The sequence below is a fragment of the Canis aureus genome, chromosome 7 (genome assembly GCF_053574225.1).
Source record: "Canis aureus isolate CA01 chromosome 7, VMU_Caureus_v.1.0, whole genome shotgun sequence".
In the NCBI taxonomy this organism is placed as follows: domain Eukaryota; kingdom Metazoa; phylum Chordata; class Mammalia; order Carnivora; family Canidae; genus Canis; species Canis aureus.
In genome coordinates, this window is record NC_135617.1 from 3,796,895 (window position 1) to 4,950,327 (window position 1,153,433).

Below are 1,153,433 nucleotides of genomic sequence, written 5' to 3' on the forward strand. Positions count from 1 at the left end.
GAGACACTACTCTGAGCAAGCTGATGAAGACTGCGCTCAAGAGGCCTGTAAATACTGCTCAGTCAGATGAAGGCAACTCAGAGGCGATTAAATCAAACATTATTTCAGCAAACAAGTATTTACTGAGCACCTGCTCTGTGCTGGGCACTGTTGCGGGGCTTATACTTCAATACTCAGTAGAAGTCCTCTGGGAGCCAGATATTTTCTTTCGTTTTTGTTTCTAAAGGTACAAATGTAGAGATATTCTGTACAGAGATACTCAATGTAGAGAAATTCTTGACTCCTCGTCCATCCCTGTTACTGCCCTGGTCCTTGCTGCCTGGGTCCAAGATCTTCGGTGCGTTCTGGTTAGGATGACTGCTTTTCCCACATTGATGTAAAGCCTCTTGATTTGGCAACAGCTGGGAAATCTTTACTTGCTTCGCTTAACTGAGCTGTCAGCTGAGATCCCAGTCCAGATTGTTTTAAAGGAAAGGGAATGGGGGAAAAGGGAAGGAAGGAACTAGGGAGAGAAGGAGGGAGGAAAGAAGAAGGAAGGAAGGAAGGAAGGAAGGAAGGAAGGAAGGAAGGAAGGAAGGAAGGAAGGAAGGAAGGAAGGAAGGAAACAACCGCTACCTTAGGGGTAGTTTTCACTCGCGGCTTCTTGGGTTGGAATCAACATGCTGTTCTCCAGATGCTTCATTTCGTGGGGAAGAAGTTCTAGAGAAATGTCCAAGAATTGCTGTTAAACTGTCAGTAAATATCTCACTGGAGTTAGATGATGCAGCTCCCCCATTTGTATGTGTATCTTCTTCCCCGTGACAAGAGGTGATCAGTAAATATTTAATCGTTAAATAAAGAAATAAAATAAGTGTCCAAGGGCAACCTAAGTGCCTCCCCACAGGAGCTAACAAGCCATGACACCTGGTAAAGGGCACAAGTCTCAGCAGAGGGGTAGAACTACCCGGACACAACGTGATTGGCCAAGGGAAAACCTGCAGGTCTATAACCTGTAAAACATGAAGCAGAAACAGTAGAAGTTTCTATACCTAGAAGCCCTTTCTTATGACCTGTAAGAATAGAAATTTAACCAGCTTTCTTTGTAGAAGCATCTCAGTCTTGTTTGATACAAAGGACCAAGCAATCAACTATCGTATTAGGAAAGATCAAAAAAAATAAATAATGCAGGAAATAGAAGAGAGAAGACAGCAAGAGAGGAGAGAGAGAGGTGAGAGGAAGGGAGCGTGGAGGAAGGAAATGTGGGGAAGAGAGAGAGAAGAATGTCTTCCTTCAGAGCTACCTGGGAGTGTACGGCCACGAAATGACGAGCGTGCCTCTACTTGAAAGGTAGCACTGTGCTCCAATCAATGGCACACTGAAAACCTCAGCGTTCTGCTAACGGCTCCGAGGAAAGATGAAGAGCTTCCGATGGGTTGGGGCAGCCTACTGAGGGCTAGCAGGCTGCCATCTGCCCAGGTGACTTCAGAAATTAAAAAAAAAAAAAAATTATGCAAAACAACAAAATGTAAGTTCCTCTTGGTCCCCTCAAGCTCCAGGGGAGGTTAAGGTAGCGCTGTTCCCTCTAGTGCTTTGTTTTCCAACGTGGCCTTTGTGGATCCAAGGAGAACTGACACTCAGCTCAGAAAAATGTAACCATACATAATCCAACTAATGGGCAAAAGTCTAAAGACAATGGGCTCCAAAGTCACAGGGGTTCACACATTGTCCCTCTCATGGAACATGGTCGAAATATCTGTAACTCCTGCCTGGGAAATCCTGAAGGAAAGAGAAAGCCAGCAGCCCGCTCTGGTGGCAAGCACAGGAGGAAAAGCTGTTTTCAGGTCTGGGGTTGAGAGGAAACTCTGACCCCCCTCTCCCCACCTTGACACTGGGTCAAAAGTCTGTGGAACTCAGGGCCCACATGTGGAAGCCTACGTACGGTCGCCTGCCATGGCTCATGATCCTCTGCAGCCACCTCCCTCCCGTTGAATGTGGGGCAGCACCTGTGATCTGCTTCTTGTTAACAGGACACGGTAAAGGGGTTGGATGTCATTCCTTTGATGCTGTCCCTTGTGTGGAAAGCCCTGGAATGCCTCTCCCTAGATTAGGCCAAGATGCTGAGATAGTCGCTCCCGTCATTATGTCCTATCACATAAGACTCCCTTTGCGAACTGGATGGAGAGCTCCAGCTTGGGTTTTTTTGAAAAAGTAAGCTGCCATCCTGTCCAAGGGCCTGTGAGAGGAACAGATGACCAAACACAACTGCAAGGAGCATTTAGGAGCCGTAAGAAGCTCCGGGCTGACCCCAGGGGACCGGGAACCTCAGTCTGACAACCACTAAGGACTGAATGCTACCAACAAACACATGAGTTTGGAGGAGGGCCCCAAGCTCCAAAAAGGCACACGGTCCATCTGACACCTTACCTGCAGCCTCATGAGACCTGAGCAGAGGACCCGGACTCCTGACCTTTGGAAACGGAGATGATAAAAGTGTGTTGCTTTAAGGCACCAAGTTTCCGGTAATTTGTAATGCAGCAATAGAACACTAACATGGTAGCCCTAGGGGCCTGCCTGGAGCGCAAAGGGACTCCCAACAACAGGAGTCTGGGGGGTGAACACCTAAAACCAGAAGCTGATTGAGGGTTGGGGGTGGCCTGCCAAGGACAGCGTGCACCGCCCGTCCCATCAGAGGCCTCGATGATGGGAGTCCCCGAGGAGCTCACAGATGGTAGGAGGAGAGGGCAGCCGTCCCACATGGTGAATTCTCCATTCCCTAATGCAGTAGGGTGTTAGTAAGACAGCTACCGGCGGGGGGCGGGGGGCAGGGGGTGGGTCAAGGCCTGGTGTATACATCTGCCATTTCCTGTGGTGTAGACACTCCCCCCATGACTGATTCCAAGCTACCAACCATTTAACAGCTCGCTCATAATTTTCGTCATACATCACAGTTGGCTGTTGGGAGCCAGGCCTCTGACACACCGGGCTCCTCTACCCCATGGAGGGAGGATCAGCCAACCTAGGGGGGCGGGCGGAGAGCAGAAGCCCAGCCTTCAACAACAGGTCCCCAGTCCAGAGGGCTGAAGGGAAGTGTTGATTCACACCCACCAGGCCGCTTAGAGCGTGGAGACCCCGTGTTGGTGACTCAAAATAACGTGGAATTGCCTATTATCCGAGGGTAAATAAAGGTCACGGGACCTGCCCAGATTTTCAAACACACACGCACATGGGCACACGCACACACACAAGGTATAACCAGATAAATTAATACTCTCCGTGGGTGAACTATCCAAGACAGAAATAAACATTGCAGAGCTACCATTGTCTTTCTTCTTTTTTCTAAAACGAAGTCTCAATATATTCTCCTCGTTTCTCAAAATGCCTTCCTAAGTGACGGGGCTCGTAAGCTCCAAAGTTCTAAACAGACGAATGAACCATCAGATGACTGACCCGATTTCCCCAATTTCCCTGCTGTTTAGAAGTGCCATGGCCTGCTCAGGAAGGCCCTGCCTTCAGGGGGCTCCTCCCCCAGGGCACCCCACTGGGACACGGCAGGAGCCAGGAGCCAGGGAGAAACCACCAGGTCTTCCAAGGCCGTGAGAACTGGGTGGCTTTGCACACCCAGAAGGACCCGACAGCTACATGGGAAGAGCCACGGGGCTAAACATGGATATTTGCTTCAGGAAACTCATAGGGTGCAGAAGAGGAAAAACACTCTAAACCTTGGATGGGGACGCCTGGGGGGCTCAGTGGTTGAGTGTCTGCCTTCAGCCCAGGGCATGATCCTGGAGACCCGGGATCGAGTCCCACGTCGGGCTCCCCGCATGGAGCCTGCTTCTCCCTCCGCCTGTGTCTCTGCCTCTCTCTCCGTGTCTCTCACGAATAAATGAATAAAATATTTTTAAAAATACAAAATAAACCTTGGATGGAACTAGGCCTCCGGGGCCAAGACGAATCAGCCCGTGTTACCTCCACAGGATTCTACTAGGAAGTTCTCAGGTGAGTCATCTGAGAGCAGTTTGAGCAGGTGCCATGGGTAACCCTCCTGTAGAACATGGTCCGAGGGATCGAAGCCCTGCAGTTTTCACCCACGTATTTCGAGTTCTGGAAGAATATTGCTCTGGGTTATACATCCAACCGCTAGACACGAGTTGTCCGGGGCGGCTCTCCTTTGCACCCATTAGTGTGGCCCTTGTCCAGCCCAACCCTCGCCTCTGTTGATTCCGTTCAAGTGAGGCTCTGGCAAACGAATGCGGCTTCATAGAAGGAGCTCAAAAGTAACACGTGTCTTTGACATATTTATATCTTCCCAAAATTGGGGGGCTATCCTTGCTCTCAGCTCCGGACCTTAATTCTCACTCCACTGAGAAAATAGAAGCAATTAGAAGGAAATTTCCACAGGCTTCTCCCAAAAGATCTACCCACATTCTCCGCATTCCCACCCTCTCCAGAGATGACAAGTCCATTCTAGGTGTCAGCTCCTCTCAGTGTGTACCAGGCCCCGTCCCTCTTGCCTAACCAAAGCGCCAGTCCACCAATTCTATGTCCACACCATTAATTTTTTACTGTTGATTGAATCATTTCTATCAGGATTCAAACATGCTATTACTTGTTCCGTCTTAAAAAGGAAAAAAGTACTTGTTCTGACCCCACTTTCCATACCAACTCCCTTCTCTTGCTCCCCCTGCAGCAAAGGGCTTGGCAGGGTCTAGTTTCCTTCCTCCATCGTGTCTGGAATGGGCTCAGTTGGGCTTTTGCCCTCACCCTTCCCCTTGACAAAGTCATCAGTAATTGCCGTGTTAGTAAATCCGAAAGGCAGTTCTCATTGATCTTCCTACTTGTCCTTCCGTCCGCTCGGCGTGTGACCAGGTAGGTCATTCACTCCTCCTTAGCAAAGCTTCTTTATCCTGGTTTCCAGGACGGTGCACTCCCAGGGCCCCTTCTTCCTCCCAGTCACCCCTTCCTAGTCTCCTTGGTTGGTTCTGCTACTTCTCCCTGAAGACTTAGTGTTGGAGAGTCCCACGCTCAGTCCTTGGCCTCTTCTCTCCCCCGTCCACCCTCCCTCCCTTAGAGACCTCACCAAGTCCTAGGACTACCTCAGCATTTAGGTGCTGATGGTTCTCGAACGTAGACGGCCAGTGCAGGCCTCCCTCCCACATTCCAGACACGTGTAGCCAACTGCCTCTTCCGTACCCTCACGAGGATGCCTAACCTCTCAAATTTAACGGATCTCAAACTGAACTCCTGGCCATCTCCCCAAACCTTCTCCACCTGCAGTCTTCTCCATCTCTTTGAGGGCAACTCCATCTTTCTATCTGCTCTGGAGTCATCCCTCCAGCTTCCTTCCCTGACGTCCCCCACGTAACCAGTAGGAAGATGGTGCTGGCTGTGCCCTCACAATATATCAAGACTCTGACCGCTTCTCTCTACCTGCATTGCTTCCAGAACGGCCCAGTCCGTTGTCTCTCACCTGAATTACTATAATGGCCTCCCCAGTAGTCTCCTGGCATCTGCTGTTGACACTGAGAGTCTTTCCTCACACAACAGCCAGAGTGATTAATCTGAAACCTAAGCTCCTCTCCTCCCCTGTAGTCCTCAAGACAACCACCCCATGGGAGGCCACAGGGCAGGTTGCTCAGGGAGGGAGACCAGCTTCCTCAATTAGGGGGGAAAAGCTCCTTCTACTGGCAGAGAAAGCAGAACGTAGAGCTTCCATTTCTTTAGTTGCGTTAAATCCACCCGTGCGCTCCCAGCCCACTTTCGGGGTCCCCAGCCCACCTCCCAACCAACACCAGAACTTCAGTAGAAGAGATCGTGAGGGGAGTTGAGCTCAGTTTACTACTTCTGGGTAGCATATCGACTGTGTCACCTAGGTCTTGATACGCTGTGTTTTTCTTGTCATTAATTTTTCCCTAGTGTGTAATTAGGGTTAATATCCTTGTCAAACCAAGAGTTGTTTGAAAGAGCGCTTTTAAATTTCTAGATGTATATATATATATATATATATATATATACATATATTTTTAAATAATCTATTCTTGTTAACATCTGCCTTTTTTTTTTTTTTTTTTTTTTTTTTGCCCTGTGGTGAGACAATGCATTAGGTACAGTTTCTTCTTTCTCGAGCGTGTTAAGATTTTACTTGAGGTCTAATGCATGGATGTTGTATGTAACTGCTTCCTCTGTGTTTGAAAAGAAATGCCTTTGGTACTTTCAGGGCTGGTTAATAAATTGATTTGGCTCAGCAAATGCCCTCGAGCCTCCCATCTCTTGTGTTGACTCCATCCGTCAACCTCTGATGAAGGTACGTACATTAAGGTTTATACTTATAAATCTATAAAAACGAAACAAAAGAGGGAAAAATACCTGGAGTGGCTCCCATCTCCTACAGAGAGAAAACCCAGGCCCCTCCTGGGGCTGCACAGCCCTCCCCGCCTCCACCTCTTTCCCTGCTGCTCCTCTCCTCTCTGGCTGCTCACATCATCCTTGCCAGAAGCATCTTTGCACCTCCTCAAACATGTCCTTGGTTCTAACTGTCCCCTCTGCCCAAAAAGCTCTTCTCCAGGATCCACTCGGCTGATTCCCTCACGTCCTTCGGATCTTTGCTCCAGTCTCAACTCTTTGATGAGAGCTTCTCTCTCATTTCATTTAATGGACAACCGCTCCCCACCCTTGATTAGCAGTTTCAATCCCCCTCATCCTGCTCCATGTTTTCTTTTTTCATAATATTGGTCTCACTCCCTAACATACTGGGCAACCTGCTTACGCTGTTTATTCTTTGTTGTCTACGTCGAACAGTGCCTGGCATGTAGTAAAGCTTTGGAGACACTTGACGAATGAACGACCTATTCCTTAGACCAAGGCTTCCATTTGGGGGAATGTTCATCACATTCTAAGACTGCTCTCAACTCTCTGTTGGGGAAAATCGGTATCTACATTAGCAAGGGCTCTTGTTATGAGATTGGATCACAGTGCACCTTTCTTTCTTTCTTTCTTTCTTTCTTTCTTTCTTTCTTTTTTTTCTATTTGAGTTAAAAGTGTCATCTAATTAATATAAAAGTAGGCTATTGCTTCTCAAAAGACACCCCCATGGTCAGTGTTTCTTCATTATTCTTAGCTCACTGTCCTCTTTGAGAATTCCCAGGAAAATGCACACACACACACACACACACACACACACACACATATATATTATTTTTTTGCTTCAATTTCAAAGAGTCCGAGGAACCCCAATACTTCCTCATGAATCTCTGGGTGAATATTCGTGGACCTCAGTAAAAAGCTTCCTGCACATATATACTCACAGACATATACTCACTTGAGATTGAATTTACAAGGCCTCTCTGATTTTAATCTTTTAATCTTTTTTTAACTGTTTTTTTTTTTTTTCAACTTTCCCCTACGTCTTACCAAGTTGGTTTGGGGTTTTGTTTTCATTGCTGTTATTATTTCTGTTTATTGAAATCACTTTAGAGTGTGTCAGTGTCACAAAAAAAGCTTGCAAGTGCAGGACGGCCATATGAAAATCCTGCTGGAAATATATCTTGTGTAAATTTTCACTTCAAAGTAAATGGAATGCAAAATGAAGATGTGGAAAAAAATTCCTGGGTCCATAAATATTTAATAAGCTCTGGGGCTTAGGATTGATAAGTGGCCCATTTACAGTATACTGTATTTTGAAATAAAATACACAGATTCCATGCAAGTTTTTGAGTGGAAAGGTGTTCCATTTACCATATGCCTTACACACAGGATCATGTCTGTCTTACTAATTAGTCTATTCTTAACAGTAATCATAAAAAGCAGTTCTGGCTCTAGTCTCTGAGCACGTGTTTACTACAAATGTTCAAGTCTGTGTAGGGGCCATGTCACCGGCCGGCTCCGTGTGTCCTGCAGACAAGTGGCTTTGCAACCCCCACAGGGGATGAGAGTCTCCTGTGCCACTTTACAGTGTTGAGCTTCTCGAACTCAATGACCATCCCACTGAATCGGAATCTTCCAGGTAGAGCCCAGGCATGTCATTTTGAAAAGCTTCCAAGATGAGTTTTCTAAGACAGGAATGGCAAAGCAATGGAGAGCCATGTTTTTTCTTTTCCTTTTTGTTGTTTTGCTTTGGTTTTATTTTGGATTAATATTGGATTCACACAAACGTTACTAAGTTAGTATAGAGAGTTCCCATATAGCTTTCACGTAGCTTCCCCTAATCTTAACAGTTCACATACCCATGGAACAGTTGATCAAACTAGGAAATTAACCTTGATATATCATCATTAGTTAAGCTGCAGACTTCATTCCAACTTGACCTTTTTTTCCACTAATGTCCTTTTTCTGTCCCAAGAGCCAATCCAGGGTCCCAGACTATGTTTAATCATCGCCTTCCCTTGTCTCCTCTAATCTGTGAAGATCAGATCTAATCTGTGAAGATCAGATTAATCTGTGAAGAATCAGAATGCCTGGGTGGCTTAGTCAGTTAAGCATCTGCCTTCGGCTCAGGTCGTGATCCCGGGGTCCTTGGATGGAGCCCCCCATCGGGCTCTCTGCAGGGAGCCTGCTTCTCCCTCTGCCTCTCTCGGTGTGTCTCTTATGAATAAATAAATAAAATCTTTTTTTTTAAGTATTAATCTGTGAAGGTTTCTTAGTCTTTCTTGTTTTGTTTTTTTTTATGACATTGACACTTTTAAGAAGTACTAGCCAGATATTTTGTGGAACAGCCTTTAGTTTCAATTGGTCTGATGTTTTCTCATGATTTGGGGAAAATCTTCAGGGGTGACATGCCCCATTCATTACATAGCATGGGGAGGGGCCCGATGTCAAAATCACCTGTCACTGCTCCCACAATTAGGGTGCTGTCTGCCAGGATTCTCCCGGATGCAGGGACACTCTTCCCCCTCTTTGAATGAATTGTCATGTTCTTGAAATAACTTTAGAGTGTTCAGTTTCCCAAGAAGCTTGCAGGTCATGACAATTCATTAGAAGAAAGTTGCTAAGAGGCACCTGGGTGGCTCAGTCAATTAAGCGTCTGCCTTTGGCTTGGGTCATGATCTCAAGGTCCTGGGTTGGAGTCCTGAGGCTCACATAGGGCTCCCTTCCCAGTGTGGAGCCTGCTTCTCCCTCTCCCTGTACTGATCCCCCTGCTGGTGCTCTCTGGCTCTGGCTCTCAAGTAAATAAATAACATCTTAAAAGAAGAAGAAAAAGAAGAGGAAGAAGAGTTGCTAAGTCTAGGCTGCATGGAAGGAATTAAGCTCCATCCCACCCCCAGAAAGATTTGCCTCTTCTCCCTTATTTATTTATGATTCAATCAGTTATTTATACTAGAATGAAATAAGGTTTTGTTTGGTTTTGTTTTTCTGGAATTGTTTCACCTCTGGCCATTTCAAGCGCTTTCAAGTTGGATCCTATGTCCTTCTGACATGCGTCTTCTTTCTTTAAGAAATGCATTTCCTTTCATTCTGGCACCACAATGCCCCAGGCTCACCTTGGATTTTCCCTGACCCAGGACTGAAATCAGACATCTCTCCAAGGAGACTCGGTTCCTTTTTGTTGGAAAATGACATCTGGAAACCAGGATCTAGGTGCTGGGTATGGTTGTTGCTACTGGAGTTTTACTGCTTCTATGCCCTCTCTAAGAGCAGAGCAGGGAAATGTGTACACGTATACTAACCTTATATACACACATATCTATAATTATTTCTGTATCTCTCTGTCCAAATAAGCTAAATTTCCAATTCTAATCTGGCACCACAGGGCTTCTTCTAGCTCCCTTATTTGTAACTTCAATCCCTGACAGTGGGGAACCTGGTTCCCATTATCTACAATGTATTTACACATGCATTTAGCCCTCCTGCGCTTGTAGAGTTACAGAACAGCAGACCCCTAATCCTGTGAGAAATGAATTCACCAGAAATGAACCGAGCCAGAGCTCAGTGTTTATGTGTCGTTCTTTTTGGTTTTAGTCTTATAGTTTCTAGTAAAAAACATTATTTTCTAAAGCTACTGAAGTCAGTTCCTTTTTTTACCCTATCAGTTTGTTTTTAAGTAATATTTTTGCCTTGTGACTTAAGTCACACATGCTCAGTACAGAAAATAAGAGCTAGCAAAAAAGAAGAAAATAGAACTCATCCCGATACCATGACTCAGCAAAAACAAGATAAGCCCTACTTTCATTTTGATGTAGTGTGTGTGTGTGTGTGTGTGTGTGTGTGTGTGTGTGTCTTTGGGTTGTTTTTACTAACATTGGGATTATTCCTTACATTCAGTTGTATGACTCTCCCCCCGCACCCTCCCCGGCCCCATCTAATGCTACAGATCCTTAAAGAACTACAGATAGGTTTGTAAACCGAGCCATCTCCTGATAAGATGCGGATTTGGAAAGCCCAACCTAGTGGCATAGAGAGAATACAGTGGGGTGAAGGGAAGGAGGGAGATACTGAAGTCAGAAACACCAGCTACGTAAGTAGAATTATCCAGACTGAGAGATTATATGTGACATATTGAAAAGAATAACAATGGGAAGAGGGGAGAGTCAATGAATCTGAGAGGCATTTCAGGAGAGACCTGCCAAGATTTTGGTGGATGATTGGCTACTGGAGTAAGGTAGGGGAGAGAGTGAAGAATTCTGACATTTTAAGGAGAATGAATCATCAACAGTGATGACATTTACTCGCATCCGTATAGAACACAAAGCAAATGATGGGTTTTCCAGAGAAGAAGATAGTTTTATTTTTGTTTATGTTGAGTTTAAGGTGCTTGAGTTCCTCCAGCTGGAGCAGTTCAAGGTCAGCTGGATGGTTGTGTCCGGTGGCCAGGTAAGAGGATCAAGCAGGAGGCCTGAACTTGCAGAACTTCTAGAAAAAAAAGGCTAGACTTCATGCCAAGAGATTGGGTGGAATCATTCAGGGTGATTTGTAAAGCTGAAGAAAGGAACAACAAATACAACTTAGATACCATTTAGGATTTGGGCAGGGGAAGAAGAGGGATTGACTCCAAGAGACAAAGAGGGAGGAAAGTAGTCCAGGAGCTGAGGAGCTGGACGGAGTTGAAAGAACCCAAAGTAGGTAGTGGCTAGGAAGTAAAACAAAAGAAAAAAAAGGAAGAGTTCAGAAAATGCAGTGGCCAACCGTCTTAGCGCCGCAGTCCCGAGGAGGAGGCTTCCAAGGAACCCAAGAGGCAAGGACGTCGAGGAAACGCACGTCAACGCTCTTTGAAGAATGCGAAAGTGAGAAAAGCCAGACCCGCCGTGTGGTCTCTTGGGGAGAAGTCAGAGTGGATGAGGGAGGCAGCGCTTCCTCTCCTTCCCTCCTTCCGCAGGACTCGGGGGCTGACAGGCCCGGGGGCTGGAGGGCCCATGACTGCGCGGGTGGAGTCTCTTGGCATTTGCCTTTGTAGCCCTCAGGCTTAGTGAGGAATTACTGCAAAACGTGAGGAGTGGAAATTCTCAGTGTGGTTTAGGGGAGGGCCGAGAAGGTGGTGAGCGTGAGCCCTCGCGCGTCAGGCACGGAGGGCGCAGGGGACACGACGGGGAAGGTCAGCCACTTGGAGCGGTGTTTGAGGGGCCGTTGTCTACCCGGTTAGAGCAACCGTTAAAAACTCTGCGATTACACGAAGAAACCCCATAATAACACAACTGGGGGCTTTGTATCCACGGTACGGGTTTTCAACCCCGTCTGTAATGCTCAGTGGCTCAAGAACAATGTGTTTCCTGAGGGTTTCAGGCGTGCAAGGCCCTTGAGCGTAGACGAGACTCCAGCTGACCGCTCGGTGCTGTGAGAAACCTCCAAACTTCAAAAGAAAAATCTACATGGAGCCCTCACGTGGGAGTAAGGGCTGCGGCGTCCTCTAAACAGCTTCACCTCCTTGTCTGCCAGGCTCCGGGAGGGATGCCGCGAAGACGGCCCCAGCCCTGGACTGAAACAGGAGATGTTTATTGACCCAACGGCCCCTTTTGGTGTGAGCCCCAGAAGGTGACGGCTCCCTTTTGTAGCAGGGCCTGGAATTTCTTGTGATGTGAAAAAGAGGTACGATGATTTCCATGTAAAGTAAAAAGTTGTTTTTTTTTTTTTAATTTTTTAAAATGAAGCCCACTGACCTCAGTGGCTGTGGGGGCGGCCGGAAACTGCATGGCCTGCTCGTGCTAGGCCGCTGCCCCGCGGCCGTGGGCCCAGGACGGGCGTGGGCCGAGCAGCGGGCAGCAGAGCCTGGAGGCCCGGCGCTTCGGTGCCAGAGGGCAGGGCGTTCGCGCCCCGGCTGAAGTGCATCCGCAGATCTCCTTGGCTCCCACGTCCTCTCCCCAACACGCGGGAACCCGCTCGCGTCTCCGGAGAGGACGGAGATAAGATCTGACCAGGAAACTGAGGCCAAAGAGACGCACGGCCCGGCCAAGACCCAGGACGGCCAAAGAAGCGGAGGCGGGACAGGAACTCCGCGCCCAGGCCCAAGTCCCATCTCGGCTCCCGGCCGCCTGCCCCGGGGCGCCCTCCTCGGGCTCCTCATCCTCAGAATGGGCCACAACAGCCCTGACGGCTCAGGCTCCGCCAGGAGGCCAGGAGTGAATGAGCTGCCCTCAAGCTGCGGGCCTGGAGCTGCGGGCCTGGAGCTGCGGGCCTGGAGCTGCGGAGTCTCGAGTTGCGGGTCTCAAGCTTCGGGGTCTCGAGCTGCGGGCCTGGAGCTGCGGGCCTCGAGCTGCGGGTCTGGAGCTGCAGGCCTGGAGCTGAGGGTCTGGAGCTGCGGGCCTGGAGCTGCGGAGTCTCGAGCTGCGGGTCTGGAGCTGCGGGCCTGGAGCTGCGGGCCTGGAGCTGCGGGCCTCGAGCTGCGGACCTCGAGCTGCGGGGTTAGAGCTTCGGGGTTAGAGCTGCGGGCCTGGAGCTGCAGGTCTCAAGCTGCGGGTCTCAAGCTGCGGGCCTGGAGCTGTGGAGTCTCGAGCTGCAGGTCTCAAGCTGCGGGCCTGGATCTGCGGGTCTGGAGCTGCGGGCCTGGAGCTGCGGGTCTTGAACTGCGGGCCTGGAGCTGCGGAGTCTGGAGCTGCGGGTCTCGAGCTGTGGGCCTGCAGCTGCGGGCCTGGAGCTGAGGGTCTGGAGCTGCGGGCCTGGAGCTGCGGAGTCTCAAGCTGTGGGCCTCAAGCTGCGGGTCTCGAGCTGCGGGCCTGGAGCTGCGGGTCTGGAGCTGCGGGCCTGGAGCTGCAGGCCTGGAGCTGTGGAGTCTCGAGTTGCGGGTCTCAAGCTGTGGGGTCTCAAGCTGTGGGGTCTCAAGCTGCGGGCCCGGAGCTGCGGGTCTCGAGCTGCAGGCCTGGAGCTGCGGTATCTCGAGCTGCGGGCCCCGAGCTGCGGGTCTGGAGCTGCGGGCCTGGAGCTGCGGGCCTGGAGCTGCGGAGTCTCGAGTTGCGGGTCTCAAGCTTCGGGGTCTCGAGCTGCGGGCCTGGAGCTGCGGGCCTCGAGCTGCGGACCTCGAGCTGCGGGGTTAGAGCTTCGGGGTTAGAGCTGCGGGCCTGGAGCTGCAGGTCTCAAGCTGCGGGTCTCAAGCTGCGGGCCTGGAGCTGTGGAGTCTCGAGCTGCAGGTCTCAAGCTGCGGGCCTGGATCTGCGGGTCTGGAGCTGCGGGCCTGGAGCTGCGGGTCTTGAACTGCGGGCCTGGAGCTGCGGAGTCTGGAGCTGCGGGTCTCGAGCTGTGGGCCTGCAGCTGCGGGCCTGGAGCTGAGGGTCTGGAGCTGCGGGCCTGGAGCTGCGGAGTCTCAAGCTGTGGGCCTCAAGCTGCGGGTCTCGAGCTGCGGGCCTGGAGCTGCGGGTCTGGAGCTGCGGGCCTGGAGCTGCAGGCCTGGAGCTGTGGAGTCTCGAGTTGCGGGTCTCAAGCTGTGGGGTCTCAAGCTGTGGGGTCTCAAGCTGCGGGCCCGGAGCTGCGGGTCTCGAGCTGCAGGCCTGGAGCTGCGGTATCTCGAGCTGCGGGCCCCGAGCTGCGGGTCTGGAGCTGCGGGCCTGGAGCTGCGGGCCTGGAGCTGCGGAGTCTCGAGTTGCGGGTCTCAAGCTTCGGGGTCTCGAGCTGCGGGCCTGGAGCTGCGGGTCTGGAGCTGCGGGCCTGGAGCTGCAGGCCTGGAGCTGTGGAGTCTCGAGTTTCGGGTCTCAAGCTGTGGGGTCTCAAGCTGCGGGCCCGGAGCTGCGGGCCTCGAGCTGCGGGTCTGGAGCTGCGGGCCTGGAGCTGAGGGTCTGGAGCTGCGGGCCTGGAGCTGCGGAGTCTCGAGCTGCGGGTCTGGAGCTGCGGGCCTGGAGCTGTGGGTCTGGAGCTTTGGGCCTGGAGCGCGGTGCCCGGCCCGGGGGCAGCCACAGGGAGCGGCGGCGGCGTCGGGCTGCGCTCCTCGCAGGCGGCAGGCAGGGGCTGCAGCGGGTCAGTCACGCACGTGTGCGCGGGACCCCTGATAAAAAGGCCCCGCCCGGGATAGGGGCGCGGGAGAGCGGGCTGCGGGCTGGGCTGCCGGGAGCAGGGCCCGGGGCGGGGAGGGGGGTGCGTGGGGGTGGGGGTGTGCGTGCGTGTGCGCATCTGTGCGCGTGCATGTGTGTGCATGTGTCTGTGCGTGTTCGCGTGGGTGCACATGTATCTGCGTGCGTGCCTGTGCGTGTGTGCATGTGGGGGGATGGGTGTGCGCGTACATGTGTCTGTGCGTGGGTGCGCGTGTGCGTGCATGTCTGCATGTGTGCATGCGTCTGTGCGCATGGGTGTGTGTATGTGTGTGCGTGTTTGTGTGGGTGTGCGTGTGCATGTGTGTGCCTGTGTACGTGGGTGTGCGTGTATCTGCGTGCGTGTGCACATGTGAGTGCATGCATGTGTGCGCGTGCGTGTACCTGTGCACGCGTATGTGCATGGGTGTGTTTGCGTGTGTGCGCGTGTGCGTGTGCATGAGAGGGCATGGCTCTCAGAATGTGCTCCCGGAGGGCCCAGGGCCCCGACCTTGGGGAAGGTAGCCGGCACCTATTCTGGGAAGCAGGGCTCAGGCAGGGAAAGGGGACCCCGAGAGTCCGGGCAACCCCCCCGTGTGGGCTGGGGACGCAGGGGGAGCTCCCCGGCCGGGCTCCCTTGGGCCTGGGCCCCACGTGGACGTGGCCGGGGAGCGGCCCAGCAGAGGGCCCAGCAGAAGGGGGCAAACAGCCCGGGACAGGGGTGGCTCTCTCTTAAGTTTTTCTTGCAAATCATCCCAAACCCCTGCAGTTGTCATTATTTATTCACACGAAGTGATCATGCATACCCTGATAGAATGTTCTTTCCTCTTGGGGGGGGGGGGCTGGGCAGGGAGGGGGGTGTGGATGAAGAAAGAGGAATGCTGGAATTCTCTTACAACTCATCTCTAAAACCCGCTCTCGTGGGAAGGAAGCCGCGTGCCCAGAGGTCAACGAGGCCTGGCTCCATCACTTTCTGGCTGCATTAGGGGCAGCGGGTTAACCTTTCTTTTTTTTTTTTTTTTTAAAAAAGAAAAAAAAAAGATTTTATTTAGGGGACATCTGGGTGGCTCAGGGGGTTGAGCGTCTGCCTTTGGCTCAGGTCCTGACCCCTGGGTCCCAGGATCGAGTCCCACGTGGGGCTCCCTGCAAGGAGCCTGCTTCTCCCTCTGCTTGGGTCTCTGCCTCTCTCTCTGTCTCTCAATAATAAATAAATTAAATTTTGTAAAAAGATTTTATTTATTTGACAGAGAGAGCACAAGCAGGGGGAGCTGGAGAGGGAGAAGCAGGCTCCCTGTTCCTGAGGGGGACTCAACCTCAGGACCCCGAGACCATGACCTGTGCTCAAACCAGAAGCGTCACCAACTTAAGACACCCAGGCGCCCCTGAAGTTTTCCTGAAAGTAACAATTACCAAATTGCTAGACCCTTTCTTTAAAAAAAAAAAAAAAAAAAAAAAAGATTTATTTATTTATTTTAGAGAAGGAGAGTGAGCACAAGCAGGAGTCGGGGAGGGGCAGTGAAGGGCAGAAGGAGAGAGAGGATCCCAAGAAGACTCCCCACTGAGTGTGGAGCCCAGAGTGGGGCTCAGTCGCACCACCTGAGGATCATGACTTGAGCCGAAACCAAGAGTCGAATGCGTAACAGGCTGAGCCACCCTGGTGCCCTGGAACCCTTTCTTTTGTTAATGTTGATTTATTTCTCAAATTATAGACTTGTCCTTTTGATTTTTTAAATGTCAAAAGTCCCCAACCCAAAGCCCCCAGATTGAACATTTCCGTAGAACACTGAGCATTACTGACGTTTCTTTAAGAAATCATGCCCTAGATAGAAACACAGTATTTGGACACTTGCCGTTAATATCTCATTAAAGCAGAGCTATATGTTTTAGTTCCGGCCTTCCCGAAATCTATTCTTGGAAGGACACCCAGACCTGTTGCAAAAAGTAGAAAATGTGGTCTTCTGCGGCCCAGGAGAGTTTATGATTTAATAAGGAAGTTGGCTGTACACAGCATCACATAAATAAACGTAACAGAAGCACGTAAGCCAACATTTATGTGTAGTTGAGCACAGCTGCATAGGTTTACACAGGTGCTAAATAATATATCAGAGAAGGAAAAATCAAGGAGGTGGTGGTTATTACAGTGCTTGGCAGCTAGAATACCGGACAACGTGAGTTTTGAAATGGCGCAGAACTACACGTGCACGGTCTTCGTGTTGCTAAATGATATGTTGAGCTCAAGGAAGCTCAGAGATGAGTGAAAAAAAAAAAAAAGAATTCTAAATTTACGGGAAGAGCAGGTCTAATGGATTGGAAGTGAGTGGTGTTAATTGTTCTTGTTGTTGGCGATTACTTCTGACAAGCGTTTGAGCGCTTCCATTGCGCCAGGAATAGCGCTTTACATGAATCGCCTCGTGTACTTCCCACGACAACCCGAAAATAGCGTTTCCTTACTCACGTTTCACAAATGAGAAAACTGAAGCTCAGAGAAATTAAGGGACTTGACCCAAATGGGTATCTAGGTATCAACAGGTGCCTGTGCTGGAATTTGAGCCTGGACCTGATTCCCAGCCTGCCCTCTGAAGCTGCTACTCCCTTGCTGTCATCAACTGAAAAGCCGAGAGAGATACAAGGAATCATTAAAAAAAAAAAAAAAAATAGGCCGTGAGATGGAAGACTGTGTACAAAGCCCTGAGGGCCTCACGTGAAGAGCGTGACAGGACCCAGGAAAGGTCATAGCGGAGCTAGAAGAGCCTTGGAAGAGGAGAAGCCAGCCAGCAAGAGAGGGCACCGACGGCACACGTCCATCTGCCCTCCGAAGCATTCCTGGCAAACTCTTTCTTGATTCCTAAGCAAGTTGCTTTTCCCTGAAAATTTCGACTCCCCGACGACCACCGCAGTGGCGCGATACCACACACTAGAAAGCAGGCCACCCCCACGTGCGTGCAGGGAACCGGAGAGTATTGGCCAGCCACCCAGCCATCCGATGGCTTGGCCAATGTGTAACTGAGCTGAAAAGATATCTGCTTCCCCCCACGACCTCTCTACCAGACAGTTCCCTGCACGGCATTATCGGTTAACCACCCCACCCCACCCCAACCCAACCCACCCTCTGTGAGGAAAAGAGCAAGTCTCTAGGGAAGGATGGACCCAGAATTAAGTCCAGGCTCAGATAACTCATGGTTTTGTGGCCCTCGATGAGCTTGGTATGTCCCCTAGGCATCATCCCTAACATACACATCATGACTCTATCCTCCGGTCATAGAGCACTGGCTGAGGCCACACATGTGACACACTTAGGACGCTACTTGGCCCATAACCAGTCACTCAAACATATTAGCTGTTGTTATTAAAGGTGTCGTGAGACAGATAACGCACTCCAGAAGCTCTTCAAAGCAGCCAGAGCCACCCTTTCTCTCTGCTACTTTAATCAACACGGTCACTCTCACCCTGGGACTAGAAAAATCTGCCATTTACCGCCTCTGTATGATCGAACACATTTTTGCTGTGGGAAGCACCACTCAACTCCTGCAGGACACAGATCTAGTTGAGCTCAGCGCTTCGGAGCTCCAGCTGTGGGCTCCGATAGCTGCGGTGGTCTGGGGGCCCCCGTTGCTGAACGGAGCGTGTCCTCTCAGGCTCCTGGCCTCCTTCTGGCTCCCCATGATGCTCACTCAGATACCACCGCAACCAGGGTTGGCGGGGCCGTTTGATCATGTTCCCGTTGCAGGAGGCTTTGTTTGGGTGCAATTTGGTCAAAATGAGGTGGGGGCAGGGGGAGTGCAATCTGTTGCAGCTGTTCGTCATTACCCAGATAAGCTCCAGAAGCCTCCCAATTAACCTTCACGTGTAATAAAGCCAATCAGCACATGAAAACAAGAATTTATCATTTACTAAAATGATATTTGGCTTGTAATTGCTGTCTGGGAATGTTGAACCAAGTAGAAAACATTAAGAAAATTTGCACTCCTCCCCACAAATTTAAGTTTAGTGATTATTAAGGAGGAAAAAAAAAAAAGGCCAAGGATGTTGTTTAGTAGCGTAAGCTGTTTTATCCTGATTTCAAGGTAAGAATAGAAATGTATATTATGCCTTTTGATGTAAGATAATATACTAAAATATATTTGCAATTTAAAATATATGTATGGATCAAATAAATAGTTTCATCAGTCCTCAGGGCTTAGAAATCTAAATAGCAGAAATTAATTTGAAAAATGTACTTTCCTGCGTAATGTTTCATCTTTTCAGAGAAAGAAAACAAAGAAAAAGCAGTGTTTATATAAATAAGGGGTCTATCACACATCACTGTAAAAATTAAGAAGGCTAGCAAATGATACCACGTTTTGAGATCTCACTGTGCTAGGCTGGATGGACAATATAATATTAACAGCGAAAAGACTATAAAACTTGTTAATTTTGCAACTAGTAAGCCCTCAGATGTTTGGAGAAATGGAGTTTAACTGCATTGAGCTATTACATGGACTTGAATGAAGATGATTGTGAGACACTGTCACTACACTTAAACCTCCAATCTATCCAAAGACTTAAAATATAAATGCATGACATTCTAAATAATACAACTAATGAGTAACAATACATAGCTACATTTTTTTTGAATTTTAAAGCAGTAGTAGCCAACAGGAAGTTGCAAAAATAGAACATAGAGTCCCATGAACCCTTTACCCAACTTCCATGGTGCCATCTTACATGACTGTAGACAAATATCAAGAAGAAGGAATTGACATTGGTACCATACGGACGCCTGGACTACAGACTTGATTCAGTTTTCATCACTTTTTACCTGTTACTCAACTGTGTGCTGGTGTGTGGATGTAGTTCTGTGCAATTTAATCCTCCCGAGGGATTTGCACAACCACCACCACAATTAGAACACAACGATTTCATCATCACAAAGGAACCCCTAACGTTTACCCCTTTGTAATCGCACCCATTTCCATCCCCGTCCTCTGGCTTGAGTCTTGTGTTCCCTATTTCTATTATTTTGTCATTTTAAGAGTGTTATAGAAGTAGAATCATAGAGTATGTAACCTTTGGCTTCTTCATTAAGTGTAAAGCCCTTGAGATCCGTCCAAGTTGTTGCGTGGGCCAACAGTTTGTTCTTTTTTATCACTGAGTAGTAATCTACGGTACGGACACACCAGAATCTATACAACCTTCACCCGTCGAGGGACATTTGGGTCGTTTCCAATGTGGGGCCAATTAAAGCTGCCATGAACATTTGTGCACAAGGTTTTTTGTCATCCTACATTTCCACTTCTCTGGGATAAGTGCCCAGAAGTACAAATACTGGTGTATGGTAGTTGCATCGTTGGCTTTGTAAGAAACTATACTTTCCTGCCGACTGTGTATGAGAGATCTAATTGCTCTGCATGCTCCCCAGTATTTCGTTTTCCTACTTTTTTTTTTTTTATTTTAGCCATTCTGGTAAATGTATACTGATATCTCATTGTGATCTCCAATTTGCTTTTCCTCAATACACAAGTATAATTTAGGAGATGTCACAAGAGAGTTGATTGCCAAATTGTACAGACCAATTTTCTCCTCTATTTTGGTTGTTCTCGGTTGTGACTTTATACAGAACCACCTGGGAAGCTTTAAAACCACCCAAAATCCAGGCCATACCAATCAAATTCAATTAAATTCAAATCTCTCAGGATAGACCCAAGCTTTATGGCCTTTTTGTTAAAATTACCCAGATAATTCTCATACACAGCCAAGGTTGAGAACCGGTGTCGAATCTAATTTCTACAGATGACAGGAATCCGATCCTACTTCGAGCCCTTTGCTGACTCCTCATAACCTGGACTGCAGATAAAACCCACGCTCACTGGCGCTTCCTCCAAAGCTTGCTCCCTGCCTGTTCTCCGGCCCCGTCGACCTCCGCTTCTGTCTCACATGTTATGCTCCAGCAGTAACAAGTCATTGGTAGCCTACCACACGTATCATTATGTTTCGTGCAAAAGCCCTGCAGTCAGAACCTGAGAATTCGCATTTTTATCAAGTCCTCCCACGGATCCTGACGCAAAATAACATTTAAGAGACACTTCCACTAAGTGCTAGGCGCTTTACTTCTCTGCTCATTCCTCTCATCTTCAGTTATTCATTCATCCAACAAACATTGAGCACGTAGTATGTGCCCGGCACTGGAGCGCTTTTGGTGCAGAGGTGGAAGGGCCTAGCCGACGAGCTAAAGTGTGACATGTGGGTGGGCACACAAAGGGGTCGGGGGGCTCACAGGAGTGTCCCCCACCCAGCCAGACAGATAATAGTAGATACAGCTCAGGGTTTGAAGAATGAGGGGGAATTAGCCAGGCGGAGAGGCAAAGGAAAGGATAGAGGTTTTCTTTTCCTTTCTCTTCTTTTCTTTTTTAAAGATTTTATTTCTTTATTCATGAGAGACCCAGACACACACACACACACACACACACACACACACACACAGGCAGAGGGAGAAGCAGGCCCCTTGCAGGGAGCCTCATGCAGAACTGGATCCCAGGACCCCGGACCACGACCTGAGCCAAAGGCAGACGCTCACCACTGAGCCACCCAGCTGCCCCAGGAAAGAGTTTTTCTAAAAGAGAAAACAGAATGTTTGAAGACCAACCACAACACGACATGGCCTGTTGGGAAAACTTCAAAATCATTGGTATGGCTGGGGCAGGAAGAGAAAGGAATAAAGATAAATGCCAAATATTCGACTGTTTTAAATATTTTAATGTCACTCATGAAGTCGTATCAAAAAATAAGAATCAAGGGCTGTGAATGGGTAGAGTCATTTCTCTTAAGCAAACAGTAAATTCTAATCGCAGCCTGAAGGGCTTTTGCAGATTCCGTGGGAAATGGCCCTCACCCCATTAAGCCCTATTAACAACCTTTCTTTTAAGCTTCTGACCCTGCCCAGGAGTGGTTGACCTCAACTCCAGAGTCAAGAGATTTGCTTCTGACCCTTATTTCGGATGCTAACTTTCATGAGAACTAAGCACTCTCTCTTAATCCAAGTGTTCATCTCTGATGGAGGAAATGGCTCTGCTCCCTAAATGACACTAACACTTCACTTTTCAAAGCCGTGTCAGCTGTGCTGCTGAGTGTCCACAGCAGATGTCATCGTGCCTCTGAAGCTGCTCTCCCAGCAACGTGCCTGTGTGTGTGTGTGTGTGTGTGTGTGTGTGTGTGTCTGGCAGGGGGCGGCGGGAGCAAAACCTAGGACCCACCTGGAAGGACTTGCTGAGGGTGCCACAGCGCTCCCCCAGAACCAAAGGGGGATGGTTCTTCACCTGAGAAAAGTCATTGAGAAAAACTGGAGGGGGGAAAAAATTAAAGCAAAATTTCATTTTCAAAGATTCCCTTTAAAAAAAAAGAAAAAAAGAAAAAAAGAAAGGCAAGTCTCATCTCACTGGAGAGCTTTTCTGTTCCAGAATGATTTTAAGTTCACTTAGGGATATTTTAGTTTTATTCATATTTTGGCAGAATTTATGAGCTGCAGATCATTTCCTGAAAATAGGACAGTCATACAGTCGCTGCCAACGCTGGAGTAAATTTTACTTTATCGGGCAAGGCGGTTCAGGCTCACTGTTTTATTTTTATTTTATTAAAAAAATATTTTATTTATTTATTTGGTAGAAAAAGAGAGAGCACAAGCAGGGGCAGAGGGAGAAGCAGGCTCCCCGCTGAGCAGGGAGCCTAATGCAGGACTCGATCCCAGGACTCTGGGTCATGACATGAGCCGAAGGCAGCTGCTTAACTAACTGAGCCGCCCAGGCGTCCCTAGGCTCACAATTTTAAATAAAAATTACCCAATGTTATGGAGGGATTCTCCTTCCTCTGGTTCTCTGAGAACAATAAAACCCAGGTGTCCTCTCTTTTGGGTGCAGCTCTGCCACAGGACACCCTGGCCTGGCTGTCCCCATTCAACAGCCTGAATTAAGACTCGCCACTGCCTTCATCACAGAGCTTTAACTACTTCTCTGAACACGAGGCCATGTAGACAGAGCAGCTACGGGGCAGGCTTTCTGATCCGTCTGAAGGCATTTCAGGGGACCACAGAGCAGAACGTCTAAAATCAGGGTTCTCTTAGAAAATCTAGGCCATATGTGTTCACTGCCCCTACCCTCAACCGACTCACAACCCAAACCATGTTGACATGGATGAAGAAGAAGAGGCCAAAGGAATAATAATCCTTGAACAGGTAAGAAACGGGATTAAGAATTTATATTCTCAACCAATTATTATGATTATTTTTTTTACCATCAGCAACTTGCAAATCCTTAGAAGGCTCAGAAGTCTGTAACAGAAGGGAGCATCAAGGAAGGTCCCATTGGCTAGCTTCTCAAGCTCCTCATCTTCGCCACTTTATACAGCAAAACTAAAAATAAGACTCTCTTAACCAGAACTGAGGCTAGGGAGGGTGTGTGTATGGGTGTGTGTGTGCACATGCACACACACACACACAAACACTGAGAAAGGTGGGAGCTTAACTATGACACTAAGGGGATTATATCGTGCCCGTATTAAATATCTTAAGCCAATAATCGTTCCATTCATGCCTGCCCTCTTGGGAGGGTAACTCTGGGAGCAGCCAGCCCTAGAATGACAGCAATCCTGGCAAGTCCCTGAGGACCACCAGAGAGTAGCAGCGTCTTTCTTTCCTCCTACCCATCCGTCCATGTTCACCCAATTTTAGCCCTTTGGTCAAAGGAGCATTCGGTACAAAAATAAGTAAAAATACCGTCCAGATACGTGTCGGCATGGAGGCAACTGGACTTCCCCAAACTCCGAGTCTATGTGCCTCTTCCCCAACCGTCTCAAAACTGAAAAAGGACAGAGGAGCCACAAATTTCAAGCCATCATGCTCTTCCCTTCCTCATCCCCCTCCCCCAGCCCTTGAGTCTCTGTCCTATGCCCTAAAAATGTCTCGTTTTTTTTTTCTCCCCATGTCATCTGGCAGCCAAGAATATTGAATGTGGCTTGAAGAAATAACATCATATTATGGAAACATCCTTTTATTGAGACAGCTGACAACATATGTCACTGCATGTACTCATTCCTTAGATTGCTATGCCATTTTTAGGGCAGAGAGGGTTTGGATACAGACTTCATGCTAGTTTTCAAATTTCATGTGCTGTGGAAGAAAAAGAGAAAGCTTGCCATATTCCGTGTTTGTACGTTTATGAGGCTCAGGGAGTATTTTCTCCATCCCATGATTTAATAGGACTTTGAAAACTGCCTGTTGACTCCCAACGAGATTCCGGTGTTGTAAAGCTCTAATAATCTCTAAAAAAAGGAAGAACAAAATATAGCTAATTAACAAGGAGTCCTTTCAGGGACTGACATGGCACATTTCTAGGGTCTGGCTCAGCAAAGATGGGAAAGGTGATCGATCCTCACCAACGTGGCAGGTTCAGGCATGTAAGCGCCCTTGTCTCTCTGCAAGCGTGAGCGCTCTTTCGAGCCCACCTCTGAAAGCCTGGCATGCTCATAAAGCGTCTCTTCCTTCCTTGCCATTCCCTCCCTCTTTTATAACCCAAACCCTTCTCTTCCATAAGAACTAAGCTGCCGGGTGGTGAAAGGAAATGATTTCATCTGGGTGGAGAAGAGAAAAGATAGAACTTTAGTCCCAGATCCTGTAAATCAAACGTGCCATACGAGAGAAACAGCTGCCAAGCCACAGGCTGAGTCTCCTTAATTGGCAGGGCCTGCTCCAGCGGCCCCCCCAAGGGATGGAGCGGCACAGGACCGAGGCAAGGAAGGACATAACCAAAAGTCACATCTTAATAATTCTCTTTATCCCACAGTCCTTTCTTTTTATTTTAGCAGGAACATTTCTCCCCAAAGGCCTGGAGGGCTGCCCTGGCTATCATGACTTCAAAATATAACTCTCAAAAACTGTGGGAAGAGCTAAGAAGGCAACTAATTTCTCTACCTTGGATTGTGCAAGATGTCTATTCCTTAGATCCCTGCATGATGTGCTGACTTTTAAAACGTATCTAGAAATATATTCAGAAAGTAAAATGCCTTTTAAAAAACTTGGATTTCAGAGTCTCTTCCAAACCAGAAAAAGCACAGTTAATCCCCAGGGGGAAAAATCTTTCGAGGCGTGTGCTAATTAAACTTGCTCTAGCTTATCAGGTCACTATCTCTGACATGCTTCAAAGAGGAGGATATGCAGCATGCATTGAAATGGCCTGGGTTTTAGGGTCACAGTCACACCCAGAATGGATGTTGGTGGGTTCCCAATGCACAGCACAGAAAAGGGAGTCCCCTTCCGAGTTCATCAAGCCAGTCTTCTGAGGAGCACAGCTATGGGAATGGTTGTGACCTTACTACTTTAAATACCAGGCTTGTTTGCGTGTGTCGGTTAATCCTTTTGGGATGGAACTCTGAATATATCCATATATCTATGCCTTCAGGAAAAGAGAACATTTGAATTATTTTAATTTTTGATGACCTGGGTCTTTATTAAAAAGTTCACCATCTAACCCACTCTTCTCTCCCCATGTTAGCTCATTTCCTTTCTAACTCTTTCTCAAGAATGGAGGCCCTTGTTGGGACGCCTGGTGGCTCAGTCAATTAAGTGTCTGCCTTGGGCTCAGGTCATGATCCCGGGGTCCTGGGATGGAGCTCTGCTCAGCAAGGATCCTGCTTCCTCCTCTCCACCCACCCCCTGCCCCGCTTCCCTACTGCTCCCCCTGTCTGTGTGCTCTCTCTCTCTCTTTCTCCCTCTCTCTCCCTCCCTCTCTCTGTCAAATAAATAAGTGAAATCTTGAAGAAGAAGAAGGAGGAAGCGGAGGAAGAGGGGAATGATGAAGGTCCTTGTTAAACTGGCCCATCCGGTCATAGATGTTGCCATTACTAGGAGGCAGAGTTGTTGTGTGCTAACAGGCCCCAACTCACTCGCACCTCCTATGGCCTTTCTAAGGCCAGAAACAAATTCATTTGCTCTTTGATATCTTTGTCCATGTGCCTATTAAGAGGGTGCATGTAAAATATACCGGCTGGGCACTACATATTCTACTTTATTAGATTTTATCATGAAACCTTCAAGGTAAACCATGGGGTATAGACTATTACTATTTTCATTTTACAGACGGGGAAACTGAGTCTCAATGAATGTCAGCAGCATGCACAAGGTAAGTAGAGAGCCCACAAGCAAAAAAAAAATCACTCTGTCTCTAACCTTTGCTCTTGATTTCTGAATGACACGGCATTTCATCTCTGCCCTATCGGACACCCCGTAAGAGCACTGATAGTCCTGCCAAGGGTCTCAGTCCCAGTGCGATCAAAGTGAAGAGTCCCTCTGTAGGCCACGCACAGCTGTATTCTGAACAGAGGCAGGAAGAAGGCCACTATCTCCCTCTTGGTTTTATGTCTTGTCGTGGCTACCAAAGCAGTCATGCTTGGGTACTTGGTTTTTAAATTTCCTCATGAAAATAATCCTTCAATTCTTTAATAACCATCCTGTCTAAGGTCAAAGTGCACATCTGTAAAGCCAAGGAAGGGACCAGTGTCTGAGAAAGGCTCCACGCCCTTCCCTCCCCGCTGTCTCCATCGAGGCACCCTTGTAAACCCACCTCCATGGGAGCAAGGAGCATGCAGGGATGGTAGCTAAAGAACAGATTTCTTACAGATCGACTCCTGGAGACCTCACTTGCTCATTTACCAGTTTCTCCTCTAACCCTCCATTGGCCCTCCAGTACAAGGAATTAGATTCATTGTAGTCCTGTTTCACGACATACTCTCATCATTGGTCAGTGCATGTTCTGATTTTATGTACTGAATTAGCTACTTAATTGAGTATTTGAAATACTTTAATAAGCACCTATGAAACTACTCCCTCAAAAAAGCTAGACCTTTGGAAATACCTACATGTATCCATATGGTTCCTCATCATCCCCTTAGCCATCCCCCTCAAAGTAGCATCACCTAGAATCCAATGTTGATCATTCCTTTGCTTTCCTTTTTAAATAGTTTTATTATGTCTATACTCATTTTAAAATGTGTGTTTTAATTTTACTTGTTATTAACCGTAAAAAGAATATCATATTATAGATAATCTTTTGGGACTTCATGTCTTTAACTTAATATCATATTGCTGAAATCAATCCATTCATTTACACCATAATCTCCCTTTGTATAGACCACAGTTCACCCTCCCATTCTCCCATTGGCAGGCATCTGGACTGTCTTCTGTTTTCCTTGTTGTGCACAGCACCACTACGAACATTCTTAAGCACATGTCCTGTTGCACATGTGTGGGAATTTCTCCTTCAAAGACATATAGGAGAGAAATAGTTGGGAAAAATATTCTGTAACTATGCATGGTGATGGATGTTAACTGGACTTAATTGTAGTGATCATTTCACAATATATATAAATATCAAATCATTATGTGGTACACATGACACTAATATAGGGTATGTCAATTATACCTCAATAAAAAAATTAAAACTTGCTACTGACACACATACACACAAAAGAAAACACTAAATATTTTCCATAATTCCACATATTTTGGTCTTATTAGATTCTGGAAATATTCTTTAATGTGAAAAAAATAAAACAATGCTACAAAAGCAGTGAATATAGGTTCCGGGGCATAATTTCAGAGCTATCCACAGGCTAGGGTAGATATAACCAAAGTCAGTTTTAGGACCTAAAGGAAAGTATATTTGTTCATCTGAATCAATTAGCATTTTATAAAGGCTGAATTTATCAGTTTATTTGAAAAGTCTTGGAGCATAGTTTTTCCACTTGGTGATACCTAGAAATAATAGCTTTCAGTGGAAATTAATAGATGCCACTTAGAAGCGATATCTTTAATTAATAGTTACCACTTAAAAGACAATGCTTGGTAAACCCAAGAGGGACCAAATGAGAGACAGAGTAAGATGTCTGATGATCACTTAAAAGAACTTTGAGCCACGGTGCCTGGGTGGCTTAGTCAGTTACGTGACTGATTCTTGATTTCGGCTCAGACCATGATCTCAGTGTCATGAGATCAAGCCCCACTTAAGGCTCTGCTCTCAGTGTGAGTCTGCTTAGGACTCTCTCCTTTCCCTTCTGCTCCTCCCCCCTGTTCCTTCCCTGCTTGCTCGCGTGCTCTCTCTCTCTCTCTAAAATAAATAAATAAATACATACATACATAAACTCTTTAAAAAAAAAGAATTTTGAGCCAAAGTAATACTAAGTATGGAATTGATTTTACCCATTTATTTTTAATGCCTGTGCATCTGTGATTACTTTCACAGTGATTATGGAACTTGCCAGCAATAAACCACACAAATGTTTGGTTTCAGAAATCAGGGACAATGTCAGGCAAGAAGCCCACCACCCATTCGGCATGGATGTCACCAAACTTGGCCTTCTCATGTTGCTCGCTTCTGAATGAATTCAGTGAAATGACACATCAAAACACTTTTATTAGATAATGACATTTTTTCCATGCATGCATTTAGCAGAATATATTCCTTAACTTTTAGAGAGATGTCAAGAGCCTTCTCCTGGAAACAAGTGTTCTTTGGGCTCACAAGTGGAGAAATGCATAGGACCTGGGATTCATAATGTAAGACTCTGAGAAGTAGTATTTCATTTCTTTAACCTTTATTTCTTTTTTTAAAGATTTTATTTATTTATTCATGAGAGACACACACAGAGAAAGAGGCAGAGAGACACAGGCAGAGGGAGAAGCAGGCTCCATGCGGGGAGCCTGACATGGAACTCGATCCTGTGTCTCCAGGATCACGCCCTGGGCCGAAGTCGGCGCTAAAACACTGAGCCACCGGGACTGCCCTCTTTATTTATTTATTATTTATTTAAACTTTATTTATTTCATTTAACCTTTAACCTTTATTTCATCCTGGTTTGTGAAATACTGCTTTAGTAGATAATAAGGACATGTCAATGGATGGGAAATGAGGTTCAAGAGAGAAAAAAAACAGTAGTAAAAAGTATGCTGCCATTTGAGCCTGAATAAGCAGTAGAATGGCAGTTCTTACAACAAGAAATTGTAAGCATGCAGAAATTTGGGGGTTGGGAGAGATGATGAGTTCCATTCTGAGCGTACGGAGTTTGATACTAAGATTGCTTTTGAGGTATCACTGCCCATCAGTTGGAAGTTCAGGACTAGAGCTTACTAGAATGGTCCTGACCAGAAAGGAAGATTTCATAGGCACATACAGAAGCAGTAATTAAAGCCAGGGCAAGAGATTAGTTTGGGAAGGAACTGAGAGGAAAGAAGAAAGAATGGGAAAGGCAGGACATCTCCCTGTATTTAAGGAGCCATTAGAAAGTTGAGACGAGAACCAGAGATGGATGTTCCTATTGAATCCAAGAGAGCAGGGAGTCTCAACAAGGATGAAATGCTACCCAAATGTTATAAAGATGAAGACTTCAAATAAAGTCATCAAATGTAGTGATTTGAAGTGACAGGGGACCTTGCGGAGAACATTGTTGGCCTTGTAGTAGGGATTTAAGTCTTAGGAAAAGTGTTAAGAATTGAGGGCATGCAGAGAGTGATGGCAAGGAGCACTGACTAAGTATGTCAGAGATGGAGGAGATGAGAAAGCTAGGTTAGTAAACTTAAGAAGTAGCAGAATAGAGGAAATCCTCAAGTTTCTAGGATGTAGGATTGTCTAAGCTTTCTTGCAGGCAAAGGAAGTAAAAAAGGGATAGTTGATAAAGCAAATTTTCAAAGAGCTTGTTGGACTAGCCAGGATGTGGGTTGCTATCGGTAGAAAATAAATCAATACAGCCTTTTTAGGGAGCAATGTGACAATATATTAAAATTTTAAGTGTGTATACCCATTGGCCCAGCAATTTCATAATAAAATTCTGTCCCACAGAAAAGTCAATGCAAGGATACAAGGATATTCACTATAATACTAGTTGTAATAGCAAAAACTTGGAGCGCTTAAATGTTTTCCAATGAAAGAATGTTTAAATAAATGATGATAGACCTCTTCTACAGAAAACAATACCAGAATTAGAAATAATGAACAAAATATGTATATAGTGAAATGAAATGAAGCTCAAAATATCTTTCCAATATACTATAAAAGTTCTACCGGGGCAAGAACCATGTCTTTTTTCTCACCCTTTTATACCCATGCCCTTAGCACAGAGCTTGACCCGTAGTAGGAGCTCAATAAATACTTGTTTGTTTGCTTGTTTAAGTAATCTGCATGCCCAGCATGGGCCTTGAACTCACAAGATCAAGACCTGAGCTGAGATCAAAGGTCAGATGCTTAACCCACTGAGCCACCCAGGAGCCCTTAAGTTTTACAAACACATTACAGAATAACATCTAAATTGATTATGAAAAGATTCACATTTATTTTATATATACATATATGTGTTTACATTTGTATATGCATAGAAGAAAATTCTGGAAGAATATTCAGCAAATTAAAGTAGTTATCTTTGGAGAGTAGGATTGGATAGGAAGTGGAGGAAGAGAAGCCAGTACATTTGTATTTTAAATAATTCCATCTTCTTAAATTGTTACCATCATGAATTTGTTTTACAATTTCAATATGTCAACAAAAGGTATAAAATCACTGGAGAAAAGGGAAGGAGAGTGCAGTAGGGTGGGTTAGTCTTGGTAAGGATCAATCCCCATCTTCCTGGAAGATAGTGGTGGATGATGGTGAAGTTACAGAAAGGAGGAAGAGCTAGGGAACCTAGTCATGTGTCTCAGTAAAGTAGTCGCCGGTGTCATCCAGTGGTCATGCCAGTGGTGACAGACTGGCACCTGAGGGAGGCTGAGAAGGTTCAAACATGAACTCAGTGTTAGAGCAGGGGAGACGTTGGAGGCCATTCAATACAACCACCCACTTTACACAAGGCCTGCCACAGAAAGCACAGTTTGGTGCCAGTTCGATACAACGGCCTCTAAAAATATGCAAAAGAACTCAAAACATATCAATAAATGGGTTGCAAGATATTTGGGAGGACCCTGATAGGATGAAGAGAAAGGACTTGTGGTGTAAAGCCTGCACTATGCCATGGCATTCTGTGTCAATGACAGGCAGCCTGGGAGCTGGGGCAGAGGCGAGGAGGGGCAGGCTGTGGCAGTACGGGAGGTGGTGACGAATCCCAGGAGACTGACTATTGCATCGATGACAGACAGGCCTTTAGAACTGACTGATTGACTCAAATGAGTAGCAGTCACCTGGATTGTTCCACTTTCATCCAGGGAATCCTAGCTATGCCGGTGTTATGATTAGGTAAGTGGGTAAAGGTGTTGCCCCAGTTGTAAAGTCAGCAGCCACTGACTTAATAAAACATGAAGTCTCATCAGTGAATCAAAATGTCTGGCAGTTCCCAGAATCCGGGGAGTGAATCCTGACCTACCACTTTGTGCAGGTTTAGCTAGCAGCTCAGCTTTTCATTAAGGCAGTGGCTGATTAAAGCTAAGTATCTGGGCCTCTATCCCAGGATATTTGGGCAGCCTGCTGGACGCCCTATCAATATTTACCTTCTTCCTAGATCCAACCGACGCCTGCTGGATCGATGTCCCACCATGATGTTCAACCATAGTACAGTAATGGAATTGCCAGGACAGAGAGTAGACCACAGGGTATGGTATTGTCCTCCCTCCCAAGGAGGGGTCAGAGGCAACCATGAAAGTTATTGAAAGTGGGAGGAGTAGGAGGAGAAAGCAAGGCACAATGTTCTTTGCATCTCCCTGTGACTGCTTTGTATTTTAATGCTCTTGGCTTTTTGTTACTTTGTTTGTTTTAAAATTTCTTTTCTTTGTATGATTTATCTTTATATCTATGTCACACATAGACCAGAAGGATAGAGTTTGTCTGTGTCCTACTTTGGCCATATGTGCTACTAAAAGCTACATAATGGTCTTAAAATCACTGCTGTTATATTGGGTTAAATATAAATGTTTTCCTTGGAAGACTGGGTTCTATTTAGTCTAAGTAGTAGATTGCATAAAATCTGTGAGTAAATAAGGCCTCTACACACCAAATTACATAATACCAATTCCCCATGTTCCTCATCATCCTGCAATCAAGCAGATGCTCCTTGTTCTCCTATACGGTTCAGCCAAGCTGGTGTCTACACTTGGCCTTGGGCATATGAATTTCATACGCATTTTGTCCATCGTTCATCTTTTGCTTTCTACCGATTGAGATTATATATTTAACATATTCACCAAGGGCAAGGATGAAATGATTCACAGCTAAGGAAAAACATGGGCTAAAGGAAAGGAATGGAATTCTACTTCATTGAACATTACAACTCGAAAAATGCTTTTTGAATGGCCCTGCAGGTGACCTAATGGCTGACAGCAATCCCCCTTTTCTGCCAGTAGAGTCACGATTTCCTGTATCCTGTGTACTTTGCCTGGTCTTTTTCCATCTCCAGCCCTACCGATTTGATGGCCTATTGTTCTAGGAAGTACACACCATCGGGCCAGTGAAGGGCTGTATACTAGAGGGGTGAACTGAGGACAGAAGACATATTTCTAAATTCTTTTCCTTTTGTGGTCTCCAGTGGCATTATTTCCTAGCCTGTAGTTCTGAATCTGGAAGAATTTAAAATAATAACTCACATTTCTCTTCCCTTTGTTGCATTTGATTTGTTACGTTAACTGTCCACAGGATTTCCTGAGGCACCTAAAATATGAGTCCAGTCACAAATTACCAGGCTCCGGGCTTAATTGTTCCAGCAAGGAAGGCCATGGGATCACCCTGTTAGTGTTACTTTCCAAGCCATCCGTCTGCTCCTGGCCGTGACCAGAACAGTCGATGTCTGGGAATAGGTCCCTTCCTAGAACTTAGGAGCCTTGAAGCTGAGTGGGACCCCAGGTGCATTTTGTCTCACTTTTCATTTTATAGAGGGAAGGGGTGAAGGCCAGGGAGCCTAGAAGACTAGCTCAAGGCTGCGACCAGTGAGAGGCAGCCCTGGGATGGAAATACCAGGTCTCCAGCTCACAGTGTAGAGCCTTTTCTCCTCCCTGTGCTTTTTCCTAGGCCCACCAGGGAGCTGCTGGTCATCACTCATCATAACACCCGGAAAAAAAACACCACTCTAGACCGTTCCCAAAGGCTGTGCAGCTGAAATAAGGACAGAAATGTTACAGGCCCGTCTTCAGCAGCTAGCTGGAAGAAATAGCTATTCCAAGGTCACTCGTACTTAATCATATGCACCCAGAAGAAGAATACAAGTGTGAACTATGGAAGACCCAATCTGTAAATTTTCTGTGCTCAGATAATGCATTTAATAAATAAAGAGAATAAGCCTTCACTTTTATTCAATGATTTAATGAGGAAATGTGTCTCCTTCCAAATATGGGCTCTTTCTCTCCTCTTACCTCATAACCACTTTTTTTGGTCATTGGTATTTTCATTTTTAAATAAATATTTATTTAAGAATGATAACCAGTGAATTGTTCCTCAAAATTTGATTGACATCAATCTTGGAAAACTTCTCTTTTTATGTGCTTGCTGCTCAGCCATGACCTCATTTGAGTTATACAAGTCAAAAATGTCAAAGACTGATGACTTTGGGAGCCAAAGGGGATGGGAAGGAATCACGCTAGGCTGAGTAGCTTGAAGATCAGCCTTTGGGTCATGGTCTGCTCTCACTGATGTTTCTATCTCTCCCAGGTTCAAGTTACATGACGGTGCATGCCCTACTGAGTTGCTGGGGGAATTGCTTTGGACGGTGTGACAGCATTTTGCATGCTCGCGACGATGGAAAATGAAAACCAGTGTAAAAATGCCATAATTCTAAAAACCTTTAGTAATTACAGAGTCTGAATTTGAATGCCTGAGAATACTAGACAAGAAATTGTCCCCTAAATTATGGTCTAGTTCCCTAGAAAAGCCTGTTCTCTTCTAGTCACTTATTCCCAGGGAGTTTAAGCACGTCTGAGTCTACAAATGAAAATTCAAATAGAGAACTGAGTCAATTAAAGACATGATTCATACTGAAATCACTTTGGACTCAAAGAGTAAAGTAATTAAGGATAGTGTAGTCGGAGCCATGAATTATCTGAATGGGGCTAAGGATTAAGATGGGACCTGTAATGAGGGGCTAGAGGTTGTCTTAGATGGATAATGAGACCAGAACCGTGGATTAGCCTGGGTAGCAGCCTCCATGAGCAAGGCCAGCAAATATTAAGTACTATGTTGTTAATAAAGCATCTGCAATGAAGTTATAGCTTCCCGATATTAAAATTACTGAGAGAAAAGTGCAAAATGGTTCTTGAGTTATGCCATAGATAACAAAGAATTCTATTAACTTTGTCATTATCAGCCTGTTTTTCTCATTTTCTCCAGAATGCGTTAGTCATATGACAACAGTGATACTATTAGTGTTATTAGTAATGATAATAGCAGCTAAGGTTTATTGGGCTCTCACTATGTGCCCAGCTGGGAAGTTTATGTGCATTATCTTATTTTACCTTCACAAAAACTCTGTGACAGGTACACTTTCCTCTTTATCTCTTAAAAGTGGTTTCCCTTGGGATTGCCAATGACTCCAAAGGGAACAAAGTCTCTCTTCCATATACAAGAGAAAAAAGCTGCCCACCTCTAGAAGCTCTCTCCAAAACATCCCAGGAAAACTTTCTTTCCAGGAGGCCCTAGCAAACCTCTCCTTACATCTGGTGGCCTGTTGGTCATATGACCACTTCTGACCCTACACTTAGGTGTTCCACTGTGGGATCAGATTCTAGTGATTCATTTACATCTGATCCAAATGCCCCACACCCAGAAAAATGAGACATTGGCACAGGTAATTACTGTGTGGAGAAGGTCTGAGTTCTCCATAGAAAATAGAAGTTGTTACCAAGAGCTCTTCCAATGTCCACTAGAGTTCCCATCATCTCTATGGTCCCAGCAATGTCAGGGTAAGAATTAGTTTAGAAATCCCAACAGAGAGATTTGGCTGTATTTAAAGGTGAGTACCTGGGGCACCTGGAGTGCTCAGCGGTTGAGCATCTGCCTTCCACCCAGGTCGTGGTCAGACAAGGTGCATGATGGACAGGATCTCATAGGATTACCATCAGGTAACACCCTCCACTGGCAGAAGAGCCAATGTACCGTGGCCCGGTCAACCGGTGAGCACGTGCGGGCTCGGGAACACTGTCAATCCCTGCTTTCTTGCCCGGCCTACCAGGCCGTCTGACCTTAAAGTTCATTAGTTGCTGGCCCTGGGTCTACTTTGACTATGTTGATTACTCCCAAATAACCCACCATTAGTTTCTTCCTTCCTTTCTCCCTTGGGCTTGCTTTCTTGTCTGTTTCTTCTTCTTTGTTTTCCTCCCTCATTTACTTTCTCAAGAATCCTACATTGACTTTAATTACATTTATCTCAAGCTAAACGCATCACTTGTCTCCTTTATTTGATTAAAAAAAAAAAATCTTTCCAGGATGCCTGGCTGGTTCAGTGCAAACAGCATACACTTTCCCTCCAGCTGGAGGGGCTGATTCCATTCAAGCTGAAATTCAGCTCAGCTTCAAGGAAATATTGGTCTTACAAATTGAGATGTCTGTGTGGCATCTGGGTTGCCCCAGGAATGAGGAGTTGTGTTCGGGGGACACAGCGACAGTGCGTAAGATGTTTTCTGTTTGTCGCCTGAGGCCTACAATGTTATTGCAACAATCTCCAGCTGGTCCCGGGGACTCCAGTCTCTCCACTGCAGTGCACCTTCCTCAAGGTTATCTGATTCATCCTTTTTAACTCCCCTGTGATCCTCTCTCTCCTTTCAGGTAGTAAACTAGCAATCAGATCCATACCTATCGTTTCCGTATTATCTCGTGTTCTCCACCCAAACAAACTTTGCACAATGCTTTGGCTCACCTGCCCTTGATCTTACCTGAACGTGCATGTGATTTCCCGTTCCTATGCCTGTGCCTCTGCTGTTCCATTTGTCTGAAATTCCCTTCTCCGTGCCCTTCCTCCACTCACCTTCCCATGCCTAATTCCTCTGCCCATGGGGAGATCCAGCTCCAAGCTTCTTTCTCTTCTCATTTAGCTCAAAGTAGCCTTTCCTGCTCTAACTCCCAAGAGCAATGGAGTTGTGCCCATCTTGAACACCTACTGACGAGTTATAGGTGTTGCTGTTACCTAGATGCTATAAATCCCTTATTAGACAATGAGATAAGGTTATTGCGCAGTATTATACCCAGTGCCTTGCACTTAGCAGATCCTGGTTAAAAACATGTGTGCTTCATGTGTCATGTATGATGAATATATAATGTTTTCAAAACCAGTCTTCAAGAAAAGAATTAGAGTGTAAGAATCTAAGAGGCATCTCAAAAAAAAAAAAAAAATGATCCCACACTAAACTTTTCATCATCTCCATTCCTCTAAACGGCTCTTCCTTTCCATTTAGTAATGACAAATCAATCATTCAACTCTTCTCAGGCCAAAAAAGATGGAGGCCTTTCTTACTCTCAATCCCTGTATCCAGAGGGTCTTATTGGTTCTACATTCAACTTAGATTGAGTGGGGATCCCTGGGTGGCTCAGCGGTTTAGCACATGCCTTTGGTCCAGGGTGTGATCCTGGAGTCCCAGGATAGAGCCTGCTTCTCTCTCTGCCTGTGTCTCTGCCCCGCCCCCTCTCTATGTCTATCATGAATAAATAAATAAAATCTTTAAAAAACAACAACAACAAATTAGAGTTTGATGACCTCTCACTTCTGTTAACATTGTGGACCAAGCCCTCATTGTCTCTACCTGAACTATTACCATAGCCTCTAAATGGTCTCCCTGGATCTTCCCTCATCTCTCTCCCTCTACCCCTGCTCTCACATGGCAGATAAAATAAGCCTGCTCACGTTACTTTCATGCACAGAACCCCTCAAATACTTCCCATTTCACTCGAGGCCAAAGTTTTTATAATTATCTTACATAATCCATTCCACACAGCCCCTGACCTTTCAGACTATTTCCAGCTACTTTGCTTTCACCACTTTATTCTCTTCCTCAACAAGGCAAGCACCTTCCACCCTCTGCAACCTGCATGCTCCACCCCCCTTACCCTGCTTATTTTTTCCCCATAGCATTTTTCATTTGACATACAATATCCCATGCAGATGTATTTCTCTTGCTTGACGGTTTATTCTCTAGGTCTTTCCTATGCTTGCCTCAGTTAGAATATAAACCTCATGAAGGCAGAAATTTTTGCCTGATTTCTACCTTGCCCTATCCTCAGGGCTGAGAAAAGTTGAGTTGCCAAGTAGACATTGTAAAATATTTTTTTTAAATATTTGTTGAATGAATGGATGATGAATAAATCTTATTTAGACGTTAAACATTCAGGAGCTATAGGCCACCTAACAGATGTGGCAGGCAATGACCTGAGAATCTTTCTCCTAGAGGTCTGAATTTGTACATCTGAACTTTTGGAATCAGATGAGTTTCTCACTTGTTAGACAAGCAATAACTGTACCTCAATTCCAGACCGTAGAGCACAGCGGAAATTGGAGACATGATTATGGTTATGATCTAGTTCTGAGATTCTTTTTCCAAAACCAATTGATTTCTCAAGGTGAGCACATCCAGCATGCATTTTCTAGAGGACAATACAAGGGATACAGAGCTAGATGACAGAGAGCTCTTGAGTTAGACTCTTACAAACCAATTTCTGCTACTGCTCGCACAAAGCAAGTTAGAACACGCTTTAACCCCCTGCCCTGCTCATATACCCACCGTGGTGACAACAGTCCTTCTCTTAAGGAATCTTCTCTTCCCTTTGTGGTGCTTTGGTTGGGATGGGTCCAGGGACACAAAAACCCAGTGTCTTGGGTCTCTTCTTTTGAATGTTGCCCAATCCTCCTTAATTGTATCATTTCATGATTAAATCCCAGGAGCTATTTTATGTTAATCTCATCACTAAGCCAATGGATGTTGACACTTTTGTTCTCCGTTGATTACATTACCTCTGAGCAGCGATCACGTCCCTTTAACCTGATGAAGTAATTATCCTGGTGGACCTGAGTGATGGCCACAGCCAAGGAGGTCGACAATCCTTGTCAGGACCATTCTCTCTCATCTGTTGATTTCACCTGTTTCTCCATCAGGCTGAACCAACAGGATCAGGATGTCCTGATTGCTGTTATCATTCCCCAGCCCAATCTGAGCCCTCCTCTTTGCTGTAGGGTCCCTGCCACTGAGGCTTGCAGAGCCAATGCAAGAAGAAAGGGCTTCCCAGCCTCCCGTTGGTCTCTCAGCGAGGCCCTCTAGTCAAGGTCCCGTTCATACCTGAGAATCCTCCCCAGATGCAAATCTGAACACCATGAGTTCCTCACAGAAACATATTGAGGTTACACTGACATGGAGGAAAAGCTTTAAAATAGTATGTACATAGTGATTCATTTTTGGTTTTGTTTTGTTTCTTTTTTAAAGGTTTATTTATTTATTTTAGAGAGAGAGAGAAAGAGAGTGTGCATGAGTAGGGGTGGGGCGGGGGGATCTCCAGCCGACTCCCTGCTGAGCATGGAGCCCAGTGCAGGGCCAGATCTGAGATCCTGACCCGAGCCAAAATCAAGAGTCAGACCCTTAACTGACTGAGCCACCCAGGTCCCCATTTTGATTTGTTTTTGCATGAAAAAATAGGATATGTAAAATATATTTTACGCACATACAAAATATATATCAAATAGAATACATAAAATATTTAAAAACATGGTACAGATGCAAAAAAAAAAAAACAAAAAAAACAAAAACATTGAAACAGACACAACAGAAGTCTGTAGGCATTTAGTCCCAAAGATGGCAGGAAGGAAAAGTGGAGAGTGGTGTCTCTTTTCTGCTGACACCCCGTCCTCTCGGGGGCTGTTTCCCTGTGGACCCCTCGGGAAGGGGAAGTCCAGCCGCGGGAGCAACAGCAGGAGAGCTAGGGGACGGTGGGGCCTCCGAAATACCCTTCCCCAGGAGACCCTGCGCCCATATAACAATACTGTTATTGGACATTTCTAAACCAGTTGAGAGGGTTCCTCTCCTGTTCAGTTCTCCCCACAATGAAATGTAAACATTCTGTTAACTTAAAAGAAGTCGCTCTTCCTGCCGTTGGTTTCCTCGGGCTTTTTGTTCAAGACATCCCTGGGACTGGGACGAGCTCCTCAATGTTGAGATCCGCACCGGGGAAGGCCCCCGCGTAGCCTAGGGCCTGGGTGGAGGAAAGACCGAGAGACCCGGAGGAGGCTGGGAAGCCCTTTCTTCTCAGGCTGTTCCAGGCCTTGAAGGCCATGAGCACATGCCCTGACCGGGCACCCAAGGAGCCTTCGGAATCCCATGGCTCTCTCACCCCTCCTGGGGCAGCAAGTGTCCGACGTGATTGCTCCTCCACACGTGCCGCCTTTCCCCCTCGTCAGGGAGGACTCAGCGGGGTCGCCCCCTTCCTCGGGCCGCAGAGTCGGGGTCAAGGGCTGGTTCTACACGGTTGATGAGCAGCTCATCTGGACTTGGCCTCCGGATTCCCATTAACCGCTTGGCGCTCCTTCCCGGGGCCACGCGCGGTCGGCCTCAGCGGACTCTCAGTGCCTTGGGAGCCACGGTGTGGTCTTACCATCTCACCTTCAGCAGCTCACCTGCCGTTCTGGAGTGTTCGATAGACTCAGAGCACATCAATGAATAAATGAAGTAAGGAAGAGCTGGATAAGGGACGGGTGCGTGGAAAGAATGCAGAAGGCGCGTGCTAGAAGCCACATGGGGCTGCGACCAGTGTCTTAGCCCAGAGAGGAAGCTGGTCACACAGGCTGGCCACATCCTGAGCTAAAGTCTGAGAAAACAAATGGGAGGAAGAATGGCTTTTAGGAGCCCCCGCCCCCTCGCCCCGCTCTCTTGCTGCTGTTGCTCCTTCTCCCCGGAGGCGTCCACAGAGGGCAAGTGGAGCCTGAGAGGACCCCTGAGAGGAGGGGGGGCCAGCAGAAAAGAGACCCCACTCCCCACTCTTCCTTCCCGCCCCTTGGCCGGCCGAGGCCTCACGGCAGGTGATAGCTGGCCCCGCTTCTCTGACCGAGCTCGCCACCGCAGCCGGCACTAGTGCACAGCCCCACAACGATCCTAATTATGTCCCAGATTAGCGCCTAAAAAAATCCAAAATAGCATCTGACGTGACTTTCTATTTACAGAAGGGCGTGTGGGATGCATCACAACACCCTTGCTGGGCCCTCCGATGTGTGGACGGGCCCAACGAGCAAGTGCTGAAGGGAGTGGGCAGCCCTGATATTTATCTGCGGATAACTGCACCCACCCGGGGACTCGGAAGGGAATTCCAGAAACTTCTTTTGATAAGGCCTCCAAGCCAGCAGATCTGCTGCCGCCAGAACTAAAAATAGTTGGATGTGGTTGGGAGTCGGAAGGTGTGGGGGCCTCGTCCGACTTAACTGGCCTGACGTCCTTGCCATTTAACCTGTTGGCCTCCCTACGGTGTGCGGTGTGCGTGGGGATCGGGGCGCAGCCCTCCGTGGATCACGAGGCAGGTGGGAGGCCAGGGGGGAGACACGGAAGGTGCAAGTATGTGGCGAGTGCCCGGCCTCCGTGTCAGGAGAGGAGCGTGGGCCGTGCTAAGAGGGCGGGCCCACTCAAGACGCTCGGGCTGGGGCTGGCTGTCGTGGGCCACTGTCCCCGAGGGGAGTCCTCCACGCTCTGGGCCTCGATAGCCTGGGGGTGGCCTGTTGGTGAGGGGATGATCCCCTTCGTGCTCCTGCCTCCTCCCGTGCTGTCCTCTCCTTGCCCGGGCGCTCTGTCCTCCGGGAGGACGGGCTAGGCCCGGGTGGCAGCCACAGATGTCAACAGCTATTCTCGGCAAACGGGAGGTTACCCAGGCCACAGGATAAATAAACGTGGTTACTTCTCCTCTTTAAAAATAGTTGTTCTGTTCCTCTTATTGAGACTCTGAAAGACAGTGCAGTTGAACCGTCTATCCTGAGCCCGACTGTATGGCGGGCTGCGTTAACGCTTGGCGTCCACTGCTTCGTTTACTCTCCATCGTCTCAGTGACAGAGGTCCCACTGACCCATTTTCCATGACAGGCGAGGAATCTGACATCCACAGAGACTGTCTGTGTGCCAAGCTCCCAGAGCCGTAAACGGACCTATGATCTTTTTTTAAAGATTTTATTTTGTTTATTCATGAGAGACACAGAGGGAGAGAGCCACAGGCAGAGGGAGAAGCAGGCTCCACGCAGGGAGCCCGATGCGGGACTCGATCCCGGGACCCCGGGGTCACCCCCTTAAGCCAAAGGCAGACGTTCAACCCCTGCACCATCCAGGTGCCCCAGACCCACGGTCTTGTGTATTAATTATACTGTTTGGCCTCAAAAATCATAGTATCTGCAAAAAAGAAGATGAGGAGGAGGAATGGGAAGTACATATTTAATCAATAATCAGAAGTTCGTGGGTCTTGGACAAATAGACTCCCACCACCACCGTTCAGGCCTTTCTTGGAACCTGACCGTGGCCTTGTGGGCAGAGAGAAGCAGCCCGAGGTCCCATACAAAGTGTGTGATTGATTGACAGTTAGTGAGGAGCAGGACACAATCTTTCAGAAAACAAGAGGGCTGAGTCAGAATATGATGCTTATGTTATTGCTATTATTACTATTTGATTAACATCACTTAAAGTTTTTAAAAGCAAGAATGGGACAGGATAATCGAACATCATCTGTTCCTCTTGGACTCTAGCCGTCTTGCCTCCCAGTATCAGTCTCTGTGAGAACCAACCAACCAGATTTGTAAGTACTTTTCACTTAATTTAGTGGGTTATCCAGTTTACGGGGCAGATGCTCATATTAGCTTACTGGTGCGTTGCAATGTTATTTTTATGCCTTAAAATGAAAACGTTACAAATCCTTGGGGATATACTAGAACCGTTGGCTTCTACCAGCTTTGGCACTTTTGTCTCACGTCGTCTCATTGTTCAACAGCAATGGCCTTAAACATCAGATAGGAGCACTTTTGCTACCTCCCCATTCCTAAAGGTATGTGATGATACTTGTCTCCTGGGGTGACAGCAGGGACAAGATTAAATGAGATAACTTATGCAAACTTTTTGGCACATAGAAAGTACTCCAAAAATAAATAAATAAATAAAAGAGGGACACTTGGGTGGCTCAGCCCTTTGGAGCCTGTCTCCAGCCCAGGGTAGGATCCCGGAGTCCTGGAATAGAGTTCCACATCGGGCTCCCTGCATGGAGCCTGCTTCTCCCTCTGCCTGTGTCTCTGCCCCTTTCTCTGTATCTCTCATGAATAAATAAATAAAATCTTAAAAAAAAAAAAAAGGGGGAATGCCATCTCCCCTACTCCGAATCTGTGTCCTTAATTTCAGGGGTTTAAGCGTGGTGTAGATGTGAAAGACAGTTTGCGGATCAGCGATGACCCCATGCAAACGTGCACTTAGCTTTCTACCAGCTGTGGGAGGTCGGGCAAATGCCTTCGTCTCTTGGAACCTCATTTTTTTTTTTTTTTTTTGTAAAATGAAAATAATAGCCCTATTTTACAGGAATGCTGTGAGGCTTACAAATAACATATGCAAAGTAGGTGACATGCAGTAGGTGCGAAATAAATGAGCGTTTGTTGTTTCCTTAGCTACAATAACTTCTGTCCTACAAAACAGGGCTAAAGATTAGGGTTGATGCAAGTGCTTTATTGCATGGATCATTTCAAACATCTAGAGACTCACTTGGGTGTCATTTCATGGTGGCTCCATCTAATCCTAAGCCGTGTTGGGGTCTTGTGGGAATGTTTAAAGCCCCATTATGAAGCCAAGGGGAGCAAAGGTACCTCTCAGCCCCGGTGACCACTGACCCATCCGCAGGGGCGCCCAGGAGAGGCTACAGGACTCCCGCCGAGCAGTGGGCAGGCGCCAGGGCTGCGGGCTGTAGGCTGCCGGGCCCTTACACTGCGGGCCTTGTTCCGGACCCCTTACAAAGCACCTCTTTAGGGTGGAAACAAGATGTTCTTTGTAAATAAAAGTTCATGCATTTGCGTAATGAAGTCATTTTCCAGCGCTGCAGTGGAGGACACTCTTCCCCCAGCCCCCCGGGTGGGGACTGTCAGGAAGGAGACGCGCCGCCGGCCGGTGCCCCAAGGGTGGCCCCGAGCGAGGCTCCCGCGTGGGCGCTGGGAAGCCTCGCCGGTGGGTGCCGCCGCCCTGAGCCGTCCCAGGGGCGCTGCCCACCCCGGCTCCCGCCCCAGGAATCCCCTTCTCGCTCCCGGGCCTGCAGAGGAGCTGCAAACGAGGGGCCCCGGCTCGGGCCCGCGTGCACATCCCAGGCCAGGGCCCCCCGGGCACCCCGACCCCACAAGTGAGGGACGCGAGGGAGCAAAGGCAGACGCTGAGTGTTCCCTGGGGTCCCTTGGAGGGGCCCAGGCGCCGGGGGGAGGGCTGGAAGGTGAGCGCGAGCGGGGCGCAGGGGCGCGGGGAGGCGGGCGGGGCCGCGCGGCCTGGGATGCGCCCCCCTGCGTCCGTCCGTCCGTCCGTCCGGCCCGCGGCGGAGAGAGCGCGGGACCGCAGCGAGAGGCGACCGGAGGGGGAGGGGAAAGGAGGGAGGGGGGAGGGGAGGGGAGGGAGGGGAGGGAGAAGGGGCAGGCCCTCCCGCGGCCTCGCTCACTCGCGCTCTGCGACCAGGGGGCTCGTCGGGGCGCGGCGGGGCAGGAGGGGAGCGAGCCGCGGGCGCCGACGGGGACGAGCGGCGCCGGGGTCCGCGGGGAGAGTCCGCGGGGAGATGGCCCCGAGCTCCGCGCGCCGCGCCCGCCTCCCGCTCTGGCTCCTCTGGGCCGCCGCCTGCGCCGCCGCCGGGGACCGCGATGCCCGCCCCCCGGACGCCGCTCCGAGCCCAGCGCGCGGCCCGCACCGCCCGCCCGCCGCCAGCCAGCCCCAAGGGGCTCCCGGGACGCCGCCGCCCGCCGCCCAGGTAGGGCGCCCCCGCCCCCGCGCCCCTGCGCCCTGCGCCCCCACCCCTACCCCTGCGCCCCCGCCCCTTCTCCTGCGCCGTGCGCCCCTGCCACCCCACCCCTTCCCCTGCCCCCTGCGCCCCTGCGCCCCTGCGCCCCTACCCCTTCCCCTGCGCCCCTGCTCCCCCGCGCTGCCGCCCCCTCCACCTGCGCCCCCCGCCCCCGGGTCAGCCCAGAAACTCCGCGGGAAGAGCTCGCGTAGCCGCCGCGGGGCTCGACGGCGCGGGCGCGGCTGAGGCTGGGAGCGCGGCCCGAGGGGTGGCGGAGGCGCAGTCCCGCCGCGCACCGTCCTGGGGCCGCAGCCGCACCTCCCGCCCCCCGCCCCCCCCGCGGCCGCCCTGAGCGCGCGCCCCGTGCCTCGTCCCTGCTCCCCTGGGCCGTGCGGCGGCGGCGCGACACCGGGGACCAGCGCTTTAGGGAGAATCAGAGAGGAGGTTCCGGGCAACGGGGCCGGGGAGCGAGCGGACGCGGGGGACACCTGCCGCGGGGGACGGGGTGATGAGGGACCTGCCGCGGGGGATGGGGTCCCGGGGGACCTGCCGCGGGGGATGGGGTCCCGGGGGACCTGCCGCGGGGACGAGGTGATGGGGGACCTGCCGCAGGGGACGGGGTCCTGGGGGACCTGCCGGGAGGTCGCAGAGCAGACACCTTAGTAGCCTAGAGCCACTATAGTGCAGAAGCAGAAAGTGGGGAATGGAGCACATCCCCAAAGTTCAGGGTGTGCCCTGCTGACACGTGTCGGCAGAGAGCTGCTGTGTGAACACCTGACAAGAGCTTTTATGTTGAAAGCAGCCCGAGTGTAGAAACCGGGTGAAGGAGGATGAATCCACACTAAGTGATTTCAGTCTCCTGAGTCAAGAGGGACAAGAGCATGTCCAGTGCGTGGGAGATGCTAAGTAGGAGAAAAATGAAGTCACCTAAGTTCGTGGGAAAGGAAGGAGCAATTGACCTGACAACACACACACACGCACACGCACACACGCACACAGGCTGTAGCTATGGTTATGTCAACCACAGAACCAAAACAGTGATGCGGATTGACACCATTTCTAACAGAACCCAAATCTGCATTATTGCTATTGATCCTACTAATCGTTAGTGTAACTGTAGTTCGTGATTATTACTGCCAAATAAGGTGCATGAAGATGGTCCTTCTCCAGGAGTGAGCCCCATGCACACCCCTCCCCCCCAAAAAAGAGGGAGTGTGGGTAGCCCCAGAGCATCCCAGCCTCCCGTTGCGGCCCAAAGAGTAACTCTGTGTGGAAGAGAGGGGCATGGCTTCTGCTCAGCCACGTACTGCCCAGATATGGGGACAGGCCAGGCCAGGAGAGACACGCATCGCTTCTCCACAGGCTTGGAATTAAGCCCCTGGGAAGCATTATTTCCACCTGTTGCTTTGAGCATGGGATGTCTCAGAATGAAACGCTTGAGGGTGGGCTTGCCAGGTAAAATACAAGACATCTCACTGAATTTGAATTTCAGATAGCAACAAGTAGATTTTTTCATGTCTCACATATTGCATGGAATGTATTTATAGTAGAAAATTATTTATTTATTTGAAATTCAGATTTCCCTAGGCATTCTGCACTTTCACCTGCTGTGGCTTTTTTTTTTTTTTTTAAGATTTTATTTATTTATTCATGAGAGACATAGAGAGAGAGAGGCAGAGACACAAGCAGAGGGAGACGCAGGCTCCATGCAGGGAGCCCAACATGAGACTCGATCCCGGGTCTCCAGGATCCCAGCCCGGGCCGAAGGCGGCACTAAACCACTGAGCCACCTGGGCTGCCCCTTACCTGCTGTTTTAAAGAGATGGGCACCTGTAACTTTTTATAACTCATCCCACAAAAAGTAAGAAAATAATTCTCTGATTTCCCAGGAAGCTTAGAGTTATTGCTGAGACCCTGATTTCTTAGATGCTCATATGCTCAATGAAAGACTAGGAAGGCAGCACAGCAGAGTGTTTTGGATGCCAGGCTTTGCATTCTGATGGTCCCAAGCTCAAATTTCAACTTACCTGCTCCCTTACCTTAGGCAAATTACTGATGCCCGAATTACAGAGGAAGAAACTGAGGCTTAGAGTAAGTTTTGGTGCCTACTTCATGCTTCTTACAGTTATTGTCATGAAATTTTTAAAAATTTACAGAAATTAGATAAAATATACAGGAAAAAAATGCTTAACACAGTACCTGATATAGCATAAAATTCTTTTTACGTTCTAAGCCTTAAATATAAAGTCTTAAGTCTAAAATATGCAGATGATTGGATTAAAAGAAATCCTAATTTGGGAATACTTCTCAGAACGTTATTTATATGGTGCTATCTTACTTAATATTGCTATATCTCTGTTTGTCTCTATCTTTCCAACCAGAAAGAATGTTCTACAGTGAGTTAAATTTGTAATACTGTCAGAGTCTAATAGGTTCAGAATGTCAGTTGAGACTTTGGGTTTAGGGAAACAGAAAGAAGCTATTAGTCATTCCAGAAGGGTCAAAGTATATGATGTAGAAAGGGTGGGATTGGAGTAATTACGTTCCCACTGCATAGTTTCACATAATACCTCCAGCTAGCCTCGGTCCCACGGCGATCCCAGTGCCCCGCCTTTCAGATTTCCCATGCTCTTTACAGCCAGTAAGGAGACCATAAACCAAGTACATTCTGGAAATGTAATAACTTAGTAGAACCACTCTACTGAATTGGCTCGGGAGATTGTATTTACATCTAGAGACAGAGACAAAGAGTCCACGGACACGTAGGACTCCGTATTCATGGGAGGTTCGAGATGTGGATGGAGGGACGTTCTAAATATACATTCGTTTTCTTTGACTTGGATTTATGTGAATGGTTATTCCTCGATTTTCCTTCAATGTGAAGGAAGAAAAACACTAAGGCCAGCATGGAGCAGTGGGAGGTGCTTGGCCGATGGCCCTCCAGAGGCTCTCCCAAGCTCCTTGGCAGCAAGGTCTGTGCCCTCCCCACCCCTGGGTCCTTAGCCCTGCGCACGGACCCCGGTCTCCGGCACATGGTGGTGCTCAGTGTGAGTTAGGAGATCAAAGACACTGAATGCACACTGAATAAAAGGGTGAGGAGCACTGGCTGACCCAGAAAGAAGGCCCCTCCTTTCCTTCTCCAACAAGGCCAAACTTCTCCCGGGATGCAAAGAGTTTGAAAAGAGGAGCACCCACGGGTTCCTCTGTGCTAATTGGTAGGGTTTTCCCATCTTCTGCTTTTTTACAATCTCCTGAGTCCATTATTGCTGAGTTTATAGGGAGAGCAATGGTTCTTAGTAGGGGTGGCGGGCAAAGGGGAGACTCGGTACTTGCAAAAAAGCGTATTCACTGTTCTAGTATTTTACATTCAAGAAAATAAAGCCTTGGGACACCTGGTGGCTCAGTGGTTGAGCGTCTGCCTTCGGCTCAGGGTGTCATCCTGGGGTCCTAGGATCAAGTCCCACATCGGGCTCCCTGCTGGGAGCCTGCTTCTCCCTCTGCCTCTCTCTCTCTCTCTCTGTCTCTGTCTCTCTGTGTGTGTCTCTCTCATGAATAAATACATAAAATCTTAAAAAAAAAAAGAAAAGAAAAGAAAAGAAAAGAAAAGAAAAGAAAAGAAAAGAAAGCTGATTTTATCATCCACACTCTAGCAGGTCAAAAGTCCTCTTAAGTAATGTGGATATTTGAAAGAACTGGAAGGGGGTACAGGGATGGAGACAAGAACAGTCCCCAAGGAGAGGGTATCAGAATGTCCTTGGCAGAAATGACAGTCTTATCTGTCAGAGAGCAGCAGGCACGAATAAGGTCAAGAATACAAGGCTAGAGGTTGACACCGTGTGGCTGGGAAGAAGCCCCCACACAGAGACTCCGGAGGGTCGGGGGGCTCTGCAGGAGGGGTAGATGGGAGGTGGGCCATGTCACTGCCTTTGGGAGGTGATGGAGAAATTAAGGGAAATAAATGACAATATTGAGCAAATTTTTCTCAGAGAGTAAAACAGGAATTTACCTCCTGATAACCTGACTGGGCTTCGCGGCTGCTGCTGCTGCTGTTGTTGTTGTTTCCCTCTAAGAACATCAATGTCCCATGACCCGCACGTGCAGAGGTACCCCACACGGAGCAAACTTGCTTGCTTGCTCTAAAAAAAAAAAAAAGAAAAGAAAAAAGGCAAAGCATGATGAACCAGACTAATTCTCAGTGACTTTCCCTCTAGACGTTTTTTAATTGTTGCTGCGTGGTCCCGTGCTCCCAAATACCTGGTGCCCTGCCTCTAAAGGATCGCAGGATCTATCAACAGGCAGCTTAGATCTCTTTTGCTGTCTGGGTGCCTTTTCCCTCTCTCGGGCCCTTACTTTGCAAATGGCCCCGTGGAGTCACGTTGAGTCACTGGCCCCCTGGGCCTGGGCCTTCCTTCTGGACTGCTGTTCAGTGGCGCGGTAAGGTAAGGAGCCCCTCAGCGTGCAGCCGCTCTTTCCTTCCCTTAGTATCATGCAACAGGCAGGTCAGGAGCCTCACCGTGGACGGAGCAATAAGTAGGCGCCAGGAAGGACAGAAAGAGGCAGAGTCACATCCCTGCCCTCAGGGAGTGAGCAATCTCAGGAAGGAAAATATGTGCACAGCCAGTCTAGACAGCAGAATGAATTAGTATTCGGTGAGTGTGGCTGCAAGCTAAGGGCCGGGGGGTAAAATGGAAAAGGAGAACTCTTGAGCCAGGTCAGTGGGACACAATCACCTACTCACCAAATACCAAACAAGATTCCTGAGAAACATTATTTTAGAAGGACTAAACCCAGTAGTGGCAGCAGTAATAATAATAGCAGCACGGCCGTGGCAGGTGCACAAGCTAGTCTAAGCCTTCTCCGTGCATTAGTTTTTTATCCCTCCCGACACCCCAGGGGGACTTGTATAGTTACGATCTTATTTTGCAAACATGAGGCACAGAACACTTGCCCAGGTACGCTGTCCGGTAAGGGGCACAGCGCGGAAGTAATTCAACTCTGCGGGAGTATCTGGGGAGAGTGGTTGGGTACAGGAACTGTCTGTAAGCATAATCGCCGTCAAAGTTTGGGCAATTTCTTAAAATAAGGCATATAAAATGCCATTCAAAGACTGTTTGTGCAATGCTTGCTCGATGAGCAGCATAAGTTGCATAAAACTTTAGGATTACCGAAGAATTGAGCTCACTTCCCTTTCCTGACCGGTCTAATAGCTACTTTTTAAACTACTCACATCGGAAAGACAAAAATCACCACTTACCGATTTCTACTATGTCCCATGAAACTCCATGTATTATCTTTTTTAATACTCAGTAGTGAAATTCATACCCATTTCATAGATGATGAAATTAAGGTCTGGAGATGATAAGTACCTTGCCCGAGGTTTCCAAATTCCATTCTCTTGCCAGCATATCACTGGGTGTCCCTGATAGATTTTTTTTTTTTTGAACTCTAGTGTTTTCTTGCATCACATTTTCCTTTTAAAGGCATATCCTACTATGTTTCCTCTCCATGACGCTGTGGTCCACAGTAGGAGCTCTTGATTTAGATTAATAGGTAAAGAATTCAGAACAGCACCACCTAGAGGAATATGTGGCCCATCTTACAGAATTTAATATAAAATTGCTGGAATATAAAGAATTCCATGTGCTACATAGTTCCATAGTTCTCTGATTTAACCCCAGGTTTTTTGGTTGTGGTAAGATACTCGTGACATAAAATTTTCTATTTTAACCATTTTTACGTGGCATTAGGTACATTCACCCTGTTATGCAGCCGCCGCCACCCTCCGTCTCCAAAACTTTTTCATCTTCCCAAACTGAAACTCGGTACCCATTAAACAATAACCCCCCCCTTACCTGCTTCCCCAGAAGGAGGTAATCATTCCACTGGCAAACACCACTCCACTTGCTGTTTCTATGACTATTACTACGTGGAACCTACAGTATTTGTTCTTTTGTGCCTGACTTACTTCGTTCACCATAATGTCTTCAAAGTTCATCCATGTTGGAACATAACGTCTGAATCTCATTACTTTTTACGGCTGAATAGTATTCATGTATTACGATGACAGCTTGTCTCCCCATTCATCTGTTGATGGACGTTTGGGTCGTTTCTACCTTTTAACTGCTATGACTGGTGTCGCTGTGTACGTTGGCGTAGACATACCTGTCTTGAGTTTCTGCTTTCCATTCTTTGGAGTCCATCCCCAGAAGTGGAAATGTCGATTGTGCGGTGCAGAAAAAAATTTTAGAATTGGGATTCTTGTAGAGGCCAAGCAAAAAATACCTGGGCAGTGAAAGGAATACATTCTGCGAGTGGGAAGGCCAAGGAATAGGGGAAGAGTTGTCTCTTCCAGAGAGGCAGGTCTTCTGGTTTTTTTAAAAGAAAACAGAATCTGAGTTCTTAAGTAAAATTGCTGACTCTTTTTTTTTTTTTTTTTTTTAATACCCTGTGGGAGATACATCTGAAGGCCCGATTCAGCCCAAGGGCTGTTTATGTACAGTCTCTGCTTAACCACATTCAAAATTCACCTTTCGTCGGAGGTACAGTGTGGGCTTCCAGCCAGACAGATGTGCTGTGAATTCAGCTCCCCTACTTTCTAGCTGTTTGACTTTAAACAAATCAGTTCATCCTTCAGAGGTTCAGTTTGTTTGTAGAATGAATAATAATGTATTTGCCTTGCAAGATCGTTGGGAAATACTATATATAAACTGCCTGACACAGTCCCTCTCTCTTCTGTACCTCCCTCCTCTCCCCTTTTCTTCCACTATCTGTTTTTATTTATCTGCAGTTTAAGATTTGTTTTATCAGTCTATTTTTATCTGCATTTTTACTTATTCTGGAAATTTGATCACTCCCAACTTTTCCTTACAAATGTGCCGATTATCCAACATCTGGAGAAGAAGGAGATTATAGTTTATTATAATCATTGTATCCCTAATGATTCTTTATTTTTTAAATTTAATTTTTTAATTAATTTTTTAAATTTTTAAAAATTTTATTTATGTATTTATTTGAGAGAGAGAGAGCGCTTGCGCCTGTGCACATGGAACGTAGGGGCAGAGGGAGACGTGGACTTCCCGCTGAGCAGGGAGCCCATGCAGGGCTCCATCCCGGACCCCGAGATCATGACTTGAGCCTGAGCTGAAGGCAGACACTTAACCGACTGAGCCATCCAGGTGGCCTCCTAATGATTCTTTAACCATGGACTTTTCCTCAGTGATGACAGGATGACCTGAGCAGTAAGGGGAAATGAAGGAATTTTCCTAAATACCCAAAAAAGCTTAACAAAAACCCCAATATCTTCAATACAACAAAGACTATATAACCTTTTTTTTCTTTTGCAATTAAATTCTCAAATCTTACTTGTCATAGTTTTTTTGGAATATGTAATGCCCAAAACATGCCTCTCATTTTGGGGTTTTCCTTGCTTCAAGTGACCATATAAATATAATGATGGCCAGACGTTGGATTGATTAGAAACCATTAGAATCAGACATTAGCAGGACATTATTGAGTTCCAGAAGTGGGCATTTCCAAACAATTCCTTATTTGTTTTCTGAAACCAGTAAATCTGCTTGTTCATTGAGATGTAGTGACCACAGAGAAGGATATTTAAATATCTACTCCAGCATTTGCCAAAGAGAAGCATTCTTTTTTCAACTGTTTTCTTTTTTGCTCCTAATGTGGTAAAGTCAAATTCTGGGAAATGGCTTACTAAAGGGAAGCTTAGCCACAGATGTTTGTAATTCCAACTTAAGTTTCCCATCAAAGTCTTAATGAAATTCAGCTGCCAGCAGTTCGGCTCTGCATCTGAGTCTTTTTATCATGAGAAACTAGGGGAAACAGCATTCCGAGGCCGAACGGTAGTGGGAAAATGTCCATAGTCAAGCCCAAATCCGCTGCATAAAGAAAAAAAAAAAAAACACATAAAGAAATGAATTCTGTTTTTTAAAAAAAGAGGAGAGAGAGAGGGGTTGGTCAGACGTACTTTGAGTAATATGCAATATGACCCTCTACACTTCCAGGACTTTCTAAGCTTGTGTGTTCTGTCTTGGAAGGAGCTGGGGGTCCAGTGTTTACCCCCCTGGAGTGGAATACCTACATTTATGGCTCCGTGAGCAGGACGAGATGCACAGGCCTCACACCAGCAGCAGCTGCACCAGCACGCGGCCCCGCAGACACACCAGTATCCGTGCCGTGTGTACTGCTGCTCCGAGGACCCTCGGGTGCAGTGCGGGCTGCGCGCGTCCCCATTTATTTAGAAATCGTGCCCTCCGCGAGGTGAAGTGCCAGGACTGCTTTAGAGGAAGTTAGGGAGTCTAGAGAGCAGAGCGGTCTTCACCAAACCCCCTCGGAGCTGCCTGTGACGCGCAGTGATGTTGTCCGTGTACAAAGCCAGTTGCAACGTGGCCTACGGTCTGTAAACCAGGTGTCGGCCCCAAGGGATGTATAATACAGTCATCAGCAGAGGGCGGGGGCAGCGCCCAGGGAGCTTCATGCTGCGGGGTACCAGGGCGGTGGAACCACCTAGAATGACAGCCAGAACCAGAGCTCAGATTCAGAATCTCGGGCTTAACGCTGCGGCCAGACTCTTCCTCCGCAGTGGAGGTGTTCACGATGCCTTTCAAGCTTCAAGGCCACACAGTGTGCCCCCCATCCCCCGAGGATCAGTGGTACAATCTGACAGGCCAGGGGTGCCCTAAGTGTAACCTCTCTTCCTGCTGATCTGCGTGGAGCAGCAGGGTGATTCCTGTCATCTGTGATGCGGCCAGTGCCCGGGTCACAGGTGAGGTGCTAAGTGTATGCGACCTGGGGACTGAACAGAGTCTGAATGCCTGGAGATGAGCCAGCACGTGCGGTGCAGGAATATCTGCCTCGGTCTATTGTCCCCTTGGGACTGTGCGTTGCAATCAACGCCAGGAGACACCCTGGAATTCCGTGTACAGGGGCAAGCCCTGAAGGCCCTATTGCAGCACGGAATTCAGCATAAAGGAGGCCTGTGTCGATGCAGAGCCGGACGGCGCTTACTGTTGCACGTATGACCCTATTGCACCTTGCGGTGTGAACCGTAAGATCAAAGGGATCGTAGGACCTTAGATCTAGAGAGAGACTTTAGAGATTCAATCCTCCCATTTTGTAGGGAAGGACACTGAGTCTCGGGGTGGGAGGCGGTTGAGGACGCAAAGCTCATTCGTTCGCGCCAGTGCCAGGAGCTGTGTCTTCTGACTTCCGGCCTCATACTCTTTCGGGCTGTCCCAACGGACTCCTCATACACACCGTAAGATGCACACACATCTTTAGGACAAAAGCTGCTTGCTCCTAGTGTACTATTCTTCACTTTCCCCTCTACCGTTTCCATCTACCGTGGAGTTGGATGATCTGTAGGAGAATCCCGTGGAATCCAGCAGAGTGGGCCAAGCACCGGAGCGCGAGAGTCTGGAACCAACTCTCCTGGTTCTTGGCGGTGCCACCGACAACCAGACCACCTCGCCTTGACCAGTTATAGGAACCTGGGCAAGTCCCTTTACCTCCTGGGTCCTCGGTTTCTAACGTTTTGGAAGAATAAAGCAAAATAAGCAAAAAATAAATAAATAGATAAAAAACAAGGTTACTGCTAGCAATGCAGTTCTAGAATTGTCTAACAAACACATCAAACGTGATGCTACTTGAAAGGAAGCTGGTTTAAGGAACAGAATCGGTGCGAGGCCCCACCGCGGTCCTAGTTAGAACCCCACATCCCAGGGGCCTGGAGCCTGAGGGAAGGCGGGGTCCTGATATGGGCGTGGGCCAGGGAGGCTCTGGTGGCCGTGTCCCTGCTCCCTAGCAACTGCAGGGCTGAGTCGGAGGGTGGCGGCAGGACAGGGCCTGCGTGTCCCGGCGGGGGGGGAACACACCAAGGGGGCTTCTCAGCAGTAGCTGCAGACACGTATGCTTGTGCCCTGAACGTCAGGTTACAGCCTGGTTCCCGCGCGCTGCCACCTGCGCTCCCCAGACCCCTCGGGGTGACCCTAAGCTGCAGCTCTGGAGTCACCAGGGGGACGACGTTGAGGCACACGGAGAGCCCCGAAGGGGCGGCCTGTGTCCTTGCCCCTCATCAAGGTTAAAGGACACGTGCCGGGGGCCAGCGAGAGGAATATACTTTCTACTTGGTGCAAAAGGAAGGGGAAGCCAGTGTCGGGTTATTGATTCGTTATAAACACCAACTGAGGGCAGCTTGGGGGGCTTGGAGGTTGAGCGCGGCCTGCAGCCCAGGGCATGACCCCAGGGTCCCAGGATTGAGTCCCGCGTTGGGCTCCCTGCATGGAGCCTGCTTCTCCTTCTAGGCCTGGGTCTCTGCCTCTCTCTCTGGGTCTCTCATGAATAAATAAATAAATAATCTTTAAATAAATAAAAAAAACCTATCAACTGAAACCGCTGCATTCCTGTGATCACCCTCACCCGAGACCTCGTGGTAAGGTGAAGAGGAAGCCCAGCTTGATAACCCGCTCCAGATTGAGCAAAACACAACCTTTGGAAGCAAAAAATTTTTTTTAAGATTTTATTTATTTATTCATGAGAGCGGCCGGGAGGCAGCAGGGCCCGGAGGCGGGCTCTGGAGGTGCAGGCCCGCAGGCCCGCCCCCCCCACCACGGTCTCTCCAACCAGCGGTGCTTGAATTTTAATGGACTAACAGGACATTGAGAATCCAGAAAAGGAAGCTTTGTTCTCGAAAGTCGGGGGAGGCCTAAGCTAGAGAGCCGAGCTCCTGCTCAGGTACTGGCCTAAGCTAGAGAGCCGAGCTCCTGCTCAGGTACTGGCCTGCCCGCCGCCCCGCACAGTAAAACTCAAGTTCAAGGCCAAGGGCTGCTGCAAGGCTCGTGGGGGAGCTGAACCCGCGGCCCGCACACCCGAGGGGCTCAGGAAGGGGTTTTTAGGACGTGAACCCATAGGGAAGGCAGCCTAGTCCCCACTGCTTCCCCGCACCCCGCCCGGAGACAGGACCCCTGCAGATCCTGTGACCTTGAGGGAAGGGGGGAGCGGGCAAGAGTTTGCTGGTGGCCCCAGCCTCAGAAGAGGGTGTTGCTCAGACTCTTCAGGAAATCGAGGAACCGTCCTGTTTCCCTCGCTGCCCAGGGAGCCTTTCTAATTCCCGAGCATGTGTCTGGTGGGGGGGTTGGGGGGAAGCGGGGTCTTGCCTGAGTCCGGAGGCCCGAGCGGTGATGTTCAGAGATTCGGGGGAGCTCGTTCTGCAGAAGGAAAACTGCCGAGGTGACCCCCCAGCTGGTGCTTTACCACGGGGCCAGGCCTGCAGGGACGAGCCCCGGGCTGCGGTCGCGCCTGCCCCACGAGGCCGGGGCCTCTGCATCCCCCCCCACCCCCGATGCCCCATCTCCGGGCTGTGCCCTGGCCCTGACGGGGGGGCTGTTTTGTAGCAGCCTGGAGCCCCTTCTAGGCAGCCAGCAGGCTGATTGCAGACATCCTTTTAGCTTTAACCCCTGGGCATTTGATGCGCACCTCGGCGTCCCGGGCCTGGTTCTGGGCGCGGCGTGTGTGCTCCTGGTTCACGGGTTCCTCATAGTGGCGAGGAAGGCACCCCCGTTAGTACCATTTCACAGACAAGGAAACTGAGTCACAAAGAAGTCGAGTAACTCATCCAAGATCACAGCTTAGAATCTTAGCTTCAGGCTCATAGTCTTTGTCCTTTAACGACCCTCTCACATCCGTGTTTCTAAATCCCAAAGTGGCTGACAGGAGCTCCACTAACAGGGGTCCCCAGGGTCACCCAGAAATGCCAGAGAGGTCTTAGTTGACGAGTCTGTAAAGAATATATGAATTACTGGTATGTTTATATTTTGGCTTTTTTTTTTTTGGTACTTTTTTTTTCAATTTTTTGTTGTTGTTGTTTTTTGTTTTTTGTTTTTTAGTCAGAGAGTAAACCATCTTTGTCAGCTCAGTAGAATGAGAGGTTCTTCTTTGGACACAAGAGGAATAAAAATTGACATAATTTCTGAACGTGCGTTTTCGTGTTTCTCCAGCTACGCTAAGCATTAACCATTGCAGTGGGATCCTGAGTTTACTTTGCCAACCTATGACTAAAAAGAACTCGGTAGAAGGATAAGCAAGAAAACCAAAATGTGGTAAAACGAGACCTTAGAAGGAATGATTAGACCCAGTGTGTCAATCTTGGGAAGACCAAGCGAAGGTTTAGAAACAGTTTATCTTCTAAAATTTTTCTTTGTGAACGGCAATAGAAAAAGGGAGTTCAGCGACAGAAAGGATTGAAGTCAGACCCGAAAGAAATGTAGGCTATTAACTCCTTTTCTAGAAAACAGTATGTCTGAAAAAAGAGTTATTTATTCAGCACAAAAGAACTAAGAGCCACGTGCGGAGAAGCACCACCAAGGCTCTGATGGGTCAGCCTGGACCAGACCAGGTGGGCTCTGTCCTCCCGGACCCAGGGAAGAGCTGCAGTGGTGGTCACGGGAAGATCACTGCTACCCTGGGAGAGGGGAATGTATTACACTAGCGGCCCCCCAAATCTTCATGCTCAAGAAGCTCTACTACGTCTCCTATTCCTCTAGCCTCATGTTTTCGAAATACATTGCCTATTGTATTAGTTTGCTGGGGCTCCCACAACAAAATGCCATGGACTGGGAGGAGACAGGACACGAATTCATTTCCTCCCAGTTCTGGAGGCTAGAAGTGCAAGATCAAGGGGCCGTCAGGGTTGGCATAGTGAAGCCTCTCTTCCTAAGTCACAAATGACCATCTTCCCTCTGGGTCCTCATGTGTCCTTCATTCTGTGAGTGGGCGGAGACGGAGAGAGCGCTCTAGTGTCCCTTCCTCTTGTGTAACGACACCAGCTAACCTTTATTACCTCCTAATGGGCCCTGTCTCCCCATACGGTTCCATTGAGCATTCGAGCTTGAACATAGGACTTTGCAGGAGACCTAATTGAGTCCGTAACTCCTACCGGGAGAGGGGTGTTAGGCAATACCTTATTTTTAAGGAGACAAATCGATTAATAACTGCCAAAGAGAGCTTCTGATGAAATCAGGCAATCGGTGTTATCACTTTGCATTACCTTCAGCCAAAAGCAAAACAAACACAAAAATTTCACACTTCATTTTCATCGTACATTTCTTATGAATGCGTCGCAATTAATTTTAGGTAGACATTGAGATATGGAAGTAGGATGCCAGGCCCTCTACTGCCATCCTGTATCCCTTAGGTGTCCAGGGACATTTGATTGATGAGCATCAATATCTTTTACTCTCTTATTTAAAAAAAAAAAAAAATCCTACTGCTTCAGTGAGTGCCAACATAGGCTGCAAAGCTCAAAAAAACACAAAGAGATGAAACAAGTACAGCAGTAGTATAATACAACTGAACTGATACGTTATAAAAACTCTTAGAAGGTTTAGAAGAAACGTTCACTCCTGGTGGGAAGCTCACGGGTAACTTCTTGGGAGAGGTGGCGTTTGAGGTAAATCATTAAGATTGAGAGACACTCAAGGTGAGGGGACAGGATGAGTAAAGACAAAAGACCTGGGTTTCTTCTAGAAAGAGATATAGTCCCAGGCGGTGAGACTAGACAACAGGGAACCATTGAAGATTTCAGAGTAGAAAAGACTCCGTGAGAGTTGTGCTTCCAGACCAGCCTTAATCTGGGAACGGGCTATTGGATGCATTGGGCAGGAGGCAGCAAGAGAGCCTGGAATCCGAGCGGCCTACGTCATGCACTGGTAGGGACTCGGGAGGGAGGAAGAAAGGCCTGGACTTGAATGGCGGCTGCAGTCTGGAGAGAACAGATGCTGGGATCTTTGCAGAGATTCTATCAAGACGACTTGCTGTGTGTTTGGAGAGCAGAGGTGAAGGAGAAGTCAGAGGTGCTGCTGATGTTTGTAAGAAACATGTTACATCATGGAGAAAAAATCTCTTTGGAGGGTTCTTAACATAAGACCTACTAAGTCAGTGACTTTCGAGCTGAGGCTTTACAGAAATGCCTTGGGCATATTTTGGGGTGAGGGTGGCTGAGCAACAGAAGTTGGGGCTTCGCTTCCTTCAACCAGAGCATCCTCTTTTTTTATCTGTTTCGTAGATGAATCCCACATGCTATTTCACGGCGGGGGGTGGGAGGAGGACCTCCACTCTAATATGTTTGAGAATCATTATGCTGGGGGTTCCCATGTTGATGATACTCTAAATCGTGACAGTTGTCCGAAACGTTACCCCAAATTCTGTTCCAACTGGTTTCTCCTATGCCATTTGCCAGTGGCGCACACACCTGCCCCAGGACCAGGCCAGGCGGCCGCTTGCACAGAGCCCCCGATGCTCTGAGCACCTCTGTAGCAGTGCCAAACATGAGCTCGAAATCTCTAAACAATTGGTACTCCTCTGAGAGTTATTTTTATGCTTCCTGTTCCTTGTCTGAAGATATTTTTGGCCCTTTCCTAGGAAATAAGGAAATTCCACTTTTGTCTCAGTTATTACCTGGGGGGTACAGAGGACAACTAACAAAGGAGTTTTGGACTAAAGGATAGGGTGGTAGTGAGTGGACCAGATAACTGATGTCTTTTGATCCGTGCAGGAATGGTCAGATGTTTGCTTGGTTTAAAATTTTTTTAATCCACTTATTCCATCACCATAAACATCATCTTATCCCAAAGCTTATGCTAAACTACAGTTTTTCACCTGCACCTGGAGCTGAAAAGTTGGCTCCTAGTCTTCCTTTTCCCTCCCTCAACACAGTCTTATACCCGTATGTGGTCCTTTATCTCCAAAGCCCAGAATACTTTCCATGTAAGTGTGATGTCTATGGCAAGGGAGAAGGTAAATGTTAAAAATTGTGCTTTCTCTTTACTTTTTCCCTTGAATAAAAATAGTGACACCTTGGGGCACCTGGGTGATTCAGTCACTTAAGCTTCTGCCTTCTGCTCGGGGCATGATCTCGGGGTCCTGGGATCCAGTCCTGCGTCAAGGTCCCCGCTCAGTGGGGAGTCTGTTTCTCCGCTCCCTCTGCCCCTCCCCACCTTGTTAGCACTCTCTCTCTCTCAAATACAGACATACATATAGTCTTAAAAAATAGTGATACTTTAATCATTTCACAACGTCATAAAGGCAACCTTCAGCTTGTTTTATTTTGCTTATGACATATATGCAGAACACCGAGGAAGAGCTGATCTTCCAGTGAGTTAGGAAAGCTCTATCTGTCAACCCTTGGCTTGAAGAGTCCTGCTTTTAAAAAGCTATTGTTATTGGGGACACCTGACTGGCTCAGTTGGAGGAACGTGTGACTCCTGATTTCCAGGTCATGAGTTTGAGCTTCTTTTACTAAGAAAAATAAACCTAAAAAAAGAAAAAAAAGAAACTATCGATATTGGACAAATGTTATTCACAGTTGCCAAATATTGGAATTTCCGATGACTACTAACTCTGTGTGTTAATATTTACAAAGCTCCCATGGTTTACCAGGTGTGCTCCTGCATATTTCCACCTTTGTTTCTTGCAACCACATTATAAACCAGGCAGGCCAGGCATTATGAATCCTATTTGTGGAAACATGGAGATGTCAAATGACTTTTCCAAAGTCTGACAGCGTGTCACCTTGATGAGACCACAGGAAATTTTATACAATTATGGACTGTTGAGATGGGAAGAGCCTAGGAATCACTGTGTCACTAATGCCATTAAAAGAGAAGGGAACTGGAGCCAAGGGTTTAGTCACTTCCTCAAGTCCCACAGCAGGCTTCTAGAACGGGGGACAGAACCAAGTTTCCTGGCACTCAGAGGAGTCCTCTTGGCCTACATCACAGCATAGATGCCATCACCAGAACAAATAAGAGGGATGAGGAACACCTGATGACCAGTGTGTTGGGACATGAAACAAGCTGGAAGAGACAAAAGTGTATCCATGTTTATTTTCCTGTTATGTCTTATGCCACCATCTATGTTTAGTCCCAAGAAATTCTCTTAGTCTCTTGATCACTATATTTGCTCCAATTTTTAATTTAACTTAGAGCCACATCATTCATACCTTTTCTTTCATTTCAGAGATTTTTGGCGCTGGCCTCATGTGGCTATTGACTCCTTAAATCATACTTTTAGCACCTATACTTAGAAAGAAAGCTTTCAAGTACAATCAGATCTCAGAATTTCTGCCTAGGATTTCCTGATGGTCATAAAAAATAAACAACGCATCCTGGATCTTAAAAGGAAGAAGGAAAAACAAAAAGAGAGATCTGTTTCAAAGACGAACAATGACCCTTTTGTTTCAAAACCATTGAAGAGCTAATTATAAAAATTCCCAGACCACATCACGTCTGCCGTTCCCCCTGCACGAGATCATCATTCAGGTTTCCACATGACTTTAAGAAATCCCCCTGTCATGCAGCAGAACAATTGTAACACGAGACACCGATGAGGAACACGAAATGGGGGAGAGCATCAGAGTGGCCTCCCCGGGCGGTCATTCCCCGCTGGGACCGTCCAGTCGGCTCTGTAACTGTTCAGGGTTTCAGCATCTTCACTTTCGCTAATACCTGTTTCTGGAATAAAATCTGCCAATGCCCCGCAGAGCTATAGTGAAATCCGGGGACTGCCCCATGACTAGCACCTGCTCAGGGGTGCCCTGAGTCTAATAATGAGCATTTCAGGGGGTTGGGGCCGCCCCCTGCAGTCAATCTTGTGGCTACCGAGAGGGCCAGAAAGCCAAGTGTTTCTACCGCCATTCTGTTGTTCATCTCACTTTGGGCAAATTTGACCAGATAGCAGAATGAAAAGGCTGAAATAAATATATCCTCTTACTACAGTTGAATGACATTCTCTCATGCATATGATACTTTATGGCCTGTGGGAGGCGGGCCCGCCCACTGCTGCCCACCCAGTGCTCCGTTTCCAAATGGCGGCCACCGCCATCCCTTGTCCTCTCCCGTGGTCTCTGATGTGAGGGGATCCTCGTACGGTGAGAGCGATACTGCGCTTACGGTGATGCAAATACCTTCGCAAGCTTAAAGGAATAATCTTTATGAGGGAAGTATAATGTTCTTTGTAGAGTATTTAGATTCCTTGGTTTTATTGAAAGGGCTGGATACTTCCTACTCTCAAAGAGTATCTGTGATTATTTTGGCAGATGCAGCACATTTTTCCCGTGACCTGTGTTTTTGGACTCGCAATCTTTCAAATGTTCAGTGGAAATAAGCATTTTGGTGGTGGTTTTGTTTTTGTTTTTGTTTGTGCCTGTAGAACATCTTTTCGTCTGCTCTTCCATTTTAATTATTCTGAAAGCTAACTAGTGTGGGACTCTTTTTTTTAGGTCTAAGACATTATATCTTCATCTCAGATGCTCTAAACTGTGTTTTGATTTTCCTTTGATTACAATCTCTCTCCCCTTTTTTTTAATCTGCTAGCATAAGCTCATATTCAACGAGAAAATTTGTTCTCCTCAAAGTCATGAGTCAGCATGGATTTCCTTCAAGCACAGTTCAAATCATCTAAGAAATTTGCAGACTTCAAAAAGAAAAAAAAAAACACTGAAACAGTAGTCGAGGCCTTAAATGAAGATAGTTTTCTGCTCTATTTCAGCTGCTCAGAGACTGGGCTATTGACAATAGAGTACTGAAAACCAAATGGACCAGATTCTTGCTTTAATTCTTGACAATTATCGTAGGATCTCACTCATATGTGGAATTTAAGAAACAAAACAGAGGATCATAGGAGAAGGGAAGGAAACATAAAACAAGACAAAATCAGAGAAGAAGACAAACCATAAGAGACTTGTAATCATGCGGAATAAGCCGAGGGTTGCCGGAGGGCAGGGGATGTGGGTGGGGGACAGGGTAACTGGGTGATGGACATTAAGGAGGGCACGCGATGTAATGAGCACGGGGTGTTATATAAGACTGATGAATCACTGACCCCTACCTCTGGAACTAATAATACAATATATGTTAATTGAATTTAAGTAAAATTTTTAAAAAATAAAAAAAAATTATTGATGGGTTCTAAGTAAATTAAATCAATCTTATAGCTACTGAGAGGGCCAGAAAGCCAAGTGTTTCTACCGCCATTCTTTTGTTCATCTCACTTTGGGCAAATTTCACCAGATAGCAGAATGAAAAGGCTGAAATAAATATATATCCTCTTTCTATAGTTGAATGACATTCTCTCTATGCATAAAGTATAACTTGAAAACTGTTGTCAATTCCAAACTTCCTAGGTTCAAAGCCACATAAGTGAGCGTCACTTATAGAGTTTTGATGACCACAGAGAATTATTGAGGCTTCTAGGCTTACTGACCACTTACTTTGGGGTTTAGGGGAGGCCTCTAATATTATCTATGATGTTTGGAGAGAGAGAGCAGTACCTCTGTGTGACTACGGCGTAAGCTAGAAGGTGGCTGAGGATGGCGCTTGAGTTTAATCGTGATATTAAATTAATCTTTCCAAAGAAGGTCCCAGAAAGCAGGAAAATAACAGGTCCATCTGGTGCCCTTACCGAGGGAGATTACCAGGAGTGAAGGATGTCTGCATTGTGCAATAAAACGACAGAAAGAACAAAAGTTTGACCCTCTGTACCTTAGTGGGGGATGACTAAGTGCCCTGTGCTTTCCAGGCTTTCAGCTTCAGCTTCCCTTCTAAAAAAAAAAAAAAATCCTCTACACAGCAGTCACCTCCTCTGAAGAACCCTTCTCCATGTATGTCCCTCCTACCCCCACCCCACTCCCATGTGAAAAGTCCTTTCTCCTTCTTCACGCTCTCAGCATCTCTGTACGTCTCCCGTTACATTATGATTCTATGGTAAGTCACTTAAGCCCCCCCTTAAACCCCTGGAGGTCCGCAGTGTCTGTGATTTATCTTCTAATTCCCCAGATCGCCTGGCCAAGTGCCTTCCTTCAGCATGAAGTGCTCAAAAAAAAAAAAAAAGAAAAAGAAAAAAAAAAAAAAGCTAATGCCTCCCTCACTCCTTAAACGCCTGCTTTGCGCCATACCCTCATCTGGGCCCCAGGTAGACAGGGGTCCGTGAAACAAAAAGACAGAATGAATAAGTGACCGCACCAGATGCTGACAACAGTGCTGAGTCTTTTGTCTGCAGCATCTGTACACTCTGACATAATTCGGTCTCCGATCCTCATGGCCAAACGGGCCTTCAGCTTAACATCAATAGTGAACCGTGGCGGCCCTGGCCTATTCATTCCAGGAGCTCAGAGCTGCGGGTGAGAATGCCTTTTAAGCTAAAAGCTTTGTCTTTCCCACTGTATATGGAAAAATTGACTACGCGGTTTCATAGAGAAGGTCTAGCGAAGAAATGTTTATATTGGAACAAGCCCCATCTCTAAATCTGGGCTTGTTGCTGAATGGTATTTTGTTTCCTTGGATCAGGGAAGGGGTCTGGAAACATCTGTAACTGAAGTATTGTTTTAAAATCAGCACAATTTTTCCCCCTCAAATGACAGATAACAGAATGACTTTAAATCAAGCACGCTCAGCCTTCCCCATCTATTTCCGCTCATAAACGTGTATTATTTTATTGTCACTAGCGTGGCCGCGCACAGAGCAGATTGTAGCTTTCGAGGCATCGCCCGCTCCTTTGCAGTCATTTTCTTTTCATGTTAGTTTGTATGCTCTACCTTCACGTTTATAACTGTGCTCCAACGGAGTAGCGTTCAGGATTACAGGAGCTACCTGGGGCCAAATTTTGAACGCTACAGATAGTATCAGGTTGTAAAGTGATGCTGGAACCATCTCCAAGATTTGTACTAAAAAGAAACATGTGGATTACTTGTGCCATTTACAAATGTAAACTGGAATGAAGTGAAGTTTTACATCAGGCAGAGTTTTTTCACTAAAATTACAAAATAACATCTTCAGAGGAGGGAAGTTGGGGGCAGGAAAACCATACGATACAGTCCCAAATAACTAACACGACAAGGGTGGCCATTCTCTACCAATTTTGAATATCATTCATGTTCTAAAAAATTGAAGTGGCTTATGGAGAGTTCATGATATTATAGTTAAAATTTGGTTAGTAGAGTTTCACCATGTGTTGGAAAAGTCCTTTGTTTTTTTTCATTAGCTCCCTACGTCATAGAGCTTAATCTTCAGGATCTTCTAAAAGTTCCCTCCCCACGCTTTCTACGAGCACTTGGTGTTTAATGTATTTGCTTATTTGTGGACCATTTGAAAATGGCCCTGTCATCAGGGTCCCTGAACAGACTTCGATCTTGCCCTGAAGATTCATTCTTCTGAGCCTTTTAGGTGGGTGACACACGGCAGAGACGTACAATGTTAGTTTGATGACTTCTACTGCTCGCATCTTACAAATGCACAAATAAGAACACCTGAGGGTAGAGTCCCATTGCCCTTTGTCTCAGAAAGTTTGTCTCATAAAACCTAGCGATGGCAGTGTGTGGGTTCAACCAACAATCTAAATTTCACGCCCGTCCCGAGCCCTCCGCGGGATGTAGCCTCCTTCATGCCGAAGGACAAAGGTGTTGGTTTCGTGACTCAGTCAGAATTATAGCCGTGGTATTTTATTAGCACAATTTATGAGCCATTGTCTTCCTGTTAGGGCCAGATGTGTCGAGCTGCCATACATTCTTCCTAACCAGACATCTGCTTCTGATCCGTTAAGGGGAAACACCTGCACACATGCTGCTGTACGTTACACAGAGGGGCATCCTTTCCCAAGGCCATTGTCAGATCCCCCGATGGAACAAGAGAGGTGTCAAGGACACAGCTGGATGTCATTCGACCAGCTGCTAACAAGGCCTGACTTCTCTAATGAGCTATCTACTCGATTTGCTGTCCCTTTCTAGCTGTGCTAGGGTAGAAACTGGTAGAAACTGAAACACCAGCTACAGAGGATTATATCTAAATGAATAATAGCTGCCCTCCGCCAAATCAAGTAATTACAGAGGGCTGTTGGGCAAGGTTTCCTATCTGGACCGAGCGCCACACGCAAAGCAAACCCGAAAGAGGCTTAAAAGCATCCCCTCCCATCACCCGCCCGGCCCAGCCCTGCCCCTTCACCTGCCCCGCCTGGGGAGTGGCAGGAAGACCTTTTGATGATGTTGGCCTTCACCTGTGAAACAAGAACGTGGTGCCCGTGCAATAGCTTTAATGAGACTCTTGACGAATCTGGATACCCTGAGCAGAGTTGATTTTTACTCCAGATATACCTGTGAAAGGCAGAGGAGGACGGCGTGGGCCGTCCGCAGCCCCAGAAGATGCGAGCTTCCACGGCCCCCCTGGGGTTCTCACCATGATTCTCTTCATCATCATCAAGAAGTGTGGCTTCGCGGAAGGTGCACTGAGGTCGCCTTGACACACTCTAGGCAAACGACTTCTGATAAGTCCCTTGCTTCTCTGGGTCTCAGTTTCCCCACATGTAAATGGGCTCGACAAGGTAATCAGGTAATCCTTGCAGCTCCCAGACCCTGTGATTCTGTGACACCAGCTTGCATGTAGTAGGTATTTAGGAAGCACCTACTGTGCAAGGCCCGGAGGCCACAGTGACAAATCAGACAAATCCAGTTTCTGTTCTTGGGCAGCTAAGGGTTCTGGGGAGGAAAGACAGTGACCCGGTAGCCCCGGCTGTCATTGCTGAGCCGTGTGCCATAACCGAAGAGTTCCAGCTCCCTGCGGGGCCACCCCCCATCGTGACACAGGCACGTGTGAAGGGAAGGGAGGAAACTACGAGCCATTGAACCCCTCGCCTGCCCTTCTGTTGCACTGTAAATGCACAATATTAGTTAATCCTCGCAGCTACTCTAGGGGGTAATATTATCCATTTTTCAGAAAGGGAAACTGAGACCTCGTGTTAAATAGCCTGGGTGGTCGAACTGGAAGCCAGATCATCTTGTGCTTTCCGCTACTCCAGGGTGTCTCCGAAGGACGTGACTGTAGGGAGTTATGGCTGGTGCGAGGCACGGAGGGCAGTGTATCACATCGGTGCCCGTGGGAGATAAATCAGCGAGGTCTGGAAGCTGGGGGGATCCCAAATGCAAGCGTATTTGGAGGAGAAATTGATGCACCCGCTCAACAAATACTAACCGAACGGCTGCCAGCCAGATCTAGAGTCAACCGGTGGAAACTTGATCATCCATACACATGTGTGCATTTCTTAAAATGCATCTATGCCAGAGAGTAGATGTGCATCACATTCTGACAAGTGGGGGTGCGAAATCTAGAGAAAGGTTACCGGGAGGTACGTATCTGCATGTAGGGAGAGAAGGAGAATTTGGAGACCGTTGGAAGAATAAGAAAGAAAAGAGAACACGTTGGAGGGACTTCCTTTCCCCTCCCTATGAACTGCTCTTAATGTCCTCGTTTAACAGTTGCTTCTCTGCAGTCATGGATTGCAAACCTATCAACATGGATTATTGAAAGGGATCCTACCTTTGAATACAAACTCTCACTTGGATTTCCTGGAAAATGTGCTCCAGCAACTGAAGGGGCGGCAAATGTCACTCTTTCCAGATTCTTATAAATTAGGACGCAAGGGGTCCAAACGCGACAAGTGCAGTCTATCCGGAGAGAGAACAGTTTCAGTCCCCAGATGGATAGAATTCAATTTGTTAGCTCATTTCAGGCTGTTACTAGCTATTCCAAAAATATATCTTGTAAGAGGGCGTTTGTATCCGTGCTTCTTCCTGCCTCTGGCCCCTGGTGGGACTACTTAAAAATCTGTTGTCACTGCCACGTTAATGTTTAGAATAAATATAGCTGAAAAAGACCTTTCCCCTTCAACAAAGAATAGTTCCCTCCTAAGAGCTGATTAAATTTTTATGAAATGTAAAGTTGAGCTCAGGATGTTGCAGGAGTTAATGGGTGTTACCATCGTTTGCCTGTTCTCAGAGGCGGTGGCTGAGGAAGGTGAGGAAGGCTGAGGAAGGCTGAGGAAGGATGAGGGAGGTGAGGAAGGCTGAGGGAGGTGAGGAAGGTGAGGAAGCAGAAGGCTGAGGGAGGCGAGGAAGGCGTGGAAGGCTGAGGAAGACTGAAGAAGACTGAGGGAGGCTGAAGAAGGTGAGGAAGGTGAAGGCTGAGGAAGGCATGGAAGGCTGAGGAAGGCGAGGAAGGTGGAGGAAGGCTGAGGAAGGTGAAGGCTGAGGAAGGCGAGGAAGGTGGAGGAAGGCTGAGGAAGGTGAAGGCTGAGGAAGGTGAGGAAGGCTGAGGAAGGTGAGGAAGGTGAGGAAGCAGAAGGCTGAGGGAGGTGAGGAAGGCGTGGAAGGCTGAGGAAGACTGAAGAAGACTGAGGGAGGCTGAGGAAGGCTGAGGAAGGTGAGGAAGGTGAAGGCTGAGGAAGTCGAGGAAGGTGGAGGAAGGCTGAGGAAGGTGAAGGCTGAGGAAGGTGAGGAAGGCTGAGGAAGGCTGAGGAAGGTGGAGGAAGGCTGAGGAAGGTGAGGAAGGCTGAGGAAGGCTGAGGAAGGCAAAGGCTAAGGAAGGCGAAGGCTGAGGAAGGCGAGGAAGGTTGAGGAAGGTGAGGAAGGCGAGGAAGACTGAGGAAGGTGAGGAAGGCTGAGGAAGGCGAAGGCTGAGAAAGCTGAGGAAGGCTGAGGAAGGCGAGGAAGGTTGAGGAAGGTGAGGAAGGCGAGGAAGACTGAGGAAGGTGAGGAAGGCTGAGGAAGGCGAAGGCTGAGGAAGCTGAGGAAGGCTGAGGGAGGCGAGGAAGGCAAGGAAGGCTGAGGAAGGCTGAGGGAGGTGAGGAAGGCTGAGGAAGGCAAGGAAGGCTGAGGAAGGCTGAGGAACAGGGCCACCTAGGAAGGAGGCACACTGCTCCCCACCAACAGAGACGGCAAGGAGGGGGCCGCGAGGCAGGTGTGATTAAAAGGCAACTGGATATCAATAATCCTAATGTTCTGGCCTGATTTTACCCCAATTCACACAGCCACAGGAATTTCTGCTCTCACATTTAATACTTTTCTAACAAAAGCTGAGTTTCCTCCTGTTTCAGGGTCTTAAAACCATGCTAATTGGTCAATTAACATTTCCTTAATGAGCCTTCAAAGACTCGGTAAAAACAGCTCGGTGTTTTGGAGGGAGGCCTTGGCCTGGGACCCGCTGTTGCTGTCGTTTCCCGCCCCTGCTGGACCATCAACTGGCCCCGCGAGAGCTGGCAGGTCGGGGGGGTGGGGGGGTCTCCTGCTGCTGCCCAGGCTGGGGACACTCTGCCCCTGCGCCCCCGCCCCCCAGATCCTAGCTTGGCCCTGCCCGCCTCGCTCTGCCCCAGGGGCCCAGCCTTGCAGACTGGGGAGCCCATGCTCCCTTGCCAGACCCCAAAACAGGAGAAGGAGGGGTGGGGGCAGTTCTGCTCCGTCCCTCTCTGCCTTAGGCCTCGCCTCCTGGGCTGAAGTCTCAAGACATGGGCTTTCATGGTGCCTCATCCACAGCTCCAGCCTGACCTGGGTTAGTGGAACAATCTTTTTTTCTTTGTTTTTTACTCCCCACGCCCTAGAGGTGCTAGAATTTTGTTCCCATTGCTTCTGTTCCCATTCCTTGTGCCTTAACTTCCCCATGCTTCCTTGGAACCCCTGAGGTGGATTCTGTTTCCTGCTGGGCCCCTGACTGACTGACTGACTGACTGACTGACTGACTACATCAGCGGACAGGCTCTCTTTGGAGATTCATGGCTCTTTCTCTCCCCTTTCTGCTGGGGACAACACTTTCCAAAAGCATCTGCTGCAATGAGCTGTTTCAATTCACAAACTATTGGACTTTCATGTAGGGGAATAATGAAGAAGAGACTATATCAAAAAAAATTTAGCAGACTCTAAGAACATCGTCCTAAATTTCACGATTCAGCTTCCTTTGGTTTGAGTCATTGCTCCATCTTTCCCTATTCCCCTTTCCAATGCCAAGCCAGCTGGAGAGGCCAACGCTTGGCCCCAGCCAGTGGGTCACTCCACCATGTTCTGCCCATCTAACACCCCAGGTGGGTGGGACTCCCACTTACTAGCTGTGGTGGCCCCTGAGGAGACTAGGGTCCTCTGAATTTGGATCCCAGCTCCCCTTTTAGAACAGAAAAGCAGCCTGCAAGTTCTCCTACTTGAATTTTAAACTTTAGTTTCTTGGGCATTGGGAAATGAGAGTATTTTGCACTATCCTGAGACTCCTTTACCTCTGCCTTAAATGAGAACGTCCCAACTAGAATAAATAAGCCCTCGAAAAGTACTACAGGCTGCCCAGGTAGCATAGGACATGTAGCTTTGCTGCTGGAATAATTTAGTTAGTGGAAACCAAATTAAGAAGTCTTTTAAACATTTTAGAAAAACCTAAAAGCCGATGCCTGCTTCAACTAAGACAGACGTATAGACACGTGAAAGGCTTTCCCAGGGGATGATGTAGCTGCCAGCTGTAAGATGAAAAACAAAGGAAGAACAAATTAGGAAAGGAATGTTCTTATGCTTATTTTTTAAACTTTGTATAATGATCATGGTACATAGTGAATAACAAGGAAGTTAGGGAAATTATACACAAGCATCTGAATCTATTGTCAAGGCCAGATTAGTCACTTCCCAGAGATGATGTTTTAGAGACCTCACCAGGCCTAGACATGGAAAGCCAATATCCAGCCAGGCTAAGCGGGATCTTTTGTTCTTCCTTTCATTTTTTTTTCTTCCTTTTATTTTTTCATGAGCATTTATGTGCCCTCCATAGAGCGTAAGCAGTAAAATATTGCATAAATCTATATCTATGTATATCTCCTTCCTCGATCCCATTCCCGTCTTTCCCCCTTAAATGACCGATTTCTTAGATTCCCGTTCATATCTCATACTCTCCTTTGTATGTGTGTGTCCCTACACAACGTAGAGTATAATGTTATTTTTCATGTTTCTAAATGTAGTGTTTCTGTTCTGCAGCTGGCTTTTCTTGTTCCTCAATATTTTATTTAAAAGATTCATTCATGATTAAAGATCTTCATTTGTGAGATTTGCCAAAATGCTCTCTACAGTTCCCACACTATCTGCCCTCATTTGGTTCATTCTTTACAGATTCAAATCTACTTTTTTCAACTAACACACTTTCAAAAGCTGCTTGCTATTTGCTAATGACTCTGATAGGTGATGAGGATCCAAAGATGAACAAGACACGATTCCTGTTCTCCAAGAGCTCACGGTCATTTCAGAGAGGCAGGAGTGCAAATTAAAAACTCTAATAGCTCCATGTGCACTACTGAGATATGTGCCGAGTGCCAGGGGGACACAGAGGAAAAGCGACTGAGTCTGGGACTAAGAAAAGGATTCGTAAGTGATGGAGGGGAGAAAGCCTGCCTAAGCCTCTTATGCAAATTCAAGGTGGTCAAAAGAATGGTAAATTTGGGAGAGGAAGGAAATACGTAGTTTAAGTAGAGCAGAGGGAGCAGAGTTTAAATTGACCCCAAGGGACAGGTTGGGGTTGGATTATGAAAAAGGAGCCTTGTACATCACGCTCAAGAATTTTATTACTCATGTAGGCAATGAACGAAGAGCCACCGGGAGTTTTGAAGCAGAAAAGTAGTATTATAAGGCTTCTTAAAAATTAATTCTGGTAATAAAGAATCAGCTGGAAGGGAGAAAGTCTGATGACCAAGAGAGTAGGGTGTAGATCATTAAAATAATCCAGGAGAGAAAGGCCAAGATCCTGAACTAAATAGTGGTACTGGGAACAAGAGGGAAGAGTCGTCTTGGTAAATATCCCAGAGGCAGAGTATAAACTCTCTGAAGGACAGCGCACAAAGGGTGGCAGGACGTGGGAACGGTCTAAGCCAGGTGGAGGCAATGAGAGGCACATCGTGTAGAGAGAATTTTAAAACAAAAATAAAACTTGCCGAACCACAGTCTGCTTTTTATTATCCTCAAGTGCCAGCATTTCTAAACAATGTCAATGAGAAAATTCTCCTCCCTTAAAAAATCTTTTGTTGTCTAAGTTCTACGCAGTTGCTGTGGTTACTGTTGAGTTTAAATAATATAACAAATATGTAAGCTGCAAATTAGCACATTCCAATTACTTAACCTTTAGTAAACACTGCATTCTACACAGAAATTAACTCGGAGAACTTCCCATCCTCCAGTCCGCCTAGTGCAGATGGAGATATTAGTTTAGAAAGTAAGTTTATAGCCGTTGAGAATTGTGTAAGGCCCTTTCTGACTTGAGACTCTAAGCTCTGTGGCACTCCATCTGTCTCCATTTAAGCCATGGAGTGGAGATAAACAATGATAGCACAGCGGTTGTGAAAAAGAAGAGACAGACCTTGGGTACTTAAATGTTATTCTGCGTGCAAACCATTTTCTGATCTTTGAAGAGTGCATTCTTTTGGAAGCATTTCCAAAAATCACATTACTGCCAGATGTATTGATAAAATTTAAAAGTATCACTCCAGTACTTTTTCCTTTCATGTTCCATCATCTTCCTCTGAGATATAAGAAGGAAAATAGATTAGGGAGAGACAGTAATAAGGTTACTGTGGGACACATTCAACTCCATGTGCCTACAGACCTGGAGATGGGCTCGTCTAACAGGCACTTGGAAACAAGAGTGTGGCGTAAGAGAGCGAGACGAGGGATAGGCAGAGGGGCTCGGGGGCATCAGAATACAGAAGGGGGTGAAACTGTGGGAAAGGTTGACATCACAAAGTGTGTAGATAGAAAATAGAGGTAAGGAGTGATCCTGGAGAACATCAACAGTGTGGAGGCAGTAGGGCAAGAAGAACAGCGCGTCCTTCCACCCTCTCTCCCACCCCTTGAACTACTGAGAAGGATAAGCAGGAGAAAAACTGGAAGAGTCATCCTGGAAACCAAGAGAAAGGAGAATTTCAAGGAGAGAACTTCAACCATGTTCAGTACTAGAACGAGAACAAGTAAGACTGGAAACGCAAAGACACAGAGACATCACCCGACAGCTCTATCAGCTCTGCCCTGGGTCCTCTGACAGCTCTTAGGTGGCACAAGGGAGACAGAAGCCAGGCGACGGGTGGAGGCATGGGTTGGCATGAAGAAAGCAGAGCCGGTGTGATTGAATTCTCTCAGTCGTGAAGTTTGGCTGAGCAAAAGAGGAGGAGAATGAAAGGGAAGGTGTTCTTGGACTCTGAGCCCCAGGGAAGAAGTCACTGCCCATCCAACACAGGACCCAGGACCTAATTGCGCTCTGCCTCTCCTCACTCCTGTGGGTGCATTTGACGGACGGTGTGTGAGAGAAGGAGGCCAGGTGGGTCTGGGGCACAGGGTCAGGGGCACGGGTCCCAGAGCACAGAGAGAGGGCTAATCTCTTCTAATAGGAGGAGTGCTCTCTCTTCTGAGATGAGCAGAGGAAATTAGAATGAGGCAAGAACAAGATGAATTTTGAGGAGAAGAAAAAGAGATTTTCCAGCCAATGACTTCTGTTTTCTCATCGAAAGAGGAGGCAAGATTGTCTACTGAGAATAAATGGGTACAGTAGAGGCTTGGGAGGTATTTATCCTTTCCTACTAATTCACAATAGTATTTCTTCCATGATGCATAAAACCCATGAGGAAGAGCAGAAGAGAAACAGGACTGCGAGTCCCTTTGTGCTTTGCATCTTGAGTGATCCAGGGGAAGGGGAGCACTGAAGGATTAGGAGTACTTCATGACAGAAGGGCCACATTTATTAGCAAAAGAAACTGATGGAGCACCTCAGCCCGTCACCCTGCCTGCCCTGGGCGCTCTGAAGGGAAGCCACTGTAAGTTCATAGACCATTAAGCACCATGGTCTCCTGGTGAAAAGAAAAGACAATTTAGTCAGACATTTGCAAGACTGTGGGCCATTAAGTGGTGATGACCAAATTGGAATGTCTATAAAAAGCACTTAACTCAGTGCCTGGTGTCAGCCAATAAATATTAGCTGTTATTATTCATAAAAACCCAGTTGAAGATGACAGAAATGTCTGTCATGTCACAACGTCGATTTCCTGCCAAGTGGTTAAGGAGTCACATAAAAATCCCCCAAATGCCTGTAACTGAAGTCATTTCTCTCTACTTGTTCTTATAGCCCTCGTACACCACAGCTCTTCCTTTCTTGGAAATGTGTCCATGGCATTTGCACCAGTAAATTAAACTGAGCCAGTTTTGAGATATTAAAAAAAAAAAAAAAAAAAACCTGGCAAAGGTTATGTTGTGTAACCGTAGCTTGGAAGGCGGGGAGCGAAAAGAACAAGCCAGTTACATGCGATGAAGTGACGAGGACCCAGAGCAGAAAGCCAGATGTTAGCAGACTTTTTTTTTCAAGAAAATCAAAGGGAAAAAGGCACCACTAACGCCCCATTACGTTACATAAGTGCAATCTCGCTGCTACAAATGAGCAACTCACAAAGTTATTTAAGGCAACTTCTCAAGGAGACAATTAAAGAAATTTTCATCAGTATTAATGAACATAATCATCCCCAAAGCCAACACTTCAAAAAGAAAATCATTCTGGCTTTAAGGCTCTAAACTTTCTTGTTTGATCCTTTTAGTCATACAGCTAAAGAGAGCCAAGGGTGATGAGTACTTCCTCACAGCCTGAGTCTTGGTGTCTAGGGTCCGAATGACATTTGAGCCAGGACACGGCTTGGGAATAGTTATTTGAGATCTTAAGGGGAGCACAGTGTGACGGCAATGCCACGATGAACACCTCTCCACTTTACAGAATTAAGGGACCTGGCTTAACTCTGGTCAAGATGGCTCTGGGCTTCTCAGGATGCCTCAGAACCCAACTCCTTGTCTCTGTTTCATTGGCGACCACCCTGAGAGCTGGAGCGCTTGGCAGGCTGGCCAGGTAGGCACACAGGTAGCTCCAAGCGCCGACAAGGAGAAACTAGTACCACCACCCTACCCTGACTTTATTAGGCCAGCAAGAAGAAGAAATGCCTTTGGACTGGATAAACCTCAGAAGAATGTTGAAACCACTTTCCTAATCAAGCTATGGTGAAATCACTGTCAAAAATCTAAAAATTAACTTCACCTATTGAAATGTGGGGAATTTCAATTACGCAAACTAGAACTTTAAAGAGACCCAAGGGAGGAGACATGGATAATTCTGTCCACATTCGTAAAATCAATCAAAGAGTCAACTTCTTGCTAACTGTAACGCGTTGCCTAACGCCTTTAACTTATCTTGGCACTTGGAGATGGTTTTATATGTGAACCAACAGGGCATGGCAAGCCCTCCGTGAAGATATATAGAGCCAAAAATTATCAATAGCTTAATTCAGGACTGCTTTCCGTCCCAGATACTTTATCTTTTATTTTTATGGACACCGAAAAAAGGGCCTGTGAGATGCCTGCCTGCCCATGTAATCAATTCATATGTTCTCAGAAGTCACTCTTCCCTAGCCAAGGCTAAATTGATCTTTCCGAATACATTCAATTGAATTATTGGTCCCTATTAAAAGGCCTCTGAGTACTGACTCTTAAGTCTGCCCAAGTTTTAAGCAGACGGAAGTCAGCATTGCGCAAGGACCAGAGACTCCGAGGAAGGGCACAAGCTGTAGCTCCTAAGTGAGCACAATATTCAATCTTAACGTGACTTTTATTATTCACTAAAAAAAAAAAAAAAAAAAAAAAGAATTCACTGAAACTAGAGCTAAAATCCTTGTTGCCTGGAAACAAGAAGAAAAGTGGACTCATTATATACATACTAAAGCCTAAGCAGAAAGAGGATTGGATGTGGGCTGTTAAATTTAAAGAATATTAATTTGGAAGGGAGCAATGACTCTGGACACAAGTGAATGAATTCAGAGAATTTTGGTTTGGGGTGAGTTTTTCTTTTTGTTTGTTTGTTTGTTTGTTTTTAAATGCCTTCCACATCGAGACTCAGTAAATTAAAGCAAAAACTGGTGGATCAAAATTCTAGAAGTCTAATTCCGAAAGCAAGATGTGCCTCTCATGAATAAATAAATAAAATCTTTAAAACAAACAAAAAAAAGTCAGTAGCAGCCTAAACACTAAGTCACAATGCCCATGTCATTCACCGCACTGCATCTCATCACACAGGCATTTTTTTCATCTCACATCATCACAAAAGAAGACACGTGAATATAGTACAATAAAATATTTTGAGGGGATCCCTGGGTGGCTCGGCAGTTTGGCGCCTGCTTTTGGCCCGGGGCACGGTCCTGGAGACCCAGGAAATTTCGAGAGAGATCACATTCACATAACTTTTATTATAATATGTTGTTATCATTGCTCTAATTGATTATTAGTTTTTGTGGTTAATCTCTTACTGTGCTTAATTTATAAATTAAATTTATCATGGGTATGTATGTATAGGAAAAAGCATAGTGTGCATAAGCTTCAGTACTATCTTCAATTTCAGGCATCCACTGGGGGTCCTGGAAGGTATCACCACAGATAAGGGGGGACCACTGTATGACAGGTCAAATATTTTTTTTTCTTTCAAAGATTTTATTTTTATTCATGAAAGACACACACAGAGAAAGGCAGAGACACAGGCAGAGGGAGAAGCAGGCTCCATGCAGGGAGCCCGATGGGGCACTCGATCCCGGGACCCCAGGATCACTCCCTGAGAGGAAGGGAGATGCTCAACCCCTGAGTCACCCAGGTGCCCTATAGGTCAAATCATATTAGAATAGGCACAGGTCTGTAGAATCTGCTTTTTGCAATGGACTTTTATTATAATTAATTTGTAGTCATTTGTTGGAGCTGGAGATTAGGGTCTGATTCTCTCAGAGAGATCTCAAGATAGGTCTTACAAGCCTCATGTGACAACTTCAGACTCCCTAAGTTTGATCAATTTTTGCCGTGGTTTGTTTTAATGAGTGGTTGGGGACCTCAGATTCCTAGAGAATTCTATTCGAGCATTTAAATTGTTTAGTCAATCAGGCATTTCAACAGAAATTCTGAAAGAAAGGTTCCAGAGATTCAATATCTATGCAGAAATCGTGACTTCGGGTCAATTAATTAGCTCCTCTGTGACAGTATTTGGAGAGCCCAGTGAGACTTTTGTGAACATTTTTAACCTAAAATGGTATTACTTAGCTTGCGTTTACTATGCCCAAGGGATGCAGACTGGACTGTACCTCAAAAAAAGCATGATTTCAGAATCTTAAGAAAATTCAAAATATGTTCTGTATGATGACAATATTGTTAGTTAAAGTCACTATTCTCAAGGGACTTTTTCATATGAGGGAAAAAACTATCAAAAACTGTATAAATGTTACCTTCTTTGTTAAGAAACAATCTCACTAGGTGGGTGGCTCAGCAGTTTAGCGCCGCCTTTGGCCAGGGCATGATCCTGGGGTGCAGGTTCCCTGCATGGAGCCTGCTTCTCCGTCTGCTGTGTCTCTGCCTCTCTCTCTCTCTCTCTCTCTCTCTGTGTGTGTGTGTCTCTTGTGAATAAATAAAATTTTTAAAAAGAAAGAAAGGAAAGAGAAAGAAAGAAAGAAAGAAAGAAAGAAAGAAAGAAAGAAAGAAAGAAAAGAAGAAAAGAAAAGAAAGAAAAGAAAAGAAAAGAAAAGAAAAGAAAGAAAAAGGAAGGAAGGAAGGAAGGAAGGAAGGAAGGAAGGAAGGAAGGAAGGAAGGAAGGAAGGGAATCTCACTTTGCTATAATATTATCTTATGAAATAATTAATATTGTGATAATATGATGGACCTCTAGAATTCATGCCTTCTGCAATGATATCAACATATACTGTCACTACTGTTCCTCTAAATATAAGTGGCATGTGGGTATACCATAGCAATTTCCTCCTAAAGTTCCATCTAATTCTAATTTCTATAAATGTAAAATTAGTCAAGTACACCCATATTGATGTTTACTCAATAAAGACATCATACTAATGATAACAAAGTAAGTAAATAAGTAAATGGCAATCTCCACTTTTATTCTTTGAAGGCAGAAGTAAATGTTATTAATCCAATCAGTGTTTAAGCAAGAGGCAAGCTGTAATAATATAGTAGCTAATAATGGAGAGCTGTAAAAAGTCTACAAATGGTTTAAGGAAAATAGATAATTGGGCTGTAATAGATTTTTAAAGAGTAGATATTCCCATTCAATGGTTTTCATATATTAATAGCTATTTATTTTAAGCATGCATAAATTTTTTAATAATTTTTTTCTGGAGTTTAAAGGAATGATTTTACATCTTTATTCATTTCAGCCAGCTTTGGACTGTTTGTAGCAGGAAAATTTTGGAAATAACCTAAATGTCCAACAAAAGGGGTTGAATTAATACATATTAGTGGTACACCAAATGGTTAAGAGCTCACACCCAGAAGTCAAAGGATCTAAATCCTAGGTCCACCATTTCTCATCTGTGTTAATGGTTTGCATACCAAATCCTGTAAGCTACAAAGACTGATCTATAAATTGTAGGTGACAGCTCTTCCCTTATAGGGCTACTGTGGGGTAAAATGAGAGAAGGATACAACAAGACCAACGCAGTTACTTAAACGGGGTCAATATTTATGTTCAATTAACTAAAGTTTCAATTAAATCAATTTCTTTCTTTCTTTTTTCTTTCTTTCTTTCTTTCTTTCTTTCTTTCTTTCTTTCTTTCTTTTTTCTTTCTTTCTTCTTTCTTTCTTTCTTTCTTTCTTTCTTTCTTTCTTTCTTTCTTTCTTTCTTTCTTTCTTTCTTTCTTTCTTTCTTCTTCTTTCTTCCTGTCTCTTTTTTTATGAGAAACAGCATGCTATAATAGAGAAAGAAAAGATCTAGATGAATCTGAACTCTTTATAAAGTTGTGTGACACTAGATACACTTTTTTTTTTATCTCCTCTGACCCTTGGTTTGTTCATTTCCAAAATACAGATACTGATACCTAATGCACAGAGTTATTACCAAGAGCAAATCCCATAATGTGAATGAAGCACTCATCATGCTGCTTGGTACATAGGCCCTCAATAATAATAGCTATGTTATAATTCTCTTCATTATTACCATCATTATCCTTGTTATTATTATTATTATTTTTTTAAAGGAATCCAGCTTTTTTTTTTAAGATTTTATTTATTTATTCATAGAGACACAGCTAGAGACAGAGACAGAGACACAGGCAGAGGGAGAAGCAAGCTCCATGCAGGGAGCCCGATGTGGGACTCGATCCTGGGGTCTCCAGGATCACACCCTGGGCTGCAGGCGGCGCTAAACCGCTGCGCCACTGGGGCTGCCCCCTTGTTATTATTATTAATTTTTGAAGCCTGGCCACCATCCCAGGCAGTTTAAGTCTTCTGAATGCTCTCTGTTCAGCCACTCACATGTTTATACAGTTGTATGCTATAGGTCAGGTCTTCTCATACGGGTAAAAGTGGTCAGTGTGGCATCTAAAAATTGATTGTGAGACTTCTCTCGCTGACAGAGACACATATAAACATAAACACCATCTTCTTTTAATAAATTCTAGAGAATATTTCAAAAGAAGTCAGGCAGACCTTTATTTTCTCTGTGGAAGACCACTCAGCTTTCAAATTCTCTAAATAATACAAGTCTTGGAATCACCAAGTCAAGAGATTACTAACCAGGAACAAAACTAAAAATGAGTCTGCTTTCATTCTTAAAATTATCTACCTTTCAATATTATAACGAAGGTCAATTTTGCCAGTTCCTATAGAATTTCAAGAAGAGACTTAGTAAAAATTAACAGAACTTTCTGGCGCCGTGATAGACATTTCCACATGAAAGGAACAGCATTATATGGCTCTTCCTTGAAGATACTCAAACTTCTCTTGAACCACTTAAGAATTTACCATTCCAAGAAATCCTCTAAGTCTCTACAACATAAATGGTCCAAGGTAGCCAGTACGTGTAGTGGTGGCAACAGGAACTCCCCAGGCCCAGGGTTTCCATTAGCCTATATGGTGCCTTTACACAAACTTAAAAATGGTGCCCCCTCTCTGGATAGATGAATTAGAGAATATAATCTTTCAGGTGTACAAAGCCTAGCAGGAAAGAAGTTGGCTGGGTTTCCGCCTCACCTAACCCTCTCGAAGGGGGCCAAGTGACTGCTCCACATGACCCTTCCCCTGCCTCCCTTTTTCTCCCCATCTCCCACAGTTTAAGAGACCGGAGCCAAGTCAATTTCACACAAGGTCAGAGCCTTCGCCTGGGGAGTGGATAAGTGGATAATAACAGGCTCTCTGGGTGAAGTCACTTCCTGAACTTGGCATAGCATAAAGATTTCATTTAGCACAGTCCACCCTAGGCAGTGGCTGCCTGGACTGTGTTGAGAAAGATTGCAGACCAAATCCAGCCCTAGTAGGGTGCAGTGGGTATATTAGCAGCATAAACCATTGGTTTCCAACAGCACATATGCTTCAGATTTCCTATCCTGGTCCAAACCGTTTAAATCACAAGCATTCTCTGAGCAATTAACATGTACAAGGCACTGTGAGAGATGCTTTAGAGCAATCCTTCCAAACCTGATCACACACTGGAATCTTCAGGGGACTTTTAAAAAGCAAAAATAAAAAACAAAAATAGATCCTTGCAACCTTTCCATAAATCTAAAGCTATTCTAAAATACAGAATTTACCAAATGTTTTTATACTGTTATTTGGGTTTTTTTTCTATGTTGTGCAATTTTTTTTTTTAAATGAATCTCTTGATTTAGCTAGGTCCTCAAGACATAAGGGATTAACTACTGTCATATTCAAAATGATGCATGTTATTTGCATCTTCATTTTTTGTCTTCTTCAGAAGAAAGAGCTGCAGAAATACCTGAAAGACTTGAACTGATACCGGTTTAGACTACCATTACCGAAATTTGATACCTTGGGCCAGAGGAAGGTCCTCTGGTTGATGATACATGTAGATCTTCCTATGTTCTGTTTCCAGGCATCACTTCTAGACTCCTTGCCACCACCAGCATGCTTTTCTCCTCCTAATACACCTCCAGTCTCTGCCCCACTCAGTGGGTCTCACAGAAACAGAGACCAGAATGGTGGTCACAGAGGCTGAGGAGTAGGGGAAATGGGGACAGGTTGGTCAAAGAGTACAAACTTCCAATTATGAGATTAACAAGTTCTGGACATCTAATGTACAGTCCAATGATTATAGTCAATAATACTGTATTATTTACCTGAGAGCTGCTGAGAGAGTAAACGTTAAATGTCCTCATCACAAAAAACAAATGGTAATTATGTGACATGATGGAGATGTTAGCTAAAGCTATGCTGGTAATCATTTTGCAATATATACATGCATCAAAATCAACATGTTGTACACCTTAAACTTACCCAATGCTAAATGTCAATTATTATTTCAATAAAGCCGGGGGTGGTGGTGGGGGATTGATTAATTTAAATAAATATTTTTTAAAATACAATATTTATTTTATAAAAAATACAGATTTTTTTGGCCTCACTGTCAGAATTCCTGAATAAGAGACTCCCCCACATGTCCATGCATTGGCCAATTAGAAAGCTCAGAAATCGCTGTTTTGGAGGCTACTGAGATCATTAATACCAGGCCTCTCGCTATTTGTATCCATTCCTCTGATAATTAAAACCCTCTTCATGTCAAACTGCAGGATGGGTCATCAAACTTATGTCTTATAACAAGAATACGTTTTTAAATAAAATAGAGAAGTTTAAGCTATACGGCACATAGGTTAATTATTGCTTTGTGTATCTTTTTCTGATATACCTGTATATCTTTAAGTATTTACATATATATATATTACATCTGTGTACTGCATCACCATTAAAACATGTACTTTTTTTTAAGATTTTATTTTTAAGTAGTCTCTATACCCAATGTGGGCCTCAAACTGACAATCCCGAGATCAAGAGTTGCCTGCTCAACTGACTGAGGCAGCCAGGTGCCCCAAATAGGTATTTTTTATAGTTTGAAACAAAACTCAAAAACACATGAACTTAGATGGTCTGAATTAAATACTTCCTGCTGTAGTTTTAGCACTTTCCCTCTCCATTGTTCCCTAGTGGAAATTGAGAAAAAGGCTTCCTATCAACCACAAACTCTCCATGATAAATATAATCCGGTTCCCTCTCAGCCTTACTTTTTTCTCACTTAGAAAGATGGAAGTTCTTCACCTTTTCTTCATGGACAAATGTCATGATTCTCTATTAAACTTCCTCCCAGTTGAATATATTAGATTTTAGTTTTCGGGCCCAAACTGGTGGTGTTTTTATACCGTGAATAGTGTCTAGTGGTTCTTTCTTTACAGAGAAAAAAGCAAGAGGAAATGGGGTTTGTTAGCAGTCAGAGGGACTTCAGCCAGATATAATGAAAAATTTCCTGGTGGCTAAGATAATACAAAGTACAATGAGTCGATGAAATGGTGGTGGTGGTGGTGGGGGGGTGATGTGAAATCTCCTACTCTGTAAGTTTGTGGAAACAACCCAGATTCTTATCTGTCTGGAATTCCTTAGAAGTGAATCTGTCTGGTGGGCAGGGAGTGGACTTCCAGGTCTCTAACGCCATTGCTGCCTTGCATCCTTAAGACATTCTGAAGAGACATAAAATACGTATTCACAACTCCAAGCACATAAATCAGGAACAATCTCGCAAAGTTTCTCAACTGAAGCATGAGTGACATTGGCGGGGGTGGAGGGCAATTCATCATTGTGCAGGTTGACTGGTGCGTCACAAGATGGTTTGACATCACCACAACCACTTAGTACCTCTGGGTCTGATGATTTCACAGCTAGCATGAAGGAAAATAGTGTGCTCCTCACAGAGCTATGATGATAAATGAAATATTTGGACAGCACCCACTCAGGACCTGACAAGTATGAGAGCTCATTAACGTCTCTACTCCTCCCTTTAAAATTTTAGGATCTGAAGAGAAAGAATCTTTTAAGAGCCCAAGCATGAAAGACACATCTCTAAGTTGTTATGTTACAGCCAGTAATTTCTGAAACCATAGGTCTTTATTTCGTGATGTGGTTTGGTTTGGTTTGGTTTGGTTAGAAAACAACACTTCTTTCTCCTTTACTGTTACCGAAAATCTGTTTATCCTTCCTTACAATATTAAGACAGTGTTAAAATGTTCCCATTCCCCTGAAAAGTCAAAAAAATAAAAAAAGGGGGGGGGGATATAACTAAAAAAAATTAAATATACCTCACTGAACAGCAGTATAAAGAATTCATTTGAGTACATTTTGTAAGGAAATATGTACGTAGCTTAATAGCCATCTCTTCTTATGCTCCTCAGAAAATATTGACCAAAAGAAGGCTTTTCATTAAAGGAAATGTTTCTGTTGTGTCTGTTTCAGAAATGTGGTGCTGGATTCTTTCTCGCCCAGTCAGGAGAATGTATGCCCTGTGTCTGCAACGGGAACTCTGACGAGTGCTTGGATGGCTCTGGATTCTGTGTGGTAGGTCGGGGCACCTGTCACTTTGTCTTTACTTCACTGGGCTTCTTCATCTTCAGCGGGGATCAGATAGTCTTCCCGCACGTTTGAGCGCCCCAGGAAAGAGTTAGTCAAGCTCTCTTCTTGCCCTTCACCTTGTCCTTTGAAACGCGTCATAGAAACTACTGGTGATTGTAAGTGGCCGTCAAGGCATAGGTATGACCCCGTGGGCTCCTGGAGGTGACTGACCTACTGCCCTTGGGAGCTGGTTTCCTCCCACTGGCCCATGGTGGAGGGATTGGAAACAGTACACGAAGGAGGAAATCATCCACCCAAATGCCTCTGTGATACTATAGTTTGCCATATGTTTGGCTTCACGCCACATAAACCAGGAGAATAAAACAGTTGTTTCATAGCCTATTTTACAACCTAAGATAGTCAGGTCGAGAGATCAAAATTTTTAAAAACGGGGGTGGGGGTTTGAACAGAGTAGCTAATAAAAATGAAAGCTCTGGCCTTGTGGTCTTTGTAATTCTGTAATTCTGTGCTTCAGCCCCCAGAAGACATTGTTTCCCCCTTAAGTGGGACGAATTCCCCAACAAACTGTTCTTCTGTGACATATCACAGGGACTTGGGGAGGTGACTGAGAGGCCTCCTAGCAAAAGGTGCTTGCTACGCCTTTCCCGTGTTCACTGAAGGGACAGCTTCTTGAAAATGGCTATTGAGATATTTACCAGAAATGGCTTTCGTAGAAGTCCTAGGAGGCGTTTTTAACAGACGTTTGCCCTAAGATGGCGTTTTCCTTCATGAGCTAGACCCCATGGCAGGAAAATTAGATTCTTCAAGGTCCCGAGAGGCAGAAGAGGCTTTCCAAAACTGCAAGAGTATTTTTGCATAAACTACAAGAATTCTTAATTAAATACACCCTATTTACCTCAAAATTAGTATAATTATCCCTATTAAGCCGATCATTTTGATTAGAAGTTGGTCTCCGAGGTGTGCACATGGAGGCTGTTTGGCCCGTTGTGAAGGCACTACACTGAGATGCCAATTAGAACATTTCATCTACTCTGAACCCAGGGAGGGTGAGTGTGGTGGCAAACACTGGACGCTGCCATCTCTCTGTAGTATTTGTTTAGTCCTGGGGGGTCCGTCTCCCCCTTCCCCCATCTTCTTAAATAACCGTCACATCCAGGATGTCCTCTAGCCGCGTAGGCACCCGCAGCTGCCAAAGCCTGCCCCTTTCTAAAGCTTCCATCTCCGGTTTCCTGTTATTTTAATCCCACTGACATTTGAAAAGAAGATCCCATGGATGCACTTGGACTAATAATGTACATCTCCGATAACTTGACCAACTAAAGACTCTTTGTCATCTGGTTTATTAAAGTAGAAGACAATAGGGACTGGCAGGCCCATCAGCGGCCGTCAGGAGGCCAGTAAGATGGAAGGCTGAAATACAGGGGCAAAAAGTCCCTCCTGCTAAGTCCCTCCTGCGAAGAGCTGTGACAAAGCCTACTTGTCAGAAGAGGAACTGTCATGGTTTTATCTCTGAGCTAGACATGAGCTCTGAGCCAGACAGTCATCACATTCCTTCACAGCTCCCGGGCATACAAAGGTCTAATAAAAGTTTGGAAATGGACTGGGGTGTAAACTCTTATATATCCGTTCAAGGAAGCTGCCAATCTTCCTGCAATTACTTTGTTCCAAGACAGAACTATTTTAAAAAGAAATAGCCATCCTACTCATCCTGATGGTGAGCCCCCCCCCCCCCACCAATTCTACCCAAAGGGAAATGGCTTGTTTCTCTGAGTGAAGTAATAGGTGCCCAATGTAAAAAACAACCAAACAAAACAATACAGCTATATGCTGTACATGAAATTCAGAGTGAAATCACCCATAATTATATGCCCCCAGAGCTAAATATATATATATGTATATTGTTATAAATTTAATTTAGAAAGACAAAAAAGGGATGTTCGTATTTAATTAAATGTTAGTAGTGAACAGAGAGGCTTGCCAATATAGGAAGAATATTTTGTCACTTAGGATGGTAAAATATAGGGGCACCTGGGTGGCTCAGCGGTTGAGCGTCTGCCTCAGGCGTTATTCTGCTCAGGGCGTGATCCTGGAGACCCGGGATTGAGTTCCACGTCGAGCTCCCTGCATGTACCCCGCTTTTCCTCCCTCTGCCTGTGTCTCCACCTCTCTCTGTGTGTCTCTTATGAATAAATAAATAAAATCTTTTAAAAAAAAGTAAAAAAATTAAAAGGTGGTAAATATATTGCCAATGGAGTCCCACTGGACTCAAACTCAGATTTTCCTGTTTCCTTTGGCATCCGTATTCTGGCCTCTTAGTGGAGCAGGGCCAGTTATCAGCTCCTGCCCTATAGCTCCACCATCCAGCTCACCCACTTCTCAGGGGTTCCAAAGAAGAAGCAGTGGCTCTGAGAAACACTTCCTTGTGGCCAATTCTGGACCTGAGGTTTTTTTTTTTTTTTTTGGACCTGAGTTTGAATCAGTTCTTACTGTTTGCTTGCCTCACTCATTTCTCCCATCTAATATACACAGCCCCAAATAAAAGGCTTTCTTTTATTTCATTTTCATTTTATTTTTATTTTTGAAGGCTTACAATGCCTCCCTCCATCTTGCCTTCCCCCAGTTGTTTTTAATTCTTCGATTCCAATGTCCAATTTCAATTTGACCTGATATTTTAGACTGATTTTTAAGGAACTAAGCCATTTGATAATAAAATGTAGAGTAGACAAGCTTATGCTACCATTGTAGACATAACAAGGAAGCTTAGAGATGTCTTCATAAGAGGGATGCTTACTCTTCAAGTGCAGAAAACTGGCTAAGTGAAAAGTGGCTTCGTGAATGAAATTCAACATGTCCTGGATGTTTCCAAAATGCTACCTTGCATCTTACCAGAATTAGAATGCTCTGGGAAGGGTTCTCAGCTGACTGAGTCAGCCAGACAGGGCCCCAACAGGCAACTCCAGTGGACATGGCTGACTTTCTAGGCAAGCTCCAGAAGGAGGCATGAGAAAGAAATTAGGGGAGCAAACAGGTAGAAGCAGATAGAGGGCTGGTGGTAGGAATGCCTGGTTCCGTGGGGAGCCTGATGCTGGACTGGATCCCAGGACTCCGGGATCATGACCTGAGGCAAAGGCAGATGCTCAACCACTGAGCCACCAGGGCGCTGCTGGAACCTATATTTATCCCAAGTCTATAGGTTAGATACAGAGAATTAAGAAGAGGCCTTGACTTAGGCCAGTTCCCATCTAAAGAATCTTCTCATCATTAGAAGAAAGCCAGGAGCCCGCTGACTAGAACTAGAGTGGAGATAATCTAACTTGAAGTTTACCACAGAAACAGGGCTTCTCAGGTTCCTTTAGATTAAGGATTGGTTGGTCTATTGATTTCATCTAACCATTTAACAAATAAGCTCTTTTTTGTTGTTGTTTTTTTTAACTCCACTTATGTGCCAGCACTATTCTAGCCTCCAGGTTAAGTGGCTTCCATTGTATTGGGTTCCAGGGCTGTAGAAACTGAAGCACCTACTTGAAAGTGCTTCTGGACTTGACCGATGTAGTAAAGCTCAAGGTGTGAGGACCATGGAGCTTTACAAACACATGCAGAAATCCCTATCTGCTCAATGACAATCAAATGAAAAATTAAAATTTCAGGGTCAGGGCACCTGGGTGCCTCAGTCCGCTAAGGGTCTGCCTTGGGCTTAGGTCATGATGCCGGTGTCCTGGGATCAGCCCCATGGTGGGCTCTTTGCTCAGCGGAGAGTCAGTTTACCCTCTCCCTCTGCCCCTGCCCATTTGCTCTCTCTCTCTCTCTCTCTCTCTCTCTCTCAAATAAATAAATAAAATCTTTAAAAAAAAAAAAAAGATATTAGGGTTTGTGCCAGCATTGGAGGAAAATTTTTTCTAAATCTGAATGAGAATATTCAGATTTAAAACCACTAAAAGAACGGCAAAAATATTACTGAAATCTAAAGAGATGCCCATCAAGCTGTTATCTGGCTGCTGGAAACATGGATTTTTATTTTTTTCTTCTCACTTTACAGTATGCCTCCCCAAATCCTCTACAACTGCCAGTAATAGTTTTGTAGTTAAAAAGATATTGATATTCAAATGGACTTCTACCCCGCCCTGAGCATAATGGAGTAATCCTGTATATTGAAAGCTAATGAATTTTTTATTATTCTCAAAGCCTAATTAAAACTTCATTCAGGAAAGCAAAGATATTACATCTCTAATTTCTGCAGACACTAGTCTTTTTCTCATGCTTTTAAAATTCTCCTTTATTATGTGTGTGAGACAGAAATCAACTAATGCAAGTTCCTGTAAAACTAAATATGTGTGATTAATAAACCAGCACATTGATTAGATGTCCCATAACAAGGAAAAAAACGAGTTATAGAGACTTCTTTTTCCTGTTTTACTTGCAACCATAAAGTTGGTATCGAGATCAAGTGCATAAATCTTACATCAAAATTTTGATAATTTTCCAGTATATTGCAAACTTGGAAAACCCCAAAATTTCGCAAATGGTGATGGATTGGGTTCCAGGCTAACTGGAGTTTTGAAACAAAGTCAGAAAATTGTTATGTCCAGAGAATTTAGAGTCCTCTGTTGCTTTGTGCCCAGGCACAGAAGAAGATTATAGGAACCAAATGTAAATAAGTTCCCTATTGGTCATTTATGTTTCTTCTTCCAACCCTAACCGTGTTCCTCTTCTTTATTCCCCATCTCAATTAATGGCAGCATCATTCTGCCAAACCGCCATGCTAAGATGTCCCAGATGCTTCATCAGTTTCCGTTTCCTCTTCCCCAACATTCAACCCCCCTGGGGTGGGGGGTGGGCAGGTTTGGGGGAGACAGCCTCTTCTCTTCTCTGCCACCCCACTGCCTAGTTCACATCCACAGCATCTCTCCCAGACCACAGCCATGACTCTCCAATGACTCATGCCCTGCTCCAGACTTTCCCCTAATCTGTCTTCCTTATCAGCAAAGGAGGCATCTTTCAACCTAATCAAGGCATTCGCCTTTCTAAAATCTTCCAGGACTTTCTAGGCCCACCCCACTGAGCTTCTCACTGACACCAAACCTAACTCTGTACACATTCTGCATCTGAATTACTGCTCCCCTGCCCTCTACCTGGGATTCCTTGCTTATCCTTCAAGGCCTAGGTCAAATGCCATCGCCTCCATTACATCTTCTGCAACTTTCTTGGAAAAAGCCAGATGTTTCCTTCCTCTTTGTCCCATAGTAGGTGCATACTTTATGCATACCTCAGCCAGAGCCCAGCACACTATTTTATTGTTTGTTTGCCTCTCTGTCTCCTTCACAAGCTTGTGATTACTCAAAGGCAAGAACCAGATCTTTTTCATAAAATGACACATAATGACAAAATGACACATAAATGAATCTGATCTTCTTTATTTTATTTTATTTTTTGATCTTCTTTATTTTAATAGCAGTCATGGCTCATCGTCTGTCATGATATCAGCTGAATCCCGGTTTGTTACATGAATGAATGAATTAGTATAACAAACTGACAAATGCAAAAACCTTTAATTTTATAATTTATGTGACTTTGGGTCACTCTTTGTTGCAGTAAAATATGTCTTTTTATGCAAGGTGTTCAGGCTCAGGCTCAGCGCTGAGCAACTAGCAAACAGTGTTTCTATTTAGGCCCTGGCTTCACAAAGTATAGTCTAGACCAGTAGCACTGGGGATACCTGGGAGCTCGTAAGAAAGGCCAATACTCAGGCCCCACCCCAGACATCCTGAATCAGAACCTGCATTTTCACAAGATCCCCGGGGCATTGGTATGTCCAATGAAGTTTAAGAAGCACTCATCTAGACAGAGCAGAAGTGCTCAAACGTCTCTTCTCATGACCCCCTCGCCCTCATAAGAATTATTTTATTCAAGTTGCCAGAGAGTTTTGTTTGTGGAGATTATATCCATCCACATGTACCACATTTGAAATTTAAAACCGTAAATAAATCTTTTTTTAAAAAGGAGGTGGGGCACCTGGGTAGTCAGTGAGTTGAGTGACCTACTCTTGGTTTTGGCTCCGGTCATGATCTCAGGGTCCTGAGGTCGAGCTCCAAGTTGGTCTCCACGCTCAGCACAGAGTCTGTTTGAGGTTCCCTCCTGCTCTCCCTCTGCGCCTCTTCACTCCCCCACTCTCTTTCTCTCTCACTCACTCTCACTCTCTCTAAAATAAATAAATAAATAAATAAATAAATAAATAAATAAATAAATCTTTAAAAAAAGAAATTTAAAACTGGAAGTTTTTCTGGTTTCTTCATGTTAATTTATTTGAAAATAATAATATTAAACCCATTACACATTAATGTAAGTAACATGCTTTTATAAAATACAAACATATTTTACAAATTAAAAATATGGTTCATGTTTGGCTTAAGAGAAGGCAGCTGGATCTCATATTCCATTTCTAACACTTACTCACTTTCCTGCCATCAACTGTCTGCATGTAACTTTCTTAACAACTGGCCAAAGATTCAGAATGCTTTTTTTCATTTTTAAGTGGGGTCAGTTTTATTAAAAAATAAAGTCTCCCCAATTCAGCCTCAACAACATACTTATTTATTGTTGTCATTTTTCTTTTTTGATCTGTAAATGGCAGAGCATTGCAGGTCAAGGCATACTTGCAATCCCAGAGTAAAAGGTTTCAGAGCTACGAGAAACTTCACAGACCATCTCATCTGAATTCTCATTTCATGGTTAGAGAATAGAGACCCAAAAAGGTCAAGTGACTTGTTCAAGTCTAGAAAAGCTGGAAGCAGTAGGGAGGGACCTGGTCTAACTATCTCGGCCAGTCTTTCAGAATGTACATCACTGCCTTTTAGGGAATTCCCTAACAAACCCTTTTGAAGGAAGGCAGATGAGGAAAGTCAGTGTTCACACTCTGAGCATTGAGAGGTCGGACAGATTTGGTGGCCGTGTCCTTGAGGATAATTGGGCTCTGTGGCTGCTATGGCAAACTTAGAGCCCTAACAAGGAGTCCAAAGCACCCATCAAGCCATAAGGGCACAGAAAGGAATCAGCTCATTTTTGCAGCTTAATAGGCATTAGGAAGTATGACCTAATGTCTTCCAACAAGCCTGTTTTCTTCTGCACAGATGGGCTTCATCTGTCCAACAGGGACTCAGGGAAAGTTGATTCTAGCCTATGAGCAACTGCCCCGATTGCTTATGCCTTAGATTCCTGGTCGTTGGGCAAGGCTCGTTCGTTTTCCCTGAGATGGGAGATTGCTACCAATTTTGAGCTGATTTGGGTACATCTGATTTGGGTTAATATCCCTTATGTACTCCAGACACTAATTCATTAATTCACCCTTTCCTACTTTTTCTTTTATTTCCCCCCCCCCACAAACCTTTATTGAAGAATGACTTAGTTCTAGACACAGTATTAAGAACTGGGGGGTGAATATATTAACAACCTGTTGTCTGTGCATCATACTTTATTTTTCGCTTTCCCATTGATGTGTCAGCACTCTGAACTGGCCTCTAAATTTTATTCAGTTAACATAATTCTAATCAAGGACCAAAGATTGTCCATACCTAATGGCGGACCAAATGCCCAAAAGGTGTTCAACCGTGATAGCCTGTTGCCCACATTAGAACTTTGCCCTTTTGATTTGAAGTCCAAACTGTACATAAAATGGTATGACACCTAACGTAGTCATTTTATGACTCTTTGGGGCAAAGAGCCTTTTGTCTATCCCACTGGAGAAGTGGTGTAATATGAAAATTAACAGCCTGACCTCTGGAGCCAGATGGCCTGAGTCCGAATCCACTTTTGTCTCCTTCCACTCATGTAATAATATATTGGGCAATTTATTGAACCTCTCTGTGCCTCCGTCTCTTCATATGTAAAATGGGGTAAAAAAAATAGTAACTTACTTTAGAATTATTCTAAGAATTAAATGTGTTAATCCATGTAACATGTTTGGAGCAGAACCTCACTGTTATTCTATTTTGAACTTCAACATAGAACACAAAGACAGAAAGAGCTCCGAGTTCACTTTGCTGTATTGCTTCATCTTGCCTTTCTTTAGGTTCTTCCACAGAGCTCTGTTTGAAAACAGTGTCTGCTGAAGCTCTCGGGCATAGATGTTACTAAGGGAATGGATCAAGCAGGAGGCTGCCTCTTGGATGGCATTCTAATTCTAATGGCATCATTTTTCACTGAGAACCCTATTCAACTTTTATACACTCTGGTGAATGTAAAGATGAAAATAATCACAGTGCTAATGGCATTGCCTTGTGCAATCCAGTTCAGTCCTGTTGGAGGAAACTATCAGACTAGCATCACTGCCTCTTAAGTGGGAATTAATCCATGAACTTGTCACTGCGGAGTTGACTCCATCCTGCTGAGTACCTATTCCAGTTCAGGCAGCAGCAGCACAGTACTGAGAGGCACAAGGTGGCCACGGGGCTGCTGAGGCTGGGAGCAGATGATAGCAGAACCATGCGGGTAGTGGAAGTGGGGGTGAGGAGGAGGCATCAGAAGGAATTCCTGGAGTTTTGAGGCCTCGTACAGATCCTGAAAGATGAACAGGGAACTATCAGCAGAAAACTCAGCCTATTTGGTGCTTTTCTTTCAGTTGTCTCCACCACAAATGGAAAAGCATACAGAAAAACTAGCGTATTATTTGTCATATGTCACTCTCCAGGTTACCAACCCATTAGCTTTCATATATATTAGATAGATTAGATGTTTTTATCTACCTTTTATTCCATTTATGCTTCAGTAAAAGTTCTTCCAAGCCCATAAATCCTTAAATTGTTCCCACTGTCATGGGTAAGTATCAGGGGGATTTTTTTTTTTTTCATTTCATATTCATTCCAAGTCAGTAAGCGGATGTTTCTAGAACATTCAGAGTTTGATCCTTCTGGTTATTATGTTGAATTGAAATGAGAAACTGATGAATTATCCCCTCTGCATGCAAACTCTGAATTCCTCAGGCTGCTGGTTCATACACGGAAGTTCAGGATGAAGTCATCCCTCCTTGTCCACACTTTCTATCGTTGACTGGGGCCAACCTGGCTCTTTTGTGCTGACCAGTTCTGACCACACAATCAATTCCATCAGCCTGACATCCCCTTTACTTCGAGTACTATCTGGTTCCCAGATATGTTGTGTATGTAACGTTTCTTTTGTGTCTTTGTCCATCTCCCCATCGTTTCCTCACAGCACTGCCAGCGGAACACAACAGGAGAGCACTGTGAGAAATGTCTAGATGGTTATATTGGAGATTCCATCAGGGGGCCACCCCAGTTCTGCCAGCCGTGTCCCTGTCCCCTACCCTACGTGGCCAAGTAAGTTCTGAGAGAAGATGTTCTCTTCTGCTGCTTACCCTCTTAATTATGTATTTTTCATTTTTGCTCTATCCAGAGTTCTCAGGTTTTCCCACCTCAGTGAAAAGACTGAACACCTCATATGGAGATGAGACTGGAAAAGCTATCGGAAAGTTCTTTAGCCTAAATACACTTTTGGGGAAGCTCAAGCACTTGCAGATGAGTGATGACTCTGTTCCCCAAATATTGGGTAGCATCATAAGGCCAATGGAGTCTCTCAGGTTTTAGAAGCGAGGCTAGTTTCTTGGGCAGCCCCTGACCTAGGGAGATCGCAACTGGTAATGCCAAGAGATTCATAATCCAGTATTTTCAGTAGTGATGTTTCCTCTGCCTCTCACAGAGTAGACGTTGTCCTACATGTGGTGGCCAACTGTTCAAGCAGCATCAGAACATAGATAAACAGGATGCATGCTTTAGGCCAGTCAGCTCATAAAAGATTTCCAAGAAAACTAATTTTCGCTTCTGAAAATTCAGAAGCCATTCACTTCTGGCTATGTTTTGACCTGAGTGAGAAGTCCAAGAGAATACATGTTAATGGAAATAGTGGAATTCTTTTCAGGCGCACAAGATGTATAAGTCCAATAGTCAAGTCATGACTGGCCACTTTATTGTCTTAACAATGACAGAGTGTAGAATTAAAATGGTGGAGTGGTGTCTGGTTTTCCAAATATCAACCATTTCTCTGATTTTCTGAAGCCAAGTGGGTGTCTTACAATCAGTTCACTTCTGACAATAACTACCTGGAGTTAGTCAGTTGATGGAGAAATCAGCCATAAACGGGGTCCTTAGGCTACTCACATGTCTGCTCAGCTAACTATAAATTCAACGTACCCCCCTCAGGTTCAATCATTCTCTACAATGGCTCACAGAACTCAGGAAAGTGCTGTACTTACAATTACAGTTTTATCCTAAAGGATATAACTCAAGCCAGACTGAAGAGAGGCAGGGCAGGGAGGGAGATGGGAGGGAGATGAAGAGGGAGATGAGGGAGGGAGGGAGAAGAGGGAGATGGGAGGGAGCAGAGCTTCTATGCATTTCTGGGTTGTTCACCAACCCGAAGCTCCACAAACCTCATTTGTTAAGAGCTTTATGGATGTTTCATTACATAGTCATGATTGATTAAATTATTGGTGATTGAAACTCAATCTCCGTCCCCTCTCCCCTCCTTGAGGTTGGGGGAAGGATAGGTTTGAAAGTTCCAACCTTCTAACCAGTTAGTTTTTTCCTCTGGCAGACCAGCCCCCATCCTAAAGCTCCTTAGAGGGCCCTGGAGAGTCACCTCAGTAACATAAACTTAAGTTTATGCTGAAAGGGGTTCATTCTGAATAATAAAAGACAATCTTATCACTCAGGAAATTCCAAGAGCTTTAGGAGCTCTGTGCCAGAAACTGGGACAAAAAAACAAATATATATATATATTTTTTCTTAAACCACAGGTAGAAAGAGTATTGAAATCTAGGCTCTTATCACTGCTTTGGCACAAAATAACTGTATGACCTCAGGCAAGGTACTTTCTCCCCATGTCTCACTTTCCATGGGATTTGGAGTCAAGGAGACTAGATTCAGATCTTGGCTCCATTTGTTGATTTTTTTTATCTGCTCTGGATTTCAGGGGTATTTTTTTCCCTGAGTCGTATAAGGATCTGCCTCATAGGGTTGGACTAGGATAATATGTGTGGAGCATATGAATTGGGGCCTTCTGTAGCGGAAGGTGTTTGCTAGTTACTGCCTTTATTGAACACATACTTTGTATTTTTTCTAACACTAGTATATTGCTTACTCTGTGTCAGACAACATTTTAAATGTTTGGATGTAATATTTAGTTGGTATCTAGTATAAAGATTAAATTAAATAGTGCTTATAAAATAACTTTTAAAAGGCCTGAATATCACACACACACAACTTTTTTTAAGATTTTATTTATTTATTTGAGACAGAGAGAGAGAGCTTGTACATGAGTTGGGGGAAGCAGATGGAGAGGGAGAGGCAGGCTCCTCGCTGAGCAGGGAGCCCAACATGGGGCTCCATCCCAGGACCCTGGGATCATGACCTGAGCCAAAGGCAGATGCTTAACTGACTGAGCCACCGAGTCACCCTCACTTTCTTGTAAGACAACCAAGATGACAGCCAAATCTCTCCCTAATTTTTTCCTGAATTGAACACCAATATCAACTAGTATTTCACCTAAAATTTTGTGATTTGTTCAAATCCTCTGATGAGTCTCACAGTGAAGAAGTCAAAGGTTTTACAGCCCCATTTTTCTTTAGAAGCCACTAAACTGCTTCAGTCCTTACTTTGTGATTTTTTTCATGTCCTATGGTATCAACAATGTGTGCAAAATGGATGGTATTGAGAGGGAGAATAGAAACCTCAAGCATTGAATGTTCTGTTATTTTCACCCAAGTGTATCCTGATTTATGAGCTCCCTTTGTCTCATGTAGGTATATTCGTTAATTGTTCATTAATATACTGCTCTCAAACATTATTCTTAACCATATCTGATGAGATGTTCAGCTTGCTGCTTTCTTGCCATGCTATCGTTATTTTGTTAAAAATAACCTCCAACTTTCCAGTAACAGGTTCCCCTCATTCTCCCAAATAAAGGATGCTATGTAGCATCATCTGATCAAAATAGGTTAAGGAGCCCTGAGCTGCAGAAAGGCAATCCTCTAAGTTGTATCCTCTGACTTTTGCCCTTTTTGCTTCATTCGTGCTGATGTAAGAAACAAAGGCAAAAGAAAAAATTAAATTTCCTTACTACTTACAGCCCATTGACAGGTCCTTAAAACAGCAGAGGGAACTTCCTCTGGGAGCTCAGCTGTCTTGATGTTGACAAATGGCAGTCTTAGCTTAACTTTATCCCAACCCCCCAGGATCCTGTGAGTCTGCTTTAAACATACAGAAATTCCTTTGGATACTTCCTTTATCTCTACCCCCCAGATATATGTTAGCAATCATGCTCCAAACATATGGTCCACTGACATACATCTGAAGGGTCTCGTGAGTGAGGGCTTCCCAAACAGTAATAAATGACCTTTTCCTCACAATAGCTAGTCCCCTCAGGGTCCTGAAAACCTTGTTTCCAAAATTCCTTGGAGGCTTGTACTGTCCCTAACCCCCTCCCAACCTGAAAGTATATAATCAGTCACCCATCACAACCCCAGTGCAGTTCTTTCTGCACCATGTGTCTTGTCCCCATGTTTTAATAAAACCACCTATTTGCACCAAAGGCATCTCAAGAATTCTTTCTTGACTGTTCACTCTGGACCCCAACATTTCCACATGAGTATGACAAGATGTTATCTAAATTATGACATTAATGTTTTCAGATAAGAGATTTTTGGAACCTCATTCCTATGTACTGAAAAGTTTTCTCTACATGCAATCGACAAATATATATTGAGCACTTATTAGGTGCCAGCCATCTGCTCACTAATCGCTGGTCACAGTAGTGAACAAAACAGTCAGAATGCTTTCATGAAATTATGTCAAAATGCAGCCGCATTTTAAAGCGCCTAAAGCAAATGAGCTGGGTTATCCAGTATTTGAGTTGATCAAGAAGCTCTTCTGAAGGCCCTTTCAAATAAATAAATAAATAAAGGGGAGACTTGCCAACTAGGATGATGAGCTTCCTGCCTTGAAGGAGGCAACAGTTCCTATTGGGTCACCATTCCCACTCATGTTCTTTGGGTGTGTGAGCAGATCCTGGTTCAAAGAGCAATTGGAGGTCTCAAGGAACGAGCTTTGCAGTTAGGTACCTAGTCATAGATATGAAAACTGAGGCCTCTGAAGCACACATTTGAAGTTGAAAAACCTGCTGAAAATGAACACAGAAGCAAAAATACCCCCCACGTATAAGAACATTATGTGAGAGTGTGGAGGGATTGTGAGGCACCTGCTTTCTCTGAGGTGGCAACAGTCCTATTTCCCTATTCCCTTGGGGGAAGAAACTGGCTACAAATAGGGAGGTAAGGATGGGGAGCGGAGTATAATCTGTGGCCACAGAACAAGACAAATTTGCCTGGATCCTATAAGGTTCTAGCCTTTGACATGACCTTATTATTGATTTAGTTAACTAATCTCAAACATCTTATCAAAAATCAAATACCCATTTCCTGTTTCAGCTCCTTTAGAATTCATATTGCTGCTATCTATAAAAATTAAAGTACCAAGATTTGTATTTGAGCTCAGAAAGTCATGTAATATGGAATCCAAATCACACTTTAAGAGATCCTTTAATTGAGCCTCCAGACCAGGATTTGGGTTTCTAGTTACAATCGCCACATCAGAAAGCAACGAAATTATGCTTGAGGGAGGTCCACAAGCAAACAGTGCTGAGTCTATTTTTCTTTAGGTACTATAATGGTTTCCAAGAACAAAAGGCTCCCTTCCACTTGGAGAGGGTGCCATGGTTGTTAATGTGGGCTGAGAAAGGCTCAAGGTTTTCATTTCCCAGGCCAAAAAACAGACTTTACCCTAAGAAAAATATAAACAATTAATGCTGATAAAAAAAAACAAAAAAGGAATCTCAATGGTTGGCACTGCCTCTGAGTCTCCCTCCACTGAGACCAATGGTCACGCAGCTATTCCCAGGAACCATTTGCACAGAGTTCATTTATTTATTTTAGAGTTGGCCAGACATCCTCCCAAACTACTAGTAGCTACGGTAATCGCTCCAGTTAAGGAAAATGTCATCTCTTTGAAGCAGCAGGACATTAGCTAAAGGCAGAGGACTCCAGACATCCAGGCAGATGCTTCAGTCCTCCAAGCCCTGGACAGGCTGCTGGGAGACACATCTTCAAAGAAACATACACGAGGGTTTGTCTACGTTCTGGACTCAACTGACAGTGTTTTTTGAAGTGGGGTGAAAAACAAGAACAAGCAAAATGAAGAATAAAAGCCAAAGAAGTGTAATTTTGTTGAAATGTTTTTAGCCAAACTGATAGAAAAACTAAATTGTGGATATTGCCTTTCACTGCAAAGAATGTATTGTCTTCTGGATATTCTATAAGAATATATTGATTTTAGAAATGTCTTCAAACAAAGCAAACACATCCATTTGCATTGCTCCAAAGACCATTAGGGTAAAATTGCTAATACATGCAGGAATGTGAGAGCAGCAGGTCACACTCCACTGATGGCACAATCCCTAAGCCAATTAATTTGAAAGTCTTTAAAATTTTTCACACCCCTCTCATGTGGATGGATTTATGTGTCAATGTAGAATTTTCCAAACACATGGAAATATATTCCATTTCCTCCGTCTTAATAGTTGAACAATATTTTTATTGCTTTTCTGTCCTGTGTCCAAATTTTCATTTTCTAAAAAAACAAACAAACAAACAAACAAAACAAACCACAGTAATCCAGAGAAGGGTTCCTACAGACAGGAATCCTTTTCCTGTGGGTCCTATTTACCGCTTGTGTACTAGTTTTGTGATTTTGATCAAAAGAACCAGTCCCTGCACACTTTATTCCCCACTTTTCAGGTACACAACAAAGAAATTAAGGTTCAGTGGAGATCATATAGTTTAGAAGCAGTTCATGAAAAAAAAATAAAATAAAATAAAATAAAATAAAAAAAGAAGCAGTTCATGACCTTGAAGAGTGGAAGAGATCTAGTGCAGAAAAAAGAGGGAGAAACTTTCAAACTTTCTGGGTATACACAGAAAATATTCATCAAAAATTACAGGTAGCACATTTAAAAAGCTGATTATTTTATTTCTGGCTCTGGGATATGTGTTTTGGACTTGTATTAAATAGATATATATTCTAGAAATCCCACTGCTTCCAGTAAAAATAATTAAGTGCCTCTGTGGCAAAATAAGTAAGTGGATCTGGGAAATGGTCTCACCAATGGATGGGCATTTTTGGCATTTTCTGTCTGGGTCTGCCAGTCTAAACTTTCCTGAAAGGAGGAAGATTTGATATAAATAAAGCAAATGATCACACCCATTAGAACTTGACTGGGACCAAGGCAGAGATGACCAAACCGAAAGTAGGACAATCTTTTCAATGATGTATGGAGTTGACTTCTAATATTCTCTTTTAATTCTAGTTTTGCAGAATCCTGCTATAGAAAAAATGGAGCTGTTCGGTGTATTTGTAAAGAAAACTATGCTGGACCTAACTGTGAAAGGTAGGCTAATAAAATTCACTCTTTTCTGAGTGTGTTGAAGGAACTTTATGTTTGTTGCACTCATCAGCTCTATCATGCTCCCATTGAGTGGGTCTTAAGAGGAGGGAATGGAGGATCATATTTCAGACCACCTTGGGGGAGCTCTCCCAAATCTCATGCCACAAATGGAGCTATGACAATATGCTCCCCCACAACTCCAGGTCAGGGCCATATCTCAGGAGAAATGGTCAGGCGAAGAGGAAAATAATACGTATACTTTGAAAAGATTCTCGAGATGGTTTTGGTAACACCCTTCTCTCTCTCTATCATTGGGAACCTGTAGTGTAATTAATAGAGAAGCTTCCTCAGTAGGGAAAAAAGGGGGGGGGGATCCTTTACTGACTAGTAAAGCCGTACACTGACCAAGGCACGAGCCTATTATTTAGTCCATTCTTTATAACATCTCCTTCCCTGAAAAGCCAACAAATGTCAGGAGAGTTTGGATTTCCTGAATCCCCATTGGTATTTACACCTAACACTTTTTTTTATTGGAGTTCAATTTGCCCACATATGGCATAATACCCAGTGCTCATCCCATCAAGTGCCCCCCTCAGTGCCCGTCACCCAGTCACCCCAACCCCCTGCCCACCTCTCCTTCTACCACCCCTTGTTCGTTTCCCAGAGTTAGGAGTCTCTCATGTTCTGTCTCCCTGTCTGATATTTCCCACTCATTTTTTTTCTCCTTTCCCCTTTATTCCCTTTCACTATTTTTTATATTCCCCAAATGAATGAGACCGTATGATGTTTGTCTTTCTCCGATTGACTTATTTCACTCAGCATAATACCCTCCAGTTCCATCCACGTCGAAGCAAATGGTGGGTATTTGTCGTTTCTAATGGCTGAGGAATATTCCATTGTATACATAGACCACAGCTTCTTTATCCATTCATCTGTTGATGGACACCGAGGCTCCTCCCACAGTTTGGCTATTGTGGACATTGTTGCTATAAACATCGGGGTGCAGGTGTCCCGGCGTTTCATGGCATCTGTATCTTTGGGGTAAATCCCCAGCAGTGCGATTGCTGGGTCATAGGGCAGATCTATTTTTACCTCTTTGAGGAACCTCCACAGTTTTCCAGAGTGACTGCACCAGTTCACATTCCCACCAACAGTGCAGGAGGGTTCCCCTTTCTCCACATCCTCTCCAACATGTGTGGTTTCCTGCCTTGTTAATTTTCCTCATTCTCACTTGGGTGATGTGGGATCTCCTTGTGGTTTTGATTTGTAATTCCCTGATGGCAAGTGACGCGGAGCATTTTCTCACGTGCGTGTTGGCCACGTCTATGTCTTCCTCTGTGAGATTTCTGTTCATGTCTTTTGCCCATTTCATGATTGGATTGTTTGTTTCTTTGCTGTTGAGTTGAATAAGTTCTTTATAGATCTTGGATACTAGCCCTTTATCTGATAGGTCATTTGCAAATCTCTTCTCCCATTCTGTAGGTTGTCTTTGAGTTTTGTTGACTGTTTCTTTTGCTGTGCAGAAGCTTCTTATCTTGATGAAGTGTGGAACAAATTATCTTAAGATTTGTGTGGAATCAGAAAAGACCCCGAATAGCCAGGGGAATTTTAACAAAGAAAACCAGAGCTGGGGGCATCACAATGCCAGATCTCAGGTTGTACTACAAAGCTGTGGTCATCAAGACAGTGTGGTACTGGCACAAAAACAGACACATAGATCCATGGAACAGGATAGAGAACCCAGAAGTGGACCCTCAACTCTCTGGTCAACTAATATTCGACAAAGCAAAAAAGACTATCTACTGGAAAAAAGACAGTCTCTTCCATAAATGGTGCTGGGAAAATTGGACATCCACGTGCAAAAGAATGAAACTAGACCACTCTCTTATACCAGACACAAAGATAAACTCAAAATGTATCAAAGATCTAAATGTGAGATGAGAATCCATCAGAATCCTAGAGGAGAACACAGGCAACACCCTTTTTGAACTTGGCCACAGCAACTTCTTGCAAGATACATCCACCACGAAGGCAAGAGAAACAAAAGCAAAAATGAACTGTTGGGACTTCGCCAACCTAACACGTTTTTTTACAAAAGCTGCTCTGGGCTTTGCTCAAATAAGAAAGACGTTGGCGACCAGAGATGTAGGCTTCCACCGCCGGACCTCCCGGCCAACCATTTCCCGTCCCCCCACCTGTAGTTACTCAATTCTCTCAAATCAAATGGCTTTTGCTGGAAGAGCCTCACAGAGGGTCTTCTTATTCTGAACAGAAACGCCATTACCGTCGGCCTCGCCCTCGTGTTTGGGCGGCGAGGTGATGTGGGTGCCCCAGAGACAGGCCGGGGGGGCCGGGGGACCTGGTGGCCTCTGCCCCCCCCCCGCCACCTGCAGCTCAGAGGGGAGCCCTCAGGTGACAAGCCCTGGCCTCCCAGGGAGCTCCTGGACCCCTCACATGGCAGCTGGGGCCCTGCCCACTGGGTACCTGCCCGCTCGGGCCCTGCCCGCTGGGGACCTGCCCGCTGGGGACTTGCCCGCTCGGTCCCCGCCAAGCCCCAGCGCCCGTGGGCCCGAGAAACCCTCCAGGCAGGACGCACCGCGCCGGTGACGATTATCGACACAAATCGTAGATGACTCTTTCACTGGAGACTTCTTAAAGGGAGTTTCCTCCTTCTGGCTACGAGAGAAGAGGGGAAGGGACAGCTGGTGGCGCACAGGAATCTCGGGGCCAACTGAGGTCGGTTCTCGGCGTCTGTGCCACGCGCGTTCTGAGCTTCCCCGGGGCCGAGCCGGCGACACCCGCTTCCCGGCTGTGAGAGTCCAGAGGCCGGCGGTGAGCCAGGCCCGGGGCCTTGGCTCCAGCAGGGTGACAGCTGAGGGGCGGTGGGCGCCCCCGGCCGGCCCCGCCAGCCCCGCTGCCCCCCGCCAGGCCCAGCAGCAGGTGACCTCTGGCCCGGGGCTCCGGCCTGCGAGGCTGCGCGGGGAGAGGCCCGGGTTCAGTGGGCCAGCGCGGGGTCAGGACGGCGGCCAGACCGACGGACAGATGGAGGGTTGGAGGGGCTGAGCCTCTGGGGATGTGAGCCTCCAGGGACGTGAGCCTCCTGGACGATGAGCCTCCAGGGACATGAGCCTCGGGGAGATGAGCCTTCGAGGACATGAGCCTCCTAGACCATGAGCCTCCTGGATGATGAGCCTCCTCGGCAATGAGCCTCCAGGGACGTGAGCCTTGGGGAGATGAGCCTTGGGGAGATGAGCCTCCTTCCAGATGAGCCTCCCGGCGATGAGCCTCCGGGGAGGCTGCAGGAAGGCTCGGGCAGCCCTGTGGCTCCGCAGGGTCGGGGCGAGCTCCGAGGGCCGCCCCGGGCAGGGTTGCACCTCAGCTCCAGTCCTTGCCCCGCCCCCAGCCAGGTGTTCGGGTGCCAGGGCCAAGCGCCCCAACCCTGGAATGGAGGGAATGAAGACGCTGGCTCCGAGGCGGCCCGAGGGGCACCACGAGGTGCCCAGTGTGGCCCGTGGCACCAAAGGGACGCTGGGCCAGAAACGGTAGCTTTGACCTGGGGAGCACCCCTGGGTCCTCCCTGTCTCACCGTCCTCATCGCTCAAGCCCAGAACCAGCTGAGAGGAGGTGGTATTTTGTCACACGGCAGGTAAGGAAACTGAGGCGAAGGGAGGTGACCTGCTAAGTGGGGGGCCCAGGATGTACACGGCTTGGCTCAAAAACCTGGATTCTTTCTCTGTGCCCGGACCGTCTCCCCCAGAGGTCTTCCCAAAGGTCTTCTATTTCAGACTTTGGCAATTAATGAAGTAGATGATGTCGGATGTTGAGGAGACACACAGTCGACCTGCTGCCAGCCTTGGCGGGGAGGCTCTGGGGGGCTGGAGGCTGAGGGGGGAGGCTGCTTCCCCAGCCGCGCTGAAGAGAGCGTCCTTCAGAGGCCTGGATCACCCCGAGCGACCTTGTCTGCTTGTCCCCTCTCCCTTGTCCACCCGTCCTCACGCCCTGCTATTTTAAGGAGGGTGTCCTGGGGCCTTTTACACCGCAGATTGGCCTTGCTCCCGGGGGACTCCTCCTCCAGCTGGGAACCACCACACAGGCACGGGATACGTCAAAGACATGGTCCCTTGTCCTCGATGAAAGCCAAGGCTGGAGCAGCAACAAAGCCACACACCATCCATCACAGGGGGAAAGAGCAAAGCTTCCCCAGGGGAGCAGTGGAAGGAGGAGCTCTTCCCCGCCCAGCGGCCTGGGTGGGGGGTGGGGAAGGAGGGAGCCCCCACCGCTTTTGCCTTGTGTTTGGCCCTGAGACTGGTGGGGGTGTTTCGCTTTGAGTTTAATCACCAAGTTGTTGGATCGTCCCAGTTAAGCTTCAGTCTAATCTATATTTTCAATATATTGGTGACCTGGGACTTCTCCACAAGATGTTTTCAAGATATGCTGCTGACTCATGTGGATGCCTATTTCTTTCTTTCTTTTTTTTTTATTTTGTTTATTCATGAGAGAGAGAGAGAGAGAGAGAGAGAGAGAGGCAGAGACACAGGCAGAGGAAGAAGCAGGCTCCATGCAGGGAGCCCGACGTGGGACTCGATCCCGGGACCCCGGGGTCACGCCCTGGGCCGAGGGCAGGAGCTTAACTGCTAAGCCACCCAGGCGTCCCCGGGTGCCTATTTCAAACAAAAATGAAATCGGTCCAAACCGAGAACACACTAGGTGTTTCTGTCCTGAGAGATCTTTTAGCCAAGGGACGGTTTTCGAATCTGACTGTAGGGGAGTATTTCCTGGAAACCTTGGATTCCTGAACCTTCCCCACCTCCCCTCTGGGCCCCACTGAGAAAGAACCTCCAGGAGGGAGGCCCGGGGACCTGTTTTAGGGCTCTCTGCTGGGCTCTTGTACCAATCCTCACTGCCTGCGACCCGCTGCTCAGCCCCCGATAGCGCACCTGCTTGATGTGGAACACGGTTTCTCAGGCGGTTCCTTAAGACCCGCTGGTGTCCTCGGAAATATTCGTGGAGGTTCATGAGTTCTCAGGGAATGTTCAACTTCAGTGATAATCTCGAGGAAAAAGTCACTTGAAACATGTTCTGGACTTTCTGTAGAACCACTTTATGATAAAGGGAGATCTGCCTCAAAGCAGAGGAGAAAGTACCAGCCGGGGGGGGGGGGGGGTGTCAGTGACACATGCCAGACAGTTGGAGGCCAAATGGCACGACGTCAAAGCAGACCGAGTCCTCACACAGCACATGGCGGGACGTGGGTGCGGAACTCGCACCATCCCCTCCCACGTCCTGTCGCAAGTGGCCATTCAGTTGCAACAAGACAACCTCACCCATTGTCTTGAATTGATGCTATCAGTTCGAATTCAGTGGTTTCACAGTTTTGTTTGTGTTTTATCTGCAGAATTTACTTTGGTTTTCAAAATGTATAAAAGCCATAGGTGTAAGGAGTTTCTACCCAGTTTTCTGTTCGATCTACTTAAAGATTTAAAGATCATTTCGGTGCACACCAGGAGAGGTGTCCTATGAAAATGTTTTCCCTTTCACAGGGATCCGTGACGCACACGAGTTTGAGAAACATAGCTCTGCAGCACAGAACATGACCCTCTTACCAAACCCTCTTCCCTTCCCTTCTCTCTTTCCGTGCAAAACACCTCAAACGCCCTCGTCTTTATAATGAGGTCCGTGTTTGTAGCCTCCCCCGGCCCCTGGCGGGCTGGTTCCCAAAGTCCTTTCCTCACCTCACACTTCAACTTCTCCACGTGGGAGCTGCTGCTCCTCAGATCCTCCAGCCCAGCTGCGGATGATGGCCTGACCAGGAGGGGAAAAATAGCAACCTTAGGGAGGCTTACCCTGTGCCTGTGCCGGCGCCTTGACAGCACTTTACATACAATGATACATTTAAACCTTAAAAAAAAAAATCCTATGAGATACCATTTTCATCCTTATTTATAGAGTAGGAAAGTGAGAGACAGAGAAATTAAGCCACATGCTCAAAATCACACATTTCAGAGTTTTGGGTTTTTGGTTTTTTTTTTTTTTTTTTTTTTTCAGTCTCTACTATTAAAGTAGAAGCTCCTCAGCAAAAGTTGCATCTCATTCATTTCTCTGCCGCTCTCCCCTCATCACAGTATCTGGAACAAGAAAGGCACTCAGTCATTTTTGCTTAAGTAACAGCCTTTTTTGATTTAATGAAAAATCAATGACGGTACTGTTAATGTTCCTTTAAAAAGGCACCTGTAGTGACGAGCGTCAGTCATCGCCTGCTCTGTTTGCTTCCCACTCCTCTTCACGCCCAGAAAATGGAAGAGGGTGACACCGAACTGAGTAGGACACTGCCTTCTGGCTGAATAGAGGTTGCAAATGCAAGCTAGCACCTGATGCAAATGATTGTAAAGCGTACAGGCCTCATAGACAGGAGTTTTGCGATTCTCATTCTCACCCCAGTGTGACTTTTGCTCTAAATAGTACATTTTTTAACCTCATTTTTTGTTAGAGGCAGAGAGAAAGAGAGAGAAAATGCACTTGAGCACATGCATGAAGTTCACTGCCTCTGAACCTACCACCAAAAGATGTTCTCGAAACTCAAAGTAGCTTGCCACTGGGACTGAGGTTCTGACTTGCAGAATGGAGAATGTGGTTTTTCTCTTGCGGGAGACCACGAGACAACCTAAGGACACCAGATACAGTGGGATTCAACGGAGAGAAGGAAGGAAGTGGCGCCTGACCTCTGGAAGCTTGGGCAAGGTCCTTTGCACCCAGACCCCGGGATTCCCTACTCCGAGGTGGCAGGTCTGAGGCCCCTCTCAGTGGGACCAAGAGTCTAATACTCTCTGGCTGGTGAACTGCGGCGAGGGATAGGAATTCAGTCCAGCCATGTGTTCCACAGAGGAATGGTTTGTGCTGGCTTGGGAACCAGAGAAGCCATAAATCAGAGGTGCAAAGACAGGAGTATGAATAACAAAACTCACTGAACATTTCCTCCTGGGGGTGTCTCTGTGGGTTGTGTGGCACTTAACATTCATCCTTATCTTGTGCATAGACCTCGATTCCTAGAGTTTATGGTATTATGTATAATTGTGCTTGATTTGTTTCCTGCTCTTTCAGGGCATGGGCTGTGTGTTTTTCCTCTTCCCGTCTCTCCACACCCTACATAAAATAGACCTGAATTGTCCCTTTGTTGGAAGAATTCATTCATTCCTTTATAGCAGCAGCACTGTGGTCCAGGGTGGAGTGAAGGAAAGAACATCAGGGTCAGAAGGTGTGGGTCTTGTGCTGGGAGTTCCTTGCTACATGAGCCTGGAAAACCAAAGTAGCCTCTCAGCCTCAGAATGCCAGGCCCGTGTGGCCTACCTCCCGGGTGTCTGTGGGAACTGAATAAACTCACCTCGGCGACACTATGAGACACGATGCAAATAAAGGGCACACAGATTGAACATACGTCACCATTACAACTACACCAAAAAATTGAGACATGGGAATAAAGCCTGGAGGAACTCAGGCAAAATATCGGACAGTGATTTTGTTAGGACCTTAGGATTACAGGTGATCTTCATTTCTCTATTTTTCAAATGTTCTGAATCATGCAAGCATTTAAAAAAAAAAAAAGAAGAAGAAGAAGAAGAAAGTAATGTCTTGTTATTATTGGCCAGGTCTTCCTGATTTCCTTGGAAAGTCCTCCCTTGCTTTCCTCCCCAAGGCCAACGCCCCAGCCCAGGCCCTCCACACCCCAGCCTTGCCTCCCCATTCCAGCCCGCAGCCCACCTGCATCTGAAGCCAACACCGGCTCCCCCCACCTCTGCTTTCATCATGAAAACCTCCCTTGGCTCCCTTTCTTATTCTCTCTCACATCAGAACCCACTCCTGCGCCTGACCTTCAGCTCCACGGAGGGGTGACTGCACATTCTTTCCAGCCACTCCCAAAGCGTCTTCGGCTCCAGTTAGCCAGTCTCGACACTGCGTTGGGGTCACAGCAAAGAGGAGGCTATAGCCAGCCAGAAACATGTGTAGTTTGGCTCAGACAGTTTCTTACAAAGCTTGAGCCAGCCCTTAAAAATCGTGTTTTCACATCAAAATCCAAACTTCAGTTTTTTTCTTTAAAAATAGAGAGATCTGGCAACACAGATCCTCCATTCTCTCAAGGCTACAATCTGGAAACAGTGGACAGGAGCTGAGTAGCTGCTCCCTTGGATGGGGGCCTGTGGTCCCACCACTCACAGTGGGGCCTCTACTGTCCCACAAGGCCCCTTTGGGAAAAGTAGGGAAAGGCATTTCTTCCCCTAAGCAGAAGCAGCCTCGCCCTGAAGGCACAGCTTAACAAGTCCAGCAAAGACTGGATGGATTTTGGTCTCTATTCTCCAACGGAGCTGGGGTCTCTCATTAAGGGCCCAGCTGGCATGAGCATAGACACCAGCTCAGCCCTCACAACAAGGCAGTTAGGCGCTCGGCCTCTGTAGGCTCACATATTAAAATGTCCACAGTAATGGCCATCTGGGCTCCAATTCCATGTATCTGTGGTACTCTCAGCCCTGCCCTCCGCTTTGTGTCCACACCGCCTTCCCTCCACCACACGATGGCTGCCAGAGCTGAGTGCTACCTGCCTCTTCATTTAGCATGTCTGACAGCTCTCGATCATATACCAGCCATGCACCCTAGTCATTGGGGTGACCCACAACACCCACACACTAGTTATATCTAGACATTCGTGCACCTGAAGTTCTGACCAAACTAAATGGACTTCATCCCAATAGGGAAGAGTGGTTCTGTAATAGGAAGATGGAAAAGTGGGAATGAATTCTGGAAGGGCAATCCACGTATATTCACTATCCTTTCTCTTGGTAGGAAAGAAGATGAAAGAGAAGAAAAACCATGGCTGCTAAATTTTTAACCTGCGATTTCTGCCTTAGATGTGCCCCTGGTTACTATGGAAACCCCTTGCTGATTGGAAGCACCTGTAAGAAATGTGACTGCAGTGGAAATTCAGATCCCAACCTGATCTTTGAAGATTGTGATGAGGTCACCGGCCAGTGTAGGAACTGCCTCCGCAACACCACGGGATTCAAGTGTGAACGCTGTGCCCCTGGCTACTATGGGGATGCCAGGATAGCCAAGAACTGTGCAGGTACGCTACTGTAGATCCCAGCCAGCGTGCACACTGAATTCAGGTGGATCAACGCTGGGGAAAACTGCAAGTGCCCCCTTGTCACTTTTCCAGGGCCATGTGCATTCTTAGGAATGTGCATCCCAAACTCACCAAGGGTAGATTACTATCAAGGCTACTGGTATAAGTCAGATCATGGGTACAATAAACCATGAGACAGTCACACAAATGAACCTTCACCTTATCTTATATTCTTCTGATTTTTTTTAAAGATTTTATTTATTCATGAGAGACACAGAGAGGGAAAGAGAGAGGGACCGAGACACAGGCAGAGGGAGAAGCAGGCTCCATGCAGGGAGCTGGACGTGGGACTCGATCCCAGGTCTCCAGGGTCACGCCCTGGGCTGAAGGCGGCACAAAAATGCTGAGCCACCCAGGGATCCCCATATTCTTCTGATTTTGATCAAAGAAGTAAAACAGACTTCCACAGATTATCTATCATTGACCAGAATTCTGAAGGGAAATTTGCAAGATTTATCTCAGTTCTCTTATTCTGGAAGCCATGTTCTTTTATCAGTTATGTTTGGTAAATTTCTTAGTGAAATAGATGAGCAAGCCAAGGGTGCAGTGTAGTCATCCCCCAATTTCCTCAAATTGTCAAAGTAAAATATTGCAGGGATAGTGTAAGAAATCTTCCTGGTTAAACTTCAGCTAGACTGAAATGCACACGTGTTACTCGTGATCTCTCTAATCCACTTGCTGCATAGAGTGAAGCGCTTCGGAAACAAAGGTAAATTGCCTTCTTCTAGAAGCAAAGGAAGGTTAAGATGGAATATTTCTTACTCTTTTGTGACTTTGAGAGGAAGAGGCCTTGTGCTCTCGCGGCACGCTTCTACTGGAATCCCCCTCACTGAAGCAGATTCCCACCTGAAAAGATTTTAAGGAGCAAAGAGTTTAAAGTTGGGAAGAAGGCACATAGGATCTGCAGAAGTCACAGTAAAAGTAAACACGTCTACAAGAAAACGAAGTGCACTAAGGCATAGCTCCCGGGGCAGGAGAGGACTTCCGTGTCCAGTCCCGTCAGACTGAAGAGAGAAAACCAGCATCTGAAAGAGTGTGGGCAAAATCAAAGTTTTAGACCCTGAAGTTCCGATTCTCAAAACATTTACTAAACTTAGGTTAAACTACATCGATGCAGATCACTCTTAGGAAAGATGCTAACATTAGAAGCCATGAAGCAGGATCTCGCTGAATTGCCTAATGAATCTCCACCTTGTGGAACATTACACGGCTAAAATGTAATAAATGCACGTCCCTCTTGAAGCTAATTTTTTATGATTATTCTGTAAAGACAGTTAAGAAGTGGGGGAGAATTCACAATACCATTCCAGCTCATGGCTAGCATCGATAGCTTGGGATATCTTTTTAAAATATTACAGATTAAAAATAAATGAATAAACAAACAAATAAATAAATAAATAAATAAATAAATAAATATAAAATATTATAGATTAATTGCTACTGAGAAATTTAGCGGAAAATGAACAGCCTGATGAGATTGGGGTGTTGTTTTTGGTTTTCGGTTTTTCCAAAAACCTTCTTGAAAATCATTAGTAGATTAAGAATGAGCTCTCAGGTCTTCTAAATTCACATAAATATCTTCCCGAATCTTCCCACGACATTAATCCTAGCCATCCCACTGATAGCTATCATTTGGAGGTTTGAAGTCAGCCTTGCCAAGGGTCAAGCACCGTGGGAGCCAAAAATCGCTCTTGAGCCTCCTCCCTCCCTCCCACTGGGCTGCTCCTCCCTCACACCTGGCAATGATCAACCCTAGAGTTGGATTCAACTGGAGAATCCGTCTGCAACCAAAGGAGGGCTCTCAGATTCCCGTTGAATGATGGGTCCCGGGATCGTTCTGTACTTTGTGAAACTTCCCAGGATCTTTCTGGACTGGAGCAATTGCACAGTATTGTCAGAATTCTGAAAAGTTGAGAGAGGAGTCCTAGAAAAGTTAGAGTGACTTCTGTCCCAGGACCACCTTTGACAAGGCCGCTGAGCTCACAGACTCTATAATCAATTCCCATTGGAAGAACTATCTACTGATAGCCAGTATTTCTAGAAACCCGGGAAACATTGCCATATTTGAAGCATTAAGCAACGAATCCCTAATGTCTTGTTTTTGTTTCCCACAGTGTGCAATTGCGGGGGAGGCCCGTGTGACAGCGTAACCGGAGAATGCTTGGAAGAAGGTTTTGAACCCCCTACAGGCACGGACTGCCCAACCATAAGTAAAAATAACAGTACATGATTGACTAACCCCACTCTCTCTAATGTGCTGCAGGTGTAGGATTAAGATGAGCTATGCAATCCCCTCTCTAGAAACTGCCTGAGTCCCACCCCTGGCTTTAACCCTGCCTGTGCCTCCACCAAGTGGACCCTAAGCCAAAGCGATTCGGCGCTCTACTTGATTCCAATTGGCAAACGGGTGATTGACATATTTAAGAGACTCTATTTTAGAAAACTTAAGTCATGAAGCCTTAAAGTTCAGCATCTTACCTTGTGGGTGGACCGAGTTCATTTTAGCTCCTTTTTGTATATTATTCTCAAGTCCTCAGATAACGCAGTATATATCGCACCCCCCACCATTGTCTTCAGACAATGCTTTGCAACACCAGGGAAACCAAAACACTAAGAGACTTAGGTGGCTTTTCCCAAATCACTCCGAAACTGAAGGGGCACCAGAAAGAAAATACGCAGGCCCTGTGGAGTGGAGCTGTCCTCTTACTTTCCTGGGTGTCTCTGCCTTTCTTGTCAGTCATATGATGGGCAGTCCTGACGGTGCAGGAGCCTGCTGAACCACTTCAAACAAATGCCCAGAGCTGGTCTTAATGATTTCTCAGGCATCCTTCAAGCTGTTCATCTAGAAACGTCTATGACTGATTTTTAGAAGTATTTAAGAGAAGGTTTGCCTTAGAAAGCCCTTTTACTGAGAACATAACTAATATTTGCCTCAAAGTAGAGTGGTTTAAAGACTATTTTAACATTCAGATCCTCTCCCCCAAACAAAAGCATCTTGATCTGAGCCCAAGAGATCAATATTACCAATGATTCACACCTTAGAAGATGGTGCAGGACGTGAGGCTCAAGCAAGGCAAAGTTCACATGCTGATCAGCGAGGTCACTTTAAGGCCACCAAGATGCTTGCTCAGCCCCGCACATCTCCTCCACCAGCCCTGATGTGCTGGCTGGGGCGTCATTCCTTCAAGATAGTGTAAAAATGAGACCATGTTAAACTTCAAATAACAAATTAACATATTAACAACTATTAACGCTTCAGTCTTCCTTCATTGGTTCATTAGAAAAGAGTAGAGTCTGAGGAAGAGAGACTGGGAACAGGAAAGTTTCCAAGAGGGGTCAAGACGGGTTTCAAAGCTCGGTCTGCTGTCCTCCTGAGGGTGCCTCGAGGGGCCACTGGGCCCCCCACCCCGATGACAGCAGTAAGAGGAACTCAAATGTGAAATGCAAGGAGTTGGAAGAAACTACAGCCTACTTGACCACATGCCCAGATCGAGCAGATACACGCAAGCAGTGGCATTCTGCAGACCTCCTTATGGCTGCAGTGTTGGTCCAGATGGGTGGTCCGGCCATGCGGAGGCGCTGAGCCACCCCTGGGATAAGAGTAGGAAAGAGGAGGGTACCTGGGTGCCTACCAAACAGGCCTCTTCACCAGTGGGCACCAAGCAAAATCCCAGCAGGAAGAGAGCCATCCCAGGGGGCTGTCCTACCGCTAAAGAGAGGTGGAGAGAGTGCTTCTCCTCGCCCACCCATCTTGCCAATGGCTTGCGCTTCTATGCCTCCTTTCTTTCTCAGTTCAGTGACTGGTGTGTCCACGACAGCCTACTTTCTCTGTTGCATGCATTTTGCATGAACAAAATGCGTTCATTTTGTTATGTTTTAAGTGGGGAGAGGGCCCGACGCACAGGTTGAGTCATCTTAGGCTCTAATGTGCTTTGAACGCAAGGTCTGGTTCTGACCCCGACCAGCTCCTTGGGAAACAAACATAAAAATGATATGAACCGAGGAAGTCCGCGTAATGATCTGCTAGAGCACAAGCTTCCTGGGTGACTCCATTTTAAAAAAACGACATGTCCATTTTACCTCCAGGCTGTGATAAGTGCATCTGGGATCTGATTGATGACCTTCGGTTAGCGGCGCTGTCGATTGAAGAAAGCAAATCTGGTCTGTTGAGTGTATCGTCCGGTGCGGCTGCTCATAGGCACGTGAATGAACTCAACTCCACCATCTACCTCCTCAAAGTATGTGGCCATGTTGTACCTGCAGGCGTATCCCATGCTCGTTTGTGGAATTGCTCCTATGACTCAGTCCCTTCTATCATCCGAGGCCCATAGCTGTTACGGAGGGAGTGTTGGACTAGGAAATCAGAAAAAGTTGATTGTAATCATGAGCTTCAGCCAAAAGCAAGAGCTTCCGTCTATAAGAGAAGTTAATATGGAAAATGCAGTAACTTCAACAAACAGTATCTATGTACCAAACTACTGAGGGAAGGCAAACGCTCTTACTTCCTTGGTAAAAATGTACATTGGTGATTTGGGTCCTTACCACACACTTACCACTACCTTAACCTCAATTTATGGTGCTTTGAGGAGTTTCTCTAGTAGTTTCTCTCTCTCTCTCTCTCTCTCTCTCTCTCTCCCACCCTTCCCTTTCTTTCTTATTGATGTACAGTCTCTCTCATTCCCCTCTACACACACACACACACACATGCATGCACACGCACACACACTGAAGCACGTACACGGTCAGGGTCTCCTCATGGGTCTTGTGGTTCATATCTAATAAACAAGACAACAGCCAAAAACAGTAGACTGTAACAGTACTCACATATCTCAACTTTAAGAGGTGTTTTTCCCCTCTAAATTATGGGCTTCTGTGACAAGCAACAGATTTTTTTTTTTAACAATAGTAATTAACTGGAAGGATAATGGAATTAATACTGGCACACGTTTTTTTACTTTGTCAATTTTGCATCATGGGTAAGAGCATAAACTTTGAAACCACACTGATTGCATTCAGACTATGTGACCTTGAGTACGTTACTTAATCTGTTCTTTCTTCAGTTTTCTGCACTGGCACTGAGGATAAATAATTGCACCTACCTCATGGGTTGTTGAGAGAATTCAGCAAGCGAGATAGTAGAGCAGTTACAATAGTACCTGTCCTAGAAAGTGTTCATTATTCTACTTTTTAGAAGTGCAAATAGTTGATAATCACAGCAATTGGCCAAATATGCAAAATGTAAAGCAAATCAAGAAGCACAAAATCACAGAGCTGGTTGGACTCCTAGTGAGCATCCTGTTCCAAACTTAGGAATCATTTTTATCCAAACTCATCTGTTTGGATACATGAAGGTACTACTCCTCAGAGGAGTCATCCAGACTCAGGCCTCTTGATACGGCTTGAACTCTCTTTCCTCAGCAGCACAACTTCAAGATACATATAATTATAGCCGACAGGAAATCAGAGCCAGGATTGAAAGGCTTACTCCAAAGTAATCCAGGCAAAAAGCTACATTAGCTCTCTAACTCCTCAAAAATGGAAAAGAAAGGACAAATGATCAGAAATAAAGAAAACTGCTCTGCTTCTCAAAAAATAAATAAATAAATTTCCAAACTCCATTTTATATTACATTTTACATTACATTAATCCTAGTGGGTTCATCATTTCCTCCAGGGCCTGCCAAAATTGGAATTGTAAAGGTCAGATACCCTGGGCCTCCACCAGTCTATATATGGTGCTTTGTGAAATTAGAAAAATGTGCCCTTTCTCCATGACCGGCACAACCCGGGTCAGGGTCTCTGGCCCAGTGAGCAGAGCTTGCAGAATGGTGGCCCTGTAGGCTGCTGGAACCCTTTTGCAGACCCCAATCTTCACACCAGCTTGCAGCAGCCTTCAGACCCCACAGTTTTGATAACAGATGCTCACATTCTACTCCGAGTCCTCTTACATTGAAAGTGTTGTATGTATATATATATTTTTAAAGTTTTATTTATTTGAGGACACCTGGATGGCTCAGCGGTTTAGCGCCTGACTTCAGCCCAGGGCGTGATCTTGGGGTCCTGGGATCGAGTCCCACATCGGGCTCCCCTCATGGAGCCTGCTTCTCTCTCTGCCTGTGTCTCTGCCTCTCTCTCTCTCTCTTTGTGTGTCTCTGATGAATAAATAAATAAAATCTTAAAAAAAGAAAAAGGATTTATTTGAGAGAGAGAGAGCATGCAGGAGGAGGGGCAGAAGGAGAGAGAGTCTTAAGCAGACTCTGCACAGAGCACAGAGCCCGACATGGGGCTCACTCTCAGGACTGTGAGATCACGACCTGGGCCAAATCCAAGAGTCAGACACCTGACTCGGTGTGGGTGACCGCACCGCCCAGGTGCCCCTTTGTGTAGATGTTTTTAAAACCTGGTGTGCACATCTGCTGAGTATTTTCAAAACTTTTTTCCCCACAGACAAAATTGTCAGAAAGAGAAAACCAGTACGTCCTAAGAAAGATACAAATCAACAATGCTGAGAACACGATGAAAAGCTTTCTGTCTGACGTGGAGGAGTTAGCTGAAAGGGTATGTATTCAGTTTCTGGGGCTGCCTTCAGAGAAAGGCTTTAGCTGGGGCCGGCCTGGCTAGTCACCAACGATTGAGGCTTAACACAGCACAGGAAAAATGCAGTGACCCATGTGCCTTAAAATAAATCAAGGCAAGATCTGTGGAGAAAGCTAATATACTTGATCTCTACAGTCTCTTCCCATTTTGATTGCTTTCCTTGGAAAAACTATGTGTATGGGGGAACTTTCATTGTATTTGCTTCTGGTTCATGTGGTTGATATATGTTTCAATTAGGGTAGTCGGTCAGTTGTTTGCCATAATATTTTATGGCTAAGAGCTGTGGAGACTCCAGAAATACACTTTATTGTATAGAATATATAACTTAAATGTTTGCTGAAGGATGCATTAAAGAATAAAGGAAAGAAGAATCATGCTGAGAAAACAATCTTGCAGGTGGACAGGAAAAAAAAAATCACTTTCAAATTTCACTTGATACCACATGCCAAAATAAATTCCACACAGATCAAGACTTGAGTTTAAACCTCAAATCCATAAGAAAGCAGAACTAAGTATTTGTTAAACCTTGAAAAGAAATAACAGTATGCTTCAATACAGCGTGAAGAATCATGATAAAAAGAGGTAATAGATTTGACAAGATAAAATTTCAAATGCCCAGTAAAACAACTAAATCAATGAAAATTTAACTAGACTAAGAAAAATATTGAGGGAAATATGGCTTGTAAAACCTCTCACAAATTAACAAGAAAAACATTAAAACAGGAGCGGAGTCAACATTGAAAGACTATTAAATACATTCCTCAGGAGCCGAATGGAAAAATATCCATCTGTACTAATAAAGAAAAAATATAACTAAGCCACAAGGTGCCGTATTTTACATATTAAAATGTCTGACACGTTTCCCCCCCCCCTGATTATTCTCTACCAGTGCTAACCAGGGTGCTCTGGAATTTCTACGTTCAAACATTGGTCTTTGGCATTATCAATTGTTAAAATTCCTCTCAAAAACAGCTCTTATTTTCTACAAAAATAAAAGTCAAAATAACTCTAATCGTCTCTTTTGACCCTGGGCCTCTTAAACGTTTAAGAGATTATGCTTTTAAAAAACGTGAATTTTCTAATCTTAGCTTTGGAAGATTCAACTACTTTGAAATGTGTATGAAGAAAAAAAATGAAAATTGTGTCCTTCATTCCCATGCAATGGTGCATATTAATCCAGCCGCAAGCGTATGTAGAAAGCGATGCAATGTCTTAAATTTCAAAGGAGGAAATACCAGGAAAGAAACCTCTGTGAAAAAACTCATTGTTTTTTCATGTCGGTACCATGGTTGGAATTTGCCCAAAGTGTCTCAATTCTTGAGAAAATATTTTCCCCAAGATTAGGTCCTCTCACAGCTCAGACACAGTTACTGATCCTTTTGTTGTACAATTTTTCCACTTCCAGTAGAAGGTAAATGCAGGCTTTCATAGGGAGGAAATAGCATGAGCTTAAAAGTGACATCACAGTAGAAAAGGCTCCTGGGCACCAAGAACAGAGGTTGGTGATAAAGCTCCTGAAACTTCCAGCTACTTCCACTGACTCTTATTGAAAATAAGGTCCTTCTAACTTTGACAACAGTCCAGATGGCATAAGAACCCGCTAAAACATTTTGAAACAAATGCCCAGAGCTTAATGACCTCTCAAGCATCCTTCAATCCTTTAGTCTAGAAAAGTCCGTGATTGATTCTTGGAAGGATTTAAGAAAAGGATTGCCTTAGAAAGTCTCCTACACATAAGTAACTAATATTTGCCTTTAAATAGAATGAAGGAGTTCACTGTAGGTTCCCACGGTGATTTTTTTTTTTTAATCACAGTAATGTTGCCTCTTGAATTTGAAAATACCTGCCTGCAAATTGGCGTTATAAACCTCGTGAGACCCGAAGCTCACAATTCACATTAACCTAAAGTTACTGGTTTTGTCCCAACCTTCACAACCAAGTCCCCTTTTGGAAAATTCTACAGCCCTTTCCTGCCCTCTGACTTCTGGGAACCCCCCGAAAGGGTGCCCGGGTGTTGGTCTTCACAGATAGCCCTGCTCTAAAGGACCTCACTCTTCCAGCCCTGCTGATCATGTCTGCAAGGAAGTGCCAAAGGCTATGTCACGATTGCACCTTCCCATGTTCCCGAGCCACCATGCTCAGAGTGGCACTAGGCTACAAGTGAAAGTAGAGGTGGGGGCCCTCTCCCAAGCTCAGCGCTCCCCCTTACCAACCGGAACTTGACTTTGCAATGCAGAGCCCAAGGCATGGAGCCCAGTCTCCAAGGGCTGGCTCAAGGGGTGCTGCACCATCCCCTCCACTTCCCCACCTCCTCCCTCTCCACCCTCCTCCTTCAGCCACAACAAAGCTCCCTGCTTATCAGTGCATCAGAGAGATGTTTAGGACCACAAGGAAAGTAGGTCAACTGTAGACATCAAAAGCGCCTGAGCCTCCTTTCTGATCCTGATAAAAATGTAGGGCAAAAAATATGTTTGAATTCCAAAAGCGTCACTTAACACCTGGTGTATAAGGGATTGTGCTGGGTGCTAGATGCTGAAACGAACATGATGATAGAGCATAAACCCTGCTCTCAAGCAGCTCACAGTCTAGCAGGGAAAACAGGCATGTAAAATAAAATAATAATATATAGCATTTGGTAAGAGGCATGCTACAGGGTGAAAGAGAGAACTCTAAGGAAGAAATACTGAATTTGTGATACTTGAGGAAATGCTTCTCAGAGAAGGTGAGTATTGACCTATGTGTTTCCTTTTTTTTTTCTTCTTTTTTAAGATTTTATTTATTTATTTGATGGAGAGAGAGCACAAGAAAGGGGAGTAGCAGGCAGGGGATAGAAGGAGAAGCAGCAGGCTTCCCACGGAGCAGGGAGCCTGATACGGAGCTCGATCCCAGGACCCTGGGGTCATGATCTGAGCCAAAGGCAGGCGCTTAACCGACTGAGCCACCTGTGTATTGTTTACACATGGGTATGTATTTCAAAATGACTGGGAGTTTATCGAATACTTCCAAACAAGAGAAAATACTGCAAGAGCAGAGAGATGTTCATAGTGTGTCCTTAGAACTAGAAGACCCTTGGCCATGGCCTAGTGCAGGATTAGCTGTAAGGCAAAGAGCAGGAGATACTGCTGAAGAAGTTCTCAGAAGCCAGATCACAAGGAACGTCGACCACCACGCTCAAGAACAGGCGCACTTCAGCCCGTGGACTCTGGAGAACACTGATGTATTTACACAGGACAATGAACTGGTCAGATTGGAAATTTCAAAAACATTCCTCTGCAGTAGGGATGATGGATTGGTGAGGGAAGACTGAAGATCCTGACTCCAGTAGTCTGGAAAATTGCCTCAGTAGTCTAGGTAAGCCAGGTTGAGTACTACCTTGCCTTCACTTGAAAGAATCTGCAGTGACTAGGAATCAATGAGGACCGTGGTGGTACGGAACAGGAAGAGAGGCCGGAATGGCAAGCAGAATAAGAACAATGTGGTGACCAGTTGGACATGAGTAACAAGGAAGGACGCTCTGGCGTAGAGACATGACTTTTCTAGGATTACAGAATGGGGGTGCCCGGCTGGCTTGGTCAGTAGAGCATGTGATTCTTGACCTCAGGATCATGAGTCCAAGCCCCGCGTTGGGGGTAGAGATTACATTTAAAATAAATAAGTACGGGGACGCCTGGTTGTCTTAGGGGTTGAGCGTCTGCCTTTGGCTCAGGAAGTGATCCTGGAGTCCCGGAATCGTGTCCCGCATCAGGCTCCCTGCATGGAGCCTGCTTCTCCCTCTGCCTGTGTCTCTCCCTCTCTCTGTGTGTCTCTCATGGATAAATAAATAAAATCGTTTAAAAATAAAATAAGTAAGAAAATAAATTAAAAATATCAAAAAATCAAATTACAGAATGAATTACTCTGGACATTTTTCTATGGACACCCAGAGGGCAGTTAGAGAAAGAGTTGAGCCTGTAGCTCAGAGGAAAAGATTTCAGAAGCCATCCACATTCAGGAGGCAGGGACACCCACGGTAGGTATCCCTGTACACATCCTGAAATGGCACACAGGTATTCCCACTACTGTTTTGTCCAGTAACAACCTTATTTACGCTAATCTCCCAGAGTGACCACTGAAAGTTTTTCCTTTCCCTTTCAAAAGTGTCACAGTGCAAACAATAATGTATATGATCAACCTAGATATTGATTATCAACCCTCACTTAGTCTGGTTGATTTTTTTTTTTTCTAAATCAGTAATCTAGATACACCACCCTTGATGCACTGTATTACCAAAGAGTTCTTGCCACTTTTTATATCAAAAAGGTACAAGGAATGTTTGAGGTCGAAGTGAGTAAATGATTCATCTATTTGTAATGTAAACCATCAACTGGTTTACAGTTGTGAGTTATTTTTTTTTAATTTTAGCTCTTAAAGCAGGATGCCGCAGTTTTACCATGCGGTTTTACCATTATTTTTCTTCCATAAGCAAAGTTAGAGAAAAAAAATAAAACTTTCAAATAAGGCATCACTATCTATTAGAGCCAATAAATTTCCAATTTAAAGTGATGACCGTTCTTTACCACGAATGGAGACTTTTATTAAATATATAGCGTATATCCAGGCGCCCTCTGGTGTTCGTCGGAAAGGAGTTTTTTCAGAAGTATTGCATTTTTCTCCGGCCTTTCATTGCTTCAACTTCAAAGTTTCCTTATCAAGAAATAAGTTAAATGAATACAGTAATTAGGACAGGCCTTTTTCTCTGAAGGATGAAGCCAAAGTAAAAAAAAAAAAAATTTTTTAAGTGTTGCGCTTTGCAAATATAACTCAAACTGAATCAAAAATAACTTGTTAAAAATTTCTAGATGTTTTAAATGTCTGCATCCATAATTTTTAAAAGCGGGGAGAACTGACGTCAGAGTAAGATTCATCTTATTTTCTGCATCGTATAATATTAAAATGGCCCCAGATTTTGTGTGACTGGAAAGCATTAGAACAAGGCAGGAGGAAGACGGGCCTTGGAGGAAGGACGTGATGACTCAGATGCAGGGTCCATTCGGAGGGCCCGCTGTTTGGGGGAGCATCACCGCTGCACAGGGAGCTTTATATGGGAGACATTGGGGCTCACTTGAGAAAGCCTCTGGGGCACATGCTTGCTCTGATGCCATTTCTGCATTCTCTGTGGGTTATGCCTGGAAAGCATAAAGCATTCCATGTAAAATCATGTCATAATCCCCCGGCTGGGACACTGAGGCCTCAGAGGAGAGGATTTTGAAAAGACCCCTCCCCTGTCCTGGTGCAGCAGCAGTGGGCAGACCAGCCTGCAGTCCACTCAGATACCGAAGCCTTTTGTTAAGAGACCTGAGCCCAGAAAAGCACCAGATGAGGCCGATGGGCATCTACCAAGTGTCAGGAGAATTTCCCCTCTTACACATAAGCCATGAGTCGATCTTTCCAGTGCTCCGCATCCCCAATGCCCTGCACGCAGGCCAGGGTCCCGGCCTTGAACCATTTCTTAGATGAGCTTCTGTCCTTGCACACACAGAAACACGCACGTGCACATACATACCCACTCGTCCTTCCAGAAGCTGCATTCGAGTGGGGATCTCATCTCGACAAATACTGCATGGGAGCTCTGACACGGAAGCTCCCAAGCGGAGAGGATGGAGTCTGCTTCTCAGAGAAGAGTCTCAATTCACTCTGGGCCAGATCTGCCAGGGGAGCCCTTTGTACCCAAGTGCCATCAGTGTCCCTGGGAATTTGGACTGCGGCACGGAAAACCACACTGAGCCCAGGCAGCATGATCCCTCCCACCTCTGGGGTAATTGGGTGTCAGCACTGGCTGGACCACCCAGGAGCAACCCCTGGACGCGCAAGCATTTCAAGGTCTGCCTACTTTCTCAACAGTCCCCCCCATCCCACCCCCGCCACTGGGAAACTTGACGCTCTTCCGTCTGCACAATGTCAGATTGGTCAGCAGACATGGGTAATTTCCTAGTCTGGAATCCGGAGCTACAGTAAAAATTCAAAGAGTAAATTACATATGCAAGGCGGTTGGTTTGGACTGAACCGTGACCAGCGCAGAGGACTCTGGCTGAGTTCAGAGCATCCTGCAGTTCCAAAGTGGGCCATCACGTCTGCCTGCAACGCATGAGTTCTGGGACCATTTTAGGTGTTCCAGAGCTTTCCGTGCCCAGGAACTTTGTGTGTAATGGAATACGGTATGCCCACCCGCCGCTACATGCACGTACACAACATCCCCTTCTCGTAAAGTTAAGCTGGTGTTTATATGGATTATTTGTAGGAAAGTCAAGCCTTGAGAAGGGGCAAGCTGGCTCAGAAGGAAAGCATGGATACCATTAACCACGCAACTCAACTCATGGAGCAAGCTCATGACATGAGGGATAAAATTCAAGGTAAATATATTCTCCTCTCCTACAGCTCAATGTCAAGGAATCATTCGTGTTTGTTAAAACAACAGAAATATGGTCACTCTTCATGTTTACTCTGTGCCAGGAACTGTTAGATATAAGGTAATATATATGCATTTATGGTATTTCATATATATGAAATATATGTGATCTATACACTACTCATATACAATACATACATTTTATATATACATGAAATATCATAAGTGCATATATATAATATTATATATATATTGTATATAATATGAGTAGTGTATAGATCATATATAGGTCCTCTAGTTTATATATAATATGAGTAGTGTATCTGTTATATTTGGTCTCCTAGTTTGTCCGTCTAGGAGCCCCAAGTACTCATCTCTACTTTCTATGTGTTGGTTGTCAAGAATAAATGTATAGAATCATTCCCTTTCCAGGCATTTCAAGGAGATGGAAGGCCAGATTACCTTTCCAGCAGAAGAAATGGAATTGCTATGGTGTCCTAAAATGCAAGAGCTGAGTAGGAGTCATGTTTTCTGGACACTTTACAGCAAAAACACTGCCTTTAGAGTGGCAGGAAACTGTCCACTAATCCAAACTGTCTTAAGGTGTCTCTACGATGCCATTTCCCAAAGACCAGGCAGGCAATGTGCTCCGGTCCCCAGTCCAGAAGAAAAGCCTGGAGGAGGGGTCCCGGGGGGCATGTGAGATTTCTTTACCCTAAAGCCTTGTGGCTTTACCTTCCCTCTTAGGGGAGGACTTCTTTGTGCTCTAACTTCTGATAAGTGCTGGCTATATTTTGAGGACTGTCTTAATAGCCTACTGAAAACCAGCCTTCAATTAGCCAACAGAAAATAGGCACTTTCACTCATTATAAAAAGAATTTCCGTGGGTTACAGTCTGCTAAGGTACAGTATTTGTGTGTGTCCACAGCTTTTATCCTATGTATTAAGAGTTGGGTGACAACAACAAGTGCATCTCAGGGCACAATGGCAGTGAAGGAGCCCACAGTGGGAAGGTCATATCTTTATATTGAAGTATAAGGAGCATATTCCAGGCAAAAGGATGAATGGAGCCGAGATTAGACACTTGCTGTATTTTCTTTGCTGCCTGTACTACACAATAAAAATAAATGGCATGCATTTCAGACACCCCTCAATCCCGTCCTCACTGTCTTGTGCTTTTGCATCTACCAGTAAAACATTTTTTTCCTGTGACATTTTAGAGTTACTATTGATTTTTTTTTTCAAAAAGTAAGATTGAACTTAGATGAGCCGACCTCATCTAATTAAGAAATAAATGCCCCTCTAGGCAGCAAATAAAGCAAACATCCTCGTAAGCCATTCAGAGAAAATAATTCACCTTGGCTGCGGTAAATCTTTTATTCTAACGTGTTTCATTTGGAAGGCATCTAAGCCCTCTATTTGACCCTTTAAGCACTGGAGAAGATGAAAGAAATACAAAAGAAATATAAATGGGAAACAATAATTTCCATCAGTTTACCTTTTAAAAATAATGTATGAATAGTCTCCAAAGACTAAGGCAAAAAAATGTTATTGCCTACATTTCCTTTTTCTAATCTACGCCAGACATGGCTAAAATAAAACAGGCCCCAATTGAACATGTAGTATTTGGAGCAAAATGCCAAAGAAGTCAGCACTGCAAGTGCTAGATCTAAGGGGGGTAGGGTGGGGAGGGGGACTGATGTTTAGCTTATTTCTGAGTTAATATTATAGATTTCACTTGAAAAGTGAATGTTTAATCCCTTCATAAGTTTTGTTTGTAGCGTATCTCGGTTTCCCTATGACTTTCTCGGTAATATTCACAACGTTAAAAGCCTCTTACCCGTTTATCTCTCTTCCTTCAGAATTTAGGAATGCTACACGGTACCAATAGTGTGTCCTGCTTTTGCCCAACCATCTGTAAAATAACTATTGGTGACCTTCAAGCTATTATCCATATAAAATACAAGGCCTTATCTGGTTTGATTTATGTGACGCCACTGTTTGTTTACCCATCTTGTCTGGCCAACCGCATAGATCATAGTAAACCACAGACACACAATCTCATTTGTGCCAGGAAGATAAAATGCTTCCTCCCAGAGCTGTCAGAGGACAAGGTGGCAATTACATAACTCTCATCTGATCATATTTAGAAGGAAGAGAAAGTCAAAGAACAATTCAGCTCTGTTGACATGTAGACAACTGGTCTCATCCCTCGGAACATCAGCAGTGCCTTTGGTTCTAAAATTCTCCACCCTACTTACGGAAGCGGGCCGAAAATGAGCCAGCATTAAAATGGCCCAGTCTTGACCGTCATACTACAGAAGGCAATTGCAGAATGTGGTGTGTATACACACAAAATTTATAAATCTATATGAACAAATAAACACTCAAACCTCTATGTCATATCTGGCCTATGGAATACTCTGAAACACCTACTTGAACTACTATCAATATGCTCTCATTTTGGTTTAGAGCTTTGGGCAGATAAATTGTGGCTAAAATAGAATTAATGCCTCTAACACATCCTATGACAGGTGCTACCTCAGACGATTTTCTCTAGTTATGTATTTTATTTAAAAAAAAAAAAAAGGTTGATCAAAGACCCTGGATTTGTGTGTGTTAAATATTAATGTTCAGACATTACTATGGAAACCAGACACTGTGAAGTCAGGACAGACTTTACATTAATCTCATTCCCATTCTGAAGACAGCAAATGGGAAGCAGAGTTGTTTCCTCAGGTTTTAATTCTCCTTGGAATATATGGTGAACTCCAACCCTGGCGACCAGTGCTTGCAGCGTGAGCATCGGTACGCCGCTGTCTCTGAATGAAGCCCTCTTTCCATTTTAGGATCCACCCAGCCCTTTGCCCTCACTCCCTGTGTTTTCAGTGTTTTCAGTGACTGGGAAACGCCCAGACCCCCCACTGTGCTTTCTTTCCCTCACTGTGTCCTGCCTTTCAGAGATCAACAACAAGATGCTTTACTACGGGGAAGAGCACGAACTGACCTCTGAGGAAATCTCTGAGAAGCTTGTGTTGGCCCAGAAAATGCTGGAGGAGATCAGACGCCGTCAGCCATTCTTCACACAAAGGGAGCTAGTTGATGAAGAAGTAGATGAAGCCCATGAACGTAAGTATATCCACTTGCAGAGCACGTGTCTGCTTCCGTTGTGGGTCCAAGTGAGGACACTGAGCCATGGGGGAGCATTTCTGGTCGAATCAAGCAATCCTCAATATTTGCAGCTATTTTTAAAAAAGATTTTATTCATTTATTTGAGACAGAGAGACAGAGAGAGAGAGAGCATGAGTGGGGAGAGGGGCAGAGGGACAGGGAGAAGCAGACTCCCCGTGAAGCAGGGAGCCCAACACAGGGCTGCATCCTAGGACCCGGGGATCATGACCTGAGCCAAAGACAGACACTTCACCGACTAAGCCACCCAGGTGCCCCTATTCACTGCTATTTAGAACCTTGGACATGGTCTCAGGTAATCCAAGATTTTTACATCCAGGCCCAACCTTGAGCTTTTGAAAACAGCTGACATGCCACACAGAATCTATAGACCTGAAACTCCTGAGGACAAGAAACAGGGACTTCACAGTTGATGAAAACATGTAAAATAGGGGAAGAAAACCTAAGAGGAACCAATTTTCAGAATTACAATAAAAGAAATTTTATCGAGAAGGCGGTAAAGCCACAGGCCCAGCAACATTCATGTTCTGAGGTCTGAGAAGGACTTTTAATGACTCTTAACCTCCAGTGCAAATTTAACACTTGCTTTCATGATGACTGTAGGCAAGAAACCACGGTAGGATCAGGGAACCTATGACTTGGTCGCTCGATCGGTTATCAACGACTCACCCAAACATATTCATTTAAAATGATAACCATTTATTTGCTCGTGATTTCATTGGCAATTTGGGCTCAACTCAACCTGGACAGCTGATCTCTGCTCCACGTAGCACGAGCTGGCCTCCCTCCTCTGCCTGGGGCCTTAGCGGGGATGGCTGGGCCTCTCCCCCTAGTCGGGTGTTACCCTCAAGGAGCCTTGCCCAGGTTCATTCACAGGCAGCAGCTTTCCAGGAAGGCAAGAATGGAACTCAACCATGTTGTATCTATCTTACTGGCCCAGACCAGCCCAGATTAAAGGTGTGAGGAAATAGGTTCTACTCTTGATGGCAAGAGTTGTGAAGAATCCATGTCCCTTTTAATCTCTACAATCAACAAGAGAAGCCATGGACTTGGATATCAGATTTTAGCTAAACTCTTATTTCACAAGTTCTTATCTCATTAGGTTCATCAGTAATTCAAAATTATGCGGTTATGAGGCCTTGCCTCTAACTCTGGTTATTTTATGCATTAATAAGAAGCTCATGTGTTGCCATATTACCAATTTGGGTTTTTTTTTTAATATATAGGTCTTCTTTTTAGGTCTATATATTTTATTTTACACATTTTAAAATACATTATCAGAAGGGGTCTGAAGGCTTCACTAGAAGGTAAAGGGTCCCGTGGCATAAGAAGGGTTAAGAACAAAAAAAGGGGGGGAGGGTTAAGAACACCTGAACACCTGCACTAATTTATGTCCCTGCAATAGTTCCCATCAACTTCTGCTAAAAATTATTGTCCATATTGCAGAAGAGGAACATTCTTCCCATAAAGGCATATTGTCATAGCAAATGTATGAAGTCTCAGAAACAGTGAGAACCCAAGAGGCCGGTCAGGCCCCACTTCTGATGAAGCCAGCGCTCAGGAAGGCTGGAGCTCTGACGTCACAGGCAGATGCTTCCACACTCCTTGTCTATTTGAGAATGTAACGAGGCTGCCCTGGGGAAATGAAACCAATCACATCTCCCACTTAGCCACCTTCCACGTAGTCCATGCATTTTTAACCACCTTCTTTACTCAGCCGTGAGCTTGTATCTTCTGCTCACAGTGATGAAAGGAAATACAAAACCTCAAAAAGTCAGACTGATAGTCCCTGGAGGAAAAAGAGAATTAAGGGTCAGACTCAATGCGTATTGCTTTGATCAGAGAATGAAGACATATACGGAATTTAAGAATGTATCATCGCTTGGTCATTAATATTCTTGTAGCTGAAATACAATCTTTTTAATCTTCCTACCACCCAAAATAATGGCTTATGTTGGGCCTAAAGAAGCTACCCAAAAACAATCACCTGGAGAAAATACAGAAAAATGAGTGGTTGTGAACACCACTTGTCAGTACCAGACAAGATGATTCTGGTTACTTTTAAGAGTTTTTACTATTTTTTTAAGAGTCTTTACTATTTTTAAGAGTTTTTACTATTATATCCAAGGGTGTATATCTAAACACCCTTGTCTGGTAAAATTATTAATATCCCGGGTAACAATAAACACAGTATAATGACATGGTTTCCACAAAAAAACATAATCTCGATGGAAAAACTAATCGAACTCTCTTTCTGGCTGTCATGCAGGGGCTCCCAAACCCTACAGCACAGTCTGTCTTTCTTGGAGTATAAAACACGGGGCTATTTTTATGAACAACAGCCCCAGTCCCTGTTGCTGAGGAAGGCCCGGCCTGACGAGTTGGCACCTCCGCTAAGGGCCGGGTGGAATGAGAGGAGCCGCGCGGCCCACACTGAGTGTCTGTGCCTATCTCTTCCCAGTGCTGAACCAGGCCGAGAGCTGGCAGCGGCTGTCCAATGACACCCGCTCTCTGTTTCCTGTCGTCCTGGAGCAGCTGGATGACTACAATGCTAAGTTGTCAGACCTCCAGGAATCACTTGACCAGGCTCTTGACCACGTCAGGGATGCCGAAGACATGAACAGAGCCACGGCAGCCAGGCAGCGGGACCACGAGGTACGGTGCACGCTCCACCCGTGAATGCGTGCCAGCCATACGCCACACGACGCTGCAACAGGAAGGGACACTGGGGGCCCAATTTCTTAAAATATCGGTACATTCAAATATTCCTGTTTTTTAGGCATCTGTACATTTTTGCCACCATAGGTGGCTAATAGACCTCTGTGCACCTAAAGTCGAGTTGAAACCATCATCATTGTTTGGCTTTTGCATTGATAAGGACACAACTGGTGCTTGTGTCTGCGTGTACGGATATGTGGGTTCTTGCAAGTGAGTGAGCAATGTGCTGCTCCTATGCCTACCTTTATTTTTTAAGACTTTTTTTTTAAGATTTTATTTGTTTATTCATGAGAGACACAGTGAGAGAGAGGCAGAGAGACATTGACAGAGGGAGAAGCAGGCTCCCTGCAGGGAACCTGATGTGGGACTCGATCCGAGGACCCGGGGGTTAAGCCCTGAGCTGGAGGCAGACGCTCAACCACTGAGCCCCCCAGGTGTCCCCTATGCCTACCTTAAAAATAAAAAGAGAGAGAGCGCGCACTAGAACCCCAAAGCAACCCAGAACCACGTTTCTAGAGGGTATGGGTAATTTTGGGGAAGGCCTGATAAGCAAATCCCACAGCCTGGCTGGTCAGCAGCTGCAGAGCTAGGGAGTCCAACTCAAGCCAAAGGTCATGCAAATACAAAGAAATCCGCAGACGTAGCCATAGCTTGCAGAGGCAGCCACCCCAGTGGGGCCAGGATTTGTGCAGGCCCACTTGGGGGGCTTACATCTGGTCGGTGGTCACGGCTGTTGCGAGCAATGCAGACACCCACAACCACCCCCACCGAGGGGAGCCATACTCTGGGAGGAAGACGCGTGCGTCACTGGACATATTTATAAAGATCAGAGTGAAATAGCAATGCCAAAAAATAGGAAGCTGCCATGAGCAAATTCGTTAATTCAGCTGTTTGTTTTTGTTGTCTGCAAAACCAACTTCAGTGAGACTCTCCGCCCAGTATTCAGTCGTCACCATCTCCCAGTAGGTCACTGGAAATTTTCCTGAATGAAAGGGAATCACCTTTTAATTACCACCATTTTCCAAACAGGAGCAATCCCTTAGCCAGTAGATTTCTAGAACGATGACGGTCAAGGTAGTGACCAAAATAACCCCTCCCCGTCCGTCTCTTCCCCAGTCCGGGCCCCTTCCCACCGGGCCGCAGCACCCCGCCTGAGCCGCTGCCCCCCTCACCCTTCCCTCCGTTCCCACACCAGGCCCTGCTCGGCCGCTAACGCCCTTCGTCGTCTCCTGCTGCCTTTGACTCTGCAGCCTATGAGCCACTGGAAGGTTCTAACCAGCCGTTAAAAGAAATAAAAAGTGAAGTGTAGTTGAATAACCAGCATTGACTAGAAAGAAAATGTAGAATAGAGACTATCAAAGCGCATTATCTACAGGAAGGTGCGGTTTCATCGCATCCCTGCCTTAGTCCTGCAACTGAGATTGCATTTTTTTTTGCTGGGGGTCATGGTTCAGGACACTTGAGGCACCGTCCTGTGGCCTCTGCCCCTGCGCAGGCCGCGAGGGACCTCTGTGACCCACCCTTGCCAGGCTCCCTGGCCTCTCCTACCGCTGTGTCCCCGCCTCGCAGCTTAGCTCAGGCGATATCGCAGCCCCAGTCACCCAGTCACCCCATCGGCCTGGAACGGACACTTCTACTCCCCACTCAGTAGCCCCAGGCATCACCCCCCCCCCGGGAAGCCTACCCCCCGCCCCAGGTTAGTGGGTGCCTCCTCAGCAATCCCATAACCCGCCTTGTGACCGTCCCCCCCCCCCCCACCAGGGACCTGTCTTCCCTCTGGGTGCACGTGTGGTAGCTCCACAGCTCACCCCTAGACCCACAGCACAGCTTAGAAAAGAGCAACAGCGTGTTTCCGGCCCTTTTACGAAACCAAAAATAACCACGCAGTTTAATCATCCTGATGTGTGCAAACAGCAGCCACACAACTAGTAATTACACCATTTGCTTCACCATCCTACACACCCCGAAGGGTAACAGAATGATACAAATCTTCGTCCGATGATGGTAAGATGCTATAGTTTGTTTTTTTGTTTGTTTGTTTTTTTGATGCTATAGTTTAAAAAGCACTGTTCCGAGAGTCTCTTAAACCAGACCTCTGCCTTCCCAGGACCGTTTCTATCTTTTTTTTTTTTTTTTTTTAAGGATCAGGAACCTTTTATTATCCTTTGCATACGTGAAACGGATACCGAACATGCCTCATCGTGCTAATTGTGTGTCGTTTTCATAATTATTGGTTTTCAAAACTCTTCTTTTGTTCAAATTGACCTCCTTCCTGTGGGGAGCATCTTCGGTTCGAAGCTAATCCTGCTCATTTCTGTCTAACGCTGTGTATGATGAGTTCTGTACACGACAAGGGGGAAGCCCCTTAACCTGGCGCCCATCACCCCCAACTACTGCAAAGAACTTCGCACTCAGTGCTGTTACCTCAAGGCTTTGAAGTTTGGCTCTGGCTTCAGAATGTTAGCTCTGTTCCCCCAAGGCGCCCACATACAAGAGCTTCCAACAGGGGTCATATCTCAGAGTCTGGAAAGGAAAACTGCTCTGAAGGAGCTAAATGATACCCACCTTTTTTCACCTCCTTTCCTTACAGAGTTCAATGCCCGTACTTTAAAATATTGCTTTTGTGTAGAGCTGTGTAACTACCTCTCCTCGTGGAGACAAGAATAATTAACCCAAGATAGTCACACTGTCGTAAGCTTGATGGATTTTGAGGGCAAATTGATTTTGTAATGTTCTTGCATTAAGAAGATGTTCAAATGGGATTCTATTCTGTCCTTGGACCTATATCTTCCCCCGTAGCAATGCGTTTGCAGAGGATGGCTTCCATCTTCCTTCCCACTAAATTAGAAAAGACTGCAGGGAGCACAAAAGACATTAAGATGAACTTAGGAAGTTTTAAAGTATGTCCTTCAGTATCTGGGCTTCCATAATTATTTCCCATGATATCTTCGATTGCAGCGCAAGTCATATATTTCAACTCCCATTCAAATTACTCTTTCTAAAGTAACCTCAACTCATTTTTTTACTCCGATTGTAAAACGAGTCGTAATTTTCCCTCTTGAAGCATCATTCTGGTTGCTTTCAAACTCCAAACTCATTTGACGTTTTCTAATATTTCCTCAGAATCACAGCATGCCTGCTTCTAGAACCCAACTGTGAGGGTAGAAATGGAAGCATTCATCAAAAAAACACTGGGGCCATTTCCCTCAAAAAATCTGAGCCTCTAACAACATAAAGAGCTCAGAGTGGCAGGAAGGAAAGTCACAATTTTATGCTTTCATAGTAGGGCCATTTAAACTTTTTTTTTTAAGGACTTGACGATTGTTTTGCATATGCTTATTCCTATCCAAATGAGCTACTTGTGCCTGGCCTAAAGTCAGCACATGATAAATGGATTTGAGACTTAATTCATTTTCCACTTACTGCAAATATAGAGCCTCTGTGCAATCCTGCGTCCAGGGTCTCACTTTACGTTTATGGAGAAAAAGTCAACGGCCCTCTCTGAAGCGGTGACTCTCTTTGAGGTGATGGTGCTGCAAGTAAGAGTCATAACTAAGTGCTTCAAAGCTCCCAAAGGGCTCACTTTTGCTACCTCCATATTATACATGAGAAAACTGAGTATGTCACGCATAGAATTACCCAAAGTCCCGCAGCCATTAGGTGGTGGGGCTGGGATAAGAACCCAGATTCGTCTGGGCACAAAGATAGGAGGAGGTGACATCGACTACCCTCCTGGATGCTTTCTCTAAAGTGACCTTCTCTTCCACTCTTGCTTGCTCCTCGTTCCCATAGAAACAATACGAGAGAGTGAGGGAACAGGTGGAAGGGGTGAATGTTTCTCTGAAGACATCCTTGGATTCTCTGACAACACCTCGGCTGACCCTTTCAGAACTTGATGACACAGTAAAGGTAAGGACGCATGTGACTTGGAGGTTTGTGTTTATAGCAGATTGGAGCAGCTGCTCAGGTCACAGAACACTAATGGAATCCACTACCGATCTGTGGAGTTAACTGGCGTTATAGAAGCAAGATTAGATGACCGAATTTTTCAGTTTCTTTCATCGTATGGTGGTGCTACTCACATACGGCTATTTAAATGTAAATTTAAGTGGCTTAAAATGAAAGAGATTAAAATTGAATTCCTCGGTTGAATTAACCGTATTTCAAGTGCTCGATAGCGCCACCCGTGGCCAGCGGCTACTGAATTGGACAGCATGGATCTCCTTGCAGAAAGTAAGTGCTGCTTAGATCCATCCTACTCACTCTTTAGTCATAAGTTGTGTACTTCATAAAGCTAGCGTTCAAAATCAATAAGAGACACATTTTTAAAGTGGAAAATTTCCAGTAAAATGCAGTAAACCCAACCAATCCCCAAATTACTCTTAGCTCATTTTTATTACCTTTGAAAGGATACCATTTTAAAATCATCGGATCACCATCTCGTCCTATGGCTAGTTCAGCACCAAGCTCCCTGTCTTCCTCTCCATCCCTACTCCCATCACTATCTTTGGTGACATCAAAATCTAGACAGTTGAGCCCACCAGCTCTCAGACGTCTGGCTCCTGTAACTTCTCCTGGCCAATAAGCTTTTCCTCCAGCCTGCCCTGGTTATCCCTCCTAGGGCCATACCCAGGTCTTGTCATCAATAACAGTACCTCCTCCCAAATCCCAGTATCCAGCCCCTCCCTCTCTCATCTCACTTACTCTGGAATGCCCACTCCAACAATCCTCTGGCCACATGGAGATCTCATCCAGCTCATTATCCCACTCCTCTCATATCCTCTCTCCCTCCTTAAGCACCTAAAATGATCGTTTCAGTGGTCCCTCCTTCTCCATGGTTTTGCTTTCTACGGTTTCAGTTACCCACAGTCAACCTCCGTCTAGAAGCAGATGATCCTGCTTCTGACCTATCCTCTCTAGGTGACTTGTAGCCTAACACTATGTCACAACCTGCCTGCATCAGGCACCTCACTTCATCTCATCATGTAGGCACATAATCACCTCACATAATCACAAGAAGAGCGAGTACAATAACATGTTTTGAGAGGGATCGCGTAACTTTTATTACAATACGTTGCTATAAGCCTTCAATTTTATTATTCGTTATTGTGGTTAATCTCTTACTGAGCCTAATTTACAAATTAAATTTTATTATAGGTTGGTATGCATGGGAAAACCATAGTACATCTAGGATTCAGTACCCCCTAAAGGTCTTAGAACGTGTCCCCCAAAGATAAGACGAGACTACCGTATAATCATTATTTGCAAACACCTTTAACTTGTACACCCACCACTTCCCCTACTGATTCATCCTCATATCCCAGTAAACCCAAGTAGCCCCAGCATCATGGCCATACCAGAGAAGCCAACATAATGAAAAACCCACCTCCTCTTCTGTTAGTCTGGCTGGTGAATTTACTTTGTGCTTCATCCTACTTCACTCTTCCTTCCTATTATAATTAATGAAGTGTCTCGTCTCCTGGCGAAGTCCCATCTCTCCACCTGTGCTCTGAATCCCATTGTTCCTCAGCTCAAAAATGGTCACAGAGTTTCACTCCCAAAAGTTTTCCCTCTTTCTTCTGTTCATCCAGTTCTCACTCTGTACTGGACCATTCCTACCAAAATGTAAACATGCTCTAAGCATTTCCTATCCTTTAAAAGAGGAAAGACCTTGCCTACATCCCTTCTAATCTCTGCCCCATTACTCTACTCTGCTCAGCTTCACAGGAAAACACCTAGAGAGTCATTTACCATTGTCATCGCCACCTCCCAGACCCCACTGTCTGCTGTATACAACCCACTCCAAATGGGACTTCACGCCCCTCCACCAAGACTGTTACCCAGGTCATCGGAGAACTCAACATAGCCAAAACTGTGGTTGTTTCTCCCTCCTCAGCATTCTTACCCTTCCTGCCAGTTAACCTTTCCTCCTTTTTTAAACACTCTGAGCTTTCATCCTGGCTCCTCCAGGACCCCATTCATCTGATCCTCCTCCCACTTCATTGGCCATTTTTTCCCAGACTCTTCTGCTAGCTTCACCTCTACACATCCTCTATGTAGTAAATATCTTAGACTCTGCAGGCCACGTATAACCACAATCCCTTAATCTTTTTTGTTTTTTGTTTGTTTGTTTGTTTGTTTGTTTTTATTTTTTTACAACTCTTTAAAAATATAAATAATATTCTTGGCTAGGAGCTATATAAAAACAGGCCTTGAGCCATTTTTGGCACAGAGCTCTGTCCATCCCTGCTCTTGATAATGAATGGCTCAGTTCTCAGTCCTGGGCCCTCTTTGGTACTTTTAATTTCTCCCTAGTTGATCCTGTTGAATCCCATGGTTTTAAAGAACGATTATATGCATGGTCTCATAATTCATACCTCCAACCTTCATACTTCCACTGAGTTCCAAACTCATATATCCAAATGCTTACTTGAAGTTTTCAAGAACTTAATGTGATATATAGCAGAATCATAATTTTATCTATCACTTTGATGTGTAATAGACACATCAAACTTAACATATTCTGAATAAAACCTGGTCCTTCCCTAGTCTTCCCCACCTCAGTAAGTGGCACAACCCTGTTTGCTCAAATCAAAACTCAGGAGTCATTGATTTCTCCTTTCCCCTCCTTCCCATTTCAGTAAGACCTCTTGAGCTTCTCTCCAAAATGAGTCCTGATTTCTGACCACTCCGTTCTCTGTTGCTGCTCTGCAGTCCAAACCACCTCTTCTCCAGCAGGAACTGCCAAAGGAGCCTCCTACTGGTTCATTTGCCTCCAATCTTGCCCCTCAAGACTCATTCTCTATGCAGTAGCAAAACAATCCCTTAAATACATAATCAGATCACATTATTTCTCTTTCATAAAACTTCCAGTGACAGAGTAAGAAACAAGCTCATTTTACCACGGCTTGTGAGACCCTAAGTGCCCCAGCTCTGGCCCAACTCTCTACCTCATTCCATGTATCTCTCCCCAACTCATTGCCCTCCAGCCCATTCCCCTGTTACCCACCAACTCTTTTCAAACACACCTGTACTTTTCCTTAACTCTGGACCTTTGCACTTGCTGTCTCCAGATCGTCAAATGGCTGTTGTCCTTGTGAACATTCAATTCAAATGGGGTTCTTACCCTCAATCACTGTCCAATCCATCTCGCCTATTGTATTTTATTCAAAATACTCTTTACTCCCTGAAATTAACTTGTTTAATTATTTGGTCAGTTGTTTATCATCTACACATTCCCACTAGACTGTAAATTCCTGGAGAGCAGAGACTTCATTCATAGCTATGCATGCTATCCCCTAAAAGAGTGCCTGGCACATAGTGGGCATATGATGAATATTTGTTGAATGAATCAATGAGTAAAGGTGGAATGTCCGTAGTATTTTTCTTGTTTTTATAACTAAATATATTTTTTTTCAAAGTATTGTTCCCCAGATGACCTACCAAACAGCTAAACACTTAATACTGTCTCCATAGAAATAAACCCTCTGTTCTAGGGATTGTGCTACATTCTGGAAATACAAAAATAAATTAGACACAAATCTTGACTTCTACGACTATGTAGTCTGATGGGTGGAATATTCAGGTAAAATGATTATAGTAGTGTGGTACAGGGACAATAGAAATATATGGCAACATTGAACTCATCCTGGAGAAATTAGGGATGGTTTCATAAAGGAAGTGATATTTGAGCTGAAATTGGGAGGATGAGTAGAACTTTTCCAGGTGAGTCAGAGAAAAAAGGAAACAAAGTATCATGGACAGAGAAAATATTATTTGAGAAAACACAGAGGTCAAAAAAAATCATGGAGCATTAAAACATCAGTTAGCAAAGTTTGCACGTGGTAGGTAATGGGGTGGAGGGGGTGAGAAATGATGAGATTGGTGAGAGAGGAGGGATCAGTTGATGAAGCCACTAGAGTAATCCAATTTGTTCCTGTACAGCAATTGGCTGATTTTGAGAGAGAAAATAACACGATCAGATTTGCTTAACAGAAAGATCACCATTCCTGTAGGATGGTGCACAGTGGGTTGGAAGATTGACAGTCTGGGCTGGGAGACAGGGGTTAGAGTATTCAGAAAGGAAAGGGCTGAGTCAAGACCGAGCAACACCAACTTTTAAAGTCTCCTTCCTAGACAGTGAAACAGGAGAACCAGGAGACAGCAGTGTCACAGAAGCTAGGAAAGAGAGTTTTAAGGTAAAGGCAGCGACCAACACTGCCACAGACCAGAGATAAATCCAGCAAATACAGACAGGAAAGTGTCAAATGGGTCTGGCAATATGGTGTCTGACACTGGGGACCTTGGCAAGAACCATTTCTGTGGAATGCACTGCATCAACAAAGAAAGTAAGCTGGAGGGGCAGTTAGAGTCAAGGAGTAGGTTTTGCTTGTTTGTTTTTAGTGGGAGAGGTTAACTGGGGCATGTTTACATCTGAGAGAAGCCAGTAGCTAAGGAGCCAGAAGAACAGAGAACAGGACAGTGTACCTTATATGGAAAAGGAACACTTTTCCTTTGAAAGTATGAAGAAAATGTACATAAAGATGCAGCTATAAATAAGTGTATAGGGGTTTCTGGGTGAGGGAGGGACCGGAGGATGGTGGCAAAGAGATGTTTGCAATTCTTCTTTGTTGGTGTTGGAGTCTGTGAGGACAAGAGTACCCCCTTTCGGCTCCCAAGTTCTAAACAAGTTGAAAAATAAATAAAACAGTAAATGTGAAGTCTAAGAACATCACCTTCGTTTCCAATGCAGTCGAGGGTGTGGCTTTAGGTCTCTTAGCCAAGTGGGGTTGCTAATACTCAGACCTAGAATTAGACAGAGCTGCCCACTCAGACAGGCAGCACTGCAGGCTCGTGTGGGGCTTCTGCACAGAACAGCTTTCACTGGGGACAAACACAGGAGAGCTCAGGCTTTCTGCTGGAGCTTGCTACCAAGAGGCAGAAGGTAGAATTGAACAGAGCCTACAGTTATCCCCCCAAAACTTACCAATCAAATAAACCAGTCCCCCTCTCAGGAGCAGAGTGAGGAGAGGGGTGGAGAGGTCTGAGGTTTCACTATTTGAGCTCGCCTCATAGAGAGGAAACATCAGGAGGACAGAAAAAATGATCCCTGCTGCAGGCAGTTGATGTCTTCTAAATAAAAAAAAGTGATCTGTTGAGAATCAGATGGCGATGGAGGAAGGAAATATGATTGGCTTAAGAATGGCGACAATGATCAGAATCACTCTTTGGGTGACTGGGAGCAACGAATGACGCTCGTTAGATTTAGTAACTTAGATATCATTCACTTGAATTTCTGTTTTGTTGGAGTAGTGAAGTAAAAACTAGACTGGGGTGGGTTCAAGAGCGAATTAAAAAGTGAGGGAATAGAGACAGCTAACATAAACACTTTTTTTGTCTACATATTGCTGCGGAGGGAATAGAAAAGTAAGGTAACAACATTGGGGAGAGGTATGGGTAATGGAGGTTTTCTGTTTAGCTTCATTTTGTTTTCTTTTCACATGGGAGAAGGCAGAGAGTGTCTGAAAGCTAGGGAAGCAATCAGTAGCAATCTTTGTTGAAGATGCAAGAGAAATAGATAAAAGTCTACTTAAAGTATTTCAGACTCAAGGTAGACCTGGCCCGAAATTTACTGAACCTCATAAAAAGGAAGAAAAGAGCTCCCTGGGGGAAAGATTTTAAGACCTTCTATATTCAATTCACTTTTTAAAATATTCTCTTTAGAATGCTTCGGGGATTTATGCGGAAATAGACGGAGCCAAAAATGAACTACAAGGCAAACTAGCCAATCTCAGCAACCTTCGTCATGATTTAGTCCAAGAAGCTGTTGACCATGCACAGAACCTTCAACAAGAGGCTGATGAATTGAGCAGGTAATATCCTGGTTTTAGAAATGCAAATATCGGTATAGGCTGAATAACTCATTTTTCTTCAATTCCACATGCCAGAGTTACAGGGATACTGGTTAATGGGTTAGGTTTTGGGGTATGTTTGTGTGCTCATTTGGAGGGCACTTGGTTGGAACCAAGCCACTCTGAGAACTGAGAACCAGCCAATCATTGTTTATTGCAATTACTTTGGGAAGAGTTTCTTGGTCTAAAAAAAAAAATCTGTCAAATTAGAGACCTGTGTTCTGAGGGGTGGTTCTGCTCCATAGTTATTAATAAAGTGAGACCTAAGACATTTGGTTAAGGGCATAACTGCTACACAAAATACTATCAAGTAAGGGGCGTCAGGGTGGCTCAGTTGGTTAAGCGGCCGACTCTTGATTTTGGCTCAGGGTCATGAGATTAAGTCCGCGTGGGGCTCCATGTACAGCATAGAATCTGCTTGAGATTCTCTCTCCCCCTCTCCCGTGGCCCCTCCTCTCTCTTTCTCTGTCTCTCTGTCTCTCTCTGTCTCAAATAATAAATAAATAAGACTTTTTAAAAAAATTACCAAGTAAATCAGATCCCTCTACAAGTCTAATTCTACCCCCATCACATATTTATTTCACAGACACCATTAGGTTTCCACACCCAAGGGTCTTAGGTAAAGCCTTGGAAGTTGGCAATACAACTGACTTCTGGTAAATACTCTAGACGCTCTACAGTTGCCCAGCAGGAAATGTTTGATTTCAACACCTGATTAAGAGAAAATCAATTGGCAATTTTCCTCACAGCATCCAGAAGAGAGTCGCACACCCTTTGGGCACTCAATTAATGTTAATTGAAATGTACTGAAAGATTGGAATTGAATTCATGACCTTGAAATGATAGGTAAATAATGAGATAATTACAGAGAATGACTACAAATCTGGCAATTAGAAATGAGATCAGTAAAGGTCATGAATAAAATAAAAACCAATAACAACTCTCTTTCAAACTTAAACTACTTTTTTATTCCTGATTGTCAAAATTTTCAAATATCCCTCCAAATCTTCTGAGAATTGAAAGAAAGAGGGGAGAGATGTAGGCAGACAGACACAGAGAAACAGATGTTATGTAAAATCTTGGTGTCCAGGATGGCGTTATATCCACCTTAGTGTCATGCTTCCAAGCAATGTGCTTCTGATCAAGCCAATAAAATGGAGCTTAGATAGTATACTATTTGCACAATATGCTATATTAATATAATATTGTTTCTGAGATGCCTCCTATGGTTCTCTTGATTGTTCTTTTGTCATTTTAGTGACTATGTCCTGTTGACTGGGATCCCAACACATACCTTCACTAAATGACACCCTGCAACAGTGTTTATAGCATGATTCCAAGAAAGTTGCCCATGCTTCACCTGGAAAAATGATCAGAAATATCAATCACCCTGAGCGCCTTTTGCATTTAGGATATTTTAGCCTGGATATATTCAGGGAAACCTCCAAATTTAATAGATGTCTTGCCCTCAAGATGTAAATATTCTTCATCATTTGTTGACCCAACGATTTGCTTCGCGTGCATAAAACAGAGATAAACATAATTCATCAAGAAACTTCCATTTCAAAAGCACATTTTCATTTTGTGTATTGATGCAATACCTGTTTTGTGTCTAGTAATGAAAGCAGAGTATTACAGACTGTTTCAAGCTCTTCCTAGTATCTTAACACTAGCCAGCAAAATTTTAAAATATTAATGAATACTTGTAACATTTTACTCCTTATATCCCTTCCTTTTAAAACTTCCTTAAATTTTATTATCTGTGCCATTTCTAAGGACAAGGGATTGTGGGTAGGAAAAAATAGCAATTATTTAGATTAGAATTACCTCTGCAAAGCAGAGTTGCATTATGGCTTTCTTGGGCCCTAGGTACCTTTGCGTCTGTGGGCCCTTTCCTCCATTAAAAAAAAAAATTAAATTATACGTCATGACAGCATTGTTATAAAGATTAATGTAATCATTATTAGTATCCTCATTGTTCTTCTGATTTAAAAAAAATGAAAAAAAAATCTTATGGGGCCCTATTATGCCTAATGGATAAACCAGCCCTCTCGCAAAGGAGCCCGATGATGATGAGCTTGGACAAAAGAGAAGGAAGTAGCCAAGGGGATTCAGAGAAGTCGTTCTGAGCCTGAGAGAGCACGCAGGGGCTGAAGCTGGGTGCAGGAAGCTGAGACTCAATTGAGCTCCATAGGTCAGGGCAGTTGGAAGAGATGAGCCAGTGTGGGATCTGCAATGTCACATCCTGGGTCACAGAGAATCTTCTAGAAGTTCCTGATGATAGTAGTCATCAATGTTTGGAATGGTGGATTCAAAACTGAGTAAAATTAAGACCAAGGATTCAGGATGAGCTGCATAAATGAAGAGATGTTTATACTAAGAAGAAGCATTTGTCGATAAAGTGAATTATTCTACGAATACACTTAGAATTTGAAATTCCGGTTCAGGAAATAGTTTAGGCACAATAATAAACCCTGATGTTTATTGGATGACAGGCACGGTACCAAGCATTTCAGATATTTTATCCCTGTTGAACCTCACATCAATCCCCTGAAGCATGTGAGATCCGCCATGTGAGAGGGCCCACCGCAGGATGGGTACCATTACTATTAGATGAACCTTACCGAGGCCGCAGAGGGGTAAAGGCAGAGAACACGGTGGATAGAGCAAAGGCGGAAATGGGCATGAGTAGGGCTTCACCCTTTAAGGAAGCAGCTGGGCCGCAGGAGAGAGACAAACCATCACAAGAGCCCTGGTTCCCTCTATGAAAAGGGAATAACAATGTCTACTTCACGGGTGTGGTAAGAACTAAAGACATATCATGCAGGACAAGGCTAGGCTGGTGTCTGCACCTAGATGTTCAGTATATAGCATTCCCCTTCTTTTTTTTATTTTTTAAAAATTTTATTTATTCATGAGAGAGAAAGAGGCAGAGACACAGACAGAGGGAGAAGCAGGCTCCCTGCAGCGAGCCCGTTGTGGGACTCGATCCCAGGACCCCGGGATCACACCCTGAGCCGAAAGCAGGTGCTCAACCGCTGAGCCACCCAGGTGTCCCATATCATTCCCCTTCTTAAGGGAAAATATGATGTTTCATAAAGTGAACCAAAGGTTGAATGAATAGAATAAAACCAACTAATACCTGACACCATGTTGAGGCTGTGCACCTGCTCTGGGAGCCTCAGTTTCTTTTATGGAAAGCAAATAACAATGCCGATTTGGATGCTTGAAGAGGTGCAGAGGGCTGTTTTGAAATCATCCTTCCCTTTTCCTGTGGCCTCAGCGGGGCAAACAGCTTCCATGGAGCCAGTATGGGGTAAAGTCCTGGGGGCACCAAGGCAAAGAAGAGCAAAAGATGTGCTCCTAGGAAAGGCAGCCCAGGAAGACTTGCTGAGACAGGTGATTTTGAATACCAGGAAGGAGGTCCCTGTGGTCCCAGAAGTATTCAGATCAAACCATATAAATGGCCTCATTTCCCCTAAAAAAAAGTAAGAAAGAGAAATAACGGCAAATTTGTTAACAGGAATCTGCACAGTTCAGATATGAATGGGCTGGTACAGAAGGCTTTGGATGCTTCAAACGTCTACGAAAACATCGCCAATTACGTCAATGAAGCCAATGAAACGGCAGCATGGGCTCTGAACATCACTGACCGAATTTATGATGTGAGCATTCCCTTACTTGTTTTTATGATATTTTTTAAATAAATCTCTGCACCCAGTGTGAGTCTCGAACTCACACCCCTGAGATCCAGAGTCATATGCTCCAGTGACTGAGCCAGCCAGCCGCGCTCCCCCGCCCTGAGTGTTCTCGTGTTTTAAAGTTCACTTTACATGTTGCCTTTTCCCAGCTTATGACTTTTCTGTTTTCTCGTGTAACCACTTGAGCTTCCAATGTAATACAAATGGCAGAAAGGGCAAGAGAACTAAGAAAAGACCATTTTATTTGTGTTACTATGTGCCATCCTCCTGTCAGCAAATGCCAGTTCTTTTGACAGCTTTTTTAAACCACAGTCTCTGAATAAGACATATTTAAGAATAGCCTGTGCTGGGACAGAAGACGCTTTATGCATACATTCATTTTTTTCAACTCAAAAACCTATTTATTGAGTGGCGTCTATTTGACAAGCACTTTGCTGGGGCCTTGGCCAGACACCGTTCTAGATGCACTGAATTTTCCTTGAAAAACATTTATCTTGAAAATGTCCTGGACTTTATTTTCTTGTGTTCCCACTTGACCTTGATTTTGAGCTACGGAAATGAAATTGTGTGAATTTTGCGTGATGTTTAGCAGATAAACGGTGCCATTTAAATTTTCAATCCATGAAAAGTGGATTTCTTCTGCTGTCGTTCTTACTCTTTCCACACAATTCCTTTGCAGGCTGTGAGTGGGATTGATACTCAAATCATTTACCATAAGGATGAGAGCGAGAACCTCCTCAATCAAGCCAGAGAGCTGCAAGCAAAGACAGATCCTAGTAACTATCTTCCCTTTCCTACCTTCCTTCTGATTTATAGTTGCTTCTCTCTTTTCATACACCACTTCTGCATATGGACAGAGATTTCAAAATTCTAGGATTAAAGAGCAGATGATCTTTTAACTGAATAATACATTAAGAGTTCCTGCTGAGATTCGAGGTATTGGAAAAGTGAAGATTGGATATGTTATTATGATTTTTTTAAGATTTGAAATTTCTAGTCAAGAGAGAGTGAAAGAGAGAGCAGGGGGGAGAGTAGAGAGAGGGGGGCAAGCAGACTCCACACCGAACGCAGAGCCCGACACGGGGCTGATCTCACAACTCCAAGATCAGGACTGAGAGAAACCAAGAGTTGACACTCAACCAGCTGAGCCACCCAGGTGCCCTGAAGATTGGATATTATAAAATAAATTGTGGTTTAGGAAAAAACAAAAAAACCTTCCATGTACATGAACATGTAGTAGTGGATGCTCTGGCTAATCAAATAGGCTGGTTAATAGAAATTTACCATAAATACCAAATTTCAAGGAGATAATGCCATAAAATACACTTAGCATTAAAACTATATTGTGCATAATTTTGTCTTTCTTGGACAATTCAGAAGGCCCTTTAAATTTTTACATGAAGTAATGAGTCAGCACAGGGAGTGTCAGAAGGACAAGATACCACCGAGCCATGTGGATCTTGGCACTGCCCTGTAGTTTGTGTTCTACAATTTTACTGCATTTACGCCAAGCCGAACGACCACCCGGGAAGAACCATTTCCAAGGGCTAATGTTCATCTGTAAGAGCAAGCACACCCAAGTGAGAAAAAATAAAAGCAAAATCATTTTAGTCAACTTTGACTCTTGTGAGCTACTTCTGAAAACAACTGCATTGAGTGAGAATTTCACTAAACATTACTCATCTCTAAGCTGATGAACTCGTGCCGGAGGATGGGTGTGCATTGACTAATGAGGTTGGAAATCTATTATATAGGTAACTTCTGACATCACCTAAAAACAAAGACCAAATTTGAAACAGAAAATGTCATGTAATTTTATGAAAGCAATTGATCTCAATTCTAGCCATGCATTTTCTTTTTTTTTGTTTTTACAAAGAGCGCTCTATATATAAAGAGGGGGAAAATGCATTGGTTTTTCATATGCAGGATATTTATAAAGTAACTATTATTTTCTGTTTGCTGAGTAAATAAAGGCAATAAAAATGTTCTGGTTAATTCATTATATAAATCTACTCTTGAACATACTCCTTACAAAAGAATTAGAATATTAGCAGCAACGATTTAGAATATTAAGAGTAAAATATATATTTTTATTAAAGTACGACTGACATACAGTTTTATATTAGTTTCAGGTATTACAATATAATGATTCAATAATTCTGTTGCTCAGTGCTCATAAGTGTACCCCCTTTTTTTTTTAGATTTTATTTATTTATTCTTGAGAATAAATAAATGTTGAAAGACATTTATCTGAGCCAACCAGCCGTGCTTGGCTGAGAGAGAGGCAGAGAGATAGACAGAGGGAGAAGCAGACTCCCTGCAGGGAGCCCGATGCAGGACTCGATCCCGAGACTCCAGGATAATGCCCTGAGCCAAAGGCAGATGCTCAACCGCTAAGCCACCCAGGCGTCCCATAAGTGTACTCTTAAAAGTAAAATATTTTTAAGTAAATGTTGCCATATCCATGTATTGCTTTGTTTGTGATGTAAAGACCAGAATATGTGGGTCTTCATGACACAGTGACTGAAACATTTTATTCTCCTTGATAATTTGCAATACAACTTTGTCATTATTGAGCTATTGAATCTCATGAAAACAGTTTTTCTTTTCTGGTCATAATCTCTCTTCAAAGTTCTATATTTTAAGCACAGATAAAATCTCTCTACATTAATCTCTGAATATTTTACAGATCTGGGCATCTATTTCATGATCTTGTTTGGTTAAATTTTTTTCACGTATTTATTTGCCAAAGGGACGCCGATGGGAAGTTAGAACTGTGTGGATCAGAACTTGGCTCCCTTTAGATAATATATGTGTGTGATATAAATTCAGATTTTCAGATTAAACTATATTTATCTCCTGAGTTACATTATAATTTCAAATTACTGTTAATTCGTTTCCAGATGACTTTCAATGATCAGTAATCTTGATATCCCAGATTTCCTTTTCTTCATTATCTATATCAAATAGTTAGCAATCTATAATAAACTCAGGAAGCTTCTATTTAAAGGAATCTCCTACTGAATTCATCTGTAAAATGAAAAATGTTCATGTAAAACAATACGTTTTTTAAATAGGACAGAAGACTTTTTATGACACACTTTTTTTCTTATAAACACCCAGCCCCAAAAAGAATTTTTTTCACCTATTTTTATCAAGGGCTCCAAATATATTTAAACATATTCTTTCTCAGTGTATCAGTCAGCATTTTTTGAAACTACAAAACCCAAAAGGAAGAGTTGAAAAAGTTGTTTGTATTATGATATTCAAAAATTGAAAGTACAAGAGGAAGACAGGGTGTAATAAAGAACAAAGTATGTTTAAGTCCCTCCTTGAATTCTGGGAAATGTTTGGCACTACCCAGAGGCGACAAGAAAGAAATGCTTGTACTTTGTTTACATTGTACTTGGTGACAGAGTCAACTCAGCACCCCTCATTTTATAGCCACTAAACACAAGTTGGGAAAGACAACTGAACAAGAAATCAAGTGCACGAAGACTGTATAATAGAAATGAGAAAATACGCCACGGGAGAGTATATATCTACAAGCCTTTTGGAGAGAAAGAGAAGAATACAATAGGAAGTGAAGAAATTATTTCTCTGTTGTAAAAATGCGTAAGTTTCCTGATGCTTTGGAAATAAACCAAGCATGAACCAAGAATTCTTGGGAAAGTTCATCTTTCAGTTCAAAAAACAAGATATTACATCACGACTTGTCTGGATTTGCTCCACAATGACCCATTTTGAGACTAATGTTACAAGCGCACTTTCAAGAACATTTTTGTAAGAAAAAAACTATCAAGCCTGATATAAGAACAAATAGAAAATCTGGTAGGCCTACATGTACCTATATAATAAGTTTAATCAGTAGTTAAACCCTTCCCACAAAGAAATTTCAAGGTTCAGATGGCTTCTCCAGTGAATCCTTCCAAATATCTAAACAAATAACACCACACGTAAATAAATTTTTCCAGAAAATAGAAAAAAAAAAGGGAACCATTGTTTAATTTGTTCTGTGACGCCAACAAAACTAAGATAAAAAACCTGGTAAGGACATTATTGAAAAAGGAAAACTATAAGCTCAATTCTCTCACAAACAGAGATGCAAAAACCCTAATCAAGATATTAGCAACTAAACAAATATATATATATATATATATACATATATATATATATATATTAGCAAGTAAAATCTAACACACATAGAAATGATAATACATGACCAAGTTAAGTTTATTCCAGGACTTCAGGGATAGTGTGACATTTAAAACATCAATAGTAATTCACCACATTGAAAGAATATATCAGAAAATTCATATGATCATTTCACCACATGCAGGAGGATTGTTTAACAAAACTCAATACCCATTCATGTTTTTAAAAAACTCATAGCAAACTAAGAATCGAAGGCAACTTCTATAATCTAACAAAGAATAATAAAATAATAGCAAGCATATTAATACTAAAATATTTAAAGTTTGCCCACTAAGATTGGAAACAAGGCAAAGATACTCCACATTACCAATTCGATGCGTAAAAATGCAGTAAAACATAATTAAAAATTGACTTTTAAAAAATACACCACTTACAATAGGATAGAATAGGAAAAAGCCGATGAAAGATAAGATCTCTACACATAAAGCTATAGCATGCTACTGAAAGAAATTAAAAATTATCTAAATAAACAGATGAAAATGAGAATTTAGATCTAAAGAAGAATAAAAAGAAACTGTATTATTAACTGGAAGACTCAAATTTGTGAAAATGAGAATTCTGCCAAATTTATCTGTAGATTCAATATAATACCAACTGAAGTACCAGAACTATATGTAAATAGAGAAGATGATTCTAGAATTTCTATGCAAATGAGGTGGGAGGAGCTAAGAAGCCAGTACTGTCCTTGAAGAACAAAAACAAAGCTGGAGGACTTAAACCACCAGATATCAAGATTTACCATTACAGAAATTGAAACACATATAAAATATTTTTTAAAATTCGATACTGTATCATTTCTTTTGAATAAAGTTGAAGGACAGACATAACTAACAGATGGAGATAGAATTCAGAAAAGTGGTCATCCTCGGTTTATCATAGGGGTCCCAGGAAACCGAGTAACAATAATGTTCCACTTTCTTGACTTGGCCCTGCTTACATTCTGTTTGTGAATATAAGCTCTAAGTTTGTGAAAACTCATTCATAGCGTGCACCCTTTTCTAGAGGTATCTTGTGTATCAATTAGGATTTTTTTAAATTAAGAAAAAAAGAATTATTCTAATGTAAGAGTCCTCACCATGGATATAGACAGACGTTTTTCTTTTCAGCTCTTTATCAACCGTGCTGCCAGGAGTTGTTAGTCACAGCTGTGCTGTATTTTTCAAAGACATTAGCCATTATCTCCGCACCTTTTATGAGTCGCTTTATGGCATCCTGTGACTAGTATTCTGTGGTCCCGTACCTCATTAATTGGGGCGCCACTTTCCAGAACTGGTGTTCTATGTTCACATCATAGTCAGAATAGTACAGATGACTCGATGGGACACATCAGAATTTTCCTTGTTGAAATGGAGGGTTTTTTTTCCCCCTAGCATCTTGGCTCTACTGGTACTTTCTTTGTCTTCTCCACAGGCAATGATGAGGCGGTAGCCGACACCAACAGGCGTGTGGATGGAGCTCTAGCAAGGAAGAGTGCTCTCAGAAACAGATTGAATGATGCCATTAAGCGACTGCAAGCCACAGAGAGAGGTAAGGATCACAGACAAGAGCTTACGCCTCATCTGTTTGTTCACTGGGATTAAAATAACTCGTTTGAGGAAGAAGTACATGATTCCTTTCATAAATAAATATTGTTTTCTGATGACAAAAAAAACTATGTTCATCACACACACACACACACACACACACACACAGAGGAAAATAATCGTAAAAGCTATAATCATACCATCTAAGCATGACCATTAAATTTGAGAGCATTTTCCTCCAATTTTGTGTGTGTGTGTGTGTGTGTGTTTTAATAAGAGCATGCTGCTTATACTAGTTGGTAACCCACTTTCTTGTGAACATTCTTTCTTTGTTAATAAATATGCACTAATTTGGTTATTGGGTTTCCTCTGGCCCCAACTATAAATAGCTGCCCTGTGTTTCATGCCGCGTCATTCTCATAGTACAAGTAGGGAGACCAACAAGCCACCTAGAGACACGAGAGCCCTCATTTTGCCTAATCTGGAACTCCAGGACCATAGCACACCAAAACCCCACCAGGAGGGTGTGGTCCATTGAGAATCCCTGTCCTCAGCACCATCAGAGCTAACACATGCCGGGCACTGGGCTCTGTTTTATAAACACTATGTGATGTGGGAAAGTATCACCCTTGCCTTTAGATAGCTGTGAGCCCTCAGGCTTGTCAAGGTTCAGGAACTTGCTCCAAAAGGCACAGCTCCAACAAGAGGCAGACCCGGGATTCAAAGATACATGCATCAGAGTTCAGACCGTGTGAGGTTGAATTAAATGTTTCTCCAAAAGAAGTAAAGCTACAACCTCACCTCAGTGACGCTTACAACAAAATCAATACATGATTATTACAGAAAGAGTAGAAAATACAGATAAGAAAAAGAGATAACAAAAGAAGAAAAATCTTTAATGATCTCATTACCTGGGGGGGGGGGGGAACATTTGTTGTAAACCTACATCATTTCTATTTTAAATACATAACTTTTTTTTTAAAGATTTTATTTATTTATTAGAGACACAGAGAGAGAGAGAGACAGAGACAGAGATCAAGAGAGAGACAGGCAGAGGGAGAAGCAGGCTCCATGCAGGGAGCCCGATGTGGGACTCGATCCTGGATCTCCAGGATCACGCCCTGGGCCAAAGGTGGCGCTAAACCGCTGAGCCACCGGGGCTGCCCAATTTTAAATACATAACTTTTTAGTAAAAATAGAATGTCACTATACTTTGCCATTTAGAAACTTGCTTTTACTATTTAAAAATAGTTTTCCTTACTAATTTACTTCTGTAGGAGAACATCATTTTTATGGCAAAAGCTGTTGCACATAGAAGAAAGTAACATTTACAATGCATTCCAGACATAAACATTTTATGAGTTAAAATCTCGTATGTGTTTTCTGTGGCTTCCTCACCAGGTTTCTAACCTGAAGAAATACTAATTATTTTTTAAAAATTTACCTCTAATTTGAACGTGTTTTAAGTGGGACTACATGATTTTTAATGAGACTCTAGAGTCTCTCACTAGAGAGAGACTGAGGAAGAGGGAGAAGCAGACTCCCTGCTGACCCCGCAGCCCGGGGCTCAAGGCTCCGTCCCAGGACCTGGAGATCCTGACCTGAGCCCAAGGCAGATGCTTAACCATCAGGGCCACGCGGGTGCGCTGATGAAGAATCTAGAGTCTTTCAAGCTCACTTTTTAATTTTATTCTGCACCTTAGACCCTAATTAACCTACATTTAAAGATCTATGTTCAGCTTAAAAACCCAAAACTTAAAAAAAAAAAAAAAAAAAAAAACCTTGAGGTCTCTTTTATCCCAGTAATTAAATGGAGGTTAGTGTTCTCCACAAGCGTCCTGCTTCTCTGCCCAGTGAGCGTGATCCCTGTGCTCTGTGTGTGAAGGTGACGCTCACCAGCGCCTGGGTCAGTCGAAGCTGATCACGGAGGAGGCGAGCAAGACCACAGTGGAAGTCCAGCAGGCAGCCGCCCCGATGGCTGACAATCTAACCAACTGGTCGCAAAATCTTCAGAGTTTTGACTCTTCCGCCTACAACACCGCAGTGGACTCTGCCCAAGATGCAGGTATCACGGTTTGCAAACATCCAGTTGAGTTGCCCATTAAGCTCAACACGTCTTTCGTTAAGAAGCGAACTAGGGGTGGTAGAAGGGGAGGAGGGCGGGGGGTGGGAGTGATTGGGTGACGGGCACTGGGGGTTATTCTGTATGTTGGTAAATTGAACACCAATTAAATAAATAAATAAATAAACAAATAAATAAAAAGAAGCCGGTTTTTTCATTGGGCTGTTAGATTGGAATATTGTAGAAGTTGTGCTTGCTTCGGCAGCACATATACTAAAATTGGAATATTGTAGAAGTTGGCTTAGCAAAAAAGAATAATTTTGCTCGGGTCGTCTATTGATAGATGTATGTGTGTGTGCACAGGAAATAGGTATATTTCACGTAAATAACCACTAGGGAGATTGGTGAAGAATCATTTTTTTCTAGATGAAACCACGGCAGCACTGATTTTTTTTTGGTCAGTGTAAATCTGTTCTCTTGGGGGAGAATGTCAATCACAAAATAATGGTTTACTTTTAGGAAAAAAATATTTACTAAACTGCACTGCTTTTTCCTTACCCGAGTAAAGCAGGTTCCCACCAACAAATACCGCCTGTGGCCAAACACAACTGAAGGTTCCCGTGAAGAAGAACAGTTTGTTGGCCAGCTTGGAGACAGATTTGTAGTAATGAAGATGAAATATTCATTTCAGTATCTGCTTCATTTGTTTAGTTACACATAGATATAAAAATCACGTATTACTGGGGCACCTGCGTGACTCAGGCAGTTAAGCATCTGACTCTTGATTTCAGCGCAGGTCATGATCTCGAGGTCGTGAGATGGAGCTCCCCACTCAGTGTGGAGCCTGCTTAGGATTTTTTCACTTTCCCTCCCCGTACACACCCACGCACGAGTGCTTTCTCTCTCTCTCAAAAAATAAGAAAATAAAATAAAATTACATATTACTATGCTTATTCAATTTCTTCCGCCTCTTAAATATCAGTGTCTTTGTCATGACCAGAACTTTCTGTTCTCCAGCATGGTTTTGCTGAACATGCTACCTTCACTCCATCTGAGTTAAGAAACAATTTTATTAATCCATATATGATCTGTGTGTCACTACAAATTTTATCCCAGGTCACAAATATTCATTCCCGTAACAGGAAGACAGCTCTTTTCTGTTCATCTCTCTTTTTTTTTTTTTTCTGTTCATCTCTTAAGTATGTATTTGTGAGCTCCTCCGTGTAACTTTATAAAGACTCTAATGAAAGGTGGCTCCCTTTCTCTCGGAGAATTGACGACAGGGATTTCCAAAATCAAAATCTAATGTAAGGCATTAAATATACTTTATTATCCGTAATTTTTAAAGACTGTTATACTATAAAATGGCTATTGTGGTCAGTCATCCAAACAACAAATATTTACCTCTGTATTTGTCAATCCAATAAAGTAATAATTGCTATTATTTTACTTAATTCTGTTCCCTATGATAGAGAAAAGACATGTCCTAAATACAGAAAAAACATTCATCCTTGGTCCTCACTGACTTATCCTCCAGAACCTGAGTTTGGTTTGGCTCCAGGAAGAGGCTTACCCGTCCTCCAGCTGCTGCTGCTGCTCAATGAGCGTGGCCCTGCCCTTAGCCAGCAAAATACCCCAAAGATACTCATTTTCTAGTCCAGTGGTTCTGAAACCTTCACGTGCTTCAGAATCACCTGGGCCTCACTCCCAGAGTTTCTAAGTCAGCAGGTTTGGGTCAGAGGCACAGATTTCGCATTTTTAACAAGTTCCCGGACGAGGCCGATGCTGCTGGTCTGGGGACCACACGTTTGAGAACCACTTTGAGCCTCTTCAGCAGAGGAAGTCCCGAGCGCCTGTCTGGGCCTTCAAGGGAGAGCTCTGCGTGTCAAATCACCTAAAGTGCAGTACGAGTTGTATAAGCAGGAGCCCGTGTGGGTGAGCCCATGCTGTGGCACCTGGCAGTGTAAAGTGGTAACATCTGCCTTTATTACAGATGTAAACAAAATTATTTTGGAGGGCTTTCCATTTTTTTCCCTGAGCGTTTTTTTTTTTTCTTGAAGTCTTGTTTTTGAGTGAAGAGAAAAATCTTAACATAAATCTTGGATGGAATTGCAGCTCGAAATAGACAGTTCAGAGTGCTATAGTTTTATTTCACGGAAGAATAAATACCTCCCAGTGGCATAAAAAAATAAAAAACAATAAAAAAAAAAAAAACTCTGGTCCGGTTCAGGAAAACTTAGAGTTATGGCATCTCTCTGCTGTGGGTTTCCCTCATCAATCTGTGTATACATATATTTTATATATATATATTATATTATATATGTTTTATAAATATTATAGATTATATATAATTATTTATATAAATATTATATATAATTATAGCTAATTATATATAAATATTTGTATGTATAAATATTATATTATATATAATTATTTATAAAATATATATAATATATAAAATATATATAAAATTCATTCTCTTTTCTGTTTTTCTTTTAAGATTGATTGATTGATTTTTAGAAAGAGGGCAAGTGAGCGGGGGGAGGAGCAGAGGGAGAGGGACAAGCAGACTCCGAGCTGAGCACACATGGGACGTGGGGCTCAGCCTCACGTCTCTGAGATCATGACCTGAGCTGAAGTCAAGGGTGGGATGCTTAACCACCTACACTACCCAGGCACCCCACCCTCTTTTCCATGTGCATGTCACACCTTAAAAAAAGGAAAAACCTAGGGATCCCTGGGTGGCACAGCGGTTTAGCGCCTGCCTTTGGCCCAGGGCGCGATCCTGGAGACCCAGGATCGAATCCCATGTCGGGCTCCTGGGGCATGGAGCCTGCTTCTCCCTCTGCCTATGTCTTTGCCTCTCTCTCTGTGTGTGTGACTATCATAAATAAATAAAAAAATTAAAAAAAAAAAGGAAAAACCTAACCTACAAAGTCAGGATGATGTGTTTGCACCATCACCCTTCTCTGGGGGCATAGAGCACGGCTGCCCCCCCCCACGTTGGCACAACTGCCACTCTTCTGGGTGCCACCTGTTTCCTCCAGATAGCCTGCCTCTGGGTGGACCACGGCAGCAGCAGGGAGATGCGGGAAGAGGCGTCCTAGAAATCGATCTGTCCACCTCCTTTTGCCCGGCCTCCCTTCTGACTTGTTATATCAGTTCCATTAGAAATGCAAGCAGTCCCTGAGCTATATGGTGAAAGGAGCACCTGTACCTTTGCCGTGGATCCCGCCCTTCAGAAAAGTACATTAAAAGCCAGCTCAGTCTGCACACAACTTGTAGCCCAGTGTATATGATAAATGCCACAGAATAGGAAGCGCTTACGTCTCGGGCTTACCTATTAATTTTGCAGGATTGCAGATAACTTCTTGTAGTTCTATCCAGTAACCGTATGTTCGTTGTCTCTTCACCTGGCTCCTTAACGAAGGTCAGCGTTACTTAATGTGGTTGCGATACTTACTGACGTGGTTAATTTTTGTTGCCTGCAGTACGAAATCTGACAGAAGTTGTCCCTCAGCTGCTGGATCAGCTTCGTACCGTGGAACAGAAGCGGCCCGCAAGCAACGTCTCCGCCAGCATCCAGAGGATCCGGGAGCTCATCGCCCAGACCAGGAGCGTCGCCAGCAAGGTAAGCGAGAAAGGAGGCCCCCCCAGGACTCGGGCATCTGGACGACGTGGAACCGAACAGCCACTCTTCGGGCGGCTTCCAGAGCCTGGAACCTTTCTCCCCGAGTAGCTCTGAGCACCATCTGGATCTGTCCATTAGAATCGCATGAGAAGCTTTGAAAACCAAACCAGCTCCTGGTCCCAACCCCAAAGCAATTTATCAGGCCCTCCAGAGGAGGGGCTCAGGGGCTTTGAAAAGCTTCCCAGTGATTCTTGAGTACAGGCAAGATTAAGAGCCACAGAGTTAACCTGGTCAGCAAAGCTCATAGAGCAAAAGAAATTGAGGAAAGTGAACACCAGTAGGCTTGACTTAGTATTGTCATTATTATTAATAATTTTAACAGGTGTTTTAGTGCAATGACCACTGCAGTGACTTGCCCATCTACCTCTTCAGGGACTTCTCTGGGGTAACGATGATGATTGGAAGCCTTTACTGACTCCCTCACTGGGGAATCACAGACCACATGAACTGAATAATCTCAACAAAGACCCTGTTCTGAGATGCTTGCACAGAGGCCACGTGGCGACACCAAAACTTGTGCCGGTGGTAGTGGCGGGAACACATCCTGACACAACAATTAATGATTCAATCCGGCAAACAGGGCTTGTTCTTGGCCCTCTTTTTCATTTATTTTTCATTGAAGTGTAGACCAGCATAATTTTTACAGCCAAATGAATTGGTTTCATCTTCTCAATTGCGAATTGGCCTAAACAGACCATTGGCCCTAAGTACTGACAGAGGGAGTTGGAAAGCCACTGTTTTGTAATGGAGGAGATTATTATTGGTAAATATATCCAACTTTTAAATGATATGTGATCATTGGTCCCACGCCACAAATTAACTTTTTTAGATACTTTGGGGAGCATTTCAAGAAAAGCTTATCGTGGCAAAACGGCGTTTCCAAAGCTAAGTTTCTTTGGGTGCTTTCTAGTAATTTTCTATAAACGGAGAAGAATTTAGGGGACCTTAATCACCTAAAACCATTTTCTAAAGAGAGTCTTGGAAAATGCCTTTGGGAGCCCACTTGGCTCCCCAAAGTGAGAGGCTCTCTGTGCAGATATATTTCCTTTCTCAGACTCAATTTTTTCAAAAAGGCTTTCATCCTGCAAACTGTTTGTTTATTAAGATGATTGATTTTTACTCAACCAGCAACATAGGATGACGTACTCTAGACATTTGGGGATATGATCTTGAGCTTACTGACCATCAGTATTAACCAAATCAATATGAAATAATGGATGTTTAATACATCTGATTTTTCAGAAATATTGCGTGAGCAGCATGGGTATAAAAAGCCTCTCCACTTCTGAACACTCAGAAAATCATCCTGAACCAGACCAGTGCAGCTAATCGTCTCGGGCTTCTCAATAAAGGCATCTGCTGACCTGTGCTTTGTTGTGATACCTTTCTAAGAATCATTATAAGAAACATCTTAATGAACTCCTCATTAGAGTTATAATGATTATGGAGCCAGGAACTGGAAAGTACTTTATAGTTATTACCTTATTTCATTTGGCAAATTTTTTTGCCCTCCCCTTACAGGGGAAGAAACTGCAGGCTAAGGGACTTGCTCATGGTTACACAGCTAGTAAGTGGCAAAGCCAGGTTCAAGACCCCATCTAAGACTTCAGAGCTGGGACCAGACCCCTCCCAACTGTCTGGATGTGCTCAAGGATGTTACAGCCTTATTTCATGTTCCTCTTTTGAAGACACTGAGGAGGAAGTCCTCGCCTCATTAGTACCCAAGATTAGTTATACTTCTTCTGATCAATTAGTTGTTGTTAATCGTATGGGCGTCGTGAGCTGTGTAGACCAATCCTATCAAGCTGTTTGGTTCCCCCCAACCAGGAGTGTAGTTCATTGTGGAATTCGTGTGTATCCTCATCTTGGATCTGCTTTTTCACCCCTCTTTTTGGCTTCCTTTCACCCCATTTTAAATTTAAATGACTGTATTATAATCCGCCCTAGCCCCTTTCTCCCACAAGGTGAGGATATTAGGAAACAAGGGCAAGGAGAGGAGTAGGGCTTACAGAGCCCATAAGGACAGAGGGAAGCCTGTTGGGCCCCACCGGGGAGAGCTATCTATGCCCACTTCTGCAGGGTACTTTTAACAGAAATATTGTGTAACTCCAGATCCAAGTATCCATGATGTTTGATGGCCAGTCAGCAGTCGAGGTGCACCCCAAAACCAGTTTGGATGACTTAAAGACCTTCACATCCCTGAGCCTGTACATGAAACCTCCTCCCGTGAAGCAGCCGGAGCCAGCTGGGGCTGCGGACCGCTTTGTCCTGTACCTCGGAAGCAAACACGTAAGAGCATTATGTGTTTTTTTTTTTTTTCTTTCCTCCCCCTAGTAAATTTATTTATTTGTTTATTTTTAACTTTTTCTTTTTTTAAATTTAAACTCAATTAGCCAACATATAGTCCATCATTAGTTTCAGATGTAGAGTTTAATAATTCATCAGTTGCATATAACACGCAGTAGAGCATGATGTTGTAAAAGAGAGAATAATATTAAAAGGAAAGATCGGGGCTTTTCTCTTGCCTTAACACAAAACTACCTATGCAAACAAACAAAATTCCCATCCTGGTAACTCAAAAAGTAGAGTTCACTTTAACACCAAGACTCAAGGAGTGATTTAAAGACAAGTAATTCCTTCTTATCTGCGTGGGGTATTTCTGGGGCCGCTTCAGTATCAGCCTCACGCTGCTAACTGAATGCAGCATTTCCCAGACTTTCCACACACAGAGGCCTGTTAGGTTTGAAGCCTCCTATTTGAAGATGCACAGCAATCGGCACTGGCAGGCTGCATCATGTCCCCGGGTTAACCAGACAGGATTAGCACACTCTTGGAAGCTGTCATATGTCCACAAGCCTGCAGTTCCCTGCTTCCCCAACCAGGATGCACTTGGACCAACACAGGGGGCAGCGGACCCAGGTAGCCACGGGGAGCCTGGAAAGGAAGCAGCACTTTTTGTAATAATTCAGGCCTTGTATACAGCCACGCACTTGGATGGATGGTTGTCCTTTAAAGAAATGAAAACAAAATACAATGTTCATTCATAGGGAGATTATTTATTTAAGTGACTTCTTGACATTTCAGGCCAAAAAAGAATACATGGGTCTTGCAATCAAAAATGATAACCTGGTATACGTTTATAATCTGGGAACTAAGGATGTAGAGATTCCCCTGGACTCCAAGCCCGTCAGTTCCTGGCCTGCTTACTTCAGCATTGTCAAGATTGAAAGGTAAAGTAAGCCACAGCACAAGACTTCTGTGCACATTTCATAAGAAATCTACTGACCGCATGCATGCACATGCACGTGCACCACCCCCAACACACACACACACACAGAGCAATTTTTCCCCTTTATTGTTGCTCCACTTCCATTATTCCTCTAGTCCTTCCCAAATACCTAAGTGGAAAACAAAAGATTAGAAAAAAATACTCATCATTTCTAAGTAGCAATCTGATTATTAGATCTTTTTATCTGACCAATCCATGAGTTGATCCCAAGATGGAATGTCTTTTTTGCCTCTTTCCATTGATTGTTGACATTCTGTTAAAGCTTATAAGCCTGTGATAAAATCAAATCACCAATTCTGCGAAGAGGGAACATTAGCATTTTGACATTGGAAAAAAAAAAAAACTCTATTTTCTACAAATTGTCTGGCTAACAAAGACTGAAAATTCTTAACAGGGTAGGAAAACACGGAAAGGTGTTTTTAACGGTCCCGAGTCTAAGTAGCACTGCAGAAGAAAAGTTTATTAAAAAAGGCGAATTTGCGGGAGATGACTCCTTGTTGGATCTGGACCCTGAGGACACTGTGTTTTATGTTGGTGGTGTGCCTTCAAACTTTAAGGTAAGCTAGCCAGCCAGACTTGGACTTACTGAAAATTTACACTGATTGTTTTTAAAAATCCATAAAACCTGCAGTAATTTGGAGATGAGATAGAAATCTTGATATTTCAAGAAAGAAGTTAACTCGGTGTGTGATAAAATTCTGATCTATAAATCTGGTCTCTGCCACCCATATTTTCATAGCATCACATGCTTTCAAGCTGTCGCTAACACTTGACTCAATTCATTTCGTTCCGATCCGTGCATATGTAATCGATATTACCCCCCCCCACTACTACAGGAGTGTGTATACCTCATGGGTCTGTACCTCGTCTTCTGGATCACAATGAAAGTTTCAAAAACTCATATTTCAACTACCACAGAAATAAAATAAAATACTTGGGATGAAAGAAGGGGTGGGTCTAGGTGGGTGTATGAGACTCGGGAAAGGGCAAACAAATGAAAGGCTCAGAAAGGGAGTTGATGTAGGATTTCAATTCCAGAGCTATTACTAGTTACTAGCACATTATTGAACCTCTCTGAGAATGACTTGCCTTCTGTTAATCTGAGAACAGGAATACCTGCCTCGCAGGGCTGCTGTAAGAATTGATTTTGGTCCTGAATTCACTGTTGAGGGTGTGACTGATACATAGCACCTACTCCACAAGTCCCATCCTCTGTGCTGCATATGCACAACTGACAAATCATTGCTTATCTAAATCATTTGGCACAGAGGAGACACAGGTCTAACAAGATGTTTATACCCATAGATCGTTCCCCTTGACCTGCTGTCTAATTTCATTGTCTGTTCTGTATCATCTGGGTGAAATGCGATCACAGGATCATTGACTTTGTCTGTCGTACAGCTCCCTGCAAGCCTCAACCTGCCTGGCTTCGTGGGCTGCCTGGAACTGGCCACTTTGAATAATGATGTGATCAGCTTGTACAACTTTAAGCACATCTATAACATGGATCCCTCCAAGTCAGTACCCTGTGCCAGGTAAGAAAGTGTTAAGAGTACTAAAGACTTCGGTAGCCAGGTGAGAGCAGCAGGTGAGACAAACGTGGATCATCAATATTCAGGTTCTCAGTTTTTTCTTTGGGGAAACCAGTTTTGAAACTGCATGATAGTCATGCCTGCAAAAAGCACTTCAGTTCTCCTCTACCACTGATGAACGTGTGCGATTATGAAAAGTGTTAAACAACATACTTGCCGCTTTAATTTAGTATTCCAGAGATTGGGGTTTCACTGGAAACTTCTGCTGTCTTACCACAAAAGGTAAAGAGGAAATCCATGTAAAATAATTCATTTAGGATAAAGAAGATGTGGTTTACGTATACATACAATGGAATTCAATGAAATCTTGCCATTTGCAACGACGTGGCTGGAGCTAGAGAGCATAATGCTGAGCGAAATGTCAGTTAGAGAAAAACAAATACCATATGATTTCACTCATCTGTGGAATTTAAGAAACATAACTTAGATGAACATGGGGGGGGGAAGAAAGGCAAACCAGAAAACAGACTCAACTATAGAGAACAAACTGAAGGTTGCTGAGGGGAGATTGGCAGGGAGATGGGCTAGATGGGTGCTGGGCATTAAGGAGGGCATTTGGTGTGATGAGCACTAGGTGTTGTATGTAAGCAATGAATCACTAGATTCTAAACCTGAAACTAAAAATAATTTTAAAAAAATAAAACCATTTAACTTACCTATGAATACTTTTTCTATGTCTGCCATGAAGACATTGGGACTTCTTTTTTTTTTTTTTTTTCAAGTTTTTATTTAAATTCCAGTTAGTTAACATACAGTGTAATGCTGGTTGCAGGTGTAAGGGTTAAAAGGGCCTCACGCGAAAAGCATGATGCAAACTGTCATGTTCATGTTTTTATTTCAGAGATAAACTGGCGTTCACTCAGAGTCGGGCTGCCAGCTATTTCTTCGATGGCTCTAGTTATGCCGTGGTAAGGGATATCACAAGGAGAGGGAAATTCGGTCAGGTGACTCGCTTTGACATAGAAGTTCGAACACCAGCTGACAATGGCCTCATACTCCTGATGGTCAATGGAGTGAGTACACATAAAGTCCCTTATCTTCTCCTCTAGCTCCTTTACTTTCTGCCATGCATTTTCCTAGGAACCTTCCCAGGTTGAGTGTGTCATGCCACCAAACTGAAGTTTTAGTTTAGAAAGCAAAATTATATTTCTCTTTCTTTAGGGAAGTGATGGCAGCAAGAAGTAAAAGCAGCCCTGAAATGCATTTTGGGATGCATATTAAACATAACCCCCTTTAATAGACTAGGGAATTTTGCAGAAAATCAGCACCAAGATCTAAGTGGGTAATGTGTCTGCAGAAATTTAGCACTTTCCACATCATATCATATGCCTTTATCAGTAAAAAAAAAAAAAAAATTAGCATGCTTACTATAAATATATGCATTTCTTTATTAATAATATACATAAAAATGTAAAGTAATGATGCATTTTATTAATGGTTATTAATAATCATCTTATTAAGGCATCCCTGGTGGCCCAGTGGTTTAGCGCCACCTTCGGCCCAGGGTGTGATCATGGAGACCTGGGATCGAGTCCCACGTCGGGCTCCCTGCATGGAGCCTGCTTCTCCCCCTGCCTGTGTCTCTGCCTCTCTCTCTCTCTCTCTCTCTCTCTCTGTGTGTGTGTCTGTCATGAATAAATAAATAAATCTTTAAAAAAATAATAATAATGTTATTAGAGATATAGTATTCAAAACTAGGAATAAAAGGCAATTTGTATAAAGATAAAATATTGAATAAAATAAATACAACTTTAAAATAAAGATGAAATAAAGCTCTTTTCAATTTGTTGATGGTACAAATATTAATAGCAGTGTTAGCAAGAACAATATAATTAAATATGCTTATGTATTTTTGAAAGTCTCATTAACTCCTTGGGATACAGTGATACAATAGTCTTGTCCTAAAACAAACAAACAAACAAAAAAGTCTTGTCCTAAGTCCAGTTGATTTCAATACTAAGTTTTATTGGCTGTCAAAACTGAATAAGGTACCTTAAAAATAAAAATGTAAAATGTGTATTATTGGCTATGCTTACTGAATCTTGATACCTTTTTTCAATGTCCTTCATTAATTGGTAAAAGTTGTGTTTGAATTTGGCTGGTACATTTCCATGTTTCCTGATGTCAGTTCTAGCTAGCTAATCAGATACATATCATTTTGTAAACCTCAACAAAAAAGCCCAAGACCATCAAAATCTTCATTTGAAAGATTTTTAAACAGGTTAGAAATTTTTTTCCAAAATTATTCTAGTAGCGCAGATATGAGAGTCTTCATAGGTATACACATGATTTTCATCAACAAATTCATTTAGCAATAGAAAATTTTACAAATGTGTTTTCTAAAAACCATCTCTCCAGAGAACAGCTTTCTTCAAAAAGGTTACTTTCCCTTCAGAAATCTGTTGCATTCCTATGCACTAATAATGAAGCAGCAGAAAGAGATATCAAGGAAAAGATCTCACCTACAATTGCACCAAGAATAATAAAATATCTAGAAATAAACTTAACCAAAAAGGCAAAAGGTCTGTACTTTGAGAACTATAAAATATTGATGAAAGAAATTGAAGACGACATCAAGAAATAGGAAGACATTCCATGCTCATAGAAAACCAAATATTGTTAAAACGGCTGCACTACTCAAAGCAGTTCACAGATTTAATGTGATAGCTATCAAAATGCCAGCAACATTTTTCACAGAACTAGAACAAACAATCCTAATATTTGTATGGAACCATAAAAGACCCCGAATAGCCAAAGCAATCTTGAAAAAGAAAACCAAAACTGGAGGGATCACAATTCCAGTGCAAGTTCTATTACAAAGCTGTAGTCATCCAAACAGTATGGTGCTGGCAGAAAAATAGACACAAAGATCAATGGAACAGAATAGAAAACCCAGAAATAAACTCACAATTGTATAGTCCATTCGTCTTCAACAAGGGAGAAATGAATATACAATGGGGAAAAGACAGTCTCTCCAACAAACGGTAGGAAAACTGGACAGCAACATGTAAGAGAATGAAACTGGACCACATTCTCACACCATACACAAAAATAAACTCAAAATGAGTTAAAGACCTAAATGTGAGACCCGAAACCATAAAAATGCTAGGAGAGAGCACAGGCAGTGATGTCTCTGACGTTGGCCATAGCAACATATTTCTAGATGTGTCTCCTGAGACAAGGAGAAAAAAGCTAAAATAGACTATTGGGACTACATCAAAATAAAAAGCTTCTGCACAGTGGAAACAAACATCAAAACTAAAGGCAGCCAATATATTTTTTTAAATAACCGGTAAACTTCACAGTACTGAAAGACATTTGTCATCACAAATGAAGGTCAACAAATTTACAATAACCCATTTAAGAAAGAAAATGTGTAACCAACCCTCTTTAAACCTGACAGCATTTTTAGTCATTTGCAAGAAGTAATCTGCAAACATCAGTGTCTCAAAAATATTTTCACATCATTGCATCTCAATAGAAAATCATTGTAAATATTCTATTAAGTCTTCTCACGTGTAAATCCAGGTAACCTGACGCATGTAACCTGCAATAAACTACAACAGGGCTTAAAACAAAGAAGTGGGTGAGGGGCCACCACCAGCCTCCAAGCGTGAAACTCTGCCCTCAAGGCCTCACATATCATGAGAAGCCCATGAAAATCTGTCCAAAGGATAAAATGAAGGCTCAGCTCACTCCATGTATTAAATACTAAAAGTTAATTTTTTCCCTCTATTTTAGAGTTTTAAAATTAGTATAAATGGAAGTTAAAATATTTTCTTTCTTCCCCTAAGGGATTGTTTTCCATATCTCACGAGTATACAGACCCCGCTCAAGAGATCACTTTCTGATAAGTAGGAACTTTACCACAATCCTTATTTTTCAAATCCATTCAATTCTGTCTGTAAACTATCTTCCAAAACAAGCAAGCCTGGCCAGTAAATTACTTGAGTGCTACAGAATTATTTTGATTCTCAAACATCATATGGCTCAAGTGCATAATCAATTCATGTTTATCTATGTAAATCCACTGTCTGTAAATAATACAGAAACGTCCTTTTTTCTTATACCCATATTTGCTGATAATTTTTTAAGATTCTTCCCAAAAAACTATGGAATTATTTTTCAGGATTGACAATCTTCCTCTTAAAATGCAATCATATCTGTTAGCCTGTTAGGATATTCAGAAGTTTTCAAGATTTTTAAAAGGTCAATCAGGTAAACTTAAAATTTCATTAATTCATAAATTAAGAAACAGAAGATAGTTGTGTTAAGTTGTGTATAAGTCTTAACACTTTGGTATCTTAATGTAAGACGTAACTGCTGATATGCATGGAGTTGTGATTTTAATTTTATAATAAGAATTTCATGAGGCTTCCTTAGTCTTCAGTTTCAAGAATAAAGAATACAGCTAAGATCAAATTCAGCTAAATCTGCACTTTCATGATAGCAGATGTTTGTATCTTATAGCTTCTTCTTTCTCTCCACAGAGTATGTTTTTCAGCTTGGAAATGCGCAACGGTTACCTACATGTGTTCTATGACTTTGGATTTAGCAATGGCCCTGTGCATCTTGAGGACACATCGAAGAGAGCTCAAATTAATGATGCAAAATACCATGAGGTACAAATCATTGCAATTTGTGTGCTTTGTTTGGTTTTGTTTTACTTGTACTCTGATCTATTGATCTAATCAGATGGTCAAGTGACATAGATGGGAAAGTAATTAGACTGAACACCTTCACCTCTGAAAAGCAACTGCAGGGTCCCATCTACTCAACTCCAGGATAACATTTGCTTTAAAAGAATGAATGTTTTTGTCATATTGATATTTTCTAATAAAAGAGTCACTGAAAGATTCATTTTAATTGCTTCATTGACCAGAAGACGCCTGCTTGATTACAATGGCACTCCGTAGAACTCTCTTGCACATTTGTTGAAAATGCCAGAGTGTGGATACACAGCCATTTTTAAATGTATCCTTTGAACACTACTAAATGTACAAAGAGTAGATAGTAAGAAAATAGAGAATTTCCTTGTAAACCATTTATCTGGGCCTTAGAAGATACTAACGCAGATTTCCTTATACAGAGAGTCTGCAAGGAATCCTCTTTGACTTTGAAACAGCTGTACACGATACTGACAATATACTTCATCTATTTTCATTAACAACTACTGTGAATCTACAATTAGTAAAATGTATAAAAGGCCTATCTTTTAAGTTGAACCAAAATGCAGAGAGTAGGAGGCTTTACTTCTCTTTGCAGTTCAAAGTCCCTCGCCTCCATGAGGATGGTTTACAATGGAAGAATATCTTAACTATATCTCTGACTAGCATTTTTGCAGATTCATTAAAACTTTTCAATGTGTCACTAAAACAGTGACACCAGGTAACTTACAGTCTGGATCTCCAAAGTCCCTGTTTATCGTTTTTTCCTGAATCCCCCCAAAGGAGCAAATGAAAACAACTCGTCTCATGATAAAAAATATATATATATTGTTTGGTCTAGCTCCCTCTCCACATGAAAATCCTTCTCCAGAAAATGTGAGCTTCTGGCTACTTTAAGTGCGAGTCTCCATGTCTGTAAAAAAGGAAAATCTATTCCCCATTTTGTGAACAAACAAGCCCAAGAACACAGGGGCTCAGCTGTTATAACCTGAGTAATTACAACATATCGTCATCTTCAAAAAGTTGATTATTACACAATATCAAGACTCACTATATATTATGTCTCCTAGATCTCAATCATTTACCACAATGATAAGAAAATGATTTTGGTGGTTGACAGACGACATGTCAAGAGCATGGACAATGAAAAGATGAAAATACCTTTTACCGACATTTACATTGGAGGGGCTCCCCCAGAAATTTTACAATCCAGGTATGCTTTTCTTGTTGTTAGGTGGCTGTCGTTCCTGATGATGTACGGGGCTGAGTATTCAACAGCCAGGAGAGGTCTAGTAAAAGTTTGAAGGCATGAGGGCACTCCCACTTGCTACGTGCACCCTCATGCACCCTCATGGCCTCCTTAAATTAGCATCTCCTAGATGAGCTCTACAGGTTTCTTTAATTGTCGTATTAATCTTAGAACATAGTCCAATACGGCATTTCTTACCTGCAAGAGGAAAGATGGAGCATGTGTACTGTGTGAAAATGAAGCATTGTGTCCCTTTACTTTTCAGTCTTAATTTAAACTTCTTTGAACTTTCAGATAGCACCTGAGGGCACAAAAATTTTTAAGCCTATCCAAGGGGTTGTGAATTAGGTGTCATTACAATTTTATTCTGCTGTATTTAAAATTGTAACTCTCTTATTACGATCAAGTCGTAGCATCAGACACCCTTGAAACTGAGAGGCAATTTTTAGGATGTTCCAGTCTGGTCATTCTCAACCCTGGTTCTCCTTAGAAAAACCTGGAGAACTTTTATAAACACCATTGCCCATAACCACTCTCCAGAAATTCTAGTTGTTCTGGGATAAGGCCCCAACCTCAAGCTTCTTTTCCATTAGATACCCTCTTAGCTCCTTCAACAGTGCCACATGGGACCTTTAACCATTATGGTTGTCATTATATAACCCCAGTCTGTTAGTTAGCATGGTCCCCTAGCTGTGATTTTGATGGAACAGAATATAGTGAGACTGTTACTCCTTAGTCTGGCCACTAAGACTAATGGCCATTGAAGCCATTGTAATTTTATCAAAATTAATTTCATAGTCATTCCATATTTAATAATATGCTCCTAGGCACCTCCTAGATACTAGGCATAATGACAGGTACTAGAATTACAATATTAATCAAAATTTCACCCCTAATCTCAAAGATAAAGGGTTCTTACTTTCCTATTAATCCAAAAGCTCAACATTCACCTGGACATTTCTCGGGCCTTAGTCAGTTATAGTGTCTCCCAAAAAAGCCAAGAAGATGAGTTTGTGACTTCAATCCAACCCACTTGGGAATGGACTAATGGAAGACTGAACACCTGGGTTCAACTCCTAGCCTACAACTTGTGACATTAAAAAAACAAAAATAAAAAACAAACAAAACTTGATGCTTCTTAGTTTCATTTTATAGATTAAACTGTGTGAAGTTGCCAAAAGTTGACCATTTGTTAAAATGCATCAGTTCCCTGTGGTTCAACCTATTAATCAATCATCTGTAAAAGGGAAATAATAGCTTTTCCTTCCATCTCACGGAATTTTTATAAACCTAAAATGAGCTAATGTAAGTTAAAGCATCTTGAAAACTATAAAGAAGTAAACAAATTGGCTTGATGCGGCATAAAGCTGTTCTACAGGCAAAGATTAGACACTACATATGCTTATGAAAGGAAGCATGAGAATATGAATAATTACAAAGCTACTAAAAATGACAGTATATAAAATCAAACTTCATATCCCACAGATGCAGGGCAACATCCTCCTCCTCATCATGACGATATTACTGAAGACTAATTTTCTTTTCCAGGACCCTCAGAGCACATCTTCCCCTAGATATCAACTTCAGAGGATGCATGAAGGGTTTCCAGTTCCAAAAGAAAGATTTCAATTTATTGGAGCAGACGGAAACTCTGGGAGTTGGTTATGGATGCCCAGAAGACTCTCTTGTAAGTACTAGTCAATCAAAAGCTTTTTAATAAATAGACACACACACACACACACACACACACACACACACACACAATAAATAGCCATGAAACTTCTCATTCTTAAAAACTGGAAAAGCTGTTTTCAGCTTCTCTGTGATCCCAGGTATACCTTGGGCTCCTTTTTCCGCCACCAGCAAAAAGGAGAATGGTTAAGCTGGAAAGGCGTGTGGGGCTTCCTCTGTGACTTGTCCATGTGCTTCGGGTTTCAAGGGCAGGGGACAGGGGACGTCCAAAGCCCAGAGAAGCCGTGTGAGCTTTTTCCTCACTCAGGGTGGAGGAAGTGAAGAAGCTAAAACCCCATCAGGTAGAGGCACCCAGAAGGAAAAGTTAACATGCCTGAATTCCAGTATAAACCAGAAGTCAAAACATAAACTCTTTATTATAGAAACCAGTAGACAGGGTTTTGATGTGTGAGAAATTGGTATTTGAAGCATATGATAATTATCACAAACACTAAACACACTTTTTTTTTCTTTGCCACGCAGATATCTCGCAGAGCATATTTCAATGGACAGAGTTTCATTGCTTCAGTTCAGAAAATGTCTTTCTTCGATGGCTTTGAAGGAGGTTTTAATTTCCGAACGTTACAGCCAAATGGGTTGCTATTCTATTATGCTTCAGGGGTAAGTATTTGTTTTTCCCTATGGGAAATTTTTTGTGATGATCATTTTTGTCTATTGAAACTACTCTTTAAGCGTCTGAAAAGTGATTTTTGCTTCAGATTAATTTTGACTCACATGAACACATAGCAGAAGGCCTCATTGCATACACTTTATAATTGCGTACATTGCAGATCAGAAGTTCTGAACCTAGGATTCATAGACCCACCCCTCAGGACTTCATGAAGAAAATTTGGTGTGTCCATGGACCTAGGTCAAAAAAATTAAGATTTTTCTTTAAAGATTTTATTTATTTATTTATGAGAGACACACAGAGAGGCAGAGACACAGGCAGAGGGAGAAGCAGGCTCCATGCAGAGAGCCCGATGCGGGACTCGATCCCAGGACCCCGGGTCACACCCTGAGCGAAAGGCAGACGCTCAACTGCTGAGCCACCCAGGGGCCCTAAGATTTTTTTTTAATTTTATTTTCTCAAACTAAAATTTAGCATTTTCTTCAATTACAAATGTTGGCAACAAATCAGAAATATTTGCAGAACCTGTTACTATATCATTAACCACAAATATATTTCATTTCACATAATAGTTGTCACGGATATCTCAAAATACCATTTTTGCTCATTGCTCCTTTTAAATGACAGTAGTTAGTAGATCTGCTGAGAGATTTTACAATTTAACACTTTAATAAAGAAGTACATATATTAAGATCACAGATATATTATTGTAATATTTTGAAACTGTATCTCAATATAATTGGTTTCCTTTGTATCCCTAGATATTTTGTTTGATGAATTTTAAAATGTTATCTTTGAAGGGGCCTGTGTATATCACCTAACTGCCAAAGGGGTCCATAGCACAAACAATATTAAGGACTTCTGTGTATATATAGAAACACACATGTGATTTAATTTGTAAAATAGTAAAAGGAACATACTTCTCTGTTCTCGGACTGGCTATGAAATACGTGAACTCAACCTTCCAAAGATATATTATTTCAAAAATAAAACAAGATATCCGGAGATTTGGTGACCCCAAGACCCAATCCCTGAAAAGGTTATCACCAATATATACACTGATAGAGCAGGTCATAATATAATTTATAAAAGCAGCTTTTCACTTTCCATACTTATTTCCTTGTATTTGTCACATTTATACTGAATTTAAATCAGTAGCAACAGTGAGAATTTACCCAAAGCACATTGTAGGACATCCACCAGCAAACCTGCCTCAGATTCCCATGGTTAGGTAACACCTGCGGTCCCCAAGAAGTGGTCATGTTGGGGGCCATGCCCTCAACTGTCGAGGTCAGCGCCCGTAGAAGGGATGAGAAGCAAGGCTGTCAATCTGCCAGTATTTTTTATTTATTTTTTTTTTTTTTAGGGAATCTGCCAGTATTTTAAGCAATCAATTAGCAAATTCAGAAAAAGAAATGTTGACTTCTGCTCTTCTTCTATTTCTCTCCCACTTCTACAGATAAAGTAAAACTCTTAAAAAGCCAGACTGGCAAATTAACCCTTGCCTGGTACTCTAGCTACATCCCCGACTCGAGATTCAAATCTTGCCTTTCCAGGAGGGGCTGGACACAGACTAGCAGGGCCCGGGGCAGGGAAAGCACTAACCCTGCGACAGACAACTCTCCGCCTGACAAAGTCACCAGAAACCCTCAGTTCAGCAGAGAGGGGCCTCCTTTCTCCGTTGAAAGGTGCCTAATGGTGTAGACGACACGAACATAAGCAATGCACTGTCATTGTTTTCATGGATGTTCTTTTACAAGCAAACTGCCCGCACGTGGGGTGGTCCTTTACGCAATGCCATTCGGAGAAAGTGGAAAACGTGCCCTCCTTTGGGTCCCTGGCCTCCCTACATTAATGCCTGTGCTTGCACTGCAGGCTGACGTGTTCTCCATTTCTCTGGATAACGGCACCGTGGTCCTGGACGTAAAGGGCATCAAGGTGCAGTCGGCAGACAAGCAGTACAATGATGGGCTGTCCCACCTGGTCATTACCTCTGTCTCACCCGCAAGGTACAGCTCCTCGCCTCACCTCACTTCCTCCCACCAGCTGGCTCTGTTTGGAAGGCATGACCCTGCTACACGACCACGACAAGTAGTAGGCCACGCTATTGCTTTTCCAGTGTTTAAAAAAAAAAAAAAAAAAAAAAGACAGAGGAAACACCTTACATTCTTTTAAAAAGAAGTTGCTATTAATTAAAATTAAAATTAATAGCAACTTCTTTTTAAGATCAAGACATGCCAAATGAATCACTGTATAATTGCTTAACAGGAATAGAAAGGGTTTTTTTCCAATAAAACCACAAACCTTCTTGAGGGAAGTGCCTCCATGTAGTACTTACTGAGTGGAGGGCAGTGTTTGGCACCTAGGAGGAGACCCGCACACATCGGTTTCATTTAGATTTTAATGAAGCAATTGAGAGCTCTACATTTCTGGCCCTATTTTAACAGCTCTAACTCTAATTTTTTTTTTTAAATAGGCGATACCGAATTTCTTTTTTATTGAGAAGAAAGCTTTCTGGAATAAGAATTAAATCTCTGTTGCAGGCAGCGTCCGTGGAGCCCTCCTGTTACAAAATAAACACGTTAATAGGCCTTTCTAGACTCCATTTCCAATTACACTCAAAACCAGTCAATGTGCTTTACAACAAAAACAGGCTCCCCAAATGTGATAAATAATCACCATGAATTATGTTGTTTTTTACACACACACACACACACACACAAATGCCGGTAACTAAACATCTGAGCTTCTTGCTTTTAGGGGTTTGGGGAGTCTTTTCCGCATATCAAAATATTCTCCTATTTTATCCTGGACTTCATGAAGAGTCTGGCAAATTACTATCTTTTCAACACCAAATTGTTACCGTTTCAGTTCCATGAGAAAAACCTGCAGCCTAGAATGGAACTGCAGGTAAAATGGTAGCAGTGTGGTGTGTAAAGAAGCTCTTTTCCTTTGCAGATATGAACTGATAGTAGATAAAAGCAGACTTGGGAGTAAGAACCCGACCAAAGGGAAAGGAGAACAGACCCAAACAGGTGAAAAGAAGTTTTACTTTGGCGGCTCCCCCATCAGCCCCCAGTATGCTAACTTCACTGGCTGTATAAGTAATGCCTACTTCACCAGGTATGATATTTTTATTATTCATAAGTCTGCATGATCGGCTAAAAAAGTCAAGTCCATAATGAAAATATTTATTTTCATATAAATATTGAGAACTACGAAACGTATGAGAAGCAATAGAGGGAGGTCGTTAAAAGTTTGCACGTGCTGGAGCAACTAGACATACTTGGGTTTGCCTGTAGGTTTCTTGCCTTTGAATTTGTCTGGCCCTAAAAATAAATGCGTAAATAAATAAATTTGTCTGCCCATGGCTAAGTCAGCCTTTGTTTCTTCTCTGCCAAAATGCAGAGGATAATAGTGCCTGCCCTCTCGTTACGACGATTGGATGAGAAAATGTGCGCAAGGCACCTGGCATACAGCGGCTATGGGTATCGGGGGCCATTATCTCTGTCCATATCATTCATGGTGGAGCAGAGCAACGTACCCAAACCCTTGTGAGAGGGTGAAGGGAGTCTTCTTAATTTGATGCATCACTTCAAACAAAGCCATTACTCCGGGTCCTTCACGAAGACAGGAAGGGCTCCCTGGGTACAAGAACAAAGCAGGGGAGAAACTTAATGCACGACACAGAGGTGGCACCAATCATCCAGAGCGTGGGGAGGGCGAAGATGTTCATCTGTCAGGATGTGCTGGTGCCAGGCAAAATTATCCACGGACTGTTCAACGGTCGTGCCAAGGGCTCAGATGAAGGTAGTGGTTGATAGATAAAGACCCATCACCCACACACACGCACTCACATCTCAGTTGCCAAATTCTTTCACTTCCATGGTTCCCATCATGTAGTTCTGAACAACATCCTAAGGGGTCTTTCCCCCCGTCTGTTGTTGCATAGGTTGGATAGAGATGTGGAGGTCGAAGATTTCCAGCGGTATTCGGAGAAGGTCCACACCTCTCTTTATGAGTGTCCCATCGAGTCTTCGCCGTTGTTCCTTCTCTACAAAAAAGGGAAAAATTCCTCAAAGCCTAAAGCAAGCCAGAATAAGAAGGTAAACAATGACGCCGTGCCAGATTCCCCGCCGCCCTAGTAGCCACGCTCTCCACGCTAGACACCCGTGCTTTAGGCGACCGACTTCAGTTTGCGACTGTGTGTGCACACGGAGGGGGGATCCTGGTAGCCTCTGACCTGCTGCTTTGTCAGCTTTGATCTATGGAGCTTTGCTCCCAGAGAAACCGTTTGAATCAGCTTTTACTCTGCACGGCCCACTGCTTATCATTGCAGTCGCTAAAACTGCTCCATCCCTAACCATTTGTGCCCATAACACGTGTTATCTGGTGCTGTATTGTCATTCTCAGTATCATTTGCTTTTGTGTAGGATCTCAGGCTTCCGTCACCCTCCTGGAAGCTACTAGAGTTTCTTTTTTTTTCTTTATAAATTTATTTTTTATTTGTGTTCAATTTGCCAACATATAGAATAACACCCAGTGCTCATCCTCAAGTGCCCCCCTCAGTGCCCGTCACCCAGTCACCCCCACCCCCCACCCACCTCCCTTTCCACCACCCCTAGTTCGTTTCCCAGAGTTAGGAAACTTTATGTTCTGTCTCCCTTTCTGATATTTCCCACTCATTTTTCTCTCCTTTCCCCTTTATTCCCTTTCACTATTTTTTCTATTCCCCAAATGAATGAGACCATATAATGTTTGTCCTTCTCCGATTGACTTACTTCACTCAGCATCATACCCTCCAGGTCCATCCACGTCGAAGCAAATGGTGGGTATTTGTCGTTTCTAATGGCTGAGGAATATTCCATTGTATACATAGACCACAGCTTCTTTATCCATTCATCTGTCATGGACACCGAGGCTCCCCCACAGTGTGGCTACTGTGGACATTGCTGCTAGAAACATCGGGGTGCAGGTGTCCTGGCGTTTCACTGCATCTGTATCTTTGGGGTAAATCCCCGTCAGTGCAATTGCTGGGTCGTAGGGCAGCTCTATTTCTAACTCTTTGAGGACCCTCCACACTGTTTTCCAGAGTGGCTGCCCCAGGTCACATTCCCAGCAACAGTGCAGGACGGTTCCCCTTGCTCCGCATCCTCTCCAACATTTGTGGTTCCCTGCCTTGTTAATTTTCCCCATTCTCACTGGGGTGAGGTGGGATCAGATAAAGGGCTAGTTTCCAAGATCTATAAAGAACTTATTAAACTCAACACCAAAGAAACAAACAATCCAATCATGAAATGGGCAAAAGACATGAACAGAAATCTCACCGAGGAAGACATAGAAGAGGCCAACACGCACATGAGAAAATGATGCTCCGCATCCCTGGCCATCAGGGAAATACAGATCAAAAGCTACTAGAGTTTCTGATCTCGCCCCCCCCCCCCATTTTCCCCTCCTTCGTTGACCTTCACTCCAGGGGCTCACAGGCAGGGTTGATCTGGGGCATGGACTAGGGCTGCGATATTGAGGCCGCGCTGACTTGCGCTCCTGCGAACAGACTCGCGTTTCATCGCGGTTTTAATTGCATCTCCTGGGCCGTGAGGGCGGCTGGGCATCTTCAGAGGAAGGCCCGATCTGCCTCCAAGGCGGCTTGTGAACCACCAGCGAGAGGGAGCGATCCCCCCAGCTTCTGGCCTCCCCGGCCCTCCTATCTGGAGCGCTTCCCTGTGTATTTCAGCTTAGAGGGACCACGTTTGAGGACCTCCTTGCAACCCCTCTGTTCGCACTTATCAGTGTTAGTGGAATTAATTTTATCTCCGTGTAATCTAAATCTAGGGTTTTTCAGGATCCTTTTCTGAATGTCACGTGATTCAGGCAGAAAGATTATAGTGATTCAGGCGGCGAGATCACTGCATATGACTTTTATGAAGGCTTTTCCTAGAGGATGTTATAAAGGATTTTTTCGGAGGAGACTGAAATTCTGGTAAAATCTTACTGTCAGCTTCTCATATTGATGCTAAAAGGTTTAACCTGAAATTTTTCAGCTGAGACTTGAGCGCAGGTCAGTGGATCACTCGCAGCTGGTTAATGTCAGAGGCTGAGGAGGAAGATGCACCCACGGCACACACGTTACCCCTTCATTTTTTTTTCACTTTACCCCTTTAAATGAAGACAGTTTTCTATTTGAAGCTGTCTATCAAACGTAGTTTCCTAACAAATATTCATACTGTCAAGGTTGCAGTCAACAGCCCTTGGAACTATTAACACAAACTTTTCGATATTATAGGAAACCTCTTAGCCCTTCTTGTTAAAAAAAAAGTCTTAGAAATTCAACTTCATAATAACAGATAGAATCACTATGGATTTCACTTATATTTATTGGCAATTAGAATGTCAAATGTTTGCTAATCTTCTCTTGTATTCACCCTTGTATCAAAAGCTTCTTAAAGAGCTACCCAGGAAAACATGTGGCCTCTGTTTTCAATTTTTATTGAGGCCGATTCAAAGCAACTTGGGTTTATAATCATTTCCTTTCACAGTGGTTTCCTAATACTCCATTTTATGGGTAGATTATATTTTATTTAACTATTAAGAGACTTTCAGTGCTTTCCAGTTTCCTCCCTTCCTGGGTGAAGATCATTGTACGTTAATCTTTGATTGCATTGCTGAATAAATCTTTACAAAATATTCCTGGAGGTACTTACCGGGTTCAAGGCAAACTACTTGCCAAAAAAGGAACACTGACTTATAGTCCCCGGTGAGTACATCAGAATACCTGTCTTACCACCTATGTTCCAACCTGAAATTTCTTCATAATTTTTACGTTTTTAAATTTAAATGAGAACATAATTTCTCATGTGATGTTTAGTGTGATCATGAAAATGTTACGTGTTATAATAGACATCATTCTGGAGTACCCAGCCAAGCACTCCCTTTTCTGAGAGTTGATTCCCTACACACAGGGTAAGCCCCATATTTTAGGCAGGTGACCTCATCCACCTGGTTATAGATATTTGGACCAGGGTAGATCATGTGAACTAAGCTGGGCTATGAGATTCCCTGCCTTAGAAACTGAGAACCCAAAGACACGAGTCTAGTCTGGTCATAGTCATCAAACGGAAAACATGTAAACCTAAGAGCTCTGCGTTAATCGTGCACAGAGAAAGCAAGCTGCTTTGTAAGAAAGAGGAAAAGGCAGAAAGCTCTCCTGCAGAGAAAGAAAAATGAAAGCAAACGGTCTGAGAAAAACAGAGCTGAGATACCAAAAACATTTGGAAAAGGAGTGCCTTGATTCTTCCTAGCTTTCCAATTCCTGATTCTTGCCCCTAGTAGCGCCCCGCTATATTATCCTAACATCCCCTGGACCGCGTAAGATACTCCCATATCCTTATAACACACGGCCCTCTTGTGCTTAAGTAGCTCAACTAGTTTGGCTGTTATGTGAAACAGAAGAAACGTACTGAATTGAAACAGATGCTCAGAGAAAAAAATTACAGTGGGAAATTCAGAGTCTGGTGAGGTTCAGAAACCCACGCACGCACACAGCTACTCTAGCAGAGTAAACGGAGTCTCTGTGTTATATGGGACTCATTACATGATAACTCATTTTTTATTATCATTATTATTATTATTATTATTATTATTATTATTATTCAGGGCATATATCCACAGAGGGTTTAGAGTGTTTGGTCACCATATGGAAATATACCAATACCAGAATCTCTCCCCTCCTGCAGCAGACAGGAGATCCCAGCCTACGGATTCCCACATGGAAGCAGAGAAAGGCAGGGCTGCTCCAGCAGCCCTAAGCTTCGCTGACCCCCGTGGTCGGTTCGCGTTGCTCTCGTCCCCTGGCAAAGCGGACACGCTGACTGAGAGACAGTGAGATCCTCTCCATGGCAAGGGGAAGGAGGAGGAGCCCCCCTCGAGTTGGGGATGGTCCTCAACCCCTCAGCCAATCTCTCATCCCCACCCTCCTGCAAAACAAAACCTCATCCTCCTAGCAAGTCATCTAAGGTCATTTCTATCCGGCGACAGCCTGTCTCCTAATTTGCTATTTAACTGCCTGTTTTTCCAAATCAATTTTCATTTCCTTAAGAAAAAAAAAAAATACCACAACGGTTTCTCCCTCACCTTTCTCTCCCCCACCACACATGGCCCGTGGGAGGCACACAGAAATACTCATTTCCTTCCACATCATTTCTGCCTATTAGGTATTCAGTAAACATTTGCTTGGATAAATGAATGATTAGATGATCAGACTTATTTGCATTTACTTTAATATTGCTTCCAAAATTAAGACTAGATAACCACTAAATGTTAGCCTGTAGTCTCACAGCTCTAAATTTTAAAATCAGCAGTGCAATTTTAGGAGCGCAAAGTAATTTTTAAGTGTTGTTCTATGTCCCGTCACATAGAAGCTTACTAGCTATTTTATCATCAAAAATATTCTTAAATATTTTGAAGCATTACTCAATATGTTAACTTTTGTGTGTTGAAGAAATATTGTTGTCTAAGATAGGAGGGTTTTATCGACGGATTTCCTCAAGGTTATTTTATTTGTCAATATTTCCATTTTTCACCATTGGATGTGCATTTAATTGAAATGATAGAGCGGTTATGTCTGCGGCTTCAGGTTAGCTCTGCTTTACTATCACAGACTAGAATTTTGGATTTGTTAACATACTGCGTTGTTGTCATGTATTGTTCTTAGTGCTACAAAGCTCCTGCTGTCGTTTGCCTAAGGAAAGAGAGGGCCCTAATATTCTGTGAATGGAAAATGCGCAAATAATGTACACTTTCACTATTTTTTATTTTTATTGATTACTGATAAAGAAATCACAAATGAACTTCCGCTACTAGTATGTCAGGTTCATCCCTTACTATGAATTATTTCCTGTTCTTACAGGGAGAGAAAAGTAAAGATGCACCTTCCGGGGACCCTGCAGGCCTCAAGTTCCCAGAGGGGAATGCTCCAAGAGATGCTTACTGCCACCTTTCCAACAGTCCTAGGGCCATAGAGCACGCCTATCAGTACGGAGGGACCGCCAACAGCCGCCAAGAGTTTGAACACCTAAAAAGAGATTTTGGTGAAAAGTAAAGTAACACGCTATCCTTTCAGAAACTTTATGCCGTGGCTGGACTTCATCCTTATCCTCTATCTGCCATCGTTTTCCTGTGATCTTTCCTTTCTGTACCACTTAATCCTATTATTTTATTACCAGAATAAGTGCTACATGGTACAGGATCCTTCCTTTCCGATACATTACGTCCTCTGTGACTTTCTTCCCCAAAGTAAGAGGGATAAAACCGCATTCTTCTAGGAGTTTTCTGCATTCATCAAAAAGGAAAGCCAATCAAAGAAAGGCACATGGGACACATTTCATATGACTCGTCATCGAATCTTGGCATTACCTTCCTTCTCCCATATAAATTGCTTTCATATCAAAAATGGGGGTGCCTCTGAACTGCTGGAAGGTTAATAAGGAAAGACACTGAAGATCCCAAACCCACTTCCATGTCTGCTAGTGCTCCAGCTGTCCGTAAAGCCCAGCCCCTCTTCCCAGTATTCCACAAATCTCCAGGTTACTTGGCACTTTTGAGGATTTCTTTTTATAGTGTGAGCACCCAAATATTCTTATATAGGTCTCATATCTTTCAAACATTCATAGAGGCGGTGCGATTCAATAAGTAACCTCTAATGCCTTTGAATTTGCTATTTGCCTAATGGGCAGTATCAGTATTTTGTATTCATTAGGAAGAATTTAGAATTAAATCAAACTGGAAATCAGCCTAATAAATGTATCTTATCTATAGGGCCTGGAGCTAAATGTCTAGAAGGTTTTGTTTAATTCCTACACATTCTGGTAGCTCTTTTTAACCTGTGATATCTACGGATTAATTTTTCCTGGGAAAGACAGGAATACTGAATCTGTAGTTTAGATAGCACACAAATCATACTTTCTCTATGCAGATTTCTGTATGCACATTAATTACTGACTAGTATTTTATCCACATGAACAAACTAAATGCAACCCTATTTTCAAGGCAAGACGCGTTAAGTGAAACAATGCTTCCTTAAATGTGGAATGTAGCCCTGCTGTATAAAGAAGTAGGGAAAGATTTAGATTTTTGAGTTAGTCACCCTTTCCCAATATTCATTAATCATAGTAAGGTATAATTAGAAGTGATGCTGCTTGGGATTCATGGAATGGCTACTCAGCTTTCCTTACACTGTGTTGCTGTGGGAAACTAGAGACCATCTTGAGTCTCATTTTACAGATAGTAAGCTTTTTCTTTTCATTTACCAGATCTCAGTTCTCCATTCGTCTGAAAACTCGCTCCTCCCATGGGATGATTTTCTATGTCTCCGATCAAGAAGAGAATGACTTCATGACTCTATTCTTAGCCCACGGCCGCTTGGTTTTCATGTTTAATGTTGGCCACAAGAAACTAAAGATTAGAAGCCAAGAGAAATACAATGATGGAGTGTGGCATGATGTGAGTTGAAGGCAGAGGAATATTATTACCGGCAAATATTCATCGTTGTCAAATGAACTGACATTAATGCCCACTGTTGGTCTCTCTCGAAATACCCATTTTAAAACTCGGAACTCAATTTTGAAATTTTTTTTAATTCCTTATAAAAAAATCTTGAAGCATATTATTTAAAAAGAGATACAGGCTGAGTGTAATTTTTTTTAGCGTACTTAATTTTCACCAAAGGACCAATGGCAAACCTAACCTGAAGTTTGATTTCCAACAATTTTCCGCTTGTTTTCCCACTGCCTGGAAGTCTCTAAATTTCAGCAGCAATTGCTGAGTGTCTTTTACAGGCTAAGCTGTGGAAGATACAAAGTGAAGAGTAAATCTGTTAGGAAGATAGGATACCGTAGGGAGAATATCTAAATATCGAAGCAAATCAGTGTTATGCAATGAAAACAGTAAGAAGTGTAAGATGCATTACGATCAATTACCATAAATGTAGGAGACGGAGAAACCAAGTGGGTGGGCCAGCTGGGAAGAGCTTCATTGACAACTCTACTAAATACATACAAGCTGTAGTCAGAAATTAAGCCTGTAGCTTTAAGTCAAGCTTTAAAGGAAAAAACAAATCTTGACTTTCAGAGAAAAGGCCAGTTTTTTTTAAAGAATTTCTGCAGATTTCCCACAGTCCTGCAGTAGCAAAGTTAGAAGAGGAGGCAACTGAGCCTTCCCCCAAATCTTGGGATGCACTTGACAGGTGCTGTTGTCCTTCTCTCCATCCAGGTGATATTTATTCGGGAGAAGAGCAGCGGCCGACTGATAATTGATGGCCTTCGAGTCCTAGAAGAGAGTCTTCCTCCTACTGGAGCTGCCTGGAACATCAAGGGTCCTATTTATTTGGGAGGTGTAGCTCCTGGAAGGGCTGTGAAAAATGTCCAGGTAGGCCTGGCATGACCAGGGAGAGCCATTGACCCCTAGAGCCGGAGGATTATTTAATCCAGGGCCTTGCTTTACTATCAGCAGATTGGCAAGAATAGAACCATAGTTTCCCTGGATATAGGCTATCAAAGTGCATATTGTCCCAGAAGAAGTCTATCTGCCCTCTGGTATTGCAAAGTCAGGAGTGATCTTCTGATTCTAAGGTAGAGGTGAGACGAAACAGTTTCAGAAGTCTAAGCTGTCGTGAGAAGTTATATCTCAAGCAGATGCTTATTTGTTCAGCAAGGATCCACGCTTTCAGTGCAAAAAATACAAAAAAGAAAGAAGAAAAAGAAAGAAAGAAAGAAAGAAAGAAAGAAAGAAAGAAAGAAAGAAAGAAAGAAAGAAAGAAGGAAGGAAGGAAGGAAGGAAGGAAGGAAGGAAGGAAGGAAAGGAAGGAAGGAAGGAAAGAAAGAAAGAAGAAAGAAAGAAAGAAAGAAAGAAAGAAAGAAAGAAAGAAAGAAAGAAAGAAAGAAAGAAAGAAAGAAGAAAGAAAGAGAGAGAAAGAGAGAGGAAGCAAAGAAGGAAGGAAAGAAGGAAAAGAGGAAGGAAGGAAGGAAGTCACTCCATTATATATTATTGAGTCACAAAAAACTTTGGGGCCATTCTGTAGCCTATGATTTCATTTTTATTTCCTACACACACACACAAACACACACACAATTTGTAAATGTGCAAGGAAGTGTGGTTACCCCTGCGGGGGAAGAGGCAGGAGGATACAATAAAAAATACATATTATTTTTGTGCTTTAAAAGTTAATAATATCAAAAAAAAAGTTAATAATATCGCACCTTTACAAAAATATTTAGCAATAATGGAAATGTGTCAAAGGACTAAATCTTTCTTAACCTATAGATTTGACCTCAGCACGAAAAAAATCGATGCATTTCTAAGATTTGCTAATCTAAGGCAAAAAAGCAGGGGGGCCATGTCATACTTAGATTTTAGGCAAGTGGTCCCAATTTCATGACAACCCCTTTAAAAGAAAGATTTGCAAAGCAGTGTGATCTCAGTCGTCCAAAGTGGCCCAAGTGTCACGTCCTGGGGTATGATAAATGCTCAACCACAAGATGAGGTAATGAAGCCAGAAATGCAAGCTTTCTGCTGTCCATCTAACCACGGGAGGTTGAACGGTTAAGAACTCCGCTAGCCCTCGTCAGCTTTGGATGATTTGGGGCCAGCTGTCATTCTTGAAGGAAACAAACTAACGGTAGTTCTATTTAATTTCAAAACCATAGCTGCGACTTATTTGTCATCGTGCGTGTAGAAACCTTCATAGCTAGTGACTGCAGCCTGACATTATCGAATAGAAAAATCCCAGCTTCAAAGGGCTAGTTAAAGAAGCAACTACCTGGAAAATGACAGACCCCCACCCCGACAGCTAGATAAATAAGACCGGGGACTGCTTCGTCCCTCCAGGGACTCCAATCCCTTCGTTTTGTTTCCCTTCGGTGCGCACCTGGGGGGGTTGAGAAACTGGATTCTAAGACGTGTCTTCTTCCCTCAGATAAACTCGGTCTACAGCTTCAGTGGCTGCCTCGGCAATCTTCAGCTCAACGGGGCCTCCATCACCTCCGCTTCTCAGACGTTTAGCGTGACGCCTTGCTTTGAGGGTCCGATGGAAACAGGGACATACTTTTCAACAGAAGGAGGCTACGTGGTTCTAGGTAACAGTGCGCAGACCGCGGAATGCTTCCTTCCCGGGGGAGGGTGGCTGGCAGGGGGATCGGGCTCGGGAGCAGAACGGCAGACCCACTCAGCCCTAGGAATAGGCCTCTTCCCACGGGGATCGCCTTTGTCCCCTGCCTTTGTCCCCAAGCAGCCGGGCGTGCCCATCCCTGCGTGCCTTCCCTGGCCAGAGCTGCTCCACAGCTGCCAAGCCCTCTGCCGTGGACCCTCGTGGCTCTCCTAGGACGTCCTGTGCTGCTCTGTGGTCTGATGTGTGTCCGCTCTTGGCCACCTTGCTCTTTCTCTGCTCCCTCTTAGCATGACCCCCTGACCCTGCCAAAGGAAGGCCCACTTCTTCCCTCCGCTCTGCAACCCCAGCCTTCAGAGATTATATTTCTGGATTTTTATTCCCCTTAACTCTGACTCTCTCACTCATTCAACCAAGTGTTTCTTGTGTGCCTCTGGCAGGCCCCTCCCTATGCCAAGTGATGGAACATCATGGTTCCAAAAATAAATACTTGTAGTCCTAGCAGACGACACCCAATCCCCACCCAAGCCACTGCAACATACACTCTACAGAGCAAGCGTCAGGTATGAGGAAGGCACCCCAACACCCCCTGAACGAAGGCATGACCGCCCCCGCGTCCAACAGAACACCAGAGGTCGTGTTTCCTCTCTCTGTCTGGCTCATGACCTAACTTTCCTTTCTCCTCCTTCACCCACAATGAAGCACCTGCACTCACATTTCTCAGCCTGTCCCTGGATTTCAGTGGTGAGAGCTCGCAGGCTCGGGCAGCCTGAAATGCAGAGCAACCCGCACCGTGCATGCTCTCCGTAAACGTTAACTAAGAGCGGGAAAAAATTAAAAAGTGACTTATAAGGACACATGTCCAGTGAGTATTATGAAGATGCCCGGGTTTGCAGGGCGTGTCCTGGAGTGAGCCCGGCTCTTCTTAGTGAGCTTTCACCCTCGTCCCGCGGCCCGGCCGTCGCAGCTCCGCTTCCCTTTCCTCTGGGACACTCTGCGGCTCTGGCAACAGTTGCCTTTATTAAGACTTATTTTAGGGGCGCCCGGGAGGCTCAGTCGGGTAAGCATCTGCCTGCAGCTCGGGTCCCCATCCCGGGGTCCTGGGACGGAGCCCTGATGGCCTCCCTGCTCCGCCAGGCCTCTGCTCCTCCCTCTGCCCTCCCTTCTGTGCTCTCTCTCTCTCTCTCTCTCTAATAAATAAATAAATACCCTCGCTCAGTGGCTACAGACTAAATCCCACCTTCCCTACGTGAGCACAGCACGGCCCCTTCCCCCGTGGCTCCCAGCGAGCGTCCCCGCAGGCCTGGCCCCACTGGCCTCCGCAGCCCCTCCCGGTGTCCCGGCCTCTGCACCCCTGTTCACGCTGCTCCCCGCGCCCACGTGGCCCTTTCCCCCTCCTCACTTGGGCCATGTTAGGTGGTCCTGCGGGTTGGGACCAGTTTCTCCTCCGCCGAGCTCCCGGCCCCGGGGTGGGTGCTCGTGGTCTCACCCCCCCCCCCCCACTGAGCTTGGCACGGTGGCTTTGACGTGGGAAATGGCACTTTTGCTGCTTACCTAGTGAGAGACCCATCGAGGTTTCAAAACCAGAGGTAGCAACGCGTCTACGCGGTCACACGGCGGCTACAAACTCCAGGCTGCTGCCCTGAAGACCTGACTTCCTCTCCGCAGATGAGTCCTTCAATATCGGACTGAAGTTTGAGATTGCCTTCGAAGTGCGGCCCCGGAGCAGTTCGGGAACCCTCGTTCACGGCCACAGCGTCAACGGGGAGTACCTGAATGTTCACATGAAGAAGGGCCAGGTAGGGCCCTAAACACTGGTTAACTGTCTTCTTCTCTGACCCAGAATTCTAGATGGAAGCAGGACCGTTTCACAGAGCCCTTCCCCCTTTCGTAGCTGGGGGGGAAATGGTGGGGAAGCCGTACAGGAAATCTAAATGCAGGCGGTCCTTGGATTCGGATTCATATGTTGGAAATTGATTTGATTAGAGCAAAGAGCCTTGGAAACATGGCAAAGCTAAAAAACAAAATCGTCAATTATAACAATGGAATTAAAAGGCTCTAATAAAAGCATGGGAAGGAGGGATCCCTGGGTGGTGCAACGGTTTGGCGCCTGCCTTTGGCCCAGGGCGCGATCCTGGAGACCCGGGATCGAATCCCACATCGGGCTCCCGGTGCATGGAGCCTGCTTCTCCCTCTGCCTGTGTCTCTGCCTCTCTCTCTCTGTGACTATCATAAATAAATTAAAAAATTAAAAAAATTAAAAAAATAAAAGCATGGGAAGGAAACCTCCTTACAAGTGAGAGCAGCAGACATACCCGGCTGCACCAAAACGAACGAGCAGCCAAGCCCCTGTCTATGTCCGTGGGCCAGACGTGTATGTATCGATGTGCACGCGGACGCATATTGGTGTATATTTACATACATATTGTTTTCGATTGTGAGAAATCAGAAAGTTATTATGGTTATACGCTACTTTCATCCTTAAAAGGCATGACTAAGGAACATCCATGAGGGTGTCCAACCAAATATTAAGGAAGCGGCAGCAGATTTGCGTTACCATCCCCAACTTCATAGAACTGATTTTTTTTAAGATTTTATTTATTTATTCATGAGAGACACAGAGAGAGAGAGAGAGGCAGAGACACAGGCAGAGGGAGACGCAGGCTCCATGCAGGAGCCCGATGCGGGACTCGATCTCGGGTCTCCAGGGTCACATCCCGGGCTGAAGGCGGTGCTAAACCACTGGGCCCCCCGGCGCCCCTACCCGGCTGCCCCATAGAACTGATTTTTATGGGAGCTCTGGTCCTCTTGAGCCATGTGATGGCCAAGCGCTTGCGAGGGCACAGCTCCAAACCAGCAGTGAGGCCCTCGGTGGCTCGGTGGGGAGGGCTTCACAGGTGCGTAGACGGGGGCCACGGGCTGGGCGCCCAGTCTGGCTGCACGTCCCCGCTCCCCAGCAACACCTGCACCTGCTCGGAGGGCAGCGGTAAGGATCACAGGAGCTCATGCCCGGCCCCCCCCGCTGGCCCTGTCGCTGCTCCCCCGGCTGCTCCGTCCTCTTGGGCCTCTCCCACCGTCTGCCCCCCACCACCTACCGAAGACTGACCCCGTGTTCACCCGGCAAGGCTAACCGGCCCGCAGGGGTGGACGCAGTGGCTCTCTGTGGTCCATTCAAGAAGTCTGCCTTTTGTCACTGTGAGGACGAGGGCAAGTGTGTAACATACGTGTCTTTGGCAGGTCGTAGTGAAGGTCAACAACGGCATCAGGGACTTTTCCACCTCCGTGATGCCCAAGCAGAGTCTCTGCGATGGCAGGTGGCACAGAATTACAGGTGAGAGGCACGGAGTGTCCCGGGTTCGCTCTATAGTGGGGGCCCACGTCCCCGCCGCGTGGGATGACCGTCCTGGAAGAGCTCGGACTGTAACTTGCATGATAAGATAGAGGGTGGGCAACGGCCCAAGGTGGCCAAGGAAGGAGAATCAGATGTTACTGTATGTATCATCAAACCCACATGTGGTCTGAAAATTTGAATACTCTCAAAATAATCTTTTTTTTTTTCCTGCCGAAATAGTCCTAGGGAGGTTTGTTTTTGTTTTTTAATGCATAATTCATGAAGAAAAAAATAGAATATCCTAAATATTGTCCCTTGCAAAGGAAAATGTTACAGTGATCGCTTAGACGTTGACGTTTTCAATGATACAGAAGAAAGTGTGAGGTTTGTTCTGGAATACATAGAAGCTACTACGGTTACAAGTTAGTCTCTTTCGCGGGAAAAGCCATCGCTCCGGTGCCATTTATGACCAGACTTTTCCTTCTGTTTCAGTTATTAGAGATTCAAATGTGGTTCAGTTGGATGTAGACTCTGAAGTGAACCATGTGGTTGGACCCCTGAATCCAAAACCAGTTGATCACAGGGAGCCGGTGTTTGTTGGGGGTGTTCCAGGTAAGGGTCACTTGAAAAGGGACACGTTTCCAAATCCAAGAAATGGGTACGATCTCATAACTGTTCTTGGGGTACGAAGGGCTGAGCTGCGGGTTCTCGTGATTCACCTGACAACTCAAGGGGCTCTTATATACAGGGTCCTCTCCTAGGCGGTTAAGACTCCTTATCCAAGCGTCAAAACCCAAGTAACCCGGAAGCACCACGCTTCAGCCCCCGGCCTGGTGGACATTACTCACCCTCCCCTTTAGGCATCCTCGCGTCCGCCTAGGGACACACACTGCATTTCCTCTCTGACACAGAGCACCCTCATGTACTGACACTGCTCTAGGATCTGAGAATCCAGAAGGCTGAAGGTTTGCTGGGAATCATTCCCCTTCCTCACCGGGGAGGGAATATATTCTTCTCCCCCGTCCAAGGTTGGCCCCAGTGGTGCACGCAGCTGCAGACCTCGGGTTGTTCTGTTCCTACGTAGGGCCAGGCCCCAAGGGAGCATCCCAGCTGCCACCCTGCAAACCTCACCAGTCACATTGCTGCTGTCCTCTGCCGAGAAAGGTGTATAATCCAGGGTGGTGACAGGAGGAAACCGATGAACCCCTACGCCCTACCCCACCCCACCAATCTTTTTTTTTTTTTAAAGATTTTCTTTATTTATTCATGAGACACACAGAGAGAGGCAGAGACACAGGCAGAGGGAGAAGCAGGCTCCCTGCAGGGAGCCCGACACGGGACTCGATCCTGGGTCTCTAGGATCACGCCCTGGGCCGAAGCCAGGTGCTAAACTGCTGAGCACCCCCAGGGACCCCCCACCAACAGTTTTAAATCTCCAGAGCAGGAACCGTGACCTATGTTGAAAATGTTTGTTATGTGCACATTTCACTAACTTGGAAAAACGGAATGTTGAAGCAAGAGAAAGAGAAAGAGAGAGGGAGGGAGACAGAAGGAGAAAACCAAACGTTTACATCTGGAATTTGGTGGTGATTTTAAGGAAAAACTTAACATGATGTTTCCTTGTGTCCTACCTGGATTATTTTAGACTGACCCATGTAAAGGCAAGTAATAATTTAAGAGTGTGTGAAAAAAAAGAGAGAGGAGAGAGAGAGAGAGAAATCACGGATCAAATTAAGCACGTGACCTTGGGTGCTCAGAAGATAGTGGCAACTAAGCTTTCCTCTGTATTTTTCAAATGCTCATATGGACAGTAACTCCCTGGTGAAGTGTCTGAGACCTTCATCATCTTCACGTCCACTGTCTACACGCACCTCCGTTCCCCGTCCTGTCCTCCTGGCTCCCGGCCTCAGTGCTGAGAGGGTTTCTGGCAAAGGCCCCCACCGAACCTCCTGCAGCTGGGGTGTGCACGACGTGTCCATCACTTCCCATATTTCTGTACGCTGCTTTCTTCCTGGACACCACGGCGCCGTCTAAGATCTTTCACAGGTTCCCAAGAGCTTGCGAGGCGGGGTTCGGCGAGGCCCTTGACCCTCCGGCCCCTCCGCACCCCTGCCTCTGGGCCCCCCACACTCTCTGCAGTTCCCTGCGTGCTTCCACGCTGCCCCCCTGGCGCCGCCGGCCTTTACGCAGCACACAGGGCCACAGTTTCTGTAAAATGTCCTTGCTCCCCTCCCTTGGTACTTCTGTGAGCAAGAACTTCTCCAACTCCTCTCCCGGGTTGACTCCTTCCTGACCCCTCAGACTCAGCCCAGCCCTCTCCTGACACATGCGATGCCCTGTCTCCCCACCTGCTGGGTCTGTGCCTCCCTCCCGTGACACCTGCCACAGGATGTTGTTGAGGTTGAAATAGTACACTCATTGCTGCCAGGCGACGCGACTCCCCTTGACACGAAGCCAGCAACTCCGGTCTGTTAGGCGCTGAGACAGGGATGGGACGGGAGTGGCCCTCCTCCCAGGGGCTCACCGGAGGTGGCTCTCTTCTTTGCATCAAACACACGTTTGTCGCTTCAATTTTCGTGTCTTTGCAGAGTCTGGTCCCAGCACGACGCGCTGCCGTCGTGTCTCCCACCACAAGAGTTGCTAAGCTGCGCACGCTGGGTGGGCGAGGGGTCCCTGAAGCCACATTCGGCCTGCCCGAGACCCGCTTTCGGGAACAGCAGGTCATAGCTAATGAGCAGCACATGGGCCCCGGGGGCTGGGGCAGCTCACCGCCAACCCACCGCCCCCTTATGGCTTCGGGTGCCATCCAGGAACCTGCCAGCAAGCCTGGGACAAAAGCAATTATGGCTTAAGCTGAGTGTCATTAATCACACCATTCCGGGCTGTTCGACATTAATCCCACTGAAATCACATCAGAAACTGAGGCATGAAAAGAAGAGTAACGAAAGGCAATTAGGCATAAATAAACCTCCGAGGGACACCCAACTCCCTCGGAAGCCCGACCAGTTCTCCTGTGTCACGCAGAACCCTGATGATATTATTTCTGTCAACGGCACGTTAATTTAATGAGCTATGTTCCCTGAAAGCCAATCTGACTGTAGAATGTAAAAATCAAAATCGGAAATTAAAAGAGGGTTCCAGATAACGTGGGTCCACAAACACACCGATCAGACCGTTCCTCTGCTGAAAAGCCTGCATTAGTCTGCGGTGAAGCCGGGCTTCCAACCTGAGGAAGGTTCGCTCTTAAAATCATGGGTTGACTTTTTTTTTTTAAGATTTTATTTATTTATTCATGAGAGACACAGAGAGAGAGAGGCAGAGACACAGGCAGAGGGAGAAGCAGGCTCCATGCAGGGAACCCCATGTGGGACTGGATCCCGGGACTCCAGGATCACACCCTGGGCCGAAGGCAGGCGCCAAACCGCTGAACCACCCAGGGATCCCCATCATGGATTGACTTTTATTAATCGGTTACTTAGGGTTCTGGGGCATCTACCGTCACTACCTAGAATAAGTCGTGTGGTGCGTTGAGAAGACCGTAATAATTCTAGATGAACTACTTCCCTTCAACGACGTTCCCTGCGAACCACGGGATGGTGCGCTTGAACAGAAGCAAAAGCCATGCTCTAAAACTAGTTTCCAAAATGAGCAGAAGAAATAGATGCTCCTGCCCCTGCCCTCTTTCCCGTTCACTCATTTTTATTCTGATGGTGAAGTGCGCGGAGCGGCCTTGCCGAATATATACAGTCTTGCTAACGTAGAGACAGAGAGAAGTCCCCCGCAGCCCCTTCCAAATCTTAAAACATCATAATTAACATTCCGAAGATGAAATGCTATTTCCCTGATTTATTTTCAGTACACAGTCTCCATCTCCGCTGCTTAGAAAACTTATTACAGCTGCGTGATGGTATTTAATTCGCTGTCCTGTTTTATGTTCCTTCCCGAGTTAGGGATCTCGGAGGGTTTTCTGTCTTTTATCGGCTACTGCTCACATAGCTGTTTGTAATAATAAGCTTTGACTAAATGGATTTTATTTCCGTGATGTTTCCAAGCCCTCTAAGTTGCTTTAAATTATATTGCTTCTATCGTCCGACACATTTAATTGTATCTGGACAATTAACAAGCGTAAGGCTTCTTCTAGATCTACTACAGGGCACCTGTGCCCACACAGACCAGGCCAGTGATCATTAGCCTATTTATGGTTCTTAAACCCAGAGCTCAGAAGAAATTAGAAGTCAGGTTATGTGAATTCATTATTTCCTCATTATATGGGGTGAGCTTGGCAAAAATGTGGAGGCTTAAGGGTGAAGGGTAATGATACAGATTAAACAGAAAGAGAAGCATTAACTGAGTCTAAAAATAGTAGAGAAGCTAAAATTTCTTCCTCTTTCCTGCGTCCATCACACACAACAAGTGAGACCAGGACGAAATTAACCCTAAGACGCAGAAGCATAGGGGGATCCCGAGGATGCACTCCCCAGGCTCCCCGCGTGAGGGGCGGTTCAGCCCTGGAAGCCGCTGCGCTGCGTTCAGAAAAATGATCACGGGAAATGTGGCCAAGCGGGAAAATCACCACTTGTTCCCATTACTTCAAAAGCAGACAAAGGAAAATAAATAAATAAATAAATAGATAAATAAATAAATAAATAAATGCAAAAGCAGATAAAGTTCCTGAAAAAAATGAGTAAATTACCACTCTATTCCATCTTTTGACACGTAAATCATCTCGATGGCCTGAGCCCTTGCTCGTGTGTACTTTTTGCCACAGTAATGTGGGGGCCCGGGAGGGGCGCCTCTGCAATCCCTGTTTCCATTTCTTTCTTCTTTTTTTCCAGAGTCTCTGCTGACCCCACGCCTGGCCCCCGGCCGGCCCTTCACTGGCTGCATCCGTCACTTTGTGATTGACGGGCGCCCGGTGAGCTTCAGCAAGGCGGCCCTGGTCAGCGGCGCCGTGAGCATCAACTCCTGCCCGGCAGCCTGAGCCCGCAGAGTTGTTTGTGCAAAGGTCCTGGGAGCGCTGTCCGTGCAAAGGTCCTGGGAGCACTGCCCGGGAGGCGAAGCCAGCCGGGATGGGCAGCTTTTCCTCACTGCCAGAGCTGTCATCTGGTTGAGCAGGACTTAGGTGCATCATCAGAGACTGGCAGTTTATTATTTCTCATGTGGATTCTTACCTCGGATCCCAAATCTCTGCAGTGAACAACACCCAAAGGAGCGTTACGCTTACTTGCATTGTATTATTTCCTGCTGGTGAGATTACCATTCCTGTTTCTAATAAACTAGAAGGGATTCTAAATAAATGGCACACTGGCACACATTTCTAAGTACAGCTAGATTCTCGGATTCACCTTTCTTTCAGGGACCGTGCTTTGCATTGAATACACCAAAATATCCAAGGTATACTTTTCTGTATCCCGAAAACGTTTTACTAATCTACATACAATCTAAAGTTAGATGGCAGGTTTGCTCTTAGCACTTTTGTTTTGAGTGATCAGTATAACACGACTATTTTAGGCTTATAGCAGTTATAAGGTTTAATAAAGCAGATTTCTAATGAATTATTAGAAAAATGGAAGCATCCATTTTTTTCTAGAGAAGGAAAAAAGGAGTTAAACCACTTTTTCCCCCTTCTTACTTCAAAAGAAAAATAAAACAGCATAAGGGGACGCTCCTTTAAGATATTATTCCTGTGTGTTCTATAGAAATCATGGAGGACATTATAGCAAAGAAAGTAGGACATAATCATAAAATTTTATTTAAAAGTATAAAAGTCCCCAAAAAGTACAACACAGCCAGCATAATTTTATGATTTTGTTAGGTGACTATGTTCATGAAGTCTAGAAAAAATAGGCTTGAGTAGCTGCTGTGTCGTTAAAATACAGAAACTGAAATAGGAGATTGTACGTGAAAAGATAATCAACATTATAGACAGACTGAGAGAAAATAGGCCCTCACATCAGTAGCATTAGGGATATGTAAAAGGAATGACGTTGAGGGCAAGGAAGGGGGCATAAAATATTTTGAGGAATTATTAAGGGAATAAAATAATGTCTGACCTGGGGGGGGAGATATATGTAAATTATTATATAAGACACATAAACATATATCTACGTCCATTCCCCCGCTACCCTCCTGTCTCAGGTGCATTAATAATAAAGTTGAAGATATCAATGATAATAGCTGGTATCGATTCCTAGAGGAGCTACCGCACTCCGGCCTCCGTGATAAGCTAAAGTTGGTTTGATCATCTCCCAGGAGGTGGCATTCGCAGGTGAGAAACCTGAGACTCAGACAAGTTAGGTGTACATTGTCAGCTGTCATTCGGCTGGACCGAAGAGCCAGGCCTCTGGCAGCCCAGTGATCCCCTGGCTTCCTGCCCCCGGAGAACTGTCTCCCGCCGTCAGCTGTTCCCTAAAGCTGGAGTCACGTACCCAAAGGCCTGCAGAGTTGGAGAGTTATCATAAAGGAGTAAAGCGGGGGGAGGGGGGGTGTCTGACTGACAAAACCAAGAGGGCACCTGCCAGACTGTATCTGGAAAGCCAGCAGGTGGCTCAACTCACCTGACTCTCCCCATGAAAGAACACAAGTCTTCAAGGACCCAGAATTGCCAACAGAGGCTGAAATCTGGGGGGTTTGCAACAGCCTGATTTTTCGGTTGGTAACTAATGAAGGCGACAGCAGCCACCGGACCAGGTTGACCAAACAGAACCTTCTGAGAGCCATGTGTGACATCTAGACTAAAAACTCTACACCCAACGTCTAGAGCCTTGACAAGTCCAGATTGAACCAGTGAGCAAAACACCCCTCACACCCGCATCGCATTCCCTCCATCAGACCCAAGCGGGAAGAAGTGGTTCTGATACAACCTACCATTTTCTTTTCCAAAAGATTTTCCAGGAGCATCTCAGGGGGCCACCTACCTCCTCATTCTCACAGTAGCAGTAAGTAGACAAAACCAGCCCAGCCGTAGACCCTGCCTGGACCCGCTTAGTAGCTCTGGCAGGCACACACTTGGACCCTTATATATAGACTAAAACCACAAAAACTCTTCTACCTTTTCCACAATATACAAAGCCGCTTTGCAGAGTTAGTGTTTTACGTTCTTATACTTGACTGTTGAGAATCTACTGAATCTACTGACCCAGATACCTACCAACCACCACACGGTGACCTGAAACTTTGAATTTGCCATTCTTAAGAGTCTGATCCAGCTTTTAGATGGTACTCCATCTTCTCTCAGCTTCTATCTAGGGAGAAAAAAAAAGTCATAATCTTTTTATTTTAGTGAAATATAATATATCAGGATTTCATAGAGAGAAACATGGGTTGGGCACTCATACTAACTTTGGCCAATTGTGGTTTTGGTCCCTGCCCATTCAGAGCCCTTTCAAAACGGAGAGGTCTCCCGTGGTCCCAGGTCTTCCCGAGGTCCTATCACCTCCCCTCTTGACTACAGCTGATTGGAAAAGAGTCTTGTACTATAGCTTCCCAGGGAAGCAACATCCCATTATCTGGTGGTGTGAAAAGATGAATTCAAACAATCAGATATAAAAAAAAAACAAAAACAAAAACAAAAACAAAAACGCACTGTGGTATGAAGCGCATTGCATATCCATAGCACTGAAGTAACACCAAATAAAAAATTCGAAAAAAAAAAAAACAATCAGATATTTTCTCTTAAAACTCTGAATGGGGAACATGAAGAGAATCAAGCACTTTAGCAGAAGTCAAGGCCAGAATAAAACTATCTGAAAGTATGGTTTTAAGTGTTTACCACACACATTTGTAAACACACACTAAGAAAGGAAGGAAGAAAGAAAGAAAGGAGAAGAAAGTAGAAAGAAAGAAAGAAAGAAAGAAAGAAAGAAAGAAAGAAAGAAAGAAAGAAAGAAAGAAAGAAAGAAAGAAAGAAAGAAAGAAAGAAAGAAAGAAAGAAAGAAAGAAAGAAAGAAAGAAAGAAAGAAAGAAAGAAAGAAAGAAAGAAAGACAAAGAGCCTAGCATTCCCATTCTGTAAATGTAGGATAATACATCTACCTTCCCTTTGTCTGTATGCACCACCTCGATTCTCAGCCTGGAGTTTGGGGGGGGGGGGAATGTATTTCAGAAGGTTATAGGATCTATTTGTTCTCTGGGCCCCCGTATCCTTGCATGTAACCCGGTAGTATAGGGTGTAGAGTCCTTTCTGTTTCCCTAGGTTTGTGACCGCAGCCCAGAGCGAGGACCATAGGACAGTACATATATCACATTTGAAGCGCGAAGCCAATCCCTTCTCCCTTAGGACTGACTCAGAGAAGCCATTTCTGCATAACCAGCAATGTAACACCACACACACCCCCAATATGCCACACGCACACACACGCACATGCACGGTCTATATAAAGAGGCAAGAAGGGCAACCAAATGAGGCACCGTCTAGCATATGAGCTCCGTGAAACTCCCTGATGTGTCGTCAGAGCAACGGAAGAGCACCTGACACCTAGGTTTATGCTCGATAAATATTGACTGAATTTCAGGAAAGCTGAATTTCCATAAAAGCTGCCCCTCACCTTACCTCCCAATGCAATCACTTGTAAAGTACCCGGGACTTGCAGGGGGGAAATTTCTGGTATTGACTCTCCACTTGGGGTCCTCTGACCCCCGGGGATCTCTGGTTGCCTGAGAATGTAGGGAGCACATAAAGGGGGGGTACAGCCCACCAGAGACAAGAAGCTCCCCCGCCCAGGTCTAGGGTAACCTCTCAAGTCCTGAAAAGTCGGGGACAAGGTTGGACACCTGGATAAGGCCAGCTTGGTTTTTAAGCTTCTGGGCACCAGGGGACATCGTTCCCAGAAGACACTGCTGGGGGCAAAGTGGGCAGGCCGAGGGGCTAGGGGGAGGTGAGCCTGCAGAAGGAAGGCCTGCGCCCCCCTGCCGGAGCCGGGTGGGCCGCATGCTGTGGCCAGCAGGCAGCAGCCACGGCCCCCGGGAGCTCCTGAGGTGCGCCGGGCCCTGGGTGCATCTCAGGAGCTGAATCGGCCCCGTCAACACGGTGTGTTTTAAAATGATCACGTCTAAAGGTGACGCTTAATGAGCAGGTGTCCGCCTGGAGGAGGGTTGTGCAAGCACGGCACCCCCCAACCTGTTTGTATCCCCTTTACAGAAGGCCCATATCTAGCCATGACAGCAATGTGGGAAGGCATTTTACAAGACTAAAGAATTCACACTGGTTAAAAAAAATTTTTTTTAAACTTAACTGGTTTGTCTTTTTAATAATAAATTATGTCTTTATGACCTTGTTATGTCTCTATTCTCATTCTTGATATCAGTAGGTTGTGTGTGGGGGGGGGGGGGGGCGGGGATGTTCCTGATAATTCTGTTTAGAGGTTTATCAGTTTTATTGACTTTTTAAAAGTACCAGCTTTTGGTTGCATTGATTCTTCTCTCTTATTTGTTTTTATTTTATTGATATCTGGTCTTTGTTATTTCTTCCTCGCTGCCTCTTTTGGGTTTAGTTTGCCCATCTTTTCAGTTTTCTTAGGGTGAAAGCTTAGATCGTTTGCTTGAGATGCTTCTTCTTTTCCAGTGAAAGAATTAATGTTTTCTAAGCACTAGTCATCTGAACCCCATCTATTTTGATATATCGTGTTTCCATTTTCATTCAGCTCAGAATACTCTAATTTCTCCTGTCATTTCTTCTTTATTCATGGGCTATTTGAAAACCTGTCATGTAGTATCCCAATATTTGGAAATTCTCCAGATATTTCTCTGACTTAATTCTAGTGGAATATGTTTGCATATCTTGCCCATTTTTCAATTTATTGAGACTTGTTCTGTTGCCTATAACATGGTGTTATTCCTGGTGAGTTTCCCAAGTGTGCTCGAAGAGAATACCCAGTTTCTGCCATAGTATCGTTCTTTTACCAGTTGTTGAAAGGGGTTGAAATCTCCAGCTATAATATGTGGGGTTGTTTCTTCTCAATTCCATCAGTTTTTGAATCGTATACTTTGAAGCTCTGCATGAGCACTTGAAATTGTTAGGACCATTTTAACACTATGAAATGCCTCTCTTTATCCCTGTTAGTATTCTTTGTTCTAAAATTACTTTGCCTGTTATTAATATAGGCTACTCCAACTTTATTTTGATTAATGTTTAAATGGTATATCTACTTTCACCTTTTATATTTTTAATTTATGTGTCTCTTAGTATTTAAAGTAGGTTCAAGTACATAGCATCTTCTTTTCCAGCCAATCTGAGAACCTCTGCCTGTTCATTGAAGTATTTAGACCTTTTGTAATTAGTGTAAATATCAATATAATTTGACTTCCACTCATTATCTTTGTTCCTTTTTCCCCCTTTTCCTGCCTCCTTTAGGATTGAGTAATATTTACTCCATTTTACCTCCACTGTTGGGTATTAGCTCTCTGTTACTGTCTTTGGAGATAACGGTAAAGTTTACAATTTACATATTTACCTTATCACAGTCTATCTTCAAATACTATTATGCCATTCCATAAATAGTCTAAAACACAAGAGTAAACTTCCATCTTCCTCCCCATGTCTTTTGGTTATTTTTATTATACATTATCCGTTTTATATAAATTATCACTGTCATTATTTTGCTTTAAACAGTCACCTGTTAAATGTTTAAAAATGAGAAAGAGGCTTTTATATTTATCCACATATTCTCCATTTCTGGTGCTCTTGATTTATTTTGCAGATCTAAATTCCTATCTAGTGTCACTTTCTTTCTGCCTAAAAAACTCCCTTTAACATACCTTTAGTACAGGTCTGCTGGTAATGAATTCGCTCAGCAATTTATTTTATTTTATTTTATTTATTTTATTTATTTTATTTATTTTATTTATTTTATTTATTTTATTTATTTATTGCTGAAAAGTCTTTTCTTCGTGGCTTTTGAAAGATACTTTAAAAAATTATTCCAGTGCTTTCTTGCCTAAATGGTTTCTGATGAAAATTCTGCTCTCATTATTATTTTTATTCCCCTGAATGAATTTTCTGTCACATCGTAAAATTGTCTCTTGGGGTGCCTGGGTGGCTCCGTTAAGCATCTGACTTAGGTTTAGGTCATTATCTCATGGTCTTAGAATTGAGCCCCACATCAGACTCCACCCTCAGGGAGTCTGCTTGTCCCTCTTCTCTCTCTGCTTGTTCTTGCTCTCTAATAAATAAATAGAATCTAAATTAATTAAATAAATAAATAAATAAATAAATAAATAAATAAATAAATAAATAAAGTATCTCTTTATCCCTGGATTCTCAGATAATTTAATTATAGGGCTCTTTTTCAATTGTTTTTGTTTTTTTTTTTTTTTCATGTTTCTTCTTATAGTTAAGCTACTTGGGTCTGTGAGTTTACAGTTTTCATCAAATATGGAAAAAATCTGGCCGTTATTTCTTCAAATATTCTTCTATCCACCCCCCTCCTCCTTCTGGGAAGTGACTTAAATATATGTTAGACTGCCTGATATGAAACACAAAATTTATGTTTCTAGTCCTTTTTAATTCATATGTCTTCAAGTTTACTTATCTTTTGCAATGTCTAATCTGTTCCTAATACCATTTTGTGCATATTTTTATTAAGATATTATATTTTTAATGTCTAGAAGTTCAATTTGGACCCTTTTATACCTTCCACCTCTTTTTTATGATTACACTTTTTAATCTTGAATATTTAAAGTAGCTTGTCTGCTAATGCTATCACCTGTCATTCTGATTCTGTTTCCGTTGATTAATGATTCTGACTATGGATTGTATATTCTTTTTTGCATAACTGGTAATTTTTTACTAAACACTGTTCACTGTTAATTTTACATTTTTGGTGCTGGATTTTACTGTAGTTCTTTAAATCTTTTTTTAAAATTTATTTATTTATTTATTTATTTATTTATTTATTTATTTATTTATTTATTTTAGAGAGAGAGAAACAGAGAGCACATGAACGAGCAGGGGGAAGGGCAGCAGGAGAGGGAGAGAAGCAGACTCCCTGTTGAGTGTGGAGCTTGATGTGGGGCTCGATCTCATGACCCTGAGATAATGACCTGAGCCCAAATCAAGAGTCAGATGCTTAACCCACTGAGCCACCCAGGCACCCCGTAAGATTTTATTTTTAAGTAATCTCTATAGCCCATATGGGTGGGGCTCAAATTCACAATCTCAAGATGAAGAGTCTCATGCTCCACCAACTCAGCCAGCCAGGCACCCCTGTAGTTCTTTAAATCTTAAAGGTTTTGGGGTTTTTTTCCCCCTCCTTGAATGTGGTGCAGTTACTTGGAATCAGTTTTATCCTTTTAAGTCTTGCTCTTAAGTTTTGTCAGGAAAGGTCCAGAATAGCCTTTAGTCTAAAGCTATTTCTACCCTCTCCACCCCAAAGCCAACCCCACTGAGGTAATATCTTGCTGATGAATCTGTTCAATGCTCCATATATTAAAAGATCTCTTCATTTTGACTGAAACACAAGTTATTTCCAGCCTTGTATAGATTCTGAAGAATTTTTCATCACTTCTTTCTCCTTTCCTGCTATACTTTTCCCCAGCCTTGGACAATTTCCTTTCTGGATTTTGTTCTCTTGCTTTAAGAAGTATTACATTTTATTTTGGCAGGTAATTAAGTTACTTAGGAATCACTTTGACCCTCTCAAATCTTACATTTAAGCTTTGTTAAAGTTGGTATACATTAGCTTTTAACCCATTGCTAATGTAGACCTCCTACTAAGGTGTGACCTTCCGAGGTTTCACATTTAACAAGGTCTTTCCACTCTGGCTGGTTGGACTTCAAATACCTCTGGGCACTTTGTGAATTATTCCACTTATATTATATATTATGTATTAATGTACATTATTATACATTATATTATACAACTGTTTTTCCAGTTTTTTTCACTTCATGTGGTACACATGTACCTATGTCCATGTAATTATAAGCTAATAAACCTTTCATTTAAAAAGGCATATCTGTATATCTTCAGGTACGCAAGGGAGACAAGAAACTGGGGGAACTGTACCTGACCCTAAACTCAGTCTTTTGGAGAAGGCAATTTCGTGGGTTGGATGGTGGCAACCTTCAAGAGGAAACAAAAGCCAGCTGAGTTTGTTGAGACTATTGCAAAAAGAAAGGAAAAAAAAAAAAAAAAAACCATAGAGAGCTGGCCTAGACCTCAAAATGTATCCTTAGGTCTAATCAAAAAAAAAAAAAAAAAAATCCACCCGAGGTGTCTCAGTATCAATTGTAGACAATTTCAAGATGAGTGGCTCTGGGACCTATGGTATAATGATGGGACATCATTCTTCATGGAAAAATAGGGGCTAGAAACACAGCCTTGACCTCATTATAATAAACTTAACAAAAAACCTGAGATCCCATATGCAAACAGTTGATGTTTTTTTTTTTTTCTTTTCAGTTTAATGCTTTGCAGATTAACCACAGACTAAGAACTTTCTTTGGCATTGGGTATTCTTCCCCAAATGCACAATCTACTGGGCTCCTTTTCTTAACCAATTTAATTACCGCAGAGCATTATCAAAAGATATCAAGCCAGGAACTGGCTTAGGGTATTCAAGTGAGAGGATTCAGCTAAGTGGTAACCCAAATACAAACAAAGGACACCAGCCTAGGATACACTAAGTATTTAGAACAGGGCCTTCATGACTGATAATCAAGGTAGATTAACCTTCATCTTCAGTTATTGATATTAATGATCCACTGTGAGCAAGATGATCACTAGAGTGCATTCTAATTGTGAAATATCATTCCGTCTTATCTATCAAACATAACTGATGGCTTATCACTACACGTGTTCCAGATGACACTGTGTCTTCTCCTACTAAAAATAAAATATTTCAACTGCTGTCATCATCCAAAGGTGCCACCACTTTTATTTGTTTTACCAGATCATAAGATGATACTGGCCCATTACCCTTGACCTAGTCAAACCTCTACAAAAGACTTAATGATGCTATTTAGGATGCATTTCCTTGCTGCTTTGTGCAGGTGGCTTTCGCATTGTTGCATAGACAGTAATAGGAACATCAGTTATTGTCAGGCAATGACTTCCAGGGCATCTTCGGAGTTGCCTGAATAAAAGAGCAAATGACATGTGGTTAGATACTAAAAAAAGAGATTTTTTCAGGGCAGCAAAGTTTGAGTACATATCAAGTGTTTTAAATCATTTTGAAATCTCTGAATGTCACAATAGAATTATAACACAGTGGCACTGATGAGCCAGACATTTTAGACTCAGGTTACAAAAAGATTGTGGTTGTTGCCATACATTTAGTCACAGGAAGTTCATAAAGATAAAATAACCCTCTAGATGATAATCTGAAAGGTATGCAGTGATTGCTAAAGGGCAAAAAAAAAGCGGAGATGGGTGGTGGGGAGTGCATAGTTGTAAACAGTGATAATACTATGGCAATTTATGCACACATGTACCTTAAAATCACTTCAATTGAGTGATTTAAAAACTAGAGTATTTGTGGAAAAATATAAAACTGAAAATACTATTTAATATACTATTCAAATGTTGACTGAACCTCAGGTTAAAAGAATCCTTAAATGACATCTAGTCTAAAAATACATCCCGTGCTTGAATTTCTGTTCCAACATTCCCACCAGATAATCACCTCAGACATTTTTAAAGACAAGAGCTTAGTACTTCCCAAAATAGCCTACTGCATCCTTGAATAACTCTGGTTTTTAAAGTAACTACCTTATTAGGTTCAAATCTGTGTTGTGTTCTAAAAATTTCCAAGCCGTGAAAAAATCTAACAACGTAGTATTTGATGTTTTGCAATGGTAAACAGCAGAAAAGTGGAAGAAATCCTATTTATTACAGTTTTCTTCAATTTGCAGAAATGATTTTGTTTTATAAAACATTCACACTTTGTATCACCATCTTTAGGCTAAAAGTCAAATCAAAGCCAAAGTGATACTAAATCTGAGGTTGGGGTTTTCTCATTTGTAGATGTCTGCGTAACATATAATAGCACTAAAGATTTGCTTGTTTAAATTAATGTTATCTTCTTGTAACTATCAACAACAATCTAGCTAAAAATTTACCAAAAAAAGTCTATTATTGGTCTATTATTGGACTTACAGAGGTGCCAAAAACAGACTGTGCTAAGAAACCCTGGAATCTGTTAATACTGACTTCATAATAGCAATGTTTGTTAATATAAATTTAATGGTCCTGGACTTTTTTCTTGTTAATATTGGACATCAACTAAAGCTTATGTTGGTAACAGTCATGACGCATTTCCTTAGGCATCAGGATGAGAAGACCTTACCTGGTTGGTGACATCTCTTTCCCATTACAGGCAGCACTGGAGCTCAGCCCAGATTCTAGCCCAATTGAAGAATCTCCTCCTTCCACTGGAAACCTCCTTGGCTGGGTCCCAAACCGAAAAGGCATAATTCACCGAAAACCTAGATAGAAAGTTAAAATAATGGCATAGGGCTAAGCTGTCTTTAAAAAGTTCATTGGAGTCTTTAGTGTTATTGTTTTCTCATAGGTATATAGAAATGACATTTTAAAATATCTATACCAGTATGTAAATGCTATATTACACACAACTCCCCCTTACACACAATTTGAAGTCTAGCGACAAATATAAAACAGCCATTAGATGGCAGAAGTAAACTGTGCCCTATAGTTAACATTACTGAAATCTATTTCTGCTGTGTGGGGGGGAAAAAAACCAGTTTATTTGAAATGGGTGTTAAAATCAATAAGCTTGGGATCCCTGGGTGGTGCAGCGGTTTGGCGCCTGCCTTTGGCCCAGGGCGCGATCCTGGAGACCCGGGATCGAATCCCACATCAGGCTCCCAGTGCATGGAGCCTGCTTCTCCCTCTGCCTGTGTCTCTGCCTCTCTCTCTCTCTGTGTGACTATCATAAATAAATAAAAATTTTAAAAAAAATCAATAAGCTTGAGCCCCTACTTCCACTCCCCATTGCCTCTCTGCCAAGCCCTTCTCTTCCTTTGAAGCAGAGCCAAGCCTCACATCCTCCATGAATGATCATTCATTTCCCCACCTCTCTCTATTCACAGTTTATTAGTTAAGAAAGTGCCTTGGGAAAGTTGGACCGACCAAATAATCCTAAACAAGGTACTTAACCGAGAATGTTTCTCAAGGATAAATCAGGAATAAGAGTATCTCCTTCCAGGGTAATAGTGAGGATTAAATAAGGTGATACACGTAAAATGCAGTGCCTAACACATAGTTATGCTCAATCGATGTTAACTATTATTACCTAGCAGATGCTACTGGGCATTAGTAAATATATGTACACAAACACGCACATAATGTACATGTGAGATAGCCGGTAAGTATGATGCACGTACACAAACACACAATTTTTAAAATAAGCTCTTTATGGCCTACTATTGCCTCTACTTGGAGCTCTTCCCCACCCCACTGCTCCCCACCACTTACTTGCTGGGACTAACTCATTAAGTCTGAATTTACATTTCACTTTCTCAGGGAAGCCTGCCATAACCGCTCTGTTACATAAGGTTTCATGGAACTCTCTGTTTCTGATTGTAACAGTTATTACTCTAATTCAGGATTTCTCAGCTGTGACACCATGCACATTTGGAGCCAGATAGTTTTTTGTTGGGGAGAGAAGATGTTGGCCTGTGCTTTGTCAGATATTTTGCATCATCAAGGCCTCCACCTACTATATGCTAATAGCACTCCACCCCAAAGTCGTGACAATCAAAAATGTCTCCAGACATTGCCAAATGTTCCCTGGTGGAAAAGGGGGAGAAATCACCCCCTGTTGAGAACCACTGCTGTAATTTTACGTAAATGTTTCTGCTTAATCATTGCCCCCACTTCCCCCATTTCATGCCTGTCTTTGTCACCACTAACTGAATCCTTAATACCTAGAACAGTGGCTGGCACACAGTAATTAATAAGTATTTTGTATAAATTTACATGTGTTCAACAAAAGAAAGGAAAAATGAAATAGGTCTTATTTTTTTTATGCCTAGAACAGTATTCCATGCCTAATAATTGTTTATTGCAGTAATAAAACTGAATTATTAAAGTTTAGGAATCTGAATATCATATATAATGGTTTTTATAGACTATGTGTTTCCTTTATCAAGGAAAAAAGTGGCATGCTCGATGACAAGTTAGTTAAAACTACCGTAAAATCTATGGTTTAGTATAACTATCTAATTTATATAAGTATTAAGTTTTGGCTAATTTGACCAAGGATATGTAAACTTACCAAAATAGGCTGAGTCTGATTCCTGTAGAGGTGAATAAATCAACTGCTTCTACTGACCTTCCATAGAAGGCTGGAGTTGCCAACGGAATGATCATCAAATGTTCCAGTGACACCCAGAAATTATTACATCAGAAGATTCTTTCACATAGTTTCCTACCTGCTAAAGAATAAAATGTCACAATTCATAGCTCCAGCAGCAAGCTGAACCTCAGCGAAAAATTGTCTCTAAAGGTTGACATTGTCACTGCCTTATTCTCCAATGATATGATATTAATTATTCTCCAATGATATGAAATATTTTAATCTATGAATGAATTTATATTCTAAAGCTACAGTCTAATCTGTACAAAATCACAAGATTCTTTCCACTTTATATCCCATTTTCCTCATTATCTTTATCTTCCAGTTTTTCCTTTAACTATTAATACAAACTAATCCAATCTAACTATGTCCTCATCCCACACCAAAGGCCTCAAACTGCACCTTTACAGATTTCTCTATGGCTCTTCCTATGTGAGATTCTTTACATCTGATGCCTGGACTACCACTTCTATTTCCTCAAGAAACTTGAAATCCCCAAATGACAGAAATAAGGACAATTGAGAAAATAAGAATACATCTTGGACTGTTTCTGTTCTGTTTCCTGGACCCTGAGGCTCTCCTCTGTTTGTACCATCTTTGCCAAAGGAATGATGATGATCAAGTGTCCCAGAGACACCCTGAAATTATGACATCAGAACTCTAGCACACAGATTCCTATCTGCTCAAGAATAAAGTGTCTCAATTCACAGCCCCAGCAACAAAATGAAACTTCTCTTCTGAACCGCCCTCTCCCAACTTCTGTAGCAAGAGCTTACCTTACTGAATGTAACACTAAAGTATAACCCTTAAGCCAGAACATTGCTCTTCAGCTAATCTTTTCTCAATTTTCTTTTTTTTTTCCCTTGCCATCGTCAATTTCAATTTTCATAGTTGATAACAAAATATTACGTGACATTAAGCATTTTTTCATTTAATGGAAACCTTTTTTACTACCCACATTTTCTGCTTAAGTTTCCACTATTTCGTTTTCATATGATTTACAGCATAGAAAATTGACATTCTACGTAATTAAGTTGATGTTAGACAAAATCTTACCTCTACTTTTTCTTACTAGGGAGCTATGTGTGAATAGTTGATCACAATTTTAGCCTAGAGAAACCATTTAACTGACTGTGTCATAGACAAACTGAAATACTTGCTAGCCATTGTTAGCTAATGTATCATTAGGACCTAAACATTTGAGCCTTAGGATGGCAAAAACTTTTAATAGTTTACATTTTCTAGTGGAGGTCGCAGTGGGAAAATAATAGGTTTTGACATGAGAATTAGGTTTGAATTTTAACACCATGTTAACTCTGAGGCTTTGAGCAAATCGCTAAAAGTTTGCCTGAAAAAAATGGTATGAATTTCTACACCATAGAGTTGTTTTGAGGAATCAAAAAATCTAACATGTAATAAAGCTGATGTCTGAGATACAAAAATTCCATCAGTACACATTCTTTGTGTATAATTCTTGAAATCAGTGTGTTGAAGCATTGATTTCACTTTTTAATCATTGATATATTTTTTTAAGATTTTATTTATTTATTCATGAGAGACACACACACAGAGAGAGAGAGAGAGAGAGAGAGAGAGAGGCAGAGAAACAGCAGAGGGAGAAGCAGGCTCCCTGCAGGGAGCCTAATGTGGGACTCGATCCCGGGATCCAGGATCATGGCCTGGGCCAAAGGCAGACGCTCAACCGCTGAGCCACCCAGGCATCCCTAATCATTGATATATTTTTAAACTACAAAATGAAGTATCTGCATGTGAAATATTCATAAATTCCTCAAGCGTGCTATTATTTTTAACTAGTTATTTGGCACCAATACTCTCTCTTAATCCTCATAAACCTCAGAGTAATGATAAACTTTCAATCCTCAGACTATTGGTTCATGAGATGCGGAAAAGGAATAATGCTTGAACTTGTCATATCTTAAGAAAAATGACCTATTACTAGGAATAATTCATTCACACAACAAATACTTGCTGAGAATCCACCACCAGCCAGGCATATGTTAAGTGCTGAAGATAAAATATTGAGCAAAACACACACAGTGTCTATTCTAGTAGAGTTTACAGGTTAGGGTAGTGTATGTGCTAGACTAGGGTATCAAACCTAAGACTAACGAATTAGATCCTAAGTCTAGACATTAACTAGGTGAAAATAGGTGGGAAGTAAAAACACGGAGACCATTGAGGATGGGGCAAACAGAGGAAACAGCAGGTGCAAACATCATTTGCCAGTAGAGAAGACAACAGAAAATATGAAAGGCCAGCATAACTATAGCAGAGAAAATAAAAAAGAAATAAGATCAGAGAAATAAGTAGAGGCTAACCCAAGCAGGAACATGAATGCAAGTTAAAGATTTTAACCTATGAGCAAAGGAGCTCACAAAAGAATTTTAATCTTTCAGGAAACATGTTAGGTTCCATTGATTTTTCTCTGTTATTTTGCTCTGTTTGATTTCTTCTCCAACCTTTAGTATCTCCTTTTTCTGTTTACTTTGCGTTTAATTTGCTTTTCTCTTCCTAATATCTTTAAACGGAGGCCTAGATCATTGATTTGAGACTTCCCTTCTTGATATAAATATTTAATTCTATAAATTTCCATCAAAGCACAACTTTAGATTCATCCCACAAACTTTGAAATGCTGTATTTTCACTACCTTCAGGTAAAAATTTCCCTCTTGGTTACTTCTTTGACCTATGAGTTATTCAGGACTGTTATTTAGGACTATTTTGTTTTCAAATATCTGGGAATGTTCTAGCCAGTTCTCTTTTACTGATTTCTTAAGATTGAATTTTTGGCACAGACCATTCTTTGTACGAGTATAATCCTTTCATATTTATTGAGACGTGTCTTGATAAGTGCTCCTTCTACTCTTGAAAAGAGTATGGATTCAGCTGTTATTGAGTGAAGTCTTCTATCATTGGAATTACTTGGCTGAGAGAGTCGTTCAAGTCTTCTGCATTCTTCGTGATTTTCTGTATTCTTCTTCATCGATTATTGAAATAAGGATGTTGAAACCTCCAAGTATAATTATGAACGTATCTATCTCTCCTTTCTGTTCTACCAGTTTTTGCTTCATATATTTTGAAGCTCTGATATTAGGTACATTTTAAATACCCAGGAGGCTTATGTCCTTCTGATGAATTAACAGCTTTATTCTTAAAAACTCTCCTTTTTTATCTCTAGTAATATCCTATGCTCTGAAATCTACTTTGTCTGAAATTTATATAGTTACCTTCTATTCATTAATGTTAGTATAATGTGGCTTTCTTTCCCCATCTTTTTACTTTTAACCTATTTGGTCTTTATATTTAAGGTGGTTTTCTTATAAAGAGTATATAGTTGAATCTTGCTTTTTCTCATCTACTCTGATGATCTCTGAATTTAATTAGCATGTTTTAATCGTCTACATTTCATGCGATAGATGTAACTGAATTTGTGTGTCCTCTTGCTATTTGTATTCTATTTGTGCTATCTGTTCTTTGTTCCCTTTTTTTTTGGTCTGTTCTTTGGAAACAATTGAGTATATTTTATGAATATAAAATCTATTATCTTAGGGTTTATAAGTACACATTTTTAACGTGTTTGCCTTAAATAACATTATGCCGCTTCGCCTACATTAAAAGAAACTCGCGCTAAAAGAATCGTTCCCCCTCCCACCCTGTAGTATTTTGTCATACGTTTAACTTCTACATATAAATCCCACAACACTTGATAAGTTTCTCTTCAAGCAACTGTTTTTAAAGAACTTTTTTTAAAAAAGTTAAATCTTTTATACTTACCCACATATTTGTCACTTTCAGTGTTCTTGATCCCCTTCAGTAGGTCCAGATTTCCCTAGAATAGCATTTTCCTTTTATCTGAATGAAGATTTTCATTTAACAGCTCTGTCTACAAGCAATAAATTCATCCCATTTCAGTATGTTTTTACTCCACCTCCATTTTTGAACAGTATTTTTGCTGAGTACAAAATCCTAAATCAACAGCTTTGTTTTGTGGGGCTTAAAGATTTTTGCTCCACTTTTCTGACTTGCATTGTTTTCTAAGTCTGCTTTTATTCTTTGTTCCTCTACATACAGTGTGTCTTTTTTTTTCTTCTGGGTGATTTTAATTTTTTTCCTAGGCACTGGTATTGATTATAATGTGCTTGGTGCAATTTTACTCCTGTTTCTTGTGTCTAAAGTTTCACTGAGCATCTTGGGTCTGTGGGCTTATAGTTTTTATCACATGTGAAAACCTTTCAGATATTATCTCTCCAAGTATGTTTTTGTTTCCTCCTTCTGGAACTCCAGTTATTGTATATAAAGCTATTTGAAGTCGTCCCACATCTCACCAATCCTTTTTTTATTCTGTTTTGGTTCTATTTTAGATAGTTTCTACTGTTAAATCTTTAAGTTCATTACTCTTTTAATTTGTAAGGTCTAATCTGCTCTTAATTCCATCCAGTGTATTTTTCATCTTAGACACTGCATTTTTTTTAAATCTCCAATGTTTGATTTGGGTCTTTTATATTTGTCTCTTCTTAATCTTTTCATGCTTCCTTCTGCCTTCTTGAATATATGGAGTATGTTTATGTTATTTTAATGTCCTCATCTTCTAATTCTTTCATTGGTGTCATTCCTTGCTTTGTTTTTACTGATTCTTTTTAACCTCATGTGGAGTGTTTTCTACATCTTCGCCAATCTTGCAATTTTTCACTGGACTTGGGACATTGTGGATTTTATGTTGTTGAATGCTAGATTTTATTTTTAGTCTTCTAAACCCTTTCAAGTTTTGATCTGGGGCACAGCTATTTGGAAATAGCTTGGCCCTTTGAAGACTAGATGAGGAGAGCCTTTTATCTATGGCTAATTTCTCTCCACCACTGAGGCAATACCCTTACTGTACTCAACACCCCCCGATATTACAGGGCTCTTCCACTAAAGATACTGGGAATATAAGCTAGTCCTAGCCTGTGTAAACCCCCCTAAATTGTTATGCGTGCTTCTTCCCAGTGGTCATTCCTCAGTCTCAGGTAGTTTCCCCATATGCATATATTGCTACTCAGTAAGGCTCAGAGAAATTCCCTGAAGATCTCCAGAGCTTTCTCTATACTCACTCCTCTCTCTGGCACTCTGCTCTGAAGATCCTAGCTGCCTTGGTCCCCCAGAACTTTCAAGTCTGTCTCTCCAACTCAGGATGGCAGTCGGGCTGTGTGTGAGCTGTGTTCACCAGAAAGAAGTTACCAGGTCTCGTCCATACTCAAGGAGAGAGAATGCTGTATTCTGATACCATGTCTGAGAATACTTATAATGTACTTATAAATGCTGTTTATCAAATATTTCTGGCTTTCTGCCTTCTAGAAATTGCAATTCCTGCCCCCCTAAGATTACTCAGAGCCCATGTGACTAGTTTTAGCCAGTGAGTTAACAAAAGCCATCAACTACAGTGCAAGATCCTCTTGAGTTGTCTTTCCCTCTGTCACAAAAGCCAAGAATGTACCAAATAGTGGTAGTTCAGCAACCTGGGTGCCAGAGTGAGGTAAACGTAAAGCACAACTGCTGATACCTCCCAAAAGACATGGATCGTATGCAAAAATATAAACTTTTACTGCTTTACATCACTGAAATTCAGGGGTTAGTTGTTACACAACTTAGTAAAATTTATCATGACTTCTACAGACTTGGGTATAGACTTGAGCACTGCCATAACAAAAATCTAAAATATAAGTCACTAGCATAGTGATGAGGCAGCAGGTAACAAGGAAACTGTTACCGGAAGCTGGAAGGATAATTATTTATGTGGTTAGTGGCAAATATACTGGGAAAACTCTTTGCAAAACTCTTGGGATAACCTAGAAGACAGATGATTCGCTAATGAACTTGAATTCTAGGGGAAGAGGTTAGAAGACAATTTTGGCAACACATTGGTTGCTATGGTTGTGTTTGTCAAGTTACATGAAAGAGAGATGGGCTCAGAAATGCAGTGTGCCAACAGGAACAAAAATGGATAGAGCCCCCACAATTTCTAATTATATTCAAGTGACAACTTGGGAAGTCAAAGGAGTATCATTTTCTTGGAACACATTTTATTCTCCCTCAGAACTCTGTAATATATTTTCAATGTCTTCCAGTACTGGCTGTGCTATGGATGAGTCTAACAAACCCTAATTGTTTTTTCTCTGCCATTTCCCCAGCCCGCTGCTGCCACCTTTGTTTCTTGCCTGGGTACCCACAGAATTCTTTTATTCTGAAAACTGAGTGACTTAACCAGGATATATCCTAGTGTTGACTGTCCTACAGAAATCTTTCCAGGGAACATGGTAGATCCCTTTCTTTTTTTAATTGAAGTATCATTAACATACAATGTTGTTATTAGTTTCAGATGTACAATATGATCCAACATTCTCTGCATTACTCAGTATTCATCATGATAAGCATTCTCTTCTTAATACTCTTCCTATAATTCTTAATCTTGTATCCTTTTCATCTAGAGATTTTTTTCTTTCCTTGGTATTTTTTAATACCAGTAGGGACATTTCTTCTTCCATTTGCTCTGTTCTCTATTTCAGGGGCACTTATTAATCTCCTGTTGAACCATCTTTGTCTCTTTCATCTATATTCTAAGAGCTTTAATACCTCTAGTCGTTGCCTCGGTATTCTCTATGATTACCTCGAGCCTCTCATCCACATCAGTAACTTGATTTTCGGCTCTCTAGTCTGTCTCTTCGTGCTTCTAACTCTTCATTTCTAAAACCAATTCTTCTACTTACAGCTATAGCGCAAAAGGTAAGTTCTATCTTTGTTCACTGTGTTTGTATCAGAGGAGGTATATCACAACCCCACTAGAGCTTTGCATAACCCTCCGGGATGGCCTGGGTTCCTCCTAGTTTTCTGAGTTTTCGAAAGGTCTTAACTGAGGTCTCAGCGCATCTAATTAGGTGTTTATTCAGCTCCAGCATATGCTCAAATATAGGACTGCAATGTGGACTCCTGGAAAATATAAACTCTAAAGCTTTTTTTCTGCTTCTACTGGGGTCTTAGAAATGGCTAGTATATAAGGCTCTGCCTGGGTCATGAAACACAATTGCCTCTTGGTCTGCTTCTCTCCAATCTGAAGCTATTAATGAGACTTGATAGGACTTTTTCAATTTAACCTGTCCCCGTGTACGACCTGTGCGGAATAATGCCTTGCATGCACCTAAGCACTGAATGGGAGAGAGAGCTCTGCAGAGGCCAGAACACCAGATGAGCCGACACCCTGACTCGCTGGCGCAGACCTACTAACACCACTGCCTATACACTGGATCAAACATGGCAAGTTTTGGAAGCCCCAGGCTTTGGGACTTCAGCATCAAAACCTGAAGTGAAGTGTTGGGGGTTTCAGACTACACACTTCCACCACTGACCCCATGCTCACTAATAAGCACTTAAGAGTAAAATCTCGCAGCTGCAAAGCATTGCTGATTAAAAGTTGCCCATTGATCACAAGAGACAGAAGCACTAAAGTTAAAAACATCCAAATGGAGGACCCCCTGGGGGCTCAGTGGTTGTGCACCTGCCTTCGGCCCAGGGCGTGACCCCAGGGTCCCGGGATCGAGTCCTGCGTCGGGCTCCCTGCGTGGAGCCTGCTTCTCCCTCGGCCTGTGTCTCTGCCTCTCTGTGTGTCTCATGAATAAACAAAATCTTAAAAAAAAGAAAAATCCAAATGGAAATGTGGGGAAGCCTATAAGCACCATAAATCACCCATTGCAACTGCAAACTTTACCACTGAGCGAAGAAGCGCAGTGACAACTACTACGGGCGGAGGAATATGGTGCTTCTGATCAATCTGATCAATCCGATATCATAGTTACCGTCACTGCACACTAATTGCACACGTACTTTGACTTTTCCTGGTTTTAATGCAGGTGGCTTCCCGGGATCTTTGTTGGGGCCTCAGAATTTTGTGGAGATCATTAATTTCAGCAAAGAAGGGCTGGGGTTCTTAACTGAAATCTGCTCTACGCTGATCGATTAAGCAGTTCAGAGAATTTTTCGACCGCTTGACCATTACAGGTTGCTTGGTAACTTTCAGGAGCGTCTGAAATATATATATATATTTATATTTATATATATTTTATATATGTTTATATATTTATATATGTAAATATATGTATTATTTATATATGTAAATATATGTGTGTATATTATGTATGTATGTGTTTATATATTTTATATATGCATATACTTATATGTTTATATTTATATATGTAAATATATGTATATATTTATATTTTTTATATATTTTTACATATTTTATATATTTGTTATTTATATTTATTTATATTTATATATTATATATTATATATTTATATTTTTATATACTTATATTATTTATATTTATTTATATAATATATATTTATATATATTTATATATTTATGTATATATTATATATTTTTATATATTTTTATTTATATATTATATATTTGTATATTTATGTATTTATTATATATTTTTTATATTTTTATATATTTATATTTATATATTTATGTATTTATATATTATATATTTTTTATATTTTTATATATTTATATTTATATTTCTATATTTATGTATTTATATAGTATATATTTTTATATATTTATATATTTATGTATTTATATATTATAGATTTTTATATATTTATATTTCTATATTTATGTATTTATATAGTATATATTTTTATATTTTTATATATTTATATTTCTATATTTATGTATTTATATATTATAGATTTTTGTTTTTATATATTTATACTTTTATATTATATATTTATATTTATATATTTATATACATATATATGGCCCAACGCCACCCTTTGCTGCTCCAAGGCGCGGCCTGTCGGATGCTCGCCCCAAGCACAGCGTCCCGAGGACTCTCCTTAAACGGCACCAGCCCCAGCGCTCAGGATGCTCGGACTCTGAACACGAACCAAGCCTCCGACAGCCCGTACGCGCTTTTAAAGACACACGGCTGAAATACCCCACTCCACAGCCTGGTTACCCGCCAGTTGCCCCGGCCTCCGGAGCTTGCCGAAGCTCGAAGATGTTGGCCGAAGCAGCAGGTCCCACGGGGCGGAGGACGCGTCGCTATGGGAACGGCGGGACGCGACTGCCCATGCGCCGCCTTCTCCACGGCAGGCGTTAAGGGCCGACGCCGGGGAAGGGCGTAGCGACGGTAGTGACTTGCGGCAGCAGCGTGACTTACGGCTGCCGCGCTCCCGCGGGCGCGCCGCTCGTGGGCGGGGCCGGGCCGGGAGGACGGAAGTGACGCGGACGGCGCTGCGCCGCAGCATGACCCAGTCGGTGGTGGTGCAGGGTAAGCGGCGCGGGTGAGGCCGGGGGCGGGGATGGGGGGCGCCGGGTCGCCGCGCAGCCCCTTGCGTGCCGCTTCATGGCCGCTGTGTCTCCCCCGCCTCCCTGATCGCAGTCGGCCAGTGCGGGAACCAGATCGGGTGCTGCTTCTGGGACCTGGCGCTGAGGGAGCACGCCGCGGTCAACCAGGTACCGGCCCCGCCCCGCCCCGCCCCGCCCCGCCCCGCCCCGCCTCCTCTGCACCGTCCGCCGGGCCTCGGCCGCAGCTGGTTCGGCGTCGGTGTTGCTGCGCTCGCAGCCAGGGACCAGCCATCGGGGTGTTGGGAGGTGGTTAAACCGTCCGCGCCAGGGGCAAAGCCTTAGCAGTGTTGTGATGTCTTTTTTTTTTTCTTTTTTTTTTTTTTTTTTTTAGCAGGGAGTTTATGATGAGGCAATAAGCAGCTTCTTTCGAAATGTGGATACCAGGTAAGATGGGGTGAAAGTCTCGTCACACAGCATTAGGATTCTTCCCCTGGGGCGCCTGGGGGGCTCACTGAGCACCTGCCTGCGGCCCAGGCCGTGACCCCGGGGTCCCGGATCGAGTCCCGCGTCGGGCTCCCCGCGTGGAGCCTGCTCCTCCCTCTGCCTGGGTCTCTGCCTCTCTCTCTGGGTCTCTCATGATTGAATAAATAAAAACCTTTAAAAATAAATAAGTTGACTCCGTAACCACATTCTCCTCTACCCCGTTTTATAATTTAACCTGAGAGCATTCTTATTTCCCCATTCCCAAGTTTCTCCAAAAAGGGGAGATGAGTCCTGGCATTTGACTCTTGCTATGTACTAGCAACACCTACTGGCATCTGTTCCAGGAAAAAAAAAAAAAAAAAAAAAAAAAACTTTCAAAAACAAGATCCCCTGTTTCCACTTCTTGTATACACTCCTGTATCTATTTGAGGAAACGACCATACCTTTTTAATAGCATACTAGGATTTTACCTATGCTAGGGGTTAACAGACCTTTACTGCAAAGGACCAGAGGTAAATATTCCAGGTTTTTGTCACATCTCGTGGACTCTGCTGTTGTAACAGGAATGCAGGTCTAGCTTACTAGTATGTAAGCAAGTGGGCATGGCTGTGTTTGAATAAAACTTAATTTAGGAAAATAAGCAGTTGGTCAGAGTCGGCCCAAGGATCATAGTTTACCAACCCAGCCCATAGCATCATCTGTGCTCAGTTCAGCTTCCTTTCATATTGTCTGTTTTCTTGTAAACTATATTGACCGCAATTCTGTGTTTGGTCACAGATGTAGTTACTTCAGTTCAACATGAAATTCTAGGAATAGCCTTAGATACTCAACAGTAATATAACTGATATATCAGTTGATGTATGTTCAGCTACAGTAGAAAACCTCATTAATGGTGACTTAAGCAATAGAAGTATCCAGTTATCTCATACAAAGAAACCTGGGAATGGGATGACCTAGGCTTGGAGAAGTGTCTTCAAAGACCAAGATACTGTCGTTTCATTATTGCTATTGTGTTGGTTTCTTGTCTGCATGTTTATTTTTTCCAAACTATAAAGTGGCAGCCTCCACTCCATGCATCACATTTTTATTCATATTCAAGGTGGGGAAAAGGAAGAGTTGGCACCAAGTGCATCCGAATCTCTTTATTATCAGAAAAGCCTCCCAGAATACCTCCCTTTTTATCTCATTAGTAAGAACTGGATCACATGGCCAGCCCTGACTACAAAGACAGCCAGGGGAAAAGTACCCCACTTTTCAGCCTAATGGGAGGGTGGGCAGGAGAAGAATAGGAATGGCACCTTCTATGTTGCCCTCACCCCTATGTTGTCTGCCTCACCAGGCCTGTAAGTAGCTTTATTATATAAATGGGAGTTCGCTTTATTACCTAACAGCAGTATTAGCCTCGGAAGATCTTACAACCTTTTCCCATTTTTTTTATCTTTCAGAGTGGTTGGTGATGGTGGCAGTATTTCCAAGGGGAAAATTTGTTCTCTGAAAGCACGAGTAAGATCTATATACTTGCATTCTTAACGCTGCGTGTGTTTTTAAAATAATTACACTCCTGTAACTATCATGAGAACAAAACTTTAACTTCTCAAATTAAAAAAAAAAAGTATTTACTAAGCCACACTTTAGTATAAATGTAATTAAAAGACATTTATATCTATCAGAAACTTCAGGGGGGAAATGTTGTGTTTAAAGTAAAAACACACTGTGTATTTAGCATTTTTTGGTAACCGTTTCGGAGGAGATCCACATCTAGATAAATGATAACAAAGGAACTTTCTTAACTCTAAGCCTGAAACACATACTAATGCAGGTTAATTTTTCATTTGAAGATAATGGAGCGTTTCTTTGCATCAGAGTTATACTATCCGCAGTACAAACCACAGATCCAGCCGTGTTACAGTGAATACCATGGTCGTGTAAGGCCTCACGAACAAAAATGCTTCGAGTCAGTAGCCCGTATTTCATCTTAATCTCATTCCAGTAAGACTCCTGCTGTTGTTTCTCTACAGCAAACTGCTTTTTTCCAGTTTGTTGATCAATAATTATTGTAACAAAAAAGAAAGGCGGTTTAGGTAGAAGGAATTGAGACAGTAAGGATCAGACCTGGGGTCGCGGCTGGAAGAGTGAAGAGCAGTCGTGTTGTACCCAAGCACTGTCTTCCTGTATCTGTAATCTCCAATGTCCTTGGAAAACAAAATTTAGTCGCAGAGGCCATATGCTTGTAGGCTGTTCAGACGATTAACATGTGGTGCTCTGCACACTGGAGAGCACTAACATCCCAATCCAGATCTCAGAGAAAAAGTAACTGGGTTTCCTAGAGGACTCCCAATTCGAGCTCTTTCCTGCTTCCCCATCAGTGAGCGAGGTAGGAGGTGGAGGGCACACTATAGGCAAAGGATAAATCAGTGTGTTTCTGTAACCTTTGACTTGTCCTAGAAGGTACTCTTCTATTTCCCCTCTGGAGTCTTAGTAGTATGTGGCTGTGATCACTGAAGAGTCCAGGCTTCACGAGAAGATTTAGTGGTTAGGTCCCTCCTCTGTGTCCAGTATTGTAGGTCAATGTGGAAACACTCAGAGTTTTGTAAATCCTATATTAGACCTAAGGAAGAGCTCAGAGGCCAGAGAGCTATCACCAGGCTGCTCTGGCGGAAAACGATAAACCTCAGATCCTGAAAGCTGTGACTCCAGACTGTGCAGTCTTAAGTCTGTTTTGGAACAAGGCCATTATAAGCTAATATTTGTTTCTTTTGTGATCTTACTCAACATGTAGTATACCACATGCTACTACTACCATGCAGTGATGGCTCTCTTACGGCCGATTAGGTGTTTCAGTCAACACGTAAGAGAAAAATTACCATAAAATATCCTAGAAAATCCCTCAAGTGCCAGCAAGTAACCCTCTATAGTCCAGTGTATGTAAAGTATACGTCTATTGCGTGCTGCCTGTAAAAGAGCACGTTTATAATACATAATTATATAGTCTTCTAACATCCTACTGTGATGTACTGTTGTACAGTTAGAAATGCAGTATTTCTGATCCACTGTGTGTAAGACTGTTTTAATTGCTTGCTTGCAGTAGCATAGCTAATTAACTACACAAACCATTTTTTTAAAGATTTTATTTTATTTGTTCATGAGAGACACAGAGAAAGGCAGAGATACAGGCAGAGGGAGAAGCAGGCTCCATCCAGGGAGCCCGACGTGGGACTCAATCCTGGGTCTCCAGGATCACACCCTGGGCCGAAGGCAGTGCTAAACCGCTGGGCCACCCGGGCTGCCCTATATAAACCATTTAATTCACAGAGTTTAAATGGGCATACGTTGCAACCCCTCGGTAGTTAGTACCCCCATAAATTTCGAACTTGACTGTGTCTTTTCAGTAGGTAGGAGAGCGTAGACTGAAGATTCTGCAGCCAAGCTAACCAGTGTGACTCTCAGCTCCACCACTTACAAGCTGGGTGATCACAGCCGAGTGATTTAGCTCTCCTAGGCCTCAGTTGTCTCGTGTAAAGCAGGACAGGTAAGTATAGTAAGCATATATAGGGTTGTAAGGACCAAAGGGGGTAATACGTGTAAAGCACGTAGGACAGGGCACCCCCGGTGGCGCAGTGGTTTAGCGCCGCCTGCAGCCCGGGGTCTGATCCTGATTCTGGAGACCCAGGATCGAGTCCCACGTCAGGCTCCCTGCATGGAGCCCACTTCTCCCTATGCCTGTGTCTCTGCCTCTCAGTCTCTCTCTGAATAAATAAATTAAAAAAAAAAAAAACAAAAACACGTAGGACAGCCACAGGTAGCATTTAATGTTACAGGGTGGCAAGAACTAGAAAAGCCTGTAAACGAAGCACTTTCTTTGGGACCCTGAATCGAATAGCTAATAGCTTTGTGGTGTACTCTAAGGTTATTTCATTAGTTTTTTTGGCTTTTTTACTTAACTATTTCACTCTTTTACTCCTCTTCCTCAGTATAGAATACACAAGAAGTACGAAACAGTGGGGGCAGGGAGTATTTAATCCTACTGCCAAGCTATCCCTGCCTGCTTTTTGCTGTGTTTCCCTCCAATCTTTTCTATTTTTCTTTCCATAGTTAATTTTACGTTTTATATCATCATTTTCTTCTTAGTAATAAAGGTCATCTCCTATATCAATAATGTTTGTGGTAACGAATTAGATTATCTTGGGCGTGGGGACCCTGTTGTAATCTTTGACACCTGATCCAGGGCCTCACTTGGCATGTGATAGTAAGTTTACTGATTTGAATTGGACAGTTTTGGGCTGTGATTCCTGACGAGCAGCATGGTTGCTCCTGGTGAGCAAGTGCATTAAAATACTGCACACCTTTTGAGAATTTTTTCTGGTCAGGGCACTTTTTAAATTTCCAAGCCCTTGTTCTCAAAACATTGACAATCACGTAGGCACATGAATAAAAGAATTGTTAGAAAATCAGTTGGGATTGTTCAGCTCCCGTTTTCATCCCACGTGGTATTTTGGAGTAGGATAAGAGTTTAGAATCCGTCTTTTAATTGTATCCTACCTCTTGAGCACAGTGAAATTACTTTTTCATTCTTAATAACAGATTCTACATAAAGACTTGATACACATTTGATCAAGCTTAAACTATAAAAAGAGCAATGCAAGTTACAGTTCATAAATTAATTTACAGAGTGACTAGCTCTAAGGAAAAACATGCTAATTCAATGTTCTTTTTCTTTCTCAGGCTGTCTTGATTGACATGGAGGAAGGGGTAGTAAACGAAATTCTTCAGGGACCATTGAGAGATGTGTTTGATAGCAAGCAGCTCATCACTGATATTTCCGGCTCAGGAAATAATTGGTGAGAATATGCTATATGTAAAAATTGAATGTCATCTAAAAAAAAAAAAATGAACTTCCTTTATTCTAATTGGTCCTGCTGACCTGAAAGCAAGATCTAACCTGCCAAACCTGCCTCTCAGCTTTTCGGTCCATCATCTTTTTTCTGTATAAATGATGGTGCTTTTTTAATGCTTAAAAGCCACCTGTATCATAGTTCTTTATCACTTTTTTAAAGAAAACTCATGAAAAATGGATTTACTAAATTTCTTATAAATTGATTCTTCCATAATACTAGTGACAAGAAATTTTAACTTTTTTTTTTTTTTTTTTTAATTTTAACTTTTTATAAACTGTTCTCTTACCTGTATTATTTGACTCTATCAAGTTCTCCAATGGGTCAGACTTGATAGGACTGGTAAGAAGTGCAAGCCAGACCAGTGCCCCAGCATTTAAGCTCAGCCTAAGGCTGTGTTTAGCTCTTAAGTATTTAGCTGTCTGTTCTCCTTAACGGGGTAAAAAGCTTCAACAGTGATCATTTGAAAATTTACATTGAGACTGTTTTTGCTGCTTTTTAAAAATTAAGTAGCTCCTTTCCTTAGGTATAAGACTTTAGTTACATGTGATTTTTGAGTTACACAGCCAGACTGCGTGTTGTGGGGAAGTCATTCATTCATTTTTTAATCATTTAATCATTCTTTAATGCATCAAAGTGCTATTTACAAATTCGATTAATCAAAAAGATTTGCAGAGCCTTATGAATATCAGTTTTCTATTGTGTATCATTTCAGCTAATGGTAACATGATGTGACCAGTGTTTTCTCATATATTAAACCAATATGTTCCAAATTTTTTATTTTTAAGGTCCTTCTAGTTGATTATTTTCTGCTTTTTAATATGTAAAATTTACTGCAATTTGTATTTATTTTAAATGGAGATGAGAAAAAACTATGTAAAGTCTTATACCAAAGGGAAAAAAAAAGAGATAAATTTAGAAAATCATAGTTTAATATCCATCAGTAATGAGCTATTTTATCAGGATATTTGAGGATTATAGATCTATATATTTTTTATATTTTCTATCTAGTATGTTTGAAATATCGTAATACGGTTTATTTGATGTGAAACAAAATTAATACAGTAAAAATGCTTTTTCAGGTTTCTCTGTAATCTTTTCATTTAGTTCAGAAATAATAAAATCTTGAAATAATAAATGCCAGAGTGTTTTTATAATTTATTTTCTTTTTTTCAGGGCTGTGGGTCACAAAGTTTTTGGCAGTCTTTATCAAGAACAGATTTTAGAGAAACTCAGAAAGTCGGCAGAGCACTGTGATTGTCTGCAGTGTTTTTTTATAATACATTCCATGGGAGGAGGTAAAGTTATTCACACATTTCCCTAAAACAATGTGAAAGTGTAAGTGGGAGTTCATTTTGCTAACAGTAGTCTGTTTTCAGACCTATGCTTTATAATAAAGTTACAACTTTTAACACTGTATGTGTTTATGAGTATATTCATAACTCTTTTATTTTAAATTTTTGTCAAATTTTGTTTCTGTTACCATTGTTTTTAAACCGAAGCCCTTTTAAGAGTCAGTACTACTGAATCTGGAGTTTTTTCTTCTTCTACTTTTAGCTTCTTTTATAAAATTTCCAACTACATTTCAATATTTGTGAGCTTTTGGGGAATGCTTTCTCTTAAGAGTTTGCTTATATAGTCTCATGTCCCACCTAGAGGCTAAGCATTTCTGGCTTGTTCATAGATATCTTTTTTTTTTTTTTTTTTTTTTTTATGATAGTCACAGAGAGAGAGAGAGAGGCAGAGACACAAGCAGAGGGAGAAGCAGGCTCCATGCACCGGGAGCCTGACGTGGGATTCGATCCCGGGTCTCCAGGATCGTGCCCTGAGCCAAAGACAGGCGCCAAACCGCTGCGCCACCCAGGGATCCCTGTTCATAGATACCTGTGCTAAGAAATATCAATATTCTTTAAACTGCCTTCCAGCCTTTCTTGTGTCCAATAAGAGACATAGGTAAAAGAAATCTTATTAATTCCTTTAAATCACTCCTTACATGGTAATTACCTTGACCTAGAATAAATTATCTGCATTCTTTCTGTCCCCAGGGAAGCCTATACCTTGCAAATGAAGTATTTTGCTCCTTTGTTCTATGAACTAGAAACATATCCTATTTTGCTCACTTCAAATAGAATTAGTGAGTTAAAAAAAAAATTGCCATGCTGTTTTTCTCCACGCTCAGATTAAGATTTTATATTCAGCAGGTTATATGAATTGATTTTTATACATATTATTCAATATGATAACATTTTAAAATTAAAGTTACAATGCTGTGTAGGCATGTCTTTAGAGGATCATCATCATAATCATTAAATTAAACAAATTTTCTTTGTACTAGTATAATTAACCTCCAGGTTTGGATAGGTTTTCAGAAAAAAACAATTTGATTTATAGTTCATTATGGTGCCTTTTTAAATCCCTTTGTTACTCAAAAATCTCAGAAGACTATATTCATAGTTTACTGGCAAAAATAAATAATAGTAGAGGTTAAAAACGGTCCCCTTTCCCACATCTAAATCCTAGCCTCTCTCCTCTCGGGTAATCAAGTTTGCCAATTTCTATCCTTCCAGATACTTTCTATGCCTTTAAAAATGTGTGTGTGTGTGTGTTTTAACATAAACAAGATCATGCAGTGCATATCATTCTGACATTTTTTAACTTTGTCTTTCCTGAATGTCTTTCAGTGTCTTCTCTGTCTCATAGAATTCAATTGTGTTAATATATAATAATTTTTAAAGTCTGTTTCCCATTAGTGGATGTTGTTTTAAACATTTTTTTAGCTTCTTTTATAAAATTCTAAATGGTATTTTTAGAATTTTAGGTATTTTATAAAATACTAAATGGTATTTAGTTATATAAATAATCCCCATTTGAACATCTGGTACATACAGTTCTGCTCAGTTATGCCCCTGTAGCTGTAGGTAATATTCCCAAAAGGAAAGTAGGACCAAAGAATATGTACATTTTAAATTTTGATTGATATTTATAAACACCTTCCTACATTAATTCACCAATCCATATTATTAGCACAATTTATGCAAGTTTATTTCCCCACACTGTCACTGAGTTTATGACATAAATCTAATATGTTCAAAATTAGATTGTTTTAATTTAGATATCTTTGATTAGAAAAAGGATTGAACATCCTCACATCTGTTCACCATTTGATTCATTATGATTTACGTACTTTTACTCATTTTTCTGTTGTATTCTTTTTTTTTTTTTTTTTGGTGGTTGACTGTGAGACCTCTTTATTAAAGAAATTTAGTCCATCATATGTGTTGGAGATTTTTTCTTAGTCTACCTTTTTCATTCTGTTTGTAGGTTTTATATATATATATATATATGTATTTTTATGTGTTTTTTAAGTTTTTAATGGAATCAAAGCTGTCTTCTATGTAATGCTCTGGTTATTAATGTATGTTTCTACCCAAAAAAAAAAAAAAAAACAGAAAATTCCAAGTTCCTCACAATCTTATTTTGAATCACTTATGCTGGTTTGTTTTTGTTTTTGTAATTTTAATCCTCAGGAACAGGATCTGGACTTGGCACATTTCTTTTAAAGGTACTTGAGGATGAATTCCCAGAAGTATACAGATTCGTGACTTCAGTGTATCCTTCTGCTGAGGATGATGTCATAACCTCGCCTTATAATAGCATCTTGGCAATGAAGGAACTTAATGAGCATGCAGACTGTGTGTTGCCCATTGACAACCAAGTAAGAAATGATATTATAATTTATAGATGTATCATATATACATTGAGTCTCCTGTTATGTTTCTATGTGCATATGAAACATTCTCTTCCCTTTTCAGCCTTCTAATTGAAGGTAAAATAAGTTTAAATTGTTTTTCTTTCTCTTCTTTCCTTCCTGGTAGAATGTCCTCTATGTCTGCTCTTCTTAATAGCTTCTCTCCCAATATTTTTTCTTTAAAAGTCTTTATTTGACATCATTAGCAAAATTGACCTCATGGTGAATTCTGGAAAGTTGGGCACAACTATAAAGGCAAAGAGTCTGGTTACTTCAAGTGCTGGGGCTGTTAAAAAGCGGCACCAGAAGCCCTTTGATGCAATGAACAACATTGTGGCCAATTTGCTGCTGAACCTAACAAGGTAAATCCTATTGATGGCATATTTTAGGACAGTTTAAAAGCTTCCCTTGGCCTCTGAGGGTGATTGCAGTAACATTTTCATAGTTGCATTTTTTTTTTTTTTAGATTTTCTAAGTCATAGGAACTTCTTTTTATTTGATTTTATTTTGTCTAGTGTTTTCAAATCTTGGAGTCATGGACCAGAATTTTCATTTCTTACTCCAAACCAGCATTCTCCCAGGGACATTCCAGAAAATAATAATAAGTGTTACAAGAAAAAAGCTGTCACAGATAAACACTTGAGAACTTGGTTAGATAACAGTAAGCATATTGTTTTGCTGTAGAACATCCTCATTTTTTAAAGCAGCTAATATTTACCTCCTTATTGTTGGTCCAAAATATCTCCTTGACTTTGCTCCAGGAAGATTGCTTTAGCATTATTTTATTCCAAACTATAGAGTACATTAAGCAGATGCTTGAGGAACGTAGTAAAGTTTATAGAATAATTAAATTATTGATCTGTATGTGTTTAACTCAAAGTCTGTTTTAAGTAAGACATTTTTGTATATGTAACGTGCAACATAATAGTGTGTTGATTGCACATCACATAATCCACAAATAAGAATTGCTGTAGATGTTGTGCATTATAATTACCTTTGTACATGATATTCATGTTACTAAATTTCACTAATACAGAAAAAAAGGAATATTCTCTACTGAAGAATAGTGTACAAAAGGATTTAAGAATGCCTGCTGAATAAGTAAAGCTGCATTCAAAAGTATAAAATCTTAACATTAAATTTTTTTCTCTTGCTTTAATGTTGATTTTTTTAGCTCTGCAAGGTTTGAAGGGTCCCTTAATATGGACCTTAATGAAATCAGCATGAATTTGGTTCCTTTTCCTCAACTGCATTATCTTGTGTCAAGTCTAACACCACTGTATACGCTGGCAGATGTTAACATTCCTACCCGAAGGTAAGATGTAGTCACTTTACTCCAATTACTTGATAATTTGAGTTGTTTTTAAGAAATAACATTTTTTAAAGTTTGTAATAATGCTAGGTATTTTTTCATGTCATTTTCTTTGTGAGAGGAACATAAAATGCAGCTGATGACAACCACTTTTTCATTATTTGAATGCTTATTTATAAATCATTATTTAAAAAGTATTTGAGGGATCCCTGGGTGGCGCAGCGGTTTAGCGCCTGCCTTGGCCTAGGGCACGATCCTGGAGACCCAGGATCGAATCCCACGTCAGGCTCCCGGTGCATGGAGCCTGCTTCTCCCTCTGCCTGTGTCTCTGCCTCTCTCTCTCTCTGTGTGACTATCATAAATAAATAAAAATTAAAAAAAAAATAAAAATAAAAAAATAAAAAGTATTTGAAAAACTTTGAAATGTAGATTTTTAAACTAATGAAATTAATAAAGATTGGTTTTTATTGAAACAGATTTCAGGGCTTTTGAAGTCTGACATACTTAAGTCTGAATGCTAATTCTGTCACTGGGCAGGCGACAGACTTTTCTTTTAGTTTTCTCATCTGTGGAAATGAGAATCAGTGCACCTACCTTATAGGCTTGTTGAGTATATTAAGAGTATCTTTAAAGTTCTTATCTTGGTCCAGCACCACAGAAGGCTTTTCCAGTGTGGTTTTTCGTGGTAGCTGCTATATATCATTTCCAGAGCACCTTGTTTTGTAACTGTGTACCACTTATATGCATAAAACTTAATCAGTCTAGTTAACAAAAAAATGTAGTTGAAAAATATTCTGAGTACAGACAGTGAGGACAAGCTTGAAAAGGTCTCACTGACATCCACAGTTGACAGAGGAAAAAGGTCCTGTCAAACTCTGTAAGAGGAAAGTATATAAATGATAAAGTAGAAACTAAATTAAAGATCTTCTTTATAGTTTAAGTTTGGGCAAAATAACAGTTCTGCACTGTAAATGTCACCGTGCTATTGATGAACTTTGATTTCAGCTGCTAACAAGTAACCAGTTATGCCAACTAATAGATGAGACTCTTCCTGCATGGGATGCCGATGACCTTGAGTTAAGCAGCTTGCTTTGTGTATGGAACATGGTACCCACTCACTAAATGTTCACTCTTATTATCAGCCCTGCATATTAAAAATTAGTGTATTTAAATAAAATACGCGTCTTTAATACAGACACACATGTAAATTGGTGCTAAACTATTTATTGTACAAGAGTGATAATCCAGACATTTTTACATTTAAAGTTAATTCTTAAAAAATAAAGACATGGAATTTCTAGTTAAGTTCTACATAAAGGAAACAATGTGACTTGGTCATTCAACCTGAATGTTTTTTTTTTTTTTTTTTTTTTTTAAATTTTTTTTTTATTTATGATAGTCACATACAGATAGAGAGAGAGAGGCAGAGACACAGGCAGAGGGAGAAGCAGGCTCCATGCACCGGGAGCCCGACGTGGGATTCGATCCCGGGTCTCCAGGATCGCGCCCTGGGCCAAAGGCAGGCGCCAAACCACTGCGCCACCCAGGGATCCCCAACCTGAATGTTTTAAAGCCAATTAAACTTCTTTTAATCCTGCTTTTGGATATTTTGATAAAAATTATACTGTTGCAACATTTTTTATTCATATAATCATGATTGTTACAAAGGTTTCTTTCTAATCAAAACATGTGAAAACGTATAAGGGACTTTAAAGATTTTAGCACTTAGGGAACTTGTCACAGTGTTCTATCTTTGTGTTCTTTTTTGCCCTTTTTCTGCTGTACTATAGATATTTCAGAGGCTGCCGTATCAGCACATGAACACATTTATCCTTGAGTAAGATAATAAATTGTTTTAAAATTGTTCTATTAGAAGTCGTAGTTTTAAAACACTTTAATTTCTTAGTAGTGAGAATGTCTTGGGGGTACCTTTATTAATAAATGTCAGTCCTGTACCTCGTCCCATTTTTATCACATGAAAATAATCACATATGAAGTGTGTATATTTGTTTCTTGAAATTCCATATTTCTCTATAAATAAAGATAAGTATGCCAAAATGACGAATAGCTCCTAGTTCTTACGTTTTGCGGCAGAGGATGAACCAAGAATGAGTTTGCCCACTTCTTGTACAGTAATTCTTAAGCTTTTCTGGGTTTCCTCATCTCTGTAAAAATCCCCAAAAGTGCATACACAACAAAATCTTGAACACCGTAGCAGAGGATTTATGAATCCCCACAGCTCACTTTCCCTAAAGGAGTCTTCTATTCTTGCTGTCACATAATCAAAATAGAAGGTAAGTTCCATTAGAGTAGAATTATTTTTCCATTTGAGTAGAAATTGTTCACTGCTTGGTCTCTTGCGCTTAGAATAGTGCCTGGCACACAGTAGGCATTTAGTAAATATCTGTTGAATGAGTAAGTAACACAGTGTGATTTCTGCAGCTCTTCCCAATCATTCTGCAGATCCAGCACACAGAATCTAGAGTGATTCTGGGAACCTAATCATATTTGTATTGAGTTAAGTGAGATTTAAGAACCAGGCTGGAGCTATTTTAAAGACTAGGATGCTGTGTATTGTTAGATACAAACTTGTTGGCACCTTTTTCTTCCCCTCTTTAAATAAAGGATAAATGATGTCCTCCTCTCTTGTCGTATTTCTCAAGATTGTGTTCTGAGAAAATGATAGCTGAAACGTAGAATGTGTTTGTGTGTGAAATTTATTGACCAGAAGGTGACTGTCTTCGCATTTTGTAGTTCTACAGAGAAGAAATGATATTTTGTATAAACAGTGATTTTCATTGTTCTAGGTTGGACCAGATGTTCTCAGATGCCTTTAGTAAAGATCACCAGCTAATTCGGGCTGACCCCAAACACAGTCTCTACCTCGCCTGTGCCCTTATGGTGAGAGGAAATGTACAGGTTTCAGATCTTCGCAGAAATATTGAAAGGTTTGATTTTATATTTCCATGATGATTTGTGTGTACTACTTGTGACAGTGTAGCATAGTAGTTCAGATGGCCTCTCTTCAGATTCTAGCATTGCCATTTAACTAAGGTGTGACCTTGAACAAACTACTTAGCCTCATTTAAGCCTTGTTTTTCTCACACGTAAAATACTAATGCACAAAATTGTCATTTATGAATAGTGAATGATATAGGATATGTTTTATCCTCTGAAGGTGTTCAGAAAACTTATTGGTTTCATTACTACCACACTACACTGCCTCTAAGTTTATGTTTTACTATTTTTTGACAGTCTATTTTTAGGAAAACTCTACTGACTCACAAAACAAGGAAAAATGTAGTATTTTCATTCTCTTTTTCATCCCCAGATTTAACGTCCTCCCAAGTAAATGTCCCTTAGCTCACTGGCGGGCTCTACCATGTTACTGCTAATAGTAAAACATAGATAGCTTACATTAAATACTGAGCAAAGAGAATGGTGCCTTCAGTAATACCCGCTGCCATATACGGCAGAATTTTCAGTACCTTCATTCTCACCTTTGAGCTTTTGCATCTCAGATTGAAACCTTCTCTCCGGTTCATCTCCTGGAATCAAGAAGGCTGGAAAACCAGCCTGTGCTCAGTACCGCCTGTGGGCCATTCCCATTCGTTATTAGCTCTAGCCAATAACACATGCGTGAAGCCCACCTTCATGGAACTGAGAGACAGATTCACGAGGCTCTACAAGAAAAAGGTAATTGTCAGGACACCTTCATAACTGTGTGTGATTGTTTTGGCTATTTAAGATGTCTTCTTGTGAATTACACTATTACAAGTCAGGGGCAATCCCGACTGCTGTGTTCATCGTACTGATTATAGCTGAAGAGGAGAGGTGCACTCAGACTATCTAAACGAGAGATCTCGTGAGTTCACAGGATTTGAGTTCTCATTTCTCTTGTAAAGCTGAGTGAACTATCATTTTAATGAAGAATTACTTATGTTTTAGGAGATATATTTTTTTTTCAATTTTCTGAAAATGGTCAACAGTATCCAGTTTACTATTTATAGGCTCATCTTCATCACTATCTACAAATTGAAGGGATGGAAGAAAGCTGTTTCATGGAAGCGGTGTCATCTTTATCAAGGCTCATAGAGGAATACAACCAACTGGATGCCACAAAATGCATGCCTGTGGAAGATTTACCTAGACTAAGCATAGCTATGTAAAAAATACCCCAAAAATGCAATTTTTACTTTTCTTAATTTTACATTGGTTTTCATCACCTTTCCTTTCTGTTTTGGAATGTTTGTGATTCAGAAAACCCACTTTGCACTTTTTCCTATTAGAAAGTATTTTTGTCTAAAAAAAAAAAAAGAGTGGTGGTTTTCATTTCATCACAATTTGTGGGTAATACCAGCCTGTGAAATTAGTGAAGTCCTATTACCTTAACTTCAAACATTTGTCTTCAGAAAATTCGCCTTTTCTAAAATTGGAAAAACAGAGTTCCTCAACATTTTTATTTATAATCTCATATTTAGGCATTTATAAAGTGATAATTCATGTCTTTTAAAAAAATCATATACAGGTATATTTTTATATTTATTTATAATTTATTTTTTTATATCGTTTAAATTCTCCTGATTCTTTAAAAGCAAGTATGAGGAATAGCAGAACACAATATAAATACTTCTATGTAATACCCACTAACTTTACAAGGATAGGTTTTATTATAGTATGAAGGAGATTTTGTTTCTCCTTGGGGTAACCACTTGTTTGTACTCAAAAGAATCCAAATTTACATTTATTTTAACATGAATATGTATTAAATTATCTTCAAATATAATGTTATTATTAAACCAGTTGATTTCTTAATAATAAATGTCTATATTTTTAAACAGTATCGCTTGATAATTGGTTTTGTCTGTCACCATTTATATAAGCAAACAGAACATTACTTAGCTTGACATCTTCTTCCAGACTTCGCAGGAAAATGACTGTAATAGTCCAGTGACAGTGTTGCAGTTATTGTAATCTCCGGTTACAATTTTAATGTTAACTTATCCTTAAATACAATTTATATTTTAAATCCATAGGTGGAGTTATCATTTAAGGAAGTAATTTTTAGGGACAGTTTATTTTCAAGCCAAATCATCTATCTGTGCTTCCTTCAGTGTTAAGTTTTTAAGTTTTTTTACTTTTCAAAGTAAGGATACTGCTCTTGATCTTTATCTTGGAAATGTAATTTTTTACAGTATTTGGTATAAAAACTTTTAGATTACCGTGGTCACCAATGGCCAAAGAAGTTCTATTTTCTCCTTCCAAAATAAATCTTAATAAACCTGATACTCAGACTAGGGCAATGGAAGTTAAAAAGTACATTGACAGTTTAATCGTTGTCCTATTTAAGAATTAAACCTAGAATCTTACACACCATGTAATGATTATCATCTGATGGAATCCTAGGCTACATTGTCAAAGTACAGATAAAGTTGTAAAGAAGTTCCGAAAAAGTTCTAAACTTTTTACACATTTTCAACAAAGTATTCTAGATTATAGAGTAAAATGCTTTCTTGTAAATTGAATAACTTTTCCATTATGTATGGAATATGTATGTATGTAGATGAAAGCAACTGTGTATTTCATAATTACACATTTTAAAGTAAGTTTACTTTTAAGATTTTTAACATATATAAATTTATATATATATATATACACATATAGTTTTAGCATATATATATAAATAAATTTGGGGGGGATGCAAAAAAAGGTGGTTTTATTAAAGCACCGGGACAGGACCCATAAGCAGAAAGAGCTGCACCAAGTTTTACATATATTTTTAAGAGAACCTTTTTAATAGCTTCTAATGCCTTAAAGATAGTCATCTGAGAATAGGTAGGCATTCTTACTGTTTTAAACCAATAAGGTAGATTTGCCACCCTTTTGAAACCATTCCAATTTTCTTAGGTAATGACATAATCACCTGAACCTAACTTTTCCCACATATACTAGGTTTTATAGGATCTCGAGCTCAGAAAATATATCTCCTGGATCTCTGCAGTTTCTCTGACATACACAAGATGTAATCCACAGCATCTTCCATGTAAATGAGCCTTCATTTGGGCAATCAAATTGAATGGTGATCATTTTCGACTTATTAGGAACACAGCATCTCTTATCTACACATACTCCACAAAAAGTGGGTTTATAACTCTGAGTGCTTGAGCATCCAGAAAAGACGAATTTCTCAGCTTTGAAGAGTTGGAAAGTAGGTTGGCACGTTTTTCCTTTCGGGATCTGAAAAGGCACATAACATTAAGTCATTCTTTAATTTGAATACAACAGTTTAGAAAAAGTAGTACCATATATGGAAACACAAATGCGGAAACACAAACGCGGGCAGTGACTTTCCGCACTCTCCTACCTTTGAAATCCCCTCGCCAGGGGTCTGTGCCCCCCTGTTCCTATCCCATCATAATGTAGGAGCCGCTCCCCAATTTTTTTTTGCTGCCCACCCTTCACTTAGTTCCACAATTTCTACAGTGAGAACTTTTCTGTCTTCTTTAATATCAAAGGCCAGGTCTTATTAAATGTTTATTTACCTAAGACAGCAAATTCCCTAACATAGGCGGTTTTGAGTGGATGAATAAATGAATACCTATCTTAATTCCTTTAAAATTGAGTTGTCAGCTTCTTACTATGATCGGGAATAACCTGGAGATGAGTTTTAGCATTCCTTAGACTTACTCTTGAGACCGTCATCTTGCCTTGCCCTAGAAGGAGGACCAGCTCTAATCATACCAAACAATTCTAGTGTGAATATGTTATCATAGTCCTTTGGCAAGTTTACTATCTAAGCACAGAGCATTTTGGAAATGGTGGGTTCCCCCTCCAACTTGGTGATCCAAGGATCAAGAACCAAGATCAGAACTTCTCTGATGTTCGTAAGGTCTGTTTCAATAATTACGATGCAACAACCAAAATCTGTTATCCATTGCCTTGACTCCACCACATAAAATTAATATATTCTAAAAAATTGGAATCCGAAAAGGATCTGCTTTTAAAAGACATACATGGTGGGTGTACCACAGCAAACCAGGCTGGTCAAGACCCACACTGCTAAGCTGTTAGAGCAGAATCAACAGGGTTAACATTACCCCTTCGCTGGGTGGGATTTTCCCCATGAAGTGCAATTAGATTAATCTTTGTTCTCCTCAGAGATCATTTGACTTTAAGAGTTACCCGGAGGTGATTTTATTTTTACAAGAGTCACACCCAATCTCTCCCCTGAAACACACTTACACTTTTTAGGACTCTTTTAATATTGAATTATAATGAAGTTACATCAAATTAAGTTTCACCTTTACTCTCTTTAATATATTACTGTCACAAGGTTGAATATAACACAGTCTTCTCTCTCTTCTCATTTCACAGTTGCTATTTTCATTGGTGACCCGATCAGATATTCCCATCCCACACGTTCTGGAGCAAGGAGTCCACTTTGTTGCTTGCACAAGACATTTTCCTTTCCAAATAAGCGGGAGGTTCCTATAAGCTAAAATAAAGGGGGGGGGGGAAGAGTAGATGTGTATCTAAATACATAGACAACTTTTTTTTTTTTTTAATTTTTATTTATTTATGATAGTCACAGAGAGAGAGAGAGGCAGAGACACAGGCAGAGGGAGAAGCAGGCTCCATGCACCGGGAGCCCGACGTGGGATTCGATCCCGGGTCTCCAGGATCGCGCCCTGGGCCAAAGGCAGGCGCCAAACCGCTGCGCCACCCAGGGATCCCCATAGACAACTTTTAATATTTTTCAGCTAATAGTTAATAGATCAGAACCTTTTATGTAATGTAATTCAGAATAAGCTTCTGGTCTAACTCGTTCTCTCCTCTTCCCACTTTCCAAATTACCTTTCAAGCAAATATTATAGTCCAATTTCTTAGGAAGAAGAAAAATCTTTATCTTTGAAAATCTGAGTAGATGCACCCACTTGCTTCGGCTTAGCTCACCAAGTATTAAACTACTGCGTTTTCTCTCATTCTCGCATCTTGCTGGATATTATTTTCAACAATGAAATAGACAGTAGTAGGATTAAGGAATTCAAGATATTAATCAGAACAATGTCTTAATGTTAAATTTCGTAATATGTTAAAACCTAAAATACAAAAGTTCTATTCGAGAATAACCTATTGAGCCCAGTTATTTTTCCTCCACTTGTTTTAACCTAGTCTTTTTTTTTTTTTTAAGATTTTATTTATTTATTCATGAGAAACACAAAGAGGCAGAGACAGGCAGAGGGAGGAACAGGCTCCCTATAAGGAGCCCGACGCAGGACTCGATCCCAGGACCTCGGGGTCACACCCTGAGCCGAAGGTAGACTCTCAACCACTGAGCCACCCAGGTGCCCCTTAATCTAGTCTTTTAGAAAATTCTCTGCATTACACTGAAGTAATCAGAATAGCCATAGACTAAGTCATGGCAAATGTGTAATCTATTTTATTCATTCAACTTAATTGCTACATTCCCTATGGTATCAGGCCCATGGTATTCCTTCCATGGACTAGCCATTTCAAATCAGCTCTAGAAAAAGACCTGCCAAAAGAAAAGATGGATAGATTTATGGGGGGTGGGGGGTGGGTAAGCTGGTGGTTAGATGGAGCCCCCTCCACTGATTCCTGCTTAGCAGAAGGGAGGGCAAGGGGATGCATAACGAAAATACAATGTGGTGCGGTGCAAAATAACTCTTCCGTCTTCTTAGAAATCCATTGGGAGCTTCTTCTGCTCATGAATGAATTTAGCCATTTTAAGTTCATTTTAAACAAACTACACATGGGTTCATTGTCTCAAAGCATTTCCCAAATGGATGCTTGGAATAAGTCTGAGTCTGCAGTTGGACATTGCAGCATTCTGGCTACGTTACTTCAAAATGCCAGTTTAAAACTCTGAAAAGGGGGCACCTGGGTGGCTCAATGCTTGAGCGTCTGCCTTCGGCTCAGGTCGTGATCCCTGGGTCCATGGATCGAGTCCCACATCGGGCTCCCCAGAGGGAGCCTGCTTCTCCCTCTGCCTGTGTCTCTGCCCCTCTCTGTCTCTCATGAATAAATAAGTAAAATCTTTTAAATAAATAAATAAAACTCTGAAAAGACACCCTCCTCCTGCCCCCTCCCACCCACCCAGGCCCCCGCCAACTGCCTTCCTGATGGGAAACATCAGCCGCTTTGAAGCATCTGCCAGCATCTGCCGTCTCTGAATAAAATGATACTTTGCAGCTCTCAGTGTTATTGCAGTTGGATCTTGCGATTGCACAAGCAGCTGAGGGAGAGGAAGCAGAAACGTGAAGATACCTGGAGAGGTAGACAACAGTTTAGAGACCTCAATGCAGGAAGCAGATTAAAAGCCCGGCACGCATCTGCAATAAATAAAGGCAGGTTAGATGATCACCTCACCAATAACCCCCTTAAAGTTAAGCTAAGAGCTGCAGTCCAGGAAGTTAACATCCATTAAAAAGCAAGAAAACTAGAAGAGCTTCTAAAGTTAAGAGGTTATTTAGCATTTGGTGAGCAGGGAGGAAAAGCATGGGGGCATCACATCACTGCGTGCTTCATACTGAGCCGACAGAGGCTGGATCCCAACCCCAACCACGGGCTGCCTGGCGCTAAGGAAGCATGTAAGTTACTGTCACAAATATTCCTTAAAGCGTGTGTGTGTCATTGTGCTTGATTCGAAAAACCACACCTCTGCTTGGGCCCATGAACAGTTTCAGTTAAGCAGGAGAGAGATGTACATGTCCTCTGAAACACACCCAGGCCTGTGACCTCTACGACCACAGAGCACAGTGGCAGAATTTTTTTTTTTTTTTTGTAGCAAAGCACTCGCCACAAAGAATGGCCACCTAACACCCCCTGCGAACCAGTTTCCAAATGAATCCTCTGGAACTGCCCTTCCGCCACAAAGGAGACCAACTGAACCTGATCCAAGGGGCTTTCACTTGTGCAAACTGCTAGCCTAAGGCATTTTCTCACCAGCGAGGTTCACGCGTGGGTCCCAAGACCTCACCCTGAGCCCCTCAGATCCAACGCAGAAAATCAAGTGTTCCTGCACCTTTCGAACAAAGAAGAGTTTGGCTTATCATCTCGGAGGTTTTGGAGCACGAGTAGTGTCATGCTATTAGCTGAACAATGAAGTGTGCTGGATGCAAATTCACCACAACCTGTTCAACTGTTCCCAAATTAACTGGCGTATTGGAAGTCTCCGAGAATGTTCCTTTCCTAGAGTTCGTTTTCAAACACCTAAAACTGATTTCTCGGACCATAGTTGCTTTTATTAAATATCCACATAATAGAAGTGAACTTGAGGGTTTTCAGCGTAGATGAGTATCCCTTTTGCATCTCCACGGCGCCTTTCATTTACTAAGCTCTAAATATCTATGCAAAAAAAAAAAAAAAAAAAGGCCTTCTTGATTCCTGAGTGAAAACACAGAGACGTGAACAATAACCAGGCATGAATATGGAACCGTCTGCGTCCTTCCTCATCTGTGCTTCATTTGTTGGGGTTTTTGAAACTCCCATCCCCAAAATGCCCTGGCACTTAAATAAGCTGTTAGCTTCAAAAAAAAAAGTTAAATTGTTGCAAAAAAAAAAAAAAAAGATGTTAGCTTCCAGCTGACCAGAACACAGCCTTTATGAATACGGTGACGCTCGCGGGGTCTCCGCACGGGTGTCGGCCTCCCTCCCGCGTACCGGGGCGCCGCACCGGTGTCTCTGTAGAGAGAGGCTGGTGACTGCGGACAGAGCTCAGAGCTCTACTATCTATTCGCTCTATCTCCGAGCAAATGAAATGATGATGTCATGTCAGCAGCTTTCTGTTTTTAGAAACGACGTTCACACATTCTAAGCATATCCTCAAGTATCTTTAACCAGCAGCCTTCCAGCTCTGCCTTCATCCTGTAGCAAAGCTGCCCTGGAAAATTTTGGAGAGTGGATGGTTCTCCCTTCTGGCTCGTAACACATCGACACGAGTGCAAGTTCTCCTCAGGGTGCCCGGGAACCACGTTGGGTCCGTTTTCCTGAGAAGGGGTTGCGTGGGAAGGAGCAGAGGCCTAGAAGAGTTTCCTCTGACCGAGCAGCGCTTTGAAGCACTGGAATGTTCTACTGGAAAACTCTAAACATTATGAGACTGAGAGATGGCACAGCCAGACCAAATCACATCAGTACCTCCTGGGAACCTCTGGTTCATCAAAGGAACATGAGACAAGACCCCGAGAAGCCACACATGAACCAACAGACACGCATCTACACACCCGGCCTTGTTCTGTAGCTTGTTGAAAGCTGCTGTCGGGACGGCCCCCGGCCACAGTCGAGTCCGCCAGGCTTCTTTCTGTCTGGAGCCCCGGAGCAGCCGCTGTCGCTGTCGGCCGGCGTCGGAAGGAGCAGAGGCGTGCACCCAATGGCCCCGCTCACGCACAGGCAGCTAACCAGGGGGCTGGGCTGAAAGACCTGGCCATTATGATAGTGTACCCTGTTGAACTCGCACCCCACAGCCACAAGGTCTGAAAAGACAGAAGCGCAAGGTCACCGAGGAAGCCACCCCTGTTAGCCCAGGCCTCCCCGGGGGGAGCCACGGGGGACAGCTCTCTGCCTCGCGGAGCAGCGTCCTCAGTCACTTAGGCTCCCGGCCGGAGCCTCCTTCTCAGAACATGAGCCACAAGGTGAAAATGAGACATTTTCATTGTAGGCCCTCAGCCCCGGTTGGTCCCTCAGAAGTGACCGGGCACGGCCCCATTCCGGATCACGGCGAGGATGGCGGGGGGCACGGTGACTGCAAGTCACACGGCTGGTCAGAGGTGTTCCCAGGAATCCAACAATAGCAGGGACGTAAGAAATGAGCGGCGTGAGGGCGGAAGAAGCCAGCATCGGTTAAGCTGCGGGGCTGCACGGTACCTAATGCCACCGCCGCCGGGACAACTGGAAGGGGCGCTCACTCCTCCGACAGGCATTTGTGACCTGGAGCAGCAGTTCTCAGAGACTGTGACCCTCGGACCTCTTGGCAATAGCGAGGCCCTTCCAGAGGATCTGCAAGGTCAGAGCCTTTGCTCAAAATACTAAGCTGTGCCCGGCTTTTTACCCCGCGTTGGTGTTTGTAACGGGGGCGGGAGCTGCAGCTGGAAGCTTAGCATCCACCAGACTGGACAGGGTGGTCTCCGTAGTCTGGCCTTGCCACTGCTGCTTGTCCAGAAATGTACTTTTTGGAAAAAAAAAAAAAAGCTAACTTTACTCAATACTGTTCTGATAGCACAGCAAAAATCACTGTGTTAAATCCTAATCATCAAAAAAAAAAAAAATTTAAAAATTTAAAAAATAAAAATAAATCCTAATCATCAAATATATGCCTTTTTTAATCTCCTGCGGGACACAAGGAGGTAGGCGCAGAGCAGTTTGGCAGACACGATAGCATCTTGAGGAGAAGCGCCTCTCCCATTGTTGGAGTTTGGGGCTGAACCAACCACTTCTTTAGTAGGAATTCCACCTACAGAAATGACTCACGGGTAAACCATGATCACTCGGGTTTCAGCAGACGTTTCCTTGAAAATCAACAGTGAGCCTGTGTCACTTCAAGGAAAAGAGAAGTGGCCCGTGACAGGACGGAGGCAGGCTTGCGAGCGAAAACCAGCATCCCGGGAAACCTGCATCCGCCGCGGCGGTCTCCGTAGCTGCCGACGTGCAGAGCTTCCCACGAGGTCAGCATCCACTCGCGGGATTTGTTAAAAATATTACATGATTAAGTGTATGGGTATTTGGAACAGCTACATAACCACTGTTCCAAACCAGCACTTTCCAAATAACCACTGCATGGTATCAGAAAATCACGTCTGAGGGACGCCCGGGTGGCTCAACGGTTGAGGGTCTGCCTTCAGCTCCGGTCGTGATCCCAGATTCCCGGGATCGAGTCCCACATGGGGCTCCCTGCAGGGAGCCTGCTTCTCCCTCTGCCTGTGTCTCTGCCTCTCTCTCTCTGTATCTCTCATGAATAAATAAATAAAATCTTAAAAAAAAAAAAAAAAGAAAGAAAATCACTTCTGAGTAAAAGACACACTCTAAGTGGGTCTTGGAGAGACCAGTGCATTCCATGGTCATGGAGCTCGGCACGTTCACGGACATGGTTTCTGACTCCACGATGCAGCTAATTTCCAGGACACTACCACTTCTCAGGCTCTAATATAATATGAAAAGGAATATTCACAATTATCTGAAAACTCTGTTAAAATATTCCTGCCTTTTCCAAGGACCCCATCTGTGTGAGGCTGCGTTCCCTTCATATATTGCAACCAAAAGAACACACAGGAATAGACGGAAAGCAGAAATCTATCGATCTCCCGTTTAAGCCGGACATTGGAGAAAGGGGCATAAATGTAAAACAGTTCCATTCTTCTCACTAAATTTTTCTGCCTTTTAGAAAATAAAGTATTTTTCATAAATATATGTATTCCCGTCAAGTTGCAATGGGTTTGCTCTTTTTAAATGAATTAGTTAAGTATTTTTAAATTTCTAATCCATTTAGGGCAGCCCAGGTGGCTCAGCGATTTAGTGCCGCCTTTGGCTCAGGGCCTGATCCTGGAGACCCGGTATCGAGTCCCACGTCGGGCTCCCTGCATGGAGCCTGCTTCTCCCTCTGCCTCTCTCTCCATGTGTGTCTCTCATGAACGAATAAATAAAATCTTAAAAATAAATAAAATAAATTTCTAATCCATTTAAGTGCATTAAATTCCAATAGAGGGCAGCCCCGGTGGCCCACTGGTTTAGCACCACCTTCAGCCCAGGGTGTGATTGCTCGTCTGAGCCCGGTGCCCACATTGGGAACTGCACAGCCTAGCACTGTGGGCTGCCTGCCTGCCCCTGGGCCTTTCCCACACGGGCCCTAACGGCCACTGACCTGGGGCTTACTCTTCCCAGGAATCTTAATCTGGGGGGCGCCTGGGTGGCTCAGTGGGGTAAGCATCCTCCTGCGGCTCAGGTCATGATCCTGGGGTCCCGGGATGGGGCCCACGAGGGCTCCTGGCCCAGGGAGGAGGCTGCGACCCCCTCTCCCTCTGCCCTTGCCCCTGCTCTCGCTCGCTTGCTCTCTCTCTCGCTCAAATAAAGAAAATCTTAATTATTATTATTTTTTTAATATTTTATTTATTTATTCATGAGAGATACACAGAGAGAGAGGCAGAGACACACAGGCAGAGGGAGAAGCTGGCTCCATGCAGGGAGCCTGACGTGGGACTCGATCCTGGGACCGCAGGGTCACGTCCTGGGCTGAAGGCAGACGCTCAACTGCTAAGCCACCCAGGTGTCCCAAGAAAATCTTTAAAAAAAGAAAAAAAAAGAAAGAAAAGAAAAAAATTTTAATTCTAGGTAAATTGGGATCCTGAATTTCTGTCAAGGGATAGATTGAGGTGGTCTTAAGCAGGTTCCAGAGCTAGAGCCCCTAAAGCTGGGGGTCGGGGTGTGAGTGGGGATCCCCTTGGCCTTCCTCTTCACGCATCTGCCTCAGCTAGAAACTAGATGGGGGGAAATTTTTTAAATAAATTTTTTTAAAAACCCTAGGTGGGGATCCCTGGGTGGCTCAGCGATTTAGTGCCGCCTTCGGCCCAGGGCCTGATCCTGGAGACCCAGGATCGAGCCCCACGTCGGGCTCCCTGCAGGGAGCCTGCGTCTCCCTCTGCCTGTGTCTCTGCCTCTCTCTCTCTCTCTCTGTGAATTTCATGAATAAATAAATACATAATCTTTAAAAGACAAACAGACCACGACGGCCTGCGGGTTATTTGGAAAGGCTGAGGTTAAAGCGGTGCGCGCGGCGACCCACCCTGACGGCCGAAGCACGGTTAGTTTCTAGGGGCGGGAAGGCCGGCTTCGGGTTGCATCCGACGGTGGGACCGAGTCTGCGGAATCTGCCGCTTCCGCCCAGGCCCCGGGAGCCGAGACCCCGGCCCGGCCAGGCCTCCCGCCCGCGGGCCCCGCGCACTCACACGCGCACACGCCCGTCTCGAACCGCGGCCGGTCCGCCGAGTAGTCGCAGTACAGCCCCCGGTGCGGGTCGCACACGTCGGCCTCGTTGCACGCGTCGCCGTGTTGCCTGGCGCAGACCTCGCAGCACCCGCAGCCGTCGGTCAGCAGGCTCACCCCCGGGCCGCAGCGGGGCCGCGCGCCGCACTCGCAGGGCCAGCGGCACAGGGGCCGCCCCCGCCGCTCCGCCGGCTCCGCGGGCCTGCAGCACACCTCCCCGCCACCCACGCGGCGTCACGCGCGGCCACCGGGCCTCCGCACCTGCCGCCCGCCCCGCGCTCCCTCCGCCGCCCGCCTCCCCCTGCGCCCCCTGCGCCCTCCCCGCGGCTCTCGGGTGCCTCTCCCCTCCTGCCCCTGCGCCCTCTCACCCCGCCCCCCCGCTATCTGGGTGCCTCTCCCCTCCTGCCCCTGCGCCCTCTCTCTCCGTTATCTGGGTGCCTCTCCCATCCTCCCCCTGCGCCCTCTCCCCCACCCCCCACCCCCCCCCCCGCTATCTGGGTGCCTCTCCCATCCTCCCCCTGCGCCCTCCCCGTCCGCTCTCGGGGTGCCTCTCTCCCCCCCTCCCCCTGCGCCCTCTCCCCCACCCCCCACCCCCCCGCTATCTGGGTGCCTCTCCCCTCCTCCCCCTGCACCCTCCCCGGCGGATCTCGGGGTGCCTCTCCTCTCTCCCCCTGAACGCCCCCTGAGCCCTCTCCATCCGCTTTCAGGGTGCCTCTCCCCTCCTGCCCCTGCGCCCTCTCCCCCGGCTATCTGGGTGCCTCTCCCCTCTCCCCCTGCACCCTCCCCGGCGGATCTCGGGGTGCCTCTCCTCTCTCCCCCTGAACGCCCCCTGAGCCCTCTCCATCCGCTTTCAGGGTGCCACTCCCCTCCTGCCCCTGCGCCCTCTCCCCCGGCTATCTGGGTGCCTCTCCCCTCTCCCCCTGCACCCTCCCCGGCGGATCTCGGGGTGCCTCTCCTCTCTCCCCCTGAACGCCCCCTGAGCGCCCCCCCCCCCCCCGCTATCTGGGTGCCTCTCCCCTCCTGCCCCTGGGCCCTCTCTCTCCGTTATCTGGGTGCCTCTCCCATCCTCCCCCTGCACCCTCTCCCTCCGCCTTTGGGGTGCCTCTCTCCCCTCTTGCCCCTGCACCCTCTCCCCCCACTATCTGGGTGCCTCTCCCCTCTCCCTGTGCCCTCTCCCCGCCTGTGCCCTCCCCGTCCACTTTCAGGGTGCCTCTCCCTTCTCCCCCCTGCGCCCTCCCTTCCGCTTTCTGGGTGCCTCTCCCCTCCTCCCCCTGCACCCTCCCCCACCACCCGTTGGCTTCTGGGTGCCCCCCTCCCTACTCAGAGCCCTCTCTGTACCTTCCCTCTCCTCTCGTCACCCCTAGTCAGGGCCCCCTACAGCAGATACCCCTTGAGGCTCCCCTCCCCTCCAGCGACCCTCAGGCTGTTTCCTCTGGTAAGAAGTCCCTCATGGTTTGTCTCTCTCTGACTTCACCTTGTTGTGTTTCTCCCTCCCTCCCCTATGATCCTCTCCTTTGTTTCTTAAATTCCACATGAGTGAAGTCACACAATCCTCGCTGACTATTTCGCTCAGCATAATACCCTCCAGCTCCATCCATGTCGTTGCAGATGGCACAATTCCATTCTTTTTGATTGCTGAGTAGTAGTACACTCATGCGCGAGCGCGCGCGCGCACACACACACACACACACACACACCCGCCACGTCTTTACCCATTCACCTGTCGCTGGACATCCGGGCCCTTTCCATAGTTTGGCTATGGTGGACATTGCTGCTGTGAACATTGGGGTGCAGGTGCCCCTTCGGATCACTACATCTGTATCTGTGGGGTAAATACGGAGCCGTGCGATTGCTAGGCTGTAGGGCAGCTCTACTTTCAACTTGAGGAACCTCCACACTGTCTCCCAGAGTGGCTGCACCAGCCTGCATTCCCACCCGCAGCGTGAGAGGGCTCCCCTTTCTCCTCATCCTCGCCAACATCTGTTGTTTCCGTGTTGTTAATTTTAGCCATTCTGACCTGTGTGAGCTGGTGTCTCATTTTGATTTGTAATTCCCTGATGCTGAGCATTTTGCAAGCATCTGACTCTTGATTTCCACTTGGGTCACTCTGCCCCACTTGCACACATTCTCTCATTCTCTCAAAAAAGGAGGGGGGAGGAGAGGCAGGAATGTCAGAGAAGCTGAGATGATAGAAGCAGAGGCAGAAGTGCCAGGAGTGCAGGTGCCTTTAAAAGCTGCAAAAGGCAAGCAAAGGACTCTCTCCTAGGCCCTCCCTAGGCCCTCCCGAAAGAACAGAGGCCTGCTAACACTTGATTTTAGCCCTAGGAGACCCATTTGCAGACTACAGATGTCCAGAACTGAAAGATAATACACTTGTGTTGTTTTAGCCACTGAGTTTGTGGCAATTGGAAACCACACACCCCATTTTATAAATGAGTCCCCTGAAACTCAGATTATATACAAAGTAGATCATATTCAGTAAGTGGTAGGACAAGGATTTGAACAAGACCAGCAGACTTCAGAGCCTGAGCTCTCAACCCTTGCTGCCTTCCTTCCCTAGCCCAAGTCCTGGCACACACCAGCTTTGATCCTGGACAAACCACCTAATCTCTGCATCTGTCTCTCCTCTCCAGCCTGCATTTCTCTCCCTAAGCTTGCAACTCACGAATTCCCACTGGGTCTACCCACTTGATGCCCTGTGAGCATCTCATTTCCTCCCTCCCCACAACAGACTGCTCCTCAGCTAGTGGTTCCCATTTTAGTGAATGGGGAATGGGGGCACCAACCACTGAGTTCCTGTTCCCCAGGAAGCAGAAAGCCAACCTCACCTGCTCCTCCCCTTCATCCCTCACACCTGAAAGTCACTGACTTAAAGGAATAAGCCCAAACTCCAAAGCACAGCATTCAGGGGCCCGCTTCATTTCTTGCATTCCTTACATTCTAGCAAGTTCAAGTGTCTGCAGTTCCCTGCATATCCAATGCTGTTCCTTGTGCCTCGAACATACTTCCCCGACTCCCACTCCTTCACCTGGCTGGTCACATATCAACTTTTCCAGAAAACATCTTACAACTCCCCTGCCTCCCTTTTTTATGACCTTGTACTGAAATTTCCTATGTAAGTGCCTGCCTTCTCCACGTGCTTACCACTATCCAGCCGTAGGGGCTCCTGGTTCATTTGTGGGTGTACTCTTGGCTCCTAGCACAGCACCTAGCAAGTAACTTGGATAATCAACCCTCAATTTTTATTTAATAGACTGAAGCACTTGCATTGATATAGAGATCTAAGCCTCTTTCCAACTCAAAAATCCTGCCTTTAAAAGCATTAGTTTGAAATTCCACCATTCCACCCCAGCCTTTTGTCTCATCACTGGCAAAATGTATCCCCCAGAGAAACACTTTCAGCTACAATTCAGGTTGAAGATACAATGTGAGGATGGAGTTGGAGGAAACAGTGCTGGGTTTCTGGAGAAGGAGGAGGGCGACAGAAGGAAATAGTGGAGAAGGGAGTAGAAATAGTGTCTACTTCTCAGTTTTTCCCAAGGCCTCCCTGCCAGGTTCAGTGGCGCTCAATCGGGCTCCTATTCATGGCACCTCTATGTCATCCCCTTGTCCACATCTCTGGGGTATTTGACTCTTTCTTAATCTTCTCCTCTCCCTTGGCTTTCATGACACAAGACCTTCCCAATTCCACCCTTAACCTCTCAACATACTTTCTCAATCTCTTGTGCAGACTCCCGTTACCCCCTGAGTATGACTTACATTTAGACTAATCGATGTTTCATAACCTTAAAGGATTGCATTTCACACTCTGCACACGGTCTCTTAGCAATCTCGTCTACCCTTTGCCTTTGATTTCCACCCTGCACAAGCTTCAAAACTAAATTTCCATCCAGGATCTCTCCACCGAGCTCTAGAGCCGTATAGCTGACTACCGACTAGACATCGCCACTAGAATGTCCCATGGAAAAAGCTCATTCCCTAAACTTATCATTCCTCACCCACCTCTGCCCTTTTGGACAGCTTCTTCAAAGTTTGGAGTTAGGAAGCCAGGAGTCACCCAGGTCATCTTCCTCTCCCTCACCTCCCATAGCCGTTCAGTGACTAATACTGTCCTCCTATTTCTAGAACTAGTCACCATCTCGCCGTTTGCACTGCTGCTGAGTTGGATTGCAATATGTTCCCAACTGGTTTTCCTTCCTCAAGAATGACTTCCCAAATGAATCTACCACATTGCTGATGGAGGGATCCCTTTAAAAAACATATCTGATTCTACTACTCCTCTCTTTAAAGCCCATGAATAGTCCCCTACTGGGTATACTGTGCAGATCAAAATTATAAGCATGTTGTCGAAAGCCTGTGCTGGTTTTATGCCTTCTTCTCCAGCCTTCACTCTCAATGCACTCTCTTCCTGTGTCTTACTGCTTACTAGGCCCACCAGCTCAGTTTCCTTCTCCATGCTTTCCTCATATCGCTGCCTCTTAAGGAAATGCCTATTCTCAAAACTGCCCACCTGCGGACACTTGTTTCTCTTTCCAATCTTGAAGCATTTCTATATAATCTCTGAGGCCACAAGGCAACTTGTTGAAAACCAAAGATAAAGAAAAAAAATCTTGAAAGCAGAGTGAGAAAAGAGAAGCATTATATACAAGAGAATAACAAAAATAATGAGACCTGACTTCCAAAGAGATTAAGATGTTCTTCAGTGGGGGCCTTGGACATAGCCAGGCCATGAAATATTATGCAGTGCTAAAAAGAAATGAGTGAAAGAAGCCAATCTGAAAAGTCTAAATACTGTATGATTCCAACTACATGACATTCTGGAAAAGGGCAAAGCTGTGGAGACAGTAACAAGATCAGTAGCTGCCAGGGGTTGAGGGAAGAGGTAAATGGCTGGAGCACAGAGGATTTTTAGGGCATCAAAAATCCTCTATGATACTATAATGGTGGATACATGTCATTATACATTTGTCCAAACTCACAGGATGTACCTCACCAGAAGTGAACCCCAAGGTAAACTCTGGACTCTAGGTAATAATGTATCAACGTAGGTCCATCATTTCTGGTGGAGGATGTTAATAATGGGGGAAGCTATGCATGTGTACCAGTAGGTAGCACACAGGAAATCTCTGTACCTTCCTCTCAAATTTGCTGTGATCTCTTTTTTAAGATGTATGTATTTATTTGAGAGACAGAGAGAGCACAAGTGGGAGGGATAGAGGGAGAGGGGGCAAGAATCTCAAGCAGTTTCCATGCTGAGCACCGAGCCTGATGCAGGGCTCCATCTCATGACCCTGAGATCATGACCTAAGCAGAAACCATGAAGTGGATGCTTAATCAACTGCACCACCCAGGCACCCCCTCAAATTTGCTGTTATCTTAAAGCTACTCTAAAAAAAATTAAGTCTTGGGGCACCTGGGTGGCTCAGTGGTTGAGTGTCTGTCATTGGCTCAGGTCGTGATGCTGGAATCCCGGCATCAAGTCCACATCGGGCTTCTGGCAGGGAGCCTGCTTCTCCCTCTGCCTATGTCTCTGCCTCTCTCTCTGGGTCTCTTGTGATAAATAAAATTCAAAAAACAATGAAGTCTTTAAAAAAAAAAAAGGGGGGGAGGAGGAAGAAAACAAGACCCAGTACTGAAAGGGGAAAAAAAACCTGTCAACCTAGAATTCTATCTCCAGTGAAACTATCTTTCAAAAGTTAAAGTGAAATTTAATTTCCAATTAAACAAAAACTGAGAAAAACTGTTGCTAGCACATCTGTGTCACAAGAAATATTAAAGGAAGATCTTCCATCTAAAGAAAAATTACAATAGATAGTAATCCAGAAATACAAAGTAATGAAGAGTCCCCAAAATGGCCAATAGTGGGAAAATATAAAGATAGATAGGTCGATAGATTTCTTTTTTCTTCAGACATTTTGATCGTTTTCAAAAATCAAAATCTCAGGGCAACAAAAGAGTTAGCAGATTCTTTTGGTACGACAGAAAAGAAATGAGACAGACCTCTGTACACCAAAAGAGGCTCTTTTGGTGTAAACAGAAAGTTGACACCAGAGCTGAGCTTTGGTGGATTTTTTTTAATGATTTTATTTATTTATTCTAGCTCTGAGATCTTAAATGACTTTCTATCATTTATTTAACCTTTGAGCCTCAATCTTCCTCTGCAAAATGGAATTATTAATATCCACCTTGTAAGGTTATTTTGAGGATTAAGATAATTACTGAAGTACCTAGCTCGGTACATAGCAGATGCTCAATGAATGGTAGGTATTATTCCTCAAAAATTCATTCTGGCAAAAGTAAGCAAAATAATACTTTCTTGTCGCTGTATTTTAATGCCTTTTTATGTTTTTTTCTTTTAATTTTGGACACATCTGTCTATACTGGAATATTTGCTGCTTAGGAATACATTGTAGGCTCTCCATTCACAATAATGGCAGGACTTTTCTCAAGATGGGCAGAGTGGGAGAGAGGCATCCCCATCTCACTTCTACTGGGGAAATGTGCCCCTCCAGCCCTCAGTGAAAGTAAACTGTACCACCCACATTCTTATTAGGATTATTTTGTCATCTCAGCTCTCACCCTATAAACTATAACAACTTTCCATCTCTTTTCTCCTAAAATACAATTTACTGCCCTAATCGACTGACTATTCACTCAAAGACACTTCCGTGTTTTCCCGATCACCAGAAGCTTTCAAAAGCTCCATCCTCCGGGCAGGCAGTAACCTCCACTGTATAAATAAACCCATAAATAAGTCATCCTGTTTTCATCTTCTTATTTAAAAAAATACGAAGGCAATGAATTGCTCCAGTTAAATTAAACTTCCCTTTGGTCTGTGGCTTGAACTATTTATTTCAAAGTCTTCATGGACGGATTCCCTTTCAGGAAAAGTGAGAGACACCTAAGCTGGGAAAAGACACAGTAATAGAATGTTTTAAAAGCGTAAATGTTGGGGCGCCTCAGCAGTTGAGCATCTGCCTCCGACTCAGGGCCTGACCCCGGGGTCCTGGGATCGAGTCCCCCATGGGATTCCCTGCGTGGGGCCTGCTTCTCCCCCTGCCTTGTCTCTGCCTCCTCCGTGTCTCTCATGAATAAATAAATAAAATCTTTAAAAAAATAAATAGAAATGTTTATCCGAAGTGCTCCTCTCCAGCAAGGAGAGGCTTAAGTGGAGAAAATTGCCAGGATCGTTTTTTTTCCCGGTCGCTCTTTGCACATTCGGCCCAGGGCCCAGGAAAGCGGGAGCCCAGGCTGGGGCCTAAGGCAGAGGCCCGGCTGACCCGGCCGCCTGGGCGGGGGTGGGGGTGGGGGTGAGGGTGGGGGTGGGGGGGTGGGGATGGGAGTCGCCCCCCCAGGACGGGGTGCTCAAGTCCGCGAGCCGCGCCAACACACTGGGGGCAGGACGTAGCGCCTTGACCTGGAAGGGGGAGGTGGTTGCCGCCTCCTCCCCGAGGCTACTGCGCTACAAACCCGTTACCTGGAGAACAACGTGGCTCGGTTCGGCCGGCAGCGCTTCCACAGGAACGCGTGCTCCGAGCCCTCTGCCCGCCCCCGTCCCCCTGGCCCCGCCGCCCCCCGCCTCCGACCGAGCCCGCGGGGCCCCCTGCGCGCAGGAGGAGCTCACCTGTGCCAGCGCGGCGCCCAGCAGAGCGCAGAGGAGGCGCCCGCGCATGCTGCCCGCGCCCCGGCCCCCAGGGACCCGCCTTCCCCCTGCGCTCTCCCGCCGAGACGCCGCACGCCGCCTGGGCAGGGGCAGGGGCAGGGGCGGGGGCGGGGCAGGGGCAGGGGCAGGGGCGGGGCAGGGGCGGGACCGGGGCAAGGGCAGGGGCGGGGCAGGGGCAGGGGTAGAGGCAGGGCAGGGGCGGGGCAGGAGCAGGAGCGGGGCAGGGGCGGGACGGGGCAAGGGCAGGGGCGGGGGCAGGGGCTGGGGCCGGGGCAGGGGTAGAGGCAGGAGCAGGGGCGGGGCAGGGGCAAGGCAGGGGCGGGGCAGGGGCGGGGCCGGGGTAGAGGCAGGAGCAGGGGCGGGGCAGGGGCAAGGCAGGGGCGGGGCCGGGGCAGGGGTAGAGGCAGGGCAGGGGCGGGGCAGGGGCGGGGCCGGGGCAGGGGTAGAGGCAGGGCAGGGGCGGGGCAGGGGCGGGGCCGGGGTAGAGGCAGGAGCAGGGGCGGGGCAGGGCAGGGGTAGAGGCAGGAGCAGGGGCGGGGCCGGGGCAGGGCAGGGTAGAGGCAGGGCAGGGTAGGGGGTGGGGCAGGGGCAGGGGCGGGGCGGGCCCGGGGGCGGGGGCGGGGGCGAGGTAGGGGCGGGGGCAGGGGCGAGGCAGGGCGGGGCAGGGGCGTGCCCGCGTCCCAGGAGAGCGGGCGGGCGGGGCGGGAAGGCCGAGGGCGCTCCCGCCCGCCGCCCCGATCCGCCCTCAGCCCCCGGGTGCCCTGACTGACCCCAGGTCGGCTCCCAGGGCAGGTGGCCCCTGACGGGAACGGACGGAGGTGGCCGGGGCGGGGGCCTGGGCCTGGGGCCTGAGAGCAGACGCTGCAGCCCCGCGACCCAGGAAGCCGCGTTAAGTCCAGTCTTTGGGGCGTGGAGAAGTCCTGCTCGTGGCAGCCGCCGAAGGAGTGGAGACTGGGGGAGACCATCGATGTGTTTCAGGGCGGTGCCGCCCCGCCCCCCTGCAGCGCCCCCCGCGTTCCCCGTGTGCGGGACCGCCCTGCCCGCCTTCTCAGCCTCGGCCTCGCTGACGTCTCCACGGGCACCTGCCGCGGGTCGGGGTTCCGCGGGCCCCGCCTCTGCTGCGCCCCCTGCGCCCCCTGCGCCCCCGGCCGCCTTCTCTTCCCTTCCAGCCTGCACCCTCCTATCCTTCCCTTACCTGGCGGCTCCCGGGCGCTCTGCTCACCTTTGCTCCTGGGAGCGCTCACAGCTCTATAAAGACGCAGGTGGTGAAGCCCGGTGCCCGGGGTCTGGGGAAAATCCGGGCTCTGCCAACGACAAGGAGCCCGGGGTCCTGCGAGGGCCAGGGGTTCCTCGAGGTGCCACCGCACAGAGTACTGAGTCGTCCACGAAGCCGTAACTGCGATCCCACCACATAGCAAGGAATACCCGGCGCGGCTGGGACCGTCGATTCCTTCTCCTTCCTTCCTAAGAAACAGGACAAAACCTCAGAACCACCCGGGGAGGGAAAAGTGTATGTTTGGATCCAATCCAGTCTATTTCTTTAATCGTCCTGGTTTAGCACTCTTCGATCTTTGGTGATCCCGGGCCCACTGGCCACTGGAATGGAGTGTTTCTCACCTCCTGGCCGGTCCCGCCGAAGCAGAGGAACCCCAGCCAGGCCTAGCTACGGTCCACTCCAGGCCTCCTGCTCCAGCGCCCCTGGTCCAAGTGTGATGCCCCAGGGATCTCCAAGGAGGCCCAGCCTCTTCCCATTGGCTCCCTGTGAAATGCTGGGAGCAGCCACCGTTTTTCTGGAAATGTCTTCCCTCCCTCTGTGATCTCTCTGCACAGGACAATGTCATACTCCCTGTCCTTGCCTCTCAGGAGGAGAGGAACATCTTGGTTGAGAACCAACCAGTGAGCCCCCTCCCCACCCAAGTGTACAGAACTGCGGGGCCTGGGTTACCCACTGTCACCCGTGTTTACACATCTCCAGCCATGGGCACGCTCCTAGTGAACTATGTCAAGCCTACCACAGATGGACTAAGGGAATAAGACACTTTTAGAAGTCGGGGCTGCCCTCTTCGACTTCCGGCCATGAGCGGCAACACGGGGTGCATCCTGTCCCAAGCACTTTCCTTTATTATCTCATTTAACAAAACGCTCATCTGCCTGGGAACCCCCTGCACCAGTGTTCAGCTTGTGATGTGCATCCAAACACACATGGCGCTGCGCATAGTTAATATGTGCATCGTGTCTTATGATTTACTAGGAAGTTTCACGTTATTATCTTTGGCAATTTCACAGCTCAGTGAGGTATGCAAAAGCAGTCTTAACTATCCTCATTTAACGTATTAAAAACTTGAAATTACGTGATTGTAGTTGGTCAATAAAACACGCTTCATTCCTGCCCTCTAGAGCCACCTATAACCTACTGGGAGAGAGGTCAGGAAACAAACACACCAAGTGTCCGTAACTAAAAACTGAAGAAAGGCTAATAATAAGGAGCAAGAAAATCTAAGAAAGAATGGCGGGGAGGAGGAGCTCACGGAGATGGGGAGGCAGAGAGGACGTCTCTGAGGACATGGCGCTTAATGAGTTGAAGGTGGAGCCCCCGGAGGGTTGGGGAAGGCTCCTGCTCCAGCGCCCTTTGCACGGGTGAAATGCACACCTCTGATGGTGACGAGCTCCATCTGCCAAGAGCACAGCCCCGGGCCCTTCCTGTGAGATTCCTGAAATCCTGCTATGGGGCACGTCATCACAGCTAGAATATTCCCCTTTCCTGGGAGGCTCAGCCACCTGGACAGGCAAAGGTTCAAGCCCACACCTTCTTCCTTTGTTCCTGACTCACTGGCTGTGGGAGGGAGACACTGTTGGTGTAGTAAAGCGGACTCTGCGGGAGGGTCCGCATCTGCATCGGTGAAGCTAGACACTAGCATGCAGCTCACTAATGTGTGCTCCGGGATCTCTCCATTGTGCCCAGTGCTGTGTAAGTATCGATCGGCCGGTCTGATTCAAGGCCACACAGCCGGGTGGGTGCATCTTCCTTTTATTTACCAGGCAACCGCGAGAGTATCCGCTATTCCATGCGGATAGCAGGAAACAGAGCAGACATTCCAAGCATTTACTCCCTGTGTCCTGCTACCTCTCCGCCTGGCCTCGCCATCCCATAATAATCGATAGCAGGACGATTCACGGAGATACTAATTTGCATGGAGTTCTCAACATTTTCCCGCTCCTCTCTCTAATCTCAAGAAGTTAGCGAGGCCTTTGATCCTTCTCTCTGATCCATCCTTCAAGCAGAAAATGGAAGCCACTGGAATGCTTGATCTCGCTGAAGAGGGGAGGCTGAGAGAGGAGAGGGGAGGGGAGTAAATGGGAGGCAGCTGAGAAGAAGAGGAAGCAGGTGAAGCCCGTGGGCTGAGTGAGGGCTGGAGGCTCAGTCCATCTGGTGACAGCATCAAAGCCCAGAGAATCTTGGTGTCCCATGGTACTTTCTGGAGACTGACCCAGTGTCAGGGCTCCCCATCGGCAAGCTCCCTGCACACCTCCGTGTGCACGCAAAGCCTCTAGAGCCCGGGCAGCCCCGGAGGGTGCGGGCAGAAAGCTCAGAAAGCTCAGATCAAAAGCTTGGCCTCTTGTCTGGGCACCAGCTCGGCCTCCCACCGTGGGGAGTGGGAGGAACCCACAGCGAGAGCTTAGAACAGATGGAGACGGCGGAGGGGTTCTGGGCCAGCTTCAATCGTCATTTTAATTAAAGTTTAATCAATTAATTACATTTCATAAATGTTTAATTTGAAGAAAATGAAGAAATGGACTTCCTACACTCCGCTACATGATTTGAGGAGTCATTCGTACTTGCTACAAATACTCCAAGCGTCACAAAACCGCTATTCTCCTTGGATGTGTTCTCTTCCCTGACATCTTGCAGGCCCCGGAACCAAAACCAAAGCGGGGCACCTCTGGACCACACCTCTGGCTCTCTGCACCCCCAGCAGGGCCTGCGACCAGATCTCTAGTAATTCAGCGATTTTCTTCCAGCCAGGCTGGCAACGCGGGCATAACGGCGCTGGGGGCACTTACATGGCAGGTGTGCGATAAGAACTTGCCGGTTATTTACACGGACTCCTGGTAACCTCCTACTCTAACCACCGCAGCTAAGCAGGACTATCCGTTTGCACACATTTATCCACCGCATCTTTTTATGCTCGTTTTTTCTATCGCTAATTGTTTCCACTTCTTGCCTTGTCCCTACAGGTCTTCATCTTAAATGCAACCAAATCTTTTTACAGAACTCCCACCTCAAGACACCCACCCCCTCATGATTTTTGTGCTTCGACCTGAGAGAGCAGGTGTCTTCTCTCCGCAGCACCCACAACCGGTGTGTGCCCCGAGGGCGGCCCTGTGGTAAGGCGCTGCCAGCGGCCCCTCCCACCCAGCTGTCAGTGAACCAGATCCAAGAACCAGCGGCCTCCCCCGACAGCCACTGCACCCCGGCCCTGCCGGCTGTCTGCTTGGGCCTCGCGGCAGCATCTCTCCAAAAACAAGCAGGTGCCCTCACCTTGTTCCCAAGGCGTCAAAAGGTCAGGCGGTGGCCCCAGGGAAACAAGGCCAAATACCTTCCTGACCTTCCTGTTCACTTTGTCGCCTGGCCTGTTGGTCTGGTTTGCAGGAGGAGCCCCGGTTGGGAAAGAGAAGGCCCCAGTTTGCATCCAGGCTCTGCTGCTTAAGAGTTCGCTGAGCTCGGAAGGTCCTCTCCCAACCCCTCCTTGGGGCTTCTTCACCCCTCCCATCCCTCCTCCACACACCTTTGACCCTGTTACCCTCCCACCTAACACCTCTCTTTCGGGGTGCCTGGCTGGCTCAGGCAGTGCGGCTCGGGACTCTTGATCTCGGGGTTGTGGGTTTGGGCCCTGCAATGAGTGTGATTACTTAAAAACAAAATTAAAAAAAAAAAAACAACGACAACTACACCCCCTTTTCTCACTCCCTTTTGCACACAGGTTGCAGTCCAGCTGCTGGGTAACCAGATGCAGCAGGCTCCCATGAGGCCCCTTCCCTCCTCACCCCGTGCTCTAGCCGCACAGACCTGCTGTGTTGTGGGTCCCCCCAGCCTCGTGCCTTCCCTTCTGCTGTCCCACCGGGAGATCCCTGCCCACCCATCACTCACCGGTCTGGTGAATCATTTGCATAAGTGGCTCCCCCCTCCCAAGAAGCCTTCCCCACCAGCACCCCAAAGTCCCTCAAGCCCTTTGTGCACCAGCACCGGGCCACGTAAAATCCGTATTGCAATCATCCGTTGCCACGTAGGGGTCCCAGATGCAGCTAGCAGCATTGCTAGGATGCCCGCTTACATTTTTTAAGTACACACAGGACGCATTTACACGAAAGCACTATTCGCGGTTGACCCGACGCTCCTTTAGCTGCCCATAGTTCGGAGGCACTTGGCCCTCCCAGGCTGAGGCCCTGAGGCTGGGGAGCCCTGCACAGCCCTGCTGCCCACCACGCGGCGGGCAGGGGCTTGACACTCACGGTTTACTTTTCTCGCCTTCAAATGATCCACCTGACAGGCAAGTGAAGAAGCACCACGCTTTTTCTTTCTTTCTTTCTTTCTTTTTTTTTTTCTTTTTTTTCTTTGCCTCTGAAAATTAGAGCCTACAGGCTGCTGGGTCCGACGGTCCAGGGCCGGCCTGCAAGGAGCGCGCACGGCCTGCAGGGGGCGCCGCGGGATCGGGGAGCGGCCGCGGGGCGCGCGGGATGGGGGGGAGGGGGAGTCGGGGGGCCGAGCAGGGATGGGGAGGGCCGAGCATGGGTGGGAGGGGCCGAGCAGAGGGTGGCCGAGTAGGGGTGGGGGGACCGAGCAGGGGTGGGCGGGCGAGTAGGGGTGGGAGGGGCCGAGCAGGGGTTGGGGGGCCGAGCAGGGGGTGGTCGAGTAGGGGTGGGAGGGGCCGAGCAGGGGTGGGAGGGGCCGAGCAGGGGTGGGGGCCGAGCAGGGGTGGGAGGGGCCGAGCAGGGATGGGGGGGCCGCGCAGGGGTTGGGGGGCCGAGCAGGGGGTGGTCGAGTAGGTGTGGGAGGGGCCGAGCAGGGGTGGGGGGGCCGAGCAGGGGTGGGAGGGGCCGAGGAGGGGTGGGAGGAGCCGAGCAGGGATGGGGAGGGCCGAGCAGGGGTTGGGGGGCCGAGCAGGGGGTGGTCGAGTAGGGGTGGGAGGGGCCGAGCAGGGGTGGGAGGGGCCGAGGAGGGGTGGGGGGCCGAGCAGGGGTGGGAGGGGCCGAGCAGGGGGTGGTCGAGCAGGGGTGGGAGGGGCCGAGCAGGGGTGGGAGGGGCCGAGGAGGGGTGGGGGGCCGAGCAGGGGTGGGAGGGGCCGAGCAGGGGTGGGAGGGGCCGAGCAGGGGTTGGGGGGCCGAGCAGGGGGTGGTCGAGTAGGGGTGGGAGGGGCCGAGCAGGGGTGGGGGGGCCGAGCAGGGGTGGGAGGGGCCGAGGAGGGGTGGGGGGCCGAGGAGGGGTGGGAGGAGCCGGCAGGGATGGGGAGGGCCGAGCAGGGGTGGGGGGGGCCGAGCAGGGGTGGGAGGGGCCGCCGGCATCCCCGCAGCTCCTGCCGCAGCGCCGGGCCTTGGAGAAGCTCTTCCCAGGGGCGCCCGGGGCTCGGCGGTGGAGCCCTGCCTTGGGCTCCGGGCGTGACCCCGGGGTCGCAGGATCGAGCCCCGCATCGGACTCCCTGCAGGGAGCCTGCTTCTCCCTCCACCTGTGTGTGTGTCTCTCTCTGTGTGTCTTTCATGAATAAATAAATAAAATCTTAAAAAAAAAAAAAAAAAACCAGCAGCAGCAGCAGCAGCAGGAAGCGCTGCGCGGTGCGAGGCGGCGCTGCCCGGGGCGCGCGTCACGGTCTGGGTCCCCGGGAGGTCGCGCCCTCCCCCCGGACCCCGGCTTCCTCCTCGCGGCCTGCGAACGCGGCCCCAAGGCTGCAGCTGCGTGGGGAGGCCACCGCCTCGAACGCCATCGCGATCCTAGGATCTCACCGAGCCTAAGGAGAAGGCAGGAAACACCGCGTGGGGGCGGGGTGGGGTGGGGGCGGGGGGGCGGGGTGGGGGCGCTCATCCCGCAGGCCTGGGAGGCGCTCAGGTGCGCAGGTGAGAGCACTTCCGATGGGAAGCAATGTCCTCGCCCTCCAGGTCGCCGCCGCTGCACGTCCAGCCGGCATTTTTGCAGGAAACCCGCAGGTTCTCTCTGAAAATCGGCGCCGCGCGGCCTGGCGGGTGGGGCTCCCCGCGGCCCCGGGGCGGCACTGCCCGCTTCCGACCGCGAGGGGGCGCTGAGACATCCGAACAAAGCGGAGGGCGGCGGGGGGCGGCGCGGGGGGGCGGGGGATCCCACGCCCAGAGGATGCGCGTGTCCGTGCAGGCCGCGAGCCTGCCTGCTCTTTGAACGTGGATCTGCTGCCCCGAGCGCGGCCTGTCCCCCTCCCGGCCGACGTGCACACAGTGCATCAGCCCCCGGGTCCTAGCATTCGGGCTACCTTAGTGAAATGAGACTCCAGAGAGTGCAAGGCCTCGTGACTCCAGAATCCTTCTAGATGCTGTGCGCAGGGCCAGCAGCTATCACCCAGCAGCACCCGTGAGACACCGTCCCCTGGTGGAGTCTTTCCAGAGCGGGAAAGCTTCGTTTTCATCGGCAGCACATCCCTCTTTTCTGGGGTGCTCCTGCAGCCCCCGCTCCAAGGCCAGGTGCTTATTGGAGCACAATCAGATGGAAGGGGCAGGCTCCCAAAGAAGCAAGCCCACACTGGGGGGCCTACTGAACCAACAGCCTCCCCCTGCCAGGGCAGCCTCCAGTCCTGGGGGCTGTGGGCGCTGGTATCACCAAAGGCTGGGTGGCTGACAAGCCACAGAAATTTATTTCTCACCATTGTGGAGGCTGGGTGCCCCCGGGTGAGGGTGGCAGCGTGGTTGTGCCCCTGTAGGACGCCTTCCTGCTCCATAGACTAAGGCCCCTTGCTCCCCCGGTGGCAGACACTGGGTCTCTTTTATAAAGGAAGTAATCGGATTCCCAAGGGCTCGTGACCTAACCTCTTCCCAAAGACCCACTTCCTACATCCTCACGAAGGAGCTTAGGATTTCAGCGTATGGATTTTGAAGGGATACAAACATTGGTTCCATTCCCATCTGTCTGTTTCTCAAAGGAAATGGAGGGGGGAGGCGGTTCACTAATGGGGCCAACCAGTTACGTGGAGGCCAGTTATGAGGGCTGCTCCTTGAACTCAGAGAAGTAATAATCATCTTGCCAAACACAGATCCATATACAGCCTAACCTGTCCCTCAGCCAAGTCCACACGGAAGGTCACTGGATCAATCGCTAAATCACATGTGGTCCTAACCTAAGGACAGGACAAAACTGAGTTCACTCTAGGCCAGGCAGGGCTGGCAGCAGGTGAGGCTCAGCCACCAAACTGTCCCAAGGATGGGTGAGTCGCATGTCAACCTCAGAACATGGGAGGCGACCCTTGAGTCCTGGCTGCGGGCTGCGGGCTGCTGGAACGCCATCCGGGCCCTCAGATTGTGTGTCCAAGAATTTCAGTTCTGAAACTCATGTGCCCGACAAATAGCACGCTGTTTTAGGATCCTGTAAGTCAGGTTAAATGTGACTCCAAGTCCCCCTTCCACACAGGTGATGGGCGGTGGGGTCAGAATCCTTATCAGGCACCTGCTCCATCCTGATTTTTGTCAAGGTGCCGGGTTCCTGTAGCCCACAGGCCGCATCATTCCAGTCCCTGTGTCCATTTGGATCTGGAGTCTGCTGTTTCTGTCCCACTCCCGGGGTATGAGAATCCTCAGTGACCTGGAAGGTCCTGCCTCTGGGGTCCACCCCTCCCGGCTCGGGTCACCCCGCGGCCTGTCCAGCCATCCCCACAGCGCACAGCCGAGGACTGGAGAGCAGCCCCCACTCTCACGAGTCGCCTGCCTAGTCTTGGGGGGTATCTCTCCCTCGCTGCCCAGCTGCCTCCAGAGACATGCCTCTTTCCCTTCCCACTCCGGGGTAGAATTTTCTGTAAACGGTAACAGCTGTAAAGCCTCTTAGATGGGATCTAAAGGAACCAACGGGAAGTAGAAACAGAGTTTGTGGACTGGCGCCGCATGGAAATGAATTTTGTTCTAATAGGGACAAAGTCATGTTAAAGATTCAGAATGGTTTCAATCAAGAATATTTTGTCTTTTTGGGACAGTCATAAAAACGGGAGGATGGAAACTGCCTCAGCATGCAGAACACGGGGACTCTGTTGTTGGGTTCTGGAAGCTTCTCCACATTGAAACATGTCATTTTGTTAACCAGCATTTCCAGCTCATACATTCCTTCTGTCCCAACTGTAATTAAGCAAGTGCATTAAATTTTCAGTATCGGCCACAAATGTGCCTCTGGCCCAGGAACTTTCTATTAGTTTGTACACCTTTTCTACTATAGGAAAGAAGTAACTCAAGTTTATATGATGCAAATATTGGCTTTGAGAAAATGAATATGGAAACAAATCAGGAATTGATCGACAGGAAGCATAGCATGGGAACGAGAACTGGAACCTGCAGCGCCCGGGAACTGGAGGGTCCCTCGAGGTTAGCAGGCCACGTTCGTTAGGGAGCTCGTTATTTCGGAAGACAGGCCATGCGGTCCGTGGAACCCCCCTGCAGCGACAGCGTTCAGCAGAACGTTCTGCAAGGATGGAAATATTGCCTACTATCGAGCTATACTGTGCTTGCTGTTAGGCATTTAAAATATGGCTAGTGCAACAGAAACACGGAATTTTATTTAATTTTATTAAATTTATTAAAATGTATTAAATAAATAAATTTCACTTAAATTTAAGTAGTCAGATGTGGGGGACGCCCAGGTGGCTCAGCGGTTGAGTGTCTGCCTTCGGCCCAGAGCGTGACCCCGGGGTCCTGGGATCCAGTCCCACATCGGGCTCCCACTAGGGAACCTGCTTCTCTCTCGGCCTACGTCTCTGCCTCTCTCTGTGTGCATCTCTCATGAATACATAAATAAAATCTTTTAATAAATAAATAAATAAATAAATAAATAAATAAATAGTCCGACGTGGCTGGAGGCTATCGTGTTGGACGGCACCCCTAGGTAGTCTTTCCCTCTCTCCGTGTGTGATTTGTTCCTCACCCGCTTCCATACAGGTTCTAAGACAACTTACCAAAAAGATCAAAGCGCGGCATGAAATAAGACAATTGAGATTTTCCTAATGGAAACGACAAAAGAAGAAAGTCGTTCTGGAGAAGCGAGCGGAGGCAGAGCTGTTCCCGGGCACATGGCAGGAGTTAGTCATCGCCTTGGAAAATGAAGTGGATTCCCAAATTGCTGGAGACTAAGGCAAAATGAAAAGTCACGCAAGAAGCCACACTGGGATTTGTAGTTTGGTGGTTCGGCTGCCCGCCACCCTTATTTCCTGGAGGCGGTTGGCTTCCCCCTGAAGCCTCTGGCCGTCACGCATCCCACCTACTTGGTGGTGGTGGGGCCACTCAGGGTGACACTACCCCTGGCACCTAAGCCACGCTGGCCGATCGCGGTGGTTGTTTCGAGAGGCTGGGCGTGGAGCATAGGCGGGTGTGACCTCTCCCCGGGCTGAGGGACAGCAGATGTGAAACTTGGGGGTCTGCAGACGTGAGGGGCAGACGACCGTGGTCTGCACCGGGGCAGGAGGACGCAGCGTGGTGAGGGTCACAGACACGGGGTTCGGGTCCACACCGATTCTCATACTTAGGACTATGCGACATTGGCCACGTGCCCTAACGTCTCCAGGCTTCCTTCTTGTAAATGCAAGTGATTTCCGTTCAGATCTCCTAGAGTTGTTATAAAAAAAAAAAAAAATAGCGCAAACCCGTGATACGTGCTTCCGAAACATTACTATTAATTCCAGTAATATTAGTGTCAGAATCCCGCCAGCGCTCAAGTTGCTAGGTTTGTGGCATTTGCCAAGATCTCTAACAGTCATCAGCCCCTGGGCTCCAGGAGATACACTCCTCCTCCATATGCTGAAAATCATGTTTCTCTTTGGCTTAAGCTAATTTGGGTTGGGTTTCTGGTAACTGCATCCAACGGAGATGTAACTCTGCCATTTGTTTGGCTTCCAACTTATTCTCTTCCCTCTGCAGAAAGCCGGGGGGACCTAACCTACAGCAGACTCTGACCAGGGGTGAGGGGCACCGAGTAGGGCAACTCAGGTGGACACAACCTCTAGTGGACATACGCTGTATTTTTGGTTGTCCAGTAGCCATAGCTTCTTCTTATTTGGGAATCAACCTTCCAGAACATGCATCTTGGAGGGACACAGGACACCACCTCTTACCACAGGAGCCAGAAGTTGACGAACAGTGCTCTTCTCCCTCCACTGGCAGCTCCCATGTGGATGTCTGACCTGGGCCGGGCTGATGGGATCTTCTCCCTCCACTGGCGGCCCCCAAGTGGTTGTGTGACCTGGGCCGGGCTGATGGGATCTTCTCCATCCACTGGCAGCTCCCATGTGGATGTGTGACCTGGGCCAGGCTGACGGGATGTTCTCCCTCCACTGGCAGCTCCCATGTGGATGTGTGACCTGGGCCGGGCTGATGGGATGTTCTCCCTCCACTGGCAGCTCCCATGTGGATGTGTGACCTGGGCCAGGGTGATGGGATCTTCTCCATCCACTGGCGGCCCCCATGTGGCTGTGTGACCTGGGCCGGGCTGATGGGATGTTCTCCATCCACTGGCAGCTCCCATGTGGTTGTGTGACCTGGGCCAGGGTGATGGGATCTTCTCCATTCACTGGCAGCTCTCATGTGGTTGTGTGACCTGGGCCGGGCTGATTGAATGCTCCCGATTGGGACTCTGGAAAGAACATAGACATGACCTGTGGTTGCCGTGGGGATGGTGGTACTGACGTCCAGAGCCATGCTGTGGGGGCAGCACCAATGGTGATATGCTGACCAGATTGCTCCTGCGGTATGACCTTCACTGCCAGGCTCGCCCTGCACAGACCCCCATGGTCCATGCCTAGTTGTGCAGCTTTCCCGTGGATCCCATGAGCTACCCAATATGTTGCCAATGAATTCCTTCTCTGAACAGCCAGGAGGGGGGTCTTTGATTTGCAACTGGGAACCCATCCTTTCCCTTTTACCCTTTTGAGTAATGAAATGACCAAAAATGAACACAGCCGGCTCCTTGGGCCTTTGCTGCATCACCACTGACAGTCCCATTCCCATCCCTGAAGTGGTCACATTTCTATTGATTCTTGTGAAGTCCTCTGTGCTTGGGCGGCCACATGGCCACATTTGGCCTGATTATCATACCATGGCACAGACTGTGACAGAAGAGGCCAGAAGGACCGTGCAGGTACCAGACATGCCGTGCTGCTGTCATCAGTCTCCGATTTGGGGCTGGTGCGCTATTCTGGAGAGAAGAAAATAAGTTGTCTTCAGGATGACTGAATTTCTACAATTATCTACTCTTCATCTTCTGTTTAGAAGGGATGTGCTGGAACATCTCCAACAGCAATCTTATCCTTTATATTAATCAATTAGTATTCTCCATTGATGACATAATTAATATATTACAGTTTCACCTTCTAATACAACATTCTCCTCCCCCTCAAAAAAAAATTGACAGTTTATCCATGATGTGTCCTTCTCCAACCTCTAGGTAGACAGGAGCACGTGTCCCCCCACCTAGCACTGTTCCTAGAGAAAAGCAGACAATAAATGTTTGTTGAACAAATGAATAAGGGAGCTAATGAGCCCACGCACAAGCAGCACAGCAGAGGAAAATGAGGAGTCGGCTCCTTGTGTTTGCCCTGGAAGGACGGACCTTCCATGAGCTTGGTGTTGGAGAAAGAACAGGGCTCACGGTCCAGAACATCTACTCGTTGCAAAGATATGAGGCTGGTCTGGGTCCGTTTGTTTTTCATTGTGAGGGAAGTCCTAAGTCCTTCTGTCCAGGTTACAAGGACACGGGATGGGAGACACTGACTCGAGCTGCAGGGCACTCATCGGCGGGGCGGGCCGTGATGGCGCACGACGGCGGAGGTAGACCTGCTAACACCCCACTGTGCAGTGAAGAGCTCGTCTCTGGCGTTGGAGGGTTCTCTCTCACTCTCTCTTCATTCATCCAGCTGAGCCCTCCAGGAACACCTGGAGAGTGGGCTGTTCGGTCGCTGGCTCACATCCATTTGGATGATTCGGCCCATCTCTTAGGGCCTACACCTCCATCCCCACCCCCATTCTTTATTTCATCCAAAACAAAGCAGAAAAAAAAAAAAAAGCAGGAAAAGAACTGTTTCTGATGCCATTTGTTATCTATATAAATAAAATTAGGTTTCTGGTTCCCTCTGCTTTGACCACCTCGGGGGAACACAGCTAGACAAGATTTTCACGAATTCCAGATTGTCTAACTTAAAATGTTGGCTAACTGGGGGCGCCTGGGTGGCGCAGCGGGTTAAGCGTCAGCCTTCGGCTCGGGGCATGATCCCGGGGTCCTGGGATGGAGTCTGCATCAGGCTCCCTGACTCTCCTTCTGCGCCTCCTCCCTGCTTGTGTGCTCTCTCTCTCGCGCTCTCTCTCTCAAATAGGTAGATAGAATCTTTAAAAAGAAATTGACCGGGCAGCCCGGGTGGCTCAGCGGTTTAACACAGCCTTCAGCCCAAGGTGTGACCCTCGGGTCTCGGGATCGAGTCCCACATCGGGCTCCCTGCATGGAGCCTGCTTCTCCCTCTGCCTGTGTCTCTGCCTCTCTCTGTGTGTGTCTCTCAGGATTAAGTAAATAAAATCTTAAAAAAAAAAAAAAGACATTGACCAACTGGTCCTTGAAAGATTCATTCTGGGGGCCCAAGGCTTGCCTCCCAGAGCTAGCCGTCATCCAGCAGGGTAGCAAACCTGAGGTTTAGGAGGCCAGGCGCCTGCTGACCGGGAGAGATGTGCCTTGGCCTGAACCTAAGTCTAGACACAGCCACACAGGCTGACGGTCTGGGTCGCAGACTTGGTTCGCTTGTCGGTTTGTTGTTTGCTTTGGGTCACAGCTTTTGAGCTGAGTGGAGCTGCTTTTCGTGGGGTGACTCTGTGTAGCCGAGTGCTTCTCCAACAAATATAAGCAGTGGGGGGCTCATGACTCAGGATCCGGGTGGGGCCGGAAATGCTGCTTTTCTTAGCGGCTCCAGGGTGGTGTCCGCGCTGGGGGTCCTCAGACCCCACCGGGAGTGGCAGGCTCAGGCTCCAAGAGGAGCAACTCAGACAGTTGTTTACGGAGCCGTGGTTGACAGCTTCCAGGGCAATTTCTGGGACAGCAGATAACTCAGTAGAGGAAACCGGGAGCACAGAAGAAAGAATTATTTTGAATATTCTCATTCCCGTCTGCCTAAAGCCGTGGCGTGGAGAAATCTCAACTTTGGCTGCAATGAGAATCACGTGGGGAGCTTCTAAGTATCCTCGGACCTGCCTCAGACCAATGCCATCAGCACCTACAGGAGTGAGATCCAGGATCCAGGACTTTAAGGCCTCCCCAGGTGATTCCAACGTGCAGCCAGAGTTGAGACCGGCTGCCCAAGGCAAACCTTTACCCGTGAGCCCCTGGGGCTAAGGGCCTGCTCTCCCTCACCCTGCTTCTCTGCGGGCCTCCTGTGCTTGCAGGGATGCTCCACCCCACCTGCCTGGGGGGCCGTGTTCCCCACCTTGGATTTGAGACTAGCCGTCATCAGCTCGACTCCCAGGAGAGCCCGTCACTCGGGCATCAAGGCGTAACTGTGGTCTTCGTGGAGGATGCAATACCTTCCTTTAAGACCTTAAAGAATGAGTAGGATTTGGATGTGCAAGAGAGCGGAAGGAAGAGCATTTGCAGCGGAGGGAGCAGCATGAGGAAGAGCCTCAGAGCATGACCGAGTTGGGGGGGGACGGGATACAGGAGGCAGGGCACAGATGTGAGGACAGGGAGTAGACTGGCCCCAATAGAGCAGTGACGGGAACACTGAGTACATGCCAATAAAAGAGCCTGCTCGTAAGTCATGAGGTGATGCCCAATCTTCCCAATGGGATGATTTTTTAAAAAAAATTAATAGCCAAAAAAAAAATTAATAGCCAACCTGAATGTACAAACTTCAGTTGAGCTGATCAAAGTGTTAGTACAAGATGTATTAACGTCATTCCATCACTGTCGCAGGGTGAGTCGTCCGGAAGCAGATGCCAAGAGGGAGCTTGGGGTGCAAAATGTTTATCAGAGATTAAACCCCATGGAAGGAAGGAAGGGAGGAAAAGGAAGGAAGGAAGGAAGGAGAAGCAGGATTGAGAAGGAAGGCATTAATTTGTGCGATAGGCCTGACAAAGACGTCACCAACCTGCAGGGGACGGGGATGGGGGCTACTGCCTATAACGGTTACCCCAGGTAAAGCCAAGTGGCCGGGTCTTTGTCTTTCCACCTTGCTCTGTCCTGAGCTGGGAGCTGCCCGGAGAGTGAGCGCGGGGGCGGGGAGCCGTCTTCACAGAGAGGCCCGATGGCCCTGACAACTGGGAGGCAAGTGGCTCCCTAAAGGCACCTGGGCAACACATCTCTGGGTCTAATGTGTGTACCCTTCTGGAATCTTCTCTCACACAGCGTACACATGCTTGTCTCCATTCTCACTTTTTTGTAACCCAGGTTCTGAGACACCTCTTTATGTATCCCCATGTGCGTCGTTGCCATCACTTACAGTTTCGGGTCGTGCATCACAATTCACAGAGCACACCACCTTTACCGTCATCAAAGGCGCTGGACATACAGTTTGGCATAAACCTACGTGCAAAGTTGTTACTGAATGTCTTATCCAAGCTGTGATTTGCCAGTTCCATCTCTTTAGGTCTGTTTTCTTTTTTTTTTTTTTCCTTTAGGTCTGTTGTTGTTGCTGCTGTCAACCTCTCTATCCTTACACACTCGTGATCTCCACACAGTGACTTCTTACTGCATACTGTATTTTTTTTAAATGACCTTTAAAAAATAATCACTTGAAAAATCTTAAAAGTGAGGTCATACCCTCAGAAGTAATTACTAAGCCATACTAAATTTCTTTTTGCTTGCCTTTTTCTTTTTTTATGACTAACTAGAAACCTTAATAAGCATCCCAAACTAGCGCTCATGTTAGCCTAATATGTGTCCTCCAGCTAGCGATTTTAGTTGAGAAAACACCCACATTATAGGTTCTCTTTACAAACTTTGTAAAGACTTCAATATAAAGTAGCTTTTCTTTTTTCTGACCGAAGGGTACTGGGAAGGAAATTTTAATTCCTGTTTTGAGCATAAATGGTAAGTTTATCCAGGTGATATGAGGCCAAGTTGCAGAAGCTTTGAAAACCACAGAGGGTTTAGGTGGAACATCCGTGTGGTTATAGAGCCGGGAAGTGACCTGATAAACACCATCTGAGGACACTCTGTGCAGCTAAAGAAATTTTCACGATGTACTCGGGGAAATATTTTGGAAGCAAGACCGTCATCTAATAACTGTTATAAACAAAAGCTAGAGTAGCTTGGGCTACAGCGATGGCACAGAAAGGGGGAGGGTGTGATGGGGGAAGAAGCGGATGGAAAAGCATGTCTAAAGAATTTTTGTTTTAATTTTTTAAAAATAAAGAAGAATTAGTAACCTGGACGGCAAGTGGGATATTGCAGGAAACGAAGAATCAAACATGGCTTCAAGAGCTTGAAAGGAAGACTTCAAATGTGTCATTGGTATATCCTGAGAAATGACTTTATAACCATTTTATTTTTAATTTTTTTTTTTTTAAAGAAAAGCAGGCTACCGCGGGCAGCACCCAACATTGGGATCGGTCTGGAGTCTCCTACAAATGGACCTTGTGAGCTTGTCTGAGGGCTCTAGCAGGGAGCACGGCTACTGGTTATACCCTTGACTGAAGAACTCTGTGAGGGCAGGCCATCCTCTTGAATCAAGAGAACATGAAGCTGTGGGAGCAGTGAGAGAGGAAAGAGACACCTAACCAGCCAGATGAGCTGAACCAACTCTGGCTACCAGTGGGGTGACATATATGGCAGCCACATCACCCCTACATCCAACCATTTTAGAACTACAAACTTCTAGTTGACAGATTCCTTGAAGGGGCTTTAAGCTGCCGCAGGACACGGTGCCACCTTCATGCCTGCTCAGCCGCCCCGACAATGGCTTCTTTGTCAAACACCAAATCCAGATTTATTCTCTACTGCCAGCACTGACCACCCAGAATGAAGTCATCACGATAGTAACTGCAGTAGCCCAAGCTGTGTTCACAGAATTGTTGGATTCCTCCCACGCTACCAACTTTCCAGGGCTAAGTTATTGTCCTTAACCCTATGACCCTGATGAGGAAAATTTCCTTGGGAAACCCAAGGACAGCACTTTTTTATGACTCTGATTTCTGCATTGGTAATCGTGTACATAGGTCATCATGGTAAACATGGTGGGTGTTCCACAGAAATGTAGGTGCTGACTAGTTGGTGAGTTGGTTGGTGGGTTGGGTCTCAATAGGGAAATCTGGGCTGCCTTCTGAGTTGCTCTCAAGAGTCTATTGTGGTGCTTCTCTTTGGTTAATGTGCCCATGAATCATCCGGGGGGGTGGGGGGGGTTTCATTAAAATGCAGACTCTGATCCAGTGGGGCGTGGGAGGGGCCTGAGAGTGTGCATTGCTAGCAAGCCTCCGTGATGACCACGTTTGTGTAGAGAGCTTTTCTCTGTGAAGATAGCCACGACCCACTGGGGACTGATCTCGCCTGGGAGGGGGGGTGTGCACCTACCGTGCATCAGTGAGGTACACGCAGTGAATTTGGAACACCCAGAAAGCTAAAGGCAACAGGACTTCAGAGCAGGCGAACGTGTCCTTAAAGCTCACCTGAGAAAGCCTAATAACCAGGGTGTGGATACAACACTGACAGGGAAAGTCTAGGCCTTGGAGAAACCTGAAGAGCAACCATCAATCACTTGCTTCTCAAAGGAGGCCATGGAGGAGGGGTATCAATTTTGGCAAGAATGAGGACTATTTTATTATGGAGAACTCCCTAATTATGCAGTTAGAGAGCCGTGTGTGGCACATTCCAGAGCCTACACTGCTCTCATAAGGATTCCACTGTTAATTTTAAGAAGAGAAATAGCAATGCAACTTTCTCAACTCCCACACCATTCACACATTGAGTTTGTGTGCCAACTCAAAGCATACCCACTGGAAATGAAAACAGAGTTAAAGCCAACCCTCAAACTGAAGCTTGTCAAGCTACAGAGACAAACAAGGGAAGGACTTTCTCTCTCCCATTTCAAAACAAAATTCCCTCTCTGCCATTTAAAAATTTACATCAGACATACCTTTGTTGAACCCCAAATGCCAGAGCCCAAGAACCCTAACACAGGGGACTTCACACAGTAGGTGCTTGATCCACGTTCGTTTATTGCCCGAGTGGTCTTCTGCACACCTCACCATGGACCTAAGGAGACAGCCGGAGACAACCGGCCGGGGGAGCCCCTGGTGAGCCTCAGCACGCCGGTCCGATATGGTCCCTTTGGAAATAGGAACAGGTGATGAGGATGGAGCTATGAGGTTGCAGGGTCTACAGGGCAAGGAGACAACAAATCTGGCCGCTCCAGCCTAACTCTACAGGTCGAGGGCTTTCAAAGATTCTTGACTGTGACTCTCAGCAAAACCCAAACAAAAACAAAATTATTTTACATCACATCCCAACACACACGTGAAACTAGAGCTTTATGAAATCATAGTCTTCCCTGCTGTATGTGCTGTGCCTTATTTTTGAATGATGGTCTCTCCTGGTTCATCATTCAGACAATTCCCCAAACCACAATTTCTTGCATGGATTTTTTTCACAGCGGCTCTTTTGCAATCTCACGATTGTTCAAGCACCATTTCAATAATTCTTTTTTCTTTCATTATTCCCACTCAGTGCATTGCTTCCATTGTTCTCCCTTATCAAGGAGTCTCATTCTCCTCCTTCCAAACATGGGGAAGCAATTAGCACAATGATGAGTGGCACCGTCTGGAGCCAGACTCACCACCGCCGCTGCGTGACCTTGGGCAGGTTAACGTCTCGGGGTCTTGGTTCCATCATCTGTTAAAGGGTGACAATGGCGAGGCTGCCTCAGAGAGTCGTTGCAAGAATTTAATGTGTTAACACAGGCAAAGTCAGAATATCGCGGAGCACGGGGTAAGTCACCTGCTAAAACAACTGTTATTGTTCAATCCTCTCCTCTGAGAAGAGGCGGCTGCTCGGAATAGCCTCTGCTTGAAGCCTCTGCCTCTCGGGACTTAACGCACCGAACCCAGACAGTGTCCCTCCTCATCCACTGGCTCTGACACGTTACGCTGCATTTTTCCCACCACTGGAGTCAACATCTTAAATATGGAGATTTTTAATCTTTTTTTAAACATCTCCAGAATGTGTTATTTAAGTCAAATGATTGCAGAAGACACTACATCTACTGTAGATTTTACTTGATCGCAAATGGTCATCATTAAAAACATCAATGATAACACCAGGCTGTATCACAGTGATACCTCTGGGACCCATGATAAAGTCCCTTTAGCAAGAGGTTTCCACGTTCCATTTGCTCCAAAGTGTGCTGTGAGTTTAGGAGCCCAGAGAAACGTTTGTTAGAAGAATGGACAAAATCATAAAAATATGTAGATTATGATTCAAGGCCTCCTCGATGAATAAAGTGCGTGAGCTTTGGTGTATCTGTTTAAGGGCATTTATTCTAGCTGACCTGGGGACACTGGTTTTCAACTATGTTCCAGATCATTGCTGCCACCCCAAAAACAGGCGTCTCACTCAGTGAGGTGTCGTTACATACTGTTCTCATGGTACTTCATGCGTGTGTGCCACCTCTCCCCAACCTGATTCTAACCAGATGGCAGAGACTATGTTTTTTATTTTGCTCCTTCGTTCACTGATTCTTTCAACAACAACAAAATGACCAAGTACTCAAGGGGCCAGGCATTATGTAGGGTGCTGGAAATAATGACAAACACGCACATGGGACTTCATAGTTGTCAAAGCTCTTCCAGGTAAATCACTTCATTTATTTCTCTAAATGGCTCTAGTAGACAAATGATCCTATTCCTATTTAACAGACAAAAACAAAAAAAAAAAAAAAAAAGGAAATAATGCACAAGAAAGAGCAAAGGGAAAAGAAAGTATTTATTAACTGACCAAAAGTCTTTTCTTTTTTTTTTTAAGATTTCATTTTTAAGTAATCTCTATACCCGTTGGGCTTGAACTCACAACCCTGAGAGCAAGAGTCACACACTCCACTGAGCCAGCCAGGTGCCCCCTAACCAAACATCTTGAACATCCTTTCCACGTTGGTGTTTACAGAAGGGCAACACCCTGAGGAGCACAGGCCTTGCTCCCTGAACTCGGTGCTTTGCCCAGCCCAGCACTGCATGTGAAAAGTCATTTGATAAGCACTTAGGAAGAAGATTTATTTTGATTCTGGTGAGCTCTCAGATCATCTCTGGAGAAGGGGGAAAGGGTGGTAATGAATTCCAGGAGCCAGAAAGAAGGAGAGGATTAACAACACTGGTCCAAACATTGGGGCCTGGGGTGGCGGGATAACAGGCTGGACCCGAAGGAAGGTAACGAGGTTGAGGTTCATTTCAGCCCAGGGGAGAGGACAGCCCAACATAAAGGACGCGGCCCCAATGAAGACATCACAGCCCAGAGAGCGGAGACTTGGGATCCAAGGGCCGTTTCCAGGATGTTCCAAACTGGCCTCAAGAAAAAGGAAACACTCTATTCTGTGCTTTCACCAACAACTTCCAGCCAGCAAAGTGGTTCCAGATTTCTGGCAGCCTTTTAAATTAACTTCAGGCTCAAATTCAAAGCAGAAACTGCCCCAGATTCCTGTTTCTCAACATTTCCCTTTTCTGTGGCACCAGGCAGCTCCAGATACTCCTGTCCGATGATCTCGTGGGCGCTCACAGACTGACTGCTCTGTGGAGCCACGTTCTCACTGGCGATGCGCTGCACGTTTGCCAAGGTGGGCTGCCGGGTAGCGAGGACCAGCATCATCGCGGGCAGCAGGCCCGGCCAACAGCAAGCACCGCACGCTGGTCTCCAGCAGCATGTTTGTGATATACTCTTGTATACCCGAGAGGGAAGTAGGATCGGATAAGCAGAGTGGGGCTACACAACAGAAGGCCTGACGAGGGGGGAGTTTAAGTTGGAAGATTTCGTTCAAGCCTGGTGGTACAGAAGGGGTCCACATCCGTGGGATGCATGCGTGCATACGTGATTTTAAACGAGCGTACTGTCCCGGACCCAGGACACAGTCATCTCCCCTGTCATCGGTGTCAGATTGTGTCAAAACACAAGTATGATAGTCACATCCTTGTAGAATTATTCTGAGAATAGGAAAGGGTAGAGGTCTGCTGTTTTCCTGAAGATAGTGGCTTTGGGTCCCCTGAACCAATTTGATGACTTGGAAACGGAGGAGGAGAAGCCAAAAGACAATGGTGCCTTGGTACGGAATGGGTGCACCCTACTAGCTGCAGGATGGCAGAGAAATGATGGGTGAGAGAGGAAGGAAGACGCCGCCATGGCCTGATTCTCCTTCTGCCCACGCGGGGCCAGAGGGGGAGCAACTACAGAGAACGGAGAGACTGAGGAGGCAGGTTCACTCACATACACCTCATCCCTGAACAGACACTCTGCACGGACAGTCTGCGCTGACCCCTGAGTCCTAAATGCCAGGCTTCTCGCGCCTTCCTAACCCCCAAATCCTTTCTAGGGCATCTTGTGTATCTTGACAGTGTCAAAGACGTAGAGTGTGTAGAAATCCACACAGTGAGGAGTAAACTGGGTGGTTTCTAAATCTTAAGCAGGGAAGTCTTCCAGATGAAGAGTGTTCCAGTTCACAGAGGATGCTTCCAAGCAGCCTTCAGCAGAGATCCTGTCGGAGTGCTTCTGCGACGGCACAACTATGGGTGTCACATGGTTCTCTCCTCTCCCTCTGCCTGCCCTCTCTCTGTACACAAACCATGGCCCTACGAGTAGCCGGCCCTCAGGCCAGTCCTTGTGTATTGGCCCAACCTTTAATAATTTGAACATAATAACAAGAGAAAACCTACTAGGCCAAGGTCATCATCTTCATGAATAAGATGGCGGCCGTGAGTAGCAGCAGGGGGTCGTCCTTGAGGGATGTGGGGAGTCAGAGCAGTGGAACGGCAAGGCATTTCTTCCGTGGTCCCTTCTTGTCTCACACTGAGACTCAAGCCAGGCCTTTCCACGAAGGCTCTACGCTTCTGTGTTTTCTTCGTGCCACCCGACCGAACCATTGCTATCACTGGATAAGCCTGTGGCTTCACTGGATTGCACACTTTGCTGTATCGGTTGGGTTGCACTTTCTTTGGCCAATATAAAGTGGAGACTTTCAGATATATTTCCTGAGTTCAAAGTCCAAACCCATCACTCTGTCCAAGTTTCCTTGCCTTGAGGACCTAGGTAGGTATCCCGGGGCTCACTGACTTCCCAAGCCCATGCTTCCTTAAAGTGAGTTCTGAGGGCTGCGTGGAACGGAGGAGGGGAGGAGCGGCAAAGGCAGACTCAAGCCGGGCTCTCTGGCTTTGCCTTTTGGAGGACAGCGATCACCCTACCCCCTGCCATTCACAACCCAGACTCACCATGATGCTAAAAGCCCCCCCCCAGGAGGGTGGCAGTCCTCTGACCCTTTCAGGAAGAATTAAAATCCACACCTTGACCAATGGCTGTGTCCTTTAACTGCAGTTATTTACTTTCTAAATCAAATATCTTGCCTCTCAAGGTGAGAGAACCTGTTTATTTATTGTTAATATTTTATTTATTTATTCACAAGAGACAGAGAGGGACAGAGAGGCAGAGACACAGGCACAGGGAGAAGCAGCGTCCACGTAGGGAGCCCAATACAGGGCTCGATCGCAGGGGCCCTGAGCCGAGGGCAGACACTCAACCCCTGAGCCCCCCAGGTGTCCCGAGAGAACCTACTTAAAGACAGGTTGGAGATTTTTCTATGAGAGGAGCATTTGGAATCACCCTCTCCCACATTGGGTAAGGACCACGTCAGTTCAGTCCTGATGAACCAACAGTAGTAGCTGTGCTCCCGCTCCTCCAGAGGCAATCACCCAACACCGTCGTGGGCAATCTTTTATAACTTGAGGCTTTGGTTGAGTCGACTGCTGTACAAGCACTCTAGTTGCAAGCACGTATGCACAGCAGGATGTGGTTAGCGGGTCGGAGGGGGATCCACAGGTCTTGGTGGTCCTATGAAAGCTGGACAGCATCCCAAAATGTGCAGGATTTACTGATGATGTCAGAACCCGTAGTTTAATTCAATGCATATCTCCTATATATTCATATTTATTGGATGCCTACCACGCACAATACTTGGCACTGTGGGAAGTACAAATCAAGCCAGTCCCTCCTGTGGAATAAGGGTGTAAGGTTTAAGAGACCCAGACTGAAACAAGCCTTGTCTGAGCTCCGTTCTGGAGGGCACGTGGCTTGCTGACATTTCCTGCTCTGGCCACTGCATAGATTTGAGCTAGTAAGTAGGATCCACTCCACCCAGACAACCCTCAGAAGTGATCCCTGAGAGGTTTCCGAAATCACGGGCTTTAGGAACGGACCAAACGCGTTTGCTGGGAAAAGACAGACCGACCGATCAGAATGGGAGCTAGATGGCCGTGGCCGGACAGCTCACTTAGCAATCTCTAAGCTCAGAACGTCAGGTGACCGTACGCCTTGGGGTCTGAGACCCAGGCCCACCTCTGTCATTCAAGAACTAGTGAAAACCACTTTGTTGGTTTGTGTTCTGACGTGTTCAGATATCTCTTCTCCTGTGTCGCCCTGTCTGGACTGTGTCTCCTCTGAAGCTTGGTGCCTGTTTTGGCCTCTTGCCAGGCCACTTGGCTGCTTCTTAGGTCCCACACACCTGCTCCAGGCTGGCTGCCAGCCGGGTCTTCCCCTGCCCCTTGAGGACTGGCTTCACACACACACACACACACACACACACACACACACTCTCTCTCTCTCTCTCTCTCTCTCTCTCTCTCTCTCTCTCTGCGTAGAGCTGTCCTGGGTGCACCTCTGGGCCCACCAGGGCTCTGGGCCACTGTGCCCTTTAGGATAATGGAGGAAGGGAAGAGTGTGTTGGAAAGAGCCATTTCCAGTATTTGGGACCAAGATAAAAATGGAGCCTTCCTTGAGCAGAAACGAGACTCCCAACACTACCTGTGCAACTGTTAACTGTCCAGTGACCAGTTTTCAGGCTCGATCTGGACCCCAGCTCTCATGCCGGTTGGGTGGGGGGAAGGGAACGAAAGGCATCACATTAAAAAATCACAATGAAGGGGCACAGAAAAGGAGCCTTTTGGCTTGTCCTCACTCTACCCCCTCTCGGTTCTCCTCGTCGCCGGGTAATAGGAAAGCAATCTAAATCCCGTACACGTGTATCCTCAGTCCTGTTTTTTGTTTTATGTATGAAAATATATTCAGACCTTTTCATACTTATACTTGGTGTTCCTCAGTGTAAAAGCTGCCTCTTCACCACTGCCTTCCTTGCATGGGTTTAGATCTCAGCCCTCCACGGCCTGCCCAGCCCCACTCCACAGCACCCATCGTAATTGCCCATGGGCGGGCCTCATGTCTGCCACGGTCACAGGTCATTCCCGTGCCCAGCACACGGCCCCAGCAGAATCGGAGAGCTCAGTAATTATTTGCTGATTAACTAGTGCAAAAATAAGTCATTAGGTTTCAGGCCAGTCCCAGGGTAGGGGGAACCATGCCTACCCACCACCATCCTTTACTCAGTGACGTCCCATTGTCACATTCTAAAATCTCTGAGGAGAACCAGCAAAACTGTCAAAACTACAACAGTCCATCGCACATAGAATCCACTAAAATTATGAAACATCTGGCCCAGTTCTATTTTTTCCCCCATGAAGGCAGTGAGACCAAGTACCCTGAGCATTGTATGATGGCAATAAATGCAAGTACCATAGTCAAGCATTTAGTGCCGCTCCCTGCACCACCACCTCCACGTTTCCTTTACTCCCTCCATGTAGATGGCATAGCACATTGCACTGTCAACAGCACAGAACTGGGTTCAAGTCCTGGCTCTGCACTTACTCACCGACAGACGCTGACTATGTGCCCTTCTCAGATCCCCGTGTGGAAGTCCTAACTCCTTAGTACCTCAGGATGTGACCTTCTTTGGAAACAGGGCTGTTGGCAGATGCAATTAGTTAAGTTCAATTCAGGTCACACTAGAGTAGGGTGGGCTCATTATCCAGAATGATGGGTGTCCTTATAAAAAGGGGAAATTTGGACACAGACACACACACACGCACACACATAGGGAGACTCCCTTGTGAAGAATGGCGTTCCACTGCCACAAGCCAAGGCGCTACCAGACGCTGGAAGAGAGGCCTGGAACAGATCCTTCCCTAGTGTCTTGATAGCGAGCATGACCCTGATGCCACCTGATCTCAGACATCTGGCCTCCCGGACTGTGAGACAATAAATTTCTGTTACGTGAGCCACCCAGTTTGTAGTATATTCTGTTACAGCAGCCCTGGGAATCCTAACACAGTGGCCTTTGCAAATCAATCTTTATGTCTCGGTTCCATCTTAAAAAATGAGGTTAGTAATGGTCCCTAGCTCATGGAGTTGTTATGAAGATTAAATTAGTTGATATTTGTAGGGTGCTTAGAAATGGTACCTGGCACAGAAGGCCAATGAAGTCGTCTAATGCTCAAACGCTCCTCTTTTTCCATGCAGCGGTGATGGGAGTAGATGTCCTAAGTTCTGGCGTAGTAAGTCCCAATCTACAACTCATTGCTGGGCTGTGACATTTCATAATTTAGCTTCTGTGTAGAGCATGGATACAAAAGAGGACTCAAGAGTTCATTGAGAGAATGATGGGTGCCGGGGTGCTTTTTGCAATTACTTTTATTCACTAGACGCTGGCTTGAGCACCTTCCCCATGCAGGGTGCAGAGCTAAGGGTCTCACATGGCCAGAGGTGACCTTGCAGGGAAGAATGTTTTAGTATTTTATTGTTTCTAATACTGAACTATTAAAAAGCAAAATGAGGGATCCCTGGGTGGCGCAGTGGTTTGGCGCCTGCCTTTGGCCCAGGGCGCAATCCTGGAGACCCAGGATCGAATCCCACATCAGGCTCCCGGTGCATGGAGCCTGCTTCTCCCTTGCCTATGTCTCTGCCTCTCTCTCTCTCTCTCTCTCTCTCTCTCTCTCTGACTATCAAAAAAAAACAAAACAAAAACAAAAAAACAAAATGATCGGGACGCGGTTGAGCGCCTGCCTTCAGCTTAGGTCGTAATCTTGGGGTCCTGGGATCGGGTCCTGGATCAGATCCTGCATGGAGCCTGCTTCTCCCTCTGCCTGTGTCTCTGCCTCTCTGTGTCTCTCATGAATAACTACATTAAAAAAAAAAAAAAAAAAGCAAAATGATCTTGGATTTTTATCAGTTTCTGTTGAATATTTCTTGGCTTTCCTGTAATTTATGCAGCCCTGGAAACTCAGAAGAGCAGGAGAACTTTAAGAGAAATGAAATACGTGAGAATGAAGAATGGAAACAGCAAATGGGGGAGTGGCTGAGGCCAAAGAAAATTCAGGAATTATCATTCTCTTTTTGTGTTAAACAATGGATCCTTCGCTTAATGAAAGTCCTCTGAGCTGTAGGTCGTTGAAGAACCCCAGGGAAAGCATGTGCGGGTGACACAGTCTCTTCAGGAAAGGACCGTGGGTCTCTCTCGATTCCTCTGGCCTAAGGACCACTAGGCGATTCCTTCAATCAGTCATTTGACAACTGTTTATTGAGCACGTACTAGGAGTTAGGTGCTGTTTTTGGCCTGGGGATAGGTCACGGTGTTTGGGGCGCTGGATAAAACGGAAAAAAAATAATAATAGATCTGTTTCCTCCTGGAATTTATGTTCTGGTGAGGGAAAAGGATGACAGACACAGTCAACAAGTAAAATGGATGGTCCGTGCGGTAGTTACAGCTGCTAGTGCGAATGAGAGCAGGGAGGTGCGGGTCGGGGGTCCCCGGGGGAGCCGCCTCACCCGGATGAGCGGGGGGCCTCCCTGGGACGGTGACCAGCTGGGGAGCCATGACCACGGCCCGGTCCCCCCGCAGGAGGCCATGAGGGGAGTCTGCAGTGGTCCCGACGGGGACGGTGACCCAGGACAGTAGGGCCGGTGACCGGGATCCCCAGTAGCTGGAGCAAGCAGGATGCACCAGGCGGGAGGCGAAACGTGAGGTCAAGAGAGGCCTTGCGGACGATTCCAGGGTTCGGGGCCCAGCACCGGGAAGTGCAGACTTGTCACTTTTCTGGGACAAGGAGAGCTGCGAGGAGAGCAGGTGTGCCCGGAATCCCAGGCGTGTGGTCCGGGCGGGTAGGTTTGCAGGCGCCCAGGGGATATGGTGTCAGTGTTTCCTGCGGCTGCCGTGACAACCTGCCACTAACTAGGTGGCTTCAAACAACCGAGACGTCCTTCCCGAGGTTCTAGAGGCCAGAAGCCCCAAATCGGTTTTCATGGGCCAAGATCAAGGTGTCAGAAGGGCCGTGTCCTTTCCGGGGGGCTTCGGGGAGAATCGGTCCCCTGCCTCTCCCGGCTCCCCGAGGCTGGGGCACCCCCTAGCCTGTGGCTGCCTCACCTTCAGCTCTGCCTCCACCGTCACGCTGTCTTCTCCGCTTCTGCGTGGCCGATCTCCCTGTGTGACCCTCCTGTGAAGCTGCAGGCCATTGCGTTTAGGGCCCACCCAGGTAACCGGGGTCATCCCCCCGTCTCGACACACTCTCCCCATCCTGGACACAATCACAGCTTCCAAGTCCCCTTCCCCATTTAAGGTCACGTAACAGGTGGCAGGGACTAGGTGTGCTCTGGAGGGCCGTTCCCCAAACCGCTGGCGGAGGTGGTCCCCAGGCAATTCCTGATGCACTTGGGGGCCCCGGGAAGAGACAGGCACTGGATGTAGGAGTGTTCGGGTCCTCAGCACCGTCAGCAAATGGGTCGTATTTACTGTCGTGAGCCTGGACCACCCAGGGAGGGCGTGGACATAAGAAAGATGTCCAAACACCTGGGCCTGTGTTCAGTGGTCCGGATATCGGGAGAAATCAGCTAAGGGCACTGAGGAGCAGCTGGAGGAGCCAGAGGAAGACCGAGAGGCTTCTGAGAGGCAAGCAAAGAGCGTTTCTGAATGGTGGGCTGCGTCAAGTGCACCGATGGGTCCAGGAGAACAAGCTCTTCGAGCGCTGGGCTCGGCCACCTGCAGGTCCCCGTCGCTCTCAGCAAGAGTGGTCGGATATAGAGGTGGGGACAGAAGGTGATGCGAGAGGTCCTGGAAAAGAATAGGAAGGAGGAAGTGGAGAGAGCCCACACTGACAACTTCTCAAGGTTTTGTCCGCCCGGAAGGCAGTGCCCACAAGAATCCCTTGGCCTGCCCTCACTTGGAGAACGGCGGAGAGGAATGGCCCCTGGAACTGTCCTAGCTGGGATCCGAGGAGCCAAGGATGATGGATGCAAAGACTCAACCTGACTTTTGTCCAAAACAGTCCTTGTACTTGTTATCGCTAAGGCTGTCTACACTCTGAAACCCCCCCCACTGACGGCGGGTCCCCGAATTTGAAACCCTTCACGGAGGACTGCAGACAGAGGGACCACATGGGAGCCCGAGCCCTGGCACAAGCAGAGATACCCAAACCCTTAGAGACGCGCTGGGCAGTGCCCCGCACGCCCCTAAGCGCTGCAAGAGCTGCTCATACAAGGTTTCTAAGTTGGTGGGAGCAAGGCAGCCCCGTGCACACACCCTGCAGATGCAGAGCTAATTAACCTCGAATGAGGCAAGTCTCCAAGTCTCTCGGAGAAGCTTATCTACGCCTCCTGAAACTGGGGGCAATAGCTGGGGCCTGATTTTAACTCTAGGTTTGAGGAAGTGTGAGGCATTGCTGTAAGGCTAATGAAAAGAGGCCTGAGTACGAGCTGTTCAAGAAAATCATCAGGGGGTCCCGTGAGCTTCTAGAAGATGCTGTAAGGGACGTACCTTTCCTAACTGGGACACGTAAGAGGACACAAGGCCGGGGGGTGACGGCGGCTGAAGCTCCTCGGGGCCTCCGGCCAGCAGTGCACGGGGCCCTGCGCGTATCACTCCATCCCCGCGGAAGCCCCGAGCGGAGCTGCTTCTGTTAGACTCACTTTACAGTCGGGAAAAAGGGGGCTCAGCTCACACCGTTCTCACACGAATAGCGGACAGATGCAGAAGTGGGGGGCGGGGAGAAGGGACAAGAGGTCGGGGGTCCAGAAGCGCACCTGCTCCGTTGCTGGGCATCTGAAAAATGCTTTGGCCACGGCCAATGTCCTCGGCGAGGGCCCGTTAGGAAAAGCAAAGGAAAGGCTGCCTTTGTGGACGGAGGAGGAGCCGCAGACACGGAGAAGGTGTGGGGTGGGGATGGCTCCCTGTACGTGCACCGGTACTCACTTCTGGCCGGGGCGGCCCTCGGAGTTTATCCGAGGAGCCGGGGGTTCGGCTAGCTGCCAGGATACGGTGCCAAGGAGGGAAAGAACAGGGCGGCCTCCACTTCCTTCCACACAGCTCATGTGCCCAGCAGGATTTTTTTTTTTTTTAATTAGCCCAGCCGTTCTTTTAACGGGTGACCTTTAACACAAGGATAGTACTGAACACCCCCAAAGACGGGATGGTGCGTGTGTAGCAGAGATTTGGTGCACGAGGACAGTAGCTGTCGGCTCCCAGAACCTTCCCGGGCTACCCAGGCCCAGGACTAAGCAAAGCTGAAAAACAACGGTTATCCTCAGCAGAGCTTCGGACCGCAGTCTTCGTCGCTGAGATGCTCCCGGGCAGCCTCAGGGGTCTGCTGCCCTCAAGTAACCCCAGCTGCCCGGCCTCTCCCCCTGGAGAGCCGCACGCTGCTCCCGCTCCTGCTGGCTCTCAGCAGAATTTGTATTCTGGGGGCGCCTGGGGGGGCTCAGTTGGTTAAGCTTCTGCCCTCGGCTCAGGTCATGACCCAGGGTCTTGGGATGGAGCCCTGGCGTTGGCATCATCGGGCTCCCTGCTTCTCCCTCTCCCTGTGTCCCTCCCCACTGCTTGTGCTCTCTCTCTCAAATAAATAAAATCCTTTTTTTTTTTTTAAGCAATTTGTATTCTGGGATCAATTATTTTCAGTTTCCTCCAAAGTGACAGTCAAACTGATTTTATTAGCACGGACGGCTGGGGTTTTCAGGGAGGAGAAGCACCCGTTCAAGGCACCCATACCAACTCCTCTTCCTTCATGTGGCTTCGGATCCGTCTCTGCAATGGGCCAAGTTTTCCCCGGGCTGTGTGGCATCTCCTGGGAATCCGAGAGGTGTGTGTGCACACCAAGACGTTCACGGGGAGGATCCCCTCAGATCTTTATTAGTTGAAGTGATCTGCATAGATCTAATAATTATGGAATGGGAATGCGGGTTTTTTGTTTGTTTGTTTGTTTGTTTTCAAATCCAAATGAGGTCTTACTACTAAGATAAAAATCACTCTCTGGAAAGGTTGCTTTTTCCCACCCAACCTTTCCCAGTATCAAAAAATCCCCAAAACCCCAAATGCTAGAACTCATACACCTACCTGGCCTAGTGATGAAGTGCATGTGCTCCAGCAGGGCAGAAGCAGGTTAGTACTTTGTCTCTGCTACTGGGTAACCGAGGGTCGCTGCGGAACAAGTTTCTTCATCTACAAAGTCCACAGTAGCCAGAGGACGCACCCACAGGGCTTTGCGTGGATTCGATGCCAGAGCCCTTATGAAACCCGCAGCGCAGTACTTGGCTCCCAGAGAACACGTCAAGGATCTTAGGCAAGGTCTTAGCACCTGTAATAACAGCTGTGCTTAATGCACAGTTTACCCAGGCCCAGCACCGCCCTGAGTGCTCTCCAGAAGTTAACCCTTAACCCCTCATTTTCACAACGACCCTATTGTCCCCACTCGAGAGAGGAGCAAATGGAGGCACAGAGAGAAGGGATTTGCCCAGGAGCACCGGGCGCCACTGGCCAGGCCCCCGCCCCAAGGCCGACATCTGGCCCTGGGCCTGCACCCTTCCCTGCCAGCCCCAGCTCCGTGGCACCTGCTGGGGGTCCGGGTGGCTCACCGCCTCATATCCAAGAAAAGTGTGTCTGGGAGGCCAAGAGAAGGCCGTGAGCTGTGTCCCCAGAAGGAGAGATGATCACAAGCAATTTAAATGCGGGGGGGGGGGTCCCCTGAAGAAAATACTCATCTGGCCCAGCAGGAAGTGAGTCATGGGGAAACCGGCGATGCTTCTAGGGTGGGAGATTTCCAGGGTGGACGCTCCCCATCAAGAAGGGACGCAAGTCACTGTGAAGTGAGGGGCCAGAGGGATGCTCCGTGAGGGGAGCGAGGGGAAGGCAGAGGGGTGCAGGGAGGGGAGGAAGGGACCCAGCGGCAGTAAGGGAAGGCCCGCCGCCCCCGCGTCAGGGCACAGCCCGGCCCTCCTGGGACTGCCCGCTGCGGGACGCGCTCTTGAGACTCACAAAGGGAATTGTCGGTGCCCAACGTCCTTCCAGGTTGTCCGGCCACAGAGGCCGGGATGACATGGCGCGTGTGCCCCAGGGTGGCTGGTGGCAGCCTTCATTCCATTCACCCGGTCACTAGTAGGGGACGTAGGGGAAGGGCGATGGGTGGGGGAGGTGGCAGGCAAGAAACTGAGACCCCTTTGTGGAGTTTTGCCCCAAATTTTCTCTTCGACGACGCTAAAGGAAAATTTCCAACTCACGATGCTTTCAGAAAGCATCTGGTCTTTTAATAAAAAGGTGCATCAGAGGAGGAGGGCTGCACCCAGGACCTCCCGGGAGAGGCCTGGGCCGTCCGCACCGAGCCTGCAGCCCAAGGGCCTGGGCCGCCCGCTGCTGCCCCAGGACGGCTCCGGCCAGGACCCAGCAGCACAAAGCCACGCCTCGCGGAGTGAGCACAGGTCCCTGCGGTGTTTGTCACTCAAGCCTGTCGCCACGGGGATAGAAGCCCTCGGATGGGGGCTGAACTATTATTTTCAGAAGCTGACCACTCTCCAGGAAGCTTTTTTTTTTTTTTTTTGGTGCAAATAGTGCCTCTGGTTCCTACCAACAACTCTGAAAACTCCTAACCCCTGAAGCGTGGAAGGGAATTAGTGAGTGATATTTTTCAGCTCCTTTTCCTTGCAGTTCTCCCTTTTGGGGGAAATTTTCACCCATAAAGCAAGAGAATGGGCGGTGAGTTCTCCTCGGTGGTAAGATGCAAGCTAACCGTACGCCCCACATGCCCGCCGTCGGGTAATCCAGAAACTCCTCACTGGGCTGCACTGAGGCCGCGTGTGACCCCGGAGATGCCATCAGTGCTCCGGGACGCACACCTGCCTGGTGATCTCAGAGCTCGAGCGGAGCTCCCTGCCCCCCGGGGACCCGGCTATTCCATGCAGCTTCCTGCTCCCAGCCCAGCGCAAGGCCAAGCCACTGCTGCCTTCACCGCCTCTTCTGGGGGACAATGTCCCAAACGATTTCTTTGACCACACAGATAAATTCTCATTTAAATTCAGGCACAGACACCCACAGGCTGATCGACAAAGACACACCACGAATTGAATGATAAATAATACATGCAGACAAAGACAACATCAGCTCTTATTTGCAGATGAAAGAACACTAGAAATTATTTCTGATGGAAATATAAAAGATTAAATTCAAGCGGGGAGTGGGGGAGGGAGTTTTTTTTTTTTTTTTAAAGCTCCATAAGAAACAACCTCATTGTTTCACTTTCAAAAAGGCACTTTCTGTCTCGAGTTGGGAATGCAGTGGGCACTTGGTAACCCAGGCCCCGGCAGGAGATGCTTGTCCACTACCGACAGAGCCCAAGGGAGCAGGAACGGAGGCGAAATCTGAGCGAGGACACCTGGTGATGGGCAGCCGGGCTTCCATCTCCCTTCTTCTGGTAATTTCCTATCAGAAAACTATCCCCTTTCCACTCCCATTCTGTAGAGCCAAGAGGTCTTGGAGCCGGGAGCAGGGTCAGGAAGACGAACCCAGTCATCCCCGTGAGACCCTATCGCTGGACTTGGCTCTCTTTTCACCCGTTTCCAGCCAGTGGGATGTAACCTGGGGACTGCTGGGGCTTGTGAGGTCAGGAGAGCCTGCCTGAGAGCTACAGATCCCCGGTTATGTGGTTGAGTGCCCGAATGCAGCCCTTCCTGGAGCAAGGCTGCCCTGGATGCTTCGGCTACAGAAGCCAATGAATTCCTGTTAGTGCCTACATCAGTTTCAGGGGAGTTCCCCTCACTGTGTCAAGCACCCAGTAAGGTGGACTGGTGGGTCCTGCTCAAATACGTGCGGCATACACGACCTTACACATATGTATCTGCACACCTTCATATATATGTATATCTACGTGTCTGTCCAGCTAGCTAACTAGTTATGAACGTGAAGGCAATCCTCTTGTATTAGTATGAAGTTTACCCCACCGACTGGCTAACCTTCCATAGGAAAATCCAGGTTTCTCGATTGATAAATTAGGGGGTAGAGGGGCGTGTGGGTGGCTTAGTCAGTTAAGAGTCAGACTTGGGCTCAGTTCCTAGTCTCAGGGTCCTGGGATCAAGCCTCTCCTTGGACTCCTCCTCCATCAGCTGGGAGTCTGCTTGTCCCTCTGCTCGTGCACACACACACACACTGTCTCTCTCTGTCAAATATAATCTTTTTTTTTTTTTTTAAATAAGGAGTAGTTACTTTTTTGTTAAGGATTATGCAGGATGTCTATAAAGAATTACATGACACACAAGACCCTCAGCCGAGATTGGGGGAAACGATTTTCAGAAGAAGGGGCCCATGGCCTGGAAAGATACCTCAAAAGATGTTTAATACAATATGGAAAATATAACTTATAAAGGGAAAATTAAAAATAAGAATCAAATCAAAAGCGTGACCATTATGAGACTATACAATGCCGGAGACAGGTGAAAGAGAAAGTCAAGAAGGAAGAACCATGACCAGCTTGAATCATTATAACCTTGCAATTCTCTACCTCAGGGTTTAGGAAAATTCCAATAGGGTAGGGGTGAAGGTTTGCAAAAGAAGATTTGCACCTTCTCCTCTGTGGAGAGGAGCTGGTATTGACGGATCTTATCCTCATGTGGATGGTCCAGAACTCATGCTCAGAAGATGCACCATCTTCCCCTTCCTGTCCCCAGAGAGAGCCTCTAATCGAGCTATCTTTGGCTCCTTATCCCATAGCCAACTCATTTCATCCTTTTCATTTTATCTTCAAAAATATATATAGATTCTAGTTTATTCTTACACTTTGGTACCAGATACCATCAGCCCTCAGTCCTCGGAGTGTCTCCCAAGTGTCCTCCCTCCTTCCACCCTTGTCCTTCTATCATCTCCTCTAGAGACCACAAAGTGAGCTTTTGCAGATACAGCTCCAATCATATCACTCCTCAGTTCAAAACCTCTCCATCTCCCCCCTCAAAAAAAAAGCCAAAATTTGAATTTGATCAGAATAAAAATGGAGTGATTATGACAGCGTTCAACCACAAATGAAGGCAGAGGGGCTACATTTTGCCTCTTTTCTAACTGAAGAGCCAGTGCAAAACCCAACAGAGAATATAAGTAGATCAATATTCAAAGCTCTATGAAGGTAAAAGTAATCAAACCTTCAAAAATAAAAGCAGGTAGACTTCAAGCATTCGGGGAAGAAGAAAGACTCAGGCTGTCTGGATTCACAACCTAGCTCTACCATATGACAAGCCGTGAGTTGCTGGGCAAATTATTTCACTTTCCAGGGTCCCGATTTTCTCATCTGTGAAATGGAGATGCCAACAGTACCTACTTTATCTGGTTGTTATGAAAACAAAATAACTAATGTCCTTAGAACCTTGCCTAACATGTTGTAGGAATTGAATAAATATTAATTCTTAATATTTATTATTATTTGTGCTAAAGAAAAAATTTCAGATAAATTAGTTATGAGCAAGTATCAAAATAAGGCTTACATCATGTTTGGAAGGGAAAAAGCCTAAGGTAGGCCAAGTCAGAGATATTTTACAGGAAAAGAACATGGTGAAAATATCATTGTTAGATACAAAATAAGAAGAATGCCTGGGTTAAAGGTCCCTGAGCTCCTTTCTGACAATCAGCTGAGAGTCAGCGGGATGGGTAGATAACTGATTTCCTAGACCAGATCTTCATTCCATTAAAATTCAGCAGAAAACTGCATAAGCACTTTTTTCCAGAAGGAGGTTATAGATTTTTATCATGTAGAAAAGTTTTGCCCCAGGCCTGATTTGGGACACTTTTTCTATTATGGGAGAGAAGTGTACTAAAACACTGTGTACTCTCTCTGTTTCCTTGGAAGTGTTCTATAAGGGGAGAGTGATGATGAGTCATATTATCATTTCTATAATTATGAGAGTGAGGCCTCCCCCCGCCAAAGTAGACCAAGTTTACATGGTTAGGCCATATGACAGGACCACAGAAGAGTATACAAGGGAATCCCAGTCATGTTATCATGGAAAAGGTATAGTCTTTGAGCCAAGAAAACTTATACAATCAAATCCTGGTTTGGTCAAGTTACTCAACCTCTTTTAGTCTCCCTTTTCTCCTCTGAAAAGAAGGAGGATGATATCTATTGTGTGGTTGAGGTAAGACAGCATATATCAAGAACCCAATATGCTGATATGGAATGTAAACTTAAGATACTAATTTCCCCCTTTTCCTGCTCCCTGTTCCTCTTTGTCTTGCCCACTGTGGCTAGGAATCTTCAACTTTTATCTCAAATACAACCTGTTAAGTCCCTAAGCCAGTTGTCACACCCTCATTACCTACATTTATTAGGGATTCTCAGGAGGGGAACAAAGAGAGCAATAATTAGCCTCTCCCATACACTCCAAATGGCCATACTTACCCTGAGAACCTAAAGCCCCATGTCACAGGCATTATGTCCTAATGGCTCCAATGTGTCCAGTCTTCAGAACTCCAGAACAGCATGAGATTCCTGATGTGGCTGAGAGAGTAGCCTTCCCCTCCACCACGCTGGGTCATGCGTTTGCAACCTGAGCTTCTGTCCACCATCTGAATGATTCCACCAGCTTCTGACATATGTCCCCCCACCCCAACCACAGCACTCACCAGCTCCCTGGGTCAGGTGGGGACAGATGTTACAGTGTCTCCTCCATCTATTTTATCTTCTTTTCTGCTCCCAATTACAAACTAGAGTTCCCATGCATTAGACTAGAGTCAAACATGGTGGTAATAAAAACAAACAAACAAATAAAAAAACATGGTGGTAACGTGTTTGGGGAAGAGGATGGAAGGAGGGTAGTTTATTGGAAGTAGTTACCCACTGCACTCAGTTATAGAATAAGCCTTTATCGAACACCATGAATTTGAATTATGTCTAAGGAGGGAAGAGAATATAGACTCAGTTCCTGTTATGATTCACGGCCAATTGGAAAGGGGAGCCTGTTCCTAAAGGCTGGGGTAGTCATGTCTCATCTCCCTTATGTCCTCCACATCCTTGCTCACAATGGAATCTCAATAACTACCAAAAGTATGAATAAATTAGTGAAAATTTCTCTTTAGCCAGCCGAATACATACTCCAAAGGCGTGATGAGGAGGATTTTAAAACACAAGCCAATATTTGTTTAATGAAGCAAATGCCTCCTTTCATAACATAGATACGGCGAGGGGATTATAACACAATTGGTACATTTATTTTGCAGTTTGGAACTCTATTATGCTGAATTTTCAAAAGATGTGATTCTTTTCAGGCCAAAACATTTATGATAAAGTATCGGGGCACTGAAAATAATGGCCCATTGTGTGAGGGAGGATAATAAAACATGTACATTGTCAAAATTAGAGATTGGGCTCAGATCAATAAAATGAGACTCAATTTCTAAAACAGCAAAGTGATTCCCAGAAGTAAAAATATGGAGCAAGTTGAGAATTGGGACTGTTGGTCTGGCTGAGCATGAGTAATAAATACTTCGGAGGTCCACAGAGGGCCCCACTACAATAGACCGTGGTGCGTCGGGCTGGGATCAGGGATTCACTCCAAGGTCAAATAGGCGCGTGTTTATTACTCTTGATTTGGCCTTCATAAGTACAAACCCGGTGGGAATACTAACTATATTCTTCCTCAAGTTGCAAATTTCAAAATCAACATAGACCCAAGGAGTTTCAAAGGAAAATGAGAACAAGAAATGGTTTTTTAAAAAGTAAGTCTTACAAGAAAACACAAATAAGAACAACTGTGTTTGCTTTATGAGGAAAGAGATTAAGGGGAGCCATGAATCTTTAAGTATATAAAGTTATGGTGCAGAGAGGACAAAAATGATTTATTCTCCCCATACACAGTGGATAGTTGAAATAATAAAGGCATGGTGCCAGCATTGCTTCATGAGCACTGATAAATCTAGAAAACAGGCGATGAGGACAATTATTGGCATGGTCTGTTCCACCTTGGGCAAAGGCTGGCCTTACTTCAACCTATTACTCAAAAACTCTGCTTTTCTTCCACTAGCATAAACAAAACTATCCTCACAGAAACCTCAGAAGGAGGGAAAATTCTCTACCTTCTCACACAGAAGGTATCAAAATAAGAATAGTATATTCCAGGACAAAAACAATACGATAGAGTGGTGGAGGGAGAGGATAGACACTATTACCACCAGACGCCAGTTCCCTGTTAATCCTGCGTGTGTGAACTGGTGAGGTCTTAGGGTGCTGGGGTAGGTGGGGACGTCTGTCCTCCGTGAACTTTCTACACTTTAATTTGGTTTGTGATTCCCAAATATAGGCCTACAACCTATGTGAGTCTTACCAAGAAGCTCCTCCTTCCTGAATGCAGGGCAATAGGACTGTCTTCTGACCCTTCAACAGCTCCCATCCATCCCAGGGACAAAGCCACAAGCACTCTACAGGTGACCTGATGGCTTTTTCCCCCACCCTCCTCCATCACCCGGAGCAGATCAGTCTGACCTATATCTCCATTCTGTGTCGTGTTGTCTCATACCTCGTTTCCCAAGACTCTTCCCAGCCTCTTCAGATGAATGTTCCATGTGTAGCCTCTGTGTGGCCCTCATTTCAGACATGGCCTCGGAACTTTCCTTTGGATCTCTCTTGATTCCATGCTCTGCTGTCTGAGAGCCACCTTCCCCTCCCTCCACACCTGCTCAAGCTCCTAAACCCCAGACCTGGGATCATCAGAAACACCAGTCCCAGAAGCATAAACTTGACCATGCTACCCAAGGCCGCTCTGAGTATAAATGAATCATAAGTATATAAAAGGGTTATTTGGGATGAAATGTATGAATACCTGGCCAAGATTCAGGATCTCTCAACCTGCCACTCTGTAAGATCGTGAGGGAAGTAGATGGAGGTCTCTTCCCCTTGATCAAGAAGAAACACCCCCCTCTGTTCCTGTGAGGCCTCCAGGGGTCAGAGAAGTGATGGGAATGGCTAAACTGGGACAGGCAGGGCAGTGGTGGGAAGCCCACTGGAGTGGCCCACTGGAGAACATCCCCATGTGTCTTAGGTTACTAGAGCTGCCATAACAAAGTACCACAGGCTGGGGACATGAAACAATGGAAACGTATTTTCTCCCAGTTAGGGTAGGCTGGACACTAGAAGTACAAGATCAAGGAGTTGACGTGGCCGGTTCCTTCTGATGCTTCCCTTTCCCATGTGAATGGCCACCTTTTCACCATCCTCACATCGTCTCTCCTCTGTGTCCGCCTGCATGCTCATCGCCTCTTTTTCTAAGGATCTCGGTCATGCTGGATCAGTGAGCACCCTATGACCTCGTTTAACGTGGTTACCTCTTGTAGACCCTATCTACACGATTAATTCCCGGGAAGACACTTTGAATCAATTTGACCTGGGCTCTGTCCCAAAGATAATCCCATAAACAGACACAGAAAAGAAAATGGTACATTTCAGAAAAGATCTGTGACTTCTCCGGGCTTCCTTCAAACCTCAGGCAGGGAAGCTGCTTCTAGGCACAGTTCAGGAACGGCGGTGGTAGAGGGACTGTAGGCCAAGAGTCCTCTTTGACCCTTAACAGGCACAACTGCGGCCGATCCTGTAGAGACCTGGAAGCCGATGTCCAACAGACACCAGAGCTGTGCGGCTGGGGCCAGGAGCTCCGAATGACGGGCAGGCTTCATCTGTCAAATGGGCAGGAGGTGGGTCAGGTGCAGAGAAGCACAGGGGAAATAGTAAAGAGAAGTCACACGGACGAAGGCCGCAATCTCATGCAGGGTTGGCAAGTAGGATGTCGCTCCTGCGCCAACTCTGATCGGTAGTGGCTGCGGGGAGTATTGGTTATGGGTTTGTACACGCTCTGCAACCTCATCGGGACACAGAAGGGAAGAGTGCGGTGATGGATTAATCCTGAGCACAGAGCGGGGAGTGGTGGTGACTGTGCCTTCCCTGCTCCAGGAGGGATGATGGGGCAATACCAATCAAACACCCAGGCTTATGGGATCTCTGGGTGGCTCAGCAGTTTGGCGCCTGCCTTCGGCCCAGGGCGTTCATCCTGAAATCCTGGGATCGAGTCCCACGTCGGGCTCCTTGCATGGAGCCTGCTTCTCCCTCTGCCTGTGTCTCTGCCTCTCTCTCTCTCTTTCTGTGTCTCTAACGAATAAATAAATAAAATCTTTTTTAAAATAAAATAAAATAAAATAAAATAAAAATTAAAAAAAAAAAACAAAAAACACCCAGGCTCGGAGATGGGAACCTGTCAAGGGTGCTTCAGCTCCCAGAGGCCAGAAGCTAGGTGAGGGTCTCAGCACAAGAAGCCAAAATAGAAACAAGGCATCTGCTTTGTACCTCCTGGAGAGCGAACCAAAAGCGTAAGCTCCGTGGAGGTCAGCGCAGAAGTGGGCAGACCTGAGGCGCTGAGTTTTAGGAGCTAACCAATAAGCTGAAAGCCCGAGAAGAGCTAAGAATGAGTAGTGCACAAAAGCCCAACGGAGCAAGAAGCCAGAGCACAGGTGCGGACGTGAGGTGGACGACGCCAGCGGTGATGGTGACCCAGGAGCACCTGGAGGACGACTGGCTCGCCAGAGGAGTCAGGCAGCAGGCAGTCCCCGGAGGATCCAGTTGTGCACACCCCGGGGGAGGACCCAGCTGCTGCTGCAGAATAAAAGGCTGGGCACTCACCGCACGGCCGGACCCAGCCTAGGGCAGGCGTTCCTGCACCGGCAGCTCGCTCAGCCGCGAGAACAGCTGCCCAACAGCTGCACCGTGTCAGGAGTGAGAGGCCACAGAGCACACTTGTGTCCTTGAGGGGCTCGGGGGGGAGGCCCGAACACCAGACAGGCCAAACCACAGCAGCACGTAAATGCAACAGGCCGCAGACCCGCCGAGGCAGCCACGATTCACGGCCGCATCCGAGCCTGTTGAGCAAAGGAACCAGGACAACAAATACTTCGAGAAAGGCAACCTCATTATTATAAATGCTTCACACGTATTTACTCATGTCATCCTCCCGGGGAGGTATTTCGTTGTTACCATTCCACAGATAAAGAAACTGAGGCTCGGACATCAAGTAAGTTGCTCAAGGTCCACAGGGGGTAAGTGGCAGAGCCACAGGTCAGACCTTCATGGTCTATCCTATAGCCTGTGACTGGCTGCCCCTCAAGGAAAGGGTAGACCTGGATGAAAAGGTCACTCTTGAAAGATATTTCAGGATGAAAATGGACCTTGGAGTCCATCTCATCCAAGTGAGACATGGGATGGGGATATCTGGGCAACTGCCCTCAACCATCTTCACTTCCCAGACTGTTCTGAATCCTCTGAGACGACGGAGGCAGCCAGTGTGCTCTAGGGTTAGCATCTCTCGCACAAAATTAATGGGCGCCCAGCAAGGATGCTGCTCAATCTGAAATTAAAAGTAATCAAGGATGAATGATCAGGGTGCTGAGGGTGTCATCCCAGTATAAAGCTATGATCCCTTGCCCAGTTTATAGATCCCAACAAGTTTTATGGACCTGCTGGAACCCAATAAAAGAGAGTCTGGGTCCAGGGAGGAAGGACCCTACAACATCAAGGCAGGTGCATCCACTAACAATTCCTCTAGTCCTTCCCCAGAGAGGCTGTGTGGCCCTATGCCTCAGGCTCACAAGGACAGGGAGACCCTGCACATGGCGAGGTCTACCAAATACAAGAGCTGACTTGACGCGGACCTTTGGAGCCTCAAAGCATCAATCTGGCCCTCCTTTTCCAATGAGGACACAGGGTTCCAGGTAATAAACGAGTGTAGCCAGGCCCCAGATTCGCTTACACTGGGCCCACTGAATCCAAGGACCCATCGGTTATCATTTCCATGGTCCCCAGATGAAAAATTGGACGCACACACACACACACTGGTCTGTGGGAAAGCCAAGTGGAAGCCACACTCCTCCCAAACCCAGTTCAAAATAGTAAATCACAAAACAAGATAGCTTTCTGCGGGGAATGGCAGGAAGAAAACCCATAAGGGGCCATAGGGTTGGTGAACCCCATCGTACCTCCATTCCGGTCACCAGCCTGGCTCCTGCAAAAATCAGACAGATCCTGAAGGATGACGGTTTAGGTGGCTGCCATTCAGTCGAGGCCAACGCAGCTGCTCTACCAGATGTGGCATTTTTGCTAGAGCAGATGCACAGGGCCTGGGGTATGTGGAACGCAGCCACGGGTCTGGCAAATGTATTCTTCTCCGTCTCTATCAAAAAAGAGGATCAGAAGCACATAACAGCATATTTATAGTCGGGTTTGAGGGCAATATGAACTCTCCCACCTTCTGTCCTAACAGAGTCCAAAATAAAAACCTAGACTGGTTACACATCCCACAGAATCTCACACTGGTCCTTTTATACACTAATGACATTATGCTCATGGGGTTGGATGAGCAAGAAGTGGCTAGAAAGTACGTTGCAAGCCTAACTAAGGCACGTGCCCTCAGGAGGCTAGGAAATAAGCCGTACGCAGGCTGAGGAACCCACCACATCCTTGAAAAAAGTAATAATAATAATAAAATAATAATAATAATAATAATAGCAACAACTTAGGTTCCCGGTGATCTAAGGAATGCCGGGGCATCCATTCCAAAATAAAGGATGAATTATTGCATGTCGCACCTCTCTCCCTGAAGAAGGAGGGCCCACAATGCCAGGTTCCAGTGATGGGTCCTAGGGACGTATGACTACCTCTGACCAGGCAGGAGGGGCAGCGCAGGCAAGGCAAGAAGAGGCTTCCGGAAGCCCCTGCCCTCAGCCACGGCTAGCAAGAATTCAACTAGCAACCGACGTGACTGCTAACCACCGAGTCCCAAGGCATTCCTAACCCGCCCCCCCAACAGACCTCCCCTCAGCAGAATCCCAGAGGCCAGTCCAACAGCTCCCGACACAGGAGGAAGGTAGAGTGTGGATGTTTTCAGAAGTCTGTCCAGGTGAACATTGCTGGGGCACCTCCAGAGCCCCGGACGGGGTCTCTATGTGGGAGGGGCCACCCCAGGCCCTTAGCAATGGCCAGGAACCAAGACACTGAGCGTCTAGAGAGGATGGAGGAGGGCGGGTCAGGCCAGGGTGGAGCTGGAGGAGAGCGCTGGAACGTCCTCCCTAGTCCTATGGATGTAAATACTTTGACCACTACGACAACCACCAAGGCCTTTTGTTTCTCAGACTGGGTTCCGCCAGATACTCTCACAACTAGGGACAGTGGGTGAAGCCCAGGGGCTGGGAGGGGAGCCGACACCCCGTCCCCTCCGAGGACAGCGATGGAGACCAAGAGTTTGGCTCCTTAGCTGCTCCTCGGGGTGGGCGTCACAAGTATCCGGACATTCTTGCCACGGTCTAAAATCCCAGGGCTGGAGACGAGGCACAAGGGCCTGCCGCTGCCGTTGTCCCCATGTGCGAATCGATGACATTCACTAGTTGGTGACTGCCGGATGGCGGGTACTATCGAACTGCACAATCACAGCATTATTGCTTTTCCTCTCTCCTCTCACGGAGCAAGGAGGAATTTATGATATCGTAATTGTTTCCATGGCAGCAAATCATATTGTCCCAAACAGGGGATTTTATGACTTCATGGCTGGATTAAGAAAGAGGAGAAATCAGATTGGGAGTGAGAAATCTGCTCAGGCATAAATATCTTCGATGATAGCAAGGGGAATAGAGCAAATTACAGAGGCGAAATTGCCTTCGGTTTAAACGTTTTTACAAGTTCATCCCGGTGCAGAAGCCCCTTCTCCAGGCGTATAATTTGTATAATGATGCCTCTTTGCTCGAATTCACAGAAGGCTAATGGGGAAGCTCGTCTATTTCGGGAATGCTCCAGCAATGCTATTACTAATTGTTTTTGCAGCAAATATCTGGATTTCTGCTATAAGCAGTTTTGTTTGGCTTTTGTATTTGTTTGGGTTGTTTGGGGGAGTTTTCTTTTTTTTTTTTACTCCCTCAAGATTTTATCTCCCCAAATTCATCTGATATAAACCTTTCCAGATAAAAATTGGCTTTATGTCATCTGAAAATCTGTCAAGAACTCTCTCCTCACTAGAGGCATCTGCTTTGCCTTCCGTGGGTTCCTATCGACTTTGTTCTCGTATTTCCAGTCTCTCATCAGTTTCTGTCTAGTGCCTGAGGAAAAAGCAAAATCTCTGCCTAATTTTGAAGCCACTTCCGTTCACCTCGGTTTCACTTAGCCATATACAACGAAGACTTGGGATGTTAAAGTTCTGGGTCTCTATCTCTCTCACTCGCTGGCTTTTTCCTTCTCTCTCTCTCCCTAATCTCTCTTCCTTTCACTCTCTTCTCCTACTCCCCCTCCCCATCTTGCCCCAACCCCACCCACCCCTTTTTCTGCATAGACATATTTCCAGTACCTTCTAAGAGTAATGCCCCCCTCTCTTCCTCTTAACCGCCAAGTACCCAGAATCTGCAGATTCCTGCTAATTCATAAACTTCTCCGCAACCAGCTCACCCAGGAACACCGTAGTGCTTCCACCCCCTGAACACCCTGGAGACACCCTGCTCCTTACTAATGTCTCTCATGGATCCTTCCACTCTAGTTCCGAAGATTCACCCTTGCTGAATCCTGTACAACAAATTACCCCCCAATATGATTCCACGAGCAAGTGTGCCGTGATGGTCGGTTTCATGTCAGTTTGGGCAGACTATACCACCCAGTCACTGAATCAAGCAGTAATCTGGATTTTTCTCTGAAGGCATTTGGTAGAGGTGGTTAACATCCACAATAGGTGACTTTAGGGAGATGACCCTCAAGGTTGTGGTGGGCCTCGTCCAATCAGTTGAAGGCCTTCAGCACAAAAACAGGTTGCTCAAAGAGATATCGCCTCAAGATGTAACATGAAATGCTGCCTGTGTTTCTAGGCTGCTGCCTGCCCTATGGATTTAGGACTTTCCAGGCCCCCACAGTCACATTCACCGATCCTTAAAATAAGTCTCTCCGTGGGTGTTTGTGTGTTACACTTCTCAGAGGGACGCTGACCGACGCATGTACATAAAGAACACACCAGGCGTTCGGTGACATATGCTGAGCAATATGCTGTAAGAAATACAAAGGACACAAAAGATGTGGTTCGTTTCCCCCCCAAAGAGCTTACAACTCACGGGAGAACCGAGACTAACGGTGCCCAAAACAATGGCAAGTTTTTTTAAAAAATAATTAAAAACAGGATTTAGATGTTCCGTGTAGATGCCCGGGAATTCAACAGAAAGACATACCAGTGAGAACTGGGGGGCCAGGGAACATTTCCTGGAAGGAAGCGGGGGCTGAGCTGGCCCGGGGAGGAGTTGAGGAGTGACACAGGCAGAGGGGAGGCACGAAAAGCCAAGAGGAAGAAGGCACAGAGGCGGGCATCCGTGCAGGCTGGTGACAGAACCAGGAGGAGACCAGTGTGACCATGCGGAGCACATGGAGAACCTGGAGAGTGAGGCTGGAGAGGCAGACTGGAGGGTGTGGGGGAGACCCCAATAAACGCTGGGAGAGTTGTTTGGGTCTTGCTGTTATAGAAGGAGATCCCAGGGCTTAGAGAGCAAGGGAACTTAGAGGCCGACGGGTTCGAGGACCCTGCCCGAGCGCCCACGGCTAATTCGCTGGCAGAGCCAGGGGAGCGGGTTTCTCCACCCTTTGCCTAATTTTGTTCCCACGACACCTCTCAGGCTCCACGCAGAATAGAGAACTGGCATCAGAGAGGAATCGTGGAGTTGGTGGCCTGCGGGAGCAGGGAGAAGGGAGGCTCCCAGGTGTGGGAGGGGACGGTCGCCACAGGGGAGCATGGGGGGAGGCATAGGATGACGGAAGGACACAGGGTCACGTAAACCCCACCGCGCTTTCTCCGTCGTCACCCTGCCCGGGTCCTCCACCCTGCCTGATGTCTGCGACTCCTTCCTGACACTGCCACCCTCGTCTTCCTGACACGTCCTCCCCTCCCTCCTCTCCTCACGCCCCTTCCCTGGAGTCCTCCTCCCCCAGCACATCAATATAGGGGTTTCACAAGGAACCGTCCCGGGCCACCTCGTCTTCTCTCAACCACACCTTGGCGACCGTGGTCGGCCTCTTGACCTCCACCCTTCCCTTGGGAGGGCCTCCAGGTTGCCATTTCTGGGTCTGGCCACCGTCATGAGTTTCAGGCTCACGGGCTGAATCACCTATTAGAAAGCCCCATGCTGGATGTCCCCCGGGCCACTCTCCTCCGCACACTTGATCCTCCGGTCTTCCCCGTTTCTGGCTTGAGGCTCGGACACTTTGGGGCCCAACATCTCAGCATCACTTTTTGTGCCACGGTTCCCTCTTGTTTGTGCTCCGTGTTCACAAACTTTGGATGCCAAGTTCTGCTCATTCCACCTCGCCAGTGGCCCCGGGATCCCCCGTGCCTGGCTTCCACGTCGGCCTCTACCTCTCCCACCCACATGCGGGCGGCTGCGACTTCCAGCCTGGATGCTTGCGCCCTGTCTTGCATTTCTCATCCCCAACCCATTTCCAAGGCTGAGTTAGAACTAGATTCACTCTCCGGAAACGCAGGTCCAGTGCACTGTTCACCTGCACAGCATTTTTGAAAATCTTTCCAAGGCCTTCGAACAGAAGTAAGTGCCCTGCCTGTCTTCTTCACCTTCCTGCACACCCTTAGAGGCTCCACTCTAGGCTCCCCCCAGCTCGGTGGTCATCTTCCCTCCTCGCTGACGGCTGTCTTGCCTCTGGAGGTCTGTCCATGCTATTCCCTCTGGCCGGACGGCCAACCCCAGGGTCGACATGTCCGAGCACGACCTAACTTTCACACCCATCTCAAATGTCCCTCTTTCTCAAAGCCTCCCTGAACTCACGTGGAAGTCATTTTCTCCCCTTCTGCATCCTCGTAACTCAAATCTGTAACTCATTATTTTCCTCCTTAAATTACTATTCCTGAACATGTTTTACCTCTAAGCTTTGGTTACAAACTCCCCGAGGGTAGAAAATGAATCTTGACAGCACCAACTCCAAAGCATCCACACGGTGTTTTGCATACACTAGGCAGTAAATAAATATTTCCTTAAATGAATTCTGAAAGAAGAAACTATGGGACTTGGTGTGGATTGGGGGAAAAAATTGTTAAGATGGGAAAAAAAAGAAATGGAAAAGTTTTTACCTTTCTTTCTAAGAAAGAAAAGTAAGAGAAAAGTTACTCCTTTCTTTCTACCTTAAGAAGTGACACTGGCAGGGGACAGTGGCTCCAACAGTGGAAGAGGATTTGGGGGCTTTAGGGGACAAGAAGACTCCTAAATGGGAAATGGCCACCAGGCAGCTGGAAATATGGGCCTGGAATTCAGATGAGATGCCAAGACAGGGGCACAGCTGTGGGAGAGAAAGCTCTGAGGGCACTCCTGGTCCCCAGCGAATAAAGCGGAGCAAGAGAAGCGCACCGGGGAAGAACCCGAGCCTTGAAAAACAGGAAAAGAGAAAACAAAGAAGTCGCAATCAAAATGTAGGAGACAAGAGCTGACATCATAAAGACGACAGCATCTCCAGGAGGAAAGACATGCCAGCAGTGTGACATCTAGAGACATCTGAAAGAGACCTGGTGAATGAACGTTTATTGAACATCTTCCATGTGTCGGGCGCTGTTGGATGTGCGGAAGGTTCAGTGTTCGATGTAACAGAGCGGCCCGAAGAGTTACAAGAAAGCACAGGTAAGTATCTAGCAGGTGGCCGTGAAGTGCCATAAAGAAAAGACAGTGGGGCAAGGGGACAGAGAAAGTCAGGGGTGTCCCCTTAGCTAGGAAAGGTCTCTCACCACGGAGGTGACGTCTGAGCAGAAAGCTGAATCAAGTGAAGGAACGAGCCATGTAAACATCTGGGAAAGTGGGGCACCCGGGTGGCTCAGGTCACGATCCCGGGGTCCTGGGGTCGAGTCCCGCCTCGGGCATAGAAGGGGGACGGCCAGAACTGGGACTCTGCTCCCAGGGCACAATCCTCACCCAGCTCACCGCCCGTCTACCTCCAGGAAAGCTGGCCCTGCCTGAGTGCCCGGCTGGCCCAGCCACCACTGGGCGGGGTCCCTGACTGAGCTTCGGAGAAATCCTTGTGGCCTCGGAGTCCTAACCCTTCCTGACCAACCCCTAGTCCAGGTCGCCGGCAAATCCCGCGGTCTTTTCCTCTCTGGCTCTGGGCGTCCCTGTCCTGTTGGCCTGTCACAGCCCCAGAACAGACCCCATCCTTTCCCAGGAGGGAGTCTTCCCCCCGTAGGCCTCGTAGGCCTCATCCGGCTGAATCTGCCTCCCCTCGAGCCTCCCCTCCGAGCCTCCCTGCCCCAGCCACAGGCACCCTCTTCTCTTGGTGTCGCTTGTACACACCATCATCCTTATGTTGCTTTTCTTCCTTCTCCGGCTGGGATTGGGACAGCTTCCCACCTCACCGGAGCCCCGGGCGCTGAACCCTTGCACCCCGAGCCCGGAGCTCTTAGCCTCCTCCCTGGGGCCCTCTCCCTTGGCCTGAACTTGTCCCCGCCCCTGTCCCAACCCTGTTCCCAAGCCGGGCCACAGGCTCCACAGGCCCAGCCATGCCCTCTGGTCAACCTGCTGGGCGACCCCACACCTGCCGCAGGCCTCCTGGCTCCTCACCCCTCCGAGTCGCTGGGCCGCGGCCCCCGTGCGCCCCAGTCACCCCCCACCCCGCGCACGATGTCACGGCCCGAGGCTGGGCTTCAGCAGGTCACCGCTGAGGATGACCCCGCTCCCAGCCGCGCTCCCAGCCCCATCCACCGCCTGGGCGGAGGGGCCTCAAGACCCGGGAGGGCCCCGCACCCCGGCACCCGGCACCCGGCACCCCGGCACCCCTGCCGCGCGCAGCTCAAGAGCACAGCAAAACACGTGAATTAAAAAACAAATAAAACGCAGCATCTCTGCTCTGAAGAAGTGGGTGCAAGTGGGTGGGGGGCGGGGTGGGGGGCGAGCAGGGGGGCGGGGAGGCGGGGGCTTCCTGGGCCATGCCCTGCACCCAGGGCCCCTCTCCCCCGAATCCGCATCCGGAGCCGCCTCCCTCCCCCGCACCCCTGCAGCCCCGGGGCCCGCCCCTCTCCCCGGCACCCCTGCACCCCCGGGCCCTCCCCTCTCCCCCCTGCACCCCCCGGGGCCCACCCCTCTCCCCCGCACACCCCACCCCCCGCCCGCCTCCCTCCCCCGCACCCCTGCACCCCCGGGCCCGCCCCTCTCCCCCGCACCCCTGCACCCCCCGGGCCCTCCCCTCTCCCCCGCACCCCGGGCCCCGCCCCTCTCCCCCGCACCCCTTCCCCCCTCCCCCCTCCCCCCCCCGCACCCCGGGGCCCGCGGCGAGCTCTCCGGGTTAAGCCCCAAAGGCAACCGAGAAGCCTTTGGAAACCAGATTCCTCTTGGAGGAAACCGGCCGAGGGAAGGGCAAAACCGCGGAGCCCAGCAGCGGGCAGCGGCGGGGGGCGGGGCGGGGAGGGGGCGGGGGAGGGGGAGGGCCCAGCCGCCCGCCCCGACCGCGGGCCCCGGAGCGCGGCTCTCGCCTTTGTTCCCCGAATTCCCGAAGACTCCCCGCCGCGTGCAGTCCCCGGGCCGCGCGCTAGAGGTCGCTGCCGTCACGCTCCGGCCGCGGGGGGTCCTCAGGGCTCCGCGCGGGGCTGCAGCCGCGCCTGCAGGGCCCGCCCCGCCCCCGCCCCCGCCCCCGCCCCGGGTCAGGCGTGTCTCGACGCGTCCACCTGCAGCCCCTGTGCCCTCCGTCACCGGGGGGCGGGGGGGGCCACCGAGGGTGCCTCCAATGAATTAGCATGTTTCAAAAGCGCTGCCTAGTGTGTGACGCTGCGAACGCTTCCTCTTCCCGCGCCTCCCCTCCTGGGCTCCCCGCTGCATCACTTCTTCCCAGGGCGACCTACCTGCGAGCGACTCGGGGGAGGTGCAATGAGGGGGACTTGAGTGCAGGCCAGGGTTTGCACACGGGCCACACCTGCGGCCAGCCACGGCCCTGTCGCCCTGGGTCCGGGTCCCTCCCCGCTGGGTCTGTGCCCAGAGCTAAATGGGCGAGGAAATCCGACGGGGAGGAGACGGCAGAGCTGGTAACACAGGAGGTCCCTGAAGCTGCTCCTCCAAGAGCAGTGTCCGAGGGGCCACCTGCCTTCCGAAGCCCACCTCGGCCTGGCCAGCTCCTGCTAGTCCCCTCCTGCGGCCCCCAACCACGTTCAGCTGTCCCCCCTTCGGTCCCAAGGTGGGAGATTGCAAGTCCCTCAATACAGGCCCCGCAGAGGCGAGCGACAGGCCAGAGTGGACGGAAAAGTCAGCGGCAGGTTGGCTTCAAGGCAAGGCCCGAAGCCTGCGCTCGGCCTGGGCTGCATTTCCACCCCTGGCCTTTCCTGGGGGCCCCAGGAGAAGCTGGATGGTGGCCCAGAGTCACCGCACATGCAGACGCTGCTACAAGACAACATAATTCAGTGTTGGGATCGTCAGCATCGTGGCGCAGACCCCCAAGTCTTAGGGAGATTCCTAACAGAGCCCGGGACACCGGTGTAGACCGGGGAAGACTTCTTGCTGAACAGCACGGCTTCACCCTCCTCCTGGGGGTGGTGAAAAGGGGCCCAGAGCAGCGGGGGAGCCTGGCCCAGGTGGAGGAGCTACGGCCCAGCTGGAGGGGACGGCAGGAGCCGGGGCCGCGGCGCCCGAGCCACAGGGAGGACTCTGCACCCCTCCGTTGTGGTGGTGAAATACGCATAGTGCAATAGTTACCATTTCAACCCTTGTTAAGTGTGTGGTTCAGCGGCCCAGAGTAGATCCACGTTGTGGTGCCCCCGTCACTACTCTAGAACCTCTTCCTCATCTCAAGCAGACGCTCTGCGCCCCTTCAACAGCGGCCCGTGCCCCTGTCCCCGTGACCTCTAGTCTCTGTATCTGTGAATTTGCCTATTCCGGACGGGCCCCGTGGAAGTGAAACCGTGCGGTGTTTGTGCTCTTGGGACCGGTTTAAGTAGCATAATGTCCCCAAGGATCATCCATGTCACAGTGTGGGTCCGAACTTCATTCCCTTCTGAGGCTGAAGAATATTCCATTGTATGGATATATGACATTGCACTTGTTCATTCATCTGTAGATGGATTTTGGGGTTGTTTCCACTTTTTGGCCACTGTGAATAAGGCTGCTGTGAACACCGGTGGACAAGGATCTATCTGGGTTCCTACTTCCGGTTCTGTAGGGTAAATATATCTAGGAGTGGGATTGCTGGATCAATGCAGTAATCCCATATTTAGGTTCTCGAAGAACACGCTGTTTCCCCACAGCAGCTACGCCATCTTACATTCCCACAAGCAAGCACAGGATACCAATTTTTCCACATCCTCACCCAACACTTGTAATTTTCTGGGTTGGTTTCTTTGTTGTTGTTGTTGCTGCTTTTTCTTTTCTTTTTTTTTTTTTTAATAATAGCCATCCTAATAGGCAAAGCGGTATCTCATTATGGTTTTTTTTTTTAATTTTTATTTATTTATGATAGTCACACACAGAGAGAGAGAGGCAGAGACATAGGCAGAGGGAGAAGCAGTCTCCATGCACCGGGAGCCTGATGTGGGATTCGATCCCGGGTCTCCAGGATCGCGCCCTGGGCCAAAGGCAGGCGCCAAACCGCTGCGCCACCCAGGGATCCCTCATTATGGTTTTGATTGCATTTCCCTAATGATTAGTTATTATTGGACATCTTTTCTGTGCTTACTGGCCGTTTGTGTTTTCTTCAGAGAAGTGTCAAGTCCTCTGCCCACTTTTGTATCTGTGCTGCCGAAGCAAGCACACATCTGCCCACTTTTGAACGTCCGTACACTTTTGGGGTAGTATATGGCGTTTCTGTCTTGGCTTGGGCGCTTCCTAGCTGTGTGACCCAAAGCTAGTCACATAATTTCTCTCAGTTCCTTCATCCATAAGACAAAAGTAATAGTATTTACCCATAAAGGGTTGTATGGTTGAGTGGGTTTGTATGTATAACGTGCTTTGAACGATGTCATTGCAGATACTCAGTGAGCATTAGAGTCCCCGCTACACGAGGTGGCTTGGAGAGGGGAGCCGCGGAGTGCGGGGTGGTGGGGGGCAGCGGGTGCTGGTGGGGACGGCCTCAGAGCGCCTCGAGGCTAGCCTCTATATACAACAGGAAAGGAAAGAGAAGAAAGTTAGGCCCAAGAGTCCAGGGGCAAGAGGGGCCCTGGGAGCCACTGCTCAGAGTCCCAGTCCAGTCCTCGGACCACACTTCCTACCGACTTCCATTCCGCCCTGCGGTGCTCTGTGAGTGTCCCCACGGGATAGGACTCGAAGGTCTTCAAACCACCTCGATATCCTCTCGTGGGCAGCCTGTTGACGGGCCTGCACACGTGGTCGCCTCTGAGGCTCGGGGTGGGAGGCGGTGGGAGCAGGAGGCAGTGTTACCTCCAGGATTGCCTTGAGGAGGAAAGGGAGCCCCCCGTTCTCTCGGTGCTCGGAGCTGGCCACCCTTCTGTCAGCCTCGCGGCTCCCACATTTCCCTCCTATTTCCTGTGGGGGGGGGACCAACGGGAGTAGAAGACTGGGGAGTAGGGGAGCCTCTCCCAGAGAGCAGCTCCTGGGGCTTCCCCCACTTCAGACAGAGGCTGTACTGAATGGAGCCCGGCTTGCCTGTGGGTGACCCCAATTATTCTGTGCCTGCTAGCAAGTGTGACACTGCCAACTGCCTCCTGGCCCCCGTGGTGGTGGCAGGTGACACAGACTTCGGTGGGCAAATGGGCACAAGATGAGCCGCGGCCACGCCGTCTGCCAGAGGCTCCCACGGTGCCTCAGAGACAGCAGGATCCGCTCACAGCAGCTTGCCAGGACCCAGGCGCTCTGTGTCTCTAACCCGGCCTGGGCCAGGACCCGGGCGCTCTGTGTCTCTAACCCGGCCTGGGCCAGGACCCGGGCACTCTGCGTCTCTAACCCGGCCTGGGCTGCCAGGCCCTCTCCCACTCGTCGCCCCTCAGCCCCGCTTCACCTCCGGCGAGCTGCACGGCCGCACTCACACAGTCGCCTTGCTGATGATTCACATCAAATTTCCTGTTTGGCTTCCTTTAGAGACGCATGGCTCCTGGTGCTTTTACCCATCTCCTCGTGGTGCATCCGGCCCGGCCCGAGAAGGCTTATCGCGCTTGTCAGCCGCACAGCCACGCTTCTCCACCAACGCTACCCCGGGCAGCAGGAGAAAGCTTCGCACTTTAAAAAAGCCTTGATTATTTCTCCTTCCTTCGACTCTTCCCCTGTTGCTTCTAGGATTAATCATTGCAGGCCTTACAACCCCGGGGTCCCGGCACACCTTCCGTCATCGCGTGCCCGATGAGCAAGAAGCCCCAGCGGCCCCAGCACCAGGGCCTCCCCCGGGAGGATGGGGGCCAGGGGGCCCAGAGCATGCAGGGTGGCCCCCGAGGCCTGCGCTGCCATGTGGAGGAAGACGCCAGAGCTTTGGGTCGCCCAGTACACCCAGGATGATGAATGCCACCGATGTGGCTTCCACACCAGTGGTTTTCAAATTGCTCCCCGGTGGTGCCAGGAGAGAAAGAAGGGGTGGAGGACGAGGGGCAGCCAGGCTCTGGGCCCCCTCCCTTGATTCAGGGAGAGTAGCACTGAGAAAATACAAGATTTTCTCTGGAAAAAGGGCTTCGGTGGCCCCTAACATGCGAACCCACCACCGTGCTTAAGAGGACACTGTCCTGGGTGGAAAGACCTCGGTCCCAACCTAGCTCCACAGTCTTTGGCAAAGAGTTTGAGGTCTCCCTGCCATCTCCGAAATTAAAAGACTCGGGCTAGGAGATGGCTAAGGCCCTTCCCATTGCCCGATCTCATCTTAAATGGGCCTGATAACCCTTAGACGACCGCGCCACTCTCCAGTCACAAAGACGGAGAGCTCGGGTCCAGCGCTGCCACTCACGGCTCTGCCACCTGGGCAGGAGGAGGCTCGTCCCCTGGAATCACTGATGGCATTGACGGCCTTGCTACATTGCTATAGGGGTTAAAAATAATATAGAGAAGCCTCGGGGCACCTGGAGGGAGCTCAGCTGGTGAAGCGTCCAACTCTTAATTTCAGCTCAGGTCGTGATCTCAGGGTCATGAGTTTGAGTGGGAGTCAGGCTGGGCGTAGAGCCTGCTTACCAGTCTTTCCCTCGGCCCCTGCCCCTCACCCTCTTCCCCTCCGTACCCCCTTACCCTCCCTCTCATGCATGTGTGCTTGCTTTCTCCCCTCCCCCCAAAAAAACCCAAAAACATATATAGAGAACTTTTCTCAGACCATAGTAGTTGCTCAGTGAAGGGTGGCTGTGACCTAACATGATTTTATGTGTATTCCTAGTGCTGGACATTTGACATACGGGCATCTGAGTGAATGTTCACCAAGATGTTCATACAAAGATCTTCATGGCAGCAAAATCTGTGATAAAAAAAAATTTTTTTTAAATAAAAATAAAAAAAGAGGAGGAGGAGAACAAACAGAATGTGTCCATCAATCAGGAGCTGAATAAATAAATCATGGATTTTGTGTCTCTGTATATTTGTGTTTTGTGACCATGGATAGGTTTGTTTATTGATCTGCTTTATCAAAAGCAAGATTAAAACCAATCGTTTTGGGGATCCCTGGGTGGCGCAGCGGTTGGCGCCTGCCTTTGGCCCAGGGCGTGATCCTGGAGACCCGGGATCAAGTCCCATGTCGGGCTCCCGGTGCATGGAGCCTGCTTCTCCCTCTGCCTGTGTCTCTGCCTCTCTCTCTCTCTCTCTCTGTGACTATCATAAAAAAAAAAAAAAAAAAATTAAAAAAAAAAAAACCAATCGTTTTGCTTGTTTACCTCTTTAAACTTCTCCGTGTTAATGGTAAGCTCAATATATGTTATTTTTAATGCAACATTCTGTGTTCCATGTATATATTTGCTAGCTAAGTAAATATTACTATGATGAGGCTGATGATGCAGGTGATGATGGGTCACTTTCAGAGGGTGTAGGACTCTCAGGATGTCTTTGGGGTCAACTACCAACAAGGACCAGGCTCTTCAGATGGATGTCCTGTCCCCAGTCTTTTTCTCTGACCCCATCTGTTCCGCTTGACAAATTATTTGGATCTTCCTGGGACCTTCTCCAAGTGAAATAACTCTTTGGCCCTTGTTTTTATTTATTTATTTTTTCTGTTTTGCAGCCGGAAAACTAGGAGAAAGGACAGTTTACAATTCTTACGAGGCCTCAAAACATATAACAGAAAGCTCAGCTGAAGGCCACCAGGGTTCTCTAAGGACACAGACCCAGTTCTCAGATCCTCAGTGCTGGTTTCTCAGCACGTGGGTTTGAGTGAAGAGGCTCTCTCCATCCTCCAGCGGTTGATCTGCACCACTTGCAGAGAAATGGGCCACTGTCTTCACAAATAAAGCTCAGATCTTTGAGGTTTCTGTTTTAGTCTTAAAGTCTTTTCCACACTACCTTTAAAGTAAAATATTCGTTTTTTCAGGCACATCGGCCAGTGCTAACCAAGTATTTCCATCACACAGATAGAAACCTCCAGCCAGTGCTCGACTAAGGATGCAGAATTTCTGGCCTGGGAAAGAAATTCATAAGTGAGATTGTTTGGTGCCCTTTTCCCCCCTGTGAACATCCCACACACACGCACTGAATGTCATACTACTTCCTCTGGCTTCAGGGCCCCATTATACATCCTGTCATATCTGATTTCTTCTGAAGCGTGCCAAGCTCTTCATGACTTTCCCCTCGCCTGCCCCCAGGACCCCTACGCCCCTCCAGCTCCCCCTACCCTCCTACAAACTCAACTTTTCTCCCTCCTCCTGTAACTATCAGGAGGAAAGTGAGCTGATTCACTAATCTAATTTATGGTATGAATGACCAATGATGACCTGATAATTTTCTCCAGGGGAAAGTGAAGGTTTTATCAGAGGCATTTAATGCAAATATTTACCCTGCAGTGATGATAAATTCTTCTTTCCCCCCTCCCTCACCCAGCCCTGAATTAGATGCTGGTCCACAGTCCTATTGTCCTCGGGGCTGATAATATCTCAGAAGGCAGCTTCTTCTCTTGTGGTAGATTGTCCTCCTGTGGTCCCGACTCTTTCCTACCATGGATATCACATGTTTTTCATTTCCTTTCCTCTTTTTCTTCCTCCAGACCCCAGAGCCCATGAGCCTTCTCTCTCTCTCTCTCTTCCATTTTTTGGGCAGCTCACAGGCATTCTTCGGCTCTTCCAGTATTTCCTCTTTCTAGCAGCTGCTCTGGTCTCTGGCAGCAGATCACAGAGGGACTCCACTTTTACGACGGGGGTCTCCCAAATGCCAATCTTTTTGCATAGCCATGCATCCCTGGCTTGGGGTGCACAGTGCCGGGAAAAGTAGCCCAGATCTGGGCGAAGGGGCTCACCGGTGGAATCGACTGCTGCCAGTTCAGGGGCCCCTCGGGCGTCTTGAGCATGGTCTTGGGCAGCATTTATTTTCCCCGTCCTTCTGCCACGGTCCGCTCCCAGCATCTTCCTACAGGGACGCTGCATCCTGCCATCTCACAGGGACTCTGGCTACTGTTGTATTTCTCCCAGTCACAGTCTAGAGGTGGGTCCTCGTCTTACATGGTAAGCTGAAGTCCGAGACAGTTGGGCCCGCTCAGTGGCTTGGACCTGCCACGGGGACGATCTTTTTCCCTAAGTACAATGCTCATGCCCTCACGGTTTCCCTCTCCTTCGGAAGCTGGCACGAATCCCCTGGACCAGAAGACACCATGGAGCGCTGGCTGTGCAGAGCATCACCCAAACAACGCACTGATCGGGCAAAGCTGAGCCTGTTGCTACCGCGGTGAAGGAGAGCACTTGTCCGTGGAGTCTCATAGCCTCTCAGAGCGCAGGCGGCTAAGGAGGTCCTGAGATCTCAAAGTCTGACTTAAGACAGGGTTTTGGTGTGCGGTGTGCTCGGGGCCGAGGAAGGCTCATGATACCATCATCTAGTATGGATGTACAAAACAAAGCAAGGATTTTGGAAGCCAAAGGTTTAGGTTATAAACTGTCATTGAATGCTTTTTAAAATTCAAATTAAATTAACAACTTGAGAGGCACCTGGGTGGCTCAGTCAGTTGAGCGTCAGACTCTTAATTTTGGCTCAGGTCAAAATCTCATGATCTCAGGGTCGTAGGACAGAGCCTGCAATGGGCTCCGTGCTCAGCAGGGAGTCTGCTTATCCCTTTCCCTTCCCTTCTGCTCACATGAGTGTTCTCACTCTCTCTCTCTCTCCCCCTCTCTCTCAAATAAATAAGTTAAATCTTGTTAAAATTTTTTAAAAATAAAGACTTGATACGTCTATCGGGAAGTTCTCGCAATGGTCAATAAAATTGTCTGCAACTTCTGTCTCCCCGGATAAGCATTTTCTGTAATAATCAAGTTATGCATGTGATGAAGACACTAGAGTAGGAGAGTCATGTGTACACAGTAAGCTGTGTAGCAGGTTTGATTCTCTATAGCAGTAAATCCCAGAAGTACCAAGGGCGCCATCCTTACCTACGTCCCTGTACAGCCAGCCCCATGCACCGTGCACAGAATCCATAGGCCTAGGGGTTCCAGACCATTGTCTTTTCTTGTAGGGTTTCCTTCCTCATCCAGCTCGCCGCCTGCAAGGTAAAGGATTCCTGCTCTCATGCCCAGCTTGGTCTCATGCTCAGCCACACGCTGCCTCTCCTTGAAGCTCCTCCGGACCTCATGCAAACAGAATTCCTTTCAGCCTTCGGGACAGGTCCTGACAGGCCTGAATTCACACACACACACACACACACACACACACACACACACTAGGGATGCAGCGTTAGCCCTTTTGCTCCACGACTTTCACAGGCAGTTGAAGGTTTTGTATAAGGGGCGAAACGTAAATGTTGGGCCTGTTCTAAAGTGGCACTGCGGTGTAAAGGACCTCAGAAAATAAGGCCCATCCATTACTCTCATTACTAAAGGAAATGAGGCAGAGACGGCTAGATGCGCATCAGCCTCTCTGCTCCCTCTCCCATGGGACTGGGTGATCACTGATCTCAGGCGAGATACGGGCAGGGCAGAAGCAGCCTGCATCTCAGGGTCATCAAGTGGAGGAAAGCCTGCCAGGCAGGAGATGACGATGGAGAAATATACCCCTATTACGTTAACCATGAAAAAAAAAAAATGTCTGGTCTATTTGTTACAGCAGCGAGTACAGGAAGCAAAGCGATAATACTCCGGCAGGGAGTCAGAAGAAAATGGTCTCTGTCGTTGTTTTGTTTTTTGTTTTTTGTTTTATTTTAAGATTTTATTTATTTATTCATGATAGACATAGAGAGAGAGAGAGGCAGAGACACAGGCAGAGGGAGAAGCAGGCTCCATGCAGGGAGCCCGTCGAAGGACTCGATCCCGGGACTCCAGGATTGCACCCGGGGCCGAAGGCAGGTGCCAAACCGCTGAGCCACCCAGGGATCCCCTTTGTCGTTGTTTTGAACTCAAAACCACACCACAGTGAAGAATCCCGGGTTCAAGCCTCGGGTGACCCTGGTGGAGAACCAAGACACATCAACTTGGCTTTGGCTATTAACCAAGTGGCAGGTATTTGTAGAATGTGTTATTAGCTGCTCATCCTTTGGAAAACCAGTTTGCTTCTTGGGGAAGGTTTGGGCAGCCGCGCATATCTGATAGTTCTCATTGTTGCCCTGCTCAGAGAAATAAACTGAGATTCCTCTTTTTTTTTTTTTAAGATTTATTTATTTACTTGAAAGAAAGAGAGAGAGAGAGAGAGAGAGAGAGAACACACAGGTGGGGGATGGAGGAGGGAGAAGGAGAGAAGCCGACTCCAAGCTGTGCACAGAGCCCGACGCGGGGCTGGATCCCACAACCCTGACATCATGACCTGAGCCCAAATCAAGAGTCAGATGCTTAACCAACGGAGCTACCCAGGTGCCCCCAAACTGAGATTATTCTAATTTCTGTATTTCAAATGGGAAGAAAAGTAGGGTCCAAGTCATATTCGAGCCAGAATCTTCTCAATAGTTAGGTCATTCTCCCTGGAGTTCAGTTTGCTCAGAATCCAGAGAAAACCTTCTCCCAGCACCCTTCCAGATAACCTCATGGACTGGAAGTACTCACACCCTTGTGACAAAGGAGTCCTCGCTTTCAGGGACTGTCCTGCAATTTTGCCTCCCTAAATGTAGGTGTTCAGGCTGAGTCACTCCCCCACCCAAAAAAATAAAATAAAATAAAATAAAATAAAATAAAATAAAATAAAATAAAATAAAATAATAAAATAAAACCCTACAAGGATAGGCAAGAGTCCTCTTTTCCCCATGTTTCTATCATGTTATAGAGAAAGACATAATGTTGACCAGGGTTCGAATCCACACTAGTTTGCCTGGGATGACAACTGTAAGAGGGCTTAGCCAAGTCGGGTTGAGGTGGGGCCCGGTTCAAAATCACTGCTGTGTGCACCAACCCCGAGCGGCGTGCATTCTGACTCCATCACTGCAAGCATATAATCCCAGAAAGGATTCACCCACCTTCTCCACCTACCCCACCATTTTCTGTAACATAAAATTGATAAAATCGGGCAATTTCATGCAAGAGAGGTAGTTAATAGGTAGTGGAGGATTACAGACTATCATAGGAAACACAGAACAAGATATGTAAACATTACGCACATGCTCATTAGCCTCAACGCCGGGACAGTTCCTCCTACGTCAAGGTATAAAGAGTCCAGTGGATTCGAAAAAAAAAAAATCGGGATCCCTGGGTGGCGCAGCGGTTTGGCGCCTGCCTTTGGCCCAGGGCGCGATCCTGGAGACCCGGGATCGAGTCCCGCGTCGGGCTCCCGGTGCATGGAGCCTGCTTCTCCCTCTGCCTGTGTCTCTGCCTCTCTCTCTCTGTGTGTGTGTGTGACTATCATAAATAAATAAAAATTAAAAAAAAATAAAATCTTTAAAAAAAAAAAAAAGAAAAAAAAATCTTTTTTTTTTTATTTTCCTTTCTTAGTAAAACTTTTACAGTGGGAAACAAACATGACACTTGGCTCATCCATTTGGAGTACAAAAGGATTCCGCGGGCAGCAACGTTATTAGAAGAAGCCATCCAGCTCATACTTGTCCATTCACTCGTGAGAGTGTGAGAGCTGTTGAGCAAACTGGTTTTGTGACATTCTCGTGTAAGGAGGTCACACAGCCACCTTCAGCCCATTTCCACGTGTGAGTCCTGGCTTTGCTCGAGTTCTTTGTGGCCAAGGCTTATGTGAGAGCATTGGAAGGGTTGGCCCTCGGAGGTTTGGCGTGGAGTGAGAAGTTGACTTCAGGGCGAGGAGGCCTTGGAGACCTGGCCGACTCAGCAGTAGGCGCTGTTTTTGGTGGTTCTTCAACCCTGTGGACATGAAAAATGTCACGTAAAACAAGACCCTAAGGAACGGCACCCAATGGAACCATCAAAGCAACGGAAATCATCATTAAAAGCTCTTGTCTTCAATGGTCATCTTTAGTTGGTTGGTTCTACCTCTTAACTTCTCGGTAGCACCTGAGGAGCATAGGGAATGCTTTTGGATTTTATTATTTCTGATAACATGAGATTTAAAAATGAGCAATTGTATCAGTATTTGGTTTACATGTACTTTTTGTTTTAAAGTTTCTAAGTAAAAATATCACAGAAATTTAGACTGCCCGAGGGCTTATGAAGTCAGTGGGGCGAGTGTCACCTCGAACAGAATTTATGGTATTGGCTTCTCACCCTCCTGGGCTATGGTGTTGTCTCCTCACCTCCCGAGCTGTGATACTGTCTCCTCACCTCCTGGGCTGTGGTGGTGTTCTCTCACTTCCCGAGCTATGGTACGGACCCCTCATCTCCTGAGTGGTGGTGGTGTCCCCTCACCTCCTCAGCTGTGCGGTTGGCCTCTCACCTCCTAGGCTGGGGTGTGAGGAACAGCTCTTGCAGCATGGTTGCCTGCCCTCCAAGAGTGCCAGCTGTACAACGAGAAAAAGTGGCTGTCCCTGAGATTTGTTCCAGTTTGAGAAATAGAGACCCACTGAAGCCAAGTCAGATAAACAAGACCGAGTAGAGGAACACACAGGAATTGAAGAAGACATTCGACTTCCAAGGACATCCACGCACAGAAAGTATAGCTGAGCTAGGTCTTGAAAACACTATGGGGTGGTCCTGGCTTCGAGGACGCTCAGTCTAAACCCAGAGGTAGAAATTCAGAGATCTTCACTCCAAAAGCTCCAAGATCTGCCAAAACTTGTGTCTACTCATGTCACTGCTCTGCCCAAAATTCTCCATTGACTCCCCATCTCGCTCCTAGTAAAAGACTGGATTCTTACACGACCCAGAGATCCTATGTGATGTGCACCCCCACTCCCCCAGTCCCAGCAGTGTGGCTGTGCTGGCCATGCTCTCTACCCTGTGGTCCCTTAACACTGCAGGAGAAACACAGAGAAAAGGAGAAACACGGCCTGTCTCACGGGTATTGCACTTGCTGTTCCCTCTGCCTGGAGTGCTCATCCCCAGCGATCTGCTTATCACTCCTGTTAGGTCTTTGCTCAGATGCCTTCTCAGTGAAGCCATCCCTCTGTCTCAAACTGTAAGTCCACCTCACCCCAACACTTCCAAGTCAACTTCCCTGGATTCTTTTTAAAATTTTAAAATCTTTTTAAAATTCTTTTTTTTTTAAGATTTATTTATTCATGCTGTCATGACACACAGAGAGAGAGAGGCAGTGATGCAGGCAGAGAGAGAAGCAGGCTCCATGCAGGGAGCCCGATTTGGGACTCGACCCCAGAGCCCTCAGGATCACGACCCAAGCCAAAGATAGATGCTCAACCACTGAGCCACCCAGGTGCCCCTTAAAATTCTTTAAAGAATTTTTAACATACCCAAAATGGTACAATGAACCTCCTTCTAGTCATCATTGATCAGATGTCTACATTTCACTGATCTTGTGTCCTCTGCTCCCTTTCCTTTTTTTTTTTTTCCTGCGTTATTGCTAAACCTCCCAGCGTTAATCACTATCTGATACACAATTCTTATTTTTCTTGGTGATTTCATGTCTCCCCACCAGGATGCCAGCTCCATGAGGGCTGGGATTTTTCCTGCTTTATCCACCAGCACCCACAAGAGTGCCTGATGTAGGGTACGTACTCATTAACAATGGCCCAATGAAGCAATGAAGCACTTAACCACAATGCTGCCTGCTTTCTTCCCCCACGGCCTCCCCCACCATCTGACCTGCACAGCCCAGAAGGCCCCAAGCACCCCTACTCTGACTCCACCCAGTGACTGTCAGCCACGGCACCTACTTATTCCCATCCCAGACTCTCAACAAGTCCCTGGTTCACATTCACAAGGGGCAAAACCAGATTGGCCCAGTTCTCTGTCGGCGTGCCACGTCACAGTATTGTGGCAAGTCCATGAATTAACTTCCCTGGTGTCCTCTTGCCACCATCTGGTACAGAAGTGGGTTCCCAACAGGGGCCATTGATGGGACACTGCCCTGGAAAGGGGTATGAGTAACTGACATCCTTCTTTCACCACACAAACAGTTTTCAGCAAATTTGAGGAGATTGGGCTACGTTCCTTTTTGGGTGGGTGGGTAACTCTCTCGGGCAGCCTCTACTCACTCTAGCCATCTTGGGGTTATTGTGCATTCCACAGAGGAGATATTTTTTCCAGGCTCCACCTGTGAGGTAGAAAAAAATGCACAAGGAATGGCTCACCTCAATTCAATATCTCTCCTCCGCCACTGGTTGTCAACGAGAAAAGCCCTTTGGGCACCAGACGCTCTCCAATTAGGCCTTCAATAAAAGCCAGGAGGTGTTGCCAGCCATGATGACAAGCTAGGAACCTGAAGGACCAGTAATATGCTGGCACCCCAGCAACCACAACTAGGATCGCCTGGCAGATGCTTCTTGCCAACAGTGTTTCCAGTCTACCTGCCAAGGGTGTGGCTTCCTCCTCGGCCAGCTCTGACTGTAAACCAAGCACTGACCAGGCAAGGGTAGATCCAGAAGCAACCATCACCACGTCAGAGCATGTCCCAGGGCTGTTGCATTCTTTTCAGTAAAAACTGTTCATTTTCACTGGGGCTGGGTGTCCGGAGCAGCTCTGCATCACCCGGCTGCCACTCATGACGATGTTCAAGGCCACCTTGTTTTCAGTCATCTTACAAGATTGTGGAGAGTCAGTCCCAACCGAGATTCAAATTTTTAAAATTAACTGTGTTTCCTCCTTTGGCTGTTGGATATTGACTGAGACCTCACCTGAGCATATCCTTTTTCTAGATTCTTTCAAGAGCAGGATTGATCCTCACCTGGCACAGTCTGATACAGTCATCCTGGGGCTGAAGTACTGGGATCCTTCCACACAACTTGGTGAATAGACAAAGCCCCAGACATCCCCACTCTGAAGTCTCCCACCATCTCCGCTGGCTCCTGCTCTGAGTCCTCTGGATCTTGGCCCAGAAAGTAAAGGCTGGATGCCGGCCCAGCAGGGACCACGGTATCCACCGGGGTGGGTCTGCACCTGTGCTCTACTCGTTGTTCAATTGTTTGAATATCACCCCTGCTTCTACGTTAAAGGCAAGAACAACCACCACCCCTCATTTCAGACTTTTTCATTCTTGCTAATTTATAGAGAAGGCTGCAGTGGGGTTGGGATTGGATCAAGGTCCTAATCCTGCAGAGACAGGGCAGCCCGAAACAGGAATAATCGTTCAAGCGGGGATGCCGTAAGCACGTCCCTCCACTGTGGGCCTCTCTCCGCCAGATCGATACCCACGTAGGATACAGATTTTTGATTTTTGTGTGGTTTGTGCTCCGCTGGATATCCCGGCACCCAGGACAGCGCTTGGCACACAGAAGGTGCTCAATAAATCGACGCAGCTCTTGAATGAAGACACGAACTCCCTGCTCTGATGGCCTCGTTGTGGCCTAACGTGATGAACTTAGGTGCATCTAAAGCTTCTCGGGACATCCCCGTCTTGACCTTTTTCCTTACTGATTTAACCTCTTCCTACATGGAGGCCCACAGGGGACACACCTATCCGTCGTGCGTGTCACCGTGCAATGTGACATCTGCGGCATGTTCCTCTGTGGTCGTAAGCGGTTCTGGTTTGTCCAAGACCCCTGGATTTTCGCGTCGGGAACACGAGCCTCGCACACGACGCCGGCGGGGGCAGTTCAGCAGAAGGCGCTCAGGGCTCTGGGGCAGCCCAGGCGCGACAGGGGAGCAGGGGGCGCTGGCTGCGTGGCCCAGGGCCCCAGGGCGGTACAGGGCCAGAGCCAGGGTGGGTGGGCCGCAGGCCTGGGGGGGGCGCCCGGGAAGCGGCCAGCAGCCTCCGAGGGGTGCGGGGGAAGCAGCAGTCTCTAGGGAAAACTTGAAAGAGGTGACAGTCGAGAATCAGCCCTCTTCCCTGTCCACCACCGCCGGGGGAAGTGCCAGCCTCTGAACACACGTCTCACTTGCAAATCCACATTTCCCCCGTGACTGTGGCTGGAGACCGACGTGGCTCCCCACACGCAGCACAGATGGCGAGTTTGCCCTGCAGGTGACACGAGTCATGCGTCACGATGACCCCGGGCTGGCAAGCCCTTTCATCCCGGCATTGCCACGCGGTGCCCACACTTTAATTAACACCCCAGACAGAGAAGCGAGGATCGTTATCCCTGCGTCAAGGTGGGGGAAACCGAGGCACCGGAGGCTGCGACCCGCAGGCCAAGCCCGAGTCCGTGGGAGAGCAAGAGATCAGTCCCCGGCTCCAGCTGCCCGGGCCCTGGCCTGGCCTCCCCGGCCGCGGCCTCGCTCCCCGGAGGCCTCCCCCTCATCCACGGCTGCCAGGGCTGTCGGCCCAGGAGGGCGGAGGACACGAAGGAATGGCCCGGCGCCCATCTGACGGCATCTAGGACCTGAGACACGGTCAAGAATCCGGGCCTGACCTGAAGTTTTCTCCCAGGCATGTTGGACCACAAGCTTTCCAGAAGCTTCTCTCTGTTCTCAGAGCACTCTCAGTCCGCACCTCCCTTTTCACATTTAATTGTTCTTGGTGACCGTGTGAATGATTTTAGCCTCTATCCTTTGTGCCCCGTTACTCGGCTTGCAACCAACCCCCTTTCTTTCCTCTCTTGCTTCCACAGTACCTGCCTTGCCTCCTCTGCAAACCACCCCCGACCCACACCCCTTGGCCTAGAAGGCCTGGCCCTTGGCTCACCTTCTTTTAGGGAATCTTTCTGGCGTGTTCTAGAGAAGGAAGCCGGGAACCCATTCCACTAGAAACTAGGTTTCAGGGCAGAGGATGTTACACCGTGTAAAGGAGACACCTACATGTCTAGGCAAGTATCCAGATTGGGAGTAGGGTTCCCAGATACGGCACAAAGGACTGTTTGGGGTTTTTTTGTTTTGTTTTGTTTTGTTTTAATATTTTACTTATTTATTCATGAGACACACACAGAGAGGCAGAGACACAGCAGAGGGAGAGGCAGGCTCCCTGCAAGGAGCCAGATGTGGGAATCGATCCCAGGACCCCGAGGTCACGCCCTGAGCCAGAGGCAGATGCTCAACTGCAGAGCCACCCAGGCGTCCTTGTTTTTGTATTTTTCCTGAAGGAGAAACACAAGGAAGTAGAGGACTGACAAGTTTTCAGTTAAGAGGTGGTGTGGTACAGTGGCTAAGAGGATGGGCTACACGGAGCCCAAAGGCAGCCAGCCCTGGCTGAAGCGCACATACCAGCCATGTGACGGAAGCACCTCTCTTCATTGCTTGGTGCTTCAGTTTTCGCTCTTGTGTAAATGGGTAAAGTTGTCCCTCTCCTCACGATTATTGTGAGAAGTCAATGACTTGAGGCCTCGAAAGTTCCTAGAACAGTGTCTAGTCCTTAATAACTGTTAGAATCCAACAAACATTTCACTCAACAGTTACTCAACGCCAAACGCTGTGCTAAGTACAGGAGCAGGCCCTCCAGGGGCTCCAGTGGAGGAAGGAAATAGATGGATAGATACCCATAGTACCCTGTGGTCGATCATGCCAGGGATGGGGATACACACAGGGCACTCTGAGTCTGCCTTTGTGTGAATTAGGAAATAATTCCAGCTCTAAAGGCACATGCAAGGCAGTGAACTTGGGTTGGAAATCGGAACTTGTTTCCTCAGCCGGGCAACATTATGCCGTGAAAATCCGGCACTAGTGTAGAGGATGCTATTGCAGAACAGCATCCAACCCACCCTGGTAAAGAAGACGGATGGGTCAGAGATGGGTGAGGATTGGAGAGGTGATGGCTGAATTTATCTTGATTGGGGATTCTTTCATCAAAATGGATGGGGGGTCTGAAGTGGCGTTCTAGCAAAGACAACACCATGAGCAAAAGCAAAGAGGGTGTTAGGAGCACATTATATGTAGATAAATACAAATAATTTGGTGCTGCCTCGAGCAGGGGGCAGGGAATGGCAGTCAGTGTGCTGGGCAAGGGCCGGGCAATGGGCAGGTCCACCGTGTGAATAGCAGCCCACCATATCCGAGAGAAGATGGCCAGAGATCTAATTCTTTACACTGACTGTGAGTTCTGACTTGGGCATGGTCTCCTCTTTCCTCCTCTTTCCTGTTCCACTCTGGGATTTCAGTGGGCAGTGCTGAGAGCTGGCACCTGAGGATCAGTGATCTAACAACTTTGGGCTCCCATCCCTTCTGATCATCAAGATTAGACAGGGACCCTGTGTCAAAAGGGAGTCTTTCTAATTTGTCAAGGAACACTAACTGGAAGGTTGAATTATTTGTACCCTCTCTCCTCTACAACTTCCTCTGAAACCCTACGGGAGCCTCCCTCAAAGCACTTAAACAAAAGAAGAAATGGACATACTCTGAATACAGAAATGAGAGAAACATGACCTGAGTTTTTAATCTATTAGAGATGACCAATGTGAAATGGATAAATCAAACTACCAGATGACCTGAAAAGTGCTAGAATAGAAAAATGGGCAAAGCAAATGGAAATCACAGGACCACCTTGGTGGGAAGAGTTGGGGGAAGCTTGACATAAGAGAAGGTTTTTAAGCAGACTCTCGGAGGCTGATTCAGAATTTCTTAGAGAACGAGAAGAACAATGCAGACAGAAGGAAGCACAGGGTTGTGAAAGAGTCTGGTGTTTCAGGAAACAACTCATTCCATCAGAGTGACTGTGGTGAAGGGTTGGAGGCACAGAATCACGGGAGCTGAGTACAGGAACTAGACGGTGATGCATCTTGGAGTTACACGATCAGCTTTGTTTTTTAGACAAATATTTTTGGTGGTATGATAAAGGACGAAGTGGAATGCAGGGTAAAGAGAAGCTGGAATTGCACAGATGAAACCATTGCAATCCCCAAGGTGAACGATGGTAATGCTCTGATCTAAGATAATGAAGTGGGGACCTTTATGAGATGAGATTCGCTGGCTTTGTGACTGACTGGCTACGGAAATACAAAAAAGAGAAAGATTTCAAGAATTACTGAAATTTCTGGAGCTTCTGGGTGGCTCGTTGAGTATCCAACCCTTGATCTCAGCTCAGATCTTGATCTCAGGGTTGTGAGTTCAAGGCCTGCACTGGGCTCCACGCTGGGTGTAGATCCTACTTAAAAAAAAAAAAAGGATTAAGAATACTTGAGGCAGAGAAAGGGTTCCATTGAGATGTATTCATTTTGAGGTGACTTAGGACAATCCAGTTGGAAGTGTCCAGGTGGTCATTGGAAATGTTTGTCTAAGCTTAGGAGAAAGATCAGGGCTAGGAATGGGGATATGGAAATTGTTATGGGTTGAACCATATGAAATCGTTAACATTTGATCACATTTTACCTACAAGAATGGCAATTTTATGTGGGAGAACATTTCATATGGAAAATATGCTGAAAAAAAAAAAAGGAAAATATGCTGAGAGAGATGAGTACCAAGGGTAGGATCTTATCTGGAAACGCTGATTTCTAACCTTGGACAGAGAAGGAGAAATGGTGAAGATACTGCACAGAATCGGTGGAAGATAGAGACGCAGGGGAAATTCAAGAGGGAGTAATGGTACAGAAGCCGGAGGAGTGCTTATCAAAAACGAGTGGGTGTTTGAGAGCTTCCAGGGCTGCAGAGGACGCAAGTGGGAGGACAGAAACAGGACTCTGCACCTGGCAGGTGGGAGGTGACTGCAACCCCAGCAAGAATTTCAGCAGAGGTGGGACAAGAGCTCGACTGTAAGAGGCCGAAAAAAAGAGAAGGCTGACCACGAGGTTTCATTTGCTTGAGTGTTTTGTCTTGAAAGGTTTGGGGAGTTTTGCATCTATTTATGCATCAAAGGGAGAAGCCAAAGAACAGAAAGCAATTGAAGATATAAGACAGAAGGAGTGAATAATCACCAGAACCAAGTCCGGAAGGAGGCAAAGGGGTAGACTTGCATGCACAGGAGAAGAGGTGTGCCCCGGTGGGAGGGCCGAGGCTCACCCTGAAAGCAGGGTTAAGTCCCTAACCATCGTATGCACTTCCAGCCACGCCCTCTGACAGATCACACTTATTAGGGCTATTCTGCTGTCCGGGGACAGAAATCCTTCTCCAAGAGAAAGATGGCAAACTTTCTAATTACCAGTGCTTCTTCCCAGAGATGGACCCGAATGCCTGTGAGGTGTTCTTGGGCACGCCCACCTCGCAGCCTGCGGCCTCCCAGCTAAGCCTGTGAGCCCGCCTTCCCAAGGGGAGCCCTCCCTCAGAAAGGCCTCCAGAACAGTCCAAACAGGTGTTTGGCGGGCACAGAAAGAGGGCGTCAGTATTTACTGACTGTCAGTCTCCAAGGAGATATTTCCAGAAGGAAGACATTTCTTCGGGCTCTGGAATTAATGGTCCTGAGGCCTATCACTGAGGAGAGTTGGGGCAAAGGCCTTCCCTTTGGTTCTAGTTTCTGACATAACCAAGAGGAGAAATTCATTGCCTCGGACAGCTAGTATTTGCTTAATGATACGTCCCAAACATAGATGTTGCCTTAAAATTCCCAGCTGATCTTGTCCTAGATCTCGTCACTCAGAGGCCAAAGTGCTGGGATTACATGGGATTCGTCCCATCAGAATGGTAGGAAAAACAGGATCAAGAACACAAGTCTCCTCATCCAGAGAAGTTAATAAGTGAAAGACCCACAAGTCCACTCCTCTAACAATTAGGTGAGGAGCCTAAGCTGCCACCTGAGCTGCCGGTAGACCTGGGTGCGTGGGGAATGTGAGCTACTGGCCACAGAGGAGACCGGGTGAGAGACCAGGGAGGTTCCCACCCAACCTCTCATACCCACATTGCACTTACAGGTATCCAACGTGTAGCTCCGTGTCTGGTTCAAGGGCTCTGTCATAAGAGATGCTCAGTAAATACGTCTCTAACAAATGAGCGAGTGAACGAACGGTGCTGTCAAGTCACCACACTATTCATCCAAACACAAGAGAGCTTGGAGTGTCTTGGTGCTTCTGCGTGCCCAGAGAGAAAATGAGGCAGGTCCTTTGGAAAGATATCTTATTACTGGTCCCTAATCTAAAATGGTGAAATCAGTTTCTTGAGAAGAGACCACAGATCTTCCGTGTGTGCGCGTGCGCGTGTGCGCACATAGACATACATAGATACACAGGAGCACACACAATGGGGAATGTAGGCATCGGTAAGACCGTAGCTTGGAGTAAGATGACCTTGTCACCCTGGAAGATGACAAGAACATGGACACCATTTGCACGTAGTAGCATCAAGAGGATTTGTACTAGTCTTTTGAAATAAATAAAACAACAATAAAACCAGTATCCCAAGAAATTCTGAATTTAGCTCCTGCCTTTTGTTCCATTCGATTCCCTCTTTTTTGTCCCCCTATAATCTTCCACGTGTTTCTTATACTGTGAAGTGATTTTGTTACTATGGAAACCACAGGGCTTGCATAAAGCTCAGATATGATGTCAACTGATAAAATGATTTAAAAATTTGTCCCATGGCTTGATAAAAAGCATTTGGAGGAATCGCCACACCCCATGTAGTGATGCGCCTATCTAAAACACAACTCTGGGAATATGCCTTTTTTTAAAAACAGGGATGGGCAATGAGGTGGGCAAGATATGATGAATGAAGAAATATCCCAGGATGCTGCTCTGAATGAAAATAAAGAGCTTGGTTAGGAAATTCCAGGTTTATAAAATCATGGTAATTATGAGTTATAGCACACAGAGTTTATTCCTCACACGCGAAGCCTTGCCTTGTTTGTAAAGCACTTAAGCCCTAGCTTTTTAAAAGAGCTCTCCCAGAAATATTCGAGAACAGCACATCAACCATTTAAGGGGGATCTTTTTTAAGTGACTTCTTGCCTGGGGGCAAAAGATAAAGCAACTCACCTCCTGGGGTCCTCTTTAGGCCAGTGAAAGTCTAATTCTCCCACTGGAGATCTTGCTCTGTTTCTCAGGCCAAGTATTGCCTCCAGACGAACACATATGTTTCTGATGTCATCATCTGGCCTTGAATCTGTACATGATTCAGTGATCGTGGAATCTGCCCTAATACTCTGAAATCACTTATTACACTGATAACCAAATGGAGCCTGGGAACCCACACCAAAAATCCACCTAGCTGACTTGAGGAAAAGCCTACAGAGCCGTGAGAGCTGTTAGACAGGAAAGACGGAACAAGCCGAATGGAAGGCAAGCCGCTCGGCTCCCTGGCCTCCCACCCTCCTCCTCGGCTCTCCTTCTCTCTGCCAAGTACTTGCAAGTATATCATCACAACAACACTCCGGAGAACATTCTTGTTGGGTAATAAGAAAGCATAATTATATGCTTCAGAGCTGCTGAGGTTTTCTCCTATTTTCAAAACAATGAATATCCTGTGGAAAGATAGCGCCACTCATGAATAAGCCCAGATTCCTTCCCTTGAACACACACACACACACACACACACACACACACACACACGGTGGTTTGGAGGGGAGACCAGAGGGCAGCTCTAGGAACGTCTTCATTCCTTGGACAACCCCTCCATGCTGTTCTGCGGGGCTCCCAGGAGCAAAGCCTCTCTGTAAGCATGATCCAAAGTGGGCCGCCCTCAAAACTGAAGTCACATAGTCTCCCTCTCTCCTACCTATTCTCTGTCCCCCTCTCCCCTCATACCCGCAGGCTGTCCAGTGCTGAGAGAGACGGAATGGTTCCTAAGGCCACACTGTACCAAGCTCAAGACTGACTTCCACAAAGCATCACACGTTCCTTCAGGTATGCGTGTCTCTCACCCCAAGTGTGATCAAGGAAGAGGTGGGAACAGTCCCCCTGAGTTACACAATTCTTTCTGGGTGTGGAGCCCGAGTTGAAGCTCCGTGAGTGTGCAGTGACATATGGTTTCCAGAGGCAGAGGTTCTTCCCTGCAATTATCACACCAACATTCTTCAAAGTCCAGCAGAAAGTGCTGGAGAGTAGTGGTGGCTGGGCGGAGGAAAACAACGTGAGCATTTAGGAAGCGCCAATCCTTCTGTCTACTGAGTAGTGACATCTGATTCCACAGGTAAGAAAACCTACACCCAAAGACAGTCATAGAAATGCATAGCTCGGAGTCCTTGCTCGCACTGGGCTTCCCGGAGCCCAGACTATTGTGTTGCTACTTAACCGGGCTGTCATTCAGAGAAGTCCGTGTTGCTTCTAAAATATCATGCGACTGTGATTATTTGTAACACGGCCCACTCACTTCCATTAAAACATGCTTTCAAGGAGAAAACATCATGCTGTTGCTTTTACAAGGCTTAGGTCACAGTCTTTTGACCATAACTCTGTCCCGTGGAAATGAGAATGGTCCTTAGCTGTCAAAAAATGTTGTCCCACAAGAGGAGGCAAAGCATTCTGGGGCTCACACCACCTCTCGTCACTGCCCCTAACTCCACCAGAGCCTCAGGGAGAGTCTGGGGCCAACACTGAGGATCAGATTCCTTTCACTTTGGTGGTGGTTTGGGAAATATGACTTTTCTCCTGAGAAATCCGTTATTTGGCAGTAAATACTAAATGGAGGGGGCTGAGTCACGTTTCCTCATCCAGCTTTGTATTTTGCTTCCTAGGCAAGTGGGAAATTTTGGAAAATCCAATTTATATATATGTAGAGAGAGAGAGAGCCAATTTCCAGCAGATAATTCATATTCGTAATCTGCGGCCTTGAAGAAGACTGTCATTTTATTGGCACGAATGACTTACTGTGCAGTTTGCTGGGCGAATGTTTAAAAAAAAAATTAGGAAAAAACAAAAAAAAAGCCCAGCCCTTAAAAAAAATTAAAAAAAAAAAAAGCCCAGCCGTGTGCAGAAAATGCCTCGGCAGATGGAGCACATCTCTTCCAGACCTCAGGTCCTTCACTACTTAATGTCTTTCTTTTCTCGGTGTTGGACCCATTCACCGGTGGGGAAGCGAAAGCCAAGAATTTCCCAATAGCACCGTTGAGGATTTCTGAAATGAAAAGAATTCTGGACTCTTGCAGGAAACTCTTCAACCAAGACAACTAGCCTGTGTTGCCTAAAGGTTAAGGGGGGGAGGGGTCTTTAACTAAGGCTGAGTCCTATACAAAAATGACTCTGAGTCTCCTTTTAATCTGTGCTTGCTCCGAGCCTCCAGATTCGGACGTCAGAAAAGTTGTTTGTAATTAAATTTCTCATTTGATTAGCTTCACTTTCTCAATCTGAAGACAGACTACAAGAGCAGGACCACACTTAACACATAATGAATAGTCTCATTTTGTTCCAAGACCAGAACATGAGTTTTGGGGGGAAATTTTTTGATGGGGTATTTAGAAGGGGACACAATGACATACCTGCTGGTTCTCTTTCACATTCGAGTCTTAATTTCCACCAAAACTCAGTTAACATACACATATAGGCAACTTCTGTGTTTTGAATCATGTAGACACTTTGGGGAGACAAAAGCTGATCCTGATAAGCTAGCAGAGATCAGAGTAGATACACAGGCGAATGGATCATTGAAAATGCAAAGGTAACCAGAGTGAGGTGTCATAACTCATCAGACTATAAGCACGTAACATTTTCATTATTCATTCATTCATTCAACATGTATTAACTTGGCACCTGTTATGTGTCAGGCACCTGCTCAAGGTGCAGGGAATCAAGCAGAGAACGCAAGAGACAAAAATTCTTGTCTTCACAGAGCAAGTCAGATAGGAAAATGTAGGTTAGGTATAGACAGATAAATGGTGTCGGGTGGAAATAAGTGATAAGGAGCAACATGAAGAAGAACACAAGTATGTCTGTGGTGGAGGAAGGGTTTGCAATGGAAATAGGTGTGGTTGGAGAAGCCTCATTGAGAAGGTGACAGTGGAGCAAAACCCTAAAAGCAGTAAAGAGAGGAAGAGGGGGGCCTGGGTGGCTCCGGTGGTTAAGCATCTGCCTTTGGCTCAGGCCATGATCTCAGGGTCCTGGAATCAAGCCCCACCTCAAGGAGCAGGGAGTCTGCTTCTCCCTCTCCACTGTTTGTGCTCTCTCATTCTCTCTCTCTCTCTCTCTCTCATAAATAAATAAAATCTTAGAAAAAAAAGGAGGGAGGAAGAGCACTGTGGGCAGAGATAATAGCAAGTGTATGTGTCCTATGACAGGAGCGTCCCTGACATATGTGAATTGGAGCAAAGCAAACCACAGGGAACGTATAAAAGAAGGCATCCGAGAGGTCACGACGTGGGCCAGACTATGAAGGGTCATTTAGATGACATGCTAAGGATGTCTGGCCTTTTTTCTGAAATGGGGCATCACTGTAGGGTTTGTTCTGTTTTGTTTTGTTTTGTTTTGTTTGTGACTCACGAGCTAGGCAACCTTGGGCAAATCATATACCCACTCTGAGCCTCAGGTGTGTCACCTGTCCAATGGGGACAGTAACAGAATAATATTACTAATTCCAAGTGTGGTTGTAAAGATGAGTTTTTATTGCGGTAAAATACATACAACATAAAATTTATCATTTTAGCCATTGTTAAGTGTACAGTTCAATGGCATTAGGTACCTTCACGTTGTCATGCAACCATCCAGCTCTAGAACTTTTTTATTGTCACAAACGGAAATGCCATGCTCGTTAACCAACTCCCCATTCCCTCTTACTATTCATCTCCTCAACCCCTTGCAAGTATTATTCTACTTTCTGATTTCTTTATGATTTTGACTCTCTTAGGCACCTTATGTAAGTGGACTCATATCTGTCCTTTTGTGACCAGCTTATTTCATTTAGCATAATGTTCTGAAGGTTCACCTGTGTTGTGTCAAACTTTCCTTCCTTCCTAAGACTCAATAATATTCCATTGTATGGATACACGTTTTTTTTTTTTTTATCCATTCTACTATCAAGGGACACTTGAGCTGCTTTCACCTGTTGGCCATTGTGAATAAAGCTGCTATGAACGGAGCTGTGCAAATTTCTCTTTGAGTCTCTTTGTTTTCAATTTTTCTGGCTGTATACCCAGAAATGGAAATTTGGGATCATATGGTAATTTTGTTTGGTTTTTTTTTTTTGAGGGATCACCATACTGTTTTCCTGCATGCACCATTTTACATTTCCACCAAAAGTGCACAAGGGCTTCAATATCTCCACATCCTCACCAACACCTGTTATTTTCGGATTTTCTGATAACAGCTATCCTAATGGGTGTGAGGTGGTATCTTGTGGTTTTGATTTGCATTTCCCTAATGATTAGTGATGTTGAACATCTTCCCATATGCTTATTGGTCATTGTGTATCTTCATTACAGAAATGTCTATTCAAGTCCTTTGCCTATTTTTTTAAGATTTTATTTATTTATTCATGAGAGGCACAGAGAGAGAGAGAGAGAGGCAGAGACACAGGCAGAGGGAGAAGCAGGCTCCATGCAGGGAGCCCGATGTGGGACTTGATCCCAGGACTCCAGGATCACGCCCTGGGCCGAAGGCAGGTGCTAAACCACTGAGCCACCCAGGGATCCCCTCCTTTGCCTATTTTTAAATTGGGTTGTTAGGTTTTTTACTGTTGAGTTATAAAGTCCTTTATATATTCTAGATATTAATACCTTATCAAATATATGATTTTAAAATATTTTCTCCCATCCTGTAAGTTGCCTTTTTTTCACTGTCTTTCTAGTGTCCTTTGAAGCCTTGAATTTTGATGCTGTCCAGTTTTTCTATTTTTTTCTTCTGCTCCCTGTGCTTTTGGTGTTATATCCAAAATACCATTGCCAAACCAATGTTGTGAAGCTTTTTCCCTATGTTGTCTTCTAAAAGTCTTATTGTTTTAGCTCTTATGTTTAGGTCTTTGATCTATTGTAAATTAATTTTTGTATATGGTGTGAGGTAAGATCACTGGAGAGTTTTGAATAGAGGAGAAGCATGATCTGACTTTCATTTTTAAAAGACCACTCTGGTGGCAGTGTAGGGACCAAACTGCTACCAACTGTGCCCCATTTAATCCTATCACATGCCAAAAGGTAGATTCCAAAACCATATTTCAGTATGAGCTTTTAACTTTTCAGTCAGTTCTTTGTTCAACAATTGTCTAAATGATTTGACACTACTTTTGCGTTAGTGTAGGCACACCTTCTCCCAACCCCTACAAACATCCTAACATATGGGAGGAATAGAAAGACGCGTACTTGCCCCTACATGAATATTATGCCTTTATCATCTCTACCTTAATGCTACGCTTTCATTATTGTTTACTTCTGCAATATTCATTCAACAACTGTTTATTGGATGCCTACTATGAGCCAGGCATTTTCCTACGTCAAAGAGATACAGCAGTGAGAAAGGAAGATCCTATCCTCAGGGAACACACATTCTTGTTATGCATTAAAAAATTGACCTAACAAATAAATGGTCCTCATATCCAACGATTACAAAAGAATAATTAAGATCAACTATTGGAAAACCAAAATTGTCACCCTTTCTATTCTCAATCTATTCTCAAAGAGTCTACTGAGATATCAAAACCAATCAATACAAAAAAAAAAAAAAACAATCAATACAATTTGTAAATAATTCATAGAAAACTATGTTTGTTAAGCAGGGATGATTTTTTTTCCTGTGGTACAGTCAGAAAACCATATCCATGGATTCATTCGGTCCCACTTTGTTTTAAGTTCAGAATCTACTATGTGCCAGCCGCTGTTCTGGGGGCTGAATGAAGAAGACTGGAATAAGCTGAGATTGGAGAGAAAAGCAGGGCCCAGGTCACGGACGGTCCTCATAGGCCAGTGAAAAGAGTTTGCCTGCTTGGAACATTGTCCCAGGTTCAGTTATTCCAGTTGTGTTCTGTAGTGTAGAGAGGTGACTCTCAACCCAGCTGCACAGTATAACTACCTAGGGAATTTTTTTAAATGACAATACTTGGGTACTATCCTCAGAGATCCTAATTTAATTGATCCGGGTTGGGTCCAAGGTATCAGTATCTTTTATAAGGTCCCCAAGGGATTCTAAAATGCAGTGAGTGCCGTGGAACTTTGCGACTGCATTTATCTAGTCATGTATGTATTGAAGAAGTCCAGGTAGCTCTTTTTTCTCTGTAAATAACTTTCACTGCCTTATTTCTTTTCCCTTATAACCAAAGTAACATCTGATGCTCAGAATAATACATAGAAAAAAGAAACATCACCCCAAATCCTACTTCTCAGAGATTTCTTTTGTCAACATTTTGGTGTATTTTCTTCTTTGTGCATATATTTTTGCTTTTTGGCCCCAAAATGGTACCTAGTGTTTCTCATCATTAATTATGTATCACCAAGAAGTATCCAGTGTCAGAATTGAGAACTATTTTGACCCGCCTTACATTATCCCTCAGCCCTCCACACACAGAAATGAGATAGGTCTGTTCAGGCAAGTATGTTTGCTTGGCTCTAACTTTTCATAGAAGAAGCGCCTTGGTCTTATTCTCTACCTGACTTGTTATCCAATCACACCTCTCTCTGTCCTTCAACAACAACAAAGGGTATCCATACTCAGGGACTTGCCTTGAACTCTACTTTCATATATTTTTCAAAAGCTTGGTTGCCAGAGATAATATCTGCGGAGGATTGCCTGAAGGACATGAGTCTATTTATTCTTCTATGTATTCTAAAATTTATCCTTGCAGCATGCCAAAGTTGGAGGCTTGCATACATAAAGCACACTATTTTAGTTCCTTATAAAAATGCTTTTACTGGATTGAACTTCAGCTCTATATCACCAGCCTCTATTGAAGGGCACCATAAGAAACAGGTCTCTGGAGTTTATTATCACATCTATTATGAAAGTAGACTCATGATTATGCTTGGCATCATTTACTTATATCACCTAACATTCCTTTTATGAGAATCCACAAAAGTGCTCAGGAAAAGAACCACAACTTTTGTATGTTCTCTTAATCTCGTAGACCTCACTACTCTTAATTATTTGTCTCCATCTTTCCTTTGGCTGCTAGGGAGCTCCGTAAAATGATGGCCCTAACCAGCAATTACACCTAACTATAGATTACATTCATGCATTTCCTTATAACTCCGGCGTTATGATATGTCTGTCCTCATTTTCCCTGCAACTATTTTCTCCTCAACTGTTTTGACTTCTTGCGTTGGATATATTTTTGAAGTCTTTGTGGGCAAGTGGAAGGGGGGAAAGAAAACAAGAAAGGTGACAAAGGGAAGATGAAGAATATGTAAAAGGATGAAGAGACCAGAAAGAGAATGGTGGGAAGGAAAGAAGAAAGCAGGCAGAAAGGCAATAAAGGGCAGCCTAGTGACCATCGTGAGAGCTGCTCTACGGGAGTCTTACGGAGGAAGAGATGAGCTTGTGTCTGATTGGGTGGTGCAGCGAAGTCCTGAGGAGTTTCATGGTAATGGCAAGCTAGCTCCCACAGGGAGCCTACCCTCTTCCAGGTCTGATAGATGTATCATCCCAGTTCATCTCCATAGCAACCTTTTGCGGAAGGCACTAGCATCACACCCCTTTCTCATATTTAAAAGAGTAAAACAGGGGCGCCTGGGTGGCTCAGTTGGTTAAGCAACCAACTCTTGGTTTTTGGCTCCGGTTGTGATATCGAGCCCTACATGGGGCTCCATACTGAGAATGGATCCTGCTAGAGATTCCCTCCCCCTCTCCTTCTGCACCACTCAAAAAAGGAAAACAAAACACCAGAGGTAAAAAGAGGTGCACAGTTCACACTGAGTGGTGAAACTGGTTTTCAATCCAGATCTGTATGCTAGCCACTCTACGCAGTAGTTTTAGGTTAATACGATCCCTTAAAAATGGACCCTTAAAATCTTTTAAAGAAATCAAAACTTTGGCTGAAAGACATTTCCTTCTATGAACAATCTCTTACTTTGCCACCCTGGAGTGTGTGTGTGTGTGTGTGTGTGTGTGTGAGAGAGAGAGAGAGAGAGAGGATAACTTTCCCCTTCATCCATCTATTTCTATCTCCCAAAGAAGTGCAATTATATTGAAAATGAGATCAGGACTGGGGAGGGAGGGGGAACAGTACAGACGTGCTGGCAGGAAGAGCAAGCAGGAAAGCCAAAAGGACAAAGGGAAAGCTGACAAGACAGAAGGAAAAGAGTGAAGGATAGGAGAGCAGACGGGAAGGAGCTCTTGCAAAGAACCCAAACCCTGACTGAAGGCCAGGGAGAAAACAAAGACCATCTTGGCGGGAAGCCTGGCATGAGTAGTGGCGAACTAGAGCTAACATAACAATGAGGTGTTCAGGGAAAGGGTGAAGCCCTTAGGAGGGAAAGAGGGGCGGCCCTTCCGACCCCTCCTAGCGCAGGGGGTGGCCGAGCCCAGCAGGGCACACAAGGGCCTGCCTTACACCTTCATCACTCCAGTCAAGCCCTAACTGGGATGTTTTTAAAAATGGGAGATCCAACCATTTGTTTCTGTTTTTAGTAAAGAGAATTTTCCTTATCTCCAGCTATGCAGTTGCTCTATAGAATCTTCATTTCTCCCAAAAGCTCTTTAAAATTCAATATTCTTTAAAAATCTCTGAATCCCTGAGGGAGCTTTACGCTAATGCACAGATGAAGATGGATCTGTGCCCTCGGGTGCTGATGGACAGCTGCGCTGTGCCAGGCGTAGCCGCTGTTCACAAACGCACCAAGTTGCTTAGTGGTTCCATTAGCAGTAGAGTGGAAACTCATTGCTTTTCCCCATCGTTTTCCTTTCCTTTCCTATTTCAACTGGATCTTTTGAAAAAAATAAAAATAAAAATAAAAAAAAAAAACTATCCCCATCACTTTACTCTACGTTGGTTGTAGAGTCGAAAGATTTCCAGCCAGGAAAGTACCCAGAAGCCCAGCATTCTGATATGCTGAATGGAAATGCTGAATGAAAATAACAACCATTCTTTTTTCTCCCCTCCCATGTTTTATCTGAAAAATGTCAAGCCTACAGGAAGGTCACAGGACAGGTACAATGAATATCCAAATACCATTCACTTGGACTGACCAGTTTTTAATATTTTGCCACATTTATGCCCTGTGTGTGTGTTTGTGATGCAAGTACATATGCACATGTACACACTCCTTTTTTGGCCAAGCCTTAGAACCTTTAGGGAGTTATTTACAGACATTATAACCCTTCACTCCGATTACTTCAACATGTACCTGCTATTAACAAAGATACCCTCTTTCATGACCACAGTACAATGATCACACTCATAAAATTTCACAGTTGATATGACTATTATCTAATATACATTCTACATTCAAATGTCTCCATCTGTCCAAACATTATCTTGATAGCTGAGCTGTCAAGAATCTCAAAAGGAGCAATCATGGTATTTGGTTTCATGTGTCTTTAGCCTCCTTTAGTCTAGAAGAATATCTCAGCCTTTTTTTCTGGTTTTTTCTTTGATGATATGGACATTGTTTGAAGAGTCCAGATGAGTCATTTTGCAGAATACCCTCTGCTTAGATTTCTCTTGTTGTTTATTCCTCATTAACTTCATATTATACGACAGAAATACTGTTAGGTTGAGTCATGAAATGGTCATTTTATGTATCAAAATCAGTCAAATATCAGAAATTTCATACAGTTTGTACAACTTATAATTTCAACTTAATTCATAAGGAATGTTGTGTCCCTCCTCTTATGTCACATCAAGGATACATGATGCCTGTTTGTCCTGTTATTGGTGGTGTTAAGTTTGATCGTGGAGGTAAGGTGGTATCACTAGATCTGTCCATGGTAGAGGTGTTTTGTTCTTTTTATAATTAATATGAAATCTGGGGGGGGGGGGGTAGGTCCTCTGAGACTGTTTAAGCGTTCTGATCCCCAACAGTCTTTCACCAAATCTTTTTAACATACATTTATGATTCTTGCCTGAATCCATTAAATACTATGGTGGCCATGAAGTGGTGCTTTTCTGCTCTTCTGTCGTTTCCACATTTCCTAACTAGCATTCCTCTGGAAAGCTCTTTACTCCCCTGCCATTTATAAACTTTTCGGTCAGTAAGGACTCATGGATTCTTTTTGTTTGTTAGAATGTATTCCTGTGAAAAGGGAACCCTCTTGCACTGTTGGTGGGAATGTGAACTGGTGCAGCCACTCTGGAAAACTGTGTGGAGGTTCCTCAAAGAGTTAAAAATAGATCTGCCCTACGACCCAGCGATTGCACTGCTGGGGATTTACCCCAAAGATGCAGATGCAATGAAACGCCGGAACATGGGGATCCCTGGGTGGCTCAGCGGTTTGGCGCCTGCCTTTGGCCCAGGGCGTGATCCTGGAGTCCCGGGATCGAGTCCGACGTCAGGCTCTCGGCGTGGAGCCTGCTTCTCCCTCCTGTGTCTCTGCCTCTCTCTCTCTCTCTCTCTGTCTATCATAAATAAATAAATAAATCTTTAAAAAAAAAGAAAAAAGAAAAGAAACGTCGGGACACCTGCACCCCGATGTTTCTAGCAGCAATGTCCACAATAGCAAACTGTGGAAGGAGCCTCAGTGTCCATTGACAGATGAATGGATAAAGAAGCTGTGGTCTATGTATACAATGGAATATTCCTCAGCCATTAGAAATGACAAATACCCACCATTTGCTTCGACGTGGATGGAACTGGAGGGTATTATGCGGAGTGAAATAAGTCAATCGGAGAAGGACACACATTATATGGTCTCATTCATTTGGGGAATATAAAAAATAGTGAAAGGGAATAGAAGGGAGGGGAGAAGAAATGGGTAGGAAATATCAGAAGGGGAGACAGAACATAAAGACTCCTGACTCTGGGAAACGAACTAGGGGTGGTGGAAGGGGAGGAGGGCGGGGGTGGGGGTGCATGGGTGATGGGCACTGAGGGGGGCACTTGATGGGATGAGCACTGGGTGTTATTCTGTATGTTGGCAAATTGAACACCAATAAAAAATCAATTTATTATTTTAAAAAAAGAATGTATTCCTGTCATTATTCATTATAATTCTTTCCACATTAGAGGCTTCTTTTAACTTACCAAGTCAGTCTTGCCTTTTAATGCCAGCACGCTTACCTCTACAACGCATATTATCTGCTTTGTCAAATTTGAATCTACGTCTCCTGAGAGGTAGTGCCAGAATCAGTCAGAAAAGTGGGATTTTTAGTTTTTGTATTTGACTTGAACTTTATCTTTTTTAAATGTCTGAAGTCATTTCCCTGAATTGGATTAACGCTAGCTAGGAAACTATTTTTTATTGTCATCATTTTGTAACTATCTATAGTTACATGGGATGGAAGTATGGGATGAAGGGGAAAAAAGCAGACTTGTTAGCCACACAGGTTTGGCCTGAACCCTGGCTTTGCCCCTAACGAGCTATACAAGCTTGGGCAAGTTATCTTATCTCTGTGAGCCTCAGTTTTCCCAATTTAAAAAGAAAAAGAGTGAGAGATTCTAATCCAATACATAGAGTGGTTGAGAGTCTTCAGGGAAGAATATATGCAAAGTGACTAGCTCAGTACCTGGCATGTAAGATGTGCTCAACTAACTGGTAGTTGTTTGTGTTCTGTTTTTTTAAAAAATCATTTTTTGAGGTGGGGAGGGGCAGTGGGAGAGAAAGAATCTTAACCAGACATGAGGCTTGATGTCACTACCCTGAAGTCATGACCTGAGCTGAAATCAAGTCAGGTGCTCAATCAACTGAGCCACCAGGCGCCCCTAAAAGTTGTTTAAAAAAACTTTTTTAAAGTAATCTCCATACCCAGTGTGAGGCTCAAACTCATGACCTCAAGATCAAGAGTCAGATGCTCTACTTACTGAGCCAGCAATGTGCCTCTAAGTGGTAGTTCTTAATAGCATTATTAATGTTCTTTTTTTTCCAGGCTTACATCTCTTTGCAGGTTACTTATCATGAGATAACTTTGCATTTCTAAAGTATTTTCTACAGATGCAGAATTTTGTGCTTCTCTAAAGTGAAAAGTTATTTTATTCTTTCCACTCATCTTATAAATTTACATCCTTTTGCATCCAATTGACTCTCCTTCTCGGTGTTTGCACCCCCTCCCAAACTGCAGCATCTGCAAACTTCCTTTAAACCATGTTTCTTCCACTCCTTTGCAAAACGTATAACCCTAAATCTATTTTATACTCTCTTTATCCTCTCACAGAAACATCCTCTTTAAAGAAATTCATCTACAGTCACTCTGTATTTAGTTAGGAAGCTCCCTTCCTCCCTCCATCTCTCCCTCTCTTCTCTACTCTCTCTCTCTCTCTCTTTCTCTCTTTTCCTTTCTTTCAAGTGACAGATATGTTTTGGAGCACCTGCTAGATCAAATAGTGTACAAGCAGAGTCCCAGACTTCAATCTAGTAAGAAACAGACACATAACATATGCAGCTATAATTGAAAGTAGGCCAAATGTAAGAAAGTCATAAAGTGCTGGAAAACGTAGAGGAAGACTTGTAGAATGAGTAAAATCTGAATGTGTGGTGTCTTGGAAGACAATCAGTAAAAGTTCAAAACTGAACTGTATTCTAATTTAATCTCAGATAAACTTAAAATGGCCATCTAACCCTGCAAGCTCCCCAGAATTACACATATTCGGAGAGACTATACACAGAAGTACCACCTCCCATTTGTAATGCCTATTGCTCTCATTCATTTCCCATATGAGACCTAGAACACTGTGTCTGATGCTAGAAATACTAAAAAACATCATCCAGGGTCATTTCTTCCAACCTATCTTCTAATTTACTAATTCTCTCTTTATCTTCATCCATTATTTTTCACCCATGTGATGAACCTTAAGTTTCAAGTATGTTTTTTCTAAAAGTTCTACTTGGTTCTTCTCCAAAACTGTTTGGCTATTCTTCAAATTTCTTATTCTATGTGAACATGTTCAAGCTTGCCTTTTACTTCTCTAAACATAGTAAGTATGGCACTTTTATCTTTTTGAATATAATAATAATAATAATCCACTACTTGAAGCTTTTGTAGATCTATTTCTCCTGTCTGTTGTCCTATTAGTTTCTTTCAGGATGCCAATCTCCTTTTGTGCTTAGTTACTTTTTTGCTGTCAGCTGCTCATTTTCCATGGAAACTTATTTGTGGGACTTCTTTGTGGCCTATTATGAAGATGCTTTCATTCAGAGAGAATTTGCTGTTGCTTCTACCCAGTAGCCTGAGGCCACTGCCTATCCTAGACCACTTTCATCTAAATTTAGGCTTGAAGTTTTTTAACTACTCAAATGATACCAATTCATGCTAAAAAAAAAAAAAAAAGTGCAGGAGGGCAGATTTTTGTGGCTAAGATGTGTCAGGGCCAGTCCCACCAAGACTGACTGTAGTCGGAACCAAAGCTACTTTTCTTATAGTCGATCCACTGGGGGTGGGAATTGGAATGCTATGTTTATTTCTGGTACACCCTTCCCCTGAGGGTCTAGCATTTTGAGGTCCCAGTTTTCTGAGCACGGTCTCCCATTAAGACTCCTATTCTGTTCAGGCCCTGGCTTTGTTTTCTGTCTCCTCAGGCCCTTGGACCTTCAAAACAAATCCAAGTTTGCTGAGTTCAGCAGTTCAGCAAATCACTTTAGGGCAAAAATACTTTTCCTCTCAGATTTTTTTGCCTTCACTAAGATTGGCCTGACAATTTTTTTTTTACAAGATTTTAACCTTTCCATGCTTTAAAGACACTTTTGTATGCATATTATCAAGATTTTCTAATTGCTTTTAATAAGAATTATGCAAATACGTAGTAGCCCACTATAAGGACTAGAACTATGTTAGCTTCAGACAGCATATGATCATTCTATTTCTTAAAAATGACAAAATATCACTTGAATTTCTCAATTCATAAGCATACCAACTTTTTTTTTACTAACAATGATGAAACTTCTCATTTAAAATATACTCAATGATCACAAAAATAAGTGTGTGTTCCGACAAATCCCAGAAAATAAGACCTTAGACATTGGTGGTTCGTATCATTTATTTTTTACCATAAAAATCAAAACTTCCTGGAGTAAGCAGAGGACAAAGTACACAGGATCTTACATGCATAAGAATTTATTAGTTAAATATGCAAAATGCTGTTTAATGATTCAGATTCTTGCAATATTTCTGTTACTAAAAACTATCAAAGATTTTTCCAAATGTTTATTTACTTCAGGGTATCCTCTGGAAGTTGTTTAAAATAACTTATAAAAACATACATCTAATACAACAACACATCTAATGTTTATTTGCCATTTGTCTGTTTGTCATCCAAATCCAAAAGTGCGTGAGAGCAAATAGTGTTTGGTTAATTCAGAATAATAAATTAGGTGTGCTTCAGTTAATGTCAGCTTTTATTTCCAAACAATTCCTATTTTTTACACAGCATTGTGAAAATGGCCAGTATTATCCCTCTTCCACAGTCCAGCGAACAGAATGTTACTGATTGATTCAAGTAGTAAATGATCAGTTGAGTGTTTAGGTGGTTGCGCTGTGCTTTTATTTCCCCTGACACAGCTTTTGAGCAGAATTCAATCATTTTAAAAACCCTGAAAAAAGGGTGGAGTAGTAGTTCAACTGGCAAGAAAATCCAACATATAAACAGTGCAGTAGGACTTGGGAAATCTGAATCAGTGGATTCACTCAGTAATTACTTACTGTGTACCCACTTTGGAGATAGGCAGGCACCGGATGTCGTAGACACACAGTGAACAAGACAAAGTCTCTGCCTTCGAAGAACTTCATCTCCCAAGGCTGTCTAGGACCTTTGAGGTGGCCGATGAGGACAATAGCTCTCCTTCTCCACCGCTTTCCATCCTTTCTGTCTTCTGGTTGCTCTCTGCAATCGCCACTGCCCCACCCTAACCCAGGGTACAGTCTGGGGGGAATGTGATGGGAACTGAGAGGCCCTATCACCCCAGCATCTGCCTTGTCGACCCAGCCTGGTGCTATTTCCTCATCTCCTTCTCTACAAGTCCTTCCATGCCTTATCCCAGAACTGACTCATTGGCATCTGTGATGAAATGCCCAGCAGAGCCTAAGTCAGGCTTTGTTCTGAAATATGGATGCTTAGATGGATGGTCTTACGTAGCATCCAAGGCAACAGAGGTCCTCCCGACAGACACTGTTCCATCCACAAATGAGTTTGTAGGAATTGGTATCAGTGATAAGGCTAACGTAGAAAAATACGGGTGGTCTCGCTGCAAAGAGCATAGAAGACACATCCTGGCATTTCTAAAAATACCTGGAAGAAGCTTCAGCTGGGACTCTAGGTCCTTCTCATAGTCAGTGGGAGCAACAAACCAGCAAGAGGCAGGCTCTAAGGTTAATGCAATCTCATTGTTATCCAAAGGTAGGGAGAACTGCGGTTATTTGGGATACCAATGTGATCTTGCTGTGTCTAAAATGTAAATCTAAGGAGAAAAGGGGATTGGAGAGGCCTATGGGAAAGGCTCAGAGAGATTTTACTTTTTAATTCTCTTTTAAAAGCCACATGACTGCTTCACAGTTGGGTGCAGAGGGATGAAGTGACAAGATTGGGTAGGCCTAGTTAAGACCCCCCACGAAGGGTCTTAAACGAAAGGGCCTAGTTAGAAGGGATGGTGCTAGGAAATAGAAGCAAGCAGCCTGGACCTGGATGACAGCAGGGAAAAAAAGCAGGCATTGGCTAGGACCAAGAGCTCTGCCAGCAGGAAGCCTGGGCCCTCACCCCAGCTCCCACCCTCAACAGTAACTTGTCCTACCACCACCCCTAGAGGCCCATTCTCACCACTTACTCCACCCGCCACCACCATCCCCACCTCTATCTCCCACTTCATCTTAACCCAACAACCAACTTACAATTTTAGCATTGTGGCTCTCAACCTTGGCTGCATATTAGAATTAACTGGGGAGCTTTTAAAAACCCCAATGCCCAGGCCAATTAAATCAGAAGTGAAACCCAGGCATCAGAAGGTTTTAAAGCTCTCCTGGTGATTCCAGTGTGCAGCCAAAGTTGAGAACCTCTGCGTTAGGAACACAACTTATTAATAATAAATTGAATACTGCCTAGCTTTTCATCAAAAGCAGAGTGTCAAAAAGGAAAAGAAAACGGAACGGTGGGGATAGGGCAGGGGTGGAGGGCTGAAGGCAGAGTTTTGTATCAGTAATGACAGACAATGGAAGTGTGTGTGTGTGTGTGTGTGTGTGCGCTCGCGCACGCGTGCGGGTTCTCTGAAGAGCTCATTCAGATTTAGAACAAAAACAGTGAGACCTCCAAAGGGAAATGCACAAAGGTCACGAACAATTCCCACAGAGGAATACAAAGAGTAAATGAACGTGGAAAAATCCTTCTCGTCGAGAAAACCGAAATTAAAAGCAAGCTTGAGATCGCATTTCCTGACCACTGGTGTAAAAGGAGAAAAGCTTAAACGACCCTTAATCTTGGTGAGGCTGCTGTGAAACCAATACACTCACAAATTCTGATGGCACTGTAAATTGGCTTTTAAAAAAGTCTCCTTCTGGATAGCAAATGGCAACGCAGGAGAAAAATTATAAAGGTGTCTGGACCCACGGACCACTAGAGGCTTCTCTTCAGGAGGTATTTAAATGGAGGCAAAAAAGACATACACGCTAGAAAACAATCTCTGCAACGACTTGCAAAAAAAAAAAAAAAACTGGAATCCAGCTGAATTTCCAACATAGGGTAATGGTTTAATAATTCATGGTATACCAGCACCGCAGAACATTATGCAGTCATTAAGCTGACAACTATGAAGACGGTGAGGAAATGTGGAAAAAATGCTCCCCGGAGGGGCCCTGCCCCCGGCTCCGCACAGGCCGCCTCTGCCCGCCAACTGCAGGCCGCCCGCGAGGAAGCAGGCCCTGGCCCTGAGCCCCGCCGCCCCGGGGCACCTCTGGGAGCAGCTCCCGCCAGGTCTCGCTCTGTGGGGCTTCGCCACCCGGGTCCTCAGCTCGGGAGCTCTGAACGGCCCCTGGCCTCCTGGGCCTCCTGCCTCCCGGAGCCTTCCAGAGCCCTCCAGAGCCTTCCCCGGCCCTCCAGAACCACACCACCACCCCCCTAGGGTATCTCCAGCTTTCATCTCTGAGCCCCACCTTGTCACCCTACCTCGTCACCCAGCAGTCAGGAACATTCTGGAAACCTGGACTGTTGGTCGTGGCAGATCGGGCGCTGCCTTCGGCCGGGGAGCTAGGGTTCGCCGCCGAGAGCATGACCGTCCCTCACGATGAAGAATTGCTCCGGTGGGGCCAGCCATGTGATTTAGGAAAATTCCGTTTGTACCTACCAGAAGCTGGCACTGAGCGCCCTTCTCCACACAAACCCAAAGTATTTTTCTCACCATTTTTAATTTTTTAAAAGATGTATTTATTTATTTGTTTGTTTGTCTGTTTGTTTATTTATTCATGAGAGACACAGAGAGAGGCAGAGACACAGGCAGGGGGAGAAGCAGGCTCCACGCAGGGAGCCCGAGGTAGGGCCCGATCCCGGGTCTCTAGGGTCAGGCCCTGGGCCGAAGGCAGGCGCTAAACTGCTGGGCCACCCGGGCTGCCCTCTCACCATTTAAAAAAACAAAACAAACCAAAAAAACCACTGAACTTTCCAGAAATAAAGCTCGCGTGTAAAGCGAGGGAAGCTTGCCCTTGCCCGGGCGCGGCCTGAGGGTGGCGCGGCCTGTCGAGACTCGCCTGGGCAGCCCCGCGCCCCGACCGCCGTGCCCCGGGCTCCCCACGGGGGCGGCCTCCTCGGGCCTCCTGGCCGCGTCCTGGCCGAGCATCTCCTGGGGTCCGGAGGGGATCCTCACCGCGAGGCGCTTCCCTCTGTGCGGGCCTTCCCTCCGTTAGGGCTCGGGAGGCGCCCGCGTCTGTCAGGGCGGGCCTCGGGCCTCGGGCCTCCCAGCCGGGCTCCTGCAGGCCGGGACCGACTGCCCCCTCGTCCCGTCACCCGGGGTCCCGGGGGTCCTGCGGGTTGCCTCCAGGGTTGCCTCCAGTGTTGCCTCCAGTGTTGCCTCCAGTGTTGCCTCCAGACCCCCCTCGGCTCTTCCCTCTGGTAAAACCGCAGTTCTTCCTGAAGGGCACGCCTGAGAGCGGCACCCAGGGCCCCGGCTGAGGTCGACTCCCCGGTCGGGCCCCTCGGTTGCGATGTCTAGCGCCTGCCCCAGTCATCCTCCCCCTAGCAAAACCTCTGTCGTCATTCCTGGAAACGGCAACCTTTCTGAGGCACCATCTACCAGCCCCTGGCTCTGTAGCTTCCTGAGCCCTCTGTTCCACCCACCCTGGCCACCACTACGGCGGCTGTCCCCCCCCCGCCCCCCCAGCACCACCAGTAATGGCACCACCTCCAGTACCACAGCTGGAAGCCTCTGCTCTGACTGCTGCCTCAGGGCCGCCCGGCTCACGCGCTCGAGCACCCTCCCTCTAGAGACCCTTAGACCTCAGTGAGACTTCCAGTTCATCGGTCCCATCATTTGTCCTCTCCCTCTCTCTCCCCCTGCCTTCTGCCCCATTCCATGTCTTTGCCTTTACCCTTACTCTTGATCAAGTTCTGATCCCGTGACACACAATTTTACACACACACACCCCTGACTCCTTTGCCCCTTGCGCCCTGCACTGTACTGTCCAACAGAGCTCCCATCCTAGTTGCACATCCCCCTTCCTCACGAACACACCACCTTGCAAACTGGTCGGCCATTAATATGACGGAACTTTCAAGTAGGCCTTCAGCGGTCCAAACCGACCGTACAGTCCTAAAACACGCCCCTAGGAAATTGACGTTCTCCCTTTCGGAGTCAACCCCCTCGTGTCTTCTCCTTGCCTCCAACCGTGGACACCGCCCTCCCCAACTCACTGATGATGGTCTGAACTCATTTCTTTGACAAAACAGATGACGTCTCATTCATTGTCCTATTAAATCTAACGACACATATAAACCTATGTACATCATATATGACATTTTTACAAATATAAAATGGATGAACCCGACTGTTCCACTGAAGAACAACCCGCACAACTCCTGAACTGAACCCATCGGCTCTTGCCCACTTAAAGCCTTTTCCCCAGAATTATTCCCCTCCCTCCCAAAACATTATTTTTCTTCTCCTGTCCAAGTCTCGAACTTGCTAGAATACATCCCCTGCTCTAGGCTACATCCTTGACAGCGGCACTCGATTTTTCCTTTGCTCCTGCTTGCAGCAAAACCCCTCCACATGTGTCCCTCGTGACGTCTCCACGTCTTCACCTCCTGTTCAGTCTCCAGCACATCTCCTTAGGATTTCATCCTCACCACACTGCCAAAGCGGCTCCTATTTAAGGTCACCAACCTCCGACTGGCTAAACCCAGTGGGTTTCTCCATCTTCTATCTTATTCCACCCCTCAGGAGCATTTGACCCCATCTGTAGTTTCCTTTTTTTTTTAAATTTTTATTTATTTATGATAGTCACACACACAGAGAGAGAGAGAGAGGCAGAGACACAGGCAGAGGGAGAAGCAGGCTCCATGCACCGGGAGCCCGACGTGGGATTCGATCCCGGGTCTCCAGGATCGCGCCCTGGGCCAAAGGCAGGCGCTAAACCTCTGCACCACCCAGGGATCCCTAATGCTTCCTTCTTAAAGCACGTTTTCACTGCTTTCAGGATGCGACACTCTCCTATTTCTTGTCCTACCTTACTTGGCCACTCATTCTTAGTTCCCTTTACTAGGTGCTTCTCTTCTGCTCAACGTCTAAGTTAAAGTCTCCTACATTTAGCCTAATCCCCCTCTTCTCTATCTAACCAGATCTACGGTTCTTTAAATACCACCTACAAGCTTATGACTCCTGGTTTTCTGTTTAGCACCAGCTCCTCTCCCGGGTTCAGATGCCTGTCTACCACTTGGGGGCTGCCTAATAGGCATCTTGAATTTAGCATGAGCAGCACGAAATGCTTGGTGTCCCCCTCCCCACCCCATGGTCCACTCCTCCATGGCTCTTCCCGGTCACCTCTGTGGCACCATCATTTTGAGAGGTAGGGGCCCTCCCTATCAAAACTGCTATTTACAACGGAAAACACAAACATGTAGCACCTCTGTTGTCCAGAGAGTCTTGCAGATGCGTGCCACTGAGGCACAGGCCACAGGTGAATCCAGCCAGTCGGAACTCACGTGCAGGGACTCGTAAAGTTGTTGGTTACCTAGCTGCCTTAGTCATCTGATGCTGCATATAACAAACCACCCCAGAATTTGGTGACTTAAAGCACAATACTCATTTATTGGCTCACTGCTTGGCGGTTTGGGCAGCTCCTGGTACAAATGGCTCATCTGTGATCAATAGGCATCTCCTGGGGAGCCTGCCTGGGGCCGGAGGCCTCAGCCTCCGAGAAGGATTCACTCAAGGCTTAGCAAGTTGATGCAGGTTATTCAAAGGAGAATCATCGGTGGTGACTTCCATTCTTGTTGTGTTGGCTTCTCCCAGAAGCTTTTTGGACTTCCTCACAGCGGGGTGCATTCTAAGAAGGACATGGAAGCCGCTGGTCCTCTCAAAGGATAGGTGTGAGATTGGCAGCAGGTCCCTTCCATTGCATTCCATTGGTCAGATCGACACAGGCCCAACCAAAATTCTAGGGCAGTGGATAAGCAGTGACAAAGAACTGGGGGCCGTCGTAAGTCACTACACCAGCCCTTTGGAGTGTGTTACTGGCCTGCAGTTGGCTCAGCCCTTTAGAAACAGCTACATGTTGGGATGCCTGGGTGGCTCAATGGTTGAGCGTCTGCCTTTGGTTCGGGTTGTGATCCTGGGGTTCTGGGATTGAGTCCCACATTGGGTTCCCCGCGGGGGGCATGCTTCTCCCTCTGCCTGTGTCTTTGCCTCTCTCTCTCTGTATCTCTCATGAATAAATAAAATCTTCAAAAAAAAAAAAGAAAGAAAGAAAGAAAGAAAGAGCTACGTGCTGGTAGATGCTTTCACAACTGGCTGGACTGCCCTGGGAACGTGGGGCTGTGGTGCCACACTCTCGCTGGCTCCGCAGCACACGTGCCACACAGCGCACCCCACTAATGTAGCCTTCAGGCCCAGGAGGGAGGCAGGGAGGCGTGAGACCCCTGCCCCGTGAGGAGTGAATACAGACTCTCCCCCTGCCCCGCCTCAGCCCCCCTCCTTCAGCAAGGAAGAGCAGAGATAACGGATCTCTGACTTTTCTACTGCCCCGTCTGTAAAGCAATCTCAAAACTAGTGGCCTTGAGAACTGAAAATGCTTTCTGAAATGCTATATGCCAAAATACAGGTTTGGGGGAATCTCCCTTTTTTAAAAAAAAAAAAATCCTAAAAGTTCTCCTCTCCCTCTAAATATGCACTGTCATTGTTCTCAACTAAATGAACAGGAGCTGGAGCAGGAGAGAGGACGGCTGGCTCCCCGGCCCAGGCCTGGGGTGGATGAAAGCGTTGACTCAGGGGGTCAGAGGACCAGTCCCCCGAGACCCCACTGCCAAGAGTGCACTGAGAAACCCGAGTTGAATCAGAAGGCAGAGGGCCCAGTGAGCGTTGTGAACGGGTGAGGGAAGGCTGTGATCGCAGGGTGGGCGGTGGGCGGTGGAGGCTGCTGGAGGGTCCAAGGCACCGCGGAGCAAGAGACAACCCAAGTCAGCCGTGAGTAATAGCTTGTCTTCTTCCTTGAGGGGGGGGAAGACCTGCTAGGGCTCAGGCCAGACAGAGCCCTTCTCGGCTCCATCCCATACTGTGGAGATGGGGCCGGGGAGGGGGTGTAGTGAAAAAACAACAAACCGGTCTATATGGTCCATAAACCTTCATCAAATCTCCTCTGGAGCTAGGAGGAGAATGGTGAGAATTAGGCTCTCCATTTTCCAGCCAAAAGAACTGATGTGAGATGAGGGAATTGTTGAAACATTATTAAGTAGATGAACAGAAGCAAAAAAACAAACAAAAAAAACCAACAAAACAAAAAACAAGTCCCTCCCCCCCAAAAACCCAAATATTTTATTCCCCTGGTCTCTCTGATGGAGAGACATCAGAGAGGATGTAGCCTGTATCTTACACGATGGTTATCTAGTTACTTTCCGTCTGGGAAAGATTTGAAAAATGAAAAAATGCCTCATCTCTAGGCTCTCCTGGGGAAAAAAAAAAAAAAAAGCAGGCGAGATAAGAGGTTTTCCTATCAATGGATTACCAAGACTGACTTGCGCTAGGAACCCGGCCAATTTATCACTTCTTTCCCATTGTGAAGAAATACTATAAATGGACATGCTAAGCCCTAAAGAAACTGGTTAGAGGGGAAAGAAAAATCAAAACCCAAGTGTCGAAAGACAGGCAAGGGGGATCGGTTTGCTGGGTTTCCATCCAAATCCACCTAATTATGCGTGAGGCTTGCCTGGCAGCTTGACATCCGCTGGGCTGCGCCTGCACTCAGTAGCTAGCTGGGCACCAAATGAGCCTTCTAGAAGCAACTGGGTTTTCTGTCCTTGTGCCCAAAGGAGGCCTTTCCAAAACTCTAAATGTATTCTTCTCCTTAGAATCACTCTTTCAGAAGAATGCCCAAGACCCAGTTACTTTTTGTTCCTGCTTACGCACAGCCTAGGACGGTCCTCCCTCCCTGCCCTTGGCCCTGTCCTCTTCCTTTCCCCGCTGACCCCACCCAGAGAGGACTGTATTTCATTGTCCGTAGCTAACCCGTGCTTTCTGCACCAAGGATGGTTAAGGGGGAAGAAATGTTACCGTTCGGTGGCATGTACAGAAACATCCGAAAGAAATCCAGCGCACCTCCGTTTTGCGGTCCTCCCCCCGCAAGCACGAGCCAAGAGAAACTTTCTCCACTTTGGGTCACTTTGGAAGGCCCGCGGCCACCCTCTGCTGGTGCCCTCCCACTCTTCCCTCCCCTCCCCCTCCCCGCGCCCCTCCCTTGGGCAGCAGAGTGCAAAGGGAGCCCCCTGTCCACGCTCTCCTCCCCTCTGACCGACCTCCAGGAGGGAGGGCGGTGCTCCCCTGCAGACTGGGAGTCCACGCATGGGCAGATTCCCAGGCCCTGCCCCCCTCTTCCTCTGTGTCAGCCCCTTCTGCTTTGCCAAGCCAGCTGGCTGCACCTGGACATCTCGGTCACTCTGCTCGCTCACTCTGCCTGGCGGCGAGCCAGCTTGGCATGATCCCTGCTGGGGTCTGTGCTCCACTGTGGGCAGCCAGCTGGACCTGGGTGGGGGTGGGGAGGCCTCGCGTGGTGCCGCCGGCCACACCGGTGCCGGAAGCAGCAGGCTACACTCTGCCTTCACCCAGCTTTTTTACCCAGTGTAAACCAATCTTCAGGCTTTCAGGAGAGCTTCAGAGCGTGCGCCCTCACCAAACAGCAGGCCTGCGGCAAGGTGTTTCTCTCAATGAACAGTGTGGTCAGGGTTATATCGGCGGCCGTTATCTATAGACCAAGGTGCATATTGTCATCTAAACAATGTCTTTGAAATGCCATTATGGGTGGCAGATTTTTTTCAGTAGGCTTCAATCCATTTCAGGTTCTGAGATTTCCCAAAGTTCACGTCATCTCTCATTAAGTCTCCACAGAGCCACATTTCCAGGGACCAGATTGACACTGGGGTACCCATTGCAGCAGGACCCCCAAGTCTCCACCTCCTTATGTTGAGTCTTACCTGGTTATAAGCAACAGCAAACCAAATCTACTGACTTCAGCCGCAAGAGGGAATTTTCCTGCAAGAGACTTGCATAGCTCGAAGGGCCAAGTGAAGAATGTGAAGGAAGGAAAAAACGAGGTGGTGCTGAGGCCCTGGGTTGTAGGGGGTCGCCACCCCCTCCAAATGTGTTGCCCTGGTCCCGGGCATGCGTTTTCTATGGCTGCTGTAATAGGTTACCACAGACGTGGTGACTGAAAGCCACCTGAATTTCTTAGCTCACAGTTCTGTAGGTCGGATGTCTGGCTTGGCTCAACTGGGTGCTCTGCTCAGCATCTCCCAAGGCCAACACCAAGGCGTCGCCACGCTGGGCTCTTATCTGAAAGCTCTGGGGAGATTCTAAGCTCATTTAGGTTGTTGACTGAAACCACTTCATTAGCATTATAAGACCCGAGTTCCCCACTTCCTCACCTGCTGTCAGCTGGGGCCTCCTCAGCTCCTGGCGGCCACTGCAGTTTCTCCAGCCTCAAGCCATGAGTGAGGTGTCAAATCCCTCCTCGTGCTTCAGATTGCCCCAGCTTCTGCTGCTTTTAAGAGAAGAAATGGTTAGCTCGGGCTCACCCGGACCATCTCCCTATCTCCAAACCCTGCCACACAAAATAACAACCATGGGAGCCATGTCATGTCGTATCATCTCAGCGTATTACGGTTTGGGGGGAGGGCATGAGAAACTCAACCAACCAAACTTTGACTCAGCTCCACTGACTTTTAGTCCTTGTCCGTCTAGGTCATGTTTCAAGCTCTCTAGAGAGAAATGCAGATTGACCAATTGGGTCAGGCGTCCATACCCATCACCCATCGGCTATGACTAAGGTGCAGGCTCGTATAGAGGAAGGGTCAGCACCTGGGTAGCAACAGCTGCTCTGGAACCCGGGAAGATGGTTGGGGAGATGGGCAGGGATCACGAGAGGAATCCTTCTTGCAGAGGGAAGTAAGGGAGGTGACAATAGGGAAGAGAAGGGAACCCCACGTGGCCCAGCTGGAGGACGAGCTAGCCAAACCGGGTGGAGGGCCTAAGAGGAACGCGAGCGTGGTCTGAGGGCTCAGGTGTTGTCCTCGTGTTTTCCACCTGGGTTAAAGAAGCTGTGCTTTATGTATACAATGGAATATTACTCATCCATTAGAAACAACAAATACCCACCATTTGCTTCGACATGGATGGAACCGGATGGTATGATGCTGAGTGAAATAAGTCAATAGGAGAAGGACAGACATTATATGGTCTCATTCATTTGGGGAATATAAAAAATAGTGAAAGGGAATGAAGGGGAAAGGAGAGAAAGTGAGTGGGAAATATCAAAGAGGGAGACAGAACATCAGAGACTCCTAACTCTGGGAAATGAACAGGGGGTGGTAGAAGGGGTGGGTGGGGTGTGGGGGTGACTGGGTGACTGACAGGCACTGAGGGGGGCACTTGATGCGATGAGCTCTGGGTGTTATGCTATATGTTGGCAAATTGAACTCCAATAAAAAATAAAGTAAAAAAAAAATCTTGGCGTTGACACGGTTGCAAAATTGAACTGTGACTTGTTAGAGTTAACAGGTCCATTCCCACAGGTCCCGGAGCTCTGATTCCATATGAGGGAGAAGATTTAAAACAGCAACCCCCACAAAGGAGGTCAACAGACAGCAATCCAGAACCAAGGATATAGCCTTTGGATTTTTTAGGTATCGTCGTATCCTTTTGTGCCGCTCCCAAGAAAACTAGGATTTGGGGGCATCCTCTTGATGTTAAAGACTTGAAAACAAGCCCCTCGCCAAAAGCAGTGGCTCTCTTTAAAAAGGTGATTCAAAATAAGAAATAAAAAATAAAAAGGTCACTCAGCAAGGCTCGTGGAGAAAAGACCTCAGGAATGAATATTTGATAGATACTCCTCCTTACAGCGATGGTGACAAACGACCGCCCCGCTGGTGGAAGGCAGCACTTGGTACTTTTCTAAGGGAGAAGACGTCGTTGCATTACATGCCTTGTTAGGCTCATTTGGGGAGAAAGCAAATGCGCGGTGGCTGCATCTGGCAGGTGCACTTCGGGCAGAGCTCACTGGGAGAATCGGAGAGAATCGGAGAATCAAAGAGAATCAAAGAGGCTTTGGGAGACCGCGGAGGAAACGGCACCACAACAAATGAAGCCTGGAACTTTGTTCCACTTAAAATGCAACCGAGCCCCTGCAGAAGAAGCGATGCAAAGCCTCTAATATTACGAAGCCACAGTGAGATTGATTTGCACTCACCTTCAGCATGTACAGGGCATGTCACGCTCTACTACAGAGGTGAGCGCGCCCGACCCGAGCTCCAAGACCTGTGGGCATGACTTCCTGCGCTTCGCTTACCTCTGACGACGAATCTGTTCCTTGCATGAGCCATCCCTCCTGCCCAGGAAGTTTTCCCTCCTTCTTTTAAACTCTTTTCCTTCCTGTCTTCAAAATGCATCTGAAACGATTTGTTCTATCCCCACCATCCGCCTTCCGACTTGTTATTCTCCTTCCTTCCCCAGGTACTATCTTGGTTACCAGCCACAGCTCATGACTCACCTTCTTATCTTAGGTAAGACAGACACAAGCAGCTCCGCCGGCCCCAGGCTTGGTCTCATCCTGAGAGGAGTGAGGGGGGTATAGAAAATGCCTTCCCTGACGCTGGGTGGGTATATCTGTTTTGTCTTGTTTCAGCCAGTGTGAGAGACCAAACTTAATCATCTTATGGACCCCTAGTCAGTCCCTAAGGATTTTACATGGTGCTCCAGGAATGCCGCCTGAATAACTCCCACTTAAGGCAATCTATTGAAGAGTGTGGCCTACCGTACGATCAAAATTATTAAGCACATCACGGATATTGGGAAAGTACGGGCATATCATTTTCCATACCAAGTTGTCCATATGGCTGGTTAATAGGCTTATTGATGATTTCATTCAAATCCTCTGAATTCTTTCTTTTAAACTAACTCGATCTGTCAAAGATCTTCTCTTTTCCTTATTTTTTTAAAATTTTAATTGTGATAAAAGACACATACCATGAACTTTACCATCCTAACCATATTTAAACGCACCATTCAGTGGCATTGACTGCATTCACCTCGTTGGACAATCATCACCACCATCCATCCACAGAACTCTTCATCTTGAAAAACTGAAACTCCTTAACCATTAAACAGTAATTCCCCACTCTCCCCTCCTCTCAGCCCCTGGAGACCACCATTCCATTTCCTGAGTTGGACCACCGTAGGTACTTCACATAAGTGGAATCATACAATATTTGTCCTTTTGTGACTGGTTTATTTCATTTACTGTGACATCCTCAAAGGTCATTTAGGTTGTAACGTGTGTCAGAATTTCCTTCCTTGAAAGGCTGAATAATATTCCATTCTCCACATATACTACATTTTGTTTTTCCATTCAACCATCGATGGGCACGTGGGTTACTTCCACTTTTTGGCTCTTGAGAATAATGCTGTTATGAACATTGGTGTACAAGTACTATTTCGGTCCCCATTTTCAGTTCTTTTGGGATTAGAAGCAGAAACAGAATTGCTGGATCATATGGTTACCCTATGTTTGATTTTTTGCGGAACCACCATCCTGTGAGAAATGTTTACATCCCCAACAAGAGCGTGCAAGGGTTTCGATTTCTCCGCATCCTCACCAACACTTGTTATTTTGTTCTTCGGATAGTCGCCATCCTAACGAGAGTGAGGTGGTATCTTGTTACAGTCAGAACTCAAAGACCTTTTTAGAGATTTGTTAAATTTTTCCTCTACTAACTGTGGTTTCATTCACATACATTAGTTAAAAAATGTGTTTTCTGTATTTGATATATCAGACGGGTTTGTGAATAAAAGTCAATAACGGTTGGAGCACCTGGATGGCTCAGTCAGTTGAGTGTCTGACTCTTGCTTTCAGCTCAGGTCATGATCTCAGGGCCTGGATTGAGCCCACATGGGGTTCCACACTGGACCTGGAACCAGCTGAAGATTCTCCTCCTCCTTTTTTTTTTCTTTTAAGATTTTATTTATTTATTCATGAGAGATACACAGAGAGAGAGAGAGAGGCAGAGGGAGAAGCAGGCTCCATGTGGGGAGCACAGTATGGGACTCGATCCCAGGGCTCCGGGATCACGACCTGAGCCGAAGGCAGACCCTCAACCGCTGAGCCACCCAGGCGTCCCTCTCCCCCTCCTTCTATCTTTGTCCCTCCCGGCCTCACTTGTATGCATGCGTGTTCAATCTCTCTCTCTCAAAAGAAGTTAATAACTATTGCATATTGGTTGTTTTTTGCATTTTTTTGCCCAGAAAATAACCCTATTACTCAGAAAATTGCTTCTTAAATTCCAACAGAGACTGAAGACCAAGTTTCACCTTGCTGATCAACCCCTGAGGCTGTGGCCCATGCCGGTGTCTTGCATTCATTCTCTACCTGGTGGAAATAGCAGGACCCCTCCGATCTTGAAAGGCTGTTGCACCCGCCCTGAGCCCTGCGAGAGCAGACACATAGGCTGCCTGCAGTTGAACTGTTGCTGCCTCCCACTCCACACCAGCCTGCTACTGGGATTCTGAGAGGTAGAAACCAGAAGGAACCCGCATCCCCTCACTGGTCCTCATCTTCACTTGCTCGGTTGTCAAATAGTCAATAAACACATGAGCATAGCCAGACCTTGTGCCAGGACTAGCAATGCAGCTATGGACAAGCTATTCACACAGCTCCTGTTTTCACGGATCATACAGCAGAGAAGGGAAACATTAAATAAATGGTTGCAAATAAGATACGTCCTATAAAGACAAGTACAGAGTGTTAAGCAGCATAGAAGAGCGAGCTCTAGCCTGGTTGAGGAACCAGGCAAGTCATCCCTGAGGAAGGGGCATCTCAACGGCCATATAAAGGAGCAGGCCTTCGGCAGCCACTGAAGAGCCACTGAAGATTTCTGCGGTGAGCAGCATGGCCCCTGAGCTGGGTTGCAGATCTTCAGACCCTGCCCTGGGGCTTTACCAGCCGGAGAGCTTTGGGGGAGTCATTTCACTTCTCTGCAGATAATAGTTGGCATAATTAGTTACTATGCATACCAGTTTCCGGCACATAGCAAGTACTCCACAGATGGCTATTGCTCCCTAAGCGATGTGTGTGCCTCACATCCTGGGCGCTGTGGTGCTGCTGAGAGCATCATGGTAGGAAAACACACGTTGTCTTCACAGTCCCCGACTCGTGATGGTTCTACCTACAATTTTTTGGTTTTACGATAGTGCAAAACTAACACATATTCAGTAGAAACCATACTTGAAATTTTGAATTTTGATCTTTTCTCAGGCTAGCGGTACGTGGTGCCATCCCTGCTCGTGATGCTGGGCAGTCAGTGAGCTGCAGCTCCCAGACAACACGTGGGCAGGGGGTGAACAAGCAGTATTCTCACAACCGTCTGTACCCGTACTGCTATTCTGTATTTCACTTCCAGTATTCAAAAAAATTACATGATAGTCAACACTCTTATGAAATAAGCTTTGTGTTTGATGGTTTTGCCCAACTGTAGGCCAATTAAAGTGTTATGAACACATTTTGTTGTTTTTTTTAAAGATGCTATTTATTTATTCATGAGACACACAGAGAGAAAGGCAGAGACACAGGCAGAGGGAGAAGCAGGCACCCTGCGGGGAGCCCGATGTGGGACTCGATCCCAGGACCCCAGGGTCACGCCCTGAGCTAAAGGCAGACACTCAACCCCTGAGCCCCCCAGGTGTCCCTCTGAACACGTTTAAGGTAGGCTACACTAAGCTATGTTTGGTGGCTTACATGTATTAAATGCACTTTTGACTTATAATATTTTCCATTTACAATGGGTTCATTGGGATGTAACCCTGTCATAAGTCAAGAAAGATCTGAATTAGAGTCATCCGAATATACCTTGGCAGGCAACATACCTCCAGAAAGGTCTAATCAGACAGTTTGTTTGTTTGTTTGTTTGTTTTAGAGAGAGAGGGACAGAGGGAAAATCTTAAATAGGGTCCACTCCCAGTGCAGAGCCCAATGCGGGGCTCAAGCTCATGATCCTGAGATCATGACCCCAGCTGAAATCAAGAGTCAGATGCTTAACCGACTGAGCCACCCAGGTGCTCCTAATTAGACAGTTTTTATCTAAAGATTCTAAAATGCCCCTATCTTTTGGCTGAACACATCTGGGGATCTATCCTAAAGAAATAAACATGCATGTGTGCACAATTTTAGCTATTTCTTATACTGAAATGTTGAGAGCACCTTAGTGTCTCACAGGAAGTCAGTTAGTTACGATATAGCATATATGATGGGGTGTGATGTATTCATCAAGAAGCTGTAGAGAAATTCTATTTGCTGACATGAGATGCGATTCAGTATCATGCATGTGAATCCCTTTTGCTAATAAGATACCCTAATTTATTTATGTTTTTAAAAAAGATTTTATTTATTTATTCATGAGAGACACAGGGAGAGAGAGGCAGAGACACAGGCAGAGGGAGAAGCAGGCTCCACTCAGGGAGCCCAATTTGGGACTCGAACCCAGGACCCCGGGGTCATGCCCTGGGTGGAAGGCAGCACTAAACCACTGAGCCACCCAGGCTGCCCGATACCCTAATTTATAGAAAGCAAGGGTGCAAGTGTTTAAACCAAGATATTAAGGTAATTGTCTTTAGGCAGATAGACCAGTTTGGAATCAAATAGAAATCAACTCTGGTAAACTTGGTAGAAGGGGAAGACTTTACTGGGAAGAGCTGCAGTAACTCAGGGAAAGGAAGGAAAAGCTGAACAACCAGGCTTTGGGTAGGACAGGCACCAGGTCATAGAAATGAGAGGACAGTCTCTGCTAAGCTATGCCATTGGTAAAAAGGCAACTTGATCCTTGTGTGTGTGTGTGTGTGTGTGGGTGTGTGTGTGTCCCTCTGTTTTCAACCCACTCAGATGGAGATCTCCAGAGAGTCTGCTTGATGTGGACTAGATCACGAGGCATCACACTTTGCAGTTTCAGTGATCCTGCACGCCCTGGGAAAGCCGCCGTGCCCCACAGGAAGAAGCAGGGGGAAAGGTAAAACCAACAGATGTTCCCTAGAAGGGGGGTTTAGGAATGTTACCTCTCTTTATTTTTCTATATTCATCTAGATATTTTAATTCTGCTATAATAGATACTGCTTTTATTTTTATTTTTTTAAATTTTTATTTATTTATGATAGTCACACACACAGAGAGAGAGAGAGAGAGGCAGAGACACAGGCAGAGGGAGAAGCAGGCTCCATGCACTGGGAGCCCGACGTGGGACTCGATCCCGGGTCTCCAGGATCGCGCCCCGGGCCAAAGGCAAGCGCCAAACTGCTGCGCCACCCAGGGATCCCTAGATACTGCTTTTATAACAAGGATTTTCTTTGTAATTTCAAAAACCTCAGAAGACATACAAGTTGCCACGTTCCCTGAATGGCTACTTGACAACCTATTTTCCCCTTTTGTATCCACTACATCACCTACCATAAATCTCATTCTCATCACCCCACAGCCACCCACATACCTACTTATCCACATGAATTACTTTTATGGGATTATTATTAATATAACGATACTACGATGAGCATGTAACACTACAGATAGGTACAGTTCAATAATATAAAGACAAAGAATTGTTAATGCATTACCGATGTTAGGGTCGAATTTTACAAAACATTCACTAAAAATTACAGCAGGTGTTTATTAAGTGTTTGCTCTGTGCCACGGGACGAGTCCTTTACTTACATTATGTCACCTTAATATAAAATACACAATTTGACAAACATTTCCTTCTCCAACACAGCATTCTTAGTAGATACTATCTCTTCTGAAAAATAGATTCTTTCTCTTCCAAGAACCTCAAGGCATTCCATTCGCATCAAGTAATTCATTGAAATTCTCTCATCATCCCTAAGAGGAAAGCACAGGATTGGATATGACTTATCTTTCTGTAGAGCTGCAAAAGCCACAGAGATGTAATTTCCTCAAAGTCATTCAACTACTGGTGGCATCTGAATGCTGAAGGCATTCAGAGAACAATTCTTTCATTTAATAGACATATTTTGTGGTTCTACTCTGTGTCCAGCTTCCCTGCAAGGAGACAAACACTGATTCGCTCACGTCCATCCGTGCTGTGCGCCCAGGCTGTGTCAGCAACCAGGACCAAGACGGATGCAGTCCCAGCCTCCACGATGGAGAAGTCCTACCTGTTCTCAAGTTGACAGTCAGAGGATAAATTGGGGAGCGTTTGCAAGTGAGGCGTGAGGCCTACGAAATAGAAGTAGAAGTTATGTCGGAGGAACGGGAAATATGCGTGAAAATACCGAAGTGGCAACAAAAAATATGGTAGGTACGCACAACGCAAAAAAACAAAAAAACAAAAAAAACTCTGAGGAGATAGAGGAAAACTACATGTGGAGGGTGAGGACATGCAGAAGCAGCGTCCAAGGACAGAGATAATAACCTGCGGAGAGTGCAGGCCACCTTGGGAGGAGCTGCGTCTTCAGGGGAGGCATACAGTCTGTTGGAGGCAAACTTACAGGGCGAGGGGAAGGAAATAAAAATCTAACCTCATCCTGCATCCTCTCCTGATCTCCTGCCAGGTCTCCAGTGGCCAGGCCAAGGAGTGAGGGTGTCTGCTAATATAGTGTCACGGGTCTTCCTGGGCTGGGAGCAGGGTGGACGAGGGTGGATGATGCATCTGGAAGGGTGAACAGAAGATACCCAACACTTCCAGGTATGCTGCTAACTTTGTGTTCCTTGGCTGAGTCCTCTGCCCTCTTTGGACATCAGCTTCTTTGCTGTTCACAGCAAGGCCTCATTCTGGTCATCTCTAAGGTATCTCCCAGGGTTGGCACTATATGGAGGGAAAAAAAGTCTTTGGTCTGAATAGGCTTGCATTAAGGATTAGGGAAGGGGGGACCTGGGTGACTGAGTCAGTTAAGCGTCTGCCTTTGGATTAGCTCACGATCTCAAGGTCCTGGGATCGTGCCTGGCATCAGGCTCCCTGCTCAGCTTCTGAGAGAAGCTCAGAGGAAGTCTGCTTCTCCCTCTGCCCCTGCCCTCTGCTTGTGCTTTCTCTCTTTCTCTCTCTGATAAATAAGATCTTTTTTAAAAATTAGGGAAGATTTCCTTCTACCATCTACCAAGAGGCACTCTTTCCCACCACCTGGGCATACATGGTGTTAAATCAACTTAATAGGAACCCTCTTGACTGATAAATGGAAGAATCTACACTAAATGATGAAAGATCTGTGGACTGTAGCCCTGGAATCTTTGTGGCCATCTCAGAGGAGTCTGTCTCCCTCCTGCTACAGTAGTCAAGAAGCAGGTAAAGACACAGAAGGTCGTATCTCAGCTGGACATGTAAATACCATTTTTAAGACCAAATAATGGAGGAACAAAGAGATGGAAGGAGAAGAGAAGATTATCACCATCACTGTTGAAAGCGACATCAACCAGCTCCTGGAGGATGCTTCGTGGTAACATTGCTGAGAGGTGTAAGGTGCAGGCTGGTGGGCCAGCAGACAGGGGCTGAGTAAAGGGATTGTTGAGATCGGGGAGGCTGCATCCATGTGAAGCCAACTGCCTCTAATGGGCCTTCTGCTGTCTGGTGCAGAGCATGGTTCACTCGTTAATGTGAACTAGGGACTGACACACACATTAAATGAAGAGGACAAGAACTTACCAGTGTAAAAAGAGAGAAGGGTTTCTTCCCCCATCAAAACCAGTGAGATGTCAGGGCTCATTTCCCTATGAATTCCAATAAACTTGCAGAGTTGCCTGCTCTGACTTCTTGACCTGAACAGATGGGAGAGGTGACATGACGAGGAGATGAAGGCGTGGGGATTGGAGCCAGGCTTCCTAGGTTCTGTCCTTCTCATCAAGTGACCTTAGGAAGCTGCTTAACTTTTCTGCAGCTTAGTTCCTCATCAATAAAATGAGGAGTCGTGCCTTCTCACAGGACTGTTATGAGGATTAAAGTATTTCCTAAGAGCTAATAAAGAAAGGTAGAAGAGCACCTAATATGTAGACAGTACTGTAGGTGCTTAATAAAATAAATATTCCAATGGGAGGGCAAAGAATCAAACCCAGAAACCTTCAAACTTAAATCACAGGTGGATGACACAGTTGCCTTAAAAAAAAAAAAAAAATGGAAGAGACAAAGATAATTCCTATTCGGTTCAAATAGGTTCCCGAGTGAATTTGAGGGGTGTTTGCTATTATGCGGTTTTTTTAAAAACTTTTATAGCTGTTAATGAATATTTGGCCTATGGTTCTCATCTACTACAGTTGTCATGCATTAATAGCTATGTGTATATAAATAGACACACACATATATGCGCCAAAGTTCTCCAAGTCCATAACTTCCTCCCTAAGGAGTGTCATTTACTTGCAGTGGGAAGAGTAATATATATGAAAGCGGGCTAAGGTTTTGATTCTCAGCCTCTTTTGGAAGACCCTAGATAAACCTAGCTTTTTCCTATCACCACCTAGATAGGAAACCATATCTCTGAGTTAATGCAAGCAAAGCACTTAGAACAGTGCTTGAGACATGATAAACACTCAAAAATATATATCCCAATGTCCCTGTCAATGACATCAGGGCACTTGTTTGCTCACAAAGGAAAGGACTGATGGACAAATCAGCCCAATGAGCAGTTCTTTCCAGGCTGAGAAAACAAAATTGCTGTAACCGTGAGAAATACACACACAAGAAAGGTTAATGAAGAGCTTGCTAACGTATCCTTGGATCCCACCTGGGATCATACCTGGGCTCTCACAGGGGTGCTACAGCTCAAGGCCGGGTTGGGCACCCCTGCCTCTGCTAAATGCAGACTTCCTGAATGGTCTCCCCCGGGGTCAACATGATGACCTCTGTACTCTATGACATTCAGCTCCACTCAAATCACATGCGGTGCTCAGGTTTGCAAATCTAAAAAAAGAATGAATCAAAACAGGAATAGACTCTGCCCTAGAGACAGCCACGTTATAAAAAGCCTGAGGTGTCAGAATCATTTACTTTATGATTTCTCATTTGTTGAGCCCCTTATCTAAAACAAGCCTTGTCATGTCATTCTTACTCATTTAAGAGAAATTCCATCACTGCGATGGCTGCTGGCAGCTTCCTTTTGAAAACAAAAAAATTTTTTAATCTTCCTGATTATCATTATTGGCCATATACAATTGCTGCATTGCGTCTACATGTGTGTGTAGACACGTATATGCAAAACTTTATTTCATTTCAGTAAATGCCTTGTTATTATCGTAACCTGGCTGGTGTATTGTTCTTGTTTTTTGAATGTTTTGCAAGTTAATCTTTTTTTTTCTTTTTTCTTTTCTTCTTCTTCTTTTTTTTTTTTTTTTCTGTTAAATCAGTCAACCTGAGCATTAATTCCAATGGCCTGGAAGTCTTTGGAGAAATCAGAAACATGCTCATGCCTGATACAGGACACTGAGAGGGAAATCACTTCTGAGTAATTGAGCTCTGAGTAAAATGGAGGAAATAGTCCCTGCAAATCCATACTGCACTCTGATTTTCACCTCAAATTTTTAACCCCAGTTCGTACTACCAAGTTAGTCTGAAAATCCTTAGGCTGAAGCTGAAGCAAGAGGCTTTTAAAATAACCAAGCAGATTTTTGAACAAAAAAATAGAATTTCTAGGAGTGAAAAAGATAATAACTAAAATGATTAACTCGATGAAGAGGTGTAACAACAAAAAAGACACAGTTGAAGAGAAAATTAGAGAAGTGGAAACTGAAGAAATTATCTAGAATGAAGCACAAAGATACAGAGAGAAGGAAAATGAAGAAAAGAGGTTGAGTATGGAAAATATAGTGAGAATGCCTATATACATCTAATCAGAATGCTAATGCAAGAGAAAGAGAGAATGTTGGGACAAAGGCCATATTTGAGGAGTGCTAGCTGAGTTTCAGAATTAATAAAAGTGAAATCAGAAAAAGTAATCAATCCAAAAGAAGGCAAGAAAGGAGGGGTGGGGATGGGGGAACATGGAGAAAGTGAGATACCATAAAGTATAAAATAAGGTTAATACTAAGTCCAAATATATCAAAAATTATACTATTGGACTAAAATTTCCAATAAAAAGATAAAGGTAGGAAACCAATTTTTTAAATCCACTTACATACTTCTAACCAGAAATACCTCTAAATTATAAGAATATAAAAAAGCTCAAAGAAATGAAAAATGTGGAGCTCCTGGGTGTCTCAGTCAGTTACTGCCTTCGGCTCAGATCATGATCTCAGGGTCCTGGGATCAAGTCCCATATCTGGCTCCCTGCTCAGTGTGGAGTCTACTTCTCCCTCTGCCCATCCCCTCTCTCTTTCTCTCTCTCTCTTTCTCATAAATAAATAAAATCTTTTTAAAAAAGGAAATGAAAAATGTATATCAGGTAAATACTAATCAAAAGAAAGCTATGCTATGAATCTCACCAAAATACACTTTAAGGCAAAAAGATGTTTTCCTATATGCAGGAAGAAGGTTAAATTCACCCGGAAAATGTAATAATTCTAAATGTTTTTGTGCCTAATAGCATCTCAAAGTTTAGAAAGAAAAATGGATAAAATGACATAGGAAAATAGATACATTTTACAGTCATGATAAAAGAGTCAGTAATCGGGATCCCTGGGTGGCGCAGCGGTTTGGTGCCTGCCTTTGGCCCAGGGCGCGATCCTGGAGACCCGGGATCGAATCCCACGTCGTGCTCCCGGTGCATGGAGCCTGCTTCTCCCTCTGCCTGTGTCTCTGCCTCTCTCTCTCTCTCTGTGTGACTATCATAAATAAATAAATAAAAAATATTTTAAAAAAAAAGAGTCAGTAATCATAGATCAAGCAAAAAAACAAGCATCAGTAAAGCTGCAGAAGATTTGAACAAGCAACTGGGGGACTCATGTGTAGAACACTGGACCCAACAGCTGTCCTTCAAGCCCGCAGGAGGAGTTACCAAACAGATGACACAATGGGCCATTAAAGAAGTCTCAAGAACTTTCAAAAAGCACTGAAACCATAAGGACCATATTCTCACATCACAATTCCCTTCCTCTTCAGTCTGGGCCGGATTTGGTGACTCATTTCTAACAAAACAAGAAACAAAAGCAAAAGTGATGGTGTAAGCCGTTGGAGACTCGGTCACACAGGCACTGGAACTTCCTGTGTTCTCTCCCTCTGGATCAGTCTCCCTGGGGGAAGCCAGCTGGCATGGTGTGAGGACACTGAGGAGCCCTGTGGAGAGGTCCACATGGTAAGGAGCTGAGGTCCCCAGTCCCCAGCTGGGAGAGTGGCCAGCTTGGGAGCCCCCGTCGAGCCTTCCTAGACGACAGTCCTGGGCAACACCTTGACTGCCTGCAGCCTCGTGAGAGATCTGAACCAGAACCACCTGACCCAGAACCACTTAGCTACGGAGCTCCTGGATCCCTAACCCCCTACACCGTATGAGACAATGTTTGTTGTTTCAAGAGGCTGAGTTTGGGGGTAATTCGTTACCTAGCTTTACAGAACTGGTCCAATAGGGGTGGAGTCCCTGGTCTACTTACTCTGAGACCCAGAATAATGACAAGAAACACACATTAGAGAACAAGACCACACGCAATGAGGTGCTGAAGTACCTACAAGAGGAAACGAGACGAGACGGTGCACAGAGATGATCTGTCTAAAGTATGAGAAATAAGTTGGAGGAGGAAGATACCAATTCCCCCAAGAGAGAAAGTCGAGGCGGCATTCAGTACTTCATTCATCCATGCAACAAGTAAATTGAACCCAACTACGTGCGATATGCTGAGCCAGGAAATTGAACTACAGAGACAGATGCCTCAGCAATGATTCCCACCCTCAAAAACTCACAAGTTTAGTGGAAAAACGATAAGCTAACAAAAAATTACATGGTGGGTGTCGAGGGCTCTTTGATAGCACCCTACAGTTTTTGGAGAGTAGGGAACACTTCCCAGATGAAGCAATATCCACAGGGAAACATGAGCGTTGGGGTTGCATTAGTCAAGCCAGGCGGGGGAGGCGAAGCACAATGTCCTAGGCCAAGGACACAGCACGTGCAAAGGCAGGAGGTCAGAAAGCAGAGCTCGCTGAGCGTCCAAATGAACGTTGAGGATGTGTGCAGGCCTGCACTGAGAGAGTCCAGGATGGGGAGAGCGGAGGGGGTGCTGCAGAGCTCGGGAGCGCTTTCAAGAGTCTGTGCTACGCCAGGAGCAAGGGGGAGCCTCCAAAAAGTTTTAAACTCCAAAGTCTGGGCAAAGTAAAGAGGAGAGAGCAGCGCCCTTGCAAGGTGCCCACGGTTTAGGGGCCTTCAAAGACTCCTCGGCCCCCATCCTAAGGACTCATCCGCAGGTAGGGATGGTTCACAGGTCTGTAAGGAAGACAGCGGGCTCAGAGTCAGGCAGCAGGTGTGAGGCGCCGAGCTGCAGCTTACAAGCGAACAGGCAAAGAGGGAGGAGGAAGGGGGGAAAGAAAGGGCCCACAGGTAGGCAACCAGATGGGCAGGACCGCACGAAGGACACTATTATATTTTAAAAGCCAACTTTATCTATTACCGTAACAGACTTTCTTTAAAAAGTCGCCTTGCGGGAGGGGTGCGACCGTGTGGGATGCACGGGGGACCCCTTGTAATTACAGAGGGCTAGAAACCACGCTGACAGGCTCCCACTGCTTTCTCTCTAAGGGCACGTGCCCAGCGACCTGTCTCGGCGTCCCCGATCTCACGACAATGCCCAAGTGACAGATGCCACTCAGATGCCATTTAGTAGGTGTGTGATGCCAAGGGGCGGGGGGCGGGGGGAGACCAGCAGGGTTCCCCGGTGCTCCCCCCACACCCCCCACCCCGCCTGCCTCCAGACTGCTGCACCCTGAGGAGCCCTCCTGCCTTGTGTGGAAAAGAAACAAAAGCAGAAGCGTGCCTGCTGAGCAAAAAGGCCTTTTTAAAAACCCTAACTGGAAAAGAAAAAAGAAAAAAAAAACCTTAGATGCATTCCTAAGAGTGCTATTTATCATTTTCTCCAGGCCTTTCATTTACATAATTTACCTAAGTATAAATTCTCAATTACTCTCCAGAATTTCCACCGAGAGGCTTACAAAACAGCAACGTGAAATTCATTTGTAACCAAAACTGTTGTAATGAGTAGCAGATTGTCCTTACACCAAATCAAATGTCTGGGTGCATGTTTGAGATTTTCCTTCCTTTCTTTCTTTCTTTCTTTCTTTCTTTCTTTCTTTTAAAGTATCCTGCTTTTCATTTGTCTTTAATATTTTAGTGGTAGGAGAGGAAGAAAATTAATATCTACCATGGGAAATAGGAAAAGGCTGAGAAAGATGAAAGAGAGTAGGATTAAGGCAAGATACATTTTTCTACATTTGACGGATCTGTTAATATGCAGGCTAAAGGAAAATGCAAATAAAAAATGAGTTCGTTTGTAATGGAGAGATCTCCTTGATAATACCTGAACCCTGTAATCAATCTCAGTCTCAGAATCACCAAAAAACAATGGCCAATCAGACTTTATCCGCCTCAAAATGTCATGCAACAGAAAGTACGTGGCACCACTTGGAAGCTAAAAAATTGAATGTGGACCTAATGAAGGCTCCAGACCTGCTTACCCATTTACAGGAAATAGAGGACCGAGGTATGCATTAAATGACACCAAAGAGAAAAAAAAATGACACCACAGAGAAGCAATTAGCTAAATCCAAAATATGGGATATTCTTCAGGACAAATGACTTGTTTTCTGTCACAAATCAATAGCACCAGAAAAAAAAAAAAAAAAAAAAAAAAAGGACAGGGGCAAATGATAGAGACTTGAAAGAAACAGAACAACCAGACACAACATGTGGACTTGGATTCATCCCGATTTAGATGAACCAATTATAAAGACACTGAGGTAGGAAAAGATGTTAGAGCTCGAAGCCAATGGCCAAGAAAGAATTCTTGGGACGTCTTTGGTGCAAAAGGTGATTAAATTAGAGCACGGGGCGGGGGGTGGGGGAGGGACAGGACCCGTGGGCAGAAAGAGCTGCACCGGGTGTGGGGGGGGGGCCGGTGAGAAGTGGCCCCTTATATACCTGGTTAGGGAGAGCATAAGTCTCTAAGGAATTTTGGAAGAGAGGTTTCCAGGACCTCAAGGGGAGTAGCTATTGGGAAAAGGTCACTTATTACCGTCTAATAAAACCATAGTCATGAGGCCCTTCAGATGTGTATCAGTGGGACATGTGCTTGGGGGATGATTGTCAACATGTATCTGGGGGGTTTAGAGATAAAGGAAGTTTCCAAAGGAATTTTTATATGTTAAAGGAGACTTACAGGGTCTTTGAGGTCGGGCTAAGGTTGCCTTTTGCCCTCAGCAAAGTATCAATATGGAGGCAGTTGCGTCCCAAAAGGATGTCACTCTGCCTGTTTCCAAGGACTTGTCAATGGGCTGTAGATAGTAAGGAAATTCAATAATTTCTCTTCTGCCTTTGTTTCCCCACATCAGACACCTTTGAGGAAATCAGTGCATTTGAATAGGGTAGGGGTAATACATGCTATTGAGAAGTGTTGGTGAATTTTGTTAGGTGTCATAAAGGCATGGTGCCGATGTCTTTGTGATTTTAATCTCTACCGGTTAGAGACACTAAAATGTGTACTGGTGAAATAACATACCCGGGATTTAGTTTTAAAATACTGCAGGTCATTTTTATTTTATTTATTTTTATTTTTGCAGATCATTTTTAAAAGAAGGTCTAGAGGAGGGCCGCCTGGGTGGCTCAGTGATTGAGTGGCTGCCTTCAGCTCAGGGTGTGATCCCAGGGACCTGGGATTGAGTCCCCCATGAGATTCCCTGCAGGGAGCCCGCTTCTCCCTCTGCCTGTCTCTGCCTCTGTGTGTCTGTCATGAATAAATAAATAAAGAAGAAGAAGGAGAAGGAGAAGGAGAAGGAGAAGGAGAAGGAGAAGGAGAAGAAGGAGGCCGGAGGAGACAAGATGGACAAAATGTTGGTCTGGTTGGGGCTGGTTTATGGCATATGAGGGTTCATTATATTATTCTCTCTATTTTGGTGTGTGTTTGAAATTTTTCATCATTAAAATTAAAGGGAAAAATGAACTCACTTAAAGATCGATTTCTGTGACAAGGCATGGCCATATGGTGGTTTAATCTCATTTAGGTCACTTATAAACTAAATGACCTTGGAAGTAAAGACTCTCGGAGCCCGACAAGACCTCAGGGGTTTTTTGTCCCTTGAATTGCAGATGAGAAAGTTGATGTCAAAGTTTTAAGTGAGCGATCTTGGACCTCCAGCCCGTCCTTAGCCAGCCCGTGGACGACCAGGAGTAAAATCCAGAGTCTCAGTCCAGTTTTCTTTCTTCTCGAATGAACATGTGGCGGACCAACTACTTATTCTTCCCGGAGCTCAGTGTCTTCCTCCCTAAAATGAAAGCGTCACTACTTACTTTACCTAATTCGTTCACAACTACCCCGGGGAGGTGAGAGGGCTTTGCAAAAACTCTTCACAGCTGTCAGACGTCCTTCTTGTATTTTCACATTTACTCAGGGTAGCATGGCAACACTCTGAGTGCACTGAGGAAGGGGCTGCGGAGGAGGGGCGGTGGTGGAGAGGAAGAAAGAACAACAGAACAACAGATTGGCTTCAATGATGCCAAGACAAATTCAGGGCCACCTCCCCATGCATGAACATGATTGGAAGACGAGCAAACAATGGCTCCAAACTAAACCTGCCACGGAAGACGGCTCATCTTGCATGTTTACCTGAGAGAAGCGCTCAGAGGGGCCTGCCACCTGATGGGAGTTGCCCTGGGGGGTACTCCCTTGTTCCTCTCCGGCAAACCCTTTGCCCCCCGAAAGCCATATGGCTCCCTGCTGGGGGCCCAGGCACAATAGTGAGCCTGCCAACCAGGAGGTGTGACTTCTCTAATTGGCAAAGTCTGTTCAAGTGTCTGGCCACCAGCTGACAGACGCCAATGTTGACAGTGGGGAGGGGGAATCCGAGGCTGTGCCAGGGGGAGGGGGAGCGTATGATGTCTGAGGCAGCACTCTCCCATTACATTGACTCATCTTTTTCCCTTCCCCCATCTTTGGAGTTGAGGGACACCAGCAACCTAATTGGCTGTTCGGGTGAAAGAGATGACAGTAAGAAAAGTCGGATGCCCTCTGAGGAACATCTGCTCTGCAGAGTGTCTACAAAAATAGCTCCAGGCCCATGAGAGACAGGCTGAGGTTGTTGAGTCCCAGAGGAAGGCAGGAGGAGGAAACACAAGTGGAGAATTTTGCTGCTTGACCAAATCTACTATTCCGTGCTGGCAAGCGACGGGTGGTAGTGATGAACAGACGGAGCCATGTTTCCAAGGGCAGCAGAGGAAGCCTTTCTTTCTGTAAAACTTGTGCCATGATTCCAAACACTTGGAAAAGAGAAGGCCTGCATGGAGTGCAAAGAGCCCTAGTGTGGGAGTCTGACAGCTTAGCTGCTTTCATTCATTTTGTCACTCAACAAACATTTGTTAGGCACTTCCTCTGTGCCCGGTGCAGATTAGGTGCTGAGATCCAAAGCTAACGTGAGGGCTAGGGAATGAACAGAGTTTATGGCTCTTGGGAGACGCAGAAAGGAACAGAGTCCTCACAGTAGAACTGAACCCTGGTTTCTGTGGAGGCATCTAAGTCAGACACGAGTGCTTGAATCTAGGCTCCTCGTTGACTCGCCGGGTGGCCTTGTTTCAGCCCCCTAATCTTCCTGAGCTTTGTGTCCTTAGCTGTAAAACAGCAGGAAACCTGCTTTTCCCTGTAATAGGAGGCTCCAGGGAGATCCTATGCATGAGAGACTTGTAGGTGTAAGTTTGCTTTACTAGTTGTGCTGTGTCTTCTCTATGTAAGGAAGACCACAGATTTCCAGAAAATTATGTTACCAATTTGGTCTCTAGCTCCTGAGGTGCGTAAGACCTCCACAAAGAGAAAAGAATCACTTGACAATGATTCCCCACATAAAGAGAGATACCTGCGAAGAAACAGTTGGTTCACTTGATGTGTGTCCCTAACTACGGCAATGGCTGCCATATATTTAGCATTCACTTCATTTACCAGGCACTACGCTATGTGTCTTACACACATGCGCACGTCTCCTTTCACGTCTAAAACAGACCAGTGAGTCAGCTTCATTATCATTTTATGAGTGAGGCAACTGAGATCCAGAGGAATTAAGCAGCTTGCCCAAGATCACACAGCTAGTAAGCAGAGGCACCTGGGTTCCAACCCAAACCTACCCGCCTCTGGGGTCCTTGTGGTCAAGCCCCAGACTGCACCATCTCCACTGCTGGTGGGAAAAGACGAAACCATGACTCCAGCAAGCCAGCAGAGCAATACGTGGAGCCATGAAGAGATAGCACTGGAAGCAATCGTCAAGATCACGTGCTCTTTTTCTGCAACCCAACCCATTTTATATAAGAGGAAAACAGGTCACAAAAAGATGAAGTGTGCTCCTGGGGAAGGTCATCCGTAATCCCATGATCTTCCCACCATATGGCGTGGCCCTGGATGCAGGTCACTGATCAGGAAGAGGGATTTACAAGGGGTGACTTCGTAAGGACCAGAGCAGTCAAGGATCAGAAGCTGGCCATTTCCAGGCCTCTCCTCCCTGACTTATCTCCTCTAATTCCCAGCCTCCCCTCTGGCTTTTTGGAAAGCACACTGTGGGCCAGTGGTTCTCAAACTATAGCAGGCCTCAGAATCACCTGGAAGGCTTGTTACAATCCAGATTGCTGGGCTCCACCCCAAGCTTCTGATTCGGGAACTTTGGGAAGGGGGACAGACGGTGGGAAGTTGAATTTTTATCAAGTTCCAGGTGATGCTGATACTGTTGGGCTGGAGACCAGGCTTTAGGAACCACTGGCACAGAGCACTGGTCTTGAGGATGCAGAGGCATTTGATGTGACATTTAGTCAAAAACCACTGGTTGCTCACTATTACCTAGTCTCCCCTACGTCGCAAGTAATAGGACCTGATGACTTAGCTGAGCACATAGCTGACCGAAATAGAGGCAACATTTTCTAGGTCCCTTGCAGCCGAGTGGACACTTGTAGACCATGTGATCCAGTAAGAGCTGCTGGTGTACGAGCCGTAGTGATGCGTGCCCGCGTCCAGATGCACTTAGCGGGGCGCAGCAGGCCCTTTGCCCATGCTGGCTGGAATGCAGGCATGGAGAAGAGTCACCCTTAGACTACCCAGGAGGAGGGGACACTGATGACTTAGCGGAACAGCGTCATTAGCCATCTTGGGGAAATAAACTATCTTTATTTATCCCACTGTTACTTTGGATCTCTGTCGCTTGGAGCCCAGTCTATATTCTAACAGTCTATATTCTAGACATACTAATATTTCTAGACATTAGAATGCCAGAAAATGAGGTAGATGGGTAGATCGCTAGAGTAGCTAAACAGATCATTGAAGGAGATGATCGGTCCACAGTCAGAACCCCATATGCAACAAGACACACGATCTGGAGAGCGGGCTATGCAGATAGACCACCAATCCGCTTCACTTGGCGTAGCCAAGGTTTAACTCTGCCAGAAGTCATTTAGCTGTTTTTAAAGATTTCATTTCCATTTACAATTATAGACAGTGTTCCCCATTCATTTTATTGCCCTGCCCTACATTATGCCTATAATCTTCCTGACTTGGATTGTTATCGGATGCACAATTATGTTTCTAAAAGACTAGGATCTCTGCAGATGATTTAAAATAAAAGTCAAATGGATATAATTTGTGTTTATTTTTGTCTTATTGAAACCAAATACTATAGAAGTGTCAATTTCACAGGGATGATTTGAGCCAAGTAGATGTAGTTTCCCTTTAAATAGCATCTTTGAGGAAAGCACACGCGGATGAAACTATAATTGTCCAAGGAAGGAAGGAAAGGGAAAAGGTCAGGTTGCACCACGGCCAGGTTCTGTTCCCGCAGCTCCACTTGTGTCCGGATGTTACTTTCCAAAACTGTGGCCCCTGTACTGGTCTTTAAAAAAAAAAAAATATTTTATTTATTTATTCACGAGAAGCACAGAGAGGGAGAGAGGCAGAGACACAGGCAGAGGGAGAAGCAGGCTCCATGCAGGGAGCCGGACGTGGGACTCCATCCCGGGACTCCAGGATCACGCCCTGGGCTGAAGGCATCACTAAACCACTGAGCCCACCGGGGCTGCCCTTGTACTGGTCTTTGAAAAGAATCCAGAGTCAGAAGAAATAGCTAAAACCAAAGCACCTCAATGTTGATGAATAGCAACAGAAAACTTTATACATTTCTCCAGTATCTCAGACTTTGCACAGCCTTGCACATCACATTATCACATCCCCAGATGCCAGATGCCAGAGGTTGTTTTTCTTTCCTTTTTAAATCAATTGCCAATAGCGATCACCCACAATTACATGAAGTAGCTGGCTGATGGTGCCACGTCGAAGTTGTAGAGGAACAAACTTAATTCACCAGATTGGCCGCTAACTCCCCGCCTCAGTAACATATAGCTCATCTTGAGTTGTGCCCAATTGGATCAGTTGAGTGGATTTGGACTGAAAACTTTGGATAAGCTGTTTTCTGACCCTTCTGCCTACTTTTAGAACCTAGAATAGTGTCTGACATAGAGATATGAGGAAAAGAAAGGAAGAAAGAGGAAGAAAGAAGGAAAGGAAGGAAGGAAGGAAGGAAGGAAGGAAGGAAGGAAGGAAGGAAGGAAGGAAGGGAGAAGGCAGCACACAGAGAGGCAAGCCTAAATTGAGATGAACAGCGTGGAAATCTCAGCATCCCACAAAGCAATGTACCTTATGAGGGACCACGGAGGTGGTTAAGAAAAATCCCATCTTTTCCTTTGCAATTAAGTCTTCAGCAGAGCCCAAGGTGATTAAAGGTGACCACGTTCGTGGCTGGCATGCAGTTCCATGGAGTAATTATGAAGCGGATGAGCATTTACAAAAGCCATAGACGATACTTAGGGTCTGACCACGTATCCATGCTAATTATAATTCGTCAGCAGTACCTAGGAATACATATTTAAAAGAAGATACTAACCAAGCAGTTTTGAAATAATCTTCAAATTTCAGCCAGGATGTCTCTTGCAACACCCGCTGTGATTTCATCAGATTCTAACTGTAACTTTCAAATTAGACTGCGACCAGAGACCTCCCCAAAGTCTGATGTCATCAATGGCAGATAGTTTCACTGCTCTGTGTTTACCTAACCAGCTAAAAATAAAGTCTTTTTTACAACCTTGAAAATTACAGTGACTACATACCCTCCCGGAATATTAATCATTCCAGTTGAATATCTAAATCTGATTTTATTAAGGTCTAGAGAAAATGAATTAATGGAAGAGACGTACTGGGCAATTAAGGGAAAGAAGGGTGGCTTAGGCTCACCCCCACTGGGAAGCTGACCCTCCCACGGTGCATTGCTAATTGTGACCGTCAGAGATGAACCGTGGAGGGCTCTAGAGGCATCTTTAGGTGTCGTTGTGATTATATCACCATTAAGAAACTTAGTTCCATAAGAAAACACTGCTGAAAGCTCAAGAAGGTAGCAATCCATCATGAAGATTTTTTAAATAAAGAAATGAAAGGCGGGGGGATGCCTGGGTGGCTCAGCGGTTGGGCATCTGCCTTCGGCTCAGATTGTGACCCCAGGGTCCTGGGATCGAATCCTACGTCGGGCTCCCTGGGAGGACCCTGCTTCTCCCTCTGCCTGTGTCTCTGCCTCTCTCTTTCTCTCTCATGAATAAATATATAAAATCTTCAAAAAAATAAAAAACCAAAGAAATGAAAGGGTATTTGGCTACAAGATACCACTCTTCTCACATGTTCCTGGATACTTAAGCAACATGCACAGCAGAGCTCATCTTGTTCCAAGAAGATGGAAAACAAGAGGGCTAATTACAGGATGTTTTAAAAAAATAATACTCGAGCAATTTTTTTGTATTTGTCAACCTGATGGCAAGCCATAAGAAGTGATTAAAATCCTCATTGTGCTGTAATTTCTTTATAATTTCGTATTTTTAGAGTCATGTTTCCAAATGATAGCATCTCAGGGACTCTCAGAATTTAGATGCAAAATTTAAAAGCTCTTGTACAGCAAAACAAGTATTTACCAGTAGCTAGTTTTTACCAATGCAAGATAAAGCAGGCTTCGCGGCTCGTCAGGCCATAGGCAGTTCATCAGAAGAGGAAAGCTTTGGAGATGTAGCGCTTTGACCCAGGCCTGAATCGGTGACCAGCAGCCGCAGGAACCCAGCATCTGGCTGGGCTCACGAATATTTAGGAGCTGAGCCCAAAGATCCAATCCTGGAGGGACCTGGTGCTCTTAGGTGCTTGTCACTGGCCCAGGGGATGAAAGGACCTTAGAGGCTTCCCAGGTGGCTGGTGGTGGATGGTTCTAAACTTGTGACTTTGGGCAGCCCGGGTGGCCCAGCCCTTGAGAGCCACCTTCGGCCCAGGGCTTGATCCTGGAGACCCGGGATCGAGTCCCACATCGGGCTCCCTGCATGGAGCCTGCTTCTCCCTCTGCCTGTGTCTCTGCCTCTCTCTCTCTCTTTCTGTCTCTCATGAATAAATAAATAAAATCTTAAATAAAATAAACTTATGACTTTAATGACTGAATTTTGCAGTGCCTTTTTCCAAAGCTGATCCTCAAACGCCCCCTAACCAGCTCCCCTTCCTTCGAGGATACCAAGCCCTCCCACTGCCTGGCACCTGTGAACCCAAGGTCTGTGCCACCGGATGGGCTCTCCTCCTTTTTCGCTTGGGGCAGGCAGTTGTTGTGACACAAAAGCCTAAGGGAGAAACTTACAGGCTTGTACATCCGAGCTGGTGAAGACGGTTCCTTGCAGGTTCAGCTCCCTGAGAAGACCTCAGAGAGGTCAGGATTTCTCTGCCTTTTCCCGGCATCTGACACTCCCCGGGGCCATCAGGCTGGGAGGACTCAGGGGGCAGGAGTCACTGTGGGCAAAAGGGCAGATGGATGTGGGTGGGGTTAGGGGTCAGGGATAAGACTCAGAACTTGGAAAGGAGGAGACGGCTCCCCCCGCAGTTTTTGAGACCACGCAGCATGTTCATAATAAGTTGGGATGTGTGGCCTAAACCAGAGGGAGTAGCCGTTTTATACAGGTGCAGATTCCCTGGGGGCCACCTGTTCCCTCCTTTCCATGATACAGGTTTAAGGGGGCTACGTTCAGGTGTCAAAAAATGTAAACACATATCACCCATTTTTTAGTCAATTTTGTTCTATTAATCAAAATTCAATGTTTTCTTTCTTTCTTTTTTTCTTTCTTTTCTTTTTTTAGATCTTATTTATTTACTCATGAGAGACACAGAGAGAGGCAGAGACATAGAGATAGAAGCAGGCTCCATGCAGGGAACCTGATGCGGAACTCGATCCCGGGACTCCAGGATCATGCCCTGGGCCGGAGGCAGGCACTCCAATGCTGAGCCCCTCATGTGCTCCCCAAATTCAGTATTTTCCGAAATAAATGTTGGAGGTGCTACAGTGGGGAGACCCAAATGGATTGCCAGTAACGTTTACACCCGGAGAGAGCTCTACCGTTTACAAACGAATCCTGTGATTTAGTCCTACGACCAGGCTGTGGTGGGATCAGACACCTCCACCCTGCACCCCTCCCTTCCACGCACCACGTACCGCCGAGCAGATGGGGTCCGGAGGCTCAAGGACCGGCGAGATGGCCCAGCCAGCAGGCGTGAACCCCGACCCTGGCCAGGCGCCGGGCCGTACACACCCACCCACTTGTCGGCTCATGCGGCCGGTGCTTACGCGTTTGATAGTGGGCCCACAGATATCAAATTTGTACAGTTTTCCCACTTTTTCAGGAAGCAAAGTGCCAGAAAAATCACCTTGGACCCCTGAGCAGCGGCCCCTCGGGGAGTGGGGTCCAGGAGTCACCCAGTGAGGCCTGAAGGCGGCCTCCCCGAAAGTCAGGGGCAGAGCCAGCGGCTCCTTGTCCAGGGAAAGGCCTCGGTGTGTGTGTGGGGGGGGAGGGGGCAGCCCGTGGGCCCCGGACAGAAGCGAGGCTGGGAGCTCTGGGTGCTGGGATGGGGGCAGAACCTGACCGAACGGCCGGGCCTGAGGAGAAGGGGGCATGTGACCCCAAGAGGAGACCCCGGGATGAAGGAGGTGGCCTCCCTCTACGGTGGAGGCCAGATGTCCCGGCACCTGGGCACCTGGGCACCTGGGCACCTGCGCCCTCCGCAGGGCGGCCGTGGGCCCCTTGGTGGTTGGCACCTGAGGAAGGCCTGGGCCAGCCCGGGGGCGCAGAGCCCAGCGGGGGGTGCGGCCCCGTGGGTGTCCCTTCCAGCTCCGCCCCGAGGGGCAGGCGGTAGGCCCCGGCTGAGCAAGGCCGCGCAGGAGCCACGGGCCGCCCGCACCATCGGCGCCTGCGGGATCGCCCTGCCTGTCCCCCAGGCCTGTCCCTCCAGCCGGTTCAGGGGAGACGCCGGCCCTGGGACAGCAGCCAGCAGAATGGGCTCGCCACCGCCTGCCGACGGCGAAGGTCCTCCGAGGCCCTTAGAGGTTTTAACAATTGTGCTTTGCTTTCATTACAGTGAAAACGATCTCCCGTGTGCCAGGGACACTCCTAAACTCTCCCTTCTGTTCTTCCTTTGCCGCATTTTTAAAAATTTATTCATGAGACAGGCCGAGACACAGGCCGAGGGAGAAGCAGAGGGGGAGGCGGGCTCCCCGCAGGGAGGCCCATGCGGGCCTTGATCCCGGGCCCGGGGGCACAGCCTGGGCCGAGGGCAGGTGCCAGCCACTGAGCCCCCGGGCGCCCCCCTTTCCCGCGGGGCCAGCACGGAGCTGGGTTCTGGGGCCTCCAGCCTTGCGTCCTGGGCTTCGCAGAGAGCGGGGCGGCCTGGGCCAGGACTGCCTTCCCCGGAGCCCGCGCCCACGACAGACCCACACCAGGTGCCCGCAGCCTGCGCCCCTAGGTGTCCAGAGGCAGGCAGGGCCGCGATCACCCGGCCGGTGGCGAGGCTCGGGCCTGCTCTGGCCCAGCCCAGGTGGGCACACCCGCGGGGACGCGTGCAGCTGGCCTCCCTGCCAGCCTGGCGGCAGCAGCGTCAAGCCTCAGCGCAGGAATTTCATCTGATTAACAAAATTACACGTCTCTACACCTAAATTTGAAGTTGGCGATTCACCTGCATCATGCGCGCCACCCATGGAGACACCGGCCCCTCCAGCGGAGGTCACACGGTGACTCATTAGGAGGAACAGCCGCTGGACAGTCGCACGAGGCACAAGGGGTACCTGTGACTGGAGGAGCGCGCGGGATTGCTCGGATCCAGCAGGTGCTGCGCACCGATGACGGGAACCCTTATCCCCTACCTTCCTAGCCACGTCCCTGCCTCCATCAGCAACCTGTCAGGCTGACAGCTTCGAAAGTTGGCAATGGCTCAGCGTAGAAAGTCTGGATCAATGAACGTAATTATAGGTAGAGAAGGGAGATCACTTACCCTTGGCCTTTCCAACTAAATACACCCCTGACCTGGATTCCTTGGTGCTGGCTAAGCGCAGCAGGTGCCAGACCCTGGAGATGCCCAAGCCTGGGTTCAAAGCCTCGTTCTGCCACTGACGGGCTCTGTGACCTCTCACGAATGGCTTGATCTCTTACAGCCTCAGTTTCTTCATCTGTAAAACATGAAGGATGCTGCTGAACACGCCGTGAGGTCCTCGTGAAGATCAGATATGCGTCCAAGCTCTTGGACCTACGCCTGGTACTTGGTAAGCCCCGCATACTTGTTAGCTTTTACGTGTTTTCATTGATGTAGAACTTTATGTAGTCTCATACTTAGCAGGTCAAGTTCCCAGGCAGCCATCAACGGCCTCATTCCTTTCTCTGAGGAACCTATTGAAATATATATATTTTTTTATTTTAATTTTAAGGAGACACCACCCAACGTGGGGCTTGAACTCACAATCCTAAGATCAAGAGTCCCATGCTGTGCTGACTGAACCAGCCAGGCACCCCCTAAATATATATTTTTATAGACAGATTCATTATGATTTGTGATGCATTGCCAACTTTTATTTTGAATAACATTTCTTTGGTTTTTATTGACTCATTTTTCCGGTAATGCTCTGTTTTGGCAAGTAATACGGGTTTTCGTTTGTGAAAGTTAATAAACTTTCATTTAAATAAAATTATTTTAGTTCAAAAAAAGATAAGTCCATATAAGGTTATTAGATAAATAACCGTACAAAGATTATACCACTAAGTCCAAAATCATGATGCCGCTAGGACAGGGTTCTGGAAACTCAACCAAATGCTTCCTAAGCCTACTTTCCTTTCTAACACCCTATTATTTCAGTCGACTTTTGTTCTTTCCTCCCCCCAGCTTTATTGAAGTACAACTGATAAATAAAAACTCTTTATTTAGGTTGTACAACATAATTTTTTGGTGTATAACATGATGCTTTAATTATGTATACATTTTGAAGCGATTACCACAATGTAGTTAATTAATTTACCCATCATCTCACATGGTTCTCATTTTTTTTGGTGTGTATAGTGAGAACAATGAAGATCAACTTTCTTAGCAAATTTCAAGGGTGCAATACACTATTTTTAACGATAACCCCCGGCGGGCTGTACATTAGGCTCCCAGAATGCATTCATCTCGTACCCTTGGACTAACATTTCCCCCCATTCCGTAGCCCCTGGCAACCACCGTGCTACACTCTGGTTTGTGAGATCCACTTTTTTAGATTCCACATTTAGTGAGATGATACAATATTTGTCTTTCTCCACCTGACTTATTTTACTCGGCATGATATCCTCAAGTTTCATCCATGTTGTCACAAACGGCAGGATTTCCTTCTTAGCTATAGCTGAATAAAATTTCTAGGTAGACAGGTAGGGAGAGATAGATTGCACTTTTTTTTTTTAGGATTTTATTTATTTCTTTGAGAGAGAGTGTGTGTGGGCCAGAGGAGGGGCAGAGGGAAAGGGAGAAGCAGGCTCGCTCCCCTGAGTGGGGAGCCTCACGTGGGGCTCGATCCCAGGACTCTGGGATCACAACCTGAGCAGAAGGCAGACACTTAACCAACTGAGCCACCCCCGTGTATCAATAGCCCATTTTCTTGATCCATACATCCGTTAATGGCACTGACATCATTTCTGTGTCTTGGCTACTGTGAATAATGCTGCAGTGACCATAAGGGTAGAGGTATCTCTTCAAGATCCTGATTTAATTTCCTTCGGATATGTACCCAGAAGTGGAATTGCTAGATCATATGATAGCTCTATTTTTAATTATTTGGAGACCCTCCACTGTTTTCCATAGTGGCTGCACCGGTTTTCCTTCCCACCAACAGTGCATGAGGGTTCCCTTTTCTTCACCTCCTCCCCAACACAAGTTATCTCTTGCCTTTTTTGATAATAGCCATCCTACCAGGTGTGAGGCAATATCTCATTATGGTTTTGAATTTCATTTCCCTGGTAATTAGTGTTGTTGAGCACCTTTTCATATACTTGTTGGTCATTTGTATGCCTTCTTTGGAAAAATGCCTAGTCAGGTCTTTTTCAGCCAGGCTACTTGTTCTTTTCACTATTATATGAGTTATATGAGTTCCTTATGTATTTTGGATATTTACCCCTCATCATATATATGGTTTGCAAATATCTTCTCCCATTCCATAGGTTGCCTTCTCCGTTTGTTAATGGTATCCTTTGCTGTACAGTAGCTTGCTCTTTTGGTATAGTCCCACTGGTTTATTTTTTTCTTTTGATGTGTGTGCTTCTGGTGTCATACCCAAAAATCATTGCCAGGACCAATGTCAAGGAAATTGTCCTATATGCTTTCTTCCAGGTATTTTAAGGCATTAGGTCTTACATTTAGATCTTTAATCCATTTCAGGTTAATTTTTATATTATAAGAGAGGGGTCCAAGTTTCATTCTTTTGCATATGAAAATATAATTTTCCTGACACCATTTATTGAAAAGACCATTCTTTCCACATTGTGTATTCTTGGCACCCTTGTCCCAAGATTAGTTGACTTATTGCCCTTTAAATTTTTTTTCTAGCATTTTATAGTATCTAATGACTTGTGGTTGGAAAATGGAAGAAAAGCTTAAAAGGAAAAGATGCTATTTCATTAACCTCTAAAGCTGTACTTCCCAAACTTTAGCATGTATACAAAATTACCTGCAGATTTTAAAATGCATATTCTGATTCAATAGGTCTGGGGTGAAAGCCCGTGGATTTGAACTTATTCCTTTATTTTATTAAGCTTTTCATTTTAAATCCAGCATAAAGATTTGAATTTCTAACAAGGTCTCAGGTGATGCTAATGCTATTGATCTGAGGATCACACTTTGCGTAAAACAGGTGCTAGATGTACATAGAGAGAGAGGAGCTGTTTGATGTGCCAAGATAACTGTTAATATAATTTAAAGAGATGTGTCTTTGACTTTAAGATTAATCATGGTTCTTTTATATTAAAAGTTGAAAAGTTCATTTTCTCAGTAGGATATGGACAAAGAAATATATTTTCCAAATTTCATGAGAATATTTCTGTCTAGAAATTCTAGAACATTCAACTGAAAAATTCAAAATTAGCAAGAGAACTCAATCATACAGCCATTTGTAGAAAAAAATCAATAGATTCCCTCTAAGCCAGTAAGAAGCAGTTAGAAAATTTAACAGTATATGGGTATGGGACAAGGAAGAGGAATTTCATTCACAAAAGTAACCAAAATACAAAGTGCTTGGTACACCTGACTGGCTTAGAGTAAACCATGTTACTCTTGATCTCAGGGTTGTGAGTTCAAGTCCCAGTTGGATATAGAGATGATTTAAAAATAAAATCTTTTTAAAAAAATACAAAGTGCCTAAGGCTTAGATTAGCCAAAAATATGCAGAATCCATAAGAATAAAATAAAATTAGAATTTAACTGAGACATATCCACATGCAAAAGTAAAGTTAGACCCTTGCCTTACACCATATACAAAAATTAACTCAAAGTAGATCATCTTGGGGTGCCTGGCTGGCTTAGTTGGAAGAACATGCAACTCTTGATCTTGGGATTGTGAGTTTGAATCCCATGCTGGGTGTAGAGATTGCTTAAAAATAAAATATTTTTTAAAAAGATCAACTAAATTTAAGAGCTAAAACTTTAAAACTCCTTTTTTTTTTTTTTTTTGAAGATTTATTTACTTGGGGAGGAGGGCAGAGAATCTCCAAGCAGACTCCTTGCTGAGCATGAAATCCAGTGGGGCTCTCGATCCCATGACAGATGAGATGACAACCTGAGCCAAAACCAAGAGTCAGATGCTCAACCGACTGAGCCATCTAGGCACCTCAGACTTTAAAACTCTTTAGAAAAATAAAGGGAAAGCTTTATGACCTTGAAGTTGGTGATGATGTCTTAAATATGACACCAAAAGTAAAAGCAACAAAAAAGACAAGACAATGTGACTTCATCAAAATTTTAAAACTTTTGTGCATCAAAGACACTATCAAGAGTGAATAGTCAACCCATGGAATGAGGAAATAGTTTCGAATCATAGGTTTGATAAGAGGCTAATATCTGAATGTGTAAAGAACTCCAATAACTCAACAACAAAAGAAACAAAACAACTTGATTTTAAAATGGGCAAAGGACTTGAACATAGATATCTCAAGAGAAGATATGCAAGTTACCTACAAGCACACACGCAAAAAAAGATTAGTGACGTTCATTAGGGAAATGCGAATCAAGATTACAATGAAATGTCATCTCACACTTATTATGATTGGAACTATAAAAATAAAACATTACAAGAGTTCACAAGGATTTAGAAAAATTAGGGCCCTTGGGGCACCTGGGCTCAGGTGCTCAGTCGCTTGAGTATCTGACTCTTGGTTTCAGCTCAGGTCACGATCTCATGGGTTGTAAGACCGAGCTCTACACGGAGCTCCCACATTCACCAGGGAATCTCTTGAAGAGTCTATCCCTCTGCCCCTCCCCCTGATGTCTCTGTCTCTCTCTCAAATAAATAAATCTATTTAGAAAACTAGAAAAATCGGAGCCCTTATGCACTGTAGGTGGGAATGTAAAATGGTGTGGCTGCTAATGAAAAACAGTAGGACAATTCCTCAAAATAAATAAATAAGTAAATAAAAAATAGACTTGCCATGTGATCCAGTGATTCTACTTCTGGGTATATATCCAAAAGAATTGAAAGCAGAGACTCAGAAAGCAAGACTCATTAGAAAAGACGCTGGAGATACACATGTGTTCACAGCATTATCTGCAATAGCCAAAATGTGGAATCAACCCAAGTTTCTATGAGGTGCTGAATGGATAAACAAAACAGAGTATTATTCAGGCTTAAAAAGAAAGGAAATTCTGACACATGCTACAATGTGGATTAGTTTTGAGGGCATTATTCCAAGTGCAATAAACTAATAACCTAGGAATAACCCTTCCACTCATGTGAGGTCCCTAGAGTGGTCAAATTCATAGAAACAGAAAATAGAATGGTGGGTGCCCAGGACTGGGCGGAGGGAGAATGGAAGGGAATGAGGGGGGTCATTGTTTAATGGGTAGAGTTTCAGTTGTGCAAGATGAAAAGAGTTCTGGGGGTGGATGATGGTGATGGTTGCCCCAAAATGCGAATGTACTAAATGCCACTGAACTGTACAAGTGATGAAAAGTGATTAAGATGACAAATTTTACGTTAAGTGTGTTTTACCACAATTAAAAAATATTTAAGGAACATGGACAAAGAATTGAATAACTGGACAGATATTCCAGCTTCTTGGATAAGAGGACTGATCATGAGAAGAGGCAAATTTTGCCTCAGATTGATCTATAAATTTAAACCAGTTGAAATATCAATAAGATTGTGTGTGTGTGTGTGTGTGTGTGTGTGTATGCATGTGCAGGCAGAAATAAACTTGACAAATAATGATTCTGAATAAAGAACAACTGAAAAAGAAGAACAACTAATAATATTTCAAAAAGGGAGACTAAGGAAGGATATGTTTAACTAGAAATAAAAATATGCTATAAAATAAAAGATTGGTAAGCTGGACTACAAAAGTTTTAGAACTTTAGTTGTTTTGTTTTTTTTTAAGATTTTATTTATTTACTCCTGAGAGACACAGAGAGAGGCAGAGACACAGGCAGAGGGAAAAGCAGGCTCCCTGAGGGGAGCCCCATGTGGAACTTGATCCTAGGACCCCGGGGTCACACCCTGAGCCAAAGGCAGACGCTCAACTGCTGAGCCACCCAGGTGTCCCTAGAACTTTAGTTGTTAAAATAAATAAATAAATAAATAAATAAATAAATAAATAAATAAATACAGAGATAAGCAAATATAAACTGGGGGGAATGTTTATATAAGTATGGCGAAGAGCTAACAAGCTTAACATATAAAAACTCTTGTAAATCAACATGAGAGACTCAATCATACTCACAGAAAACGAACAAAGAGGGGAAAAAAGATCATTCATAAGAGGAAAAGTGCAATGGCCAAAAAGTCGTGAAAAAGTTCCTATTTCACTAGTAAAGTAATGCAAGTTAACACATCTATCCAATTGCACTGATTTTTTTAAAAAATTATAATATTCATTGTAAAGTTACAGAGAATGTAGCACTTTTGTACATTAGTGAGGGAGAATTAGAAGAGAGAGAAGCTGGTACAAATTTCTTGGGCCAGTATAGCAATACAATTTTTCCTACCCTTTAACCTAGAAAGTTTATTATTAGATATGTGTAGCGTGCAAAGATTAAGCTAAAAATCATCCTTCACAGTGCTACTTTTGTAATAACAAAAACATGAAAACTTCTTAAGTGTCCCAAACTCTGACTTCGGTTCAATATGGTACGTCGTCCATGAAATAGAATACAATGCGTTTTAGAAATGACATTTAGAAAAACATTAAATGAACTGGAAATGGGTGCGAATGCATCGAACGGGAAAAGCAGATTATAAAGAGTAGAAGCAGCATACACACATTGAAAAATTACTGGTGGTTTGTACCAAAATTTAACAGCGATCATGTAAGAAAGTGAACTATAAATTGTTTTTCCTCTCTTTTCTCTAGCTGTGTCTTCTATCTTTATTTTTTGTAAGATACTTGACTTATTTTCGTATCAAAAATAAGCAGCTTAAAAGATAATAAAACCACCCCTAGATAAATCTTGAAGACTCTAATGATTCACTGACACGTATCAGGAGATGTCCACTTTAGATTTTTTTTTTAGTTTAAATTCAATCAGCCAACATATAGTCCATCATTAGTTTCCTGTATAGAGTTCAATAATTCATCAGTTGTATAAAACATCTGGTGATTTTTTCATTGCTTCTTAAAAAATCGTATTTATTCATGAGAGACACACAGAGAGAGGCAGAGACACAGGCAGAGGGAGAAGCAGGTGCCTCACAGGGACCCTGATGGGGGACTCAATCCCGGGACCCCAGGATCACACCCTGAGCAGATACTCAACCGCTGAGCCCCCCAGATGTCCCCACATCCAGTGCTTTTTAAATGCTAACGCAGTAAGGAAAGAGTGGGTCTAACTCATCCTTTTGAAAATAAAGACACAAGTGTACAGACATCAAGTAAACTGATAGAAGCCTCTGTTACTTGAGATTCAGTTTGGTTGAGAATAAAAGAGCCCCAAATAACAGCACTTTGGGTACAAGATCTTATTCAGTCAAGTTAAATGCCTGGAGCTGAATAGCAACTAGGGCTAAAGTCATAGTCTGTGGAATTTCAGGGAACAGGTTTTGAGCCTGTAGCTCCACTAATCTCTGTGGTCAGCAGCCACCTAACAACAATGTCGCTGTCACAGCTCCGGCCATCATGTCTGCCTTCCAGAGAGCTGGAAATACAAAGAGAGGAAAACCTACCCTATCTTTTCAAGGACATGGTAATTGCACATAAATGCAATTTTTATTCACAGAATTTTTATGCACAGGGCTAGAATACACCGTCTTTACTGCACAGGCCTCTCTGCTCAGCTCAACATTTGGAGATCCGTTAGTAAGGAAGAAGAGGAAAGATAGGAGGGTTCAGCTCTCTGTCTCTGCCAGTGCCTCACTGCCTGCAGGAGTCAGGCGACAGATGGACTGGAGTGCTCGCTCTCTCTCCTGCATATTTCCCTGCAAAGAGGAGCGCACTGAAACACTCACTCTGAGCACGCAGAGTGGGAAAATCGCCACATTCCTGGATATGGAATTTATTTTCAAGTTCTAGTTGCTAGAATTTTAAATTCGAATATATTTAGCCAACATTACAGTAAAATATAAGCAAACATCAAGACAATTACATATATATATATAGATAGATACAAAAACGAAGGCATCCCTTCTCCACAAATACCTGGTTACCAGCTTCTATGACCTCTTCCGTGACCTGCTTTTACACAATTATATCCTCTACGATGTGTGTACGGGATGCTGATCACCATGTAACGCTGCATTATGTCTTTCACTTAATGGTATTTAACTTCTTCACGCGTCCATAGAGTCCACACGGCTACCCTGTTGATGCCAAGGTGTAGAATCAAGATCCTATTTAGACCTATAATACCAGTTAGAGGATGTTTCCATTATTTCCAGTTTGTCTTGTGTTATTTCTTTGTCACTACCACTAGACCAGCTATAAACATCTTAGTGCAGACAGACATTTCTTTCTCACGAGTATTTCTCTAGGATATGCTTTCACACACGGTATCAGGGCGAGGACTATGACCGATTTGATGGCTCCTCTACGAGCCATATTCTCCCCAGGAAGTTCTCTAATTTTCAAGATTTCTCTACCATTTAGTGAAACTATATTGTCGCGGTCCTGGCTCACCTAGAATCCCTACCACGCTTGATAGTTTCTAGTTTGCTGGAGACACAACAGTATCAATAAATCGTTTGGATTTCAATATCTTTAAATTTGTTTTTTAGCTGAACATTGTCCGTGTGTATTTACTTATGTTTTGAATCCCTTTGAGTCTTGTGCCCATTCGTGCTTTTTGCAATCAAACTATCATAAGAAACTGGTGTTGTCAGTTCTTCTTACCTTCCGAGTCCTAAATTTGTTCCTATCATTTTTATGATAGATGATTTTTTTCCCTTCCGTTCTTTTTTTTTTCCCCCTTAGGGCAGCTCACGTGATGGTGAAAGGGTTAAAAGCAATATTTATTAGAAGGCACGACAATGCACGTGTCTCGGCTCAACTGGGAATCTGCTCTGTGCTGGGCCCCAGGCAGGGAGGTACGTTCAGAAGTTGCCTCTGCTGCCTGCAGAAACGGCAGGACTTGGGATGCAGGAGAGTGGGAACCCAAAATGAAACACCAGTAAAGGAAGCAAGAGAGCCTTTCCAGATGTGCTACGCACATGATGGCAAGTACCTTCCAGGGAGCCTCTTGCAGTGCATGTGACATATTCCCGAAAAGCCTTGTCAATCTGGATGTCTGAAAATCACACGTGAGCGCCTGTCTTACGGATTGGGGGAAAGCTGGTTTATACCCAAGGAGGATAAAACCTAGTGAATCCCAAAATGTTGATACCTGAGGCGCTGCCTCTCTCGGGCCTGGCCTACTCAGGGGACTGAAGAGAGAACACGGAGTCAAGTGTCTCCCCCTTGTTTGCACCCCTTTCCCTGATCCCTTGAGAGTCTCTAGCAAAGGGTCATGAAGCCCTCAGTCTTTAAACTTGACCCCTGAGACCCAATGGTGAACAGGGGTGGGGGTGGTACCTCTTTTCTAGCACAGAGATGGGCAAAGCACAGATAAACCTATAAAAACAAAAATCTTTAAAGCCAGCAAGTAAAGAGGCATGATGATTACCAACTGTGATCCGTGCGATAGGGAGGTAGGAGGATGTAAGAAAGTGTAACTGGGGGTGGTGCTATTTGAGATAAGACAGTCCGAGAGGGGGCCCTGGGAGGGGGGCATTTGAGCTAAGGCGTGAGGATGCTAGACCACACGAAGAGCAGGAAAGAGCATGCGGGTGAGAGACGGCGAGGCCTGGGCTCCTGAGATGGGCAAGGGAGGGGAGGAGGTGGTCCAGGAACAGAAAGGCCAGAGTGCAGGAGGGAAGAGGAGGGAGCTCGAGGGAAGGGAGCAGGAGCCACATCTTGGATAGTTTTAGAGACAGCGGCAAAGACCTAAAATTTTATTCCATAAGAAACAGGAAGTCAAACGCTAAAGAAATATATGATTGGGCAAAGCGGGATTTCCAGTGCTACCTAAACAGGCTGTTTCCTCTTTGGATACACCATATACTCGACTGGATTCATTGCATCTAATTATACAGATAACTTAAACACGTATATATTATACGAGAATATGTAATTTTTTAAAATATCTATTTTTAAATACTTTTTTTTTTTAGAAGAGATGTTTTAGGTTCACCACAGAATTGGCAGGGAGGTAGAGAGATTTCCCATGTGTCCCTGCCCCCCCTACACACACACAGCTTCCCCCACTATCAACATCCCCACCAGAGTGGTGCATTGGTTATAGCTAATGGACCTACATTGACTCTCTTTTTTTTTTAAGATTTTATTTATTTATTTATTTATTTATTTATTTATTTATTTATTTATAAAAGACATGGAGAGAGAGAGGCAGAGACACAGGCAAAGGGAGACGCAGGCTCCCTGGGGAGCCCAATGAGGGACTCGATCGCAGGACCCCGGGGTCACACCCTGAGCCCAAGGCAGATGCTCAACCACTGAGCCCCCCAGGCGTCCCCTTACATGGACTCTTGATAATCTCCCATAGTTTACGTCAGACGTCTCTCTCGGTGATGTACAGTCTATGGGTTTGGACCATTGTCTAACGCCATGTCCGCATCATTATAGGGGACTCTTTTACCACCTAAAATCCTCTGTATCCTCCCTATTCGTGCCTCCCCGAAGCTCCAAGGCCTGGCAACCCCTGATCTTTCTACTGTCCCCCTAGTTTTGTCTTTTCCAGAATGTCACATAGATGGAATCATACAGTTGTCAGATTGTTTTCTCTCAGGCATCTACATTTCCTCCGTATGCTCTCATGGCTCAATAGGTCGTTTCTTTTTCGTGCTGAGTAACGTTCTGCTGTCTGGATGTACCACAGTGTATCTATCATCCAGTTGCTGACTGAAGAGCATCTCAGTTGCTTTCACATTCGGCAATTATAAATTATTTATCCAAATAATGGCAACTATCCATTATTACGGATAAAGCTGCTATCCGCATCCAGGTTACGTGTATTTTTAGATCACTAAGTCTACTTCGTCACAAGTGATTTATCCATTTTCTTAATGGACAAAAGATTAAATTTTTCTTCGCCATTGTAGAAAGGGCATTCTCTTGTTTGCTTGTAGGGGTTTTACGAACATTTTATCGTTAGCCCATATTAAACCCATACACACTTTACTGGGACGCCAGCTTCTTTTCCCTCTGTGTGTGCGCAGCAGGGATCGTCTTGATCTGATCCCATATTCAGACTAAGACTTGATAACATTTGTGGTTATCCGGAATACTAAGTACTATTTTCTATCTTAGGCATTAGGTTGACAGTAAACCAGTGGCTCTCCAGAGGATTGCTCCTCCCATTACTTTATTTGTTGATTCACTTTTCCCCCAGCCATTAACTCAATCTCTTTTTCTTTAGTATCTATTATGAGCCGGGTACTATATTATCACTGGGGACATAAAGATGAGTAAGATCATTTCTTCCCTGAAGGAGCTCACATCCAGGTAGGAGAGACAAATACTTCACCAATAATAATGGTGTAGTGCGATATTTCTATGATTCCAATAGCAAGTATGCGCAGAGTGCAAGGGTAACCCCAAGTGTGTGGGGGGGTTATGCTTGGGGAGCCTGGCACAAACTTTGGCATATGACCTCGTCTTAGAGACTCGAGAAAGATTCCATGGGCAGAGCTGAGAAGAAGGCTTCCCGTAAGGAGGAAACAGGACAAAGAGGAGAAGCAAATATGTATTTTTGAGACATTTTAATATTTTTATCAGAATAGTACACGCACATAGCTTTAAAGTGTCGTTTTTAAGAAGGGATGCTCATGGGAAGCCCCTCCCCCCATACCTTCATGCCTTCTCTGCCCCCAGGAACAAACTTCTCCTTTTTTTTTTCCTGATAACCTTTCTGTTTTGAACGGTTCAACATGTGAGATGATTGGACTCTGCAGGAGTCCCGTTCAAAAGACCAGTGTCCTCCTCCCTCCGACTTTTCCTGCACTTGCAAGTTTAAGCCTCTTTTATTCTTGCAAAGATTTTTAGCAGACTTTCTGAAGATTCACTGTCAACTTGCATGCTTATCTTTCACCTGAACAAGGCGGAAGCATCTGAATGGTTAAGAGCTCAATAGGCCTGCCTTTACATCCCACCCTCATCGCTGCCTCTAATTTACTCAACCTTTTGTGACCTTGACCTCCTCTGTGTAAAACGGGGCTCAGGCTACCCACCTCGTTGGGTTGCCGGAAGGAGCAAATGAAATCTTTACGTTTGGCACAGTGCCTGAGGTCAGTGACTCTAATAAATGTTAGTGCCTGCGTCCCATGGGTGAGAAAGGATTTTCGTATGGTGGAAAGAAGGTGGGGGTATGAGGCCCAAAAAGTCAGATTGGTTAAAAGGAGAGAAATTATCTCAGCTACAAATGACTCAGAGGAGAGAGGAGGTGAGGAAATCAGCCCAAAAACTATTGCAAGCCTGAGAGAGACCTGGCAAGGCCATGAACCACAAAAGTGGGCAAAAAAAAAAAAAAAAAAAGGATGGTTGGTAAAAAAAAAAAGTTGGTAAAAAAAAAAGGATGACTTTGATTACAGCTACGTTGAAGTGGTTCTCGACCCTGGGTGCACATCATCATTCCCGGGAAGAGGTTTTTTTTTGTTGTTGTTGTTGTTGTTGTTCTTTCTTTTTTGGTCTTAGTTTTAATATCGGTGCTCGGATCCTACAGCCAGACCACTGGATCAGAATGTCTGGAAGCGGATCGTGCACGCATGTTTGTAAAGTCTTCCAAGTGATCCGAATAGGCATCCAGGCTTGGCAAGCACTAGTGTAGGTGATGGAAGGCATAGGACGGCTCCAGTGATTGTCAGAGGGCACTAAAGAAGTCCAGAACCACTGCCAGGTTTCTGGTTTGGCTCATTTGGGTGGAGCTGGGTCTTTGGAATATGTTTAGGGGGTAGTTCATCCTGCTGCAACTTTTTATCCAACCTCCGTTGCCTAGAGACAGAAGTTGGGATGTCTGATTAAGCTCAAAATAAGTACATTCCTAATTATCCCTCACCTGTTCCACCTTTAAGGAGAGTGAAATGTTGGCACACTTCTCCCCATTGCGATTGCAGCTGCCCAGGGCACGCAGCCAGAGCTGCAGGGGGCCCCCCACCCTGAGTCACTGTAAGCCCACGGGATGGGTGGTAGAGAACGGTTACAGATCACAGTTCTTGACAGGAGAATCCGGGCTTGGTTGCGGTAGTCTTATTCCCTTAGGATTTACAACCTGCTTACTTTCACGAGGATCTAAGGGGGCTTATCAGATTACGCTGAAGCTTATGATCAGGAAATCAAAACAGAGACCACCAAAGGACCTGGAAGAAATAGATGCTTCCATTCACTGACATCAGCTGGTCTCTGTAGGCCGTGATGTGGGCTCTGGGTTCTCCAGAGGACACTGTGGGTTGTTGAGTTCTCAGGTTTTAGACTCTCAAAAATGCACACCCTCTTCCAGAAGATGGAGCTTTTTTTTCATGAGACACGACTTGAAGAGGGCTCCCTGCAAGTATCTATCCTTCCCTGAATACGAGTTTCTGGAAGGAGGAAGGGAAAGAGGGGGGTAAGTAGAGGGCCCAGGTACTTAGAGACTCAGCAGGTGTAAAACTCATAGCCCGTGACTGGGAGTCAGGTCAGGGCTCTCTATCAATAGGTCACTTGAGCTTCTTTATCTGCAAAAAGAACAATATTCAATAGATACATTTTCATCTCTGCCTCTTGAAATCATTCATTCGTGACTAAATCAGGAAGGCAGGCTAGCTCTAGACATTCACTACGTTTTATCGTCAATAAATCCTCAAAATTCTCTCTTTCAAATATTAAGCTCATCAGTTGAGTCCTGAATATGTGCTGGAAGAGTTCATTTACGGCCAAATCTCCAACAAGGATCTGTAGTGTAACATTTATCTTCTTGGTAAAGTAAGAACCAAATAATTTAGACGTCGGGTGTGAAAAGGACACACTGTATTATAGTCTCCGTCAAAATGCAAAGTCAGCCCACATCAACTTGAGAGTGGGCAGGAAGGACTCCGGCAGGCAGAGCCAGTGCTTTATTCAAGAAAGTGTTGGCTCTCCATAAGAATCTGCAAAATGGGGGTGCCTGGGTGGCTCAATGGGGTAAGCATCTGACTCTTGATTTTGGCTCAGGTCGTGATCTGGGGATCATGAGATTGTGCCCTATGTCAGGCTCCATGCTGAACGTGGAGCCTGCTTAAGATTCTCTCTCTATAAAAAAAAAGAAAAAAACAATCTGGAAAATGGAAAAGAAATTAATGTTTACTGGATTCCGAGTCCTATTCTACAAGGTGATAGGTACACACGTATCTCCAGAGCCAGTGCCTGCCTCTCACCCCAGGGGCTCCAGCTGACTTGGCTGGTGCTATATATACCCTATTTCACTTAAACTTCACAAATGTGAGGCAGGCATAGATCTCCCCATTTTACACTTGAGGAAACCGTTTCAGCAATCTGCCCAATGTTCTTTTTTTTAAGTTTTGTTTTTTTTTTTAAGATTTTATTTATTCACGACAGACACAGAGAAAGAGGCAGAGACACAGACAGAGGGAGAAGCAGGCTCCATGCAGGGAGCCCAATGCAGGACTCCATCCCAGGACCTGGGGTCACAACCTGAGCCAAAGGCAGATGCTCCACTGCTGAGCTACCCAGGTGCCCCCTTTTTTAAACTTTTATTTAACTAGTTCCAGTTAGTTAACATACACTGTTATATTAGTTTAAGGTGTACAATGTAGTGATTCCACAATTCTCCACATTACTCAGTGCTCACAACAGCAAGTGCACTCCTTAATCTCCTTCACCTAATTGACCCACCCCCTTCCTCCCCTCTGGCAACCATCAGCTTGTTCTCTATAATTAAGACTCTTTCTTGTTTTGTCTCTCTTTTTTACCCCCTTTATTTTGTTTCTCAAATTCCACATACCAGTGAGATCATATGGTGTTTGTCTTTCTGTGACTGACTTATTTCACTTAGCACTGTATTCTCTAGCTCCATCCATTGTTGTAAATGGCAAGATTTCATTCTTTTATACGGCCAAATAATATTCCATTGTATATATACACCTCTGCTTCTTTATCTATTCATCAATCTATGGACACATGGTCTGCTTCCATAATTTGACTATTGTAAATAATATTACAATGAACACAGGGGTGCATATATTCTTTTGAATTAGTGTTTTTATTTTTTTATTTTTTAAAAGATTTTATTTATTTATTCATGAGAGACACAGAGAGAGGCAGAGACACAGGCAGTGGGAGAAGCAGGCCCCCTGTGGGGAGCCCAATGTGGGACTCGATCCCAGGACCCTGGGATCACGCCCTGAGCCAAAGGCAGATGCTCAGCCCCTGAGCCCCCCAGGTGCCCTGAGTTAGTGTTTTTACATTCTTTGAGCAAATACCAAGTAGCGTGATTGATGGATCGTAGGTTAGTTCTATTTTTAACTTCTTGAGGAGCCTCCATACTGTTTTCCTAACCCAGTGCTCCTCAGACTGGACCCAAACTCAAGTCAGTGTTATTTCCAAGCCCCTGACATTTCCCATACCCTCTTGATTGTCAGTGTAACTCGGTTGAGTATCTAAAGTTCTGGCTCATACAGCAGGGAAACTGCTATTTTCTGCAGATTTCTTCGTTAAAATTGTAAGAGCACGTTCAAAAGACTTGGATATGAACCTATACTACCTGCTACATTTGGATAATTCTCGTTAATGTTTTTAAAGGTCTTCAAATCTATGAGTTTTTTTTTTTATTATTTTCCCAACAATTCCATGAGTTGGCTCAGGGCCGGTGGAATTAATCGTGCTTGACCTTATGGAAAAACCGAGGCCCTAGAAGTTAAGTGAGTAGCACAAGGGAGTCAGTTGATGAACAGGCCAAGAACTAACCTGCTCCATTACAAAACCAGCCATGCCTCCACCTCTGCAAAGCTCCCCATTCCTCGGTCCGGCCTTAACGATGCCGCTGTCTCTGATGAGGGACTGTATCGTGTGTCAGAAGTGGTTTTACCTATATCTATTTTACCAGGTGTCAGAATAATACAGTCATCTGGTAATAGGAAGCGTAAGAGGATGGGAACTGGCCCCACAAGGCCAAGAAAATGTGCAGGGCTAGCAGTACAGGAGGTGAGAGTTTCCAGAGCCAAACAACCAGGGCCATATCCAGCTAATTCTCCTGGTGAGGACCAACTCCCTTCTCCCTGTGGCTGAGGGGGCCAGAGCACGAGATGGAGAGAGTGATGATTCTCTACTCCACCAAAGTCCTTCACCCCTGATTTACGATCTCCTCAGCCCCTGGACTGGCAGTTTCCTGCAAACAAATAATAGAAACATTGCTTTTTGCACTCGATTCCTCTTTCCCACAAAGGAACTTGCATTTTTGGGTATTCCCTTCTATTGGGCAAGCATTTGTATTGAACACGGAGGTTAGCACCATGCTGGTGTTGGGGGGAATTGCTATTGCTATTATTATGTACATGGAATATTATGAAAGTGCAGTGTGTTTGTCTCAAATTAAATATCAGGGCAATACATGGTGTTTGCACAGCAGCACAGAGAAGACAAACCAGGGGCTTACACTGTAACCCAGCAAGAGAGGTTCAGAGGGCAGATTTGGGAGCCCAGGCGAGGACCCAGAAGAACTGTCCGGCACCTTCGCAACTTCTAGCGAAAATGAGCAACAGGACTTCGAGAATGCTTTACGAGGTCAACTGACTTGAAATCCTCCATATGTAGGGAAACTAAAATTATATCTCAAATGGCAAAGGGGATCAAGATAAATCTTTCTGAGAGAAAAAAAAGGGGGGGGGTGTTTCGGGAGCTTATACCGAGTTTCCAGCATGATAGCATCCTACTGAAAAATGTGAAACTAAGTAATTTTTTAGAGTACGAGCCTTATGAATAATCAATAATAAATAATTCAAGCAGAACTCTTACCCTTCGGGGTCTGGTTTGTTCCGAATACAGGTTCCTATGATGTACATCTGGTGTTCTCTCCGGGGCTGGAGGTCGCCGGGCACTAGGGAGAAGGTCGAACGCATGACCCCGTCGAACCACAGAGGAAGGGCCACGGCTCATCTTTGTACGGCTTGTTCGGTGCACACTGCACGTAGACACACATGTTGCACCCAGTGTTACCCCGCATTGTGCGTGTCAGAAGAAATGCAGCATGTAAGCTCCAGGGTCCGGGGCTTGGCCAGTTGCCACAGCCGGTGCCTGGGTCCCCTCGGCCAGCGTCTTTGTCCTCTGGGACCCGGGTTTCATCTGCCCAGTGGCGGGTGCCCGCAGCTCCGGCATTGCACATGGTCAATCACTAATAGCTCGGGGGCCTGCCGGGCCGCAGACCCCGTGCTGGGTACCAGAGACAGCCCAGAGGTGATGCTGTGCGAGCCACGTGGTCACAAAACCTTGGTTCCTGCCATGGCCTGTCACTAGGGGCTGTGGAGCTCTCCTGAGACAGTGCTGTCAGGGCGACCTACTATTTTTACCCCCAAAAACGCCATATTTTAAGAGGAAATCTTAACCTGTTTTCCCCAACCCAAAATAGCAAGGGGGACCATACTGTTAGGCCTATTATTATCCTCTGCATGTCACATGCAGCGATGCTGGAGCAGATGAACCAAAGGGAGAATCCGGCATGAGCTCCAAGCATTCTGCTCCCTGAAGGGCTCTCCTTGCTCAACATTTGGGGCAGCATTTTCCAAAATGTGTTCCGTAGTACCCTAGTTTTTCAGAATGTTAATGTGTGTTGTGAAAGAAGTCTCCAGCACTACAGGCATTGGAAGAAGACTAGGCAAAAAAAAATGTTAAACAGTTTTTCTTGGAGCAGGTTTTCCTGATGCCTGGTGTCATGTAATGCGACTAAAAGAGCAGAGAGAAGAGGCACTAACCACATTTATTTGACCGCAGTACTTGCCTGTTTTGCAGAGCATCCCATGGGGCTAGTCCTCTAGGGAACTTGGGATTTTTGTGAAAGTAGTTATTTCTACTGAAATAGATGATGTCTTGGGTGCCTCAGTGGCTCAGTCACTTAAGCATCTGCCTTCAGCTGAGGTCATGATCCCGGGGTCCTGGGACGGAGCCCTATGTTGGGCTCTGTGCTCCGTGGGGAGTCTGCTTCTCCCTCTCCCTCTCCCTCTGCCCCTCCCCCTGCTCATGCTTTCTCTCTCTCAAATGAATAAATAAAAAATCTTAAAAAAATAAAGATAACAATGCATGTCTTTCATGCAAAAACTTGTACATGAACTTTCATCACATTGTATTCATAATAGTCCACAAGCACATATAACCCAAACGTCCCTCACCTGATTAATGGATAAATAGGACGTGGTCTTGCCATGCAGTGGATTATTATTTAGCCACAAAAAGGAATGAAGTACTGAAATGATATGAATGAACTTCAAAAACACAACAAATGGAAAGATGCCAAACATGAAAGCGCGCATGGTCTATGATTCCGTTCATATGAAATACAAATCCATATAGACAGAAAGTAGAGGAGTGTTTGCTAGGGATCGGAGGTAGGAAAGACTATGAAGCAACAGCTAATGGGTATGGGGCTTCTTGGGTGATGGTAGGTAGGGGGAAGGGTTGCTGAAAATGTTTCTTTTTTTTTTTTTTTTTGCTGAAAATGTTTCAAAGCTATATTGTGGTGATGGTTATACAACTCTACATATACGGAAAAAAATTTTTTTATATTTGACATTTTTATTTTAGGCTGCAAAAACAAAAACAAGCAAACAAGCAATAACAACAAAAAACTCGAAATAGGCTTGTCAAATGATGTAAATTCATCCTTTCCAGGGAAGCAGAAGGTAGACCGGTGCAGGTTATCCTCAAGGCCACATACATCCTGCTTCACTGCTGCTTGCACTCTGCTGGGTTTTGATCCTTCTTTGAGTCATAGTCTGGATCATTTTCCTCATCTCCTTCTTCTTCCCCTTCCTCATCCGCATCTTCACCTTCTTCATCATAATCATCATCATCATCTTCAATAGCTTCTCCAGTAAAGTATAACACTGATCTTGGGATTATACGCTCACGTACAAAGTGACCAATTTCAAAGTCTGCAGCAAGGATAGCTTCAGCAGCATCATCCAAATCTCCACTCTCAGGAACCTCAAGTAGGGCAAAAAAATTAAAGAAAGAGTCATTGGAAACTGTTTTGGTCACAGTATGAACGGTCCCACGTCCCTTGTGTTTCTGCTTCTTCTGAATGGTTTTCAAAGTGACATTCTTTCCTTTTTTCCAATCTATCTGGCACCCTGTTCAACCCATAATTTCTGGTCCATCAAGTGTATACTTTAAGTATAAAAGTGTTACAGCACGTGACTTATAGCTCAATAAAGCCATTAATAAGCACATGTCTTTGTAAAAAGAAAAGGAAGGAAGGGAAGAAGGAAGGAAGGAAGCAAGCAAGCAAGCCAAAAAAATTATCCAGAGGGGGTCGGGCCTATTTTTTTGAGCGCTCTCCATCTACAGTTACAATTCATTGTCTTAGAGGTTTGCAAGCTGAAGCAAAAGGAGCCAACCTGGCTTAAAACCCACTGTACCAATTGGTGATCAAGCAACTATGGAGAAATCCTAACCTCTCTAAGTCTTCCCTTATCTCTAGGAATAATAACAGGACCAGCGTGAAGATTGATGAAATCACGTTTGGAAGTTCTTGGAAAAGTGTAAACCTCTTAATTCATGCCAGCTATTCTTTTACCATAAATGATGAAAGGACCATTGGGTGAGAAGCCTGGGTGCTGTTTCTAGGGTTCGGTTTCCTTCTATGCAATAATCAAACACCTTCTTTGCTGGGTTGTCATGAGAATTCAATGAGTTAATACGTGTAACACTCTTCAAGTAGTGTCTAACATTTGGTAGGCATTCTGTATTTATAGTTTAACTTCTTATTTCTCTTTCCAGGCTTACTTACCAACATGGTTTTCACACACATTGTACTTTCTTATTTCATTCTTCTCTTGCCTCGATGGCTTTGACCACATCTAATATATTACTCCTCCTTTCCTTTTTAGTGGCTCTCAGTTATTTATAAATCACCGTATCCTTGTTTTCCTGCCATTCTTCTAGGGTGTGCATGCCAAATTATTTTCGTTGCTTCTTAAACATATGCCCTTTAACCCATATTGTAGTTTGTTTGGCAGGTCTCCAATGTGTCAGCAACCTCTTTGCTCATCGGTTTAGTTTTCTGCATGGTGATCTCGATGATAATTAGAAGAAAACGTCTATAAAGAAAAGGGAAAAAGTGAATGAAAATTCTATCTGAGAAATACGTATTATCTTCTCCCTTTTAAGGAAGAATAGTTTTGAAACGGCCAACAAAAAGTGGCATGCTAAGTACTGGCAAGACACATTGTGCATTCATAAGTCAGTACCAGTGAGCTGAGCCCAGAGGAGTAGTAAGCATACTACACCTCTCCTCTAACAGTCAATATGTCAACTTTTTTTTAAAAAAGTAATCTCTGTCCCAATGTGGGGATTGAACTCACAAACCCTGATATCGAGAGTCATCTACTCTACCGACTGAACCAGCCAGGTGCCCCCTTAATAGTCAATATGTTAATGCCTTTGTATAATTTGGTCACTTTCTGGTGAGAACCTCATAACAATGACACCTCCCTTTAACCAGATGAGAAATATGGAAAAAAAAGTTTTCAGAAAGCACAAAAAGGGAAAAGAAATAGGACTCAAGAGAGCTGTATACAAGTTTTAATTTCTCCTCTATAGCCTGGACATTCAGTCAGATCCCAGTTAGCATTACAACTCTGTGATCCTAACATAAATTAGGAGATTAGATTCACCACTCATTAATAATTCATTCAATAAACACATATTTATAGAGGACTAGAATATACCAGAATAGAACATTTGTGATAAGTCCTACGTGAGAGGAAACCTCACAGGAAGGCACCTTAACCAGACCAAGGATAGAGCATCTTCCTGGTTGATGTGACATTGAACTAGGTCCTAAAGAAAACAGGTAAGGTAGATAGTTGAGGGGAAGAAGAGCATTCCAGGAAGAAGGGGAGTTTATGCAAACAACAAAAGCCTGAGAATAGCCAACACATTCCAGGAAGACACCGGTACTTATTTATAAATGCATAGTACAATGTGGCTGGTATGAAAGTTTGTAAAGATACTCTATTGTGTGCCTAGTGTGTTGCTTCGCATGTCAGAGTTTGGATTTTTTTTTTCCAGCAGGCAACAGGGAACAGAGGTTTTTAAATGGGTAAGTGACAGGATTACATTTGCATTTTAGAAATACTTGAAAAACATATGACAAAGAAGTAAGAGACCAGGTGTAGAGGCTGGAAGACCAGCTAGGATGAAAGAAACGATAGTGGTAGGAAGTAAGGTGGACACACTGGGACTAGGAGGCATTGAGGACAGATCTGAGCCATGTTCAAGAAGATATAACTAACCTGGGTGACAAATTTGATGCACAGGCTAAAGGAAAAGGAGGAGCCAAGAAATTGTCCCAGGTTCCTCTTGGGTGATGGAGTAGAGTTACTGATCTCCCATATGGAGGGTATTTGAGTAGGAATGGAGAGAGGAACAATTCTGTTTTAAACATGTTTGATTCGAAGCGACGACAAAAAAATATTCCAGTAGAAATGTCTGAGTCTAGAACCCGAAAGATCTGGGATGGACTTCTGGTTGTTGTGGTCATTAGCACGTATGTAAAAGTCATTATCACTAGACTGCAAGCTCAGTGGGCAAGAACTCTGCCTTATTTACAGCAGGAACTCAAAAAATATTTGAATGAGTACAAATGCAATCCCAAAGGGAGCGGGAACACTGAAGTACAAGCGTGAGGTGGCTAACATTTGAAGTTGAAGATCGTAGAAGAGCACACAAGAGAGAATGAGAAGACACAAGAGGAGAAATAGGAGGACACCCAGGAGAGAACCAAGTCATGGATGTCCAAGGAGGAAAATGTTTTAAGGAGAGCATTCCAGCAGGGTCAAAGAATACCGGAGGGTCTGATAAAAGGAATCCAAAGCGTGTGTAGTGGATTTCATATCAAGGAGTTGGTGACTCAAGGGAAATAGTGCTGCTTCCATAAAGGAGGGACCATCCTTTTGAAGAATCTTAGTGGGGTACCTGGGTGGCACAGTTGGTTGAATGACCCACTCTTGGTTTCAGCTGGGGTTGTAATCTCAGGGTGGTGGGGTCAAGCTTCGGGCTCTGTGCTCAGCCCAGAGTCGGCTTGAGACTCCCTGGCCCACCCCCCTGTGCTCACAGAGGGGTGGGGAAGAGGGCGAGGGAAAGACAGAAGTCTCCAGCAGACTCCCTGCAAAGTTCAGACCCCCAACATGGGGCTTGCGGCTCCATCTCATGACCCTGAGATTATAACCTGAGCCGAAATCAAGAGTCAGGTGCTTAACCAACTGAGCCAGGTGCCCCCCAAAAATAAATCTTAAAAAAAAAAGAATCTTAGTGGTGAAGGGGCGGGGGGAAGAGTAGGAGCTAGTGGAGACATTTTAGTGAGGAGGGTTCTTCCTTTGTTTTAAGATGAAACTGCACAATTAAGTCTATTTGATGAGAAGGAAAAACTAGCATAATAAAAAGTCTGAGTCCTTTCTAAAAGAGAATTAATAAAATGAGTTAAATGAAAATATTCCTAATTAGAGTCCTCTAAATGGGAGGCTCCTCACGGGCCTGTAAATTGTCGTATGATTTGCAAAAGGAATAGATTTACATCTCTTAGAGGAAGCACCTCAGTTGTAGAAATCAAGAAATACTTGTGGGGCTGCTGTATCACCTATAAGAAATGCCCATGTATCTAAGTTTCATATTTTTAATTATACAGTGAGATTATGCCCATTAATTCTATCTCCTCTCCCTTCAGCCCTGTTTCCCTCTCTCCCTTCATGCCTAAACAATGATGTGTATGTATTCCGAGCTCCAAATGGAAGGAGATGCATCTATTCTCGGCCTCCATCCGTTCCAACCCAAGGGCTTTTAGGTTTTCAATTTACAGGCTGAATCTGAAACAGGAAAAAGAAATCCCACTGAAGCCATGCATACAATCCTGTGGCAAGAGTGTTCCAGGAGCTCAGATGAGACAATAGGATTCTTGAAAGCCAGGCCCAAAGCTCCTGTTGGTGGTAGGAAGACCATAGCCCCAATCAAAAGCAAATGAGGAAATCTCAGAACAGAAAAAGAAGAAATGCAACACGGTGCGTCCATGTTTGCAGCACTGAAGTCCAACTTCCCCTGGCACTACGTGGCCACCATCATCTTGTCCACCTTTCTCTCTGAATGGACAGGCCTGGTATTGCAGTCTTGGGGCTGGGGGAGGGACACTCTAGAGAACAGGATTTCTTTAATTCCTTCTTTCTACCTCTCTTCATCTTTATGTGAAGTAGTAAAGTAGCTCATTTAAAGCATCGTATCTACTCAACAGCTTACAAGTTGAATCACTTATTTGTTTTTTTAAATAAAATTGCTATAAAAAGTTCCAATAGAACAGATGATATTAAGCAAACAATAAAAGCCCCTCCAGCCTGTCATGGTCCTAGGACTGCTCCTAAGAGGAAACCGTTATCAGTAGTTACTGGGTATCCTGCCAGGAATTCCCTAAGGAGTTGTGAGCCAAAAAAAAAAAAATTATATATATTTACATTTCATTTGAAATGATCATGGTGGTAATAATCATCTGGGCCCTACACTGTCACACTTCCAGGCTTTTGTTTCCAGATCTGCAAGTGAGCAGGCCTGTGTTTTTCTTTCCAACTGCATTAGCTGAAATGAGCCCACCATTGCTCCCTTGGTTCAGGAGTGATAAGTCCTAAGTAGGTTTTAGAAGTGCGGTGAGGGAACCTTAGCCCTCTGATCCTCCTCTTTCTCTTCCAAAAGGGAAGAGTAGCTTTGAAAAGTTGAACCCCTGCTGAGGTCCATCTCTGACTCCCCCCAGGGCTTCTCTCTGGAAGGTCCATCCTCTTCCTGGCTGGAGCCCCTCCTCCTCCAATGGGGAAAGCATCCTGCTGCTGCCTTGGCTTTACTGAGTATCCAATTAAACAGAAAGCCGGAACCCTCCTTTCTGAAGACAAGAGAGACCTGGGATTGAAAATACCATGAACTAGGAAGAAAATGAGGAAGACTCAGAATTTCAGTAAAAGTAGCAGCAGTAATAGTAATAATCAATGATAAAAAAATATTTTTTTATATTCTCAGAATGAGTTGTTTCCGCACATGTTATTTTTCATGGGTCTGCCTGAGAGCTCTCCTTTCTTCACACCGAATAGTTATAACACCGCTTTACAAGGTGCAAACCTGTGCATTTGCTTGCTTCTACTGACACAAGATAAGCTTCGTATCTTTTCTGGCCTCAGACTTTCCAGTCTTCAGTGAACTGAGCAAGTAGATGAGCAAAGGGGGAAAACAGGCTGGCTCATACTTTTTGGCATCGACCCAATTTTCCAATCTTCAAAATTCTCAGCCAGTTTCCCTCTCTTCATCATTGCATTGTGCTATTTGAAAGACACAGTGGAAATAGCTATGGGAACACAAAGAAAGAAAGAACACACACCATGGGGTTAGCAGAGAGGAAACCCTCTTAATAGATTTCAAAAGAATAAATCCTGGAGCAATCCTGGGTCTTAAAAGATTTACCAGAAATGTAGGCAGAACTCCAAGACCATGTTGCTGGAAAAAATTACAATATATTGTAAGATAGAAGATAAGGAGAAGAGAAATTCCAAATGACTTAATAATTAAATTCATGTATGGCTTCTTGTTCACAAGGTCCTACCAAGAACCGTAAGAGCCAACCTTGTTACCCACTTAGCTGGAATAAATATGGTGTAGTACTTGCTAAAGCAATCTGTATCATCTTATTTCTAAAATAACCTTGGGACTCTGGGCCTTTAAGGTAGTCCAGTTCTGTGCAAAGTAAGTTTTCCAGTGATTTTTTTTTTTCAGAGAGAGAGAAGGGGCGGGAGGAGAGGGGGAAGGAGACATAGAATCTTAAGCAGGCTCCACGCCTAGCACGGAGCCCGACACGAGGCTCCATCCCACAACCCCGAGATCATGACCTGAACCAAAATCCAGTCGGTTGCTTAACCGACTGAGTCACCCAGACATTCCTCCAGGGTTTTTTTTTTTTTTTTGATCAGTGATTTCCCATCAATATATCATCTGGCCTGTCAAGTTCTCTCTTTTTTTTTTTTTTTTTTTTTTTTAATTTTTAAAGTAAACTCTACCCCCAGCATAGGGCTCGAACCACAACCCTGAGATCAAGAGTTACATGCTTTACTGACTGAGCCATCCGGATGCCCCTGTCTCGTTCTGACTATGCTTTCCCTGGAATATTGAAATCTATAACCTGAATGGACCACAGCTGTGTCCTCAGTAATTATTCTCTGTCTTATGAGCTCGTGAGGAATACATTCATAGCAAAGAAAGCACTAGAAACTGAACTATAATAAGAATCTACCTAAAGATGTCTCAAGAGAAATAAGCTGCATTCAGAAGTCTATGTTTCCTTTATTCCAGTGTGGGCTCTGGCAACATATAAGGGCTTTTAATATATAATCCGGATTTATTGGCTTTTTCTTTAAAGGTTGCAAAGATAGATGCATTTTATGAATGTATGTGACCAATATGCAAGTTTCAATAAACTTCAAGTTATATTACAAGTTTAATAGCTTGGCTGCAAACCAAAAATACTCATCAGTCATTCAGGGTTTATTGGCTTTTTGGTGTGTAAGACTCTGGGGGTGATAAAGCAGACAAAAGAGTAATATTTTTAACTAATTAGTGAATAGATTTACCTAAAATAGAGACTCAGCAATCCTGTGCTGGGGGATTCTGGGTAGAAAGCAAGAGGTGGACAAGGAGGTCTTTCCGCCTGGCTATTCGTAGGCCTGCCCAATCTGCCCACCCTCTGCCATTTCTGGCCTTTGAATAATGTGAAGCTTTCGGCCCTGGCAGCCATACAGCAACCAGGAAAGGATGAGTCCTCGGGAAAAGCCAACATGGTAAAAACAGAAGGAATAGAAAGAGTCTGGGGTTTTAATGGCCCCATTGAGAAGATGAACCAAGGCCAGCAGCTGGCGATCTCTAGACTTCCAGATATGAGAACGATAAATCCATTTGTTTTAGCCACTGTTCCTCAATTTTTTTTCTGTTATTTGCAGCTGAAAGCATTCCTAGTTACTAAGGAAATTATAATCTTGGTTCTAAAACCAAACCTTGGGATCCCTGGGTGGCGCAGCGGTTTGGCGCCTGCTTTTGGCCCAGGGCGCGATCCTGGAGACCCGGGATCGAATTCCACATCGGGCTCCCGGTGCATGGAGCCTGCTTCTCCCTCTGCCTGTGTCTCTGTGCCTCTCTCTCTCTGTGACTATCATAAATAAATAAAAATTAAAAAAAATAAATAAATAAAATAAAACCAAACCTTGGCATGACATGGAGGAAAAAAAAAGACCTTGTTTAAAAAAAAATACAATGAATGACCTCTCAAATCCTGTTTCCTTATTTATGAAATGAGGAATTAAGAACCCAAATAATCACTGTGATCTTTTCAAGATAAACAAAATAGTTTACATCTCGGAGATAATTAAGAACAGATATTTTGGGCTCCCACCTAACACATTTTGAAGTCTTCCCTGGCCCCATGTCAAGGGTTTAGTCCACATTATCTCATTTAATATTCCAACAATCCTTTAAAGTGAATGAGAAAACCTCGATGGAGAGGGGCTGAGTAACATGCCCAAGGCCACACAACTACTAAGTAGCAGAGCCAAGACACATGGGAGGTCTCTTTCCTGCATCTGAAAGCACTAACCACCTAGAGCAATACAGTGAAAAGGTGTCCTAACCTTCATGCTTTGAGGGAGGCCTCACACCTTATGGACACTCAGGTGATATTTATTGTTTTACATGTCAAGAGATAGGACTTGACTATGGTATAAACCAAACTGTGTAATAGCTACCTCCTCCCACCTCTACAACCTTCATACAGACAAGGGCTGAGACTGCCCCAAGGGGTCAAGATTCTCCTAAGGAAATAATTTTGAATTTATTCTGATATATCCACAAACATGTCCTTGGGGCACTGAAGTTCTATGTCATCAAGTGTGTAACAATTTTTGTGTTTTTGTTTTTTTGGTTTTTTTGTTTTGTTTTGTTTTGTAACAATTTTGGTTTAGAGGAACTTAGAATGTGAGAATAATCAGGGCTTGGAGATCCCTGGGTGGCTCAGCGGTTTAGCACCTGCCTTTGGCACAGGGCGTGATCTTGGAGTCCCAGGATCGAGTCCCGCGTCGGGCTGCCTGCATGGAGCCTGCTTCTCCCTCTGCCTGTGTCTCCGCCTCTCTCTCTCTCTCTCTCTCTGTGTCTCTCATGAATAAATAAATAAAGTCTTAAAAAAAAAAGAATAATCAGGGCCTACCTGCATCATGCAGAGAACTCTCAGGAAAGCTCCCAAACATAGAATGTCTGTCATTAAGGGTCTTCCTGGTACCAGCTGAAATAAACTGCATAATCCATTCTACGTAGTAACTGCACTGAACGGACTGTCAGTTACAGGGGTAGCAACTACATCAGTGAGAATTGAGGGGACCCCTTCCATTTAACTTCCAGAAAAAGATGACTTTGTTTTTGAAATTATGATCAATTACCCACTTTTTAAAGGCAGAAATTAGGCCACAGGTCCATTTGTCTATTAAGGCATATGATAATTCATGATATTAAAACCTTGTCCTCTGCATATGAAAAAAACACATTTATTCTTTGAAGTTATTATATTACTAAAACAATACGTTTCTTTTGTAGCATATCTTTAAAATTATGGATAAGAAAGGGATGCCTGGGTGGCTCAGTGGTTGAGTGTCTGCCTTTGACTCAGGGCATGATCCCAAGGTCTGGGATCAAATCCCACGTCGGGCTCCCTGTATGGAGCCTGCTTCTCCCTCTGCCTGTGTCTCTGCCTCTTTCTCTCTCTGTTTCTCATGAATAAATAAATAAAATCTTTTAAAAAATATGGATAAGAAAACAAAACAGAAAGAAGATCACCTACAGCTCCACCACAAGATGTAACATTTTGAATTCATTCTGGGTTCATTCACTGAATGAATATATATACCATTGCTTGTTAGTAAAAATGAAATATCGGTAAGACGTGATGTTTTTGTCACGTATTAGCTGCAAAGCCCGGGGCAAGTTTCTCTAACCAATCTTGGCTTTGGTTTCCTTACCTATAAAATGGGAATAATAATACTACCGACTTCCAAGGGTGGGTTTTTAGTGACCATTAAATGGATTACTTGATGTAAAGCACTAGTAATAGCGCTGGTACCTGCAAAGCCTAAACAAACGAGAGCCGTGCTATGCTTGTAGCGCGTGCTATCCTCTCTTCCCTGTTGTTCCGTAGTCTTCTGCAACATGATTTTGAGTGACTGCGAAGAATTGAACAATATATTATAATTTAACCGGGCTCTTATTGTGGAACATTTCAGTTGTTTCCAACATGTCACTATGTTATACGCCTTACGCCGTGACAAAAATACTTAACAGCCAAAGTTTGGCGCACACCCCTGATGCTTTCCTGCAGGTGTACTCCTAGGAATAAGATTGCTGAGTCAGAATCACGAATACAAAGCTACGTTTCCAGACATGTTGCATGAATTTGCAATTCCTTTAGAATGTGTGCCACCCGCCCCCTCCTTACAAAATATTCAGTATTTTGTCATTTGATAGTTTACAAGTGATTTGCCCTTTCTGTTTTAGTTTTTCATGGGTTACCCCTGAAGTGAAATGCTTCTTCGTTGTTCCTGGACGCTTGTGCTGTGTCCACGAGACTTGCCTGTTCTAGCACTGCCGCAGGGCCAATGGCTTACAGAGGGGTGTGCACAGGCCTCCACCTCCCTGTTGTTCACGGACCTCCCAGCCCACCCCCCACCCACCACCAATTACCTCCACGTCGCCTAAATCTGGGATCGTTGTCCTGATCTCGTTTCCCTACTTCTGGAAACATTTGACACCTTTAACTGTTTTTTCCTCCAAGGACTCTCCTGTCTTGCCCTCTGAGATACCATTTCTTTCCGTCTCCCTGACCATTCCCCCCCACTCTCCTCTCTCTGACCCCTTGTGACCTAATCCTGGGCCCTGTCTAGGTCATCTCGCTCACCTTCCATTTAGTGACCACATCCGCTAATTATATCTCCAACCAAAAGCTTCCCTCCTGAGCTCCAGACTCATTCACTTGACTGTAACATCTCTACTTGCATGTACCACAGGAACCTCAAATTCAACATGTTCTAAAAAGAAACAGGGATTCCCTCTTCTCTTTCCTCGGTCTTCCTTGACTTACAAATGTCACTACTACTTTCAGAGCTACTCTGGTTAGAAACCAGGGTCATTCCCGGTTGCTTTCCCCTTTCCCATTGGGCCCTCCCTCCTCATTTATAAGCCAGCTCTATCGTTTCTATTTACAAAATAGATCTTAACCCTTCTCCTCCTCTCCCTCCTCCATAGACCTCAATCCCAGTCAACGCCAGCTAGCCTCGCCTCCACCACTACCATAACTTGTTTATTCTCTTGTATGCCTCCAACCTGTTGTCCGTAAAGTAGATTATGTTTTTTTCAAGTGGAAATGTGATCATGTTATTCCTGCTTAAAGCCCTTTGTTGGATTCCCGTCAATTTCCAAATAAATTCCAAGCTAGTTACTGCAATAGAGAAGGCTCTGCATGACTTGATGCTCGTCTTCCTCTTCCATTTCATTTCTTTTTTTTTAAGATTTTGTTTATTCATGAGAGACACAGAGAGAGAGAGAGAGAGACGGAGACACAGGCAGAGGGAGAAGCAGTCTTCATGCAGGGAGCCTGACGTGGGACTTGATCCTGGGACTCCAGGATCACCCCCTAGGCCGAAGGCAGGCGCCAAACTGCTGAGCCACCCAGGGGTCCCCCTTCCTTCCTTCCTTCCTTCCTTCCTACCTTCCTTCCTTCCTTCCTTTATTTATTGGTGTTCAATTTGCCAACATATAGCATAACACCCAGTGCTCATCCCACCAAGTGCCCCCCTCAGTGCCATCACCCAGTCACCCCAACCCCCTGCCCACCTCCCCTTCCACTACCCCTTGTTCATTTCCCAGAGTTAGGTGTCTCTCATGTTTTGTCACCCTCACTGACATTTTCACTCCTTTCCCTTTACTCCCTTTCACTAATTTTTATATTCCCCAAATGAATGAGACCATTTGATGTCTGTCCTTCTCCAATTGACTTACCTCACTCAGCATCATACCCTCCAGGTCCATCCACATCGAAGCAAATGGGGGATTTGTTGTTTCTAATGGCTGAGGAATATTCCATTGTCCACATAGACCACAGCTCCTTTATCCATCATCTTTCAATGGACACCGAGGCTCCTTCCACAGTGTGGCTACTGTGGACATTGCTGCTAGAAACATCGGGGTGCAGGTGTCTCGGCGTTTCACTGCATCTGTATCTTTGGGGTAAATCCCCAGCAGTGCAGTTGCTGGGTCGTAGGGCAGATCTATTTTTAACTCTTTGAGGACCCTCCACACAGTCTTCCAGAGTGGCTGCACCAGTTCACATTCCCACCCACAGTGCAGGAGGGTTCCCCTTGCTCCACATCCTCTCCAACATTTGTGGTTTCCTGTCTTGTTAATTTTCCCCATTCTCACTGGAGTGACATGGGATCTCATTGTGGTTTTGATCTGTATTTCCCTGATGGCCAGTAACGCAGAGCATTTTCTCATGTGCATGTTGGCCATGTCTGTGTCTTCCTCTGTGAGATTTCTGTTCATGTCTTTTGCCCATTTCATGATTGGATTGTTTATTTCTTTGCTGTTGAGTTTAATAAGTTCTTTATAGATCTTGGATCCCTTATCTGATAGGTCATTTGCAAATATCTTCTCCCATTCTGTAGGTTGTCTTGTAGTTTTGTTGACTGTTTCTTTTGCTGTGCAGAAGCTTCTTATCTTGATGAAGTCCCAATAATTCATTTTTGCTTTTGTTTCTCTTGCCTTCATGGATGTATCTTGCAAGAAGTTGCTGTGGCCAAGTTCAGAAAGGGTGTTGCCTGTGTTCTCCTCTAGGATTTTGATGGATTCTTGTCTCACATTTAGATCTTTCATCCATTTTGAGTTTATCTTTGTGTATGGTGCAAGACAATGGTCTAGTTTCATTCTTCTGCACGTGGCCATATCAGTTGGCCATAAAGTTGAGGGTCCACTTCTGGACTCTCTATTCTGTTCCATTGATCTATGTGTCTGTTTTTGTGCCAGTACCACACTGTCTTGATGACCACAGCTTTGTAGTACAACCTGAAATCTGGCATTGTGATGCCTCCAGCTCTGGTTTTCTTTTTTAAAATTCCCCTGGCTATTCAGGGTCTTTTCTGATTCCACACAAATCTTAAGATGATTTGTTCCAACTCTCTGAAGAAAGTCCATGGTATTTTGATGGGGATTGCATTAAATGTGTAAATTGCCCTGGGTAGCATTGACATTTTCACAATATTAATTCTTCCAATCCATGAGAATGGAATATTTTTCCATCTCTTTGTGTCTTCCTCAATTTCTTTCAGAAGTGTTCTGTAATTTTTAGGGTATAGATCCTTTACCTCTTTGGTTAGGTTTATTCCTAGGTATCTTATGCTTTTGGGTGCAATTGTAAATTGGATTGACTCCTTAATTTCTCTTTCTTCAGTCTCATTGTTAGCATATAGAAATGCCACTGATTTCTGGGCATTGATTTTGTATCCTGCCACACTGCTGAATTTCTGTATGAGTTCTAGCAATCTTGGGGTGGAGTCTTTTGGGTTTCCTATGTACAGTATCATGTCATCTGCGAAGAGGGAGAGTTTGACTCCTTCTTTGCCAATTTGAACGCCTTTTATTTCTTTTTGTTGCCTGATTGCTGAGGCTAGGCCTTCCAGTACTATGTTGAATAGCAGTGGTGAGAGTGGACATTCCTGTTGTGTTCCTGATCTTAGGGGAAAGGCTCCCAGTGTTTCCCCATTGAGAATGATATTTGCTGTGGGCTTTTCGTAGATGGCTTTTAAGATGCTGGGGAATGTTCCCTCTATCCCTATACTCTGAAGAGTTTTGATCAGGAATGGATGCTGTATTTTGTCAAATGCTTTCTCTGCATCTATTGAGAGGATCATTGGTTCTTGTGTTTTCTCTTGTTGATATGATCTATCACATTGATTGCTTTACAAATGTTGAACCAGCCTTAAATTCCACTTGGTCATGGTGAATAATCTTCTTAATGTATTGTTGGATCCTATTGGCTAGTATCTTGTTGAGAACTTTTGCATCCATGTTCATCAGGGATATTGGTCTATAATTCTCCTTTTTGGTGGGGTCTTTGTCTGGTTTTGGAATTAAGGTGATGCTGGCCTCACAGAACGAGTTTGGAAGTATTCCATCTCTTTCTATCTTTCTGAACAGCTTTAGTAGAATAGGTATGGTTTCTTCTTTAAACGTTTGATAGAATTCCCCTGGGAAGCCATCTGGCCCTGGACTTTTGTGTCTTGGGAGGTTTTTGATGACTGCTTCAATTTCCTCCATGGTTATCGGACTGTTCAGGTTTTCTATTTCTTCCTGTTCCAGTTTTGGTAGTTTGTGGTTTTCCAGAAATGTGTCCATTTCTTCTAGATTGCCTAATTTATTGGCATATAGCTGCTCATAATAAGTATTTTAAATCGTTTGTATTTCCTTGGTATTGGTGGTAATCTCTCCTTTCTCATTCATGATTTTATTAATTTGAGAGGGATCCCCCTTCCATTTCATTTCTTACCACACTCTCCCTGCTCTCTCCCTCATACCTACCACATTGGCCTCCTTTCCATTCCTGCAGGGCCTTTGCACATGCCGTTGTGTGCCTACCAGAATGCTCCCTCCACTTCCTCTCCTCTCCACTCAGAAGTCTCCTTCTCATCCCAAAGCTCTTGGTTTGTGTGCAGCTCCTCAGAGAAGCCTCACTTGATCAAAGTCCTTCCATTCCATTCTCCCTGTTCTCTTTGTAGCACACCTTCTCCCATAGAACAGGCTCTCAAGCAATACTTGTTGAACAATGGATGGACAGGTACTTTGCCCACTTTAATTTTTTTTTTTAGTGTTTTAATATCTTTGTATTGATTTTCTAGAACTTCAAGCACTTTTTATATATTAGGTATAGTAATGCTTTCTCTTTTATCTTCTGCTCTGTTCTGTCTGTCATGTTTTAGGTCAATAGATGTTTTTCACTTTTATGTACTCAATTCTATCATTTCTGTCCTCTAAGAGTCTATCTCAGGTGTCAAGCTCAGGCTGGACTTGCCCATTCTATTCACCCTCATTTGTTCTATCTGGTACTTTACTACTTCACTTATTTATATTTTAATCTTTATTTATTTTTTTTTAATTTTTTTATTTATTTATGATAGTTACAGAGAGAGAGAGAGGCAGAGACACAGGCAGAGGGAGAAGCAGGCTCCATGCACCAGGAGCCTGATGTGGGATTCGATCCCGGGTCTCCAGGATCGCGCCCTGGGCCAAAGGCAGGCGCCAAACCGCTGCGCCACCCAGGGATCCCTATATTTTAATCTTAAATCCATGAGGAATTTGTTTTGCCATAAGACACGATGTAAGGTTTAACTTATATCAATAATGTTTATCCAGTATTCCTTTCATTTATGGATGATTTGAAATGCTATGGGTAATGTATATTATATGCTAATAAATATTTGAGTGTGTGCCTGCAATCTTTACAATATTCCCTTTGTTTGCCTTTCTATCCCTGCACCAGTACCATTCTTTTATTATCTGGTAAAGCCAATACGTTCTACTTATTCAAAGGGTTTTCAAAGGTAATATTGACTACATGAAAGTTTTCAAACATTTTAAAGAATTCTGACTCATTTTTTTCCTGCTGGATAAACTTAAAATAAAAAAAGACCCAGTAGAATTTTAATTGGAATTATATTTGATTCATAGTTTAATTTGGGGAAAACTAAAATCTTAACATCATTAAGTCTTTCCTCCCAGGAACACGGTCCATCTCTCCGTTTAAATTCGTAAATTTATAATTCTCAGTAAAAATGTATGGTTTTATTTATATAGGTGCCACTCTTTTCCAGGTTAACATGTGGTAGGCACTGCTGGTGCCCTGCCTACCAAATGACTCTGGCATTCCTGTGTACGTGCCAAGCAAGGGCTTCTTACGGGGCATCCCTGGGATGAGAGACCTTTTGTACAAGAAGCCTTTTCTGGCCATAAGAGCACATTAGGACTGCCGGCAGGGCCAGCTGGAAATCTGGAGCTCATGTCCCTAGACATATGTTCACGCCGTCCCACCTCAGAGGGACTCAGTGGGGTGAGGCTCTATCTTCCCCCAGAAATATTAGCTGGATGATGCCCCTCTATTGACTTTCCTCTCCTGCCCATCTCTCTTTCTCATTCCCAGACTAGATTCCCCAGGATCAGTCTTCAGTAAACAACTCTAACACTCATCCTTGTCTCAGAGTCAGCTTCTAAAGAAACCCCAATCAACCCATAACCTCTAACCATTTTTAGTTGCTATCGTAAATGGAACTTTTTAAAAAAATGATAATTCCAAACTAGGAACATAAGTCACTGATTTTTTTTCTGTCTATGGTAGAAATATATTCACTTGTAATAATATATTCAAACATTAGTTTTGCCATGAAAAAATGAGTCCCATTAAATTGCTTTACATATGTACTCTGCAAATACTGTATGTATTACACACCTACACAGATATAGTACACAGAGTTGCATATACAACCTCCATGTATAGAGTATCTCAGGGGCAATTTGGAGAATTTTAAAGGGTGATTTTGCCTATGCTCAACTTTTACCTTGCTCACTCTCATTAGAACCTCATGATCTCTGACTACTGGCTTCCTTACTGAATTCATGTATTAGTTTTAATAGCATTTCAATTGATTCTCTTAGTCTTTCCAGGTAGACAATCACATCAACAGGAAATAAAAAGAATTTTGTCTCCTTTTCATTATTTATACATGTGGTTTCCTCATCTCGTTTTATTGCAGTTGCTAGAATTTTCAGGACAATATTAAGTATTAGTGGTGAAAGGAATGTCCTTGTCTAATTTCAGATCTGAATAGAAATAGAATGTTTCACTTCCTATTGAGATGGTGTGTGTGTGGGAAAGTGTTTGGGGAATGCATACAGTTTATCCAAAGGCAATTAAATAAAATAAATGACAAATTAAACTGAATTAAAGTAAATGATACATTGGATGCAGGACAGACTTTCAGTTTTATACCGGCATGAAATATTTTCCTATTTTCCAGTAGACCATTTCTAATAAACTTGATTCTCTTCATTTAATATCAGTATAACTTCTGTAAGCTCCTTTAACTCTATCTGAGATTTTTCCTGGATGCTTTGTTTTCACTGAACTTTGGATTTCATGGATCATATGAAGAAGTTGCTTCTTCAGATTGGTCTGGGACTTCCAAAGTTCAGGGCAGCTGACCTTGATTTATAAGCTAGAAAAATCAAGCCTCTAAAATGTGACAGGGATCTGGGATTCCACACCCACACTTGCCAAATACACACTCCATGTAACTGTTTCTGCTCTTATGATTGGTTCTGAGAGACCCACGTGTTTTCACATAAACACAAATTACAAAAAAGTAAGATGACTTTAAGACTTGGAAGTAGTACCAGCTATCATCCCCCCAATTTCACTTTGGGTGTTTCTTTACTAACTGGGTCAGCATTTTGTTTTGTTTGTTTTAAACCTAGCACTCTTCATTAAAGCCAGACAGCAGGAGAGCAAGACATGGTTTTGCCAGGCATAGGTGAGATGGCACCAATTTTAAGTTAGCATCCCTATCTGTTCTTGGTATGTTCAGGGCAAAAGTTCTTCCTCCAGGAATCCGAGGTGCAATGTTCTATTCCTCAAAACTTTTCAAGTTCTATTTCTCATGCATGTATTTTCAAAATTCCACGGTTTACCTTACTCTTTTCCCAACCCCTTATTTTCCCCAGATTAGTGAAGGCAGGTTCTGGGTCAGCCATGCTAACTAAAGTGGAAGGTGAAGGGGAAATAAATACTTCCCACCAGGTCTAAAAAAATAATAATAATAATTTAGTCTGTTTTAAGGCACAAAGAATTTCAAGTACATTAATTTGTTTATTTCAGACCACTCTGAAAGTAAATTATTTATTATTTATCTGGGAATTTATCCTGTGGACATTTAAGATGTCCAAACTTTTGAGATTCAAACATGCTGAATTAACTGTCCTTATACATACACCGTTCTGCACACACATAAACATACCTGGCTAGCCGGACCATGAGGAGTTATGTATCAGACAATACTGAGATATTTTGGTGGATCTAAGAAGGAGTTGACTAATCAAATTAGGGGAAGAGAAGCCAAAATGCTAAAGGAACCTCAGCAGTAGGACTTTGTAGATCGTCTCCCCAGAGCACTGCTCAGTTTTACCATTTCACAGTGTGGCAGGCACACTGGCTGGATACTCACCAAAGCCATTTCTTCTTTTTCCTGCCAACGCCAACAAGACTACACTTCCTAGCTCATTTTGCCTATGGGAGTAGCTTTGTGACTATTTCTAGACAATGGAATGTGAGCCGAAATGCCGTATGTCACTCTTACGTGGAGTCCTAAAACCTGGCGTGCAATTTTCCTCTCTTTTCCCTTGTTTCCCAGTGGTATGAAGAGAATCCAGTGAAATCCGGGTTGAAGGGTCCCTGAATCACTTTGCAGAAAGTTGTCCAAGAAAAACCCAAGCAAATGTTTGCTATGTAAAGCCACAGAGGTTTGGGGATGGTTTGATATGGCCGTTGGCTTTTCCCGTGACTACATCCAAGTCAGTACATCTCTGCCCTAATTTTCAAATTCTTGGTAAACAATACTTGGCTTTTTATGGGATAAGTGCCTACCTCTGATGGCCACGGCTGGGCTGTGCTCTTGCGTGGTCACTTCATAAAGACATGGTCTCTAGAAGCCCACTTCTGGGTTTTGGGAGCTAATCCCCAAAAGTGGGAATGACTGTGATCTGGGAAGCCACTGTAAGAATGTCTCCTACATGAAGGATGAGAATAAACAGGAAGAGGCTAGAGCCAACAGAGCCTCTTATGAGCCGCTTATGCTGCCTCTCAGGGTAGGAGCCAGGGTAAAAATTCTACCCATGTTCCCATTCCTCAGAGGCTTCACATCCCTATAAGATCTGTCAGAAATCCTTCACTCTCGGAGACAATAAACTCTCCCACGTGAATGTGGAATAAGTGAAAATTAAAGATCATTCATGTGAGACTCTATCTTCAAGAAGATATTGTGTACCTTGCTGGAGAAATATAAGTGTGGAACGTAGCCTGTCACACCTCTTGCCAGAAAACAGAATCATAACTGGAAAGGAAGAGATGTTTGTTAAATGAGCAGTGACACTTGATCATGAAAAGTTGAGGTTCATAGAGATGGGGGGAATAACTAGAGGGGGGCACAGCCATTTTTAAAATTTGGGTGCAATATCCTGCTTCCCCTCCTGTTTTGGGAAGAGTCCTATCATCTGAGTTGGTTGGGGGCAAGTTCTGATCATCTTCCATGGACGCTAAAGGAAGCTGGATACCTGTTCCCCTCCTCTGCCCCCTGCTTTCCAACCCCCCTGACAGCTCTAGTACCACCAGCCTGCAGGATGCTACCCCCAAGAATTTGAGTCTTCAGCAAGTGAGATGCGAATAGAGACAGCATAGACTCCACCTCCAGCAGTAGCAGAAGTCCTTGGCGGTGGAAGGGCCCTGACGGAGCATCCTAACTAGCCCTCCGATGTGCTTCTGGGTGGTGATTCCTGACTCCTGCTTATTTGCTGAGTCTATATTTCGAGTCCTCTCCCTGATTCTATGAATTACCCAACATCCTTCTAATAAACTCCTTTTCTGCTTACACTAGACATGGTTTCTAACATTTGCAACCAAGACCCTTGACTGATAAAATAATTTACTTCTCTCTGTTCATTTTTTTCCCTTTGACAACCTGACACATAGAATATTTGAACTCTTGAAAGTAGCAAGATAAATGTTATAAAATCCACATTTCATACAGATGTAGATCACTAAAGTAATTAGAAAGCTTTTTTTTTCTTTAGGACTACAGCAGGCTACAACCAAAAAATATCTGAATCATCAAGGGCCCATTCTAGGGGCTCCACCAGATGAAACACACACACACACACACACACACACACACACAGAGCTTCTGTTGGGCCTCACTGTGTAGGTCTTGAATGTCTCCCCAGGGATGGTAAATCAGGTTCGGGTCACCCAGCAATGAGGCCTAGCCAACCTATGCCTGCAAACAGAGAAGTCTGAGGGCTTCTGATCCAGTTAGCTACACCAGTGGCTCAGTCATACTGGAGGAGCCTCAAGCACCATCACTGCATAGAATGGAATCAGAACATAAATAAAAGTGAGCAGTCAAGCCTGCTCAAGTCAGAGTGGGAGAGACAGCCAGTTAAGATGCAAGAGAAAGGGACAGGCTAGCTTATGACAAGAGAGCCTCTCTTGTTAGACTCCTGCAAGGGCTTCTGTAGGATATCTGTTGCAAAACAGATATGTTCCCATTGGGACCTTCCAAGTTGACTTAGTCCTATCCCCAGACACTTAAACCACACCAGACAATAATCCAGGCCTCTCTTGGCGAGTCAAGCAAAGAATCAAAGAAGACCATCCATATCCATCACCAACCACCCTTCCTTCCACTCCCTATGGTTTGGATGGGATATGGCCTCTCTTCCTTTATAAGCCAAATCGCTTCTTTCTAACAAGCCTTGTTTGCCCAGTAATAACCCTGACACATTAAGAGCATGCAACAGAGGTCATTGGACCCAGTCTCTAAAACTTCATTCATAACAACTCCTGTTGATTTAGCCCAGTTTCCATCTTTTTAAGAGGGAAGGGAGCTGAAAAGCCATACGCCAGGAAAGCTCTGACATAAACTGCCAGGAGGAGCAACTATCCAGTTTGGATAAAATGGAACATGAGAGAGCTGGAATAAAGTACTACCAGAAACCCAGCCTCCAGAGCTTGGCTGGGCCTCTTCCAAAGGCAGGTCTAACACCACCTACTCCTACCCCTTCCTGAGCTCAGGCTGGGCTGTAGTATGGAAGGTCTTTCCCATTCTACATGAGATTTTCCCAGGACCATCTCCTACTATTGGTTATATTCTGAACATGATGGATTTTAAAATATGTCGCTCTTTCGATAAGAACTTGATGATATGAGATGTCAGAAGCAAGAATTTCACAGTGAGCCAAGTGTGCCAGATACAGAGAGGTTAGCCCTGGGACCAGTTTCCCAGCACTCTCCCGCTCTCAGAGTAAGTTAAACTTTTTGAGAATCATTCTTACAAGTCCCAAGGAGGTCCATCAGAAGTTAGAAGGGTGGGCGTGGGCATGTGGGAGCAGGGAGCCTGTCCTGGATACCAGCCCTGTGGCAAGGCTCCTTCAAAAGGGAAAAATCAGCAAGGAAAATGAAGGAAGATAAAGGGGAAAATTAAAGTAGCAAAGACAGGAAAAAGTTTAAGTTTTATGGTTTCTTCTGTTAAATAATAGGTGGCTGATACAAAAAAGTTCAGAAAATTAAGAAGCAGATAAAATAGATAAAAAATAATTTGATAACTTGGAGAAAAACACTTAAAATTTCTGCATATGTACTTGCATACTTTCTATGAAAATCTACGTGGACAGATAAATTTTAGAACAATGGAATACGTCTGCATAAAAATATATAGAGAGACATATACATACATATTAATTTATTGTGAAAATCCTTCATAAAAAAAATACATGACCTCATCATCATTTTCTTGGCTATGTAGTTTTCTATTATAGCATAGTTTACACACCCAATCTCTTACCAATGGACTTTTCTCCAATTGTTCACTATTATAAACAATGTTCTGATTACTCACGTCATTGGTATATCTTTGCAAACTTGTTGCATTCTTTCCCAGAACACAACTGCTGGGTCAGAGGCATACACTTTTCGAAATACTTTTCAGAAATGTTATTAAATTGTCTCCCAGAAGTGCTATGTCGATTAATATTAGGGTGTGGGTATCCAGTTCCCCTCATCCTTTTATGTCTTTGGCCAACTGTGCAGGAGAAAAAATTATCTTTGTATTGCTTTTGTGTTACAAGTGAAGCTGAATCTCTTTTCATGTTTACTGGCCATTTTGAGATGCCTTTCCTTTGCCCATGTTTTTCAATTGGAGTGTTCATCTTTATTCTCTTGTTGATTTGTAAGGACTCTATAGTCTGGATTCCCCTTGCCATATGTGTTGCTACTCTGTTAACATTTAAGAGAAAATTAAAACTAAAATGTGACAATAAGACAAGAAAATATTTTAACTGATAAAATAAAAAATACAGAAAATGTTACTTTAAACGGGAAAGGATAAGAAATTCAGGTGAGACAAAATAAAGTCCAGAGAGAAATAGGAAACTTTAAGGTAAAGAAATAGAAAAGTAAAAATAACCAGTACCAATGAAATCAAAGCAAAATTCTAGAACAATCCCTACATTCTAATTTGTGTAATATAAACTGTCCATAAGAAAATGCAAAAAAAAAAAAATTCAGGGGTGCAGAGGATGATATGACTTATCCCAAGTAGGGCAGGGACAGTGCCACAGACCTTTAATCGAGGTGTCTGCAGAGACCTGCACAGTGGATCAAAATGGGGAATAGTATCCAAATCCTTCAGAGTACTCTATATACTTGTTCAGGCCATTAGCAAATCCTCCTGAGGAGGCCAAATCCATTTAAAGTGACTTTTAAGAAGGGCAACAGATAAAAAGGTAGTCAAGGAAAGAATTACAAAAACAGGATGGAGTCGTGATGGAAGCAGGTTAATCTGTCATTTTAATTGCATTGTCTCTTCTTTTTTGTTCACTAATTAGATCAAGAAGCTATTAGAGTTACAGACGCTAAAAAGTGACTCTTCTTGAAGAAACCTTAAACAAGGAGATCACCCACTCCAGGTTTCACGTAAGATAAATTAATCCAACATGGGATACCAAGGAGATCCATATCTTAAGAGTGGTATTTCTGAGAGTACATGACAGTTTATCTTTAAAAAGGCAGAAAGTATGCATAAACTGCTTCTTTCTATGCTTCTATGTCCATTTAGTCTTCACAGAGCAGTATGAGATCAGTTTTACTATTTCCCCATTTTATACATGAGAATGCAAAGATCCACAAAGGCTAAGTGATTTGCCTCATCGAGGTGCTAAAAGTGTGTGCTATGGAGCTGGAATCGGAAACTCTAGGCCATTGCTATTCGATAGAAATGTAATGTAAGCCATATATGCTATTTAAAATTCTGGAAAAAAAATAAATAAAATTCTCTGGTAGTGGGGCTCCTGGGTTGGTTTGGTCAGTTCAGTGTCCTCTTCTTGGTTTCAGCTCAGGTCACGAGCTCAGGGTCCGGTGATCGAGCCCCACCTTGGGCTCGACTCCTCCTCAGGCCTAGGCCCCATGCTACACAGGGAGTCTACTTGAGACTTTTTCTCCTTTTCCCTCTGCCCTCCCCCCTGTGCTCTTTCTCTCAAGTAAATAAATAAATCTTTAGAAAGAATTCTTTAGTAGCTATATTTAAAAGTAAAAACAAAAATGTGAAATAAAATTTAATAATATACTTTATTGAGCACAACGCTCAATAAATAAATAAATCAATAAGACTATTATCTTAACGTGTAATCAATATAAAAATTAATCAGATGTTTTACATTTCTATTTTCATGCTGGATATTTAAATCCAATATGTCTTTTACATTTACAGCATACCTTACTCTGCACCAGCCACATTTCGAATACACAAGTACATTTCAAGTACTTAACAGCCACCTAGGCTAGTGGTTGCCTCATTGGACAGCCCAGTTCTAGACCAGTGGTTCTCAAGATGTGGTATCCAGACCAGTTGCATCAGCATCACCAGGAAACTGTGAGAAGTACAGATCCTCAGGCCCCATTCCAAACCTACTGAATCAGACCCTCTGGGAGTGGGAAACACCAGTCTGTATTTTAACAAGTCCCTTCTGGTAATTCTGAAAGATGCTAAGGTTTGAGAATCATTGTTCTAGACAATTGCCTCTCCTGTCGCAATTCAAATCTAGGACAGAGGCTAGTACTAAGGAAGAGGAGCCCCTTCTCTCAAGATCAACAATTTTTGGCTAGATGACGTTGGCATTCTCTTGTAATGGAAACCTTTTATGCGTTGTTGTGGTTCCATTTCTTGGGACCGTGGAATGAATTCCCAGACACATAATTTGAATATGGCATCATTTATCACTTTAAGGAGGAAACAACACTCCGCAGTAATCACCCTATACTACCCCCTGGAGTTTAGTTACTAAGTTCTCTTGCCCTCAGTTTCTTCATCCATAAGATGGAGATCCATTAATAATGTTGGTAATTTTTTTTGAAAGTTTTCATTTATTTTTTTTAGTAATCTCTACACCCAACATTGCGCTCGGACTCAGGACCCCCAGATCAAGAGTCACATACTCTTCTGACTGAGCCACCCAGGCACGGGGGCAATGTTTTTCAAAGTACTGTGTACAAAAAAAAGTCAGCAAAAGTGACTGATATTTTTAAATTCTGGTTAAAAAAACTAGTGGGCAGGAAAGGTAATATAGATTTTGAGCATAGAATCAGAAGCTAATTCACTTCTATTTCTCAGAACATTAGATTTGCTGAGGGGGAAGGGTAGGGTTCTTGCCAAAAGCACTAAGGAGAATGACTCTGAGCATGCCTTAAAGGAGAATTTTCAGTAAACAGGAATTACCTATAAAGAAAATCAGGAAGCCAACGTGTTTCTTTTTATGAAGTTACATCCTGCCATAGAAAAGCTGGATAGGAAATAAAGACTGATGCACTCCGAACTGTATACTTAACCGGCTATTAGTTCATCAAGGAAAATCTGAGCAAAAGCTGAGATTTGGTGAAAGGGAGGGGGGGGAACCATGAGTAGCGAAATGTCACGAGAAACCAAAGACAACCAACAGCTACAATTATACATGGTTTTGGGGGGAAAAAAACTATACAAACAAATCTCTACTCTGTGATTTCAGATTCCTAAGTCGCCACCTGCCCTCTCCACCCCTCCCCCTATTTCAATACTACTTCTTCCAGGCTTTTGCTTGAAAATAAATGTGTGCGTCCACGGAAATGCAAGAGTAATAGATTAATCTTAATCTCCTCCTTCTCTTTATTATTATTGATATTAACTGTGCGTTTCCAGGGTTCTCCGGGTCTTTCGGAGTTCCTGGGATTGGATCTTACCTCGCTCCACACTCCCCAGTGTGATGAGCGGCAACATCCTCACCACCTAACCCTTTCCCAGTTTACCCTCCCACCTTCAAATGAAAAGGCAGCAGAAGGGCAAGAGAGCCCTTTCTCCAGGCAGGTTCCCCTGGTTTTGGGTGCGGGGGGTGGGGGGGGTGGGATGGCAGATGCCTTTCTGCAGTGGCAGCTGCAACCTCCCGCAAAGCAGGAGCTGCAGCTCGCACTGTCCCCTCCTTCCCCCGCCCGAGCCCACGACCTCGCGAGTCCACGCGATCCCCCGGAGCACACACAACTCCTCCAGCCTCGCATCCCCTCTCGCAGCCCACTCGGCACGCGCGCCAGGATGCCTGCTGCCACAGTAACGCCCCGCCCACTCGGCGGCCCCGCCCCCGCCGCGGCCCCGCCCCCGCCGCGGCGGCCCCGCCCCCCGCGCCGCGGGCACCAATGGCCGCCGGCCGCAGCTCCGCACGCGTGCTGCGATAGGCCGGCGCGGCCTGCCAGTCTCCGCGCGCGTCCCGCCCCGGCCTCACTCCGGGGCTGGGGCTGGAGGGGCCGGAGCATCCGCGCGAGTAGCTGCGAGCAGCCGCGGCGGCGGCGGCGCGTCCCTGCAGTTGCGCCATCTGTCAGGAGCCGAGCGGCGGGGAGGGGGCTGCCGCGCGGGAGGAGGAGGGGGCGCCGTGAGCGGAGGCCGCCCGCGAAGGCAGAGGCGGGCTGCCCCGGGACGGAGGAGCACGCGCGGCGCTGCAGCCCCCGCGCCCCGGCAGCGCCCGCCGCGCACAAAGCCGGCGAGAGGGATCCGGCCGCCGGCCCGGGCACACGCGGCGCCGCCCCCTCGGCGCCCTCGGGAGGCCCCCGGCTCCCGGGCCCGCCGAGCCGCCTCGGCCGCGCCGGAGGAGGGCGGGGAGGACCATGTGCATGGGCTCCGGAGCCTGAGCGCCGCGCAGGTAAGCGGCCGCGGGGGGCGGGGGATGCTGCGGAGACGCCCGCCCCCGCCCGGCGCTGCAGTCTCGCCGCCGCCGCCGCCTCCGGGGCGCCCCGCGGGGCTGCCGGGCTCCGGGCCGGCGCGGAGCGGAGCGGAGCGGGGGACGCCTCTGCGGGGCGCGGCCCGGGGGGCGCGGGGATGCGCGGGGGGCGAGGCCGGCCCGGGCTCCACCCTCGCCCTCCTTTCGGGGGCCCCCGCGGGGACCCGGCTGTGCGTGTGCGCGCGCGCGCGCGCGTGTGTGTGTGTGTGTGTTGTCCTAATGTCAGGGATGATGTAATCACTTAATAATTGATGCCCCGTGCTGCTCCCCTCCCCAGCGCACCCCACCCCTGCCCCACTCCCCCTCGGCCTCCTCCCGCGGCCGTCGCCGTCCTCAGCGCATCCTCCTGCCTATTTCTGGCACCTCCCTAGCACTTCCCCCATCCTCCCCTTCACTCTTCCTGTGCCACCACCCACCCAGCCTCCCCCGGCCCCCGTGCTGGAGCCCTCGGCCTCCTTCCTCTGCCTCCCCACCCCTTCTGCTCCCCCAGGCTCCCTTCTCCTCCCATCCCTGCCCGCTGGGCTTCCTCTCCACTTCCCCACATCGAGGACTGTTTTTTGTCTGGTCGCCTCCGCCGCTCTTATCTCTGCGGCCACAGGCGGAGGGGACCCGGCCAGAAAGAGGCCACCGAGGCTGGGCCCAGGCGGAGATTTGCTGGGACTCCGTGAGAAGAGGGATAATAAAAATCACCCTTCTTGCCCCTCCTCCCCTTAATAAATCACACAGACTCGCCGTGTGTGTGTGTGTGTGTGTGTGTGTGTGTGTGACACAAAGAGCCCTTTCAGTGCACAGAGAGGAGACGCACAAAGTACCCAAGGATGGGCACGATGATTCTTATTTCTCTTCACTGGGGCTTCCCTTTCTCTCAGATAAAGCAGTTGATTTTCTCTCCGAGAGTCTTTCCTGCCACATTGACCAGAATAAATAAATAAATAAAAGGCCCCAGATGCTGCAGGGTGGCAGGTGCTGTCATTTTGCCATATTCATGGACCCAGTGCTGTTGACTGGCAGCTGCAGTGTTCCTTAGATTTAAGGGGGAAATGATGCCAGCCGTCTCCAGAGTTGCTTCACTGTCAAGGTAGCCCTCCTCTGCCTTGTTTTAACCTCCTCTCTTCGGGGGATAGGTACTTAAGAGCTGGGGTGCAAAACATGGGTGTGGGGGCAGAAGAATTTTGCTTCTGCATCAGATAATTGGCGTTTAGTAAGAGCGAGGCAGCCAGACTTCTTCTCTGAAGTCTTAAGAAATGCTGAAGTCTTGAAATGAAATTTCGTCTGCCCAGTGGTGTTGTGTTGGCCTTATATTTAAACAAGTTTCTGGGGACATCAAAAAAACATGGCCTAAGTTGGTATTTGGAAGACCACTGGAGACCGTGCCTCTTCCCTGCTTCAGAGTAGCCTTCAGACACCCACATCCTTCCTCTCACCACCCAAGCGATGGCAATACTTTCCACCCTTTGTGCTCTTTCTCCTGAGTCCTGATCCCATGGGTACTGTGCTTGCAGATGTAGGGACTCAAAGGCTTTTGGAGGAAGTGGTTTGTTAACTATCTCATGTTTGGGCACACTTAAATGAGAGCAAAGGATGTAGAGAATCTTGTGAAGGAACTTTGAACCATCTGTTTGGTGTTCCTCTCAAAGAGGAAATGTTAATGTAAATCTAGAGGCTTAATGTTCCATTTTGTAAGCCGGTGACCATTACATGCTTAATCGATAATGTGAAAACTTAGTTTGAACCCCATTGATTCCTAAGAACATGGCTCCTTGACTATTGTAAGGAATCCGTTTCAAGTTTGTGCTTCAAGAATTTTATCAGAAAAGAGTTATGATTCACTAAACATTTACTTCTCCACTTTCTAAGGACATTCATCGTGGACCTTTTTATATTAAAAAAAAAAAAGCAATAGGGTTAATGAGTGTACTGTAAAAACAAAGGGTTGTTTGTTTGATGCCAGACCCAGGAAGGAAAGTCAGTGCACAATAAGCTCACACTGTGTTGACCAAGCTAAAGAGACTTAATGATAAGGTTGAATGTGAACAAATGCACACTCTGCTTTCTGTATTTACTCTATGCTTTGTACTGGGTCTGGACTCTCCAATCCCATCTGATTTTCTTGGGTTCTATTTAACCTTTCGGGCTCAGCTCAAAAGTCTGATGCTTTTTCCATCCTCCCCTCCAAACAAATCACCACGCCTCCAATTTTGTTTTCAGACTTCAGCAGCAGGCATTACGTTTGGCATGTCTCTGTTCCCATCATTAGTCGGTCAGCACATTGAGAGAAGGAAGCTGGACTTACTTATCCTATATCAATAAATGTAAATTAGGTCTTTGGTATGTGCCAGGCACCTGGACTCATTAAGCTAATTTTAGCAGCTATAACAAATAGGCCTGCAAAAATGTAATGGCTCAAAAGCAATAGATGTTTATTATTCCTCATGTAGTAGTCTACTTTTTAAATGCCTTGGCCTGGAAATGACACCCATCACCTCCACTCACATCCTGTAACATGAGGGTGAGTTATTTGGCCACATTTAATTGCTGGGGAGCCGAGGAATCACAGGTTAGCCCCTTGACAAAGAAAAGAGATCAAGAAGAAGTGTATTTTGGGCCAGCAGCTTTGCCATGTGTTGGCACTCAACGAGGCACAGTCATTGCCCTCAAGGAGCTTGCAGGCTGATGAGAATTAAAATATATGGAAACCTGGAGCCTGTACCCATCAGTGTTTTATTCTTTTGATTTCCTGAGTTCAGACCTTTTTATTTTACACGTGTTTTAAAAAACTTTGCTTTTTGTCGGTTCAAGCAGCTAGTTCCCACTCAGTGACTACTTTTAATACAGGGATCTCATGCCTCTGCTGTTGACTTTGATATGGTTCTTTCACTCCAGGAGCACCTATTTTTGGCCCAGGGTTGTTGTTGTGTTTTTTTGTTTCTGTTTTCTTGCTGATTTTTAGACTCCCCACGTGGCTAGGAGGATCCTTAGAAATCACAGTTCCACCTTGGCAAGCAGACTGCAGAGGAGGAACTTCTTGCCTGGGGCCATGCTAGTGGGAAGGGAGCCCCAGCAGGCCCAGATCTCCCTCCACCTGGGCCCCCTTCGCCACACAGCTGCCCTGACTTGGTGACTGTGACTGCTGTGTATTCCCTGGAGACTGAGTGAGCTTCCAGACCTCCAGGAGCAGGGCAAACTGCTAGTGTTCTGGATAGTGTCTGTTCTCCACAGGCCTCCAAAGTGTTGGAGCAATGCAGTCCATACTATTCATCATACTTAATAATGCACATATTTTTGCTACAAGCAGTTCATTATATTCATCTGTTCTGCAAACATTAGCCAAGTGTGTTATTGTGTGCAAGGCACTGGGAGATAGGGTCATGAAAATGAATGCTTCTGCTGTCTTTGCTCTTCCAGGGCTCACAATCTGCTAGAGGAGATGAAAACAGATAAATAGTAGCTAACTTTTATTGAGCATTTACTATGTGCCAAGCAGTGTTGAAGTTCTAGACCTTTTTTTTTTTTTTAAAGATATTTATTTATTCATGAGAGATATGAGGGGTGGGGGCCGAGACACAGGCAGAGGGAGAAGCAGGCTCCATGCAGGGAGCCCGACATGGGACTCCATCCTGGGACTCCAGGATCACGCCTTGGGCCGAAGGCAGGCGCTTAACCGCTGAGCCACCCAGGGATCCCCTGAAGTTCTAGTCTTAACAATAATGACATGATGTGGTTTCACTTGTCCCCATCTTACAGATGGGAAATTGAAGCAGGGCAGATTAAGTAACTCAAGATCACACAGTTATTGGGTGGTAGAGTCACGATTCGGGCCCAATTAGTTTGGTTTCAGAGCCCTTGCTTTTTAGCCACTAGGCAATATGCAAAATATTATATGTGGATATAATGATATTAAAATAAATTATAGGCCTTAAGGGGGGAGAGCTAAATGCTATGGAAATTGATACTTCTAGTTGCTGTGAAACGACTTTATATTTAAATTTTTTAAAAAGTAAAAAAAAAAAAAAATGAGAAAGCAAAGAATGTTGATAGTGGTAATACTTTTACTCTGTGTGATTCCTATTTTAAGCTGGGTCCTTCTGTGGGACACAGAGAGGTCTGTGTGTGTGTGAATTGTCCTACGTATATGCTTTGCAGCATTCATTCGTTGTATTGACCATGCCAGACATTGAACTAGATGCCTCAGGGGCAGAGTACGTGTAATCCTGCTCCAAAGAACTTACCTGGTTGAAGGAAGTGATTCTAGGGGTTGTCTCAAGAGAACACATAGAAAGGGGCATCAACTCTGCAAAGAGGTGGGAAAGTGGGCCAGCCAGGCTGAAAAGGTTTGGAGGAGGATCTTTGAGATGAAGAGTAGGTGTCTGCTAGTAGAGTGTTGTAGGAAGGCCATTGCCCCAGAAGGCAAAGGCAAGGACCTTTTGGGAAACTGCAAGTAGTTCAGAGTAGGTGGGGGTTGTAGAGAGATGGACAGAGGAAGAAGATGGGGCTACAGGAAAAATTGAGAATGTTCCTGTAAGTACAGTTGACCTTTGAACAACGTGGGTTTGAACTGCGCCGTCCACTTAGGTGTAGATTTTTCTTTGATAGATACATTACGATATTGGAAATGTATTTTCCTCACAACTTTCTTAACATTTTTTTTCTCCAGCTTACTTTATTGTCAATATAGTATATAATACATGTATCATACAAAATATGTGTTAATCAGCTCTTTATGTTATCAGCACCTTCAACAGTAGGCTGTAAGTGGTTAAGTTTTGGGGGAGTCAAAAATTACACACAGATTTTTAGACTGCCTGGGGATTGGCTCCCCTAACTCCTATGTTGTTCAAAGGGCCAGAATGTCAGAATGCTGTTTAAGAGTTGTAAGTGGAGATGACACTTTGATCTAATTCGTATTTTATGAAAGATCATCTGGCCACCATGTGGGCTGTTGACCAGAGGCAATCAAGACCAATGTAGGGAAGGTAGTTATGGAAACTCACATGAGCCATAAGATGAAGCTCTAAATGGAAGGAATAGAAGGTGGAAATGGAACAAAAAGGAATAAGAGGGGGGTGAGACAGCATATGAGGGGTGTGCAGAAGAAGGGTCCTGGCAATTAGGTGGAAAGAGACATGTAGCAGGTAATAAAGAAAAAGAGAGGGCACATGTGTAAAATGATGAGTTTATCACGGCCACTTGGGGCTTTTGGGTCAGGGTATGTCCTAGGCAGTTGAATATTTGGGTCTGGAGGGATGACTAGGACTTAAATATAAGTCTGTTAGCAGCAAATCAGAAACTCCTTGAAACAATGGATGTGGGCAATATCGTGGAGGGAGTTTGTAGGAGACTCGCCGAGGAATGGAGGAGGAAGAGGAACCCAGGCCCCCAATGGGAGGGGAACAGCCGGAGAGTTGAACAGGCCCAGGGGAGAAAATATAGACCATTCTCAAAATACAATGGTGGTACACAGTTAAGACCAGGGGAAGTGCAGCATGTTTCAACACCAGGGGAGAGAGCTGTCCCTGATCCCCAGGAGGGGAGGGTTATGCCCCACAGATTAAGCACAGTTAAGAATGAAAACTGTAGTTTGGTTTTTTTAAGATTTTATATATTTATTTGACAGAGCAAGTGAGAGCACACAAGCATGGGGAGCTGCAGGCAGAGGGAGAAGGAGAAGCAAGGGGGCCTGATGCAGGGCTCGATCCCAGGATCCTGAGCTGAGCCCAAGGCAGATGCCTAACTGACTGAGCCACCCAGGCGCCCCTGGAAAGTGTGGTTTGATTTAGCACCAGAGATCTCTGAATCCGGCCACAGCAGCACCAGGGGAATAAGGAACGGAAGTCGAGCACTCTGCTGCTCCCCAGACCAAGGCAAAGACATCAGAACCACAGAACGTGTAACCATAAGGGACTAGAGATCACGGAGTCCAGCATGTCTGTTTACTTACAAGGAAACATGAGGCCCAGAGAGGCCAAGTGACTTGTCTAAGGTGGAGAGTCACCACTTAAAAGCCGGACGTCAGGTGAGGGGCTTGGTCCTGGCTCCCCTCCAGCTGCGTGAACCGGGCCAAGTTACCTAAACTCTCCGTGCCTCCCTTTTTTCCACCCTTACATTGGAGATAATAGTTCCTTCCTCAGAGCTTTGCTGTGAGGAGTCAGTGAGATAATAAATGTAGAGCAGTCGGGATAGTGCCCCACACGTGGAGACGCTGGGAGTGTGCTGCTGCTGTTCCGTGTGTGTGTGTGTGTGTGTGCGTACACACATCCGTGTAGCATATTTACATACGTATCCCTTAGGGAAGGGAGGATGAAGAGGTACTGTCTGCACGAAAAGAAATTGTGAATATTTTAGAAAGAGATTTGGGCGACTGGTCAGGTCTTGGGTCAAGAATTATTGGAAAGGTAGGAAAGTTTATATAGTATGACTGAAAAACAGCATGTTGAGTAAGTTTTCCTGAGAAACGCAGAGCCTTTTTTATTCTTGAGAATAGAAAACATAAAAGCACTTTGAAGTTAGCCCTATCAAAGAGTGTCTTGGTTTTAGTCAGACAACCAGAATTTTAACCTAGTTATGATGCAAATCCTTTGAATTTGACTTAGGAATTTCATCAGACTTCCTGAAGGCAGAGACTACAGAGAAAACGTGAGTTATGACTTTTAGGCACTTGGTTCTTACGAGAATAGGGTGATTTGGATTATTTCGAGAAATATCCTTTTTTTTCCCCTCAATGTAGCAAATCTAATTTTTAGCTGCCAAAACACCCGAGTAGCCCAAACACTATTACCCCAATGGACTTGGGTGACAGGCAGTATAGACAGCCTAGGAATAAGTGGCACTCTGGACTTGATTAGAACACAGTAATCCTAGAAGGATATAAATTGAACTGGATTTATGGTCTAATAAAAACGTGGGAAGAAAAGATAATGCTTACTGACTCATGAAACTTTAACAACGTTTGTGAGGCTCTGAGTTGTCGTAATGTTTGGGTGAGAGCATTTTCCCATTCGTCTCAGCGCTTCCAGGATGACCTACAGGATGTAAAGCTGACTTGGGTCCATCCTGGGTATTTTTAGGAAGCAGAGATCACCATGTTATTTCTGCCCTTGTAGACCTGTGGCCTCAGGCAGCCCCTTGTTGGTTTGGACAAATATGTGTCGAACATCAATTAACTATAAATTTGGGGGAGAAAAATGTACAGTGTGGGAAAGTCTTAGCCCATTGCTTATTTCAATTCATAAGGCTTCTTCTGACGGCTGCTTATTTCTGGCCTTCTGATAATGTCAAAAAAAAAAAAAAAAAAAAGGCATGTAGCACGCCACATGTGCTACTTACCCCTCCTTAAATATACCATAAAAATAATAATACCTACCACTTTTATTGCACCCTGGAGGCCTCGTTAAGTGCTTTACATACAGTAATTTACTTAATTATAACAACTCTGTAAGGCAGGTGTTATTATCCCCATTGATCAAATGGGAAGACCGAGGCTCAGAAAGGTTAAGGAACTTGAGTGTGGTCACCCAGCTAATTACTAGAGAAGCCAGTCTGTGTGGTTCCTAAGCTCATGCCTGCTTTTGCTCCGAAGCTGTGGTGGTTCCTCGCTCCCTGCCTGCTTTCTAATGTCCTTACCTTTGCTTTGCAGTTGCTTCTGGGTTAAGTGTTGGAGGATATAAAGACACCTTCCCCCCCTAGTGGAAACCTCACTCCTTCATTGCTCCACTCAAGGCCTACCTTCTGGGAAGTCCCCTCTTGGTCCTCTTTCTGGGCCCCCATAGCACTTGGTTAACACCTCGTCATCACCCTCATCATGGTCTGACTTTAAAAAAAAAAAAGAGCAAAATGGAGTCAGCTGGGTGAGAGAATGGGCGGATACTGTTTTTTTTTTTTTTATGGACCTGTGAGCTCTTTGGAAGTCAGGGACTATATATATCCATGGTCGATTGGCCGGCACGACACCCAGCATTATTCCATGATGTACTATCATTATTATTCCCATTTAATAGAGGGGGAAGCTGAGGTATAGGACGTTAAGTGGTTTAGTCAGACTCACACAGCTCGTAAGCAGCAGAGCTGGAATCTGAACCCAGGCAGTCAGTCTGACTCCAGAATCTCTGCTCCCAAGACTGAATTTGTTCTGTTTCTCAAGTGAGCTTGTAAACTGTAAGGACAGAGACTGTGCATATCACCTCCTAGCCCAGTGCATTCACAGTCCACACCCCGTAAACATCAGCCCTCATCGTCTTCCATCCACACCGGCAGCACAACCAACAGAATATATTGAACTAGGCCTTAGCTCATAAGAATAATAAGGAGAAAGCTTTAGGGCCATGGTTACATGAATATTCTCTGAGGATCTTAGAGAATGCATATTCCCAGGCCCTCTTCTGACTCCGTAGGTCTGGGGCGGGCAGGCCTGACACTGAAATCTCTTCTAGGTATGAGCATGGCAGCGGGGATGGACCCACCAGGGAGGCAGCTTCTGAAAGACAAGGAATGAGGCAAGCATAGTGACTCTGAGCCTCACTGATGAGAGCAGGCCGTGAAGTGGTGGAGAATCATCAATCAGCGGAGCCAGAGCCAGCAGCCACCCAGGGGAGGCTGGGGATCAGAAATCAATCACAGGAAGACCACTTACTTTGTATTTTTAAGATTTCTAAGTACCTGCTTCTTTTGAATGTGCTGGTGGGATTTTATCTGATGAATTTAAACACTTTTTTTTTTTTTCAGAGCTTCCATCTTTGAGGCTCCCAAAAATAGTAGGCTTTTCATGGAGTTGTGTAAGGATTCCATCTGCTTTATACCGAAAAGTAGGGCTTTAATGGAAAATTAAAAATGAGCCAGATCGCCTTTCCCACAACAAAGCCCAGGGCACTTTTCCCAATCCTTTCTTCTTTTAATCCCCAGAAAAAGTTACTGAATCTGTATTTCTTCTGTGAGATTTACCCCCCACCCCCCAATTTAAATTCTACTGAAAAGGCAAATAAACCCTAAACAAGTTTCTTCATTTCCACACATTGTCCTATCTATTTAAAAGCCAATAATGGTTTCAAATACTGTCATTTGTAAAATTTGATTTTCAATTTTCTTTTTATTCCAGAACTGTGTGATATGTTGCCTATAACTAGGCACAAGCATGCAAGGGTACTCGAAAAGTGCTGATTTCTGTTAAAGGTTTCTCTTATTTGCTCTCAGAGTTTGGATGCTTTCACCTTTCGTTGTGGAGTTTACTGTCCAACCTACAGATACAAACAGAGCGCGTCACTGTTTTCAGATGTAACAGCTGAGTTATCAGTGAACAGCAACATCCCGTCATTCTCTTTTATCATCTTCTCTTACTCGAAAATGCCAATCCTGCGGCTGTCCTTGATGTATACCTTTGCCCCATCTATAGTCTCTTAATAGGTTACGTCCTTCGGGCTCTCCCGTGGTTTGCAAATCACGACTGCATTGCTTCATCCCTATACCTTCTAAATTGAGTGAGGAGGTGTTAATCCGTGTAAACTGGATGTGCTGACTGATGTGGATACTGGTTCTCTTGCCTTGTCCCTTTACGAACAACCCAATGAATAGGAGAAAGGCCACATTCCTTAGGCTGGCATTCAACACCTCCCAGCGTCTCCACATCCTTGGTCATACCTGGCTCACTTCATTCACCACTGCACTAACACTTGATGAGCCGGATGTCAGTCTATTAATGAGTCTATCTCATTAATAGGAAGTATGTGTTCCGGCCTTCGTTTTCCCTCCTGGAGTCCCCTAATGCTTCTTTTCCCTCAGAATTCTACTCGTTTTTCAAGGCCCCGCTGAAATCTCAACTCTGGGAAGATTCTCTTGATCTCTCCGTCCTCTTGCATTGAACCTTTGCAAGCAATCGTCTCCTCATGAATGATGCTTTATGTTGTTAAATTCTCATACGCAGAATCCAAGGTGCAGAGAAATTTTGTGACTTGCCCAAGGTCATACATCCAGTAATTTAGTTTAGACCAGAATCCAGGTCTCTGAGGAATCTATGTATACAGGCCCTGTTTTCTCAAGAGACTCTTGGCCTCCTGTGTGCCAAAATGTTGCTGGCCGCCCATCCTCCCTTTTTGTCCCCCCTGTACCGTGTAGCACAATGTCATTCATACTGCAGATATTCAGTGGATGTTCATTCAGACGGGAGCAGGGCACTGGAATATGTAGCTGGTTTCCCAGCCATCCATGGGGCTAGGCTAGCATCCTCTTGGACGTTGAGCTTCTGTAGTTTCTAATGGCACCAGATTCACTTTGGACCAACCCATGTGGTTTAGGGTAATGATTGTCACAGACTGTTTCCAGGAACCACCATTGTATTTTGAGAATGGTCTATATTTGAAGATCTTTTCCTCATAACTTTGAGCTTTTTGTTAGAAATTTAGAGTGGTCAGAGAAGTGGGGGAGAGGGGGTCGCCTGGGTGACTCAGTTGGTTAAGCATCCAACTCTTGATTTTGGCTCAGGTCGTGATCTCAGGGTTGTGGGATCCAGCCCTGCATCGGGCTCTGTACTCAGCAGGGAGTCGGCTGGAGATTCTCTCTCCCTCTGCCCTTCCCTCTGCTTGCTCTCTCTGTTATACACACACACAAATATTTAAAAAAAAGAATTTAGAGAGGTCAAAGAAATAGTTACTTCTTTGTCCTCTGCCATTAGATTTTCACCAATAAGATTTTCACAGAAACCATAGAGTTACCAGTGATGCAATGACATCCAAGACCAGGGGAAGTGCAGCATGTTTCAACACCAGGAGTGCAGAGGGGCCATCAGTGTTGTGCCCGGAAGCCTGTGAGGACTAGTGAAGGTGGGTGCCCACCCACGTCTGCACCTCTCAGATCAGCATCTACCTGAGTCCCTCAGCTCTGGGATACCCAGCTGTGGCTGTGAGAGTGCCTCCCCCTGTCTGTGTTAATGTCGTTCACTTGGTGGTGTCATCATCTGAAGAGTCTCCCTAGTAGGGGAGGAAGTTTCCATGGACTTAAGGTCCTACAAAGTAATGACTAACACTGTATCCCAACCAGAGCTTCTATATATCCTTCAAAAGAATGGCTAAAAATAAACCTTATAAAATGGTTTCCACGGTTAGGATCATTACTCGAGTCATTTCTGTAACCAAACGCACAACAGTCAGTGTTTGCCAGCCACTTATTAAGAGTCTTCTCAGCTACCTGTGAAAAGTTGTCCATGATTCCTCATTAATGTGCCCCCAGCCTAGCCCTCACCTGGATGTCAAGTTTAAGGTATCTGAGGGATAGAGAATAACAACACTTTCTATGGATGTAGACCAACTGCTGCAGCCAAGAGGGGGAAGGCGAGGCACCTGGTGCCTCACTGTTTGAAAGGCCATTATGGTCCTTGGAAAGTGGTGGTGAACTTTTTTCCCCTTTCTTAACCAAACATATTCTATGGTTTGAGCACACCCCCTCCCCTACTACCACAACCACCTCCTTAAATGTGGGGGATCACGTACCGCTGTCAAAATATACTTTGTCCTTGGCTGGCATGTAATGCCACCACTTTGTGTATTTATCCAGTTTGTTCATGTTCAGTCACTTCTGTGCATGTCACCATCAATATTGTCCATTTTCAGGAGCATGCTTCCAGAAGGCTGAAAGCCCACCATATTTATTTCGCTTTGCGCTATGTGCTACTACACTGAACTGTGCGTGTATTAAATGCTTGTTGTTTATGGTTCTCAGCTTCCAAGTTGGGCGGCCTTACACATGTTTTCAGTACTTCTGGAATGAGATGCATCTCAAATAAATCTTCCTGTAAGTAGCACATTAGGTCTTTCTGCATCGGTAGATCCTCAGAGTCATGTTTAGAATCCAGATTTTGGTCGCACAGTGTTTTAGGTTCCACTTAGATTCTACTTCCTTGGGTGAAAACGCAGTGATGCCAACTTCTAATCCAGTCTGCAACTTAGGGCCAGAGCATAGTTAGATAATGGGTCAATACCACACCCTTCTTTTCATATAGGTGTAGTTGCCCATATAATTCCCACTGTATTATAGTCATTATTCCACAGATTCTTGATTTCAGACTGCGAAGAATCGGAGGTGATTCTGAAAATCACTTAGCCGAGAATTGCTCAGGGAAGTCCAGTGACGTGTGGCTGGGAAGGACCTATAAGGACTACAGTAGAATGAGCAGAGGCAGATGTTTCTGTGGGTGCCAGCAGTTCCAGGGAAGTTCGGGTTCGTTTATACCTAAGTGTGATACAAGGAGGATTTGCGCCTGGAAAACTGCAGCCCCAAACATTCTTTGATTGCACCTTGGCCCAAGTATGCCATATGAGGAAGAGTCCAGTGTGGGAAGGTAAGCATCCCTGACCAGGGTGCCTGAGGCAAACTCCACTGCCTTCCCTGATCTCCTGCCCCTCACTGTGACAAAGGTTTTGTTTGTAGAGGGTAAAGTACCCCAACCTCCACTTGCACCCTAATGCTCAATAATGCTCCCAGGCACTTGAGAGTCAGAACTGCCACTGGGAAGAGCCCTGCTCTGTGCTCCCTACCAGGACACTCAGCTGGGCTTTCAGAACCATGAGCTGGAGCACGCAGAAATGATCCATCAATGAGGGTGACGTTGGTGAGACTAGAGAAGAAGGGATACTGGTTAGGAGAGGATCAGCAACAGGTTTGCAGGGGCAAGATCTTGATGGACATAGAAGGAACACTTGTCTTAGTTTCCTGTGGCTGCAACAGATTAGCCCAAGCTAGTTGCCTTAAAAAAGCAGAAAAATTTCTCTTACACTTCTGGAGTCCAAAAGTCTTGAAATCAAGGTGTCACTGCAGTTGGCTCTTCCTGGAGGCTCTGAGGGAGAGTCAGTTCCATGCTGCTTTCCTAGCTCCTGGGCTGTTGGCAGTCCTTGGTATCCTTTGGCTTTAGACCCATCACTACGATTTCTGCCTCCAACACATGTGAGATTCTCCTCTGAGCATCTTTGCATGGCCTTCTCCTCATATAAGGACACTTGCCACTGGATTTAGGGGCCAGCCTAATCCAAGATGATCTCATCTCAAGATCCTTGATTATATCTTCAGAGACCTTTTCTCCCTCTGAGGCCACATTCACAGATTCCAGATTGGCATATTTTATTATGGGAAGGGGGCCACTTTTCAACCCACTGTAGCTTTTACAGGGATAAAAATTACCAGTCTCTTGGAGTAAGAAAGAACACACAGAAAAGTATTTGCAAGTTTGAATGCCTACCAAGGGGAAGGCCCAGTATTTTTCATATGTGGTTTCTAACTGTCACTGCAAGGCAGATGAAGATACTGACACATGGGGGTCCTGAAGCTTTTCAGTAACATTGGAGGCTGAGCCATCATCCAAGGTTGGAAGGTTTGGGTATAGGAGAGGGGCTTGGAGAATCTAGAAAAAGTCCAAACAGCCATGAAAATATAGGATAACATGTTAGCAGGTGGATAAAAAGTATTACAGAGAGGGGTGCCTGGCTGACTATGTTGGTGGAACGTGTGACTTTTGGTGTTGGTGTTTGTGGGTTTGAGCCCCACACTGGGTTTAGAGCTTACTTAAAAATGAAGTCTTTAAAAAAAGTGTTGCAGAGAAATAGTGAGGCCCCATTGGAATTTGTAGGTATTTTTTATGGTTCGCTTTAGGCCAGTTTTGTGATTTTTTGCCTGGTAGTACTTGTTACTTTGGAATGGAAAATCTGACCTTGTAGTGACCTAGAGTTGAGAATTGATTTGAACAGTCAAGTGAGGAGGATATTCTAAGAGACTAAAGAAAACATCAGTTGAATCAGCTGCAAGTAGGATTCAGGCTGGGTAGGGGAGCAAGCTGGAATTGGGGTGGTGGGTACAGTAAGGAAGGAACTGAAGTTTTAGGGATGTGATGAGTGAAAACAGCAGGTATGGATTAGGGGAAACAAAGGCAGGAAGGCCTTGGCAAGAGGAAATCCAGGGGAGTGGAGAGTTCTAAAATGATGCTGCACAAGGGTGGCTTCTTGTTGAATGGATCTCCACTCAAATGTCGAATAGCGATTAAGGACATTAGATATAAATACTTCAAGAAACCACAGGCCATAGTCCTCTTTTGCCCTTGGTTCAAATATGTATGCAGTTGACCTCTGAGCAACAGAGATTAGGGGTGCTGACCCCTTGGCAGTCAAAAATCTACGTATAACTTCTGACCTACCGAAAAGTTAACTATTAATAGCTGTTGACTAGAAGCCTACTGATCAACAGTGGGTTCATGTATTTCATATGTTTTATATACAGTGTACCGTACACTTGCAATAAACTAGAGAAAATATTAAGAAAATTAACCGTAAGAGAATACGTTTACAGTACCATACAGTATTTATTGAAAAAGATCCAGGTATGAGTGGACCTATACAGTTCAAACCCATGTTGTCCAAGGGTTGACTGTCTTCTAGTAGAAGGATGACATGTCAACATGTTGCACTTTCAAAAAAAATCCTAGATGATGGGGCACCTGTTGGGCTCAGTCAGCAGAGCCTGCAAGTCTTGATCTTGGGGTCATGAGTTCTAGCCCCTTGTTGAGTGTAGAATTTACTTTAAAAAAATAAAAATAAATCCTGGAGGAGTGTTCCGGGATCTCTGAAACCTTGCATTATGATGAGCTGCTTTAGTGGTGATAATATCTTAAACTAGTATTCAATTTACTTTCCCTTCCTTCTAATTCTTGTTGCCCTGGGAGTCTCCCCCATTGAGGCTAAGGATTCCATTACTTCAGGGGGAGGACCGAATATGGTCTAGGACAAAGAAGACGTTGTTCAGCTTTTGACTTTCAAAACAGGCCCTCGAAGCATGTTTCAGAGACCAGAGTTAGCCCAGGCCTTCACTCAAAAGAGGCAGGCTTTGTTAGAGGACAAATGATCGTGGATTCCAAGGAGGCAGATCTCAGAAGGCCCGGCATATATTGTACAGTGAGCCAGGCAGGAAGGAGGCTGCGGGAAGGAAGAAATACCTCCCTGGGATGGAGCATGGAGCCCGTAGAGATTAGAGGAGACTAGAGATAAATGAATGGGTGGCTGACATTCCCCCGCTCCAGGAGGGTGCAGGGGAATCTGCCTCCGTCTGGAACCCTGGGAGGAAGCCACCCGTGGTGTGTGCCCTGCAGTGGGGCACGTTTAGGCGGGAACAAGCCCTGACATGCTGTCTGCACCAGTTCCCCAAAGCCTACATGTGGCACAGGAGGGATGCCAAGGGCCTGCAGGCCCCCGCGGGCACCTGTGGAGGTGCAGAGGGAGCTGGGTGGGAGAGGCTTGGAGGCAGAGCGAAGGCGGCACCGAGTGAAGCATGGACGCTAGTTGGGTTCCATCTACCAGTCACAGCAGCAGAACCAGACCAACACCCAAAGACAAAGGGAAGAAACATCCAACGGAGGCCAGGGAGGGCACGGAGGGCAGTGCCCGGACTAGGTCGGCCCCTATCCTGTGGTGGTCTGTCGTCTGACTCTGGAGCAGGGGTTGGGGGGGAGAAGGGCAAGGAAGGGAAAGGAGCACAGCCCGGAGACACAGGTTGAGGTAGATTTAATTTGACTAATTGCCTTGAAGCAACTAGAATTTTTAAATCTTTCTGAAAGTGGCAAGATTGTCTTTTCTGCCACAATCAGAAATGCAGTGGTCCTGATCAAATTGAATTTTAACTGTGAGGAAATGGAGTCACATTCTTTAAAAATTTATTTATGTACGTAAGTCAGCTCTATGTCCATGGGGTGGGACTCCGGACCCTGAGATCCAGAGTCCCACGCTCCACCGACCGAGCCCACCAGGTGTCCCAGAAATAACATTTTTTTTTTTGCCTGTAGCTGAGCAGTAGGTGTAAATCCCAATCCTGCCGCACCACACGTTGATGCTGATGATGACGACGATGGCAGCACTTTCTCTTGCTTGTATTCCTACAACACACTTGTCCCTTTGAGTCCGCCATGCCTTAGTGTAACGGTATCAGGTTCCTTTCGGGCAAGAAGTGGGAAGATGTGCCCTCTCAAGGAGCAGAGTTGTGTACCAGATATCCCAAAGCGAAGCGGGGTTTTCGGCTTCCCCTTGTTGAGCTTGTGGCAGTTCTTCCGAGTGCCCTGCAAGGAAGGACTTCAGTTGCCATGGAGCCTCAGGTCAGTGGAAGGTACTAGAATTTCAGGCCTTTCTTTAATGAGTTTACTGTCATGTTGGAGACTAGACAAAGAATTTTTACTGGGTACGATCCTTCAGTTCCATAGTTTAAAGGTTACAGTCTGACTGTGAGGGGAGAAGCTCTTCATTTTTATTCAAGTCCTCATGTGCTAAATAAAGAATGAGTTTATGAAGGGATTCATTTTCAAGTATAATTCATAAGTAGTTACCAGAACACTAAATGAGAGAGGGGGAAACAAACCAGTTAGCTCTTTTTAATTATGTTTCATCTCTCTTTGACGTTCATACAAGGATGATGCTGCATTTAAGATGTTTTAAAACCTGCTGTTTCTTGAAATGCCTAGTAATTTGGGAAGGGAAATCTTTAGTCTTTTTTTTTTTTTTTTTTTTTTTTGGGTCTTGCTTTAAAAAGTGTGGGTTTGGCGGTATGGTAAGGATACTGCTTATGTATTTTTCTACTAGAGAATTACTGTGACACTTTGAGCAAATCTTCTCAAAACATAAACGCATCTCATATTTCCCTTCATCTGTCAGTGGGAGCCAAGAGAGCTAGAGATGTGAGATCATAACATTATGGAGAGGAGTCACTGAAGTAATGTTATAGAATTTTTAAAAAGTTGATTTATTAAGTGACATCATTTCAATAATATTTTGGACCTTGGAAACAGTTCTATTCAAAATCTCAAAAATAAAATGTCAAAAAAATTAAAAACATGTCCATATACATTAGAGCAAAAAAAAATCTTAAAAAAAAAGATTTTATTTATTTGAGAGAGAATGAGAGAGTGAGTGTGAGAGCATGAATTTGTCCCAGCGGGAGGGACAGAGGGAGAAGCAGGGAGCCTGACCCAGGGCTCCATCCCAGGACCCTGAGATCATGACTTGAACTAAAGGCTGACGCTTAACCCACCCAGGCACCCCCAGAAAACTTTTTTATACTGATTGATTAAGCATTTAAAAGAACATAAGACCATAATTATTTGAGGTATATATTCACTCTAATCCATTTTTAGCCATCTATCTCCAATACCCACATCATATATTTTTTTTTTATGAAGAATGAACTGCTTTAGATTTTCTCGTAGACTTGCCTGCATTCTCCTTCAAAGTTGTGTTTTGTAGTCAATATTTGAAATTGTCACTATCTTCAGTTGGCATTTATGTATACATCACAATATTTTTCACTGAGAAAATAGCTCTTTCTACAGACGCACATAAGCTCAGAGCAAATTCTGCTAAACGGAGGCTTTTCAACGACTAATTTTTTTCACATTGAAATGTGTTAGTATTCTAGCATGGATATTTTCACCCCCATGGCACCCCTATTCAGGATTTTTATCACTAATAAATATCTTTACAGGGGTACCTGAGTGGCTCAGTCTGCAATCAGCAAGGAGTCTGCTTGAGATCCTTTCCCTCTCCCTCTGCACTCCCCCAACCCTGCTGCTTGCACTCACACGCTCTCTCTCTCACACACACAAATCTTTTTTTCTTTTTTTTAAACATTTTTTTGCAAAGTTCCTGAAAATAAATTCCTCTGTGGTCCTTTTGAATGTCTTCTCACGTTTAGATGACACAATCCTAGAGCTTCATGATTTCACCCCATTCTGATTCCTAATATCAGTGTATCCACTTAAAACGAGGGGCCCCATCAAAAGATCACCTCAAGTCGAGATCCATCAAAACACCATGATTTCAGTATTAAAGCTTGGACACTGTGTTTAGTCCCTCCTTTGCTTTGTTGGGATAAATTTCAATGTCTTCCTTTTTGCAAGCCTTGTTTTCGAGAACTGCAATTGGCTAAAGGCTTTAAAAGCTGAAGTGTTGTGGCGCTCCATTCACTGCTTTGATGAAAGATTTCCAACTGTTTTGGAACAGAACGCACCCAAACTTTACAGGATTCATCTATCATACGGTTATGGAACAACTAGGTTGATTTAGAGAGTCGTTTCTCAAACATTTCTAGAACTTGGTTGCTGATGACAGGTGGCAAAATAGAAGGCACATACTATGGTGCTGAAGTGTTTATAGTATTTCTGTAGTTCAGTTTTCCTATTTGCCAATTCTAAAGTTTTGTTTGCATTTGGTAGGATATGGCCACTTACTTGAATTGGCAGTTATGAATTACACATATGCCATACGCAATTCCAAGTGACTTTCTCTGCTCCGTAGGTTTCTTGATTTAGTGAGGACGTTTGTTTCTAGCCTCATAAAATTTGTATTTCACTGCAAAAACAACTTCATCTCTCATGTTAAACTTTTGGCAATTTACAGTAGTATTCACAGTAACAGATGTTTCACCAGTGACAGAATGAACTTCCACAAGCTTTATTTGATCCCAGGAAATAGATGGGGAAAAAAAAAATCAAACCACTATTGGAATTAATTGATTTCTCTGCTTAAAATTCCTGTTAATTCTAACATAACACTGGAATCCTTTAACTGTTAAATGTTTTTCTTCTGCTAAAGAAGCCAACGCATTAAAAGCTATTTCTTTACTTTTCGTATGTGCACAAAAAAACTTGAACTCAGAAATAAGCAGAAGCAAGTTAGAAGAGCAGTTACTTGACCTAAAGGAAAAGTCCTGCTTCCTAGAGCTCTATGTTAGTGAACCTGCGTGTGTTACATTGTCATCCTCGGGCATAGCCTTGTCACAATTGAGGTAGTTGCTGATTTGTGCTTCTGCAGGTCTGTGGCTGTGGCTCATATCCCACTGTGGCTCCCATGGTAGTTAACAAATATCAGCAAACGTTTTGTGTGGGTTAACATTTCATCATCAGCTTTCTTCAAAAATGGTAATTTAGTGCTTATTTTTTCACTCAAAGTAAAATAGGTAACCATCAATAAATGACAAAAACACTGTAATGGAAGCATTGAGAAGGGTCATTTCCCAAAAATATCTCATGTACCCTAACCTGTCATTTTCTGTTTCCCATCGGCCCTTCTGATGGGTGTCTTGTGCAACTCTGGCCACAGCATGGGTCCCAACACCACTGGTCGTCGCATCCAGGGTCTGGGAGGGGCACCACCCATTGAAAGTGGGAGGCGTTAACTGCCCTTAGCTGCTCATGCCTAAGTGCTCTTCACTTTATTGGTGAGCATCCTGCATGTTCCCCTTGAAAGGGAGGTGTTTACTTAGGCCAAGATCAGAAAAGGACAGGAAAAAGAGATGTCACTGGTCACCTTTCAGGCTTAATCACATTAGGGTACAATTCTCTTTACCATGGAGTCATCCATCGACAGGCAAGCCTATGGCAGAAGCTGGAAACGCAAAGCGGAGTTTACCAAATTCAATCTTGGTGCATTTTGTGACATAACAGTTAATAATACTTGGTTTAAAAATGAAACATCCGGACAGATGTTTAATCTGACGGGCTCCCAGGACACTAGGCGTAATCCAGCACTTTCACAGGGGAGCCAAGGTGTAAAGTCATCCTGGTGAGTGATGATATTTCTCCATCCGCTTTGTACTGTCCTCTCTTGTTGGGACAGTTCTGATAACATCACTGCTCTGCGCACCTCTGCTGTTGACTCCCAGTCCCACTTCCCACCACAGCTGAGTGAGCTTTTAAAAATTCCTGGGAGATCACCTTGCGGGGTAACACCACTCCATTGTCTTCCTGTTGCAGTTGGATTGAAAATCCAGCTCTGCACCCAAGCCCAGGAGGCCTTTCATGCTCCCACCCTCACCCAGATGGCCCCACCAGATTTTAAGCTTTCAGGAGACCCGTAGCTTGCCTCTTTTCTTTGCCAGCATGGCACATGAGAGCTACTTATTGTCTTACCTCAGAGGAATAAAGGTGATTTACTTGGGGTTAATGAAAGGAAAAAAGTGGGAACATCTTGCTAATCGGTGGCAATAAGAAAAACAAGTCTAAATCTCTGTGCCCTCAGTGTGACTTTTCTCTCTCATAACCAAGTTGGATGGCAGAAGGTGTCACAGGACTAAGTCCTTCCCATTAGCAGAGGTGTTGTGATGCCTACAGACCATTCTGCTCCTGTGGTCTCCCAGCCCCACCCCTCCCGGGCCAAGTACGTGTGCATTATAGGGAGTCTGTCATTTTCACCAACATCAGATCAGAGATCTTGTGTCAGGTACTCTTGGCGTACAAGAGGAGGAAAGATGCCTCTCCAGTTGACTTGGGGGGTGGGGTGGGTGGGAGAACTGGGACATATGGTGGTGGTGGTGTAGATAGAACACTTTGAAGTCACGATTTTGAGATCCTGTGGTGTTCTTACACAACTGCTCTCTATTGGATTTCTTTTTAAAACATGCCACTGTTCAGTTTTTATCATGAATGCCTTTCCAAGGACAGTAAATGGTTTTACACACTATGACATCGTTTCCATGGCAACTAATGTATTTTAGCAAAGAGACACTGCTCAAAGTAGGCTAAAAAGGACAAATACAGAAATGGCACAGTGCAGAATGTGGGGCAATGTGTGTTGTAGTAAAGATTGTTTTTTTTTTTTTTTTTTGACTTCTTGTTTAGGCAAACCTGTATAACTAGATCTTGGCTTCTTAACTCTTACTAATAAAATTTTTACTGCACCCAATACTGTCTAGTATTTTGCTGACATAATTCCTTTACTTGGTACTTGGGTGTTTGGTTGGTTGGTTTGTTTACAGTAGCATGATGCTCCTTCCATCACCACACAGACATTTGTGATTTCATCCATTTTTAAGATACACTGTGGGCAGCCCCCGTGGCTTAGCGGTTTAGCGCCGCCTTCAGCCCAGGGCGTGATCCTGGAGATCTAGGATTGAGTCCCACATCGGGCTCCCCACACGGAGCCTACTTCTCCCTCTACCTGTGTCTCTGTCCCTCTTTCTCTCTGTGTCTCTAATAAATAAATAAAATGTTTAAAAAAAAAAAAAAAAGGATACACTGTGTTCACCTCCTGTTCTCATGTAGCAGCCACCTCACTGCTCTGCTGCCCTTTTTTGCAGTGCTTCTTGAGGGGGTTGTCTACACCACCTGTCTCTACACAGTGTGTGTTAAAAAAAAGTCCAAGCCTTTCCACTCAGGCTTCCACCCCACCACTGGATTCAGTTGGTCACACCTTCATCCTCTAAGGCTATTACAATTACCACTTTTGTTTATTTAGAGGCTAACGTGTAATTATACATTTCAAATAATTCCACAAAACATGAAGCCCCATGGTATTAACGTTTACGTAAACCCAAGGGATCACATTACCCCGCCTTGTGCATCTGAATATGCTTGGACTATTTTGTTACATGATAATAAAAACCCCTTCTATGCTCTTAAATAACCCCAAGGGGCAGATAGCAGCCAATTCCATGTTTAATATTAAAAGAATCCAAGGGCTAGATCTTATGACTTAAAAAGATAGCAAACCAGTCTACGGGCTGGGTTTTACCCTCGTTTATGATGTTTTGTTAGGCCACATGATGCATTTAAAAAATTAAACTAACACTTTAAAATCGGGCAGTTTTGTATAAACACTGAGATTTCCGTTTCTTTTGAAGAAAATTGGAAGGTCCAGCAAAACCAAGCCCGCATTCTCCCATGAGAGCAGCTTGCCTCAGCAGGGCTACAGCTGTCCTCTTGGGATGGGGCAGGGCTCTTCAGCTCACCCCAGCCTCCCCTCACTGGCTTCATTCATTTGATTTACCTGCCTGCGCCTGTGGGTTATTTGGTATGTGACCCCTCCCACGCCCCTTCCCTCACCCAGTCACAGGACAAATAAATAGATCTAGGGAGAGAACGTGCTCCAAGTGCTTCCTCCCTGGCTGTGGACCAAAATTCTCTGTTTTTGAGAGTAATTCATAGGTCATATGTGGTGAGAGGCATCATTAGGGGAGATGCAGCCTCTGTTTTGCACCTTACTCCTCACCTTGCAGAGACCCTGCAATTAATTGTACAAGGTACATTGTTCATTGGGGGTACCTCCCCCATATGCCTCTATCAGAAGTAACTGGTATGTGCCGTCAGCTGTGACATGCGAGGTGGAGGTGCTGTAGAAGAGGTGAACATTTACATAAGCGTAGAAAAACGGGCCAGAAGGGGAAAGTGCCAACATCCTAAAGGGGTTCCAGATTTTCAGTGAGCATCGATTGCCTTTCCAATGAGGTAAATAGATGTTTATATAGAAGAAATAAGAAGGAGGTAGTAGGACAAAAGTCCTAGGACTTTGGTGGAACTCCATCCTGGCTTCCCGGCACAGGATACCCAAAGGCCATCCCCAGCCACCTTTGCTGTCCTCTCTGAGACGAGACCCTTTCCTTCAGACTTCTTCAGGAGTCTCAACTTGTTAACCAACCTCGTCATGGCCTTGTGCCCTTCACCGTTGTGGACATGGGCCCATCACTGCACCTTTGCCCAGGGGGGTGGGGTGGGGTGGGGTGGGCTGGGGTTGGGGGACGGGTCAGATGAGAGAAAGAGTTGTGGTTGTGCCATCTTGAACCTTGTTAGAAGGTGGATGAAGGGAGGACACAGGAGAATGAGCTAGTCTGGAGCCAGAGTGAGTGGCTAGAGGAAAATGCATTTTTCCTGGGGAAACCACGCCATGAGGAATACCCCACACCAAAAGGGCCTTGTCTGAGCTGGCTCCTGTCTCCGGGGCCTGCCCCCGTAGTTGGGCACACAGGAGATTGTGGTGACCTTGAGTGTGGATGGCCCCAAACACTGCACTGCGTGTCTGTGTGCAGCTGTGGAGGCCTCAGGGAGCCCACTGAGAGAGTGGGCCTGTTCCGAGGCTTCAGGCAGGGAGCCAGGGGCTGCCCCTTCACCAGGGAACATTGAGGGGCTTCTGTGTATGCTCTGTATGTGTCTCAGCTTTCTTTGGAATTATGGCAGAGTCTGGCCCTGCCTGGTCTTTTTGTGCCTTGGATCCCAAGTTAATACCCGAAGGAACAGTGCCCCTGTTGACATACTTGATATGGAAGTTGCTGTCCAAGGGCCGTTTTATCCTCGTTGCCACTGACATCACACCACGTACAGTTCTGAGGTTCTCACTTTAGTTTTGATTGAATAGAGCTGTGATCGTTGGAGCAGAAAGAAGCCATTCAGATGTGAATAGACGTGTCTAGCAACATGCAGATGTTTTTTGGCAGGTTGATGAATATTTTAAGTCTTTTTCAAGAAGTAGAAAAGGGTCAAACTGGAAATAGAGAAGATTCTGTGGCAAGGGAAAAGTAGATTTCATTTCTCTCCCTATCTTCCTTTTCTTAAAATAATCAAACAAAAAGCAGAACCAGGATTTAAATCTTGGATTTGTCATATCCCTAAGTCTCCCTCACATGGGAGTTGTGATTAGGACTCTCACATACTGAACCTCAGCTTCTTAGCCCCCAATTTTTTTTTTTTAAGTAAAAAGGAAACACTGGCTAATATTAAAAATAACAGCAGAATCTCCAGATTGGATCTCTGTCACTTATTTATAGGTCGTAACCCAGGACAGAGTGGAAAGCAGGGCCATGCCCTGGTTGTCCGTATGCTATGTGTGGTATGTGGGCACACCCTGGGCCTCCGTCGCCCACCCCTCCCCAACACACGCACACCCACCCCCGCCGAACTTGCAGCTTGAGTCAGCATGCGGCTTCGCTTCCTTCACCCCCGTTGGGTGGGTTCTTCCCCGGCCACGGTCACCGGCCCTCCCCCCGCCCCCCTCGGTCAGCAGAGCTGGCCCAGGCCCCCGTGGCGTGCAGCACGGCCCTGACCCCGCACACGCCGGCCTGCGAGCAGGGGACACCGTGGAACAGGTACTGCATAGCGTGCTGGAGCAACACGGACGCGAGGAAGTCTCGCTCTGCACAGAAGTGGGACCAAAGGGAAGCAGGAGCGGAAAGGCGATCTCTGCCCCGGGCCCCCAACAGCCCCAGCTGCCTGGGAGGAAGCTAGACTCACCGGGCAGGTTGGTGAGTTTGGAGTGACAGCTGGTGCCAGGAGTCTGCTGGGGGCTGCGCCTAGTTTTCTGGCCCTTCCCAGGACAGAGGCGAGTAGAAAAGACGGGGTCACTGCAGGAGGGTGCTTCCCACTGGCTGGCTCCTTAGCCAGCCTCTGCCTCAATTTCCCACCTTCCACCAGCCTCTTAACCCCCAGTCTGCCCTGTGGCCCTGCTGAGCCTCTTGCCCCTTCTCTGAACGTGCGGCTGACGCCCCTTTGTGCCTGTGCGTTCCTCTGCCCTGTGGTAAGGTGCCCGTGGGGGGCGCCACGGGAGATGTCCCCTGGGAGGCTGGAAACAGGAGAGCGGCGGGGCCGCAGGGTGGGCTGCATCAAGGGAGAACTCCGAGCTGAAGGCCTCTCAGTTCTATTTTTAGAGTTTTCTCTAAAAACAAAGCTCTCTCTGCATCCTCCCAAAGATAGAGGATTTGATCGGATCTAAATAGTTGGGAGCAGCTCGTTTTTTTGGCCAGGGCCTTGTCCTCTGGCTTCCCTCCCTGCAGGCAGTCACACGTTTGCAACATCCATGGATCAGCCTTTTCCACTGGGGAATCTGGGTCACTTCAGTCATGTTTCTCAAACAAAACATTAGCACGACTTCAGCAGGAAGAATTAAAGCATGGAAAGTGCCCTGATGCCCACAAGCCCGCGGCGGAATGCAGAGTCAACTATTGAAAATGTCTGTAGACCTACATGCGCCTGTGTCCGCACAGACACGTACACACACGGGGAAGGAGAGGTCCGTCTTGCCTTAAAGCCTTGGAAACTCAAAACTTGAATATCTCAAAAGTTTAGTTTTAGAATAGAAATCAAGTAGAAAAATTGATCATTTTTTGAAGAATAATTTTTTTGAATGTAAGACAAAAGGTACTTCTGTCTTTTTTTTTTTTTTTAAAGATTTACTTACCTATTTTAGAGAGTGCACTTGGCGGGGAGGGAAAGGGAGTCCGAGGATTGTGAGATCGCAACCTGAGCCAAAACCGAGAGTTGGACGCTCAACCAACTGTGCCACCCAGGCGCCCCAAATAAAAGGTGCTTCTAGTTCACTTCAACGTCTGATGACAAAATTTATTTATTCTCAACTTTTCAGAAACACACCCTTTATTTCCGACAGATATACCTGGTTTTAAAAACAAATGACACCCTTCATACCAGACAGTGTTTGCCCTGTGAATTTTACTTTCTGGCAATTTTATCTCACCAAAGCATATCCTCTTTGAAACAATGGAGCTAATGCCTAAAAATATCTCAGGCTGTGCTTGCTGGGAGTCTTTGAAGTTAAAGCTGTGACATCCTTCTAGGTTATGGCTGCAGGATGATGCATACATGTATTGTCTTTGTTAATTAACTCCATCTGTTTTATAAGCCTGAAAAAGAAATTGGATGAAGCTGCCTATATGGAGGGATAGATGATATTCCCTGTGCCATAGTGAGCCAGCAGCCCCGGACAGGTTTTCAGTTTTCCTTTTTGCTACCAGTTGCTCAAGTGCCATGGAGCCAAGGCTCATTCTTTGAGAGCCTGTTATTGAACCGGGCATCCCGCGCAGTTGCACTTGTGCTGTCTGTAGGAGAGAGGTTAAGTTTCCTCACTGCTTTGGAAAGGGCTAATGATTCTCCCAGGTGCTCTTTCTGTGGCAGATGAGGGCATCTCTCACCTTGCAAATAGAAAATTCCGTTCTGTGAATCAGAACGACAACCTTCCTAAACCTCTTTTGGGAAACGTTCAAGTGGAAGCCAGAGTTCCACTGTATGTATGTTCCCTTTGGTGAAAAGGTTTGTTTGATTGATTGATTGATTGTTTGATTGATTGATTACGGGGGAGGGGAGCAGGGGCAGAGGGAAAAGAAGAGAGACCTCCAATGCAGGGCTTGACCTCATGACCCTGAGATCCTAACCGTAGCCAAAAACCAAGAGTCAGCTGCTTAACCGACTGTGCCACGGGGGCACCCCTGGTGAAGAGCTTTCATGGTACCGAATTACTCTTTGCTGGTTATAGGGAGGCTAGTTAAAAATTTTGGACAATATGGATTCCCCCCTTTTTTTTTTTTTTTTTTTTTACAACTCAGCAGGATCTGCATCCTCAGTGGGTTAGCCAGGAGAAAGGCATGTATTGCCAGGTGGCATTTCCCTGGTTAGGCCAGGACAGCAGGTCAGAAGCAAACAGGAGATGGGGCGATGTGGGTTGCTAAGGTACGGCCGCAGTGGCATGCTCATTAGCACATTCTCTCCCTCCAGCCCCATGCTAGTTCTCCTTCATGTCTGCAGTGAGTTCATGATTTGAATACCCATCTGCAGAAGACAATATATGAGTTTCTAATTCTCTTCCCCATGGTCATTTTTTTTTTCTTCCCTTCATTCTGAGTCATCTTTGATTAAACAAAACAAAGATGTTACTGTTAATTATGCACCCTTACAAACAGTGCAAAAATTCTTTTGTGCGTGTGTGGGGATGGATGGTTTTGATGGGGATAGTGATCTATGATGGCAGTATTTTAAACTGTGGACCGGGATGCTAGGGATCCTAACGGAAAAAAATGTGTAAGTCTCTACTAAGATAGGAAAAATCGTCTCTGCTTTTTTATTCTCATTCCTCAAACCTTTTCCTTTCTGCCCTCACATGGTCAACATAATTCCATTCAAGCATCTGTATTCTCTTTAGACATCTTATTAAAACTTAGTTCATGGGGATCCCTCGGTGGCTCAGCGGTTTAGCACCTGCCTTCAGCCCAGGGCGTGATCCTGGAGTCCCAGGATCGAGTCCCGCATCGGGCTCCCTGCATGGAGCCTGCTTCTATCTCTATGTCTCTGCCTCTCTCTGTGTCTCTCATGAATAAATAAATAAAATCTTAAAAAAAAAATAAAACAGTTCAAACAGCTAAAATTGCAAATAATAAATGAGGTACCATCATACTGGCAGGTTGTAGGCAGAGTGCATGAGCAAACTGGAAATCCGCCGTCGTCCTCGTGGCACTTTAAAGATTAATGTGACATGGGCAGGGGTGCTACAAAATCAGTACCCAGCTCTGCCGGGGGGTGTTGGCACAAGGTTCTAAGGTAATCCTGGGGCTGGAGTCCCGTGGACACGGTGCAGGCTGGGGAGTTGGCACACCTCCCCTAGAGGGGAACTCCAGCTGATGGGAAAGAGGGACCATACCAAGAAGGTGGTTTTGACAGCGAGGCCCACCCACAGTCTAGGAAGTGGGGCACAGATGGGTTGAGGTCTAAGGGAAGATTTAAGCCAAGAGATGAGTTGAATAAGACCTTGGAAGGCTCTTTTTTTTTTTTTTTTAATATATCCCAACTATGGATGACGTGTAGGAACCCAGAAGGGGTGTGTGTGTGTGTGTGTCTGTCTGTGTCTGTGTCAGGCCTCCATCTTTATTTTTCCTGACTCCAGAAACTCAAAATCTTGTGTTGGCCTCCTCTGTTGGTACAAGGCCAGGTCTTTGCAGTTGCAGGCAGGTGTTCATGGCAGCTGTGACTTAGCAACAATTGTGTGAATGAGGGAAAAAAAAAAAAAAAGAGTTGTGGGCAAGTTGATTGTCTGCAGCAAATGGAAATTCTATGGTGGTACTTTGTGGGAGGTTTATAGGCAAAGAGTGTTCAGTTCTCTTTTGATGTCTGTTTTTTTTTTTCTTCTTCTACAGTTTTTTGAAGAAGCAGGATGCTGATCTAGACGTGGAAAAAGTAAGTTGACAAGTTCTGCCCTGAGAGCACATGCCTTGTAAATCAGAAAGTGTGTCCCATTGGGACCCAGGACTCGGTCCACTTTTGAACTCTGAGCCTGTAGGTTTCTAAGAGAGACGTTGAGTTGGGAGATGGAGCTGGCACATGAATAGAAAGTCTCACCCCACTTAGGTGCATCTACGATTTCCCCCTCCTCTTAGTTGTAATGCTCGATTTTGGTAATTATGGGAACGTGTAGATGTTTAGCCGTAAGATGTGTCTCTTTACCCCAGAAATAGAAGGGAACAGCTGTCCTGGGGCTGATGCCTTCAGGGGCTGCTGAGGGGTGGGCAGCGCTCTGCCTTCAGACTGGTTAAGGAAGATCCCCTTCCGTCCATCCGTTTTTGTTTTTTTTTTTTCTACTGGAGATAACTCCTGCTTACCTCTGCCCTAGTTGTGCCTTCGGTTTGTAGTCACCGTGTCGCGGGTCATCCTTTCATTCACTTAACATTTTTCTGATGCCCACTGGGTGTTAGGCACCATGCTGGAATCTGTGGAGACAAGAATGGATGTGACTGACAAGTACACAGGCGATTATTATACGTCGCAATAGGAATGTGCAGAAGGGGCTCTGGAGGCTCAGCCTGAGGCTGCGCTGTCCGGAAAAGCTCCTGGACGGAGGGCCTGTGTGAAGGAGCCCCGTAGCCACTGCGTCGGCAAATGTTTGCTGAGTCTTCTCTGCTTGTACTTCTCATCTCCCAGCTGCCTTGGGTTCCCAGGAGCGATTCCCGTGAACGGCTGGACGGACAGGGTCTCCCTGGCCACCCACGGGATCCTGTTCTGCCCCAGTCTCAGCAGCTCAGAGTGATGGTCCTCCGTCCCCTGGCCACTCAGGGGCCCCACTTCATCATCAAAGAATGACTTGGGGTTAGTTCTCCTTTAGACTTTGTGTGTAAGAGAAGTTCTTCTCCCAGAACTAGAGGCACACTCCGCAAGCAGCCAGTGTCCTTCACGCTGCGGAAGTGTGCCATCCGGAATCGCATTCCGGAATGATTATGGGCAACCCCTGGCTTCTGCAGAATGGCCTGCCGTCTTTCGGTCACAGCCTTTCCTGCTCGTGCAAACCCAGGCGACTCAGGCTCTCACCAGGCCTGGGTTGGACGGGAGGCGTTGTGAAATCCTGGCTGCTAAAGTTTTGGCTGTGGAAGCCAGGGGCTAGCGAAGGCACTGCTGGGTACTGTGGCCCTCGTGGGCCCCACAGCCAGCGAGAGCCTTGGGGTGCCGGGAGCCACCTCAGGACGGGGTGGCGCAGAAGAGCGGGGCGGGACGGCTCCGGGAATCCTGGAGCTGTTCCAGGGTGCAGGGCTTGCCCTGCCTTGTGCCGCCCAGGCCGTGGCCCGAGGTGAATCCTCCCACCGTGAGAGGGGGAGGGAGGTCCAGTTTATGGGGGAGGCGGGTCTGTTCATTGTGTTCTCAGTACAACCCGATGCCAGGCAGACAAGAGGGCTCAGCAAACGGGGTGGGAAAGCCCTGAGTCGAATGAATTAGCGTCTTGCTTCAGCTCTGCTGTTCACTTGCCCTACGACCTTGGGCAGATCTTTTCTCTCATCCGTAACACGGTCCCATTCCCCGTTTCAAGTTAAAATCCTTCATTTTTTCACTTAAAAAATACAGAAGCCACACGTATTTCTTTGTTTTCTGACTTGGGCTTTATCCCAAGAAGGTTGTAAAGGGCTGTTGGCCACGAGTCTGAAGGATGCTTAATAAGGCCCAGCAGAGGTTGGGAGTTCCTTGAAGGTGCGGCCTTGTCCGTTGTTGGCGCGCCCGGGACCACACTGTCGGCAGCGAGTGCCTAGTGAAGGAAGGAGCTGTGACCAACCCGTCCTGTGGGCTGGGGGTTTGTAAGTACTGAGGGAATTCAAAATAAGAGAAGCTGAAAGTGTGGTAGGAGGTGCTTCTTGGACTGCGTGAACCTGAGCTGCCTGCAAGGGACTCTTCCCGCTGCACCCTCTTGGGCACGTAATTAATGACCTGGAAGACGTTCAACTGCCCTAGAGGAGTTCAGCATTTTAAAAGTTCTAATTCAAAAGCCCCAATTCCAGAATTTTTTTCTGATGCTGATAGAAGGCTGTAGAGCACAGAGGTATAAACTGTCTTCGCCTATGTTTGTATATCTGCCGAGAAGAATCTAGAGTGTGCCTCCGTTGTGTAACTAAGGGATACCTGCTGGCCAACCCAAGTGAAGAAAAATCACAGAAGTCATGGTGTGTTTTTTCCTAAACGGATTTGTGAGCTTTCTCTGTCATTTGGACATTTTTGTAAAGATAGAACTATGAATGGAAAATTAGCCTTATCGTGACACGTCAAAGAATAAACTCTAATTATTAATTATTCCTTGTAGGTTATTGAGATTATGCTACATACTGAGTGCTTTCTGTGTGCCACACCAGACAACAATCTTGTGAAGGAACCATGGCCCTTACCATGAGTCGCTTGAGGCACCACAGCAAGAACAAAGATTCTAGTTATATCTGTCTGGGTCTAGAGCCTTCTCTTTCTCATAACCCTAGCTTACCTTGCAATTGATACAATATTCAAGACAATATATTTCTGTGACCTCTTTTTAAAAGGTTTTAGGAGTAATAAAAAAGCAATGTTACTTTCTAGAAGACGTCTGAATGGGGTTGCCCTGCCACCACGTACTTCTTCAAAGCCGTCATCGTTGTATAGTTATTTGTGCAGTAACCATCTCGTATCGGTGTTCCCTATTGAACCGTAAGCTTTGTCAGATCTGAATCTTTACGTGTGCTAAGCCTAGTGCCTGGCTTCTAGATTGCCCTCTTAAAATGTTGACCACTGGCACATGACCAAATTAGAGTCCATGAGAGCCACTTTGGTAGGTGGCAAAGTAAAAAAATCTTACTGTGTACTCCAGAAATCATCTTTGTCTTCTCCATCTATAGGTTTTATCTGTGGAAACCATGCCAGTTAATAGCATTATATGGAGATAAGACAATCACTCCTTGGCGTCCTCTTCAAAAGTACCAAGTTTCAAGCAGACAGATGAATAGATACTTCTTGAGAATGAAGTAATCCGTGCAAAAGCAAAGTAACTCTAAGGATAGAAGAGGGAGGAGCAGTAAGAGCACAAGGGAGACATTAATACTGCTTTTTTTTTTTTTTTTGTCTCAAAAGAATCTTCTTGCATTATTAAGGGATACACTTCTGAGTATGGTTTATACAAATCACTGATTTAAATATATACAGTGTATCTTCCAAAAGTAAAACCCATACTCAACTGAATTTTAAAGAATATGTAATCAGGTTAGGTCAGAAGGACAAAAAAAATGTACTTTTTGAAAAATAAAACTGATTAAATTGATTTATCCTATTTGGTAATTTAAATCATGATTTAAATGGACTTGATTAAAATAATAACTACTTTGGTCATAATGACTTTCAGAGGGCTAAGGAGTGAGGTTTGATTTCCATGTATCCTACATGATTTTCATGTATCCTGCATGGCCTCTATTTAGCATGATTGCAAGTATTTGACAGTTGTCTTGAGAGAGACCCATCATTGTTGTAGTTTCAGTGAGAACAACAATCTCTGTATTACTGTTCTGTTTGCAGGGTTTAGATAAGCTGTCTTCAAGCCACGAATATGGCCATAGATAGACATACTGTCTATTTGATAGACACAGAGGCCACCCCAAATAAAAATTGCCATTCAAAAGAAAAGTAAATAGAATTCTTTAGAATGTTTCCTTTATCCCAGCAAATTCCTTAAAATGTGTTCATCCATAAATGTAGAATATATATAGAAGTTGCTCCATTTTTCAATGTTTCTTTTGTTTTAATAAGTCCCAAGAGAAATGATAATAATATCCTAGTTTCTTATTGTGGGGTTAATAGTTCTTATTAAAAAAAGAAAATGAAAAAAATAATAATAAAAAAAATTTTTAAAAAAGAAAACGTGGTTCTATACAATTGGCTCACAATTTGAGACTGCATCTGGAATCAAGCTTTAAAGCCATATGTATGTGATTCCTACATAGCTGCTTGAGAGATGGAAAAATTAATTCATGTAAGATTTTTCTTTAGTAGAGGAATAGGATTTTCAGGGGTTACAAGGTCAGCAGTGCCTATATGGGGAGTCCAAAGGCATGAGGATGTGTCTCTAGTGAGACTGTGTGTGTGTACTGGGGGGGAGGCGATGTAGCGTTTCACTGTGTATGCTGGTTGCCATAAGGAGGTAGAAAGCATGAAGAAGAAGAGGGAAGAACACCCATAAGCAGAACTCCTTGCCCTCTGTAGAAGCCATTGCTTCTAAATGGAGTGCAAGTCTCACTAGGTGGTGTGGGGACCAGCCCTGGTCCATCCCCAGATGGAACTAGCTACTCCTTAGGCCTTCTCTGATCCACACACTTAGAGCTGTCATCCCTGGGGCCTATGGGATGCCCAGTTGTGTCTCATTCTCCAGCCTCTTACTGAGTAAAGGCTGGGCTTCCCACAGCCTGCTTTCCTGGTCACTAGGGATCAGGAAAAAGGGATGGTTTTGGTGGGTAGTAGTGGGGGACGGGGACAGGGGACGGGGGTTGGTGTTTGGGAGGGAGGAACTTGCGTAGAGCTCTGTTTTAGGTTGAAGAGCAAACAGTTTTAGTCCTGTACCAAAAACAGTTGTTCTATATCACCCATAATGCCTGACCAACTTTCTTTTATATAATTCTCTGGATTATAAACCTGCTACTGTGGAAGAGAAAACACGCCCTCTGCCAATTCGAATTTCTAAGATAATAAAAGACCCCTCTTTCTAGACATGATAAACTCTGGCAGATGTTGATGACCATTGGAAGAAATACAAATAACAAAATTTATGTTGTGATCAAGGAAAAAGTTGAAAAAAAATCAGAGTGAATTGTCTAGCTTGGATGAAGAACGTATAATTCATTTGTTCCTCAAACATTACCTAACACCTATGGGCTAACCACGGTCCCACGCCACATGTTATCTTACTCAGTTGCCCTATTTTATATGTGAGGGAAATGAAGCTGAACAGAAGTGAAATGATTTGCCCAAGGACTTACATGTAGGAAGTGGTAAGAACCAAAAGTAGCTCTTAAACTTGGGATACCCTTCTGTTTCCACTCAACAGTGGATATTCTCTTGTACTGAAGCTCAAAAGAGCAGAAGACAAATGAACAACCATCATCAGCTTCATGCAGTTTAACTGGTAGTTTTATACGCATCTTTCCTTTTTCTCTTCCCTGAATTTAAAGGGACTTTCACCGTTATTTGTTTAAAAATAGTAATTAATGATGTTTTTTATCAAAGAGAAATTAGAAACTTAGAAGAACCATCTCTTTGAATCTGACATGGTCCCACCAGGTGGTCCCATGGGGGTGACAGAGGCGGCAAGAGAGTGACTTCCCACGATGGCATTCTACAGGAATGGGAGTCCAGGGAGGCCTGTTCCTGGGCTCAGGATGATCTCATTGTCCTCATCTCTGTAGCATTTATCATCCTGCAAGGAGAGAGCTGGATGCTGCCAGGAGAGAACGGGGAGAAATGCAGCCCACTTGACAATGAAGAGTCAAGACAAGCTCCCACCTACTCGGTAGTCTTTCTTCTGTAGCCCAATTGCCGCATAATTTCTTCTATTGCAGCCAGGCCTGCTGGGGAGAGGTTGGAATCACTCGGTTGTCTGCCTTGCATAGATTTATTGTCTGCTGAAATCCCCTGTGAAGGAGAGATTATTAGTAAAATAAGTGTAAAGAATGGCTTCGAAGATACTTTTGACACTGCCCCGAAACACTTTCCAAAGCAGAGCTGCGCTTCTTCTGGGCTGGCGTGTGTGTATGGGGATGCGACCATCAAAATACTCAAAAATTCAGGCTTTTCCCCTAACACGGGTTACCACGGCCCACTTTGGGGCAACACCAAAAGTGTAAGCAGAAAACCTTCGTGTTTGTTTGCTGCGGCCGCCATAGGAAGTGACCACACACTTGAAGGCTGCAAACAACAGATTTCTTCTCTCACAGTTTTGGGGGTCAGAGTTCACAGCAGGAGGTCGGGAGTGTGTCCCCTCAAGAGGCTTTGGGGGAAACCTTTGCTTACCTCTTTCAGCTCCTGGTGGTGACAGGCGTTACTTTGATTTATGACCGTGTCACTCCAGCCTCTGCCTTTCCCTTCAAGTTCTCTTCTCCTCTGTGTGTCTCCCGACCATCCCTCTCCTAAGGATGCCTGCGATGGCTTTCAGAACCCACCAGATAATCCAGGATGAGCTCCTCCTCCCAAGATCCTTAACTTCGTCATACCCTACCATTGCATTCCGTACGAGGTGGCAGCCACAGATTGCAAGGATTAGGAAGTGAACATCTTGGGGAGGGGGTGGACATTTTTCTGCCTCCCACACCTTCTCTTTTCAGAATTTCTACATTTCTCATTTCCTGAAACATACAGCTTATGACCACTGGTTTCACACATTACTTCAGCGAGCTTAATTTTTTCCTAGAAGGGGGCCCTTGGGAGTCTTAAGAACCAACCTGGTCTCCCAGGCCACAGAACAGGCAAGGCCAGGCCTATCATCTTCCTTAGATTGAAGTGATTGTAAGGATGAGGAATCATGGGTGCTGAGAGCAGGGAGGGGCCTTCGAAACCATAGCCTCCCAGACTTCGGGGGGAGACTCAGGCCAGAGATGCAGGGTCACTCAAGTCTAGAGTGGAGATGGGATCAGCACCTACTGCCTCAGCCCACCTCTTCTGCTGTGTCCCTTTGTGAGTCCAAGCTGTCCTCCATCGTATATGTCTCCTCCTCATCCTTCATGTGACAGTTCTTTAGTACCTGAGAACCCCAACCCTGCAAATCCCCCTTTCCTTGGCCAACAGCCCTGTTCTTACAAATATTCTTACATTACCCGATATCAGGCATTCTGCTGTTCTGGTTACATCCCCCTAGAGGTGTTCCCTTTATGTCATTGTCTCTTTAAGAACATAGCGCTGAGATATGAACAATACTTCTGAGATGGCGTGCCCAGCGTAGGGCAAGGACTCTACTCCTAGAACTGTTAGGTCTTGTGAGATGCACATGTTTTCTGCATCATTACGTGCTACACTTAGAGGAACCAAGGTCACACTTCCATTTAGCCACCCTGTCACACTTTTCAGCTCGCATTGAACTCAGGTTCAGTAAACATCCTTAAGACTTTAAAATATGAATTGCTTTAGACCTCTCGCCTTTGCCCCTGCCAGGAAGAAGAGCTGGGTTTCTGTCTGTAGCAGTATGGGATCAGTTTGGGACCCAGAGTAGAGTCCAGATAGAGATCCAGAGAACAGATATATCCATGGGCTGGGGCATGCTCACATGGATGGTACCAGCAGCAGACAGCAAACAGAAGGCAGGACAATTTGGTGAGGCATAGAACTGGAGAAAGTCTTGTGTAGGTGGCAGTCTAGCTGGACAGATATTGGGAGCAGAATTGTCCCGCTGAAAGGACAGATAGGAGGCACACTGGTATGGAGGGACGAGGCTCCAACCAGGGAGCTGATGAAAAGAGTTGAGTCCTGAAGAATGAGTTAGAGTCAACTCCCAAAGCAGGGGAGGGCCCAAGATGGGAGCTTGAGTCCAGAGACCCGAAGGAAGCCCCTAGTCTGAAGTCAGAGTCACAACACGGATGTGCGTCTGTGAATCTGTGGCCTGGAGCCTCCCCTGCTCAGAGCCTGGGGTCAAGGTCACGTGACAGAACTTGTGAACAGGGCTGTGTTGTCCCAGCTGAGCAGATTGGAGGGTGCAGGGCAGGTGATGACACCCTCCTATCTATACGCAGTTGATTTCTTACTATGAAAAGTAGGGTTTTATTCCCGTGAATTCTTTGGATTCTTTTTTGCCGGTGGTTTGGTCAGTTGTGGCAGTCACTGCAGCCCGTTGAAATGTTTTAAGATCTCTGTTCTTTTCTCTAGTTGATTGACTGTCCCCTCAGTTGTGAATTATTTGTGATATCTCTAAGCACATCTTGCTGAAAACCTCACCAGGGATGACCTACAAAGTCCTGCTGTGCAAGGACCTCCCTCAGGTCAGTGTTGCTCCTCTGTGATGTTGGCACCCCTGGGTATGGTTGCTCAGTCACCTCTGAGGCCTTCAAACTGAATTGTCCCTTAGCCCAGGCTTTCCCACCTCAGGCAGCTACGCTTGGCGCACCTGTCAGATGCTCTGCTGACATCTAGGTGCTCAGTGTCTATAACTCTGATAGTCTTGCAGAAAGGGCATGAGATAAGGGCAGGGCCCCAGGAAGGGAGAGTGGGTAGCATGTTTGGTCACTCGCTGCTTTGCGGGCAGAGGTCCCCAGTTGTTCGCACTGACACCCATGGGTTTCAATCCTAAGTCCCACTTCCTGTAACATACTTGTGGGTGTTAGCCCGTGGGTGATTTTTAAAGCAGAACTAGAAGCCAGTATTCAGATGCAGAGTCCTAATCTCCATTTCTAGTGTTCACCTCTTCTAAAGACATCCTTCTTTGCAGATTACGTGTAGTGTATAAAAAGCAGACCCTACAGTTGGGTGCGTAAGGCCATTTCTTAGAAGATGTAGGAGTGTTCATTAAGTTGTGAAATGTGCCACTACTAAATGTAGTCAGCGTGTAAAGTGAAGGAAAGGAAGTGAGATGCTGTGTGGATCATTTATGTTAACAGAAGAAGGGGGGTAAAACAATTCACTCATTTGCATAGTCCTTCCAAATAAGCCTGCCAAGACCAAGTGAGATGGTTTCAGGGTCAGTCACGAGGCGGCATGATGTAGTGGAAAGAGTGTGTGGGCCTCAGGGGCTTAAGTAAGTCCTGCTGTGCCACCAAAAAGCTATATGATGTTGGCTGTGGGGGAAACAGATAGTCAGATGACGAATTGCAACGGTGGTGAGTGTCTGAGGGAAGGTACAGGGAAAATGATGCAGGAGGATCCCAAATAGCAGTTCACAACTTCTGTTGGTTGTTCCCCCTGCTTTGGGCAATACTGGCCAAGGATTGGATAACTTCCAAGTGTGACAGGAAACAGATCCATACTTGGGCTGGAAGAATGGGAAGGGGAGAGAAGGTTCCTTTCCACGACATTATTTTTTCTGTTGCTCTTCATCAAGATTTAATGCCACAGTAATTTAAAACAAACAGAACCTGTGCTTGTGGGTGGGAGGCAGATTTTGCTCATCTTTGGAAGAATATTCTGAAACGTAGTCCTAAACTGGTAGTATTGGAAGCAGTAGTTATAAAAAGCAAAGTAACCACCACTTTGCCCGTCATACAGTTATCAAATAAGGGGAAAAACTTTTTTTTTTCCTTTACCAGAGAGCTTGACCTATGTGTCAAGGTGATACTTATTGCAAAAAAAAAAAGTAAATTTGATAATGGGGTTAAAAGTTTGAACAGCCCATAGGTATTAAAAATGAAATAATTTATAAAACTTACAAAGTTTGGAAGTCCTCACAGTGATCCACAGGGAAGTTTTAGGTGTGGGAGAGGCCTCGTTGGCAAAATGTCAGCGCTTTTTTTTATGTATTACCTATGACTGGAAGAACAAAAAAAATTTGACAGTTACTATAATATTTACTGTATTTTCTCATATTTGGTTATACTTATTAATACAAATACTGGCTACTAGCCAATCTTGTAACTTTTTTATTATTCTATTTATACAGTGGCTTAGAGGAAAATATAAGTAGGCTTCCATGTTTTCTAGGTAGTAAATACAACAACAAGATGTCATGTAATGTTTTTGAAGGCAAAAGTAGAAAGCTTCAGAAACAATTTCAGAGCCAACGGAGCAAGATGTATGAGGGCAGGAAAAAGCACTTGTTTGGTTTGGTGTTTTTTTAAAAGGTTTTTTTTTTTTAATAGACTTTATTTTTTAGAGCAGTTCATATCAAAATTGAGGGGAGAGTACAGAGATTTCCCATATACCCATGCCCCCACACATGCACAGTGTCCCTCATTATCAGCATTCCCATCAGAGTTGTACAGTTGTTACAACTGATGAGCCTATGTTGACACAGTGTCCTCACCCCAAATCCTTAGTTTACATTAGTGTTCACTCTTAGTGTTGTACGCGTTACATGTTTGGGTAAACATACAGCCATGCGTGTCCACCATTATGCTATTATATAGGGTATTTTCATTGCCCTAACGATCCTCTGTGCTCTGCGTGGCTCTGCACCCCTAACTTCTGGCAACCACTGAATTTTTTTTTTATTTATTTTTATTTTTTTTTTACTGTCTCTATGGTTTGTTCTTTTACAAGATGTCATGTATTTGGAATCATACGCTAGGTGGCCTTTTCAGATTGGCTTCTTTCACTTAGCTATATGCATTTAAGTTTTCTTCATGTCTTTCCATGGCCTATTAGCCCATTTCTTTTTAGCGCTAAATAATATTCCGTTGTCTAGATGTACCACAGTTTATTTATCCACTCACCTCCTGGAGAACATTTTGGTTGCTTCCAAATTTTGGCAATTGTAAATAAAGCCACTATAAATATCTGTGTAGAGGGTTTTATGTAGACACAAGTTTTCAGATCCCTCAGGTAAATACCATAGAGCATGATGAAAAGCACTTGCTCTTTGTTGGAATTTAGAAATTGTTTTGTATTTCCTTAGGGGAAGAGCCCAAATCACTTCTTGCCATAGGCTTGTTTGCATGTAAATTTAGTCAGCCACCATTTCACCTGATGCTTTAACCCATAAACATCCATTGTTGTGTATCTGCTCAAATTTGAATGGTGAATGACAGAGTTTTGTGTTTTCTTTTGTATCACATATCTTCCAGCTCCATGATCATTGAGAGCTCTCTTCACCCAAACTGAAGGATGCTTTTCTCCAAAGGTCTTCCTTTTTTCTGTTTCTTTTCCCCACAGTTGGGTCTGAGTCAAGTTATTACCTCTCACTTTGGAATCACCTTTGCTGGCTTGGTAGTTCAGACCCGTCTTCAGTTCCTCTTTTTATTGCTGAATTCGGCATTCTCTGTTGAGTTGTGCACTTAGCTCAGCCCCTTGACTATAACAACATCGTGCCCCTCAGAGGCTGAGTGTAGGGTTTACTTTGCAGTATCTTACCACCTCTTTGCATAAACCTTTCCTTACTTTTTTTCATAATTTTTTTCATATTCATTCTTCACTTAGTGTGTCTTCTATGGTCAAATGACAATTGGCCCATTAAAGCAAAAATGGAGACGTGCTATTCTTTTATGTCACAATGAAGATGGTATGAAACATTTTTCAATATTTTTTATATTCCCCAAATGAATGAGACCAATAGTGAAAGGGAATAAAGGGGAAAGGAGAAAAATGAGTGGGAAATATCAGAAAGGGAGACAGAACATGAAAGATTCCTAAGTCTGGGAAACGCACTAGGGGTGGTGGTCACTGGGTGACGGGCACTGAGGTGGGCACTTGATGGGATGAACACTGGGTGTTATTCTCTATGTTGTCAAATTGAACACCAATAAAAAATAAATTTATAGGAAAAAAAATAGAACCTTCTGATGAGAGAAAAAAAAAGAAACATTTTTCAAGAAAATCAAATTCTCTAAACTCAGATCTTTAGGACGGTGGTATAGTTTATGCATTTTTTTTCTACAAGTAGTCTGCTAAATAGGAGGAAAAACCAGTGTAAAACAACTTTGCCAAATTCATTTGCTTTTGAAATAACCTATCAATTTTAATTTTTAAGTAGAAAATAGGAAAAGCTTTTAGAATAAACATTACTGAACTAGAACAAATTCAATAAGAATTCTTATTTTGTCTAAATTATGGCTTTGGTACCAAGATCAGGGACTTTTGAGGGTGTCTAAGGTTAGAGTAGAAAAATAATCTCAGAGCTTACCCTTAAAAGAAGTAGAAATGATGAAGCATCATATTAAGGTTGGAAGCCTGGGTGTCTGAGAGAGGGATGGAATTAAGATTATTTTGTAGGAAGAAAGGAAGAGTGGTTTGGGGCAGTCAGATGGGTAGGAGTAACGCAGTGGAGCAAGCTTGGCAAGCTTGTGTTGGGTGGTTGGGTCAGGTTGGGAGATGGAGGCCAGCACTGCTACTTGCAGCAATTTGGTATAATGTAGCAAACAGCCATTGCATTCTGGGTGGCATTTCAGGTCCCCTTGCAGTACAGTTACCTCTGAATGAGACATCACCACAGAGTTTACCTCCCCATCAATGGTGGCCTGAATGAATGCTCCACATGAGTCTGTGGAGAGAATAAAGGATGCCACGTTGGGTCTGCAGTGGTCGTTGTATTTGATTGGGGGAGGGAGTTGGACAGAGTAAGCACTCAAGTCTAAGGACAGAGTTCTGAGCTGTAGGGCTCCACAAGGGTCAGAATGCCTGGAAGGAGGCGCTAGGGAGTCAGATCCAGAGCTTGCAGTGACATGGAAAATCATGATAATAATGATGATGTCTACAAAGGAATACACACACACACACACACACACACACACACACAAGGAAGTGTTTGTCTGGGTCAGTTATATACATACATGCATATGCAGAAAGGAGAGTGGAGGGAAAAGGGAGTAAGACCCTTGTACCCATCCTGCAACATAAGAACTGGAATACCAATATTACCTTGGGAGTGCTTATGTGTTCCTGGCCATACTCCTCTCTCCCGGCACCTCTACTGAATTTTGTCTTTGTCATTTCCTGGCTTGCCTGTGTGTTTCCCTATGGCTTTTCTGTGTAATCTATTAAGTTTGTTTGCCTTGGGCAGACAAAAATACTAATATCCATATAGTATTCTTGTATCATTTGCTTTTTTCCAGTCTTTTTTTTTAAGATTCATCCTTGTTGATGCATGAAATGACATATATGAAATTCACTTATCTCCACTGCTCTACGGTTTTGAATTGTGGGAACATACTACAGTTTATTTATCCAGTCTTTTCTCAACAGACATTTGGGTCATTTCCAATTTTGGGCTATTTTAAACAGTGCTGCGAACTTTCTTATATGTGCATCCCGCTGTAAACAATTTCTCTAGGACAGGTGCCTAAGAATGTTGGGGTCTTAGAGTATGTGCATCTTCAACTTTACTGGATAATACCAAATTGTTTTCCAAAGTGGTTATGTTTGGACATTCCATTTGATCTTCCCATGAGTAAACCTATTACCTTTTAAGAGAAAGGGAAGTCTGAAGTGCAGGATTGTCTAAACATTGAAGAAGAAAAAGGATATCATTAGAGTCTGATGAAGTATAACCCTGCCATCAAAGTGTAGGGTATAGAGAGCTGGGGATATGAAGAAAAACATAAGGGTTTTAAATAGGCACTACGGGTAGGGTGAAAGGTTATCTTGTAAGGACTGTGGTCAAGGTGTCATTAAGAGGCATATTCCATCTCAGTAGGACTGAATTTCCCAGTTCCCCCTTTTTTACTCTGCTCTTCCTGAGGAGGAGGAATCACTAGTGCTCCCTCTGGGGAGCAGAAAGATGCTTCCAGGCATAGAAGTGTGCTCCTCCCACATCACACTGATGGTGGCATGGATTCTACCAAAGTTTTCAAAACACACATGGAGGCCTACAAATATTTTGGATATTACTCTCCTCCCAATGTAGGAGATTTTTGTGACAGCCATGTTTTATACTTTATAAATTCAGTGAACTCACACAGGGTCGGACATTGCTGTCTCTTTTACATCATAGGGTTATTTGCTTAAAAACTCAGAGCTACTCCCTTGTTGCTCAGTCACTAGACCTGAGAAAAATGGTAAATTAATTATGAAATAGGACACGGTCCTGGGTGAGCATGTTGACCTCATTTGTAAGTTTCAACCACTCTGACACATAAAGCTGATAAGATTTTTTTTTTTCCAAAGGATTTTCCATTCCTCCACATCTAGATTTTAGGAAGGATGACTTCTTTGGTTGGCATTCCTAGGAAACTGAAAGTAGAGCACTAACCCATTCACAGCACATGTTGTCTGGAGTCTCAGAAGTACAGCCTTTTTTAACTTGTTATTTTTGGGTCACCCTTCATTAATAGCATTCATCAGATTTATTTGACTCTAGGCCTAAGAGCTCAGGGATGGTGGCATTTTCAAAATAGTTTAATCATAGTTTTTTTTTTTATATATATATAAATCACCTGTCGATTGGTATTGTCTATTTGAAACTTTCAGCGGTGACTTTGGGAAGGCAGCATGGTATACTCAAAATAACACCATGCTTTGCCCCCAAAAGTGAAAAGAACATCAGCATTCCACAGTTTGAGGTCTCATTATGTAAACTATGACATGGCTACTCATGGAATATAATATATTAATTAAAATGATTAGAAAGGGATGCCTGGGTGGCTCAGTGGTTGAGCATCTGCCTTTGGCCCAGGGCATGATCCTGGAGTCCTGGGATCGAGTCCCACATCGGGCTCCCTGCAGGGAGCCTGCTTCTCCTCTCTCTGCCTGTGTCTCTGCCTTTCTCTCTGTGTTTCTCATGAATAAATAAATAAAATCTTAAAAAAAATAAAATGATTAGAAAAATTGTTAAACGAGTTAGACAAATATTTAGTTTTGCTAAGTGGAAAAAAGCAGGATACCAAATTGTGGACTATGAGCATAATTTTGCAAAGCATAATGCATGCATAGTGAAAGCCTACAAAAACTATACCAAATGCTAACAGTTGTATTTGGGTTATGAGATTATAGGGATTTTTGCCTCCATGTTTGTTAATGTGGTTATATTACTTTTATAATAGAATTAATTAAAAGGCTGGACTTAAGAGAGATCAATCTGGATTCAAATTGCCACTCTACCATCAACCAGCTGTTTGACGTTAGGTAAGCTACTTAACTGGCTTCCTCAGGAGCTGAAGATGTTATATCTACCCCTAGAGAGTTGTTGCTAGTCAAACGAAGTCATATTCCCAAGCATCCCGCCCCCAGTCCAAGTAGCTGGTATGGTGGTTCCTACCCTCTGCAGTTTCCCCTTCTCTTGTGAAACAAGCCTTGCCCGGTACACACCCAACAACCATGAGTGGTGCTCTCTTATTATCTGGTTTCTATTTTGTCCAGTTGGGGCCCACTCTGATGTTAGCAAACACTTTTGGCCTCTTGGGACTTCTGTTTTAGCAGTGACAACTGATGGTTATTTTAGAGAAGTGATTGGTGAGTAAGAATGTTTGGCATTATGTGGAAGGAGGGGAAATTTGAAGAACTAGACTTCCTAAATGTTGGAGAATTTCAGCTGTTCAAATATATATCTATATTGGATTGACACAAATATGCTTGCTTATTTGAGGACATCTTTATTAACATCCCTTGGCTAGTAAGGAGAGAATATGTTATATGCTTGCTAAACAGGCTGGTGATTTTATGGCCCTGCCAAGTTCTTCTAAGAGACAAATACAAATAATATATAAGAGAAGATTTAGCAGGATCCCCAGGGGCTATGTGTGAGCCCTACAATGTTAAACAAGCTTTATGATGATAGAAGATGATCATGTTCAGCAGTTGGTGTAAGCAGGGTCAGAGATGCTCAATGAAATCCTGGTTTTTAACTTATTTCAGGATAAGTTTATTCAGACAGGGAGAGGAAAACTCATTTCTTTTTACTTTTTTAAAGATTTTATTTTTAAGTAAAAATTTATTTAAGTAATCCCTATACCCCAGTGTGGGGCTTGAACTCAGGACCATGAGATCAAGAGTCACATGCTCTATCAACTGAGCCAACCAGACACCCTGAAAACTCATTTCTTAAGAGTAATAGCCAGCTACAGCTTGGCTAGGTACTGGAAAATGTTATCTTGCTCTAGTTTAGCAAAGGTCCAAAAAAAGATGCCCATGTTCACAGCGCCCAAGTCATCCCATCTACTTGGACCAGCACTCAGAGTATCTGAGATCTCCCCTAGACTCTTAGCCTTACAGTCTGAAGATAGGAGTACATTCCTGACCTACTCAAGTCTAGAATCCAGGTCTGTGCACTCCCCGGTCATGTCCTGTTTAGAATAGCAGACTCTCCCTTCTGCCTCCAGCTGCCTTTGTACAAGTCACTGGACATGCTGAGCCTCACTTTTGTTATAAGAGGCGAAGTTTAATAGCTAAGGACCCTTCTGGCTCAAAAGTCCAAAAATTCTGTAATTCCTTTGGGTCTTCCTTTCTTTCTTTCTTCTTTTAACATGTCAGCATCTTGAGAGGTACACATAATTAAACTACAGGAAATCAACTATAAATTCTTGTTCCTTCAAGTTTGAGGCTCTGAATCAGGCCCCCTGTCTTTTGTGGATAGCTTGAAGGGATCAGAATATTTCTCCAAAGACCACAGTTGCCCATGGCATAGTCTTCTTGGCCCTACAAAGGTCAAAAAAAAAAAAAAAAAAAAAAAAAAAAAAAACACCAGGCCAACTGGAATGCAGAGGTAGGAGGTTCCTTGCTGGTGAAACAAGCTGTTGTAGCCCTTTAAGAAGGTGACTAGAACAAGAACAAGAAATGAAGGGCATACGGGCTGGATGGGAAGGAGTACAGTTCTCTTTACTTGCAGATGACATGGCTGTTTATATAGACAAATCCTAAGGAATGTATAAAACTACTTCTAGAAAGAGCTAATAAATGAATTCAGTGAAGTCATAGGATACAAGGCCAATATACGGAAATCAATTGTATTTCTATATATTAGCAGCTAATAGGTAGAAAATGAAGCTGAAGAAACAATTCTTTATATAATAGTAACAGAAGAACATAAAACACTTAGAAATAAATGTAACAAAACTATCAATTGGCACTATCTCTGAGGGCACTTAAGGGTAATGGGTGCTAACAGTCCCAGACAGTTCCCTGGGGAGTGGACTTTGTTTTTGTAGCTCTTATCATTTCTCAAGGGAAAAAGCTATATCAACCTGCATGGTTGTTGTTTAGCATCATCAAGATGTGGACTGTAATGTCAGATTGTACTCAAGAAGCCATGCAGCACTCCTGGGGCCATTTCATAATCTATCTGATACCAAGCATATCTCCATTGCACTTTGGGTATAGAGTGAAGTCCTGAGTGATTTACGGGGCCTGATTAAATCTCAGGCATAAGATACTCAGAAAGTTGATTTTTTCTTTATCCTTTGTTCTTACTTCTCTCTAGGGTGTGATGAGTCATTTAATCCATCAGACAGCAGGACGGACCTATGTAATGAATTTTTACATGCCCTGGTCATTTTAATGTAATCGTCCTTGTTCTAAAAGGCTTCGTTAAGTCTATTGTTAGGATGGTAAAACTACCTAAGAGAGACAGGAGGGCTTTTCCCATTTTCAGAATTCAACAGACAGTTTCTTAATTGCACTGCTTTGGGTGAATGGTAATTAAATGGGTTGGGAGAATGTGCAGTATTTATTTATAGTAACAGGCATGTCATGTATTTATAGTCACTACTGCGCAGTGTACTTGATAACATCCTTTTGGGGGAAAAAGGGTCATGACTATTAAAGTAGTTTCAACAACTGTTTTTGGCAGGCCTTTGAATCTAGCTGTGAATATTAACAGATCCAGGTACTTTTATATTAAAATACCATACATAGCAAACCTTTTGCAAGGAACCTGCACTTGCACAATTCTAAATATACTTTTAACATTTTTAATTTAAAATATTTCGGGACGCCTGGGCGGCTCAGTGGTTGAGAATCTGTCTTCAGTTCAGGGCGTGACCCCGGGGTCCTAGGATCCAGTCCCGCATCCCTGCAGGGAGCCTGCTTCTCCCGCTGCCTATCTCTGACTCTCTCTGTCTCTCTCTCTGTCTCTGATGAATAAATAAATAAAATATTTTTTAAAAATTAAAATCCTTAAATATGTTTGCCAGTGTCAGTAGTCTTTGGAGTTTTATAAAGTACCTTAATTGTGATAAGATGATAGGTGAGTGACTCTTCCTTGGTTCTTAAATTTGGTGATAAATGCAATTTTAACACCTTCCTCTTAATGTGCTCTGACATGGTAGATTCATCAAGCAGATAGAGAAATTTTCCATCCACTGTCAAGGATCTTAGTACCAAGGAAACCACTGTTGGGGGGCCTTTTATTTTATTATTATTTTATTATTGGAGTTGAATTTGCCAGCATATAGCAGAACACCCAGTGCTCATCCTGCCAAGTGCCCCCCTCAGTGCCCGTCACCCAGTCACCCCAACCCCCCCCTTCCACTACCCCTTGTTCGTTTCCCAGAGTTAGGTGTCTCTCATGGTCTGTCACTCTCACTGACACTTCACTCATTTTCTCTCCTTTTATTGGGGGCCTTTTAGAGGACCGGGTGAAAGCTAGGGAAATCCTCCATCAAGAAAAACGTGGGCACACATACACCGAAACGCAAATACACTTCTCTACCTCAGGCGGTCTGTGGACTCCCCGAGTGCCTCTCCCCGGACCCACGATGTGAGTCCCTGACCCAAGTGCCGCTTGTGCAAATAGCCCCTTCCGTTTTGCACATCCCTCGTGTCTGCTCTCTCCCCTGCCCACGCCTGCAAATTCACTTCCGTTTCTACCTCTTCTCCGTAGGCCATTTGTCCTCAGTGTCTCCAGTACCAGTTCAGTCTAAGTGTGGCAGAAACAGAGATCCTTTCCCACCACTACCGATTCCCAGCCCGTCTCCTCATTTCTTCAGTCCTTGTAGGTGGTCACCAGCGTCTCCCCCGAAGCCGGAGCCGCGTGCCGTCTTGCTCCGTCCAGCCCCGTCCAGCCCCGTCCAGCCAACACACTGATGACCTTTGGTCACGCGTCCTCCTCACGGCTTCCACCCCGTCTGCGGTTTACCACCGTGGCCCTGGGGCAGGCCTCAGACCTCTGTCCTTTAAGCCGCCCCGGCCTCCCCCCGCTCCCCCGGGACCCGCGCTCCCCAGGCACACCTGGCCCCTGCCGCACCCCCGGGACACCCTGGGGCCTCTCTGGCCTGGCGCGGAGGTTACAAAGCACCAGCTCCTCCCTGTGGGGCCGACTCCTGCCGCGTCCCCCCAGTCTGCTGCCGTCCCCCGGGGCCTTGCTCTCCCGTCTCCCTGGGCGGCCCGCATTCTGTCCTCCGCCCGGAGCTGGCACAGGCGGTCAGCGGGCCGGTCGGTAGGCGGCGGCCCGGCCTCTCGTTTTCTGGGAGTCACCGACCCCGGCGGGAGTCGGCACCTCCGGTCACTTGGCAGCTTGGTCCCCAGCATGTCGCTCAGTCGAGTGGGGACTGCAGCAAGGCAGCTTTGCAAACACCTTGTTTAGGAAAGCGTGGGGCAGGGGCCCAGGGAGCAAAGCCGCGGCAGCCCGCACGGGAGCCTGGGGCCTGCTCGTCTCCACGCGGAGCGGAGCACAGCGAGGCAGGGGCGGCCCGGGTCGGGGAGGAGGCCTGCGGGTGCGTGGCGCGGCCCGCTCCGCGTTTGACAGACTCAGAGCTGCAAGTGGCCTCCGACGTGATCAGCCCCTCACCTGGCAGGTGGGCAGGCAGAGATGGGGAGGTTAAGCGACCTGTCCCAGGTCAGGCAGCAATAAAACCAGCTCTTGAACTGATGTTTTTGGACTCTCCTCTCTTTGCTCACGGCCAGTGCTCCGCGCCCCAGTCTTCTTTCTCCCTCCTCCTTCCTCCCTGTGCTTATTCGTGCCTGGTTGGTGCCCACAGATATTCTGAGCTCTTCATGCTGCCTTCATTGTCCTCTGCACTTAAATAAGCATAAGTACTTAGTAATTATCTTACATTTTGAGCAGCACTTGGTACTTTTCAGGTTCTTTGACATCCGTTTTTCCATTAGATTTCACCACAGACCAGTTAGATAGGTTGAGCTAGTATTAGTCTCATATATCAGACGAGATAAAAGCGGGGACTCGTTTGAGACCAAGACCATGTGGCTAACAAGTGACACAGTTGAGGATACAGTCTGGTTCTCCTCATCCAGAGGAGGATAGCAAGTTAAAACTGTTTTGAAAATCTGGCTTTGGGCTCTGGAATCCTGCCTTCCTTGATGTAAATATTAAAAATATGTATATATATATTGGATTTCCTATTTTCTAAGTTTCCAGTTTAGTGGCTCATTTCCTAAAGTATGTTGTGAAGCACACTGGTCCCACGAGATATGCAGTGAAAAGTGGGTTTCGTGGCCAGATAAGCTGGGCAAAGCTGCCTGCTATATGTCCCTCTTGGCAAGTCCCAATGCATATTAGCATTTAAAGGTTCTGACAAGGGCAGCCCGGGTGGCTCAGCGGTTGAGCATCTGCCTTCAGCCCAGGGCGTGATCCTGGAGACCCGGGATCGAGTTCTGCGTCGGGCTCCCTGCATGGAGTCTGCTTCTCCCTCTGCCTGTGTCTCTGCCTCTCTCTCTCTCTCTCTCTCTCTCTCTCTCTGTGTGTCTCATGAATAAATAAATAAAATATTTTTAAAAATAAAGGTTCTGACAAGTCCTACTGTAAAGATGACCATTGAATGTACTTTTTTAAATTTCAGTAAAGTACACGTGATGTAAAAATTTACCATCTTAGCCATTTTTCATGGTACAGTTTGTTTTTTTATTTTATTTTTTTTAAAGATTTTATTTATTTATTCATGAGACAGAGATAGGCAGAAACACAGGCAGAGGGAAAAGCAGGCTCCCTTCAAGGAGCCTGATGCAGGACTCAATCCCAGGACCCTGGGATCACAACCTGGGACGGAGGCAGACGCTCAACCTCTGAGCCACCCTTATTGTACAGTTTAGTATATTCACTTATTTTGTTCAGCTGTTCTCCAGAACTGTCTTCGTCTTTGAAAGCTGGAACTCAGCACCATTTAAATAACACTCCATCCTCCCCTCCCCTAGTCTCTGGCAACCACCATTCTACTTTCTATCACTATGAACTTGAATACGTCACATCAGTGGAATCATACAGTATTGCTTTTTATCACTGGCTTATTTCACTTAGCATCATGCTGTCAAGACTCATCCCTGTTGTAGCATGTGTCAGACCTTCCTTCTTCTTAAGGCTGAGTAATATTCCATTATATGGATATTCCACATCTGTTTATCCATCCAACACAACACTTGAGTCGCTGCCAGCTTCTGGCTATAGAGAATAATACTGTTACCAACATGGGTGTACAAATATCTCTTCAAGAATTTGCTTTCAAGGGCGCTGAGTGGCTCAGTTGGTTAAGCATTCAACTCTTGATTTTGGCTCAGGTCATGATCTGAGAGTCATGAGATTGAGCCCCACATGGGGCTCCGCACTAGGCATGGAGCCTGCCTAAGATTGTCTCTCTCCCTCTCCCTTTCCCTCCACCCCAACCCCCTCTCTCTCACAAAAAATTTACTTTCATTCCTTTTGGAGATATATATATATATATATATATATATATATATATATATATATCCAGAATTAGAATACTGGATCCTATGGTAATTCTGCTTTAAGACTTTTATGCAACACTATTGTTTAACATATTTTTCCACCCAAGTCTCACAGATTCCATTTGATCACAGAATTCTTTTTCCGCATTATACCTTCAAGCATCCCCCAGAGCATTGGGCCTCCCGGAAAACACTGGGAAGTCCTGAGCCTATGGGGTTCCTTCTGCTTGTTCTAAGGATTTCCACCTGTTCCAAGGAGCCAGCAAACCTCAGGAGGCTGGTGGGACGTTGTAGCCACAAAGCTCCCAGCCCACGGGCAAGGTCAGCAGCGTGGTCCCAGGAACTGCAAGAGCAGAGGAAGCTCACAGGATACACGACAGACTGTAGCAAGTGTTCCTCTGCCTGGAACTGACGCTGTAAACTTGGCACAGGTGAAGAGGCTGCTGTGGCACTGACGTCAGTTAGGCAGCTCCGGTTAGGTTGGGACCTTTGCTCAACAGGAGAATAAAGAAGAGCAAACCCCCTGCCTATGTGCAGTAAGGGGCCTGAGAGGCCTTTCTGGTGAAGAGTGTTGGGATCCACCGTTTCCCTCCTTCCTCAAGGAGCAAGGAATGACACCTGGTCAAAGCCATGGATCAAAGGGCTCCGCCACAGGGCTTGCTGTGTTGACTCACACTAATGGGCCCTTAATGTGGTTCCTAAATAACTGAGGGGCAGTTGTAAATACTATAACTGTGTGGGGTAGGTAAGAATGCCAACAGAGCGGATCTGCTTTCCGTAGACGGAAAAGGAAGGGGGTATGTGGGGCAAAGGCAGCAAAGCAATGAAAGAAGAAGAATCCCAACCCCAAAAGCTGCTGTGTACCTCAGATGGCCTTGCAGTCAGCCTGTCTCCACGACAAGCTCAGGAAGGCCCAGCCCTTGGCGACCTGAGGTGACACTACATGATCCAACACCCCACATGCCCAGTGTTGTCTCTCCATACATTGGTTTGAAAGTTGGCGTGTGCCTGAATGGTTTTGGGGTTAGGGGGAGGAGGGTGGCGCTTGAAAGAGAACAAACTGGGAGGTTATTATAGCTGCTGAAGCTTTGTCAGGCTATTTGTGATGCTGATAAGGATGAGGATGCAGAATCTAAAACCACAGAGCGGATATGTAGCCCCAGAGCGCCTGACCCAGCCTGCAGTGAGGCCGCAGAGCACCCAGAGCACCCAGCCTCAGTGCCCTTGCACCAGAGCACGTAATGATACCTGGCACCGTGGGTGGAGAATTTCATCAGATCCTTAGATGAAAGCAGCTACTGATGCACAAATTATTATCATTATAGGAGATTTTATGTTCTGCAAATAAATACTATAGCTTATTCTCTCAAACCCTTTTGCTTGAAATGAGTTCAGATTTGACCTCGCTCACTGGCCAGCTTCCAGCCAAACTGCTTCCTCCTTCCCCCCACTAATCGCAGTTCCATGCGGAGGTGCCGAGGTGAAGTGAAAGGAGCACTGGTGAAACCGTATGACCTGAGGCAATTCACTTCCCCTCACGGGGCCTCTGTTTTCTCATCACTGACCGTCCTTTCCTGACATTCCTTCCAGCTCTGTAGCTTGATGATTTTGTGAAAGAGTAAGCAAAAAAAAAAAAAAAAATAGAATTCAGCTTCAAATTACAAATGTTTATCAAGTGCCTTTTATGAGCCAGGCACTGTGGTAGGTGCTTGGGATAAATCCCTGAACGAGACAGCTTATTCCAGTTGGGGGGAAAAGAAAGACAATCAGCAGTAAATGCTAATGCATAAATACATCCTATAGTTGTTAGAAGGTGGTATGTTCTGTCCAAGAACAAAATAGGGCGGTAAGAGCAATCGAGAAACGGAGGCAGGAGTGCAATTTAAAAAATGTAGCAAAGAGGAGCTTTTCCATTATGAGAGTTGTTAGAAAATCAAGTACATCATTAATCGGAAGCTGTAAACCTCTCCCTTGGAGATTTTAGGAAAAGAAAATTCTACTCATATGTTTAGATGCAGGGATATGCCTGTTCAGATGTAGCAGGATTAACCACACGATTCTTTTGAAGGCTTTCTTTTTCAGTGATTTGGTCGTTTGTGCAAGGACAGCTCCAGAATGCGTGTGTGTGCACGCACGCGTAGGCACACATGTATAGATAGGTGTTTACACACGTGCACACACGCGCGCACGTACTTCTGTTTAAGGAGCACTACAAGCCAGAGTTGGGTAAACTCAGCTGCTGTGTACCCCCCAGCAAACTTTTAAAAGGTCAGCTGCTGGGCCATAATAACAGCCCTCCCATCCTGCCATTTTACAAGGGAAGAACCGAAACACAGAAATGCTAATGACTCACCAGAATCCGAATGAATCAGGGATGGGTAATAGGGCCTGGCTCCGGCCCCTGGACCATCCGTCACCCGCCTCCAGGTCCTCCCTACATTCCTTTTACAATGAGGCAGGCAGCGTGGTGGTTTTGACTTCCCCTTCCCTTTGGCTTATGAGCCACCTCCACTCCCAAGTCTGGATAATTAAATACTAACACTGGCATAATAACTCACTCTAACCCTTGTGCATCCGGAGCCGCACGATCCAGCCTCGGGATGATGATAGAATCAAACAAATACGGTCCAGTGGTGACAATTTCAAACGCAGACTCTTGTATCTGGCAGTGCCCTCGTGGGGATATGCAGTCCATAGCGATACTTCAAGTCCCTCACCCTCCGACCAGATTTCCTCACGCTCTGCGGCGCTTACCAAGGTACAGACTTTTCCCAACCAGGGCCCACTTGCTTTGCTACCTTCCCGCCTCATTCCGCATCATACAACAGCTCCCAGAGAGGCCAGGATCAAGATGTTTGCAGAGTGTAGGCCAGGGGAAGAACCAGGAAGGCAAAGTCAGCATCGCTGAGGGAAGAGAGCCTGAAAGCAGGCCCTCCTGATTTCCGTGCCCCTCACTCCGCTTACTGTCGTTCTTCTGTGGTCCCTCATATGATGTCGGCCTCACAGAAATCCTGTGTGGTAGGTATTGATATCCTCATTTTGCTGATGGGAAAAAACTGAAGCCCGAGAAGTCAAGTAACTTGCCTCGTATGCCATGTGGAGAACGCTAGGATTTGAGCCCAGTTCTGTGTGGTCATAAAAACCATGTTCTTTGTCCTATGTGGTGCTGCCCCTAAGGAATACAAATCCCAGAGGCTCCGTGTTGTTTCAGTTGCAGATTTGTTTGGGTGGGAAGCACAGTCACAAAACTAAGTCTTTGATGTTGGTTTGAGGCACTGGAAATCTGTGTTCAGCAATGATCTTGAAAGCATAGCAGGAGTGTTTATATATTTAAATGGAGAAGAGGATGTTCCCCCAAAGGGGAGTGGAATCTTTGTCTTGTTTGGAAACAGAGAGAACGGTCTGGGGCTCTTTGCCCACAGCCCAGAGGGATGCCAGTAAGCTCTGAGGACCACTGGCCCCACACATCCGAGGCCATGACTTCCTGACTCGGTCTTGTAGCGCATTTTGCAGCCCGCAAGCGCTGGGCCTGGCAGTCTAAGGAAATGTCTGCAGTGCACAGAGATGGGGATTGGAAGGAGCTTTCAAAAATACAGGAAACTTTAAGCAGTTCCTTTGTCACGAGCATAAAATACGTTTTCTGACAAACACGCTGCTTCAGTGTGTGAAATTTGTCAACTTAATAAAGATAAGAACCTTAGGGGTAAGGATATACAAAGCATGCATTTTGTAGCCACCTCATTTGGGCGGGGAGGAGAAAGGATCCTAAACGGAAGGAGGGACAAGGGACCAGAGGGGCAAAATAGGTAGACCTCAACCAATGCAAATACAAAATAATGAACAGGAGCAAGTAAGCAAGTAAGGGAAACAGAGGAGACGGAGCGAACAGGGAAAGACAAGCTAGAGCAGAGCTACGTGTGAGCTGAAGACAAGGGACATGAGACAGAGATGTACTGAAAAAGCCACAGAGCCACAGGCAAGCAGGTCACACAGCTTTAAAGATGCTGAAGTAAGGGGTGGGGGTGGGGGTGGGGGTCAGATTTTCCCTGAGTTTCAGTGGAAAGTTAAGCCTCGTATACAGAGGGCTTTCACATGAGCTCCTCCACATGCCCGAGAATTACATGCCTGTATTTGTTGGGTCAGGAGAAGAATCATTTGAAAGGAGAGGCACTTATATTTATCATCATCCCAACTGCCCCTTAATAAACTAGGAGAACTAGAGCAAAGTGAAATGAGCTTAAAATAGATTCTATGGCAATGACCCAGCCAATGATGTTATCACACATGAGTCACGACCAAATAGACTCCTCACATCTTGCAATAGATGTTTTTCAGTTTTCAAAAGTTTGCAATGAAGATTTTTTTTTAAACGCTGTGCACTCACGTAAGAGTATCAGTTGTTGATACCCTTCTTTTGTGGGGATGCCGTGCTTTTCTGTTTTCCCAGTTAAAAATACTATTTGAATTCTGAATGTTCTGTATCCATAGTCGGTGACTTTATGTACTCGTTGCTTCCAGTTCCTGAGGCAAAGCGATATGATGAACTGATTAAAAATAACATTCTAATGAAATTGTTGGGTGTGTTGTTATAATATAAGTCAGCTGCAAATGGGAAGTTCTTTCCTGAGGAAATTTGATAAACTGAAAGTCCACTTGAGTGTTTATATATTTTCCGTGAGAATTTTGGGTCCTTCCTCATGTTTTCTTTTCAAAAAATGACCCGTTAATTTGTGCTTCCCACCCAAACACATATTTTAACACTTGTAATAGTTAGCTGAGGTCTGTTATGTCAGCATGATACAAGAGTGTGGACTAAACGTTTGCCAGTAGAGTTTGTGAGTGTGTAGAGTTTTTTAAAGATTTTATTATTTTATTTGAGAGACAGAGAGAGCACAAGCAAGGGAAGGGGCAGAGGGAGAAGGAGAAGCAGATTCCCCATTGAGCTCAGAACCAGATGTGGGGCTCTGAGATCGTGACCTGAGCCAAAGGCAGACTGGGCCACCCAGGTGCCCCATGAGTGTGTAGACTCCTTTCTCTTTTTTAAGATTTTATATATTTATTCATGAGAGATACAGATAGAGGCAGAGACACAGGCAGAGGGAGAAGCAGGCTCCATGCAGGGAGCCCGATGCAGGACTCCATCCCAGGACCCCGGGATCACGACCTGAGCTAAAAGGTGGACGCTCAACCACTGAGCCATCCAGGCACCTGTGTAGACTCTTAAAGGCAAGCAAAGTGAGCCTTTTTTTTTTGTTCAAGTATTGAATATTTAAAAAAAATAAGAGAATGGTTTTTACCCATCAGGTCAGTAAAGAGTAAACTTAGCCTAGCAACATGTGAAAAACTCTCATTCTAGAAGGAAGAAAAAAAGGAAAAGAAGAGCAAAGAAAAAAAAGAAAAGAGTAAAAATTTTTACTTGACATTTTCTCTTCAATGCCAAACTTGAAAGGGTCAAAATGCTAGAGGTGGCCCACAGGCATATTTTGGCTAATCCAGTGTTTTGTTGTTGTTGTTTTTTAATTTGAGCCAGCATTTAAAAGTCAAGCTATTTCACACTTAAAAAAAAAAATCCAGATTTATGGCTTCTCTTTAAAAATAAGATGACCTGGCAACATTGGGCAAATGTCACCACTTGGTGGCCTTTAACTGGAGATGGAGCTGCATAGCAGCCACCCCATCAGTTGTTCCTAGGCAGTCTGTCAGGTTCTTGGTGGGTCCCCACTCCTGAAGTCTGTGGCTACAAGTGTTAGTTGCCATTCATGGTCACATTTGTGCTGTTGAGTCTCACAAAACAGACAAGTTTTTTTGGGGGGGAGGGGAGGGAGTACCCATTTGTCCACATGGAAGAGACGGAGGGGGCAGCTTGCTCCCAGTTCACTTCATTCATGCATGTTACCTGTCCTGTGGCATTTGCTCCCCTGTGGCTGCTCATCCCATCTTCACACCCCACCTTCACTCTGCTGCACCCTTACTTCCATGGCTGCATGTATCCCTAAGTAGAGAGTCCTCCTCCTTCGGAGCATGTCCTTTCTTGTCTCCTTGTTCCCCTCCACCTTGGTAGGCAGTCTGATGATTTGGTTGACCAGCACTCTCTCCCAACACTGACCTCCACTGGCTTCTATGACTCCACCCTCCTCTGGATTTCCTTTGACTTGGATCTCCTCTCAGTTGGCCTTGCTGGATCCTCCTGTGCTCTCTGCCTCAGTTGCTCATTTCCTCAGTAGTCAAGTGTTACATGAACATACAGCTTACTTTAAAAATTCAGACAATAACAGAAGTACATAAAGCAGAAAGAGAAAACCTTTTTTTAAAACCATGTTCGTTTCTACCCACCCTGCCCCCATCCCAGAGGCAAATGGGTCTCTCTTCCTGACCCATTCCATGTCATCTGGTTTGTCTGTTGTTGTTCCACATGAATAGGATCATTTTATACATACTGCTTTTTGATTTGGAGATGACCCTGGTCAGGGTAAATAGATCTCCATCATACCCATTTTATGATTCATCAGCTTCTTAAGTGTGGGTGTTTCCAAGCAAAGCCAACTGAGTAATTATAGTAGTTAACATAATGTTGTTTTTATGGTCGTGTATCTCTTTTCTCTAAGGCTCCAAGATGGTAGGGACAGCGTGTCTTCGTATTCCCCTATCAAAGCACCTGTCAATAAACGTTCAGTGAGTGAATGAACATTGGTATTTTTGCCCATTCGATTAGATCATTCTAATTTATATGTAATATTAAATTATAGCTTAAATTCAAATTCAAATGTCCTAAGCTCTATAGTCAGTATCTTAGTGCAGTTATCATAAGATGCAGTTAATATATTTCTCGGGTCATTTTCTAACAGTAACATTAATTTTGCTTTCCTCATTAAGATCACCCTACTATGCAGAAGAGAATTCTGTACATCCCTTGTTTTGTTTGGAAGAAGTGTTGGTAGCTGGTTGTTTTTGTTTTGTGTATTTTAACTGTGTATGTTGGCATCTTTCCAAGGTAGATAGTATTTTGTGTGCAATTCATTCTTCATACAAGTATCGTTTATCTTTAAAGAGAACATAAATACATAATGGTTGTATAAACAGAAGTGACTTAATACAACATCTCTTCAGTAGGAAGATAGTTGAGGCTTATAAAGTGAGCCTTGTCAGATACAATTTGAGCTCTTTTGCTGAGGGTTTTCATTCAGTATCCTGCTGCTGTTAATAGCCCTGATTTAAGGAGAAACCAATGAAAACATCTATCATCTGATCGCCATGGGATGTCATCCAAGCTTGTGTCATGGTCGCATAATGTTCGTGGGTTTGTGGGGTGAAGAAAATAACACTTGGGTGTATGGAATTTATTCTTAAGCAGTTTTTGTCAGGGGTGGATGAATTTCTTGCTCCTGAGTTGAAATGGGGCTTTTAAATACTCTTAGTAACTCTTTCATCACTGGACCCTCTGGAGGAGACACCAGGGGTGAGTGTGTAGGAAGAATATTCTAATATTTTTGTGTTTCAAAAAGTGAAGGGGGGCGGTAGGACTAACCTGTCATCAGTAGTGAGCTGAAGTCTGTCGGTCACTAATAGTCCATGACATGATCCCTACGTATACTAATTTGGGAAATAAGTAAACACAAATTAGAAAATAAAGAAGCAGGAAAATGGAAACTACATAAAGACTTCTCCAATGCACATATGTGTTAAACTAATTAAAATTCTGCCCAAGGGTTTACTGGAGTGGCTAAAACTCCATTTAATCTGGGTCAAGGTCTTGGGGAAGGTGGTTCAAGTGCTGTGTTTTTAAAGAAAGGCTTTTAGAGGAAAGGACTATCATGAAACAACAGTCATGATCTAGTTGGAGATTACAGAAGGATTTAAATACTGGAAGAAGAGTTTGAATGACTTCAACAGGGAACAGAAATGAAGTAAAATGATTATGCCCATACTGACATGTTGTATTTGTATGTCATACTGTGGTTTATAGACTCCTTTTAGGAATGTTATTTTATTAAATCTGTATTAAATCTTGATGAATTGCAAGCATTTTTGAGGACTGAATCTCGAGGGTTGATGGAGGCAGGCTGCCCGGATGTAGGGGAATGAGATAAGGGAAAGAGACGACAGGACTGGGTTTCTCAGCCCAGGAAGGTATCTGCCTCTGACTAAAGCGAACGCGTAGAGAAGATGATCGAGCCTTGCCACACTGGCAGCAAAAGCCACAGACAGTGTTCAACTCTTAAGAACAAGGAAGGTTAACTTGCTGGTGAACTTTATAAGAACCTTTTCTGTAGCCTGGTGACCTTGAGAGCCAGGGTCCCGGGACGGGGTTGGGGAAGGGTAGAGGCCACAGAGGTTGCTGATAAACTAAAGGTAAAAGCAGGAAAGAAGTGACTGGAAGGGAAAAGTGAGTGTCAAATGATACTTGTAAATCAGGGATCTGCCACAATGCCTCAATCTAGAGGAACAGCAGCATGACAGCACGAAATCATGTTTTGTATTGTTTATTTGCCATGTGTTGAGTTTTATATCCCTCAGGAAATAGCTGTGGCTCAGAAGCTGACAGGTCTAAGCAGACAAGGCACATGACAGCAGCATCAGAGAAAACTAGTCAGTGGCAACCACCAGGTGAAAGATCAAGCACCTGTCACCCTGATGGAGCCCCGCTCCCGAGGCGGGCCGTGGTCTGGGCTCCTTTCTCAGGAGGCCCCCAGGCTGTCCGAGCATCTTGTAAATGAGTGGTATCGCCATCCAACAGGTGTGATTACAAACTACCACCACCACTGAACGTGTACTCAGAGCTCATGCCGGTTGGCTTGTCTTCATATACAGTAGTACCTTTAAAAAAAAAAAAAAAAGGATTTGCAACATTAAATCCATAACCTACTTGATCAGATCAAGCCAGTCACCCTCATGCCTGGTGTTTAGAATGCTTTTCATACTGGGTGTCTGCTGTCAGTGTCCCCAACACCCACCTGGACCGATGGATAGCACACCCAGGAACCGCAAGGAGGGAGCCGTAGATGTGCGCGGTCTTCCGGCATTCCGGCTCTCTTCTCTCAGCCCTCTATCGTACTCTTATGCTGGACGTGATCACTCGGGAGAAGGTACGACAAGACCAGACTATGTAGCCTATATCTTGACTTGATGAAACCATGCCTTGGCGTGGCATGTGTCATCAGCAAATTTCCGTACTTTCAGATAAGTGGCATCGAGAAGAGGCAGCTTATCAGTCATCAGCTCATGTGGTCTCTCTCACAGTTGGCTGATTCTTCAGGGCACATGTGCACACATGAGGTGTCCGTTGGCCGTGCCTCCTGCCTTCACAGGCTGCCCAGAATCGCAGCCGGGCACCGTTGTAAGCAGACAGTGCCCCCAACAGAGGAATCACGTTGCTCTTGTTGGACTCCAAAGAGAGACACTTTGTCATTTGTTTATCAGGAATGCTTGTATTTTCTCCTGGACTGAAAGAAAAATAAAATTACCAGAAGCCATTAGTTATTAATACAAACTGTCTGCTTTTAAACTCAATCCAGCGTTGAAGAAAAGCAGTGTTTCTCTGCCAAATAACTTGCAGGCCTTTGTGTACAGAGCTGACAGATGGAGTCTGTTGATGGTGCGTACACTTGAACGCACGCAGCGCCCAAGACAGCGCCCCCAGGCTACGGGGTCGGCCAGAGAGTTAACAAGGGTGAGTTCAGAAGGGTTGTGGACAGAGAGAGTCAAAATAGTGAAACATTGTGCATTGAGATGTTCTTTCCAGTGTAACGGTCACCAGGACGTCGACTCAGTGTTTTAAAAACAGATGTGCCTCGCGTTCATCCTGCTTCGGGCCTGCCACAGGAGCAAGTTGCAGGAAAGAGAACGTCTAGCACCGCAGTGTCGGAGAAATCAAGGGAAAAGGAGTTGCCTTGAATTAACGGCCTCTGAACGTCATCTGTTAGTAGCGGTATCCTTCTCCATAGTTTGGGTGGTTGGGATAAAAGTTCAAAGAATTGGATTCTCCTCAGCCAAGTAGAAAATATGTAGCTATTTATTTTAAAATAAATCCAAATAATAGAGAAAGGCATTAAAAAATGAACATTTCATAAATCCCATCTCTCCTGTCATTCTGCACATACGTATGTCATTCTGCATACACACACACACACGCACACACACACAGGTGGACGTACGAATGACTCCCTCTGAATGGAATCATACAACGTAGGCTAGTCTGTAATCTGTTTTGATCACTTAACAAAATGCTGTGGACTCCATTCTGTGTTGAATAAAGCTCTACATCAGGGGTGTTAATGGCAGCATAAAATTCAGTCATCTAGCTGTGCCCTGTTAATTTATTCATCACAGATATTTATTTTTACCTCCACATGTAGATGCTGCTGAATTCTGGGGATGAGCAGCAAACTGCCCATCAAAGGAAATTTAGGTTATCACTGGTTTTCCCGTGTTTATAAGCAACATTGCACCGAACGGCAACTACTGCAACATTTACCTTTGCATACATAACCTAATGTTCTCCTTAGAATAAGTCCCTAGCAAGAGAATTGGCTGGTCGGTGGTTTACACATTTTGAAGCTTGATCCATGTTTATTGTCTAACCACTCTCCACTAAAAGCTTACAATGATGCCAGTTTTTCAATACTCTTATGATACTACTTTTCATTGGTTATCATCTTTGTCAATGTGACGGGGGGAAAATGATGCTCCACTGTTTTAACTTCTGTATCTTTGATTTCTGTTGTTCTTGGATGGGAGTTAGAGCCACCAGGAAATCATGACCTCCATATATGGTCTATGGAGTACTATTTTCTGGGAGTCCTAACTTTACACCTCTTAAAAAGGAAAACTTTTTTTTTTTTTACTTTATTCTTCAGAGTCAGAATCAGTGAGGAGGTTGTCTCCTTTAGATAATAAAATCCTCACTGAAATAATTGATCTAAGTCCAGTTCATTGGTTTCAGCATCATGTAATATTTTATTTCCTTTTATTTTCAAATAGATGCTATACCTTTGAAAATAGCAACACACACAAAAAAACCATAGTTGCTAAACTTAAGGAATATCTAATAAAAAAAACCTTAAACATAAATGCCTAGAAGTATATCGTCTCCATTCACTCTTCACCTGGCTGTGTAGCATTTAAATTTACTTTTGTTTATCTTCTGGCCACAAAAGAAGTTCTGTTGCAGCAGAATAGTAATGACACAGGCAGGCCTGGGTTCCAGTTCCCACCCCTCCAGTGTTACTGGCCTGGGTTTCTGCTTCCACATCTGCAGAGATAATAGTAATACCCGGCTCGTGCAGATGTAAGAGCTCTAGGAGATGCAGAAGCGACTTGGATACAGCCTGGCCTCTAATACATGCTCAGTGAATATTACATTTTTTACTGTAGGAAATTTTAGCAAAATCAGAAACACTCTGATTTTTACTGAAGGAAATTTTAGCAAAATCAGAAACACTCAGAAAAAGGATATAATCCCTTTACTGAAATTCCACCAGAGATGACCAGTGTTTCCGATTAGGGAGGTATTTTATTCCAGTCTTTTTTCCTTCTAGATACCTATTTTACCAAAGTGAGACCATACTAAAATTGTGCAAGATGTTGAATTTCAGCAAATGTGTATGCTTAATTTTTCAAGAAGGGGGGAGGGAGTGGTTACCCAGATTGATTTTTTTTCCCCCTATTGTTGTTTAATTGAGAATTTTGTTTGTGTTGCTATTTATTTGTAATACATGTTTTCTTAGAGTGAGAATTAAGTGTAATTGAAAGACATTTTGGACAATTAAAACTATAAACATTGCAGTTCCTCTGAATTCATCATTCAGAGCTTGTTATGCAATTAAATAATGTGGCCATTTTTTTCATTATTTCTGAAGATGTTTAAACAGTTTACAGACTCCAGGAGGCTGAAGCTGTAGCCTGTCTACACTGCTTCCTCTCTGGGAGAACAGCAAGGCGATCTTGCATTGACCAAACGTGGACTGAAGCTTTCTCAGCTCTCTATGTCTCATCCCATGTGGCTGAGCTGGATTTCATGAGATAATTATGTTACTGTTGTGTTGAAATTAAGGTTTTGTTACCACATTTCTTTTAAGATCTTTAAATTCATTTGAAGCCAATCTTCAAAGAAGCCTCCTTGTGAATCTTTTTTAAAGTGTGTGCACACAGTCACATACACACACACACACACAACTGTGAACTCACCAGTTTATCTGCCTTGCATGTTGAGATTATCCAGGAATTACATTTCATAAATTTTCTGAAAGGCGGGAACTCAAATATTCTCTGTACTCATACTTCTGTGTTCTGCAGTCAAATCCTGGCTTATATTTCTGCCGTCCTAGGATTTCCATGTGAATTTATTTTAGTTGAAAAATCATCTTAATTTTACTGCCATTTTCCTTTTTATCTTCTTTTTTTTTTTTTTCCCTAGAACAAGTATGGCGTTGTTTAAAGGCTTAAACCAAATAAATGTTTTAAAAATATTTAGTTTAGGGATCCCTGGGTGGCTCAGCAGTTTAGCGCCTGCCTTGGGCCCAGGGCGTGATCCTGGAGTTCCGGGATCAAGTCCCGCATCGGGCTCCCTGCATGGAGCCTGCTTCTCCCTCTGCCTGGGTCTCTGCCTCTCTCTCTCTGTGTGTGTCTCTCATGAATAAATAAATAAATAAAATCTTTAAAAAATATATTTTGTTTAGGAATACTCCTTGAAAATATTATGTCACTATGAGAAATTCATAATTTAGGTATGTACCTCCTTAATTCTACACATAGTATACATTTTATGTACCATGTATATACAAATTTTTGCATAAACTTTCTCCATCTCAGGTTCTGAATTATTTCCAACCTTTTGGCAAAAGAGAAGATCAAAATTAACTCGCGTAAAATTTATAGCTCTGGACGTATCTTTCTCCTTCTAGGAAATTCCAAAATCTTGCAGAAAAAAATCTTTACATGCTTTAGGCTTTTATTTCATTCTGTTTTTGATGAGAATCTGGGACCTCGTCAGTAGGACGTGGCTTTCTCATCTCCTCCACACTTTTGTCTTTAGGATCAAAACTTAGTTTATAAAACCAAAGTCACTTCTGAAACTAACCCAGTGTTTAGGGTTTGTTTTCTCTCCACCATTTTGACCTATTTTTAAAGTACTTTAATAAGAACAGTGTTAAAATTCATCCAAAGTGTGGGATTTGCCCCTTTAGTTTTGAAACTCATCTGGAGCAAACACTGTGCTTTCCCTTTACAGAATTAACATAAATCAGGATGGTATTGAGGCACTCCCACGTTGGGATGTGGTGAGAAATTAAGGTTCACTTGTGCTGCTTCCAAAGTGACCTGCACTCTCCCCTTCAGCTCACGTCTTGCTGGGACAGACTTAGAAGGATGATCCATCTCCCTCAAGTTCTTTGGCACCTCTGCTTTCTGCCTAGCAAGGGCAACAGAGCCCCAGTGGGAACACAAAAGTAGCAGGGTCTCCTCATTCTCAACCCACTTTCGAGCTTCAGTAACACCTCTTTGATGACCCTCTGACTTCCAGGCCATTTCCTTTTCCACACAATAAAGATACCTGTATTAGCTAATATTCATGGAGTCCTTACCCTTACCATATGCTAAGACCTTTACTGTTTCACTTGGAAATCCTCTGAGATAAATGGTATTATCATCTCTGTTTGGTAGATGACAAAACCAGGGCCCAGAAAGGTAAAGTCGCTGATCCAAGACCAAGGCTGACACAGCATGGTGGGGGACTTTGAGTCCAAAGTGCTAGCTCCAACTGCCTCTTCCTTCCTTCAAGCAAATTCTGATGGAGTCCAAGTTCAGCTCCATAGAAAGTATTTGAGCATCCTTGGAATTCGTTTTATCAGGATTTGACCTGTATCATCCCTGGGGGTTCCATTAAGAGAGAAAGTTTGTAAATCAGTCTAACACAGTATGATTATTCTTTCAGGGTTGCATTTCATAAACCAGGGTGTTTGTCTTTGCCGTATCATCGAGTTTTCCATAAAGTCATTGGATTGGGAGTGTGTATGTTATCTACCTAAAATTGCCACTGTATTAGTCCTGGGGGAAAAGCTCATCCAGGTTAGATGAGGGAGTTCTTTGAACTCTTTGAAATCACTAAACTTTAGATCATCACAAATACAGAAGTGGGAAAATACCCCACTGGTAAATTTTGTGAACTGTTTAATTTTTAAACACAAATCCAGCTGTGTATCTTGGAGATTACTTGCAACATACTAGGTCTATGATTTTAGAACATAATTGTAGGTGTCTTCTGATTTAAATTATTCCGTGGAAACAAAGGGTTGCAGAAGGGGAGGTGGGTGAGGGGATACGGTAACTGGGTGCTGGGCACTAAGGAGGGCACACGATGAGATGAGCACCGCGTGTTATACTGTGTGTTGGCAAATTGAATTTAAATAAATTATTCCATGGTCTGGAACATACCAAATGCTCAGTAAATAATTGTTTCACCAGTGGATTAGTTGCATTGTTTATATAATTTCGAGGAACTAAAAATAATGAACAATAAGCAATCTCCATGTGTATCTGAGGGCAATGATCACATATGATGTGTACTCAGTATTTTATAGAGGGCATGACTGTCTCCGTAAAAACATGTTGTGTGTTCATAATATCTTTTATCTCAAGAACTAATTAACTCTCAAAATACCACTCTGAGGAAGATGAGTGACACACTCTTCTTTTATAGACGAAGAGTTTGTGGTTAATATTGGTTAAGTATGACTAACTCAAGATTGATTAACTCTAGTTGTAGGATACTTGTCTCCAGCCCCATTCTGTGCCTGCGACCTACTATTTGACCTTTCAAAGCTGTGTGGCCTCCTACTGTCCAGCATTGCCCCCCCTTATTAAAAAAGGGGGGGCATTTTAAACTAATTACCCACATTAAAGGAAACGTAATAATTTAGCTGTGTAAGCATTTTTGGTTTCTAAGTATACAACTAAAGTATTTCTAGACATTTGGCCCCAAACACTTTTTTCTCTTCACACAGTTCCACAAAGTGCACAGTAAAGCAGATGGTGCAGACAAGCACATGGTTTATTTACAGCCAGTACAGTAGACGGAGGCATATGTGCTAAGGCCTCTTACACCCGCTCCATGGGAGCCATTAACACATCCATTTAGATGGAAGAGTCTTGGGGTTTTGCCCTGGGCATTTCTGAAGCATCACAATCTGCCGGGCCTCCTTTCCGAGGCCCCAGCACCCTCCCTTCTTGCCCAGCCAGTCCCTGGCCTCTTCTTCAGAACGCCCTTCGTTCACTTAGTGCTGACAGCTGCCCCTCCGTTCTTCACTCAAACCGGTTTTGCTCAAAGCCTGTCCGACTTCCACCCAAGGCTGCTCTGGGGCCAGGCTCCGTCCCACAGTTTACGTAGACTCGTCTGAGCACCTTCCACAGGCCACCTTGGGGCCTGGGGTGCAGAGGGTCCTCTGACATGTTCCCTGGGAGCTGGCACATATGCTGCTGCTTTGTAGTCTAATTTCAAGGCTGCAGCTTTCCTTGTCGCCTGCGAGGCCTGGAGAGCCAGCAGCTGTTGGCCTGCAGGACTTCACGCATCCGATGAACCAAGCAGTAGCCCCTGCTTTCTGCACCTCTCATCAAGGAATTAGGTACAGGCTTTTCTTCCTCTTCAAATGCTCTCCCTAGGTGAATGATTATTAATTGTATTTAAAGAGCAGTGATTCGGAACAGTTTTCTACCCAAAATGTTTTTGGGGAAAACGAAGAATTTTGTGGATGAGATCATCTAGCCATTTCTATTTATTACCCCCTTCCCGAAATTAAAAGAAATGTTTAAAAAGCCTTTCAGCTGGAATGATCTGTCAACTTAGCAGCCCATAGCTAACCAGTAACAGCTTCTCCACTTTCTAGTTCCAAATTCCTGGCAGAGCAATCTGATTGGCTTAACTTATCTTTTTAAGCCAAGCCGTGCTGCTTGTAGGTTCCTAGCCAGCACTTGTGGGTGGGCCTCCTTCAGTTGAATGGCAAGAGCTGGATTTTGCCAGTTTCTTTTCATTGTTGCAAATTTATGTTATTGCTGAATGGAGTATTTATAAGCTGGCCTTGAGCGTGCATAGAGCATGAGTATCAGACTTTTTTTTTTTTACCTCCTAGAAATTTGAAATAAATGTGTTTGTGCTGTCTGATTAGACAGTCATTGGTGTCTTGCCACAGTGTTTGAAAATCACTGCAGAGGAGAGTCAAAGCAGCAGTTAGGACTTTGCGTAGAACTCACATGTGCCACATGTGTGTCTGGCATTTGGGTTACAACCTTTTTCTTCTTGTCCGAAAACTTCACGTGTAACCATTGGTGTGCACGATTAGGTGAGGACTTGGGATCTGCGGGGACATTTATGAGTCTTCCTTAAGACCAGCCTGTACAAGCACCATCAGAAAGATCTCTTCCTCCGAGAGCATCTAATCCTCAGTGGATGATTCTTAACTTCCATCCCTCTAGCATTTGCTCTGGGAGCTCCTCGTATTCTTTGATATTCAGTAATTTCATTTGTACACTTTGTCCAATCATACGTTGCTGGATTAGCTATGCTCACATGGTTTGCTGCTGAGCCATTAGCAGGACAGATTCCCAGAGAACAGGACAAGGTTGGGGCAGACACCCCAAAACATGTACAGGTATGATTTGGGGAGGCCTAAAACATAAAACTATAGTTACTCTTTGTCCTCAAACAAGTCTCTTTATGACACTGGGTTCTGTTAGAATAAGGAGCATAGCAGTATCTTGATCTGTATTGTATTGCCCAGTATTCACTATAAGTCTAAATGCTGTTATAGGAACCTCCTCCCCCCCGCCAACAAAAAAGTAAGCCACTACCTATTATGACATGTTTTAAGCCATTTTGTTTGAATCTAAATTTTAGAATTTAAGAAAAATTAGAGTCGGCTTATTTCCTATAATTCTAGCAACCGAGTGATTTAAAGAATTCTGCAAACGAAATCATACAGCACAAAGTAGCATTCCTTTATCTTATGTGGCTACAACTGGGGTCCCAGAATTAAAGTTCTGACGGCTAGCACATCCAGCAAGGGCAGAAGGCCGAGGACTCCATGTCTGCAACATACATCAGCTGGTGCTGGGCAAGGTCTGGTCCCTGTGCCAAGTAACTCCAATTATTCTTTGGTAAACACACTTTTATTCATTGAGGAGCACTTGTTTGCCAATGTATCATACAATTATAGAGTGAATGGAGAACAATAGATGCATTGTAGAAATATTTTTAAAACAAGTAAACAGCAGACAGTGCATAGGGAAAGGGCCCCAGCCCCTGAGTGTCTGCTGACGTGTGATATTTAGCAAAGTGCGATTGTAAATAAGCACTCGGAAGGACACAGCACACTTTGTTGCAAACGCTTCTTTCTGGAATGAGCCTGGCAGCATTCGTTTCTGGCTCTACCCCCAAGGTGGGTTTGCAGGTGGGGACAAGTGTTCATGCAGGTGTATGCACAAGCAGGTGTGAGTGTACCCTCGCGCATGCATGGCTTTCTCATGCTCGTGATCATAAGAGGAAAAAAGGAACCTTGCATTGGGTGATTTCATGTTTCCTGAGATCTTGACTTGAACATAAATGTAAACTTTTCAGCAGGTTAGAATTTGGGGGTGAATTTGACAAGCTTGAAACAAAACAGGGCTTGGGTAAAATGCCCTAAGAGCGGCACAGTTCGCGTAGGAAGGGCCCGTTGACCACGTCTTCCCTGATCAGCACCACGGAATATTTTTGCAGTATTTTTACCAAACATCAAAAGGGTTGACCGACCATGACAGCTTGCTTTTGTAATTTACTCTGCCTGAATGGCCCTGGAATACTGTCAGTGAGTCTTCCGTGAACGAGGGAAGGCTTTTCTCCTCACATTACAGAGAATGCCAAAGGCCCTCTTGTCAGACCCGATGAGAACAGCATTCACCTATCTTCCTCTCCCTTCATAATTTATTATGCCGTATTTCCATCCTACGGTAGGATGCCGTATAAATGTTTAATAGTCCTCACAGGCATCTCCATTAAGAACAAGATAGAATTCGGGTTACAAAGCAATTTTACTAAATGTTTATTGTACTCTCTTTGAGCTGCAGCCCTCTGACCAGAACTACTACCCTTCAATGGAAGAATTATTTGTTTACAAGACAATAAAATTACTCATTATTGCTACTTGACGGCAGTTGAACTAAACACCTAGGTCTCTCTCTGTGACTCATGAGGTCTGCTTGGCATTAGATCAGTGTTTCTCAGACTCTCGCCATTTGTATACCACCTGCATTGCCTTCTCCATTATCTATGTGCCAGCTGTGTGATTTATATGATAGCCCTTAATTTTTTATACTAAACCAAACTTATTTTAAAAGGGAACTTTGCAGGGCACCTGGGTGGCTCAGTCGGTCAAGCATCTGCCTTCTCTCAGGTCATGATCTCAGGGTTCTGGGATCAAGTCCCACATTGGGCTCCCTGCTCGGCAGAGTCTGCATCTCTCTCTCTCCCTCTCCCTGCCTCCCACTCCTGTGCGTGCTCTCTCTCTCTCAAATAAATAAAATCTTTTAAAATAAAAAATAAAAGGGAATTTTGTGACCTCTCAAGTAGAAACCCAGTATCATTTGATGCAAATAGATGATTATCATTAAAATAAATATGTGAATTAAGACAAGAACCCAAGGCCATCCCCCCCCCCCCAAGGTAAGAGGGCCCTTGGCAGGTGTTATAGAGAGAGCTATCCTAGACACACAGCATCCAGCTGAGACTTGGGTGTTTGAGAAGACTCAAAGCACTGAAAAAGGAACAAGGTTTTTGTTTTGTAATTCTGTGAGGCGCCTCTGAAGTCACCTGGGGTGTCCCTGGTGGCAGACACTGCTGTACCCCATGGCCAACCCAGAGAACTCACGAGACTGGTTCCTTCACTGATGCCAGTGAACCAGGTGAATGTGGAGACTGTGAGACCCAACAGTCGTTTATTGAACACCCAGGGAAGATGACCTTAGTGGACGCGGTGATCAAACGTGATGCCTCGTGAGAACTTGTTACGTTTCGTGGAACCAAGGTTAGTTGGGTGGAAGCCGAAGGATGGAATAAATCAGCCCTCGGCCTGTTTGTTTTAGGCCACCTCACCTCACATTCTGTGTGTAAATCGTCTGCTTATACACAGGTAAACCCTAGCTGGAAAATCACATATATTAAAAGTGGGGGAAAGTCACTTTTTGCTATAGGCTGTGAGTACATGCAAAAGTTCAATTTATCCACTTTAAAAATCTGAGATATTTTCCTTTTCCATAGTATATTTATTTTGACTTTTTTTTTTAAAGAAAAAATAGCAACGGGCGCTTCACTCAACCCTACAAATACGTCTCTTAGCAGTAGCCCTATGGAGTCCAGCATGAAAGACACCAAGGCCTTTACTTCTAAAGTGTGAAATATCACATCTTTCATGGAATTGGTGCTCAGTAGATCCTTGAGAGGTACATCTGTGGACTCATTTTTTAAATACTTCCCAGGACAAAGTTGTGTCCTTCCTGTGGTTATCTATCCCACAAGGTGCTCTCGAGAGTGGGCATGGCAGGGCATAGATGCTCAGCGTTTGCAGGCGGAATGCGGCCCTCTGTGGTGGTGGCAAGCGCTTTACACTCTGTTGTATGGTTTCTGTAAGATTTCTGTAGCGGGGTTGTCGTACCACACATCTTCCCTTTGCTCCTCTAGGTCCAGACACTGTCCTCCCTCCTCCGCTCAGTTCTGTGCCCCTCAAAAATTGACTTCTGTGCATGGCTTTGGTGGGCTCCATTGCCTCTCGTTCCTAGTTGCGTTCAGCAAGGGGAGCACTTGAGCCTGGAAGGCGGAAGTGAGGTCAGGTCAGGATCCTTATGTTCTGTGGGATTTCTCAGGCACTGGCTCTTAAAGGATGGTCATAGCTCCTGTCAGCACCGTCCACCAGCATTTCCATCCCAGGTTCAGGTATCTACCCTCTCATCTTGCCCCTTCAGCCTTGGGGTGTGAAAGAGCCCATCCTACCAAGTCCCCCCCGTTATTAGCCCAGGGGACTGCACTATGTCTTGTGGCTTTCCTGCACCCCATCCATTTCTTTGTAAATAGCCCCTTTATTAAATTGCCTGCAAATTATCAGAATTCAAGAATGTTGCCTGCTTCCAGCTGGAACCTTGACTTATAAGGTGGGCATATGCAGATTTCTTTGCAACACAGCCAAGCGGACTGGTTCCAAACGGACTGACCTCTGACCTCAGCTTTAAAGGCAATGTGTCATATACCAGAATGGTCCCTAAACTTAAGGGTGCTTCAGGATAACCTAGGGATGTTTGAAAATGCAGGTTCCTGGGCCTCAGCCTCCAACTCCAAGGCCCTTGTGATTTTTGACCTTTTGCTCACTAGACACAGAATGTGATCATTTATAGTACCCCAAACCAGGTGGCCTTCTGAAGAGATAACTGGTTCAAGGGCACTGGACCCCTACCTTTTGTGCCATGTTTTACTGTTCCCTGGCAGTAAGTGAGAGAAACATCTGATGGTGGTAAATACAGATTCTCCTGAAAAATACAGTTCAACAAGAAAGAAAATAAAACTAAATCTGAAAAAGGAGAATAACTTCTCTCTTAACTCCTTGTTAACAAGAGTAAACTTGATGCATCAGCTGGAATGGCCAGACTTCATGCAAGATTTGGAAAGGACGAGACCACTGCCTGTTACCCAGGAAGAAAGCCTCATGTCTCTTTTGTCATGGAGTTCCTCACCATCATCTGTTAAGGAAAGAAAATCTTGACTCCCAAAGTGTAACTCAAGATACAAAATATGATTCTCTAAATACTGGACACTTTCTGCAAAAAAAAAAGTTATAAATCCTGTGTTAAATTCCTCAGTAGAGCCCCTGTTATTTATAAGCCTATGAAATGCCTCGTCAGTCAGTGACCACACTCTGAAAAAGCATCAGCATTCACACTCCCGAGGGAAAGTGAGATCGGGGCTCAAGACCCTGAATAAAATGGCCTCGCGGGCAATAGAGAGTGTCCAGAAGCCACAAGTTCAAATCCTGCTTGGACCAAGTGTGAGATTCTCATTGTCATTCCCTGCCCCCCAACCCCCACCTGAACTGCTGTCCCCACCAGAACTCTGTTATCATCTTTAAAAAAAAAAAAAAAAATTCACATCCCTAATCTCAGGGCAGTTACAAAGATGTAAAGATAATTGCAAAGTGTAATCAGCTGAGTCATTGGGGTGGACCCCAGGTGCCACCATCTGCCCTGCAATGGGGCTTGCAAAATCATAAGAGCCTTTCTCAGTCCCAAGTTAAGTAGTAATTCCTCTCACCTGAGTAGTGAGCCGGGCCACGTGGCAGTTCTGTCTTCCCCAAGGGTTGAGTGAGGGGTACTCCGCTGAGAGCTAATTGCCAGGGAAGAATAATAAATCATCTGTTATATAATATTGTGCCATTTTGTTCATTTTAAGCCTTTTCCTCTTAATGGTTTGGCAAAGTGCTTTTAGCTGACTGGTCGTCGAGATTAAGATGAAAGGTCGTCTTGAGTAGAACAGCCTAGGAGCAGAGAGATCCTTTCCAGGAGGGCAGAGCCGGGCCAGGAGGAGTTCAGTTGACCCGCTTGGAAGTGCTTGAGCAATTCTGACCGAAGTGTGTCCCACGGCCTCGAGCCACCCCTTGCCTCTCCAGGTTGGCTCTCAGAACCATCTAGACTACCGTGCCCTGGAAAGGCAGAGGTGGTTCTTAAGGCCCCCGGAATTACTTTGGCCAGCGCTCAGGAGCCAGGAGTTACAAGTGTGTACAAGTGTGTGCCGTGTTTCATCCCTCAACACACGGTGCTCAGAAAGGAGAAAGGCCGGTCAGGCTTTGTGCTTCCCACAGTCTGACTCAATGAGATACGCTAGGGAACCCCCCGAGGACCGGCTCTTGGTGACCGGGAGGGTGGCTGCAGGCAGGGGCAGTGTGGGGACCACTCTCCTGGTAGTCAGCACACCCACACCCCCATTTCCTACTCCACCCCGTGCCACTCCACCCTTCCCCTTACCCCTTCTCCACAGGGAGAAGCTACCACGAGAGCTGCTGTGCACCCAGAAGACAAAAGGAACAGGCTAGAAAAAGCAGGAACAGTTTAGAGAAACTGCAGTGAGACCCAGCAGGAGGGGGGCCCGCTAGCCCTCCCCCAACACGCACCCCCCCTCCCCGCCCACCATGCTATTTTCTTCCACACCGGCTATTGTTTTTTCACTTCAATTTTTGATGGCCTACAATTCGATCATTTTGACTTAAGGTCGTAAGTGACCTTTAAAAAGAAAAAAAAGTTTCTTCAGAGGAGGTTGATGACTCATGAAATGATTAGTTGACACGTGTCCATGAATTAATTTGATCAGATTTCCCAGCCAGGGGGAAGGGGAGTGTGATTGCAAAGTGGTCAGTAGACAATTTGGGGGCCTCGGGGACACCCAGGGAGGGTACGTGGTGTAGAAGGCCAACAGCAGGACTAGAAGGGGGTGGCTTGGGAGCGCTGAGAGGATTAGGGAGGAATAAAACCCTTAACCACATGGAGTCTTGTCCCTAAGACCCAGAAGTCAGGCCAGCAGTGGCTTTGGGTTGTGTAAGGCTGGTTTGGTGTCTAAGGCCGCCAACAGCACCGCCTATCACGTGTGGGGTTGCCAAATTTAGCAAATAAATAAAATCGTAAAATAAACGATGCCTAACTGAATTTGAATTTCAGATAAACAAAAGTCATTTTTTAGAGCGTAGGTCTGTCCCAGATTGCCCAGAATCCAGATTCAACTGGGTGCCCTGAGATTTCTCCGGCAGCCTTGGGAGCGGCTGAGCGCGGTTCTGAGACGTCGTGGGCCCCGCGGCCAGGAGGGACGGGGCCCGACGCCTCTGGGCTGGTGGGAGAACCTGCAGAAGCTGGCGCCCCGGCCCGGGGAGCACGCGGGAGCCCCCCGGCAGGTGCTCACGGCCCGTGGCAGGAGGGCCCTGGAGGAGGTGAGGGGCCCGGGCCGGAGGCCTGGAAGGGCTTCCTCCCGCGAGGGGGACCGACGGCTGCGTGACCGCCTGGCGCAGGGAGGGCGAAGCTGGGGGCAGCCGCGTTCTCCCCCGGGGCTCTCCCCCGCCCTCGGGCCACCTGGCGGGGGACTGCGCCCTGCTTAGGAGTCACTGCCCTGTCGTCTTCTCCTCGGGCGGAGAGCCTCCTAGGCGGCCCCTGGTCGCTGGCGGCAGGGTCATGTGTCCCATCGGTTAACAGCAGACCGGGGAGCACAAACATCCAGGTTTTGCCGTGCGTCGCATCAGGTGCTACTTGGGGCAGTTACGGATGTTTCCAGAATGAGGCTCGTCGGGAGCCAGGGAGGGAAACCTGAGGTCTTGCTTCTTTCTGGCTTCCGTGCTTGCCAGGGACTTGGCGGGAGCGTCCATTCCTGCCCGGGGCCGGAGTGGGGGGACTCGGTGGGCGGGGGGCCCTCCACGACGCCCAGCTGGGGACAGGCCTGCCCGGCGGGGAGCACGTCGCCCGGCTCACAGCAAACCGTCCGGGTCCCTCCAGGGCCTGGGGGCTCCGCCCTGCTTCTTGAGGCGCAGCCTTAAGCCCGGCCTTCCCGTGTTCCGGGACCAGCGCCTTCTCCGGACTTCTACCCACGCGGGAACCAATGGCCTTTTTAAGCCCACTTTGTTTATGTCAGCAGCTCCTGACGTCAGCTGGATTTGAGGAGAATACCTCGGGGAACCGTCGCTGGGGCTCATCCTCTCGCTAAACTAGCACGTGGGAAACTATTTAGAGGGGAGAAGGTCATTTATGGGAAAGAAGCCGCTCTTCTGTTTGCCCCGTTCCCGACACGCTGGATGTCTGCGATGTTTCCTTGGAAAGCAGCGTGTCCCCCACGAGCGGAGCTGAAATCCCGCACGCTGCTCCCCCCCCTCGCCCTCCTCCTCCTCCCCAGGGAGGCTGTTTCTCCAGGTAGCCCCGCAGTTCGCGCCCTTTGCTGCAGGAATGAAATGAGCCTCCGCAGACTGTCCCCTCCTCAGCCCGGGCGCCGCGGCGTTCAACGTGAACCAGAGCCGTAGGCAGAGCCCCCGTCACGCAGGTTTCTCCCTTGCCCTTTACCTCCGTGGCCTCCACCACCCCCAGCCACGCCGGCCGAAGAGCGGGTCACTTCCTTCCCCGGGGTCGGAAGAACCGGGCTCGACCGTTTGCAGCTTGGAGGAGGTGAACCCAAGAGGCCGAGGCCCCGCGATGCGCGAACTGGCGCTCGGGGCAGCTCGGGAGTGAGCGAGCCTCCTGGACGCTCATTAATGCTGCCTGCTGCTGTCCAGGGGTGCTCCGCGGGGTGAGGGAGCCCCACTTCCAGAGGCAAGCCGCGAAAGCAGCTCGGGTTGGAAAGGAAATGGTGTGTTTGTTGTTTTTTTTTTTAAATGAAGCCCAAATACTTAAACTTGATTGAACTCGTACTTTTAAAAGAGCCAAATAAATATGTACCCCCTGAAAGGTACCTGACTTGGAAAATCCAAAAGACTACGCCCCAGCCCAGATCGCCGGGCGCTCAGAGGATGCAGCAGCAGCGCACGCCCTTGGGACGCCCAGGGGCCTCCGAAGGTCAGTGGAAACTTGCTGTTTTGAGGCAGATGGTGGATCCGGGAAACAGTTCCCAAAGCGGATGGGGCCTTTTTTTCTGGAGAAAAGTGGGTAAACAGCGAGGCCACTTAGTTGTCACTTTTCTCACTTAGAGGAACTTCTGCTGGATTCTGGTCATCTTCTGGTCCAAAACGTTATAGGTTCCCAGCCAAGAAAAACACGGACGGTTGGGAAATCTAGGAGTCTTTACCCAGTTTCTTCAAAACCCACGTCTGCATCGATCTCGGCAAACGGTCCGTGGTTAAGTCTTGGCGTTGGTGGGTTGACCTGGCGGGCGGATACAACTCAGATACCTTGAAAGCTAACACGGCTTCGGATACTTTACTCTCTTCACTCGCTATTTGTGTAATTAGTTCGTGTGTTTCTAGTGTGATCTGGACCACGGGAGGAGACCCCTCAGTTTTCTGGTAATTCATGGAATGACTTATTCCGTTCCCCGTTACGTCCAAGTGGCCAGTATAGAAGTTCTCTTGAATCGGTCCCCGTTTGCCCAGCCCGCAGCCTTCTCTGCCTGTAAAGTTTTGTTCAGTTAAACTACGGATCATCGACAACTTCTGGATTCCTCCTTCGGGTATTCCGTGTCGGCAGCGATCACAGGAGGAGCTCCTTTGAGCGCTCTCTGACCCTGCATAAAATGCACACGGCGCACAGACCCCCGCCTTGGTTATCTTGGAAATGGCTTAAATGCAAGAATGTCTAAATGCAAGACCTTTAAAATTCCACAGAGCTCTGAAAGCCGCCGAGTGGGAGGTCACAGGTGAGCCACACCGTCAGGGCGCGACCCCGCCCCCGTTGCTGCCGGAGGCTGGAGGGTTGCTTGACCACAGCGGCATCACAGGTGACGCAGAGGGCGCTCCCGCATCCCTTCGACGTAATGCCAGGCTCTCCGGGGCTACGAGCAGATTCCCCTTACATCTGCCACTGGGTCTGGTCTTTGATGTTACGGGGCCTTACTTGCTGGCAGCGGCCTCCTTGGGATCTGCGAAGCCTTTGGATGAAATCGCAAGGAGGTGTGAGGTGATGAAGTATGGAGCAGCAGACTCCGAGGAGATCCTGGGAATTGTAATCTGTCTTCTTTCCAAATGATAGAATTTCGACACTTGCGATTTACGCTTACTTGTTTCTGCTGCAGCCCCCATGGCATCCCACCCCATCCTCACAGGGTATCCAGCCCTGGCACCTCGTTTCCCGTGAGGACAGACCTGCAGGCCTGGGGCAAGAGAGGGTTAAATCTGAAGCTAAGTTTCCAGAAATTGAAGGCAGGGCTTTTTGTGTCACTGCGAACTAACCTATTCATTAGGAATCCTGCTGCATCATCCCTGGAACTTAAATCCCCATTTTCATCTTGGTGGGTATTTTTGGAAGTCAATGAACAGTATTAGCTTATGCTCTGGAAAAAAAAAAAAAAGAAATGGAATGATCCCGTGACAGATTTAAGGAGCATGCTGCAGTCACTCCCGTTTTAGATTATAGTAAACTCCTCCTGCGTCAGGCTCGCCCCTTGTGAGTTCCGCTTCCTCCCTTCATCACGTACGCACCGGGAGGACCTCTCCCCTCCCGCAGGGCCTCGGGCAGGCCTCCGACCAGCTGAGCACCCCCTCTGCCACCGCCGCACCCCTCGGCCCCCCACCCCGCGGGGAGACCTGGGCCTAAATTTCAGCTCTTCTGCGGTTCATGTGTCCTTACTTAGGGGAAAAAAATTAGCAAGTATTTTACGTTGCTTGTTATAAATCATTCATCGAAGCGCCACTAAACCCAAGCAATTTATTCTCTCATTGATGTGTGCGTAACTCCCATTAACATTCGTAAAATTGTTTAGAATCAAAGAACCTGCAGGAGCCGGTGACAGAGGATCCGCTTTGATCCTGCTTTTTACAAAGTGACTCATACCCACGGGGCATCGGCAAGCATTTTAAATATGATTTTTACAACTCCTTTTTAAAAAGTAGAGCAATTACTGGCTCTATCATCGCAGCGTGCCTACGTCCTTGGGGATAGCTGGTGGCTTCCAGTCGTACAGGCCTCCCCACCCGGGCTGCAGGCTGGCGACACGGGCGCTGTCCCCGCTGGAGATTGAACCCTGGCTGCCGCTCCTGCACGCGGCCCTCCACCGCGGGGCTGCTGAGCCTGTGCCACCCAGAGTCACAGCCCCGCACAAGGTGCCCGAGCAGTGAGAAGGGGGCCACTGTCACCCACAGGACAGCCAGGAGGAAATGGAGGCTCTGGCTTCACCTGAGCTATCTGCGCGGTTGCGGACAGATAACATCGCCGAAATGAGCAGCCGAGGGTGGAAGGGGCTCAGTCCGGATTCGCGTAAAGCCGTTGAAACCCTCCGTTTGCCAGTCCTTCCTGGGGTGGAAGGTCCACGACGCGGCGGAAGGCATTACAGAAACAAAGCTGAGAATACTCAAAGCCGAGGCCTTGGCGCTGCGCTTCCTCGCTACGTGTGTCTGTACGGCGCTTGCGTGGGCCCCTGATAACCCACAAAGGGACCCACAGAGGGTCTCCCCTGACGCGCCCCGTGTCTAGGCCTCCGCGTGTCTCCTTCTGTCTTCCCTGCTCCTTCCCCACCTCCGCTTCTGCCTGTCACAGGGCCTTGCTGCACAAGTCTTCCCAAAGCTTGGAAAGGGGGTTCCGTTTGGGTGAGACATGGTCACCTTTGGGTCCGACTTGGGCGACACACCCGGCCGGTATCCTTGCAGCGCCCCTCAGCCTGTCTTAGAAATGTTAAAATTTTATGACGCTTAGATTAACCCTGGTTCGTTTCTAAATGTTGCTCCTCAGAAAATCATCCTACCAAACAGGCGGACATGGGAAACTGTAAGTTAATTTTATTAGATTTTGCAGCGCCGGTTATAATTGAATTATTTCCCTAAAGACTGGCAGCTCCTCACCTAGTTCTGTCCTTGGAATGTCGGCAGACCTTGCAAGAACTTCCAGTCTCCTCTGCCTTTGTCGGAGGTTGAGAAACAAGTTTTCATCTCTGTAATTGTTCATCTGGATATTCTGAGGAAGAAGAATACGGAATATCCCTTTAACCACTGAACCTCATTTCCAACCTTTTTTTTTTTTTTGGTAAAGAATAAATACACAGTTTCCAAAGGAAGGAAGCAATGCTGGCTATTAACAGGTAGACTCCATCTGGCACTGAACAGATAGAAACAAGCCCGGAATGCTTTTTACTTATTCTTCACCACGGCGCTGGGAACTGGGTCAGGATCATTCTTGTTTTACAAATGAGGCTGCTGGCGCTGGGGAGGTGAAGCCAGCCTGTCTCAGGGCCACAGATCCCCGCCCAGAAGAGTTGGGAGGATTGAGGGCAGGCCTGCACGATTATACTGCCCACCCCTGCTTGCTGCTGGATCGTAGCTAGAGTCAGGATGCGCAGGCCCAGGGTCAGCCCGAGGGTCCCTTGTTCCCAGAGACCCGACTGGACCCTTTAGCACCTAACAGAGCACTTGGAGCATGACAGGCACTCAATAAATGCTTGTTGAATGAAAGTATTGTCAAAGCCAAGTAATTCATTATAATTCATCATCACATCCTCGTGACTGCCCCGGCCACGGCCAAATCTATTTTGAAACTTCTTTGCAGATATGTTTAAAAAATACATGTTTTTTAAAAAAAATTTTTTTAATAACATTACCAGAATGTGCCATATGGGTCAATGTGGCCAAAGGGCCCTGGCAGCCAGGACCATCAACAAGTCAAGAGAGGTGCAATGAGGATACCATATGCAAACTTTCTCTTTGATATAAGATTATTTCTAATAAGGGGGGCACCCGGGTGGCTCAGTTGGTCGGGCATCTGCCTTCGGCTTGGGTCATGATCTCAGGGTCCTGGATTCGAGCCCCATGTCGGGCTCCCTGCTCGGTGGGGAGCCTGCTTCTCCCTCTGCCTCTACCCCTCCCCACTTGTATTCTCTTTCTCAGTCTCTTTCTCTCTCTCTCTCAAATAAATAATCTTTAAAAAAATTTATTTCTAATGGTTATTTTTTCCTGACTTTAAAAATACACTCATTGTAGAAAATTTAGTGAGATGTAAAGAAAATTAGGGATGCCTGGGTGGCTCAGCGGTTTAGCGCCTACCTTTGGCCCAGGTGTGATCCTGGGGTTCCGGGAAAGAGTCCCACATCGGGCTCCCTGCATGGAGCCTGCTTCTCCCTCTCCCTGTGTCTCTGCCTCTCTCTCTGTCTTTCATGAATAAACAAATAAAATCTTTAAAAAAAAAAAAAGGGGAAATTAAAACATCTCGTAATCACACTCCGTTGAGATAACAATGTTAAGCTCATACTTATTTCCCCTCCTTTGTGTTGGGGATGTGCTTCATAAATACACATATGAGGTTTGGATCCTGATTTAATTTAATACTAAATTGTGATCATTTTTTAATCTAATTAAATAATGACTATGGAGTTTTCTGTTGTACGAATAGACATAATTAAACATTCACCATCCTATTACTGTGCGGTTACATTTTCTCATATTTGGTATTATAAATAACATATAGTAATCATTTTGGTATCTAAATATTTGCTTATCTCCTTATTTCTTAATGAAAGCATAGACTTGACTTAAAAATATGAAGTTTCTATACATGTAAGATCCTTTTTTTAAAAAAAAAAAAAAGATTTTGTTTACTCATGAGAGACACAAAGAGGGAGAAGCAGGCTCCATGTAGGGAGCCCAATATGGGACTTGATCCCGGGACTCCAGGATCACGCCCTGGGCCGTAGGCAGGCACTAAACTGCTGAGCCACCAAGGCTGCCCTATACATGCAAGATCCTAAATAAAGACAAAGGAACCATAGGAAAAAATACTTGCCACAAATCTATTAAAATTCTTAACACTCCATGCACTGGTTTCCTTTCACTCAGAATAGTTTTTCTCACATTCTCATGACCAGGCATTCGTTATAATTTCCTCACCATTGTACTGGTATCTCATCTGATTTAGCTAAAATTCTTCCCACTAAGTGCTTAGTTCTTTGCTCACGTGCTTGGTACCATGCGACAGTATCTATCCTCTTGAGACTTCCCAAGGACTGTCTGAATCTTGTCATTACATCTGACTTGCAAGTCCCTGAGTAACCTCCATACGTCTCTCTTGAAAACAACTTAAAAATAAAAAAATAAATTCAAACTGCTGTGCCAAGCACTAAGGGTGATATTTAAAGTACGACACAGCCCCAGCCATGGAAGGATTTCCAGTCAGTTTGGGGACAACATGCCCACGTGATAAGTAAACCTGCATATCAGAGATATTAAGTAAAATTTCTATATAGTAAACCTTACCCACCTTGCTCCGTTGTCTACAATTTCTTCGGTTTAATTGAACACACCTGAATCTTACTCATGACACACACAAGGTGGTTTCGATCACCATGGTAATGGTAATATCCTTAAAGTCTTATCCAAATGGTCACCATAATGGCAAGAATTCTGTTTTGTTCATTATTGTATCCCTACTGCCCCACCACCACCACCACCGCCGGCCCCAGAGCAGGGCCTGGCATGTGGTATGTGTTCAGTTGATTATTTACTGTATATATGAACAAAAAGTGTGCATCTTTTTTTCTTCACATGGAAACTACCGGCAAACAGTTATATGCTTAGGTTGACAATAAGTATAGTCAGGTCAAAGGAGAGATTGTGGTAGGCAAGAGTTCTAGCTCAAATATCAGAGCATTTAGGGTTCAAATCCTGGGCCTGCAATTTACCAGCTTTGTAACCTGGGGCAACTTAATTAATTTTTTCCAGACTTCCTGAGAATCATGGAAAACAACCTCCTCAGTGGGTTGTTAATAAGGATGAAGTGAGGTCGTTTATGTAAAGCATAGCACAATACCTGGCACATAGGAAGTGTTTAGTAAGTGCTAGTTGTTATGTGTGTTTTCCCCTTTCTTTTGATCCCTTGGTATTGTCAAACTACAGCCTATTCTCAGGGACTTAGAAGTACGAACTGGTTCATGATGAGGGATAGTACACCATCGGCCTTGGAGTCAGGCCTGGCCCTGCTACCTGAGCCCCGCTCCGTGATTTTGTACCTGGCATGTGTGCCTCTCTCCGGTGTGGTGTTCGTAAACTTATTTTTGATCTAACACACAGAATTTAATGCATTTTTATATCACAACCATATCACATGCATATGTGACTGAAAAAGAAAATTTCATCAAATAATATTATGTATGATGCCTATATTAGTTTCCTAGGGGCGCCAAACAGAGTACCACAAACTGAGTGGTGGTAAACAACAGAAATGTATTTTCTCATAGTTCTGGAGCCTGGAGATCCAAGACCAAGGTGTCAGCAAGGTCGATTTCTTCTGAGGCCTCTCTCCTTGGCTTGCAGATGGCCATCTTTGGCCTTTGTCCCTCACGTGGCCTCTCTTCTGTGCATGTCTTAATCTCCCCTATTAAGTACACCAGTCATAGGACCCCTGGGTGGTTCAGCGGTTGAGCGTCTGCCTTCGGCTCAGGGTGTGATCCTGGGATCATGCGATCGAGTCCTGTATCGGGCTCCTTACAGGGAGCCTGCTTCTCCCTCTGCCTGTGTCTCTCAAATAAATAAGTAAAATCTTAAAAAAAAAAAAAAAAGACACCAGTCCTGTTGGATCAGAGCCCACCTTGAGACCTCATTTGGCCTTAATTGCCTCTTTAGGGCAGCCCCAGTGGCCCAGCGGTTTAGTGCCACCCTCGGCCCGGGGCGTGATCCTGGAGATCCAGGATCGAGTCCCATGTCAGTCTCCCTGCATGCAGCCTGCTTCTCCCTCTGCCTGTGTCTCTGCCTCTCTCTCTCTCTGTGAGTCTGTCGTGAATAAATAAATTTTAAAAATCTTTTTTTTAAAAAATGCCTCTTTAAAGGCCCTATCTCCAAACACAGTTGAATTGTGAGGTGCTGGGAATTAGGACTTCAACGTATGAATTGGCAAAGGGGACATAATTCAATCCCTAACAGTGCCCTTGATATTTTTTTTCTCTTTTATTTTGTCAAAGAAAATGCTGAGTACAACCAACTCAGTAGATCTTTGCAGCCCACTGTATTGATTGCCAGACCACAGGTCGAAAGGTACTGCTCTGGTGGGTGGTATTGGTTAGTGTGATATTGGCACCGGCATTAGGAGGACTTGCCTTGGACGGATTGTAGAAATAGCTCAGAGGCTCAAAACGGGTAAAGGAGAGTAAGAAGATCAGAGGGGACAACCTTCTGCAAGTGCATAACAGCTAGCTAGGCTTAGGGGTAGCAAACTTCTGTGAATAGCCAGATAGTAAGTATTTTTGACTTTGTCGGCCATACGACCTTTGCCAGGGCAGCTCTGTTGTATCGTGTGACAGCAGCCAGAGACAACAGGTAAACTAACTAATGGGTATGGCTTGTTCCAATACAAATTCATTTATACGCCCTAAAATTTGAACTTCTAATATTTTTCACATGCCATAAAATATTCTTTTGACTTCCTCCCCCCCTCAACAACTTAAAAATGTAAAAACCATTCTTAGTTCATGGGCTGTGCCCAAAGCAGGGAGGGGACCATATCTGTCCCACAGGCTTTAGTGTGCACCCCTTCCCTGACTGGTAGAGACCAATCACCTAGCTAAAAGGCTCTCAAGGAATTTGGCCTGGACAATTTTCCTCAGTCCATGTAAATGCTGAAAAATCTCCATGGTTACTCATGATTAAAATAATAATAATAATCTAAAAAGCAAGGTTTTTTGGGTTTTTTGTGTGTGGTTTTTTTTTTAATTTTTTTTTTTTTTACCAACGGGAACTCTAGTGGGGATGTGGAAACATTCTTAAAGCGCCCAGAAAGTCATTATGTGTAAAGCAGTAAAGTTAGGAATAGAATTAGCATGGAAAGTCTGCACAAAAACCGACAGAGCTCGAATCTAAAAAGGAGTCCCTTCAGTAAGTTGATATTTAGGGAAATGTAGTGGCCAGAGAAAGGCCCAGATTTTCTCAAGGTGGATGGAGGATGGCAGCTCAGCTCCAGAACCCCGGTCCCCATGCTTTTCTCTGAGGGGGAGGGGGAGTGAGGGCTCCCCCAGCCCCCCATCCTCCATGGTCCCCTCACCCTCTAGGCCATGGGGGGGGGTGGCCATCTCCCATTTCCTGTGGGGACCGCCCGCAGCCGTAGGATGCCCTGTAAGCTGCGGGCCAGGGGGTCTGAGAACAGACTGGCCACCTGGTTTCTACGCCCCGAGGGAGTGTTTCGGTGGCAGCTGGAGCAGCTGTACAGAGCACGCACTCAGGACGATGAACGCGCCCCCCACAGACGCCAGGAGGGGGAGAAGGCCTAGCGGGAGACGCTGAGCTGCCCCAGGACAAGGGGCCCGAGTGCTCCAGTCCAATGCTAACCCGCTGAGGGACATCGGTCGGGACTCCGCCTGGTGACCCTGGGCATTGCGTGGCGGGAATCCTAAGAGCCGTAGACCTCGTCAAAGTCTGGAGTGGTGTCCTGGGAGTTATGTTCAGTATTTTAGACTGTCCGGTGGCAACATTTACCCACAACCAGGCTGCACAGGCAAGAATTGCTGTTGCTTCCTTTGGCAGGAAGGAGCTGATCTCACGTGGTGACTCTGGAAGGGCGACGTTGAGGGCCTGCGTGTGCCACAGAGAGAAAGCACCTTTATCCCCAGGGCTTTCCCCTGCAGGGACTCTTCAGACTCTGAACCAAGGACCCAGAAAACTGCTCGTGTAATTGACATGAAAAAATTTTTAAATTGGGCTTAATATCTAAATGTTCACTTGAAGAAATCAGATAAAACTAAAATGTGTTATTTCATTTTGAAACTGCGTTTGTTTCATTCCATGTAATAATAACTATAATTCCATATAATAATAAATAATAACGCGTAATAATAAAGTAGCATTGGCATGAGAGTCCTCTTAAGTGAATAAAAACACAATTTAATGAAATGGCACTTTTTAAGCTTTTAGCAAAGCAAATTTTTAAATTATCTTGCTTAAATTAAATTGCTGTGCTCTCTTCTCTCAGTACTTATAACAGCCCCGTTTTGTTTCTGGTTTCACGGCATTAACCATCAAGTTTTTTTTTTTTTAATTGAAGTATAACATTCATACAGAAAAGCACAGAAATTAAGTGCACTGATACTGAATTTTCATGAAGTGAGCATTGCTGTGTCAACAGCAGCCAGATGGAGAAAGAATGTCACCCAAATACCCGAAGCCCCTTAGACCCTTTTAGTCCGTAACCACCCCCACTCCAACCAAAGGTAACTAATAGCATTATTTCTAGTGACATTGATTTTGTCTATTTTTGAACTTCATTTAAATAAAATTGTACTATGTAATCTTGTATCCCCCTTAACATTATATTTGGAAGATCCCTCCATGTTGTTATAAGTTGTACTTTGTTCATTCTCATTGCTGTGTAATGTTGTATAACCACACCACAATTTATTTAATGCTTCTAGTATCCTGCATGGACTTTTATGTTGTTTCCAGTTTGGGACTATCACAAAGAGAGCTGCTAGGAACATTCTCGTACATGTCGGTGGGTGAGCATATGTAACATGTCCGTAGGGTAGATCCCTTGATGACGAGACCTTGGGTCATAGGTATGGGCGTGGTCAGCTTTCAGATACTTCGAGTTTTCTAGCATCTTTATCAATTTACTCTCATCAGCGTGGATATGAGGGTTCCACTTACCCCATATCCTCAGCAACACTTTGTCGTTTTAGACAGTTTGGTTGGTGTGTAGTGGTAATGCATTGTGACTTTACTTTTCTTCAACTACTAAAGCATCTTTTAATCTGTTTTTAATGGACATTTGGATTTCCTTTTTTGTGAAATTTCTTCTGAAGTATTTGCCTGTTTCTTTATTGGGTGTCTACCTTTTCCTTATGGATTTGCAGGAGTTCTTTGCTGGATATAGTATTGTAATCATCTTCCCCTGTGTGCATGCCTTTTGATTCTGTTGATGTCATTTGACAGAGATACTTAATTTTAATATACTACAAACTGCTGTATTTCCCCTTTATGATTAGAATTTACTTAGGTTCTGTTCCTTAAAAATCTTCACCTCTTGCAAAGTGTATTTTACCTTTCACATGTAGCTCTACCATCCATGCAGAATTAATCTTTACATGGTGTAGAGATTAAGAATAATTTTTTCATATGGATACTCAGTATGTTCATCAACAACTAGGACTTCCATAACAAAGCACCACAAACTGCATGGCTTAAAACCTCAGAAATTTATTCTTTCCTAGTTCTGGAGGCTAGAAGTCCAAAATCAAAGTGTGAGTGGGGCCAAGTTCCCTTTGAAGGCTCTAAGGAAGAATCCTTCTTAGCTTCTGGTGGTAGCCAGTAAATCCTTGGCACTTCTTGCCTTGCAGCTGCATTGATCCGATCTCTGTGTCTATAACCATAACCCGATTCCCCTTATGTCTCTCTCTGCCTAAATGGCCTTCTTCTTATAAGAACACCAGTCATATTGGACTAAGGCCCCATCCTAATCTACTGTGACCTCATTTTAATGAATTACGCCTCCTAGACCCTTTTTCCAAATAAGGTCACCTGCTCAGGTACAAGAGAGTAGAGGGGATTAGTACTTTAGTGTATCCTCCTGGGGCACACAGTTCAACCCACAACACCTGGTGAACCCAGCACCATTTATTGAACTTCAGTGTCATCTTTGTCATAATTTAGATGACTATCTGCATAGGTCTATTTGAGGCCTTCTTTTTTGTTCTATTGGCCTATTTATCCTTTAACAAATACCATGTTATCTTACTTACTATTATTTTATAATGAATTTTGAATCTGATAGAATAAGTCTTCCAGCTGTGTTGTTCTTCAGGATTATCTTGGCTCCTAGCACTTTGCATTCCCATATAAGTTTTTGACTTTGCTTGTCAGTTTCCACCAGAAAAACAACAATAAAACAAAGCAAAAATAACTTTTTTTAATTGAAATTGCATTGAAAAAAATTTTGAGATTTTTTTTTCAAGTTTTATTTTTATTTAATCTCTACACCCAAAATGGGGCTTGAATTCACAACCCCGAGATCAAGAGTTGCACACTCCTCTGACTGAGCCAGTCACATGCCTGGGGAGAACCAACATCTTAAAAACAGTGAGATTTCCAGTCCATATACATGCATAACCCTCCATTATTTAGGTCTTTAATTTCTCTCAATGTTTTGTGTCGGACTTATCCTTTGTTGGACTTACTCTTAGGTATTTGATGTTTTTTGTTGTTGTTGTTGTTGTTGTTGGAATTGGTTTGAAGAAATAGGAAGGTGAGGAAAAGAAAGAAGCTTCTACTGGGTTTCTACTTCTACTTTACATTATTAGGAAATGTTCCTAAGTTAATCAAGCACAGCAGGACTAAGGTTTAAATTGAGGTCTCACTGACTGATTCCAAATAAGACCTAGGCAAATAAATTAGTTATCACTTCAGGAATGGAAGCTTGATGAGAGGTAAAATCGTTCATAATGTGGAGTCCTTGGGGGTGGATAAAATAGGTCCTTGGTAGAGAAAAGGTGGAGGTGTTTGGTCACCCACCCTGCCACATGGCGAACCTGTGTTCAGGCTGGAAGAGATGAAGACAACATGCAGAACCTGGGTGGGGGTAGGGAACTAGATCTGAGATTTTCAGAGTTCTTAGAACATTAGGGCTCCCCCAGAAGAGCCAGATGGGCCAGCAGGATGGCCCAGGTGGTGGCGTTTTGAGTCCTTCTTCCCCTTGAGCCAGGACTGTTCTGTTCTACTTTCATCTAATACACTGTTGGCATTTAGTATAAACCTTGAAAATGTACACCACATGTGTATGGATTCACAAGGTTCTTGTACTAAAGAGATTGTATTAAATCTACCAGGCTGGATATTCTTTAACATTTCATTCATCCTTAGGATTCTGGGATTCTCATACTGTATGTAGCCAACCTCCACTCCAGGGGCTCTGTACACATCATTATGAACCTTGATCTTGGCAGCATTGTGATACCATGTGCATTTCGCAGGCCTTCCCAGGAGCCACTGCAGAATGTTTGCTTGGAGGGCCTTGGGAGGAGTATTCAAGTTGGAAGGGAGCTCAGGGACGTGTCCAGCAGCTGCACCTGCAAAGCCGTGTTTCCATTGAGGCTCTGGACGGCAGATCCCTAGAAATAGCTTCATCTACAAGGACATGTCAGAAATAATTCAAGTGTACTACAAAAACAGTTTCGATTTTCTTTTTACCTGATACGTAAATGATGTGATTCCCTGACAGAAACTCATTGTTCATTCTTTAACTCGTTTAGCAAAAGACATGATTATTATAAATATATACTTCATTCTCATGAGTCTTATAGAAGCAGAATCTTTATTTTTCCTTCTGAGAGCCAACTAATTAGACATTCCAGTGGCATTTATTTCTCCCCCGAATAAACTAGAGGTCTTTAGCCCAAAGATTTAAACTTAATAATTTATTACTATAATTATTAGAAATTATATCATTACTACTCCTACTTGGGGCAGATGGGGATGACAGGGAGCGAGGGGGAGCCCTAAAGCCCCACCCAACCCCTCCAGCCATCCCCTTTGCATGACTCAGTCCAACCATTTGTGCCAGTGAGCTCAAAATATATACCTCCCTAGTCTGACTTCAGAGCTGGCCTGTTGGGCAGCTGAGGATCAGCTCATTCGCTGGTTTGGTGGTGCCTCCAATTCTCTGAGCTGGCGTTTTGTAGTTCTTCCTTCCTACTCTCTTATTCTGTGGTCAGTGATTTCTTTCTGCTGGCCGAGTGCCTTCTCTGTTCATCTCTTTTTCTGTCCATCTCTCTTCCTCCTCATTTCTTCTGCCGTTTACTCCCCCTCCAGCAAATAATAAAACGGGCAACAACCAAGCCTCACTTGAGCCTCCCCAGCTTGTTGGAGTGAGGCCAGAAGAAATAGGGCCTTGCAGGCGAGGGAAGCAGATGGGTCAGCCGTGCCTTCTCAGAGCACCCGTCCTCCTCCCCCAAGAGGACCGAAGGCCACAGTCAGTCATGAAGCAGGCTCGGTTTTCTAGGCAACCCTGTGTTCTCTGGTTCCCATCCTCCCCTCTTGTGATTGGGCTCTGTGTGCTGGCTTGTTTAATGCATTATCCCACCATTTGGAACGCTTTAATTTTTCAGACAATTGACTTTAGACTTGCAGAGAATATGGTAGGATAGAAAGAGGATTGTATTTCAAATCTATTGTTACTTTTGTGCACAAGCTGCCCAGCTTGGACCTCACGCCATGCAGGACAACAGTGGCCCCCTGGGGGGGGGGGCGGGGATGTCATTCTCCCCACCCACACATTCCTTGATTTTGAAAATAAGACTCAGCAAAGACTCCCACAGCTGTTTCTTAGCAAGTGGGCTCCAGGAGTGTGTCCTGGCTTTATCATCAGCCTGTACTGTCTAGAGGAAGACTTGGAATCTCCAGATTTTATATACTTTATATACAGAATTTATATACCTTGGTTACAGAGGTGAACTAAAAAGGTTAATGCCCTTTGAATGCAACAAAATAAGTGGAAGTGCCTCTTCTGTGCAAGGCCCTGGGCCAGGCACAGTGCCAGTGGCTCAAAGATAGATTTAGAGTAGGTTCCTGCCCTCAAGGAGCTGTTGGCTCTTTCCCTCGAAGCAGATGGCATGGGGAGTTCTATAGTAGAGGTACAAATAGAATGAGATTAATTCCAGTGGAGGAAACTGGACGAGAACTTCAGGAAGGGATTTATATTAGAGTCAGGCTAGAGGGATGGGTTGGTTCTCCATTCTTGCAGGTGGAGGGAAGAGCACCTAATGGGGAAGAAACAAGGCATATGAAGGCCTAGGAGAGGAGCAAGTGCAGGGAACAGTAAGTGCTTTGGTAAGACTGGGCATGAAGGAGGAAGAAGAAATGGAAGATAAGGTTGAGGTGGGTTTGGAATAATAGTGGAAATTGGAAAGTGACTTTATGAAAGTCATTGGGTGTTTTGTTTTGTTTTGTTTTGTTTCGTTTTGCAATGCCACCAAACCCTGAAGTCCTAAGAGGTGGCTCAGAAGCACTGCAGGGGCAGAGGTCCAGATCAGCTCCTCTCTTGTGCATTTTATGTACTGGGGAATTGTCTGTCTTTAAAGAGTATTCCATTTTAAGAGAAATGGAAACCCAGTGGTATATGCAAAAGAGAACCATTCATTTATCCAGTCAGTTAACAAATATTGAGTGACTCCTACATACTTAGTCCTGTACTAGGTTTGGCTGAAAGACCATTGAAGATCTCAAACTAATCAGTGGCATGGTAGCAAGAGCCCACTGGGTTAGCATCCTAACTTAGAATCCTGTCTCTGCTGCCCACTATTTATATGAACTTAGGCAAGTCTCTCGGTCTCACTGGGATCAGAGTCTCACCTGGAAAATACAGGGCTGGACTGATAAGTCATTTCCAGCTGGGGCATTCTAGGGCTGATGTGATCAGAGCTATGATCCAGAGCTTGTTGACAGAGCGGGAAAAGGAGAGACCAAAGTCAGAGAGGCCAGTTAGGAGGTGATGGCAGGAACTTCTGAGAGCCATCCTAAGACTCTGAGCGGGGGGCAGATTTCATTTACTCAGGCAACAAACGTGTAACACTCAGTGCCAGCCACTGTGTGCTAAGCTAAGCATTGATAATATAGCAGCGACCGAAACCAAGTCCCTGCCTTCCAAGTACTTTGTGTCTAGGAGGCAGCAGGAGGGACTGGGAACATGGGTGATAGATGTAAGGATGTGATTTGAAACTCATGACAAGGGATGCTGGTTGGAGCTATGGAAGTATAGGAGGCACCAGAGAAGAGAAAACAAAATTATTTGGAGAGAAAAAGAGACCTGCAGTGATAGAACCTAAGGAACATTCTGTGGAGAACCAACTGATTTCACTCCGTGATAGCGCATTCTTCATCAAGCCAACACAACAAACCTGTCCCTCAAAATATCCGGTTGTGGCTAAGAAGCTGTAGCACACAGAAGAGATAATGTCCGTTTAGACAGCAGCCCTCCTTGACTACGTACATCACTCCTGTATATGAAGTAAAATTACCCCAAAGTCGTATATGGTTTTATGCAAGAGCAGGTCTATTTGGTTTCCTCAGAATGGTCTTTAAGAAATACCAGTGTATGTAAAAATGCTATAGGTGACGGCCCAAGTTGCTGGCCTCTCCAATCTTTTCCTAGACCAGCTGGCTTTTTTTTACTTTTCCCCAAGTTATTGGAGTGGATCCAGGAGCAGATTCTGAGATCCTCAAGCTTTTCCTTATTTACCCTGCCAGTAATTACATGTCACAGGTTGTCTTCACTACTGGAGTCTGAGAGCTGAGCAATTAGTCTCCCATTGTCTTTACAGGAAATGACATCCATGTGGCTTCTGGGGAAAACAACTGTTGACCGCTCTGGTTAAAATAATTTGGAAAGCGTTCAGCACTTCCTCTGGTTGATCATTTAAACCGGCTGATTTAGAAAGCCTTTGGAAATGAGCAAAGCTAACAAAGGTTGTTAGAACCAGAAATACTCCTGAATCAGTTCCCCCAAAGAAAACAAGTCTCTAAACTGTTGCTCTGGTCTCTCAATGCACCATCTTGTCCAGACTCTTCAGCATGCAGCTGAGCCCAATGCCTCGGTGTTCTGTTCCTTTTATAATGCTTTATTGGGCAGTGATTAATCAAGATGCTTTCCAGCTACAGATAATTGAAAACCCAACTCAAGGAGTCCTGAAAAATAAGAAATTTACTGGAGCTCCATTGATTCCACAGACTTCAGAGTTGGACCTAATGCAGTCACGCCAACTCTGCTTCCCTGGGACATTTTGTCTTTGCTTTCCTCTCTGGGCCCGGTTTATCATCAGACTAGAGCGACGTAGCTACAGAAGTCCTGGGCATCGTATCCCACACAACATGCAGAAGGGGGCAGTTTATCTCAAAATGAGGAGAAGCTCCCAGCAAAACATTCTTCACATCCTGACGGCCTGATTTGGGTCACATGCCCAATCTTGAACCAGTCCCTGACAAGAGGAATGTGTTCCCCTTACATCAGTGCATTTGAAACCCTGTGGACGCGCAGATCACCTGGGGACCTTGTAGAACAGATTCTGATTCAGTAGATTTGGGCCGGGGCCTCAGAGCTGACATGTCTCAGAAGCTCCCTGGTGATGCTGATGTTGCTGGGTGGCACACCGCAAGGCCTTAGGCCCTTCAGGTCCCCACCCTCCAGCTGGGAGACACTGTGGCTAAGGAATCTAGGGGATCTGTTAGGAAAAAGGGATAAGGAATGACCCATGCAGATGGGGACTGTTTCCAGGGGTAATGAGAATGTTAACCTTTAAACCAGGAGTTGCTTAGGGTCTATGGTATGTATTAGAAGCAAAAAGTACATGCAGGGCAACGTATTATATGGGAATGCCTATAATTATTTACTATTTATGAAGACGTATATGTCATAATTTTTTGAAGATTATTTATTAGAGAGAGTATTAGTGGGGGAGTTGGGAGAGAGGGAGAGAAGCAGACTCCTTGCTGAGTGCGGAGCCTGAGCGGGGCTCCATCTCAGGACCCCAAGATCATGACCTGAGCCGAAGGCAGATGCTTAATTGACTGAGCCACCCAGGCACCCCATATGTCATAATTCTTGAAACGAAAGATTAAACACTCACTATCACACAGTTCTTTTTTTTTTTTTAATACCATATATCTAGTGTGTCTCAAAAAGTGCAAATTCAAATGAAATAGATGTAAATGTCCTTAAGTTTAAAAAGAGTGTGCCAGGCCCAGCCTTTGAGCTGCGTGAATATGTCATCTTAGTCCTCAGGGAGAGACTATACCTTCACTGTCCTAAGAGTCCCTTGATATGATGTTGAGCATGAAAAATACTGTCAGTGGTTGAATTCATGTGAAAGCAAATAATCACAATGCCTTTATGAGTGATTTTCAGTGGAGAAAATTATACTCTCATCATTTGAAAAGAAAAAACTGTTTTGGTATTTTTTTTAAGTTCACTTTTTTAAGAGATCTCTACACCAGAGTGGGGCTCAAACCCATGACCCTGAGATCAAGAGTCGCATCTATTATTTTTAAATTTTTCTTAACAAAGATACACAGGAATCCTGAGCTGCAGCTGTTTAGGGAGAAAGCTGATAAGACCAAAGGACTGGTGTCTATTCTGAAGCAGATCTATCATAGACCCAGTGGGGCTCAGAGTGAACTACACAGCCCTCCTGAGACGGTCTCTTTTTGGTGGTGGTGTTATCTCTGACCTCATATGCAAGGACAAGCATCACTGGGGAAGGAAGATGACATTTTATCACTCCATCTCCCGGAACCCCCGGCTCACATATGTGAGACCTATGGGAGAAGCCGGAGCAACTCTTAACTGGCCTTGCCTGCAATAGGTCACCAAGGTGCACATACTTAGGAAATCACCGGAGATTTCTCGTCTTTGCAAAAGCCCTGCAGGTTGAGAGATTCCCAGCTACTCTGCACTCGGTACTCTGTAAAGGCAGGGACTGTGCTTGTGTGACGGGATAGTGGAACCGCTGGTCCCTTCCCAGGAGATCTGTCAGCAGCACTGACTGAGCATCCACTCTCTAAAGAGAAGTAAAAGAAGAGAACATTTTGTTACCTAACTTCAGTAATTGATACTCTAAATATGAAGTGTTTAGGTGTGCTGTCTACATATTTAGGACCTCACAGCCTGCCAAAGAGACATGAAATAAAAGTCATAGTAGCTGACCTGTATGGGGCAGGCGAGAAAGCCCTTGGACTTGCTGATTGATTCAAACAGTGCCGGCCGCATGCTTTCCCACCTGGATGTGCAGTGAAGCGAAGCATTATTAGCCAAGGGAGGGGGAAAAAAAGAGTATGTTCCCTTATAGCTTAAAAGGTAGGATACAGTAAGTGTATTTCAAGTATCTGTATCGAATAAAACATAGTTTTTGAAAGGACAAAAAAAGGGGTAAGATCATAGCCATTGGGAAAATCAAGGTAGAAAGGGCTCAAGAAGAAGAAAGTTGAGCCAGGCCTAAAAGCGGGGGCTCATGACCTGGGGTCCGGGAACGGAATTCGGGGCTCTGTGAACTTAGATGGGGGGGAATTGTTTTCACTAACCCTTAACCAAAATCTAACATTTCCTTCTATTACAAAAGCAGCATTGCATTAGTTCTTTGTCACCAATAGAAATTACAGGTATTTTCATATTACATTATGGTTATAGAGACTTCCTAAAATATCATTTATGTCCAACAGGACTTCAAATTACAGTAATTATTAGACTTCTGCTGGAACTTATTTAAATATGGAAAGAAACATAGTTTTGTCATATATTTTGATAACTGTATATCAACATACTTCTTTGGAATCCTGTTCACGTATTAATTTCAAGCATTTAAAAACATTATTCTGAGAAACGTGTCTCTAGACAGCCTACGGCACAGAAAGGGTAAAAAAAAATGGCCCAGACGATGGCTTGGCCTCCTACCAGCAGTTATGAGACAGAGACTTTCGGGAGGACCTGGCAGGCCCATGGACGCGGGCCAGGATAGGTGACTGGATGCTACGGCTTCCGGTGGAAAGATGTGGAGATAGAGCAGAGGGGAGCTGGAGTCCCAGGCTAATGTAATTTCACAGATAAATTTGTAGGTCATGGGAAGCCATGGAAGGTGTTTCTGCAAGGCCTCTTAAGTTGTGTTTGGGAAGGATGCCTTGCAGAGCCACGAGAGTAGGATTGGAAGGGAAGAAACCGGGGGCCAGGGAACCGGTTCCTGCCAGGAGCAATGCCAGGCGGTGTAATGATAAGATAGAGAGAAGGCAATGAGTTCCAGCACGCCCGCAGGACTAGAAGGGCAGGCTGGGACCTGGCTTTACCCAGGAGGTGAGGAAGGCCGTGTTTGTTTCCAGGCCCGGGTGATTAGGAGACAGATAATAGCTCCTTGCATGCCCTAAGTGTTTACTGCATGTCAGGTGCTGTTTTAAGCCTTGCTGTGACATTTATATGTCATTATATTTATCACATTTAATCTCCATAACCACCCTGGGAGGTCAGTTCAATAATCCCTATTTTACAGATAAGAAAACGAAGTCTAGAAATGAACGGTGAGTGTCTCACGGCCAGCAGTTGCAAAGAGAGTGTGTTATTGAAGGAAATAGGGAAGAGAATTGGCCTGGGGGGAAGACTTTCCATGAGTTCAATTTTAGATCTTCTTGCATTGTTTTGTCTTCCATTATTTTAAAGGGCTGAAAATTCAGGTATAGTGTGAGCAATAGTTTCTGGCTTATTTCATTGTCCAGATTTTTATTCGTTTGTTATTATGAGTGCCGAGTTAATTTGTAAATTGGTTTCACCTTCCTTTGAAAAACAAGATGCATCCAGCAGTAAGTGTTTGGTACGTTGACGAGTGCCCCCAAAGAAGGACAACAGTGTGCTTTCCAGAAGAGTAATTAATTCTGTGTAGAGATGCATTTTTCCTTTTGTTGTGGTTTGTCTTTCAGGACTGGTCCAGCAGCTGTATTAGAAGACATGTGGTGTGTATAAAGTTTGTGATACTTGGGGGAAATTTTGGTAAGTGTTGCTGCTTTTACTTCTGATACCTTTTGTGGTAAAATCGTGTCCCAAAGAGAAGCCATTGCCTCGTTTTGTGCATCTTTTAAATCTGCACTCAACTTGGACAGAATGGGACTTTATAATTAGATGTGACATTCAATCACTACTTGTTGACAGTATGACATTTTTTTTCCTGTTATTGCTGATGTTATTAAGAAATATGGAGTTTTCTAAGATTTAGTAAGAAGTCTAGATTTAGGGAAGCTTCTGGATGCGGGGTGAAGAATACCCTTGACAGTTTAGCTTATGGTCCAGGTAACCCATGGAATATAAGAGTAATAAAGTGCAGACCAGTAGAAAAACAACAATAAAAATTCTCCACAGCAGAGAAATCCTTATGGCTTCTCTGTTGAAATGAAAAATGGGCAGTTCGCTGTTTGGGGAATGGAAAATTGAAGGAAATCAAGAATCCCATCGTGTGGGAGCCAGTCCCAGCATGATGACAGTGGCCCAAGAGACCAAGCACATTAAGTTCAGTAACCACCCAGAATACTTTGCTAGCAGTAATAAAAGTCTTCAGGGTCAGGTGACCTGGCTTAAAATTTAGTTCTCCACTAACTGATTGTTACATACACTCTCTGAGCCTCAGTTTCCTCATCTGTAAAATGAGGCTTATAATGTTACCTACCTCATATGGTTGTTATGAGAATAAAATGAGCTAAGTGGTACTGGGGCATGGTAGGTGCTCAATAAAGCAGTTATTTTTGATAACAGGACAATCTTATTTGGAAATTGGACATTTACCACTGAAGTCAAACTACCAAAAGGTGTACATATCTCCCAGCAGGAGGGCCACCAAGGGTGGGTTGGTCACACCACATGTGCTGTCACAAGGGATGTCCCAGCTGGTCACCACAGCCCATCCTCCAGAATCCACTCTGCGGCAACCCCAAGACATTTGTCATCTTCTCCACTGCTGTCCACCCATTCTTAGACAAGCGTGGCTAATTTAAGTTCCCTTCCCTGCCACCTTTACAGCTAAGTGCAGTCATCTTTGTTAGAGTTTTGTCTGGTTTTGAAGTTAATGTTACTTTGAACCAAAATAATGAAAAGGGGAAAAAGAGTCGAGGAGTAGCTGGCACCCCTGGTTTGGGCTCAGTTGCCATATTTAGGCTTTCATTTCCAAACCTTTCTTTGGATTTTTAAAAAAATCTATGCTTATTATGTACCCTTCCCAGAGATCCAGTTATTGAACTGAAATTTTTAAGCTTTGACTAAAAGAATTTGACTTTGTGGTAGGGCTTATATCTGTGGTTGGAGGGAATCAACCGTGTCACTGCAGGTGGGCTGGTGTTTAAGATCGGTGGCCCCAGGTGGCCCCTTCCAGTTTCATGGACTCAAAGAGACGGACACAACCTCAGGGATTGTCTGGCCCCACTAGCCCCAACAAAGTCTCTTCTACAGAACCCGTGACCGAGGGGAGTCCAAATTCTCTCAGAGGTGAGGAGCTTGCTACTGTGCAGAGCAGCTTGCTCCAATTAAATAATTAAGGGGCACAGGGAAAGTTTAGGGGGTGATGAAATTATTTGTGGCAGTGTTTATATGGGTGTATGTTTCATGCAAATTCATGGAACTCTACAATGAAAGGGTGAATTTTCCATAATTAAACCTTAGTTTTAAAATGGAACAAACAAACAAACCCCCAAGCAGACAAATACATAGACATGTAGCTCCAATTGTTAAAAAGAAGAGGGAAGGGAGGAGGGAAGGAGAGAGGGAAGGAAAGCAATCTAGTCCTTCCACTGAAGGGTAGGTGCTTCATGAGGCGTGAACTTGGTCTTCTTCCTTCCTCTGGTCTCAGTGACTGGGCGGTGCCTGGCATGCAGAAGGCCTCTGATAAATATCTCTTGAGCCATCTATGCTTGTAGTCACTTTATAAGCAAACAGAAACACATCTCCGCAGTCTCTCACACAGCAGCCCTTTGGGTATTTGAAGACCCTCTCCCTCATCGTTATTCGGCTTTTCTCCTCTGGGTGGAATTTAACCATGTTCCATCCACGTACTGTTTCCCTCCTGATGTTACATCCCTCGCCCTCCCCCAGCCTGCCTCTCCAGCATTAGAAACTCTGCCCCTGAGGTGATCCAGCCCTCGAGCAGTACCTGGGGCTGTTGCTTCTGTAGACCATGTCAATAGATTCCAACCCTAATCTTCTTCCTTTGCAATCAGTACCAAGTGCCTGGTAATGGATCGTGAAAGATTTCTAAAACAAAAACAAAACACACACACACACACACACAGTAGTCGTCTATGAATGGGGCGGGAGGGAAAGGTAGGGAGGATAGCCACCCAAGAGATAGGGTGATGACAGATCCATCCTCTTAAGCGTCTTGACCGAAATGAGGCCAGGTCTCGCCCCCCTTTGTTTAAAACAGCAGTAGTGCTGTGTATAAATCTTTCAAGGTAGCACCGTATCACATCCTGACTCTTCATTATGAGTCATAGGAAGTTTGAAATTCTTAAAAAAAACTTGAGTGCCTTGAAAAATCTAGTTTTTTTTTTTTTTTTTACCCCCTAGCCATGCCATGGGGAGATGTATGAATACATAAATATAAAGAGAGTGGTGGTTCTCAACCTGAGTTAATTTTGTTTCTCCCAAAGGAGGAGGCATGGTATTTTGGTTGTCACACCTGGGTGGTGGGAGAATGTGTGCTCCTGGCCTAGTGGGTGGAGGCCTCGGATGCTGCTATAACTATCTTACGGTGCACAGGACAGCATCCGCCACACCCAGTGATCAGGCCCGAGGTGTTGAAAATGCTGAGACCGAGAAACCTGATGTGGAAGTAATAAAAAAAAAATTAATGTTCAAAGTGCTATTACTTTGAAGGTTTAAAATTTTAAATACTTTGACATTTAAATATCTGTAAATATAGAACTAGAAAACATCAAGAAGTTTGGTCACAGACCTCGTAAGGGACTGTCTCTTACACTACCCGTAACTCCGAGCAAGAACCGACTTCCATGGATTCAGGCAGACAGATGGGCATCTGAAGGCTTAGGCTGATGACTGTTGACTTAGAAGCGAGACTCACACAACACGATCCCCGCATTCACACAAAGGAGGTTGTCTCCTGTTTTGATTTCAGCCCCAGTTTCTTCAGAAGAGGCTGCCTTTAGATGGTCTCTGAGATGAAATGGTATTTCAATCTGGGGCCAGTCCTTCCTTTTGAAGCAAGGGCAGCGATTCTGCTGTGATGAAAATGTGCTTAGGAAGGAGAGAGATCTCATTACCGACGACTGAGATTGGGTATTTTGGTCCACGGGGCTGTTTATCTGCATCAGTTTCCTAGTGACACCACAGTCTGGTTTAAATGTAAGTTGTTGAGAGCTTTTGTAGCCCAAGATGGCTACACTTGCTGAAGCTGGGAGAGTAAAGCAACATATGTCAAGTTGTGATATAGCACAAGCCACTTGAAAAAGACTTTAATTATAGGGCTTGTTTTAGGAGGGTAACTGTGCTTTTTTGTGAGGTATATTTTGGGATCCACTAACCCAGCTTCAGGGCTAGTAATATCTTCCCAGAAAGGGTGTGGCTTGTGCTCGTGGACATAAATATTCTCTTACCAAAGCCTTTGGTGTAATATTCCTTCGACTTCGCTACCCTCCATGTTTCTGGTTCTGATAATCTGTCCCTTCGCAAGGCTGCTGTGAAAATGTGTTCTGGAAAGTTGGAGAAGAAAAGGGTAAAAGATCTCATTTCAGATGGCCAAGTCCAGAGATTTAGAGACTTTACATTATCAGCCTGCTGTTTTTAAGATGAATAGAATGTGGAGGAGTGCACCAAAGCTGAATAGTAAGCAGCGTCGGGTGAGACAGCAAGAATGCTGAATATCCTGATGTAAGGAACTATAGGAAGCTACACATGTATAGCTCCTTCCCTGCCGGCACTGCCTCTCCAACGCCCGGGTAACTCTCGTGGGCCGCCTCAGTGCCCTTTTACCGCAGCGAAGGCCCTCGAGCATGGGTATCCACCTGCACGTAGCTCTTCAAGACTCTCGCCTCTGGCGGCCTCCTTCACTTCCCTCTTAGTACCTGAGGCCTTTGGGCTCCTTCAGAGGAAGGGTTGGAACTTTCTGTCCAGTCAGCGTTTCCTCGTCCTCCTTTGAAAGCAAAGGATAAAAGGAGAAATAAGATCAACACAATAAAACCAGCTTTTCATCTACGCAGTGTGTGTGGCAGGTGGGCAGGGAGGAGGAACAGAGGTAGAGTAAGAATGATTTTTTTTTTTAATCAAAAAGAACCAACCATACCTGAGGGCACAGAAGCACTTTTGCCTAAATTCTAAGTCTCGAAGGGAGTAAAATGAGAGCGAGAAGGCCCCAGGAGGGAGATTGAAGGCAAAGCCTGCTAACTGTAGAAGTCTCTGGAGAGGTGGCCCCTGTTCTCCCAGGGCTGTCTGCGGCCTGCATCTGAATCACCCAGAGAGATTGCTTAAGGGTGCAGGTCCCTGGGCCCAGTCGAGGTGGATGGAATCTGAACCCTTGTAGCAGGTGTGTTCTTCACGTCACGCTCCAGGTGGCTGCTGTGCACACTCACAGGCCGCCCTGCCCAGCCTCTAAGATTCCCTTCCCTGAGCAGGGCTGAAGAATGCAAAGAACAGATCTGCTATTTTGAAGGTCGAGGCTGCGCATGTTGCTCCTTGCTCCGCTGTGCGTGGGCCGATAGAGCACCATGTTCTGCTACCCTGTTCTCTTGATCCTTGAAGTTGCTCCTTGCTCACCAAGAGGAGTGTCCTTCTCATTCCAGATTAGACTGAGTGCCATCCTAAGCCAGATTCTTTGAAGCTGCTTTGAGACCGGCGTCCATCTCGTATGCTCCCGTGTCTCTGCCGTCAGCCCTCACGCAAAAATCTACACTGCAGCTTGGGTTTTGTCTGCAGTAGTGCTTATTTCCCATTTACGGAGGGGAAGCGTTTTCAGACTGAGTTGGCTGTTGCATACTCTAGTACGTGGCTGGACAGCTAACACCGGGTAATAGATCCCACCTGGGATTCCAGGTATTTGGACCAAGTCTATAGCCCTGCCTCTAACTGGAAAGGCTGCCCGTGCAAACGGGTATTATGATATCATTTGTATAGCTGATGCAAGGGTAGAAGGAGCTGCAGCATTTTTTGCTCCTCCCAAATCGCCGCTTAGGTGGTGGAACAGGTATTAACCCCTGATAAAATCAGTGACTCCAGGAATGTAGCCTGTGTCTTAGGCAGGAGGCCCTTGGGAGTTGTGGGGGTGTTCGTTGTCCTCTTCTCAAAGTCGGGAGGCAGTGTTGGCATGTGGGGGTGTGGAGAGTCGGGTAGGGTTGGTAAATGTCCTATGGTGTCTGAGACAGCCCTGCCCAGTGAAGAGTTGCACCCCAACTAAGAAACCCTGCTCTGCAGCTGTACATCCGACGCGGGCAGTAGAGCCAGGTGTGTATCTATGCTCTCTGAACCCAGGCCCCCCCTTTTTTATTTATTCATAGAGACACACACACACACACACAGAGAAGCGGGTTCCATGCAGGGAGCCCGATGGGAGCCCGACGGTAGGTGGGACTCACTCGATCCCGGGTCTCCAGGATCACACCCTGGGCTGCAGGCAGCGCTAAACCGCTTTGCCACTGGGGCTGCCCTGAATCCAGGCCCTTTACGGCCCTGTCCGTGTTAAAGGCATCACAGAATTAATTCCTGCTTCACTGGGAGTTCTCACTGCATTAAAAATTGAATTCTGAGTGATTGTCCTTTGGGTTGAGCCTTTGCTACTCTGCACCAGAACGCGGGCACAGCATGCTCTATGTGCAAGCAGCCTTTCTGAAACCTCAGTAGCCCTGCTTGACCAGCACCCTGTACCTGTCTTTTTTTTTTTTTTTCTTTTAATGCCCGGCCCAGCCAGAAAGATTAAAGCCCAAGAGGATGCTCTCCACCTAGAGCCTTTGATCCAGTCTTATTGGCTTAAAAACCATCCAGATAGGGAATTAGGTGTCAATTTCAGGAGTTTTTTGATATGGTATCTCTGGCTTCCTACCTACCTGGTACACTTCTAGGGCCTACTATGGGAGCTTTATTTAAAGTTTGGTTTTGATGTCTGCCAACAAAGCAGCCAAAACAGTGGCTACATCAGCTTGAATGAGCACACATGAAATTTATTAAAGTGGTAAAAATATCACCATACTGAATGAAAAGGCACACAGTGAAGCTGACCTGAATATAAATATATCAGGATTATAAAAAGAGGAGGGAGTGATATTATGTGATTTTTTTCCCCTCTCATTTTTTTTTCTTTCTCTCTCCCAGTTTCCTTCTCAACTTTTTATTCTGAACAAAGCCACTAGTTTGAGAGGATGGCAAAACCAACACCTATGTGCCCTTTACCTGTAAGATTCGTCAATTGTTCTGAATTTGCCATATTTGCTTTCTTTATTCCTTTTTCCAATTATTTATACACATATATATCTATATGTATTATATATAACACATATGACATACCTTACATAAATTTTTGCTATACCATTTGAAAGTTAAAAACATCTTGGCACTTGACCTCTACACATTTCATTGTGTATCTCCTATGGGTTCCTCTGCACAACCACGATATTATACCTAAGACCTTTACAGTAATTTCATGACATCATCTAACATGCATTCCACATTCAGACAGCTCCCTGTTGGCCAGGCTGCAGGTGGTACAGAGCATCCTGCACTCTGGCCGTGCCTGTTTCTGCATAGTGTCGTTCAGCTTGCTCCTTCTTCCTTGCTGAAAATTGTTAGCTCTCGAGGCTTGGTATTCGATGCAGGGTAAACATCTTCTGCGGCAAGAATACTCCACAGGTGATAATGCATGCTTGATGCTACAAGCATGGCAGGAGGCCATTGATGTCACATTGTCCCACCATCCACAGAGCCTAGTTTGACCTCTTGAGCAGGGTGTGCTAACCAGACCTCACCCTTGTCCAGATACACTTTGAGTCAGTAAAGGCATCTGTGGGCTGGTTCATGGATCCTTTATGGACATCCTGTCACCCACCTGCCTTGCGTCCTCAAGTATCAATGGATAATCCTCACCTGGATCCGGTACTATGTTGGGATGGTGTCTGACATTTTTTCCCCTTTGCTTTCTCTGCCTCGGTTCTTGATAGTGAATGACCTAGGCCTTCATATTTTTTACAGTGACGAATTAGACACTTCCCAGGTGGTCAGCTAGATTTTGCTATGATAATAGATTATGCTAACCACATTTCTTTCTAGTCTCTAGGATAAGAAGGAATAACTCTAACAAAGTTATTCACTACCTGCCAGCGTACCACCTGGGCTCCTTAACTGTAGAGCTTCTTTCCCTTCTTTCCCCACAGCAGCTCAGACTAGCAAGGAAAGGGACTTGCTCAGGGTCACCCAGCTCCTCTGTTGGTGCCGAGATCAAGCCAGAGTGATCAGGCTCAGAGCCAGGGGTTTTCCACTTTGCTCTGTTCCCTCTGATCCCCTACCCTGTCCGTGTCTCACACCTGCAGTTCTTGCCTTAGACAAATGCCTTCCTGACTGGGTCGGTCTGTAAAACAAGGCATAAGCCGGGGAGGGTGTTGCTGTGCCGCTGCAGAAGCAAGCCACACACGCCTAAAAGATGCATGTGCTACTGGGCCCAGAACTCTCCGAAATCTCCATCCATATTGTAACCATCCCAAGTTTTTCATGCTGGTAGCTGATTTATATATTCTGACACTCGACAGCAGAATCGCTAGTTTTCAGCACCTGCGCTGCAGCCGGCTGAGGCCCCTCAGGTCAGCCAAGGCTTTGTTTAGAAGTGGAATTCTGTGCCTGTTTTTAACATACTCTTTCAAACAGAAATTCATGGTCTTGAAAATTTGATTTGAGGGGCGTTTGGTTTTTGAAGAGGGGGAACGTGGGGTTTTATAGACGTATTCTATAACTGAAGTATTCTTAGAAAACCTTGGATTTCTTACTTAGTAGGTTAATAGCACAGTAGCAGACTTTTCATCTGTGGCTTTGAATGAAAGCAAATACATTTCCCTCTGAATCTCATCTGCGTGATTTTTCTGTTTGAAATTGTTCTCTGAGGGGCGGCTGGGCGGCTCAGTCAGTTAAACATCTGCCTTCGGCTCAGGTCATGATCTTGGGGAGCTGGGATCGAGTCTCACCTCGGGCTCCCTGCTCAGTGGGGAGTCTGCTTCTCCCTCTGCCTCTGCCCTTTCCTGCCTCAGTCTGCTTTTTCTCGCTCTCTCTCGCTCTTTCTCAGATAAATAAATAAAATCTTTTACAAGAAAACATTAAAATTGTTCTCTCAGTCCTTACCAGGGAGGCGAAGTGTGTATGTTTTACCAAACGCCTCGCACTCCTGTTCTTTGTGTGTCTTTAACTACAGTAACGAGTCACAGAAGAAACTTTGCACTTGTTCCCATGAGGGGAACGGAAGCAGAGCTGACACAGATGAATAGCTGTGCTCCTCAGCCTGGGCCTCAGTAGTCACAGTGTAAGGGCTGATTACATTAACACTAATCTTCCTTTTTTTTTTTTAAGATTGTATTTCTTATTTGAGAGAGAGCACGAGCACATGAGCAGGGGAGAGGGGCAGAGGTAGAGGGAAAAGCAGACTCTGTGCTGAGCAAGGGGCCCAGTGTAGGACTCGATCCCAGGACCTTGGGATCATGATGTGAGCCAAAGGCAGACGCTTAACCGACTGAGCCACCCAGGTGCCCCAACTCTAATCATTTGTAGCAGAAATCATCCTCAAGCTTGGAGTGATGGGGAACCAATTTTGGAGTGATGGGGAACTGATCGCAGGTAGAGGCCTCCTCTGGTTTCACTTCATGCCACAGGAATTTAGTCCTGCCCTCCCATTTTCCAGATTAACAACCTGAGGCAGAGGCAGATTGAGTCGGGCCCGGGTCAGACCTAATTAAGCTTGAGAGTCTCTTGTGCCCCCTCCTCACGTCTCCTGAAGCTAAAGTTTTCAGTCAGCAAGTACCAGCCACGATGCTTCACCCCCGGCATGACGCTCATCCCACAGAAACACAAGACGTTTCTTCCGTTGCTAACCCTCCACAGCCCAGCCTCCCTTCGCCAGAAACAGCTACCAAGTGAAGAAGCGAAGGTCTCAATCCCTGCTGTCCAATAGAGAGAGAAGGCAAAGAGCATGTATGCCTTAAAATTTTCTAGTAGCCAAAAAAAAAAAAAATTTCTAGTAGCCATGTGAAATGAAAGTAAAAAGAAATAGGTGGAATCAATCTTAATAATATACTTTGACCTGAGATGTATCTAAACTATCCTGTCATCATGCAACCAGTATTAAAAATCATGGAAATAGTTGTGTGCTAAGTCCTAGAAATCTCCGTGTGTGTTCGACTCGTAAGAGCACATCTCCGTTTGGACAAGCCACCTTTCAGGCGCTCCACGGGGCTCGCAGCTATTAGTGGGGGCCACTCCCAGGGAGATCCTTTCACTGAATCTCTTGAGAGAAACTTAATCAGCTGTCTTGTCCTCCCCCACCCCGTCTGAGGCCACATATTTCTATCCTCTGTGTGCCACTTTTTCCCCCAGCTAACTCTAATTACAGGGAGCCGCTTGGTTTGGCCATAACGGCTGGCTCAGCAGTTTCCCACCCGTCCTGGCAGCTGGCGAGACCAACGTACCCTGCCTTGTAAATGATAGTGGGAAGCGTGCTTCCAAACGTGTCCACGGCAGTTTCCATGATTTCCTTTTCTCTGAGGGGGTAACTTGATGGCATTTTGCAAAACCAGGGTGATTTGTTGTCGTTGTCGTTAAATTCACCCTTTCTGAAAGACCCATTTTAATTAATGGACTATTAAAATACACGCAGGCTTGTAGTCTCCCAGGACCTCAGCAGAACAAGTAGGCGTTGTACATTTTTGTGCATTTTTTTGGCTGTTTTTACACCAAGTTTATATACCTCCGTTTTGATTCATGATGGTTTCTTCTTCTTCCTCTTCCTCTTCTTCTTTTTTTTTTTTTTTTTTTGGCTAGTCAAACACTAGTCAATACATCAGCCCCATTTTGAGCATTATTCACAATGAAACCAAGATTATTCACAGTGAAACATTAGTAAAGGTCAGATTCCATTTCCACTAAATGTCAAGTCTCCTGGCCATTGACCCTATCACTGGAAGTATTTGGATCATAATACAATCCTGGGGCGGGGGGCCGATGACAGAAGAAGGGTGATAGGCCTCTGGACTTGGGTATGATGGATTTCACCCAAACAGAAATGTTGATTTGTAAAAGTAGAAATCTGAATAGGGTAAAGATTGCCCCATATTATTAATTAGAGGCCAGACTCCACATAGTCCAACAGTCTCAACTAAGTAAAGGATAGAGAAGATAATATCTTTTGTCCCCCTTATCCCATGTCTCTTCCAGTCATTGAAGGATGACACCATAAAACCAGAGAAATGAATTTCCCCTATTTTCCTTCAACAGTGTATTCCTTAGGTTTTGACCTTGTGTCGATCTCTCTTAATCACGGAGCCCCTGAATCTTTAGGTGTCACGTTGCATTTGGAATCAAACTAATGTGTTTTGTAAGAGCAATTTTCTTCTCTCACCCCACCCCTTCCCTACATTAATCCTCAGTCTCCATTTAAATCACAGCACTTCCCCCCCCCTTTTTTTTAAGGATTTTTATTCATTTATTTGACACAGAGAGAGTGTGCACTAGTAGGTTGAGCAGCAGGCAGAGGCAGAGGGAGAAGCAGGCTCCCCAATGAGCAGCGAGCCCCATGCAGGGTGGATTCCTGGACCTGGGATCATGACCCAGGTCAAAGGCAGACGCTTAACCGACTGAGCCACCCAGGTGCCCCAATCACAGCCCTTTTATTCACTCTGATTCAAAGCCATTTTCATGTCTTTGAGTGGCTATCTCATGTTCATTTCAAAAATATCATTTACTAGCTCTGTTTCTTCTAAACAACCAGAAATCATACTTGACTCCAGCCAAGTGTTTTACTTCCAGTGGGGTACCGAGTAGAAATGTTTCGGTTTCATCTTCAGTATTAATAGTTAACTGAGAGTGATGGATGGGGGGCTGAGGAAAGGAGAGGAAATCCAGAATACGGTGGCAGAGGACCATCCACTCCAAGGATTCTTCTCTGAATCACCAGAGGAGTTATTAAAAACCCTGGCCTCACAGGCAGAGGCCCTGGAGGGACAGGACCCAAGCAAGTATTTAAGAACCACCTCCCCTCACTCAGTTGTGTCCATTTGTCAAAATTCAGGGACAGTTTCACTCTCTGTAAACTATACCTTAACAAACTTAATATCCTGAGGTATATTTATATATGCACACATTGTAAGTTTTGAAATTTTTGACACTTACTATGGGGAATATTTTAACTACCAAACTGGACTCTGAGATAAAGCTCGCAGTCCAAAGAAGCTCGCAGTCGTTCATTCAGTAAACATTTAGGAGCAGTGCTGGGCATTGTTCCTGCCTTGGGAAAACAGAGGTACATTGAGACACAGTACATGACAAGGGTTTTGTTTTATGGGTGAGACCAAACTCCACCAATTAGGACGCAAAACGGAAAGTATAATATGAGTGTTTCTATGGAGCACAAAAGGAAAAGCAGATCCCCAGTACACACACGTGCACACACACACATTCCCACACACACATTCCCAGTTCTACCCCCACTGCCTTCTTGAAGATGGAATAGGGTAGGCAGTGTTAGGAAAATTTCACAGGGAAGCCACAGAACATGAGTCCTGGGGCGTGATTAAGCAAGGAAGTGGAAAATGTTATGCCTGTTTTTCAAAGGAATGACTCTCAAAATTTGGTTTGAAAGTTAAAAAAAAAAAAAAAGTTATTATGGCATCACTTTTTTTTTTTTAAGGATTTTATTTACTTATTTGACAGAGAGAGACAGAGATAGTAAGGGAAGGGAGGAGAGGGAGAAGCAAGCTCCCCCCTGAGCAGGGAGCCCGATGCAGGACTCAATCCCAGGACTCTGGGATCATGACGTGAGCCCAAGGCAGACGCTCAATCGACTGAGCCACCCAGGTGTTCTGCATCAATTGTTTTTTTTTTTTTTTTTTTTTTAATTTATTTATGATAGTCACACACAGAGAGAGAGAGAGAGAGGCAGAGACACAGGCAGAGGGAGAAGCAGGCTCCATGCACCGGGAGCCCGACGTGGGATTCGATCCTGGGTCTCCAGGATCGCGCCCTGGGCCAAAGGCAGGCGCCAAACCGCTGCGCCACCCAGGGATCCCGCATCAATTGTTTTTAAAATGATTTCAAGGGACGCCTGGGTGGCTCAGTGGTTCAGTGTCTGCCCTCACCCCAGGGCATGATCCTGGGGTCCCGGGATCGAGTCCCACATAGGGCTCCCTGCAGGGAACCTGCTTCTCCCTCTGCCTGTGTCTCTGCCTCTCTCTGTGTGTCTCTCATGAATGAATAAATAAAATCTTTAAACATAAATAAAGTGATTTCAGTAACCTTTCATACTGTTCAGTTTTTTTATCCTGATCTATCTGGTCACAGTGCCTGACACACAGTAGGTGTGCTGAATTGAATTGATGCTTTCAGTCTGCCTTTCCCTGACAAACTATCATACACAGTTGTCTCTTAGGATAATAAAGTCGTGTATAATTTTCAAAACAGAACCCACATTACCCCTGTGAGCACTGCTTCCTAAATACTAAAAATGTTTGCCCTTGAAGGAAAGAGCATACAAGACCATTTAAGTGGTTCCTGACGGTACATGTCACAGTATGATTTGATTTTTATATTTAAGGAACATTAACTCTTCTTTCTAACCCAGTTTTTTTTATTCTTTTTCATTTTTAAATATATCCAAGGTTTTGGATAAGCAGCTGAGCCAAAAGAAATGATCATGGCCTCTCCTACCCAGTTTGTCCTTCCACCAGATCCAGGACATAGCACCGTGTTTTCCTGGGTCTCGGATGCTCTTTCAGGAGTTGGGGAGCAAAGAGTAGTTGAGAGCAGCTGTTGATACTGAATTGAAAAAAATACAGTCAGTGCAGGGCGTCCGCTCGCCCAGGACAAGTGCTCTCCCTACACATTTTTTTTTTTAAAGCTCAATCTACTCTGACAATCGAGTTGTTTCCATAGATTTTTATTTTATTTATTTATTCCTGAGACACAGAGAGAGAAAGAGGCAGAGACACGGCAGAGGGAGAAGCAGGCTCCAAGCAGGGAGCCCGATGCGGGACTCGATCCTGGGACCCCGGGGTCACGCCCTGGGCTGAAGGGGGCGCTACCCCGCTGAGCCCCCCAGGCGCCCCTCTGCCTACACATTTTGCAGCTGATCTGCGAGTTACCATTATGGGATACTCTGATACCGCCAAACATAGCAGGAACGGTCGTCACGCTGTGTGGTGACGAGGCGGGCCGGGGACCAGCTGGCGTATTGCTTCTTTTGGAAGGCCGAGTAGCATTTCTAGAGGTGCTCGGTGCGTTGGAAGCTCTCACGGCCGTTCTACCTACGTCCCGAGCCTAAACAAAACGTGCATTCCGGTCTCCGTTCCAATTACTAGCCCTTCTGGCTGCAGGGAAAGTAGATGAAGCCACAAGAAGCGGGTTTAGGGTTTTAAATGGCAGAATGGACAGGCCGCTCTCCGTGGCGCTGGGCGTGTGATAGGGATCCGAGCTCCCCTCTGCAAGCCAGCTGCGGGGTCTTGGTCCCTGACTCTCCCCTTCCTACTTTCCAGGGTGGGGTGGGGGGAGTCCGGAATCGCAGGAGCTGAGATGTGGTGCTCGGGTGATGCCCGGCACCATTATATGCTTATTCCGTGTCAGGCCTCGTGCCTTTGGCCTTGTGAGCACACAGATCGATTCTTGCCATCTTCTTGTTTAAAAGCTGTCCAGGGGTGACAAAACATGAGAGATACCTGACTCTGGGAAACGAACAAGGGGTAGTGGAAGGGGAAGTGGGCAGGGGGTTGGGGTGATGGGGTGATGGGCACCGAGGGGAGCACTTGGCGGGATGAGCAATGGGTGTTCTGCTGTATGTTGGCAAATTGAACTCCAATAAAAAAAATTTTTTTAATAAATAAATAAAAGCTGTCCAGGGTTCCCAGCAGCCTCTGAGAAAGGCCTGAACGTTGTCCCCCGACGTCCAAGGCCCTTCAGCATGCATCTGTCTGAACTGGCTTTCTGCTGACCTTAGGCTTCGTACCCGCCCGACCGCAAGAGCAGACCGCCCCTCGGGGGGCCTCGGGCCCTCGCTGTCCTCCTCCAGGATGCCTTCCTTCCATCTCTTACAGTCTGCTGCAAGGGTCGTCTCAAATGCCACTCCTTCCAGTCCTTCAGGCTGCAAAAGTCACCTCTTTGTCCGACGCTGTGTCCCTCTCTCGGGGGGCTCCAAGAGGCCTCTTCTGGTGGAGCCTCTGTTCTCTGCAAGGAGGCCTGCAGAAGGCCACCTCACTGTCCTCACGTGGTCTCTCTGTACAGATGCATCCCTTGTGAGCACAGCAGACCGATGGGACTAGAGCCCTATCCTATGGCTTCACTGAACCTTAATTATCTCTTTAAAAGGCCTGTCTTCCAACATAGTGACACTGGGGGTTAGGACTTCAGGATATGAATTTTGGGGAGACCCTGTCCTGTCAGTAATGCATGGATACAAAAATACTGCCAGCCCCTCTGAGGGAGCATGTGCACATTTGGGCTCCCGTGCGTGCTCTGTGACCAGCTTTCTTCTTCCCTGCCCTCGTGCAGAAGGCCCACAGGGCCCCGGATGGCTTTGTGGCTCACCTGCAGCAGCCCTGCCGGGCTGGTTGGGTCCAGCTGCTTCCACCCCTCCAGGACCCTGCCTCTGCTGCCACTGCGAGGGCTCCCAGACACACGCACCATGTCACTGCACACAGAGGTCCTCCCGCAGACCCTCAAGGCCCCTGGCCGCCAGGGAAGGGGAACAAGAGAAAAGGAACCACGGCACAGAGGGGAAGGAATCAGGGTACAAGAACAGGAGGGTGACATTTTGGGGGTAAAAGAAAGAAACGAAGCCTTTTCCTTTTACTTCTCTGTTAAACATGTCCACGGGTGTTTTTTCTTCTCTCCAGGATTCTCCAGGTCCTCGATTCTGAAAGCGGCTAAGGAACCCCTTGCCCTTAGCTCTAGTAGTTTAGACCGTTGAGAAGGGATGTAGGAGAAGGCAGTCTAATCGGGGCCTTTGGTAACCCACCTCTGGCTTACAGAGAAAGGCTGTTCAGTTACAAATAATTTTTATTCTGCTAAATCAGAGGCTCCTCAAGCTGTCATCTGCCTGCAAATTGGCTGGAGGCACGACTTCTGCATTATGCAAAGTATTTATTCTCACAATTAAGATGCTGGAAAGTGTGGTTTCACACTTTTCTGCCAGTATAAAGGTTCTCACCCAGTAGTGAACCAAAGTCACCTGGGGGGGGGGGGGATTTACAACATACCTAAGCCCTTTGCTTCTGCTTCCCTTCCCGCCTATGCGGGTGAGATGACCCAGGGCCTCTCTCAACCTGTACTATTAACCACCGTGTCATCATCTATCTTATTACTTCCTTAGAGGTTTCTGATTACATTTTTCAAATGTAGGATTCCTTTTTTTTTTCCTTAACAAAATCCAGTGATGAATTCATTTTTTAATATTTTGTTCCATTATGGAAATTTTCAAATTTATAGAAAATACACAGTGTAGCCTCATGTACACTCCCCCCCACGAATCCCTCACCCAGCTCCAACAGTTATCCACATCCTCCCATTCTTATTTCGTCTGTACCTAGATTACTATTGCTATTTATTTTATTTTATTTATTTGTTCATGAGAGACAGAGAGAGAGAGAGAGAGAGGGAGGCAGAGACACAGGCAGAGGGAGAAGTAGGCTCCATGCAGGGAGCCTGACGCGGACTCGATCCCAGGACCCTGGGGTCACACCCTGAGCCACCCAAGTGCCCCTGTTGTTACTATTTTTTGACTCTGCAGTTTTGTTTCATAGGAGAGAGAGCACGCCTTGCTTATGCCTTGTTTTTGAACTAAAAACTGGTTCCACGTCCTTACAGGCGCTTCCCCCATCATTTTGCATTTAATCCTCACGGCCCCCCAAGGCATTGTTACCCACATTCTATGACTGTGGAAACTGAAGCGCTAGGAAATCAGACGCACGTGCAGCCCCCCAGCTAGTAGGTGCTCAAGCAGGGATTCACTGCCGCAGGTGTCCTAAAGCCATGCTTTTACCCCCAAGCTACACCTTGGAAGAATAAAGACCATTAAAATAAATTTTTTAAAAAATGTGTAGATAAGCTTTACGGTTTGGCTAGATGGATCCACTATATGATAAAGCAAATATGGTATAATGTTAATGTGAGAACTAGGTAGTCAATGTAAAACTACTAAAGCTGCGTATTTGAAGTTTTTCACAGTAAAATATTGGTGGAGGGTAATTTCAACAGAAGCCGACTTTGCCTTACCCATCAAGCAGTGGACAAAACACATAAGCTATTTTGTTACCCATCCTCTTCAGGTCTGCTCCAAAGAGCCAAAGAGACGGATTTGAAACTTGGTTGAATTTTGATTTTAGAAACGTCAAGCCAGGGCAGCCCGGGTGGCTCAGTGGTTTAGCGCCACCTTCAGCCCAGGGCATGATCCTGGGGTCCCGGGATCGAGTCCCACGTCGGGCTCCCTGCATGGAGCCTGCTTCTCCCTCTGCCTGTGTCTCTGCCTCTCTCTCTCTCTCTCTCTGTGTGTGTGTGTGTTTCTCATGATTAAATAAATAATATCTTTAAAAAGAAAGAAAGAAACGTCAAGCCAGGGAGAGAAATCACTCGGAGGTGTACCGGGCGAGGTCCGAGAGAACTCAGAAAACTGATTCGGGCACAGGGTCACCCCAGCGGGGGCAGGGGGGGCGGATACATGTCAGCTGACAGCTCGGGAAGCCTCCTCGCTCTTGCTGCTCTTGCAAGGCTAGAGCTGGTTATAACGACGGACAGTTCTCCTTTCCCAGTTCTGGCCACTTCGGTGGGATCCCATCCTCTACCCAAAGGAACATTCCGCGTCCATACAAACAGCGGAATGAAAGGACGTAATCGATTGCTTTCACCAAACGACATCAAACAGGAGCTGCCCACACCGCTCTACTGTGTGACACGGGCCCCGCGTCGATGGTGACCTGGCCTGGCCGCCAACTGCTGAGCGCTCTCTACTCTCTCAGGGGTAAAGGGATCCCTGGGGGCGTTTCATTGCTGAAGGTACAGCCCACGGGCTCCCTCCCACTCCGCCGAGAGCCCCGTGAGTCCTGGCGGCCCCAGTGTGGCTGCCATTGGCATTACTCAACCTGCCTTTCCAGCTTTCCCCTGCTCTGGAGGAGGAAGCTGCTTAGAGATAGGACAGCCATCTCTCCAGGATCCCCCAGAGTCCCCACAAATTGTGAAACTGTGGTCCCATGAGGAAACCAAGAAGTTTCTAGTAACCCACCTTTCCCACTGACTGCCAAAGTTCTGATGGAGCCTTGGGGCCCATGTGACTCACTGACGTCCATAGCATCACGCTGCCCTCCTTTTGCCGTTACCCTAAACACATAAGCTATTTTGAATTTATGAGGGCTATAAGAATTTAAAGCCCTCAAAAAGTACCCGTCTCTTGAGTTAAGTAATCCATCAGCTTCCTTCATCTGGAAACGTTCAGGCAGTCCTGGTTAAAAGGAAGAACGGGCTTTGCGATCATGCTGGATGCGGACCCCCAACTTCCACCATTCCTGGATGGGAGACATGGGGAAAAGTGCCCTACCTCGTTGAGCCTAGCTCATGGGATTGTCGGAAGATGCAAGCTCAGATAGAAAGTATGTGAAGCCGCCTAACAGTGTCCCTAAGCTAATGTCACTAAGCAGTGGTTTCCCTTCCTCTCCTGTGTGATACGTTGCAAGGTATGAGAGGAGGGCTCGCATCCCTGCCACCAGCTGGTGGTATGAGCACACCTGGTCTCTCCGCATCTGTCCACCTAAGTCTCCTCATCTAAAAATGGACTGTCTGCTCCAAGATGCTGTGACTTTAAAAAAAATAAATAAATCACACTAATTGCTCCTTAGGAGGCTCCTTCCGACTGTGGGGGGCATGGGGGAAACTCCTACACATGTGGCAGCCCAGAGAGAGTGAAGACTTGGGACTGGTGAGCTCGAGGTAGGGATCGCAGGGGAGAGATGATCAAAATGACCCCAGAATCAAAAGCTAAGGTCGCCCACTTGGGTATCAAGGCCGAGTTACAGCGCACTGAGGGGTGTGGGTGTCTGCGCTTCTGGTCATTTGCCCAGAGGAAGGCGACTGCGGCCTCCCCCCCTCCGGGCCCCTGCCCGGGGGAGGCTCCTAGGCTGCTTCAGACGAGCCCACCGCTGCAGCACCCCTGCCCACGCGCGTGACCTCTGCCCTCCTCCCGACACTGATTTCCGTCACCATTTCGCGTGCTCTCAAACCACAACAGGTTGTCTGCTCAGTTTTGCGTACCAGGCATCGAATCCGTAGTTCACGTGGCCCGGCAGCCTGGCCTGTGGACCTTCTGTCCTCGCGGCTGGCCCCGCACGTCCTTCCTCCCCGGCCTGCAGCCGCGCGGAGCCTGGAGCTGGGCTGAGCTGGGAGCGAGGGAAGGAACGGGGTGTGGGCTTGCTCCCTCCGTGGGCGCGTGGCTGTTCTTGCTCGTTTGTCTCTTATATCTGGGTTTTGTCGGGCTCTCGGCTTTCTTTTCGGGCTGTATTTTGCTGCTGGTCGCAGGAACTTGCAAAATGGGGTGACTTCGTTGCTTATCGTTTGGGATCAAACTTTCCCCAGCGAGATACAGAGAACGCGCGTGGGGAGGATGACGGTGCCTCGCAGGGGTGACGTGTTCTACCGTCTGAAGAGCGCTCTCCCATACACCACGGTCCCGTTTTGTCTGCATTAAACTCGGAAAGAGACGAAGGCCCCACTCGCCCCGCTAGAGCGGGAGCTCTTCGTTGTCTTTACACCATCTCTGTAGTCAAACCACAAAGGGGAGAGTTACGGCAGCCTTCTGCTCCGTTCCTTTTCTCCTTCTAGCTTCAGCTTCATGTCCTCCAGACGTTTTCCCAGCGCACTGCTGGATTGTCTGGACACTTAAACAGTTGTTGACCGATGACATGTGCCATCAGGGAGCTTCTGATCCAGTGGGAGAAAGAGCCCTCCATCCGTGAGTGTAAGCAACAGAGCCCCCCACGCAGAAGGCACTCGGTAGCCAGATGCTGAACGAGCGGGGAAGAGATGAATGGCTAGCGTAACCCACCAGAGTCCTGAAAAGCAAGGAGAAGAGCCGGGGAGGAACTGGAAAAGACATGATCCTCCATGGGAACAGGCACAGGGGTGCAGCACCCCGGGGTGGGGGTGCCTGGGAGCAAGAAGGCAGGAGGACCAGGCACCCCCAGGGATTGTCTGCGCTAGTGATTCACCATCCGTTAGCGCGGCTAAATGCGAGTTGAAGATGTTGGAGGAAGCCACATGGGTAGGGGCTGAGAAGAACGAGCAGGAAAACTGTCATCCTCTGCCCTGTCGGGTGGGACAAGCAGAAAGAGGGAAGCAGCAGGCAGACAGACTGGAGGGTCGAGCCCGCCGTGTCGGAGCCCGTGCTAGGAGCTGGGCGAAGGCCATGGGGACAATCAAAGCAGCAGCACAAGCCTCGGCCCCAGCCGTTCAGAGACCCTGCCATGCACAGGAAACAGTGAACCGGTGTGACTGTCCCACCCCCACATGATCAAGCGTGGGGGATAAGCCAAGGAACCGAGACACTATGAGATCAATGTGAGCCCGAGGAGCTAAAAGGAAGGCTTCCGGAGGGTAAGATCAGCTTGAGGCCGGGCACATGTGTGCCCTCCTGGGTGGAAATGGTGCCGGGGCACTGGGAGATGGTGCACAGGCGTGGGGGCCCTCCCGTGGGAGGCCCGGAAGCCAGGCTGGAGAGCTGAGGAAGGGAGCGGGCCAGGAAAGCGAGGTTACGTGGAATCCTTGTCCCCAGGCCCCGGAGGCTGGGCTCTGCACCTCCCCTGGCCCACGGTGCGAGAGAGAGCCGGGGGAAGCAGGCTCCTCCTTGGCACAGGCACGGAGCCCTCTCGGTGGCTCCTGGGGGTCCTGACCTACTCCAGCCCAGCTGCTACCCCCCTGGCAGTAGAACAGGAGGAAGTCAAGGTCCTCTGCTGTGGCTGTCAGGAGGCACTGTTTCTGTCGGTCGTTTTCGCTGCCATGAAGCTCACTGCGTTCGAGTGTTTTTGGAGAGCCCCAGAAGCTTGTGCTGTGTGAGCTCTAGGCACTTTGATCATAGTGAGGTTTATTTAATTGTCAGTCTGTCTGGCTGTTTATTAATTATCAAAGTGTAGCTGACATACAGTGTCGCATATTTTCAGGTGTGCAACGTAGTGATTCCGCTTCTCTGTGCACCACAAGTCTCTCTCACCACACGGTGCTATCACCATACCATTGACTATATTCCCTGTGCTGAACCTTTTATCCCCGTGACTTATTCTTTCCATAACTGGGAGCCTGTATCTCCCACTGCCCCTCACCCATTCTGCCCGTCCACCCCCCACCCCTCGTCTCTGGCAACCACCAGTTCTCTGTACTTATGGCTCGGTCTCTTTTTCTTTGTTGATTCATTCATTTTTGTTTTGTTTTGTTTTGTTCTGTTTTTGGATTCCACGTACAAGTGAAATCACATGGTATTTGTCTTTCTGTATCTAGCATATTTCATTTAGCGTAATGTCCATCCGCGTTGTCACGAATGTCATTATGGTGAGTTTCTTACGATAACATCCACATTGATACGCGCCCTCGGTGTACAGTACTTAAAAATACAGAAAAGCACAAAGGACAAAAAGAGTCACTATTATTCCATCACTCAGAAATTATCACACATGTTGTTAGTATCTTTGTCCAGTGTCCAAACTTGGAAGTTATTTTAAGTGATTTCAAATTGCACTTAATGTTTTACATCTTATTTTTATAACTTGGCACTGTACCATGAATATTATCATGTCAGTAGTGTCAATAAGTTTATTTTACAGTGTGATTCCAGGGCTATCTCCTATCCCACTCTAGGAATGTGCCGTAGTTTATTTAATCACATAGGAAACCAACCTCTATTTTTGCTTATTTTGGTTGTTTCGAAAGACTTGGGTTTTAACCATTTTTAAAAACAACGTCATACTATACCATTTTCAGATAACCTTGTTTTCATTGAGTGAATTGCCCAGTCAGGTTCAAGCGAACAAAAAAAGTTCTTCATAAAGTTTTATCTCATTTTTTGTTGTCATTTTATCAAAATGATAATCAACCCCTGAGTGGAAAAGAATTGTATGTGCCATAGCTTGCCGCTCTAAGAAAACGCAAGCAGACCAAGCCCCGTGCTGATGGATACACCCAAGTATAGAATAAGTTTAGGGATCTCAGGTGTAGCAGGTAGTTCTTAGACGTTAAATATCATCCTGTGCTTGATATAGTGAAATTTCAATTAAAAAAAAATTTTTTTGAGTAACCCTCAGTATTCAGGTAGATGAAGAGCTTTCTTAACCCTCTCTACCTACCTACCTCTCGCTCAGCGCCTCTCTCTTCAAGACATCTGTCTCCTTCCCGATGTGGGATGCCATTTGAAAGGCTGGCTCCTGCTCACTTTATTGTAAGCTGTGGGGAAGAGAAGGTGTCAAGCCTATTTTCCCTTTGAGGCAGAGTTTGATTTGCAGAGGCCTGGAGCTTCCTGTTTGTGTTTCTTTTCCAGTAATACGTGTGATTCACCACAGTTCAAGGTAACCCCCATCTACAACGCCTCATTTTTTTTTTCAAATGGAATTTTTCTGTGGGAACCATAGAATAGAGAGGAATCCTGAAAGTCTTCCATGAAATTGTGCTCGCGGCATCTCATAATTTTGCAACGTAATTAGTTACCTGTTTTTCTTTATTATTTTTTAATCAGTCTATGCTCATACAAACAAGGTATGCATCATAGAGCAGGAAATGAAGGTCAAGAAAAATAAGTATTGTATTTTTTTGAAAAAAATTACTTTGTTGCTGGTACATGGGAGCAGAATTTTTCATATTGAACTAATAGCAGTTTGCTAAGGCCTTTTGTCAATTCTAATAATTTATCTGTAATTTTTCTTAGGTCTGTGTAACCAGTGTCATCCATAAATAACCATCAGATTTAGTTCTCCCTTTGCAACATTTATTTATTTGTTTATCTTTCTTATTTTAACCCCTCTGCCTAGGACCCACAGTACAGTGTTAAGCAAAATAGAGAGAGCACACCTCCTTGACTTGTTCTTAATTTTAAAGGGAAGGCTGAAAAAAAAAGGGGGGAGCGGGGGGAGGCTGCTAGCATTTTGCCATTGAACATGATGCTTACTGTTGGGATTTGGTTAATACTCCTTTTTTAAGTTAAGAGAGTTACCTTCTGATCCTAGTTTGCTAATAAGAGTTTCTGTTTTTTTTTAAATCACAAATAAGTGTTGAATTTTACTCAGTGCTGTTTCTGCATCCATTGATAAGATCGAGGGTTTTTCTCTGTTAATCTGATAATGGGGAAATTGCTGTCAGCAACTTTCTTAAGTTCAATCGTCCTAGCATTATTGGTACAAATCCAAGTTAGCCATGATATGTTTAATGCACTGTTGGGTTCATTTGCTAACGTATTTTTAGGATTTTTATTTGTATTTATATCTGAAATTGGTCTATAGTTTTCCTTTCCCCTACTACCCTTGTCTGGTTTTGATAGTAAGATTCTCTATCTCTGAAAGCGTGCATCTTTTTTTTCTCTAAAACTATCTGAACCTACTGCTTATTAGTTTTGTTTTCTTTGATGGAGAGATGAGTAGATTTTTAACCGATACATCAATTCATTTAACGGTTATAAGACTGTGTTTTTCTGAAATTCTTCATTTCAGTGAAATTTTCAAACTTAATGATATACAGCTGTTCCATAGTACATTCTTATTTTTTGTTCTCTGCTGGATCTGTAGTTATATTCTCTCTTTTACCCCTAATTTTTTTTAATATTCCCTGTGTTTTTCTTGATCAGTTTTGCTGACTTACCTATCAGCCTTTTCAAATAAACAGATTTTGCTTTGTTAATCTTCTGTAGTATGTCTTGGTTTACTGATTTTCTTAGTTTCTACCCTTTATTATTCCTTTCTTCCACTTACTTTGGATTTATTCTCATTCACTTTCTTACATCCTGAATTGGATACTCATTAGTTTTCCATCTCTTTTCCTTTCTAGGATAAAAATTTAAGTATTTTCCTTAAGTATACCATTAGTGGAATCTGCCCAGTTTTATTTTGGAATGTTATCATTACCATAATTGTTTCATCTTTGATTTCATGAGGTACTAGCAGTGTCATTTTAAATTCCCAAACGAGTGAGAGTTCTTTAGTAACCATTGTGTTTAGGAGTCTAACTTTTTAAAAATCTGTTATTAGAGAATGTTGTTTTTATGAAACCAGTTCCACAAAATTTATTGAGACTTGGTTCATGGCCTGGTGTGTGATCGATTTCTTAAAAACATTCCGTGAATATTTTTTTTAATGGATATTCTCTGATGGGTGCTGGGGAGATAGAGCTTCACACATTAGATGAAACCTCTTAACCATGTTGTTCAAATCTTTTATGTACTTTTTAACTCATCAGTCATTAAGAGAGGTATTGTTAAAATCTCTCACTGTGTTTGTCATTCTATCCTTACCGTTCTGACAATTTGCTTTAATCCTGGAGGAATATCAAAGAGCCTTTTGCTGACACCATCCTCTTTCTCTCAGAACATGGATTCCCTTCTTTGGCTTCTAAGTAACTATGAATCTAGTTTCCCAGAAGCCCTGAGTTCAAGGCAGTCACCTTCAGATTACCTTGTTAGATTTAACACTGTGGGCTATTTCAGAGGAAAAGAAAAGAACTGCTATGCTCGAAAGAGCCTTAAAGTTCATCTAGCTCCACCAGTATCTGTTTATCTAAACTCTGCTAGAACAGCTCCATTGTCACACAGTCTCTACCCTCTTTGGGAAGCTCTCATTATTAAAACAAGTCATAAGAAAATAATTCTTCTATGTAACAACCCATCAGTTTTTTTAGATTGCTTAAATGTCTTCTTTTACTTAAAGCAAAATAATCTTAACATAATTCCAGGTCTTTTTGATATCTATTATTTTCTGAACAAGTTCTAGATTCTTTCCTTTTTTAAAAAAAGAATTTAGGGATCCCTGGGTGGCGCAGCGGTTTGGCGCCTGCCTTTGGCCCAGGGCGTGATCCTGGAGACCCGGGATCGAATCCCACGTCGGGCTCCCAGTGCATGGAGCCTGCTTCTCCCTCTGCCTGTGTCTCTGCCTCTCTCTCTCTCTCTCTCTGTGTGACTATCATAAATAAATTAATTAATTAAACATTTTTAAAAAGTCAAAAAAATAAAAAAAGAATTTCTTTATTCATGAGCAATACACAGAAAGAGGCAGAGACATAGGCAGAGAGAGAAGTAGGCTCCCTGTGGGGAGCCCAATAAGGGACTCAATCCCAGGACCCCGGGATCATGCCCTGCGCCAAAGGCAGACACTCAATCACTGAGCCACCCAGGCTCCCTCGAGTTCTAGATTCTATATAGTCATGGCTTGAGAGACTAAAATATCTCATTGGATAACTACCAAGGAACCCCTCCAAAAAATTACATTATATGGAGGCTAAAACTCACTGACTCCGTCATATAAGAACTCTCTCTTAAGAGAAACAGTTGAGATGAGACTGTGCCTCTAGTCTGTTATTCTTAAGGTATACACCAAGATCCACGCAGTCCTTGTCCTGAAGATCAGCAGCAGCTACCGGAGGAAGGAAAACAATACACGGCAACAAATTTCCTGTTATTAAAAAAAAAATCCAACTTTCTTTAGAAATTTTGCTGGCTTGCTTTCTATGTTTCTAATAGATAATAGGGAAAATCTTGCCTTTCATTTGCTGACATAAAGGTAAATGTTATGTTTGGAAGTTGCAGAATTCACAATTTATACACTGAGGGAATGGTAAGAGGTGTCAGAAGGTCTCATCCTCCCATGGGAATAGTACCCTATTGTGTTTGCAGGGAGTCAGCTGTAAATCACGGGCACTCCACCCCCTTTCCCTCAGGATCCTCTCCTACCATCAAGAAGGGAAACCTCAGCTTAAGGCCCAGAACTATTCAGACAGTTAAGGAGTCCCATCTTCAAGCAGATAAAATGCAAGTAATATCTTAATTACTTAGGAAAATGTTTAGGATTTACTTAATGCGGAACAGAGAGACAACATTGCCCTTTTAAATTGTCTCTATCTAAAAAAAAAAAATTAAAAAATTAAAAAATAAATTGTCTCTATCTCTTGGTGCCTCAAATTTCATTATCGTTGCAATTTAAAGACTCAAAATTCAGATTTGCTAAGAATAGGTAAATAGAACCTCTAGTGTGACTACTCCTTCATTGTGATTAACCTCCTTCGCTCAGCCTAACTAAAGGGAAGACCTCCATGATAACCAGCAAAACCTCTTCTCTTGGTTAAGACCAGCTAGGTTTGGTAAGTAATTTTTACCCAACATATTTATGTCAAAAGCTCCCAGGTTTCTAAGTGTTTCTGAGACTTACCTAAAGTGAGGCCAGACCTAATGCTATTTTCAGCAAACTGCGTTAGATCACACCGGCTTTCCTGCAGCCATGTCAAACAATTGACTCAAATTGAAATTACTCAACTAACACCCACCCCCCCAATCTTTTTCACACGTGCTGCTGCTCAAACCCACACATCCACCTTCCTGTACTTACATAACATTTTTTTTTCAGGCAGGCCCTCAAATTTTCCTCACTAATTTTACCATCTCCATTCTGGCCTTAGTACCCTAGGCTAGCAAGATATTTTTGTGTCCTGAGGTTGTCACTTGTTAACATTTCTGATTCCTCCAAAAGTTTGTCTCATCTGAATATTTTACCAAGCAAATTTTCCATGTCTTCATGTAAGATGTTGGCAAAGTTGTTGGCGAGCTCAGAGCCCTGTTTTATGCCCACTAGAGGCCACCTTCTAAGTGAACATGAACTCACTGATCAGCCCCATTTAGATATTATCATTCATTGCATTGCCCTGGTATCCAGGCCATAGTTTCCTGTCTCCCAAGGGAATATGAGAAGCCTTTTTGGATGATGCATTGCTGAAGCGCACGTAGAACCACATTTCTCTGATCTCTTTCAAAACTGAAAGTCGGTTAACCATCCCTATCCTATATGAAACCAAATGCTGAAACACTTTAACGGGATTACCCAAATTAGGCTTTTCTCTCTAGCACTCCTTGATACTTTTTCCATAAGACCAATCTATTTTAATAAGACCAATTAATGTTGAGATTTCAGATATGGAAATGGGACTGAATTTTATCCAAAGCTATTTTCACCCCTGTTTTTGTGGGCATTTGGTTTAACAATTTTCTTCATGTGTGCTGAACTATTAAGTACTAGAACGTGTCAGCTAGAACGTTAGAGATAAACTAAGACCCCCCCAGCGCCATTCTGCCCTTTGCAACCCTGTATGCCCCTCTACCCCACCCTCCCCACCACCTTCCTAAATCAATATTAATTAATCAATCCTGGCTTGGTTCACCAAAACTGCTTCTTAGCTGTGTACCCTTCTTCTGGGTTCTCCCTTTGCTGAGCCATTCTGCCTAGAGCTAGCAGACCAAGTCACTCGCTCAGAGCCCTTCAGGGTCCTCCTTCCACACTCCAAAATAGGTCCTGTCCTGCTCCCTTGGCTGGCAGTCTGCTCAGAGCCACCTCCCGATTCCTCAGAATTAACACCACCTAGTGGAGTCATGACTCTTCCTTGAATGTCTCCTCTGCCTCCCTGATTCCCTGATGCCATGCTTGCTGCCCGTGTTCTGAGGTGGGGAATGTTCCAATCCATTTCTAAATTTAGAAATCTTGCTCCTCTCTCAAGCAATAACCTAAATGCTTCTCCTTAATGAAGTCTTGACTGATCCCTCCATTGAAAGTGATTTGTTCCTCTACTGAGCTCCTGGTAGCACTTGTAACTTCCAAGTGAGAGTCATATAGGACTGTCTGTATACTTGTTTTATCAAAAGCCGCTCCAGTGCTGGGACGATAGCTTATTCATCTTTTTAGTTCACAAAGGGCCAGGTGCCTAGTAGATGGGACAGGTTGGTTGGCTGGTTGGTTGAATGCGTGGATGGATGGTGTTGAAATTCAAGAGATAACTTGTCAAGATCACAAGGTTTTGAGTAATAGATTTGATAATAGAATCGGTTTCCAAATTCAGTGATAAGATGTTTGCCCAACACTGTACCACATTCTATCCCCTGGTTTTGCTTTGATCTTTTTGTGGAAGTATTAGTCATTAAACATCCAGTTTTAAGAATTAGACAGAAGTCCCATATTTAATTGTAATACCTCTTGATTTTGCACATTTAGAAATAAATACTTGGGGAAAAGGCACGGTGGGCTTTTCTTACCACATTCTTTGAACTTCCTAAATAATTTATGCCACTTTGGAATCTTTGTGCCACACAGCTTAAAACATCTGCAAAAACATTGGAAACATTGGTCTTACCAACTCTAAAAAATCAGAATTCTCTTAACAGAAGAATGCACTTGGATCATACTGTGTCAGCAGTTTTTTGTTTGTTTTTTGGTCTTATTTTGAGTGAGGAGTGGGCTAGGAATCTGATGTTAAAAATAAGAATTTAAGCCCAGGGATGAAATGGTTACCCACGAGAGAGGTGGCTGAGAGAGGTGGTGGTTCTGGCTTTCTCAGGCTGCAGTGTAACAAAGGCATGATGTTGTCAACCTGAGGTAGGGCTGATTAGCCTCATTTGAATCTGAAAGGGAGCCCACATCCTTCCTGTTGCCACGCAAAGATGCTGAAAAGAACTCACAGAGAAAACAGATGGACTAATATGTGTTATGTTTCCCAGACGTCCTGTCCCCAGTGCCCCCCAAAACAGTGCAATAATTGGGAATGAGGTTGAACGAGAAAAGAACAAAGGAATGAAAGTATAAAATGCCGAGGAAAAGCCAGCCAGAAGCTATTCTTTTTAATCTGCTTCTCTTAGTGCTTTTTCAAATGTGGTTCTGTAGATAGTGGCAAAGGAAAAGAAATGCAGGGTCATTTTTTCCGTTTTCACGTCAAATTGTTATCTTGCACAATAGACCCACCGGGACTTGCTCTCATTCATGGGTTGACCAACTCCCACTCCACCAGTTTCAAAAGTGAAGGTGGCCAAGCTGTCCTTTTGTTGTTCTGTGATGTTGGAGCCTCTTTCTTGCTTTTTAAAATAAGCACCCCCCCCCGCAAGTCCAGAATGGCTGAAGCCTAGGCCATTTATTTTAACAATTCAGTCAAAATTTCCAATTTTCCTTCAATGTTAATTTAAAAGAAAAAAAAAAGGCATGACTTATAGCAACATGGTTATGGATAGACAAAAAAAGAAAGGAGGGGAAGAGCCTGCATGTCTAACATTCTTTTTCTTACCAAGTATTTATTGGGTTACCTCTAGTACAGGCAAGATTCATCAGTATTAGTGACATTAGGGTCATGTTAGAGAAAGTCATAATGGAAGGAATCTAGAGTCCTCTACATAAAGGCAAGAACTGCTTCAAAATGGGCAAGTATCGCTTGTCACTACATGTTCAGAAGTTAAAGGTCTCAGATTTAAATTAGATATAACAGGGAATCATACAGAAAAGGGGATGTAAATTCTAGGATTCTTTCCAGGGAAAATCATGCAGTATTTCTGGAGGTCTTCACAATAAGCAAGATTTCCATCCCTACGCACAGACATTTATTCCTACAGTCTCTTAATTCCAAATTTGTTTCCACACATAGATTTTTGAACATTTGCTTAAAATATTCACAGGGTCACGAATGTTGTCTTGCATTGTGCTGAAACTTTACCTTGTTATAATTGAGTTATTTAAACTGAATTTTTTTTTACCTTTTAAGGAAAAACTCTAGAAACATCTTAAAAAGTGTATAATTTTCCTGAGAGATACAGAATAGCTTCCGACAGATGATTAGATGCTTTGAAAATAAAAAGAAACAGGGCAGAACCTGAACTAAAAGGAATAACTGGTTCTCTTTGCCCTCTCCTGGGATATTTTATAACGTTTTGGGTTTGCCTTTCGGTGTCTGTTGAGTTAAGGAGCTCTTAAATTCTTCCATATTAGGAATATAGTCTTGTCATATAAAACCCACTTATTTGGGTACACAGGCAAATGGCATCATCCTTCCTTTCGGGTAGCCCAGTCTGTCTGTTATAAACATGATTATTATCACCATTACATTTTAGCTGTTGCTCCAGAAAAAGACAAAGATGTGTCACATGTGAAAGATCAGCAGTCAACATTAGAGCTGCAAATATTTGGGGTTTTTTTATTATTACTATTATTTACCTTCACCCATGAGTTAACAACCCTTAGGAATTTGCCACAGATATAAAATATGAGCACTAGAAGAAATATTCAAGATTATCTGGATCAGGGGCACTGAATGGCTCAGTAGGTTAAGCATCCGACTCTTGATTTCCACTCAGGTCACAACCTCGGGATCGTGAGATCGAACCCTGCATCGGGCTCCGCACCAGGCTCTACACTGGGCATGGAGCCTGCTCAAGATTCTCTCTCCCTCTCCCTCTAACTCTGGAACCCCCACCTTAAAAAAAAAAAAAAAAAAAAAAGCTTATCTAGATCAACCATTGTAGAGGCGAGGCCCAGGGAGAATGAGTGGCTTATCTGAGGTCACCAGTGGGTCAGCAGAACAGCAGTGCACATGTTTGCTTTTTAAATTATCCTACTCACCTATTAGGGAACATATTTCAATGCAGATGGTTTACCACTTTTAATCAAATGCATCATATTTTTAACTTGGGTTAATCCTTTCAATTACTGAATACATTAACCAGTGCTGTCAATAGGTCTATAATGCAAATCGCAAAAGCAGGTAACACAGGTAATTTTAAAGTTTCTAGTAGCCATGATGAAAAAGCAAAAAGAAACACAATAAAATTGTAATAATACATTTTATTTAGGATGACATAGCCAAAATATTATCATTTCATTATGCAGTCAATAATTTAAAATTTATTAATGACATACTTTACATCCTTGTCTTCATACTAAGTCTTGGAAATCTGGCTATGTACTTTGTACTTACATCACATCTCAGTATGGACCAATCACATGCAGTTAGAGATCACGTACCACGTTGGGCAGCTCAGGTCCCTACAGCTGACCAGACCTAAGCTTTGCACCAAACCCCAGGCTCCTAGCCTTTGAAATTCTAAATATCCCTGAGTCGATTTCACATTTCTTTTGAATTTTTGCTCTTAACATGCCAAGCTTGTCTCCTGAAAACCCAAGAGAAGTAAGCAAGCACAAACTGCTGTAAAATGAGTGTATCTACTGAAAACATAGTCCGGCTCTTGCTAAGATAGTGTTACTGTGTGATATATGATTCCTGCCTTCCTCTAATTCCATGAAGTTCTGCATTTCCTTAATGTCAGAAGTTCCCTTACCAGCTGCAGCTGTTTCCTGTGGATAATGCTCTAAGTGGCTTTTATTTATGAGATGTCTTGTGCTGTAACTGCCATCAGAATGAATATGTATTCCGAAGCCTGTACCCCGAGTCAGCCTAATTAACGATCTTCTAAGAAATAATTGTTAAACTTTAGCTGTAGCTCTCCACAGTGATATCTCTCACTTTGACCTAATTACAAAATTTAATGTTAAAATATGTAAGGGGGGTTGGTTGGAGATCAAAGAAGAGGATCATTTTGCTTTCTGTTTGTTCAGCATCATCTTTCACATCTCCCAACCCCCACTGCCAAGCAGACAGGCAAAGGCAACACATGGAATAGTAATGAATGACTGTAGAAGCTGTGGCTATGTCTTATTTCCCTCACCATCCAAGCAGGAGGAAGAAGAGCTCCTACCTACCTCAAGGGCTCGTGAGAATGAAGTACAAAGCACAGTATCTGGCGCATAGTGCTCAGCAAAAATGATAACTGTTATTATTTACTTCGCAGTTGCTTCAAAAAAAATGGTTAGGCAAAATAGAAAGCAAGTAGGTGTGTCTAGTCTGAAAAATGGAAAGGGAGCCTGCCAGCTCTTTGTAGCACATTATGCACATGATTCTTGGAACCAAACCAGGCTCCACCCAGAGCTGAGAGCTTTGTGTTTCCAGTGTGTCTTCAGCATGACTGTGAACCAGCATCCCTTTCAGTGAGGATGGGAATGTTGGAGCCAAAATGACTAGTTCATTTCAAAGGACAGGCATTGTATAGCGACGGCGGGGAGGAGCCGACCCAAATGGTGTGTTTGGAGTCATCAGAACAGTATTCATATCTGATTTTCATAGGGACTTGTGACAGATGTACAGAGGAGGACTGAATAAGTGTTTTGGATGCCATTTGGATTCTTTTGTGATGCTTCTTTACACAGTTCCACAGAGTAAGGACGTTTGCCTGTGCTGCCCAATAAACCCCTTAGCTGGAGCTCGTTGACGCTCCTTGAAGCCTCCGGATATCGTCTCCCAGTTGAACACAACCGCAGTCTCGCTGCTTAGTTGCTTGGCACACATGGGTGCACTCCTCCTGTTGGAAACGGGGAGCCCTAAGAGGATTTCTGAATCACTCCCTCTCTCCGCTGACCTCCCTCAGACCCTTACTGAAGTGCCCCTTGTGGCGGGAACAACATAGACTCCTAGGCTATGTCCAAGACTCCATGGACATACCGTTCTGAAGGAATGCTTTGGTTACCTAAATCATTCGTCTAACCATTCATCCCGAGTACCTGAATTCTCAGCAAGTTGGCTTCTCCCTTTTGGGGACCATTTCTCATCTGTTTCTATGACCCAGACATCCAGCAGTAAGAGAATACAAAGGGTGGTCTCTCTCTTGGTTTTCTTGATTTTCTTGAAGTCTTAGCCCATAGTTCAAGGTCCCAAAGACTAAACTGGCTCAGGAGGTCAGCGCCACTTCACCTGACCTTACACACTGTGCCTTTCTTTTTTGCTTTGCCTTGGTTAAGCACTTGCACACCCCAGCAAAAGGGAGGGCTGTTCAGAACATGCCAAGTAATGTTATATTCACACCATGGAGTATGGCTCAGTAATGAAAACTACTGTAGCGAATAAAGCAATAAAAACTACTGTACTGCTCAGCAATGATAAACTAGTGAAAGGCATTTTATTGTGGATAAATGGCAAAAATAAGTAAATAGAGAAAGTACTCACTGTAGGACTGCATTTATATGGAGTTCCACGCCAGACAAAACTCATCTATGTGGTAGAAATCACAATGGGGATTGTTTTTGCATGGGTCTGATGGCAAGGGGCACTTATGGATCTTTCTAGGGTGATGAAAATGTTCTCTACGTTGAGAGGGGTTTAGGTTACACAGGCACATTTGTCAGAATTCATTGAACTGTGCACTTGAAATCCATACATTGTGCCATGTGTGAGTTATACCTAGACTAGAAAGAAACTGGGGTGCCTGTGAGGCACAGCCTGTGAAGCCTCGGATTCTTGGTTTTGGCTCAGGTTGTCATCTCAGGGTCACGGGATCAAGCCCTGCACTGGGCTCAGCATGGAGCATGGCATCTGCTTGGGAATCTCTTTTCTCTCTCCCTCTGCTCCTCCCCTTCCATTCCCCCCACCCAACCATGCACACACGTTCTCTCTCTCTTAAAAAAAAAAAAAAGGAAAGAAAGGTAACTAAAAAGTCCATAATCCTTGCTAGCCCTCCCCCAATTATGAGAAATTCTCTTTTCATTTCTGAGATCTATATTTTCTCCAAAGCGAGCTCCCAGGTAGCTGTTCATCACCCTCTTTATATCCCAGGTACATAGTAGGGCAGCAGTTTCCTATTTCTTTGGGACCCTTCCTGGTGCCACAGTTTACAAATGGTCAGCCACATTTCAGAAGCATAGAATGACTCCCTTTTCACAATGATTGTTCCAGATTATATGCGAAATCAGTGTTTTCTAAGTTGTGCAAGGGAAATTTATTACTTGAAGAATAGTTTCTGGAAGGCGTTGACTATTCATTTCCCAAATTTGAGATTGGCTCTATTAATTTAGAATTTGGAGGATTGCTCTTACACCAATAAAGTGTCCAGTGTTGTGAAACGCAGATGTTTACATTAGATTTTAAATCTGTTTCCTACCCCCCACCCTGTCCCTCCAGTCTGTCCTCCCTGCTGTTAAGTAATCTTTCTGAAATACCGATCTGTTGTGTAATCCTTGCTCAGAAGCTTTGATGGCCTGCTCCTGCTTTCACATTTAGGCCCCTGCCCAGCTTTCTAGTTGCCCATCTCCACTCTTTGGCTTTCATCACACCAAACAAGGCTGCTCTCTGAGATGTTCCTTCTAGACTCTGCGTTTGTAAGAGCTGGAGAACATCTAGTTCAGCCCGTCCCTCACCGGTCCTTCCTGCGGGCCCAGCTCACATGCCTGTGCTCTGAGAACCTGTCCCAGCCTCCTCAAGGTAGGGATGACCCACATGCTCAAGCTCCCAGAGCACATGTGTATTTCTCTGGAGAACACACTTAACCACGTTAGAGCGGACAAATACTTTGCACGTCTGCCTTAGGTTGGCTGGTCTCTCCTCAGCAAGGGGACTAGCGTTTTGCATCTTTCTATTCTGTGCATGTTGCTAGATACACGCTATTGGCCAATAAAAGGAGGGTGGTTGGGTGTTTGGATTCATTCCTTCCTTCATTCAGCCCTGCAGCAGTAGCCTTCTTAGTATGGACCCCTGACGAGGAGGCCAGTAGGACGAGAACGTTGCGTGTCCCTAGCAAAAGCAGACTTTCTGGGGCATTGGCACAGTGTTCTGGTCCTGCATTTTTTACTTTCCTTTTCTAAGTATTAACAAGACTCTGATGGTGATCTCTGCCTGAGTTGTACTTACTACCCCGTCCTCTACGTGAAGGAATTCCTACCTAGTTTGGAGGAAGAAAACCAGAACGTACCAATGTCATGTAAACCAGGGTAGGAAAAAAATGCGAAGCCCAATACAAATACCACCTAACGATAAATTAGCTTTTTTATATTTTCCAAATACCTTCACATACACCACCTTGTTTTATCTTCACAAAAACCCCATGAATTAAGCAAAGAAGGGACCGTTATGCCAGCAGGCAAATGAGAAAAACTGAGGTGAAGTAAAGGCCAGATGATTTACCCAAAGTCACACGTCTGGTTAGTGATAATGCTGAGACCAGAATAGAAGTCCATGTGCTCCCACCAGGCTGGGAGATTTTCAAAAGTACGAGTTCCCAGGAAAGATCAAATAATTGCTGGAAAAGCACTTCCGATCTCCAACGAAAACAGATCTTTCCAGCTGAGTGCCCTCCCTAAGGCCTGAAGAGTATTATCTGCCAAGTAGCTATTCTTTTGTCTTCTGCATGAACTACCCCAGGCTGAAGGCCACTGTGAAATCTGTGAGAATCAACAGCGGCCACACACTGCCAAAATATATTTGCAGCTTATGGAATAAATGTCCATTTGGGTAGAAATTAGGGAATGCCTTTTCTTAAATCCCTGCTGGGACACAGGTATGGTGCTAATGCTAAATGCAGACACGGAGCTTTGTCACTTGCTGCATGTGTGTGAGTGTGTGTGTGTCTGTGACAGAGAGAGAGCAAGAGGGAGACAGGGAGAGAGAGAGGGAGACACGAGACCTCTCTTTCTGCTAGGCCAGTAATATTTAAAAGCAAATATTTAACCGCGGGATAATGGCTGCAGAAACTGCACTTGCAGCTGCAGCAGCATCATTCCTCTGGGGAAGGCAAGATGGCCATTTTCCAAACTGCTCATAAAGGGCGAGAGTCGGGAATGAAAAGACAGCTTGCTCACACTTAATACTGCACAGTCCGGCCTTGTGTCTTGCATTAGAGACCTAGCTCGGAAGCTGACTGCAGAGACAGCTCATTGGCTCTGAGACCCAGGGTTCATTCTACAAGATCTTTCAGACCTCCTTTTTTCTATTATAAACAAACTTCCACGCATTTTATCGAGAGTGAAAGAGCCATATCTTTACAGACATTAAGCAATGAGGGGCTGTGAATTTGGTCCACGTAACCGATTGGTGCACAGTCACCCCAAACCTTCAACATGTTCATAACTGTTTAGAGCCAAGTTGCCTCTGATAGCAAATTTTAACCACTCTCGGGGCCCATCTTTGGGATCCTCTTGTCCTTTCTTCACATCCACTGTCCCATTCCCTCTTTCCCACTTAACCTTTCTTTCAAGGTCTCCACTGGCCAGCTTTGCTAGCCAAAATGTACAGACGTTTCACTCACCACAGGTAGAAAATGAGCTCCTGAAGGAAGAGGCGCCAAAGGATCCTTGGGAACAGCACAGGAAGGAACTCATCTTGGGCACCATCTTGGTCAAAGCCCTTATTCTTCTGATTCTATAGCCAGAATTACACAAGTATTTCCTTTTATTTTCATACCTATTTCAAACCTATTTACACAGCTGTTTCAAGGATCTGGAATAAAACATAAGGGGGAAAATCATGAAGTGAAATAAGAAATACAGAGAGAAAGATGAAGAAAACCACCTTTTTTGTTGCTGCTGCTGCTGCTCCTGAAATAACTCACTAATATTTAACCTTGTACTTCACTTGGAATTTGGGCCAAAACTGTAATGTTAAAGAATGTCATCAAGGCCCTTTACCATTATAATATTAACAGAGCTTTATTTTTTTTTTAAGATTTATTTATTCATGAGATACAGAGAGAGAGAGAGAAAGAGAGAGGCACAGACACAGGCAGAGGGAGAAGCAGGCTCCATGCAGCAAGGAGCCCAATGTGGGACTCGATCCCAGGTCTCCCAGACCACACCCTGGGCTGAAGGCAGCTCTAAACTGCTGAGCCACCCAGGCTGCCCAACAGAGCTTTCTCAAACGTGGATTGAGTGTGACCACAATAATAGGACAAATTGTGACTCATTGGCTATGTGGGTGTTTGTAGGTACATGTGACCTTGTCACGTAGATTTTGTTCTCATTAATTTCCTCATCAATAAATAAAAAGGGAGCGATAATTAATGTCTACGTTACTTTTTACCTAAAATGGTAAATGACACATTCTCATACTTGGCTTTTGGCCTTCGGATTGAAATTGAGTTCTTCAACTAGTGGGACAGTTCGGTTCAGCTGCAAAGCCTGTTTGGTTCTATTCCCACAGAGCATGTGTGAATTCTTCCTTTTGTCAGAAGCTGAGATTGATGAGTTCTCCCTTCCCAGTTATTTCACAGATGATTTGCAGTGAGCTAGGCATGGACTCAAATCATCTCGACTGTGAGGGTCTGAGTTGGAAGTTGCTGAATATCATGTAAATGAATAAACCTTGGCTTCAAGCCCAGAGAAAAGGTTGGATGTTAATATTGTTGTACACACCTTCAGTATCTTTGGGAGCATGACATTATATTAATACTTCTTGGGGGTGTTTGTTTCTGCATTGGGAGACATTGATTTGCCACATTGAATGCCACCAGTGACAGCTTTTCCTTCTTTTCTGAAGGTTGGGGAAGGAGCATGGACTTTATATAGTCAGATAGACATGAATTTGAAATCTGTCTCCATCATTCCCTAGCTGTTTGCTCTCAGACAAGTTTCTTCATCCCTCTGAGTAGCTTAGGTTTCTGGCGGGAAAACAGATTAAACAAACAAAATGGAGATCCATCTAGGACAATGCCTGGTATAGAGTAGGCTCTCAGAATTGTTAATCCTTGTCTCCATTCCTTCTTTGCATTAGGAACTCTGGGGAGTGAGCCTAAAAGATGGGGTTTTAAAAATTAATTTTTTGATTGAAGGTATTGTTTTAATCACTACTATTCCTACAAAAAGAGTAAGACCTTTCTGAGGGAGTCATGAAAGGCAACATGGCATAGCCTAGTGGTTCTCAAAGTATGGACCCAGACCAGCAGCTTTGAAATCATTCAGGATCTTGTCAGAAATGCAGGTTCTCAGGCCCTTCCCCAGACCCCGCAGTCTGTATTTGCAAGCCTTTCCAGATAATTCTCATGTGTGTTAAGTTTGAGAACCACTGGTGCAGTGAGAAGAACACCAGACTAATTGTTACGTGTTCTACACTATGAGCCATTTCCTGGCTCGGCCTCGACCTCCTCACCTCTGAAATGAGAGGTGAGAGGGACCAAATGGTCTCTACATTCTTTTCCAGTTCTGGCCTTGTGGTTCTAATTTCCGGCTAGCTGTACCCAGGCAACATTCTCACAGTGATCGTACTCTAAAACAGAGGGAAAACTTTGTTTTCATTATTTCAAAAGTAGTATATTAGTGTTGTAGAAAATAAAAATGAGCAAAATGAAGAAACTTAAAACCATCCAGAAACTCAGTATCCCCATCCAAGGCACAGGGATTTCGTCCTGGGCTCTTCTAGTCCTTCCTTTTTTTTTTTTTTTTTTTGTTTTTTTTTGTTTTTTTTTTTTTTAATGTGAATGCACCTCTGCACATTAACCTATCTGTATGTATAGAAGCATCTACCTATAGTCATTCAGTATCCATGGTTGTACAGTCAAGAACAGGCTTTGCTCCTGTGGAACTTTCATTCTCATGGAGGGAGGTAGACAGTAAACAAATAAGTAACTAAATAAATAAGACCATTTCTTAGAGTATTAGGTATATGAAGGAAATAAAACAGAGTGCTACGAGGGGCATCTGGGTGGCCTGGTCAGTTGAGCATCTGACTCTTGACTTCAGCTCAGGTCATGATCTCAGGGTCATGAGATTGAACCCCATGTTGGGCTCTGTGCTCAGTGTGCAGTCTGCTTGTCCCTCTCCCTCTGCTTGTTCCTCTGTTCATTCTCTCTCTTTCTCTCTCTCTCTCTCTCTCAAATAAATAAATAAATAAATAAATAAATAAATAAATAAATAAAATCTAAAAAATAAAAAACAAGACTGATATGATACAGTGACCGGGCTGTAGTCAGTTAAGAGCAGGTGACATTTGAGCTGTGACTTGAATCTTAGGAACAACCCAGCTATGTGGGTATTGGAGGGGGGAAGCCTTTCAAGCAAAGGGAGAAGCTTGTGTGGAGGCCCATCTGGCTAAGGGGAAAGAGATGTGGAAGGGAGAGCCATAGAAGAGGAGGCCAGAGGATAGGCAGGAGCCAGAACAGGGACAGCTGTAGAGTCTAAATTTATTCTGCATATAATAGTAAACTACACTAAGACTAGGAGAAACTTGGAGGGAAAAAAGATCACAAAAGATTGCTACATAGAGGATGGATTGTAGAAGGCAACAATGGAAGCAGGAGAAGCAGATTCGTATTTCCACCTAGTGTTTTGCAACTTGCATGTTTCCCTTGACTTTAACATGAACATCTTTTAGGATTATTAAGTTCTGCTGCACTATTATTTTTAATGGCTATAATTTGAAGACTTTTTTGAGTCTGTTAGTTGGTTTCCTGTAATTATATAACTGGCATCCCCTGGTCATTTAACATCTTTAGTTGATATATTTTTACTTGGCTGGGGGGCCAGAGGGAAGCAAGTGAGGCATTCTCCTGGGGTGCATCATTTAAAGGCACCCAAAAAATCCTCAGTAATCAAAAGAAATAATATATTAATGCTATTTTTTTAATCCCAATTACCAAGCCTTCTGGCATCTCTTTATTTTGCTCCCAGGGCAGGTACCTTGCTCACTTTATCCTAGGCCTGGCCCTTGCACTTTTATACAAGAAAAACATAAGAAAGTAATTATTTGTCTCTAGGCTTGATTCTTCTTTTACTTACCCTCTTACAGAATTATATCATTAACTTAATTGTTAGCTACATGTTAACCGTGCATCTTCCCATCACCATCTTCATTCTTAAGCAATTAGAAAACACAAATACACAACAGGTTATGGGTTTAGACCCATATTCTTCATTTTCCCCTGACTCATGAATGGCTATGATCAAGTATCTGCTCCCCTGTCCTGCTCAGTTGCCCTGGAGGTTATACTGAGGAGGTCTACATGGCTCCTGTGTGGAAGTCACCTAGGAACCCACAGGGTGTCTAACTAGCCTCACCGTATAGTTCCAGCAGTGGCCAGTCGTTCCCTCCTTTCTGCTCAGACTTTTTAATTCTCTCCACCTCAGGAAAACTGGAGAGCCAAAAAAAAAAAAAGTTAAAGTTGGAGGCTTTTTCTCTTTAAACAGAAAAGAGAAATTCGCCAGAATCCAAAAGAAAAAGCCCTTCGAGTAACCAAATAAGTCTTCCATTTACATGTTGGTGTCTTTCTCTGCATCACCCCAACACTTGGTCTTCATGTGGTAGTTGGGCTCTTTTCAGCAAATAATTAAAGACAAAGGTGGGATCTTTGTATCTATAGAAGCAGTCACCCTCCCACTCCCCAACCACAGGGCCTGTGTGCTTGTGGCACTGTCGACCTTGGATACTCAGACCTCTATCTCACGGCTGGTGTCAGCCACACACGTTCCAGGCAGCCCATCACACCACGGAGCGAGGGCCCCCATTGACACTCTGGAGCTTCTCCAGGCTCCACCAAGCAAACTGTCTTTCTCTGCTGTCATTTACTCCTTTTCGTTACTGAATCCAGTGAGACTATTTTCAGCAAACAAATAAGTGTTGGGTATATGGGTCAGTGGGTAGATGGTTAGCAGGAATGATTATCATCAGAAAAGCCAAAGGTCCAAAAACTGTTAACCCAAAATGTTGCAAAGTCGTATCCCTCTAGACTCTAGACCACCCAGTTCAAAGGCTCAGTGTCTGATGTGTCTAATGTGGTTGGAAGAGTCCCCTGCTCTTACCTCAGCACAGGTAAAGGAGAAGACCCAGGTGACCTTGCTCTAATGCCTTTGAGATGGGGGGGGGGGGGGGCCATTCCCAGCATCTGGTGCCTGATTGAATCCAGCCCCCTCACGGGCCTGTGGAAGTCCCAGAGCACAAGGGAAGGTCCTGTGTTCCGGTGACAGGAGCCCTATGGGCATGGACAGTGTAATGGGAAGTGCTGATGACACTTCACGGAGCCACCGAAGCCATCTGTGAGGAATCAGAATGTGGCTGCCCCGAACCCACCTGTTCCTTAGTCCCTTTGAGCTTTCCGATCATATCAGGCCAACGGGACTATGCCAGAAGGGCCAGGGCTTTCTGAACTGTCTCCTTGTGGCTTTGAGGAAGTAGTGGAGCTAAATATAACTCCTTCTGCCTGAGACCCATTTGCTTTTCTCTGGGTCATCAGCCATCGGAGTACAGCTTCTGAGAAATCTGTGCTTTGAACATTAGTATTTATGTGAAAATTAGCTTAGTAGATGCAAAAATGCTGTCTGACAGGAGTGCTGGCGTTTTAGTGACCCCTGAAATGAGCCCTTTGGTGGTGTGATTCATACTGAGATTTTTAGCCCCAGAGTTACACTAGAAGCTCCTTTTCTTTCTCTCTAAAACCAAACAACCCTCCATCCCCACCTTCCAACTGACACATGAGCAATGTGGCTGTCGTGCAAATGTCGTGGTTCCTTTTGAAAACTCTAAGGCAGTGGATTCTTTCCTGAGTTGAAACCAAATGAAGACTTAGACGGAAATGCAGCTCTCCCCCTTCTTTATTTTCTTTTCTTATTGTCTTTTAATTTTTATCAGGATAATTCATTTTGTTTGTCTCCTCAGCTAAACTCACAAAATGCTTTGATCCATAGCGATGAGTTTGGCAGTGTAGCCGGACACCAGTAATGGCAGATGGGCGCTGCTCCTGGGCAGCTGGGACGTCACTGGATGTCATTTGTGCCTGGGGTAGAAAGGCCAGCCATAACCCCAGGAGCACCCCCAGCTCCAGCAGTGCCTGCGCCCTTTACACACCTTACATGCCCGTGCCTATTAAACCTGCAGTGTACTGAGCACCTGCTCTGTGGCCAGTTAATGGTCTAGACGTTACCTACTAATTTGATCCATATGAAGCTGATGTTTCCTTTTTTTCAGGTCAAAGATGCTCCGGGAACAAACTTCCTATTAGTAATTAATAGTAGAATGTCTATTCTTCTAAACACCGGCATAATACCCATTTTAGGGGGGGAAAAACCAGAGTACTTTTAGCCATCTACTCAAGGTATAAATTCTAACCCTCCATCATGGCTTTAGAATTCTACCCTCTGACACCCGAAGGCAATGAGAAAGGAAGGAAGGAGGAAAAAAAAAAAAAAGAGGGGAGAATTAGAAGGCAACTCATTTTAGAACTAAAGGAGTGCATTTGAAGCCATTAAAAGAAAAATCACTCCTTTCTCTCTCCTACATGCCCAAATAATGAGCTGCCTGGCAGGGGCCTCTCTTGAGACGTTTGGCTGGGCAGGCACAGGCTGCTGCAGCGGGGACCACAGCAGCCTCGAGTGAGAGACGAACCCTGGCAGGGCCGTGGGAACAAGGCCGAGTCGCACAGAGATGGGCTCTGCGTGGCCTCCCTGAAATCCAACCCAGACTCCATTTGTGTTTACATCACATCAGCATCTTGATTTCCTCCCAACATAACATCATCATCTCCCACACATATTGCATCTCGCCGGAACACCCACATTATTAGGAGTTAATAATGATTTAAAACTAAACAAATTGCCGGGGCGCCTGGGAGGCTCAGCGGTTGAGCGCCTGCCATCGGCCCAGGGCGTGACCCCGGGGTCCCGGGATCGAGTCCCGCGTCGGGCTCCCTGGGTGAAACCTGCTTCTCCCTCTGCCTGTGTCTCTGCCTCTGTCTCTGTGTGTGTGTGTCTCATGAAAAAATAAAATCTTAAAGATAAAATAATAAAACATCTTTAAAAAAATAAAGAAATTGCCTCCACCCTCGGTACGCCCCTGAGGCTGAATAACAACAGGGCAGGTTTCAGGTGCCTCGTGGAATCTGTAAAACGTTCGACGACACCTTGCAGATATTTTTAAGCCTAAAAGAGCGATAGCCACGTGGCCATCAGTGCTTTGCCCCAGGGATCTATCAGTCTCAACGTAGGAAGCTTACGGGCTTGGACAAACGGAGGGAGGTCATCTGGCCAAGCCACGCACTTTCCCCATTTGTTCCCCAGAGATGGGGGGGGGAGCAGTGGAAGCCACGCTGGGCATCAGGAGGAGAAATGAGCATAAGGGAGGGTGACAGGGACCACCGTGCACCGCCTCCCCGAGTGAGACCAGACAGGGCAGTGGGAAGGTGGAGGGCGGCCGCACACCGGAAGGCATGAGGCTGCTTTCACTTCTTTAGAAGAGGTTCCTGATCTCCCTTTCTAGTCACTGTCACTTGGAAGTACGTACTCAAAGCCAGGTTGCACCGGCGCTGTGCGTAGGTCGGCCTCAGTAGGCCAAGAATCGCAAACATGGGCCCCCAGCCCCCCAAGAGGCTTGCACGAGGAAGAAGACCCACAGCTCTTCCCCAGGGCTCAGCCTTCAGCCTTGTGTCCTGCAGCCTCACCTAGAGGTTTCTTCTCACCCCTGGCACGGAACGGCACCTGCAGAGCAGCACCCTGTCTGGGGAGGGGGTTGCGTTGAAGACGAGGATGCCAGGATGCCGGCCCTCCTGACTCCAAGCTCCTCCCCAGACGAGGTGGAGTTTGCATCGGGGCACACAAGCCCAACCTCGCCTGGGCAGCCGGGGCTGAGAGAGGAAGGGGAAATGATGGCGAACCTTGCCAGCTCCTCGGGCCGGCTGTCTCTGACCAGGGAGCAGCACCCCCGGCATAGTTACCTCGCAGGCTGGTGCCTCTCCCATCACTCTTCTCCAGTGAGCTTCCCTGTGGCCGAAACCACAGGCCTTGGAGGGGACCCAGCTCCAAAGATAGATCTGAGCTGGTGGTGTAAGCCCTCACCCCGGGCCCTTGCCGGGAAGTAAGGCCCACATTGCCTCTGGAACTGGGAAAAATACGGACTCCCGGCTCTCCCTCAGACCGCGGGGACACGCGTCCTCTGGCCCACAGAGGCATGTGTCTTCAGGATTTCCGCCTAGGAGTGGAACTATGACTCAGAGGCCAGATGCATCTTCATCTTCACTAAATAATATAACATTGTTTTTGCAAAGTAATCCTAGCAGTTTACATCCCACCGGCAGTGTTTTAGGGAGTCCGTTATTCCACATTTTTACCAGTACTTTGTATCATCAGACTGAAAAATCCGTCGATGGCATCACTTCTCTGTGCTAGAATTACAATGGAGAAACGAAGGGGCACGGTTTGGGGTAGGTTTGGTTTGGTTTGGTTTGGTTTAAAAGTAAGTGATATTTTGTTACCTGACCTAAATGAGAATACAGAAATGCTCTGATCCCCAAAAAAAGTGATGAATTTTGTTTGTTGTTTGGCCACGGGAAACAGAGCCAAAAGTGAAAAAGAGAAATTTAGTTGAGGCATTATTTTAGGCTGAAGGAGAGTCCGATGTTTGAGGCACAAAAGAAATAATGGGGGAAAAATGGAAAGGGAGATTAACCAGCCAGCGTATTAGGACAGACACAGATTTAAAACAGTTGAGATATGGTTAAGAAAAAAACAAACTTAGGGGCACCTGGGTGGCTCAGTGGGTTAAGCATCTGCCGTTGGCTCAGGTCATGATCTCAGGGTCCTGGGATTGAGCCCTGTGTCAGGTTCCCAGCTCAGCGAGGAGCCTGCTTCTCCCTCTCCCTCTGCATGCTGCTCCCCTTGCTCATGCATGCTCTCTCTTGCTCTCTCGCTCGCTCGCTCTCTCAAACACATAAATTCAAAAAAAAAAAAAAAACAATTTAGTAAACAGCTTAGTGGGTTTGGGAAGGGAGGAATTGGTACCAATGATCAATTTTCTATAAGAGATACGGAGATCCAGTAACTTTTAGCAACATTTTTAAATCTTAGCGATGAAACCTGTGTAGAAAGTGCAAATCTTGAGAAGCAAGTTGCGTAGGGAATTAAGAGGGGTCTTGGTGGAGCGGGCATTCGGAGAATGTGTGTCCAGATTAAAGATGAACCCTCTCTCTGCATGGAGCCTGCTTCTCCCTCTGCCTGTGTCTCTCTCTCTGTGTGTCTCTATGAATAAATAAATAAAATCTTTAAAAAAATAAAAAAATAATTAGTATTAAAAAAAAAAAAGATGAACCCTGGCAGAAACCAAGAGTGTGCAGGCTGGTTTAACCGCGGGACCTTTTGTCCTCCCTCCCCGCTGCCTGGGCTGATGATTAGCATGTCAGGTCGGCCTTTGTCAAAAGAGAATTATGGCAGAGCTGGTGCCCAGGCTCAGTGCAAGTACGTACCATTTTCATTCGCCCAGTCAGCTGGGGTCGCATGGAACCAGGACTGGGGCACAGCAGGAGGCCATACTTGGGTCACTGTCACCTGGAGTCTGTAGGGCTATTGCACAGGAGCGCGGCCTGGGCGCTGGGGACAGGCTAGCTCTGCCTGGTGCTGCTGCTCAGAGCTGCTGACTGGTGACCCTTGCTGGTGGATGGGCAGTCTCCGTCCCCTGACTGTGGTGAGCTTGTAGATGTGAGCAGAGCTGTCATAGCCAAAATATAAGCCATCGTCTTCTGACATCAGCCTAAAAATAAAAAAAAAAAAGTGTCCATATTACATATTCCATGCAAAACTGAGGCGTAACCGCCGCTTCTGCCAAAAGCCGTTGCTATTTGGCTTGGTGCAACAAACCGTCCGTGGTTGGAGGGGGACCTCACACGGACCTGCACCTCTACCCCTAGCCCCTTCAGCAGGCTCCCCTTGCGGACATCGGAGGTCATCAGTCCGTTGTTGCGCAGTAGCTGTTACGTGCCCTTCTGAGTGGACAGGTGTCATCTTTTTCCAGATGCCGTGCATCGCAGGTGTCCATCTGTCTCTATTGTTGTCTGTCCTTGTCACACTTAGGCAACCATCTACCCAGCTGCACATTTCCCCCTCCTGCCAGCCCTAAAAGATCTCGGGCTTCTCTTAGCGACAGGCGCCTCTGAACATGTCACTTAACGTGGTCCCATAGTAAACCGGCTCGGCTGCAGGACAGTTTTAGATCTGCATTCTCGCTTGCAGCAAAAGCTACAGTGTCGCCGTGGTCGCGGGTGATTCATGAGGTAGGAAGCAGGCAGAGATGGGAGCTAGAAATGGGTCGTTTGCCCAGCTGAAAAGGTCACATCTTACTCAGATGCACCGTCCACCCGCGTGCAGGCTTCTCCCACTCTCGGCTTCCGTGTCTGGCTCCCCCGTGCTTCTCCTCTCCCGGCCCCATTCCAGTACGTGTCTGTCACGACCCAGTCCCTCTCCCGCTTAATCCTGAGCATCGGCTAGTTAGTGTGTAAGTCCTTCAGCCCTATTAGCACACGTTTAAGATTATGTCTTAGGCTCAACTGTGGGTTGCAATCCAGTGCGGCCTAGCTGGGGGGCTTTAGGCACGTAACTTGCGCCCCTACCCTTGTCCCCTCATCTGTAAGAAGCTGCCAGTGAGAATAATGCCCAGTTCACAAGGCTGTTGATGGATCAGAGGAGATCGTTTGCTTATCACGCACAGCACAGCTTCGGGGACTCTAGTGAGTGCTCAGTAAAGTGGACGCGTCATTGTTTGTGATCTGGCCTCATTTCCAGCCACCTTCCCAGCTGCTTCTAGCCATTGCGTTGAACTACCAGCTCCTTCTTGAGCGGGAGCCTGGTGCCTTCATTCGTAGAGCCTTGCAAGAGGCCGGGCACACGTTTCAGTGCTCTGGAAACGCAGAAACAAATCCCGTAAGCCACATGGAACTGTGTCCTACCCCACGTCTGTGCTCTCGTGCACTGTGCTCTCGTGCACTGTGCTCTCGTGCACTCCTCACCTGGACCAGGTACCTCACGGTTGCCGGCCTGGATCAATTCAGGTCCCTCGGTGCTCCCTCCCCAACCCAAGTCCAGATTTGACGGTCTCCCTCCTAAGGAGCTATAAGCACCTCGCGGGCAGGGTCTTGTTTACTTGAGTCCGTGCCCACAGCCCTCTGTGCAGTGCCTGTCACACACGATCAATATTGTTGGCTGCATAAAGGCTGGCGGTAGGGCTGGATGTAAATAAGAAGAGAGATGAAAATGCACGGAAAGTGAAACCATCAAAAACTAGTGATTTGTCACTATGGTGATTCCTGAGTAACTCTTGTTTTGGGGGACGGTGGGGGAAGTTTCTTTGTTCTGTGTAACCCCCTCACCTCCAGCAACTCAGGAGAACAGCTATACCTGGCAATCCCAGGAAGGACTCAGAGAGAATCGGGGCCTCCCTGTGAGGAGGGGGCCGTAGGTCAGGACCAGAGCCTATCTCGAATACCTGAGCTGGTGGTGCCATGTCGTGAGCCGTCCTTCACTTGAGCAGCAGAGGGAAGTGGAGGGGATGGTTGGGTCTTCTGAAAACCACATGAGAAAGAGCATTTTAAACCATCGTGCAAAAAAAAAATAAAAGCTGTAGGGCATAGCCATGCCTGGTTCTTATCATGTTGTAAAAACTCTCACGATATGCCACGGTCCAGGCCCTGGCCATGGCCGAGGGACAGCTGAGCATTCACAGCCACACCTGACCACTTAGGTCACTCCGTAGGTCCTCAGGATCAATAACGTTCATCTAGGGCTGCGGAGAGTGGAGACCCCTGGGCCTGTTCACAGACTCAGTTCTGCTCAAATGTGTACAGGAGGGCTGGGCTCCTTCAGGAATGTTGGGCCTGGTATAAGAGCTCCTTCTTGAGGCCTGTTGCTGGACCGACAAGGAAACAGGCCTCCACGGTGTCAGGGGATATGCTCCGGACCACGGGGCACCTCACAGCCTTGCCCCAGGCTCTGCCACTGCTCCCACGCCTTCTCTAATCCGGGACCCGGTTCTCCAGGACTGAGGTGTCCTGGGGACTTCGGAGCCAGCCCTAAGCTGGACCGCTGTAAAGAGAAGAACACTGAAAGAGCACGTTCAGCCCTAGTGCAAAACATAAAATATCGGTGGGACACAGCAATGCCCAGCGCCTGTCACACCATTAAATTTCTCATCCTGGGTTCCTTTCAAAAAGAATGATGAAAATGGCGAGGAGCGAAGCATGCTCCTCAAAAGGAAACACGGGGCCGTAGGAAGAGGATGTGATCGCATTAGACATGGATCCGGGTCCCACTGACTGGGTAACCCCAGGCAAGTCAACTTGAACTCTGTGAGCCCGAGATTCCTTAACTGTGAAATACCCTTCCGAGGTGGTTCGGAAAATTGACTGAGATACCGTACGTGAAGTGCCAAGCACAAGATAAGTTTTCAATAAATGGTAGCCATTGTCACGGCTTGTTGCCACTATCCGACTAACCTGCTTTCACTTGAGTTTAACTGTTGGTATCGAAGGAGGTTAGAAGCTATGGCGGAGAAAGAAACCAAGTAAGTGAGCAGTAGAGCCACCTTCGACCTCTATGCTAGATTTCCTTCCTTCTTGTGTTAGGGCACAGGCTGCCTGTTAGAACAAAAAGACCCGGCCCACTCCTCCCTGCAAACATCCAGTGGCTCCCACGAGATGGGCACTCATGCCTCTCGTGCTGGGTCCGAGACCACAGCTCTGAGGCCGATGAGCAGCCGTGCTCCACAAGACCATCTGGGGCTCAGGTTCCCCTGTGCTGCCGTTCAGCCATCCGCTGTTGAGTTGCCATCCTCTGCCTGCCTGAGGCCAACTCACCAGCAGCACGTCCACTTTCCAGCCCACAGGCAGTGGGAAGGAGGATGGAGAGCACCCCACTCCCTTTTAGAAGACCCAGGGGTTGAACATACCAGCTCCATTCCCAACCCGTTGACCAGAATTTGCCTTGGCCGAGCCCAGCTGCAGGGGAGTGCGAAGTGGAGTTTGCAGGTGCCTGGCCATGGGGTCGCTGCCGAGGGAGGGGGTGGGGCTGTGGCACAGCGAGCCCTGGGCCGCACCCTTCTCACCACCCCCCCACCTAGGCCCCTTCTCAGTGTGCAGAGTTGGGCCTCAAGGCTGCGTGTCCCTTGCCCCTCGGGCCACGGGCAGCCGTATCCGGTACCAGAAGCTGCCAGGGGACCATGTGGGCCGTCTTCTCTAAGGACCTAAACCCCAGGCTCACCTACTGCTCAAGACAAGGCTCTGGAAAGCACGCTCTGCCGCTTTCACGCGCCCAGTGGGGCCGCCGTTGGATGGCTTTATGGTAAACGTAAGCCATGGTGTCTACGCAACTATGCTGGTATGGAAACCGCAGCTTTCCTTTTCAGATTTGTTAACAGCAACCTGGCAGGATTTCTCTCTGGTGCCAAGTAGGTCATCAGCCAGTGGTCTCGGCACACGTGTTCCTCCCACAGAGCGGCCACAGCCCGGGGCCGGGGCAAGCATCGCTGCCTGCCCTCGGCGGGTGCACGTTCCCTTCCTCTCACTTGTTACCTCCCGCTGCTAATCGCCTCATGCCTCTGTGGGCACCCGGCCTGCAGGCTCGCTTTCATGGGCGCAGACCTCCTGTGAAAGCCTCTCTGACGCAACCACCGCATCGTCAGGTGAGAAGAGTCATCTGAGGGGAAGGCAGAGACAGTCGCGCTCCCTTTAGGCGCGGGGGCCGTAGGAGGAGGCTGGCTAGAGCCCCGCCGGCCTCTGGTTCCTTTGTTCCCATCCTCACTGTCCCTGTTGTTCCTCGTCCCAGGAAAGGCCTAGAGTTAGGGGCACTTCTGCAGGCCGACTTTATCAGCATTCACACCAAAGCAGCTGCCAAGGAGCTTTGAAATTCTAGACCCCTGCAAGGGATGCAAAAGTTACGGCTTGGAGTGTTGCACATTCCTTGCAACTTTAGAAAGCGCCAACATAAAGATCCAGGGGAGGGGGGACAGGGCTTCATGTCGGTCTTCAAAGAAAAGACATCTGCCTCAGTGCCAAAAACACAACGCAAGTGGCTTCACAACCAAATTCTCAGGACGGTGGATTTTGATGCGCTCCGACTCCATAACCAGACAAGTCATCAGTGGAAAGGGGGTCTCCCGGGGACATGAACACAAACATGAGCTCGAGGGCAAAAAAAAAAAAAAAAGAAAAAAAGAAAAGGAAAAGGAAAATTTCCTTATTCAAAGTCCATTCTGTTTCTTCAAAGGAGTAGAGCTTCTTGACTGGAACTGATGAATTAAAGGGAAAAAGAATTCACTGTTTTCTGAAAGGATGAGGCCACTTTTGCAGAATCATCTGGCGAGAAACCTCCACAGAGACTAGAAAGATTGGCAGAGAGGGTCTTTGTTTGGCCTTGGAGAGTGAACCTCCTTCGCGTTCACTCTCCACATTGGCGGGCAGGGGGCATTGATGACGCCTGTTCACACAGCTGCATTGTGCTAATGTGCTTTCTTGTGGCTCCGCCAGGTGACACCCTGACCCTTGGGCCCTTGGCCAGTTCAGCCCAGAAAGCCAGGCTCTGCCACTGTGGCCCAGATGTGACACTGACTCTCCTGTTTCCTTTGGCCGGTTCGTGAAAGGAAGCCTACATTTTTATTTTTGTTTTCCTCTGGTTGTTTTTATATAATGGGACCAAGGAGAGTAGAAAGATACTTGACCAAGTACCAACATTAATTAGGAAGAAGCATCTTTGTTGAATCCTAGATGTTTTTGAAAAACTTTAGGCCACATGAACCAGCGTTGTTTACTATTCTGTGCCCTGCTTGGAAAACACCAAATTCTAAGGACTGGAGAATTCTAGTCAAAGTCCAAAGCCAAACCATCAAAATGCCAGGCTGAATGTCCCAACAGGAAAGAGTGAGGGTAACAAGAGGAAAATGCAGAATTTTTCTGCCTGCCTCCCTGAGCAAGTCGTCTTGTGTCCACCAACAGCAAGCATCCAGAGAAAAATGTGTTTCGCTTCATTCTCCCCACCTAGAGCCATGCCCGCGTGTGGTCTTCAGGCCCTCACTCACAGAGAGGTCTTGCAGGCACCTTAATAACCAGAACTCCTTGGTGGTATTCCAACGTTGACTTGTTCAGAGCACGATCATACTGACTTCATTGGGTTTCCCCAGGTACCTAGGAGCTTGGGACCTGAAGGCTCTCAAGAACCCACTAATCTAGCCACCCCACTTCTGGTTCTGGTATCCCAGATTCTACTCCTTGCCACCTGCGTGGTCCTCTGAGTAGATTGTACGCTGTGGCTTTGCTTACTCTGTGCCCTTAATTAGATGTTCATGGCCGCGCATCTGTGTACATTCACCACCCCACCCCCAGCACTGCTCCCTCACTGCCCCCTTCCCAGCGCAGATGTTATGAAGACTCACTCAGAAACTTCTCTGCCCTAGGGACGCCTGGGTGGCTCAGTTGGCTAAGCAGACGACTGTCGACTTAGGTTCAGGTCATGACCTCAGGGTCCTGGGATCGGGCCCTGCATCGGGCTCTACACTCAACGGGGAGTCTGCTTGAGGATTCTGTACCCGCACCCCCCCCCATAAATAAATTAATTTAAAAGTAAAATAGAAGAGGAAATCTGTTCTTCGGTACCTTTCACCTTTCAAACCCTCCAGGAGGAGAGGTTGCTTCTTTTTTTTTTTTTTTTTTTTTTTTTTTTTGAGAGGTTGCTTCTTAATAGACGTTAGAATCAGTCCATCTCACTCTCAACCTCTCGTTAATGTTTCAGTTCACAAAGCATACTTCATCCATGTGTGGTTATATACTTCTATACAAATTATATCAGCAACTGATGAAATTAAAGAGATCTTTCCTGTTTAAAAAAATGCTTTATTATAAAAATTGTGCTTTCTTAGTATAGAAAAGCTGAGGGGAAAAAAAAAAAACAGAAGAAAGAATAGTCACACGTGGTGTTATCCTGCCACACACCACCAACAAGCATCTTGGTATCTTTCCCTCCAAACAGTTTTTAAGGCATTGGTCATATAGTCACAATCATGTGATCCTTCTTACTATGATATGAGCATTTTTCCATATTACTAATAATTTTCCATAAGCATAAGTGTTCATTTCTGTCTTACTTTACTTGATGGGCATGCCTCACCATTTACTTAGCCATCATCTTCTTGTTAAGTAATAAGCAAGTTTTCTAACTTTCAAATTGTAAGTAATGTATCATAGGATGTCTTCATGTGTCATTTTTCAGAAAGCGTTTTTTCAGCACAGATTCACAAAGAGCAGGCCCATTTTTAAGGGTTTTTTTTATGATATTGTCAGATTGGTTCTTGAAAAGGTTATACACTAATTCCTTGTCTTCTGTCAGCGATATATGAGAATAGGCATTTCAGGTCACTATTGTCAGACTTCCTTTTGAAATTTGGTTAATCTGAGAGGTGAAAGTCTCTCATTAGTCTACATTGTGCTTCTTTGATTACTACTGAAGGTAACATTTTCCCAGAAGCTTCACAAGTCCTGTTTTCCTTTCTTTGAATTACCAACTAACATGCCTTCCCATTTACCTAATCATAGTGGGGTTTTTTAATCTATATACATTCCTTACATATTAAAATATTAACCCAAGAAAATTGAAAGCATATGTTCACATAAAAGCTTATGCATGAATGTTCATAGCAGCATTATTTCATACAGCCAAGAAGTGGCAACAATCCAAAAGTCGATCAACTGATGATCGGTAAAAAACTAGAGGTATATCCATACAACGGAATGTTTTCAGCCATGAAAAGGAATGAAGTACTGATTCATGCTACAGTATGAATGAACCTTGAAAACTGTGTGCCGGCTGAAAGAAGCCGGTCACCGAAGGCCCCACATTATATGATTGCATTCGTATGAAATGTGTCCAAAAAGGCAAATCTGTGAAGACATAAAACCATTGATTGTCAGGGGTGAAGCTGCGAGGGGAATGAGAAGTAACTGCTTAATGAGTTCAGGTTCCTTTTGGGGGTAATGAAAATGTCCTAGAGATTAGATATGGCAGTGGTTTCCTTTGTATATTAAGCATACAGGTTAATACATCATGCATATGTAATATGTAGATATATTAAAATATATTTAAAAACCACCGAACTGTATACTTTAAGAGGGTGGATTTTATGGTATGTGAATTAAATATCAATAAAAATAAGATAAAAATTCAAACTAGTAACCACAAAAGCACTTTTTTTCTTCCCAAACGGGTGGGAGAAGACCTGAAAAACTTCACAATCTGTGCTCTCCTTCTGAACCCTTTGACATAGAGACGCTTAAAACATTTCTTTCTTTCTTTCTTTTTTTTAATTAACATTTTGCTCTTGTCTTAACTCTGGGATCTGAAGCGAAGTGAATGTAAGAAGAAAATGTTCTTCCCTCCTTTTGGAGCCTTTCCACGGTTTGATGTTAAAACCTCATTTGGCCATTTGTGTTTGGGACTTGTTCCAGCTTCTCGTTGACTGCAGTGTTAAACCTCACCATTGGGGTCTAATGCTTCCATTTCTTTTTTTTATTAAGTGCTTTTGAATCTCCGGGCATTGGGGAATGGAAGGTTTTACAGAAGGGAAAGGAGAATACGCTACAGGGTGTGAGCCACTGCTTCTTGGCCTGGCCGTCATTTGAACAAGATAAGCCAGGGAGGTAGCCAAAAAATATTCTAGGTGCCAGGAATATGGGTTTTTTTTTCCTTAAAGTAATGTGACATTTGTGAGCATGATTTATAGTAGTTCAGCTCCTTTGCTGTGCAGTACGGAACAAGATCCATCCTTCTCACCCTCCAGAGGACCTTGCAGCGTCATGCACAAATGATCATCCAACAGCACCTCTTATTATTTCCAAAGCAAAGCTTTCATTTGATTTTTAAATAGGATCCGTTCTCCTACTATTGCATGTGGCCAGCATCTGCACTGTATATGTACCTGCGTTGGCATCACCTCAAAGATGTGACGTGGTATTGCTTGTGGGGTGGGAGGGGGGCTCTCCCTTATGGGACTCCACCAAGAGTAGAGATCTGTTATTTTGTGCCTGGAGGAGGCATTGCTTGTGCTCTGTTTATACAGTAAATATGTTCCAGCAAGTTTTGCCTATACAGCAAATCATGTCAGTGCTCACTCCTTTGTGGTGTGTATAAACACTCACTGCATTAGGACCTGTCAGGAGCTTCGGTGCCATCGGTTCAAATGCTCATGGAGACCCTACACCACATGAAGGAAGCCTGTGACTCACCACACGCGGCATGGTCCCCGAACCCTTACAGAGCCCACGGTCTTGAGGCAGGATGTAATGCAGGGGAGTGAGGCCCAGTGCCTAATGTCAGGGTCCCCAGTAGTCATGCCCATGAAGCTGAGCTCTGTAGAACCAGGAGGCCATCCCCACAGGCCCCTCCCTCCCCTCCTTTCACCACACACCCACACCCCTACGTGGACTAGCCAGAAGTCCACAGGGCAAAAAGCAACTCTGATCTACAGGCTCCGTGCACCAGCCATGGAATCAGTCTGACTGCCTTCAGATCTCATCTCCACCCCTGACTGAGCTGTGGGCAAAGTCTCAAACCTCTCTGTTCCTCTGTTGTAAAACAAGGGGACATCATGATACCTGTGTCTTAGCATTGTCCTGAGAACCTAGTGAGACAGTATGTTCCAGTACATAGGATAGTGCCTGGCTTGCAGTGAGCCCTCATTGGACATTGGTCATCACCACCAAGATTGGAGCCTTTATCTCACTGCTGCCCATTCCACCAAAATAGGGATTAGTTTTCTCTTGCTGTGTCACAAATTACTACAGACGTAGCAGCTTAAACAGCCCCCATCTATTAGCTCACAGTTCTGAGCATCTGGGCATGGTGTGGCTGACCTCTCTGCTCCCAAGGCTGTGTTGGCCAACAGCATTCTCATCTCAAGCCTCAAGGGAAGAATCCACCTCCAGGTTCCTGGCCCAGTTCAAGTCCTTACAGTTGTAGGGCTGAGGTCCCCGTTTCTTGGCTTCTTGCAGCCGGGAACTGTTCTCAGGCCCCAAAGGCCACCCGCATTTCTGGCCACATGGTCCCCTCTATCTGCAAAGCCAGCAGCGGAGAACATCCCTCCCCTTGAATGCCTCTTACATTTTGTTATCTACTTCTCCAGAGAGAGCCCAGTCCCTTTCAAAGGCTCACTTGATGAGGTCAGGTCCACCTGGGATAATTTCTCTCTGTTGAAGTCAACCATGCCAACTAAAATAGCCTAATCGAGGGAGTGATTATCCCATCAGTCATGAGTCCTAGGACTCATACAGGGTTTGTAGCACCAAGGGCAGGAATCTGGGGCACACCTTGGAGTTCTGCTGACCACACCACGTTTTTAGCAAGGCACATGTTTTCACCCCTTCCTTCCATTTGGCAGCAAAGAAGCAGAGTCCTGTGTATTCTTTTTTTATAGCCAGTCTGGGATTACTGGCTGGACCCCATACCAATGCTGTCTGTGCTTCAGGCCTCGGGTATTTACATGCCCAACATACCATCCCATCTGTGACCTTTTCCCTGTCTTGGGACCGTGGGGAGTGTCTGTGCTCCCTCTAATAATGTTCTGCTTTTTCTCCAGCCTCCCCGGTCGGCACTGGCCCTTCTGCCCTGGGTGTCCTCAAAAGACAACACCACCTGTACTCTCTTGTGGGGTGTTAGGACCCAATGTCCTCCAAAGAGGAAAAGTCCCATCGTAAAGAATTGAAAGTGCTGGGAAATTTGGTTGACAGGTTCTGTGTCCCAGTGGCCATTGCCATCAACATGGCCCTCTCTGTCTCTAAATGTCCTGCTTCCAGCAGTTATGTGGTAAAAACCAAAGCAAGCCTTCCCTAGACTTTCAAGGGATTCATTTTCTCGATGGAGAACATAGCAAGATACCGCAGATTGATTCTTGTGGATGTTTCCAATTTGACAAGGATTAAGAACCCCCTGCCATGGCTCTTCTACCCAGAAGTCAAGGCCTTTGTGATGTGTTTCTGAGACCTCTCACCCTTTTGCCTCATGTAATTACTATTGACCAGAAAAGGGTGGTGGTTGCTCATTAAACTACCAGTTTTTGCTGTGTTTCCCAAGAAGTGTATGAGACTGTGCAGTTGATCTACAATTCAGCTTTCAATTCTTTTTTCAACTGCCCCTATCTCAGTTGCTTTGTTTGGTTTCTAGGTTCTCTTGTTCCTTCACTTTTACTATGATTTGCACCCAGGTAAAGTGGAGACCAGCTAAAGGGAAGGTGAATGATACCACCAAGAAACATGTCACATCAGGGTACAGTAAGAGTGTGGCTTTCTACCTGTCACTCTTCAAAGTCTGCACTGTCAGCAGCAAGGATGGCAACCTATGCCTCAGGGCTCTCACTTCCCCACACCCACCTAGGTTGGTTTCCAAGACAAAAGTGCTCTCGCTGCTGAAATTAAAATTATTTGTTGTCACTTTCACCTTTCTTCCTCCTGCCATCCCTCCTCTGCCTGCAAGTTTATATGTCTCAAGAGAAGGTAATTTGCTTTTGCAGAAGACTGCCAGTGGCCTTTTCCCCCTCTTTGGTATTTAGTTCTCTGAAATCTTTTCGGAAGTCCTGTGGCGTTAGGACCTGAGTATATACAGGTGTTGCTTTAATGATTGGCATACGGGGAAATGGGAGCTTACCTTTTGTTTTATCTGTGTTTAATGCGCACCTAGGAGACTGGACTGTGGTCTGTGGCATGGGTGGAGGGAGTGTATGTTCAACCAGACTCATTCTGCATCAAAGCAGCCCATGCCCAGAGTCGTGGATAGATTCCATCTTTGATGGCAGCTTCAGTCAATCACTCGAGGGCTTATGTGAAGAAGAACTCTGAGGCCACACGTGGCATAGCACCAGAAAGTGCTGTGATGGGTTGATTGCCATGCTCACAGGAACAGGGTGTGGCAATTCTCGGATTCTCTCTGACAACTCTTCCCTGAGTTGCTTAATGCTGTTGGCACATATAAGATCCACAGGACTAAGGAAATTTCACGTGTCAGGTTTTCCTTGCGTAACAGAAAGAGCCCTTCAGTCTTGCCAAAGGATTGAAGACAGGGAAGGCTTTGTGGCTGTAATCCAGACACCTCAACCACGGTTACAGGATCTTATTGGTCAAAGTGCTTGTCCACCAGCTTCTCTAGGCATAGCAGCATGCAGAGAAGGATGGTCATGAGTTCATGGTGTGTGATTTACTAGTCAGAGTAATTCCAAAGTCCCACTTCCGGAATAGCATTATGCAGTGTTTCCCGGTGCCCCACGGATCTTGTGCCAGTATATTAGTACATTATACATTCATAATGGACCTACGGCATTGGCCATAAATGCCACACCACAGAACTATATGTAATAAGGGATTTTTTTTTTAAATTTTAACTCAAATGCTCAGAAGTTTGTCTCATGGCATGGCAAGGAATCTGAAGTCATGTTGAGTACAGCTCATAGAGTGTCTTCCGACTTTTCCATCAGGAAATGGTTAGTCTAACTGCCCCAAGTGGGAGGAAGAAGACCACAAGTTCTTACACAAATATTTTCATTGTGATCAACTTTTAATGTCTTGAGCCTGCATTTACTGATTTATTTCAGTGTCTTCATATTTGCAAACAAGGGGAAGAGAGGAAGCAAGACCTGTGCAGAAACCTCTTACTCGAAACTGCCAATGTGTAAGGTAGTAACAGAGCTATCCCTTCTACAAAAGAGGATTGTTTCCTCCAAAATTGTTTTGACCAACTTTTGGTTTTTTGCATTTTAATCATTTAATAAATACGTATTGAGCTCTACAATATAGCATGCAACAATATTCTAGATAATAAAACAAAACCAAAAAATAATCCCTGCCATCAGGGAGCTTACCATTTGTTTCCTTTCGTTTTTTCATAGTTATATATGTGGTGTTAGTTGTTTATTTCCAGTGGTGATACTTTTTCTTAGTGGATTGTGAAAGATTAGTTTTTTTTCTTAGAGTGGTTTAGATATAAGGCCCTATTTTCAGTGGGGTTCTGATGTGTCTGTTTTGTTTTGTTTTGTTTTGTTTTGTTTTGTTTTGTTGGACTTGAAAGAGTAGTTTGTATTGGGAGTTCTCTTTGGTTCAGATTCTTTTCTCTGTGGAAAGGAACAAGCTTCTAGGGAAGAATCAGCATTTCTTATCAATTTTTAAATTGATACCTAGCCTACCTAGCCTGCCTGTTCTCCTAGGAAAGGCATCGTGAATTGCACATTGATCACACATATAAGGGAAACCGCTGTTACATACAATTTCAGAAATCTAGATATAAATTCTTTCTCCTCCATAAATCAGGATTTCACAACCTTGATGCTATTAACATTTGGAGCCGATTAGTTCTTTTGTCATTGGAGGCTGTCCTGTTCATTGCAGAATGTTTAGCAGCATCCCTGGTCTCTACTAAATACAGTAGTACCTCTTATCCCTAAGTTTCAGCAACCAAAAGTGTCTCCAGACATTGCCTGTTATGTCCCTTTGTGGGGATGAGAAGAGTAAAGTTGACCCCCGCTGAGAATCGCCGATGTAAATGGTGTGATTCCGTGATTCGGGTCTCACACCTTCTAATTAGAGTAAGCCAGTGAAATCCCTGAAAAAAGTGCCTGGGACAAGAACTATCTCTGTCTGGCCTTTGTGGAAGCTCAAAGCAACTCTCTTCCATGAAAAAGTTAATATAAAGTGAGCAAGTTATTTATCAGTCTTGTGAAGCAATACCAACCACAAATGATGAAATTCCTTCAATAAATCATGCCTTGGAGATAGTTTGCATTTCCTATTGGAAATTTGTTAAAATGGCATTCATCTACCGTAAGTTAGAGAGCATGTTGGACCCAGTGTACTGTAAGTTAGTCTCAAGTGATTTATGCGTAAATGTGTTCCAGATTGGGTGATCTCAGCTCAAGCAGTAGGCGGCTCAATTTCCAGACATTTCCATTCTCAGGAACTGCCATTGAATTCAATAAGTATTTATTGAAATGTGTAATGTAAGAGGACTTTAGAGCACTCTTATGCTGCTTTCATGTCCTTTTTCCCCAGAAAAGCAGAGCTCAGAACAGTGCCTGCCGCCAAGAAGAGTCTCTCTATCTGATGTGGCACTCCACACTTTGGATCACAAAATACTCAGAAAAACTAAGATACTCAGAAAAACTGGCTCCCTCATTCTTCTCCACTACTGCAAGCCCCTTCTCTTCCTGTACCAGCTTTGCCCTCCCCAGTGAACACATGTAATTACACATGATGTCATGCATTTCTTATTTGATCCTTGGGTTTCATATAGGCCACTTTTCAGAGTTTTGGAAGCCCTTTCCCATCCATTGCATGTTCAGCCTACCTCCATCAACCCGACAGGGTATTACAGTCCAAAGTACGATCATTTAACCAACTTAACCTTGTATTTCTGAATTCTCCTTATTTGTCACAAATAGCAATAGATTAAAAAATTCAAGATCAGCCACTACTGTAAGTCACTGAGAGCAGAGTTGGTCTTGATGCAGAAAGAAAGAGTGAAAGACAAACATACTAGGCTAGAGAATCTTCACTCATTTGACTGCTGTTTGTTGAGCACTTGTGCATGCCAAGCACTAGCATTAGAACTATGATAAAAGTGGACAGGGCACTGCTTTCCCGGAACCCACAGTCCACTGGGCAATGAGAGAAGTGGACAGACCATGTTTTAATATGGCACAATAGGTGGAAAATCAAGATGCCATGGGAGCACTTAGAAAGAGCATCACCCCAGCCTTGGAAGGAGGGTATGGGACCAGAGAAGGCTTCGTGGAGGAAGCAGTGTCTTACCTGGAACATGAAGGATATGTTGCACATCAGGAAAGAATGTTCAAGTCCAGGGAACATTGAACCTTTAAGGAACTGAGAAGTTTGCATGTTTGTATAGTAGAGTGTGAGACAGGGAAAGTGAGAAGTAAAAAGGAAACAGCTAAGGTTGCTTCTCAGAATTGTGGCTCGAGCAAGTCAGTCATTGATGGTGGTGGCATTTCAAAGATGAGCATAGAAGTAGGTTTGGAGGAGGGTGGTGTGACAATGACCTGAGTTTTTAATCTACCACTCACTCTAGAACGTGGGATTGATTTTTTTAAATATTTTTGAAAGATGTCAAAAGCTAATGGAAATTTGGAAAGTTAATTAGCAGCTTTAAATGATTTTGTTACTGTAGGCTATCATGACATCCGGCAAATATGGTCGGACCTCTTAGTTTCTTCTGCCTATTTTATTTTATTTTATTTTATTTTATTTTATTTTATTTATATTTTTTTTTTAGAGGAGGGAAGAGGCAAAGGGAGAGGGAAAGAGAGAGAATCTTGAACAGAGTCCACGCCCAGCCCAGAACCCTATGTGGAACTGGATCTCACGACCCTGAGATCATGACCTGAGCCAAAGTCAAGAGTCAGACACTTAACCGACTGAGTCACCCAGGCCCTCCTAATTTTATTTTTTCATCCAGCAGCTGTTTCTTAATATTGATACTTATCACCATCTTACTGCTTAAAATCTACCAGGAATGTGCCTGAAGAATGGGTAGCCATGAAAAAAAAGAAGTATGGCGAGCTGTTTAGAGGCTGTATTACGGCTTTTCCAACATTCTTCCACCTTCTTCCTTAGATTTTTTGTTGTTGCCATAATGGAGATTTTTATTCTAATATTGCATAGACTTTCTAGAGCATACATTATTCTTTTAGATGACTAAATAAAAGCATAATATGTAGTATTGGACTCTCTTTAAGCAGGGTGTGATGTTAGAGGATTTTAAGGGGTGCAGGCCTCATCCGAGGCAATTGCTGCCTGGTAACCATACCCTGTGTGGTTCCCGACACCTAGAGCAGATGGGGAACAAATGCGATTGTCAAGTTAAAGGCCATGAGATTGCTTCTAACCATCAACCTAAGCCACTGCTTTCCCTCATGTCCCTTTCAGGCCTGAATAGCCAGGCGTGAGCCTGACAAATGATTCCTCTTTAATCCAGCAACCCAGCAACTGAGGAGCATCCAAGTTCACATGCTTCCTTTTTGTGTTCAACAGGAATTTAGATAATGGGCTGTGTGCAATGTAAGGATAAAGAAGCAACAAAACTGACAGAGGAGAGGGATGGCAGCCTGAACCAGAGCTCCGGGTACCGCTATGGCACAGACCCCACTCCTCAGCACTACCCCAGCTTCGGCGTGACCTCCATCCCAAACTACAACAACTTCCACGCGGCCGGAGGCCAAGGACTCACTGTCTTTGGGGGTGTGAACTCTTCATCTCATACCGGGACCTTGCGTACCAGGGGAGGAACGGGTAAGCATTAAGCCATTCTTAATTCTTTTGTCAATTGAACATTTGTGTTCCAGGCAGCTCCCTTTGACAAAGGATTTAACATTCGGTTTTTCATCAGTCCCCATCTATCCAAGGCAGATGAAGGGCTATTAAAAAAAAACAAAACCAGAGCTTGATGGACAAATGAAAATGCTATCTATAGTGGTACAGGGGGACCTCAGGTTGCTGCTCTGTGAGGATGCTGCATGGGTTGAGAGGTACAGCTTCTGCTAAGGTAGTCTAGGCCAGTCAGTGGTCTCAACCGTGACTGGCAGACTCAACCGTGGCTGGCTGAGTAACAGCTTTTTTGGAATACTGATTCCCATCCCAGATCTTTTGCATCAGAAGCTTTCAGGACTGGATCTGAGAATGTATGTTTTGAGTTCTCCAGATATCAGTGCACTTCCTCCCACCCCTCAGTTAAGAGCCACTTTGTGGGCGGGGGGGGGGTGGGGGCAGCACCTCCTCCCTCATCTTCCACCTGGCACCTCTCTCATCTTCCACTGGCACCTCCCAGCCAGTGCAGACATTGGGTAGCATTAGTTTTTGGCCATTCATCTTCGTTAATTCTGTTTCTGATCTTCCCATCATCTTCCATATGACTGAGTTTATCAGCCCTCAAGTATATCATGTATTCTTGTATTTTAAAATCGAATCTCATGTATCCTTAAGGGATCCTTCTCAGCTTTGGTTTTGTTTTGCTTTTTAAGTTTCCTTCTCTTTCCCACCACAAGGCTCTGTTTTACTGCCATGTACATTTGCTGACTTAGCTAATACTTCATAAAATATCTGGCATACATTCTCAGACATATGTTTTGCAAAATATTTGTAAGTTATCTCATGCATCCTTAGCCTTCCAAATCTTCTTCCCAGCATGTGAATCATGGTAACTAGATATTTGACATTATTTGTTCCATACTGTTTTGTTTATTAGAAAAGTTTAAAGAAATGTACATCAGCCAATTATGCTCTTGGCTCATCATGTCTTATATAAGAACCCACTGTGCCTTTTTACCTGGGGAGTTGGCCCTATTGAGGCATTAACAGGTTTGGTTGATTGTTGCCCTTACCCCCACCTCTGCCTACGATAAAGCAGCATAGTTATATCCAAGGCGCCTGATCCAGAGTTTTGGGCATTTTATCATTATATTGTAGTGGTTCCAACTTTCTCTTTAAAGTCAGCCTCACATGAGCAAGTGGATGTTAGTACACTCACCTATCCTTCCTACCTTCCTGGAATGGAGGGAGGAAGGGAGGAGGCATTTTATGGAAGTCTGTCTCTGAGGATACAAGAGGGGGATAAAAAAGAGCCAAAAATGCACCAGCACACACTTCTGTGCCTGCTGAGTTCTTTGCCAACCAGACTGAATTCTGCTGACGCAGACATCGACCTTGTTTGTTCATTCATTCATGAATGCTGGATATGAATCCCTGTGTCTGCAGGTGTCATTCATAAGGTCACTAGAAAGGGCTACTCACCTTGAACATGGGAGTCTATACTGTAGTTAGGGACAATCTTAGTATGAGGCTTCCTGGTCCCTTTTAAGATTTGGAAGTTAAAACATAGTACTCCCAAATGTTGGCACACTCTTCGGCCTTGTATTATTTGGCTTTGCTGTGTGTGCATGTGTGTCTCTCCGCCACTGCTTTTAGTGCTTTAAGGCCAAGAACAGTGCCTGTGTGCCCCTGTGACCTCCTTTGACTCTCCCCTCCATCCTTAGAAGATTAAAAACCCCAGTAAGAACTTGCCAGCTGATGCAGGGGAGATAGTGGGAGATTGGAAGTATCCGCCCTCATGTGCCTTGTCTTCCTCACGGTGGAGCTAGGGCTTGTTTTTAAATTATGTAACAAAAGGAATCTGTTAATAGAGTGTTCAGTGAGAACAGACATGATCTTATAGGCTTCCACTTCTTTGTTTTAAGCCAGTCTCTTTTTCAGGCTTTCAAAGAAATTTAAAGTTGCCAAATGAGCCCTGCTGCTTTGCATGGTCAGACCTTCTGGGTGCCAGGTCTCCTATAGGAAGCCCCATTTGGGATGGGGTAGAAAAACAAGCCCCAGCTCCTTCTCTGGTTTTTGAATAGTCCCAAAGGCACATGTGCTCCCTCGGAACTACCAACATGGCAAAATGGCAGCCTGGTAAAGAGTGAAATCCATGTTGTGCGTTCTTTAGGCCACATCAGGCACTGTGAAATGTGTGGAGATCCAAATGAGGAGCCAGAGAGCCGAGAAATGGAATGTACTCATTAACAATTGCTGCATAACATACCGCAAACTCAGCAGCTTTAAAACAATACATATTTATGATCTCACAGTTCCTGTGGGTCAGAAATCCAGGAATAACTTAACTAGATCCCCCTTTTCAGAACTTCTCACCGGCTGCAATCAAGGTGTGTTGGCTGGGCCATAGTCACCTCACAGTCCAACTGAGAAAGATCTGTTGCCAAGCTCGTGTGGTGCTGGCAGGACTCAGTTCCTCGTTGGCTCTCAGCCAGAGGCCACCCTCAGCTCTTTGTCATGTGTGCCTTTCCAACATGGCAGTTTGCTTCATCAAAGTGTTTAAGCCAAAAGTGGCAATACAGAGAGTCTGCTGGGAAGATAGAAATCACAATCTTTTGGAGCCTAATCACTCATGGGACGTCCCATCACCTTTGCCATGTCCTATTGGTTAGAAGCAAGTCACTAGGTTTGCCCACACTCCAGGGAAGGGAATAACACAAGAGCATGAATACCAGGAGGTTGGAGTCCTTGAGGACTATCTTAGAACTCTGCCTACTGTATGAAGGAGGTCCTAGGCCACATGGGATGCTGGAGATTTGTCATTGTTGACACCAGACCTGCGCAAAGCAGGAGGGGCCTCTGTGGGGAGCCCCTCAGATAAGAACACATAGAGTGGGTATGAGGAGGAATAAGTGCAAATCAATGCAAGGATAGGCAAATTTATGATAGGAGAGAGGGAGTCCCAGAGCAACTGCAGATGCCAAGAGCAAGACATCATCTAATTGGGGTGAACTTAATGGAGTAGGTCTTCTCAGTCCCAGGCTGCAGAAGGAGTTTCCTGTTACATTCTACATTACTGTCAGGTCATGGGAAGAAGTGCTCTGTTTTACCCTGGACTAACGTGGGCTCCTGAGAGGAGGAGAATTTGTGTCAGATAAAAGATGTCTTTAATTGCTGCAGACCTCCGCAGATCTGAGCGGTAACACTGCTGCTGCCCCCTTGGCTGTGGACATGATGTTAATGCCCATCTCTTCCCGAGGACTCATTCAGAGGTGCACAGAGAAGTGCACCTCCAGCTCTAGGTTTTGGTCAGGTCAAATAATGCTTCCCCTACAAAGACCGAGGCAGAAATTCCGCCCTGCAACTCTGCTATCACACATTAATCACATCACCGCACTGTGTTATCAGTGCTGATTAGATGTAGTTTTTGAGAATGAGATTTGAGTGAAGATTTAATTTCTTGGAATGAATTTCCCCTTGAGTAATAATCTCTCCCCTTTTGATTTTGTTTTCTCAGGAGTGACCCTGTTTGTAGCCCTTTATGATTATGAAGCACGGACAGAAGATGACCTGAGTTTTCACAAAGGAGAGAAATTCCAAATACTGAACAGCTCGTAAGTTCGGAGAGGGAAATGGGGGGGGGGGGGGTATGTTCAGATTGGGAAAGAATACTTGTGTTACCAGTCTGTGTCTTTTTAGTATCTGAAATGCTAAAGGAACACCTGCTAACCTCATTAATGAGTAGATACTGAACTTATGAAGAATTGATGAATCAGTGCAGTATTATGGTGTCCAAGGAGCTTTTTGGAGGACACCATAAAGTAGCAGAGTTGATAGTTTTGATTCAAAGGTTGGAAAAGTTCCCATACCGCCCCCTGCAGATCTGCATTTTCAGATAATTGGCACAAAGCTTGGCTACCCACATTACCCTCTCTCTCTCTGCCTAGAGATTTTTTTTGTTTTTGTTTTTGTTTTTTGCCTTTCACAAGTTGCACTAGCTGAGCCCTCACTTAGAGCTGGTAACAAGTACCTTCTGTTTTCAAAACTGTTAAATATTCCAATTGGTGAAGCCTGTGGAGGCGTTTCCCCATAGTGAAAATTTGCGAGTGACTGAAATCTTTGTGAGATGGAAGGAGAAGTGACTTCGCCCACTTGTGTATGACTACAATGTGTGCATTTTAGACGTGACCAGTAGGAACAACAGTTACACAGGCATTGGGGAAATTTCAAGGGTAAGAATCACTCAGTTTTCACTCACTACATTTAATATCTCCATTAAGATGAGTATATATAGGGATCCCTGGGTAGCTCAGTGGTTTAGCACCTGCCTTCAGCCCACGGCGTGATCCTGGAGACCCAGGATCGAGTCCCACATTGGGCTCCCTGCATGGAGCCTGCTTCTCCCTCTGCCTATGTCTCTCTCTCTCTCTCTCTCTCTCTCTCTCTGTCTCTCATGAAAAAATAAATAAATTTTTTTTTAAAAAGAGTAAATATAGGTATATATGGCATCACATATAGGGAAACAGATTTCCCTTAGTTTTTAAATATTGCCCCTATTAGGTTAAGGCAGTGTGGCTGCCTGAAAACTTCAGGCTTCAAAGAAAATAGTGGTGGGGGCACCTGGCTGGCTCAGTCAGTAGAGCATGCAACTCTTGATCTTGAAGTCGTGAGTCCAAGCCCAACATTGAGGATAGGGTTTACTTAAAACACACACGCACACGCACACACGCACACACGCACGCACACAAAGGGCTCCTGGTGGTTCAGTCATTTACGCTTTGGACTCTTGATTTCAGCTCAGGTCACGATCTCATGGTTGTGAGATCGAGCCCCAACATGGAGCCCTTAAGAGTCTCTCTCTACTTCTCCCTCTACCCTCCCCCCAGTAGAAAAAAAAAAGGAAAATGATGATGTCCATCAGCAACTCAGGCCTCCTCCCCATTCCTCAAGTTTTCCTTGTGAGCACTTCCCAGTGACCTGGGAGGAATGCCACTCCAAGGCTGAAGGCCCGCCAGGAAGTGTTTCTGTGCCGCCAGATCCAATTGCTCCCTACTCCATTCCCTGAGCAAACTGTAATGGCAGAAGGACCAGTCAAAGCCCGGCTCTTCAGCTTTGCTGAGAGCTCCAGGGAGAAGAGAGGGGAGCAAGAGGAGGGAGAGGCGCCCCAGGGCATCCCTGTCCTAGGAAAGAGACATAGGGAACTCCTTTGTCATAGGGAGCTCCATCAGGCCTGAAAACTGCCTCCTTGGGAAGCCCCATCCTTCCTTCCCTGGGATGCCCCCAACACTCAGAATACACCGCCTTTCAAGGACAAGAGCTAGATTCCCCCCAGAAGAGACTAGTGACTCCACTGGACCTCAGAAAGCAGTGTCTACATAGGAGCCACCAGGTTGTTGGGACTATTTTTAATTAGTATTATTGTCATCATTAATGGGTGTGGTTGGGTTTTTTTTTAACTAATTAAATACAGAAAACGACATATCAGAAGTGTGCGTGGTGGTCATGCAACAATGTGAATGTGCTTAGTGCTATCCAACTTCACACTTAAGAATGGTTGAGATGAAAAAAAAAAAAAAAAAAGAATGGTTGAGATGGTAAATTTTGCTGTGCATATTTTACCACAATGTTTTAAAAGTGTGCACTTTGCTGTATTTGCACAAACTGAACATGCCTGTGCAACCAGCACTGAGAGCCAGAAGAACATTACCTGCTCCCTACAAGCCCCCTTATAGCCACAGAGATTTAAAAAAAAAAAAAAAAAATAGCAAACAGCTGCCATTAATTGAAGGCTCCTATCACCAGCCATGTACAAGTTGCAAATGTTCCCATTTATTCTTCATGGCAGTTGTCTGAGATGCGCCTCGGTGTCATCGTTTGACATATGAGGGGCCAGAGGCTCAAGTTAAGGAGCTTCCCAGGTGCACAGAGGAGCCGAGGGTGGGGTGTGGGGATGGCATCCTGAGGACCATGTCAGGTTTAGTCTTAGAAGGGCCCAGAGGACCACCCCCCACCCCAGAAGGGACTGAACCTTTCAAGATACATGAAAGTTTGGAAGGTTGGCGGGGAAGAGGGGAATTTGGCTTTGATCTCTTCTGATCTGTGATTCCTTATTGTTAGTTTGATTCTCAGATGAATGCTTCTCCTTAGAGTCTACTTACTTTGAAATTCCAAAATACCCTCCACTTCCCCTCCCCATCCTGTGTAATATTCTCTCAGTCCCGAAGTTGGTTGGAACTTTTAACCAACTTCCGAAAGGTAAGAACTGAGAAGCGGTAGGAAGTACCACACAGCTGTTGTTCTGCGGGTTTTGTCCACACTGCCAGGGTATCTACACATTGGATCACAGGCCACTTGGAAAGCCAGTCCTCGCCAAGGTCAAACTGGTGACTTCTTCCTTCGTTCATCTGGATAGGATATACAGTGGCATTCAATTGAAATTTTGGAGAAACAGTCCAGGAGGATCCAGTCTATCTCAGACTGTATTTGAGGATTTGCATGCATGGCCTTTAGTGTTTACAGACTTCCAGCCTCGGGCCCGCTTCTCTTAGAAGAAAATATTGCAAAGGTTTTGTTTTTTTTCACCCTTAATGTTCTTCCTTCTTGCCAGTGGAATTCCTCATCCTACATGCCATTTAAATGCCCTTTTTCAAGGTTGTCGGGGGAAAAAAATAAGATTTTTACAACAAATACAGTATCTTGAAGTAAAGGGTAATGACGGGGAAGAGGAAATTGTGAAGGACAAACCAAGCAGTAATTGGGAACCAGATGGCAGAAGGAGCCCCCTCCCCCAGCCTCTCCCAGCCCCCGGCTCCCCGCTGGCGGGGAGGGGGATGGTGCTCTGTTCTCTCCTCCAAGGGAGTGTGCCCTCCCACCCCATACCCTGCCAGGAGGCAGAAATGGGAGGTGGCAGGGCTGGCCTTTGTGTTCTCAAGGGCAGCAGGAAGCATGTGGTACCCCTGTGTGCCATGGGCCCAGAGCCAGTGACACCACCGCCCCACATGGGGTAAGGGTTCTTCCCCGACCTACTACAAGTGCTCAGTGCAGTATATTTGGACATTATTAAACTTGAACCCATTTAGCAAACTATTTAAATTCATCTTATTTTATTCCCTATTTTCACATTTCATGACTAGTGATTTACCACCTAAAACTAGTGACTCTTTAAAATATAATACAGGGACGCCTGGTTGGGTCAGAGGTTGAGCATCTGCCTTCGGCTCAGGGCATGATCCTGGAGTTCTGGGATCGAGTCCCCATTGGGTTCCCTGCAGGGAGCCTGCTTCTCCCTCTGCCTGTGTCTCTGCCTCTCTCTCTGGGTCTCTGGGTCTCTCATGAATGAATGAGTGAATGAATGAATGAATGAATGAATAAATAAATAAATAAATAAATAAATAAATAAATAAATATAAAAAATCAATAAAATACAATATACATGTTGCACAGAGTGGAATAGTGCCTAGGGTACTGACTCCTTGCAAAGTTCTTTTCATCTTGATAAGGAGAAATTCTGGTTTACAGTCCCCTCCAAGCACACAATAGAATTGTTACGGATACTCTGACAGTAAGATGACAGTAACCAAATTTGAAAATAATATAGCATTTATAATAAAAATGCTCCACAGCTCAACAGACCAGACCAACTTCTTTTTGCAAACACCACTTCCGGCTGCATCAGGGCCCTAGGCTCCTGGGGCCAACAAACTTTATGAGCAAATTGGGGGACTGAAAACAGGCTCTCTTAATAAGTCTTTAAATCAGAGGACGAAAAATAAATAAATAAATCAGAGGACGAGGGGAAGCTGCTATAAAAACTTAAAAGTCATTCTAAACCAGAGCCTTAAATCACATATTTTAATCAAAACAAGATAACAGTTAAAGAAAAACCTCACCAACTCTAAATTCATGAAATAATCTGAACTGTAAGAACAGGTGGTTTTTTTTTTTAAGTGCAGTTTTGAAAACGTTCATTACAATAATTCAAGAAGTAGAAAGTACCATAGTCCAGATTCTGTTTTCCTGAATCAAGGTGAATGATTTATAAAAAGTATCATTTATCTGTGGGTGAATTGGCCTCTAATGTATTAAAAAGAGGATTTATTCATTTGCTCAAAGGTTTTGGGGGTTTTTTTGTTTTGTTTTGCTTTTGTTTGTTTATTTATTTATTTATTTATTTATTTATTTATTTATTTATTTATTTTTAATATTTCGAGTCTACCAGCCTTTCTGGGCACAACCTGTGAGGCTTACTATATAATACATTGTTGCCTTGTCACCTTATATCTCCTTTGATGGAAAAAGTGACCCTAGATGGCCTCAAAAAATAAAAAGAATTTTATCTTTCTCATGAGTAACTGAAAACCCTTGTGAGATTAATGGAGTCACTTAAAAGAAAAATCATGAATTCCTGATACATGACTTTAAGATGAGCTGATAGTTGGATTCTAATCTGTGCTAAACTATCTAGGTGCCAACACCAAAATGAGACATCAATGCTGGGTTTGAAATGGGAAATTATAGTTGACCCTCGAACAATGGGGGAGGGCTAGGGACACCAGCTCCCGCCACTCACCACATGCTGTCAAAAAACTGCATCTAACCTTGACGCCCCCAAAAACTTAACTTCTAATCTTCTAGTACTGACTGGAAGCCTTACCAATAACAGGTAAGGACTAGTAACAGTCCGTTAACATACATTTTCTATGTTATCTGTATTATATGCAATGTTCTTAAGAATAAAATGAGAGTAAAGGAAATGTTATTAAGAAAATCCTAAGAAGAGAGTACGTTTACTGGTTTTATTGGAAAAGATCTGCATGCAGGAGGACCTGTGTAGTTCAACCTATGTGGTTCAAGGGTCGACCTTACTTTTTTCTTTTTTTTTAAGATTTATTTATTTATTCATGAGAGACACAGAGAGAGAGGCAGAGACACAGGCAGAGGGAGAAGCAGGCTCTCTGCGGGGAGCCCGACGTGGGACTCGATCCCGGATCCTGGGATCATGACCTGAGCCAATGGCAGGCACCCAACTGCTGAGCCACCCAGGCGTCCCAAGAGTCGACCTTACTTGATTAATCCCAGATCATCTGAATCAGACTTGGGCTTGTCCCTGCCCCAAAAAATGTATTGGCTTCCTGCCTCAGATGACATTTCCATGTTCCCCAACCCTGATATTAGACTTTCTTCCTCTTCATTTAAGTCGATTAGAACTCACTTGATGAAGGTTGCACTAAAAGATAAGCTTCTGCTGAAAGCTCTTGATTTTTTGCTATTCTGGAGCATTTCCTGGATGTGGGGTTTGGGAAGTAGAGTAAGGGAGAGAGAAAGAAGAGGGTGGAGAGGTGGTGGGTATTGTTATTCTTTTTAATAATGAAATGTCTCCATCTAGTGGAATTTCGGAGCAGTAAACATGTCACCATTTTAAAGCCTCCAAAACCATTTCTTAGCATGTGTCCCAAAGGAAAAAAAAAAAAAAAAACAACTTCCACATGTGTTCCTAGGTGATGTACTGAACAAGGGCGCGTATTTCTTTTGGAGGACGCAGAGATAAACCAATACAAACTGTTCAAACATGAACCAGTTTGAATTTTGTGATGTGAGCCCCAAAAGGCAGAGGAATGCAATAGGGGAACAGCATGGAGTAGATTTCATATGATCAGTAAAGACGCAGCTCTTCGGTCGGGTGTGGGTCCACAGGTGTTCATATGCACACATATCCTTTGGTACATACCAGTCATTTCATAAGACAGATCTGGACGTAAACTAAATTTAAGATTGATTAACAAAGGGCTTCCTAGGTGTGAGAAGTTATCTCCCCGTTTTGGTGGATGTATCTGTTTAAATTTGTTAAACAGGCTCAAAAAGGGAAAGACCGAAAAGTGAATTAAAACGTAAGCTTTTAGGGGCACCTGGGTAGCACAGTAGGTTAAGCGTCTGACTCTTGGTTTCAGCTCAGGTCATGTGACCTCAGGGTCGTGGGATGGAGCCTTGTATCTCAGAGCCTGCTTCAGATTTGCTCTCTCCTTCCCCCTCTGCCTCTCCCCTCTTAAAATAAATAAGTTAATTAAAAAACTAACAACCAGGGGATCCCTGGGTGGCTCAGCGGTTTGGCGCCTGCCTTTGGCCCAGGGCGCAATCCTGGAGTCCCAGGATCGAGTCCCGCGTCGGGCTCCCAGCATGGAGCCTGCTTCTCCCTCTGCCTGTGTCTCTGCCTCTCTCTCCCTATGTCGGTCATGAATAAATAAATAAAATCTTAAAAAACATACAAACAAACAACCAGACATGAGAGTCTTTAAAAGCCTTTGCCAGCACCCCATTTTCTCATGAGCTGTTCTGTGCCACCAGTGCCACCAAGCACTGCCCCCAAAACCACACCCAGAATACGTGTGGGCTTGTCATCATTGTCTGTTGCTTTATTAAATTCTATCTAGAGTTACTGCTCATCAGTCACCTCACGCAGAATCAGTCTGCAGAATGGGGCTCTGGAGTAAGGCTTCTGGTCATACAGAGGCTGGTCATTCTCTGCCTAATGCTGTCAGTCTGAGGGAGATCTTGACCAGGGCCAGAAGCCAACACACAACATCATTTTATGGCTGAGGGTTTTGACACAGAGTCCAGCCATAAAATGATTAAAAAAAAAAAAAAAAGGCTAGGGATTTCTCTTGCTGCCTCCATGGACCAAAAAAGGAAGGCGAGACGGCGCCGGGCCCCTGCTGGAGAGCAATCGGGCAGGTCCGGGGTGCTGAAGGGTGCTGGCCCGGGCAGGTGCAGGTTCTGGGGGTGTCGCACTGGCGGGGCCGCAGCCCCGCGCCGCTGTGTGGAGGGGGCACACGCTCCGTCCGCGCTCTCCATCACACATCCGTGGCCCTGAGCCTAAACACATGACCTCTCACCGCCAACCTGAGCCGTCTTGTCCTAAGCTGACGGGGCGCTACAGGCCTGCAGCACGGCCCTCTGCCCCGCACCCGCAGGCTGAGACAGGCCAGGCCGCCTCCTGGAACGCTGGGTGTCCCGCGGCGCTGAGACTCAACCTCAGGCCCGGCCACTGTCTGTTCTCCCCGTGCACCCGCACGCACGCGGCTCCCCACGCTTCCCTCCGGCCCAGCAGACTCAGGTCAGCGCTGTGGGCGGCCGAGGAACGAACCGCAGGCTGCACACTCTGAGCAAGCTCAGCCTGTCCTGTGCTGTAAGGATTCGACCCATTGTCTTGACGGCAAGCACGGCAGGCCCGGGGTGAGCTCTCATCCAGGCCTGGGCCTCCTGACAGGCTTCCCCTCTCAGACCGTCGGCAGCTGCCCTGTTCTGTTCTTTTCTGATACATCCGTTCCGTGGCGAGCAAAACAACACTAGAGCCAGCGACCGGTGTGCATCTCCCCAGCAGTACCAGAGGATGCCGGTTGCCTCGGGATGTGCGACCGCGGCGGGACTGTGAGCTAAATTAGCAGAGGCCGTGCATGCTCTGCCTTTCCTCGAGCTCTGCTGAGATGTCACTGACACACCACACTGTGTACCTTGCGATGGGTCGTGTACGGTGTGACGGGTTGTGCGGTGTGGACAGTGTGGCCGGTTGACCCGTGCACGTGTCGTGAACGTCTACCACGATCACACGTCCCGCACCTCCCATAACTACCAGTTGGTTCCTCGTTACAGGGTTTTTCTAACGTAGCCTGAGGCCGAGTACCCTTCCCCTCTGTCCAAGCTGGGGACCCTTACCAAGCACAATGCCCATCCACCCCCCAGGAGAACCCCCTCGTGGCCAGGGTCCTACATTCCTAATTTGCAAGTAAAATAAGAGATGAGAGACAAGCCCTGGATTCGAGTCACAGCTGACGTTCATGGTAGCCGCGTGACCCTCACAGAAGCCTGTGTTGGAATTTGCAAAAATCAGCCAATGAGATGACTGGGAGATAGTCTTTGATACCCTAACGGCGTTGGCATTAAAATGGTCTGCGCACTCACTTCCTTTTCTCTTTGTTCTCTGCAGGGAAGGAGATTGGTGGGAAGCCCGCTCCTTGACAACCGGAGAGACTGGTTACATTCCCAGCAATTACGTGGCTCCAGTCGACTCAATCCAGGCAGAAGAGTATGTTTTGTTTCTGTTGTTTTCACTCAACTATTTGCTTTTAAAAGTTAGCTGTCACAGTGAAATGCCATTAACTTTGTGCAGGTTGCGGGGAGAAGAAGTTCTCTAGAGCGACTTCAGGGTTGAGAGAGTATGCTGATGCCATGTTCTCCCAGGCGTTGTGCTGCGGCCTGTGCCCTGTCTGTGGGATACTTGTACTATTATTGACGTAATAATACGTCAATACAGTTTGAAAGGGAGCATTACATCCCAAGTCTATTGAAAACCCAATAGTATTTAGTATTAGTATTTGCCACAGATACAAAGTAATCGGGAAAATGTGATGCAATTCTGGCCAGAGCATATATTATTACTGTGAACCCAAGGCTCTAAGCCTATAATATAGTCCACTGGAAAAAAAAAAAAGAGAGAGGAAGGGAGAAAGAATGGGAGTGGGGAGGGAAAAAGAAAGGCAAGGGGGACAGGGAGGGGGGTGATCAAGGAGGCAAACAATTATCAAAGATCAGATTGAGTTCTTTCTTAGAGTAATGGGAAATATTAAGGGGGTACTGAAGACATACCTTCCATGCCTAGGTAGAAATATCTCACCTATGGCGTGTTCCACAGCTCAGGGAATCCTCTGATGATGCATTTCTTTTTTTTTTTTAAGATTTATTTATTATTTATTTATTTATTTATTTATTTTTTTATGATAGAGAGAGAGAGAGAGAGGCAGAGACAAAGGAGGAGAGAGAAGCAGGCTCCATGCCAGGAGCCTGACGTGGGACTCGATCCTGGGACTCCAGGATCGCTCCCTGGGCCAAAGGCAGGCGCCAAACCGCTGAGCCCCCCAGGGATCCCCTAATGATGCATTTCAAATGCTCCTCTCCTTTGAGTTGCCATCTTGGTTGGTTTCTGTGATGGTAAATCGTGACTCGCAGTTAACTGTCAGACCAAGGACTTCACTGGTACCGGTCTGGGAAGATGGTTGGCAGGCTGAGGGCATTCTAGAGGGGACAACCATCGTTCCTTCTCCTGGCCTGCGCAGAGTCATGGTCGCTTCCAAAAGGGAGAACTAATGAGAGTGGCCCGTGTGGCAACCCTCATTTCTGAACTGAGGGAAAGAAAACTGGCCCATGACTCCCAGATCCGGGGAACCTGTCCTCCTCCCTGACACCCTGGGCATCTGCCTCTTCTGGTGGCCTTGCCTGACCAGTAAGGGGGGCAAGGAGAGTCAGCCACGAAGCCCGCCATCCTTTGGCTCTGATATGGCATTTTGCCCTGGATTTGTTTAAGCACGACGGGGAGGATTAGACGGCGCACCCCAACCAAATTCCCAACGGGATCACTGTCTTGCCTTTAATTCCTTTATATTTGCTCTAAGGAGACCGGTTTTGTTTCCCACTCTCAAATACTCAGTGGTTCTGCACTCTTTTTTTTCTCCTAGGGAGTGTGTTTTATCATTAGAGAATAAAGGAATTTGTATTGAATTTTTATTTTGGGGGGCAGATTTGCCAACATCTGTGCATTCTTTCAGAATAAAAGGTACCACTAAAAGGTGGCATTACTTTGATTTAACTGAGAACCTACCGACTATATATTTAAGCTATATTTGTAATGGTCAGTTTTTAAAATACGTCGTTCTTAAAGAATAAATTAGCATCTTAAGAAGATAACGCCTATGGCTTTACATAGGCAATTAATTACCATTATCTTAAAATGCTATTGTCTTGGTTCAGCCCATTGTTCCAACTGTTCTCTTTTCACCACCATTTGCATTTATACTGCGTTTTCATCCGGCAACCGATGCAAACCCAGAAAGTCATTTCTCGTAAATAATTGTTGTGATTCTCTTTATACCGTCTAGCGCTAAGTTAGGATTGTTGCACAGTCTGGTGCCTTTAAAAGTCACCGAGGAGCTCGCTTGGAGTGTGTCTTTTCTTATCTTCAGCGAGGCTCCTTCATTCACAAAAGAATTTGACAGTGAACACATAATAGCTATGTTCAAGTATAGTGAATTAAAATTTCATTTTAGAAACTGGATCCTCTCACAGTTGAATATTCTAAAATTGTGTCTGTGCACAGATTCCGACGGGGTTCTCCTGAATTCTGTCGTGGATTCCCACGGCACCTGCTGCTGCTCCCTCAGCAGCTAGTTGCAGAAACGTTAGCTAATTGCCAAGCCATGGTTAGGGCTAGAGAGCGGAAGGGAAGATAAAAGATGAACAGCAGAGATTGTGAGGTGACTTGACGCGACGCCTTCTCACACGGCACCAGGGTGTTGTCACGGGGAGGATAGGAAACAGCTGCAACAGCCAGTCGTTTGTGAGGCCGTGCTCGTTGACTGCGTAGTGACCTGTCCCTGCAGCTGAGCCAGAGCACACATGCGCAGATCCCCACCCATCTGCTGGGCAGATCTTCCATTTACACAAGTCCTCACACCTGCTGGCCAGGAAGAGCATGAAAGCAAGCATCCAAAGGCAGCAGTCATCTCAAATTAGGGGTAGTCTTGACAGCTTTTTTTTTTTTTTTTCCAAAATCACTGTAGGTACGAAGTTACTGAAAATATCACGTTTCTGTTCTTTATCCATCCTGACTTTTTTTTTTTCAATGCTTGATTAATGATCTTTACTTAGACTAAGGCTGCGTTTCGTTATTTCCCAGGTGTTGTAATTATGCTCAGAAATCCAGGGTCTTATAGACATGCACGGAAAGGGTCTCCTGCACTTGCCATTTCAAAACAAGGTCTTAGATTTCTCTTCTTGTGAATGCAGGTGGCAGTGTTAACACAAACCAGTTCTTGTCACCTCTGGAAGAGAAGGAAAATCGCCCACGATTCCAATCTGATTTATTTTCTTCAAAGACTGAAAAAGATGGATTAGGGATGGAATCGGGAGCAGACTGAAAGGGAACTAGATGAGGCTAGGAAAACGTGGAAGGGGAAAGGCTAGGGATGCGATCGGAGGTGAGGAGGATCACTACTGCAGTTTTGTAAATGATCCCTTACAAAATGTTTCCTTCCCTTGATCTCATTTAAAGGTGGTACTTTGGAAAACTTGGCCGAAAAGATGCTGAGCGACAGCTTTTGTCCTTTGGAAACCCGAGAGGTACCTTTCTTATCCGTGAAAGTGAAACCACCAAAGGTAAGATAAGGAGTTGAAGAACTTGGTTGTCATTCAAATCTGTGGATTAGTCAGAGCAGATGAAAAGGCTTCTCTCTAACGTACAAGGATTTTTAAATGGCACATATCCTCCCCACCTTGTGAGCAGAGTCCTATTTTCAGTTTCCCCCCCAGGCTCTAGAACCACAGACAGCTCCAAAAGAACTGTAGAGGCTCAGAATCAAGCCCTTTCTCCCAAAACAGGGGCCAGGCAGCTTCACTCCTGCAGACATGCAAGATGATAGAATTCACGGCAGTTCTTTAGAGTTACTGATTTCTACAGTTTATAGTTCCTCAGGCACCAATCCTACAGGTTATTTTTGCATTCCTTTTGTTTTTTCAAATCTGAGGACGGCTCTTCCTCCAACCACTGGCCTTTCATTATTTAACCACCCACACATCAGAGCCCACAAAAGGGAGCTGGGCCAAGGGAAAGGAGGAGCAGTGGCCTTCTAGCTTGATCTACTAGCCATGGTTATGTGCTCCTGAGACAGTGAAGTGGAATCTGAAGGCTCCCTTCTAGAGAAACGGTCCTTACCCTTCTTCAACACACGTGGCCACTGCCTCTGCAGCACTCCAGGGGTAAGGAAGATGAGGACAGAGACCCCAGCCTGCCTGTGTGTCTGTGTTTCTCTTCATCCGCCCCCAGGGGAGTTGGGTCTAATACCATATTAGGCAACACTAGGGTACTGAAGAGGGTCAGGACGCTTTCATTCTCAAGGATAAAATGACTTAATTGCTAATAACTTCTGGCATTTGCAAGAAAGATGTGTTTTCTTCTTCTGTTACTGAGTGGAAGAGTGTGTGTGCATGCACATTTGCATGTGTGCAGATGCGCATGTGCAAACGTGCATGCACACATGCGTGTGTGTGTTCTCTTCATATTGATTAATCAGAATAGTCAGGTAAGTGAGACCCAAAAAACAAATGAGCTTTCAAAATTATTGGAGCTGCTAATGCTTTGCATATTTACCAGGTGCCTATTCACTGTCGATCCGAGATTGGGATGATATGAAAGGAGACCATGTCAAACATTATAAAATTCGCAAACTTGACAATGGTGGATACTATATTACCACCCGGGCCCAGTTTGAAACACTTCAGCAGCTTGTACAACATTACTCAGGTAACCCTGACTCTAGCTACTCACCACCGGGACACTGGAGGGAACGGGAGGCTCCTAGGGAGGTCGGGCGGGGAGGAGGTACAAGCATGAGCAAGGTCAGCAGTGGCATAGTTTTCTTTGCAGCCAGGCAAGGTGGGGCTTAGCTGAATAGGTTCTGTTGATGTCTTTTTACCATGGTTGTTATTAGTTCCACGCATTTGTCAAAAGATTCTAAAACATTCTAGTTCTCAAGTACGAAGCAATAGGTTAAATTGTAAATGTTGTCATCTTTTCCTGTTCCCCTGGGTCTGTAATCAGAAACCGTGACAGGAGAGGGAGCAGTGTCTGGGAGGGAACTCACGGTTGGGGGCGGGGGGGCTCCTGTCGAGGGTCCCCAGTTCACACTCAGCACTCACGGGACTGGCTGCACATGCTTTTCATTCCCATGACCAGATGCATTTTGCAGTCCATTTATCACGTTCCACTCCTCCACCACTTCGGCTATTTCCTAACTAGATGTAGACTGTGTGGCCCACAGCTCCTAGATCTGTTATAGCTATTGTATTAAATCCAGCTTACAAACAGTAACTAGATCAGCCGCTGTCCTAACACCCAGAGGTCACTGTTAGTGTGTTGTTCCTAGAAATATATGCTTATGAGGTATTTAGGTGTACAGTCCGCACATTTTATTTTTTTTTTTTTTTAATTTTTTATTTATTTATTTATGATAGTCACACAGAGAGAGAGAGAGGCAGAGACACAGGCAGAGGGAGAAGCAGGCTCCATGCACCGGGAGCCCGACGTGGGATTCGATCCCGGGTCTCCAGGATCGTGCCCTGGGCCAAAGGCAGGCGCCAAACCGCTGCGCCACCCAGAGATCCCAGTCCGCACATTTTAGTAAAGAATATGGTCTTATATACAAGTGTCAAAACGATTACTTTCTAAGATTAGCAAGGCTATCGCACCACATAACATATACACACAGGTGGATTTTTACATAGATGCACATGCATATACAGATCTATGTCCCATTGATCCCTGTAGTTTTTTCTGTGATCTGTATATGTGTGTGTGTGTATTATGTGTACACACATAATATATGCATACATATATATATATATATACACATTATATACTGTTCTTCAGGACAGTAACAAAACCCCAAAATAGTACATGGCTTGACCTCAACTATTGCTCTGTGCACACTCATTTTTTTTTTAAAAAAATTGTGTATAATTTTTTAGCACCGAAAAAAAGCAATCTTTTGAAAGTGGCAATAAGAAATACCTATCGATTCATCCTGGGCACTAATGAAAAAGTGAAAAATTAACAGGACTTGGAGTACTCGTTGATTAGGGCATTGGATAGGTTTAGTTTATATGGATTCTAATGAAATATTTGGGAGAAATGAAGCAGAATATCTCCCTGAGCTTAAGCGACATACTCAAAGTGCCTGCACATGTAAGGATTTTTCAAATGCCGAAATATATTTCATTACAGCCAAACATCAGCAGGATCCCCAGGGTTTGGATCATTTGAAAATATTGTGTTGGAAAGGGCACGTTAATAACATCGTAAAGCTGGAGGAGAGAAAGGATATGAAGAGCAATAGACGTTTTTTAATCTCAAAAAAAAAAAATTCCATCTCAAGTTAGATTTGTTTTTATATTGGCTTTGCCTCTTCCCTCTTTCTCTCTCTCATGCAATAAAGTGCCTCTGAAATATTGACACATAAATAATTTCCTGCCTAAACATCTCAGAACCTGGTTCTACCATAAAGGAATAAAAAATAACTTAAGACTGGTTCCTGGAGAAAAGACAACCACCCTCCACAGGATTTCCCTGGATCCAAGGGGCCTCCGGTGGGACGTGGCGGGTGGGGCGCTGTCCATTGCACATGCCAGGCGCTCTACAGCTTTTGTCACTGCTCCGATCCCTTATTCTTTGTTACTTTTTCTTACCTGGCAGACACTTAATCTGACATTTAGGCAATTTCCCCTCACCACTGTTATATTCTAAAAGGTATATTCCTTAAAAAAAAAAAAAAAAAAAAGGAAAGAAAGAAAGGAAAAGAAAAAAAACGAAGAGAAAAAGAAAGAAAAGAGAGAAGGGGAAAAAATCCAAATAGCCCATAAGTGATAACTTGTTTCCTTTGTCTTTTTTTCATAGGAAATAGGATTCTTTCTCAGCCTTGAGTTTCTGCAGATTTCAGTTTCCTTTCTTTCTGCTTTGAAACCAGATTTCTAAATTATGCATTGGAGACGGTTATAAAGATTTTTTTTTAATGGGAAATATCAAAGAAGCAAGAGTATCTGACGGCTAGAATAGAGTCAGTTAAAATGCCAAAGAAATCCCTAGAGAAATGTGACCTCTTTTTTCCCCAGCCAGGTATAATCTTCAGTCTTCCTGGCTTATAACAGTCTAACATTCTATGGAAAAATCCTGAATTAAAGTCACAATTTTAAATATGTTCAAACCAAAGAAAGTCCCTGAACCCTTGATATTAGAAAGGGAGAGGATAGTCATGCTGATGTTCTGTCTTCCAAAGGTAACTTCTGAAGTCACTGGAGAGATCTCCAGGGCTCCAGAGACATGTCATTAGCATCTCGGACAGAAAACATTTTTCTTCGTTAGCGAGTATAGAAACCAAAACAGCCGTACCTGTACCTGTGTATGTGTGTAGCCTATATACTACCTGGAGGCATGGAGCAGTCCATGTTTAAAATGTCTTTCCTGTTCTACCTCCAATGAACATGTTTCAACGTGTGGTGTCTAATCTTCCAAGATACGTGCAGTTCTCCGCCGACGTAGCCCTGTTTTGAGCAATGCTGTGCGCTCGCTGGGTTTGTGCAACTGTTAAGTGTCGTTTCACATGTTCTGCTTTTCTCTCCCTCTCCTGCTGCTGTCTCCACTCCATCAGAGAGAGCCGCAGGTCTCTGCTGCCGCCTAGTTGTTCCCTGTCATAAAGGGATGCCAAGGCTTACCGATCTGTCTGTCAAAACCAAAGATGTCTGGGAAATCCCTCGAGAATCCCTGCAGTTGATCAAGAGACTGGGAAATGGGCAGTTTGGGGAAGTATGGATGGGTATGCTGAGACTCAATTATTCTATTAGTAGCTCTCTCGTTTGGGAAGTCCCAAACATCAAAGATGGAAGGTGAAAATAAAGACTTTGTGACCCGGAAGGAAGAAGGTTTAAATTACTGATAGTGGGGAATTATACATTTGATTTTGATTTCAGAATTCCAGAATTTCCAAAAGAGAAGTAGTGGTCATGATTGGCAGATGGCTCAAATTATGCTATCATATGAGTCTCAATTCATAAGCCAGAAGATAGTACGAGGAACATTCCAGCACTTCATTTTCAAGTGCAAACATTTGCCCAGTGAACTCAGTGTCGCCCTAAGGGGCAAGTCACCTTCCATCTTCCCTAGTGCATGCATGATTATGGATTATAAGGACTGTGTTTTCTTTATTAATTCCCTTTCCTGTAGACAAAGCTGATGGTTTGTGCTTTAACTTAACTGTGATTGCATCAAGTTGTACCCCACAAACTTCTGGATTGGCTAAAGATGCTTGGGAAGTTGCACGTGATTCGTTGTTTCTGGAGAAGAAGCTGGGTCAGGGGTGTTTCGCTGAAGTGTGGCTTGGTAAGGCAGAGGGCGCATTGCATTTTGGCTGCACCTCAGAGCCAATTAAAAAGACAGTTTGGGACAAACACACACACACACACACAGTTTTTGGGACCAAGACATTTAACCTGGGTAGCCGGTCAGGCACAGGACATCCAGATTTTGAGAGTACAGCAATACTTCGCTGTACTCCTCTATCCTCCATCACGTGGTTAACGAAGGCAGGCGTGCACAGAACGAGAAACCAATACAGTAAGAATCCATTGTTTCCTCTTCCTAAGACCTGAGAAGGTAAGATACAATGGACGGGTGACTATAGGGAAAGACCATGGGCTTTTTTTTTCCTTTTTTTTTTTTTTTTTTTTTCTCAGTGGGCCTGCATTTGAACCTTTCCTAGCTGATTAACCATGGGCAAGGGGCTAAGTTAATGTCTTTGAGCCTTAGTTCCCTCATCTGTAAAATTGGAATGATATCTACTTCACAGGATTGAGGATGACATGGACAATATACCCAGAACCCCTGCACGTAGTGGATGCTCAGTAGACCACTCAGACCTCTCTTAATTTGGTTGTCGTGTCGTTGATAAGGCTGAATGCCCTGGGCCCGTCCCACTTCTTTTATAACAGCCTTTGGTCCATGGCAGCTTGGCTTAGAGAAAATCCTTGAATTTGGCCCCACCCAAACACATCTCTCCGTCAGTGAGACAGATGTTGGTGCTTATGGAATCCGCCTTCTTCCTTTCTTAGATTCAATTAAAAACAATAAAGATAGGTACCTGTTGCTATGTGTAGCTCTAAGTGTTTAGGGGTGGTCAACATTAAAAGATTTAGCACAGGGAAAGCACTTGGAACAGAACCTGGCAAGGAATAAGTATTACGTAGCTGTAGATAGAGCAGTAAGGTTAGAGACAGACACGCAGACATGCACATATATGTGTGTATAAGCTACTATATAATAAGTATATATGAATATCTGTATATGGCCTTCCTCTCCTTCATCCGCTCAATTTATAACTGAAGTTGCGGGTGCCAAGATTTTAATTCATTTATGCAGTCAGGAAGAATTGGACATTCCACGAAGATTTATTTTCAAAATGCATAATTATCAACTTGAAGTCATTATGCCGTACTATTAAGAATTTGTTTCCTACTGAACATAAAACACCATGTTATGGTGGAATGCCAGTGAGACTAACTGGGTTGTTACCAGAGAAGAAGAAAAAAATCTCTATTTAAAATTTTGGGATGCTGACAGCGCTCAAATAGCAAAGACCACTTACAGATTGTCACCTTCTCCACTTATATGTAGCAGTCAGATATTTTATAATTTGAATGAACTCTTCTATAAGCCACTGCTCTTTCCTAACTCAGATTTTTCTAGGTTGCATGTCGTCATTATATGAACCATGCCTTGAACAGAGTACCCAAGGGTTACAGAATTTTTTAATTCTAAAATCAGTTATATTAAATATAAAAATTAATCTTCATTTAAACCAGTTTTCTTTACAAATAGTAAAGGCATAATCTAACTCAGCAGATTTTTTTAAAGATTTTATTTATTTATTCATGAGACACAGAGAGAAAGGCACAGGGAGAAACAGGCTCCCTGTGGGGAGCCTGATCTGAGACTCGATCCCAGGACCGGAGCCAAAGGCAGATGCTTAACCACTGAACCACCCAGGTGCCCCTCCCTTAGAGTTTTAATTCATAGTTATAAGACTAATAATGGAATACACATTGAACCTAGATTTTTTTTTTTTAATTCTGGAGCTGAAAGAGATTCAAAAGATAATCCAGTTCCGTTCCTATATTTTATAGATGAGGCAACCTGTGATCATAAACCAGGCCTGTCTCTGTATCTACTTGATTTTAACATGTTATGCCTAAATACTTCTGTTCCCTCTTAGCTGCTGTTTAATTTTTTCACTCTAACTGATAGAAGCTATTGTTCTTGTGGCTGACCATCAGTTAACATGAGGAACTTTCCTTACCTGGTTGAAGTATGGGACAAGTAGGCTGTGAGCTTCTTGCCAAAGCTCAATAGCATACTTGTAATCTTACCTATGTATCAGCTGTTCAAGGACTCGGTCAAGTAGCCCATCCACTGCAGACAGTTGAAAGTCTAGAGGAAATTTCCAGACATCCTCAGTGTGTTGCCATGTGTTTTTTTTTAATGGCACTCTTCATAAAATGGCTTCTTCCATGCTCACTCTACTGCTGAAGGGATAGCTATGGGATGGCCAGGCCTGTTCTAATGACCTTTGGGCTTTCATCCTTGTAAAGAAGTGTCCAGAGCTTTTGGTAACAATTTGTAATCACATGAGTGAGCCCCAGAAAAGGAAAGTCGCATAATATCGAAATCAGAAAAAAGTAATACGGCCATAGGTAAACGCATTTTTCCTGTTGAAAATATTTGACAGAGTCCTTACATTTGATTGTCCTCATTCAACAAAAAAAAAAAAAAAAAAAGAGAGAGATTAAGTTTTTAAGTTATAAAAAAAAAAGGAAAAAAAAGTTTTTAAGTTAAACTCTAACTTTATGTAAGGAGCTATTGATTGAAAAGCTTTTTTGTTGTTGTTTCCTTCAAAAGAGGAGCTTTGATTTGACTCAGTATTGTGGGATGTGTGCAGGTACCTGGAATGGGAACACAAAAGTAGCCATAAAGACTCTTAAACCAGGCACAATGTCCCCTGAGTCCTTCCTGGAGGAGGCACAGATCATGAAGAAGTTGAAACACGACAAGTTGGTCCAGCTCTACGCGGTGGTGTCCGAGGAGCCAATCTACATTGTCACCGAGTACATGAATAAAGGTTGGGATCCCTCTCACAGTTGACCCACAGGGGTTGTTTTGGGGAGGGAAATGGAGGTGCCTGCTTGCTTTTTCCCTGCTTTCTGCATGAGTCAAGCATTCCCGTCAGGACGCACAAATTGCTCATTAATGAAAACAGTTTTAAAACAGACCATGACCTTGAGTGTGCTCCCACCCCTAGGTCCTTATGAAACACAGCACCTTTTACACGCTGCACATGTCAGGAGTCTCAGCTCCTCTCCGTAACGAAAGCATTCATTTTTAATGTCAAGGGTGGTGGCGAGGGCTGTGATCATTTGCTGTCATTTCGGATGGCATGCCTTGTGCTAAATTTCCTTTTTCAGGGCTGAAGGGTTCATATCAGACACAGGTCTCTGGGTTCATTTTGTCTCCATCTTCTCAGCACCTTTGTTTTTCCAACTCTCTTAAATATCAGATGAAGAAAGACATGCTTTTAAAGAGCACTTTTTTTTTAAGATTTATTTATTTATTAGAGAGAAAGAGAATACAACCGGGAGGGGCAGAAGGAGAAGGAGAGAGAGTCTCAAGCAGACTCCCTGCTGAGTGCAGAGCCTGATGCAGGGCTCGATCTCACGACCCGGAGATCATGACCTGAGCCGAAACCAAGAGCCAGGCGTTCAATCAACTGCAGCACCCAAGCGGCCTAGAGAGCGCATTTTATTCTCATTCTCTCTCTGTCTTTCTAATCAAAAGCAGTATTGCCAGGGATAAGGCCAAAGATCACTTTGTTTCGGAAAAATAGACGAACCAAACAAGAAACAACCTTAAAAGGCAATGAATGCATCATACAACAGAGGACCCCAGTGTAATTTTTTCCTTTCCATGTACTTTGTTTTTAAATATATTCGGAAAAAATGTTTTTTCCTGGCAGATTGCTTGTCTTTTGTCTCCAGGGTTATTTGGTCAATAACTTTGTGATTAAAGCATGCAAGCAATCACCAGTGACCATCACAAGCCTCCGGCCTCTGCGCAGGATTGTTCGAGCCCTGGTGTTGGTCCTAAGCAACTTAGGCCGTGCTGTCACGGTGGCTCTGAGGCGTCAAATATCCGGAAGGCCTGGCTGGCCATGATCCAACGAGGGGAGCTACCTGCCCCACTCTATATTCCTCAGATATTCTTTCCTTGATTTAAAAATCTGTAAATAAGCTAGGCCAGTGCTTCTCAAACTTTGCTATGTATCAAGATCACCCAGCAGGCTTCTCACACTGCACGTTTCCAGGCCCCGCCTCCTGAGTTTCTGATTCTGATTCTGGCACACAACCTGAGAGTTTCTAACAGATTCCCCGAGGGATGCAATCCCTGCTGGTCCCAGAACCACACTTTGGGAACCACTTGGCGGGCAGCGTCTTCCCCATGTCGGTGGGGGCTGCTGGGGATGAAGCAAAGTGGTGCAGCTCCCCACGTATCCCCACATGTCCCCACGTGCCCTTCTTTGTGACATAAAGGGAATCATATCCCACGCATTATGCTTTTTTCAAACTTTTGTTGTTCTTTTTTTTTTTTAAGATTTTATTTATTTATTCACGAGAGACACAGAGAGAGAGGCAGAGACACAGGCAGAGGGAGAAGCAGGCTCCCTGCAGGGACCTGATGCGTGACTCGATCCCAGGATCCCGGGATCACACCCTGAGCCAAAGGCAGATGCTCCACCACTGAACAACCCAGGCATCCCCAAACTTTTGTTCTTAGAAATGAAGTCACCATTGTCTGTGCTGAAATCTGAAATCTGAAAGATAAAACCGCTGCCTCTCAAACAAGAGTTTTTTCTACCCTCCTTTTTTTTTTTTGTATGAATCTCTTTTTTCTTCATCAACGGCATCATCTATTCAATCACCTCATTATTTCTAATAAGAAAACCAAATGCAGCCCTTTGTCAGGCATTTTTATCTTCCAGAGTAAATTGAAATGGTTTTATGTTTTGTCCACAGGAAGTTTACTCGATTTCTTAAAAGACGGGGAAGGAAGAGCTCTGAAATTACCAAACCTCGTGGATATGGCAGCACAGGTAGGCTGCGTGGTCCTCTGACGCCCGCCTCAGGCGTAAGGCCGTGTGAGCCCGTGGAGTCGTGGTGTGACGTGCGTCCTGTTCCTCCGTTCCTACAGGTTGCCGCGGGAATGGCTTACATCGAGCGCATGAATTACATCCACAGGGACCTGCGGTCAGCAAACATCCTAGTGGGGAACGGACTAATATGCAAGATTGCTGACTTTGGATTGGCGAGGTTGATCGAAGACAATGAGTACACAGCAAGACAAGGTGGGCATTTATATGGGATGGCTCGTGATCACATCCGAGACAACAGTCGCTTGCGGCACCATCCTTCCTCTCTCCTTCCCTTCCCTACCTCCAGAAAAATATTTGGAATGGCGTCCTCCAGCTGAGGTGTTTCTTCTTGCTCTGTCAGGGATCCGATAGCTCTACAGGTGGGAGACTATAGTGGGTTCAATGGATGGACAGCATGTTGCCTTCTGGTGACTGAGCGTCCACTGATGTGGTCTTCCTGGCTCAGGCTGGCCCCCGCACAGCGTCCAAGCCTCGGACGCTTTGCCTTTGGGGAAAGAGGGCTGTGGAAAGCCAAGAGATACATCAAATCATAGCTTGTCGTTCCATCCAAGTCTCAGCAGAGGACAGAAACATGCTCATTGGAGAATTTAATAAAGGAGTTCTTTATAAAGGCATGGGCAGGGTTAGGGAAACCAACAAGGCATGCTGTGATGTCCCGGAGCTCAAGGGTGACAGCCGTCACCGACTGAGGCCAGAAGGGCAGTGGGCACGGAGCAGGCACCAGGGCTAAGAACGAGAGGCCACGTTGCAGAGAAAGGCCAGGCTTGGATCGGGCGATTTCGTACCTGAGCCTGCCCTTGGGGCTCCTCCAGATTTGCCGCCAAACCCGGGGGGGAATCCAGGGGTCAGAGGAGCCCACTGAGGAGCCCAGCTGGGTTGAGAACCAGGAGACAAGCAGAAGAGGGATCTAGAGGAAGGATGGGAAATAACCGTGTCAGCTGAGCACCCCACCCCTCTAAATCATCTCCCTCCGCTCTCCCTCCCCCAAAGATTTGTAGAAATCAGACTCTAGATTAAACACACCCCAGGCCCGCAGCCGCTCCGGTGGGGAGCTTTTCGGCTACTTTTAGAGCACCCGATGCCAGGGAGGGAATTCCCAGGGCTGTTTTCCTCCTTCCCGGATGTGCACACCGCGGTGAGCAAGGTACGTGTGTGGAATTAGGAGTGCCGTTCGCAGCGGAGCGTAGGCCTGTCGCGTAGAAGGTAACGCTGGCATCTGAAGGGAGCGGGGAGGCTGCGTGGCTGTTGTTTTTCACCAAGCCTAGGCCTTCGGAGCAAGGCGAAGCGGGACTGGAATGTATGGCAGGGCAGTGCTTCCTACTGGATTTCAGAACGGCCACCCTGGGACTCCCGTCCTTTCTTTCTTTTTAAATTCTTTCATTCCGTGTCAGTTCTCCCCTCCTTATTCTCGGCAGCCTCAAGCGAGGAGGAAAGCGCTTAAACGAAGACCCTGGTTGGTGCAGATACCGTCCAAATGCTCACTCTCACGTCGGTCAGACAGCTTGGCTGTTTGAATTTCCCCAACACGTGGCAGCTCTTGTGCTGGAGCCAAATGCCCACACCGCGAGCGTGCCCATGCGCGTGCGCACGCACATACACATGCACACACACACTACTGCGCGGCCAGATGGCAGGCCCTGTCCCTAATCAAAAGCACACGGGCAGCTGTGATTGGCACTGGTCATCCGGACAGAAATGTGGCCGTGATTTTGAGTCAAGGGTCTGCAGCGTCCCTGGGTCTGAGACCTGGCCCTAAATGAGACAGTTTGCCCTGCAGCAAACCCATCAGGTCCCAACTCACAGACCCAGAAGCTGGGGGGCCGCGTGGGGAGCAGGTGAAGGTTTGGAGACATGAATATTTAATTCAGGAAGGGGCGAGATGGGAGTCGGTCTCGGCAGTCGGTCGTGTAAGTGTGCTCGCGGGAGTGAGTAGAGTCCGGGTGCCGGGTGGGGCGGTCCAGGGTGTGCCTCTCCCCTCTCCCACACTTTGGACTCCACAGAGTGTGTGGCTACAAATTCTTGCCTTGAACCACCCATAAGTTAGAAGTTGCAGGGCAGAAACCAAGGACGTTGGGAAGGGTGCCATGGACAGGGCTTCGAAGGTTAGTCCACGGAGTGGGGTCGTCGGGCTGTGGCCCTGGGTGACTGGCGCCCGAGGGACAGCGTGCACGCGGCCACCCTCGGCCCTGGCCATGCAATCCCACCCTCCTCCACGGTCGGCTGTCCTGATCACCCTTCTGCTGGCTTCCGCACCCCCACCATCACGTTCCCGGATGCTGCCCCCGACGCCTTCTGAAGAATCCACTCATACCCTTCGTACCGTATTTCCTTTGCTTAACTTCCAAATAGAGCGTCCCGCCCACTCCCTCTCTCTTCCCTTTCACAAATGTCCTCCCGTCCATGCCAAACACCGGAAAGAGACAAATAAGGAGAAGGAAATGAGGTGGAGAACTGCACTCGGGGATAAGCAAAGGCTGTGGGGCTCCAGGATCTGCGAGGAGAATAGAAGCAATGGTCGCCTGCAGCAGAGGGAGAGGAAGGAGCCGGGGCATCTACAGGGGACCCTATGGAGGGCCGGGCCCGGGAGCCTAAATGTGAAGAGTCGGGAGGGAAGCGAGAGAAAGAGACTCGGGTTGAGCACCTTGCACAAAGGCAGGCAGCTAGTCAAAGGGCAGAGGCAAGATCGGAGTCTCCAGGTGTGGCCGGCAGCATTGCTTCCCCTCTCTTCAGCTGTGCCCACTGCCGCTCAGCCAGACAGTGATTTAAAAAACAAAAACAAAAACTAACAGTCATAAGTCCCTTTTCCCCTTTATTGTGTGGGAAAGTGTTTTTAAGGGGGAGCCTCTCATGTGCAAGTGTGAGGGAGCTTGAAAGAGCTGCATCTTGGAGCTCTGGGCCTGCTCCCCCAGGGCCTGGCCCGCCCCGGCCTCTGCAAGAGGCCGAAGGGGCCGGCGTGTAGCTGTCATGCGCTGCACGCTGAGGTTTCTGCTGGAGACTCATCGGCTCCTCCAGACAGCTGGCCCGCGAGCCTGGTAGTATTTACAAGCCGGGTTTTATGTTACCCCCAGGCCACGGCCAGGGGAGATCCTGATTATGGAAGTGAGGGCAGAGTTCAGAAGCAAGCGCCGAACACAGGTATTTGGGGACTCTGAGCGGCAGTGGTTTCTCCGCACGGTTGAGGGTTTCCCAGCTAGGGGCGCACCGAAGCGTCTGTCACCATCCCCCGGCCCTGGGTAGATGCAGTGACATTCCCCAGGGCACAGAATTGGATTTGGACACGCGTCCAGCAGCCCTCCCTGCGTTGCTCTCCCCCTACCGCCCCCCGCCCCCCTGGACTGTGAGCAGAAGCCCCCGTCAGGGAGGAGGTCAGCGCCAGGGTCAGAGCCGGTGAGGGTGGTCCTCTACCAACAGCCTTCTAGAGGCGACCAGAGATCACTTGGCGCTGCTCTGTTACCCGCACGGCTCCCTCCATCACAGCAGGTCGTCTTTGGTCATAAACTCGTTGCTAAATTCTGTGCAATCAGAGTCTCTAAGTAACGCCACCATTAACTCCGTGAATGCCTCGTCTGGGAGAGGGATTTTGCTGGGAGCTACTGCTCTAAGGAAGCAGGACGCACCCCGGGGGCAGGGGTGGGGGTGGGGGTGCATCCTGCAGGAGAGCAGAGGGACACACAGGTCCGGCGCTGAAGCCACATAAAACCATCGCCTCGGCCAAGTTATTTCACTTCTCTGCATCTCAGTTTGCTTCCCTGTAAAGTGGAAATATATTTTACCTGCTTCGTGCTTTAATTTTTGCCAAGACAGCTAAAAGCAATGTAAAGTCTCAGCACAGGGCCCGGAACATGGCAGGCGGTGAATACATAACCCTTGTCATTGTGCCTCGTACGTGGTGACAGCCCTTGGGGAGCCCACCCGGGCAAGAGTGGGCTGTAGACGCCCTGGAGAGGCTCCAACGCTGTGGAGGACAGGGAGAGGCGAGGGCAGTTCCCGCGTAGCCAGATGCAGGTTATAGGAGACTGGAATCGCCAGCGACAGAAATAAGGGAGTCGGAGTCGGAGAGAGGGGCTCATTTTTCAGAGAAAGAGGAGGAGTTTGGTTCTGGGTTTGCGGAGCTGGAGGTGGTTGTGGTGGTGGATCCCCAGGCAGTGTCCAATCCCTCACTGCTGCCCCATCCCCCTGCCCTGGGTCCTCACCTCCCAGCGCCTCTCCCCCCACCCCCCATCCCCCCCAGACTCCCGCTGGCCTCTCTCCCCACTCCCCACCCCCCATGCCCCCAGGCTCCCACTGGCCTCTCCCCCTCCTCCATCCCCTCCCCCAGGCTCCCACTGGCCTCTCTCCCCACCCCCATCCCCCCAGGCTCCCACTGGCCTCTCCCCCTCCTCCATCCCCTCCCCCAGGCTCCCACTGGCCTCTCTCCCCACCCCCCATCCCCCCAGGCTCCCACTGGCCTCTCCCCCTCCTCCATCCCCTCCCCCAAGCTCCCACTGGCCTCTCCCCCACCCCCCATCCCCCCCAGGCTCCCACTGGCCTCTTCCCCCACCTCCATCCCCTCCCCCAGGCTCCTGCTGGCCTCTCCCCCCACCTCCATCCCCCCCCAGGCTCCCGCTGGCCTCTCCCCCTACCCCCTATGCCCCCAGGCTCCCACTGGCCTCTCCCCGTCCTCCATCCCCTCCCCCAGGCTCCCGCTGGCCTCTACCCCCCACCCCCCATCCCCCCAGGCTCCCACTGGCCTCTACCCCCTCCTCCATCCCCTCCCCCAGGCTCCCGCTGGCCTCTCCCCCTACCTGCAGGGTCACCTGAGGTCCAATCTCAGCCGTGTCCCTACTGCAGCATCACCTCCTCCCATAACCACCAGCGTGGGCGGCTGTCACCGAGCCTTGCTTTCTAACCGGTGCAGTTCCCCTCCACCCAGCAGCTCCTTCAGAGCTCACGCAGACAGGCAGGAAGAGTTCTTGATCGACCCCATTCTCTTCTTGAGCTTTCAGGAAGCTCAGTGCTGACTAGGCCCGATCTAAACCTAACACGTTCGGGTCGACTTGGATTGTGTAGAAGAACGGCCTGCTTTTGTCGACACTTATTTATTTTTATTGAGCCATAACATACGGACGACAAAATGAGTAACGGCAAAGTGTACAACCCAGTAAGTTCTTACACACGTGTCCGCCCCTGAAACCACCCATGGATGAAGACACAGGCCACACCGCCAGCACCCCAGGACCCCGCTCGGCCCCCTTCCAACCACAGCCGCCTGCCTGGGTAGCCACTGTTCCTACCTGCGCCCAGAGATTCCTTCTGCTGGTGGTGGCACCTTGTCTAAATGAGCCATGTAGCATTGCTCCCCTGTGTCCAGCTTCTTTCCCACCTTCTTACGTCTGCAGGGCTCATCCCTGCTGCTGCGTGCATCAGCTCTTTCCCTTCTCTTGCTGAGCCGTATTCCACCCTACAAATTGTATCAGTTTATCTGTTCTACTGGTATTTCTGATTTGGGGTCATTATGGACTAGGCTGCCGTGGCGGAGGACAAAGGTCCCTCTGTCTCGTGGTTAGGTCCCAGGAATAGAACTGTCGGGGCGCCTGGGTAACACAGTCGGTTTGGCATCCACTTCTTGATTTTGGCTCAGGTCATGGTCTCCGGGTCATGACATCGAGCCCCACATCAGGCTCTGTGCTCAGCACGGAGTCTACTTGAGATTCTTTCTCTCTCCCTCCGCCCCTTCTGCTCATGCACTCTCTCTATATATATATCTCAAATAAATAAATAAATCTTCAGGGGGATCCCTGGGTGGCTCAGCGGTTTAGCGCTTGCCTTTGGCCCAGGGCGCGATCCTGGAGTCCCGGGATCAAGTCCCACATCGGGCTCCCTGCAGGGAGCCTGCTTCTCCCTCCTCCTGTGTCTCTGCCTCTCTCTCTCTGTGTCTATCTCTATAATAAATAGATAAATAAATCCTTAAAAATCAATCAATCAATCTTTAAAACATAAAAAGAGGGATCCCTGGGTGGCGCAGCGGTTTGGCGCCTGCCTTTGGCCCAGGGCGCGATCCTGGAGACCCGGGATCGAATCCCACATCAGGCTCCTGGTGCATGGAGCCTGCTTCTCCCTCTGCCTGTGTCTCTGCCTCTCTCTCTCTCTCTGTGACTATCATGAATAAATAAATAAAATCTTAAAAAAAAAAAAAAGATTAAAAAAAATAATAATAAAAAAAATAAAACATAAAAAGAACCATTAGTCCTTGGGCAAGCCTAGTTTGCATTTATAGATACTGCCCTGCAGACTTTGTGGACATGCCTTTAGAGGTGTAATACAAGGTTGCTGTGTTACCTGCTGGTGGGACACTTCGAAGAAGCCAGGACTAGAGGTTACAAGGCCTGGGTTTGAACAAACTCACTTACAAATCACTTGACCTTTGTGAAATGGAAAAGTGAAAATAGCTACCTCATGTAATTAGCGCAGGACTCCTCAGGCTGTCTATGAAAGCTCTTCAAGGGCGGTGGAATGTAAAAACCATCCTTATGACCCAAACTTCTTGTGTCTGATGTACATTATCCTTGAAAAGTCTCTTTCTTTCTTACCTTAAAAAAGAAGTTAAGAAAAAGACTACTAGTAATCAGGAAAGAAGAATCAATCTTTTAAGACAAAAAAAAAAAAAAATTAGTTCTTTAATTTTACAGCCAGCTGTGCCTGGGCCGTCACCACGTATTACCTACATGCCCCGAGGTCCCCCCCATCCCCCGCCAGCCCGAGCATAACTGCAAACCAGAGGCTCCAGCAGCGGCTCTGATGGTTGTGCCTGCGTGTGCGTGAGCACACACATAAATGCACGAGCGCTGTCGGAGCAATCCTCCCATGTGTCTGCGGGCCCAGTCTCACCGCTCCTCCATAGAGGTAATTCGGCCTGAAGATCAGCACTGAGCATAGGTACTTAATAGATACCTGCTTACAGCAGCGAAAATAGCCAAACTCACTGTCCCCTCTGCACACTCCTCCCAGACCTGCTCCCCTGCCCTCTGGGCAGCGGGCACAGCTCTCCCTGTGGGCATCGGACACCCTGGTGACCGCAAGACCCTCCAGAGAGGACGGTGTCCTAGGCCAGCGCTCCCTGCACGCAACAGCAAGGTTGTCTTGGGGTAATGGGAAGTGCAGGAGCCTTGGAGTTGGGTGGTCTGGGTGCAGATCCCGACTCTGCATTTCCTGCTCGTTTGTTCGTTTGTTCGTGGACTTTGCATAAGCTCGAGCTTCAGGGAGCTTCAGCTTTTTTCTCCTCCCTGGAGAACCAGGGCCGGTGTTGGCCACCTTGCAGGCGGTTGTGAGGATCAGGGAAGAAGCTCTCGGGGTTTTCACTCCTTCCTGTGCTCCTGGCAGCTCCTTGCTTTATGTCTTTCTGGATAGCCCGACCCCGCTTTCCTTCTCACACACACACACACACACACACACACACACACACATGCACACACATGCTCCCAAAGATGAGAGGGACTGAATGGGTTAAGAGCACGACTTATGAAATCAAATGATCTTAGTGTAAATCTTAGCATCATTGCGAAGTAGCTGTAAATTTTGGACAAGTTACCCAACCTCCCTGGGTCTCCATCCCCACCTGGTCTCCATCACAGGACTGGGAATATCCGTAAAGCGCTCAGCACAGAGCAGACGCTGAGCTGATAGTTGTACAGTTGTTAGTAGTAATAGTGACGTCACTACTACTGATCCAGTGGGGTGATAGTAGCTGTTTGTGTGTATCTCACTCCGGCCCTCCCCTCCATCCCCCCCCACACACACACACAAGCACACCCTACACACGCCTGCCTTCCTGCAGAGCACACACCCTCTCGTCTTTCCAGCCAGGTCACCTGCCTACTTAACTCTCTCCACTGCTGATTTGAATCATCACAAAGACAGGAACATAGAATTGCTCTGTGTGTTGGTTTTTTTGTTTTGTTTTTTTTGTTGTTTTTTTTTTGTTGTTGTTTTTTTTTAAGGATCACTGTCGGGAAGCGAATGTCAAAGCAATTTAATCTCTGGATCTTTGGAATGTAGATAGAAACCGGGGCTCCTGTGACTTTGTATAATAAGACCTGCTTGCGGGGGGGACCTGCCGTGAGTTTAGGTTTGTGTGTTAAATAGAGGAAGAAAAATGCGTCTGTTCAAATGCTCCCAGTATCGCAGATTTAAGTTGAATAGATTATTATCTGGAGGAAAATTCACATATAAATTAGACTGCGAAGAATTCATAATCGTTGCAGTTTTCATGTTAATTATTTCATGTTAAAAAATTGTTACTGCATAAATTAACACATTCTTTCATGGTGAACATATTTTAGAAAGATTTGTTACTTTAATAACTCTTTGTGTATTAGAAATCCCAGATGCCTGTACTAATTAAATATAATCAGATTTTGGATTCAAAAAGCACAGTAGCCATTTAACACAAACAAGGAGGCAGCTAGGTTGACAAACACAGCCAGGAAGAAGCGGATCCCGGTTTTCTTTCGAATTTTGAATCTCACGATTCAGAACTGTGAATTCAATTTCTGTCCTCCCTTTGTGTTACAATGACTGGGGATTATCAGCCTCCGAACACCAGCCTCCCAGCTCAAGGGCTCCTGCAGAATTATTAATCAGCCTCGTCCGAGGCCTCTGTAATCCGGTGGCACATCAAGGCTGATCTCGCCAGGAGATGCCCGCCCCCCCCCCGCCCCCGCCCCCGTGGGCGGCACATGGGTTCTTGTTCTCTGTCAGCAGCAGCACTGCCATTGCCATTCCCACACAGCGCGCCGTGACCCGAACGGCAAATGTCAGCCACGGGGAGGCGGCCGGGGACCCGTTTTTTTCATCATTGGATTTAATCTAATTCTCCCCCTACTGGAGAAGCAAACCACCCTTTGACGAAAAGCAAACCCTTCCCAAAGCACCCATTGTTTTAAGGACTGAGCAGGAAGCGTGTTTGTTTGCACTGACCCCCTCCCAGAGCCCCAGGGGGTGCCGTGGCCCGGGGGGGGGGGGGGGGGGGGGGGGGGGGGGCCGCCTGCTGAGAGCCCGGGAGCCTCCTGCCTGCTGAGCCACCCGGAGCCGCGGGGGCCACCCCGATTGTGCCCCCGGGAAGGAGCACGAATTGTGCACACCATCCATCCCGCTCCCAGAGAGGACGCGCGGAAAGCCAAAGATCACAATGAAAAGAAAGGGACTTTAACCCACCCTCGGCCACCCCAGACTCTCTTTTAAGATGAAACCCGCAGGCGGGCGACGGCCTGGGTCCTTCCACCGCCTGACGGCCCCGGGGAGACAGATGGGACCGCGGCGAGCCCCGGTCGCTGACAGCCCGCTCCGCTCCTCTGAATCTCTTTCCTCTTTATCTGCACCGGCCAGTCACGTGTTACACGCCGGGTGGGTGTCTTTCTCCTTTGTGCTGTCTCGGGCAGAGCAATTTGGCGGTGGTTTCTGAATGGTCAAGAGCATGTCCTTGGTCTGTGCATCCCGCGTTTCTTAGCAATCAGCAAGGAGGAAGCAGATGGTCACCCTCTGTGATTTTAAAGTGTGTAAATAGGAACTGCAGACTGCCATCAAACATCAAAAATGTCACTTGGCTTCCTCGTCTTGCCTTGCTGGCAGGAGGAACTCCTTCATTTGCATCATCTGGATAATCAGGGACAGGCAGTGCAGATGAAAACTGCCCCACGCTTCGAGGCCTCCATGTCTTCCAGCTGGAGGGAGGCGCACAGCCGCATGGTGCTGGGCTCCCCAGAGGCCCCGGCGCTGTGTGGGGGCAGTCCGGAAAAGCAACCCCAAAGTGCCTATTGTCTTCCGCACATCCTCTCTTGCTTTGATTTCTTCCTCACTGCAGCCAAACCCTCAATATGACCACCAGCTGTTCCCCAAGCCCCGGCGCTTGTCCCCGCTGCCTCGCATGCTTCGTGGCCTGATGTCAGACTGCCCCTCCTGGGGGTGGCCGGATTCCTGGAATAATTTCTGTGTTGAGCTGCCTCCCAGACACGCGTTTATTACTGAGGTCTGAGTTCTCACCACCCTGAGCAGCAGCGTGCCCGTGGCTGCAAAACCCTACACCAGCGTTCTTGTCTTTTACTCTGGACAAAAGCCCACGGAGGTAGGTGTCCCTCCGACCCGGGACCGTGAATCAGGATCGTTATTCTGATTTCACTTCTCTGTCTGGCTCTTGGAAAGCTGGGAGGATCGCTGCAATTGTTCAGAGCTTTGGTGTTCTGGAATAGCCTGCAGGGTTCCTCCCTCCTTTCCTCACCTCTGCCTGAGAGAATCACTTCAATCCACCCCACCCCACCCCCGTCCTAATGCAGTCTGTGCTTCAAGCAGAGTCCTCTCGAGGAGGAGTCTTAGATTTCCTTCCGGAAAGTACGGGGACCAAATACCCATGGTTTCAGGAGCTGCCAATGCATCCCGTTCTTTTGCGCTGCCAGGGACCGTTATCGCGGGTTGCCACTGGTCACCACCGGGAAGAGAGTGGTGGGGAAACGGGCAGCCAGAGCACCCTCCCCTCACCTGCTGGCGATCCCCCAGGTCGCAGAAGAAATGTCCCTGCCTGCCCCTCCTCAACTCCAGGGTGCCAGGAGCAGAGCCCTGGCTGCAGCCGCATCCCCCTCTCCCCGCGGGCTGGGTCTCCCTCCTTCAGTTGTCCTGTGTAGGTTTTTGATACCCACTGATGGACCTGGACCTTGCACCCCCCCTTCCCTGTCTGGGCCTCCATTCTGGGCTTCCCTTGAGACTCTCCTCACCCTCTCAGCCTGAACATCCCTTCCGTGCATTTAGCCGCACCAGACCTCGGATCCGTGGCCCAGCTAATCAGCCCTTGTCTGTAGGACGTGTCCTGGCCCTGCCTCTGGCCCCTGGCTCTTGTCTTCTCTGGCTGGGCTTGGTCTTCCTCCACCCACATCCCTGATGGGACCGCGCTCCTCCCTCCTCTACTGCTTACCTCCTTCCTTCCTTCCTTCTCAGATTCCCTGCTCACCATTGTGCATTTCAGATGGGACATCATGTGAATTCACTGTACCGTTCACCTCTCCCCTACTTTTACTTTTAAAACACGGTGCTGAAATCTTATGAACCTCAAGTAGAAAGTTCAACACAATGCGTCACCAGAGATAACTGGAAAACACACAGTTGTATTGCTCCAGACACATTTGGGGAACTTGAAAGTCATTCCTTTGGCCTCGTGTGAAAAATCGGAATTTTGCTCTGCCTGGTTTTATTGGGTTTGAAATCATTGTTTTGTTTGAACAACCGCAGAGCTCCAGGTCAGGTCAGCTTTGATTTCACCTCTCCTGCAGGATATCCCGTCCTCGTCCTGACGTGTCACCCCTCCCCGCCAACATAATCAGCTTCCTGTTGCTGGCACAGTTTGTGATTTCTTCTCCTTTATTCCGCAGGGTGACTTTAAAGTTGACGTCCTGCACATTATTTAATTCTGGATGTAATAATTTGCAGAGTCTGTGGCTTCCTAATTAAAGGGGACCCTGGATGGATCTTTGGTTCAGAAAAACAGTGTCTGTTGTTGACGCTAATGCCTTTCCCCCTTGAAAATGCTCTTGGGGCACCACTGGAGTCTCTGTTGGAAGGACTTGGCTGCTTTTATTCCATACTGGCTTTGCCTTCTCCACCTTGGCCCAGTTTCTGTAGCCGGAGGGGATGTTTTCTGAGACAGGGCTGTGGAATTGGCCTGGTCACCAGCAGAGGAAGTAAGGTTTGACAGCCCAACTGGCCACCAAGAGCCAATAATGTGAATGGCCCCCCCACCCTCGGCCTGTCCTGGCTCCCGAGCTGAGCCTCTCCCAGGGAGAACCACGGGTCACATTGCAGCATTTCAGTGCGGCCACCTCTATCCAGAGCCCCCGTTCCCTGTGCATTTCCTCTTTCCCTCTCTCCTGAGCCCTCTTTTTTCCTAAAACCAGTGTCCCAACCTATTCAGCTGTCTGTTGGGTCTGCCTGTGAACTCTGTCTCCCCAGCTGCCTACAACGGCACATGGCAGGAGGCAAGACCATGTTTGGTCTTCTCAGGAGGCCCTCCGCCTGTGCCGGGCTCTCCCTGGATGCTCAGTAAGTTCTCAGTGATTGATGAGTGCATTGGGTTTTCTTTATCCTCTTTCCCTCTCTTAAAGTTTGAAGAGCTTCAGCTAACCAGATGCAACTCAGTGCCTTTGCATTACCGTCCAAATAGAATAATAGGGACGCCTGGGTGGCTCAGTGGTTGAGCATCTATCTGCCTTTGGCTCAGGGCATGATCCCACAGTCCCGAGATCAAGTCCCCCATCAGGCTCCATTCATGGAGTCTGCATCTCCCTCTGCCTATGTCTCTCCCTACCCTTCTCTCTGTGTCTCTCATGAATAAACATATAAAATCTTAAAAAAAAAAACAAAAAACAAATAGAATAATAATTGGCATTTATTCAGCTGTTACAGTGTGCCAGAGGCTGTGCTGAGCCCCTTACATTATTTATAATTCTCACCACAACCTCATGAGGTTATCATCATCCCGATTTACAGACACAGAGACTGAGACTGGGGGCAGTTTTAAGTGGTCACCCAGCAAATGGGACGTGCAAGCCCAGATCTACTGACTCCAAAGCTCCCTTCATAAATAGCCATCCTGGGCCTTCCACAAATGGCCCCTCGATCCCAGCACAGCCCATGGGGTGCACCCCTTTGCACTCTCACTTAAGAGCACTTTCTCCCTGATTCCTGGCCAACTTACATGCACTAAGTGCAGGAGGTAGACTTGGGAGTGGAAGTCTCTGCCATTTTCATTTGAATATTCCAGGGCCACTGCCATCATCTTAATGCATGAAGATGCCTGAAATATAGGAAGTAACCAAATCAAGTAAGAACCGCTTCTGTTTGAGGCGAAGAAAACAGCCTGCCTGGCCACTAGGGATAGAGAACCTTCATTAACCGGACTGGATCCTGGGGGTTGGGATGAGCCATCCTGACTTAATGAATTTAACTGGCCTTCCTGCTTTCACTTAAAAATCAAGAGCATTTGGTCAGACCATCCTACAGTAGGGTAAGGATGCCTTTATTCCTGTAACACTAGGGGTGAAAACAATCACTAGTTGTTACACTGCCGTGTATTTGCTCTTTTCTTTTTTTTGGTTTGATTAAACATGCATAAAAGAAGGGAATTTCTTTGGATAAATTGCTGGAATAAATTGCCTTTAGTCCGTTAAAGATTAGTTGAGCAGTTGCTCTTTTAGCAGCTGTAGGCGAGGTACTGTCAAGGAATGGAAGTATTAAACATGGTCTCCAACCTCAAAGGATTTGCATTCTACTTAAGGAGACAAAAAAATAACACATGCAGAACTAGCAGAAGGACATGTTGGGGACATGGGCATTGCAGCATGGGGTATCGTGTTCAAGGACTTGGACTCTGGAACCAGACTCCCTTGGTTCAAATCCAGCTCCGCCGTTTCCACACGGTCTTTGGCATATCACTTTACCTCCCCGTGTTCAGTTTTCTCATCTGGAGAACAGGACTATTACTGGCATCTACCTCCTGCGTGTAAAGCACTTAGCCTGATGCCTGACACTTAGCAAGCACTCAGTGCATGTTTAGCTGTTGTTGTGGCTACTACTGTCAAGCATTCGACGGTTATTTATAACGTTGGCTCCAAGTGCGTTGGAGAGATCGATGAAAGCTGGAGTAATCACAGATGACTTCATGAGGAAGGTGGGAAGGGAGAGGAGTATGTTTCAGCTTAGCAAGTGGAAGAGAAGAAGACATTTAGAACAAGCTAACAAGCAGCAGGCACGATTATGCCAAGTGCAGGGTACAGATTCTGGGAAAGCAAACCAGAAGAGAAGTTGTGTTTGGGGTTGCAAGAGCTCAAGTTGGATAGGTACGTGGGTGTGAAAACCAGGTGGGGGATTTTGCCTTAATGCCGTGGGGGACCCGCTCTGTGGTGGGTAAGGGGAGTATCATGAGGCTGAGGTTTAAGTGACTCATTGGAAGGACAATGAGCCAAAGGCAGGGCACGATCCATGAACTGTGACGGGAAGGCTGACCAGAGGGACAAGGCCCCAAAACAAGTTTCAGCAAAGAGCTTAAACCAGAAATGGCAAATGTGGGGTGCCTGGGTGGCTCAGTGGTCGAGCATCTGCCTTTGGCTCGAGTCGTGAATCTGTGGTCGCAGAATTGAGTCCTGCATTGGGCTCCCTGCATGGAGCCTGCTTCTCCCTCTGCCTGTGTCTCTGCCTCTCTCTCTCTCTCTTATGAATAAATAAATAAATAAATAAATAAATAAATAAATAAATAAATAAAAAAAATCTTAAAAAAAAAAGAAAGGGCAGATGTGGGAGGCCTGTTACAGAGGGAAAGAGGGAGCCTTGGTGATACTGGGGGCCTGGCTGGCTCAGTCAGTAAAGCATATGACTCTTGATCTCAAGGTCATGAGCTCGAACCCCACTTTGGGCATAGAGATTATTTAAAAAAAAAAAAAAGGAAAAGAAAGAAACCTTGGTGATAGATCAGCTCTGAGGTTGCAAGAAAAGGAGAAGTTCCAGCTGGCTTTCAGGCTTTTCACTTTGAACCCCAGCAGAATGATGATCTGACCCCCGGGAAAGGGATAGCATAAAAAAAATTTTTTTTTAATTAAAAAGGCACTCCACTCGCATCCTAAAATATTAAAATGAGAAGAAACTTAAGTCAGATCAGTCGTTTAGTAAAATTTTCTGCCTTATACAGGAATCTCTTTTATGATAAAATGTCGTCTTCATAGTAAGATGATTTGGTAAAATAATGCATTTAGACGCCTAGTTGCCACAATCGAGAGACAGGTGGGGATCCCCAGAGGCTGTGTCCCTTTGACGTTTGCAAATCAAGAACTGGGACATCTGATGACAAACAGGGTCTGTGTGGTGTTTCCAGCCCAGAGGTGGTGGGCCGGGGTGGGGGGGGGCCGGGGGGAGCCAGAGACAGGGTGTGGTCCCCCCACCCCAGGGAATGAACGGAGAGGGAGGAGCCTCACTCAGAGACACGAGGAGGCTTGGACTCAGAGATGATTAATTCATTCCTCCCGAAGATGTCTGAGCTTTGCAAAGCGCCTGAGTACGCTAAGTTTCACTCCTTTGTGGCTGAGATCATTAGTATCATTCAACCATGAGAAGTGTGCTAAAATAGTGCAGATGTGTCTAGAGCCACTCTTTAAACGAACATGACATCGGAAGTGACGATAGAAGGCCGGCCCACCCGACGCTAATGCTCCTTCACCCATGGGCCTTGAAGGTGTCGTGATGCTTCCCGAGAGTGTTGAAAAGTCAAAATGCTTTGCACTCTTTCTCATCCCAAACTGTTCTCAAGGTAGTGACATATTATCCTCCACTTTTGAAAGACAAGGAGAATGAATGGGGTGGGATGTCATCATATTCTGCTCCCAAGCCCCAGTGGCTTCCCATCACAGGACGGGAGCCAAAGGCTTTAGCGGGGCTGGCGAAAGCCCCATAAAACCTGTCCTTGTGGCCCATTTTATTATTCTTCATGGCATTTGTCACTGTCTGACCCGTATCACGGCCACTCAGTTAGTATATCTCCTTCCCAGACTAAGCGGCACGCCCCGTGGGAGCCAGGGATTGAGTTCACCGCTGTGCTCCTAGCACCAGGTACAGTGCCAGGCACGCGGGGAAAGCTCAGAAAGACTTATGGCGGGAAACGAGAGTGAGCAAAAGCAGCCAGCAGCAGTGGGGGTTGATGTCGTTCTGTGACCAAACTGATGCCTGCATAAACCCACAGCCCTCTCCTTTCTCTTACCGAAAGCCTGGGTGACTGTTCACCTCATTCCACCTGAGAAGGACCAGGGCCCGTGAGTGTGCATGATTGGCATCCAGTTACCTGCTTGGTCTCATTCTATTTCCACTTTCTTTTGCTGTGAACCCCCCCCCCCCAAGGCCTCTGGCCCACCCAGACTTACTGCTGACCGCCCCTGTCCCCAGCTGCAACTCCAGCGATCTAGGCGTCCCGCTCCTCACAGAGCAAAGTGGGGGGGGGGGGGGTGTGCTCCTTCCACCTCGGACAGATTCACTGCACACTTTGGCCCGAAAAGCACAGGAGTTTCCAGGGGTTTCTAAGTGTCATTAGTGTGTGACAGATGCTTTTCCACTGCAGTCGGTGGTTGTTAGATCCTGATAAGGGCTTCCAGATGGTGACGGACGATGACACCGGTCACCGAGGACAAAGAGGGGCCCTGCCGAAGAGCAGGGAACTAATAATAAGCCTCATAAGGAGCCATGGTGATTCGGCCCAGAAAGGAAGCCTGGAGGGCTAATCAGCTGCCCAGTCACTCAGTCATTCAACACACCTTTATCTCATTTCTTCCGTACCAGGCACTGGTCTCAGCACCGGAGACACGGTGGCCGTCCAGAACGAGGCTCTCGAAGGGGAGGGGGCACGGTGCTCGGGCACCCCCCCTCCCCTGCCTCCGTGTGTCAAGCAAAGGCTCCCTGTGCAAATAACACTTGGGCTGAGAGCGGAGGAGCAGGAGTTAGCCATGGGTGGGCGCCTCAGCAAAGGGAGCAGCCTGCCCGGTGGCCCTGCCGCAGGTAGCAACCTTCAGAGGAGGGCAGTGGAGAGGCTGGGGGGGGGGGGGGGGGCAGGCCCAGGACAACGAGAAGAGGCAGGACCAGCCTGTGCACGTGGGCCCGGCCCCAGGGCCCTTGCCGGGAGCGCAGGCAGACTACAGAGAGTGAGGAAGGGCTAGCGCGAGGGTGGCGAGGACGCCCGGACACCCAGACACCTTCCCAGGAGTGAGGTGGCCGCAGCGCCGAGAGTGACAAAGCAGCAGGACCTGCAAAGGACACGGGGCGGATGTCCTGAGCTCCTTCCCCGCGCAGGCCCTGCGCTGCCCCGGGAGGCCGGGTGATGGGCAGGTAGACGCAGCTCCAGGGAAGGAGGGAAGGAGGGCTCTTGGCATTCTGGTCTCATCAGCCGGGCGGTTTGCTAGGCAGCAAACCGTGAAAGAGAAGCAGAATTCTGGAGAAGGTAAATTTTGGCTGTTATATTTGAGAGGCCCTCTGAGGCCTCCCCGTGGAGACACGGAGGAGAGAATCCATTTTACAGGTCAGGGATCCAGGAGGGAGGGCCCATCGGATGATCCGGGGCAGGTGCCGCGGGAGTCAGGAGAGGGGTCGAAGCCAAGAGACGGAGCACAATCCCCGTCAGTGCACAGCGTTTATGATCACTCAGTTCATACCCCCACAGGATCTGGAGAAACAGGATTGAGGTGTCGGTGACAGACTATTATTTAAAACACTGGCGTGTTTACGCACCACGGAAAGTGGCTTGGCCTAAGGCTCACTGGCCCTCGCTATGATTACAGGAAGGTCAACGGCAGAAGCCCGGATGCTGTGGCTCCATGACGCGGGCCTCGGTGACAGCACCAAGTCAGGCTTTCAGCAAGGGCTTCACCCTGGGAGGCACAACGCCCTAGGCCCCGCCTGGAAAACACTCCGTGGAAAAGACGTTTCAAGTCCACGCGTTAAATACACACATATTATGGACAGCCTTTGTCTAGCGGCCTCGAAGAATCGTAAATGTGTTAAAGTAATTCAGTCAGAAATAAAAGCTATAGGGTGACGATAACTCCTTTACCTTTCGGGTTCATCTAAACAGTGAACAAGTTGGCTGAGCGTCACCGTGTCCTCCAGGGCCCGTGACACCCGTGACACAGATTATCCTACCTGCGGAGTCTGCTACCTTTCCTGCGACAAAATGCAAAGGGGAGGACATTGCGTGGGCATCTGAATCCTCCTCCCAAAGGGGAGAATTTCAAGGAGAGCGAGTCAGCTGGTGACATACCAGAGCCCAAGTCCATTGTAGTGCAGGCCTCTGGACACCGCCTCCTTTTTTCTACAAAACCATCCTGCTTAGAAGACAGCTTTGATCCTGACTTGACTGCCTGTCATGATGTCTTCAAAAATATATCTATTTTTATATATATACGGAGGGACAGAACTTTATTTTCAAGGGAAAGAGAGTATTTACACCCAGGAGATCCTCCTTCCAGGTTTCTGAGCTTTCTTGACTCCACCTGAGGCGAGAGCCCACCGCGGCCCCCAGCAGGGCCACCCACGGATTGTGTAGGTAGTTCTCCAGCCAGCGCTGGGGACCCTGTTCTCAGAGCCTGGGGTTTGCAGTGTGCAACCTGCCTGGCCCTGGACAGACAGACAGACACACATACACACACCCACCACCTGCCACAAACCGTCTGGAGCTGCATCTGTGCAGCTGTCCACCCCCCACCCCCACCCCGCCGCCCCGGGAGGTGGGAAACCAAGGCAAGGGCAAGTAGAGGTAATGAGATGAGTAAAAGAGCGGACACCCATCAGTTCTCTTGTTGAAACTATAGTTAACGATCAACAGACTATCGCTGCCCTCGTTTATTAACCTTCTCCTGCCTTCAGGAGGAAAATATGAGGTATCTTTAGGGAAGCTGCTTCTGTCAACAGTGGCTGCTATTTTAAGACTGAGAAGAAGTAGGAGAAATTGGGCAAAGACAGTCTTTATTTTCTTTTTTCTTCCAAAATGTGTACTGGGTGTAAATATATTGCTTATCTTAGAAAGAAAACTAACACAAAATAAATTTGTCTACGGGAGCTCCCGCTAATAAGTCTCAGAGCACATATCCACCAACGGTTTCCTATCAGAGATCCCTTGCAGCCTTTGTTTGAATTGATCTGTTGAAGGTTTACATATTCTTCTAATTCTTGTTGTAGATGACGTAATGAAAAAAAAAAAAAAACAGTAAAGCCCGACTAGCACAACGGGTTGATATATTGACGTTTGTTTCAGCTTTTATTAACCCTCAAATTGTGAGATCTCCTCTCAGAAAATCCAAAATGACTTTATCCAAATCTTGAACGGTTTACTTTCAGCAACACACGCACGCACACACACCTTCACAAACGTTGAATGATTCCGAGGAGGGAAGAAAAGCTCCTTTCGCTTGTCATTTTACTTACAGGCTTTGTGTCGGCACGGGGGAGGGAAAAAAAAAAAAAGTTCTTTTTGCTTTCGAGATGGACATGGATTTCCAAGCCATTTGGCTCAAGAGATAGTTTAAATAGGAATGAATTTAATATACCTTTAATTCTCTGAAATAAGAGAACTCCAGCTGAGGTCTGGTCCAGGGCAGAGTCTGTTCTCGACACTGAAGAAAATCTATCACATTAATCCCCGCGGCTCAGAGTCCAAAGCTGCGTGAACAGAATGCTCGAGGGTAGGTTCTCACACAGCAGAACGCTTTGAAAGAAAACTTTAAAAACAAAACGACTGTTCGGAGAATACCAGGCCTGTGTGGAATCATGCAGCACGTAAGAAAAGATAGAAATAATTATGCTTGAGAAACACAGCTAATTAAAAATAACTCAGTGCATAAAAGGAAAACTATAGAATAACTTCTCCGCTCCAGCGTAAATGTGAGATGCCACATAATGAAATAGTAGGATTTTTTAAATTTCATTTCACACTGGCATAAAAGAGATGGAGAGGAAAATTACATCGCCACAAAATGCCAGGGTAGATTTGCTAAAGACGTTATCATGTACTGTGTTTAAAACAAAAATCTAATTGCTGTAATTTATCATAGCTCTTGTTATTAAAACCATGCTAATTTAAGGATTTTAATTATTTGCCACTTTTGCGTATTGTGACTTTTCGTAGAAGATACCATGAAAATTTCTGATTCTATCAGCCTTTGTATGATTTTTTCCTTTTTTTTTAAGGAGCTCCTAAGGAAAATTAACATGCTTTCAACATACAATCGTGTTTCCATCGGTAATAAAAACTCCCTGTGTTTTTCTTCTGGTTTGTTCAGTGAAATATCTGGAACTGCTTTATAATTGCTGAGCTTGATATGTGAGAGCACAGGCTGCCGAATCAATTTTATTTTATTTATTTATTTTTTTTGCCGAATCAATTTTAATTCCCCGTACACACATCTAGCCTTAGAGCAGGGTGGACGCCGCCCTTCCTTTTGGATTGGAGAGAGGATTCTCCAAATGATCCGAGAAATTTCTTTTTTTTTTTTTTTTTTTTGATCCGAGAAATTTTCAAAGAAAAGGTTCTACTGACTGGGGCATGAATTTGTCGCTTGGTCTTGAGAAATCAGACTCGTAAGACAGTCATTGAGGCAAGATTGCTCTTTAAGAACAAACATTGAACAGCACCCTCCCGGCCGGCCAGTAGGAGAAAGGTAGGGAGGGAAGCGAGGAATCCTAGAGTATAAAAGAAAAAAACTACCCCGGGAGTAAAGAGGGCCACTATCAGCGATGGGGGGAGAGGTGGAGGGAAGGAGCCAGAGGCAAAATCATTTCTCTGCCGTGCGTATGGAAGGCCTTGTGGAAATAGAGCCCATTGCAACAAAATACATGGGCTGCAGCAAATTGTCTTCGCCTTGGGAGAAGCATGGTGGTCTGATTTGGTTTTTATGCACCTCATAAGAGCACACCATGGTCTCCTGTGCCAAGGAATCCGTGAGAGTAGTGTTATGATTTGATACTTTATGCATTAATTAAAATACAACATCATGGGACACCTGGGTGGCTCAGCGGTGGAGCGCCTGCCTTCGGCCCAGGTTGTGATCCCAGGATCGAGTCTCACGTCGGGCTCCCTGTGGAGAACCTGCTTCTCTCTCTTCCTATGTCTCTGCCTCTCTCTCTGTGTCTCTCTTGAATAAATAAATAAAACCTTTTTTTTTTTTAAGATTTTATTTATTTACTCATAGAGAGACACAGAGAGAGAATGTGAGGCCAAGACACAGGCAGAGGGAGAAGCAGGCTTCATGCGGGGAGCCCGACGTGGGACTCGATCCAGGGTCTCCAGGATCACACCCTGGGCTGCAGGTGGCCCTAAACCGCTGCGCCACCGGGGATGCCCGATACATAAAATCTTTAAAAAAAAATAAAATGCGACATCATTTCAAAGCAAAGGAAAAAACGTGTATAAAATTAGTTTCCTAAGTCACAAGTCAGCCCTACATCCAGACCAAACCCATGACATTCGGTGTGGTCAGAGATTCAAGTTCTAGAAGCCAGAGCTTTTTAAGGGGCTTTTCAGTCCAATCTTTTAATGGGAAAATTAAAATTAGACTAGCTTGCTGGAGGTCCCAGAGCCAGGACCAGCTGCTCTGTTGTAGGTCGCTCTTGCTCACTGCCTTCCCATCCCCCTCTACGGGCTTGCTCCTGTGGAAGTGGCTTCCTAGCACTTCCCACCATCACCCCCAACCCCATACCGGGCGCCATCCTCCCCGCCAGTCGCCAGTCGAGTAACCCATGTGTTCTTTCTGCAGGTGCAAAGTTCCCCATTAAGTGGACGGCCCCCGAGGCAGCCCTGTACGGGAGGTTCACGATCAAGTCTGACGTGTGGTCTTTCGGAATCTTACTCACAGAGCTGGTCACCAAAGGAAGAGTGCCATACCCAGGTAAGAGTGGGACCTGGCAGAGATGGGCCCCTGCCTGGATGCTCTCTTAACGCTTTTGCCTTTTGAAGCCCCATCCTCGACTTTCTGCCAAGCGTGAGTTTGAGGAACACGGGCAGGTACTTAGCCAGGGAGGAGCAGAACCGGGAGCCACCGTGGGCATCGTGGAGACAAGCAGCTACCGTGCACTGTGTGCACTGTGTGCAGGCTCCACGTAAACGGCAGCTCGGATGAGCGCTTCCGTCCACCCCAGTTCACGGAGCCTGCTCTCTCAGTGTCAGCATGCATCCTCGGCTCCTGGAATAGATATGGTCCTGGCACAGCCTCACCCCAAATAGGGTTTACAGACACTTCCAGGAAGAGGAGGAGAAGAGCCCCCATTGCTTTTCTGATTACACTGTAGCACTGACCCATGGCGTGAGCCTGGCAAGAAAATGCCAGGACCTGCTCTCTCTGCAGACCCCGCTCCAGATGGCCAGAGGTACATGGGAAACGCAGCTTAGAAGCTACCCATTGCCCGTTTCCAAACAGTCAAAATGTGCTCCACAATAGCAAGTGTAATGTCAAGAAACTGGAGATTCTTCTTAGGCCCTGGAAATTTCCTAGACTATCAGACTCCTGCCTTTCAAAGAAACCTCAGGTTTAGGTTATCCACGCTTAAATTCATTAATTTCAACAGATGGTGACGTAAAGGACACTCGTGCCATTTCACCTCCACGCTTTAGTGGTTATACTATAGCACATGGACGATCTGCTTTCTGAAATGTTAAGGACATATTTTTCAGTTACTGTTGAGGGAAGAAAGAACATAGCTCCCCCTCGTTCCCTGCCTAAGAAAGGAGCTTAAAAAAAAAAAAAAGCCACGATAGAAACGATAGTGGAGATTAATGAGGAATCGAGGTCTCTTGCAAATCCTGGGTTTTGTAATTCTGTCTTCACAGTCAGAGGAGACAGCGAGGGCAGATTAATTTGTAATCCCTTTGTTCGTTTTTTTATGATTATTTCTGGTCATCTTCGGAGAATGCAGAGAAGCAAAGAGGATCTCTTTTCAGGTCGGCGTGGCCTTGAGACTCCTAGGGGAGCTGGGTTGGCACAGAGACAAAATGGACAAAATTCCGTGTCTCTCAAGTGCCAGCCCTGGGCGTTTGGAGATGCGGGTGGAAGTCGGCTGCTCCCAGCACCCCCAGCCGCCCGGAGCGCCCGGAGAGCGGCCAACCAGCAAGGACGAAGGGGCGTCCGGCGCGGCCTGCAGCGCAGCCTGGGCATTTTTGAGTTGCTTCTTGGGGGAGGCAATGCGCAGGTCCTTGGGATTTTGAAGATATGAAAGCACCTTTTTTTTTTTTTTTTTGGCCTGAATTTCAAACTAATTTCTCCCTGAGTCCCCCAGGGTCACAGTCAGCCAGTGTGTTGAACGCAACGGAGGGGAAAAGGTTAATGTTGTTTAGCCTTTCTCAGAAGGCTTTCCCCTCAGTGACACAAAGCCAGTTTTTGTTCCTGCGGGCGCAGGCGGATCCAAGACAAAGGGGCGGGGGGGGGGGGGGGGGGGGGGGCCCGGACGAGGCCGGCAGGTGTGCGCTTCTGACCCAGAGTCTTTTACCAAGTTTGGTCCTACGTACCCAAGGAGAATGGCCTCGTTTTATAACTGAGGCTAAGATCGGGTCATTGAGCAGAGCCTCCGGTGAGGACGCCTTGCTGTACCTAGGAAGGAAGCACAAAGAAGACATTCACGCTCTGCGGAGCTGGTCAGAAGCTTCCTAGGAGCTAGGCCTTGTGTCGCCCGCTGGGGCTAGAACAACGGCAAGATACACGGATTCGGTCCCGGCGCTCACGGACCTTACGGTCAGGTAGATGGGATTGGCATCGAGTCTAGGGAGAAATCAGTCTTTTCTGTTCCTTACTTATTATTTGAGGAAATCGTCCTCATGGGATGAATTAACTGGAATCTACCCACGGTGGGCCTCGAATTTTGATCGGATAATGGGGGCGGGGGTGCGTGATTCGGGTATCTACAGAGCGGGCCCTCCCTCAGAATCCCGTGAGGGCGGCGGGGGGGAAACGAGACCTACGTCCACCTGCTTCTGCATCGCTCTGTCCTACGAGCGGCCGCTGACAGGCCCGGGGGGACGCCAGGGCCCAGGAGGACGGAGCTCACTCGAGGAGTTGGAGGGCCCAAGCCTGGAAGCGCGCCTGGAACGGCCGCCGGAGCCGTGGCCTCCCGAGCTCGGTGTCGCCCAGCTTCCCGCGGACATCACGGTGACGGGAAGGACCTTCCTGTCCACGTAGTCACGGCCGGTGTGGCCACGTCAGCCAGCGTGGGCCCGGGCCCTGCCTCCCTGCTGCGCTGCGGCCTGCTCGTGGTGTACGTGGGCGCCCCCCGGCCCCCGCCAGCGTGGACGTCTCCACCCACGCGGACATTTCTCAGGGGGCTCCGGCGTACTTTTAAGTGATTCCTTTTTCGAGAACAGCAGGTGACGGTATCTTTCCGGATTCTTTCATACCTGAGCGTGACCCGCCGTCACCCTGACCCAGAGGAAAGGCAACTGGTAGACGAGGATGGAGGTCGAGGGAGGGGAGGGGCCTCCTCCCCGGGTTCATCGAGCCTTCACGAGAGAAGTTCCAGAAGTAGGAATCAGAGAAGGGGCCCAGGGTGGGGGGAGGCGGGACCACATGAGGGGCAGAGGGTCGAGGAGACGCGAGACGTGGGGTCGGCAGGTCAGTCCCTGAAAGGAGCGGACCCAACGGAAGGGAGGAAGGACGACCTCACTGGGAGTGACAGCTTTGGAGCCAGGGGAAAAAGAAGAAAAAAAAAACACTGGGATGTGACACGGAGACGGGCGTGGGGGAGCAGAGGGGAGTCGCACGCGCCCCTCCCGGGCAGAGGCCGCTGCCCGTGCGCATCCCGGAGGCGCCGCGGGTCCAAAGGGCAGCTGTGCCCCCCACAGTCCCCGGCTGCTGCGGGCACCAAGGCCAGAGCCCCTGTCTGCAGCGGCGGCGGCACGTGTACCCGAGGGGACCGACGGCGCTCGCGGGCAGGGGCTCTCCCTCTCCGGGGCTGCTGCAGAGGACGGGAGTCCGGCTCCCTGCCCGTCACTGGCCTCCAGCGCCTCCCGCCACGTCCTTCCTTCGCTCTTTGCCTCCGCTGCCCCGTGTCAGGCCGCCACCCGCTGTGCCGTGACCCCTTCGTGGGACTTCCTGCTTTGGTTTCTCCTCCCCGCTCACCCCTTCTGTCACTGTCACCGCCGGGTTGTTATCCTAGAAAACAGAGACACGGTTATCTCACTCTCCTAGTTAGAAGCATCTGGAAGGTGTGGTTTCCCTTCCCCTTCCAGAGAAACTCCAGAAGCCTTAGCTTCGCGTCCTCCTTAGTAACCCTTTCTTTGAGGGGAGTGTGGTCGGGGAGTGGAGGGGGGTGGAGGAGACTCCTTGAGTCGCTCCACAAATATTTATTGAGCACCTACTGTATGCCAGGCCTGGTTCAAGCACTGACCCGTGCCCTCATGAGCATTTATTCTTCTTGGACAAGACAGACAATAAACAAAGATAGGCAAACTCTGTTTGTGTGGGGGGCGGGTGGGGTGGGGGGGTGAGAGAAAAACAAAACGAGGAAGGGGATGGAGAGAGGCAAGGGAAGGGCCCACAGGGAGGGCGGCACCTGAGGAAGGACCTGCAGGACGCAGGCTCCAGGGAGCTGTGTGGCAGGGCGTCCTCCCTCCCGGCAGCAGCGTGGCTGGAGCAGAGGGAACGGGAGGCCCAAGGGGCCCGGGGAGACCACAGAGGGCCTCCCAGGTCACTGTGAGGACTGGGGCTGTTGTCCTTAGTGAGGTGGGGGGTCACTGACGGGCCTGAGTGGGAGAGTGACATGACCTGGCGGCGAGTTCCTTCTTGCCACCCCCGGCCCTCACCCTGGGCCATCCCGCTGACCCAAGTCGCTCCTCTCGGCTCCACTGTCGGCCTCACCGTCCTTCAGAGCCCAGCCCAGACATCGCCTTCTCCACGTCCACCCCAAATGACCCGCCCCGTCTGCTTGCCTCCGTGCCACCCGGGGCCCGGCGGCGTCTGCCCATGCAGACTCTCAGTGAGCGTAAGCCCACGCAGGGTGGGTGGGTGGGTGGGATAGCAAAAAGAGACGGGCGGAGGGCAGGGGAGATTATTCAGATGAGTTTTTTGAGACAAGCTCTCCTTCAGGTTGGCTGATGGCCTGCAAAGCCTTTTAACTCTGTTGCCCCACCTGCACCATAAAGAAACGCAGCGTGTGTTGGCCCATCGCGAGCTGGCCTCTGCCCTCAGAGTTGCCCCGGGAAGCCCACGTCCCAGCTCCAGTCCAGGCAGGCAGTCCCGCCGTCCTGTGCCCCGGCTCTAGCCTGCACAGCTGCTCCGTGAATTCAGCAGGATCCGGAGAGGCAGGAGCGGGCCCTGAAGCCCGGCACATTGACCCCTGCACTTGAAGCACTTTTGAATCTTTCCCTGAGTGGCAGCTCCTGGCTTTCGCGAATGTATGAATGTATCCAGCCGCCCGACGGGGACTTAAAGCGACAGGGGAAACTAGGGAAACCAGCAGGTCTCCTCCTTAGAGAATTGCAAGCCCCACCCGTCCCCCGCCGCCCACCCCACCGCCCCACTGGGACACCCGCGGCCCTGGACCCCACGCACATTGCTCTGTGCTCAGCAGCCACCTTCACCACCTGCCTTCTCACCTCCTGCTAGGCTCAGCGTGCCCACCGAGCAGATTTTTCTGGGGGTAGGAAAAGAGGAGACTCTCGGGCCAGGAACGTGGGAAGCAGGAGGGAAGCGCGACTCTCAGCCAAGGGTGCTCTGCCCTCCGCCCCCATCCACCTCCCGGGCTCCTCTGCTCAGCTCCCGAGTGCTCCCCAGAGAGGGAAGCCAGCCTGGAGTTGCCGCCCTTCCCTACGGGGTTTCTCGGGGCCAGCTGGCTGCGGAGAGGGGGGAGTGGGGAGGAGAAGGCACCCGGAGAGGGCAGCCAGAGAGAAGCTTTCTGCTCCTGAGCCCCAGTCCCGCTGCCCTTCGTGGTCAGCTCAGTGTTTCCAGGGCCTTCCCCGTGGACACCCTGGCGCTCTTCCTCCCGTCTCCTCCTCTGGGACAGTTCTTCATGGTGCTGCGTGATCCACGTCAAACAGCCCTGCTGTACCATGGCACCTGAGTAGCTGTCCTTTCCACATCCGTTAGTACGGTGGGCTTAATAAAACCGGCTGCCCTGAGGTTATCAGGGAAGATGAGGCAAGAGAAACAAAACTAGTCGTTCTTGTGCCTTCCCAAAGTCACTCCTTCATTTTCGCCTCTGCTCTTTGATGAGCATCTGTCTGCCCTAAAGTGGCACTTTGATCCTTCACCAGACCTAACAGGACACCTCCCGACTGCTGCCCAGAGCCCGGGACGGTCTGGGGTACCACAGGCTCCTCGCCGTTAACTTTGCCCTCGGTCCCCTGGCAGACACAGGCGAGTAAACAGAAGGAGCTTCCCACAGGGTTTATGCAGAGAAGCCAGGGGGAGCCTCCGGAGAAAGCCTTCTGCACAAGAGAGCATAAGTTCTCTGAATGCAAAGCTCAGCTTGCAAAAAGCAACCCCAACGTCTGATAACCTCACATCGTTCCCGTTGCGAGAGGCTCCCTTTCCCCGTGGCACAAAATCCAGGTTCTTGAGACCCGTCGTCTAATCCAGATGTGGCCTTGATCCGCCAACGGATCGTGCAGAGCTGGCCCCTCAGAGATCCGCATTAGGAAGCTGCACAAATGGGAAGCCATAAAACCCAACACTCCCCTTTCATAGGAGACCCGTTTTTTGGGTTTTTTGGGGTTTGTTTTGTTTTGTTTTGTTTCAAACAGCTGCAAGCACAGTGAATGTTGACAAACGAAGAAACTGAGGCCAGGGGTGGTCAGGTCATCAGTTAGAGGTGCAGAGTTGGAAGTAGTGAAGTGGCTCCGCTGGGGGAAATGAGGTTTCTTCCCCTCCTCTAAAGAATCTGAAAGAAAAGGGGGATGAGGCTCTGTGGAGTTAGTGGGTAGCTCGAAGGAGAGGAACGGGAAAAATCTAAAAGAAGAAGAGGCGGAAAGACAAGGGGAGAAGGGAAGGGAACGCACGCACGTGTAAGCGGGAGGGTCGGACGCGTGGCCCCGGTTGGGAAGCCGGAGCAAGGCAGCCCAATGACTCAGGAAGGGTTCTGTGGTGGTGACGGCAGGAAGGGAGTAGGCGCGGGGGGCGCAGAGGCTCGGCCGCCCGCTGGAGATGGGGCTCTCTCCGTGACCGCCCCCGAAGGCCCGAAATCCATGGTGACGGGAGGCCCCAGGGAGGATCTAGGGAAGACGGATTGGAAGGCAAACCCCGGCACGGTCCACGTCCGTGGAGCTGTGACCTGTGGGAATGGCCCATTCTGCAGACGCAGCGAGAGGGCAGAGGCCGCCCGAAGAGGCCAGGTGGGGCCAAGCTGGCCGCCCAGCCCCGCGTCCTTCCTGACTGTGACACCTCCCAGGCCGGCCACCGCCCACCACAGGGACCACCCTCGGCTGAGAAACGGTCTCCCAGCAGCTCCCACTGGAAACCTGGAGGCCCGAGCGGTCCAAGGCAGTGTCACCCGGAAACGCGCCCACAGGCCGTGTTTTAAAGCCTCTGGCTCTTCTGTTTCTCTGCCAGCATCTCCCCCATGAAAAGGGAGGGAAAAGAAAAAAAACACTCCAGCACCCTCCTGCCTCCCTGCCTCCTCCACAGGAGGTATGGTGACCACTTCCCCTGGCCTGGTGTCCCCGCCGCCCTCCAGGCCCCGCCGCCGGCCTGCGTGGCCCCTGCCGGGCCCTTCCCGCACCGCCCAGGTGCTAGGTGCAGCCAGTGTCTTGGGAAAAGTGGCTCAAGGAGGGCAGCTCCCAAGTCCTTTTGGTAACAAAAATATGAAACCGTCGAAAAAGAAAAAAGGAAAATAGTCTCATTTCTATCGTAGTGTGGAGAGTAAAACCCACTTTTGCTAAAAAAAGAAATTCTTGAAACGATTGATCAAAATTCTTAGAGCTGGGAATACTTTTTTTTTTTTTTTTTTTAATATGAACACAATCCGCTTCATCTGGCTGTCGTTTGTAGAGTCAAAACTAGCCCAGGGTGCCTGGGGGGCTCAGTCAGTTAAGCCTGAGACCCGGGGGTGTCGCAGATCGAGCCCCATGTCAGGCCCCCTGCTCAGCGGGGAGCCTGCTCCTCCCTCTCCTGCTCCCCCGGCTTGTGCGCACTCTCCCTCCCTCTCTCTGTCAAATAAATAAGTAAAATCCAAAAAAAAAAACTCTCCCCAGCCTTGCCCAGCGGCATCTCCGGATCGCGGGGTGCTGTGGAGGAGCATCTGCGGCTCCGCCCGGCCAGCCACGGCTCATGCGCGGCGGGAAGAGCTGATCCCGCTCGCGCCGTCCATTGTCCCCCGAATGTGCATTGTCTGTCTTCCCCACTTTTCTGGCCACACCGTCATTGGTATGTCTCGGCTTGGCCCAGGGAGCAGACTTGGTTACATATGGTCCCCATGCTTTGAGGAAGGCACGAGAAGAGACGAAGAGGAGGCGCGGGAGGAAGGGACCTGGAGCGAGGAAAGCGGCGGGCGTGTGACCGTGGGCCCGCGTGGGGGACCCTGGCCACCGCCGCCCAGGAAGCGGCCGTCTCGGGGATGCTGCGGGCACAGGGTCAAGGGGCTCTATCTGCCGTGGCTGGGACTTGGGCAGCGCCCTGGAAAAATAGGCCTGACCCAAGTGGCCAATTAAACTTTCCATTGGCAGAGATTGCACTAGGAGTCTTAAAAAAAAAAAAGAAAAATACGTGAAATCTTTCCATTTGAGTAGTTTGTTTTTTAACGAAAGGAAACATTTCCTGACATAAGCTCCACAGAGCAACAGGAGAATGATTAATTAAACTGCGCGGTGCCACTTCGGACAGTCTCCGCGCCAGAATAAAGCATTAGAAGGGGCTGGGGTGGGGGGTGAAACGCCTTCCAGGAGGGCCTGGCGGGCCTCCTGAGGTGCAGGCCTTGTGCCTCGTCTTTCCTCTTTGTCCCTACAGGCTCCTGGGGTGGGGGGGGGGGGTGCAGGACCGGGGAGGTTCCTGCCTCTGAGATGGGAGCCAAGGACTGTGTAGGGCCCAAAGCAAAGGCTCTAGGGAACGCGGGTCCTCATGCACCTCCCGGCCCCTCCGGGCTGGTGGCCACGGGCCACGCTCAGGCCGCAGCCCAAACTCGGGCCGGATGTGCTTCAGGACCAGGCTTCTGTAGACAGCACCGTAGGGCGCATGGACCGGTTAGCACGACGTCCTAGGAGGGCCCGAGGCCACGCTCCATACTCCGATACCTTCTCACTGCCCTAGCAGTTTGTACGAACAAATAAAAACAGTAAACAGCCTCAGGTTTTATGGCCAAGTGACGCCCGTTCAGGTCAGTTGTACGGCCGGGTGAGTCACCAGAACTTCCCAGAGCTTGTTGGATTTAGGGATCGTGGATAAGGATGCGCTGGGCCCTGTCCCTCACCCGGTGTGTCCAGGGCACCGCAGGACGTTCTGCTGGCAGCACCACGCTCTGCCCCTTGCTTCCAGCTCCCCGCCCCATCCTGGGTTTTCGAAATGAGTTTTCAGCGGTTGGTGGAGGATTTAAGGTAACCAGCCACAGAGCTGACCCAGCACCCGACTGAGGAGGGTCCCTCCCAAATGTGAGCAAAGCTGATGTTAGAATAATTCCATCGAAGGCCTCCTTCAGCAGCAGGGATGATACATGGATTTTATCCCAAGAAGTTTCACTGGCTGAGAACAAGCAAGCATCCTGAAAGCGCTCGAGCAAGCATGTGACCGACGGGGCCGTGGCCGGTCCGGACAGGAGCCAGGACAAGCCCGGTTCCAAAAGCAACAACAGAGAGAAGGGCCACAGACCCCAGAAGTCAGGTCAGGGTTGCGCCGCGGGCCTCACGGGAGCTGCTGCGTGCATACGCTGGGTCCCCTGCTTTTATCTCTGAGACCCAGGGGAGGAAATCTAGGTTTCTGTGTGGCTTGAAATCAGGCCCTTGATTTTGTAAATGAAGCAGGTCAGCAGTTGGGGAGGATTCCAGATTACAAGCCTGGGGCCAAGCAGCAGCCAAAACACACAAGGGCTTGGCGGCAGTGGCAGGATGTGACACGGTGGGGAAAGGGAGGGGGAGGAGGACAGGAGCGTGTCCGGCAGTGACCGGAGGAGGGGCCAGGCTTGGCCTCAGCCCACCTAGCTGGTCCCTGCGCTTCCTGCTCCGTCCGTCTCCCCCAGCGTCTCCTGTTGGGGCTGCGCGGCCTGGGGTTTCACCAGCAGGTCTCAGACGACAGATGGCCTGTCCAAGGCGGGCGGTGAGCACAGCCGCGGAGGCGCCCCGGCTCCCGTCAGAGTCCCCAAACCGCAGGGCACCGCGGGGTCACTGGGCCAGACGGTCCCGCCGTGATGACACGATGGCAGGTCTCGGCCGGTGGGACACCCAAAGCTGGCCCAGGCGTAAGCAGAACCATTTTACGAAGTCCATAGATGGAGGCTATAGACGCTATAAACAAGGGACAGTATCGCTTTCATTCCACCGATTTCTTTTCTTTCTTTCTGTCCGCCTCATTCACCGTTTTTGATCAGTTTAATTAAATCAAAATTTACAGGGGCCCCTGGGTGGCTCAGCGGTTAAGTGTCTGCCTTGGGCTCAGGGCGTGACCCCAGGGTCCCAGGATCGAGTCCCGCGTCGGGCTCCCTGCAGGAGCCTGCTTCTCCCTCTGCTGTGTCTCTGCCTCTCTCTCTGGGTCTCATGAATAAATAAATAAGATCTTTAAGAATACATAATGTACACGGCAGAGATCCTGTGCAGCCCCTCGCAGGCGCCCCCGCCGCTCACCCTGGCGGCCAGTCCTCCGCTCCCCGCCCCCGTCGCTTGGCCTTTCCCAGAACTCGACACAAGCGCGTCACCCGCGTGGCCCATCGGCCTGGCCCCCTGCTTAGAGCGGCCCCGCCGTCCTGGGCGCCCCCGAGGGGCAGGCCGAGGCCGGGGAGCGCGCCCGGCTCACGCACGCCCTGCCGTGTCTTGCAGGCATGAACAACCGCGAGGTGCTGGAGCAGGTGGAGCGCGGCTACAGGATGCCCTGCCCGCAGGACTGCCCCATCTCCCTCCACGAGCTCATGATCCACTGCTGGAAGAAGGACCCCGAGGAACGGCCCACCTTCGAGTACTTGCAGGGCTTCCTGGAAGACTACTTCACGGCCACGGAGCCCCAGTACCAGCCCGGCGAGAACCTGTGAGCCCGGGTCTGCAGGCTTCCCCCCCCCCATTAGCTTTCAGTTCCGTAGCCGCAGCTGCTCGAGCAGTGAGAGCCGTCCTGGACCAGATTGCATGTGACTCCGAAGCTGACGAACTTCCGCGGCCCTCACTCATGACACTTGTCCCCAAATCCGAACCTCCTCTGTGAAGCATACGAGACAGAACCTTGTTATTTCTCAGACTTTGGAAAATTGCATTGTATCGATGTTTATGTAAAAGGCCAAACCTCTGTTCAGTGTAAATAGTTAACTCCAGTGCCAACGATCCTAGTGCTTTCCTTTTTTTAAAATGCGAATCCTATGTGATTTTAACTGTCTTCACCTGATTCAACTAAAAAAAAAAAAAAAAAAAAGGTATTATTTTCCAAAAGTGGCCTCTTTGTCTAAAACAATAAAATTTTTTTTCATGTTTTAACAAAAACCAATCAGGACAGGTGTTTGGGTTTTTTTTTTCTTTTTTACAAAAAAATATATATATACTATCTATGTCCCTGTACATACACCATGTGGGTGCTAACGTGGAGACCATGGCCAACCTGGGCCATAAAGCCTCGGGGACCCAGAGTGAGGATTTTACTGCCAAATCAGCATAAAAGCACTGGTGTTATTCTGCAAACCAGTGGCCTCCTTTTTGGCTTTTGCAAAGCATGATCCCTTTTTTTTTTTCCTCTCTTCTTAATTTGGATTGCACTTTTTTGGTTCATGACTGTACCTATAGATGGCTGTTACTTTGACTCTTTTCCGCAGCCGCAGAGCTGAATTCACAAGTTCTGTTTCCAGTATTTGCTTTGACTTCCTGCGATTCGTTCTTGAAACCTAAAAGTATACTTAAGCAAGCAAATGGCCAATACTACCAGGGGAACTGGAAGATGGATACCACACATGCTTCTTGTATAAAGATATGAATGCTGAAATGTTTCAACCTTTTTTTTATTTAATAAACCTTGTAACCACATTTAAATGGTCTAAAACCCATAGCATTAGAGTCATGGCAACCTGCTAAACTTTCTCATGCAACTAAAACTTTATGAGGGTGGGGGTTGTACATTTCCCATTGTAAAATAAGTGTTTTAAACGTCCTGTACTGCTAATGAAATGACTTTCTATATGTCCAAGAAGTCTCCAGTGGAATAACTATGCACTACTTTACATTTCATGGGGATGCACCAAAAAAGGAAAAAAAAAAAAAGAAAAAAAAAGTATTACATTTTTAGTTGCTGTTTGTACCAACCTTGAATTACATGTTTAACAACAACAAATCAAAAAAAGCCTATTTCTATTAAGTTTTTAATACTGGGTAGCAACTCTGAAATCTTAATTCCTTTTTTGTTATGATTTATTTGTGAGTTTACATTTTTAAATTGTTTAACTTTCTTAATTTAGTAATTAAAAAGAGAGCATTTTACATTTGAATTTTTTTTGTTCATTTGTTTAAATCATGGAAGTTACTCCAGTAGTGACATATCTGTCCCACACCAGGTGATAAGGAATCCTCTGGTGAATTTAACCATCGTGCAGTGATTTCCAAATGACAGAAACACTCAGAACACCAGGACTGGGGTTCCCTCCCCACCGCCCCCGCCCCTAGAAAGGCCAGGCTGTTGTTGAGCTATTTCAGAGGATCATTAAAGCAAGATTAAGCATCCTTTAACATTTTAATTTATCAGACATTGTCTCTAACTGGAACATCCTGTATCCTACCTATAGAAGGGCAATTACAAAAAGACTTTGTTGCCCTAGAATCAGTATATGTACTTCCCGTGGTCCTCTACCTCTGTAACCAGGGAAACAACCCGGTGGTAGTAGGGGCTGGGGGTGGACTGCTCCAGCTGTCCGGGCCTAGCTGCACACTCATGCAGCTGCGGGACCTTGGAGCCATCTGGCGCCTCTGTTTTAGGTCCTGTCTATGGAAATGAGGGGGTTGGATGAGATTTGCTGTAGGTTCCCACAGATCTAAGATCCTGTGATTCGGAGATCGCTGCCGTCAGGTGGAGTTCCACAGCAGGAGAGTTTTCTTGCTGAAACAACCTTTATACTTAGAAAGGGTTCCCAACATTAAAAAAAAAAAAAAAATCATGAAACAAAGGGATTTTCTGGTTAGCCAAGTCTTTCTGGTATGGTTTTTGGTATTAATGAGATTGCTAAATTGATTTTAAAAAATTTCAAAGATCTTCTACAATTACTATCACATTACTAGGCAATTTATTAACGTGTTTGAGATATTTTTAAAGATAACTTTTTCATCTTCACATCCCACTCAGATAATTTGCAAACATTCTCTGGAGGGTTGTTGTTTGTGTTTTTGACTGGGTCATTCAAAAAAATCTGAAAACGTTATAACTTGCTTTAGACAGAGACTCCTTAAGAGAAAACTTTGGTTTCTTCAAGCCAAAGCGTAGCCTTTGATTCATCAGCTGCGTTTGTTGTGGAGTCTGTCCTGTGAAGCAGAGCTAAGGGCTTGGGGAACCCGAGGGCGCCCGGAAAAGGCGGCGCGGGCACCGCTCTGAGAGCCGGCGGGGAGGCGCGGGGAAGGCAGAGCTCGTGCTGCCCGGAGATGGTCCCGAGGTCGGCCAGGCCAGGCCAACGAAGACCGCTCCCGGGGTTCCCAACACCGCCCAAGAAGCTCTCTCCCTCCCAAGCTGCAGGAGTTTGGAGCCAGGAAACTGAATTCACCAGAAAGATGTCTTGTTAGGAACGAGGAACACGGGCACCCCCAGGGACAGAGCAGGTCCCAGCGCAGACCACCCCGGCAGAGCAACTGTCTCAACAGAGCAAGTTCATGAATGTTTCGGTTTCCCGGTACACGTGAAGCCTCTGCTTACACTGTCCCGTAGTTTTGCAAGTGTGCAAGAGCGTGTCCGAAAAGTACATACACTTACCTTAAAAATCTTACTTAAAAAGTGCTAATTCTCATCTGAACTTCCAGGGAGCTGCAAGAACCGATCCCAGCTCATCATAACCAATAGGATAATGAAACGTTGCGAGAATTCGCAATGTGACAGGGACACGCGAAGTGAGCGACGCGTGTTGGAGAGGGGGCGCCGACAGACTCCGCTCTGCGCGGGGTGCCGCAGCCCTCAGTGTGCAAAAACGACGTGCAGCGAAGCACGCCAGGAGGCGGCACGCCCGGGTCTTGCAAGGTGCCTTAGCAGCAGGTGTCGCTGAATGGCTTGGGGTCTCCAGGCGCCAGGGAGTGAGTGAGTACACCCCCTGCTGCCCCGGGGGAGCGGGCGCCTTGCCGGGGCGCTGGGGGCTACACGATTCTTTCTATTATTAACTATTAATCTTGATCAACTGTTAATTGAATCACGGAGCTACCGGAGGACCATCTGACGAAGCTGACACTTGGCCAATGTGCCGACGTGATTCCCACGCAACGGTGCTCACCCCCTCCGGGGCCCTGGTTCTGGGCCCTGGGGGGCCGGAAGGACCAGCGAGTTGGGTGGGGGGAGCCTTGTGTGGGGGCGTCGGGGTGTAGATGAAAGCTAATGATGCATTTGGCTCTGACTTGGTTCGTGGCAAAGAAGGGGCTGTGGGGAAGCCAGACGTTCCCCCCGGAAAGCTCAGGGTGCTCCTAGGCCCTCAAGTACAGCCACGCGACCGCCGGTTTTCTGACAAGCGCCAGAGGGTGTTTACCTGCCCTGAGAAGGACAGGAGTCCTCCTTGGCTAAATCTTGGCCCCAGAGGGTCTCTAGCTGCGAAACTTCAGCCGAGGTCTCCTGTGGGACCTGCACTGACTGGTTCTTCCATGGCCTGGACAGGAGGTGAGGTTCTCAGCAGCACGCAGAGGGGCGCCGCCTGTGCCGGCTCCAAGGGACAAGGGACCTCCCTTGACAGAACTGGCATTGCCCAACCAGTTACACTTGCATAAAATGGTCTTTGGGCAGTTTGTTCCTGAAATGTATTTTAATCGGTTTAGGTGGCTTTGGTTGGCTTCTCTACCACTAGGTGCTGTACCATGGGGCTTCGGTTAGGCTGCCCCAAATATCTACTGGGAGGAAGTGGAGGGGGGGAGGAAAGAAGACAATAACCTGGGGGTACAGGGCAAGGAGCTCAAAAATGTCTTATTCTACAAATGACACTGTGGGGCACAGATTTACCAAGCAAGGCCCAATAACACACGTTTATTCATTTCTCCAAAATGATGACAACTACAGAGCAGAAAATAAGGAAACATTAGCATCTTTGATACCTTTGAAATACCAAACAGACCTTTCCAATTTGTAACATACCTCCATTCCCAGAAACTTTTCAGAGTACATTCCTAAATCATGCCTCATTTTTTTTTTCAAACACGCAGAATATCCATGATCCCCTGGGGGGCAGGGGGAGCCAGGCCTCTATTTTTAAAATTCTAGGGACTGAAATTAAGTGTTTTCCCAGCTTGGCAGGGACTATTCTAAGGAGAAGGTGATCCCACCAGGGGCAGAGTACCCTGCTCCTCTCTGGAATACTTGCTACTCTTCTAATACCAGGTTTGCCAATATGACTCTTTTTTGACTGCATCTCCCCTGCCGGACCGCGAGCGCCTCGGGAACGCAAGTGCCTAACTGGCTCGCCATCGTTCTCCCAGCACCGAGAGCAATGGTGAGCTGCTGCACGAGGTTGGACGGAACAATGGTGGCTCCATGGGTGATGGCTTCAGGTGTGGCAAACAGTTGACCTGCAAATGACACAGTGACCTAGGCCCCAGGCCGAGCGTCCTGGGAGGCATAACCCTGCCCCCTTGCAAATGTGTGGTCACCAGTCAGCAATATATGACTCAAAGGCCCAGTAACCCCATGAGTGCTTCCCAAAATTTTGCCCAGAGCTCACCCCAACATTAATGGGAATAAGCTTGTACGCCCTGGGACCTGGGGCCTTCAAGGTCACATTCTAACTTTGTCCTTTTATGAAAATTTGATATTGTCCCTACAATATCCATTCCTTATCTTCACATAAAATTATCTTTCCAGGCCTTCAGGTGGTGTGTTGTTCAGCAGGCTATGACTTATAGGATTCCTGGCACCCTTCTGCATGACCCAGGGGTACCTGGGCCCTGCTTGAGAATCACAGCATGAAGATGTGGTCCATAAAATATTACCATTAACATAAAAATAATGTATTTGGGAGAGGTGACATTAACCCCCATTAATGTGGATTCTCTTAACTGATTCCCTTTTTTCACCCAGCGAAGAACAGCCCCCTGACGGAGAATGGGACAGAAGACAGGAGGGTTTGATAGTGGGAAGAAGAAAACCAGCCAAAGCCACCAGAAGTGAACGTCTGGTCTGGCCAACCTGCTGGTCCAAGATGGCAGCAAATGGGAATAAACAGGATGGAGACACTGGACGAGGCGGAAGAAACCAGAGCTGGGTAGAGAGGAGTCCTTTGCCAAGGCTGTTCAAGGTGGTGGGATAATGGTAGAAATGACTACGGATATATACATATATAAGGACTCAGCATCCATTCCTTCTCCAAACACTTGCTGAGTGCTTATTATTGTTATTATTAATAGATTATATTATTAAAAGTCAGAGAGACAATGAATATTCCCAGTTCAGTGAGGATGGTGACCCATAAAAGATCATTGCAATAAGCTCTCTGTGGGGCGCCTCTGTGGCTCAGTCCACAGAGCATGTGACTCTTTTTTTTTTAAGATTTTTTTTTTTTTAAGTAATCTCAATGCCCAATGTGGGGCTCAAACTTACAACCCTGAGGTCCAGAGTCACACACTCTACCAACTGAGGCAGCCAGGCACTCCTAGAGCATTGGACTATTGATCTCAGGGTTGTGAGTTTAAGCCCCACACTGGGGATAGAGTTTACTTTTTAAAAAAAAAAAAAATGTAAAAAAAAAAAAAAGGTAGTAGCAAAGGAGTGCTGTCCAGCCAGGAATGGAGAGTGTAGGGAAGGCTTCCTGGAGGAGGTGAGGTGATGCCTGAACTGAATCTTAAAGGACAAGTAGAAATGGATTATGTACTGCTTAATGGGAGAACCAGTGTTCTTTGCCTTTGGATGTGTTTCCTTCTGATTCCCAAACCCCATTAGGGGCTAGTGCATGTTTTAAATCTAGAAGGTGCTCAGCAAATGCATCTAAATGAAGAAAAACAAAACAAATCTAAGTCAATCTCTCTCTCTCACACACACACACACAAAAAAAAAAAAAAAAAGAAAAGAAAAGAAAACCTACAGGTGCATCAGTTATTCTGATTACTGAGCTGCTAAGACGATGGTGGACAACAGCATGGAAGGACAGAGAGCCTCGGGCAGGGCATCGGCTCCAGCGTCCCAGCTGGACTGGTCCAGGCGCCGGAAATATATTCACAGAGTATGAGAATCAAGAAGTGGCAGGGGAAGGGGCTCATGATAGCTCCCCTTTAACAGCAGTGGGGGGGCGGCCTTCGTCCCTGTGTGAACCCACCGGCTTCCTTGCTGTCCTTCCGGTGACGTGGCTGTCGTGCCTGAACCCCCGCGCAACACGTCAACTCCTGAAAGAAGATATATAGGGCCGGTCGCGGGATGTTCTCTGGTGGTTTTGTTTTGGAATTTTTTTCCCCTTTGGTTCATTATCAAGCGTTTGGAACGTAGTCATCAATGAGTGGCTAATTAGAAGCAGGAGAGAATGAAATGGTTATTAGTCAGATAGTGTTTTTAACGAAAACCGCACATGGAATTCCGTGGGGAAATACTACCAAATAGCAAGAGGCTGCTGCTTCTCCCTTTTCTTCTCTTTCTTCTCTTTCTCCTTCTTCTCCTTCTTTCTTCTTCTTCTTCTTCTTCTTCTTCTTCTTCTTCTTCTTCTTCTTCTTCTTCTTCTTCTTCTTTCTTTTCTTCTTCTTCTCCTTCTCCTCCTCCTCCTCCTCCTTCTTTCTTCTTCTTCTTTCTTTGTCTTCGTCGTCGTCTTTGTCTTCATCTTTACAAAAGGATTCACTAAAGCCACTCATAAACTAAACCCGGGTATGTGAATCCTTTCATTTTTAGACTCTTCCCGAGGGGCGAGTGCTGGAAGACCCCAGGGAGGCAGGGCCTCTGGAGAAGGCTCGGGAACCCAACCCACCCAAATGGAGCCGGAAGGTCGGTCAGGTCCCGGAGAGCAGTGGCCTCGAGAATTAGGGAATGGATAACACTGCTTTCTGGTAAATTAACCATATTATGCTGTGCACAGTAAAGTGATGGAAAAACCCTGTTAAAAATTGAATAATAATTTGCCCACATCACTTATGGAAAATGCATAATTTTTCTCCTTCAGTGGACTTTAGTTTGATTTAAAATATGAGCAGCTCCCGCACTGCTCACCGGAGCAGAGTTTGTGCGGTAACTGGGAAGGGCGAGGAGTCAGGCTGTACCGGGCGCCACCCGCGGGAGCCACCTCGCCTCCCTCCTTTCACCTGCAAATTCCAGAAAATATTTGTTTCTAGGTTCCTGAAGGTCCCTAAGTGAGCGCGGGGCGTTGATCGCTGTCCTAGGGGGCACTAGGACCGGCCTCCATCTGCTGGTTTTCGGCTCTAACTCAAGGAAGCGCTTGCTTTTCAATAGTAGAGGAACCGTGGCTGCCCCGCCAGGCTGTGAAGCCAGCAGGCCCTGAGAGGTCCCTAACTGGGAACCGAGCTCGGGGTGGGGGGGACTGGGTGACGCGCTGGGGGGCACCGGGCGGGAGGAGCACTGGGAGTGATACTATATGTTGGCAAATCAACTCCAATAAAAAGATATACAAAACACACACACACACACACACACACACACCAGAGCGCCCAGAACAAGAGTGACGCGCGTGGCCTACAGAGACCTCGGAAGATGAGTGCACGGACGGAGCAGAGCGCGCTTGCTGCTCGGGGGTCCTGCTGGGTCCAACGCAAAGCCCAGAGGCGGCTCCTGCTCCAAAGACCCTGCCGCCCGGCTTAGGGACAGGGCGGCCTCAGGAGCGAGGGTCACACACTGCGCTGGGGGAGGAGGCTGGGTGGGGGGACCAGCCTGGGGGTGCTGCAGGGCCAAGAGGCTCAGAGGTTGTGCGCCCTGTGCTGAGCCCTGTGCTTCCATCGCGGGCACTGGCTTTTCCCTCCCCACCTCTCATCCTCCCCCCATCCTCCCCCCTGCTCCCATCCTCCCCCCATCCTCCCCCCTGCTCCCATCCCCCCCACCAGCCCCAGTGGAGCCAGAGCATCTTTATCTAGACACACATCCTCCTCCTTATCCCTGTCCCTCCACTAAAGGCCAGTGTTGGTCTCCTGGAGGCAGCCCTTAGCTTCCACCTGTCGGGACCAGTCTGTGGCTGCCCCTGTCTGCCTTCCCCCACCCCCACCCCACCCCACCCCGTTGCCTGTCTTGCCTCCTCGAAAACCCTGATGGCCCCTCGGGGCTGAACCTTGAACCCCACAAATACCCACATTTCTTAGCCCTTTGGTGCTCACCTTGGTCAGCCAAAGGGGCCTTCCCCGGTGCTCCTCCTCCCTCCTCCCTTCTCTGCCACCAGCCCCTGCCAGTGGCCCAACATTTACTAGACACTAGGTTCCCTCTTAGGCCTCCTGCCGCCAGCTATAAATTATGTTTTCGCAAATTAGAAAAAGCCCCCCCCCCCAGATGCTGCCACCTGCCAGGGGACTCCCGGAGTCCATACACCCAGAGATGGTGTGAGGGCGCCCCCCGCCTCCGCGGCCCAGCCGGCTGGGCTGTGACCCCCGAGCCCGGCTCAGATCAGAGCCCCGGTGGGTGCGTCCTCTCGCCTGCTCGTCGGCTGAGGGGCCGCTTCGGGAAGAGACGGGCTCCGGACGGGCAGCCCCGAGATAGAGGGGAGGTGGGCCTGGCTTATCTTCCGTCAGCCGCCCCCTGCGCCCCCTGCGTCCCCTGCGCCCCCCGCGCCCCCCTGGAGCCCCCTGCGCAGCATTAGCCGCCCCCTGCGCCCCCTGCGTCCCCTGCGCCCCCTGCACCCCCCTGCACCCTCCTGTGCCCCCTGCAGCCCCCTGCACCCCCCTGCACCCCCCTGCGCCCCCTGCACCCCCCTGCACCCTCCTGCGCCCCCTGCAGCCCCCTGCGCCCCCTGCACCCTCCTGCGCCCCCTGCAGCCCCCTGCACCCCCCTGCGCCCCCTGCACCCCCCTGCACCCTCCTGCGCCCCCTGCAGCCCCCTGCGCCCCCTGCACCTCCCTGCGCCCCCTGCGCGGCATCAGCAGCCCCCTGCACCCCCCTGCAGCCCCCTGGCCCCCTGCGGGGCAACAGCCCCTCCCAGCCGAGGCCTGCAGCCGAGGTCGCCCGCGGGGCGCAGGGGGCGCAGGAGGGGCGCCGGGGCTCCTGGGCCCGCAGACGTGACCGGGCAGCTGCCCTGCCCTGCACCCGAGGCCCAGCTGCGCCGCCCAACCCGTCGCCCCGGGCCGCCTTGTCGCCGCTGCTTAGGGCCAGGGGGGCCTCCGCCCGCTTCTCCCCCTGCCCTGTACCCGCTCAGCTCCGCTGCCTCCGGGACGCCGCCCCAGGCCTCTCCCCGCCTGGAATGTTCTCTGCCTCGTCCTCTCTGCCCCTTGAGGCCAGACCCCGGCGGCAGCCTTCTCCCAGGCCGGTCACCTCCTCGCAGCCCCGCAGCCCCCCAGGCCCCGCCCCAGGGAGGAGCGCCAGCCACCTGCCAGGCCGCGTCCCAAAACGCGGTCCCCAGTTCTCCAGTCCAGAGCACCGCGCTCCTGAGGATGGAGATGCGCCGAGGGACTGCTGGCCTGAGGGGCCGGGGATGGGGCATCCTTGGCCGGCAGGTCCGAGCCTCAGACCCCCACTGTGGACATCTAATTGCCTGACGTGATTGGAACCGTCACCCTGGATTTGGGGCCGTAATAGAAGACCTTCTGGAACTCCCACCCGGCGGAAGGCCCGTCACCCCTCTACCCACAGCCTGAGGATGGCCTCGCCCCTGCCCTCAGCTGGCGTCTGCACTCGGCTGGGGTCGGCGGACCCGGACCGGAGGATGGATGGAGACACCTGCTCCCGCGGTGGTGCTCCCCACGGCCGCCTGCAGACGCGAGCGATTCCCAGGGCAATGCCCCCACCACCACAGGACCACAGCTCCAGTGACCCTCAGCCCTCGGCCCAGCCTGGTGCTCCGGGCCCCTCCCGTCTGCACGTTCCCCCGGCTGCCCTGCCCCCCCCAGGCACCCGGTACACGGGTGGGTGGGGGCCTAGCCGCCCCCCAGGTGCCCCATACACAGGTGGGTGAGGGCCTAGCCACCCCCCCAGGCGCCCCAGTACACGGGTGGGTGAGGGCCTAGCTGCCCCCAAGGCACCCTGGTACACAGGTGGGTGAGGGCCTAGCCGCCCCCCAGGCACCCCGTACCCGGGTGGGGCTCCAGCCGCCCTTGGCGCCCAGCGCCTGGAGAGGCTCCCACTCCCAAGGCCCCGGCTGCGAGCACACGCTGACCTCTGACCTGACCACAGGCCCTGTGCCCAAGCCCAGCCGAGGGCAAGCTGCACCCCGCTTCCTGAAGCTCCCCGGGCCTCCCCTTGCAATTCCACAAGGATGCAGCTTGTGGGCCCTCCTCGCTGGCAGCACTGAGCTGTGGGCCGAGCCCTGAATGTCCCCCCCCCTCCTCACGGATCATTCCCAACACGCTTCTCCTTCTAAGGCTCCGTTTAAGTCCTACTTGCCTTAGCTCTGGCTGGACAGCCTGGGCCACCGCATCAGGCTCCGCACCCACCAGCTGGGGGGACACCACAGCTGGTGGCCAGGGAGGACACTGCGGCTGGTGGCCAGGGGGACACCTCACCTGCTGACCTGGGGGGGACACTGCACCTGCCGGCCGGAGGGGGGTGACACCGCAGCAGGTGGCCGGGTACCCAGGGCACGGCCAGGCCATCCTCCTCTCGGCCCAGCAGCCGGGCGGCTGAGCGTGGCCCCGGAGAGCACATCCTGGCCCGACAAGGCCGAGGGACCTGGGCTCAGTCCCCAAGCGCAGGGGAGCCAGATCCAGAGTCGATGGGCACAGCTCCGCCGCAAGCCCATGGCCAACGTACAGGACACACAGGCCTGTCCTTCATGCGAAAGCCCTGGGTTTCTAAATGAAACCGGTAAAAAACAAAAAACAAAAACCAGAACGCATTGAAAACTCCTGTCAGGGGATCCCTGGGTGGCTCAGTGGTTTAGCGCCTGCCTTTGGCCCAGGCATGATCCTGGAGACCTGGGATCGAGTCCCGGGTTGGGCTCCCTGCATGGAGCCTGCTTCTCCCTCTGCCTGTGTCTCTGCCTCTTTCTCTCTCTCTCTCTCTCTCTCTCTCTCTGTGTGTCTCTCATGAATAAATAAATAAAATCTTTAAAAAAAAAATTCATGTCCCCGACCACGTCCTCTGCACGAGAAGGAGGTCGCCGTATGGAGTGGCCTGGGCCCGCCCTGTGGAGGGATGCCCTGCCTCACTCCTTATGCCCACTTTTTTCTTTTTTTTTTTTTTTAAGATTTTTTATTTATTCATGAGAGAGACACAGGCAGAGGGAGAAGAGGCAGAGGAGGCTCTCCTGCAGGGAGCCCAACACAGGACTCGAACCCAGGACCCCAGGGTCACCAACTGAGCCCAAGGCTGATGCTCAACCGCTGAGCCCCCCGGGCTCCTCTGATACCCACTTTTGATACTGTAACTATCTCAAGGGCCCCCCCACCCTCCAGAGATTCAGAGGTGCCCCCCACCCCACCCGCGGCAGATGGAAGCGGGTGGGAGAAGCGCAGGAAGCCCAGGGGACTTTCTCCAGAAGCCCAATGACGCCAGGGCTTCTGCGCCCATCGGGCTCCCTGAAGACTGAATAGCCCTTGGGCAAAGTCGTCAGCTCCCTCCCACGCCTTCCCCACCCCCTCCCACGCCCTCCCACGCCCTCCCACACCTGGGGCAATCCTGTAGCTTGTCTGGGGCCCTGGCTCCTAAGGCCACCCGGCTGGCTGCGTCCTTGCGCTCCCCACTGACTCAGGCAGCCGAGGGAACAGGGTCTGAAATTTTAGTCAAATGCAGACTGCTGTGGCCTCCTGACCCTGGGGCAAGACCCAGAAATCAACATTTTTCAATATATACAATTTTTTCTTTCTAAGGCATAAATCCGTGCCGTTGTTGAGCCCTAACCCCCAATACCTCAGTGTGACGATCGCATGTCAGACGTAAGATGTGTTAGAACCCGTCTAAACCCGTAACAGTAGACGGACAGAATGACTTTTAAAAATTTCCAACTGCTTTACTGAGACAGAATTCATATACCATACAATTCACTCACTTCAAGTGTGCAATTTAATGGCCTTTTGTGTATTCACACAGTTTTAGGACCATTATCACAATCAATTCTAGAACATTTTCATTACCCAAAAAGAAACCACACTCCCTAGCCAGCACTCCCCCAATCCCTTCTCGTTCCCGTACTCCTAGGCAGCCACTGATCTTTTTCTTCATTGTTTTTATTTTATTTTACTTTATTTTTTTTTTTTATCTGACAGAGAGAGAGAAAGAGCACACAAGCAGGGGGAGCAGGAGAGGGAGGAGCAGCTTCCCCCCTGAGCAGGGAGCCCGACTCGGGCTCCATCCCAGGACCCTGGGACCATGACCTAAGCCAAAGGCAGACGCCTAACCAACTCAGCCACCCAAGTGCCCCTAGGTAGCCACTAATCTGTTTTCTGTCTCTATAGATTAGCCTATTCTGGACATTGTATTTAAGTGGAATCATACAATATATGGTCGTTTGTGACCGACTTCTTTCACTTGACGTAATGTTTTCTAGGTTCATCCATGTTGTAGCATTCACTAGTACTTTTTAAACAAGTTCATTTAGTTAAAATAAAAATAAAAGTTTATCTCCATGCCCAACTTAGGGCTCAAACTCATGACCCTGAAATCAAGAGTCACATGCTCTTTTAACTGAGCCACTAATGGTACTTATTTTTTAAATTGCCAAATAATATCCCATTGTATGAATAGACCACATTTCCCTATCCATTCATCAGCTGATAGACATTTGAATTGTTTCTACTTTTTGCCTATTGTGACTAATACTGCTTTGAACATTCAGGTACAAATTTCTCTGTACCCATTTTTTTAAGATTTTATTTACTTATTTATTTGAGAGAGAGACAGAAAGGGCATGAGTGGGAGTAGAGGCAACCAGGGAGGGACAAGCAGACTCCCAGCTGAGCACAGAGCTGACTTGGGGCTCCAGGCAGGACTCAAGTTGGGGCTTGACCCCAAAACCCCTAGATCATGACCCAAGCCACAGTCAGATGCCTAACCAACTGAGCCACCCAGGTGCCCCTACACATATGTTTTCAGTTCTCTTGGGTATATATCTAGGAGTGGAATTACTAGGTCATATTGGTACTTTATCCTTAGCCACTTGGAAACACTGTTTTACTCAAATTATTCTTACACAAACTAAATCATTGAGAAGAGATATTCTATCTTCATAGATTAAAAATTTTAATAATATTAAGATAATCAGTTTTCTCTACGTTGATCCATCAAGTCAAGACCACTCAATCAAAATCTCAGCAAAACAACTTTATGGAAATTGACAAAATTTGAGAATTTATAAGAAATGCAAAGGACTTAGAACGACTGTAACCATTCTGACAAGCATAACAAAGTTGGAGAATTTATACTACCAATGTGAAGACTTACTATAAAACTATAAGACAGAGTATTGGTATTGGTATTGGGCCACGGATAAAAAAATAGACCAATGGAACAGAATAGAGACTCCAGAAATAAACCCCTACATGTATACTGGCATTTGATTTGCAACAAAGGCACCAGTGCAATCTAATAGGAAAGGAATGGTCTTTCCAGAATAATGGTGCCAAATCATTTGCATATCTGTATGGGAAAAAATAAACAATTCACACTTACACCATACATAAAAATTAACTTGAAGCTGGATCATATGAAAGATATGATACATATGAAAGGTAAAATAATAGTCCTTTATTCTTAAGATTTTATTTATTTATTCATGAGAGACACAGAGATGGAGGCAGAGACACAGGCAGAAGGAGAAGCAGGCTCCCTGCGGGGAGCCTGATGTGGGACTCGATCCCAGGACCCCAGGGGTCACGCCCTGAGCCGAAGGCAGACGCTCACCTGCTGAGCCACCCAGGCATCCCAAAATAGTAGTCCTTTAGAGGAAAAAAGAATAGAATATCTTCATGACCCTGGAGTAAGGAGAGACTTCCTTAAAACATTTCAACTATTAAATAATAATAATAATAAATAAAAGATTTCAATTATTAAAATAATAATAATTAAAGATGTCAACTATTAAAGTAAAACATGATAAACGTGGATCTTATTAAACATAAGAACTTATGTTCATCAGAAACAACATTAAGTAAATGAATATGCTTAGAGTCCAGTCCAAGTCCCAGGCTTGGAGCAGATATTTACCACATCTATTTTTTAAAGATTTATTTATTTTATTTTAGAAAGAGAGCACTGCTCGCATAGGCATGGCTCCCGTAAGGGAGGGGGATGGGTAGAGGGAGAGACTCTCAGACTCTTCAGTGAGCGGGGAGCCCTGACTCGACTCAAGGCTCGATCTCACCGCCCCGAGATCACGACCTGAGCCAAATCACTGACTGAGCCACTCAGGGGTCCCCAACATCTATTTTTTACAAAGTACTCATACCCAGAATATATTAAGAACTACCAATCTATAAGAAAAGACCATTCATTTTAAAATGGGTCACGAAACTTGAACAGGCCCTTCATAAAAGAGGACATCTAGATGGCCAATAAGCATAGGAAAAGGTATTCAACAGCATTACTCATCAAGGAAATGCAGATTAAAATCACAGTGGAAGGGGATCCCTGGGTGGCTCAGTGATTTAGTGCCTCCCTTTGGCCCAGGGTGTGATCATGAAGACCTGGGATCGAGTCCCATATCGGGCTCCCCGCATGGAGCCTGCTTCTCCCTCTGCCTGTGTCTCTGCCTCTTGCTGTCTCTGTGTCTCTCATGAATAAATAAATAAGATCTTTTTAAAATATATATAAATAAATAATAAAATCACAGTGGAATAGCACTGAAGAGCCAACAACAGAAGGACTGACAGTACCAATGCTGGGTGAGGAACAACTAGAAGGTCATTCACTGCCCATAAGGGTCTAAATTGGTTCCCCCACTTTGGAAAACCAGCAGTAAGGTTAAACATGTGCCCACTACCCTACATCCAAGCAATCTCACTCTTGGGTATCTATCCAAGAGACCTCAGTACATCCACATACAAAAAGACCTGTACATGAATATTCAAGCAACTTTACTCATCATAGCCCCAAACTGGAAACAATCCAAAGGGTCATCAGCACAAGGAGGGATCAGTGAGTTGTGGATAAATTTATACAGCAGAATTCAGGAGGGCACATGATGAGATGAGCACTGGGTGTTATACCATATGTTGTCAAATTGAAGTTAAATAAAAAAATTTTTAAATTCATACAGTGGAACATACTACACAGCAATGAAAAAGACAGTATTGAGATAAGCTGTAATGTGGATAAGATCTCAAAATTATAATATTGAGTGAAAGAAGCCAGACATAAAGAGTATGTTGCCTAGGATTCCATTTATACGAGGTTCAAAAACACACAGAACTCATCCACGGTAATAGAAGTCTGCCGTGTGGTTTTCTTGGGGTGGAGGGATATTAACTGGGAGAGGGCATGGGAACCTTCTGGAATGAAGGAAATGCTCTGAATCAGGGTCAGGTTGGTGCTCACATTAGTCTATACGTAAGTCAAAGTCCACTGAGCTGTGCGCTTTATACTAGTGCTCGTTACTGAATGGAAATTGTTCCTCAATGGAAAATAAAATAATTGAGAGAGACTGCTCGTATTAAAAGAGATGTTAGAAGGACCTAATTTTAAGTCTGCTCTCTCTTTGGAGGGGGCAGGTTGACCTTCTAAGCGTCAGCTTGTCATCTATAACAGAGATAACACCTACTCCATATATATCAATTTGAGGAGGTAATGTACACAAAATACATCATCTACCCATTCTGCCTTAGTTTCCCCATCTGCATACTAGCTGTAAAAGTAGTAACCGCTTCCTATCAGAAGGTAGTTCTGAGCCATTTCACATAAAACTCTAAGAACGGTGACACAGGGGGCACCTGGCTGGCTCAGTCAGTAGAGCATGTGACTCTTGATCTCAGGGTTGTGAGTTCGAGTCCCACATTGGCTGCACAGATTACTTATAAGGAAATCTTAAAAAAAAAAAAAAAAAGAACAGGGATATAGGAAGCTTTCAATATTGAGGGTAACAGTTGTTACCACTATTGTCGATATTATAAATATGGACCAGATTAACCTCAAGGCCCCAGTCAGCTGCTGGAGGCATCTAGAGATAAATGAGAGGCAGGAAGCTTTGGTATATATATATGGCCCATGCCTCTTGCAACAGGGCTGAGATGGAAAACAGGTCCCTTGACTCCCCACCAGGGTCTTTCCAGCACCTGCCTGGGAAAAAAAGAGAGAGACAGAGAGAGAGAGAGAGAAAGAGAGAGAGGACAATCAAAGAAGTATTAATTCTGCATTGATTTGCATGTGTCTGCCAAAAAAAAAGTTTGTGTGTTCATGAAGTACAATGTGGCCTCAAGCAGGCAGGTGGGGCGGGCCTGCATTTCCCTTTCTCTCCCTGCACCCGCTCAGACTGACTCCTCCGACTCCAAATTAACCCCTGAGATACCAGGTTCCCTTTTAATTACGTGTAATAAGGCTACCATCCCGATGTCATCGTTGAGAGAACTGGAACCGGGGTGGCTGAGTGACTCGGCCAAGGTCAGGCGGCTGCTAAGAGGGGGAAGCCTGAATGGAGGGCTCCCTGCCTGCTGCTGGACTCCCCTGCCGTCGTCTCTGCGTGGCTGCCTCCTCTCTGGGTCCCAGGGTGCTGCCTTCGGTGTCACAGATCTCCTGTGCCCCCAGACCTCCTCCCCTTGGAGGCTGCTGTAGCGGGATGGCGATGGATGCTGCGAGAGCGGCTGCCTGCGGCCTGCACACGTGGGTTTGTGTTCCGTTGGCTCCTGAGGCCTCCCGCGGACACAACCTGCGATCTGCTAATGGGGTGAGCGCTGCTGAAGGGCCCGGCCTTGCTGCCTGTCGCCACAGGAACCCCGCTCTCCCCAGGCCCATATTTCCATCCATCGGGCGTGCACCTTACACGGCAGTGCCTTGCTGCTGCTGACACTGATTTGCTCCCGAGGTGCAGGACCGCGGGAGGCGGCCCTTCAGGAGATCTGTGCTAACAGAACCTCACAGAAAGACGCCCCCGCCCAGTCTAAGCGACTCCCTCTGAGTGAGGCACAGAGGTCTGGGGGGAGCCTCTCCGAGACCCAAGTGGCAGAGGGGTCTCCCGTTTGGCTGTAAAGCCTGAGAGCTGGAAAATAGGGGAGGCCTCAGAAGTAGATCCCGCTTGTTTTTGTGGATGGCAGAGAACCCACGTGCGAGATCTTTCCTTTCGGACCGACACACACCCCAAAAGAGGCTAGACATACTGAAAGGGGAAAAAATGAAGAGGAAAAATGTATACTCACATACCATCTACGTAATCATACACGTATATTTAACTACGGAAGACAATACATTTTCTCAGCATTTGTGGGAGCACCAATCTGCCTCTGCCCTTCGGTGAATAACAGGGACAATGGAGCTCAGACCCCGGGCCTCTTCCGGGGCCGCACGGCGTGGACAGGAGTGCCGTTCCCTGATGCAGCGGAGGCTGAGCCGTGGCAGGAGAGTGGTCCCCTCTTGCACCAGGACAAGTTCTCCGTTCACCGAGGCCAGCCGTGGGCCTCCTTGTCACACCTGTTTGTATCCACAGCTGACTCTCAGAAGTGGGAAGAGAATGTGCCCTGCTGTCCATCCTCAGCGAGTCTTTGTCCTGTTCGTTAGGGAAATCTACTTGCCACGCTTGCCTTCGAGAGTGGGTCATGGAAAAGTGTCTGGGGAGAAATGGAACCAAAGAGAATATCGATCCTGTATTCTCTAGCTTCTTCACTGTGACAAGCTCAAAAAAAAAAAAAAAAAAAAAGGAATAATGGGTATTATGTCTCTGCTATTTCAGTTTAAGACAGGCTGTCCTGGGGGTAGGGGTCTTAATTTACCTGGTGGTCCAGCCAGGGAAATTAATACGACCTGCACTGACAAAAATCCCCAAAGTCTCAGAGACTTAACGCGATATAGTCACATTCTATTTTAATGTGAGTTGAACCGCTCTCCTGAGGATCTCACCTGGGAGCCATGACCAGGCTCTCTCTCTGTTAGGAGACCACCATACATACCTTTGAGCTTCTCTGGAGCCTGCTACTTAATCTCCTGCCTTCAGCTGGTCACCAGTGAAGGGACAGTGAACGGATATTCTAATGGGACATTTTAGGGGCCGGATCTAGAAGTAGCATTTATTACTTCTTCTCACATTCTATTTATTCATCAGGACTCGTTGCAGGCTTCACCTAGAAGCCGGGAGTCTGAGGAATGTTGTCTCTGCATGTGCTTGCCAGAAGAAGTGAAATTAGTGGGAATGTAGCCAGTTCCAGAAACATCTAAGAACGGAGGCAAACTAAGAGCTTGAGCTTGAGCCAGCATCCCCTGTCCACCCAGAAGCAACGTTTAATGATCCCCCTTAATGTGGATTCTGTCAACTACCCAGAGTAATTTCCGGACTGTCAGAAGGCTCTCCTACTCCAACATACCTTCCCTGGCCTACCTTATGTAACACTAGAGAAGCCCAATGGGCTCAACTGACCCTGATCTTTTCTTTCTCTTCTAAAATGTGTGCCAGTTATCATGTATTGCTTCTGAACTCCAAATTCATCCTTCATCGTCTGCTATTCAAAAACAGACGTGCACCCTTTAAGTATTTTTCCTTTGCAGGTGGCACCTGCAGGTTAGGCTTTGTCAGCAAGGATACTGGAGAGATACTGCAGGAGGAAGGGGTTCTCTGTCCTAGTTTCCTTGGGCTTGCTTGGCAGACTCCTGCACTTGACCAGGCCCCAGGACCCCTGGTAGCGTCTCCAGTGCTTGGCTTCTCTAAGGCCCAGTGGCCCTCTCAGCCCCCAGTAGCCAGCAGCTTCCCTGACACTTCCCCACCCTCATGTGGTTTTGCAGCAGAGCACCTCCAGTGAGAGAGCTCCCTATGATCATCTTTCCTAACACCCTAGAAAGCAGACTTCCAGCAAGTTCTACCAGTACAGCCTCCCAGAGTCTCCTCTGCCATCCTGTGAGCCACAGCCGTGACCTCATCAATAAGGTGTGAATCTTGACTCAAGAGGCCTCTTGCTGGAGCACTCCATCTCAGCCCTGAGGGCAGTTGTTTCTCATCCTCCATTCTTACGTTTTTTTAAAGAGTTCTCTTTACTTCTTACTCTTTGTTACTTTAACCCCCTGTTACAGTTAGTAATTCTTTGTATTACACTTTCCCTGTCCCAATTACTGCGTAGATTCTCTCTCCTTATTGGATCCGGATTGATGTAAAATGCAAATGTCCTCAGGGTAGGATTCACAAAAGGTCAATGACACTTTAGTGTAAAATAGTTTGCTTGGGTTTCCTGGCACCTAGAGAGCAGTGGTGCCCTGGAGCTAAGAGAGGGGACAGAAGAAAGACCCAGCAAAGGGATGATGGAAAAATCTTAATGACAAACTTTGCCTATTTGACAGTTTTGCCGTGGGCTGACACTAGAGCTGTTAAGTGTTCATCTTAGTTTCAGTGCAAAACATCTTTGGTTTCCCAAGGTCAGCCTAACAGCACCAGAAATAGAATGAAAACTAGTTTTTCTGGTGAAGCAGCACCTATTGTAGTTTGATAAGCTTAGTACGTTCTTCCCTTTGTTGTTTTGTTGCTTAATCACATACAAAAATGTGTTGCTGGGGATCCCTGGGTGGCGCAGCGGTTTGGCGCCTGCCTTTGGCCCAGGGCGCGATCCTGGAGACCCAGGATCGAGTCCCACGTCGGGCTCCCGGTGCATGGAGCCTGCTTCTCCCTCTGCCTGTGTCTCTGCCTCTCTCTCTCTCTCTCTGTGTGTGACTATCATAAATAAAGAAAGAAAGAAAAAAAAATGTGTTGCTATATAAAACATAAAGAGAACAGCTCTGGATATTTAACTTCATTGAACAGAGCCCGTCTACTCCCTGAGTGTACATCAGCTCTTTCAGACAGGACATTAGCACCTTCAGGCTGCAAGGAAAATATGAATCAAAACCATGAAGATTGTCAGACAATGAAGTGGCTCCATTAAGGAGAGGTTAGTGTTGCCTTTCTCTAAGGATTATTTAAAATAGGGTGGCACCTTGTGTCTCTCAGATGGTGTAAGTGTGGTCTTGATTAAAATCTGAAGGAACAGAGAACTACAAAACAACCAGAAAACAATTAGCAAAATGGCAATCAGTACCTATCTATCAATAATTATTTTGAATGTAAATGGATTAAATGCCCCATTCAAAAGACACAGGGTGGCTGAATGGATTAAAAACAAACAAACAAACAGTAAGACCCCTTCTCTGTGTGGACGCCTGGGTGGCTCAGCCATTGAGGACCTGCCTTTGGCCCACAGTGTGATCCCCTCAGGGAGACTGCTTTTCTTTCTGCCTGTGTCTCTGCCTCTGTCTGTGTCTCTCATGAATAAATAAATAAAATCTTAAAAAAAAAAAAAAAAAAGACCCATCTGTATGATGCCTACAAGAGACTCACTTCAAATCTGAAGACACACGGGGCACCTAGATGGCTCAGTTAAGTGTTGGCCTTCGGCTCAGTTCATGATCCCAGGGATCCTGGGATGGATGGAGCTGCATGTCCTGCTTCCTAGTCAGCAGGGAGCCTGCTTCTCCCTCTCCCTCTACCCCTCCTCCTGCTTATGCACGTGCTCTCCTTCTCTCTCTCTCTCTCTCTTTCTCAAATAAATAAATAAAATCTCAAAAAAAAAAAATCTGAAGACACACATAAACTAAAAGTGAAGGGCTGGAAAAAGATGTTCCATCCAAATGGAAATGAAAAGAAGGGCAGGGTTAGACAAACAGACTTTAAAACAAAGATTGTAACAAAAGACTTCATAACTAAAGAAACTTAAAAAAAAGAAGAACAAACAAAGCCCAAAGTTAGAAGGAAGGAAACAATAAAGATCAAAACAGAAATAAATAAACAGAGCTTTAAAAAAAGACAAAAGATGACTAAAACTAAATGCTGGTTCTTTGAAAAGATAAACAAAATTGAATTGATAAACCTCTAGCTAAACTCATCAATAACAAAAGTGCCCAAATAAATAAAATCAGAAATGAAGAAGTTACAGCTGATACCACAGAACTACAAAGGATCATAAGCGACTGCTATGAATAGCTACATACCAATAAATTTAAAAATCTAGAAAAAAAGGATAAATCCCTAGAAAGACACAACTTTCCAAGACTGATTAAAAAAGCAACAGAAAATCAGAATTGACCAATTAGAAGTGATGAAATTGAATCAGTAATTTAAAAATTCCCCCCAAAAATCAAAATTCCAAAACTAGACATCTTCATAGATTAAGTCTACCAAACATTTAAAGAAGAGTTAGAATCTGTCCTTCTCAAATTATTCCCAAAAAATTAAAGAGAAAAAATGCTTCCAAACTCATTTTACACGGGCAGCATTACCTTGTTATCAAAATCGGAAAAGACATCACACAAAAAAGAAAATTATAGTCCATTGTCCCTGATGAACATAAATGCAAAATTTCTCCATAATATATTAGCAAACCAAATTCAACAATACATTAATTAAAAGGATCATGCACCACAATCAAGTGGGATTTATTCTAGGGATACAAGAATGATTCAACATTAACAAATCAATCAACGTGGGGCGCCTGGGTGGCTCAGCGATTTGGTGCCTACCTTTGGCCCAGAGCATGATTCTGGAGTCCCAGGATCAAGTCCCACATCAAGCTCCCTGCATGGAGCCTGCTTCTCCCTCTGCCTATGTCTCTGCCTCTCTCTCTGTGTTTCTCATGAATAAATAAATAAAGTCTTAAAAAAAATCAATCAATGTGATACACCACACAAAATGAAAGATAAAAGTCATATAACTATCTCAATAGATGCAGAAACAGCATTTGACAAAATTCAGTATCTGCATTTGACAAAATTTAATATCTATTTATGATAAAAGCTCTCAACAAAGTGGGTATAGAAGGAAACTACCTCAACATAATAAAGGCCATATGTGACAAATCCACAGCTAATATCCAACTCAGTACTGAAAAGCTGAAAGCTTTTTCTCTAAGATCAAGAACAAGACAAGGATGCCCATGCTGGCTATTTTTATTCAACGTAATTTTGCAAGTCCTAGCCACAGCAATTAGGCAAGAAAAAGAAATAAAAGGCATCCAAATTGGAAAGGAAGAAGAAAACTGTTACTATTTGCAGATGACATGATACTAAATATAGAAAAGCCTAAAAATTCCACCAAAAAACTACTAGTACTACTACTAAATGAATTCAGTAAAGTCACAGGACACAACATTAACACACAGAAATTGGTTGCATTTCTATATACTAATAACAAGCTATCAGAAATTTTTTTAAATCCCATTTACAATTGCATCAAAAAAGAATAAAATACCTATTTTATTTAACCAAGGAGAATCTACTTAACCAAGGAGATGAAAGACCTGTACAATGAAAACTATAAGATTAATGAAAGAAATTGAAGACAACATGAATAAATGGAAAGAAATGCTGTCTCACAGATTGGAAAAACTAACATTCTATGCCCTATATTGGGCATAGAGCTTATTTAAAATTAATTAATTAATCAAAATAAGATACATTCTTTTAAAAAAAATACTAACGGCATTTACCACAAAACTAGAACAAAAAAAATCCTAAAGTTTGTATGGAACCACAAAAGACCCCAAATAGCCAAGGAAATCTTAAGAATAATGAAGCTAAGGTATTACACTCCCCATTTCAAACTATACTACAAATCTGTAGTAATCAAAACATATCAAACTGGCATGAAAACAGACACATAAATCAACAGAAGAAAATAGAAAGTCCAGAAAATAATCCATGCATATACCATCAATTAATCTATGACAAAGGGGACAAGAATACATAATGGGGAAAGACAGTCTTCAATAAAGAGTGTTGGGAAATCTGGACAAGGACATGCAATAGAATAAAACTGGAGCACCCTCTTATACCATATACAAAAATAAATGCAAAATGGATTAAAGACTTGAACGTAAGACTTGAAACCATACAACACCTAGAAGAAACCCAGGCAGAAAGCCCTTTAACACCATTTTTAGCAATATATTTTGTTTTTTGGACCAATCTCCTCAGGAAAGGGCAACGAAAGCTAAAATAAACAAATGAAATTACATCAAACAGAAAAGCTTTTGCACAGCAAAGGAAACCACCAACAAAATGAAAAGGCAACCTACAGAACGGGAGAATAGATCTGCAAACCATACAGACAACAAGGGGTTAATATCCAAACTATATAAAGAACTTACACAATTTAATATCAATAAAACAAACAACCCAATTTAAAAATAGAGGACTTAAATAAAAAGACATACAGGTGGCCAGCAGGAACGTGAAAAGATGCTCCACACCACTACTCATCAGGGAAATGCAAATCCATCAGAAGGAGATGCCACGTCACAGCTTTCAGACTGGCTGTTATCAAAAAGGCAAAAAGTAACAAGTGTTGGTGAGGATGGAGAAATTGGAGCCCTTGCACATGGTGGTGGGAACATAAACTGGTGCAGGCACTATGGAAAACAGGATGGAGGGTTCTCAAAGACTTAAAAAATATAACTACCATGCGATCCAGCGATTGCACTTCTGGGTATTTACCTGAAGAAAACAAGAACACACCTTGAAAAGATCCATGCACCCATGTTCATTGCATTATTTACAACAGCCAAGACATGGAAGTGACATAAGTGTCCACTGACAGATGACTGGATAAAGAAGATTTGGTATGTATGTATACGTGTGTATACCCACACGCACGATGGAATATTACTTGGTCATAAAAAAGAATTAAAATTTTGCCATTTGTAACAACCTAAATGGAACTAGCAGGTATTAGGGTCAGTGAGATAAGGTCAGAAAGAGAAAGACAAAAGCCACACGATTTCACTTCTATGTAAAATCTAAAACAAACAAACAAACAAAATATAAACAGACTCATAGATACAAGAAATGAATTATTGGTTACCAGAAGGGGACGGGTTGGGGAGGACAAAATAGGTGAAGGGGATTACGAGGCACAAGCTTCCAGTCATAAAACAAATAAGTCATGGGGGTGTAATGTACAGCTTAGGGAAGCTAGTCGATAATATTGTAATGACTTTGTGTGCTGGCAGAGGGTGACTAGACTTACCATGGGGATCGTTTCATGTATAAAAATATCAAATCACTAAGATCTATACCTGAAACTAACAAGATATTGTATATCAATTATACTTCAATTAAAAAAAAAACCGGGTAGGAACAAGACAAAAAAGATCCCTTCTAACCATATATATTTATTTTATTTTATTTTATTTTTTTTACAAGAGTAATAGATCTACACAATTTAAAATAATAGACAAGACTTCTTGGGATCCCTGGGTGGCGCAGCGGTTTGGCGCCTGCCTTTGGCCCAGGGCGCGATCCTGGAGACCCGGGATCGAATCCCACATCAGGCTCCTGGTGCATGGAGCCTGCTTCTCCTTCTGCCTGTGTCTCTGCCTCTCTCTCTCTCTCTGTGACTATCATAAATAAATAAAAAAAAATTAAAAATAAAATAAAATAAAATAAAATAAAATAAAATAAAATAATAGACAGGACTTCTTTAGCAAACCAACTGTCCTTTCTTCTTACCTTCTTTCTCCCACTGTCCACAGATTCCTGCTTCTCAGTTTTCCTTCTTTTTTTCTTTTTTCAGTTCTCTTCATGTTGTGGGGTTACTTACACCTTTTTCACATTCCTTCATTATCATTTTAATGGGCCCTTGAAAGGGAGCATATTAGAAAACCCACGTGCGCATCTTGAAAAATAAGCCTTTCTCTCAACATTGACTATTTTTTTTCCTTAGGCAAGACTATAAAAAGCAGGATCCATTGTTTTGAAAATTCTCTGCTTACGAAGTCAAAATGCATACACATGTGTGCCATTTAAGCCTGCGATGCAGACATACTCCCTCCCTCTAGTCTAGTCCTTATGACCTTCTGGATATTTCTCTATCCTGTTGCCCACATGGGTTCAGAACCCAGGCCTTTTGTCCTCATCCGTCTGGCACTCTTTGGGCCAACATTAGCCTGAAGATCTACATTTTAATGAAAGCTTTTGGTACAGACCCACCGTTACACTCACGGGCTGTACTACTACCCGAAGAAAAACAGCAACGTCACGGACGATGTTATTGGCTGCAGGTCCAGAGTGCTGGGCCCCGGGGAGGGCGACACGGTGGCAAAGCAGCTGGAGCCAGGGTGGCTGAAGCACGGGGTCCTCACTCCCCCGGGGATGCTAACCCGCGGGCGCGCCCCTCTGCCGGCTCCACCTGCTGTACCTGCCGTGTCTGCCCCTCCCGACGGACAACTGGAGACCTGGGCAGAGCATAGAGGAGAAAAATTAAACTAAACTGATCTCTCTCCTCCGTCACTGCCAGTTAACCCGTCTCTACTTTGCTTCGTCCCAACCTCACCCCGCCCTGGCTGCTGCACACCCGGGGAGGCCCTGCCTCTAAGGACCAAATAAACCGAAGCCCGTCTCCGCTGGGCAGCAACTGCGCAACTAGGCTCTTGCAGGCTCGCGGCCGCGGCTCTAGCATCTTTGTTTATCAACAAACTGCTTTGCAGAGAGCGGAGTAGATGACACTCAGGGGATGCACCTTCAGGGGATGCACCTTTACCTGGGTGAGCCTTGGTGAATGTGGGAAAAGCTAAGACATCTTCTTGGCAAAAAAAAAAAAAAAAAGAAAAAAAAAAGCATCGAAGCTCCTTAGCACATAATGCATTTCAGCAATCAGAGCCAGAACCCAAACGCATACTAAAGAAAAGCGAGTGAAAATGCCTGTAATCGTCATTTTTGAAAGGCCTTACTTCCTGCCAATCTTATATTCGTTCCCAGAGACGCAAAAGTTGCCCACTCCGCCAGCGCCTTTGTCAGCCGCCAGCTGTTACTTCCCCGGAAAGGGGGTCAGAAGGCTGCTGGCAGCTAATCGCCAGCCAGGCGCCGGGAGCAACGACCGTCCCTCGTGGGCTCGAGCTGCTGGCTGATTGTCAGCCGAGAGCTACAAGTTCTGGTTTGATAAAAGCCAGCTATAGATTCCAAACGCTTTTTTTTCCCCCTTTTTCCATTTGTGCTCTGAAATTGTCGTGCACTCCAAATGGAACTCTGCGAGCGCGAGCACGCGGGCCTTTGTTCTGCCTTGTTAGGCACCAGCAGTTAGAGTCCTCCGCAGTCCCTTTGCGGGGAAGGCCAGCGGCTGAGGCAAAGCGGGGGAGGTGGGCGGAGAGGGCCGCGGGATGCCCAAGGCACAGGTGCAGCCCCGAGTGGGGACGGGCCCCGCAGGGAGGGTTCCCGCTCTGAGACACAAGCTCGGACTCCGGCTGGGGGTGCGCTGGGATGTGCTTGTAAGTCAGACTCACAATTTATTGACTGAAGCCCCCCGAAACGAAGCGAGTCACCCGCTCGATGCAGCAGGCACGAACTCCAAACCTTCAACGGCCCCAAGGCTCCCAACTCCCCCCTAGGCCGGCGGTGAGAATTAGCTTCTCTGGGACCCGGCGTGGAAGTCAGAGCTCTGTAGGTTTCCGGGGGTCGGGCAAGAAGAAGGGGGGCGGCAGGGATGCCGTACAGTGGTGTGCCTTAAAAACAGATGCTTAGGGGCTGTCATGTGCCCTGCCTCACTGGTGAAAAATAAACACCCAGCAGAAGCTGCCTTTGAGTTAAGGCGAGTGCACAATAAATTTCAACTGGTTACATTAATCGCTCGCTGCTTGTTGTGAATATTAATCCCAGGGAGGGAGCTGGCTTCAGCCCAATCAAAAGACAGGTGAAAGCTGAAAACAGCACAACATTTGGGATCTTGAGAGGGAAGGCCTACCTGTGCGCCAGGCGTGGATGCGGAGTCCCGGTGAGAAGCAGAGCCGGACGCGCCGCCCCCTCCGGCTTCACGGGCTGCACGTGGAAGCCACGATCCCGGCCCCGCGGCCCTCACCTGTCCCCTCCAGGGCTCTCCAGGGATGTGTATGGAGAAGAGTCTTGCCTGAGGGTGTGGAAGATCAAAGAGCAGAGACTCCTAATTTGATTTTTTTTGTTACTGTGGCAAAATATACATAAACATAAAACGTACCATTTCAACCACGTCCAAGCCTGCAAACGGCATTGGGCAGCCACCGCCGCTGTCGACTTCCAGAATCTGCTCATCATCCCAAACAGAAACTCCGCACCCCGGTGAACAACAGCTCCTCTTTCTTCCCTTTTGTGGTAACTTTTCTTCTAGCTTCTGTCTCTAGGAATATGACTACTTTTCAGGTAGCTCATATAAATGAAATCAAATGATATCTGTTCTCGTATGTCTGCCTCGTTTCACGTTTCACGTAGGTTAATGTCTTCAAGGTTCATCCATGTTGTAACATGTATCAGTACCTCATTCCTTTTTAGGGCTGAACAACATTCCATGTTATGGATACACTACATTTTTTTTTTAAATCTTTTTTTTTAACATTTTTATTTATTTATGATAGTCACAGAGAGAGAGAGAAGCAGAGACACAGGCAGAGGGAGAAGCAGGCTCCATGCACCGGGAGCCCGACGTGGGATTCAATCCCGGGTCTCCAGGATCGCGCCCTAGGCCAAAGGCAGGCGCCAAACCGCTGCGCCACCCAGGGATCCTGATACACTACATTTTGTTCATCCATTTGTCTGTTTTGCTTTTTGGGTTTTTTTTTGTTTTGTTTTGTTTTTTTGCTTTTTTTTTTTTTTAAGTAGGCCCCATGTCCAATGTGGAGCCCGATGTGGGGCTTGAATTCACAACCCTGAGATCAAGAGCTAAGCTGAGATCAAGAGTCCGATGCTTCACCAACTGAGCCACCCAGGCGCCCCTATCGTTCATCTCTTGATGGACGATTGGATTGTTTCCACTCTTTGACTACTATGAGTGGTGTTGCTGTGGACATGTGTATACAGGCAACTGTTCAAGTCCCTGATTTCAATTCTTTCAGGTAGCATGTTTCTTTCTGAGGAATCACCAAACTGTTTCCTAAGTTGTGTATAATATTCCTGGAATTTCTGAAATAACAGAAAGAAAAAAAAACATCATTACAAAGAAGATAAAATGATGGTTACTTTCAGCATTTAGGGGATAGTATCGATCCCAGTGGGAGATGGCTGTTTATGGAATGACCCTAATGGGATGTGTTTGGCTCAAAAGGGGAGACCCTTTACAATGGTCCAGAAGGAGAAAGTCACTGCCAAGAAAAAGAGGCAGATGGTACAGCCTTGATAAAGTCGCAAAACTGTTGTCTTCCCCGGGTGGTGCTGAGACAAGCGTGTAGGGCCGGGAAAGGAGGGAGAGAAGAGGTCTCTGGAGAGAGGGAGCCACGCCAAGACCGGGGATCCTGAGGTGAAAGATGGCCAATGAAGCTAGCACGCCTCAGAGTCGGTTTTATTTATTTATTTTTTTAATTATTTATGGTAGTCACAGAGAGAGAGTGAGAGAGAGAGAGAGAGAGAGAGAGGCAGGGAGAGAAGCAGGCTCCATGCACCGAGAGCCCGACGTGGGATTCGATCCCGGGTCTCCAGGATCGCGCCCTGGGCCAAAGGCAGGCGCTAAACCGCTGCGCCACCCAGGGATCCCCAGAGTCGGTTTTAGATTGCTGACTTGGTGCGCCCCGGGCTGTCATCCCCCTGCATGGTCCCCCAACCTTCAGCTAAAGTCTGGGATAGTGGCCCTTTGAGCAAATAAGGAGAATGGGAGGGACGGGGGAGTGAGCCGGGGGCTCCAGATTGGGGACGTCGAACTGTCCCCCCACTCAGTGCGAGCAGGAAATCAGAGTGCCAGGTGGCTGTGGGGCTCCAGAAACCCCACCGGGGATGAGGCGGGGGTGTAACGACCCGGAGTGGATATTGAAGGGATAGGCAGTTGCAGACCGTGGAAGACTTGGGGCTTTCCAGGCTAAACTGAGGCTGTGCCTCTGAGCAGGAAAACCAGAGCCACCCTAGGTAAAGCCCCGGTGTCAGAGCAAGAGAAGTCCTGCTCAGGGAATGTTCCATGCAGGCCGGAAACCGAGGCTCACCCTCTCTGTGGCAAGTTTAATCAAAATGCGCAGCCCGTTAAACAGAACTCTGTGGGTTTCAGGGAGCCGGGGAGCCTGGGCAGCCTAGATGAGGTCTCACTTCCCATCTCTACGAGGAACAGCCCCAAACAAGTGGGTGCCGGTGTCGGGACTGGCCTTGAAATGCGAGCTCGCTCAGATAGAGCCCTCCCTGCCCCGTGACAGGACGGCGTAAAGGACCGTCAGCGTGGGTATCAGAACGTTGGCTCGGAGGCACATAGGGCCCCCCTGTCCAGAGAGCCAGCGCAGGGGAGGTTTCTTGAATAAAAACTTGAGGCAACAAAAGATTTGTTGGCAGTGATTGAACCCACACTCTGTAGGAAGAATCAGGTGTGGTTTTATTAATCTTGAGTTAAATTTTTTTTAAGATTTTATTTATTTATTTGACAGAGAGAGCGCCCAAGCAGGGATAGCGGCAGGCAGAGGGGGAGGGAGAAGCAGGGAGCCCGATGCGGGACTCGATCCCAGGACCCTGGGATCATGACCTGAGCCGAAGGCAGCCGCTTAACCGGCTGAGCACCCCCAGGCGCTGCTTGGGTTCAACTTTCACAGAACAAACTATGAGAGACTTTCACTATTGTTTCAGTTCTGAGACAAGTCCTGCATCGCCAAGGGCCCGGGGCTAACAGCCTGTGTGCCCCAGGGATTAACCTCTGGGCTTCCTCGCCTGGCCCCCCTGCACGTCCTCACCCCGCATCCTCCGCTCAGTGTGGGTCACGCACACCCACATCAGGACCTGCGCTGGGTCTCGGTCTTTGCCCACGTAACGGAAAAGGAAGACAACTGAGACAGACAATACATCACTGCGTGTGTGTCTAAATATCTAGAGGCATGGGGGGGGGGGGGCAGGGGGAGCAGAAAGAAAGTGGCTTGGTTCATTCAGGAAAACTCTTGTTGGTTCTAAAAGGTGAGCCACCCTCCCCCCCCCCCCCAAGCAGAGTCTGGAAGGAGAGCTGAAGTGACCCACATAAGGAAATGGCAGGAATTTGGGGATTTCCCCCAGGCACCAAGGGAGACTGTGACCCCATTACCCACAATATGTTGAAAGGGGTCAGAATAGGCTCCAAAAAATGGCTAAGGTCACGGCTTACGGAGAAAGGTCACTGCAGAGAGAAGTTCTCCATGGCAGGCCAAGCCGGTGTCCTCAGCATCGCAGTCCCGCCCTGGGACCCGGTGCTTCCGATCCTGCTGCTCAAACTGTGGTCCACACGGGAGCAGCATCAGTAGCTCCGGGGAGCTTGTCAGGAGTCAGGGGCCCCGGCCTCAGCGCGGACTGAACCAGATTCTGTCGCTTAAAACAGCGCCAGGCAACTTACACGCCCACTCGATTTTGACCAGAGGTGCCTTGGAGTCCCGGTCTGCAACTTCGGCCGTAACGTAGCAATTACCTAGGAAACTGGCTTTTTTAATGCATTTTTTTCTTTTTTAAAATTTTATTTATTTATTCATGAGAGACACAGAGAGAGAAGCAGAGACACAGGCAGAGGGAGAGCAGGCTCCATGTAGGGAGCCCGATGTGGGGCCCGATCCCGGGACCCCAGGATCACACCCTGAGCCGAAGGCAGGTGCTGAGCCCCCCAGGGATCCCCCTAGGAAACTTTTTAAAGTTTTGGCAGCCCAGTACCAGAGCTCTCCGGTGATTCTCATTTGTAGCAAAACCTGAGAACCACTGCTGTAGAGGCTTCGGCGCCGGCTGCGTCCCCTGTGCTGGGGTGACGTGTCCAAAGGCCAGTGGTGTACTGATACACAGGCTTTCCAGAGAAAAACAAAAAACAAAAAAACAAAAAACAAAACAAAAACCACAAACAAAACCTGACTTACAAAGTTTGAAAGTTGGAGGTGCCAGTCCTTGTGCGTGTGCTCCCACCACGCCGCGGCTGATGTCAGGCTGTGAGGACGAGCGCGCAGGGCGCAGTCCGGGAGGCACGACTTGGCTCTCGGGCACCTGCGCAGCCAGCACGGGCTTGGGGCCACCGGGGTGGGGCCGCCCCCAGCCTCTCCCCTCCTCCGAGGACGTAGACTCGCCTGATCCCGGGCAGGCCTCTTCTCCAAGGGGGTGGTACGGAGTTTAAACCCGGCCAGGGTGTCCACTCGTGAGGCCCCCCGGGAGCAGCTGGCATTAGGAGGAGCATGGGAGGGGGTGAGAGCGGGATGGGCCTGCAGCCGTCGGGCCCCGTTGGACTCTGCAGCTGTTTGCCGAGCTCCGTGACGGTGTGGCAACCCTCCGCCCGCCACCAGACCTCCCCGGTCCCTAGGCGCAGCTTTCACCCACTAGTTTGGGGCTTAGGTGCTGTCTTAAAAAAAAAGGGGGGGGTGGATTGAAGACAAACATCACCTCCTTCCCAGGTGTTATTCTCACCAGCCTTCCGCCCACTCACCCAAATGTCAGGTAATAGTTCTTTCACTTATTTTTTTTTAAAGATTTTCTTTTCTTTTCTTTTTTAAAGATTTTATTTATTTATTCCGAGAGAGAGAGAGAGGCAGAGACACAGGCAGAGAGAGAAGCAGGCTCCATGCAGGGAGCCTGATGTGGGACTCGATCCCAGGACCCTGGGGTCACGCCCTGGGCCAAACGCAGGCGCTAAACGGCTGAGCCACCCAGGGATCCTCTTGAGACTATTAATCATGGAAATGCCCACAACACTCAAGAAAAGTCGTTCTCCTACCTGAGGCTGTTGGAGGGGATGAGGGGTTGAGAAAAGGCAAATCAAAGTCAGATATGAGTCCTACACTATTTCATACCTGGAATATAAGGTTCTGGCGCCACCAGGGACCCAGACTACTTCCATCTTGCTGCTCTACCATTCGTGGGATGTTACTGTCAACCACATGGTCCCCCAAAGCTTACACCCACAGCTAAATCCATGGCCTAGCCAATGATAAGGAGAAAAAAGAGGAAAGCATGCCTCTTCCCTTGAAGGGCATGACGCCTTCATACCTTACGGGTCAGAACTTAGTCCCCACGGCCACACGGATCTGCCGGGAAGGCTGGGCAGCATAGTCTTCATGCTGAGCAGCCATTTGCCCAAATGAAGGTTCTCTTACTGCGGCAGAAGAAGAGATTGAGGTTCACTCTCCGGCGCTGCTGCAAACATCAACAGCCCAAATTGGGTTGAGCTGAAATCAGGTCTATTTCCTTGAGAAATCGTCCTCCAGAAGGGGAGGAACAGGTCAGCCTACCCTTCCAGGAAAGCCAAAGGGAGCATTCAGGGGGGACTTGCTTGTCATGCATCTTCATCATCTTCAGATGAAAGCAAGGGGCTCAGCGAGACAGACTATTTGCACAGAGAACAGGAAAGCCCAACGGGGGGCCTGAGGCCCTGCTCCACTACCAGGAAGACACGCGGGCTCTCCTCGACCTCCAGACCCTATCTTGAAGGGAAAGAGGGAGAAATGCCAAGAGACTGAATAATTGCCAAGAAGAGAGTGAACTGAGTCTGAATTACTCGGACTGGAAGCATGAGGCTTTCCCGACTCTGGAGTGGGACGGGAGCTCGTGAGGACCGACTAGATCATAGGAATAAAGGGCTTGCAGGGTTTTGGTTTCTTTTGTGTTTTGGCTTAATCTACTAATGAAATCTGTCTCTCTGTCACACACACACACACACACACACACACACACACAATTTCCTGACCTTATGGTTCTTAAGATGTAAATCTAAGAACATCTTTCTTGTAGATAGCATCACTGCCGCTGTTCACTCTTACTTCTCTAATGCGTCCTGCCAAGTAGGCAAGGCTGAAAGGGATGAGCTTTTAAATGAAAAGAATCCATATTCTCCCTCTCTCTCTCTCTCTCTCTCTCTCTCTCTCTCTCTCTGCCAGGAAGGTGTGTCACCAAGGCAGCAAGCTCTAAGCTCTCTCAGAGACAAGACAACTCGGCTTTCAGGGGCCTAGAGGTCAAGTGGTTAGTCTGTGCCCGGAACAGGGTGCAGAGCAGGGCAGACAAAAGCCCTCACCAGGTACGCGGTGAGACCTTCGGTTTTTCTCCACCTCGGTCCTCACGTGTGGTTGGAGGCTGTGATCCGTAGTACGTTCTCTGACACGCATGCTCCCTTGTTTAATGGTTACTGTCAAGGTAGTCGGCCTGCTGCACGTGACTTTTGTTTTCTCTCCTACGTTGTAGTCTTGCCCCTTAGGGGGTTGACCCGTAACTGACTGAGTCACGCGTTTATTCGGTGGTTCACGTTTATGATGATGACAGCAGCGACTATCTCCTGAGCGCGATGCCAGACACCGCAGCACAGATGATTCCACCTCGTCCTCGTGAGAACCCCCCGGGCTGCAGGGTCCGCTTGTGTCATGTGTGCCCGGCTGGGGAGGCACGTCGGGCTAGAAATCCACCCTTGGTCCGCCCTTACCGAGGCGCCTTCCACGCCCTGGAGCAAAAACAACCCCAGTGTGTTCTTCATGCAAAGACAGCAGCCAGAACTTCTCTATTTGGAGCCCCGATTCCTGCGAAAGAGATGCCCCACTAGTCCCATCCCAGAGATGAAGAAACCAAGGTACAAAGAAGTTAAGAAACTTCCCGAAGGTCGCACAACCGGCCGGCAGCGGAGCAGGGACCCGAATCTGAGGAGGCCGGACTTGGAGCCGGGGCTCCTAACCCGTTTGCTGGAGGTGGACACTGGGAATTCCCAGGGTCGGGGTGTGAGCGCCCGGAAGACAGTCTCTTGCATCCACAGGATTTGCCGTCGAGTCTACAGGACGTGCGCAAGCGCATTCCTGACCCCAAAGGAATGATGGCTCAGACCCCGGGCCGGGCCCTCCAGGCGCTGCAGCGGCTGCTTTAGACTGCGGGCGGCGGCGAGGAGCGGCCAGGCCTGGAGAGCTGTCCCGGAGATGCTGCCCTGAGCCGGGCCTGGCCGCCGAGTCGCTGGAAGGCGGGGACTGTCACCAAGCAGCGTCCGCACCCTTGGGGGCCTGGGAGATCCGTGTGGCCCTGAAGCAGGGCTGCCCGCCCCCCCGGGTGCCTAACGTTTGCACCCCGTATTGCGTTCCTCTGGGTCAGGGTGGCCCGGCCGCCGCCGCCCCGCACGTCCTTCCCGCTCGCCCCCTGGCCCCCGAGACACCCCCCTTTAACACGGAGCAAAGGCTTTCATTGGGAGAGGGGGACGAGGCTTAGAATGCGAGCCCCCGTCGGCGAGGCGGACGCTGGTCTGAATTCCCACCCGCGACTCAGGTGTGAAGGCGGCTCAGGGGCTTTCTTCCTGCGGGCACCTTTTGATGCGGGGAAGGCAGCGGAGAGAATAAGATACTAGGAGAAGCAGCGTTGGAAGAAGGGTGGTCTAGAGAAAGCAAAGGGCAGGAGAGCAGCTGAGCCCCTGGGCTCCAGCACATTCCGCGGCCTGGGCCTGCGGGTCACGGGCGGCTCATGGGGCAGCGGCGCGGCCTCCTTCAAGGGGCCCTGGGCCGTGGCAGCCGCTTACCTGCTCTGCACCTTCATTTCTGGGCCTGTTAAACGAGGTTAATAAAACCCGTTGTAAAAAAAAATAAAAAATAAAATAAAATAAAATAAAATAAAATAAAATAAAATAAAATAAAATAAAACCCGTTGTGTGCACAACTGCTTTGGGGACTTTTATTTATTTCATTTTGTATTTTACTGAGGTGAAATACACGGAAGACACCACTTCCCATCTTAACCATTCTCCAGGGAGCAGTCGGGTGGCATTCAGTGCACCCAGGCCTCTGTGCGACCGTCCCCACCATCCATCTCTAAGACTCTTTCCACTTGCAACACCGCGAGTCTGTGCGTGAAACGGTGACTCCCCGCTCCCCGCCTGCTCAGCCCCTGGCGACCACCATCCTAATTCCCGTCCCCTTGGTACCTTGTGCAAATGGAATTACAGAGCATTTGTCCTCTTAGGACTGGTGTACGTCACTCACCGTACAATCTTCCAGGGTTAGCCGTGTCGCAGCACGTGTCAGAGTTTCCTTCCTTTTTTAAGGCTGAATAGTATTCCATTATATGGATTTATCACACTTTGCTTATCGACTCATCCACTGATGGACGGTTATGTTGTTTCTACCTCCTGGTCATTGTGAATGATCCTGCTAGGGACATGGATATACAAACATCTCTTTGAGATCCTGTTTTCAATTCTTTTGGGGTGTACACCCAGAAGTGGACTGGCTAGATCATGTGGCGACTGTGTTTTTACTTTTCTGAGGAGCCATCATATTGTTTTCCACCGTGGCTGCCCCACTTAACATTCCCACCGACCGTGCACGAGGGTTCCCTCTTCTCCACATCCTTGCCAACACTCAATCTCTCTCCTCCTCCTCCTCCTCCTCCTCCTCCTTGCGGTAACCATCCTAATTATTAAATGCAACTTACACAGTTTTTGCTTCTGAAAGGCACACAGGAACATGTTGAGGGGACCCCTGGGTGGTTCAGTGGTTGAGCATCTACCTTCAGCTCAGGGTGTGATCCTGGGGTCCCAGGATCGAGTCCCACGTCGGGCTCCCCGCATAGAGCCTGCTTCTCCCTCTGCCTGTGTCTCTGCCTCTCTTTCTCTCTCTCTCTGTGTCTCTCATGAATAAATAAATAAAATCTTAAAAAAAAATAGAAGAACAAGTTGAGAATCTTTCAGTTTGCACGCCCTAGTGTATGTCTGGAATAAGGCAAGCTGCCGCTAAAGGTTTGGGCACTGGAATACCCAGAGTAGCAGGACTAGGCCCTGGGAGCCTGGGTGTTTCCCATCATCCTGCCATCGTCCAAAGAGCCATGCTGCACAGTTGTTAGCCAGCAGCGCGTGAGCACCAGACACCCTCTGAACAAGGGCCATCCTCCGGGAGCGTCCTCGCAGTGTGCCACAGTTTCACTCCACCCTTTCAGCATTTGAAATGGTACCATCTAAAAATGGAAAATCAAGGCTCGTCCAAAGAATGAGTCTTTTCCGTTTTCCTTTCTTTTCAGGGATTAATACAGAGAGTTTCTGAACACCAGGTCCAAATGGCTGTATTTTGTCTTGTTTATGGAGGTGGGGAGAGCTGACTTGCATCTAATTATGCCTTTTGCAAGAATCCTGAGCAACTCTAGAAGCTGGCAAACACAAATCCTCCCCTCCTAGACATTTAACTGGGGGAAGAGGACCGCCCCACACCTTGGCCACCCTACCTACTAAGTACCCAGCAGCCAGCACCGTGTACACACACACACACACACATACACACACACACACACACACACACACACGGTGCCATCAACTGGCAGTCTCAGCACCACCCTCTTATCTACACCTTTTCCCTTTTTTTTTTTTTTTTTTTTTACATTTTTCCCTTCTTGAGCGTTGTCAAGAGTTGTGCAAAGGAAGCAAGTCACCTGTGCTCACCCGAGCCTGTAGGAAGGATGCTCACAACACGGGCAAGAAGGGACAAGAAGGAACATCCACCCTGAAGTAAGACGGTTCTGGAATCCTCTTCCATAGACTAGCAGTGGAAACATGGAGAAGTTACTCCAAGTCTCTGAGCCTTGGAGTCCTCAAAGGCAAAGTGGGAATGACAGTAAATGCCTTTCTCAGGACCGCCGGAGGATTAAATGTGCTGACAGGGAGTGCAGGTAGGTCCTCAGTGAAGCGTCCCTCTCCTGTGACGGCAGCTAAAGGGTGTGGGTGTTAGTCTGAAAACACCAGTGGGGACTCCTGGGGGACACAGGTGCCCCTTTCCCAGACTCCCTGACACTTCTCCGGCACCCACATTTCACTATAACTGGCTCCGGCACATGCAGGCAGGACTTTCTTTTTCCTTTTCATTTTTTAAGATTTTATTCATCTATTCATGAGTCAGAGGGAGAAGCAGAGACACAGGCAGAGGGAGAAGCAGAATCCCTGGGGGTGGGGGCGGGCAAGCCCCATGTAGGACTCGAATCCAGAACCCTGGGATCATCCCCTGAACCAAAGGCAGACGCTCCACCACGGAGCCACCCAGATGCCCCCAGATGGGACTTTCTCCTGTTCAAACACTCTCTCTGAACAGTTTACAGCGTTAGGCTGCTTTTCAGTGAGGGCCGCAGCAGAGGCCCGAGGGAGGAAGCATTAACCCATTCCTCCAAGTGCAGGCCTTTCTGTTCAGGATAAACGAGGAAGGCCCGGAAGGCCCAGCTAACAGCAATTAAGAGCACCCAGGTCAGCTCTTGGTTATCTTCCCACAGGGCCCCTCAGGCCTCTCATCTGGGGAAACGGTAGGAGAAATAGGGAAAAAAAAAATTCTCCCTATCCTTCCTGACCGGTCGTATTCCAAAGGTTAACACTTGACAAAAGCATCTTCCGGGCTTTTCCCAGTGCATTGAAGGGATCTAAGAGAAACGAAAATGATTTTCACCCCGCCCCTTTCCTTGGCTCTCCTTGTTTCCTCCCCTTGACATTCTTTTCTTCTCTGTTCTCCAAGTATCTTGGTGCCAGCTGCTGCAACAGAGTATACTATTTTTCCCTAAGCTAAGAAAGATTATCATCATAATAATTTTGAGGCATGAAGTTCAAGGCCAAAGTAATAAATATTATTTTTTAAGAACTATGCTTGCAGAAAAAAAGAATCAAACAGCTCATAGGTGTAAATAGTATAAAAGTCCTCCATTCTCATGCATTCCCCTCAATCTCAGTCCCTAGAGGTGACAACCGCTTAACAGTTTGCATGCATATTTCCAGACATTTATGATTTATTCATTCGACAGATACAGAATGATTGCCTACTATCTTCTGGGCACTGTGTCAGGTCCTCAGCAGCAGAAAACAAACACCAATCTACGTATGTAAGTACATGGACATGTGTATGTGGCATATATATTGGCAAAAATGAGATCACGTTTCTCAATAAATAATATCCCAGAGCCACTTTTCCGAGTTAGAATGTAGAAACACATGCATACGTACTTATGATTTTTCACAGCTGCATAATATGCCGTTGTAAGAATATATATGTATATATGTAACATTAATATTTATATATATATACACATACACAGCCTGTTATGTTATTTTAAAAACCAGCCGTGTTTCCTCTGCTCACAGAATGAAGAGCAGCCCATTGCACGGGACCTACCCGAGCAGAAGCCGGCAGTCTGGAAGGGGGTGCTGTAGGGTCTGTCCCCTGCAGGAGGGTGGAGAGCCAGCCAGCTGCCCGGGCTGACCCTTGGGCCTCTCCCACGGGCAGGCAGGGCCAGCCCCAGAAGCACGCAGTCCCTGCCCAGGCACCTGGCTGGAGGGCCCGGCCACATCCTTGTGACTCCGGAGCCCTGGCGGCCACAGCTCCCATCACACTTGGCTGCCCCGGTCATCCCGTCTCCAGCATCCCCTTTGACCTTCACTTCTGCAAGTTGAACAAGGAGCAGGAAAGAGAAGAAATAAAGGTGAGTGAGGTCGTGAACAACACAGCCAGAGGAGGACAGTGCGCATATACGTGCAGGTGTGTTTTCTTAAAAGGTGTCACCTTTTCAGGCCTGTCGACAGCAGGGCGCGTGTGCCCGCGTGTGTGCAGGCTGGGAGAGGGGGGGCGAGCCCAGCCAGAGGTCGGTGGTGAGCAGCCCTGGCCTCGCAGGGCACCGGGTTACCTGCCCCCAGCCTCCACCTCCGTAACCTCCAAGTTCACCCCACCCCATCCTCCCAGGCCCCCTCCTGGCTGGGGCGAGGGCCCCGACGTGCGGGCCGTGTAGACATTCCTCCACGGTTACTTAGCTGGGTGGTGGGAGCACAAATGCACCCTAATTGGCCAGTCCGGGGCCTTTTCTAGGGAATGAAGGAGGTTTCTGTTTCAAGAAATAAGTGACTTCTCGGCTGTTGATTCACTGCCCGCAGGGAGATTTTTCAGCGGAGGCTTCCGAGCCTCTCTAGAAATTTGCATACAACTTCCCCTTCCTGCCGCGGAGCCTGCTCGGCCGCGTACCTGGCCGGGAGGGAGCGGGAGGCGGGAGCCGCCCAGGTGGAGCCCGGGAAGGAGGGAGCCGACCACCGCGGCCCTCGTCGTCCGTCTGTCCCCGGGGGCGCCAAGGTAAGCCGTCAGAGCTGTCGCCGGCCTCGCCTTGCTTCCTGGCCGCTGACCCTCTCCCCACACCCTGTGTCCTCCTTTGCTCCCCCCACCTGCCCCTCCCCACCTTGAACTTGCCCGCCCTGGGCCGACGGTCCAGGCCGGAGGAGACCGTGCTGGTGGCTGAGGTTTCGGGCCGGCAGGGGCCGAGAGGGACTCTCGGAGGAGGGGTCGGTGCCCCCCGCTGTGCTGGCTGGGAGCCACCTGGGAGCCACCTGGGAGCCACCCGGGAGCCGGCCGGGGCAGGCCTCAGTGTCCCCGCGAGCCCCGGGGAGGATCCAGCCCCACGTCCCCAGGAGGGAGCCCGGCCCGGCAAAACTTAAGTCGTTGGCCTCCAGCCCCGGGACACGTCAGTGGCAAAGATGGAAGGAAAACTCACAGTTTTCTGGAACCTCGTTTCCTGCAGGGAAGAGTTGGACCCCGCGTCCCGGGCGGGGAGGCTCAGGCCAGCTCCCTGCCGGCTGCCCGCCCCCACCCCCCCCAAGCAGCCCCGACGTTTACTGGCAAGGAAAACCCGGGGGAGAAATGCTTGTTCTTGATCTCAGCAGCTAATCAAGCTTTGGGTGACTTCCAAGTCCAAAACGATCTCTTAGAATAGGGGGATTTTTAAAAAAGATTTTATTTATTTATTCATCAGAGACGCAGAGACACAGGCAGAGGAGAAGCAGGCTCCCTGTGGGGACCCCAAGGGGGGGGACTTGATCCGGAGCCCCCCAAGGCAGACGCTCAACCACTGAGCCACCCAGGCATCCCTAGAATAGGGGAAATCTTTTTAAGGGATGAGGGGAAAAATACTAATTTTCCTATTAAACAAATATCTCAAAAAGAGGACAGGGAACTTGGTTTCAAGTCCTCACTCCACTCCTTGCTGGCTCTGTGACTTAGTTCACTTTGGTTTCCCTAGGCCTGGATTTCGTCAACAATAAAATGTGTGTGAGGGTGGACCAACATGATTTTGTCTGAATTCCCTCTAACAAAAATAAAGCAGGAGTCGTGGGAGTCACAGAGGGGGAGCCGTAATGGGTGGTCTTGGAAGACTTGTTTTGTTTACTGACTATTCAAATATATTAATTTTACCGCCTGCTACTACTACATGGTTAGTTCCTTGAGGAACAGGATTGTTGCTTCTTAATCCTCTTCCACCCTCCTCGCACCCAGTATAGGATCAAACGCTTCATAGGTGCCCAAGCTCTTTTCTCGCAGCAACGTGAGCTGCTTTGATTTCTATTTCACTCACCTGCTCCCAAGGCACAAGGTAAAAAGCACGGTCAGGGCCAAAGACCGGGGGTGGCTGGGCGGCCACGTGGCTCTGCGTGACGGCTGCCCGGAATCCAGGCGTGTTTATTGGCTCTTGCTACAATAAAACAGGGGGTTTCTTGGATTAGTTCATGTCCCAATTGAGTTCCCCAGGAAAAACCGTCCTGTGCTCTTGCCCACAGAGTCCAGGCAGGCGGGAGGACTGGCAGGCCAGCCTGTCTCCAGGAGGCTGCAATCCTCACTTAGCTGGAGCTGAAAACCACTTGTGGGCGTGGGCGAGACCAATCACTGGGGGAGTCTGGGGGAACTTTAATGGGAGGTGAAAGGAAGCCGCAAAGCCCACCCTGATACCATGTAAGGGTGATGACCGTGATCCGACACGTCAGATGACAGACACAGGCGCCTCAACCTTTTCCAAACCACTACTTTATTATTATTTCTTTGGGGCAGTTCTGTATTTGTCTATACAGACAGGCTCTGGCGACTGGGACGGGCTGACTCAGGGCATTAAGCATTGCTTAACCGGTTTGTTGGAAAGGCCCTGGTACAGTCACTGTCATGTTCTCACATGGCTTTCTCTCCCTCCCTCGCCCCCGCCCCCGGAATGAGAGGACAGAAATGTCAAGATGCTTCAACTGCGACGAGTTGCCGATTGTATTTTCAAATAAGTATTTTCAAATAACGCAGCCCCATTATCGGAACCGAGGCTCGCTGCTGCGGGGCCAGCCTCGCTTTCACCCAGAAAGACCACCCACCGTCATTCCTAATCTGGTGTTGCAGCTCCAAGGGGTGCCGGGACTGCTCCCTGCTCCTCCGGTGCGGGGTGGGCTATGGGGTGGGCCGCGGGGTGGGCTGACTAGGAGTGAAGTCAGGGCAAGGAACCCACGTGTAGGGGGGAGGGTTGGGAAGAAGATCCCTAACTGGAGGATACTCACGCTTGGAGGCTTTGAGCCTGCTTCTCCCAGGATTAAGGAGCCAGTGACTTTCAAATGCTCTGAAAACAGGAGGAGAAGGCAGTCCTCTTTGCAGCTGTTCTCTAACAGGCATTCAGAAAAGATGGATTATGTGGGTAATTTGTCTAAATGAAATCTGTTTTACACGGCGCAGAATCGAAAGCTCAGAAACACCCTGAATTCAACCATTTTTCTAGGGCAGGCAATTTCAGATTAGCCCATAAAAAACGTGTAAGGATCGCAGGCGGTTGCTGGGTGGGGGAGGGGGTGGTGATGGGGGGACGCAGATGAGCCAGATGAGGCACATTAAACTTTAAATTCCTTTCAGATCCAATGAAATGACCCCTCGTGTTTGATCACATTTCCTTATCAAAACAACCCTGCCATCCGCCCTCCGTCCCTCGTCCCTCCGTGAGAAAGCATCTGAGGCCTGGAATCCAGCAGCTCTCCCCCTGGGCCTCTCCGGTTTCTTCTCAGTGCTGTCATCGAGATATTTTTAGTTCATGAAACCCCAGCTGTCCCTTCTCAGCCCCCCCCCGCCCCAAAATCTTCACGTCTTGTCACGAGCAGGCCTCTACGGGCCTCAGGGATGGAGGCCTTCTTGGGGGGCTGTGAGCTGTAAGCTGGCTGACGTGGGGGGGCCTTTCGTCGCCCGAGTGACCCCCCTAGAGTTGTGCCAGTTTGGCTGGGCTCCCCTGATGAGGCAGGGGAGCCGTTCGGGGGTGAGGGAACGGCAGGGTGCCCCCAGCCTGCGTGCCCCCCATCCTTCCCCCCCGAGGATCGAGGCTGGCCGGGGTCTTGCCAGCACCCCCTCTGCCCCCCCCAAGATGGGGGAAACTTGGCTCTTCTCTGCCTCATTGTTTCCCTGCCCTCTGGGGTTCCAGCGTTTTTCCATCTTCCCCTCCGAGGGTCGCCGGGCCTCCCTGCCCTGCCTCATGTGTCTCCCTCCCCTGGGCGGCTGTCTAGACCCTTCGAGGCCCACCGGCTGACCTCCAACCTCTTGCCGCTCACCTGTGCTCATTCTTTCCCGCCCCCTGCAGCTGCCCCTTCTCACAGCCAGTGATCCTTCACATCACAACGGAAATAAATCTCCCTCCTGCACCAACACAGGGCCCGGTTTTTACAGTGGCCTTCAAGGCGTCCCCACTTTCTCGTGTCTCTCCTTTTCCATGCTCCTGTCTTGCCTACTGTCCCTTCTTCTTGCTCTTTCTGCCCCCTTGTCCTTCACGCTGGGGCTTGGACTGACGTTCGGGATCACAGATACGCGCTTAGAGAAACCTTATCTGAAACCAAAGGAACAAAACCCTGGGCTGGTTTGAGGTGGTTCTCCAAACGTTTACCACCAGCCAGCAGCAGAGCGGAATCCGTCCGTTCCCATCAGTCCGCGGTCTCCTGGTTGGGCAGCTCAGAGGAGCTCCAGGGCGACCTGGAAGCAGGTCAGGTCACACCGTGCTGCCTGGAGCCTGGTGGGAGCCGTACCGTGCGGGGGGCGAACAAGGGCCAGTAAATGCCCCCTTGTCTCCTGGGCTCACCGCTGCTTCCAGTCCTCTGGCAAACCACATGGAAGAGCTTCTCTGGGAAATTCTGCAAGTAAACTTGGAAGTATTTACTCACTGGAATTTGAACGGGAGCCAAACAGTTCACTCCAAACCAGCTTCCACTGAGCAAACTGACATTGTGAAAGTTTGCATGCATTTGGCAGTAAACAAAGGACATTAATGAGTTTAAAGATTTTTTTTTTAATACGTGACTTTCAGACTTTTTTTTTTTTAATACTCCCCGAGGAATGAAGTAAGACCTTGAGAATTGGTAACTGAAAGTATCTGATCCAAATTGGATCTGAGGATCTCTCTAGCTGTAAATTTATATATTTATTTATTGTGTCCACCTGAAATATTCATGTTGTGTGACTCTTTAACCCTATTGTTGACCCAAAGAATCCTTTAAAAAAAAAAAATCAAGCAGTTGGTGAACAGCAAGCCTTGATTGTTTAGGAGCTGGTAATGTGGTTTATTAATTACTCAGGCTGCTCACTCCTGCCCTTCCTCTGTTTCTTGCTATGCTATTTGTCTTCTTCCAGGGACATAACACCTTCATTAAATCCCATCCGTCCTTGCCTCAGAGGCGTCCCCTGGAAGATATCCCCTCTCTAGATGCATCACCATTTATCATCACCCTTTGTTTGTGCTCTGTCAACCAGTTTTCAATTTATTTTGAATTCGGTTTATGATTAAAATTTAATGAGATCCAATCAACTGCTTTTCTCAAATCAAGATGCCTCTGCAGTCTCACCCGTGTCCTCTATTGTAACGGCATGAAGGAAAGCCACCGCAGGTTTCCCGCCTGGTAATCCTTTATAAAACACGGGTGGCCTGTCTCCATGCCTCCTTAGCTTCAAGGTGAATGGTTCCGAAACATATTCATTCCGGAAGCTTCCAGGGGTTACTCAGCTCCCCTAATCCCCATCCTTCCTCTTCCCTTCATATAGCTGCATCAGTCAGGATTCCCAACCAACCAACGAATTGTTAAGTGCACAGGTTCTGGTGCTCTGCTTGGATCTGAATCCTGTCTATGCTACTTACTGACCATGTGATCTTGGGAAAGTTGCTGAACCTCCGTGGGTCTCAGTTTCCCCGTCTGTAAAAGGAGATTGCCAACAGTACCTACCAAATAAGGTAGCTGCGAGGATGAAATCATACGTGAAAAGTACTTGGAGCAATATTTGACACATTATAAACACTCAGTAAATATTAACAATTACTACTAATGAAGGGGAAGGTTTCTTTTTGAGAGAGAAAACGTGCAAGTGGGCGGCAGGCGGGCGAGGGAGAGAACCGTGAGCAGGCTCCACGCCCAGTGCTGAGCCCCATGCAGGGCTCAATCCTGTGACCCTGCGATCATGACCTAAGCCAAGGGTCAGACACTTAACTGACTGAGCCACTGGGACACCCTCGGGGGAAGTTTCTTTTCTTTTCTTTTCTTTTCTTTTCTTTTCTTTTCTTTCTTTCTTTTATTTTTTTGAAGGTTTCTTTCTATTTTGATCAGTGTAGTCTATATCAGCAGTTTGTAAATTATAACCCTTGGGCCATATGTGGCCGGTGGATTTTTTTTTTTTTTTTTTACTACAGCATATCGCTAAGAATGGTTTTTATATTTTTAAAATGTTTGAAAACAAATTTTAAAAAGCAGAGTATGAGACAGAGACCATATGTGGTCCATAAAGCATGAACTATTTACTATCTGGACCTTTACAGAAAATGTTTGCCAAGCCTCTGATCTCTGTGGTTTAATGGAAAGAGCTAGGATTCCGCTGTGACTTTGGAAAGCTACGTAATGTATCTAAACCTCTGTGAAATAGGGATGGGAGAGTGATAGCACACACCCAGCTTGTTTAAAGACGAGAGACAAGAGGCCATGTGCATCGAATGTGCCAGAAACACACGTTAGTTAAAAAGATTTAATCTCCACTCACTAGGTTCATATGATAGCATTAACATTCTATCATAGTCTAGAACATAGTGTAGAAGAAAGTTCTAAAGCCGAGTCACTTGTAAAAATAATAATAAAGCGATGGGCCGCCCGGGTGGCTCAGTCAGTTAAGCATCTTCTTTTGACTCAGGTCATGATCCCGGGGTCCTGGGGTCGAGCCCTGTGTTGGGCTCAGTGCTCAGTGGGGAGTCTGCTTCTCCCTCTCCCTCTATCCCTCCCCTCTGCTCATGTTCTCTCTCTCAAACAAATAAATAAGATCTTCAGGAAAATAATAATAACAAGATGGGTTTGGGTTTTTGAGAGCCTGATGTGGTCAGTATTTTTTAAAAGATTTATCTATTCATTTTTTTTTTTAATTTTTTTTTTAAATATTTATTTATTTATGATAGTCACAGAGAGAGAGAGAGGCAGAGACACAGGCAGAGGGAGAAGCAGGCTCCATGCACTGGGAGCCCGACGTGGGATTCGATCCCGGGTCCCCAGGATCGCGCCCTGGGCCAAAGGCAGGCGCCAAACCCCTGCTGCCACCCAGGGATCCCAGATTTATCTATTCATTTTTGAGAGATAGCGAGAGCAAGCATGGGTGGGAGGAGGGGATGAGGGAGAGAATCTCAAGCAGACTCCCCTCTAAGTGCAGAGCCCGTGTGGGGCTTGATCTCATGACCCTGAGATGACTGGAGCGTCCCGAGACCAAGAGTGGGACGCTCAAGTGACTGAGCCCTCCAGGCGCCCGTGCACTCAGCATTTTATGTACATCTTCTTTTAACCCCCACGAGATGGCTGTAAAGCAAATGTTATTTCTCCCATTTCACGCGTTAGCAAAAGGAGGCCCAGAGAAGTAATTTTCTCAGGGTCCCACATCTAGTCACGGAGCCGGCAGAGAAAGAACTAAAACGTAGGGAGTTTGAATCCAGAGCCTGTGCATTTGAACACTGCACGTTGTCCTACATCCTCGACCTCCGTGCGGCTCCAGGGTAAGGCTGCCTGGGAAGCGGAGGCCGCCGGTCACCTTGGATCTCTCTGTGTGTGCCCGACAGACGGGCCAGGGCGGGGTGTCACGGACGTGCAGAAAGGGAGGCGGGGAGGATGGAAGGAGAAGAAGCTTTCTGGCAGGCCTGTGAGATCAGAAAGTTAGTGCGTGAAGACTTCACAGGCTCTGTTTTGAGAAACGAAGAATTTAAGGCGGGATGCGCTGGGGGAGAAAAAGATTGCTGGGAACAGAAACGAGCACTCAGGGGGATTGAGTGGAAGCTGAGAGCAGGAAAGGGGGGAGGAGAGGGGAAGTTCTGTGAAGGGGACCCCAGGGAGCACGGTCACATCGGAAGTGGGAGCTGCTGCCATCTGAATGAGGTCCTATCTGCAAGATCAGGCCACTGCTGGTAGAGTGGGTTTGCTAAGAGGAGGGTTTCAGGCTGGGGGAGACAGAAAGGAAGCCCCCAAACCGGAGGCGTGGACAGACAAAACCCGGCAGATTCGGGGACGAGTGTGGTCAGAATCCAAGGGCTGGAACCACAGCTCCCGGCCGAGGGGCAACGAGGTTCAAGAGGAGGCAAGTCGTGTGTCTCGGGTCAACTCCGAGCGAGTGAGAAGCAGGCTCCCGTGCACAAGGGCCCCAGCCCAGCCGTGCGCCCAGGACCAGCCCTCCGCCCTCGGCCTGTGCCAACCCCCCACCCCCACCCCGGGCACGCGCTGGTCTTTTGTGTTTTAGGGGACACGTTCTTTCCCTTGAGCGGTTTCAGGAATGCCTACTTCCTTCTCTTTGGTTCTTCATCTTCGTGAACCTCAGACGTACTCTGGAGCTATGATTATTTCTTCTTCTTTCTCTTCCTCTTCTTCTTCTGGAGCTATTCCTTTTCTTTTCTCTTCTTTCTCTTCTTCTTCTTTTTCTTCTTCTATTTCTTCCTCTTTTTCTTCTTCTTTTTCTTATTTTCTTCTTCTTCTCCTCCTTCTCCTTCTTCTCCTCCTCCTTCTCCCTTTTCATTGTTCAAGTAGGTCTACAAGGTGTAAAATGCCCCCAGAAAGCAAGCCTCCCCCCATCCCCATTCTCAGCCATGTGGTTCCCTTTGCAGAGCGACACTATTCCAGGTCTCAGACGAGGCGCCATGTAGCGCACACGACCTCAGGCCATACAAGGGGCAGCAAACGCTGCACGTTGTCTGCTCTTTATTTTTCCTACCTCCACGGATAAATCCTGGAGATGCATCCACATTGGCTCACGCAGCATTCCCTCAGTCCTTTTTTTTTTTTTTTAAGCTTTTATATATTTATTCATGAGATACACAAAGAGAGAGAGAGGCAGAGACAGACAGAGGAAGAAGCGGGCTCCATGCAGGGAGCCTGATGTGGGACTCGATCCAGGGACCCCAGGATCACACCCTGGGCCAAAGGCAGATGCTCAACCACTGAGCCACCCAGACGTCCCTTTTTTTTTTTTTTTTTTTTTAAGACACAGAGAAGTCATCGTTTGGCTGGACCACCGTCTTACAAAAGCAGAACCTTTCTGGGCGGGTGGGTTGTTTCTGGCCTTTGCCATTGCACACGAGGCTGCATCGCCCCTCTTCTGAGCCTCTCCATCTCGCACAGAGTGAAGTAGCCCCTGGAGGAGATCCTTGGGCGTGAACGGAGCAGGTCAGAGGGCGTCAGCTTGAGCGAGCCTGACCGTTCCTGCCGCAGGGCACAGGCTACACTCCCCTTGGTAAGAGCTGACACCCTGTGCTCACCTGCAGGGTTAAGATCCACAGGAGCCCTGAGCTCACCTCAGAATCTCCGGGCGGGGGGCCTGAGCACCTGTCCTGTGAGCCCCAGAAGAGCTTCTGAGCCAGGACTCCCTTGAGCTGAGTCTCCTCGGCCTCCAGCCTCTGCCTTCCCCAGGCTTCCTGAGCCGGGCTGGACGCTGCTGAGCCCCCTGCAGCCCCCGGGCCCCCGTGGCACAGCCTTCTCCTCTCGGGCCCTGGGAGGAAACCGCGATTTCCGCTTCCTCCAAGTGTCGCCCCCCGTTAGGGGCCAGAGCGCAGCCCAGGCCAGCGCTGTAACGTGTGCTCACCACGTGGGAAAGCCCTGGGGTAAAACAGGGGGAGATGGAAACACCAGGAGTGATGAGATATGGAGTGATTTTCTTTTTTAATGTATTTCTCACAATATTGACATTAAAGACCAAAAACAAAGCTGCCGTTTCCAACACCACCCGTTAACCTGCCCCTGGCCCTCTGATGTGGCATCTGTGTGTAGTTGTCCTCTGTGACACCGTCGCGGCGGGGCAGGGAGGGGGGGAGCAGCGGGCTTTGTCGCGCCAGTTCTGGTAGGGCGGCTGGGGCCGGGAGGAGCCCATGGGGTGGCTCTAGGCCTGCCCACCCTCTGTTGTTGTGGGCGAAGCCCTCAGGATGCAGAACAGACCAGCTCCCCGTCTGGAACAAAATAGCAAATGTTCCTATTACACTGGGTGGTAGAATCAGCTTTATTCTGCAAAATGAGGGTCATGGTCAGCTCTGCCCGCGGGTGGGACCTTTTCAGCATGGCCCAGACTCACCTTGGAGCCTGACAAGTAGTGAACACAAGTGAAGCAAGGAAGGGGGAAGGGTTCCCATGTAGTATATACATATTTTTAAAGATTTTTTTAAGATTTATTTGAGAGAAAGAGAAAGAGCACAAGCAGGGAGAGGGGCAGAGGGAGAGGGAGAAGCAGGCTCCCCGCTGAGCAGGGAGCCCGACTCGGGGCTCGATCCTGGGGTCATGACCTGAGTGGAAGGCAGACACCAAACCAACTGAGCCAGCCAGGTACCCCTATTTTTTTTTGAGAGAGAGAAAGAGAAGTGGGTGAGGGAGGAGGAGCAGAAGGAAAGGGAGAGAGAGAGAGAGAGAATCCTAAGCATGGAGCTCGAGCTCATGACCTGAGCAGAAATCAAGAGCTGGACGCTCAATGACTGAACCACCCAGGGCTCCTCCATGTGTTGCGACTTCAAGAACTCTGAGCACGTGGCCGACCAAATGTTCCTTGCTACCTGCCAAGGAATGTGTTAGATATCTGTATTTATGATGTGCATTTTGTAATATGTGGAATGGTGGTGATTGCTGGAGAGGATGGTGAAGCAGGGAGGACGGGGAGTGAGAAGGGCATGTAAACATTTTAGGGAGGGTGGCCAGGGCGACCTCAGTCAGAGAAGATCACAGCTGAGTAAAGAAAGGTCTGAAGGAGAAAGGCAGCAGGCCATGCAGATGTGTTGGGGGGAGGAGTGTTCAGGGAAGAAGGAACAGCAAGTGCAAAGGCCCTGAGGTAGGGTCTCTGATTTCCTGTATTAGTTTTTGCTCTTGATCTGGATCACAAGCAACATGGAGGTAGGAATAATGCTTTTTAAGTCTTTAGAAATACTTTGGATTACCATTCACCGTATACCCTTTTGTACTCTTGAATTTCACGTCACTTGTAGGTGTCACCTATTGTTTAAAAAAGGTTTCATTCGGCTCACGCCTCAGGAGGAGGATGCACAGGCCAGAGCTGGACAGACAGTAGGGTTCAGCAATCATGTGCCGTTTGAATATTTGATAGTGACACGTATGCACCACGAGGGTCAGATTTATCTTTATGGACTGCCAATCCCGGAGCTTTCCTGAGGGGCCGTTCATTGCCGCGTGGCCCTTCCCACCTTCGGAGGGGCCGTTTGTTCCCCCTCAGCCCGGTTTTAACTGTAGAATTCCCACCGTAAGGTAGACCTTAGCCGTTCAGCTCTGTGAGATGACCCCACCTGTCACCTTTTCCATTAGCTCCCTCTGAGCCCCTGCAGGCTCCCTGGCCAGAAGAGACTTTGCAACTTTTGCCACTTTTTAGGGAAATACTCATAAGGCCTTTAAAAGCCCAGGGACAATGCAAACAGTGACACCCGAAGTGTGGGGCCGAGGGGAGTGGATCACAGGACAAGAGAGGGCGGACGCGCTGCAGCCGTTTTGCTGGCTGACTGGCGCCGTTCAGCCCTTGCCTCCCCCGCAGCGGGGCCGCCCGGGTGCTCGCAGGAGCTCACACCACCCCCGGCCAGGCCTTCAGCAAAGACTCGCCGTCCCTGGCCAGCTGAAGAGCGTGTTGGGTGGCGTACCCACTGCCATAGCTACAGAAGAGGAAAGAGAGGAAAACCAACAGTAAGCGTTCAAAAATATTCATGGATGGTTTCAACTATTTGCTGAAAACACTTGTGTTTGCGGTAGATTCCTGTTCAATTTTGCAAGGTCTAATCCACGGAGGTGATGAAATCTTTCTCTCTCTCTTTTTTTTTTTTTGCAGAGGCCACGGGCTAGCAGCTGCCTAGAAGGGAGGTTGGTGGGGGGGGGGGCAGGTAGCCTGAGGCAGGGAGAGAGGGCCAGCCAGGAATGAGAAGCTAAAGGGGTTTCCTCTTGTGCCAGAGTGCAGCACGAAGGTGGCTGGCAGCAGGTGGGTAGGTTTGGTGCCGGGCGAGGGTCAGAGAAGGGCTAGCGTTCGCTCCTGGGCCGGGAGCCGAGGGGCAGTGGGGGGTGCCGGTCTCTGGGCACTGAGGATGATTTGGCAGCGCGCTCGGGGTGCCATGGGGTTGGGTGCGGGGCTCCAGGGAAGGGGAGTTCTTAGAGCCGTAAGGGTAGGATGAGAGGCCCAGCAGGCCCTCGGCGAGCTGGTGGTTGGAGCTCCACGTGCAGCGGATGTGCATTTACACCCCTGCATGCAGCACCCCCCGTGTGTGCTCTGGGTTTCGAGGCAAACCCCCAGCAAGGCCCACGTGGAATGAGCCCATGTGTCCTGGGGCATCGTCCAGCCGATGGGGAGGCCAATGCTCTCTCTCGGTTTGTCGTGTTGATTAAAAGTTCTATTTTTATAGGTAAGACCAGTATCCCCGGCCTGCGGGCTAGGGGCTGGGCTGGAGCCCCGCAGACCAGCTGGTCCCGGCTACCCTGACTGCGGGCGCGGCGCCGCAGGGAACGACGTCGCGCAAACCATCTACAGTTGTTAAGTGGAAAATGTCACTATGACCTTTTCTCAATGCTTTTTAACTCACGCTTTCTTTTTTCTATTTTTTTTTAGATCGTGTGTGTGTGTGTGTGTGTGTGTGTGTGTGTGTGTGTGATGAGGCAATAGCCATACAGCAAAACTGTTGATGTTTAAAAGGTGAAAACTCTCTCCCTCCTTCACTCCATCCTCAAGGGCAACCCACATGCCGATGTCTTGTGTATCCTCCTCCACACGCGACTTCTGCATCTACACCCACCCACGAGGCAGCCCACGTGATAATGTCTCTTTCCTCCATACTTGGTTGTTTTTTAAAGATTTTATTTATTTATTCACAAGAGACACAGAGAGAGAGGCAGAGACCCAGGTAGAGGGAGAAGCAGGCTCCCTACGGGGAGCCTGATGGGGGACTCGATCCCGGGACCCTGGGGTCCCGCCCTGGGCGGAGGGCAGCCGCTCAGCCGTGCGCCCCCAGACGCCCCCTGCATACTAACGGTTGATTCCGTCTGTCCTCCCGCCGTGCCGTCTACCACGTGACCGTCGCTCACATCCTTTGAGTCTCCTTCCGTAGAAAAATATCTTAATAAGCATTTGAGCCTTTGCCTGGAGAGTGAGTGAACAACCCTGTGTGACCTTGACCGGGGCTTTGAAGCACGTTGGTGTCACAGTGCCATTAAATTGAAACCACATCTTGAATGAGGTCCCTTAAGGTCATAAAGTAGAGACTCCAAGAAATGATCTGTCTTCTAAGGCTGTGGCATGTTTGCTCTTGTTCCAGAAACTAGAATGAACCGAAGCGTCCCCGTGGAGGTCGATGAATCCGAACCATACCCCGGCCAGTCACTGAAGCCGATCCCCGGCGATTCCCTGGAGGAGGAGTCGGAGCCACCTGCTCCAGACCGAGGGGACATGGCCCCCCACGGCTCGTCTGCGCCCCCGGCCCCTCACTGCTCTGCAGGAGACTTTTCTCAGGCCCACCCACCCCTGAAACTTTCGAAGCACCTCCGGCCTGTGTCCCAGCAGGTCACCTGCCTGCGCACTAAAATCCTGGAGGAGACGGAAGACAGCTTCTGGAGGAGACACCCGGCCCCGGGCAAAGACCGGCCCTTTGGGGTCGGAGCGTCCCCTCCCGGGCAGCAGTTTTCATTTATGGAAGAACGGAATCGATGGCCAGGATCTCAGCTTTCAGCGGCCTCCCCTGACACTGGCCATGACTCCGACCACTCAGACCACAGTTGCCCCAGCGCCTCGGCCGGCGCCTGGCCCAGCAGCCACGACACGGTGCAGCGGCCCCGGCCCCGCAGGAGCCCAGCGGCCCGGGACCCGCCCACGGTAGACACGGGCTACGACTCCCAGCCCCAGGACGTGCTGGGCATCCGGCAGCTGGAGAGGCCCCTGCCCCTCACCTCCGTGTGTTACCCCCAGGACCTCCCCGGGCCGCTCAGGTCCCGGGAGTTCCCTCAGTTCGAACCTCAGAGGTACCCGGCGTGTGCGCAGCTGCTGCCTCCCAACCCTCCCCCGCATGCTCCGTGGAACTGTCACCACCACTGTCCCGGAGGTCCCTATCACCAGGTGCCATGTAAGTGAACGCCACCCTTCTGGACATTCCGGGCTGGGTCACTAAGGAAACCGGGGCTTTGTGTTGGTGCCAGGGCCCCAGACGGCCCAGACCGGTCGGGGCAGCGAGGCCGGCTCTGCTTCCCGGGGGCGACTGTCCCCGAGCGCCTGGACCTGCCGGGAGCCTTAGGACGATGCTTCATCCTAGCCCAGCGCCTGCCCCACTGGGAACCTACTCTCCGTGAAACTTCCAGGGGAAACAGACCCCTCCGTCTCGGTTAGTTTAGCTGACACCTGCCTACAGGCGGGGAGACGGCCCAAGCGGCTTCTAGGGTATATTTTTGTCATCTTAATGCTTGGGCATCCGGGTTCTTCCTTCACTGCGTGCTTCTAACCTATCTGAGATTTGGCAAAGAGGCCTTCAGTCAAAATTCCCAGAATGTTCTTGATGCTCTGGATTCATGACTTTACCTGGAGATTGAGTTGCTCCTGAGATGCTATTGCTTAAATACCTCTGGATGCTCCAGCCACCAGCCTTTACCTGACACCCTGGCCACCCCCACCCCCGAGGACCACAGTCCCCAGACCCCGGCTACCTGCTTCACACCTGCAAGTGCTCGCCCTTGCTCTTCCCTATCCAGGATGTTCTTCCCCTCCTTGCACATTTAACCCAGCTCTACGCCCCCCTTTTTTTAACAGCTTTATTGCGATCTAATTTACAAACTGTGAAGTTCGCCTTTGACCCAGTTAGGTATACAATTCAGTGTATGCTTGCAGACCTAATGCAACCATCATCATATACACCTTGTAAGACTTCGTTCAAGGGTCCCTCTGGAAAGCTCCTCAGATCAATCCCTCCTTCAGGCTCTCAGTTTCCTGGCGCTCTACCACTTGGAACACCTAGTATCAGTATGGCATCTACTCATGGACTTGTCCACCTCTCCATCCAGGACATCAAGCATATCAGCAAAGGTATATTATTATTATTATTTTAGAGAGAGAGAGTGAGCACACGTGCACACGAAGTGAGGAAGGGGAGGGTCCAGAAGCAGAGGCAGAGGGAGAGAGAATCCTAAGCCAGATCCACACCCAGTCTGGAACCCAGAGCAGGGCTCAGTCTCATGACCAAGAGCCAGTAGCTTAACCATTGAGCCACCCAGGTGCCCCAGCAAAGGTATATTTTTAATCCATAATTCTCCAGCATTTAGCACAGTGACCAGCATATACTAGACTCTTAGTAAATTATTTCTGGGTAAATACATTGTGTCATTGCAGTAAGCATTTCTGAAAGTGATCAAGTCTCAGATTGAGACAAAAGGTCCATTACAATTCTTTTTTTTTTTTTTTTTAAAGGTTTTATTTATTTGACAGAGAGTGAGTGAGAGAGCGAGCACAAGCAGGCGGAGCGGCAGGCAGAGGGAGAGAGAAGCAGGTGTCCCGCTGAGCAGGGGGCCTGATGCAGGGTTTGATCCCAGGACCCTGGGACCATGACCTGAGCTGACGGTAAACACTTACCTGACTGAGCCACCCAGGTGCTCTGGTCCGTTTTTGATTTTTTTTTTTTTTTTTAATTTATGATAGAGAAAGAGAGAGAGGCAGAGACACAGGCAGAAGGAGAAGCAGACCCCATGCAGGGAGCCCAACGTGGGACTCGATCCCGGGACTCTAGGATCGCGCCCTGGGCCAAAGGCAGGCACCAAACCGCTGAGCCACCCAGGGATCCCCATATTTTATGTTAAGTCTCCGCCGAGGCCACTGGGAAATAACAGGGCTGTGAGATATGATAATTTTCTTAACAAATAAATGTTGTACAAAAAGCAGTTCAAATGATCAGACCAGAATCTGACCAAAGGCCTGATGCCTGGCTTTAAAATAAATTATTGAAATAACCCAAAATGCTGTAACCATCACAATTATTTACATATTGGTCCATGTACAATGCATATAGAGCTTCCTAAAGTGAATGGACCAGCAGCGTAATTCATAATTTTTTTTTAAAAAAGAGGGAGAGATTTTTGTCTTGATGTACGAAAGCTTCCGTTCTGGAGGGAGAGGTAGGCCTGGGCGGTCTGTGAGCAGATGCCATACTGACGTCAGGCGTTGTGACAGGCAGCGCACGAGGAAATGGAGCCTGAAGGAGGCATGGGTCTGGGAGCTTTCCAGAGGGACCCTGGAGCTGAGTCGTAAAGGAACTTAGAAGATAAGGTTGCAAGAAAAAAGGAGGAATGAATGTGAGGTTAAGGGTGAGGCCAGGAGCTGTGGAAGCAGCAGGGCTCAGGGAGAAGGAGCCTCTGAGGCCTAAAACCGGGACCCTGAGTCTTGGAGGTTGGGAAGTCACCAGTTGGGGGTTGTGGACACCACTGCTTGCTCTAAGTGCCCAGTAATAGGACGGGTGTGGTTGCAGAGTTCCTTAGGGATGAATCACTGAGGAGTGAACCTTGGTAGCGTCAGGGCGGATTTATTTCTCCATGATTTCCAGGTTCAAAGGGGATAATTCTGTGAGGATAATGCCATAAACTACTTTCTAACATTCTACAATCTGCATTTAAAGATCATTTTCCTGATCCGCAACAATATATGTTTGCTGGCAAAATTGAAATGTGCCTAAACGTCCCATCCCTATTTCCATCTCCTAACTATAATTCCTTATTGGGGTTTGACTTAAAAAAAAAAAAAATATATATATATATATATATATATAAATAGATTATATGTATTTGATGTAAAGTTAAAATAATTCCCAGTGACTTTCCGTCACTTCTTCCAGCATCATTTAAAAATTCTGCGCCGTATTTTATCGGATGGATTCCATCAACTTGTTTTTGAAGCTACTCTCTGTTACTGGACAATGTAAATAGTTTCCAGTTTCTGATCCAGTAAGCAAAGCTAGGACGAACATCAGGTACATACTTTTTTATCTGCATTTCCGATTAATTCCTTAGATTAACGTGTAGAAGTCTGAATACTTAGGGCTTTGTGCTATTAAGTCCCAGGCACTTCCCTTTATCCACTAACAGGAGAAAGCCTCATTGTGACAGACAAAGAAAGCATTAACTCAGTATGATTTGAGGATCCCAGATAGATCTTCCCACTTGCAAATATTTTGTGTGTGTGTTGATGCCTGAAATGACACCATGAGCAGTCCAGTCTTGGGAGGTGAGCACAAATTGCCCCCTCTGGGCAGACTCTTTGAAAATGCAAACATCCCTGACTGGAGACTCTTTCAGGCTCTAATATCTGCTATGAGATTTCTCTCTTGTCAGCTGTGTTGTCCTCCCCGGGTACCCTATTCCCTTCCACTGAAGTGGGGAGGAGAGGGCTGCTGGGGGCCCTGGGAGGGAGGAGAGTTGATGAAAGGCAGAGGAGAGAATTCGGGCAGGAGAAGGGAATAATGCACAGAAGACATACGAACATTAAGCATGTGAAACCAAGCTAAATTTAATTTAATTACTAAATTTAAGAAAAATGTACGGATGCAAAATTTTTTTAAGATATCCTTTTCCTAATGAGGTGTGCAAAACAGAGAGAAAAAAAAAAAAGAACCCTCGGATGACCTCCACAGTTAGTGGGGTTATGGGGAAACGAACACCCCCACCTATTCTTCGTAGGAGGGTTGATTGGTACAATCTTCTGGAAGGCAGTCTCACTGTTTATCAGAATTCTAACTCTGCTTCCCTGGCCTAGCAGTCGCACTTCTGGGATCTCTCCCTCAGAAACCCTAAATGGGCCTATAAAAACCCATGGGCAGCCCCAGTGGCTCAGCGGTTTAGCGCCGCCTGCAGCCCAGGGCGTGATCCTGGAGACCCTGGATCGGGTCCCACGTCAGGTTCTTTGTATGATGCCTGCTTCTCCCTCTGCCCGTGTCTCTGCTTCTCTCTCTCTGTGTCTATCATGAATAAATAAATAAAATCTTAAAAAAAAAAAAAAAAACCATGAACAAGGAGGTTTGGTAAAGCATCGGTGTAGTAGAGTGAAAAGGGAAACAACTCAGATGCCACTCAGTCGGGGACAGACGAGTAGGTTGTGGTTTATTGATACAGCGGACTGCTAGGCCGGTGTTACTTAGAATAAAATACGTAATTCCGACATAAAAAAGATGAAGTGGGAAAGCAAGATGCAGTGCTGATTCCATATGTGTTATTTTTAAAAGCTATAGAGGCTTAAACACTGTGAAAAGTCTGGAAGGATGGCCTCAACTGCTGCCAGTGATCCTGGCGTGGGGTGAGGGGCAGGGGATTCAGGCTTTTCCTTCTAACTTTATATACTTTTCTTAAATTGGTTACAGCAAAAAGGTATTATTTTTTTATAATTAAAAATAAGTAGACGTTGAAGAAAGAAAAATATGGGGAAATGAGAGTGTGCAGCAGCCTCATTCCCCTGAGCCTGTCTTTGGCCTGGCCTGGCTGCCAGAAGCATCTAATCCCAGGGGAGGGGGGTCAGGGTTGGGCCAGCTTTGTCCGGGAAGCCCCGGGCTTCAGTTTTTCCTCAGGGCACTGCAAGCCAGGAAGCTTTATGAGGCCTCGGGCACCAATGGCCCCCGGGAAGGTCACTCTGAAGATTAAATGAGATAATATGCTGGTAGGCGCCGGATGGGAAGGGTCGGGTCATCGGTCCTCGTTATTACTGTTATCACTTACGTGGATCCTGCAGCCCCCTCCCAGGTCCCTCCCGCCGACACAGATTTTAAGCATTCGAGGCAGGTGTACAAATGCTTAGTTTCCTGTCAGGACTATAACTGCACTTAATTGCCAACAAAACCACTTCAAAAGAGCTGTTCACCTAAGGGATGCTCGTGCCCTTGGAAACCATGGCTACGTGGTTCTACTTGGCTTTACAAGAGCATTACTTCCTCATCCGTTAATGAAAATATAAATAAATAATGATCACCATGCAAATGGCATACTTTCGTCTTTGCAAGCTAAAGCAGAGATGGTTCCTGGTCACCCCTTTTATGTAAAAAAAAAAAAAAAAGTTCAAAGCCGGTGAAAATGAGCAGAGAATAAGCAGAAATAGAATGAGCTCGTGTTTTCCCTCCTGCCCCCCGACCGCCCCCCGAGAAGGGTCTCAGAATCCTGGGATTGTCTCGGAATCCTTCCACTGAAGGTCACCAGAATGGAGATCATGGCTCTGCAATCAAATGAAACCCATGATGCAAATAATTGGGGGCGGGGGGCGGGGGAGGATGTATTAAATCTAAAGAGCCCTTATTTTACTATAAAAATGTTTGCTTTCTCTACCAAGAAGACTGGATAAAATAAAACTGTGGGCATACGCCCACTATTGCTCATAGGAACCCGAAAAAGTGATTATTTGTCTGCCAGAGTGCATGTACAATTACAAGTAAGGGGAAAAAAATTTACCCAGATGGAAGAAACGATAAAGAAAGGAGCTGCCTTTCAGGAACCACAGCTGTAACCAGCTGTGGCTGTTCCGGTCACAGTGTGTGTTGGTCATTTTGTTTCCTGGCCAAACTGATTGCGTCCTATCATCGTGCTTTTTGACAACTTGAACATCGGCTTTTATTTCCCCTCTCGCACTCCCCTAATACCATTCTTAATAAGGAAGAAAAATGTGGGATGTTTTGACTGGTAAGTGGAAAACCTCGTTTGGGATTTGGTTTACAAATTCCAAGTGGTGAGGAGGCTAGTAGCGTGAGGACCGGGTGTGCCCAGGCCAGGAGGATCACGGGATTGGTGAACGACACACAGTTCTGGGCACCCATGTACGAGTGTGCAAGATTTGGGTTTTTGTCCTGTGATTAACCCTGCCCGGGTGGAGGAGCCCCCGCGCTCGCCAATCACTGTCCCACCGTCCGTCCCACCTTCTATCCTCCAGCTCCTGCAGGATAAAGTCTCTGGATGGGATCGTAGGGACCGAGGACAGAGTCAGTGGGGGAGATATTTCGGGGCCGTGTTTCTTCAGTCTGCCAAGTAGGCGGCTGCCGACTTGCACGCCTCCCCTTCTCACATACTAACAAGTGTGGGTTTGTGTTTCAAAACAGACACCCACAGACACACAGATTTTCTCTTTCTCCCTATTTTAGCTACCCAGAGAAACTGTATCCTGTTTATCTATGTTCACTGCATGGCTAGCAAGAGAAGTTCAACAAATATTTGTTGAATGAACACAAAGAAGCCTGTCCCCTGCCTCCCGGGGAGAGGAGTCCTCCCTAATGGGGAGCACGGCCCTCGTGATGTCAAGGCCCGGAAAGGCCGTCTTTAATGATCTCAGGGAGGAGGAGAGAGGTGAATGGACTTGGCCACAGCACCCGTCCATTCATTTATCAATTTATTCAACAAATATTTATGTCCTCAGGCCGCCGCTAGGCCCCGGGGGTGCGGCAATTAAGGCACAGGTGGCCCTTCCCAGAGGCCGCAGTCGCCTGGGGAGCCAGGAAGCAGGGAGCAGCGAAGAAAACCGGTTGGAAGCGCTGGGAAGGAAAAAACCGGCTGTTGGGCACGAATAGGACAGTGAGAGGAGACCCCTTTGGGAGGACGCATGTGAGCTGAAATCGGAAGGGTAGGAAGGGGCGGGAAACCGGAAGGCTGGCCTGGTGCAGGCCCGAGGAGCAGGCCGCGGCCCGGAGCAAGGCGAGCTGCGCAGCGGTGAAGGACCGAGCAGCGCTCGGGCACGGGCTGGGGTCTAAGTCAGGCTTCCGGAAAACAGAAAAGTGAACTCCATCATCCCAAACGAGGAACTTAGCCCAGTACCCGGCATGTGGCGAGTGTTCAGGAAGTGCCAGCCACGATGGCCTATTGGCGGTTTTGACCAAACGGGCGAGGTTTGGTCAAAATCGTGGAACAGAATGACTAAAACACGAGCAACGAAAAGATACTTCTTCATCTGATAAACGTTTCCCTTGAGCCAATTCCCCACGCAACCAGATTTCACTTACAAAAGGGAAGGCTGGTTTTTGATGGACCCTCTGCGGTTCAATATTTCTTTGTTTTAAACAATCAAAGCCACGGCATCGGGGGCCCTACTGTCAATTTTTTTAAAGACTGGTAAGGTGCAGCATTTCATCTGCTCGCCTAAGTAAGCCGGTGTAGTCGCTACCGCAGGTGGCCATTTCAGAAATGAAAGTCACAGCTAATCAAACCTTAGCCCACATGCCTTAGTGATTTTAATGACACGATTTGTTGCTATGAGACAAAAACATGTTGTGCGGGAAATAATCTGTTAGAAATCATATGACCTTGATTCAAAGGCTTTTGATTAAGAGCATGAACATCCGCTCTCTAGAAAAGAAACAAACCCTATGATTAGAGCCTGGTAGTCCTTTTTAAAGCAAATAAAACATTATTAGCCACTTATTAATGGATACGGGGATTTTAAAAAATGGCTGCAAACATTAAAAACTTCCAAGGCCACTGGCAGAGTTTCTCCTCTTTTACCTTGTCTTTCTCCTTCCTACATCGGAGGGAGAAAAATACCAAAAAAATACCAAAAAAAAAAAAAAAAAAGTGGGGACTGCAGATAAGTAGCCAATCTCGTGTCTTCTCTGTGTGTGGGGAGTTGGCTTTGAAACCATTCAGTGTCCGTTGGTTTGTTGGTGGAGCATCCCTGTGGGCCAGCGCGGTGCTCGGAGACGTGCAGCCAGCGGACACAGCCTGTGCTTCCACGGAGCTTACAGGCTAGTAGGGAAGGCGGACAAAAAGGTGACAAGAGTCCTGCTTATTCAAACATATGAGAAATGCTATAAAGGAAATAAAGTGGGGATGGTGGGGTGGGTAGGATAAGGCAACTGGGTGAGGGGGTGAGCCTCTCTGCACAGGTGGTATCTGAGCTGAGCCCAGAACCACAAGAAGCTGGTCTGTAAAGATAGAGTGCAAACTCATTCCAGGCGGAGAGGATGGCCATCTCCTGGTGCCAGAGGTAGGGACAGGCTTGGGGTGCTCAAGAAGAAGGATGACCAGGGAGGATAGCTGGGGCTTGGTAAGCATATGAGGGGCTAAGGGCAAGGGCAGGGGCAGGGATCCAATCGTGCAGGGAGGATTTTAAATGCACGAGGAGATCTCCTTGTAGCTGCAGCTGGTTTTGTAAGTGGTCCACTCGTCCAAGATTCATCTAAAAGCAGGGCTGGGCCTCCACCAGGTGACCTGATGGCAGGGGCACTCTTCCCCTTTTCTAGCAACCTGTCCTGCTGCCCTGAAATCCCACCTGACCATCCCGACCTCTTGGAATGTATGTGACCTGCCCCCCACCCCCTGGGAAGGCCAGGAAACAAATTCTTGTGGGCTATCTCATCTTGTGGTCCTGTGTTCCCCGCTCTTGGAGGTGCTCTCCACGTCCTCTATAAGCCAGGGAGCTGGCACGGATCCCAGAGCATCCCTTCATCCTCCTGCCCTTCCTTCAGCCCCTACCATTGAGGCCAGGCCTAAGCAATTGCAGGGCAGGCATCGGGGGCAGCACCAGGACACAGCCCAGGTTGGAGAGACGGACGGGAAGGACCTGGCTGGTGTCCCGTGTCAAAGCAGACAATAGATTGAACCCAGGGAACGTGACCACGTTTGGGAGACTGGCTTGGACACATTTCCAGGCCCACCCAGCCCAGTTCCCTGAGTCAGATGGTGGAGACCCGGAGGCAGTGACTTGAGGTTATGTCCCCAGGCACGTCAATGGCTGCTGGCTGCCACTCGAAGAATAGAATCCTCAGCCACATTCCCACCCCCACTACCTTCTGGTTCCCACCTACCTTGTCTGTGATTTGCTTGGTTGCTAGTTTTATTTCGATTTACCTTCCTGCATGTGTCCTACCCTCACAGCAAGAAAACTATATTATCATCATCATCATCATCATCATCATTATCAGAAAAAGGATACAGGCCAGTAAATGTTATCTTGAAATGCAAGGTTCCTTCTTGTTGTAACTTGCTAAGCCTCCTGGGTCATCCAACTTCTTGGGCAAAGGTGGCAGTGCTTGGATCACTAGGAGGTACTCAGGGTTTACACTGCAGGACTATCCATTCACTTGCTTCTCTCCAACCCTTGTGTAGGCTAGACCCACCCCTAAGGCGCATCTCCATGCGTAGCCTTCCCACTCCTGAGCCCCTGGGGACCTGGGCAGTTCCCTCAAGGGAAGCCCTCTCACCCTTCCTGGTTGTCTTGCATTTCTCCTCTGGCCTTCGGTTCTCTTCTTTCATGAGCTCAGGCAGGCGCCCTTCTTCCCTTGGGACCCTGCTGCTCCAGGGCCTGGCCGGGACCCATTTTCTCTTAGGTTACATGTTCCCGTAAGTCCCCACCAGCCCTGGCTGTGCCCCAAGGCCTGCCCTGTTCCCTCTGCTATGGCCTGGAGTGCGTGTCAATTTTAACAAGAGAAGACCAAGTAAGTTGGGAGGTGTTGCCAACTGGTTAGTGACTTCCCAGAGGTACGAGCCAAGTTTTCATCACTCATTTACTTTTTCCTAAGGCAATGGTTTACGTGTGTGTGTGAGATGTCCCGTTGGGGGGAAGGAAAGAAGAAGAGTAGCTGAAGCATCTACTCTGGAGATAATTTCTCCTAGTCTCAGATTCCAGAAACTTGGAAAATTATGGTAGGGATGGTGGTGTGAGAGAGGATTTCCATGGTTGGATTATCTTAAGTATCTTATTAAAATAGAGGCCTGCGTGGAGCTCTGTGCTTTCCAATTAGAACAGCAAACTCGTGATTTCACAGATGTTTTTATTTAGGGAAAAAATGACTCAACTTAACAAAAACTATCAAGTAAATAATAGTACAGAAATATGGCAAACATTACAGAGGTGGTAAGTGATATCTGGAACCCGCCGTACGGAGACAAACACTGGCAGTGAGCTTAGTCCTTCCCACGAAGGAGCTGGAGTTATTCCGCCCTGATCACTTTGCTGTCTTCGCCTACAGGTGGCCCCGACCACCCTCGAGCGGCCTACCAGCAAGTGGTCCAGCCGGCTGTGCGTGGGCAGCCCCTCCCCGGAGCCAGCGTCAGGGGCCTGCACCCCGTGCAGAAGGTCCTCCTCAACTACCCCAGCCCCTGGGACCAGGACCAGAGGCCCACGCAGAGAGACCACTCCTCCCCGGGGCTCCCGAGGTACTGCTATGACAGGGCCAACGTTCAGAACTTTTTTCCTTTTTTTAAAAGATTTTATTTATTTATCCATGAGAAACACAGAGAAGCAGAGACACAGGCAGAGAGAGAAGCAGGCTCCCTGCAGGGAGCCTAACGTGGGACTCGATCCCAAGACCCCGGGGTCACGCCCTGAGCCAAAGGCAGACGCTCAACCACTGAGCCACCCAGGGGCCCCTCAGACTTTTTTTAATGGGAAAAAGAATGACGCCAATGGGATCAAGATGTGTCAAAACTCTCCGTTGGTTTGCCACCCAGGGTAGAGATCAAGCCCCACAGGGGCATAGACTCTTTGAGTCAGGTCGAAATGGAAGCTGATGGATGAGAATCTGTTCACCAGACACACAAAACCACTGGTTACTTGGCAAAATTCTCTCCAAGAAAAGGCCCCTAAGATGCCACGTGACACCCCCTCCTTTTGCTGCCAGGTCACCTGGCCTCTGAGCCCAGAAAGAGATTTTTATTTTTACTGTGATTAACTTCCACCAGTAGGAAATTCTTGCTTCTATCCCTCGTTGCTACACTCATTTAAACCCAGGTTTTACTTTGGAATTGTACCCTCTGTTAGCTCTCAGTAGCATTTTTTAAAAGCCCATTGTTATCTCTTATAATCTAAGCATCCACTTGCATGGGATGCCATTGTCAGGTCTTCCCTATACCTTCTTCCAGAAAACCATTTCTGGTTTTGCTTGACCAGACCAGTTGTCTAATCTGACCTTCAGGCATCTCTCCCCTCCTTGTTCTCCTTTGATCCCTTCTTCACATTTTCCCTTTCTCTTGATTTACAGATCTAAAATACAGAGGAGGGACTCCTAGAAATGGAACTTCTTAATTTAAGACAAAATCGAAGAGTAGATGAAATGTTTGCTCTTGCTGAAGCACAATTTTTATATACGCTCAGTGCAAAATTATATTCTGTTTTAAGAACAGAATGAGATACAAAGGTCCTATTTAAGCAGATTTTTCAGAAATGCAAAAGTTGGTAATTAGCTCAGACAGTCCATTAAAAGAAAAAAGCTCATTCTATTTACAATGGCTGATAAGGCACACGCCCTCTTCCCCTGTTCCTCAAAAGCCCACACATTCCAGATTTTCTTTCCAGAAAGGTCCTTTATTTTTTGAGAACAGAATCGCATGGAATTGGGGAGCCTGGCTGGCTCAAGCACAGAATCATGTAACTGTTGATCTCAGGGTTGTGAATTCAAGCCCCACATTGGGTGTAGAGATTTAAATAAACTTCGAAAAAATCACATGGAGTTTAAATAATGAAATTAAGAAAATGTGATTTTTACGACCAGGTAAGGCAAGAACTCTTGCATAAGAAATATCTAAATGTCCAAGAAAACAAAATTTAAGCATCTTTATGAAACACGCCCACTGGCACTGAACAGGGGAAGCAATAGTAATTTCTTTTAGGACATTTATTTTGAAATATTTTTAGGTTTACAGAAGAATTGCAAAGTTAGTACAGAGTAATTGTTCTTGTAAGATCAATTTAAGCCTGCTATGGTCTCCTTGGGTTTATTTTATCATTTTAGGAATAATGAAAAATAAGTTCAGGTAATGAAGCCAATCCTCCTCTTACTGATAAATTTGAAAGGGAACCTGGACACGGAAACTTTACTGTCATTAACATCCATGATATTGTTTTTACACAGAAGATTTTTAAATTAATGAAGCTTTAACATTTTTTTTATCAAATGAGTAATTGTCCTTTATAACAACCAAGCAACTCTCAGTACAATGGAATTTAATGCAAAAAGGATATGGAACTGGATCCCCATTAGATGAAGGCATATTTTATAGGGCTTTTTTCCCCTATATATTAATAAAAATCTAAAATAAAAATAATGTCCTCAAACAGTCACACTTTTGAAATATAGCACACTTGGGATTATGTGCAATTTTATTTTAAGTCCTGTTGCATAAGACTTTCAAAAATTGTATTTATTGCTCTTTTGGGTAAAAATATAAGCATATGCAACAATCTATAAAAACTGGGTCATATGCACATCGATTTTGTAATCAAAACAGTTTTTAAAATTTAGAACATAAAACAACCTTGGGGCGCCTGGGTGGCTCAGTCAGTTAGGCGTCCACCTTCATCGGCTCAGGTCATGATCCTGGGGTCCTGGGATCGAGCCCCATGTCAGGCTCCCAGCTAAGTGGGGAGCCTGCTTCTCCCTCTGCCCCTCACCCCACTTGCTCATGCTCTCTTGCTCTCTCTGAAATAAATAAATAAAGTCTTTTTAAAAAATTATAAAATAGGGACACCTGGGTGGCTCAGTGGTTGAGCGTCTGCCTTCTGCTCAGGGTGTGACCCCGGGGTCCTGGGATCAAGTCCCACATCGGGCTCCCCACAGGGAGCCTGCTTCTCCCTCTATCTCTGCCTCTCTCTATCTGTGTCTCTCATGAATAAATAAATAATATCTTAAAAAAAAACATTATAACACAATCTCAAACATACAACAAATAACAAACATCCATGTTCCTGCTCCCTTGAGTTTTAAACGTTAACATTTTGCTACATGTCCTTCAGAGTTTTTTTTTTAAGGAAATAAAACATTATAAATTGAGTGGTGGTCCCCCTATCAGTCAGGGTTCAGTTACAGAAAACAACCAACTCGAGTTATTTTCAGCAGAAGGGATTTCACACAGGGAAGAGGGCACTTACAGGATTGCTGGAGGTCGGAGGAGCAAGCTTTAGGCCAGGCTTCCAGGAATGACCCCAGAGCAGCACCACACGACAGGACACCCAAGAAGCTGCTTCCTCCGTCACCGTGAGAGACGCACAAGATCAGAAGGCCCCTAGAGAGCTCTTCATGTGAGGCCATGCTGCCAGGGAACAGTCTAGAATCAGGAAGCCACCGCCGCTGGAGGTGTTGGATCCATCCTATGCCTGCTAGCTCTGCACTGGCCAAGGATGGATGCCTGTGTCCTCCCCTTGACATGGGAAGCTGGTTAATAGGACACTGGGATGCTTCCTGAGGAGCTCAGCACCTTACGGCAGCACTTACCAACAGAAGCCCCGGAGGTGGCAGGAGCGAGGCTTCCACTTCTCCTGGTTTTCCAAATCTCACACGAGGGCTTCTGGTCATTCTCAGCACAGTGTTCATGGGAACACTGGCAACCAAAAAAATAATAAAGATGCCACTTAACAAGTTGGTAGAAACTTCTCTAAAGGGTCTTCCAAATCAGATTTTGATCCATATATTAGCAACAACATAAAGACCTGAAACCCGCAAGTCCTTTTCTACCTTTTGATACATAATTAAATGTTATCTATCATGAGCTAAAAGTCCTGTCTTTCCATCTGAATGCCTAGAACATCAACCTGTATGTCACCCATTATACTACTTGGTTTTATTGGTGACCATGTCTGCCTTTGTACACACCACTTATCTTCCCAATTAGACAGTCCTTGAATGGAGAAATCGAATCCCGCTCCCTCTTTCGACCCCTAGCACGGGTCCTTACATATGGCAGCCAGCCCGGATTACTTATTGACTAAAATTCAATGAAGCAACACTCATCCCTCTGGCTCAGAAAAGAAGCGGAGGCAGAGGAGAGATAGCTGGCTCACTGGTATCTTAAAGGCTTTCTTTCCCTCTGGGTCTGCCTTTGTAAAAGAAAAAATAATTAATTCATTCATTAATTAATTTTTTAAAAACCCTACGAAAATTCTACTATAAGTGTATTCTTTTCCAGGGACCAACTGTATAACCAGCCACCAAATCAAGCCGGAGTTCCTGAGGAGTCCTTGGAGTGTCCTGCCGAGTTGAGACCACAAGGTCCCCAGGCTCCACCCCCAGCTGCTGTCCCTAGACCCCCTAGTAACCTTCCAGCCAGAGGAACTCTGAAAACCAGCAACTTGCCAGAAGAATTACGTAAGTTGTTTGCAATGTTGTTTTTCCTTCTTTTTGTCAGGTCTTATACTTTGAGAGTACTTGATGATTATTCATCTATGATCTCGGGGATTTCTCATACACACAGTGGAATATACTTTTTTACTTTTTGCTAAAAAAAAAAAAAACAAAGTAATTGGCATTTTGTGTGGATGTTTTTAGGATCCTGACAGTACCAGCCATACTCACAAAATGCTTACCACGAGATTTTCTTAAACATAAACTCCAACGACAAGTAACCCCAGTGCTTCTCTCTTCTAAATGATGCTCTTGAGTGGACCTGTCCCTGGGTAAATTGATTGGATGTCCATGTGGTATTGGCCAGGGACCTAGCGTTTCGCCATAAATTAGCAGCAGCCATCAAGAACGAGGTCATTTCCTGTAGGAATGAGCAATCTTGTTTGGAAAAAGTGGTCTCACATTCTCCATACTGCTTTACAACCAAATGCAAAGTAAGGCTTTTATTTAAAGAAACATTCGACTAAGTGTCAGGTGATGATTCTTTTTCCATATTTTGCAGCCAGAACCAGAAATGTTGAAATATCACCAAGATGTTCTCATATTAAGGTCAGGCAGGACAGTAAGTTCCAGAAATCTTATGAAAAGAGCCACTGCTTGTGAAATTGTAATATTCTGTTGTGCTTGCTAGAGAAGTTCAGGTGATTCCAAGAAGCCCTTTGCAAACCCGGGTGCCTCTTTGAACTAGACGTGAAAATTAAGCCTTTTGCATTTGCTAACGCCTATCCGGGGAGTCTGTGCTCGCTAGTCATTTAGGATTCTGGAAGATTTGTATGGCAAGGATCATTCAAAATATATATATATTTTTTAATCTTCTTGAAATCTTACACATTTTAATCTTGAGCATTTCTGGAGAATGGATGTTGCCTGGCATGGGCTCTAAGCCGGATGTCCGTCTGTAGATCATATTGATCTTACTATAATCTGTAAAGGAGTCCCCAAATTCTTACATGGGGACTGGATGAGTGTTAGGTGTTAAGAATACAGTGAGTGCTGTCAGTGTGCCTGGCTGCTTTAATGAGTCAATGTGACCGGGTGCTCACGGCTATTTGAGATATTTGCTTCAAAAAAAACCCAGAGCCCAAGCATAGATGAATGCATACGCACTTGTATTTTCTCTCTAGCCTTCCTTTCTCCCCCAGACTCTGCCCCAGGGACTTCCTGAGGTTGAGCCTGTCCAAACCGACAAAAAGCCAACAACACCGAGATTACCCATCTATCACATTAACACGCTAGCCAGATAACGTCCCAGAAGATTTCAGCCCGAGAAAACACGGGTTTGCATCCTGCCCGGGTCACACTGTGGGCACCACGCCATCTGTTTGCTCCAGGCTGACCCAGGGAGGAGGCAGGGAGCCGGTGCCGCTGGGTGCCCAGAGGTGGCATCTGTTTTTCAAGCCCCCGGGGTTCTGGGCTGTGCTTTAGTGCGCCCCAGCTTCCTGGCCTCTCTCCCACCAGCAAGTGGATAAGGGGAGGGAGGGGGCAAGGAGCCACTTTCTCCCTCTCCCCTAATTGGCCTTGTCGAGCAAGGGTTCGGGGCAGCAGAGAGCATCGAGCAGAAGAGGACACTGCTGGGTGGCCCCTTAGCAAGGTTCAGCTTCTTGGCCCGCTGTGAGTCCTCCTTAGGCCCTGTGCCAAGTGTGTCTAAGTCACCGGGAGGTGGCCTGATCCTAAGGACCGGCGGGTTCTGGGTGACGGATTTTGTTCACGCATCATGTGGTTTCTCAGCAGACCTCCTTGGCTTGTCTCGGGCTGCCAGCATTCTTCTTTCCCTGCGTTCCCTTCCAGGGACCCCGGCCCGCCGGGACCTGAACATCTCTGTCCTGAGAACAGCAATTCCCACAGCTGCAGGCATAAGCCCTGGGACCACCCCCATCCCAGAGTTTCACTCTATTATTCTAGAGAGACAAAAGCCACTGCATGTGATTTACAAGTGTTTGGAATAGAATCATTTGACGAGTCTCTATTAAATGTGAAAAATCTCTCTTAGGGAAAGTCTTTATCACTTATTCTATGGACACAGCCATGGAGGTGGTGAAGTTTGTGAACTTTTTGCTGGTCAATGGCTTCCAAACTGCAGTAAGTATTTTACCCAGGGAGAAGACGGAACAATGAAAGTGAGTATAGTGAGAAGAAAAACAGAGGCAGGGGAAAAAAAAAAAAAATATATATATATATATATATATGTATGTAACTGTTGAGGTTTTAAACGGTATTGCCCGAATTCTGTGATGATGGACTAAAAGCCTAAGGATGTGGGTAACTGCGTCTAGACCTCTAACTCTCCGGAGTCTCCGGCGCTCCTTCTTGCACACTCCTTGGGCTGCCCACCCGGGTACCCGCGAACAGGCTAGCACGGGGTTACTCCCTGCTGACCAGCAGCGCAGCTCGGCCCCCGCCGGAGGAGGACGCCGGGCTCTCCTTCGCCCTTTCCCGCCGAGCCGACAGTGCTCTGGCCCGGACTCCTGTGACACGGAGGCCGCAGGCTCCTCGGCCACCTGCTGCCGCACCAGGCCCGTCTGCGGGGCGGTGGCCTGGGAGGCCTGGGGTTCGAGGCCCCGGGCCTGGCCTCCTTCCAGGCCTTGGGGCGGCTGCGGCGCTTCGGGGCCAGGAACACAGGGGCCAGGTTCTCAGCTGGTGGCGTCCAGCCCCGGGGAGTTGGGCGACCCCGCCCTGCGTCCACCGTGACCCCGGCCCCAGAGATCTCAGCCAGCACGCGCCCAAGTCGCCTGCAGCGCCTTCCAGCAGCACAGCTTAGTCATGTGCGTTCTTCTGTAGGATAAATAAAATACCTCGGGAGGCCGCTCAGGGGGCTGGCTTTCCTAAAACACTGAGATCACTTCTTTCCCTTCCCAGAGACCCGCTCTGGGTATTCGGTGACAGTGAATTCTAGAAGGTGATGAAAAACTAAGGAAAATATCCAGGAATCGGAATGTTAAAGGATAAAAAAAAAAAAAAGGAATACTTAGTAGCTACGTGTCCATTTTAATGATTGCGTAGCATCATTTAACAGTTTTCATCGAATTCTTTTCTTTATTCTGTGATTTTTTTTTTAAACAGGAGTGTCTGCGAGTTTAAAATGCTTACGCTGTATACATTCCAACTTATATGACTGTGTAGAAACCAACATTTCAGTTTCTCATTTCTAGATTAAGAAAGCACCGTGGCAACCATGACATAAAATCAAATTACAGGTTATAAGACCCACATTTCAGAAATATCTTACTTATTGGTCATTTCCAAATAAGCATACTGATTGGAGGAGAGGACAGGTTTTTATGACCTTAACAATCAGGTGGCTACTTAGAATTTAAATCTGTCCCTGATCCTGATGACTGTGAAGCCTTGGAGTAGAATCACAGAGCCCGCCCTGGACAGCTACATTACTATGTTGATACATTGAGAGCCCCTTAGTTGGGGGAGGTGTGGGGAAGATAGAAAGCACTTAATGGATAATTTAAGGAAAGTTCAATGAAAGGACTATTTTTCAAAGCTCTGGGTAAATTTCAAGAAATCCACAGGGAACAGAGCAATATCCTGGGACCGGCAACCGCAGGGATCGCTACCACCCCAGGTCTAAAGAGGCAAGAAGAGTGGTTACGGTGACAATAGAAATTTATTTCCTCATAGTTCTGGAGGCTGGACATCTAAGACTGAGGTGTCGGCAACACTGGTTTCTTTCTGGGCCTCCTCTTTGGCTTGTGTATGTGAGCACAGCTTCCTCGGCTCGGAGACGGCCGTCTTCTTCCCGTGTCTTCACCTGGTCTTTGCTCTGTGTGTGTCCTAATCTCCTCTTCTAAGGACACCAAGTCGTATCAGATCAGGGCCCACCCAGATGACCCCATTTTATCTCACCTCTTTAAAGTCTCTGTCTCCAAATACAGTCACGCTGAGGCACTGGGGGTTAAGACTTCAAGTAACAAGTTTGGGGTTGGGGGTGGGGGTGGGGGGGACACAGCTTGGCCTGTAACAGTCGCTGTGTGGAGAAGTTGGCCTTATAGAAGCTGTAGACTTTGGCGGAGATCTGGAGAGACCAATGAGAGATGTCCAGCACATGTGCCTCCCAGGAAGTCCATCCACCTCAGTAACGAGGAATGGTTTAGGTGCTAGGGTAACAATAAATATAACCATGTATTGAGTACTTTCTTCAAACGTGGCTTTATGGTACACCTTTTCCATGTCCAATTGTTTTAATCCTCACAACCATCCTGGGAAGTAGGTTTAGTAACCACATATTACAAATAAGGGTAATAAGACTTAGAGAGTTTCGGTGATGTTTTTAAAGTTATGCAAGTGGCAAGTGCAGAAGCCAACAGTAGAACCAAGGGTAGAGCCAAGCTGTCTGTGTCTTCTCAACCCTGACCCCGTACTGCTTCTGTCTCATGTAATAGAAGTGGATTACGGACCCAGTCGCAGAAATCCGCACGAGCTTTCGCAAGATTACCTCATGTGGTCTTTGGCCATAGATGTTTTATTTTTTGTTTTTTTAACATTTTCTTTATTTATTCATGAGAGACACAGAGAGATAGAGAGAGAGGCAGAGACACAGGCAGAGGGAGAAGCAGGCTCCATGCAGGGGGAGCCCGATGTGGGGCTTAATCCTGGGTCTCCAGGATCACGACCTGAGCCAAAGGCAGAAGCTCAACAACTGAGCCACCCAGGCACCCGCCATAGATGTTTTAAAGCAGGGATCCTCCAAACCAAAAGGATCATCCAGGAATCCCTGGGTGGCGCAGCGGTTTAGCGCCTGCCTTTGGCCCAGGGTGTGATCCTGGAGACCCGGGATCGAATCCCAAGTAGGGCTCCCAGTGCATGGAGCCTGCTTCTCCCTCTCCCTGTGTCTCTGCCTCTCTCTCTCTCTCTCTCTCTCTCTCTGTGTGACTATCACAAATAAATAAAAATTAAAAAAAAAAAGATCATCCAAACCAAAAGGAGAGCCATTTGTTTCATTTGAGATGTGCCATCAGTAAAGAGACATCTTCTGACCTAGCGATGTGTTGCGTACTGTAGGTACTGGACAGTTTGGTGCACTCGAGGCACTTTCTCCTTCTGCAGGAAGAGTGGAGCCAGGCTGAAGAGTTAAGGCAGACATAAATGAGATATCCAGCAAATGAAAGGATGTTGTAATAATGTGTGGACTGTCCAGTACCACTGGCCACAATGGGGCGGAGGCGGGTGAGGTGAGGACGAGGGGGTCAGCGTGTGAGGAGGATTCACAGGGGGCAGGGAGGCGCGTGCTGTGCTTTCAGGGTGCCAGGGAGTCAAGTAGACAGGGCACGTGAGGGAAAGGGGGAAGGAAGCCTGGGCCATGGACGGCGTGCCGAGCTTGCCCAATGGCTAGGACTCGATCCGTCTCAAATGGTGGAGTGACGTTTAGGACAATTGATCTCAGAGCAGTGTGGCTGCGTCAAATAAGCCGTCCTCAAGGTCGCTCTCCCCGAGTTACCCATTCTAGTATATGGTCCACCTTGTAAACCAGAACACCTCGTACGCAGGTACATTCCCCTCTGGCTGCAGGACAGGCCTGAGCCCCAGCAAGGCCTTCCGATTTGGCCTTCTGAAAAATAGGAAAGAGCTGGTTTTTCTCCCCTTCGGATATTCCTCCGAAGACTTGACATTTAATATGTCTTCTCGAGGCCTGAGAGTTCTGCTTCTTGACTTTCATCATAAACCCGTTCCCACCAACTCCGTAGTTGTTTCCATGACAGTTTCCTTGGATTTGCCCCAAGTTTCATACAATGCTTTTTAAACGTATAGACCGAAACGGGACATGATACCATAATAATGACCTGGCTAAGGCAAGGAAAGCACCAGAATTGTATCTCAGTACTTGCACACCACACACTCATTAAAATGTTCCAGCATCATATCGTGTTTGCCTTTCAAATTACAGATACATGTATATTTCCGGCTTCTATCCAACGCGGTTCACTATGTGTCTCAGATTTTTTTTTTAGACGTAATTATTGCGTAAGCATAGGTACATTTTGGTGGGTACCACTGTATCCTAATTATGGATATGAAATGCTTAAATGCCTACTAATGTTGAAACAGGGAACACTTTAAGAAAAATTGCATTTTTGTTTTTCAGACTTGTATGTTCCTCCCTGCAGAAAGAATTCGTGATTTCTCCAATCTTAAATACATAGAGTCTCTTGTGTTTTCTCTTGCTCTGCAACTAGAGAAAGCTTCTCGTTAAGAGCCACCTCCCACCTCTTGTTTCTCGTAGATTGACATATTTGAGGATAGAATCCGAGGCATTGATATCATTAAGTGGATGGAACGCTACCTTAGAGATGTAAGTACATTCCCAAATTCTGAGCTTGTTTTCTGGTGAAAAAGACCATCAGCTTGCGGAGTTATTTTATGAGAGAAGCACTGGCAGGCGCACCAAGTCCAAAGCTGAGAAAGTCCCAACAAAGCCTCCCTTGTTGGCAGCCGTGCAAAGACCTGGAAAGGAAGGATGGGGTCACCCTCGTGGACATGCACCGGCAGGAAATAACGGTCAAACCAGACACAGGTGGTTGATAACAATCAGAGCAAACAATTTTTTTGAGCAGAAAAGGAAAAGAGGAAATGAAGGCAGGGAGTAGGGAGGCAGAGACAGAATTCAATTTAATCTGAAGCCACCCCAAGCGTTTTGCGGGATTGGGCTCAAGAGCTGTCCCGGGAGGCTGCCCGGGTAGTGCACCCCCCACCCCGGCCGCCACCCCGGCCCCCGCCCGGGCGCCCTCTCGCAGCCCTGTGATTTGTTTTCCACTGACAGAATCTATACTGACCACTGGGACACTTTGTGCTTTAACAAGATAGAAATTGATTGCTGCCAGTGTGTCCGTGTCGGCAGCTTCAGCCGCTTCTTTTGGAGGGAGAGGTGGGGGACAGTCTCGGCAGCCTGGGGGTTTGTGGCTTTTCCTTGTGTCTGCAGCCTGGTGTTTGCTTTGTGCTAAAGAGGCTGCCGCTCCTGGCTGTGCAGACACGTCCACACGTCCACGGCCAGGGGGGCGGCCGGGAGCACAGTCACTGAGGTCTCCCGCAGCCGCCCCAGGGAGGGGGCTTGCAGACCAGCAGGGCAGTGGGGAGCACAGTCACCGAGGCCTCCTGCAGCCGCCCCAGGGAGGGGGCTTGCAGGCCAGCAGGGTGGTGGGGAGTACAGTCCCTGAGGCCTCCCCCAGCCGCCCCAGGGAGGGGGCTTGCAGACCAGCAGGGCAGCGGGGAGCACAGTCTCTGAGGCCTCCTTCCAGCACCCCAGGGAGGGGGCCTGAGCGGTGCTGTTGCACAGCCTTTTTGCTACGATGCAGAAGCGCTTCGTGATTCAGGCTTATGAGACGTTTGTCAGGGATGCTTGTGGGGAAAGAGGGGCCAAAGTGCCTCCATGTAGCAGAGCCGTTTGCTCTGTGTTTGAAGGGAGCGGGAGGGAGACAGGGGGCAGCGGGGGAGACGGGAGTCCGCCGACGGGGGCCCCCGGTGCCCGAGACTGTCCGTGCGTCTGTCCGCAGACAGCCCGGGGGTCTGTCAGCGCGCCCGGCCCCGCTGGCCCCTTGCCAGCCCGCCTGCACCAAATGGACCGCACTTTACACTCCCATAAACATGCTTCTCTCTCATTAACAGAAGACAGTGATGATAATTGTAGCAATCAGCCCCAAATACAAACAGGATGTGGAAGGTGCCGAGTCGCAGCTGGACGAGGACGAGCACGGCCTACATACTAAGTACATCCATCGGCTGGTGAGCGGGCAGAGCGCGGGAGGCCGCGCGGGCGGGGCTGGCGGGCGGGCAGGTGACCAAGCCCCGGGTCTCGCCTCCTGCCTGTGGCCGGGCGGGGGTTCACGTGAGATCTCTCACTCCCGGGCCCCGGAAAACGGGGCTCTGCTGGCTCTGCGGTCCACCCGCGGGCTGGGAGGCCGCCCCGGGCGCCGCACGCTGTTGTGTCACGTGGACGCGGCTCAAGTCCTGCTTCCTCGCGCGTCGTGGTGGGACCGGGCCAACCGCCCGAAGCTCGCCGTGCCTCTGTGTCCCTGATCACACGACGGGTCGCTGACACTTACGGGCTGTTGCGAAGAGTCCGTGAAATGGTGCCTGTGAAGCGCAGGGTACATCTCGGTGCTCAGGTCCCGGGAAGGGATCCTCCCTCGTCCGTGCAGCCCGGCCGCGGCCACAGCTGACCTCGGGGCTCGGCCAGGCCAAAGCCCGTGGGACAAATGTATCAGGGAGCCAGGCTTGCTGGGAGCCTGATAGAACATTCGGACCGGAAAGATCACCCAGCTTTGGAACTGGCTCCTCTGCGGGTCTGCGATCCCCACGCCTGTCGGGATGACAGAGACGCTGTGGGGATACGCTGCCTGCTTGGCTGGAACGCCGGACAAGACGTGTGACTTGCAAAATGTCCCGCGGAGCCCCCAGCGGGTGCTCACAGGTGCTGGGGCCAGGGCGGCTCGGGGCCTCCCAGCCCATCTCAGCCAGAGCTGGCTCGCCCTTTTGGGCTTGTGTGCTTCCCAAGGATTCTGAGGTTTGTTTTTTTAAGATTTTATTTATTTATTCGTGAGACACACAGAGAGAGAGGCAGAGACACAGGCGGAGGGAGAAGCAGGCTCCCTGCGGGGAGCCCGATGCGGGACTCGATCCCAGGACCCCGTGGTCACACCCTGGGTCAAGGGTAGGTGTCCAACCACTGAGCCCCCCGGGGGCCCAGATTCTGAGATTTAAGAAGGCTTGACATCCATGGGACCAGAACTTGCAGGCTCCGTTTCAACAGCAACGGTCCACAGGCATCGGCAATGGGCAGAAAGCATCAGGGACTAAGACAGGAGAGTGGGGCAGGACGCCTAAGAGGGCCGGACGGACCCCGTAAGCGGCACAGGGCAGGACGCCAGCCAGCGCGGGACAGGCCGCTTCACCTCGGAGGGGCCAGCCTAGGTCCGGGTCCATCCGGCGGACCAGGAGCTCGGGAAAAGGGGCCTGATGGGTGGGTGGACGGGGTTCCCCACCCGCCGACCACTGATCTGAGCTTAGAACCAACCCAAAGTCAAAGCCGAGGCCAGGGGGTGCAGGCGGAGCGTCGGGCCAGGAGGCAGCCCACTCCGTCCTCTCCCGGGGCCCAGGGGAGGGTCCAGCTTCTGCTCGCCTCTGCAAGGCCCCAAAGCCCTCGGTGTCCCCCGGGGTGTCTCTAGGAAGCTGCCAGGCCTGGGAGGCGACCTGGTGTGTGGGAAGGGCTCCGGGTCCCGCCAGCCCCCGAGGAAAGCCGTCGAGCGCTGTCGGCGTGCGTGGCCGTGGAGCAGCTCGGCCTCGGCGCTCACCCGACGCCACCCAGCCGCGAACCAGACTGTCTCCGAACTCCTGGGGACAACGGTGCTTGGGCCCTTCCTTATCCCTGGAGGGGCGACGAGGCCAGCTAAGACCACGTCCGGGCGCCCTCCAGGCAGCAGAGGCCTCGAGGCCCGAGGCGGCGAGGAGGTAGCCGCGAGTAACCGCACCCGAGGGCCACCGACTTGGCCAGAAGCCCGTGTCGGACCAGGAGAGGAAGTGACAACACACGGCCGCCGTGGGGCCTGCCGGCAGGTCGGGCGCCCTGCTGCACGAGCAAGACTTTACGGATTCAGGGTCCTGGACGCCAGAGGCGACGTCCACTTCTTCACTTACAACTTGCAAACCCCGGGCCCTTCCTCCCACGTGTTTGTCCTGGTGATTGGTGCTTCCCCGGTGCACGGGGCACGGATCCTTCTGAAAATACGCGTTTGGGCCTCTGAATTTTAAAAGACAGTGGTTCTGAGAAAAAGAAAAAACAAACCTCGTGAAGCGTTTGTGTGTGAGTGTGCGTGTGTGTGTGTGTTTATGAGGGGGTTTCTATGGTGACTTCAATAACCAGCTGTCACCGCTGTCACTTTCTTCTCTGTCCTGTTTTTATTCCCCTGCACGGCGAAGACTTCTCAGTCATAAAAATCAATTGGAAGATGAGGTACTTGGGAACACATGATTCCTCGTCTCCTTGTCATCCGATGACTGAAAGCCTGGTGCTGGTCACAGCATTGGGAAGACTCCAGCCCCCCTCACCTTGGAGATTCTGGGGGTGATAGAGTGCTCGGCGGCTGAGGCCTGAGCGACGTGTCAGAGCGAGCTGGAACTGTGTGGGGAACCTACAGGGTGGCGCGCAGAGCTCCTCGCAGTTGACCCCCAGCCTCATCTCCCGCTGCCTCCCTAGCCCAGCTGCTCCACCTGCAAGCGATGCTTGCTGGTCCCAACCCCGGCCAACATTCGCGGGCACCTCCAGACATTGCTTGTGCTGTTGGCTCTGCTGAGAATGCCCTTCGCCTCACCCCTACTTCCTCGGCCTGACCAGATCCTTCTTGTCGTTCAGTATCTAAGTGACCCCTCCCTCGTAACCGTCCTTCAGATCACCGATGAGGATGGATGGCCCTCATTTTGGGCTTCCGCGGCAATTTGTTCTTACTTCTCACACTGCCCTGTGGTGGGCGGTCTATCCTTCTCCCTGCTTACCAGTCTGCTGGCTTCGAGAGGATAGTGATAGTGTCGGTAGTGTTCTGGTGAGCTGGTTCTCAAAAATACTGATTTGTAGGATTTTCCCATTTCCATGGTATAGATGCTCTCCTTACAGCCAATTCCAAGCTATCAGTGTAAAGTCACTGAACGCAGAACTGGGAAGGGATGCACACAACTGGCTCTCGTGAGCCGATGTGAGCCAGCCCAGCTCACCCCGAAAGGTTGTCCGAATCCTTGAAACCCGAGGTCCCGCACAGAGCGTGACTTTTCGTAGCCTTCAATAAACAACGAGTGAGTGAGTGGCGTGCGTGTGTAACGGGGAGCGCTTAAAAACACGGGTGTGTGTGGCCCTCAAAGGAGATCGGATTAAAAAAAAAACAAAGGAGATCGGAATAAAAACGCCGGGTGGGCCTGCGTGGTGGGGGGTGCCATGAACTCCTCCTCGTTCCCCAAGTCAAACCTTCCGACTCTGTGTTCCAGATGCAGATTGAGTTCATAAAACAAGGAAGCATGAACTTCAGATTCATCCCTGTGCTCTTCCCGAATGCGAAGAAGGTAAACCAACAAACAAAACCACCTTACGATTCTAGCTTTGGTTGGCTTGCTATCTGGGATGTTACGTGCAGAGCTGGTGAACCCTTTCTCAGTCCTTAGAGATAACCGTGTTACCGGAAAGATCCACAGGTTGCAGCGCTCAACTCAGCAGCATGCATCAGGAAGGTTTTAAGGTGTTATCTGATGGACCATCGCTGTCCTAATTGTGCAAACAGCCTTTACACACAAAGCAGTCGTTTGTGTTTTAACTCATGAGAGAGAAAAAAAAAAAAAAAAAGACTGTTCATCTGATACTTCTTATCTCTCATACATAAAAGTCAAGACGTGTAGGGTTTTTTTGCTGACTGTCCGCAGAAGTATTTTGCTGCAGAGTTCAGCTCCCAAATCTGTAGATGACAGCAATTAGATCTACAGAGTTGCCAAAGTGAGGGTTTGCTGTGGTTCATATGAAGGTTTTTTTACACCAGAAGAACATTCTGGCAGGGGAGGGAGGGGGACAAAGAATCACCCCGAGGCCATGCTCCAGGCTCGGCAGAGGGAAGACAGAGGTGTGATAAAGGTGTTGAGCGTCCCACAGCACCCTGCCTCGGGCCCAGCTGCACCCGGGGCGGGGGTCCCCGGGGCATCAGGGCTGCAGGTCTTCTGCGAGGAAGGGGGCAGAGGCCCACTGACATGAGAGGGATGCGGGGATCCCGAGGGTCACACCCTGTGCGACAGCATGCATTTCTGGGCTCTCGCTGCTCCTGCTGCAGGGCCCCCTTACTGGTCTCCCTGTGTCCTTTGACCCTGCACTAGCCGTCCTCTCCCTGCCCTCAAAGAGGAACGTCTGAACCGGAGACCTGGTCTGTCTCTCTCCAGCTGAGAGGCCTTGGGGTGGGAAAGATCGAGCACGCCTCTCCCCGCCTCACAGACGGGGCCCCGGCTGTGCAGCGGGCTGTGCCCACGGCTCGGCCTCCCGGCCTCCCCGCCCCGGGCAGGCGCGGCGCCTCTGTGCTCTGGTCCTCCTGGACTGGGCCCGCGCCCGCGCCCTCGCCCGCGCCCTTGCCCACGCCCCCGCCGCGTTCTTTCTCGTTCCCGCGCCTTCGCACTGTCTGTTCCCCGTTCGTGATGCCCTTCCCTGTCTGTGTGCCCCCACCCCCGCTCAGCCTTCTACCGCCCCGTCCGCCTAGACTCCTCTGACCTCCCGTCCCCTTTGCCAATAGACCGGATTATCCTTCTGCTGAGCGCTTTGGCTACAGGGCCTTGGCTCCCCCAGGACGTGCTTCGGGGAGGAGACTGGCGGGAACGTGGTGATGGAAAAGGAGACCGGCTCCTGGTTGGCTTTTATTCATGTTTTTAAGACTTTTTCCGACAATTCCCTTGTCGCCTGTGCTCGGGGCCGACTGCTCCCACCTCCCGCCCCTTCGGCCCACTGCTGCCTAGCACACGGTTTCTTTACACTTTCGTTTACACCCCATCTTAGACGCTGGACTCCTCCGGGCAGGAACTGTGTCTTTTTCATTTGGGTGTCGTCGACACCCAGTGTGACGTGATGCCTGGCGTGTAGCAGAGGCTGCTTCTGAGCTTCTTCTGCAATCCCCAAAGGATCCGATCCGCTCAGAGAAAAAACCTGCAAGGCCCCATCTGGCACGGGCCCCTCTGCTTCCAGGCCTGCTCGCCTGCGCTGTCTCACGGCCTCCTCTCTGGCCACACAGGCCGGCCGCTCCTCGAACAGGCCCGGCACGGCCCCGCCACAGGGCCTTTGCACTGCCCGGACCCAGACATCCACAGAGCTGGCCCCCTCTGCTCCCGTAGGTGTCGGCTCATTTGCTCAGCGAGGCCTTTCCTAAACACGCGAGTGAGAGCCGCCGACCTTTCAGCCCCGCCCCGGCGCCGCCTCCCTTTCCCCTTTCTCCGTCTTATTTTTCTCCCTGGCGTGTACGGGCATCAGACACCCCTGTACGTCGCTTATTTGTTATGTGTCCCCCAGCAGAACGTCCACTCCGGGAGGGCGGTGTGAGGCGCGCCCTCGGGGTCCCCGGCTCACGGCTTCGGCTTTCCCCGGGTAAGGGGCATAGGATAAAGGATGCGGAGTTCGGGTCAGCATGCTGCTCCTCAAGCCGCGAGGACCCCCAGGCCTCCCTGAGGGGAGGCACGGCTCGCACCCGAGCGCCTCGGCCTAAGCCCTTCCAGGAGCCCAGCGGGCTGGGGACCGAGCCTGGGGTCCGGGGTCCAGGCTCCTGCCTAAAGGCCGCCCCCTCGGGCCCCCTCTCGCCCCCAGGAGCACGTGCCCACCTGGCTGCAGAACACTCACGTCTACAGCTGGCCCAAGAACAAGAAGAACATCCTGCTGCGGCTGCTCCGAGAGGAGGAGTACATAGCCCCTCCCCGGGGGCCCCTGCCCACCCTCCAGGTGGTGCCCCTGTGACGCCCGCGGCCCTCACCCCAGGCCCGGGGCCATGCCGCTCCCACGAGACCCTTCAGGCCCAGGCTGTGCGGCCCCAGGGGACTGTCCTCCTCTGCGATTTCTGACCCCCCTACCCGCCGCCCCCCCCAGTCCGTTGCTCCTGACCGGCTGCGGCGTCCGCTCTGGGCCTCGCCCTGCTTGGCTCGTAGGCGACATGACTGACGCCGCAGTAGATGGAAGGAGCACAAACACCCCCCGTTGCTTAGAGCTACTTCTGTGACTCAGCCAGATGCCCGGGCGCCCTCAGACCAAGCCTGATTCCTGTGCCAATAATAAAATATTGAGTCTTTTGTAAGGTGGCTTTTTACTTCTCTCAAAGGAGATAGATGGGCGCTAATTCCTCATGGCGCGGGCAGTTGCTTCAGGTAAGCTGCTTAGATGTAGCGTCAGATACATGTAACCGACTGGTCTCTATGAAGATTAGAGCCAGAGTTACGCAGCCCCTTTGAGCGTGATCTTCAAAGCTTTACTCTCTTCCACAGAAACCGCTCTGTACAACGCACAACCGTGATTCTACATAAGAGGGCCTGGCTCTGCAGGTCCGTGCCTGCGATGGGAGCAGAGGAGGCGGCAGGTGGGGGGGCTGCGGTGGTGGTGGTGCTCTGCGCTCTGGTCCTGCTCCTACCGCCAGCTAGCCGTGTGACCTTAAGCAGGTCCTTTCACTTGCCTGAAAGCCTGAGGACTCGCTTCTGAAATGACATGGACAAAAATATCTCTAGGGTCCTAAATGGCTTAAGGTCTGGGACCAAAGTCCTAGACACTTTTTATAAAAATTCATATTTTATTTATTTATTCATGAGAGACACAGAGAGAGAGGCAGAGACACAGGCAGAGGCAGAAGCAGGCTCCCTGCAGGGAACCCCATGTGGGACTGGATCCCAGGACCCCAGGATCACACCCTGGGCTGACGGCAGGTGCTAAACCACTGAGCCACCCAGGTGCCCCTAGATACTCTATAGAAGGATGACTGACTTTTCATAATTCTATCTCCCAGAGGATAAAATTACATTTCCTTAACAGAGACATTTTCTTCTTTTTTAAGTCTCTTCAACAGCACCCTCACATTTGTAATTTTAGAAACATAGATACCTTGTTCATCTGATCTTGAGAAAGCATAAACATATCTGTATATGAAATATATATACATATGTGTGTGTGTGTGTATAAAATCTACATAAGCTATAGCACAAAGTGGGCTGACGTTAGTTATGGCCTAAGTAGTAAGCTAATATGAAGATTTGGAGGGGGGGTGGTTACTGCTTCCTGCTACCCATCCACCTAATCTCTGAAACAAGGCTCAGTTGTGCTGTGAGCTAGTTCAGGCCTCGGATGTGACTGTAGGGAAAGGACAAACACCAACTATAAACAGGAAAGTTTGCTGATGAATTGCAAAGAACACAACTTCATTTACATTGCTACCTAGAGAGTCTACTGGGTGGTAAAGGTGAATGTCTTCATTTAAAAAAAAACAGCACAAAATAAATAAATAAAAAATAAAATAAAAAACAACAACAACAACATGGATCCCTGGGTGGCTCAGCGGTTTAGCGCCTGCCTTCGGCCCAGGTCATGATCCTGGGGTCCAGGGATCGAGTCCCGTGTCGGGCCTCTTGCATGGAGCCTGCTTCTCCCTCTGCTTGTGTCTCTGCCTCTCTCTCTCTCTCTCCCCCCCCCCTCTCTCTCTCTCTGTGTCTCTCATGAATAAATAAATAAAAATCCTTTAAAAATTTAATTAAAAAAATAAACAACAACAACAGGAAAGGGGGGAAAGCTAGCATACCTGAAGTCATCATTACCCAGAGTAAGACTATCACAAGCATCTTTCGCACTGTAGCATTTGGGACCTGGTGGGACTATCTTGTGTGATTAACTCAAAATGCCTAAGAAATGCCCCAAACACAAACTTCTTTCTCTCTCTTTATTATCCTTTTTGGAGGCGACACCATCTTTTTTTATTATCTTTTTTTGGAGGTGACACCGAATTAAGGATTCACCCGATTGTAAGTAAAATGACATCAGCGATTACTTCTCTGAAATGTTTCTAGTTTGCAAGGGTTTAATAATGTGATGGTGTTACCCCTCCTCCCTTCAGAGACCTGTCCTGAGGTCTCAGCCACCGTTCTCACCCCCCAGGCATGCCAAAGGAAGGTCCCTGGTGTTCCGCAAGTAGTCATTAAAGTGTTACAGCTGGTGGCACTTGTAGCAAAAAAAAAAAAAAAAAGGAAAACAAAAAGTACACACACACACACTCAACACCTGGCCAGGTGATGAAAAGTCTGACCCTTGAAGTTTCTATGAAATCTGATGACCATGGACATCAAAGGAATTTTAACAACTATTTGAGAGCACTGACACCAAGATTAACACTTGGTTAATTTAGATGTTATCCCTGCCCTGGTGCATTCATCTGCAGATATTTTGGGGGTGGAAGTTGGGTAGGGCTGACTCAGTAAAAATAACCTCTTAGCCTCAAGGCTTTATTTAGACCGAAACTGATCTCCAGGGAGAGGTGTGCAGAATGCAAGGTTAGATTCTTGTCTACTATTTGGTGACGGACTTAACATTTGAGATGTAATTTTTAATGAATATACCTACATATGCCTGGTTAGTTTGACTTAACCTCTATATCACCCAAAGCCATCTCGGCACCTGGCTACGATCTAAGTAGGTATTAGACTGACTATTTCTCAGTTGGGTGCTCAGAAAAAATTATTGTTGTTGATACTCTTTCCTTTTTTTTCCCCAATGAAATGAATTACCTATTTAAAGATATGGAGTTTTTCTCAGTCATCTCAGCAAGGGAGGCCAGCCCTCCGCTTTGGGCATTCCAGACCTTGTTTCGAGATGTTTTGCCAAGAGCATTTTTTTCTTAACCTCAGCCACTTCATTAACCACCTCCACCACTTTGCCAAACACCCCATTGTCACCATCACCTTTGCCAAAGGGATTGCAAAGTCCTGTGATCATTGGGAAATGATCCAGAAAGAGTTTCTCAAAACACAGGATCTTTCTGTTTCTTCCTAATGAACCAAAAAGAATCAGTGAGCCCCACCTCCTCGTGGCGAGTGAAAAGAGAAGGAAGGTTAGTTAGACTGTGGGAAAATACGACAAGGAAGAGATGCCTCTCATCCTGAAGAATGATGCGTTACTCTTCGAGATAAATAGCTCTATGTGAGCCCACCCGCCAAGTAAAAACAAAAACCAGGAAGGAAGAGAGAAGGCACTAAAATAAATTTAATTCTTAAATCATTTGTTTCTGGGACCATTTGGAATTTCCAACCTGAAAAGGCCCCTAGAAATCATGCACCTCTGCAGCATCGTTCCTCCCGTGGGAATGCTGAGGCCCACAGAAACCAGGGCTTGTTTAAATTCACCCCAGGACTAGAACCCAGATATCCTGGCTTCTGGTCTGCAGACATGTATTTGGCAAACTTAGAAAACGTTCTGGCTTTTGACGGTACATTTGCTCAACAAATGACCTAGGATCTCCCAGAGGGTAAAATGAGCCTTAGGAACCTAGGAGGCCTGAGGGAAGATGCCCCTCTGTCCTCTGGCAGCAGGAGGATTAAATGATCATGTTGCAACTTGTTCTAGGGGAAATTCTTTGGGGAATTAATTATTGCTGTGATTAGACGGAGTGTGACTTTTCTTGAGGTAGTCTGGCCTATTTATTTTATACTAGTATTATAGAAAACCAAAGCACAACTTAAAGGACTTTGGCACCTCCCCGAAGCTTACAGATAAAATCTGCTCTTTGATCAATTTTGTTTCAGTTTTATCTGGCTAATCTCCAGAGCAAAAACAATGGAAAATGCTTTTATTTTTAAATACTGTAATATTCATCTTTCCCCCCGTGCTTCTGATTCTTACAAGAGTAGCATTCGTTGGAATAATACAAAGGTGTTTGGGAAATCGGCAGTACCTTTCAGATGAAGAAATGAGAAAGGTACGGGTCATGATAACTCTCCTTTGAGTTGGGGGGGGATCTGCGGGAAAGGTCCCCTTTACCAGGAGGTACATCAATAATGCCAAGAGCCTCGCCCAGTTCATAGAGCTGGTATTTGGGGAGGCCTTGCACCCAGGCAGGAGAACATCTTCCTAACTGTTCTGATTTGTTCCATTTTCTATTGGAAAAAGCTTTCAGATAGAGTCACAGGATACTTGGTGGGAGCAGGGAAGCTTCGGGGGGCCCTGGGCACTCATGAGCTGCCCACTCACCCCCCTGTCATGCACCACAACCCCTCCCTCTGTGCCTGTGCATTTGCTCCCAAGTCCTTGTCCTTAGCCTCAAGCCAAACAGGTGGGACCCATGAGAGGGACACTCAGTGTCGCTGAGATCCCTATCTCACTTCTCAAGGAGCATAGGAGCGTGGGTCCCGTCCTGTTCACCAGGGTGTTTAAGGAAGTGATATTCGAGCCTCTGCTAAACAAGGAGAGAGTCGTGGACCACGGTGGACCTGGGCCAAGGTGACCGTGCGCTGGGCCAGCCTGCTCTTTTCCAGAAACACTCGAATGGAAGGAAGAATCGCAGCCCCCCCAGATCTCCCAGCACTTGTAACTGAAACCACAAGGGCGCCCATGTCTTGTCCCTGGCCTGACCTCCCTCTGCCCCCTTCGCCAGGAAGGCGCTGATGGAGGGGGGGACGAGCGAGAGAACTCAGGCCTGATGGATCCCATTAGGCTTAGTGTGCAAAGCAAGTTGAGATGAAGTAGCTGCTCTGGTATGCGTCCAAACTGCTGTTCTATTTTTAGCCTCCCCCGCGTGCTTCTTAGCCTCGCACTGAGCGCCTGGGCACCTGGATCCGCAGCAAAACGTGGAACTGAGCCACTCATTTGTAAAACTGGAAGGAAGGAGGCCATTGATGCAGGGCTTGTTTATCGCTGACGGCGAACGGGGACCTGGAATGTTAATGAGGACGGCTCTCTGAAGCGTGCCTCGCGGTTAGCCAGGAGTTCAAAGGAGAAGGGAGCCTCAGTCGTCCGCCCAACAAATGTAAACCGTTGATAGAGGGAAGGAGAAATCAATTATGCTGTCGCAGGCTTCCATGTCATTGTGTCGGAGTTGTTAGGAAAGGTAGGACAAGGACCAGATCTCAAAAGGAAACAAAGCCACATGGCCTTGAAGTATAACGAGTTTGCCATGGCAACTGATGGAAATGAGCCTCCCGGGCACTGAGCAGGTGTGTTATCTTACAGAATAAACATACTTCTCTCACTCCCCGGTTTTTATAATAAAACCTGTGTTTGGATTACTTTCCCCTCCTCTTTGTTACCCGGAGAAGTTGGCGGTCGCTCAATCAGCCCAAGGCCCTGGTGGGGGAAACGTAATCAGTGTTATCAAAAGGGCTGCTCTGGAAACGCTGGCGCGGGGCCTGGCCGGGGCGTGGGCCGCTCGGCAGCAGCTGGGCCGCAGGTACCCGCCCGGCCTTTGCCACCTGGCAGGCGACGCCCCCCAGAAGGTTCGCGCACCCATCGGGCCGGGCGGGGAGGCCGGGGCGGCCGGGCTCTCGTGCTGGCGGGGGCCAAAGGAGGAGGAAAGGAGAAAAGCGTTGAGGTGGGGCTGCGGCCTGACCCGTTTGCAGCATCCTGGGGCCGCCGGGACGCGGGCCAAGGCCTTGAGTTTGGGGATTAACTGATTCTATCTTCCAATCTGTTGTTCTCTACGGGGCTCAGTTGCTCAGAAACTCTCAGATTGGCCACCTCCCCGGGCTTTGGACCCCCCTGGGATGGGCTGGGCCGTGGAAGGTGCTCAAGCCCAACACGGGCCCCAAACGTGGAGGGTCTCTAAAATCCTCCCCGGCTCCAACGAGCGGCTGCCCCTCTGTTACTGTTACAACGCCCGCAAGGAGCGGCAGGAGCACAGGCCCACTTTCATTGTTCCCACCTTGTCACCACGAGAAAACCTCTCCTGTTCTAGCTTCGTCGGCGTCCCAGCCAGGCCGCTCATCCACCGCAGACTCCGGGAACACGGGACTTTCTAAACCACGCGTGCAAAATGACCCAGCTGGGGAGAACTCGGGCAAAGCCCCCGAGCTGACAATTGAGCGGCTTGTGACCCCCTCCCTGCCCCTGCCCGTGCTCCCGCTCGTCCTCCCCCAGGGTGCTCCCGCCCCATTCATCAGGCCCCAGGCCCCCAGACGATGCCCTGGTGGCCCCTTCACACGTCACCTTCCCTTTGACCCTAATAAATAAATAAAATAAATTTTAAAAATGAATGTCTGGAGAAATAATTTAAGCTCTGGTGTCAGTGGTGGGGAAAGTCTCATGCACTACCCCCCCCCCCCCCCCCGGCAAAAGAGCCTCACAAAGTTCAGGCGCTAACCCGTGCTGGGCGGTGACTGAAGGCGGGGGGTCCCAAACCGGGTGGACAGGGGCCTTTCCACATCCACCTTTTTTAAAATTCAAGATTCTAAACTAGGTCTTTGGCTACCAGCATGCAGTTATTCATTGAAGAGGCACATGAAGCAGAAGGCGGCCCAGGGTGAGCATGAAGGTTCTGGTTCCACACCTACCATTTCTGATGAGATGGTTATTTGAAAGCTGGTCCCAGACAGTTTACACGCAGTGGGAGCTAAGCAGCAGCCAGAGCTCAGCAACCGGTCTACAATTAGTTATTAAATGCCTACTGTGTGCAAGGTACTATGCTTGGCACAAAGATGGGTGATATACGCTCTTGCCTTCAAATTTTTTAATATCTCGGATGTGGTGGGGAGGTGTCTGCCTGGGTGGCTCCGTCGGTGGAGCATCCGACTCTTGGGGGGTGAGATGAGATGGAGGCCTTCATGGGGCTCTGTGCTCAGCAGGGAGTCTGCTTCCCTCCCTCTCCCTCTGCTTCTCCCACTGCTTGAGCGGGAGCCTATAGGAGCGCGCACTCTTCTCTTTAATGAATAAATAGATCTTTACAAACTAAATGAAGAAATCAAAGTAAAATCTGGGATATAGACAAAATTATTGAAAACCCAGGATAGGATGTGACACGTGAAAAGACCAAATCAAGACAGCACACGGTAAATGCTTAGCGAGGGGGCAGCTGCCCCCATTCCCTGACCCTCACTATGACCCAGGACTGAGCCCACATTCATGCAGTTTCAAGGTCAGATCCTCCAACAATGACTGGATGTTTTTCCGAATAAGCAGAAGACTTGCTCATTCCTCCTCCCCCCACCGATTATAATTTTCAAAAGTCCCCCTAAAATCCATCACATGGATGAGATCGAAGATGAGGGGACACGATGTAAGAAACAGGAAAGTGGAGAAGCAGTGCAGGACGAATGTCTCCAGCGGCGAGGATGCAGTCTGCAGGGCCACCCGCGCTCTAGAGCAGCCCGAGCGGGGAGGGGAAAGGCAAGGACGCGCTCCTCACCCTGCACCCTCCCCTGGCCTGGGAGGGCGGCCCCCGGCGGCGCTGGGACCCACTGGGAGGCAGGAACTGGGCTTCCACCCTCCGCAGGTGGGAGTGGGAATGAGTGAGGCCGAGGCTGGCAGCTGACTCTACAGACAACCAAGTGGGAAAGCAGAAAATGGTAAATCGCTGAAATGGGCAAGGACGCCCTCTCCATGAATGAACATTGGCGCTGTCCAATTTCCCGAGCGAAGGATGTGGCGGGAGCGCTGAGCGCGCTGGATCTGTCTTAACAAGCTTATTAGCAAGCGTCTTAACGAGGGTGTCCCTTGCACCGAGTAGCTCTGCCGTCCAACCTGAGCGTGGGCCCCGCTCACTTGAGGACAATCGTGTGACCTTAGGCATGTTACTTAATCTCAGCTCTAAAGTCAAGACGACAGAAAGGGTTCCCAGGAAGACTGTCAGGATAAGGTAAGACGGATGATAGAAATCTAGAACAGCGCCTGGCAGGTGGTAAGGACTCAGTGAATGTTCCTTCCTTGCCCTTTCCTTCTTGCTTTCTCCCTCACAACCGTGATTACTTATGGGGACTTGGAATATTTTCCTATTTCTGAAAAGTAAAAGAGCAAATCCTAACCCCCCCCCAAAATAGAGAGAGAGAAAGAAAGGAAGAAAGAAAGAAAGAAAGAAAGAAAGAAAGAAAGAAAGAAAGAGAAGAAAGAAAGAGAAAGAAAGAAAGAAAGAAAGAAAGAAAGAAAGAAAGAAAGAAAGAAAGAAAGAAAGAAAGAAAGAAAGAAAGAAAGAAAGAAAGAAAGAAAGAAAGAAAGAAAGAAAGAAAGAAAGAAAATTTAGTCTCTCGTTTTAAAAATGAAGTCTTAGGAGAGTCAATAGATGAGCTTTTAAGCTAAAAAACCCTTCCATCTAGTTTTTCAGAGGAGATAATTAGTTTGTTTTCTTACTAAGGCCTGGACCACAGCAGACTCCCAGACCAATCACGGCTTCTGGAAACGGCCTTCCTCCCTCTGTCAGGTTGCTAAGGAGCAAGACTCTCGGCGGCACTGGCTGGGATGATGAAAGGTGTAACATCTCAGATTTGGCAGTGATGTTTGACTTTAAAGGAAACTGACTTTAGAGATTCACAATGGGCCCTCAAAAATAGGATAATGGATTTGAAAAACTTTTGAAAAGTAATTTGAAAGGCAGTATTGTGTTCATATTACACCTATTATTAAGAAGGAGATTTTGAATTCAGGTCGGGAAAACTGCTACCCTCTCCCTTGGCTCTCCTTTCTCAAGAAATGAGGTATCACTGTCACCTCCAAAACAGCCCACTCCTCGCTATCTAGCCTGGAAGGAAAAGTGGGGAGAGTTGGGTAATCAAACATTTAAATTGAAACATAGTTGCCGTATTGATTAGTGTTTCTCAAACCTTTTCTTTTTCCCCCACAAAGGAATAAGTTCTCTTTGAAACTTCTCCCATGTTGGCTTAAGCAATTTTCATTATATGGTTCCTTAAATATGTACCAATATGCAATCAGGTATAAATGTTTTTTGTACTCGTAGCTCACTAAAAGCTATGAGAACACAGAATGAAAAAGTTCTAGAGATCTGCACGACAATGTGAATATACTTAACGCTACCAAACGGTACACTTAAAATTGGTTAAGATGGTGAATTTTATGTTATGTGTTTTTTACGACTTAAAAAAAACTATAAGAGCAAGTCAAACTTACAAATTAGATAAAATTGACATCACGGGATAAATTCAAATAACAGTAATGTAGTGTAAAAGTGGTAACATTCTGCTGAAACCAATTAGCCAAAATTGGGTTTAATTTATACATGTCATCATAAAACCATATGAAGATGCTTTTTTCCGCATTTTACCTTTCTTTTTTTTTTTTTCGCATTTTACCTTTCAATTGTTCACTTAAATATTTGATGGCGAGAGTGACGGACAGTCTGACTCACAATCATTCTCGTTATTATAATTTTTCCTCCCATTGGGTTACTCGTTTGAAAACTATCAGTTGATTATTTTCGTTGGTCCAACCGATTTAAAAATGGTTTGCTCCAAAATATAATCCTGATAAATCATTTTTTAAAAAAGCTCCTAACAAAAAGTCCTTCAAGGAGAACATTTGCAAGCTGGTGGTATGTCATACAAACACGGAATCAAACCAACACATCTGCTTATAATCTGAATTAAGTGACTGCTTTTCCTGACTTCTTTTGAATTCAGCCTATGTTACCATGAGACCTGTAATGACTCAATTTTCTCTCCATTTTTCTCTCTTTGAACTACTGTAAAACTTCATTTATGCTGGTGCCACGATTCCTTTGGCCTTCACTTTGCATGAACGCATCATTTGTGGGTTAAGCCAGCCCAGCTCCTTTCTCATTAGCCTGTGACAATTAAAGTAGCATGGCTATGTTTGTGATGGAAAATCAAAATTAATTTATTAAATACATTAAGAGACTCAACTTAATTGCATCTTACCATTGAAAAAGAGCAACTTTGCCTTCCTAATTAGTCAGATAATTCACTATGATTTTCATCAACAGAAAGCAAGATTTTTTTTTTTATTTTGATGTCAGGAATGCCAATCTAAAGATCACCAACTCATCAGAAGTTGAATACGGCCGCATAAGCAATCACGTGGTGCCAATCCAATTTTAAACACAAAGCACCGACGCTAAGAGTGTGTGGCTATAAAATAAACATCTCAGTTGAACCAAATAAGCTTATATTTTATTATCTAAATGTTTCTAGATTGTTGCTGAAATGAAAACAGTATTTGATGGACCGTCAAAAATATATACAGAGACTTCTATAGTTTGAGGGAAAACTGATATGTAGAGAGATAATACAAATCTTTTCAGAATTAGAACACCAGAAATTTGGGGTGAGGAGGGCATCTTCATGAGAGGGAGGCCTGGTGCTGGGTGTTGGGCCCAAGCCACTCAGGCAGGGGGAGGAAGGGGTGCATTCCTGCAGAAGGTTGGCTTGGCTCAGTGTCAGAACTAAAGCAGGCTGAGTGGATGGCCCAGTGCAGGTTGCTGGATCCCAGGTGGGTTGAGGATTGGGAATTGGGGGTTGGGGGGCAGCTCAGCATGGGGCTTCAGAGCCTGCACAGGGTAAGGGGATTGTTCTTACCAAGGGAAGCCTCATGTAATGGGGTGTTTGAGTCCAGGCAGGGTGAAGAGGACATCCCTGCAGAGAGATAACTCAGCATAGAATTTCAGAGCCCAGGACGGGTGAGAAGAGTCATCTGTAGGAAGGTGGTCCAGCATGGCTTGTTACAGCAACGCAGGTGTGCTAGCTAATAACACACAACAAGAAGGATACAGCATCACTTCCATGGTGTTCTTGACAAAGACATAGAACTTAATCATGAGAAAACATCAAAAACAAATGGAAGGACTTTCTACAAAATGACTGGTCTGTAGTCTTTAAAAGTGTCAAGAATAGGGCACCTGGGTGGCTCAGTGGTTGAGCATCTGCCTTTGGCTCGGGTCGTGATCCAGGGGTCCTGGGATGGAGTCCTACATTGGGCTCCCCCCAGGAAGCCTGCTTCTCCTTATGCCTGTATCTCTGCTTCTCTCTGTGTGTCTCTCAGGAATAAATAAATAAAATCTTTTTTAAAAAAGTGTCAAGAATATAGAAGTCAAAGAAAGAAGGAGGAAATATTCTAAACTGAAGGAGACTAAAGAGTTATGAGGAATAATTGCATCATGTGGTTCTGAACTAGAATTCCTTTGCTGTAAAGAACATTATTGGGCCATGGAGAAACTTGACTAGAGTCTGTCTGTTAGACCCCAATGTGTCAGTGTTAATTTTCCAATTTTGCTGTTTGGACTGGAGTTCTAGAAGGAAATGTTTCTGTTTGAGGAAATGTGTGCTATGATATTCAGCAGTGATGGGGGGAATCAGATTGGCAAGGTCCTTTCAAAGAGGGTTTGGGGAAGAAGGGTCTTTGTACCTTACAACCTTTCCGAAAATCTGACATCGTCTCAAAATTTAAAATTTAATGATACGATGTTAAGTTAAAAGGATAAAAATCTACTATGAAGTATGACCAGCTATGGAGAAATATCTTGCAAAATAGTAAGAATTCTCATATGGAGCATTTATTATGTGTCAGATACTGGGCGAAGTAGTTTGTATGTTTTATCTCCTTTAAATTTCACACCAATCTTACAAAGTGGGTGTTACTAGTTTGTTTTATAGATGAGGAATCTGAGGCTTGGAGAGGTTAAGTAACTTGCCCAGGTTCTTAACTAAACTATTGTACTGCTCAGAGAAAAGATTGGGAAAAAATTTCTAAAAAGGTTATATAGGGAATGAGATCCCTGAATGGCTCAGCAGGTTAGAGCCAGCCTTTGGCCCAGGGCATGATCCTGGAATCCAGGGATTGAGTCCCACATCGGGCTCCCTGCATGGAGCCTGCTTCTCCTCTCTCTCTCTCTCTCATGAATAAATAAAGTCTTTAAAATAAAATAAAATTCTTTTAAAAAAATAAATAAAAAATAAATTAAAAGATTATATAATCTAGGCATGGTCTTAAGCATGGTCTAAGGACTAAGGCATGGTCCTCCTCATATGGGTCACTTGGGCATGAAGATTATTCTCAGTTGAAGGCAGTCAAGGCCCTATAGGCTCAAGAGAAGCCTTTGTCCCTTCCCTAACTACATAGAAGAATCTAAACTGGGGGTCCTTCCCAGAGTAAGGGTTATTAGCAGAGATAAATTTTACCTGGGTGACCCATCTGTACGACAGGGCCAACATCTAATTACCAATCGTCTGCTCTTCTTATCACCCTGTGAAGTACACTCCTTTCCTCTGAAGTCCCAGACCTCTACCCACTTCTTAGATCAGAATGACAAAAATGGAGACCTCATTTTGCCCGCCTTTGGAATTTCCATGTCTGTGTGGATTCCTTGTACGTATGCTATTAAATTTGATTTTCTCCTGTTTATTTGTCTTGTGTTAGTTTGATTCTTAGTTTGGCTAAAAGGATCATGGAAGGTGACAGGAATTCATGGAAGGTGAAGGTGACAATTGGAAAAGTTCGAAACAGAACTGCTACTGGGCAGTGGGACTATGAGTGACTTTTAGTGTTTCCTTTGGTCATTTTCAGGATTTTCCAAAATATCTACAATGGCATGTTGCTTTTGCAATTAAAAAAAAAAGAGAGAGAGAAAGTTTTCATTTTAAAAGTAAATTTTAAAAAGTAAAATAAAAAAATCCTTTGTTATGGAGCAATGTTGTAAAAATGCTGATTATTCACTACCATATTGAATAACCCAAACTATAAATGTTGATATTATCTTTTAGTAGTGGTATTATCAGTGACTTTCAGTTTTAATTTTTCGCTTCTCTGTAATTTATTGTTTCCATAATTAATTCATTCTGCAAATACAGAACATCTGCTATGATTTATTTTTATAAGAAAAAAAATTTTTAATGTATTATAGAAGTCCAAAGTCATAAATTTTATTCAAAAAAGCAGAAAGGAAGGATATGTATGCTTAGAGAAAGACTGGGCACCAAAATATTAATGGCAGTTATGTTTTAGTGGAAATTCTATCTTTTAAAAATACTTTTCTATGCTTTCCCAGTTTTCAAAGATATGAACTACTTATATATTCTATTCATGGCTGTGTCTTCAGTGCCTAGAACCTTAGAAGCACTGGCATACGCATGGGAGTTCAAGAAGATTTGTTGAATGAATGAATGCTTTTGAGTGCAAATACTCCAACTATACGGTTTTTAAAAATATCATTGACCTTTACTTATTCCTTCCCTTATGGTATTTGAAAACTTTGCATTCAACCTGTGGTCTCTTCTGCTGGGAGTTCTAGGGCCATTCACTGGGTGGTAGCGATGGAGAGAGCCATGTTACAGGAAGACAGTGTGAGCAGAAAGAGGGGTCACACCATTCAGAAGAACGTCACAATGTTGTTTTGTTAAGATTTCTACTCAAATGATTTCTCAGAGGATTGGGGGTGACATATCACCATACTAGTGTCCACTGAGGATAGACCTCATGTTGCAATAAGTGGGTTTCTTGGAGTGATATCTAAGGTTCACAGCAGAATGAGGGGGTGGGATGAGGTGAGGATGACTCAATCATAAGCTCCTTTTCTGCTTGTAATTATGAAGTTCGTTTCTCTGGTTTTACAAATGAGCTTGGATCACAAACCTCAAGGGACAGCACGTATCTGGCCTCTGTGGGGAAATAAGTCCCTTAGCTGATGCCTAACTCAAGCTGACTGCCCAGGATCCACATCTCCACTTGGCTGTCCAACTCTCAACTCATTTATGGAGGAGATTACACACTATGGTGATATTGCCAAATGTGAAGGTTCTAAAAAAACCACACAAGGTAATCCTCATGTATATCCAGGGATTTCTAGAGGAGACAAAGCTTTGAAGTCATTCCAGAATCTTCTCTTTTAGCAATACGCTGGCAAATTCTGTTGGTTCTACCTTCAAACTCTACCCAGAATCTGACCATCACCCAACCATCCCTTACCTCACTTGGATTATTGAAAAAAGCCTCTTAACTGCTCCCTGCTTGGACCCACATAGCAACCATAAGTATCATTTTAAAACCTAGTTCAGGCCATGTTTTTACACAAAAAATTGCAATGGCCACAGCCCATGTCATAGGGTGCTACCTGGCGTCCTACGACCCTGTGACCTCTCTGACCTAATTTCCTACAGCTTTCCCCTTGCTCACTTCATACTAGCCACCTCAATTTGCAATCCCTCACACATGCCAGGCGCACTTAGCCTGTGCTGCATCTTCTGCAGGAAGCAGTCTCCACCCCCACCCAAATGGCTCTCTCTTTCTCTCTCTTTTTTTTTTTTTAATTTTTATTTATTTATGATAGTCACAGAGAGAGAGAGAGAGGCAGAGACACAGGCAGAGGGAGAAGCAGGCTCCATGCACCGGGAGCCTGATGTGGGATTTGATCCCGGGTCTCCAGGATCACGCCCTGGGCCAAAGGCAGGCGCCAAACCGCTGTGCCACCCAGGGATCCCTCTCTTTCTCTCTCTTAAACTCATATGTCACCTTATCAGACAGACCTTTCCTGACCCTCTGGCCAAGCAGAAACCACCTATCCATACACCATCTCCTCCACTTTGCTTTTTAGCTTCGCAGCAATTGTTACCACCTGGGCCAGTTCTGTGCACAGAGCGTGTCTGAGTTTCCCAGACATTTGGCATGACTGCACTTCCTGGCCCTTTGAGGCTGGATGCGGCCGCGTGACTTGCGTTGCCCGGTGACATGTGAGGAGAAGTGCCATGTGTCACCTTCAGTCATAAGCGTGAAGGCCCAGTGTGTTACTCACTGCTCCGGGAGTGGTTCTCGGGCGACCCAGGCTTGGGGCCAGGGCGCACACAGCCCCAGCCCACCTGCAATGAACACGCAGTGCCTGTGAGAAAGAAACTATGCTTTTGAGCCACTGAGATGGGTTGATTATTGCCACAAATAACCAGCCTATCCTGACCGACACACTCTGACATCTCACGTATTGGCTTACTGCCTCCCCCCTCCCCTTCTAGAATGTACTTTTTTTTTTTTAAGTGATGCCAGGACTGTCTGTCCACTGTTTCACCTCCAGTGCCTGGATCAGGGCCTGGCACAAGGGAGGGGCTCTGGGAATATTTGTCGTCTGACCGAATGAGTGATGACCAGGTTGCACCGCCTGGAATAGGAAGCTTTAGCGAAGACAGGCGAGTTAATCCTGGCCTCACCTAAAGAGCCTGCATGGTGCCTGCCCTGAACGTGAACCAAGCTGCCCGGCCTCGAGAGCAGAAGTGCAGCTGCTGCTCTCACCGGGAGCAGTTTGCACGCACAAACCGCAACACAGCGAGGCACAAGGGCCCGGAGAGCAGCTAAAGTCACAAGGCCAATGGAGCTCTGGCCCACAGCCGAGGGGACTCGGCGACAACCATAAATAACAAGCATCAGCAGAGTCAGTGTCGGTGCTGAATCCGGTGCTGCTCCCTTGCCCGCGTGGACACTAGCGCTTGCGATGCACCGGGCTTCGGAGCACCGGGGTTTGATCTGCCATCATCACAAACCGGCATGTGAGCCCCTCTCAGGACTTTTGCAAAAAGCTGTGTGTGCTTTTGTGAGCTGCTTTCTTTTTCCGTGCTTCCTCCTGGTATGTCTGAATTTGGACGGGGATAATGCGTTTCCTGTATCATGCAGCACCGCACAAGGAAACTCATTGTGTCCCTGCAGAGGAAGAGTACATCTGTAAGTAGTTTTTAAGAGTCTACTGAAGGATCTTGTTAGGGTGACTTATTCTCCCAGTTGCATTTGGTTGATGGAGTGGGTCACGTGACTGCCGTGCATAATGAACCGCTTCAGCTGCTGCCAGTGGGAAGCGCAGCCTATAAAACACGAAATCTCCTGGCCTCATTGAGGGCATGGCAAGCTGATCACATGAGAGAAGCCTGCCTCATTCTGAGCTGTCATTTCTTGCTGCCGCACACAATGCAGCAGTGTTGCTAGGCTTTTGCTTTTACGCTCCCCCAAAGTAACTGCCTCTCCAGCTTACTCCCAATTCACCCCAGAAAGGTGCTTCTTTCCGCACGCAATACCCTAAAAAGCCGACATTATTAGGATGTGCAAGTCATCATCTATTAAACCACACATGCAAAGGAGTCTTTATGTTGTGTCGTTAAAAAGGGAAATGTATTTACATCAGAGAGTAGGATTGGTGGGTTGTTTTTTCTTTTTTCTTTTTTTTTTTTTTGTCTGTCTCTTCCCCATCTCTTTTCCTCTCATCCTTTTCTATATTTGTTTTCTTTCTCTGTTCCATTACTTATTTCTTCCTCTTTATTCTCATTGGTAATTCCCTAATGACTGCAATCATAAGGGATGTAATTTGTCTCCCATTCTCCATGGTTGGTAGAGAATGGTGATGTCCAAGCCAAAAAACACAAATGATGAGCCTATTCCAGGAGTGATCCAGCTTGCAGCTCACTCTGGATGCTTGTGAGTCACTGAGGGACATATAGTGAATGGAGAAATAAAACCCCAGCTTTCGATAGGATAATAGAAGAAATCATGAAAAAGGCTGTGTCAAAAAAAAAAAAAAAAAAAGGCTGTGTCAGTTCCACTGGCTTCTACCATAAAGTGTTCACACGCATTCACCACTATGCGAGGCACCGTGCAGGGAGCTGAAGAGAACATGTGACCCTTGACTTGGAAAAAAGTTAGTGACTCAATGATGGTGTACATGATATATCCAAATGCCGTGGCAGCTGCACACTTGAGAGGGCTTTGGGTGGTCCCAGAAGGAAGACCTCAGTGAGGACTTAGGTTGTCAGGCAGGGCTTTGGGCTGGAGGCAGGAACTGAGCTAGACATTGAAGGACAGGTAAGGTTTAGGATGCCATCAAAAGAGCGATATACTGTATGATAAAGAAGTCAAGAGTGCATGACATCTTGATCGAATTCAGCTGTCTGGGGCACCTCACTTCATATCCCTGGTTCCCCCAGTAACCATACATGGCAGCTGTGCAGGTTATCTCACGAATGTTAGCAACAAATAGTCATCAGGTGTTAGCGTAGGCAATTAATCACAACATAAAGTACCAAGATGTCACAGCTGTAAGCTTTAAATTGATGATGAAGACAGCAAAATTGTTTTATATACCAATGAGTGTCATGGATTAAAAGCGCTGCTGAACTTAAAGAAAATAGAAAACATAATCTGGGAAATGAAAGCTTACTCTTCTAGTAGAAAAACAGCTTACAAAACTTCTTTTGGAGACCTTTAAATATGTCAGATTTGGCTTCAGCAAGTTGAGTGAATTTTCCTTTGTTGGCAGAAAGCTGGCACTGGGGCACTACAGAAACCCCCCTGGCACCTCAGCTACTTCCTTCTGACTTTGATGCTGGCTGGCAGCCCCGGGTGAAAATCCCTGGCGCTCTTCTGCAGAGGAGTGGCAAGACTTGGCAGCAACTGTTGTGTTCACAGAGAGTCGGGAGTGATGTGTTCTCAGGGTCAGCGAGGGTGGGGGTGAGAGGCGGCTCAAGGCCAACAGTTTGACTTCCTGACCCTTCCAGAAAAGTATAGCACTCTTTAATTTATTCCTAATTGGAATATTTTGCTGTGGTTTTCCTGGCCACAAAACATGCCCCTTTAACCATTTCTTCTCAATAGACCTTTGTTAGATTTGATGTCATTGTTTCTGTATCAAAATAACTTCCATGTAAAAGTCAGTACCAAAAATGCCCCGTATTCCTGTTCCCCATAACTCAGTAATATGGTTTCTGAGGTTCTTGAGGCCAGGATGTTTAGGTCTTTTGGTTCTGAGGGTTTGGAAGGAAAAATTAAGTAGACTTTATGAAAAATAGAAAACCCTTTGGGACCATCTCCCTCGTTCTGAATGTGCGTGTACATGCACATGGTTGGCGTATGCTCGTCTGCATGCATACACACACATCCTCACACATCCCCTATTTTATTGAAAAATACTACGACAGAAAACTTTAGTCTTTAGGTCCTGGTTGCAGCCCTTCACTGATGGGCACCTGAGAAGCATATGTTTGCAGGCAGCAGGGGGTAAGGCTAAATGGTCTGGCTACAACAGAAAGTGAGGTTGAGTTGATGATTCTACTGGGAGAGATTTTTTTCCCTGTGTTTTCATTCCCAAACTTTGTCACCCCCGCTGCCTAAGGGACTGAAGTCATGGTAGGCAGTACTCAAAAGTAATGCCTCCCCAGAGTCTCTCCCTGGAAAATCAGCATGCAAAAGGCAGTTGGCCCCAGAAGCCAAGGACTCCTGGCTACAGGAGTAGAATGTTAAAGCCACACAGCAGTAAAAGAAATCTGGGTTTCCTATATTTAAAATGGTCTATTGCTTCAGTCTTAGCTTTAGTGAAATCCAGAGAATAAATCCAAACTCTTGGTTTCAGAGTCTTTTTAACAGTAAGATGTTTTTGTTGTTATTCCTTACAAGATGATGAAAACGAGGTGCTGAAATTTAGATGCCTTCTGAAAATGACTTGGAATAATTATGTTTGTTAAACTGGGCAGCCCTGATATTGTCTGCTATATAAATCAACTTTCATTATTCTTTAATGACTCTTTGCAATTCTTTTTTCTCAAACTTTGCAAGCTTGACTTGTGTTCACCTTGCTGTGGAATGCTTTAAAGGGCATTTCATCTAATAGCACAGGGAAATGATAAATTATAGATGCCAAATCATATAGTAGTGATTTAAGTAGCACTGGGGTAAGGTTGTAAGCAATAAAACAAAAATTTTCCCAATCAACCTCTATATTAGGAGCAAGAAAGAAATAGCTATCTGCATAATTAAAGAGCAACATGTCAACATGCTTGTTAATATGCTAATCTTGACGGCTTTTTTAAAAAAAAATTGAAATCACAAAGCAGAATACTGGGAATATTTATCAGTTTAAGTGAAGAAGTTCTGTATTTATGAATGAGTATGAGGTAATTTTGTTGTACGCGTGCTCTGGAAATGCAGATACCAAGGAAGGAAGAAAAAGGAACTCGGTCTCAATCTCTTAAGCATTTGTGGAGTCAGGACCATGAGGTGGTTAAAAGTGACCTGGGTCTAAATTTTGGCCAAGTCCCTACTAGCTGTGTGATTTCCGGCAAGGTATTTAACCTCTTTGGGCCTGTAAAATGGGGAAGATAGCGTTCCGTCCCAGGACCTCTGCAGATACTGCTCCCCTGCCTTGAAAGTTGTCCCTTGGACATTCTCATTGCTGGCGAGGCACTTCCATCCAGTCTTTACTTCAAAAACACCTTCTATGAAATTTTCTTCAGACTGCTATCTAGGATTTCAACAGCTTGACCCCACTGATATTTTATGGTCCTCTTTCCTGCCTTGTTTTTCCCCATAGCACTACTTCCTAATAATACTAGATAACTAATTTATATTGTTTGTTTTCTACATCTCCCACCAGAACCTAAACTCCAAGAATGCAGGGATTTCTGTTTTAGTCACTGCTGCATCGGTAGTGCCTAGAACTGTTCTTGTCACAGTAGCAACTCTCAATAAATATTTGAAGGCTGAATGATGTCCCTTAGTTTCCAAAAGGTAACAATTTGGGCAGCCCCAGTGGCTCAGCAGTTTAGCACCGCCTTCGGCCCAGGGCGTGATCCTGGAGACCCAGGATTGAGTCCCGCGTCGGCCTCCCTGCATGGAGCCTGCTTCTCCCTCTGCCTTTCTCTCTCTCTCTCTCTCTCTCTCTCTGTGTGTGTGTGTGTCTCTAATAAATAAATAAAATCTTAAAAAAATAAAAATGAAAAGTAATAATTCTACGGGCACCTGGCTGGCTCAGTTGGAAGGATGTGCAACTCTTGGTCTCAGGATTATGAGTTTGGGCCCCACATTGGAAGCAGAAATTACTAAAAAACTAAACTTAAAAAAATAATAATTCTATCCCACACATATATTTCCTCATTCCGAAGTTTAATGAAGTGTAATTTTTTTGCCACATAATTTTTTCTTGGTTGTGATGATGACTTTTAACCCTGAGTACAGTGACAACCACCCCTTAGAGGCCTGATAACTACATATGGAAAGTGAAAGGTGCCAGGTTAGACCACCCTGGCCATGGCGCAGCTGTTTTTCTTTTTTTTTTTTTTTTTTTCGCAGCTGTTTTTCTAAGTCTCCAGCAGTTCACCTGGAGGAAGCGATGATGCTGCTTGCTGGACCTCCCTATTTCCTAGTCCTTTATCCACAGATAAACCAGGGACAAGGTCTGATTTACCCTTTCTACCTTGTCCTTTTACTAGCTAAGTGAGGATGCTTATGTAAATATGGCGCATTATTTCCAAAACCTGAAGGTGTGCAAGGGCAGAGTATATAAAATACTATGAGTTCTCTCTCTCCCCCCCCCATCCTCCTTCCCTCCCTCCCTTGATCTTCCCCTCACCCCACAAGGGTTTTGTTTTTTTTTTAAAGTATTGCTAAACATTGGCCTGCTAAGGGAATCAGGCAGGGAGATGGAGTGTAAGATTTCCTGAATGCCTACTGTGCTCCAGACATTACACCAGGGGCTTCACATACTACATCTAACGCATTCCCTCCACATGGTCCTACAAGGGAGATACTATTAGCCCCAATCTCTAGACAAGGAACTAAGGTGAGACCAAGGTACAGAGTGGGTGAGGGACCTGCTCGGGGCCACCTGACTAATAAGTGGCAGAGCAAGACGGAGCGTTTATCAGAAACATGACAACCACTTACATTTTCTCTTTGCCCCTGTAAGCAGTTTCCTAAGCATTAGACCAATTTGTGGGTCTTGAGCCAACAACTTCTGAATTAGAAAGTTAGTGTTCATGATGGACTTTCACAGCAGCTGAAAGCTATTGGGATCTCAGCAGCTTCTCCTCTCATCAGAGAGGCAAGGACCTACCCTGCACGCCAGGGACAGGCTGACGTCAGAGGAAGAGCGGCTGTGCCTCCCATTAGTAACCAGATGTGATCTCTCCCTCCCTCCTCATTTTACTTCTTTGATGGCACTTATGCTGCTCTGCTTTGTTTGATAAAAATGTATGTATTCATCTTATTTTAAACCCCTGGTGGGCACAAGTGCTCCCCTCTACCTGATGCCAGGTAAGATTCCACTGCCAGAAGGGGGAATAGCCCCTGCATCCAACACCAGACAATGTTAGAGTGGGAAGAGATCACCCCTTCTAATTACCTGATGCTACTAATGGCAAGAGTGAAGCCTAGCAAAGATATGTAACTTGGTCAAAGTCACAGAGTGGAGACCAGAGCCCTGGTTTTCTTAGTTCCTTAGTTTTCCATTATACTGCACTATCTCCCTTGTCTTTAAGCAGAAATACAATATGAATGGAATGTGCTTCAAGAAAAAAGCTTTAGGGGTGCCTCAGTGGCTCAGTTGGTTAAGCGTCTGACTCTTGATTTTGGCTCAGGTCATGATCTCAGGGTCGTGAGATCAAGCTCCATGTTGGGCTCCACTCTGGGCACAGAGCCTGCTTGGGATTCTCTCTCTCCCTCTGCCCCTCCCACCCCCTGTAGTGTGTGTGTGTGTGTGTGTGTGTGTGTGTGTGTGTGTGTGTCAAAAAAAAAAGCTATGTGGTAAAAGCTGTGTAGGCAGCACAGGGTTCTGCAAAGACAGCAGTGGGGACAGAATAGCAATAGTTCAGGAAATAAAATAGCAATCACTTAACTAGGTTGGTGGCTGCAGAAATGGAAAAAGAAATGCAAATGCAAGAAACATCATGATATGGATCTGCTAGGACTCATAACTGATTTGGGCGATAATAAGTTCATGGGGTGATGAAAGGAAAGTCAAAGTTGAAGCAAGAGCAAGTATGGTGTAGTGGTTAAGCCGGATCTGTTTTCAAATACCAGATCCTATGTGTTTGTTTTATGACCCTCTGTTCATTCGGTAAATATTGAACACCAGTATGGGCCAGACATTGTTCTAGTCATTTGGGCTACATCAGAGAATAAAATTGGCAAAGATCCTGGAGCTTATATTCTAGCTATGTCTTAACCTTGCTAATAACCCTTTGTTTCCTCAGACATAAAGTAGAAGGACTAGTAGCCATTCATATGGTTGTTGTGAGGATTAAGTACTCAACAAATATTAGAGATCTGTATGCCCAAGTTTTGAGTCTGGGTAACTATGGTAAAAGTAATATTAAACAAATCATGAAACTGGAAGCATAAGATGGTCTTGAAGCAAGATTCAGTATGGGCATATCAAGTTACAGTCCTTTATCATCTCAAGTTTCTGATAACATATGTGACCCAGGATGGCTACAGAGTTTGGTCTGTATGATTAGTACCTTGGGGATTGGAATTTGCCTCTATGCCCCGATTCTTCTTTAAATAAAAGAAGTTGATATTATTCCCCAAATCCCGGATTCTCGAGTCTGGCCTGTGCTAGGTAGGAATAAGAAGCCTCAATGGAAGAACACTCACTGGGTGCTGCTGGGCCTGGGCTCTGTCTTGATATGCAAGAGCCCCGGGGGCGCTGGGAACCAGGTGGTGTGTGGTTGGCCCACGGGCAAAGATGAACACCCAACCGCTCCCTGAGAAGAACGATGGAGCTCTGCTATCAGTACTTGAGACTGCGCAACAAGCCATCTTCAAGAGGGCAGAGGAAACTGAAGACTCGAGGCTGAAAAAGGACTCCTGGGCAGCAAACCAACACTGATGGCAGTCGTGTGTCGTCAGGAGAGAGAGATTTTGGGGGGTGTCTACCAATTCTGCCTGGGTTCAGATGGGAAAGGAACCAAAACAGCCAACACGGTCCAAGAACACCCAGATTACCAAGCGCTACACATCTTAGCCACCAGCGATTCTAGGAGTGTGGTCCCCAGACCAGGACTATCGGTGTCACCCGGGAACTTGTTAGAAATTCAGATTCTTAGGTCCTGTCCCAGGACCTTGCTCCCAGAATCTCTGGGGATGCAGCCCAGCAATCTTTGTTTTCACAAGCATCCAGATGATTCTCTGATAGTAAAGTCTGACAGCTACTGAGACATACTGTTTAACTCTGAGTTCCCTTCCTAGCTGGTGTCTCCAGCCGCCATTGCCTGCCTCCCAAAATGTATCTTCCTTGATCGCCTCTGTGTTTCCGTATTTTCAGGGTGTTTTGTTTTTTTTTTTCTATACAAGATTCTGTGAGGAGGAGAAATGATAAATAGTAGGTCCCACTGGGGCTCGAGTCAGTGAAGACCCTGAACTTTATCCTCTCACTCAAAATCTGACAAGACGGTTGCATGCAGATATTTATCCCTGTTGAATTTTCCACTTATTTTCATGCTCATTAGTAAGCTACTTCTGATTTTTTAGTCTTCTCTGTAGGACTATGAACAGAATCAAATTGGGCCTTAAACCCAAGGTGAATTAAAGGAATCATGGATAATAAAAATAAAAATAGCAGCTATAATTGAACACTCATTCCATCATAGGCACTGTGCTGTATTTTACATGACTTACTCAATCCTCTAACCACCCTATATTAAACTTTTTTTAATTAGTTTTTATTTATTTTATTTTATTTTATTTTTATTTATTTATTTTTTTTTTTTTAGCAATCTTTACATCCAACATGGGGCTTGAACTCACTAAGAGTCTCATGCTCTTCCCACTAAGCCAGTCAGGTGCCCCTACATTAAACTCTTATTAACATATCTTACAGTTGAGATCATTGAGGCTCAAACAGCTTAAATATATTGTCTAAGGTCAAACGCCATGATGTGCATATCTGTAGGGTGAGCCCAGGCAATTTGACTCCAGAACCAAAGTTTTAGTCACTATATCATTGGTCTATTACATTAGAATCATCAGGGAGCATTCCAAAAATATTCATGCTGGGTCCCACCAGACAGTCTAATAATTTAATTGGTCTGGGTTGGGGCCCAGACAGGATACCTTTCAAAAGCATCTAGGTGACTCTACCACAGGCAGGTTGAAAACCTCAACATAACATAGTCTCCATGTCTCCATGCTTACACTAGGGTACACCACCCAAGACCAGCTGCTAGTAAGTAGTGGAGCTGGGTTCTGAATTCAAATCTGTATGGACTCAGAGTTTAGTTCAATCATCATCATCACCTTGACCAGTACTTCTACCATTTCCACTCCAACACCACTTTATATTTGAAGATTTACAATTTACACAGCATAATCAAAGACAGAAAAATATTTCTCCAGTCAGCATATCTAATAAAAGATGTTGCTTTCAAATATTTTTATGACTTCTTAAATAATCTGAAGTTGTCATCATCATCATCTTTTTCTTCTTCTTTTAAAGGTTTGGCTTGTAGAAAGTATTCCAACTATAATGGCAAAGCACTCAGTTTTCCTATGAGCTTATAAATTGAAGTGGTTCTCTGGGATAAACAAAAAATCTTTTCATCTAAAAATTTAATTGAGACCAATTCAGTGCCCTGGGAGTTAGTTCCAATGTTTGGCAAAGGTTTCTGGCACTGAGCACTGGGCCTTGGCCTCAAGCCTGCACTGGGTCACCTTACAGCTGCACCTCAGGGCTATTTGCCAAGAAGCTGGTCTCATGGCAGCACTACCCTATGGCTTACCAGAACACTGAGCCTCGATACCCAATCCGGCTGAAAGCAATTCACATGACTGCAACTCTGTTTAGCAAACAACCTACAGGAGTCATCTCGTGGAACATTGTAGCTCCCTCTGACATTTCTGGAAGAAAAGAGGACTAGTTTTCAGTAGTTTGTCTAGGATCAGGGAAGGGCGATCTCAAAGTTTAATATATAACCAGAAAGTTACAGATTGATGTCACCATCGCATAAAAGGGAAAACATCTGTCACTTCCATTTGTAGCCAGGTTTCTAGCAGCTTTTTCAAAAAGGAAGAAGATGAGGAACCAGTTATCCTGGTTCAGAGGCAAGAGAGATCGGGATTTGAAATCTGGTCTTCCCACTAACCAAGTGAATTTAGGCAGAGAGCATAATCTCATTAGGCCTCAGTTTCTTCATCTATATATTAAGGTTTGGGCTCATTAAATAAATTCTAAGTATCAGTCCTAAAATTATATTTTATGTATGAATATATACTTATAGTTTTTCTAATTTGCTGCAACCACTTGAAACATCCCCTTACTAGAGAAAATGTGAATTTCTAAAAACCTGAGGTTGACATTAAGGATGGAACTTAAGAACCAGAAATTGTATCTTTTTAGCTGTACGAGGCTATTTAGATAATGTACTCCAACTTGCTCATTTTATCTTCTCCCTCTCTGTCTTCTCTTTCCTTTTTTCTTTTTAAAATTCAAGAAATCTTTTTTCTCTTTTTTAAAGATTTTATTTATTTGTTCATGAGAGACACACAGATAAAGGCAGAGACATAGGCAGAGGGAGAAGCAAGATATCTGCAGAGAGCCCAATGTGGGACTCAATCCCAGGACCGGGGATCATGACCTGAGCCAAAGGCAGATGCTCAACCACTGAGCCACCCAGGCATCCCCTCAAGAAATCTTTTCTAAGTTCTGCTGTGTACCAGGCACTGAACCAAGTGCTGGAAACCAAGACTGAGTCCTTGGTCTTAAAGAATTTCCAGTACAGTAGGCACAAGTAAGCATGTTATTAACACACAATGAAGAAAGTGCTACAGCAGAGGTGAGGAGAGGGTACAATGACAGAGGCTTAGTCTCAGGGTGGGGAAGGGGTGGGAGTCAGGCCAGGGTTCCTGGAGAAGTGACATCTAAGCTAAGACCAGGAGAAGGGCCACTTTTCTAGGCAGAAAAGCAGCATAGGTATTTAAATATTACAGGGGGAACTCTGAAATAGTGGGGAGGATTGCCCAAGGGCATGCATCTGGCCAGTGGCAGTGCTGGAGCTCAAGGCCCCAACCTCCAAATTATAGCCTTGGTTGATTGTCAATGACATGAATTAATAGCTTTTGTGGGGTTTTTTGGCTAGGTGAAACATTAGAGTGCATGCCTTTGCTGCCACCAACTGAGTTAAGATTCAGGGCTCTTTCTGGGCTCTCTAGGCTTAGGATCTCCCCTGTCTGGCTCCAGTGTCTTCATCAGTAACTCATCAACACAACCACATCACAGGCCCATCAACTGAGAAACACCACCACCAATCTGCTCTAGGGATGAGGCTCCTCCAGCTGCAGAATAGTGTAGATGGATACAGCTCCTGCTGTGACTGGTTCAGGAAACAAGTCTTGGTTAGTAACAGCTCAGTCCTATGAGGACTGTCTTCCAATATTTAAAGGGTTTTAGGAGGGATTAGATCTATGCCATGTGGGGTGAAAGGGAAGAATAAGAATCAAATGAATGTATAGGTACAGGTAAGTATATTTCCCTAAATGAAAAGAACTTGAGGCTGGATGCACTTTTAAGTAATGGATGTCCCTCCACCTAAAGTATTTAAAACAAGGCAGAATGACCATTTCACTGGGATGTTACAAAGGGGACATAGGATTTGATCTATAGAGGTCTAGTCAAATCCTTCCAGCTCGGGGCTTCTGCATTTTCACAGTTGGCCCAGGCCAACTGAGGTCTAATTGTTCTAGTTTCTTATCTATTCCTCACAAAGTATTTACTCTTAGTTCTAGTTAATTAACATTTGCGAGCACATTATTTTTTACATTTCCGAGCAAAGAAAAACTTATCGTGTAGTATGATATTTAAGAAGGCAGTTTAGTGGGGTTCCCCTCCCCCTCATAAAGCATTAATATATATATACTGCTAGGTAGTGAAACTGCTATATTTATGTGAGGAAATGGGCAGTTTGGCCCGCGTGTGTACCACACGCACCTATCCAGTCTGGTGCACGGGTACTGTTTTATTTTAGGTGTACTCTATCGCTGTCCATACATGCTGTTCACGCTATGGTCCATCGTGTGTTCCATACCCAAAGGAAACTTTATCAAGTCTTCCTTTCCTTTCTCCCACCTTTGTTTTTCTTTGTGGAAACTGTGCCACTGCTTCATTAGTCTAAAGATATGGAGAGAGAAGGGAGAGTGTAGTCAGTGAAAACTGAAGATATTACTGGCAGTTCTGACAGGTGCAATTTAGATTTTGTTAACCCCGAATTACTTTCAGAGAGCAGTGGTAAAAGATGATTTATATTGTTTTGTGAGGCAGACTCCTCTGTTAGTAACATAGTAAAATAAAACATATAATTTGTTTTTACCTGCTTTCTATGCTTGGTGCATGTAATGTGTTATAAATCAACTATATTAAAAATATTTTGTTTTAAATTAGTATTTGGATAATATATTACCTGAGGTCTAAAATATGTATGTTCTAAAACAACATAATAGCTTTTTCAAAAAAAAGAGAAAAAGAATTGCAAGCCCATTTTCTGAGCGTTCAAAATCAGACAACATTAAAAGGACCAGCCAAAATGAGCTGGCTCTTCCCTATGAGCCATGGAACATAAATTACTTTAACATGTTATGCAAAGGAACTTGTCCTGCCCTAGCTCCTATAGTCTACCTTAGAGAGAAGCTTAGGCTCAACTACACATTGAAAAAATAGAAGTTCCATAGCTGCTGCAGGTGATCCTGCACCTGGAGCAATGCGGGCCATGCCTCAGACGGTCCCTAAGCTGCTACAGGTGATCATGCACCTGGAGCAATGCGGGCCATGCCTCAGACGGTCTCTAAGCACTCTGTAGAGTTACAGGGACTGGCCTCTGCTATAGCTGTTTACTGTGCATGGGATGAATAAATCATTTTCCTCAAGGTAATCCTGCGGAGGGCTTCCCCTCAAAGAGTCACAATCATCCGGGCTCTGCATGCAACATAAAATTATGGCTTTATAGTACACTGCTATGGTAGCGTGTTGAGAAGAGCTCCACCAGGTACGCCTGGGGGGCTCAGGGGTTGGGCGTCTGCCTTTGGCCCAGGGTGTGATCCCAGAGACCTGGGATCGAGTCCCACATTGGGCTCCCTGCAGGGAGCCTGCTTCTCCCTCTGCCTGTGTCTCCGCCTCTCTCTCTCTCTGTGTCTCTCATGAATAAATAAATACAATCTTAAAAAAAAAAAAAAAAAAAAAAAAAAAAACTCCACCAAAAATGACAAGCCGAACTTGAAGGGCAGCAGCAAGCAGCTGATAGACTTTGCTTTTTTTCCTTCCAGTTGTTCTTCATATGGCAAAATGTTTTTATTGGTGATTTCTTTTACCGTATAGGATGGTAAAAGCAAGGGGACACCAGGCAAAGTCCCTTGCAATCAGTGCAAGGACAGAGCCTGAACTCAGGTGGGGGCACTGGTCAGAAGAGGGCAGTGGGCCATTTTGGGAGGAAGAAAAGACAACTGGGAGCAGACGAGGGGACTGTCTGCTAAGCAAGGGAGCAGATGACACAGAAGATTCTACAGCTGCTTGCTGCAGCTGTTCTAATAGCCTCTTCGGCTTCAGAATAGAGGCAAATGTGTTTAGAAATGAAAGCAAGAGGGGATAGGAAAAATGTACCTTCCATTTCTAACCAACTGGAGTATATTCTTCACAAAGCTCACTCTGTTCTCATGAGGAGGCTATTTTTAGGATTCAAATATAGGCAAAACACTAACCAGCACACTCTATGTGCTTCTTAGCTGCAAACACAATTGGGTACGCCCAAATTACGCTGCAATTTCTAAGGGCAAACTTGTAGTTGGAGCCCTGAACATTAGAAATGGTAGCAATTTAGTAATATGATAGTTTATGGCCCTGCCCGGCTATTTCTGAACTCATAAAATGCTCTGTCACATGTAGCCTTAATTTTTATATGCTTTAGGGCACACGCTGGCTTTAAGCCATTATTTCTTGTTTTAAAACGCGAATAAAGGTAGTTGATCCCCCTACTCTGAGATGATTTCCAAGAACTCCGGGCCCTCCGGACTATCTGAAGGACTGGCTGTGGCTGACTTGAAATCCTATCCTCAGGAAATAAATACACGGTTGGGGACAAAGGAGGTCAGGGCCCGGCCAACTCCATCTACCCGCATGTTTTCTTCAGGATCCACAGGCGTCCTAAACGACAGGGTGTGCACCTTCTTGATAACAGAGAGCATTTACAATCAGAAAAAGATGTTCCTCAAAAATGTCAGGGACCGAGAGAAGTCACAAAAGAGGAGAGAGTTAATAGTAACTGCTTGATTCCTGGGCTGTTTTATGGATTAAAAAAAATAAAAGTCTCGTAAAGTTTAGTAATTAAAGTCACATGTGAGGGTCAGAAGTCAATAAAGATCTGTGAACACCAAACTTCTACGATTGCAAGAAGGCCTGAGGGGTGGCAGGGGTAGTGAAGGTGGCTATGGGGGTTGGGGGGGAGGATCTCAAAATTCTGCAGAGCTCTTCCCTCATAGGGTTTATGAGAGAGAGAGAGAGAGAGAGAGAGCATGTCACCGATTCCAAAGGGTGCAGCTATTTCTCAGGCTCTCCGCCTTGGTGGGCAGGGGGCTCTCCCTGAGTCCATGGAGGCCGAGGGCCAACAGCTGCCTGATTTCCCAGCTCGACTAGGCATGACCCGTCCCCAGAAGGGAGAGCAGCCCTCCGAGGATGTTGTGGTCTGAGCAGCCTCAAGGAAAACAACCATGCTACTAAATGCAAAGCACTTAGTTCTGTGGAGATGTGTCCTGTAAACATGGTTAGGAAAAGGGAAATGAGACGACTTCGACGAGCAGTTCAGCTAACAGACCAGTAACGCTGGCCTCCAGCACGGAGCCAGAGTCCTAATCTGAGCCCCTGTCTGATCCCCAAGTCTGTCCCGTGACTCCCCCACCGCTGTCTGTGCCAGAGAGGATGTCTCTTCATTGTTCCCACATGCTTCCCTCATTCCTGCCTTCATGCCCCAGCTGCTGAGGAGTCCTCAGGCCAAAATGCCTTCCCCACGCCCCACCCAGCCGATCCTGCCGTCTCTCAAGGCCCGTGTCACACCCACCTCTCCTCCACTGAGTCTGCCTTGGTGGCTCCAGTCCGCAGCGGCCTCCCAACGCCGAGCAGTTATCACAGGATTTCCACTCCCATGTTCATATCTGATTATGTCCAACTTCGAATGTGGCCGTGAGGGGCTCTCTAAACTTTCATTAACTCATCTTTGGAAATCCTGCCAGTTGCCAAACTGTAAGCATCTGTTGACCTACTAAAATGACTGGCAAAGCAAGCACCAGGGCAGCGTTTCCTAACCTCAAATCTATTCTTTGAGTTTAAACCAGATGTGAGCTGAGGAATGCTGTCCTTTGAGACTCAACTAAATTGGCTCAAATCCTGTTCCTTTGTGTGGTGGGAGCCCCAAATTCCTTCCTTTTGGGGATTCTGGAAGGGGGTGGGGGTAGTTTACAATTTCTTTGCGTGGTCACCTCTGGCTCTGAGTTCTTGCCTTCTGTGGACTTAGTTCAGTGGCTGGAACGAGTGTTTTGGTCTCTCTGAATCCAATATCTCCAGAGAGGGAACTCAGCTCCTTTTTTTGCTTCAGTAAAATGGGCTAAAGCAGGAATGATGTCCCCTTGGGAGAAAAACCCGAAGTGAGGCACATGTGTCCTAGGTCTCTAAATATTGATACTTCACATTATACATACTATTTGCTTTTGAAGATTTAGAAGAAAAATACTTTGTATTGATTAACTCTTCATTGCATAGCGTAGAATGCTAGAATTTTCTTTGCCATTTTCTAAGTGACTGATTTATTTCTTGTGCCATGGCAAAAAAATAAATGAAAGCTGCTTCATTATTTTTCATATAGGACATCCTAGTAATTGCTAATTAAACATATACAGACTTTTGAAGTTAATTATAATTTTTCCTCAAGTAGATATGTGTGTTTCCGTTTCTGTGTTCCAAATGGGATGCTTCTTGTTGAGAGGAGCTCTGACATCAGACTGTGTGGATTCATATCCTGTCCTACCACTTAGTACATATGTGAATCTGGACCAACTGCTTAACTCTCAGTAACAAATATGGGTAAGAATAGTACCTAGCTCATATGGATTAAATGAACATGTGTAAAGGGTTTTACAAAGTGTTTGACCCATACTAAACACTACATAGGGGTTCTTTTCTTTTTTATTTGGTATCGCAGGGTTTATGCTACAAGTGCACCGTTATGGGCTGACTTGTGTCTCCTCAAATTCATGTGTTGAAACCCAAGCCCTTAGGATCTCAAAATGTGACTGTATTTGGAGATAGGGCCTTTAAAGAGGTAATTAAGTTCAAATGGGCTCATTAATCCAAAATGACTAGAGTCCTCAATAAGAAGTGGAGATTATGACACAAACAACAGAGAGAGAGGGATGACGAAGTGAGGACACAGAAAGAGGACAGCTATCTGCGAGCCAGGGAGGGAGGCCTCAGAAGAAACCAAACCTGCCGCTACCTAGATCTCGGACTTCCAGTCTCCGAAGCTGTGAGAAAATAATCTTCTGTTGTTTAAACCACTCAGTCTGTGGTATTTTGTTATAGGAGCCCTAACAAACTCACATTTGCAAAGTAAATTTACTAAAAAAAATTTTTTTAATCAAATATGATGAGAAACTAATGGACTGTCATTATAATTGAAGTTGGTAGGATATCTCTAAAAGGTTTTGATTTTTGTGAGGCTGAAACCTAGTGATTAAGAGCACTGGGCTTGGGACACCTGGGTGGCTCAGCAGTTGAGCGTCTGCCTTCAGCCCAGGGCGTGATCCTGGAGTCCCGGGATCGAGTCCCATGTCGGGCTCCCCGCAGGGAGCCTGCTTCTCCCTCTGCCTGTGTCTCTGCCTCTCTCTGTGTCTCTCATGAATAAATAAATAAAATCTTAAAAACAAACAAACAAACAAACAAACAAGAGCACTGGGCTCTAGTCCTGGTTCTGCCACTTTCTGGCCATATACCTGTAGGCACACAACCTAGACACATATGTAAGGACTGTATGAGCTCCAGGACTTCGTGGGTGTGTAAGAGTAAATGAGAGAATGTATAGCACAATGCCTGGCACATAAGAAATGCTAAATTAATAAAATTCTGTCTATCTAACTATCTATTTAAATTCTCTTAATAGCAGTGGTAGTAAAACAGGGAAAACATTTTCTCAGGACTGACATTTTCTTTCTTTTCTAGATTTTATTTTTTTATTTGAGACAGAGAAAGTGGATGAGTGGGGGTGGGGGCAGAGGCAGAAGGAGAGGGAGAAGCAGACTCCCCACTGTGCAGGGAGCCCAACGTGGGGCTCAATCCTACGACCCCGGGATCAAGCCCTCAACCGAAGGCAAACATTCAACTGACTGAACCACCAGATGCCCCAGGACCTGACATTTTCTGCTTTGGGTGTGTGTGTGTGCGTGCATGTGTGTGTGTGTGTGTGTGTATGTGTGTGTGTGTTTAAATCCAGATAGAAATTAGAAATTAAGTAATTTCTCCAAGGTTATAAAGAGTATGACGGAGATAGGATTTGTAGGAAGGGGTACCTGACTCCAAGACCCATTCTCTTTCCATGCTATAGATTACCTTTCCCATTAATTTTTCTACAACTTCTAGGTTCTAGTATGCTGTCCACGGTATTCACCTAATTTGTGCTTTCCAGTGTGTGTGTGTGTGTGTGTGTGTGTTTTATTTGTTAGGAATCATGGGCCCAGAGCAATAGAAAATTAAATATTCTCAAAGGGTCTTCCCATATATAAAAGAAAAACAAAAAAGAAAAAAATAAGGGGATCCCTGGGTGGCGCAGCGGTTTGGCGCCTACCTTTGGCCCAGGGCACGATCCTGGAGATCCGGGGTCGAGTCCCACGTCAGGCTCCCGGTGCATGGAGCCTGCTTCTCCCTCTGCCTGTGTCTCTGCCTCTCTCTCTCTCTCTGTGACTATCATAAATAAATAAAAAATTTTAAAAAAAATAAGTAGAACCCAACCTTCAGATAGAAGCAATCCTAGTTTTGGTAACTCTCCTGTGCTGTAATGGATACAGCCAGGGTATAATGGCCTCATAAGAACATGGCATAAGTGATTATATTCTCACATTGCAGTGTCCTGATTTGAACCAACAGACTATGATTTCTAAAGGATTATAACTTGTGCTGCTATTGGACGAACCCCAATGTCTAATTTTAGCACTGAACTTGTTCCAGTGGTACTTAGTCCTAGTTAAATAAGCAAACTGTGTTCTTAGTTGCTAGATGATAGCTCTTCGTTTCATTTTGTAACTTGTCCATACCACCAGTTAGGAATCATACACCAGCTACCTATGGAAATATTTTTAAATACCCAAACAATGTGTTTTTCCAACTAGGTTCTTTAACAAAGAAACAAATAAAACAATAAGGTAATAATTTCTTGAATCATTTAGTTTTCACTAAATTATCTCCCAGAAAATATTCCATTCCAACACGTAGGCAGTTATTTACTGAATTAATGTGTGAGCACGTATTTACTTTATTTTTGTCAAAAATAGACTGCTTCTCAAAGAAGATGATACCATATAATCCTAGTTTTTAAATGTCACAATGAGAATGGCCACATAAACATCACTCCCTCTTTAATTAAAAACAGAAGACCAGGGGCACCTGGATGGCTCAATTAGAAGAATAAGAGACTCTTGATCTCAGAGTTATGAGTTTGAGCCCCACGCTAGGTGTAGAGACTACTAAAAATAAACAAATAAATGTAAGAAAATAATAAAAATAAAAACAAAAGACCAAAGCTGAATTTTTCTATATAGAGCTAAAATGGTTAGTGTGAGCTACTTCTCTCTAGGTAATATTTTTGCTACTTCATTAGTTTTATACTATGGCAGAGGCTCGTTTTGCATAACATTTTTTTAAGTTTATTTATTTAAGTAGTCTCTACATCCAATGTCGGGCATGAATTCACAACTCTGAGATCAAGAGTGCCATGCCCTTCAGACTGACCCAGCCAAGAACCCCCGTTTGCATAAAAATTTAGATACTTGGGTTTAAAATGCAAAAATCCTTATTTTCAAAAACTTATTAACCCAGTAAAAATATTTTAAATATTCACTATAAATCACAATACAAATCTGCAAGACAATTAATTGAATTACTATTTTTAACAGAATGGAAGAACAAAAAACTGAAAATTGTTTTTAAAAAATCTTCATATCTAAAAGAATACAGATAAAGCATAGTTTGAGGCAAACAAGTTTATTTTCCAAAAACATTGTATAGCTTGTAGTTTTCTCTCTATATAAAACTTCGAATTCTATAAAGAAAAAAACTAGTTTAAATAACCAAAATGCTTTTCTCTTCTGGCTGTTTACCATTTTTTAAAATTAATTAATTAATTTTAGAGCAAATGTATGTGTATGTGAGGGAGGGAAGGGGCAGAGGAGAGGGAGAGGGAGGGAGAGAATCTCAAACAGACTCTCTGCTGAGCACAGCCCAATATGGGGCTTGATCTCCTGACCCTGAGATCACGACCTGAGCCCAAATCAAGAGTCAGACACTTAACTGACTGAGCCACTCAGGTGCCCTGTGGCTCTTTACTATTTTAATGTCAATGTAAAAGCCATTTTGTATCAATTGAAATATTTATACTGAAAAAAATTGTTCCTTTTGCCTAATTTCAGGGGTAGTAACTCTTTGGGAGGGCTCCAAATTTATTACAGAGAATCTGAAAATCCTGATGTTCTCCAAAACCAGACTGAGGTTTTCATTAAAAAGAACCTAACATATCACCTTACACCTGTCAGAGTAGCTAAGAATCAAGAAGAAAAGAAATAACAAGTGTTGTCAAGGACATGGAGAAAATGAAACTCTTGTGCACCGTTGGTAGGAATGTAAATTGGTGCAGCCATTGTGGAAAACAGTATGGAGGTTGCTCACAAAACTAAAAATAGAACTACCTTATGATCCAGTAATTCCACTACTGGTTATTTACCCAAAGAAAATGAAAATACTAACTGGAAAAGCTACATGCACCCCTATGTTTACTGCAGCATTATTTACAATAACTAAGATATGGAAGCAACCCAAGTTGAAAGGATAGATATATATATAGATAGATGAAAGGACAGATATATATATAGATAGATGAAAGGATAATATATATATTATATATAATGGAATATTACTCAGAGATAAAAAGGATGGGATCTTGCCATTTGCAACAACATGAATGGACCTAGAGGGTATTATGCTAAGTGAAATAAGTCAGACAGAAAAACAAATACTGTATGATTTCACTTACATGTGGAATCTAAAAAACAAAACAAATAAGCAAACAAAAAGCAGAACCAGACCCATAAATACAGAGAACAAAACTGATGGTTGCCAGAGGGGAAGGGAGGTAAGGGAATGGGTAAAATGGGTGAAGGGGAGTGGGAGATACAGGCTTCCAGTTATGGAAAAGGATGAGTATTGGGGATAAAAGGTACAGCACAGGGAATATAGTCAATGGTACTGCAAGTGTTGTACAGTGACTGGTGGTAAATGACTTGTGGTGAGCATTGCTTACCGTATAAACTTATTCAATCACAATCTTGTACACCAGAAACTAATGTAGCATTGTGTGTCAACAGTACTTCAATTAAAAAAAAAAGAGAGAGAGAACTTATTAGACCGGGAAGGAAAAGACCTCTCGTTTTCAAAGAGGTTGGCAATCATTGCTCTTTCACCTCCCTTTGACTTTCCTCGTCTGCTCTTCAGGAGTGGAGGAATAAGCAAAAGAAAGTATCTAGAAGCAGAGGTAAAGGTGATGGTAAGGCACGGACTTATACTATTTCATTAAGCAGATGATGTAGGTTAGAGCACTTAGAATATGATCTCTTTTTTTGTTCTATTCTAACTCAAATGCTGAGTTACAATGCCTTCAGAAGAAGAACTGAACCACTGTATGGACAATGACTGCATTTCGCTTGAATTTCCATGATTTGGGAATCCCTCAAAATGACTGAAAGGGCTATGAGAGCTTCTAAATAAAGCAGGCTGTTATATTACATTATTTTGTAAACTAAATATCAAATTGAAAAAGAATCAGCAGAATTTCCAGTCAAGGTGGCATGGTAAATTCATGCTTCAATTCATCCTGTATGCTCTACACACACAGTAATGACAGATACAATAGAAAAAGAGAAAACAAACAGGTCATTTTTGGGCTCAAAAAATGAGATAAACGGGATCCCTGGGTGGCGCAGCGGTTTGGCGCCTGCCTTTGGCCCAGGGCGCGGTCCTGGAGACCCGGGATCGAGTCCCACGTCAGGCTCCCGGTGCATGGAGCCTGCTTCTCCCTCTGCCTGTGTCTCTGCCTCTCTCTCTCTCTCTCACTGTGTGCCTATCATAAATAAATAAAAGTTTAAAAAAAAATGAGATAAACATCTTTGTGGACCAGAAATGCAACAGAAATGCAAAGCAGTGAGCTGGGCTCATGCTGAGCCTATCAGGCTCTGAGTGTTAAAGCAGCTGGTGGCAAGTGGAATACTAGGGTGGAATATCGGGGTTAAAACGCTCTGCTTAAGATGGAGACCCAAACCAGCAAGGTTACTGAAAGGCAGGAACTGGGGCACACCAAGCATCCTGGTTTTCCCAAGACTCTCCCTGTTTTAGCCCTAAAAATCCCAAATCCCAGGAAACCCCTTAGCTCTGGGCAAACAGCAATGATTGGTCACCCGACTTTCTCTAGCCCCATGAAAGGAACCTAAATAAAACAACTGCCAATATACTGCCTGGAACGGTGGATTTATGTGGAGCAGTGGACCCAGAAAAGCGAAAGGATGAAAGACTAACAACACAACAGCAAATGAATTGAGATACCAGCTGGCTTAGATACTAGATTAGCCATATTCCTAAAATGGTTAAGAAGCATTAGTGGCCTCTAAAGTCATTCTAAGATCTTGTTCTAGACTGGGGCATGGAATGGAGATAAGGGCAGGTGGAAATATTCATGAAATTGGAGATGGGATAAGAAAGGATGACAGAAATATCCCCCACTCAAAGTGATTATGCAAATCAAAATTCCAAAAAATACAAGGTTAATGCTAAAAAAGACAGTTGGGCAATGATGGAATAAGTGGCTCCAGACCAGTGTTTCTGCTATAAAAAGTTATAAAAATATATAATATATGTAAACAACCATTTTCAGAAATTGAACAACAAGCAGTAAGAGACTGTGATTCCTGGGAGAAACAAAAACAAATGAGTTCCCCAAATGCCCTAGTTTTCTGCCTGGAGGCTCTCTGTGGATTGACATACAGAAAGCCAGAACTCAGGGGCACCTAGGTGGCTCAGCTGGTTGAGCACCTGCCTTTAGTTTGGGTCATGGTCCCAGGGTCCTAGGATTGAGCCCCACATCAGTCTCCCTGCTTGGCAGGGAGCCTGCTTCTCCCTCTGCCTGCTGTTCTTCCTGCCTTTGCTGTCTCTCCTGCTCTGTCAAATGAATAAATAAAATCTTTAAAAGAAAGAAAGGGGCAGCCTGGTTGGCTCAGTGGTTTGGTGCCTGCCTTTGGCCCAGGGCATGATCCTGAAGACTTGGCATCGAGTCCCACGTCGGGCTCCCAGCATGGAGCCTGATTCTTCCTCTGCCTGTGTCTCTGACTCTCTCTCTCTCTCTCAAGAATAAATAAATAAAATCTGAAAGAAAGAAAGAAAGAAAGAAAGAAAGAAAGAAAGAAAGAAAGAAAGAAGAAAGAAAGAGAACTCAAGTACAGCACAGTGGTTTAAAAGCTAGTGGCTCAGGTCATGATCCCCTGGGAGTCATGGGGTTTTAAGCCTTGCATCAGGCTCCCTGCTCTGTGGGGAGTCTGCTTGGAATTCTCTCTCTCTCTCCCTCCGCCCCTTCCCTCCCCTGTGCACTCTCTCTTCTCTCTCAAATAAATAAATAAATTTTTTTTTTTAAAAGAAAAAAAGAGCCAGTGAAACTCAGGAAGGTGACCACAATTTGAGTAACAATGTATCAGAGAGGAGAAAGATGTGCAGAAACAGAGTTCCAGAAATCTGTATAAGGATCATCTTGAGTATTTGTTTGAATATTAAAATGCATAAGCATAAGGGAAGACTCCATAAACCCAGGCAAAAAAACTCCTGGAAGAAGAAAAACTCTTGGGGAAAGAATTTCTGGGGATCTGAGACTTGTGCAACACTTTCACAGGTTGGGAAGCATTTGAGTTCCAACCAGGGACGAGTCTTCTTAAACACAGGGTGGGGGTTGTGTGCTAAGAGGCAATCTTCCTGGGATCCCTGGGGGGCTCGGCAGTTTAGTGCCTGCCTTCGGCCCAGGGCATAATCCTGGGGTCCCAGGATTGAGTCCCACATCAGCCTCCCTGCATGAAGCCTGTTTCTCCCTCTGCCTGTGTCTCTGCCCCCCTCTCTCTCTCTTTCTCTGTCTCTCATGAGTAAATAAAATCTTTTAAAAAAAGAGAGAGACAATCTTCTGTGACATGTCGTCATGTCTTGTGACAACTTTTGCCCCAACTCTCTTTCCAAGGATATTTGTATGGTCAATAACCTTTGGAAGGTATAGGATAGTGTTGCCTTCCAGGAGAAAGGGCAAATTTGTTTCCTGACCAGGATAATAGAAAATGCCTCCTTCCAGGGCAAAGTCTGGGCAGATTTGCTAGCAGCTATCTTATAAAATGAGAGGTTTTCTAAGTTCAAGATTCCTCAGCTATGATTCAGACCCTCTGTGAGTGTAACGTCCACTGGGATCCACTCTGCATTTGCCTCCATGAGGTCTGGGGGACAAGGGAAACCAATGAGAATGGAGCCCAAGCTGCCTGCTATGCTTTGAGTAATAAAGTCCTTTGTCTCTGACCCAGGAGTCTCATGTCTTCTGCCAGCATCTAGGCAACACTACAGGCTTGCAAGTAGGGTAAAATCTCGGACACTGAATATAACCCCTGACCTGACAGCAGGCATTTAATAGACACCCTCAAAAAGGCCATCTACCTCACAAACTAAATCCAATCCATAGCTTGGTTTTGTCTATAGCTTTTGAGCAAAGAAAAAAATTTTTTTTTACATTTAAAGGGATATAAAAAAAAAAAACCCAAGAATTTGCAGGAGACTGTATATAGCCTGTAATGCCTAAAATACTTACTACTTGGCCCTTTAAAGAAAATGTTGTCTACTTCTACTTTAGAACCATCTTAACAAAGCTTTAAAACATGACTTGAAAGGATCAAACTGATGTGCAAGTAAATTAACTGCCGGCTGAAAAAAACGTATTTTTGAAAAGACCAAAAAAAAAAAAAAATCTAGAAATTCAGCAGCATGCTAAACAGTGTCCAGCACAAATAAAAAAATTATTAGACATGTAAAGAAACAGGAAATATGACTCATAATCAGGATAAAATCAGTCAATAGAAACAGACTCAGAATCGATAGAAACAGTAAAATTAATAGAAAAGGACTGTAAAGCAGTTCTTATAAATGTGTTTAAGGATGTAATGGAAAGCATGAAATAATTTGGAAACAAATAAGGTTATCTCAACAGAGACAGGAAAGGAATTTTTAAAAAGTACTATTTATAACTTTTGGAGCTGAAAATACATGATCTAAAATAAAAATTTTAAATTTCACTGGATGGGCTTAAAAGCAGCAGATTATACACTACAGCAGGGCAGTTAACCTGAAAAATGAGCAATGGGAATTTTACAACCTGGAGCGCAGAGGAGAAATGTAAAAAAGAACAGAGCCTCGGTGAGGGACAATACCAAGGAGTATGATTCAGAAGAAGAGAGAAAGAGCAGAAAAAAATATTTGAAGAAATAAAGGTTGAAATGTTCCCAAATTAGGTGAGAACTTTAAACTCACAGATCCAAGAAATTTCATTTCTATGGAAACAAGAAAAAAAGAAAAGTTAATGATTGGAACAGATTATAATCCCAGTTTCTGAGTTCTGAAGGTAGCTAGTTGAGATTTCGAGACGTCAGGCTCGAAGTATCTTCAAATGGAGTGAGGGCAGGCAGCGGCAATCTGATAGATTCCCTGGTTTGCAGTTTGCATGCCTCTGGCGACCTGTCTGAGTGGCCTACACAGCAACAGGCACGAGGACTGTCCATACATCAGCTGTTGTGATTTCTCCTAAATTTATATAAAGCCCCACTTTAATTTTCATGGCTTCAGGGAAAGGGCAGTTTTAGTTTTCAATGCTCCCAAGCCAGAAGGGTGGGCGAGAAAATGAAAATGTTAGTTTGAAGAGTTGTAGCCCAGTATTGGAGGAAATAAGAAGAATTTGGGGTCTAATATAAAACGAAACCTCAGACACAATGAACAGAACTGGAATAGAATCTAATATCCATGAGTATGTATTATTCTACTGAAACATAATTTTTCTCTCTACAACCACTCCCATTTCTGTCAAATATAATCATAATTAGACCAATTTGTTTCCGATTAAGTCTGGTTTCAATAAACTTGGCCTGATTATTTACATTAAGTACAACAAAAATAGTGATTGACCATAGAGGTCTTAAGTCGGCTTCTTTAGAACTTTTCACAAGGAATCTCAAATTGAATTTTCAAAGGCCTCTCAAGACTAGGAAGCCAAGCCGAGGACTCATCATCAGATTTTGTCTGCAATACCTATTGATTTGGGTGAATTCTTCCCTTTTTGAGGTCCCCCCAAATATCTTGAGGTTCCTGTGCCTACCAGGAAGTAGCCTTCCTTACCTTGCAAGGCTGCTGGGAGCAGTAGAAGCAAGGTGGCAGGCCAATGCTTCCAAGGGGCTTTAGTGGCTCCATAAAATCAACATTAGTTCCTGAAAGTGGTCTGGTCACATCTAAGTCTATACATATCTCTCTCAAATATGACAATTCATTCAAAGCCTTGGTGATATAAGAATGTTTCTAAGTATGTCCTGTTACAAGGAGAACAGATTCTCATTGAGCTTATGCAAATAACTATATTGCCATGAAAATAAGAATACTCGCTGAGGGTTTCTGAATCCCAGAGGGATCAGGCAGGGGGAAAAAAAGTAATTGTTTCATCTGTGTTCACAAAGATACTTTACCAAATTGCTGTAAGTAATAGCTAGCTAGCTAGCTCACTAAAAGAAATGAAAAAGTTTCCTTAAATCTAGGAAGCAAAAGATTAAAGAACCAGCGATGTTTCAAACAAGAATCCTATAAAATTAGAACCATTCTCATTCAGTCTTATGTAATTAATTCTTGATCTTGATCTTTTGTAAGCAGTTTTATAAATCCAGTGTTTCCTTAGTGTTCTGTAAATTCTTACCCTGTTTGGTGTATGATCTGAAAATTATCGGAAACCTATACTTGTCAGAGTCCTTTCCATGAATCACCTTGAAGATGAACCACTTTTGCAAAAGCATCAGAGTAGAACAATAGAAGTCTGTAAATGACAAAAGACTTAAAAATGCCCGTTTAAGATCTGATGAGAGTTCATTATGTTACTGACAGAGAAATTTGGTTATTTCTATGACATACATTTTAAGATAGTAACTAGAATTACGAATGTTTTGAGAGAGAGCATGAGAGAACAAATCTTTTGAGATGTTCCAGGGACTCTCTAAAACTCCCAAGTTAGGGGGTCCCTGGGTGGCTCAGCGGTGTGGCTCCTGCCTTTGGCCCAGGGCGCGATCCTGGAGACCTGGGATTGAGTCCCACGTCGGGCTCCCTGCATGGAGCCTACTTCTCCCTCTGCCTGTGTCTCTGCCTCTCTCTCTCTCTGTGTCTGTCATGAATAAATAAATAAATAAAATCTTAAAAAAAAAAAAACTCCCAAGTTAGTATGAAATTAAAAATACTCCATTAGAATTTGAATTTTGTGAGATTTGTCAAAATATCAAAAAGGATGTTTTTTGATATTTTGTATTGGATGCAATACTTAAATATCCATTTCAGGAGACAAAAACTATTTCAAAAGCAAATATAGGAGGTTACATAGTTCTGGGCAAAACTTAGGTCTTTTATTTATTTATTTATTTAAAAGATTTTATTTATTTATTTGAGAGAGTGAGTGAGAGAGAGAGAGCACATATGAGCAGGGGCAGAGGGAGAGGGAGAAGTAGACTCCCTTGCTGAGCAGGGAGCCCAATGTGGGGCACAATCCTAGGACCCTGGGATCATGACCTAGGCTGAAGGCAGACGCTTAACTGACTGAGCCACCCAGGCGCCCCCAAACTTAGCTCTTTTAATAGAGGCGACATGGCTTAGGTAATCAAAGATCTGACTGAGACAGAGTGAAGACACAAAATCTTTGCTTTCCACACTGATTACTTATAAGGTAAAGAAAAGCTTTTGTTTAAATTTCTTGTTAAGAGCAGACCAATAATCTAAGAAAACTGTCTTTTTTGGCAGATGAAATAAAAATTCGTTTTACATAAGAACATGATTGGTATTAAAGCTGAATTTTAAAATCCTTATAATAAGAATTCAATTTTTAGCCAACTTGACCACACAAGATTCCTTCTCTCTGTCCCCACCACCCCCTTCCCTTCCTCCCTTCTTTGTATGTCTATCGTTTGTCCTTCATTTTCTTCTTTCTCATTCTGAAATAACCAGCTTTATTTTAGAACAAACACTTTCATTTCCCTCAACAAAACTGCATCTCCATATCTCATACCTTTTCTAACCAAAAAAAGGGGGAAAAAACCAACATAAAACCCCACACATCTTACTTTTATTTTTTAAGATTAATTTATTTATCCATGAGAGACATACAGAGAGAAGCAGAGACATAGACAGAGGGAGAAGCAGGCTCCTCGTAGGGAGCCTGATGTGGGATCTGATCCTGGATTCCAGGATCATGCCCTGAGCCAAACGCAGGCACTCAGACACTTGAGCCACCCAGCAGTCCCCCTATTTTTCTTACATACAGAGTTGTTTCCTGTATAATTTCTAGTAGTTTTAATTACATATATTAGAATTCTTAACCTTTAGAAAACTTAATTTCTAGTGAAAACCAAGTAGAAATTGTGAACTTGTTACACCAGCATTGTTTAGATTGGCAAATTTATTAATACATTTCATGATTTCTAGAAGCACACATTTCCTCATAGTATTTTTTTAATGTGGCACAACACATGTTTAGTAACAGACCCAAATATCTTTATTTCCTCTGCAATAAGAGGTCAAATGTAGGTAAACTTAGACTTGTTTAGCAATTAGTGTTTTGGTATTTTATCTTATTTGGAAATGATGAAGACATTCAATGAATTCCCATCATTTAATTTAACTTAGCAAAATTTTAAGGATAGACGTTACCAAAGGTTTGCGAAACTCTTTGGGGTGGGGGTGGGGGACTAGTTTTAAGTAGACATAACAATTATGTTAAGACCACCCATGAAAACTTCATCAGACTCTAGACAAAGTCAGTCATCATACCAAGCTACTTTTCTTGCTGACAAATTTTGTAATAGAGCTAACATGAATTTATTTGACTAGTAAACCCAGGCAGGATAAAAGCTGTTATCTCCATAATATTTAATGCTGACATCCTTGGAGACAAACCTATTTCAATTAAACCAAAATTAAACTAGCTTTTATTTACCAAGGAATATGCCAGATTGCATGAATTTGAACAACATTTGGGTTAGCTTCCATATTTCTGAGTTTTAGAAATACCTAATACATAAGTGCTTATTTTTAAGCCAATTAAATAGGGTTCCTTTACTAATTCATTTTAGCAATTCCATCCAGAGTAAGAAAGAAAAAGAAAGTCACGTACATAACTTACATCCACAGACATACATAAACACACAGATATAAACAGAAACCCTATAAAGCTTCCATTTCAAAATTTTAGCCATGAGTCAGGTACAATATTCAGTAGTTTATAAACTACTTCTATCAGAGGAACAAGCTAAGGTGACTTACCCCTCAAATGGCTGAAGTTTTGTTTTGTTTTTTTTACTATTTATGGAGGAGACTTTTAAGAATCTTGCTGATCTTAGGGAGGCTGCAGACTAGAGTTTGGACAAGAGAGCTTTCACAGCAATTTTTATTTTCTTATTTTTTAAAGATTTTACTTATTTATTCATGAGAGACACACAGAGAGAGGCAGAGATACAGGCAGAGGGAGAGGCAGGCTCCATGCAGAGAGCCCAATGCAGAACTTGATCCCAAGACCCAGGATCACACCCTTGGCTGAAGGGGGCGCTAACCTGCTGAGCCACCCGGGCTGCCCCAGCAATTTTTATTTTAAAAGGCCTTTTATGGGATCCCTGGGTGGCGCAGCGGTTTGGCGCCTGCCTTTGGCCCAGGGCGCGATCCTGGAGACCCGGGATCGAATCCCACGTTGGGCTCCCGGTGCATGGAGCCTGCTTCTCCCTCTGCCTGTGTCTCTGCCTCTCTCTCTCTCTCTCTGTGTGACTATCATAAATAAAAAAATAAAAAAAAAAAAAAAAAGAAAATTATTAAAAGGCCTTTTACCTCTGCCCCTCTTTTTTCCTTTGGTCTCTGGCAAAGTTTTAGCTACTTCCTGGGGTGTTTATCTTACAAAGACACAGTGAGATTTACATCTTCAAGGGACAGAGAAAGAATGTAAGTTTTCTCCAAGGAGTTCCAGTGCTTTTTGGATGGTTTTGGCAATATCCACAAAATGTAGTAATCACTCCGTAATTAGGGGGAGCACCCTGTAAAAACAATTCTTGGGGTGACATGGGGCCTCTTCAGGTTAGAAATGAAGAAGGGGTCACGGTGGTCATGGAAATGATGAACCAATTGGACCACAACAATTTTGTGCAGCTGGAGATGGGCTTCCTCTGTGAGCCTTAGCAAAGATCACTGTGCTGGAAGGATGGGTACAGTGCCAGGCAGCATATGTCCAAGTGAGGAGAGGGAGGGCTCGGGTGGGAGTTTCAGTGGCTCTGGGGGCCTTTGTCTTCCCTTTTTCTCCCTCTTCCTCCTCCTCCTCCTCCTCCTCCTCCTCAGGAAAGTCCTCCATAACCTGTCAGCTCTTTCCTTGGTGGCAAGGGCACCTCATGAGGCGTGCTGGTAGAGGAAAACTCTTCTGTGGAAAGGCAAGGGTGCTCAGAATCTGTGGTATCTCAAAAAGAATGAGCATGTAGCTTGGATGGATCTCTGAGAAAGTTATGGATTTTCATGTCTTTAGATACTGGCCAGTTAATGCATTTTGGCCACTGCGAGGGACTTAGAGCTGGTTCCAAACAAGAAAACGATAGCCAATTAGCTATAATTAGCCATAAAATCTTTAAGAAATGTTTGAATTTCATTAAGGTATAGTTTGGTTTTTTTGTTTTTTGTTTTTTGTTTTTTTTTTTAATCTGTTTCTACTTGTTTTTCTCCTGTTTCCTTAATCTTATGTGCAGTTACCAGAAAATTTGGGATGACATTAGTGTAAGTCCTCTTTATAGGTGGCTGCTTTCTTTTCCAGGGTGTCCCAAGAGACCTCTCTAGGATCAGAGTCTGCCTTCAGTAGTGTGATGTGCACAAGGTCTTTGGGACAAGTCCCTAGGCCTCTGGAGCATAAGCCAGAGTCTTGGCAGGTTGGCATGCATGACACTGAATCATACCTAGTTAGAACCCTTGGGGTTTTGCATTTATCAAAGAGCTGGTGTGCCTCCCCAAGGTTCTTAGGAGGTGCTGGCACCAGATGTTCAGGACCTTTATATGTGTCCATTAATCTTTTAGCAACATCACACCAAGGAATTAAACCCCCAATATCTCATTGGGTCAGGGGACAAAGGGCAATAATAGTGAGTGAAGCAGTGGCACAGAGACGGTAGGCCTCTGTTATATGCTCCCTTGTGGTGGCATTGGCTTCCAATTGAAAGGCTATTTCACTTTTCTGGGTTAGGACATGGAGTCCAGGCACAACCCACTGACTCAGTGGTTGCAGGCAGAGGTCTCCCATCCTCCTCACCTCACCTGTAGGAATCTTTTCGTTGTGCCTTTAGCCCAGAGCCCTCCTTGGGCAGTGACAACAGCCTTCCAATCTAATCCACCCTCCTTAACTCTCCTTAGTGTGGAGGACCCTTCTGCACATTAATAGTCAATTAAGGTCTTTAGAACTAGTGGTCTAATCATCTTGTTAGACCATATGGCCTTGATCACACTGCTCTGGGAGGATTATTGGATTGTTATGGCAGTCCTGACCTTTTGCACCGGATACTGTAGGCAACACGTGACAGAGGCAGTATGTGAAAACATATAGCAGCATGACTGACCCCCGCTAGCTGTGCTTCTTCCTCAGATGCTGTCACCCACCTGAGTTTGGCGGTTAGTAAGCAAGTTGCAGGTAAGGGCATTTCTATGCAGCCATGCAATCCTGCCAACTATGCCAATTGTGTGTTGTTCTCAGCCTGTCAGCCAGTGTTGTGCCTAGAGTGGTTGTTGTGGTTCTGACCATCGCAAGATGCCCTTCAGCAATAATTATCAGGAAACTTTGAAAAAAAAAAGGTTTATTATTTAGAGGACTTAGAAATTACACAGCACAATTGGGGGCCACACAGGGAGGTCTTGGCTAGAAAAAGAGAGCACAGTGAGTGCAGGGACCTGGGGTTCTGCTTTTATTGAGGGTGAAGGTGGGAGTCTAAGGTTTCACCTCACTCTTTATTGGTGATTTTAAAATGTAAAAGCAGGAATTTAAAGCCTGGGAAGAGAAAAGAAAACAAGTGGCCCAAATGGTCAGTTATCAAGATCAACCAAGATCTCTAAAACAAAGGAGCCTCACTCAATGTGAGGGAGGCGGCCATCTAGATGTGTGGCTGGCCCTGTGTTTGCTGCAAATAGCCATCTTTGAAGTGGATGCAATCAAAGCTTAAATCAGGTATTTGCATTATAAAAACAAACCCCAAACAACCAAAAAAGAAAAACAAAAAACAGCTATCAGAGCTTATACTACACCCACATTATTTTCCAGTTACACTTTCAAAAAGACAGGTTCATTTTTAAACAGATATTTATTGAGCATTTACTATGTATAGGGAATATATCCATAACATGGTAAGTAGGTAAAAAGGGGAAAAATCCCACCCACTCATGGATCTTACCTGGGGTGGCAGTTAGGGGCAAACAGACTGTATAAACAACAATTCAGTGAAAACATACAGTATATCACCACCTGAAGATAAGTGAAAAATAGAGCAGAGGAGGTGGGGGGAGGTATAATTTTCAAGAGTGGGCAGGAAAGACCTTATTGAGAAGGTGATGTTAGAGGAAAGATCAGGAAAGGAAGGGCAGAATCTCTGTGAGGAGCTGGTGCGCGTGGTATGTAGCATCAGCGCGGCTGGTGCTGGAAGAGCCAGGAGGAGAAACAGGAGGTGAAGTGCAAGTGATCAAGGGAGGGAGTGGGCAGGGAGGACCAAGCAGGGCCACACACACCTCTGCGGGGACTCCAGCTTTCATGCTCAGTGAGAGGTGAAGCCTCCGGAGGGTTTTGAGCAAAGGAGTGACAAGTTCTTAGATTTCCACAGGAGCATGCCGACTGTTGAGATAAATACAGGCTAAAGGGGCGCAGAAGGTGAAAGAGGGTGGCCAGTTAGGAGGCGCCTAGAGGATCAGGAGAGAGTGATGATTGGTTCCCCCAACGGGGTAGTCGTTTACACCAAAGGGAACAACCAGGTAGAGAAGGTGGAAATGATGTCGCAGGGGAGAGGAAAGAGCTGCTGATTCACATCTTTGAGCAGGGGGAGGGATGGGACAGGCTGCAGAGAAGTGGAGCTAGGAAAGATCTCGTTCACAGTAACGGGCAGGTGGCTGATATGGGCACAGATGCCAGTAGGTGACGGTGGCACCAGTGGTGGGGTCTGTGAAAGTTCTTTCGGGTTATTCCTATTTCTCAGGGAAATAGGAAATCAGGGCTAATAAGGAAGGGTGGGTGGTGTTGGTGACTTGACAAAGAGAAGGTATAAAACAGTGGATTAGGAGAGTAAGAAAATGAAGTTTGGATTTTGCCACAGTTGGTCTTTTTAACCCAATGTACATGGGAAACAGCTCTCTCAACGTCTTGCTCCTAAATCTACGGACATAAAGAAAGCATCATTTTGAGGCCAAGTAATCAGCAATGTCTATCCACCCTTATGAGGCCTAGTCTCCGGAGAGAGAGGGGGACAATTCTGTCCTCTAGGAAGGGTAGACGTGCCTCAGAAATGTATGGCTCAGTGTGAAGAGAACGCTGGCAGATTTGTAGCTTTCTTGTGCTTTCACAGAAACTAGATTGCATTTGTTTTGAATTCCTTCTTTAATACAAGACTCCTTTCAAAAGAGAATTAGCATTATAAACATAAATGTACTTATCAGTGTATTTCCCTATTCCCCTAAAATTACAACTGAAGTAAACACTTTAAGGAGAAGTCAATGTCATAGAGGGGAAAATGCTTATTTAAAGGGCTGGATTATTAGAAGTTTTTTCAAAAAGGCCATGAGACTTTCTTTTTTCCCTTTTAGATTTTTATTTATTTATTCACAAGAGACACAGGGAGAGATGCAGAGACACAGGCAGAGGGAGAAGCAGGTTCCTTGAGGGGAGGTGGATGTGGGACTGCATCCCAGGACCAGGGATCACGCCCTGAGCCGAAGGCAGATAGATGCTCAGCCACTGAGCCACCCAGGTGTCCCAGGCCATGAAACTGTCTAATGACCACCTGATATCAAAAGCTTAGAAAAAAAAATGAGTGGCCATTTTTTGACAGTCTGCAGATAGCATCTAATAGTTCATCTCAAATAAATAAGGGTGCAAGTTGTGTCATAAATATGCTTTACATCGGGACGCCTGGGTGGCTCAGTGGTTGAGCACCTCCCTTCGGCCCAGGGTGTGATCCTGGAGACTCAGGATCGAGTCCCACGTTGGGCTCCCTGCATGGAGCCTGCTTCTCCCTCTGCCTGTGTCTTTGCCTCTCTCTCTCTCTGTGTCTCTCATGAATAGATAAATAAAATCTTTAAAAAATATATGCTTTACATCAAAATTATTAATCTAGAAAACCTATGATGAGGTGACAAGAAGACTAATTATCATTTTGTATTTTTTCTGTTGATGCACCTCAGGAAAAGAGAAAAGCAATCTTGGTGTTTTAGGAGACATGAGCAGTGTGTTGATTCTCCTAAAACGTCTTTTTCCCCTAAAACTCTGTATTTGAAGGGGGACAAAAATCATACTTAAATTACATTACTGGACTACATTTACATGTACATATTTTTCCTGAATCTAAACCTTTTGTAACTGTCTCATCATCCCCAATCCCTCCATTAGGGGATCTTTATAATTGGTATTCCAAGATAGGAATTGCCTGCATTCTGCAACATGGGGATCTGAAGGACATGTATCTTTACAACAGCTATATATATTTTTTAAAGATTTATTTACTTGAGAAAAAGAGAGTGTACGCTAACACACACAAGAGGAGGAGCAGAGGGAGAGACAAGCAGATTCCATGCTGAGCACAGAGCCTAACAGGGGGCTCCATCCCAGGACCCTGTGATCACAACCCAAGCCAAAATCAAGAGTTGGTCGCTTAACCCAACTGAGCCATGCAGGAGCCCCATCACAGACATATTTTTAACAGGGAAATAACAAATTTTCCTTTTGTGTAGGGGGGATGGCAAATTATTATTTTAAAAAATTAGGCCACTTCCTATAAATAATTACTGTTCATGTTTGGGAATGAGATCTTTAAAAAAAAGTCATTGGGAATAGTGGCACCTGGGTGGCTCAGTCAGTTAAGGGTCTGACTCTTGGTTTTGGCACAGGTCATGCTCTCAGGGTCCGAGTCCTGAGATTGAGTCCTGAGTAGAGTCTCCTGTTGAGCCCTATGTCAAGCCCCCAGGGGAGCCCATGATGAGCCCCATGTTCAGCCAGAAGTCTGCTTGAGATTCTCTCCCTCTGCCCCTCCTCCCACACCACGACCTCAAATAAATAAATCCTAAAAAAAAAAAAAAATCATTAGGAATATTCAAAGCCAACCGGAAGACTCAATATGTTCTACTTTTTGGTATGAATGAAGCAAAATCAGTGAAATAAACTCACTGCTTGCTAGCAAACATTTAAGGTTCTAGAAATGCTGTTCCACTCACTCTTAAAGACAGAGGAAAGCAGTTATAATTTTTAGGCAAAACTATTTCTTTTGCTTAGTTCAAGTTTTAGTTTTGAATGGCTAAAAGCAGTTTTTACTCCTGGGCAAGGCCCATTCAGCCATTCTCAGGTAGCTTTGACTTTCTCCAGATGGGCAATTTAAAAAATACTGGCTGAAAATGAACAGTACAAATGTTCAGATTAGATCCAACCCATGATCACATGGGCCACTGGGTCTGTGCATGTAATGAGGGACAGGTTAAGAATGCACACCAAAGCAACCTAGATTCCTTTAATACTATATTGTAAGTGGTTGAAACATTACAGCAGGAGAGCAGGGGGAGACCCAGATTTTAATTACAAAAAAAAAAAAATTGTAATGGATTGTTTATATTTTCAGCCTATACTGCCTCTTGAAGTCAAAAGAATTTTCATAATTCCCTGAAAAGCTTTATTATTTATTCCAAATTTGTCTTTTCATTCCCTCACAGAAGGAAATGTAATGCCGATAAGAACAAATTTTAGTCGTGATGCCTCTGGTGTAAGATATTCTTGATAAATAAGTTTAAAAAATAATCACCAAAATGAGCTTTTTGTTTTATTCATAGCTTTTAATCACCTCAGCACCTCTTGCCCCTCATTTGCACACATAATTGAAGGTTGATGGTGCTGCTGCCACACTCTGAATTTCATTCTGCTGCCATCAACCATGTTCAAAGTTCCAAAGTTTCTCAGCTCTAGACGTCTTTGCTTTCTGATAATAGTGTCTTTTGTGTGAGAGAGGATAACATTCCTTACATTGGTTATTTAAATAAATTAATCCTAAAGCTTTATTTGTATCATTAGAATGCCAAACAGGAGCTATAAGACCTGGGGAAACTCAGAGCCAGCCCAACAACCCTTCAGGTGAGGAGCTCCTCTGATTCTTCCTCAGGAAAATGGAGCCTCTGTTGGCCTCTGCGTTAGTGAATCTTCTGTCAACAGGACTCCGGGGGTTCTGTTGCTGACCCGCTGCTGTGATCCTCAGCCTCTTCAGGGGATGTGCCCCATTGCAGTCACTTACCTATCACGGAAGCACCTATTCAACATTTACAGAGCTGAAGTGCTGAATCCATCTTTGTCAAATTGATGAATAATTCCGTAAGACAAGGAGTTTTGACTTGATGATCTCAGTTTCCTATCTAAAAGTTTATGATTTTCATTTGCCTCAACCTCTACCTAGATTTTCAGGACTCCTATGAATGTTGATGTGAATACACAAAAGTTGCCAGTTTGGTCATTAAGGGAGTGTTAATCCTTTTCCTGTATTATGTTGGTGATTTAAGACCCAGAGTGAAGTAAAATCCTGTTCATAGTTCTTCTAGATCAGTGCTATCCAATAAAAATGTAATACAAGCCAAAAATGCAAACCACAAATGTAATTCAAATTTTTCTAGTAGCCACATTAAAATGGGAAATGAAACGTGTGAAATTAATTTTAATGATATATTTTAACACCATATGTCCAAAAGACTATATTTCAACATATACTTAATATAAAATAATTGTTAAGATGTTTTACATTCTTTGTGTGTGTGTGTGTTAAGTCTTCAAAAGCCAGTGTGTATTTTATCTTTGTACATCTCAATTCTGACTAGCCACATTTCAACTACTTAAGACCACATGTGACTAATTAGTGGCTGCTTTCTTGACAGTAGTACTTTTAGAGTCCTGATACTCAAAGTCCTCCGTGGACCAGGAGCGCTGGGATCATGTGGGAGCTTGTTAGAAATGCAAATTCTTGGAATGAGAATCTGCATCTCAACAAGCACTCCAGGTGATTTGTATGGACTTTAAGAAGCACTATTCTGGAGGGTATATTCAAATTCTTTTCTCAGTGAATCTTAGTTTTGAATATTCTTATAAGGTACACATTTCTAATTTGTATACATTTTTAATACATTTTTTAATGAGTCGATATGCTTCCAGGTCTCTGTCACCCCTTTTTAAAAAGTAACTCGTTTTTTCTAGTTATAAAGCATGACTTGTTTATACTGAAAAACTAGAAACTACAAAAATAAGAAAAAAGCCACTTGTCATCCCGTCAACTAGAGATAATTACTATTAACATTTATGGGTGTTTATCCTTTTGGTATCTAAAATATTGTTCATTTCTTAATAATACATAAATTTTTACAAAAAAAAATCATATAGTACCATATAAAATAAGGTCTCTTAAACTACTTCCCGAAATGCAGTCCCTGCCTGAGCCACTCATCAGGTGAAGAACATTTGGGTTGTTTCCAGTTTTGGCATTTATGAATACAGTTGCTATAAACTGGCCTCTAGGTTTTGGAGTAAATACACAGGAGTGGGATCGCTATTAAAAAACATCTTTATTTTTTTTAATACTGCATTGTACCTCAGGACTTGAATATACATGAAGATATATTTATTCATTCAATCAGCAAATACTAGATATTTACACTGTATTAGGCCATAAGAATATAGTGAACCTAGTGTTGGTCAGTATTGGACCCAGTCCTCATAGTTTGTTTTTAATCGAATCCCTATTAATAGACATTGAAGTTATTTCTGATTTATCATAAACGTGTTTTAAAATTTCAGTTCGGTCATGACGGATCATCTGCTATTTGCCCAAAATTTTCCTAGGAGTTTTCTTTTTTTTTTTTTAAATTTTTATTTATTTATGATAGTCACAGAGAGAGAGAGGCAGAGACACAGGCAGAGGGAGAAGCAGGCTTCACGCACCGGGAGCCCGACGTGGGATTCAATCCCGGGTCTCCAGGATCGCGCCCTGGGCCAAAGGCAGGCGCCAAACCGCTGCGCCACCCAGGGATCCCTCCTAGGAGTTTTCAAAGAAAATAATGAGTAATGAGGCAGTAGTCTTGGTTGGACGAGTCACTGAACTCTGACTACTGAGCTCTAGTCCCAGGCAGGTGTTGCAGGTTAACTCTAGGTTAATGTGGAGAACCTGAGATTATCCTTCATCCTCCTAGGCCAGTGGTCTTCAAACTTCAGCTTACATCAGGACCATGTGAGTGGTTTGTTAAACCACAGATTTCTGGGTCCCACTTTCGATTTAGTAGGTCTGGGATGGGGCCCAATAATTTGCATCTTTAACAAGTTCCCAGGTGAGGCTAATGCTGCTGGTCCCAGGAACATAGCTTGCGAACAGCCCCCTGCTATTTCTGGGAGTTTCTGACTCTGATATAGTTTGGACTCTCCTTCATCAGCAGTTAGAATTCAGAGATCTAGAAGTAGCTATCTTTACAGTTACTAGAGAAGTTACTGATGCAGAAAAAACTTTCATGCACCTAGAAGCTCCTGGTAGGATCCCCTGATGATTCCAGTTCCTCGCATTTTATTTCTATTCCTCTTGAGTTACTACCTTCATGCAGGCTCTTCACTGGGTTGCACTGGTTGGTGGGAGAACTTATCCTTTGGCACTCTCAACACCACTGGTCAGCAGGGAGGGGCTTCACACTTGAAGAGTTCTTCTGAAACAGTGTGTCTTGATATCAAGCTCCAGAGTTTACTCATCCGGGTTAGAGAAGATTGGGTTTCTAGCTGCAGGAGCCTTCTGAGAGAAGAAGCAGGCCATTCTCATGAGATTTCAGAAGAGCTGGGAAGGGACAGGCTTACCCTGGATTTGGGCGGGGCTGGGGGGGCTGGCGGGCGGTGGTGTTGGAGGAGATCTTGAGAAAATGAGCTACCTCTGGGAGTTTCAAGGGTCCAGGTCCCATGGGCAGAGAAGCCAGAGTTCTTAGGGTTGCTGGTGAGTATAAAGCTAACTGCAGAGAAGCCCTCTTGGTTTTTTTCTCCTTAGTTTTGTGGACAGGTTTAAATAAGGGATCTGTATGTAGTCCAACTCTCTCATAGCAGAGTTGAACGTAGTTTTACCGTTCACTAGCTCCATCACTAAGGTTCTTAGGAAATTTTCTCATCTGTAAAATGTAGACAATACCTCTGTCTTCAGGGTTACTGTGGGGATTCCTACAGTAACATGTAAAGGACCTCATTACTGTGCTAGTTAACCCACAGTAGGCCCCTCCTTATCTGATGGGAGCATGGGTCAGTAGTGAGGCTATGGTTACCATGCTGCAGGACCTTTGGTGGACACATCACAAAGTATGCCTGGTTCTTTCTGTACTTAGGAAAGAACAATGCCTGGCATTGCTCCCTCTGGAAAATGAAGCTAGCTAACTTTGGGGGCCTGCTATCAAGCACTCACAAGCATAACATGGAACCTAACAGCTGAGAGGGTAACAGTCCTACTGCACTTTTAGAGACTTCGCAGGATCTAGGGTGACTATTCACAGATGGGACTTTTAGAACTAGAACTAGGGCTAATTCATTTCACTACCTTAGTAGGTTAAGTGGCTGTCTCTGGCTCACAGACAATTGTAATGTTTGGAGTTCCTAACTCTGAGCTGGCCTTGTTTTCAGCTATTCCACACTTTCTGGATCTTGACCCTGTTGCTCTACCCATAAAGCACTTGCTTTATTTCCCTTTTTCAATCAGTTTGCAAACAAAATGGAAAGAAGTTGATGAACACAGTTTTGTGGCTCCAAGTTCTTGCTTAGAGAAGGGTTTTGGAAGAGTAAGAATTTAAGGTCAATTTGAAACAGTGTGAGTATAGGATGGCATGACTAAAGCATCAGAGCACATCTTTCTTCATCATTCCCAGATACTCTAAAAGGTTAATAATATTTATAGGTTCACTACAAACATTATTGCAACAGTCTGATTTATAGGCAAGTTAATACTTCTGTTTATATTCTAATTTTCTGTTTTAGTAGTCAGGAATCTTTTCTTATTGTCTTAGGTATATCTCAGCAGTGAAAATAATTTTCTCCTATGTCAGAAACTTAAAGAAGAAAATCAGAAGCCTACTTTTAAAAGTCTGTAACATGTACACTTTAGATACAACATGGAGTATTGTATCCATACAAATAAAGGAAGACAAACCTTCCTTAAAACCTTCCTTATAAAGGAAGGTTTCTTTCTTTTTTTTTTAAGCAAGCATTTTTAATTTTTGTAGCAAGAGTGTGCTCCAGGAGGGGAAGCAAGAAGGAGAATATTTTTAAAAAGATTTTATTTGTTTTGAGAGAGAGTGCCAGTGGGGGGAGGGGCAGGAGGCGAGGGAGAGAGAGAATCCCAAGCAGACTCCCCACTGAGCACAGAGCCCAACACAGGGCTTGTTCTCATGACCGTGAGGTGATGACCTGAGCCGAAATCAAGAGTTGTATGCTTAACTAACTGAGCTTTTAATTTTTCTTTAAAAGCAAAAACACCTTTAAAAAACACAAAAACATGGGGCTCCTGAGTGGCTCAGTTGGTTAAGTGTCTGCCTTCAGTGCAGGTCACGATCCCAGGGACCTAGGACCACAGGGAGCCTCTGCTTCTTCCTCTGCCTGCTACTCCCTCTGCTTGTGCTTGCTCTGTCAAATAAATAAACAAAATCTTTTTTAAAAAGGCACACCAAAAACTCAACTAGCTGAAGAAAAGGTAAATAATTTCAGAATGGTATGTACAGAATGCACTCCTATCCCTACACCCTTTTACTGTCAGAGTTCCCATGGTTTTGCTGGGAGAATCAAAACACATTATGGATGTGAATCTCCATCACAGGACCTTGACTCTCCACTTTTCTGTCCCCCATACTTAGTAAAAGGGAAGATGGGTAGCAGTTGTTCTGTAGTATTCCAATTGCAAGACAGGCATTATCTCATTGAAACAATGTTAAAAGAGGTGCATGGGCTTCACTTAATGCGAATTAGATAAATTACTGAGTGTTGGCCTGAATAGCAAAGTCATTTTAAGATTATTTCTATGAGGATCACCCAAAAAAAAAAAAAAAGAAAAAAAGATTATTTCTATGAGGATCATATTTGTAGGTCCAAAAATTGGTTGACCATCAACAAACATTTGAAATAACAATCTGTCATAGGTTGGGAAATGGTTGGATATTTTTAAAAATTTGATTTATATGAATTCTTTCAAGTGCGCATTAAGCTACAACTATTCGGAGTTCTTGAACATCTGTTGTATTAATAAGTGAAACACCTATATTAATATATCACTTAAAGCTCAAACATAACTTGGGGGTTCATTATACTGTTTGTTCTACTTAAGTATGTTTGAAATTTTTTATACTAAAAAGACTAAAAAAAAAAAAAAAAAACCACCAAACCCTTCAGATGTAAATTTCAAAATTCCCAAAGGATTAACCAAGGGGAAAATTGGGAGGCAATATAAAAACTCCTAAGAAGAAGTATATACTTGGGACACCTGGTGGCTCAGTGGTTGAGTGTCTGCCTTCGGCTGAGAGTGTGATCCTGGGGTCCTGGGATCCAGTCCCACATTGGGCTCCTTGTGGGGAGCCTATGTCTCTGCATCTCTCTCTCTCTCTGTCTCTCATGAATAAATACAGAAAATCTTTATTTTTTTAAAATAAAAGTATTTAAATAAAAAAGTAAATACTTGAATTTTTTAATTTCTAAAATTTTATTTTTTAAAAAACTTAAATTTTTAATTGCAACCATTGTGTAGACAGCAAACCAGCTATCAAAACACTGAAAACATTTCAAATAATGGACCTATTTTAAAGCCTCCAAATCTCACGTTACTGTTGTTTATAATTAAGAATATCTTTCAATATCTTTTCATTGTAAAAAATCATTGCAATTAATATAAAAAGAGGAAAATTAGATTCAGAGTTTAAGCATCTGTTTTAACCACATTTATCTCTTTAAAACGTAGCTTAATACAAGTTGATTAGACTTCCTAAGATATAATATTAAATTCAGAGTTAAAACATTTACTCTTTAGCTATCTCTAGTCACCTAATTTTCTGTAATATCCTTTCATATCTTTTATAAACAAAATATTTTAAAGACCTACAATGGCAGGATATAAAAGAGCAATAATTACAGTAGACAAAATAATAAATGAAATATGATATGCCGTCTGCTATATACCTATGAGTTTTACAGAATAATCATTACAACAGATGTCCTTAGAGAACAAAAGAGAATGAGAAAATATACAGGTAGAGGAAGGCATGGAAGATATTTTCTGTTATCTTCTACTGTGTGGTCTCTAGCTGCACCGTTCTTTAAACAAAAAAAGGTCTCCGCAAGGGCAGGTCCTGTTTCAAATGTCCCCTTACCCTTCTGACTAGAGAATAATGTGTTTGTGTAGGATATGATTACACCAGACAAGGCTGTGAACACATGTGACTTACTCAATGATCCTATTCTGCTTCCTTTTAAAGATAAAGAATGCATTTAAGTCGATTGTGTATGAGACTCTAGTAATTCCTTAGAAGGCTCCATTCGAAAAGAGAATATTACCTTATTTTCAAACGTTAAGAGCATAACCATTTCCTGCATTTTCATTTTCTTTCCAGAAGATACGAATTAATACTTCCATTTATTTTGAAAGAGAAAAATATGACACATGTAATTACTTCAAAATAGTTTTAATTTTTCTTTGTATAAGCAAAATAGTGGCATAGAACATTTACTTTTCAAAAATATTTATATACAAATAACTGTGTAAGATAGAAAAAAACGACTAAAGACAACATGACCACCAACACAACAGCTCTTAACAGTAGGCCAGGTCAGGGTGCAGATCTCATGAAAACAAGCTGCTCACATTCCCAGAACCACAGTCCCCTGGGAAGAATCTTGTCCTGTGTAACTCACTGGGTGGTGGAGCCCAGAGGAATTAACTCAAACTATGAAAATCCCAATGCATGGTCACCTATGGGGAAATGAGACAGATAGGACTTGAGCATGGTAATTATTTTCTTGTAACAGTAAAGAAAACAGCCTTAAATGGTAAAGATTTTGTGGGCTTCATATTTAACAGGTAGCTAGCTGATTGTCTATATATTTACCAAAGATAGCATTTGTTAGCTATGGTGGAAAACATACTATGTATACTTGCCATTTGTCTTTAATATTCTCCAGAGCACTCACATTTACTGATTAAATAAATACTACTTTCCACGCATCTATAAAGATTTTATTTATTTGAGAGAGAGCGGGAGGGAGAAAGAGCATGTGCACAAACAGGGGTTGGGGAGAGAGGTAGAAGCTGACTCCCCACTGAGCAGGGAGCCAGTCCCACATGGGACTCGATCCCAGGACCTTACTCCACTGAGCCACCCGGGCACTGGGAAGGTGGTATTTAAAATAATAAAACATAGCCAACATTTGACGGTTTACTGTGTATTAGACATACTGTTCTAGGTACTTCAGCTGGTTTGTCTCACGTAATTTCCACAATAACCCTATGAAGTAAGAACTATTATTATTTCTATTTTACAAAGAGCTAAGGCACAGGGAAATTAAAGATCACACAAATAGATTCAAGACCAGGTGCCTTGTTTGCAGAGCTCTTGCTTTTAATTTAGCTCCAGTGCTGTAATGTGAAATTGGATTTTTAAACCCCCATTATCACACAAAACTATTCTTCCAAGATTGTAAATTCCATTTCTTTGTGAACTTCCACCTCTTAATACCTCTCTGACTCACTGTTCACCTTCTGTCTCCCAATTCACCTTCTGGTTTCACCTGCTTCCCTATACAATCTGGATCCCCCATCATTTCAATTATACCCCAAACTCCTGCCCCAATCTCTTCTACTGAAGTCAGACCAAGGTGGTCGCCTGCACCAGCAATCTCTGTTACTACTACTGCTTCCTAGCAGTGAAACATTACAGTTGATTTAATCCAAGAAAAAGTCATGCTTCCTGTTGCTAAGTGGGCTTTCAATGCTGCTCAGCAATCCTTTGACATCTCGCAGTATCCATAGCAGCTGTTCCCAACTTCTTCCATGATTAAATCCCCAAATGCACCCATCTATCCCTTTGTAGATTATCTTACTATATATTTACTTAAAATTTAACCAAAGGAGGGTTGCCAGATAAGATACAGGATGCCCAGTTAAACTTGAGTTTCATATAAACAAGGAATCATATTTTAGTATAAGTATGTCTCAAATATTGCATTACAGAAATATCTAAGTAGCATTTAAAATAATAAACTCCAGCAAACTATGTACTGAGAGTCTGCCAAATACTGTACAGAACATACTTAACGCTAAAAATGTATTGTTTACCTGAAGTTCAAATTTTACTAGACATCTTGCATTTTAATTTGCTAAATCTAATCCAATCAAATTCCCTTTTTTCCATTCCCAGAAGTATCCTTCCTTTTTTCAAAGGTTAATTCTCTGAGCTATGGTACAGATCTTTCTTCTTGGCTCACTTTCTTCTTTGTTCTACATGTTTCTTCCCTTCTACTTTCAAGCATGCTCAGGTCATCCCTACTATGGTATGCATGATCCCAATTCTATACCCCTCCATGAGCCCACCCACACCCTTTGCCATGTCACTTTGCCATTTCTCTGCAAAGGTAAATTCTATTTCCCCACCCCTTAAAACTGCCACATAACCTGATCTGGCCAACAGAATGAGGCAGAAGTGTCAGTTTGTCAGTTTGGAGTCAAGGATTCAAGGGACCTTGTATGTTTTTGCTTGTTCTCTTAAAATTCTTCTTTCATCTCCATGGGAAGGGATGCCTAGCTAAGCCAGACAGGAGGAGGATGACCTGTGGAATAGAGTCCAGTGTGGAACAAAGCTCTCCAGTGGCCTTATAGATGCACAGGCAAGCCCTGCTGAGATCAGCCAACCCTCAGACACAAGCCGTAATAATAACTACAGTCTTAAACCTCTGAGTTTTCAACTGTTTGCTATGCAGCAAAAGCTAACTGAAATATCTACCCTGAGAAAGCTCTTCTTGACCTTATTATCCTTTCTTTCTTGCACTCCCAAACTGCTGCAAAAAGTATCTTTTATTTTGCCTGTGTTCTCTCATCACTTATTCTTGTTATCTGTATCACTCCTCTTGACACCAAAAACCTAACAGGGACTCCTATAGCTGTAACTCTACGCTTATCCATCCTGATCTGTATAGCACTTGAAACTGTAGATCACCTGCAACCTGTTACATTTCCCCCTCCCTGATTGTACAGCACTAGTCTCAATTTCTTTGATTGTTTGTTTCATCTATTTTTAGGGGCTTATTCTCTCTTCTATTCTTGAAGTTTATTCATTCCTTCAATAGCAATTGAAGGAATTTAATTATATTGACTCACACATCTTTATCTCCACCCCAAATCTCCCTTCTAGTTAAGTTGGTTCTCAAACTTCACTGGCATTAGAATCACCTGGACGGCATACTAATGTTCAGATTGTTAGGGTCCCACTGCTGGAGTTTCATATTCAGTAAATCTGGAGTGAAGCCTAAGAATTTACATTATTAGTTCTCAGGTGATGCTGATGCATGACTTTGAGAACCACTCTTCTAGTTTCATATTTCCTACTACCTAACAATTGCCTCCTGATTATCCACAGGTGACTCAGACATTGCATACAGTGTCAATTAGGGTGGGTTTTTGTTGTAGTGTTGTTTGTTTTTAATTGTAAGCCCTAGGAACCAATTTGGGCTAGCTAAATAAAGCAAAACCAAAAATTTATCAGGGAGCTCAGGGAATCCATGTGAAGGCTGGTGAACCATGTTCCAAATAAGGAAACTAGAAAACAGACTACTTGACAATAGGAGCATTACCTCTAATCTGAAAAAGTGAACAGAGTTTCTTGTGTTTTTGAGTGCCTCCATTCAAGATTCAATTCCAGGAACACATGGTAGCTCTGTCATTTGAGCGTCCCACTCTTGATTTTGGCCGGAGTCGTGATCTCAGGGTCCTGGGATCAAGCCCAGTGTCCTCTTGGGCACTCAGCTGGGAGTCTGCTTGAGGAGTCTCTCTCCCTCTGCTCCCACCACCACCCTCAAATCACTCTCTCAAAAAAAAAAAAAAAAAAAAAAAAAAAAAATCAGTTCTAAATGAGAGTCCCCTACCCATCCCTTAGTTGAACCAGGGCAGGGATAGAAAGGGTTATAGTGGAAGTAGCCACCAATGATTGCTCTTGTTTCATACTCTCTTTGTTCAGGCCCTCACAATGAAGCACGTGGATAACTACAACAACCTCTTAACTGGTTTTCTTGCTCCTAACCTAACCTCCAATTCATTTTCCACATCATCTTCAGTTATCTCTTTAAAACACATGTCATTTTCTTCTTTGCCTTGTCTGGTAGTGTTCCTGTCTTATCTTGTTTTAAGTAATAAATTGCTTTTCTTTATGTGCAAGTGGATGGGATACTTTCGCCTTAGCAGACTCATGAAATGGGAAAGTAGTTTTAGAAGGTAGGTAATATATCTCATTGTTAAATGAGGACCTATCCCTTGGTAACCAGGCAAGGGTCAGAAGTGGTCCCAAAATAGAGACTCCTCTAGGAGCCTTTAACAGATCAATGTCTCACTAGATTGAACACCCCTGCATGACGAGGAGTTCATCTTTATTGCATCACCAGCACCTCACTCACAGCAGGCACTTAATGAAATGAATATAGTCGTCATCTCCAGGCCCTCCCTACTTTAGATTACTGTATTAGTCTCCTAACTGATTGCCTGGTCTGCAGTCTCTGCCTATCTCCTCACTACCAACATTTTCTTGTATATCACTGTTTAAATCAAGCCAATTATTATTTCTTGCTCAAAACTTTCTGATTTCCCAGTATGTTTGCCAACTCTAAATTCTCTATACTCAAAGCCTTCCATAATCTGGTTCCAACCAGTTTTTTTAGGCTTTCTTCCATTTTTACTTATACCGTCAAGCAATCTAGATAAATAAGATTCTTAAAACATAACTTACTTTTTCTGTTCCTGTTCTACTTTTCGGAATGCCTTTCTCCCATGGTGTTTATCCCACCCTACCTTCAAGTCTATTAACTTAACCTATCAGTATTCTCAATCTTTTTAAATCCATGACCCACTACCCTAGGTTCTTTTGGTCATGTCCCTTTATACTCTATATCCCTAACTCCCTGGTTAGAAATCTTTCTATTTGGAGCTTTTTTTTTTTTTTTTAAAGATTTTATTTATTCATTCATGACAGACACACACAGACACAGAGAGGCAGAGACACAGGCAGAGGGAGAAGCAGGCTCCATGCAGGGAGCCCGACGCAGGACTCGATCCCGGGTCTCCAGGATCAGGCTCCGGGCCGAAGGCATTGCCAAACCATTGAGCCACTGGGGCTGCCCTATTTGTAGCTTTTGGACGCCTGGGTGGCTCAGTCAGTTAACGGTCCAACTCTTGCTCTTAGCTCAGGCCTTGAGCTCAAGGTTGTGAGTTCAAGCCCTACATTGGGTTCCACGCTAGGCATGGAGCCTACAGAAAGGCTTGCTGAAGGAAATCTTTCTATTTGAAGCTTTTGTTAATTGATGTCTTGCATGTATACATACTTCATAAGAGTTGAACACATACTATCTTAAATTATCACAATATACTTTTTATTTGTCCAACCAGATTTTTAGGGGGGTTTCTATCACTAATTAATCTTCTCTATTCCTCCAGAAACTACTCTGGTGGTTTACACATAGTACTGATGAATGAAATCTGTTAAATAGATGAATAATCAGATGTTTATAATATGAGACTAGTATTTGGGACTGGTCTCCTTGAGCCAGCAGCCAATGGCTGTGCTAGCAATTCCAGAACTGCTAGAATCAAGGGGTATAAATCTTGGTAGCTTGGAAGTAGGAGAGTCTAAACCAAAGATGATCAGATTGAGCAGAGTCAAGTGCCAAGAAACCAAAAATAAGCATTAAGTAAAAAGATCCAAAGGCCAAACCTGAGATGAAGTGTAGAACAAAGGGTTTAGAATCAGGCAAAGACACAGTATAAGCAAAAGTAGTTTACTGAGAGGTTGATGGGGATCTGGAATGGTAGACTTCCTTTAGGGCCTTGTGCACAGCATTTATAGAATCAAAATGAGTGGTTTATTGGTAATATGGAGTTGCCTAAGACTCAGAAGTTGGGTGGGCAGCCATTTATCATTTTTTTTCCATTTATCATTTCTAGCAAAGAAATAAATGTCTAATAGCAAACATAGTGAAATATAAATAGGCCTACTTTGAGAGGTAGATTTCATTTGAGCTCCATTTTCTTTCTCTGCTCTGTCATCTTAATGTTTCACATTTGTATAAGTTCACAGCCAAGTTCTAATGCATTTTTTTAATTCCTCTATATTATGGATAAAGAAAAACATTTTAGGAGATATAATATCATAGTACCTAATACTGAAGACAAAAACTCAGAATTTGTTTTTGCTATATTTTTTAGACTTTCAATTTACCAATCAATAAAGCTATACAATAAGAACACTATACCTAATAACCACTGAACTTTTTTCTTTTTTACATTAACTGTTTATAGACTGGAAAATTCAAAGAACCATTTACAAAGGTTTTTTGTTTTGTTTTTAAAAAACTTAAAAGAGGGCACCTGGGTGGCTTAGTTGGTTAAGCGTCCAACCCTTGATTTCGGCTCAGGTCATTATCTCAGGGTAATGAGGTTGGCCCCAGGTCAGGCCCCGTTACCAGCTCCCTGCTCAAGAGTAGAGTCTGTTTGTCCCTTTCCCTCTGCTCCTCCCCGGGTTCACACAAGCACATGTGCATGCTCTCTTACTTGCTCATGCTCTCTCTCAAATAAATAAAATCTTTTTTAAAAATTTAAAAACTTAAGATGTAAAACAAAAAATCCTACTTATATAAAATGCATATTTTATTATTGAGAGCTGTACGAAGTTTAATTCCCACAGCTACCTTTCCCAATAAAGCATTTGTTTGTTTTCAATCTGTGAGGTTGGGTTAAGCAGCTCTCTGCCACACACACAGTGTTTTCCTTGTACTAATTGGCAGCAAGTATTGTGCCAAAGTGCAAGTATTGTGGACAAAGACTAATGTCCACATGACAAGCACAGCAAAATTCACTTTAAATCTTATTGTAAATGTGCAATAGTCCTTTGCATGAATTGTACAATAGATTTTGCTATTTTGAATTAAAAAATGAGTAAAGTACACTTTTCAAGTCTATATTATTCTTCCTGATAGTACTGAGAGGAGGATAAACTCCCATATTCCACGAAAAGTTAATATATTTGGCAGGTCACATAGAAGAATAGGAAGATCACTTACCAAGCAGCTAGGTGACCTTGATCCTACCTATTCTGTGGGGTCTTAGTCAAGTCATTCATTTATTCTAAGTCTCACTCTCCTTATCATAAAATATAAAGACTTGAATTATTTCAGTGTTTCTTGCAAGGAAGACTGCATTGGGATTGCCTGTGGACATTTTATTTTGACTTGGTAGATGTAAGAAGGGAGAGCCTGGGTAACTTGCAGCTTTACAACACTTCATAAGTGACTCTGATGGATGCATAGTACTGGTTAAAAACCAATGGTCTAAATAATTTCTTGAGTCTTTTGCAATTCTAAAAGTCTACTTTTTATATCCAATCAATGGAATTTTAATAGCTTCTAGCTTTCATCATTAGTCTCTTCTTGTAACGAATAAATGTATTTTAGGAAATAGAGAAGCTGCCTCTAAATTATGAATAATAGCTTAACAGTTTCTGAGTGCTTACCAGTTCTAAAGTATTAACTCATTTAATATATGTAATTCAATCCTCCAACACTGAGTGGTGGGTACTAGTATTATCATCTATATAACACAGACGGGAAAAATGAGGCACAGAGAGTAATTTGCCCAAAGTTACAGAGCAGGGAAGTAGGGAAACTGGGTGTAGAGCCTACACCCTTAACCAGTATGCTACTGCCATTTAATTTTTTTTTTTTAATTTATTTATGATAGTCACAGAGAGAGAGAGAGAGAGAGAGGCAGAGACACAGGCAGAGGGAGAAGCAGGCCCCATGCACCGGGAGCCCGACGTGGGATTCGATCCAGGGTCTCCAGGATCGCGCCCTGGGCCAAAGGCAGGTGCCAAACCGCTGCGCCACCCAGGGATCCCGCTACTGCCATTTAATACATGTGACTTACACCTGCAAACAGCACCCTGCACTGCTTCACACTTGAGGGGCACTGCTTTCTCTGTTACTTTAGGAAAAAAGCAGCATCTGTAGCTGAAATGAGGGAAGCGGGAAGCTGGACATGCAAGAATGAAATGACCCAAGGGAGCTGAGCCTAAGGCCCAGGCCCTGAGTTACAACAACTGAAGACTACTTAGATTCACAAAAGCCCCCTAAAAAGGGTAATCATCCCTAGGAGTGATTTTCCTTTGGTTGTCACTACATTCAGTAATGTTTGAGACATGTTCTTTTTGACTGATCAAATAGTAATTTAAAAAACTTTAGAAATTTACCTTGTTGGGTGAACTAGGCCCAAACTATAAAGTTAAAACAGGAAAGTTAAGTACAAAAGCTTATGTTAGAGACTCAGAGGGTAACGACATTTGAAATTATCCAGCCTATTACTAATTTTGGGTATACAAAGGAGAACTTGTAACAACTATACCTTGGCATATGGAGTAGACTCTAGTGCATTATAAGGATAACCTTCCCTTCTCTTCCCAATAATACGAACAGAGTGACCTAACTGGTCTGTGTTCCTGAATGTACAATGTTAAATGCCCACCTACATAGCAGTGCTATTTTTTCTAACTGGGTGCACTTAGCAATCTGGGTTTGGGCACCCAGTTAGAGCTGGTGTTTTGCCAGATTACTGACGGCAGGGCAAGCAGGGCAAAGGTGATGTGGTTTCTGGCAAGAGAGTGGTAATTTAAAATAGAATGCAGCAAAAAAAAAAAAAAAAAAATCAAAGGAAGTGAAGGCAGGAGAAGGCTGATAAGGAGAAAAAAGAGAAGTATGGATTGGAAGTCCCACATCAGAGAAATCTGAGAGGGACGAAAGACTGACATCAAGAAAGGAAGAGCACTGGAGACATCAGGGAAGTGAGAATGATGTATTGGGAGGTACTGAGTGGAGAGCCAGGATGCATGTTGTGGCTGGAGAAGGTGAAGTCTGCATTTATGGAGTTAGAGGTGAAACAGATTGGGTATATGACAAGATCTAGGATGTGGCAAGAGAAATGAGTGGCTAAGATCTCTGGAGATGAGATGGTCAAGGAACTCTGGTGGATGGTATTGTGTCTACTTTGGTAATGAATTCACTCAGAATGAGGGTAGCAGTTAAGGAAAACAGGAAGACTGTAAGCCATGTGTCAGTCTTTAATAATTTGAGTCTTTGGATATGCTTAGTATAGGGGGCTGGGTATTCTAGAAAGGGGATCCTTCCCTCATCTATGAGTTTTCAGTCTAAAAACAGTTCATACTAATGCAGAAGCAAGCAGGCTTAAGAAAAATGAGTAATGTTTCCCTTCATTCTTAAGACTAATCTTTGCTCCACTTTTCTGACTTGGTAAGAACCTGTATTTCACATTTTCATCTTAGGGCTAGCTTAGTATTTTTGCTAAAGTTGAATAGAGAATGAAATTATTGCTAATTCAGGCAAGAAAAATCTCAGCTCCCTGCTCTCATAAATTTGTAAAAGTAAATGTTTAAAAAATAAATTACAACTCAGTTGCCCCAGTCCTGAGACCCTGGGTACAGCTTCCTATTACTTTTTTTTTGTTAAGTGTAAAAAATACATGTACAAAGGTTTCTTATAATCTTGAAAGAACAGGCTGGCATGCTATTTACTGACAGGCTGACCTTTACACAAAGAACCTCCACCTTCAACAAGCTGAAATTACTGTTACTGATGCCTTCAGAATATGATTGTCTCAGAAAGCGGCATGTTTTGTCCAAGTCATACAGAAGTAGTTAGACAGACACCATTTGGTCACCAAATGGTGCAATGCAGAGGGCAGGGGAAATTATTTCTATAGTACCAACCATATGTCTGATACTGTGCAAGGAAAAAAAGGAAATGTCAAGTATGATTCCTAATTTCAAGAAGCTTACAATTTATTGGTCAATTACATAATACTTGAGCCCAGAGCTGTGTCTTACATTATTTAAAGTTGCTCACACCATCTAAGATAGGACTTTAGAGATACCAACAAGTTAATAACAAAACAATACAAAAAGTTTAGAATTAAGTAATAAAATGCGCTTAACATAGGTGAGAGAAAACAGTTGAGCCAGTGTCAATGTAATCTATGAAAAAATCTTGTTCCTATTGTATTTTGAGCAGGTCCTGACATTAGAAGGTCCCTATTCCTACTCACTGAAACCTTTAGGAAGAAAAAAAAAAATAGGTCAGCTTTTCCTACAAGTAGAAATTGGAAGGTCAGGCTTATTCTGTGCCAGGGCATCAAGAGTGGATGAGTCCTTACCTGTATCTTTTCCCAGATGGCCAAGGAAACTAATGCTGAGCAATAGCTCTTTTAAGTATGCAAAACTTTAAAAAAAAAAAAAAAAAAAAAGGGATCCCTGGGTGGCGCAGCGGTTTGGCGCCTGCCTTTGGCCCAGGGCGCGATCCTGGAGACCCGGGATCGAATCCCACATCAGGCTCCCGGTGCATGGAGCCTGCTTCTCCCTCTGCCTATGTCTCTGCCTCTCTCTCTCTCTCTCTGTGACTATCATAAATAAATAAAAATTAAAAAAATTAAAAAAAAAAATAAGTATGCAAAACTATTGACCAGCCTGTTATTGAAACTCTCTCCCTCTTGGATTCTTTGATTTTATATTGTTATCCTTTCTTTCACCAAAAAAATTATTGAGCACCTACTACATAGCAGCAATTGTTTCTATCTCTTTTACTTCTTTACTACGTCTGCATTCTCTACCCTATCACTCCCAACAATTCTTACTCAGCCCTCAGCTCTAGTCTTCTTTCCCTCTCTCTCCCTCTCTCTCTACATGTTTTATCCTTCAAAAGGTACATCATTTCACTGAGGTTCATGTAGCCCTTAGGCTAATATCTCCCAACCAACATATCCTACACATACTGATGGAAGAGGAGGTTAGAGTGTCTGTAAGGTCTTAAACTTCCTGCTACTCCTATGCCTCCTTGATTGTCCCTTCTCAGTCTTTCCTACTGTCACCTCTTCCTCCCGGGAGTACTAGGTTTCACAAATTTGTCTTTTCTAAATCTGTCTTTTCACTCTATATTCTTACAATTTCCTCCCTGTCAATCTCCAAGCTTAAGAATGAATCTCTATTCTTGTTCTTTCTATACTTTAAGTCTTCACAGTTTGTTGCCCCTCCTTTATCTGGATAATTCTTCTTCTTCCTTAAATTTTAAAGTCCTATTCCTTAAGAAGTCTTTGTTCCTTTCCCTAAACTAGGTTAGACAGCTCTGCCATGTGACTTTATTGCATCCTGTCCTTTTCTTTTGAAGGACATCTCATATGATCTGTTTAATGGCTGTCTTGTCCCACATTCAGCCCCACTGCATGTTTTATTGGAATCTAGACACACTCTATGATTGACGAATGCTTTTGCATTTCAATGGCAAAGTTGAGTAGTTGTAAGAAGCTACATAGCCTGAAAACCCCAAATATTTATTATCTGTCCTGTTACAGGAATAGTTTGCCAACTGTTGCATTAGACTATAAGCACCATGAAGACTGAAATCATGCCTGTTCTCATTTCTAAATTCCTAGCACTTCAAGTAATGCCTGACACGTAAGTATTTCTGGACTAATTGTATTTCAATCTCAAGCTATAACCCATCTTGTCAGTAATACAAATGAGATCACATTAATTGGCTTGTGTTTATAACATTTTAATCACTGCTTATCCAGATAATGATTGTAGTATTCTACTTCAGGCTGGGGGGGGGGGGGGGGCAGAAATTAACCAAATAATATACAAATGAATAGTTTATTACAACTAGAGCTAAGGGCTAAGGAAAAAAGGAACACTGTACAATTAGAATATGTCATAGAAAACCATAATCAAATATAAAGTTTGGGAAGACTTCCTAGAGAAAGTGACCTTTGACCTGAAATCTAAAGAATGAACTAAGTGGGCAAACAGGTGGAGAGAAGGAACATGGCACATTCCAGGGGTTAATGTTCTTGTCAAGTAATAATGAACTATAAAGTAAGTTCCTTGAAAAGTTAAGGGTAGGATCCAAAATGGAACAATTGCTTAGTGGGATATTTCTTACAATGTAAAATTTGAAACACCGTGTTATTGGCCTACTGTGGGAAAGTGGTAAACTATCATATGTCCATAGCGCAGTATATTCTGTACCCATTAAAAATAATGGATATGAAGAATTTTAATTTGTATGGAAAATGCTTCTCCTATAACGTATAGTAAAAAAAAAAGTGGGACATTGTTTCCACTAATATATTTATAGAAAAATTTTCTAAAAGAAAAATAGACTAAAATGTTAATTATAACTGCCTCTGGGTGGGATTGCAATCCTGTATTTTATGGTTTTCTGTATTTCCTATGCTGTATTTCTTAAAAACTTTTAAGATTGGAAAAATACATTTTATTGAGAAAATAAAAATAAGTGTTAATCTCTATCTACACATTTGAGAATACTCTTTCCTAAACCCTGGAATGAGGAGCAAAGCCCAGGGGAGTTCACTATTAATACACAGATTATTAGTGGAAGCTTTCCTGGAATGTGATTTAAACTGTAGATATAAAAGTACAGTGAGGACATTGGGGCCAAGGAAAACTACCGTGAGATATGCTGCTCTATATAGACACCTTGCTTCTGAGATTCTGCATCTTATGTTACTTAAATTGGGAACTTAATCTAACCTTACTCCACATGTGTTTGGTGTCTTCCTGCCTAGCCATAATTCATCAGAAATGCTCTGGTTTCAATTCTGGATACATAATTTAAATGAGGGTCCTGGAGAGCTCATGCATCAGCTCTAATATTACTCTATTCTGAAAGCTTCTTTTATTTTTTGTTCCTCAAACATCATCTTTAATTTACAGGCTCATTGGTCTCTCCCTTAAAACTATTACTGATAATTTATGGAAGTGGGTGACTTGAGAGTTGTTTTTAGGAAGTTTTGCTTCTTCCTGTAACTGAAATAAAAAGATAAGAACAGAAATTCTCACCATGATGATTAATTTGACTTCCCTTTAGCTTTGAAAAAAAAAAAGAAAAGAAACAAAGCCCCATTCTTTAAGTTAAAATATATTTTATTAATCACTCAAGCAATACATATTTGTGTGCCTATCTTACACCCAGGCAGGCCCTATGAATCCATTGGGGAAACCTGCATGAAGTCTTTTGAGAGTGTGTAGTTGATAGCAATTGCCTCTAGAGTTTACCAAACAGGGGTTCCAAATCCCTTCTTGGGGGGGCAATGAGTTTCTTTTCTATCCTGGTACCATAGAGACAACACAGTGGATGAAAGGCTGAGTAAAAATTTCCCTTAGACTAGATTAGGGCTTTTCAACTCTGGCACTACTGACATTTTGGGTCAGATAATTCTCTCTGCTATGGGAGCTACCCTATTCATTGTAAGATATTTAGCTGCATCCCAGGACTCCTACCTATTTGATACAGGTAGCAGTCCTTCAGCTGTGATCATCAAAAATGTCTCCAGACATTTTACCAAATGTCCTCCAGGGGTGGGGAGGAACAAATAATTTACGTTGACTTTCACTGAATTACCTAGAAAACAAACAAAAGCAACCAAATAATTGAGTAAGAAAGAACATACAAATTTTCCTGGATCACTATGCCCTTCTGCTTATTCTCTAGATTTTAAGTGAATAGAAAGACACTGATAAGACCGTTTCCTACAACAGAAATGACTAGCATATAGACACTACTCAGAAGATTCTCTATAGTAAAGGAGTGAAAGTAATAGATGTGGAGTTAGAAGGCTTGGGATCTCACTAAATAGCTTCATTTCTTTGGGCCTCAGTGTCCTGACCTGTAAATTGGAGGTGTCATGGGAAAGCATAGAGAAGAGTTGTAAATAAATCTTTAAAATTTTTAATTCAATAAATTTTGAAGACATAGGCTATGTCTTCATATACTAGCCATTATACATGGAACTAATATATAAAAACTAAAAAGGCAAGGTCCCTACCTTCAAGGAGATTATAGTCTATCAGAATGATAACCTAATAAACAACTGCAGTAATCTAAGAGTTATAACAGAAGCATATACCAAAAAAAAGTGGAAGCCTAGAAAGAACACCTACATTTTTTTGAGGACATCAGGGAGATCTTTAGAAGGGAAGCAGCATTTTAACTAAAACTTGAAAGATGAACAAAAATTTTGGCAGGAGACAAGAAAAGGGAAGATATTCCAGTTAGAAAGGCAAGGCAAAGAAATTTGATGCTTTCTCAAAAAAAAAAAAAAAAAGTATATTTGCAGAACTAAAAGTACTCCAATGGTGCTGAAAGGATATGTGAAAAAGATGAAACAGTCATCTACAATATATAACTATTATATTGTAGATGATAATTTAAAATTTATGTGATAGACCACTCTTGCCATAGTGTAGGAATTAAGTTTGGAGGGAATGAGGCAAAAGGCCAATCAAGTGACTATTGTAATAATAGTCCAACTAAAGGTAGTGAAAGGCTACCGAAGGCCAGTCATGTGGACAGCAATGGGAACTATTTAAATATTCAGAGAGGGAATGGGTAAAACTTGAGGTCAGAATGTTGGAGGGATTATAGCTAAGACTGATTGAGGACTTTTTGAAAGTATCCAACAGCTCATTTAATCCTTATTATAAGCCTAACAGGGATGGGAAAACAGTTCAATTTGCTAAAAGTTAATTTGCCAAAGAATCAAGTAGTTAAATTTACCAAATACTTATTTTACAGAAAATTCACCTTGAATTTAACAAACATATTCTTTGGTAAAACTACTTTTTAGTGAATTGGCTTTTGGTAAAATGACTTCCAACCTAAGATAATATACTATTATCCTCATTGTATTGAGGAGAAAACTGAGATTCAGCATTAGCAAAGGCAAGGCCAGGTCTATATAGCTAGAGCTTTTAATCTATAGGGATAAAGGAAATAAATGATCTAGAATATCTTATTTCAACTCTAGTATGTTATGATGTTAATGTATATATATTTTTAAGATTTTATTTATTTATTTATTCATGAGAGATTGGGGGGGGGTGGGCAGAGACACAGGCAGAGGGAAAAGCAGGCTCCGTGCAGGGAGCCCGACGTGGGACTCGATCCCGGGTCTCCAGGATCAGGCCCTGGGCTGAAGGTGGTGCTAAACTGCTGAGCCACCCGGGCTGCTCCCCACTGATCACTTTTAAACTTTCACCCCAAATACCTGTTTCATCACCAATGCAGACAGTATTATTTTTCTGACCATGGGAAAAAGGTCACCATAATTCTCTCAGGTATAAGACTTCTGAAATCTTTTAAACTCAACTCTGTATTTTTTCCTGCCTGAGAATCACTAGCAGAAACTGTACATGACCTTTTTTGGATCTGTAATGACCATGGTTCCCAGCTACAGACAGTGGAGTACACTCCAGGAGTTCAGTAACTCCTCTTGGAGGGCATTTTTGTCAGAGTAGCATGTAGTGCCCAGGGGCCAGGGATGTTAAATATCCTGCACAATGTAGAACTGCTTCACCTAACACATCAGGAGAAGCCCCTTGAGAAACAATGAGCTCGGGGTCAACTTCATGGGCATGCAAACTGTGCAGTTCTAAGGGGCACCGTGCTTGGTTTAGTGTTCTGCAATCGCCATTTTGAAAATCTTCATACTTTTATGTTTGAAAGTTTAATAAATGAAGTCCAGTGGCACAATGGATCATACAAGCAAGCACAGGAAGCACTGTGTGCATCTTTTCTTCCTTGCACCCTATTTGCATATAGTCTTTGTGGTGTGTCATAAACACAGCATTGATAGACCTATGAGGTGTAGGAACTCAGGGAGTCACAGTGACGACAGGCAAGCATATTACAAAAAGAAGGCAGTGGCATCCTAAAAAATACAAGCGACAGATGAACCCTATCATATTCTCATATTAGCATTTACTTCCCCATATTAGCATTTACGCTGAGAATGATGACATAGAAGGAAGGGGAAAGGTAGGGCAACTCATGGTTTCCTTTCTTTTCACTCCTTCCCTACTCAAATTGTGAGGATGTGTGCCTATCAAGAAGGGAAACAAAAACAGCTGAGTTGGTTCTGTGCAGCGTTTACACTGTTCTGATAAGCACAAAATGCATATGCATGTATAAACTAGGAAATATGAATTGTGTAATTTTGGTGAGTCTATGTAGGAGTTAAATGCTTTTATATTTGCATTTATAAATGGCATTGCACAAAATAAAGATGAATGGTAAAATTCATTCTAATTTAAAATTCTAATTTTCCTTAGAATGACATTAAAAACCAAATAAAAAACATCATTACAAGAGAGAGATGACAGAAGAAAGAAAAAGCTTTATATTTTAGTAAGTATAATGGCACCTTTTTCCTGCTTTTTGAACAAGGGGGCCCCACATTTTTCCTTTTGCTCTGGGCTCAGCAAATTATGTAGCTGGCCGTGACTGAGCTAGTTTAAGCAGAAAGGGATTAAAGGACAGATCTCTGAGCGAACCAGGCTTGGATAATAACACTGCTAGAAACAACATCTAGGAAAAAACAAACCAGAAAGTACCTCATCCCACATCACAGGGCAATTCTAGTGGAAACCCCTTCCAACACCACCTGCCAGTCAGCGCCCATGACTCCAAAAATGGATGTGAGAACTCTTCCCCCAGCTACCCAGAACCAAGTATCTCCACCATATAGTGTTTGCCAGAAAAATCCCATCTCCCTGAGTGCAGCTGAGGCATCATGTTGCTTACTTTCATACCTATGTCTTGAATGGGTGCATCTGATTGCTGGAAACTAGGTCATATGCACTGGTATGCTGAAGGAAGCCAGCTACTGATTGTTAGCATCTTTTCTAAGTAACTCCACATTCAGTGAAGTCATTTTTGGTAGCCTGGGAATATTCATACCATGAAGACTGGCTACAACAAATCAGTTGTTCCTCTCCCCCAGCCATTAGTAAACATTTACCAGCACACCATCATTTAGCTGCAAGAGAGTCTAGAAACTGTAGTTTTTAATTTTCTAGCTTCTAAAGTGCAGAAAAGCAAGCTAGGAGGGGATTGGATGAGTGCTGGGTAAGCCATTTTACAATACCTGGTGAAAGATAATGGTGGCCATTGCCTTCTGTTCTATTATAAATTGCTAATAGGCAAATACTGATAGACACTCAACAGTATTGATACAGAAGGTTTGGTGGGCTTTTACCAAAAGCATGACATGATGAGTGTAGGTCAGTGGACTAGAAGAGATGAAATGTCAATTGATGCTTATGATGGTAGACTAGAAACTATCAAGTCTGTCTGAAAGTATAAAGTCACCTGTTTTGTCTATCTCTCAAACCACCAGGCAAACAGAAGCCACTGGACAGTAACAACAAAAAAAGAGATACTTAAGGATACAGAGTTCAATTTTGACATTTCTCTCCTACTGCGTAGATAAGACAATTTCAAACGATTTACTCCTTTTGAATGAGTTAAACTTCTGGATGTCAACTGTATATGATGATACTTTCACATGCCTTACCGCATATGAGCCTGTACCATCCCTGAGACATTAAAGAAGGAATTACTGTCCATTTCATTGATGAGGAAACCGACTCCAGAAAATGAAATGATCTATCCGAAATCATTTAGCTAATAAATGATGGCTTAAAATTTTCATTTTCTGACTCAAAGTTCCAGAACTCTTTCTTACTTACACATTTGATAGTGATTAATTAGGGAAGTATTGTCAGGTGTTCAATTTCAGCAACAAGTTAAACTCAATTACATGCAATGGACAAAATATCCTAATTTCATGCTGCAGATGCTTTTCCCAAGACTGAACATTCTTTCCTTGGTGGGTTGGAAAGATGTGAGTTGTGGTTGCAACTGCCTTTTCTTAGTCAATGATGCTGTTTCAAGAAGTAGGGGGAAGGAAACCCTTTTCTAGAGACAAGTAATCCATGAATTTGATGCTTTTACCTTTTCCTAGTTAGGAATAGTATAATTTAAGTATTATGGGTGTACTTGGATTATAATATAGTACAGGGACTCTCAATTTTATAGGACTTTAGAATCATGAGTGGTGAGGGAGGTTGCTAAGACAGATTTCGAGGCCTCATCCCTACAGAGGTGACTTAGTAAGGGCCAAAATATTAAATCAACAACAACAACAACAACAACTCTAGTGCCATGGAATATTATGAGAATCACTGGCGTTGTGCATCTGGCATTCAGCTTGCCCAAAAACATCTGTTTTATGAGAAAATGCATTTTAACACAGTAATGCTATTTTTAAATCCCTTCCATCGCCTTCTAAAACTTAAATCAATTTGAGATTTGCCTCTTAAAAATATTAGGTAATTTCCTTTATATTAGAAATCTTGCTACCTATGTTTATTATAATCATGCTCTGAGGTTGAAAACTGCAAGCTAATTTACTGTGGTAATCAGCCTCAAATCCCTTGGAGCATAAATTCTTATTAGCAGTATATGTTATGGAATTCATAGACGCTGCCTACCAGGGACCTGTCCCCCCACCCCACCTTGGAGCCTCCTGATTTTCCTATTTGAGGAACCACAACGGTTCCAGAGGAGGACCCCTCACACCACTTAAAATACACGGCAACCTACTAAGCCATTAAAACACACCTGTATCCTACGTGAGCGTGACCGATCTCTAATTAGGCTGAAAATGTCCAAAGTCTCCATTCGGTGCCGTACTTCGAACTGGAAACCACGGTTTACGCCTCCCACTGCGTCAATCTTTTTGTTGGGAAGAAACCTTCGGGTTTTGTTCTGTGCCACTCTCGTTCCACGGAGGCGGAAACGGGTCCTGAGAAACCAAATTATTTGTCCAAGGTCACACCCAGTATTTAGTGACCGAGTCAGACAAAAACCCGTGGGTTCCAACAGGAGGGCCAACCCAGCGGCTCGTTACTACCTTTTTTTTTCTTTTTTTTTTTTCCCCGATTTCACAACTGCACCCCTCCCCACCTTTTTTTTTGGGGGGGGGGGGGAGTTGTTTTGTCGAACACTTCTTCCCTACCTCCTTTTGCCTTTAGGTAATGGGTAACGGGTGTCCGCGTCTGACGCGGTGACTTTCACGGGGGCTCTACACCTCCGGCCGAACGCTTCTCTGAAAGGCTCTTAATCCTGAATTCCGCGGGGGGAGGTCGGTCACCCAGCGCGGACAAGTGCTTCCTCGGACGCGCACGCGCACAGACGCGCACACGGACGCGCACACAACCGCGCACGCGCGCGCCCGGGCCGCAGCCTGAGGCGCTGAGGAGGAACCCGAGGAAGGATCTGTTCGCGCGGGAGGACGACGCCGCGGTGGGAAACCCCGGATCTGCCCGGCCCTGCCCGGCCCTGCTCGGCCCAGCTAAGCGGAGCCGAGCGGGAACACGTCCCTCCGGGGGGCCGCGCGCAGACACCGCAGCGCCGCGGGAAGGAGGGGGCGCCGGGGCCGCCCTCCTATAGGCCGAGGCCCGCGCCCGCGCGCCCCCGCCCCTCGCGCCGCCCCCGGGCCACGCGCGGAGCCGCTGCGATACCTGAGAAGGGCCGGCTGCGTCCGCCTCCGCCTCCGCCTCCGCGCCCGGCCCCGCCCGCCCTCCCGCGAGGCCGCGGCGGCACGAGATCTGCGCCCCGCCGCCCGCCTCCCGCCTCCCGCCTCCCGCCTCCCGCGGGCGGGCTTTCTTACCTCGTAAAACGCCGTCTCGGCGGCCGCCCCCGCCTCCTCCGCAGGATGTGAAATGGCGGTCGCCTAGGCGAGCGCGAGCGATCCCCGGCCAATCCCGCCGAGCCGCCCGAGCGGCCCCGACCCCCCTCCCGCATCCATGACATCGGCGCTCCGCCCCCCCCCCCCACGCAGGTGGCCGTGCCCACCGGCCGAGTCATCGATCCCCGCGCCCGGCGCGGGCCCAGCCTCCCCGCCCCCCCCACCCCCCGCGGCCTCCTCCCTCGCTGCGAGCCCGGGGGGGCGGGGGAGAAAACACCTCTTCGGCCCCCGCCGGGGTGTCCCGCTCGGGTGCCCGCCCCGCTCCCTCCCTTTCCCGCCGCGTCCCCTCCCCCCGCCCCCCCCACGCGCACACACACACGCACGCACGCGCGCGCGCACTCGCGCACCCCCCCCCCCCCCCGGCCTCCCCTCCCCCAGTGGTTGCGTCCGTGACATCATCATCATGGCAACAAGAGCTGCAGCCTGGGACCGAGGAGCCCGTGTGATTCCCGGCGGCGGCGGCAGCGGCGGCAGCAGCAGCACCGACGGAAGCGCCAGGGCGTCTCTGCTGTCGCCCGTCGCCGGGTGCTCGTGAGGAGGCGGCGGCAGCAGTGCCAGCAGCGAGCGCCCCGCCCGCCGCCCGCCGCCCGCTCGCCGCGTCTGTGTGTGAGGGGAGGGGGCCGAGCCGAAGCGGGGAGGGGGCGCCGCCGCCGTGGGGCCGTCGCTGCGGAGGAAGCCGCCGCCGCCGCCGCCGCTGCTGCCGCCGCCAGATCGCCCGTGAGGAGGAGGAGGAGGAGGAGGAGGCGGTGGCGGCGGCGGCGAACATGTTTTCAGTGAGGATAGTGACCGCCGACTACTACATGGCCAGCCCGCTGCGGGGCCTGGACACCTGCCTGTGCCCCCTCACCCAGGCCCCTGTCAAGAAGGTGCCGGTGGTGCGAGTCTTCGGAGCGACCCCGGCAGGTAAGCGGGCGCGGGGCGCGGGCGGGAGCCGGCGGGGCGCCGGGGCTGCCCTCCCCTCGCCGCCGCGCACTCGCGCGCTCGCCGCCGCCTCCCCTCCCTCCCTCCCTCCCTCCCTCCGCGCCTCTCCCCGGGTGCGTGACAAGAGGCGCCGCGACGTGGGTCCGCGCGGCCGCCGCGCCCCCTCCTCCCGGGCGCCGGGTGTTGGCAGCGCGCGGGGCGGCCGGGAGCCGGAGCCGCAGCGCGGGCCGCGGGGGCGGGCGGGGGGGCAGGTGGCCGCGCCGTGTCCTCCGGGACGCGCTGAGGTCGCCCGCCGGGGGGACTGCGGTGGCCGCCCCGCTGCCGCCCCGCCGCCTCCCCCGTCTGGAGGGGGCCCTGAGGGGCCGAGGAAGGGTCAGCGCTCCCCGCGCGGCCTCACGCCGCCGCCCGCCGCCGCCCGCCTCTGCCCCTTCCGGAGCGCGGCGCCTGAGGAATCCCGCCCCCTGAGGGGACCGTGGGGCTCCGCGGCGAGCGCGGGTCGGGGACGACTCCTCGGAGACCCGAGCCTCCGGGGCCCCGGGCGGCGGCCGCTCGAGGGAAGGGGCGCGTCGTCGCTCGCCCGGCGGCCGCACCTCGCGCCCGGTGGCGCGAACGCCTGAGGAGCCGCGGCCCCCGTCGGAGACGTGCCCCCCACGCCGAGCCGCGGGGCCGCGTGTAAAGACACGTCATCCTGACCCCAAGAACCGCTCGGATGCCCGAGTGGGGTCGGGTCGGCGGGGGGGGACAGTGACGGGAGCTCTTGGGGACGTGGGGTCACGCCGCTAAGGGCGGGGGCCAGACGGGCAGGGCCTCGCGTGGCCGTGGAGGGGTGCGCGCTGTGAGCCGCCTGCAGCTCCCGGAGGCCGCGCTCCCCTCCGCTGCGGGCTGCGGGCTGCCCTGCGCCTGCGGGGTCTGGGGCAGCGTTTCCCACTTGATGCTCCGCGCCCCGGTCGCGCTGGGTCTTCCTCCTCCCGTTTCTGCAGGGCCACGCGAGATAACGGCTCTACCCAACACAGGCGCTCGTTGTTGTTGTTGTTTTTTTCCCAAGCAGTTCCCTTTTTAACGTCAATTCTCTTTGTTGCAAATTTCAGTGTTGTGAGATTTTGATGCAGTATCCCCCCTCCCAGAGTGATGAAATGATGGTTTTGGTGATAGGGACCTGGGAAGATGAGAAATGTGAGTGCTGTTGATTTGGGGAAAGGAGAAACACCTGAAACTTTGGAGGCTGGAAAATAGAGGCAATAAAGTTCTGAGAGATTTTTCCCCCTCCCCTTTCCAGATATATTGGTGACTGTCTTTGTTTCCAGTTGCAATTTCAGTGTCGCACACCGTTTGTTCTCACTTCCAGTACAGAGAAAGAATTAGAAGGTTGATAGAGCTCTGTTCAGCCAGATTTCGGAATTCTAAAGTGACGTGCTAATAGGATATACTGTGGCATCTCTGTGTATTAACGTTTGTATGGTTTGGATTACTTTTCTACGCACAGATGTGTTCCCCCCTCCCCCCCCACGCAAGTCATTAAATATGTATCCCTGAATGATTTTCAGGCTTATAGAAAAGTTTTGTTTGTGGAATAGGTGAATTTCACTGTGAGCTAGCAGTAAGCCTATAACGTAAGAAAACATTCTTTAAAAAAGATGATGGAGGTACTTTTGTGTTTTTCAGTATAAAAGAACACACGGGTATTCTATGATAAATCTATTCTTCCCTCCTGGATATGTTACAGTAGATCACCAGCTTCCCCCTTCTGCCTTAAAAAACAAAAACAAAAAAACAAAAGCTTAAAGGATATATTTTGAAACGTATAATGTAAATGAATGTGGAAGTAAGACATTTTTGTACATTAAAGGATATACAACGATACAAAGAAACTGAAACTTGAAGTTGTTAAGAAGTATCAAGTTGAGTTTACCGTAAATAGAGTTCACAGTTTCACATATAAAGACTTTTGTGTTTTTTCAACAGGTGAAAAAATTTGAAGTCACTGGCATACATTTGGGAGTATATAGCTTTCAGAAAGCCAGCATTTTAACATGTTAGAAACTCCCAGGAAAGTTAGCATTAATTAAATGTAAACAAAATTGTACAATTATCTGCTTCTGAATTCTCTCCCCAAAGAAAACTAGTCCAGCTCACCCATTAAAATACATTTGAAAATAATTAATATAAAATATAGGCCAATCTGACTTAGTAAAAATCTGAGTGATAGAATTTTTAATGAACAGTTTTATTGTTTGAAAGCACAGCTATGTTTATATATTTACCAATTAGTAAAGTAAATTAGTGAAAAATAGTAACATGATAAATCTATGTTACATAAAGTACCATAACTTTAAGCCTTTCATATATAATAATTTTGGAAGTCCTTAATTCTTAATCTTGGTTTAAAGAAAAGGTATTTTTAAACTGAGTTTGCTTTGTAAATGAGTCCTGAAAAATAGCAGCAGAAGAAATTGTTTCTCAAAGAGGGTGTTTCATATTGGTATTATAAATTCTGAACTGATTAGGTTTCTTACATTTTTACTAGTTCAGTTTTTCTATTCATAAAAGGTATTTTTCTGCTTTAGAAAACAGTCCAGTTGACTTCTGATTGTCCTGTGTTTTGAGGGCATATCTTGAATAACATATAAGAAATTGTCTTAGATTTAAAAGCTCTCATATCTTGAGTTGGTGAAATTTGAAAAGGTATTTTAAAAAGTGGCATATTCAGATTTGAACGGTAAATCCTGACTGATTTAATCCCTTGCTGATTGAGGATAATGTTATTCCTGAGAGAATCACTTAAATTTTCTTCATGTGAGTAATGGAATTACTTTTTAAAAAACCTCTTTTGCGTTTTCTTCACTCATTTAAAAATGTCTTGAATGCTGTTTTGCTATAACAACGTATTGAGTGGTGTAACAACGTTTCAGTAACCTGTTTTAATGGAGAGAAACAAGGTTATAGATGACTAAAGCACAGGGCGGTGTTTTTTCACTTAGATTTGAATACAGGTGTTAACTGCTCTGGGAATTCACTTCAAATAAAATCCTAAGGCTTCATCGTGAAGATCCGACTCAGGTGGATCTGGGAAGCTGTCGGGTTTCCACATCCCAACCCTTGCTTATTGGTTGCTTGATGTAACTCACTTCACGTGGAGTTTAGAAAGCTCTCAGTTTTCTCAGCACCAGGTTAAACAGAATTATCCTCTCAGAAAGCCTCCCTGCTGAGATGCAGAGTGGGAGTAAATAGAAGAGTGTGAGTGAGATGTTCACACAGCAAGTAATTAAAGTAGGCCAAACAGACTATAGAGGGAGCTGCTTGTCTTTAAGATTACTGTAAGGAACTCTTGCCACTACCCCCTCTAGTCTTCCTCCAGGTAGTGAAAATTTTAGTAGATTGTTCTAGATGCTAATTGTTAAACATAAAATTGAATTTTTCAACATAAGAAATTGGTCATTCTCCAGTGCTGTATAAATTTATGTAGTTGGTTAATAACTTCATTTTTTTGTAAATTGGATTAAGTTTGAAATGAATACAGTTTTGAAAACTATAGCATTTACCAGCAACTCAGATTACAAGTAATTTCTTGTTCATAGCCTTTTTTTTTTTTTTTTTGCTAAGCCATTTAAAAATATTTTAAGATCTCATAAAACCTATTTGATACAATTACCAGAAAGGTTTTTCAGGAGCACTACAGAAATTTAGTGATTTACCACAAACAAAATTAGTCACTTTTTTTAGTAGGCATTTGAAGCCCCGAGTAGCAAATTCTGTTAGCTCTCTGTATTATATTTGGTTTAAAATCACAATTAGTAAATCAGAGCATGAAGCAGGACCCTCTTAAATCTGTCCATAGTAGAATTCAGTGAACACTTAATGAGAACCTACTATGTATGTTGAGCTATTTTTGGTGTCATTATGAACAACTTTTGCCCTCCAGACTCTTAACAGTATAGTAGAGGTGACACAGACGTAAGTCAAGCATAGTTTGATGGGAGTATGACAGAAATGTGTATAAGAAAACAAGGGCTCAAAGGAGGACATGTCAGTGACCAACTAGCAGGCAAAAAGGGGAGTCAGGGAAGGCTTCATGAAGGAAGTATGGATTAAGTCATTTTAAAGGAATTTCAAAAGAATTTCAAAATTCTGATGGAGGAACAGATACAAGGTAATTCACAAACGAAAACTGCTCTTGGCAGGGCAGCTTGGCAATGCATATTATAATTCTCAAAATGTTTTTTGACCCAGTACTAGTTTTAGAGATTTTAATCTATGAATGTAAATCTTTTGGCAAAATCTGATTATCTTTTGAATCCATCTACTTCTTTTCATTATCCATCACCACCCTAAACTACTAGCATTTTTGGATGCACTTACAATAGCCTCCTAATCTTGGCCTACCCCAGTCCACTCTCTTCCCTTCTAATCTGTTTTCTACACTGTAATCAGAGGGATCTTTTCAAAATGCAAACCTGATTATATCACCCTACTACTTGATATGCTTCAGTAGCTTTCCATTGCATTTAGGATAAGGACAAAACTACATGTCTTATGTGGTGGCGTCTACATGTCTTACAAGGTCTTGCATAGTCTGGCCCCTACCTTTCTATCTAGTCATGGCTTGAGCCATGTTCTTCTTGCCTTGCTCTTTGTGTTCCAGCCATATTGGCCTTATTTCGGTCCCTTTTCTTGCCATGCTCCCTTCCACAATGAGGCCTTTGTACATGCTGTTCCCTCTGCCTAGAATGTTTTTCCTTTTCCTTCACCTAAACTCTGATTTATCTTTCCTCAGGGAAGCCTTCCCTATCATAGACTCTCAAAACTCCATAAAACTCTCCTTCATAACACTTGGCTGTAATTGTAATTTTATATATGTTGGAGATTAACGTCTGTTTTTCCCAATAACCTCCATAAATGCTGGTAATGTGTTCATTTTTGCTCACCATTATACAATCGATACTACCACAGTGCTTGAAACTCAAGCATTTTTGTAGGAATCAATAGATAATAGTCATCAGCAGGGCGCAACCTCAAATATTCAACAGCTGGGAAATGGTTACATCAATTGGGCATATTCATACAGTAGAATTTATTAAAATAAAATTTTATAAGAATATAAAAATATGGGACAATGCTCAGTATATTATGTGAAAAAAATCAGTTTGTGAAATAGTCATGTATTAAAATGCATAAAAATATACAAAAATATAAAGGTTGGTTATCTCTAAGATGTGTGTTTTGAAATTTTTAGATTTTCTTATGGAGAGAATGTATTGATTTTATAATTTGGGAAAAAGCTATGTACAAAATTAAGGGAAAACTGGCTTTCTAGGTACGGTTCAGAAATACAGCAAAAGAGACTTGAAGTTCATACTGGGCCCCGAAATAAGTATCCACCCGAATGCATGATTGTGTGATGATAGTATTGAACTTGATTATATAAATTCAATTTAGGAACTACAGAATGATTCTTAAATTAAAGCAAGCCAGTAATTTCTGGCTTTTTAAAAAAATGATACTCATTTATATGTAAACTGATTTTAATTTTAAAATGTTTTGAAAAGTAGTGTGGTTTTGGCTCATAGCAACAATGAAACAGAGTGGAGGCTAGAAACTGACTTAAACTAGATAAGAATTTACTATATGAAAATGGATGCTACCTGTACCTCTTAGTATGGAAAGAAAAATAAACAGTGTTGAGATAACCTGTTAATTATCTGGAAAAATAAAAAGTTGACTTCCAGGTGAATCAGAAGGTTTAAATTTGAGAACAAAACAACATAGGATAAATATTTTTAGTATAATCTGGGAATGGCAAAGAGCTTTCAAGGTATACAGTAACTGGAGCCAGGTTAGAGATCTTCACAATATAAAAAATTCAGTATAGAGAAAGAAAATTATAAAGTGAAAAGACACAGACTAGTAAAACTTGTATACTTTTCATGAAGGACTAATGTCCTCTTAATATACAAAGAGCTCCTAGAAAATAATCTAATAGAAAAAAACGAGCAAAATTCATATGAAAAGGGGTATAATTTTATTCATAAAGGAGATATAAATTCAATCTACAACATACTATTTACCACTTATCAAATTAGGAAAAATTGATTACATAGTAAGAGTTGGAGAGAAGGAAAGGAAGGGGAAATCGGCATTCTCATATTGCTGGTGGGAATATAAAATGTTCTTTTTCTATGGAAAAGCAATTTGGAAATCATTTTCAAAATTAAAGATACACATATATTTTGATCTGGCAATTTCATTCAAGGATTTTATCTTTAAATATTTTATGTACGTGTTAACCTGTAATTTGTGGCAGCATTGTTTGTCATTGCAAAAAACTGGAAATAACCTAAACATAAATCCGTTAAGGGAGTGGTTAAGTAAATAATGGTATATCTATTCAATGGAATACTAGGCAACTCTTAAAGTAACGAAGCAACACTATGTGCACTCCTGTTGTGCCATGTATAAGATATATTAAAGAGGGGGAAAAATGTGTAAGAGGTATAGTATGCTGCCATTCATGTGTTTTATATATATATATATATAAAATATATATGTACGTGTGTGTGTGTATAAATATCAAAGGATGTATGACAGTTTGGTGACAGTGGTTGCCTTCAGTGAGGGGAACTGGTGGCCTAAAGGACAAAGGTGGGAGACTGAATCTTTTTTTTTGTTTTTTTTTTTAGTATATCGTTTGGTAATTTTGGGATATTTTTTTACTATGTGCATGTAATACCTATTCAAAGTTTTAAGTTGTGTTTGAAGGAATTGGTAAAGAAGAACAAAAACACACGCAAAAAAACTAATAGTTGTGAACAATTATCAAATGATTACTCCAGTACTGTTTAATTTTAGATTTTGCTAGAGGTCGGATTCAGAGCTTCCCGTTGATGTTATGTGGCTCACTGGAGGGTGGCCCTGGAGTGGAGGCTAAAGGAAGGCTGTGGGTTCCTTTAAGCAGATAACATCATGAGCAATAACTTACAGTTACTGCTCCTTTTGATATCTTCAGTCCATTAAAGGAGGTGCTTTATTACTTGGAATCTACTTCAGTTAGCCACAGAGTATGCAGCTGCCTCTTGTGGAGAATGGACCATGGAGCTACTACTGGAGTTTATATTCCGAGTGCCTGAGGAATATGTCACCCAGTGCAGAGTGTAGCCCACTGATATTGAGAGCACAGGGTGGCAGGGATGTTGGTTGCCCTGGGGAGCACAGTTCTAGGCCTGAATTTCTGTATTTGCTGTATTGGATCTCCTAGGCATGTGCATCTGATGTGTCATTTAGCTTGCTGCAAGGTGGTTGCCTAATGGTGCATGTATATTCCACAAAAATAAACATCATTATTATTTTGAAATATTATTCCTTATGTGAAAAAGGTTGGATTTGAAATTCATACTATTAAAAATCTCACTTAAGTTTTAATTTTCTTCTGTAGTTATATAAGGAAAATGATAATTTAAAAAAAAATTTTTTTTTACCAAGTACCATGTTGATGCTTCTAAATGTCCTTTTGTTGGTCTGTGTGCTGAACAAATATTATTTACAATATGGAAAAAGTTGGGAAACACTGTTCTGGTCAAATCCTCTCATTTTATGTAAAGAGAACTGAAATCTAGATAAGAAAGTGCAAGGATTTGTCCTGTGTCCTATAGTTGGTTGTGTGGGCTAGGTATGAAAACTAAGGATCTATGACTCTTAGCTCTCTCTGCTTCACACTGGCCCCCCAAACCTGAGGAAGAATTGGAAGAAGACATTGATGATAATTTAAAGGTGAATGTACTGAATCTTAGAGGAATGATTAGAAGACCTGCACGTACACAGTTTAGAAATCTTTAAGGTCATACTCTGTCCAGTAGTGCTTAGAATCTTCTTGTAGGATAGGCTGTAGCAGGATTTGTTTTGTGTTGACCGTAGTTCTTTCCTTAAACAAAACAAAGGCTAGAGTGTATAGCAAGTGGAATTTAGGGCAGATATAAACAAAAATTGATACTAGGATTGAACGTATATAGTTTTCCAAAGAGAAAGGGAATGTGCCAGGAGATCTTTCAAGTTCCTCTAGTGCTATAATTTTCTCTTGTCTTGTTTTTGATTGGATGAGAATTTGTTCAATAAAAAAAGTGAAAATCGATTCAGGTTTAAGGAGGTTGGGGTTAAACAGATTTCAAAGGATATTGTCATTAGCCCTAGACATTTCAAAGAAATACTTAGCAACTTATTAAGATGTGGGATATAGTATGTTGTATATTACTTTGGTACCTGGCTGTCATTTTAACACCAATAATAATAAGAAATAATAAGAATAAATAAGAAAGGAAATATTGGGAGGTAAGGTAAACTTTGGGTAAATTGTGTTAACTTATAGGTTCCAGGTAAGATACAGATAAAGCAGGATAGGTGTCTTAGGCAATTAAACTCCACTGTTTAAATATAAAGGAGATACATTTTTGAGAATAAAACAAATCATAAGTAAAAATAAAACCCTCTTAATAAGTCTGTTTAATCTTTTGGTGTGTGGGTGGTTTTTTTGTTTGTTTGTTTTTTTGTTGTTTTTTTGTCATTTCTTTTTAAGTTTTTCAGATGACCTTCTGTGTTCCAGTTCTCTGTAGCTTTTTAAATATTTTTTTTCAATGAAAATTATTTTGTTGCTTAATGAGTATTGGCAAACTGGACTGTTTTCTGCAGCAGAAATTGAATGTATGCCTAGCAAAGAAATTCTGTGAAAAAAAGAGTGGTAATTGTTGTTGTAAATGTTAGGGTTTTTTTGGTCCAATTATGTTTTCTTTTAGTACCATAGTTGTGGGAAATACTAAGAACTTGAGGTCCATTTCCTTGGGGGTAGTTTTTTAATTTTCTTTGGGCTGAGAGAGCATTTACTATATAAACGACTCCAACAATAAAAGAGAGCGTGTTACCTCAAAAATGCTTGTGTAATAAGTAACAATATACCGAGAGTTTTCTATTTTTCTTCCATTTATTACAATTACCAAGGAAATATAACAATAATTAAAAGAAATATCTTATTTTGCATATATATTTACACTTCAAAGTAATTTATATATTAAATTAGGTTTTGTTTGAGATGGTGAAACGAAAGGTTTTGTAAGTAAGAATACATGTTGATATGTGAAAAAATGTGAAGTTAAAACATGTTGGCATACTCTTAGTTTCTCAGAACAAGAAAATGACTAATCTAAATTTCATTTCAGAATAAAAACCAAGACAAGCCACATAAAAGCAACCTAAAAATTAAACAGTCATCATATTATTTGTTTTAAAACTATGGAATAATATATCTGAGGAAGATTTCTCTCAAAATTGTTTTTCTCAATTTCAAGTAAGTAATTTATTTTGGTTAATATATTGGGGATGAGGGGGGTTGGGGGTAAGCCTTGGCATTGAAGTTGATAAATCCTACTCATCCTTAAAGTAACAACTCAGATATTAACCTCTTTAAAGCCTTTTGTGACTCCTCTGCCCATTCCCAAAAGGTTATCTCTTTGGCTTCTCATAGTCTTAGCCCCCTTTCACATTGCTGATGAAGGACTTAACTACACTTAGTGTTGTGTTTGCCTGTAGGGATAGTCACATGGCACTGCCCTGTGTGCTTCCCTGCCCCTGCTCCATACCCTCCTACACTGTCTTTTGCTGAGAGACTCTGGTCAAGTTACTTTACTTCTTTGAGCCTTAATTTCCTCCTCTGTAAAATGAGTTTTGTTTTGTTTTTTAAAAGATTTTATTTATTTGAGAGAGAGAGAGCATGAGCAGGGGACGAGGCAGACTCCCACTTAGAAGGGCAGGGCTCCATCCCAGGCCCCAGGATCAAGACCTGAGCAGAAGGCAGACGCTTAACTGGCTGAGCCACCCAGATGTTCCTAAAATGAGTTTTTTTTTTAAAGATTATATTTATTTATTAATGAGAGACACACAGAGAGAGAGGCAGAAACACAGGCAGAGGGAGAAGCAGGCTCCATGCAGGGAATCCGACATGGTAATAAGTTTTACCTCATTGGATTATTATGATTAAACAATAATCAGCAAATGTGTGGCATGATATCAATATGTGTTACTTTCTTTACCCTTCTAACTCCAGAATCTGCCACATTATTTCACATATACTAAGCACTCTTTAAAATAATTGAATTGAAATGAAAAATGGAATTTTTTTAGCATTTATTAATTATTCACAATAGAGCAAACGAAAATACCTGCACATTGTGGTATAAAGCTTTTTGTTGTTGGTCACTAACTCATATGTCTTCAGGCTAGGTAATTAACCTGTTTAAGAGGCAATGTTAAGCCATTGATCCAAGGAATAACTAAAATTTTCCAATACTGCAGATTAGGTTATGTTTATTTCTTCAGAAAGAGCCTTGTTTTCCAAAGCCTTCAGCAGTGCCGCCTTTATTAAAGATGGTGGTAGAAAGAATTGAAAGTATGTGTGCCAGAGGTCACAAAAGTGACAATAGGATTTATTGCTCTCTTGTTTTTGCCTCTTGTGAATTCATAAAACACAAAAATTGAAGCTTTTGGTTTTTAAACCTATTTAGGATTGTGGAATGTGGGCCAGGTGAATTCATTATTGCCTGGAGTTTCAATTTCTTCATATTTTCCCTATATGTATGTTTTGTTTTGGTTTTTAACAACATTGTCTTTTAACTTTTTTCATGAAGTCATTAGAAAGATTTTTAAATTAATTTTGATGAATCACACCTTTGTTGATGATGCTTAATGATTTTAAAATAGAAACCAGGTCAGTCAAAAGACATTACTTTTAAATCATTCTATTAACAGATTATAGGCCATTTATTGACCCTTTACTATGTGCCCAGTTCTACGTATTTTAATTTTTACAGCTCTATAAAATGGGTACTATTATCCCCATTTTACAGTTGAGGAAATGAGGCTTGGAGAGGTTAATTAACTTTTGCCTAAAGTTATTCAGCATATATTTACCTCATAGCATGTGAGGTTTAAAATGAGGGAATGTGTATTAGCCTAAACAGAAGAAGTAGGAAAGCAAAATCTCAGATGTATGTGACCTAACACTTTGGAATTTGATAATGGCTGTTACTGAGACATGACCGTGACCATGAATACATACTTACTCACTTTTTTGTGTGTGTATTATAGTATACCCTGCTACTCTGTACTGACCCTTTTTTTTCCTGAGCAATATTAATGTCTCCTCTCAAATTCATGTTCCCATTTGGACTGGATTGTTTTGTTTTATGTATATGTGTTCCTAAGGTGATAGTGGGACTTGACTCTAATATCAGTCGGATATAAAATATCTCTATAAGTTTAGTTTGGTTAAACAAGTAGCATATATTCTCATTGTGAAATTTAACAAACAGGTAAAACATAAATTTTCCTTTATCACCACCAATCCTATTCCCCTATCCACTCGTATCGGTTTTTGCATGACAAACCTTCCCAAAACATAGTGGTATAAAATAAACTATTTGTTAGCGTATGATTCTGGGATGGGCTCAAGTAAGCAGTTTTGCCCCTGCTGCTGGCTGGGCTGCTTACGTGGTGCTTATGTGGAAGCTGGTTGGTCTAGGATGGCTTCATTCATATGTATGGGTATTGGTGCGAGCTTTGGCCATGTGTCTCCCGCAGGCTAGCCTTCAGCTGGAGGCAGCAGTAGGGTTTACGGAAGCAGCAAGTGAAGGCAAGCCCCATATATTTTATCTTGTCCCATGGGCCAAAGCATATCACATGGCCAAGCCCAGAGCAGTGTGGAAGAGGTTTCCTAAGAGTATGTGACTCATTATTGTAATAATCTATACCACTGTTGCCAGCTGACTCATGTTCAGGAAACATTTGTCACTGTGTCAGTGCCTTACCCTTGAAAAAGATAGTGTTTAAAAATTTATTCAATAATTCAGATAAATTTAGCTAATCCCTTGTTCTTGTTTTATTCCATTCTCATCGTTGCTCAGCATTATTCCTGGTCCCATTTAATCAACAAATATATACTGAGCACTCACTAAGTGCACAATAAGGTATCAGGTGGGCAGATGGAACAAGATTACTATGTTCATCATCCAAGTTTCTTAAACTTCCCTACCTATCTGCTCTGTTATATGAATAGAATTCTATAAAAGCAGGCAATTAGAGCAGTTTTCTGAAAATGACCAACAGCCCACACAAGACAAAATATATCTTGCGTACTATATTTTGAAATGTCTTACAAGAATATCTTCAAGAGAAGGAAAAGTGTAACACAGAGGTTGTTTTGATCTGTACTCCCACCAGCAATATGAGACTTTTTCCATCTCTTCACCAAGATTATGTTCTCAAATGTTTTGATCTTTGCCAATCTAATAGATAAAAACATGGATCGCTGTGTAGTTAATTTGCATTTATTTATTACAAGTGAAATATAGTGTCTTTCCATATGCTCGAGAGCCATTTGTACTTCCCTTTCAGTGTACTACATGTTTATCTTTTATTCACTTTTTTGGGTCTTTTGTTTATTGATTCCAAGGAGCTCTTCATGTAATAGGAAAATTGGTCTCTATGCATTGACTTTGAATATTTTTCCCAGTTTGTTTATTGTTATGGTAAATACATTTTATTTAAATATTTTTTCATTTTATAAAGAACTTTTATATCTCAAATGAGACTTTAGATCACATTTAGTTGAGTTTTAAATATTGGGTATGAGAGTGGAAGAAAAAGATACTATCACTTATTTAGAGAACTTTTAAAGTGCTGTGACTTAAAATGAATAGTTTCAGAAGGATCTTATCTTTTGTTTACTTTTTTCTTCTCAAGTTGTGTTCTATCCTGAGACCACCACCCCTCTTGGGGTTATTTTAAGATGAATAGACCGTGTAGCATAGGTGGAAAAAAACTTTGTATTATTAGGATAACTGGTGAATCCTGTTGCTCTGAGTCTTGTCTAGTTTAGTTTGTGTGTGTGTGTGCGCGTGCACACGTGTGCGCAATATATACAACACATACATATATGGTAGTAGTGGTTCAAGCAGTGCTCTAACTCATATATAACTCTTCACCTATTCAGCCAAGAGGTCAGCTGGAAGCTGGTTGGTCTAGGATGGCTTCATTTACCTAATCAACCAGATAGCTGTATTAGGGTGCCTAGGTTAGGCTAGCCTTTACCCAGTGGGCCAAACAGAGGAAAAACAACGGACTCTGACCTTTTTTGAGAAGGCAGTAATTCTGCCCACAATCCAAACAATGTCCTACATTTTTGGTAAGGTGGTAGGGAGCTAGGAAGAAGGTAGCAAAAGCATCTGTGACCTCCTGTGCGGCATCTAACATTGTGAAATACTTTGATTTCCCACCCCACCCCTTCTGTATAAAAGGGGATTAGAAAACCACAAGGCTGTAGAGATGAGTGTGTTTTGAGTCTTTTAATGTAGTTTTCATAAGTTTTTAAAGTTGGCAAGCCCTTACTTCATACATAATTCTGCCCAGCAGCATCCAAAAACAAACAGAAATCCTTAAGTGATCTCTAGTGGGGAATGGTAGAATACCAGTTTTTGCCATGCTTTAGTTTTAATTTTTCAAAGTTGTTGAAGTGTTCTTTAGGGTCTGTTATCTCATCAATATCTTTATAAATGTTTCATTGATAATTAAAAAGTTTTCCAGATGGTAACAATAATTAAATGATAGCATTTCATAATGTATATAATTGTTCAATCACTGTTGTGTACCTGAAACTAGTATAATATTGTATGTCAACTATACAGTAAAAAAAAAAAAGTTTTTCATTTATTTGATAAATTGTGGACATACTATTTCCTTGACTAAAAGAAATTTTAACATTTCTGAGGTTGTAATACATCTTACAATGTATACATTTAATACAGTAATTTTCCCTTCTGAAAAGCTGATGTTAAACTTATGGGGTGTCTTGTAATATATCACTTCCTAAAGAAAATTTGACATTTCATAATTTGTTTTTATCCTCTGTGCACTTATTTTTTTTATGTAATATGTCATGGAATGAAATTGCTTCCCACTTTATTTTGTTCTTCATTTTTACCTTGCATCTTTCATTGTTTTAACTTTGTATATTTTGATGTTGAGTTATTTGGCACATAAAACTTCATAACAGATCTCTTATGGCTGTGCTTTTCAAACTATTTGTGGTAAAGAATCTAGCTTTTTCCTGATACTTTTAATAAAATACATTAGAAGTGAATTACTAGAAAAATAAAACAAAGAAAAACCAATAAGCGAAATACAAGCTTTTATTATTATTATTATTATTATTATTGTATTAAACAGATATACAATTCCTCTGCCAAATTGCTGTAAGAGTATTCTAAATGCTTGCTTCCAAGTTTTATACTTACCTTGTTCTAGACCTGTAACAGCTAGCTAGGTCTTGGACTATATTTGAGTAACTCTATAAACATCTTTATTTCAATTTAAAGAGACCCTTTAATTCTTTTTTCTCTTGAATCTTACTTCTTGTCCCACATAAAAGTAGTTATTCCTGTTTCCTCTTAGTATTATTATTTCCATGATACTATCATTGCCTGTCACTATTTTTAACCTTTCTTTATGTCATTTCATTTTTTTAACCCCATCTGAGGCTCTTTCCAATAGAAAGGTTTTAGACAATAAAAATTTGTTATAATTGATATGCTTGATTTTTATTCCTATAATGTTATATTTTCTAATAATTTTGTTTTACTCTGCTGTTTGCAGTATAGATTTTAAAAAAACAGATCAGAAATCATCTTAAAAGCATATATATAGAAATGTAGTTGTAATTTAAAAATTTAAGAACAAATAAAAATATTCTTTTATGAAATACAAGGAATTTAGCTTTTTTTTTTTTTACACTCTCAGCTTCCCAAGTTAATCTTTAAGACTAACTTATAAATTTTGATTATTTTAAATTGTGTATCTCCTCTTTCAAAAAAAAATTAAGCTTCTGTATTAAATTTCAGTAGAACAATTTGGACTCCGCTCTACATATTAATTTGATATGGAGTACTACCACAAATCTGTTTATACCATACCTCTTATACCCATTCTTGAGTTCCAATTTAAATTTCCTTCTTTTGCCACAAATATGTTTTCAGGTACTATTTTTTGGGAGATATTCATGTGGATTACTTTTTTCTGAGTCCTTGAATATCTGAAAATGGCTTTTTGTTGCCTGCATGTGTTAATGACAGCATGGCTCAATATGAAAGTCCCAGACTTTCCCTTTACAATTCTCTGACCATTATTCTGGTCTCTTTTACTTTGAGACAAGAAGGTTCTTTTGATGTAGAGATGCTGGTGCTTTTTATTTTGGGATATTTCTTCTATTATACCTTTGAATATTGCTTTCATTTGTTAAGGCTTTTTTTTTTTTTTTAATTACTTGTTATTGGTGGATTGGTTCACATTTCTTTTTTATACCTGTTTTCCTTCTTATTTTTAACTTTGTCTTTTTGCATTCTTGGTGAACATTTTTATTTTCATCTTCTACATTACTGATAGGTTTTTGCAATATTGAGTCTTTTCTTTTTTATCACTAGTGGAATTTATTTTTGTTGTTTATTCCTTTCTTTTTTCTTACCTCTTAGAGTTCCATAGGTTTATATCTTACTCTGCATATGTCTATTATGTTTTTATTTGTTCCTGGTCTTTTTAATTAGTATCTTTCCTTATAAAAGATGCTTTATAGGAAATTAATTTTCTTGTCTCTTCCTGAGACACACAGCAGATACTTTCTACATTTCTTCTTTTTCTTTTTTTATTTCTTCTTTTTCTTAATGTAAATTATCACAGATTCTTTTCATTGACAATTTAAGATGTTTTATCCATTCTGCTGAATGTATAGGTCCCATGCTTATCCATCTATGAACAAGAGGCTATTTATCCGTTCTTGGTATTTGCCAGGAGGCAGAGTATGGAAAGTCTACTTAGTTGTCTTTGTTTTCCACTGCTAAGCTGATAGAATCACCCTTCCAGATACTTAGAATTAATAATTGTGCACAGCCCACTTAGATAAAAGCATTCATCATGTATGCCTCTCCTGGGTTGAGGTTTAAGTTTTTCCCCTGTTCTTACTGCACATCCTTTCTGTCATGTGGAAGAAAACTTATTCCTGCATAATATGAGATGATGTTTCTGTTTTCATTTATTTTCTATTCTGTAATTTTTAAAAGATTTTATTTATTTGACAGCACATGCACTGAGCCATCCAGGTGTCCCCATTTTTTGTTTTGTTTTTGACCAGAGCATTCATTATTTGAAAGTCTCCAGATTGTAAAGGCCCTTAGGACTTCGGTGATTTTATCAATGATGGAAACTAATTTAACATCCAGAATGGAGAGAACTATGCTCCATGGGTTTAAGTTTTTAGGTGTAAAACATTCCCTGGGTGTGATAACTCTTAACCAAGTCTGTTTTGTGGCTTAGGAAACTGTCCATCGGACTGGAGATAGTTGTTGCTATTTGGTATTCCTAAGCTAGGATAGTTATGGCACCAGTCCTCATGATCTCATCCTCTTGTACTTACCTGTTACCTGAGGAAGGCCAAAGGGAATATCCCCTGAATTGCTGTGAAGACTCCTGATGAAAAGAAACTACCTCACACTGCTTTGCTTGCACATTGTTTCATGTTTTATATCCACTTGGTTATAAAACCAAGTGGCTTTTATGAGTTATGTGAGTCTGAATGTTTAGTTGGGCCTAATGTGTTATATTTGTATTTCATGATTTTTTTTGGCTTGTTCTTAATATTTTGCTGAGTGAATCTGTGTTTATTGCTTATTCTTTGTAAGCATTTCAAATTATAAATATGTCATATAGATACTCTCTATGTATAATATAGATTAATATATGTAAAGAATATAACAATAGAATATATCAGTTTTAATACTTAGGGTAAGACATAGACTATTACAGATATCTTTGAAGTATTTGATTGCTTCCTCCTCTCCTATCTAATAATTTTGGTTAATCATTTCTTTGCTTTTCCTTACAGTTTTACCTCATGTGTATATATATATCCCTAAACATTATATTGTTTAGTTTTATCTTTTTGGAACTTATGCTTGTTCTGTGATTTTTTTTTTTTTCCTCCCAACATTGTTTTTTGGACATCATCCATGTGGAATTATATAGCTGTAGTTCATTCATTTTCACTGTTATATAGTATTCCATTGTATGAAATACCATAATTTTATTTTTTCATTCGCCTGTCTTTGGACATTTGAGTTGTTTCCTGTTCTTTATCCCCAGTTACAAACAATGCTGTTATGAAAACTGTTGTGCATGTCTGTAAAAATTTATAAGTTTATACTAGGGGTAGAATTGCTGAGGGTAGAGTGTGCATACCTCTCCTTTACTAAGTAATGCCAAATTATTTTCTAAAGAGGTTCTACCAAACTGTATTCCCACCAGCAGAGTGTGAGAGTTCTGATGCTCTACATTGTCACCAACATTTAGAATTGTCAGACTTCTTAAGTTCTAAATTACTTCTTACAGGTATAAATGATATCTCATTATGAGTTTGTATGTTTTCTCTCATAGTAAAGTTGAATTTTCCCATATCTTTATCATCTTCTTGTTTTAGCAAAGATTGAGAGAGATGTGTTGAATTCTCCACCTTGTGGATTTGTCTGTCTCTGTTTTAGTTCTGTCTGTTTTTGCTTCATGTATTTTGAAGTTTTGTTAGGGCCTTATATATTTAGAATTATTATGTCTTCTTGGTGGTGAGGTGGCCTCTTTATCCCTGTAATATTCCTTATTCTGAAATCTTCCTTGTCTGTTGTTAGTATAGCCATTCCAGCTTTTTTTTTATATTAATGTTAACAGGATATATCAAGATTTTATTTTTAAGATTTTATTTATTTATTCATGAGAGAGACAGAGAGGCAGAGACACAGGCAGAGGGAGAAGCAGGCTCCCTGCAGGGAGCCCGATGTAGAACTCAATCCCAGGATCACAACCTGAGCCAAAGGCAGATGCTCAACCACTGAGCCACCTAGGTGCCCCAGAATACATCAAGAATTTGAAGGGCCTGAAATTTTACCTTCTTGCAAGCTAACGAGTTAATTTGTCAGAAATTTCATAGATCCTGGCAGTAGACATGAGATTCCTGGATCTCCATATTATTCACTATTAATAAGGAAGAACTGCAGATGGGAGATGGTTTCAGGTTAAAGTACTTAGAAGGAGGTTCAAAAACTGCTACCACAACAGAGACCCATGGAGAATTGCCTCCCAAAATATCTTTTTTTGTTCTTTTCCTTTCAACTCATTTATGTTTTTATATGGATTTCCTTTGTAGAAAGCGTATCGTTGGAGTTACTCATTTAGTCTAATAATCTTTATCTTTCATTTGTGTTAAGATTGTTTACATTTAATGCAATTGGTAATATGATTGGACTAAAAATTTATCACTGAGCTAGCTGTTTTCTATTGTCTCTGTTCTTTGATTTGTTTTTCCTCTTTTGGACTATTTGGATATTATATATTTCCTTTTTCTCCAATATTTGCTTATTTATTTATACCTTTTGAAATTAATTTAATGGCAGCCCTAGGGTTTGAAATATACATTTGTAAATGCTAACCAAAGACTTCTATCACATAGAATTGTACATTGTTTCTTATGTACTTAGAAGACTCCCAATTCTTTCTGATTATCTTTTGTACTTTTGTTATACATTTTACTTTTATATATGCTATCAACATACAATATGTTGGTACTATTTTTACTTTAGTTATCTTTTAAGGGCAATTACAAATAAATGAAGTTTTGTATTTACTTTTTTTGTTTTTTTGTTTTTGTTTTTGTATTTACTTTCATTTATGTCACACTTAGTGGTATTGATTTCTTTGTGTGGATCCAAGTTTCTGTCTGGTATCATACTCCATCTGTGTGAAGAACTTCCTTTAACATTTATTTTATTGTAGGGCAAAACTGGTGCCCTGTCTCAGTTTTTGTTTTTCTGAAAAATTTTATCTTTCCTTTTTATGAAATATTTTTTTTGCTGAGTATAGAATTGTAGATTGCCTTTTTTTTTTTTCTTTTGAAAGATACCACTCTGTTGTCTGGCTCGTTGTAGTTTTGCTGTAATTCTTACCTTTGATTCTCTGTGTATAAAGTATCTTTTTATTTCCCCCCCTCTTTTTTCTTTGTCTTTGGATATGGTTTGCCTTTACCTTTTTTTTTTTTTTTTTAAGATTTTATTATTTATTAGAGAATGAGATGGCAGAGGGAGAAGGAAAAACAGGCTCCCCACTGAGCAGGGAGCCTGATTGTGGGGCTTGATCTTAGGACTCTGGGATCATGATCTGAGCTGGAGGCAGAGGCACCCAGGCACCCCAGTTTGCCTTTGCTTTTGAACATGATGTCTTTTTGCCTTTTTTTTTTTTTCTTTTTTTTTTTTTTTTGGTCTTTTTGCTTTTTTTTTGGTGTTCTCTGAACTGTTTGGTTCTTTGGTTTGGTATCTTTTATTTAATGAGGAAAACTCTCAGCCATTATCTCTTCATGTTATTTCTTTTGAATTGTCCTCTCTTCTCTATGTAATTTTAGTTAAATGGATGTTAGACTGTAAGATGCTGTCTCATAGCTTTTATACGATTCGTTATAAGTTTTTTCTTATTTCCCCCTCAATCTTTTTATCTTTTTTTTCTGATATGAGATTATCTTTTAGGGAGATTTCCTTGATCATAATCATTGTTGCTATTCCTGAAGTATTGCTATTTATTTTTTAAGATCTTATTTATTTATTCATGAGAGACACACAGAGAGAGAGGCAGAGACACAGGCAGAGGGAGAAGCAGGCTTCATGTAGGGAGCCTTATGTGGGATTCGATCCCAGGTCTCCAGGATCTTGACCTAGACTGAAGGCGGCGTTAAACCGCTGAGCCACCCGGGCTGCTCGAAGTATTGCTATTTTAGAAGGCGAAGCTATCCTATAAAGGCATGTACTTTTTTGGGCATGTCCTGAGATCTTTGATTATTAGTAAAATATGTTGATATATTTTGTACCAACTAAAAAGCAGTCTGATTAGATTTAAGGATAATGAGATATGGCCCAAGATTATGGCTACTGTTGTGAAGATAGAATATAATGTAATAATTTCAGTGACTTGGCAGCTAAAGTACATTTTAATTTTATGTCTTATTTTTCTGTGTTAATCACTTGAAATTTACTGGTTTTCATTCTGAATTATACCTTAAGTTATTGTAGTAGAATATATTTAATTTGGAATTAAAAATTAATACTATGTATTATCCAGTAGCTAGACCCAGATACATTTAATCTCCTAGGACTATGTAGAATTAACTAGACATGAAGTAAAGTACAAGTAAGTAATCAATTTTAGTATTTTGGGTTTTTGTGGTCTATTAATTGAGAAGGTGTTTTGGAAGTATAGATGAGATGCCTTTTTTTTTTTTTTTTAAGGAGGTTTTTTTTTTTAATGCATGTAAGCTTTGAGATCACTAAAAACTAATAAACCAACCAATATAAATGAAACTTAGAAATTTCATAGCGTGGGAAAGTTTTTTGAATATATACATATGTTTCAAATGATCAGAAGTGATAAATAAGATCTCTCTGGTTTTGAAAAAATATGATATATGAATAAAGGAATGTTATCTCAAAAGGAAAGTAAGATATGCTTCTAATTTTTTTCATTTACACTAATTGAGGATTGTCAGATTTACTAAAGAATCTTAGTGATATGTGTGATTCAAGAACCTAATATTTAATTATAAAAAAAGCCCTTCTTTTTGAAATCTGAAGCTTAATGGTATTAGTATAAAAAAAAGATAGTAGGGGGAACTGGTTCATTGTAAGCATTTTTTTATGTGAGCTCCGCTTTACCTAGTAAGATTCCTTGTCATGATACATTATACTTTTTCATAGAAAGGAAAAATGTTTTGTTTGACCCATGTTTCAGTAGCTGGCAGATTTTGAAATGGGGACATCTCCAAGTTGATATTGGACACTAGCCACATAAAAGGACAAGGAGCCAAATGCATGAAACATTTGCTTTTTTTGGCAGAAAGCCCCAGTATATGCTTCAATTTTCTTTTAAAAAATTGAAGTAAACCTGATCATGGGCAGTTTCTTGTTTAGTGTGTTAAATTCCCACCACAGCCCCAGCATGTAACTTGAGAACAGAGGGTCAAGCTTTTGTTGACGACTATGACACTTTCTGGCTCTGCTTCTGCAGTTGTAGAATCAGAACAGGGAATTGTTTTTCCTCTGATAAAAAGGAAGACTGAATTCCTTAAATGCAATTGGAACCCTGATCCTACACGTACATGTACACACAGAGAAGTACATATGCATAGTGTTCTTTTTATCCTGATATGTTTTATCTCCGTAATTACTCTTTGATACATTGCAGTGCTTTGGTAAATATTTATTGAAGAAAAGGAATTATTTTTTTGTATATAGTCTTACACAGATGACAAATCTTTACATGTAGATTGTAGACTTTCAAATCCATTCTCTGTCCATTTCCATTGTTAATACTTTAATTGAGGTCTCATTATATTAGCTTGGCCCATCATAATAGTCTTTCAGCTTGTCTCTGAATTCACTTCTTTTCAAATTCAGCCCGTATAAAGTCACTGGAGTGATCTTTCTAAAACCCAGATTTTGTCCAAATGAGGACATATTGACAGTGGTACAGGAGAAAGTAGGTGAAAAACTGCAAATAACCTAAGTGTTAAAAAATGAAGAGTAGTTCCATCTATATGTTACATATGGTCTGCCATATAGTCCTCAAAAATCTAAGAAAGAATATAGAGGGGAAATGTTCCCTTGTGTGGCTAAGTGAAGAAAATAGGCTTCAAAATAGTCTGTATAATATGATCCTTCTGTTTAAAAGTGCATATAATATAAACAGAGAAATAATGAAACAGTATGAATATGGTAGATTTGAGTAATGTTTTTCTTTTCTGTGCTTTTTCATATATTATAAAAGCATATATTACTTTATAAATAAGGGGGAAATTAATAAACCAAAACATACGACCTATTCATATTATTCTTTTTTAAAAAATTTATTTATGATAGAGAGAGAGAGAGAGGCAGAGACATAGGCAGAGGGAGAAGCAGGCTCCATGCACCGGGAGCCCGATGTGGGATTCGATCCCAGGTCTCCAGGATCGCGCCCTGGGCCAAAGGCAGGCGCCAAACCGCTGCACCACCCAGGGATCCCATATTATTCTCTTTTGAAGCCATCATTAGCTTTCTGTATTTTACAGAGGTATTCCCAAAAAGTAGTCCATGGATATGACTGTATTAGAATCACCTGGAGGTATTCAGATTCCTGAGGTCTATCCCAGACATGAAACGAAAACCTCTGCGGTTGTCTAGGAATATGTACTTCTGGCAGATGCCACCATTAAGTTCTGAAACTGGCCTACAGTATAGAATAAAACACTAGATGACTTTTCTATGATCTGCTACCTGAATGCCTTCCCAGCCTCATTTCTTCCCCAGGCACTTTGCTTGTTAGTCTGAACTGCTTGCTCTTCCTCAGAGGTATATCTCATGGTTCTGTATTTACTTATAGCTTAAGGAAAGCCAAGACACCCTGGCTGTGGTAGGTATGGAGCACTGGTGATAGTGTTGCTCCTCATTAAAGGTTTGATGAATGAATGAATGTCATTCCTCTGGATTAAATGACAATGTCCATTCAGTGAATTCTTCCTATTTTAAAATGCCCTGAGACATCACCTCCGTTGTGAAACGCTCCTGACTTTCCTCAAAGTTAATTAATCCTTTGTGCCACCATTGTACTTTGTGCCTCTCTTAGAGCTGTTATCACACTGACATGCAAGTAGTTGTTTTTGACTTATCTGACTTCCCTATTGGAGTGTAAGTTTTGTGAGGACAGGTGAGTATGTTTGCCAGTCTTTGTGTCCTCAGTGCTTGGTTGGTGCCTAGATATGCAGTAAAAATTAGTAGGAAAAAACTTATGACAGAAGGACAAATCTTGTATGACTCCACTTGTATGAGGTATCTGGAATAGTTAAATTCATAGAGAAAGTAAATTAGTGATTACTAGGGGCTGGGGAAAGGGGAGATGGGGATTTATTGTTAAGTGGGTGCAGAGTTTCAGTTTGGGATGATGAAAATATTCTAGAAATGGATAATGATAATAGTTATACAATAGTGTGAATGCGCTTATAATGGTTATACAACAATGTGAATGTGCTTATTAATATGACTGAATTATACACTCAGAAAGTTAAAATGGTAAGTTTTATGTATATTGTCTCACACAGATACACAAACCACCTCTTGAAGGTAAAGACCTTGGCTGTTCACTCAGCTTTGTTCTCTATAGTTCTTAATGTTGTTTTGCTTCACTGTGTCTTATTTTGACTTGATTTTAAAGATGTTTGAAATTAAGTCAAATGTACAGAGAAAGCACATAGGAAATCTTTTAACAAGTCAACAGAATTTATAAAGAGGAAAACCTAGCATACTGCTTTCTAAAAATCACATATTTAAAGAAAATATCATGATATTACAAATAGTAATTAAAATTGAAGTGGCTATCACCTACTACTAACAGGTAGATAGTGGTGAAACAGAAGCAATATAGAATCATGGAACTTCAAACTTGATATGGTTAAAGGATCTTTTTTTTTCTTTACTTAGAATTGTCTCCCTACTCAAGTCCAGGATGATTGGCAAGCAATACATTGAGTACCTTGGCAGTATCCTAAGTGGTTTTTGCAGATGATCTCATTTGAGCTGCTTACATCTCCATGAAGTAATGATGATTCTGTGTTTTCATAAGGAAATCACATATGCTATTTAATACTATTCACTTGGAGCAGTTGCAAACCTTGTGTGTGTGTATACACACAAGCACGTGCGTATGTGTATATTCCTTCTAGTACAGTGATTCTCTGTGATTCAGTTTGCAAAATAATTTTTTTTAAGAGGGGAAGCAGACAGGGAGAGAGAGAATCCTAAGCAGACTCCAGGCCCAGCACAGGGTCCCATGCAGGGTTCGGTCTCACAACCCTGAGATTAGTATCTGAGCTGAAATTTTAAGAGTCAGTCACTTAACCAAATATGCCACCTAGGTGCCCCCTAAAGATTTTTAAGTAATCTCTACACCCAACGTGGGGCTCGAACTCACAATCCTGAGTCAAGTCATATGTTCTACTGACTGAGCCATGCACTCCACAAAATAATTTCTTTGGGAGCAATTTAAAAGGGAGATTTGGGGACTTTGCACCTAGAGTTTCTGACAGAAAAGGTCTGGAATGCTTCTCTTCTAGATAGTCTTAGAACATAAATACTATTACAATGGAACATATTTTGGACTGATAAAGATCTATTTTAGAAGCAAATCTCATTTTTGGAATGATTGAAATCTAATAAAAATGGCATATTCTTATGACTGCATCATTCCTATCAACTCCCTGTTCTTGTCAATGATTTCCATATCTGTACTTCCTACCTACTGCCATTTTCTGTGACGCATTGAGAAATCCTGGTGAGTGACTGATAAGATGAAGATTTGTTCATTCTTTGGTTCTTTTTCCTTAATTTTATTGAGGTATGACTTACATGAAACAAAATTGACCAATCTTAAGTATATAAATAGATGAGTTTTGGCAAATGTAGCAATCCTGTAACTACCATCACCACAATCATGATATATAGAACATTTCTATTACCCTAAAAAGTTTCCTTGTGTCCCTTTCAATCAAACCTCCCTCCCTCCTACCTCCAGCAACCACATCCGCCTTGTCGCTATAATTACTACATCTAATTACAATATACATTATAATTACTATAGTTTTGCCTTTTCCAGAATTTCATGTAAATGGAATCAGAATATGTAGTCATTTGTACCCTCCTCCATATTCTTGCATGTATGAGTAGTATGTTCCTTTATATTGCTAAGGATATAGCAATCCCATTATGTGGATATACTATTCACAAGGATCTGGACATTTAGATGGTTTCTGGTTTGGACTGTTACAAATAAAGCTGCTGTGAGCAGTCATGTTACAAGTCTTTGTGTGAATGTATTTTTTCATTTCTCTTACAGATACTTAGGGATGAGATGGCGGGTCATATAGTTTACTTCATGAGAAACCACCAAACTCTTTTCCAAAGTAGCATTTCATTCTGCATTACCTCCAACAGTGTATGAGAGGTCCAATTTCTCCATATTCTTAACATTTGGTTCTGGTTTAGTCTTTTTTAAATTGTATCCTTTCTAGTGGGAATGAAATCCTACCTTACTGTTTTAATTTTCATTTCTAAGGACTAAGGATACTGCACATCTTTTCATGTGCTTATTTGCCACTCACATATCTTCTCTGATAAAGTATCTGTTTAAATCTTTTGCCATAAAAAAAGAGTTGTTTTCCTTCTGCTGAGCACCAGCACCCCCTTAGACTCCCCACCTGCCCCAGATTCCATTACTTGGCCTTACTCTCTTTCCCTTTGTGTTCTTTGGACATCTGGCGGCTTAGACTTAGAACTTTCCCAACTCTCAGCTTAGGCCCAGGCATTTCCTTACTATTCATGTAGAACTATGAATCTCTATTATCTTACGTGAGAATTCTTTATGGTTCCATCCTTTCTACAGTGCTCCTTAAAACCCATGTGGGATAAATTTAATAGTTTCTTGGGCGCTTACTCTTGTGAGCTGACTAGAATAGTTTTTAGGTAATCTCTTACTTTGCTCTTGAGTACTCTCAAGAGTTACAGAACCAATACTATGCTGTCTCCTTTTTTAAACTTAGTCATTTTACCCAGGAGATGCTATCTTAGCTTTTTTGGGTGTATTAACTTCTACATAACACAGATTGGTTGGTTGTCTTTCCCAGCCAAAACAACATGAGCAACAGATTGAGCAGAGGCAGATACGAGAACCCAGCTTTCTCTTAGTAAGCCAGACATTAGAGAGATTTACAAAAATGTAAAACAGTTTCTATCTTCCGACCAATTTTTTTCTTCTGAAAAATAAAATGAAATGCTATTCATGTTAACATGTAATAGGTTTATTGTTTTTAATGAATGAAAATGTTAATATTTTATATATTTCTCAGGTTTAAAGAAATTAAATATGGTAATTATTAACAGATATTACCCAGGTAAAATTCTTCAGGGTCCACCATAACTTTTAAGAGTGAAAAGCAGTCCTGAGACCAAAAGATTTGAGAACTGCTGTAGCCAGTATTTATTAAGCACTTAATACATGCCAAAGTACTTTACATGTTTTAACTCCTTTAATTATCAAAACAGCCCTGTTACTTAGGTACTGCTATTATCTTCAGTTTACTAGTGAGGAAATGAAGGCAGAGAGAGATTAAATAACCTATCCAAGTTCAAATAGTAAATAGAGAAGCTGAGATTCAAACTTAGTCTTATCCTTTTCAAAACTTCAACCTCTAACATTCTCCTTTCCAGTATATAGTTAATCATGAATTCCTATTATTTCTTTAAAATATTCTCACTTCTCTCTTCTTTTCTTACCATTACATACTAATCCTGGTCCTTTCTTAGAGTCAGCAGCTTCTACCTAGGTTACTTGTCTGCCATTGTCAGATTTATAGCCAGATGTACGGCTTTTATCATTTCTTTCCTCTTCTCCATAATCTGTTACAGCTTGCTCTTATGCACTACTTTAAGCCCATACTTTCCTCTTTTTTTTTTTTTTGTAATTTTATATAGCACTTATCCTCCCATCTTGAGGACTCCTATTACACATATGTGTCTGTTTCAAGTTGTTGCATAGGTTACTAATGTTTTGATCTTTTTTTTTTTTTTCAGGCTTATTTTGTGCCTCATTTGGGGTAATTTCTATTGCTTTTAAGTTTTTAATCTTTAATTCTGGCATTTCTAATGTGCTATTAATTCCATCCATTGTACTTTTCATCTCAGACATTTTTCATCTCTGGTAAGATGTAAATTTTGATTCACATTCTTTTTATATTGTCTGCATCTCTGCTTAATGTGTCCAAGCATTCCTCCACTTCCTTCAGCGTATGGATTTATAGTCAAGAGAGTTATCTTGGTATCTTTGCTGATCCCAGTACTTACCAGTTCTTGGCTTGTTTCTATTGCTGCTTTTTCTTCTCATTATGGGCCATATTATTCTATTTCCATGCCTGATAATTTTTTATTAGATGTCAGACATTATGAATTTAACCTTATGTTTGGGTTATTTTGTATTTCTAGAAATATTCTTGAGTTTTATTCCAGGACGCTGTTACTTGGAAATCGTTTGACACTTTCAGTGCTATTTTTATGCTTGTTCAGGTGAAACCAGAGTAGACTTTATATAGGGCTAATTTTGCTCCATTACTGATGGAGTGACCTTGTGATTATCCTGCCTGATGTCCTGTGAAGGATGAGACTTTTTCCTTTCTGGATGAAACACATTATTCCTGCCACTGACCCCCTGAAATTGTTCCTTCTGCTCCTTTTAGTTCTTTTGCTGCTTTGAGTAGGTTCCTCACAAGCATGTGCTGATACTACTCAGTAAGTCTTCAGGGAGCCCTCCCCAGGTCTACTCTACTCTCTCTCTGCAACTGTCTCCTCTCTGGTACTTGACCACGCATGTTCCAGCAAACTTGGACTCATGCTTCCTCAGGTTGCTGGTCTCCACTCGGCTTCCTTCTACCTCTGCTCCCTGGAGGCTCCCTCTAAGCAGGTAGCTATTAGAAGAGGGCTCACTTTGTTTCCCCTCTGTCAGGGATTACTCTTCTTACCAGCCATTGTCTAATGTCTGAAAACTTGGGGTTTGTTGTTGTTTTTGTTTCAGGCAGGAGGGTAAATCTGTTCCTTATTACTCCATGTAGACTGGAATCTCCATGTCTGTTCATTTTTTTAAAAAATTCAGCTCAAATACTAACTCCTCTCCAAAATGTTTCATAATCCATTTTCTAGTCAGGAATTGTTTAACTGCAAAGAACAGAAGCCCTTTCAAAGAAGCTCTAATAAAAAGGAGATTTATTATTATAATAGAGAAATCTCTTAGATCTTCACTGCATGGTACAAACAGGTCTGTCTTCTCTTCCATTCTCTTCTCTGCACACCAGTCTTCTCTGCAGGGTTCTTTCCACCTGCTTTTGACTCTCACTTGCCATGGTATTAACTCTGGCTTTAACTCAACATGACCTTTCAGCTCTAGTCCTTATACTGTGTAATCAGATTACCTATTTATGTAAATGGCCCCAAGGAGCCAGAAAATTAGTATTAATCTTTGGTAAGCAAAGTTCAGTAGTGACATGACCATGATTAATATTACAATTAATGTGTTTTAAATGAAAAAAAAGTTTTAGAAATAAGTATTTCTCACGCAAAATAACTAGGAAGTTAGTCTCAAATAATATTGAGTAAACACAATGTACCAAGATAGCTCAGACATTTCGCTTATGTTTTTTGATTAAATAATATGGTTCATCTGTGAACATTTTCAGAGCACATATTATGTACCAGACACTGCCAAAAACAAGAATAATACAAAGGAGCTTATACTCTCATACAGCCCATAGAACCAAATCCAGCCCCACCACCTGTTTTTGTAAGTAAAGTTTTATTGGATCACAGCCCCTTCCATTTATTTCCATACTACCTGTAGCTGTTTTTGTGCTTTAGAAGGTATAGATATTTGCAGCAGAGACTCTATGGTCCATAAAGCCTAAAAATGTACTATTTGTCCTGTTAGAGAAAAAGTTGGCCAACCTGTGGTATTAGGTGGTTACAAGTATTTTTTAATATCAAAAGTTTGATTTCTTTTTGCAGTGTCAAGACCTTCTTTATCAGGTCTTAGACTTTGACCAGAATGAATATTTAGAAGTTAAAGGAATGCCTGGGTGGCTCAGCGGTTGAGCATCTGTCTGCCTTCGGCTCAGGATGTGATCCCAGAGTTCTGGGATGGAGTCCCACATTGGGCTCCCTCTGGGGAGCCTGCTTCTCCCTATGCCTGTGTCTCTGTGTCTCTCATGAATAAATAAATAAGATCTTAAAAAAAAAAAAAAGTTAAATTATTTTCCTACAGTCCTGACATTAGCCATTTAAAGCTCTTTCCTCCTCTCCCCCATTTTTAAGAAGGTCTTGGCTTCATTCATGAAAACCATAGGATTGTTTTGTCTCTTAATTAATTTCTGGTTGGATTTGGAGTACCTCACATGAGGGCATCTGGGTTTACTGGTGATTCAGAACACATGCGGTATGGTATTTGGCAAGAGGTCAAAGGCCAAGTGTTGCAGCCACCCACATAACAATCTTTTGCAAACGATCAAGTGTTTTCTGTAATTGTAGCAAAACAGATTTTTCTTCTCTCGTACTATATTAAAACAAAAGCAATATGCTTTGAAATGGTTGAAAATTAACTAGTTTTCAAATTAAACACAGAAACTCAGGGAATACCATCTAAGGTCTACATGTGCTTGTGAGGTTAGTAACCAATATGTATAGTTCCTCTTGTGTTCATGGTTATCATTAGTTAAGGTAAAGAAGTCTGACACAGATTTGCATGAAGTCATTCACCCTTCAAGTCTCTGCTACTATAAAAATAGTTGTTATTCATTTTTAATATGTGTCTCTTTAAAATGCCATAGTTACGAATCTCAATATCAAATGCTAGATTCTCCTCCTGCTCCACAGTAGGAGTTTGCCACTGAAAAGAATATAAGAAAGGAGTCCGTTTGATTTTGGGAGTTTTTATAACTAGTTTAACCATTCATCCCAGTTTGCTTGGAATGTTCCTAATTTATACTAGCATAATTATTAATAGTGCCTCTGTTTATTCAGAAAAATCCCAGTTTAGATGACAAATGGTCACCCTATTTATCTATAATCATGTTGACCATTGAGCAGCTGGATCTGCTTTAAAATTTAGCATTTACTGGGGATCCCTGGGTGGCGCAGTGGTTTGGCGCCTGCCTTTGGGCCAGGGCGCGATCCTGGAGACCCGGGATCGAGTCCCACGTCGGGCTCCCGGTGCATGGAGCCTGCTTCTCCCCTCTGCCTGTGTCTCTGCCTCTCTTTCTCTCTCTCTCTGTGACTATCATAAATAAAAAAATAAAAAAATAAAAAAAATTTAGCATTTACCCAGCTTTTACATTTATTCTGATTCTAAATTTCAAAGGACCATTGGTAATTGATGACTGCAAGACAGCACAGTTGTTAAAGTGAAATTTAACTTGTGTGCAGGCTTATCTGATAGTTAAGAACCTAGATTGTGTTTCTAAGGCTCAAAATAATTTGAATCTTTACTGCTAAAAATGAACTTATGGTGTAGTGTTTAGGGACTCCTCAGTCTCTTTTCCAATCTGCTTCTCTAGGCTTTTCTCATTTTTCTCTTTATCACGAACTCTAGATTTCCATCTCACTTAGACACTTGGATTTTCCTGAATATATCCTACACTTTTTTCTAACATACCTTTCTTATAGTATTCCTTCTATTTTTTTTTTGCACTACCTTTTCCTGTCTATGCCTATTAAATTCTTGCCCATTCTTTAAAGTCCAGTACAAATATCACTTCTAAGAAACCTTTTTTGCCATACCCGTGTTCTAATTAATTTTTCTTTTCTCTAGGTTCCCTAAGCATTTTGTTTCCATCTGTTATATATTTGACTTGGTGCCCCAACCCTATTCCCGGCTAGAGTTGAGGCAAGAGACTATATTAAATTCATTTTAAAATCACATTATTGGGGCACCTAGGTGGCTCAGTCCATTAAGCCTCTGCTTTCGGCTCAGGTCATGACCTCAGGGTCCTGGGATCTAGCCACATTGGGCTTCCTGCTCAGCAGGGAGTCTGGTTCTCCCTCTGCCCCTGCCCTACCTCCCTGCTTGTGTGCATATTTGCTCTTTCTCAAATAAATAAAGTCTTCTAAAAATATAAATAAAATCACAGTACCTATACAACATCATTTATGTACTAGGTGTTCAGTAAAAATATATGGTTGATTGTTGGCTTATTCTCCTAATTTCTTTAGGACAACTAGGCCAGAAAATATTTTCAAAAGATACTTTCTTCGTAAGCTTTGTAAGGGTAACTCTAGTACTCCAATTTCTAAGTTTATTTACTACTTTTACTTGTCTTTATTTTATCTAGATTTTTGTTAACACTTTTTTTCCTTCCGAGAGTATATTCTCATTGACACTTTAACTAGAACCAAAAGTTTCTGTTTTTCCTTCCCTTCCAAGGCGGTTTGCCAGGTTCCACGTCCTTCTTACATTCTTTCCCCATTGCCATCTTATTATCTTCTGCTAATTCTTGAAGATGATGAGATGACCAGTTGTCTGACTACTTACATTAGTTCTCTGGATTAATCATTGCCTTCCACAAATTTCCTTTATTTTGGCCACTATATTTTTAAGGAAGAAGAAGGATGAAAAGTATTAAGGAGTTCAGGAAAGTATACCTTACACATTAACCTACTTTGTAAAATTTTTCTAATGGCACAAAGGAAAAATGAGCAGGTGACATTACAGCCCTGGCATTTCTTTTTCTTTCAAGTCTAATATCATTAGACTTGGAGTGTAGCTCTTTAGGCATGTTATCTTGGCTATATCAAAATTTTTTATTTTGTTTGGATGAAAGAAGAAGTTCACAGGAATTTTCAGAACCTAAACCAAAAGGTGAAGCCAAGTGCTAAACAGCTGTCTTTGCCATAGCTGTTAATCAAACCATCATTTGTCCTTGATGTAGTGACTGGCAGTTGGGAAGTTTTGTTATAGAATTGTATTCAGTGCTCTGAACACATGTGAAACCTTTCATTTTCTTCACTCCAAATAATAATTAGCATTTTAGTTTACATAAATTATGAGCTAAAGATTGTGACTTGTAAATGAAATATAGGATAAGTCAATTGGTCTCATCTACCTTGTTTGTGTTACAGACTAAGTTCTTGGGTCATCGTATATATGATAGATTGATGAAGTCTAAATTTAATCTGTTCTCTCACATAAGGAAAATTAAATAATAACCCCTAACTTGTGGGAGCATCAAGGTATACTTTATATTTCACCATGTTCTTGTGAGATGGATGTTATTTTGGAATACATGAGATATCTTAAAAAACCTATTAGAAGGGAACCTTACAATGGAGGTTACATAAAATATTACAGATCCATAGATTCGTTCATAGCTTTTGACAAAGAGCTCTCAAATTCTCTGTTACTCTATTACTTCATCTTCGGGAAGTTCAGCTAGATTGGGCCAACATGCAGGGTGTTTGGGGCAGTAGGAGAGGTAGTGGGACAACATTGCCTAATGGCAGTCTCACTCTTTGTGTTCTGCTTTTGGCCCTTCAGTTCATAGCAGTGAGTTAAGGTCACCTTGAATGGTACTACCATACACTTTTATCATGAGGGGTAAGTAGTCAGCATTTCACAGTACAGAAAAATTACTGTCCTTAGATCAGAATTAGTAAGTTAATTGTGGTTTGAGAAGGAGCTTAAAGATTATGGGTTGAAGAAAAACTGTCTTTTTTGTTATGTTTTAAAGAGAGAGAGATTGATAGGTTTTCTAAATAGGGAATTAGATGATTTGACAGACTTGAGAGACTCAAAAGGCTAAAAATTCCCTAGAAATGCTAAAATTAGGCGAGTACTCCTCTTGGTAGTTTATAGGTTTAAACTGAAGAAATTAATGAATGTATAAATTACTTTCACTGAAAACTGATTATAAGGTAAATGTTTAAGAGATCTTTAAGAAATGTCAAGTAAATTTGAAATCAGCATTGGTAGAAGGATTAGGAAGGAGTATGGATTATAGAAGAAATGCCAGTGTTAACTGTTATTCTTAAAGGTCTGATACTAAAAATATTTGCATTTGATTCAATAACCTTTTAATTTGGGATATTTAAAAAAAATAATAATTTTGGATATTTTTCATTTCCTGTTAAGAACTCATTGGAGGGGTGCCTGGGTGGCTCAGTCAGTTAGGTGTCTGCCTTCAGCTCAGGTCATGATCCTAGGGTCCTGGGATCGAGCCCCACATAGTACTCTGTTCAAGTAAGGAAACTGCTTCTCCCCCTCCCTCTGCCTGCAACTCCTGCTGCTTGTGCATGCACGCATACTCTCTCTCTGTCAAATAAAATCTTTAAAAAAAAAAAAAAAACTCATTGGAAAGTATCACAGTGATAATTTTGAAAAATATCACATCTGTGATGTGATTACATATAGGTAGTTCCTTATCACTAAATATGATAAAAATATATCCCTGGAGTTTTTGTTATTTTTTTAAAGATTTATTTTATTTTATTTTAAAAGATTTTATTTATTTATTCATGAGAGACACAGAGAGAGAGGCAGAGATGCAGGCAGAGGAAGGAGCAGGCTCCATGCAGGGAGCCCAATGTGGGTCTTGATCCCGGGTCTCCAGGATTACCCCCTGGACTGAAGGTGGCACTAAACCGCTGAGCCACCGGGGCTGCCCTTTAGAGATTTATTTTAGACAGTGTGCTTGTGAGTGGGTTGGGGGGGGGGGGGTGGCCAGAGGAAAAGGGAAAAGGAAAGACTCTCAAGCAGACTCCCTGCTGAGCATGGAGCCCAATGTGGGACTTGATCTCATGACCCTGAGATCATGATCTGAGCCGAAATCAAGAGTTAGATGCTTAACTAACTGAGCCACCCAGGTGCCTTAGTTATTTTTAAAATTTGTTTGAGTGGTACTTTGCTAAAGTGAAAAGAACACCAAACCAAGAATCAAGAGTTTAGAATACTTCTGGTTCTGAGGTCCTTGGAATTCTTATCCAGTTAACTGTGTGACTTGAGGTACTCCTGAATCTTTTATCTCATATATAAGATGGGTAAACAAACTGATATCTTCATACAAGGAGTTACTATGGAACAACAAAAACGAATGAACTACTCATAATGTGGTATCCTGGATGAACATTAAAATAGTGCTGGGTGAAAGAAATCAGACATAAAAGAATATGCCATTTTTATGAAGTGCTAGACAAAACTATTGTGAAAAATCAGAACAGTGATTGCTTCAGAGGAGGTGGGGATTGACTAAAAAGCAGCACAAGGGAATTTTGGAGGTGATGAAAGTGGGAATTGTTCCATAACTCATCAAATTACATACATTTGTCAAAATTAATAAGATGCAGTTAGTATTTGTGCATTTTATTATCTGGAAATTTTACCACTCCTCCTCTCTTTGCCCACCCCCCCTCCCTTGAAAAGAACAAAAAACAAGTATTCCATGTCATCCTTGTGCAAGGACCATGCTAATCTATCATTCCAATTTTATTAGATGTACTTTTCTCAGTGGTAGTGGATAGGAGTTCTGAAACTACTTTTTATGTTTTTAAGGATTGTGCAAACAATACAGTAAGGAAAATGGGAACCAGGTTTCTTACTGTTGAACAAAAGAGAAACATGGACATAGGGACAACTAGAATGTTTCTAGGATATTGGGTTGGAATTGGAGGTATCAAATGAAAAAAGGAATTGGAGGTATGAGTATAGTTTTTATCATATACAGAGAAGGATGGATGGATAGATAGAGAAATAAATATAGGGTATGTGTATGTATATAAATATATAAATTTCCTAGTATGTGCTCATGGATTCTAGAAGTAATGATACCCGCTTAGCATTGAGGATACTTTGTGTCCAGATCTTGATTTCTAAATAATATTCTCCACTAAAAGTAACCAAGACTCCCTTGGGAAAAGTGCAAGATGAACCTGAACACCTTCTTGTTTCAGAAAATAAAAAAGTGTTCAAGGAATGATGAGAATCTAAAGGACATTGAATTCAGGTTTCCACTCAGACATGAAAGAAATTAGAAGTTGTCACTCTTGTCCTTATAGTAGGAACAAAGTTAAACTAAAAAGCAACAGTTCTTCTTAGATCCATCAGAGAACTGAGATCACAGAGTAAACTAATGCCCCCAAAACTGGAGAGACAGGCAAATACAAAGAATCACAGCTTGCTGGGAGCATAAGCTAATGAAGCCAGGAACTAGTAGGAAAACTTAACTGTAACTGATGACCTGCCAGAAGCTGAGTGTGGATTAGCTTGATAGTTAAACACTCCTGGGGGTCCAGTTTTAGGATGGCTCCCACGCTCTTGTGAGTTTTTCCTCCACAGGCTCCACCAGGTTCTCACTGTTAAGATCGGAAGGCAGGTGGATTTCCTCATGCTTCCCGCAGGAGAGGAATAGTAACCATTTTGAAATAAGCCCACAGCATTCTGTTTTTTCCCTGCTTAAAAGGGAAACCACCAGAGCCCAACCAGCTTGGGGAAACCAACTTTTTCTCTAGCCTTGCTGTCTCTCTAAGAGAGGAAAAACTGCTGAGAGGCACTTTCAAAAGCCACAGCCAGGAATACAGACCCACTAAAAGACTCAGACCTCATCCTTGGATTATGGAATAGTTCCCCTCTCCCCACACTTTACCTCTACATCAACAGGGCTCCTGTATAATAATAGAGGATTACAGACGAAAGAACTGCAGGGTTTGTACTTTATTTAGGGAGTTTCTAGGGAAACCCAAAGACAAGGACGTTAGAGGAAATTTTAGTTTTGATACCCATAGCTACAGTAAATACAGCCTAACTCCTAGTCAGATACGACAGAGATTTTGGAATTGTCAGACTGGAAATTTAAAATAACTATGATCAATATGCTAAGGGCTCTAATGGAAAAAGTGAACAACATGTAAGAACAGATGGGTAATGTAAGCAGAGAGATTGAAATTCTAAGAAAAAAGTCAAAAGAAAATACTAGCAATCAAAAGCACTGTAACAAGTAAGGAATGCCTTTGATAGAGAAGAGAGAAAGGAGCAAAACAAATATTTGAAATGCTAATAGCTAAGAGTTGAAAACTCCAAACTACCAATCCAGGAAGCTCAGAGGACACCAAATATGACAAATACCGAATCTACACCTGGTAGTGTAGAAGTGTTGAAAGAAAAAAAATCACCAACCTAGAATTCCATATATATTGAAATGGTCTTTCAAAGTGAAAGAAAAATGAAAACTTTCTCAGGCATAAAAATTGAGGGAACTGTCACCAATAAGAGCTGTTACTTGCCTTGCAAGAAATGTTAAAAGAAGCTTTTCAGAGAAAAGGAGAGTTAGTGAAGGAATAAATGAAGGTGTAAAATAAAACCTTTTGTTTTCTATCCTAAGTGGATATAATAGATAATACACACAATGTATTGGGTGATTATAGCTTATAGTTAAGTGAAATTTGAAGCAATGTTACAAGGGGTAGGAGAGAGAATTTGGAATACTGTTTTAAGGTACTACCTGTGAAATGCAATATAATGCTATTTGACAGTGGTTGTAGATTAAATGTAAACAGCAACCTCTAAAGCAACCACTAAAAAAGTTCAGTTTTAATACTTTTTTTTCAGTTTTAATACTTTAAAGATGACGCTCCACTGACTTCTGGTTTGCATTGTTTTTGATATGTTTGGCAATATGTTTTTGTCCAACATTTCATAATTTTCATGACTTATAACTGCCTTATTCAGGCTCCCCTATAACCAGTTTTATGCTTAGTAGAGCTAACTGGCCATATCGGTCTGATACTGTTAAGTAACTGAATGTAGTTCTAAGAAAACTTCCATTGAATTCTTGTACAATATTTTTGGATGGGGTGGTTTGAGGGGTGCGAGGAGGCTATGCTGCTTCTACCTTTCGACAGAGCAACTATTAAGTGTGTATGGTAGGTCAGTTTTATTAAGTTTATTGTCTGAAAGTTTTATTATCTAAAAACTTTCTTACATTGACAGTTTTTAATCTTTAATTGCTTTATCTGTTTTTGGTAATGATCACTTTAAGTAGAACATTGCTAATTGACAACATATCTTAATGTGATTGAATGTTTAAAATAGTATACTTAGTGCATCATCAAGTGGAAATAGAGACATATAAGTGGTTTTAGAAGCTAATGTTTGTATTTCTCTTAATTTAGTCATAATTTATTTCTGTGATGCAAATCTAATAATTCATTTTAATGAATGCATTGATTTTTTAAAAATTTTTATTTATTTATGATAGTCACAGAGAGAGAGGGGGGGGGGCAGAGACATAGGCAGAGGGAGAAGCAGGCTCCATGCACCAGGAGCCTGACGTGGGATTCGATCCCAGATCTCCAGGATCGCGCCCTGGGCCAAAGGCGGGCGCCAAACCGCTGCGCCACCCAGGGATCCCGAATGCATTGATTTTAATGGTATATTCAAAATTAGGTCTTTTCATTAGAGACCTCCAGAAAAAAGAAAATCCAGTGAGCATGAATGGGCTAAAAAAATTATTTAAGAGCTTTATTCAGATACAGTTTACAGTTTGCCTGTTCATCCATGTTGTATCAGTACTTCATTCCTTTTAATGGCTGAATAAATATCCCATTGTATGGATAGTCCATGTTATATTTATCCATCAGTTAATGGACATTTGGGTTATTACTACCTTTTGGCTGTTAGGAAAAAATGTTACTATGAACATTCATGTACAAGTTTTTGTGGGTATATATTTTCATTTATCTTGGGCATATAACTAGGAATAGAATTGCTGATCATATGATAACTTCGTGTTTAATCTTTTGAGGAACTACCAGCCTATTTTCCAAAGCAGCTATACATTTAACATTCTTAACAGCGATATATGAGGTTTCCAGTTTTTCAACAACACTTGTTATTGCCTCACTTTTTTTTTTTATTATAGCTGTCTAGTGGATATGAAGTGTATTTCATTGTAGTTTTGATTTGCATTTATCCCATTGATGGCTATTGATAATGAGCCATCTTTTCATGTACTTGCCATTTTTATATCTTCTTGGAGAAATGCCTATTTATTTTACCCATTTTAAAATTAGGTTGTCTTTTTAATATTGAGGTGAAAGAGTTATTCTAGATACAAGTCCTTTATCAAACAGGATTCCTAAATAGTTTCTCTTATTCCATGTGTTGTCTTTTTACTTTCTTGTATAGGTAAAATTTTAAAGTCCTTCAGTGTTCAACTACCATTAAGTATGATTGAACAGTTTACTAGATTTGCATTAATTTAATTACCTGTAACATTTTATTGATGTGTCTTTAAAAGAAAATTCAGGCATTTACATACAAATTTGACTGGATAGTAACTTTATCTTGATTAGCTATTAATACTGTTTTATATCACTGGAGGTGAATTTTCAGATAGTAATCGGATTATTAATTTTACTTCAACCTTGGATTACTTACCTCTGAATTGAAATACCACAAAGATTAACATGTGTGACTATTCTGGCTGTAAAACATCTGAAACTAAAACAATATTTGTTTTTTTGTTTTTTAAGTAGGCTTCACACCCAGTGTGGGGCTTGAACTCATGAACCTGAGACTGAGCCAGCCAGGCGCCCCAAAGCAGTATTTGTTTTACAAGCCAGAATTTTATTTTTAGCAAAGGTTATAAACACTAGTTATTTTTATGACATTTATGAAAGGTAAACATTTTCTTGGAGATTCTGGCTTGAAAACAGTTTAGTTTTTTTTTGTTTGTTTTGTTTTTTTGTTTTTTTAAGGCTAGACTTTTTAGAAAAATGTGATGGTATACCATATTGTGTAAGCCAGTAGTAGTACCTGAACTGACATTTGCAATCACTGTGAAACTCAAAGTAATTACTGGTTTCCTTTCCTTGTTTATTTGTTTTTTTTTTTTTTTTTTTTTAAGATTTTATTTATTCATGAGAGACACAGAGAGAGGCAGAGGGAGAAGCAGCTCCCCACAGGGAGGGGACCCCGATGCAGGGCTCAATCCCAGAACCCCGGGATCACACCCTGAGCTGAAGGCAGATGCGCAGCCACTGAGCCACCCAGGCGTCCCTTACTGGTTTCCCTTCTATAGTAATAATTGCAAACTAAATTACACATGAATTTTGGACATGCCATTTCATCACATTCTTAATCTTAGAAACATTTGTATTTTTTGCTGTTAGTTTACTGTTTAATATGGAAAGTTGATCCTTAATTCATCCCTTCTCATCCCCTTTCAAATAGGAAAAGATAGGAAGATATTATAAATATCTTTGTTAGCTTTTGAAAAGAAATTATAAAGAGAGAAAAGTAAAGGCAGTCAAAGACTAAGACTAGTCAAAGACTAAGATGAAAGCCCTCTTCAAAAGGTAGTATCATTATGTTGGTTTTCCAGCAATAAATTCTCAATTCTCTGACATCAGCTGTGGGTGTTCTGTAACTCATTTCAGTTATGGCACTACCTGAAATTAGTGCAGATCCCCATAGGGTAAGGGATCAGTTCTATAAGATTGCTCCTGCTTCAGATGCCAGCCACAAATGGATACCCAGGCTACTTGCACTTTTGCCTGGCCAATTACAAATTTGGGGATTCTTTCAATCCTCCCCCTACCCTCAGGTTCAATAATTTACTAGAACAATCTACAGAACTCAGGAAAACACTGTATTTATACAGTATATTATAAAGAAGACAAATGAATAGCCAGGTCAAGACCTACATAGGGTAAGGTTTAGAAAGGTCCTGAGCCTCAGATGTGTCTGAAAAGTGTGTATGCACAACCAGTTAGCTTTCCCAAACCTCATTGTTCCAGAGTTTCTATTGAAGTTTCATCACAAATGCATGATTAAATCATTGGCCATTGGTGAACTAAATTTTAAGTCCTTCTCCACTCTCTGGAGGTGAGGTGGCAGGTAGGCCATGGGATTGAAAACTCCAACCCTGTAATGATATGATTGATTCCTCTGGCAACCAACTTCTGTTCTGAAGCTGTCTTAAGACCCGATCAAGAGTCACCTCATTAATGTAAATTCAGTTATGATAGAAGGGGTTTGTATGAGTAACAAAATACTCCTATTGCTCAGGAAATACCAAGGGTTTTAGGAGCTCTGTGCCGGGAATAAGACACAAAGACCAAATATATATATTATGCCACATATGCTTATCTAGCGTGGATCAAACACCCTCTGTATTTAGACTCTCTGCCAAGCATTGAGAATAGGAAGAAGAAGACATGATGCATGTATTCATGGAACTCACACTGTAGGTATGGAGACAGAGACAGTGAAGTTGCATCTTACGTGGGAAGTAGATTTGAAGCAAAAGTATGAGATTAAAACCTTTTTTAGAATTAGGCAGTATTTCCCTTGATAGTCTCTTGAATTGCATGAATTCTACCTCAGTATCTTTCACCAAGCCCAGCAGCTTAATTTTCCTGACTTACAGACCCAGACACTAGTCACTTTTCTTCAGCTGAGCTCTAGTTGAAATAGTTGGCCCATGATCAGGGCCATGGTTTATGAAAACTATGAACTTCATCTTTTAAACAGAAGCACACTCAGTTGCCTCTTCTCAATACAAGATACTTCCACTTTAGATATACCAAGGAATTCAGAGACACTAAGGAATAACAGATTTATATACCCTATCTCATGATGCTAGATAAGTTTATTGACTGGGCACACTAGCACCATTTAATTGTGTTCCCACATTCATTCTCTCTCCACCTGAGTCCCTTGATTCCTTCCTATACAGTGAATAAAATGCTCATATGATGTGATTCCACTGTATATAAACATATGTATAACAAGTTCATAATATATTTTTATAAGTGCTCTGAAGACATAAATGAGGAAACAAGTTGTGCACTTACTTTTATAGGTAAAGGAAGGTGTATAAAGTTGAAATAGCAAGGGAGCTAGCTGGTCCCTAAAGAATGAGAAGCAGTTATAGTATTTTCCATCTAAATACTAATCATATAAATATTTTTTGAAGATAATAAAAAATCAGCCCGTTTCCTATTTTTCCTCAGTGAAGAATTCTTCTGGTTACAGAGTATGTTAATTAATTCAAGGAAATATATTGAGCATGTTTAAGACACGACTGAGGCAAAGGATTCCAGTCCTGTGTCTTCTTTGGCTTATATGATGCTTGTATAAGTTCTCTTCATTTTGCGTAGCACCCCAAATTGTACTGGTGAATGTAAAATGGGAAAATTGATCTTTCCCATTGAGTTGAGAGAGATATGGCAAAATAATGTGTCCTTTGACTACCTGCCAGTTCTGGGTAGTTGTACATCTGCCATTTGTTATTTGTTTTTTTCTGTGTCTTATGCTCTTTTGTTTTATTCTTCCATTATAGTCTTCTTATATGCTAAGTAGATATTTTCTAGTATACTACTTTAATTCCATTTTTCTTCCTTCTTCCCTTTCTTCCCTCCCTCCCTCCCTCCCTCCCTCCCTCCCTCTCTCTTTTTGTTTTTTAGTTACTTTTTTCATGGTTACTCTGGGTATTACACTTAACATCTTAATTTAAGACATCTTAGTTTGGATTAATCCCAATTTAATTTTCATCCAGGCATATCTCATTGTCCTTCACTTTGCTGTGTTTTGCAGATACTTTTTTTTTTTTTTTCTTTTCAACAAATTAAAGGTTTGTGGCAGCCCTGCATTAAGCAAGTCTGTCAGCACCATTTTTCCAACAGCACTTGATCATTTGGTATCTGCGTCACGTTTTGGTAACTTGCATTTTGAACTTTCATTATTGTATTTGCTATGGTGATCCGTGATCGGTGATTATGACTTGCTGAAAGCCCAGATGATGGCTAGTATTTTTTAGCAAGGAAATATTTTTTTTTTTGCAAGGAAATATTTTTTAAGGTGCATATATCATTTTTAAAAATATAATGCTATTGCGCATTTAATAGACTATATTATAGTGTGGAACATAACTTTTGTATGTACCAGGAAACCAAAAAATGCATTTGAATCACTTTATTGCAGTATTTGCTTTATTGCAGTGGTCTGAAACAGAACCCACAATATTGCTATGCCTGTATATATAAAACCATTGTTCCATTATAACATCATTTGTGCAAATAACATCATTACACGTTATAAGCCCATCAATACAATCTTATAATTATAACTTTTGCATCTGTCTTAAATGAGATAGAAGGAAAGAATTACAAAAATACATGTTTATTATCTTTTGTGTTTACCTAAATAGTCATCTTTATGGGTATTCTTTACTGCTTAGTGTGGATTTAAGATGTTGTCTGTCTATTATCCTTTTGTTTTAGCCTGGAATGAAATCCCCTTTACTATTTCTTATAGGTCAGGCCTGCTAGTGAAAGATTCTCTCAATTGTCATTTAGCTGGGAATATCTTAATTTCTTCTTTCTTCCTATCTCACCCATATCTCCTTTGTTTTTAAAGAGTAGTTTTGCTAGATATCAAATTCTTGCTTAACAGTCTTTTTCTTTCAGGGCACCTGGGTGGCTCAGTAGGTTGTCTGCCTTGGCTCAGGTCATGATCCCAGGGTCCTGGGTTCGAGCTCCCTGCTTAGTGGGGAGCCTGCTTCTCCCTCTCCCACTCCCCCTGCTTGTGCATGTGCTCTCTCTTTCTTTTTCTCAAATAAATAAGATCTTAAAAAAAAAAAAACATCTTCTTTCATTACTTGGACTATGTCATCCTACTGGCTTCCATGTTTTCTAATGAGATGTCAGCTCTTAACCTTATTGAGGAAATTTTGTGCATGATGAATTGCTTTTGTCACTTTCAAGATTTTGTCTTTGGCAGTTTGGTTATGATGCATCTTGGCATGGATCTATTTGAGTTTCTCCTACTTGCAATTTTTTGAGCTTAGATACACAGATTGTTTCCATCGAATTTGGGAATTTTTTGCCATTCTGTTTTCAGATATTCATTCCATCTTTCTCTGTCTCCTCTTCTGCTGAAGCTCATGTTATGTATATGTTGACAGAATCCCATAAATCTCTGACACCCTGTTACTTTTTCTTCATTCTTTTTTTTTTTTTTTGTTCCTCAGATTGGAGAATGTCAACTGACCTGTCTTCAAGTTTACTGATTCTTCTACCAGTTCAGATGTGCTCTTTACTTTCTTTAGTAAATTTTTCATTTCATGTTGCCCTTCTAACACCAAAATTTCTTTTTTTAACACCAACATTTCTATTTCATTCTTTTTTATTTTGTTTTATTTGACAGAGCACAAGCAGGGGGAGTGGCAGGCAGAGAGAGAGGGAGAAGCAGGCTCCCTAATGAGCAAGGAGCCGGTTCCGGGCCTCAATCCCAGGACCCTGGGCTCATGATCTGAGTCGAGGGCAGACACTTTACCAACCGAGCCACACAGGCGCCCCTAATTCTTTTTTTATAATTTTTGTCTATTCATTTATATCTTCTGTTAGGTAAGACATGATTGTCAAACGTTCCTTTAATTCTTAGACATAATCTTTTCTTTAAAATTTCTTTTTTAAGATTTTATTTGAGAGAGTTTAGGCATGGGGAGAGGAACAAAGGGAGAGGGAGAGAGAGAGACTCTCAAGTAGAGTCCTCACTGAGTACAGAGCCTGATGCAGGACTCAATCTTACAACCCTGAGATCCCGACCTGAACTGGAACCAAGAGTCAGCTGCTTAACTGACTGAGCCACCAGGTGCCCTTGTTCTTTGAAATGTTTTTAATAGCTGGTTTAAAGTCTTTGTCTAGGGCAGCCCCGGTGGCACAGCAGTTTAGTGCTGCCTGCAGCCCAGGGTGTGATCCTTGGGACCTGGGATTGAGTCCCATGTCAGGCTCCCTGAATGGAGCCTGCTTCTCCCTCTGTCTGTGTCTCTGCCTCTCTCTCTGTGTCTCTATGAATAAATAAATAAAATCTTTAAAAAAAAAGAAAAAGAAAGTCTTTGTCTAGTAAGATGAATTTTTGAGCTTTCTCAGAGGCAGTTTTATTGACTTCTTTTTTCCCTGTGTATGGGTCATGCTTCTCTCTTTTTTTTATATGTCTTATCATTTTTTTGTTGTTAGAAACTAGACATTTTAAATATTTTGATAGTTAAGGAAATCATATTCTTCCCTATCCCCAGGTTTGTTCTTGCTCTGTTGTTGGTGATGTTATTTATTTAGTGCCTTTCTTAGATTAATCCTGTACAGTGTCTATTCTTTGAAGACCCTACTCATCCAACCTATTGGTTAGTTAATGGTTGGCCAGAGATTCTTTTAAATACCTTGAGCCAATAGGCATCCTTCCACCTTTTGTTGAGGAGCTCTGTATATGTGTGTGTGTGAGTGCAAAGCCTCAAGTTCAGCCATCTTGAAAGATTAGGGCCTTTTCAGCTTTTTTGAGCATGCAGACAGCTCCAACATGTGCATAGCCTTCTAAATTTCCAGGGCTATGTCAAAACCTTGTAAGTTCTCATGGACATGTTAGTCCTCAGTTTTTCCTTTTAAGTTTGTGTTCAGCCTCTTACTAGCTGCAACTGATAAAAACTGCCTTAGGTAACTGTGATGTTAAACAGTTGCTGCTAATTGTTTTCCATAAAGATACTGCAGATAGGACTATACCCAGGGAGTAAGCTCTGAGTCTGATCAAATAAAGTCCTGAGAATGGAGCTTTTCAATGAGCTGCCAGGCAGGTCACATGGTGACAGTTTTCTGTGATTGGGCTTTTGGGGAACTGCAAATCTATTTTGGTCTCTCCATTGCCTGCTTGCCTGGCTGTTTTCACAGCTGTTCTGGAGCTCATGGCAGGGTAGGGATAGGTAGATGAGATTGGATTACCAGGGCAAGTTAGAACACCATAAAACTTGTTGTTCTTGCTAAGATTCACCTGCTTTTCTTGAATAAACACTCTGGATTATCACAAGCCTTTTAGTTTATTTCCAAAATGCTGAAAAAAGTTGATTTCAACAGAATATGCCAGTGTTCTTGTTGCCTTTATGGAGAAGCAGGTTTTTTAAGGTTGTTCTTCTGCCATTCTGAAGTGTTTCTATATAGTTTATCTGTGTCCTTCCAGTTTCTTATCCAGCCTCTCATAGCTTGCATTTCTCTTGTGCGTTTCTCCTGGCCCTTGGAACTCTCTGGTTCCATGGCTAACAAACTTATATTTTCAGGTATTCACTGTTACTTCTCTTTCTTGACTGGCAGCCCTCCCAGGGGCTCATTCTCTCATATCCTACATAAATCAAAATCCTTTTATTCCTTCCTTAAATATTAGTATTCCTCAAGTTTCTGACCTATGCCCCTTCTTTTGTCTGTGTATTCTCTTGAGCATTTTTTTATCCATCTGTTATTCAGACTCCCCAATCTGTTGTCTTCTCTACCCAGATCTCTTTCTTAAGCTCTACATTTGTGTACCTAATTGTGTTTAATGTAAATCTCCATTTGGAAATTCTTTAAACATGTAAAATTCCACAAGTTCAAAATAGAAATCAGCCTACTCTCCTTTCTCAGTTTTCTTTGAATGACATTCATAATCTATCCAGTTGCCTAAACCAGAAGTTTGCATCATCCTTGATTCTTTCTCTTTTACTCTACTCCCAAATTCCAATCAGTTATCTCTAAATTCTGTGCCCTAAGTCCTTCTTGGTGTTTTCTCCATCAATACTGACATTTCTCTCCTGAATTACTCCAGTAACCTCCTAAACATATTTTCCTATTAAAATGCTGTCCCTAGTTTCTCCACAGTGTGTCCACCAGGGAACTTTATAAAATGCAAACTCACATAGGTCACAGAATCTACACACACACACACACACACACACACACACTCACACTCACATTTACACATGCATACTTGTCCTTTCTCTCCCTTGCACTCTTTGCTCCTTCCTAACTACATTTTTCCTGTTCCCATACCATGTATATTCTCATTTGCTTTCAGATTTTGTATGTACTGCAACATTCTTTCTCACTTTGCTCTTCTGAGTTGCTTCCTCTGGGAAGCCTTTCTATGTTCTTACAAATCTGAGATACTTTTGAACATAGACTTGTCATACTGTAATTGCCTGTTTACTCATCTCTATCTCTGAGTAGAATGTAAAAAGTTCATGAGTTCAAGGACTATGATTATGAGCAGCCCAGGTCTAACACCTAATATTGGACTTTAATAAAGAGTTTGAAGAATGGAGAATTTATGCCTGTGTTTATGAATAATAAAACCAATTGTGTTTAGCACTGGAAAAACAAAGATGTGTTAGACAAATGTATAAATAAAATAGACCTTTGAAACATCTGGTGCTTGAGAGATATAGTTCTGTTAGTAATGTGGGATTGGTAACTTAAAGCCAATGATTCTTTTTTTCTAAGATTTTATTTTCTTGAGAGAGGAATGAAAGAGTGGGGGGAGGATCAGAGGGAGAGGGACAAGCAGACTCCATCCTGAGCATGGAGCCCAATGTGGGACTTGATCCCACAACATTGAGATCATGACCTGAGCCAGAATCAAGAGTTAGATGCTCAAGCATGCAGGCACCCCAAAGCCAATGATCCTGAATAAAGCCATGTACGCTTTAGTTGGAGAAATAAATGGCATGAATAAATATGAAACCCCAAAGCATTATTTACAAATGAAAAGAGAAAATGAAGAGAAACTGAGAACAGAAAGTTATATACATATGCCCTTTGTAAAGTTAATTATTATACTTAGGTTTTTGTTGGTGGATGGGTTTTTTGTTTTTTGTTTTTTTTTAATTTCTAGGTCATTTAGAAGTAGGTGACTTCTTCCTGCCTTTCTCTTTCAGAAATTATATAATATGTAGAAAAAATACATATACAAAAAGAAAATTTTAAATTATCTCCCTTAATGTGTTATACATATTTTTATAATTGAAATAAGCCTGAATATCACCTGAAATAAATATATCATAAATATCTCTTCATGCCAAGAAATATACTGCAACACCATCTGTTGCTGAGGTTGGCAAACTTTCTGTAAAGGGCATATAGTATATATTTTAGGCTTTGGAAGCTAGAAGGTCTCTGTTGGAACTACTCAACTCTGCCAGTAGCAAAGCAGCAAGAGACCATTCCAAATGGATGTGGTATAATAAATTTGTATTTACGAAAACAGGCAGTAAGCAAATTGGTATGAGAGTCATAGACGTGATGTAGATAGATCATAATTTCCTATTTTTGAAAATTTACAATTTTTTTTTACTATTGGTAATATTGTCTAAGCATCTTAATATTTAAATCTCTGTGTACATTCTTAATTTTTTTCTTAGATGATGGGTGATATAACACTGCTTTCTTAAGTGACTTTGAGTTTTGCTTGGTTCATTTTGCAGTTTTATGGGAATGGGGAAAGAAAGAGTGAAACTTTAGAAAGAAGCAAAGACAGACTTTGCTTGGAGGGATACAGACTGAGGTAATGACAGTGATATAAAACTTAAAAAGATATTCTAGGAAGAAAATATGAAAAACTCGATAAATAAACCTTTCCTGTTCACACACCAAGTTTTTCTATTTGATAGCTCTGGAGAGTTTTGTTTAAAATCTTGTGTATATTGAGTTTGAGATTTGGGAGATGGGATTGCAAGTTACAGAATAAGCATTTCTTACTCCGTTTTCTAGGATACTCTTGAGCCAGTGTGATTTTGATTATGGTGACCAGTCATCTTATTTTAAAAAGAAAAGAAAAAAGAAGATGTTAAGCTTTTCTGTTCTGGGTGAAGGCTAATCAGTTAGAGCAGGGATTGGCATAACTACTCTCCATGGACCAAATCTCTCCCACTGCCTGTTTTCATAAATGAAATCTTATTGGAACAACATGGTTATGCCCATTCACTTACATATATACTGTCTGTGGCTGCTTTTGGGCTACAGTGGCAGAGTTAAGGAGTTGTTTCACAACAGTATGGCCCATAAGGTCTAAAATATGTTACTTTACAGAAAACTTTGCAGACCTAGAACTAGAGGAATGGTACATGTTAGTCTGTTTATCAAAAATGTATCTGCAAAAAATACAGGTAATTTTCCTATGGATAAACTAGTAAGATTTTAGATGCACCATTTAATGAAGAGACCAAACCTAGGCATTTAAAATGCAGAAGAAAATGTGGGAAAATGGCATAAGAAATGTTGGAATACAGAGGACTTAATGTTTAGTGTACACCTAAATTCTATAAAAGATTAGATTCATGGGCAGCTGGGTGGCTCAGAGGTTTAGCGCCGCCTTCAGCCCAGGGTGTGATCCTGGGGTCCTGTGATCGAGTCCCATGTCGGGCTCCCTGCATGGAGCCTGCTTCTCCCTCTGCCTGGGTCTCTGCCTCTCTCTCTGTCTCAGTCTCTCATGAATTAATAAATAAAATCTTAAAAAAAAAAAAAAAAGATTAGATTCATAGTATGTACCTAAGTCCTGGCTGTTATAGAGACACCTACCTTAGTTAGAGAAGCCCTGCTTACATAGAGTTGGTAAGTAGCCAGCTCCACACAGTTTTGCCATGGCGTCTTTAAAAGCCAGCAGTTATGCTGTGACAAGTCTGTGTGGAGCTTTCCTGAAACAGCTTTATTGCAATTTCTGAATTAGTCAACAGCAGTCAAACTGGAAAGCCCAAACTCTTCAAAACTTTTGAAACCTGTGTGTGTAGGCTTAGTCTCCCAACCACAGTCTCCATTCCTACTGAGTGTGCTGCCTTAATTCAGTTTGACCTGACAGTAAGAGAGGACATTCAGAAATTAGAGACATGAAGAATGCCAGTTGCTTGCTTGCTTTGGATCCACATGTTACTTAGACATAGCTTAATATTCTTTTTTTTTTTTTAAGGTTTTATTTATTTATTCATGAGAGAGGCAAAAGGAGAAGCAGGCTCCCTGTGGGGAGCCTGATGGACTCAATCCCAGGACCCCAGATCATGACCTGAGCCAAAGGCAGATGCTCAACCACTGAGCCACCCAGGCGCCCCAGAGCTTAATGTTCTAAACTGTTTAAGAAAGAATCCCAAATCACTTAGCAAGGTTTCAAAATAGCAAAGCTTTTGCTAATTTTATTCTTTTTTTTTTTTTTTTTAAGATTTTATTTATTTATTCATGAGAGACAGAGGCAGAGGGAGAGGCGGGATCCCTGCAGGGAGCCCGATGTGGGACTCGATCCCGGAACTCTGGGATCATGCCCTGGGCCAAAGGCAGATGCTCAACCACTGAGCCACCCAGACGTCCCACTTTCACTAATTTTATAAAAACATTCTTAATCCTGTGTGTGGAGCTCTTTGGAGTATAGTGAGAGAGCCTCTGGATTGAAGTCACAAGTCACTAACTAGATGTTGCAGAAACCTGAGTACACAGCACCAGCGACCTGCCTCTGAACTTATTTTATGAGAGAAACCATTAATTGAATGTTTAAGCCACTGATTTGAGGGTGTTTTCTCTATAGCTGAATCTACTTCTAACTGATGAGGGGTAGGATAGCTTATCTCGAAGGGACTTTACTATGTGTGGCCCCACACATTTGTGTTGGGGTAGAGCTGATGGAGGGAAATTTATAGAAGTGGTCTGTATCTTGTCAAAAATAAAGCAGTGCTATTATGGAACTACAAATTTTACAATAATAAGAGACCACTGTTGCCAAAGAGAAATTGACTCTCACATTCATTTTTATGTATTTTATTCCTTGTTAACTTTTTGAATTTATTTTATCTTGTTTCTCATCATTTTCTTTTCTGTGATACTCATTCTGTATTAGAGCCATTAAGTACAATGCCAACAATTCGTGCTGTGTTCTTCAGGAGGTTGTTCTTAGGGAAAGGTGGTAAGGCACTGAGCCATCCCTAGCTGCTGGAGAACCAGAGGGAGGTACATCTGTGTTGATGTAGTGATTGCAGCTTTGCCTGGGACTGTGGGTTATTCAGGGTAATAAGGTGCTATAAGCTAGGGACTCTTCCCAACACCCATGTCCCCCTATAATTGTGTTATCCTTAGTTGTATCAAAGTCCCTCTATTTTCACAGATTCATTTTTTCAGATACTCAAGACTTTTACATGCTTGTTTCTCCTTAAGGAGTTACTCTATTTTGCTAAGTGTTTGTTCATCCATTTAATAAATATTAATCACATGTTAGGTGCTTTGTGCTGGGTCCTGGGGATATTATAATCATTCAAACAGGGTACCAACTCCAAAGAATTTTCAAATGGGAGAGTCAAATAAAACAGGCATTTATATTACAAAATAAGAACTGAGGAGTTAAAGATTAAGGAAACCAACATTTACTTTTTTAAAAATTGAAGCAAAAAATAAATAATTGAAGCAGCATGGTTAGATTTTATTGATCTGCTTCTAAATTTTGATTCAGTTATCTAGTAGATATGTGATTTTAGGAAAGTTAACCTTTATGATACTTGAAAGGTTGTTAAATGTTTTAGAAATAAATGTATGTAAAGCACTTAGTTCACTGTCTACTGAGTAAATCATTTCTGCTTTTTTCCCCCTAAATCATACACCACAAATTATTGTAATTTTAAAGCCTCCATAGAAAGATACTATCTTTGGCCACTGCTTCATAGGAGACCTGAAAAGTGGCGATTAAAAAAAAAAAAAAATTCTGTGAACTTTGAACATCCGCCCCGTGAAGAAACTTAGAAGAAATCAGATTTTATAATTATTTCTTGTAAAATTTCTCCAAATTTCCATTATTGAGATATATGGACTGTAAAATTATTATCTTAGGAACTTAGAAAATTGCTTATAAAATAAACTATAACATTAACTCTTGTTTTGTTTTTTAAAGATTTATTTATTCAAGAGAGAGAATGCACGGAGTGAGGGGTGGAGAGAGTCTTAAGCAGACTCCACACTGAATGCAGAACCCAATGCCAGGCTGGATCTCACAACCCTGAGATCAGGACCTTAGGCCAAAACCAAGAGTTGGACACTCAACCGACTATACCACCTAGGCACCCCACTATTACACTAATTCCGTAATCACTGGTCTCAGATTTGTTTGTCAACTTAAAAGAGAATACTTCTCTGTCTCCCCACCTTCCTTACTCCATGTTTAGCATGCCACTTGCTCTTAACTAAATTGTGGCTTGGTTTAGTGTCCTCAGTGATCATGGGTATAACATTTTTTCATGAAATGTTTAAAAAGCATTCAAGTAGATCATCAGTAAATTAATATATTTTTAAAGACTCATTCATTGTTACAATTTTATTTTTTTCTATTTTAAAAATTAAGAAACTAAAAAAAAAAAAAGAATTAAGAAACTACAGTATTTGGGAGATGGTACCATGTTTGAAATGAAACAAAATAATCAAAGAATTTGCTTTTAACTGAAAGTCTTTTTCTCCCCATTCCTTTGAAATTAAGCAACATAACTGCTGCTAAAAATAGAAACTGGTCTAACAGCAGCACAATTTGTAATTCTTCAGAGGTGTGAAAGTTGGTAGTTGAAATCGGATTACCACACTTTAGAGGGTATAGATCTTATTCCATTGTATGATTGGTCTTTCCAATTTTGCTATGCCGTATCTAATAACTGCTCCAGATTTGTTAATTCTGTTACAGCTGTACCTTAAAAGTAAGATACACTGATGTTCATTGTAGAAAGTATGAAATATAACAGTAGAACTTAGAATTAGTCTCTGTGTATTTTATCTAAATCATTCTAAGTTATAAATAGGAAAAAGTACGCAAACAAATAGTTTCCTACCAAAAAAGAGAAAAAGCCCAGTGAAACAGTGGGATAAGGGTTGGGGAAGGAGTGTAAGGATTGTGCTAGCAGGCAGTATAGTGATAGCACATGAGAAAATGGTATCTTCTTCCATCACTGCCATTCTCTCTGTTTGAAGTCGACAAATGGCATGTACCCCCGAGGAACTAGGGACAGAGCTCTGAGGACAGGAGCCACTTCTATACAGCCCTGCCAGATTCAGGAGAGTAATGGTGCATCTGTTTTCTGTTGCTGCTGGTGTTACTTAACCTTGTCATGGATGTGTTACTGTTTCTGTGGCACTCCTTTTGTGGGTTCTTACCCATATTACTTTCTTTATCATGGCTGTACCTGATTGTCTGTTTGCAGGTCAGCACCATTTACCCCTTTTGCACCCTTGCCTGATATAACAGCTTCCTGGGAAGTGTGCATGCTTGTTTTTTCACCTCTCATTGTGTCTCCTCCTCTGCCACTCCACCAAATGTGCAATTTAGATATCTAGAAATCTATTACAGACAAATGATCTGTAGGGGTTTTCTTTTTATTTTTGTCTTGGGTTTTTTTTTTTTTTTCCCTAATAGCAAAATGTCATGTTTACCCTTTCCAAAATCCTTCTTCCCACCCTTCTAGCAAAAATTCCACATACTAGAACTGCTGTTACCCTCTCCTTTCTCCCAGAGCAGTCTCTGTCTCAGGGAAGTCTCTTGTTTGAAAACCTGTATGCCAAGACAGACATGCATTGATTTATTTAATAAACTTTCAGTGACTTTTTGTCAGCTTCATAACACTGTGCTAAGTGGTATTATTATAGGGTAAATCAGTGAAGTATATTAATATAAAGCCGGTTAGATTGTAAGGTAAAATATTCAAACATATTTTCACCAAACTACTATTTCAGTCATACTGTAATGCTTATGTTTACAAAATGCTTCTAAATGTTCTGTTGTGAAATGTAGTTAATATAGGTGGCTTTAATTATGGGTTAATTTTCTTCAACTCTTATCCTAAGTAAAGCTGTGTTATCATTAGAACATTAAAATGATTTGCATTCTGATCTTCATAATGTTAAAATTTTAAAATGCATTTCAAGACTAAACTTTATAATGTGTTACATTTTAGGTCAGAAGACATGTCTTCATCTGCATGGCATCTTTCCTTACCTCTATGTGCCATACGATGGTTATGGACAGCAGCCAGAAAGCTATCTTTCTCAGATGGCATTCAGTATCGACAGAGCACTTAATGTGGCTTTAGGCAATCCATCTTCCACTGCTCAGCACGTGTTCAAAGTGTCATTAGTATCAGGAATGTAAGTATATGTTAACATCTTTTTAAATTTCTGTATTTAAAAATCTGTATTTTTAGTACTATTTCAAGTAAAGGAAACCTATTTGATTCAAAGATACTCTCTCTTCTAATCTGATGGAAATGGGGCAAATTTTATGCTGTAATTTTTTAAAGTAAATTTTTATGATAGTAAAAGATAGATGGTTTAACCTTTTCCATTTCTCCACTTCTTAGAACTGTAGAAGTTCGTGTAATTTGTTTATCACATAATTTACTGAGCACCTTCCATGTGCTAGGCACTTTTCTAGGTGCTTGGGATATATTGGTGAACAAAAAGATTCCTGCCCCCATGAAGGTATAATGGGAAACAGAAAATAACCAACAGATATGAAATAGATTCATTTATTTATTACATGGTTGTATTATGGAACAAAGATGGAGAAGCAGTATATGAAGGATCAGGAGTGAAGGGTAGGGAAGTGGACTGGTAGCAGTTTTATATAGGGTAATCAGGGAGGGTGTCATTGACAAAGTAAATGACATTTGAGCAAAGACTTGAAGGTAAGGAAGTAGGAATAACATGGAGATGACTTGAAGGGAGGGAAAATAGAGTAGGACAAAATGTGGTTAGAGAGGGATGAATGGATGGATATTATATGTTGACCAATAGTTCTTTTTTGTTGTTGTTGTTGTTTGTGTTTTAAAGATTTTATTTCTTTATTCATGAGGGAGAGAGAGACAGAGACATAGGCAGAGGGAGAAGCTGGCTCCATGCAGGGAACCTGATGGGGGACTCGATCCCTGGTCTCCAGTATCAGGCCCTGGGCTGAAGGCGGCACTAAACTGCTGAGCCACTGGGCTGCTCTGGCCAGTGGTTCTTAAAGTATGGTTTCCAGGATCACCAACATAAGCTTTACCTGATTTGACAACTATGAGAATGTACCTGTCAGTTCTCTAAATACAGGGAAAGTAATTGAACAATGGCCCCACTACCACCCTGAAATCTTTCTATTATTCCATTTGAACTGAAGCTGCTTTTCATAGATGACTCCTAGCCAGTGACTAAGCCTAATAAGGATACTAAGGCAGGCCTGTTTCTGGGAGACCCTTGAAGACTCCGAAGGCCTTTCTGCGCTTTGATTAAAATCACACTGCAATAGAAGACATTTCTACTGATCTTCGCTCTGTCCCTCTCTCATTCACTTGAGATCAGATGTGTAAGTTTGGTGGCTATCCTAGCTTCTCCTGGGTCCCTCCTCATTTTCTTTCACAAGTGTTTCCCCTAATAAATTTCTTGTACATATTGGCATCTACTTCTCAGAGGATTCAGAATAACATACTTGGGAACTTATTTAGAATATATTCTTGGGTCCCACTCTAGACCTAATGAATCAGGAACTCTGGTGATAGAGCCCAGCAATTTGTTTTAATAATAAGCCTTTGTAATGATTCTGATGCAGTTTGAGAACCACTGCGATAGGCTGTTGTGAGGACTTAACTTTTACTCTGAGCTACTGTAGGAATTTGAATATCCACTCTAACTTAAACTTGAAAGGATTACTTTAGCAGTTCTGTGAAGAGTAGATCATTGGGGGATAAAGATAAAAGCAAGAGAGAGCATTAGGACTCTGTTTGATTAATATGGGTGAAATGAGAAAATATGGTAGCTTGCACTTGAGTAGTAATGGAAATAATGAGATGTGGTCAGCTTCTGGGTCTGTTCTTGGGGGTTAATAAGCTTTGCTATCTGATTGGATGAAGGTTGTGCCAGGGGTCAAAGATGACTATAAAATTTTGAGTCCATGCTGCTAAAAGGATGGAAGGCAGGCAGAGCATGCTGGCAGGAAAGATTTGGAGCTCATACTAGAACACTCTGAATTGATATGTTCATATGAAATCTATCTTAAATCTGTCTACTTCCACCTTAATTTAGGCTTTCCTCTGGACCACCACAGTATCCTTTTAATTGAATTTTCTTCTATTTTTGTCTTGCTCTAGAGCCATAAAAATACTCCTCGTATAACATACATTGAATCCTTTAAAAATCATTTAAAATATTTAAATGGGTTCATATTGCTCATAGAATAAATTTAAGCTTCTAACCACAGCCTATATGATCTGACCCTTTCCTGCCTCTGTAATTTAGTTTATTATGTTCCATCTAGAAACATAGGTCTTCTTTCAGTTCCTCTAATGGACTGAGCTCTTTCCCAGCTTTGTACATGCAATTTGTTTTCCTTAGGTGCTCTACCCGTCTCTAATCCTTCAAATCCTTCACCTCTCCAGAGAAGTTTTCTCTGACTTCCCTACTTAAAATAGGTGTCATTATTATTATTCTGATGTCTGCCCATTTTTTGTTTCCTTCAGCACTAATATAGTTGGAGTTGTTCTGTTTGTTCACTTAATTATGTATTTCTCCCACCAGCATGTAAACTCCACAAGAAAAAGGACCGTGTTTGTCTTGTCCACCGTTACATCCTTAGTACTTGTATGGTGTTGGGCATTTAGTAGGTATGGCTCAGTAACTATTTTGGTTGCATAAATGAATGAGGTAGAAGTTCACATTTGTCCTATGAGAGTCACAATTAGATTAAAGATAATTATCAACTTTATATTCCAATTTTTTTGTGTTTAATAGTTTCTAGGAACTTTGATATGCATATTCTCATTTCAAAGTTGAATTTCCAAGCAACCTAGTAAAATAAATAGTTACCAGTTCTTTCTTTTCTTTTTTTTCCCCAAAGTAAGCTCTTCCCCCAATGTGGGTCTTAAACTCAAGACTTTGAGATCAAGAGTTGTATGCTCTACCAACTGAGCCAGCCAGACAACCCAGTCACCAGTCTTTCTGTATTTTTGATGATTATTTTCTTAAAGACGTCATCATATTTTTAAGAATCTGAATCCCGAGGCAAAAGATGAGCTGTTCTATATAGCTGCCATTCTCTTTTTCCTTTTATTCTAATTTTTTCCTAAACTGGATCTCTTTTTGCTTACCATACATTCTAGCTTCTATTATTATTCTAGTCCTTCAATTTTTCCTACTTTAAGGTAGACAGTGTTGCATCTAGCTACCAAATTAAACTACAGGTTTAATTCTAGTCTTTTTAGATAATGCATTATCCTGAGGCTAGGTCAAGAGATAGGATATGACCTTAGGCTCTTTCTGGAATTCCTTACCACTCAGCTACCATGATTCTCAAAATCTCCTATAAAGAGATTTTTAATCTATCTAAGTTTATTGGGATCTTTTGCTATCCATTTTCATTTTCTTTCTCACTGTTATATTAAAAAACAATTATCAGATATAATTTTAAGCATAAAATATCTATACAAACTCTGTTCCATTCTACTTTCTTCTGTCCAAAGGGTCTCCCTCTTGAGGAATACTTTTGGCAAAATCAGCTGAAGCCAACAGCAGGAAGTAAGGGTTGCAGGTTAAGTTATATAGAAGCATAAAATGGAATTTATAGAATTTCCAGGCTATATTTTGGAGAAGTAGATGTGAAAACAGAATCCTAGGGTGCCTGGGTGTCTCAAGTTGGTTAAGTATTTGCTTTCGGCTCAGGTTATGATCTCAGAGTCCGGGGATCAAGTCCTTCATCGGGCTCCTCTGCCTGCCCCTCTCTCTCTCTCTCTCTCTCTCTCTCTCTGTCTCTCATGAATAAATAAATAAAATATTTAAAAATATTTAAATTTAACATTTAAAAATATTAAAATATTTAAAAATATTTAAATTTAACATTTAAAAATATTAAAATATTTAATAAAAATATTAATCTAAAATGCACCAGAATCCTAAATTTATAAAGACTTAACTTATATTCAGTTTTTGAAATTTATGAAATTTTAATTGGAAAACCCTAAAGATTGTTAGTAAAACCAAAGCAAAGATAGCATGTACTACACTACATACTTTTTTTTCCTATTTATCTGGCTAAAAATAACTCATGTCTCCAGTTAGCTATATTTACATGAAAAATACCATAGCACGAGGACTAAATAGTTGAATTTTGCCAGTCAGAGAGAATGAAATCATTCATGTAATGTGTCTTTGTTTCATGGCAACAGAAATGAGATAAAGAGCAGCAAAGTAGACGGGAAGTGGTTGTGTTTTTTTTGTTGTTTTTTTTTTGTTTTTTTTTTAAAGGGTGGACCCTTTTTGGGGGAGAAAAAGAAGGGCAAGGAATTAGGAATTATGGTCAGAGGTGACTTTTCTGAGGAGGTGAGTCTGAGTAGAAATCTGAATGAAGATCAAAAGCAAACCATACCAGGGTTAAGGGCAAGCTTTCCAGGCAGAGAGGATGGCAAGTTACTTGAGAGTGGATCAAGTTAGAGGAACTAAAATGTTTAGAATTTCTAAAGGAAGAGTTATAGGACCTAAGATTGGAGTGAGTAGCAAGAACAAGATAACTTTTTAGGCCTTGGTAAATAGTTGGACTTTTTTTGGATAGAAATTGCTTTACAGGGTGCCTGGGTGGCTCAGTCCGTTAAGCATCTGCTTTTGGCTTCGGTCATGGTCCCGGGGTACTGGTATCCAGCCACCCCATTAGGCTCTCTGCTCAGTAGAGAGCCTGCTTCTCCCTCTCCCTCTGCCCCTCCCCCAACTCGTGTTCTCTTTTTCTTGAATAAAGTCTTTAAAGAAAGAAGAAGAAATGGCTTTACAACAATCGTATAGCTGGCTCTTACCTAAAAGCTTAAAATAGCTAGGGTGAAAAAAAAAAAAGTTTATACTCCAAATAATGACTTTACTGCCAAATTACTTCTGTATTTGATGTCTACTACTCTGTCAGACATGACAGAAATGATGTCCTTATGAGGGTAAGTTCTATCTAGTGTCCATTATAAAGGGACAATATTTTTTACATGAAAGTTGAATGGGTTTATCTACCTAAAGGCTTAACCAGCCACTTATTTACAGATAAACTCCGGGGAGATACAAAACTTTTTATTTTTTGTGCATATTCATACTTGTTTATATTTATACTTTAATTCTATTGTCTTTGAGAGGGATAGTCTAGGGCTGGCTCAGTTGGTGGAGCGTGTGATTCTTGATCTCAGGGTTGTAAGTTCAAGCCCCACTTTGGGCATGGAGCATACTTAAAAAAAAAAGAATAAGAAAATAGTAGTCTGTATATCAGAAGTACTAGTATGGTTTCATATCCTCCTGCAGTGATGTAACATGATATTCCAACTTATTTTATCTTGCACTGAAGACTGGTACCTTACCATGTAGATTTTTCCTTCTTCCTTTTTCCATTCCAGCTAATGCTCTTGAGAAAATTCCAGCCTCAACATAATTAGGGTCCTTAAGTAAGGCTATGGTCTTTTCAATCTCTTAAGTTCCTGTCTACACAGTTTTCATAGCCTTTGTTGGATTTGGATATGTGTTATGTACACACACTCACATGTGTACATATATGATAGGTAAATTATCTCTGGCTAGTGAACTTGCAAAATTAATAATAAACAGAAACAAATAAGCAAAGTAACATGAATGCTGTTAATTTAAGGACTTTATTAATGAAGAATTTATCGCTTTTGACAGAAAGAAATGGGAAATAGGTGAACGTGCTTAAAAGATCTGTTTTTCTCATACATGGTTAGAGTAAAGAGAAAAGATCTATTTTTTAATAGTCCTTATGATTGAAATTAAGGTATAAATAGTTTGCCACCCTTTTTGTCTCTAGTTTTTTGAGAGTAGTATTTCTAAACTTTAATTTCCGTATTATACATATGGTTTATGTAGGTTTAATTGAAAGGTTTTGGAATGGTTTTGTTTGTTTGGTTTTTGGGGTTTTGGATAATATGTATAAATAAGTGAATTAGGTCAGCTGAATCTAATTAGGGCAGTAAGTTGCATTACTTCATCTCTTAATGCTGAAAATAATTTGAAATATCTTTTTCCTTTATTTCAGGCCTTTTTATGGTTATCATGAGAAGGAAAAACACTTTATGAAGATCTATCTTTACAATCCTGCAATGGTGAAAAGGTACAAAGAGAAAAATGTGGATAGCTGTCACTTAAGTATTTTAATAATGAAAAGAAAAATCTAGATGACAGGATTATATCATTTGTAGCATTATTAAAGAAAGAGCTCATAATATGTGTATATTTATGTGCGTGCAAAGAGAGAGCTATGGCTTGGCCTCTAGGAAGGATATTTTAAGAGTGAAAGGGACCTTGCTTTATAGCCCCTTACTGCTGCTTTTTTGTCTTATGTTTAGAAAGCTTGTACAAGTAGATAAAAAATGATGGCTGCCTTGTAGGATGCCCTGCCAGCCAGAGCAAATGTTCAGTACCAGGAGAAACTTGCTATTTAGTTTCAAAGCAAAAAGAAATGTGTGAGAGTGAGGCCAGAGTGTAAGGGCTTCAGATAACTCAAAATCCTGTTGACTCTTTATTAATATTAATGAAATTTTATATCCCAGGCTTTTTGTTTATGTTTCTGGTTTTGTTTTGTTTTTTCCTTCTCCCAGTAAGTCTCTGTATCTTATTTTGTTAATGGTCCTGGAGCCTAAGTTATTGATGTCAGGAAGGGCAATATATAAAGAAGACTTCAGTCATCCTCTGGGGCTCAAAACAAGGGTTTCCACTCTGTGTGGTGATGAGCTAGGGTAAAAGCATCCTTGGAGAAGTGCTATTTTTTTTTTTTTTTTGGAAGATCTCTTTGCTAGTAAGTACTAGGTTTCAGAAGGTAACCTTTTTCTGTGAGACACAAAGTGAATGTTTCCCAGAGTGAATTTAGGCACTAAGAGAGGCACGACAACCAAGGATGTGAGGTTTATTCTGAATTAGGCCAACTGAATGCTTCACTGAAGCACTGCCCTAATCCCAGTGGTTAAGCCCTTCTTCAAGTAAGTAACCAGTGAAAACTAGTTTTCTCTATAATCTGCTCCTACCCTTATCCCAAACAGCTTCTATTATGTAGGGTACCAAAACAGTTTTTTCAGAATAGGCACTTAACAAGCAATGATGTGTCTTGTACCACTTCCCCTTGGTCACACTTTCACATATCCATGGAGTCCAAAAGATCAATCCCTGTGAATTTTTACCCTCTCTTGCACACACAGTGGTAAGAGAGTAAACATTAATCATTTTTAATCTTTCTCATTCCCAAGTATGCTAGAGGGGTGCCATGAATAAAATTTGCTTACATCTTTAAAAATAATTCTATGTGAAGTATAAATCTAATCTGTTTTTCTTCCTTATGCCTATAGCAATCAAGTACTTATTAAACTATTTCCAGTAAGTTTGCTTTAAATAACATAGTTTATCACTGTGCCAATCTGAAATTCCCTGATTTATTGAGAGATTTATTTATTCATTCATTTCAAAATAAATATTTGTAAAATGCCTACATTATTTAATGCACTATGGAGTTTGCTGGGTAAACAGTGAACAAAGTTTGCATGGTTCCTGCCCTTAGGGATCTTATAGCATATAAGAAGATAGAAACAGTAAACAAATAACCCAAATATATAACAGGAAGTTGTGATACATGCCATGAAGGAAAAGGATTCTATGACAGAAAATATTTTCCTCCCTTTTGATTATTTTTTAATACCTTTATACACGAATCATTTATGTTATACTATTTAACTAGTATGGAATGCAGTGGTTAGTGTAGATTCTGAAACCAGATTACCTGTATTCAAAATCTGGCTCTGCTATTTACCTGCTAGGAGACCTTAGGCAAGTTATTTAATCTCTCTGTGACATATTTTCTCATCTGTAAGTAGGATTGATGTTAATGCATGTTGTTCTGATAATCAAATGGTCTTAATATCTGTAAATCGCTCAGAACAGTACCTGGCATATTATAAGTGCTGTGTTGGCTATACTATATATGCAACACATTACAGTACAACTTACCTTTACCCTTGGTCTTAACTTTTTTCCTAGAGGCAGATAAATTTTTAAGAATGTGGTATGCCCTTCTTTTCATACATAATATATGTACATATGTGCACATATTTAATCTTTAAAAAGATTCAAAAAAAAAAAATTCCACATACAGGAGCGCCTGGGTGGCTCAGTCAGTTGAGCATCTGCCTTTGGCTCAGGTCATGATCCCAGGGGCCTGGGATCAAGCCCCTGAGTCAGGCTCCCTGCTCAGCAGAGAGTCTGCTTCTCCTTCTGCCCTTCCCTCTGGCTCCTTCTCTCTTCCTCTCTCTCTTTCTCAAATTAATAAAAATCTTTTTAAAAAATTTCGACATATAATTAGTGTCCTGCTAGAATGTAAGTCTACAAAGATTTTTTTCTGCTATATTTGCTGCTTAATCGTCAATGTTTAGAATGTATGTCTAGTATATAGTAGTCAATAACTTTTTGTAGAATGAATATTGTTTAGAGACTGGCCTCTTGCTTTCTCTACTTGCTCATCTCCTGTGAGCTTTACTTCCATTCTTCTTAAACTACCTACTCACTACACCCTGGAATTTGTTCTACCTCTGAGATTTTAAATGCAAACATCTTGCATTCTCTCTAGGATAGAGAAATCACTACAGATTGTTGCCACTATGAATTCATGGTCTTCAACTTCACCTGGGCCCTGCCCTGCCTTATTTCTGTTTTTCTCTAATCCTTTTCATCTTTCTCCACCCTCTTACTCAAATGTTAAGCCCCTTCTATGGCTTTGCCTCCCTACTTCATAGTGAAAGTGGAACCCATCAGTCTAGAAAAGTGATTGTCAAAGTGTGTGCATCAGGGATTCCTTTGACCCTTTCAGAGGATCTGTGTGGTCAAAATCAGACTCCTATGTTGCTAAATCCAGTTAACACCTTTTTGTCCTTAATTTTGACCTTATGTCTGTGCTAATAGTTTAAAATAACCCCAGGTGTTAAATTTCTTTGCTGTAAGCCTCTTTTGATTTTCCTTTTACCTGTCTGAGCATTCATATTCCATTTTGTTCCTCATTTAACATCTGCAGCTGTGCTTGGGGTTATATGTCTTATGCTTTTATCTTTTCTCCCTATCCTCTCTTCTCACTGTCCAGCCTTATCTACTCTTATGGCTTAGTTTTTTCTTTTTGTTAATCTTTATGCATTCGATATCCAGATATATATATCAATAGCCTAAATTTTCCTTCAGGGCTCTGGATCAATGTATCAGACCATCTGCTGGGTAAATAAAATAGGTCTACACTTAAAAGTAAAGGCTCAAAAAAAAAAAAAAAGTAAAGGCTCACAAAGCAGAGAATATTTTAATTTTAGCTCTTCCATTTTTAATTTATATGATTTTGGACAACTTTTTAATCTAAGACTCAGTTTCTCTATAAAGTGGGAATAATAATATAGGGTGTAGTGAGGATTACTTGAAATTAAACATTTAAAACACCTAACATAATGTCCAGTACATACTCCTTAAATATATGTTAGCTACCTCTGCTGTGTAAATAAAGTTATTCTTACCCTCATTTTTCACTGTCCTTCATGGTCAGTATTTTCATGGAAATCTACCTGGATACCCCACAATACCTAAACCCCAGTATTCTTATTCCCCCTCTAAAAATATCTGCAAAGAAGCCTGTTTTCTTCCAGTCCTTTCTATTTCAGTAAACGTGGCACCACCAAGAAATCTAAGCATCTCCTCAACCCCTTTTCTACCACATCCTCTACATCTAGTCAGTCATCGAGGCCTGACTGTCTCATTCCGTGTATGTCCCCGAATCAACATATTGCTATGATCAAGCCACCATCATCTTAGTTTTTTCACAGTAGCCTTCTGATTTCCTGTCTCTAGTCCTGTGTATTTTCTAGCTAACTTGGTCATTTTTCTTTCATGCTGTGTACTTCAAAGGCAAATTCTGCTATCTCTTCAAATGTCTTAGTAGGCTTTACATGACCTGACTTTGCATTCGCTCTCTAGCCCACACTCCGAGACATACCACAACCTCTGTCACTAAGCCCACTCAGTGATTTCAGTTCCCAAGTAAGCCGTATTTTCTTATGACCCTTTACATGTCTAATTTTGTTTGTGTGAAAAATAGTACTCTTCCCTTTCTTCAGAAAAGTATCTTTAATTCGTCATTTAGTCTCCTCTTGGAGATTTCTCTTCAAGAAGACTTCGCAGAAACAACCTCTATACCTTCATCTTATTAATATCCCTTCTAGATGTTTCCTATACTTCCCTTGTATAGCATTTACACTTTTTATAATTGCCTATTGTTTGTATTCCCCATCATGAAGGAAAAATAACTCAAGAGAAGAAAAATGGTAATATTTCTGAGTGGTGGATTTGGGTCATAAATCCTTTTTTGGAACTTTTTATAATCTTTTAAAATGTTTTTCTCAATTTTAAAAGGGAAAAGCTCTTTTTGTTGTTGTTGTTTTTTGTTGTTGTTTTTTAAGATTTTATTTTTAAGTAATCTCTATACCCAACGTGGAACTCAAACTTAGAACCCTGCGATCAAGAGTCACATGTTCCACTGACTGAGCCAGGCAGCTGCCCCAGGAAAAGCTCATATTTTAAAAACTTCTGACATTTTGGTTCTTTAATATTTAGTATATTAATATATATAGTAACTAATATATACAAGTTAGTTTTAGAAGTCAAAATACTCATCCACGAAGTTTTTTGAAATTTTCTTTGAGTGTGCAGCTTACTTTAAAACTTAATCTAAACTAGTAATTTCTAACAAGGTACACATTTCCAGTGAAATTGAAATAAAAAATTTGTAAGCTAATACAATGGATTTCATTCTCTATAGTAGTGTAATGTTTCACTTAACATTTTAGGAACCATAATTTTGTGATACAACCTTTTTTTTTTCTAATTTAGGATATGTGAACTTTTGCAAAGTGGAGCCATAATGAATAAATTTTACCAGCCTCATGAAGCGCATATTCCCTACCTCCTACAGCTGTTCATTGACTACAATCTCTATGGAATGAATTTAATAAATCTGGCTGCTGTCAAGTTCCGAAAAGCGAGAAGGAAAAGTAAGGTTAATTTCCCAAGTTCAAATTAAAGCTTTGAAACAAGGATTATGTAATTGATGATTTATAAAATCAACATATATTTAGGAAATAACTGCTGGACAAAGAATAAAAAGAAATACACAAAATGGTATAAGGATTTATTCGAAAAAGAATCTCAAAAGAAATTTTTTGGGTAATAACTATTGAAATATAATTCACATACCATACAACTCATTTAAAATGGACAATTCATTGGCTTTTAGAATTTTCACAGAGTTGTACAACCATCATCACAGTCAAATTTAGAACATTTTCAACACCTCTTAAAGAAACCCTGTAGTCTTTAGCAGTCACCTCTATTCCTCCCATGCCTCCCACCCCTAAATTAACAACTAATCTATTTTCTGTCTCTATATGTTTGCCAGCCTGCACATTTTCCATAAATGGAATCATATGGGGTGTTTTTCTCACTTAGCCTGACGTTTTCAAGGTTCATCCATGTTGTAACATATATTAGTGTTTTATTCCTTTTTATGGCCAAATAATGCTCTATTTTATGAACATACTACATTTTGTTCATTCATCAACTGATGGAAATTTTGGGTTTCCACTTTTTGGCTATGATGAACAATGCTGTTCTGAACATTCGTGTACAAATATTTGTGTAGACATGTATTTTCACTTCTCTTGGACACATACCTACGAATATAATTTCTGGGATCAGATGGTCTACCATCTTTTGTTTTTGTTCTCATTGAATTCATTTTCTTCTGCTTGAAACAAAATGAACCCAACACTTTTTTTCTGCCAACTCTATTGTCCTTTTTAACTGTTAGGATTTTTTTTTTTCCTTTTCCTTTCACTGCCAAACTTCTTAGACCAGAGGTTAACTTTTTTTATTTTTTAATCTCATAGTTTACTAGTTATTCTTTTTTGATTTAACTTCTTATATTTCTTCCATAATACCCAAACTGAGCTCTGAAAAGTAACCAGGGAGGATTTTCTTCCCCCATGAATAGTGGATTAGTTATCGTAATCAGCTTTCCTATTAAAAATAATTTAAGGGTTAGGAAGATTAAAAAAATATCTTAAATGGATCAAAGAGATTACAAAACAATAAAATACTGGCCAAAAGAGGAAATAGAGTGCTGAAAATCAACCCTTGCCCTGAGGGGTTTGCTAATCCTGGAAAATTTGGAGTCTCCATTAAGACAACCATATCAAATGGAGAGGCAGAAACAAAACCCAAGGTCTCCTAGATAGGTTGGAACCCTCCACAGAGTAATATAGGGGTCTTACTGTCTTACGATCTGATAGAGTTTGTAAGATGCCCTTCCTTACAAAATAGGAAGTGGAATAACCTTTGAAGACATTTCAACCCAGTTTGAATTCCTTGGAACTAAAAGAGATTGCCAGATCTTTAAACTTTGAAATCTCTCCCTTGATCTGAGGGTCATATGCTCAGATGTAGTAGAGGCAAATTCTTCTAGTAGAGGAATTTTCTTTCTTTACTTAGTAGAGGTTTTTAATTATTCCTAAAAATAATATTTCAAATATAATATAGTCCCACAATTTAGAATATATCAGTCATACAAGAAAACTGTTTCTATGGGCAAAACCTAGCGAACACCAATGTGTACACACATGCACAGGCACCCCCAGACCTACAAAGAATTCAAATATTGGAATTACAGATATAGTTTAAAAAACTATAATTCAGAATCCTTATCAAATACAGTGCTATTTATAATGCTGTAATATAATGTTATATTCACTTATAAGTGAATAAGTTTCACAGTGTCTCTCCATGATGCTAATAATACCCTTATGTGAATTGATGCAATAATGCTTCTTCTGAAAAGAGAATATTTTGTATTGACAACTTATATTAAATATTACATTTTTTTAAATGCACAAAGATTGAAGCATTGAGACTAAACATGTCTCCCCTTTTGAGAGGCCAAAATAATTCATTTGTTCATAACTAATTGTATTAGATAGTAATCTCAATTTTATTTTTTTTATTTTTTAAAAGATTTTATTTATTTATTCATGGGAGACACAGAGAGAGAGAGAGAGAGAGAGAGGCAGAGACACAGGCAGAGGGAGAAGCAGGCTCCATGCAGGGAGCCCGATGTGGGACTCCATCGCGGGACTCCAGGATCAGGCCCTGGATTGAAGGTGGCGCTAAACTGCTGAGCCACCCGGGCTGCCCAGTAATCTCAATTTTAGATGACAACTTAGAGTTTAACTAAATGCCACTTTCTCTCATGTCAAAATCATAGAATTTTATAAAGTTCTAAATAAACCAAGCTGTGTAAATGATCCTTTGGATCCCCAAGAGAGAAGCCCTCTAATAAAAGATGAAGTAAGCTATCTGCCTAATATCTTTCTTTTTTTCTCCAGAGAAAAAGACTAGAAAATAAAGGCAGAGAAAGGGAGATACAAGAAAGATAGGAGAGAGATAACTCCACTGCTTAACTTTCTTGCCTACAGGAATTGTTTCCTCAAATTTTCATGAGGACTGTGTTATTTCTTATCTGGGAGATCCTTTTTTTTTTTTTTTTTAAGCAATGTAGAGATTTTCAAGAGTAAAGGAATCACATTACACAATTTCAAGACTTATTATAAAGCTACAATAATCAAGACGGCATGGTATTGGCAAAAGGATGGACATATGTATAGACTGATGGAACAGAAGAGAACCCAGAAATAGACCCACACAAATAACATCAACTTATCTTTGGCAAAGGTACAATGGTAATTCAGTGAAGAAAAGATTGTTTTTTCAGCAAATGGTACTGGAATCATTGGATGCCAGAAAATAAAAATAAAAGAACACAGACACATACTTCATATTTTATATAAAAATTAATTCAAAATGTATAATAGACTTAAATGTGAAATATAAAACTATCAGACTTAGAAGAAAACAAAGGGAAAATCTGCCTGACCTTGGATTTGGGAGTGAGGTTGTAGGTAGAATACAAAAAATATCCATGAAAAGAAAAATTGCTAAGTTGATTTTGTCAAAATTGAAAACTTTTGTTGTGTGGAAAATACGATTAATGACAAGCCACAGACTGGGAGAAACCATTTTCAGATTACATATCAGATAAGGTACTTGCATCTAGAATATATAAATAACTCTTAAGAGAGCAAACAACCCAATTAAAAATGGTCAAAAGAGGGGTGCCTAGGTTGCTCAGTCAGTTGAACATCTGACACTTGTTTTTGGCTCATGTCATGATCTCATGGGTCATGGGATTGAGCCCTACCACAGACTCTGAGCTCAGCAGGGAATCTGCTTGAAGATTCTCCCCTCTGACCCTCTCTCAATGCATGTTCTCTCAAATAAGTAATTTTTTTAAAAAAGGTCAAAAGACCTGGACAGATTCTAGCAAAGAAGAAGATGTAAGAATGGCAAACACATGAAAAGATGATTGTTGACTATATATTATACATATATAATATGTATCATTTGATTATATATATATATGATATATATAATATATTATATATATATATATATATATATATAAAAAACATATCATTAGGGAAATGCAAAATACACCCACAGAGAGCTACCACTTCATACCTATTAGAATGGCTAAAATCCAAAAACTAGCAATACATGCTGGTAAGGATGTGGAACAACAGTAACTCTCATTCATTCCTGATGGGAATGCAAAATAGTGCATCCACTTTGGAATACGATTTTAGCAGTTTCTCATAATGTTACACATAGGTTTACCACATGACTCATTGATTGCGCTCCTCTGCATTTACCCAAGTGATTTAAAAGTTATGTCTCCCCAAGAACCTGTATGCAAATGTTTATAGCAGCTTTATTCATAATTGCTAAAAGGCTAAAGGAACCAAGATGTCTACTCATCGGAGTAATGGATAAACTGTGATATAACAATACAGCGGAATACTATTTATCAATAAAAAGCATCAAGCTATTGATTCATATATTGATGAATCTTTTATATTTATTTATTTATTTTTTAAAGGTTTTATTTATTTATTCATGAGACACAGAGAGAAAGAGAGAGAGAGAGAGAGAGAGAGAGAGAGAGGCGGGCAGAGACACAGGCAGAAGGAGAAGCAGGCTCCATGCAGGAAGCCCGACATGGGACTCGATCCTAGGTCTCCAGGATCAGGCCCTGGGCTGAAGGTGGCGCTAAACCACTGAGCCACCCGGGCTGCCTGAATCTTTTTTATTTAAATTCAGTTTGTCAACATATAGCACATCATTTGTTTCAGATGTAGTTTTCAGTAATTCATCAGTTGCATATAATACTCAGTGCTCATCACATCACGTGCCCTCCTTAATGCCTGTCACCCAGTTATCCCATCCCCCCACACACTTCCCTTTCAGCAGCCCTCAGTTTGTTTACCAGAGTTAAGAGTCTCTCATGGTTTGTCTTCTATGACTTTTCCCCATTAAGTTTCTTCTCCTTCCCTTATGGTCTCTTGCACTATTTCTTATATTCCGTATATGAGTGAAACCATATGATAATTGTCTTCTCCATTTGACTTACTTCACTTAGTGTAATAACCACCAGTTCCATCCACGTCGATGTAAATGGTAGGTATTCATCCTTACTGATGGCTGAGTAATCTTTAATGCATTTTACTGAGTGAGAGAAGCCAAACCCAAAAGCCTACTAATTGGATGATTTCATATAACATTGTGGAAAAGGCAGAAATGGAAAACATATTAGTGGTTGCCAGGGATTGGAGGAGAGGGGAGTATTGACTACAAAGCAAATGTACAGGGGAACTTTTAGGGTGAAGGAATTATTCTGTATGGTATTGGCATGGGTTTGTGTATTTATCAAGCCCATAGAACTATACCTACCCAAATGCTGAAAGTTTATTTCCTCAGTGGTGTCATGTAGATATTGTGTACCCCCTCACGTGATGTGATAAGGAGGACATTTCATTTCTGTGGTATTTCAAAAACCTGTTACCACAGTCTAGTGATGAAAAAAAAAACATCAGACAAACCCAGACATGGGGGGGATGTTCCACAGGTTACCTGGCCAATACTCCTGACTCTCAAGGCCATGCAAAACAAGGAAAGACTGAGAAACAGACCAGACGAGACTTAGGGAGATGGGAGAACTAAATGCAGTATGGTGTCTTTGATTGGATCCTGAAATAGAAAGCAGACAACAGTGGGAAAACTGGTGAAATTGAAATAGAAATGTATAATTTAGTTAATGTGTGTCAGTTTCTTTGACAAATGTACTCTTGTAATGTAAAATGTTAACAGTAGGGGAGACCTGGTAAGGAATACACAGAAACTCTGTACTACCCTTGCAACATCTCTGTAAATGTAAAATTATTCCAAAACAAAAGGATTTTTTGGGGAAAAATAGAATATTACAGGTTGGTTATCAGTATCAAATATAGAAGAGTGTTCAATTAGGATTGAGAAATGGAAAAGATTCTAGACTATGAACAGGAGGTATTTATAGGAAAAGAAGGTAATTTTCACAAAAGTTTATTTCCAGTAGGTAAAAAGCATGAGAAAAGTTTGAGTTCCCAAATACAGGTAAACCATTTATTTTAGTTATAGAAGTTAGATGAGTATTAGAATGTTAATTAAAAAGGAATTTTTTTCAAGATATGGAAAATTTTTACAATTTGAAGGCAGGAATATGTGGAATTTAGTTGGGACAAATTAAAAGCAAGGAAATCACTGTAAGTATGATGAAATAAAATTTATATCTTAATTCATTATACTAAATGGCCCTCAGGTTTTGGTTTGTTGTGTTTTGCTTGTTTTGTATAAAAAAGGTTGTAGTGAAATCATGGAAAAATAAGTGAATTACTTTTTTCTTTTTTTTTTTTTTTTTTTTAATTTATTTGACAGAGCACAAGCAGGGAGCGTGGCAGGCAGAGGGAGAGGGGAGAAGCAGGTTCTCCACTAAGCAGGGAGCTCCATGCAGAGCTAGATCCCAGGACTCTGGGATCATGACCTAAGTCAAAGGCAGACACTTAACTGACTGAGCCACTCAGACGCCCCGTGAATTACTTTAATATTTTATTTTGTCCGTTTCTCAGAGATACTAGGTAAATTGATGGTTAACTTTTTATGGTAAATTAATATATATATACACACATAATTTAAGATTTTTATTTTATAAGACAAGTTAATATACATAATGTCTTACTTCTGAAAATGGAGTACATTCAAAAGTGAAAAAGATTTAGAAATTTTAATATCCTGTATCCATATTACAGTTTTTTTTTCTGTGTTTCAGTTATATGATCAGGTATCAGATGAAAAGTGCTAATTACTATAGCTGTTAAGGTGAAGTATATAAAGTAAATAAAGTAAATATTTTGAGGACCACAGAGGTATTTTATATTACATTTTTTACCATCTGTAATTGAAAAATTATATACATATACATATACACGCATACATATTTTAATTAGGGAGTTTTCATGTTCTTTAAGGAAATATACTAAAATGCATAAAAAGGTAAAATGTGAATTTTTATAATATCAATAATTTTCAGTAAATTTGTGTAGATTTTTTCATGTGAATTTATTAGAAAATAAATTTGTAGTAATTTACAAGTTACAAAGTAATGTCCTATTAATGCTCTAGACACCTAACAGCAAAGTCTAAAAACTTATAAAGGTATGTAAAATTAGTTACATTACTACATGTTTTGGCATGTGTTTTGTTGAAATAACAAAGATTTTAATACCGGATCTCAGTCTTAATTACACTATTTTGTGATCAAGCTAACCAAATAAGAAAATAAAAGTACTAGGGCACCTGGGTGGTTCATTTGGTTGAGCATCCGACTCTTAATCTCAGCTCAGGTTTTAATCTCAGGGTCGTGAGTTCAGGCCCCATGATGGGCTCCACACTGGGCATGGTGCCTACTTAAAACAACAACAAAAAAGCTTTAGATGGCACCTGGGTAGCTTGGTTGACCATCTGCCTTTGGTTAGGTGATGAACCTGGGGTCCTGGGATTGAGTCCCGCATCAGACTCTCTGTGGGGAGCCTGCTTCTCCCTCTGCCTAGGTCTGCCTCTCTCTCTGTGTCTCTCATGAATAAATAAATTTTGAAAATCTTTTTTAAAAACGTATTAAATTTAGCTGGAGAAGGTTACAAATTTAATATCTTTCTTAATGTTAGGATTCTTTCAATGCTACTCATTTAAGCTTTCTCTTAGAATTTAAATTCCCACAAGAGATCCCAGAAAAGTTGTTAATATAGAGACTAAAGTATGACCCCAGGACTCAGTTCCTGAAACCCAGACAACTAAGCCAACATGCATAGTCCATTCAGCTACTGCTAGTCAAATTATATTTGCATTTGCCCCAGGTTTCCACTCACTGTTAATTGCCATCACTTCTGGAATGTGTTGCATTTTTTTTTCAGGGATTAATGTTAAAGTATATTTTGAATCTTACCTGGAGTTGGATTTCCACTAGAATTTTAGATGAGACTCCTACAGGATACTCTAGGAATTTAAAGTCCATAAAAATTCTTAATTTTTCATTATTTTCAAACTGAGATTTTAATCATACCTACCACAATAGCACAACTTAAATGTGTTATACTTTTATTCTAATATGTAAGTATTGTAGCTGTTTGTCACATCCATATTACAGATACTTTTCTCCTCTCTTAGTTTGGGACCATTATTCTCAGCTGTGCATAATATTCCTTGTGTGTATGAATTTTAAGGGCACAGCTTTAGGAACTAGTTACATGGGTTATATATTATTTTAGTTAAAGGGTAATTATATGCAAGTTAAAATAGAACTTATCTTCTTTTACCTTTCTATTCTTAGGTAATCAGTTGCATACAACTGGATCTTGCAAGGATCGGCTACCAGGAAATTCTCTTACTGGTACCTTATTTCGGTGGGAAGAAGATGAAATACCAAGGTTAGTTAATGTTGTAAAAGAAAAAAAACCCTATTTTACATATATACTACTGTATTCAGAAATTAATGGTTACTGTAATTTAATTTTAACATTAAATTTGTTCTTTTAATCTATGTCAGAAAAGCAAATCTCAACATCAGTATGCCACATGGAATCACAAATTTTAAAAACAGACCTTGAAAATAGGGTGAAAATAGAACTAGTTATTACATAATTAATAAAAGTAATTTGGGTATAAATTTTTATACTTCTCTCCAACATTTGTCTTCATGATGCATTATTGATATCCTAGAACTCATCAAAATCACATAGTAAAAATAGTAATTTAAATGTAAATAGCAAATATTTTTAATAAAAATAACCCCAAAATTTCTAAATATTTTTATGGGAAAAAGTATGTTGACATACTCTGTATAAATAATGTAGTTGTGATTTCTTTTGACCAAGTGTATTACTATTAAACTTTCTGGGGGAGGTAACATATTCCAAATGTTTAGATTTCCCTAACATAAACAGATATATAATTACTATGTATCTATATTAATAATAACAGTTTTATACATAGAATTCAGAAAGGTTTATCTTTTACACCACAAAGTTTTGCCCAAGCTTTCTTGATCATTCTATTTATCTGTTGGGTATTGGCAGGGTCATTGTAGCTTTCCTCTTTTCACATAATACATGTGTACCTCTTGGTTCCTTCTCAGATACAGCAGAATTGTTTATAATCATGTTGAAGTGGTATTGAGTTTAGACAGTATTATTTACCACATCAAATTCAAATTCTAATCAATCCAGAGCAAAGTGACCAAGAAGCTACTTGCTGCCTTCATTTTTTATGTCTGTGATAAGTTCCTCTATCTCTCTGAAATTTGAGATCAACTTGATCCAAGGATTTTACCTATTCACTAGAGCCCTTAGTTTTCAAAGGTCTATATTTAATAACTTATGTTTTGCTTGATCAGATTAAGACTAGAGTTTATTAATATTTGAAATCCTTTTATAAGCAAACACCTTTCTAGTTAGGTCATAGTAAAGCTTCACTTGTTAGAAGTAAGAAGTTTGCATTTTAGAATGTTTTAGGGGAGCTTATTTTAGTATTCTTAACTGACAAATTATGAGCAAAGATATGAGTAGGCAAACTAGTGAAATTAGACAAGGTACTTGAAGTTAGAAGTTATAAATAGCAGATAGTGGGACACCTGGGTGGCTCAGCGGTTGAACATCTGCCTTTGGCTCAGGGCGTGATCCCATGGTCCCGGGATCCAGTCCCACATCAGGCTCCTTGCATGGAGCCTGCTTCTCCCTCTGCCTGTGTCTCTGCCTCTCTCTATGTTTCTCATGGATAAATAAAATCTATGAATGAATGATAGCTATATATTTTTGTCTCAGATTATGCCACATTTTTGTATTTTGGGGATACTTATATTGTAATAAACATGAGAATCTATTGTTTCACCAAGTGCAAATACCATAATGTAAAAAAATTTTGCCATGAATTAGTACTCTTAGATTTTGTTAGTTTCATTTCTGTCCGCAGTGCTGCAAGCACTTTCTTGCTGGGTACCTTTTTTTTTTTTTTTTTTAAGAAAGAAATGTTTTATATTCCTTCACAAACATTGAAAGGACCATGTAACAAAGTCATAGGAGATGAGAGTGCTGAGTTAGCAGTTTCTACTAATCCAACTTGTTAACTCATTGTAAATTACCACATACTGTGGACCTTCAAGATCCTTCGCCAGAGTGTTGAATCCATAAAAGTCAAGTGTACTGGAGTAATCTCAACCCTGGGTGCCCATCATTTGATCTGAAGAGACTTTTTAAATTATAGGTGTCCGAGCTCCACCCTCGGATCTATTAGAATCACCTATTTAGTGATTCTAAATAGTGTGTCTGTTTTGTTAAGCTAAAAACAGAAAGGTTCAGAGAGGCACAATTGTCTAGTTACTGTCATATTGCTTATCTACTTTTCATGACTATAATGAATAGTTTACATGTTTTGCTGACTCAAAATTTTTACTTACAATTTTTCTATCTACTGGAAACAAATTTTTAATTGTAAAAACTACTTCCTTTCCCTAGGAACATTTCCTTTTCTGAATGTCTAAAGTAGTTTTGTAATAAGGATAAAAAATAGTTGTAAATTATTATTATGAGATTGCATTTTTTTAATGCTATTGTTTCCCTCCTTTATCACAAATATACTAATCTTGGGGACGCCTGGGTGGCTCAGCAGTTGAGCATCTGCCTTGGGTTCAGGGCGTGGTCCCACATCAGGTCCCTGTGAGGAACCTGCTTCTCCCTCTGCCTGTGTCTGCCTCTCTCTGTGTCTCTCATAAATAAATACATAAAATCTTAAAAAAAAAAAAAAGGCAAAAAATATACTAATCCTGGAAAACTCACCCTTCAAATTTGCACTATAATTCTTGCAAAAATTGTGAAACTTTTCAGTATAAGGAGAAAACTATTGACCAAAAGACTCTTTATCTACTATTTCAGTTCGTGGCAAAACTGCTTTTATTATTTATTATGAATAAAACAGACAAACCACATTGATAATTATTTTTTCTGAAAGTAAAAGGGATATATTGTGATACGTTGGCTACTATGTCCCTTCCATATCACTGGTAAAAAGATATATGTGTCTATTTTTTATCTACATGTATATGTACATACATACAGTGATTTTTCCTTAGGGAGAGACAGTGGAAAATTAGATTTTGCTAATATGTTTCTCTTAAAACAAAAGAAAAATCTTTCAACTAAAAATGTTAATGAAATCCATTATCACCCACTTTCTGGTAAAAGTTCTCCAATTCATTTGGGATCTGTGTTTGTAGGAGATCTAAATTTTGGAATGAGCAAACTGGTATCCATATTGGATATTGTACGTTCATTCTCTAAAATGGATGGTTTCCTAATCTTTTTTGCAGCTCTGATGAAAAAAAAAAAAAAAAAGCTATTGAGAAAAGAGCATTGGTGGGGAACAACCCTCTGTAGTTGTCATAAGAATTAATGGCCTAATGGTATCACTTTTCTTAGCTATGATCCCACTGTTGAACTCCTGTTGTTTCTTAGCTCTATAGTTAGAGACTTTTAAAGCGTTCCTCAGCTCAGCAGTAATTGAGGGCGGGGATAACAGTATCATTTGCCCACTTTTTATTTTTTTTATTTTTTTAAGACTTATTTATTTATTCATGAGAGACAGAGAGGCAGAGACACAGGCAGAGGGAGAAGCAGGCTCCATGCAGGGAGCCCAACGCGGGACTCGATCCTGGGTCTCCAGGATCACACCCTGGGTGGAAGGCAGACGCTCAACCACTGAGCCATCCAGGCGTCCCTGCCCACTTTTTAGTATGCTCACTTTCCCTTACCTCTTGTTGCATATTCCATCCTCATTTTTTACATCTATGATTGCTGAGAAAGATGTCTCTGGGCAAGTGATTACAAAGGTATATGGTTTCTATATCCCTCTGTTGTCTCTCTGTTATCTGATCCCACTCAACCCTAGATATGACCCACATGCTAAAACATTATACATTCCTTGTGTATAAAATATAATGAACCAAAATATATAAAATAAACTGGAAAAGGATCTCAATAGAATTGTCAGTACAACAGGTTTTGTATTTTTCTCTTCCTGTTTTTTATTTTTTTATATGTATATGCACAGTATCAATTGTGTCATGAATAATTGTGACTTACTATGATATTACTGAACATGAAAAAATAAGAAAAATCTTCAAAAAATTTGCTTTTACATGATTAAGATACATACACATATAAATATTGTGACTCTATTATTTATTTGTATTTTAAGTAATCACTATCCAATGTGGAGTTTGAATTCACGGCCTGAAGATTAAGAGTTGCATGCTTTACCGACTAAGCTACCCAGGTGCCCTGATTTTATATTTTTTGATATCTTCTTAATACAGCTCTTTAATACTGGAAGGTGTTGAACCTCAGAGTACATGTGAATTAGAAGTGGATGCCGTAGCTGCTGATATCTTAAATCGGCTGGATATTGAAGGTATATACATAGTTATTAATATGTGTTTTTATTTTTAAAATTTAACGACCGAAGTAGAGTGGAGAAAGGGAAGAAAACATTAGTAGAGAAGTAACATGTTCTATATAGCAGGAAGATGCAAAATGTTACAAAGATTTCTTCTGTACCTCTGATGAGATGGTCATTTTTTCATTAATATTTTTATTCATGTCAATATGTTAGCATAGACATGAGCCTAAAGTAAATGTGACACTGAATACATTAGCCATCATAAGAGAATTTAATATACTCTGCCTTTTAATTTTTTAATTTTCAGGTTATATACTAGGGAGGGGACTCTAAAGTATGTTGGCTGTCATCAGATGTTTGAATCTTATTTGCTGGGTTTTGGGGAGCCAGTAGGAAGAAAACTAAAAAAGGAATAATGTAATAATGTAGGTTGGGAGTGTTTGGTCATTTTATTACACAAAGCAGGTAATTCTTTGGTTTTTTTAAGGCAGTATTTATTTTCTTTTAAGTTTGAAATTTTTTTTTTTTTTTGAGAAAGTATTTTTCACTTTGACTCTTGACATATTGTTTTGATTATAGCTCAAATTGGTGGGAACCCCGGACTGCAGGCCATATGGGAAGATGAAAAGCAACGGCGAAGAAACCGAAATGAAACCTCTCAAATTAACCAACCTGAATCACAAGGTATCAACCTAATAGTACTCTGGTGATTTTTTTTTTTTTTTTTTTTTTTTTACACACTAGATACTCTAATGGAAAAGTTTTAAGCCATTGAGTTTTTATCTTGACATTAAATTTTACTTTTCAAATTGCCTTTAAGTGTTCTAGTTTATTTCCTATTGTCATTGCTCTGAACTGTAATTCTTTACCTCCAAAGTGTCACTGATTGTTCTCTCCCTTCACCCACATGCCCCATCCCCATAGAAATTAGCATCTTCGTTATCCTTCATTTTCACCTTGCCTTGTCTCTTGCTCACTTCTTTGCTCCTTTTTTTTTCCTAGTATGTTCTAGCCTTTTGTATTTCCAAATGAGCTAAAATACAGAAGATATGAGTCCCAACTTAGAAAAACTATATTTTGTTCATTAAGCTTTGAAAACGTAACCCATGAAATACTGCCCTTAAACTATTTTCTGAGCATGTCATATAAACTCTAATTTTGATCATCTTGTACAGCTCTGAAGAAAATACTCATTTTATGTATTATTAAATTCTGCTACATTCAAAAAAAATTTGAGGGCTTAAATGCTGTGAATACAATAAAAATTTTTAAATAAAAGTAAAAGAATCAAAGACATAATTCAGAAGGTAAATATATTTGAAAGTCCAATTAAAATTTTTATTATGTGTTAGACATTAAAAATGCTGTGATAAATTTTGAATGCCTTCTAAAATAGACATGTCTTATAAGGGGAGAATTTCTGGGTTCAGAGTGTATGAGTGTATGATACATTTATAGGTAGAGAACAGTGTTTTTGTTTTAGGAATAGGTTATAATTATAGAACTTAATCTTGAGCTGACTTTAAGTACTTAATTTCATAGCTTCAATAACAACCATTTCTCCTTAATTTTATAATAGGCTACTTTTAGGTAGTATTATATGTGTCAAGAGAAAGATAGGAAATTGTTACCATTTTAAAAGCTACTCTAAGAGAAAGGAAAATACTTCGTTCATTTGTCATCTGCATTTTTTAATGCACTTTCAAAATTCAAAGATCGCAGGTTTGTGCCAGCAACAGAAAGTGAAAAAAATTTTCAGAAGAGACTTCAGGAAATTCTCAAACAGAATGATTTCTCTGTGTAAGTGGTTATTTATTATATCTCAGAACTAATTTTATTGCTTTGTAATGTAGTTTGTTATAAAGGATATGTTTTAATTAAGCAGAACATTATCAGGATCAGTGGACTACAGCGATGGATCTCAGGAGTTCTCTGCTGAGTTAACACTGCACTCTGAAGTTCTGTCTCCTGATACTCTTCAGTGTACACCGGCTAATATGGTAGAAGTCCACAAAGATACAGAGTTGGGCAAAGGTGAGGTTATCAAGTATACAGAGAAAAATAGACATCTGTATACCTAGCACCGAGATATTAGTATTTGGTCGAGTTAGTTAGGTTTCTTCCATTCTTTTACCTTTTCTTCATTTCTAGAGGTAAACACTATTCTGAAGTTGGCGTAAATTGTTATGATACATGATTCTATATTTTCTTATGTATGTGTGTCATTATATATACTGATATTTTAGGTTTTTTAAGATTTTATTTATTTATTCATGAGAGACACAGAGAGAGGCAGAGACCTAGGCAGAGGGAGAAGTAGGCTTGCTACGGGTAGATGGATATGGGACTCATCCCAGGACCCTAGGGAGCACGCCCTGGCCAAAGGCAGATGCTCAACTGCTGAGCCGCCCACATGTCCCTATTCTAGGTTTTAAATTTCACATAAATGGTAAAGTTTATCCTTAAATGGTAAGTTAAGCAACTTGCTTTTTTCATTCAGCCTTTTAAAAATAATTGAATCGAGGAGGCACCTGGGTGTCTTGGTCAGTTAAGCATTCAACTCTTGATCTCAGTTCAGGTCTTGATCTCTGGGTATGAGTTCAAGCTCCATGTTGGAGCCTATTTAACAAAAATAATAATAAAATTTAATTAATTGAGGTATAATTTGTATAACATAAGTGCACTCATTTTAAGTGTACAATTCAGTGATTTCGTAAGTTTAGAGTTATGCAGACATCCCCATAATTCAATTTTAGAACATTTCCTTCACCTCAGAAGATTCCTGTGTCTATTTGCAATCACATCAGTTCCCACCTCCAACCCTGAGTAAACAGTTATCCACTTTCTTGTCTTCCAAGATTTGCTTTTTCTAAAGAGAGATCATCACCAATACCAAGGAAATACAAACAATTTAAAAAACTTACTATGATCAGCTATATGCCAATAAATTAGGCAATATAGAAGAAATGGACGCATTTCTGGAAAACCACAAACTACCAAAACTGGAACAGGAAGAAATAGAAAACCTGAACAGGCCGATAACCAGGGAGGAAATTGAAGCAGTCATCAAAACCTTCCCAAGACACAAAAGTCCAGGGCCAAATGGCTTCCCAGGGGAATTCTATCAAACGTTTAAAGAAGAAACAATACCTATTCTACTAAAGCTGTTCCAAAAGATAGAAAGAGATGGAATACTTCCAAACTCGTTCTATGAGGCCAGCATCACCTTAATTCCAAAACCAAAGACCCCACCAAAAAGGAGAATTATAGACCAATATCCCTGACGAACACAGATGCAAAAATCTTCAGCAAGATACTGGCCAATAGGTCCAACAGTACATTAAGAAGATTATTCACCATGACCAAGTGGTATTTATCCCCGGGATGCAAGGCTGGTTCAACATTCGTAAAGCAATCAATGTGATAGATCACATCAACAAGAGAAAAAACAAGAATCATATGATCCTCTCAATAGATGCAGAGAAAGCATTTGACAAAATACAGCATTCATTCCTGATCAAAACTGTTGAGAGTGTAGGGATAGAGGAAACATTCCTCAGCATCTTAAAAGCCATCTATGAAAGGCCCACAGCAAATATCATTCTCAATGGGGAAACACTGGGAACCTTTCCCCGAATATCAGGAACACAACAGGAATGTCCACTCTCACCACTGCTATTCAGCATAGTACTAGAAGTCCTAGCCTCAGCAATCAGGCAACAAAAAGAAATAAAGGAATTCAAATTGGCAAAGAAGGAGTCAAACTCTCCCTCTTTGCAGATGACATGATACTGTACATAGAAAACCCAAAGACTCCACCCCAAGATTGCTAGAACTCATACGGCAGTTCGGCAATGTGGCAGGATACAAAATCAGTGCCCAGAAATCTGGCATTTCTATACGCTAACAATGAGAGTGAAGAAAGAAATTAAGAAGTCAATCCCATTTACAATTGCACCCAAAAGCATAAGATACCTAGGAATAAACCTAACCAAAAAGGTAAAGGATCTATACCCTAAAAACTACAGAACACTTTTAAAAGAAATTGAGGAAGACACAGAGATGGAAAAATATTCCATGCTCATAGATTGGAAGAATTAATATTGTGAACGTGTCAATGCTACCCAGGGCAATTTACACATTTAATGCAATCCCTATCAAAATACCATGGACTTTCTTCAGAGAGTTGGAGGAATATTCCATCTTAAGATTTGTGTGGAATCAGAAAAGACCCCAAATAGCCAGGGGAATATTAAAAAAGAAAACCAGAGCTGGGGGCATCACAATGCCAGATTTCAGGTTGTACTACAAAGCTGTGGTCATCAAGACAGTGTGGTACTGGCACAAAAACACACATAGATCAATGGAACAGAATGGAGAATCCAGAAGTGGACCCTCAACTTTATGGTCAACTAATATTCAACAAAGCAGGAAAGACTGTCCACTGGAAAAAAGACAGTCTCTTCAATAAATGGTGCTGGGAAAATTGAACACCACACACAGAAGAATGAAACTAGACCATTCTCTTACACCAGAAACAAAAATAAACTCAAAATGGATGAAAGATCTTAATGTGAGACAAGAATCCATCAGAATCCTAGAGGAGAACACAGGCAACACCCTTTTTGAACTTGGCCACAGCAACTTCTTGCAAGATACATCCATAAAGGCAAGGGAAACAAAAGCAAAAATGAATTATTGAGACTTCATCAAGATAAAAAGCTTCTGCACAGCAAAAGAAACAGTCAACAAAACTCAAAGTACAACCTACAGAATGGGAGAAGATATATGCAAATGACCTATCAGATAAAAGACTAGTATCCAAGATCTATAAAGAACTTATTAGACTCAACAGCAAAGAAACAAACGATCCTATCATGAAATGGGCAAAAGACATGAACAGAAATTTCACAGAGGAAGACATAGACATGGCCAACAAGCACATGAGAAAATGCTCCGTGTCACTGGCTGTCAGGGAAATACAAATCAAAACCACAATGAGATCCCATGTCACCCCAGTGAGAATGGGGAAAATTAACAAGGGAGAAAACAACAAATGTTGGAGAGAATGTGGGGAAAGGGGAACCCTCTTGCATTGTTGCTGGGAATGTGAACTGGTGCAGCCACTCCTCTGGAAAACTGTGTGGAGGTTCCTCAAAGAGTTAGATATAGACCTGCCCTACGACCCAGCAATTGCACTGCTGGGGATTTACCCCAAAGATACAGATGCAGTGAAACGCCAGGACACCTGCACCCCGATATTTATAGCAGCAATGTCCACAATAGCCACACTGTGGAAGGAGCCTCAGTGTCCTTTGAAGGATGAATGGATAAAGAAGTTGTGGTTTATGTATACAATGGAATATTCCTCGGCCATTAGAAACGACAAATACCCACCGTTTGCTTTGACGTGGATGGAACTGGAGGGTATTATGCTGAGTGAAATGTCAGTCAGAGAAGGACAGACATTATATGGTCTCGTTCATTTGGGGAATATAAAAATTAGTGAAGGGGAATAAAGGGGAAAAGAGAGAAAATGAGTGAAAATATCAGTGAGGGTGACAAAAAGTCAGAGACACCTCTAACTCTAGGAAATGAAAAAGGGGTAGTGGAACGGGAGGTGGGCGGGGGTTGGGGTGACTGGGTGTGATGGGCACTGAGGGGAGCACTTGGTGGGATGAGCTCTAGGTGTTATGCTATATGTTGGCAAATTGAACTCCAATAAAAAAAATAATTATAAAAAAGGAAAAAAGATTTGCTTTTTCTAGATAAACATATAAATGAAATTACACAATATATGATCTTTTATGTCTTCTTTCATTTAGTGTTATATTTCAGGTTTATCCATATTGTAGTATCTATCAATATTTCATTTGCTTTTATTTTATTACCAGACAGTATTGCCTTGTGTGGATATTACCATATTTTGTTAATTTGTTCATCAGTTAATGGATATTTAAGCTGTTTCACTTTTTTGGCTCTTAAACATAATGCTGCTGTGAACACTTATATGTAAGTCTTTGTGTGGATGTATATTTTCATTTTTCTTTGAGAGACATCAAGAGTGGAATTGCGGGTCATTTGGTAAACTTGTACTTAACTTCTGTTTTCCAAGGTTACCACCAGCAGTGTGTGAAGGTTTCAGTGACCCTGCATCCTCACTAACACTTGTTATTTGTTTTTTTTATATAGCCATCCTCGTGCATGTGAAATGCCATCTCCTTATGGTTTTAATTATCATTTCCCTCATTACTAATGGTGTTGAATATCTTTTATGTTAACATAACTTTGAAATCTGTCCTTGTTCATACATGTTTCTAGTTCCCTCATTTTAGCTGCTGATTAGTGTTCTTTTGTAGGACTAAACATGTTTAGCTGCTTTCTACAACTATTAGATAGCTTCCACTTTTGCACTGTTATTAATAATGTTATTTCTATCATCTTGTGGCCAGTTTCTCTATAGAAAATGTATAGAAGTGTAACTTGCGAGATATTAACGGTGTAGGTACTCTCCCTAGATAGCATCTGTTCTCACAGGATCTCTGTAATGTAGTTAGCTTCTACGCTATTGGTAAATAAAAGAATGATGAAAGTTTTACTCCAAAGTCACATAGTTTCATATGCAATTTTTCTAGGCAAGTGGAACCAGAATAGCAGGAGTAGAATTACAGCTTTCAGCAGGAATGAAAAAGCCTCCTTACCATATAGCTTTAGCAGCAGAGGCTCTTCTGACTATATTAAACTACAATTCAAAATGAGCATCTACATCCAGGGCTTCCTCTCTCCCTAGGAGTTGCATCCCAGCATTGTGCCATCTCTGACTCATGGCAGATTGCACCTGAGGTTTCTAGGTGCATTGCTCACCTCACTGGCAACCTACTGGCTCCGAGTTCTACTTGCATTTGCTTTGTCTTAGCATCTGCCAGCCCCATTCTAATCAAAATGTATCCAGCATTTCCATGTTATTATTTCCTGTGCATTTTAATATCCACTATGACAGTCTCTAGCCACACTGGCCTCTTGCCTGACTGATCAGTTATCTCCTCAGGTACCAATTACTGATTTTATTAGTGTTCTGGTTACAAAGTTGCATAAGTTTTGCTTTAACCTTTTTTCCTATATAAATCCTGTTATTTTTAGAGCTCCATTTTTCAGGTTTTGAAGTATGTTAATAATAAAAATAACACTTTATAGTAGTAATACCATATTATAAAATTGCTTTGTAAAATGATCATATCTAAGTTTATATTCCCATAGTGTACTAGATTATATTTCCCCTATATCCTCAACAGCATTTGATAATATCAAATGTAAAAGTCTTTTGCTATTCTGATTCTTTGAAATGGTACCTCCTTAGTTTAATTTGTATTTCCTGATTACTAATAAGTTTGAGCATTTGTATTTTGTTATCTGAGAATTGCTTATTCATGTTCTTGGCTCATTTTCTGGTGGGTCCTTCCCTATAGTGATATAGTGCAAGTTTTTATCCCTATAGCTTATGTGTGCTTACAGTTTGGTTTTTCACATTTAGGTCGTAATGCTTATATGAAATTTTACTTGTATATGAAATAAGGATCTAATTATATCTAATTTTTTAAGAAGGGGAGTGGGGAGGGACAGTGGGAGGAAAGAGAAAATCTTAAGCAGACTTCCTGCCCAGCATGGAGCCCAACTTGGGCTTGATGTCATGGCTTGAGCTGAAATCAAGAGTCAGACACTTAACCAACAGAGCCACCCGGGCACTGCATATTTTACTAACTAGCTAGTAGTGCAGCATATTTACTACAAAAAATTTTTTTCCACTGCATTCTTCTACCTCAGTCATGTTCCCCTATATGTCAATATCATATTTTTGTAATTACTATTGATTTATAAGTATTGATATATATCAGGGACAGATCTTACCTTGTTCAACTACAAAATTGTCTTGTCTACCTTTGATCTTTTAAAGAAGCTCTTGCCATATTAATTTTAGGACCAGATTGCTCATTTCTGGGAAGAATCCTGTTCAGGTTTTATTGGGAATTTCCTGAATTTATAGATTGATTTAAGAACATTTTTTTAATCTTTAATAAAGCCAGATCATCTCATCTATGAACATGATGTGTTTCTCATTTTACTTGGTCTTCTTTCATATCTTTCAGTAGAGTTTTGCCATTTTCTTTGTAAAATGTGATCTTAGATATACTCCAGGTGCCTTGTAATTGTTGCAATTACAAGTTTATCTTTCAAAAATTACATCTAATTGATGGTATTTAGGAACTTCACTGACCTTTGCATATCAGTCTTCTATACAGCAACTCTTATTAGCACTAATAGTTTGTCTTTTCTGTTGGATTTTTTTTGGTATAGAGTCATCATCTGTAAATAATTGTATTTCTTCTCTTCCCATCTTCATACTCTAAAAAAAAAAAAAAAAAAAAAACTTAAGGCACTGCTTAAGAACTCAGATAATGGTCTTTTTCCTGGCTGAAGGAAGTGCTTCTATATTTCACCATTACATATGAAATTTACTACAGGGTGTTGATAGACAACTTTAATTAGGTTAATATATTTCCTATTTCTTGCTTACTATGAAATTTAGTTTTTTAAAAGGCATAAAGGGATATTAAGTTAAATTTTACTAGATATTCTTTTCTGGATTTATTGAAATGATTGCATCTTTTTCCTTTTACTCTGATAATGTAGTTACAGTAAAATTATTTTTTTATTTCCTAATGTTAAACTGTGCACTCCTGAAATAAACCTTTCTTTGTCACAATGTGATATTTTTAAATCATTGCTATATCTACTTTGTTTGGAATTTATTCTCAGCCATACTTTGCCCCATTAAATGAGTTATGGAGTTTTCTATTTGAATCCTTCAAGAATTTTAATAATGTATAGAATCGTCAAATCACCACATTGTACACATGAAACTAATATACTGTATGTCAACTGTACTTCCCCCCCCCCAAAAAAAAAAACCCTAGAATTTATAGATTTGTATAATCTATTTCTTGGAGATTTGATGTATCTCATCTATAAAAACATCCAGACTATAAATAGTTTCTTTTAGGTGAATTTTGTGTTAGGGAACGGAAAATAGGGAGGATTTTAAAATACTAATTGGATTTCCATTACTGTTGCAGGTCTACTCAAGATTTCTATTTTCTTTCAATCTTCATTGATTCATTCATTCATTTGAGAGAGAGCGTGTGCCTGAGCAAGGGCATGGGTGAAGGAAGAGGTAGAGGAAGGGGGAAAGAATCTCAAGCAAACTCCGCTCGCTGATTGTGAAGCCCAAGCAGGGTCCAGTCTCACAACCCTGAGATGACCACCCAAGCCAAAACCAAGAGTTGGTCACCTAGCCTACTGAGCCATTCAGGCACCCCTCAAGATTTCTGTTTGTTTGAATTAGGTTTTATATCTATTTTCCTTAAGAAATTACCCATTTTATCTGATTTTTCCATGTTTTTGATGTCAAGTTGTTCATAGTTTAACATCTTTCTTTTATTTTTGGTACTTCCCCTTTTATTTCTAGCATTATTTATGCCTTCTATTTTGTTTTGACCATTCCTGACAAGCTTGTCTATTTTATTATTAGTTTCTCAGAACCAGCTCTTGTTTTTACGGATTCTTTCCGTTGTCTTTTGTTTGAGGATGAGCTGTTTTTCTCAGGTTTTGTTTGTTTATTCTTTTGTTTTGATTAAATGCTCTTTATTAGCCCAATATGTCCTAAAATGTGTTAAGAATACTTCTTCCTGGAGCTTTTCATTCTTTTAAAAACCATTGAAAGCACCTAGTTCTTTAAAAGTCTGGAATATCAGAAGCAGAAAAAATAGAACTGTTTTCCAGTTAGCTCTAACTTCCATTTCCTGCTATAGAGTTTTATTTCCTGTTTGCCTTTTGTCTCTCCTTTCACTAGATTGAGACTCATTTTATCTATTCTTAAAATTATTTAATCCAGCTATTCAAATTAGACTTATAAAAATCACATGTTGAAAGACAAATTTTTAGATCATGAGTTGAAAGCCGAGAAATTTAAAATTAATTTGTCATTTTTAAACCATAGAGAATAAAGAATTGTACTACTCTTTTCCTTTTATATATTTTAATGTGTGATAATTTTAATCAGAGTAATTTAACTATACAAACTAGGTAGGACCAAAGAGGCTAAAAAGATTATAAAATATGTAGTGATTTGCAGATTGGGAGGCTTGAAGGGTTTTTAAAGTTTTTTTAAAGATGTATTTATTTGAGAGCGAGTACACGCACGTGAATGTGAGCGAGAGGAGGGGGGGGAGGGATAGAAAGTCTTAAGTAGACTCCTCACTGAGCACAGAGCAATGCAGGTCTCCTTACAACCCTGAGATCATAACCTGAGCTGAAACCAAGAGTCAGAAACTTAACAGACTGTATCACCCCGGTGCTGTTGGTTGGTTGGTTGGTTGGTTGGTTTTTTAAATTACTCCAAGTGACTGGTTAGATATTCCTGTGGCTTTTACTAAGTTTTATTAAGTTCTTATTTAATATATATCACTAACACTTGAAGATTTTAAATAGGTTTGTATTGTCATGCTTCCTAATTTATACAAATCTAAATAATAAATTTTAAATTTAAGTGATTGCTTTAATGTTTCTGTATTCTTTGTCGTTTTAAGGTCATGCTGTGTACAAAGTGGAGGAAGCTCTCATTAATGAAGAAGCAATTTTGAACCTCATGGAAAATAGTCAGACTTTTCAGCCTTTGACCCAAAGACTGAGTGAGTCACCTGTTTTCCGTAAGTAACAATTCTACCATAAATTTTCAGTATATTTTAATCAATGAAAGTATGTTATGTGAGGCAGTATTTTTCCTTTGGTTTGAAGAGGCTAGTGTTACATGTTCAATAAATCCTTACTGTAAGTATAAAATAAAGCCTTGAATTAAATGAAGTAGCTTTGTTTTTTGTTTTCTACACAGCTTTTTCTAAAAAACATTTGTGAAAGAAAATAATCCCTTCCCCCCTCCCCTTTTTTTTAACTTTGGATGAAAATCCTATTGCTTTAGGGGGGGAAATGCATTTGTTTTGACTTAAAATTCTCCAAAGTTGAGTATATTAATAAAATACCATATTTCTTTCTTGGTGAGTATCAGAAATTTCCCTGGACAATCTTTTTATGCCATTAATTTTTGGCTAATGTAGACCATGACAGTTATTTCTGCATGTCTTTACATTTCCCTAAATGCATTTTCATTAGTATCGTAAAGCATTTACTAGATTTCATTTCATTAATATAATCTAAATTATTGACATCTTTTTCAGAAATTTATTTAAAATTTCATTGCAAAAAGTGAGATGTCATTGAATTTCATGTCTCTTGTTTTGCTTGTTTTAATGATTTTGTTTCTTTTTTTTGTAAACTATTTCTTCATTTTTATTGTATCAAATGAGAGATAGTATCAAATGTTGTTCTTATCTCTCTACAATGTCGTCTCTGTTATCTTCATTTTCATTTGAATGGAAAACAGATTGACTGACTAGGAACAATACCAAAATTATTGTATACAGTCCTATATTAAGAACATTTGAGGAATCCCTGGGTGGCTCAGTGGTTTAGCACCTGCCTTCCGCCCAGGGCATGATCCTGGAGTCCCGGGATAGAGTCCTGCATCAAGCTCCCTGCTTGGAGCCTGCTTCTCCCTCTGCCTGTGTCTCTGTCCCTCTCTGTCCCTCTCTCTCTCTCTCTCTCTCTCTCTGTCTCTCATGAATAAATAAATAACATCTTTAAAAAAAAAAAATTGAGACAGGAGTAGAAAACTTTTTTCCTTTATAAATGAATGGCAAGTGCAGAAAGCAATGATCCAAAGAAAAAATAAGCAACTGAAAGAAAATGAAGGACATTTGACAAATGACAGAGAAAGCAAATGAATTGAAAAAAAGGCTGAGAGAAACATATCCTTATTTCATTACATTAGGCAAATAGAATGTTTCATCAGTAGATAAATTCCACATTGCCTAAGGTTGCAAAAGTGCAATCTCAGTGTCAAAGACCTGAGAGTCAAATATCTATAATTCATTTGTTAATATTAATCTTAAGATTTTATTTATTCATGAGAGACACAGAGAGAGAGAGGCCAGAGACACAGGCAGAGGGAGAAGCAGGCTCCCTGCAGGGAGAAGCAGGCTCCCTGCAGGGAGCCCGACGTGGGACTCAATCCCAGGACCCCAGAATCATGCCCTGGTCCAAAGGCAGGCCCTAAACCGCTGAGCCACCCAGGCGTCCCTGCTAATATTAATCTTATTTTAAGAATAAAATAGGAAGGCAGCCCCAGTGGCTCAGCGGTTTGGTGCCACCTTCAGCCCAGGGCGTGATCCTGGAGACCCAGGATCGAATCCCACACCGGGCTCCCTGCATGGGGCCTGCTTCTCCCTCTGCCTGTGTCTCTGCTTCTCTCTCTCTCTCTCTCTCTCTCTCTCTCTCTCTCTCATAAATAAATATTAAAAAAAGAATAAAATAGGAAAAATGAACTGCAGTTTTAGGTTTAAGAAGAGCTCTTTGCCAAAATGGCTCTTTAAGCAAATATCTTTATTTTTGCCTTATATTTGGTAGCATAATGTAAGCAGTTTCTTTAATGTCAATGAGGAAAACCTGAAAATGTGTATTAACTTAAAAAAAAAAAAAACCTCTATCTTCATGGTCTTTTTTTTTTTTTTTAAGGTTTATTATTTTAGAGAGAGTGTGTGCACAGGGGGAAAGGAGCAAAGGGAGAGGAAGATAGAGAATCTCAAGCAGACTCCTTGCAGAGTGTGAAGCCCAGTGTGGGGCTTGATCTCCCTACTCCTAGATCATGACTTGAGCTGAAAATAAGAGTAGGATGTTTAACTGACTGAGATCCCCAGGTATAACCCCCCACCTTTTTTTAATAATACCTTTTATTGAGATATTTCACATACCAGAAAATTTACCTTCTAATGTGTACAGTTTAGTGACTTTTTAAAAAAGGTATTTATTTATATGTTTATTTATTTATTTGAGAGAGAGAGAAAGAATGAGTACAAGCAGAGGAAGAACAGAGAGGCAGAGGGAGAATGTTAAGCAGACTCCCTGCTGAGCAGGGAACCTGATGCAGAGCTCAATCCAGGACCCTGAAATCATGACCTGAGCCAAAGGCAGAGACTTAACTGACTGAGCCACCCAGGCACTCCCAGTACATTGATTTTTATCATGTTGACAGAGTTTTGCAACCATTACCACTGTCTAATTCCAGGACATTTTTGTTACCCTAAAAAGCAATCCCATAGCCATTAGCAGTCGCTCCTCATTCTCTCCTCTCAGCTCTTGGCAACCACTGATCTCTTCTCTTTTTTACTGGATTTACCTATTTGGGTCATTTCATATAATTGGAATAATATAACCTCTTGTTTGTGGCTTCTTTCACTTAGCATAATGTTTTCAAGGTTCATCCAAGTGTAGCATGTATCAGTACTTCATTGCTTTTCACCACTGAATAATATTCCATCATATGGATATACCATAGTTCATTTATCCATTCTTCAGATGATGGATATGTGAGTTGTTTACACTTTTTTGGCAATTACAAATGATGTTGCTGTAATTATTCATGTATAGATTTTTATGTGGACATGTTTTTAGCTATTTTGGCTATATACCAAGAGTAGAATTGCTATATCATACGGTAACTATGTTTAACATTTTAACAAACCATCAAACTTTTTTCCAAAGCTGCTGTACCATTTTATAGTCTGACCAGCAATGTAGGAAGGTTCCAGTGTCTTCCATTTTGTTGCCAATACTTAATACTTGTCTTTGATTTGGCAAGTGTAGTGCATATGAAGTAGCATCTCATTGTAGTCTTCAAGGTTTTTTAAGTAAAGCCCTCTTGTGTTTTCAACCATAGGTTTCATTTAGCCATCCTGTGAGCTAAATAAAACTTAAGTGACCATAAAGTGTTCATATGTATTGTTTTTAAGGCACTTCTTCCTTAGCATTAATTCATATATTTATCATGTATTTTAATTTTGTTTTGAACACTGTTGACCCTATTTAGTTTAGTGCCTCCTCAAGCTTAATTGTGCAGTAAGAACTTGGACAGCTTGTTAAAATGCATGTTCCTGGGTCCTAATTTGGAAATTCTGATTCAAGAGATAGAGGATGGGTTCTGGGAATCTTCTTTTAACAAGGACACAAAACCCTCTTAATGCAGAGTCCAAGGATAATCACACTTTGATAAAAGAGCTACATCAACACAAAAGTCTTTACAATAGCTGTATTCTTTCATTATGTGCCAGGATCTGTTAATTTTTTTTTGTTTTGTAATTGATCTGAATTGTTGTATTATTTAGAAAAGTTATGTGTTAGTGATGCTTCACTTGTTTTATAGTGGACAGTAGTCCTGATGAGGCTCTGGTACGTCTTCTTGCTGGTTTGGAAAATGATGGATATCAGGGGGGAAGAAATAGGATGCCATCACCATGTCATTTCTTTGGAAACACTAAAAATCCCCAAAATAGTGATGATGAAGAAAATGAACCACAGATTGAAAAAGAAGAAATGGAGCTTAGTTTGGTGATGTCTCAGAGATGGGACAGCAATATTGAAGAACCTTGTGCCAAAAAGAGGTAACTTTTTAGCTATTTCAGTTACTTTAATCATTTCCTGCTGTAATTATCACTGCTCTTTAATTAGAAATTATTTTTACTATTATTCATAATATAAATACCTTGTAAACTAAATTGTCTTCTTTTAAATCCCTTTAAAGTAGTGCTTTGTTTTTCATATGGCATTAAACTTCATATTCTAAGCAAAATAAGATTTTGCTACACTTAAAAATATTAAATCTAGGTGTTTTTTCCAAGTTTTATTAAAAGATTAAAGTGGTTTTTTTTTTCAAGTTTTATTGAGATGCAATTGACCTACATCACTTTGAGTTTCAGTTGTACAGCATAAAAATTTGACTTCACATACATTATGAAATCATGACCACAAAGAAGTTAACATTCATCATTTCATATAGATAAAATAAAAGAAATGGAGAGAAAAAGGGGAAGAAAATTCTGCTTGTAATGAGAACTCTAAGGATTCCCTCTAACAACTTTCCTTTTTAATCCTACAAGAATGGTAACTATAGTCCTCATCTTGTACATTATATCCATAGTATTTATCTAATAATTGTAAGTTTGTACCTTTTGACCACTTCCTCCAGTTCCCTCTCCCCCTATAAATCTAACTTTTAGAAATTACAGATGTAGTATTAATATATGTGGATAATAAATGGGGCAAAGTAGAAGTGCCTCCTTATACCTGAACCTGAGGAAAAGAATGCCCTTTGAGAGTTAAACTGTTACAGGTTACAGCAACAGTTACAGAGTCAGCTTGAAGACAAGGAATAGCTTTTAGGTCTGATTAGACTGAAGAAATTAAATATTAAAAATAAGAGTCTCAGAAACAGACCCCAGTGTTCTGGTTCATTTCTCAAGCTAAATGAATAAGATGGCTCTGTGTGTAGAAAAAGATTAGGTGTCTGAACCCAAAATAATGAATATACCTCTCCTTTAAACTTATACAGACAGTACTGAAACTTCTGAACTCTTTGTTTGAAATTTTCACCCCCAAAGTCATTTTTAAAGGGTGAAAGAGGTTAATCCATAAATGTGAAATATACATGTGGTATTTGCTCTAGTTTCTCAATACTGCTTAATATAAAAAATAAAGTTTCTTATCCCTTCTTTGTTATCAGGGCATAGATCAGAACCCTTCTATATTTTCATAGTATGCTCCTACAAAGAATTCCAATTTTCATTCTATGAGTGGAGAATTCCAAACCTGCAAAATACTATTTCATACTTATCCTAGGTTCATGTACTCCGTTTCCTTTGCTGTAACAGTGATAATCATTCAAAGGCTCAGCCCTTGACCTTTGAAGAACTAATGCTACCAGACAGAATCAATGTTTGATTTCCTGATAGATTTGACTCTCAACAATGTCATAAAATGTCTTTAGTCCATATTTCCTATCTGTTAAAAAAAATTAGGTGAAAGACAAAATTTTCGTAGCTTTTCTGTAAGTTTTTTCAATTTTGTAGTGTAAACTTAGTAAGTCTTTCCATGAAATGTACTACTGGAAAATGACTCAACTACATCTACCTATAAAATGGTTTTGTTCTTGTTTCTCTGTTTTAAATTCCCTCCCCTCCCCTCCCCTCCCCCCAACTTCTGGAAGTTTGCAACTTCAGTGTTGTATTTTACTTGCCCCCCTGTGTTCTGTCCTTCCACCCCACGTCCTTCCCAAGGTAATATCCTAGTTTGGGACTTCATTAATCATTTATCTGGAATACTGTGATTCATTTTTTAACTGGTCTCCTTGCCTCCAGTCCTCCTTTATAATAGGGGTAATAATTATGATTATTAAATAAACATTTTATGGGCACTTAGAAAAAGGAAGCAGAGAATATCAGGAACCTTCATTAGTCTCTATATCCTTTTTAAATATTAAGGGAATATTATATTGAGTCTTAATTTCAACCACACATTTAGTAAAGTCTTACATAAGTAACATCCTTGTAGATAAGAATATATACGACAGTTGTGACCAATTAGATGAGTTCACAAGAACTTAAATGACTTTGCATTGCATTTAAAAACAACTTCAGTGCTTGAATGCTATGTATCATGCTAGGTTGGATTGAGATTGTCACAAATATTAGAGATTGGTAATTCATTGGATGACAGAATATAGATTCAAAAATACCTATAAACTAAGTAGGTGATGCCCAATAAAGTATAGAGTCATGTTTAGATTCAGGCAGTCAGCTTTATAAATACAGACTACATAGACCTTCATTCTTGGCTTCACGATTTCTATGGGAACCATGGTTTTAGTTTATTAAGGGCATAATAAGTCTTTAGTGTTGTATGGTTGCCAAAATAGTGAATTTAATTATTGGCTACCAGCTGTACCTAGGATAACACTTATTCTAAAGATTTTGGATTTTATTAATGAAATAATTACAGTATTACTTGCTATATTTAAGTTGCTGTAATAAATTGGATCGCTTGTTTCATATTTAGCAAAGTATTGACTATTTGATATTTCTTTTTGATCTTGTGGCATTTCACTTCTTATTTCCATTAGTTTTTCTCTTTCTTGATTATTTTATTTTGGTATTGTTTCTTTGATTTTACCTTCAATGTATATTAGCATTTTTTTCTACAGTTTAGATATCTTGTTTAAGCTGTTTATACTTTTATACCTGTATTAAGTAGATATGCATTCAAATATATAAAATTCTTAGAAAGTCACTATCTACTTGTTATCAGTAGTGTCATTTTGTTTAAAATAATAGGCATGGTTTGTCCCATGATTAATTAATGTTTATATGTTTATTGATTAGACCAATTCTGTGAAAACCATGCCCAAGTCAGCCTTGAGAAAACCGAAACATTTCATAAATGCATATTAGAGATTAAAAAATAGAACTATAGGGTCTAAAAAGAGGAGTCTATTAATTGTATTTGGATGTTATATTCTGACCTGAGTACCGTATTTTAAGAATCCTAAGAAAGGACAGGAAAGGGAAAGGAGAGGAAGAAAAGGATCTATGAACACCATCACTTTTAAAGAACAGGAGGAGGAATAGATGATGTTTAGTCTAATTAGAGAGGAATTATGGAACAAATGATAAATGCCTTCAAATATCTTAGAGTTGTGTGGAAAATAGCATAGACAGGCTACATATAGCAACAAAGGACAAATAATGTGTGGAAGTTGGAAAGTTTTGTGTAATAAAGGAAGAAAATCACTAATAATTAACAGTGGAGGAGATTAACCTATGAGACAGCAAGCCTTTTGCACTGAGAATGTAAAAGTAGAGATTTTGTTATTTGTTAAAAATAAGATTTTTGCATTGAGTAGAAAGGTGGACTAGATGACCTCTAATAATTCTTTTGGGACAAATTGTGATTTTGTAAAGGCTAAATGGAGAGACTGTTGTATGTATAATTAAGGGACATTTTCAAGTTTTTGAGATGAAAGAGAGAAAAACCTAGGTATGGATAGAAAGTTAAGTGCGCCCATCCAGATAGAAAGGAAAGTATCAGGCTAGGACCTAGTGAAAAAATTTAAATTGATAAGAGATGAAACCTGAAGAGAGTATCTATCTGGACTTCACAGTGCATCTGAATTCCTTAGGAACCCGCTCATAGCCACTGCTGGGGTTGACTCAACACTTGTACCACTTCCTAGCCCCTCTCTGATCCCCGTATTCTCTTTCAGCCTGACCTAAGTACCCACTTGCTTACCTCTTTGTTTTTTTCCAGTCACAGTGTAGAGATAGTATATTTGTGGACACCTCTTAAAAATATACGGGGATGCCACCTTTTTAGAAGTTATTGGGATCTCACCCAAGCTATTATATGTCTATATCTAATGATAGGATGAAGGGGAGACTATAAGGAAGAACATGATTAGGTACAATAATCCAGGATATTGTGTAGTTTTGGATACAGGAATGATGGTATCTTCTAGGTCACATGAAAAGAATTCTAAGTCTGTCTGCAATAACTTTTTATAGGACATGATACTAAAGCAAAATAAATCTGCTTTTCTTTTGAAAATTATAATTTTCAGATCTTTTCAATTTTACTATTATAACCTCAAATTAGGCAAAATTTTTAATCTTTTTTCTATGATCATAATCACTAGTGAATCTTAATATTCTCTAGATCACTGTGTAGAAATACCCGTAGAAGCTCAACTGAAGAAGATGATTCATCCTCAGAAGAAGAAATGGAATGGAGTAATAACAGTTTGCTTCTGGCCAATCTTTCTATACCTCAGTTAGATGGAACTGCAGATGAAAATAGTGGTAAGTAAACTAATATACTGAGGGCATTTCTTGATTTAGTGATTAAAAATGTATTTGATTTTAAAACTGTAATCACATTTATAAAATTGGCTAAGTGTGAGGCTCTGATAATACTATTACATTTTATCTTTCTCCAAGATTTTATTTTTTTAAAGAATGTGGATATATGATTATTTCTCATTTCTAAGAGGATAACATTTGTAAATCACTGATTTAAAACTTCATAAACTTTAAATAGTTTATCATGTTAATGTTTAAGTAGCATAAGAAACTAAGAAATAGGCTCAAATGTTAACTAACTGGAATTTAAATAAAAAGTTGAAAAAATGCTCAGCTTATTTGAAGTGATAATACAAAGAAGCATATTTTATGAAAATTTTTCAAGCTGATAGTATTTTTCCCTGTTCCTCACAAAGACACTGAATATTAATACAATTTCTTTTTTTTAATTTTTATTTATTTATGATAGTCACAGAAAGAGAGAGGCAGAGACACAGGCAAAGGGAGAAGCAGGCTCCATGCACCGGGAGCCTGATGTGGGATTCGATCCAGGGTCTCCAGGATCGCGCCCTGAGCCAAAGGCAGGCGCCAAACCACTGCGCCACCCAGGGATCCCCACAATTTATTTCTTTTTTTTTTTTTTTTTTTTTTTTTTATATTTTTTTATTTATTATTTATTTATTTAAGTCACAGACAGAGAGAGAGAGAGGCAGACACACAGGCAGAGAGAGAAGCAGGCTCCATGCACCGGGAGCCCGATGTGGGATTCGATCCCGGGTCTCCAGGATCGCGCCCTGGGCCAAAGGCAGGCGCCAAACCGCAGCGCCACCCAGGGATCCCAATTTATTTCTTTTTTAAAAATATTTTTTGTTTTGAGAGAGAGAGCATGAGCAGGAGGAGAGGGGCAAGAGGAGGAGAGAAAGAGAATCTCAAGCAGGCTCCACACTCCATGCAGAGCTTGATGCAGGGTTCCATCCCAGGACCCTAAGATTATGACCTGAGCTGAAATCAAGAGTCAGATGCTCAACCAACTGAGCCACCCAGGCACCCCTAATATAATTTATTTCTGATCAAAGGAATATGTAATTAAAATAATGAGTAATAATCAAGTGTAACTGACTCTTGACTATTTTAGATTGAGTTACTATGTTAATGATAGGAGTGACCTTTTTGTTGAGATAACCATTTTAAATATAGAAACTTAATTTCATACAGTTTCATTCATGTGATAGTTGGGAAAATATTTTAAAAATTAAAAGTACGTAAGTGAAATAAATTCTTTTCCCCATTTCAGACAATCCATTGAACAACGAAAATTCTAGGACCCACTCTTCTGTGATTGCAACGAGCAAGCTATCAGTAAAACCTTCCATCTTTCACAAAGATGCTGCTACATTAGAACCCCCATCTTCTGCTAAGATTACCTTTCAGTGTAAACACACAAGTGCCCTTTCTTCCCATGTTTTGAACAAGGAAGATTTAATTGAAGACCTTCCACAGCCAAACAACATAGAAAAATGTATAGATCATTCAGTTGCTTCTTTTACGAATGAAAGCACTTACTCTATGAAATACCCTGGATCTTTGAGCAGTTCTGTCCATTCAGAAAACTCTCATAAAGAAAGTAGTAAGAAAGATATCCTCCCAGTATCTTCCTGTGAAAGTAGTATTTTTGATTACGAAGAAGATATTCCATCTGTTCCAAGACAAGTACCAAGTAGAAAGTATACGAATATTAGAAAAATTGATAAGGATACCCCTTTTATACACATGAACCGTCATAGTAGTGAAAATACATTGGGCAAAAATTCTTTCAACTTTTCTGACCTAAGTCATCCAAAAAATAAATTACCCTCTGAAGGAAATGAAAAAGGAAACAGCACAGCTCTGAATAGTTTATTCCCTTCATCATTAACTGAAAATTGTGAATTGCTATCATGCTCAGGAGAGAATAGAACTATGGTACATTCTCTTGATAGCATTGCTGATGAAAGTGGGCTAAATAAACTTAAAATTAGATATGAAGAGTTTCAGGAACATAAAACAGAAAAGCCAAGCCTCAGCCAGCAAGCAGCACATTATATGTTTTTTCCCAGTGTTGTTCTATCTAACTGTCTGAGTAGACCACAGAAACTCTCTCCTGTCACATACAAACTACAACCCAGCAGTAAACAGTCCCGGTTAAAAATTAATAAAAAGAAGCTTATAGGTCATCAAGAGACTTCTACCAAAACTAGTGAGACTGTATCCACAAAAGATAATTGTATACAAAATAATCCTTGTAATAGTAATCCTGAGAAGGATAATGTATTGGCCAGTGATTTAATTAAAGTCACCCGCGGAGCTTTTGAAAATAAAACACCCATAGACAGTTTTATAGACTGTCACTTTGGAGATGGAACCTTAGAAACTGAGCAGTCCTTTGGATTGTATGGAAATAAATATACACTTAGAGCCAAACGCAAGGTAAATTATGAGACTGAAGATAGTGAATCAAGTTTTGTAACACACAACTCAAAAATTAGCCTACCTCATTCCATGGAAATTGGTGAAAGTTTAGATGGAACTCTCAAATCTCGAAAACGAAGAAAAATGTCTAAAAAGCTACCCCCTGTCATCATAAAGTATATTATTATTAACAGATTTAGAGGGAGAAAAAATATGCTTGTGAAGCTAGGAAAAATAGACTCTAAAGAAAAACAAGTTATATTGACGGAGGAAAAAATGGAACTGTATAAGAAGCTTGCACCTTTGAAGGATTTTTGGCCAAAAGTTCCTGACTCTCCTGCAACCAAATATCCCATTTATCCACTAACACCAAAGAAAAGTCACAGAAGAAAATCAAAACATAAGTCTGCTAAGAAAAAAACTGGTAAGCAACAAAGGACAAATAGTGAAAATATTAAAAGAACTTTGTCTTTTAGGCGAAAACGAGCACATGCTATCCTGTCTCCTCCCTCACCATCTTACAATGCTGAAACCGAAGACTGTGACTTGAATTATAGTGATGTTATGTCTAAACTAGGTTTTCTTTCTGAAAGAAGCACAAGTCCCATAAATTCTTCTCCCCCTCGCTGCTGGTCTCCCACAGATCCAAGAGCTGAAGAAATGATGGCTGCTGTAGATAAAGAAACAATGCTTTTTAAGGGTCCTAATGCATGTATTAACAAGACTGCTAATTCTCGTGTGGAAAAAAATAGTCGAGCAAGAGCGCAGGTTAAGAAATCGAAAACTAAACTTGTTAATCCCTCTGTAGTTACTAAGAAAAGGAACAAACGAAATCAGACAAATAAAGTAGGAGATGATGGAAAAAAGAAACCGAGAGCAAAACAGAAACAAAAAACAAATGAGAAAGGTATGTCAAGAAAGCAGATAACAATTAAAGATGAAAAAATAAAATCTCAGCCTGGTGCTGAAGTTAAGTTTGTGCTGAAACATCAGAATGTGTCTGAGACCTCAAATAGTTCTGGAGGCTCTCAACTACTTTTCAAACAGAAAGATGTGTCACTAATGGGCTCTACTATAGATCATCCCCTTTCTGCTCCCCTGCCCACTGGAATTCATGCACAACAGAATTTGTCTGGCTGCTTTTCTTCTTTTTTAGAAAGCAAGAAGCCTGTAGATTTGCAAACATTCCCCAGCTCACGGGATGATTTGCATTCATCAGTTGTTTGTAGTTCTTTGGGACCTGGAATCTCAAAAATTAATGTTCAGAGGTCTCATAATCAAAGTGCTATGTTTACTCTAAAGGAATCAACCTTGATTCAAAAAAATATATTTGATCTTTCCAACCACTTGTCTCAGGTAGCACAGAATACACAGATATCTTCGGGTATAACATCTCCAAAGACAGAAGAGAATGCAAATACACAAAAAAACTATTTGTCATCTATCGGAAAGTTAAATGAATATCGTAATTCTTTAGAATCAAAGCCAGACCAGGCATATGCCCCTAATTTTTTGCATTGCAAAGACAGTCAGCAGCAGATTGTGTGCGGGTCAGAACAGTCAAAGCACAACGAAACTTGTTCTCCAGGAAATGCAGCTGCAGAGGAAAGCCAAATGCCTAATAATTGCTTTGTAACTTCCTTAAGAAGTCCAATCAAACAAATAGCATGGGAGCAAAAACAAAGGGGCTTTATTTTAGATATGTCAAATTTTAAACCTGAAAGGGTAAAACAGAGGTCGTTGTCAGAAGCAATTTCACAAACCAAAGCACTTTCTCAGTGTAAAAGTCGAAATGTGTCAACACCTTCAGCATTTGGTGAAGGCCAGTCTGGACTGGCAGTTCTAAAAGAATTGTTACAGAAAAGACAGCAGAAAGCACAAAATGCAAATATTATGCAAGACCCATTATCTAATAAACATCAACCAAACAAAAATATTTCTGGTTCCCTCGAGCAAAACAAAACAGTTAAAAGAACACGATCAGTAACATCTTCAAGAAAACCTCGAACTCCAAGAAGTACGAAACCTAAAGAAAAAATTCCCAAACTTATTAAAGTAGACTCTCTAAATTTACAAAACTCTGTCCAGTTGGATAATTCTCTATCAGATGATAGTCCCATCTTTTTTTCAGATCCAGGTTTTGAGAGTTGTTATTCACTTGAAGATAGCTTGTCTCCTGAACATAATTATAATTTTGATATTAATACAATAGGTCAAACTGGATTTTGTAGTTTTTATTCTGGAAGTCAGTTTGTCCCAGCTGATCAGAATTTGCCTCAGAAGTTCCTAAGTGATGCAGTTCAGGATCTTTTCCCAGGACAAGCTATAGAAAAAAATGAGTTTTTAAGTCATGATAACCAGAAGTGTGATGAAGACAAACATCATGCCTCCGACTCAACCTCGTGGATTAGATCTAGTACTTTAAGTCCTGAACTATTTGAGAAATCATCCATAGATAACAATGAGAATCATCGCCATAACCAGTGGAAAAGTAGCTTTCATCCTCTAACAACTCGCTCTAATTCAATAATGGATTCTTTCTGTGTCCAGCAGGCAGAGGATTGTCTAAATGAAAAGTCCAGATTGAATAGGAGTTCAGTAAGCAAAGAAGTGTTTCTTAGCCTCTCACAGCCAGGTACTTCAGACTGGATTCAAGGTCATACCAGAAAAGAGATGCAACAGTCTCTTGACTCAGTCAATACCTCTTTTACTACAATACTATCGTCCCCTGATGGTGAACTTGTGGATGCAGCCTCTGAAGATTTAGAATTGTATGTGTCCAGAAACAATGATATGTTAACACCAACTCCTGATAGCTCCCCAAGGTCTACCAGCTCTCCCTCACAATCTAAAAACGGCAGTTTCACCCCTCGAACTGCTCACATTCTGAAACCACTTATGTCCCCACCAAGTAGGGAAGAAATTATGGCAACTTTGTTGGATCATGACCTCTCAGAAACTATTTACCAGGAACCATTTTGCAGTAATCCTTCAGATGTACCAGAAAAGCCCAGGTAATCAGAATTATTTTTTCCTTTGAGTCACTCTGAATAACTATAATGAATGTAACACTGGTACCCAACTGCTAGTTTTCTGGCTGTAATAGACTGTATTTATAGGTAAATTGTTGTAAAAGCTGTTCATAATTACGGACTTTTGGGAAAATTCACAAACTAGCTGGATGGTGAGAACTTTAAGTTGATGAGTGTTGGTCTTAGTCTACTCTTAACACTGTGTCAGCATTAAGGATGAGAGATGCAGGTGCTCACTGTGACATGATGCCAGATTAAGAAGGATGTCCTAATACTTGAAAAGTACATTTATTGTTTTTAAAATGATATTTGTTTCTAAAATTGTAAACTTTTACGGTTTTCAAAAGAACTTGATTTTTTAAACATGTTTGAAAATGAGCATACATGTTTTAAGTACTTCTATGCTATATCTCTAAATGAAGATTATTTTAAATTTGTATTAGAATACATCACTTTCTATTCATGTTGCCACATCTTCAATCATATTGTTACTATTATTTTGTAGAATTATTAGGGATGCAAGATGGACTTCACTTCCCCTTATCTCTCCTTTTTTTTTTTTTAAAGAATCTTTTCAGAGAGGCAACAGACAGATGCATACACACACACACGCACACACACGCACACACAGCCAATAGCAAAATGCAAAGGCATCAGTTCTGGTTTATTTATAAACCAGTAGTTAAGTAGGTGTTCTGTACCTCTTGCATCACCAAGGTAAAACGTAACTGATAGGAACTAAGTTAGGGAACATGACTTAATCCAGGTCGTTTAAGTGATGATTTTTGTTCCTGCCCCCCTGTGTCTGTGATCTCATTTACCTAACCAGTTGCAAGGATAGGGCAATTCATTTCAGCCATCCAGTCAGAAGCAGAGGAGGCCGACTTAACTTAGTCTAAATGATGGAAGAGATACGAAGAGACAGCTAAAGCAAGAAACCATACGATGTGTGTACACTACCCTTCAGCAGCACCATGTTCCTGATCCTAGTAAAAAAGACACAGTGAATGCCAGGTTTTTACCCAGCAGATCAGCAGTAATTCTTGTAGGAGTCTGCTTAAGAAGGGGTTGAGAAAAAGTGATCAGGAAATATAGGGTAGAAGTTTCCTCCTCTAAAAACTTGAAGACAATTTCCTCCCTGCCCTTCCTAATACACAGTTTTACAGTTTTGTTTTATTTTGTTTAGTACCTATATGTGATCTTTTAACACAAATTGGACTCTTTCTCTTTATTTAACTCCAGGTTGTATGAATGTCTATTCCTTAGACATTAATTTCCATTATTTGGGGGGTTTTGGCTTTATCAGTAGTGCTTATGGTATATTTTTTAATTGAACTATTTTTTCTGCCTTGGCCTTACACATCTAATTTTTAATTCTCTGTTAACTTGCCATGTGTTAGTCATTAACTGTGTTGCTGTTAGTTATTGTCCAACTTTGAGACTGTTCCTGCAGCTGAAATAAAAGGATGATAGTCATTATTTTTGAAAAACAGTTTTTCATACAAGACTATTTAATCAGTACAGTAAATTTAGGAGCTATAAAAGAATAAAAATCATGCCATTTCTCTACTTAACAACAACTGCTCTTAATATTTTAATGTGTTTTTTAATTTTTTTAAGTGTATAGTTTTTATTTTGTGATCTTACTACAGTAATAGTATTTTATGTAGATTTTTTCACTTATTATGTATGAGTTTAATGAATGAGTTTAATGAATGAATAACTAAATGTATGAGTTTCTTGAAACATTTTAATGACTACATAACAATCATATGTATATATTATTGGACAGAAAGTTTGTTCCCTATTCTGCCACGATAGATAATTATGTGATTATTGTTTTCTTTATGAAACATTTCTTGTATTTTGGCGTTTTTCCATATAGCCTTAGGAGTAGGATTACTAAAAAATTTAAGGCACTTGATATATATTATGATATGAGTTATAGCAATTACCACGCTGCTGACAAAATTTGAGAGAGCTAAATTTACCACACCTCACCAATCTTTGTTATTTTTTACTTCATTATGATCTCTGTATAATTGATATTAGAGTTGGCTGTGTCCCATAACATGTACTCATTTTCTTTAGTAACGATAATTCTGCTTCTAATTTTTCATATAGGTGGAAGGTAGGTGCAGGAAAGGTGCTAGATTTTACTTACGGAGTTAGCTAATAAAGACCAAAGTCTTGCCACGTAAAGGGGAAAAGGAACTGTGGCAACCCTTCATTCAGCTCCAAATCAGAAAACGTGAATCTAGTTCATTGAGTTTTATGTACAGAATGATGAGGATGTTTGGAAAAAACATGCCCTAGGAGAAGTAATTGAAAAAAACTAAGAACTCATCTTTATATCCATGAAAGAGGTACCATAAGGAAAAAGAAGTAGACTTCTCTTGCTACAGGAGACAGAAATCGTGCCAGTGGATATATGTTAGAGAAAGAGGTTTAGTTTGATACTTAATAACTATTGAAAACTAAACCAGGCTACCTTTTAATAGTGGTTCCCCAGGTACACATACATTATCAACATTTATGCTATGTATTTCATGGGCTCTCCCAACTTAAAGTTCTTATGTTAGTGTTAAACCTTACCACGTAAAGGGGAGAAAGAATTAAGGTAATTTATCTTAATTGTGTGTGATTTTTTTTTTTTAATGTTTGAGGGGAGAAGGGGGAGTACAAAGATATTTTTGAACTGACTGATTTTTATTAGACTCCTGTAGCTATAGAGAATGTTTAGAGAGGCTATAGATAAAATAAATGCAGGGATGTAATTTCTAATGATAAATTTTTCCATTGTTTTTATTCATATGTGGTGACGGTGGAAAGTTGAGTAGAGGAAAAGAATGTGATCAGTTTGTGCCATCTTGAAGAAGAGAAGGCCTCATGGGGAATTTAAAACAAAAAATACCTTTTCCCTGGTATTGATGATTCCCTCTAAAGGAAATTAATCAGTAGCATATAGCTGTGACAAAAAACATATTAAGACTAAAGAGAGTTTACCTGCATAAAACACATAGGGAAAGGGAATAGAGAGGGAAGAAATGGGCATTTTTAAGAATCCAAAAGCGACTTTAAGAAAATCTCTGGGATAGGGAGCTAAATATTTTGGTAATTGTTCTTTGAGACAAAACAGTTGTTCTAAAATATGTTGTTTATAGGGAGATCGGTGGACGGCTTCTCATGGTAGAGACTCGACTTCCAAATGATCTGGCTGAGTTTGAGGGAGACTTTTCCTTGGAAGGACTTCGTCTGTGGAAAACAGCATTCTCAGCAATGACTCAGAATCCAAGACCAGGGTCACCCCTTCGCAATGGCCAGGCAGTGGTCAATAAAGGGTCAAGTAATAGCTCTAAAATGGCTGAAGATAAAAAAATTGTGATTATGCCTTGCAAATGTGCCCCAAGTCGACAACTGGTTCAAGCATGGCTTCAAGCCAAAGAAGAATACGAACGTTCCAAGAAACTGTCTAAAAATGAGCCAACTGGAGTTGTAAAATCTGCTGAGAACTTCAGCTCTTCAGTTAACCCAGATGACAAACCTGTAGTGCCTCCAAAAATGAGTACAACTCCACATATACTCCCCACTACAGCACATACCAAGGAAGATGTTGATAACTCTCAGTTTGCTTTACAAGCCGTAACCACAGGATGTAGTCGAACTGTAAGTGAAAGTCAGACACTGCCACCAGTTGCTTCTGCAGATGATCCTGAAAAAGGTGAAGATGATGATGATGATGATAATGACGACTATTATGTTAGTTATAGCTCCCCTGATTCTCCAGTAATTCCACCTTGGCAACAAGCAACATCCCCAGATTCCAAAATATTAAATGGAGATGAGAGACCCATATCACCAGTAAAGGAACTGCATTCCCTGAATATTGAGAACTTCTTAAAACCAGTAAAAGATGGTATACAGAAAAGTCCAAGCAGTGAGCCACTAGAGCCTCTAGTGATATCTCCAATTAATGTTAGGGCAAGAACTGGAATATGTGAATCACTTTGCCTTCATAGTACACCAATTGTCCAGAGGAAATTTCTGGAAAGGCTTCCTGAAGCAAGTAGCCTGAGCCCTTTATCAACAGGTGAGTTTACAAATAATAGGAAAGCTTCAAAATTCTTTTTCAAAGATTAGAAATGAAAACATTAGACCATGTAATGAAAATCAGAGTTTTTTTTAAATGAAATTTTAACTCCACTAATGAGAAGTTGTTATTATTTGGTCATATCTTGTAAAGTCATCAGTTATCACATGGAAACTTTTTAAATCTTTCTGCTTTGAAATCTATTTATCTATGCTTCCCTCCTATCTTCTTGCCTTCTGGGTAAAAAAAAAAAAAACTCTCAGAAACCTTACTTTTTCTCAACTTGAATTTTCCAACTTGCTTTAATACATACCCAAGTCTCTCCCACCCTTTAAGATATAAAGAAAACCAAAACCTGCTTTGATCTGCAGCTTCTGCTCTTTATCTTCCTCTTCAAAGCCAGATACCTTAAAGATTTCTGTAATTTGACAACTCCATTTCTTTACCTCCTACTTATTTCTCAGCCCACTCAGCACTGGATTCTGCCACGATCATTCCACTAGTATGGCTCTTGTAAAAATTTTCAGTAAGTTTCATGTAACTAAAGCCAGTGTATATTTGTTGGTGTTCCCATCACATGCCCTCTTTAAACAGCCATTTCTGTCAACCATACCTTTCTTCTTGGAGCTTCTCCCCTTGGCTTTTCTCTTACTCCTGGATTTCTGCTTGCTTGCTTTCCTTTGAAGCATTATTCTCTCCATAAATGAATGAATTCCTGTCCACAGGATTACTACAGATAACTCACAAATTTAAATTTCTAGCTCAGAAGAACCTCTAATCTAGCTGTCTATTTGGCATTTCTACTTGAATGCTCAAAGGCACCACAAGGTCAATATTTTCTTCTTTCTTTTTTTCCCCCCCCTTGGGTGGGCAGGGGAGGAAAAGAGAGAATCCGGAATCTGAAACAGGCTCCACACCCAGTAAGGAGCCCAGTGGCAGGGCTCAATCCTAAGACCCTGAGATCATAACCTGAGCCGAAATCAAATCAGATGTCAACTGACTGAGCCATTCAATCCCATAAATGTGGATTATGAGGATACAAATACATTAACTGATTACTGGCAAAATCAGAACAATCCAATGACGGCAGAGCTTAATATTTTTAAAACTCCATTCACAATCTCACAGCTGTACACCTGCCACCAGTCACCCACTGTACTCATATACACACAAACATACATGCCCACACATAGAAACCCATGTGTTCTCTTTTGGTTTTCCTTACTTCAGTGAATAGTACCACCATCTCTCTGTTGCTGAGTTACACAAGTCAGAAATTTGGGATTAATTTGTAACACCCACCTGATTCCCTCACCACCCACCCATCCTGTGGTTCCCAGTCCATTACCAACCAAGTCCTGTCACTTTTGTTTCCTAAATTACCCAAATCTACTATTTTCTCTACCTCTGCCACCACAACCTTAGGCCAAGCTATCATCATTTCTCACCTGGACTTCTATCCTAGCCTTCTGACTAGGAAGCAGTTTTCACTTTTGCTTGGTCATCACAGAAAATCTTTACTCTGTTCCTAGTAAATTACTACTCTTTCTTCTGATTTTTAGCACAAAAAAGCCTTCCTAATCTCCCTGACTAGTAAAAACTCCTAATTATATTCCCCTTTGTTGTACTTATCTCAGTTATAATTTTATTTTTCCTGTATGCATTTGATGAATATCTGATTCTCACTCTAGACCCTATAAGGGAAAAGACTGTATTTTTCCCTCATCATAAATACTTGATAAATAAGTAAATAAATGAGTTAAACGATTGCCTAGGATATAACTGAGGCATAAAACTCAATAATTAAAATAGAAATGTTTTATTTAAAAATGTTAAAGTTATTTTGGTGGGGATCAGAGATTTGAATTAGTTTTATTTTTAAATTATGAAGTTTTTTGGGGGGAACTAATAGGATAGTACTCACAAATGGTACTCAAGAGTTTGGAATGATAAAAATTAAAAAGCAAATTAAAAAGCAGACAATTTTGATGAATGTGTTAAATATGACCTTTCTTTCTACAGAACCAAAAACCCAGAAATTGAGTCATAAGAAAGGAAGTAATACTGACACTTTTAGAAGAATACTCTTAACACAAGCAAAGGTAACTAAGCTAAACATATTTAATGTTCAATGGAAGATCCATTCTTATCTTAGATTTCAGTTAGATAATTGATAACATTGTATCTCAGTTTTTAAAAATTTTATTATATTTTTGCATCATTTTATTTACATATCTTTGAGACAACAAGAAATTGCCTAATTTTTTTTAGTTTTTTTTGTTGTTGGGATCTAAAAGATTCTTATATGTAAATACAAATATTACAGAGAAAGTGAATATGATAGCCAAAATGTGGATTATGAGGATACAAATACATTAACTGATTACTGGCAAAATCAGAACAATCCAATGACAGCAGAGCTCAAGTAAGTGATTTTTGATCCCACCAAAAATATATCCTTTTTCTTGGTTTATTACTTTTTTTCTCAGATATAACATTGATTTTTTTTCAGTTCATTTTACTAAGTAGCAAAGGAAAACAACACTATTTACTACTGAAACTGAAAAATCATATATATCTTTATTCAAATACTAAAAATATGGTAATACTTAGAAATATATGATTATGTAAAAAGAAGTATACGTTAGACATGTATCCTTAAAAATAGATGACAGAAATCACTTCCATATTGGCTATGTCTCATTAATTTTAACCACATAAAATATGTTTCAATATTTCTATTTTAACACTAAATAATTTTTTAAAACTTTCATTTTAAAATCAGTGTTGTTGAATTACAAGCTATTTATATTAAAAAATAAGTACAAGTGTGTTGTGAACATAAATCAACACTTGGGGGAAATGGTTAATGGATTTGGAAATAAGAAAAAATATATTCTATTTTTTCTAAGCCCTTCAAGATTAATGTTTTCTTTCAGACACATGTTGAGTTAAGGTAAAATACAAACCCGCAATTTCAAATCTTTTATAAACTTTAACAAACTGGTTCCAAATATATTGTCTGCTTTTTTGCCATGCTTCCAAGAAAGGTCAGGATAAATGTTCATGTGGTGTGAATGTCAACTCTCTAACAAGACTTATTTTCATTATTTGGGGTTTATAAACTGGAAGATCAATATACGGTTTGCTTACAGGTTATATCAGATATTTTTACATATACCCAGTTCTGATATCTTGAATTACTGGCATGAAAAGAACGTTCTTAAAATATTTAGTTTCTTCTTGGACCCGAAAAGATGGTATTAGTTTATCATGTATTACTTAAACACAAAAAGCAGATTATCTAAGTAGGAATAAGTGATCAAAAGAAAGAAAATGATTGCTCATTTATCTTTTTCTGGCTATGTGTTGTTGTTTTTTTTTTGTTTTTTTTTTTTAATAGAATCAATTTGCAGCAGTAAATACCCCAAAGAAAGAAACTTCTCAGATTGATGGACCATCTTTAAACAATACTTATGGTTTCAAAGTCAGCGTACAAAACTTACAGGAGGCAAAAGCTTTACATGAGGTAAAACTGCAACAGTAAGGACACATAACCCTACTTAACTCTCATGTCTTATTCTATGGAACAGGTATGAAAATTTACTGAGGGAGGAATACATTGAATTCTGTACCTGTCAATCTTCATTTTGTTAATATTTTATTTATCTCTATAAAATAAAGAAACTTTAAAGCAGCCATCAGTTATTAAGACTGCTTTGTGATTTCACAATTTTCACAAATCTTGTAGCTGAAATTTGGTTTATAGAAGCTAAAATTAGAAAAGTTTTTATAACTACTCTGTGTTATTCTGAGATTATTATATTCAGATGTTATATAATATCCTAAATGAGATATTTACTTGTATTTTCTCTTTGGTTGGTTCACTGCATCAGTGTTTGCTAATTCATTTGCTATGATTCATTGTTCACATAATCTCCATATAACCCAGTTACCTTCACAGCACAGACCATATGCCAAAGAGTAGGAAGTAGTCGTCTTGTAAAAATGCACATCAGTCATAGGGTAGACTAGAGAATGTGTGTGAAAGGGTCACTGAAAATTTATCTGTATTAAAGAAAACACACCTCAGAGCATATATTTGACAGGCAGTAAGGTAGAAATTGAGTATATTTTCATTGTTTATATCTATGCAGTCAATATGTTCATTGTTTATACCCCTGCTGACTACCACTAATGATGTTGCTACTGAGATTTTTTTTTTTTTTGGCTATTGAGAATTTAAAATTTGCCTTATCCATCTTAGAAGTGGATTCTAAATTTTACTTAATTTTGAATAATTTAGATTTAAAAATTGACACTTCTTTATTAGAAAATTTTTCAGTACGTTTGGAACAACTTACATATTTAAAACTACTTTTTCAATTATAAAGTTTGTATCTAAATAGAGACCAGGTATTTTCATATAAAAATTTAGCATTGACCCAGAAATGTACTATAAATGTAAAAAATGCACACTGATTTTGAAGACTTAATAGGAACAAAGAATGTAAAATATTCTATTAGTAATTTTTTACATTGATTACATGTTGAAAGGGTAACATTTTAGATGTATTAAATGAAACTCTTTTTAAATTAACCTATTTAATTTTTTTTTAATGTAACGACTAGAAAATTTAAAATCACAGTGACTTTCATGTTATTTCTGTTGAACATTTGGGTTAGAGCTTTGCCCTTAGAACACAAAAGTTGATTTTTTAATTTTTGTGTTTTTGTTCTCAAGTCATTTCTATCTTAAACTGTTCCAAGGATTGGATGAGCATAGACTAAGAGAAAAATTGAAATATTGTCCTAATTTTTACCCTAAGTTTGAACTAAGATTTGTACTTTATTAGAAGTAGATTGGAACATAATCTAATTCCCTAATTATTCGAACATTTTTTCATTCAACAGCATTTAGTTCCTGCTTTATACCTACATTGCCCTGTACTATCCCCTGAAGCCTAGATAAATTAAGTAATAAACTCAAGAATACATATCTTACGAAGTACACATCCAAAATTAGAAGAAAAAAATCCTGTGATAAATATATTAAAGCAAACTTGGTAGACCTTAGCAAAGACTTATTAAATTTAATTATCCTTTAATTATTTGAAGAACATAATCTTCTCCTTATGCTCTTACTTTATTTCTACATAACCCCTTTGAGGATCATGGGCCCACCTGAAGTTAAAATCACTTGGGAGGACTGGTGGGTTGCTCAGAGATTCTTCCCTATGCAGACCTTCATCTCAAGGCATACTCCAGTCACCTGGTGGTCACATAGGGAATGAGCCAAAAATGTCTGCACTATGTATGCTGTTCCTTTTTCTAGGAAATTGTGTTCATAGCATTTTTTCTTCTGTGTCCTGTTATGTTGCGCTAATTTCCCTCTCTTCTGCATATAAATGCTCAGAGCAGAAGAGAAGGGTTATAATCTTCATCCCCCTTTGTCACCTACCTCTTTCTTAGTCACTCTCAGTGAATCTCTTCCCCATCTCTTCATTTCATGTTTGCTTTAAAAAAAAAAAAAATGCCCCTAAGATCAGTAATGCATTTTATATCAAGGAATAGAAAGGTAAAATTTGAATGCTCAGTTTGACCTACTAAATAAATAAATCAACCTCCACAAATCTTTTGACCTGAAATTGTCTTCAGTCTTCTTCATAGTCTTTTCACATATTCATCCTTTTCTAACTAAACTGTTTTTGGATTTTGTTTTGTGTTTAGGAAGAGGTTTTCCTTTTTTTTTATTTACCAAATCAACATGTGATTATTGTTTAAAAAAAAAAAAATTAAACCTGCGGCCCCTGAGTGGCTCAGTCAGTTAAGTGGCTGCCTTTGGCTCAGGTCATGATCCCAGAGTCCTGGGATTGAGCCCACATCAGGCTCCCTGCTCATTTTGCAGCCTGCTTCTCCCTCTCCACAACTTGTGCTTTCTCGTGCTCTCAAATAAAAATCTTAAAAAAAAACAAAAACATGAAGAGCATACATTTAAAAGTAGAAGTTCTTGGGCACCCCGGGTGGCTCAGCGGTTTAGTGCCACCTTCAGCCCAGGGCATGATCCTGGAGACCTGGGATCGAGTCCCACGTCAGGCTCCCTGCATGGAACCTGCTTCTCTCTCTGCCTGTGTCACTGCCCCTCCCCTCCCTCTCTCTGCCTCTCATGAATAAATAAATCTTGAAAAAAAAAAGTTCTTCCCATCAGCTCCCCATTTTATTTGGTTTGATTTTTTTTTTAAGATTTTATTTATTTATTCATGAGAGACACAGCAAGAGAGAGGCAGAGACACAGGCAGAGGGAGAAGCAGGCTCCACGCAGGGAGTTCTATATGGGACTCCACGATCAGGCCCTGGGCTGAAGGCGGCACTAAACCGCTGAGCCACTGGGCTGCCCCTGATTTCTTTTTTTAATACGTAGAAATAGCAGTATATATTTAAGGAAAGTGGTAAATTTGTGGATATTTGTTTTATTCCTATTATTTATATATGAATAATTAATGTTCTTTACATTTTAAAAAGTACTTAATTATAAATTTACTAATGAATGCATGCATTATTACACATATATGGAAAAGAATTCAGGACAAAAAGATTTACAGTAAAAATTAAGCTTCCCTGCCACCTCGGACTAAGCAGTCTCCTTCCCCAAAGGCAGTATAGCAGTTCTTTGTTTTTATGTCTCTTTGCAGAAATTTTCTATGCATGTGCTTTAACACTTTTTGTATATATAAACACATACCACTCGTTCCATTTTTCAGTGTATGATGGTGATCTTTCCATATTATGACATTTAGATCTTGTTCATTCTTTTGAAAATTTTGAAGGTTATAAAGAGTATTCCATTGAATGTAGCCTTTATGAGATGTCATATAATTTATGTAACCAGTCCCCAACAGATAGACATTTATGTTTTTAGTCTTTTATGAATTAAAAAGACTAGAAATATAATTTTTAATGAACATCTTCATACTAAATATTGGCTACATGTGAATAAATCTGCAGGATATATTCTCAGGAGTAGAATTGCTAGATCAAAGGATATGTCCATTTTTAATTTTGATAGATATTTTTAAATTGTCCTCCAAAGAGGTTTTCTAAATTCTACTTCCATCACTAGTGAGAGCCTTGTATTTACATTTCTTCATGCAAAATAAATACAGAATACAGTCCTTCATTAAATTTATATGATTTCAGTAATTACCAGTACTGTAACAGTAGTCTCCTGTTTTCCATTGCCAGGTATATGTACATTACCAGTACAGTCAGTGATGGCTGTAATGTAATCATGAATCCAATCTATGTCTTATTTTTTTTACCCAGAGTTTCTGCTTTTTTCTTGATTTTTTTTAAAAAAAACTAAGGATTACATCTCAGTTTTATTAGCATAGGAAAATAAGTATAAAAAGCAACGTATTTTATTGCATATATGTTAAAAGAGAAAATATACATGGGCAAAAATCTACCTATTGGTAGTTGACGCCATATAATTCTTAAGATATATTTTCAGGAAAAACTATAATTAAAAACTTGCCTAGTGGAACACCTGGGTGGCTCTGCGGTTAAGCGTCTGCCTTCAGCTCAGGGGTGTGATCCTGGAATCCCAGGATCGAGTCCCACATCGGGCTCCCTGCATGGAGCCTGCTTCTCCCTCTGCCTGTGTCTCTGCCTCTCTCTTTCTCTCTCTCTCTCTCTCTCTCTCTCTCTCTCTGTCTCTTTGTGTCTCCCATGAATAAATAAATAAATTTAAAAAAAAACTTGCCTAGTACATACAGAAGTAAATTTGTAATAGAGAATTAATAAGAGCTTCAAAAGAAAATACATCTCTCTTTTTAAACTGTAAGTGAAACCATGGTTAACCAGGTAGAAAGTAAAAGGTAACAGACTCTGACTTGAATGTCCAACCACCTGGACTAGTCATTCTTTTTCTCAAATGGTTGAGAAAATTGAGAGGTGGCACTGCATGTATTTTAGAGAAACAATTTTAGGTCTATGTTGTCACTGAGAAATTATAGCACAAGCAGTGTTTCTAAAATAAAAACATGAATTGATTTAATCTGATATTGAAAGTAAAAATCTTTAGTTTTTTCTGTGGAGTATTAAATTATGACTCCTTTATGGCCATTTTTTTTCTGTAATTTTACACATAGTTCTTTGGAGTCTTAGGAAACATTTCTTTCAACATGTCTCAAAAAGTTATCTAAAATCATAATTTTTATTTCCTTTTACAGATACAAAATCTTACCCTAATCAGTGTGGAGTTACATGCTCGAACGAGACGAGACTTAGAACCAGATCCTGAATTTGACCCCATCTGTGCTCTGTTTTACTGCATCTCCTCTGACACCCCACTACCAGATACAGACAAAACAGAACTCACGGGTGTAATAGTAATTGATAAAGACAAGACTGTCTCCAGCCAAGGTATTGTTCATTTTTGTTAATTTTATACCTACCCACTCTAGGATGAACCTTTTAATGGGGCAGTTTCTGTGCTGGTGATGTAAACCAAGCAAGTATCAGGAACTCCTTTTTAAAATGTAATAGTAGGAAGTATTGTGTATTGCTTTGTCCTGGATTCATTATTCTCACTTGAATTATTGTTGAAAGTCAGAAGCAATTAATAGATATTAATAAAATTTCCAGTTAACATATCTAATTTGTTCTAAATATTATTTTATAAAATATTGCTAATACTGAATTAAGATGACTATCTCTAGGTTGGGTGGATTATCTTATGTATGCATTGCTGGTATTTTGCTCCTAATATAGAGTTTTACTTTGCTTTTAAGAAGTTACTACTATAAGTTAGTGGAGAATAAGAGACTTTTCAGATATATTCCAATTTTGTTTATATCTCTTCCTAAACATATACATTTTTTTAAATAATAAATTTATTTTTTATTGGTGTTCAATTTGCCAACATACAGAATAACACCCAGTGTTCATCCCGTCAAGTGCCCCCCCTCAGTGCCTGTCACCCATTCACCCCCACCCCTCACCCTCCTCCCCTTCCACCACCTCTAGTTCGTTTCCCAGAGTTAGGAGTCTTTATGTTCTGTCTCCTTTTCTGATATTTCCTACCCATTTCTTCTCCCTTCCCTTCTATTCCCTTTCACTATTATTTATATTCCCCAAATGAATGAGAATATATAATGTTTGTCCTTCTCCGATTGACTCATTTCACTCAGCATAATACCCTCCAGTTCCATCCACATTGAAGCAAATGGTGGGTATTTGTCATTTCTAATGGCTGAGTAATATTCCATTGTATACATAAACCACATCTTCTTTATCGATTCATAAACCGAGGCTCCTTCCTCAGTTTCGATGGACACCGAGGCTCCTTCCACATATACCACATAAAGGCGTTTTATAAACTATGAAGTGTCCTGCAGTTTTGAATAGTAATACATGAATTCAATCAACTGAGGAGGAAGTCTTAGCATGGAACAAAATCATTGAGGAATTTGCAGTTTAATCAGTGGTGTACTTCAGCAGACTTGTACCAGCTCACAAGCCAGTTGTTAAATTTTTTTTTCAGTTGTTAAATTTTTATGAAATTTTTGAACTAGCTCATGTCACATTGGTAGTTTGAAATCTGCCATGGTGGGGAGTCTTTACATAATGGAAATAGGCAAGCACTACAAAGCAGGGTTGTTTTGGGTTTTTTTTAACTTGAGAGGTAGTTGTAAACTTTTTTTTTTAATAAAATGCTTTCTAAGTTCTAAACCAATGTTTCCAAAAAGCTTTGGTGTGCAGTCTGTTTATAAATAATAGGACTATATGGTACATAATCTTTTGTAATACATAATTCCTTAAATCTCAGCCTACCACTGATTAAAATATTCTCTTTTAAGCAAAACTCTTTCCATAGGAAGAGTAAAGACAGAAGCAAGGTAATAAAATTTCTTTTTGGGTGACATGTTATTATTTGAGGAATTTGAGAAATGTAGACTTTTCAGGAAAATAACTGAAAAAATGAAATTTGAATTTTCAGTTGCATATTAAACTAGAAAACCTTTAAGAAAGCTTTCAAGAAATTGAGTTAATTGTGTATTTATTTTGGGGAATACTCTCTTAATTTGAAGTATTTCAGTAACGTAATTTCACCCAAAAGTAAGAGATTTATAATTATATGTAATAAACATTTTGCTTGTTTCTTAGATATCAGGTATCAGACCCCATTGCTGATTAGATCTGGAATTACAGGACTAGAAGTTACCTATGCACCCGATGAGAAGGCACTTTTTCAAGAAATTGCAGATATAATAAAGAGGTATTGTTCTGTATTTTCTGATTTTTCCAGTTTTTGTTCAGAGTCTTTTCTTGCTATTGATTAACATGGGCAAAGGTAGGAAAAAGGAAGAGAATTTCTTCCTATGGCCCTTAAGTAGGGTTATCCTTGGAAAGATTTTGCCCATACATCCCACCACCATTGCATTTCCAGCAGATTAGAGATGGCAAAAGAATATTCTATTCTCAAGATTGAAGGGTTGATGAAAGAAATACTGGCTTAACCTCTAGCTTTTCCAGTTGGATTTTAGCATGACTTTTCTATGGTGGTGAAATAATTGGGAACTATACTAAATTTAAATTGTATTATTCATTAAGTAGGTATCTACCTTGGGAATGAGCCATCCTTTCACTATCTTTTGTTTTTTCTTAAATGTTTTCTGAGTTATAAACCAAGTTTCCAAAAAGCTTTGGCACGCAATCTGTTCATAAATATAGGACTATGTGATACATAACTCATTTGTAATACATGGATCTTTAAAAATCTCTGTTGATCATTTGATAGTTGGCCTGGATGTTTGATAGTAAAATCTTGTCAAAATTTATGAAAAGGATTTTTTAAAACAAAAGTATTTTAATTTAAAAAATATAGTGAGTAAATCTTTTGCATTTCCTCAAGATTATAACTTTTGGTAGCTATGGACCCTCTTATTAAATGCTTCACTTTTCTAGAAACTTAAGATTTCTTCCCATTGCTAGGCTTAGGTTTTTAAATACTTAAAGCAGGCTAGAAAATACTCTTTGGGTCTTAATGTATGAATAAAATCCGTCCTTGAGCATGTTGTTACACTCAACCCTTTCTGTTCTGCCTTTTTTTTTTTTTTTAAGATTTTATTTATTCATGAGAGGCAGGCAGAGACCTAGGCAAAGGGAGAAGCAGGCTTCATGCAGGGAGCCCGATGGTGGGACTCGATCCCAGGACTCCGGAATCACAGCCTAAGCCGCAGACGCTCAACCACTGAGCCACCCAGGCATCCCTGTTCTGCTTTCTATAGTTGAACTCTTTCTGTTAAAATTGAAACAATATTCTGCATGAAAGATAAAGATGATATTCTACAGACCGAATATCTGAATCCTACTAGATGGGTTAAAATAAACCATTTTGAAATTTAGAATGCCAGAAAATGTTTTAAACAAAATAAGATTAAATGTCAGGGCATCAAAAATAATATACTGCTACCCACTGCTCCAGGGAGGTAAAAAGAGGGAAAGTGTTTTTACTACTTATAGCACTGATGACTAGATGGATTCCTATCCATTTGAGTGTTACCATTGTCATTCCTACCTTTTATCTTCTCACAGAGGTTATCATCAACATATCAGATGCTTCCTAGTGCCCACACTTTTATTTTCGCAATCAGCTTAGCAAAAAGAACATGAAGAGTTTCAGTCAATACCATTTTGTGTACCAGCACACCTCCAGTAATGTCTCTGGGCTTTGTTATGCTTGTGTTCTCCTTGTTAAATATATTCCCAACAGGCTTATCTGCCAACATTGAGAATTTTGTCAATCATTTGCAAGTATAGTAAATTTCTTCATGTCCATAACGTGAATTATATTAGTCGTTAGGAAAAATATGGTAAACAAAATAAAAGCAATTTCTGGTTCTTATTCTAAAAGGTCATATTATTATAAAGAGAAGAGTGCTTAAATATCGGCATTTCGATTCTGTATCATCTTTTATATATTATCCTAAATAACCCCTAAAAGATTATTTCATTCTTTCAGCTCATTTGTTGAATACCTACTCAATATAGACTTTTTTTTTTTTTAAGATTTTATTTATTCCTGAGAGAGAGAGAGGGAGGCAGAGATACAGGCAGAAGAAGAAGCAGGCTCCCTGCAGGAGTCTGATTGGGGACTCAATCCCAGGCCCCCCGGATCACACCCTGAGCCAAAGGCAGATGCTTAACCACCAAGCCCCCCAGGTGCCCCACAATACAGGCTTTGTTAAGAGCATAGACTAGGGGATCCCTGGGTGGCTCAGCGGTTTAGTGCCTGCCTTTGGCCCAGGGCGCGATCCTGGAGACCCGGGATCGAATCCCACGTTGGGCTCCCAGCATGGAGCCTGCTTCTCCCTCCTCCTGTGTCTCTGCCCCTCTCTCTCTCTCTCTCTCTCTCTCTCTCTCTCTATGTCTATCGTAAATAAATAAATAAATCTTTAAAAAAAAAAAAAAGAGCATAGACTAGAGTCACCCAGCTCTGTAATTTTTTTTAAAGAACATGGCTTTTATTATATGTTTCTACATCTATATTTTAAACATGTATGTCTTTTTTTTTTTTAAGATTTTATTTATTTGAGAGAAAGAGAGAGCATACAAGCAGGGAGAGGGGCAGAGGGAGAAGCAGACTCTCCACCAAGCGGGGAGCCTGACTTGGGGCTCAGTCCCAGGACCCTGGGATCACAACCTGAGCCGAAGGCAGATGCTTAAACAACTGAGCCACCCAGGTGCCAGAAAATTTGTATATCTTTATGAATGGAAGATGTTACTTGAAGGACAGGGTGGGTTTTTTTTTTCAAGATTTTTTAATTCCAGTTAGTTAACAGTGTTATATTAAGTGTTATATTAAGTTTCAGGTGTGCAATATAGTAATTCAACACTTCCATATAACATCCAGTGCTCGTCACAGCAGCTACACTCTTTAATCACCTTCATCTATTTTCACCTGTCCTCTCACCCACATCCCTTCTGGTAACCATCAGTTTGTTTCCTATACCTAAGAGCCTGTTTCTTGGTTTGTCTGTCTCTTTTTTTTCCCCTTTGCTCATTGGTTTCTTAAAGTCTGCATATGAGTGAAATCATACGGTATTTGTCTCTGACTTATTTTGCTTAGCATAATACACTCTAGCTCTGCCCATGTCATTCCATCTATATTTTTATCTTGAGCAAGTAACTTATCTCTCTAAGCTTTAGTTTCCTCATTTGTAAAATGCATAATAGATATAAAAGTTAAATGAAGGGTGTGTGGGTGGCTCATTTGGTTAAGTGGCCAACTCTTGATTTCAGCTCAGGTCATATCTCAGGTTTGTGAGATCAAGCCCCTCACTGGGCTCTGCCCTGGGTGTGGAGCCTACTTAAGATCTCTCTCTCCCTCTCCATCTGTCCCTTGCCACACCCCCCAAAAAAAAGAAGAAGAAAAAGAAAGTTAAATGAGATAATGCACGTAAAACTCTTAGCCAGGTCAATACATAAATGTTAACTCTGAGTGTAAGGTATAGTTTTAGGTACTAAATATAAATGCATATTAGAAGCATATCTTCAGAGTTTTATTGTCTTTGTTTTTACACTCTTAATATTTACCTCCTCAGATGGCAAACATAAAAAGTCTTATGAAGTGATATAAAAAAATAAAACCAAATCCATTGTTTTCTGGTCACAATCATTGTTCTGTTTTTCCTTGAACTATTAATAATTTTACATTTTCCCCAGTCTCCCTAACTTAAATATAAGCTTTGATTTCTCCTTTTTTTCTTCCCTCATCCATACATTTTATCCATTTAACCTCAGAATTATGTTTCAAGATCATCCCATCATCCCTTTCCCCCGTTGCCCACCCATTGCCACTACCCTAGTTAGAACCCCTTTATCTCTCTTGTGTACAGAAATAAAAGGTTATTTAAAATCTGTTGTGAAGCAGCTTTTATCTACCTGTGCAAATAAATCATTTTCATATTTCTGCTACTTGCTTTTTCTCCAGTTTTTTCCTTCACCACTAATCCCATCTACCCAACCTTATTCTTTCCATAACTTTTAGAAACTAGATAAAGTAGATTAAATTCACCAGAATTGAAGAACAAGTCACAAAGATTTTGTTACTGTAAGCACACGTTTTCATAGAAGAAATGAAATCCTTGAGATTTTGAACTTGAGACATGATTTATCAGCGTTGGAGTCTCTTAAGACAAAATGGCCTCTAATTCAAAAAACAAATATACAGGGATCCCTGGGTGGCTCAGCGGTTTAGCGCCTGCCTTTGGCCCAGGGCACGATCCTGGAGTCCCGGGATCGAGTCCCGCATCGAGCTCCTCACATGGAGCCTGCTTATTCCTCTGCCTGTGTCTCTGCCTCTCTCTCTTTAGGTCTATAATTAATTAATTAATTAATTAATTAATCTTTTTTAAAAAAACAAATATACATAACAGGATCTGGAAAATATTGAAACAACTACCCAATTCTTCTAAGGGGATAAAATCTGGGACGTCTGGATGGCTCAGTGGTTGAACGTCTGCCTTTGGCTTAGGTTGTGATCCTGGAGTCCTGGGATCAAGTTCCACATCAGGCTCCCCATAGGGAGCCTGCTTCTCCCTCTCCCTGTATCTTTGCCTCTCTGTGTCTCTCATTAATAAATAAATTTTTAAAATAAGATTTATCAAAGAAGGGCTCTGTAACCGTCTTGCAGCCTCTTCATGTACCTGTGCTTAGAAGAAGTAGGAACTCCAACAATCTTCCAGATTCTTCTCTGAAGATCAAGGCCAACCATGGCCACATTGCAATGCCTAGTCTGAGTTACTCTTGGTACTAAAGCAGTCAGCTGCCTCTGTTCTTTCGTATGTGTATGGGAATCCTTCAAATCTTTTATCCCTGATGATCCATAGAGTCACTTGGTATGATATTTCTGCCTCACTTTCTCAAATTTAGACAGTATATAGTTTTCAGGGAGATGCACTTGTCATTCAGATAACTGCCCTGTAAAGACTTTAACCTTATTGGAAGAATTGATGAAGTTGCTATCCACAAAGTTATGTTAACATATTAGATACTATGTTAGAAGACTAAGCAGGAAGAGTGTGGGAAACCTCTTCTTTTCTTGAGTGCCCTAGGATTTTTCTGAACTAAGTATTAGTGTCCTGTTTAGCCTCTGATCTCTGAGACTATTTACCTCATTGTTGCATATTGCCTTGTTTTCTTTTGCTTCCCCATGATCATGCATTACCCCTACTCTTTGTTCCAGAATTACCAGCCATGTGGCACTTTATGCTAAGAAAGTACTTTTTATAGGTTGGTGAAAAGGTCCATTTGGCTGTTCTATTAAATTAGTCCATCGGTGATCATTAAATTAAGTGGTTTTCCCAGAAATTTCAACCCTATTTGTATAGAGAAAAATATATGGACATTATCTTTTTCTCCTGATAAGTTTGAGGGCCACTCTCTAAGCATGTAGTATAATAGTGGATCACAAGCAGATTACTAGATGTTGAAATTTATATTCTAGAATGTATTTTGATAGGGCCTCTAAGGAATAAAGATAATAAAAAGAATGCTATTGCAGACATTTGAACCGGGTTCTTTTGACATCACCATTTAAACCTTCAGGATTAAAAGTAAGGACACATTTTTGTGGCATTCTGATTTTTGTTAACTAAGTGAAAACTAAAGCCATTCAGCCCCATCATTTTAAGAAAGCAGCTATGAAAGTATGATAAAATATTAGCAAGCTGGTTTTAAAAATAGATCTTCTGCTTATGATCCATTGTTCTACCACAGACTTGCAGAGTAGCCATATATACCTTCCATCAGTAAATTAGTATAATCCTACCCTACAGACTTTGGATGATACTTCAAGTGTTAAATGACACACTTTGGACAGGCTGCATATCCCACAGTTCAGAGTGACTACAACCAGCGATGTAAAACCTAACTTTATAAGTTTTTGTAATCTTTCAGTCTGCTTTTTGGCTTTTATAAATAAGACAACAGAATAATTTGGAGCATTATTGTTGTTTTGCTTTCCAGGTTTTGTTCTCAAATTGTGAATATAATCATTTTCTCTCTTCCTCATACAATTTTTCCATTGATGCAGATCTTCAAGTTTATTTTCCCTTGTACTATAACCAAACATATTTCTATGGTGGTCACCATGAAAGTACTAAGAGGAGCCACAAGAAGGCTATTTCTGGGTTGGATGCACATTGTCAGTTCAGTTTTACCAGTGCAACTGTGTGACTGCAATGAGCACATTTTTCATTTTTCTTCTAGTTTCTAATGCTTAACTTCCCCACATTAATCTCACCTCTATTAATATTTCATGATTCCATTAAACTGAGTCACCTCTTAAGTTTAAAGGACAAACTTGTCATTACTGAGGCCTTACTTCATGTGAGGACCAAGTCATTAAAATTGAGAAAAGGAAGACATTTTCATTTTCTCTCTCAGCATTAAAACTGTGTAAGATAGTATAGGTTACAGAGGTAGAGAAGTGACAACAAAACCTGGGGGGGAGGGGGAATCTTTTTCAAAACAGTATCCACACATGCCCTCACACCTCACTCTGCCCCTGCGCACAATATAATCTCAATCATATGCTCACTCTTATACTTGAGTGGTAATGCCTCTCTCCCACCCCAATTTCAATCAGCTTCTTCCCTAAGTCATATCAAATATAGCCTCAGTAAAAACTATAATTGCCTTACAAAAGTAGCTTAAAATCCGGCACTCTAATTGCCCTGTTCCTTCCTGTATCCATTATATCACCCCTTCTCCAACCGAGAAGCCTAATAGATTTTTTATTTTTTGTATTTTTCATCATGAAGAAATAATTAAAGATTCAAGTGTTTGGTCTTCGTTTAACTTTTTCATTCCTTTTAGGTATGATCCTGATATTTTGCTAGGATATGAAATTCAGATGCATTCCTGGGGTTACCTCTTACAAAGGGCTGCTGCCTTAAGTGTTGACTTAGGTCAGATGATCTCTCGGGTGCCAGGTACGAAGCATTGTGAATATTTTATCACTCAATACCAGAGCAAATTACAAAGTAAATAAAGACGATGTTTAAAAAGTACTGTTCTAATTTTTAATATAAATTGTGTAAGTTCTAGATATATCATAACTCCATTATGGACAAATTCAAAAATCAAAAGTAAAAGAAAAAATACCCCCATTTCACTACTATATATGCTGTTAATATATATGTAGGGTTTTTTTTCTTTCAGTCATTTTTCATGTGTGTATATATATATAGGCCTCTTATTATATAACTTTAATAACACATATATCCCATTTTTGTTATGCTTCCTTCATCCTGCATCTTATTAAGTATTTTTCTACATTATGAGGTAGACTTTATAATCATTATGAAACACAAAACGTATAATTTTATTTTGTCTGGTTCTATGTTTTATCCTTCCGGTTATTATAAAGAAGGAGAAGATAGTAGAGGAACACTCTTGATTTTTATTTAGGTATCAGGCTGAAAAGTTGCATGAATTTTGAAGGCTGTTTCCCATAAGTCTGATTCTGTTTGAAGGACAGGAGCAAAAATAACATCATAATTATAAAGCACTTTTCAGAATTATGTTTTTCTTTATAACTACAGAATTTTTAATAACTTTGTTTTAAAGTCACTGATCAAACTATGACCAACAGTGGAATAAAGTAAAATAAAATGCTTCATTTACTGAAATACAGGAGAGAACTTTAATAACCATAAAAAGAAATATATTTGTCACACTTGTACCTAAAATAAAAAATAAATAAAGTCACTGATCTAACTAGGACAAAAGCATTTACTTTGATTATATTGGTGAAAATAGAGAACTCCTGGGAGAGGTTATGACTTCAATACAGTATCTTAAGTGGTAGTAACTTTAAAGGGAAAGGCTGAAGCTGAAGCTAGAAGATTCAAGGACAAGAAGTATTTTGAGCTTTGCAAAAAGCTTGGAACAAAAAGGCGGAAATAATTTTAGTTTTTCATTGCACAAATTTTTCATAGCTTCTGTGTCCCTTGAGTGCTAGGAATAGTGGCATATCTCCATTTTTTCAACACTTTTTTTTTTTTTTTAAGATTTTATTTATTTGAAAGAGAGCAGAGCTAGAGAGAGCATGAGTTAGGAGGAGCAGTAGAGGTAGGGAGCCTGACTCCAGGCAAGGCTAGATCCCAGGACTGCAGGAACATGACCTGAGCCGAAGGCAGGCACTTCCTTAAGACTGAGCCACCAGGCACCCCTCGGTTTTTTCAACATTTCTTTTGGGGTAGGTTTCTGAATACTCAGGATCATCAGTGTGAGTGTTCAGGTCTACTTATTAATCAGTTTAATTAGCTATAACAGGTAAGGTATATGACTTCAGATCAGAAACGTGAATGACACTTGGGTAGCTCAGTTGGTGGCGTGGCCAACTCTTGATTTTGGCTCAGGTTATGATCTCAGGGTCCCCTTGCTTAGCAGGGTTTCTGTTTGAGGATTCTCCCTCCTTCTCTTCCCCTCCCCACCTCATGTGCACATGTGCTCTCTCTCTATGCTCTAAAATAAATAAATTAGAAAAGAAAAGTGAATGAAAGCTCTTGTCCATTTATTTATTTACTTATCTGTCTGTCTTTAAGTAGGCTCCACTCCCAAGGTGGGGCTTGAACTCCTGACCCTGGAATCAAGAATCACATGCTCTACCAACTGAGCCAATCAGGCACTCCCAACTTCTAGCCTTATAGAACACTACTGAAACCATTTTTATGAGGCAGCATGGTATAATAAAAAGGGAATGGTTAGGCAGTAAAGAGCACAGGTGCTGGAGAAAGATTGCCAGGGTTCAATTCCTGACTGTCCTGCTCACTAGTTATGTGATGTCAAACAAGTTACTTAACCTAGTCACACTTCAGTTTGTTCATCTGTAAAATGAGGATGAAATAGAACTTATCTCATAGAGCAATTGTAAAGTACTTAGAACAGTGCCTAAGAACATAGTAAACATTATATAAATGTTAAATGAAATCAACTTTTAAACATCATCTCTTTAAAGAAAGAGGGATGAGTATATGTAAATGTTCTCCGGAATCAAGTAACCCTGGTTTACAATATTGGTTCTGTTACTGTATGACCTGGGCCAAGATAATAAGATTTCTGAGTAGAATTTACTACAATGCAAAATGAAGATTACACTAACATTATAAAGTGGCTAGGTTAAAATAAAAGAAATAATAAAGTTTTTAGAAGATAGTAGACATTCAATATATGCTAAATATATATATGTGTGTGTATGTGTATATATATGTATATAGACATATATATTATTATAGATCCTCTAACTTTTGTATATACCCAGTGTTATATAAGAGAAACACATTTTAATTTATATTTTAGGTAAAGTCATCTAAGAAACTAGACTCAGAACTCTACTCTTCATCTAGTTATCCATACAAAGGAGAAATTCATTCCAAATATGAACATCATCAACTGATGTCAATAAATTTTTAGAGAGTTGTTTAGGTTAAAAACTCTGCTATGTTTTCCAAGAAATGACCAGTATAACAATAAACATATTCATCCTAACACCAAAGAAATGCTGTAGTGTTAGGTGTTCATAAAAATAGCACCAGAAATTACCAAATTTAAAGTGCAAAAGATTTATTATTTAAAAAATGTGTTTATACACATTTTTATTATTTAAAAAGTATATAATTTTCAGAGACATTTCACAAAATTCATAACTTAGAGGGAAAAATTGTTTTAATCAAAATAACGATTATTCTCTAATACAAAATAGATGATTATATTTCATCTTTAATCTTTTAAAATTTTATTCTCATTTTATTTGGCATAATTTGCTTGGAAATTTGGTTTCTTTGAGTAATGCAATCTGTATTCATTTCTGTAGATGACAAAATTGAGAATAGATTTGCACCTGAAAGAGATGACTATGGATCAGAAACAATGAGTGAAATAAATATTGTTGGCCGAATTACACTAAATCTTTGGAGAATCATGAGAAATGAGGTAACGTGCTTCATCTAAAATTTTATTGGAAATAAGAGATTAGGATGGTATAAGTATTTTAGTTATCGTAGAGTTTTAAGTATAGCCTACTATGTAATTTATGCTTCATTGTGAATTATTTTTGTTATACTTACAAAAATAAACACTACATTCTAAAATTCAAAGCCACAGGAGTACTTAATGTTATTGATGTATGTTAATTTTTTTCATTTGTGTCTAATTAGCAGTAGCTAGAAAAGTCTACAACTATCAAAGTTTTATGTTGTATGTGTCAAATGTATAATTTCAGTATTTTTTGTACTTAATGCCAGATGAATTCAGCTTGGTCTTTCTGATTTATTAAATAAGAAAAATTTAGTCTACACATAGAAGGGAACTAAGGACATTTAAAAACTGATTCAGACTAAGAAGGTAAATTGGAAAGACAGTACTTGGAAATAGTTAATAGCAGCTTCTAGTTGAGGCTTTGGGGGTCCAGATAAGGATTTTTGGTAGTATAATTCTCAATAAATTATCTTATTTGCAATCACTCAGAGAAATAATTATTTTACCAAAGATATAAGATCATAGGATCTTACATCATATTTCCATTCTTGAAGTTGCCTAATTTCTTTCATTAAAATGTATAAAAACACCCACTGTAAATTGGTCCATTCTCAGATTTTGGACTTGGGATAATTAGATAAAATGTTTATATTTAAAAGAAAACAGTATTCTTCTCCTATTTGATACAGTATGATCTTTCTTGATCTTTTAGATTTATGTAAAACATTGGACTTTCCAAGCATTCCTCTGCAATTCTTTTGGGCAACAGCACATAGTAATTCTTTCACATAAGGAAATATGTTCTTTATATAAAATTCAGAAGTCCTTATTTTTATTCCTCTTTACACCATGAGTCTAAAGTTATAATACCATTTCATCTAATTTGAAAATGTATCATATATACTGCTTGGTGATAATTTTATTGTTTTCTCCTTAAAATATTATCAGAGCACAGGAATCCCTAGTGACTTCAAAATAGTTCCTAATGACATAGCATAGGAAATGGAAGGTATAGAGACTATGGTGTATTTGGTTTTTACATTCTATTATATATTTCAAACTGCAGTTTCTGAACTGTCTGTGATGAACACATTAATTGATTATGTAAACACAGAATTAAATTATCGAATCTAAATTTCATCCCTGAAGATCCAAAGCCAGCTGTACACTTATCCACTGTTAAAGTCACAAATTGGGGAGTAAATTTTTCAAAGTTTAGAGCTTTCTTTAATCCTTACTGAGAATTCAGGGTCAAAGCCTTTCTCTAATTCTAGGTTTAATATACAGAATATCTGATCTTTATTTGTAAATATGGAAACAACTGTGAGAAAGTCATGAGTTGGATAACTTACCACACCTCCCCCCTACCTAGATGGGCCAAATTGAATAGTCACTTTTTTTTTTCCCTAACCCAAAGTATTCCTGGAAATTTCTGGGAAATCCTGAATGAAGTTGTGGGAAGTACTGTCTTATATCTCAAGTTGTTTTGTAACTTTAAGGTTTATGACTTTGGAAAGAAACTGGCTCTGAGAATTTCGTATTAGAGATCCTCAAACTCTCTGGTAGCAGCATGAAAGAGGACAAGACTGGTAAGGAAACCAGTGAGTGAGATTATTGGGGTAGCTCAAATGAAAGTTGGCAGTTGTATAAGGATTCAAAAAACAATTTAGAAGATAAATCCACAAGAATTAGATGTACAAAAAGATGAAGAGGAGAAAGTGTCAAGAATAACTTTTAGGGTTCTGGCATAGATACAAGATCACAGGTGGAAAAATCTAGAGCATGAAATATCAATCATATAACCAGGTATAAATAGGAAAGTCCCAAATATGAGGTAAAGGTCTAAATCAGAGATAGAGCCTTGGAAGTCACATGAAAGTGGATGAATTCGTCAATGAGCTAATGGAGAGAGTAATCAGGATTTTGCCAAAAGTCATTTTTGTGGACAAAAATGTTTCAAGGAGCAGACAGAGGAATCAGATCCTAAGAATCAGTCATAAGATGAAGAACCAGAAGAGAACACTCCCAACAGAGCCTCTAGGAAAGTCAGATGTTTCCACACAAGCATGTAAACCTCCCATTATCTCAGTTTGGCTACATCAGAATCTGTTTCTAATGTTCCCTATTACAATTTTAGTCTGTCAATAAGCATGTCAGGTGTTTTTAAATTTATTTAAATTTAACAAATAATAAACACTCTCTCCACAGTGTTGTAGGCAATGAAGCTTATGTAGAAGTAGAATAATGTACTCATGCCCATTCATATATTGTTTTATCATCTATAAGGCACTTTTACAGACTTGTCACTTTTTTAAGATTTATTTATTCATGAGAGAGACAGACAGGCAGAGACATAGGCAGAGGGAGAAGCAGGCTCCCTGTGGGGAGCCCCATGTGAGACTCTATCCCAGAACCAAAGGGGTCACACCCTGAACCAAAGGCAGATACTCAAACACTGAGCCAACCCCGTGCCCCCAGACTTGTCATTTAAGTTTTGATACAAACTTGCAGCGTATAAATAAAACCACAAAGTAGTGAGGTACTATTCCAAATAGAGAAAACTGAAGGGGGACGCCTTCTCAGAGATTTAGTGACTTTTATTAAAAGCCTCATTAGCTAGTAAGGGATCAAGACTCAGACTCATTGTAGGCATGCTGTCTGTCTTCAGAGAGCTTAGTGTATATTTTATTATAAGTATATATAAAATAAATATATAAATACATGATATATTCTTGACAGTCTTCCAGTGTCCTAGAAATTTCTTATCTTCATATGGGTGGTGGTTATATGGTTGTACATATACATAAAAATTCATAAGTTCACCTTAAATTTTTGTACATTTTTTTAAAAATATTTTATTTATTCATGATAGTCACAGAGAGAGAAAGAGAGAGGCAGAGACACAGGCAGAGGGAGAAGCAGGCTCCATGCAGGGAGCCCGACGTGGGATTCGGTCCTGGGTCTCCAGGATCGTGCCCTGGGCCAAAAGGCAGGCGCTAAACCACTGCACCGCCCAGGGATCCCCATTTTTTTATGTAAAGTATGTGTCAATCAAAAATTTTTAATTGAAGACTCAGGTAATGAGGACAACTGAGGGAATAAAGTGGTGAAGGATATAGGGCACAGATAGTTAAAATCTCCTTCCATTTTTTAAAATTTCATCTTTATTTTCTCTGTTCTGCTGCACTAATTCTGACCACCTCTCCCAGTTCTGAGTATAAATTTATTACTGAAGTGATTAACTGTTGTGTTTTGCACATTGACTACAGCTGTGAATGGAAAGTGTAACCATACCTCTGTCAGACCATTCCTTTATCAATAAATAAATGTACAAGCATTGTAACACTTTATATCAATTCTGGCTCTGATCTACATAGTACATTTATCTATTGTTTAACTTAAATTTGGGGGGGCACTTGACGGGATGAGCACACTGGGTGTTATTCTGTATGTTGGTAAATTGAACACCAATAAAAAATAAATTTATTTTTTTAAAAAATTGTAACTATGAAAAAAAAACACGTTTTAACAGCCAAAAAAATAATAATAATAAAGAAGCACAGTTACCAAAGTATTAAAATTTTATAATACAAAAAAAAAAATTCCCTTGAAAACAAGCAACAAACTCCTACTTCATATTTCTGGATTCATATTTCAATTTCTAAAGTAAATCACTCCCTAAAAATTGAAACGTTCTAAAGGTAGATCATGTTAATTTTAGAGTTCATGTTTCCTTCCTTTAGTTTTACTCACAGCTGAAATTATATTTATGCTCCTGTGACACCAAGAGGACTTAGAGTGGATATCATAAGGTTATACTATGTTTAGTCTTAGTCCAATTTGTGAAATTGTTCTGTTTGAAATAAAATCAACCCAGACTATAGATCTGCCATCTGTCTCAGATATTGGGGACCAGTTTCTTAAGATTTTATTGTTTGATTTGAGTCACAAAAATCCCCTAGTTAATCTTTATGGGTGAACTTACGTGGCAAGCTTCACAATTTTCCCTAATGAGAGAGCTACAGACAATAAGGTGACCTTTTCTGTAGAGATTTTTTTTTTTGATTGCTTGTGTTTTTTTGTTGTTGTTATTTTTTGTTTTTGATTGCTTGTGTTAATGAGGATGTATACTCCAGCAAAAGTTTAGCTTTGATCTAAAGTGCTGTACTCTGTGTTAGGTAGTCATGTAACTACCAGAGATCAGGTATTTGGCTCCATTTTCTATAACACTAAACGGAAATTAAAAACAAAACAAAAAACCAACCAAATAAAAATATTCATTAGCAGGTAGAAGAGTCACTCAAATATAAGGAATGGATAATAAAACAAGTTATTCACTTATGTTTGAGGAAGTACTCCAGACCAGTAGTGATTGTTGGGAAAAAATGATGATTTACTTCTGAGAAAATGGGTTAGTACCTGCTTTATACTGGTGACTCTAGAATAGGTTTGTTCCAAAGTTTAAAACTCTGAGTGTATGCATGTCGTGTGCTTGCTAGTATACTAATTGCAGTGCTTTCGTTTTGGAGATTGATAGAAATTGTAGATAAAGTAAGACCAGTTTGGGTCACTGCATTGAAATGAGCCTTTAAAATTCAATCCTTGTTTTATACCTGCTGGATTGTAGAAATGGAAAAGAAAAGATCTTAAAATTACAATGTACAAATGTGAACTGCTTTTAAATTATTCCTCAGAATCCCAAGCTGACCTAAAAATGAGGACTGCAGATTCCTCAGTTTCCATTTTGCATAGACACGCCTGCCATTGTCTAGATTGCTTATGTCTTGTAGTTATTTCTGAGACAGCATCTAGGTAGAGGTATATTTTATGAATTTAGACCCATTTTTAGTATTCTTTTTCCATTAAATACTTTTTCCTACATATATTTTTTTTAAGATTTGTTTATTTGAGAGACAGCATGCACATGTACACTCTATAACAAGTGGGGGGGGGGCGCGGAGCGGGGGAGAGAGAGAGGATCTTCAAGCAGACTCCCTGCTGAGTATGGAGCCCAAGGCAGTGCTCCTTCTCACAACCCGTGAAGTCACTACCTTATCTGAAACTGCACCAGCCAGGTGCCCCTTTTTCCTACATATTTTGAGGAAGGAGAAAACATTTCTGCTATTTACTTTTAGTCTTTTGCCTCTGGAATGAAATTAATGTCATAATATTAATGTCCATAATGTCAACGTATTGGGTCCTAGTACCAGTGTAATTCTTGAAAGCAGGGTGAGTGCCTGCCCTTAACTAGATAACTCATTTTTGAATCTGTGGAATTCTGTTAATCATTATGCCATTACCAACCAAAAAGTAAGTATGGAAAGAACAGAAAATTAACTTACTTAAAAGTGTTTTGTTTTTTTCCCATGGCAATCCACATTTATTTAACTACTGATATACTAAGTTATACAAAATTGCACCATTTTTTTAAAAAAAAGATTTTATTTATTTATTCATGAGAGACAGAGAGAGGCAGAGACATAGGCAGAGGGAGAAGCAGGCTCCTCGCAGGGAGCCTGATGTGGAACTCGATCCCAGACCTGGGATCATGCCCTGAGTGGAAGGCAGATGTTTAACCACTGAGCCACCCAGGCGTCCTGAAATTGCACCACTTTAAGGCTTTTACTTTACATTTGGCCACCTCAAAGTAGTTGTAACATTAGGTTGGTCTGTTTAAATACTGTGGCTCCCTGTTGGATTGACACACAATCTTACACCCAAACGGTTAATGTATACAAAACAACTAGGCATTGTTGAATAAAACAGCGATAGTTAATGCAATTTAGGCCTGTGACCAATTATATATGATTAAAATTACTTCCTACATTCACATCCATTATACTTTTCCACCATTTAACATTTCAGCCAAAATGGTTGTACATGTGAAACAGTAATAGGCAAAAATACTAAACCTGAATATTTGATATTGCAAATACATTTATGCATGAGCAAGCAAGGGGTTCACAGTGAGACTACAGCTGCAGAACCCTGAAAATGACTTACAAAAATTGTTAAATCATTAAAAAGTTGTTTGAAAATATATACTTATTGTAGGACCCCCACTATAACACAACTATAAACATTGTTCAAAAAATTGTTCAAAAACAAAAAAGGGAACCTATAATAAAAAATTTGAAAAGTCTGGGCTTTCCTTCCCAACAGATATTAAAGGAGGTGTCTTTAAGACATACTAAAAGGATTGTAATACTCTAAAAATGCTTCTGTCGGGGGTGCCTGGCTGGCTCAGTCAGAAGAATATGTGACTTTTGATCTCAGGGTCATGAGTTCAAGCCCCACGTTGGATATAGAGATTACTATAAAGAAAAAAAAAAATAACTTATAAAAAGTTTTTTTAAATGCTTCTGTCAGTGTTTGTATTGGCATAGAGTATAAAAAGAAATGATAAAAACCGATCTCTCGAGCATGTCATGACAAAGGTGAACTCATCAGGTCTGATTGTTTTCTAATTAAATATTATAAGTATTTCTGTCTAGAAGGTTGTATATACATAGTTTTAAATTATTTCTGATTCAGTTGTAACATCATTTTTATGGATAGCTTTCATGTCTGCTGTGAAAAGTTTGAAGTAATATTTTGGATCTTTTGGAACCATATTTGCACATAAATGCAAGCATTATTAAAGTCTTGGTTTTGTTTGTTTTGTTTTTGTTTTTGTTTTTTTTAGGTGGCTTTAACTAACTACACCTTTGAAAATGTGAGCTTTCATGTTCTTCATCAGCGTTTTCCCCTCTTTACCTTTCGAGTCTTATCAGATTGGTTTGATAACAAGACAGATCTGTACAGGTAATGTTTTATAACCCTGAAGAGGATAATAGCTCTTTGTTAAAATCAATATTATTATTAGAGTATAATTTACATAGAAAGAAGTGGACACATTTAAATTGTATTGTCATGACTTTAAAAAATGTATACATTTTGTAACCACTACCCCAATCTAAGATAGTGATCATTTCAAACACCCATTGTAAGCTTTGCAGTCAACCTACCTATCCGTTAACCACCCAGGTAAGTACTAATTGAATTTCTATTACTATAGATCAGTTTTACCCACTCTAGAATTATTTACAATCTACACCTTTTTGTCTGGCTTCTTTCAAGAAGGCATAATATTTTTTTGAGATTCAGCCATGTTGTTGCATAGACCAGTAAATTGTTCGTTTTTATTACTCAGTAACAGTTGTATGAATATACCACAATATATTTATCCAGTCACCTACTGATGGACAGTTGGGTTGTTCCTCATTTGAGGTTGTTACGAATAAAACCAAATGCAAGTCTTTTTGTGAACATACATTTTCATTTCTCTGGAAGTGGAATTGCAGGGTCACATGGATAGTATGTTTAATATTTTAAGAAACTGCTAAATTGTTTTCTTTGGCAATTCTTCTGTAAGTCTGCTGACAACAAATTTTCTCAGCCTTTAATCATCTTAAAATGTCGTTATCACACCCTTATATTTGAAAGATATATATTTTAAAGATATTTCAGTGTCTAATTCTGGGGTTGAGATTTTTTTTCTTCTTCTTCTACTACCATTTTAAAGATTTCACTTCCTTTTCTTCTGGCTTTCGTTTCTGATGAGAAATCAACCGTCATTCTCATTTTTCCAATATATTCAGTGCATTTTTTCAAAGTCCAGCTTCATGAACAGTTGACTGCTTTTCCTCTTTGTAAGGCTTATAATGGAGGCAGGGGGATTACTCAGCTCTCCTGGTCCATAGTCTTTAGAGGTTTATGTCCTCCTCAGGCTCAGGGATGAGGCTTTCTCAACAGTCCTGTACTTCCCACAGTGCATTAGACCTCTGCTCTGTACTATTGGCAGGTCTTGGTCCCAAGCAGGTTTCCTGACTACCCCAAGGGAAGATGGTTCTTTGCTTCTATTCCTGCCTTAGCAGTGCTGTTTCTTTGCCTGGAATCTATGATAGAAAGATTTCCTGCCTCTTTTTCAGTAGTAGACAGCTGTTGCTTGTACTTAGTACAAAGCCCACAGTTGGAACGGGAGGTTGCCTGTCCCTCCTTCAGGTGCAGCTTTAGCTTCTACTCCTTTCCCAGAAGCACACATCTTTTGCATTGTTGTTTCCCCAGAGATAGTGGATTTCTGCTTAAATCCTGAGTATTAGAGTTTCCTTCCAGTTCCACAGCAGCTCAAGCCTTTGCTTCATATGAGAGAAAAAGTCAGAGGAAGATCCAGGATTTCATTCTTTTGTGCCCTGCCCTCCCACCCAGTCTTGGGGGTGGGGAGGGCATGGGAAAAAACACTCCCAGTATCTGGATTTCCCAGCAATTATAAACTGCCATGCTGGGCTATTCATGACCTTTAAGAATTTATTAACATTTTTTAAAAAAGAAAAAAAGAATTTATTAACATTTTAATTGTTTCACTCCTAAGTGCTTTTATGGCAGCTACCTCTGCTGCCAGTACTCTGCCAAAGAAGAAATAAATTATATCTCCTATCTATCTTTAGATGTATTTGTCACCCTGTAAAATTAAGTTTACCTGATTCTCTTGTAACCTCAACTTTCTGATGGCCTCAAGGAAACGATTTTAGGGATGCCTGGGTGGCTCAGCGGTTGAGCATCTGCCTTTGGATCAGGTCATGATCCCGGGATCCTGGGATCAAGTCCCACATCGGGCTCCCCACAGGGAGCTTGCTTCTCCCTCTGCCTATGTCTCTGCCTCTCTCTGTGTGTCTCTCATGAATAAATAAGTAAAATCTTTAAAAAGGAAAACATGATTCTGTAGATTATGCAGCTATTTGTTAAACTGGAGTGTTGTCATTTTGCAGCTTTTTTTAATCTGAAACAGAATTCTGTGATCCCCCCCCCCCCCCGGCTGGTTTCAAGGTTTTTCCCTTTGCCTTGGTTTTCAGTAATTTTACTATGATATTCCTAGATGTGGATTTTTAAGAATTTGTTTAGCTTTCTTGGTGTTTGCTGTGCCTCTTAGATCTTTAAATTGATATTTTTCATCAAATTTAGGAAATTTTTGGCTATTTCTTTAAATTTTTTTTTTGCCCCCCACTTTTTTCTTTCGAAGACTCCAAATTACATGTGTACTAAACTATATTACAGTGTCATACAAATCTCTGAGGCTCTGTACATTTTTCCTCAGTCTTTTACTGGACTTCCTTCTGTCATCACTAGTCTCCTGTTAAGGCCAACTGATACATATTGTATTTCAGTTATTGCATTTTTACCTCCTAAATTCTCATTTGATTCTTTTTATAGTTTCTATATTTTGTTGTTCTGTCTATTCACTCATTAAGACTATATTTTTCTTTTAATATTTTGAATATTTTTTCTTTAGATTCCTGAACATATCTATAATAGTTAATCCAACATCTGGCTATCTCTGTGTTAATTGTTGTTTAACTGCTTTTTTTTCTTAACTAGGTCATATGTTTTGTTTGTTTCTTTGCATGATTATGTAATGGATATTGTTGATGTTCTTTTGTGCAAATTCTGGATTTTATCTTCCTGTGAAGCATGTTTATTTTTGCTCAAATTGGCAATTTAGTTATTGGCTGATCACCTTGAACTTACACAAACTTGGTTTTTATACCTTTTTTAAGATGATTATCTGGAAAGCCAAGGTGTTTTCTAAGTCCCTCAAACTTGGCAGGACTCAATCTCCAAACTATTGCATATTGCTATATATAGCATATAAATATGTATAGCATATAAATAAATATAGCATATTATAAATAGAATATTGCATATTGCTAGTGCTTGGTTTTAGGTTTGTCTATAGTAGGCCTGACTCTACAGCAAAGGCCTCCTAAGCTGGATGCCCAACTTGTTAACAAAGAGGTAATGAGGTCTGTCCTCTCTGGCATTACTAGGCCTTCAACCCCAGCACCGTCTAAATAGTTCTATTCCAAATCCAAGTTCATAGCAGCTGCTCTTTAGAAGCCTCATCTTCCTCATTTTCAGCACAGCCCTGGGCCAGTCACTCACAAGAAATCCCCACCAGTGTTCCTAACTGCTAACCTCTGCTGCTTGCACCAATAACTCTGCCCCACAGATTCTAGCTACGAACTGCCTGCACTCTGATCTTTGCCTCCTCAGCTTAGCAAGATGGCCATGCTCTACTTAGATTCTAGCATGCTGCAGTATATTTAGGAAATTGCCTCTGCATGGGCTGGGCTTCACTTCACAGGTTTTTTTTTCCCTCAAGGAGCACGGCCTTACATTGCCTATTGTTTGTTGCCCAGAAACAATTACCTACTGTTTTATCAAAGTAGGAAAGCTAGTCCAGTACCATTTATTACATCATAGAAGTGAAAGTTCTCACCTCTACTTTTATTTAAGTTGAAGGTAAAATGATAGTAATAAGCTTAGATAATAGCTATATAAAGAATAAAACCTTGAAATTAATGTGTCTGATGTTTGAAATGAATGAAACTCTGCTTACTGAATAATAAGGTCACATGACAGTGAGGATGGAAATAGAGCCTTAAAAACAACTTGATATATTTAGGGGCACTGCTTTCTGAGCCTGTCTTTTGAGGAATCTCAAGGAAGTAAAGTGAAGTCACAGAAAGCACTAAGCTTAAGATCAAAGCCTTATAGAATAGAAGTTTAGGAGAAGTAATCTATCAATAAATAAAATGAAACTTTTATTTTATTGAGAGAGCATGCATTAGTGGGAGAAGGAGTAAAGAGAGAGGAGAGAATCTCCAGCAGATTCACCACTGAGCATGGAGCCCATTGCAGTGCTCGATCTCACAACGCTGAGATCATATGACCTGAGCCGAAACCAGGAGTCAGATGCTCAACTGATTGAGCCATCCAGGCACCCCAAAATGAATATTTTAATATTAATACTAAACTGAACATTGAAAACTACATTTGGTGGTTCATTTATAAGCCCTGGGATGTTTAAATGTATATTTTGCTACCCTAATTAGGCATTATCTGGGGTAAATAATTGCTTTTGCCAAGTGAACTAGAGAACTGACCTAACATAATACATAAAGGACTTGCACTAGACATTGGACCATTTATGTTAGTTAGCTAGTGTTACATAGAGAGACCATACATTCTTTCTTTGGAGATACTTTGGAAGATCACACAATTTTATTTTTAAATTTAAGTGAATTTTTACAAAGTAAGTCATACTTTGTAATTGGCATTTGCTTTGTACAGTGTTTTAAGTAAGAAGACACATTTTTTAATAAATTGCCTCAGGAATTAAAGTAACTTGCCAATCAAGAATTTCTTATATTTAATGTGTTTGTAAGGCATGAAGTAGCCTCGTTATCATCATTTTGTTTTTGGAAGTTCAGATTTGGTCTCCTGAAAGCCCTTAATTCTTATAAATGAGTTATGTTCTCAAAGTTGTGTTGTTAGAATGTATTTTTTCATAAAATGTTAGGTTTCTTGTTTAGATTCTTCAATCAGCTTTAAAAAAACTTCCTAGTCCCTAATATTAATGATCAAGGGAACTCATAGTAGCATTCTGATTTCATCTGCTTTCCAAGCAATAGTTTTTTAATACTATTCCAGTTTCTGAGGTAAGAACTATGTGTTGATAGTAGAAGGTGATGTAGCTTCTACTAAAAAAGAAAAAAAAAATTTTTTTCTTCATTTCCTGGATGTAGCACCAATCCAAGGAATAAACTTCAAAATAAATGAGTTTTTACTTGGAATTCTTAAGTCTCCTTTTTTGTAACCTTCTTTTTAGATGTGCTATCAGGAGTAGCTTATGCTTTGTATTTCTCTTTCTCTTCCCCAAATAAAAACTTGTATTTGCTTATTATACTTGAGTTTCATAAAGTGTTAGGAGGATGGCATAATTCTTTAACAACAAAATTATCTAACTGAATTTTACTTTGTCACATTTTTTTTCCATTCTCTTTTTATACCATGTGGTGAGCCAAATAGGACCAGAAAGTAGGAACAAAGGTGATCTGATTTTTATTTATTTTTTAAAGATTTATTTATTTATTTATTTTAGAGAGAGCAAGCAAACAGGAAGGAGAGATAGAAAGAGAGTTCCAAGCAGACTCCAAGCTAAGCACAGAACCTGACACGGGGCTTGATCTCATGACCCTGAGATCGTGACCTGAGCTGAAACCAAGAGTAGGTCGCTTAACCAACTGAGCCACCCAGGCACCCCATGAAGGTGATCTTATTTTAAAAGATTTTTTTTTTTAATGTAAAAAGTCCGCTTTTTAAATACTTTAAAAATGTTAAGAAAGATATGGAGTAACATCAGCAAGATGGTACAGTAGGAAGCCCTAGATCCTCCTTTTTTTTATAAACAATGATTCAGCAACAATTCGCAGATTCCCTTTGTGAGAAACCCAGAAACTAATTGAAAGATCCTGCACCCTGGATGATAAATACAGAACCAGACTCACCAAAGCTGGTAGGAAGATTTAGGACACCCTCTTGCCAGAGTCCCTGCCTCTGGCCCAGAGCCATATGATCAGGAAAAGGCCCCTAGCTCTCTGTTTTTCCCAGAGGAGGAGAGGGGGTGATTTGCATGTCTGGCACCCCAACTTTTCCAAAGGAGTTCTCACAAGTCTAGCCCAGTCTAGCTGGCAGAGCCAAATGGAGACAGTGGCATGGGCTGGTAGATGCCATACATCCTCCTCAGCACAAAATGAGTGAATGAAAAATCCCACCTCTCAGCTTACCTCTGGAAAGAGAAATCCATGCATCCAGTACCCCAACTCCACAGCTATACAAAAACTGCCATCTGTCTTTCTAGTCTTGGAGCTCTGACAGGTTCAACACAGTCTAAGTGCCTAGAGGAGAACAAAGACTGTGGTTTGGACTGGCAGACACCATAACTCTGCCTTCTGCTCAACACAGAGTGGGTGAACAGAAACCACAGCTGCCTGCTTCTTCCTCGGAAAGGAAAGAGTTGGTAAAGGCTCCCAGAATCTCTAACTAAAATGATTGGTGGAAGTCTTCTGTATAAGGCTAGTCCATGAAGACTGGGAGACATGCCTACTTCGTCTAATGTAGGGCACCAACATAGAAAAGTCAAAGAAAATGAAGAACCAGGCAAAGATTCTCCAAACAAAAGAAAAAGTTAAATCTCTAGAAACTGACCATAATGAAACAGTTATATGATTTACCTGACCAAGAATTCAAAATAACAGTCATAAAGATGCTCATTAAGGTCAAGAGAGCAGTACATGAGCAAAATAAGAATTTTATCAGAGATAGAAAATATTAAAAAGTACTAAACAAATCATGGAGCTGAAGAACACAATAACTGAACTGAAAAATTTATTAGAGTAGTTCAGCAGTAGGCCAGATTAAGCAGAAGAAGGAATTAGGGAACTCCCAAAACAGGTCATTGACCATCCATGTGGTCTATAGAAAGGATGTCATTAGATCCATTTTGTTTTATTTTAAAGGGACTGACTAAATCGACACATAACATTACCTCAGATTCACATTGACAAATCTATATTATTGAAGAATTACCTTAATAATCTAAAACAAAAATACATTAAAATGTGATATAATTCTTTTGCCTATCAAACTAGTAATAACTTAATAACTTAAAAATTATTGAGTTGACAAAGATGAAAAGCAAACAAGCACTTTATCATGACTAGCTTGAATGTCAATTTTTTCTTATTTAAATTCAGTTAGCCAACATAAAGTACATATTTAGTTTCAGATGTAGTGTTCAATGGTAACATGTTCTGGAAAGCAGTGTGTTACTACATCTTAAAAACTAAATCAAGGCAGCCCAGGTGGCTCCTGCCTTCAGCCCAGGGCCTGATCCTGGAGACCCGGGATCGAGTCCCACGTCGGGCTCCCTGCAAGGAGCCTGCTTCTCCCTTTGCCTGTGTCTCTGCCTCTCTCTCTCTCTCTTTCTGTCTCTCTTTCTGTCTCTGTCTCTCCTGAATAAATAAATAAAATCTTAAAAAAAAAAAAAAAAACTAAATCATAGCAAGCCTTTTGAACATATCTAGGAATTTATCCTAAGGAAATATTTCAGCATCAGTACATAGCCATAAGGATGTTCATCACAGCATTGCATATAGTAATAGAAGATACTCAGTAACAGAGCCATTAAATTATGTTATAATTATATAATAGTATACTCAGTAGCTATAAAAATATGTAAGTATAGAGAAATAGTCACAATATATTGTTAGAAACATGTTTTATAGGACAGTATTTCTGTTTATTTTATTTAAAAATTGAATATAAAGTTTTTAGGATAGCTTTTTTTAAATTCTTTTTAACAGTTTTGTTCTGATACAATTCACATACCATATAATTCATCCATTTAAAGTGTACAATTCATTGATTTTCATATATTCAGTTGTGTAGCATTACCATAGTAAATCTTAGTATTTGCATTGTCCTAAAAAAGGAACCTGCATCAACTAGCCATCACCCTCCAGGCTTCCCTTTTCTACCCCCACCCCTATGAATCTGCTTTCTGTCTCCATAGATTTACCTGTTTGGGACATTCCTTATAAATAGAACCATATAATATGTTGCCTTTTGTGACTGACTTCTTTTAGTATATGTTGACCATATACATTCATACTGTAGCACGTGTCAGTACTTCATTTCCTTTTATTGCCAAATAATATTCCATTATGTGGATATATACCACATTTTGTTCAATCATCAGTTGATGGACACAGGTTATTTCCACTTTTTTGGCTGTTTCAAATAGTGCTGTTAAGAGCATTTGGGTATAGGTTTTTGTGTAGATGTATGTTTCCATGTTTGGATATATACTGAGCAGTGGAATCAGTGAATTATATGGTAACTCTTTGTTTAACAATTTGAGGAATTGCCAGACTGTTTGCCAATGCAACTATACTGTTTTACTTTCCCATCAGCATTGTATGAGGGTTATAATTTTTCCACACTCTTGCTAATACTGGTTATTATCAGACCCTTTTATTATAGGGTGAGTTCATTTTCTATAGTTTTTCTCTGTGAATTAATCAGGTATCATGGCTTTTAAAACTTTTTTATCGAAAATTTTGTGACTGTATTCTAAAAGCCATATAATTAAAGGTTGTGATGTATTTGAACCTTAATATTCTTTAAATGAATAAATATTATTCTTTATGATATACCTTTGGATTGTTTTTACATTTTAGTATTCAATCAGAACTTTTGTTCATGGCTTTGGTGGAAGGTTTTTTGTTGTTGTTTGCTTATTTTCTTAACAAAAAAGGCAGGGTAAAGAGGTTAATTTGTGTAAAGATTTAAAACAAAGAACAGAATGTATTTACACAGAAAATACTGATTTGACACACACTTAGCACAGGTATAACCTCATTAAAGTTATTTTCCTAAATAGTTACCAAATTACTAAAAAAAAATAGTTACCAGATTACTGATTTTTTTTTCCCCATGAACAGATAATGCATACTTTTAGACTGGTATTTACAGTGATAACCCAAAATCTCCATGTTCTTTAAAAACTCATAGATATGATAAATTAGAATTGTATAATTATTGCATCAGAAGCAGCATCTAAGAGGGTGTTAATTTTTTATAATAAAAATAGAGTAACATCAAACGAAATGCTGAAAATAATTATTAGACTTACTACCTTATCACAAGTACTGTTTTAAACTTTGTATATTTTCACTAAGTTTTATGCCCTTGAAATATATGAGATTTTCTAATGTTTAACTTCTGTACATATTTTGCTGAAGGCTCACATCATGATTACCTTCTTAAATCCTCATTTTTAATATGTAGGTTTTGGCAGAATTAATACTAGTTTCCAACGTCCACATTTTTCCATAATGTTCATGGCACGTATTCTCTTTTTAACAGATGGAAAATGGTTGATCACTACATTAGCCGTGTCCGTGGAAATCTCCAAATGTTAGAACAGTTGGACCTGATTGGGAAAACCAGTGAAATGGCTAGACTCTTTGGCATCCAGTTTTTACATGTACTGACAAGGGGTTCACAGGTAGGAAATCAGTTTCTTACATACTTGAAAGTTCTGTTAGTGACATACTTACTTTTGAGATGTTTGAAGTGATTTAATATTTTGAACTTTCTATGTGGTACCATTATATAGCTGGTTAATAAAATCTTGTTATTTTCTAGAAAAGCTTTAATTTCACTTAACAGCTTTACTTTTTATTTTCTCTCCATACCAACTTTCTGGCCACTACTAAATTTTTATGCTATTAAAAAAAAAAACAAATGGCTATGTCCCTGGGGTGATATTTTGCTCCTGAATACTGTCCGTGTGATTAGAGATACCTTCAAAGGCCCCTTAAACTAGGGAAGAGGCCCCAAAGAAAGCCTTCCTCTCTTGCTTTATATTCTTAATTTCAGCATACTCTATCTAACTCCCAACAAATAAGTTTCATGTAAAAAGGAAGAAGAAAATTTAGTAACCAATATAAGTGGCTGTATCACTTTTTTAAGAAGTTAAAGAAAAATAGGACCTTAGAAATAATTTAATTCATAACTTTTTAATTAATTTCCCAAGAATATGAGAGATTTGTCAAATGCATCACCCAAAAAGATTTCATGCATTCATTCAACAAATATTTATTAGTGTGTTGAACACTGTGCTAGGCATCTGAGATACTACATTAATTCACTCAGGTTCTTTAACCTCATAAAATTTTTAATTACTTTAATTACTGTAAGTTTATAACAATCCCCCAATCTACTATTTCAGTAAATATGGCAAAAATTGCATTCTAATTATTTTGGCATATTTATTTAATTATATTGCTTATAAGCTATTTATACCCCATCAAGTTTTAAAAGCGATTTGAGCTGGCTTTATAATCAAAGGTAAAGATACCTTAAAACAACATGAGAATATATAAACCTATGCTGGTTCTTGTGCTTTCCTTTTCTAATACTCCAAACTGTCTGCTTAATAATGGTTATTATAAACAATCAGTAATAGCTTGATTCAATTTTGTGAGAGATTGGTATTAATCTGACTACCTTTCAATTCTGGAATCTTTGTTTCCATCTTGGAAAATTGGAATACAATTTATCCATCTCAAGTCTCCTGACTTTCATTCTCTAATTTTCTCAAAAAATTTCTCAAAGGGAGGGGATCCCTGGGTGGCTCAGCGGTTTAGCATCTGCCTTTGGCCCAGGGCGCGATCCTGGAGTCCCGGGATCGAGTCCCACGTCAGGCTCCCAGCATGGGCCTGCTTCTCCCTCCTCCTGTGCCTCTCTCTCTCTCTCTCTCTATGTCTATCATAAATAAATAAACCTTTAAAAAAAATTCTCAAAGGTCATTGGCCAACTTTTCAAATGAAACTGTTAAACTGTACAGTCTTTCCTACAGCTGTTTATTATTATTACAGATGTTTTTAAATACAAGAAGAAATCTAATTTTGTCTTTCCAAAATTGCATATTGTATAAGTTATTTGATATATTTTGCAGTTTTTATAAAAGTTATAAGAATACAGAAAAGGGATTTATGAACGTCTTCTACAGACACCTGAAAGCTGACTAAATAACAAGTAGTATATAACTATATTGTAAGAATGCATCCTTGGGGCGCCTTGGTGGCTCAGTCAGTTAAGCATCTGACTCTTGATCTCAGCTCAGGTCTTGATCTCAGGATCGTAAGTTCAAGCCCCATGTTGGGGTCCTCCACTCTGGGTATGGAGCCTACTTAAAAAACCTATAAGGGGGTTCCCTGGGTGGCTCAGCGGTTTGGTGCCTGCCTTTGGCCCAAGGCGCAATCCTGGAGTCCCTGGATCAAGTCCCACGTCGGGCTCCCAGCATGGAGCCTGCTTCTCCCTCTGCTTGTGTCTCTGCCTCTCTCTCCCTCTATGTCTATCATGAATAAATAAATAAATAAAAAAAATTTTTTTTTAAATAAAATATTTTAAAAAAAAACCTATAAGAATGCAGCTTTATTCAGAAGAATGTCCCCTAATGATTATCATATTCAAAGACCAATGTATTTAACAATTTAAACTGTTTCTTCTTTTCTTCTTACTTCCACCTCTCTGCCTGCAGTACCGTGTGGAATCAATGATGTTGCGTATTGCTAAACCAATGAACTATATTCCTGTGACACCTAGTGTACAGCAAAGATCCCAAATGAGAGCCCCACAGTGTGTTCCCCTAATTATGGAGCCTGAATCTCGCTTCTATAGCAACTCTGTTCTCGTTTTGGATTTCCAGTCACTATATCCTTCGATTGTGATTGCGTACAACTACTGTTTTTCCACCTGCCTTGGCCATGTGGAGAACCTGGGAAAGTAAGGGTTGTTTTGTTTTGTTTTTTCATAATTATGTTGTTGTGCTTTGTACTTGTTACTAAAATTAGATTTTGAGTGTCTCTTTGCACTTGATACTGTCCTTTTGAGCAAGATGAATGGGCTGTAGCACAGCTAATTCATTCTTTGTAGTTACCTTACTAATTGATGTGGATGTGGAAAACTGTAGGACTAATTCAGCATCATGAATGGATGACTCAAATGAAGAAGATCATGAATAAATCAGTCTTGCAACTTATTTCATTCTCCACATCTTGTAATCTCTTTAAATGAGAGTTATATTTAATTTGTTGATAAAAACCACTTTTCATTGGAATAGTTTGAGGATTATGATCTATCTCCCTCCAGCTGTCACCTCCTCTTGACTTCTCTTAGAGATATTTTAAGTTAAATTGTTAAATCTTAATCTTAGGTTTTAGCTGTTCATGTCAACCGAATTTTATAAAATACATGAGAATAATATCTTTAATGTTCAAAGGAGTATATATTTTTCTCATAAGAAATACAGAGTCTTCCTTTATAATGATTTTTGTGTATTTAAAACCAAGTTATAGTGCTAGCTTAGAGTATACTTCCTTCCTTCATAGTATTCATGGAAATTATATTGGTAATCCTGTCTTTTTATTAAGAACAGAAATTTGGAAAAGTTATTTACAATATTTTTATTTAAAGCTTAAATTTTTCTCTAAGGAACTTCCTGTAAAGTGGTCATATGTTGAATTGAAATCTGGTATTTAAGTATAGATTTTCCATAAGTTTTAGGATAATCCCAAATAAAAAATGTTTCTTTTAATAAATTGTGACTATTTGAAGAACTGCTGTTTGGAAATTAGACATATATATTACTAAGTAAATGAATTCATGTTTAAATATTTAAAAATGAATTTCTACTGGAGTTCTTTAGTTCTTTCTACTAAAGATTCCTAAAATTGTCTAGTATCACTATTGTATGACTTGAGAAAGTATATGCTTAATGTTTTCTTTCTTAATAGGTATGATGAGTTCAAATTTGGCTGTACCTCTCTAAGAGTACCTCCAGATTTACTTTACCAAATTAGGCATGATATCACAGTGTCCCCCAATGGAATAGCTTTTGTCAAGGTAATACTCTCTTGTAAGTGAAAGGTATCGACTGTGGCTTAACCTTTGAAGAGTTGATTTAGATGCTGTTGGCATGTAATATAAAGAAAAAAAAAGTCTTCTTGAATATCTTATCTTTAAAAATAAAGATATGGGAATCTAAGAAATTACTTTTTAAAAACCATTTATCTTGTTTTGCATGAATTTAAAGTTTTTTAATTGTTAGATTTTAGTTTTTAATGAAATACTGAAAGAAATGTGCATATATACCTTCTGACCTCTGTTAGCATCTTGAGACTTAAATAGCTATTTGACAATCACAACGATGGTAACAGAAAGATTTAAATTGCTTTAATGTGTAAACTCTTAGTTGTTCTTCTACATTATTTTAAATTAAGACCATCTTAGAAGTGATATTCTCATGCATTTATTGATTGCATTTTTAAGATATCCAGATTAATAATAGAATCTCTTTTCTTTCTTCCTTATCTCCCCTTAAGAGAGACTAAGGAGAGCCTTATAAATGAATAAAGACAAATAGAGAGATCTAGGAGAAGATTATATTGCCTCTCTTATGCCAACTTCATTCCTTTTTTTTTTTTTTTCCTCTATTTCCTTAGCAGTGAGTCTGACTAGATCATGGTACAGTAGGGTGGTTGATGGTAGCATGGACCCCACAAGCCCTCAGATTCATTCTGGTGTACTTAGCAAAAATAGCATCATTTTCTACCAATAAGAAGATGCTGTGTTCAAAGACTACCCTAAAATTAGCTATTTAGATAGGAGGAAAATTCTCACCAGAGACTTCATGACCTATTCCTTTTGGAAAATACTACCTCTTTAACCTAATAACATATATTACATCTTAACATTATGACTGCTTCATAAGGTACACAGAATGAATTAGAGGTTAGAATATGTTTTTGTTGTCACATATGTAGTGGCTTGTTATATTATCTCCCTTTAACAACATTTTTAAAACTTGCATCTACATTTTGACCCAATATGTAAAGCTTAATAAAACTAAGATTTTTTAATATTCAGAAGTGTGATTATCCTATATTTGAGGTTTTAATTGTTCAGTCCGACATGCATTACCTTGCACGTGTCTGTGAATCATCTTCAAAGTTAATACTGTTTTGTGGTTTTCATTCCTACTGGAGTTCTCATAAATTCTCCCTAGTCTTGATTAATACAAATGATTTTTTTTTTGGCATCAACAAATTTTATCACCTCACTATTCATCCCCTCTTCCAGATTGCTAATAAATATAGGCCGGAGGGGATGGCTTAGTGGTCTAAGCATCACATTTGAAATACCTAGAGTCCCTGGAACTGCAGGTTTGAATGTCAGCAGAGTCAACCCAGCTCATCATTCTTCCAAGGTAGATAAATGGAGTTCCATGCAGATTACTGTGTGGGGTCATTAGGACGAGATCTTTAAAAACCGAGGTTTGTTATGAGTGATACAAATCCCGTGTGTCTTTCTGAAAGAGTGGGGGTTTGATCAAAGTTTTGCACAAAATTTCCCTCTGAACTTGTTGTATGGTCTCTTATGCACTAGTCGACATCCTCCTTCCTGGAGGTCTCTGAACTCACATAGTAGTGCTACATTAGAGTTATAAACATTATAGGAACCTTTTAGGAGAAAAGTCCTCTTCAAAAGAAAGAAAATGTGATGATTTTGTATTGATGGCCACTGGCCCTGTGGCCACTCAGTTGCTAGTATGTTTCAATTCATGACAGTTGGCCATTGTTAAACTTTGTGCTTCCTTCTTAGTTATCTAAATATATAACTTTTAAGGGATTTTAAATATTCTTTTTTTCTTTATGATAGCCTTCAGTAAGAAAGGGTGTGCTACCAAGAATGCTTGAAGAAATTTTGAAGACTAGACTCATGGTGAAACAGTCAATGAAGGCTTACAAGCAAGACAGAGCCCTTTCACGAATGCTCGATGCACGTCAACTAGGACTTAAGCTTATAGCAAATGTCACATTTGGCTATACAGCTGCGAATTTTTCTGGGAGAATGCCATGCATTGAGGTAAGTGATACAAAGCTGTAGTTTTTTCCAAGAGACTTAGCAGCATTAAATGAATATCTATTCATTGAAGTATTTTGTTTTGTTTAGACTAGAGTTTCATTTTCATGACATAAGATCAGTTTTTCTCATGCATACATACAGGATATTGGGGGTTTGGGGGTTTTCTCTGAGAACTCCTTATCATATACATATTTCTACATACCTAGATGAGCATACTGTAGCAAATTATTAGCATGAGATTTTAGTGCCACATTAATAGCAGTGCTTACATCCTTTGTACTAATTAATTCCATTTTAACGTATTGACAGATCTGATGTTAGGTTGGCCTCTACAAATGTCAGAATGACCAAACATTCCATGTTTACTAATGTACAATAGATATAAAGCGAAACCTTTGCAGAGGTAGTTGTAATTGAAAGACATTTTTCACAGAATAAGACTAATTTTTGCTATTTACTAAATTAGGGCGTTAATTTAACATGAATACAATATAGTGTGACAAAGAAATACAGTAACTTACCTAGTGATTGAGAATAGAGTAGACTTGTTTTATTGGTGATCTTTTTATGCCAAATGAAAGCCAGAACATGTTATACCATTTTATTCGTAGTAGTTCAAAAGGGGAAAGCAATGGAAGGATAAAGTCCCCACGCAGCACATAATGGGCAGAATAAACTATAAATACCTGTATAGCATGTAAGAAGCTCAAAGTTTCCACTTTTTTTCCGCAAGTAAAAAGCTGAACATACTGAAAAATCCAACAACTCTTCTTTAGAAATGAGGTCACAGGGCAAACCACTACCCCCAAAATTGAAGAGTCCAACAGGTAAATACAAGCAATCACAATTCACAAGAACAGAAACCCAAGAGCACAAACCTCTGCAGGAACCATGTTGTTCAGGAAATCTGAACTATAACTGATGAATTGCTGGAAATTCACTTTGGATAAGTCTGAGAGATTAAGACTCCAGGGCATCCAGTCATCAGGACCTCCACAGTTTTGTGAATTTTACCTCTAGGAGCTCAACCAGGTTCTTACAGGTTTTCTCCCACAGGAGAGAAATTCCCTTGTGCTTCTGGCACAGGGAGGGGAAAGGAGCCACTTTGAAATACACCAGAGCATTCTTTTCTTAACAAGATCTGCCTTCAGGCACAACTATTTAACTGGAGCCTAACTAACCTGAGAGGAAGAAAATACCCAGCTCCAAGTACTCTTGTCTTCTGTGTGAAGGAAGGGGAATATGCCAGCCCACTCTAACATCCTGTCCCACCAAAAATGGGAGAAAACCAGAAGCACATGCAAAGTCCCCAGTCCACAGAGATACAGTTTGACTGAAAGAACAAGACCTACTCATTGAGCTATAGAATACTTCCCCTCCCTCCACAGATTACCACCATTTAAAGACCTATATATAGTAGTCCTTTTTATCTGATACATCATATTCAGCTATCCAAAAAAAAACAAAAATTATAAGACATACCGAAAACCAAAAAACAGAATTTGAAGAGACAGAACAAGCATCAGAACCAAACTTAGATGTGACAGGGATGTTGGAATTCTCAAACCGCAAATTTAAAACAACTATTAGAATGCTAAGAACTCTAAAACAAAAACAAAAGGATGCTAAGAGCTCTAAATGGATCAAGTACACACACCCATGCAAGAACTGATGGGCAATGCAAACAGAGACACGCAGACACTAAGAAAGAACCAAAAAGAAATATGCTAGATATCAAAAACACTTCAACAGAAATGAAGAATGTCTTTGATAGGCTTATTATTGGTAGATTAGGTATGGCTGAGAAAAGAATCTCTGAATTTGAAGAAATCTCAATCAAAACTGATAAAACTGAAAAGCAAAGAGAAAAAAAGACTGAAAAAAGGACAGAATGTCCTAACCCTGGAGCAACTACAGAAATTGCTATTACATATAGCAGTTAGGGATTCCAGAAGGAGAAGTAAGAAAGGAACAAAAAATATTTGACACAGTAGTGACTGAGAATTTCCCCAAATTAATGTCAGACACCATAGATCCAGGAATTCAAAGAACACCAAACAGGATAAATGCTCATTTTCATAATACAGAAAATCAATAGTAAAATAAAAATCCTAAAAGAAGACAGGGGATAAAACATCTTGCCTGTACAGAAGCATAGATTAAGATTTACAACCAGGGCAGCCCCGGTGGCCCACCGGTTTAGCGCCACCTTCAGCCCAGGGTGTAATCCTGGAGACCCCGGATCGAGTCCCACATCAGGCTCCCTGCTTGGAGCCTGCTTCTCCCTCTGTCTCTCTCTCTGTCTCTCTCTCTCTCTGTCTCTCTCTGTCATGAATAAATAAAATCTTTATAAAAAAAATTATAACCAACTTTTCCTCTGAAACATGCAAGAAGAGAATGTAGTAAATATTTAAAGTGTTGAGAGAAAAACACTCCAGCTTAGAAATCCATACCCTAAAAAATTATTGTCCAAAAGTGAAGGAGAAATGAAGACTTTCTCAGACAAAAATTGAGGGAATTTGTTGGTGATAGACCTGCCTTGCAAGAAATGTTATAAGAAATTCTTTAGAGGGAAGGAAAATGATAGGTGAGAAACTCAGATCTATATTAAAAAAACACAATAGTGAAGTCAAAATAAACACTTATTTTTCTTATTCTTAACTAATCTAACAGATAACAATATCTTTGAAAATAATAACAACAATGTATTTGATTATATGTATGCTTATGTATGAGTAAAATGAATGATAGAAATGACAAAAGGGTTGGGAGGAATTTGGATTATTTCATTATTATAAAGTACTTGCACTACTGTGGACTAGTGTAGTATTTGAAAGTGGTATATTCCAAGGCCAAAACAAAGCAAAGAAAAAACTACTCATCAGAACCCAGCACAATTTACTCAGAATTATAAGTGAAATAAATTACTGTTTTAAACCAAAAAAAAAAAAAAAAAGTCAACTCAACATTTAACTCACTAGGTATTTGTTTGCTGACAGCTTCTCCTAAAATACAATTTGGTTTCATGTTTATTTAATAATTTAATAGTTTAACATAGCTATTTTAATGAGGTTATTTTAACCATTTCAAACAAAGCCCAGAGAAAAATCCAAAGGTCCTTGGCAATAAAACACAATCTTGATTCTCAAAAAAAAAAGTGATATATTGAAAGTAAATGTATATTGCAAAATCTAAGGCAACCACTTTTGTAAAAAGAGAAATAAAAATAATTGATGTGTAAGAAAGAGAAAATGGAATCCTATCAAAAAATGAAAACCACAAAAGGCAGAAAAAGAGTGGAAAACAAAAATAACAAAAAGGACAACATGTAGGAAAAAAAACTAATAAGAATGAAGTTTAACTCAACAGCATAACCAACTGAATATAGTGGGCACTTATAGACTGCTTCATACAACACCCAAATATGCATTCTTCTCAAGCTCACATGGAATATGCACCAAGACAGACCACATTCTGGGTCATAAGACACACCTTAACAAATTTAAAAGAACATAAATCATATAATGTCTACTCTTAAATCACAGTACAATTAAACTAGGTATCAGTAACAGAAAGAGCTGGAAAATCCCCACATGTTTAGAGATTAAACACCACATCTCTAAATAACACATGGGTCAAAGAAAAAAATTTTTTTAATATTTTTAACTAAAGGAAAACACAACTTATCACAGTTTGTGGGAATCAGCAAAAGTAGCCCTTGAGGGAAATTTATAATATTGAATCCGTTATTAGAAAAAAAAATCTAAAACTAATTATCTAAGCTTCCACCTTAGAAAACTAGAAAAACAATAAATTAAATCCAAAGTGAACTGAAGAAAAGTAATAATAAAAATTATATCAGAAATCAGGATGCCTGGGTGGTTCACTAGTTGGGCACCTGCCCTTGGCTCAGGTCGTGATCCTGGGATCTGCGATCGAGTCCCGCATCAGATTCCCTGCAAGGAGCCTGCTTCTCCCTCTGCCTGTCTCTCTCAGTCTGTGTCTCTCATGAATAAATAAATAAATCTTTTTTAAAAAATGTATCAGAAATCAATGAAATTGCAAACAAATCAAGTGAGAAAATCAAAGAACCCCAAAGCTAGTTCTTTGAAAAGACTTAATAAAATCAATAAGCCTTCAGCCAGCCTAAGAAAAAGAAGAAAGAGGACACAAATTGCTAATATCAGAAATGAAAGAAGAGACATCACTTTAGGTCCCATGAACATTAGAAAGACAATCCAAGGATACTACAAACACAAATTTGATATCCTAGATGAAATGACCAATTATTTAAAAGTTGTAATCTGTCAAAACTTACACAGAAAGAGTCTGAATAGGCTTATATCTCTTAAAGAAATTAAATTAATAACCTTCCAAAATAGAAGGTACCAGACCCAGATGGGTTTACTGGTAAATTCTACCAAACATTTAATGGAAAAAATTTTACCAGTTCTCTACAATCTCTTTCAGAAAATAGAAGCAGAAGGAATACTTTTTTTTTTTTAACTAATTTATTTATTTATTTATGATAGTCACAGAGAGAGAGAGAGAGAGAGAGAGAGAGAGAGGCAGAGACACAGGCAGAGGGAGAAGCAGGCTCCATGCACCGGGAGCCCGATGTGGGACTCGATCCTGGGTCTCCAGGATCGTGCCCTGGGCCAAAGGCAGGCACCAAACCACTGCGCCACCCAGGGATCCAGAAGGAATACTTTCTAACACATTTTGTGAGGCCAGCATAATCCTAATACCAAAACCAAAGACATTACAAGAAAACCAGACACCAGTATCTCTCATGAACATAGCTGTAAAAATTTTTAACGAATGTTAGCAACTCAAATCCAGCAATGTATAAAAACAATTATATACCACAACCAAGTGGGGTTTATCCCAGGCATGCAAGGCTGATAAAACATTCAAAAATCAACTAGTGAGTTCCAACACATCATACACAGGCTAAGTAATAAAAGCTACATGAGGGACACCTGGGTGGCTCAGCGATTGAGCATCTGCCTTTGGCTCAGGATGTGATCCCAGAGTCCCAGGATCGAGTTCCATATCAGGCAGGCTCCTTGCATGGAGCCTGCATCTCCTATCTCTCTCTCTCTCTCTCTCTCTCTCTCTCTCTCTCTCTCTCTAATGAATAAGTAAATAAAATCTTGAAAAGAAAAGCTACATGATCATAACAACAGATACAGAGAAAGCATTTGACAAAATCCAATCATAAAAACCTTCAGTAAACTAGGAAGAGAGGAACTTTCTCAGCTTTATAAAGAATATACAAAAAAACAAAAAACAAAACAAAACCCCACAAGCTTACAGCTAATATCATACTTAGCTATGAAAACCTTGAAGCTTTCCCACTGAGGTTGGGAACAAGGCAGGAATGACCCCTCTCACCACCACTGATTTTCAGCATCATAGAAGAACTGGAAGCTAGGGGATCCCTGGGTGGCGCAGCGGTTTAGCACCTGCCTTTGGCCCAGGGCGCGATCCTGGAGACCCAGGATCGAATCCCACGTTGGGCTCCCGGTGCATGGAGCCTGCTTCTCCCTCTGCCTGTGTCTCTGCCCCTCTCTCTCTCTCACTGTGTGCCTATCATAAATAAATAAAATTAAAAAAAAAAAAGAACTGGAAGCTAATGCAGTAAGACAAATAAAGGACTTAAAAGGTATACAGATTGGGAAGGAAGAAATAAAACTATCTTTGTTATATATGGCATAATTTTCTATGTAGAAAATCCAAAAGAATTAACAAAAAATCCTAAACCTAATAAGCAGTTATAGCAGGGTTGCAGAATACAGGGTTAGTACAACAGAAGTCAGTCACTTTCCTGTATACCAGCAATGAACAAATGAAACTTGAAATTAAAAATGTAACACCATTTATATTAAGTACCCCCCAAAATGAAATACTTCAGTATAAATCTAACAAAGTATGTATGAGATCTCTGAGGAAAATGACACAACTAGTGAAAGAAATGCAAGAAGAGCTAAATAAAAGGAAAAATATTCCATGTTGATAGATAAGAAGACTCTGTATTGTCAAGATGTCAGTTCATATCAATTTGATGTATAAATTGAATGCAATCCTAGTCAAAATACCAGCAAGTTATTTTATGGATATTGACTAACTGATTTTAAAGTTTACATGAAGAGGTAAAAGGTCTAGAATAGACAAGATAATTTTGAAGAATAAACTCATAGGACTAACAGTACCTGACTTTAAGACTTATTATAAAGCTACACGAATCAAGGTAGTGTGTAGTATTGGCCAAAGAGCAGATAAATAGATTAGTGGATCTATTTATAGATAAATAGAGTAGAGATTACAGAAGTAGACCCACATAAATACAGTCATCTGATCTTTAACAGAGGAGCAAAAGCAATATGATGTAGTGAAGATAGAAAAAGGTTTTTTCAATAAATGGTGCTAGGATATCCACAAACAAGAAAGAGAATCTAGACACAGACCTTATACCCGTCACAAATATTAACTCAAATTGGATCACAGAACTAAATATAAAACACAAAACTATAAATATAAAACTTCTAGAAAAAACAGGAAAAAATCTAGATGATCTTGAATTTGGTAATGGCTTTTTAGGTGCAATGCCAAAGGTACAGTGTATAAAAGAAAAGATTGATAAGCTGAACTTCATTAAAATAATTTTCTGCTCGGGATCCCTGGGTGGCGCAGCGGTTTGGCGCCTGCCTTTGGCCCAGGCGCGATCCTGGAGACCCGGGATCGATTCCCACGTCGGGCTCCCGGTGCATGGAGTCTGCTTCTCCCTCTGCCTGTGTCTCTGCCTCTCTCTCTCTCTCTGTGACTATCATAAAAAAAATAAAAAATAAAAAAATAATTTTCTGCTCTGCAAAGGACACTCAGGTGTGAAAAGATAAAAACATGAACTTGGAGAATGCAGGGGTTGGTGGCACTGACCCCCTATGGAGTCAAAAAATCCATGAATAACTGTTGATTCTCCAAAATTTAACTACAAATAGTCCAGTAGTCTTAATGATAACATAAACAACACATATTTTGTATGTCATGTGTATTATGTGTGGTATTCTTAAAATTAAGTTAGAAAAATGAAAATGTTACTAAAATAAAAGAAAATATATTTTCAATACCATATAGTATTTATTGGAAAAACCCACATATAAGGGGACCCATACAGCTCAAGCCTGTGTTCAAGAGTCAGCTGTATATACACCACATTTTCTTTATCCATTCATCTGTCAGTACACACTTAGGTTGCTTCCACGTCTTGGCTATTGTAAATAATGCTGCAGTGAACCTAGGGGTGCAGATATCATTTACAGGTATTGTTTTCATTTCCATCAGATATATACCCAGTAGTGGAATTGCTGGATCACTTGGTATTTCTGTTTTTAATTTTTTGAGGAACCTCCACATTGTTCTCTGTAGTGGCTACACCAGTTTGCAGTCCCACCATTGGTAACAAGGGTTCCCTTTTTTCCACATCCTTGCCAACACTCCTCTTCAGGGAATTTTCACCTTAAATATTTTTCTCATTATAACTTTTCAGGATCCCAACTAAACTGTAAAGCCCAGTTATTTTCCTTTTTTTTTTTTTTTAAATCCTCTTAGCCCTGTAACGTTTGTAATGTTCAAACTGGAACCATCTGGCACAAAGTAGCAGAATCACTTTTAATTACCACTCCTTCCTTCCTTCCCTCTTCCCCCTCCTGCTGCTGACTCCTTGGCCCTGCAAGGTCTTGCGGGCAGCTGCAAGAATTCAGACTCTTCAGTGTAATTAAAATAGGCCAGAGTAGGCAGTGGGAGGCAGACATTTAGGATCAGCATGTGTATGTCTCAAAGCATATTTGACTCTGACACTAGATGGCTCACCCTTCCAGCTATTTGCCAGCATATATTTTAAAGTTTATCTTGTTTTGAAAGTGGCAACAGGGATCCCTGCGTGGCGCAGCGGTTTAGCGCCTGCCTTTGGCCCAGGGCGCGATCCTGGAGACCCGGGATCGAATCCCATGTCGGGCTCCCGGTGCATGGAGCCTGCTTCTCCCTCTGCCTGTGTCTCTGCCCCTCTCTCTCTCTCTCTCTCTGTGACTAAATAAATAAATAAATAAATAAATGCAACAGATGACATTGAATCTTTCATTCAAACTTGAATTTCAACTAGATAACATGATTTTTAAAAAATCTCAGGATATAGTTCATATTCTCAAGGTTATCTTTTTTTTTTTTTAAGATTTTATTTATTTATTCATGAGAGACGCACAGAGGTAGAAACATGAGCAGAGGCAGAAGCAGGCTCCCTGTGGGGAACCCAATGCAGGACTCATTCCCATGATCCTGGGATCACAACTTGAGCCAAGGCAGACGCTCAACCACTGAGCCACCCAGGCGCCCCTCAGGATTTTCTTAATACCCAAATTACATTTCTGCTACCATTTAGTCTTTTGTTCATTTAATATTTCCTTTTAAAAGCAGCTATAAATAGCCTTTAAAACACATATTCAATCCTACATTTAATTCAGGTGATTCAAATTTCATAGTAAAAGGAGGATAATTGTTACTATTGTTTGCTTCTTAACACAAAAATGCATGATTCTTATTTTAAAATTTTTAAAGGAAAGCTCCATTTATGCCAAAGGGCAATTTTCCCAAACCCTTAGCTTTTATGAGTTTAATAAATGAAGCAGCAGTCCTATGCTGGTATCTTTACTTAACTATAAAATATAATTAGTTTGTCATATTTGTCAAGATCTACTATCTTTTTTGTTAGCTTATGACATGATCTTTGTTTCACTAATCACTAATGAAAGTACCCTTGTTAGGGGCACCTAGCTGGCTCAGTTGGTGAAGCATGCAACTCGAGCTTGAGTTCAGGCCCCATGTTGGGTGGAGAGATCACTTAAAAAAAAAAAAAAAGGTATCCTTGTTAGACATATATCTGCTACTTAATTTAAATTGAACACTTGAGGGATCCCTGGATGGCTCGGCGGTTTAGCGCTTGCCTTCGGCCCTGGGCCTGATCCTGGAGACCCAGGATCGTGTCCCTCATCGGGCTCCCTGCATGGGGCCTACTTCTCCCTCTGCCTGTGTCTCTGCCTCTCTCTCGCTCTCTCTGTGTCTCTCATAAATCAATAAATAAAATCTTTTTAATAAATAAATAAATTGAACACTTGATTTTCCATCATATAATGATACATTTTTCCTTGTATTCTGTATTACCTAAAAATTATATATAACCAATCATTGAGATTGAAGTTCAGACATTGACTTTTATGATAACTGAAGAAATGTATAACACTACAAAAAATTTTTTTAAGATATGCATACACACACTCAAGCACATACATGGAACAATTTCCTGGCTAATTGATTATAAAGGCATATAAAGAAGTCCTTGAATAAACAAGGCTTATTCTTCCAGGAATCAAATGAAGCTTTGTACCTTGTTTTGCTTTTGGTGGGTTTTTATTTTAGATTTTATTTATTTATTCATGAGAGACAGAGAGAGGGAAGCAGAGATAGAGGGGAGAAGTAGGCTCCCCACAGAGTGTGGAGTCTGAAGTGGGGCTTAGTCCCAGGACCTTAGGGTCATGACCTGAGCTGAAGGCAGACACTTAACCAACTGAGCCACCCAGGTGCCCCAAAGCTGCGTACCTTGTGTAAAGTGCAATCTGTTTTACTTACTAATACACTGACAGACGAGTCTGTGTATTGATAGGTTCCTTTCTTTAAATTCTTTACCTTAAGATGCCTGGGTGGCTCAGTCAGTTATGCATCTGGGGTTCTGGGATCAAGTCTCATGTTGGGCTCCCTGCTCCATGGGGAGCCTGCTTCTCCCTCTGCCTCTGCTGCTCCCCTTGCTTGTACTCACTCTCTCTGTCAAATAAGTAAAATTTTTTTTTAATTCTATACCTTATTTTCTTCTTGAGTCCTTATAGAAAGAATGACACAGAAGATTGTTTTGTTTTCTTTTTTACATCCTTTTCTCTTTGTTTCATTTTTAGGAATATTTAGTAATGAAAATTAAGTATTCTATGTTAAAACCTATTGATTTATACTAAGCTATGTTAAGAAATTACTTCCGATGTGTTTGTACCAACAGGTTGGTGATAGTATTGTTCACAAAGCCAGAGAGACCTTGGAGCGAGCTATTAAACTGGTGAATGATACCAAGAAATGGGGCGCTAGGGTTGTATATGGAGATACTGACAGGTAATGAACTTTCTGCTTTGGGAATCTCTTCAGATGCTCATTCCAGTGTTTCAAACGGCTTAAGGGTAATCTTTCCTAAAAACAGAATTCTCCTTAAGTCCTTCCCAGTCCTTACGATTTTGTGATCAGAATTAGCACAAGTCCTGAATTAACAGAAAATTTAAGTGTCCTGAGCCACAGACTTGTAGAGATTCCTGTGGCATCCCTGTAGGTAGCCAGGTAGATAACAATCTGCAAAAATACTGTATACACAAGAGTCTAGTCTTTAAAGAAACCGCTTTTAAGTTAAGTTGGCATGATTCTGATTGTAGTTAGTTTGTTTAGCTGTCTAGCCTTTAAGATCTTGAAAAATTCAGGGACACCTGGGTGGCTCAGTCAATTACTGACTTCGGCTCAGCTCATGATCTCAGGGTCATGAGATCATGCCCCGTATAAGACTCCACCCTCATCATGGAGTCTGCTGTCCCGCTGTCTGCTCCTCTCCTGCCACTTTGGCACTCACCCTCTCTCTCAGATAAATAAATAGAATCTTAAAAAAAACAAAAACAAAAACAGATCTTTAAGAATTCAAACCAAAAAACACAAACTCACAGAATGTCAGAACTGAAGAGAACTCTGGTGCTATTCAGGTCAGCAGTTTTCACATTGTTGGGAAAGACCATCAGAGACACATTCTCAGGTGTTGCCTAAAAGCAGATTCCCCAGACAAGAAACTTGTCTAAAATCATCCAACTAGTCAGCAGTGATGCCATAAATCAATACTTAGTGCTTTTTTTATTCCTAGCTAGTACTTTCTCATTGTCAGAATCCATAGGTATTTTGATTCTAATCAAAGAAATGTGTTCACAGTATTCGAGCTTTTGCTGTCCATTCACTATCTGATTCATTCAACAAATGTTTATTGAAATATACTGTATGATGGCAAGTCACTCTAGAACTTGCATTATCAATAGGAACAGTATCACTAATAGGGTACAAATTGGTTCCTAGGAAGCAAAACTTAAATAGTACAATGTGTTTGGGCCCCACAGAGTTCAACCCCATCCAACAATATTTTTTAATCCTTAGTAATTATTTTCTCTTATTAAATTACTTTTAACTTTTCCTTTGAGAAGACAATAAAAGTTTGAGAAACACTGCTTCAGGAATAATAATGCTTAGTAAAGTGAAAAGTTCTTAACTGAGAGGCGATCTGAATTCTCTTTTCTAGCTGTACTCCTGATTGTATGGTCATTAACAAATCACTTAGCCTCTCTGATCAGAATGAAGGAAATCCGATAGATGATGGTGAATGACCATTGCCTCCCTCCAATTTCATGACTGCTAATTTTATGAATCTTGAGGTCTAGCTAAGGGAAATCAGTTACGAAAACGTCAAAATTAGTGTTTGAAGAGTGTTGCTCTTTCTAAAGCAGTTATGCATTATTGTCCATTTAGAAAGTATAATAAACACACTGAATTCTTTTTTTCAATTAAATATTTTTTATTAAAATATAATTGACATACAGTATTAGCTTCTGGTGTACAATGCAGTGATCTGACAATTATATCCATTGTAAAATGTTCACCATGATAAGTGTAGCTACCAGTTGTCACCTAAAAAGTTATTACAGTATTATTAATTAGTGGTTCAAACAATTATTTTATACAATAGTGCTTCGCAATTATATTTATTGCTCCCTAATGGAATATGATTTCCCATCATCTAGAGTTCTCTAGAATCTCTTGGGTCAACTGTACTCAAATTTTTAAAATTATTTTTTGAAAAAGAATCTCTTGGGAAATTCATCTGAGTATAATTGAGAAAGGCCTCCTAAGTTATTCTAATAGCCCCATTCACCTCCTGCCATGTGACAGTCACTGTTCTATATGTATACTTGAATCTCCCAACACAAAGATAAATGTTATTTAACTAGATTAAAAGCACCAGTGACAAACTCACTTTAAAACATTTTTCTCTTTTTGTAGGCTAATCACCTCCATTCTGTTAAGTGACCTTCCCTTAGTCTTGGCCACCTGTCTTGAAGCTTAGCTAAAATAAAACTGGCCAAAACAACATAGATGGACTGAAACCCACTAACTACTGGGTAAAATCTCATATATATACCCTATAATAATAATTTTTAAGCTCTCAACTCCATCGAAGTATAATTTTGAACAAAAAAATGCACTATTTTTAAAAAGAAAATGCACAGTGTATACATAGTTCAGTATACACATGTATAGATCTATTTGACCAGTCACCACCTCAGTTAGGGTGCAGAACATTTTTATCAATGTAGAAAGTTCCATCTACCCTTTCACAGTCCCTCACTTTAATTGCCTACCACCAGGCAACCACTTACCTGATTTCTATTACCACAGCTTAGTTTCTCCTGTCCTAGAAATAAAAATGTGTACATAGGAACTTTAATTTCAAAGTGTCTTCATCATCACTATGCCTGACCATTTTAAGCATAGTGATCTTTTAAAAAAACAAAAGTTTGGTAGTTATATCTCAAATCAAACATACCCTTAGCATATGACTTAACAATTCTACTCCTGGATAGTTACCTAAATGAAATTTAAATTTAGGTCCACACAAAGACTTGATACAAATGTTTATTGCAGCTTTATTTATAATAGTCCAAAACCACAAACAATACAAATTTCCACCAAAGGGTGAATGAATAAACAAACATGGCATATCTATACAATGGAATACTACTCAGCAATAAAAAAGGAATCAGTTACTGTTACTTCAGCAACATAGATGAATCTCAAAAATATGCTGAAAGAAGCCAGACATAAGAGAGTACACACTGTATGGTTCCATTAATATGAAATTCTTAGAGGGGGGAAAAAAACACCTAATCTATAGTAACGAAAAGCAGGTCTTCTGTTGCCTGTGGCCAGGAGTGGAGAACTATTACAAAAGAGTACAGGGGAATTTTGGGGGGGTGATGAAAATTTCCTTAGTTTTTTAAGGCTATCATAGATTTAGTGGCTTAAACAACAGAAATTTACTTTCTCATAGTTCTAGAGGCTTGAAGTTCAAGATCAAGTGTTGGGAAATACGGTTTCTCTTGAAGCCTCTCTGTTTAGCTTGCAGGTGGTCACCTTCTTTCTGTGTCCTCACATGACCTTTCCTTTGTTCATGAGCATGCCTGGTGTTCTTTTGTATATTCAGATATTCCCTATTTATAACACCAGTAACAGTAGGCTCATCCTAACCACCTAACTTAGAGCCTCCTTTTAACTTAATCACCTCTTTGAAGGTCCTATCTCCAAGTATACTTGGATTCTGAGGTACTGGGGTTAGGGCTTCAGCATATGAATTTTAGGGGGACCCAGTGCAGCCCGTAACAAGTCTGTGCATTTGTCAGCATGAAACTGTACACTTAAGATGTATTCATTTTATTATATGCAAATTATATCTCAGCAAAGTTGATTTTTGAAAATCTTTCAAAAGGAGATTTTAAATCTATTTTAAAAATAAAGCTTTATTGATAAAATCAGATGGGCCTAACAAAAAAATATTATAGAAAGCTTCAAGTGTTTCAGAGTATATTAAAATTTAGATTAAGACCAGTTTTATTTTAAAGATCTTAATACTGAATAAATATTCATTTTTCTTACGCTTTTCATATCAGACTCTAAATACTATCTTCAGTATTGACAAAGCAAGAGCTTTTCCAAAGAAACCATCCAAATGAGATTTAAGGTCCAATATAAAAACATTTAAGAAATATGAGATTGGTTTATGTGGCCCCAAGACTAGGAACAAGAATCTTAAGGTCATGTTTCAAAATATTTTTCATTTCTACTATTTAATATCTTTCCATTAAAATTATAAGTGAAGGGGCACTTGGGTGGCTCAGTCAGTTAAACATCTGACTCTTGATTTCAGCTCAGTGTGGAGTCTGCCTGAGATTTTTCTTTCCCTCTCTGCCCTTCCTTCCTCCCTCCCTCCCTCCCTCTCTCTCTCTCTCTCTCTCTCCAAATAAATAAAATTTACAAAAAAATTATATGTGAAGATCAACTTTATAATCTCCCTTTTTAAAATATATTTATTGACCATTATCTCTGTTAGTCACAGATTGTGCTATTATAAAGTTAACTAGATTATGTTAGAGAAAAATGCCCAGTGCTTTAGTTTTTTGGTTTTGTGGTGTATTTTTTTTTGTTGTTGCTTTTTTTTGGGGGGGTAAGATTGATTGATTGATGAGACACAGAGAGAGAGAGAGTCAGAGACATAGAGGGAGAAAAGCAGGTTCCCTGCAGGGAGCCTGATGTGGGACTCAATCCAAGGACCCCGGGATCACGTCCTGAGCCAAAGGCAGACATTCAACCACTGAGCTAACCAGGTGTCCTGGTATTTTGTTTTTATTGGGGTTTTTATTGTTTTTTGTTTTATTTTTTGTATTGCAGGTTTTTATTTATATTAGAAATCCTTCATTGTTGACCTGCATATACTGCCGTTGGAATTGTACATTAGAAATAATGTTTCTGAAAACCAGATTGACCATATCTTTCAAAAAATATTTTTAGTGTATACCATTTACCCAGAAATTTCACTGATAGAAATTTGTTCTAAGCATACAATGTAAGTTCTTTCTATATAAAAGATATTATGCTAGGAGAGGTATGCCAAATTATCATATATGAAATATTTAGCAAAAGAATTTAACCAAATTTCAATGATGGAAGTTTAGTTAAATTATAATCTACCCATACATTGAAATATAGTACTACTGTTAAAATAATGTAAAAGAACTAAGTGACATGGGAATGTGTTAAGATGTACAATTAAATGAAAGGAGAAAGTTATCCAACAATAATGATCTGTGATCCCAAATGAGAAGAGATTTACAGGTATACCCAGAAAGGTTTGTAGTACCTTTTTTCTGAATGATAAGATTAGGTGGTTATTGCTCTTTATGTTTTCTAGCATTTCTTCAGTGAACATATATTACAAAATATATGTGTGTCTTTTTTAAGCTGGGTGGTTCTAGAAGGAAATTTCCTCCCATATCACAAGTAATCTTTATAATCACATTCTCTCTTATTTTATGACTGATGTAATTTTATGTTCTATGAAGCCATTATTGTCTAGGAATCACTCCAAGACCTTTTTGGCAGCTCTGATAGCTGAGCTGATCTGTGGTAGCCAAACTAGAAATGTTAGATGTGTTAAAGATCTGTAATAAGATATACAAGGAAAGTGTAGTAAAACTAGAAAGCAACTTAATAAGGAAGAGTAAGGGGGGTAAAGTTCTTTGGTATTAGACTATTAGCCAGAAAAGTTACTCTTGATGAAATTTTTTGTTACAATGACTTCCTTGTTTTTAATCCTCTTAGTATGTTTGTGCTACTGAAAGGAGCCACTAAGGAGCAGTCTTTTAAGATTGGTCAGGAAATTGCTGAAGCTGTAACTGCTACCAATCCTAAACCAGTGAAATTGAAGTTTGAAAAGGTAAGAGAAATGTAATAAATGCTAGTAAGCACATAAAATTCACATACCTTCTAGAGATTTTGTACTTGCACAATACATTTTTAGAATCAATAACAGTATATGGGTCTACAAGGTGTTAAATTATTTTCCCTTAGTCTTGTGCAATTTTCTCAAAAATTTTTTAGTAATGTCTGTAAAGAAAAAGGTTGTTCCAGTTGACTGTAACTGTGTAACAGACCACACCCAAACTTAATGGTGTAAAACAGTTACCCTTTTTATTATGCTTAAAGATTTTATGGGTCAGGAATTCAGAAAGGGTGCTGCATAGCTGGCGTTGCTCCACAATGCCTAGGTCCTTAGCTAGGAAAACTTAAAGGTTGAATGAAGGTGATCCAACCAACAGCTAATGGCTGAAATCACCCAAAGCTTTGCTCACTCTAATGTCTAGGGGTTGATGCTGGCTCCTCTTTGGCACATCATCTAAGGCTGTCAGCTGGGACGCCTACACTGACTGGTCTTTCCCTGGGACATGTGTTCTTCCTCATAGCATTATGGGACTGAGTTCCAGGAATGAGCATCCCAAAGAAAAACAGACAAAAGCTGTTTTGCTTTTTATGACCTTGTCCCAAAGTCACATAGCCTGTCTAGATTTAAGAGAGAACATAGACTCCCATCTCTTAATGGGAAGAATGTCAGAGTCACACTTGTTAAGACCATGTAAGATGGCAGATATTATTTCTTTGGACAATACGGTCTGCCATAAGGACCTTAGATTTTTCACTTTACTTTAGATATCAAATATGTATTTAGTTCTTTCTATATAAAAGATATTATGCTAGGAGAGGTGCACCATGCAAAGAAGCATAAGACCCAGTCCCACTCTCTAAGAGCCAGTAGCCTAAAAGGAAAGATTAGACTCTTTTATTTTTAACTTACAGAAGTCTTATGAGAGCAGTCTCCCTAAACACTGTAAGAGCACAAATAAAAGTCCTCCTGGGCTGGATGAGGAAACTATATAGGAGGTAATATTGCACTGTGCCTCAGAAAATAGAATTTCAGTAGGCAGCAATGGGGCTGCAGTCATTCTGCATAGAAGAAAATGGTATGTAGGAGAATATGGAGTTGGAAAAGTATAATATGGGAACATAGAGTACAGGGAGTGTGTCTTGAATACCAAGCTAAAGTATTTAAACTTGATTAAGAAAAGTTTATCAAACAAGAGCATGACATGATCAAAGCTGTGTGGGGAGGACTGGCCCCACAGTGGTATACAAGATGGATTAGGAAGAGGAGAATCTCAAGATAGGATGCAACCTGTATAGCCTCAACTAGGGAAAATAAAGGACAACTCAAGGGATTGAGAAAGAAGGATGAGTAGGAGTTTAAAGTGGTTAATTTAAGAGAACAGGTGTGAAAAGGGTAAAAATACCTACTTTGAAGCAAGAATTGTGTTTGGAGGACTGGATATGGTATCTGCCTTGAAGAGTGAGCATTCTAATTGGTGCAGAGACGGGGAGAACAGCTAGAAAACAGAATGAGTGCTGTCCTAGAAGTATAGGCAACGTGCCTTGGACACTCAACCCATCTAGCAAAGTGAAGAGCATGACATGCTTAGAAAATAACACCAGACATGAAAATGTACCTGAAATACAGATCATAGACCTTAACATAAAAGCAAAACTGCAAAACTTCTTAAAGAAAATAAACATTTATTTAAAAAATAAACAGTTAAGGATTAAGCTTTATATGTTCATGATGAATATTGGTCTGTAGTTTTTTTCTTGCTGGCTTTGGGACCAAAAAAAAAAAAAAAAACTAGTTTCATAAAATGAGTTGGAAATGCTTCCATGTATGTAAGGTTAATACAATTATTTCTTTCTTAAATGGTTGATGGAATTTACCAATGAAGCTCTCTGGTCCTGACATTTTATTGGGAGTGGAGGGCATAAATTTTTAATGACAAATTAAACATCTTTAATATATATTGAAATATTCAGATTTTCTTAGGCCAGTTTTGATAACTTGCAGTTGTTCAAAGGAATTTGTCCATTTCTCCTAGGTTATCAGATTTAGTGGCATGAATTATTTATATATGCTTACTGTGATTTTGAGATCTATAAGATCTTTAGTGACATCCCTCCTTTCAGTTTTAATATTGATAATTTGTTTTTTCTTTTTTCCTTGATCATCTAGATAGAGGTTTATCCATTTACTGAACTTTTTTGAAGAACCATTTCATTAATTTCCATTCCTTACTATTTCTTTCCTTTTACTTACTTTGGGTTTAGTGCTTTTCTTTTCCTGTCTTCTTAATTTAGAAGTTTGAATTATTGATATTAAATATTTTTAATGTAAGTATTTTAAGATACACATTTCCTTCTAAATACTACTTTAGCTTCGAATTTTGGTATCTTGTATTTTCATTATTCATTTGTTTCAATGATAAAGACTTACATGTCATTTAGAATTGTGTTAAGTTCCAAACATTTAAGGATATTCTAGAAATCTTTTTGTTACTATTTCTAATTTAATTCCATTGTGGTCAAAAAACACACTCTATGATTTTAATGCTTTTAAGTTTATTGAAATTTGTCCTTTGGTCCAGCCTATGGCCTTAGTGAATATTCCCCGGTGACCTTAAAAGCTATCTATATTCTGCTTATTGAAATGTCCTATAACTGTCACTTAGGTTAGTAGTGGTGGTATTGAAGCCTTCTTAATGATTTTCTGTCAATTTCTAAGAGGTGCTAAAGTCTCTAAGTGTATAATCATGGATTTCCATGTTTCTTCCTTGTTATCCTGCCAATTTTTATTTCATACATTTTGAAGTTTTCTTATTAAGTATATACACATTCAGGATTATCTTCTTGATAAATTGATACTTGTATCTTTGATATTTTTCTTGAAATCTGCTTTTTTTGGTATTAATATAACCACTCTAGCTTTGCTTTGATTAGTATTAGCATGTGTATCTTCTTCCATTTTTATTTCTAACCTTTCTATGTCCTTACATTTAAAGTGTACTTTTAGTAGTTTATTGCTGTGTCTCACCTTTTGATCAGATCCAATCTGATCACTTCTGCTTTTTAATTGGGATGTTTAGACTCTTTACATTTAGTGCAATTATTGATAAAGCTTGGGGACAGAGGAAAGGACCGATTTGGTAGCATTAAGAGGATGGAGGGCACACAACGATTAATCTAGAAACTTATCCAGTAGATTAATCCATGCAGTGTTGTTCACTGGAACACTATTTATAATGCCAAAAGATTGGAAACATCCTAAATGACCCACAGTTCTAGTAACTAGTTAAATAAATTTCAGTACCCTCCCATAATTGACTACTGTGTATCTACAAAATAAACTTAGCTTTCTGTACTAGGATGGGATGCTCACCAACATACATTATTATTAAGTTAAATAAGCAAAGTACAGAATGATATATAATGTAAGCTGCCATTATGTGTATAAGTATCTCTGGAGCTGAGTGAAGTAAGTCAGTCGGAGAAGGACAAACATTATATGTTCTCATTCATTTGGGGAATATAAATAATAGTGGAAGGGAGAAGAAATGTGTGGGAAATATCAGAAAGGGAGACAGAACGTAAAGACTGCTAACTCTGGGAAACGAACTAGGGGTGGTAGAAGGGGAGGAGGGCGGGGGGTGGGAGTGAATGGGTGACGGGCACTGGGTGTTATTCTGTATGTTAGTAAATTGAACACCAATAAAAAAAAAAGAGAAAAAAAAAAAAAAAATAAGTATCTCTGGAAGGGTACACAGGAAATCAAGAATAGAGGATGCCTCCAGGACAGGAAAGTAGAGGTAGGAGGACCAGGGCTTTTCATTGTATATTCTCTTATAACTTTAATTTTGTACTTAAAACTTTTAAATATGTAGGTGTTGAAGTAATTCAATTGTTTAAATAGATACGATTGATGGCTTTTGAGAGAACAGTGCCAGCTACAGCAGGGGCAAAATTTGGTAGTGCATACAAAGGAGTGGAGTGGTTAGAAAGTAAAGACAACTCATTTTGTGTGTAATTAATATTTGGTTAAAGAGAGAAAAAGACATAAAAATAAGATATCCATGGTAGGGGAAAATGGTTATTGAGAGGCATTTTGTTAATCCATTGCAGGTATATTTGCCCTGTGTCTTACAAACAAAAAAGAGGTATGTGGGTTACATGTATGAAACACTGGATCAAAAGGACCCGGTATTTGATGCAAAAGGAATAGAAACAGTCAGAAGAGATTCCTGCCCTGCTGTTTCTAAGGTAAATTTTATTTATCTTGTTTTCATCTTTAAGAAATAAGTAGCTAAGGAATCTGGTGAAAATCCTTAAGCACACATCACGGTGCCCCCCCCCCCCCCCCCCCGCAGCCTCAGTGACTATGTATAACTATCGGAGGAACTATATGGATGATTTGTGAAAATTTCCTTACTAATGAAAACAACTTACTTGATTTTAGTCCTTAGTTTCTGACTTCTTCCCACGCCTTACTTTTTATCACGATTACTAAAAAATAACACATGAACTTGATAAGAATTTCTGATCTATCACCTGGAGATGATAATATGTTATCATATAACAACACTCAAAACCTAGGGAGCAGGATAAAGAATCTAGGGACAGAATAATTTTATAAGTAATCCATTCTAGATAAACTGAAATTTTATTTACTTGAATGATTAAATACTAGTTAGAAGGATTTCTGAACAGTAGTACCATAAATTACCTAAATTTCTCAACCACAGTGATTTTAACCATATTTTATACTTTTTCTCTATTCAGGCCCAGATTCCTTCTATAATAAACCAAAAATAAGTAGTATAAATGAAACAGTACTCTACACACTGAGTTTTATAAGGGTATAAAAAGCACAATAGATTGTTGTCAGTGTCAGTATATTATGCTATTTATATATATATGTGTGTGTATATATATATATAATGTTATGTGAATTTGAAATATTATTTAATACTAGTTTCTGGAAGAGATATCATCCAATGCATTCTTTCTCCGAGGGTGGAATCATACTTAAGCCAAATTAGCAAAACTAAATGAGTAAATATGTATTGGTATTCATAAGATATAGAACTTTCACTTAGAACTAATTTAATTCAATCCACTACATATATCCACTGTATGTCGGTCATTTACTAGTAGAAACATTTCTAGCATAGAAAATTCCATCACAGGGCAGCCCTGGTGGCTCAGCCGTTTAGCGCTGCCTTCAATTCAGGGTGTGATCCTGGAAACCTGGGATCGAGTCCCACATCAGGTTCCCTGCATGGAGCCTGCTTCTCCCTCTGCCTGTGTCTGTGTCTTTCATGAATAAATAAATAAAATCTTCTTAAAAAAAAGAAAATTCCATTGTAACTAATACATACTTATTGACACTATGAAAAAGCAAAAGGCTGATTTTGATTGCTTGGTGATATGACACTTAAACTTTTGTCTGTCCACCTGAGTCTATAACAGGCCAAAAAAAAAAAAAAAACACTACATGTAATTATGTCTGGCTTCTTGTGCTTAAGTGTTTCATGTTACACTTTACCTAGCAAATGTTTTATTTGCATGTTATTTTGATATGTTCCTCAAACTACATGATATTCTATTTTTAGAAATAGCAAACTATATGAGATCTCCAAAATACTTTAATTTTTATTATCCAGTTACTATAAATAGCCAATTGTTTAGGTAGATGGGCAAATTACCCAGTAGTTACATAATTGAAAATATAATAATGAGGGATCCCTGGGTGGCGCAGCGGTTTGGCGCCTGCCTTTGGCCCAGGGCGCGATCCTGGAGACCCGGGATCGAATCCCACATCGGCCTCCCAGTGCATGGAGCCTGCTTCTCCCTCTGCCTGTGTTTCTGCCTCTCTCTCTCTCTCTGTGACTATCATAAATAAATAAAAATAAAAATTAAAAAAAAAAAGAAAATATAATAATGATGAAATGTACTAGGCGATATTTTTATGAGCGTATCCTTTTTTTTTTTAAGATACTTGAGCGTTCTCTAAAGCTGCTATTTGAAACAAGAGATATAAGTTTAATTAAACAGTATGTTCAGCGACAATGTATGAAACTTCTGGAAGGAAAAGCCAGCATCCAAGATTTTATCTTTGCCAAGGAATACAGAGGAAGTTCCTCTTATAAACCTGGAGCTTGTGTGCCAGCCCTTGAACTTACAAGGTAATGATGCACACAACAGCACCACTCTCAGTACCTACCTAGGATTCTGAATGGTTTGGAATAGATGTAAAGACAGCTAGTTCATAGTTTCTTCACCTGTCCAGAAGAAGCCTCACTAAAGATAAATTAAAGCTCTCCCATACTTTTTAAACTCCAAAGAAGAAAAAGGAACTCCTCTTCTGGGCTTCCCTTGAGAAACTATATTCGGTGAAATCATAATCTGGAACAGAGCTTGAATTGTTTATCCACATCAAAATCACCAGTTAGTCTTTAATGTGGGTCTACCAAAGCACTTAGATGATATCATTCTAAAATCAGATCATTTAACCAGCTAAAATTTATGATAGTTAAAGTTCTTAAAATTTAAGAACTATTTATGATAGTTCTTCCTCTTAGGAGATAGAAAACATTTTAAGCTAGTTGATATCTGGCACCTCTTACTGTTTTTCAAGTAGCAATGACTTACAGAGTAAATTTGAAGCTCTTGTGTCTGCTTGGTGCTAAGTCAAGTGCATAGAGGCCTCAGAAAAGTTGTAACTCTAACTTCAAGGTACTCCTTGTACTCTCATGGTTTCATAATTGTTTCTTAATTTTCTGGTAAGATGCCTTTATAATAGTTTTTGAGTGAATATTTATGTGAATTTAAATAGGAAAATGCTTACTTACGATCGGCGCTCTGAGCCTCGAGTTGGAGAGCGAGTGCCATACGTCATCATTTATGGGACCCCCGGAGTACCACTTATCCAGCTAGTGAGGCGCCCAGTGGAAGTGCTGCAGGACCCGACTCTGAGACTGAATGCCACTTACTACATCACCAAGCAAATCCTGCCACCCCTGGCAAGAATCTTCTCACTTATTGGTATTGATGTCTTCAACTGGTATCATGAATTACCAAGGGTAAGCTTACTAAATAGTATACCTGTGCTGTGACTGTAAAGAGAAGTCATTTGCAATTTCCAGTAGAACTAAAGATTTCATTTATGTGCTATGAGAAGTAACACAGATGCTCTGTTATCCTAAACTGGCAAAAGTGCCACACTCTTCTGATTTCCTAAAAGAAACAATTTTAAGTTTTCTACAAACACCTTCCCAGTTTCTGTCACATTGGCCAAATTACAGGATATTAAAATAAATTCTGCAACTATTTCAGTGGTAAAAAGTTAAGTAAAAAATAACTCATAATAAACTCATAATAATTCATAATAAAAAGTAAATGAAGGAAAGCAAAAAATTCCTTCAAAATGGGTAGTTAAGAAATGTATATAGTATGTAGTATCTAGACATAGTGCTAAAGAAATCAGACTAAAGAAATAATGTTAAAAGAGCATTTTGCTAAAGTAAAACCTGGAACTTAGAATCTGGGCCAAGGGAGTTTGGCGTAACTTGCAGCTCACTGGAAGCCTGAAGGAGCAATCTGTGGCTGGCTCATAATCTGGGATACATTAGTCTCAGAGAAGAGCAGTTTATATCTGCTGTTTGGAATTGGACCTGCTCAGTCATTTGCTGTTATCTCAGACTATAAAAGACTGATAGCATTTCAGGCAAACTTGTAAAAGTTGATCCTCAAATTACTTTACCTTCTCAACAAGCACATGTGGCCTCAAAGGATAGAATAAGATAGAAACTGAGGTTGAAGCTGTGCTTCCGAGAAGCTGTGCTGGCTGAAGTCTGTCATGTCGTGTCCTGGCTCTGCACCAGAAAGCTAGGACTACTTCTCATCAGCAGAAAGAATGTTAAACCAATGGCAATCGCAAGAAGCTGACCTAGTAACTTTTATGCAAAGTGATTAGAAGATACCAAGAGAAGACCAAGGGTATAATCACGACATGATAATGTTATTTCAGTGTCAAAAAGAAGACAGATCTCTGAGGCCAGGATTAACTTCAAATGAAGAATGCTTAGGTGACACATATCTAATTACATTTGGAATGCTCCACATTTACATTTGCTTGAATTTTGCACCCTACTGCCTAACAAGTTATTTTTAGCCTTCTACTTGCCTTGTTTCCATGGCCCAGTTTTGTAGCCTTAAACAGAATCCACTCTCAACCTGAATTTCTACTATTGTCTTCTCTAATCTCCAGTGTCCTGTATGATCTCCTGTATCTGTATATCTCAACCAAAAAACTGGGTAGCAGACCATTTTTTTCCCAAAAGAAATATATATATAGATATACATATAGATATATGTATATAGATAGATATCTGATGATATTAACACTTATGTTCTGTGAAAGGAAGCATTTTGTTCATTTCTATAGCCCCATTATCTAGAACAGTACCTGACGTATAGTAGCTACTCAGTATTTGTTAGATGAATGAAATAATGCCTTACAAAGGTTTTGTAAACCTGTAATTAGCATGACAGCAACTCAGCTGTGAAGCTGGATCAGACATTTTTTAAGGTTTTCATTTTAATTCCAATATGGTTGACATTACAGCATTCTTTTAGTTTCAGGTATACAATATATATATATATATAGTGATTCAACAATTCTATCCATTACTCAGTGCTCATTATAATAAGTGTCTTTAATCCTAATCATCCATTTCACCCATCCCTCAACCCATCTCCCTGAGACTTACTTCTGAATTGCTGTTTTTATAGATCCAGAAAGCCACCAGCTCCTCTCGAAGTGAACCTGAAGGGCGAAAAGGCACTATTTCACAATATTTCACTACTTTACACTGTCCCGTGTGTGATGACCTAACCCAGCATGGCATCTGTAGTAAATGTCGGAGCCAACCTCAGCATGTTGCAGTCATCCTTAACCAAGAAATTCGAGAGTTGGAACGTAAACAGGAACAACTTGTAAAGGTATGACCTTATTTGATAGAATCCCAAGCAATCTGATTCTTTAGGGAAATGTCAGTGCTTGAGATACAGTTTGAGATATGAAACTGGTGTGAAAAGTGGAATAAAGGTTCTAAGTTAATAAATTTTAAAATATTAAAAATATCATAATTGAACTAAATTATTTAAAGATGGCTTGATTTTGGATACTAACCCTTTATCAGATATGTCATAGGTTGCCTTTTAGTTTTGTTTCATAATTTATTTTTGTTTTTATGGAATAGTGTATTGTGTTTATTAAAACTTAGAACTACAATGTTCTATCCAATTTCTCTATCATATCTACTTAATATTCTCCCAAAAATCTGGTTGTCCTAGAGAATTCCTCATAAACTTGGAATGTTCACAGGTCTGAGAGTCCAGATAGAAAATAGTTGACATGATTGAGTCTTAATCTACGTCAGAGAACTCTTACAAATGAGCAAACTGACACAGAGGGGTTAAGTAATTTGCCCTATGTGACACTGCTAATGAGCAGCCAGGCTGCAATACAGACATAAAAGGCAGGGATGATTTTTCAAATGTGGGAAAGCTAGCAGCAACAGAAGTCTCTTGGAATAAGTTGGAAAATCTGAAGAAAAATTATCTAGCACATATTTTAAGAACAAAGTAGTATATTTCTTAAAGGAATGATTATTGTATCTCATACCATCATATTTCATGTGACATTTTTAGCTTTAAGACTAGAGAAAATTCTGGAGTGGAGTTTGTTTTGTTCTGTCTTGTTTTAGAAGAGCAATATATAAAGTTATTGAAATGTTTGAAAACCAGCCAAAATAATCGAGAGGCAGTGTGATTTAGTGGAAATGAATCAGGCTTATAATAAAGACATCAGGATTCTAGTTTGGACTTCATAATATTGTCCTTGTCCTTTGGCCTGTTTTATCAGAATGCTCTTCGAGAGGCCCCGTCTAGCTGCAGCATCGTAAATTCTTTTATACAATCATTCCTCGGCAGTCCTAATGTGATCCAGACCCGTGTGTGAAGGCCAGGCTCGTGTGAAGGCCAGGCTCCGCACCTTGTCCTCAGGGTAAAGAAGCCTTTGAACCAAGATAGAGTATCAGTCCACAATTTCTTAGTCAAACTTAGCTGCCATGAAGGTGAACGAGGGGAAAGAAACCGTGTCTTAGGAGACTAGGCTCTTAAGAATTTGAATATCACATAGATGATTAAGGGTTGATAAAGCACAGACTATTTCTCCTCCACCGTTCTAACTGCTACAGTTTGTACCGGCAGAAAATTCTTATGTTTTAGAGAGGACAGCCAGTCATCCAGAGTCCATTAAATAGACTCATTAAGGAAGGTAGAATCATAAATGTATGATTATTTTGATGCAACCACAGAAGCCTAGCTTGTTGAAATAAGTTGATTTTTCCCTCTCCCTTGCACCTCCTAAGTAGTTCTTAAATACCCTCACTTTCCTTCTTCCCTTGTTATCATCCTAGTCCAAACTGCCATTCTCACTCCTAAACTACAACAGCCTCCTACTCACACCCTCTGCCATGCTCTCCATTCTTTAAAAAAAAAAAAAAAAATTGGGGCAGCCTGGGTGGCTTAGCGGTTTAGTGCCTCCTTCAGCCCAGGGCATGATCCTGGAGACCCGGGATCGAGTCCCACGTCGGGCTCCCCGCATGAAGCCTGCTTCTCCCTCTGCCTGTGTGTGTGTGTCTCATCAGTAGATAAGTAAAATATTTTTTTTTTAACGTATTTCTTTGAGAGAGGAGAGTGTGCATGTGCAAACAGGAGGGGCAGAGGGGAGAGAGAGAAGCAGACTCTCTGCTGAACACAGAGCCTGACCCTGGGCTCAGTCTCACGACCCTGAGACCATGACCTGAGCTGAAATCGAGTTAGAGGCTTAACCCACTGAGCTACCCAGGCGTCCGGTCTTCATTCTTGACACTAGCTAGAGTGATATTTTAAAAGTACAAGTCTGGTGCTTTCTCTCTCTCTGATAAAATTCAGACTCCTTAGTATGCTTTATACATCCGTCTCCGTTCTGGTGCCTGCCTGCCACCTCTCCATCAGATTGCTCACCCGTCCCCCTGTTAACACTACGCTCCATGCATACCATACTGACGTCCTTTAGGTCCTTGTACACACTTTAATTTCTCCCCTCTTCTGGCCTTTAAAAATCCTATTCCTTCTGTCCAGACTGCTTTCCTCTACCACCATTAATCATCATCTGTGAGGATCAGCTTAAACCCCTAGACCAGGTGAAGCCCCCCCTGCAGTGAGCCCCTGCTGTAACCCCTTCTGCTTTGCTGTGGGGATGTGTATGCCCCTCTTCCCCCACTAAACAGTAGATGAGCCCAGTGAGGGTAGAGGCCCTGCCATTCTGCTGCTGCTGAGACGGCTATGCCTGAGCAGAGGCCAGCCGTGATGGCAGTCTGTAAAAATCTATTGAATGAACGACCAACTTCCTGCTGAATGCATAGTTGAAGCCGCAGTATGTCACTGGAGTGATTTACCAACCAGTTTTCAGCCACTTTAATAGTTTCATGGTTCCAGTCAGTGCAACCACTGAAGTCACTGGGTGTTCCCAGCTTCTGTTTTATAGGTTGCTGCCCTGGTAATAGCAACCAACCCTCATAGAAAGTTCTCTTGTTGGCTTCTATTACAAGGCGCAAATGTGAGCAGGACCTCCAGAGCACCACTGAAGTCAAAGGCTGTGATTGGTCTCTTCCCCCGACCTTCTATCTTCTGCCGTCAGTAACATAAACTGCACTAGTTGGCACCATCAATTTAACTAGAACCTCTGTTAATATTAGGTCTTATTTTATATTAAAATACAGTTGTTGGGGCAGCCCGAGTGGCTCAGCGGTTTAGCACCATCTTCAGCCCAGGGCCTGATTCTGGAGTCCCAGGATCGAGTCCCACATCAGCCTCCCTGCATGGAGCCTGCTTTTCCCTCTGCCTGTGTGTCTCTACCTCTCTCTCTGTCTCTCATTAATAAATAAAATCTTAAAATAAATTAAATTAAATTAAATACAGTTTTTGGGGCACCTGGGTGGCTCAGCAGTCGAGCATCTGCCTTCGGCTCAGGGTGTGATCCCAGGGTCTTGGGATCGAGTCCCACATCGGGCTCCCTGCATGGAGCCTGCTTCTCTCTCTGCCTGTGTCTCTGCCTCTCTGTGTCTCTCAGGATTAAAAATAAAATAAAATAAAACACAGTTGTTCTTTTCATCAGGATGACTTTATATATATTATTTGTTGTTTGGGAGGGAGTGAGAAAACAAAGAGGGAGTGGGGGGCACAGCAGAGGGAGAGGGAGAAACAGGCAACCTGCTGAGCAGGGAGCCAGACACGGGGCTCAATCCCAGGACCTTGGGAGCATGACCTTAACCGAAGGCAGATGCTTAACCAACTGAGCCATTCAGGTGCCCCAAAAATACAGTTTAAAAGAAGGGATGCTGTTTATAAATAAGTATGGTTCATCATCTTTCAAAAGATATTTTAAACTTTGAAGTTTTTTAAAAGAATTAAAATGTGTATGTCCTGTGTACTAAATAATCTGTAGAAATATTCATAAAGCAGAAATTATAGGAGACATAAGAAATAGGAATATGAGTAATAGATTTCATATGCCTCTCACTCAGCCCAAGAACAATCAGGTGATCAAAAAAGTACAGTTATAGAAGATATAAACAACGTAAGGTAAACCTTATAATTATCAAACTCTGAAATCCAGTATTATAGAACACAACTTTTTTTCCCAAGCATTACAGAATATTAAAAAACTGACCCTATCTTGTCTGTAAAGAAAGCTTTAATAGATTTCAAAAAGTTAGAAATATTACATTTTATCAGTACAGTGCTATAAAGCTAGTAATTCATCATAGACAGCCATAGCAGATCTCACAGAAAAATTCATCACCTTAAACACTTTTAATAATAAACATGAATGAATGAAAATGAATGAAATAAGCATCTGAGGACACCTGGGTGGCTCCGAGGTTGAGCATCTGCCTTTGGCTCAGGGCGTGACCCCGGGGTCCCGAGATCGAGTGCCGCATCAGGCTTCCCACAGGGAGCCTGCTTCTCCCTCTGCCTGTGTCTCTGCCTCTCTCTGTGTGTCTCTCAGGAAAAAGTAAATAAAATCTTAAAAAAAAAAAAAAAAAAGCAGCATCTGATTGGCTTACTTTCATATTTTTTCAAAACTTCTCAAAGGATAGCAAAAAGAAAGACTAAAGCAGACTTTTTTTTTTAATGTCCACCTCCTTATGAGCTAAAAAGTTAAGTATCCAGGTTGTGGTGTTTCAAGTTTTAAACAAAAGCTGAATTGAGCTAGGGTGCTCAGGGTTTAAATCACCAGTAATGGATCTTGACACTAAACATTGAGTTAAATTTAAAGAGGCAAGTAATTCCATCCTAGCTTATTTATCAGATAAGCACGGAGTGCATAAATATTGATCCATTTGGCCTGGCACCTGACTACGGCTACAGCACATGGAGCTGCAATACAGAAGTTCTATATTTGGGAATAGATTGGAATCTCCTGGCATAGACTCCTTAGTGAAAGGCTTTCTAGCAAAACAGCCTCCTTAGTCTTCAGAGAGCTCCCTGCGTAAGTACAGTTTCTCAGCACTTGTCTTGGGCAGTATCTTCATCTCGATACAGTGACCAGTGTGCTCAGGAAGACGTGCCCTTTAATTGACTGGAAGATACTGGGGCAGAGAACAAAAATGCTGAGACCTCTCTAAAACAGAAGCTCTTTGATACAGATCAGAGAACTACCTAGAGCGTGTTTGATTTCCCTCCTAGAAGATCATCTTGAGGCGAGGCAGAGCTATTTGGTATCCATTTTGTAAATCACTTGGATAAACTATTCAAATAAAAAGTCCAGCCTGTATTTGCTTGACCCTTGGGTCCACACTAATATCCTTTTTAATTTTTTAGTATTTTTCATGTTTTACAATCTTTTTAATATATATGTGACTTGAGACTTTAAAATCCGATCATTGTGTTAGGACATTATAATGCTTCTCTGTAAAAATTGCCTTATTACCTTTAGATCAAATATTAAACATCAGAATCACTTACAGGCCCTAAAAAGTACAGATCCTTAGGCTCTTTCACCGGGGAGTTTCATTGGTGGGATGGGGCTCGGGTGTTAATATATTCTTAAGCTCATATACACAGCACGGTATGAGAACTGCTGGTCTAGGCTACTACTCTCTGATTCCTATCTTTTGGTTTTTTTCCAAACTGACATTTTTTTTCTTTTCTGAAATAAGAAAAATGGATAACTTTTTTATTATTGACGTCTGAAAAAATCTGAGTAATGTGGAAAAAATAGTGTTTATATTTCATTTTAATGGTAATTGGGTAGCTTATTATGATCTTAATATCCCATTGACCCTTGAACAACATACGGGTTGGGGTAATTACCCCCTCCCAGTCAAAAATCCACATAGGAATTTTCATGTCCCAAAAACTTAATAGCCTCCTGTTGACTGGAAGCCTTACTGAGAACATAAATAGTTAACTCACATTTTGTATGTTACATGGATTATATACTGTGTTGTTAGAGAAAAACTTTTTTCTCTAGTTCATTTTAGTGTAAGAATTTTGTGACATTTGTAAGAGTATTGTAACAATTATAGTAGTGTACTGTGAAAGAAAAAAACAATCCGCATATAATGGACCTGTGCAGTTCAAACCCATGTTGTTGAAGGGGTCCTGTAATATCTGTCAGGGTAGGCTAAGCTTCAGAGATGAAAATTAATGAACCTTTCTGTAATGATTGTCATTTGTCTGCCAGTAAACACGTATACGTAGGAACTTTCCTCTTGTTTTATGTATTCCTCTTATACTTTCAGATATGCAAGAACTGTACAGGGTGCTTTGACCGACATATCCCGTGTGTTTCTCTCAACTGCCCAGTACTTTTCAAACTCTCCCGAGTAAATAGAGAATTATCCAAGGCACCATATCTCCGGCAATTACTAGACCAGTTTTAAATTGTCAATATCACAAAATTCCAGGTGCTATTTTTTTCAGTGTTTACCACTAAACTGTTGTGCATGGTGCTTTCTCAATTTTCATCGAGTCAAGTATGTTCACTGTCTATTATCTGAAGACTATGAAGGCTTTCATGCTAACTGAATTAAAAATTGTCCTTGTTGATCTCTGAATAGCTCACTTCTTACAATGTACAAATTCTTCATCCTTTTATAATGTATGTGTTGAATTTGCTCCAGTAAGTGTAACATCTTGTAAATCCATTTGAGTAGATCATATTTACTTCCCTGTGGAAGGAGCACTGAAAACCTCTTTAAAAAAACAAACAAAAAAAAACAAAAACAAAAAAACATTCGTGTGTTTTCCTTGAACTGTCTGTATCAAGACGTGTTACTTAGAGATACCCATTCACTTTATAATTTTGACTGCGAAATATTTTGTAAATACACTTTTTTACTTTTCAAACAACTGAGTAAAATAATGTGCAATGAATTTTATACAGATGATTTTCAAGTTGTTAGGTATATTTCCTCTAGGTTTTGCTTGACTCAAAGTAGAGTTGTTATTTTGATCAAACTGTGCAAACAATAGTACCATGTGTAGCATTTTGAAACGTTATTTTCTAAAACAGCTGTCTTGCTTTAGCTATTCCTGGGGCATTGTGAGGAACTGTGCAAAGACATTTTTGTTACAAACCTGTGGGCCTGTTGCAATACTTTAAAAATAAAAAATTTTATTCCATTTTTGCTTGTTTTGTATAGACATTTCTATTGCTTCTAAATAATGCTTAAAATATTTTCTTTCCTTATGTACTGTACAGTTAATCTTATTTGCCATCATCTTGAACACAAAATGTGTATTTAGAATATTTGTATAACTGTATAAAATAAAGGAATTATGTGGTCAGTGCATTGTTTTCTAAACTGGAAATCATTTTGTTTTAAAAGTTAATAATGGAAACCATATTAAAGTTGAATAAAATATGAAATATGGCTATGATTTTATCTTGCTATAAATGATATTCTCCATCTGTTTTATAAGCCTCTGTTGGTTACATCTCAACCCTACTCTTTTTTGAATTTTGATGCTGCAAATTCCCTGACCCAAGGATTGAGGATTTTTAAAAAAGTAGCAGAAGTAGTCTAGAAAAAATTGAGCTCTCATCCTTTTTTTGTTTGTGTGCACTTTCATTAATATACAATTAATTGTGAAGCCAGGACTTTTCGGAGGGAAAGCAATAACTACACTATTCCTTTTTAAAAATTAAATGCCCAGGGATCCCTGGGTGGCGCAGCGGTTTGGCGCCTGCCTTTGGCCCAGGGCGTGATCCTGGAGACCTGGGATCGAATCCCACGTTGGGCTCCCTGTGCATGGAGTCTGCTTCTCCCTCTACCTGTGTCTCTGCCTCTCTCTCTCTCTGTGTGACTATCATAAATAAATAAAAAAATTAAAAAATAAAAATTAAATGCCCATTTTTTTTAATAGAAAACAGTTCTTATTTTAACATAGAAAGCTTATCTGGTTATATACCAGAAAGAGATCTTCCGTTGCCAAGTCAGGACTGCCAAATACTGGGGGAATTCGCTTCTAGAAATTAGAATCAGAGAGATAGATGCTTGCTTCTACCTTGCTTCTGCACATATTTCCCCGAAGTTCTGCAGAGACAAACCCCACTTTGAAGGATTTTGTGCGGGAGCCTGGGACTGGCCCTCAGAATTGGGATTTTCTTACCCTTGCATGGCGGTCGCTGGTGCCAGGAGTCCCACTTGCCACGGCCTTCTCAACAGAATAACCTCTCTCGAGCTCCTCATTACTGAGCACAGCCAGACTGGTCGGTGGTTATCAGACCGCGCGCCCCAGCTCTAGTTCTCCCCCTTCCCGTGGGAAGTCCGCCCCGCGGACACTGTCCTCACGATCTGTGGACTGCCTTTTAATGAGATTCATTCGCTGTTTCAGTAACTGTCATGAGTGTTGAAACTTGGCCTTATTTGACCAAAAAAAATATTTTGCAAGAAGCTTGCACACTCATAATCCTTTCCCTGCCTTTTCAATCAGCTGTTAACAGCTCTCTCACCCAGGCCACAGAAAGAAAACTTCATCTCTGAGTAACGCTGGAGCGACAATGTCCTTAAATATCCCCGTAGGTTTTTTTAAGACCTCATCTTCTCACCAGTGCCTTTCCCTAGACATGAAGTATTAACAAAAGCGACTTACTGCCCCTGCAGACCCGGTTGGCAGTGGAAGGCAGACAGGTGCTGAACCTGGAATGTTCCATTCTGTTAAGTGTTGGAGGAAGGCTGGTCCAATGGGGAAAACCTAAAGATGTGAATGCAGGGCAGTTCGAGAACATTTAGGGGCGGAGTCCCATGAGGGGCGGAGTCCCATGAGGGCCGGGGCCACCTCTCCCTCAGCCTCAGCAGGTACACGGGCCCCACCACCAGGCACGCTGCTCTGATGACCTAAAATTCTCTTCCAGGGCTAGATTTTATGCAGGAAATTCTTAGAGCTATGTCATCTCGATCTTCCCATCTACTCCGCTTTCATTTCCGTAATAACCGACCTACAGGGATATTCCTTTAGGGCTTGTCGAATACGCTTTTAAGTTCATTTCTCAATTTCAGAGGAGTATTTCTTAAGATGTTTACATATTTGATTTTATGAAGGAACGTGGCTGCAAATGGCATTAGGCTGTGCCAGGAACAGAGGAGCACGAAGGCAGTGGTGCACAGGAGCTAGTTTTAGGCTACATATATCCCAGGCTCAGCAAGACTTGGAGGCCAGTGCCTGGTGTGCGCTCCGGAGACATGCCATAGCCCCTTGTCCATTTCCCCTGATAGGAAGAGATGCGTTGCCTTTAGCCATTTGGGGTTTCATAAAAGTGAATGAAATCTAATATCATTAGTGCCCCAGAGTTCTGCTTAATAAATAGCTTTTTACAGGAACAGTCATGAATGGTTTCTAGCATTTAAGGTCTGAGGAAGAAATCATAAGCACTGAACCCACTGTGTCTGGGTCTTGTAGCCCTGTCCATACCCGCAGCTGTTATGTCACTTTGGCCAAGTTCCAAGAGTGGCTTATAGAACAGAAATAGGGGAATGGCTCGGATTTATAAAATCAGGTTCTGTGTATACCTGGGGAGGAGAGAATGTGACCAGGAAGATTGAGGAGGTGTTTTTAAGTCAAAATGCCTTCTTCTTGCCTGAATCTTCACCTGAACCTGCTACTGATGCCGTCGCAGGTGCCTTCATTGGAGGAAAGGACTGGGAGGTTCCAAGGGAATAGCAGGCCAGAACTAAGGAGACCCATGCCCTTCTTTCTCATTATTCCTACTGGGAATGCAACCTCTTGGAAAAGGCACTAATTTGGACATAGAGATTAGGAAGTTTAAAAACAATCATTCTTTGAAAACAGGATAATCCCACTTGCCCTGATTACTTGATGGAGGCTTTATGAATGGGAATATGGGTGGAAAGTTACACAAATGTTAAAGTATTAGTTATTCAATATTTACTGAGAACCTAAGAGGTACCGTGAATTTTGCTCATCTAGAAATACCAAGATAATCCGCTATACTCAAGTATGTCACAGTCTATTGGGAGAGACAGAGAAGTAATGACATTGGTTTCAAGAGGATAAAATAAAAGATGCCTTTGCCTCTCTCTTCTATTGAATGAACCCCAACAAAAAAGAAAGCCAGTATTAGCAAACTCCAGAAAAGCTTAGCAACAGAAGACCCCAACTACTAAAAGGGACCGGGTAGACCTCATGGACCACCTTGACTCCTCATATCCAGGTGACCGCCCCCGCCCCCCCACATACACACACACACAGGTGAGTCCTACTCTATAGCAAATGAGAACCAGAGAGGCACTAAACTTGGAGACACTGGGCACTGATGGGGGCAGACCTAGATACACCCCAGACGGAGATTAACTGGAAGTCCGCACCCTCAGCAGTGAAATGAGACCCTCTGCCCCACACCCTGCCAACGTGCAAAACACCAAAAGCCAAGTCTACGTTCCTGTATCACTGTGTGCTGCTTTGGCTCATATTACAGTTGATAATGTGTGCCGCCGACATTTGATGTCTGTCCATTAAATTCTATATATCACGAAGTCAGAGATCATGTCATTACCCACCACTAGCATAATACTCTCGGATGACTGATAACTGTAGTTGAAAGGTTTAAACTGCCCACCTGGTGAAAAACTGACACTGATTCCCCTATGGCCAGGAACACGACAGGGATGTTTACTCTCACTACTATTATTTAACAAAGTACTAGAAGTCCTAGCCTCAGCAATCAGACGAGGAAGGAAAAAAAGACATCCAAATTGGTAAGGAAGAAGTAGAACTTTCACCATTTGCAGGTGACACGGTACTATATATATAAAACCCTAAAAACTCAACCAAAAAACTACTAGAACTGATAAATGAACTCAGTAGGGTTGCAGGATAAAAAATCAATATACAGCAATCCATTGTATATCTACACACTAATAATAAAGGAGCAGAAAGAGAAGTTAAGAAAACAATCCCACTTTCAATTGAACCAAAAACAATTAAAACCTAGGAAAAAAACTTAACCGAGGAGGTAAAAAACCTGTACTCTGAATACTATAAAACACTAATGAGAGAAATTGAAGATGATGCAAATAAAAAGATATCCCATGCTCATGGATTAGAAGAACAAATATTGTTAAAATACCTGTACTACCCAAAATAATCTACAGATTTAATAAAATCTCTTTCAAAATACCAATAGCATTTTTTCACAGAACTAGAATAAGTAATCCTAAAATTTGTATGGAACCAAAAAAGACCTCAAATAGCCAAAGCAACATTCAAAAAGAACAAAACTGGGGGTATCACAATCCCAGACTATAAGACATACTATGAAGCTGTAGTAATCAAAACAGTATGGTACTGGCACAAAAAATAGACACATAAATCAAGAGAACAGAATAGAGAGCCTAGAAATAAATCCTTGGTTATATGGTTAATCTTCTACAAAGGAGGCAAGAATATGCAATGGGAAAAATACAGTCTCTTCAACAAATGCTGTTGGGGAAAACTGGAAGCAACATGCAAAAGAATGAAACTGGACCACTTTCTTATGCCATACATAAACACAAAATGGAGTAAAATGCAAAATATGAAACCTGGAACCATAAAAATCCTAGGAAACAACACAGGCAGTAATTTCTCCAACACTAGTCATAGCAAACTCTTTCTAGATAGGTCTCTCGAGGCAAGAGAAACAAAATCAAAAATAAACTATTGGGACTACATCAAAATAAAAAGCTACACAGCAAAGGAAACAATCAACAAAACTAAAAGACAACCTACTGAATAGGAGAAGACATTTACAAATGATATATCCCATCAAGGGCTAGTATTCAAGTATATAAAGAATTTATACAACTCAAAAAACAAATAATCCAATTTTTAAAATGGGCAAAAGACATGAACAGACATTTCTCCAAGGAAGACAGCCAGATGACCAACAGACACATGAAAAGATGCTCAACATCATTATCCTGAGGGAAATGCAAATCAAAACCATAATGACATATCACCGGACTCCTGTCAGAATGGCTAAAATCAAAAATACAAAAAACAAGTGTTGGCAGAGATGTGGGGAAAAAGGAATCCTCAAACACTATTAGTGGGAACACAAATTGGTGCAGCCACTGTGGAAGTATGGAAGTTCCTCAGAAAGTTAAAAAAAGAATTACTATATGATCCAGTAATTCCACTACTGGGTATGTACCCAAAGAAGATGAAACACAAATTCAAAAAGATATATGCAGCTTTATGTTTATTGCAGCATTATTTACAATAGCCAAATTGCAGAAGCAGCCCAAGTGTCCAATGAAATGTTATTCAGTCACTAAAATAGAATAAAATCTTGCCATTTGCAATGACATGGATGGATCTAGAGGGTATAATGTTAAGTGAATAGGTCAAAGACAAATACCTATGATTTCACTCATATGTGGAATTTAAGAAAAAAAAGAGAAGTCAAAAAAACAGACTCTTAAATATATAGAACAAAATGCTGGTTACCAGAGGGGAACAAACTGGTAGAGGGATGGGTGAAATAGGTAAAGGAGATTAAAATTATGCTTATGATGAGCACTGACCAATGTACAGAATTGCTGAATCACTATATTGTACACCTGAAACAAATATAACACCATGGGTTATCTGAGAGACAACCAAGAGCTAGGAAGGATTAAATGAACGATAAAGTTCATTTCCTGTAGAAAATGACTCCTTTAAGATAAGAGGTGGTTGTTTTATCTAGAAACCAACACAGAGAGCCAAAGAAAATGAATTATCAGAGGAATATGTTACTAACAAAAGAACAAGATAAAACCCCAGAAAAAGGTCTTAATGAAACAGAGATAAATGATTTACCTGATAAATAGTTAAAATAAGTCATAAAGGGATCCCTGGGTGGTGCAGCAGTTTAGCGCCTGCCTTTGGCCCAGGGCACAATCCTGGAGACCCGGGATCGAATCCCACATTGGGCTTCCGGTGCATGGAGCCTGCTTCTCCCTCTGCCTATGTCTCTGCCTCTCTCTCTCTCTCTCTCTCTCTCTCTCTCTCTGTGCGTGACTATCATAAATAAATAAAAATTAAAAAAAAAACTTAAAAAAAAAAAGTCATGAAGATGCTCTCACCAAGGTCAAAAGAGCAATGCATAAACAAAGAAAATTTCAACAAAAAGATACAAAATATAAGAAAGTACCAAACAGAAGTCACAAAGCTGAAGAGCACAATAACTGAACTGAAAAAATACTCTTAGCGGGGTTCAATAACAGACTAGGTGAAGCCGAATAAAGGACCAGTGAGTTCAAAGACATGGCAGTGCAATTCAACCAATCAGAGTAACAAAAAGAAAAAAGAATTAGGAAAAAAAAGAATTTAAAACAATGAAGATAGTTTATGAGACTTAGGAAACATCAGGAGGACCAATATTTGCAGTATAGGAGCCTCAGAAAGAGAAGAGAGAGAGAAAGGAGTAGAAAACTCGAAGAAACAATGGCTGAAAACTTTCTTAACCTGGGGAAGGGGACAGATAACCAAATCCAGGAATCCCAGAGAGCTCCAAGTAAGATGAATATAAACAAATCCCACACCAAGACAGATTATAATCAAATTGTCAAAAGTTAAAGAAAAGGAGAGGATCTGAAAAGCAGCAAGAGAAAAACTTGTGTATAAGAACACACCATTAATACTATCAGCAGTTTTCATCAGGCCAAAAGGGAGTGGCATGATACACTCAAAGTGCTGAAAGAACAAACTGCCATACAGGAATACTCTACCCAGCAAAGCTGACCTTCAGAACTGAATGAGAGATAAGTGTCCTCCAGACAAGCAAAAGCTGAATGAGTCAACACCACTAGACCAACCTTCCAAGAAATGTTAAAAAAATAATCAGAACTATAATGATTTGTTACCGGATACACAAGATAAAAAGATTTAAATTGTGACATCAAAAACAAAATGTAGGGTGGGGAAGAGTAAAAATAGGGAGCTCTAAAATGCATTCAAATGACACTCCCGTGGAAGATGGTGGCAGAGTAGGAGGACACTGGCTCACCTCATCCTGCAGATACAACTAGATAACTAACAAGTCATCCTAAATACTCCCAGAAACCGATCTGAAGATTGGGAGGACAAATGCCACAACTAAAGGTGAAGAAGAGGCCACACTAAAGAAAAGGAGGAAATGTGGGGACACAGCTTGGGAGAGAAATGGATCATAGCCACTGCAGCGGGGAGGAGCCATGGCTGTAGAAAAGGGCAAGAGACAGTTTAGCACATGGGGGAGTGCATGGGAAAAACATCCCCATAGGAACGGTCTTAGAACACAAGAGAACCTGAATTTCATGAATTCTTGAAACCAGTGGGTCTTAAAGCCTGGAGTTTTAAAGGACATCATGCGGAACACCTGGGTGGCTCAGTGGTTGAGCATCTGCCTTGGGCTCAGGCCATAATCCTAGAGTCGTGGGATCGAGTCTCACTTTGGGCTCCCTGCATGGAGCCTGCTTCTCCTCTCTCTGCCTATGTCTCTGCCTCTCTCTAGTAAGTAAGTAAGTAAGTAAGTAAGTAAATAAGTAAATAAACAAAAAATAAATAAATAAATAAATAAATAAATAAATAAATAAATAAATAAATAAATAAAATCATGCTTGGCCCTGGAAGAGCTTGGAGGACATTGGAGCTGCCCTTGGAGAAAGCACTAAGCAAACAGCCCGCAGACGTGCAGTGTGGAAACAGCAATCTAAAGAGCACCTATGGGACACAGGGGGAAGGTTAGTTGCTCATTTCAGAGCATGTCCCAGAGAAGGAGCATTTACAGTGAGATGCCTCCGAGAATAACGGAACTGCCAGGTGCTATTTCCTCCCCTTGCCCCTCAGCATAAACAGAGACACCTGAGGGAACCAGTGCAGGGAGGACCAACGCTCACTATCTAACTTGCTTATGCCAACCTCTGCCCCACTGCACTCCAGAAGAACCACCTTAAGACTCTCAGTTATGCTTGCCTCAGTCCCAGCATGGTGGGCCCTCTCCCCATGAAGACCAGCCCAAACCCCTCCCAACACCACCTCTCCCAACCTGGGGGTTTTGAGAGGCTTCAGTTCTAGTGGCAGTGGCGATGGGTCTCATTTCACAAGCAGACCAGAGCACATCTAATTAAAATTTGCCACATTCGGGCCAAGAACCAAACACTGCCCACAGCAGGCAAAGAGCGAAAGAGCACCCCTGCAGATAACGGGCCTGAAGGATAAAGCAGCCAGGACACAATAGCAGAAAGTACACAGCACACATTACAGACACTCCCATAAGTGGCAGGGCCTGGAGAATGGGGGACACCACACTGCAGGGCACTACAGCACCTCTTCTTCACAAAGCCATTACCATCAAGAACAGGAGATGTAGTGGACTTTCCCAACACATAAAAATGGGCACAGAGACTTAGACATAATGAGAAGACACAGGAGTTTGTCCCAAATGAAAGAACAGGGAAGGCCACAGCCAGAGATCTAAGTGAAACAGATATAAGTAACACACCTGATGAAGAATTTGAAGCAATGATAATAAGGGAACTCACCGGACTTGAGAAAAGAAGAGTGAGACCAGCAACACCAAGATAAGGAATAATATAGCAGAGATAAAGGGCTTAATAAGTGAAAAAAGAAACGTTCTTGAGGAATGAACAACAGCCTGGAAGATGCAGAAGAACTGATTATTGACTTAGAAGCCAGAGTAATGGAAAATAATCAAGCTGCACAAAAGAGAGAAAAAAGAATTATACAAGATGAGATTAGACTTAAGGAATTCAGTGACTCCATCAAAGATAATAACATTTGTATTATAGGAATCCCAGAAGAAGACAGAGAAAAGTCATACCATGCACCTTTTTTGGTCACAATACTATGAAACTAGAGTCAACCACAAGAAAAAATCTGGAAAGACCACAAATACATGGAGGTTAAATAATATGCTACTAAACAATAAATGGATCATCCAGGAAATAAAAGAAGAAATTTTAAAGTACATGAAAACAAAGGAAAATGAAAACAACAGTTGAAAGCCTTTAAGAGCAACAGCAGCTCTGAGAGGGAGGTTTGTAGCAATACAGACTTACATCAAGAAGCAAGAAAAATCTCATATAAGCAACCCAACCTTACACCTAAAGGATCTAGGAAAAAATAAACAAAACCTAATACCAGCAGAAGGAAGGAGATAATAAATATTACAACAGAAATAAATTATATATCACTAAAAAAAAAAAAACAAAAGAACAGATCAATGAAAGCAGAAGCTGATCCTTTGAAAAAAAATCAATAAAACTGATAAGCCTCTAGACAGACTTATCAAAAAAAAAAAAAAAAAGAGAAAGGACCCAAATAAATAATACCACAAATGAGAGGGGAAATAACCAATACCACGGAAATACAATTATAAGAGAGTATTAGGAAGAACTGTATGTCAAGAAATTGGACAACCCAGAAGGGGATAAATTCCTAGAAACACATACCCTACCAAAACTGAAACAGGAAGAAATAGAAAATAGAAAATTTGAACAGACCAATTACCAGCAAAGAAATCGAATCAGTAATCAAAAAACTCCTATCAAACAAAAGTCCAGGACAGATGGCTTCATAGCCAAATTCTACAAACATTTAAAGAGCTAATACTTACTCTTCTCAAACTATTCCAGAAAATAGAAGATGAAGCTCCAAATGCATTCTATGAGGCCAGCATTACCCTGATACCAAAACCAGATAAAGACATTACCAAAAAAAGACAACTTTAGAACAGTATCTCTGGTGAACATAGACTCAAAAATCCTCCACAAAGTATTAGCAAACCAAATCCAACAGTACATTTTTTTAAAAATCATTCACCCCTGTCATGTGGGATTTATTCTTGGGTTATAAGAGAAGCTCAATATTTGCAAGTCAATCAATAATATATCACAATAAGAACCATTTGATCATTTCCATAGATGCAAAAAAAAAAAAAAAGCATTTGACAAAGTACAACACTCATTCATTATAAAACAAAACAAAAACAAAAAACCCTCAACAAAAGTAGGTTTCAAGGGAACATACCTCAACATAATAAAGGCCATCTAGGAAAAAGCCACAGCCAACATAATCCTTAATGGAGGGAAAACTAAGAGCCTTTCCCCTAAGGTCAGGAACAAGGCAAGGATGTCCATTCTCATCACTTTTATTCAACAGAGTACTGGAAGTCCTATCACAGCAATCAGACAACAAAAAGAAATAAAAGGCATTCAAGTTAATAATGAAGTAAAACTTTCACTGTTTGCAGATGACATGACACTATGTGTAGAAAACCCAAAAGACTCCATCAAAAAACTGCTAGGACTGATAAAGAATTCAGTAGTCACAGGATACAAAATCAATATTCAGAAATCCATTGCATACTTCCAACCCATACACTAAAAATGAAGGACCAGAAAGAGAAATTAAGAAAACGATCATATGTACAATTGGACCAAAAATAGTAAGATACCTAGGAATAAATCTACCCAAAAGGTGAAAGACCTATACTCTAAAAACTAAGGTGACACAAAGATATGGAAAGACATTCCTTGCTCATGACTTGGAAGAATGTTGTTAAAAGGTCTATACTACCCAAAGCAATCTACACAATTAATGCAATCCCTTATCAAATACCAAGAGCATTTCTCATAGAACTAGAAGAAATAATCCTAAAATTTGTATAGAACCACAAAAGATCCAGAATAACCAAAGGTATCTTGAAAAATGAAAGCAGAAAAAAAAAAAAAAAGAAAGAAAGAAAAATGAAAGCAGGGTGCTGGATATTAAAGAGGGTACTTGTGGGATCCCTGGGTGGCGCAGCGGTTTGGCGCCTGCCTTTGGCCCAGGGCGCGATCCTGGAGACCCAGGATCGAATCCCACATCGGGCTTCCGGTGCATGGAGCCTGCTTCTCCCTCTGCCTGTGTCTCTGCCTCTCTCTCTCTCTCTCTCTCTCTCTCTGTGTGTGTGTGTGACTATCATAAATAAATATAAAAAAAAAAAAACTAAAAAGAGGGTACTTGTTGTGATGATCACTGGGTGTTATATGTAAGTGATAAATCACTAAATTCTACTCCTTAACTGAATATTACACTACATATTAACTAACTAGAATTTAAATAGAAACTCAAAACATTAAAAAAAAAAAAAGAAAAGAAAATGAAGAGCAAAGATGGAGGTATCACATTCTAGACTTCAAGTTATATTATAAAGCTATAGTCATCAAGACAGTATGGTACTGGCACAAAAATAGACACAGAGATCAATGGAGCAGAACAGAAAACCCAGAAATAAACTCAAAATTATATGGTGCAATTGACAAAGCAGGAAAGAATATCCAATGGGGGAAAAGACAGTATCCTCAACAATGGGAAAACTGGACAACAACTGCAAAAGAATAAAACTGAACCACTTTTTTATACCATACACATTAAAGACCTAAATGTGAAACCTGAAACCATAGAAATCCCAGAGAGAGCACAGGCAGTAATTTCTCTGACATCAGCTGTAGCAATTTTATTCTAGATCAGTCCCACGAAGCAAGAGAAACAAAAGCAAAAATAAACTACTGGGACTACATCAAAATAAAAAGCTTCTGCACAGCAAAGGAAACAATCAACAAAACTAAGAGGCTAACTACACAATGAAAGAAAATATTTGCAAATGACATATCCCATCAATGGTTAGTATCCAAATGTATAAAGAACGCAAGACCCAAAAAACAAATAATCCAGTTAAAAATTGAGCAGAAGACATGAACAGACATTCCTCCAAAGAAGACATCCAGATGGCCAACAGACACATGAAAAGATGCTCAATGTCACTCATCATCAGGGAAATGCAAATCAAAAGAACAATGAGGGGCAACCCGCTCAGTCCCCTCCCTCTTTAGGAGCTTTGTATTATCACTCAATAAACCTTGATATTGCTCAATAAACTTTACTTCGCTGCCCGCCAAAAAACAAAAACAAAACACCACAATGAAATATTACCTCACACTTGTCAGAATGGCTAAAATCAACAACACAAGAAACAGGTGTTGGTGAGGATATGGAGGAAAAGGAACCCTCGTGCACTGTTGGTGGGAATACAAACTGGTGCAGCCACTGTGGAAAACAATATGGAGGTTCCTCAAAAAGTTAAAAACAGAACTACCCTACAATCCCCCAGTCACACTAGTGGATATTTACCCAAAGAATAGAAAAACATTAATTCAAAGGGATATATGCACTTCTATGTTTATCGCAGCATTATTTATAATAGCCGAGATATGGAAGCAACTCAAGTGTCCATCAACTGATGGACGGATAAAGAAGATGTGGTAATATACACGATGGAATATTACTCAGCCATCAAAAAGAATGAAATCTTGCCATTTGGAACAACTTGGGTGGAGCTAGAGTACAATGCTAAATAAAGTCAGTCAGAGAAAGACAAATACCATATGATTTCACTCATATGTGGAGCTTAAGAAACAAAACAACTGAGCAAAGAAGAAAAAAAGAAACAAACCAGAAACAGACTCTATAGAGACTAACATGTTCGTTACCAGAGGGGAGGTGGATGAAATAGGTGATGGGTATTAAAGAGTGCACTTGTGATGAGCACTGGATGATTAAAATAAAACCATTAAAAAATATGCATTTGGGGACATCTGGGTGGCTCAGCGGTTGAGTGTCTGCCTCCAGCTCAGGGCGTGACCCTGATCCAGGGATTGAGTCCCACATCCAGCTCCCTGTGAGGAGCCTGCTCCTCCCTCTGCCTGTGTCTCTGCCTCTCTCTGTGTCTCTCATGAATAAATAAAATCTTTAAAAAAATATGCATTCAAACTGAAGTTATCAATTTTAAATAGACTTACAAATATAAGGTGTTTTATGTAGGCTTCATGGTAATCATAAGCAAAAACCTATTTTATGCAAAAGGAATCTAGGGTGCCTGCATGGCTCAGTGAGGTAGGCATCCAACTCTTGGTTTCGGCTAATGTCATGATCTCAGGGTTGTGACATCAAGCCCCCCATGGGGCTCTGTGCTCAGTGAAGAGTCTGCTTGAGATTCTCTGCCTCTCCCTCTCCCTTTATCCTCCCCTTCCTCTGTCTCTCTCAAATAAATAAATACAACCTTTTAAAAAAGGAATCTAGGGACGACGCCTGGGTGGCTCAATGGTTGAGCGCCTGCCTTCAGTCAGGGTGTGACCCCGGGGTCCTGGGACCGAGTCCCATGTCGGGCTCCCTGCATGGAGCCTGCTTCTCCCTCTGCCTGTGTCTCTGCCTCTCTCTCTGTGTCTCACGAATAAATAAATAAAATATTTTTTAAAATAAAAAAATAAAAATGGAATCTAAGGATACCGCTACAGAAATTTATCAAATCACAAAGAAACAAAGAAATTACAAAACAGAGAACAATTAACAAGATCGCAATAAGTACATACCTACCAATAACTACTTATTGTAGTTAATGAGCTACAATTTAATGTAAATGAACTAAATGTAAACATTTCTACACACTAATAATGAACTTCCAGAAAAAGAAATTAAGAAAGTAATCCCATTTACAACTGCACCAAAAAGGATAAAATACCTAGGAATAAATTTAACCAAGGAGGCAGTTCCTGAGCAGTTCAGTTGGTCAAGCACCTGACTCTCACTTTGGGCTAAGGTCATGATATCGGGTCCTGGGATGGAGCCCATGTTGGGTTTAGTGCTCAGCTCAGGTGAGTCTGTTTCAATAGTCTCTCCCTCTGTCCCTCTCCCTGCTTGTGTGCAGTCTTTCTCAAATAAACAAAAAAAAAATTATTTTTTAATTTGACAGAGAGAGCACAAACAGGGGAGAGGCAGGCAGAGGGATAGGGAGGAGCAGGCTCCCCACTATGCTGGGAGCCCAATGCAGGGCTTGATCCCAGAACCCTGGGATCATGACCCCAGATGAAGGCAGACATTTAACCAACTGAGCTACTCAGCTGCCCCAAATAAATCTTTATTTATTTCTAAAGATTTTATATATTTATTCATGAGAGACACAGAGAGGCAGAGACACAGGCAGAGGGAAAAGCAGCCTCCGTGCGGGGAGCCTGATGTGGGACTCGATCCCGGGACCCCAGGATCACAACCCAAGCTGAAGGCAGACAGTCAACCACTGAGTCACCCAGGCATCCCAAAATAAATATTTTTTTTAATTTTTTATTTATTTATGATAGTCACAGAGAGAGAGAGAGAGAGAGAAGCAGAGACACAGGCAGAGGGAGAAGCAGGCTCCATGCACCGGGAGCCCGACGTGGGATTCGATCCTGGGTCTCCAGGATCGTGCCCTGGGCCAAAGACAGGCACTAAACCGCTGCGCCACCCAGGGATCCCCCAAAATAAATATTTAAAAAACAAATTTTTTAACCAAGGAGGTGAAAGACCTGTACTCTGAAAACTATATGATGTTGATGAAACAAAATGAAAAAGACAAAATAAATGGAAAGATATTTCATGCTTATGGATCAGAATTAATATTGTTAAAATGTTCATAATTCGGAAAGTAATCTAGAATTCAATGCCATCTCTATCAGAATTCCAGATATGGCATTTCTCACAGGCCTAGAACAAAAGAATCCTAAAATTTTTATGGAACCACAAGTAGCCAAAGCAATTTTGGAAAGAAAAACGAAGCCAGAGGCATCAGATTTCCTGATTTCAAACTATTTTACAAAGCTAGATTAATCAAAACACTATGATATTGGCACAAAATCAGACATATAGATCAATGGAATAGAATAAAGAGCCTAGAAAAAAAAAAACCCACACATATATTATCAAGTAATTCACAACAAAGGAACCAAGAAGATACAGTGGAGGAAGAACAAGCCCTTGAATAGATGGTGTTGACAAAACTGGACAGTGACATGCAAAAGAAGGAAACCGGACCACCGCCTTACACCATACACAAAATCAACTCAAAATTCTCCCTCTGCCTGTGTCTCGGCCTCTCTCTGTGTGTCTCTCATGAACAAATAAATACAATCTTTAAAAAAAAAAATCTTAACAAAAAAAACTTTAACTGTATGGTTTCAAAGACCCGAAACCATAAAATGCCTAGAAAAAAAAAAAAAAAAGGTGATAAGCTCCTAAACATCAGTGTTGGTGATGATTTCCTACATTTGACACCAAAACCAAAAATAAACAAGAGGGACTATATCAAACACAAGGGAAATCTTAAGCAAACTAGAAAGATCATCTATTAAGTGAGAGTATTTGCAAACCATATATCTGATAAGGGGTTAATACCCAAAATATATAAAGAACTCAAACAACCCAATAAAAAAGCAAAAAAGAAAAAGATCCAATTTAAAAAACGGGCAGAGGATCTGGATATTTTTTCCAAAGAACACAATAAGATGGCCAACGAGCACAGGAAACGATGCCATGTGATACGCTGACGAACTTGAGGGCACCATGGTAAGTGAAATAAGTCAGACAGGAAAAGACATATGCTGTATGACAAATCACTTATATGTGGAATTTGTCAAAAAAACTTTTTTAAAGATTCTATTTATTTATTCATGAGAGACACACAGAGAGAGGCAGAGACACAGGCAGAGGGAGAAGCAGGCTCCATGCAGGGAGCCCGACGTGGGACTCGATCCCGGGACTCCAGGATCACGACCTGAGCCAAAGGCAGATGCTCAACCGCTGAGCCACCCAGGCGTCCCTCAAAAATTTTTTAATTAAAAAAAAATTAAAACAACAAACCTGAACTTCTAGATAGAACAGATTGACGGTTATTAGGGGTGAGGGGTAGGGGGTAGACAGAGTGAGTGAAGGGGGTCAAAGAGCACAAACTTTTAGTTAAAAAAAATGTCCCAAGGATAGATAGTATTGTTAACTATAGTTAACTATACTGTATTGTATATTTGAAAGTTGCTAAGAGAGTAAATTTTTTTTTTTAGATTTTATTTATTTATTCATGAGAGACACAGAGAGAGAGACACAGACACAGGCAGAGGGAGAAGCAGGCTCCATGCAGGGGGCCTGATGTGGGACTCAATCCCAGGACCCTGGGATCACGCCCTGAGCCAAAGGCAGACGCTCAGCCACTGAGCCACCCAGGTGTCCCAGCTAAGACAATCTTAAAAGTTCTCATTGCATGAAAAAAATATTTCTAACCAAATATGGTGACGGATGATCTTAACCTAGAGGTGATCATTTTACGATGCATACATACATCGTTATGTTGTACACCTACAACTAATACAATGTTACAGATCAATTACTTCTTAATATAGAATTATAGAATATATTAATTTATATTCATTGTATATATGTACATATAAGCACCTTTTTGTATGTACACAGATATCTCTAGAAGACGCACAGAAATGACAGTAAGGATGGCTGGTTAGGGGCGCCTGGGTGGCTCAGTCGGTTGAGTGTACGACTCTTGGCTTCAGCTCAGGTCATGGTCTCAGGGTCGTGGAGTTGAGCCCCATGTCGGGCTCCCTGTTCAGTGCAGATTCTGAGGAAGATTCTCTCTTTCTCTCTCTCTCTCTTCCTCTGCTCTCACTCTGTCTCTCAAATAAAATAAATTAAAAAAAAAAAAGAATGGTTGCTTTAAGAGCAAATATGATCTACTTTTTAATTTACCTTTGTACTATCTAATTACTGCGTACGTACACTATCCATTAAAAAGTTATGTGCTGGGATCCCTGGGTGGCGCAGCGGTTTGGCGCCTGCCTTTGGCCCAGGGCGCGATCCTGGAGACCCAGGATCGAATCCCACATCGGGCTCCCAGTGCATGGAGCCTGCTTCTCCCTCTGCCTGTGTCTCTGTCTCTCTCTCTCTCTCTCTCTGTGACTATCATAAATAAAGAAAAAAAATAAAAAAATAAAAAGTTATTTGCTTTTGCTATTTCTCACCCTTTTATTGCTCGTGGGCTCCATTTATCTTAACTATTTGGTTGGGTCCAAGGAAGGCCATCCTTTGTGTGGTACCTGAGCAGAGACTCCCCAGGCCAGGTGTGTGAACTCTCAGCCCACATGTCTTCTTCCTATTTTGTTTTTATTTTTTAAGATTTACTTATTTTAGAGAGACACACACAGAAGAGAGAGAATGCAAGCAGGAGGTGGGGCAGAGGGCGGGGGAGAGAAAATCTCAAGGAGACTCCCTGCAGAGAGGAGCCTGATGAAGGGCTTGATCCCACAACCTCAAGATCGTAACCAAAGCCGCAATCAAGAGGCGGCCACTTAACCAACTGAGCCACCCAGGCACCCCTTGGCCACAGGTCTTCTTACTGACGTGTCACGACAGCTAAATATTCTTGGGACCCATAACCTTATTAGCTTAGTTAGGGTGTCCAGCCAGGCCTTCACACCCACAGGTGTTATTAAAAAACTCTTACTATTTCCCTTTTGTGGTTAGTCTCTTTTACTAAATTAGTGAATATTACTTTATGAATAAAGTTTCTCATATGTGGCCACTTCATTTTGTCCTTTGGCTGAGTAGTTTGGAAACAATAATAAGAATAGTAACTAGTAACTAAGCCCTCATTCCTCTGTGTCTTCGTTTGCTGTGGCTGCTGTAACGAAGTACCACAGACGGAGCGGCTCAAACAAGAGAAATCCTCCCCAGGATTCTGGAAGCTGGACGGCTGAGATCAAGGCACTGGAGAGCTGGCCGCCTCTGCAGCCTCTCTCCCGGGCTCGTAGATGGTCATCTTTCTCCCTGTGCCTTCACGTGGTCCTCCCTCCGTGCCAGTCTGTGTCCTAATTCCTTCCTCTTTAAGGATACCGATCATGTGGGGGGATTAGGGCCCCCCGCTAATGACTCATGTTAGCTTGACTGCCTCTTTAAAGACCCTATCTCCAAATACTCAATCTGGGCCACTAGAGGTTAGGACTTCAACATAGGGGGTGGGGTGGGGTGGGGTGTAGCAACACAATTCAGCCCGTAAATGTGTGGATGATGCAATATGCCAGGTGCTTTACAAACATTATTTCAAGGACGCCTGGGTGGCTCAGAGGCTGAGTGTCTGCCTTCGGCGCAGGGCGTGACCCCAGGGTCCCGGGATCGAGTTCCGCATCGGGCTCCCTGCGTGGAGCCTGCTTCTCCCTCTGCCTATGTCTCTGTGTCTCTCAGGAATAAATAAATAAAGTCTTTAAAAAACAAAATAAAACATATTTCATCGACGTCTCACTGCCTCTACTCCATGAAAGAAAATAGAGGCCAAGAGATTACAGCAATGTGACCAAGGTGGTAGGTGGCAGAGAATTCACATCCAGGCCGACAGGCTCCACACCCCACATTTAACCATCACAGCACACGTGAGCTCTTCTCTCTATAGGGTCCATTGAAGTTTCCCAAAGGAGAGAGAATGAAATGGTCGCTAGAGTGAGCAAATAGAAAAATCCCATTCTCCCTTCCAGTGGGCAGTAGCAGGAGCCCCAGCCAATTCTCAGGTCTGGGTCCTTGTAAACCACAGGGTCCTACCCCAGCCTTCCCGCCCAGGGAACCCTTAGGAACAGAGGCCGTGGTCACTCAGCCCCCTCTCAAGCTCAACCAAATCCCTGGGAGATGAAGCAGGAGTGTAACCATAAACCAAGGCCCCGCTTCCTCGGGGAAGGCACTGGGGACCCTGGATATCACAGTTGCTTATACTTGAAATCCTATCGTATCTGGCCCAATGCCAAAGCTGCTCGGGTTCTGTAGTGAGAAGGAGCCAGAAAGGCCAAGCTCTGCCCAGAGTCCTGGCACGGTGCAAAGGTACAAGAAGATCCCTGCCCCGGGCAAGGTGCGCAGCTGTAGCCTTAGATGACGGAAGGCAGGGATGGCAGCAGTCAAATAAGGACACCCCCGGCGTCATTACTGCTAGGACGAGAGAGGGTGCCATTTCACTTCTCTCAGCTCAAACGTTCCCACTTTAAAAATAACTTCTCCCAAGGCTCCGGCAAAGTGTGAAGGGGGTGGAGACGTTGCTGTACACATGAATCACGCTCCAGGCTAGAAGCATTTAACCAGATTATCCCTACAGTTGTTCTAAGCGAGACAGAAAGGGCTGCGGTCACTAATAGCACTTTCAGCTGCGGGTTCTTTATAGAAGGGAAGCAACGAGAAGCTCCCCAGTTCCTGCTTGATGTGCAATTCTGAAAACTTCCTTTCCGTCCCGAAACAAGGACATAACTGTAATCCTCTTAATTAGGAGATTATTATTCAGGTAAAACATGAACTAAGATACCCAGCTGGCAACAGCTGCTTCGGTGGACTTGTGAATTTAGAAACTAGATCATAAACTTAAGAGAAACGGAGGAGCCAGAAATGTTAGAGGTCATCAAAGATGTTAGATGTCATTTCTAAAATATCCATGTGAACTTAAAAATAACACACTATTCACACTTTAGGAACCCAAGACAACTACCACATACATTTTTGGAGCACTCACAACCTAAAATCTGGAAATATTCTTGACAAATTTCTGGTGAGATGCCAAAGCACCCATGAAATGAAACACAATTTTATCTTAAATCAACAGTGGTATTTATTTATATCAACATGTTATTCAAACAAGCTTTTTCATTGTACAAAGCCATGTAAGTGTGAGCAGTCTTAAATACAGATGTAATCAATCTACAAGGCCATCCCTACCCCGTTAAGCCCCTCAAATCAAAACTGACTGGTGAAAACCGGTCTAGAAAAACAACCTCCCACAGGTCCAGGTTTGGTTTCATTACAGGTAAGATTTCAAAGTGAGCTCGCAAACACTTGCTCAATGACTGAATAAAAACTGAAAGCAAATATAACAAAACTTTGAGGTAGATGTCGGACATAACCTTTCACTACTCTGCGTGTGGGTGACACTAAGCTGATTGATTATAATGGGCTAAAAGTCTGCCTAGAGTTTGAAGCAATATGACTAAATGCATGGGTTTCTCTATCTTCTTCCTCTAGCCAGTTTCTTCTGGAAAAACGGATTTAGGACAATATCTAAGTCAAATAATGAAAGCACCCAAAAACATTAAAAACAGAACTAACACATGAGCCAGCAGTCAGACTTGTGGGGACACCCAAAAGCATTGAAAGCAGAAATTCAAACAGGTATGTGTACATCAATTTTCACAGCAGCATTATTCCCAATCGCCAAAAGGTGGAAGCAACTCAAACGTCCCTAACAGACACATGCGTAAGCAAAGTATACATTCAGGAGACTATTACTCCACCTTACAGAGGAAATCCTGACAGGCTACAACCTGGATGAAACTTGAAGATAATACGCGGAGTGAAATAAGCCGGTCACAATAGGACAAATACCGTCTAATGCCATTTATATGAAGTACTTAGAGTAGTGAAAATTGTAGAGATAGGAAGTAGACTGCTCTTTTGTCAGGGCTCATACGAGGGTGTAATGGAGAGATACGGTGTTTAATGGGTTACAGAGTTTCAGTGTTTTGGGGTTTTTTTTGTATATTTTTTTATTAGAGTTCGATTTGCCAACATATAGCATAATACCCAGTGCTCATCAGAGTTTCAGTTTTGTGAATGAGGCAGTTATGGTTGCACAATAATGTGAGCGTAGGAATGCCACCGAATTTATACACTTAAAAATGGCTAAGACGGTACATGTTATGTCTATTTTATCACGCTTGAAAATAAATGATTTTAAAAAGCACCTTGCAATCTCAACAAGTTGTTCAGAGGCTAAAAAGCTCACCACCTTAAGTCACTCATGTCATCGAACAACTTCAACTCTTCTCCAGGCCACCCATTAACTAACATAATCGAACACATCGAAGGCAAGTTGCCATAAAGTCAGAGACCGGACACGAAAGGCATTTTTGCAAGTAAAAATATAAGCCAAAAGAAAAACAATACATTAAGAATTAACAACTACACTGCAAGAACCTAAGGGATCTTCTCTGCAAGAACTGAAAGAAAGAAACAAGGCAGAAAATAGAGGACATGACAACACATGATGAAGACAATCACCAAAAAATGTTGGAAGATGCAGGGGAAAAAATGCACAAAACTTCTCTTTGCAAAAATTCAGTGTTATAAAATTTTAACTCATTAAGTATGAAACTATTTATAGCTAAATAAAAATCCAAGTCAAGTTCAACCTAGCTCAAATGCCAAATAGCCAAAGTGCATAAAGGGAAGGGGTTTAAATCCTCCTGACAACCAAGGTGCCCGGCCTTGGTTTGCTTCCACAACACACAAGGAAAGGCAAAGCTTCTCCTTTGGATCACTAAACACCACTGTCTACCATTAGGACCCAGTAAAACCAACCTTTCCTTAGGTCCCGTGATAATTTATATCATGCCATTTGAGAAGGCATCTAACACAACCTTTCTGACCCCAGATACTTGTAAATTTCTAATATAACAAAATAAAGACTTCCTGGAAACACCTTGTGTGATTACTTGTTTGATATCTTGTTTCCTCCACTAGACCTGTGTTATCCAGGGACGCCTGGGTGGCTCAGTGGTTGCACATCTGCCTCTGGCTCAGGGCGTGACCCCGGAGTCCCGGGATAGAGCCCCACATCGGACCCCTTGCGTGGAGCCTGCTTCTCCCTCTTGAGTGTCCCTACCACTCTCTCATGAATAAATAAAGAAAATCTTAAAAAAAAAAAAAAAAAGACCATGTTATCCAATATAGCAGCCATCAGCTAAGGTAGATATTTAAATTAAAAAATTCATTTTCTGGGCAGCCCCGGTGGGCGCAGCGGTTTAGTGCCGCCTGCAGCCCAGGGCGTGATCCTGGAGACCCTGGATCGAGTCCCACGTCAGGTTCTCTGCATGGTGACTGCTCTCTCTCTCTCTCTCTCTCTCTGTCTCTATGAATAAATAAGTAAATAATCTTTTTAAAAAATTCCATTTTCTGTGTCTTACTAGCCGTATTTCAAGGAGTCAATTCACCACGTGTGGCCAGTGGCTACTTGGCAGTGCAGATATAAAATATTCCCATCACTGTGGGAAATTCTACTGGACGGTATTTCTATAGAGGGTATGTTCCATGGAGGCAGGAACCTTCTGACCTTTCCACCAATGTACACATAGCACCTCTCACAGAGACTGCCAAATAGGAGGCATTCAACAGACATAAGAAATAAATATTCAACAGTCAGTGCAGTAAATGGAGAGGATTGAAGAGAATTCAGAATAGAGTCCTAGAGTTTGTGTGCAAGAGAGAGAAGGGGGTGCATGGGAACTACAGACTCCTACAGATTTAAGGTCAGATTAAGAAAAGCAAAAACAAAACAAACTGAATTCCCAAAAGTAGCAAAGAATTTGACCCTCTCAAAAAGTGAATCCTGCTACCCAAAATGTGGTCAGTCCACAGGGCAACAGCTCCCCATCCATAAGAGCTCGTTAGACATACGGAATCCCAGCGCCTACCCCAGGTGCTATTCAATTAGAATCTGTATTTTAGGGGATCCCTGGGTGGCGCAGCGGTTTGGCACCTGCCTTTGGCCCAGGGCGCGATCCTAGAGACCCGGGATCGAATCCCACATCGGGCTCCCGGTGCATGGAGCCTGCTTCTCCCTCTGCCTGTGTCTCTGCCCCTCTCTCTCTCTCTCTCTCTCTGTGTGTGTGACTATCATGAATAAATAAATAAAATCTTTAAAAAAAAAAAAAAGAATCTGTATTTTAATAAGCAATTCAAATGCACATTAAACTATGAGAAGCATTAGTCTAGTTCTCTACCCTCCAGATTGAGCAAGTAGCCCTTGCTCAGCAAATTTGTAAAAAAAAAAAAAAAAAAAGAAAAAGAAAACAAAAGAAACCCTACGCACAATTGCATGTAAATCTATAATAATCACTATAACAATTTCAATGAAAAAAGAGCCATTTCTAACAAACTTGGAATCATAAACTTTTTTGTATCTCTTCTCGACTACCTTTACCCCCACTGCGCCCCCCCAGTGTAGGAGAACATGAAACACATGTAATATCTGTGAGTTCACATATGCAAACACATTCACAGCACTATGAACAAAACAAGCGGCACGTAACAAACACAGATACAGGGTATCCCAGAGGGACATGGCTACTGCCATCAAGCACTTTAAGCTCGGGGCCCCTGGGTGGCTCAGTGGTGGAGCATCTGCCTATGGCTCGGGTCGTGACCCCGGGTCCTGGGATCAAGTCCCGCATCAGGCTCCTTGCATGGAGCCTGTTTCTCTTTCTGCCAATGTCTCTGCCTCTCTCTGTATCTCTCATGAATAAATAAAATCTTAAAAACAAACAAACAAACAACAAAGAACTTTTAAGTGGCAGGAGTGATACACTGCTATGGTAAACCAAAAGTTCTGGTTATGAGACAGCTATCCTCATTATTTAATGGTTCTACCTGAAACGAACTCACTTTACATGTAATCCCGGGCTCACAGAGTCTTCAGGAGTGTGTTGCTACAGTGATCAATTAGGCTTGTTGTGTGTGTGTTTTTTTAATAAATTACAATTCTTCAAATAACCAGTCCATTGGCTACAGTGTTAATGCAATCTGGACACAAAAATTCAAGTTGTTTCTGAAACTTTATCTGGTAGGGGGTAGTTTTTTTTTTTTTATCCCTTTACCCTGGAAATTATGTTGATGAGAAATGTTAAGAAATTTTCTAGGTGTTTAGAATTATAAATTACTTACACAAGGGCACCTGGCTGATTCAGTTGTTAGAGCAGACAACTACTGATCTTGGGTCGTGAGTCCAAGCCCTACACTGGGCATAGATCTTACTTTAAAAAAATAAATAAAAACTCGATATAAATTTTTATACCTGTCCCTTTCATTTTTATGTACTTCCCTAATCTTCCAGCATGACTTTTTTTTTAACATCTTCACTATTTTTATGATAAAAACTGATTTTTTAAAAAGCATTTCTCTTTAAAAAATAAGAGTAACCAAAAGATGCTCTCAAAAGTGTTCTTGGACTTTACTATGAAAATACAACTCAAGTGAAATGTACCTATTTCCCTCACAGAAAGCTGCATCTGAACAAGTTAAAAGTGGGAAAGACCATAAAATGTCAAGTGGGAAAAAGTGCCTAACTCTGAGTGAACCCATCTATTGCCCCACAGAGTCTCCTCTATCAGGTTCGTGGGCCTGCCATACGGGGAGCCTTCCGCGCCCACACTAGCTCACTCAGTTTGGTATCTGTAATCACTCGTGATGACTGCTGAGGGCTTCTTGTCCCCAGCTCAAACTTTTTAGTTCTCTTGAACCTCGGCTTTTCAGGTACCAGATTGTAGCAAACTCACTCTAGGGGGGCCCAGATGAGTCACATCTCTGTACTAGCCTCTCCCCTTGAGTTTGGGTAGAACCGTGACTTGCTTCTAGCCAAGATTATATGGCAAAGGTGATGGGACGCCACTCCTGGGATTATATCATGTTATAGAAGGCTTTAGCTTAGCAGACCCAGGTGAGAGATTCCCCTGCTGGCTTTGAAGAAATAGGATGCCATGTTGTGAGAGGTCTGCAGAGGGCTGCATGGCCCTAGGTGGTTGGTTCTAGGAATGGTGAACTGTCAACCAACTGGTGACAGTTCACAGCCAGACAAAAAACAGGGGCCTCAGCCTAACCACAGCAAGGAACTGAATACTGTCAACAACCACATAACAGGGTACTTGAAGAGAACCCAAATCTCCAAAAAAGAGCACAGCTCTATCCAACAGCTTGACTGCAGTCCTATGAGACACTGAGCAGAAGACCTAGGGAAGTCATGCCCAAATTCCTGACCCAAGAAACTGTGAGATAAAAAATGTCTGTTGTTGGGGTGCCCGGGTGGTTTGGTCAGTTAGGCAACCAACTCTCGATCTCAGCTCAGGTCTCGATCTCATGGCTGTGAGTTCAAGCCCCATGCTGGGCTCCGCACTGGGCATGGAGCCTACTTAAAAATGTCTGTTGTTGTAAACTGATAAATCTGTTATTCAGCAATAGAATACTTCAGTATTGGCTACTTGTGCATCAGCAGACACCTACCTAAGAACTGATTATTAGAATGAATGCTAATTCTTGGAATTGTACTAAGTCTTATCCTTCCAATATGGAAATACATCATCAAACTTTAACAATGCCTGTAATCTCATATAGCCATTCACATTTTGGTTTGTGGAACTCCAGTGGATTTTCCAGTGAGGATTTCCAAATTTCCGGCCATGTTCTTATAATCGTCCCTCTCTCCCTGAGCCACATCTTCTACCCCTTAAATGTAGATGCTGCAGATTGAATCCCTGTTCTAGCAAGCCTCCCAGCTGCCAAATAGCATCTACTGCCTAACTTCCAACAACCTGAGAAAAAGCATATATGGAACACAGGTGGTCTCCAAGGTCTAGCTAAGAGAAAAGCAAAGTACAAAAAAGAGCAAGAATAGAATTTTTACTGTTAATTTCTCCAACGGCCCTCTCTAAAATTGCTAGATTATATACAAACTCATATTGTGGTATAGAAGGTGGATGGGCAGTGGTCAAAACAGATACTGTATTTCACTCCAGAAAAAACAAACGCAAACTTGTAGAAATTAGATAAATAAGAGAAGGCAAAGAATGCAAACAGGTAGAAATTAAATGTTCTTCACCATAAAACGTGGTAAAGAGAAGTAAACAAAAGCTGCCATCAGTGCTTTATCAAAAGAGAGCTCACGGGGTGCCTGGGTGGCTCTGTTAGTTAAGCCTCTGCCTTTGATTCAGGTCATGATCTCAGGGTCCTGGGATCAAGCCCTACATCAGGCTCCCTGCTCAGCGGCGAGTCTGCTTCTGCCTCTTCCTCTCCCTTTGTGATCGCTCTTGTTCTCACTCTTTCTCTAATAAATAAATACAATCTTTAAAAAAAAAAACAAAAAACAAAAGAGAGCTCACACCAGCTTTGCCACACTCATGCGAAGTACCCTTTGCGATCCCTGACTCCTAGCCACCAAGCCCATTTCTAATCATTATTTGGTCTCCCGGGTATTTCAAACTCCAGAAGAACCCTGCATGGGTGATAAAAATAATCCAAACACTGCAAAAGACTGTGCCTCTTTGTAAATTAAACTGCAGCCTAGTTCACAGCGCTTACAATGTGATTACCAGCCGGACGCAATGAGGAGCAAGTCCTGGAAGAGCAAGGCTCAGACTCAGACTCCATTACCAATTACTCACCCTATTACTAACCTAGTAACTCTGAAACAGCCTGTAAAGTCGGAACATTGCATCTCCAAACCCCATTTGAACATCAAGAAAATCAGCATATAAAAATAACTTTTCTTTTTAAAATATCTGTAAAAATAGTAAAATCTCCTAATTGAATGAATTACTGTAAGACACTGATTGTAACATGCAACATTGCTTTGGATATGTATACGGATAAACTGTCGATTAAATTTCATCACGATGTTAAGTGACTACTGACTTTAAGACATATTCTGATTTCAGAGATGTTAAAATTGTGGAAAAAAGGTAGAAAAGGGTGCATCTTAGAACTGATGAAACACAATACTGAAAAATGTGTTTTGCGGATAGTCATTAAACACGGAGTCTCTGAAACGGGCATAGATTCATAATCAGTAGTATTCTTAAAACTATCAATTTTGTTTCACTTCTCATTTGAAATGAAGAATGGATGGCACATGTGAATTTCTGACATCTTGCACAAACTTTTTTTTTTCTTGCACAAACTTTAAAACTTAAGGATTCCTAGTTTGAAAATCATCTCACTTTCACTGATAAAATCACAGATCAGGAGACAGATAAGCAAGGCCCTACTCAAGTAAAGTGACCGAGTGCAGGGCCGGAAAACTAGTAAGCAGCAGTCAAGGTTTGCAGCCAGGTCTCTGGGGTCCTGCTCTGTGTTCTCTTCACAGAAATCAGAAATCAAATGAGGCATGAGCATTCTCTGGTGCAACACTACAGCGAGGGCAAAGCAATGAATAAAACTCTGTCCGTTTTCAAAGTTGTTCTTTTTATGAAACAACACTCCTCAACTTCCCTGATAGAATGCTGATGACTGATCATTTGTTCAGCTACTCGGCTCAACTACTAGAGGGTTTCAAGCTATGAGAACGGCACCCAGCTTCTCAACAACACCTTCTCTGCGTGCTCTGAGGGGTGGAGATCGTAACACATTACCTCATCAGCCACATGCCAAACACTAGCCTCACAAGACCCTGCTGTATGAGACCAAGGCCATTCATTCTTTATGGAAAACTCTGGGAATTACAGAACCTTGCAAAACTGTGTAGCATCTGCTATACTCTGACCTAGGAATTTTGATCCCCAGAGCATGTTGAAAATCTGTTAATGCTCTGCTTTAACTGGCTTCTTTAGAACCAGAGGTTATTCAAGGAGGTCAGTAAATAATCCATCTTCTCTCGGCGTTAGTCCCTTTTACACTGGTTTCTTGCAAGGTGACTTACAGGGGACTTGCCACTGTTAGCTGGAGAGGACTCGAACACCATTGCACTGGAGTGGGATTGACTGGAGATTTCAGCTACGGGCTTTGTCAGGACATTTCTAGATGTCTCTATTACAGAATTTCTCATTGTATCATTCATTTCAATCACTTCAAAATCCATTTCATTCCATTTCTCTGCATCTTCTTCTTCATTCTCTTCCTCGTAGTCATTTAGCTCAGAACTAGACAGCAAAGCTTTCTGGTCCTCGCTTTTTCTGTGTTCTTTTCGCTGTTGATTGAGAGGGGAGGTGGCTAACTTATAGAGCACGGGAAATAAAACAGCAGTGGCTATCGAGGCCCCCAAAATGGTGTACAGAACTACAGGCAAATCAGGGTACTGCCCTTGAAGAATTCCAATCACCGCAGGAATAGCCATTTCTCCCAAGGCAGCACCAACGACAAAAAATGCAGCAGATTTCCCATGGATGGTCGTGTACTGCTCAATCCAAGAAACACCACTAGGAAACGTGGTTGCCATCGAGGCCCCGTACACCGAAGTCGCTATCCAGAGGCAAACTGGGCTCTTGTCGAAAAGCACCAGCAGTAAGGATGATGCCAGGCTGCCGACGTTGCTTAACACAATCATGGTTCCAGGTTGTAAACATGTAGCAAAAAAGATTGCTAGGCCCCTGCAGGCTGCAAAGGTGCCCCAGAAGACGGAGTTCAACAGCGCCGCTTCACTTTCTTTCATGCCAGCATGGGTGGTCGCAAACGAGAAAACGTAAGAACCGTACGTTACCTCGGCTCCAACGTAGAAAAAGAAGAACAGAAAAAGGAGACAAAGAAGGGCATTGTGGTATTTAGCTCTTCGAGACCTCTGAGCAGATGCTTTGGCTTTCTCCTGCCTTGAGCTTTTCTTAAAAAGCAGAGCGAAAAAAAAGAGAGAAACTACAAAAATGTAAGTACCGATAATAGCGTAGGCCCACAGTAAATTCATATTGTCAGGTACTCTGAAGAGAGATTCGGAGTCCGCTTCAGATGACTGGTTGAGAGCAGAGTGGTTAGAGTCGGCCTCTGTGTGGTTTGCAGCAGACACCGTCGTCGTGCCCAGGGCCAATTTAGCCAGCAGTGGAGCCAAAAAGGCACCCAAGGCAAAACTGAAGTGTAAGGCCTGCATGTGTGGGGCTCCTTTGTCCCCCCAAATAGCCAAGATTAGGACGTTACCACCTACCAACAAAAGATGAGGAAAATGATTTAATCATAGTAACTTAACAAAAAACAGTTCATTACTATCAGAAAGAGGATTAGTATATTTTTTGTGGCACAAGGACTAAGATATTCTCCGTCATCAAATGTTATAACTCAGTCAATTTTATGATCAAGGAATTCCACCGGAGAATTCTAAGCATCGTAACATCACATCGTCACAAATGGATTCTGCAAGCTAGTAAACCACTACCTCCTAGAGCCAGGCACAGTAGCCCAAGGCTTTTTTTTATAAGACAGTTTTAATATGTGACTGGCGGGGGTGGGAGTGGGGGTGGGGTGCGAGGGGGGCGGGGAGTGGGAAAGAGGTGGATATTTATTTGTTTGTAAACATCTTCAATATATATTATCATCAGATAATGGCCAAATTACCAGTTGAGGAAAATTATCTATCTCGTAGATGCAAAACATAGGTTCAAAAACCTGAACACTGTAGAATTCTGCTGGGCCCATTACAGGAAACAAAAGTAAAAGGCAAGAAGCATCAAATGTTGTGTTTTCTCTTTCTCTTTTTTTAAAAAAAAAAAAAAAAAACATATTTGCAGATAAACATACAATTGTACCCCATAATTTCACAACCAAACTAAGCCTAAGGTATAAAATATCCCCAACCTATCAGGTAACAGTAGAGCAGGGGAAGAAGAGACCTGGGTTTCGGGGGTAGACAAATGCCAAGTATGTTATTTAGTAGGTTTTATAAGATACCAATACTCATGGAGGGGATTTCCTGCAGGAAGGCAGGAGCTTTTGAGAGAGGGGAAAAAAAAAGAGAAGGAAAATAATATACTGCACAGGTTTCTCTTAGTTCAAAAGGCAGAGTGCTTTTCAAATTGGATAGCTGCTTCTAGGATTCCTCAGCCAAATCCGGTTCCAAAGCTGGTTTAACCTATTAAGCCATCAATTCCTCCCATACTACACTGATAAAGTTCTATCCCAAAATGGAAGCCCACTCACCTATACCATAATTACCCACATGGGGGACCCTTTCCTGTTTGGATACTGTAAATCAATAATCTCTCACTGAACAAAATTCTTTAAATTCACTCCATGGTTGGCTGCTCAAAAGCAGGCACCCTACTTGGCAAGAAGAAGAGTTGCCAGAGGGTGGTTCTGACTGGGTGACCCCATGAGCAATTCGGTAGGTCGGTGTCATTTCACACTGCAAATGACAAGTTGATGTCACCTGCTCTTTTTCTAGTAGAAAGTCTCTATTCCCAGAGATGACACTGAAGGGCTCACTGACCTGTATCCAGAATGCCAATTGAAACACCAAAGACGGACATCATGATGATCAATAACACCGCTGTCTTACAAAATGGAACAAGATAAAGACCAACTGTGGTAGCCAACATTGACATTCCTGAGAAGAAAGGTAAAAGTCAGCTATAAAAAACAGTATTCACACAAAGAGTCGTGAATCAAGTCAACATCATAAACCCTCCCATAAATGCAAAGCAGGTCAAATTACAATTGAGTAACAGTAAGTGAATGAGAGGTTCAGCATCTACAAACAGTTATTTCCTTTGCAAGCTTTCCTAATCTTTATGGACCATAAAATATAAGTTATCCTAAAATGAGTACATTTCCAGCATTGCTGATAATCAAACCACATCCTACAGGGCAAAGTTTTATAGCAAAGCAGATAATGCAAAAATTATTTATTTAAATATTTCATATTTTTAAAAGAGATGTTAAGGGACGCCTGGGTGGCTCAGCGGTTGAGCGCCTGCCTTTGGCTCAGGTCATGATCCCGGGATCCGGGATCGAGTCCTGCATCAGGCCCCCTGCATGGAGCCTGCTTCTCCCTCTGCTTGTGTCTCTGCCTCTATCTCTCAGTCTGTGTCTCTCATGAATAAGTAAATAAATCTTTTTAAAAATATTTTTTAAATAAATAAAAAGAGACGTTTAGATATGAGATTAAAAAATTAGGAGAAAAAAAATAAATAAATAATAAATTAAAAATTAGGAGAAAAATAAAATGCTGTTACAATAGTTTGTAGGAGAAATGTATTAAGCAATTTAGCTTGAGAGTAGGGAAGGAAATACAAGAGATCTGTATGTTCTCAACCCACCTGGGAAATCTGAGTGATTATTCATTTATTCATCAACAAGAGTAAATTATTCTCCTTACTTCCAAAGCAGTTTTATCTCATTAATCCAGATTTTCTTTCAACGTGTCTATTTATTCAAAAAAGAGCAAGTTAGGGATGCCTGGGTGGCTTAGCGGTTTAGTGCCTGCCTTCGACCCAGGGGTCCCGGGATCGGGTCCCACATCGGGCTCCCTGCATGGAGCCTGCTTCTCCCTCTGCCTGTGTCTCTGCCTTTCTCTGTGTCTCTCATGAATAAATAAACAAAATCTTAAAAAAAAAAAAAAAAAAGAGCAAGTTAAAAGCTTTGCCATCTAATTCAAGGGTGAGGTAGAGAGGTCTGGAAGCATCATTAATATGCGCATCCGAGACAAAAATTTAGCCTATGTCATTTTGCCCCCAGTACTTCCCACCTTCATTCTCAGTCCAGGGTCTAGCCGGGGCAAGTTCAAGGAATTCACTTCTGACCTATGGTGGCTCCAGCAGATCAGCCCTAAACCCTGACAGGCAGAGTTCTTTGGACTAGTATGTGATCCTAGGGGTGGCGCCTAAACTACACTGAGAGCCAGGAAGGCTAAGGATAGTGACACATTCTAGGGCTAATCTAAATTTCCAGAGTGGCCCAGCACAGATTCCCTATAACTGCTGAGATGAAAACAGGCACCAAGGAGACCTGATTTCCACTGAGAATGCCTGGCAAACACTACCCATTTGAGTTGTCAAACACAACATATTTCATATTTAAAAACAAATTGTAAATTCCTTGAAAGTCATAAAAAGCTAAAATTGGTCTTTACTCACCCAAAAGTAGAAAATGATTCATATTGTCGAGAAGAATTCCACCAATCACAGAGCCACTCAAAAATCCAAAAGCACGGCCCACAAAAATCAGAGAAAGACTGCTAATGTTGCGGTTCACGTTTGTTGCCAAATCTTGAAAAGTCGGTCCCAGTATAGCAACACTCATTCCCTAGAATTTAAAAAGACAAAATCTTTTATTTACAATCAGTAAAATAACATCTGCCTATGTGGCAGCTTAAAATATTATTCCTGGTTTTTGATGTTGTCAAAACGGCAGTATTTCTGGGTTGCACAGTATCCTTCCTCTGATACACACAAAATACACAGGAGACAGACAATTTAAACATTTCTAAACCTAGATTTTTCTTCAAAGCAAATCCCAAGCTATGAGAGAATATTTGTTGGAAACTTAAAAAAAAAAAAAACTTTTAGGACACCTGGGTGGGATCAGTTGCTGAGCGGCTGCCTTCAGCACAGGGCGTGATCCCGGGGTCCTAGGATCGAGTCCTGCATCAAGCTCCTTGCATGGAGCCTGCTTCTCTCTTTGCCTGTGTCTCTGCCTCTCTGTGTCTCTCATGAATAAATAAATAATTTTTTTAATGTTTCTAATGGGTCTATGCTTCAAGAATAATTTATCCTACTGGCATCTGGGTGGCTCAGCTGGTTGAGTCAGTCTTGGGCTCAGGTGGTGATCCCGCGGTCCTGGGATCCAGCCCAGTGTCAGGCTCTCTACTCCTCTGCCACTCTGCCTGTGCATGCACACTCACTCACTTACTGTCAAATAAATAAAATCTTAAAAAAAAAAAAAAAAAGAATTCCTTCTAATTGGACTGCTAGGGATCCCTGGGTGGCGCAGCGGTTTGGCGCCTGCCTTTGGCCCAGGGCGCGATCCTGGAGACCCGGGATCGGGTCCCACGTCGGGCTCCCGGTGCATGGAGCCTGCTTCTCCCTCTGCCTGTGTCTCTGCCTCTCTCTCTCTCTCTCTGTGACTATCATAAAAAAAAAAAAAATATATATATATATATATATATATATATATATATATATATATATATATATATTAATTGGACTGCTCTGCTTGAAACACTTGGGTGTGCGTCCTGCCCAAGCCGGAGCAGTCCCAAACTGAGAGCTGAGCAAGCACTTGGTATGGGGAGGGGAGGCTGAGCTGCATCTGCAATCCAATCACTTCCTGCCTGCAAAGCACCCAAAACAGGACCTGGCACCAGTGCCCTGCAATGATTTTTCTTTTTTCAGATCATCAAAATCCTCCAAGAATCCGTTGTGGTTCAAGAGAAAGACGCTGAGTGACCAGGGATGACTGTCCTCAGAGGACTCACCCTAGTGAATCCCCAAGATCCCCATTCATCAGGCCGGGGATGACAGGGAGACCTCCACAAATAAGGGAGTCGTGGGGCAGCCACGGGGGTGTCAGAAGGCGGTTCTAGGGATCCCTGCGGGGCTCAGCGGTTGAGCGCCCGCCTTTGGCCCAGGGCGTGACCCTGGAGACCCGGGATCGAGTCCCACGTCGGGCTCCCTGCGTGGGGCCTGCTTCGGCCTCTGTCTCTGCCTCCGTGTGTGTGTCTCATGAATAAATAAATACAATCTAAAAAAAAAAAAGAAGAAGAAGAAGAAGAAGAAGAAGAAGGCGCTTCTAGCCCTGCAGTTTGCTCTAAGGAAGACGCGGGGGACCTAAAGGTCTGTCTGTGCACGGCTGCGGGCAGAACGAGAGCTTATTCCTGGCTCCCGCACGGAAAGCCGGCTGCGTGGTGCAGAAAAGTCCTTTTCCCTCTCGGGGCCTGTTTCCTCCACCTGCAAACATAAGGAGTCGGCTGAATCTGGCCAGACAAGGAAGAGGAAATCCCAGGGAAGCAGCTTTGGGGGATAACTTGGCATCTGCGTGGGCTGGAGGGGCAGGGGCTCCACACCCGACCCCCCCCCCCCCGGGGAGCTGCCCAGATCTCGGGGGAAAACCAACTTCGCACTGAACAGCGCTCGGGCGGCGGGGCTGTGCCCGTTCTGCAGATTCGGCCCCGAAGGCCGGCGCCGACGACCGCGCCCAAGGTCACCAGCCGGCGGGCGGCGGAGGCGAGCCGCGAACCTCCCGCCCCGGCCCCGCAGCCTCGGGCCCCCGCGCTCACCAGCCCCAGGAAGGCGGCGCACAGCACCGCGGTGATGAGCCAGCGCAGCCTGCGCCCGGCCCCGCGGCCCCGCCGGGAGCCCGCCGCCGCCGCCGCCGCCGCCGCCGCCGCCGCCGCCTCATTCTCCGCTGCGGCCGCGGCCTGGAGGAGCCGCTGCCCGGCAGCCGGCGCCCCGGCCCCGCGCACGTCCAGCTCCAGCTCCAGCTCCAGCTCGGCGGCTGCGGAGAAGCGCTCAGGCGGCCGCCCCGCCGCGCCTCGGGGACCCGCCGCCGAGCCCCGCCCCCAGGCCCGGAGGCCCCGCCCCCAGGCCCGGAGGCCCCGCCCCTCCAGGCCTGGCGGCGCCTCGAGGACCGGCCGCCGAGCCCTGGCCCCGCCCCCCACAGGCCCGGAGGCCCCGCCCCACACGACGGCCCCGCCTCCTGCCCCGCCTCCCCGCGCGGCGGCCCATCCGCGCCTCAGGGACCGGCCGCCGAGCCCCAGCCCCGCCCCTCCAGGCCCCGCCCCCCCGGGGGGCCGCCCCGCGTCAGGGCCGCGACGCCCGCCCCTCAGCACGCCCGGGGGCCGCGCGGGGTCACGTGGCGGAAGTGCGGCCTCCCGCCCGCCGCGGCCGCTCGCTCCCAAACCGGAAGTTTATGTGGTTGCCTGGGAGACCGGACGGGGCGCCCCGGGCGGCCCCGTGACACGCGCGGCGGAGCCCACGGAGGCCGGGCGAGCGGGCGCCCCGCGGCGGAGGGAGCGGCAGCTGCAGCCCGGGGCGCGGGGACGGTGAGGTAAGACGCGGCCGCGCCCCGGTACCGAGGGGAAGGCTGAGCCCCGGGACAGCGTCCAGGCGTGCCGTCCTCCTCCGCGCCCCTTGGAGATGCTCGCCCGCTGTCGGCCGCGTGCGGAAGCGTCTCCGGGAACCCCGAGGCAGCCCTGCAGGTGCGCTGCTCCGCGTGCGGCCGGACGGTTAAGTCGGGCTGAGCAGCGGCTTGCCCGGGGCAGGCAGACGGGGCGGGGGGCGGCCGGAGCTCAGCCCAGGGCGGTTGCAGGCTCCGGCCCCGGCCGCAAACCACGCCGCCGTCGTCGCCCAGCGCAGCGGGACGCGGATTTCCAGGGGCCCGGGCCGCAGGTGCGCCAGCGGGGACGGCAGGCCTGGTCCTCCTGATCCGATTCCAGCTCTCCGTTGCCTTTCTGCTCTTTGACCAAATGCTTGTTTTATTACCCGTTGGAAATGTTCTTCTGCACCCGACTGCCTCTCCCCACTTAGGCTCCCGGACTACAGACCCTTCCAGCCCAGCCAGCTCTCCAGCCCCCTGCACTGGGTCATGAAGCCCTTCCCAGTTTACCTCCAAGCACAGATGCTGTGCCGTAGGAGAACCTGCTTTAGACGTCAGGGTCACGGAAGGCCGCTTTGAGAGGAGACTGATGTGGCTGAAACTGCAGGCGTCTGTATTAAAGAGCAGAGCAGGTTATGTGAAAGGTGGGTTAGGCCCGAATTACAAAGGATTTCGGGTGCCTCCTCCATGGAGGAGTTCTGTCTTCAGACTGGCTCACTGAGATTTCATACAAGCAAAAATATTCTGCAGGAACTCATGCTTCACAGTGTTTCATGTTTATCACCTAAAACCAAACTCTCCCCCCCCCCCCCAAATAAATTTGCCCCTGCTCTGCGTTCTGGGCAAATACTCCACGCTGACATCACCACCCACCTGTCATCTTTGTAAGGAATGGGAGATCCTGCCTTGATGCTTCTTTCTTTATCTCTCCTCACCAAGTCCTGACCATTTTACCTCTGTAGGTATTTCTAAAACCCAGCCTCTAGGCTATTATCACAGCCTACTTTAAAGATTTTATTTATTTGAGAGAGAGAGAACGCACACCAGCAGGGGGAGCTGCAGGCAGAGGGAGCAGCAGGCTCCCCGCCAAGCAGGGAGCCCGACGTGGGACTCGACCCTAGGACCCTGGAATCATGACCTGAGCTGATGGCAGATGATTAACTGACTGAGCCACCCAGGTGCCCTTATCACCGCCTACATTTGAAACTTTTTTGGGACAAGCAGATGGGCGTCTTCCTTCGGCTCGGGGCCTGGTCCCAGGAGACAGGATCGAGTCCCACGTCGGGCTCCCTGCAAGGATCCTGCTTCTCCCTCTTCCTTATGTCTCTGCCTCTCTCTCTATGTCTCTCATGAATAAATAAATAAATCTTTAAAAAATAAAACTTTTTCACCTCTCACCAAAACTATTCCCCTAGCTCCTAATTGGTTTCCCCCCCCCCTAGTCTTCTGTTCTCCCACCTTTCACCCCTGAGTAGCTCCCTGAAATAAAAATCTGCTGCATAAAACCTTTGGAGAATATAATCCGACTTCATTTGCTCCCACCCACCACTCTAGCTCTGTCTCTTTGTTCACATTCCAATATCAGTATTGCTATTAGTCCCTTACGTGTGGTTTCTCGCTTCCTGTGATCGCATCATCCCCTGGATCCAGAATGCCTCCTTTGTCTTTCACCTCCTGTGGGAGAGGCTGCTAGCTATCCATCAAAATCCATTTGCCCTTTCTTCCTAAGCGCTTAAGTTCTAACCCAGAGCATGACTACCCCAGCTCTGCTACATTTCCCAGCCGAATTTGCAGTTACGGATGCCAATAGAATGTGAGCAGAAAGCCCAGAGAGAATTCTTCCCTCTGACTGTTAAAAAACCTGTTGGTTTTTTTCAACCTGGATGGAGCTAGAGGGTATTAATGCTAAGCGGAAATAAGGCAATCAGAGAAAGGCAATCATCATATGATCTCACCCATATGTGGAATTTTTTTTTTTTAAAGATTTTATTTATTTATTCATGATAGTCACAGAGGAGAGAGAGAGAGGCAGAGACACAGGCAGAGGGAGAAGCAGGCTCCATTCACCGGGAGCCCGACGTGGGATTTGATCCCGGGTCCCCAGGATCGTGCCCTGGGCCAAAGGCAGGCGCCAAACCGCTGCGCCACCCAGGGATCCCCATATGTGGAATTTAAGAAACAAAACAGAAGGTCATAGGGGAAGAGGAAAAAATAAAACCAATAATACATTATATGTTAATTAAATTTAAATTTAAAAATTGAAAATAAGAAGACCTCTTTTTTAAAAAGTTTTATTTATTTATTTTTAGAGAGTTGGGGAGGGGGAGAGAGAGAGTGAGAGTCTCAAGCAGACTACCTGATGAGTATGGAGCCAATGTGGGGCTCGATCTCACAACTGAGACCATGACCTGAGCCAAAATCTAGAGTCGTGTGTTTAACCTACTGAGCCACCCAGGTGCCCCCAAACCTTGTTGCTTAAATCACTGAATCTTTGTGACAGTAGCTTAGTCTCCCCTAAGAGTACCTGCCTTATTCCTGCCTATCTTCTCAATAATCATACATATTTTAAAGAATTTAAGAGAAAAAATAAGGATTTTTATATTAACCCAGATAGTTAAATTCTCTGTTGCTCTTCCTTCACTCCTAAACATCCAGGTCTTCCTCTGGTGTCCTTTCCCTTCATTCCCAGCACTTTTTTTTTTTTTTTTTTTTTACACTGGTTCTGTTGACAATAGCTTTCTGAGTTTTCCTTCATCTCAGAATGTCTTTATTTCACCTTCATTACCGAGAATATTTTCACTGGCTATAGGCTTCTGATTCATGGTCCCTTAGTTTCCACAGTCAGATGTGTTATTCCAGTGTCGTCTGGCTACCCTGGATTCTGCATTCAATCTTTGCTCTTTATATAGTTTGGTTTAGAGACAAATAGGCATGGTTTTCTTTGAATTTAAGTGCCAGAGTTCACCAAGATCCTGGAATCCGTAAATATATGTCTTTCACCAAATCTGGGAAGTTTTTAGCCATTACTTTTTCACATAATTTTCCTCAACCTCTTTCACCTTTCTGGGACTCCAGTGACTTGTATGTTAGACCTTTTGATAATTGTTGCACAAGTCCCTGATGCTCCTGGGTCCTGTTTTTTTCCAGGCTTTTTATCCCATTCTGCTCTTTAGCTTACATCATTTCTGTTGACTAATCTATCTTCAAGTTCACTGCCGCTTTCTTTCATCATCTCCGTTGTGCTATTACACCTATCCAGTGAACTTGTTTCTTTCAGACATTGTACTTTTCAGTTCAAAATTTCCACTTGGTTCTTTTTCATACTTTGTTCCTCTGCTGAAAGTGTCTTTCTTTACATTTATTTCATGTGTGTTTGTCTCTCCCCCGCCCCCCCATACATCATAGCTGCTTTAGCGTCTTAGTCTGAACATTCCAACACCTCACCTGTGTTATCTCAGGGTTGTTACAGTGATTGCCTTTTCCCTCAGGATTTGGCCACATTTTCCTGGTTCTTTGTATGACAGTTGTTAACCTTGAGGCTCCGTGGTTGAGCGTCTGCCTTCAGCTCAGGGTGTGACCCCAGAGTCCCAAGATCATAGGGCTCACTGCAGGGGGCCTATTTCTCCTCCCTCTGCCTATGTCTCTGTGTCTCTCATGAATAAATAAAATCTTTAAAAAATAAGTAGGGATCCCTGGGTGGCGCAGTGGTTTAGCGCCTGCCTTTGGCCCAGGGCGCGATCCTGGAGACCCAGGATCGAATCCCATGTCGGGCTCCCAGTGCATGGAGTCTGCTTCTCCCTCTGCCTGTGTCTCTGCCTCTCTCTCTCTCTCTCTCTCTCTCTCTCTGACTATCATAAATAAATAAAAATTTTTTAAAAATTAAAAAAAAAATAAGTGAATGAGATTTTACCAGCAAAAAATGAATTTATTTGGGAATAGCAGAGAATTGCAGTGTGGGACAAGAAGCTGTGGGAAAACCATTAGCAAGTCTGGAGAACAAAGGAGAAGACTCGTCTTTTATAGAGGAAAAGGGGAAGTTGAGAGAACTGTTATAAACCAGTGTTTGCTGGAGGAAACTGGGAATTCAGAGTACAGTAGCTTTTCAGTGGCTGAGTTGTAACAGTCTCACTGGCTGGGCTGTTGCCAGAGGAGGAGGAAAACCTCTCCGCCTTCCTGCTGGGATATAGTAAGGTTGTAATCAGAAGTAGTAACCAGCTTGCCCCCAACAAGGTATGTTTTCTGATGTTGGTCTGCAACTGACCACGAGTGGCAGGGCCTGAGAGCCCCCCTGCTGGCCTCCAGACTTTTTTTTATACAGGGTTCCTGGGGATCCCTGGGTGGCTCAGCGGTTTAGCGCCTGCCTTTGGCCCAGGGCGTGATCCTGGAGTCCCGGGATCGAGTCCCACGTCAGGCTCCCGGCATGGAGCCTGCTTCTCCCTACTACTCCCTCTCCCTCTGCCTGTGTCTCTGCCTCTCTCTCTCTGTCTACGTCTATCATGAATAAATAAATATAATCTTAAAAATATATATATATCAAATAAATAAATAAACAGGGTTTCTTCTATCGCAAGCCATTTTCTTTTGCATCCCAGACCGTGTAACCATTAATGTTGTGCTGACTCTGGATCCTGTTAAAATCCTCCTCTGGAGAATGTATGTTTGTTTAAGCAGGCAATCAACCTGGCTGAGTTCACAGTACACGTATCACCTTCCGTGGGTGATGGTTTCTATCTCAGTTCAGCTTTCCCAGCCTCTGGGTCTGTCCGGAACAGGTGCCACTCGGGCAAGTCTGAGCTTTGGCCCACGGTGTTCGACAGCTAGCTGTCAGGGCCTCTGCTGTGCTGCGTTGGGTGTCTTGCAGACAAGGGCGACTCAGTAGAGAATCGAAGATTTACGGTGGTTCCCACACAAAATTAGGCCTTCTGTACCCTGTCCTCTCCTTCGTCCCTACTCACTTCCCAACTCACAGAGGACCCTTTCCTCAGTTCCCTGGATGGAGTGACAGGGTTTCTATCACAGTGTTAGCTACCCGTGCAGCTACCCAGCCGTCCTCACATTAGACCTCTCAGGACAAAACTGCAAGAAAAAAAGAGGAAAATAGGCCAGGAAGCCCATCCTCTTCCAGGTTTCTTTTCCAAGGCCTCCCCTTCACAGTGTTTTACTTTTCAGAGTCCTCGGGCAGTTGTTACCTGAATTTTGTCATGAGTTTTTAGTTGTTAGTGGGAGAGATGGACGAGAGTAGGCTTATGATGCCAAAGCTGGACCAGAACTCTTCTATCTTTAAGAATCCACTTAGGCAAAAAAAAAAAAAAAAAAGAATCCACTTAGGCAAGGGGCACCTGGGTGGCTCGGTCGGTTTTGGCTCAGGTTGTGACCTCAGGATCTTGGGATTGAGCCCCACGTGGAGACCAGAGGTGGAGATGTTCCCCCTCATCTCCCCTTCTGTCCCTCCCCAGGCTTGTGCTCTGTCTCTAAATAAATAAATGAAACCTTAAAAAAAAAGAATCCACTTAGGTGTTACTTCCTCTAACAAGCCTTTCCTGACCCTCCTCTCCTCTCTGTCTCGAGGCTGTTTTAGTTCCGCTCCTTAGTGTGTAATTCTAAGAGTCCACCTACTTCATACAGAATGTTCCTATTTATGTGTCATCTTCCCTACGTACTCGGTGTCTGAAGGGAAGGCACTGTATCTAATTTGTCCCTTAGCATAGTGCCTGGCACACATGGGTCTTCAGTAAATGTTTGTTGAATGTATAGACTTTCTCCAATCATCCTAGCCAAAAATCTGAATTCCTGGATAGTTATGCCACTCCTCAATTTTCTTACACATTCTAGCTTGTATTATAAATATCTTAGCGCTTAGCGTTAGTTTCCTAGTAGATTGTAAGCTCAAAGTTGTGTGTCTCTTTCTCCCCTGCAGGCATTGAAGTATATACTTAATAAATATTACTTAAGTGAATTAAAATCAGTAAACTAATTTTAAAGTTAAATGTTTTATTTCACCCTGATTAAACTTGCAAAAAAACAAAAACCCTGGAGGGTATTATGCTGAGTGAAGTAAGTCAGTCGGAGAAGGACAAACATTATATGTTCTCATTCATTTGGGGAATATAAATAATAGTGAAAGGGAATATAAGGGAAGGGAGAAGAAATGTGTGGGAAATATCAGAAAGGGAGACAGAACGTAAAGACTGCTAACTCTGGGAAACGAACTAGGGGTGGTAGAAGGGGAGGAGGGCGGGGGGTGGGAGTGAATGGGTGACGGGCACTGGGGGTTATTCTGTATGTTAGTAAATTGAACACCAATAAAAAAATTAAAAAACAAAACAAGGGATCCCTGGGTGGCGCAGCGGTTTGGCGCCTGCCTTTGGCCCAGGGCGCGATCCTGGAGACCTGGGATCGAATCCCACATCGGGCTCCCGGTGCTTGGAGCCTGCTTCTCCCTCTGCCTGTGTCTCTGCCTCTCTCTTTCTCTCCGTGTGACTATCATGAATAAATAAATTTAAAAAAAAGAAAAAAATTAAAAAAACAAAACAAAACAAAACAAAAAAACAAAAACCGCTAAATGGAAGGATCTACTACTTTCTAATTCTCCCCCCTTCTTCAGTTCTGAAAGTGGCAGGTACTTTTTCCAATTGCCTCCAGAGGTCACTCACCACCTTTTAAGAGAAAAAGGATGATTAAAATAGCATACTGCTTTGTGCAGGTTTCTCTTTAGGCTAATAGTGAGGATAAATTTTTTGTGAGACAATTTAGGAAAAATAAAGATGTTGATGGGCCATTTTTTCAGTTGAAAATAGATAAGGCTTTTTTTTTTAATGTTTTCTTTATTTATTTAATTTTTATTTATTTGTGATAGTCACACACAGAGAGAGAGAGAGAGAGAGAGAGGCAGAGACACAGGCAGAGGGAGAAGCAGGCTCCATGCACCGGGAGCCCGACGTGGGATTCGATCCCAGGTCCCCAGGATCGCGCCCTGGGCCAAAGGCAGGCGCCAAACCACTGCGCCACCCAGGGATCCCTAGATAAGGCTTTCGTTTTAAAAAGAGATTTATCTATTTGAGAAAGAAAGAGTACATGTGAGCAGGGAGAGGGACAAAGAGGGAGAGAATCTCAAGCAGACTCCCCACCAAGCATGGACCCCAACGTGGAGCTTGACCCCACACCCAGAGATCATGGCCTGAGCTGAAACCAAGAATCCCAGCTCAACTGCTGAGCCACCCAAGCACCCCTCAGTAAGGTAACTTTTGTTTACACTATGTACTTTGAAAAGTTCAAAGTAATACTGAAAGAATCTCACATGGGTGTCTGATGAACTTTTTAAAAATCTCGTTAAAAATAAAAACTTAGGGATGCCTGGGTGGCTTAGATCATGATCTTAGGGTCCTGAGATTGAGCCCAATGTTGGGCTCTCTGCTCAGCAGGGAGTCAGCTTCTCCCTCTGTCCCTCTCCCCTGCTCATGCTCTCTCAAATAAATAAATAAAATCTATTTATTTTTTTTAAAGACTTTATTTATTTATTCACGAGAGACACACAGAGAGAGGCAGAGACATAGAGGGAGAAGCAGGCTCCATGCAGGGAGCCCGATGTGGGACTCGATCCCAGGACTCCAGGATCACGCCATGAGCCGAAGGCAGGCACTCACCCGCTGAGCCCCCCAGGCGTCCCAAATAAAATCTTTTTAAAAAAATAAAGTTTAAAAATACTGATTTTTAAATTTCCTTTTTTAAAAAGACATAAATTTAGGATTTCCTTTACCTGGATTGTATTGTAACATTCAAGACTACAGGACTCTGACCTGCCATCATAATAGTCTCTTATGCTGTTTTGATCAGATAAAAATCTTTGGCCTACCGTACTGTTATTGGTCAAAATCAAGTTAATCAAGAGAATAAAAACAAAGCAACCCAAGGTGAGAGATTGGCTACTTTAGGCTCCAATAGAAATGAACTAACATTTCTTCAGGTATTAAGTGCTTCAGGAGCAATTAGAGTCATCTGCATGAAAAAGGAAACTACTTTAGAGCTTTAAGTGCCCTTCGAGATAGGATCTTCCCTGTGGGTAAGTGGAGGAGGCCACTTCTCCAGGGCTGGGTACCGCTCTGCCCTGGAGCAAAGCCATTCTGGTCTAATCCCTGCCATCTAATACCACGCTTGCTACGTCTACTTGGGAGAAGTCCAACCCCTTTGCAGACATCCCCACAATGACAAGGACTGTTGTGTTGCCAAACTAGGAACAAACACCAGTAGCAGGATTTTTTTTTTTTTAATTTCTACGCAAACTACAGAAAAGCCCACCTGTTCATTGATTTAGTCATTAAATAATTACTAAATACCTAGTCTGTGCCAGGCACAGATCTAACGGTGACAAAAAGCAGACGAAAGTTCTTCCCCTCGTGGACAAGGTAGAAAATTGACAAACGCGTGTGTAATACGTCGATAGTGGTAAGCACCCTAAGGAAAAATAAAGGAGAATGAAGGGGATAGCTAGTGATGGAAAGGGGTTATTTTAATTTAAGGTAGTGTTGGGGCAGGCGCCCCTGAGTGACATTTGCACAGAACCCCTACTGCAGCGAGGGACCCAGCCCCGCAGGGAGGAGAGCAGGCCGGAGCGAAGAGTAGGAGTAGGAGTAGGAGTAGGGCAAGTTGGTAGAAAAACCGGGAGAGCCAGCGGGGTTCCTGGGTGTGTGGGCCTTCTGTTAAGGACTTTCCGGGTGTGTTGGAAGATACACGAGAGAGAGGAGCAGGAGGGAGGGCCGAGAGAGCTGTTTTAATAATTCTTTAACAAAATTTCTATAACCCAAACTAGGATCTAAAAAGAGTCACTGGAAAGTTCCATTGTGGACATTTGGAAGGATTGAGAGTGAACCCTAGATCAGGGAAGGAAGGAGGTAATAAAATCCAAGGTAAACAAATTATTCAAAATATGTCAAAGTAAAGAGTTACGGCAGAAGCAGCTTGGGAATTTGCACAGAGACGTCCTGGTGGAGTAGCTGGAGGGCAGAGAGAAAGGCAAGCATTGTGTACACCAGACCCCAGGTTGGGGGTCAGAAGACACGTGAGACCTGAGTCGGGGTTGGGTGGGAAAGGGCTTTAAGAGAGGCCCAAAGGTGAGGAACCACCCAAAGTGGGTTGAAAAATAATGAGTTGACCCCTTTTACCCAGTGGAAAGTTCTTTCAGAGTAATAGGTAAGTCTGGAAAGGTATCGGGGGGCCAGACTGTGAAGGACTTTGAAGACCAAACTGAAGACATAACCTTTTGACTTTAGGAAGCCATAATAGGCTTCTGAGGAGTGAGAATACCATGATGAAAGCAGAGGACTAAGAACTCAGGGTCAGTACTGCCAGTTGGACCGCCGTAGGAAGAAACTAGAGAAAGGAGAATAACTTTAATGGTTTTATGACACAGATTAGCGAAGTGATCGCTATATTTGCCCCACACTGGCTTGGTAAGAATGGAAGGGTGGGAACGGAGGCACCAGATCCCATGACCTTGTGTGTGTGTGTGTGTGTGTGTGTGTGTGTGTGTGTGTTCTCTGCGTACACGCCCAACGGTGGCTCCTGAAGTTCTCTAGAAGGCGTAAGATAGCAATCCGGTTGGAAGGTGGGGAGAGTTAGGGGATTTGTATTCAAGATAAACCATTTTTGGGATCCCTGGGTGGCGCAGCGGTTTGGCGCCTGCCTTTGGCCCAGGGCGCGATCCTGGAGACCCGGGATCGAATCCCACGTCGGGCTCCCGGTGCATGGAGCCTGCTTCTCCCTCTGCTTGTGTCTCTGCCTCTGTCTCTCTCTGTGTGACTATCATAAATAAATTTAAAAAATTAAAAAAAAAAAAGATAAACCATTTTTACTTCAACCTTAGGTTTATTTAGAGTGGCTGAGGGTAAGGGGCTAAAGGAGATTTTAAGTGGGCTAAACCGTTCCCTCTCCCACCCCACGCCACCCATTGGTACTAATCTTGATACAGTCAAGGTGAAAAGTGGTGTGAAAAATATGGCCCGAGGGACTTGACTCTAACTCTGAGGTCTCTTGAGAGAAAATTATGTACAGTGGAAAATGTTCCCCTAACCCAGGTCTTGAGGAGGAGGCTGGGGCAGGGTCAGCTCAGTCACCCGTCACCTTAGGACAGAAACTCTTACTTATTATTTCAGTGGGTGGACCTGCTGGGAGCCCAGCAAAGGGAGCTGAAGTAGTCAGAATCCATGCAAATAAGTCAAACTGAGTCATCAAGCAAAAGGGCCTAGTGAAGAACAGGAGCTGAGCTGATCAGCCAGAGCAAGGGGCTCGGGAAGCCACAAGACTGAGGCATGAAGACCAGGACGCGGACCCAGCTCCCAAATAGCACATGCATAATGCCCAACTTCCATCTGGGTTATATAATGTCAGTTACCATGAATAATTTATCATATAACGGCGTCCCTTGACAATTAGGGAACATTAATTATACCCTGGAAAGCATTGCTCGGTAACAGTGCACTGGAGCTCCCTGGTTAGGTTTTCAACTCCTTCCTGGTTTCTTTGATGACAATTTCATACAGAAACAAAAATAATCTGCTCTGGACTGAATTGTATCCCTGCCCTGCAGGGTTATGTTGATGCCTCTCCCTCCACGTGCTAGTATTTGAAGGTGGGCCATCTGGGAGGTAATTAGGTTTAGATGAGGTCATGAGGGTGGGGCCCCACGGTGGGATTAGCGCCCTTATGAGAAGAGGAAGAAAGACCAGAGCCAATGAGCTCTCTTGTGAGGATGCGGGAGGCAACCTTCCCAAAGCCAGGAGGAAGGCCTTCCCTAGGAACCGAGTTAGCCAGCACCTTGATCTTGGCCTTCCAGTCCGAGATGTGAGAGAGAAATTCCTGTTGTTTAAGCCTCCCAGTCTGGCGTGCTTAGTTTTGGCAGCCCAAGCTGGCTAGAGTAAAATTTTTCATAAGGTTTTGTGTTTTTAATGCAGGTGACAACTCTTCACCTGGACTGTTATAACTGAGTATTTTCTCTTATACTCCAATATTTTACATGTCGACCGATTATTAAACCTAGAAAAAAGCAGCCCTGTTTGGTTAGTAGAATGTACTTAAACCCTATTAATAATAAAGATAGGGGGGGGATCTCTGGGTGGCTCAGTGGTTTAGCTCCTGCCTTTGGCCCAGGGGGTGATCCTGGAGTCCCGGGATATTGTTCTGCGTCAGGCTCCCTGCATGGAGCCTACTTCTCCCTCTGCCTGTGCCTCTGCCTCTTTCTCTCTCTCTGTGTCTATCATGAATGAATGAATGAATGAATGAATGAATGAATGAATGAATGAATTAGCATAAGGGGCTGTCATTTAGAGACTATGAAAGGAGGAAGAGAGATTGAGAGAGTGATAAATGAATGAGACAGATGAGCCACTCAAGCTAGACCAAGGTCAAGTCTCTTCGGGAATCAACTTTCCAAAGTTAGGGACTCAACTGTTCATCCGGAACTGATCAGTTCCCAGAAAACTGACCGATATGACCAGACCCCAAGATGCTGATCTGTGGTATGCCCTGTATCTAGGATTCTCAAGATTCCCAAGACACCCCTTCCCACTTAGTTGGTTAGCTGCACCAATCTGGACATCAAATAATAGGTTAGCTAGAGGTCAGCAAGCTAAAGCCCACAGGCCATATCTGGCCACATCCTGTTTTTGTAAATCAAGTTTTCCTGGAGCACAGCCACACATGTTTATTTAGTATTATCTGTGGTCTGGTTTTGCACCATATGTGATTGAATTGAGTAGTTGTGACAGAGACCTAATAGCCTGAAAAGCTGAAAATATTCACCAGCTGGCCCTTCACAGAAAAAGTTTGCTGACCACTACTTCAAGTTTCTCTATTACAGCAAAAAAATTGGGAAGGGATTTTGCTATGTCCTTAGAATCCAGGGGCGCCTGGGTGGCTCAGTGGTTGAGCGTCTGCCTTCGGCCCAGGGCATGACCCCAGGGTCCCAGGATCGAGTCCCACGTCGGGTTCCCTGCACGGAGCCTGCTTCTCCCTCTGCCTGTGTCTCTGCCTCTCTGTGTCTCTCATAAATAAATTAAAAAAAAAAAAAAAAAAACCTTAGAACCAGATAAATTGTCCTTTTCCATTGTCAGGCGAATTTTTTTGGCTGTATTAGCAAAATCAGAATCCCAGAAGTGTTAGGGATGTAGTGACAAATTCCTGTCCTCTAAAATGCTCTTTTTAAAAGTATCCTTGACTTCTGAATTCTGAGTCTTCCCATCCATTTAGCCCTGGTTGTTAGGATTTAAAATTTCTGTCTCTCCTTTCAGGGAGATGACTTAGACCTGTCTGAGATTTAGATTGTGCCCTGGTCTTAGCAGCAATATCTTTAGAAGTCATTACTATAGTATGTTATTTTCGCAGGTTTCCACAGATAGCCACTCCTATCCATATCAGCTGGATTCTTAGTAGTTTCAAAATGTGAATCTTACCCCTCCCATTTTAGGGGTAAGATTTTCTGACTTTGTCCACAGATTCTTTTTTTTTTTTTTTTTTAATTTTTATTTATTTATGATAGTCACAGAGAGAGAGAGAGAGAGGCAGAGACATAAGCAGGCTCCATGCACTGGGAGCCCGACGCGGGACTCGATCCTGGGTCTCCAGGATCACGCCCTGGGCCAAAGGCAGGTGCCAAACCGCTGCGCCACCCAGGGATCCCTGTCCACAGATTCTTAGAATGTGTTCCATCGGTACCCCACAGCATGTACGGACTATCTGAGTTTCTCAATACTTAATCCTAAAAAGAAGTAAATTCTCCCACAGGTCAGTAGGGTCACAGGAGCACTCGGTTAAACCTCTCAGTAGGGAGCACTGGAGAGACATGGTAGGAAGGGGGCCTCTGGTGGCCCCGGGTCGCATTTTGCTTTCTCTTGCCCTTGCTGCATGATCTAACACCCATCAGGGTGAGGTGGGGGTATCCCCACAGCTGTGGCAGGGTCCCGGACCTTGTGGGCCCAGTAACCACCTTTCCCCAGTCTTTCCAGAAGCTGACCCCAGTCACCAGGCTAGCAGTAGCTCCCTAACTCTGTTTGCACATCTGCTCACCAGCCTCAGCTCACTCGTGCCCCAGAGGGTTTTTTCCGCTGCCCTCCCAACCCAGACCTCACCCCCCCACCAGGCCACCCCACCCTGCCAGCAAGCCCACTCCTGATGCCTTCCATATACACCTATATATACCACATTCTCCAGTCCCCGTGCATCACCAGAGCATCTGGTCTAGCTTCCCTTCTCCAGCAGGGGAAGCCTCAACATACTCACCTGTTCAAGCCCCATCTGTGGAATCAGTCTCCTGACTATGTGGGCCCTTTCCTTGGCCTTGGGGCAGCCATGCCAGCCAAGCTCTCCCCAGTCTTGATCCTACTGTGGCCAACTCACTCCAACTACACTGGCTGAGTTCTCTGGGGAAATGTTCCCAAGGTAGAGAAAGTCAATATGTTCATGTTGATATGTTGGGAAACCATTTATTCAACAAATAATTATTGCGCACCTTCTCTGTGCCAGGAATTTATCTAAGGGTTGGAGATAAAACAAAAACTCTACCCGTGGGGCACCTGGGCAGCTTAGTCGGCTGAGCTACTGACTCTTGACCTCAGCTCAGCTCATGATCTTAGGGCAATGAGACAGACCCCACATCAGGCCCGGACCCCACATCAGGCCCTGTGCTGGATGGAGCCTGCTTAAGATTCGCTCTCCCTTTCCTCTACCTCCCCCCGCCCCCGCACCACTCTTTCTCCCTCTCTCTATATATACATATATTTAAAAATTTAGATAATAGAATTATGGTTAATGCCCACAACCCCCCCCCCAAAAAAAAAACCTACCCTAGTGGAACTTAACAGTCTAGTGGAAAAGCCAAACAATAAAGAAGATAGATGAAACATAAATTGCTAGTGATAACTGCTAGCTAAGAGAGAAAAAAATTAACTTGGGGGTGGGGTAGAGAAGAGTCAGGGAGGGGGGATTAAGTCTTACTTGGTTAGGGAAGGACTCCCAGAGAAGATTCTTCAGCAAAGCCCCAAAGGACATGGCAGGGCAGCCCACGCAAGGGGCGGCAATGCCAGGAAGGAAGTGGAAGGCCGCAGGTGGCTCAGGAATAGAGGGTGCGGTGGGGGGGGGGGGGCGCTTAGAGACCCAACAGGTATAACAGGTGCCAGAGCAGGGGCCAGAATGTGCCAGCCGGCTGGTCACGGCAAGGACTTCGGCTTTTGCCTTTTCTTTTTTTTTTTTTTTTGGCAAAGTCATTGTTTTTATTTTTATATATGTATTTTTGACTTAATCTTTTCTTTCTTTTTTCTTTTCTCTATCACTCAAGTCAGTTAACATATAGCGTGGAACCGGCTTCTGGGCTTTTTCTGAGAGAAATCGGTAGCGGCGGGAAGATCCTGAGCAGAGGACTGACTGCACCTGACAGGTTCTGACTGGGTCGTGCTGGCTGTTCTGTGGAGAATCGCCGGAGGGGAAGCAAGGGAAGGGAACAAAGGACAAAGGAGATCAGGGCGGTGCAGCTCAGCGTGGTAGCAGGTGGCAACAGTGAGGAGCGCGGCCCCTGGACGGATGTTGGAGGTAGAGCCAGGAGGACCTGCTGGCGGACCAGAAGTGGCTGGGAGAGTAGGAGAGAGGGCGTGAGGATACCTCCAAGCTTTGCACTCCACACCACCAGAAAAATAAAGTTGCCATTCACTGGAACGAGGAGAGCTGCCAAAGAAGCAAATTTTGGAGGGAATATCAGGAGCCCAGTTTGGGATATGCTAAATTGGGAGATTCTTTTTAGTCATGCGCTTAGAGGTGTTAGGTGAGCAGTTGGATCTAAGGGTCTGGAGAGGTACGTGCTCCATTGCTGATGTAGGTGGCAACTCAAGTCATGAGCCTGGCGGGGGGGTTGGGGGGGTATGTAGGTAGAGTAGAGAAGGGGTTCCAAAACTAAGCTGTGCTGTATTCCCAGTGTCCAGAGCTAGGAGAGAAATCAAAGGAGAATATGAGCTAAAAATTGAAGAGAGTGAGTAGAATTTTTTTTTCAAAGTTTGATTTTTTTGGTCTTTTCTAAATGGATGGGAAGTAATGAGACAGCTGCAGGAGGCACATGGGTTTAAGAGGTCTTTTCTCCTCCCAAACTGGGAGAACTAATAGCATTTGCATATGCTAATGAAGATGATCCAGTAGAGAGGGAAAAACTGATAGGAGAGAAAAGACAGTTGAGGAAGTGAGAAGTGTTTAATTTGAGGGGTAGGAGATGTAGGGGCAACTAGTGAGCTGAATTTTCAGAGAGCTGTTTGGATTCTTTTTTTAGATCCCAGGAGCAAGGGTGGGGGACAGATCGAAGAGGAACAGATCTGGTAGGTTGAGAGTGAGGGGGGATCGGGAGGAGGGAGTAACAGGAAGGAGAGCTCAGAGTTGAAGAGCAGGCCAAACGGAAGTGAGAAACAGGGAACGAGGTGATCCTAAGTCATGGCAAGAGAGAGGGATGATATTGAAAATTTCAAAGATGAAGCCATTTCCAGAAACGACAAAGTTCCAAGTGTTGTTATTGAGTGTGAGTGGAAATAAAGTTGCTCCCCATGAGTATTGAACGTTGGACCACAAGCCATTTGCTGAGCAACTGACAAGTACAAGAGTGACCAGGGAGGTCCACAGATGCCTGCGACAAGGACAGGTGGTTAAGCTGAATGGGGCGAGTGTGGGAAGCAAAGGGTCCAACTATGGAGGAGACCACTATTTGGGGTAGGGATAGGGAGCTTCCTGTCCCTGGAAGAGTTCAAGAAGACACTTGTGACTCAAGGATTTTAAAAAAGAATTTGTTTAGATTCATTAGTAGGAGATTTGAGAACTTGCTGTCTTAAGCCAGATAACTGTAATTATTTGATTTGAGCAATAGCTCTAGAAAAATGTTTCCTGTATATATTAGATTTTTTTTTTCTATAAAAATTATTTTTCCAGGAGAGTGAATTTTGTCCTGCTTTGGATCAGTAGTTTGTCATATCCATTCTCTCCTGGTTCTCTTTTTTATTTTTATTTTTTATTTTTATTTATGACAGTCACACAGAGAGAGAGAGGCAGAGACACAGGCAGAGGGAGAAGCAGGCTCCATGCACCGGGAGCCCGACGTGGGATTCGATCCCAGGTCTCCAGGATTGCGCCCTGGGCCAAAGGCAGGCGCTAAACCTCTGCGCCACCCAGGGATCCCTCCTGGTTCTCTTAAAAGCCCTCCAGTGGCCTGCACGTTCTGGCACCTATGTGCAGGCATGTAAATAACTATCAGAGTTGGGGCGCCTGGGTGGCTCAGCCGGCTAAGCATCTGCCTCCAGCTCGGGTCATGATCCCAGGGTCCTGGGATGGAGCCGTGTCTGGCAACCTTGTTCAGCAGGAGTCTGCTTCTCTCTGTGCCCACCCCTGATCCCCCCCTCCCCATTCATGCTTGCTCTAACAAATAGAATATTTTGAAAAAATAAGATCATAATTATTGGAGTAAATGATATATCACAATCCCACATTCTTGAGTTTAATGTAGAAAATCTCTTTAGCACCATCGAATGTAAATAATGATTTGCTTTGTAGTTAGGGCACATCCAATCATCATCTTCTGACTGCAGAGTCAGTTTTTCTCACTGCGTATCCACCAAAATTCCAACCTGGTTCTTGATCATCCCCTGAAACTGTCAGTGAGTCAGAGGTTCCAAGTAACGGCTGAATGTAATAAGTTGAATCAGCCTAAGTAACATAGGAATGTAAGTCAGCCTACAAAAAAAGAGTGTCAGAAATCCTTTTTGGACTCTCCAGTGCTTTGGGATCATTTCTATCCCCATCACTTGCCCAGGAGAGAGAATGGTAATGACACCCAAACACACTTGGAATAAATACATGCATGCAGCTTAAAAAGCACACAGCTTATTTTTCTTTTATTCCACGCAGATGGTTTCCTTCAGTAACTTTTCCTTCCCTCATCTCCCCAGGGAATTCCATAAATATAATCACAAAGCCTCACAGAAATTTGCTAAAAATTTTTTATTGTATTTACTGAGGATATCACATTGTTCTACAGTAAAATGATTTTATTCTCTAAATGATTACAAAGCTCTTCCCATTAAAAAGGTTTTGGTTACCTATATGAAATTGCACATTATAAAAAAATCAATCATAAATTATACTCTTTAAAAAGAAAAAATCATTTTTTAAAGGCAAGTACTAAAATACTGCATACTGATCAAATCCAGCATAATCATTTCAGACAGTGATCTATATTTAAACAACTATTGTGCCAAAAATGGCATCCTGTGTAGGCAGAGAAGCAGAGCCTCACTGCAGTCTACAGCGTGCACTTGGAATAACTTGGTTTTGATGTCTACGATATAGCATGTTTTTCTAACTTGGAAAATATGCAAATAATTTAGAATTTACTTTTCAGATAAACATGAAAATAAGTTGACGTGAAAAATGTCATATTATATGAGGAGATACTTAAAAAATCCAAGCTCTCTCTTAATACTGCAGGGTTCTGTGCTGTAGCTATAATTTTCAGGCTAAAATAAACTGATAGGAGAACAAACCGAGAAAATAAAAAGTTACCAAGCACTGAACAGTGCCTTTGCAATCTTCCAGCTCTCAAACCACCTAAATTAAGTCACATCAGAAGTTAGTAAAGGGATATTTAATCTCACTGTACAGTAACTTCTGATTAACAAGCCCCCATTCTCCTTTCCACATAGAAGTCATGTGAGCAGAAGGAGTTATTATTTCAGAGAATCCAGTATACTCTAGTAGATTCTAAACGTATGGTTTTCCTCATTTCCTACAGCGTATCATTTTCCTGATTTATATTTGTAAAATCCTCATAGAGTAAGACAGTCTATAAAAGTCAGCAGGATTAAATAAAAACCTGTTGTCCTCACTTCACCAGAATCCTACTTATAAGACATGAAGACTCAGAGGTCCATGTGGAATTTTAGTTGGGTGTCATAGTCGGCTACAACCATGATGCTGAGAATCCTTTAATAAATCTTAGGTCTGAGATCGCGGACGTTAACCTAGATGTAGCCCTTACTGACTTAAGTCTTTATGCTAAATCTGAAAGATGAACAATGATACTTCCAGTGAGAAGTTTTGTTTAAATGTAGCTCATTATCCAAGTTTAAAGACTGATGACTCCCCTCTACTTTTAGCCTGAAAAAATAGCTTAAAATACCTAAAGTTCATTAGAAAGCTATTTTGTACATATGTAAATATATATACAATAAAATATACATAAAACTTTTTCTATACACCCTCAGAGTTACAGAATACTTTAAATAGCTAACTTTGTGCTAGAAACATTGACAAGGGACTTTTTATTTTTATTTTTTGAGATATAACATTGTATGGGACTTTTTCCTTAAAGTTACTACCTTAGGGGGTATATTCATTACTAAGTTTTCATTTAGTGATCATTTTCTTATCAGTTTTATACTTTAAAGCCTTATGTGTTAACAAAAATTATATACCTCTAAGCAGATTTGGGAATTCCATTGCTTTTTATAGGTGAGGTTTTTGTCCTTAAATGTATATACAGAATACAACATGCATAATACTGCTGGATCTATACATTTCCTGTTGTGATATACATATATTAAAAAAGAAAAAAATCATTTTAAAAGGAACGTGAAATTTAGCACCAATTTTGATCTAATTTTTCTTTGGTACGAAAAAAAGGCACCAACTATAAAGTCTGCTCATTGCAATGGGGTCAAAAAATAGCACTCAAGAAACCCTCAGTCCCTGAAATACTATTCCAATATAGACTAAATTATGAGACTACGGTTAGGGAAGATCATAAGAGAAAAATATTTAAAATATTTAACAAATTGGCTCTTCTAATAATGGACAGATACTAAAAAGTATTATTTGTTAAAGAATAAAAGTCATACGTCAGAGGCTCCAGAATAGTATGACAGATTTAATCATATTTCCAATAGTTATTTTATACTGATAGTTCCCACCACACACACATGGTTAGTGACATTCAACTCCAAAATACTGTACAGCACTCACTGAAAGGCTAGAAACATCTTTTTTTTTTTTTTTTTTTTTTTTTTAGAAACATCTTTAATAGATTGGGAACTTGTGGGTTAACTCCTACACCATTGCCACACTCAATGACAACATTTTTTAAAACTCCAGTGAGAGGAAAGATCATTGCCACGGGCCCTGTTCCACTAGGAAAGGGGTGCGTCCTGCAGGAGTTTAACATGTAAGCGGTAAGGTTAAGGCACAAGTGCATAGTCTGTTGTCAGTGATTATCCATTTTCCTGCCAAAGAAAACAAATGAAAACAAAACTTCATCATCAAGCTGCCAGTACAGTATGAAAAGCCACCAGTGAAGCATTTTCCTAAGTGTTCATTACTATATATTATAAATTTCTTGAGTTTTCCTATTTCAGATTATCCACAGGCCACATTAGAAGATACTTTTTTGTTCCTCTTATGTCCACTTATTAGAACAAAGCCCTTAAGAAATTTTACTGATACTGTGGCCCCTTTACCACTTGCACTCCCTTGCCTTTTAATCTCAGTCACCACTAGCTCCTTTCTGATTAAGCAAGAATTGATTAAGCTGGGCTTTTAGTCGGACACTGAAAGCTGAGGTAGGTGGACTGTCATGATCAAGTTATTTAGAGAGGTTTTACTTCATTCCCAATGTCTTTCTAACACACTGAAAAGAAATTGAAATCTTCTGTTTCATAAATGAGGTAGCCTCCTATGTATGTCAAGAAAACAGTACCATGGGAAATTTCCTTGAATGTATAGAGGTCAAGATGATTAATGTTTATTATTTAAAATAATTTAAAAGGACCATTTTAAAAAGGACAAGCTAAGAAAACTAGATCTTAAGTTTCAAGGTTTCTTTGAGTGATTCAAAGACGTGGTAATGAATCCTTTTGTGGGTCTTTACTGTCTCAGAAGGAGTCATCTGATTAAATCCACATTTATGTAAGTTCAGTAATTGTGGTTAAGTTGTATGCAGGTTTCCCGTTTGCTATGGGCATTTGGCCCTTTATTTTTGGGGTTGTAACCTATCACTCCATAGGGTGTTTATAAAACAAAGCATTAGTGTCTGCCCACAAATAAACTGATACAAAGGGCTATGACTGTGAAATTATAATGAGCCCATGAGCTGTCTCCTGTTGCTCCCCACCTGGTTATTCTTTGCCCCACAAACCATTCTCAAACTCAGCTCGAAATGGTCTTTTTGTCTCCTTTATACCTAAGTATCACCAAAAATCAGTGAGTGTAATATGAGCAGAATTAATGATTGTCAAGCCTTCCCTCTCTCCTGTGTTCTTACTCCACATTTCCACATCACCATTACAAATGGCAAACCTGAAAAAAACAAACAACAAAAAAAAAACGGCAAACCTGTTCTCTTTTAGTAACAAGGCAAAAACTTTGTGTTTTTAAGAGTTAAACTATGACGATGATACATTTTTCTACCAGCCAAGACAACACTTGTCTTTCAAATTAAAGAATGTAAATGTAAAACAAGAACATTTCACTTCCTTCTCCTTTTCACACATTTGAAAAAAAGCAACAATTTTCAGTCTAATGCAAAAATTGCTCCTCCGTGTTTATGCCGGCGACAATGAAGTTTTCAGTGTTAGAAGTTTCCTAAGGAGTTTGAAACTTAAATTGTTTACATAATTTGAAACTGGGGCTAATGAACGTGTCCTTTCCACTTGTATCTCTAGACTCTGGGAATTCACTCTTAACACCATTTACCATAAAGCGTAACACGGCCTAAGGCAGATTCATTAGGAACCGCAGCTGAGGGGCCCACTATTTTCCAAAGCATCCTCCACAATGTGCTCTCAGGACCAACATTTAGCAAAACTTGAATGGAATATGAAAATCAAAGTAAAAAATTATGCCCTCTTAAAATACGCATATTAAGAACTTGACAGCTTCTCTTCTCTGAAAGTGCGACCTTAAATGTTTAAATAAACTCTTATATGTTAGCACAAAAGATGCCAATTGTATAAGAAGCATATTACTTCCTCCCCAGATTTTTATCACGTAACTAATTTTTCCAACGTGGACCAACAGAACTCTATGCTGAAGGCTGAGAGCAAGCCATTCACCAGGTTATGTGAACTGGATGGGATTCCATCCTCTGAAGCCACAGGGACCAGTTATTAGGGCAGCCAGGCAGCCAGCGGAACTAGGCAAGGTTAATGGACTCCTCAGGTTTTTGAAGGATAGGAGGAAGTAAAGAGAAAAAGAAAAAGAAAAAAAAGAGAGAGAAAAAGAATGATAAGGAGAAAGAGACCAGGAAGAGCAAGCAGATAAGCCTAAGAAAGGGTGGGAAGGAGGACCCCTCGGTGCACCCACGCCCCTGATCACTGCCAATGCAAGTCCTCTGCTGTTTATAAATAACAAAGGTACAAATTAAAATATTCTTCAGTGCAGTTAAAAGGATTAGAATTACCAGAAGTTAAAAACAAACCTCTGCAGTTTATAAATAACAAAGGTACAAATTAAAATATTCTTCAGTGCAGCTAAAAGGATTAGAATTACCAGAAGTTAAAAACAAACCTGAGTTTACAGCTAAATGTACGTTTACTTTAAACGTGGAGAAAGCTGAAGCTGACAGAGCTAAGGTTTTCTCCATACGTGGGCAGAGCCCACAGGAGCTTCTGCACACAGGTGGAAACAGATTCTGGGGCTCGGGACGTATAGATGAAGTCCTGTGTCTGATTATGAAGAGCCTTTGAAGCTTCATGCAAGCACTATGCAATCTTAAGTGGACATTACAATCTCTTAGTAGGACTGGAGACTAAGGATTGCACCTGTGATCAAAAAAAACATAAATTTTGAATAAAGTATCAATCTGGGTGGTTTATTATTACTGAAATGGATGGATTCCCAACAGTATCTACTGCAATAAAATTTAAAATGTTTCTGGAATATCCATGGGTGTCTGTTACAATGGTATCTAATTCAGTCTCCATAAAGAGGAATAATTGCTCCCTTTCTTACCTTGTTGGCCTCAAATGCTAGAAGCTTTTGAATTTGAGAATTTGCTGAGTGTTACCAGAATTAGGATGATGAGATAGAAAGCAGGGTTCTGACTCTGCTCTTTTCCTCTCAATGAAATGTCTAGATTGAACAAAAAAATTTAGGCCCACCAGGTCACTTTATTGCAATAATACTATGTTCAGAAATTAGAAAGGATTTACTTTGAAAGATTAAGGTAATGTTTCTTGGTCGAAAACACAACTCCTTATGAATATTTGTATTTTTCATTTTCTAAGTTTGTAGAACTTTAAAAACTTGACTTCTAGGACTTTCTGTACCAAACATGTTATGAAATGTACATTTTATAGAAATTAGCATCTTTTTTATGCTTTTTAAATTTTTATTTTGACAGCTCAGAACTCACGCTCCATAACAGGCTATGATAGTGGAGCTTTTTTAGTGTCATAGAACCTGCTTAATTCGTTGCATCAGACTGGAAACTGCTTGCATGTAATATTGTACACAAACACAATATTCTGAAATCTTTTACTATAGATACTTCAGCTACTTTGCCTTTAAAAAAAAAAAAAAGTAGGCTCCACGCCCAGCATAGAGCCCAACATGGGGCTCAATCTCAGGACCCTGAGATCAACACCTGAGCTGAGATTAAGAGTCTGGGCTTAACCAACTGAGCCACCCAGGTGCCCCACTTTGCTCTTTTATTATGGAACCTAATCAAGTAAGATCAAGTCTTTGAGTTTCAGATTATTACTTTTTTTTCCTCTCTAAAATCAGCCAAAATTTGAAAGGGAAAACATTTTGGAGGTCTTTACAGAGTAAATATTCTTGTTTAGAATTCTTTCTGTAAAATTGGCAGGGGTGAGGACAAGTCTTAGGAGTCTGCGATGAAACTATAATAAAAAAAAAACAATTTACAATGGCAGGGTTGATGATTGGTCTTAGTTGTAAGTTTTTGCTTACATAACTGGGTATGAATAAATGAAGAACACAATATCATTTCTAAGTTGTGGGGGTTTTTGCTTTCTTTTCTTTTCTTTCTTTTTTTTTTAGAAAGCATGTGCCTATGGGGTTGGGATGGAGAAGGTCGGACAGAGGGAGAGGGAGAGAAACTCAAGCAGGCTCCATGCCCAGCGCGGAGCCTGATGTGAGGCTTGAACTCATGACCCTGAGATCATGACCTGAGCTGAAATCGACAGTTGGTCACTTAACTGGGCCACCCGGGTACTCCTCTAAGTCACTTTCTCAAAGTTTAAAGTAAGAATATGAATATGAAAGGGCAGTATTGTCAAAATATAGCTGTTTTTTTAGGCAATAGAACCTTCCAAGAAAACAAATTACCCAAGTTTCCTAAATATGAAAATATAAAAGTACTGAAAGGTGCAACCATGTGTATGTCATAGTAAACTGCTGAATGTCTTCACAATCAAAAGTCGTTTTAAATCCAATTAAAAATAAATTCCATATTTAAGCATTCCTACTTTGAAGTTTTGGGTTTTCTGTTTAATTAAATTAACTGCCTCAGTTCCCTCCATGTGTCCCCATCAACAACTGCAAATCCATATGCTCTTCAGGTTTCTATATCCTCAGCTAAAGATGAAGAAAGAACAGAAGCTGAAAGGAAAAGAAGGGAGATAAGAGATAAGTTTCTGTCCTTCCAGAGAAGTTCGAAACAGATGGATCCTGGAGGTGTTTTAGAAAGAGACCGCATTCTTCCCAGGTGAACAAGCTACATTTGAGGAGGCTCCAATACACATTTATGCTTAAGATTTAAATATACTTCGCATATTATTAACTTTCAAAGACAAATAAGAAACATGTACTAAAGTATAATTTCAGGATGAGGAAAGTGTTCCTATTTTTTATAGATGAGTTTAGGTCATGGTATGACTTTGGTTTTAATTTTAGGTCTTTGAAACTTGAATAGCTTACATACAAGTGTCTTCATATAAATGGAAAAAATACTGGGAATATTCACGGAGAGCATGCTTGGATAAATACCAATGAGTGCAAATTTTTGCCAGAAAGCTTTGGAAATACAGAAGTTGTTTCTTTTTATAAGTGCTTTTAACCTTTCAAGACCTATTAAACCAATTTGAGCAGTTGTTTCTGTCAGAAATATTTTCTGCACGAATAGAAAGATACCCCCCCCCCCCGCCACTTGTACCTGAAACCGCAACTTGATACCATGCTCCCTAAGCCTCTGTTGAAATGTCAAGTCCTACTGCTAACAAATCCCAAAGTCAGAAAAATTCTACGTTAAAATTGCCAGAATCTTTCATTCATTCTATTTATTGTTACACTTTAAACAAGTTCAGAAATTTGGGAGGTTTCTGGCTACTTGAGTAAAACACACTGCAAACCGAAAGAGAACAAACGTTAAGTGGAAGAAACGCCTGACTTCTGAGTTGCTCTGCCCTCCTGCACAGTAGCCTTTCCACATCACTGAATCTGAACACAGCGTTACCATCTGCTCCAAGCAGTTCCCCTGACACTGGAGCAAGTCAGAATAAGTTAATCTCATGTCTTATTTAACAGCAGGCAAGCAACTTTAACAGAGACTTGAGGCTTAGGCAGATCTCACATGGTCTAGAATCCAGGCTTAGATTTTGTAAAAAGTTTTTAAACAGAAGAAATTAGAGACACCAGGATTTAAAACCTCATAGGAGACAACAAACAGTATTTCCAGTCCTAACCAAATTGCAACCCTTTCATTATAGCTTGAGGTATTTGAAAATATTTGTACAAGCTTATTAGCATTCACAGTTTCCAAAGTTGCTTTTTACTGAGATCGCTTCAATTCTCACAATATTTGACTTTCTGACGTAAGTTTTCATACACCAGCATCTCTGCCCCCACACTCACGGAAATATCAGACAGCCAGCTATTCAGTGGCAGAAAATGGTTCTTGTAGTAATAAGGGTTCTAGTTCCCAATTATTGTGCTATTCTTAGGATGTAATTAAAAAAATAAGAAATTTGTAATTCATATAAAAGGAAAACTTGCTTAAATTTCCGAAAGCAAGTCCAGTCTGGTGGAGGTATATAAGACATTAAATAACAGAGTCAGATTCCTTCTTAAAGATTCCAGATGAGCTTGACAGCAGAGAGTTCTGGTTCTCCAACATTTTCTCCATCTTTTCTCCTCCAGTGGTTTTATCAAGCTCTCTCTGCTTCTTCCCGTGGATCCAGGGGATAAGACAAAGGACAGCGCCCCCAATCAGGGGAGGGACTCCAGCGAGGTAAAATGCCACATCATAGGAGCCCAGCTTGTCACGAAGTAACCCTGGGAAGGGAAAAAACTGTCACCGAGAGAACGAGTGTGGCTCTGTGGTCCCAGATCAGTCACACATTCCTTACAAAACAGGTCTGAAGTATAAGCCTTTCCTGATACGAGAAAGGAAGAAAACGTAGCTCTTTAGCCTTGTCACAGACTATAGGCCTGTGGGTTTGTGTACCGAGATATTACATGGAAAAAAATATTTGCAACCAAGCTTTGGCTCTTTCTTTCCTTCCTTTTTTCTTTTTTTTTTTTTTTTTTTAAGATTTTATTTATTGATTCATGAGAGACACAGAGAGAGAGAGAGAGAGAGAGAGAGGCAGAGACACAGGCAGAGGGAGAAGCAGGCTCCCTGCAGGGAGTTTGACGATCCCGGGTCTCCAGGATCTGGCCCTGGGCTGAAGGCGGCGCCAAACCGCTGGGCCATCAGGGCTGCCCAGCTTTGGCTCTTTCAAAACCATTCAGAGGCCTCTGGGGTGTTCAGACTCATGGTATAATGTCCCCTATTTCAGGGGAAGGTGGTTAAACCACCGACCTGAAACTTCTCTCATACACACATACCCCACAATGTCTACATTTCAAACTTTTCTTGGGCCTATTTGTTTATGAAATAACATGAAACTACTTCAAATTGTAATTCACAATCACGAAAAAAAACTATAGATCTGAGAGGTAAGATGAAAAAGTTAGATTGTTAAATATATTTGTCAGTACATGGGAGTAAGATGTTGGCATTCTGATAGATCCTTGAGCTCTGCCTCTAAAAACTGTTATTAAGAATATTCCTTATTTCTAATTTCTCTAACAAAATTCAGATTTTTTATTTATTTTATTTTATTTTTATTTTTATTTTTTAATTTTAGTTATTTATTCATGAGAGAGAGAGAGAAAGAGGCAGAGACACAGGCAGAGGGAGAAGCAGGCTCCATGCAGGGAGCCCGACATGGGACTCAATCCTGGGTCTCCAGGGTCACGCCCAGGGCTGAAGGCAGTGCTAAACCGCTGAGCCACCCGGGCTGCCCAAAATTCAGATTTTTTAATTAAAGATTTATTTATTTATTCATGAGAGACACAGAGAGAGGCAGAGAGACACAGGCAGAGTCAGAAGCAGGCTCCATGCAGGGAGCCCGATGTGGGACTTGATCCCGGGACTCCAGGATCACACCCTGGGCCAAAGGTAAGCACTAAATCACTGAGCTACCCAGGTGTCCCTAAAATTCAGATTTTTCAAAAGTTTTATTTCTTTTTTATTTTCTCTTCTTCTTTTTTTTTTTTTTTTAAGTTTTATTTCTTAAGTAATCTCTACACCCACCGTGGGCCTCAAACTCCCAACCCTGAGATCAAGAGTCACATGCTCTACCAACTGAGCCGACCAGGCACCCCATAAAAACCTAGATTTAAGAGTTATCTTCGTGTTTTTAAACTTTTCTAACTTTTGCTATAAAAGTTCAAGTTATCTGAAATGTCCAAGGAACATATTGAGTATTTAACTTTTCAAAATAAACAGCTGAGAATTTGTCCAGTTAAGTACTGACACATTAAAGACATGTATGTTTATTCTAGAGAGAAGCCTAAAACATATAATATATCCAAACATCCAATCTTCCTGTCTTCTGAATCAGAATATTCTGTATATGAGTAAACCTTTCCTCCTTACGAACACTGGTTATCATATTTGGCTGTAATACTATGACCCCTCAGCCTCCCGGTGAGTCCAGAGCTCTCTGCTCCCAGTTGCTGTGTAGTGTTCTGCCTACTTTGGAAGTTTCCGATTATCGCCTTTGTTATTGATCTGTTATCAGTTATTTCTCATCGGAAACACCATTCCTACCAAAGTGCTGCTTATAATCTGTTGTAGACTTGGAAACCCTAAAAATCTAGTCTTCCAAGGTATAAAAATAGTGTAAATAGTGTTTTACTTGGGGGACAGGGTTCTCCTATAGGGAGATGGGGGGGCAGGGGGAGGTCTGGAGGGAGATTGGGGAGCAGGGGGAGGGCTGGAGGGAGATGGGGGCCTGGGAGGGCTGGAGGGAGATGGGGAGCAGGAGGAGGGCTGGAGGGAGATGGGGGGCAGGGGAGGGCTGGAGGGAGATGGGGAGCAGGAGGAGGGCTGGAGGGAGATGGGGGCAGGGGGAGGGCTGGAGGGAGGAGGGGAGCAGGGGGAGGGCTGGAGGGAAGGTTCTCCTGTAGGGAGACTGTGACCTTTAGTGACTGCCCACTTGATTCATGACTAGGTCCCCAGTTGGCCAAGGTGCTGATTGGTATGTGTGGTCCTAGACGTGAGAGTGAACTGTCACTGAGCCTCTCACATGCCAGACACAGATGACAATACATACATTTGAATTTTATCCTAATTTTATCGAATCGTAACCTAATAATTCACATTGGCACCCAAGTCTTATTGAACACGAGGCATCTTTATACTACTCAGAAGATTCTAAAGGTGAAATTCCTATAACATAAAATTAACCATTTCCGTGGTGTTTACCACATTCACAGTGTTGTCCAACCACCACCTCTATTTAGTCCCAAAATGTTTTTATCACGCCAGAAGGAAGCACCCTACCCATGAAGCAGTTACTCCCTAATTCATTACTCTTCCCTCCCCCTGGAAGCCCCCAATCTGCACTCTGCCTCTGTGGATTTACCTATTCTGGATATTTCATATAAATAAAACCACACAGTATGTGGCCTTTTGTATCCAACTTCTTTTACTTAGCATAATGTTCTCAAGACTCACCTATGGGGTGGCATGTATTGGTACAGTACTTCATTCCTTTTTATGGCTGCGTAATATCCCCTTGTATAGCTACACCACATTCTGTTTATCCATTCATCGACTCATGGACATTTGATTTTTTTCCACTTAGTGTTATTTTCCATTAGTTATTTCTAGGGAGGATATGATTTCTGACACAAAGCATATTTAGAAATCGTTCAGGGACCCCTGGGAGGCTTAGCGGTCGAGCATCTGCCTTTGGCTCAGGGCATGATCCTGGAGTCCCAGGATTGAGTCCCATGTTGGTCTCCCTGCATGGAGCCTGCTTCTCCCTCTGCCTGTGTCTCTGTCTCTCTCTGTGTCTCTCATGAATAAATAAATAAAGTCTTTAAGAAAAAAAATAGAAATCTTTCAGAATCTTCATCTTTTTTTTTTAAATTTTTATTTATTTATGATAGTCACAGAGAGAGAGAGAAAGGCAGAGACACAGGCAGAGGGAGAAGCAGGCTCCATGCACTGGGAGCCCGACGTGGGATTCGATCCCAGGTCTCCAGGATCGCGCCCTGGGCCAAAGGCAGGCACCAAACCGCTGCGCCACCCAGAGATCCCTTCATCTCTTTTTAAAAAGCAACCATGATTCTATTTCTTCAAAACATGTACTAAATGAGATATAGGAATTGTGAAAGCTTAAAGCCCAGAAGATTACAATTATACATTTTATAGAGTGTGTCATGTATCAGTAAGGATAAGAGGGATTTCTCATCAAACTTTTTCAACGTGTCATCCAAGGCTGGTCTCATCAAAAATGTTACCAGGGATCCCTGGGTGGTGCAGCGGTTTGGCGCCTGCCTTTGGCCCAGGGCGCGATCCTGGAGACCCGGGATCGAGTCCCCCGTCCGGCTCCCTGCATGGAGCCTGCTTCTCCCTCTGCCTGTGTCTCTGCCTCTCTCTCTGTGTGACTATCATGAATAAATAAATAAAATTTTAAAAAAATATTTTAAAAAAATGTTACCAATAAGGCACACGCAAAAGCAAAAGACCAGTAACCAATAAATCATAATATATTTTACACATAATTACTGGAGAATCATTACATTTACCTGCAATAGGTGGTCCCACCGTCATGGGTATAGACATGAATCCAAGTAGAAATCCAATTGCTTGAGAAACATCCTGGGCACCAACTAATTCAAAGGCAATGGGGGCCATAATGGAAATGAAGCATCCATCGAAGAGACCCATGATGAGACAGACAGCAATGAGGGCCCCAAAGACCCTACACAGGGGAATCATCATGGACATCAGACCAATGAAGAGAAAGGAGAGTACCTAGGACAAGACACCACAATGTCAACTCTGCTCTCAGGAAAGGTGAATGTTATAATTACTGAGCAACCTGCTTGGGACTTGTAGCTGACCACCGGTTAGTTGCCTCCCTGTCCCAATTCACCTTGATTTTATATATATGAACTCCCATAATCATCTCCCCTAAGTTCTAGCACTTTCTCAAAATTTCCACAACAGGAGAGAATAAAATAAATATTTTTATATATTACTTTCCCTTCTAGCCTGTAAGTTCTTTGAGGTCAGAATCTGTACAAAAAATCATCTTTGGTCTAGATATTCTAAGGTTTAAGAATCTTGTACCTGGTCAGTACTCAATAAATATTTGTTCTTTGAAAATCTGCTCAAATTCATTCATCAAACATCCGACTTTGAAATTGCATATACCCTACTGGTGTTAGTCCTTCATAAAAGGAAAATACGCCAGCAAGATTCATACTTCAGGGCACCTGGGCGTCTCAGTCCGTTAAGCATCTGCCTTGGGCTCAGGTCCTGATCCCAGAGGCCTAGGACTGGGTCCTGCACTGGGCTCCCTGCTCAGAGGGGGGCCCGCCCGGTTCTCCCCCTCCCTCTGCCCCTACCCGACTCAGGTTCACTCTCCCTCTTTCTCTCTCAAAATAAATAAAATCTTAAAAAAAAAAAAAAAAAAAAGATCAGTACTTCACATCACAGAGCTTCCAGTTTGATAATGACAGAAGGTTTAGATATTTAAATAATTAAGAATATATTGCCTGCCAATATTCCAGACATACTCTGGATATTCAGACCAAGTGAGAGATTAAAATAACTATGATTTGATATGCATTACATAAGTATGTACTGAGTTTTGATTATTCAAATTCCAATTAAGTTTTGACTATCATAGGAAATATGTATAATATGCAAATGAAAACATAAACATATCCTACTAAGAACATCCTAAGAACTAATTATGTAATCCAATTTTACTTGATAGTGTAAATCAATATGATTATCAAGTGATACTTTCAGACACTGTCTTCTGGTGACATAGCACAATCAGACCCTATTTAAGCCCCCAGAGTTAAGGCTGAGGCATATTTTGAGCCACAGGACACTTTCATGTAGCCTCAGTTAGTAGGACCCAACACTTGATTTTGCCGTCTGGCAGCTCCTGTGCTCTGTGCTGTGGTATGTGCAGAAGACCTGGGTCCTACCCGTGGGTTGTGGGGAGATGAACATGTAAAACGAGTACCCATCAAGTGTTCTAGATGTTGCCATAATTGTATATTCAGAGTATGGTGGGTACAAAAAAAGGAGCAGACAATTCAATAATTCTCTTAGGCAAAGAACTAAATAAAACTGGACAGGTCACTAGTCAGCAGAAGAAATGTTTTTAAAAAGCATCAGGGGCAGCCCGGGTGGCTCAGAGGTTTAGCACTGCCTCTAGCCCAGGGTGTGATCCTGGAGACCCCGGATCGAGTCCGGCGTCGGGCTCCCCGCATGGAGCCTGCTTCTCCCTCTGCCTGTGTCTCTGCCTCTCTCTCTCTCTCTCTCTGTGTCTCTCATGAATAAATAAATAAAATCTTTTTTAAAAATTTAAAAATAAATAAAAATAAAAAAATAAAAAAGCATCAGTCTTTCTAAAAATATGTGTATAATAGCAGCTATCCTTTCTTTAGTGTTTACTAAATGCCAGGCACTGTTCTAAGCACTTTAGCTAATGATCTCCCAACAACTCTGTGAGGTGGGCACTAAGGTTATGCCCATGTTACAGATGCAGAGAGTGATGCCAGGAGACGTTTAGTAATGTGCCTAAATGTGCCCCCCGCCCCGAGAACCATGGTCTGCACAAGCAGTAGCAGATGGCACGGTCCCAGAGGGTATCCCCCAAGGACGAGGGGCCTGGGGAAGGGAGAGACCATGTAAGCAGCAGCCAGCTGCATCACCATCTTCGGTTCTGTCTTTCCTAGGACCCAAAAGGCACACCTTTGGCACGCCAAACTTGGTGGCTCGCCTCAGGACAGCCCCTCACAACCTCGTCTGCAGCAGGATCACCTGAGGAGCACCTGACGCCACAGACTGTGTAGGGACACAGGACACACAGTTTTGCCAAGTTCTCCAGCTGCCTTTAACACAAGTGGCCCGGTGACCCCACAAAAAAGTTTCAGGGGACCCTGGGTGGCTCAGTCAGTTAGCGTCTGCCTTCAGCTCAGGTCATGATCCCAGGGTCCTGGGATCGAGTCCCACATCGGGCTCCGTGCTGAGGAGTCTGCTTCTCCCTCTCCCCCACCCCTGCTCATGCTCTCTCGCTCGCTCTCTCTCTCTCAAATAAATAGAATCTTAAAAAAAAGTTTCAAACTCCAGGTCAGATCTCTTTTGACACCATCATACCATACAGTCGAGTAAGTTTTTCTCCTTCATTATTGAAATATGACTTTATGGTATGATTATTAGTTTAAAACACTTGAGTTAGTTATTTGATAAGTCTGGCACCTCATATTTTCTAAAGAACACAATCTCCCATTCTCCTGATGTTTTTCTTTTTTAAACATTTTATTTATTCATTTGAGAGACAGAACGAGAGAGAGAGCAGGGGGTTGTGCTGGGGGTGGGGTGCAAAGGGAGAAGCAGGCTCCCCGCTGAGCAGGGACCCAGAAGCCCGGTCACGACTTGAGTGGAAGCCAGACACTTAACCTAAACAACTGAGCCAGGTGCCCCTTTTTATTTTCTACTTAAAGTTTTCTCCAACTCAACTTCACTGAAAACACATGCATAATCTCTTCGTGTGGGTAATTAGTGGACTGCAGCCTGGCAGGCTGGAGAACTAAGGTTCAGAGGAACAAGACCAGGTTCCTTCCAGTTCTCTGTGACCTTGAGCAAGTGAAAAGGCTTCCTGGTGTTTCCCATCTACACAGAAAGACCTAAAATAAATCGCAATGTAGAAAGTGGTTTGAAATTCATAAGCAGGGAAAGATTTCAAGAGTGTTGTCACTGATAAACTAACCACACTTGAATAGTCTTAATTATACAGACATTTTTAACTCTACCTACAAACATAAAGAGAGATAAACCTGGAAAATCATTTGACTCTTAGAAACTTACCTATTATCACAAACCCCAGAGAATCTAGAATAAAACTTCAGGACACCGTGTGGGGCCACATTCAACGGATTTAATTGGTAAAGCCACAGACCAAACATTCCCAACCATGCCACTGTGACTGCACAAGGTTAACTTTCAAGAATATTTTGTTCTTTGAATAGGTTTCCTATTCTTTTACTGTTTTGTTCAGTAAGAGTCTCTTCCAAGATACGAGAACCAGAGTGATTTATTGAAAGCCTAGCATGCTATTTGGACAAAGTCAACTGTGCTCAATAAACGAATGTTTTTCTCAAATTTATGTAACATGAGACCCAGGTGCTTTACTCTTGGTAGTTATCCTGATTTTTCTATACATTTTTGGCCCCTTCCAATTTTTGTCCTTTGGTTCATTTTGTAAAAACAAAACAAAACAAAACTTCACTTAAGTGTTTCAAATTTAGGGGTGTCTAGGTGGCTCAGTCAGTTAAGCATCGGATTCTTGATTTCAGCTCAAGTCATGACCTCAGGGTCATGAGATCGAGCCCCATGTCGCCTCTGCACTGGGCATGGAGCCTGCTTAAGATTCTCTTTCCCTCTGCCTCTCCCCACCTCTCTAAAATAAAAAAAAAGTCTCAAATTTATTATTATATATTTGAGCATATAACTTTATTATTATTTTCCATTACTATTCATTTTAAATATCCTAAAAGATGTGCCTTCCCCTCACATGTGCAAACTGTCTTTCTCAGTCCTAGTTCTACTCTCTAGGGCTGAAAAGACTATTGTTTTGCCTGTGCCTTGCTTTCTCATTTGTTTTTCTTTTTTCCCTTGCAAAACTTTTTTTTTTTTTTTTTTTTTTTTTAGAATCTGGAAAGACAAAAAAAAAAAAAAAAGAATCTGGAATGACATTTATATAGGTGAATAACCTATTTCTACTTATTTGAACCTAGAATCTAACTCTGATTTACACAAAGACAAAATATTTTTGTAGAATTTTAAAACATCAGAATATGCCAGGAATGCAACTACTGTGTACATCAAGGGGAAATTACACTTTGCTTTATCCAAAAGAAAAAAAGAACCGTGCACCCTTGTGGAAAACTCGCCTGAGTGACAGCAACAGGGCTCATGTTATCGAAGTCCGCTCAAACGACCCCTCTGCACCTGCCTTCATAGCTGTTACAGTCACAGTACTTAATCTGTCAGCAATTTCTGGTAACAAGCCAGTCATTCTCCCCCATGAGCATATAATTCCTTAATACTTTACCTGACTACGAGTTCTCCTCAGTTCAAACGATAGCAACTATATTCTCTCTTTTTTCAATTCGTTGACAATAATCATTAGTTGTTACTCAAAATTGGTAAGTTTTAATAGCTTAAATAGAAATTGTTATTTAAAAAGGAATAAAGGGGAAAGAAAAAAAATGAGTGGGAAATATCAGAAAGGGAGACAGAACATGAGAGACTCCTAACTCTGGGAAACGAACTAGGGGTGGTAGAAAGGGAGGTGGGCGGGGGGTGGGGGTGACTGGGTGACGGGCACTGAGGGGGGCACTTGATGGGATGAGCACTGGGTGTTATTCTATATGTTGGCAAGTTGAACACCAATAAAAAATAAATTTATAAAAAATTTATTTAAAAGTAAAATTTCTTGGTTTTTCTTTAAGAATTAAGTTCATAGGCGTTTACGCACTTATCCTTTAGCATCTCTCAGAAAACAGCTAGTGAATTGTTCATATGGGATTTTCCGTACTTTATCAGGTCCCCAAATAAGTATTGCTCCATCCATCAATTACTGATTTGTAAATACTGCGCTCCAGTTTGACAAATAAATTTAGTATTACTACGAGCTTTTTTCCCCTCCTCAAACACAGCAGCTCTGGTTAGGTTTACATGAGGTATTTAAAGGTCCATAATTCTCTTCTAGTCTCCAGCACTGAGATTTAATAAGGCATTGACAGTATTTCTTGCTTTTGGTTTCTTAAAACCATCCAAGGAAAATCTTCTGTCACAATATTATAGGTTCTATTACAGAAGGTCCTTGCTTGAGTTAGTTTATATAAGGACAAAAAAAAAATTGTTTGCTTTTTTTGCTATTATCCTTCCCCATTTCTATCACAAGGAGAATATTCTTGGAGAAACGTCAGTTTAAATGTTGCTCAGGAATCTAAGTATAGCTCAAGAAGAAAAATGAACTGCACCTGAATAAGCAGAAGGCATTTTCAGAGGCAGACACACAGTTAGAGTCAGTGTTGCTCCTACTAATTTATTCAATATAAAGTTTCCAGGCTTTCAGAGACTTCGGCCAGGAACCCAGAGCAGAAACCTTTAACCATTATTATTCCATAAAATGCAGTTTAGTCATCTCTTTGCTCAGAATTTAAAATGGTCAGGCTGGGGATCCCTGGGTGGCTCGGCGGTTCAGCGCCTGCCTTCGGCCCAGGGTGTCATCCTGGAGACCCGGGATCAAGTCCCACGTTGGGCTCCCTGCAGGGAGTCTGCTTCTCCCTCTGCCTGTGTGTATCTCTGCCTCTCTCTCTCTCTCTCTGTATCTGGAATAAATAAAATCTTATAAAATAAATAATAAAATAAAATAGACTGAAAATACCTGGAAACCAGGACCTTGATAGAGTTTAAATTCAGAAGCAAAAGTGTGAGACTCTTTCTTTTAAAGATTTTATTTATTTATTCACGAGAGACACACAGAGAGAGGCAGAGACACAGGCAGAGGGAGAAGCAGGCTCCATGCAGGGATGTGGGACTTGATCCCTGAACTCCAGGATCACGGCCTGAGCCAAAGGCAGGTGCTAAACCACTGAGCCCCCCAGGCGTCCGAAGTGTGAGACTCCTCAACAGGGCTGAAGAATCTATCCATAAGCAAAGGTCTCTGGGGCACCTGGCTGGCTCACTCAGTGGAACACCAACTCTTGACCTCAGGGCTGTGAGTCTGAGCCTCCCGTTGGGTGTCCAGATTACTTAAAAAAAAAAAAAAATTAAAAGCAAAGATTTCTAGTTCAGGATAACTAAGGTCTCCTTTCATGAGACCTGTTCCGAATCAGGATCTGCTTCAGTATTTGACAATATTAAAACATAATAAAAGGAAGGGTTTATTAATCGTCCACCGTGGGCCGACGCTTTATGTAAGTCGTCGTCATGAATCCTTCCCACAGCCCTCTGCCAGTTCTGGAGACAGCTGGTGATGAGATCTGGGGTGAACTCCTCTCTCACTCCAGAGCCTGTGCTCTTCTGCTCCGCAGCCTCCCAAACCCAAGGTCACTGTGGCCAGAAATCAGACCACGTGGGAGGTTGTGAAGTGTATTCTGTGCCCGGCTGCTGGGAGGCGGGAAGGGGAGAGAACTGTCACAGCCCCCCGGGGTCGGGCTCTCGCAGACCAGAGTGGGGAGCGGGTACATCTGCACCAGCGGTGACAGGAAGGTAAGGAAGGTAGGCAGTGGGGGCATTCCACCTCTAGAGGTGAGGCCAGAAGGCAGACGGCCAGCGAGGGAAAGAGGAACAAGCAAACAGACAGAGCTGGAGTTGGTTGCAGCAGAGAACAGCCAAGAATCAAAAACCACACGGGATGGCTGGGAGTTGGGCAGGGAAGCCAGGAAAAAGGAGAGACAGAGGAGGGGAGTGACAGAAAGGGGCGAGTCCAGTAGCCACATGGGTTAGGCCTGTGTTGGCTCCTGTGCCACTGCGTTCCCAGGAGGGGCCCACTGGTGGCCCCGCAGCCGCAGGACACACCGAAGGCCGCCTTTCTCCTCCACGGGCCTCTCTGAGATGCAGTCCTCTCACCTGGGACTCAGCATATGCTACTGTGGAGAACGGATGACTGCTCCCGTCCCAGCAATCTCTCCTCCACATACAACCACAGTGACCTTAAAATATGAAATCGAGGGCGCCGGGGTGGCTCAGTCGGTTAAGCATCTGACTCTGGATCTCGGCTCAGGTCACGATCTCAGGGTTGTGAGATCAAGCCCTGTGTCGGGCTCTGCACTCACTAAGGGGTCTGCTTGAGATTCCCTCCCTCTGCCCTCCCTCAAATAAATAAATAAATAAATATTTTTTTAAAAATGATTTTTATTTATTTATTCATGAGAGACACAGAGAGAGAAAGGCAGAGACACAGGCAAAGGAAGAAGCAGGCTCCATGCAGGGAGCCCGATGTGGGACTCGAACCTGAGAATCCGGGATCACACCCTGAGCAAAAGGCAGGCGCTCGACTGCTGAGCCACTCAGGCATCCCTCTTTTTTTTTTTTTTTCAACATGAAATCAGACCACGTCATTCTCCAACAAAGACCTACTACACTTAAAGTAACATCTCTTCCTCTTGGCTCTGAAGGCCGTGTATAATCTGGCCCTGCCTAGCTTTCCAACCTCTCCCCTCGTCCTCTCCCTCCCCTCTTGAGCTCTTCATCCTCCCTGCCCCCAGATGGCCCCCAGATGGCTCCAGGAACTCCAGGAACTCAGACTCAGTGTCTTGTTGGCCTCACCCCGCCAGGGTCTAGGTGGAGCACAGAGGACACAATCTTTGGAAAGCACGAAAGGAAGCTGAAGGTCTGTAATGCAACAAGCGTCCATTAGAGGGTTCTCTCGGCCCTCGAGAACAAGACCAAAGCTTCCACAAGAATGTCCACAGTTCGGTCTTAGCAAGAGGGGCTGATCGTACAGCAAATGCTTTCAGATGTAGCTACTCTCCCAGCTATCTACACTGCCTTCCACTCCTTCGTCCAGCTGTCTGCCGGGACCTCACGCAGACGCCCGCCGTGGGGCACCTCCCTACGGTGTGGAGGGAACCCCGAGAGGCCCCGAGGGCTGGGCGGAGCAATAACGCTGCACGTGGGCACGAGGCTCACTGTTGGCACATGGGGCCCTGTCAGTAAGTGGTGGCTGTTGTTATTTCACATCAATTAATGGAAGTTGCTTTATCTGTAATAAATGTCTCCTCATCATTTTCCTGTGCCCAAATCCCACCTCTCCTCCGACGCCCAGTTCAAATACTGCCTCCTATCCGTATAGTGAGCAGACACGATTCCCCAATCCCAAACGCCCCCTCCCCGAGCTCCCCTTCACCTTCCTTCCACAGCTAAGCTTTTGGCCTAACTCGTCTACACCGCCGCTTACCCAGGGATTGAGATCAATCTTCAGCACCTGCCACTTCACTGAAACTGTGGCTAAATCCAATGAAAACCTTTAAGTCTGTAACGTGCTTGCCCTCTCGCCAGCTGCTCACACGGCTGACCACTCCTGTCCCTGGACGCACCCTGTGCCCTGCTTCCTTCCCACCCGCCTGGCCGCCCCGTTCATCCTCTGCTACTCCTGCCACATGAAGGCCGAAGTCCCACAGGTCTCGCAGACTCTCTCAGGGGCTCCAGACTCGGCTCTCCCACAAGCACCACAAATTTAAAATGGCAAAGATGAACCCAGCGTCTCACTCCCATTTACGAACTACCGATCTTTATGAAACAGCACAACCGTCCACTGTTGACGGAGCCACAAATCTGAGACGCAGCCTAGGTGGCTCCATCAGACTCTCATTCCCAGTGTCCCTATTTTACTGTTTGATCCCAGTGTTCCCACCTGAACCCCTCCTGTCTGGACTACTTCACTAGGCTCCAGCAAGTACCTTGGCCTCCACTTAAAAAAAAAAAAAAAAAAACCTTTACGGAGATATAAATTCACCTACCATAAAATTCACCCATTTTAAAGTACATAATTAGTGGGCTTTGGTTAACAAAGTCATACAACTGTCATTCCTGCCTAATTGTACAACATTTACATCATCCCCAAAAACTATCCCCCCGCCCCCAGTGACACCCCCTTGCCCCCCAAGACCCAGGCAACCACCGACCTGACATCTGCCTCTGTGGCGCAGCCTGTTCTGGAGATGGGGCTGTACGGGATGTAGCCTCTGTGCCCGTCCCCCACCTCATCCCACCCTTCGCAGTCACTGGATTGAGCTTAATAAAATCCAACTCCTGTCCCCCGTTGCTTGGTTCGGACCCTCCGAGGGCTCCTGGTAGATTTCGGGATAGTGTTCATCCTCTTACTGACCTGGCCCCTGCTTCTCCCTCCAGACGGTCGATTTTCTGCTCTCCCTTTATGCCCCTTCATCTCCTTTTACTCAGTTTCCCAGACACAACATACTGTGTCACACCTCCACCTCTCTGCCCATGTGGTTTCCTCGGCTTGGAACACACTTCTCTGCCTTCCTTATCTACCTGTCTACCACTCACCTCTTAGCCCCCCAGCAGCCCTGGAGGCCTGCTCCGACCATCACTAGTGATCCAGATGTTTCTATGGCACCCATCTATTATTATAGTCGTTATTCCGCCGCGCTGCAGCACCATGAGACCATTAGCAACTAACTGAGGGCACAGACCATGGCTCACGCTTCATCCGCAGCATTTAGCACGGTGTGTGGCACGAAGGAGTCATTTAGGTACTTGTCGAATGAGTGTCGGTACGATCTGGAATTACCGTTAGTGTAGCGCGCACCCCTCAATCCCAGGAGGCAATCGGCAATAAAGAAGCTCAAGAGAAACACACACCCCTGAATTTCACAAGATATTGCAAAAGGCACATGACCGTGAGAGCTGTGCCAAAAATAAAACATTCTTCTTAGAAAAAGCAATGGGCGAAAAACATTCTGATTTGGTGGAGTTCCATGACAAAACAAATAAGGTTGCTGTTTGAGCGCCAATCTCCCAAGTTGAAAACCCAAAACTCAACCAATGTTGCCCTTGAAAGACTGCTGGTAGAAGTTAGGGTCTAGAAAATATTTGTCATTTTTACAGAAGAATTTAAGCAAGTAAATACCTATAACAAGACATGAGGTGATAAAGAGAATTTTGCTGGGAGGATAAGTGGCCTAAGAAAGTACCTGAAGGTAGACCTTCTTCACACCAGGCACATAATCTGCAATCCGGCCAAAGAGCAGCCGTCCGACTCCTGAAGTGATGCCAATGCACATGAGAATCACTTCTTTATTTTTTCCATCTTGAAATCTTTCATTCACGTGTTTCATCTGTGGACCGAAGAGAAAGAAGCAACACTAAATACGGCGGGGAAAACTGACAAGTTTTGACACAAAATGCTTTTGTGTCTCCACCATGTGATGGACTCTCACCTCCTTCCAAATCCAAATATTTATAAAGTTTCTTCTGTGATAATTTTTCATCAGAACGTATGAAGCCAAGGCTAACCTGATTTAGCTCGCATAAAAGAAAACAAGGATCCTCATGGGAGGTCTTATTTCAAAAAAGGGTGACCGATGACACATTTCCTAAGGTAACATGGAGCCATTCGCCAGAGGAGGAGAACCCTCCTATAACCCCGCTCTCTCAAGGTTATCTAAGGGCCCCATTCTCTGCTCTCCCTAAAGGCAGTTTTGCATCTTCTAGAACCTGAACCCAACTGACACCCCTGAAATAAGTCGCCCCGGGGCTTCCAGGGTAAGAGCATCAGGTTCCCTCCCTGCGAATTTGCCTGTCGTGTGGCATCAAGACAGACAGACGCTGAGGCGGTTAACACGGCAGGTAAGAGAGAAGCCTCTCCGAGAGACTGCTTGGGTTCAAGTCTAGGTTCTATCCCTTATCAGCCTGGTGACCTTGAGTAAGTTCTTAACCTCTAGGTCCTCAGTTTCCTTGTCTGTAGACTGGAGATAGTAACAGTACCTCAAGGGGTGGCTGTGAAGATTAAGGGATCTGCGTGAAGAACCTAGAACAGTGCCTGACACAGTTAATAATGATCAGATATTAATGTTAGCCTATTTTTTTAAAGGACCTTTCCTCTTAATTTACAGTGTCCCTAGAATAGTGACTGTAAAACGGCCACCTGACAACGTTTTGAAAGGCAGCGTGACCAGGCAGGTGTTATACTGGGCGACAAAACACGCAGCTCAGCACCCACTGCCATAAGCTTTGCTCCACGGTCCCTAAGGGTCACCCCTGTGCTAGCACTTCCATTCTCTCAATGATCATCTGTGCTCACAAGGAGGAGAGAAAGCATGTCTGTACTCCCACTGTTTGCTCTGAAATCACAGAGACGTTTGAACAAATCCAAACAGCTGTTTGAGACAATCACTTACTGTTCCCTACGCCAAACTTTGGCCGGAATTCCAGAAGCCTGCAAAGCAAATTACCCTGCAAGTTCAATGGCCCAATGGTTCCCAGGTGGTCCTAGTAGCCTTGGGGATGAATGACATCCCCTTAAGAGACTTCCATTTCGCATTTTTATGCCCACTTGGATGTGCCAACACCACCACATCTGTCTTCTCCTTTTCAAAACTGCTAACCCTTCTCCCTAACTTCTGTATTTTCATGCTGGTCCAGAACAATCCTTCTAAATAGGAGTTTAATCTCATCAATCCCTTAGTCATCAGCTGCCTACCGCCTACATTTATATTCTCTAGTTTGGTATCAGAAGCCCTTCATAATCTGTCACCAGTCTATCCTTGTGCCTTTATTACCTACTGATCCTCGACTCAAAAGCAGAAAATGCAAATACCTACAGGACTCCGGCAAGTAACATTAAGGAGGGAAACAGTCTCGTTGGAGAGAGGGAGCACGTATTTAAGTTGATTTTCACCATGTAGGACCACCACGTTGCCAAGTCTGTCTCCCAGCCCCCTTTCATTTTAAAGGAAAGTCAGAAATTTTTTGTGTGGAAATGTTGGCACCTACCTAATATTTAGAACGCTGCATGATCCAACCCCACGCAAGCCAAACAAAACATGTCTGCAAACTGCATTAGACCCGCTTTGATCTCAGCCCTAATCCCATCTGGCCCAGCAGGACAGGTTTATTCGGTGTCGCTTAAACACGTCTCATAGACTCATACTTTCTTCCCTCTCTACAATTCTGTTGCCTCTTCTGTTATCTTTGACTTTCTGAATCCTACCCATTCTTTAATTGAACTCTGCTCAGATCCCACCTTTTCTATAAAGCTGTCCTTGATTACCTCAGTCTTACGTCCCCTTCTTGTTACTGCCTAACGTTTTCCTTGGCACTTTAAGTACCGAATGTTCCTACCCAGTCTTTCTAGCTTCCAAGGCTACAGTCTCTTGTGTGAACTCTTACACGTCAAACGAGACCTATCCAACTGCCAGAGACGCCTCAAAGGCAGCATGGGCCATGCTGAACCCCTCTCCCCTGCGCCAACCTGCCCTCCCTCCATTCAGGTAACACTTCGACTGCTGGCCCAACGACGCAAAGGAGAAGCCTGACAACCGTCCCAGATTACTCCGTCTCCTAAGACCCAGGAGCCACCCCCAAATTCTGATGATTTTACCCCCTACCCCCCTCAGACACACTTCCTTTGGTCTGTGTTTCTTATGTTTTAGTTCAGGTTCCTATCACTCCTCACTTAGACAAACAGCAGCCTCCTAGCATGCTTCTTGCTTGAGGCCCCAACTCCTGAATCTCTAATTTATATTCTCGGAGACTGCCAAGAATTAAAATTAAAAACACTTCTCTGCCTAACATCCTTTGATGGCTCCCATAGTGTTTGGGGGTGAAGCTCTAACTCCTGGTTTGACAGGTAAAAGCCTCACCTCCAGCTATCTCCTTACACACACCATGTTAACACTGTGCCGTCCCACATGGTGGCTACTAGCCACCTGGGGACTACTGACCACTCACAATGTAGCTAACTCAAACTGAGATGGGCTAGGTAGAAAACACACAGCAAATTTAGAAGACTTGGTGAAAAGAAAGCATGCAAAATATCTCCATGATTTTAACTGATTCCATGTTGAAATATTTTGCTTATGTTAAATAAAACGTACTGTGAAACTAATTTCGTGTTTTTAAAAATATTTTTTTTAAATATAGAAACTAGAAAACTATAAATTACATATGTGGTTGCCTTATATTTCTACTGAACGGTGCTCGTCCACGAAATCCACTTGTGGCTGCAAAGATAAGACAGCTGTTGATAAAGGTAACCTCAACCTGGCTTATTCCTCCCAGACCCTGATCACTCCCCAGTAAGTGAAATTTAGACAAAGTGGAAAGATGGATTCCAGCTCAATTCTGAAGAAAATGAATAACATGATTTAAGGCAGGTGGGACATAATTATGTGTAGTCATCAGCTTTATTCTGGAATTTGAATCCAGTTTTAATGTACTAATCTACTTCAGTAAGTACCCAAAGGATCTAATATAACTTTTTAAAAGACATTCTTTAGTATTAAAAAAAACAAAACTAAATTTACCAGTCATTCTTTTGATGAAACTAAGAACAGCTGCCTGCCAAACTGCTATTATCCTTTATTAGCGGTTTATTTTTTCCCCTTGCTCTACTTTATAATCCTTAAAAGGAATAAGGTGAAATGTTTTGGGTCTTTTGAAACTGGTGAAGTTTGGTAAATTCAAATTATGCTTAAATGGAAATAGTTCTCCAACTATTAGGGGGTTATTTCATTAAAATTTGTTGCTGTTAAAATAAAACAAGAACTTCAGCTTCTAATACCTCCTCCTCACCCTCACCAAAATCTACAAGCTAAAAAGGTTTCTCTGGTCAGTAAGTAAGGAGATTGGGGGGTCGGAGAACAGAATCTGGGAGGCTGGATCTCTGGGTCCTTCTTCCTCATTGAGGTACCAGACCTAGAAGATCTGGGGCGTTCCACTTGCAGCCTAGGGCTCCCAGGATTGCTGCAGACTATTTTATTATTATCTGCCCATGTCTCATCCTCTGGAGACTGGCATGCACTTTAGCAGAAAGCATAACTATTAGGCAAAGTTGATATTTCTAATAGAGTTATTGGATAAAGACATGAGAATGATGGACAGATGTTTCCATATTTAATCTAAAACTCTTTAATTTTTTTTGAGAGAGAGGGTGAGCAGGGGCAGGGGCAGGGGGAGAGATAGAGAGAAGCCCAAGCAGGCTCCACACCCAGCACAGAGCCCGATATGGGGCTCCATCCCACCACCCTCAGATCATGACCTGAGCCAAAATCAAGAGTTGGACGCTCAACCGATAAGCTGCCTCTTAATCTTTTATGAGTGTTTTTTTTTTTTTTTTTAAGATTTGTTTATCTTAGAGTGTGTGCCCACATACTAGCTCACACAGGGGGTTAAGGGCAAAAGGAGAATCTCAAGCAGACTCCTCGATGAGCAGAACCCAAGATGGGGCTTGATCCCATGACCCTGAGGTCATGAGGTGGACCCTCAACTGACCGAGCCACCCAGGCTCCCCTAATCTACCTTTTTAAACCAATACAGAGCTTATAACAAGAGGCCACTATCTGCGTAAGAAACAACATCACTCTGTAGAGCAGTTGTTTCAGGTGGACTTTGGATGTAGAAGAACCTTCCGGGCAGGAGTCTATTATTTATGTTCTGAAACACGTGCTTATTCCAGGGCTGCACACCTCTCCGAGATTACCAGAACCTTGCTGACAGTTTGATTGCTGTCTGCTCCGGAAACATTTTTCATTATCCAAGCAACCTTTGTTAACCATAGAAGCCACTTTTGGATTGTGTGAAATCCTATTTATTGTTTTGTTATCCAAAGTAACCAAGAATTCATACCCCTAAATATCTGCTCATTCTACATCAGGGGTGAAAGAAAAAAGAAGAAGAAGAAGAAAGGGCAAAGTAGTTCACAGTTTGCCCTTCCTCCCAACCATCTCCCACTTCAAGTAAATGGTGATTCAACGCGGATCTGCGGATGATCTGTTTCCGACCAGCCGACTCCAAGGGAGAGCTTCCTCTTCCCTCACTCGAGCCCAGAAGCAGGTTCCTTTTGGAGAGGCTGGGATGGGAGCCTAAGAACGTCAGCTGCCGAGCTGGCTTCTCTCCCCTATGCACCTCTGCCCTGCGGAGGAGCCACAGAGCCACAGGGAGACCTCAGACGTGCTGTTCCTCCACGGAGGCCCCAGGCTGAGTCCTTGGGCTTTAGTCAGCTAAAGTGAGGGCCCAGATACAAAACCAGCTCCCATAAAGCTGATGCAAGTGCAGCAGAATTTCCAGCTTCTCCTTAACAAATAGCTGCACAGTAGAGGAGTACCCAAGAGAAGGGACCCTGAATCACTTCATTTGCAGGAACCCTGGAAACCCGGTGGTGGCACAAGACAGCAAAGCAAGGAGGTCATTGGTCAAAAAGGTCGATAACTACCTGCAGTATTTTCTACAAGCGTGTGACGTGGCCAATGCCATGAAGGTCCTCAACCTCAGCTGCCCCTGCCTCCAACTTTTTAAGGGGTGGGTGGTTTTTGCTCAGTGACTTCTATGTACCATTCACATAACTTATTACATAAAGATGATGATCAAACTTTTGTTTTTTGTTTTTGTTTTTTTTTTTTTGATCAAACCTTTGTACATAGAGGTTAAACTACGTATCTTTGGGGGATAAAGAAGAACGAGGGATCCCTGGGTGGCGCAGCGGTTTGGCGCCTGCCTTTGGCCCAGGGCGCGATCCTGGAGACCCGGGATCGAGTCCCACATCAGGCTCCCGGTGCATGGAGCCTGCTTCTCCCTCTGCCTATGTCTCTGTGCCTCTCTCTCTCTCTGTGACTATCATAAATAAATAAAAAAAAAATTTAAAAAAAAAAAAAAAAAAAAGAAGAACGACTACGGGACACTTCAAGATAATGATTTCTGATGCGGATCTGCAGGAACAGCTGCTGACTCAAGTTCTGAGTGCTAAAAAACAAACAAACAAACAAACAAACAAAAACAAAAGCAAAACCCAAAAGGCAGTAATGTAGGGAGGCCGGGAAAGCAAGACGGAAAGAGCTCCAACGGCGCGCTGCCGGCCGCGGCACAGAGAAGTCCAGCTACCCGGGCACACTGACGGGGGACGTGGACAGTACCTGTCCCCCATGGCTGTCGCAGTTACTGTGCCCTGTGACAGAGAAATTCCAGGAACGCAGCCATGGTCTGTCCCGGCCTGGGAGGATTCCGATTCCCCGATCTGCTGCCTTCCCTCTTCAGACCCACATCCTCAAACTGAACAACAGGCCCTCATTTTGCCCCTCCGGAGTATAGACTCTTGTGGCCAGGTCAGGGGCCTGGATCTTTTACGTTACACGCGACATCCCAAAACAGGGTGATAAAGGCCGCACAGCATTTTCAGTGATTCTGTAATAAAGAACTCTTTATGATAAAGACTGCTTTATTACAGAATGCAATGTAAACATTCCTTATGACAAAAGCAGCTCCCTACTTGCCAAGAGGGACGCAGAGTCCAGAGCACTGGTACTTGCTCTTCACCCCAGGGAGCAGCAGCTCCAGCCGCTGCCTCACCTGCACGCAGCTAAGACTAGTCTCTAACACATCCCTTCAACATTTGAAAAGTTATCCCATCGCTCTGGAAGACGGCTGTGCTGAAAATATACTTCTTTAAAGATAAACTCCGAGAAAAGAGCCTGGTCCCTTTAAAACTTACAAAGGGAGTAGGAAGCCTGCTAGAGTAGTTAATGGATAATCTTAGAATTTGCTGCAAATCAAAAATTTGCACTACCCTTGGACTTCAAAGTAAGATGAATAGACATCTGAATGGAATGAGCGTTTGCTCTTTTTTTTTTCCTTGTCTTTTTTAAACAACTATGTTTTCTCTGTTTTTGCTAAGGAGGTAAATTAAAACAAGTGGGGCATTCACTTAGAAAGCCTCACCAGCAACCCCACTGAGGTGATCGGAGGGGGAAAACTAAACTCGCAGATTTGCAAACATAAGATTAAGCCCTTTACGTCGTACAATATTGAAACAGGACCTTACGGCTGTTCAAAGCCATTCCTTAATTATCAGGTCAGCCTCAGATGTCGTTTCAGCTCGGCAGGTTGGTCACCTGTGCCTGAGCCTACAACAGCACTAAGATTTGCTTGAAATGAAAACATAAAATCCTTTGCCTCCCACCGTTTTTGAGAACCACCGTCCGCAGGTGGCCTCGTGTCTATTTACTAACAAGATGTTTGAGTCGTGATGGGGGGGGGGGGGCAGGTACCGCTGCCCCCTCAGCGGCTGACCAGGGAGCGAGCAGACCTTTGGCCTCACAGGACTTCAGGAGGCACCGGGAGCTGGCTCTGCTGGTTTTCTTAAACGGCCAGTCTTTCCATTTCACGAAGATGGGCTTCCACGGTGTTAGCAATCACACGTTGCACTGTTAATCCACGTAAAGGTCAGGACTGAGAAAACAGACGCAAGAGTTTCCAGAGTGAAGATTACTTCACAGCCACCAAGAAGCAGAAACACTAGAGTTTCCAGAAGGAAGAAAGATAGCTGATGGCTTAAAAAAAAAAAAAAAAAAATCTTGATCTAACTTTGAAAACATTTTCTAACTCTAAAATTTCTTTAGGGATCCCTGGGTGGCACAGCAGTTTAGCGCCTGCCTTTGGCCCAGGGCACGATCCTGGAGACCCGGGATCGAATCCCACATCAGGCTCCCAGTGCATGGAGCCTGCTTCTCCCTCTGCCTATGTCTCTGCCTCTCTCTCTCTCTCTCTGTGTGACTATCATAAATAAATGAAAAAACTTTAAAAAAAAAATAAAAAAAAATAAAATTTCTTTAAAGTATTTACTTTTCCTTTAAACATTTTTTTTCCTTAAAGAAAAAAGCAAAACAAAAAACATTAAAAAAAAATCCACCCCTGACATAGCATTAACTACATCAGATCTAGATTTGGCTAAATATTCTGAAGGAATTATCAATCAAAAGCAATTTGAATTTGGATGCCAGTTCAAATAATCCTGCATTTTATTTATTTATTTTTTAAAGATTTTATTTATTTATTCATGAGAGATACAGAGAGAGGCAGAGACACAGGCAGAGGGTGAAGCAGGCTCCATTCAGGGAGCCTGATGTGGGACTCGATCCTGGGACCCCAGGATCACACCCTGGGCTGAAGGCAGCGCTAAACCGCTGAGCCACCTGGGATGCCCTAATCCTGAATTTTAGAAGATGGACTTCAATGCAAAATAGAACATAAATCACTAGGGTTTTGGGGTAACGTGAAATTTAGCGACGCTGACAATTTCTATGCCAGATGTTTCACAAATTAACAAGAACTGTTCTAGTCCTTCCTGAACAATGAAAGATGTTTAATCTGTTGATTTATATTTTATTTATTCCACCTAAATCCAAATTTGATTCTAAGCAGTTTTCTTCTGGGGGTCTGTTGGCCCAGATTCAGCCCTCTCAGACCCTTGGTCCCTAATTTGGATGAACACAATGCACTGTGAATTAAGACCGTGTCTGTCTGGGGCCACCTGGGTGGCTCAGTCGGTTAGGCATCTGCTCAGTTTAGCTCAGGTCATGATCTCTGAGTTGTGAGATCAAGCCCTGCACCGGGGTCAGGCTCTATGCTGGGTGTGCAGCCTGCTTGGGATTCTCTCTCTCCCTGCTCACCTCCCCCAATTAAAAAAAAAAAGAAAAGAAAACCAGTGTCTGGTCTGCAAAGGAGCTAGACGGTCTCCCCTCTGGTAAAATGCCTTAGACGGCTCAGCCGCAGTCCAGTGCCTGCCCGAGCGACTAACACTTCGAAGAGCACTTCGTGGCACAGCAGCTCTGCAGGTGCAGATTCCTGTTTGTGATGAATGGTCTTTTGAGGTACTGTGTGTTTCCAGGTTTGCATCTGTTTTAAATGATGTGAACAGGCTCATTAAGCAACCAACCCTGAAACAACCAGAGGCCCGAACTGGCCAATGACAATCAGGCACAGGTCCTAAGATGACCATACAAGGGACAATTTCCTAAGTCCCCGAACTCCATCACTCTGCCTTCTAACTGTGGCCCCTCACCACCACCACCTCATCCAAGACAGTCCCTCCCTTGCTGTCCTGCCCGCGGCTCCCTTGCAGCATATTCAGTCAACTCCTATCCTTCCTGTTCTGCCTTGGGTGAATTCTTTCACACCTGCACCACTGGGACGCCCCACATTTGGTGGCCCATATGACCCTCTGTTGGCTCTGGAAATTTCTTAGGACTTTCCCTCAGGGAACCAACTCCAGTGGTGTTGGAGATCCGATGACCTCTGGCCAAAGTTACTCCTTGGTGAGGATCTGAAGCCCACAGGGAACCACCAGGCCACCCCCCGCCCAAAAGGGTGAGGGATCCTTCCCTCCCTCTTTTTCTTTCCAGCTCTTGGCAGTCTAACCCTAGTACTCCTCAGACAACCAAAGGTCCCTGAACAGGACAGCTCCCTGGTGTGGTCCAAAGGTCTGAGGGCAAAGAGGCTGCACTGGCCATGCCCATGAGGGCTAAGGACCCCTTTCCTCTCCTCTCCCACTTCATCTACAGCTCCTCCAGAGCGAATCTGCGTACATTATGGACTCAGGACCCTTTCCTGACACTCAGCTACCTTGCTCCCCCTTTTCCTTTGTTTTGGTAGGTCCAGCCACCATCTTGATCTATAGGCAAAACACATTCCCACACTCTGCGTGGTGAGTCCTCTCCCCTCTTTTTCCACCCCGGTTTGGCAGTCAGGTGTCAGGCTTTCGCTGCTGCAGGGGACACCCCCATTTGCTGTGACCTTCTTCTGGGTGGGATGCCCCAGTAGACTCAGTCTCTCTGCATAAGGTCCCATCTTTTTTCAGGTCAGAGGGACGCCCTGACTGAAATTACAACCAGGAGTCAGAGTTTCGTTCCTTCTGGTGGGATACCTCTTGGAAATCAGCAGCCAGTCCTTCCCACTCAGGGACAAACCCCCTCTTTGAGTTCCTTTGGACTCCCTCTTGGGCTGTATTCTTAAAAACTGGAACAAATTTGACCCCCAAAGCCTAAGGAAAAACGCCTCATCTTTTTATGTAGGGTTTCCTGGCCTCAGTACAAATTCCCAGACCAAAAGGTAAGACCCCTCCACAGAACTCTTTCTTATAATACTGTTTTCCAGCTTGCCCTTTTTTGCTGGAATTCTTCCAAATGGCCAGAGGTCTCAAATGTACAAGCCTTCATGGCACTGTCCCCAAAATCCTGACTTCCACAAAAACTGTAGAATGTGTCTTGCTCAGTTTCATGGCCCATCTGACCCTGTGTATAACTTTCAAAGTCTTTGGGAACTTGAAATCTTACAGTTTGGCTTGGATGATGAATTGAATTGAATTCACTGGACAGCAAAGTTGTTTCCAAAAAAGATAAAATACTAAAGAATTGATTACTAAATACTAAATATAGGCTTATGCTTTTGGCTTCTTATTGCAGAAAAACTAAAGATAACTTGAATCTGTTGGAAAACATGCTTTGTGCCCTATTGAAAGAATGTCCTATGGAAAAGTTATGTTTTTTAAAATTATGAAATGTATTCATAAATATCAGATCTAAAGAATTCTGGTGTAGCAATTCACAAGTTACCAAGTTAGTTACTACTTAGTTTTCACTGCAGACAAGTTTCTAAGTTAAAATCCTGCTAAATGTAATTAGGATTGATGGAAATAAGGAAAACAACTCTGTACGTAGAAAATTAGGAGATATGTGAGGAAGATATAAGGAATGAGAACACATTTTTGTTGAAGGAAAAAAAAAAAATTTGTCCTATAATGAGACTGGCTGTTTGGAGAGAAAAAGTCTGGAACAAAAATCTGAATGCAAAAGTTGTAGAACGTCTGAGAAGGCAAAGCTTCAGTAAAGAATTTTGGGGGCACCTAGGTGCCTCAATCAGTTAAGCATCCAACTTTTGAATTCAACTCAGGTCATGGTCTCAGGGTTGTAAGATTAAGCCCCATGTCCGGTTCCTCACTTAGTGGGGAGTCTGCTTGAGATTCTCTCTCTCCCCTTCTCCCTCTGCCCTTCTCTCCCCACCATCCCTGCGTGCACACACTTTTTCTTTTTTTTTAAATAATTTTAGGGGCACCCGGATGGCTCAGTTGGTTAAGTGTCTGCCTTTAGCTCAGGTCATGATCCTGGAGTTTTGGGAGCAAGCACAGCATCAGGTTCCCTGCTCAGCAGGGAGGGTGCTTCTCCCTCTCCCTCTCCCCTCTTCCTCTTTCTCTCTCTCAAATAAAATCTTTAAGAATAGTAAAAATTAAAAAAATTTTATGTGTGGTCAGGACAGACTGAGATTGAAATGAATAGATTTTTAAAAGTACACTGGTGTGAGATTAAAATTCTGCTTTACTCTGTTAAAATGACAAAGTTTTCTTGGATTGTTAGTCTGCTCTTGATACGAAAATGGAACAGAGGGCTTTTTTTTTTCTTCTCTTTATCTGCCCAGAAAACCAAAGTTTCTATTTGTCTTTATCAGGTCTTTCATTACTTCAGAGAACTAAAACTTCTCACTATTAAAGGAGCTAAGTTTTGCTAATAACTATAAAACCTTATTTGCCTTTGGAATCTTATTGCCACCTTGGTTAAATAAATAATTAAGTTTTGGGATCCCTGGGTGGCTCAGCGGTTGAGCGTCGGCCTTCAGCCCAGGGCGTGATACTGGAGTCCCAGGATCAAGTCCCACATCAGGCTCCCGGCATGGACCCTGTTTTTCTCTCTGGCTTTCTGTGTCTCTCATGAATAAATAAAATCATAAATAAATAAATAAATAAATAAATAAATAAATAAATAAATAAAAATTTAAGTTTTGTGATGATCTGTAATCCTACTTAGGCATGTGCTTTATAACTTCTTGAGGTTTTGTTTTTTTTTTTAAACAAAATTCCCAAGATTCAAATTCTAAATGAAATCTTTTTTGAGTAATTGAGCTTGTTTATTTGGTACATTAAGTTGCTCCAGAAGAACTGTTAAATAATGACTTAGCCTTAGGTTACGTTGTTTGGGCAAATGCTATAACTATTTTAGCAATTATATCAAATTCCTAAAGCTTTAATATGTTTTGGCATAAGGTCATTGCTTGACATTCTAATTATTAAAATTCTAGGTGTCACAGAAATAGCCAGATTTCCTTGTCTGCTGCATTATAATGAACTCTTCTATGAAATCTTTAATCATGTCCATTTCTGAGGGTTTTTTTTGTCATTTATAGTTGTTCTGATGCTCTCGCAAAATGAGTTTTGTCTTCAAGGAGATTCAAAAGGACTTTTTGACAAATACAGGTTTTTGAGGTCTTTAAAATTACAAAACTAAAATGGGTAAGAATGTCCAGACCTAAAAACCACTGCATTTGAATTGAACAAGAATAACATGGGACTAAGTGAACTGAGGAAGATGATTATAGTTTTTGTGACTCCTGTTTAAAACACTGCTGGTTCTCTAATGTTTGCTCTTCCAGATTAAGGAAATTTCCTCTTAAAATATCTATCCTTTGCGAATAAGTTGAAACATTTAACTTTTCTCCCTACCTGAATCCTATGAAATTCAAAACCTCTGAGTATTCTTTCTTTCATGGCATTTATAGTTATTTGCCTAAGTTCAAGAAGAATCTGTTCCCCTTGTAACAGGACACCAATGGAAACATCGGTTATTTTACCAAGGCTTTGACGGGAATGTCACATTTGAGAGAGACATGCATAGACTCCAATATGCCCAAACAGCTTTAAGAAATAAGGCTGACTTTACAGAGCCAATAAAGCCCCTTGGAAATGTCCTGATATTTTGCTTACAAGTTCCCAGCAGCCTTACCAGATGAGTCAAGAATGTCACTTCCTGGCAGGTGTGGGAAACTTAGGATGTTTTAGGGATATCAAGAAGAGGAATTCACCCAAATCTATAGGTATTGAAGACATATCTGAATGAATGAATTTGGTTTGGCCATTAAAAGTTCAATCTAGAGATTGATTCCCTATAAAAAGTTCCAGCAAAGCAGATTTTAAAGAATCTATATGATCAATCACTATTCTTGCTGAGTTTATGTAAATAATTAGGCTAAATGTGTTAAAACTGGACTTGTTTTACAAACACATTAGTGTTGAGGTGCCCGGCTGGCTCAGTTGTGGAGCAGAAGACTCTTGATCTTGAAGTCCTGAGTTCAAACCCCAGATTGGTGTAGAGATTATTTATATAAAACTTCAAACAAATACATGAATTAGTCTTGACTTGGCTATCTGGAAATAATGGTGAATTCAGAGAAAAATTATGTTTCAAGAACACATTCTTATGGATGTTAGATTCTAATTTTGATTAACTTTTTTAATGGGGGGGGGGGGAAGAGGAGGAGGAGAGAGAATTTTAAGCAGGCTCCACACCCAGCATGGAGCCCGACATGGGGCTGGATCACAACCCTGAGGTCATGACCTGCGTGGACCACTGACTGAGCCACCCAGGCGCCCCTGACTAACAGTTTTTAATTGTTTGTTGTTTGCCTAAGCTGGACAACTTGAGGTAAAATTCAGAGAAACTGCCACAACAGCTCATGTATAGACAGTCTTCCTGCTTGTCATTCTGTAGGGATATTAGCGGGACCCCATGGGCATATGATTACTTGAATAGTTGAAAAATGGAATGGATTTTCCAACAATAGTTTCCGTCACTGCCAACTTCAGGCTGGCAGATGATCCTCTCTACTCATCTGCAGGGAGAGTCACACCTGCAGTTTACCTTGGACTCAGCTGCCTCCGCCCTTCATAATTCCTATACATAAGTTCTCAACTAACCAATACTGACCCACAGCTACGGACATCTCCATGTCCCTCATTCAGCAAAAAGAAGCTACTGATGATGAGACCCCTGCCCAAATGCCAAAGATTTGCCACTGTTGATCTGTTAGAGGGGAACGCAGAGGTCACTTTGAGGCAACAGGTTTGAGCACTGGAAACTTGAGCAAGACAAAAGGGTCCGCAGGGTTAGGAGCTGAAGCAAACAGCCTCGTTAAGTGAGCAACCTTGAAACAGCCAGAGGCCCGAACTGACCAATGACAACCAGGCACAGGTCCTAAGATGACGAAAAAAGGAGAAATTCCCAAGTCCCCATACTCTATCACTCTGCCAGTTTGGCCCCTCACCACCATCTCACCACAGTGTCTCCTTTGCTGTCCTGCCTGCTGCTTCCTTGCAGTGTTTCCAATAAAATTCTATCTCCTTTGTTCTACCTTGGGTGAACTCTTTCACACCTGCACCAGTGGCCCCCACCCAGTTGAGACCCCCACATTTGGTGGCCCCCTATCCAATTGGAGCACTCCACATCAACTTTCAAAATATACATGATTTTATTAAAAATTGTTATTAAAATTTTTATTAAAAATTACTTTTCATTTCTTATGTTAAAGATGGGCATTATTTTCTTTAAGTTATGGGTAGCTTTTATGATCTAGGCATTTTATTTCAGCAGTTAAAAGGAAGTCCTGGGTCTGATACATTGCTCTAGACACGTGATAGGGTTGCCCTAAAGGGCAACGTGACACAGAGCTTAGAGAGCACCTCATAAGAAAAAGTGGGACAGAAACACTAGGACTGAGTAATCCTGACCCCAAGCTAAAGAGCAAGAGCAAAGAGACATGTGGCAAGAAACTGTAAAAAAGTCCCTGGGGCAGTTCCTGAGGAGTTAGAAACATATAAACCATGTGTTCGGTAAATAGAGATACAATTAAATAGGCACAGGCACACCTGATTTATGTTGAGGCTATTAAAATGTTTCGTAAATCCAATAATCAATATATGGTGATATTTTAAACTCCACAAATGTGTGCAAGGGTCAAGAGAGGCATGAACATCTGTTAGCCTACTTGTGGGGCTGTCATCCCAATCTTCTGGAAGCAGCTAGGAGAAGGTACAAGGCACAGCAGGTGCCATCTCAGCTCAACACTCATGCTTCAACACTATGTACCTCTTACCACTGGATTTCCATGTATTTAAATAACTCCACATTGAAACCAGACAAGGGTACTTTCATTTCTATTATTTAAACTACACCCTCACACTGAAGGTGTGAGACGAGAGAAAGTCTCTAAACCAACTAATGTCCTTCCCTATAGAGGAAAATTTAAAAAAAACAAAAGAAACTCCTCACCTTCAGGGTTTATTATACTGAAGATCAAAAGAAAGAAATAACTTAAAGAACATAAAGCGCTGTTAGAGTGAGAACAGTCACAAGAGAAATTAGTAGAACACATACTTCAGCAAGTCAACCAATCTACAAGCTCAGGGTAAAACTGGTCAAAAAGTATTTTGAGTGCTATGCATGCATAGGCTAGGTGCTGGGGGAGAAGCAAAGAAGAGGGGGTTCAGTCTCCGCCCTTGTGATGTCTCCAGTCTACTTTACCCATCTATTATTTACCATTTCCTGAGGTGTCAGGACAACTCCCACCCAAAACTCAATGTATTTTGTAGAAAATTCCAGTTTTCACCAGCCTTTCCCATACTTACATTGAATATATTATATACTATTAGGGCCTGACAAAAATATGCTATTGCTGGTTTCAACTGAAGTTAAAAAGGTGTCTGTGGATTTCTTTCTCCCCTATAAATTCAAAATCTCTCAGCAGTTTGGGGCCTATATTCTAGGGATAATTTTCATGACTGAAAAAACTGTGTACCGCTTCTAAAAACTACTGAATTATCTACAAATACTTACTTTTGTCTAACTAAATATAATTTGGAATTCATGACAACTTACTCTGCCTTACTAAAAGCAGCAGCTCTGTTTTAGTTTACTCATTTGTAAATGATCAGTTTTCTAGGTTTCTTACGTATTAATTATTGCCCTGTTCTATCAAGTTCCTATATTAGTATATTATACTTTGAAAGAGGAAAAAAAAAAACCTAGAAAAACTAAAAACCTCAACTAGTTTGTTTTGATGACTGTTCTGTAGATATTTAACTTCCACCATTAATGAATTATAAGTGGCCAGAAGTAAAGCTCCTTATTCATCTTAAGTAGGAGAATACTGGTGAATACTGCCTTAGGCACAAAACTGATAAATGGGCAAATTTTCACTAACCTGAGTAGTCAAATTGCAGCAGATGTTGAGATCTGCAGGAAAATAAATGCAAGGTCAGAAAAGCAAGAAAAGCACAGATGCCACTGGAAAAAAATCGGAAAAAAGTGGGGATAAGATGAAGGAGAGAAGAGGTCTAATCATTAACACAATAACCACATGAGAACTGAGAAAAAGCAGTGTATTCTTAGAAGATATAAGTAGTGAGTAAATTATCTGGAAAAAAAATAGCAATGCTTGGGCCCTATGCAAGAATTTTAAATTTTCAACATGCAGATTCCAATACACCAGATAAAAATAAGTTGGATAAAAAAATTCATCAACTCTTGGCTGGCCTTAAAGATAGGAACTAGAGAGATTCTCTATATAGGCTTCCCAAGGGCAATAGGAAGTGCTCTTATTTTTGTATCTTCCACATATCTAATCCTTCCACAAATCTAATCCACCAGTAGAATGCACTGTCACCGCCTCAAAGGGGCTGTACCAGACTTCCCAAATTGAAGTGACCCCCCACCATCACCTTCCATTGCATTTTCTTAAGATTTTATTTATTTATTCATGAGACACACACAGAGAGAGAGGCAGAGACACAGGCAGAGGGAGAAGCAGGCTCCATGCAGGGAGCCCAACGTGGGACTTGATCCCTGGACTCCAGGATCACACCCTGAGCCGAGGGCAGACGCTCAACCATTGAGCCTCATTTTATTTTCTTCAAAGAAAATATCACTATTTGAAAACGACCTTGTTTACTTATTTATCAAGCTCTGTGGGAATACAGATCGTATCTGTTCTCACCACTGCATCCCCATACCTCCGATGTTAATGGCACCCAAGTGCTCAGTGGATATGTGTCAAATGAACGAATGCCTGAATCTGTTCAACCGAGTTCTAATTAGAGGACATCACACGTATGCAGGGAAAAAAAAGGTCAGAAAAATGGAATAGCCCATTCTAATTCTAGCAAGACCCCTGGCACTAACTGTGCAACCTTGAGCAAAATAAAATCTCTCCAATTGTCAACGTTCTTAATCCATTCAGTATCAGTGCTGCTTTCCTCATAAAAGGTTGCTGTGAGAATTGAATTTAAAAAATGTATGAAACAAACTAAGGGTTGCTGGAGGGGAAGTGGAGGGGGGAATGGGGTCATGGGGTGATGAGCATTAAGGAGATGTAATGAGCATTGTTATACGTAACTCATGAATCACTGAATTCTAACCCTGACACTGATAATTTTAAAAAACATATGTGTGGAGAGTGTCTGGGCTGGCTCAGTTGGTAAAGTATGTGACTCCTGATCTTGGGGTTGTGAGTTCAAGCCCCACACAGAGATTTAAAAAAAAATTATTGTGAAACGAGTTATTTTCATATCATTTTTGGAAGTTCTCTGGGAAAATAAAATGAATGAAATGAATGAGACATTTCCAGACCACCTCACAACAAAAAACCCTGCAAGAAATGTTAAGTGTTATACACATACACAGTGTGTACACAGTAAATCTCAATGGATAAATTCTGATGTTTAAATTAATCCACTATATAAAGAAATATCCTTGCATCAATGAAACTTATAAGCCTATTTTTAAATGAGAAATAGAAGAATTAAAAATTACACTTGACCCTTGAACAACATGGGTTTTAAACTGTGTAGGTCCACTTAATACCCAGAATTTTTAAAATAAATACAGTATAATAATGTAAATGTATTTTCTTAAACTTCCATTTATTGGGGATCCCTGGGTGGCTCAGCGGTTTAGCACCTGCCTTTGGCCCAGGGCGCGATCCTGGAGTCCCGGGATCGAGTCCTGCGTCAGGCTCCTGGCATGGAGCCTGGTTCTCCCTCCTCCTGTGTCTCTGCCTCTCTCTCTGTGTCTATCATAAATAAATAAATAAATAAATCTTTAAAAAAATTAAATAAACTTCCATTTATTAAGCAATCTCTACATCCAACATGGGGCTCAAACTTATAACCCCAAGATCAATAGTCACATGCTCTATCAACTAAGCCAGCCAGGCCCCACTCTTATAATCTTAACATTTTACTTTCTCTAGCTTATTTTATTGTAAGATTACAGTAGATGAAACAGATAACGTACACAATATTTTTTAACTATTATCAGTAAGGCTTCCTGTTAACAGTACGCTCTTAGTAAAAAAGTATCTGCAGATTTCTGAGTATGAGGGGGTCCAGGGTCCCGTAACCCCTGCACTGTTCAAGGGTCAGCTGCACTTAAATTAGAAAGTTTGGTGAAAAAACCATGTAATTACTCCTTATTCTGCAAAGTACCAACACAGTCGGCATTAGCTAACAAATGCCAAAGGAACAATCAACATAATTAGAATAAACCAAAACCAAGAAGAAAAAGAAGGGAGAAAATATAACTGTTAGGCCCTGGTATTTAGTCTCCAGGGTTAGCCTCTAGATTAAAAACAAAATTTAAATGTTAACTCCATATTAGGCTTAATCTGATTTTAGAGCAAGTAAGACTGATGAGGAAAGTCTTCACACTAGACAATTCTATCATAAATGAATTTTAAAATATTTCCAAAGCACAGCAACCGTGCTCCCCACGGCTGGGGATGTGAATGGGCCCCACAGCTTTCATCCCGTTAGGCCCTTACCGTGATCTGTGATACGTGCAGCAGGAGAGGTCAGCTCAGCAGCCCGCAGCCCGGGTCTGGCACGGCACGCAGTAACCTCTGGTTTACAAGGAGACTAACTGCAAGGCCTGTGTTCTCAGGGACATCCTTGACCCCGAGTTCCAAATATGTCCACAAAAGATAGACAACGCCAGTATAACTGCTACTGGCAACTCTGAGGAACTGCAGTGTGTCACAATGGAAAGGCAACCTCTGACTAGGAAGTGAGTCCTGAGTTGGCTAGGCTTATGTTACATAGGAAAACTATTTCGTCTCTCTAAAAATTCTGTTTCTATTATGTACACACTTACATTTTAGGCTATGATAAGCTTCCATTTATTTTCCATGGAAATTCTTGGATGTTGTGCTGTTTTTTTTACCATGTGATGTTTGGCAAGCAACTTACACTTTCTGTGCCTTACTTCCTTTACTAGTCTAATAAAAAAAAAAAAAAGTGCAATTAAATCACCCATACAGGGCAGCCCGGGTGGTTCAGCGGTTTAGTGCCGCCTTCAGCCCCAGGGCGTGACCCTGAGGTCCTGGGATCAAGTCCCACATCAGGCTCCCTGCATGGAGCCTGCTTCTCTCTCTCCCTGAGTCTCTGCCTCTCTCTCTCTCTCTCTCTCTCTCTCTCTGTCTCTCTCATGAATAAATAAAATCTTTTTTTTAAATAAATAAAATCTTAAAAAAAAAAATCACCCGTACAATCCCTTTCAACTCCTAAATTACTGTTACATATCTTTGCAGGTATATAAATAACTTATTTAAAAGCCACAGTCTTGGGGCACCCTGGGTGGCTCAGTCGGTTAAGCATCTGCCTTCAGCTAGGGTCACGATCCCAGGGTCCTGGGATCAAGCCCCACATAAGGCTCCCTGCTCAGCAGGGAGTCTGCTTCTCCCTCTCCTTGTCATACTCTCTGCTTGTGCTGTCAAATAATTAAACCCTTAAAGAAAAAAAAAAGCCACACTCTTAAGAGGAGCTGGGCTCAAGCCCAGGCTACACCAGGTAGAAGCCCAGCCTCATGCCTATCCCGCAGTGTGGCCCTGAGGCTCCAGGGAAAAATCACGTTTGTGGAGCTTCCTGTAAACTGATAGTAAAGATGTGGGAAGTCGATAAAGGTTACATCTGTTTAAAAGAAACTTGCAGTTGAAAGCCAAGCCCTGAGTGGCCATAAGGACCGGACATGCAGAGTCTTAAACCACGCTCCAGAGCTCTGGCTGCTGCAGTTGCTCCTGCCGTGCCCCTCCAAGAATGAATCTGCTCAATTGGACACGGCTGCACACACAGCTGGATTGCACATCTGCACACCGGCTGTCCATGTTCGCGGCTTCGCCGCCAAATGGTGGGTACCACCTCCCATTAAACAAGCTTTTCTCCAATTTGTTACAAGGGAGTATACACGTCCTGATTACAACGGGTGATGGGTAGGGGAAGGTCAAAAGCTCAGTAGAGATAATGGGGACAGAAAGGAAAAGCAGAGGGGAAAACGGACAGCGGCACGGCAGTCTGGGGGCCGATACACAAGACATGTGCAGCCCTCCAACTTTCCGGGCGCTAAAGACTCTTCCCTGCAGGACAATTATGTAACCTAAGGCCTGTTTCCTCTTATGCTCTGTGATCCTTGGAGTTAGTGTCTGCCAGGGTTTCTCCAAAGAGATGCTCTGGAACTCAGAAGGTAAGGTTAAACGAGCAGAAACGTACTCTCAATGGATCAGATCACTCTCCACCCATCACAACCCCCTGATAAATATGGGGTAAAGCCAATGTCCAAATATAGCCTCACGGGGCAGCCCTGGTGGCTCAGCGTGTTTAGCGCCGCCTCCAGCCCAAGGTGTGATCCCGGAGACCTGGGATGGAGTCCCACATCGGGCTCCCTGCATGGAGCCTGCTTCTCTCTCTGCCTGTGTCTCTGCCTCTCTCTCTCTCTCTCTTTCTGTGTGTGTCTCTCTAAATAAATAAATAAATAAAATGTTTCCCAAAAAAAAGCTTTAAATGGCATTCTTTAGGGAAAAAAAAACAAAAAACAAATATAGCCTCACAAAGGGAAGATTCTTCAAATTCAGATTTCTGTTTGTATTCATCTTCTATCATACTGACTTTTTTTTTCTGATTGACCTAAAAATCACAATAGGACCCTTACCTAAATTAGGTTCTTCAAACTTCAACAAACTTTGATACTAATCCAAGCATTTGAGGGATAAGCAAACATCCACATAACAGTTAAATTTTGAAATTATTCAAAAAGTGTGTTTTAGCCAATAAAACCTGAGATTCTTAAAAACAAAACGAAAAAAACCTGGTGAAATTGACACATTCACAAGACAGAAGGTACAGCTTTCCAGCACAAGGACTCTTTAGGGCCTTCTCAGGACACTAATGATCTATCGGTGACCTCAGAGTTTATATGTAACTCTAAAATATAAGCTATTTTTTCCTGTCTTCCTATAATAGTGCTTATGTTAACCAAATATATGACAGATCTTGCTATAAATTTTTATATATGTCCATTTTTTTTCTTCTGCTATGCTTGATGTTTATTGTAGAAATCAAAACCTAAGACCGTGTATGCCATGTTCTGCTTGTCACAGAGTATGTTTGTGATAAGCAACTCAGTTTTCTCACATTCGCAATGTGCTAGAGATCAGAAGAGGAGATGAAGGGGCTGGAAATGTGGTTACGTGACACCCTCTGATTCACACATTACATTAGGGCAGAAGCCCATTTCCTCCACCGTCCTCTCCACGGGCTCCGAGTGCTGGGGTGGATCCAGCACCGCCTCTCTTCTTCATGCTGAGAATGGAAGGGAAACTTGCAAAGCAAAGAAGACTTTGCCTGATAACAAGCAGCACTTCAACTGTGAGGTGACTTGATGAAGGAACAGCAGACTCTTTCATAGAAAGAACATGAGTCCAACATCTGTGTTCAAATCCCAGCTCTGAGCGTAACTCAGTGAGTGGTCTTGAACAAGTATAATTTAGCAGCTGAGTCATTTCCTTAGCCTGAAGTTTCTAGTTATTTATTATACTTGACACACTCATTCTTGTGATGGCTACATGAGATTTTGTGAAGATGCTCAACAGGCTGTAGATTCCGGACAAATGTTACCTGAATCTCCCTCCTAGGAAGCCACAAATGGAATGAAAGCATGTATGCTGTTCCTGTTTGCATGGCTCAGCACCCTGAGCTCTGGCTTGGAGCAGATTCCTGCTTTCACAATATGATCACAGGGGCTCTGACCAGTGAGGTCTAACGGTGACATTCCTGTATTGACTCACGACAGCATATGGCATTAATCAAAGCTATAAAATGCCTCACGTGTTGGCATGTTTGTCTCAAAATTTCATATCTAGTTTAAAAATACAACTTGTTCGTTTCCAATTGAAACTGGACTTGGTGTCTACTTAATTGCCCTGTCAGCAGGCAAATGGTTGGGTCTTTAATCACAGCATTAGATAAATGGGTCCTTCTAACAGATCAAAGTTTCTTTTGAGAACAATCACTTCCCGACACAAAACTGACACATCCCTAGCTTATCACCAAATTTTCGAAATAGGCTAATAAACAATATATATTACAGATTACAACATACATCAGTCATCTTCTCTTTGATAGAAAACTATGTGGGTCTAAAGCTTAAAAACTAAAATTTGACCCAACTACCTTATGTTCTAGAGTCAAAGAACACAGGTACTCAATAGCTGCTTTTCAAGGTGAGTAGGAACGGAAGAGATGTGGAAGTAATAAAAACTAAAGCACCTTTGTACTGAGGACGGAGCACTTCACGTCACTGAGAAAAGTTACATTATCATTGTCATTCCTAGGGATTTATCAGTCATCTGACTGATGTGGCCCTGTGCCTAGCAAACCAGATTTTGGTCAGGCCATGGCCTGTGAATCCAACCCTACTCTTACACACACCACCCAGGGCTTTTTGAGATTTTTCGGTTGCTACCCAGTAGGGCAGACACCAACTGTCTAGCTTTCCTCATTAATAGGGATGGCCACCAAGTATTCCTATTTCCTCCTTCCGTATACTTAAAATAGTGACAGAGATGTAGAAATCTCTTCTATTTATCAATTGACAATTTCAACATAAACATATAAAGGTGTGGGTCAAAGCAAAACACATCAATTCTTTTCTCCATTAACAGATGGCATTAGTGTTAATTACTCTGGAGGTTTGCCAAGTTTGAGTTATTAACTTTAATGAGTAGAAACACCATTATATCCTATAAAATGTGAAAATGTAAAAAATCATTATGGCATCAGAGACAACTTTAAAGACTGAAATGGAAAGAAAATGAATATTGTTTACATAGTGTAGCTTTAGACTTACCCATAATATGTTTAGTCATTAGACAAATACTTGAGGACCCACCGTGCACTAGGCATTGTGGGATCGCTCACTGAACAAAACATAAAGATCCTTAGCCTCATGAGGTTTATATTCTAGCAGAGATATACATATAGACAGCAAATAATAATAATAATAAATTATGTAATATGTTAGAAGGTATTAGGTGCAATGGAAAAAGAAAAAGAGCAGCATGAGGGGTTTTGGGAATGCTGTGGAGAGGGGAGGGGAGCAAAGGGAGTTTGAACCAGGTGGTCAAGCTATTCCTCATTAAAAGGTGAATAGAGGGGTACCCGGCTGGCTCAATCAGAGGAGTGTGAAACTCTTGATCTTGGGGTTGTGGGTACAAGCCCCACATTGGGTGTAGAGATTACTTCAAAATAAAATCTTTTAAAAACAAAAAGAACAGTGTGGCAGGAGCAGAGTGAGCAAGGGAGGCAAAGTCATAAGGTGAGATCAGAGAGAAAAGAGGGGCCAGATCAAGGGAGTACCTTGTAGTCCACTATAAGGACAGGAGTTCTTACTCTCAAAGAAATGGAGAGCCAGCCAGTAAAGGATTTTGAGCAGAGTTTGACTCATGTGTTGAAAGGATACTGGTGGCTTCTGTGTAGAGAACAGGTTGCAGTGGGCAGGGAACTTAGCAGGGAGCCCAGTTACGTGACAAGGGCAGGGATTCAGGCTAGGGACAGTGGTGGCCTGGTCAATGGAACGGTAGTGAGGATGATGAAAGGTGGTCAGATCCTAGAAGAACCACCAGAATTTCCAGACTGGATCAGGAGTGTGGCATAGAAGAAAGAAGAGCCAAGGATGATTCCAAGGTTTTGGGCCTGATCAATTACAGGGATGAAATTGTCATCTTCTAAGATGGGAAGGGCTGGGGGCAAAGCAGGGTTGTGAAGGGGTAAGACCAGGACTTCAGGATTGGATGTATTAAATCAGAAACGCCTAGCAGTCCTACAAGTGGAGATATTAAGTAGGCAGTTAGTTCTAAATGTCTGGTAGAGGGGAGCACCTGAGTGGCTCAGTGGTTGAGCGTATGCCTTTGGTTCAGGGCATGATCCTGGGGTCCTGGGATTGAGTTCCACATCAGGCTCTTCCCAGGGAGCCTGCTTCTCCCTCTGCCTGTGTCTCTGCCTCTGTGTGTCTCTCATGAATAAATAAACAAAATCTTTTAAAAAAATAAAATAAAAGTCTGGTAGAGAATTTAGGAAAGTGATCTGAGTAAGAAATACAAATTTAGAGTGACTGGCCTATATATAATGTTTGAACTCACGAGACTGGATGAAACTACCAGTGGAATGAGTAGATAAAAACATCAGGGACAAGCCCTAGGACACATTGATATTAAGGGTCAGGGTGAAAAAAGAACCAGCAAAGATATTAAGGGGTGAGGGAGAGGTTAAGAAGAAAACTAAGAGAGTGTTATGCTTCTGGAAGCAAATGAAGAAAAACTAAATAAGGAGAAGCCAAAAATATGTAGCCCAGAAAACAAAGCAAAACAACTCCCAGGCAAAAGGGGCAAATAACTAAAAACTAAAGCAGCTGCCACTAACAATGGTTATTTAGAAAGTTAGGCCTTGGGGCCTTGAGTGGCTCAGTCGGTTAAGAGTCTGCCTTTGGCTCAGGTTATGATCCCAGGGGCCTGGGCTTGAGTCTTGAGTCGAGCTTCCTGCTCAGTGGGGAGCTTGTCCCTCTCCCTCTGCCCACCCCTCCACTGCTCATGTTCGCACGGGCACACACACTCACTCCCTCAAATTTTTAAAATCTTAAAGTTAGGCCTCATCTAAATTGATCTATAAGATTTGTAGCCTCACAATGGAGATTATAAGTGGGTAGGCCTAAAAGTGAGATCACCTGACAGCTTTGGGGAAGCAATAGGATTCATCTTAAAAGTCAACTACTGAAAGATAAAACCTTCAACCCACTGCAAAAGCAAGACTGACACAAACCATATATATTCTCTCTCAAATCATGTATATTCTAAATTCTAAAATCTCAGAATTTTTAACTTAACTAATTTATTGTACTTCTGAATCTTCAAGGAAGACCTAGATAAGTGAGTTGATTAAGAATCTGAATTTAACACCAAGTCTCATGCTCAAGGCCCAACTCCAATCCTGCAAAGCTTTTACTAACCACTTTTCCAAATGGATATCATCTTTCTCCTTTGACTCTTCTATAGCCCTCACTTAAAAACTACTCAATCGGCAATCACATGGTCTTTAAATTAAAATAACTCTCATTGTTTACACCAGAACTGGATAGATGCTTTACATACATTTCCTCTAACCCTTAAAACAACTCTACAGAATTGGGTTTATCCCTATTTGATAGATGAAGAAACTGATTCTCACGGACGACGTTACTCAAGGTCACGCAGCTAGTCGGGGACAAAACCCAGATCTGTCTTACCACAGATCTTTTACCTTCACCCAATATATAAATAACACTGTCTCTGGAAGAAAAGTGCCACACCAATAATTACCAGTCACTATTTCTGTGACCCGGGGCAAGTTTTTAAATTTCTCAGTTGCTCAGTCTTTTCATCAGTGAAATGAAGATACTATATCACAGGTACTCCATTGCTGTGAAGATTAAATAAGATAATGTATGTAAAAGTTATAAACTATAACAGCTTTTATTCTTACATTTACTAGATTTTATGCTCCTTTGACAGGTTCTTAAACGTCACACGTGTATCCTTCCGACACCCAGTAAAGGGTTTAACATGAGTTGGATATCATCTATTTACGTTTGGAAAGATGTGAGGCATCTTTTCCTCCTCTAAGGGGAAGACTGGGTTAAGCAAGTATCTACAATCCAAACCTTAATTTACAACACAGTGACAAACTCAGTGCACACATCTAACATGAGACCTAAATAGCCCACAAGGCATTTAACTGTGTGGTGTTTCCTCTCCAATATGGCTTTTAGTGCTGTAACAGTTTAACAAAGGAAAAAAAAAAAAATCACAAACGAGAAATATCAATACGTTTTGTAAGAAAACATGCCTAGAAGGAGGGAAAGCAGAAAAAAAGACGTAGTTTGTTATCAGAATTAACAGACTTTAATGTTCTGTGTGCTATCTGATTTACAGCTTCCTGATGACATTAATATTTATAATCCTGTCTAACTCATCATTCATCATGAAATTTGATTTAAGAAGATCAGTAACATAGTTATTAAATTTCCTTAAGGCATACTCATTTCACTTAACATCCCTGCTAATGATGGATCTGTTTTCCAGCCTCTACAATGTGGGCTAATATTGTTTATTATGCCTACTTCACAGGTTTTGTGTGTGTGTGTGTGTGTGTGTGTGTGTGTGTGTGTGTGTGATGAAATAATATATGTCAAATTATTTTACAAATTATATTACCAGAAATAACTAGAAAGTCACCCACCACTTATCCTTCGGGAAATGTCTAGTATTAACAAAACAGATACTGATTTCTCTGCGTGTGCTCACTTAGTAGCACCAATGAAAACATTTTTTAAAAGTCTACTCATCTTTGAGAAGGACATCACAAATGTTTTAACCATAGAACCAATGGAAGGGGTAGTTGGTAAAGTAGATCCTTCCACAATGCATCTATATTCCAACAAAAAACAGCTTCAGATGGTTTCGACATGCCTTCCTAAAAGTGTAAAAATGGACTATCAGGTCAAGACGTAGCCATATACTACATATCTGACAGGGGTCACATACTAGGTTATTTTACCTAGTAGCTCGGTCTCTGCAAAATACCAAGTTGACTCAAGAGTACTAAAAACTAGTCCTTCTCCCTGTCTCCCATTGGTCATCTCAGTTGCTTCATTAACACTTGTAGCAAAACGAGAATAAGAGGAATTGAGAAATCAAAATTATTCTTAGGTCCAGGACTGCTTACCATTTCTTTCTGTTTCCTTGACTTAATTCCTTTCCAAATCAAGCATTGGAACCCACAAAAAGTTGATCACATAGTTTACTAGCTGATTCTTTGAGCCCCAAATTCCTTGAGTTCTTACCAACTTCCACCAAAACTTTAAAGAAAAATTGTATGAATGTCCAAAAGTAGACTAAAAGCTAGAAAAGATCCAAGGTCATACACATAGAATACATACAAAAGTATGTCCTAGCATCATTTTTGTTTATGATCTACCAAGTATGTTGAACTGTAAATACATTTTTAGCCCCAACAGTAAGAAAAAAGGAAGAACTTTTGAAGAAATCCTGCCAGGGGCAAATATTCAGATACTGCTAATTTTTGTTTCAGTATCAAGAGGCTTAAATTTGCCTTTGAAATAGAAGTAAACAATATAAATTGCTTGAGCACTTGAATTCTTAATTTCCTGTGAAATTCCTATTCTCCCCTCATTTAGAACTTGCTAACATTTCTTAAATAATCCTCTGAAAAGGATTCCCATTTTCCCAGAAGTATCCCACAAATATATGTAGTGCTTCTTTGTGTCAAGGTCACTGGCTTTTTACAATTTACCGAATTTCTGTACCCTTTTGTCAAAAAAGAGTTTATTGATGTTGACAAAAATCACTGCACTGTCTCTGTCCCTGATTATGATTTGTAAGCTATTTGAAAGATACGTGAGCTATTAAGTTTTTGTATTGATGATATTTGTTCTAGTATTCTAGCCTTTTTTTTTTTTAAGTGTTTATTTAGGTTTGGCAATTTTTAAAATACCAAAGCACACCATGAAACATACCCTCTTATTTAATGATCTGATGGTTGTGTTGCCCTTGTTTAAGGGAACTTGAATTTCAAGAGTCCCTGAATTACAACCAGGATGATGTCTAAGGCCAACTTCAACGTGATCTATCTTGCTCTTCTAAGAACTTTTCTTATATGAAATAACAATATCTGTTACTAGCAAAGCCAAAGGAGCATACTCACCAAGTGAACATAAGGCACAAAATATCCAAAAAGTGCAAGTGGTATTCCAATTGCCCAAACTGCATAAGCTGTCACCTTGAAGATGGCAAAATTGAAAATTTTTTTTGGAGGACTAAACTTCCTCCTGGAAAAGAGGGAGAATCTGTTGCTTCCTTTTGTTCCACTCTCTTTATCTTTGGCATTTGGAGCAAGAGGTCGGTAAGTAAAGCTAGCCAGAAACAGAACAAACATGAAGATGCAGAGGACCCTCAGTGTGTAGAAGAAGCTCACATTGTCAGTCAGGAACCTTAAAAGGAAAGGCAGCAAAATTGTGAAGATGCTGCTGCCGGCGGTGACAATGCCATTCACCAGTCCAAGGCGCTTCTTGAAATAATGTCCCAAAATGACCAGCGAAGGCTGGTATGCAAAGGAGCAGCCACAGGCAAATATGATGCCATAGGTCAGGTACAGAGGCTCGATGGAGCTGTGGAAAGATGAAAAAGATGGAAAGTAGCTTTCATTATTTTTATCAAGTGTTTAGCAGAATAGCAACCTCATAGTAAAAGTAGATTTTAGTTCACTGACGCCGTCTATGCAAATACTCACCAAAAAGAGGTGAAAGACTTAATAAATCAAGAATACAACACTAAAAATATTTTAATTCAATTGGAATGGATAATAAGACGCCTTGAGTATGTGAAAAATGACCACTAAGGCCAACTATGATCTTGTTCCTCTTCCTCTTTCTACGCATTTCAGGTGAACCAAGCAGCACTTGGGAAGAACTGCTGTGCTCTCCACAACTCAGAAAGCACAGTGCCAGGAAGGGCCTCAGTAAAATTGACAGTGATTACACTAACAACCGAAAAGCCTGGTCTCAATAAGAGTTTTGAAAAATTATCATTTTACTATGAAAACTCATTTTATTGAGATTTCCCAGGCACTTACTAAGCAATCTATTCAAAGGAAAAGCTGCATTTGATGTTTTCTCCCCAAGGTTATATCAGAAACATTTGCACAGAAGAGCAGTTGTATCTCATTTTTGCTGGCCTAAGGGCTGTAGACCAACCTTCGCCCTGTATTGCGTGGCTCTCAGTGTTGCACAAGATAACAAGAAATCATATTCTGATTGCAGAAAGACTAAGTGAAGTGTGTTATTTGTGATCCCACCTTGTAAGTTTTAAGGCCATGTATACCCCTAAAGAATAATAAAGGATTAATAATTTTATAGTTTAACCCAAAATAATATCATTACGCATCTTTTATGAATATAAAGGATATTATTACGTTCTTTGAAACAAGGTAAGGAATAAAACTGGTTTTTTTCTTTTGAAAAATCAATTCAAAAGGCTATAGATCAGTAGGTAAAGGCAAATTATTTATTAGAAACTAACACAGATAAAGTTGGTTAATAATTAAATTTTGAACAATAATACTAGTTTAGCAATATGCTAAAGTAATCATAAGGAACTCTAGAATCTGATAAAATCAAGGCATGCTGGCAATTCTCTAACATGTCCTTCCCCCTCTAGTAATCCACAGTTCACACAATCTCCAAATGAGACTCAAGAGTCACTTCTAGGCTTTCCCAAATTAATTTTACCTCACTCTGATCACCCTTAACTGAATCTCCACTCTATTCCATAACATATATTGAGCAGCTATGTTCCAGGTACTTGATGGGAAAAAATATTAAAACTGTGAAAATGCCCTGCTCATAATCTGCTTAGTGAAACAAGACATCTACCTCAAATAATATAGAACAAAATATAAATAATACTTTATTCATTCAGCCTCAGTTGTTGTACATAAGTAGTTTTCCAGATAACTGCAACTTACTTCTTAAGGTGTTAATTTATTTTTATTTAACAATTTTAAAGGGAAAAAATCTAGATCTATTATATATTTCTCTGCCATTTTCAAAGCATACATTAAAAATAGTACTGGGCAGCCCGGGTGGCTCAGCGGTTTAGCGCAGCCTTCAGCCCAGGGTCTGATCTTGGAGTCCCAGGACTGAGTCCCATGTTGGGCTCCCTGCATGGAGCCTGCTTCTCCCTGTGCCTGTGTCTCTGCCTCTCTCTCTCTGTCTCTTATGAATAAATAAATAAAATATTTTTTAAAAATTTAAAAATATTTTAAAAATATTTTTAAAATAAATAAATATGCTTTCTCCCTCTGCCTATGTCTTTGCCTCTCTCTGTGTATGTGTGTGTGTGTGTGTATTTCATGAATAAATAAATAAAATCTTAAAAAAAGAGTGAGAGATTCCAGACCATTGTCTGAATGAATGAATGAATGAATGAATGAATGCCAGGTGATGTTAGCTTCATATTTCTCCTACAGAGTAAAGCACATAAGCACAAACAATGGCATTTCACTGCTACTGAGCTTCTTTTACTTCTAAATTCTCACCGCAGTAACAGCTGGTTCAAATCGTTGAAGTTTGACAACTGAAGAAGTGCAGTGCAAATCAGTAAATACCAATCATGTGTATAAAGAGAATTCCAAGAAGGAATACTGATGTGACCTGGAGTTGCCAGAGAAGGCTTTCCTAAGAAATCAGGACTGGGATCACAGGAAGGTGGGTTCAACACCTGAACTTACACTACATTTCTCCCCACTCCTCTGAAAGCTTGGTAGCTCTTGATCAGTGGGTCAAAAAATGAAATTTAATTAAAAAATATGAGAGAGCTACAAGTAAAAGCATTCAAATTATGAAGCTTGGACTACGGCTAACACTGTGGTAAGTAAGTCACACTGCTTAAAAGCTTTTGCAATGGAAAGGAAGATTTTTCCTTGTAAACAGTAAAGTTTCTGAAAGCACAACTTTATAGTATCTAACAGTTCTTGAAAAGCAGCAGGAACAATCAAGTCCTTACCTTACAAAAGAACTGGACATGAGTCCAATGAATCCAACAGCAGCACCCACAACAGCTGTCTTCCGACATCCAAACATGTCTGTGAAGACACTGGCTATTGGGCAGCAAAAGAAAATCATCCCCATGGACAGAGAACTTACCCATGCTGTAAAAGAGGCACAAAAGGAACATTATGACATGGCAAACTGCATTTGTACTTATCCCATAGGACATAATACATATTTAGAACAATAGCAGTGCAAAAAAAGCTATTACTTTTTGGGATGGGAGGAAGTTGGAATAAAATAGAAACATACCTGAATCACAGCTCAAAGGACTGGCCGATATTAATTATAATTAGCACAGCAATTATTGTGTGTGTGTGTGTGTGTGTGTGTGTGTGTGTGTGTGTGTGTTTTAAAGATTTTATTTATTCATGAGAGAGACAGAGAGAGAGAGGCAGAGACTTAGGCAGAGGGAGAAGCAGGCTCCCTGCGGGGAGCCCAATGGGGGACTTGATCCCAGCACCCTGGGATCATGCCTGGAGCCAAAGGCAGATGCTCAACCCCTGAGCCACCCCGGCATCCCCAATTATTTGTGTTTAACTGAATTCTTGAAAAGCTTGTATTATTAATCAAATCATTCTCTTATGACCCAAACACTATTAATGCTAAGCTGTTACCTATGGTTTTAAGCAACTTCTAGTCTACAGAAAGGAAGTCATTTAAAAAATGAGATAATTTAGGAATGCATGTGTTTATGTTGTATTTGTATAGGTGTGTGTATATGTGTGTGTGTGTGTGTACAAACACACCTACCCACACACACATTCTCTATCCATTCACCTACAGATAAACATTTGGGTTGTTTCCATTATCTCAAACAATGCAATCTTGACTAAGGTGTTGGTGGTGGGGGATTAAGAAGTGGAGAGTACAAAGAGGAGATTGGCCAGATTAGTAATACAACTCCAGTCCCAGATGTGCAGAGCTGTTCAGGATGGGTCTACTTAAGGAGAAGCAGGGAAAAGTAAAATTTTAGTCTATTATCTTATATAAAAAACATCATGAATTTATAATAATTTATTTTCATTAAAAAAGTTTAGTCACCTGTCATATTTCTTTATGAAATAAATAATCTAGGCAAAATAGATTTTTATTTATTTTTTATTTATTTATTCATGATAGACAGAGAGAGAGAGAGAGGCAGAGACACAGGCAGAGGGAGAAGCAGGCCCCATGCCAGGAGCCCGACGTGGGACTCGATCCCGGGACTCCAGGATCGCGCCCTGGGCCAAAGGCAGGCGCCAAACCACTGAGCCACCCAGGGATCCCCCAAAATAGAAGAATAATATCTATTTTTTGATAAAGGCACTTTATAACAAAGTGAAACACCAACATGAAATAGAATATCACGTTAAGAAATCCAAGAGCGTACATTTATATATAGTGCATGTAATGTTCGCATAAGTCAAAGTACTTTTAAGAATAAAACAAGATTTTATGCCTTAAAAAAACAAGTCTTTATGTATTACTGTTTAAATTTTGATCTGCTCTACCAAATATGAAAAAGTTTAAATTTTTATGCCCATTGAACAAGCACTAACTGCAGGATATAATCAAATACAACTATATTTTTGTCTCAACTATCCTCGTAAAATTCATGCAGGGGAAAAATGTTCCCTTGCAGCTGGGTGACCACTTCAGCAGGCCCATATAATTCTTCCAGCCAACACTAAAAGCAGGAAGGCCTATGGTCACTTTTAGTAACAGACCAATCTTCACATGGTCATCAAATCTTTTTTTCCCAACCCCGGCTTTGTTTCTTTTTTACGACCTCTTCCCCCGCTCCCCAGCTGCCATACTCTCTAAAATAGGCATGGGAAAGAGCGAAGCTGGGACAAGGCAGGCTAAGAGATTCCAACTTAAGTGGTCCCGCCAAAAGATGTCTGATCGTGTCTGAAGCAGACTTTTTTTCTCAGATGCACTTTTGTGGATTCTTCAGTCTCACCTCAGAGATCTTGTGACTGTAGCTCCACTGTCAACGATAATTCATTTTCCTCCTGACGGTCTTGCTGTCACTTAAAAGACCAACTGTTGGAGCTTCATTGTCCTTAATCAAAACAGCTCCAGACTGCCCCCCTCTCCTCCACTAGGCCTGCCTCTGACGTATAGGAAACATTCAGAATGCTTTGTCCTGACAAATGTGGGAGTGTAGACAAATTCCAACACAACCAACTCTTGGATAGCTTTGCCTACGGGAGTGGTTAGCCAGCTATACTCCTCTCCTTGTTGGATTTCTCAGGGGATTCAGACCCCACTCCTCTCTGCCCCCTAACCGAAAAGAACTCTTTAAATCTCTGAATGGTCCCTCTAAAGTTCCTCTCACTAGATATCAAGTGTGAGAGTATGCACTCCTACTTCTCCCATGTCGTAAGAAGAGGCCATAGCATAATTCTGAAAGAATCCTCACAAAATGTTCTTCCTTGACCCATAAGTGTCCTTCTTATGGGTTTTAGAGCCTTTAACTGGTTCTTGAACATGAAATACATCACTTTTGAATTTCACACCTTAGTGCCTTGGCTAAAATCCCAACAGCCCATTCTGTTACAATAATAATCAGCAACAGATGAAGTTAGGTTGATCTTTTGATCAAATTCAAGGAGAGGGACGCCTGGGTGGCTCAGTGGTTCAGGGCATGATCCTGGGGTCCAGGATCCAGTCCCACATCAGCCTCCCTGCAAGGAGCCTGCTTCTCCCTCCACCTGTGTCTCTGACTCTCTCTCTCTGTGTGTCTCTCATGAATAAATAAATAAAATCATAAAAAAAAATTTCAAGGAGAAATTAATTCTTGAATGAATAATTAGTTGCCATTGTTAACTCATAAAATTTCTAGCTTTTATAAAGTTTTAACATGGCAACCCAGAGAATGCAAAGTCTTATGGGTTATGACACACAACATAAAAATAAAAGACTGCTACTGCCCTTCACCCCTGCCAAGTCTGATTGTATTATTACTAAAAATCAGTAAAAAAAAAAAAAAGAAAAAAACTCAGTAATATTTTGAGATCATTTATATACTCAGAGATGATTATATTATTTAATCCCCAAAACTCTGTAGGTAGGTACTCTTTTTTTTTTTTTTTAAGATTTTATTTATTTATTCATGAGAGACAGAGACAGACAGAAAGAGAGGGGTGGGGTGGGGCAGAGACATAGGCAGAGGGAGAAGCAGGCTCCATGCAGGGAGCCCGATGCAGGACTCTATCCCGGGACTCCAGGATCACACCGAGCTAGAAGGCAGATGCTCAATCGCTGAGCCACCAAGATGTCCCAATAGGTACTCTTATTAAGTTCATTTAACAATTGAGAAACTGAAATACATAGTTACTATACCCAGTATGGTAAAATTTTTATTTAAAACATGCAAACTAGCCCTAGTCCCTTGATGTAATTAAACCAAACACCCACACAGGGTTTCCTAATATTGTTGAGAAAACAAATCTTTTTCAATAGAAGAAGTGCTATTTAAATCATGGATTAGCAGGATCCCTGGGTGACTCAGCAGTTTAGCACCTGCCTTTGGCCCAGGGCATGATCCTGAAGTCCCGGGATCAAGTCTCGCATTGGGCTCCCTGCATGGAGCCTGCTTCTCCCTCTGCCTGAGTCTCTGCCTCTGTGTGTGTGTGTGTCTCTCATGAATAAATAAATTTTAAAAATCTAAAAAAAATAATAAATAAATTATGGAATAGCAATATTCTCTCCCTTCCTATTAAAAGTGCCTATTACAAATTCTAGGCACTATCCCAGGCTGTTGAGAATATAAAACAACTAAGAGACTTCTCTACCTTCCAATAACTTCAGCCTAGCAACACATATGCAAAAAAAAAAAAAAGATCCAATAAGAACACTACATAGAATGTGATAAATGCCTTAAGAGATATAGATGTCTGGGAGATCCCTGGGTGGCTCAGCAGTTTAGCGCCTGCCTTTGGCCCAGGGCGCGGTCCTGGAGTCCCGGGATCGAGTCCCGTGTGGGGCTCCCTGCATGGAGCCTGCTTCTCCCTCTGCCTGTGTCTCTGCCTCTCTCTCTCTCTCTCTCTCTCTCATGAATAAATAAATAAAATCCTTAAAAAAAAGAGAGAGAGATGTCAAAAAATGTATAAAAATGTCTTTAGAAAGTGTTTGCATACTCTTAATTTTATGTGTGTGTGATATTATAGGGACATCAGAGAAAGGCCATGTGGGGAATCTTTTTAAAAAATACCAGGAAGAGGGATCCCTGGGTGGCGCAGCGGTTTGGTGCCTGCCTTTGGCCTAGGGCGCGATCCTGGAGACCCAGGATCGATTCCCACGTCGGGCTCCCGGTGCATGGAGCCTGCTTCTCCCTCTGCCTGTGTCTCTGACTCTCTTTCTCTCTCTGTGACTATCATAAATAAACAAAAATTTAAAAATATATAAAAAAAAAAAAAAACCAGGAAGCAGGTAGCTCCAGTGGCCCAGCAATTTAGCGCCACCTTCAGCTGGAGGTGTGATCCTGGAGACCTGGGATCGAGTCCCACATCAGGCTCCCAGCATGGAGCCTGCTTCTCCCTTTGCCTGTGTCTCTGTCTCTCTCTGTCTCTCTCTCTGTGTCTATCATGAATAAATAAAATCTTGAAAAAAAAAAATACCAGGAAGCTTTCCAATTTTCCCATTCAGATCCTTTGTTTCTTACCCCTTACCGAGAATGAATCTTAGCTCTTGGTATATGGCTAAAGGAGAATGCAAATTACTCAAAGGAAGTGGTTAGGTTTAATACATAAGATTTTCCTGCAGGGGTACCTGGGTGGCTCGATTCGCTAAGCATCTGTCCTTAGCTCAGATCATGATCTCATGGTCCTGGGATCAAACCCCCTTGCTTCACCTCTCCCTCTGCCCCTCCTCTCTCTCATGCTCATGCCCTCTCAAATAAATAAAATCTTTAAAAATAAAAAAAGAAGAATTTCTTGCACATTAAGTTAAATAAAGGTGTTATAATTATGTAGATGTAAATGATTGCAAGGGCAAAGTGTTTACAATTGAAAATATTTAAAGAGAAGAACTACTGTGGTTAAAGGTTGATATCATTTCGCCCTTTTTCGGTAGCTCCAACCCCCATTTCCACTTATCTTGGCTTCTTTCAAGATAGCTTTGCTCTGTAATATCTCAACATTGGTCTAATACTTTCAAATAAAATGAAACCATACTATACGGGGACGCCTCAGTGGCTCAGTCTGCCTTTGACTGAGGTCAGGATCCCAGGGTCATGGGATTGAGTCCCACATCGGGCTCCCCACAGGGAAACTGCTTCTCCCTCTACCTATGTCTCTGCCTCTCTGTGTCTCTCTCATGAATACATAAATCTTTAAAAAAAAATAAGAAACCATACAAAACTGAGATTAAAATGTAAAATATTGGGATGCCTGGGTAGTTAAGCAGTTGAGCGTCGGCCTTCGGCTCAGGGCATGATCCTGGGATCCTGGGATCGAGTACCATGTCAGGCTCCTTGCAGGGAGCCTGCTTCTCCCTCTGCCTATGTCTCTGCCTCTCTCTCTCTCTTTCCTCTCTCATGAATAAATAAATAAATCTTTTTTAAAAATAAAATAAAATGTAAAATACTATTTAACAAAGTTCCAACAACTCTTGGAGCCTTGAGCTGTCTGGCAACTACATAAAAATTTAATAATAAGTAGACTATACTTGCCCATTTCATTGCCACCCTAAATTTTATTTGGTAGTTATAGTTCCACTAAGGAGTGGCTTTTAAATTATTTGCATTTGGGGCACTTAGGTGGCTCAGTCGGTTGAGCATCTGACTATTGATTTTGGCTCAGGTCATGATCTTAGGGTTGTAAGATCAAACCCTCTGTCATACTCTGTGCTCAGTGAGGAGTCGGCTCCAAACTCTCTCTCTGCCTCTGACCCCACGCACAGGTGGGTGGTTTCTAAAATAAATAGATCCTTAGAGATCCCTGGGTGGATCAGTTGTTAAGTGTATCTGCCTTTGGCTCAGGGAGTGGTCCTGGAGTCCCAAGATCGAGTCCTGCATCAGGCTTCTTGCATGGAGCCTGCTTCTCCCTCTGCCTCTCTGTGTCTCTCATGAATAAATAAATAAATAATTTTTAAAAAAATAGGCCCTTAAAAATTTATGTACTATCCACTTCTAATAGTATCAGAGTACAGTGGTCAAGCAAAACACCCTAAAGAGAATAATTATAACATGTGTTGAAAAAAAGTATTTATCACACTGGAAAATGTCTAACACTGAAGGTGAAGGAGAGTTCACCCTTGAAAAGCTGAAACTGAAAGAAAAATTGTAAGTCTGTGGGCTTTTTTGAGAATCATCAAACTATACAGGTACTGGATAGACCAGTTAGAGGCCAGACTAAAGAAAGTAGCAGCTGAAAGCTGTAAGAAATGAGCAAAAATTACCAGCTGCTGCATAGCACAAAGTGACAGAGTTTACAGTTTGAATCCAGGCAAGCTGACTGCCTACCAGGAACAAAAACTCAGTAATTCTTGGAAGAACACAATAGAATCAGAATTGCTTCAAAATATTATCTACAATATCCATGTTTCAACCTAAGGTTATTAGACAAAGAAATAAGTAATATTAATTGACCTTGAATGGGCTAGATGTTGCATTTAGCAAAGATTCCAGAATTTTTATTATAAATATGTTAGAAGTATTAAAGGATAGCATTTTCAAATAATTGAATACCTATTGTCTTATTTAGCATGCAGATAGGAAATCTCAACAGTAAAATGGAAACTACAAAAAAAAAAAAAAAAAAGGAAGCTCCAGAGTTGAAGAGTTGAAAGGCACCATAACTAAAGAATGCATTATAGGCTCACTAGCATACTAACAACAAAAAATAAAAAACATATAAATCTGAAGACAGGAAATACCCAATATCAAGAAAAGAGAGAAAAATAATAATAAAAATGAACAAAATCTTAGAGATCTGTGAGACAAAAATCAAAAGGCCCAACACATGTACAACTGAAGTCCTAGAAGGGAAAAAGAAAAAGGAGGGACAATATATATGAATAATTAAGGGACCTCCAAAATCACAAATTTTGTGAAAAACATTAACTTACAGATCTAAGAAGCTCAAAGAACCTCTTAAGCAAATCAATCCTAATCATAAACTTCACAATGCCAAAGATAAAAAGAAAATTTCGAAAGCAGCAAAAGAAAAAAATGAACTATTATATCCAAGGGGAAACGATACCATTATCAGTTGGCCACTCCTAAAAAATAACGGAGGACAGAAGACACTGGAACTGTCATATTCAATGTGCTGAAGACAAAAAACTGTCAACCATGGATTTTATATACAGCTAAACTATCCTTCAAAAATGAAGGCAAAATAACATTTTTTGATAATAAAAACAGAATTTGTCATTGGGGGGCCTTACACTACAAGAAATATTAAAGAAAGTGTTTAGGCTGAAGGGAAATGATACCAGCTGGCAAACTTGGGTGCAAAGGAAAGTGACATACCCATACATATGCTTTTTCCACATAATTTCATTATAGAAACTTATGTGATTATTAAGGCAAATTATAACACTGTATATATGATTATAGCACTAAAAACGGAGATAAATGTTATATATTGTTGTGAGCTTCCTATATTTCACTGGAAGCAATTCTGTATTAATTTAAAATGCATTTGGGTAACTTAAAGATGCATATTACCCAGAGAAAGCATTAAAAAATAATGCAAAGAGATATAGCCAAACAGCCAACAGAGAAGTTAAAATTGATTACTAAAATTATTTGATTAATGCAAAGAAGGCAAAAGAGAAGGAATAGAATAACAAAAAACAGAAACAAGTAAAAAACAAACAGCAAAATGTCAGACCTAAATATGACCATATCAGTAATTACATTAAATAAAAGTAGATTTAAAAAACTCTAGTCAAATGGCAAAAATTATCTGACTAGATTTAAAAACAAGAATTATAGGGACGCCTGGGCGGCCCAGCGGTTTAGCGCCTGCCTTCAGCCCAGGGAGTGGTCCTGGAGTCCTGGGATCGAGTCCCACGTTGGGCTCCCTGCATGGAGCCTGCTTCTCTCTCTCTGCCTGTGTCTCTGCCTCTCCATGTGTGTGTGTGTCTCTCATGAATAGATAAATAAAAATCTTTAAAAAAAAAAAAAACAGGAATTATATCCTCTTTAAAGAGATGCTTTTAAATACAAATACACAAATAAATAGAAAATAAAAACAGGAAAAAATATGCCATGTAAATAACCCTATGAACCCTAGACAAAACAGACTAAGAAGTATTATAAGGGCAGCCAAGGTGGCCCAGCAGTTTAGCGCCGCCTTCAGCCCAGGGCGTGATCCTAGAGACCTGGAATTGAGTCCCATGTCAGGCTTCCTGTATGGAGCCTGCTTCTTCCTCTGCCTGTGTCTCTGCCTCTCTCTCTCTCTGTCTCTCATGAATAAATAAATAAAATATTTTTTAAAAAAGTATTATTAGAAACAAAGAGGAATATTTTATAATGATAAAAGTGTCAATGCATCAGGAAGATATAACAATGATAAATTTACACTCAATAACAAAGCTTCAGAAATACAGGAAGCAATAAAATTTGATCTTTATTTCACACCATATGTAAAAATTACCTCAAAATAGGTAAAATTTAAATGTGAAACTGAAAACTATCAAAGTTATAGAAGAAAACATTGGAAGAAATCTTTGTGACCTTGGGTTAGGCAAAGATTTCTTAAATACAATATTTAAAACAATCCATAAAATAAACCTCATTAAAACTAAGAACTTTTCTTTGAAAGACACTGTTAAGAGGATGAAAAGGGAAATGTAAATTTAAAAAACAATGAAAAACCACACATACCTATTAGAATGGCTAAAATGAAAAGGACTAATCATACAAGTGCTGAGGAGGACATAAAGCAACTGAAACCAACAACTGAAACCGTCACATGCTGCTACTGGGAATATTAAATTGTTCAACCACTTTGGAAATCAGTTTAGGATTATTTATTTATTTATTTATTTGAGAGAACTAATGGGGGGAGGGGCAGAGGGAGAAGCAACAGGCTCTCCACTGAGCAGGGAGCCCGACACTGGGCTCAATCTCAGGACCCTGGGATCATGACCTGAGCCAAAGGCAGATGCTTTAACCGACTAAGGCACCCAGGTGCCCCAGTAATTTTGAAGTTAAACTATCCCCTACCATATGACCCAGCCATTCTGCTCCTAGGTATATACCTAAGAGAACCAAGTATATATCCATACAAAAACTTGTATACAGCATTTATAGCTCATTTCTAATAGTCAAAAACTAGAAGAAATCTAATGTCCACAAAGAAGTGTCTATATAAACAAATTAAGGTGTATTCATATAATGGAATACGACCCAGCAATGTAAACAGGAGTGAACTCCTGATAAAGACAACATGGATGAACACCAAAATAATCACACTTAGAGAAAGAAGATCCAAAGAGTACATAAAGTATGCTTCCATTTATACAAAATTCTAAAAAATACAAATTAATATATAGTGAGAGGAAGCATATCAGTGTTTACCTGGAGGAGGGAAGGAGCTGGAAGAGGGATTATACCAAGAGCCACAAAAAAAACCTTTCAGGGTGATGGTTATGTTCATTAGCTTGACTTTAGTAGTGGTTTCACTGGTGCATACACATGACAAAATACATCAAATTACATCCTTTAAACATGCAGTTTATTACATATCAATTATACCTCAATAATGCTGATTAAGAAATGAACCTATATGGAAGATTTCAACAACAACAAAAAGATGTCATAAAAAACAAACACATAAAACAAAACTAACAGAACTAGACAATCCACAATCACAGTTGTAATTTAGCACATCTGTCTCAGTAACAGAAATAAGGCCAAAAAAAATCATTGAACTATAAAAGTCTGAGGATGCTATAAACCATTTTAGCCTGACATTTATAGCATACTATATCCAACAACAAATGCAGAGAATTGTTTGCTCTGCCAGGAAAAGTGTTAATCACCAATGGGAGGGGTGAGGACAGATGGAAAAGAGAACATTTCTGGAATGTCTGCTAATCCATGGAAAGGACCTACAAGAATTGTCATTAGCTCCTCAGGCAATCCTGTGAGGTATTATCTTCATTTTAAAGACGGGTAAAATGAGATTAGGGATCCTAGGCAACTTGCCAAGTATACAACTTTGGTGGGATTCAAACATCCAGGTTGGAAACACGAGTAAGAAGACATGCCCTAGAGCCCTTCATAAAAAAACACCCACCAGGCACCCACAACCAGGCACCATGTTTGAAGTTGTTGATAAAAAGTTATCCTTTCCTGGAGAAGCTCACAATCTAGTTAAAGTAAGACAAAATCCAGACCTCAGTCAAGATGGCACAGTGAATTCATAGTTCCATGCATCATCCTCTGTTCCAAACACAAAGTAATGATACAATTAGAAAACACACACACATACACACATTTAATGATACAAAAAAGACCTAGTTATGGGCTACAGACTACCTGCAAAAAGGAATGGACTAAGTTGGGTCTGCCTTCTGGAATCCAGGTCTGGAAGCAGGCATTGGCCATTGTTAAAAGGACTAAAAGTACTCCCTTTAACACAGAAATAAGCCAAGCTCACTAAGGCCAGAGCTGGAATGCCCCACACCTTGCGAAAAGGAGACTGGAGGCAAGTGTGAGCTGGATGGGAATTTAGTGATTTCTGTTCAGATTAAAGATTTAGAATCCTACAAACCTCTAGGGGAAGGAGGATACAGCCTCAGCCTCATGACTAGGCCTGAAACAAGGTCACCACTGACTCTCTGGCTGGTCTGTGAGATTTTTAGTGTTACTGTGGAACAAGAAGTTTAAAAGACGTTGTCTAAACTGGGAGTTCAGGGAGCGAGATAGAAGACCCATGACGGAGGGAGGGTGAGGAAAGAGGGAATCAAACAAAACATTATACCTCCTACTCAGAATGATTCTGTAAACTCAAATTCCAAAAAATTGAAGCCAAGTCCCATGCTAACAAAGACAGCCCACAAACCACCAATTAGCAATATAGTCACTCCAGATGAAATTAATTCTGTAGACCATGTGACTACCACTCCAAAATGAATGTTTAGAACTTTCAAAGAAATAAAAGATATTTTCACTTTAAAAAACCATGAAACAAGCAAAAATAAAACACAGGCAAGTGCATTTTAAAAAAAGAGTATTAATTAGAACTCCTGGATATGAAAAAATAGTCCCTGAAATAAAAAATTCAATACATGGAGAAAACTTTTTATTTCAGATTACAATCTAAATATGAAAATTACAAACCTTAAAAAAAAAGAAAAGAAAAAAAGAGTATCTTTTTTATAATATTTTATTTACTTATTTGAGAGAGTGAGCAAGAGAGAGCATGAGAGAATAAGTGGGGGGAAGGGCAGAGCAGGAAGTCCAACCCCGAAGACTCCAGGGTCATGACCTGAGCCTAAGGCAGGCTCCCAATGAACTGAGCTGCCCAGGCGTCCTCCTCTCCCCAAAGATTATCTTGAACTCATGGTAGAAAAGTATTTCCAGACATAAGCACAAAGAAAAATACAGATAAAATTTACAATTCCTATGCAAAAAGAGGCACTAGAACTAAAGCAAAAGGAGACAAGTCATAGGGGTGACTGCAGAATGGGGGTCACTGCAGGCCATATACATATGTAGTAAATTATTATCATCTTGCATTTACAAAGACGGGCTACAAATCAGTAGGGAAAAAGACAACTCAATAGAAAAATAGGCAAAAGAGTTCACAGGAAATATACAGAAAAGAAAACCCAACAGCCAGTTGACATTTACAAAAATGCTCATTAATCAGAAAAATGCAAATTAAAAGAAAAATAACAGAATATAATTTGGCAACAAATAATAAGAATGACTATACCAAGTTTTAATGAGGCTATGGGAAAGTGGGAATTCCTATGCACTCCGACATTAATTGAAATAGCCACGGTGAATAGCAATTTAGCAGCATCTAGGAAAGCCAAGGATATGCATATTCCACATTCTAGCAATTCCACTCCCAGTCATGTACTCCAGAGAAATTTTATACATGTGCACCAGAAGACATGAATAAGAATGTCCACTGAAAAGTTGTTTGTAATAGTAAAAACAACCTAAATATCCATTAGCATTAGAATAAAGAAATGCTGGTATTAATATCCACTGGGATACAGATTCACACGCATGTAGTAATAGTACAAAACATGATGAGAATAAACAGTGTAAAACATCACAGCACAGTGATTACTTCTGGGAAAGCACAGATGAGGATCATAAATGAAGGGATAAAGAGGTGACTACAATCGAGTAGTAGTTATATAGAACATGTATTTCTTGTATTACCCTCTACTTTTTTTTTTTGAAATATTGAATAAAAAAATACATAAAGTTAGTTTTCAGATCCTCAAAAGGTTCCTCACAAGTACTCCTCTAGAATACTGGAGGAGATAGAATAACTTTATAAAAAGGGGCTAACAAACGGGGTTGCCTGGGTGGTGCAGTTGGTTGAGCATCCAACTCTTGGTTTCGGCTCAGGTCATGATATCGAGGCCGGTGACAGGCTGACTCAATGTGGAGTCTGCTGAAGATTCTCTCTCCCTCTCCATCTGCCCCTCCCACTCATGTGCGCACCCGAACTCCCCTTCTCAAATAAGTGTTTTTTTTTTTAAAGGGGCTAACATGAGGAAAACAACTTCAAACTCTTTCGTTTATAAAGCTCATTGTAAAAATAACCGACTACTCTGGTAAAATTGAAATCTTCAATCCCATATATTCCACTGCTCTGGAATTAAAGCTTCTTTTCACATTGTATTAATAGTTCTTTTAAAACATCAAATATATATTTAAAATAAATATTTAAAACACTGAATTGAAAAACACCAAATAACAATAAAAGAGCTATTATCCAGAAGTGATGGAGGCATCATTTCTGTATAGCCATTTCATGGTGCTTACAAATGAGACTTTTTTTCCCCTCTGTAAGTTCACAGGTGCTGGCAGTTAGGAGCATAGTTCTAACACTTGCTGTGGCTTAGATCTGCCCTAAAATTACAGGTTGTAGTTTGAGGTTATACTCTATGGTTTCACTGATACTGACTTCTTAGCTAACTTGTATCTACAACTCTTGGACACTCTATTCTCAAATTAAAAATACCCAAGTCTTATCTCAACAGTAAGATAAAAACTTGAGATTTCTCTACTTTTTATTTTTTAAAGATTATTTTATATAGAGACAGCAAGTGAGCAAGCATGAGTGGGGGGGGGAAGGGCAGAGGGAGAGGAAGAAGGAAGGAAGCAGAACCCTGAGATCATGACCAAGAGTCAGATCCTCAAGCGACTGAGCTAAGCAGGCGCCCTTGACTTCTTTACTTTTTTATTTTTTATTTTTTATAAATTTATTTTTTATTGGTGTTCAATTTGCCAACATATAGAATAACACCCAGTGCTCATCCCATCCAGTGCCCTCCTCAGTGCCTGCCACCCAGTCACCCCCATCCCCCACCCACCTCCCCTTCCACCACCCCTAGTTCGTTTCCCAGAGTTAGGAGTCTCTCATGTTCTGTCTCCCTTTCTGATATTTCCCACTCATTTTTCTCCTTTCCCCTTTATTCCCTTTCACTATTTTTTAGAATAGTGTTAGATTTATTTTAAAAATTGTGAAAACAATACAGAGAAGGCCCATATATACTCCACATCCAGTCTCCCCTACTGTTATCATCTTTTATTAGTATGGTAGATTTGTCACAATTAATGAGCCAATACTGATACGTTATTCAGTCTATACAAAGCCCATACTTTATTTATATTTCATTAGTTTTCACCTAATGTCCTTTTTCTGTTCTGGGTTGCCACATTATATTTAGGCATCATGTCTCCTCAGACTCCTCCTAGCTGTGAGTTTGCCTGACTTTTGTTTTTGAAGTCCTTGACAGTATCAAGGAGTACTGATCAAGTATTTTGTAGACTGTCTCTCAATTGGGATTTGTCTGATATTTTTCTCATGGTTAGATTGCAGTTAATGAGCGTTTGGGAAGAAGATCACAGAAGTGGTCTTTCATTTCATCACATCATATCAGGAATACATAGTATCACAACATGACTTATTACTTTTGATATTAACCTTGATCACCTGGATGATAGTGTTTGTCAGGTCTCTCCACTGTGAAGTTTACCTTTCGCCTTTTTCATACTGCTTTCTTGGAAGTCACGAAGTACAACCTACACTTAAGGAGTAGAGAATTACACTGTACCTCTCTGAAGGCAAAGTATCCACCTACATAAATTATTTGAGATTCTTCTGCAAGGAGATTTGTCTATTCTCTCACATTTACTTATATGTTCAATGATTTATTTATATCGGTACAGACTAATGGGTATCTATTTTATACTCTTATAATCCAATAATACCTTATTTATTTTGTTGGCCATTGGGAACTCTTTCAGTTGGCTCCTGTGATCCTTTGACATACCCCAAATACTGTGGAGTATATTTTCTGCACCAGTCCTAGAATCAACCACTTCTGTAAAGAGCCTGGTTCCTTTTATCAGAGAATGATATTAGAAACCAAGACCTGGCTGCTTAGTGTGCTTGTTGCTATACAAGCATCATTGCTTCTAGGCCCTCTCAGTTCAGAGAGCTAGGTAATGCATCAATACATGTACATACACATTTCTAGAAACACCTCCTATACATAACCATCCAGATCTACATTAAACTAAACAAATTCACATAGATTTCTACAACCCTAATCCATTATCATATAAATCATTCTAGCCTTCTCCATTGCTTGTCCATAACCTTCCACTCTCACAGTGAAAAATCTCAGAATCTCCTATTTTTCACCACAGAAAGTTATACAAGTCAAAGGAGAAATGAACTTATGCTTTAAGAGGAAATTACTTCTCCAAATAACCATATTTCTTCTGTTTGGTAATATCAAGATTCTGTAAATAAAGGACTTTAAAGAAACACTAAGTTCATCTGAATGTTTATCCCAATATTTCCAGGTTTTGGCATATATAGAAAATAATAACACCTGTACAGACCATTGAGGTATAATGGACAAGGCTGCTCATGGCTGCAGACAATGGCTCAAAGCTTGGGACTCAAGAGTGGGGAGGATATCAACACTGACGCTAACCTGCAACCATTCACCTTGCTTGGGAGGAGGGGGAGTGAACTAACATGGCTCTAACAACTACAGAGATAGATTTCTGGAATCGTGTATTACATACTACTTCAAAAATATGAAAAGTAACAAAGTCCAAGGTTAAAATATTCACAACACATCATATTCATATCAACTGCTGGGTCTCCAGGGTTATCTTTAATTCACAGCTCTCAGAAATTCAAAGTAGTATACAGATGGTTCTGAGTTTGTGGAAATTTTTTTTTTCACTCCTTAGATTCACAATTCCAGCCTCAAATCCAAAGCTCCTCACTCCAATTTACTGAAACTCACACTAAGAGCAACGAACATTTTCTAACCTTGCCATTGTTCAGAGCAGAAGACAATATCCTCCAGCCCACATCCAAAAGGCAGTGTGCTGGTCATACAGCTAACTGTGAGTCGGCTGAGGCTTCTCATGAGAGGATGCCAACCTGGCAGTCTGCTGGTTTGGTCTCTAAAGGAGATTAATCCAGTGTAATTTAAAATACCCACAGCACAAGTGCTGAACTCCTGGGCAGCGCTTATCACAAGCCCTGTTGAAAGCAATGACATTTAAAGATGGGGAAACTGTGCAGTGGACTCTCCACATTACCCTAAGATTACGCCAGACCTGGAACCTGTGAACTCAGATCTCACGGGCCACTGAGAGCACTGCTTTCAGAGTTGTCTCTTGATGTCATAGCCTCAGGTGTCATCAAGACACCAAGAAAATCCACCTGATGAAATCTATTATTACATCTACCACAAGGGTAATGCCAACATTCTTTCATTCATTCCTCAGTGCTTCCTACAAGAGGCTAAGGGTTAGGAAAACACTTCACTTGCTTGAGTAATAAGTAAATTTTCTCCTCTTTAACCACCTCCATCATGTCTCCCTTCTCATTCTGGTTGCCGGGAAGCCTAAAGTCATTTTTGTTATTATATTATAACAATACAGGCCCTTAATGGTTTACGAATTATTTAGGTACTATTTTCCCTGGTCTTTTTTTTTTTTTAAATAAATTTATTTTTTATTGGTGTTCAATTTACCAACATACAGAATAACAACCAGTGCTCATCCCATCAAGTGCCCCCCTCAGTGCCCGTCACCCATTCACCCCCACCCCCCGCCCTCCTCCCCTTCCACCACCCCTAATTCGTTTCCCTGGTCTTAACCACATACCATATATTTTTAATGGCTCCTGAGTTCTTATTTTCTGCTCCTATCTTACCATTTTTATTTGTGTAGTATTCCATGCCTCTGAAAACCACCTCAAATCCTTTGTGGAATTTGGAGGTGGAGGTAGCAAAAATTAATACACATATAATCCTATTATTACTATAGTATTGTAAACTTTGCAGTAATGACAGGATTAATGGCCTACAGTGGACAGCTTGACTAAGAGGTAAATTTTTTACTAGATTCTTGTAGAAGAGATTGAAAAATATTCTCCAAAACAAAAAGAAAACAAACAACTGTTCTTTCCCTGAACATCATTTTCTTATAAGACACAATGAGGTAATTTAAATTCTAGGCCTTCAAGAAAAATGCTTTTCTATTTAGATCCCCTTCAAACACCCATTTTTCTCTATACTCACTTCCGTGTACCTCTTCTCCACCATGGTGAACTTTTATCTCTTTTCTTAATTGCAAGAATTACACAGATGGTGGCCATACCAAGAATTAAAATCATATCTAATAACTGTCAGTGGGAACACTAAAAATATACTCAGGACAAGCATCTTGTCTTTGTAGGGAGAAAGGAAAACTAACATTTAGTGAGCACCTACCACGTAGCAGACAATACGTGGGGCACTTTATATACACTACTTGATTCCATTTTTGAAGCAACCCCCAAATATAGACAATATCCCAATATTACAGTGCCTGAAATAGCCAAACCTCAGAGATAAAGTGATGTGCCTAAGGGTGCTCAGCTATTTGAGTGGAAGTCTCTAGATTCACACTCCATACTGTCTGGTCTAAAGCTCTGCTCCACCCATTCCTTCACCCCTTGGAAACAAACATACTGCTCTTGTAAGCTCTTGTCATTGTACCTAAGCTAGGGAACATTTTAAAGCTAGAACAAGTTAGTAACCCTTCAACAGGGTGGTTAAGACCTATAAAAATGCTTTTATGAAGCATAGGTTAGAACCAAGCTTATCCAACTGGCCTTCAGTGTTCTCTCTCATGTTTTATGTGTTTGTTTTTTATGACATCTTTTGGTTGTTGTTGAAATCTTCCATATAGGTTCATTTCTTAATCAGCATTATTGAGGTATAATTGATATATAATAAAATTAAATGGACAGATATGAATGGAGAGGGGATATACAGCTTTATTCATGCAATAAATACTCATGTATTGAGTCACAGACTTCTCTGGGCACTGGGGATCTCAAGTCCCTAATCTCAAGAAGCTCATAATCAGGAGAGACAGACAGAAAAGGACAGAGCATGATAGCTGACCAAGGTATGAACCACGTATTGGGACCACTTAGAAGGGGTACCCACCCCAGGAGGGAAGGAGCTGTCAGACACACTTTCCTCAGGGTAACACCCAAACTATCTTAAAGGATGAACAGGCCTTAGTCAGGCAAGGATGGAGGAAAAGAGGCAGGAATATTCCATGTAGAGAGAACAGCACGTAGAAAATTAACATCTATATTAATAGATGTAATACCGTGGTTGCCTAAACGTACACCTAGAATCACAGTATGGCTGTATCTGTTGTTCTAAGAAATACAGACTTCATATGTTAGACGTTAAGAACTCATCATTAAGCTTTAACCTGGAGGGCGCGTGGGTGGCTCAGTTAAGCATCTACCTTCGGTTCGGGTCCAGATCTTAGGGTCCTGGGATCAAGCCCCTCGTCGGGTTCTCTGCTCAGCAGGGAGTCTGCTTCTCTCTCTCTCAAATAAATACATAAAATCTTTTTTAAAAAAGTTTTAACCTGGGAATTACACAATCAGATGTAGAAACTTCACTCTGTGAATGCTTTAGAGAGCGGATACTCATGGGGGAGACTGGGAGAGGCAGCTGCAGGCTGCCACAAGTGGCAGATGACAATGGTGCTAACTCAGAAGTAGCAGAGAATTCAAAGGGACAGGCTGGAGATTGGAGATGTGACTGGTGGAATCAACAGAACTTAGACTGATTAGTTATAAAAAATAAAATTTTAAATTTAAAAAAAAAATGAAGGGAGTAGCAATCAGGTTGATTCTTTTTTTTTTTTTTAATTTTTTTTTTTTTTATTTATTTATGATAGTCACAGAGAGAGAGAGAGAGAGGCAGAGACACAGGCAGAGGGAGAAGCAGGCTCCATGCACCGGGAGCCTGATGTGGGATTCGATCCTGGGTCTCCAGGATCGCGCCCTGGGCCAAAGGCAGGCGCCAAACCGCTGCGCCACCCAGGGATCCCAATCAGGTTGATTCTTAAGAGACCTGGCCAGGAGACAAAGTGAAGGGGAGGCAGAGGCAGAGTCTAAGAATGGGGGAAATGAATGGGTTTGGGGAGTAGGGAAAGGGGAAATGCCACCAACTACTCAATGTGCCTGAATGTAAGGCAAGTTTCTTCTTCCACAATTTTTCCTCAGGAATAACTGAAATAATTGCTTTATATTAAAGCAGTAGTTGCTTCATACTAAATTTCTCTTTCAAAATTTTCCACACGTGGGATACTTTTCTCAATATCTAGATTGGTTTTTTAAAGATTTTATTTATTTATTTGAGAGAAAGGGAGATGGGGGGAAGAGAGAGAGAAGGAAAAGCAGACTCCCCACCATCGGACTCCATTCCAGGATGCTGGGATCATGACCTGAGCTGAAGGCAGATGCTCAACCAAGTGAGCCACCCAGGTGCCCTCAATTTGAGATTTTGAACAAATTATCGTTAGGGGGGGGTTACATGTAAGCCTCAAACTACTACCCATTGTTGTTGGTTTTTAGATAGTCACCCAGAGGTCATCTCATGGACAAAATTGGTAAAAAGGAACAAAAAAGTTTAACATGTTCATATATTTTCCTGAGAGCGTACTTCAAACTTGCATGTTTGGATGTTGCGAATTTCAAAAAGCAATACAGTGAGTAAGCACTTATGTTGTGGAAATCACAAATACGCACCCACAGGACAAAACATCTGTTCTAATAATACACCAGTAGAGACTTGCCACAAGGAACCTTCCTCGTTCCCTTGCCTTTTGTTTCCATTCAGGGACTTCCCAGCAGAGGCAAGGCCTGTCTCCACCCTCTCGGCATCTATTCCTAGGGAAGAGGACTATCTGCTTGGTGCCTTCGGTGGGAGGAATGGAACGTGCCCAGTCAGTCCCTTCTGGGCCGCAATGTTTAGTGGCGGTCTGTCCTCAAGAGGACCAAATTCTCTGATCATCCATGATATAGGCTCCCAAGGCAGAGCCCCCAAGAGAGATTTACAGCTGACCTGGAACTGCCACACCAGCCCTGTCCTTTAAATGCAGAGGGATATATTAGGTGGCCACAGATCATAATGATACTGATGATGATGGCAGCCGGAATTTACTTAAAACTCACCAGGTGCTGGACACTCTACATGCTTCACATATATTAAGTCATTAAAATCCACAGCAATTCCATGAGGAAGGTTCCTCCTGAGAAAATTGAGACATTGAGGTATAAAAACTTGCTAAAAATCACACAAATCTAGTGGGTGGAAAGGTTGCAATTCAAGCCCAAAGTCCTCATTCTTAGCACTAGTCTATACTGACTTTGAAATGATTTAACCAAAAATCGTAATATTAAAAGGATGAGAAAAGGGGTAGTATAAAAGAGTCATATCTTCATCCTCCATAGAAGTGTGTAAATCAGGTGGAAAATTCAAAATTTAGCCATATTTTGTAGAAATTTTTTTCTAGAAATATGAAAATAACCATAAGAAACTGTTAAACAAGTTGAAAGCAGTGCCTTTGGAACAGGGTAACCAGGATGAGGGGCAGTGGGATAAGGCAATGCTACTTTTTATTAGAAGACTTATAGGAGTCTTTTATACTAAATACATATACAACTGGTAATCCTAAAAATTAATTTTAGAAAATTGATACCAAACTTTGTTAGAATTAATCAGAGTATATGTCTAATCTGCTTTTAAAAATCATATAACCCCATTATGATGGAACAACTTAATAAAACTACCCAGCAGACAGCCCCAGCTGAGAAGATACCACTGGGAAAAAGGGGCTCATAGTGGTGATATAGCCTGGCTCAAGATCTGACAAATCTGATCCAAATTCCTAGGAAGAGATGAAACCTATGGTTTAGATATCAAAGAAAAAGGTAGGTTCCCTAACCCCAGTCAAAACACAGCTTGTCCTGATTGGGGGCTGCAGGGGTAAAAAGAAACAGTCTTATGCTAGCTCAATCAGGTAAGTGTCTCCCTTTGGCTCAGGTCATGATCCCTGCATGTCCTGGCTGGGATGGAGCCCCACATCCATCCTGCTCCTTGCTCAATGGGGAGCCTGCTTCTCCCTCCACCCCTCCCTCTGCTCCCCACCCCTGACTTGGGAGAATTTGAAATCATAAAGCTTTACGCCTTGCTATTTAATACTTAATAGTATTAAGCAACATGTGTTGTTTTAAAAGGTAAAAAAGGAATATTAGACCTCAAAGAACTGAGTAACAAAGGTCATTCCAGACCGCTACAATACCCTTGGTTCCCTTCAAGTGGGAAGACAGACCTGTTTACTCCTTTTGGGTGGGTGGGGGTTATCTGAGTACAAGTAATTTAGGTAGGTCTACGACAAACTCCAAGGTAAAATTTCCAGTTAATCTCAAACCATCACCCCTTCGGTAGCACAGAACTTTGTATACATTTCCTACAGAGTTTTGTGCTAAAGTAGCATTTATTTATGCTTACAATGTGCCAGGACCTGTGTACCTGTTTATATGCAAAACCCGTTTAATCCTTACAACAATCCTGATGAAAATACTCTTGCTATCCTTGTATAAAGGAGGAAACTGAGACAAAGAATAAACTACTTGCCCCAGACAAGCTACAGAGCGGAAGGAGGGAACCCAGATAGTCCGGAGGCCATGTTCTTAGCCTCTACACACTACCCACCAAGAACCCAGCTTTTGTAAAGGGCTACAGCAAACCTTTTGGAGACACACGGAAGCACTTCCTCCTAAAACTGTCATGTACAAACAAGTCTTGATATTCTAAGAAAGCATCAACCCACACAAGTAAGTTTGTACCTAACAGATGGATTTCTGTCTCAGTAAATCAAATGCCTCCTTGCCCTGCCCTAAGTACCAACTAAACAAAGATGCTCTGATAAGAACATTCCTAGCCACAAGTAATTCTCTCAGGGAGTTATTTACTATTGAATGGCAGGAAATTATGAGAGAAGTTAAACTGCCAAGATTAACCACAAACTGCATATATGCCCGGGTTGCAAGCCACGGCTCTCACTCACATTCCTCCCTGACTGGATTTTGGACCCAGATCATCTTTTATATGAAGAATTTATAAAGACAGGTTGAATTGATGAATGAGAAAAAAAAAGATACTTCAAAGGATACCAAAACGACTCATCCTTTGCTCTGTTCTACTACATTTAGAAATCTTGATCTTGCCATAGCAGAAGAGGAAAGATTAGTCTTAGCCAAGTCAAAACTCTCTCTGCCATTCTGTTTAATCTTAAAATCAATTTACATAAGCATCTACTTAAAGTATTAACAGTGAAAAAGTAGACTCAGGATCAAGTAAGGCCTAAAAAAGGGTAGGCTATGATCAGAAGCAGTCCCTTAGGGCCCCACAGAGGGACCCCAGCCCTAGACCCCTGCAGATCACAGATGCACACGCTCACACAAATCTCATTAAAGAACACACGGACGCTCAGTACTGACACAGTGAGACTTGTAACTCTGAACACATGCTCTTGTTCAGGCCTCAGAGAAGAACATCTCCATATCTGTTGTCCTATGTCCACAAAACAAAAGGGGATCTCATCTAAACACCATGCAGTTGCAGCTGTGCCACTGCAAAAGTACACTGGGTAAGAAAAAAAGCAAATTAACTTATAAAATCCTTCTTCCAAGAGAACATGATTGCCATAACTTCTTGCACAATGAAGTTTCACTTCCCAGTAGAGTGAGGTGTTCATTTTCTTGCTTTTCTTCCTGCTCCAATTCATGGTTCGGACAGTACTCACTAATTAGCATGAAATTCACAATCATTAAACATGGAGAAAAACATCTTTGCAGCATTAAACACTTCATTATCACTCTTAGATACATACGTATGTTATTGGATCTATAATGAGTGGAATCTGACAGATTGTGTATATTGGGAATTAATACACCCTAAATGTTAGAACAATTTTGATTTTATAAAACTCTTTAATAAGACTTACTAAATTTCAAAAATAGATCAAGGGATCCCTGGGTGGCGCAGCGGTTTAGCGCCTGCCTTTGGCCCAGGGCACGATCCTGGAGACCCGGGATCGAGTCCCACATCGGGGTCCCGGTGCATGGAGCCTGCTTCTCCCTCTGCCTATGTCTCTGCCTCTCTCTCTCTCTCTCACTGTATGACTATCATAAATAAAAATAAAAATAAAAAAATAGATCAAGTCCAGAGCGCCTGGATGGCTCAGCAGGTTAAGCATCTGACTTGGGCTCAGGTCATGATCTCAAGGTCCTGGGATGGCCCCGTGTCAGACTCCCGGCTCAGTGGAGTCTGCGAGACCCTCTCCCTCTGCCTGTGTCCCTCCCTGCACTGTGCTCTCTCAAATAGATAACTTGGCATAAAGTATGGGTGAAGTGGAGTCATTTTGCTCACTTTGTTCATATATGAATTCAGCTTTTGGAGGATCTGAGTCAAGCCCTGAAACTCTCCAGGATCCTCACTCCCTCAGGCCACTAGGGATCTTCTGCATACATTACCTCCAATATGGTCAGAGGAACTGGGAACGAATGAAGAGAAAAGAAACATCCAAGTGGCACTCTGGTAGGCCAGACATAGGGCCAAGGGCTTTCCATTCATATGTGTTATTTAACCCTTGTAGTAATTCTGTCGGAGTGGGAGTACTGACTCCATTTCACTGGTAGGAAAACTGAGGCTTGCAAAGATTAAGTAATTCTCCAAAAGGCCACAGAGCTAGTTAGTAAAACAATAGCTCAAAGCCAGCTTGCTGAAGATTCATTCATCAAATATACCAAATATATTAATTTATCAAAGCCGGAAGAAAGATCTAGAAATTGGAGAAACAAGCAAACCATCATGATGAGTAAGACAAAACAGTCTAGAGTGAGTTCAAAGATCAGATTCTACTCTCAGCTCCTTGACATCACACACCTCCCCGCCTGAAATACACCCCTGCCATCCCAACGAGCCCATTTATTTATTCATTCCAACTCTTACTAAGGAATACAAAATTCTCCAAGTTTTCTATGTTAGTGTATTTCTTTTATAATTAGGGGGAAAAGTCTTTACTATGTATTTATATAATGTTTACCATATGCTAGACACAGTCCTAAGTGTTTTATAAATATTAACTAATTTAATCTTTGTAACAACCCTATGAGGAGAGCATTCCAAGTACACCCTTTTTACCTAAGGAAACCAAGGCACACAGAGATCAAGTAACTTACCTGAGATTACACAGGCGGTAAGTAACCCGGCCAGGATTTAAACACAGTTTGGATCGTGCTCTTAAATACTGCACATGACAGCCTATTAAAAACCAGATTCTTCTAGGAAAAGGTACTCTAGTATCCTAGTGGATTCCGTTAGAGCAGAGATGGGCAGGTGAGAGCGTGGATGATGGCTACACTGGGGCCCAGGGAGGAGAGTGGGGAGTGTGTGCAGAAGCAGAGGTGTCTGATAAACAGCAACAGCAAAACGTGAGTGGCCTTTCTGCCTGCTGAGGCTGCAGCCTTCCTGAGGGCAGATGTAATGTCTACCAAGCCACAAGGCATCTCTCTCGCACACAACAGGATGTCTGGTGCTCAAAGTACAACAGTGATCATTCAACTAGAGCATCCAAAAAAAAAAAAAAAAAGGTAGAGGCGACCAAGACAAGAACAGTTCATGAAAAGATGCTTTTTTTCTAGTCACTGTTTAAATGTAAACACAAGGGAAACGGCCAGATGCCAGTGAACAGGTTCCCTGAAGACTATCACATAAGTAAGTTTCCGTAGTAGAGAAGGAAGCCTTTATGTGAATTTAACAGGAAGACCTGCTCCCCCAGAAATCAAACTGTGCTGACTCCACTGTTGTGGCATCCTCCCTGACCTATATACATGCTCCAAGGTCAACACCTGCCTCAAATTTTTGTTACGACAAAAGTAGGGGGGACAGCTTAGACAATACACAAAGAAATGTTCCAAAGCAAACTATATATTCTGATATAACATGTCCTGTAAGTAAATATTCCAGTTTATAACTCAACTATTGGTATCCTTAAATTGTAATGGCCTGAATTTAACAATAAAACCTGACTTTGAAAAAAAAAATAAAATAAAAATAAAAACAAAAAACAAAACAAAACAAAAAAACCTGACTTTGGAATCTTCTCATTTTGGAAATGTCCCAGGGATATGCTGTGTAAGAGGACTTCAATAAGATCAAACCAAGTGTGCAAAAGCCTAAAAAATCATAATAGTAATTACTTTGAATTTTACTTACTTTATAAAGGAGAAAAAGGAAACAAGTATCTCTATCAATTGTCCTAGGCCTTCTCCAAACAGGTTTAACAGGATTTCTACTTTGTCCTGTTGCCTTTCACTCAAGTCACCTCTTGTCCCATCCAGAGGCATAAGAGCAAAGGCCAATTTGGTAGGAGAGCTATCAGGAAAGATCCTAAATATGGGATTCCATCCTTTATGGTGCTTAGAATTTGACCATGGATGCCTCTGAATGCATGTGGCTGGTCTACAGTCATATGAATTTGAAAGTTAAAAACCACTTTGAATTAAACTGAATTTAAATATAGAATAACAGCTTTATCGCTAAAATAGTATTTGTCAAGTACTCTGTGCTTCCACTCTCATAAAACTAAATTTGTAACCAATAAGTAACTATTAAAGCCACTGAAAAGAGCAAAATACTGGTGATTTTGACAAACTATAATGCATTCCCTAGCCACTAAAGCTTTGCCATCATTTCAAGTCCCATGTCAGGGAAGGCCTGTCTTCCCTCTCTCCCAACGCGGAGCTGAACCAGCTTGTTAGTTTCACACGGGCTCCAAATCACTGTGTTTTTCCATTTCTCCCCTGGCTTTCTTGGAAGCCTGACAGACTGGATGGAAAGATGAAGACTTTCCAAGGTCCAAACACACAGCTGCTCCTTCCAAGGCCAGCTCCAAAACTGACGTGGCTGTTTGGTAGGCATTGCCCCCAACTGATCATGAATGCCTTGGAGCCTTTCATATTCCAGTCTTTTCGTTTTCACTGGAAAGACTTATTGCCTAACTTAAAAACCCATTATAACAAAATGTTAAGTGAAAAATTAATGCTCTACAACTATGTACAAGTTATATATAAATAAATAAGAACTTCAAGTGCCCGTGAAGAGATAAAAGCAGTTTGCTGTGGTAAACATTTTTCTTTTTTTATCAATTATTTTTTATTATATTGTTTGTACAATTAAAAACCACTAAAGTTGGGGCACCTGGGTGGCTCAGTCAGTCAAGCATCCAACTCTTGATTTCAGAGTTGTGATCTCAGAGTTGTGAGATCAAGCCCTTGCTTAAGATGCTCTCCCTCTCCCACTGCCCCTCCAACCACCCAACACCCCCCCCCCCACTTGAGAGTGTGTGCTCTCTCTCTCTCTCTCTCTCAAAAAGGATAAACCACTAAAGAGATAATAATCACAATATATCACTGGTAAGACCTCTTCTATAAGGGGACAACACATCCTCTTTTGAGGTATCAGTTCTCTCCTCAATATACAGCCTTCCTAAATGCACGTCACTTCATGTGGTATGCAGGTGAATTCTTCAAAATAGAAAGGTGTAACAGTATGGTTCAATGGAATTAACTTCCATATTTCTTAAAACCAACTGGTATCATCTTCATCAAGCAGGCTAGATTCTCCAATAGAAGAGGGTCACCCCTTCTTATCAGACTACTAAATAGTCAATAAATAACTTAAATATGAAAGAATGTGAAGAAGCAACTAAGAATATCATGTTTACTCTACAATTAAGCATAGGGTTGAGCCCTGAGCTTCAGTGACCTGCTCTGGGACCACACACAGATTACTCAACGTCTCTGTGCCTCATTTTCCTTATCAGTAAAAGTGCAAGGTTAGCAGCACCTACCTCAGAAGGTTTAAGGATTAATAGAATAATGTTGGTAAAAGAGCTTGAAACTAACTCCTAGTAAGGACTCAATAAATGTTAGCCACCATTATAATTATATAGGATTATGTTAATGAATCAATTATCATGGTGACACTATGGAGTGAGTCAAAGAAATAAATGCCCAAGGGACAAGAACTTTGTCCTAAAAAGAAAACACAATGGTATTGCTGCCCCTTTTGGCCTCAAAGAAGATGGAAAAACTGCCAACATCTCAGGATGCAGAACCAAGGCAGCTGTATCTGGGCTGCACTGCCTGGATTCATGATGAGCCCGGGAGAAACATGGCCCAGCCTGCACAGATGCACCCACGCCACCTCAAGAAGCCACAGTTTAAACAGCATCCTTCATCTCCCTGCACAACAGGCTCTTGCTTTATCCTTCACCGCGCTACCTCCTAATCTCTACTTCAGATCCAGTGTTCAGAAATTGCCTTTTTACCATTTCCCCCCGACTCTATCTCCACCCTCAATGCCCTTCAGACTGTTAGAGAAGCAGATTCATTGATAGATAACAAAAATCATAATGTCAACTGAGAGATGACTGCTGTGAGAATACATGATAAATAGCATCCATGATCAGATTAGGAGTACAGCAGCAGCAACACTGCGCGGTGCTCTGACTGCTATCTGCTCAGTGCTAGTTTTAGGACACAGAAGACTCTAAACTACAGGAAGACAGAAAGGGTTCATCTATACCTTTCTTTCCCAATACCTCCCTAGTGCTTGCCCAAAACTGAACATATCCTCCCCCCTTCCTCCTGCTCAAAAACCCAACACCGAGAAACCCATGCTCTTTTCCGTGGCTTACAAACCCTATACAGTCCTCCCCGCACCTCTCCACACTGGACAGACAATGTCTTTCTGCTCTGTGCCGCCCTTACCCTGCCCCTCAACCTTTGCACTTCTGTTTTCCTCCTCCTGGAAGGCTGTCTCCCCAGAGCTTCACATTACCATGGCCACTTGAGTCTCAGATCAAGTGCCACTGTCTCCAACAGGACTTCCCAACTAAGAATGCCCCTTTTAAGCATTGTCCCATTTTACCTTCCTCAAAGTTCTTGTCACTCCATGAAATTCTTATTGACTCATTAATCCTTTCTACCACTAAAATGTAATAAATGCTATTAGAGTAAGGACCTATGCGTCTAGTTCCCCATCATGTACCTGATGCCTAGCCCAGTGACTGGCACAGAAAAGGGGCTCTCAGTTTTTGTTGAGATAAATAAATGAGTAATCACCTCTTAAGAGGATAATGGTACCTAATATTTATTATGAACCGTGTCTACCCATAATCTCATTTAAACTCCTCAGTAAGCTTATAAGATCCCCTATTTTATAGATTAGAATACCCAGGCTTAGAGAGAGGAACTTGCTGCAAGGTTACTCAAGTAGGAATTGGCAGAGCCAGGCTTCTGGTCTGATTCATAAAAGAATACATAAAAAAATAAAAGCTTGTATTTTTTAAAGATTTTTATTTATTTATTCATGAGACAGAGAGAGAAAGAGGCAGAGACACAAGCAGAGGGAGAAGCAGACTCCATGCTGGGAGCCCGAGACGTGGGACTCGATCCCAGGTCTCCAGGATCAGGCCCTGCACTGAAGGCGGCACTAAACCGCTGAGCCACCTGGGCTGCCCCAAAAGCTTGTATTCTTAACCATGGTGCTATACTTTCTTTAAGTCATATTTCTTTATTTGTAATACAACAATAATCATGTCGTCTCACTTAACAGGTTTATTGTGAAGAGTAAATGTATAAAAAAAAAAAACATTAAAAAGTATAAAGTGCTATGCAATGTAGTACAGTATCCTAAAATAGTCACAGACTTCCTAACATGAATCTAACTAGGTCAAAAAAAAAATAAGTAAGCAATAAAATTCTTTAATCTCACACTTCATCTCTGGCACAAGCCAGCAGTAGTAGCGTAAATCTGACACTCCTAGATATATATTTCAATATAAGTCAATACGTGTTATGTCCACCTATCCTTTAGCTGCAACTGCATAAATATAAAGTATGGGAAGAAGCTGACCAAAATATTGGCATCAAAAAGAAAACATATAAATACCAAGAAAATACTCTTGGCGAAGTCAGTCTTATCTTTATAACCAAACACCAGCACATTGGCTCCACATGGAAAAAAAAAAAAAAAGAGATAAAACCCAATTTGGAACACTGCTTTGAACAGTCTTCGAAATCTTAACATCTCTTATTCTAGGACCTTAACATAATTCTCACTAAAATAGTAAGTGGTTCTCAACTATAAATCCAAAAATAAGGCACTATTGGGGTGCCCGGGTGGCTTACTCAGGCATCTGACTCCTGATTTCAGCTCAGGTCATGGTCTCAGGGTTGTGAGATCAAGCCCTGGAGGGGCTCTGGGTTCAGCGGGGAGTCGGCTGGAGATTCTCTCCTTTCGTCTCCATCTCCCTCTCCCTCTCCTCACCTCGGCACACACACTCTCTCTAAAATATATAAATCTCTTTGGGACGCCTGGGTGGCTCAGCAGTTGGGCGTCTACCTTCGGCTTAGGGCGTGATCCTGGGGTCCAGGGATCGAGTCCTACATCGGGCTCCCTGTATGGAGCCTGCTTCTCCCTCTGCCTGTGTCTCTGCCCCTCTCTCTGTGTCTCTCATGAATAAATAAAATCTTTAAAAATAATAAAATAAAATAAAATAAATCCTTTTTTTAATTTATTTTTTATTGGTGTTCAATTTACCAACATACAGAACAACCCCCAGTGCCCATCACCCATTCACTCCCACCCCCCGCCCTCCTCCCCTTCCCAACACCCCCAGTTCGTTTCCCAGAGTTAGCAGTCTTTACGTTGTCTCCCTTTCTGATATTTCCCACACATCTCTTCTCCCTTCCCTTATATTCCCTTTCACTATTATTTTAGAAATAATGAAACTAAGGCACTACTGATTATAATTCTGACATTTATGACATATACTGCACACATAGAAACATCTACCATAAAATACACACATGCCTGAGTCTGAACAAAGCCACTACTGATTCAAGCTACTAATTGCCGTGTCTGTCTTCACTAAGATTTCATAGTGTAAATCACTACAACACTATTCAGTACAGAACAGTAGAAGGAACATGGCGTTTGGAGTCCAAAGATCTAGGTTTCAGGTACCTGTTTGATCTAGGTAATCTGAGCCTTAGTTCCTCATCTATACAGTGAGAATGATGATAATAATACCACCATCCTACATGTTGGTCAAGTCAGGATTTAGGGTGTTATTTATGTGAAAATACATCAGAAAGTGTGAACAGATTTTATATTTGTTATATAGCAATTGACTGCAATTCTAACAGCAAATATACAGTATACATATAAAGTTTTACTTATATTCAGAATAAAGAGAGTTGTAGGAAATACGTAACCATAGAAACATCTAAGAAATTACATTTCCTTATTCAGACTGTCCAGGAAAACTTAACAGAGGCAAAGGGATTTCAAGGACAGTTTGATGAGACACAGAGAGTGTAGTTTTTGGAGAACTCATCAAGTCAGGTGGTTTTTCAAGAAGTCTTAATTATAACATCTTACTGTAAATGTGTCCCTGTTTTCCAGAAGTTTCATGCGAGGTAAGTGATAACGACTCCATGCCCAGATATATGTATCAAAGCATAATACCATTTCTACAAAGATTCACCCCAAACTACTCCCACTAGCCCTGGAAATAATCTAATAAATTATCTATCATTTAAGAACACTGCTTTTAATGCTGGTGTGATCTTTAGAGTGGTTAATTATAGAAGCAAAAAGGTCTTTCAGCTAAAATAAGTCTGCAGATTTCATGACCTATTTAGGTCTAGCTGAGGAATTTAGAAACAAAAATGAAAGTCATGGTTAAAATTAGTTTTATTAATAAAATTAAAAATACTTTAACAAAATATTTTTCAGACTGTATTTCTTCCTCTTGCTAGTATAAAAGTACTAAGGCTAAAGTATGACTATCTTTAATGAATGTGCCACTTAGCCATCAGTACTTATGATTCAAAGTCTTACTAATTAACAGTGAGGAAAATTTCGAGATACTGTGCAATGAACTGAACTTGAACTCTGACAGTCATTAATGGATAAAATTGCAGAGATAGGAAAAACAAATAGTTGATAAGCAGAGTTTATAAACATTTATTTTTCCTATAGAAAGTCTAATAAAGAACATTTTCTACTTCAAGTTTTCAGAGATTTATTTTTACATCAAACTAAAGATCACACTAAAAATCATTATACTCTCAGGACACCTGTGTGGATCAGCGGTTGAGCCTCTGCCTTCAGCTCAGGACATGATCCTGGAGTCCTGGGATCAAGTCCCACATCGGGCTCCCTGTATGGAACCTGCTTCTCCCTCTGCCTGTATCTCTGCCTCTCTCTGTGTGTGTCTTTCATGAATAAATAAAATCTTTAAAAATAATAATAAATTTAAAAAATAAAAAATAAATAAAAATTATTATACTCTCTCATTTCTACTCAATAACCTGAACCAGAATAAAATTTTAGGGAGTCAGTGGAGGAAAAGCACCTTTTTGGGGAAAATTAAAAACTTAATATTTTTTTCAAACTAAGTACACAAGTCCATCTCTTAGCCAATGGCCAAACCCAAATAATTAGGTTCAGAATAAACAGATAAAAGGCCCTAACTAAAGAAGAGTAGAAAGCATAGGGTCCTTTGTATTTCTTTTTTTTTTTTTTTTTTTTTTTTTGTCCTTTGTATTTCTAAGGTCAATCCCATCGCTCAAGGTTTACTTACTTTGTGGCAACTAAAAAGCCCACTGCTCATCAAGAACCTCTCCATCTTATATCTTAGAATGAAATTATCTTGGATTTCGGGCAATTTTCTCTGAGGATCTCAGAGTGTTTTGTTTGTTCTTCATGCAGCCTCTCAACATGCCCTGGAGTAGAGAGGTACTGGAGCCCATGGCCCTTTCCCACCTCTGGCTGTCCTACTTTCCTGTTTCTTCTGATCCAGTCCTGACCCCTAACTCTGGGACTTCCTTCCTGGAGATTTGAAAGGGGAAAAAAAAGAGAAAGGGTGGGATTTAAGCCAGTGTCTCCCTAATGATAACGTAATGCAAACTGTTTTGTTTTTTTTTTTTACTGACGAACATCAGTGCCTCCATCAGGAGGGCTTCTAGGTGAGAAATGACCCCTTGAGCTAAGGGTCACAGAAGTTAGTATGAGGGAGGACAAAGACTCAGATCTAGTACCCTTGAGAAACTATCTCTGATGAGGGGCTCCAATTCAGACTACCATTTGCCCCTTAGACCTACCCTGGAATATTCAGGAACTTGTATTAGTTATTAGTCTATCAAAACACAATAGAATCAGACAAAGATTACCTCCTGGTTCTAGGACTCAAATAGTAAACCAGGTAACTGTGGGAGCAGCGCATCTTAGCCAACAGGTCTCCCTGATTTCAGTCACTAAATTAGGCCCCGAGGAAGGAGGCTGATATCAGACACAGATCCTTCTCCACCGTCTCAGAGCTACACTAACACATACCTGAGTGTGGACATGAATTACACAAGTAAATAAATAATTGATCCAGTAAGCAATGAGAGGCTGAAAGGGAAAGGATTCTCTTACGCTCTAGTAATCTGAAGAGACTTCCTTGTAAGCATCAAAACATCCTGGGCTGTGGCCCTCACACCAGGCTTGCCAGGTTGCTTGTGACAGAATTATATTTGATAGGGAAGGTAAGAGAAGGTAGGATGAAGAAATAAAACTCCAGGGACGCCTGGGTGGCTCAGCGGTTGAGCATCTGCCTTCAGCCCAGGGCATGACCCCAGGGTCCTGGGATCGAGTCCCACATCAGGCTCCCTACATGGAGCCTGCTTCTCCCTCTGCCTGTGTCTCTGCCCCTCTCTCTCTGTCTCTCATGAATAAATAAAATCTGAAAGAAAGGAAGAAAGAAAGAAAGAAAACTCCAAAAGCAAAGTTACTATGGAACCAAGCAGAGAGCAGCCTGACAAGATGATGACAAATGGGAGGTATGGGCTAGAGTCCAAAGAAGCACCTGATGATAAAAACATGCATGGAGAGTAATAAGATCCAAATCACACCAGGCTCCAAGATCATGCTGATCTTCTCAGAAGGAAAGTTAATATGCAACATGTGAGTGAAAAGCAAGTGCAAAAATATTATGCCATGAACAGGTGAGGCAATGTTTATTTTCCAAATCAGTAATGATGAACTGGCAGTAAATAAAATACCAGCAGCAGGATCTAGTGATTACACTCGGCACCCCTCTCCCAGGAGATGGGTGACAGCCGGCAACCGAGGGTGAACTCCAGCCATGCAGAACGACCTAAAACAGAACCCACCAGCTCTCTCTGGGGAAGCAGGAAGCAGGAGCTGTGCTGAGTGTGATAAGAACTTGATAAAAACTGGGTAACAAGAGCCCTTACCTAAACCAGGTAGTAAGTCTGCACAGAAAACCTGCACCTCCAGGATCCCAGTGGTGCCCTGGACGTTTTAAAGAGCGCAGTGAGAGAGAAGGCCAGTGCTCCTCCCCAGCAGCCCATGGTGGAGAAGGGAGTCCTCGCTGGTGGGCAGTCCAAGAATTAAAGGTTCTCCTGCCTGGCAAATCAGTGACCCAGTCCTGCCAGAATCTGAGCTCCTTTCTGAGAGCATACTGGGTTCCATGTTTAAAATCCCAAAGCATCTCCTTGTCCACGGAGCCAGGCTGAGTTTCTAGGGAACACTGAGAAGCAGACTAAAGCCTAAGGACAGGGTCGGGTCCACGTTCAGAACACACAAGAGCAAGGCACAGGAGGCTGTCAACGAGGGGAATGAACGAATGGAGGGCCACATCTTCAAGGCCAGGCGACTCACAGGCAAAAATAAATGCAAGCCATAATCAGAAGAACCCATGAGCATCCAAAGTCAGAAACCAGGAAGCTGACAAGCACAGGGAAAGGAAAGAATCTCAGTTTGAAGAGGAAATCATCCTGGCATTACATGTACACATAAAAACCACATGATTATAGTAAAGATGTGTTCTATCAGAATATACTGGATATAGTACAAATATAGTAAACTGAGTAAGATTTACTCTTCTGACCAAAAAGCCTCACTGGTCCAGTTTATCACACATCAGATTTCAAGTATGTTTGTATAACTCAACTTGAAGATAGCTTATCTTTTTCTCTCTGAAACATATTAGGAGAGGCCACTGATACTGTCCAGAGTCACAGTGAAGAAAAATTAAAATGTGTAATTATTAGCATGAGTTTTGCCATTATCTTTATGGTATGCAATGCTACCCTTAAATGCAAATATAAGAGCATTAAACTAGGGCAGCCCGGGTGGCTGGGTGGTTTAGCGTCGCCTTCAGCCCAGGGCGTGATCCTGGAGACCTGGGATCGAGTCCTGCATCGGGCTCCCTGCATGGAGCCTGCTTCTCCCTCTGCCAGTGTCTCTGCCTCTCTCTTTTTCTCTGTGTCTCTCATGAATAAATAAAATATTTTTTTAAAAGAGCACTAAATTCATATGCAGAATCACTGACATTATACAATTTATATTTCATAGCTCGTTCCCAGAGGGTACCCTCAAGCCAGCCAGAAGAGACAAATTCAAGCTAGACTCAAGAAGGTTCGAAGGAGGAGAAGAGGGTGCCCCAAGCACGTAGCTGACTCAATGGAGTACTGCTTTGGGCACAAGAATATTCATGGGAAAAGTTCACACCTTTAAGGGACTGAGGATGGTGGCTGAAAGTAGATGCTCAGGCCTGATGGCTGCTGGGCTTTCCCTTCAGACTACCTACCAGACTGAGGGCAAATAAAGCCAGCCACTGTCCCCGCCCATTGGCCAGCCACCAGAATCTATGACAAGGGAAGTCACAGATTTTTAAACCTCCACACCTGGACATACTAGATCCCTAGATCGGGGGTAAGCTAGAGACTAGTCCACCAAGTGTGCCACTGTGCTGCCAGCCTGGGGCAGGTTGGCTATCACCACTCCCCACAACACTGTAACTGACCCCACCCCTCTCTAAGCCTGTGCCCAGGCCCCAGCAGAAGCTGCAGGGTAACAGAACATGGGCCTCCTCCTCCCTAACATGACCCAGTTACCACATCAGGTGAAGGGTGCAGGCAGACGGGGCAGTGGCTGGGAAGGCAAAGCAGAACAGGGCCTGGAGAGGTAGAAAGGCAGACCTGTACATGAGCCGAGGCTCCCAGCACAGGCTCCACTGTCCCATCAGACTCCATTTACAAAAAAAGATCAAACATAAAATTAAGAATCTCAAGATGCTGATAGTAAAGCATTAAACCAAACAGGCATAGAGTCCTGCATGACTGCATAGGCTGTATGCCCAGGAAGCTTGGCTCGCCTGGTTCTCTACTGTAACATGAAAATCAAAGGTAAAGGAGGTGAGTTTGTAGCTTTCTACAAAGCTTCTTGAAATTACACTTGAAATGGAAGTAGAAGAGTAACACAGAATTTTCTAAAAACTCTGTCTTCCAAACATAGTGGTGTGCTGGTGCCAAAAAACTAAGCTAATCTAGGCCCATGGGGTAACCATGCTGCCTCGAATCCTTCAACACAGGAGGGAAGCATGTGTGGTATATTTTACATGTCATGTTTTGACCTATGGCTCATTTAAACCAGGGTTTTAAGGAGCTGGTTGTATTGTATATTCCAAAATCACTTGGCAATAAACATTCCACATATACTTTGAATGTATGAATGAAAAAAATAGATGAACAAAAATATGTGACAGAACACTTTATATTCTTTCATAAGGGAAATAAAATTCCTACTTGCCTTATATCCACATACATTTTAAAAAGTATTTCCCCACAAAATAAGCTTTATTTCAGAGTAGTTTGGTTTACACCAAAGTGCTAAAAGAGTAAAAATAACTCTGATACCTTAAGATACTGTCAAACAAGGGATGCCTGGGTGGCTCAGCAGTTGAGTGTCTTGTCTGCCTTTGGCTCAGGGCATGATCCTGGGGTCCCAGGATTGAGTCCCACATCGGGCTCCCTGCATGGAGCCTGCTTATCCCTCTGCCTGTGTTTCTGACTCTCTCTCTCTCTCTGTGTGTCTCTCATGAATAAAAAAAATTTTTTAAATCTTTTTAAAAACAAAGATACAGTCAAATAATTCTTAAAAAAAACAAACCCACATTACTCCGTAGTGACTGGGACAACTCTAATCTCTTGTTCAAATACTAAAAATCAGTACTATAACATGATGTCACCCTCTCTGTCAAAAGGCTGTCAAATAATCTGTACTACCTGTTGGTGCACAGTATAAGTCATTAAATCCAATGCTTAAAGTGATCCATGGATGGGTGCCAGTCTATAAACTAATAACCAGTTCACAATACCATGCACACAATAACAGATTCCAATTGGCATTTTACTTTACTTCCATTTAAAAATGTGAAATTTGGGATCCCTGGGTGGCACAGCGGTTTAGCGCCTGCCTTTGGCCCAGGGCACGATCCTGGAGACCTGGGATCGAATCCCACATCGGGCTCCCGGTGCATGGAGCCTGCTTCTCCCTCTGCCTGTTTCTCTGCCTCTCTCTCCCTCTCTCTCTCTCTGTGACTATCATAAATAAATAAAAAAAAAAATTAAAAAATAAATAAAAAAATAAAAATAAATAAAAATAAAAATGTGAAATTTATATTGTGTAGAAACTATAGAAGAGCTTTTTGAAAAAGCAAAGGCTACCAAGAGTTATCTGGCCCTACACTAGTTCATAAACTTAGTTAAGTCTCTTAAACAGAAAAAAAAAAAAAGTCTCTTAAACAGTGACATGCAGGAAAACATTAGTCAACTTCAACCTCTGATTTAGGGGCCCATATTTGGGTGTTTGTGCTTATTTTTAAACGCTACTGATGAGCACTTTTCATACTGAGTATAGGCCTGTGATCTATAAGCAGACTTAGAGGAAAATGCCTTGATTATTTATCTAAGAATCTGAAAAGTGTTATACACAGAAAAAGGGGAAATGGAAAAAATGCTTCATGACCCAAGTTAGGGATGTTGGAAGAACAATGTCAGTATGTTTGTCTGAATACCAATGTGATTCTGCAATATGAAGACATGTGCAAATCAGCTTTTCTGGAAATAGATGCAGGCGTTATAGTTATGACCACATTTTTCATATTTCTAAATATTTTAAATTAATATCTATGATGGATGTCCCCATTAATACTACTTAATGGTTTAAGTCCATTTCACATTTAAAAATTATACCTAACCAGCTTTAAAAAATTCCTTTATCATAAAAATTATGCATTAGAGACATAAAATATTTGAAAGAAACATCCAAATTGATAAAAGTAAGGACCAAAAATCCTGCCAGTACCATAGTCTCCAAACCAGTAAGGTTATAATGCCCCTCTGCAATGTTATTTAGTTTCCAAAATTCCAAGTGGTAGGTAGGGCCTGGATATCAACAAGTTCTAGACAAAATTAAATACAGTCATCATAACTGGTTTTTGTGTAGTTTTTGTGGTGTTTTGAGAGCCATACTTTAACAGCCATGGCACCAAGAGGTAGCAGCAATTATTTAAGTCCAAAATCAATGTGTCCTATTTTATTTGGTTTATTTACCCCTTATACTAAGAGGTGAAACCCTGCTTCTTCCCTTCTTAACTGCTCTTCTGATATCCTAAGCCACACTTGTGGATTTAATTTTAAACTCTAAATACAAAATATTCACAGTTCATCCACCAGTACATCATGTCTTCAAGATGCCCCAAATAGAAGCAAACAGCAACAAATGCCATAAGCAAAAGCAAAAAACAAATGACAAACTGCCAAAAGTACTTGCAACTCATATCACTGACAAATGGCTGAGACTGTCAATAAATTAGGAATTTCTACTAACCTATAAAAGAAAGCCAATATCCCAGTAGAAAAATGGAGGATATAACAGTTCACAAAAATGAAATACAAATAAGTAATACTTTATACACAAGAGAAGATCTTCAACCATAAGAAAAATGCAAGGTATAAGAAAATATCATTCTTTCCCTAAACAGGCTGTCAAAAAGTGCTAATGGGATGAGCACTGGCTGTTATACTATATGTTGGCAAATTGAATTTAGATTAAAAAAGATTATTTTAAAGGCTAACGTAATTGTGTTGAAGTTCAGAGTACATCACATTCTCATGCACTACTTTAGGAAACGTAAAGTGGCAATATAAAGACAGCATGGTAATTTTTTATTAAAGTCAGAAGTATAGACCAAAAAGGACATAATTGGGTCAAATGGCAAAATTGGAATATGGATTATATATTAAAGAAATGTATCTGTGTTCAATTTACATAACTATAAGTTATCAATTTCATTAAGAGAATATATTTTTTAAAGATTTTATTACACAGAGAGAAAGAGAGAGAGAGAGAGAGAGAGAGAGAGAGAGAACAGAGACACACAGGCAGAGGGAGAAGCAGGCTCCATGCAGGAAGCCCAAGGTGGGACTCGATCCTAGGTCTCCAGGATCACACCCTGGGCTGAAGGCGGTGCTAAACCGCTGGGCCACCAGGGCTGCCCCTGTAAGAGAATATTTTGAGGAAATACACACTTAAGCATTTAGAAGGAAAAGGCCACAATATATTCAACTATCTTTTTCAACTTAAATGGTTTGGAAAAAAATTTTCCCACATTTATATAGGGGTCTGTATATACATACACACATCAGAAAGAGAATATACAAGTATGCACAAATGGTAATGCAAATGGAATAAGATGTTAGGGGATGATAAAGGGTTTAGATATTTTTATACTATTCTTATTTTCGCAACTTTAATAAAAACTTTTTAAGTGAAAAAATACACATAACACTTTGACCCAGAACTTTTTTTAAATATTTTTTTTAATTTTTATTTATTTATGATAGTCACAGAGAGAGAGAGAGAGAGAGAGAGGCAGAGACACAGGCAGAGGGAGAAGCAGGTTCCATGCACCGGGAGCCCGATGTGGGATTCGATCCCGGGTCTCCAGGATCGCACCCCGGGCCAAAGGCAGGCGCTAAACCGCTGCGCCACCCAGGGATCTCCTGACCCAGAACTTTCACTTCAAAAATGTATCTACAAATGTATATATGCTAATATGTTAATAAATTACATGGATAAAAATGTTTGTTATAACATTGTAAAAGCAGAAGAATTGGAAACCACCAAAGTCCATCAATGGGAACCAGTTTATTACGGGACATCTATACAATGGAACATTGCAGAGCTGCACAATAGAAGTAGCTATTGCGGACTTTCCACCTAATATTCAATTCAGTTCCCAGAAAACTTTTAAGTATGCTTGGAACAAATTATGTGTGTGAATTCATCTTTCCCAACTGAACATTTTAAGAAATCTAAATACAAGATCAGTATCAAGCATCCAAATTGGAATGTGCTGTAAATGTAAAACACACAAAGAATCTGAAAGATTTAATATGAAAAAAAGAATGTAAAATATCTCACCAATAATCTTTTACACTGATTACATCTTAAAATAATAGCACTGAGATATATTAAAATACAGTATTAATTTTACCTGTTTGTCTACTATTTAAAGTATGGATACTAGAAGATATTTACATATATGGCTTGTGTTATATTTCTATTGGCAGCGCTGCTATAGAGCAGCAATAAACAAACCATTGCCTAGACCAAATCTGGCCTGCTGTCTGTTTTTATACAGTCCAAAAGCTAAAAATGGTTTTAACATATTCAAATGGTTGGGGGCAAAAAAAATCAAAAGAAGAATATGTCATAACAAATTATTACATAAAATTCAAGTGTCAGTGTCCAATAAAGTTTTATTGAAACACAGTCATACCCATTCATTTACATGTCGTGTATGGCTGCTTTTCTGCTACAACAGCATAGCTGAGTAGTTGTGAAAGAGACTGACCTACATTGACATATTTACCATGTGGCCCTTTACAAAGAACATTTGCCCATTCTTGATACAGAAGAGAATGAGGCATTCCTATATGGTCTGACTGGGCGCACCTCTAAAATATATAATTTTGTTAAAAAATAACACTGAACATTTATTATTTTTACCCTGCTTACTTCCAAGTGGATTTGAGGGGAGCTATTTTTGTGTCAGTAATATTAAAATATTAAGTTCAATCCTCTTATCAGAACTCCTGCGCTGGTTTAGGCCAGATGATAAGGTCTGTTCAGAGATGTGGCACACGGTTACCAAGGACAGAATAACCCACTCGGTCCCCTTACTTGGCTTCACAGAACCATACTTGGCTTCAGAGTTACAGCACAGTCCAACCCGTCATCAGCATAACACCCACCAATAACTATACTTTGGTCCCTTTCCTATTCTGATGATTCTCTTTCCTTGGCTCTGTCTTCCTGGGGCCCTGCAGTAATCTGCTGAACGGGGAGGAGGGCATTCCTTTAGTCAGATCTGAACCCGTTTCTCTATTCGTGTAGAGTGCAGGAGGAAAGGACAATCAGGTGCCAATACCTAGTGTCAACTGCTCTGAGCCCTTCACAGCTTCCTTCCCAGTGGTGCACTGTCTACAAACACCTGAGACAGGGCACCTGGTTGCCTCTGTGGTTGAGCATCTGCCTTCGGCTAGGGTTGTGATCCCGGGGTCCCAGGTTCGGGTCCCACATTAGGCTCCCTGCAGGGAGCCTGCTTCTCCCTCTGCCTGTGTCTCTGTCTCTCTGTGTCTCTCATGAATAAATAAATAAAATCTTTAAAAAGAAAAAAAAAAACCACCTGAGATAATGCATCTATGGATGCCAGATAGGATTGAATGAATGAGTAAATAAGAGGTTTCAAACTACCATGAGTTTCATGAAATTTCTTGACCAGGCTGCCTTCATCTTTTACCATTTACATTGCAGTTTTCCATTATAATTACATTTCCTAAAATTAGAGTAGATTGCTAACAAAAAGCCCTGTAAAGCCAATTTTTTTTTTGCCAATGGTCTTAATAATGAAGTATGTAAATTTTTTACCTTGAGATAGCAATATGTATTTATTATCTACACTTCAATTGTATTGCATATTTTTTCATGTTTATTACATTTCTTTTTTGGTGAATTGTCTGTTCATGTCTTTTACCTATTTTTGTTTGGGGGTGCCAGTTTTTGTAAAAACGTTAAGACAATAATGACATCAAGTCCAATGTTCTGTCCTTTTGAAAAAGTGGCCTCTAAAATGTCAATAATTTGGCTCTGCTCTCCCTTTCCCTCCTCCTCTCCTTGCAGTACAACAGAAGGGGCATTAGATTTGAAATCCTAAGACAGGTTCATTGCTGCCTCTCTGGTATTTATTTACTTACCTGTGAAGTTGAAGAAGCGGGATTAATTGGTTAGCAAGGCCCTGGAGGTCTAAAAGTTTTTCAGTCTATTACTCTCTTTCTATTCCCTCTTCAGCCATCACCAGCCCCAGTCTACCTTTGATGGCAAGATGATTTTACTGTGAGTTAACTACGGGGCTTTTTTTGGTAGCTATAAATCCATGGCTATATAAAAATCAAGAACAAGTACAGGGGAAAAAAATGGTTGTCATGCAAAAGGTTCGGTTTCTATATAAATGATTCTACCCCTCAGAGTCTGACTGTGGCTCTCCTGAGGATGTTAATGGCATTATTGCAAACAAATAGCTTCAAAGCAAATAACCAAATATTGACTAAAGCAGACACAGTCCCAAAATCTGGTTTATTTGGTCGTGCAAAAGAATAAGCCAGTCACACTGGCTTTGATCCTCCCACTTCTTTTTACCAATCCTCTTCAATATTTTGATTTCCACACAATTGCACTAAGCCAACTTACTTTGAAAAGGCAAAATTAAATAATCAACATGCCCAGTGCAAAAGCAAACCTGGTTTCAAATGTTTTAGTTTCATCTTCAAAAGGGCCGTTACACTTTTAGTTTTCTGGTATCCTCCAACATACCATCTGCCGTTTTCTTAAAGAGAAATTCAAAATTTTCCTTAAAGGATCTGGCTCTCCCCCCCCAAAAAAATAAGCACATTTTTTTTAACAAATGGTGAGGGGAGAGATATACTCAAAATTATACCATTTTAATACAACTATTTTTTGGTTTTGTTTTTCCATATTCCCTTCATCTTTGTTCATGCTCACATGCATTTCTGGAGTCATAGCATGGTACATCTGCTCTTTTCACCAAACATTTCCTATGTTGCTACATAGCAATCATGATCATTTATAGCTGCAATATGATCCATAAAACAGATTGTCATCATTTAATGAGCTATTTCTATATGTAGGGACATTTAAATTGAATCCAAAGCTTCACTTTTTTATTGTAATAGTATAGTGGAGATCTTCATGCATATAGCTTTTTCTTTCTCACGAGTCATTAGAAGATCTTAGGGAAGGAGATTTTGGGTCAAAGAGTATGACTATATTTGGCACTTTTTTATAGATCTTGCCAAATTTTATTTTAATCAAATGGTAAGGACTATTAAACATCTAAGCAGGATACTAGGATAATATTATGGGATATGAAAAATATTGTTTTAATGCATATAGGAGGTTAAGGACCCCTAAAATAGCATGGAAAAACAACATCCCTTTCAGCCCCTAGATTCCTCACTGCTTGGGGCATAATAAGCAAACATCCTCCTGCAGTCCTTTCATCTGGTGGTAGCAGGGTAAAACTGAAACACTTTTTAGGTTTTAGTAAAAGGATAAGAAAAAAAAAAGTTCGTAAGCTTCATGAGTCTATTTTAAAAGTCTCTTTATCAGATTTCTAGGCACGATAGTACTTTTTCTTTTTCTTTTTTTTTTAAGTAAGCTCTACGCCCAACATGGGGGCTGGAACACACAACTTCGAGATCAAGAGTCTATGCTCCACCAACTGACAGTACTGACTTTTGTTCATCTTGTACCATTCTTATTCTGACTTCTCTAGACACCTTATGACTAAGAAAGAAAGATAAGGGAACAACCAGAAAGATGGCTTCAAAGAAACAAAAAAATGGAAACATTTTCTTACTACTTATTAACATCAAGAAATGCCAACCAATCCTATTCATTCTGTTGACATGTTTATCATTAAAAACTTTGCCCTTTATATCATTACTAGGACAATACATGATGCGTCTTTTAATTCACACACAAAAATGGAAATGTAGAAAGCCCCCCAGCCTTCCCACAACAGCAGGAGCAACAACAAAACCTGCTGTGGTAGGACAGACCTAGGAAAAAAGCTGAAAGAACACAAAATCAAATACTACTAGAAGATAAAATAGGATCTACTATATATAGACTTTTGCAACTTGCTTTTTATGTAGCTTTTAAGTATATAATTTTCATTATGAAACAGCATACAGAGAATTATAGGAATTCACCAACCAGCTTTGTCTAGTCTTAACTTTTGCAATATTTGTTTTAGATTTTGAAAAATAAATTATAGGGTTGAAGCCCGTGTGGCCCTGCTCTCTACCTTTCCTCCCTCCCTTCCAGAGATAAACTACATCCTGAATTGGCTATATATCATTTGTATGCATGTTTTTATATTTTTATTACAAAAAGTACATCTCAAAAAAATATATCTACCTTATTTCTTCAATTCTAAGATCCATTTTTTTCTTTCTTTTTAAAAAGATTCCATCTATTTATTCATGAGAGACACAGAGAGAGAGGCAGAGACACAGGCAGAGGGAGAAGCAGGCTCCACGCAGGGAGCCCGACGTGGGACTCGATCCCGGGACTCCAGGATCACGCCCTGAGCTGGAAGGCAGACGCTTAACTGCTGAGCCACCCAGGCGTCCCTAAGATCCATTTTTTTCATATTAAAACATCTATAATTTTAGGGTGCATCTTATAATCAATAAATTCAGTGTATGTAAAATAGTGGTGCATCTTAGCATCAATAGTGTTTTAGATTCTATGAAATATGGTACTATTTTACATGTTTTTAAATGTAAATGGTATCATATTAAACATTCTACAACTCCATATCTTTTTAAAATTTTTATTTATTTATTCATGGGAGACACAGAGAGAGGCAGGAACATAGGCAGAGGGAGAAGCAGGCTGAAGGCAGACGCTCAACGGCTGAGCCACCCAGGTGCCCCTGTAACTCCGTATTTTCACTCAGTACTATGTCCTTGAGATTTACCAAGGTTATCCATGAACGGGACACCTTTCAGTGTCTCAATTCACCATTACACACCACAGGATTAGAAGTCAATGAGGTAAGGAGGGAGTCCTATGCTTGCTAGTGGAAATGGTAACCTCTGTATTCAAACGTGCCTGCTTGACTAAAGCAAAGGAGTAAAAGACAAGATAGAAATAAGGGGGGAAAAAAAAGAAAAGAAAAGGAAGGAAAGACCAACAGAAGAAGCTGCTTGCTTGATTTCTGAGTAACTGGCAAGTAACTGGCAACACCAGACATCTAGATCTGAGTAACTAAACATGATGACTCAGGAATAAAAACGATGACAAGGAAATTTGTTTCCTGGCAATCTGTGTTACTGTTACCCCAGAGCCGCCGCAGACCTCGCGGTGGAGGGACAGAGCAGGGACAGAGCAGCATTCACACGGCCAAGCCAGCCGGAGCCTGGGCTCTGTCCCCTGGGATCCCGCTCCTCCCTGCCCACGCACCCCCCTTGCTGTTACCTTAGTGGAGGAGGTCCGTCCCTAACCTATGTCTTCTGTCTGCGCTCGCGCTCTCTCTCTCTCTCTCTCTCTCTCTCACTGAAAAGCCTTAGTAATCACTCAGGATTGGATTTTGCTGATGGTACATAAGAAAATTTCCATTACTGCTCTTAAAACCAAACTCCAGCTTCAGCTTATTGAGAGTGAAAAAGGGTAAGAAAATGATAGAACAAGAGGTCCTAATAGCTTTTCTTTATTCCTTCCACATGATCCAAAAAATACCTTACTGAAGGGAGATTCTTTTTTTTAAAGGCCTCGATGGGTTTTTCTACACACACAGAAATCAGAATCAGAGGACATAGTGTGATTATTCCTAGAGGGGTGTTATTATATTGCTAACTAATTGTTATATGTGTATTTTACCCCTCTGTATCCATTTAAACATAAGCTAGTTGTGGAAAAAATGATACTTAACTAATACCAGTTAACAGAAATGCCCATATTTGTGCACATTTCTTAATAAAAATATTAGTGAATCTATTAATAAATATAATTCTAAAAGAAAAATACAATTCCTAAGTTATTAATATATTAACTCTGTATCTTTAATAAAGGTACTATTTTAAGCTCTAGTGTTTTTTATTTCTTACAGGGTAATAGTACCAAACAGCCCCAAACAATTTAATAGGTTTTCTTTCTCCAAAACATTACCATAAGCCATAAAATCCACTGGCATTCTGCTGTTTTGGAGTAACCTGCAACTACAGTTCCTGTTACCTGCTGATATATTTGAAGTGTGTGTGAACATAAATTATTGGAACATTCCTTCAACTCTCAAATTTGATTAACTCGCTTTCCATCAAGTTATCCTAATTAACCTACCGCCTTCAAGCTTTGGGATTATTGCTGCCAATTCTGTACAACCATTTGTTTAATGCACAATCTTCTCTAATACCTTCCAAGGTGAAATTGCAAATATAAGCCCTTTTTGATTTCTACTAATTAACTAGACACTGGAATGTGGCATGCCCTATAATCTGTATTAATGTGTGAATACAAGTTTTGCCTACTTTATATGAAGGATTCAGAAAGAACTTATTAAACTAAAATAAATTATTTCAGTGAAGGACTTTCATGTGTTCAAAAACTCCACTGAACGCCTACTACGTGTCAAGCACTATGCCAGGCAGGATATATAAACGAGACACAGAGAGCATCTACGTTCAGGGACCTTACAGGCTTAGTAAGGAAGACAGATGGTAACAAATAACTACAACTAAATATTGAGAAAACTAATGCCATGATTTGTGCCTCCCACAGAGCCTGCCAAAAGTTAAGCTCTGTACCTACTGTCATCAAAATCTCAGTCTCAAAAATGCAAATACTGTATCCAGTAAAGGACTATGTTGAATTTATAGATCAGGAGTAGTACAATGGAAGGGAACGAGAGAATTCATGCCTCAATTTAAAATTGTAGTGATGGGTACACAACATTGTGAATATACTTAATGCGACTCAATTGTACACTTAATAGTGGTTAAAACTAGGATCCTGGGATCCCTGGGTGGCGCAGCGGTTTGGCGCCTGTCTTGGGCCCAGGGCGTAATCCTGGAGACCCGGGATCGAATCCCACATCGGGCTCCCGGTGCATGGAGCCTGCTTCTCCCTCTGCCTGTGTTTCTGCCTCTCTCTCTCTCTCTCTCTGTGACTATCATAAATAAAAAAAAATAAAAAATAAATAAAAAATAAAAAAATAAAACTGGGATCCTTGGGTGGCTCAGTGGTTGAGTGTCTGCCTTTGGCTCAAGGTGTGATCCAAGGATCCAGGATGGAGTCCCGCATCGGGCTCCCTACAGGGAGCCTGCTTCTCCTCTGCCTGTGTCTCTGCCTCTCTCTCTGTCTCTTTCATGAATAAATAAATAAAATCTTAAAAAAAAAATAGTGGTTAAAATGGTAAATTTTGTTACATATATTTTAAAAATGTAAAAAACTACATTTGGGTGTTACCTGTTTAATCAACTTTACCAAAAACCTGAGGAGTATAAAAGGTAGAGAGAAGAGGAAGCCACACAGCATATGGCTGAAAACAGACAAAAATGTAAAGTTACTTTGCTTTGATTCTTTTCCAACTTTACATCAATTGTTCTGTTCACTTTCCCTGGTCACTTATCAGGCTTCAGAGCACGGTTGGGGGGCGGGGGGGAAGCCACAATCTTAGAAACTGGTTTCACCACAAAAATCATGTTTTCCAATCTTGGTTGAGTTCTCAAAGCTGTTATCACTCCTCTTCCTTCTCACTACTCAGCTCCCAAACCTCTGTCACTCTCTTCAGATCTGCTCCTCTACCCCAATACATGACACTTAACAAGTAACTTCTCAGAGAAAACAAAAGCCCCCTTGGCTTCCTTCCTCAACAATCCTGCCTCCACTTGCTCCTAGTTTTTACTTTCTTCTTTCTTTTACTTTCTTCTTTCCAGATCTAGAAGAGGTGGCCCCTCTGGCAACCCGCCCCACCACCATCACCACCAGCAGCGCTTGGATTCCATAGCTCACTTGCTCATGAACATTATTCTTTTAATTAGCTGCTTGGTCACTTCATCTTCTTCTCTACTCTCTCTGCTCAAGCTACTCCTACCTTTTATAAAGTAAATGATCATTCCCCCCTGAGGCGAATCCTCCCCTAGCTACCACCCTATTTCTCCTCTTGTCAACTTTCTCACTTCTTGGGGTGCACTCCTATCTCTACTCCTCATACTAATCAACCTCCACTCACCTCCACCCACACCAATGAGTGTGAGCTAGGGGATTTCCCTCAGACTCCTTTCAATGGATCATCTTCAGTCTTTTTTTTTAAAGTAGGACATTTCAGGGGCACCTGGGTAGCTCAGTCAGTTAAACATCCAACTCTTGATTTTGGCTCAAGTCATGATCTCAGGATCATAGGATGAAGTCCTAGTGGGGCTCCGCACTCAGTGAGGAGACTGCATCTCTCGCTCCCTCTGCCCCTCAAAAGGAAATTTCAGCCACTTGATTGGGAATACCACCATTCACCCAATTACCCAAGTGAAAAAAATCTGTCTTTCTAGAGCCCTCCACCCACTGTTTCACTTAGACAACAATTTCTTTTAATTAAAAAATAAAAACATAATATCATCCTCTTGTGAAATTTAAAAATACAGATAAGCATACAGAATAAAATTTAAATGAAAATAAGGTACACAGGAGACATGAGACATGAGAACATAGGTACCTACACACAAAGCAGCACTAATCATAACAGGCAAAAACTCGAAACAACCCAAACGTCCATCAAGATGTGAACGGATAAACTGCAGGATAAGCATACAACAGAATACTACTCAGCAATAAAAAGAAATGAACTACTAATATATGCAACAACATGGGTGAATCTTCAAAACCATCATACTGACTGAGCACCAGAGACAAAGAAAAATACTGTATGATTCTATTTATACAAAATTTTAGAGCAAGCAAAACCACAGCGACAGAAAACAGATCAGTGGTTGCCAGGGACCAGGGTAAAGGGGAAGACTGACTACAAGGAGACACAAGAGGATACATTGGGGGTGATGGAAAGGCTCTATCATGATTGTCATGGTGTTTGCAAGACTGTTAGGCATTTGTCAGAACTTATCAAATCGTAGCCTTAAAATTAGTGAATTTTATATGAAATTATCCCTCAATAAAGTTGGATTTTCAAAATTAATTGAGCCAGGGAGCCGGGGTTGCTCAGTCAGTTAAGCGACTCTTGATTTCGGCTCTGGTTCTGATCTCAGGGTCGTGAGACTGAGCCTCATCTGGGGCTCAGAGCTTGGCTCCATGCTCAGCAGGGAGAGAATGTGTGTGTGTGTCTCTCTCTCCCTCTGCCCCTCCCCTCTGCTCTCATGCTCTAAAATAAATAATCTTTAAAAAAATTGAGGGGCACCTGGGTGGCTCAGTTGACTAAGCATCTGCCTTCAGCTCCAGTCATGATCCCAGAGTCCTTGGATCAAACCACATAGGGCTCCCTGCATGGTAAGCCTGCTTCTCCCTCTCCCTCTGTTCTCTCTCTCTCAAATAAATGGATAAACATCTTTTAAAAATCTTTAGAAAATTAAAAAAAATTTAAAATTGAGACTTCTAAAATGTATACTAGTTAAGATTTCTACACCTTCAATTGTTTTCTAAAGTCCTAATTTATATTTTGGTTCTAAAGTCAGTCAGTCCCATATACAGTCTTATGTTTCCCATAATGACACAAATCCTTCCCTAGTGATTGGAAACAATACTTAGCAGAATTCTGTTTTGTTTCCAGAAGCTTTATAAAAGCAACAATTTGTAGCATATGCAGGTGAATTTTATTATTAAAATGTCATTACTTTCATTAAAAAAATAAAATTAAAAAATTAAATGACATTACTTTGATTGTGAGAAATAAGTAATACGTTTCTGACTGCACCCACATAACAACTTCATCTACTCTTAAATATAAAGATTCTTTGGGAACCCCATGAATGAGGACCTCAAACTCCAAAAAGTGAGTATTAGTGTGCATTTGAGACACTGTACCCATGCTGAAAACACAAGGCTAGGACTTTCTCTTTATTTTTTTTTAATTCCTTTGGGAGTGAAATGAATAACTTTCTTTATTCCCATCCCCGTCACCAGCATCTGATACAGTACTTACACAACTTAACTTCTTCAAAATATTTATTCAGTGCACAAGTAAATGGAATTGCCATCCCCAAAAGACCCATTTCCAAACAACCTATATTCAAGCCAATGTTGTAATGTAATTAACTTGCCTAATTCTAGTAACCAAAACCACATACATGGGTCATAAGCCTTTATCTGTTAATGGCAACTATGTTAATCCTCAACTAACAGGCTTTGAATGTCCACTTGAAAACCACAAGGTAGTTTATTAATATATTTTCCTGTTGTCCCATTTACAGTGTCCAGAGTTTTAGAATGATCATGCTACAATACAGGACAGAAAGGGCTGCAGGCAACTAGTTTCCATTCACTTATTATTAGACTTAGAAAAGCTGATCAATTTTGACAGTTCTACTAACTCACTGACTTGCTTTCCAAAAAACTAAGGATATTTCCAGCTAAATAGAGTAATTATCCAAAGATTAGTGACCAATGATTAATTTATCCTCTTAAGTGACCATAAATAATGGGGATTACATTGCCTTGACATTTTTCCATAACCCATTCTCAGTTGCCACCAGACACCTGAAGTTATCATAATGAATTAGAGGAAGAAGACAGATTAATTGGATTAAGCATCACTTTTACTAGATTTTTTCCCAAAAAAACGATAATAGTCTACTTTTTGATTTAAGTGACTCATTACGTTTCCTAATCAAAGTCACAAAAAAAAAAAAAACTACCACATATACAAACCTAAAACAGCATGCATATAGCAAATGAATGCTTAGTTACAGAAAAGTGTGTTCTGAAGTCAATACGGAAAACCTACATTGCTCTTTTGTGATTCCTGACCTTTGCTACTGGCAAGTCTTTTTTCTGCCTGGTATGTTGCCATGGGATTTAAAAGACCACATGGCTTCTGTTTATCACACTCGGAGGAAAGAATGCTTTAGTTGAACTTCCCTTTTCCTCCTATCTCCATAACCATTAGATATCAAATGTGCTGGTCAGCAAACCAGTATGTGCAGTTCATCCCAGCGAGCGCAACAGGAGCTAAGCCTGGTCAAAATACCGCCTGAACCCCTGACATCTGTTTTAATACAGACCTTGCGGATGAAGTCAAGTGGTATCAAAAACAAACCAGTTACTGGAAAGGTAAGTGTGTCTTCCCAAACAAGACAGATTCCCTCTCCTTACACAACTCAACTCCCTTTCATCCGCCCCCTGCGTTGACAGGTTCCTCCACCAAGGTCACTGTCCTTCCAAAACCTTCGAAACCTTCGGCGGGGCTCCAATCACAAGGGCGCAATCAGGCCCTGAGTTCCGACTGATTACAGCACAGCACGTGAGTCAACACACGCCCACACACAGACACTGGGCCCAGCTGCTCAATAACAGCACTGTTGGGCATAACCGCGTGCACCCAAAAGCACGTTGACATCCTGTTACCTTGCGGCTACGCTCGGGACACACAACTAAGGCAAAATGCACCTGGGGGTAGCCGGACAGCCGGTTAGGGTCTGAGTTAGGACCAGCGCCACCAGGGCCAGCAGGACACGAGGACGCCTCCTCCCCCTGCCAAGCCTCAGCCATCTAGTGCGAGGGACTTGGCAAAGTCAGTCCTGTTTCTTTTTTTTTTTTTTTTTTAATTTTTATTTATTTATGATAGTCACACAGAGAGAGGGAGAGAGAGGCAGAGACACAGGCAGAGGGAGAAGCAGGCTCCACGCAGGGAGCCCGACGTGGGATTCGATCCTGAGTCTCCAGGATCGTGCCCTGGGCCAAAGGCAGGCGCCAAACCACTGCGCCACCCAGGGATCCCGTCAGTCCTGTTTCTTAACTGTGCGATAGTCCACCCGACTCCTGGTCAGAGAACTTGAATTCATTTATACCAGTTTCCTAGTTTTCCTAGACAATTTCTTAAAAAGGGAGCCTACAGTGAAAAGAGTTAGCTGTTTTCATCATGAACTGTAAATGAGGAAGCTGACTCAGTTACTGAACTCTGCGAAGACAGATCTACAGGATAACATCTGCCTGTTGGACGGGTTTTCCACCATGTCAATACTTTACATTTAAATCTGAAATACATAAATTGATTAAAATTATTCTAAGCTATTCTCATAGGCTCTCGGTCTAGAGCATCTTGAAAATAAGACTTACAGACTGAATTACATCATGGATGAGAGAGAGTAAATGCCAATAGCCTCAGAGACTGTGCTAAATTACAGGAAAAAAAAATAACGAAGTCTTAGGACTACACTTTGGAAATACTTCGATAATGATAATACAATTCTGACCTTTGGGAAGTTGCAGATCTAAAAGAGAGAACTCTAAATGCTAGAAAGACTTTTAAAGGAATTAAGTTTTGTTACTTATAAATGAGTTCAATGGGGGATCCCTGGGTGGCGCAGCGGTTTGGCTCCTGCCTTTGGCCCAGGGCGCGGTCCTGGAGACCTGGGATCGAATCCCACGTCGGGCTCCTGGTGCATGGAGCCTGCTTCTCCCTCTGCCAGTGTCTCTGCCTCTCTCTCTCTCTCTGTGACTATCATAAATAAATAAAAATTAAAAAAATAATAATAAATAAATAAATAAATAAATGAGTTCAATGGACACTAACTAAACTACCTAGGAGCAGCCCCCAGGGTCTGCTTGAGACAGATTTTCTGGTTTTCTCTTATTACATCATGTTCCTCTCAGAGACACCCGCTGTTTCCAAAGCTCTACCTCTGGCTTCAGCTTCCCTCCGAGGCTCCAGGTCTACATTTCCAGTTATCTGCTTCCCATCATCCCCTGATGTCCTGCTGGCATTTGCACTCAAATGTCTGACATATGAGTCAGTCTTTCCCTGTCAATTCCTCTTCCTCGTGCCCCTGGTCCTGACAGTGGCACCATCCAGAACTGTCTACACAATCTGTAGCGCCAGTACAGAATGAAAATGTGGGACTCCCAGTTAAAAAAGTTTTAAGATGCAGACTCCAGATGCAGGCATCTTCTCTGCTTCCATGTCACCATCATGTCACCATCTACACCCACCGTTTGCTAAAATTCCTTTGATCTGTCCTTTAAAATGTCTCACATCTGTCCCTTCCCATTTGACTGTGACTCAAATCTCACCCAGCTCTCTACTCTGTAATTGGAGTTCCTCTTATTTCTTTCCCTCTGCAACCCAGTCACATTTTTTAAGGCACTATTTCCGGCACCTTCGATATCTCCCCAGTGCCTATTAAATCACATCCAAACTTCTTAACTCAGCATTCAAAACTTCCATTCCCCAGCTCCACCATTCTTTTCCAGTCTTATCTGCTATGACTTTCCTTACACACATATCCTTGGCTCTAGGCAAGCCAAACACCTTGCATTCACCTAGTAAGTCCAGTGTGTACTCAGGTATATCAAGAGCCTGGTTCTTGATCCAAGAGAGCTGAGTTCAAATCCAGCTCCCCACTAGCTCACTAGCCACAGCTGCCTATTTAAAACATGACAATCATGGGGCAGCCCAGGTGGCTCAGCAGTTTAGCGCCGCCTTCAGCCCAGGGTGTGATCCTGGAGACCTGGGATCGAGTCCTATGTCGGGCTCCCTGCATGGAGTCTGCTTCTCCCTCTGCCTGTGTCTCTGCCTCTCTCTCTCTCTCGTGAATAAATAAATAAAATCTTTAAAAAAAAAATGACAATCATAATAGCAGTTATATAATTACTGGATAGATGAAACAAGATAAAATATAGAGAAAAAGCACAGTAAAACATCCATTATTAGGCTGCTTCGTAGCCCTTACCTAGGCCTCATACTGAAATACCGGAAATACCTTCTCTGCTAAATCTGCTGAAGAGTCTACCAATATGTTAAAGCTGAACTCGAAAGCTATCTCCATGAAGCCTTGCCTGATTGGCTCAGAAGTCATTTTGTCTTCCTCTAAAATCCTTCATCTTATTTATACTGCATTTAACATGTATAGCATATTGCCTTAGAATTATTTACGTAGCATTTTTGCCTCCTCTCATAACCTCTCATGTGTATGTAATAAGTCAAATGTATTCATTTCTTGCATGACCCCTACCACATAGTTTGTGCTCAATAAATGATTTCTATATCTTTTTTTGAAATAAGGAAAAGCAAAAAATTTTTAAGTACACATATACCCAAATAAATTATTAAAGCTATTTTCAGTTAAATTGGCTAGGTCGGGAGGAGGCAGGGGCAAGACAACAGCACATAGAATGAGAAGGGCTGCTCTGGCAGACTGATCCTCTGAAGGACGAGGTGTCATCCTGAAGAGTTAGGAAGTCCTTCCAGCTAAGTCTCCAGATGGTTAATTTCCATCTCTACTTTTAACCCCAAAAGAAGGTCTTGATCAACACCTGTGCTGAGAGCAGAGGCAGGGGAACAAGGGTGTGCCCCACCTGCCAGTTGTGTCAGGTGAGAATCTAAAAACAAGAATAATCTCAGACCTTGTATTCCCATCTATGGTAACAAATTTACTTTAACATATTTACTGGTATGTGTCCCCTTGTATTTCCAGGTATCATATATGATTGACAGACCATCTTGCATTTCTAAAGGGCTCTAAAACTGGGAAAACACACAGCCCTGAAAGCAATGTAATATAACTGAAAATTAATTTTTAAAAATAGCATTGGCAATTATCAAATTAGCAAATATTAATAAAAATAAAACTTAACATTTATAGGGTTTTCAGGAAACCAATATATATATTGCTGGCAGTAAATTGGCTGATGTGCTCCAAAGACAATCTGGCAAAGTGTAACAAGTGTTATAAAATTGTTCATACATACTCTTTGAACTAGTAATCTCACTTTTGGACATATACCCCAAGGAAGCAATCCAAGGGAGAAAAAAAAAAAAAAAAGGAAACAACAATTTGTTCATAGATGTATATAGATAGGATTCTTGTATTGCATAATACTGACTGCAATTGAAACATCCAGCAAAGGAGGCCTGGTTAGTAACCTAGGATAGACCACTACAGCAGAAAACCACACTTACTGAAAACCTTAAGTAGGTGTAATAGGTGATACAGAAAAATGTACCTTAAAAAGAATGTTCATTGAGAAATTGAAAACAAAAGTAAATATTTACATATAAATCTACAACTACATATCAGCAATTCTGAAATCCCAACCCTAAGTTTTCTGTAAGATGGTATTAGCACTTACTTGAAAGCAAAATATAATCTGAACTGAGATGAAAATATTTATGGTCTTAATTTGTCTACTTGCTCTGAATACCCATAGACTTCGCTGCAGAAATATCAGTGTATTTACAGGGTGCTGTTTCAGACTCCCCTGTGAGGTATTAAAAAATAGAGATATAGGTCATTTACTTTTTAAAATCCAAAAAATCTGAACCTCAAACATATGTGACCCCAAGAGTGTCAGATAAGAGATTGTGGCTCTGTACTAAATGACATCTATACATAGGCAAGAACATTTTATTATGTATCTGTTATAAATTTAAAGTAAAAGAGTTAAAGTTTGGTATTCCCTGGCTCTCCATTTCTAGTCTATTCCATAATTAACGTTTTTCTCTGAGTTGCAGGAGACAAAACCTAACACGTACAACTAAAACCCCACCTATCTATCATTGATTCCTATAAAACAACTTATTCTTAGGGCAAGTTTACTATTATAGTCATGAAAGTTAATATTTCTAATGCTAGTGATGAATTACGTTTAATATTAATATGTTTATTATTATAAAGGTAACATTTGTTGAACAGGAAAAACTTAGAAGCCACAGATAAACCAACAGAAAGTAAGAAATCCAAAAACCTGGCACTCAAGGATAACTAGGGAGTTGGGGTTGAGTGTTACATTAGTATAGAATTTGCTGCCAAAATTTGAATGTTACATTAGTATAGAATAACAATAGCAACACTCTGCTCCCATTTGCACTAAAACATCAATTAACTTTGTGGAATGTTGTTGTTTAAACAACTATTGACAAATGTGAATCCTTTGAGAGGCTGCCATTTGAAAACTGGAACATGAAGTCAAAACTAATAAAAAGGATAATTAAGCAAGATGAAAAGGTTTTTACTATTACAAAGTCACCAGACTAACCCACTCGAGTTGGCATGAATACCAGTCTACTCAGAAGAGTCAAGAAATCTCTCTCCATTTAATGAGTAGTGGTTTTCTGCTTTTAAAAAAGCACATCTCAGAATTGGTTTCAGATTCAGTCTAAAAAAAAAAAATCTATTTAGCAAAAAAAAATAAATTAACAGCTGAACAACAGACAAATGCATAAGCTCTAGTCACCGACTCTCTTCCTTATGGGGGAGCAATGTTTCTGACCGACTTTGTTCTCTCTTGATAAATACAGAGGTCTCATAATCCTTGCAAACTCTGATGCACACCTCCAAGGGTAGTTTACCTTTCAAGTGAGAAACTCTAACATCCAGAAGTTAAAGCCATGCTTCTGTATTTATCCACCAGCTAAGATTTTGTCATTTTATTTTTAGTTGCATTATGGAAATAATTAGGACTCTTTTGTTTTTTAAATACAAAATAACAACCTTTGACTCTGCTTTTTTAAACCAAATATGCCTTGGGGCACTTGGCGTTGGTTAAGCATCTGCCTCTAGGTCAGGTCATGATCCCAGGATCCTAAGATCCACATGGGGCTCCGTGCTCTCGTGAGCCTGAGTCTCCTTCTCCCTCTGCCCCTCTCCCCTGCTCAAGCTTCCTCACTCTCTCGCTCTCTCTCTCAAATAAATAAATAAACTCTTAAAAAAAAAAAAATCTAACTAAATATGCCTCTCTGGAACTTCTGATCTGCTCCTCCCAGTGGAGGAAAACTGGGCTGCCTTCTCAGACCTATACACCTTTCTGGACTTAATTTAAGCAGAAACACTGCTTTGGTCCATGTGTATTATTTCACATCTGTATTTCATATGTATCCCCATAACTAAAAATTAGTGAAACGAAAAAAAGACTTTCAACTTGGAAATAAGGCATGTCATTTCCTCAATTCTTCTAGCTCTAGTTCCTGTAAGCAAGTTAGGGAGTTGTTACTGACGATACCTTAGCAAAGAAAGTATGATCATGCACATTTGGTACATGTACATCTGAAAGCACTGCTTTCCTCCATCATCCAAGTCTCAGAGGGACTGGCTCTTGTGTGGGGGTTTGCATAACTCCCCAAGAGTGCTGGAGCCGCTCATTCTGAATCACTGCCAATAAAAACATCACAGTTCATTGGTGGCACCAGGCTATGCTGGTGCTCAGAGCTGTGGTAAGCCAACTGTTCACATACTGTTTGGGAGTTTGTTTTTGTTAAGGTTTGTTTGTTTAATTTGAATATGAGATCAGATCTCTAACTGGATTGTAATAACTCTAAATTGAATTCTATTCCATGGGGATCCCTGGGTGGCTCAGTGGTCTAGCACCTGCCTTTGGTCGGCCCAGGGCGTGATCCTGGAGTCCCGGGGTCGAGTCCCACATCAGGCTCCCTGCATGGAGCCTGCTTCTCCCTCTGCCTGTGTCTCTGCCTCTCTCTCTCTCTGTGTCTCTCATAAATAAATAAATGAAATCTTTTAAAAAAATAAAAAAGAATTCTATTCCAAAAGCAACTTCCCAGGATTTCTGCTAACTTAGGAAGAAGATACTATTAAGGTTCTAGAAAATATACAGGTAAATAGAAAACAGTTCCAAGGGAAAAAAAAGACAGGGCCCCACATTTCAGGACTACTTTAACATAAGAACAAATTTTTACTGAGCTGAAAAGATGTTCTTAAATTCAACATAATAGATGTAAATACTGGCATCATGTTCCCCAACCCTAAACTATAGTTATAGCACATTGCAAGGCTACTCTAAAAAAAACAATGTATGAATATGTACGAATGTATGCGAAAGCTCTTAATTATGATAAAGGACTATATAAATTATCACTTAGACAAAGATAGGTTATCTTTAAGATGCCATTCACAGAATGGTAGATTAGAATAGGATGTAATTAGATTCTCTGTCTTCCACTTTCAAGGTTTTTTTGGTTTGGTTTGGTTTTTAAGTAATCTCTAACCCCAACATGGGGCTCAAACTCACCACTGGGAGATCGAGTCACATGCTCTACAGACAGAGCCAGCCAGGCACTCCCTCCTTCTTCCACTTTAAACTTAATAACTTATTTGAATTCATGCTACCCCCCAAACATTCCAAGTGCATCAAAAATGTAACAACGGTTGTATAGAATCGTTGTTTTGTTCCTGATTAGGACAAAAGGAATAAAACAGCCATTTCATCAGAATCTTACAAGGATTAACAACCATACTAGAGAGGAGTGGCACACATAAAGGCACAGAGGCAAAAGATAACAGAAGTTTGGAAAAGTTCAAGGCTTCAGCGTGGCCAGAACACAAAGAGCAAGAAGGGAGAGAGGTGAGAGGCAAGGCCAATGGGTCAGGCAAGGGCCAAAACTTGAAGGCCTTTGCTATATGGAGTCTGACGTTTTAATGAGTATCACTGATGTCTTTTAAACAGAAAAATGATAAGGTCCTCTGTTTTAGAGAAATCACTCAAGTGTATAACTGAAGACAGGGAGATCGGTTAAAGCATTACGACAATAGTTGAGGCCAAAATTAATGAAGGCATGAATCAAGGCAGCACTAAAGGAAAGGATTTATGAGGCATTAAGGAGGTAAATGTAAAAGGATTTGGTCTAGTTTAACAAGATGGGAAAAGGGAGAAATAAGAAATTAAGATGAATTCCAGGTTTCTGACTCAAGCAACCGGAGGTGTCAGGCACTGAGAGAATTCAGAAGGAAGGATGTGTTTATTCGCAAGTGAGCTGTTGTTTCTGGTGGTAGAAGATTGGAGTGGCTAAAAAATGCATTCATTTTGGATATGACACACCTGTGTATCCAAATGGAATTGTCCAGATATAATAAATGTGATTCATGAACATAGAGAAGCAACTTGGAAATAACAACCCCAAATGCTAATATAGTGGCTAAAGCCACGGGGCGTGTGAGACACTCAAGGAAGGTAGGAAAAGTGAAGCCAAGTACATGGCCTGGGATGAAGCCTCGAGGATTTGCAATACGGATAAACAAAAATCCATACCAAAAAAAAAAAAAAAAACACAAATCACAAGAGTACAGGGTACAATTTATTCTAAAAGATACATCAAAACCCCTCCTTGAAGGGACACCTGGGTGGTTCAGCGGCTGGGTGCCTGCCTTCGGCTCAAGTCATGATCCCATCATCCTGGGATCTGGGATCGAGTCCCCCATCGGGCTCCCTGCAAGGAGCCTGTTTCTTTCTCTGCCTGTGTCTCTGCCTCTCTCTGTGTGTCTCTCATGAATAAATAAATCTTTAAAAAAAAAACCCTCCTGAAGTAATTCTGATATGCTTTTATTTTTTATTGATTTCATTCTTTGAGCAGCTAATTTTATTGGTAAAAATTCAATGACAAAACACCACAGGAATACTCATTATTGTATTTGACCAGAATTTATTATATACTATTCACACTGTTCCATATTGCTCTAAATTCAGAAACGTTCTGGAAATGGAGTAAAAAATGCTCACATCACACTCATTTTTTTTTTTAAGATTTTATTTATTTCTTTGATAGAGAGAGCACAAGCAGGGGAAGTGGCAGAGGGAGAGGGAGAAGCAGGCTCCCCGCTGAGCAGACACGGGGCTCGGATCCTAGGAGCCTGGGATCCTGATCTGAGCCGAAGACAGACACTTAACCAACTGAGCCACCCCGGTGCCCCCATACTCATGTATTATTCCAAAATCCTGGAACCATTTTTGCGATCTAATTATTGTAACAGGCAGTCCTGATGAATTTACATGGAATATAAGGTGGAATGTTTTAAGATGGAGGAGGCATGAAGGAGATTCGAGCATAACAGCCATACAGTGAGTTCTTAGTTTTCCAACCTCTCTTCCAGTGTAAATAACAGGTATTTTTCTTACAGTAAAAGATGTACTGGACCATGAACCAGATCATCCCTTCACCGTAATCAGCTCAACAAAGCACAATCACTATAAACCTTCCCAGGATGATATAGACATTATTAGTTGTCCCGGCAGCTTTCTGCACCAAAAACAAACCAACCCTCTGAGCATTAAGGGCAGGCACAGCAGTTCCATTCTGAACTATAATCAACCTCCTGTAAGTTTAGGTGTAGTAAAAAACTGCAGTGTGTAGATACTAGCATAACTGTAAATGTGAGAACTTTTTTTAAAAAAAAACCTTCAAGAACATGAACTGACTTGAAATTTCAGAGGTGCCAGTAGCACTATACTGAGAGATGTTACAAGATGCATGGTTCCCTGAATGCTATTGAAAATTCTACTTTGTGATTATAACTAAAGAGCAATCTAGCAATCTACCTCATACAGGGAAGCAGAGCTGCATTAACGATTGTAGCCAGAGAGCCACTCTTTTGGGACCTTTCTGATAATCTACTTTTCTTGAAAACTACTAAATTTTTAATACTTTGATTTGTACTTTAAATATCCACGAAAGGAGGATAATGTGCAGTGTTTCCCAAACTTATTTAACCACAGACCTCCACTATAAAGAAAGGCTATTAAAGAACACATTTTGGGAATTACTGAAAGAAGCAAGGGTGTACTTGACCAAGCCCCTAGACCACAAAGACATAGTATCTCCAAAAGGATATCATTACCCTAAATATTGATTCTGAAAATATACTTGTTTTAAATATAGTTTAGAAGTCAAATACCATTAAAATATTTCTTTCTCCAGGAAGAAAACAAGTAAGTAACTAGACCAATACCCTAGTAAGATCCCGGAATGTGCTATGGACACGCAATCCATAGCACCCTACCTGAGGATACAAGAACGCTTGATTCTTTATCAGTTCCATGAAAGAACTAAAAATGGGCTTTCCAGGGGCACCTGGGTGACTCAGTGGTTGAGCATCTGCCTTTGGCTAGGGCATGATCTTGGGGTCCAGGGATCAAGTCCCATATCAGGCTCCTCGCAGGGAGCCCACTTCTCCCACTGCCTATGTCTCTGCCTCTCACTTTGTGTCTCTTATGGATAAATAAAATCTTTCAAAATAAAGATAAATAAAAATGGGTTTTTCCAATACCCAACACAGTTGTGATTTCTAAGGGAAAGTAAGGTTTCAGTTCATTGTAGTAACTGTTTTAGGTTTCCTAAAAGCATCTAGTTTACCTGTATACATGTTAACAGGTAAAAGTTTAACAGAAAACCTCAAGTGCAGCTTGCTCACGCTCATGCAGCAGTATATGTGAGGTACATCTCTGAGTATTATGTCAGTTGGCAGCTAGGATAACATAGTAGGGCTCTGATGCACTCAACATTTTTCATTCATTCTATTGCCTAACATAGTTCAGCTTGCTTCCCCTTTCCAAAGTCTTGAATGCACAAAGTAAAATTTATTATCATAAAGAAAGAGGCCATCAAACTGCCTTTCCCAGCCCCTACCACTCACAGGAATTCCCTTAGAATTTCAGCTTTTAAAAATAAGATTTGAGTCCTGATATATTGCAAATGCCTCAGGAAAATATTCTGTTTACTCATTTGTATCCCACAGAATTTCAAAAAATCCTTGGGAACTGCTGACCTTGTTTCTTCTCTCAATTACCATCTCCAGTGTCCAGCACAGAGAGTGTCAGAAAACCTTGGTAAACATTTGTAGAATGAATAAGAAGTAAAATTAAGATGTATAAAGTAGGGGCACCTTGGTGACTCAGTGGTTGAGCATCTGCCTTTGGCTCAAGTAGAGATCCCAGGGTCCTGGGATCAAAACCGTCATCAGACTCCCGGTGGGGGAAGAGCCAGGAACCTGGCTTCTCTCTCTCTGCCTATGTCCCTGCCCCTCTCTCTGTGTCTCTCTCATGAATAAATAAAATCTTTTTTTTAAAAATGTATCAACTAACCTATATCTTAGTGTAAATGAATTTCTTTAGAGCCTTTCCTGAGAAATTTTGGGTAGATCATCAATTGCATAGGAAGAGTTAAGATAGCCCTGAAGAGAAGAAAGCCTGAGAAAGGCTCCTTTTCAGTTCTATCTGAAAACATCATCCTACCATGGATCAGTCTGAAGGAACATGGTTCTTCAAAAGAAACCCCAGACTTCTGCTGAATGCCATATGAAATTATCTTGTTTGTTTCTCCATGGCAGTCCCTCTACAAAAATCTATTTCAATGAGACATTAACAATTGGCAATTGTTTATTGACAGCAAAGTAAGATCAAGAAACAGAGACCCTAATCTTTCAGACTTAGAAAAAAATTTTCTAACCCTAGAATTCCTGGTATAGTACTCAATCAATTGCTATGCTTGAATTAAGCAACAACATAAAGAACGCCAGATTAGCGGAATGTTATCCAGCCAATGCAAATGATCAATCATTAAACCCAGTTTCTGGAGTCAGATAAACCTGGTGATTGAGTCCTGGCTCCACTGCTTACTCTATAAGACTGAGTTTCCACATATGAAAAGAAAGATATTAAATTAAGCCCATATCATGGGGCTGCAGTAAGGATTAAATAGTGCAGTGCTTTGCACTGGGCCTGGTACATAGTTCTGGAGAAAAGTGAGCCATCAGTTAGAAACCTAGATTCACATTCCACCACTATTTGCCTACGTATCTTGGGCTCATCACTAGAAAGCCGCCAATGAAAGCATGAAAACAAAATTAAGTGCTCCTTAGTGCTGGGATTATCAGTCATACATAAGGTAATAGAAAATGGACCAAAACTTTGAAAGATAAAAGCTATAAACAATTCAGATATTTTTTGGCATTGTACTTGAAGCTTGCATATGTTTAATCACAGATGACTCAGCAACCGAATATCAAAAGGAAAAAGCCTGAACAAGAAACCTTCAGGTATTCTCAAATACTTCAGTGCCTGTTGTGGAGGAAGGACTTTATGAAACACCCGCGTGTGTGTGTGTGTGCGCACGCGCGTGTGTGTGCTGGGGGTGGGGGGGTGAGTCTCAGTATTAACTGGCTTAAAGACAATCCTGTTACTTTTTTTTTCCCCCACAGATGAGGTTACATCTTTTTTTTTCTTTCTTAGATCTTAAAATTTATCAGCTATCAGCTCTGCAGAGCATAGCATCCAAGTAAAGGTCACTGTTCCATCTAGCTGCTGTTATTCCCACGTAAGCAGGCACCCAGAGCACAGGCGGGTTTCCAGTCACCACTTACCCTGAGGTGGGCACCTTTGTGCAAGGCCACAACCTTAACACAGCAGTCATGCAGACAAGCACAAAGATCTTCAGTATTTAACTGGCCGACCCATATAACTATTTATACAACATACACCCGCGCATATGCAAACACGACTGAAAGTTGTGGAAGGATTTAATGGAGAAAATGGAGAAGGATATTCACCAAAAGTGAAAATACAGAGCTTCAAAAAAGTTCAAGAGGGCAGGTCTCTGTCCCCTCCTTCACCCTCAGCTGGCTGGGACATTGCAGCCAACAGGAACTCTGGGGATGGAAGGGAGGTAGGCAGAGGCTTCAACACTGTAAAACTCCCATCCCTGGCAAAACTGTCTTTCCCCAGCAGATGCTCATTCACACACACACACTCTCTCTCTCTCTCATAAAATGAAAGAAAAAAAAACCCACAGATAACAAACGACCTACTCACCGGAGTTTGCAAAAACAGGGGTAAACAAAAGACAGTTGTCTTGTTGTTTTAACTGCATTAAAAATTTGTAATCCCAGGCAAGAATAGGCTAAATGCTGAAGGAACCAGTCTTGACATGCTGTCAGTTCTGCCTCTTTGAGCTTTTTACTACCAGATACCTGATGCTCAGATTAAAAAAACGATTTTTGAACAATATCATATATGCATATCAATCCTGCTTTACGATCCAAAGTTTACAACAGTTGTCTTCCATTACAAATAAATACAGGACGCTACACGTTCAACACTGTGACCTGTGTAACAGTGGTTCAAGAGCTATTTAAGGAACAGAAATTCCAGGTTAAATATGGTATATTATCACATGTGCAAAGAGACAATGTACAAGAACATTCACTGCAGCATTGTTTATATATTAAGTCTGGAAGTAATCTAAATGGTTATTAAAGGGAGAATGCATTAGTAAAGCGTAATACATTCATACAGTGGAAAACCTGAGTAAAAATGTAAAGAATTTAGGCTACCAAGCTCAAAATGAGGTATTATGTGGATAAACTGCAAACAACATGGGGTAGAAGAAAAGCAAGCTGCAGAAGGATCATGTAATACTATTTATATAAGGCTTTAAAACTCCCAACCCGACCTCTGCCTTAGAGGCAGAAGAATTAGAATTTGTTAGAACAGTCTTGCATATCCCTTGTATGCACACTAAAGACCTAAGGAATAGTCCTTCTAAAAATAGAAAATTAAGGTTAAAAAAAAAAAGACTATTAATCATATAAAGTTTCCCAAATGGCAGGGAGGAGCCTTATTTAGTAATGGAAATCACTTAGCCCCTTAAGTCGGAAGATGTGCGTTCTATGTCCATTTTGCTACTCACCAAGACACTATTTTACCAAGATTCAGTTTGCTCACCCAAATGGGGTTGGTAACACCTGCCTCGCAGGTGGAAGTGAAATAGGTATGTAGAAGAGTTACACCAAAGGTCTTGGGCTTGTTTTTTGCCTACCAGTCAAGAGATCAATCACATAAGAACTCTCTACAGGAAAAAAAAAAAAAAAAAAGAAGGTTGAATCTGCACTTTTTCATCTAGGCTAGTATATCGTCAAATATGACAAAGAACACAACAGGAAAGGGTAACCCCTCACCTTCCTCCTCCCCGTCCCCCACCTGGCTGCCTCCTGGGTTTCTATCCTTAGCACACAGTGCTGCCCCCCAAACAACAAACCAACAAACACGAAACCGTGGCTCTTCAGGGTTCCCTCGGGAGCTCCCGCGACCTTGCAGTGAGTGTGCCCTGTGGCCAGCCCCACTCCCCTCCGCGCCCGCGCCCGCGCCCCTCGCCTGCCCCAACCGCCGCGGCCACCTCGGAGCCCGCAAAAGGCACAGCCCGAGGCCGCAGGGTCCGCAAGGTCGCGTTCGTCCGCAAAAGTTAGGAGGACAGTGTAGACGGCGGACCCTCAGCCCTCCTCGAAGTCTGGGCGGCTCGGGGCCGCGGCTTGCGCCCGCACTCGCCCAGCTCTCGCCCGCCCGGCCCACGGCGGGCTCCGCGGGCACCGGGCACAGCGGGGGGGGGGGACCCGGCACAGCGGGGCCCCGGGCGGCAGGCTCCTCTGCACCAGGACCCCGCGGGACCCTCCGAGGGGCACAACCTGCCCCCGCCCCTCGCGATCCTCCGAGGGCACAGCCCGCCCCCTGCACGCGGGGACCCTCCGAGGGCACAGCCCGCGCCCCCCGACCCCCCGGGACCCTCCGAGGGGCACAACCCGCCCCCCGCCCCCTGCACGCGGGGACCCTCCGAGGGGCACAGCCCGCACCCCAGGACCCTCCGAGGGGCACAGCCCCCGCCCCCGGGGTCCCTCCGAGGGCACAGCCCCGCCCCGCCCTGCCCCCCGGGACCCTCCGAGGGGCACAGCACCCTCTCCGCCCCCGCCCCCTGCACGCGGGGACCCTCCGAGGGGCACAGCCCCCGTCCCTCGCCCCCGCCCCCCGCCCCCTGCACGCGGGGACCCTCCGAGGGGCACAGCACCCCCTCCGCCCCCCGCCCCCCGGGACCCTCCGAGGGGCACTGCACCCCCTCCCCCCCGCACCCGGGGACCCTCCGAGGGGCACAGCCCCCGCCCCCGGGACCCTCCGAGGGGCACTGCACCCCCTCCCCCTCGCACCCGGGACCCTCCGAGGGGCACAGCACCCCCTCCGCCCCCCGCCCCCCGGGACCCTCCGAGGGGCACAGCACCCCCTCCCCCCCGCACCCGGGGACCCTCCGAGGGGCACAGCCCCCGCCCCCGGGACCCTCCGAGGGGCACTGCACCCCCTCCCCCTCGCACCCGGGACCCTCCGAGGGGCACAGCACCCCCTCCGCCCCCCGCCCCCCGGGACCCTCCGAGGGGCACAGCACCCCCTCCCCCCCGCACCCGGGGACCCTCCGAGGGGCACAGCCCCGCCCCGCCCCGCCCCGCCCCCGGGATGCGCGCCGAGGCCCCGCGCCCGCCCTCCCCGACTCCCGGCGGGCGCGGCGGGCTCCCGCTCACCTGTCTTGAAGACCATCTTGTCGTCGTCCTTGGTCACGAAGGTCTTGAGCATGGCCACGAAGAGCACCCCGCAGGCGTTCTGGATGCCGAACACCGACCCGTTGCACCACATGGCGGCCAGCATCACCAGCCAGCCCCAGCCGCCCTCGGGAGGCTGCGGGGGCTCCGCGCCCGCCGGCCCCGCCAGCTCCACCTCCACCCTCTCCCCCGCCGCCTCGGGGCGGTCCGCGGGTCCCGGGCAGGGCAGCGGAGCGGCGCCCCCCGGGGTGGCGGGGCCCGGCGGCTGCGCCTCGCTCGTGCCCCGCGCGGCGGCGGGCTCCTCGGGGAAGGGCACCATGGCCCCGGGCGGGCCCCCGGGCGCCAGGGAGCGCGGCGGCGGCGAGTCCCCGGGGAGGCCGGGGCGGCCGGGGCGCGGGCAGCGGCGGCGGCGGCGGCGGCGGGCACCTCGGAGCTCGCGACCCAGGCCTCGGTCCGCAGCCCCGCACCCGCCACTGCGGCTCGGCCCGCCGGCCGCCTCTTAAGGACGCCCCCAGCCCGGGCCCGGGGGCGTGGCCGGAGCGGGACGCGCCCCAGACTCTCCCCTGATTGGGCTTCGGGGCGGCGGGGGCGGGGCCAGCCGCGGGGAGCAGCCGGGCCCCAGGTGCCCGCGGGGGGCGGCCGAGCGCGCGCCTGCCGCAGGGCCGCGTCCTGCTCCCCGCGGGGCACCGAGTGCGGGTCCCCGGGCCTCCCGGGACTCACGGAAGGGGCGCGGGCCCTCCCGGTGCAGCCTGGCTGCGCCCCCACGCCGCAGGACGCGGCCCCCCGCAGCCTCAGCTCACAGACAGCTGCCTCTTTGTTTTTTTGTTTTGCTCTTCGGCATTCACCTCCTACCACTAATTACAATATGCAGGCTACGCAATGCCACCTGCTTACTTAAAAGAAAGAAGACGACTTATTTCATGTCTCCTGCTTGCATACACGATTTCCTATAAATACTTGGCGCATTAAAGACGCCCATGTGGCAAGGGGCGGACCTATGTAATACCTAAGCTTTCAAGTGACATTTTTGGCAACACAGTTGGAAAAGTACTTTTGCACGACAGCGCAGGTGTTTGCACTTTAGACAAAACCCTGCACGTAAAGTCTGCCTCCCTGAAGCATGGAGCAGCAATGTATGTGAAAGGGAGGAAGAACAGCCATGCAATCTTGAGCACACTTCTTAATTGTTCAGTTAGATTCTTCACCTCAAAGTCAAAATATACTAGTTATTTTATGCGCTCACCACTACGGTGGGGCACATAGATGGGTGTGATTGGTCGTATTTCTTCCTCTACCCCTTAATAAACTAGTGGGAGAAAATCCTGGGATAGGATAGGAGGCTCAGAGGATGAATGTTATACATGCACAACAAAGAGAAGTGGGATGGAGCCATGCAATTCTCTTCAAAACACCACAGAAGAGCTGTCGCAAGTCACCGCGGAGCTCAGCCCTGAATCAAACAGGGAACTTGAGTGGGCAAAGATAGAGGAAGAGTGTTCTAGGTAGAGAAAATCACCTAAGCTGTGGAAAGCAGGGTGTGCTTGGAGAACAGGGGACATAGCTCAGATATAATGTGTCTGAGGGAGGGGTAGGAATCATAGACCAAGGGACGCCTGGGTGGCTCAGCGGTTGGGTGTCTGCCTTCAGCTCAGGTCATGATCCCAGAGTTCCCCTGATGATGTCCCACACGGGGCTCCCTGCAGAGAGCCTGCTTCTTCTCCCTCTACCTGTGTCTCTGCCTCTCTCTGTCTCTCTCATGAATAAATAAATAAATAAATCTTAAAAAAAAAAAAAGAGTCATAGACCAAGACTAGTCATACAAGTGCACAAGGATGTTAATCCAGCATTGTTGGAAATAAGGGAAAAGGGGACGCAAAGATATGCATCAGTGGCTGGTTGATTAAATACATTCTACATCATCTCTAGAAGTTATGTTGTTTACCTCCAGTGACTTTGAAAGTTATTATCCAAAAAAAAAAAAAAAGAAAGTTATTATCCACAACATTTTATTTAGCAAAGAAAACATATCATTTAAAAAAGGTATGGTTTATAACACAAAATATAAAATAAATATCCATGAGTCAATAGTGATATAAGTAAATGATTAAGTATATTAAGTCTTCCTTTCAAAACCTATAATCCCAGTCTAATCATTAAAAAAAAAAGAATTAGGGGCACCTGGGTGGCTCAGTTCGTTAAGCCTCAGACTCTTGATTTCAGCTCAGATTAGGATCTCAAGGTTGTGATACTGAGCCCCTGATCAGGTTCTGTGCTGGGTGTGCAGCCTGCTTAAGATTCTCTCTCTGCCCCTACCCCTGTTCACAAAGGCGCAAGCTCATTCTCTCTTAAAAAAAAAAAAAAAAAAAAAAATTAGGGACTCCTAGGTGGCTTAGTTGGTTAAGAGTCTGACTTGGGCTCAGGTCATGATCTTGGGGTCCTGGGATGGAGCTCCACCAGGGCCCCTGTCAGACCCCGAGCTCAGCAGGAAGTCTGCTTCTCCCTCTCCCTATGCCCCTCCCACTGCTCTTGCTCACACATCCTCTCTCTCAAATAAATAAATAAAATATTTTTTAAAAAATTAGACAAATCCCAACTGAGGGACATTCTACAAAATGCCAGACCAGTACTTCTTAATACTGTTGAGGTCATCAAAAACAAGGAATGTCTCAGAAACTGTCAAATCCAAGAGAAAATGAAGGCAATGTGACAACTAAATGAAATGGGGCATCCTAGACAGGATCCCAGAACAGAAAAAGGTTAGTAGGTAAAACTAAGGATATCTGAATAAAATAAAACAAATTACTAATATAGGCTCATTAATTGTAACAAATGTGGAATAGAAATTAAGATGTTAATAATAGGAGAAACTGGGTGAAGAGGTATGGGAATTCTGTATTATCCTTGCAATTTTTCTATGAATCTAAAATATTCAGTAGAGAAAAGACAATATCTTTAATAAATGGTGTTAGGAAAACTGAATGGTTACATACAAAAGAATAAAACTGGACCACTATCTTACACCATATACAAAAATAAGTTCAGAATGGATTTAAGATTCAAATATAAGACCTAAAATCATTAAACTCTTAGAAGAAAATATAGGCAGTAAGCTCGTTGACATTAGTTTTAGCTATTTTTTTGGACTAGTCTTTAGGCAAGGCAACAAAAGCTGAAATAAACAAACTGAATTACATCAAATAAAAACCTTTTGCACAGCAAAATAAATCATCAACAGAATGAAAAGTCAAACCTGCTGAGTGGGACAAGATATTTGCAAGCCATATACCCATGAAGGGGCTAATATAAAAAATATATAAAGAATTTATACAAGTTAATATAAAAAAAAACCAAACGACCCAACTTAAAAATGGGCAGAGGACTTGAATATACATTTTTCCAATGAAGATATGCAGATGGCCAACAGACACATGAAAACATGGTCAAAATCACTAATCAAGGAAATGCAAGTCAAAACCACAATGAGATATCATCTCACACCCGTCAAAATGGCTAAAATCAACAACACAGGAAACAACAGGTGTTGGCAAGGATGTTGAGAAAAGGGAACCCTGGTGCACTGTTGGTGGAAATGTAAATTATTGCAGCCACTGTGGAAAATGGTATGGAGGTTCCTCAAAAAAATTAAAAATAGAACCACTATATAATCTAGCGATTCCACTTCTAAGTATTTATCAAAGAAAACAAAAATATTAAAAGAGATAGATGTATATATATGCATCCCCATGTAATGCAGCATTATTTACAATAGCCAAGATACGGAAGCAACCTAAGCGTCCATCAGTAGATGAAAGGATTACTAAGATGCCATATGTGTGCGTGTGTGTGTGTGTATATAGGAAGGATATAATGGAATATTATATACATAAAGTATATGATGGAATATTATATACATAAAGTATTATGTATGGAATACATAAAGTATATGAGGTCCACATAGATGGACCTAGAGAGTATTATGCTAAGTGAAATAAGTCATACAGAGGAAGAAAATACTGTATTATTTCATTTATCTGTGGAACCTAAAAAAACAAATGAACAGACAAAACAGAAACACTCATAGACAGGAGAGTGGGGAGCGGTTGGGAGTTGGAGAATGGGTGAAATAGGTGAAAGGGGGATAAAGAGGTGCAAACTTCCAGTTATACCCATAAGGATATACTGTACAGCATAGGGAATATAGTCAATAATATTATAATAGCTGTATGGTGACAGATGGTAACAAGACTTAGGGTGGAGGTCATTCTTAATGTTGAATAATATTCAATCACTATAAAGCACACCTGAAACCAATAGAATATTGTATGTCAATTATATTTCAATTAAAAAATTAATCTGAGGGACGCCTGGGTGGCTCAGCGGTTGAGCATCATGCCTGACACAGGCAGAGGGAGAAGCAGGCTCCCTTCAGGGAGCACGATGGAGACTGGATCCTAGGACCCCGGGATCACACCCTGAGCCTAAGGCAGATGCTCAACTGCTGAGCCCCCCGGGGCGTCCCTCCATGCTCTTTGATAATGGACCCTCAATTGGAAGGACTTTTCTGGGTTGAAATCTTACTATTAAATCTGGCAAGTTTGTGCTTGGCGTGTTGTTTTTCTATACCAAAGGGGGAAACTTGAATCAGATTTTCTTGTCTGAATGTTTTTTACAAGAAAGTTTTTACTTCTAAATGCAAATAAGCTGCTGACTGAAGCAAACACTTGGGTGGGAAGAGAAACTATGTTCTATTTCCATGTGGACACCTGCCACTAACTTCCATCTCGTTATTGGATTGACCTCTTGCTTCACCTTCTCCATCTGAAAATATGGAACTGTTTCTATATAACTACCTCCCGATAATGGTATGTTCCTTAATGAGTTTCTATTTATTAAGCACTTTGTGATCTTGAGATAAAAGGATTTATAAAATGTGAAACACTATAATTGTTCTTTAACTCTAAATGCCAGCAGTAACTTCACGGGTAGGCCTTTTCATCTGTAGTTTATGTTGAACTTATTATTTTTAAACTAACTATTAAAATATCCTTACTTGACTCCTCACTCTTGTCAGAAATGTTATTCTTTCCTGTTTAGGGGGGTCTCATTTTTTAGCTAAGTATTAACACTTTCACTCTCCAAGAAATGTTCTCCATCTAGTCCAGTTCAGCATAAATGCTCCTTAAACATCTGCGTTGAATTGAACATACTAAATACTAAAGTACTAAATCATGTAGTCGTGGATTTCCAGGGATGCGGTATGTAATCCAGTACATAATACCTGCTCTGATGTCATTTTAATTACTGTTTTAAATCTAGTGGCTAACAGTAGCTATGGCCTGCCCTAGTGGTTATGGACAAATTCTACACATAATCTTTCCATGTCTCTATTTTCCAAATCACACATAGGAATAGTACTACGGTGGTGATTATTTGGTAGGAAGTAGGGAGTATTGGGTAGGAAGTTAGTAACTGCTATCATCAAATTTAAACACACATATACACATATGTGACCTAGAAATCTTTTTTGTGAATACTTTGATTAAAAACACGTGCACAGAGATTCTTCAACACTGACTTGAATAAATGACAAAGGAGGACTTTGGCGCTTAAAACTGAACTCTATAAGTGATACTGAATTAACTCTCTGACCTCCACTTCCTCATATCTTTCAAAAATCCTCTCAATCTGCTCCTCCCCTAGAATCCCCCTTATCTTGCCAAATACAGGCTAATTAAATCAAGACTCCTCCTTTATATACCTCTCCCCTAGGTAGGGGCCCAGGGCAGGCCGCAGGGCAAATGTACCCCCGGGACATATTGATTATTTTGAATTGAAGCTACTCAGAAAACAATGGCACAAGCACACTCGGACTCTCCTGTCTCCCTGAAAGCAGGAAATAAATCTCACATGTGAAAAATACCCTCCCTATACTAAGAAGTAAAAAAAAGAAAGAAAAAAAAAGAAAAGAAAAGAAAAAGAAAAAAAGAAAGAAAAAAGAAAAAAAGAAAAGAAAAGAAAAGAAAAGAAAAGAAAAGAAAAGAAAAGAAAAGAAAAGAAAAGAAAAGAAAAGAAAAGAAAAAAAGAAATCCTTATCTCCAGAGTTAGGGACTTTAAAGTTGAGAAGCCGTAAAAGAAAACTTGTTAGATAGCCTGGGTTGCTCAGCAGTTTAGCGCTGCCTTCGGCCCAGGGTGTGATCCTGGGGTCCTGGGATCAAATCCCACGTTGGGTTCCCTGCATGGAGCCTGCTTCTCCCTCTGCCTCTTTCTCTGTGTCTCTCATAAATAAATAAATAAAATCTTTAAAAAAAAAAAAGAAAGAAAACTTGTTACTTTTTACTAACTACTTCAACTCAAGTTCCACTTTGAATTCCTTTCTTTTTCTTTTTTAAAGATTTTATTTATTCATGAGATGCAGAGAGAGAGAGGCAGAGACACAGGCAGAGGGAGAAGCAGGCTCCTGCAGGGACCCTGATGTGGGACTCGATCCCGGATCTCCAGGATCACACCCTGGGCCGAAGGCAGCACTAAACCGCTGCACCACCAGGGCTGCCCAGATTTCCTTTCTAATTAAAAATCCCAAACACCTGTTTTCCTTATCCCATAGATTCCTCACAAATTTATTGTCTCTTTGTCGAAAATATATAAAAATTGCCTGCCTTGGTCATTTCTTTAGGTCTCACTTTCATTACCGGGCCTCCATGTGCACAGAATAAACCTTTGCCTTTTTGCTCCTGTTAAATCTGTCTCCTGTCAATTGAATTCTTACTCCAGCTGGAAGAACTGGAAGGGTGGAGAAAGAATTCTCCCTCCCCTACACCTCGTTCCCCCAAATACAATCCTGCCAATTCCAGCCCCAGAACGTCTGCTGACTGGCCTCCTCCACTCCATCCAGCTGCTGGTTCCCTAACGATTCCTCATCATTTCACGTGGCCACCAAAGTGACCTCCTGACTAGTCTTGCTACCAAAATCTCTGCCTCCACCAATTCATCCTCTTCCCTATCTCTGCCCAAACTATGTTCTTTAGGCTTAAGACCAGCTCCTTGTTGAAAGAACAGGCATAAACACCTCTGTGCCGGACACCCTGCAGCCCCTGCTTTTGACATGACTTCATTTCCCCTTTTCTGAATGGTGACATCTTACTCAACATTCAAGGCTTGACTCCAAAATGGAAGTCACGTCTGGGAAGCCTTTAGCAATTCAGTGGTTTTCAGTCTCCTTCACTAGACTAAGAATTTTCAGACAAGTCAAATCAGCTCATGAAGCTTTGACCTACAGCACCAAGCACAACATAGGTGCACAACAAATATTTGTCGAGCCAAATTGAATAGAATTCCAAAAAAAAATTTTGAAGATTCACAAAGCATGAAATTGAGAACATCAAGTCTGGTCCCATATTTTCAGGTGGAAATTTTTCAACATTTTTTAAACAACACGGGTTTGTTTCCTAATTATAAAAGTAATACAGGGATCCCTGGGTGGCGCAGCGGTTTGGCGCCTGCCTTTGGCCCAGGGCGCGATCCTGGAGACCTGGGATCGAATCCCACATCGGGCTCCTGGTGCATGGAGCCTGCTTCTCCCTCTGCCTGTCTCTGCCCCTCTCTCTCTCTCTCTCTCTGTGACTATAATAAATAAATAAAAATTAAAAAAAAAAGTAATACATGCTCATTATAGCAAATGCCATAAAAAAAAAAAACAGGAAATCAAGATAATTTATTATTGTACCACTCAAATAACTTCTCTTAAACTTTTAATTTTTTTATAATTTATGTACTTACAGGAGATAGTTTTGTAAATTCCTTTGTAGCCTATTTCCTCCATAAAATATAGGTTTGGTATAACCAAAAAAATTTAAATGACTCTTAACCCTTAATGAAAATTACTGGGCAGCCCCAGTGGCCCAGCTGTTTAGCGCCGCCTTCAGCCCAGGGTGTGATCCTGGAGACCCAGGATCAAGTCCCACGTCAGATTCCCTGCGTGGAGCCTGCTTCTCCCTCTGCCTGTGTCTCTGCCACTCTCTCTCTCTCTCATGAATAAATAAAAAATCTTAAAAAAAAAAAAAAAAAAGAAAATTACTGTATCCAAAATGATGAGTGAAACATAAAAAAGCCTGTTACGAGGTGATGATGCCCAATGGGCTGCCAGAGTCACTTACTAAATAGGGGATCTTACTACATGTGACTCAGATTTGTACGTCAGCAAAGCTATTTGCCAATTACCACATCTTAAAATTTTTCAGCATTGCTCACAAAGCCTCAGATCTACTATATGTCCTTCTAGTTTATTTTCTGTGCATTTTTAAGTAAAATCAGAATCACAGCATTGTGGACTAAATTGTGCCCCTCAAAATTCGTATATTGAAACTCTAAACCCCAAAACCTTAGAATATGACTGTATTTGGAGATAGGATCTATAAAAAGGAAATTAAGTTAGAATGAGCTCATTAGAGTAGGCCCTAATATAACTTAACTGGTGTTTTCTTCTTTTTTTATATATAAAAGAAGAAAAGGCTCTTCTCTATTTAAGGTAGAATTTTTATTTTTAAGATTTTATTTATTTATTTGAGAGAGAGAGAGAGAGCATGAGCAGGATGGGAGGGGAGGAGAAGAGGAAGATGGAGAGGAAGAAGCAGCTTCCCCCCTGAACCGGGAGCCCAACTCAGAGCTTAACCCCTAGACCCTGAGATCATGACCTGAGCCAAAGGCAGTTGCTTAATCAGCTGAGCCACCCAGGTGCTCCTCTTTGTTGTTGTTTTTAATTTTTATTTATTTATGATAGTCACAGAGAGAGAGAGAGAGAGAGAGAGAGAGGCAGAGACATAGACAGAGGGAGAAGCAGGCTCCATGCACCGGGAGCCCGACGTGGGACTCGATCCCGGGTCTCCAGGATCGCGCCCTGGGCCAAAGGCAGGCGCCAAACCGCTGCGCCACCCAGGGATCCCTGTTGTTGTTTTTTTAAAGGATTTATTTATTTACTTTAGAGCACTCAAATGGGAGGGGCAGAGGGACGGGGAGAGAGACAAACGCAAGCAGACTACCCACTGAGGGCAGAGCCTGATGTGGGGCTCCATCTCACAACCCTGAGACCCAAGTGTTAGATGTTTAAGCGACTGGGACACCCAGGTGTCCCTAACTGGGGTTTTTCTAAGAAGATATTAAGACATACAATGAGAGACACCAGGAAAGGGCCATGTGAAGACAGAGGAGGAGGGAACCATTTTGAGCCAAAGAGAATGGCCTCAGAAGAAACCAAACTTGCTGACATCTCGATCCTGGACTTCTAGCTTCCAGAGCTGTGAGAAAGTTTTGTGTTGTTTGGGCACCTGAGATCGTGATATTTTATTATGGAAGTCCTAGTAAACTAAAATACATCATAAAAGCACAATTTTATATCTTGCATTTTCTCCATTTAACCCTCATACCACAAATAATTTCCTATGTTATTAAATATTCTTCATCACCTGGGTGGCCTAGTTGGTTGAGTGTCTGACTCTTGGTTTCAACTCAGGTTGTGATCTTGGGGTTGTGAGATAGAGTCCCAAGTTGGGCTCCCAGCTTAGCATGGAGTCTGCTTGAGATTCTTTCTCCCACTCCTGCTTGTGCTTGCTCGCTCGCTCTCTCTCTCTCTCTCCAAAATAAGTAAATAAATCTTTAAAAAATATTCCTCAATAATACGATGTTTGGTGTCTATAAAGTGTTCTACTATAGAGATGGACCATAATTTACTTAATCATTTCCTATCACTGCATATATCAGTTATTTCAGGTTTTCACTATGATAAATAATATTGCAATAAACATCCTGGCACACAAACCTTTGTCTACGTCTCTGATAATTTTGTAGGATAGAGTTCTAGATGTGGGATTACTGACAAAAACAAAAACAAAAACAAAAAACAAAACAAAACCATGAATACTTTAAGGCTCTCAATACATTGCTAAATTTTAAAGCAACTTTATTAATTTATACTCCCACCATTTAGAATGACCATGTTAGGGGTGCCTGGCTGGCTCAGTTGGTGGAGCATGCAATTCTTGATCTCAGGGTTGTGAACTCGATCCCCACATTGGGTGTAGAGGTTACTTAAAATCTTTTTATAAAAAGAGAGGGAATACCCAGATTAATGTATCTCAGGAAGTATTGAATAATATGATTACTTTTAAATCCTGCCAAGTTAGGATTAAAATGAAATCTCAGTTTATTTTTCAGATCTGCAGTTATAAGTGAGAAAGATCAAATTTATTAACCACTTCTATATCCTTTTTAATAAATCATCTCTAGTTATTCTCCACATTTTCCAACAGGGAAATTTATCTTTCTTATTGATATTTCTCCATATAGGTCCCATGTATTTCTTGCTAGGGTTAGTCCCAGACATTTCATTTGTATGTTGTGTTCCTGTTCTTGTGAATGAATTTTTTCCATGAGAACTTCTAACTGGTTATTGCTAATAGGCTAAAAGGCAATTACATTTTTATATAGTTATCTGATCCCACCGCTCTATTACATTTTTGAGAAACCTGGAGAAATTTAAATATAGTGCTTCAATTAGAATGAAATGGCTGTTTTTACTTTGACAGTAAAGCAAGCTCCACTAGATTAAGATAATCTAACTTTGGTCTAACTTTGACAATAAAGCAAGCTCCACTAGATTAAGATAATACAAGCCTAATTAAAAACTTTGATCACTTCACAGCATGTGTTAGATCCTAATTCTACAATCTAAATGGATAAGTTTGAATGATGTGTATATATTTACGCAGTTTACATTTCTAGTTGAAAATAACTTCAACATTTTCTTTTTTTCTAATGCAACAATTTTTAACAAAACGACTTGTCTTCAAATACTTGGTTCTTAAACAAAGTACCTTTAAAAGCAAAATATTGTGCATCGGTGTTTATACTGTTGACCATTCCTTTGGCCTTCTCAAACTCTGTGCTGTGGTGTTCTGTAGGGCAGGGCAGAGACTGGCCTGGGGCTTGCTGGACACTGCTCAGACTAAGTCTGATCACCAGCACCCTGCTGGGTGCAGTGTGGGTCCAGAGTCTGGTCTTCAGCTCTTTACGTTCCAGAATTCAATTATTTCCCCTCACCAGGGTCATTTATCTTCTGGAGAGTGACTCAATCAAAGTAAATCCATAATAAAACTAATTAAGAACCTGGGATATAGTTTTAAAATGTAATTTCATATACTTTCAGGCCAACTTGAATATTCTTATGGGTTGCACAGTGCCTTGTTTTCCCAGAGGGAAGAATATGCATCACAAAACCTATTACCATCAAGATGCTATTAGGGTTTCCTAAGCCAGGTTAAGAAGGTTAAATAATTCTCAGAGAAAGTGTGTTTAAACCTATGCTACCCTGATGCCCCCCTAATTTCATTATAGAGGACACAGGATATTATGGCAAGAACATTTGGAATCAGAAAATGAACTTCTTTCACTTTACTGTGTGTCTGACCTCGTTCCAGTCACTTTCTTTCAAGAGCCTATCTGCAGGTCAGTGCAGGAGACCCAAACACAATTCCTCAGCATCTAACCCCAATCCACCTACCCTGCACCCTCCATCCTTCCAGCATGATGGCATTACCTAAGCCATATTTTAGTATCAAGCATATTTTACCTCAAGCATATTTTAGTATCATTTAAGATATTTGAAGGGAGCCCTCCTTTCTTTCTTTTTCTTTCTTTCTCTTTCTTTCTTTCTTTCTTTCTTTCTTTCTTTCTTTCTTTCTTTCTTTCTTCTTTCTCTTTCTTCTTCCTCTTAGAAAGTGGGATCTAGATAGATTTTGAGGAATGGAAACCCATTCTTCAGTAGCATTATCTTTGTAAATATTCTGGAATGAGAACGTGTGCACTTTAGATGCTAAATCAGCTTCATTGCAGAGGATAACATTGTCCAACCCTATCCTAAATTTTAGGAGTGTGCCCTATGGCCTGTGGCTCTCCCTGCCTTGTCCATCTATACCTAGTGTCCCCAAAGTATGGCTGCTCAACAAAAATCTCTTGAGTTCAGCATCCTACCTTTAGCACAGACCCTGCTAATGTTTGTCGAAGTGTACTTAGCACAATTAAATTTATTGTCATGAGAAGAAAAAAATGTATTTGATAATTTAGATTTGATAACAATAATCCCTGTCCATGTGGTACAGTGGAATTCAAGAGAGTTTTGGAGGAAGAGATTTGAACTCAAGTTCAGGCTCGGCTTCTCCAGAGCTGCCGACCTAAGGTCCCAGCACAGCTGAGATGGAGTGGGATGATAACCTCTGTGCCCTGTGCCTCACTGTGGCACTGTGGAGAGGCTGATGTCATTATTGTTGCTGGAAGAATGTCCTCAGTTACAATTATTTATTGAAACTTTGAATTCCTGGAATCATAGAGTATTACCTCTAGAGAAGGGATTCTATGATTTTCCTCAACTTCCTGCTTAAAGTAAAAATCTCTTCTAAGCATCATAGTGAAACCAAAGAGGCTACAATGTGCAAGAAGTATTGTCCACATACATAAAAATCCTCAAGTTGTCATGGAATCAGCAATGATGTTTAACAACACGCCTCTCCTCAGCTTCTGAGGATCTGTTTGTGTCATGGTCTCTAAACAGAGACTGCTTGCTTGGGTTTAGGGTGTGGGGTAGCATCGTGGAAACTTACTCTCCCAAACCACCATGGAGATAAAGCCCTAAGGAATACCTTTTGCAGACACAGGGAAACCTAAAACACCAAGCAGAAGGAACCTCAGGAATCATGAATTCCCATGTTTTTAAAATAATGTTTACTACATTTTAAATTTTTTTTTAATTTATTTATGATAGTCACAGAGAGAGAAAGAGAGAGAGGCAGAGACATAGGCAGAGGGAGAAGCAGGCTCCATGCACCAGGAGCCGGATGTGGGATTCGATTCCGGGTCTCCAGGATAGTGCCCTGGGCCAAAGGCAGGCACCAAACCTCTGCGCCACCCAGGGTTCCCGTTTACTATATTTTAATCCACAGTTAGAAACACATCTGATGTCATAACCCAATGTGCACATACACACAGACATTGGAACAAAAGCTTAACAAAACAATATTTATCTTACAAATCACGCTCTAATCTATTTGATTTCTTTTTTTTTTTAATTTTTATTTATTTATGATAGTCACAGAGAGAGAGAGAGAGGCAGAGACACAGGCAGAGGGAGAAGCAGGCTCCATGCACCGGGAGCCTGACGTGGGATTCGATCCCAGGTCTCCAGGATCGCGCCCTAGGCCAAAGGCAGGCGCCAAACTCCTGCGCCACCCAGGGATCCCTCTATTTGATTTCATTTAAAAAAAAAAAAAAAACTGGCTAATCTTAAAACTGAACATCCAGTTATTTTACCAGCAAATGGCTTTACTCAGGGAGAGCAGAGAATTGCAATTTGGGAGTCAGGAGGAATGGCAAAACAGTAGGCAAGTCTAGAAAACAAAGAAGAGCAACACTTTTAAAGAGGAAAGGGGGAAAGGGGAGAGTTGCTATGAACAAAGAGGCCATCGGGGTAAACTGGCTTTTCATTGGCTGAGTTGTGACAGTCTCTCATTGGCTGGGCTGTTTCCAGGCAAGGGGAAAAAGCTTCCTCTTCCTGCTGGGGCAGTCGACTATGGGCTCCTTCCTCTTGGACCTGCAAGGGGCTGAGGAGGAATGGTAAGGCACAAGAGCTTCTCCTGCTCCATTTTAAATGAGGTTGTCCTTTATTGATTTTCATGAGTTGCTGGCGAAAATCCTAAATTGATATTTGCAGCCTACTAATGAATTTGGATTTGAAGTTTGAGAAACACTCCAATTCAATCCAATGCTCTCATCTTCTAAGTGAAAAAACTGATGCTGGTAAAGAGGAAATGGCTGTATTGACTGCTCCGTGAATACACATACGTCAGTGCCTGAGAGTGACAAGACTCTAGGCCTTCTGATCCTCATCCTGGCCTTCCCTCAGAACTTCCTAAGACTTCTCTTGCCTTCATGTATAGAGACAAAATTCTTTCTATTTTAAGAGCTATCTAAGCTTAAAATAAAGCTAGATAAAATTCAAAATTCAGTCTCTCATTCTCTTTAGTCACATTTCAAATGCCCAATAACTCTATGGGACTATTTAGACCCTCATACTGGACAGCACAGAAATGGAATATTTCCATCATAACAGAAATTTCTGTTGGACAACACTGATCTAATGAGCAAGGTAATAAAGAGAACGCCTCCACTCAAATGCAGTCAATCAGTCCTGGGCATTCCTGTTCAAATGAAGCACAAAGAGAAAAAAGACAAATCAGAAAAAGATAACCACGAAGCTAAAAAACATCATTTGACAAATTATTCAAAAGATCAGAATTAGTCTGGAGAAGATGAAAACACACTGTAAATGTGAAGATTATCTTCAAGTATCAAAGGACTGTCATATGAAGAAAGAATTAGTATTATTTGGTGACTTAAGGAATAGAATTAAACCCATGGGTCAGAGTTAGAGGGTAAAAGATTCTGGTTCAACAGAAGGAGGAACTTCTTGCATGACAGAGCTATCCAAAGGCAGAATGGACTGCCTCATAGAGGAGTGAGCTCAACAGTCTGAGAATGTTCAAGCAAAGTCTGAACATTTGCCTGCCATATAAATACTTAAAAAAAAAAAAATTGGGACACCTGGTGTGGCTCAGCGGTTGAGCATCTGCCTTTGGCTCAGGGCATGATCCTGGGGTCCTGGGATGGAGTCCCACGTCGGGCTCCTTGTGGAGAGCCTGCTTCTCCCTTTGCCTGTGTCTCTGCCTCTCTCAGTGTGTGTGTGTGTCTCATGAATAAATAAACAAAATCTTCTAAAAAATTTAAAAATTTAAAAAACTATGGAAAGAAGGAAGTTATTTGTCAAGTATATCAGGGAGGAGGTAGGAATCCAAACATAAATGAGTAGTTGGACTTGATGATCTTTGGAACTTCTTTAAACTCAAATAACTTGTCCTATCTCCTCTGATTGGTTTTCAGCCTCTGATGGAGAGATTCTGGATAGCATGGGTAAAGTACTGAGTGTTCTGGACTATTTTGAGCAAGATCAGGTCAAAACTCAAGAATATAACAGGGTCGGGGGCAGGAGTACCTGGCTGGCTCAGTTGGTAGAGCATGCAACTCTTGATCTCGGGGTTGTGAGTGTGAGTCCCACGTTGGACATACAGCTTACCTTAAAAAAATGAAACAGGGGCACCTGCCTGGCTCAGTACATTTAGTGTCCAACTCTTGATTTTGGCTCCAGTTGTGATCTCAGGGTTGTGATATCCAGGCCCACATCAAGCTCCACACCTTATGATTCTTTCTCTCCCTCTCCTTCTGCCCCTCCCCACTCCCTCTCCAAAAAATAATAAAAATAAAATAAAACAAAAATAGGGATCCCTGGGTGGCGCAGCGGTTTGGCGCCTGCCTTTGGCCCAGGGCGCGATCCTGGAGACCCGGGATCGAATCCCACGTCGGGCTCCCGGTGCATGGAGCCTGCTTCTCCCTCTGCCTATGTCTCTGCCTCTCTCTCTCTCTCTGTATGACTATCATAAATTAAAAAAAAAATTATAAAACAAAAATAATTTGGGGAGCCTGGCTGGCTCACTTGGTACAGCATGTAACTCTCAAGCTCAGGGCTGTGAGTCCAAGTCCTACACTGGGCATGCAGCCTACTTAAAAAAAAAAAAAAAAAAAAAAGAATATGACAGTGTCAGAGCCCCAGAGAAAGAGAGAGAAAGAAGGTGAATGAGTAAGCAATGTAACTGAAATTAAATGGAACAGAGGGACAGAAAAGAAGATGTAGGAGAAAAAGGAGATCTTGAGAAAAAGGAAAGACAGAAGAAAAACCTGGGATGGAGAAAAAGAATAAGATACTTGTAAGAGATCTGGAATAAAAGGCACCTATAGAAGTGTTAATTTTGATTCTCCCTGACTCAATGAGTGAACTAATAAGTTTTTTTTTTTAAGATTTTATTTATTCATGAGAGACACAGAGAGAGAGGCAGAGACACAGGCAGAGGGAGAAGCAGGCTCCATGCAGGGAGCCTGACGTGGGACTTGATCCCAAGACTCCAGGATCACACCCTGGGCCGAAGGCAGCGCTAAACCACTGGGCCACCCAGGCGTCCCAAGCAAACTGGTTCTTGATTTTAATAAAGAATACTTAATAGATTAAGTGGATCACTTGACATTATCACTCAGCAAACAATTCAAAAAACACTTATGAGGAGTAAGCACAGGAAACAGGAACTCAAGTTCTCTGACCTCAATTAATACCATTCAAATATAATATGAAGTACCATATTAAACATGTCTTAAAAAATTAAATAAACATGTCTTAAGATCAGGGTTGTTTTTCTTTTCAAAGTTTTCATTTTCCTTTGTATTATAATTTTTTAAAGAGGGGGAGGGGGAAGAGGGAGAGAGAGAATCTTAAGCAGGCTCCACGCCCAGCACAGAGCCTGACTGAGGGCTCAGTCTCATGACCCTGAGATCATGACCTGAGCCAAAAGACAAGAGTCAGATGCTTAACCCATTGAGCCAGCCAGGGGCCCCATGTATTTACAATTTATTTAAAAAAAAAAGGTCAGCCTCCACCTCCACTCCTTTTCAGGTGCTCCTTCTTCTGGTACAGGGATATGAATGTAAACTTCTGATCTCAGGTTCTGAGTATTTTTCCAGTTACAAATAGTATAATCCCATTCTTTTATTTTTAAAAGTATGTGTGTGTTTTTCCCTGCAGGATAGGATTTTGAAGGTTTTTCTCCCCTGTTTTGTTTATCCACATTTTCTAACTTTTCAGTAGTAAACATTTATTTATCATATAATGAAATACATCAAAATATTTTAATGGAAAACAAATCCTTATGATAAATTTACTGCCCAAATGATCTCTCTGTTGGAAAACTTAGAAGTACTATTTAATTTCCACAATAGTAGTTAGTGCATGTCTGTACTATCTGATAGCTTCAAGTAATAATTGTAGTCATAAAGTCTTTATGAGATTGTAAGATTAAATTTTGACTCCTCTTTGACTCATTCTGGAACTGGAGAACTGTTAAACTCCTCTGCACTGTGGTTTCTGGCCACATTTCACTGTGGGAGTTCTACCCCAACCTGGCACAAATTAAGAATGATATGGGCTTTGATGGTCAAACAGCCTTTGAAAGCTTTCTATTTATTATATTTATATCTGCCAATGATCACCTACTGATAAAAAAAAATTGAGGGAGTTAATATGGCAGTTATAATTCTCTCAAAACTAATAAGTCTCAAAACTTGACTAGCTAATTAGTGTCCAAATTAGCTACTAAATCCTCATTGCAGCTTCCTGAAGGTCAACGGGTGAAAGACAGAAGCTAACGTAAGCACCAGCGTAAGGTTATAATTTAACCAGTGGTTCCCATTTGAGATGACCACATTCCTACACAGAAAACGAAATGTTTGTTCAACAGTTTTATCTGTTTTCTTCCAGGGGATTTTAAGTTATTTACAACTGAGAATCAGGAATGTATTATTCTAGCTCTAGCTACTTTCTTTAACAGACTTCAGCATGGATCCAATTCACACATAAAGCCCATCAAAGGTGGTAGTCTGATATTTTGCTGTACTCCTTGACTCAACCCCAGAAAGATTAAGTCACCCAAGGTCACTTAGTTATGAGAAGAGGAAGGATTAGAACACAGAGTTCCCAGTCTCTGGGATAATCAAGGAGCCCTGTTTGGTGTTTTACTAAATCATGCAATCCCCCTTTTAGTTTACAACCATGACAGTCTCCAGTTCTCACATATCGCAGCTCGCTGTTTCAGTCCCTTGCCCTCTTCATTCACTCAACAGCCATTTTTGAGCATCTGCTCCTTGTCAGTCACTGTATTAAGCATTGATAAGATAACCAACACATTATAGTGTTGTGCCATTTACAAGCCACTGTCACACATACCATATCATTTGGTCATGTAGTGTGAATAGTGTGACCTATTCAAAGTCAAGAACTTGGACTCATTCATTCTTGCATCATCCGAGACTTAGTTCAGTGCTTGAACAATGTACCAAACATTCATTGAATGGATGAATAAATGCAGGAGAGAATGAAGGGGTGAATGAATATAGAAGTCCTCATATCTCTGGTCTATGCCATTTTTTATTTGGAATTGGCAAGCATTCACTTTCCTCCTTAACTCTTTTTCCTTTTGGAAAAGCTTTCTGGTTTCTACCCATTTCTTTCTCTCCTATAGAGTAACACCTCCTAATTATGCTCAGAGGCAAACCTCAGGTACCCAGAAGTCCCTAAAACTCCTATCTTTTTTCCTTGGCTAGGACCCTTGCCATTAATTTGGCAATTGAATTATAACACAAATTCTTGTCACTTGTCTTACTACTTAAGAATAATTTTAATTGGGGATGCCTGGATGACTCAGTGGTCGAGCATTTGCCTTTGGCTCTGGGCATGATCCTGGGATCTGGGATCAAGTCCCACATCAGGCTTCCTGCATGGAGCCTTGCTTCTCCCTCTGACTATGTCTCTGCCTCTCTCAGTCTCTCTCTCTCAGTCTGTGTGTGTGTGTGTGTGTGTGTCATGAATAAATAATAAAATCTTTTAAAAAAAGAATAATTTTCATTGGAATAAAAGCTGTGAAATTAGGTTTTCCTTGTTAGATTTAGAAACCCAGAAAGCAACAAGTCAAGGATCCTAGAAAAAAACGGTGGAAACCATAGCTAAGCTGTGTACAGTTAGTGCTCAAGGTGAGGTCAACAGACAGAATCAGAAAGTGGCCTGTGTCCAAGGATTGCTAAAAGAGTTTAAGCAATTATTTATTAGTCACACAAACAGAAAGCTTTTTTTCTTTCTTTTTTTTTTTTTTTTTTTTTACATACTTCCAGATTACCGCAAGATTTTAAAAATTTTCAGGGCATCACCATGAAAACAGCCCTGAGGACAGTTAAGGCCCCAAGAAAACAATGGGCACCTTTCCCACCTAAAGTGGCAGTGGTCAACTTCCAGGGAAGGTGGCAGAGTAGGAGGATCCTAGGCTCACCTCATCTCATGGATACATCCCAATAACACCCACATCAATGTAAATAACCAATAAAATGACTCATAGAGAAGCAGAATATGCTCTACACAGACAAACAGAGAGAGAGGGCCATATTGCAAAGGGTAGGAAGGGTGGAGATGCAGTCAGGAGCCAAACGGACCCATGGGACTGTCCACAGGAGGGAAAGACCTACCGGCCACAGAGAGGGGAGAGGAGCAGATCATATCCCAGGCATGAGGGACCCACATTGGGAAGACAAATTGCCATAACATTTGGTTCTAAAAACCTGAGGGGCCCAACTTTGTGGGTTCTTACAATCAGTGGGGCTTAATACTTGGAAATTTAAAAAGCAGCAGCCATGGCTCTGGAAGAGCCAGAGGGCAATAGGAAGCTGAGCCCTTACCCTTAAAGAGCTAGCACAACAAAGAGCTCTGCTGAGATACAACACAGAAGCAGCAGTTTGAAAGACACCTGGGGTGTATGGGAGGAGATTTGTTCTCTAATCTTGGGGCCTGTGCTAAAGGGGGAGGGATCTTCGGGAGACTTCTCCAAGAACAAAGGAGTTGTCAGGCATCATTTCCCTCTCACACTCAGTTTATTTTTTTATTTTTTATTTTTTATTTTTTTATTTTTATTTTTTATTTATGATAGTCACACACACAGAGAGAGAGGCAGAGACATAGGCAGAGGGAGAAGCAGGCTCCATGCACCGGGAGCCCGACGTGGGATTCGATCCCGGGTGTCCAGGATTGCGCCCTGGGCCAAAGGCAGGCGCTAAACTGCTGTGCCACCCAGGGATCCCCTCACACTCAGTTTAGACACAAGAACACCTGTGGGAATCAGCACAGCACAGCACCAACACTCTCCACCTAGCCTGCTAACTGTGCGTCCCACCCCCCACACTCTTCCAGGACCAACCCTCTCCAGCCAGCCTCCTCCCAACAGCAGACCAGTACAAATTTTGCTAACGCTGCACTTCTTACCCTGCATTCTCCTATGGACTTGCCCCCTCCACAACACACCTGGTAGGGGTCCATCCAAGCTGCCCCACACGCATGGTAGTGTGCAAACAGCCCCCACAGAGGTCAGCATCACCCCAAATTGATTCCTGCCCTAGGAAAAGAGGGAAAAAAACACACAAACCAGTTTGACTGTGGTGCTACTGGGGGCTGGGGACAGACAACTGGTGTGACTGCAGACCTTGGCAACCAACTAAACCTTCTTGTGGAACGACTCAGGGAGAGTGCTCTATAGTTCAGTGCTACCACAGCTCTGACCAAAGCCTAATATGACCCAACTCAAGGCACAAGGCACAAGGCAGCTCCAGACTGGCCTACTGACAACACAGAGAACAAATCCTGGCCACAACAAGCAAAGAAAGACATTGCAGATGACTAAACTGAAGGCAAATGCAGCTCAGCCATAATAGTAGGGTGAACACAACACACATAGGAGACCCTTCTAAAGCACCGGGTTCCGGTGAACAAGAGACATTGTACTGCAGGACACTGCTGTAGGACCCCTTTTTCATAAGGCCTCTTTCTTTCTTTCTTTCTTTCTTTCTTTCTTTCTTTCTTTCTTTCTTTCTTTCTTTTAATTGGGTTAAGAGAAATTTATTGTCGCACAATTATGGAGGCTCAGAGTCTGAAATCAAGGCATTGGCAAGATTGGTTCCTTCTAAGGGCTATATAGGAGAATCTGCTCTAACCTTCTTCCTTAGCTTCTGGTGGCTTCAGGTATCCCTTGCCTTATAGATGGTGTTCTTCCTATGTCTTTACATGATCTTCTCTTTGTACATATCTGTCTCTGTTTTCATATTTCCCCTTTTATCAAGGACACAGTCATGTTGGATTAAGGCCCATCCTAATGACTTCATTTTGACTTGATCATCACATTCCCAGGTACCAGGAGTTAGGATTTCAACATTTTGAGGTGGAAAATAATTCAACCCATAACAAGGCCACTACTTTCAAGAGTAGGAGACATAGCTGACTTTCCTAACACATGGAAACAGACACAAAATTAGACAAAATGAGGAAATAGAGGAATACGTCCCAAAAGAAAGAATGGGATAAAATCACAGGAAGAGAGCTATGTGAAAAGGAGATAAGTAATATACCTGATAGAGAATTTAAAGTAGTGGTCATAAAAATGCTCACAGGACTCCAGAAAAGGATTGAGGACCTCAACAAGACCTTGAACAGAGATAGAAAACTATAAAAAAAGAACCGATCAGAGATAAAGCACTTAATAACTGAAATTTAAAATACACTAGAGTGAATAAATTGTAGATTAGAGGAAGCAGAAGAAAGGATGAGCAACCTGGAAGACACATTAATGGAAAACAATCAAGAACAAGAGAGAGGGGATGCCTGGGTGGCTCAGTGGTTGAGTGTCTGCCTTTGGCTCAGGTCTTGATCCCGGGGTCCCAGGATTGAGTCCCACATTGGGCTTCCTGCATGGAGCCTGCTTCTCCCTCTGCCTATGTCTCTGCCTCTCTCTCTGTGTCTCTCTCATGAATAAATAAATAAAATATTTAAAAATAAAATAAAATATTAAAAAAAGAATAATAAAAAAATGAAAATAGATTAAGAAAACTCAATGACACCATCAAGAGTAATAACATTCACATTATAGAGATCCCAGAAAAAGAAGAGAAAGGAAAGGGGACAGAAAATGTATTTGAAGAAATAATAGCTAAAAACTTCCTAAATCTGAGGAAGAAAACTGATATCCAGGTACAGGATGCACAGAGAGACCCCAGCAAAATCAACTCAAGGAGATCCACATCAAGACACATAGTAACTAAAATGGCAAAAAAGGAGTGATAAAGAGAGAATTTTTAGAGCACCAAAGGAAAAAAAACAAAAGTTACATACAAGAGAAACCCAATAAGGCCATCAGCTTATTTTTCAGTAGAAACTGCAGGCCAGAAGAACGTGGAATGGTATATCAAAGTACTAAAAGAAAAAAACCTGCAACCAAGCAAGAATATTTTATCCAGAAAGTTTATCATTCAGAATAGAAAAGAGATAAAGAGTTTCCCAGGCAAACAAAAGTTAAAGGTACTCATCACCACTAAACCAGCTCTACAAAAAATGTTACAGGGATTCCCTGAGTGGAACGGAAAGACTGAGCAGAAGTAAGAAAGATAGAAAGCACAAAAGCGGTAAAATTAAGTATATCTATAAAAATCAGTTAAGGGAGGGATTCATGAATTTAAAAGATGTAAAAAATGCTACCATATACCTAAAATATGAGGGGGGGGGTAAAAATTTAGTGCTTATAGAATCTGTTCAAACTTAAGCAACCACTCATTTAATATATACTGGTATATGCTTAGGATGATAGAAATAAACCCAGTGGTAACCACAAATCAAAAACCAGTAACAGACACACACAAAAAGAGAAAGGAATCCAAATATATCACTAAAGAAAGCCACCAAACTGTGAGAAAAAGGAGCAAGAGAAGAATGTAAAACTAACCATAAAACAAGTAACACAATGGCAATAAGTACAGACCTACCAACAATTACTTTGAATGTAAATGAACAAAGCATTCCCATCAAAAGACATAGGGTGATAAATGGATTAAAAAGCAAAACCCAGGTGGCCCGGGTGGCTCAGCGATTTAGTGTCACCTTTGGCCTAGGGCGTGATCCTGAAGTCCTGGGATCGAGTCCCACATCAGGCTCCCTGCATGGAACCTGCTTCTCCCTCTGCCTGTGTCTGCCTCTCTGTCTCTCTGTCTCTCATGATTAAATAAATAAAACCTTAAAAAAAAAAAAAAGCAAAACCCACTTACATGATGCCTACGAGAGACTCATTTCAGACTTAAAGACAACATGCAGATCAAAGGTGAAGGGATGGAAAATCATTCATCATGCAAGTGGAAGTGAAAGGAAAGCCAGAGTAATAATACTTATATCAGACAAAATAGACTTTAATCCAAATACTGTCAAGCAGGGCACGTGATGTGATGAGCACTGGGTGTTCTATGCAACTAACAAATTCTTGAACTCTACATCTGAAACTAATGATATACTATATGTTGGCTAATTGAATTTAAGTTAAAAACAGAAAGAAGAAGGAAAAAAGAAACACTGTAGAAAGAGACAAAGAAGGACGCTATTGTAATCACAAAAAGAATAACCTAACAAGAAGATATAACAATTACAAATATATATGCATCCAACATGGGAGCACCCAAACCATAAAGTGGCTAATAACAAACATGAAGAAAGTAACTGATAATACAATAATAGCAGGGGACTTTAATACCCTACTTAAGTCAATGGATAGATAATCCAAACAGAAAATCAAGGAAACTGTGGCTTTGAATAACACATTGGACCAGATGAATCTGACAGATATATTCAGAACAGTCCATCCTAAGACAGCGGAATAGACATTCTTTTCAAGTGAACATGGAACACTTTCCAGAATAGGTCACATGTTAGTTCACAAAACAAGTCTCAACATATTTAAAAAGATTGAAGACATAGCATCCATCCTGTCCAACCACAACACAATGACACTAGAAATTGACTGCAAGAAAAAATGTGGAAAGAACACAGATATTGGGACACCTGGGTGGCTCAGCAGTTGAGCATCTGCCTTTGGCTCCAGTCGTGATCCCAGTTTGGGGATCGAGCCCTGCATCAGGCCCCCTGCAAGGAACTTGCTTCTATCTCTGCCTATGTCTCTGCCTCTTTCTCTGTGTCTCTCATGAATAAATAAAATCTTTAAAAAGACCAAAAAAAAAAAAAAAAAGAACACAAATATTTAGAAGTTAAATAAAATACTATTAAACAGGGCAGCCGAGATCCCTGGGTGGTGCAGCCATTTGGCGCCTGCCTTTGGCCCAGGGCACAGTCCTGGAGACCCGGGATCGAATCCCACGTCGGGCTCCTGGTGCATGGAGCCTGCTTCTCCCTCTGCCTGTGTCTCTGCCTCTCTCTCTCTCTCTCTATGTGACTATCATAAATTTAAAAAAATAATAAAATAAAAATAAATAAATAAATAAACAGGGCAGCCCCGGTGGCACAGTGGTTTAGCGCCGCCTGCAGCCCAGAGTGTGATCCTGGAGACCTGGGATCGAGTCCCATGTCGGGCTTCCTGCATGGAGTCTGCTTCTCCGTCTGCCTGTGTCTCTGGCTCTCTCTCTGAATAAATAAATAAATAAATGTTTAAAAAAATACTATTAAACAATGGATGGGTTCACCAAGAAATCAAAGCACAAATAAAAAAATACACGGAGGGGCACCTGGGTGACTCAGTGGTTGAGCATCTGCCTTCAGGTCAGGGCGTAATCCTGGGGTCCTGGGATTGAATCCCACATCGGGGTCCCCTCAGGGAGCCTGTTTCTCCCTCTGCCTATGTCTCTGCATCTCTGTGTCTCTCATAAACAAACAAATAATTAAATAAAATCTTTTTTAAAAATGTGGAGAAAAATGAAAATGAAAACACAATGGTCCAGTCTGTAGGATGCAGCAAACGCAGTTCTAAGAGGGAAGTTTATGACAATACAGGCCTACCTCAAGAAGTAAAAAATCTCTCAAATAAATAACTTAAACTTACACCTAAAGGAGTTAAAAAAGGACAAACAAAACCCAAAACCAGCAGAAAGAAGAAAATAATAAAGATAAGAGCAGAAATAAATAGAAATTAAAAAACAAAAGCAATAGAGCAGATCAATGAAACCAGGAGCTCAGCCCCACCCCCAAATCCCTCCCTGGACTGAAGAGAAGGATCTTCCACTGTCTCATGAGCCTGGTCTTTCCCAGTTTACCTCATCCTCTCTGCTTTCCCTCTATTATCATTTGAATGGTTGAGTCACCCAAAGAATAGAAAACACTAATTTGGAAGGATATATGCACAACTATGTTTATTGCTACATTATTTACAATAGGCAAATTGTGGGGCCTGGGGGCTCTCGGCCACTAACAAGGCAACCCAAGTGTCTATGGATAGATTGAATAGGGATAGAAAATGTGGTATAGATAGATAGATAGATAGATAGATAGATAGATGATAGACAGATAATGAACTATTACTCAACCATCAAAAAGAGTGAAATCTTGTGATTTGCAACAACACAGATGGATGGATCTAAGGGGTATAGTGCTAAGTGAAATAAATCAGACAAAGACAAATACGTGATTTTACTCAAATGTGGAATTCAAGGAACAAAACAAATGAACAACAACAACAAAAAAAAGAGACCAAAAAAGACTCTTTTAACGATAGAGAACAAACTGAGGGTGACCGGAGGGGGAAGCAGGTGGGGAGATGCGGGGGGACACAGATGGAGGGGATTACGAGCACACCTCTCAAGGCGAGCGCCTGAGTACTGTAGTGTTGAGTCTCTAGATCATACACCTGAAACTGATACAACGCCGTATGCTAATGATACTGGGAATTTTTAAAATAAAGAAAAATAAAAAATAACCTCCCAAAGTGGCAACGGTCCAGTTCCTTCACACCCTTGTTCAACAACTACTTATTAAACCTCTACTTGTCTAACAGTGTTAAGGATATAGTGCCTTAAAAAACCCAAAGCAAACCAACAACCCTGCAGGGCGGCCAGGGAAGGAGATGACGCTTCAGCTCAGCCCTGGAGCACACGCAGAGCTTCCAGGCAAAAGGTTGGGGGCTGCCCCCCACCCACTCCCCAACCCAGCTGGAGACCAGAGAGGGAGAGGGTAGGCCATGAAATCTAAGACACACACGAAAGAAAGAAAGAAAGAAAGAAAGAAAGAAAGAAAGAAAGAAAGAAAGAAAGAAAGAAAGAAAGAAGAAAAAGAAAGAAAGAAAGAAAGAAAGAAGAAAGAAAGAAAGAAAGAAGAAAAAGAAGAAAGAAAGAAAGAAAGAAAGAAAGAAAGAAAGAAAGAAAGAAGAGAAAGAAAGAAAGGAAGGAAGGAAAGAAAGAAAAAGAAGGAAAGAAAGAAAGAAAGAAAGAAAGAAAGAAAGAAAGAAAGAAGGAAGGAAGGAAGGAAGGAAAGAAAGAAAGAAAGAAAGAGAAAGAAAGAAAGAAAGAAAGAAAGAAAGAAAGAAAGAAAGAAAGAAAGAAAGAAAGAAAGAAAGAAAGAAAGAGAAATCTAAGACACAGGTCGGTGAAGGAGGGCCTGGGGGGGAGCAGTGGAGCTTTATCTGAGTACGACAGAGAAGTGAAGTGGCAGGTGCTGGCATGTTTCTCTCCCTACCACATTGGGTGGCGAGACCCTCAAGGTAAATCGGCCATCCGAAGTGGCACAGGAATGACTGTCCCTTTGCGTCATTTCTTTGGATGCCATGTTAGGGGACTAGCTATGCTGGGACCTATCGTTGCTTTACTACTAAACGCTTCCCGTTTAATAAAGACCCACGGGGGATCCCTGGGTGGCTCAGCGGTTTAGCACCTGCCTTTGGCCCAGGGTGTGATCCTGGAGTCCCGGAATCGAGTCCCACGTCAGGCTCCTGGCATGGAGCCTGCTTCTCCCTCCTCCTGTGTCTCTGCTTCTCTCTCTCTCTCATTCTATGTGTATCATAAATAAATAAATCTTTAAAAAAAAAAAAAAAGACCCACGGTGCCAGGTTTTATCCAAATTATCCCATCAAGTCTTCACGAAGACGTGCTTGGTGTCAAACATCTGATGCTAGTCTTTGACAGGAGACCTCAAGGACTCCACTGTCCCCCCGCCCGGCTGGGCTGCGCCTGGTGGAGATGACAGCCCCAAACCTGTTGGGAGAAGGTCAAGGTGAGGGTCTGCTTCTGCGAGGTCTCTCATCAGGGGCAACATCTGCGCCTAGAGTTGGCTCGAGTCAAGGTTGATGTCCTCCCTCCGCACGTCGGTAGGTGCCCAGGGGTAGGAAAATGGGGAGAACCCGGCCGGCAGGTCCTCAGTCCCGTAGCACAGAAGCTCCTAAGGGCTCGGCCAGCGCCCTGGGCCCCTGCAGCCCTCGTGTGTTTCTCCAGGGGCTCGTGGGAGAGGCCTTGGGGACGGGCCACGGGGGAAGAGGGGCCCTGCTCAGCGCACCCCCGAAACGCTGGGCGCGGGACCAGCCTGGAGCCCGGGGGGGACCTTCGGGGTCGGGGCAGGCCAGGGCAGCGCTACAGGCTGGGGTTCGGCCTCGGCCAGGCCGGGCACTGGGGGGCTCGGCCACTAACAAGGCCACGGCTCCCTGCACGGCGCGGGACCTCTGTGGGTGCGACTGTCTCACGTGTAAAACGGGAGCAGCAGACCCGCCTCCCTGGGTTCCCGGGAGCACGCGGGGCACCGGCCTCGCCGCTCGGTGTGGTTCGCGGGTGACGCCGGGGGGCGAACGGGGCCCGGAGGACAGGGGGCACCCGCGTGCGGAGAAGCGCTCGTGGCCGCCTCTGCTCTGCGGGTGGGCGCCAAGGATGAGGCCGCGGGGCCTCCGCCAGGGGACGCTTGCACGCGGGGGCCCGGGCAGCAGGCGCGAGCAGGGGGCGGCGCGGGGCAGCCGCCCGGGGAGGTCCTCTTGTTTGTGCCTCCCGGGCCCAGGAGGCCCGCCCCAGCCAGCCGCACGCACGCACGCACACATGCACACACGCACAGACAGAGACACAGGCAGACACACGCACAGACACACGTGCACACAGACACAGACACACACATGTGCACACACAGACACACACACGCACACAGACACAGGCAGACACACGCACAGACACACGTGCACACAGACACAGACACACACATGTGCACACACAGACACACACACGCACACAGACACACGCACACACAGACACAGGCAGACACACGCACAGACACGTGCACACAGAGACACGCACATACACGCACGCATGCACACACGCACACAGACATGCGTGCGCACGCACAGACACACGTGCACACACAGACACACATGCGCACACATAGACACACACGCACACACAGACACGCACACACACAGACACACGCACACACACAGACAGACACACACGTGCACACACAGACACACACGCACAGACACACGTGCACACACAGACACGCACACAGACATAGGCAGACACACGCACAGACACACGTGCACACAGACACAGACACACACATGTGCACACACAGACACACGCACACACAGACACAGGCAGACACACGCACAGACACGTGCACACACAGACACACGCACACAGACATACGGGAACACACACACGCACGCCCACACACAGACGCACACACGCGCGCGTGCGCAGGGGGAGCGAGCGCTCCCTGGGCCCAGGGCACGGGCGCCCGAGCCAGCGCCCCCCGCGCCCCGCGGCCCCCCCGCCCCCCCCTCCCGGAGCCGGGACACAGACGCCAGCAGCAGGAGGCGGGAACGGCTTTGGGGGCTCGGGGAGGAGGGCGGAGGCGGCGGCCACCCTGGGCCCGGGCCTGGGGCTGCGGGGCGGGGAGGGCGCGGGGCTGGGGGCAGGGCGTGGCGGAGGAGCGGCCGCCGGGGCGGGTGCAGGGTGCAGAGGGCGCGGGTCCCCCTGCGGCGCCCGGGAGGCGCCCGGCCGTGGCTCAGGTGCCCGAAGCTTCGGGGCTCAGGCTTCCCCACGAGCAGGCGGGAGGGACCCTGAGACCGAGGGACGCGGGGGGGGGGGGGGACAGGGGGAGGCTGGGCGGCGGGACCGTGCTGGGCCCCGGGCATCGCAGGCCCTGGAACAGACGGGCTGGCACCGAGCGGGGTGCCCTGGGGTCCCCGGGGGGGGGAGAGGACCGCGTGTGGCCGGAATGAGGTCAAACCGCTGGAAAAATTGTGCCCTGGGGTGAGCGGTGGCCCCGCAATGTGACCTTACTTGCAAGTGGGCTCTTGGCAGACGGAATCCCGGAGGGTGAGGTCACCGTGCAGGAGGGGCCCCAAGTCCCGGGACTGTGGGCCTCGGGAGATGACAAAGGGCCACCGGCAGCAGAGGACAAGGCCCTGGGAAGACAGCCCCCCTCCCCCCGGGCGCCTGGGGGCTCAGCGGCTGAGCGTCTGCCTTGGGCTCAGGTGGTGACCCCGGGGTCCTGGGATCGAGTCCTGCGTCGGGCTCCCTGCACTGGAGGGGGAGCCTGCTTCTCCCTCTCCTCCCCACTCATGCTCTCTCTCTGTCAAATAGATAAAATCTTTTTTAAAAAAAGAATTAAAAAAAACCAGTGCACACGGAGACAGAGCCTGGCGTGCTGCACCTACAAAGCGAGGAATGGCCGGGCGGGCTGGCACCCCGGAAGCCCCACGGGCACCTCCTCCTGGAGAGCCTCTGGAAGGGAGTCCCCCGGCCGGCACCTCGACTCTGGACTTCCAGCCTCCAGAAGTAGGAGGCAATACATCCGTGTTGTTTTAAAGCCCTCAGTTGGTGACATTCGTCCTCGCAACCCCAGGACATCGACCAGCAGGAAGAAGGTGGCAGTTTGGGAGGCGGGAGAGCAGCTGAGCACCCCCACTGCCACGAGCGAGCCCCGCAGGGCGGCGAGGCTGGGCGGCCGGGGGCTGCTGGAGACACCCCACGCGGGGCTCAGCGGGCCTGGCCACCACCGGGCGACACGCAGGAGCGGGCAGGGGCCGCGCTCCGAGGGGCGAAGGTGACCAAAGTGTCACGGCCGGCGCCCGAGAGACCAGGCCCCCTGCCCTCTTTGTTCTGTCACAGGCGCTACTGCTCTCCCAGAGGACAAGAGGACACCCTCGGAGAAGATTCGGGAGCCTTGGTGTCTTCCCGGGAGAGAGGTGAAGGGGCCACACTGCGGGGTGAGGAGCAGGCCCCTGGTGGGGAAAGACGGGGTGACTCGCGGGACGTCTAGTGGTGAAAGAGAAGGCCGCGGTGGCCCGGCCCATGCTGTCCTTAGGACACCGTCCGGGGGTCCGTCGGCTCCAGGGTCATCTTGGGTCAAGAAAAGCTGATATCCCCCTGGTTTTCCCCTCTGCCACCCGGTGCGCACGCACGGGCCCAGCGGAGAGGGGGCTCTAGTGGGGCTCCACAGCCGCGCCTCGGCCTGTTTCAAACGGGTCCCTGCGGTGGCCACGGAGGGTGGGACAGAATGAGCGGGAGACTCAGAGAGTGGGTGCCTGTGACCACGAGGCGGTGGCGGCGCTGAGGGCCCAGGGACTGATTAGAGGCAGCGCCCTTTGGGGCCCTGGGGTGCTGATCCCTTCGGAGGGGGCCCCTCCGGAGGCCTGGGCCTCCTCGGCTCAGCAGGGGCCGTGGCTCCAGGGACCCAGGGATCCCCCCACTCCTGTCTCCAGATCCGGGCGAGGTGGCTCCTGCCTCTCACCCAGCTCCCTGCTCCGTGAGGACCCAGCCGCCCCCTTGTGATACACCGACCCGACGCCGACGCCCGAGCTGACAGCAATTTGTTGTTGTTATCCTTTATTACTCCTGCGCGGGCCCCCTTGGCCTGCCTCCCTGGCACAGAAACAAAGAGGCGGCTGGTTAAAGCGCAGACCTGGGTGCGCTGGAGGCCTGCAGATCAAAGCCAGAGGCCGGGGTGGGCAGCCCTCTTCCCCGCCCGATAGGCATCTCCCTCCCAGCACAATTTTCACACCCCCCTTTCCTCTGTTTGCGCAGAGGGTTCCCCGCCCAACCAGCGAGAGTCTGATGCCAAGGGGAATTCACATGATTTATTAAGACTTGACAAAGAACACAGTTGCGTAGCATGAAAATTAAGAACAGAATCAAATCAAAGGCATGGGCGTTTTACCCTGCACAGCGCCACCCACGCTGACCAGTCTGCTGATGAAAAGGTAGGGGGGAGAGGGCTGAAGGGAGAGGCCGGGGAACGGGCGCAGGAAACTTTTCTTTGCTCATGTCTTGTCTAGGCCACACGAGCGCCTCCGTCTAGAGCCGCTCATGGCTCCTCCGTCTCACCCAGGGGTTTGACAACTGGTGAGGGCCGGGATAACATACTGGCAATACAGAGGAAACGCAAAGCTTTTGCTAATTCATTCAAGGTTTCTTGTGTTTTGTTTTTAAGATTTTATTTATTTATTCATGAGAGACACACAGAGAGAGGCAGAGATCCAGGCAGAGGGAGAAGCAGGCTCCCTGCAGGGAACCCGATGCAGGACTCGATCCCAGGACCCCGGGGTCACGCCCTGAGCTAAAGGCAGACGCCCAACCACTGAGCCACCCAGGCGTCCTTCGTGTAAGGTGTTGAACACCTGCTGTGTGCTGGGCGTTGTGTGAGGAAGGCTCTGGGGATATGAAAGATAATAATACACAATCCTTGTTCTTATGCAGCGGCACGGATTAAGGATTAAGGCCTAGACAAAGCACTCAGAGAAGGGAGTTGCAGAAACCTCCTCCTGGGGAAGTTAGGAAGGCTTCGGGGAGGAGGTGATCATTCAGGTAATTCTGTGAGGTCGAGCAGGAGGTCCCTAAGTACTAGAAACACCATGTACCAACGTACAGAGTCGTAGAGAATATGTTTTGTTCAAAGAACATGAAGAAGCTGAAGGCTGGGATAATTTAGGAAGCGGTAGGGGATGGGGCCAGAGAGGCAAGCTGGGAACATAACTCTGAAGAACCTGTTCTACCACACGAGAAATTTGGATTTTATGTGAATGCAGCTCTGCTGGGAGAATGTAAGTAGGAGAGCTGCTCCGTGAGACTTTGGTTTTGCAATGATAGATTGGATGGGGCGCCCGGCTGGCTCAGTCGGTAGAGCAAGCAACTCTGGATCTCAGGGTCATGCATTCAAGCCCCACGTTGGGCATGGAGCTGGCTTAAAAAGTTAAAATAAAGGGCGCCTGGGCGGCTCAGTCGGTTAAGCGCCTACCTTCCTGGGATCGAGCCCCACGTGGGGTTCCCAGCTGGGCTGGGAGCCTGCTTCTCCCTCTCCTCCCTGCTTGTGCTCACTCTTGCTATCTCTGTCTTTCTCTCAAATAAAATCTTTTTTTTTTTCAAATAAAATCTTTTTTAAGAAATTAAAAGTAGGGATCCCTGGGTGGCGCAGCGGTTTGGCGCCTGCCTTTGGCCCAGGGCGTGATCCTGGAGACCCGGGATCGAGTCCCACATCGGGCTCCCGGTGCATGGAGCCTGCTTCTCCCTCTGCCTGTGTCTCTGCCTTTCTCTCTCTCTCTCTCTCTGTGTGACTATCATAAATAAATAAAGAAAAAAAATTTTAAAAAAAAGAAATTAAAAGTAAATAAAAAAATAAATAAAAATGACGAATTGAACTAAATAAATAAAAATGAATAAAAGAGGAATGGGACTAAAGGCTGGGAAACCTCAAGGCTGGCGATCTAGGAGACCCCTGGGTGGGGGGGTAGGTTTGTCAAGGGGGAGACACGTGTACAATTCAAACCCATTGAGTGTGCTAGGGCCAGAAGTCCTTACCTCTACCGTCTCATGTTGTCCACTGTCCCCTGAGTGTCTTCTGGAGAGCACCCAGTGCACGGACAGAGGTTTAAGGAATACGTGTGTCCAGCCAGGAACACCTGATGCGGCCACGTCTCTCCTCGGCCAGCTCAGTTGTTGCACCCTGGCGAGGAAAAGCAACTTATTTTCACAGTTAGAAAATGTGTTTATGTTTTGGCCATCAAGAAGTAAAATATACAAGAAAAGAAAAGTTGGAAATAAGGGAAAAAAGAGAGAATGCCTATAGTTTCAGAAACTGCCATTAAACTTATGGTGGACCTTCTTCCAATCTTTTTCTATATACAAAAGGATTTTGCTTATTTTTTAAAAAAGATGTTATTTATTTATTCATGAGAGACGCAGAGACACAGTCAGAGGCAGAGGGAGAAGCAGGCTCCATGGACGGAGCCTGAATTGGACTCGATCCTGGGACTCCAGGATCATGACCTGAGCCAAAGGCAGATGCTAAACCACTGAGCCACCCAAGTGTCCTGGATTTTGCTTATTGTTACTTTTGTTTATTCTAGACATCCCCATAGGGGTTCATTGAAAATGGTGTTGTTTTTTTTTTCTTTGAAAATGGTATTTTAAACATGTTATCATACATGGTTCATAAATATCATTTTCAGGGGCTGCATAGATTGCTTCGATTGGAAATAATTTATTCGAATAGGTTCAAATATGTAGGTGGTAAAAAAAAATTCAAAATGCAGGGGCGCCTGAGTGGCTCAGTGGTTAGAGCGTCTGCCTTCAGCTCAGGTCATGATCCCAGGGTCCTGAGATCGAGTCCTGGGATCGAGCCCTTCGTCGGGCTCTCTGCTCAGCAGGGAGTCTGCTTCTCCCTCTGCCCTCACCCCACCCATGTGCTCTCTCGCTTGCTCGCTCTCAAATAAATAAATAAAATCTGTAGAATCTTTTTAAGATTCTCAAAATGCAGGAAGGATACACATGAATAATAAGTCTCCCCCATGCTTATGTCCCAGCCACTCAGTTCTCCTCAAATATAATGCCAGTCTGCTGTGTGGTCTTCCAGAGATAAGCCACACATGTGCACACAGGCACCTACAAATAAATCTCCTTGCACCCTCTCCCTCGAGGTTGGCTGGCATATTATACACACGGTGGACACTTGGCTTTTTTCACTTATCAGTGCATCCTGGAGGCTTTTCCAGATTGCCAAATCAAAGCTGCCTTGTTCTTCTTACTGGAAATGCCATGTCTTAGCAGGCAACAAATAGCGGCTCTTCAAGAGCGCCGGGCCTCCGGAAGCAGTAACGTGCGGCCAGTCGGCTCATGCAGGAGAGCCAGGAAGGGCAAGTCGGAGGTTTCCATCCCCCGCCCACAGGCTGTGGTGCTCAGCAGCCACGGAGACCAAGATGTGTCCTGTTAATGAATGAGGACAGAAAATGAGACAGGAAGAGTGAACTTTGCTCAAGAAATGAGGTTGGTTTTTTTTAAAGACTTTATTTATCTATTCATGAGAGACACAGAGAGAGAGAGGCAGAGACACAGGCAGAGGGAGAAGCAGGCTCCATGCAGGGAACCCGACGTGGGACCCGATCCTGGGACTCCAGGCTCACTCCTGGGCCAAAGGCAGTCATTAAACCGCTGAGCCACCCAGGGATCCCCTAAATGAGGTTGTTTTCTGTCTCACATTCAATAGCTTGTGGGAGCACCCGTGCTCCAGGAACCTCCCCAGACCCCCCAGCCTTCCGCCGCTCCAGTGCTTCGAACACAGATGGGCCACCCCACGATGGTGCGACAATGTTGCCCACCAACGTCCCCGCATCTCCTTGCCACAGCCCTTTTCTCTTCATTTGCTTGACAGCTTCCAGTTAGAGGCACAGCCTTCTGCCCTAGCTTTATCCTGCTAGCATTTTAATCAACGAATCCATGCACTAAATACCCAGAAAGGCACTCGAAATCTAAGGTTTGACATAAGAATCATACAGAGGGGGATCCCTGGGTGGCGCAGCGGTTTGGCGCCTGCCTTTGGCCCAGGGCGCGATCCTGGAGACTCGGGATCGAATCCCACATCGGGCTCCCGGTGCATGGAGCCTGCTTCTCTCTCTGCCTCTCTCTCTCTCTCTGTGACTATCATAAAAAATTAAAAAAAAAATCATACAGAGTCCTGAAAGGAGGGCGATTACTGAAGGGAAGTGTAGACAGCAGCTTGAAGCATTTGTTGGGAACGAGACTGTCCTATTTTCCTGAACTATCCAACCCCAGGCAAATGGAAAGAGTGGTTCATTGCATCTATAGTATCGAGGAGACCCCCAAATTCCATGTTACATGGCTCTTGATCTCAAAGAGTGCACAATCCTAGCACGGTGCTAGGCGCTATGGACAGATACAAAATCGAGGTGGGGAGAGCATCATGGTTCAGGCGGTAAGACAAGACATTGGCATGAAGAGCAAATACCAATGCAAGAGCTATCACGAGGTGGTAAAGAATGAATCTCAAAACAATAATTTAGATCAAGTGTTCTTGATTCCTCACTTGATCATGAAAGCAAATTTAGTGGGTGGTGTATGTGACCAGAATCTTCTTTTTTTTTAAAAAAAATGTATTCATTCATGAGAGACACAGAGAGAGAGAGAGAGAGGCAGAGACACAGGCAGAGGGAGAGCAGGCTCCTTGCAGGGAGCCCAATGCGGGACTCGATCCTGGGTCTCCAGAATCACATCCTGGGCTGAAGGCGGTGCTAAACTGCTGAGCCACCCAGGCTGCCCAGAATCTTTTTTAATAGAGTAGAATAGAATGTGTGGCACGTATTTTGATTATTGCTTTGTAAAGCTCCTTTTCAGTTATATATCTGTATGTTTACGTTTATGTGTATATATATCTCTCTCTTATATATATGATTTTTTTCCCAGTTACCTGTGTTCTGGCCGTGTTAGAAAATATACTTATTATTGTGGGTTATAAATTTTGAAAACAACTGACTTCCCAGGAAGAACTGATCAATATGCATTTCAGTAGCCAGGGAAAAATCCCTCAAAACTATAAGAGCTAGCACAAAGTAGGTGTACCAAAAACGTTTACTTAGGCTGCACATGCTACAAGACTTTAAGAGAAGGCCAAATAAAGCAAGTTTGGGCTCAAGAGCCCTGGATAAGTAAGGGAAAATTTGTAGTGTCCACATGGGGGCTGCTCAGGCAATGCACCTTGAATCTGGAATTCATCCACTTTGCTCTAAGTCGGCCCTCCTAATCCAGGTCCTTGTTATCTCTGGTCTGGACTCTGGCCAAGACCTCCTCAATGGCATTCCTTCTTCTGGTCCAGTCCTCTGTATCAGTTAGGAGTGCATTCAGCTGTAACAAAAATCCCCATCGCAGTGGGTTTTTTTTTTTTTCTTCTTCTTCTTCTTCTTAGGGAGAAGCAGGCTCCATGCAGGGAACCTGATGGGGGACTCGATCCTGGATCTCCAGGATCACACCCTGGGCTGAAGGCAGATGCTTAACCGCTGAGCCACCCAGGTGTCCCCCCATCGCAGTGTTTTAAACAAGCAGGGGATTGTTCTCATGTAGCAAAAAGTAGTGGGGGCGAGGGAGCTGACCAGAGCTTACATAGCTGCTCAAAGGTGTCATCTGAACACCAAGCTCCTTCCATGTGCCTGCTCAATATCCTTGGCATAAAACCTTCGTCCTCATGGTTGCAAGAAGGCTGCTGCATCTCCAGGCATTGTATCCTTTTCCCAGATAGGAAAAAGAAGAAAGAGTGTAGGGCAAAGGGACATACTTTTTCATCAGTAAAACAATAAACTTCCCTGAGACCATTGGATTCCCCTCTGTAGACCTCCAAATTACATCCATCAGCCACTTGCAACACCGTCACATGGCCACCCCTCGTGCCAGGAGAACCAGTCAGTTTGCATTTTTGGCTGAACACATCAATGCCTTGAGCAAAAACCAAGGTTTTGTTGGCAAAAAATTAATACCTAAAAGCATTGGCTACATTCCCTTCGGCACAGCCCCTGCCTCAAACTCTTCAATGGTTTTTCACTACTCTTAAAAAGCGAATCTGAAATCCTTAAAGTTGTGCTGTTATGGACTGAATTGGGCCCCCCTACTCCCCCCACCCCCTTATTAAAAGATAAACTGAAGTATATGGAAATTTTCAAGAGTTTATTTAAGCAAAAATCATCTCAAATTGGGCAGCATCCAATCTAGCAGATAGAAAGGAACTCTGAGTTGCTGTACAAAAATGACTTTCATCGCCATAAGGGAGCAGGAACGAGGAAGTTATTCTAGGCGTAAAGGCCGTTGGTTGTTA

The 1,153,433-nt window shown here is 43.6% G+C and overlaps 10 protein-coding genes, 7 long non-coding RNA genes and 1 pseudogene across 77 annotated transcripts; 6 read left to right on the forward strand and 12 right to left on the reverse strand.

Annotated features, from left to right (window-relative positions):
• The first annotated feature begins 43,089 nt into the window (after positions 1 to 43,089).
• On the forward strand, positions 43,090 to 185,222 carry LAMA4 (laminin subunit alpha 4). 2 transcript variants are annotated; one of them, XM_077902715.1, is made up of 38 exons: positions 43,090 to 43,293; positions 81,467 to 81,568; positions 90,785 to 90,909; positions 97,007 to 97,087; positions 105,982 to 106,196; positions 108,371 to 108,466; positions 110,343 to 110,494; positions 112,703 to 112,813; positions 119,130 to 119,241; positions 122,199 to 122,366; positions 124,888 to 125,081; positions 128,937 to 129,053; positions 134,868 to 135,016; positions 138,579 to 138,720; positions 139,436 to 139,532; positions 144,382 to 144,498; positions 146,380 to 146,559; positions 150,048 to 150,187; positions 152,360 to 152,536; positions 153,332 to 153,477; positions 153,931 to 154,093; positions 154,938 to 155,071; positions 155,970 to 156,141; positions 159,619 to 159,750; positions 160,866 to 161,008; positions 162,593 to 162,731; positions 163,259 to 163,396; positions 165,282 to 165,415; positions 166,365 to 166,529; positions 167,359 to 167,512; positions 172,315 to 172,502; positions 173,717 to 173,906; positions 174,675 to 174,830; positions 176,377 to 176,536; positions 178,234 to 178,364; positions 179,803 to 179,896; positions 180,389 to 180,508; positions 184,732 to 185,222. In XM_077902715.1, exons 1-38 carry the CDS (start codon positions 43,105 to 43,107, stop codon positions 184,875 to 184,877), a joined length of 5,469 nt encoding a protein of 1,822 aa, XP_077758841.1. In that variant the 5' UTR covers positions 43,090 to 43,104; the 3' UTR covers positions 184,878 to 185,222. The 2 variants fall into 2 exon arrangements, with proteins under 2 accessions (XP_077758841.1, XP_077758842.1); XM_077902716.1 differs by having other exon boundaries at positions 108,371 to 108,439; positions 110,337 to 110,494.
• On the reverse strand, positions 185,024 to 206,380 carry FAM229B (family with sequence similarity 229 member B). 14 transcript variants are annotated; one of them, XM_077902725.1, is made up of 5 exons: positions 206,224 to 206,335; positions 201,003 to 201,057; positions 197,127 to 197,286; positions 195,177 to 195,315; positions 193,741 to 193,964 (listed from the first exon to the last, which is right to left on the reverse strand). In XM_077902725.1, the coding sequence occupies exons 4-5, from the start codon at positions 195,299 to 195,301 to the stop codon at positions 193,847 to 193,849; spliced, it is 243 nt and encodes an 80-aa protein (XP_077758851.1). In that variant the 5' UTR covers positions 195,302 to 195,315; positions 197,127 to 197,286; positions 201,003 to 201,057; positions 206,224 to 206,335; the 3' UTR covers positions 193,741 to 193,846. The 14 variants fall into 14 exon arrangements, 12 of the variants coding, with proteins under 12 accessions (XP_077758851.1, XP_077758847.1, XP_077758849.1 ...); XR_013382797.1 differs by lacking the exons at positions 197,127 to 197,286; positions 201,003 to 201,057; positions 206,224 to 206,335 and adding exons at positions 185,024 to 186,332; positions 187,047 to 187,140 and having other exon boundaries at positions 192,896 to 193,964; XM_077902721.1 differs by lacking the exon at positions 201,003 to 201,057 and having other exon boundaries at positions 206,224 to 206,380.
• Positions 206,381 to 206,452: 72 nt separating this feature from the next.
• On the forward strand, positions 206,453 to 221,833 carry TUBE1 (tubulin epsilon 1). 4 transcript variants are annotated; one of them, XM_077902717.1, is made up of 12 exons: positions 206,453 to 206,538; positions 206,650 to 206,723; positions 206,947 to 206,999; positions 208,484 to 208,541; positions 211,761 to 211,876; positions 213,107 to 213,228; positions 215,458 to 215,645; positions 215,865 to 216,040; positions 216,853 to 216,993; positions 219,798 to 219,938; positions 220,512 to 220,686; positions 221,001 to 221,833. In XM_077902717.1, the coding sequence occupies exons 1-12, from the start codon at positions 206,514 to 206,516 to the stop codon at positions 221,157 to 221,159; spliced, it is 1,428 nt and encodes a 475-aa protein (XP_077758843.1). In that variant the 5' UTR covers positions 206,453 to 206,513; the 3' UTR covers positions 221,160 to 221,833. The 4 variants fall into 4 exon arrangements, with proteins under 4 accessions (XP_077758843.1, XP_077758845.1, XP_077758844.1 ...); XM_077902719.1 differs by having other exon boundaries at positions 215,458 to 215,539; positions 215,885 to 216,040; XM_077902718.1 differs by having other exon boundaries at positions 206,457 to 206,538; positions 206,950 to 206,999.
• CCN6 (cellular communication network factor 6) lies at positions 221,520 to 239,653 on the reverse strand. The gene is made up of 5 exons (XM_077904887.1): positions 239,459 to 239,653; positions 231,945 to 232,194; positions 228,234 to 228,482; positions 224,292 to 224,485; positions 221,520 to 223,227 (listed from the first exon to the last, which is right to left on the reverse strand). The coding sequence occupies exons 1-5, from the start codon at positions 239,651 to 239,653 to the stop codon at positions 222,946 to 222,948; spliced, it is 1,170 nt and encodes a 389-aa protein (XP_077761013.1). The 3' UTR covers positions 221,520 to 222,945.
• Positions 239,654 to 240,411: 758 nt separating this feature from the next.
• On the reverse strand, positions 240,412 to 245,344 carry LOC144316751 (uncharacterized). The gene is made up of 3 exons (XR_013382605.1): positions 245,156 to 245,344; positions 240,867 to 241,108; positions 240,412 to 240,595 (listed from the first exon to the last, which is right to left on the reverse strand). It is a non-coding gene; the product is annotated as an uncharacterized LOC144316751 (long non-coding RNA).
• A 30,704-nt stretch (positions 245,345 to 276,048) lies between these two features.
• LOC144316968 (uncharacterized) lies at positions 276,049 to 289,185 on the reverse strand. Of its 2 annotated transcripts, XR_013382798.1 has the most exons (4): positions 289,056 to 289,185; positions 281,194 to 281,387; positions 279,845 to 280,080; positions 276,049 to 279,316 (listed from the first exon to the last, which is right to left on the reverse strand). It is a non-coding gene; the product is annotated as an uncharacterized LOC144316968 (long non-coding RNA). The 2 variants fall into 2 exon arrangements; XR_013382799.1 differs by lacking the exons at positions 276,049 to 279,316; positions 279,845 to 280,080 and adding an exon at positions 280,099 to 280,565.
• Positions 289,186 to 299,114: 9,929 nt separating this feature from the next.
• LOC144316752 (uncharacterized) lies at positions 299,115 to 309,844 on the reverse strand. Of its 2 annotated transcripts, none has more exons than XR_013382606.1 (3): positions 309,512 to 309,844; positions 299,952 to 300,127; positions 299,115 to 299,534 (listed from the first exon to the last, which is right to left on the reverse strand). It is a non-coding gene; the product is annotated as an uncharacterized LOC144316752 (long non-coding RNA). The 2 variants fall into 2 exon arrangements; XR_013382607.1 differs by having other exon boundaries at positions 299,924 to 300,127.
• Positions 309,845 to 403,545: 93,701 nt separating this feature from the next.
• FYN (FYN proto-oncogene, Src family tyrosine kinase) lies at positions 403,546 to 614,960 on the forward strand. Of its 4 annotated transcripts, none has more exons than XM_077902737.1 (14): positions 403,546 to 403,693; positions 431,453 to 431,492; positions 496,838 to 496,907; positions 556,723 to 556,980; positions 560,513 to 560,609; positions 568,976 to 569,074; positions 572,093 to 572,196; positions 573,191 to 573,340; positions 576,812 to 576,967; positions 579,579 to 579,758; positions 581,707 to 581,783; positions 581,882 to 582,035; positions 603,140 to 603,271; positions 613,321 to 614,960. In XM_077902737.1, the coding sequence occupies exons 4-14, from the start codon at positions 556,734 to 556,736 to the stop codon at positions 613,527 to 613,529; spliced, it is 1,605 nt and encodes a 534-aa protein (XP_077758863.1). In that variant the 5' UTR covers positions 403,546 to 403,693; positions 431,453 to 431,492; positions 496,838 to 496,907; positions 556,723 to 556,733; the 3' UTR covers positions 613,530 to 614,960. The 4 variants fall into 4 exon arrangements, with proteins under 4 accessions (XP_077758863.1, XP_077758860.1, XP_077758861.1 ...); XM_077902734.1 differs by lacking the exon at positions 576,812 to 576,967 and adding an exon at positions 576,240 to 576,404 and having other exon boundaries at positions 403,552 to 403,693; XM_077902735.1 differs by lacking the exons at positions 431,453 to 431,492; positions 576,812 to 576,967 and adding an exon at positions 576,240 to 576,404 and having other exon boundaries at positions 403,582 to 403,693.
• LOC144316971 (uncharacterized) lies at positions 581,242 to 592,997 on the reverse strand. Of its 2 annotated transcripts, XR_013382801.1 has the most exons (4): positions 592,783 to 592,997; positions 588,276 to 588,412; positions 582,629 to 582,750; positions 581,242 to 582,343 (listed from the first exon to the last, which is right to left on the reverse strand). It is a non-coding gene; the product is annotated as an uncharacterized LOC144316971 (long non-coding RNA). The 2 variants fall into 2 exon arrangements; XR_013382802.1 differs by lacking the exon at positions 588,276 to 588,412 and having other exon boundaries at positions 592,783 to 592,985.
• Positions 614,961 to 631,051: 16,091 nt separating the features above from the next.
• Positions 631,052 to 641,218, reverse strand: LOC144316972 (uncharacterized). Of its 2 annotated transcripts, none has more exons than XR_013382803.1 (4): positions 640,835 to 641,218; positions 640,586 to 640,747; positions 638,359 to 638,487; positions 631,052 to 631,451 (listed from the first exon to the last, which is right to left on the reverse strand). It is a non-coding gene; the product is annotated as an uncharacterized LOC144316972 (long non-coding RNA). The 2 variants fall into 2 exon arrangements; XR_013382804.1 differs by having other exon boundaries at positions 631,052 to 631,516.
• Positions 641,219 to 641,383: 165 nt separating this feature from the next.
• LOC144316976 (uncharacterized) lies at positions 641,384 to 657,010 on the reverse strand. 9 transcript variants are annotated; one of them, XR_013382812.1, is made up of 5 exons: positions 656,063 to 657,010; positions 655,034 to 655,134; positions 654,079 to 654,195; positions 648,708 to 652,127; positions 641,384 to 641,772 (listed from the first exon to the last, which is right to left on the reverse strand). It is a non-coding gene; the product is annotated as an uncharacterized LOC144316976 (long non-coding RNA). The 9 variants fall into 9 exon arrangements; XR_013382813.1 differs by lacking the exon at positions 641,384 to 641,772 and adding an exon at positions 644,708 to 648,106; XR_013382814.1 differs by lacking the exon at positions 641,384 to 641,772 and having other exon boundaries at positions 648,386 to 648,872; positions 649,159 to 652,127; positions 656,063 to 657,009.
• Positions 652,022 to 693,854, forward strand: TRAF3IP2 (TRAF3 interacting protein 2). Of its 10 annotated transcripts, none has more exons than XM_077902743.1 (10): positions 652,022 to 652,167; positions 652,613 to 652,805; positions 665,281 to 666,081; positions 675,919 to 676,105; positions 679,850 to 680,028; positions 682,055 to 682,143; positions 686,294 to 686,362; positions 687,673 to 687,789; positions 691,039 to 691,113; positions 693,083 to 693,340. In XM_077902743.1, exons 3-10 carry the CDS (start codon positions 665,289 to 665,291, stop codon positions 693,110 to 693,112), a joined length of 1,539 nt encoding a protein of 512 aa, XP_077758869.1. In that variant the 5' UTR covers positions 652,022 to 652,167; positions 652,613 to 652,805; positions 665,281 to 665,288; the 3' UTR covers positions 693,113 to 693,340. The 10 variants fall into 10 exon arrangements, with proteins under 10 accessions (XP_077758869.1, XP_077758868.1, XP_077758864.1 ...); XM_077902738.1 differs by lacking the exon at positions 693,083 to 693,340 and adding an exon at positions 693,374 to 693,854 and having other exon boundaries at positions 652,024 to 652,167; XM_077902742.1 differs by lacking the exons at positions 691,039 to 691,113; positions 693,083 to 693,340 and adding an exon at positions 693,374 to 693,854.
• Positions 677,545 to 770,087, reverse strand: LOC144316975 (uncharacterized). Of its 3 annotated transcripts, XM_077902749.1 has the most exons (5): positions 769,928 to 770,087; positions 768,877 to 769,060; positions 680,247 to 680,425; positions 679,159 to 679,264; positions 677,545 to 678,976 (listed from the first exon to the last, which is right to left on the reverse strand). In XM_077902749.1, the coding sequence occupies exons 1-5, from the start codon at positions 770,068 to 770,070 to the stop codon at positions 678,962 to 678,964; spliced, it is 627 nt and encodes a 208-aa protein (XP_077758875.1). In that variant the 5' UTR covers positions 770,071 to 770,087; the 3' UTR covers positions 677,545 to 678,961. The 3 variants fall into 3 exon arrangements, 2 of the variants coding, with proteins under 2 accessions (XP_077758875.1, XP_077758874.1); XM_077902748.1 differs by having other exon boundaries at positions 677,545 to 679,264; XR_013382806.1 differs by lacking the exons at positions 677,545 to 678,976; positions 679,159 to 679,264; positions 680,247 to 680,425; positions 769,928 to 770,087 and adding exons at positions 750,749 to 751,051; positions 769,274 to 769,614.
• A 544-nt stretch (positions 770,088 to 770,631) lies between these two features.
• On the forward strand, positions 770,632 to 947,936 carry REV3L (REV3 like, DNA directed polymerase zeta catalytic subunit). Of its 6 annotated transcripts, XM_077902754.1 has the most exons (33): positions 770,770 to 770,908; positions 780,124 to 780,251; positions 823,395 to 823,584; positions 829,478 to 829,552; positions 834,343 to 834,503; positions 842,318 to 842,414; positions 846,353 to 846,447; positions 847,015 to 847,119; positions 848,151 to 848,235; positions 848,318 to 848,469; positions 857,079 to 857,198; positions 860,804 to 861,041; positions 865,144 to 865,286; positions 866,581 to 870,748; positions 873,931 to 874,856; positions 876,879 to 876,958; positions 878,260 to 878,385; positions 883,088 to 883,280; positions 885,024 to 885,135; positions 891,741 to 891,856; positions 894,742 to 894,860; positions 901,591 to 901,709; positions 910,713 to 910,854; positions 912,895 to 913,139; positions 914,150 to 914,258; positions 916,074 to 916,280; positions 926,380 to 926,489; positions 931,830 to 931,944; positions 936,060 to 936,197; positions 937,932 to 938,122; positions 938,773 to 939,019; positions 940,731 to 940,940; positions 946,796 to 947,936. In XM_077902754.1, exons 3-33 carry the CDS (start codon positions 823,490 to 823,492, stop codon positions 946,934 to 946,936), a joined length of 9,180 nt encoding a protein of 3,059 aa, XP_077758880.1. In that variant the 5' UTR covers positions 770,770 to 770,908; positions 780,124 to 780,251; positions 823,395 to 823,489; the 3' UTR covers positions 946,937 to 947,936. The 6 variants fall into 6 exon arrangements, 4 of the variants coding, with proteins under 4 accessions (XP_077758878.1, XP_077758876.1, XP_077758877.1 ...); XM_077902752.1 differs by lacking the exons at positions 780,124 to 780,251; positions 946,796 to 947,936 and adding an exon at positions 941,866 to 945,142 and having other exon boundaries at positions 770,642 to 770,908; XM_077902750.1 differs by lacking the exon at positions 780,124 to 780,251 and having other exon boundaries at positions 770,645 to 770,908.
• On the reverse strand, positions 805,059 to 805,151 carry LOC144317926 (U6 spliceosomal RNA; annotated as a pseudogene).
• A 19,074-nt stretch (positions 947,937 to 967,010) lies between the features above and the next one.
• SLC60A2 (solute carrier family 60 member 2) lies at positions 967,011 to 981,604 on the reverse strand. The gene is given in 6 exon segments (XM_077904889.1): positions 967,011 to 974,873; positions 974,875 to 976,088; positions 977,371 to 977,487; positions 979,016 to 979,184; positions 981,157 to 981,374; positions 981,466 to 981,604. Coding segments are annotated over 6 exon segments (1,914 nt in total). The 3' UTR covers positions 967,011 to 974,816.
• Positions 981,605 to 981,776: 172 nt separating this feature from the next.
• Positions 981,777 to 1,007,474, forward strand: LOC144316980 (uncharacterized). 12 transcript variants are annotated; one of them, XR_013382821.1, is made up of 6 exons: positions 981,791 to 981,926; positions 982,406 to 982,618; positions 996,298 to 996,548; positions 997,273 to 997,318; positions 1,005,557 to 1,005,702; positions 1,007,133 to 1,007,474. It is a non-coding gene; the product is annotated as an uncharacterized LOC144316980 (long non-coding RNA). The 12 variants fall into 12 exon arrangements; XR_013382823.1 differs by having other exon boundaries at positions 981,792 to 981,926; positions 996,298 to 996,396; XR_013382829.1 differs by having other exon boundaries at positions 981,792 to 981,926; positions 996,302 to 996,396.
• SLC16A10 (solute carrier family 16 member 10) lies at positions 998,970 to 1,117,170 on the reverse strand. Of its 2 annotated transcripts, none has more exons than XM_077902755.1 (6): positions 1,116,800 to 1,117,170; positions 1,051,867 to 1,052,011; positions 1,049,009 to 1,049,471; positions 1,021,251 to 1,021,394; positions 1,011,081 to 1,011,309; positions 998,970 to 1,007,267 (listed from the first exon to the last, which is right to left on the reverse strand). In XM_077902755.1, exons 1-6 carry the CDS (start codon positions 1,117,134 to 1,117,136, stop codon positions 1,007,035 to 1,007,037), a joined length of 1,551 nt encoding a protein of 516 aa, XP_077758881.1. In that variant the 5' UTR covers positions 1,117,137 to 1,117,170; the 3' UTR covers positions 998,970 to 1,007,034. The 2 variants fall into 2 exon arrangements, with proteins under 2 accessions (XP_077758881.1, XP_077758882.1); XM_077902756.1 differs by lacking the exon at positions 1,116,800 to 1,117,170 and adding an exon at positions 1,114,272 to 1,114,506.
• Positions 1,117,171 to 1,153,433: the final 36,263 nt, after the last annotated feature.

What these genes read in the sequence shown, in the direction of transcription:
- CCN6 (XM_077904887.1), bottom strand. Translation starts at nt 239,653, where the DNA reads ATGCGCGGGCGCCTCCTCTGCGCTCTGCTGGGCGCCGCGCTGGCACAG. An exon ending in CGAGACGGGCGTGTGCGCGT is followed by an intron (nt 228,483 to 231,944) that starts GTGAGTGCGCGG and finishes CTGTCTTTTCAG; the next exon opens with ACCTTGTGGCTGTGGGGTGC. An exon ending in ATATATTAAAGAGAGTAAAG is followed by an intron (nt 223,228 to 224,291) that starts GTGAAACTTAAT and finishes GTGCCTTTTCAG; the next exon opens with ATCCCGAAAGGAAAAACGTG.
- TRAF3IP2 (XM_077902738.1), top strand. Translation starts at nt 665,289, where the DNA reads ATGAACCGAAGCGTCCCCGTGGAGGTCGATGAATCCGAACCATACCCC. An exon ending in TCCCTATCACCAGGTGCCAT is followed by an intron (nt 666,082 to 675,918) that starts GTAAGTGAACGC and finishes CTTCGCCTACAG; the next exon opens with GTGGCCCCGACCACCCTCGA. An exon ending in CTAAGTACATCCATCGGCTG is followed by an intron (nt 687,790 to 691,038) that starts GTGAGCGGGCAG and finishes TCTGTGTTCCAG; the next exon opens with ATGCAGATTGAGTTCATAAA.
- LAMA4 (XM_077902715.1), top strand. Translation starts at nt 43,105, where the DNA reads ATGGCCCCGAGCTCCGCGCGCCGCGCCCGCCTCCCGCTCTGGCTCCTC. An exon ending in TGGAGGAGTTAGCTGAAAGG is followed by an intron (nt 112,814 to 119,129) that starts GTATGTATTCAG and finishes GATTATTTGTAG; the next exon opens with GAAAGTCAAGCCTTGAGAAG. An exon ending in CATGAGGGATAAAATTCAAG is followed by an intron (nt 119,242 to 122,198) that starts GTAAATATATTC and finishes CCTGCCTTTCAG; the next exon opens with AGATCAACAACAAGATGCTT.
- SLC16A10 (XM_077902755.1), bottom strand. Translation starts at nt 1,117,136, where the DNA reads ATGGTGCCCTTCCCCGAGGAGCCCGCCGCCGCGCGGGGCACGAGCGAG. An exon ending in TTGTGCCTTATGTTCACTTG is followed by an intron (nt 1,021,395 to 1,049,008) that starts GTGAGTATGCTC and finishes TTCGGTCCACAG; the next exon opens with ATGAAACACGTGAATGAAAG. An exon ending in GGTGGGACCACCTATTGCAG is followed by an intron (nt 1,007,268 to 1,011,080) that starts GTAAATGTAATG and finishes TTCCCTTCCCAG; the next exon opens with GGTTACTTCGTGACAAGCTG.
- TUBE1 (XM_077902717.1), top strand. Translation starts at nt 206,514, where the DNA reads ATGACCCAGTCGGTGGTGGTGCAGG. An exon ending in CTTCGCAGAAATATTGAAAG is followed by an intron (nt 219,939 to 220,511) that starts GTTTGATTTTAT and finishes TTTGCATCTCAG; the next exon opens with ATTGAAACCTTCTCTCCGGT. An exon ending in CGAGGCTCTACAAGAAAAAG is followed by an intron (nt 220,687 to 221,000) that starts GTAATTGTCAGG and finishes TACTATTTATAG; the next exon opens with GCTCATCTTCATCACTATCT.
- REV3L (XM_077902750.1), top strand. Translation starts at nt 770,770, where the DNA reads ATGTTTTCAGTGAGGATAGTGACCGCCGACTACTACATGGCCAGCCCG. An exon ending in GTGTCATTAGTATCAGGAAT is followed by an intron (nt 823,585 to 829,477) that starts GTAAGTATATGT and finishes CCTTTATTTCAG; the next exon opens with GCCTTTTTATGGTTATCATG. An exon ending in TACTCTTAACACAAGCAAAG is followed by an intron (nt 876,959 to 878,259) that starts GTAACTAAGCTA and finishes TTTTTTTAATAG; the next exon opens with AATCAATTTGCAGCAGTAAA.
- LOC144316975 (XM_077902748.1), bottom strand. Translation starts at nt 770,070, where the DNA reads ATGTCATGGATGCGGGAGGGGGGTCGGGGCCGCTCGGGCGGCTCGGCG. An exon ending in CACGCTCACGTAGGATACAG is followed by an intron (nt 680,426 to 768,876) that starts GTGTGTTTTAAT and finishes TCATTCCTACAG; the next exon opens with GAAATGACCTCGTTCTTGAT. An exon ending in ATGTTTAAGAAAATCTCGTG is followed by an intron (nt 679,265 to 680,246) that starts GTAAGCATTTTG and finishes TTTGGTTGCCAG; the next exon opens with TGTTCCCATGAACACTGTGC.
- FAM229B (XM_077902721.1), bottom strand. Translation starts at nt 195,301, where the DNA reads ATGCCTTTTCGGTTTGGGACCCAGCCAAGGAGGTTTCCAGTGGAAGGA. An exon ending in AAAGAGATGTCACCAACCAG is followed by an intron (nt 193,965 to 195,176) that starts GTAAGGTCTTCT and finishes TCTTTTATTCAG; the next exon opens with GCAACTCCGAAGATGCCCTG.
- FYN (XM_077902734.1), top strand. Translation starts at nt 556,734, where the DNA reads ATGGGCTGTGTGCAATGTAAGGATAAAGAAGCAACAAAACTGACAGAG. An exon ending in TTCCAAATACTGAACAGCTC is followed by an intron (nt 560,610 to 568,975) that starts GTAAGTTCGGAG and finishes TGTTCTCTGCAG; the next exon opens with GGAAGGAGATTGGTGGGAAG. An exon ending in TGAAAGTGAAACCACCAAAG is followed by an intron (nt 572,197 to 573,190) that starts GTAAGATAAGGA and finishes CATATTTACCAG; the next exon opens with GTGCCTATTCACTGTCGATC.